Source organism: Triturus cristatus, chromosome 6 (assembly GCF_964204655.1).
Source record: "Triturus cristatus chromosome 6, aTriCri1.1, whole genome shotgun sequence".
NCBI classification, from domain to species: domain Eukaryota; kingdom Metazoa; phylum Chordata; class Amphibia; order Caudata; family Salamandridae; genus Triturus; species Triturus cristatus.
In genome coordinates, this window is record NC_140589.1 from 160,356,168 (window position 1) to 161,509,600 (window position 1,153,433).

At 46.4% G+C, this 1,153,433-nt stretch overlaps 2 protein-coding genes and 1 long non-coding RNA gene across 3 annotated transcripts; 2 read left to right on the top strand and 1 right to left on the bottom strand.

The window, feature by feature from the left end:
• Positions 1-107,217: 107,217 nt before the first annotated feature.
• XKR6 (XK related 6) lies at positions 107,218-917,477 on the bottom strand. Its single transcript, XM_085610424.1, has 3 exons — positions 916,846-917,477; positions 240,905-241,101; positions 107,218-108,533 (listed from the first exon to the last, which is right to left on the bottom strand). Exons 1-3 carry the CDS (start codon positions 917,460-917,462, stop codon positions 107,569-107,571), a joined length of 1,779 nt encoding a protein of 592 aa, XP_085466550.1. The 5' UTR covers positions 917,463-917,477; the 3' UTR covers positions 107,218-107,568.
• On the top strand, positions 334,731-336,470 carry LOC146816566 (E3 SUMO-protein ligase KIAA1586-like). The gene has a single exon (XM_085609071.1). It carries the CDS (start codon positions 334,731-334,733, stop codon positions 336,468-336,470), a length of 1,740 nt encoding a protein of 579 aa, XP_085465197.1.
• On the top strand, positions 651,245-724,872 carry LOC146816567 (uncharacterized). Its single transcript, XR_014962460.1, has 3 exons — positions 651,245-651,349; positions 723,907-724,070; positions 724,755-724,872. It is a non-coding gene; the product is annotated as an uncharacterized LOC146816567 (long non-coding RNA).
• Positions 917,478-1,153,433: the final 235,956 nt, after the last annotated feature.

The following is a 1,153,433-nucleotide window of genomic DNA, read 5'->3' on the forward strand; positions in this document are numbered from 1 at the left end:
TGTTATTCTGTTCTGGTCAGGCCCTAGCACATAGACAAAACATACCCTGCAGCTGCTGTTTGCGGAACACTTGTATCTTGATATTACAGGACTGCATGTTTAACACAGACGCACTTGGAGAGGGACTTTTCCAGGGAGAAGAGCAATATGCACCTGTGATGTAGAAATACGATCTATGTCCTAAAGGTATGGAGTCCGCTGACAAAGCCCAGAGATCTTCTATTATATAATACTTCATATTCAGTCTATGGGAAGGGAGTTTGGGCACTGTAGTCCTGTTTCCAATGTCTTGGTAAGATGACATCTCCCTTCATAATGTATGGACTTGCTCCTATGCTGACAATATTTGTATGATGCATCTTTACGCCAGTAGTGGTACGTATACTGAGTTTTAGAGCATGTTAGTTGAAATAAATATTTTAAACTAATTAAGTGACTGTCAGATCTTGTTGTGGACAGGTACAAGAGAAGTGAGCGAAAGGGGTGTCTTGTCACTGCAAGTCCTGAGAGATTCGGGAGTGTTGTGTTCTGGGTTGTCCAATCATTTGTTCTCCACTTGTGAGTAGTAGAGCAAGTGAGACGCTATAGCTAGTTGGTCCTGGACTCGTGGGCACTAAGACAGTAGGAAGGCAAAGCCCCTATACACTGAGGTCCCATAATCCTGTGCATAGTTCTGTGTATGGGCAGAATCCCTACAACAACATAGGATAGCCTACGCAGCTGAGGCGGATTTGTTTCCCTTCCCACTAAGGATGTCACTGGTTAAAATGTGAGTAGGAGTCTCTGAGAATGCATGACTGAACTACTCACATTCGATCATTAAATAAGTGCCTAACCAACGTTGGTGGCGACATGTTGTGTAGTTCCTACCAATCCGTAGGACCTGCACATTTTTGGGACAGCATAAACTGAGTGCTTGGTGTCAAGACTTATTCCGGACACCCCCAAAGGATATGTTTGCCTATAGCTCACAGTACCACCGTAAGCCCCCCTAACCTACTAGGGAGCAAATGGTTTCTGGCAACCACTGAACATGACAACCTGTGTGTGTGTAGGTGTTGAGCCAAGAATCCCCCCAAGGGATGAGCCAACCCCATTACCTGATGGGATAGAGTGAAGGACTGGGCCTGGATCACAAACTGGACATCCCTCACGAGATGTCAGGTTGCTGCATGGTGATTTCTCAGTATGCAAGTACCCTCAGTGTCAGCGGAAGTACCTCGTCTGCTAATCTATCAGGATGCTTATCTTTTATAATAGAAAGCAGCCTTGCGATGTACCCATATATTAGTGATGTTATGGATATATAGACAGCCCTGTCACCCCGTGGATGAAGATAGTGATGACATTTGTACCTAGTGTGAAATGAGACCTTGTACATGATCTTCAGGGCGTTGTGATAATGTTGTGCGAAGCTAGATGTAAAAAAGTTTAGTTTTGGAGAAACAAATCCAACATTGTTGTGCGTGCAAATGTGTGCCAAAGGTCACAGCTGGACATTTCATTTGTGAAGACAATGTAAGAAATGAGCTGCTTCACTACATGTCCCAACTCAGGAATATAACAGTCGTGTAGGACCGAGTGGGTGCACTGCCCATCACGACAGACCTGTATGTCGAGGCAGACGTTTCTGGTAAACGTGCACAATGATGCCCACGTTACTGCCTGACAATTTATCTAGAACAGGAACTCCGCAGCCTAATGCATTAGTCACAATCTTAGCTCTAGTGGCATGAGCACACAATCCATCAGAGGGTTGCTTCTTGGCCACTGCGTAGCAGATATTGATGCAGAGCAGTATTCATCTGGAGATGGTCTGTTTCTGCACATCCTTTCCCTTCTTAGTGCCTACGTACCCCACGAAGAGTTGATTGTCCACCTGGATCATTTTGTACGGTCTAGATAGAATGACAATGCTCTTTTTGGATCCAAACGGTGGAGTCTCACCTCTTCTTTAGAGGGATAAGGTGGAGCAAAGAAGGTAACAGAATGATGTTTTAGCCTGCGTGGAAGGGAGTCATAGGTTTTAGAAGGAAAGAGTCACGTGTCCGGAGAACCAACTATTCCAGGTAGAATGTAGTAAATGGAGGGTGTGCTGAAAGAGCTTGTAATTCGCTGACCATCCTAGTCAATGTTATGGCCACTAGAGGGACACTTTTGATGGCCAAGAGCCTAAGAGTGCATTTATGCAGAGGCTCAAATGGTGCACACATCAAGGCACTGAGAACCAGATTCAGATCCCACTGGGGCATAATGAATGTGCTGCAAGCCTTTAAGAAACCTAGCCACAACAGGTGGCTTAACCCCTTTTGTGTGGGTGTTGGCCAATGGCCAAGACCTGAAGATGCTCCCTGGTGTATCTGTCGGCCATTGGCTGACACTGGGCAGGGCTGAAAAGGATCCTCCAGTGCAAGCACTTTCTTTGGTTAAGGTCAGGGGAGATGCAGAATCGCTTCTGCGTCAGCCCCCAATCTCCCTCCCGCCCATCTATGAGGTCAGCGAGCCAGGAAGCCCTCTGACATAACAAACCCCAACCACAGCGGAGAGAAGCAGCAGATAAGAGATTAAATAATGTCACATACTTCGGGAGGAAGGTGGAAAGTTGTCAACTGTCACTGCTCAATCTCCACGCATGAAGGTAAAGGGTGCCAGGTTTGAGTGCAGAACTCTCCCCTGCTGCAACAGAAGATCCTCTCGAAGGCTGATCAGAGGACCGATTGGCATGCTCAATAGCTTGGGATACCGGACGCTCCGTGCCCAATCAGGAGCCACAAGAATACCTTGGGCCCGGTTTTTCCTGATCTTCTTGAGAACTCTGGGCAGGTATGGTATTGGTGGAAAAGCATGCAAGAGGTGAGAGTCGCCTTGGAAACTCCCATGTGTAAAACTGCTCACATTTTGCATACTCCTTGTGGGAAACAGATCTAACCAAGGCTTTCCTCACTGCTGAAAGAGTCCTTGCACCACCTCTGGATGGAGACGCTGTTCGTGATCCACTTGACATCTTCAGGTGAGTTTGGTGTTCAGAGAGCGTGCCAGGTTTTGAACCACCAGGGAAATGCCTTGGCATTCCAGCAATGTCCAGAGATGCAGAGCCTCTTGACAAAGGGTCCACGACCCCACCTCACCCTGTTTGTTGAAGTTCCACATGGTGGTAGTTTTGTCTGTGAACACCTGCACCAGCCTTACCTTGATCAAAGGAAGAAAGGTTTTCAATGCCAAACGAATCGCCTGAAGCTTCAACAGGTAGACGTGGAGCCCAGACTCAGTCGGAGAGCAGGGTCCTCTGATCTCCATATCTCCCTGATGGATTCCCCATCCCAGAAGTGATGCATCTGTCACCACAGTCAGCTCTGGTTGGGGAAGAGAGAGGGGTCTGCCACTGACCCAATCGTGGTTTGTTTGCCATCACTGCAGATCTTTCGCACTTCCCTCTGAGTTCTGGACCATGTCGGAGATATTCCCATGATGCTGCACCCACTGGAAATTCAGGTCCCACTGTAGTGCCTGCATATGCCAACTGGCATGAGACACTAGCAGGATGCAGGAGGCCTTGAGGCAACAACCTCAGAATGTTTCGTGCCAAAATCCAGGCTAGAACCTGAAACATTGGTATTATAACCTGAATATCCTTGATGTGCCAATTGGGAGAATAAGGGATAATAAGGGAGAGCAACAGAGGGGCGCTGTTAAGACCAAAAGGGAGCACTGCCTATTGAAAGTGCTCTTGGCCCACCGTGAATCTCACGTAACATCTCTGGGCAGGCAGGACAGGGAGGTTGAAATAGGTGCCCTGCAAAGCCAATGCTGTCATCCAGAGTCCTAAGTCCCGGGAAGACAGGACATGCGCAAGCGTGAGGATCTTGAATTTCTCCTTTTTCAGCAAGAAATTGAGAAGGTGCAGGCCTGGGATAGGAAGAAGGCCTCCATCCTTCTTGGGCACCAGAGGGTATCGGGGATAGCAACCATGACCTACTTATGATGCCAATGCCCTCTTGATGGCTTCCTTGGCCAAAAGAGTCAGCACTTCCTTGCGGAGAAAGAAGAGGTGGTTGTAATGATCAATCTTCAAGGCACGCTTCATTTAAGGTAAAACTATTTATTTATGCGGAGCATCATCAATTACGTCTTACAGATAAACCTGGGTCAAACCGTCTCTCCTGGAATCCCGAACACGCTAAGTGTTCTAAATTCCAGAAGACACAGCAAGACACCGCACATTCCCCTCCTTCAGAAACACAAAGAACAGAACAAAACCAAACAAAAAAACATTTTTTTTTTAAAGAATGGCATATTAACTACATAACATGTTTGCTCACACTTTGAACATCACTTACGTTGTGCATAAGAAAAATAAACAGATTAACACATGCCAGAACAAATAAGTATCACTTGCTTACATAATAATCCTTATACCAAACAGGAATATGTTGTGACCTTTGTACACGGCACTTACTCAGACTACTGTCTTTTGTAGGAACAGACTTTCTCCAATTTGTTTTATTGTTAGAAATTTGGGGTAATGATATATCGGTAGAGACGGATACCTCTTTATTAGGCCATAACCACTGAGGAACCTTCACTACCTTTGAAAGATTCCAAACATTTCCATCAGATAATTCCACCACCTGACGACCAACACGAACCACTCTCAAAGGATGAGAATAACGAGATTCTCCAGCTTTAACAAACCTCCCTTTCTTCACACAAACCCAGTCATTGACTTTAACCGGAGAAATAACACCTTTATCAACGCCACCTTGATCCGACACATCACTGTCACTCTTACTGATAAATATATCTCTCATCCATCCTTGGCTTAAATTAGATATACTCTTCCTTCCCCTCATTTTCTCAAAAGGCGAAAGATCACCGATGCTCCTAGGAGTATTCCTGTAACTCCAAAGAACTTCACTAATAGCTTGACTACAATTCTTACCATTAGAAATAGCCAATTGTAAGCCTTCCTTAAAGACTTTAATCCACCTCTCTACAATTCCATTACTCTGAGGATAATAGACAGAAGAGCGTTTATGACTGATACCATGCCTTTCGAGAAAACTTTTCATTTCAATAGAAGTCAACTGTACTCCATTGTCGGTTACAAGAGATTCAGGCAAACTCTCCCTCTCAAACATTTCATTTTAAAATTTAATAACCACATTAGAAGTTACATGAGGAACAATTTTGACTTCTGGCCATTGAGATAACTGATCAATGAGTATAATTGCATACACAGGATTCTGACCAAGAAATATGGGACCAGCAATATCTAAAGAAACGCATTGCCAAACACGAGATGGCCTGGACACAGGAAGATGATCATATGTAATAACTTTCTGAGATTTATCACTTATGCAACATTCAATACAAGCCCTGACCTTACGTTCAATAGCTTTGTCCATGGCTGGCCACCAAAATTCACTTCTAATTCTGCGTTTCATGCTTGTCATACCAGGATGTCCTTCATGTGCCATATCTAAAATTGTTTGTTGTAAATCAATGGGAACCACCAGCTGTAGACTTCTCATTAAAATATCATCTTTTAAAGACAATTCATGAGAAACTTGCAAAAATGGACGCACCAACTCCGAAATATCAGCCTTCTTTGGCCATGAAGATTTGATATACTCAATTACTTCCCTAAGTACGACATCATTCTCACATGCAAGTTTCCATTCCTTCTCTTGTATACATCCATTGGACACTTCACAAATGGAAATCACCTTTTCAAGATTATTATCTTCTTCTACCACATTGTCATCAACTACAGGTAATCTTGATAGGCAATCTGCCAAAATATTCCTCACACCCGGAATATATTCAACTTGGAAGTGAAAATCCTGTAATTTATATTGCCATCTAGCGATTCTTGAAGTGGCTCCACCACAACCTTTTGTTGTAAAGAGATCCACTAAAGGACGATAATCAGATCTGACTTTAAATACCGTACCATATACATATTTACGAAAATACTCTATTCCCCACCAACAAGCAAGAGTTTCCTTTTCTAACGTTGAATATTTGCATTCTGCACCCTTCAATGGTCTTGATGCAAAACCAATAGTGACTAAATGACCATCCTGATTTTGCATTAAAACTGCACCTAACCCAACATTACTGGCATCGGAAACAATTATTGAATCATGAGCAGTGTTGAACGTGGCCAAGGCAGGTGCAGACGAAATACACATTTTCAATTGCTTAAATTCATTTCTACAATTGTCATCCCATAAAAAAAACCTTTTTTTAGTAGGTTTCTCATATGCACAGTTTTGTCAGCAAACAATGGTATAAATTTTGCATAGTATTCAGCAAGACCTAAAAAAGATCTTAACTGGTCTTTGTTTTGTGGATCAGGAGCTTGATCAATGGCCCTGATTAGATTCTGATTAGGAGAAACTCCATGTTTGTCAATTGAATGGCCTAAGTAATCAACAGATGATACACTAAACTTACATTTATCTTTAGTCAAAGTTAAACCATTATCTTGTAGAATGCACAAAACTTGATGTAGAATGTCAGTATGTTCAGTAGGATTGGAGGCAAAAATCAAAATATCATCTTGGAAATACAGCACATTATCCATGTTTTCAAATAATTTATGCATTAACCTTTGAAACACAGAGGATGCAGAAATTAATCCAAAAGGCATTCTCTTGTATCTAAAAGCGCCTTCAGGTGTTATGAAGGAAGTAAGATGTTTACTTTCCTCGTAAAGAGCGATCTGATGGTAAGCGTTAGATAAATCAAGAGTAGAGAATATCGATGCACCCTTCAGTTTTGTGAACATCTCACCTATATTTGGTAGCGGATGTCTGTCAACCCACACACTATTATTGAGATCCCTCAAGTCCACACATAATCTGACTTATCCATTAGATTTGTGCGCGACAACAACTGGACTTAACCATATAGATGATTCTATTTGCTCTATAATGTCAAGGTCACAGAGCCTTTTAAGCTCATCCTTTACAGCTTCTCTTAAATGTAGAGGAACATTCCTAACTTTATGAACCTTTGGTATAGCGTCATATTTTTTTGATAAACAAGTTTTTATTGTTTTCAGCATTACAACAACAGAAACTGTCGGGCCCTCCAAATCTTCACCACACAGTAATACAGAAAAAAGCGCAACACATTCCCACCCTCCCCTAAAACTATCCCCCCTCTCCAACCCTACCCCGCTAAGGTATGTTGCCCAGCCACTTCCCCCAAACCTTCCGGTATTTCTTGGGACAGCCTCGTGCCTGATAGAGAGTCCGCTCCTGCGCCGCACACCAGTCCACCCCGGCGCCCCACTTAGCTATGGTTGGCGGCTGTGGTTGCTTCCACGCCGCTGCAATGTCCCGTTTAGCCACCATCAAGGCCGTCATGAGAAACAGCTGTTCCGGGCGCGTGCCATCCAAACCATCCGTGATGCCCAATAGGGAGTGTCTAGGCTCATGCGGCACCTCCCACCCCAGGACCTCCGTAAGCTCAGACTCAATGCCCCTCCAGAACCCCTCCAGCTCCGGGCAAGACCACATCATATGAAGGAAGTCGGCTGGCTCGAAACCACAGCGGGGGCAAGCCGCGTCCCCGGAGAGGCCTGCGCCGAAGAGGCGGGCCGGCGTGAGATAAGCAGTATGTGTCAGGAACACGCATTGCCACACCATAACACATAGGTTATTTCCGCGCTACCGCGATCTTCGCTCTGGAGACTACAAGTCCCATGAGCCTTTGTACTTCCGGCATGCGCGCGCAGACGCGGAAGGCTTCATAGAGCACTTGCGCGCTGGCGTCTTTGCCGATTATCCTGGAAGCCGTGAGGAAGCAGCGCGTCTTGGTTGCGGTCCTCATTTCGTTTGAGAAGTCCGTTACGTCAGGAGACGGAGCGGCGCACAGAATCTTGTCCCGACTTGTCCCGAGAGCGAGTGGAGGTGTACGTGACAGAGAGAGATCTTGTTGGGTGTAACGTGTGGCGGTTGCGGTAAGGGTGCTGTGCACCACTCTGTGTGAGGACCGTGAGTGTCTCAGAACAGAGCAGGCCAGAATCCACGGGAGCGAAGATGATGTCCCTCCTCTCCCCAAAGACCACTCACCACAGCTAAGTAAACAGCTAAAGAGGTGAGTAATATCAGAGGAGCGGGGAGACCGGAATGAGCCACCAGGAAGGTTCTTGTGGGTTGTGTAGGGGAGATGGTCAATGTGAAACGACAACCTGTAGCAAGACAGAAAACATATGTAGGGTACAGGTTAGAAATATAACTGCTTCTATGTCTATATGGCAATTCTTCTAAAAAAGCAATTGTGTGTACTTTCTCACTTACACATACTCTCCAGAGGAAGTGGTAGTTTTGTAGTATTGTCACAAGATAAACGTTCCAACTATAACAAATAGTTAGTACTTGTATGTTCCACAGTAATGACAGGGAATGTCATGCCAACCATCCTCATGAAAAGTAACCAGGTGCAAGTATGTCTGTGGGTATCAAAACGAATTAATAAAACAGGTGAGCCCCAATAAAGAAATGAAGCACAAGAACTAATGCTCCGCAGTCTCTACACAGACCAAGTATTCACTCGACTTGGTAACTTAGTAGTGAGTTCCAAAAACACAATGCGTGATTCCAGCAAATGAAACAGTACTTGCGGTTTATGTGGAGTTACTCAAAAGAAGGCGCCTCTGAACTCGTGTAGCTCTGCCGTAGAACTGTGCCGATAACTTCCCACTCAGCACCACAAAAATAAATCAATGTAGGTCCGGATTCATTCAAGCGTTTCTATCAGGGTAGCGCGACTTCGCGCTGAACGAAGGCAATACAATCCAGAACAACGGGTCCTTGCGTCCGGGAGTAATCCGTTTCAGGCAGGAGACAGGGCGACTATAACCATGAGTTCAGCGCTACTTCGCGCTAGCGGTCTCAATAAAGCACCAAACAAAAAAATAATAAACTGAGGATACAAACAGCGCGTCCTCGCGCTTCAGTATCAGCCTTAAACCAGTCACAAAGAGACACAGTGCGTACTAGCACTCGATAGACTCAGGGTTTCATGAAAGCACAATTTCTTCGTTCCATACAAAGGAGAAGTGCTACGAACATTCACTTCACAGGATCAGGGAGCAAGGCGTGGCTCAAGCACCAGGAAACAAAGCCAAGCACCTGGGAGTCGTCACAGCGCGCTTATAAGCCTGATTCCAGTCAGCTGCTGCTTCCCAGTGTTTTGTGGGAAAGTACACACTCCTGCTGTCCCTAATGCATTATGGGACATGTGGTTTGGGTAGGATCTAACAGTACCCCCCCCTAATGACCCTTCTTAGGACGGGGCTTGGTGGGGTTCTTAGTATGGAACCTCTTGATCAAGTGCGGGGCATGTATATTCTTAGCGGGTTTCCATGTTCTATCTTCAGGGGCATACCCTGTCCAATCGATGAGGTATTGTAACTGGCCTCTACAAAAGCGTGAATCAAGAATGTCTTTAACTTCATATTCTAATTCTCCCTCTACAGAGATAGGAGGAGGTGGAGGCTCAGGAAAGGAGGGAGGAAGGTAGGGTTTGAGTAGAGAAGTATGAAAGACAGGGTGTATTTGTAGATCAGGGGAGAGATTTAATCTGCAAGTAACAGGATTGAGGACCTTTAAAATGGGAAATGGCCCAATGTATCGTGGTTGCAATTTTCTTGGACCGGGCAATCTGAGATTTTTTGTGGAAAGCCAGACTTGGTCTCCTTCTCTATATTCGGGGGCCTGACGTCTGTGTTTATCTGCTTGAGTCTTCATTGCCTGTTTGGCCTCACTTAAATGACTCTTAGCTTGTTCCCAAATGGATTGGATATGACTGTAATGATCGGTTACTGCAGGTATGTTAGTGAAGGGGAGGGGCAGAGGTAGAAAACGTGGGTGGTGACCAGTGATGAAATAGAACGGAGAAACCTTAGAGGCGGAATGCGTGGCATTATTGTAAGCGAACTCTGCCAAGGGTAATGCTCGGAGCCAATCATTAGAGGTAGTGCTTATTAAACACCGGAGATATTGTTCAAGAGTCTGATTGGTCCTCTCGGTCTGACCATCTGTTTGTGGATGATACGCCGATGAGAGGCGATGATCTATCTGAAGAACCTTGCACAATCCCTGCCAGAATTTGGATACAAATTTAGGGTCTCTATCGGAAACTATGACTGACGGTAATCCGTGTAATCTGACTACGTTGGAAATGAAGCTGTCTGTGAGACCTATTGCCGTAGGCACCTTCTTGGGCGGGATGAAATGGGCCATCTTGGACAACATATCTACTACTACCAGGACTGTGGTAAACCCTTGAATGGATGGTAAGTCAATGATAAAGTCCATGCTAATGGACGACCAAGGTGTATCGGGAACGGGTAGAGGCTGTAATAGACCTGCTGGAGCACAATGTGAGGCTTTCTGTCTAGCACAAGTGGAACAGGCATTAACAAATTCTTCAATATCGTGATTCATATTCTTCCACCAAAACCATCTTTTACAGATTGACACGGTTTTTTCTCCTCCAGGATGCCCAGCCAGAGGTAACGCATGACACCACTTCATGATAAGGGCACGGGTTTCAGGAGAGGGGATAAACAGACGATTCTGATGGAAAAACATGTTCTGTGTTATAGTGTTGCCTTTCTCAGCTAACCATTGTTCCCTATCAATGGATTCGTAGGCACGAGAAACTTGCACCATGAAAGAATCATTCTTGTCAATAGCAGCTAGAATCTTATGTGCAGGGATTATGGATATGGGTTCTTCCTCAACATGTTTATGTTCTATGCCTAAGCGTGACAATGCGTCCGCTTTTCCTTGTTGTGAGCCTGGGCGAAATGTGATTACGAAGTCATACTCAGAGAAGAAGGAAACCCATCTCATCTGACGGGGTGTAAGTGCTCGCGCCGACCTATAAAACTGAAGGTTTCTATGGTCGGAGTAGATGGTGATGGTATGTGGTGACCCCAACAGGTAATGACGCCATTCTTGAAAGGCCATTTTAATGGCCAACAGTTCTCTTTCTCCGATAGTGTAATTTTGTTCTGCCTGTGATAATGTTTTAGAAAAGTAGGCTATGGGATGGAGAACACCTGATTGAGGGTCTCGCTGTGACAGCACCCCTCCCACTGCAAACTGGGAGGCATCAGCCTCAACATAATAAGGTAGCGTCTCATCTGCATGTCGTATGATGGGCGCTGTAATGAATTTATTCTTTAGGTGACAAAAGGCTTCTTCCGCTGCCTCAGTCCAATCAAAGACTACTCCTTTTTTCAACAGTCGTGTTATAGGGGAAACTACTTCGGAGAAGTGATCAATAAACCTCCTATAAAAATTGGCAAAGCCCAAAAATGATTGTACGTCTCTTACTGTCCGAGGGCTTTTCTAATTGGTGATTGCTGTTACCTTTTTGGGATCCATATGTATACCTTCTGGGGAGATCACAAACCCCAAGAAATCTACCTTTTCAACATGAAAGCAGCATTTATCTGCTTTAGCAAAGAGGTGGTTGTCTTGTAGACGTTGCAAAATTAATCTCACATGAGTCACATGATCTTGCGTGTTTTGGGAATAAATCAAAATGTCATCGATGTAAACGATAACAAAAACATCTAAGTATTCTCTTAAAATATCGTTGACAAAAAACTGGAAAGCCGCAGGGGCATTACAGAGTCCAAATGGCATCACACAATATTCGAAGAGTCCAAATTTTGTGCGGAATGCCGTCTTCCACTCATCTCCGTCTTTAACTCGAATCAAATGATAAGCCCCCCGTAGATCTAATTTGGTAAAAATCTTAGCTTTTCTCACCTGATCCAAGAGCGAAGAGATAAGAGGAAGAGGGTATTTGTTTTTAATGGTGACTTTGTTCAGAGCTCTGTAGTCCAAACAGGCTCTCAAACCCCCTTCACGTTTGGGAATAAAAAAAATAGGGGAAGAAACTGGGGATGTGGAGTGTCTGATGAATCCTTTTTTTAACATATCCTGTAAATATTCAGACAAATAAGTGGTTTCGGGTTCTGTCAGTGCATATACTCGACTGACCGGAAGTTGTGCCCCTGGTATCAAATCAATTCTACAATCGTAGGACCTATGAGGAGGCAAGGATACCGCTTGTACCTCATCAAAAACTCTAGCAAAGTCTCCATATTCTGGAGGCAACCCCTCGGTTGCGGGTGGAGACACAGCACAACATATCGAGGTGTGCCAACTTGCCACATCTCTGTGGCAATGAGTCAAACAATAAGAAGATCGTAGCGTGACTGTTCTGGCTGTCCAATCAATGAGAGGGTTGTGTACCTGTAACCAGGGAACACCCAAGATGGCCCCAAAGTTAGGGGCATCAATCAAATCAAAAGAAAGGACTTCTGTATGGCCATTGTCACATATTACCAAAAGGCCACGAGTTTCATACGTAATCAATCCAGACGATAGTTCTGAACCATCTACGGCTCGTACCTTTTCAGGTTGGGCTTTAGGGATGAATTCAATACCTAATGATTTAGCCAAAGAGATGTCTAGGAAATTCCCCGTAGCTCCAGAATCAATCATAATGGACAAGGCCTGTCTTTTCTGTGATGCCAAAACTACTACCACAGGAATGGTAAAATGTTTAGGGATAATAGCCACTGTATTAGCTAGATAGTGTGAGACCTGTATTTGGGAAGGACTTGAACAAGCGATCTCCTTAATGTCCAAGTCTGTTAGTTTTCCGTCTGGGCCAAGGCAGCAGTTCTGGGGGCCATAGTCTTTCCTGGAACCTTCGGTTTAACCAAGCATTCTTTAGCAAAATGACCACTCTTTCCACAATATAAACATAAATTTAATCGTCTGCGTCTGTCACGTTCCTCTATGGAAAGAGGGCCCCTAATCCCCCCTATCTGCATAGGTTCTACTGTTTCTTTCATGTCTTTTTTTTCACTTTTATTGAGAAAAAGACGAGTGTATTCTCCCTTGGTCTTCTCACCTTTTCTCTCGGACAATCTATGATCGAGTTTTACCACCAGGTCAATAAAAGAAGAACAATCCTCAGGTGGATCTACTATTTGCGACAAGATATCTTTCAAGTCGTCCTTGAGGCCTCGGTAAAATAAGGAAGTTCTCTTTTCCTCAGGCCATTGAGTTTCTGTTACTAAGCGATTGAACGTGGTGATATATGTTAACAGATCCTTGGACCCTTGTTTGAGATTCAATAATTCATTATCACTTGCTTGCATATACGTGTGACGATCAAACAGACTTCTCATCTTCTCTTTAAATCTATAGAGGTCATAGAGTATGGGATCATCGGTGTCTACCAAATGTACTGCCCATAACGCAGCATTGCCACTAAGATATGAAATGATAAACGCCACCTTGGCTGCGTCATCAGGAAATGAAGCGGAGCGACAAAGGAATTGAAGATGGCACTGGTTCATAAATACCCCATACTTGCTACTGTCCCCACTGAATCGTTCAGGCATAGCTAAAGGAGTGGGGGGGGGAGAGACTACTGTAACATTAACCGGGGCTGTAGCAGGCGTCCCACTAATAGAAGCAGTGGCTGGAGTGGGGAGCTGAAAATGAGCAGGCTGAATGTAACTCTTCTTTAATTTGGGAATAGTGTCCGGGGGAACTGCGTCTACCTGTCTTTGAGCTTTCATCACCCCGAGTTCAGTTACGAGGCGGTGATTTTCGCCTCTCTTGACATTGAGCTCGGCTTGTAAATTGGATACTACCGTCATTAAATCACTCATGGATGTGGGAGAGGCATTTAAAGCTGTTGCCTCATCCATCTTCGCTCAGGGGACTTTATAGACGTGGGCTTGGCTTTTTCTGTGAGGACCGTGAGTGTCTCAGAACAGAGCAGGCCAGAATCCACGGGAGCGAAGATGATGTCCCTCCTCTCCCCAAAGACCACTCACCCCAGCTAAGTAAACAGCTAAAGAGGTGAGTAATATCAGAGGAGCGGGGAGACCGGAATGAGCCACCAGGAAGGTTCTTGTGGGTTGTGTAGGGGAGATGGTCAATGTGAAACGACAACCTGTAGCAAGACAGAAAACATATGTAGGGTACTGGTTAGAAATATAACTGCTTCTATGTCTATATGGCAATTCTTCTAACAAAGCAATTGTGTGTACTTTCTCACTTACACATACTCTCCAGAGGAAGTGGTAGTTTTGTAGTATTGTCACAAGATAAACGTTCCAACTATAACAAATAGTTAGTACTTGTATGTTCCACAGTAATGACAGGGAATGTCATGCCAACCATCCTCATGAAAAGTAACCAGGTGCAAGTATCTCTGTGGGTATCAAAACGAATTAATAAAACAGGTGAGCCCCAATAAAGAAATGAAGCACAAGAACTAATGCTCCGCAGTCTCTACACAGACCAAGTATTCACTCGACTTGGTAACTTAGTAGTGAGTTCCAAAAACACAATGCGTGATTCCAGCAAATGAAACAGTACTTGCGGTTTATGTGGAGTTACTCAAAAGAAGGCGCCTCTGAACTCGTGTAGCTCTGCCGTAGAACTGTGCCGATAACTTCCCACTCAGCACCACAAAAATAAATCAATGTAGGTCCGGATTCATTCAAGCGTTTCTATCAGGGTAGCGCGACTTCGCGCTGAACGAAGGCAATACAATCCAGAACAACGGGTCCTTGCGTCCGGGAGTAATCCGTTTCAGGCAGGAGACAGGGCGACTATAACCATGAGTTCAGCGCTACTTCGCGCTAGCGGTCTCAATAAAGCACCAAACAAAAAAAATAATAAACTGAGGATACAAACAGCGCGTCCTCGCGCTTCAGTATCAGCCTTAAACCAGTCACAAAGAGACACAGTGCGTACTAGCACTCGATAGACTCAGGGTTTCACGAAAGCACAATTTCTTCGTTCCATACAAAGGAGAAGTGCTACGAACATTCACTTCACAGGATCAGGGAGCAAGGCGTGGCTCAAGCACCAAGAAACAAAGCCAAGCACCTGGGAGTCGTCACAGCGCGCTTATAAGCCTGATTCCAGTCAGCTGCTGCTTCCCAGTGTTTTGTGGGAAAGTACACACTCCTGCTGTCCCTAATGCATTATGGGACATGTGGTTTGGGTAGGATCTAACACTCTGTATACTACCTCCTCTGCAGCATGACGAATCCCCGATAAAGACTGCCTAAGTAAGGAAAGGAGGTGAACTTTGCCTCCTGGACTCTACAGTGTTATTATACACCAGGTGTTCCTCCTCGTTGGAGAGCCACACGTCTGTAGGCTCATGCGAGTGGTAGGAATACCGGTGCCAGAAAACATTATTTTTATAAACTAAGGCGTTACTGCCCTATTTGGGAATGCGGTAATACCGTGTGGAGCTGAACACGGAACATTTGTTTTTCCCGCTGTTTTCTCACGTGTGTGAGTGGATTTGCTTTGGTTCCTTTATTTTTGGTTTCACGTAAAGAACTTGGTTTGCACACAAACTATTCTCCGTTTATTTTCCTATCTGAGGATTGTGGTTGAATTCCGTGCATTCATACGCCCTCTGAGAGGTGGACTGCAAGGCCATTTTAGGTACGTGTGGAGAAGAAGCGTAATGCCTGCCTAGTGAGAATTACATGAGAGTAGGATTGGTGTGTTTAATACATGTCATTTGTTTTATAGTGGAGCATTTCTTTTCTTGGTCCAACCCTGCTTTGTCCCAGGGACTCTCGAGTGTGAGGGTGAACAGGCCAGAGGTCACCAGTGATTGGGCATCATTATTTTCTTTACAGGTAGCTACGAGTTAGTGGCATAACCTTCCTTACAGCTTAGACGGGTATAGTGGTGGGAGGAGGCAGAGTGTTGTTAACGTGCTGTCCTTGTCTCATTTCAGATCTCCTTCCCTGCTGTCCCCACCCTTTCCTTCCCTCGCTCGATCACTTCAATGTTCTGCGCTATAATAGCCATCAGACTTGGAGCTATCGAGAGGTGGACCATAACGAGCATCGGTCCGATCCTGAGGAGCTGAGGAACCCGACAGTATGTAGGTAATAAATTTGGACAAGTCTTAGCCTAGCGGAGGCCGTCACCAAGCGGGGGGCCATAAGGGCGTCCCGCCAGTCGGCCTCATCCAGGGGACCCACCCAGCCCTCCCATCGTTCTTTAAGGCCCTCAAGGGATGTAGGGGTGCAGTTGACGAGGGAGCGGTAGATCCTGGAAATGCCCCCCCTCCCCAAATTGCCCAGCATGACGTGAGCCTCCGGGGGGCTGTGGTCCGGCAGCCGGACGTCTAGTGGGGTGTAGGTGCGTATAGCGTGGCGCAGCTGGAGGTATCTGTAGAATTGGGAGGAATGGAGGGAGAAGCGCGCCTGCAGCTCTGAAAAGGAACACATTCGCCCGCCCCGCCAGACGTCCCCCAGCTGGGAAATGCCAATAAAGTCCCACGATCTAAAACCTTCCAGCTCCGCGACCTCCCGCAACCATGTCCCGTGCCACAGGGGAGTGACCCGGGTCAGCCTCCCCGTCCAGCGGGTGTGACGGAGCGCCGCTCGCCAGGACAGGAATACGGCCTTGGTGATATCCGGGCAAGAGGCGGGGACGGAAGCGCCATACAGGCGATCTTGAATACCGGAGAAACCCAAATCCCCGAGTTCCACCCTGTAGGCTGGGTCAGACCAACCCCCCCCAAACCAGTCATGAATGACCAGAAGGCGGGTGGCCAGATAATAAAGGTAGAGGTCGGACATGCCCAGGCCCCCATCGAAGGTGGGTATGCGGCACGTCGGTAGAGCCAGCCGGTGCCTCCCACTGCCCCAGAGGAATCTCGTCACCATCCCGTCCAACTCGCGGAACCAAGGTCGCGGAAAGGATAGGGGGTGTTTTGCAGCACGTACAGAAACCGGGGAAGAATCATCATTTTATAGAGGGCCACCCTCCCTAGCGGATTGAGGGGTAACTGGTGCCAACGCGCCAAGTCCGCCTTGGCTTTCTTCACCAGGGGGGTGACGTTAAGTGCCCAGCTCAGCTCCGGGAGGAGGGAGACCCAGATGCCCAGGTACTGAAATGATAACCGGCGGAGAGGGATGGTCACCTGCCAGTCAAAACACTCCCTGGAGGGGTGCAACGGGACCAGGACCGACTTCCGCGAATTGAGGGATAGACCAGACGCCCGGCCGAAACGACTCAGGATGGAGAGGGCACGGGGTCCGGAGTGCGCCGGGTCACTCAGATACAGCAGGACGTCGTCCGCAGAGAGTGCGATTTTGTCAGCCTCTAGGCCAGGCCACTCCCAGCCCCGAAGGACGGGGTCAGATCTAATCAGGGCGGCCAGGGGTTCCATCACGAGGGCAAAGAGAAGGGGCGACAGTGGGCAACCCTGCCGCGTCCCCCGGCCGATCCGAAATGGCCTCGATAGCACTCCATTAACCAAGACCCTGGCGCGGGGTTGGGCATAGAGGACTCGCACCATCCCCACGAACCGGGGGCCAAAACCCATGTGGGTCAGGACCTCAAATAGGTAGGCCCACCCCACTGAGTCGAATGCCTTCTCGAAATCAGCGAGGAGGAGAGCGAGGTACGGAGAAAGCCGATGGCGATGGGCCAGGGCCACATGGAGACGGCGAAGACAGTGGCGGGTGCCCCGAGCGGACATGAAGCCACACTGATCCGGGTGGACCAAGGTGGACAACAAGGGCCGAAGCCGTTGGGCCAGGACCGCCGCATAGAGCTTCACATCCGAGTTAATGAGCGAAATGGGACGGTAGGCCGCTCTGTCGGTGGACGGTGTCGTGGACTTAGGCAAAACCACGATCGTGGCCAGGTCCGCCTCCGGGGGAAAGGAACCCCTCTCAATCGCCCCCGCATAGTGAGCGCGCAACCGCGGGACCAGGGTGTCTCTATAGGCGGCATAGAATTCTTGGGGGAACCCGTCAGGTCCCGGGGTCTTCCCCGCGGATGTACGCCCGACGGCGTCCCCAATTTCCTCAAGGGAGATGGGGACCTCCAGGCTCTCCCATTCGGCGGGCCGAAGCCGGGCGAGGTGTGTGCCCCCAGACGCGAGTAGAGCGGCCAAGGAAAGATCCGGTGCGCGAGCCCGGTAGAGCTGAGAGTAGAACTGGGCAAAAGCTGCCGCCATCTCCACAGAGGAGGACCGGAGCACACCCGCGGAATCGGTGACCGCAGGAATGATACACGACGCCCTGGGGTAGGTAGCCAGGTGGTGTAACAGCGCGCCGTTCTTGTCACCCCAACCATACACCCTTGCCACCGAGGACTGCCAGAGGAGTTTGGCCGCCTCAAGGGACCGCTGACAAATCTCCTGGCGAAGGAGCCGCAGCTGCCGGGTCACCGCCGGGTCATCGAGCGTAGAGAGAGACTGCTCCATCCGTAGCGCCCGGGCCTCGCAGGCAGTGAGCCGCTGCAGCCGCGACTGGCGGTGCCGCACCACATGCGCCTTAGCCGCCCCTCTAATGGACGCCTTGCAGGCCTCCCACAGGGTACCTGCCGACGAGACCGAGCCCTCATTGGTGGAATAGTAGTGAGTAAGCTCGGTGCCCACCGCCTTGCGCAGCGCCTTGTCCTGGAGGAACCAGGCGCTAAACCGCCACACTGGACGAGCCGTATGCGGCGGAGGACCCAGGCCCAGGAGGACCGGCGAGTGATCCGAAATCCCCCTGGGGAGGATGCGGACGTCCTGGACGCCCCCGCATTCAGCGGGAGGGACAAAGATCATATCAATGCGGGCGTGAGAATGGTGAGCGGCCGACGTGTGAGTGTACTGATGAGCATGAGGATGCCAGAGCCTCCAGGCGTCGCAGAGGCCCTGGGCCTCGGCCCAGCCCGCCAGCTGCCGCGCGCGGGCCGCGCGGGAATCCGAAATCGGTCCCGATGAGTCCAGCTGAGGGGCCGTGACGGCATTAAAATCCCCCCCAAGCACCACAGTGCCCCCCGGGAGCTTTGCCAACAGAGAGGCAGCGTGGGATAAAGCCTGCGACAGTCCCGAGGGCGGCGCATAGAGCGATAGGAAGCTAATCGGTCTACCATCAAGCGTGCCGCAAATAGCAATCCCGGTTCCCTGAGGATCGTGGGACACCCGTGTAAGGACAAAGGGGAAAGAGCGGCGTAGCAGGATCGCCACTCCGCGGGAGCCACGGGCAAATCCTGAATGCCACACCCGATCGTACCCATAACGCGCCAGGAAGGGGCATTTTTCCCCGAGAAGGTGGGTCTCCTGAAGGAGGAGCACGTCGGCCCCCATGTGTTGAGCATACTTAAGGACTGCAGTGCGCTTGAGCCTATCCTACAGGCCGTTCACATTCCAGGACAGTATGCGCAGCCGAGCCCCGGGGGCTAGGTCAGCCATGGAAGCAACGGGCATGGTACGCCGCGGGATCGATCACCCAGGGGGGCGCCGGGAGGACCCAAGGCACGCGCCAACGCACAGGGAGAGGAGGAGGAGCGCCCAGGCACCGCGGGGAGAGCAAATGACAATCGAAAGGGGGCCAGGGAGGCCAGGCGGGGAGCAGGCGCAAGTGGAGCGCATGTGAATGTCAGTGCGGAGCTCTGCAGCAGCGCACGCGAGGAGCTGCAGGGAGAGGAGGAGGATCGCCCAGGCACCGCGGGGAGAGCAAATGACAATCGAAAGGGGGCCAGGGAGGCCAGGCGGGGAGCAGGCGCAAGTGGAGCGCATGTGAATGTCAGTGCGGAGCTCTGCAGCAGCGCACGCGAGGAGCTGCTGTGTGACGCGACTAAGAGGAACCAGACCCAAACTAAAGGAAACACCCTCCCTAAGAGGAACAACCAGCAAAACAAAACCCCCCCCCAACCCGCCACCCCCCACCCTACACTTCGAGAACTGAAGCATCTGTCGCCCTAACTTTAACAGCAACTACAAGGCCCCAAGCGAGGCGCTCGGGTGTCAAGAGCGTGGTGGACCCCTCCAGAAGTACGGATGCGAGTGTCCGGTCCTAGATTGCTACACATGAGCGGGAAGCCGCTGAATCCAGGTCCGTAGTAGAGGTCCCAGCAGCGGGACCAGGCCGTCGAACCCCCTGCCGAAACAGAGGACAAAGAAGAGTCAGATAGCAGGGCTGCGGGAGAGATCAGAAAGGTCCACTGGCGCGGGGAGGGGGGTCAGGGACGGGTCCAGCAGACGGGCCGACTGGTGCCCGAGGCCCCCAGCCGCCTGGGAGGACGTCCCGGAGGAGGCGGAGGAGTCCCTCAGTCTCCTCCCCGATGCGCTTGCGGAGCGAGGCCCAGCCGCCAGCCCCCCCCGGGGCCGCCGGGACTGCGTGCGCCTCCTGCGGCCCGGGCACCGGAGCCCGGCCGCATCCCGGCCCGAAGGCTGCCGAGCCGGTGACGCCCGCTCGGCCTGGCGCAGCGGTCGTTCTTCGGTGAGCCAAGTCCAGGCCGCCCAGGGAGTGTCAAAAAACAGGGTCTTACTCTGGAAGACAACGCGGAGGCGTGCTGGGAATTGAAGCTGGTAGCTGAGACCCAGGGAGCGCATCTTGTGCTTTACCTCTATGTACGAGCGGCGTTGCTCCTGGACCTCCCGGGTGTAGTCTGGGAAAACCATGATGTTGTGGTTGTTGAAGGTCAAGGGAGCCTGCACCCGCGCCTCCCTCAGAATAGCATCTCTGTCCCTAAAGTTGAGGATCCGCAAGATGAAGGGGCGCGGGGGGGCCCCCACAGGAGGCTTGGCGGCCAACGACCGATGCGCCTGTTCGATGACAAACCAGGTGGACAAACCGGCCGCCGGCATCCAAGACTTGAACCACTTCTCCAGGAAGTCGTCGGTGCGGCCAGATTCAACCCCCTCCGGAAATCCCACCAGGCGGAGGTTGTTGCGGCGGGCCCGATTTTCGGCATCCTCCGCCCGCCGATGCAACTCTTTAGAATGGGTCGTGAGCTCCCGGACCTGGTCTTGAAGCTGCCGAATGTCGTCCTCCGCCGTCGAGATCCGGGACTCCGTCTCGGTGATTCGGGCCGTGGCATTGCGAAGGTCCTGGCGCAGTAGCGCGACGTCCACCTTCACCTCCCCGACCATCCCCTCGAGGGACGTACGGGAGGCGGTGATGGCCTGTAATATGGCGGCAAGGTCCGTGCCAGGAGTCGGTGCCGCCTCCCCGCCCGTGCCCGGGGGGTCGGAGGTCGTGAAGCGGTCGATTTTGGTCTGGTGGGGCGCGGCCGCCGATTTGGCGCCCCTGTCCTTGCCCATGGCTGCCCTCGTGAAGTGCGCGCCGGTGTCTAGACGCTGTAGGGCGAATCTTCGGCCAGCCGCTCCCAGCGGCCAAGCGACCGGCCCGTACGAGGCCGGGGCCAAGAGGAGGGCAAAGGAGAAGAGGTGCTGTCGTCCCCACACAGGGGGAGGCCAGGGGTCCACCGAGGATGCCGCCGACCCGCTGCAGAGCCAGTCCGGCGTGGCCCCCTCTCACAGACGCCGTCAACACAAGTCCCGTGCCAGGTCCAGCACCCACAACGAGCCCACGGGCGCACTCCGTCAGCGCTCCCGGCCTCGGGCCTCAGCGGGACCCCTCCAGGTGGGGGAAGGGAACAGGGCGCCCCTTACCCAACAGCGGCAGGCTCCAACCTGCGGTGGCGGGGGAGGGAAGTCCAATGGCCGGCAACTGGAGATGGGCTCTCCCCCAAACCGCGTATGCCGGCACTCGCGGCGGGAGCACGTCCGCGGCCCCCCACGAGGCCTCTGTCCAGTCGCCTCCGGCGCCAGTCCTCAGGTGCTGTGGGGGAAGGAGTCAGGAGTCAGGGCCGGCATGGCCCACCGGGGCCGCCCACACAGGTCCGCACCTCTCGCCTCCAGCCAGCCGCGTCACAGGCCACCATAGATGCAGGGCCCCCCGGCCACACAGGGTCCCCGCAGCGTCCCGTGGGTCTAGGCAGGTTCCCCACCAAGCCGGGAACAGCGTCGGATGGTTCCGGAGGCGCCCTTGGGTCCCGCGATGTGCGGCCGGCCGCCGTCAGCCACGTGGCCCGTGCCTCCCGCTGGCGCCGCGGGGCTCACGCAGGATCCAGTGCCAGGGACGGCACCAGCCAGCCGCGTCACTCGCGGCCTCTCAGCAAGGGGCGGCAGAACTCGGGCCCGGGAGCAGGAAGGCGGCCAAGAGTTTCACCGAGCGTGGTTCCTCGGTCCCGCTGCAGGTAGGGACCTTCAGATCGCCACTAGGACGGCGGGACACGGATGAAAGCCGGATGCGAGGGGTCAGGCATCGGGAGCCTCACATCGGTGCGGCCATCTTGATGTGCGCCACCTAGCGCTCCCCCATAGCGTCATATTTTAAAATTATTTTGTGTACAAAATGTTTTAGAAGCCCCAACTTTGTAGTTAAAAATACACTCGGAAATCTTTTTTCCCACTCAGACGCAGGATCAATGTCAATATGACAAATCAAATCCGAATATCCTAGAACTTGATCAGGATGATTAGGGTCTAAAGTGATCATAAGATCTCTTTGTTGAGGCCACCCCAGAAGACACGAGCCTTCTTTAGCAACATACATTTTGGAAGTGATGGTTTTACCTTTAAAACTAAGAGTAGATGTAAAAAATCCAATTACATCAATGGGTTTCCTACCATACCCAACCAATTTAATATCCGGAGGTGATAAACGCACATGAGGAAATTCTTTTAACCATTCATCACCAATGAGTGTGTGTCTGGCACCAGAATCAGCCATTACCCTCACATCTTTGTCACCAATAGAAATAGTACATAATGGGGAATCTTTCAAGTTGCCATTAATTTCATAAACCGCTAAAAGAAATTCATCATCATTAATGTCATCTTTAACTTCTCTTACATGCTCATCTTTATGAATCTTTTGTTCAAAATTTTTGTTTCTTATCCTATTCTTGTTTCTACACATCCTAGTATAATGAGCTTTCAATTTACAATATCTGCACACTTGGCCAACAGCAGGACACCTTTTGTCGTTGGCCAAATGACCTGGAATACCACATTTAAAACAAATGTACTCTTTTTTTTCTTGAGTAACCTGAGTTTTAAGTTTCTCTTTGCTGGACGTGGCTTCTGCAGAATTCGAAGCCTTAACAGAATTGATTTCTGATGCTTTTTGCTCAGCAAGCTCTTTTAGGCCCAATTGCATATCTTCAAAACGATGAGCAATATCAAGAGCTTTGTCCAAAGTTAAATCTTCTGAAGCAAGTAATTTTTCCTGAAGTTTTACATTGGCAACTTTATGTACCATTTGATCACGAATCATTTGATCATGGAAAGTAGAATAATTACATTTGGATGCCAAAATTCTTAAATCATTTACAAATGTGTCTATGGATTCATTTACCAGTTGACCTCTGCTGAGAAATTTGTGACGTGACACCACTTCGTTGACCTTTTTTATATAACGTTTATCCAATTTCGTAATAGCCTCTTCGAATACATCAATATCTTCTTCTGATGACGAAATGCGATTAGAACTGGGTGGAAGATGGCTTAAAATGTGTCTGCCTTCTGCACCAAGACAATGCTTTAACATGGCAAGTTTCCTTTTGTCAGTATAGTCTTCGCCACCTAAGTGTTCTAGATTCCAGAAGACACAGCAAGACACCACAGTGTTCCCCCGTCTGCTGGTCATACGTGGGTGGCATGGGTGAAGGGGTAGTCACAAAGGGGAGGGAGTAGCCCGTTTGGGCTATTTGTAAAACCCAAAGGTCCGATGTTACTGACCATCAATGGTGCAAGTTATCGAGTATTCTGCCTTCCACTGGATGCCCATGATTGTCAAAGTGCAAACTAAAGGGGTTTGGAGACTGCGGCTGCTGGGGGGTGGACTGACCATTCCTCTAGCAGCATGTGGTTTATGGGGCTTGCATGCCAGACTAAGAAAAGGCTTGGAAGCCTTCTGGCCGTGGTTGCTGGGAGGGTATGGACGCAGTTGGAGACTGCTTCCATGGCCACAAAAAGGGATGAAGGCTGACTTGGGATGAGGAGGGACATAGAATGGCCCAACTTAGCTTGAGAAAATATGGCTTGGGCCTCCTCCGAGACCATGGGCAGCACTTGCGCAGCCGAATCCCAGATTGAATGGGAATATCAGCCCAAAACGCACGCGTTGGTAACTGACCACACTGTAAGACTGGTGGAAGAGGACATCCTCTTTCCAAGGGTATTCTGCCTTTTGGATTCCTTATCCGATGAAGTGGTAGGGAACATCCTAGAAGTGAAGGATTAGACCACCAAGCTCTTGGGAGTGAGGTGCTGGGTAAGAAAAATGGGTCTCTAGGAGTGGGGCGATGGCAGCGGGCAAATGTCCTATACACAGGAGCCACTATGCAGGGCTTGGACCAGGGCCTAAGTAAAACATCAATAAGTGCTTCATTAAATGGGAGTTAAGGTTTGGAGGAGTGACTCCCGGCTGAAGCACATCTGTCAAAGACCACCACTGTGGGCAGATTAAGGTTGAAGACCTCAGTCACCCTATGCACCAACATAGCAAAAGAGGCTACCTCCTCCGTACCTATGATAGAAGAAGAGATCAAACCAGTGTCAGGCAAAGTGTTCAGCCTACTGGCCTCTGCCAATTCCTCCTACCAGTTGTTTGCCTCATCTAAAGGGATGCTGGTAACTATAAGGGCCCTCAGACCCCTCCCATTCTTCTCCATCTCCAGGTCTATCAAGAGTAAAAAGGCACTGGCTTCGCTCTGGACAGCATAGTCCCTGTTGGCGCCTGATCCAGTGTTAGGTGACACCTATCCAGGTCTGTGTTGGAGTCAGAAATGAGGATGAGGATGGCGCCACAGCGGGGCGTCAACACTAGAGCGGGTGTCAAAGAAGGTTTTGGTCTTGCTGATGGCTCTGCTCCGGATCCAGCTGGGGATCCATGGGACCTGACAGGCACTGAGGGAGAACCTGCTGGAGCAGATCCAGTATGGCCCCTCCCGAACCCGTGGGTCCTGAAGGCGATCCAGAGGGGCTAGGCCACCCAAATATGAGGTGTGTGTGCCTCATAAAATTCTTTGAGGTGGGTGGGGGTTGACCTAGCTCCCGGAAAGTCATGGAAGTGCGGAACAGACCCTCACTCGGCCTCTGCCAAAATGTGAGGCCTGGAGTGCTAATGCTTCTGCACCATGTTGGATGACTTGGGTGGGCACGGTGAAGTTGAAGACCTCTTCGACATCTTGGATTTTTTTAGACTTATGACAACTTGGAGTATGACAATGATCACCGGGTGCAGCTCCACACACAATCCTGGAACCTTCTGTATGACTGAGATCTTGAGCCTCGCAGAATTGGCAAACAGTGGGTGCTGAGAAGTTTGAGAGATCACTCCCTCAGTACCTTTGGGTGCATGGTGCAACAGTCCTCACAGGTCTTGGAGCTGTGGTCATGCTCCAAGCAACACAAACACACCAAGTAGAGGTCTCTCACAGACATCTGCCTGTGACAGGCTGCACATGGCTTGAAACTAGCTGGTTTCTTGGGTGACATTCCTCACACCAGGAGAGAAAATATCTCAAAAGAGTCAACAAAAGTCAGTCAAAATATGACTGAGGTCATCTTATACCAGATACGCGCTATGTGGTGTGGATATGAGGGAACTGACATCAGTGCGTTGGGGTATATAGGTACTGCGCATGTCACTTCCGGCGTGGACACCACCGAAGCGGAGGTAAATACTGCCACCCACCGGCACGCAGGGGTACTACTCAAAAATCTTCCAGATGCAGGCTGACGCCTGGGGATATCCTAAGGTAGGAATCTGTGGCAAGAAGTCTCCATAATGTAGAGAGAAATCTTCAGCTTCCTAGGAAATTGGTTTGTGTGAGCTGGGTTGCAAACATCCCAAGCAAAGACCATCAGCTTTTCAGAGCCATTATAACCTTATCAGCTTTAAAATGCCGAAACTAAGACAGAGAGCAACCATTTCGATGAACACTACAACAGGCTTGTTGTTCATCTAAGTTTTGTGGACTAGAGGCCTCCTCAAGAAACTCAGACCTGTAATTGTAGCGATATAACAGCTTAGTTAAGCGCTAAAAGTGAGGGGTTGGTTAAAGAATGATTCCATCATTCAGTGCAAAGAATTTATGAATCACCGTCTCAATGTTGCAATTTAAAAAAAAAAATTGGGGGCCTTGAATGAGACGAGAGATTGAAAAGTTCAATGATGTTTCATCTGTGCACAAGCGAACGTCCCCTGAAGAAAACCTGTTGAATATTTGCTGCCTTTGTCTATTCCACTGCAACCCTTGCCACTAATTTCATTATATTTTATAACTGATTTGCCACCTACAGAAGGAAAGACTGTGTCATTGGTTACCTCACCAAGACTGCTCATTTCAAATGCTCCTACATTGACCTCTGTGTTCCTCAAGTAATTGCCAGATTGCATGGACTACCACGTCATCATTACAGATAAGGAGTCCCAATTTATAGCAGAATTTCGGAACACTTACTAAAATAGCTTGGCGAAAAACATTTTTATCCAACTAGTTACCACCCTCAGATGGATGGCCACACAGAACTATGGGGTCCATTAGGATGGTGGGCAGACTTCAGGCAGCCCGCCACCTTAGCGGTGCTGGGACCGGCCGCCAGTGGTGCGGCGGTCCCACACCGCCAATTAGGATGCGACCGCCACTGTGGCAGTTGCATCCCGCATATACAACATTGTGGTGGACGGTGCTGTGAGCAGCACCCGCCACAATGTTGTAAATGCATGTTGTGCATTGGCATGCACAACATGACAGGCACCGCGCGGTGCCTGCCACCTCGTGTATGTCAATGTAGGGGGGTGCCTCCCTCCTCCCGGGGGCCCACAACAGGCCCCCAAAGCGATTCCCGCATGCTTTTCCATGGTCGAGTCTCCGCCATGGAAAGGCATGACACCGCCAACCTCCTAATATGGATGGGGGTGCCTGCAAGGCACCGCCACCATATTGTGGGCCTTTTCCGCCTGGTAGGCAATCATGACGATTGCCTACCGGTGGAAAAGCAGGAGACGGTCTTTCCGTTTGCCGCGGTACCCCCCGCCTTGCTAATTTGGCGGGGGTAACAGGCTGTCCGGTGGGATGTTTTGGCAGGCTGATCGTCACCGCCGGTCGGGCGGTGGTGATCCACCCGCCATGCTAATGATCCCCTAAAATCAAACACTTGAGTAATATTTGAAATGTTTTTTTCGAACAGTGGGTGCAATGGATGTTATTTGCTGAATGTTCTGTTGTGTTTCGATTTAGATGCCCGTACATAGGTTTGCATGAATCATGTCCTTATATAGGCACAATTCGCGTTGCCCTTATTTAGGCATAGTGTTGAAAACTAAAACGGCGATATGATTAAGCATTCACTAAAGACATGAATTCTCTTTAGTTAAAACATGTTTCTTGTCTTATGTTGACTAATGTCTGGACTCCATCTTGTAATGTCATGCCTCCACGTGCTTTGCACGAGAAGAGTCCTTCCTTCTTGTTAGTTGCTCTTGTAATCTGCCAAGTAACAGTCTATAAATAGCTCCTTTGTTCGTCTGGCGCATGCCCAGACTTGACCACATCTGTTATCAGTTAGTCCTTGCTTGACCATGTTTTCGCTGGCTCAGGACATTGTCGCCTCCGCCCACATATTGATTCTGTATCGAAAATGTCCATAAAAGGTAAAGAACTTTGCCTCATGTTGTATCCACCCACTTATGATCCCCTCTGTTGTGTATAAAAGGGGACCGCGTACGCAAGTTCTTTGTGCTACTCTATGCAATACTGAAGAGTGTTGTATAGGTTGTAGGACCACCCTTAAGGGTTAATAAACTCTGTTTTTGTATTTGCAGTTTCCGTGCCAACTTCCTTCTAACTTTTGTTACAGGAGAGCGAACCCTTGTATTCTGCGGGCCTAGCTGGGGCCTGTATTCTTCAATTGGCGCCCGTCACGTGGGGCTCATTGGCGACTCGGATGCTCGGAGGACTGGTCGTGACGAAGGTGAGGAATTTGGCCGGGGATGTGATCACTGCCAGCGACGTTTTTAGTCCTGGCATCCCGAGGTTTCTTCCTTCCCTTCCGAACTGACCTTCTGGGTGGCGCCGGTCCTCGACTGAGACCTCTTCTGTCGGTTTTGCCGCGACAGCCGTTTGGGCGAATTTTGGAACTTGGCAGTTGGAATCTGGACACTCTTGATTGGTAAGAACCGTTGTACGGTACTTGCTCCGAGTTTTGAAGCCTGGATTGGCTATTTGAGTTTGATTTGTGATGACCGGTCATATTTTGTATTGACTACTGTGAGAATATATGCGTTGCAACACATATAGGCAGGTAATGTGGAGATATTTCTCCGGAGTTGTGTAAATTTGAACGGCACAAAGTTTAAGTGCCATTTTTGATAATACTGCATATTTTGCATTATTTTTGAGCATGCCTGCTTTCAGCGCACTCCGTAAGTGGTGCTGCTGTTTTGGAAACCGGTTAAATCTCGAGGAATCTGCTCCAGCCCCCCCAGAGGGGACCCCTAATAGGGATATGTATGTGAAGCATGGTCTTTCCTCTATAATGTACAGCACAGTGTGGAGGAAATACACCAAAAAGGATCCTGAGTTACGATGGCCTTTGTATGGATCGTTTGATATGCGTAAGATTGAGTATGTGGAACAGTGTATGTGTAAACGGCGTGCTCGGCAAGACATGTTTGAGTGTGTACGGTTATGGGTAAAGGAAGTGCGTGAGCGAGAGAAACGTGAGAAAGCGCTGTTTGATAAAGAGCAACGGAAAAATGATCATGTGAGAGCGCAGGAAGCGAAGCGTCGGGAAGAAAGAGAACTGGCGGAGAGACAGGAGAAAGAGCGTAGGTTGCAAGTATCGGGTCAATATGCTGTCCGCCAGCCACTTTATCCTGTCCTTACTAATCTTGAAGATGATTTTTATTTATTAGATCGCTCTCCGCCCCCTTATGTTGGCGCGTCCGCCCCGAGATCACAGGATTCTGGATCGGTTTCGGATAAGGTAGACACGCGGTCCATGTTATCAGTTGAGCGTATGGGTGAGCTTCGGAAAATTTCTCTGCGTGTACTTAAAGGCACGTTATCTCTTGCTGAATTGTTGGAATCTTTGGACAGTTGGCGGGATAGAGAGAAGCTGTATTTTGCGGCAACTTTTTCTGATGAAGTGATTAATGCCTTTCGGAAATATTCTGATGTTTCCGAGCCTGATGCTGTAGTTTCAGATGCTAAAGCATTACGTAACGGTGTTTTTTCTCCCTCTAAGGTACCCGATGCGGTCCGACGGCTGTTTGCATTGCGGGACGCGGCGTTTGAACTTAAAGAGAGAGCGCGCCTAAAGGCAGGGGAGAAGGAGCAATCGGATTCACGTACCGGCGGCGACCAGTCATCTACCTCCCAATCAGATAAGAGTGAACTAGTGCATGCTAAACCGATGCGAGAGGCGGCACCTTTGTATGTTCCTCCTAAAGGAGCAGGAAATAGTTCAGATATATCTTCCCCCGATGCTAGGGGATATTTTGTGTATAATTGGGTTTATACTCCCTGGCATAGGGCTGATGTTATGGCATTAAAGAATGCATTGCCCGACCCCCGCAAGAATCCAGCGGCCTTTTACGAAGAGGTTGAAGGGGCCTTGAATTCTTGTACTATGACCTTAGCAGATATAGATTTGTTCTTTGGGCTTATTTTACCACCGGATATGTGGCGCTCTGTGCGGAAGGTGGATGATCACGCCGCTTTTAAGGCAAAAAGGGTCTGAGATTGAGGATGTGGATAGGGAGAGAAAACCCGCGCAAAAACCACCCCAGCTTATTTTAGATCTTCCCACTGCTATTTTGACTAAATTGAAAACAATTATCCCCCCTAAAAAAATTGATTGGAACATGTTAGCCTCGTGTAAACAGAAGGTTGATGAATCGGTTTCAGACTTTTTTACGCGCTTTGAGGAGACATTTCATGATTTCAGTGGTCAGTCACTTACGGATGATACGGGTCGACATCTTTTTGTTGATAAATACGTGGCGAATTTATTACCAGGAATAGCAGCTCGTTTAAAAGCGAGTGAAAGTTCCTGGTCCACTTCGTCTCCGGCATCCCTCATGACTATGGCTCAGTATTATGAGCGTCAGGAACAAGAAGCGAAGGGCCATGAGGAGAAGAAATCGAAAGATTTGAAAACTAAGGTGATGTTAGCACAAGTGTATGGTCCGCCTCTTCGGGGTGTCGACAGAGGTAGAGGAGGATCCTATGGTCCCCCTTTCGTTCGGTCAGATGTTAATAGAAATCAATGTGCGTATTGTAAACAGTCGGGTCATTGGGCTAGAGATTGTCCGGTATTATATGCATCTCGTCAGGGACGTGGTCAGGGACCACCGAGAGGTAGAGGGGGCTTTTCGAATTTCAGAGGGAATTCCAATGATCGTGCTCGATTTGACTCTAACGTGCAGCAACGAGATAGACCTACTGTATTTGATCGACAAAATCAGTACCAAATGTCTGGGAATGACCGCCCTGGGTACCATGATTCGCAGCATGCATAGGATTGCGTTGGATGGGGGTTGGAATCAGTTGAAGTACCGGTTGATCAGAAGGGTCCTTATGTTTCAGCAAGTGTTTTGGGTTCTACTGATCGGTTCCTAGTTGATACCGGAGCTACTCGCAGTGCACTGTCTAAACAATTGGTTCCGAGGGCTCCCCCATCTGGCTTAATGGTTACATCGGTAGGGTTTGATGGTACACTCTCTCGAAGCCCTCTTTCCCGACCCCTTGCCTTCCATGTTGACCACTTTTCTGCACCCTGTCCGTTTTTGCTCGCTCCGAACACGCCCGACAACATTATGGGTCTTGATATGCTTAAGCACTTCAGAGCTACGATCCGCTGCTCCCCTACTGGAGTACGTGTGATATTAAACTATAATCACCCACTGACAGACCGGATGTGTGTGGTTGAGGAGGATACTGCATTGGCTTCCCTCCCTCATTCTTTGTGGGCCACTTCGGATACTGATGTGGGACAGATGGTGATTCCGCCTGTCCACATTAGTGTCCAGGAGGGTGCAGTGTTACCTCGCCTCCCTCAGTATCGTATTTCTCAGGAGGGGGAGGAGGCACTCATACAGATTGTGCAGGATTTGATTAAGGTGGGAGTGGTGGAGGAAGTTCCCTACAATGTCTGCAACAGCCCTATTTTACCCATTTTGAAGAAAGATACCGATACCAGGGTTTATCGTTTTATCATAGACTTAAGGGAAGTGAATAAGATAGTGATACCCCAGTATCCAGTGGTTTCTGATATCAGGACGTTACTCACTTTGGTTCCGCCAACGGCGACCACGTTTTCAGTTATTGATTTAAAAAATGCTTTCTTTTCGATTCCTATTCATCCTGATAGCCGATACCTCTTCGGTTTTACTTTGACTAATAGGTCTTACAGATTTTGTAGAGTCCCTCAGGGTTATATAGAAAGCCCTAGTATTTATAGTCAAGCATTGAAAAGGCAATTGGATTCCTTTGTTCTGCCTGATGGTGTCGCCCTTATACAATATGTCGATGACATCTTGTTGGCGGCTGACACTCCTGAGCTGTGTGAGAAGACTACGTTATCTTTGCTTTCCTTTTTGGCATCTCACAATCACAAAGTGTCGAGGAAGAAATTGCAATTCTGTAGACCAAAGGTGACTTATTTGGGTCACCTTTTGTCTAAGGAGGGGCGTGCACTCACACCAGATCGTATTCAAGCAATTTTGGATACGCCAGTACCTTCCACACAGAAGGATGTGCGTGCATTCTTGGGTCTAGCCTCTTTCTGTAGGCAATGGATATTGGGGTTCTCACACATAGCTAAGCCATTGTTAGCACTTTTGACAAAAGACACTCCGATTCCTCTTCCCAGGTCAAATGAGTGTGAAATTGCTTTCCAGCAATTACGACAAGCCCTTTGTTCAGCACCAGTGTTAGGTACCCCTGATTATACGAAGCCCTTTTCACTGTATGTACATGAGAAAGATGGATGTGCATTATCAGTTTTAGTGCAGATGCACGGCGACAAGCAGCGCCCTTGTGCATATTTTTCGGCTGTACTTGATCCTGTTGCCCGAGCACTACCAGGGTGTTTTCGCTCGGTCGCGGCGACAGCTGTGTCAATACGCCAAAGCGAGGGAATTGTGTTGTCTCACAAATTGTTGGTATTAGTTCCCCATGCTGTGGATGCCCTGCTTAATCAGACAAAGACGCAGCATTTGACCAGTGCTCGTTTAACGGGATATGAGTTGACGCTTTTGGCTCCTCATATTACGTTAAAGAGATGTGCAACGCTAAATCCAGCCACATTGCTGCCGTTTCCGGAAACTCAGTCTGAAGCACGAAAAACACATGACTGTATTCTTGTGACTGAGGAACAGACAAGGGGTCGTATTGATCTCCAGGATACGCCCTTTACAGATGTAGATGGAGAACTGTGGGTGGACGGATCATGCTTGAAGCTACCAGATGGTACGACTTCAGCAGCGTATGCAATTACCACATTACAAACAATAGTGGAGACTGCACGCATACCGCAGAAATCAGCTCAGGCAGCGGAACTGATAGCATTAACACGAGCATGTGAGCTCAGTACAGGATTGTGTGTAAATGTTTATACAGATAGCCGCTATGCCTTCGGAGTAGCGCACGATTTCGGCCTACTCTGGAAGGAGAGAGGGTTTCTAACGTCACATGGAACCCAGATAATGTATGGGGTGTTAGTTCACAACCTTTTGACTGCATTAACATATCCAAAGAAGATTGCTATAGTTAAATGTAGTGCCCATAAGAAGGTGGTTGATAAAGTTGGAGAAGGGAATGCTTTAGCAGACCGGGTGGCGCGAGAGACTGCGATGCAGCCTGGTGCTACTGCAATGTATGTTGTGAAATCGCAGACAGAAAAATGGCACGATGCCAGGAGAGAAGTGTTGGAGATACAGAGGACCGCTTCCGATAAGGAACGGGAGCAATGGTCCAATGATGGAGAATTAGATGATGAAGGGTGTTGGAGAAGTAAGCAGATGGATAAATGGAAGTTACCCACAGCCTTCGTACAACCTATGGTTCAGATGGCACATGGACTAGCGCATGTCGGAGCTTCCGCAATTGTCAAATTACTCACACGAGTTTGGGAGCATCCGGAGATCGCTAGTACGGCAAAGAGGGTAGTGCAGACCTGCATGATTTGCCTAAGGTACAACCCAGGAAAGGGTACACGAACTCCAGCAGGAGGATTTGCAACGCCTACTGCACCCTTTGAGGTTTTGCAGATGGATTACATTCAGCTTGAGCGCTGTAACAATCTGAAGTATGTTCTAGTAGTGGTTTGTGCCTTCAGTAAATGGGTTGAGGCATACCCTACGAAAGACAATACTGCAATGACTACAGCCAAGATGCTATTGAAGGAGTTTTTCCCTCGATATGGTGTTTGCAGATTGTTGTGGAGTGATAACGGACCTCATTTTATAGCAGATGTTATCAAGTATGTCCTGAAAGGCTTAGGCATTACTCAGAAGTTCCATGCAGTGTTTCACCCTCAGTCTGCGGGATTGGTTGAGAAATATAACGGTACTCTGAAGCTTAAGATCGCTAAGATCCAAGCTTCAACTTCTTTGACTTGGCCAGATGCTTTACCGCTGGCATTATTGTCAATTAGATCGATACCGCATTCTCGGACCGGTCTCACACCCTACGAGATTGTGTTTGGACGCCCAATGAATATTTGGGGTCCACCAAAACCGCAGTTAGTGTATGATGTACCTTGTGTAATGATGAGTGATTATCTGGCACAGTTAACGGATAATTTGGTTTCTATTCATCAACAGGTTCGAGAAGCGCTCCCTGATCGGTCCACAGGTGAAGGTCATAACCTCCGACCTGGCGATCAGGTTATGATCAAGGTGTTCGAAAGGACGAACAGTCTGGAACCGAGATGGGTTGGTCCTGAGCAAGTTTTGCTCGCAACGAGGACAGCTGTGCGAGTTTCCAATCGGAAGAACTGGATCCACTCCTTGCACTGTCGTAAAGTGCCGCCTGGATTGGTGGACCCTGCTGTGCTGACCGACCATTGAGAAATCCTGACTGCGGAGAAAGGCCGTGCTGTGGAACCGAACGACACTGAGGAACTCTTCCCGGACCAAGCGATCCCTGGAGGAGGGAGATATCATCTTCGACCGAGGAAGTGATTTTTTTTTCCTTTCTGTACCCAGATACGTTGTCAGAACGACCCTTAGGTTAGTGAAACGGAGAGCCAATGAGGCAAGGGGGGGGATCAGCCCTGCATTAGTGTAGTGACACCCGTCTTGGCCCGCTGGTGAAGAAATCAACGGCTGCCTAAGGGGAAGAGTTCTGACAACCTTTTAGTTTCAGGAAGATACTGACTTTTTACTACAAGATGGAAAAGAAGAAGATTCTTTGTGCGACAAGCTTTATTATCATTGTAGCTATTGTTGGTATAACCACATGGTTTGTTGAGGATGTGACTCCTGCCCGTGAGTTGCTTGTTTTGACCACTCCAGTGCCTGAAGAGCACTACTTCTATACCCTTCCGTATCAAGAATTGAAGCATCGTCAGTCTTATTTGAATAACACTTTTATCCAGATGTTGCATCATACCCATGTTGCTACGAATGCTACGAACTGTTGGATATGTGGTATGATGCCAGCTCATCAGAAGAAAGGAGGAACGCCATTCATACCCCTTCCTTTCTCTCATAATGGCTCTTGTAGAGCATGGTACACTTTGCTTTTTGCCACACGGAAACCTACAGTGGGACGATTACTTTTCAGACTTAATAGGGAATGTCATCAAGATAAAGATGGCTATCCACAAGCGAATGGGACAATATGGGAGTGGGAAGAATATCGACCAGACAATGAATCGATCCCCTACATTTTCACGAACACCAGAGACACTGCAGGGAAAGAACGATTTGTGATTCAAGTGGCACAAGCTCAAGCGGACCTGTGTGTCCAGAGTGTGGGTTATATTCCTGTTGGTGTTAGCGATTGCATTATTGTACTGAATATAGATGGGTTAAATAATAGTACTTTCTTAGCCTCCCATAATACATACTTTGTATGTGGGAATAAGGGTTATTATCGCTTACCAGCCGGCTGGTCCGGAGTATGTTATGTAGCGTTTTTATTACCTCCTGTATTCTTAGCACCTGCATCCTATCATAAAGATTTGAAGTTGCTGAACAATGTAACTGTAAATAGGTATAAACGTACTCTATCCATTGATGATGTTGATCAAACTGATACTAGCTTACAGCAGTATATTGATTTTAACTTAGGATTGTTTTTCTTTGTTGGAGCTGCTCTAAATAGTAGGAAGGTTCGTAGATTAACAAGAGTTGTAGATGCTGTGACGAATCAAACCGCTGCTGCTCTTGGGAATCTTACGGAAGAATTACAAATTACTAGAATTGTTGCATTACAGAATCGTATAGTGTTAGATGTTATGTTAGCTGATAGAGGTGGAGCATGTAAAATTATCGGAAGTAGTTGCTGTGTGTTCATTCCTGATCATACGCCATCAGTTTACAACGCTATTAATAAATTGCATAAATTCGCAGCTGAGATTCATACAGAAAATGGTACTTGGACCTTTTCTGGATGGTTTTGGGCATTGATCACTACATGGGGATGGAAAGTTTTAACTGGTCTCTGCATTATTGTAGCAGTTCTGTTTTCCTGTTGCATCTGTGTCCAGTGTGGTCCTCTACTCTGTTCTTTATGTGTGTCATTTTGTATTCCTGATACGAAAGCTATTGCCAATGTCACCCACCAGAAATATTTAACCAAAGAGGTGGAAGAGATGATGAAAATTGACATCTATGATGATTATCCCAATAAGCCGAATGTCTTCAGTAAATGCTGAAAGGGTCGTCTGTTGAAAACTAAAACGGCGATATGATTAAGCATTCACTAAAGACATGAATTCTCTTTAGTTAAAACATGTTTCTTGTCTTATGTTGACTAATGTCTGGACTCCATCTTGTAATGTCATGCCTCCACGTGCTTTGCACGAGAAGAGTCCTTCCTTCTTGTTAGTTGCTCTTGTAATCTGCCAAGTAACAGTCTATAAATAGCTCCTTTGTTCGTCTGGCGCATGCCCAGACTTGACCACATCTGTTATCAGTTAGTCCTTGCTTGACCATGTTTTCGCGGGCTCAGGACATTGTCGCCTCCGCCCACATATTGATTCTGTATCGAAAATGTCCATAAAAGGTAAAGAACTTTGCCTCATGTTGTATCCACCCACTTATGAGCCCCTCTGTTGTGTATAAAAGGGGACCGCGTACGCAAGTTCTTTGTGCTACTCTATGCAATACTGAAGAGTGTTGTATAGGTTGTAGGACCACCCTTAAGGGTTAATAAACTCTGTTTTTGTATTTGCAGTTTCCGTGCCAACTTCCTTCTAACTTTTGTTACAGGAGAGCGAACCCTTGTATTCTGCGGGCCTAGCTGGGGCCTGTATTCTTCAATAGCATCCCAGTCCTTATTTAGGCATTTGCTATGGTATCCAAATACAGGCATGGTCACCTACATCCGTCCAACCCACGTCACAACGAGTTCTTAGAAACCAGACCCTTAAGCCATCGGGACTCTCCCTAGCTAGGATTATTGATTTCTCCAAGAACTCATCTATTATGTATGAACTGCTATTCCTTAGGGGTTCATCCATGACGTCTTCCTCTGCCCGACTTTACGTCAATGCTAGCATTCCTAAGCACCTTCCAGATATAAATATGCCTTCCCTTACCATGGCAAACTACGGCATGACTTGACTGCACGGTTCGCCATGGCAAGTTCGGAAGAGACCATATCCCTGTCTGACGCACTGACCAGACGCTGTGATCCCTGCTCACAGATAATCCAGCTTCCAGTGTTCTGACTCCCTTTGTGGCGTGTTAGAGTTTGAGACCCGGAAAGAGATTCCCACCTCTCTCATTCTAAGGTATGGAGTTGACAAGAACCTAGAGGGACTCTTGGCATACAAACTTAGTATATATCATACTATAGAAAACAGCACCTACTCTTACCTTGTACTACACTTAGGTTAGGTACACTGGAGAAGAACTATTTAGAAGCATCAGACGAGTATTCACTTTTTAGCCTGTGTTATTTATGTATGTATATATGAATATATGTCATAGCTAAAAGACAATGCTGGTGCAGTATTATTTCTTCTTACTGCTTACGCTGTGCGTATTATATCTTGCTTACTGTCTAATGATTGTAACAGCTCACATCTCTTACACGAGAAACAAGACGGTTCAATAAAACCTTTTATTGAAACGCCCGTCTATCTATTTCTGTGTAACTCTGAATAAACTAAGCAAGCACGATTGACTGAGTGAAACTGTTATCTATTGTTTCCACAATTCTGAGACGCATTCCGATTCTAAGGGAAACAAAGTTGTCATGTTTAGGCAGTTGTCAGAAACAAATCCCTTCTTGTTCATTCGAGAAGTTTCTAGTGACCTCTGAGTTAGCTGGCACACACAAGTAATTAAGTTTAATGTAGTCAATAGGAGCATACTGACTTTAGTCCTATGCAAAAACTACAGTGTATATTATTCCAATGCGCAGAGCCTATAACGGAAATAGGAACTACACTACAGTTCAGTTCTTATGACAACACCTTTCCTGGTGTATATGCCTTAGTTCTGTTCCTCTAGGTTTTCAACAACATATTTGGCCACCTACAGTCTCTCTGCTTTAGTACATTTAAAATCTGTAAAGGCCAAGAAATTTGCAAATAGGAGGCACAGTGCTGGGTCACCGTTTAAGCTGGGAGACAAAGTCTGGTTATCAGTCGATTATTTGTCCATTGCGGGGTCACATCCCAAGTTCACTTCAAAATATGAGGGACCCTTTCCCATAACAAGACCGGTAGGGCAATCCACATTAAAAATGAGATTGCCTTGTTCTGTATTTCATGTTTCAAGAGTCAAAAAGGCTTCAATCCTCCCTCTGTTAGTTGATTAAACATCTGAGTACAAAGTGGGTGAGATCTTACACTTACCATATATTAGAGGGAAACTATAGTACCTGGTAAAGTGGAAGGGTTATGCCATATCTGATTATTTCTGGGAGCCAGCAGGCATTTCTCTATGCCCTGATATTAGTAAGAGAATTCCAAAATAAGTTTCCTACCAAAACAATGCCAAGAGAAAGAAAGGGATTTTGTAGAGAGGTATTATCAGAGTCAGGATTTGACTTCCAGGTCAGATGAGGCATTGCTCTATAACAGTTTAGCAAACCCAGGGGCCTATTTATTAGCTGGTTTGCGTCGCTCATTTACCACGCAATGTGGTGCAAAAGCGACGCAAACCTAAGTCAGATTTATGAAGCAAAGCAAGGCCTCTTTGCGTTGCCCGAGTGGCTCCATAAATCTGGAGCAAGGCAACGCAGCACAAATTGCTGTGTTACCTTACTCTTCCCTAGGGAGACAATCCATGGGCATTGTAGGGGCGTTCTCATGCAACTCCCATAGTTTTTGACGCATTCCCAGATTTACAAGAACCTTCACAGGAGAGGTGTAACAAGGAGAAATGTCCTTGTTGAGTTCCTCTTTCTATGTGTACTGCTTTCTGCAGCACACATGGAGGAATATACCTGTCAGGATTGTTTTTGTGTACCTTTCTGCACAAAAAAAATCATGCATACAATGCAGGCACCCTTGCACCATGCTGCAAGGGTTCCTACGTTGGAGCTATGCTGCCAAAAGGACGCCAGCGCGGAGGAAAAGGCAGGATTGCACTGTTTTGCCCATAATATGGCACATTCTTGCCCTTTCTCTGCCATGCAGTGCAATGCAGTAAGGTGACTTTATGTGCTGCACTGCATGACTTTTTGATAAATAGGCTCCCCAGAGACTAATGCAAGATTAGTTGTTTTGACTCCTGCACCTTTCATACCAGTTCCCACCTATATTTTGCTTCTGTATCTTTCGTACAGAAATCGCTTTTTATGTACCTTGCACAACGTGGTTTTCTGGACACTGTGCTGGACTTATGACAAACTACGGAAAAAATACAAAACAATGTTGGATATCTCAAACTTTCTTTATTCAAACTATAGTGCCTGAATCACAGTATCTGTTTACTCGTTTGGTGGATTCCAGTATGCCTATACGAGATTGCCTTGGGGGTATAAGAATAACCCTGGGCTATTTGCAACAAAAATTATGAATATATTTACAGGAAGATTTGGAGGTGTTATCATATATTGAACAACATCTACATTACAGATAACTTAAATCATCTGGATAGGGTGGGCAGCATAGGGACTCTTCAAACCCAACTTGGGGATAAAATAAACTCTGTTCCACGTACAATATACCATGACTCATAAAAGTAAGGGAACTGTGTTCTGATTTAGCAGCAAAGACAATGGTGCAAACCTTTAATGTGGCTGCTGTCACTCAATCTCAGACAAAGATCGATGTATGGCGGCAATACAACATTAAAAGATCAAGAGCCTCCTAATGGTTTCTCTTCCAAATATTCTTACAGTCTCACCAATGAAAATGTTCCTATAGTTTGTATACCTGGGATTGGGTGAAGGCACATACCTAAAGAGAGAGCTAGTTTAGTTTTGATTAGGGTAGCTCACTAAGGGTTACTTTCGGCTCAGGCTTACAAAAGTTCTACTGTGTCAATGCTACAGCAATGATACTGGTGGTCTTATGTACTGAATGATGCAACAAATGACATTCAACAGTGTATTGTTCGTCAACAAATGAAGCATTTAACTGCTGTAAGACCAAGACCTATTACCCTCATGATTAACCGAAAACCTGTTTAGTGTCATTTTCCTAGATCATGTTAGTCATTGACAATAGTCAATTAATATAATTATATATTGGGTGCAGTTGATTCTTGTGATAGATTCCTTTGAGTGTGACCACAGTTGAATGCCACTGTTCAAGTGGTCATAAAAGATGTGCAGTGCCTAGCAGCAATGGGAGCAGTTCAAGCATTCCATTCAGACAGAGGCCCTGCATTCGCTGCTAAGAAATTTCTGGATGCTGTGTTTGCTCTGGGAGTATGACTGCTATGCTCATGCACTTTCTGCTCAGAATGAAAATGACATGTTAATGAAAACTTGACTTCTAGGGCAGTGGACTCAGGATTGTCGTAGTTCCATAACATGTATAGTTTATTTTAATTTTTTATTTTAAAGGTTTTGGATAGCGAGAACAAGACCCTTGCGGGTATCAGAGCGCTTTACAGGGCAAATATAGGTGATAGACATATACATAAAAATACAGTGACTTATGTGAATACAGTGGTGGTAACTATTACAGACTGGCATATATCTACAAGATTGTATAAAATAGTTCCGGTGAATTTGGTCAAGAGAATCGATTTCACTTCTTTTTTGAAAAATGTCGCGGATGGGTTCAGTCGCGTTTCTGGGGGCAAGACGTTCCAAATCCTGAGAGCCATTCCTGAGAAGGGACGATTGTAAGTTTTCTTCTTGGAAAATCGTTGTGGTTTCAGTAGAAGGTTATCAGAACTTCTAGTAGTTCTGTTACCACCAGATATTACTAATTTCTCCTCTAGGTATCTCGGGGTTTTGTGATGCAATGCCTTGTGTGCCATACAGGCAATTTTCAAATGGATTCTGGTCTCAAAAAGTAGCCAGTTGAGGGCACGAAGGTCGGGGGAGATGTGACAGTTTCTTTTGAAGCCTGTGATGAGTCTAGCGGCTGCATTGATTGAGGCTCTTAGAGGGGCGGTTGTTGATCTGGTAAGGCCCTGGAGAGCGACACTCCCATAGTCCACTCTAGGGATTACTAGAGGCTGAACTGCCTGTTTAAAGTCATTTGCGGGTATGAAGGATTAGAGTCTTCTCAGGGTTTTCATCTGAAAATGTGCTCCTTTAGTTGCAGCGCTGATGTGATTCTGCATATTTAGCTTATTATCCAGAGTTATTCCTAGCGATTTTGCAGAATCAATAATGAGAGGTTGACCATCGAGTGCTGTTAGGTGCTTCATCCACTCACGGATGATGGTTGTTTGGCTGGGGGGTGCGATTAAGAGGAATTCTGTTTTGAGGGTGTTTAGTTTTAAGTGTTTTTTGCCAGCCAGGTCTGTGTGTTTTGGAGCGTTGAATTAAGGGACATGATGTCTTCAAGTGAGTGGACCTTAATGTAGAGTTGTGTGTCGTCTGGTACATGTGATATTGGATATTTGAAGAGTTGAGAAGCTCTGTGAGTGGTTCCATAAACATATTGAAGAGTGTCGGGGAGAGGGAAGATCTGTGGGGTACTCTCAAAGTGACTGGGGTGGGCTTGGATAAAGATTGATTGATCTTGAATTTTGTGTTCTGTTTTGAAGGAAGGAAGTGAACTAGTTTAGAACCGTTCCAGATAGTCCCATTCTATGTTTCAAGAGGTCTAGTAAATTGTCATGAGTGAATGTGTCGAAGGCTGAGGATAAGTCAAGCATGATTACCAAACAGGCTTTGTTTTGATCCAGTATTTGTAATGCATCATCTATTATGCGAGTCATGGCTGATTCAGTACTGTGCCCTGAACGAAAATCTGATTGGATTTGATCGAGCAGGTTGAAGTGGTCTATGTGGTTGCTAAGCTGCATGTGAATTTTTTTTTCTATTAGTTTGGCCAGGGTAGGGATGTTGGATATTGGGCGATAGTTATCCAGGTCTGATGGGTCCGCTGATGGTTTCTTTAAGATGGGGTTATCTGACCAGCTGTGGGGATGTCTGGGATGGTTCCTTGCAGAAGAGAGGTATTTAATAAAGAGAGGGCCTGTGAAGTGATTGGAGGGATTCAGGGTCGTGAGCGTTTTTAGGATAGTTTCTTCGCTGTAGAAGGTGAAGGCAGTCCAGTAGGCGTTGTTCTAGCTTTGCTGAACAGCTAAGGCGGGTCACTAGCGCGGTCAGTGAGGAGGTCATGTGAGGGTCGGTATGGGATAATAGATCGTTAAGTAGGTCTGTCTTTATGTTTCTGTCTTTGTTGTGAAAAAGGAAGCAAATTCCTCGCAATTGGGGAGTGTTTCTGAATTAACTTGGGGGGTGTGGGAGACACCCTTAGATTTTTTGGAACAATTCTTGGCTTGGTCTAATTGTTTGGAGATGAAGTCAGCTTTTGATCCTCTAATCTTTTTGTAATAGGAATTTCTCGTGCTTCTTAGTAATTTGAGGTGGGCAGAGGATGGTGCGGCTCTCCGTTGTCTTTCAATTGCTCTTAGTGATCTTCTGTCTTCATTTAGCCTACCATTATACCAGCGGTTTGAGTCTTTTGTGGTGACTCTTTTCAGTTGTGGGGGAGCTAGATTGTCTCGTACCATGTTCACTGAGTGGAAGTACTGATAGGTCAGATCATGTACATCATTTAATCCAACCGATGGGGGCGTGAAGATAGGACTAGCGGTTGCGAGTGAGGCAAGATTGACGTTTTTTAGGTTCCTCTTCCAGATTTCCGTTCTTGTGGGTGGGACAGAGAGTAGTTGAACTTCTCCAATGATATGGAAAGTGATGATGTGATGGTCAGACCAGTCACAGGGGAGGATCGATTTCAACTGGGTGGAGTCCGCTTTGGAAATTACTAGATTGAGGGTTGAGCCTTTTTCGTGGGTGGGGCTGTCACAGATTTGGGACAAGTTAAGGTCGGAAAGGAAAGCTTTGAAGCTATTGACCTCTGGGTCATCGGGGTCATTCCAGTGGAGGCTGAAGTCCCGCAGGAAGATCTGAATGTTCTGTTGTCCGACATTTGTGGCTAGGATATCCATTACGTGTTCAATGAAGGTGGGGTTGTTACCTGGAGGATGGTAGAATGAATATAGTGAGCATATTGGCTTGTTATTATTAGTGATGTCTAAACATAGGTATTCACAGGAAGAGAGCACCGGGGAGTTGGAGCGGTTCACAGAGGTTGGTCCTATGTATGCAGGCAATACCACCACCTGCACCACCTGGCCAATCAAGTCCATCTAGTCTTGTGATGTAATAGTTTGGGGGAGCTAGTATGTCTTTGATGGGCGTGGATGATTCGTTTAGCCAAGTTTCCGTTAAAATTATAAGGTCGGGGTCATTGTTTAGTATGAGATCAGTTATATCAGCGGCAGGAAGGATGGCATTCGGGTGAAGACGTCTTGTCGGTTCTCTTGCCGTCTGAACAATGCAGCCAGTGGAATTCGTGAAGAATGGAATCCTGTTCGTGTTGAATGATGCGCTATGCATTGATTCTGCCAACGGTTCTCTTGCAGGTATAACCTTAGCAGAGTCTGCTTCCCCAGATGAAAGACCGGTGCTTAACAAACATACCAGCTCCTGACACTCCCGCCGTGAGGGGAACGGCTTTCTCACTCCAGCCTACCTGTGCAGCGCCGTGAGGGCAACGGCCGGAACAACACCGCAGCTTTCCCCCCACTGCCAAAGACTCCATATCCCAGGTGCCCCGGGGACCATCGGCGCACCCGGGACGTCAACGCCTGCGCCCGGAGGCGCTATTAAACAACCGGAACGCCTCCCGGCCCGCAGGACACGCGCGGGCGGAGCCGGGCGAAGCCCGGGCAAAGGGGGGGGCCGTCTGTGGCCGTCAGGGGCTGAAGGAGGCTGGGCCAGGCCATCCCTCTAGGCCCGTTAGGAGGAGACCATATGAGCCTTGAGACTCCGACATATGTGGCAACCTCCAGGATTGACATTGATCAGTCAAAGTTTACCCGAAAAATCTGTCTCTTATTATAAGAAATCTTTTTTGGGGGCGTGTATTTTATCTTATTATTATTACTTTTCTTTTCTTTTAACTGTTCTTTTTAACTTGTGTAAGACAATCTATTATTGTCTTTTTCTAGGTGGATACTTTTTGTCTAAACCTTTATGATGAGTAGTAAGGGCATAAACAGTAAGCCCTCTGTTGTCCGCCCAATGACTAGACAATTAGCAGCAACAACTCAACCACTCCCGAGCCTCACAGCCATTAATAAAATGCTCCAAAAACCAATAGGGTTTGTGGCAACGGCCATAGAAAACACTGAAAGGCATCTCTCGATTACCCCTGTTATCCACCCCATCACATCTTTGGGGGACTGTTCTGTAGCCACAGCCAACCCTATTGAATTTACGTCATTTCTCATGCCCTCATTCTCTGATCTACCTTGTGCTCAGATTTAGCCTGACGTAAATGTTTCAATAGAGGTTCCCCTGTCTTCACCTCCCTTGACACGCATTAAGGCTCTCAAATCCAACGTTAGAACGAAAAAGTCGAAATTTGTTAAAAATTCGGCCAAGAAAAGAGCATTAACACCTGTTCTTGTACAACCTGAACCTAGCTCTATTTTCCCTATCATAGGACCCCCTGTCTGGGCTACTCATTTAATAACTGATCTCCAGACACACATGGAACAGCTGCTCAATAACCAATTTAAATCCTTGTCTACGAGGATTGATAAGCTAGTTTCATTGATAAATAATAAAGGCCTTGGGAGAGCTCAGTCAAACTCTGTGCTGGGGAATCTCGCCACTACAGGGGCCTCAGGAGCAACTAAGCCTGCTGGTAAAGGCCCAACTCAAGGTGTCATGCCGAAACCTATTTCAGCGCCTAGGGCCTCTGGTTTAACCATTTGTTCTAATTTGCCTTCAGCTGTAGCAGGATCGAAACAGTCCGGCTTACTTTCTATATCAAAAACTCCCAATTCCCAGAGTATCGAACCGGGTAGGTCCCCACTTAATCCTCCCCAGAAATCTGGTGTAAATGGATCATTAAAACATCCTCCTCGCCCCCAGTTATCCCCAGAGGCATCACCGTATGTGGTGGTGCTTACGGGAGTACGTGAACTGGTTGGCGAACGAGGGGAAAATTTCCCCGAGTTAAAGAATAAGATCATCTCCTGGCTAAGCAGACATAGACCCTTAATGGGAGCTGGTCAGGGGGAGATCTTATTTGCGCGTAGAGTTAATTGGTTGGGGACTAGGCCCAAAGACATCTGTGGTGATTGCATAATTGTTAACTTCAGGGATCCTAGAGAAGCTGGACACATACTAGCTAATGGAGGGCTGCCTAACACTGGCACGATTAGCACTTGCCACCTGGGGTATTTTTATTCTCGAATTTTAACATCGGGAAGGTCGGAACCATCCTTTTTCCACCATGGTGGTAATGAATTTGATTACAATATCTCAGTGGGCAATAGATATAGTGCATTGAGTAATGTAGACTGACTGCCAGTGCCATCGCGTGCAGACGGAATGGTTCCGAATCGGCCTGGGAGTCATGTTGTGGAGGGCTTGAGCATAGAGGTGGGGTCCCTCGAGGAGGTCTCTAGAGCCAAAGTGGGTAGTACAATTACATTTCCCCATTTTAAAAACTCTGGCAAATAGTTCCTCCACCTCCCAGTGCCCTGATAAGGAACAATCATGTAGGGACCAGGATACTTAGTTGGAATATCGCGGGACGAAATAATAAGGCTGATGATGCTAGGTGGAGGGCTTGCTTAATGGAGTGTGATATTATTGGGTTGCAGGAAACTTGGGACTCTAATAACACGTTTCATCTGGATGGTTATACAGCTTATAGGTCCTCGGCAATTGCTTCCCCTATGGGGAGGGCTAAGGGTGGGCTATTGACCCTGATTTTTTTCAAAATTGAGGGCACTCACAATAAGGTGAAGACCGGCTCACCTTATTGTTTGGCTGTACAAATCTTAACCAGGGATGCGGGCACTTGGCTTATTGTCAACTTTTATAATTCTTTTGAAAAATCTTCCTCAAATGAACATTTAGTTAGATTACATGATTTTTTGGAGTCATATAATGGAGAAAATCAAAACTGTTATTCAGTTTTTGTGCTGGGTGATTTTAATGTTCATTGTTGTAAAGAGAATTGTCATGTATGGGATAGCTTGGGACCGATCGGCCAAGTGAATATACATTTTGAGCACTCCCCACAAGGACTTTATCTGGAGGAATTGGTGGCAGATTATGATCTGATTTACCCAAAGTTAACTGATGAGGAATTGTTAGTTCCAACTTTCAAAGGCAAGGGTATAGGGTCAATCATTGATTATATTTTTATAAGTACTGCATTGGTAAACAGGGTAAGTGGGTACTGTGTATCCTGGTCTACTTTCAGTGACCATAACCCTGTCACATTGACCCTGGTGGACGACCTAAAGAAAAAGGAAAAACCAAACAGAACAGTGGGTAATTTAGAAATATGCCCCACAGATCAAGCGCTCCGTTTAAAATGGTGCCGGGTAGTGCCCCAGGAGTTTAATGCTAATTTACTGGTTAAGGTTGGAGATGAAATGTCCATTTGTTTGACAGAGGGTAATGTGGACAAGATAGTTTTGGAGGCATACTCCAAAATTTGTGCTCAAATTGATAGGGACCTTAAATTGCCACGTAAAGGTCAAGATAGGGTTGGGGAAAGATGGTTTGATCATAATTGTTCTGTAGCCCATCGGAAGTTACTGGCTGCATTGAAATCCACTCCATTGGATAAACCAGCTATAGCCGGTCGAAGGAAAATATATAAAGTGGCCATGAAGAACCGGAAAAGGGAAATTAGGGAGGAGGCCTGGAATGAGCTCTTATCTATTGACGTTGTCAATAATAGTGCAAAATTTTGGGCAGTGGTAAATAGGCCCTTTTTCCAGGACTCCTATAAAAGCGAGCTTGAATGTGGCATCCAGGAACAGGTGTGGTACAACCACTTTAAACTAGTCTATGAAGGGGGAGATTCTCGTGTTAACTCTGACCTTAACATAGAGGAGTATACTTTGTCGATCACTGAGTCAGAGGTGTCCGAGGCAATAAGGCAGATGACGAGTAATAAGGCCCCTGGACCAGACGGCGTGCCGGCAGACCTGTTTAAATCTGACAACAAGACATGGTCAAAAATATTGTATAATGTTTTCATTAATGCCTGTCAATTGGGTCTGCCCAAAACATGGTCAGAGTCCGTTATAATTCCTATCTTTAAGAAAGGCAAGAGAGGGGACCCCAGCTGCTACCGCCCAATATCTCTTATTGATTCTTCAGTGAAGGTACTTGGAAGGGTGGTGTTAAGTCAACTCACAAGATGGCTTGAGGAAACGGAAACACTCTCAGTCCTGCAGTATGGTTTTAGAAAGGACATGGGCACGTTAGATCAATGATCAATGTTTAAATCTACAAATAACGGAAAATATACAGTTGCTAAGAAGGGTGCTCTTTACCTAGCGTTCATGGACCTGTCATCGGCCTTTGACCGAGTGAACAGGTCCAAACTCTGGACTATGCTCCTAAATTTGGGAGCTGATAAAAACATCGTCCATTTTCTCGCTGACCTACACAGGGATTTATCAGCCACTGTCAGGTATGATCAGACGGGCAATTGTACCAAAGGAATAAAAATTTTCAATGGCGTTAGGCAGGGGTGCATCCTGGCGCCTCTACTCTTTACGCTTTACATTAATAACCTGGATTTGATTTTAAGCGCTGGCTGTAAAGATATCCGTCGTGTAGGGAAACGCTTGATCCCGGCACTTCTTTATGCGGACGACGCTGCCCTTCTAGCTAGAACCGCGGTTGGATTACAATTACTTTTAAATTCCTTTGCGGTCTTTATGAGATCCCTTGACCTTTCTGTAAATTTTTCTAAATCCCATTTAATGGCAATTGGCTGCAGGACCACAAGGGTCAAATCTTTTTACTGCGAAGGGAACATATTAACCAGGGTATCTACGTTCCCATACTTAGGGGTCTTATTTGATGGTCAGGGCTCTTGGGGAACCCAAATTATAGCTAAAAGAAACGTCCTGACTAGAGCTACATCGTCTGTTTTAGGTTTTGCCCGCAAATTGGGAGCTAGACCAATGAAGGCCCTCTTAAAAATCTATAGAGCCAAATGTGTCTCCCTTGTAATGTATGGGGCTGACCTGTGGGGTTGCAGGAATGTGAAGGCCATCCAGGTGATCGAAGATAAGTTCTTTAGGAATATTTTATCTGTCCCACAATCAACAGCTAGCTACATTGTTCATCAGGAATGTGGAGCGGGTTTTGTTGAACATTTAATTGCCATGGCACCGTTGCTAAAATGGATTGTCACCTGGTTAAACCCTGAATTAGGGCTAAATAGTGAAATCCTGAAAGATTGTTTGGCCCTTGATCATGGGTGTCGCATTCCCTGGCTTAAATATGTCCATAACTTGTCAGTAAAACTTGGCAGACCTGAAATATATAATTTTCCTGAAAAACTGCTGAGGGGAGATATAAAGTGGGTTAATGATTCATATTTGCGAATAGCTACAATGGCTAGAGAAGAAAGGGAGCTGGTAAAACCGACAGTAAGGGCTCATCAATTGCGGAAGACTACCCTGACCATGGAACCATATCTAGACATGGTTACAAACCCCAATCACCGATTTCTAATGGTTAGATTCAGATTAGATCAATTTCATTTTCTTTTAGGTGAATCGCCAGGCTGGAAGAGGGTGGAAGATCTTGGGGTCTGCTCATGCGATGATTTCTCTGTTCAGGATACCATGAATTTTATTTTTTCTGCGAATATCTTACTGGTATCAGGAAGCGCTTCAGTCTCCCAATTTTAGTTAATAAGGGCTTCGTGCAAGTTAAGCCAGCTCTCCTTTACCTGCAGTTATTGTCGAATGTGTGGGAAGTCTTTAATGTTGCTAGTTTCCTTTCTGCGGCAGTAAAAATTATAAGGAATACAAATCAAGCCTAATCTGTCTAAAACTTTTAATCTGAATTAATTGAACTTATTTTGTGGTTTGTTTTGTAATTCTTTCAAAATATGTTTGTAAACCTTTGTATATAGTCTTATATGTAAATCATAGTTTTTATCTTTTTTAGTGACAGAATATGTCTTTTAGTACACTTTTATGGTTTTGCATAAACCGAATAAAGTAAATTTGATTGATTGATATCAGCAGCATGACGGGCGGCCGATCTACAGTTTAGAAGGATACATTTTAGCCAGGCCTTGGTAGGAGTAGTGTTAGGGTCGTATAAGATGGGTACTCTCTTGAGGTTGTGTTCAACAATACCTCTGGGAATGTGTCTTGTAACTCTAAAGACATTGGAATGGATGGATTGAATTAAGGACAATTTCTGTGTGTTATCCGTGTACGCAGAATTAGGGGGTGGAGACGGGAACTCGTAAGAATGGAGTAGGGAAGTTAGATCTTTCGATGAAAGGGTTTTTTTCTTCTGATCGGACGGGATGAGGTATTGGGGTAAGGTACTGTTTTCCATCTGGGGTGCATCTGAGACGGGGAGCTAGCGCATGGCTGATGAGTGAGTTTCGCTTGTGGCTTGGGTTGTTGCAGGATCAGGTCATGAAGAGTTTAGATGTCCTCTTTGATTTGTTGTAGAGATAGTAATATCTCATCGAGTCTAGGGTCAGGTGTCGGAGTTATCGTATGATAGACTGGAGTTTGGTTAAGTGAGGAAGGCTTATTGCTTGTGTATGGTCCTGGGGCGAGACGTGATCTGGTTCGAAGTATGGCGGTTTTTCAGTGTGGTAGTCAATGGAGAGAGGGGGAGTAGAGGAAGGACATGAAGGGGTAGTGATGTGTGCTGTAGGGGATCTGGTTCATTGCATGGCAGTATTTCAGAGTGGTAATCACTGGAAAGGGGGAGTGGAGAGGGGACGTGAGGGGGTATTGATGGGAGCTGTAGGAGGAGGGACGGGGAGAATCATAGTGCGGGGAGAGGGAGAGGGTGGGACTGTGAGATGATCGGATGTAGGTGTATAGGGGAAGATTGGAGCAGAATCTGCAATGGAGTGGCAGGGGATGGAGAAGAAAGTGGGGAGGGATGTGTTATATAAAGGGAAGGCTGGAGATGAGGACATGCGAGTGTGAGGCAAGATAGGCATAGTAGAATTTATGGTGGTGCTGGGGGGGAGTGGGGATTAGGGAGATTTATGTCATTTAATGGGGTGTCGATTAGGCCTAGGGTGTGTGGATGTGCACCATGGGATACCGAGGGAAAATGACTAGATGGGGAGTCAGGTAGGGAGTCAGGCAGAGTGCTGGGAGAGTGGTTTGTTGGGGAGGTGGGAAAGGGTCTTACAGCCTTCTCTTTGATGAGCGGGAAGATGTTATCCAGTAGATTTAGGTATGGTCTGATGCCTGCATGAGGATGATCCCATTATGATAGATGGTAATTGTGGCTGCCGCTTGTAGAACGGGGAGGGAATGATGGATAGTGTTCATAAAGCGCTGAACAGCTTCCCTAGAGGAGGAGTATTAGGTGGCCAAATACCATACCATATCATATGCTTTTCCGTGTTCCAATGTATGTACCTGATCTCATTCTTCCTGGAGGATGGCAGAGTCAAAAACTGATTCATCTGGCCCTATTTCAAAATTGGATTTGTTACACAATAAACCAGAAATGAGAGACTGCAATAAAAAGAACTTTGCCACTGAAGCCAAATCAGCCGATGGGTTTCTACACAAAGTGGCGAACTAGTACAGGAATGCATCCCTGACAAGCAAGTCTTTAGACAATTTCACAGACCACTTGTTCCAGTTATCCTGGTAGAAGGCACATGCACTGTGATCCTGCCACTGCTTCCTAGTGCAAATAAGAAGGTGTTGATCAGTCATACTTAAAAGTACTATGTGGGCAATTCTGTTCAGCTGCCCATCGCTGGCACCAAAGTACCTCCAGATTAGTTCAGTAAGTCCTCTCTCTATTCTGGAAATGTGTCAAGAAGATGTTTCATGTTGAAATCACTGGCCCCAATTTGAAGACTGATGAGCATGTTGTATCTCTAGCTTAACACCCATAATTAAGTGATGTGGAACGTGGTACAAGCATTCTCTCTCATTAATCTGCTTTAATCTCATCAATGACTGCTACAACTGCAGTCTTATGTGCACCACTGAAAAAATCTTCATTAATTGAAATGATACTGATGCCAGAAATCATAGAAATCATGCGATCTAGGCGATTTTCTTCTGTCTTCCAAGAAACATCAGAAGTACCCACTTCTGTGACTTGCCACCACTACAGATGGATTCTTACTGTATATCCGCTCACTGCAACCCTGCATTTGGAACTTTTCTGCAATATGATAGTTACTTTTACAGTCTTAATAATAATCTTGCTGATGGTTCATAGGCACTATCTTTCTAAAAGCTAACCCCATCTCCTGTGGTTCAGGAATTGCAGTCACATTCTTCTTCTCACAAATCTAAAAAGGATTACTATACTGTCAACATGACTGTGTACTAATTGCTTGATGGTGTTCTAAGGGAAAGAGTACTTTATCAAATTTTGGGCCCTACAGAAATTATTCAAATCCCTTATGTTTTCAGCATCTCCGTAGATGACATTTTCACTCCAGGCCCTTTTGCAAGTTCATTGGGTTCATATGCCTCATTGGACAATGAAGATTTGTACCTCGATGCAGAGAATCATTAAGAGCTGTTCATTTTCCATCAGTATAGATTCACCGATCCAACAGCCTGAGTGAAGTACACAATTTTACATAGGAGTATTGTGGGTTTCTTGCCCCAATTAACAGTCCTAAATGTTTTCAGAAAGCATTTTCCTATTTTATTAGTGATCGCAAATCTGATCCACCGGCATGCTATTATTTGAAAAACTAGAAAAGCTTAAAAAGATTTTAATGACTCATCATAGATGTATTTATTCACCACAGTTCATTAAATCATTTCAACAGCAAGGTTACACATATTGGAAGAAAAATGTTATTGGAAATAGGGATGGGAACTAAATTTTGGCAAATTCATCACACTGATACCTTCTTCAAAGCACGTATGATTCCTAGAAAAATTATATTTTTAAATAAGATCATACAGCACGCAACTTGCATGAGCTTTGTTTACTTTTCAGATTTAAAAACATCATTACTTGTGAAAATTAATTTGACATATTTGGCAGATTGGAAATAGAAATAAAATATTACTGACATGTATGTATAAGTATGTACAGGCCTACTAACAAATAGGATAGACCCTCCATATAACACAAATTCGTCTATGACTACCTACATATGGAGTAGGGAGGTTGCTTAAAAGTGTCTGTCACAATCTAGCATGAGTGTTGTGAACAAACATATTTCTGATTCATACTTCTAACTGCAGATTCCTGACCTTAGAATACTCCACAGATACCAGACTAGATCCAAAAACCTTCACCAGCAATGCTCCTGTGCGCTGTTTGGTGGCACAGTGCTGTTCCATACTGGCTCTGTGCATCCCTGGTAGTGATGGAGTGGAACTGCAGGTAAGTCCCTATCCCTGCATGCTCATACCAGTTTTTTGCTTATTTCTCTCCGTGCCCTCAGATGTAGAGCATGAACAATTGTGTGGAGGTTCCTAACTTGAGACCTTTGTGATGTTGAAAAGAGGCCACTCCACACAATGGGGAGGTGGGAGGGCAGTGAGGAATCTGTGATTAGAACCATCAGAAAGAACATTACCAAAGATTAGTAACCTGTTCTTCTGATGAATATGTCTAACCACAGACTCTTCACCTTAGAATAGATACCAAAGCAGTACTTTTTCGGAGGGTCTGTGTAGTGGTGTCAGACCAAAAATGCTTGCAGAAGCGAACAGGTGACATGCTCTTACCGCCAAACCTGGCCGTCAAGGCAGTAGTGCTTTTTGAACATATGCATTGACGCTCGCGTCACATTCTGACAGATTTCGAGGGCAGGCATTCCATGTGCCAAAGCAGTGGTTGAAGCCTTAGCCCGGGTGAAATAGGCTCTTAAACCTTCCAGTGGCTGCTTATTGACCAGTGTGTAGCAGATCTTAATGCAGAGGACTATCTACCTAGACAGGGTTTTCTTCTGACAGCCTTCCGTGCCTTTAATATGATCAATATAAAAAGCTTAAAGCCCATTTGGGGTCTAACCTATGAAGCTTCTCCTCCTCTTTCGATAGGAGCAAAGAATGCTGACATGGTGATAGATAGCCCCCAATTTGGAAAGGAATCATAACTTTAGGCAAAAAGGCCACCAGAGTCCTCAGCACCTTTGTGTCCAGGAAGAATGTGGTGTACAGTGGTTGCACTGACAGTGCCTGAAGCACACTCATGTGACAAGTTGAAGTAATCGCGATGAAGAGAACAGTTTTTAAAGTTAGGAGGTGCAGCGAGCAGTTTTGCATTGGCTCAAAGGGCATACGCATAAGAAATGCCAAGACCAAATTAAGGTCCCACTGTGGCATCACAAATGGTCTGGAAGGAAATATGTGTCAAACCTTTTATAAACTCCATCACAAATGATGAATTAAAAAAGGATGCGTAATCTGGCAAATGTAGAAAGGCTGAAAGGCCAAAAAATAATCTTTAACAGTGCCCACTGCAAGGCCTTGCTGGGTCACAGAAAAAATGAAAAAACAACATGCAGCAGCTTGGCTTGTAAAGGGTCAGTTTTGCCTATACCACACCAGGCCACAAATTTGTCCCAGTGCCTGGCATAAATTGACTTTGTGGAAGGGTGCTTGGCATTGAGGAAGGAATCTACCACTTCACTGGTCAAATCAAAGGCAGTCAACTGGCACGACTCAATCCCCGCACAGGGAAGTGTAGATCGTATAGGTTCAGGTAGAGGACCCTGCCCTGCTGCTATATCAGAAGATCTTCTTGAAGTGGTAGCCTGATTGGAGGGCAGATGCTCATGTTTAGATGTTCTGGGTGTCATTCCCTCAAAAGCCAATCCAGAGTCACTACAATGACTTGATCCGGTTGGTTTCTGATCTTTTTCAGAACTCGGGAAAGGAGCAGCAGAGGCAAGAAGGCGTACAGCAGTCCACTGTCCCATCCCAGCTGGAATTAATCTCCTAGTCTGTTCTCATGGGAACTTAGAGGTGAAAAGCTGTTGATACTGTGCATTCTCAAAAGGAGGCAAAAATATCTAGCCAGGATTCTCTCCATTTCAGGAAGACACTCTGTGCCACCTCGTGATGCACTATTCATAAATATGTTGGACACAACCTGCTTAGCTTGTCGGCTCTTGCATTAAGGGATCTCATCAGGTGGCTCACAATCAGAAAAATTCACTGGTGCTTCCTCCTGGCACAGGGCCCAGGAACCCACTCCACTAAGCTTGTTGCAATACCACATGTCTGTGTTGTTGTTCATGAGAACCTGCACCAGCCTTTCCTTGATGGATGGCAAGAAGGGCTTCAGATCTAGATGAGTAGTCCGTCATGCAAGCAGATTTATATGCAGCCAGGCTTCCATCGGAGCCCAGACTCCACTGATCTACACTTCACCCAGATGGCCTCATCATTCCAGCAGTGACGAGTCTGTCACTACCATCAGCTCTGGGTGTGCAAAGGTGAAGGGAATGCCGCAGGACCAATTGGTGTTTGAGCAGCCACCCCTGCAGGCTATGAGCTGACGGAATCTGGATGGCATCCAATAGATTTTCTTGTTGCTTGGCCTACTGGAACTTCAGATTTCATTGTACAGCCTGCATGTGCCACCTGGTGTAATCAAGGAGTATGCAGGACGCTAAAAGGCCAAGAAGTCACAGAGCTGTTCTCACTGAGATTCGGGTCTGAGGCTGAAACACTGGGATCTAAGCCTGGATATCTCCTGAACTCTTTGTGGCAAAAGAAAAGCCCTGAACTGCACTGTATCCAGGATTGCTCCAATTAATGGAGTGGAACCCTCAGATGATGGAGTCAGGCGTGAATTTGGTTCATTGATCATGAACCGCGGCGATATCAGGAGGTTCAGTGTCATCTGAGGTGGTCTAGGACTGCCAGTCGCCGAGGTAGGGAAAACTGCCAACCCTGTGCTTCAAAGGTGGGCAGTGACCACCACCATCACTTCCGTGAACACCTGAGGGGCACTGGTGAGGCCAAAGTGTAGCACGCCATACTGCAAGTGCTTTTGACCTACCCTGAACTGCAGGTAACATCTTTGGGGCTGCAGGGTGGATATATGAAAATACGCTTCCTGCAGGTCCAAGAACCCCATCTAGGGGCATTTGTATCAGAAATCCGAAATCGCATTTTGAGAATCGCAAATCGCGATGTAGATAAAAAGTCGCTAACTTTCTGCCTTTCCTTAAAAATCGCAGAAAATTCTGAGAATCCCGTGTTTTGCAATTACTTAATGGCGAAAATCGCAAATAAAAAATCGCAAATGTAGGGAATCTGCAATTCAGGTGCAGCTTGATGACATCACATCCAGGAAGTGGGAGTGATTTGCTGCACCTGATTGCCTGAGGCAGAGTCAGATGCTGTGAGGAGAGGCAGAGGAGTGAGCACAGCATTGAAACTGCTACAATGGAGTCACTGGACAAACAGAGGGACAAGGAGGGTGCAGGAAGAAAAAGAAAACAGAAATTTTGCAAAAGGGAGCAGGAGGTGCTTTTTGAGGAGATGGTGTGCAGCCATGAACTCCTATTTGGCAAGAAGGCACTTCGGGTACCTGAGTCCAGGAAGAGGAAGATCTGGCTGGACATACAGGAGCAGTTGGTCTGACCCAGCACACGGTGGAGGAGTTAAGGAAGCGCTGGTATGACATGCGCCAAAGGTCTAAGGAGAAGGTGGCAGCCAGGCTGGCGGAGGCCAACAAGACCGGGGGTGGAACATCTACTGCCACGGACTCAACACCCCATGAGGAGTTGGTGGAGTCAACCCTCCTGCCCGAGAGTGTTAGTGGTGTGGCTGACATAGACAGCTCCGACCCAGCATCCACCAGCCAAGGTAAGATGCATGCCAAATGCAGCCGCACACATCACCATCCCATTCACACAGTCAGGAATGCACCAAACACAAACTACACATGTCACTCCGGTCCACTTTTTCCAGCACACACAGCAATGCATCATGGGAGACATAGTCAGATGCATAACAGTGGGGCAATGAGACATAGCAATGTTATCGCAGTATGTGAATTCATGTAAAGGTGATAAGTGAGAGATAGCAGTTTGCCAATACATATCGAGAAAACTTTGAGTGAGAAATGCAGACAATGTCACAAAATCATATATTCCCCTTTACATCCGCAGCACAAGCCAGGACACAGGAAGACAGCACAGAGGGCGAGGAGTCTGAACATTTGGATGACCAGGCAGGTCATGGGAACTCAGACGAAGACACAGAGGCCACACCTGTCCCACGTAGGAAGTGCACCATTGTGCCACCACTGCCACCACTGGAGGATGAAACACAGGCCACAGGGGAGGAGGATGTACAGGCAGAGCCAGGGCAGCATGTGACCCAGGTGCGTGAACAGCACACACCGCAACATAGGAAGCTAGGAGCGGTGAGACGCAGCTCAAGGGCCAGGACCAGCTGTGCCACAGACGAAGATGCCTTGCAGGACTGGAGGGCAGCATGCGGCAGATACAGCGCCTGTAACAGAAATCATTGAGGTCCATTAACCGTCAGCTGTGCACAATGAACAAAAGCCTGCGCTACATGGGGGAGGGCATCACAGCATGGCAGGTGCCATTCGTGAACTCTGTGCAACATTGAATAGGGACCAGGCAGCCGCCAGGTACAGGGCTAGCCAACATTCAAACCTCCATCTGCACAGCTACACCAAGGCGGTGAACTGCCTGTGCACTACCACTAGCCAGCTGACACGTCGCAGCATCAGCATGTGAGTGGAGATGTCCCACTGCTGCCACGACATTGCAAAAGGCCTGGAGCAGGTCACCACTGCCGTTGAACAACTGCAGATGGAAAAAGCAGGTGGCCCAGCACTCATGGCCTCAGGGGAGAGTGAGGAGACATCCAGTAGGAGCAGTACCACCCCACCAGTGCCTGATCCAAGAAGGCGCAGTGGGAGACAGGGTGCAGCACCTGTGGACCCAAGGGAGGCCAATCAGCCCCCAGAACGGGCAGCAGCAGCAGTCCGTCACAGGAGGAGGTGAAATTGAAACAATGAGTCACGCAAATGGGTGAGGCAACCCATTCCTACAAGACTCAATACTTGCCTCACTACCTGCACTGTGGACTTAACATGTGCTACGGACAGCAACACTCATTGTGTTGGTCAGACTGTGTGACGAACTTTCATCCTGCAGTTAAAGGTTTGAATAAACACAGATCTGCTACAAAATTTATGTTGCCTCATGTCATCATTACTCACCTAGAAGTAGCTCTGTGTGATCTCAGCCCGTCTCTGCCATCCGGCAGCTGCCCCAACTCCAACTGCTGGTCTGCCAGGGAAACCTGGGCCATCATCATCCGACGTATCAGTATCACTCAGTTCTATTGGGATGTCTTTTTTCATAGCTATGTTGTGGAGCATTGCACAGGTAGCCACAGGTCTCAGGGCTGTATTGGAGTGCTCCTCCACTTTTACGCAGGCAGCGGGAACGGCTCTTCAGGATCCCAAACGTCCGCTCTATCACACAGCGCGTAGATTTGTGTGCACGGTTGTAGCTCCTCTCCCTTGCATTGGCTGGATTTAGGTACGGGGTCAGGACGAAGTCCTGGACTGTATATGCACTGTCACCTGCAGGGATAGAAACAAGAGGTGAGTCAATGTCCCACCCCCAAAGATGTACTGTATGTAGGGATGTGTGCCATGCATTTACCTAGCAGGTAGCCCTCACCAAACTCGCCAGCATTCGGACATCTGTGTATCCCACTATGTCTAAAGATGAAAGAGTCATGAGTACTGCCTGGATATTTAGCTACAATGTCACTGATGATATGTTTGGCATTACAGACGACCTGTATGTTCAGGGAATGGTATGATTTACGGTTTCTGAACACATATTCATTGGTTTATGGGGGTGTGAGGGCCACATGGGTCCCATCTATGCAGCCAATTATGTGGGGGAATCGTGCAATCTGGTAGAAGTCCAGTTTTGTTTGCTGTAATGCCTGTTGTGTGCTGGGGAATTGTATGTGATGTAGCCTCTGTACCATTGCATCTAAGAATGCATGGAAGAAGCGCGACAGGCCACTCTGTGAGACTCCACCTGCCACTGCTATCACCCCTTGAAAACTCCCTGAGTCCAGTAGGTGCAGTGAGCACAGGACCTGCACATGGGTGGGAATGGTTTGGGTCCTGCGTGTTGGGTGTTCCAGATAGGGTTTCAGCTCCTCTATCAGGTCTAAAATGGTCTTTGTGTCAGGCCTGTACTTCTCATGGATCTCCTCCTCAGTCTGCTGGGACAGAGTGATGCGCACTCTGAAGATCCGTTCCTGTTGCCTCCTCCTCTGTGCTGCTGCCCGAATTCGCAGCCTCCTGGCTATCACATATAGAGCTGCCATTGTGGAAGTCCCTGTTGCATTGTGGGCCTGTTTATATAGCTTTCACCTGGTTACCACCTGCATTCACTTGGTGGTAATATTGAAGTGCAAAATTGTGAATTTTTGGAAATCGCAATTTGCGAATTTTTCATACATTCCCTAGCGAATTATTAAATTGCTATTTTTCAATTTGCGATTTTCGCAGACTGTAAATTCGCAGGAATATTCGCGGATTGCAGGCCTCGCAAAGTAAGAAATCGCAAAAAATTGCGATTTTGTAATTTGCGATGCGAAAATGTGTCATACATAGCGTTTCTCTATTTTGCGTTCGCAAGCGCTGTTCTTTTGCGATTCGCAGCATTTGCGAATGCAAAATAGTTTCATACATATGCCCCTATGTCCCCTAGTCCAGAGCAGACAGAATCTGGGCGAACATTAGCATTTTGAATTTGTCTTTACACAGACCAAAATACGTTGGAGATTCCCATCGTTCTTGGACACAAGAAAATGGTAAGAGTAACAACTTCTCTCCTCTTTCCGAGTCTGGGACCCTCTTGATAGCACCATGGAGAGTAACACTTGTACCACTTGTAACAGAATGGACAGGTGCTCCTCTGAAAGTCCCTTTGATAAGGGAAGATTTGGCACAGCATAAAGAAAGAATAGAGTATAGCCATGTGAATGGATTTAGAGGACCCATATGTCAGACATGATTTATCACCACCCTGGGAGGAAGCACTGAATCGTGCCCACCACAGAATGGGGTGTGGCTCTGAGGCCAAACTAAAGAGGCTTGGTGGCTGTTGCCACAGGGAAGGGGACTAAAAGAACTAGTGCCCCTGCTGATGTGCACTTTACCAGACCCATGTTCCTGACCTTGAAAAGACTGAGGAGATTGCTGCAGTGGGTGGAGAGACTGTTGTTGCCTATACGCCAGCCTCCTGGAGTAACAAAAGAATTTTCTGAACTGATGCAGCTGCTGCTTGGAAGGGGGGCAACAGTCTCAAGGAGCGCCATGGCTCTACTATCTTTCAGATGCTCCAAGACAAAATCAGCTTTTTACTGAAAAGACACGAGCCATCAAAGGGCATATCCATGAGAGGCTTGTACCTCTCCAGAAAAACCTGTGGAACACATCCATGTATGTTGGCAAAGCACACAAGACGGGCCAATCGCCCATTCCCAGGCAAACAGTTACCTAGACAAGCACAAATCACATATTTGGCCATGTTTTGTCTATCATGAACTGACTGAGCCAGAGAGGCCCTAAGGTCTTTGGGAACTGCCAGCAAGATAGTGCTTGCTGTGTCCCAGACGGCGTGTGCAGCAATATCATAACCAAAAAGCATTGACTGATCTCAATGCAATCATTGGATCCTCTTCTGGCACCTGTGGCATCAGTGCCAGCTTTTTTTTCATTTAGACATGCGTGTTCCATTTAGTATTGATAGCACATGTACAACATACACAATTTGCTTCATTATAGCTTGATAGAGCATCAAATATTCATGTATATGTATTCATGTGATATATAATGTGATAGAATTTAGTGATGCTACAACAGAATTTATAAGTAAATTTTTGCATTTCATTTATTTCATCATGAGGTCTGCCCTTTTAAAAAATAATCAATAAAGTGTATTTAAGCCTGGTATAGACTAGGTGGAGAGGCATCTTCAGCTTCCTGGGAGATTGCTTCGTGTGAGCTGAGCTGCAAACATCTCAAGCACAGGCCATTGTCTTCTCGGAGTCAGCTTGACCTTATCAGCTAGACCTTATCAGCTCAGGGAACACCAGTATTAAGACAGAGAGATAGAGAGCGACCTTCTCAAAGAAGAGAACAGGCTTCTTGTTCATCTACGGTATGTGGGCTAGAGTTCACCTCAGGAAACTCAGGGGTAGATTTACAAACATTTTGCGCTTGGTTAGCATTACAGAAGTGACCATAACCTGCACAAAATGTTTTTTTTCGAACTTACTTTCCAGCGCTGGAATGTACCCTAAAAGTAAAGCGAAGCAGCGGGAAGCACTGCTTTGCATTACTTTGCGCCAATGGGGCTTACATGGGTGGTATATGGGCGTTTGCATGCCACCACCCTTGCCTTTTGATGCAAAGCCCTATCTACAAACAACAGTAGACAGGGATTAGCACCAAAAGTTAATGCCATTTTAAAGGGGGCATTAAAAGGAGAAATACTTTTATTTCTCCTTTTCTTCCGACTTTGCTTGCGTGCTGCACTATGTAGCACACATATAAAGAGGGAAATGTTTTAAATTAAGTCTAAGCACAGTATTTTGTACTGGAAGGATCCCCTCCCAGTACATAATCTATGCTAGACTCATGCACACACTCTTGCATTATTGCGCAAAGCTGTGTGTATGGCGCTCGGCACCTGAAATTAGCGCTAGAGTTAGGGAGAGGGGAGAAGAGAGCCATATCTCTGTGAATATGGCGCTCTCCTGATCCCTCCCTATCACGCAATGCAGTGCAGTATTTTTGTATTCACGCTGCGTACCGTGACTTTTTGAAAATCTGGCCCTCAGACTGGTATGTTTGGTGCAAACACAGCTTAGCTAGGGGCTATAAAGGAGGAGTTGGTTAGCTAATGCTAGTTTCATCATTCAATGCAATGAATTTCTGAAATACTGTCACAATGCTGCATTTCTTTTTAATATTGTGCTTATTAATAGCTTTCAATGCCACAGTTGTGATTGTTTTTGTAGTTATTGTATTATGTGGATTTCTTCTGTGAGCCCATCTGTGGTGGAAGGAGTTTCGAAGCTCACTAACAAACAAATTATCCTGGAGGGCAGTATAACCATGTAACTTGCAGGTGGTTTGTGAGTCACAAGCCTCCCTGTCTAAAGCTAGTTAGTTGATTTTGAGTCTGTGCTTTAGTCAGAGGGTTTAAAGGGCTTCAAGTGGGCAGTTTTATACAGAAACTGCAAAACACATACCACAACCACATATATGACAAGGAGTTTGTGGTTGTGGCCAATTACACAAGTTGTGGAGAAGGTACTAAATATGGGAAGAACCACAATTTTGAGGAATTTCCATTACCACCCACCTCTAAATTAAAGTCAGAGGGCATTATTGTAAGTTGGGCTCATCATTGTGGCAATGAGCTATCTATACCAAACTAGAGAGTCCTGCAGCTGAGTAAGAATTGTTTTTTTGTGTAAGTGCCCTTGCTAATGTGGCAGGAGAACTTTTGTCAAAACAGTAATGCTGGTTGGTTGCCATATAATTGTCTGCATTGTTTTGTATTCCAGCAACAAACTTCCAAAGCAAGGTTTGAAACACAACAAACAATCAATATCTGTGACACATAGGAAGATAAATTCCAACATCTGAGACCAGTGATAATTGTACCTACCAGATATGCCGTTCCTTTCATGGTCATCCTGACAGGAAAAATAGCCACTGGAATGCATGCCATACATGGCAGCCCTTTGGTGGATTGGCCTGTCAGAGAACAGGTTTAAGGCGGTGGAGTCAATTGAAGATGCACTGTTGGAAACATGGGAGTTCCCCAATCTTTTAGTAAGAAAAGGGATCCAAGAGTTGAGAGGGCTGATAGCGCCACTGATTTATGTCACGCTTCCCAATCTGACAAACACAAAATATAGCCTGAATTCCAGTTCCTCCCCAAAATATCCAGATTTCCTTTCCTGCATGGGTAGGGACAATGTTTCTGTTACATCTGCATCCTCTATCTTTATAAGGAGAGGAGATGTGTTACGTCTATGTCCTTTGTTCTCTGCCATCTGTTGATCAGCAAATACACCATCACTAAACAGGGCTACATCTGTCTGGCCTTTATAGACCTTTACTGCACGTTCGACAGTGTGATGGGGTCCAAACTCTGGGACTAATATGGGTGTCGAGGGTAACTTGGTCTAGTTCCTGACAGCACTGCATTACAACCTATCTGCAACAGAATGGTTTGCCGGAGAGAGGACAGATTGTTTTAAGATAGGGAGAGGGGTACGTCAGGGGTGTGCTAGCACCATTGCTGTTCCTTTTGTATATCAATGGCTTAAGTTTCCGCCAAGTCCACTGAAGTTTTTGACACCCCTGCATTGGTAGGAAAAAGGTCCTTGTTCTTCTATTTGCAGATGACACCGTTTTACTTTCAAGAGCCCTTAATGCTCTTAAAATTTTGTTCCATGAATGTTGTCACCTTTATGGTTTCCCTTGATTTGGCCACTAATCGATGTAAACCTTTTATGATGGCATGTAATCCTAAGCAAACTAAGATGCGGAGTGTCTGGCTACAAGGTCACCCCGTGGCTCTTACACAGGATTTTTCTTACCTAGGTTTCATTTTTGATGCAAAGGGTAATTGGGGACCTTGCGCCACTAAAGTCCTCCAGACATTTGCTAGTTCCGTTGGATATATCTTCAACCTTGCCAGTCGAATCAGTAAAAAACCTGTGGCCCCATTTTTAGAGATCTCCAGAAGAAAGTGCCTCCCTATTTTAATGTATGGGTCAGGTATCTGGGGCTACATTAACTCAAACCCCTTCCAGGTCGAACAAAATAGAGTGTTGAAGAGACTGTTGGATGTCCATCGTTCGTCCTCTTCTTTGTCTTACATCAGGAGTTGGGGGTGGATTACATGAAGATTCTATTAAACGGCCCCCCACCTTTTGTTGGTGCTCAATATGGACTAACCGACATGCCTCCTTCAATAGAGAAATTGTCAAAGACTGTCCTGTGAAAGAGGTTTGAATATCCCCTGGTTCAACTATATCTACACTGCCCTGACAGATTTGGGGGAGATGCACTTATTTTATGAGCCTGAGACCATAACCAAACTTGATATGGAACAGTTACAAACCTCTTTTAAGTTGAATAAACATTACCTTAGAGAAGCCCACGAGATTACTAAAATCTCAGTCAGGGAGTAAACCTCATTACATGGCACTCCCTGTCACGTGGTCAGGATAGGCCCGGTTAGAAACGTCACCATTTACATGTTCAAGTTTCTTAAGTTGCCTTCTCTTATACACATGGTGACTTTTGACATACATTTGCGTGTGTGACCATGCAGGATAACATTCTCTGAATATGAATTACTTACATTTCCACTATCATGACACCTTGAACATTCTCTGAATCTGAATTGCTTACATTTCCACTATCATGACACCTTGAACATTCTGTACAAGGGATAAAGTTCACTGTGCAAATGTTATTTATGTTATTGTCTGGTAGGGGATGACGCTGTCTGTCTGGAATAGATAATTGCGGCCTGACAGGGGTTGTGACATGGTCACATGGGTGCTGTTGTTATATATACAGAACCACTCCATCTTTAGGGAGAGGAGCACTCAGCTGACACTGCAAGGTCACTACATGCCGGAATTCCAGCTCACCTGATTCCTGCATACCAACACAAGGAATGTCCTGCTCTACACCAAGACGGAAAGGCTGATGACACTTGCCTGCGGGTAATGGAAAGCTAGACCACCCGGGCAGGGATTTGGCATGTCACCCACCCTAGCAAAGTCTAGGTTAGAGAGCACTAGGTAGGAGTACACTATACACAGTAGTTATATGCCGGCATATATTCACTGTCTTAGAACAGTGGTGAAAATGTTATTCTTTTTCACTGTTCTTAACGCTAATTACTCTAATCTGTTTCATTCTATTGATTATCGCAGCACACCTATTTTATGCAAAAATCACAATGCTTCAATATATATTGAAACGCTTTGCCGAGTAATTCTTGTGTATTTATTTGGGTATGAATGATAGTTCAAACAATGGGGCTCTAGATCTGTTACCACAATTGTCTTGGTGTATCGGGCTGTAATGTTTTGAGATTGCACACACATTTGATACCCAGTAAGGCCAGGGGTGCAGATGGAACACTGTGGGCTAGCAGGGAGACAGGCCAACATATCCTGAGGGTGTGCATGGAATCAGTCTGGCACAAACCTGATATTTATATTGTCCGACAAATGGACAGTTTTACCAATGAGGTACAAGCTGTACAACATCCGGGCCTAGAACCATGCCTGGCGAGGATTGATCGCTCCTGGGACAGAATGCAACTCACCTGTTAAATACTGGGATTTGTAAGATGGCACCTGGGTTTTCCCCTGGGCCAGTTTGAGCTCTCTAAAATGATGCTGTGTCCGTGAGATCAACTTTCACATCAGAGTCTGGTTTTTAATCTCAACTATCAGGAAACGGGGCATTAGAAGCCCGAAGGTGGCATTGGGATTCGGCTGGATTCCCCACCAGACTGTGTTAACATATGCTCCTTCTTAAAGAGTGCTGTTAATAGCAAACATACAAAGCTGTTTTAATTGACGTGGCTCTCCCCCCTGGGAGGGGGGGGGGGGGGGGAGTCTAACACAACTCTTAAATTGTTATTCCTCTGGATCACGTATTATAGTTATGTTTAAATTGTATGTACTTTTTTTCCTTTTGTAATGTGGCACTTGCACTTTACTCGAACTCTATTCAAGTGCGGCCGACCCCCTCAAAAAGTGTGCTGATATAACTGTTATGTGATATTCGTGATGTTTTGGCCCCAGGACTGTAGTGGTGAACTGATCTTTCCGATGATCTTATTTTTAAGCATTGTGCTGACTTGAGATGTTTCAACATTGTGCTTTTTTATTTGTGATGTACTTTTATGCCAAAAAGTACTTGGTACTTGTGATGTACTTGGTAACCAAAATAATGGTTCATTTGATTTGAGTTGACTTGACTTGACTTGATGTCAGTTCTTTTAACACCCATGCAACAGTGCCTTTTTGAAAGCACAACATTTTGCTTGTCTACCACTATTTTAATCTAGAATGGAAATTAAAGACCCACACAAAGTTTATTAAAATGAACTTATATTTTTTCAGTTTGAGTCAATACATTATAATGTATTAAAATGGAAAGGTACAAAATTGAAATAAATACTTTCTGGTTCATGTATAAATCGTTTGTCAGGTTGACATTGTTTTCTTCAGAACGCGTGTCAATAAAACATTTAAAATGACATTGAAAGCATTATTTGTAACATGATTTACTGAAGGACAGATAACGAAAAAGCAACTTTTGGCTTGTTTTGGCATGATTTCTTGACACAATCAGGGTTCCCTAAAACCACGCAAAGGGTCTGATAAAACATACCATGGAGAGGTGGTGGTAAAATATAAATGTAGAACTTATTAAAAAAATAAACAGGCTTCGCAAAAAAAACCCTTGGATTTGTTATCCTTCACTCAGTCACTTTTTGTACAGTCTGCTCGTGCGATATACATTCATTATTGTCCGAGGGAAGACAGCCTTTACCTTTCGTACAGAGATCTCTTGTATAGAAGAGAAAAAAAGAAATCTTTGCGGCTGACAACAGTTAACACATAAAGTTAGAAATCTTAACTTTTCGTTGAAAAAATAAAACCACACACATAATAACAGGACGTTAGAGTAAGAGAGGCCAGTGGTGAGTCCAGATGGGAAGCTTCACTTGCTTTCAGGTTTCATGTTCCTCCTTGATTTTGCAAGCTCTTAGATTTATGTTTAGGTCATTTAGGCTGGTTGTGGTCTAAAAAGTGGATGAGTTCAATGTAGACAGAGAACTCCTCAGTAATGGTTCACATGCATCTTACGATATGCACACTGGCGGATACCGTATGGGTAATTGACAACTTCATAGAAATATGAGAAACGATTACCAAGCTCAATTCCATATCTACTTGATTTATTTGAATTTTATTTTAAATTTTTTATATAATGTGTAAAAGTTGCAGGTTGAAGAGAGCTTCACCCTAAAACAAAGTAAAACTGAAGAAAAAACCCAGGTGTAAACTGTAAAAAAGAGACACATAATTTTCAATTCCTCCTTCACCACCCATAACAAGTAAAAAGCTTCTCCAAATTCCGATGGCAAAAGCTGATTTATAAAGAAATATTGAAAGCTCCAGGTATGAGCAACCTAATGTACTGTAGCCCCCTCCGGTTCCTGGTTTGCCCCTGCAGAGGTATGCCTACCGTGCCTTATGTCAATCAAGACCTGCATAGACCTTACCATACTGAGATGTTTTGTGACTTCATTCAATGTCACAATTTCATTGAATTATCTGCCTACGAGGTTCTCATTGCTTGACATGTACTTGTTGTTTTAACAATGTTTTTGTACGGAAAGACGAGGGAAAGACTGTGATCTAGGGGTTCACCAATGTGCTAAGAGTTGCCACCAACTCTGGTGTTCTTTTTTACCCAACAAGCTACGCGATACTGACCGAGTTATCTCCGGCTGGGGGTCACACAGAGCTACATATCATACAGGAGTATCCAAATTATGAATAAAAAGACTTAAGATGAGCCAGGCCAAGAACACGTACCCTTGTTATCAAACCAAGAACAATGCGAGCATGGATTGCCTAGGGGTGGTGAGGTAAGGAGTCCACCATGTTATTGTGAACTTCATATATTATTAATAATACAATAAAGCAGTAATATTAGAATCAATGAACTATCACTTGAAGAAATCCAGACCCATCCATTCATGATCAAATTGGATACTGGGTGTATTTAGGATTCATCACCCTGTGACGTGTACCTACACTGCTAAAAGCCCCATTATGAAAAGGTGGGTTTGATCCATACGATAATCTACACACTTCCATATTGCACACACAGTTTCTTTGGTGAAATGCTCCAAACAGTTAAAGCGCCACACACAGAGTTGAATATTTAGCTCAGACTCATTGCATCTTCCGAGAAGATGAGAAGAAAAGCTGTCAATTTATGGTATACTTGCCACTGTGAACTTACTAAATATTCTGCTGTAAAATCTATTCTATTTAAACATTATCAATTTCTAACCTTGAGCAATTTCCTATTTAAGGTTTGCAAAACCATAATTTGGCAACCCAGCCAAATGAGACTACACTTTGCAAGGGCGAATGAAAGAACTGCTGTATCATGTTGCTGTTTTAATTTAACAGAGCTCAACTGCATCATTTAACAGTAGCATACATGGTTGCTTTAGAAACCTTATTGCATTTCTACGTTCCATCAAGTATGGTTTGGTTTTAGTGCCACTGTGAACTAGTAATAGCATGTTTCTCTGGCCCAAGGATGGCATTTAAACCTTACGCAGGCAAGCATTAATTCTGATGCCAAGTGGCATTTCATGCACCACAGAAAAATGTATTTTTGTGGACCACTCCAGCATAGTATAACTACTATATATTAGGTTTTTAGAACATTCTATTTAAATAGTAGGAATAAATGAATTTCAGTAACAAAAAACAAACACATTTTCAAAGTAAAATATGTAAGAATGGTAAGAAGGCAAGTTAAAGAATGTTGCAAATGCTAAACCAATAAAAAGGAGTTAAGAACAAGGAGCACATGTAAGAAATGTCATTGAGAAAAAGGAGGAAAGTAGCAAAGAAGCAGGAAAGAGATCAAAGTGGAATAGAGGGGGGGAGAGAAAACCCTGGGTAAAAATAAAAGCATAGTTTGGTAAGCCTTTCACATTCTTCTTTGCCTAAGATAACGTGCTATAGTTTTAGATATTGTAGTTTTGATCATTAGTCTTTTATCTTAGACTAAATCCCACAGACCTGCTGAACCATAAGCTGCCATGCTGCGACTCCTCAGTTAGATCTCAAAATACATCCCAAATGCTTTCTCATCTTACGCAATCTCGGAATTGGGGTTCAATTTTACTTCTTATCACATTTATTTCCATTTTCTACACTGTTTTTTTTCATTTCTGCTCCTTTCTGCATGGTTTCAGATCTTCTTATCTTGCCATATCCTGCCTATAAGCTGTCCAACTTAATGTGGATAGGATGTATTACACATTGCAAAAATATACTAAATCTATATACGTGTTTTTATTATTGTCCTACAGCCTTGAAAAAGTCACGGTTGTGATGAAACGCGTGTTGGCTGTTTCATGTTCTTTGCACCAAGGACTGGATCACTATCTCCATCATTGTAGAGATTTCTGACTGTATTATCCAGACTTGAGTGTCTCAGTCCTTGCAACTTCTAGTATCAATTTTGTGTTACTTCGATATCTATTAAATAAATTAATGAATGTCTTGAAAAATATAACTTCCCTGTTTACTGTGTTAAGAGGACTTCTACTGTTCTTTCTTGCTAGTTTGGACTGAACTGTGTCATCAATTGAATTTAAAATGTTTTGAGTGCCAGGGTTCTTTTTTGTTGTAAGACCCCAAAATATGTTATAGTGTGTTTTTGGGTCAAGTTTTCCATCCACAGTGGGAGAGTAATTATCAAAAACATTTGTGATTTCTTGAGAGGTGAAAGTGGTCATTGAGTTCTGCAAGTCCAGGGTGCTTTGCAGGTCATCTAAGTCCTCCACCATGAAATGCTGATTGAGGGCCTTTTTATAATATTTTACTTCAGCCTTACCCACCTCAGATTTCACTTGGAGCATTTCAGCTATACCTGCACTTACTGGTTCAAGTTATGTAAAGCACACACCTTACAAACTGCCTTATTAGGCAAGGAGTAAGCCAGCTGTGACTCCCAACAACCTTTCTGGGTGCTAGCAAAGAGTCACTACTAGGACTCATAAAAATCCAGAACAAATAAGCTTGTTTTATCGTATTTACTTGGGGTACCCCAATACCCTTCTCTGGCATTGCTTGATAAATACTCATGAATTTGTAGCCTATCGGCTATTATTATCTTTGTGCCATTGAAAATGGTACAATGTTTTCTTTTTTCTCATAAAATAGCTACAAATTTACACCATGTTGAGGAGTGCCCAATAGTGATTTAAGAAACAATGTGCTCTGAAACAATCACAGAGAGCTGCTGATAGTCTATTGGAAGCTAAAGTCAAAGACCCACATAACCTACTGAGCATTTTCCAGGACGTCATCGGATGTTTTAAAATTAAGAGATTCCTATTCCAGGGTGGGGATAGAAAGAGTGCTCTCTTTTCAGCAGTCTCCTGCAGTACCTATTCTTTCACTTTTTCCATAAATATATGCTGAATTTGTGAATGAATATAAAGTGTAATCTCAGGTAAATCAGAAAGGGACAAAGTACCTAAAATATTGGTGTCACGAGTTCCCTACCCTCCCCCATGAAACTGAACCTTCTCCAGACAAGGACGCGTTCGAGGACTGGTGGTCCTATTTCCTGGTGTCACGATCTCTCCTTCCTTTACAGCCCGGGGATTGGAGAGATGAGACTGATCCCTTTTGGACCAGGGCTCCGTACGAAAGTCAACGCTGCCCCTTTAAGACATCCGCGGCTGTTGAAGTCCCCGCCCCTGCCTCTGACGTCAGCCAAGAGGAACCTGCAATAGAGGAAGACGAGGAGGAGAAGGTGAAGCACGCCCCCGGAAGACGCCGAGTGGAGAAGGAAGACGGAGAAGACGACGGAGAATCCAGAGCACCGGCTCGAGACCCACGGCAGCAGAGAGAGAGAAAGCCAGGAGGCCACCGATACGGCGGACCGCCCACCCACGTTCCCGGAGGAGCGTGGCTCCTTCAGGTACGGGACCGAGTCATGGGGTGGGTTGGGAGACGGGAGAAGGGAGACGGGTAGTTGGATTGGGGACTCATGTCCGGTGATGGTTCCTTCCCCTCCACGTATGCACCGATAAAGACTGTCACAGTGTGATTCACCGGTGTCCCTACACTACCCACTCCCCTGTTTGAATACTATACGGAGGTAGTGAGCTCAAACCTGACACAAGGTTTTCTTTCTTTTCTTTCTCCTGGATTATGATTCCTTTGTGGTTTGGACATCACCTGGCCGGTCCTCCCCCTTCCTTCTGTGACCAAGAAGAATAGCCCTGACCCGAAGATTAGTCAGGAGCAAGGCGACTGTGTAGAGCCAGGAAGAGAGACTCGGGATAAGACTCTATTATCCTTATTGTCATTCCAAACCAAATAAAACCTCTGTTAAGGAGCCGTGAGAGTGGACATTCTTTACATCCCCGATCCCTGAGAGCCGTTCCCCGTTACATTTGGTGGTGAATGCGGGCAGAACGCCATTAGTACAAACATAATGGACACTTTAATACAACATATAGTTGAGGCCCAGGACAAGTTAGGATGGGCTGTAGAGAGACAGATGACGTCGGCCCAAGCCGACAGAGACGTGTTCAAGAATACGATGACCGCTCAGAGGGAGGGTCTGCAAAGGATGGTCACCGAGCAAGGAGCCACCCCTCCAACACACACCAGAAGTCCGGCCCCAGCCCCCACGGGAGTCGCCTTACAAAAATATGTGAACGGCGAGGATCCGGACGCGTACCTCCTCAATTTTGAAAGGGTAGCGAGGGCCTGCAACTGGCCCGTGGAGAAGTGGCCCTTCTTTTTAGCACCCCTCCTGACTGACAAGGCCCAAGCGGCCTACCAGGTGGATAACCCCCTAGGAAACACCCCTTATGGAGAGGTAAAGCGGGTTATCCTGGATCACCACGGAATGGACGAAAAAGCCTATCGGGTCCGCTTTAGAAAGGAAAAAGGGCGTCCTGGGGAGAATCCGAAAACTCTCTTTTATCGCCTCAAGTTCGCAGCGGACAAATGGTTAAAGCCCCAAGAGTGTACAAAAGAGGACTTGATGGACAAAATATATCTCGAACAATTCTTGGAGGCTCTCCCATACAATACCCAACGTTGGCTGCGCCAACATGCAAACATCACCACTCTGGAAGCCATGGAGATGGCAGCCACCTTTGCTCGGGCGCAACCTCATGTCTCTGGTACAGAGACCGACCGTACATATCGACCCCTACCTGGGAAGTTTGTCAGACCAGTCGTAAAGAAACCTGGCCCTAACGAGGGGGCTAAACAGAAAATACCAGAGACATTTCCTGTGAGGGGACCCCAATGTTTTGACTGCAGTGACTGGGGCCACATCGCACGTGTCTGTCCACATCGGAAGACGAGGGAGGAATCCATGGACATCGGATATTTCCCAAGACCTGTTATGTACACAGCCGAACTAGGGCACGCTTTCTATGTAAGTGTTCAGGTGAATGACCATATAGTCAGGGCCCTACTAGACTCGGGATGTAAACAGTCTGTCATTCAGGGGGATTTCATTAGGCCAGAACAGGTGGATTTGGGAGACCTAGTACACATTAGGTGTGTACACGGTGACGTGAAACCCTATCCCATAGCCACAGTCAGCCTCAAACACCCGAATGTGACCTCCTGCATAGTGAGAGTAAGAGTGATGAATGAGCTGCTGGAAGACCTTATCATAGGAACAGACAATCCCCATTTTCTAGAATACTTTCATTCCCTACTACACGTCAATAGAGAGAAAACAGACGGTGAAACATCTTCCAAAAACCCCATCCCCGTGCTGGTTACCCCAGAACCATGGCTCATGGACAGGAGCTTCCGGTTCGCCCAAATAAACGACCCCGCCCTGCAACATGCCTGGCAGACCGCCATCCCATTCGGAGATGGCATAGTACCCCAGTATCCCTCCTTTCAAAAGAAAGGCGGATTATTATATAGAGTAAGCCATAAGGACGCCTCTCCCCAACTCATGGTCCCCTCCTCTTTTCGGGAACAGATCCTTTTCTTCTCCCATTCACACCTGGCCGCAGGTCATTTGGGCAGCGAAAAGACTACCCAAAACATTCTGCGACATTTCTATTGGCCAGGGGTATATAACGACATCAAGAGACACTGTCAGGAGTGTGAAACTTGTCAAAAGACGAGCTCTTACAAACCCCCACCAGTACCGCTACAGCCACTCCCCGTGATTGGTACTCCCTTTTCCAGAATAGGGATGGATCTCATTGGTCCTTTACCAAAAACACGATGGGGATATCAGTATGCGTTAGTAATTGTTGATTACGCTACGAGATACCCCGAAGCCTTCGCTCTGAAAGCACCCACGTCACAAGCCATAGCCGACAGGTTAATAGAACTCTTTTCCCGGATAGGTTTCCCAAAAGAGATCTTAACTGACCAGGGGACAGCATTCGTTTCCAGGTTAATGACAGAAGTTTGTAGACTCCTCAACCTACAACATATTAAAACGTCTGTATACCATCCCCAGACCGATAGACTGGTGGAACGTTACAACGGCACCCTTAAAAAAATATTACGGAGAATGCTCAGAGTAGAAGGAAGAGATTGGGATCAACTTCTCCCTCCAGCTCTCTATGTGATACGAAGTCAGACCCAGAGTAGTTTGGGTTGCTCTTCCTTTGAAATGCTATACGGAAGACAACCTAGATCGCTCCTGGACATGACCAAGGAGGCATGGGAAAAGGAGGAAGAGGAGGGAACTCGGCACTTCCTGGATTATACCCAAAACAGGGAAATTGAGGGACCTCGCATACTCCCATCTTGAAAAGAAACAAGAAAGACAAAAACACTTCTTTGACCGCGGTAGACGGTGGCGACGATTGGATGTAGACGATTGGGTCTTGGTCCTTATGCCGTCCTCTTCCTGCAAGATGCGAGCTGAGTGGCTCAGTCCCTATAAGGTAATAAGTACAGTTGGAAGAACTAGTTACAAACTACAGATAAGACCGAATCGGACTCAGGTGTACCATATTAACCTCCTCAAGAAATGGTTAGGGCCATTACCTGCCCCTGCACGACTAACCTTGCCTAGTCCCGCCCCGGAGTGCACCCTCCAACATCTGGTGATTAACGATGCCCTTGGGTCTCACCAGAAATGAGAGTTGGACAACCTACTTCGATCTTTCAGTCACATGTTTTCCGATAACCCATGGAAAACAAACCTAACGGAGCACACTATAGAGACTACACCAGGCCGGGTTATAAAGCAGCGGCCCTACCGCGTGCCAGCAGCCCGAAAACAAGACATAAACAACGAAGTCCAGAAAATGCTCAGGATGGGGGTAATTCGTCCCTCCCGAAGCGAATGGTCCTCCCCCATCGTGATGGTACCAAAACCCGATGGGTCTACCCGTTTTTGTATGGACTTCAGGGCCTTGAACGCCATATCTAAGTTTGATTCATATCCCATTCCCCGGGTGGATGACTTGATCGAGAAATTGGGGAAAGCCCGCTATATAACCACTCTTGACCTTACAAAGGGATACTGGCAGGTCCCGTTACGGGAAGAGGACAGAGAAAAGACCGCCTTTATCGCTCCAGACGGTTTATATGAATTCATCGTCTTACCATTTGGGTTGCACGGTGCCCCCGCCACCTTTCAGCGCCTGATGAATACGGTATTACGAGACCACTAAGCCATTTCATCGGCCTATCTTGATGACATCATAGTATATAGTCCGTCTTGGGACGAACATCTGAAAGACCTCATAGTATCCTAAATGCCCTAAACATGGCCGGTCTCCACATAAACTCCAAAAAATCGAGAGTAGGCTACCAAAAAGTAAAATACCTGGGATATGTGTTAGGACATGGCCTCATAGAGCCCCAAGAAGAAAAAGTCAGGGCAATCAAGGACACTCCCTTCCCTACCACAAAAAAAGAGGTAAGGGCCTTCCTGGGATATTACTGGCGGTTCATTCCCCAATACTCCGAAATAGCAAACCCCTTGACCGATCTCTTGAGTAAAAGCATACACCCTAGAAGCCTACAACACCCATCAGAGACAGTTAAAATCGCGTTCAAACGTTTGAAGGAGGCCATCACTACGGCCCCAGTTCTTTCATCCCCGGACTTTTCCAGACCTTTTACCCTCCACACGGATGCCTCTGAAAATGGGTTAGGGGCGGTCCTGTCCCAGACCTCCACTGACGGTGTGGAGCACCCCATCTTATTCCTTAGTCGCAAGTTGTTCCCTAGGGAGAGAAAGTATCCTACTGTTGAGAAGGAGTGTCTTGCCATTAAGTGGACGATCGACAAATTGAGATATTACTTAGAAGGGACACACTTCATTCTGTATACGGACCACGCCCCTCTTCAGTGGATGAGTCGCAACAAGGGACAGAACCCCCAGGTTCTGCGATGGTTCCTGTCCCTGCAACCTTTTTCCTTTGATGTCAAGCATAGCCGGGGCGTCGAGAACGGGAACGCTGATTTCCTTTCTCGAGTACTTCCTCTTCCCGATCGGGAGAATCCTAGGAGAAGGGGGTGTCACGAGTTCCCTACCCTCCCCGCTGAAACTGAACCTTCTCCAGACAAGGAAGCGTTCGTGGACTGGTGGTCCTATTCCCCCGTGTCATGATCTCGCCTTCGTTTACAGCCCGGGGATTGGAGAGATGAGACTTATCCCTTTTGGACCGGGGCTCCGTACGAAAGTCAACGCTGCCCCTTTAAGACATCCGCGGCTGTTCAAGTCCCCGCCCCCACCTCTGACGTCAGCCAAGAGGAACCTGCAATAGAGGAAGACGAGGAGGAGAAGGTGAAGCTTGCCCCCGGAAGACGCCGAGTGGAGAAGGAAGACGGAGAAGACGACGGAGGATCCAGAGCACCGGCTAGAGACCCACGGCAGCAGAGAGAGAGAAAGGCGGGAGGCCACCGATACGGCGGACTGCCCAGCCACGTTCCCGGAGGAGCGTGGCTCCTTCAGGTACGGGACCATGTCACGGGGTGGGTTGGGAGACGGGAGAAGGGAGACGGGTAGTTGGATTGGGGACTCATGTCCGGTGATGGTTCCTTCCCCTCCACGTATGCACCGATAAAGACTGTCACAGAGTGATTCACCGGTGTCCCTACGCTACCCACTCCCCTGTTTGAATACTATACGGAGGTAGAGAGCTCAAACCTGACACAAGGTTTTCTTTCTTTTCTTTCTCCCGGATTATGATTCCTTTGCGGTTTGGACATCACCTGGCCGGTCCTCCCCCTCCCTTCTGAGGCCAAGAAGAATAGCCCTGACCCGAAGATTAGTCAGGAGCAAGGCGACTGTGTAGAGCCAGGAAGAGAGACTCGGGATAAGACTCTATTATCCTTATTGTCATTTCAAACCTAATAAAACCTCTGTTAAGGAGCCGTGAGAGTGGACATTCTTTACATCCCCGATCCCTAGAGCCGTTCCCCGTTACAATTACATAAACTGATTTAATGTTTTTGTTATACCTGATATGATGACCTTGAGATCTTTGAATGGTCCAGGTTCTGTATACAAGCATTTTGACTATCCGCATTCTTTGTAGCTTCATTTGGAACTTTGACCCGCTCAGTTCTTACCATCTATAGAATTTCGTGTTTTGTACCAATACATTCCATTTTTGTATTGATCCCACGTGGCGTATTTTTCAGTTTCTTTTACTACATAGGCTTAGACAAGTATTCCCATCCTCACCTGCAGTTAACATATACATGTTCTAACTTTTTTTGTATGTTTGTGAAAAGTAGACTCAAGACAATTGACATTTTAAAAGACGCATTGAAATTAAGTTGCTTCTGTCTTTGCTGTTCAGACAATACAGTGAATATTTTGCTGAACATAATTAGAACACCTTCTTCCATATGACTGTGGGTAGCCTAATTGCACTTTAGAACATTTTCAAACGGCATGTACAAATATTTATATAATATGAACTGCCATTTGGTTTTAGTTCCCTCTGGCCAAGAATGGGAGCAAAGATTGCACCACACAGACGGTGAACAAACTATAATTTGAGAAGATTTAGGTAGGTCTTCTAAAATAAAAGTGTCAGTGTCTGTGTGTGTGTATCTTTTCTACAGACAGATTGGTCTAAGTCGAATCAAGATACAGTAGAACTAACGATCAGAAGTCCAGATAGGTGCCCAACTCTTCACTGTAATCCTCAGTCTACGTTAGCGTATGGTATGTTAAAAACATAGGGAAAGCTTCTCTCAAGTCACAATTGGAGTCTCCAAATAGTACAGACTAGTCCAAATAGTTTGGATGCCACGATGAACATTGCCTGAAATCTTCTGTGGCAAAGTGAAGCTAGCCATCCTTGTCTACAGAGCTCTCAAGGATAATGGCCCACAGTACCCGTAGACTCAGTTGGTAGGCTAGAAATCAAGTAGGGGTGGGCGGAATTTGCGTAGTCACGCTATGCAAAGCTCTGCGAAATGGTAAAAAATCTCCGCGAGCACGCAGAAATTCCGCAAACACATGCAATTGCTTGTTCCGCCCGTTCACGATGCTTTTTTCCTGTTCGCGAGCGCTGTTTGCGTGCCCGGGGAAATATCTCATGAACACGCATTTTGAAAGCGCAAACAAGCAAAAAATTCTGCGAAGTTGCAGATCGCAGAATTTTTGGCAATTCTGTGTTCTCCGCGGAACACGAAATTACCCAAATTCCGCGAGCGGAACGGAATTTACCGCCCACGCCTAGAAATCAGTGTCTACAGTCTTTGGTCTTCAGAGAGCGCTTTCTAATAAGCTTGAGGTAACGCAGTGAAACCTGGCTGGGTTGCAGTCTTCTTTTAAGGGAATGAGAGACAAGCAATAATCAACCCAAACGTTCTGGTGCTGTGACTTCACTGTGCTAGTGCACCATTGTACAATCAACTTGGATGGGAGGGTTGAGAGTAAAGTCTATCACTACTATCTCATCCCTTTTGTAATCCCTCCGGGCTATAGATTTGCATCTGGCAACCACTGTAGGCCATTAAAAATGTATTACACATCTGGGGGTATTGTTTGGTCCAAGTTGATGCCTACTTATGACTTTAAAGTTTTCCTCATGGAGTAGATACCATGAAGAAGATTGTCGGCCCCATTTATAATGTTATAAACTCCTCACTTGCTGACTTATGATTTGAAGTATCTTTTTACCAAATACACAGTTTAGCAGTTGTGGCATAGTGAACAAAGGATTTTGCCAGCAGACCTAACAATAGATCTAGGAGCAACATTCAAATACCTTTTCAAAGTTTTTTTCCCCCTATGCATTTCAAATAGCATAGAGCACAAGCTTCCAATCTGGACTTCACTATTGAAGGAGTTATAAGGGACTGAATTAGAACTGTGACATGAAACATCTTTTTTTAATATTACTTGTTTTTTTTAAACATTACATTTTTGTGCAAAACAAAACAACTTGTCCAGAACCTGGTTTTAAGGAACAATTGTTGTACACAGAAGAGAGATAAAAAGAACACATTATGCTGGAACTTGTGGTATTGTTTGGATGAGGAGCGGAGAGTATTCTAAATAAACTGGAACATACATTGTTTGGTGGGGAATATTCAGGCCAACAAACCAATCACCATTTGAATCATAAAGAAGACCATCCTTTTTTTACTGAGGACCTTGACAACATTTCTCAATGCACTAAGTACATCTTAACCATGCAAGATTACACAAACATCTGAACTAGGTTTTTTTAAACTTTTTGTTTTTTAAAACACCAACATTATGCATTTCTTTTTAATTATACTGGTTAACGTCACAGCCACTGGCTGTCAAATAGCAGTTACATCATATACATATTTTTATACAGAATCTGGACAACACAACATTACACATCTTAGAGAAACCAAAATAAAGTATTATCTGTTCCTTGAGTAATGCTTAAACATGACACAAAATAAAAGGTGTTAGTTCCGAATAATCCCAACTCATGGAGGATAAGGGAAAGGGGCTGGACAGACACACAGGACCAAATACGGTGGTGCCTGCATTGGAATTAAAGGGTCTGCAAAGTGATGAGGGGGCACAGCTGATTTCTCACTGCGATCACAGTGTTAGTGAAGTATGTTGCGGACAAAATACAAAACAGGTGTGACAAGCAAATTGTTATGGTGATTTTTCTTCTTTTTTTTTTTAGAATGCTTGCTACCCACTGTGCATGGGTGAGTGGTGCTGTCCAGCCCTTTAGAACATCAACCACCCCAAAGGAAGGCCCTGCCGTCAGCGTCACATGGGCTGCCCATTGTTTTGTCAGGGATCACAAGGGAATGAAGGTGTATCCCTCCAGGGCGTAAAGCAGCAGGAGAGGAGACGCTGGAAATAACGCTGGATGATGTTTCTTTAACATATATAAACGTGTTTTACAGTCTCAATTTAACAACTGGTCCTTTTAGGAGACAGCGCATCACAAACTAGGGCTACCCTGCCTAGTGTGGATCTAGGAAGAGGCATACAGTGGGAGCCATCATGTGGCGGCCATCCTCCTTGCCTTACTCCAACAGTTTACAAGGGATTTGTAGCGGCAGAGAGGGGGAAAGTTAGGCAAGAACTTTCTGAAAGTTTTTCCTGTACTTTCTGTTTTTGCTGTTTCTTTCCTCAGTTCCTTCCTATCTAAACCCATAAACATCATAAGTTGAATGAAGACTCAAAAGAAACAGTCTAAATCCTACTCTCGCGAAGATACAGTACAAAAACATTAATATTTTCATAGTTAATCAAAGTTAGAAAAAAATAGCTTCAATGTTTTCTTTTTTTAATCTTTAACCATTAGAGTGCAAGGTTGTGTTCATAACAGCAGAAGGTGTGATTATGTTTACAGTCACTGTAGTTGGTTTGTTCTGGAGTTACAAGTCCCTGATGTAAAGAGTTTTCATATGCACCAGTGTGTGGGGAACCCAGCACAATAATGGTCATTTACCACTAGACATGTTTGTTAAATATTTATAAAATAACACATCAAGTTCACACTTTCACGGGCACAAAATCGGTTGTAATAAAAAGCATGTGCATTTCTTAAAACACTGAAGAAAATTGAAAAGGCGGCATGAGAAACAGTTTGCATGTGCGGTTGTGTGCGGTTTGTCACTCCTCTGAGCACCTTTCCTTTTCCTGCCATTGAAATTACAGCTATTTGGTGGTAAAACAGCCACAATCTGTTCAAGCAGATGATAAAGACTTCGAGTGACCAAGTTCAAAGAACTATGGCTACAGAACATAAAAAAATGAATCGCGTCAGGATGAATGAAATTGATTTTTATACTTGAAGTGAACTGGTCCCAAATAAAAGACGAGTACATAAAGCAAAGAGGGTGTGACATGAAATGAGTGAGGGTTAGAGCCTGTATATTTGTGCTATGTTTAACGTGGGCTCCCATAGACGTTGGCCCACCGCAGAATTCAGGATAGTCATAATGGCAATGCTATTGCATGCACCAATCTCATGTCTGCTGAATGACATGCGCTCTCACAACGCGTTCTTGTCCATACTCATGGATACCCAACCAGAGGGAAATGTACTCTCAGTGGCTGATCTCGCCTATTGTATGTCATAGCCATTCTGCAGAGGAGCTGAGATTGACTCATCATCTGTATAATTGCTTCTCTTTTGTCCAAATAATTTAGACTCGTCCCTCTTTTACCGCCAAAAGTCAAACTCCCCCAAGACAGGAATTCCCAATTTGTAGTAACTAGAGTTCGACATAGCAATTGAATATCTAATTATTAACAAATTAGAGTAAAAAGGAAGGATAGCGACATGTTGTTCAGCGGATATGGGCCTTAGGCAAATGGAAAATCACCCAAACTGTTTTTCCTGTCTTGGGATCTGCTCTCGACCACTATTTAAATATTCATTTAGATGTCCGATTAAAGAATTCTGCAGAATAATGAAGTCCCTAAAAATGGTTGCAATGGAGAAGGCATCATCTGCAATGCCTCAGTGTCACAAAGAGGAATGGATCCAACTAGTTAATTTCTATAAAATGGCCTCTGTATAGTTTACACTTAACCAATAAATATTTGGGAAGGAAAGTGGGAGCAGTGTACTCATGCCCAATGGACTTATCAGTAAGTGAATCTGTATGTGATCAACATTGCCAGTGAATAGATGTGACAACAGCCATCATGTTTAGCCTCAGATAGAATTATACCAGGAAATTCTAAAAGGTTACTGCAGATTTGTGAAACTGACAATAATTGGAACTTGAGAATAAAGGCCACTTGCCATAGTGCTTAAACTTACTGAACAGAGGAATAGTACTAAAATGGTCAGCTCCTTCTTATTGCAGAAATGAAGCAGCTGAAGCGATTTGTAATCCATGAACTGATGGACTAGTAATCAATCTTTGTTCATCCTTGTGGAACGAAGATACACTTCAGTCCCCATACATCCGCAAAAACACACAAAAGGAAGAGATTTTACAAACCCAGGAACAAACTACTTGAGGTTTGTAAATTAGGTGCTGCAGCCTCAAAGTTTCCTGGACATTCATCAACAAATATTCTAAATCTACTGAATCAAAGGTCCAAGAATCTTATCAAATCTATCCCATCACTACATCAAAGACATTCCATCAGGCACGTCTACCCCTATTCAGCAAAGAGGGATCAACCCACTAAAACAGGCACCCAACCTTTGAAACAAATTAAATCTCTTCTTTAGAGCAGAACCCAACCGCCTCCAGTTCAAGAGACTCCTGCCATATAACTACGCATACTCATAAATGGTGGCTTCTGAAGAATACTAGATAGGAATCCATTCCATCTCGTTACACCCTAACTATTGTGAACAACATCCTCAAACTATGCTGTTCTAATCGGTTAACTGATATCGTAGCTCCACAGTCTGGAACAAATAGTTAAACCTGCGATATCTACATCATCAGTAGCTACTAGGCCCATTAGGCCACTCACAACTTCAAATTCAATTATCCGAGACCAAAAATCTCTTCACATCTAACTACTCACCCAACCCTGGTTGGAGCACACACTTAGCGGCTTCTCTTTTCCTCACAAACTTAACACCAAGGCTTACTCCAAGGCCAATAAGTCAACTGCTGCTTATTCCAAAATAATGATCAACTTCAGTCCAGACACGTACATCAACGGCACAGAACTTCCCACCATCCTATATGCAAATCTTGATGGAAAATATCATTAATTCTCGACCAGGCAGCAGGCTGCACCAAATACATAAACAAATGAGTGGAATCAAAGAGCAGTAAACGGTTTTCTAAAGGACTCTACCTCCTCAAAGGGCATATTTATCATTCCATGGGTGAAGAGTGTGTGCTCTCATGCTTCCACCTATGGATTCTAAAGCATTCCCAGATTTACTAATACTGGTAGACCTGGGAATGCATCAGAATGCGACGCCTCCCCAGGGGAGGCAGAGGGGAGGTGTAATGAGGAGAAATATTTTATTTTTCTTCGTTTTTTCCTCTCTCCCCATGTGCTGCATTTTGCAGCACACGTAGAAAGAGGGAAAAAAAGCCTCTGAAGAGGCAGGAAGGAGAGCTTCCTGCACAAAAAAAACCTGCCTGTAATGCAGGCACCCTTGCACCATGCTGCAAGCGGGCCTGCATTGGCGATAGGCAGCAGTTAGTGCGCTAGCACAAACAGAGGGCAAGAATGTGCCATATCTTGAGAGATATGTCACATTCTTGCCCTCTCCCTTTCATGCAGCGCAGGAAGGTGTCTTGCTGCTTTGTATGAAATGCTGATAAATATGGCCCCAAAAGTCTTGCATATGCTGTGGAAGATTAATGGAAGAAGGCTGCCCAACTACATGCCATGATTTACTATTGTGGAGTAAACTTTCACAGATCAAATATGTGTCTACTTTCTAGCTTATATATCTGAAGCTGCTACCTTGGGCAGTGAACTCTTCATATGTTGTCTTTGGTGCAGCAGCGGCCGGTGCAGGTAAGCACGTGGGGGGGGGGGAAGGGGAGAAGATGTCAACAGACAACAGAATAGGGCAAATTAAATAAATAAAGAAATCCCCCCCGCCCGCCCCACCGTGCTTACCTGCACCGGCCGCTGCTACTTTGGTGGCCCTTACCTCTTCCTCATCCAAACTGGCTACATCTTCCCAACTATTGAATACATTCATGGTTCATGTCTCGGACAATACCGAAATCTCACAGGCCTTCCCTCACCCTAAACACTCCTTGGGTTATGACCATTTGAAGAGTGACACCCTGCTCTGCTACATTTTGAGCTTTGGCCCAAGTACCCAGCTTCATCAGCCCCTTAAAAACAACATCCATTGCTAGGTCAACCTGTAACACCAAGGATATTAAACTGGGTTGGCATGGCTCCACACACATCATCAGGACGTTCTTCAATGACACACTTGACAAAGGGCATTGCCCTCCAGATCAAACATGTAGCGGTAATCAGTGCTTTAGATGGAATATTTTTGGAACGTTTTCAATCCTTGATAATGTGAGTTAAAGGAGCCAGCATTCAAAAGTCTGTCATAGATTGCTAGATACGTTTTTCGGATCCTTTTTCTTTTTTAGTTTCTCCTGCTTTAAAATCATCAAAGAGGTATTTAACTGAACTGCTACTTCATATAAACTCACTGCTGAAGCAACCAACAGAACTCCAGAGTCACTGACCAATCTCTGCCCCTCACCCCAGTTTACCCAATTTATTTGAGACCGTGAGTAACATTCAGATCTCTAGCCATTCAAGACTGAAAAATGTGCAGCATGTGCTGCTGTAGATCGTGTTTTTCACACTTATGCATAGGTATTGATTTTGAGGTGATTCGTAATCCCTCCGCTGAAAGCCACAATGCACCAGGACATAGTCTCCACCGTAAACTGTTTTCCGCCGTCTGGTCCGGATGAATCTTTCACACGTCCAGGACACCGCACTGCAGAAGCATAAATCTTGACTTTTTTACTTTAGTTCACCAGAATTGACACCATCAGCATAGGAAAACATTGTATGATATCTGACTGCTTCAGAACCGAATTGGACCGTTCGTTTCGAGGACAGGTCATATAACAATGACATGTGTGGCATACGCTATGGAGAATACTCCCTTTCAATTCTGTGCAATAGCAAGTTCCAATGGTTGAATCAACTTAGAATTTGCAACCTTGTCTTCTGTGGGACCGAGAGGAATTAACCTGCCAGTCCTTAAGGTATAAAAAGACAATCTGGTACTGAAGGTAAGGGCCAAGGGCACATTATAGAATGCAGTGCTGAGGCTCCCACGAGCCATCAACTTTGAAAGCACCTATTTGGATTGAGAAAGGGGAGGCCCTTACAGTACTCTGGGGGATCCAGTGGGAGAAGAGTCCAGAGTATGTTGTGTCTAATGAATCTAAATTTGGAGACAATTCTTCACCAAGGTCCCCATTGAAACTCATACCCAGGTCAAAGGCTACAACTTGATTTTTCCCGTGCAACATAATTTCAGTAGCTGCCTTCTGGGGTTTGACCTTGGGAGAGGTCTTGGCTCCAGGGAAAGGAAAGGCCTCAACACAGCCTTGCCTGAAGCCTTGTAATACCTCCAAAAAGGCCTCAGGTTGGTATTGCCCACTGCAACAGAACCTTCTCAGCCCTGAAAGACAGTTTGTGCTCTCAAAAATTGAAGGTTCAAACCTTAACACCAACAGACTCCATCTCTGCCCCAATGGACCATTCCGAAGTCAATCTCCAAACCACCATCAGCCTTTATGGCGAGAGACCCAACACCACAAGAAGGACAAGTCGAGCAGCCTGGTATGAATCAAACACAAATCTACGTAGTTCCAGTTTCACTGCATATTTTAGCTCAGCCACTCCAAACGGCACCATCTCCACATTGCCATTCTCATGCAGAAACGCTGATCTACATTCGAAGAGGTAATCTCAGAAAAGCGCAGGGCATTGCCTATCTCCAAGACCAGGCCTAGGGAACCAAGCCAATGACTTGCACAGTAATCTACCCAGTCCTTGTCCCCTCGACATAGACTTAGATCCAGATCATACTGTATCTCCCAGATGTCTACAAACAGCCAATTCCAACTGAGGATGGAAATGACCCTTGGCATAATTATAATATTGATCACCAAGTTGACCAGTGCTTAATTTGAGCCGGTGCTTTCTGGAGCTGGAGCTTATACCACCAATTAAGGGCACGCTCATTTGGAATGGAGGGGATATTCCCCATAATTACAGAATGTTGAGCCATGCCGAGACTCAAACCCAGTTCCCAAGCTCTGGAATCTGCAGCTCTAGCCATTAGGCCAAGTCCTCTCCAGACTAATAAGTGCTGGGGCTCTAGTCATGAGGCAGCTTGCACCAGCACATTTCTCCAGTTAGCGCTGCCTCCTAAGAACAGCCCGGCACGTTTTATATTACAAATTAACCACTGAAGAAGACCCATCTTTGGAAAAGCACCTTCAGCGGACGATAGCATCTTGTACCATGCAGTCATCAGCATGCAGCGAACCAACAAAAAGGTGAAGCTCCCTGTACTAGAGGAAGAAGACTTCCTCATTGAAACACAGTCTAAAACAGAGCAATCTGTACAAAATATGCTGAAGTTAAGAAAGCATGATAAGAATTCTCAGCTGAAAACTTTAGAGACGCCATCAAAACTAGGGCTGAAAATAGTATAAGGTGGCATCAGAGGACCCCATATACATAAGGGCACATGGGTTATCAGATTGTTTTGTGGTCTATACTGCTTAGAAGAGAGCTTTCATGCAGGTTATAGGGCCACCCCTCTGCTTGACAAGGAAACCAAGTTGATGGATACTGTCATCAAAAGGATATGTGTGGGGCTGCTACACAGTGGTGTGTAACCAACTAGGACAGACTAGTGTCAAGATTTGACAGATACCATTGGGAGAAGATGGTTCAGTTAGTAAAACACCTTCCAGAGGCCTACAAGAAGCACAGAAGGGAGTCTGTCCCAGAGGGAAAAATCATTTCCAATGCAAACATCAGGTACGCCCAGGACATAGCTGAAATTACATCCAGATAAAAGTAACACGGTTTTACCTACATATATTATGTATACGAGTACACTTAGGCTGTCCAGCTTTGGATTGGTACACCTATTTGCTCTCATATGAGAAAAAACATTCTAAGGTGAAATATGCGCCCTGGTGCATTTTGGATTTCAAGGGAGAGATCACAAGTCGCCTTGAGGAGTGTGCAAAGTGAATTTACAGCAGTACAAGCTGCAAGCTGATTGCTACAGATAGGTTATATTTTACATCTTCCCACTGACTGCCTTTCTGTTCTCTACCCTTGGAATGGAAATGAAAAGTATTCCACACCATCGGCCACAAATATTTCATGTCTGGTAACCTGTGGGATCAGAATAATGGTACTCCAATATTCACTTCTTTTTTGTTCTCCTGGCCTCTCCAAGGAAACTTAAGTGGTTCCTGCTTGTTCACATCTACCAACTTCTGTGGATTGGATTACCACAATAGGATTGCTGCAGTCTTGCTTCAGTATCCTCAGGTTGCCACTCTCAAACATTTTCAACAGATTGAATATGGGTTACTATAAAGAGGAACATTAGTGCATGTAACAAAAGGGGGAATCATCTGCAAGTGAAGGGCTGCCTAACCCAAATCCAGCTCGGGATACATTACAAATGGCTTGTCACAATGCTTCAAAGGCGAAGGTCCTATTGTAAGGTCCAGGTGACCGCGCTCCATGTTGGCAGGCTACCGTGAATTCAGCCCTGACCTTTTATTCAACAACCGACTCTATTTGGTTTGCTTCCATTTAGCCGACCAGACTTACGTACCTGATAATGATTTATCGCAGAAACATCCAGGACTGGAAACATGATTTAATAATGCAGGGCCGGATGTGCCATAGGACAGGTCACAATGCTATTTGTGTTTTTCCACACTGATTGGGTTGAGACCTGGTCTTCGCTTTGTGATACAACTGATGTATTAGTCAGTCCCATCACAAAATGTCGATTTAGAGTTGCAAAAGCTCCGGTATTGAATATTAATTACGAGGGGGCATTCAACAAATCCTGTGAATGCAAGAGATAACAGGCGTCAACCCCTGTGTTCATATTTCTAGCAGAAAACATTGTTTATAGTAGCCCATTTCCCCTAATGGGGCATGAAGCTTTAAATAAAAAAGTCTATCTGCTGGGAATGGCATCCGAGGGAGTCTGCAGAAGCCAGAAGTCATTAATCCATGAAGGCCAGGTTCCCAATTGCAAATAATTTACCATCCCAACCCAGGGGTCAGTAGGAGATCATTTTTGTGACTTTCATTGCAATTGATACATCTCTTTTCTAAGCACAAATAGGAGGCGAATACCCCTTTCATGGCTCTCTCTTTGTAATTCGAAAAGGGTTACTTGCTATATATAGCATGGAATCAGCGGTATACAGATTAAAAGGGTGTAGGAGACACGAAATGGCCAAGAAATTATGGGCGCCAATAACTAGCTGGATAGGATGAATAATGCTTTTTTCTCGTCATATCTGTCATTACTATGTATTTTGATTTTTCTTAGTCAATAGGAAATGCCTGTCATTTTTCTATAATTTCTATTTTCTTCTAATAATGATTTATCAATCAATGATTTTGATGTATGCTGTACCATAACTACTGTTACTGATTAAAAAATAAAACAATAAAACATTTTTTTTTTTTTAAATGGGCTTTGGTACTCTCTTTTAGCGAATCTCATGCTGTGCGACTGCAAAAACCCTTTGTACATCGGGCCTCTAGCAGTTTAGGGAGGCGCTAGGGCAATTCGCTTAAATGTGAAACAATAATGGGTGCATCTGAGAAGCAGCGATTTGCAATCTATGTCTATTTTGACCTAAAATAAATGCTTTTTTATTTACCATGCTTAATTGTATATGCTGTGTGGTGGAAAGGCGACAAAAAGTCCTTAAACACCTGTGCTCACTTTGGAAATACAACATTAGCAGTATCGCTCTGATGAGAAGCAGTGCTCTAGGGCGCATGCTTTACATTCTGTCAGGTCTGCTTTTATGCTTCTGAGACACCTTGCCTCTCGCATTCCAGGGGATGAAAGATGGGCTCCTGCTCCCTGAAGTAGCTACGAAAACCCTCTCAAGGAAGCAAAGAATTTGTTCCAGCAAACCTTGATCGACGAGAAAAGCGAAACCCAGGAGTGCACAAGTTTGTTTTAGTGCTTACAAGTGCCTAGAATGGCAGGTGAATGATCGGACTGGCAACGAGTGATAGAAAACACACCAGATTGAAGGTTACTCATAAAGGGGTCTGTTCAGTTAAATATTGTCTGGACGTAATGGTCAAGGCTAAAGTAATAATGGTTTAGTGAAACACAAGTAATTTCAAAGTAATGATCTGGTCGATATCTGAAAACAGAGCAAAAAATATTATACCAAAAACTGGAATAACGCATAGACTAGTACAGGAAATAGAGAAATCCCTCATCCAGCGGTGGACTAGTAGTCAAATTATGTATCGGAAAAATGTCAAAGCTGTGCACTGCCAGAGGAGAAATCTGCTGTCTCGGGTATGACCAGATTCAATAGCCCGATGCCCACTAAAGCTCCTTTAAACATGGGAACACCTGTATTGCATATAATTTCCCCCTCATTTCTTTCCATTTGTTGAACCACGTTAGTACCAGGTTTTTGTGATATTTCTTTTTACATCCACACCATCCTTTGATGTCTTACTGCCATGGAACAGTGAACCCAGTCCCTTTACTTTCATACAGAATCCATGATCAGGGCCAGCTCTGCTGACCCCGGTCACAATATCCCCAGAGTTTGACAGGCTGGGGTGGTTTTGGTTGGCTTCCCTGGCAAAATTGAATTCATTGGAAACGAATGTGGACATGGAAATGGTAAAAAAACAAATTAAGAGTACATGCGAACGTGGAAAAATATTACATAAGAATGTATAACCTCCCCCCAAATTACTGGAAGGAAAGAGCATATTAATTGTGCTTTCAGTTTAAAAAAATATATATCAACACAAAATAATGCTGAAAAGTTCAGAGGAGTGACAAGTCATCCCTCCCTCAAATAACAATTGAAGACATAGTTCGGAAGCATCTTTCATTATAATTATTATTATTATCATCATTATTTTGTCACTTGGAAATTTGTTTTGAGACTTGTTTTCCAGCTGCTGCACACATTTCATAAACACATCCTTATTTCATTCCAAGACACCATAATACAACACAGTAAAAAAATAGAAATACTGTAGCTAGGAACAAGCAAGGGATCATCAAGCTGGAATTCTATGGATATCTGCTCGGCATAAAATGGTAATAATATATATTTTCTTCTTCTATTGCATTTACAGATTGTGAACAACAAATACAGCCAGTTTCGGAATTTATTTACACTTGAGATTGTGGTAGAGGTTGAAAAATGAAGTGAGAGCACGCCACATAATGCCTGTTTTATTGGGTGACAAAACACAGTGTTATGCTTAGATACAACCAAACGAGAAATGTTTCCTTCTGTTTAACAATATAAACGTTAGCATGTTTTATGCTATGCCCACTGTTCAAATACACGATCAAAGCAAGATAGTAAGGCATGTATAATCCAAGAATAACAATGGTAGTGGTGGAACATATAACCAGGTCCCCGTGAAGGTCAATGCACATGAGACCTGAAGCTCAGAAGTGCAATACCTGATTTAAGGTGTTTGTCAATCTACGAGGCAAAGTGAACAGAGGATATGCACCACATATATAGCTTCTGCCATTACAAAGACTCACCAACCCTTGGTTTTCTCCCAGTGATGATACATCTCTGCATCTGTAGTGTTTAGTGTTGATGTGCAATTTGTGAAAAGGCCTAGGCTCTGCCTAAGGAGCATCGTCCATATAATAAATAATATATAGATGTGTAGTTGTATTTGGCACAGAAAGCTATATTCCTCACGGTGATAGAGTCTGCGCTATTAACATACTTGAAATGGTGCACCCACATGTCCCTAGTTGCGAAAGTCAAACAGAGGCAATGGAAGGTAAGATAGGGTTGCAATTGGGCACACAGTGAATGAATCTGTAGTTGTGAACTATTTGTTTGAGTCTGGAATTTGCAGACCGAATTGCAACACAGTAATGTAATAGAAAACAGTGGAAGGATGACTTGCTTTAAATGGGAAGGTTTTGTGAGAATCTCAACAATAAACTCCAAAGAGCTAATATGGTAATTTGTATCAGAGCAACTATATTATTATTAGGGGGAGAGAAAAATAAATCTCAGATGGAAACCAGTATTTTCAGTCCCCGTGTCCTTTTTTTTCTTTTTCAAGGAGAACGTTGTGTCTTATTGTACAGTACTTGTACTTAATAAAGAATAAAAGGTACTGTGAGACTCTGAAGTCCAGCAGGTCTTAACATTCAAAGGAGAGTATTAGCACTAGACTGCCATGCGTTTAATAAGTACTTCACAGAAGGGAGTAGGCACTGTGAGCCTCTTAGTATAAAAAAACCACTCCTTTTTACTATATAATACAAATTTAATACCTACAAAAGCAAAATGAGGATAAAGGGGTGGCACTGATTTATTTAGATTTTCTGGGTTCAATAGACTTTTCAGAAATTAATAAATATATATTGTTTTGCTAACAAAAACGTAAACAGATCCGTATTAGTCACTGTGTTAAATACTGTGAAGAGCGGAACCAGTGTGTCCAAGGTTTGAGTACTTCACAAGCTCAGACGTTGGTTCGGGTATACCCTTTTGAAACAAGAGAATGATCAAAAAAATCAAGGTACAACCGTGTGTATTTGTCATTTATGTGTGAACCTCTTCAGAATGTTGACAATATATCAAATATTCCAGAGAGAGGTTTAGAGGTTCTGGACAGCTGAGGGTGTAATTTCACCAAAAAGACAAAGCACATTTAACAGCACTGCAAGTACTGAGTATTTTTTTCCTCTCCTGTGATCAATACAGCATACATTAGTCAGAAAGAAGTTAAGTGAGAACTTAATTACTGAAACAAGTCCCTATGATTAGAGGAGGCATATTTTTTCAATGCAGAGAGTAGGAAGCAATGCTGCTTGTCAATATCTGTGACCATACAGACAAAGCTTCAAGTTCTATTGCCAAGTAAAAATATATATTTGTTATATATATATTTGTATCTACAATTATCTTTTAACATTCATGTAACAAAAAATCACAGGTACAGAAAGAACCAGAATGAGGTAGATACATAACAGCTATGGATGCCGACAGCTCAGGGTACAAATTTGGTTTGGATGAGTTTTATTACTGAAGACTGGCATCAGTGGTGTGGCTGACTCCACCCACCAACAGAGATGGCAGGACCACTGGTGCGCTACACAATGCATTATCTATAGGTTACTCTGACCTATAGCTCGGCTATTTGTGTAGTGTGGTGAACAGGCCATCCTTAGCTCTATTGATCGTCAGCTATTTTACTGTTTTCAACTACTTGAATTAAAAGTTTGGTTTGAAAATATGTCTTAAATTATGTCAAATCACTATAGGCCTCATAGCAACTACAATGCCGGCAGTATAAATTCAAGGAGAGTAAATGAGTAGCACAAGCAACATCTTGGCATTTGACTTTTTAAAATTGATACCATGAGAGAAACAAATATGATATCAGCTTCTGTTTGAGCCTGTTGTTGTGAGTAAGTGCTTGATGTTGAATTACCAGTAGCAAAAACTGTTCAGAATCATCACACATACAACCCTTCTGAACTTGAAGTTGACCTGTTCAACACATTGCTCGGCCAAGGTTGCAAACCTCTGCCTAACACACAGTTTTCTGTTATCGGTACTGACACTCTCCCTTTCTGTAAGAAGACCTGAGACCACCCTCTCAGCAGTGTGTGTTTCTTGAATATTTTTGGAATATGTACATGTATGTTGCTCATCAGGATTCCACAGAAGGAATATCAATGATTCATCAGTGTTAGTTAAATCGCAGATGGCACTGCCAGAACCCGACATTAGAGCAGTAGAGATTAAACCAATCTCATCATCTTGCAAGGGGTGACAGACAACCTTGCACCTCTTCCCATAGGCTTTCTTGGTGGCATTTCACACTGGTAAAAGGTATGGAATACGTGTGTGTACTCAACAGCTCAACACACAGCCATTTTGAGGAACACTTTGAAGCAAGATGGTCTTCTGCGCCAATAAAAAAAAAAGAATATGGAAACAGACAGCAAGACTACATTTTTGCTATATGCTTCCTTGAACATGTGGCAATTTATTTTTTGCCTGTCCTTTTTAACATTTGACATCTTATCTTCAACTTGATTAAAATAGAAATACTGCTCATCTGAAGTACGTTAGTAAATATCTCAGGGTAATGTTCTGCTTAGTCTATTTTACGTGCCTTGGGCAGTCTGAGTTAAGTTGTGCATCATTATTGCACTCAAGATCGGAACAAACTAGAAGGTTGAGTGAAACTATGATTTCTGGTTAGAAAATATCATATGTGGAGAGTACATTTACGCTAGAAATAGTGGGGAACAAGATTCACAATAGAACTCATTCTGCATTAGAAGGGTTGGTCATTCATGAAACTTCCCAAGCGTCAGTGGAGGAGGCAAAAACTATACTAGCATCCTCGGTGGATTCGGATGAACAGTTGAAAGGAGTATGTGAGGGTTAAAACAGGGATAACAGGTTCTGCTCAGAATAGTATGCTAATGAAAGGACAGATTAAACATCTCTGGCTGCCCTTATGTCTTATCAAACTGTATGCACCCAGTGTCTCAGAAAAGGTAATCTTTGCATTAAATATCAAGCCAGAGTTAGTTCCCTTGCCTTGACATCTTTAGGGGAATACAAACTTGGGCTACAGATTCAAAACCACCGGCCTGGAGAGCAGAGAAATGAACAGCTATGCAATTCACCAGGCCGAAATCATTTTTAATAAAATACCGGTTTTTGTATGGCAAATACAAATTTAAGGAGAGACCCACCAAGTGCTGTCACCTTTCAATGGAGTTCAATTCTGTATTTCTTTGTTAGTAAAACACATGGAAACACACAAAACATGCGTTTGATTTGGAAATAAAACGTTTGGAAATCTGAGGATAGTAAGTAGAAAGAGACTGGAAGATTGCATAGTTTTACAGAAATGGTTCATCGAAGTGAAAATCTGAATTGCCTAATAAAGTGGTCGTAGATCACTTTGTTCCTTGGGTCCATACAGTATATTTATTCTATTTCAACAGAACATGTCACACCTAATAGACACAGTTAGCAAGTACACATACACATGGTAACAATAAATGGCTGACAATAACAGCAGTTTCTTAATAATTCCATCTTTCCATGCACATTTCCGAAGTCTAAACAATCACTTGTTTTTTTTTCTTTTGCTATGTTACAGACTGCATTTTCTGTCTACTAGATATCGTTATGTTACTGATTTTAGCAAAAGAAATAAATATTAAAATCAAACTGGAGTGTTAAAAAAGCACCAGGGGCGGTTTAGCACTAAGGCTGAACCTATTAAAATGCAGAGTTTCTTTTTCCTTCTTTCTTTGATTTGTTGATTTACTTTTAAATTTTTCAAACACAGGTGGACAGCTGATTTTAGTCTTCTGCTTTGAGGTAAAGAGGTTTACAACTAACAGCCATGGCAGACGGCAAGGCTTTCCTGCCTTTAATATATGAAAAGGGTGTTGCATCCTGAAGTGTTTTGGCTCCATTTGCTCCCTTCCATATAAAATAAAATCTGTGACAAATAATCGGTCTGTTTATACATCACTTTGGCCAAAAATGAGATGAAATCATATCAACTTTGGGTGGGGATTAATATGTTGGATGGCTGTCTTCGTAACTGGAATTGCCTTTTCCCCATCTGAGGGGAAGAAAGCAGTAAGTCCCAGGAGTTGGAGGCTGCAATAGACAGAAGTATTTTCAAGGCTAGGGTTCACTCTTGCTGTCTGCCTCAAGCATATTTTGAAACATATTTAGATTGTTATACATGATATATTTGATAGTAGCAGTCTTTTCTTACACTATATACAGGATGTTTCAGATTTTCTTCTCTTTTTCCAATTTCCTTTCTTGCTAGGCATCTGTACAACAACCTACAGTAAGGCTTCACAGGAAGAGTTCTGTGTGTGTTTTTTATGTACATATTTTGTTTCAAAGAACCAAAGCATATAAAATGAGGTTCACTCCTAGCACCATTTTTAATTGATTTGTTTTGCTGTGGTGTTGCTTCCTGTCGTAGAAAATGAACTGTCACCCAACATGCAGTATGAGAAAAACACAGTAGTGAAATGGAATGCAAAGGTCTGAGCCCCACGTTAGGCAGGACAGACCAGTGCTGTTAGCAGCTTGTAAAACATAGCTTATCAAACAGGGAATCTTGTTGCAGGGTCAACATTGCTTTGCACTGATGTTGGGGCTCAGTGTACGTGACATGACATAGGTTTACATTTGGGGGGCAAATTGTCAATTTACTCAGACCTAGCGCTTTTTTGTCAAACATCCAGTAATGGACTCTCTCTCTACTTGCTTGTGAATTCAAACATGTACTTCGTCAATCATGATTTAAAAAAAATCAACATACCAGTTACCTAAAATAAACTTGCTGTTTTGCTTCTGATGACATCTCGGATTGCATCTGACCTATTGACGTGCATGCAATATAAGAAAACAAGTTCGGCTCTAGAAACCCAGAACCAGCGGTGACAGTATTCGGATGGGAATAGTGAAGGGCATGGCCTGGAAGTAAGACGGCTTAGGCTGATGCGGTCACAGTCTGATAGGCCAGCTTGCTTGGCATCTTTGTAGAGCGAGAGTGGGCAAGCCACATACCAAGAATGCTGACTCGAATTTGGAGTAATCAGACGGTGGTGTCCCTCGTTGATTCAATGCTCCTAGGAAACCTGGGATCTTTTACAAGAAAGCAGGGTAAATGGGCTATCTACATGAGCTGAGTGTTGGTGTGGTATACTCTGCATGGACCACGGAGCGACATGAAGAACAAGCGCGTGTGGCCTAGAACCAGCCCTGAGCATTGGAACAGTTCAAGGTTACCAAACAGGCAAAGTAGGCACCAGTCTATGGGCCCCACTGCGTTTAGGGACCTGTGACAATGGATCTAAATAATATTGATTTGATCTTGAAAGAAAATTACAATCAAGCTTTCTTAAATTGTTTCCAATTAATTTTTGTTTAAAAACATTATTAATTGTTAATGTTTAGTTTTGTGTAATAAAAATGGTTTATTAAAATTGTTGGTTAGTAAAATTAAAAATGTATTAGGAGATAATTTGTGAGGGGGGGGGGGGCAAAATGTTGACTGCCTAGGGGCCTCCACATGGTTTAATCCTGCACTGCACAGGAATGCAAACTATGATGTCATCCAGATGCAACAATTATTATGTATTTTGATAAAATACTTTTTAAAGTATTGAAATAATGTCCTACCTTAAAAAAGAAAGAAAGACAAAAAAACATTTCACAAGCAGAGGAAAGAGCGACCGACAGGAAATTAACAAAACAAGCACAAAAGTGCACCTTTAACATGCACTGAGTGCTGTGAATGACATAAGTGATTCTCAGGGGTAAACAGAAACACTCCTAGAACCACCCCCTTTTTACTTGTGTTTTCTTTAGTAAACCTATGTACACTTTACTATCTTGCCATGACCACAAAACCTCTGCCATAAACAGTATCAGGCAACAAGCACCCCACACAACAGTGAACAGGTTACTTCTGATCTTGTTCAGGTGTGTTTGAAACACAACTGGTTTTCATGCAAAACCCTTAAAGGAAGTCCCAGGTGTTGTATGGTATGCCGTGTAGTAATACACAGCCGCCATGTCTGAGAAGTAAACTGAATTTCTGCAAAGGAACACTACCATTCCTTGTAAAGCAGCATTGGAACCTCATATCTACATATATACATGTATATACATATAATTATATATATTAAGATATATACACATCTATGTTGTTTAAACATATGCCTACATTAAATTAGGTTACTACACTAGCACGTAATACAGAGGAAAAGTACTGGCACTGTTGTTTGCTGTTGGAGGCTGCCTTGACTGGAGTTACAGTATTGGACAATAAGCACCACGAGAAAAGGCACCACAAGGTTTTGGAGAAGCATCACTATCGCCTTTCATACCACTCATACCATGGCTGTAAACATAAAGGGCTCTCTCGTTCCTTTCTTAAAGTGTGGAAGAGACACCAAAAGGATCTCCTACAAACCCTGGCCCTGAAAGCTTCTCCCAGAATCCCTCCCCCCCCGCACAGACCGCAGGATGACTTTGGTCATGCTTGGAAGAAAGTAAACTCATTGACTTGACAATACAGTACACCGAAAGGATCTTTGAGCAATTAGCACCATGAGTTTCTAGATGGTCTGGTATAGGGGAGAGCCAGCAAAGTAATGCTGATGTTTGCTTCTTTTGGGTGTATACAGTCAAGAGAACGTACATTTTTAGTGCTGCTAACAAACTGTCTTGTTAAAAACATGGCTTTCTAGCACGGAAGTGATCACACTATTCTTTAAGATGCATGTTATGCCAGTCAAGGAGCGAAAGAAGTACTACTGTTGCCACAAAAGGATGTCACAAACCAAAGGAGATGTGCCATTATTGTCTAGTTAACAGTGAGAGTCTAGCACAGTCCTATAAAAATGGGACAGCAAACAAGTGATGCTGCAATCCCATAAGATGTAGACTATGGCAGGCAGAGAGAGGTACTGGCACAATCCCAACAGAGCTGCCCTATGACAGGCTACCAATGTAGCGCTGGTGTAGTCCCTTGAGACACGTGCTATGATTCCTAAAATGGAAGTGCCTAAATAAAGATGTCACAGGCTAACACAGAAGGCCTGTTATCGTTCCTTTGTTCTAACAGAGGACTAGGAGTCCACTGGAGAAGTGTGTTAATATTGCCTCAATGAAGATATTCAAGTCAGCAGACTTGTAACGATACTGTCAGTCAACCAGACACACCGCTCCCTTCTCATTGGAGGCACCGTTTTCCTCAGGAACCACTACAGGAAGAGTGGTATTCCAGCAGAGAACTTCTGGAAAGACTACATAAAAAGCATAACAGGCATTAAATGCTGGGCAGTCATGCAGGGCAATATGTTTCTTCCTCATTGGGACACAGGGTCCTCTAGCAATAAACTATTTAATGTACCTGTTCCATGTAAAGTCGAATAGTATTGCATGGAAGAGCTGGAGCTGTCCCACTCAATCCATTACAGACTTGGAGGAATGAGCTGTTACTGTTCCCCTGAAAGTAGCTTGGCCCTGCAGAGGGGATCTTATTCAGTACAAGTAAAAATACCAAGTTTCATCCGAAGAATGCTTACACTACACTGTGTCATTAAAGTAGCAGTGTTCCAGCAGAGAACGGTTTGATTCTCAAATTTATGGTAGTCCAACATGGCAATTAAACCATGAGTGGTATGTGAGGTCTTCACTGCAGGGTCAAAAGATATGCAAGGTTTGTTCGCACTTACGAACTCTCCAAAGAATAAGATGCTTCAGTCAATCAGTTTCAATATTCTGTTAAGAGGCAATTATGTAAGCAACATAGGGGTAGGAAAAAAAGGATGTATACTACAGCTAGCCAACTAATCGGCATCTATGAGACACTAAACTCGTCTACTACAAATTACACATACCCCTAGTTTAGATCTACTGTTACATTAAAAGCATGGATTTTAAAAAGGTGCCCTGTCAAACTGAATGGTGACCCAGAACAAAAGTGCTAGTACTGCTTTTAAAGGTACTCATCAGCAGAGGTGGTGTTGTAATGTTGCCTGAAACTCTGTATTAGACCAACGGAGGTGGGGCAACATCCTTGCAATCAAAATATGGCCATCCAGTAATGTCCTCTTAAATATATCAGATATATGCTGCTAGCGTGTTTCCATTTGTGTATTTCTAATCTATTTATGAAGTGATTGAGGCCTCACATAGAATCTCATTATAGTGGCCTATAAAGGTTTGACAATCTCACAGAGGAATGGTGATAGTGTACTAATACTGTGGCAGGCAACAGAGGTTTGCCAGCCCAACCCCATTAAAAGTATGTTGGACAAGCAGACGAATTCTGGTACTTACTTAATAGTAATATGCCTCAGTGTATATGTGCCGCATTATAATGATGGCAGACCAGCTAGCAGAAAATCCTCCCTTCTTAATTCCCACATGCCACTGCTCTTCTTATTCAATACCAGTACATCAATATATTGTTGCTAGTTCTTTTTTCTTACGTCTAGTTGCCTAATGTTCTCCTGGTGCCCCTTCACAAGTATTGCTACTGAACTATCGAATCATTGTAGGCCAGAGACTGATTGTGCAAACTCATCAGGAGCACTGGGAATGGTACTGAATGTGCAAAGCAAAGAGTATGCTGTTTCTAAGGGTGAGTCTAGGTCTGTCAAGAAAGGGGTTTCTCCTTTTAGGAGCATGGGCCCTCATATGCCCCAGGGGGTGTCATGCTTCATCATCAGTCAGCTCCTTGTTGAGCTGGAATGCCCAAAGGGCCACACAGAGGGGCTCTTTGCTGGAGGTCTTTTTTTTTGCTCATGTGAATGGTGGGGTGTTGTAGGGTGTGTGGTGATTGATACTGGCGAGAAGTAGAGGGAGGGTGTGTCAACAAAAATAACTAAAGGAATCCAAAAGACTCCTTATTCACTGGTTTCCTTTGTTATAATTAAAAAGTAAAGAATCTAGGCGAGAGCAGGTTGTGATGAACCTCTCAAGCTCTTGGTTCATGTGTGTGAAAAGTATCGGGGTCAACATGCTTCATGCCTGTTATTGTCGGAAGGATCATGGCTTTTCATCAGGACCAAAGGAATCCTTATCTACTCATGTAGGGAAGTTAGATGCGTGCAAGTGAATGATACCATACCCTAAAATAATATAATACAAATCATACCTTCTGGGGGGACATAATTGAGAGCTCTCGTGGCCCCATTCATAAAAGCTAGGACGTATGCTCACAGATATTTCAATGGTTAATTTAGCGGTTCATTGTTGTTCGCCAACCTGGAATGAAGCGTAGATCAAAGTCTTTATGACTTGGACCATGAGACCTCTCAGTTACGTCCCCCCAGAAGGTATACTATATATTATATTATTTTAGGGTATGGTATCATCCACTTGCATGCATCTACCTTCTCTACATGTATAGATAAGAATTCCTTTGGTCCTGATGAAATGCCATGATCCCTCCAACAATACCAGATATGAAACATGTCGACCCCATACTTTTCACACATATGAACTAAGAGCTTGAGAGGTTAATCAAAACCTGCTCTTGCCTTGACTTTTTACTCTTTAATCATAACAAAAGAAACCAGTTAATAAGGAGTCTTTTGGATTCCTTTAGTTATGTTTATGACACACCCTCCCTCCACTGCTACTCAGAATCAATCACCACACGCCACACCACACCCCACCATTCACATCGGCAAAAAAAAAGACCTCTGGCAAAGAGTGCCCCTGTGGGGCCCAGGCATTCCAGCGCAGGCCAAACAAGGAGCTGAATGATGATGAAGCATGACACCCCTTGGGACACATGATGGCCCTTGCGAAACCCACTTCTTGACAGACCTAGACTCCCCCTAAAGAACAGCATATTCTTTGTTTTGCTAGCTTAACAAATGGGCACGTATGCTGGACCTTTCTCAAGCCCCAGTCCCCCCCCCCAATTTTTTTTGTCTTAATGGTAGTGAACCCACATAATGATTACCTTTTGAGCTGTATATTGGTCCCCACCCATGCAAAGAATAGAATTGAAGGCCCTGTGTATTGTGCACAGATATTTCCGGTGACGGAGGGCCACAATACCAGTAAACACTGGCTCCCCGTTAGGCTACCACCTAGGTCCTGTGATCAACTAAGGGCTACTTTATTCACCAAGAGATTCTAAATGAAGAAAGATACACAATGTCACCCAGCAGTGGATGATTCTTCTAGTAAACGATTTATGAACAAGTTAAACACATTCCTGATCAAATCTTCTGCTGCTAGCAAGTTTGCAAAAGGGCAGAATAACACTACCGCATTCGCCTTAAAGGAGCCAATCTTCACCAGCGTAACTTTCTACAGCAGCCAGTCCTTCCACTCAAGCACCCCTCTGCATTAGTTTTGGGTGGCCAGTCGATGGACCACAGTGTGGTGCTTATCCTTGATGATCCAGCTTGGCACCTGGGGCATACAAATAATGATGGGCAGTAATCGCTGCCTTAAATCCACTGGAAGGTTGCATGCTACGCTATACTTCAAAGTATTGTAATAATTGTGTTTTTTTTTGCATTGGTCCCCTTCTTCAGTGGAACTAAGAGGAGCATCTCCAAAGTACAGAAAGTCATAAACAGTTCATACCAGAACGTATTGTAGTCCAGAAGCTTGTTAACAGGAGCCATGAAATAGTAGGAAACACTGCCAGCGAGAAGTGACCTTTATACTGTGCCTACTAAAAGAATGGGCATCTTTGAAAGACTGCTTTATCAAGATGATTACTTGGCCATATGAAAAGTCATCTGGAGGTTGGGCAAACTCGAAATCTGCAACAAGGTTTCTTTCCATTAATGCACACTCAACCTTTGCGCCTCTGTTAAAGGTTGAAACCATTGAGTGCAGCAACCTCAGTCAAACTTACTCCATGGTAAGGGTCTATGGAAATCTTTAGAAACAAAGGAGCTGCTCCCTGAATAGATGCTTTTAGAAATTAAAAGAGTTCATATTTATAGATAAACAGAAGAAGGGTGTAGAAATACCTTTCAGCAATTTAGAGCACTGCCCTTTCTGGGTATAATATGACCAGATACATCTCAGAAGGCAACCAAAGCACAGGCTTCACTGGATGAATCTTACACTTACTTAGCTATCTTTGTTCTATCAGCAGTAACTCTTTAATTTAAAATTCTGCACATGGCCTGCACCCAAGTCTTCTCTAGAGGACTATAAGGGCGAGGGAGCACACTGACTCTCATCCCAGCCCAGTTCACCCCATTGCACTCTGATAAATGCAGTATGCTTACTTCAACGTTGCTGTAGTTTTTCACCAAAGTTGGTATTTAAGTCTAACGAAGATAATGGCTCTGAGAAAGAAATAATACTTGTCTGTAACAGTAGTTCCTAAACAATTAAATCTTCTATAGATTCACATACTTGTTTCAAATGCCCCTTGGTGTCCTGTGAGCATTCGGGAACAATCTGTGTAACAGTCAACATTTACAAGCTACCACTAGCAGTCCCCATGGAATTGCTCCTTTGCTGTGACGGATGCTATATGCCTTCCGGCCACCATATGCACTTATAGGTTGCTTTTATTGTCTAAATTCAGTCTGGGTGGATTGAATTCTCCTGCTAAGTTGGAAGAGGCAAAAAGTGAATATAACACAAGGGAGATTCATTTTTTACGGTGAACAATATTTTCATACCAAGCACCATATTTTCTATCACTGCTAAAGTAGTAGCTTGTAGGACTGTGTGTAAGATGTCATGAAAGAAAACAATTAGCCTTTTGAATACAAGATACCTTCATTGTGGCAATTCCTTGCTTTGAGCCAGAATCCTATGCATCTCCAAAATTTGACTGCCTGAAATATTTAGTATGTCAGAATAATATTGCACAGCTTTCCTGATTTCAGAATGAAGGGCGAGTTCTGAAAAAAAACGTTATGTGAGACCATATCTTATAAAATAGTAAATGTCTCAACATGAATGCCACTAACTATTGTAGTTGATGCTAGGGCCTCCATAAAATTCACTTCTCAAGTACTACGTCTGAAAACACAATTAGAGGCAGACTAAATGGGTTCTTTCATTAAATTTGCTAGACTAACTATGTGCCCCTAGTAGGAGCTGCCTCTGAAACACGTGGTATAATTAAAGTATTTATTGGGTTTACACTAAGTACATCTCCCTGATACTTATTTACCGAGGTTGAAAGTGAGATAGGACTGAACACAACAGGATTGTAAGTAGCCACTTTTCAATACGCTGTCACAATGAAGATCTGAGGTCACAGCCCAGTGGCAGGCAATGCATTCATTGCCTCGCGGGAGATCATAGCTGCACCTCGTCAGGAAGCTTGTGCAGGCATGCCTGTGAGTGACACAGCTTTAAATACTCTGGCCAGATCCTTAGAATGAAAGACTGTGACACAGAAACCAGAAGAAAGAAAGAAAACAGCCTGCTAATTGTTATTGCTGACTGGGCCAACCACAAGCTGGCTGCAGTCAGGGTACCGCACATTGGAGACATGTGTATGAATCCCACTCTTAGGTATATATGTGGGGCTCTTAGCTTAGCTAATCAATCAGAGTTGAGGAAAATTTGCCTGTCATTTGTTGATCCTGAAAGCCTTTTATATTTAGAGTGGCACATACATATTCACAAATGTACATATGTTGACATGTGCATACACATACACACACACACACACACTCACACACAAACACCAAGTGGGGCACAAAGTGCATCAAGGATCTCAGATAACTTGAAATCTCAAATTGAGAAGAATGGCTCAAAGACTTACACTTATTGTTCTTGCAAGTAAACAAAAGCGATCAAAATGCAGAAACAAAACAATTAAGACACCCTAGCATAATAATGAACATCAGCAGCTGATATTATTGCTTAATAACGTTTTTGGGAGCCACCCCGCATTATTTAGCAATACACTGAGCTATCGAGAGTTCATTATTACCATTATATAATGCCCATGGTATCATCTATGCCATCTTCAGCTTGAGGCTTTGCTAGGTTTCTGATACCTGTGTAGATCTAACAGTGTACCAATGCATTGCTACATTCAACACTTCTATACCAGCCTTGAGCTCTGGTATCCTGAGTTAGGCCAACAGCAAGGAGTCAACATTCACTGGAGCCAAGTGTCACTCTTCTGCCTTAAGGCAAAGATGGGGTGATTTTAGCACCTTTTTAGTGATTCTTGCATGCAAGGCGGTGAGCGATGATTTCGAAGCCCTAGCAGAGCACAATATGCAGATTAAAACATGCCAGATGGTGATTTAATCGAAGACGTTTAAATGGAAAGCAGAGGTGTGGCAAACACTTCCCTCACTCGAATCCTCCCACCAGAGAAGACAGCTCCGTAAAAGGTAAGCCAGAACACACTGAACATGTGAGTGATGGAGCTAGCATGGGATTTAGTAAGTGGTGAATGGTGGGTGAAGAAAGGTTTTTAATTTGCAAGACACATGGACACGGTCAAAATGCAAGATGAAAGTCACCTCTCTCAAGCAATATTTAAGAGGACGAAAGAGCAAGGAGACATAAAACCCACTGTCTTCCGTTCTCTTCTTTGCCTCCTAGCACAGTTCCGCTGTAACACTGTTTCGGTAATAAAGCAAAGCTAAACAGACAAACGGACAAGGGTGTTCTCCATTGAGGCATTATATAATCTGTGGGTGATACAAAGCATTTTAAATATCTGGGGGTTGGCGGTGATAGGAGGAGGGGAGCAGGTTACCAAGAACAGCAATGGTCTGCCCACTCCCTTGATCTCCCTCTGCCATTTACCACAAAAGGCATGACAACAAGCCCTGTACTGATTTGTTTGTCATCTGCCTTAATATTACTTTAGTTTTTTGCTCAGGTTTATAAGTGCAATAAGGCCCTTTTAGCATGATCGGCCCAATATAGACGGTCAAATGACAGCACCAAAGAAAAGTTCCTCGCAAATATTCTAATATGACAGGAGACTGGCGGGGTGGGAGTTATTGCTGCACTCACAGTTCACAACCCAACAAGCACCAGGACATGCTGGACAATTGTACCTGGAAAGTGTAACTGATCTTTGAGGCACATGTCGGGTGTGGAAATCCTATCCTCAAAGACAGGCTGTTGTACTACTGACACACACTGTTGTTGAGCGAAACAGGAAACAGAGGCAAGGTTGTGACTCTTTCAGGTCAAGACTCATGCTGTCTTGAGTTAGTTAGAGCCCCAGCAAACAGCAGTGCACCAAGGTAGCATATTCTGATACAAGACATGTGAGCCAGTATCTAAAAAGGACTATAAAGTCTGTAGAGGAGGATGTTTGGTAGGGCTGAATAATTTCTAACAAATCCAACCTCACGGGCAGGAAACCCCATAATTCTGTACTTTAGTAGTGTATTTTATCATCAGTTCTTATATGGGAATCCTACAAAAAGACTATGGAACCTCCTGGAGACCAGGAGGAACGGTTTATGGAATTCTTAGATGAAGCCTTATGGAGGTCTTGTTAGAGTTCCTATAGGAAAGTAATATGACAAACAGGGACAGTAATAAGAAAATAGAACATGCTATCCATGGCTAGGCAATCAACCGGCCATTCAGACAAGGAAATAAGAATATAAATATCCCATGGAGTTTGATTTTTGCTTTCATGGAGAAACTCCTTAGTAAATACTGATGTCTGAAGGTTTGTAAAACTATAGATGGAAAATTGGACAAGATTTCAAATTTACAGAATCCTCTTAGTTTAAGAAATGCTTCACTCTTTCCCCCTCCTACATTTTCAGGAAGTTATCCAGGGTGCAAATCGCTGCTGGTTGTGAGCAGAGGTAGCTAGCGATGTTGACTGAAAAGTACTTCACTACTATCGCCCCAGGGTGTTACGCAAGGCTAGTTTCATCATCTGAAACTGTGAGTAATAATGGGACAGATTCATGTACACAAATTCAATAAGCACCGCATGCCTAACGAAATGACCCTCGGTTATCTAAGCGTCCAGCCCTTTAGGCATATTTCCTACAGTGAGCACCTCTTGCTGACTGATGCAGAAACAGTCTTCTAGCAGTTGGAAAGTTTCTGAAAAGGATATTTTGGGGTTGGCTCGTCTGGCCACTGAATTAGTAGCACACCTATATCATGAGATTGCTTTTATGTGAAGATGATTTTTGGGCCCAGTCAAGCTTTTTCTTAAGGAAATGTCAGTATTCCTCAGCTGCAATCACTTGTCGAAATAAGAGGTCTGGGTGGGAGAGAAAGAGTTATACCACGCCGTGGAACTTTTTCATGCTTGATGGATGGCGAAATTCCGCAAGTATGACAATACATTCAATTCTTTTTTCCCGCTGTGAATAAATGCCCACACATTTCAAAATAGCCTCTTGTTTCTGCTCATGGAAATGCTTAACTGGTAGTTTCAGTAACAAAATGTGCCCAAGCAGCGAAGGGACTGAATATCATAGGCTCATAGACACTGATCTCTTTACAAAATTCGCAAAAAAGGAAGATGTATGGGCTTTTCTAGTAAGATGTACAGTTATGGAAGATGTGCCCCTGAACCTTTTTCTACCTCGATGCAAAGCTCCTTTACTTGCCCGTGAACCCTTCTCCCTCAAAGCAAGGCTCCTTTCCTTTTAGGTTTAGATTGTGGTTTTGAAGATTCTCCATCAGAAGAATTTCCTGATTAACTTTTCTGTGCAAGTGATCATACTGTCAGGTTCATACTGAAGTCAAGACAGACTGGAACTGGACTTGGGGTATGATAACAGTAAAACATATAAAGGTGTAATATGGACCACATCTAACTCCCAATAATAGGTCAAGTGTACCATGGATTAAACAAACTATGAATTAGTCCTTTCTTTTCATGACTAACCATTGAGAAAGAGTCACAAACGTACACTCACGCTTGCCCATGGCCATTGAATGTATGCAGTATTACATTCATTTTCAGTTTATAATTAAAAACTGCAGGATATGAAAACGTTAATGTCTTTTTAGTTAAAGTGCTGAAAGGCAGGTCCTACATATGTATTTAAGGAGATTCTCTTAATTGCACAAATGTTCAATTCAATAGTGTAAAGCTAATAACTAAACAAAGAACTCACAAAAGCGAAGGCCTTCACCAGGCCATTGTACATCTCTGGGATAAGCAGGCAGTAGGTTCCTCAAGGGCTAGCTTTTTAACACGAGCGCCTGAGTGGACGAATACTCTGAAATACTGGAGAGAAGGCAGTTCAACTCACCAGTAAACCCTCAAAGAAAGGAAATAAAGCACAGAAAACAAGCTGTTTATAGGACAATATGGGTAAAAATGGAAGACTGCTTATGACTAACATGTGGAATCTTCCCACAAATGAAAGTTGGACACGCATTCGGAAATCATCAAATCTAACTGCAAAACTCAAGATATTCAGGAATATGTTACTCTCCATCAGAGTGGTTGATTGCCATCTACAAGTCACCTAAAAACTCTTATTTTTGTATGAGGATGAGGTTTTGACTTATGTGGAACACCTCTGCTCTTTAGAAATGACAATTTAGTTTTATTCTGTAAATATACTCTTGGCTGTGCTTTGAATGTGAGGGCACAGGCGTTTGTATATATGTGTGAAGGGTTAGGCAGGGGAAGACCAATCCCCATTTGACATGGACTTTGAATATATGTTATATTATGCTACGAGTTACTTGTAAAGCACACAAACAGCTTGGTTTCTTGTTGCTGGAATAACCAATATAGACATAAGCGGCAAGAAAATCTAACAGGCGAATAGGACATTTTATAACAATTTCCTAAAACAAAGTAGTGAAGATTCAGAATGGAGAGCCCATGGCCGAGGCTTGCACATTGTGGGGGCTGCCATAGGAATTACTTGATTGCAAAAGGATACGGTTTTTAGCTCTAAGAACTGTTAATAAGAGTTTACTGTCGGATCTTAAAGCACCAGAAGATTTTTGCCAGTTAACTTTGGAAGACACAGAGCTCATGTCATCAACTCTTAAAACAATAACAAAAATAATTATTAAGAGTAGATTTCAGGGTAGCCCCTTTTAGCCATTAGCGTTCCTATATTTTTCTACTCTTTGCTTTCTGATATTTGCAGTTTTTAAAAGCAAATCCTGCTTAAGTATCAGAATAAAAAAAAATTAAAAAGCAGGACTGGATAAACTACTCCCACCTGGTCTGGGAAAACGATAGCCCTACCAAAGAATGTGTTTGCCAATTGGCATGCTTCAAAACAAAGAAAACTACCACCTAACTCCTTAAAGACAACATTGTGCTAGCTTTTTAAGTTGAAAATCGGTCTCTACAAACAAAATGAATTTGCATAACAAGACAAACAAGTGAAAATGGGCAGCTACAAGCAACAAATGGCACTTCACCCGTTACATGATTTTCTTTTGGCTATATAGTCAATTATGTTGCCTTGGAGAGGGATGATGTAATCAAAAGAATGCCGATGATATCCGTCTTTGACTCTCAAATGATAAAATTCTCTTAAATAAAAACTGATGTGGTTCATTTTGTGACTTAATTTTCTAGAACAAGGCAAGTCAAGGAGTTCAAAGCACCAACTCTTTACAGAGACATTTTCAAAACAAAAAAGGGGCGTGGGGAGAGGGCACGGGTCTGACCTTCACTTATTACACATGCACACACAGAGCCCGGAACCTTTTAAACACACATCAGGAATTTCGAGCTTTACTTAAGCGGAAGTATAACTCTGATCTGTACTGGGGTGCACCGTCAACAAGCAGTGCAGCACTTGGAATTGGGTTTACTGCGGCGTTCCTGGTATGTGCTTAGACAAGCTTACAAAAATATGTTCACGGCAGTCCTACGATGCACCAAGTGAAGTGAGAGGTTCTTAAGCCATCACAACCCCAAAAGCGTAGAACACAGCACCAACTGTGTGGAGCACGGAGGCAGTGAGTGATCCGGCCCAATTGTGTGTTTTTATTCAAAAACGTGTATGTCTTAAGGCTCAGATTGAATTACATTAGCAGGGTCCTAGCATTATTACACACTGCACGAGTGTTGTATACCCATCGCGCTCAGCCTTGAAACGATACGTCAAATCTTTTTCGCCACTCAACGATCACATTTTGTGCCATTACATTTGCGTCTTTTTGCTACTATGCTGAGTTTTATTAATACTGAATGTATACTGTATACTCCAAGCATAAAACCAAAACAAAAATGGCTGTTTTTTTGGTATATAATGTCAAAGGTCACAGTTGAACTGCATATTTTCCCTCCCACCCAGAAATAAAAGAGACCCTGGCGTATTGCTTTGTGAATTCAATGCCAAGTGCACAGGGTTGACAGCACATCACTAAAGCGGGATTTCATAGCAGCAGTACTAGCAGTCAGTGTCATGCACAGGTTCGTGCCCTGCTTCCTCGATTACTGACCTTTTGGTTTACTAGGTGTCTATGCTGTGGTCATGACGCCCAGTGGGCTGAGTTGCGCTTTATAAATCTGTTATCATTCATTAAGTTTATTTTATATATCTAGCTTTGGTTAGGCGCCTTGACGCCCAGTGGACTGAGTTGCGCTTTATAAATCTGTTATCATGTGACTAGTGACCGCTGAAGCACAGACAATGCTGCCGCATCTTGCACCTAGCACCTTTAGGGGCTTTTGTGGCGTATGTCATTTGGTAGTACTGCTGCTTCGCCATCCCGGGACTCCTTTTAGGGTTAAATGCATGTTTACTCTTTCCTTCACGTGTTTTTATTTCAGCTCGCCTTGGGATGGAGGCGCTGGTAGTTGTGCCTGAAGTAAAACCAGCCAGAGGTTTTGTTTGTGACAAAGTGACAGTAGTTAATGAAACTCAGCACCCAAGGGCATAAGGCAGTTATAGGTCGTTTTGTTTTTAATCAGCACCAATCCCGTGAATGCTCTACACTCGGTGTGTAAGGTAAAAAAGGCCAAGCGGAGACTACGTCTCTCCACCCTGGATCATAGCATGGAAGGTTGAATACTGTTTCTAAGTGTGTATAAAAACAAAAGAAATACATTTTCTTTTTGTTTTTACTTACAAAACATAGAGAATATCTTTGTATACATATAGCAACGAGAAAGAAAACTGATCGATCGGAAGCTTTCGTGTTCCTTTCGGTGTTTCTTCTTTCTGTTTCATTTTTTTCATGAGCTGTGTTTACCGTAAACAAAAATAAGCCCCCCCTTTCTGTTAGCTGCGGGGGGTTTAGAGTGAAGATTCATACTGTAGTAACTCATACAAGAGCGGTCCGTCTCTATACCTAATGCCGACAGCCGTGGGGGTGACGTACTGGAGAATGTTGATAGTCCTTCTCAACCTTCTGTCTACAAAATGGGCATCCCAGGCGGGGTACCTCTTTCTTGGCATGTCAATCTTGATGAGAGGCCCTTCCGGGTAGTAGGGGCGCCCATATGGTGTTGGTGGCGCCGTTGGTCTCACTTGGAAAACTGGCAGGCAAGTGTCAGCTGTGAGATCATCTGGCTGCTCGGTGAGCCCTCTGGTGGGTGTGACTGGTGCCCCCCGATACCCGGGGGTTTGAGGTGCCATGGGCTCCACGTCAGGGGGCAGAGGGATACCCCAAAGCAGCTCGGCACAACAGGAGCTGGCAAAGATTTTCGCTCGAGGCCCCATGGGATGCAACACTCCATAGTACAGAAACATGAAGGCCACCCCAGCAGCAAAGCTAAAAAAAACACAACACAGTGCTGGCACGGCATAGGAGTCAGTAGTGTCAGGATCTCTGTAGAAGTACCAAAGGAACGTCATGGCAGTGTTCTCTGTCAAGATCACGGCATAGTAAGCAAACATTCGGTATCGGGTCCGCCCTTCCTTGACGTTGAACCAGCAGAAGATATACACAATCCCTACCACCATGTTGAAGAGGATCTCCTCCCACTTGGACATGCAGAAGTCTGTCCCACCATGGATGATCCAGAAGGCCATGGCGCACCAGTGGACCACTACAAAGATCCCAAAGTAGAGCTGGAAGATGGAAGCAAAGAGGGCGAAGGAGATCACTCTGGAGGAGATGGTGAAGAGTCGCCAGAAGATGTGGATGAGAGCACCTCTGTAGCTCATGCTTTTCTTGTCGTCCCTGGAGTCCCGCAGGAGCTTGTGATAGGAAGCTAGCACCCAAGCCAGGGACATCAGGGAGGCCACAGATGAGACACCTGTGCAGAAGACAGTCAAACAACAGGCAGATATTGATTATATCATGACCATACTGTATGGAGAATGCATGGAATACTTTATGATGGTCAAAAGGAAGCAAAGAGCAAGGAAAATAGAGAATGACATTCCAGTGCACCAAGTGATGTTTGATGGGTATAGACACAGGAGAATGTTATTGAGGGCCATTAACTGTTCAACTGTAACGCTATGGGTCTTAATTGCTGCCAGTTACATTCCGCCAAAGGCTTATATAAAGTGAACTGAGGTGCTATTACGGTAAGCAGTTTTGGTAACGCGATGGGACAAAGAGAGCAGATGTCATTGTTTACTAATTGCCATTGACTTTGTTTATTGGTCGTTAGCTGGTCACCTTAAGCTAACAAAGGCCATCCATTTGCGATAGGCCAGAACACCATTTGTTTCCTCTCTCCCTTCCTATCATGTTCAGATGGTGAAATAACCATGACACTGATGTCAGGACAGGAACCCTTATATGCAAGAACACTCCCATAACAGAAACAAATGCGAACACAAGAAATGAGAAGAAAATGTTAAAAGGAGGAAAAAGGCTGAGGAGAATGTTGGTGAGAGGATCTTTTACATAAAAGAAAAGTGCTGCCTTTTTTAAGAACAATTGGCTTGCCCAGTTTTCTTTTTCAGCAAGTTAACATGCAGATCTCCACCTCGTTGGATGTATGAACTAAGTTCTTCTGCTTGCAGGAAATTTCCCCATTTTTCACTCTCATCATTTTTCTTTCACCCCTCTGAATCCAAAATCATCCATAGCTGCTTTCTGTTTCCCTCAGCTTCTCTGGCACCCCCTTCTGTGCCTTGCGCTTCCCACACTCAATCAGTCCACAAACCATTTATTAGGTCTCGCCTGACCAGCGCTTTAGCGCTGGCTCTGGCGAGACTTATAGTAAGCGCGTTTTGGAAGTGCAAACAGTGGCTTTGCAGGCCTCCAACTACAGTGCATGTGACCCGTCCGGGCGCGCGCACCATTTGGAGTCCTGCAACCACTTGTTTGCTTTCACTATTCATCGCACCATTTGGCAGCCTGCGTGCCCGCCCCCACTCCCCCTCCCACTCCGTCAGCTTCGCTTTCACTATTCATCGCACCATTTGGCAGCCTGCGTGCCCGCCCCCACTCCCCCTCCCACTCCGTCAGCTTCAGTGCGCGCTTGTTAGACCACACTATAGAATGACTATAGTTAGACTATAGAATGTCATTGCATTGCCCACCAGACTGGTGTGTATTTGTATAGCGTCGGCTTGACCAAGTAGGTTTTTCCTTATTAATACATTTTAGTTTTATATTTACATGTTCACGAGCAGCGAGATGCAGCGCAATCAGTTTACCCATATTCAGTGCGTGCCTGAACCAATCGTACATATTCACTGTCAGCAGCTTGAAGACACACTAAAATACACAAACGGGGACGCTCAGTTTCTTGACTAAGGTCGTTGGGTGGTGGCCATATTCAGCAAAGCGGGGACTTTTCTTAATTGGCTGCGCGGTGCGCTTCCTATCCCTGCACTTGGCTCTGTGTCCATCCGAGCTCTGCTGCGTTCCTGGGAAGGGCGCTCCGTACAGTGGCTGTTGGTGTGCTTGGAAGCCTTGAGTAGCTGAATCCTCGCGCATTTGGGGGGGGGGGGGGGGGGTTGTGCGTCCACTTCTGTAACGATACTGTAAATGACAAGAGGTGCCCACTTGTGTCAGAGACAGCAGCGGAGGTCTAACCCACCCCGGCAGGTTCTATTCCTACAGGCTGCTGTGAAATAGGGGCAGAGACAATTTCAAGCAAATAACTTTTGAGTGGGCTCCAGATGTCCCGTGGCCTGGATGCCAAAGGTTGAGTCATAGCGAACAGTTCACTGTTCGTATTACAGTATACTAGACTGCTGACCCAAGCTTTTGTGGTAGGGGTGGCTTTGCTTCCCCAGTAGTATCATACTAGATAAGAGTGTGAAGATGGCCCTCCAATAGCACCCTATCTTCACACAATTCCAAGTCATGTGGGAAAAGTCAGCGTGGTGTGTTCCACACTTGGGACAAGTGTGTGGTCGATTGGAGTATCTAAGTGCTACCTAACCTGACCAGAACCCATAAGGCCGAACTGCTGTACCCAACTAGTGATGGTTGCCTTTATATAGAGCAACCAGTGTGTCGACCCTCCTCTGCCTCTCACTGACAGCCAACTTGGCTCTGTGTCCATCCGAGCTCTGCTGCGTTCCTGGGAAGGGCGCTCCGTACAGTGGCTGTTGGTGTGCTTGGAAGCCTTGAGTAGCTGAATCCTCGCGCATTTGGGGGGGGGGGGGGGTTGTGCGTCCACTTCTGTAACGATACTGCTCCTCTAAAGTAGGTAGTAACATTTACAATTGACGGATTCCCTATTCCCCCCTCATTTTCTCGCCCTCTTACAGTTTATTCTACATCAAGCCCACAAAAAAACATACATAAAAGGTGTCAACGTTTTTGTAATTTAAGAAGTGTACCCTTTCAGGGCCGTGTATTTTGTTATGTGTTTCAGATTTTGTTGTTTGATTTGCTCTTGTGCTGTATGAAAGCACTCTCGTGCAACGGGGATACATGACGAGCGCACGGAACTGGGTGCCCGGCCATGGTTATGTGACCGTAACGAGCCAGGCCGCAGTCATTCATTTTCTGGGCGCATCTTTTTTCATTTCCCTCTCAACACGAATCACCTGCCTGTATTCTGTGGAATTGAAGTCTGCATATGATCTTATATCGAATTTTAAGTATCCCACGTTTTGGGTTTCTGATGTTTCAATGTGACCCTTGCTACGTGCCTCTCTAGCATTGTAACCCTTAGCGCTTAGAGGCGCAGAAGCAGCTGCCTAAACGGGATGAAGCCTGCGCATGTTTCCCTTGTGGGAACGAGCAGGGGCACCATATGTTTGCAAGTTAATTACAAACATATGGTGTCCTTGCTCGCTCCCGCCAGGGGATAGCCATACGTGCACAGATTTCGCGAATCCTATGATGAACAAGCATTTGCAATGCAATAGGTCTCGCAGTTGGTAAGAGTTTGAGCTATTGGCACTGTAAATGGCAATGCCTTTTATTTATGTGTGGGTTTTTAAAACATAAATAAAAGGCATTGTCATTTACAATGCCAATAGCTCAAACTCGTATAAATGCGAGACCTATTGCATTGCAAATGCTTGTTTTCTTTACTCCTGTTCTCAGTGGCCTGTCACTCACTGAATCCAATTCCTCTGCTCTCCTCTTCTTGTACGCATCGGGCCAGATGTACAATATTCTAAATCTTTGCTAGAAGAACGGTCATGACACATGCTCAAAAAAGTGATCAACCCTCGTGCTGTCGTGCATCGTGTACAATTACGAAAAATGAACAGAACATAAGAGGTGCGCAGAAATAACAGTGAAAAGAGCAACTTATTAACCATGATGCTGTAGGCTCGTCAGACTTTAAACTCCCCTGGTGGCAGTACTTACATGCATGTAGATTACAAGGAATACATATACATTCTTATTTAAAATGTATACATGTCATTACTTTTTTTGACAAATTGTTCTATGACCATCTAAGTGCTACTTTTGTTTTTTAACTTTATTTTCCATTTTACAGTGATATACAACAGAAAACGGCATATTGATTACTCATTGCAACAGTACAAAGTACATTGTTTTAAAAAATAGACTTGTACATAATGCACGATGTAGTCCGGGGCAACATACACATTGTTTCCACTTACACAACGATTAGTCAACCTGTAAAAGTCCCTTTATGCCAAGGTTCATTGCCCTCCTCCTGCCTTCAAGAGGTGCCCACTTGTGTCAGAGACAGCAGCGGAGGTCTAACCCACCCCGGCAGGTTCTATTCCTACAGGCTGCTGTGAAATAGGGGCAGAGACAATTTCAAGCAAATAACTTTTGAGTGGGCTCCAGATGTCCCGTGGCCTGGATGCCAAAGGTTGAGTCATAGCGAACAGTTCACTGTTCGTATTACAGTATACTAGACTGCTGACCCAAGCTTTTGTGGTAGGGGTGGCTTTGCTTCCCCAGTAGTATCATACTAGATAAGAGTGTGAAGATGGCCCTCCAATAGCACCCTATCTTCACACAATTCCAAGTCATGTGGGAAAAGTCAGCGTGGTGTGTTCCACACTTGGGACAAGTGTGTGGTCGATTGGAGTATCTAAGTGCTACCTAACCTGACCAGAACCCATAAGGCCGAACTGCTGTACCCAACTAGTGATGGTTGCCTTTATATAGAGCAACCAGTGTGTCGACCCTCCTCTGCCTCTCACTGACAGCCAACTTTACCTCTGAAGTAGGAGAGCAAGGGAACGAAGGGGCTTATTTACAAGCCCATGGTTGCACATTTGTGCCACCGGAGCATCACTTTTGTGACGTCTCGGAGGCGAAGTATGCAGACCCATATCTACGAGGTCATGCAAAGCCACTTTGCGTGGCTTTTCTTGGTCTCGTAGATCTGGAGTATGGCAAAGCAGCACAAGTTGCTGCTTTGCCTTACTCTGAGTCAAAGAGGTGTACCATGGGCATTGCGGTGGGTGTTCCACAGTCAAGTCCATGGATTTTTGACACATTCCCAGATTTACAACATGGCATAATCTGTGAATGCGTCAAAACCGCGCGTCTCCCCAGAGCAGGAATAACGGGGAAAAATCTTTTCATTTTTCCTTGTTTTTTCCTCTTTGAATGTGTGCTGGATTCTGCAGCACACATAGAAAGAGGAAAACACAACTTGGGATTGTTTCTGTTCAGGAAGGTGCCTCTTCCTTAACAAAAACAATCCTGCCAACAAATCATACACTTTTGCACCATGGTGCAGGGTGCCTGTGTTGGCACACAGCTGAAAAGTGTGCGCCGGTACAGGCAGAAAGGACAGGAATGCACAGTATCTTGTAAATACGGTGCATTCCTGCCCTTTCGAATTGACATATGGCAGAGCAGCAAAAAGCCTTGCAGAGCTGCAATATGCCAATTTCTTGTAAATAAGCCCCAAAGGTCTTAACATGAAATGAACATATAGGTCATCTTACAAGTAGAAATAACTATAGTATGTTACTACGAAAGCACTAACCAAATCCTGAGGAATTTGGAACTTGGTGTATTGTACTATAAGAGCTTTGGCCAGGTCAGGAGAAGGCTATAATCCTGCCTTGAAGCCTTTGGGTCAGGGTGTGCTTACACTCCGAGTAGTGGCTGATACTGTAGAAAAATTCCTAACTCCCTAGATCAAGAAGCAGAAACGTGTTAATTTCCACAAGAAACCTCCCCTGACTGAGTCTGCCTACTTGAGTACGAGAAGAAAATGGCCATCTTTACAATGGTGTAACAAAGGCCCCTGCAGCACCCACAGTGTGGGGGGGACGAGCTCCCACCCCCGTCAGAAAAGTACCCTGGCATGAGAGTTCCTGAGTGAGCCTGGAGAAGGGGTCACTCCATGTACTTTGCAGGGAGGCCCCCTCAAGTTTTGTTAAGCCACTGCATCTCTATCACACAATTCTGCTTGCTATTGGTGAGCTGCCTGCTTTTGGAGAACCCCCGGCACGAAGAAGCCTGAAGGATGGGTGTTTTCTCAGATACTGAAGAATATCTACAGTATGGTTATATCTCGGACGTCTGAAGATTATGGCTCTCAGGTGTTTCGTGGATTTAAGTGGATCTGTGGAAGCTTTACCTGAAGGGACTCTGTGTGCTCTCTCGATTTCAAAGTGTTCACTGAACAATATGTTAAGTGTATGAGGGATCCAAGATTCGAGGAAATCTGCACAAGAGTTTGCAGCATTCGCCACTCCTTCAGGCAGACCAAATATTCTTAGATTGCTTCTGTGATTCTGATTTTCCAAATCTGTGACATCCAAACAGAGGAAAGAAAGTTTTGAGTTTAGGGATTTGGAAAGCTTTTGCGATTTTAATCTTTAGTCCCCAAGGCAGCTGATACGGGATTCCGCTTCAGTGATCCTTCTGGTTAAGTCTTTAAAGTCTTTCCTTAATCTCTGGATATCCACTTGTATAGGGTCTGCATTTGTCTTTTTGCTTTTGGCCAGATCATGCAGGGAAGATAGCCACTGAAGTATAAGCTCAATGCTAGTGGATTGAGCCGATTTAGTATTTGGTGGTGAATCTGGTAGCAGAAAAGTAGACTTGGGTCTCTTTTGTCCCACTTTCACGTCCTTGGACTCCTTCATTTCCTTATCTCTGCCCTTCGCCATTCTGCAAGAAAGAATTCTGCTACAACTCAATCGGCAAGGTCAACGGCGTCTACGATACCTAAGTCTGTCATTGTAGGACCACACGTCAAGGTCAAATATGTAGTAAAACATGAAGAATTCATGTTCAGACAGAAGCCCTCAGGAGACAGTACAGAGGGTCTAGTTTTATGTTAGATGTGCAGAGGTCAGCCTGTGCATGCCCAACCGAAATACATAACAGTCTCTGGCTCACAAAAGCAAAAGGCAGTTCAGATCCTCCTATGTATACAGCCCAAGCAGAGTATGATAACTGTGAAACATAATAGACAGACTGGAGCACAAAGTCAGAAACAGTGTACATTAATAAGGGCAAATCAAAATTGGTGCCAGATAAAACTCTATACAAGTTAAAAGCGCTGGAATCAGAAAAAGTGTCTGAGGTACCTCAAAGCGCTGGTCATTTAGTTCCACTTTCTGTGTACTTCCACCTTAAAAGATCACCCAATAGTCTAGGGATCCAGAAAGAGAATTTAATGAGATCGTATGTAAGTTTGTCCGTTGAGCCACAGGTTTTTACGATCAAGAAAAGCCTGAGAAAAGCTTTGTGCAGATGATGGTGGCCATACTGGTTGCCTGACCTTGTTTTGCTGCATTGGGTTCGGAGAGGATAAATACGTCTCTAAGAGATGGCAATTGTCACAGTTGGTGCTGTGATGTCGTCCGATCCAGAATTACTTCTTGGCAGCCCAAACGTGAGCATCCTACTGCATTCAATGTCTGCAGAACACATGATCGTGGAGAGCAGTGACTTCAGGCGGCCAGCTCTCTTGTGCACAAACCACACCTCTCCAAGAGTTATCAAGATTTTGAAAAATCTTCATAAGAAATCTCATACTGTTCCTCAGTAGAAGTGAGCCTTTCATTTCAATGGGTTGGTGAAACTCCTTAGCACTCCCCTTGGAATTACAAGGTTTGCAAATGTATTGAGGACCCAGTGTTTTCCCCCTCGATATTTCACCTGTTGCAAGTAGGCATAATCTTCTGGAGGAAAAAACGAGGGGAAAATAATACATACCCTAATATATCTGTACCGGACCCCAGACTGCTCTGCAAATGCACCTGCAGCTAAACTCTTGCATGAGTAAAGCAACTAGCGCACTGCTACGAAAGAATATCGTTCCTTAACTTTGACACCCTGTCATGCATCATTACTACATTGGACCTACACGCCACTCTACATTACACCTCACTCTTCAACTCTCACCTTCAACTACTCCAGCAAGAGGACCATCAACATTAGGCAATACATCCTAGTCTTTACATTCGAAAAGAATGACTTTTAGTCTTATTCCAATGGAAGTCTGATGCCTCCCACTTTGCCCACAGTTGAATGAATTACATTTTGTGCCACCGGGTGCCTCATATGTAGAATGAGGTTGGCCTTGGTATGAAAAGGAAGTGAATGACATACAAATGGCAGTGACGGCAACATCAGTGCACTGTGTGAATATGACAGTTCAGTAGATAGCAAATATGATGTTTTCTAAAAGGTTCAAGAAGGCAGTTCAAAGGCCTTAAAGAGGAATGAAAGTCTAGCATTATTGAGAGACTTAGATAGGCAACTGAATACACTGGGTGATGGGTAAGCCAGCACGGTCCACGGCCCTTTGTAGCTCACAGTCCGGCTGTACAAGCGCTCATTGCAAATGGCAAACCTTGTGCCTCCTTACATTCAGAAACTTCAAAAAACCATGTTGGACACCTCAGAACAGTGTGACAGAGCACCCAATCGGGAAATATTCGGTCCATTGGATTGTAGGGGTTCATTCGATCCACAGTCCCGTTACGGATGCCCATCCGTGTACACATGACCGTATATTTCCCGTTGATCTTTTAGAGCATTTTGAAGCCCACTAACCTAAACCCTACAGCCGGATTTGACGTGCTTTTTGACTGATTGGGTGCTCAGTCACACTGTCCTGATGAAGACCCCACACTAAGGACTGAATAACCTAGGACTTTCTCAGGGGTCGAAACGTTGACTTCCCTTAGAAACAACCCCTTCTTCCTGCTCCTCGCTATCTGTTCCCCTGAGTTAAGAGTATTCACCAGCGCCAGGAAACCTGCAAGGTGTCAGCCGAGCTTTATAAATGTTTAAAATAATAATAATAATAAAACACCGTTCATACAAGCTTTGATGACTGAAATTCATTATCAGTTTCACTAGAATGCTATGTATATATACTGAATTACTTGGCCTGTTATAGGTCGGACAGCTTCTACTATGTAAATAAAATGTATATATGTCACATTACCTCTCCCCTATCAATCTCCCTCACTCACTCACTTTGACCAAGAACACCCCTACCCATTTCTATCCCAGAGCACTAATGCTGCGTACATAATCATGCTCCGCATATATGAACAACTGCGCTGTCTACAAGAAGTGATTTATGCCTTTAAAATAAATCGCATCCACTGTGAAACTTGAGAGGTTACTGTTGTGAATGTCACTATTTCTTTCTCATTGTTAAATTGTTGCTACTCTGACCAATTGTTTATTGTACTTCCATTTTGACCCGGGTCAGGTAGATTTTCGGGTAACCCCATTGATACTTAACATCAAGATAAAGTAGAACATTTGCAGAAAGAGTTGTGTATTGGAGTATTCTGTGAAGGAACCCTCCTACCCCCCATATAAAGGTGAGAGTATGTCTTGCATATGGGAGTTTGTAAATATAGAGGTGGTGGCAGAGAACTAGGGAGGGTCTATGAAAGTGGAAACAATTAAGATACTTCCTACTACAGCTCCACTTAGCAGAATGCCAGGGGGAGGCATCCTCCATATATACTTTAGGACAAAGAAGTTGCGGTCTCTAAAGAATAACTATAATGCCTGTGATGTGAGGCCTCTGTGGTTTCTTGGATGACGAAGGGTGGCAGGGTGCATGTTTTTATGCAACTTATGGCAGCTCAGGAATTTCTTGATGTACAAAAGACACAGACAACAGAAACTGAAGTCCTTAGTTCTATGAAAAATGTCCAATGTTGCTAAATTATAAGAAAGCTTTATGGTGGGGGGGGGGGCTTGCCCCCCCTGCTGTTGCTAATGTTTACTTTAAATCTGCCTCATCTGTGCCAGAGTTGCAAGCTGTTTTAAAACTACATGTCTGTTGTTTACTAGCTGCTTATTTATTTATAGCTTCCCCTAAAATAGTTTATCTTCTAGAAGAATGTATGTGTGTAAACGTTTCAAGAGGTGTTTACAAATGTACAACTTTACACATGTTTAATAAAAAAATAAATATATGGGGCTTCGGAAGAACCAACTAAACATCTTTGGGGATTTTTATTGAATACATAAGACGTACCCCACACCGGGTGGCAAAGCTTGCGCACTTATAATTACGCACTTCAGAAATAATGAAATGCATAAGCTCCCCGGACCACCAGAACCTCTCATCATATTCTGACTCGAATTTGGAAATGCTATTCTGACAGGTGCCCCACAGCCCTCACTAATTCTGATCAAGGCAATATTACACGATAGAGTTAAACTCGTCACCAGCACAAAAAGATGACCACATTATTTATTTCAATATTATGTATTCGTCAGTGGCAAGTAATAACAGCAAGAATGGCAATCAAGTTATGTTACCTCACCTAGAAAGCCACACAGCAAGAGAAGCCCACTTGCTTATCCAAATCACTCACTATTTGGCACGTTCTGGTTCCAAGATGCAAAACGTGACTTGGCCAGAAACAAGGACGGAACCGGTTTGCCCCAAAAAGCACTGGCAAAAATGCTTAAACCTTTCCCGAACCATTTGCTCTCTTTCAATCCATACACATTCGCTCTCTCACTCCTTCTCTCCTCCTCTCCACCTTTCCTTTCCATCCCTCACTTTCTTAAAGCCTCCCTGTGCCTACTGCGATTAACCTCGGGGAGCTGGGGAAGGTGGCAGAGGCACCAGGAGCGACCCTGGCCTTTCAAAACCACTTAAAACCGGCTTGAACGGCTCCAGCCCACTGGGAAAAAGCTAGGTGGACTAAAACACCTGTCTAGCCCTGCCATGTACATTCTTACTGGTGCCATAACCTCACTTTGGAGCTCTTTGCTTACTGACATCATAGCTAAACCCAACATTCTAACTTTAGGGAAACCTCACCTCTAATGCTTCTTCAAGAGCTATTGTCTTTACGTTTCCGTCCAACAGTTGCAAAGCCTGCTAGTTCCAATGTATTTCATGTTTAGCAATGAGGTTAACAAAACACATTCCCTACATCTATTAACTTCTATGTTACAACCTACATGTGCCTAAAGGTAACTCGTTATTTGTGATACGAGTCGAGGGCTCTATGTAAAGCACCCTAATACTGCCAGTGATTCATGAGTGCTTTATAAAGTTGTTAAATAAGTATATCGTCTGAGACAAAGACAAAGACAAACAAAATTGACTCCTTTTTCTGAGGATTTTCAAAGCATTTTCTGTGGATATCATCTCCATTCTTCTTAGGATTGTTCATCTGAAAATTCTACATTTGAGAGACCTACCACAAAACTCTTGTTAACCCTAACCGTACAATCTTTGTCCTGTATGTCAAAACCTGCTCTAGATACAAGTACACAAGACTTAACACTGCCCTGTCCAGAAACAATGGCCACACCACTGCTTGAACAGAGTGTACAGAGAGTATGTCCATTACCACTTACAATGAAATGAAAAAACTCAGCTGAATACTCACAAATGTCTAAGTGTTCTTATATCATCTGACACGTTACATTTGAGGCAGGTAGTATAGGGAGAAATGTGTACTCTCTCCTCACAGAAAAGCCTTCACCTGTTATCACAAGCAAATGTCTGGTGGTAACTAAGAACATAAATATTGTAAAATTTGGAGTAAAGTTATTACCATAAGAACAAGTTACCCCTTTTCCCGTGGATACAGTATCTGCCTGTGTATTCCTCACCTTTTGAATTACTCTTGCGCCAGCATTCCACTGAAGCTTTTTTCATAGCTCTTCCACGTCGATGAGGACCTCACAATAGCACGTCTCCGCTCGCGACTCCATATGACATCATCGGAGCCATAAGAGGACCTCGTTGGCGTGCTGAAGTCACTTCCACCCATTTTTTCCATGCCCTCGAGGCAAACAGGTGAACCGACAACATTGCACAAGTATACATAGTATACAATATATGAACAAATATACACAGTATATTATGCAAAGAAGAAAGCTACATATCATTTCAAATGACAATGAAATACCAGTAATGTTATACTCTAAATTAATTTCGGTATAGGAAGGCAGACAACGGGTGGGCCAGTGAGGAATCTACAGGCAGATACTGTATCCACCAGAAAAAGTGTTACCAAAAGTAACTTGTTCTTCTGATGGAAACATCTGCCTGTGGATTCCTCACCTTTTGAATTGAATTCCAAAGCAGTCCCACTCCCGGTGGAGGGTGTCCGTCTACCTATACCAACAAATCCTGCAGCACAGAACATGCAAAATGGCCGCCCCTCCTCACCTCCAAATCCAAGCAGTAATGCTTCGCAAAGGCGTGGAGGGAGGCCCAAGTTGCTGCCTTGGAGATGTCTACAACAGGGACACCTATAGCCAAAGCCGAAGAAGAAGACTTAGCCCTACTGGAATGAGCTTTAATACCGTCAAGCTGCTCCTTCTTGACCAAGGAGTAGCAGATATTGATGCACAAGATGAACCACCTGGAAAGCGTTCGCTTGTGGACAGTGTTGCCCTTCATTCTTTCCACATAACCAATGAAGAGCTGGTCGTCTAGCCTTAAGTCCTTGGTTCTGTCCAAGTTAGGCCCTTAATGAACCTCATGACTAATGGAGACTTAAACAACGATGGTTGGTCTGGTAAACAAAGGAAGGCTGATAAAGCCAACAAGTATCCCTTAACAGTCGCCACAGCACAACCCTGCTGGGCCAAGGAAAGGGAAAAACTAAGAACATCAGACAAATGTGCCTTCAAAGGATCAATAGAACTTTCTCGACACCACATAACAAACCTGGCCCATCTACAGGAATAGACAGATTTGGTAGAGTGTCTTCTGGCCTATAAGATAACACCCACCACAAATGGTGGGAGAGAGAAAGATCTCAGGTTGCCCCGTTCAATTTCCAGGCATGAAGGTGTAGGCTTTGGAGGTGGAGGTGTAGAACCTGCCCCGACGACTGCTAGAGGAGGTCTCCCTGAGAGGGAGACGGAGCGGAGGGTGCGATGAGAGCTGAAGGAGGTCTGTGTACCACACCCTTTGCGGCTAAACCGGAGAGATCAATATGACTTGGGCCCAGTCTTGGCAACTCTTCCTCATAACTCGAGGAACCAAGGGTATCGAGGGAAATGCGTGAAGGAGTTGCGAGCCTCAATCCAACTGAAACGTGTCCCCCAATGCTTCCCGCATCGGATACTGAATTCTGCAGAACGATGGTCAGTGTGCGTTCTCATGAGTGGCAAAAAGGTCCAACCGAGGAAACCCCCACATCCTGAAGACATGATGGACCACCTCCGGATGAAGCCACCACTCTTGATCAGCCGAGAATTGCCGACTGAGACTGTCCGCACGCACATTCAGTACTCCGTCCAAATGATTTGCAGTCACACAAATCTGATGGTTCTGAACCCAGGACCAGAGTTGCAGAACCTCTTTGCAGAGACGATACAACCCTATTCCTCCCTGATTGTTTATGTACCACATCACAGTAGTGTTGTCCGTCAGGATCAGAACCGATTGACCGCAAAGGGAGGGAAAAAAGGCCTTGAGAGCCAAACGTATCGCCCTCAATTCCAGAAGATTGATGTGAAGAAATCTCTCCTCCGGAGACCAAAGACCCTTGATCTCCAGGTCTCCCAGATGAGACCCCAACCTAGAGCAGAGGCATCCATTATCACTGTGGCAACCGGAGAAGAAGGTTGAAAGGGCTTTCCTTGAGACAGGTTGCCTGAAACACTCCACTATAACAGGACTGCTGCAGTGTCTCTAGAGATTCTGACCACCTCCCTGGGATCTCCGTTGTTGTAGAAAACACTGCCTGCAGAGGCACCACTGGAGTGCCCTCATGTGCCAGCATGCATGGTTGACCAACAGTATGCAGGAAGCGAACAGACCGAGCAGGCGTAAGACCTTCAGGACTGGAACAGCCGCTCCATCTTGAAACATTGTGATCATTATCTGAAAGTCTAAAATCCTCTGATGAGGCAGAAAAGCACGACTCACAGTAGTATCCAGTACTGCCCCTATGAACAGGTTTTGCTGAGAGGGCACTAGGTGAGATTTGGGTACATTTATTGAGAAACTCAAGTCAAACAACAGCCGAGATGTTATCTGCAAATGATGCAGCACCATCTCTGGCGACTTTGCTTTGAGGAGCCAGTCGTTAAGATAGGAGAATACATGAATCCCGACCTTCTGAGATGAGCTGTCACCACCACCATTACCTTTGTGAAGACCCAAGTTGCAGAAGTAAGGCCAAACGGGAGGACCGCAAACTGGTAGTGCTGAGACTCTACTGTAAAACGGAGATACTTCCGATACGACTGCAGGATGGGAATGTGAAAATATGCATCCTGTAAATCGATCGACACTATCCAGCCTTCCTGCTGAAGCACCAGAAGAACCTGAGCTAGGGTCAACATCTTGAACTTCTCCTGTTTGAGGTAAAAATTCAAGCTCCTGAGGTCCAGGATCTTCCTCAATCACACGTCCTTTTTGGGGATCAGGAAATACCGAGTAGCTTCCCTGACCCCTTTCCTGCTTCGGAACCAACTCTATTGGATCTTTCTGTAACAAGGACAGGACCTCGTGCTGCAGAAGCAACAGATGGTCCTTCGAACACCAGCGCTGGCGAGAAGGGTAAGGAGGGGAAAACTCACTTTTTTACAAGATTCAAAACCCAAAGATCTGATTAACAGATTTTCAATTTTGTAGAAAATGTGCCGGCCGGCCTCCTACGGATCCAACATGCTCCAAGATAGGGGATCTAGAGCTGCTTTCCTGCGGAACCAGTGGGGGGGACAGGAGAGGAGGAGGAAGAGACCTGTTGGTGAGCTGCTCCTCGCAGATGACCTCTTCCCTTCCCTCTGTATGACTTATACAGAGGGTTCTGCTGCTGCTGTTGTTGCTGCTGCTGATGGCCTCGAAATGGAGCAGCCTTCCCAAATCCACAAAATCTCCTGTAACCAACACCCCTAGGTTTGGACTGTAGGCCTAAGGATCTAGTAGTAGCCCTGCTATCATTAAAACATTGCAGAGCTGAGTCCGCCTTTGCTCCAAAGAGCCTGGAGCCATCAAAGGGAAGATCCAGCAGTGTGGCTTGAACGTCCGGAGAAAAACCAGATCCTCTTTTCTAGGCGTGTCTCCTGGTTGCCACCGAAGAGCCCATCACCTTTGCGACTGAGTCCACTGTATCAAGGCCCGACTGGATCACCTGATGGGCCGCTGCTTGTGTATCAGTCAACACCTCCATTAAGTGACCTCGAACATCCTCATGCAGCTGAGGAGCCACCTCCTTTGGTTGTGTCCATCAAAGCATGGATGTACCATCCTAACAGTCATGTGGCATTAGTAGATTTCAAAGCCATGCTTGCCGAAGAAAACACCTTATTAGCCAATTGTTCCAGCTTTTTGGAATCCCTATCCCTGGGGAAGGAACCTGCCGACTGTTTGGAAGAACATGAAGCTTGAACCACCTAGCTTTCCGGTGAATGATGAGAGGTTAAAAATGCTGGATCTCCAGATGCAGCCTTATAACGTCTTGCCACTGCTCTGGAAACTGTCCATGCAGTCATTGGCATCTGCCACACCTCCAAAATCGGCTCCGTCAGAGCTTCATTGAATGTAAGCAATGGCTCTATCACTGAAGAAGGACAGTGCAAAACCTCAGTCAGAATGTTAGACCTGACTTTCGCAGTGGGCAACTGCAGATCCAGAAGGTCAGCAGCCTTCCTTATAACTGTGTGATATGGAACCACCTCCTGAGAAGGCAGAGCCTTCGGAGAAGAGAGCTCCCACTCTGGAGAAGTGTCCAATCCACTGGCCTCCTAAAAACCTTCAAAGTCATCCTCAAGCTCAAGAATTTCTCTCCCCTCAGTCTGCTCCTGCTGCTCCTGGAAATCCTCCTCTTCCAGAAGCCTCTGTGCCCCCTCCTGGATTGCATCTTTGGAATTGGCGGTGCCAGACGCGGCACCAGTGACATCGGTGCTGGCATCGATGGAGGTCTCTCAGTAGCAGTCAGCGGCGCTGCACAAAGTCGAGAAGGCGCCGGCCCAGAGCCCGACGGCACCAGAGACAAGTCCATCCTCCGCTCCTGAGGCAGGATCGGCGTCGAGAACATCGGCATCGGGAGAAGCCATGATGGAGTCATCAGCATTAAAGGCACAATGGTGTATGGGCATAATGCTGGGGGATGCCAAAATTAGAGGAAAGCAGTCCCATGGGGCCAGCCGGCGCGGCAGATGGGTAAGCCGCCCTGGCAAACATGGCAAACATTGCATTAAGAAAATGCGATGGATCCGCACCTTGAACCGGAAAAGGTGGGTACGGATCCGGAGCCGCCTGGTCTGGAACAGTCCGAGGCTGTAAGGCAGGTTCTGACTGTGGCGCGGGAGACTCTGGAGCTGGAATCGGTGAAGCCGGAGGTGCAGTAGACTCTTCCCCGGATGCTGGAGAATCCCTCGGCGCCGGAGAATACACTGGAGTCACCCGCGAAGAAGGTGAGATGTCATCTTTCCTATGACGCCGCTGGACTGGGGACACCGACCTCGATGACTTGCCCTTCGAAGAACGACGCTGGGACCCATGACGTTGCTTCTTTTTGTGTTTTTTGGACAACCTTGATGTGTACGGGGTTGGCGACTTCGACCTCTACTTGGTCCTCTTCCGGCCTCTCTTCTGCTTCTTCGGGCTATAAATAACTTAGCCTCCCTTTCCTTAGGAGTCTTCAGATTCATCCGACGACATGACGAGCTTCCCTTGACGTTATGATTCGACGACAGGCACCAAAGTCAATCTTCATGGGTGTCCGTGATGGACATATAAACCCTACATTCCCTTCCGGGTTTGAACCCTGACTTTTCCTGCGTAGCCATCGCACTGCTACAAATACAGATCGTACTGTAACAATGTTAACCTACAAAGAAATGGCGAGTCCTAGGGAACTAGAGGTCTTCTTATGGCTCCGATGACATCATACTGAATCGCGAGCGGAGCTGTGCTACTGTGACATCCTCGTCGACATGGTAGAGCTATGAAAAAAGCTTCAGTGGAACGCTGGTAAAAGGGTAATCCTAAAGGTGAGGAATCCACAGGCAGATGTATCCATCAGAAATTGTTCCACAGTTATGGGCAATATTGCCCAATCTGGCCCAAAAAAGTATCATTCTGTTGCAATATTGGGATATTTCTACTGTTGTACAAGCCTCTTTTAACGAGGGCTTGAATGGTGAATTGTAATCATCTTTAGCCCGTAAACAACTCCATTGATTGAGTTAACAAGCATACATGGAAAAGGAGAAATACCCCAAAACTACTAGGAGGTTGAAGATTTAAAATTATTTTAGGCACAATGTATATTTCTTTCTTTCATTCTTTTATGACAGACAAAAACCTATATTATTTTTGTCCCATTTTTAGGATCAACAACATTTGATAAAGTGTTTTACTAAAACAAACATCTCACCCTTAGTTCATAGTTTGTTAACTTAATATTATGATGAATTTCACATGGGTTACAACATTTCCTACGCATTTTGCTCCCTCCTTACTGTGACATATGATAGCATTTATAATTGAATTTTATAATAGAAAATTGTGATTTCCATTACTCTTTATACCCCCACGTAATAGTATCTAAGTATCTTTTAACAAATTACATCCAGTGTCCGGGGGGGGGGGCGCCAGTGTTACAGGTACGGGTAATGAGCCAGACCTTCATGTCAGTCGTTTCCGCAATCAAACACTCTCAATGGAACAAGCCTGTTACAAGTTACCACGGCTCAACGTCAGGACGCCACGTGAAGCGTTGGGCGTGCTTCACTGTCCATGGTGGCGAGAGCAATAAAGTATTACAAATGTTATATTGCATGTAGAATTTAAAAACCATTACAAATGTTACATTGCATGTAGAATTTAAAAACGAAAGACATACGGGCGATTGCGGCCACGTGCTATGTCAAGCGCGCTCTTCTCGTCTTGTGTTTAAGGGATTTGAATTTTTTTTTTGCACAGTGAGGCTATTTTAATAGCAAAAAAAGCTCAATAAGAGGAAAAAGATAGAGTAAAACACACAGGGGGCATATGGCAGCAGTTTGTGTGGAACATGCTTGCTAGTCAAATATGATGTTATGAATTAAAGGTTCTTAGGATAAAGTTGCACAATAAAACCTTCAAGTAGCACAAAAAGGAATAGTGCAGATGAGAGATAGTACCGCCTGTCCTAGATTAATTTAGCCTGGGCGGTGTGCTAGCGTACAGAGTGGCACAACCTAGGTTAAAGTTTACATGCGCATTACTCACATGTACCATTGAACTGACGTAGCATTTCATGATCTGTTAAAAATAGAGGATTAGTCGTAATGGTACACAGGTGTTACTGTGTGAAATTTTGATGAGGGGGTGGGAATGTAAGATTCTCGCATCGCGCTTCTTTAAACAAGACAGTCGATTCAGCACATGACTGAAGCTTAAGGGTGGTACAAGTTTGGCGAGGTGTTTTAATTAATCCATAATATCAGATTTACAGTCATCCACCTTCAGATTCTAGAGGTGGGCAGGGTGAGAGAGTTCCTAATGGTTATATTACTTGCCCATCTGGAGGTAAGGAATCTCGTCATTCAGTCTTGTGTCTCACGTGCGTAGGCGGTATACCCAACGCTGTTCTCTGATATGGAGAGACCTTTGGACATCTGAGTCAAATCCGTATCTTTGTGGGGATGTTCCAGGGAGTGTCTAGTCAGCTTCGTGTTTGTTTTCTTGCATCTAATGGTGCTTCTGCGTTCGTTGATGCGAACCTTGATCTTCCTTGTTGTCATACCCACGTACATCAAATTGCAGGGGCACGTCAGTAAATAGACAACATTCTCGCTGTTACAGTTGCTGACGTTTTTAAGAATCCATGGTTTATTGGTTTTTATGTCAACCTCATTTGTCGTGTTGGTGAAAGGACATGCCACACAGCCTCTGCATGGATAGTGTACAACTGGTCTTTGGTGGCCCCATAAAGTCGTTTGGTCCTGATTCTTTGGAAGTGGTGCTTTGGCATGGACCAGTTCATCACGTATGATTCTGTTTCATTTGAATGCGAAAAACGGAGGGGCCCACTGTTTTTTGCTCCGTTCAGAATATGCCCGTGTTTTTGTACGATGTTTTGTACTTTGTTCGATACCGGAGTGTATGTGGTGTCACATACTATCATCTCATTATCTTTCTTTTCCTGGCCCTCAAGTAGAGCCTCCGGGTTATTATTTCTGGCTCTCTTTCTTGCTTTCCGGATCATCTTTTTGGGACAGTGTTGTTCAAGTAGTTTTTTCTCCAATGTTTCTGCCTGTTCCTCATAGGTTTCCATACTGGAGAAATTCCTCCGGATCCTAAGGAATTGACCTACCGATAGATTTTGCCATAATGACCTGGGGTGAAATCTCTCAAACAGCAGTAAGCTATTTTTGTCTGTGCTCTTGTTGTGAACTTTAGTTTGGATCCCGTCCGTTGTCATATCTATAACTAGGTCCAAAAAAATGGCCTGTTCTTTGCTGATCGAGTGTGAATCTCAGGTCTTTGTCTCTCGTATTCATCCATCTGACGAAGTCCTCCGCTTCTTCTTGGTTTCCATGCCAGACGATAATGACATCATCTATGTATCGCCCCCAGATTATTAATTGTGCTGCATAGTCTTGGTGGAAAATGAAGTCTTCCTCGAATTGGTGTACATAGAGGCACGCCATACTGGGAGCAAAGGTGCTCCCCATGGCAGTTCCTCTGGTCTGATGATATATTGGGTCTTCATTCTCCGTAAGAGCCAACTCTGCGCATTCCATGATGAAATGTCTTTGTGTGATGAACTGCCAATCTCTTTCCAGTACAATCTTTTCAACCATGCTTAGAGTGCGTCTCTGTGGTATGCTGGTGTATAATGCCTCTATGTCCATGGTGATAAATAGATCTTCGGCTGGATTGATCTCAAGATCTCTTAAGAGGCAGAGGTCATCTTTGGTGTCTCTCAGGTAAGAGGCTGATTTCTGTACAATTGGTCTGGGGAACCAATCGCAGATCTGCGATAAAGGCTCGAGGACTGAGCCTATCCCCGACACGATGGGTTTTCCTGGTGGGGGCACCTGTTTTTACGTGGATGGTCATCCACCAAAAAATCAGCCTCATGTTTAGTTATCCAATCGTTCATTATGCCCTCATCCACCATACTCCTGATTCTGTTGATGATGCCGGTGATGAAGCATGACACCTGGTGGTGTGTGAGGACAGTCCTTCGCTTTTTGTGAGATGCCATCTTCACTTAGGATTTAAGAGAGTTTCGGTCAGAAATTCAGGAGCAGCTTCTATTGTGTATTCAGTGTAAAAGCCTTGCCAGGAACAGAACATGTGGGATGTGTGTTTGAAAGCAAGAGAGAGAAATGTGTGGAATGTACTGCTCTGTCTCAGAGTGTAGTGTTATATGCAGTGGTGCTCAAATGTGCATTATGTTGTACATTGGGAAGTTTTATGAAGTTTTTACTATTGGCTTTGACATGCCCTCATGCCATCTTGAATTCTGACTCTGTCTAGCTTGAGCTTTGCGCACACAAGCAGGCCCCCAGATCACTTAAGTTGTTTAGGCTATTCACGTTCCAGATATATTGTTTTCTGTACTTTGAGATTTTTTCAACTTTCTCAAGCGTCGCTAAGATAAGGGGTTAGAACATGTGGGTGCGCAGAAGAATACGTGAGAACTCCTTTGCCTTTGGAATGCTCGTGGGAGATTGGCCAACTCCAGGAACTTTTCTTGGCACAGAGGAGGTCTTCTCGGAAACATCTAGTGCATTGAGATGATAAAACTGGGGTTTGTTGACTTGGAAAGGTGAATTTTGGGACCTGAATGAAGGACAGACACATCTAATTCAGTGCAGCAGTTCCCGGCTTTCTGAGTTTCTTGACCCGGGCTGTCAATCCCCCAGTCTGCAGTGGGTTAAAATGAAGTTATTGCAGCTGGTGAACACTAAGCTGGAGGGGTGTGGTGGATGCCTTCGCCCAGGTGGAAAAGGCTTTCAGGAGGATGTTTCTTGCTAAGACGTAACATATTTTAACACAGAGGATAACCCAGCATGATATTCTCCTCTTCTGAACAGCACGCCCCTGCTTTGCTCCCACGTACCCTATAAAGAGTTGGTCCTCCACCTGGAACTCTTTGGTGCGATCAGGGTAGAACGATAACACTCTTTTTGGGTCCAGACGATGGAGACGGTCCTCTTCCTTAGAAGGATGCAGAGGTGCATAGAAAGAGGGCAGAGTTATAGACTGACCCAGATGGAAGGGTGTTACCAACTTAGGCAGAAAAGATGCACTAGTCCAGAGTACTACTTTGGCTGAAAAGACGGTCAGGTAAGGAGGTTGTGGTGACAGTGCATGCAGTTCGCTCACCCTCTTGGGAGAGGTGATTGCCACCAAAAAGGCTGTTTTAATAGTGAGCAGCCATAGAGGACAGATATGCAACAGGTCAAACGGTGCGCACATTCAAAAGGTAAGGACCAAATTAGGGTCCCACGGTGGCATAATAAAAGGGGATGGGGAAACAAGTGGGCTAACCCCTTCAAAAATGTCTGCACAAGAGGAGATTTGAATAGGGAAGGATGATCTGGCAGCCAAAGAAAAGCAAAATAGGCCAAAAGGTAGCCCTTCAGGGTGCCCAGAGCAGAGCCCTGCTGGGTCAATGAAAAAATAAACAGGAGAACATCTGACAAGGAGGCAGATTAGGCGTCAATAGATCTTTCTGTACAATATTTACAAAATTTGTTCCATCGGCAGGCGTATACCGACTTCGTGAAGGGACGCTTGGATGCCAGGATAACTTTGCAGACTTCGGCAAGAAGGTCAAAAGTTGTCAACTGTTGCAGCTCAATCTCCATGCAAGGAGGTGCAGAGTGGACAGGTTCAGGTGGAGAACCTTTCCCTGCTGCGGCGACAGAACATGCTCCCGAAGGGGCAGCCTGATCGGAGGATAGATGCTCATTGCCAGAAGCTCAGAATACCAAACGCTCTGTGCCCAGTCCAGAGTCACAAGAATGACTTGTGCCTGGTCGCTCCAGATCTCCTTGAGCACTCGCAGCAGGAGTGGTATGGGCAGAAAGGCATACAGGAGGCCTGAGCTTCAATCATGATGGAAAGTGTCGCCGAGCGAGAGCCGCCTTGGAAACTCAGACACGTGAAACTGCTGACATTGCGCATCGCTTCGGAGGCAAACAGATCTAACCAAGCCTCTCCCCACCGCTGAAAGAGTCCTTGCACCACATCGGGATGGAGAGGCCCCTCGTGATCCGCAAGGCACCGTCGGCTGAGTTTGTCTGCTCTGGGGTTCAGAGAATCGACCAGATGTTGCCCAATCAGGGAAATGTCTTGTTGTTCCAGCCAATCCTAGAGACACAGGGCTTCTTAAGAGAGGGTCTACAACCCCACACCACCCTATTTGTTGCAGTTCCACATGGCGGTATTGTTGTCCGTGAACACCTGAACTAGCCTTCCCTTTATGGATGGTGAAAAGGCTTTCAGTGCCAATCGGATCGCCTGAAGCTCCAACAGGTTGATATGGAGCCTGATTTCCGCCGGAGACCATAGCCCTCTGACCTCCACCTCTCCCAGATGGCCGCCCCATCCCAGAAGAGATGCAACTGTCACTACTGTGAGATCTGGGTGGGGAAGGGAGAAGGCTCTGCCTCTGACCCAATCTCGGTTTGTTAGCCACCACTGCAGGTCTTTCGCAGTGCCCTCCGATATCTGAACCGGGTCGGTAAGATTTTCCTTGATGCTGTGCCCATTGGAATGTAGGGTCCCACTGCAGAGCCCTCATGTGCCATTTGGCATGGTTCACAAGCAGGAGGCCCAACAGCCTCAGACCCATTCTCAACAAAATCCAGGATAGAGACTGAAACATCGTATCATAGCCCGAATATCCTGGACTTGCTCGCTCGGATAAGCCCGAAACTGCACCGTGTCCAAAATTGCTCTAATGAAAGGGAGCATCTAAGAGGGAGTCAGGTGTGATTTCGCACATTGATAGTAAACCCCAGCAAGTGCAGGAGGTTCGCAGGGCGTCTGGAGGTTGGAGACTTCTACTTGGGATGAGCCCGCATTCAGCAGCCAGTCATCGAGATAGGGGAATACTAGAACCCCTGATCTGAGCAGATGGGATGCGACCACCGCCATCACTTTGTGATCACCAGAGGGGCAGTAGTGAGGCCAAAGGGGAGCGCGGCAAACTGAAAGTGCTCGTGGCCCACCATAAACTGAAGGTAGCAACGATGGGAAGGCAGAATGAGAATATGGAAATAAGGGTCCTGCAAGTCCAACACTACCATTCAGTCTCCCGGGTCCAGGGCAGACAGGACCTGAACAAGGGTGAGCATCCTGAACTTCTCCTTCTTGAGGAAGTAGTTGAGGGCTCTTAGGTCGAGAATAGGACGAAGGCCTCTGTGCTTCTTTGGAACCAGAAAATAGCAGGAATAATAACCACAGCCTATTTCTGGCCCAGGAACCCTCTCTATAGTTCCCTTGGCCAAGAGAGTTTCGTCCTCCTCGCAAAGTAGGATAAGATGATCCTCCATAAGCCAATTGTACTCTGGAGGCATAGATGGAGGGGTAGTCTCGAAGGAGAGGGAGTTCGCAATACCCACCTGTCCGAGGTGATGTCCGCCAGTCGTGGAAGTGATGCCCTATCCTTCCACCAACTGGATGTGTATGATCCGGGGGGATCGGACTAGGTACGTTTTGTGGTGGAGCAGGGGATTGTGGCTTGGCTCGACTTCTGGACACCCGAACCTTGAGGTCGGGATGAACCGCGTCCATGGTCCCACACAGGTTGCTGAACTTGCTGCACTCTCTGGCTGGAGTAAGGTTGGTACAGTTGGAAGCCCCTTCCATAGCCACGAAAGGAGCGAAAAGCAGACACAGGACGGGATGTTGTGGTGAGGCCTAAGCACTTGGCCATAGCCCGTGAGTCCATAAAACGCTCAAGCGCTGCAAATGCTTTGTCTCCCAAGGGGAGCCGCTCGCCGCTCGCCGCATTTGGTTGCTGGACATCGTGGAGCTGGTCTCTCTGCCTGCCTGAGACTGCTGACCCAAAAGGACGCTGTGCTGAACTTGGGGAGGCCGCTACAAAACCTCACATCGCCGGGACTGCGAGGACCAGGGTGCTCGCTGCTGACTTGACCCAGCACACCTGTCTCCTCTTCCCGGCCCCGCCTCCATCAAGCATTTTACCTCTCGCGGCCCCCGCTTCGCGGGAGCCGCTCGTCGCATTTGGTTGCTGGACATCGTGGAGCTGGTCTCTCTGCCTGCCTGAGACTGCTGACCCAAAAGGACGCTGTGCTGAACTTGGGGAGGCCGCTACCAAACCTCACATCGCCGGGACTGCGAGGACCAGGGTGCTCGCTGCTGACTTGACCCAGCACACCTGTCTCCTCTTCCCGGCCCCGCCTCCATCAAGCATTTTACCTCTCGCGGTCCCCGCTTCGCGGGAGCCGCTCGCCGCATTTGGTTGCTGGACATCGTGGAGCTGGTCTCTCTGCCTGCCTGAGACTTCTGACCCAAAAGGACGCTGTGCTGAACTTGGGGAGGCCGCTACAAAACCTCACATCGCCGGGACTGCGAGGACCAGGGTGCTCGCTGCTGGCTTGACCCAGCACACCTGTCTCCTCTTCCCGGCCCCGCCTCCATCAAGCATTTTACCTCTCGCGGCCCCCTCTTCGCGGGAGCCGCTCGCCGCATTTGGTTGCTGGACATCGTGGAGCTGGTCTCTCTGCCTGCCTGAGACTGCTGACCCAAAAGGACGCTGTGCTGAACTTGGGGAGGCCGCTACAAAACCTCACATCGCCGGGACTGCGAGGACCAGGGTGCTCGCTGCTGACTTGACCTAGCACACCTGTCTCCTCTTCCCGGCCCCACCTCCTTTCCCACCATTTCTTCAGCATAAGAGCCCCGCCCTCACGCGCCAGCGGGACGCGCCCGGAGCGAAGACCGGGCAAAGAGCGGGCCGTTTGAGGCCGTTCGAGGACGGTTGAGGACGGGACGGGCCATTCCCCTAACTCTTACTGTGTGGTAAGAACTGCTTTTCCACACTGCCACAAACATTCATAATCCCTGAACTTTGTGTTGTCGCCATATTGGTACTGTCTATGTGCTGTTTCCCCTTAATATTTCCTTGTAGCTCCAAAATATGCCATTACACGCAGGAAAATCACGTTCTTTAACTGTAAACACATCCAATGGCCCTGTTTCTGGCACTATAGACCAATTCTTTAAACGTGTGACTACCGTTCTAGAGAAGGAAATTGCAGAAACAGAAAAACGTCTATCCCTTGATTTGTTAACTGGTAAACGTTCTTCATTGGGCACAATTGTAAAAGCACTCTCTCCAGAGGCGACGATTGAGGGAGTAGGTTCCATCCCCGAAAGGGATGAAATTGTAGTATATACTAACTCCCCAGTTACGGTCCTCTCTACTGACCACACAACCAGCTCATCTATTTCAGGGCTATCAGATTCACCAAATCAGGTAATAACCCCTCCATCGTTAATAGGCCCCTCCGATACCAGAGATATTGCAAGAAAGAGACAAGCCCCTCCCGCTATATCATCCTTGGCAAAGAAGCAGAAGACTAAATCCGTAGCTCAAACCTTGATTCCTACTGGCCCTCTAGCAACAAATAATCCCCCTTTAAGTATTAATGCCATAGGGTCAACTATTGATATGGACCCTCTGGCTAATCTACTCTTAAAAATTGAGACTATGGTCAAGTCCCTCCTACTTCCCCTTCTTGAGAGGACTAGATTAATAAGCCTACATCTGGATGATTTAGGCAAGCAAATACAAGGGAACAATTCGACTTTAATTGAACTTCTAAAAATTCAGCCCAAAACCGTCATAGATGATTTAGCTCCCTCTCTCCCTATTCTCCCAGAACAAGCATCAACCAGTGGCACCTTAAGGAAAACGCATACTGTATTAGGGAAAAAATCTGCTGGAAAGCTAGTAAAAAAAACTGCAGATAATAGTAAAACTAATCCCCAACCAAAAGACAAAGAAATAGAGAGGGAGACAAGGGTGGGCAGTACTTCTTCTCCTTCCGAAACGAGAGAAAATGATGAAGACTCAAAAAAGGAAAGTTTAAATAATATTGAGGGAAAAATTAGTTCACCAACAAAACACACAATGGCCAATGGAAATCGTGACCATTCTTCCCAGCCCCAGTATATTCCATCAACTAGGAGAGTGGATTTACCCCCGGAATCAGCTCCGTACACAATTATAATGACAGGGGTACCTGAACTCCTAGAGGGCTCCAGGGAAGATTATTACGCTCTAAAAAATAAAATCATTTACTGGCTAAATCAAAATCGCCCTCTCCCCGCACACATAAATGGGGAAATTTTAATGGTAAGAAGAACGAGCTGGGTGGGCACAAGACCAAAAGAAAGGAAGGGGGATGTGGTAATTATAAACTTTCGAGACCACAGAGCTGTTAGATGTATTGGTGACTGGTATGAAGCAAGAGGAGGGGATGTTATTTCTACACATTATGTCAACTATTTTTATCCACAAGAATTGTTTTCCCATTCAAAAACCCATTTCACAAAAGAGTTTTTCCAAGACCAGAGGGAACCAAATCAGCAATTTTTTCATTGAAACGCTCATAAACAACCGCCTAACCCCCAGCCTTGGAGTTGTTTGATTAATAATCAATATCCATTCCAGAACATAAATCCGATGTATCAGAACAATTATGCCCAGTCACAACAGAGGTTTAATATACCTACCTATAATCGTTTTTCGGTGCTGGGTGGCTTGGATAACATAGATTGACTTAATTCAGAACAGGTCCGTACACAAAATTCCATCGTGGGAATTCAAACCACCTCTAACGATATTTTCCCCCCAAGTGAAAACACAGTCACACAAGGAATGGAAAGCAGTAATTTCTCCCCAGTCCCAATTTTAACATCAGCTATAGGAGCCGATACCCTTACCCCTGGGAATAGCTGTAGTAACCAACCCATGCAGTCGATCGATGAAGTGCAAAACCCCCCAGAGTATGTACCAGCAGTAGAGACAGCCTGCTTAAACAAATGTTTAGACTCCAGAAAGGATGACATCACAATACGAATCATGTCATGGAATATCGCAGGCTTACGAACTAAAGTAATGAATGGAAGTCTGCTGGAGTTTATTCAAGATTACCATGTAATCTGTTTACAGGAGACATGGTCTACTAACGAGCAGCATATAACTGGATATAAATCTTATTTTTCAGCGGCAGTGGCATCCCCTCATGGTAGGGCAAAGGGAGGTTTGATGGTATACATAAAAAATACAATATCTGGATTAAAAGTAACACCGCTTAGCCTATGCCCTAACTATCAGATACTGAAACTCTCATTTCCAAAGAACGGGACAATAGTTCTAGTGAACACATATGACAACGTCCCGGAGAGCGAGAGAGTAAATTTACTTGGAACTATTCGTAATAAGCTGTCCATCCTGACAAAAAAAATGCAAGGATCAGATGTCCCAAGTATCGTTTGGGGCGGTGATTTTAACCATCACCCCTGTGAAGTAAAAGATAGTAATATCTGTGGTATGGCTGAAGAATCAGATAAATATATGACCCACTTTAGTCATACTAAAGTGGGTGACCTCCTAAATGAAATACTGTCAGAGTTAGGCCTAGTAATCCTGAATGAAACTAATATCACATTAGGCCAGTTACAAGCTACATATTTGGGTAGAGGATGGGAATCAACGATTGACTATATATTAGTCTCATTAATACTTGAAAATAAAGCTCAGAGCTTTAGTCTGATAGTCAACGCACTGAGCGACCATGCTGCATTGGCTTTTGATTTGGTCATTGATCAGGGACAATATACACTACACCCGATAATGGCCACACTCTCCCAGAACAATATTTATCTTACAAAAATAAATGGTTATACCATAGGGTGGGGAACGATAGACCCTGTAACCATGACAAACAAGGTGGTTCACGCGGTATACCCAGCTATCATGAAGTGCCTTGACAACGATACCAGCGACGAAGACCTTTTATATAATTTTAGTTTAATCATGGAGAAGGCAAAAGACTTTTTAACTCGAAATATCAAAGGGAATAAGCCTGGGAAAAAAAGGTGGTTTGACCACCAGTGCACTATGGCCCATAAATCCCTAAAGAAAGCGCTTATGAAATCCGTAAGAGATCAGGAGGAAATACGTAGATTAAGGAGGTCTTATCGTCTAGCCTGCAAACTAAGAAAGCAAGAATTGAAAAAAGCGCTCTGGGACCAACTATATGAGAGTTCCCGAAATCGAAATAGCGAGCAGTTCTGGAAGGTAGTAAAGACCCCCTTTTTGACAGATATCAGCGACATGCCAAGAGTAGAAGTAGCGATTGAGGGCCCAACATGGGCAAACCACTTCTCCAAAGTTTTTGGCAAAGAAATAGGAGTAGATCCATTAGAAGAGAACAATCAGAGTCCACAAGAAAGTTTATTTCCGATACTTTTGGATTTTGAATTAAACGAAGTCACAAATGCGGTTAAAAAGAGCAAAAGCGGAAAAGCCCCTGGTCCAGACGGCGTACCAGTCGATTTTTTTAAGTTTAAACTAGACCTGTGGGCTCCAATTTTAAAAAAAGTGTTTGATGCAACAATGAAGTGTGGTCTAATCAAAACTTGGACCCAATCGATCATGGTTCCCATTTTTAAAAAGGGAAATAGAGAAGATGTGACCTGTTATAGGCCAATTTCATTATTGGACTCGCTTGGCAAAGCCCTGGGCAGAGTGGTCCTCCAGCGCCTACAGGACTGGGTAGATGACAGTAATATATTATCGGATATCCAGTTTGGCTTCCGAGAGGGTTTTGGAACTACTGAACAGGCTCTGAACCTAGCCCTATTAATGGGTAAATATGTTTCAGCAAAGCAAGGAAGGCTATACATGGCTTATGTTGACCTTTCCGCGGCTTTCGACTGCGTCTCTCACTCGAAGCTGTGGTCAGTGCTCACCCATATGGGCATAGACCCAGCCCTTGCACACCTTCTTCGGGCACTATATTCCAATGCGTCATCTAGGGTCCGCTTTGGAATACAGGGTGAACTATCTGACCCCTTTAATGTGGAGAGGGGAGTGAGGCAGGGGTGTGTCCTGGCCCCTTTTCTCTTCTTCCTTTATACTAATGGTCTCGAGGTTGAGATGTTGAAAGGGGCCCAGGACCTTTTAAGAGTGAAAAATCGCCCCGTCCCCGCCCTTCTCTACGCGGACGACGCAGTAATACTGGCACGTACTCCGCGAGAGTTGGAGAAAGCCTTAAATAGATATTCCAAATTCATGGGTAGCTTGGACCTCAAAATAAATATCAAAAAAACATACGTGATGGAGGCAGGCAAGGGGAAGAAAAGGGGTAGGTCTATCTATCTTGATAAAGAGAGAGTGGATGTGACTACACAATATCCATACCTTGGCATCATGATAGATGACAAACTTAACTGGAAAGCGGCCATTGAAGCCCGCAAACATCAACTTTTGCGAGCAATCATTGCCCCTATAAAATTCTCCCAGAAGCTCGGTAAGCGGCCACCAGTTGAGCTTCTCCGCATCTATAAAGCAAAGTGCCATTCCATTGCACTTTATGGGGCGGGATTGTGGGGACATAAAAACATCAATGCTCTCCAGGTAGCAGAGAATACATTTATGAGATTCCTACTGATGGCACCTAAGCGAGCATCTACCTTTGCCTGCCACTCAGAACTTGGCCTTCCCCATATTGAAGATCTGGCCAAAATCCAACCTCTTTTGTTGTGGCGCCGTATTTGGACGTCAACCAAAAACTCACTTACAAAAGAGATAGTGGCCGATTGCATGTCCTTGGAACATGCGGGGAAAATCGAATGGCTGTGTTATGTGAAAAACTTTCTTAAAGATTTGGGGCTCAATAAGTATTATGTCAACCCCGTACAAATTGCTGAAATCTCAAAGAAAGATTTAAAAATAAAGGCTCTCAGCCATATGGAAGAAATACGGTTGACCAAGGAGATAAATAAAAAATCTGCTCAACACTCCTTGATAGTCATGACTACACTGGAAATAGAACCATATTTAACCTACGTCGAATCACAATTTGAGCGTTTTCTGTTGACGCGATTTAGGTTGAATGTTTTCCATAGGCTTGTAGCCTTTCCAAAGAATCATGACTGGAAGGAGGGTTTAACGGCGTGCCCTTGCGACGAGCTGTCAGAACAGTCAACAATGCATACGGTATTGTTCTGCAAATTCTACTCCATGCACCGTAAATTATGGCTAAACCCATTGCTGAGAACTCTTGGTCTTAGAAGGTGTCGTCCCGCCATGTTGCATCTGCAATTTTTGAATAATGTACTGAACACGAAATATGTTAGTACCTTTTTAAAATGTATTTTTAAACATAGAGTAAATCTTGACTGATTTAATTTTTGTCTTAAGGAGTTTATCCGAAATGTGTATATTGTATTTAATGTGTTTTATATGTACTTTAATGGTTATTATTGCTTTTATAACCGAATAAAGATTTACTTACTTACTTGTCTCCCAAGAGATGGGAGCCATCAAAGGGCATGTCCATAAGATTAACCTGGACATCCCCTGAAAATCCAGACATCCTCAGCCAGGCGTGGCATCCTAAGGCCACTGTAGAGGAAATCGCTCTACCTAGCGAGTCTGTCGTGTCCAAGCTACAGCGGATTGCGAACTTTGCTGCATCTCTCCTGTCTGAAATTGCTTGAGAGAGTAGAACCCGGTCTTCTTCCGAGACTCTGGGCAGCACCTGCACAACCGTATCCCATATTGAATGGGAATAACGGCCTGAAAGGCATGCAGTATTCACCGACTGCAATGCTAGACAGACAGAAGAGAAAATGTTCTTTCCAAAGCCTTCCAGTCTTTTAGATTCTCTGGCCGGGGGCGTGGAAGGTAACACACCACGAGAAGTGGAAGCTTGGACCACCAAGCTTTGTGGGGTGGGCGGTGAAGAAAGCTGGGTGGCCCGGAGCAAGGCGATGGTAGCGGGCCATCATTCTGTTCATAGAAACCCCTGTGCGGGGCTTGGACCAGGTACCCAGAAGAACATCCGTCAAGGCCTCATTGAAAGGCAGCAAGGGTTTCGAGGTAGAGACACCAGGCTGCAGGACCCCTGTCAAGACGTTACTCTTGATTGCCACCATAGTCCAAGTCTTCCGCAGTCATATGCACAACCATTGCAAATGATGCCCGCTCCTCCAAAGCCAGGTTAGGGGAGGCAGCATGCCAGGATTTGGGTAGTTGTTCAGGCCACTGGCATCACCCAGTTCCTCATACTAGTCCATATCCTGAGGTGGCGGGATTACCAAGGTGTCATGCTCCTCCTCCCAATCCTCCTTATCCATGCCTAACCATTCAGAATAGGGCAGGTTGAACGGCATGGAGCCGTATAACTCCGTCGGCGCTGGTCTCGGCGTCGGTAGATGCTCGACCCGCTCCCTGACGTCTGGAATGATGATTGGGGAGGCGCCGCTGGTGAGCGCCGGCGATGCCGAGGACCTCGGCGCCAGACGCGGTGCTAGAGAAGGTCGCTGAGGGACGACTGGCATAGGAGGCCACGGCTGGATCCGAAGGCGTGGATCCCACAGGGACTCCTTCATCTGAGCCTGCAGGGCCGAGGGTGCACCGGCAAGGCCAGGTAGCCCAAATATGGCGCACATGGCATCATAAAATTCCTCTGGTTGGGTGAGGGTCGCTCCCGGCCCCGGAAACCGAAGGAATCGCAGAGCCGACCCAGGCACCTGCTCAGCAGATCGGGCCTTGAACGCCGAGGTTCCTCCATCTCGTTGCGTGAAGGACGGGGCGAAGGTGAAGCATGATTCAACTTCTTTTGCTTTTTGTGGTGCCTCTTACCTTACTGCAATGACTTCGAGGAAGAGGACTTCGATCCTCCTGAGCAGTGCTCGGACCTTCCTCTCCACCGGGAACGAGGTTGATGAGGCAACCTCCGTGGCACGTGGCCACCATGGCCCGTCAATTGGAGCACAACTTTGTGTCATGGTCTCGCTCCAGGCACTGGAGACACACTAGGTGGAGGGGCTGTGACCAACATGGCACGGTGACAAGCACTACACGGCTTGAACTCTGAGGTCTTCTTGCTTAACATTACTAGTACACCAAAAGAAGTCAACAAAAAGTAAAAAAAAAGTCTGTCAAAAAATGACAGAGGGTAAGCTCAACGAATCTGTGCTGTCCGGCGCAGAAAGAAAATAACTAATGTCAGAACGCTGGAGTGGCGGTTATATTGACGATGTGGATGTCACGGCATCTACATCACGTGGAGACGACCGACACCTCCTACCGTCACGCAGGGGTACTGCTATTAAAAATCTTCTGGGTCCAGCCTGACGTCTGGAAGTTCAAAGGTAAGGAATCTGCGGCTAGATGTCTCTATCGGATGCAGCGCCTGTTGCGCCACCGCATCGACCTGCAGCACCTGTATTTTCTCACGAATCGCACCTGTGCGCCAGGTTTCCACCGCATCACCCTGCTTAAAGAAGTAACCACTGGAAATCAATGCATCGCTTCTCCTCACAGAATTGATGCAAAACTTTTCCTGCGTGCAGCAGAACTGACAAATCCATTACCCAAGGGCTCAAGAATTGACAAATCGCTGTGTTTTCTGACGCTGTCCTTCTTTGCAGCTTTTTGTCATCTTGGATTATGACACATCAAAGGAACTTTGTGGTAAAATCACCTCATCCGTAGAGTTTTTTGGACAGAATTGCTTAAATCTTTTAAAAGTGATATTTTGAGCTATGTATGTTGGATTTTTTCATTTTGGTCTTGTTTGGTTTAGATAAAGATTGCTTATTTTTCTAAACTGGTGTGGTGTCCATTTGTAGTGTTTTCACTGTGTTACTGTGTGTGTTATGCACAAATACTTTACACATTGTCCTCTGAGAGAGGCCTGACTGCTCGTGCTAAGCTACTAAGGGGGTGAGAAGGGGTTATCTTGGGTGTGTAACTCTCTTACCCTGACTAGAAGAAAGGTTCCCTACTTGTACAAGGTACATACCACTGCCAACAAGAGACCCCTATTTCTAACAATGTGAGAAACTAATGTAGTGCAATATATACTTAATATTCAGGAGAATCGAAATGCCCTCACTTACATGGCCTTTACCCAGAGAGGCGGCAGGCAAATTAATAGCAAAATATTTATTGTAAATAATGTCAGAGGAATTACAGGTTTCCTGAATACTGATTACATCAGCCTTAAGGCTCGCAAGCAGAGCAAGTTTTTGTTCTGTCACTGAGTTGCCAGCCATATTCCAGGAGATTACACTAAGGCCCATACTAGGGTTGAGAACCAAACCTGCGGTAACGTGGTTGACTAAAATGTTATGATTTAGCCAGCCATTGTCAATTCTGATGCTCCTCTGCAGTTGTTGCCACAGGGTAATCCTCTGCAGGGTAAACAATTACAGATTTCTCAATAGGGGGCCACAGTTATTCTTCATCTTTGAAAAGGAAACCTCTTCTTTTAGGGCTGAGGTAAAGGCTTTTCCAATGGCCTCGTCCTGATTATTAGCAAATGTATTATTCACTGTGTTGTTCTTATACGAGAGCTGCGGTACTATGTCATTGCCTCTACTCAAAAAGTAATCGCAATTTACCATAACAAGGTTAGCTATAACCTCTGATTGGAATCTTACCTTTGTGCATAATAACGTATGAGAATGGAAAATATAAACTGACTAGAAGCAAATGAATTTAACAAGAAAGATCTGCTCATTGCCCGCCTACTCTCATCAAACAATGGCGTAAAATTTAAAGTAGAGGAGTTCATCAAGGAGCCATTATCGTTTTGTGAGGCAGTATTTCAAGGATTGGTTTTTGAATAAATAGTTTTGTGAGCTGGACACACTTTGGTATTTGAGGGCTAAACAAGGTTGCATAAGGACTCAATCCTCATGAAATGACTTCCCTCCTTGCTCCCAGCTCCTCCCCAACATTTCCAGAGTTAGTGGGGATAGAGTCCAGAGGTTGAATAGATGTCTGGAGGAGGCTCCTTATGCCAGTTTACTCTGGTTGTGAGGGGTAATGTGGGCAGGTGACCCACAGGATCTGGTAACTTGGACTATTCCCAGGTCTGCATCAGTGGGGATAGCGGCTCAGTGAATTTTCCTGGGACCCCTTGTATTAATTTTTTGAATTTTCCTACTCCTTTTCTGGAGTCGAGACTTTCTGATTTGTCTTATAGCTGGGGTAAACTTGCTGACAGGTTACTGAGTACTACTAATTTTTCCATTGGGCTCAGCTTTTGTGGGTTCAGGCAACTTTTTCTTCTGGAAGATATATGGGAGTCGGTTCGCTCCCGATTTACTGAGATGGCTGCTACACACTGGCTCTTTAAACAGGGATCTTAATGAAAACATTCTGCTGTTGGTCTTATTTTTCACTCTGTTTATTCTCTTTAACACCACCTCCTCCTGTGATCATATTACAGCAGTTAGTGTATCGGCATGGGCAAACATCGATTTACTGATAGACGGAGAAGGCCTGCTAGCAGTCTGAATAGAACTTAGCTTACTAGTGGCAGTAGTTTTACAGTCAGTAGAAGAACATAATTTACCTGTAAATGGTGGTTCTCCAGTAGTGGTATCTTTCTTAGATTCACATGCTTGAATCATTCCCCTTCGTTGAAGTGGGAGTCCCACGGTACATAAAAAGCAGTAAGTAATTACTCTAACATTAAAGTTAATAGAGAAAAATCCATTCACTTTAATATCTCGTCCTAGTCATTAGGTATGGTCCAAACTCCAGCCAATCAGGCGACAGCACCCTCTAGAACCCTCTCCACAGAGGCTCCAGGCTCTCAGATTTTCAAGCACAAGTGTAGCATAAACATACAATAAAACAGGGGAGCCTCTATGGGGGGTAGGGTGGGTCGCATGTGAATCTATGAAAGATACCAATACTGGAGAACCACAGTTTACAGGTAAGTAACTTATTTTCTTCTCCAGTATTGGGGTATCTTTCATAGATTTACATGCTTGAATCAGAGTAGATAGCAGTTATCACATAGGTATGAATGTTCATACAAGAAAATATGTAGTACACAGAGTACGAAAGAAAACTGTACATCACCCAGTGTATATCACACTTATGTACCACTTATTTATATATTTGTATACATATATAATAATCTGACAATGCCTATGCACAGAATAACAGTGACCTTGAATATAGCAATTTTAAAACTTAAAGGAAGGTGGGAAGGATAGAGGTTCACCTTATAGAAAAAGATTACGTAGCACCGCCTGTCCCATGGTGTATCAGCATTACTTGCAGCTTCCAGACAGTAATGCTTGCTAAAAGTGTGCTTGCTGGACCAAGTTGCTGCTCTGCAAATTTGCTGAACAGGCACACTGACAAAGAGAGCTGTTAAGGAGGAGCCTGCTCTCGTAGAATGCGCTTTCACTGTTGAATGTAGAGGTTTGCCTGCTTGCTGATGGCACAACTGGATTGCACAGGAAATCCAACATGCTATACTTTGTTTAGTCACTGGATATCCTTTCCTGATTTTTCCATAAGCCACAAAAATGATGTTTTCCATGAAATGAATTTATAGTCAACTCTATGATAGGCTCAAAAGGAGCTTTCATAAGATGCGCTAATACAATGTTGAGATGACAAGGGGAAGGTGGACGCCTAATTGGAGGGAACATTCTAAACAATCCTTTAAGAAATTGTTTTATAATTCTTGATGAGCAAAGAGACTGTGATCCATTCTGCTGACGAAATCTGGAAATCGTGGCAAGGAATACTTTAATAGTAGAATGAGAAAGGCCAGATTTTGCCACTTGGAGGAAAAAGGGCAGCAATTGTTTTGGCGAAGACTGAATATGGTGCACTTCAGAGGTTGCACACCAATGATAGCATCTCTTCCATTTGAGTTTATAAGTCTTGCTAGTGGAAGGCAGTCTGGCATTAGCTAGGATCGCCCGACATTCAGCTGGCAGAACTAGGTCGGCAAACTCATAGTATTCAGGAGCCAAGCTGCTAATCGCAGAGAAGTTGGATTCGGATGGCAGACCTGGCCGCAGTTCATTGTCAGCAAGTTCTGTAATGGGTGCAATGGCCTGGGTTTGCACTCAGATAGGAGTTGAAACTCTGTGAACCAGAATTGGCGAGGCCACCTGGGAGCTATGAGAAGTATTCGTCAGGGTCCTTTCCTCATCTTCCGAAGCACCCTTGGCACTAAAGGAATCGGAGGAAAAGCGTAAGCATTAATCTTTGACCAATTTATAAAAAATGCACTACCGTACGATCCCTGTTGGGGTAGCCAACTGGTGAAGAATTGGCATTTGCAGTTCCGACTGGTTGCAAATAGGCCTCAACTCGGTTTGCCCCACAGCCGAAAGATGTGCTCCAACGTTGGTTGGTGAAGTTCCTATTCGTGGTTGGTTGTAATCGACCTTCTCAATGAATCCGCTAGGATGTTGGCCACTCCTGGAACATGCACTGCCGTCAGTGTTATCTGATGTTGAATAGCCCAATCCCAGATTTGCTGTGCCTGCAGGGATAGCAAAGTTGACCTTGTCCCCCCTTGTTTGTTTAAATAATGCATGCTTGTTGTGTTGTCTGTCCGGATTAATATTGAAGCTCCTGATATTATTGAGAGAAAAGATTTCAGAGCCAGGAATATTGCTTTCAACTCTAGAAGATTTATGTGCAATGCTCGTTGATGGGCGTCCCATTTTCCCTTCACTGTCAGTCCTTTTAGATTTGCTCCCCATCCTTCGAGGGATGCATCAGTTGTTACTGTGAAACCTGGTGAGTCCACTATGAACAACAGGCCTGCCGCTATGTTTGGGATGTGAGTCCACCATAGGAGTGCTTCTTTCATTTGAGTTATTCTGATAACATCATCAAAGGACCCTGAGATCTGCAGCCACTGCTTGTCCAGCTCCTCTTGCAAGGGTCGCATTCGCAGAAGACAGTTGGGAACAAGGGGAATGCAAGAGGACATCATTCCCAGCATCGATTTGTACTTGTGGACTGAAATGGACTTTCTTGTGAGCAGTAGAGTTGCCAACTTGTGAATCTTTTGTAGTCTTTCTTGTGAGGCAAAGGCCTTTGCCTGATGAGTGTCCAAGGTTGCCCCTAAGAATCTTCTCACCTTTGAGGGGAGTAACTGAGACTTTGGGAGATTTATTGAGAGACCCAAGGATTGGAAGAGAGAAAGACATCGTTGAGTGTGGCTGTTTGCCACTGTGAAAGATTTCGCCTTTATGAGGCAATCGTCCAGATAAGGGAAGATTTGAATTCCATCCTGACGTAGATGAGCCGCCACCGGTGCTAGGACCTTGGTGAACACTCGGGGCGCTGAACGAAGGCCAAAAGATAGAACTTTGAATTGGAAATCCCTGCCAGCCACTCTGATGCATAAGAATTTCCTGAGTCTAGGGAGGATAGGGATGTGAAAATAGGCATCCTGGAGGTCTAGGGTCGCCATGAAATCTTCCTGATTTATCAATTGAAGCACTTCCTGAAGAGAACAACATTTGGAAGCATTGCTTTTTTAGAAATTTGTTGAAGCAACGAACGTCTAAAATGGGACGCCACTCTCCCGATTTCTTTTTAGGGGGAGAAACCTCGACTAGAACCCTGTTCCTCGCTGTAAATTTGGTACCACTTCAATCGCTCCCTTCTTTAACATTATTTTGATTTGGGACAAAAGTTCTTTTAGCAGGAGGAGGACCTCTGGGAGGGTAATTCAGAGGAATCCTTAAGAATTCCAAAGTGTGCCAGTTGGAAGCTATGTCCAAAACCCATCTGTCCGTTGTTATTGCAGACTATTCAGAGAAGAAAAAGGAAAATCTTCCACCAACCTTAACTGAATTTGTGGAAACAGTGGCCGTAAGTGAGCGGTTGTCCCTGCTTCTTGGAGTTATCTCTGCCTCTCTAGGCAGTCTTTCCTCTGTAACGTTTGTAGAAGGAGACAGGGGGTTGTTTGAACAACTGTTGCTGCTGTGACGATGGGTACCTTGATTGACCCTGGTATGGTTGGTACTGTTTGTACTGACTGTAACCTCCCAGAAAGGAGGATGAACAACGTCCTCTTGCTCCACGAAAGGGCCGCTTCTTGAATTGTAGAGTTTCCAGAGCCTTTGTCGTATCTGTGTCCTTCTTGATGTTCTGAAGGGTTTCATCAACGTGTTGTCCAAATAAAGGTTCACCATCATAAGGCATGTCAATTATCTTCGTCTGCACTGCCTGTCTGAACAAAGTAGCCTTCAACCAGCCCTGACGCCTCAGGACCGCAGCTCCAGCCAGTTGACGAAATCCCGTGGAAGAAACATCCACTGCGCAATCGATGAGCTCAGCCGAGATCCTTTCTCCCTCCTGCAGGATCTTGAGAGCCTCAGATTGGGATTCCTACAGTAACATTTCTATATATGGTGAAATGTCTGACCACATTTGGCGGTCATATCTCCATAAAATAGCAAGAGAATTGGCAGCTCTAACAGTAGTTGCAGCCATATTTGAGAATTGTTTACCGATGGATTCGAGTCGTCTTCCATCTCGATCAGGTGGGGCAGAAAATGGAAAAGTAGGATTTCGGGCACAACGCTGAGCTGCTTGCAAAACCACAGAATCCGGCTTAGGTTGCCCAATAAGGCAGGCAGGTGAGTTATCCGGAGCCTTGTATTTCTTCTCCAATTTAGGTAAGACTGCCAGAATAGATGCTGGTGTCTTTATGACCTTTAAGCCCTCTTGCCATATAAAGTCAACTATAGGAATAGAACTAACCTGTCTCTTTGTTTATTCTTTGAAATCCCACAGGAAACAGTCAGCCTGCTTAGTCACCATGGGCACCTGAAACCTCACTGCAGTTATCTCCATGAGGGTATGGAAGCCACCAATATCTTCAGGCGGTGAATCTATTGGAGGTGGAGTGGAAGGCGATGGTGTCTGGATACGATAGTCATCCCATTCGTTGGGAAGGGATACTTCATCCAACTCTCCTTCTTTTCTCTCCTCATCAGTGGCATGAACCTCCTGGTCATGATGTTGCATTGCTGGAGGTACTGGGGTAACTGGAGGGGAGGGTCTAATTAGGAATGAAGGCTGTGTAATGGGCGTTTGAGGAACTGAAGGAGGGAATCTGCTGTAATAATCCTCTACCATATGCTGTAAATTTGAAACCAGAGAAACAGGCACTTGGATTGTTTGTTCAGTTTGCCTCTCCTAGTTGGTGACTTCAGGATAATATACATAGTCCTCCTCATCTTCCTGGCATTTAATAAGAAGGTCAGAAGGACTGTGAGCCACCCCGACCATTCCTTCCTCTTCTGATTCCTCCTAATCTGCTCCATAATCAAAACATTTCTCTGGAAGACAGGAAGACACATTACTTGGAGATGTGTTTAAAAGGCAGTATAAACTCCTCTGAAGGTCTTTATTCCATGGAAGCAGCTATTTTCGTTGACGGGAGTAGCATCGACGACATTGTCAAACAAACCACCGACGAGGATGTCATAGATGAAGTTTTTGTCAACAGTTCTTCCGTCGACGATCTGGATGTCGACTTGGTTCGTCGACGAGGATCTGCTTGCGAAATCTTCAGTTCCGTCGACGAGGACTGCGTAGACGAGGACAGACTTGACGAGAGACTCCCTTGATACAACGTCTGTAGAATATCTGAGAGCCTGGAGCTTCTGTGGAGAGGGTTCTAGAGGGTGCTGTTGCCTTAGTGGCTGGAGTTTGGACCATACCTAATGTCTAGGACGAGATATTAAAGTGAAGGTTTTTTCTCTATTAACTTTAATGTTAGAGTAATAACTTACTGCTTTTTATGTACCGTGGGACTCCACTTCGACGATGGGAATGATTCCAGCATGTGAATCTATGAAAGATACCCCAATACTGGAGAAACAATCTTTCTTTCTGGCAGTTGTGGTTTCGATTTTCTTTGGTGATAGGCATTAAATAATTGAGGACAGGGTCTGAAGGACATGGTCAGAATTTGATGTAGATTTTTCCAGCACTGATAGAATTGAGCCAAGGATCCTTTCCAGGCACTGAAGGGATACAGAAACCTGAACATAATCTCCAGGTAGGTTACATGAGGCTTGACCACCCATGTCTAATTCAGGAGGATTTTACAGAAAGCAGGGGGAAGGCGTCCTACTAAATAGATTAAGCGCAATTTTATCAGCTTTAGACATAGCTTTTGTTGAAGGAACTTCGCCGACAGATTTGCTGCAGGGTGTTCCGCCTACCTCTGCCCTGATTACTTCGAGATAGTTTATGTCCAAGAGAGTGAAATTGGTATATGACTGAAATTCCCGTGAAGTTAGCCCTTTTTCCACAATTTCAATTGAGGAGCTAAGCACAATGTTATCCTGAACCTCCAAAAGGCCGAGATGTTTTAACTATTTTGTTGTTCACCAGATGCAGAGATGTGGCAGATTTTATCATTTCATCCCCTGGCAGAGTATTTTTAATTTCCGCTTTGTTACTTTGCTGACTGGATCAACGAAGACAAGATGTTTCTGGAGGGGAGCCAACTAATGCTTCTGCTTTTGCAAAGTAAGATTAGATGGGCGCCAAACCCTTTATGGCTCCCACATGACAGGATTTGTTCCATAAGGGATTGGATTTCGTTTTCTTACATTTGCTGTGAGAAATCACTTTGACAGAGAACAGTTTCCTTATAGTCATGGTGTGCTGGTATTGAGAACTACTAGCCGACAGTTCCAAAGCCACGCTGCTCAAACGTTGCCTTTTCCGGTTAGCCTTGGTTCATCCTCACTAAGCCCCTCACTTTAAACAGAACTACCTTATCGAAAAAACAACCAATGATATTTAGAAGAGAATGTAGACAAATCTGGATGAGACAGCGGCAAGAGACATCAATTGGCAGGCAGCAAGTGAGGAACAGATTAAATGAGCTGAACAATAACTACAGGAGATCGACAATAGGCAAGTGGAGCAGAGGGCAGACTGACTGGAAAAGACGTAGACCGCTAACACTCTACGGAAAGAAACAGCGGAAAGTTACCGATAGAGAACAGTTGGACAACGTCGCCCCTGACCCAAGTGTCACCGCCCTAACGCCGGCCGATTCCTAGAGCACCCCCTGCTTCTGTGCCGCTTCTAAACTGTAGCAAGAACACTGGCATTGCTGCATGTGCTAAGGAGGGCATTAGCAATGGCAGTGGGAAAAGGAATAAGAAAAAGATACAGGGGCACCCCGGTAGCAAGCCGCACTGTTTCTAAAATGGGAGAGCTTAAACTGTTGCATCCAGTGCGCCTCCCTATGAGGCCTCTTGGACCCAGGCCTTTCGCTCACACAGTGCTCCACAACCCCAAAACTAGCTTGCTACAACGTGCTCCAGTGGTGTGGGCTCCAACGATGCAGTCCTCGCTCAGGGCCTCAAAGCCTGCAGTCCTCCAGGGCAGACCTCTAGGGTCAGAGGGCCCACCTGTATATACCTCCCGACTGCTGAGCCGACAGCACTGGTGAGGGCAGCTGCCCCGAGGGCCGCTGCACCACCACAGTGCGACGCTGACCGGGAGACAAGGAGGCGTAGAGCTGATGTCAGGCAATAAGCCATATCGCTCACTTGCCACACCTCCAGTTGCTCCATAACTCCGAGCCTGCCCCCTGCACTGGCTCAATTTCACAGCGCCGCGACAGCCGAGCCTGCAGCCTCCACTTCTGCCTCCTTGGCGCCTCAGCCTCTGCTTCTGGTCCTGGCTGCCGCTACGGCCAGTCCTTCCTTACTTTCCAGGCACATTGGCAAAAGAGAAACAACGACCTTGCCCTGTCACAGAAAGCCCTTTCCTAATCTTTTATGTATTTTCAGGTTTCATAAAGTGCACAATAATAAGTCAGAGCATTTTAGCCAGCAGCGTAGTTGCCGTTTTCAGCTCCCTTTTGAATACTCATAGGGATTGTTGGCAGGGATTATTGGCTGTAATTGCTGGGGTGCGGGTGGAATGCTATACATCTGCTACCACCGACCAATTTGAAGCCCTTATCTATAACCTGACCCTTTCCCACCATCAATCTCTCAAGGGTGGCCTAATTTACAGGCCCCCTGGACCCAAAACCTCATTCCTCCCAGCACTCAGTTGCTTGTTAGAAGAGGCACTTTGCGCTAAGACATTCACAGCTCTGGGAGATTTTAACTTTCATCTGGAATGTGATTCAGATCCCGATACGCGGAACTTCTTAGACCAGATGCTTGGGGTTGAGCTTAGCCAAAGGGTTACTGGCCCAACCCACAGGGCAGGACACACTCTAGATGGGATTTTTTCTAATCTCCCCAATCTTGAAATCTCTGCTATTCTTCCGGTCTCCTGGTCTGACCATGCGGCAGTGCTTTTTGACATCAGCCTGGCCCCGCCTTCCAGACCTAGTAAGGTCTCGAACCCGCCCAGAACGATCAGGAGGTGGAAAGATATTGATGGAGAGGCCCTAGAGAGCTTGCTCAAAACCTCTATGCAGCCCCTTATGGCTAATGTGGAAGATGCAGCCACTTCATATACAAACTGGCTGGAGGCGGCATGTTTCAACCTTGCCCCTCCTAAAACGTATCACTCCACTCGATCCAGCCCCTCTACGCTATGGTTCTCTGAAGGTATCAGGGACCATAAGTTGCTCTGTAAAAAGCAGGAAAGAATCTGGCGGAAAAATTACAATGAGGATGACAGAAAGCTTCTCTACTTAGAGCTAAAAAGGTATAAACTTGCGATCCAAGAGGCAAAACATGAGTTTTACACGAAACGTATTAAGGAGGCTAGTAATTCCGCTAAGGAATTATTTCGCACAGTATCGTCCCTCGCTGTCACCAAACCAGTGGAGATACCCCCTAGTCGCAAACTATGCGACGACCTGGCAAAATTCTTCCAGGAAAAAGTAGAAAATATCTTCCGTCCTCTAGACACTCGTGTCAGGACCGCCGCCCCTTATACACGTCCTGAGGCAGACAGTAATCTTCCTAGACTCCTCACCTTCTCCCCCATTAGGAAGGAGGAGGTGGAGAGCAGACTTCTACGGACAAAATCGGGTTCCCCCAATGACCCTTGTCCAGCCAGCGTGGCTAAACTTGCCCCGGCAGCCGTTGCCGCAGGGCTCACCCCACTATTCAATGCCATGTTAGACATCGGGGAGTTCCCCTTACGCTGGAAACAAGCTTCCATCTTACCCCTGTTGAAGAAGCCTAACTTAGAGGTGACTGACCTGAACAACTTTCGGCCAATAGCCAGGCTACCCCTTCCGGCTACGATCTTGGAGGGTATTCTAAACACACAGCTAAGCTCTTTTCTAGGGGCAGGCAATGGCCTGGACAGTTCCCAACATGGATTCAGGGCAGGTCACAGTACTGAATCCGCCCTGATCAAATCAACGGAAGATGTGAGAACAGTTATGGATGCAGGAGGCAGAGCCGCCCTGATCCTGTTGGACTTGTCCGCGGCCTTTGATACGGTCCACCACAAGATACTTGGGGACCGGCTCAGGGCTACTGGGATTCAGGGCAATGCACTCAAAATTCTGCTCGCCTTCTTGTCTGACAGGACTCAGAAGGTGGCACTGGGGGACTATGAATCTGACCCGTTCGTGTTTCCCTGCGGAGTTCCCCAGGGGTCATCCTTGAGTCCCACCCTTTTTAACATATACGTTTCCACCTTGGCACCAGTCATCAGATCCTTTGGCTTCAAGCTAACTTCTTACGCAGATGATACTCAGATAGTGGTATCCCTGCTACCAGGGGAAACTGACAGCACAGCGGATAGATTCAGAGGCTGCTTGCGGGAAGTCAGTAACTGGATGGCAGATAACTGTCTCAAATTAAACTCTACTAAAACTGAAGACTTGCTGTTCGGGTCCAGAGATAATTTCTGGTCCCCGCGCTGGTGGCCGGAGGAAATGGGCACTCCTCCAGCTCCTGTCCCAAAGGTCAAAAACTTGGGTGTACTTATGGACAACACCTTGTCCTTTAAGCCTCAAATCAATGCACTCTCCTCAGCAACTCACTTTGTCTTAAAAACCATTCGGAAAATTCTGCCGTTTCTTGCAGACGAGCATAAGAAGACTGTGGTCACAGGACTGGTGATGTCCCGGCTGGACTATTGTAACAGCCTTCTGTTAAATGCCCAACAGGGGCTCCTCAATAAACTCCAGACATTGCAGAATGCTGCAGCCCGTCTTATCACAGGCACACCTAAATTTGCCTCTGTATCACGGGACCTGGTGAAGCTACACTGGCTTCCAGTTCGCAAAAGAATCATCTTTAAATCTCTTTGCATCACCTTTAAGGCCTTAAATGGCCTAGGTCCCCACTGTATTTCTCAACTTTTTCAATGGCATAGACCGACAAGACTCCTGAGATCAGCTGAGCAGGGTCTGGTAGTCATTCCCAGAGTTAGGAAAGCTCGTTGGGGAGGTAGGAGCTTCTCTCTAGGGGCAGCAAAAGCATGGAATGCGTTGCCGCTGAACCTCAGACAACTGCCGGACCTTCTGTCATTTAGGAAAGCTCTAAAGACTTGGCTTTTCACTCAGTAAGCCCCTGTTCATACACACTCTCTCAACTAGCGCCAGGACACCTCTGGGTAACAGTGCGCTCTATAAATGTGAAAAATAAATAAATAAATACATCCAGCCAGGGATTATCTGAGCTTTAATATAGTCAGTTTATGGGGTAGGTGCTGTGGTGCTGCAGAGTGTAAGACATTATGCATTTTGCACCCTAGCTTTGTTACGCTCCAGGCTTCTAAGGAAGCTAACAGATTAGGTTAAGGGTGATGTGATCTAATCTCCTGGATCCTGATATTAACCTTCCATCAGCAAGCAGGGCAGTCTTCAGGGAGGTGTCATTAGTGCCTACCCTGATGCAGCCATTGTATCCACTTGTTACTAGTGTTCATGCCGTTATTATGCCTTATAATTATATTAACAACTAATCTTGCTTTGTGGCGCTTGGGGTTCTGTTGGAAAGTAGGGTCTGCTTTCATGGTTACCCCCACTTTTTGCTGGTGTCATTCTGTTTTCTGACTAGTCTGACTGGGATCCTGCTAATAAAGATGCCAGTCACTGTGCTCTCTCCCTAAATTGGACTATGGTAAGTACTTTGTTACCTTCCTAATTGGCTACTGGTGTACCCTTCAAAGTCCCAAGTATATAGTACTGAAGTACCCAGGGCACAGGCACACCAGGGGTCTCACATGGGCTCCAGCATATATTATGCCACCCATGGGAGACCACTCAAACTGTCACTACAAGCCTGCCATTGCAGCCTGTGTGAGCTGGTGCTAGCACCACTCACAACATATAAGAGTTTCCTTATATCTGAGGTCACTGCACCTAATACCTATAAGTCACCCCTAAGGGAGGCCTTTCAATCCTGAAGGCAGGGTGCTTGGTAATAAGTGTGAGGATGCCCCTGTATGAGCAGGACACCCCCTAAAAACCCAGAAGTCGATTCTCCAGGCTTTGTGAGTGCGGTCAGCCATTTTTACATACAGTGGACATCAAGTCAATTACGAAATGTTTATATATTGGCTGCACTGAAACTAGTCATGTTTGGTATCAAACATGTTGAAACCCTACCCAAACACTGATTCCAGTGTTGGATGTAGGATCCCATGTACTAGGGGAGCTCCCCGAGGGAGCACCCCTATTCCCAGTACAAGCCTTTCGGGGTCTAACAGCAAGCTAGTGCTGCTGCCGACCACATACACAATTCTGCCCTTCTGCTGCTGAGCCAGGCTTGAGCAGGGGAAAGTAGAACAATAGGTTTCCTGTCACAGGGAGGTGTGACCATCTCCCAGACAGGATGTATTGTATTGGGCTGGGGTGGGGCTCTCGCCAGCGCCACCAGACTGCTTTGAAGGGCACATTTGGTTAGAACCAATTCAGGGAGCCGTTGACTCCCGCCTCTGTCCAGCCCCTTCTCTGGGAAGGACCCCTGAATCGTCCCAACCCTTTCCTTTGGGTACTTAAGGGCTTACCTGTGGGTGGCTCTTCAAATTCATTGTGGGACAAGATTCAGATCGGAAACCACTTCATCTTCAACCGTCTGGGCACTTTGAACTTCATTGGACTTCGCTTTGTGAACCGAGACTGTATCTGGGAAGACTACTGTTGCTCTTGGTCTCGTTATCCTACCAGTCTTCTGCGTCACCTGTGCCTGCGCTTCATCCAGGTTCTTCTCCAGACCTTTGGGCATCCAAGATACCAAAGGAAAATTCCTTGGAGTGAAGGAGTCACTTTCCTTCATCTGCAGGCACCACAACTAAGCTGATCGGTCTGTTGCTTCTGACATCCTCCGGACTTCGAAAGGTCCAACAACAAAGGTGGTGGTTCTGCAACTCCCTTGCAGAAGGCTTGTTGACTCTCTTCTCCAGAGATCTTCAGGCTCCAAGAAGCTCCAGCCTCCAGCATCTCTTCCTGCCAAGATCTTTGTCCTCACCACATCCTCTGCACCGTGGGCCTGCGTCTTTGGTGAGCTGCTCGAAGTCCTCTTGCGACTCCTGTGCCTTCAGCCTGTGGGTCCTATTGAGGGTCTTCTTTGACTTCAGTAGGCTCCCCTGCTTGCTCGGGGCCTGCTCTGACTTTCCTGTACTTAGTGAGTCCCTTGGACCTTGTTGGTCCAGACAGTACACCTTCTTTGTTTTCCACGTCTGTTGCTGCTGCCAAGGCTTGTTGGTGCTCCCGCCGATATGGGACAGTCCGTGAACGGCTCCTGGTTTTCCACAGCGTCGCCTGGTCCTCACAGCTGCAGTGACAAGGTCACCGTCACCTCTCCTGCATCTTCCGTCATCGGTGGTCATTGGTCTTCTGTGCCTCCTGGTCACTCCTGTGTGGCATAGACTTGGTCCCCTCTGCTTGCAGGTACTCCTCTCCAAGAATACACACTTGGATTCCACCGGTCTCTTTTAACTTTTACGCCAGTGCCAACTTCACTGAAGTCCTCCATTGTGGTCTACGGCGGTTTCTGAAGTCACTTTGCACCTATGCACCCGGCTTCCCTGGTGTAGGTAACCTGGTTCCTGGGGTATCCACGGGTGGGGTGAATCTCCAACCTTCAATCTTCCACAGGGTTTCTTCAGGGTCCTCTGAGAACGGTCCTTCTTCTTGAAAACTGCAACCACGACTTCCCCATTGACTTGCATTGAGTACGCAGCTGTGTTTCCACTCTGCACAAGGCCTCCATGGGGTTCCTGGGTACTTACCTTGGATGGCTCCTTGGGTCCCCGACACTTCTAATTCTTCTGGGTCAAGTCTCGACTTCTGTCACTGTTCGCATTCCACTTTATTAGTATATGGTTTGGTCTCCCCCGGAGACCACTGTGTGTATGTGCTACTTACCAGTTATACTATTGTGATTATTTCTCCATGTAGGAGATATACCAATGTGTTAGTGAGTGTTTATAACAAATAACTATTTTTATAACTACACTGTGTGGTTCTTTTTCACTTAACATACACTATATGATTGGTGCTGGTGAAACAAGCTGCTTAACACTCCTTCTGGACTAAGCCTGAAGGCTGCTCTCCACAGCTACCACTTAGAGAGCTTTCTAAGATTGTCTAAGACCACTAAAATCACCATAAGAGTTGTCTGGATTATTGCAGGGTGCTTTACTTAAATAAGTGTGCACCATATACTAAGCCAGCCTACAGGTTCCCTAAATAAAACAGCTGGCTGCCTGAGTATGAGCTGCATGGCTGTTGTTGCCAACATAATCCACAAATCTATGCCAATGTAAAGTGATACTAAGAGTGAATCATCTATTCAAGGGATGAACAAATACAAGCACGAGACAATTGAAACCTCCTATCAAACAGAAACTGCAAGAACTGCGGCTAAAAACCAAAGCACCTTGAAGCAGAGGTTTTTTATTCTACTTACAGGTGATGACAGCAGATGGTCCTATCCAACAATGAAAAATAAGCTTGTTACTGACAGTTTCAGGACTGGTAGCACTGGATTATTATTACAGTGTCTTCGTGTTTGTAGCTGATGAAAGAAACAAACATAAGTAAATAATGGGAAATATTTTTGTTCACTGCTCACTACAAACAAATGAGAGGCTTAAAATGAATGTCTTTACAATGAGAATACAGAATGGACATGAATCCAAAGGACCCTAAAGAAATCAATGCAAATTCGCTAAGGAGCAGCTGCAGGAAGAGCATCTTCTTCTGGCATGGTGGAAGTAGGATAAAGCTACCTTATAATAACAATCTGTTGCTCCTAGCCCCTAGGCTATTTCCCCCTCCCAACCTGTGGGTACCCTCTTGTACTTTTAAGGACAAGGAGGCATCTTCAATGCCAATAAATTGTTTTTGAAAGATATATCCCATAAATTACTTTTGAACTGGTTTCTACGGTGCCTCTCCAATCCACACTTGATGGATGAGTCTGTCATGACTGACACCCGCGGAATTGGTAATCAGAAGGGATACTGTGGTGATGGGATTAGAGCATGGTTCTACCTCCTCAGAGATGGCAAAGGAGAGAGGTATACTGGGACACACTTGGACTGGTTATCCCGAAACTGAATCCAGTGTTTCATTAGGTAAAGCTGCGGAGGTTTCATATGCAACTTGACTTGGGGGGAATACCGTTGTGCAGGAGGCTGCTGGTCACAGAAGCCCCAGGAACCACAAGGCCGTCAAGAGCTGCACTCTGGGAAGAGGTCAGTGGTCTCCTTGATGGATTTACATCGTTTTAGCCAAGGAACGCCTCTTGGCAGCCCCTTGCCCAGACTGAATGTAGTAACTAAATCTTGAGGCATCAGAGAGGACTATGGAAAAGAACCCAAATTGAAGAGACTATTGAGAGTTGGATCCACATTTAAATCAACCACCTCCCTTCATTACCAGACAGTCACCCTGGTTGCAGTAGCAGTGTCCATTTTGCAATGTTTTGTCCTGGTAGTGTTGCTTCCCTATGGTGAACTGGAAGAAATTCCTGCTGCGATCCGTACAGAGAAGCACATGAATAAATGTGCCCTGCATGTCTACGGAGCTCAACCAGTTATTATTCTGAAGTATTGCCAGGCTCTGGGTCCCAGCTTCACACACCTCTGGAAATGGAGGAACTGGTTCATTATACACATCTAGGTCCGGGCATAGCAGAGCTCAACTCTATTTTTTTCTGTGAAGTGGAGTTTTTATGCTTGGCGGAAATCAGATGGGTGGCAGGGGGTCCCACCCCTTTCCTCAATGGAAGTGACTGATCCAGTAAGGAAAGGGTGGCCTGAGTCAGGAATCTGGAAGGAACAGTGGTGATGGTAAGTGCTTTTAGGGCAGTTAGCGCAGTGTTCCTCACTTTGGTAATTTATGCAGGAGTGTGTCTCACATGGTATGGCACCTGCAACAGAAGCGATGTCACGATCCTGGTAATACACATTATCACGAACACTAATCTTGTACCGTATTAACAAGAGTCACCATGGAATATAACCAAACTCTTTTAATTTATTATACTTTGGATGAAAGCAATAGATGAGGCATATAAAAACACAATAACTGTGTACACTAGGCCCTCAGCTTACAATTGTATGTAGGAAAGCACTCTAACCTGAGAGTGTAGTACTCGCGGTGCCCAGTTGAGAACCTCGAAGAAAGAAGTGCTGCCCTAAGACTCAGGAAGGTTGTAGCACTTAAAACCCCTGCAGTTGCAGACAAAATGAGAAATGGATTCTCAGTGCTTTCAAAAAATGCCCCTGCTCCAGAAGAGGCAGTAGTCTTGGAGACTGGTGGCAAGAGATATAAATATAGGGAAGCTGTAGCAGGCAATCTGAAAAGGAGCTATTCTACAAATAATGCTTTGGGCATTTCTGCAGTCTCTTGTCGACATGGATCTCTCTAAGGGCTGACAGTTTGTCTCTTAACAGATAAGAAACTTTCCTCTTGTTCCACCCTACTGAAGCTTGGGCGAGCTGTAACTACTTGCAGGTACAGTGGCATACACTATTTGAGGAATCTAGTGGGCTCATGGTTTTTGAGCTGGAGGTTATGCAGTGACAGTCATCCCAATGCAGTTGCAGGCACCTTTTAATCTTCTGGATAAGCAACATGAGTTAGGCCACTTAGACTACAAAAGAACAGCAAATGAGAACTCTGGGCTTGGCCCTCTAAGCTGGCAAACAGCTGGAAGGCCTATGGCTGCAGGTAGGCTTTAGTTAATCCTGATAGCGCAAACTGAGGGACTAGAGGAAGTAATGCTGGTTGACTCTGGAGTAGAGGTGTGCATCCATGGTCCAGGCAGCAGATTGAGACACTTAGCTTTCTGAACCGAAGGGAGGAGCCCAAAGCCTCTCTTCTGCTCTCACAGTGATGAAAGAATTACTGGTATGCTCGCGCAAGGTACAGCTTGTAGCAGTATGATTTCACAGGAGGAATAGAGTCTCCAAAACATAGCAATGCATATTGACAAGTATTAGCACCAATGTTTCTGTACTTCAAGAGAAGCAGTCTGTGGACTAGCCAGAACATTATGCTGGTGATATGCACAAATAGTGACAAGAGACTGGATAAGAGGTCTGTAGAAATCTTTTGCTTCAAGGAATACTGGCACTTTCACAGCTAGTATTTTTACATTACGGGCATGTTGGCATAGTGCAGTTACTTGCTGCATGGTATAAACACAGCAGATCTAAATTATGTTATAGCTGAGTGTATCTACTGGGTGCCATCGATGATGACACCCACATTGATTTACAAGTCTCATTGGAAGTCGAGGCATGGTACACTAACATAACATACCCTGGCAATGATAGAAAACACCCTTCTATCAGAAGAGATGTCATCTCTAACACCAGTGGGCTTCATCTGAATGTGCCACCATTGCACTGAAAGAGAATTTCTTCCAATTCCAAGAACAATTATACCATAAAACGCAAGGGACCTCCATGGGCAGCACTTTCGCCTCAAGTCTGGCAGACTTTAAACCACAACACATCTAGGGGAGACAAACTCCTTCTTCAACAACACCCTGATCTGGCGTCGACTTATTGACGATATACTAATTCTGTGGCAAGGCACGTTCGACACATGTGAAAGATGGGGGGGGGGGGGCACTAGAGGGCACTAGGCAAGATGGCCGGGTTGTAGCACAGCTCTGCCGGACGGAGCGTCTGTCCTTAAAATATCCTGCAGTTCCTGTCCGCACTAGTCCCTCCGACACACGGATCCCGATGACGCAACACCTGTGCCATCCTATGCTTGGGGCTGTGGTGGCACTACAAGCCGCGAATTTCTACACGGACCCCTATCCTTAAAATGGCAGCCTAGATCTCGCGCCAGAGGTCGGCACTTCTGCTGCGGCGGAGTTGGGGGCTGTGGTCGACAGGTGGAACCGGGAGTGGAGCGACTCCTCAACGACTGCCTGGTGCCGAGTGGAGCCGGTGGGAGTGCGCGATGAGGGCTGGTGTGGACTGCCTTACCGCCACAACTGCCTGCCGTGCGGCATGGGCCTGCCCCACCTCGGGTGCCAGAGATCGGGTTGTGTGCGGCACCTCCCGGTGCGCTCTAATGGCAGAGTATCGTACCCGCTGCGGCTGGAAAGGACACTGTCTGGCTTCAAGTTAGCGGCCCGAGGACAAGCGCATGAGTCAGCTGCCGGATTGCGAGATCGTCAGCTGGGCCGCGCTTGGGCCTACACTCATGCCTCAAGCCTGCACCTAAAGTAAGTCGAGCAGCCGGGAGCCCGGGGCGTCTCTGGGACCATCGCGGTGCTGCGCATCCCTAACTGACCAGCTCTCCCTATTTAGAGAATCATCAGTTAGCAGCACACAGGAGAGTTGCCGGACCGCCTGGGGCCCCCTTATAATTGACATTGCCGTACACCTGCCAGCAGGTTTTTGTTGCACACGACGCAGCCACATATCGCCGCGGGGACCCTGGGCAGCGGAGGCGTAATGTGTATGCCCCAGATTATCCTTGACTGCTAGACCCATTGTGAGCTCTCTGCTCCCCCGGATTGGCGTTTGCAGGACACAGGCACTACACCACAGCCCATTAAAGAGCAGGCATTCGCCTCAAATGACAAAGAGTACTCTGTGAATAAAGTGCTGCAGGCTGCTATATAGTGGGTGTGTAATTGTACATTGCACGGGCTCGACACACTGCGCACTGTGGTCCACCGACCCCAGGCCTCACAGGAGTGGTGCTGCTAATGAAACGAGATTGCCTGTGGGATCAACTGCGAGCGTGTGGAAGGTGCCGCATGGTGGCCCGCTTTCTGGAATGACTTCGCTACCGCCACTCAGCTTTTGCTCGCGGAGAGTGAGGTTCCGTGCGAGACGGGACGCCACTTTCTGAGTGGTGACGAATATGGATGAGTTTGGTATCTATGAACCGCAAATGACGAGTATAGTGGGTGTACGAAGTTTCGCTATGCAGCCACGTATGGTTCGCCTCATTTTTGGGTTCGTTCATCCGAGCCCTCGGGTTCCATTTTAGATACAGCGTCCATTTTGTTTCTTGCCCTCAGGTAGCCAGCGAACGGGCTTCTTGTCCGCTTCGTGACCCTGGAACTCTCAAGCTTACACGAAGGACACGTGTTCCTTTGAGGTGACTTTTATGATGAGGGGAATAGCGCGACTAAGGCAGATGGCCCCGCTCGAGGCTCATCCTGCCGCGCCGGTCTATTGTTTTAGCCAAGCATACATTAGACACGAGGTCTTTGACCCCTCTATCGAGTTTCCTTTATTGCCCCCAACACTCTTTTCTAACCTGTTGTGCATCCTTGTCCTTTCCTTACATCCGTTCTCCGTCCTTCCTCTTAATGCGTTTATGGTTAGGATGGAATGTGTTTATCGCGGAGGGGATATGTTTTTACAGTTGGGAACCGGCAAGACTGTTGTAATTATGTTCCGGCCTCTTGAAACATGAATGCGACCCTTTTGCAGTTTATTGTGGGAACTGAGTTGTAACCTTTGTTCACCATACTGTGCTATGGCCGAAACCTGTATAAAAGGAGCGATCCACTTCTACGAATTTGAAGCAGTCTCCGAGAACCTACACGTTGTGTACTTCTTGTGACCTCTGTATCCCTGCAGTAAATAAACGCTGATCTCTGACGTCGCTGGAAGTGTCCCGTGTCTCTGTGTTTGGTACGCCAGAACAGGTAACCCACGAAGGTTTCAGGTGTTGTTCCCTGGCACCGCTGGGTCTTAAGAATAACCCAGTCCTTCAGTTGGCGCCCAACGTGGGGCGACATCAACGGTACCGGTCCAAAGCCCGACGATCGTGAGGAACTTCGTGTGAAATCTCCGAGGGAAGGTGCACCCCGCTTCATCGATCCAGTTGTCGAAATAAGTGGCCCGACGTCTTTTCCCGCGAAGATCCCCGCCTCCTGACGGCTGCGACGGACCGATGCCCTGACTGTCGACCTGTTTTGGCGCCTGGCGTAGTCCTTTGAACGGCGAGACGATTGACGGGCCTTCCTGGTGACGCCATTGTTCTTTCAGTTAAGTATTTGTGGGTCGCTCCCAGTGTTGCTTTGTTGTTTGCATGGTTCCATAGCATTCGTGGTTCTTAGTTGTTGGGTTTTATTTGACGATTGCAATTGCCAAAAACCGAGGGTCTTGCATTTTTGCGAGGACATCGTAATCCGATAGCCCTTGAAGTTTGTATACTCGGTTAGTGTGCACGATGCCTGGCCGTAGTACTTTGTTTGGGTTTCTTAAATGTTGCAGCATGGATTCCCGGCTGGAGGATTCATGTCCGATACCTCCGGCTGGAACTCCGCTTTACGAGCTCTATAGTCGCCATGGCGTGGGTCCTATCGTATATAATGCATATTGGGTTCGTTACACTAAAAAGGATGGTGTCCTTAGTTGGCCACCTCATGGTAGTTTCGAGACTGCCATTTTAGATAACTTGGAAGCTAAATTATTTAAAAAGAAAGCTAGGCCGGCCATGTTTGATTCCTTCCGGTTATGGCGGAAAGAGGCCAAACAGAAAGAAATCAAACAGAATAAGAAAAATAAACGAGAAGGTGTTATTACGGTGATGCGCAATGCAGAACAATATCAGTTAGATAAAGATGAGAAAGAGCAGGAAGTTAGTGCTCGGCTTCACCACATGGCAGTGGACAAATGTTATCCGGCGCTACCTTCTACGACCGATAAGGCAGGAGAAGAATCGGTGGAAGATTCGCTTTTGTCTTATCTGATGAAATCGCCACCTCCCTATGCTCCCGATGTTATGGGTCCCGTTCGTCCACCTCTTCCTCAACCCGCTGGTTTGGCGGCTGCTGGTCAGCCCGCCGTTCCTCCCGTACTCCCGAATCCCCTTGGGCCACAGATCGTACATCCTCTTGTCCCGGCTTCTCTCCCTACTGCGCCTTTCCAAGTTCCTCCTCAGCCTGTCGTTCCCGCTACTCCTGCTGCTGCGTCTACTTCTACCGTTTCCACCCCTATGGCTGCTACGCCTGCATCTTCGTCTTCTTCTCCTTCTGTTCGTAGTCGTCTTTTGACTGCTGTTGCTTCTCTTTATTCTCCGCTTTTTGGGCCGATACTTGGCTCGACTCTTTCAGATATTGCTCAAAGACGCAGTCAGCTTCCTGATGGTAGGGAACGTGAATCGTTGGTGAAAACTGCACGTAGATGGATTCGCAACCCTGTTAAATACACCCCACGTGTAGTGTTCGAAACGTTTTCTCAGTTTAATGTGCCCACGCAATGGTTTGTGTTCGAAGAATTGTGTAAGTCATTGAAAGAGGAGTGGGACGATGATATAGCTGATGATATACCACCTGAGGTTTCCGAGCTACAGCTTCGGTTTGCCACGGGTGTCATTATAGGTGACAAAGTTCGAGAGGCTCTGGAACGCTTGTTATCCTTTCGATGTACAGTGCAACCGCGTGCGCTGTTTAAGGACGCGACCGCGGAATGGATGGCACAACCTGGCCAATATCCTATGCGGGAAGTTCCCCCGGTATGGATGCCAGGTGACGCTGCTGCTAACCCTCCTGTCCCAGGCCATTTCCAGAGAGTGTGGATACACCTCCCTTGGAAGCGATCGGAAGTTTTGCAAGTGAAGCAATCCCTACCTGATCCCCGTAAGAATCCTGCAGGGTACTATAAAGAACTGTCCCAATTGGTGGATGCTACTGTTATGAACCTAGCCGATGTTGATATGTTGTTTGGCAATGTGGTGCCTCAGCCGATTTGGGCGAAAATTCGTCACGAGAATCACGTAGCCGAGTTAGGCGGTGACTGGGCTGCCCTTACAGCGGCAGATGCCCGGCAGGTCGGTGGGGCTAAACCCGAACAGATTATTGTGGCTTTGCCCCAGAGGATAATTACCCTCATGAAAACGCTTATGCCTGCGATGCGCGTAAATTGGGACAAATTATCGGCGTGCAGGCAAAAGAGAGATGAAAGTGTTTCCGATTTCTTTACGAGATTTGAGGAAGCGTTCATTGACCATAGCGGTCAGGACATGGGTTCCGAGGGTGGTCAGCGGCTGTTCGTTGATAAGTTTGTATCGAATTTGTTGCCCGACCTTAGCAACAAGTTGAAGAATTCTGAGAGTGCGTGGGCTGTTTCTACCACTGCCTAAATATTGGCTACGGCCCAATATTACGAGAATAGAGAAAAGGAGGAAAGTGAGCGTGCAGAAAAGAAAACGAAGGATCTCAAAACTAAGGTCTTGTTGCAGCAAGCCTACCCACCGCGTTCGAATTTCAGTGATACACAGCAGCCAAACAGATCGCAATCACAGTTCTCTAGATCACAGCCGCGAAATGTTTCGCCTGCGCCTCGCCTTGTGCTGGGCTATAATCAATGTGCATATTGCCGTGGGGAGGGCCATTTGAAGTTTGACTGTCCGGTTCTCCGTGATAGGAACAATGGTGTGTCGGCTCGAGGAGGACGTAGTGGCCCTCAACAGGTCTCTCGTGGTAGAGGTCGCGGAGTTACCCAGAATCAGGCCGAACGCTTTGCGACGTCTTCGGATTCGCAAAATTGTTTCGATCGCCGCGACCTGCCGTCCGGCCGGTCTACACAGTATCATGTGGATGACTGTTATGTTGAGTGTGATGTTGATACGGATGGTATCTACTAGGACAGCCATAGACGAAGGAAGGGAGAAGTATCAGTTCCGGTTGATCAGAGAGGGCCATATGTTGCAGTAGCCACTATGGGCGTTGTTGAGCCTTTTCTGTTGGACACTGGTGCGGCAAAAAGTTCCATCATGCATTCAAAACTCCCTGGCGCGCCTTTGTCTGGCTTAACGAATGTTTCCGTTGGATTTTCTGGCGCCCCCGTTAGTAGTCCAGTTTCTAGCCCTTTGCCCCTTACAATCGGGTCTCATGAGCTGGAAGCTCCTTTGATTTTGACCACTGGTTGTGGTGAGAATCTTTTGGGTTTAGATTTGTTGAAAAGGTTACATGCGACTTTGTACTGTTCTCCTACGGGTGTGGAGCTCACGTTGGGTAAGAGCGTGATTTCCCCTATGTATTTATCGATCGACAAGCTCCCATCAGAATTGAGATCTCTTCCAGACTCCTTGTGGGCGACAGGTCCCAATGACGTGGGCCTGTTGGATATACCACCTTATGTTGTCCACCTAAAAGTTGGTGCGCGTTTGCCACGTATACCTCAGTATCGTATTTCCCTTGATGGTGAAAGGGCACTATTAGCGATCATTTATGATTTGATCGGCAAGGATGTTATTGAGGAGACACGAGGTAATGTGTGCAATAGTCCCGTGTTGCCTATTCTGAAACGAACGGATCCCTCCAAGCCTCCCGTGTATCGTCTAGTTATCGACTTACGGGAGGTGAATAAAGTAGTTGTTCCGCAATTTCCTGTGGTGCCAGATATTACAGCTTTACTGACTCTGATTCCAGCCACTGCATCATGGTTCTCGGTCATCGATCTGAAGAATGCGTTCTTTAGCATTCCAATTGCTGAGGAAAGCAGAGATTTGTTTGGTTTCTCATTAGGTGGTCGTAGCTTCAGATTCAAACGCGCTCCACAGGGCTACTGTGAGAGTCCATCAATCTACAGTCAAGCTCTTAAGAGTCAGCTTGATGCGTTTGTGTTACCGGCTGGTGCAGCCTTGATTCAGTACGTTGATGATCTGTTAGTTGCTGCTGACACTGAGCAGCTCTGTAGAGCCGCTACAGTGTCTTTGTTACAGCATCTCTGTGCTTTACATCATAAAGTGTCACCTTCCAAACTACAATATTGTTGTCAAGAAGTTACCTATCTCGGTCACTTATTGTCAAAGGCGGGAAGAAGGTTGACCCCTGAACGAATTGCAGCAATTGCTCGAATGCCTGTGCCAGCAACTCAGAGAGATGTGCGTGCCTTTTTAGGTATCACGTCATACTGCAGACAGTGGATCCCGAATTTTTCACTGTTAGCGAAGCCATTGGTAGCTCTTACGTGCAAGGACGTTTCGACTCCTTTGCCTTGGACGGAAGAATGTCAGAAAAGTTTTTCTGAATTACGTGATTCATTGTGTTCGGCTCCTGTGTTAGGTACTCCTGATTACAGCAAGCCTTTCACATTATACGTCCATGAGAGGGACGGTTGTGCGTTGAGTGTTCTAACGCAACAATTTGGTGATAAGCAGCGTCCGTGTGCATATTTTTCCTCGACCTTAGACCCGGTGGCTAGAGCGTTGCCAAGTTGCTTGAGGGCGACAGCGGCAGCTGCGGCGTCTATTCGGCAGTCCGCAGGTCTGGTCATGGACAATATGCTCATAGTAATGGTTCCGCATGCAGTTGATACTCTCTTGAATCGGACAAAGACTCAACATCTGACGAGTGCAAGGTTGTCTGGGTACGAGCTGACCCTTTTGGCAAGTCACGTACAGATCAAGCGTTGTAATGTACTGAATCCGGCGACATTGTTGCCGATTAATATGGAATCAGATGATGTGCTACCACATGATTGTTATTTACGGACTGAGGAAGAAACAAAAGGTCGTGTGGACCTGAAAAACACTCCTTTGTCAGATCCCGATGGTACTTTGTATGTGGATGGCTCTTGCTTCAAGTTGCCGAATGGTGATGTGACGACTGCGTATGCTGTAGTGACGTTGAGTACGGTTGTGGAAACTGCAAGATTGAACCAGAATTCCGCGCAAGCGGCAGAGTTAATTGCATTGACAAGAGCGTGTGTTCTGTCGAAGGGAAAGCGAGTGAATGTGTTTACCGACAGTCAGTATGCGTTTGGTGTTGCGCACAATTTTGGAAGATTGTGGAGAGAAAGAGGATTTATGACATCGCATGGTACAAAGATCCAGCACGGGCATCTCGTGAATGATCTTTTGGATGCACTCACATTGCCTAAACAAGTGGCGATCGTCAAATGTAGTGCACATCGGAAAGTGACGGATGATGTTGGTCGTGGTAATGCATTTGCGGATGAGATTGCTAAAGAAACGGCTAAGAATCTTGCGACTCGAATGTATGTCACGAGTTTAGTGAGGTGGCCGGCGGAGACTGGTATGTGTGAAAATACTGTTGAAAGTGTGAAAGCAATTCAGAACGAAGCTACGGAAGCTGAAAAGACCAAGTGGAAAGAAAGTACAGGGAAATTGGATATGCATGGATGTTGGGTTGACCTGACGGAATGCCAGAGGTGGATGTTACCAGACGCATATGTATTAGCTGTTGTGACGATGGCTCATGGGTTGTCACATATTAGTGCGAAAGGAATATGTAAGTTCTTGTCTCCTGTATGGAGGAATGATGGTATCGCTAAGTGTGCCGAAAGAGTGGTTAAGAATTGTATGGTGTGTTTGATGCATAATCCCGGAAAAGGCACCCCCACTCCACCTGGTCATTTCGCTCCTCCTGTTTGTCCCTTTGAGGTTATCCAGCTGGACTTCATCCATATGGAGAGATGCAATAATCTGAAGTATGTTTTGGTTGTGGTTTGCGCGTTCTCCAGATGGATTGAGGCCTATCCTCTTAAGGATAATACTGCCCTGTCCACAGCAAAAATCCTGCTGAAGGAATACTTTCCTCGGTACGGAATGCCCCGGATTGTATGGTCGGATAATGGGAGTGAGTTTGTGGGAAGTGTAATGCAGAGTGTGTGTAAGGGCCTTGGAATTCGTCAGAAATTCCACAGTGCTAATCATCCTCAGGCAGCGGGTTTGGTTGAAGGGTACAATGGTACCCTGAAGCTGAAACTTGCCAAGATTCAAGCTACGACTGGTCTGTCATGGCCTGATGCCTTGCCTCTGGCTCTCCTATCGACCAGAGCGACTGTACACTCTCGAGTAGGGCTCAGCCCATATGAGATTGTGTTCGGTCGCCCTGCGAACATTTGGGGAGTCCCGAGACCTAGGGCTTTTGATAGTCTTGAATATCCAATGTTGATCGATTACTTGCATGATTTGACCACTAAACTACGGTTAATTCACCAACAGGTCTTTGAAGCTCTACCAGCGCAGACAGAGGGTCCTGGACACCAGCTTCGGCCAGGAGATTGGGTGGTTACCCGAAACTTTGGTCGAAAGCGTAATTTGGAGCCAAGATTCGTCGGACCCCACCAAGTCTTGTTGACGACGAGGACAGCGGTTCGACTGGCGGGCCGGAAAAATTGGGTTCATGCCAGCCACACAAAGAAGGTACCGATCCCCTTACCAACCGACTGTTGGGTGAGAACTGGGATTTCGGCCGCAGAAACTGAGACTTCTTTGCGCTTTGTGCCATTTAGCGACGCTCACCCTGTGGAGGAGGATTCGTCATTGTCAGATCCACAGGTGGAGTCATTAGTAGCAGAGAACCCAAGGTCCGACTCGTCATCTGTTTCATTGAACACTGTTGCGCCATCTGAACAATTGTTCGTAGAGCAAACTCGACCTGGAAGAAGTCGATACTTTCTTCGTTCAAGGACTAATAAAAATTGACAGTATAGTGGTCTTTAACGTTACGAATATTATGAACAATTACATCCTTTCTTTCTGAGTTTTTTTGTGCTTTCCACTGCTAAGAGACTTGTAATAAATCGAGGAAACCCCGCCATCCGGGTCACCGTAGGGCCGTGCGGGTACTTCTTTCTGTTTAGCAGGTTTCTGACGTTAGGTTGGTTACTTTTGTCGATCTCTGGGAACTCCTGGGGATTGATAATCGCTACTCAGAACGAAGTGCGTCAAGTACGTCACGGACGGTTTGTAGAGGATGGCATTCTCTAAGCTAGTGGACGAAGAAAGGGTGTCAGCGCAGAGATCAGAGTTATGGAGGGTTGTACAAACAAAATGTTTTCTGTTTCAGGTGTTTCTATTGCTTCTAACTGTATCTATGTTATTGGTGGGTGGAGTGTATTTCGGAGTATCGTTGTTCTTGCCTTCTGCTTCACCTACCTCTGCTCTTAACCTAAGTTCCCTCACCACTGTTTCCCCACATTCCTTTCATCCTTTGCCTCAACATGAGCAGGTTAGACGTGCGGAATTTATGAATAATTCCTTTATTCAACTCCTACATCAGCATCAGTTGGTGGTGAATACTACCAATTGTTGGGTGTGTGGGTTAATGCCACACACTATGGATAGGGGTATTCCGTATTTGGTCCTTCCATACAGCTCCCAGGGTTCAGCTCGAGCATTCCAAACTATGTTTCGCAGTGCACTAGATTCCTACCCCAGTCGAGAGCCACGGTCTGTCAACTTTGGTCCTGGGCCGTACCACAAGCCTTTGGCGATAGCCATAGCAGATCTGGATAGAGATGTTATTGATGCATCACTCATTCCAGATGAAGAAGTGCAGGCCTATAAGGATCTGAGCGAGACTGAGTATAGTACGTCAGTGGGTGATAGACAACTTAAGAGCTCGTCCCCAATATGGATTGTACCGCACCTTGGAAATTTCTGTTTGCAGGGTTTGGGTCGAAATCCGAGAGCACAACTTGGGAACAGTGCTTGCACTGAAACGTACGTCCTACCGATGCTCTCCTCCCCTGTTTTTCTGACTGCTAAGGGCACCTATTTTGTGTGTTATGAACGCGCATATACCTGGTTACCCCGCGACTTTTCGGGTACCTGTTATATTGCGAATCTTTTGCCTCCAACCTTCACAGTTGCTTCGGACTACCACAAAACTAGAGTCATGAGAGGCGTTATTAGCAAAGAGGATACTGCCGGTCAAGAAGCAGGAGACTTCTTTAAGGGTTTCTTGCCGTTTTGGGGACCTATGGTTAATAGTAGGAACCTAAGACAGTTGACCCGTGTGGTAGAGTCGACTGCTAATATTACTGCAAATGCCCTTGGTAATCTAACAGCTGAACTACAGGCGGATAGACTCATGACGCTGCAGAACCGTATGGTTCTAGACGTTGTTCTTGCAGATAGAGGGGGCGTGTGTAAAATTATCCATTCGAGTTGTAGCAGTTTTATTCCTGACAATGCTCCAACTGTTTATCAAGCCATCTCGAAGTTGCACAAGATTTCCGAGTCCATACACGTGGACGAAGGTAATTGGACGCTCCTAGGATGGTTTTGGGGCTTGATGTCAACCTGGGGTTGGAAGATTCTAATGATTGTAGGGGCTGTTGTAGCATTTCTGTTCACGTGTTGTCTTTGTGTGCAGTGTGGTCCTGCCTTATGTGGCCTATGTGCTACGACGTGTATAAGGCGGCCATCTGTTACCAAGGAGACATTGATGGATAGAATGATGTTCCAGCAGCAGCTGAACGATCTGATGAATATCGATATAGATTCCGATCTTGACTAGTGCTTGCCTACATGAGGGCAAAAGGAGCGTCTGAGGTTCCGTGCGAGACGGGACGCCACTTTCTGAGTGGTGACGAATATGGATGAGTTTGGTATCTATGAACCGCAAATGACGAGTATAGTGGGTGTACGAAGTTTCGCTATGCAGCCACGTATGGTTCGCCTCATTTTTGGGTTCGTTCATCCGAGCCCTCGGGTTCCATTTTAGATACAGCGTCCATTTTGTTTCTTGCCCTCAGGTAGCCAGCGAACGGGCTTCTTGTCCGCTTCGTGACCCTGGAACTCTCAAGCTTACACGAAGGACACGTGTTCCTTTGAGGTGACTTTTATGATGAGGGGAATAGCGCGACTAAGGCAGATGGCCCCGCTCGAGGCTCATCCTGCCGCGCCGGTCTATTGTTTTAGCCACGCATACATTAGACACGAGGTCTTTGACCCCTCTATCGAGTTTCCTTTATTGCCCCCAACACTCTTTTCTAACCTGTTGTGCATCCTTGTCCTTTCCTTACATCCGTTCTCCGTCCTTCCTCTTAATGCGTTTATGGTTAGGATGGAATGTGTTTATCGCGGAGGGGATATGTTTTTACAGTTGGGAACCGGCAAGACTGTTGTAATTATGTTCCGGCCTCTTGAAACATGAATGCGACCCTTTTGCAGTTTATTGTGGGAACTGAGTTGTAACCTTTGTTCACCATACTGTGCTATGGCCGAAACCTGTATAAAAGGAGCGATCCACTTCTACGAATTTGAAGCAGTCTCCGAGAACCTACACGTTGTGTACTTCTTGTGACCTCTGTATCCCTGCAGTAAATAAACGCTGATCTCTGACGTCGCTGGAAGTGTCCCGTGTCTCTGTGTTTGGTACGCCAGAACAGGTAACCCACGAAGGTTTCAGGTGTTGTTCCCTGGCACCGCTGGGTCTTAAGAATAACCCAGTCCTTCAAGAGCAACGTTCAACATCAACCAGGCACGGCGGGCCCATTGTACACTGTTGCTGGGTGAATCAGTTTACTGCAAGTCCCCCATCTCATTTCATGTGCAGTGAGTACTCACACATAGGGTGAAAATGGGCAGAACAGAACGCCTCACTTTTGAACCGCGCAAATCTAGCAAGTCTCAGCAACGTGCCGAATCAGATTCTGAAACAGACACCCCCACAGGAAGCCTGACTACGATTGAGAAAACGCTCATGGCAGTCCAGTCCAGTCTACAGACCACAGATGGCAAGATAAGACACTTTAAATTTGAGAATGGACCATATGGCCGCCAAAATGGACAAGCACGCCCTGCATACTGGGGAAGCGGAAACGCGTATATCGGATACTGAGGATGGATTACAACACTTAGCACTAAAACGGCAACCATGGAGAAAGTGCTTGCTGTTATACAGGCCAAAAATGAGGACCTTGAAGCTAGGTCGAGGCGAAATAACCTGCCCATCACAGGCTTACCGGAATCCACCAACACGGGCCACCTCGAGACATACATTGAGTCGCTCTTACAGACGATTTTTGGGGCCGATAATCTGTCACCCGTGTTGATAGTCGAACGAGCACAACACTCACTGGCCGCCAGACCTCCGCCAGGGCCCCTCCACGCCCCATAATCGCGCGTCTCCTTAATTAAAGGGACCGAGATGTCATTCTCCGCATGGCTAGGGAGAAGGGGAACATTGTTCATGAGGGTAATTCCCTTGTTTTTTACCCAGACTTCACTGCTGCGGTGCAAGCGGCTCGTAAGGAATACCAACTGGTGAAGAAGATACTCATGGCGGAAAAAGTGCCCTACGCAATGCTATATCCAACGCGACTACGCATTGAGCTGAATGGTACATCAAAGATTTTTACTTCGCCGAAATCCACAATGGATTATGCAAAGACACTGAAGCGCAAGTCCAAAAGCTCTTCCAATTAGGAGGACGACGACAACGATGCTTCCTCATAAGGCACTACTGAGTGACACTCTAATTGTGCTCCAATGGAACTATCCTACCAACAGCATTGGTACTGCATCTCTCTGGGACCTTCGCATAGGCACACTTCGCTCTGCATGGTCCTCGGACTGTATCCATCTGCTCACCTGAACTCTGATCCAGCAGATAAGACATTTATATTTTTTACCTGCTCACTGTTTTTTCTAGCTAACTTATGGACCTGTGCTGAGTATATATTTAGTTAAGGACGGGGAACTGTATTGTTTATCTCCGTCCACCTCCCTTTACATCTGGGATGGTTTCAACGCTCCAGCGCTTCCCTATGGGTGATTCCCACTGCTGCTACGGCAACTCCTTTTTTCTTATGGGATACTGTTGGGAGGTTTGGGATGGCTTTGGCAGGTTGGGGTTGTTAAAGTGGGTGGGGGTTCGGGCGGGAGGGGGAAGAGGGCGTTTGTTGCTGTGGCTCAAAGGTACTGTGACATCCTATTGCATGATGTGCGGTGGTGCAACAGCGAGGTGGCATGGTGCATCTTATTCGATCAATGGGAAGGTCATACATGGCTCATAAAAAGATTGTATGTTTAACGTGGAATGTTAGGGGACTCAACTCACCTAAGAAAATACGACAGGTACTGGCCTATTTGGACCAACACAGTGTCAAAATTGCCCTCATACAAGAAACACACTTAACACATCATACTGAGGCTCAGATAGGGGTCAAATGGGCGGGATATAGACAGGCCTCACCATACTCGTCGTATGCCAGGGGATGCTCACCCTCATAAAGAAAAATTGCCCTTTATTATGCTCAAAAACTGTATAGACGAAGCAGGCCAGTATGCCATAACTCACGGCAAGATGGCAGGGTCTCTCATCACCCTGGTGAACGTGTATGGTCCTACTTAGAAGACCCTGTTTTTTACGAACCGATATTCTCCATATTGCGGGAATGACCAGAAGCCACCATACAATGGGGCGGAGATCTGAATACTCATTCAGACCTGAGCAAAGACAAATCAAGCGGAATGGGGGGTCAATCTCCTAGATCTGTTAGAGTGATTAGCAAAGGCATTGCGGAGCTCGCCTTGTCGGATGTGTGACGCTTGCGCAACCCAACCAAACTCAAAGGCACGCATGTCTCCACCATACATGCTAGCTGGTCCCGGCTGGACTACTGGTTACTAATTGAAGTCAGCACAACTTGGGTCTTAGACATAGAGGTACTCCCTAGAACTTTGTCAGACCATAACCCCATCAGACTGGAACTGCATATACCCCAAACATTTTCTCGTCAGTTTACCTGGCGATTTCAGTCTGAAGCGCTACTCAACCCACTATACACACACTCCATTCATGAGGATAGCACACAATATTTTGCACAGAATAGGGGATAGGTAGATAGCGCTGCAACCCTCTGGGAATCCTTTAAAGCCACGATGCGTGGAGTGTGCATTAGCACGACTGCGGGAATACAAGATATCCAAGGCCAACTCTCTACGACTGATAACACCCTGCAGCACCTAGAACAAGACTATGGGCGGTCCCCAAAGACGACACAACTTGCCTAAATTAATTAATCAATTTTGGAATACAATCAGTTAGCTGATGACGAAATTAGATACTTATCCAGGCGCCACACCGCCCGTGCATACGGGGAGGGGGGCATACCGGGACACACATTGGCGATCAAAATTAAGGCCAGGGAAGACACACTCACTATCACTAAAATAACGGATGCCTCTGGAGTTGATTACTACTCTATGAGAGACATACTCACGCAATTCCAGACAGCGTACGTTGACATGTATACATCTCAAACTAGCGCATCAGCAACAGAACTGGATGCCTATTTATCAGATATCGCTCTTCCGTGGCTCTCAGATGGCCATAGAGAATACCTTATCCAACCTATAACTGAAGACGATATTAAGGCAGCGATAAAATCCCTCCCCAATAAAAAAGCTCCGGGCCCTGACGGACGCACTGGCGAGTTCTACAAGGAGTTTGCAGAAGAACTAACGCCTTATCTAATTGAAATGTACACAGAGGCGTTCGAGGTGGGTTCGCTCCCTCAGACACTCAGAGATGCCCTCATTATCACTTTGCTCAAAAAAGACAAACCACCAAACCGATGTGATTCCTATCGACCGCTGTCACTTATAAATCTCGACGCAAAGATTTTGGCAAAATACTAGCAACCAGACTAACACCATTGATGCCCAACTTAGTTCTACCGGATCAGTCCGGCTTCATATCTGAAAGATCCACATGGCATAATTTGCGGACACTGTTCGCCATGTACCACATTCTTGACCCGGAGCCTTTTACTCCATAGAGTGGAGTTACCTTTTCAACATTCTTCACCGTATGGGTTTTCCACCACTCTTCATCAACTGGATACGACTGCTGTAAGCAGCCCCATCAGCGCGTGTATGTATGGCGGTCATTACATCAGACCCCATTCCGATCTGTAGGGTTACAAGACAGGGGTGTCCCCTCTCACCGCTACTATTTGCACTAATGCTAGAACCACTAGCTTGTATCATCAGACAGCGCCACAGAGTGGCAGCGCTGCAGTTTGCCCACTGCCCTGTGAGTATATCACTCTATGTGGATGATATGCTTTTATTCGTAAGAGAGCCACAGACCTTTCTTGCGCCGGTGCTAAGAGAATATATCTGATTCGGACGATTTTCTGGCCTAACTATCAATTGGTCTAAATCAATGGTCGTGCCACTTACTACCTCTACCTCTACCCACACGCTGAAATTCCCGTTGATGTGGTCAGCGTAACCTGTAAAATACCTAGAGGTGTGGGTCCATCATGATTCCAAAATCGTGATCTGTGAAAATTATGGTACAGCTTGCATAAAGCTGGAACAGGTAGATAAATAGATACACCTGCCACGATCACTGGCAGACCGCATGGCACTTATAAAAATGGTTGTTCTGCCTAAGTTCCTATACTTTTTCAGCACCATCCCCATTCTACTCCCTACAACATTGTTCAAAACTATTCGAACATTTCTAATTAAACTGATATGGGGGGCAAGCACGCAAGAGTGAGTCTGTCGACCCTTACTCTGGACTATAACAGGGGAGGTTTCAGCGTACCTGACATACACCTTTATTATCTATGTGCACAAGCTCAGTTTGCTTACTACTGGTATCACACTCATGACTATATACCACATGTTGCCATGGAGGCTGGGTACGCGCACCCCATCCCCCTGGGCTCCATACTGACTCACAAGTGCAGGGACACACCCCGCTCAGAAATTAACTCCATTCACGCTACCATCGCTGCCTGGCAGGCACTGGGCCGCAGGGCGGGTACACTCCCGTTATATTCCCCTCTTATGCCCATGACGCACCATGCTGGTCTCTCAGTCACACGAGAGATAGGGGTCATGCGCATTTTAACGCTTGCTGGCATCGACAAAATGCAGGATATTTTCCCCGACGGTAGTTTGTTAACCAAAACCGACCTTAGCTATGTAAAAAAATCAGACCCCTCTATTCATTTTTACCATTCACAGGCTCATAAAGGCATTACAGGCACACTACCGTACGTTCCCGACAGAACCTCTGACATTACAATCACTGCACATGCTGCTTATTAGCCCTACAAAGTATAAGTTGGTGACTAAACTATATCGAGGAGAAAGAGATGAAACCCCTCCGCTGCAGAACAAGAGTATGGAGCAATGGAACAAGCAATTAGATCCGCCACTCACGCAGAAGGACTGGGAGTACTGCTGCCAGCTAACTCAAGCACTCACATCCAATGGCAACTTACGAAGGATTCACTTTAAGTATTTACATCAAATTTACTACACACCATACAAACTATTCAAATACAGCCTCAGGGACCATGACAGAGCAAGCGATGTGGTGCCCGAGTGCGGACTTCTGGCACCTAGCATGGGAGTGTGGAAAAGTGGCGGAATTCTGGGTAGCCGTGATTAACATGCTGCACAAAATGACCTAGCTTACCTTGGATAGCACCCTGCATGTGTGCTTACTGGGCCTGGTACCATCCCTGAAAGGAGTGCTGTGCAGATTTATAAAAATTGTGCTATTATTAGCTAAACGAAGGGTGGCCATGTCCTGGGAGAGTTGTGCGAGACCCTCGACTACACAGTGGTTAAAAGACAGGTATATTGTCGTGAGACCCTAGGCTTGTATGCTGAGGAGTTGCCCACAATTTCCAGACCCAAGGACATTTGGGAACCACTACTGCAATACCTTCGCTCACCAAACAATGATGCAGCAATTGGCTCTGATGTATAGCTCTGATATACTACGCCAATTTGCTATGAATACTGCTCTGCACTTTATGCATAATGATCTCTACGAATGTATGCACTACTGTACCTTTCTATAGCCGCGTGTTATGTTTTCTTGGCTCAAGCACTTTACAATGTTGTGTATGTAACATGCATACATTTCAATAAAACCTTAAAAAAATAAATAAACACATGTGAAAGATTCTGCAAATGAGTCAACACTTTGAACTCGTACCTGAGGTTCACCAAACACATCTCGGCGATGCACTTACCATTCCCTGACTTACTGATCATTCTCAGAGAAGGAAAGCTACACACAACCAGATACAACAAGCATTGGCATAGCCAATAGGTCTCGCCTTTGGGACCTTATAAGTGTTTAGCCATGCAACAGGTAATATTATTGCAGTAAGGATAATGTGCTGCATAACTAAATACTTATAAGGTCCCAAAGGCGAGACCTATTGGCTATTTGCAAATAATAAGGAAAATTGCTTGAAACTTGAAGAAAAAAACAACTCGGGCATTTCATGTAAAAGGTGAACGAGAGGTCATACCCTGAGTTCAAAAGTCATGCGAGATCGTGACAAGGGTCCTGGTTCGAGCAGAAGTTTCCCGCAGGACAATTTCTGCTTGAAACATTCTCCTTTGACATTTTCCCTCTCCAATTTTTCGGGCACAATAAAAATATTGCACGGGCTTGCCTCTAAGCTTATCTTGCTTCTGTGAATATTTTAAGTATATGGTAGCAGACCATTTTCTGCAAGAAGGCTTTAGGTTGCCTGTTCCAGATCTCAAGGCCCAAGAGAATTGAGCTGCGTGCTACCTCCCACGTAGTGCTGTTTGGGTTAGCGGCTGTCAATGAGTATGGATGGGGATCCTGGCAGGTCTGCTCTGTCTCTGAGCTAGAGGGACCAGAACAGTCTAGGGTTTTAAAAGGCTTTGCAAAATACATGTATGTGTCAGTTTTGCATCAGGCAACTGTGGAAATGTGTGTTTCTCTTTTTATAGCGTTTTTCTTTTGAGCAAACCGCGCAATAAAGCAGGAGAACTGTTCTTTCATTTAAATAAAAAATATCATCTTTCATTGCGCGAAAAACGCTAAAAAAGCATATATATTTTGGACAGGGGGAACATTTTGAAAATAGGCATTAATAAATACAACATATTATGGTTTCTTGAAGAAGCATAGCGTGTCAAAGTGAATAAGAAAGACTGATATAAGTAATGAGATGCCACGCAGCGCCAGACCAATATTGACGCAAACCTGATGAGCAGACTAAGAGCAACATCTAGTATTCGATGGCAGGAGAAGGCAGCTGACTGAACATGTAGATGAGAAATGATACGACATTTAACTTGCAAAATACCATGTAATTTGGCCTAGTTCCGAGAAATGTTATTCTACCCCAAAACGTCTTGCCATAGAGTGTAGTAATAGAAGCTATTCGCAAGATGGCGCTCATGTCATAAATACCTATAAAACACAAAAAGGCCCTGCTTAGACATCGCCCCGACAGACTTTTGGAGTTAGAAACAAGCGCGCACGCCTCGCGCTCGAAGTAAAAAAAAAAAAAGGTTTGACGAGTGGCAGCAGGGGGAGGAGAGAGAGGAGGGGGCCTGCACCTGTTTCCCTTGTGGGAGGGAACAGGGGCACCATATGTTTGCAAGTTAATTACAAACATATGGTGTCAAAGCTCGCTCCCGCAAGGGAATCGACAAACGTGCACGCGTTGCCATTGAAGCAATGCAATGCGTGCACGTTTTTAGGTCAAAAAGTAAATTGATTCCAAAGGTCTCTCCTATGCAGCGCATGCACGCTGCGTAGGCAAGACCTAAAAAAACTACTGATTGCAACAGCCTGCTAAGATACGATTGTCATAACCCAAAGAACCTCGGAGACAATTTGCCCTTTGGTAAATTCCTGCGACTACGTCGCAATTGCAGCTCAGAAAGAGACTATAAAGACCAAGCAAAAATCTTAACTACAAACTTGATAGCACGCAAATATCCCCCACATGTAGTCAAAACTGCCTGCAAAAGCGCAAGGAACAACAATAGGGCAGGACTGTTAGAACAACATGAACGACCAAAAAGCGAGGTACTAACCTGCGTAACATCATTCACCCCGCACTCTAACCAAATACAGAAGATTATCAGAAACCATTGGTCAATTCTAAACACTCGATCTTTGACACTGGCCCAACCACACTTTGCCTTCAAACGCACCAATAATCTGAAAGATTGTGCACACAAGGCCAAAAACAAACAGACAGACAACAAACACTCTGGGGTCCCCCCCTCCCCCGGTGACAGGCCACTACACTTTTGAATTTTGCAGTGTTTGCGTACTCACATAACCCTCAAAAGAAATCCACTTCAACACCACGAACCCATGGATTCAGAGATCCCACACTAACTGCAATACCTGAAATTGTATTTATAGCATTACTTGTCCTTGCAGAGAACACTATATAGGCATGATGACAAGGGCAGCAAAAACAACAACCAACTCTTCCCTGTTTCCCACCCAACCCTACCCCCCCAGCACACCCCCAGCAGAGAAAGAAGCTGTCAGCAACCCGTCGTAACCCTGCGCCACAGCTAGACGCGCCACGGAGATATAAGAAATCCCGAGGCAATACTACAAAGCATTGCAGATTGTCTGACCTCTTCTTCCCTCTCTATTATAGGACCGTTGGCACGCACAATAACGTCCAGCCTGGCCGGTCCGATTGGAGCTTCACATTTTACAATCTTTTGGTGAGTTTCCTAGCACTTAATACCACGGACCCTTCGTTATGTCCACGTCCCGGTGGGGCCGACCGCGCCTGTTTGATTTGCGGTGATAGCCGTACCGCCCTGTGGTTTTACCAGACTCATTAATTTTTTGTTTAAATCTGTTTATTGTTTTCAATAGAGTTCTCATCGTCATTAAAGACAAATTACATCATATAAAGCCAACCATACATGGAACCATTTAACAATAGCACATCATCACTTTGGTTGCATAGAAGTAGTACAAACACATGTGTCGGTGCCACTGTTGGCCTAGTTACAAGTGGAGCCTCGACAGGGTAAATACCACCATGCATTTATGACATGGTTCTATTAGTGTAGCATACAGAGTCTTCTCAAATGTGACCGCATACGGAAATGCAGATGTTAAAATTAATCACAAAAGCTAAAAAAAAATCGAAACCAGTAACAGCAGCATAATCCGACTTTTCTGATTTTTGTAAAATGATGCTCCTCCACCATGCCCCCTTCCGTCACCCCCCGCAACCCTGACGCCCTGCCTCGTGTCTCCCCGCAAGCTGCCACCCACCCCCAGCGACCATGACCACGCCTTCCCCAAGCGTCAGACGGCATACATGCATGTATATGGTGTCACAATTGCCTACTACAGGCCATCCAGCACTCTCCGTTAGGGCGCTACTCTCCCGTCCGGATCGCCCCTCCGAGCCATCCCCCCCAGTGTGTGTCAAGGCCTGGAGCAGTCACTCCCACTGTGTCGCAATAGGTGTCTTCCGGAGCCCCAGCGTTTCCTCTCGGAGAATTGCTATTCCTTCTGCTTTAGCCCACGCTAGTAATGAATACCTCCATGCCTGTATGTGCGGCGGGTCGCGTGCCTTCCACCTCTTTATAAGCAAACGCTTGGCTACCACCAACCCCAAATCAAGAAAGCGAGAGGAAACTTTAGTAGCCGGGGTTCTGCGAAAGTGATGCAATAGATAAACAGGCCATTCAAAGGGTATGGTGCGGCCTGTGCACGTGCACAGGGCCTCCCCTACAGCCCACCAATAGGAGTGTAGTTTACAACAGCTCCACAGTATGTGCACCAAACCAACTCCCAGCTCCGCGCAACGAGGGCATACCGCGTCTGCACGGTGATAATACTGATTGATTTTCTCGGGTGTAAGGTATGCTCTGTGGACTATAAACAGTTGTATTTGACAGAAGCGCATGTTTCTGGGTATACGTGTTGGACTCTGTAGTATCCTGCCCCATTCCTTATCCTCTAGTGGTCGCGCCAGGTCTATTTCCCATTTGTGGCGTAGTGGTTTCAGACTCACCGCTGCGTGCGTGCGAAGAGATGCCGCAAACCATCGAACCAAGTGCCTGCTGCGCCCCATGACGTAAAGGTACTGTATGGTGAGGTGGTGGCTCGGCTCCTCTTTCATGTCCCCCCATCTGGAGGTCAGTGTCGCGATTAATGCGCGGTGCCTTAGGAATTGCCCCGGTGGCAGCCCCATCTCTTCAACCAGGGATTCATATGGTATGAGGGTGCCATCCCGGTACAAGTCACCTATGGTCTGTATGTCAGCTTCGCGCCACTCCATGAGTTTAGAAGGTGTGAGTACCCCAGGTCCGCTGGGGGAACCCTCCAATAAAATGGCCGGCGCATAAGGGATCAGCGCTCTGGTAAGGTAGAGACTGTGGCGGTAGCATTTATACGCCACCACCAGAAGGAGCGGTGTCGGCTTTGGGGCTCTGGAGGCTGGATGAAAGAGTTTGGTAATATCGTCTAGAGAGAAGGGAGGTACTGTGGACGCAGTGTCTTCACGGCCTCTGTCAGCTAACCAGCGAACTTTCCACTGTAATTGTGCAGCCAGATAGTGGTGCTCAAAACCAGGGGCTGCAAGGCCTCCTTGATCAGTGGGGAAGTACAGCTTAGCCAACGCCATTCTGTGACACGCGTTGCCCCAGAGGAAATCCCTAATTAGCTTGCTGAGTGTGGTAAAGAAGGCCGCCAGGATATATATCGTCAGGTTAGCGAAATGGTATAGTAGGCGGGGCAGGATCACCATCTTAGATAATGCGACCCTGCCAGCGAACGTTAGTGGGAGCGTTTTCCAGAAGTGTATTTGTGACTTGACGGCTGTCACGGCTCGACCCAGGTTGCCCTCGATAAGATACACCGGTTGGCGATATATCTGGATTCCTAGATAGCGGAAAGTATCAGCTCTCCACTGCATCCTTATACCGCCCGGGTCCGGTGTGTCTCCCCCGAATGCATAAATACAGGACTTGCCGACATTCATTTTGAGTCTCGACATAGTGGCAAAGTCACGTAACGTGCGCTCTAGTTGAGGCGGTATATTTCCCACGTCTCTTACGAATAGGTCATCGGCATACAGTGACACCTGGTGTGTCGCATCTCCTAGAGGTATTCCATCTCCCAGCGTCGCCCGCAGCGCTGCTGCCAGGGGTTCAATTGCCAACGCAAACAGAAGGGGCGAGAGTGGACACCCCTGCCTGGTGCCCGTGCATATTGGTATGGCGTCAGAGATGTATGGTCCCGTTCTCACCCTAACTGTGGGATTTTTGTATAATAGATCCACCATTTGGAGAAATCCTGAACCCAGCCCGTAGCGCGATAGCACTTCCATAAGATAGCCCCACTCCAGACAATCGAACGTCTTTTCAAGGTCCAGCACAAGACATCCCGCCCTCGGCCACTCCTGCACACTATCTACTACCACTCTAAAAAACCTTCGCAAGTTCAGCGAGCTGCTACGCTTGGGCACAAAGCCATTCTGGTCGCTGTGGACTAACGCAGGTACCACTGGCGCCAGGCTCTCCGCCAGCACCTTGGCGAATATTTTATAATCCACATTGAGGAGTGTTAGGGGTCTGTATAATCCCAGGTCTGCGGGATCCCTGTTCGGTTTGAGCAGGGACACCAGATAGGCCTCACGCATCGAGGGGGGGAGTGTGTGCTCTTCCAGGGCTGTGGAGTAAAGGGCATGCAGCCGCTGTATCAGGGATTCCCGGTAGGCCTTATAGTATTCAGCAGGCAGGCCATCCAGCCCCGGGGTTTTCCCAGTTGCCATGCACCCATTTGCCTCCCCAATTTCCTCCAAAGTGAAGGGACCATCCAGTGTCTCTTGGTGTTCCTCTGTGAACATGGGTAAATGAATAGGCACCAAGAAGCTCTCCAACTCGGGGCCCGCGCAGCGCCCCTTAGACCGATACAGTTGCGCATAATGATCGGACAGCACCCTATGTATCTCTCGCTGTGTATACACCAGGGTCCCCTCAGGCGTGCGCATGGCTCCGATGGGGGCGTGACTGCTCTCCTGTTTGAGCAGCCAAGCTAACAAGCAGCCTGCTCTATCTGCCTTAGCATGGGTGCGCGCCGTGTGGGCTGTATATTTGTGGCATCGCAGGTGTTCCATGAGTTCCGCGTGTTGCCCTTTTAGATTCACCAGACAGTCGGCGTGACGGCCTCCACCTTCGCCCTCTCGCTGGTATTGGAGCAATTACGATTCAAGGCAAGTGAGCGACAGTTCTAGTAGTCTGCGTATATTCCATGTAGCACCAAGGCAATGACCCCTTACAGCTATTTTGTGGGCATCCCATTCCACCAATGCGGTACTCGCCGTTCCCTCATTAAGTTCAAAGTACTCCAGGACAGCTGTCCCCGGGGATGCGCGGAAGTCCGGGTCTTCCAGCGCAGCTGGCTGCAATCGCCAAGTGGGTATGGGGGGAGGGCCAGGCTCCCAGTTCAGCCGTAGCCTCGTAGGATTATGGTCGGAGTGTGTCCTCCCTAAGTATTCCGCCACTTCAACCAGCGGGGTGAGTGCCTGGGAACCCACCACCCTATTCAACCGCACATGTAGATCATGCACAGCAGAGCAGTAAGAGTAGATACGATCATTAAGATGGAGGACCCGCCATAGGTCTAACAGTGCCAAGTGCGAGAGCCAATCTGTAAGTGCCTGCGCATTTGAGACAGCTGTTGTTTTTCGAAGGGGTGGAAAAGATCTGTCCACGAGCACGTCCAGCACCGAGTTGAAATCTCCACCCAGCATCCAGGGGAGCCCAGCGTAGGGGGCCAACTTTGTGGACAACTGCGCCAAAAATGAGGGTTGATCTGTGTTCGGGGCGTATATGGAGCCTAGTAGAATTTGCTGGCCATTAAGTGTTCCCCACACCAAAGTATATCTACCTTCAGGGTCTGTCACTGTGTCCACGCAGATGAACGGGGTGCCCGTCCTAACCCAGATTAATGTGCCCCTCGCATGCGTCGAGTATGTTGTGCCGTACACTTGCCCCCTCCAGCGCCTGCGCAATCTGTCTAATTCCAGCTGTGTCATGTGTGTTTCCTGTAGAAGGGCAATGGCCGCCGAGTGCCTCTGGAGGTATGCGAATATGGCATAGCGGCGCGCGGGTGTGTACATGCCACGTATGTTCCATGTGATTATGTCAGCGCGGGTCATGTCTGATAAGTCGATTCGGCAGGGACGTCAGGTATGAAGCGCGCCCCAGGGTACGAGGGTCAGGGACCGGCATGAGTGTGTCGGTGTGCTGTAACAAAAACGATATATAAACTAAGAACATTGTAACATCTGGGGCGGACATCTGGCGATACCCGTCCAAACCTCTGTAACTATTAGGTAACGTGAATTAGGTCAGTGTGTTGCCTGTTGGGTTGCGTACACTAGTGATGTCATGCTATGGCTATCCCCTAATTCCTACTTATGTAAAGGGCCATCCATGTAAACATCTGTATCACTACGGGGATCAGCAATACGTGTGCCTAATAGGCTAGCCAGGTGAGAGTTCCCCCTCCCTCCCCCCCGCCCCTTTCCCCTTCTCAGGTAATATTGGTATCATGGCCAGCGGTGGGCGTATTGTCACTTTAGTACCCCTGTCCGAGGTGGGTGTTTCATTTATCTAGGTATATCCATCCCCCCTCCAGCAACAAAACAAAACAAGAACGCATGTGCTGACAAACAGTATTCTACTTGCGTGAGCTGCACGTGCCAGAGTCCGTTGTGATAGTGCTATGTCATATAATGTCGTCTGCAGTTTGTGGGGTTACCACTGGCAGGCCAAGGTCCTCTGATGCGTCTGTTGCAGGGGATGAGGAGACGCTGGGTGTCAGCATGTTGCACGCGTAGGAGTCCGGCCTCTCCGGGAGATGTGGGGAGCCGAGAGTTGTGACTGCCTCTAGGGCGTCCTGCCTTTCCCTCCGTATGTCTTCCGGACTCGGGGCTGATGTCCCAGGCTGTATCTTTCTCACTGTCCCCCGTCCCCTCCGGTGCCGCCTGCTTGTTTGATTGTCGCCATCTGGGCCTGAGGGCCTCAATCCCGACCACAGGCCCAATCCCTCCAGCCAGTCCCACGTCTCCTCGGGTGAGTCGAAGAAGTGGGTCCCCTCTTTCGTGACCACTTGTAGCCGGGCTGGAAATACCAGCGAGTAAGGCAGTTCCAGGGCTCTGAGTTGACGTATAACCACTGTGTAAATGCTCCTACGCCTCTGCACCAGAGCGGTATAGTCTGGGAATAACAGAACTTGAGGGCAGTGGCGTAGCTAGGGGGGGGGGCGGTGGGGGCGGTCCGCCCCAGGCGGCACTATTTTGGGGGCGGACAAAGGCATTCAGATAAGGCTCGGCTTGCTTTCGTGGACGTTCGGGGACGGGCAGAGAAGGAATAGGACTCGGGCAATGTCCTCTTCTTTTTTGTACTGGCAGCTGTCCCCCCCCCTCTCTTCCTATTATTCCCTCTCTTTCTATCTTGCTCCTCACTTACTGAAAACCGTAACTTGAAGAAAAGGTTCACAACCTCTCTTTCCTTCTTTCATTTAGTTGCTTCCCTGTGAAATGGATCCAAAAAAGAAAAACACTCTTGCGGAAATGCCCTTTTTCTGACATTTTTCTGTTCCAAAGTGCAGCGGGATGGAGAGAAACAGGCCCGGTTCTAGCGGGTGGGCCGGGTGGGCAAGGCCCACCCAAACATGAGCCTGGCCCACCCAAACAGGAGCCTTGACCCTCGCAGTGAGGGCTTGAAGGCAGGCGCGCAAAGCATACGTCCTGTGTATCAGCCCGGGCCAAGACAGTTTACCCGGCGCACATGCGCACACACACACACAGACAGTTTTAGAGATTCTCGCAGCCGCACCCGAGTACTTCACAGGTCTTTAAAAGACCATTTAAATGTTAACGAGGCTTTGTTCATTTTTTCACCCCTTCATCTCCACATGGCAAAGGCGACAATGTTCTGCTGCGTGGATATTTATCTTTCTATGCAGTGCAGGAGAAAATAAGTTTGTTTATTCCTATTCCCCTTTCCTGACCCCTGCAGCTGCTTATCACATCAGGCTGTGACACAAAGTTTGATTAATGGAGTAGGTAAGAGAATGTGTTACTATTTGTTTTTCTTTTTAAAATATGCACAGGCCCAGCAGGACACATACTTCGTGAGTGCTTCATTTAAACAGTTTTTATCATTATCATGGCCAATGCAGGACAACAATAAGACAATACGAAATGCCCAGATAACGCTGGTGATAGATGATCCTGCTGGAGAGCAATCATTTGTCTGTTAGTAGTTTTTAAATGCGGATGAACTGTATTTTTTGTGGAAGCTCAGTGGGTTACTGCCTTTGTCACAGAGATCCTTGTGCTACTTGCAGTTCAGAAGTTACAATCCTAACATAGGACAGTGACAAATAAACTGTCATCAAAGAGCTGCATACTAACATGAATGGTATAGTTAGAACTTTGCTTTCTTTTTTTGTGATATAGTTAGAACTTCCCCAGTCTTTCATTAGTCTAATGTTGCTAAAATTAGTATGTTTGGGCAGATATACATTTTTATCGGTAAAGCCAACCCCCAACCACTGGAGTACTCTTTAAATCCCGAGTTTGTGCTTCTCCAAACCAAACCCTATTAAAATATACTGCCCACCAGTATGGATGGCATGGGATTCCTACACCTTGTAATCCTCATTGGCTTATGTGAAATTCCCTGTAGACTGATTTACATACTTGTATGATTCATTGTCTCTGTATAATGTGTGCGTGGTGTAAAGTACTGACACACACTACACTGATATGAGTTGCGCTGTACAACAAATGAAATGCACATGAGAGAGGGACTACATAAAGATGAGGGGCACTGTTGGAGGGTGGCAGTGAGGGAATCCGTGAGGAGGTCAATAGGGGGAGGGGCTATGGAGCGATGAGAGGCACTGTTGGAGGGTGGCAGTGCGTGTATCCGAGGAAGAGGTCCTGGGGTGGAGGGGGGAGCTAGGGAGAGATGAGAGGCACTGCTGGAGGGGGGTAGTGAGGGAATCCGAGGAAGAGGTCATGGGATGGAGGGGGAGCTAGGGAGAGATGAGGGGCACCGGTGGAGGGTGGTACTGAGGGAGTCTGAGGAGGAGGTCATGAGGGGGAGGGGCTATAGAGAGATGAGGGGCACTAGTGGAGGGTGGCAGTGAGGGAATCGGAGGAGGAGGTCATGAGGGGGAGGGGCTATGGGGAGATGAGGGGCACTTGTGACGTGTGGCAGTTATGGTATCCGAGGAGGAGGTCAATGGGGGGGGGGCATGGAGGGATGAGGGGCACTGGTGGAAGGTGGTAGTAAAGGTATTTACAGAGAAAGAGGTTATTGGCGCGGCGCCAAAAAAAGACTTTCGCATCAGCGCTGAAGCTGGCCCTGTCATGACCTTTCTGTTTTTGTTTATTTAATTAGCAGTCTGGTCATAAGGGCTACTGTGGAACATACTTTAAAGTGCATGCTAATTATATTTACCGCTATATTCAATGTTTTAAGTTTGAAGGTGATTTTACTAATGTTTTTACCGGGAAAAATGAAAGTGGATCCTGCTGGTGCCTGAGATGGGGCTGGGGCCCAAGGTCAACTGTGAGATAAGGTGCACTCGAGAGGAGTAGTGGATAATCAAGTCTGTAAGGGAGTGCGATGCAGGGTCAGGTGGAGGTAGTAATGAAGAGGGATTCTCCCTGAAGACTCGCACAGAGGGAGCCTGAGTAGTGTCACTTGCCTGATACTCCCACCTCAGAAACCACCTCTTCCCGTCAAAGGAACATTACATGGAAAAAACACTTTTTGAGAGTTTTAATATTTAGAAAGAGATTTGGAAAAGAGTGCGTTTTACTGGGCCTTGTAAGCCTAAGAAAAGATAAAGGAGGGTCCTGAAGCAGGCCTGCCTAGACATATATGTGAGAAATCGAGCCTGCAGTGGTCCACCCAAATGCACCCTTGGCCCACCCAAATAAAAATTCCTGGAGCCGGGCCTGGAGAGAAATAGAAGGTTTTAAATATGAAAAATAAATACATAACTAAATAAAGCAAGACAGAGTGGTTGCAAAGTGGCCAGATTGGTTTTATTCACATCCAAATACATCAGCCTCACTTTACAGAGTTTGCCAGTGAAGCGCTACTTTTGTTTTCTCACCTTTCTTTGAACAGCATTGTTGTCCCCAGGTGGGGAAGTGCACCATTCCTGGAGGGACTGCAATACCTGGTTGATGGGTGGATTGGAAAACAAAATATGTACCCTGGCTCTGTATTTATGGATGTGGTCTTTTTAAACCATACTGCTTACGTTTTGTAAGGATATAAGCAATGGACATTGAAACGGTTCCCTTCAGGGCCATGTAGTCATGTCCTTAACTTTTTGGGTAAAACCACTCGCTGATTTCTGAATAGTGAGTGAGAGATCGTTAAGGTAACCATGTTGTTTCTGCTTACATTTCACATGCTTTACTTAATCTTGCATTCCCTATGAGTGTTTGCTTTTACTTTTTTTTTTTAGGCAGCATATTACTCTTATCAAGTGCATAATTTGAATTGAGCCACATCCAAGTGTTTATAGCGGGCACAATCAGGTTGTAGCTGAAGGCAGTGCGAGTTTCTCTCAGTGGGGCAGTATGGTGTTCAATGGGGGAGAGGATGTGGCACTATGGCCAGAGCTGTCGAATTTGGAACTGAGGAACTGGGTTCAGCCTTCATGACCAGTCCACCAGACCACTCTACTGAGGGATCATATTCCCATGCTAGACCTTAGAAGGCCCCACTAGACCTTAGAAGGCTTGATGTCTTAGCACAAGCTGGTGTACCCTAGTGGTGTCAATTGTGAGTTAACCTTGAAGGCCTTTCCACCACAATCCATACTGAAGTTCATCTCCAGTCTTGCGGGCAGGCCTACGAAGCAGCACACCCTAGAGCAACAGTGATCCAGTCACTGTGACTCTGTCACTGAGGTCACATGAACCTTGATCAGGTTAGGGCGGTGCGAACGGTGTGACCGCACTGGGTTCCTATTTCGGGTGGGTGCGTAGTGTTTGCAAGTATATTATGGTTTAAAAAAAACTTGCTGCCTCCTTCCTGGCCTCCAGCAATTTTCAGAAACAATAAAAATGTCATGATAACTTTGGTGATTAGTGTTCCTCCTAGAGAGAGATCCGAGTTTTGTCTAGTGGAAGGGTTGACTCCTGGAAAGGTAGCACAGAGGGTTAATGTGCCTGCTGCAAAGAACATGTACCATGCAGATCACAAAGTGCACTGCTTTAATGGGGGGACCATGATGAATGGTCATTTAATGTGAGCTGTAGATGATGGATCCCTGAATAGTGTCATGTATGTGCATGTTTGCATTGTGCTGAGGGGATTACCAGGTAATTGTTCAAGCAGCTCTCTGATGGATGTCACATGCGGTTTTTCTGAGTCCCCACATAGATCATGCAGTCTGTGTGTTCTCTTTTGCACTGCCAGTCACTGGTGTATTCAACTGTGTAGCCTTGGACCGTGTCATGTAGGTGCATGTAACTTGCATGATTGAGGTAACTATTAGCGGCGATACTACGTATCTCTCGGTCTTCTTTCAAGTGCTTGCCGTCCTTTTCCCCAGCAAACCCCCCCCCCCTCCCCCCCCCAGGGGCGGCAATCTGAGGGATAGCCCCGGGCGACACAAGCTCTAGCTACGCCTCTGCTTGAGGGTATCCATCTTGCGTGTCTCACGGAGTACCGCATCTCTGTCCCTATAATTGAGCAATTTAAAAATGAACGGTCGCGGTCTGGCTCCTGGTGGGGTTTTCTGTGCCGGGATGCGGTGAGCTCTTTCGACCGCAAACTGCATTGACAGTGTTCCTTGGGGCAGGAGATCGCGCAGCCAGCGTTCTGTGAATTGCTCCGGACTTCTATCTTCTTCGCCTTCCGGCATGCCCACCACGCGGATGTTATTGCGACGGGAACGGCCTTCCGCCTCTTCTGCTCTGTCTTCCAGTTCATGGACGCAATCTATCAGGTCTTGCAGCGCCGCTGTATGACTTTGCGTGACAGGCTGCAGCTCCGACAATGTTTGGCCTTGCGTGGTGACTTTTTCTGCCAGCTTACGGTGGTCCGTGTGAAGAAGGGTGAAGTCTGAGGTGACCTTATCTATTCTGGTTACCAGGGAGGTCCTTGTGTGTTCCAATGCAGCACCAATCTTTTCCACTGCTGCCAGCACTGAGTCCATTTTGGCTGCCAGGGCTGTGGACGTCAGCTCTGTCGCCCCACCAGTAGTCATGTTTGTGGAGTCCAGCGTGCCCGCGCGCGATGGTCCCTGTTGGAGTTTGGCTCTCATCCGGCCCATCACAATCTGCTGCGCCGTGGGCATTCGCGGATTGGCACCAGGAAGGCAGCGAGCCCGTGGTTTGATTGCATTCAGAGAGTGTCTCTCCCATTTAGGCTGCGCGTGGGATATGACCAGTCGAGGAAGCTCGTAGCAGCCTATCTATTCTCTGCCGTCTGTACGCCGGGTACATGTACCGGCCCGTGGGGCCTACTCGCCCGCTCCCCTCCAAATGCCTGCTGTGAGGGTAATGTCACCCCCTGTTTTCCTGCGATGCTTAAGCCTCAGCAATTCAGAGTGTCCAAGTGCGGGCTGCCAGTCTGCGCAGTTACAAGGTGGCGCCAATGCTGAGTTCCCCGAAGGCGGTGGCCCACGTGAAGTCCGGTGTCCACAGCGGCAGGGTCTTCGATGCACGGAAGCGGGGCCCGCAGCCTGTACACCTATTCCATACCTCCACCGCGCTCTTCGATTGCTGCAGAAAGTCCTCCAGGACACGGTGTGCTCACCCTGTTATCTGCCCGTTTCACCGCGTGTTATTGACTGCGTCAGTGACACCGTGAAGCATACCTAATACGCCCCAGTCAAGGATTTCATTGCTTTTGCGTCGAATGTGGCTTCCCGCCTGCACTGGGATAGTCCTGTTAGGCTTCGTCACTCCTCAGTACTTTAATCGCCTTTCCCATGGGCGTTATTACACACCAACGACTTGTGCACTGCAGTCCGCCACAGCTCCTAGCCGCCACAGTCTTGTTCGCAGGTCTCCACCTTCCCAGGGCTGCCCCCGCCAAGCCTTAACTGAGTGTCCGGTAACTGTCAGCCCCGTGTACTGCACTGTAGCGCTATGCTCCACACTCATTGCGTACGCGGTCCCAGTCGGCCATGTCACAGCCGGTGCTGCCTCCTGCGGACTCCTGGGTCCTGAATGGTGCCTCCATCACATGCAGGATCTCAGCATGCAGGGGGAGCAGTCGCCGCGTTACACTAACTGTACCTACGATAGACCATTATATCTATCATATGCTCAATCCACATTTTTAACCATGACAAAGGGACCCAATAATTAAATTATACTTTGGTTCCCATTAGTCATTTTTAATACACACCCTTTTCCTATTCTACTCACACCTAGTCATCCAACTTCACACCTCACATCGGCTAAAAAGAAAAGAACTCTGGCAAAGAGCCCCCTCTAGGGGCCCGTTGGGCATTGTAGCTCCGGCACAACGAGGAGCTGCCCGATGATGAAGCATGACACCCCTCGGGGTGTGTGAGGGCCCTTGCTCCTAAAAGGAGCACTCCCCACGATTCACCATATCAGGAGGCCTAGATCCCCACATAGGAACTACACACTCTTTGTTCTCATATGTGTTTAGAAAGAACCATTACATTCCTTGTTGCAAAGTCATTCTGTGCTCTGGCCACTCCCCAACGTTTTGCTGACTGGTACTGGTGGTAACTGACTGACTCTGGGCTGTGCCTAACCTGGCCCAGGGACAGTGCTATGCAGAAAGAGACACTTAGAATATGGTTAAAACACTTACATAACACTATGGTACACTGTGGGTTAGGGTACCCCTGTGATTGGCATGACCTCCACTATAAGGCCCTAGTACATATTAGGGCAGGGGGATTGAAGCGAGCTTTAAGTTCCTAGTATAGAACAGGGCAGGGCAGTTTAGAGGTCAGCAGCCTTTTCTGCACTTGCATGTGCGCACTGTTAAACTTCGAGGTCAGTTTAAAAGCTGCCTTGTGTTGCAGGACTGCTTTTAAAATGCAAATTGTGCCCAAACTCGATTTCAGTGTTTGGGGCACTTACAAATTAATAAACTACAATGTTTGGGCATATTAGGCACCCCCGGGATCTCCCCTAGATGTCTCAGGGGTGGTTGGTCAGGTATTTACAAGGAGGACCCTTATAAAAATGAGTTTTAGATGCCCTGGGTTAAGAGAAATTGCATATTTCACTCCCCACATTGTGGTAAAGTGCTTCACAAAATCAACTTTTGTGCTAGGAGCACTGTGGAGTGAGGATCTGCAATATTTGTACATATTCAGAACCCCTAAACTCTCCCCTAGGTGTTCCAGGGGTGGGGTGGGGGTTCTATAGATATAAAGCAGGGTTCTTATAAAAGGTGTTTTTATAAGCCCTGGTGTTGGAAAAATGGCCCAAGTCATTTTCCCATTGCCAATCCCCTGCCACGTAGGTTAACATGGCAAGAAGTTTTTAACTAATAATTCCCACCAGGAGAGTAATAAAAGTAGAATTCAAGAACTTCCCAAAATGTTATTGATAAATCAACAATATGGTACTGTTTAATTTCTCCTAAAATATACAGACAAAAAGTTATAAGACTTTCTTGTCTGTGAGCCAAAATTCAGCCTTTCAGTGGTCTGCCCTGATTGGCCAGAGTTAAGTGGATTAGCCAGGCTCCTTTGATGAGGTGATAAAAAGTCCCTAGGGTTGGCCAGCTCTTCTGGGAGGGCAGGGTTCTGCTACTCAGGAATGCCAGAGCAGGGGGAGGGCTCGTAAACAATATCCTTCAATGGAAGGAGGAGACAGGCATTAGACACCAGTTTCATTTAAACTCTCCTCTTTGAACCCAGCCAGACGCTAGGCTTGAGGAAGGAATGAACAGATGCAAGGGAGAGAGACTATGGAGATCAGCCATCCTGGAGGTGTGTTTAGCCAGCTCTTCTCTCCCTGCTGGAAATTCTGACATATTAAATTTAGGAGAAATAGTGCTTTCTGGGATATCATTGTGCCACAATTTGGAGGAAGTGACCCCAGAAAGCACTGAAAAAGTATCTAAGAGGGGCAGTGCCTCTCAGATCATGCTAAGGAGTTTGATATGCATTAACCAGGGCATGCACTCTGAAGATTGCCCCTCCTGCACCATCGAGAGCTACAGCCCTGTGAACTACCTTGCTTCAAAAAGACTAAAGAGTGGACTGCCTGCAAGCTACAGGTTGACAGAGCTCATGTCGACCATCACCACAAAGAATCCTCAGTCTGGAGTACTACCAGTGGATTTGTAAGGGTTTTGTCCAAGTGGATTGTGGGAACTGAAGTCCCGAACTTTCAAGGGCCATCTTGGAGATTCCAGACCCTTGGATTGTGTTTTGGACACTTTGGACCCACAAGAGGAACTTCAGGAAGGAGGAGTTCCTCACTGAATCCAGCCTGCTGGAGGAGGCTGAACGACGTCTGGTGACAAATCCTCCAGAAAAGTTGCTAATTATGAAGGGGCAACCAAATGTCCAAAAGTGGCACTGTTGGTTTCTAAGCACTGTCTAATGTTTACAAATTCATATCTCTGGTTCCCAAATGGGCAATGAGAGGAGGGTACTTTCAACTTCCCTCCAAGCTTGTGGAAGGTGGAGAAACACACATTTTTGCAATAAACCAGACTGGACAGATTGGGAAAAGCAGAAGAGTAGGGGTACACCTGGTAGAAGAATTTAGAACAAGTACAACTGCAAAGAGATCAGACAAAATGAGAGAAAGAAGGGATAACATGAGTTGCTCATGCAAACTGTTCAACAGAAACCCAGCTTGGACCATGGCAACCACTCCACAGATATAGGATCTCTGCAAATTATTGGGTTTCTTTTTCAAAGATAAAGTCTACAAAACAGAACACCTATTGCCAATAACATCCTCTTACTCACGAAGGCCACTTTCGTCTTGAAACTCTGACACCAACTCACAGCTTTTCGTTGAGAATTAGGAACTCACAAGATATTTCCCCCTACAGAAAGGTTCAAGATACAGCAAAGAGTCCAGAGACCCATCCATACCTTTTAGCCACCAACCACTCAGAAATCCTAGCACAATTAAGAGCAGTCCTCAATGGATGCAAGACATTACCACACATTCCTACACCAGGCAGCCTTTACAACTTAGATGCCTTTATCACGCATGCCAAGTATATTTAAGCTATTTAAGGGAAGTAAAACATAAATGTTCAATTATGACATTTGAGATGTCATCAGTGATGTAATAAATTATGTCATAGAACATGACATGAGAGATGTCGTATGTGAGGTCATAAGTAGTGCATGGCGGGGGTGCAAGTTATAGTTAGCGCTTCTAACTATAACTGGTATATTTCTGTGTTTGCTTTTTTTTCAAAACATTAATGCTATCACCGAGAAATTCCCCTAACTATAACTTCACTTTAACCTTAGATTTTTCAGTGAATTTCTAAGGTTTTTTAGAAACGAAAACAGATCTCTTTATCAGACCGTCCGTCCGTGTCTGTCTGTCTGTCTGTCTGTCTGTCTGTCTGTCTGTCTGTCTGTCTGTCTCTCTCTCTCTATATATATATATATATATATATATATATATCCTACTGGCGGTCGCCAGTAGGTAGTTATAGTTAGGACCCTGTTTCCATAGGAAAACCGCACAACATTCTATTTGGAATAACTTTGGCGCCGGTCGACGAATCCTCGCGAAATTTTCAAAACTAATGGGGCGCTACGCTCCGCTCCTACCCTGAAAGTCTCGGGGGGATTCGTCTAGCGGGGGCTGAGAAAAAAGGGGGTCCCAAAACGCGTTTTTCCCATGCATTTTTCCATAGGACCTTTAGACACAGCTACAGCCCGAACGGCTGAACAGAGTTACTTGAAATTTGGCAGAGAGGTAGTCCTCAGGTCAAGGAAGTGCCTTTTGTAGGTCTGGTGTAAATCTGTTCAGTAGTTCCTGAGAAAATAGCATTTAAATCAATATATATATCTGTGGCAGCTTACGGTAAGCTTACGGTAAGCTTACCGTACGCGTACGGTGCTGTGCGCGAGCGCGAATCTGATTGGCTGTTAGATCTTAGTAAACATTCGAATCTGTCGAAACCAGGAAGTTGCGGCCGCCATTTTCTCTCTCGCACTCTGAGAGGGGGTTGAAAAACAAAGGGCAAAAACATGTAAAGGGGCTGTTTAGACAGCTCCCAAGCACCTAGCCATGTTGAGGGAGTCCCCAAAGATCCCCCAAGGCCAAAAAGGGAATTTTAATTTTTCCGAAAATTTCGCCGATTAAGCTTACCGTACGTGTACGGTAAAAAAAATGTAAAAAAAAAAAGTTATCCACACTCTCCCCACCCCATGTACAAATGGTGCCCGAAGGGCACCATTTGAGCAGGGCTTATCACTGAACTGGAAAACTAAAATATTACCTGACACAACGATGCGCATCATATGTCCTCCATGTGCGCACGGTGCGCGAAGCGCATCGTGCGTTCATGGCCCATCTAGCGTAAAGTGGGCGCGCGGTGCGCGAAGCGCACCGCGTGCTCACCGTGCGCGCATGGAACGAACTGCGTTAAGTGGGCGCGCACGCCACGAATGGCGTAAAGTAACTTAGCATTTAAAAAAACCGTACAAATTCACTGAAAAAACCATAGGTTTCACACACGTTATAGTTAGGAATTAGCATTTAAAAAACCTTGCAAATTCAGTGAAAAAACCATAGGTTTCACACATGTTATAGTTAGCTGGACATTTTACTGATAAAAAAACCATTGAAATTCCCCCGTTATAGTTAGTGCAGGCAACTATAACTCACGCGACCGCAATCCTCTGCTGATGACATATGTGTCTTTATGAAAAAAAAATAATTGTAATATATGTATAGCTAAAATTTAATGGAAGAAGACATGGGCAAATAAGTGTCTAAATACAGTATTAGCATCAGCAGAGGATTGCGGTCGCGTGAGTTATAGTTGCCTGCACTAACTATAACGGGGGAATTTCAATGGTTTTTTATCAGTAAAATGTCCAGCTAACTATAACATGTGTGAAACCTATGGTTTTTTCACTGCGTATATATATATATATACACACACACACACATACATTTACTGGACATTTAGCATATGATTTGTTTGGCAATGCCCCAAAATATGTCATGCCCATGGCTCCCCAAATCTTAAGATGTCACTGACTGTATGCATACCTCTCCAGCTCTGAATGCGCAGACAGGGGCAGCGTGCGTGAAAACACTGGGATATTCTTCAACAGGCTTCTCGGGACCCTGGTGGAGGATAGGATATCCCTCGTGTTCCAGATGCCAGTAAGTGCCAAAGGGCTCGAAAATTCTTAAGTGTGACATTCAGGCCCCTCAGACAACTGCCATGGATGGAGAGGGTGTATCCCTCAAGACCTGAATGGACCCACATAGGCAGCGTGAACTACAATATCGTGGTGGGCTTCCCGGACCTCTCAGATGGGGAGGGGTAGACCTTGAACCCTAAATAGACGCTCCCCGGGCAGCGTACACTAATGTATGTCTTTTCATCGAGCAATAGGGCCGGTTTGTGATTAACAACGATAAAGAAATTTTCGTGGACGCTCATATCGTAATAATTGCGTGTGAAGATAGCGTTTCATTTGTCAAAACAAATTTTAAAAAAAGGTTATTCTGGAAGCCCAAAGGTTGTTTCAGGAGCGAGCTCCGGGCGCTTCGAATGCTGCTGCCTAGCCTTGCTTCCACTTCACGCCTCTTCGCCCCATCACCTCCACACTTCCTCTCTCTTTATCTCTCTCTCTCTCTTGCAGTATATTTTTCATCCCAACTTCCTCCCATTGTAGGTGTTTAGGCCAGGTATCATTTTCTTCCACACTCTTTCTACCTTTTTATCCCTTTCACTCTGTTGGTCAGAGGCACAATCTAGTGATGAAATGTAAGCCCTGCTCCCCAAAATCAGAGCCAGTGCCTACTACCTGCTAAGTACTGGAATCTTGGTTAATTTATTCAGTCACTCCTCCTTAAAAAGTACTAATAGCATGGAAAGTAGTGTTCAAGCATGTGAATCTATGAAAGATACCCTAATACTGGAGCAGAAATGAGTTACTTACGTGTAACTACAGTTATCCAGTTTTGTTATCTTTCATAGATTCACATGCTTGAATGATTCCCAGTCGTTGAAATGGGAGTCCCCGGTACATTTATAATGGTAATGTCACATTAGACATAGAAGGTAACAAGCCTAAGGCCTTGTATTTAGTAACATGTTTGAGTCCTTATTTAAAAAAGGACCAAACTTAAGAGAACAACCAATCAGCTGACACCACCCTCTAGAACAATCCTGGAAGGAGCTCCAGTCCCTTAGATTTTCATAAGCACCGTGCGTAACCAGATGCAGGCAAATAATTTAATTATGTATATAATTACAAAATAGCCAAAAACATAGATTCCAATATGGGCATAATCAATAGAAAATAATAGAGAAATGTGCATTAGAAAGGTTGGTGGGATGGAAGGAAGGCTCACTTTATTGAAATAGATATCTGTGCACCGCCTGTCCCACCGCAGCATCCTTCATCAATTCGGAATCCAAGCAATAATGCATGGTGAATGTATGCAGCGTTTTCCAGGTTGCTGCTCTACAAATGTCTGCTGGGGGCACACCAGCAAACAATGCCATGGATGTAGATATTGCCCTAGTTGAGTGGGCACAAACTCTTGAATGTAGTGGTTGACCAGCCTGATGGTGACAGAAGAGAATAGCACTGGAGATCCATCTAGATATGCGTTGCTTTGTCAAAGGAAAACCTTTCCTGGGTAAGGTGTATGCAACAAAAAGCTGATTAGATTTGCGGAAGGATTTTGTTTTGTCTGGATAAAACTTAAGGCAACGCTTCAAGTCCAAAGAATGTAAGGCTCGTTCAGCTGCCGTTTGTGGATTTGGAAAGAACGATTTTAAAACAATTGGTTCATTAAGATGAAAGTCCAAAGGGACTTTAGGTATACATTTTGGGTTGGTACGAAGGATCACTCTATCGTTCTTAAATTTAATGAAAGATTCCTGTATTGTGAAAGCTTGGAGTTCGCTAACTCTTCTTGCAGATGCAAGAGCCAAAAGAAGAGCAGTTTTCCAGCTCTACGTATTGGCTCAAACGTGTGCTTCATAAGTTGAGCAAGTACCATGGTAAGTTTGACGTTGGAGGTGGATGTTTAACAGAAAGAAAAACCCTGAAGAGACCATTAGGAAACTGTTTTATCAGTCTGTTTAACCACAAAGAAGATCCTTTGGAAGATCTTCGAAAACGGGAAATTGTAGCCAAGTGAACTTTGATCAAGGTATGAGCCAGACCAGAATTCGCTAGGTGGAGGAGTTATGGCAAGACTTCCTCCAGAGAAGATTTGAGGGGATGCACCTTAGGAGATCCACACAAGATGCAAAACCTTGTCCATTTTAAAGAATAAGTTCTGTTGGTACTGTCTGCTCTAGCACGAGACAAAATCTTCCTGCAATCTTGAGAAATCTTCAGGTCTCGAAATTCCTGGAACTCAGTAGCCAAGCCGATAATCTGAGAGCGCCCGGATCTGGGTGCTGAACTTGTCCCTGGTTCATCATTAGGAAAGAGGGAAACAGCTTCAGGGGAAACTGCGGCTGTAAGGACAGGAGATGAAGTTCCGTGAACCAGTGTTGGCGAGGCCACGCTGGAGCTATTAGAATTAGCTTGCAGGGCTCTGCTTTCATTTTCTTTAGAACCCTGGGGAGGAGAGGAATTGGTGGAGAGGCGTAGACAAATACGCCGAAACAAGCTATTGAAAACGCATTCCCCAGAGATCCTTGTTGGGGATGCCAGCTTGTGAAGTGTTGGCATTTGGCGTTGCTGCTCGAGACAAACAGGTCTATTGCTGGTTCGCCCCACTGCGAGAAGATTTTGTTCAGGGTATTTTGGTTCAACTCCCACTCGTGGCAGGTTGTTCTTAACCTGCTTAGAGAATCCACTATTACATTTTCTTTTCCTGGAACGTACTCTGCTCTCAACAAGATTCGGTGTTGAATGGCCCAGTTCCAAATTCGGTGAGATTCTTGGGAGAGGGAGCGAGATCGAGTTCCTCCCTGTGCATTGTCGTAGTTTTCTGTCCTGCGAAGCACTAGCGAGCTTCGTATCCTGGATACGAACACTTGGAGCGCTAGAAAGACTGCTCTTAGATCTAAGAGATTTATGTGTAGATTCTGCTGAGAAGGTGGCCACTTCCTGTAGGAAGGCTCCCCAACCTTCCAGAGAAGCGTCAGTCGTTATCACCTGAGGAGAGGCTTAACGAAGGAAAGGTATGTCCTGAGACAGATGGTGAGGATGAGTCCCCCAAATTAAACAGGCGACCATTTGTGGAGTCACTTGGATAATGTCGTTGAAAGTCCCATTTACCTGAACCCACTGCGCGGTCATGGCTGCCTGAAGAGGACGCATGTGTAGACCGCAATGCGGAACCAGAAGAATGCAAGATGACATCATGCCTAATAGAGATTTGTACAGGCGCACCAAAAGAGACTTTCTTCTTCGTATGCAGTTTGCCATGGTCAGGGGTTTTCGTTGTCTTTCCTCCGTTGGATAGGCCCTCTTCAGAACCGTATCTGGGAGAGCTCTCAGGAACGTTAGGCGACAAGAAGGCTGTAGGACTGATTTCTCTGGGTTTAGTGTGAGACCCAACTTGCTGAAAAGCTGCAAACAGGCTTTTCAAGACTTCTTCGCGGTGTTGAGACGAGCCAGTTGTCGAGATATGGGAAAACTTAGTGGTGATGTTGTCTGAGATATGCAGCTAGCCACTTAGTAAAAATTTGTGGGGCTGATTTGAGCCAAAAGGTAAAACTCGGAACTGATAATGCCTGCCAGCTACAGCGAACCTTACATTTTTTTTGTGTTTCTTGTTAATTGGTATATGGAAATAGGCATTGTGGAGGTCCAAAGATACCGTGTAGTCACCTCCATTGAGAAGCTGCAAGACTTCTTGAATGGTGACCATGAGGAATGACGGTTTCTTGAGGAATTTGTTTAAATTTCCTAAATCTAAAATTGGCCTCCACTTGGTCTTCTTTTTGCGCACTAAAAAGAAGCGGGAATAGAAGCCTTTTCCTCTTTGATGAAAAGGGACACGCTCTAATGCTCCTTTTTCGATCATTGATGTTATTTCCAACTGTAACAGGCGCAAATGCTTGTGAAACAAAAGTTGAGGAGGCGTTGGTGGAGGTGGCTGTACAAATTCTAGAGAATGGCTGAATTGAATTAGCTGAAGGACTCAGGGGTCTGTTGTAATTTGTTTCCAATTTTCTAAATAGTGGGAAATGTTGCCTCCTACCTCGGGAGGTGAAGAAGTTGCAACCGGCAGAAGTAACAGGTCATTGATGCCTTGCAGAATCTTTTTGTCTTCCAGCTTTCCCTCGAAAGGAAGACTTATTGTAGGCAGTCGCAGGCTGTTGTCTCTGGGAGAACTGCATCCTGTATTGCTGGGTAGAAGAAGTATAGGAAGGGTACCTATACTGCTGGTAACCTCCTCTGTATGATAGCTGGCTCTTACCCCATGCACCACAAAAAGGGGTTCTTTTATACTGCAAGGTGCCCAAAGCTTTGGCTGTATCAGTCTTTTTTAATCCCCTGAAGGGCTTCGTCGATATGCTTCCTGGATAGCTGTTGTCCATCGTAGGGCATATCTAGTATCCTTGTCTGGTCCTCAGGCCTGAATGTTGTAGCCTTTAGCCATCCCTGGCACCTTAGAACGGCAGCCCCAGCTAGCTGATGGAAGCCGGTGGAAGCGATATCCATCGCACAATCAATAATCTCCGAAGCGGAGCGTTCGCCCTCCAGCAAAACTTTTCTTGCCTCCTCTTAGATGTCTTGAGGAAGATCATTGAGGTAAGGAGGCAGATCTTGCTTCTTAGTAGCCTCTGAAGACTTTTTGTGTGTCTTCTTTTGAGGTTGCTGCGAGGAAAGACCTGGCGAGGCGTACCGAGGTCTTTTCTGAGGCGTCTTTGAGGAGGATTTTGAGGAACCATCACTCTCCTTAGAAGATACAGGGTCCTCCCTGTTTTTAAGCCTCTGCAGCCAAATTAAGTCTCCCCTCATGGTCCTTCAAAGCTTTTGAAGAAAAAGTGTGACATACCTTGCAATCCTTTGGTTTGTGATCAGGATAAAGGCAGTAAAGGCAGTTTTCATGAGGGTCATCAATGTGAAGCCTTTTCTTTCTGCAGGTATCACAGGGCCTAAAAAGGCCTTTTGTAGGTGTGTCTGACATGAAAACTTCACTCAGACAAAGGTAAATATAGATGAGAAATACCTTGAATCCAAGAAAAATCTATAGACAAGGGAAATGTGAAGATAGGATGAGAAAACTGAGCAGAGCTCAGTGGAGACTCCCTTAGCACAACATGCAGTAGAAATTCTGAGGGACTAGAGCTCCTTCCAGGAAGGTTCTAGACGGTGGTGTCAGCTGATTGGCTGTTCTCTTGAGTTTGGTCCTTTTTTAAATAAAGACTCAGACATGTTACTAAATACAAAGCCCTAGGCCTGTTACCTTCTATGTCTAACGTGACATTACTATTATAAATGTACCGGGGACAATGATTCAAGCATGTGAATCTATGAAAGATACCCTAATACTGGATAAGTGATGTGTCCACATTGCATTTTGGACCTATTTCTGTTGCGGGCACGAGGCCTACCCACAGAATCAGGATACTTGGGGGAATGCTGGGTGGGTGGAATTTTGTGGCTCCCCGCCGATTCCAGAACTTTCCATCACAGAAATGTGAGGAAAAGGTTGTTTTTTTTAAAAAAAAGTTTGAGGCTTGCAAGGGATTTTGGGTAACAGAACCTGATGAAAGCCACACAAGTCACCCCATCATGGTTCCCCTGGGTGTCTAGTTTTAAAAAATGTACAGGTTTGCTAAGTTTCCCTAGGTGCCGGGTGAGCTAGGGACCAAAATCCACAGCTAGGCACATAGCAAAAAAGGGTCAGTTTTCACTGGAAAAATGTGATGTGTCTAAGTTGCGTTTTGGGCTGTTTCCTGTCGCGGGCACTAGGTCTCCCACACAAGTGAGGTACCATTTTTATTGCCAGACTTGGGTGAATGCTGGGTGAGTGGGAGTTTGTGGCTCCCTGCAGATTCCAGAACTTTCCATCACAGAAATGTGAGGAAAAGGAATTCTGGGTAACAGAACCTTGTGAGAGTCACACAAGTCACCCCATCATGGATGCCCCTGGGTGTCTAGTTTAAAAAAATGTACAGGTTTGATATGTTTCCCTATGTGCCGGCTGACCTAGGGCCCAAAATCCACAGCTAAGCTCGGTGCAAAAAAAGGGTCAGTTTCACTGGAAAAATGTGATGTGTCCGCGTTGCATTTTGGGCCATTTCCTGTCGCGGGCACTAGGCCTACCCACACAGGTGAGGTACCATTTTTATCGCCAGACTTGGTAGAATGCTGGGTGGGTGGAGGGTTAGTGGCTCCCTGCAGATTCCAGAACTTTCCATCACAGAAATGTGAGGAAAATGTGTTTGTTTTTTTTACAAAGTTTGAGCTTTGCAAGAAATTCTGGGTAACAGAACCTGGTGCATCCTGGATTGGCCTGGGTGTCTAGTTTTAAAAAATGTACAGGTTTGCTAGGTTTCCCTAGGTGTCGGCTGAGCTAGAGCCCAAAACTCTACAGCTAGGCATATTGCAAAAAGATCAGTGGAACAATGTTATGTGTCCAAGTTACGTTTTTGGCCATTTCATGCTGCAGACACTAGGCCTACCCACACAAGTGAGGTATCATTTTTGTCAGGAAACTTAGGGGAACACAGAATAGTAGAACAAGTGTTATTACTGTTTATCTTTCTATGCATTCCTGCCTTCCAAATGTAAGACAGTGTGTAAAAAAGAAGTCAATAAAACAATACCCTCTAATTCACATGCTAATATGGGTACCCACAAATTCAGAGATGCACAAATAACCACTACTTCTAAAATCCATATCTTGTTCCCATTTCAGATATAAAACGTTTTCCTTGATACATATTTTTCACTCCTATATTTTACCAAATGAATTACTGTATACCCGGTACACAATGAAAAACCATTGCAAGGTGCAACTCAGTTTTTGCCTTGGGTACCACGGGTTCTAGGTGAACCTACAAGCCTCATATATCTCCACAACCAGAAGGGTACTGCGGACTAACTATATAGCTTTCAAAAATCTACCATAGTTAGAAGAAGTTACAGGTGAAAATATAGGCACAAATGGCTGTTTTTTCAACTAAATTTTCAATATCCTTTTATTTCAACTGTTACTTTCTAAAGGAAATCTTTGAAGGATCTACACAAATGACCCCTTGCTCAATTCAGAATTTGTCTACTTTTCAGAAATGTATAGCTATCCAGGACCCATTATTGATTTTACACCCATTTCTACCACTAACTGGAAGGAAGTTGAAATCACAAGAAATAGTACAAATAGGCTATGTCCCAGTAAAAAGCAACAACTGTGTGGATAATGTTGGTTTTCTTGCAGAAGTCTGCCTGTTCCTGAAAGCTGGTGATTTTAGCACCATAAACCCTTAGTTGATACCATTTGCAGGGAAAAAAGAGACGCTTTCTTTTGCAGCACTTTTTCCCCAAAGACCCAACATTTTGCTGTATTTTGCCTAATTTCTCGATCCTCTCCAGAGATATCCACAAACCCTGGGTACCTTTAGAATCCTCAGCATGTTGGAAGAAAAGGATGCTAATTTGACGTGGATACCTTATGTGGACAAAAAGTTATGGGGAGGCCTAAGCGCAAACTGCCCCAAATAGCCAAAAAAAGGGCCTGGCATGGGGAGGCCTGGCAGTGAAAGGGTTAAAAATAGTGTTAGGGCCTTGGGTAAGCCCCCACTGTTTAGAAACGTACAAAAAACTGTCAAGTAGTTAGGCCTAAGAAACACTTTGAGTTTTTTTAAATCTCTAATATGACCCCACTTACTTTAAACACCATGACTGATACTGCAGGGACCAGCCTGGAGCTCAGCCTGGGTACCTATGCACATATTAAAGTTTCTCAACTTAAAGATTTGTGCAAAGCATGGAAACTTGCCATGGGTCCTAAACCCAATAAAGCCCACCTCCAGAAGTTTCTGGCAGACTATGACAAGGCCATGGCAAATAGAACTTTCCCCAATGGGGAAGAAGTATGAAGAAGGTGAGAAGGTAGAGGGGGAGGACACTGGCTCTATCAATACCTCCTCAGATAGCAACACCTCTGGTGTAAGTGATCCCAGTAGTGTCCCAGATAAAGCAGGCACTGAAGATGCCGATCTTCAGAAACTGACCTAGAGGATAGCTCTAGAAGCTAAACTCTTAGCCATAGAAAAAAAAGAGCTGAGATGGGCTTAGGACCCATCCCTGGTGGCACCAAAATAATAAAATAGGGAGGTAGACTTTATGGACTCCAAAATTCCCAAAAGGTTTGTCCCTAGATATTTTGAGAGCGATAATATCACTAAGTGGTTCATTGCATTTGAGAGAGCCTGTCTTGGTAGACAAGTTCAAAGGAAGCTATGGAATGCTATCCTGTGGGAAATGTTCTCAGGAAAGTGCAGAGATAGGCTCCTGATACTTAATGAGAAAGATGCTACATTCTATGACCTCAAGAAGGATAGTCTGATTGAGGGCTTTGGATTCAGCACTGAGGAGTATAGGATCAGATTCAGGGAGGCCAAGAAAACCTAAAGCCAATCCTGGGAAGATTTTGTAGATTACTCAGTGAAAACGCATGGAGGTGGCTTGAGACGTGTGCCCATTACTGATCACTGCTGTGAAATAAATGTCTTACACTTCTCTGTGTTAGGCCAAAGGCTTCTCGCCCACACTACTATTAATAGAGCACTTTGGGTTTTACACTGATCCCTGATCACTTTTGTGGAACCCATGGACTCTCTGCATGGTATTACCACCTATATATACACACCCACTTACCGTATATACTTACCATCAGTGGTAAAGACATGACTGGTAAAGGCTGCATGGTAAAATTGCTAAAAGCATTGCATGGTAAAGACAGTGTGGTAAAGGCTGTTTCCTGTCCTCAAGAGGTCCCTCAAAAATGGAGACACGATCCATAAAACCAATAAACACTCTTGGTCACACCAACCACAACAACTAATGAGCTTTTATAAGGATGGCCACATACCATCTACAAAACCACATAGAAGCCAACAAAATATTGGATTACTATCAGTCTGTCTTCTGCTGTAAAACACATCTATGACGTTCTACATTTAGCAAACTAAGGTATGCCCTGCATCCTGACTCTTGTTGATTTCTCTGCAGCATTTGAAATAGTGGACCAAAACACTTATTATCTCAAGAAAGTAGCAATTGTGTCCAACCAGGCAACCAAATGGGTTGCATTCTTACTAGAGAGCCATAGTCCGGGTCACACTCTGGAACCTGCTTTCTCCCTCTACCTCAGCCACATGCCAAGTCACTTTTTCCTCATATGTTCAGTATCCGTATCAGAATATCATGGACCTATAGAGGGACTTCAACCAATCCTTTGACTCATAAGTCAATGAAGCATACATTTGCATGCATTTCATGTCTGTTGAATATGCCAATGACACAACCAAACAGAGCCAAAATGGAACTATTGGCCTAGGCTTCACCCCCACATCTTAAACCCCATTGACATATTGTGCCAACCTCCATCTTTGATACCACACAAAAATTGGTTCTGTTGGTTTCACTTTGTATACATGCAAAAGTAAGTTAACTACTTACTACATATAAAAAGACAATGGAAAATAAAAAAGCATAATTTATGAATAAAGAAATTGTCACCGATATTATTTACTATAGCTGTAATAAAGGTGCTCCGTTGTTAGTGCAAAGGTGCTTGTGCAAAGTGTTAATCAGTGTATAATATATAACAGGATAATGAGACAATTATACAATGCTTCAAAGTGACCTGGTCACTGAATGGAAAATGTTGTATATGAGGGCCCAGAGTTAAAACATCTGGGTAAGCGCCTAAAGGAAGACAGGCTAAACAGAGGGTGATCCTCAAATGATTGATCAAAAATAGAGTCTTGATATTCTATAAATAGAATAAAAATAATAGATTTCACAATAAACTCACCATAAAGATGCACAAACTATTAAGGCCTGGGCGTAGCTCACGGAGTTCCACTCCGCGGATTTCTGTGGCGTTACCAAGAAACTCCGTTAAATTCTGCCGAAATCCGCGAGCGGACGAGGTAGTTTCCCCTGCCATATTTCCCTCTGCAGCGCACGTGCCACAGAGAATGGCAACGCGAACGGAGCTAGCTCTGCAACCATTTTGGCAGAGAACTCTGCAATGACCCTGACATAGCTAAGAGACACAAAGGCATCAGTTAGAGGGAGGGCTAAAAAGCGAAAATATGCACAACCACACCATTACGCGCTATGCAGTATTGCCGATCCAAGAAATAGCCGACAGATGATGACTGTCACACAGGTACAGAGCAAACCGAATCAAAGTACCCTCATTAATAAAGGTCTCAGCTGCAATATAGAGCGCAAAAGGCGAATGGAGGCAAAGATAAGAATGGATTCTTCCCCTTCACTGTGCTACATTGTTCTCAAATTGTTCATTTGCCTCAATTACTGGCGCCTGTATTTATTTAATAATAAAATATAAACAGTGCTCGGATTAATTGCTTCATGCAGTACTAACGGTGAACATTATGTCTGCCCAAATGGGCCCGCATGGCTCGAGCTCTTTGGCAGTAGCGTCTCTTAGGCAGAGTGTTACACGCAACTAGCGGTCTCTGTTGTTCGGAGACTACATTCTTTCTGCTATTGTGGAGAATAGTGATTGAAGGAGTTCAATATTGTTTTCTGTGCTGTTAATGATTTGTGGAAACACACAAGATACACCCTTCAAGGTCTTTCATTGTATAGGCCTGCTGTTGTGAGTCGGCTCAATTTTTTAAACTCAAAAATGCTTTTAGTTTTCTTCTAATATTAACATACCATTATTTACGGAAAATATACTATTTCGCTGTTTTTGTAATTAAGCCTTCTCGTAGAGTATCTGTCAAAGAACAAGGCAGTAAGATCCAAATGCGTTATGAAACGCATGTGAATGCTGGAATTACTCATTTGCAACAGACGCATGCCAAATATAAGGTGTCGTGATTTGTGAGCTCAGCCTGCATATGCATACTCCTCCATGCAATAGAGACGAGCACAATACATCTTGAATGACATGAGTTAACTGTAGTTAAGTAAAGTTAACAAACATTCATCAACGTACGAAGGCTGATTTTAATCTGCCTCGGAAGGATGAAAGCCTGAGGGTGTTCTACAGGCAACACTCACATCTCAGCAGTAGGTAATTGTTCAAGGTGTGTTAAGTAAAACCTCAAGTGCATTCCCACCATGTGGCACCACGAGCAATCACGGGCCGGCAATGACGCTGCTAAATTGGAAACCAAAGATTAAAGAAATGAGTGTGACAGTGAAACATCAAACCTGGCATGCGTATTTGCTCTGTGCTGACTCAGGCAGCTGAGATTCAAAGAGTTGTGTTGCCTGAAAGGGGCCAAATCCACTGCCCAGGGGTGGAGCTAAAGCTCTGGGGAGTGGCTGTGCCCCGAGGTACACACCTGGTGGTGGACCCTGGGACGCAGTGTGTGGCATCATGACTAGGGCTCCTCAAACGCGTCACTGGGCTCATTGCTAGGGTGCTTTTTGTTCAGTCCCCGATGCTGGGATTTATCTACGCAAAAAATACAGCAACCTTTCTCTCAGCAGAGACTCCACCTCCTTGATCAGAGTCTCCATCCCAAGTCCACTGCAAAGCCCTGCTATCAGCCTATCACAGACAGTGCTATGCTCCTGAAAAGGGCTACTCCACCACTCGCAGAGGAGAGAGCCAGTAGTCACACAGCCAATAGCAATTTCCAATAGGGGAACTAGACTGCTAACACTTCTTTTAGAACGTGTTAACAAATGGCTCCACTAAATGTGGCTGAAAGAGCCAGGTTAGTAATGGTTCACTTTGCTAAGGGTGGTCGGGCACCGGTAAACTCTGCTACGTGGCGGTCGGCAGAGTTTTTGCTAAACTCCGTGCTCCAAGCAGAGCGTGGAGTAGCGAAAGCTGTGCTAACTCCACCAGCAGAGTGGATATCACGCCTACCCCTAATTTTTGGGAGGTATTTCCAATATTTGGGCAGCAGGTGGCACTGTGAATCCATATTAATTGGAAATCAGGTGCTTTGTTTTAGGATGTACTCCGCTGATCTTGGCAAGTTTTTTTGTGTCGCAAGGGCTGATCTACCAGCATCATTGCTGGGCGGCGCTGCCTATCTCAGGATTAAAGATCACAAAATAATTCTCGGGCTCTAATCAGGGGGGGAATCGATTATTTTGTGTGTGGTTCTTGTTCCCATCTGTTCTGTTTAGGGCTCCTTTTATAGAATGAGGCTCCAGGAGCCTAAGGAGGGGGGCCCCATGCTCCCCCTCATTTATTTTAAGGAATTGCCCCGGGACCTAGCCCACTTGGGGGCTTTATTAAAAACAAGCACGGGTGAACACACTTGGCTTTTTTTTTCTTTCAATTTTGCCCTGAATTTGAGAATCCACCCACTAATTCTAAGCAAAATAGAAAAAATATGTTTTAAAACCCCAGTGGAGTCCTTCTCGGACCCCACCACCACACCTAGGGGGTCAGGGTATTTCAACCCTTCCCCCTTTTCTATATATATATATTTTTTTTAAACTTAATTTTTCGTATTAAAACATACAATCTCGTTACTCCCCCCTCCCCCCGACATCAGTGAAAAGCAGTACAGATAGGTCCAATCAAAACACATATACTTATGTAGTGCTTCAGAGTGAGACAGGTCACAGTCTATATCGTGTGAGAATCCGGCCCAGCCCAGCTCAGTGCAATACAGGAGTAGCCTCGCCATCATCCCCTCCCCCCTCAGAGGGTAGCGGGGAATACAACTCTCCACTTGTTCCCTCCGACTCACTCTGTGACAACTGCCCCTCCACCGCCAATCCTTCCATACACAGAACTCGCCACGCCAGAAGGTCCTCCTGCAATTTTTCATCCCTCCTAGAACACTGCATATGCGTTTCTTCCGCCAGCGTCCATTCCCGCACATCCCTGAGCCATGTGTCAAGCTCCGGGGCTTTCCGCCCCATCCAGGTAATCGCGACCCTACGCCTAGCCAAAACTAGCATTAACTGCAGCAATTTATAGGATAATTTCCGTTTCCTCGGCTTGGGAACCAGGGCCAACAGGCAGTGTAGGGGTGTCCGCTGGACCCGGAGGCCAGTGGCGGCCGCGACGCGGCTTACCACCCCAATCCAGAACCTCTCCACCAGCGGGCAATCCCAGGCCAAGTGCAAGAATCCTGCCCCTGCTGTGCCGCACCGAGGGCAGTTGTCCCCCCTGCCCGTTCCAAATCGACTCAGCGACTTCGGGGTAAGATAGGTGCGGTGCATAAAGTTAAAATGGGTGAGCTTGAATCGCGCGTTACAGGATACTCGCCTCGTCAAGGCTCCGATTCGCGTTCGTTGCCCTTGATCTAATGGCTCTCCCAAGTCCGCTTCCCAGGCCGCCCACGCCGGAGGCTCCGGAGGAGCCGAGTCGCGTTTCATTGCCGCATATAGCAACGCAATCAATCTGCGGCCCCGGCCGCACGTCAGCATTACATGAAGGGTCTGAGTCATCGGAGATATCTCCGGGCACTGCGGCCAGACCGATCGCACCACCGCACGCAGTCCCTGATAATGTAGATATTGTCCCCCTCTAAGGCCATAAAATTCCTCCGCTTGTTCAAAGGACAGGAAGGTTTCCGAGGGGTACAGATCTGCCAGCACTTCACAACCCCCCTCTTTCCAGTCCCGGTAGGACATCTGGCGTTCCAGTTCCACCATGGGGGCCAGTATCCAGATTGGTAAATCCCGATGGAAGGGCGCCGCACCCAAGACCCGCTCGATAAAACGCTGCCATACCTGTGCTGTATGTTTCACCACGTAGGGCAACGCAGCGTCTGCTCCCGACCCCCTCATCAAAGCCAATTGAAGTTCCTTCGCTGTGGCCCTTCCCGCCAATAACCTCGTCTCCCACACATCTGTGTCTGCAAACCATCTGGCTGCTGGGAGAAGCTGCGCTGCATAATAATATAAGTCGAAGCGTGGGGCCTCCAATCCCCCCTCCGCAAAGGAGCGGACGACCGTCCCAAGGGCCACCCTACTGCGTCCCCCCGCCCAAAGCAGGGACGTCAGCGCGAATTGAGGGTCCGGAAGACCCTAGGAGGGAGAGGGCACAGCGTATTCTGGAGAACGTACAATGTCCTCGGCAGCATTACCATCTTAGCTACAGCTAAGCGTCCCATTAGGGAAAGCGGCAGGGCGTTCCAAAACGTCACAGACTGCCAAAGTGAAGCAATCACCCGGTCTATGTTCCGTGCGAGCGCCAATCCCTCCGTGGCTGCCACTTGAATACCTAAATACCGGAAACTTGTTCGTTCCCAGCGCAACCCAAGCACCGGCAGGTCCTCGCAGGGCACTGCATCAAAGCCCGAAAGCGGGAAGATAAGAGATTTACTACGGTTGATTCTCAGGCCCGACGCCTCCCCAAAACGGTCCAGGTGGTGCAGCAAGACTGGAAGCGCCTCTGTCGGTGCTCTCAGATAAAACAAGGCATCACCTGCATAGAGCGATATTACATTTCGCGTATCCCCCACCTGGATTCCCCATTGCTCCATTTCCGCCCGGATCGTAACTGCGAACAGCTCAATTGCAAGCGCGAAAAGTAGCGGCGAGAGGGGGCATCCCTGTCTCGTGCCCCGTCCCAGCCGCCACTCCCCCGACACCGCGGCACCCAGGCGCACCCTCGCCCTCGGAGCGCTGTATAAAATCTGTATCCACCGGCGAAATTTGGGCCCTAAGCCCACCCTCCGAAGGACCTCCTGCAAGTATGCCCAATCCACGGTATCAAACGCCTTGGCCAGATCAATAGAGACCAATACCGTCCGTTCTTCCCTACCATCACTTCATGCTGAATGTGGTTCAGGCGTCTGAGATTCATTGCCGTATTCCTCCCCGGGATGAACCCACATTGGTCCTGGTGCACTAAATGCCCCATATGTGGAGCCAGCCTAGTGGCCAACAATTTCGTTAGGACTTTGACATCCGTATTCAACATGGTGATCGGGCAGTAGGACGATGGATCATACTTATCTCCCCCTGGTTTGAGGATCATACAAACTTCTCCTTGGGCCATGGTCTGTGGGAGGTCACCCCTCTCCAACGTCTCATGAAATACTTGCAACAGAAGCGGGGCCAACTCATCCTGGAACTCTTGGTAGAACTCCGAGGGGAAACCATCGCTGCCGGGCGATTTAGCACGCGTCAAGCTGGCCCGCGCTCCGCGGACCTCTGCCAATGACAAGCCCACCTCCAATCCTTCCCGATCCGAGTCCGCCAGGGTCAGCAAACTCAGCCCTTGGAGGTATGGCAAGTATTGGGCCTCTGAGATATCTGGGGCCACCTCGTACACCTGCCGCAAATGAGTCTGGAGTACCCCCAGTATCTCCTGTTCCGAGTACACCATTTGGCCGGTGGAATCCCGCAGGGCCACGATACGCTCGGTGGTCTGCTCTCTCCGCAGGATCCATGCCAACAGCCACCCGATTTATCCCCCTCTCTATGGAGGCGCTGCCTATATTGTCCCAGAGTGAATTTGTCCAATCTATCTAAGGTGTCCTGCACCCTTGCCCGCACCTCCCCTTCCTCCCGCTGTTGCACCGCATTGGGGTCCCCCACCCTCTGAATCTGTCGGAGGAACTCCTCTTTTTGTAGATGAGCCCCATACATGCACCCCTCACCACCACCTTCAGGGCTTCCCATTTTGTGGCCACCGCAATGTCTCCTGTTCCCCAATTGAGGTCCACATAGTCCCCTATGGCTGCCGCCACACGGGCCCTCCCCACCTGGTCCCGGAGGAGGTCCGCCGGCAGCCTCCAAGTACGAAGATGGACCACCGGAGGTCCCCACTGGACCACGCATGCCACTGGCGAGTGATCCGATAAAAAGCGAGCCAGGTGTGTGACCTCCACTGACATACCCCTCCTCTCATCCGCCACCAAGACCCGATCCAGCCGACTAGGTGTTGTGCGTGGGAGAGAAGCAGGTGAACACCCTCTGTGTGGGGTTCTTTTGGCGCCAAACATCCACCACCCCTAAGTTTTCCATCACTTTTTTGAGTTGGTCAGTCATACGTGGTTTCGTCCCCTGCCGAGGGGGCGCCCTGTCCAGTACCGGATCCAGGACACAATTGAAATCTCCACACCAGAGTATCGGGGTCCCTAGATCATAAGTCAAGACGTCCTGCAAGGCCCTAAAAAATGCGGGGTCATCTATATTTGGCGCATAGGAATTTAAAAGGACTATTTCCCTGCCATCTAATCGCGCCCGGAGGGGCAGGTATCGGCCTTCGATGTCCGCCTCCACATATTGGATGGCGAACGGCACCCCTGGCGCCACCCAAATCAGGACCCCCCTGGCGTATGTAGAAAAGGACGCATGAAACAACTGCCCCCGCCATTTTTTCCCCAACTTCTGCGCCCCTTCATCCACTAAATGGGTCTCCTGGAGGCACGCTATCGACACTTTGTGCCATCGAAGGAAGGAGAGGACCCTGTATCTCTTTGTGCATGAGCAGAGCCCCCTCACATTCCAGCACAAAAACTTGTATCCCATGACCTCTTCAGCACTCCACCCCGCCACGGCCAACGTGTCCCAGCTTAGGCCCCCTCTGCTACCCGACCTGCAATACAACTTATGTCATCAACTTTCCCCTCCAACATCCCCCCCAACAATACCCGCCTCCCCCCTCCCACGAGCACTATACCAGCAACAACCAAACATGCCACTGTGCCCTTACCCCGCTGGTGCCAGGACGTACACAGCCACCCCATTCACACAACCAAACTATTCCCCCTCACTCAAACCGCTACTCCCCCCCCCCGCCCCGACCCCCGTTCTGACCCAGTTACCAACCATGCATTTCAGGCGCGACCTGACCGATTCCCCACTAAGCACCCAGTCCCCCCACCTACCTCCCTCCCTCCCCTGCTTCTCTGATGCCACAGGAACGGTAAATCCCTCTTGGATCCAGTCATCAGCCCCACACCACCTAATGCGGGCACCTCAACCACGGCTAGCGTCCTGTCCTTTCCCAGACTCTTCCCACGCCTGGACTCTATGTCCCTTCAAGACGTCACCCCCCGGACAGGAGTCCCAACCCCCACAGTTTCCGGTATCGCCAAGGTTGCGGCCAGGACCTCTCCCTCAGAGGCCAGCAGCGTGTCCGGGACCAAGATTTCTTCGGGGCCCGCCGGGCGCACCGGCACAGGCTCCGGCCCCTCCTCTGCTCCCGCCGGTCCCAACTGCAGAGCCCCATCCGCTCCCACTGTAACTCTGCTTCCATCCTGGCTCGCCACCGGCTCCGATAAATGTCTACACCTGGCGGGACGTTTCCGCTGTGGCCGCCTGCCCCACGCCCCACGGGGGCCTCTCTCCACTCCCGGTGGGACATCTTCTCCCCGGGCCTCCAACCATTCCCAGACCTCTCCCGGGGTCTCGAAGAGGTGGGCTTTTCCCTGAGACAGTACCTTCAGTTTGGCGGGATAGAGCAGCATGTATTGCAGGTTCATCGTCCTTAGCTTCTGTTTAACCCCCAAGAATGACTTTCGTTGCTCCTGCACCTGCTGCGTATAGTCCGGGTAAATTGAGATCTTGCTGTTCTCATACGTAAGATTCGCCACCTCCCTCGCCGCCTTTAGAATGCAGTCCCTGTCACGGTAATTAAGGATTTTGGCGATGATGGCCCGTGGAGGAGCCCCCGGCCTTGGCGGCGGGACCAGCGCTCCGTGTGCCCGCTCTATCACGAAAACCTCTGACTGCCCCCTCGGGCACAGACTCGCACAAATCCAGTGTTCTAGGAACCGCTCCGCGTTCCCTGCCTCCACGCGTTCCGGCACACCAATGACCCTGATGTTGCTGCGGCGCGCCCTCCCTTCTGCATCTTCTGCCCTTCGTTCCAGGGCTCCTGTCGTAGCCCTGAGTTGTGCGACTGTCTGTTTGAGGGTCGTCACCTCTCCCTGCAATTGCTCAATGTTCCCTTCTGCATCCGCAACTTTGTCCGCCACTTTCCGGAGGTCCGTCCTCAGCAAATTTACATCAATTGAGACCGTTTCTATTTGTCGCTCCAGCGCCGAGTGGGACCCCTGTATCGCTTTCAGCAACTCCGCTCGAGAGGGCTCCCCGGGGTCGTCCTCCCCTCCGCCGTGGCCCGTCTGCCGGGTGAGCCGCTGGGATGGCTGTCACTGTGTGGCATATTGCGTGATCGTGTTCGATTGCGTTGAGCGAGACATCTTACCCCTCGTCATCCCCGTTGCCTCCAGTATCGCCCAAGGCCGTGACTAGGCCGTGCCAGGGTCCGAAGTCGGTATGCACTCCCCTTCCCCGACCGTCCGAGGCGCTCAGGTGAGGTCTTTTGGTTTTGTGTCCCCGGGGTTTCCCTGACTCACCCCGCCTCCGCTCCCGGGAATCACGGCCCGTGCTCCGTTTCCTTCCCCTCGTCGGTCACCTCTGCGTTGGCAACTGGGTGGCAGGGTAAGTGTCGGGTGCTCGCCCTCTTTCGGCGCCACGCTGCGTGTTCCGCCGCTCACTGCTAGGCCCCGTTCCCCCCGTAGTGTCCAAGACGCTCACCTCCTAGGTGCCGATGCCCTCCCAGCCGGTCCGGGCACCGGCGTCTAGCCCCCACTGGGCCCCTCCGTTCCGGGCCTGACATAGTGGTAATCTGTTCGTGCCGGTGAGAGCACGGCGCGAGGGAACCGCCAGCGTCCCCACAGCGAGGCCTCAGACTCCGTCGCAGCTCAGCTCCCCAGGACCCCTCAGCGTCACAAGTCCGGGACTCCCAGCGCTCACCGCCCAATGCAGGCGCCCTTTACTCCCACGCAGCCATGGGCCCGTCCTCACCGCTGCTCCGTCTGGGCCGGTCCGCCCCTCCACACCGTCTCCCGCCACACACACAGGCTCCTGGCAGCGGGCCTCCCCTCCAATCTCTGCTCCAGGCTGCCGTACCCGTTATGGTGGTGGGCCGGATCAGACGCGCCAGCTGTCCCGCCACACTCCGCCGCAGCCTCAGGCCGGCTGGGGGCCCCTTGTGCGCCCGTCCCGGTCCCCCGCGATGTCCTGAGAGAGAGCCTCCTTCCGGCCAAGGCGGCAGTGTCTTCACCGCGGGACCTCCATCATCTCGTGTGGTCCCGCCTTCCCCGGCTTCCAGGAGTAGGCCCCAGACCCCGGCCTCACGTCGTCCTGAATCCCGGCTGGTAAGTGCAGGGTCTGTTCCCCGGCGGCGCCGCTAGTGTCTCGCGCAGGCTCCCGTCCGCGAGCCTCCCTTCCAGTCGCTTCACCAGGATGTCGCACCCGCCATGGAAGTAGGCCGGGTCAGACCCGCCAGCCGCTCCGCCACTCTCCGACTCGTCCTCTGGTAAACCGGAGGCCCCCGGTGCTCCCGGGGCGGCCTCCCGCGATGTCTCGGGGATGTACGTCTCTCCGGTCAAGGCGGCGGCATCCCCGCCTCAGGATCTCCGCCTTATGTCGTGCTCCGGCCTTCCCTGGCGTCCGGGAGTAGACCCCAGAACCCGGTCTCCCGTAGTCCCGTATCCGGGCTTGCAAATGCAGGGGCGGTACTCCAGCGTCACCGCCAGCTTCCCGCTCCACGTCGCTCCGGGGCCCTCCCCAGGTGCTAGGGGGTCGATGTGCCCACCAACTTTCGGCCCAGGGGCCCTGACAGGATCGCCTTTTCAGGATTTTGGGGTCAAGTGATCGGGAGCCGGTGGAGCTCACGTCCTGTCGGCCATGCTGCTTGGCCACGCCCCCCCCCCTTTTCTATATTTTTAACGTCTTTTGTGGGACTCAGTTAAAGCAGCTTCCCAGGATGGCAGTCAACACTTCCTGGTTAAAGTGTTGGCAGCCAATTAGATTACAGCACGGGGACTGTTGGATCCGTGGAGGAACCGCGTCCCTAGATATACAAATTTGGAGTTTGGTTAATATCTCTAAAACTACTCAACGGGTTTACACCAAACTACCAAAAAGCACTACTCTGGACCAAGATCTACCTTTCTGACAAATTTGGTGTAATTCAGTACAGCAGTCCGGGCTGTTGTCGTGTCTAAAGTCCCTATGGGAATTAACATGGTGAAAACAGGTTTTGGGACCCCCCTTTTTCTCGACCCCCACTTGAGGGATCAACCCCAAACTTTCCAGACAGCAGTTGAAGTGAGTGTCAAACTAATTTCGAAAAGATTGAGAACATTCATCAAACGGCTCGAAAGTTATTGGCAAAACAACAAAATGCTTTTCCTATGAAAACTAGGTCCTAACTATAACTACTTATTGGCAACTGCCAGTAGGTAATATATATGTATACACCTACACATACATATACATATACATACACAGCGCAACTCAACCGAGGTGTAAGTGCACTGTACAACAGAACAACAAGTGGAATAGGTTGATAAAGTTACTTACCTGTGATAACAATCTTTCTGGTGAATACTGTATCCACCTGCAGATTCCTCACCTATAGAACAACCCCAGGCATCAGACTGGATCCGGAAAATTTCAAAGCTGTCAAGTCCGGTAGAGGGTGTCGGACTTGGTCGATGCTGGAAGTGACATCAAGCAGTGCCACCAAGGCCATAAAGCACCTGCACCAATGTCAGTTGTCCTCTGTTTTTCTAACCCTTTGAGGCGAGGTGGCAGATTGAAATTGATGCAGGATTGCAGTACCAAAAAATGTGTACATATTGGGATCTATTAACTGTCCCTATAACCAATTCTTCAAATGGGGAGCCAGGCGGGTTATTGAGAAATGCGCAGGTAGAAAGAGTATCTACTAGAAAAAATGTTACTGCTGGTCAGTAACTTTTTTTCTGATAGATATTTCTACCGCCAGATTCCTCACCTGTAGCACAGATTGCATAGTAATACCCTGCTCAAGATGGCTAGATGTGGAAATCTTGCAGAAAAGACCTGGCAATGTGCCTGTACCTGACCACCTCCGAATCCAGGCCGTAGTGCCTTGCGAAAGTGTGCACGGAAGCCCACATTGCTGCTTTACAGATTTTTGCAATTGGGACTCCTCTGGCAAGTGCAGAAATAGTTGACTTAGCTCTGGTGAAATGGGCTCTGATTTATTCAGGAGGGTTTTCTTTGTTAAGGCATAGCAGATCTTGATGCAGAGAATGATCTAACATGAAAGTGTCCTCTTTTGTACCGCCTTCCCTTTTTTGGCACTACAGCATCAGACAAAGAGCTGGTCATTCAATTGGAATTCCTTGGTGTGGTGCAGGTAGTAATTCACTGCCTGCCTAGGATCCAACCAATATCACTGTTTCTCCTTTTTCGGGGTATGAAGAGGATAGAAAGTTGGTAGATTGATAACCACCTTAGGAAGCAAAGCAGCCCTGGTTCACAACACCAACTGATCTGGGAAGAAAGAAGTGTGACAGCTAAGGAATTGCAGACATTATAGAGACCAAAAACACAATTTTGAGGGTTAACATTCATAAAGTACATTTCTGTAGGGGCTCAAATCGAGTCCCCATCAGAAAGGTGAGAACTAAATTCAAATCCCACTGGGGAACCACAAAGGGAGTTAGAGGGAACATATTTGTCAAACATTTAAGGAAGTGCATAACAAATGGGGACTTAAAAAGGAATGGCTGATCTAACAGATTGATGAATGCAGGGAAGGTAGTCAAATATGCTTTCCCAATGCCTATAGCGCAAGCCCTCTGAACAAGGGAAAACACAAATTTCAAGACCTGTGACAACTTGGCCTGCAAAGGGTCCACATCATTGTCTGCACACCACAAAGTTGCCCCATCTGCCATAGTAAACAGACTTAGTGGAGGGGTGACAGGTTGACAAGATTACGTCGACCACCTTGGTGGTAGCTGAAAGGAGCTCAGTTGCCCCTTGCTCAGTTTCCAAGCACAAATGTGGAGGTCTCGGAGATTGGGGAGTAGCATCCTGGTCTCTGATTGGGAGAGAAGGTCTGGCCTGTGTGGGAGGTAGAGCGGGGGATATTTGGAGAAGTACTGAAGGCCTGCATACTGCAACCCTTTCGGCCAGTCTGGAGCAATGAGAATGATTTGGAGCCGGTCTTGGTGAATCTTACTGAGAATTCGAGGAATCAAGAGTATGGATTGAAATATGTATTCTAGCTGAAAGTTCCACCTCACCTGAAAAGTGCCCCTCAAGCCTCCCCTCAACGGATACTGGAGAGAGCAGAACTGCTGCCATTGAGCATTTACCAAAGAGGCGAATATGTTCTTTTGAGGAGTGTCCCATTTGGAGAAGGTATCCTGGACTTCTCTGGCAGATGATAGGGAGCTGTCGGTAAGGCACTTCCAGAATGTGTTCCGGAGCATGATGAGGTTCTCCAGCAATGGATGGGCTGAAAGGAACTCAGGTTCATGAGGAGGTGGGCAATAATGGCGACCTATGAGACAGTTGACTGATGGACTGGAAGAGGATTTCTCTCTTGCCACAAAACATGCTCTAAAAGGCCTTGTTAAAGGGGAGAGGCAGGTATGAAGTTGCAGTAGAAGGCAAAAGGACTTTGGTAAAACCATTGGTCTTAGTTTCTATGGTAGGCAGTTAGAAATCTACGACTTCAGCAGCTTTTAGAATCACTTTATGTAGAGACACTACTCAGGCGTGGCTATGCTGCTAGTGGAAGAAAGCCCCTAGAATTAAGAGGATCTTGATTAGGGTCTTCATAGACCATAAACTCAAAAGAATCACAGTCCGTCCCAAAGATGTCCCAAAGATGTCAAGAAGACGGGTCCTGTATGCTTTCTCCTCTAAAGATGTTGGACCTTCCTGAAAAGCCTATGTTGAGAGGTGGCATCGGGCTGCAGGGCCAATGGCACTGTCTCAGGCACCAGAGGGGGTGGCAGGAGAGGGGCCTTGCCGAGATGGCGTGTACCTCAGTGCCGGATCAAAGAAGTGTGACATTGATACCGGATCTGACAGAGTTGCACTGAAGGACATCAGGTGTAAAGGCATGAACAATAAATGTCAAAATGAGGCTGCTGGTCCCAAAGTTGCACCAGTGAGCATTGAGGCCTTCACAAAGATAGAACATATTACGTTAAGGAACACAGCCAGATCTGATCCCAGGGTTGGGAACTAAGGAAGGATAAGTTACTTACCTTACCTGTAATGTTCGTTCTCTTCCAGGGGTATCCTCATCAAAGTCATAAGCACTGAATATTCCCGCCCATGTGTGGGTACACCGGAATCTATAAAAAAATTATGTATGAATATATATATATATATATATATATATATATATATCACAGCAACTCGCGATATTCACCCGCTTGTGCGCGGGAATCACCAGCGTAGACCAACTTTTTGCAGCATTATTTTTATTTAGTCTCCTCTTGTGTCTTGTGTCAGGACGCGTTTCGGCCGTCCAAGCGGCCTATATATAATTCAAAATTCACAAAGGTCCTCCGTCGACTCACAGGACTGACAGCCCCCGCTTCTGCCGAAGAAAGGAGCCACGAACCACCAGAAATGTAGGCAATTAAATTATTTATTCTTGTTTCTCTTGAGCTACGCGTTTCGGGCACGACTTGCCCTTGATCACATATATATATATATATATATATATATATACACACATACAGCTCTATATGTATATATATATATATATATATATATATATATATATATATATATATATATATATATATACACATACATAATTTTTTCACCAAACAATGCAGCCTCATTATCAAAAACAAAAAGCTAATCAATGTACTGAAACTCTGCTTTGGCAACCCTAGATTATAGAAAATAGAAAACAGGAGAACAAGAATCACTTAAACTCTCTTTAATGAGTAAAAGAGACTCAATCTGCAAAACAGCAGGCATTGTTAGCTCATAGGCTGCATTGAAAACCCAATAGCATAGAAAAAACACTGTCACTGTGCCTTTAAAGCAGCCATGACCCCCAGCTTCCCATCATGCTTCAAGGTGACTGTTAGGTCCGTTGTTCTTTGCGGAGACTTTAAGGTCAGGGCACAAAGATATGACTTAAAAATGTGGGGAGGTGGGTGGGTTGCTTATGACTTTGATGAGGATACACCTGGAAGAGAACTCGGATTACAGGTAAGTAAATTATCCTTCTCTTTCAGGGGATACTCATCAATAGTCATAAGCACTGAATCGATTAGCAAGCCCATCCTCCACCTGCAGACAAATGAGAATCAGAGAGAACCATCATAGCTGATTTCAGCATTGAAACAAATTTCTCAAGGAGGCCTGGCCCACTTGAGTGTCTGCTCTAGTATCCAAGTCGAGACAATAGTGTTTCGTGAATGTATGTATCGATTTCCAGGTAGCTGCCTTGCAGATCTCGGCAATTGGTACATTGTGCAGAAAAGCCACTATAGCAGCCTTCCCTTGAGCGGAATGAGCCTTGGGAGTAGAAAAAAAAAGTGGATCATGTGCAAACTAATAAGACAGCTTGATACATGACACTATCCATCTTAGAGGCTGGAAAACCTGTTCTGATGGAACCATAATTTACAAACAATTGATCAGAATTCCTGATAGCTTTAGACTTGTCTAAGTTGAATTTTAAGACCCTTTTCAGGTCTAGAGAATATAGACACCTCTCAGCTGGTTTAGAGGGGTTAGGAAAAAAGGTAGGCAGTGAGATGGTTTGGTTACATGGAAGTCGGACACCACCTTCGGAAGGAAGGAGGGTTGGGTCCTGAGGACTACTCTATTGTGGAGAAAAACCGTGTATGGTTCACTAGGGCAGAACGCTTGCATCTCGCTCACTCTGCGAGCGGAAGTAATCCCTATTAAAAAAGCGGTCTTTCATGTAAGGTGTTGGAGGGATGCTTTGTGGATAGGCTCAAAGGGGGGAACCATGAGCTTGGAAAGAACCAGATTTAGCTCCCAGGGAGGTGAAGGAGGTTGGATTGGAGGGTAAACCTTCTTTAGCCCTTGCAGGAAATCTTTGATCACCTGAAGTTGAAAGAAAGAAGGTTGAGAAGGTGACTGTCTGTATGCCGTGATGGTTGCAAGGTGTACCCTTATGGAAGTGAACTTTAGACCTGACTTGGCTAAGTGGAGGAGATAAGGTAGAATTACCCCCTCTTGCCCTTTGGTAGGATGGAACCCATTCTGTACACACCACAAATAGAAACGTTCCCATTAAAATGCATAAGAGTATCTTTTTTTTTTTTTTTAACGTCCTCATTTACAACCCACTCGGGCTGGTCCACGCTGATGATTATTGAGAAAAAGCAACCGTCTCAGTACACTGGATCTGCTGACTTATACCCATTTAGGGCCAAGACTGCTGGTGCTATCTCGATCAACAGTTTAGGGACGATGCCCACTTGGGATGCCCATCGCTCAGCTTAAGCTACTAGAGCGTCTTAATCGTATCCTTAGAAGGGGTGCAGGATATACCAGAGAAGGCGGGCTGTGTAATCCTTGGACTAGGGGGAAAAAAAACCCTCGCTCAATTTCAACATATTCCAGAAATCCCGCTTCTTTTTTTTTTTTTTTTTTATTTATTATTGATCCGCTTACAGTGATGTACATTGCTTCATACCTACAACCCTGAGGCCGGCTGAATAAACTTCGTGAGATAGTTCGTGGCACCGCACATCCCAACCTCCCTCCACTCCTGTCAGCACAATTGTCGAATCAGTAATGCATTAGGAGCGTCCGATAGTTCAGCATAGTACATCCTTGCCTTAGTAGTGATCTTCACCAAAGTCCGCAGTTTTCTCAGTTAACATATCTTATACAAAACACCCAACTCCCTCCCCACCCTCACCCGAGCCTGTAGCATCGCATGGGCCGTAACCCTCACATGTTGCCTACTCAAATACACCATCTAGAGCCGCGGCTCCCCACAGAGAGCCGGTCCCCCCGCTGCAGAACATCACACACCCGTCTGTATGTCACCAATGACCGTGATGCACTCTCAAGCCTAGACGCCCCCTCTGTACCGAGGACACAACCGCCTCCCAACGCCGATGCCACCTCCTATGCATGACATATATCGCAACGAGTTAGACACTAGCTTCCCCTGCGCTCCCCCTCGCTTTCCGCCCCCAGCTCTGCGTCCGCTGCCATGCGGTCCCTCCCTAGGTATTCCGCGTATAGGCCCCAAAAAATGTTTGGCCTGCTTCTGGGCGAGAGTAGTTCGCTATAAGTATCTGATTGCGTGCAGCAGTATAGTATATCTTGCTCCCACTGCTTAACTATTGGAAGGGGCCCCTTCATTCAACACATCGCCACCCTGCGCTTTGCTACTAGCAGTCCCATATCTACAAGCCTCCGCGCCGCCCTAGGCAGTCCCTTAGAATAGCCTAAAAGCGCAACAGCAGGGTCAGGGGCGAGCTCCAATGTGGCTATATTACCTATCTCCTGAAGAATAGCTTCCCAGAATTTGTGGATGCCCGGGCAATCCCACGCTAAGTGGTAGAAGTCTGCTACCGGATGTCTACATCTGTCGCATGACGCCACCTCTCTAAGGCCATACCTATGCATCCTCTCCGGTGTGTAATATGTTCTATTTATGTATTTGAAGTGTACCAATCTATGCTTGCCGTGTAGCGAGATCCTGCGAGTGCCTACACAGCAGTACGACCACATGGCGTCATCTATGACAGTATCCAAGTCTCTTTGCCATGCCAATCTAGCCTTGGTGTATTGCCTGGACCTCTGCGACAGCGCAATGTTGTACAGATGCGATATCAGCTTGCGAGGACTTTTTTGCTTAATGAGGTAAGTTAACTCCGGGACCTCCGGTGGTTCCGCTATGTCATCTCCCAAGTGCCGTCTCAGTGCCCCCCTCACTCTATGGAACTGGAAGCGTTGCAACTGGGTGGGGGCTTCGGCCTCCGCCGCCACATCGTCCCAAGTCTTAGCCCTGCCGTCCACAAACAACTCTCCCATCGTATTGACTCCAAGCTCATCAAGGGCTCGCGTCACTCCTGTGTCCTTGCAAGGAGGAAGCCACCCCACCCATTCCAGGGGCATTAATGGTGAATATAGTAACGCCCCTGCCGTTTGTTGTAGTATACAATGCCAAGCATGTCTAGTGGAGTTTAGCGAGTCCAGGAAGCCCACCCTACGATCCATCGGCTCACATATTATTGCTGGGAGGGGCAGCGGGTCAGCAAACAGTCTCTCCAGCTTGAGATATGGGATCGACTCCTCCCCGTGTATCCAGCTATGCGCCTGTGCACCCTGCGCCACCCTGTAGTACAGCTCTAGATCCGGCGCCCCTAGGCCACCCATACAATACGGTAGTGTCAATACGCGCCTGTTTGCCCGCCCACGCCAGCCGCAGCAAGGACTTATTAAGTCTAGCGAAGAAGGAGCGCGGCAGCACAATAGGAATATTAGCAAACAGAAATAGGAATCGGGGCAGAATCACCATCTTCATGATTGATATCCTGCCCACCAGCGACATGGGCAGCCCGATCCAATTCTCCACGTCGTCCTCAAGCTTATCAATTGCCCTACCATAGTTTTCCCGCAGTACTATTTCAGAGTCGACATGCAACTGTATACCCAGGTATCTGACTGGGTCGTCAGACCACTGGAGCGGATAGTCCATTTCAAAGATTGTAGTCGACGGAGTCAATGGGAAAGCTATAGACTTGGACCAATTAACACATAAACCAGACAGCGCTCCGTAGTGTACCACCTCACGTAGCACCGGCGACAAATTATTCTCCGGATCTCTAACGTACAGCAGTGTATCATCTGCATACGTCGAGACCACAATCTTATAGGTAGGGAAGCTCACCCCCCGCAGGGCGTGATACTCCCGTAATGCGCATGCCAGGGGCTCCGCGACTATAGCGTATAAAATGGGCGACAATGGACACCCCTGTCGCGTCCCTCTAGTAATCGGGATCGGATCAGAGATCCTGTCACCAAGTCGTAGTCTTGCAGTCGGACTCCTGTAGAGCGCCCCGATCATCTGCAAAAAAACCGGCCCCAGTCCCATTCTGGTCAATACTTGGCTCATGAAGGGCCACTCAACAGAGTCAAACGCCTTCTCCATGTCCAGGAAGACCGCGAGTGCTTTCGACTCCGGCCGAACATGTTGAATAGTGCCAAACACTGTGCGCAGATTGTAAGTAAGGTTCCTGCCCGGTACAAACCTCGCCTGCTCCGGGGCCACCAGCTCTGGGGTGAGCAGCGCCAGTCGCGTAGCCAATACCCTTGCAAACAGCTTGGCGTGAGCAGGGAGAGCGGCCGATATGAGCTGCACTCCTCCGGGGGCTTCCCTGGTTTGGGGATAGCTACAAGGATAGCCTCACACATAGAGCGTGGCAGCTGGCCCTTGACACAGATGTCATCGAACAGAGCCGAAATATGCGGAAGCAGCAAGTCTATAAAGGTTTTGTAGAACGTGACCATGAGGCCATCCGCTCCCGGCGCTCCGTTCGCCTTCATTCCCGCTAGCGCCTCTAGTATTTCATCCTTCTCTATGGGGAGGGCTAAGAATTCCCTGTGCGAGTTGGTCAGGAAGGGGAGTTTTATATGATCTAAGTAGTCCCGTATACTGTCGTCCATGTCCGTCTGTCTCGAGGCATAAAGCGTAGCGTAATACGACTTAAAGCGCTCAACTATCTCATCCTCATCCGTTAGCAGTTCCCCTCCTTCCGATCTGATCTTGATGACATTGGCCTTACTTCTACGAGCCTTCAGCATGTTAGCAAGAACAGAACTGGGTCTCTCCCCCTCCCCGTATACCCTAGCAGTAGCATACTTCCCCAAATGTTTCACCTCCGCGTCTGCCGCCTCATGATAATCTGCCAGAACTGTTTTTAACTCCTCTGTCACGTCGCCGCTCCCCTCTCTTTGCTGCCGAACCTCCAAGTCCCCCAGTCTACTCTCTAAGGTCCTCAACCGACGCCGGAGATCGCGAAGCACCCCAGAGTGCTTAGCCATGGCCACCCCTCTGATGCAAACCTTAAAGGCTTCCCAGACCGTTTGGAAACTATCCACTGTGCCAGTGTTGATGTCAAAATATTATTTTATCGCCTCCGCTATTTCCTCCCTAAAGAGGGGGTCAAGTAGTGAGTACGGGGGGAACCGCCACGCAAAGGGCGGAATAGTCTTCTTCGGTGTAGAGATGGTCAGCAGGATAGGGGAGTGATCGGAGAGAGTCCGCGGCAGTACCTTGCAGGCACGTATCTGCAGCAAAAGAGACACCGATACCAGCCAGTAGTCAATACGCGTATGTAGGTCATGATATGCCGAATAGTGTGTGTAGCCCCCCTCCGTCGGGTTAAGCGTTCTCCAGACATCCGCCAATGCCAAACTCATTAGAGCTCTATCGACTACCTTGACTGCAGCTGCCGGGCCTCTGTGCCGGCCCCCCCGATCTATCCAGGTCCGGCTGCCGGACCATGTTAAAGTCACCGCCCCACAGAATATTCGGTACTCCACAGCCCCTTATGGCGGTTACTAGGGATTCATAAAATTCCGGACAGTCATAGTTTGGACCATAGACATTTACTAGCAGTAGATCGAGGCCACTGCCCTGACAGCGCGCTATTACAAACCCGCCTCCCCCGTCCGCTGAGACCAACTGCAACTTATAAGTTGATTTAGGGTTTGTCCAGATCATCACACCCCTAGCATGTGCTGTGAAGCCAGCCCCCAACGCGTTCCCCAGTACCCCTTTCGCGCGCAGCATCTGACTCTGGTTAGGGAGGTGCGTCTCCTGCAGGAAGGCCACATCTATACTATGCCTGTTAAAATAGTGCAACACCCTGCGCAGCTTCCGGTGATCATTAAGGCCTCTGACATTCCATGTCACAACTCTCAAGGAGCCCGACGGACCCCCACGCATGGCATCACTCGTCATTTTTCACCTGTCTGTACATTGTAAAAGCGAGCATGTAGTGCCCCACACTGTGCCGAGAGCGGGCAAATGACAAAATCGAACCACGTAACTCCATATACGGCTCAAAAACAAAAAAAAAACAACATCCCCCCTCAAACAACCCACCCACTGCTGACAGAAATCCCGCTTCTTCTTGTTTCCTGCCCTTGAGAGGTCTAACCTCGATGTCCTTAATAGAGAGGACAACCAGTCCTGGGGAGTAGGTGGTGATGAGTCTTTCCATTTGATGCAAATCTCTCTCCTAGCAAGCAAGATGGCAAAAAATAGGAGTTTCTCAGATGACCCCTCTAGGTTATTTGCAAGGCCAAAAATAAGCATAAGCAAGTTAACAATAATGTGTATCCCCAAAGCTCTGGTAAGTGTATTACTCACCCCTTCCCAAAAACCGGAAAGGGCGGGACAGTTCAAGAACATGTGGATATCGGAAGCTCCTACTGCCCCACACTTCGCACAACATACAGGCGGACCATTTGACAATTTTGTTAACCTCTGTGGTGAATAATAGGCCCTGTGAATTGTAAAGAGGTGATTCCTACGAAGCCAGGCTGGTTTTACAGTATCATATAGCATTTTACAGGATTTTGACCATAATGACTGGAGGTCTTGCTGTGGGATACTGCTCTCCCAGAGAGAGATGGGCAGTTGAAATTCACCATCCTGCTGATCCATAATAGAGCGGTACCAAGCCGCAACTTCTTTCTTTGCTGGTGGTTTATGTATAATCAGATGTTCAAATTGGTTTGTGCCGCCCATTTGATGTTTGTTACGGGAAGGTTGAACAGCATTAGCCCAGCTAGTTAGTTGGAGATATTTGAATCTAGAGAGGGATGAACCAACTTTGTCTCTGAGAGCCTCCCAGGGAACTAAAGTGCCTTCCACAAAAAGGTCTCCCCATCTCTCAATTCCAGCCACCCTAAGGGGAGTTGATAAGCTATCTAACAAGCACTCCAGAGTCCCTGGAGAATTCCAGATTGGGGCATATCCTGAAAAGTATCCCAGTTTCAGCAAAGCTCTAAGGCTAACCCATGTTTTAGCGAGCCCCTGTAAAACTTTCAGCCTAACTTTTTTGAAGAACTTTGCATTGCCGTATTTGTATAAAAAGCCTTGCTCTGAAATACCAGAACCTCTCAACATGGCCAGAAACATAACCCCAACACCCTCACTAATAGGAGTTTTTAATAGCATACGTGAGTAGGAAAGTTGAAAAGCCCAAGCATAGAGCTGTATATCAGGAGCTGCTAAGCCTCCCTTTTCTCTTCGCCTTCTGATTTTTTTCCAGGCTATCCTAGAGTGTCGAGAAGCCCAGACAAAGGCGTTAAATTCACTCTGAAGTTTGGCCAGAGCTCTCATATAAAAAAATAGGGGGATAGCGCCAAAAAGAAAAGTGTATCTAGGCATAATAGACATCTTGATAAGATTGACTCGCCCGAGTATTGAGAGCGGTAGAAGGGCCCAAGATTTCATTAATTTACGAGTTTCTCTAGCTATCAGCATTAAATTATACGCAGGTATCTTTTCGATCTCCTGGAGAATGTGAATTCCCAAATATCTCATGTTGGTTTTCAGAGACGGGAGCTGATGGTGGACCTGCATGTTCCAAGCCATTATTTCAGTTTTGGAGGTGTTGACCTTGTACCCTGAAACTGCACCAAATTCTAATGCCAGCTCCATAACTACGGGGTAAGCACTGTTCAAGTCTGATGTAAATATTAGTACATCGTCAGCGTACAAGGCCACTTTTTTGTCCCATTCCCCAAACCCGAAAGACGATACTCTAAGATCGTTTTTCAGGAGTTGGGCAAAAGGTTCAATATACAGATCAAATAATAAGGGGGAAAGGGGACACCCCTGACGCGTGCCTCTAGAGATCTCAAAAGATTCGGCTAGGAAACCATTTATAAGTAGATTAGCCGAAGGATTGCCATACAAAAGGGCAATGGACCGCCTGAACTTTTTTCCAATCTTGAACTTGGCGAGGACCTCCGACAGGAACATCCAATTGACCCTGTCGAAGGCCTTAGCGGCGTCAAGAGTCAAGACAGCAAGTGGAAGAGACCACGTTGAGGCTAGGTCTATAGCCCCAATCAGATCATGAGTCAGTTCTGAAAGATGACGCCCTGATATAAACCCCCTTTGATCCTGATGTAAAAGGCCTCCAACCACTCTGCCAAGCCTTTTAACCAAGATAGAGGCATAGATTTTATAATCCGCATTTAAAATGGAGATTGGCCTGTAGGATTCGCAACTCGTGGGAGGTTTTCCCTGCTTCAATATTAAGGTTATAGTTGCTTTATTCCAGGAGGGTGGAGGCATCATGCCGTCTAGGAGAATTTGATTGAACAGGATTGTCAGGGTCGGGACGGCCTCCTTAACAAGACACCTGTATATCTCAGAGGGGAGACCGTCGGGGCCTGCTGCCTTACCCTTTTTTGATCTCATTATTTCTTCATAGACCTCCTCTTGAGTTACCGGGAGGTCTAAGGTAGCTTGTTGTTCCGGGTTTAGCGCAGGGAGATTTGACTTGCTTGCGGAGCGTCGAGAGAACATGGCGGTCGCGGGTTGAGCGGCCGTGGCACCTCTCCCGTGTAGAGAGTCCTTTCTTCGCAAAACCTGCTTGTGCGATGGATAAGTAGAATGCGGGCTTTTGTTCTCGTTTCTTGCCGATCATTAAATGCTAACTTCTGAGGGATAAGAAAACCGGAAAATCGGAAAAAAGGTAAAACGGCAAGATTAATGTATTTTGAGTGTGTCTCGGCGTGCCCTCTGGGGTAACGGTTTGTGTTCTCTTCCATTGGCGGTCTGTCTGTGGCTCCCTCTCCCTGACGATGTGTGGGTCCGGCTCCAGGTTTTCCTCACATTTCATTGCTGCTCCTGGCGCTCCTCGCTGGACTGTGGCATCTTGCGAGCTTCGACATACACGGAGTGCCTGCCTCGTCTTTCTTCGAGGTAGGGGATTGTCCTGCGCCATTGTGGAGTCTACAGGGCATGCTGCCCTGGGGGTGAAGGTGAATGGGGGGGGGGGCGGGGGTCCTGGAGGTTCTGGATGTTTTGACGACGTAGGGGAAGCCTCTGTTTTACTTAATTCAGCTATAACAAACCCTGACCCCGACCCCGAGCCTGTGATAACCCAGCCTAAACTTAGACCTAGGCCTCAGGTGGCTGGGTCACTTGCCCGTTCAGAAATTAAAAACCCAAAAAGGAAGGGGAAGAGAGGTGGTGCCAGATTACTTATCAACTCAGCTCCAAGACAAAATTCAAACTATAAAGATCGTACTTACCCGAAACCGTTGGACGGAGCACTTGATCTCACTATTGTTCCAATAAACGGTGAAGAGGGGGTACCCCTCCCAGCTGAGGTAGTACCACGTAAAACAAAAGATCTTAAGAAACAGAAACCCCATCAAGGGAAGTCTAACAAAATAACGCCCTCTTTAAGATCTTTTTGCTATAATCACGGCACCCGCGCTTTACATTTAACATTAAAAGTAAAGCGCGGGTGCCGCGATTATAGTAAAAGTAAAGAAATAGATGGTTTTTTCTATTTCTTTACTTTTGGTATAATCGCGGCACCCGCGCTTTACTTATAAGTAAAGCACGGGTGCCGCGATTATACCAAAAGTAAAGAAATAGAAACAAACATCTATTTCTTTACTTTTGCTATAATCATGGCACCCGCGCTTTACATTTAACATTACAAGTAAAGCGCGGGTGCCGCGATTATAGCAAAAGTAAAGAAATAGATGTTTTTTTCTATTTCTTTACTTTTGGTATAATCGCGGCTCCCGCGCTTTACTTTTAATGTTATAAGTAAAGCATGGGTGCTGCGATTATACCAAAAGTAAAGAAATAGAAAAAAACATCTATTTCTTTACTTTTGATATAATCACGGCACCCACGCTTTACTTTTAACATTAAAAGTAAAGCGTCGGTGCCGCAATGCTTGTTTGTGTGTGTGCTTATGATTGATCTGGAGGAGAATCCAATTGACAGATATCAAATTGTAATCTTAGTTCTTTATCATGTTTATTATCTCATAAACAGTTCATCCTCCCTGAAATCCAGCACCTAGATATATTTATGAGTATTATTACATTGTGCCATAAAGTGATCTTCAAAAATGTGCTATCTTAAAAACCATGATATACTTGATTAGGAATTGCCTTTTTGGAAATGTAAATTCATATATAAATAGGGAAAACGTTGCTTTATAGATTTGTTTTCAGTTTGTTTTGCATCAAATCCAAATTACAATTACATATATTTGTAACCTGTTTCTGGATAATGCACCTATGCTGTGGTGATTTGTTCATAAATTTTCAAAACATCTTTTCTGTTGTACCAGGATTACAACTAACAAACTTTATTTCCGGGGTGGCATTACCGTGGTAGTCCAAAAAAAAAAAAACTGGCATGAGACCAGAACTAGGCACATCTATTACAGACCTGTCTTTAATTTGATTGGAAGCCAGATGTTGGATGTAATTTCTATAGCAATATCACTAGTTATGTTAAGTTCCTCTGTTTTGTGTGTGACTCTGATTAATTGCTAACTTAAGAAAAAAATCCCAGGATCACTGTCTCTAGAGCCCTGGTACTCAATGTGCGGTCCAGAAGATGCTTCCTAGTGGCCGGCAGACCTTCCACTGGGAATCTGTAAATGGTAGCAGAGAAATAAAGCAGCTCAAGTTCTGTCTTTCACCTTACTGCTGCTAACCAAGCAATATTGTTTGATAATTCTGGGCTTTTTTTCTATATTAAGTATAGCTTGTTTTAAGAGTGGGGCTGGCTTGCACATAGAACAAACTGAAAAAACTTTAAAAACAAAGCCCAAAATCACAAAACAAAGGAATCGATGTTGCAGGGGTACTTTTGTTTTGTACTCTCCTGGTTGTGGCCTTTGTTTCTACTGTTAGTTGAGCTTGTACTGTCATCAAGGTTGGTCAGCTTATAGGTGAAAGCTCTGCCTGAACAGACAGTAGTAGGGTAGACGAAAGAGACTGGGATAAGTATAACAAATTGATCCTGTCATATTCAACTACCTTAGTGAAGCAAATGTTTTGTTGCCATTAAAGCACCAAGATCTACAGCGACAGCGCACTCGTACAACAAAGTTAATCTGCATCCATTTATGTGGCAACAAAGTTCTGCAATAGCCAAGAGGAAGGATGAACACTCATGCAGAACTCAAAAACAAGAATGGTAGGGCTAGCAGTCAGTGAACTCATAAGGGTTAGCAAGTACTAGTTTAGTCAACAGCTCTTAGTTCTTGTAGTCACTATATAAGTCCCAGCATGCTTAGTGTTATTTTCTAAATAAAAAACAATGCGGTCTGAAATTCAGCCTCATAACATGGGGTCTATTATGAATGGAGAGATTGCAGCAGCGACCCAGGGGATCTGTACTGCTACTGGTATAAGGAATGGTGCAAGCACCCAAGGGAGTGAGTTCTGTTGCATCCCTAGAAAGCGGAATGTCCGAGTGGACTGAAATAAAGGCAGAAGAGCCTTAAGCATATCTGTCTGATTACTCACAAGGGTAACTTTCAGCGAGAATTGGTTTAGCCACCAGTGTAGTTTGACTTTTTTGAGTCACAGCATGCTTTATAATGCTGCCAAGAAAACAGTACTGCTGGTGGAGTATATAGAGAGGGGATTGATTCTGTATGACTACTGATATAGGAAATGCTGCAAGCACCCAACGGGAGCGAGCGCTACAGCAACATAAAGTAATAGAAATGCCAGAGTACAAACAAATGTCCTGTCATTGATGAGCTTCTCAGACATGAAAGTGATACATTTGGGAGCTTTGGAGCAGTCAGTTGGCTTCATGTCATCCGCTTTAGCATCGTTTTACTGCTTGGGTATGTTGCTGGTACTGCATAGAGCAATTCTAAAATTTGAATATGCTACTGAGATGATACTTTTTTCACTATGGCTGTTTCTCTGCCTCTGGCCAATGCATTTTATGATGAAGTGTCACTCAAGGTGGCAAAATGCATTGTTTTGGTGGGAAAGCTCAGTTTGATCACCCCAGACTTCAGATGTCTGTGTGTAACTGGACAGCCACTGCATTAAATCCTTGATGGTGCCCTGGGAAAAAGCGATGCATATTTCTAATGCTTTTGGATTCTATCCTGTAGCAATAAGCATGTCATGTGTTTATAATTTTCTTACAGTTTAACGTAAGCTACAAAATGTTTAAAGCTGCGTAGGCTACATGTAGTATAAGATAGGCTGCTGCAAAATGTCTTAAAACGCTTGAGAAAGACTACAAAATAACTTCTACTCAAGCTGTTCATGAAGACGGGAGGATGGTAGCACATCTTGGGCTTGCATCAGTTAAACAAAGTTTAGAAAAATCAGGATGGTGACTTCTCGAACTCCAACTGTGCTTGGCAGTATGGTTCAAAGCAATGTAATCTGGCACATGTGATACCCTGGAAGAGTAGAGATGCATTATATTTGAGTCTGGGCTTTATCTACGACCAAAAGAGAAGATTCTGCTTTTGGCTTTGGAAATGGGGAACAATATAAAGGTTCCAGATCTCACATTGGATGCAAGCCTTTGTTCTAAAAATTGCAAGGATTGTATTAAGATAATGAACTCTGTGGATCTACCTTGCAGGTACAAAAAAATGAATGGAGTGAAACCTTTTTCTCCAGCATTGGATCTTTTATATGGTTACATCAAATCAAATCAGGGACATTTGTATCGCGCACAAATCACTCATAAAAGTCTCATGGCGCTTGCAGACAGCTCTGAAAGGAAACGGACTTGAGCTAATTTCCAAAAAGCCAGGTCTTCAACTTTTTACGAAAACTGCTGTGGTCTGGCATACTACGAAGATAGTAAGGCATTTTATTCCAAGATGCTGGGGCCAAAGAGGAAAATGCACGGCCCCCTTGCCTAGCAGTGTGAGTTCTAAGGGGGTCAGCAGAGCCGAATCACTAGAGCGCAGTGTCCTGGATGGTTGATACCAAGGTAACTTTGACAGCCAATATTTTGGGCCGATTCCATACATATGTTTATGAGTTAGACATAGTGTTTTAAAAAGAGTTCGTTTTTTCACTGGGAGCCAGTGAAGAGTATTTGGACATATTGCCGATGGGAATCTGTATGGGCGATCAAGGACTAATCTAGCAGCCGTGTTCTGAAGAGTCTGAAGCCTGTTTATGAGATCTACATTTATTGACAGCAATAAGGCATTGCCGTAATCCATTGTGTTAATGATCATGTCAATGGTCCTTGTATTAGAGGTCTTCGTGCCTCTAAGGGAAGCTATTTGAAGACCTTACGTAGGCTACGCTTAACACCGAAACAGGTGCCGATGACATGATTAACATGACCCCTCATGGATAAACAATTGTCCATGTAAAATCCTAGATTACGGACCACGTTCTTATGGGCAGGACATGGGCCGAGCCTGGATGGCCACCAGTCCTGCGTCCAATGGTCAATAGCTTTGCCAAAGAGCATTATCTCGGACTTGCCCCCGTTTAGCTGGAGATGGTTGAATGTCATCCATTTATCAACATGGATCAAGCAGTTTTTAAGACGTTGCTTAGTATCGCTAGGGTCGGGACCTAGAGTGACCAGAATCTGCGTATCGTCTGCGTAGGATATGACATCAAAGCCATATAGTCTGATCACTACAGCTAAAGGGGTCCTGTAAAGATTAAAAAGGGTGGGGCTCAGGATAGAGCCCTGTGGAACACCCATTTTTACTGGTCTCTCACAGGAGGTGGTATTTACCATCTGGACGGTGGTTTTACGCTCTGACAGGTAGCTGCTCAACCATTTCAGAGCCTTCCCCCAGACACCAACCTCCCAGAGTCGTTGTCCAAGAATCTTATGGGAGATGGTGTCAAAGGCAGCCGACAGATCGAGCAGAATGAGGATAACTGACTGATGTTTATCTAGAGCTAGTCTAAAATTGTCAGTAACCTCGATCAGCGCAGTTTCCGTGCTATGCGCTGCTCTGAAGCCGGATTGAGAGGAATCTAAAAGTCCATGGCTTTCAAGATGGTTCACCAGCTGTTGATTCACAAGAGAATCCAGTATTTTCCCAAAATAGGGCAGTAGGGAGATGGGTTGGTAGTTTAAAAGTAGCTTAGGGTCGGACGATGGCTTCTTTAAAATTGGCCTGATTCTAGCTGCCTTCCAAATTGAGGGAAAGTCCGCTTCTGCAAAGGACTTGTTGAATAAGTCAATCAGTCCATCTAAGACTGTTGGTGCCATGATAGAGAACGTTTTTGAAGGGAAAGGGTCAGCGGGAGAGCCTGATTTTATTTTTGTCATGGCCGAGATGACAGACTTACGGTCACATTCCATAAATTTGTTTAAAAAACCGGGAGGGTCGGGTAAGGGGCAAGAGAGTTCTTCAATGCAAGTGCGGTCAGGTGTGGAAGGGAAGGTCCGATGAATATTCATAGTTTTTTCCTCAAATAATTCAGATAGGGAGTCAGTCCAATCTTGAGAGACGGACACAATGGGCTGATTTATAGGAATGGTGAATTCTTTGAGAATATGATGGAGTTCCCTAGAGGAATTTTCTGCCATTTTTATCCGGTTAATCAAATAAGATTTTTTGGCCAGTTTTATTTCGTTCATGTAGCCATGGTGCTGTTTCTTATAATTTTCGCCATCTACAGAATTTTTAGTTTTCCGCCATAGTTTTTCGGCGGTTCTACACAAACTTTTAGTGATTTTTAGTTGATCGGTGAACCAAGGAGCAGTTCTCATGCCTCAAATCATTCCCCATCATCAAGCTGGGAATCCCTGGTAACTTTAAATGGCAGTTAATAGTGTTAAAATGGCAATAGGCATCAACAACAGTGTTTGTTTAATAGCACATTCAACTCATCTGAAGCACTCTGAACTTCAGCCAGTAACAAGCATTGGCATAGTCAATAGATCTCGCCTTTGGGACCTTATAAGTATTTAGTTATGCAGCACTATATCCTTACTGCAACAACATTAACTGTTGCATGGCTAGACACTTATAAGGTCCCAAAGGTGAGACCTATTGGCTATGCCAATGCTTGTTCAGTATTCTTGCTAGTGTGGTCTTGAGTGTTGCATGTGTGAGAAACACCTCCATGACAGGCTGCAGAAGCCCCGGTACCAAAAGCAATAAAGGTCTAGCCGCTGTTCTTTGGTGCAATGTTTAAAAAATCAAAGAGGAGGAGGTTTGTGGGGCAGGCATATCAATGCTCAATTTTGTAGCCCCTTGAAGGTGGACTGTCAGTCAGGGTAGGTGAATAGTCCCTTTTTGAAGACTGAGTTGAGGAAGAATACCATGTAGGCGATCTGTATCTTCTCCGATGACCTCGTGTTGCGGACCTTCTTCTCGCGGAAGTTGTCGCTGTTCGACCCCTTGAAGGAGTGGTTCGAGGGAGATCTACTGTTTGCACCAACCAAGCCAGTGGTGATCTGTATAGGGGGCTAGAGTAGTCCAGTAGTTCTCGTACCTGCCCCGCTGTAGACTTCTGTCAATGATGCAGTGGCAACATCTATCTAGGAGACAGATGCACAGAGGGTGATGATTGACCCCTTGTCTCTTTTTGCACAGGAGGGTTTGTCACCTGAGGGTGTGAACGCTCAGGAGATGAAGCTGAGCTGCCCGACGTCGGCACAATAACCTGCGGCGACCTCGAAGTCGATGACGCCGTGCATCTTGACCTGTGGAAACGTGTAATATTTAACGTTAGCATAAGCGACAGCCACTTTTACTGTGGCATCCATTTTGCTTCCTTCGTCATTCTTTCATCCTCTGCTGTTTGCCTTTTCACCCTGCTTGTGTCATCAACTTTAGTTGACCTCTTTCGACATGGCTAAGCAATGTACATACTGGGGGTTTGTAGCTGCCGGTGCACCTGGTCTTAGAGGCTATCTATTGACCGTTTACTGCTGTCATAAACATTCCTGCTCCCCGTCCTTATTTGCTGACCAAGTGGTCATCCACCTTCCCTTGTTTGCTGATAGTTACTTCTGTGTCTAAACTTGCTCTTTCCATTTCTGTCCACATGCTTGCATTGCAACAAACTTGTATATAAGGACGATGGCTGGAGAATTCAGTGTACTTCCTCCCACAACACTTGAGGGTGTTGTTCGGCTGCAGTCCTGCTCATGAGTATTTAATAAACTTGGTTTGTTTTACTCCAATCCAGTGCCAATCTCTCTTTTGTTAAGTCTTCGGACCCGTGGACGAGAGGGTGACCCTGCACCAGTGTGCACTCACGGGGGTACATTTACACAGACCTTGATCGGTTACAGTGATGAGTTGACGTCGACTGGGAAGAACGCCTAGACGCCGAGCGCGGAGTCACTGACTCTTGGACCACCGGAGAAGTGCTCCAGCTGTATTTTAGCCCTCAACATCAATCTCGACGACGAATGCCTCGACGTCGGTCGTGAAGCCACCAACGGAGACCGATGCCTAGACATCGTGCGGTGAGTCGACGACGGTGAACGTCTTCTGGATACTGACCGACATCAAGAGGGTGTTAGTTCGGGCCTCGACGTCGATCGTCGCCGGGTTGACGCCAACGGAGGTGTTTGCCTCGACGTTAAGCATCTATGAGCTGATGCCGACGGAGACCTGTGCCTCGACGTTGAAATGAATGAATGAAATGAAAATTGCATTTATAAAGCGCGATGGCTACCCTGAGGCCTCCCAGCGCTACGGACAGCACAGCCGGAACCAGTAGGATGCATGTTAATGCCAGTTTTTATAAAGCCAAGTTTTTAAAGGCCTCCGGAAGACAAGTAGATTGGATTTCTGTTGAAGAGAAATAGGGAGAGTATTCCAAAGAGTTGATGCGTTATGCGTGAAGGACCGTCGGCCACTTCTAGCTCTCTTTATTCTGGGGGGAAGAGAGAGGAAAGCAGTGGTGGATCGGAGAACCCTTCTCGGTTGGTAGGGAGTGATCAAAGATTGGATGATGGAAGGGCCAGTCTTCCAGAAAGCTTTCTGGGCAAGACACATGGCTTTAAACTGAATCCTCTCTTTGATCGGCAGCCAGTGTAAGGCCTTAATGGCAGGTTTTGCCGACTGCCACCACGGGGTCTGTAGAAGGAGGCGAGCAGCGCAGTTTTGAACAATCTGGAGCTTATTGATGGTTGAATGAGGTGCACCCAGATAAAGAGCATTGCCGTAGTCAAGGCGAGAGAGAAAAAGCACCTGGACCATGATCCTTCTAGCTTGAAAAGGGAGGAGAGGGAGGACCTTTCGAAGCATTCTAAGTATACCAAAGCAAGAGGCGGAACGTTTTACCGCTTGATGGCTAAAGGTGAGAGAGCGGTCCAGCCATACTCCCAGACTCTTAATTTGTTCTTTAGGAGCTGGCGCGGGCCCAAGACAGTTGGGCCACAACAAAGCTGAGTTAAATGCGGGGGCATTGCCCAAAAGCATAAGCTCCGCTTTGTCCCCATTGAGCTTAAGGCACGAGTGGTCCATCCATCTGGCTATCTCTTCTAGGCAGCAGCCTAGAGCGCTGGGTGATCGCTCGGGTGGTTTAACGCCACCGCTAACGTTGAACGTTGAGACAATGCCAACGGAGACCGACTCCTCGACGTTGATTGTCGCCGGGTTGACGTTGACAGAGGGGTTTGCCTCGATGTCGAACGTATATGAGCTGACGCCGATGGAGACCTGTGCTTCGACGGTGAACGTTGAGTCAACGCCAATGGAGACTGACTCCTCGACGTTGAACACGGCTGAGTTGACATTGAATTGAATTGAATTGAAAGGGCATTTATAAAGCGCATGGATACCCTAGAGCGCCCCAGCGCTATAGCAAATCCTAGAGCAGATAACAAGATTCAGGGGAACAGATGAGTCTTTAAACATTTACGGAACAAAAGATAGTTGGATTCAGACCGAATCATCAGTGGAAGATTATTCCAGAGTTTCGCCGCGTTGTAGCCGAAGCGACGTCCTCCACTGCGCATCCTTTTCATAGCTGGAACTTTGACAAGATGCCTATTTTCTGATCTAAGTGGTCTAGAAGGACAATAGGGCAGGATAAGAGATCTAACAACAGGAGGGCCCTTATTGGAAAGGGCATTGTGAGCAATGCACAATGCTTTAAAATGGATCCTTTGCACAACCGGCAGCCAGTGCAATTTTGCAAGGGAAGGTCTAGCGGACGAACGTCTAACAGAGTTGGTAAGTAGACGTGCTGCGCAGTTCTGTATAACCTGGAGTCTGTTGATGGCTACCAAAGGGGCGCCCAGGTAAAGGACGTCAACGTGGGAGGCTGATCTTGCAATTGACGACGATGAATCGACGTTGAAATTGCCGTTTTCGGTGTAGTCATAGACGCCACGTGGTGCTCCAATGCTGTCGACGGCGGAGGTCTCGTCGACGGGGACACTTGTTTCTTCATCGTTGGAGGCATTTTCAATGCCGAGCCCTACGCTGAAGTCGATCTGGACCTCTTCTTCTTATGCCTCACTGGAGATCTTCCTCTTGAAGTAGATTTTTATTTTTCTGATAGTCCATAGAGACAAATTCTCTCTCTCTCCGTGAGAGTAGGCCAAAAGAGCTTTTTACAATGTTGGCAAGCCTCCGAGGAGGGAGACTCAAGAAGGCAGAATATACACACAATCTGTGTGTCACTACAATCTGTGTGTCAGTTTTTGCCTTCTTCTTGCCACAGGAGGGACAAGGGTTGAAAAGAGAAGGCATGTTGTGACAGAAAAATAAACAGTTTCTACCAGAAAAAAAGTTAGTACCTTACTCTACAAGATGAAAAACGTCAAGTGAAAGGTAAACCAGTCAAATAAAAATGAGATTTTTGACAAAAAGTCAAAAACTAATCAGAGCTGAAACTCCAGGGTCCTGACTGAAGGAGCCGGAAAGAACAACTGACCTAACGTTCACCCCTGAGGCATGATGGGAAGCTGGGGGTCATAGCTGCCTTAAAGGCATGGTGCCAGTTTTTTTTTGTTCTAAGTTACTTTTATTTTCTATGCTATTGGGTTTTCAATGCAGCCTTTGAGTTAACAATGCCTGCTATTTTGCAGATTGAGTTTCTTTTACTCATTAAAGAGAGTTCAGTGATTCTTGTTCTCCTGTTTTCTATTTTGTACAATGTAGGGTTGCAAAAGCAGAGTTTCAGTACATTGATTAACTTTTGGTTTTTGATAATGAGGCTGAATTATTGGGTGAAAAAATGATATAAGTATATATATATATATATATATATAGGGCTGTATATATATGTTTTTATATATATATTTTTTGATAGATTCCTTGGTCCCTGCACATGGGCGGGAATATTCAGTGCTTATGACTATTGATGAGAATCCCCTGGAAGAAAAAGGCTGGACCGATGCTGGAGTCTCATGCGGTAGAGGTACCGGCATCAAAGGCTCCAGGAAAGACAGAGGTAACTCCGGATCTTTGTCGAGTGGTTGAGAAGGGGTGCGCGGAGGAGGCTCTGCTGGGAATAAGTTAACTAATTCCGGCTCCGTGGACAAATGTCCTTTGGGAAATGTAAAGCGACGGGGAGAGTAACCTCTTGAGTGCTTTTTTGCCTCTCTGCGTTTTTTCTTTTTCTTGCAAGTTGAAGAGAATGATAGACATCTGGAGCGGTGCCTCAAACGTTTGTGGCGATGTGGGCCTCTTTAGCACTGGCTGTGAAGAGCTTTGGCCTCCCGCTCTTTGATGCCCTTAGGGTGCATACTGAGGCAGGAAGAACAGGCCTTGGGGACATTGCCTGACCCTAGGCACCAGAAGCAAAATAAATAGGGGTCCATAATGGACATAATGCAATACCTGGAGCGTTTGAACCCTGATTTCTTGGGAGGGGACATGGTACTGCATTTTCTAGAATTTTCTGTGAAGAAAACACTTCTCAGAGAGCTAAACACCAGATCTGTGTCAAAGGAGAGAAAAAGGGGGACTGATGTTGTTGCACCGGGGCGGGTGCATTATGGCCTTGGTGACACTGTGTGCCGCTACTTCCGGCATCGACCGAGTTCATGCCCTCTTCCAGTGACTTCAGAGCTTTGAAGTTTTCCGGATCCAGTCTGATTCCTGGGGTTGTTCTACTGGTGAGGAATCCTCACTTAGAAATTATCCATCAGAAAACCCTTCACAGAACCAACAATTAACAGTGTCAGCGATAAAGATAATGAAACTACTTACAACTAGTCTTGCCGAGATGTAAAGAGAAGAGAAAAACACTGAATAAAAAATAACCCAATGGGCTGAATGTCATGTGGAACTAAGAAGAGAAAACGAAGAAGACATAGGGTTAGGAAATGAGAATGAAAAGGTAAATAGGTTTGGTAAATTGGGACTGGGGATCACTTGTGCTAGGGGACTACAAGTTGAAGTGAAGGGTGACAACAGTTTAGGTGAAGATGTCACATAGGATACGAAGACAGGGGGAGATAAAAGGGCAGATGGTGGGGCTGTGGAATTCAAGGGGAGGATTGAGAGTGGTACATGAAGACTGAGGAAAAAAGTTAATAGGCAGGTGGGCAGTGAATGGATGCATTTGAGTATAGGTTTCAAGTAGAAAGGAGCTAAGAGATTACATAAAGATAAAGGGGAGAAGTACAATAGAGTGGGAAGACAGGCAGGGGTGATGCGAGGCACTTTGAAAGAGAGACCAGGAAAGGAAAAGAGAAGCTGGAGATCAATGAATAAATTCAACTCAGGATTATCTAAAGCATACATATTTTAGTCCTTTGCAAAACTAGAGGAGGTCTTTGAAGCATCTCACATCAACTGTTAGGGAGCTCCAGATGGTGGGGGCTGCGTTGAGAAGAAATGTATGGTAGCTTTGTAGGAGCTTTTTGTTTTGGATTCCAAACTAAGCTTATTGATATGCCTAAAATTCTGGATACCGCTAGGGATTTTAAGAGAGGCTGTCATATAGTCCAGATTTCATTTACGAATGGCCTTGAATGTGATGCATACCAATTCAAATTGAATACTGGTTTCTGGAGAAAGCCAGTGAATTTCTTTCACTACAGGCAATATGTAGTGAAACATTTTGGTTCCAGATATTGTTCTAGCCTTAATATATAGAATGGCTTTCCAAAGTGTTAATTATGACCTGGGTATCCCTGCATGGGTGGAATAGCAATGGACCAAGTGAAGTATCTATCTATCTATCTATCTCGATTATTGGCTTGAATTGAGAACACGTGTAAAAATATATATTTTGACTTCTTAGGCATGGATACTGGCCATAACTGGTGATTAGCTGTGACTTATTCAAGGACGAATGTCACCTCTCAATTGATCTCTAAAGAAATTTCAGGGAGTAATTTGATGACCTGGAAATCTCCTAATAAATACAACTATAAGTAAAGCTATTCTAACCATATAACTCCGCTATATATTCTAACCACAGCTTTACTTCTTGGATAAAACAAGAGATACCAATATTAATCTTTTTTCAGTTGTCTGAAAGCAGAAATAGTCAGAACGCCTCACTGCTGAAAAGTGTTGACCAATCAATTCATCAACAAGCACAACACATTCTCCTAAAATAGGGAGAGCAACAGATTGCACCAGACCCTGCGGTTACACTGTACAACACAACTGATGGAAAAATGAAATTGAATTGTGTAGATGGAAGGTCAAACAGAGTTGGATGGGACGCATGGAATTCCATACAAGGTGGAAATTTCTGAGATGCCGTTAGGTGAGTCTTCCGATGAGGACCACGGGAATCCTACCATCAGTTGCATGGGCACTGATAAAGAGGGAATGGTGCGGAGTTTTGATGAAACTTACACGGGAGAGTCTCTGCACGGTTCTTGTGGATCATTATGCAGAGCTGTAGCACCAGTTGCGGGGCGCTCTCCAAGAAGGTCTCTAGGAGGCGCAGCATGTTGACATCTGCATATTCGTACATCATAGCCCAGTAAAAGCGACGCTGGTGTTCTTTCTGCCGCTGACTCTGAATGCCCAGGTACATCGTCCTTATATACCTGTAAAGGGAATTCAAAGGTTTTTGTTAAATTTATGATCTCACTAACAATCCAACAAAATAATTGTGGCACTTGTATTTGATACCAGGCTCTTTCCACATTAACATTTCTAAGAACTAGTCATGAGCTAAGAAAGAAATCTGAAGTTAATGAAAAACCTAGGTTTAAAGAAGTACGTTACCGCATACAGAAGGGATCTGCGTTACCTCATACAGAAGGGATCTGGACAAAAGTAAATATCTCTCCTGTGGGATCAATTTCTTCAAAAAGGTACAAAACACTAGCTGCAAATGGCAAAGTAATTTACACAATTGTGTTACCCACTCATTATTGTCAGTTAAAATGACTTTGCTGATCAAGAGTCTTCCTCATCATTAGTACTCTGAGGCACCATGTTTATCAACATTCTCAGGAACCAAGATGTGCAAGTATGTCAACATGTGCCATGTCAGCATGTCACTGAATTCAAAGCAATCGTAACTCATGATTGCGATGCCATATGTGTTGTGAAATACAAAACTAATGATATGCAACAAAGTAAAGATCAGGAGGCAAGCCACCTACACGTGGAAAAACATCTCTTTGAACATCAGACTTGCTCTATCGCTCCTACCATTCAGTAAATGAACTGAAGATCCAACTTGTCAAATGATATATAATCTGTCACTGATTGTATAATTTGTCACTTCATGCTAAGGCTAGGTGAAATTTGTTTTTCATTTTGCAATAAGCAGAATGATTACAAAAACAAGGCAGAAGACAGCCAGTAACTTGCAGGCGTGTAGTTCATGTGGTTCTCTATAAACCACATAAGCCAATTGAAGTGCGCGAAATGTCAAAATCTACTGCATTCCCTGATTTTGCTAGACAACATATTTAGATGTTTTTATAGCCTAATTAAGCTCAGCTATCCAATTTTTCAAAAAGTGGGGAGATACCCCCACAAGGTAACACACACACGCACACACACACACACTTTTATGAGCTGGATTGGACCATTACTCCTAAATTCAGCCACCCATTGCCTTTTAATCACAACATATTTAGGTGTTTGTATAGCCTAATTAAGCTCAGCTAACCAATTTTTCAAAAAGTGGGGAGATACCCCAACAAGGTAACACACACAGGCACACACACGCACACACACACACACACTTTTATGAGCTGGATTGGACCATTATTCCTACATTCAGCCACCCATTGCCTTTTAATCATAACAAGAAACTCACTATTAAATTTAATTGGGTAGCTCTTAGCTATTTTAACTACTAATTCCCATTGCACCAATCTATACCAAGAGCACCTCCCTCCCACACCTCACATCGGCATCTCTTGCTCAAAAGACCTCCAGCAAACAGTCCCCTCGAGGGACCCACTGGGCACTGCAGCGCTGGCCCAACGAGGAGCTGCCTGATGATGAAGCATAACTCCTGCACGAGTGTGTGAGGGCTCTTGCTTCTATGCAATCAGATCCCCAGAACTCCTGTCTCAGATTCCGTGAGCTAGATCCTCCCGTCCTTCCCTCCCAGCAGCTGCATACCTTTTGTTCTGCTTAGGTAATACTAAGCCCAGGAAATATTGACCTTTACAAAGTTTTGCTTATTCATTTTTTCACGAATAACAGTATTAGGATGCTTATGGCTACAAAGTGAGGGCTTTTACAAACTGACATTTGGTGACGCATGCTGATATGTGAAAGCAAAATGCTTATGAGAAAGGTTTCCTAAAGTCTGCAGATGTAAAATAAATACTAGCTAGTTACTTTTTACATATTTCAAAATATGAGTACAAATGATATATTGCTCCTTAATACTGGTGTATGATGGGAACTAACATTTTAAACATGATCAAAAACAAACGGCACCCACATTTTACTTTCTCTGATGTACACAGGACTGAAAACAGTAATTGCTCTGTTTTTTAAAATAGCTTTAGCCAACTGGAAGTCACAATATAGCAGCTCGATAAAGCTGCATATTTCATAACAATATATGCACATATAAGACTATGAAATGCTGTGTTAGCAGGCTTTAATCTGTAAAATTGATCTTCAATTTAGTTGGAGGTATTCATAGGCCAGCCTAATAGGTGCATGAACACCTGTTAAAAAATAAATGGGCACTCTGCTGCAATCTAAGGCCCTGATTGTGAGTGGGCCAGAGTTTTCAGACCCCTGTGCTGGAAAGCCGAATTATGCAGAGTTTACTACACACCATAACTGACGGGTGCAATAAAGTTCACATCTTTGTTAGATTTCGGCAGGTCAAACCTGCTGCAATTTCACAACCCAAAGAAGTACTGCTTTTAGGTCGAGCCTAAAGCGGCAGCCTGCATCCACTGCTCGCTCTGCGAGGCATGCTGTAATGGAGCATGCAGTGGAAGCTCCGCCCACTCTCCGCCCATGTTTTTAATTGGCTTGAGTCATTGTCTTTCGTAAATGCTGTCTTCTGATTGATTATGAGACTTTTTAGTCCCTCCTTATTATGGCCATGTCGTCAGTTGTGCCCTCCCATGGCTACTGGCCCTTTTACTTCGAGTGTTGCACAGTACTGTACGTGTTATTTAGATTGTGAGCACTACTTTGTCCGTGCCTTTTCACCCCCTCTTCCGCCCGCACTTCCGTTGTCCGTGAGGCAATGCAATAGGTCTCACATAAATGCAAGTCCTATTGCACTGCAAAGGCTTGTTCTGTCTAATAAATGCTATTATACTGTTGTCTAGATTTTTGTTGACATTTAAACACTCTGTAAAGTATCCAAACAAGACTCTTTTTCTACTGCACAATATTGAGCCAAAACCATGGGGGCGCGCTTAGTATTCCTATCTCTATGGCGGAAGTTTGGGGACGCTCTATCGGTATTGCCTATTCTTTAGACTTCCGGTTTGGGGTGACGCGCTGCGGTGCTCCTTCTGCCTCGGCCTCTATGGTCCTTCTGCAAATGAAGAGGGCAGTTTATAGGTACGCATGGTGCGGATTGATGGGCTGCTAGAGTGAAAGGGCGAAGGTTAATGGAAGGTGCTTATTAGCGTGAGGGTGAAGACGATTTCTAGTGCAGAAGTTTGCCCATAGAAGTACTAAATCACCCCATATTGTGTATAACTGCGGGTGATGGATTTTTAGCATTCCAGCGACTGCATTCTGGGAGTTGTAGTTCTACGGCCATTATTCTCATTAGGGAGTGATACTTCGCAGCATGCAGCGATTGAAGATGTACTCATGGAGTAACTATGTACTTCTGTGGCCTTATCGGACCCACCTTGTTTTTCAGTGGTATGGGGTAACGCCTGGTGTATGGAATTTTGGGAGAGGGTGATGTTAATATTGGGCGTGCTCAAAAGTGGTGGTGACTGTGGGTCACTTTTGTGATTGAGACTCTGGTGGAAGTTGAGGGGGGCGCACCCTTCATTTAGAGTTACTGCAGTTATGCAGCTCTTAGTACTCCCTAGACCATGTTTTCGGGTTAGTAGCACGGTTCATCGTTGGCACAGTTTGTATTTTTTATTCTCCTATACAGTAAGTCCTTTGGTGTTGTGAGAGAAGAACAAAAGTTACTTACCTGTAAACTGTGGTTCTCCAGTATTGGTGTCTTTCATAGATTCACATGCTTGAATTATTCCCCGTCATCGAAGTGTGATTCCCACGGTACATAAAATAGCAATATATATATACATATATACATAGTATAACAATAGCATAGCAAAACAATTCCATAGGAAGTATTGTAGCATAGCAATCAATGGGAAAAATCTGTCACTTCATTAGCTCGTCCAAGTCATTAGATATAGTCCAAACTCCAGCCAATCAGGCGTCAGCACCCTCTAGAACCCTCCCCCCAGAGGCTCAGACACTCAGATTTTCTAGCACGAGAGTGACATAATAATCAAGTAAATGAGGGGAGTCTCTGAGGGGAGGTGGGTGGATCGCATGAGAATCTATTAAAGACACTGTTAGAACTGCCATCATTGGCGTGAGTCTCCCTTCCATTTTGTCGGATTGCCTCCTCTGTTTTTGATATGTTTTTGCTGGTTATAAAGTGTGTCTCAGGTCTGCCATTGCAGAACCTATGTTCAGTCTGGTACTGCCATGCTGACTGACCAAGTGCACCCACTTGCCAGTCTCTAAACCTTCCCTTTTCTTCATATCAGACACCCCTATGGTAGGCCCTAGGGCAGGGTGCATTGTAAGTATAAGGTAGGACATGCCCTGGTGTGTGTAGCATGTCCTAATAGTGAATTACAGCCATTTTCATCTTTCACTATTGCAAGGCTACCTGTTCTCCATAGGCCAGAATGGGCAGTTAGATTATTACATCTTATAATCCTAACTGACTCAGGGAACATCGTAGAAATTCGAATTTAGTATGCCTGAACTCAGAATGATAAAATATATATTTTAGTAAAGTTGGTTTTAACATTCTGTGTTTGAAAATACCACTTTTAGAAAGTAGGTATTTTCTTCTCTAACTATCCAACGCCTGCCTCTGCTAGGTTGTGTATTCCTTGTCTGGAGTTTGAGTGACAGGGCTGGGGAATTCCAGGAGACAGAATGAGTCAGCCCAGTGGTGAATAAGGAGATCTGCATCTAGATGGGAGGGAGGAGTTGCACCTGGGACCTGAATAGGGCTGGGCCTTCCCTCCGCAATGCTGGCTCCACCTCCTGGGGTGCAGCTGATGTCTCTGCCCTGCACTGTGAAAGAAGAGAAGGAATCATGTCAACAAAGTGCTCCAGGGCTGTGCTTTCCCTCCACAATGCTGGCTCCACCTCCTGTGGGGCGTCTGATGTTTCTGCCCTGAACTGTGAAAGGAAAGAAGGAGTCCTGTAAACAAAGTGCTCAAGAACTAGTTTGGACTAGGCAGAGGCCTCTCTGCCTTCAGAGAACAAAGGATTTTGTGGTAATAAATATTGGGACCCAGACCCAAGAACTTTAGATCACTTCTGGGAACAAGACAAAACTTTTGCCAAGGAGAAGAACCAAGGAAGCTGCAGCAGTTTGAATTGCCCCTCTGCCAGTGTGCTGTTTGCTGGGTTGGCCTGCAGTGGTGTCTTCATTGCCAAGAAAAGGAGAAGGAACTTTTCAAAAGACTTTCATCATCTTACAGAATATTTCTCCAAGGGCTTGAACTTGTGCTTGCCTCCTGCTGAAGTCTCAGCGACAAAAGACTTCACCACCAGCTCCCCTCTGAATTTCCTTGCTGGGAATTCTATCTGCAGAAGCCTGCGTGTCGCTGGGAGCTGGAAGCGCGACGCAACGAGAAGAAGCGTGTCGCCGCCGCAGCTGTAGTCGTCGCATCCCCGGAGAAGCGTGACGCCATCGAGAGGGTCGCCATTGCAGCGCCGGAGAAGCGTGTCGCAGGGCCTGTCGCGGCTCCAAAGTACAGAGTCGTCCCAAGGCTGCCAGGGCGTGAACGCATCGCCGTCGCATCAAGGGGGCCATCTTCTCGCATCGCACCAGGATTGTTGCATCGCATCGAGGTGCCATCTTGCTCATCGCAACCGGGCCGCAGGCCGAGAACCTACGCATCACCCTCGCACCTGTCAGGATCACGACGCATCCCCTACTCTGCACAAGCATTGAGGCGCGACGCATCATCTTCCCCGGAGCACGGAACTGACGCATCTCCCTCTGCGAGCCTTTTTGTTTATTTTGCGTTATGCATCCAGGTACTTTTGTGAGAACTGTGTCGCATTTACCAACAACTTGAACTAAGCTAATTCTACTATCTTTAAGTCAATTTTGAGTACAGTATTGTGGATTTTTGTAGTTTGTGATCTTGTGTTAAGTCTATATAAAGAATACTTATTTTTATAAAACCTGTGTGGTGTCCATCTGTAGTGTTTTCATTGTATTACTGTATGTGTTCACAAATGCATAACACACTGCCTCTGAGATAAGCCTGTCTGCTCGTGCCAAGCTACCAAGGGCGTGAGCAGGGGTTATCTAGGAGAGTAATCCCCTTATCCTGACTTGGAAGCAAGGGTCCCTATTTGGACAAAGGTGTATACCATTGCCAACTAGAGACCCCCAGTTCTAACACTGGTGGGCAGCGGTGAGGATTTGGACCTGCATTTATGACTCATATACAGTGATTGGTGTACACGGTGGGCGGAATTTGCGAAATTCACTTATCGCGAAAATGTTAAAAATCTCCGCAAACACGCAGAAATATCGCGAAGATGCGGAAGTTTTTTTCCTGCCCGTTCGCGGTATTTTCTACGTGGTCGCGGCTCGCCAACTTACCCATGCGGTTGCTCACGGGCGCGGCCATCTTGTTTTCACTTGTCTCGCGGTGCATGATCGCGAGAAGAAAGACCTGATCGCGCGACGAATGACGTTACTGCGGGCGCGAACTGTCGCGAGACAGCGCAAATGGCTACCAACAATCCAACATCTCGTGGAGAACGCGACCGGATCGAGAAAACTTGTCGGCGAACGCAGGGATTCAGGTAAGGCGATCGCGCGCACGCGAGAATGTATTATTTTACAGCGCGAGCAAGCAAAAAATTTCCGGTTAAATGCGGATCGCGGAAATTTTGACATTTTCGCGCTCTCCGCGTAACGCGAAAATTTCAAATTATCGGAATTTCCGCGAGCGGAACGGAATTTTAGTCCAGGCCTAGTGCAGACCAAACGCGACCACATACTTTTTTTGAGTAGAATTCTTTCCTTCGACTGTTATTTTTTCCTGGGAACTACCAATTCTTACTACCATGAGTAGACCAGCATCTGTTGCATCTATGGATCTTGATTTTGAGGAAGAGAGGTTGGAAACCTACACTTTGAAACAGCGCAAGCATCTCTGCAAGAAATTGAAAGTTGCTACACCAGGCATTTCTAAAAAGGATGACTACCAAAAGGCGTTGAGGGCCTGGGTAGAAGCAAGAAATGCCCCTGATCTTGTGGTGGAGCCAGCTGGGGATGCAGATGAGCGACTGGATAGGCCAGTGTTTCCAGGCAGGGGAGGGGTACCGTCCCCACCTGGCAGTAGTATCTCTTCCAAAGACCTGTCCCCCAGAGAGTTGGAAGACAGGGAGAGAAATAGGGCACACAAGCTGGAGATGGCTAAGCTGAAGATGGAGGGTCAGAGGGAAGCAGAGAATAACAGATTGTCCTTGGAGCGAGAGTGAATGAGAATGGAACATGAGAGGATGTTGAGGGAGTTAGAGAGCAAGGCGAAGGGCTTAGAGATCAATCCCTCTGGTGGAAGCGCAGCATCTGTTCCATCAGAAGGCAGGGTATATATTCCCAAGGATGTCATCAAAGATTTCCATAAGCATGAAGATATTGGGCAGTGGTTTGCAGCCTATGAAATAGCAATGTTGGCCCACCGGGTCCCTGAGAAAGATTGGGGAGCAGGGTTGTGGGGCCGCTTTATGAGTGAGGGGAGGGATACTTTGTTAGACCTACCTAGTGAGAATAGAATGTCTTATGCCCACATGAAGGAAGCACTGATGACAAGATATGGTTTGACCCCAGAACTTATAGACAGAGGTTCAGGAATTGTAAGAAGCTGGAGGGAACCACTTGGGTAGAATATGTATCTTTCTTTTGCAGAGCTATGGATGGTTGGGTGAAGGGTAGCAAAGTGGATACTTTTGAAGCTCTCTATGATTTGATTCCAAGGGAGCACTTGTCTGCTAATTGTTTTCCAGAGCTACGCCAGCAACTTATTGATAGCAAGTTGACTAACCCTAGGAAGCTTGCTGAGGAGGCGGACCGCTGGGTCAGTACCAGGGTCCACAAGGGTCATGCGGGAGACTCCGCCAAAGGTGGCCAGGGTCCCCAGCAGAAGAGTGGGGGGACAATGGTAAACAGAGGGAGTTCCAGAAAAGGCCCCAAAGTAATTCCAAGGGAACCAAGGTAAGGGTTCCCAGCCTCCCCCTGAGAAGAAGTCAGAACCCCCGACAGGTAAACTTGTTCATAGGGGGCCTGCTACCTGCTTTCAGTGTAAGCAGGTGGGTCACCGTTGGTATGATCCCCAGTGTCCCCAAAAGGGTCAGTATGTGCCACCCCGTGCACCCCCCGTCAGATGGCCAGTGTAGCCCTGGGAGTGGAGGAGAAGTGTGACCAAGGTGGGTGGGGTCCCGCAGAAATGTCCCTTGTCTTATTAGGAGACTTTGAGATGGTCCAAAAAATTCAGCTGCCTGATAACACTAAAAGTACAGGCAGTGGGTGACCATCAATGGCCACAGAGTGAAGGCTCTTAGAGACACCGGAGCCAGTGTGACAGCTGTCAAGTGTCACTTGGTGTCTGAAGAGCAGGTGGTCCCCAATGCATTCTTCCCAGTTGTTGCCGCTGACAACACAGAATGCCATTGCAAAGTGGCTCAGGTTCGCTTTGAGTGGGGGGGGGGGGTTCTGGAACTCTTCAAGTAGCTGTTAGGCCAGCCATGCCTCTTGACTGTCTGTTGGGCAATGATTTGGAAAGCTCCCCTTGGGCTAAGGTGGAGAAGAGGGCTCATTTAGAGATGTTGGGTCTGCCTGAGTGGGCGTGTGTGACCACTTGGTCTATGGCAGCCAAGGGTGTACAAGAGATCCTGGAGCCTGGAAGTATGGCCCAGGAACCTGCCTTAAAGAGAAGAGGTAGGGGGCGCGGGAAACCAGCCCCCATTGTTCCCATGGTCCAGGAGGAGGCAGACCTTGAGGGGGATGCCCTGGAACCTACAGGGGAGCAAGTTTCTGAACTGGGGAACCTACCTGAGCTGACCCATTGCTAGCAAGAAGGGGGGCCCTCCAGGGAGGAATTTTGTGCAGAGCTGAAGAAGTGCCCTTCTCTTGAGGGTTGAGGCAACAGGCCACAAACCAGGCAGCAGGTGATCAGTCTGGATCACATTGGATCTACTGGGAGAATGACCTCCTGTATAGCGAGCCTAAGGTTGCCGAGCCTGAGTCAGCCCTTGTGCTGGTGGTACCCCAGTGCTTCAGAGCCTTCCTACTGGGGTTGGCTCATGACGTACCTTTAGCTGGACATCTGGGGCAGAACAAGACCTTTGAAAGGCTTGTCACCCACTTCTATTGGCCCCAGATGCGGAAGAGTTCAGATACTCATTGTAGGACTTGTCAAACTTGCCAGGCAAGTGGGAAAAGTGGAAGGAGGCACAAGGCCCCTCTCCAACCTTTCCCTGTAGTCAGTATCCCCTTTGAACGGGTGGGCATTGACATTGTGGGGCCACTGGACCCCGAGACAGCCATGGGCAACAGGTTTATCCTGGTCTTGGTGGACAATGCTACCCGGTACCCGGAAGCCAACCCACTCAGGACAGTGACGGCCCCCGTGGTGGGACGTGCACTGATGGGGATTTTCTCCTGTGTGGGGTTCCCCAGAGAGGTGGGGTCAGACCGTGGTACCAATTTCATATCTAGCTATATGAAGTCCCTGTGGAAGGAGTGTGGTGTTACCTACAAGTTCACCACTCCTTACCACCCCCAAGGTAATGGGCTGGTGGAAAGATTCAACCGGAACCTTAAAGGCATGAAAATGGGTCTTGAGGAACCAATGAGGCGTAAGTGGGACGTCCTCTTGCCATGCCTTCTGTTTGCTTACCGTGAGGTGCCACAAAAGTCCCTAGGGTTCATTCCCTTTGAACTGTTGTATGGTCACCTGGTAAGCGGACCTTTGAGTCTCGTCAGGGAAGGCTGGGAGCAATCTCCCAGGAACCCTCCCCAGGATGTATACAGTTGCATGCTGGCCTTCAGGAACCAGACTCGGTGATTCAGAGAGCTCGCTCAGGCGAATCTGGAAGCCAGCCAGGAAGAGATGAAGTGGTGGTACAATCAGAATGCCACTCTGATTGAGCTTCAGCCTGGACAGAACATTTGGGTCATGGCCCCTGTAGAGCCTTGTGCACTCCAGGACAGGTGGACCGGTCCATTTGAGGTGGTGGAGCGCAAGAGTGATGTCACCTATCTGGTGAACTTGCGGTCTCCCAGGAACCCTTTGCGGGTCCTACATGTTAACCGCCTGAAGCCCCACTTAGAAAGGTCCGAAGTGGGCATGCTCCTAGCGACAGATGATGGAATGAAGGAGGAGACCGAGCCTCTTCCTGACCTCCTGTCTGCGACAGAGCAAGATGGGTCAGTGGATGGAGTCAGCCTCTCTGCCACCCTGACCCCTGATCAGCAGCAAGATTGTCGCCAACTGTTGGGGCAATTCTCTGATCTATTTTCCTTGATTCCTGGTATCACTGAGTGGTGCGTCCATGATGCGAACACTGGGGACAGTCCTCCCGTGAAGCACAAGGCTTACAGAATGACTGACAAGGTCAGAGCTTACATCAGGGTGGAAGTCTCCAAGATGTTTGCTTTAGGGGTGATTGAGTCCTCAAACAATCCTTGAGCCAGCCCAGTAGTTTTGGTCCCAAAGGCTGGCACGCCTGGTGCCACACCTGAACTCCGGCTCTGTTTGGACTACCGAAGACTTAATTCAGTCACCAGGACTGACACGCACCCCATCCCCAGAGTTGATGAGCTCATTGATCGGTTAGGGGCTGCACAGTACCTCAGCACTTTTGATTTGAAGTCTGGGTACTGGCAGATCGCCTTGACTAATGGGGCCAAAGAGAGGTCAGCATTCTCCACACCAGATGGGCACTACCAATTCCGGGTGATGCCTTTTGGGATGAAGAATGCCCCTGCCACCTTTCAGAGGTTGGTCAACCAGGTGTTGGCTGGACTGGAGGATTTCAGTGCTGCCTACCTAGATGACATTGCAGTGTTCAGCGCCAGTTGGGAAGAACATCTGCCCCACCTCTGGGAAGTGTTGATGGAACTGCGAAAGGCAGGCCTCACGAACAAGGCGAGAAAGTGCCAGATCGGGCAGGTGTCCGTGGTGTACTTGGGGCACGAGGTAGGGAGCGGCCAAGATTGATACCATCCTGGCATGGGAGTCCCTGAAGACTCAGACACAGGTGAGAGCCTTTTTAGGACTCACGGGGTACTACAGGAGGTTTGTCAAGGGGTATGGCAACATTGTTACACCCTTGACTGAGCTGACTTCCAGGAAGCAGCCCAAGAAAGTGAACTGGACTGACACCTGTCAGAAGGCTTTTGACGCCCTGAAGACTGCCATGTGCACAGCACCCGTGCTTCAGGTGCCCAACTTCTCAAAATAATTCATTGTTCAGACAAACTCTTCAGAGCATGGCATGGGGGCTGTTCTATCACAGATTAATGAAGAGGGCCTAGACCAACCTGTAGCCTTCATCAGTAGGAGGTTACTTCCACGGGAACAGAGGTGGAGTGCAATTGAGCGTGAGGCATTTGCTGTGGTCTGGGCACTGAAGAAGCTGAGACCATACTTGTTTGGGACTCACTTCCTGGTTCAGACTGACCACAGGCCCCTCAGATGGCTAATGCAGATGAGGGGTGAGAACCCAAAGTTGTTGAAGTGGTCCATTTCCCTACAGGGTATGGACTTTACGGTGGAACACCGCCCTGGTACAGAACACGCCAACGCTGATGGTCAGTCCAGATTCTTCCGCCTTAGTGAAGAGAACTCCCCAGGGGAAGGGTAGTTCTCCCCACATTTCAGCTGGAGGGGACACGTGTTAGACCTGGCATCATTGGTGTGAGTCTCCCTTCCATTTTGTCGTATTGCCTCCCCTGTTTTTTATATGTTTTTGCTGGTTATATGCTTTCGGCACTGTGCCACTGCTATTCAGTGCCACAGTGCAAGTGCTCCCTATGTTAAATTGATCTATTGATTAGTGACTCCATGATTTGGTTATTTGATTTACTTGTCAGATCCTAGTACAGTGCACCATGTGTGCCCAGGGCTTGTAAATCAAATGCTGCTGGTGGGCTTGCAGCACTGGTTGTGCCACCCACAGAAGCAGCTTGTAAAGTGTGTCTCATGTCTGCGATTGCAGAACCTATGTGCAGTCCGGTACTGCCGTGCTGACTGACCAAGTGCACCCACTTGCCAGTCCCTAAACCTTCCCTTTTCTTCATATCAGACACTCCTATGGTAGGCCATAGGGCAGGGTGCATTGTAAGTATAAGGTAGGGCATGCCCTGGTGTGTGTAGCATGTCCTAATAGTGAATTACAGCCATTTTCGTTTTTCACTATTGCAAGTCTACCTGTTCTCCATAGGCCAGAATGGGCAGTTAGATTATTACATTTTATAATCTTAACTGACTCAGGGAACATGGTAGAAATTCGAATTTAGCATGCCTGAACTCAGAATGATAAAATACATCTTTTAGTAAAGTTGTTTTTAACTTTCTGTGTTTGAAAATACCAATTTTAGAAAGTAGGTATTTTCTTGTCTAACTATCCAAAGCCTGCCTCCGATAGGTAGTGTATTCCTTGTCTGGAGTTTGAGTGACAGGGTTGGGGAATTCCGGGAGACAGAATGAGTCAGCCCAGTGGTGAATAGGGAGATCTGCATCTAGATGGGAGGGAGGAGTTGCACCTGGGACTTGAATAGGACTGGGGCTGGGCCTTCCCTCCACAATGCTGGCTCCACCTCCTGGGGTGCGGCTGATGTCTCTGCCCTGCACTGGGAAAGAAGAGAAGGAATCATGTCAACAAAGTGCTCCAGGGCTGTGCTTTCCCTCCACAATGCTGGCTCCACCTCCTGTGGGGCGTCTGATGTTTCTGCCCTGCACTGTGAAAGGAAAGGAGGAGTCCTGTAAACAAAGTGCTCAAGAACTGGTTTGGACTAGGCAGAGGCCACTCTGTCTTCAGAGAACAAAGGATTTTGTGGTATAAATATTGGGACCCAGACCCAAGAACTTTAGATCACTTTTGGGAACAAGACGAAACTTTTGACAAGGAGAAGAACCAAGGAAGCTGCAGGAGTTTGGACTGCCCCTCTGCCAGTGTGCTGTTTGCTGGGTTGGCCTGCAGTGGTGTCTTCATTGCCAAGGAAGGGAGAAGGAACTTTTCAAAGGACTTTCATCATCTTACAGAATATTTCTCCCACGGCTTGAACTTGTGCTTGCCTCCTGCTGAAGTCTCTGGGACAAAAGACTTCACCACCAGCTCTCCTCTGAATTTCCTTGCTGGGAATTCTAGCTGCAGAAGCCTGCGTGTCGCTGGGAGCTGGAAGCGCGACGCAACGAGAAGAAGCGTGTCACCGCCGTAGCTGTAGCATCGCCGGAGAAGCATGCCGCCGCCGCCCAGGAAGCGTGTCTTCATCGAAGCTGTCTGCTGTCGCATCACCGGAGAAGCGTGACGCCATCGAGAGGGTCACCATCGCATCGCCGAAGAAGCGTTTCGCAGGGCCTGTCGTGGCTCCAAAGTACAGAGTCGTCGCAAGGCTGCCAGGGCGTGAACGCATCGCTGTCGCATCGTCGCATCAAGGGCGCCATCTTCTCGCATCGCACCAGGATTGTTGCATCGCATTGAGGCGCCATCTTGCGCATCGCAACCGGGTCGCACCGGTAAGGATCACGACGCAGCCCCTACTCTGCGCAAGCATTGAGTCGCGACGCATCATCTCCCCCAGGGCACGGAACCGACGCATCTCCCGCTGCGAGCCTTTTTGTTTATTTTGCGTTACGCATCCAGGTACTTTTGTGAGAACTGTGTCGCATTTACCAACAACTTGAACTTCTACCATCTTTAAGTCAATTTTGAGTACAGTATTGTGGATTTTTGTCGTTTGTGGTTTTGTGTTAAGTCTAAATAAAGAATACTTATTTTTATAAAACCTGTGTGGTGTCCATCTGTAGTGTTTTCACTGTATTACTGTATGTGTTCACAAATGCTTAACACACTGCCTCTGAGATAAGCCTGTCTGCTCGTGCCAAGCTACCAAGGGGGTGAGCAGGGGTTATCTAGGAGTGTAATCCCCTTATCCTGACTTAGAAGCAAGGGTCCCTATTTGGACAAAGGTGTCTACCATTGCTAACTAGAGACCCCCAGTTCTAACAGACAGCAATATTGGAGAACCACAGTTTACAGATAAGTAACTTTTGTTCTTCTCCAGTATTGGGGTGTCTTTCATAGATTCACACGCTTTAATCCAAGTAGATATCAGTAATTCAAAAACTGTACATAGTCAGTTTTATATATAGCAGGTTCAGGGTGTGGCTATGGGGGCCTGTTTTTCCCCCAGTTATGCCTGTTTGCACATGGGACTGTGGGAAGAACAGGTCCTCAGGACCACCTTTGAAGCAACGATGTCAAATAACGTAATAAGGTGGTTCAGGTACATAGATGATTTGCTAATAATTTGGAGAGGCACGGAGAATGCGGCCCTCCAATTTATTGAGCAAATAAATGACAACAATCTTAATCTCAGGTTTACTGGCCAGATCAGTAATGTATCTATTTGTTTTTTGGACGTGGAGATTTTCGTTCAGAAACAATCAGCTACACACCAAGCTATACAGAAAATCTACAGCTGGTAATACTCTATTACATGCTACAAATCACCACCCTGCCCATCTAATCCGCAGCATCCCTTACGGAGAAATGCTGCGGATAAGGAGAATTTGCAGTTCAGACTCTGATTTTCTATTAGCACAGAAAGAATGCAAAGACAAATTTCTCAGGAGAGGCTACTCATTGGAAGTGATCAATAAGGCCATGATACGAGCGAACAAACATGGTAGAACACAGGCATTGGTTTGTAAAACTGGCAGTGTTTCAAACCAAGTATCAGAGGCAACACAACCGTCTAGACTAATTCTCACCTACAATATTCAACACAAAATAATACGTAGGATGATAACTCAGTCTTAGGTGGTACACTAACAAGGTCCCCTAATCTAACATTCAGAAAATCTCGATCTATGAGCGATATATTAGTCAAGAGTAGCCCAGAGGTGAGAAACAAGACAACTTGGCTCAACACCAGTAAAGGATTCATCAAATGTGCTGTTTGTAAAGCTTGCAAACAAGGTGTTAACAAGACTGAATATATCACGCCTCTTAATAGCAAACCTGTCCACATCACCAACAAACTAACATGCAAGACTGAGTTTGCCGTTTATGTGCTGGAGTGTCCCTGTGGCCTGCGATATGTTGGCAGCACTAAGTTACAGGTCCACAAGCGGATACTCCAGCACATAAGGGCAATCAACAATGGAGACACAACATATCCTGTTGCAAGACATTTTGATGAGATACACTCAAAAAAATCGTTTGAGCTAAAATACTTTGTTGTGGAAACGGTCCCTCCTCTGAGAAGAGGAGGAGATCGTGAGGCTATGTTAAGAAGGTTGGAGACTAAATACATTTTAGAGCTGGATTGTAAGACTCCGAATGGTTTGAATTCTAGTGAAGATTTCTTTACACATTTATGAAAATATTGTTTTTTTAAACTGCTTAAATCTTATCACTGCCTCATCAATGTTTTTAACATTTATGTTTTTTAATTTTGCACCAATTTGCACATGTGAATCTATGGGTTTATTAGTTGACACTTTAATTTGCACCAGCACTTTATTATTGGACTAGGAATGATCATTTCAAAGCCCACTTGGGCTATATCAGTATGTATTTACAATTGCTAAATCTTGGCATCGAGGTGTATACAAATAGAACCATGTTGGACTGGTGATATGCTTTTAACCATATGATAAAGTTTACATTTGTTTTACTTTTTATATGCATTTTTAACCAATCTATATGAGTTCTAAACATCATGCATTTGCATCTTTTATGAGCAGTATATGTATGTATTTAATATTTATTTATTTACATATTTATTGATATACAATTTTTATCTCTATTGCTCATTTTGCACGATTCATAATTTGCCAATGTCAATTCATAATATATTAAATAGAATAGCCATTGTGAAAGAAATTGGCAAGATTTTTTCCATGTCTATTATTTCCATAGACATGACAAGTAGCACTGTCACTTTAAAAAGGTTATGCACGCTCCCTTAATGTGTCATGTGATCAAGGCCCTACGAGGGCTGAAAAGCATTATGGCTGAGGTGCACGGGATGAAATAATCAAATTGCACCATACTTTGGGTTCGCTTCATCCTTTCCTGACAAAGAAGGATTTAAGAGACGTTTCATCGATATATATATATATATATATATATATATATTCACAGAAAAAAACATGTAATATGTGACGTCATCAGCAGTGCATTGCGGGGACGCGAGTTATAGTTAGCTGAACTAACTAAAACGGAGGAATTTCTATGGTTTTGAACGAGTGAAATGTCCAGCTAACTAAAACACCCCTGAAACCTATGGTTTTTTCTGTGAATTTCCAGGGTTTTTTAAATGCTAATTCCTAACTATAACGTGCCTGAAACCTATGGTTTTTTCAGTGAATTTCAAAGGTTTTTTAAATGCTAATTTCTAACTTTAACGTAACTGAAACCTATGGTTTTTTAAGTGAATTTCAAAGCTTTTTAAAATGCTAGTTTCTAACTATGCCTACAGAGGTAGGACATGTGAAGAAAGAAGAAAAAACACACAGAAAGAAGAAAAAGAAATGCAGAAAGAAGCTACAGAAGTCCTCAAAGACGAAGAAAAGTGCAGGAAGAATGAAGACGTGCACAAAGAACAAACAGAGGAGCAGAAAGAGTCTTTGTTCAAAATCATCCTGTACCCTCAACTTTTTCAGATGGGTACTGGTGGTAACTGACTCTGACTAACCAGTCCTAGAGCCAGTGCTATGCTAAAAGACACTTAGAATACAGTTAAAACACCTACATACACTAGGGAACACTATGCGTTGGGGTACCCCTGTTATTAGCACGACCTCCGCTGTAAGCCCCTAGTATATAATAGGGCAGGGGTATTAAAACTACCTCTTAAAACGCGCCACAGGGCGTGTTTGCACACTGGTCAAGGGCGGGGGGGCTGAGCTGACGTGTGCAAACACCCCCTATGGCCGTTTTAATTTGGGGGATAAAGTCCCCTTGAATCCTGAGTAGCCCATCAGGTATCTCTAGTTAGCACCACAGAGCTGCGTTGCACAGAAAATGGGCACGGCCTGGACCACCTCTCTGCAACGCAGCACAGTGGTGCTTTCTGGAAGCACTTGGTGGACTAGTTGGCCCCCATGGGCCCTCGGGATTAAAGGGGAACTATTTCCCCAACTAAAAACGCCCCATAGGGCGTGTTTGCACACGTCACCTCAGCCCCGTCCCCTCCCTTCCCCACTGTGTAAACACGCCCTGTGGCCGTTTTAAGTTGGGAGATTAACTCCCCTTGAATCCTGAGGGTCCCTAGGGGCAAATTAGCCCACTATGTACGTCCAGTAAGCACCATTGCAGAGAGGTGTAAAAAGAGGCACAGCCTGCACCACCTCTCTGCAACGCAGTGCAGGGGCATGGCCTTGAACACCTGTCTGCAACGCAGCTCCCTGGCGCATATTGGAGATACCTGTTGGGCTAGTTGGCCCTCAGTGACCCTCAGTATTAAAAGAGAGTTAATTCCCCAACTTAAAACGCGCCACGGGGCGCGTTTGCACAGTGGTGAAGGAAGGAGGCGTGGCCTGAAGTGACATGTCTGCAAACACACCCTGTGGCGCGGTTTAAGTTGGAGAATTAATTCCTCCCAATCCTGAGGGTCCCTGGGGGCCAACTAGCCCACCAGGTACCTCCAGTATGCGCCAGAGAGCTGCCTTGCAGAGAGGTGTTCAGAGGCCTCCCTTTTTACAACACTCTGCAACGCAGCTCCGTGGCACTTACTGGAGGTCCCTGGTGGGCTAGTTGGCCCCCAGGGACCCTCCGGATTGAAGAAAAATTAATTCCTGAACTTAAAACACGCCACAGGGCGTGTTTGCACACATATCACCTGGGGGGGCCCCCCCACATATTTCCATAAAGCCCCGGGGGTGGCGGTCCCCGGGGCTGGGGGGCCCCTTTGGGCCCCCCAACCCAGTAGTAGCATAACCCCCAGGATTTGGCCCCCCCGGGGGCAAATTAACAACGAAGCAAGTTTTTTTTTTATCGGCAGGATCCGCGCACCCAGAGCGGATTTTGCTGATTTAAAAAAATGTATAAGGGGGGTTCCTTGTGGGACCACCTAAGCAGGCCTAGGGGGTCAAGGTGTTTCTACCCTGCCCCCTTTTTGCGTTCTGCGCATTTTTTCTTCTGTTTTCTTGTGCCTCGGTTCTACCGAGGCACAAGATGGCTGCCAACACTTCCTGGTTTGGAGTGTTGACAGCCAATTAGCATATAGCTCGTGCTCGGCAGGGTGCTCGGATCCACCTCGCCCATAGATATATCTATGATTTTACTTTTGATTTTCTCAGGAACTACTGAACGGATTTACACCATTTAAGCAAAAGGCACGAGTGTGAACCAAGGGCTACCTTTTTGCCAAATTTGGTGTAATTCCGTTCAGCAGTTCGGGCTGTAGCTGCGATGAACGGTTCCTATGGAAAATTGCATGGGGAAAACACGTTTTGGGACCCCTTTTTTCTCAGGCCCCGCTTGACGAATCACCCCGAGACTTTCAGGATAGGAGCGGACCGGAGCGCCCCACCAGTTTTGAAAAATTCGCGAAGATTCGTCAACCGGCGCCAAAGTTATTCCAAATGTTGCGAATTTCCTATGGACAATAGGTCCTAACTATAACTACCTACTGGCGACGGCCAGTAGGTAATATATAGATATAGCTATATATAGATATAGATATATATATATATAGATATAGATATATCATAATATGATAATATATATATATCTAGTAAAACATACATCACAATGTACATTCTGTGTAGGAGGAGGGAAGACGACAGAGGCTCACCTTATTTAAAAAGATTACGTAGTACTGCTTGCCCCACGGCTGTGTCCGCATTGTCTGCAGCTTCCAGACAGTAGTGCTTGGTAAAGGTGTGTCTGCTGGACCATGTTGCAGCTCTACAAATTTGGTGAAGAGGCACACCGGAGAAAAGTGCAGTCGAGGAGGAGACTGCTCTGGTAGAGTGTTCCTTGACCGTTGTTTGAAGTGTCTTTCCCGCTTGTTGATGACAAAAAGAAATTGTACTAGATATCCATCTTGCGATAGTCTGTTTGGTTACTGGATGTCCTTTACGCATCAAGCCGTAAGCAACAAACAGTTGATCAGTTCTTCGAACAGTGGCTGTCTTTTGCAGATACATTTTAAACACTTTTTGACATCTAAAGAGTGTAAAGCCTTTTCCGCCGGCGACTGTGGATTAGGGAAAAAATTCTTTAAGATGATCGGCTCATTTATGTGGAAATCAGATGGCACTTTTGGGATAAATGCCGGGTTAGTGCGGAGCACCACTGAGTCTTTGGTGAATTGAAGAAAAGGTGGTTTAATAGTAAAAGCCTGTATGTCACTTTCACATCGTGCAGAAGTGAGAGCCAAAAGCAATGAAGTCTTCCAAGAGAAAATGTTTAGATCAGCCCTATGGATGGGCTCAAATGGGGACTCCATGAGTTGAGCCAACACAACGTTTAAATGCCAAGACGGAGGTGGACGTCAAATTGGTGGGAACATCTGAAACAAACCCTTGAAGAATTGTTGTATTATTCTAGAAGAATAAAGAGAGTTGGAACCATCCCGTCGAAACCTGGAAATTGAACCCAGAAAAATCTTAACGGTAGCGTGAGATAGCCCAGATTTTGCTAATTGTAAAAAAAAAAGGCAAGAGTTGCTCTGGCGAAGAATGAACCGGGTGAACATTGGAAGTTTCACACCAAAGGCAAAACCGGTTCCACTTAAGTGTGTGGGTCTTGATAGTGGAAGGTGGCCTGGCGATAGCAAGAACCTCCCTGCAGTCCGTAGGAATCATTAATTTGACAAACTCATAGTGTTCAGGCGCCAAGCCGCCAATTTCAGAGATGCCGGATCCGGATGGTAGACTTGTCCTTGGTCCATTGTCGGAAGAACCGGAATTGAACGAAGCACAATCGGATCACCCTCCGGCAGAAGGAACAGCTCTGAAAACCAAACCTGGCGAGGCCATCTGGGGGCTATGAGAAGAATGCGACATGGCTTCCTCCGCATTTTTCGAAGTACCCTTAGGAATAGAGGAATCGGCAGAAAAGCGTAAGCATAAATCTTTGACCAGTTCATCAAAAAGGCATTCCCGCACGACCCTGGTTGTGGAAGCCTGCTTGGGTAAAATGGGCATTTGCGGTTCTAGTTTGTTGCAAATAAATCCAGATTGTGCCTTCCGCACAGCCGAAAGATCTCATCCAGCGTTGGTTGATGAAGTTCCCACTCGTGGTTAGACGAGATTGACCTGCTCAGGGAGTCCGCTGAAATGTTGGACATTCCTGGAACATGAACTGCTGTTACAGTTATCTGATGATGAATCGCCCAGTTCCAAATCTGTTGGGCTTGTAGGGACAGCAAAGTGGACCTTGTGCCTCCTTGTTTGTTCACATAATGCATGCTTGTCGTGTTGTCCGTCTGGATCAACACTGAAGCCCCTTGAAGAAGGGTGTGAAAAGATTTTAGCGCCAGTAATATTGCCTTAAGTTCCAGAAGGTTTATGTGCCAATTTCGTTGCTGAGCATCCCATTTTCCCTTGACTGTGAGACCTTGAAAATACTTCCCCCCGTCCCTCGAGGGAAGCGTCTCTCGTAAGGATGAAACTCGGAGCGTCCGCTAGGAAAGAGCGACCTGCTGAGGTGTTTGTCTTGTGAGTCCACCATAGCAACACTTTCTGAATTCGAGATGTGATAACGATGACATCGTCGAAGAACCCCGAGACCTGTTGCCAAGGTTTGTTGATTTCCTCCTGTAAGGCCTCATCTTGAGATGACAGTTGGGAATTAGAGGGATGCAAGAAGATAGCATTCCCAGAAGCGACTTGAACTGTCGAACAGAAACGGACTTTCTTGCGCATAGGAGAGATGCCAGTTTGGAAATGTGTTGTTGCCTTTCGTTTGATACATACGCCTCTGCCGTCTGAGTATTTATCATGGCTCCCAAGAAAGTACGAACTTGAGAAGGGTGGAAGTGTGACTTCTCCAGATTTATGGACTGGCCCAGTGACTGAAACAGAGACCGGCATACTTGAGTGTCTCTCGTTGCAACTGTAAACGACTGTGCCTTTATCAGGCAGTCGTCAAGGTGGGGAAAAATGTAGATGCCTGCTTGACGCAGGTGTACCGCCACCGGTGACAAAAACTTGGTTAACACTCGGGGCGCAGAGCGGAGGCCAAAGGGAAGGACTTTGAATTGAAAGTCTCTGCCAGCCACTCTGAAACGCAGGAATTTTCTGTGTCTGGGTAGGATGGGGACATGAAAATAGGCATCTTGAAGGTCCAGTGTTGGCATGTAATCTCCTTGAGATAGGAATTTAAGTACTTCTTGGAGAGACAACATCCGAAATGATTGCTTTTTGAGGAACTTGTTGAGGGAACGAAGGTCCAGGATCGGGCGCCAATCCCCCGATTTTTTTTTTATGAGGAAGAACCTCGAATAGAAGCTTGCACCCCTTTGTAATTTTGGAACCACTTCGATCGCTCCTTTTTGTAAGATGACTCTGATTTGGCATAAGAGTTCTTTCAGATGTGCAGGAGGAGGACCTCTGGGAGGAGAATTTGGGGGACATTTTACAAATTCTAGGGTGTGTCCTCTGGACACTATGTCCAAAACCCATCGATCTGTAGTGATGGTAGACCAGTTTGAGACGAAATGGGAGATTCGTCCTCCAACTTTTGCTGGGTTGAGTAGAGTGATCGGCAGGTGGCGGCTGTCACTGCTTCTTTGAGGAATCTCTGCCTCTGTATGAAGATTTTCCTCTGTACTGCTTATAAGAGGCAGCTGGTGGTTGACAATATGTTTGCTGTTGCTGTGAGGAAGAGTAACGTTGTTGTCGCTGCTAAGACTGGTACTGTCTGTTTTGATTGTAACCTCCTCGAAAGGAATAGGAGGAACCACGACCCCTGGCACCACGAAAAGGCTGTTTCTTGAACTGTAACGTGCCCAGAGCACGTGCGGGGTCAGTATCTTTTTTAATTGCTTGGAGGGCGTCATCTTTGTGCTGCCCAAAAAGTGATTCGCTGTCAAAAGGCATATCAATAATTTTCGTCTGCACTTCTTGGCGAAAAGAGGTAGCTCTTAACCAACCCTGCCTTCGGAGGACTGCTGCCCCTGCCAGTTGGCAAAAACCTGTGGAAGAGACATCCACTGCGCTGTCAATGATCTCGGCAGAGATCTTCTCACCCTCCTGGATAATTTTCAAAGCTTTGGTTTTTGAGTCCTCAGGCAACAAATCGATAAAAGGAGAAATGTCCGACCACATTTGCCTATCATTGCGGCCTAGGATGGCAAGGGAATTAGCCGTCCAGGCAGTAGTTGCAGCCATGGTGGAAAAAAAATTTCCCAAAGGCATCAAGGCGTCTGCATTCTCGATCAGGAGAGGAAGGATTTCTGGCACGACGTTGAGCCGCCTCCTAAATAACCGAATCCGGCTTCGGTTGACCAATTAAACAGGCTGGTGAATTGTCTGGTGCCTTGTACTTTTTTATAAAAGCACGACAGGACTGCAGGAATGGAGGCAGGGGTCTTCATGACCTTTAAACCCTTCTGCCAGATGAACTCAATTATGGGAATCGCCCAAACCTGTTTCTGTGGTTGACTCTTGAAATTGTATAAAAAACAATCCTCTTCCTTTGAGACCATAGGGAGATGAAATTTCTTGGCTGCTCTGTCCATGAGGACTGAAATCCACCTATATCCACCGGTGGAGAGTCAACAGGAGTAGGAGTGGTAGGCGATGGTGTCTGAATTTGGTAATTGTCCCATTCAGTAAGTAGGGATTTATCATCTATCTCCCCTTCTTCTCTGTCCTCATCAGTAGTATGTGTGTCCTCTATATTATGAGCAGTCGATGCCACCGGAGAAGTAGGAGGGGGCGGTTCAATGATTGATGAAGGTGGAGGGATAGGCGTCTGAGGAATCGGAGAAGCTGGCTCTGAAGGAGGAAAATGGCGGTAGTAGTCATCCAGCATGTGTTGCAAATTTAAAATGAGTAACAAAGACATCTGTGCAGCCGGATTTTCAGACTGTGATTGAAAATTTGGTTCTGAATAATAGTCATAGTCCTGGCACTTAATGAGAAGCTCTGAAGGACTACGAGCTGCTTGAAACCTATCGTCCTCCTCTGAATCCTCCTCGTCCGCCCCATAATCCAACAGCTGCACTGGAAGATTAGGAGAAGCTTGTATTGGCAACAAAAGGTCCATTGAAGACTGTCTACGTTGAAGCAACGAGACCTTCCTTGATTCAGAGGGTAGCAAAAGAGCTGCTGAAGGCTTCAAAGGCACTAAAGGCCTCAAACCTGGAGGTGAAACCAGAAATTCCGCTGTCGAGGGTGCAGCCGTCGACGAAAGACACACTTGACTCTCTCTTTGTAAAGGCTTCACCGTCGTCGCAACCGTCGACGAAGCAACCGTCGAAGAAGCAACCGTCGACGAAGCAGGCATCGACGAAGCAGCCATTGACAGAGCAGTCGTCGACGAAGCAGGCGTCGATGGGACAGGCGTCGACGAGGCAGGCATCGACGAGGTAAGCGTCGACTGAACCAATAGATCCTTGGAGGTTCCCGTCAACAAAGAAGCGTCCGTCGACGAAGGCTTCTTCTTATCTTCGTCGAAGAGGAGAGAGATGACGTAGATGATTTAGGCTTCACCGTCACTGAGACCAGCGTCGACGGAGAAGACGTCGACGACATCACCATAGCAGGTTTAGGCGAAGAGAAGGTAGCCGTCGTCATCGTAGTTGTGACGACGGAGGACTTAGTCGACGGCGGAATCAACGACGAGCCCATCGACGATAGACTAGTTTTCTGAGGTAAAGATTTTTCTGACAGAGATTTTGTCGCCTGAGACTTAGATCTCGGGGGCGTAGAAGGTGGAGAGTGAACCTTAGGGAGAGCTGGAGTCCCTTTAGATGATGAAGGCTGGCCTTCACGCTTAGAAGAGTGATGTGTTTTTCAGCACCTTAGATTTAGGAGATGTCATCTCCGCCTCACTAGCCCTTTTCTTAGAGGCAACAGTCTTAAGAGAAGAATCACTCTCCACATCAGAAACTGGGTCATCCTTCATTTTAAGTTTCTGTAGCCACAGAAGTAATCGCCCTTCTCTGACCCTTAAGGTCTTCTGAGGAAAAGTCCTGCAAATTTTACAGTCTCTCACCTGATGTTCAGGATGTAGGCAGTAAATACACTTTTTGTGTTGGTCCTCAAAATGAAGTCGGAATTTTCCACAAGACTCAGTGTCTGAAGAGTGATCTCTTAGAAGTAGACATTGCTGTGAAGATCTAAGCAGAATTCTTGAAGAGAAAAGTTGAAGTACTGAGCAGAGCTCAGGGAGACTCCCTTCACACGACGTGCGGTAGAAAATCTGAGGGTCTGAGCCTCTGGGGAGAAGGTTCTAAAGGATGCTGACGCCTGATTAGCTGGAGTTTGGACTATATCTAATGACTTGGATGAGCTTATGAAGTGACAGGTTTTTTCCTATTGATATATGGAATGTTTTAGCTATGCAATTGTTATACTATGTATATATGTATATATATATATATTGCTATTTTATGTACCGTGGGACTCCCACTTCGACGTTGGGGAATGATTCAAGCATGTGAATCTATGAAAGACACCCCAATACTGGAGAAGTGCTCTTATCTTGGGGCGCAGCGACTAGAGTTCTCCAAATGTAACAACAAAGATGTGAATAGTTTATACAGTACTGTTTTTTCATTGCATAGTAAGCAATTTATAAGGCGAAAACGCACTACCAGTGCCAGAATGCAAGGACCTAGAATGAGTGAGTTTTTCACGCCAGGCACGGAAAATCCTTAGAGATCTGTTCACTCTATTCCTTGTAGACTTTACTTTTGGGCTTATATCCTTGCTGTCAGAACCCCTTTCAGAGGGACATAGGGCAAGCAAGAGCTACTGGCCCTCATGGGGGTTGAGGTGTTTTACTTCCAATTGCCTCATGGCCGGACCTCCTGTGGGTCCTGAGCAACTGGGCAAAGTACCCCTTGAGCACTTGACTCAGTGGTATTACAGGTCGAGCAGACAATGGCTAAGGGGGGGATGCTACACTACAATCATTAGAAGCAATTAATAATTGTCCAGTCAGATAGTTTCTTTTATGAAAACATTTGCATTTATATATGAACACAAAGGGAAATACAGCATACCCAGCCACTGCACACAGCTCCCTGAGGTCAGGGCTCTGGTGTTCAATAGGCTGGTCCCTGATAATAAGATAATAAGCATTTGCAATGCAATAGGTCTTGCATTTACGCGAGTTTAAGCTATTGGCATTGTAAATGATAATGCCTTTTATTTATGTTTTAAAAAGCAAAACAAAACAAAAAAAGGCATTGTCGTTTAGAATGCCAATTGCTCAAACTCGCATTAATCGCGAGACCTATTGCATTGCAAATACTTGGTAAATTACTTGTCGATTATCAGTACCGTAAGTGCCAAAATTCACATTTTTTCCCAAAACATCAGAATAGGTGCAAATAATCGCACTGAATAAATTCGGTATCCCCAGGAGTCAGATTTTATCAGGGGTGGAAATAGCACCTGTCCTTCGGAGGTACTCATAAATCAGGGCCTAGGAATCTGCTTTTTATGTACAAGCACATTCTGCATCTGTATAATTAGGTACATTTCTGCTTCTGGTATGAATCTGCTTTGGGTGTAGAACTAAGTACAGTTATATAGCATACTGTAGATCAAAAGGTGAGATTACATTGGTAAGACAAAGTAAATTGGTCTAAAGTACCTTTCAGGTATATAAGACCTCAATTCACAAAACATTTTGAGTGTACAAATTAAGTACTATGTACTTTATTTATGTAGAATACACATTTCTAAATTCCTGATTCATATAAACCAGGATATGCTGAATTTAAGGAACAGAGATCTCAGTTCTCATTGTGGAATTTCCCCAGTTGATTGGAAATTCAATCTTCATAAGTGCCACCCATAAAGTCACAAATGTAAGGTTATTAACAAACATGTTTAGTGCTTCCCCCACAATTATCTGTCCATCTAATTTGAAACAATTAGTAAGTGATGTAGTATCTGTGGGAATGCGCCCTAAAATCACCTAATGTCAGTGGGGATGTGTGTAGGTAGCATATATTTTCTAGGTTCCTTCAAGTTTTTCACTCTTTGCTTTAGGAATAGGACATTAGAAATGTTAAAACAAGCCTCTTGTTTCCTCTCAAATAAGGAAAATTATTTTTCATTAAAAGCCTTTGCTTCATAAATGATGCTCTTAAAAAGGAGGAGGATGGGGCACTTCTCCACACTCACTACACCACCAGGTGCAAGGTAACAAAGGTAGGGAAGTGTGCGAAACTACACACAGCACACCCATGTTTCAGGAAAGGGTAGAAGAATGGAAACCTTCACATATAAAAAGTATTTCCATGTTAAGGAAAGAAACAGAAAAATATATTAGTGGATTTCACAAACACCCTGTTGGACATAGCCCTTCTTAGGGGATTTCCCTTTTTTTGTGCTTTTTGTCCTCCAGGTTTTTGCTGGCTCTCTGTTCATGGCATTAGGACTGCGGGCACCTCCCCACTGTACTGCAGTGGGAAAGCGTGCGCGCCCTTCCTACAAATGCCAGAAAGGGGTGCTCACTTGATTAGTTTAGGTGTTGTACCTGTGAGTGCCCTGTAAAATGGTACACTACATACCCAGGGCAGGTACGGCACTGGCTAGTAGTGGAACACAGCACTGATAGTGCCACCCACCAGAAAAGCTTGTCAAACATGTCTCGTCTTCAGGTTGGCCTTTTTCACTCATTAGCCAACCCTGAGTGAGCCTTTCACTAGCACCAGAGCACCCCTAGGGTAAGTCCTGACGGGTGCAACACGTGGTAAGAGAGTGGCCGGGTAGGGACACATGCATGTTTTATGCCCGGGTAGTGAAGAGCCCCCATGTGGGTGGACTCTTCCCACGGGACACCTCCTGGGTTTTGCTGATTCTCTTGTTGTGTCCTTCAGGCTCTGGGCACTTTCCCACTGTAAATGCAGATGGTAGGAAGTGGTGCTTACCTGATTTTTTTAACACATCTCACAAACCGGCCATTGCAGGCCTGTGTGTGCACACTTACAGCAAAGATGTACTTAAACATGTGTCCAGCCTTTTATTGTAGGTCGGTGTGCGCACTTGCACCTACGGTGTATTTAAACATGTGTCCAGCCTGCCATTGCAGCCCTGTGTGTGCACAAGTGCACTTATGCTCAAGTTGGCCTTTCCAGTCACTAGCCAATCCTGAGAGGAGCTTTCACTACCACTAGAGCACCTCTAGAGTATGTCTTAAGGGGTGAAGCGAGCGGTAGGTAAAAAGGCCGGGAAGGTACACAGGTGTGTTCCCTGCCCAGGTAGTGAGGTATATGTGTGTTTTCACTACCTATGATGTTTTCTCTTCCCGTAGGATATCATGAGGAAATGGTTGAAATTACTTCACGCTGCAACAGTGGATTGCAGTGCAGCAGCCTCATTATGTTTCCTATCATTGGATTTGCAATGACAAACTTTCTCCTATGGCAAAGGTGGTTTTGTAATTAATAGCTGAGAAATGCCACTTCTAGTAAGTGGGCATTTCTCTGCTCTAAATCCCTTTGTGTGCCTTTTTGCTTGGCTCCAGTCCACACTGGAGGATGGGAAGCACATCTGTGAATTCTCCAGCGACAGCTATAAGCCTTGGGCATGTAACTGGAACGACAGACCGCTGTCATTTGAGGGCCTAGCTGGACAGATTGGAGGAAGAGGTTGTGACACTTGGCCTCTGAGAGCCAGATCATGGCCCCACTAAAGATTAAGACCAGCATTCAATGGCCTAATGGCAGCCAGGACTGAAATTTAGGGGCGACATCTATGTTGTAAAAGGGAGACCCTCTGAACCACCCCCAACTTCAAAGGCACACTGCAGAATAACTAGTGGTGCCATTCTTTAGTAGGGGGGGATACACTTGTGGGTACCTGGGACCAGAGAACCTGGGACTGCGTGGTTCAGACTACCAGGGAAATCTGTTGTGCACAAGGATGATTACTGTCATTGAAAGGCATGGCATGCACTCCCTGAATAGTGGCTGGCCTGGGCTGACTACTTTTTGCTGTGTGTCACCCTGAAGTGTGCTTTCTAAGGGCTTGTTGGCTTGTCCCATGTCCTTTCAGAGGTCTCAGGAACATCAAAGATCTCCTATGAGGCACCCACACCGTCTACTTGCTACATCTGGAGAGCAGTGCCTTCTTAAGTGCCCACGTCGTCTGCTGGATCCCAACTGGTAGCGTGGCGTGAGCGTAGAACTAAAAATTGTGGGAGACCAGATTGCCTTGTGCAGAGCCCCAGAAATCGTGCCTGCACCTGAGGCGTGTGGCCCTTGCATCATGGGGACCTCAGCACATGTAAGCATCTTGTTGATGGTGGGCAGATTTAATGGTTGCAGGATCCAGCATGGCCTGATTTGTCGATCGTGCTGCATCTCTCTTATGCAACACGCTGACTGCATGCTCATTGCGTTTGGTGTCTGATTCACAGGTTGCTGCCCTCAGAGGTGGAGGCGTAACCGTAGCAGTACCTTATTCTACCTTGTGAGACACTGCTGAACTTATGCCTGTGTGTGTGACTGGAATTGCCTGATGCAACCAATATCAACGCGCACTAGGCATGGTGCCTCATTTCCAGTGTGGTAGGGGCCTTGCAACTCTTCATTTGATGTCACCGGAATCATCACCCTTCGTTGTGAATAACTGGAACAGTCTGGTGGGACCAGTATCAACGCACACCAGATGTTGTGCACGGATTGCCTGGGTGCGACTCTGAACAACATGTACCTGATGTGGTGCCACCTCATTATGATAGGCTCCCGTGCTTCATTCCCCATTCATCGATGGTTCCATGTTTGGCCGTCGGTGCGTTGGAACAACTGCCCTCTTCTCACCAGACCACCGATGATTTTGTGTTGCCAGTTAGTATTGCCCAGCTCCGGCTTGGATTGTGAGTGTGACTGACTGGGTCGAAGGAACACTTCAGAGAGTGATCATAAGTGGGTCAATGGACTGCATGAACCCCCTGTGCTTCGCAGAACTGGGCTGGCACCGGAAGGCCCAGTGGAACTCTTTTGAGTGACTGACTATTGTCCTCAGCCCGCTTCTACTCCGTATCCCGAGAGGCTGCCAAGTCCGCATTTGACGACTGTCCCCTAGTCTTGCTACCCACCACCACCTGCTTCCCTGGGACCCTGACTAAGTGTGACTTCAGCCGCGTGCAGCCTAGTATCTGGAAGGAGGGCTGGTTACCTTGCATCTGTGGGTGTAGGATAGTTGGTGTGAGCCTGAGGGAGGCTTGGGCCACGGGGTCTGCAGTGTGCTATCAATTGGCCAAGACCTTAAAACTACCATCACTATAGAGGAGAGGTCCCAGGAGATTCAGTACCATCAGAAACAATCATTAAAGTGTTTGTTTTCTCTCCATTTGATTTTGCTGGACCTTGTACAGTTTTTGAATGTTTTGTTATTTTAGGAGTATGAGGATGATTGATTTATGTTTGGAGTAGTGAATATGATGAGAATATTTTTGTGTTTAAAGTGGTGGGGTTGTTTACAGTTTTGAATACGATATCTGTCTTTGGTGGACTATATGTAATATATGTCTATTGTGTATAAAGTATTTGTTACTATTGAAGATGAATTCAAAAATTGAAAAAATAAAATGACTGTAAAAATTATTTTGTATTTTATGTGTTTTCAACCATAGATCTCTTGTTGGCAGGATAGAACCTGAATAGGTCTCTGTAAAAGCAATATAGGTCCTGATAGAGGTTTCTACTGTTTTTGAGCCTTTCACTAGCACCAGAGCACCCCTAGGGTAAGTCCTGACGGGTGCAACACGTGGTAAGAGAGTGGCCGGGTAGGGACACATGCATGTTTTATGCCCGGGTAGTGAAGAGCCCCCATGTGGATGGACTCTTCTCACGGGACACCTCCTGGGTTTTGCTGATTCTCTTGTTGTGTCCTTCAGGCTCTGGGCACTTTCCCACTGTAAATGCAGATGGTAGGAAGTGGTGCTTACCTGATTTTTTTAACACATCTCACAAACCGGCCATTGCAGGCCTGTGTGTGCACACTTACAGCAAAGATGTACTTAAACATGTGTCCAGCCTTTTATTGTAGGTCGGTGTGCGCACTTCCACCTACGGTGTATTTAAACGTGTCCAGCCTGCCATTGCAGCCCTGTGTGTGCACAAGTGCACTTATGCTCAAGTTGGCCTTTCCAGTCACTAGCCAATCCTGAAAGGAGCTTTCACTACCACTAGAGCACCTCTAGAGTATGTCTTAAGGGGTGAAGCGAGCGGTAGGTAAAAAGGCCGGGAAGGTACACAGGTGTGTTCCCTGCCCAGGTAGTGAGGTATATGTGTGTTTTCACTACCTATGATGTTTTCTCTTCCCGTAGGATATCATGAGGAAATGGTTGAAATTACTTCACGCTGCAACAGTGGATTGCAGTGCAGCAGCCTCATTATGTTTCCTATCATTGGATTTGCAATGACAAACTTTCTCCTGTGGCAAAGGTGGTTTTGTAATTAATAGCTGAGAAATGCCACTTCTAGTAAGTGGGCATTTCTCTGCTCTAAATCCCTTTGTGTGCCTTTTTGCTTGGCTCCAGTCCACACTGGAGGATGGGGAGCACATCTGTGAATTCTCCAGCGACAGCTATAAGCCTTGGGCATGTAACTGGAACGACAGACCGCTGTCATTTGAGGGCCTAGCTGGACAGATTGGAGGAAGAGGTTGTGACACTTAGCCTCTGAGAGCCAGATCATGGCACCACTAAAGATTAAGACCAGCATTCAATGGCCTCATGGCAGCCAGGACTGAAATTTAGGGGCGACATCTGTATTGTAAAAGAGAGACCCTCTGAACCACCCCCAACTTCAAAGGCACACTGCAGAATAACTAGTGGTGCCATTCTTCAGCAGGGGGAGGTATACACTTGTGGGTACCTGGGACCAGAGAACCTGGGACTGCATGGTTCAGACTGCCAGGGAAATCTGTTGTGCACAAGGATGATTACTGCCATTAAAAGGCATTGCATGCACTCCCTGAATAGTGGCTGGCCTGGGCTGACTACTTTCTGCTGTGTGTCACCTTGAAGTGTGCTTTCTAAGGGCTTGTTGGCTTGTCCCCTGTCCTTTCAGAGGTCTCAGGAACATCAAAGATCTCCTATGAGGCACCCACACCGTCTACTTGCTACATCTGGAGAGCAGTGCCTTCTTAAGTGCCCACATCGTCTGCTGGATCCCAACTGGTAGCGTTGCGTGAGCGTAGAACTAAAAATTGTGGGAGACCAGATTGCCTTGTGCAGAGCCACAGAAATCGTGCCTGCACCTGAGGCGTGTGGCCCTTGCATCGTGGGGACCTCAGCACATGTAAGCATCTTGTTGATGGTGGGCAGATTTAATGGTTGCAGGATCCAGCATGGCCCGATTTGTCGATCGTGCTGCATCTCTCTTATGCAACACGCTGACTGCATGCTCATTGCGTTTGGTGTCTGATTCACAGGTTGCTGCCCTCGGAGGTGGAGGCGTAACCGTAGCAGTACCTTATTCTACCTTGTGAGACACTGCTGAACTTATGCCTGTGTGTGTGACTGGAATTGCCTGATGCAACCAATATCAACGCGCACTAGGCATGGTGCCTCATTTCCAGTGTGGTACGGGCCTTGCAACTCTTCATTGGATGTCACCGGAATCATCACCCTTCGTTGTGAATAACAGGAACAGTCTGGTGGGACCAGTATCAACGCACACCAGATGTTGTGCCCGGATTGCCTGGGTGCGACTCTGAACAACATGTACCTGATGTGGTGCTGCCTCATTATGATAGGCTCCCGTGCTTCATTCCCCATTCATCGATTGTTCCCTGTTTGGCCCTCGGTGCGTTGGAACAACTGCCCTCTTCTCACCAGACCCCCGATGACTTTGTGTTGCCAGTTAGTATTGCCCAGCTCCGGCTTGGATTGTGAGTGTGACAGACTGGGTCGAAGGAACACTTCAGAGAGTGATCATAAGCGGGTCAATGGACTGCATGAACCCCCTGTGCTTCGCAGAACTGGGCTGGCACCGGAAGGCCCAGTGGAACTCTTTTGAGTGACTGACTATTGTCCTCAGCCCACTTCTGCTCCGTATCCCGAGAGGCTGCCAAGTCCGCATTTGACGACTGTCCCCTAGTCCTGCTACCCACCACCACCTGCTTCCCTGGGACCCTGACTAAGTGTGACTTCAGCCGCGTGCAGTCTAGTATCTGGAAGGAGGGCTGGTTACCTTGCATCTGTGGGTGTAGGATAGTTGGTGTGAGCCTGAGGGAGGCTTGGGCCACGGGGTCTGCAGTGTGCTATCAATTGGCCCGCTGGGTATCAGTGCAATGCATTAGGGTGCTGAGTGCGTATGTATGCAAGCAGGTTCCATAGAGACCTAGCTGATATCAGTTGCACTGTGTATCGGTGCTGACTTAGTGTGTGTGTGGGAGTGACAGTCTGTGGACCACCTGTGATTCACGACACTGGCCGGCAGTGTTAAATTGCACTTTGATTTCTTGCCAGAAGAACACCACGGTTGACATTGGTTTTAGCTGTGCGGCCTCAGCCCGTGAAGATGCTAAAAAGTGTTACAATTCGTTGTTGTACATATTTCTGATATTGTTGTGACCCAGGGTGCACCGTCTTAGTGTGTGGTATTGTATTATGAGACCTGATAGGGTGGGCCTGAGGTGGACTACGTGTCGCACCGCACAAGGGTGCTGGGGGGATCCCAAGTTTGCGTATTATTGATGCCATTTCAACACAGTTGGGCCTAGTACTGCTAGTAATATTTCCAAGTGTGATTTATGTCTTGCAATAGATGATGTTCATGTTGATTATTGTGTGTGCTGAATACAAATGTTATTTATATACATCCTGTGTGAAGTGTCTTTTGTGACGCTCAGTATATTTATTGTGAGTGAGTGCTGTGCCAATGCTTAACACATCGCCTCTGTGGTAAGCCTGACTCCTCAGTGCCAAGCTACTCAAGTGTGAGCGCAGGTTATACAGAATGTGTAATCACCCACTCCCGGCGGGAGTGGTAGGTTCTGCCTGGCTGGGGCATTGCCTTAGCCAACCAGAAAGTGTCAATTCCAACACACCCTAACTGTTCAACTACAAAATGTTCATAATGTGAACAGGCATATAACACAAAAGTTAATAAAAGTGTAACGAGGAATGGAGTAGGCCTGAACTCTAATGGAATCAGGCTACTCCTGCTATGATTTACAATTATTTGTGAATCATGCACATAAGGCCTAATTATGAGCATCCCAGTAATCTTGATGGGGCTGATAATGGCAATTACATGCTGTAGGAATTACAAGTTGTAGTGTTATAAAAATTGAGACCACTGAAAGTATCTGAAATCTATGTGTAAAACACCACAGGAAAACATGAGTGATTCTGCACGGAAACCCTGATTTCCACATTAAACCCCAAATACTTGGGCTGCGTGTTTTATTGCCCCCCTGAAATTACCAAAACCCCAATACTGGTAAATGTGGGAGAGGAAACCAACAGGGATTTTTTGGGAACAACTTGTAAGGAGGCACTGTTGGGTTTATGTAGAATACAGAACGTAGAATAGAAGCGAGTAAAAGCAGTTACGAATGTTACTGGTTTGAAAGGACAGTAGGGCATTTTCCCCCTGACCCTTCATCCTATGGTCATGTCTGTACTTGAAGAATCAGAATCCAAAGGATGACACTGATAAGGCTCATCTATTCATTGGCAATGAGCAATCAGCCAGACAGCGTGCACGTTTCTTTCTGGAGTTTCCCTAGAAAAACACCTCCGATATTTAATCCTCATCGCACACCAGTGACCAGAACAGGAACCAGACTGCATCCTGAATGGACAGTGGCGTAGCAAGGAGGGTGCGGTGTGGTGCACCAAGGGCGGCACGAGTTTTGGGGGCGACTGCCTCCCCCTCGCTCTTACCTGCAGCCGTTGCCAGGAGGCAAACTCAGGAATCGACCGATCGCCAGCACCCCCACGCTCTTACGGCTGCCGTGTGGCGGCAAGCGCTGGGACTACTACGGGCAGCAAAAGGCCTAGCTACGCCACTGTGAAATGCACAAGAAGTGCCATCTTTCTTCTGTTCTTCTCATCTTCAGTGGTGTGCATAAACGTTCCACAAACACAACAACAACACGGTTGGAGTGAGTTTCACCAGCATATTACGTCAAGTGAATACTGTGTCAGCACCATCTTGGATTGGGCAAAGATTACCAGCAAGGAACCCTGTGTGTACTCTGTGACACACACATCTTAAAACATTAGTTATTTGATGCGCACTTGCACCATTCATTGTTGACATTACATGCACATGCACAGCCGCCATCTTTAACAAAGCAAGAAACCTATGTCTACTTGGTAACGCACACACCCTATAATGGCTTTAGTCTTTTGACATACACTTGTGATAATTTTAACATAAATATTCATGCATGCACTGTAATACATGATGTGCCTTTTGAAGTAGACAGAAAAACAGTGTGTTCACGATAATATGCACACCTTTGGAAACTGTTCCACTACATATTGTCATTCCTTCCATCTTTGAACACAGCCAATACCACCATAAACGACTGAGAAAAAATGTAAAACAATGTGTACACATTAAAAATTCACTACGCAACACATTGTGATTCCTCCTCCAGTATTAGTACACAGCGCAACCGTACCTGATGGAGACTGTGAACAATGGAAGGAGTGCTTGAGGTGTACCTATATGCCATCAATGGTGATATGTTTACTCAGAAAAAAAAATGTGCCATTTTACAACATTGCTTCGGTTCTGAACGCCGAAAGATTTTAATTCACTAACTGTACTAGGAGATGGTGATGCAGTGAATGAATATGCATCAGCCATCAAATCTCTTGATATAAGATTTAAAGCACATACAAACATAACTAAGAAGAGACAAATTCTTCAAATTCCTGGGAAATCTGTTGTACGTTTTGTGGGAGCAGTCAGAATCCACGTTGTTTCATGTGACTACAAGTCTTTGCAAGAAGAAATGAAGAGACAAATTGGTGGTAAAAAAGCAGTAGGGAAATCAAAAAAGCCCTGATCTCAACTACTAATTTAATCTTGGACAAAGCAATATATTTTCCAAGTAGCATAGAAAGTACCACATTATTTATAGAACAAATGATTATTTCAGACACTGTCAGCAGGTGCAAAATGTTTTACCTGTTCGTAACTCTTAAAGAAATTCAGAAAAAAGTGATTATGGGAGGAAAAACAAGATTGTAGAATGTTATAGATGTGGAAGTGCAACACTCCTGGGAAACAACCAAGTCTATCCCACAATGGATCAAAAGTATGCAAACTGTAGGAACAAAAGGAATTTTGCTTAAGAATGCAAATCTCCATCAAAAGTACTAGTCAAAAAATGTAAATATAGTTTAATATACCTCACACATATGATGAAGATGCTACCTCCAGCTACAACAATGTCCTACTTCCAATTGAGGATGATTGTGCCATTGAACAAGATACATCTATTAGGAGTTAGTGATGGGGGTTTTATTTAACCTTATCAAACGCCTATTTTCTATGATTGACATCATGGTGTGCAAAGCAAAGCCATGGCCGATCTTGTTTACCATTTCTTTTGATTGTGGAAAAACATTGGCAAAATATTTTTTAAGGGGTCTCTTGGAAACAATCTTTTGCTCGACCAGTTAAGTACAGACGATAACCAGTCGATGAATTTGGAGAGTTTGGTGCCAGCCTCAACTTCAAAGACAATACAACAAATGGAGTCATTTATGTAGCCAAGGATGAATCTTGTTTGTTGGGATGGTTGGAACAAATAAATCTTGTCAGATTTATTTATTTAATTTTATTATTTATTTGTTAGACCCTAATAATTCGGGACAAGTGCTGTTGAAGAACAATTTTACAAATGTGTGCCCTGTGAGTGAATCCATTTCAATCAGAAATTTTCCTGATGGCTTCCAAGAAAACAAGGGAGGCTTTACCGTTTTGTGCACAAAATGTATTTGAAAATGGATGCACATTCCGTGGCACTTCACCTTCGTAGGGGGCCCTTGTCTTTGAGGAGTGAGCTAAAGAACGAATTGGAAAAACTTTGTGTCAAAGAAGTGATAGAACCAGCTGAAAATTCTGAATCGTTGACTCCCATAGTGTTTGCTTGCAAAGGAAATGGATCTTTATACATGTATGTTGATTCGTGTTATTTAAATGTACATTTTTTTTAATTGACAGGCACCCACTCTCCAATATAACAGAAATGTTAGCTACCTTGAAAGGAGCAAAGATCTTTACACTATTAGATATAACATCTGCTTATCACCAAATTGATCTTCACCGAACCTCAAGACATCTCACTTCTTTTATCATTCCCAAAGAGTTGTACCGCTTTAAATGTATGTCTTTTGGTTTGGCTTCAGCAGTTTTTCAAAGACTGTTGGAGAACTTGTTTAAGGGAATAACAATTGTTGTGACATTTCAGGATGATATTTTGATATTTGGTAATGCAAAGTTGGTGTTTTGGGTGTGGGCTACCTAGGATATAAGTTGTCTCCTAAGGTTGTGGAACCAAACGGTAGTCTGATCAAATTGATTGAGGAATTTGCCACTCCAGAGAATAAATATCAGTTGCGGTCCTTCACGGGAATGCTGGAGTTCTATGCTAGGTTCATTGCAAGGTGTGCAAAGAAGACTCATAATATGTATAAATTATTAAAGAAAAGTGTAAACTTTGTCTGGGATGAACTTTTGAGTACAACAGTTTGATATGAAGAAAGAGGTTGCTCAAGCCATTCTGTAAAAACCTTTTGACATGTGTGATGCCAATATCACTATGACTGACACGAGACAATGAGGTTTTAAAGCTGTTTTGCTCTGAAAACAGAATGGCAACAAAGAAGTGGTTCCCTTTGACTCGTGGAGTTTGAAGGGAGCTGAACTGTCATACTCAGTTGTGGAACATGAACCATTGGCTTGTTGATGAGGCCAAGCTCATTTCAAGACTTACTTGTGGGGTAGCAAGTTCACAATATGTGTTGACCACAAACCACTAATAGACCTAATCATGGCCACGGATGCTGGCAAGGCCACCCCAAGAATTGTCAAGTGGCAATACAGACTACAGGAGTATGATTAAAAAGTTGAATACATTCCTGAGGCCAAACATACACTTGCAGATTGTCTGTCGTGCCTGCCTATGGAGTACATTAGTAGAGAAGATAGTGATTCCCTTGATCTAGCTCCTGTGTGAACAGTTAATAGTCAAATGGAAAGATCGATATGACACAAATAACGTCCTTAGAGTTTATAGAGTTCCTGGAACACCTAGCGGTGAGCCATAACAAGATGCCGCTGCATCATCCTAGAAGTATTGGCCTTGCTGAGAGATGCAAAAGGGTCATCAAAGATAATTTGTGATTATCCAGGACCAATGGGTTGAATGGCATACAAGAACGTGGAACTTGGATAGACCACACGCTAAATGTTTAACGAAGGAACAAATCTCACGAGAAACATTTGGATTAAACTGGTGTGCACAGAGTCACCCTTTTTTTGCATACAAGAACCGAGGACACTTTTGTGGGCCATAAGAACCACACCCAATGCAGACACTGCAATCTAGCCTTTCATCCTTCCGAGAGGTAGGGTACCTTTGTCTAAGTTGTTAAGATCTTGGATGAGAGAGTTCCTGATTCCAGAACAAACAAGCATTTGCAATGCAATCGGTCTTGCCTTTGGGACTTTATAAGTATTTAGAGATGCAGCACATTATCGCACGTTACTGCAACATAGGTTTGCTCAAATGTGTTTTTAGCGCAATTACTGCCCCAGGTGACAGTAATCACCACAACACAGGGAAGACCCAACGACGTCCGGTGATTATTATATGGGTTTTTTTTATCACAGAAGAATGATTAAAAGCAGTAAAGTAAATAATAATGGCACCAGCCACTAAACTGGAATGCGCATTGATAAAATACTTGGGATAATCACAGACCTGCAATATGGGAGGTGGGAAAAGATTACTGGGTAAGATTGCTGAGCAAGTTACACAAATATAGACGTAGCCAATTAGCTTTTAATAAGCGCCGCAGCTGATACATTCAATAGCATTTGCTGCTTAACCTCATAAGGGGGAGAGTCCAAGTCAACAGTGCTAAAAGGAAAGATGTAGCACTTCCTCTCTTAAAACAAGATAGAAGCAACCAAAAAAGGTTAAACCAAAAGACTGGTGGACACGCACACACACTCAACAGCAAAACTAAAATAACAAACTTGTTTAGAACGCTTCATTAAGCCTGTATGTGCTCTAGGAAATTAAATAAATAGATTTCAAAAACTAGTAGACAAGTTTACCAAAATGTAATAAAAACTTTTGTTTTACAGTAATTATGAACTATATGTGCACATTACAAATATGTTGATTTTATTATGAGAAGTGCAGGGCAATTCACAGGCATAAGCGAGCAGTATAATAGCTCAGTGAGTTAAACAAATATAAAGGCATGCAAGAAAGTTTAAATTAGTTGTGCAACTTAGTAACGTAATGCTTTTTGCTGCTTAACATTAAAAGAATCAAAGTTCTATATAGAAATGCTAATAACAAATATGTAAAAATACCAGTAATTTCACGTAGCAGTGAGAAGTAAGCCTAATGAGCTGGTGGGGCTGGGGCACAGACCGCAACAAAACTTCACAAAGCGGTTGAAAAAAGTTTGGAATTCTATGGCCCACGGAGACAAAAAGGAAACCGGAACTTGCACCTACATGCAGGAGTTGTAGTCAGCACACAAGCAAAATCATCAAGGAGTAAAAGAATTAATTTGAGTTTTATCTGAAGTTCTGATTGTGTGAAGGTCAGTAACATTGCAACTTCTCAAAATTGCTAAGTACATTAACCTTCGCAAAATTATACCTTTGTGTAAAGCTGATCTGCAGAAACAATTTTGTGGGAGATTTCACCAACTAACTTTTTTGGGGTATAGTTTTCATACAAAAAGATATTTTTTTCAGTGTCTGCCAAGAAAAACATGCTTTTTGTAGTGTTTTTCACGTTCTGTGATTTTTAACCGCATGCCCTAGACTGAACTTGACTAACGCGAGCCAAGGAACAGAGGGAAACTCAAGCAGACCCCAAATTGTCTTTGCGATTATAAGAATGTAAAAATACCCACCGTCCACCATAATTCTGACCCTGCATGCAGAAAGAACGTAAAGAAGGCCAGGTCGACTATGGGATGAATGGATAGATCAAATGAAAGTAGATGGATGACTGAGTTGAAGGATGGGTGACTCTTGGTTTGACTGATGGGCGAATGCATGGATAGGTGGGTGAGTAGATGAATCAAAGTATGTATGAGTGGGGGGGTGGATGGACGACTGGTGGATTAATAGTGTATATAAAAATGTGTAAATGCATGTATGAATGGGTGGATGAGTAGATAGGAGGATGGATGAATGAGTAAGTGGTGGGTAATTTTGTAGGTGTTGTGTAGGTGAATTTATTAGGCTTTTTTGGCCGTTTATGAGCCTATTTATGGTCTGATCTCCCGGTTTTGACTGCTCATTTCTCGGTTCAAATATAGCCTATAGCAAGCACAGATGCATGCTATCTCACATGTGTTTTGAAAACTTCTGACAGCGCTTAAGTTTACCGCATCAGTGCCTGTGATTTAAATGGCACATCTGTACGTCAAAGTGTGCCCCTGGAAAACCAGCGACACAGAGTCCAGTTGCACCATCGCGATTTCAAATGCACCACCTTTATGCACAACTCAGAGTGTCCCACAATGTGGACTGTGCTGTAAACGGCATTGTGGCACTTTGAGAGTGCACATTCTGCTTTAGAGAGCCAGAAGCACAGCGTGTTATTAAAAACGATTCATTCCAAAGTACACATTTCTACAGCATGCAGCGCTATGGCGCTTCAGATATAAATAAATAAAGAAGTATGAGGCCACTAAAAAGAAACATATGTAGGAAGCTTGGTGTGTTATTTTTTTTAAATACAAACAGAAATGTGCCATGTATTCCTTTTAAAACAGTAAACAAAGGCACGCATAAAGCAACAAAATGGACGCATAAAACAACAAATATAAGTAAATAATGGAGCCTGAGGCCACTGAAGACAAACAATTTCAAAAAGCCTGGTGTGTTTTTTTTAAATATAAGCACAGTAGCAGGGGGGCGTGATAACTTAAACATGGTGTATCACAGTGTAAATAAATTAAATTCATGCAGAAAGCAACAAATGCAGCCATGGAAGTAATAATGCACAGACTGCATGTAGGGACTGCGTGCGCGTCACTGCTCACACCCGCAGCAATACTCCATGGGAATGAACTGCTCAGAAAGGGTGGGATATGCACCCACCATTAGCTGGCTACCTTTTTTAAATGACACACACACAAAAGTCAATCCAAAGCGTGGGAGGAGTCAAACCCTAGAAAGAATAGACAACAGATCGCAAGAGTGCTGTCCAGGCCCGACCTAAAAATGAGAGAGATCTTTATGAAAAGACTACAAGCTCAGTCCAAGTATGTTGAAAGGTAGAAGAGGAGTCTGAAGGTGTCTGTGGGTAATTATGTCAGGGATAGTACCAAAGGCTCTTCCAAGTTCTCAGTTCCAAAATGGGCGATTGTGGTGAAAAATTGTGTTGTGCAATTGGAGGACAGTAAGGTGTGGAATAAGAATAAGGTATCTGTAGTGACATACTTGTCTAACTGGCAAAGGGATGTGTGGGTGAATGAGAGAGGTGACAGGTGTTTGAAGACATCCGACAAATCTGCATGTGATTGTGTTTCACAACTTATAAAGAATGTCCCAAAGAGGGTCCATTACTTTGTTATGTAAAGTGATGGGTGGAGGAGCTGTATTCAAAAGATGTACTTTTTGCTTTCCTGTTATGTTTGGGGGAGTAATTTTGTGTGTCTCATGCTATGGGTGTTATACATAAGGAGGAGTAATGGGGGATCCTATGTGCATAAGTAAAAGCAGTTAATAATGTGACTGGCTTGAAAAAACGTTTAGGCATTTTCCTCCTGAGCCTTTGCCCTGTTGGTCATGCCTGTACTTGAAGAATAAAGGCTTAGGGGGCCAAATACGATGTTGGTCAGAAAGCCTCTGACCGCTAGTCAGAAGCTATCCGACCGAGATCGGAGGCTTTTTGACCAACACTGTTGGTTTGCTGTCCGATCGCCTGATTACGATGTCGGTGGTCATTCTGACTTGGTGCTGACTGGCTCACGGAGTCTTCTTGCCGGTCGGAATTGCACCGTAATCCCCTATGGATGGTGTTTCTGCTGTCGGGATTACTGTGGCGGTTTCCCACAGCCTTTCTGTGCCAGCCTGTCCGACACAGAAAGGCGGTCGGAAAGCAACTATGGGAGCCCCAAGCCCTTTCCCTCCGTGGCCTACGGTTGGTGGTCGAGGGGGTACATAGGGTACCCCTCAGTAAAAAAACTGCACTGTGTGGCAGGCACCAACGGGTGACTGTCACAGGGTGCAGGGTTTTACACAAATCCCCATCTATCTATAGGAGCCTGTATTACCGCCAGTTTATGGCCGTAACACAAGCTCCCATACAGAAAAGTGAGTATGCTCATAATCAGGTGGGCGGAACCGGAGGTCGGTCGGTCCCGAGCCCAAGATGGTGTCGGTCCAAGGCAACTACGACCGACATCGTAATAAGCCCCTTAGTGTTAACCCAACTACACACATTTTTAGGAGCTACAATAATAAAGCAAAGTAGAATATCAAATATCTTTTTTAGGGAATCAGTGATATCGGTATTTCCCTCAAGTTTGTTTTTGTGGGATCTATGTAACAGCTAAATTAACCCATGTAATTGCCATAGCACTAAATGTCTATTTCCATAGCTAGCTCCCCAAAAAGGCCTCTTGACATTTTTAGACAGTGTGAGTTGATATTGGAGGTTATCAGGAAAACAGCTATTCACAATGTGCAACACATTTTTAGAGCTACAAAAAGCCAAACCAATTACTTTAAAACATGGTTAGGAAAAACCGAGACACACCTTTTAACACGTACTGCTTAAGAAAATGCTTGGCCAGAAATTGGCACTTGCCATAAATACTTAAATAATAAACAAAAAGAGCTCAGAAGAAGGCACTTCATGCAAAATCACATATTACAATTCGCATGTATTTATTTCAGCTTAGTGGGATTGTGAAGGCACTCTTGGCTGAAAAGTGTCCGAGTGGGTTCACGTTTTCTTCATCGGATATATGGCTTCCAGTCTTCTATTGATTCACCATTGCTTTCACAACTAAACGAACATGCAGAATAAAGAAAAATGTGCACAGGATACGCCAGTCTTAGTAATTATTCTAAATTATTATTTATTTCCGTGTATAGTTATGAGAAGAAACTAACCGTTCCCGACAATTTTGTGAAGCTAAACTTCTGTAGCCAAGTAATCTGTGGGCAAGAACTGAATCCCATATTTTGAGCAGCTTTGTTCAATGTCACAAAACTCTGATGGACATTTTCTATCATTCTGTACTACTTTAATATCACTACTTGAACACAAGACTTGTGATTATTGTATTCTAGTACAGTGTTCCTTATGGTGTTTTTAAACAGTTATCTGTTAAGGCTGATGGTCATTATATTTAGATAGCACTGTGTTTGTGGAGAGCGTAGTTCAGCTATGACTTGATGTTTCTAAAAGACACAGTTTGACTGTCAAAGATACTTTTGTAGAGCATTTGTGGTGCTAAATTGGTCCATCGTTTAAGTGATGTACATATTAATGCTTTTTGGAGCTAGGGAGGTCTACTTCATGTGGACACTGTTGAAAATTGTGAGTTATTAGATGAATTCATGGGATCACTCTCAGACCAGGCTGTGAAGAATGAAGAGGTGGCTCTTACACAAGTAACGCTCTAATGTGGGTCTGCAGTGGTTGTTTCTTGTGATTTATTAGAGCCAAGCACCATTTATATGCAGTGCGCTATCTATAAATGAACAAAAACAATCATACTATATTTTACCAGTATAAAAAGAATAAGCGCATAAAACTGCACTACTTATATATTTTTAAAAAAGCCCTTGGGGTGCCCCCACTCTACCGGGCTGAAACAAAGTTGTGTTTGTTAGCGACACTAGTGTGTTCATAAGCAGCGGGATTTTCAGAACTCCTAGTGAGATGACACAAACGGCAGCACCCCCACTCTAAAAATCGTTCCAGCAGAGGACGAGAGCTCACGTGGTTCGTTTGACTAGCCACTCTCTAAGATCTAGCTAAAATAAGAGCTGTCCACATATGGCAGTGGATATAAACCCCATTAAGACACAGCGAGTCAAAGCGTCAGGCTGAATAATAAAAGAAACAAATGAGAACATCTGTTCAAATCTTGCCCCCGCCTTCACTTTGTAATTAAGCAGAAGAAAAGGCAGGGAGCCGCGAAATGGGGAAACAGAACGGAAAGCAGGTAGTACCGAGACCTCACACGAGAGGGCGCTCGGGGATAACTTCTTGTACATCGAAGCTTACCTGCGAAAGGCTTTCCTATCAGCGGAATTTCTTACCACAGATATAATTACATTAACACTTCGACGGCGCCGACTAGGAAGCGGTGTAAAAACACAAAAAAAGAGTGGACTTGCTGGCTGAGGCAAAAAGAGAGTCCTGCTGTATTCCATGTAGTGGAAATGCTACTGAAAAGTATTCATTTATAGTGGCGGCTGGCACGGATCGTCGGTGGCGAGGTGGAGGGCGGATGGATGAAAGGAAAAAAAACATAAACTTACCTGCTCGCAGGTTCTTTCCTCTGCATCTCTACCAGCCGGAACAGGAAGCATCCAGCCCACCTTAGCCAATCACAATGCTGCATTGGTCTGAGAGCTGTGGTTTGGTGCTCACAAGGGACTGGGAGCCTGCGCATGTTTCTCCACCCCGGCTCTAATGCAGCCTGGGTGGAGAACATGCAGAGTCCGCATGACTGTTTGGCTGGACCAGACGGCCAGCCAAACATTCATGTTCACTTACAGAGTGCCCGCCACTCCTCTGGCATACTCTGAGAGCGGAGCAGCACCGCTGCGCCCAACAAAAACTGCAGAAGCAAGGGGGAAAAATGATATAACAAAGAGTTATCATCATTTTCTTTTTCCTTTACTTACACTGCTGAAAAGCAGTTGGACGACGCTCTTCCGCCTTAGCAGAGGAGCCGCCACTGTGCTGTAATTTTATATAGCATGGACATGGCCCGTGGGCATCAGTGAGCTTTACAATTGGGCCAAAAACAAAATCCCATCATAAATACCAATCACATGTGGGACAAACTAAAAGAATCGTACTGTGAATACCATTGACAACCTCATACATATTAGAGTGTAAATTAAAGGCCGAAGGAGGACGGGAGGAATCAACCCAAGTGTCTATTGAAGAGAAGAAAGAGCTTTAGGATCCTTTGTGAAGGTGGTATGGCAAGCGCTTATGCGAAGGAACGGTGTTCCAAATTCGCTTGGCTCTTCCAGAATATGACTCATTTATCGCTTGCCAGTGCTTAATTTGTAAAAGAATGAGTGCTGGTGCCCAACGCTCTGCTCAGAACCCCGTGGCTGGTGCTATGAAATGTCGGCACGCTAAATATCAAGGCTGTGTAGTATTCAATCCACCTCAAATCTTTAAGCCGCTACCAGACACTCCCTGCACATCACACACATCTCACATTTGCAGCTTCCTGCTTTATTCCTGTGTGACGGTTTAAACCGTCTTTCTCTACCTAAGTCTTTCTATTTTGTGTGTTTTTACCTCTCTTGCTCCCGGAAAATGTCTAATGCAGAAAAATATGTGCCGGTCCCCAAAAATGAGTGCTGGTGGCCCGCATCATCAACCACCGGCTCAAATTAATCACTAATTCGCTCTTGATTGAAGATGGGAGGCTTAAGAAGAGGGAAATGAGCATTTCGAGACCCCCGGTTGGCACCTGACATTTTTTAATTTCTCAGATAGGTAGACGGGCGGAGATGAGGGCAGCCCTTTGTGTGTAATGCTTCCACCTGAAATAGGTTCAGTAAAAAATAACAATCCTGCCAAACCAGTGTCAGAAACAGTAAAGCAGTTGAGGGATGGTTTATATACGAGCAGATGAGCTATACTTGTAACTATCATCCTGGTTACAATTAAGAGTTCTTTATAAACAAAAATGCAGGTTCTTTGTTAATTTTAAACCTAAAAAATCACCAGGGGTTACTAGCTCATAAGTGAATCCAATGAGGTATACAGTAGCGGCTGGTGTTAGGTCGGAGTGGAGGGCGGGGGGGGGGGGAGAGGGGTAAGGGAGACGACGGACATAGAAAACAATAAAATTAGTTTAAAAAAAGAGAACTTACCTGCAGCATCGCCACTCTGTTTCTTCCTCGATGCAGCACAGGCTCCCAGCCTCGCCCTGCAGCAAATCCTGACACTGCTCTCATGTATGGGAGCAGCATCAGGATCGGCCTGAGCGCCCTCGATTTGCGCTCCCAGGGAGACTGGGAGCCAGTGGCGGCTGTTTCCAACCCAGCAATGCAGCTGGGGTTGGAGAAAGCTTCACTGCGTATGACGCTTTGGCAGTGCTAACTAGTCTCCCTCCTGTCTTGCCCCCCCCCCTTAATGGACCTGCCTCATTCAAAGGAAAAAAAATAAAACAATAATAAACACGTTTTATTATCGCTTTATTTCTCATATTTTGAGGCAGGTAGGGGGGAAAATGCACCTAAGCCATAGCGGAGGAGATGCCCCAGAGGTATATATAGTTGAACGTCCCATAAAACTTAATTTTAAAGTTAATTATTTCAAAAATCATATTGTGAGATTAGAATATGATAGGGAAAGGTGCCTGGATACTGCTCATGTCACCAACTTCCATTCTTTTGCCTTGTGCATTTCGCTAGTTATTGAGTCTTTTCTGATAACCCACACAGCACTCAGATGCCTCCGGTTAGGTTGGTGCTGTGCACCTGCCTATATGTTTTAGTCCCCCTGCCCATGGACACCCAATTAGACTACCTATGGCACAGACCATCCAGCAATTGCTGCTTCTAATACAATAGAAACCATGAAACATGGCAGATCTTCGTGCTTTCCTTGGTTCATCTTTTTGCATGGATGGAGTGAGAGGCTCTTTTCTGGTCAAGATTCCTTAGCCCAAAAGGTGCCTGTGAGTCTTCCGGCTAGTCATTTTCTTGCCTATGCCTCATGTGGAAGATCCAAGCAGGACAAAGCATCAGTGCTCTCCCACATGCAACATAATTCTATTGTATTTCATCAACCACTTCAGCTTTGGGAATTTGTTTCTGAAACAAAGGCTTTCCCTTTATCTTCTTGCCCACCAGAGGCAAACGGATGGAGACTAAGATGCCCCTGTATTTCAGCTTTAAGAGAATTGTACCAGTAGCATTCTGGATAAAATGGAGGCATCTTATTGGACTCTTCAAACACCTGGATTAGTTGTATTACCGTAATCAAACCAGGAGGAAAAGTAGGCATTGCCTACTGTCACTATTTCAGGTACCTTGGAATGGAGAGATGAATGAAGCTGACCTGATGATCCAAAGAGAGGGATGGATACGATTTTATATCAAGCATGCTAACTACAGAGACAGGACCAGGAGAATACTCAACTCACTATGTCAAATATCCGAAGGCTCAATTGATGTGAACCAGAACAGTAGTAGGATCTCTGTTGTATCCCCTTAAGCATCAGTTGATTATGGCAAATCCAGCATACAGCTGCTTCAAATCAAGTCTTAATTTGGTTGCTGGCAGTGAACATTTCTTGATCCCATTTCCCTAGGTCAAAAAGCATTATTATGTACATCGCTTAAATGATGTACCCATTTAGCCCAATGTATGCTCTACAAAAATATGTTTGTTTGACAGCGTAACTGTTTCATTTAGAAACATCAAGTCACAGCTGAACTACACTCTTCACAAACACAGTGCTATATGAACAAGTTACTTACCATTGGTAACATATTTTTTGGTAGGAAAAAGATCTAGCCACAGATTCCTTACTGTTGATTTTCCCAGGCGTCAGACTGGATCTGGAAGATTTTCGCGTGAGCAATACCCCTGTGCACCGGTAGGTGGCGTCGATCAGCTCCATGCGTTGTTGTCTGCAGCAGAGTGACATCCGCATTACACCTTTAAAGGCGCCACCTCCGCGCACTGATGTCAGTTGCTTTTCAGGACTTTCTAAAACTATGAGTGCAGAGCCTGAAGTGCACTGACACTATTGTGTCCAAACTAGGGCGCTGAAAGGGATCAGCCCTGACCCTAGAAACTTGTCTGCACAGTGGGGAGGATAGGTGGATCGATAAGGAATCTGCGGCTAGATCTTGTCTCTACCAGATGTGTTACCGAAGGTAAGTAATTTGTTCATTTGATAGAGACATCTACCACAGATTCCTTACCTTCGAATAGATACCCAAGCAATACCATTCCTAGTGGTGGACTGCGGGCAAATTCTAAACTAAAAAGTCTTGCAGGATGAACGGGCAAATTGCCCGTCCCTATGGACCTGACTGTCCAGGCAGCAATGTTTGGTAAACGTGTGCAGGGACACCTATATTGCTGCCTGGCAGATGTCCAGGACCGGGCCTCCACGTGCTAACGCAGTGGTCGCAGTTTTAGCCCTGGGGGAATGAGCCCTTAAGCCCTCAGGGGGCTGCTTCTTGGACAGTGCATAGCAGATTTTAATAGAGAGAACGACCCAGAGCGAAATGTGTTGTTTCTGTACTGCTCAACCCTTCCTCTCTCCAACATACTCCACAAAGAGTTGGTTGTCCACCGGGAACTATCGTGTATGGTCAGGAACATTCTGTTTTGGGTCCAGACGGTGGAGTCGATACTCTTCTTTTGGGGGATGTGGAGGAGCGTAGAAAGTGGGCAAGGGGACAGATTGGCCCACATGAAATGGTGTTACCACTTTCTGAAGAAAAGCGGCCCTAGTGCGAAGCACCAATTTGTCTGGGAAAATAAACAAAAATGGAGGGTTGGATGCTAAAGCCTGACGCTCATTCACCCTCCGGGCAGATGTTATTGCCACTAGAAAGGCCGTCTTAATGGTGAAAAGCTTGAGGGAACAATTATGAAGAGGCTCAAAAGTGAGAAACAAATTAAGGTTCCACTGAGGCATAATGAAAGGAGTGGGGGAAACATATGTACAAGGCCTCTGAGAAACCTATTCACAATAGGGGACTTAAATAAGAAGTCAGACTGCTGCAAAAAAGGCAGACAGAGCTAAATGATCATTCTTTAGAGTGCCCGAAGTAGAGCCCTGCTGGGTAATAGTACAAATAAAAAGAAGGACATCAGAAAGGGAAGCAGAAAGAGGGTCAATAGACCTTTCTGTACAGTATAATACAAATGTGACTCTCTAGTCCCAGTTGGGAACCACAAGGATGACTTGGGCCTGGTCATTACGGATTTTCTTGAGAACTCTGGACGGAAGTGGTATGAATTGAAAGGTGTACAGGAGGCTTCAGCTCCACTCGAGATGAAAAGCGTCTCTGAGTGAGAGCCACCTTGGAAACTCCAGCGTGGAAAACTGTGGACTTTTTGCGTTCTCTGCGGAGGTGAACAGATGTAACCAAGGCTTCCCCCACTGTTGAAAGAGATCTTGCACCACCTCTGGATTAAGATGCCATTTGTAATACACTATGCATCAACGGTTAAGTTAGACCGCTCTAGCGTAGAGAAACTGCCAGCTGTTGAACCACCAGACATAGCGTAGAGAAACTGCCAGCTGTTGAACCACCTGACATATGCCCTGCTGTTACAGCCACTTCCAGAGACGCAGGGCTTCCTGGCAGAGTCCATGACCCCACCCTTCCCTGTTTGTTGCAGTACCACATGGCAGTGGTGTTGTGTGTGAACACTTGAACCAGCCTTCTCTTGATGGAGGGTAGAAAGGCTTTCAATGCCAGTCGGTCGCTCAGAGCTCCAGCATGTTTATGTGGAGTCCGGATTTCACCAGAGACCAGAGTCCTCTGATCTCCACCTCTCCCACATGGCCGCCCCATCCCAGAAATGACGCATCTGTCACTACTGTGCGATCTGGTTGTGGAAGGGAAAGGGGTCTGTCTCTGACCCAATCACAGTTTGTTAGCCACCACTGCAGGTCTTTACCAGTTCCCTCTGATCTGAACCATGTCAGAGAGATTCCCTTGGTGCTGCGCTCACTAGAAGTTTCAGGTCCCACTGCAGAGCCTGATTATGCCATCTGGCATGTGTTACTAGTAGGATGCAGGAGGCCATGAGGCCCAGCAGCCTTGGAGTCATTCTCACTGAAATCCAGGATAGAGGCTGAAAACTTGGTATCATAGCATGAATATCCTAGACTCGCTGCTCAGGAGGATACGCCCAAAACTGCACTGTGTCCAGAATAGCTCTGATGAAAGGGAGCATCTGAGGAGTCAGGTGTGACTTTGGCATGTTAGAAGTGAACCCAATGAATGAAGAAGGTTCGCCATAGTCTGGAGTTGGGAGACAACAGCGATGAGCCCGAATCAGCAGCCAGTCATTTAGTCAGAGGAAGACTAGCCCCCCATATCTGCGCAGATGAGCTGTGACCACCGCCATCACCTTGGTGAACGCTCGAGGAGTGCTGATAAGGCCAAAAGGAAGCACGAGGAACTGAAAGTGCTCTTGGCCTACTGTAAACTGCAGGTAACGCAAATGGGCAGACAGGACAGGAATATGAAAATAAGCATCCTGCAAATGCAGTGCTACCATCCATTCTCCTGGGTCCAGGGTAGACAAAACCTGAACCATTGTGAGCATCTTGAACTTCTCCTTCTTGAGAAAGAGGTTGAAGGATCTAAAATAGGGCAAAGCCCTTTGTTCTTTTGGGGAATCAGAAAGTAGCAGGAATAGCAACCACTGCATACTTCTGACACCAGAACCCTCTCTATGGCTCCCTTGGCCAAGAGAGCTGTGACTCCCTCGCACGGCAAGGACTAATGATCCTCCGGCAGCTGGTCGTGACATAGAGAGAAAGGTGGAGAAGAGAATTTGTAGGGAAGGGAGTAGTTCCTCCGAATGATAACTAAGTCCCACCTGTCTGATGTTAAGGACTGCAAGTGGTGGAGATGATGGCTGATTCTGCCAGCAACTGAACGTCTATGATCTTGTAGGGCAAAACTAGGAGGCCTTGGAGGCTGCTGCAGAGAGATTGGTGGTTGTGGCAGACCTCTGGCTACCTGACCCAAGGTGGGTGGTATGAGCCACCTCCTCACCCCTGCACAGTCTGGGAAGCTTGTGTGAGGCAGTGAGTGGAATATGTTTGGTGCAGTTGAAAGCCCCTTCCGTAGCCACGAATAGAGCAGTAAGCAGACTGGGGTTGACGCGGGGCAACTGAAAGGCCCAAAGACTTTGCCATAGCCTGTGAGTCCTTAAAGCACTCCAGAGGAGGCTGCTTTCTCTTCAAAGAGACGGTTGCCATCAAAGGGCATGTCCATGAAGGAAGCCAGGTCACCCCTGAAAAGCCAGATGTTCTCAGCCAGGCGTGCTGTGTAGGTGCCACTGTCAACAAAACCACTCTGCCAAGCGAGTCAATCGTATACAAACCACACCTACTGGTGAACTTCGCTGCATCTATCCCGTCCTTGAAAATGGCCCGGACCTCCTCCAGGACCTCTGGCAGCACTTGCGCAACCTTGTCCCACAGAGTGTGGCAGCAGTGGCCCAATAAGCATGCAGTGTTCACCAACTGCAACCCAAGGCTGGTGGAACAAAACATCTACTTCCCAAAAATATCCAGCCTCTTGGATTCCCTGTCCGGGAGTATGGCAGGGAATGTGCCATGGAAAGCAGCGGCTTGGACAACCAAACTCTCAGGGGTGCAGGTCCCCAGGTGCTGGGTGGTGGTGTTGGGGGGCAATTATCCTGTTCACAGGAGCCCCTGTGCTGGGATGGGACCAGGTTCCCAGTAGGAAATCCGTCAGTGCTTCATTTAAAGGGAGCAAAGGTTAGCTGCCCTCTTCACCATCATGCAATAAGATGCTCCCTCCTGCGTAACCACAGTAGAGGTGTGGAAATGTGCCTAAAAGTGGGCACACTGGTGCAGGGTCACCCTCTTGTCCACGGTTTCAAAGACCAACAAAATAGAGATTGGCACTGGAGTTGGAATAAATAACAAGTTTATTAATCACTCATGAGTGGAACCACATCCACACAGCACTCTCAAGTGTTGCATGAGGTAGTACACTGAATTCACAAACCGTTGTCCCTTTTATACCGGTTTTCTGCAATGTAAGCATGTGAACAGAAATAGGAAGAACAAGTTTAGAAATAGTTATCAGTGAACAAGGGCAGATGAATAACGACGTGGTAAGCAAAGTGGGAGGGGGAGCAGGAATGCTTATGGCAGCAGTAAATGGTGGACAGTTAACATCTGAGACCAGGTGCACTGGCAGCTACAAACCCTCAGCACGTACATAGCTTTTAGCCGAGTCAGGAAGTCAACTAAAAAAGATAACACAAGCAGAGTGAAAAGACGAGCAGCAGAGGACGGGAGAATTACGAAGGAAACTAAATGGACACCACAGCCAAAATGGCTGTCGCTTATGCGAAGTAAAATATTACACATTTCCACAGACAACCCTTTTAGCATACGCTAAGACATTTTCTTATGCTTTAAAAGGGGTACGATAAACATCATGTTTATCAATTAGCATCATATCGCTGACTTTTTGGTCTATTGCTAAAAGGGCCTTTACATTTTGGACATTTGTTTTAGATGGTAGGCAAGTAATACAAGTGGAAAAACAGATGGAACAAAGCATTGGCCCGCATTGGATACATAAACAACAAGAGAAGAGAATTGCAATAATTATAAACAAAGCCGATAATATTTTCAAACCCCATACATAAAATACGCTCCAGAACCATCCAGCCCAAGTCCATGTTCCTCAATCTTGATGTATCTCAGTGGCTATATTATGCATTTTGGAAATGGCATCATAAACAGTAGGGGCGTGGTCAGGGATAAATACACAACACCTACTACCGAAAATGCGACATGGTCCACCACTATCAGCTAGAATAACGTCTAGCACCATTCTGTTTTGTAAAGTCACAATTCTCGTAATTTGAAGTTCTTCTGTAATATTTCCAAGCGCCATTGCTGTCTGATTAGTCACAGCCTCCACTACACGGGTTAAGCGTCTGATCTTCCTACTATTTACATCCACACCAACAAAGAAAAAGAGTCCAAAATTAAAGTCAACATATTGCTGTAATGCAGTGTCAGTTTGATCCACTTCATCATTATTTATAGTTCTTTTGAATCGGTTCAAGGAAATGTCATTTAACAGTTTTTGATCTTTATGATAAGATGCAGGTGCTAGGAACACAGGAGGAAGCAAGAAGGATACATAACATGTTCCAGACCATCCGATTGGTAGATGATAGTAGCCTTCACTCCCACAAATGAAATAAGTGTTGTGTGAGGACAGGAAACTGCTATTGTTCATTACAGTAATGTTCAATACTGTGGCACAGTAACTTTTTCCAACTGGGATACTACCAAAACTGCTCACACAAAGATTTGCTCGGGCTCTAGTAACAGCGATAACAAAAGGCCCGTTACCCTTGGCCGTTCGAGTGTTGGGGAAAACATAACGTGTGGAGGAATTTCCTTTGCGATACTCCTCAATTTCCCATACAGTTCCTTTGGCTTGTGGGTTCCCTTCCTCATAGGGGTAATAAACTTTATTACGTTTTGCATTAAGTCCTCCTACATCAGCTAGAGTAATATTAGCAATTTCAGAGGCCCACAACAGTGCAAACCAGGCTCTACAAGAGCCATTATGCAAGAATGGCAAGGGAATGAAAGGCGTTCCTCCCTTCTTCTGATGAGCTGGCATCATTCCACATACCCACCAGTTGGTAGTGTTCGTAGCATTATGAGTATGATGCAACATTTGTATGAAAATCTTATTGAGATACGACATTCGGTGCTTCTTTTCATGATAGGGAAGAGTAAAATAATAATGTTCGGTGGGGACAGGAGTAGTAGCAGTCAATAAGTTTCGAGCCGGAGCTACTTCCTTTACAACCCATATTATAACAGCAATGATGACAACAGTCAAAGTTAGTCCAATAGCGAACATCATATTTTTACTACAGACTTTTGCAGCGTTCGATTTCTTCTCCTACGGCATGTTAATTTCGTCGGTATACAACAAAACAGATGGTGCCCTAAGGTCCTGGGCAGGCGTTGGTTTCTTCACTAATGTTGAGATGAATAGTCACTAATAGGCTACCCCCCTTTATAGTCAGTCTTTAACCACCCAGGACAGTGGCTCAAACAGTCTCTTTCTGCGATTAAATGTCTTTCTTCCTGGATCGAAGCAGATATCTAGATGTACCAGGGATCGTGTGGTCCAGGAAGACTTCCTCAGGTATTTCAGGTGACACAGCTCGTCCTTTCTCGGTAACCAGGATGTCGCAGTGATCTATCAATACAGCTGGGCTCACGAGGGCAAGCGGGACTTTTCGAAAATGGGTGGCATGCACCCAATTCTTCCAGTTGGTCACTCGCACTGCAGTTCTGGTAGCCAGGAGGACTTGCTCCGGTCCGCGCCAACGAGGTGCCAAGGAACTGGTCTGTTGAAACAACTTTGTTCAAGACAAAATCGCCATGCCGCAGATCATGGCCATCACCTTGCGACCTGTCTGGAAGGGCTTCTTGTACCTGCTGATAAATAGAAGACAAGCTGTCAGTCAACTGGGACAAATAGTCACTCATCAACACATGGGGTACATCATGTATAGGGCGAGGCTTAGGGAATCCCCAAATATTCATGGGCCTGTTAAACACAACCTCATATGGCGTAAGGCCAGATCGTGTATGTGGTATTGATCTGATAGAAAGTAGTGCAAGGGGCAGGGCATCAGGCCATTTCAAAGACGTGGAAGCCTGTATTTTAGCCAATTTCAATTTCAGGGTGGAATTGTAACGCTCCACCAAGCCTGATGATTGTGGGTGAAAAACGGCATGAAATTTCTGCTTAATCCCTAACCCTTTCATGACATATTCGACAACTTGCCCAATGAAATGAGGTCCGTTGTCACTCCAAAAGCCGAATCGAGGGAAGAACTCCTTTAGGAGAACTTTCGCTGTTGTGAGAGCTGTATTATCCTTCGTTGCATACGCCTCCACCCATTTACTGAAGGCACAAACCACTACCAAGACATATTTTAAGTTATTACAGCGCTCAAACTGAATGTAGTCCATTTGCAGGAACTCAAAAAGTGCAGTTGGTGTCGCAAAACCTCCTGTTGGAGTTCGCGTTCCCTTTCCAGGATTATACTGGAGACAGACCAAACAAGACTGGACCATCGTTTTAGCAGTGCCAGCAATATCAGGATGATCCCAAACTTGCATACGTTGCTTTGTCATTGAGGATGCACCAACATGTGCCGGCCCATGTGCAATGTGAATCATGGGGTATAAGTAAGCTGTGGGTAACTTCCATTTGGTCATATCTTTATTCCTCCAGCAGCTCTCATCATCCAGTGCTCCCTCCTTAGACCATTGATCTAGTTGATCAGTGGAGGCAGATTGTTGCATGTCCATCACCTCTTGCCTGGCATCATGCCAACGTTCAGCTTATGACTTCACTACATACATAGATGTGGTACTTCGCTGCGTTGCGGGCTGTGTGATCTGCAAAGGCTTTACCTGCTCCTATTTTATCAGTCACTTTCTTGTGTGCACTACACTTAACAATTGCCACTTTCTCAGGATAGGTTAGAGCAGTAAGGAGATTGTGTACTAATTCTCCATGCACTATCTGTGTCCCATGTGAGGTAAGAAAGCCCCTTTCTTTCCACAAACGACCAAAATTGTGTGCCACCCCGAAAGCGTACTGACTGTCGGAAAAAATGTTAACAAGTAAGTCTGTACTAAGCTCACATGCTCTCGTCAGTGCAATCAGTTCGGCCGCTTGGGCCAACTTCTGTGGGATGCAAGCTATTTCAACTACTGTCTGAAGTGTTGTAATCGCATAGGCAGCAGATGTAGTGCCATCAGGCAATTTTAGATATGAGCCGTCAACCCATAGCTCCCCATCAACAATAGGGAGAGGTGTATCTTGTAGGTAAACGCGGCCCATTCAGTAAGGAATATACAATCATGTAACTCTTGTGACTGAGACTGAGTAGATGGAAATGGCAATAGTGTAGCAGGGTTTAGGGTCAGACATCTTTTCAGCGTAATATGAGGGGCCAAAAGTGTAAATTCATATCCTGTCAAGCGAGCACGAGTCAAATGCTGTGTTTTCGTTTGATTTAGCAAAGCATCAACATAATGGGGTACTAACACAAGCAGTTTATGTGACAAAACTATTCCTTCACTCTGACGTATTGATACAGCCGTTGCTGCCACTGCTCGGAAACATCCAGGCAGCGCACGGGCGACTGGGTCAAGGACAGCTGAGAAATATGCACAAGGACGTTGCTTATCACCGTGTGTCTTTGTGAAAACTGAGAGGGCACAACCTTCCCTCTCGTGTACATAGAGTGTGAAAGTCTTAGTGTAGTCTGGAGTTCCTAATACTGGTGTAGAGCAAAGAGCTTGGCGTAACTGTTGGAAGGCATTCTGACATTCAGAAATCCATGGGAGGGGCATCGGAGTGTCTTTAGTCAAAAGGCCCAACAAAGGTTTACCGCCTTCTGCCACGGTGCGGGGTGTTCCATTGAGTTGGTGGGGCCGTGTCGGCCAACGGACGTGCGCAGCACTACCGAGGTAGAGCTCGCAAAGGCCGCTGGCCGACGGGCGCACTTAAAGGGTTAATAATGTGTGAAAAACTGGGGCTCCACTGCCTACAAAAAGAAGTAAGGCCAATCAGTACAAGGACATCCTTCTGAGTACGGGGCACAAGAGTGGTCTAAATGCAGTCTGGTGTAAGTGCACATCCCTTCTAAGACAGGAGGTGACCTAAAAAGGTAATCTGCTGTCTACAAAACTGCAATTTTTTTCTAGAGACTTTGTGATTGTGAGAGGCAAGAAATGATAACAATAACAGTGTTCCTTCTTCACACTGCTCAGGGTTATCTGCAGCCAACAAGATATCGTCGACATATTGGATAAGGGCCACCCCTGTAGGTACAGGAAAATAATCAAGCTGCCTTTTTAATGCCTGACTGTAAATGCTAGGACTCTCTGTATATCCCTGTGGAGTTCTACAGAACCGAAATTATCTATTTTTCGGGGTGAAGCCGAACAAATAATGGGTGTCAGGGTGAATGGGTATCGAGAAGAAAGCATTCTTCAAATCGATCACTGAAAATGTAGTGGCAGTAGGAGAGACCATGGTGAGAAGTGTAGTGATTTCAGAAACTACTGGATATTGGGGCACTACAATTTTATTAACTTATCGCAAATCAATAATGAATCTGTAGATTTTAGTGTCTATAATGCTGACAAGACAGAACTCCTGTTCTGCTCTAATGGCTGTCTTACCCCCGCCGGTCCTAGGCACGTCTGGCCAGCCACAGTGTGCCTTTCGCCTACTCGAGCTGAAGTGGTATGCAATCTGGGCTTCCACTACGACTTTTTAGTCGACAGGACTATTACAATTCCTTGTTCCTTAAATCAAAGGCAGGGCTTTTGAAAAGGCTACCACGAATCAGAATGCTATTTCCAGACTAGCATTCTGACCAGCACTATAATGGTCTAACATCTGCCTCTGCAGCCCCAAATTCCCTCCACCGGCTATCAATAGTGAAAAGAATCAGTTGGAAGTCTCTGTGGTGTGTATGTGGAGTTTTCTACACTAATAGTCCCCTCTACCTTCAGCAGAAGTTTATCTACTACATGCCAGCGCGGAGGCTGCACTCCTCCAATGCCGTTCTAGTTATCTGAAGTTTAAGCGGGCGAGAATAGAGGGGAAGGTCTTTTTTGACCACAGCCTGATCTTATTTGGAACTCTCCCTCCTTGTGAAAAGTGCAATACCTATTTTCCTTCAGGATAGTCTTAAAGATCTGGCTTTATGCTCAATAACTGTATTTCCTCCTAACGATTTCAGATTATAATTTAGTGTTACCTCAGCACCAGACTACCTTTCAGGTCAAAGTGTGATCTATAAGACTGCTTAACATTAACCTTAACATTGTTGTCCATTGCATATTGTAGTTAGTGTGTGCCTGGTTGTCCTTGTCAAATGAGTGAGTTTTTGAATGGACTTACACTTTGTTTCTAGCATTGCCACAATGGTTGGTTGCACTGACAATCTGTTTGACATTACATTTGGATGGCACTGTGTTCTTTATATGTAGAGTGTCAGCAGAAATGTCCAAGACTGCACTGTGACCTGATGTCACATTCACGCCACAAGCTTATCAGAGGTTGCAAGGCTCTGAGGAAGACAGTGTGCTTACACCTCAGAAAAGAGCAAGACACCACACTCAATGAATGGCTGGGCATCTGCGTCGCAAGAGCCGTACTAGTGCCTCCACAGACGTGATCACCCAGAGATGTGCTCCACGACTGAAAGGATGATTGTTAGAAATGGGGTTTCCAGTTGGCTAGGGTATGCACCTAAGCCAGGCAGAACCCACCACTCTAGTCAGAGTAAGAAAGTTATACATCCAAGATAAACCCTGCTCACCCCCTTGGTAGCTTGGCAGAGCAGTCAGGCTTATCCCAGACACAATGTGTAAAGCGTTTGCACAACACACGCACGCACCAGTGACACACTAGGCGCACCACAAAAAGAGACTCCACACAAGGTTATATAAAAATACAAATTGTATTATATATAAAACGCATAAGACCACCATCACATAAATCAATAATCACTTTTCCAACTAGGTGATATCATAACATCACATGTAGAGCACTGAAGTAAATATTTATAAGTTGCACGTCACGAACACAATCTGAAAACATTATGCCTAAATTCACAGTGAGTGCCACAAAAGTAACTACTCATTGATCATACATCACTTTGACATAGAGTAAATACTCATAGGTTGCATTGATAATAAATCATTTTGTCATGCTGCAACACAACGAGTAGTGCACCAGGTAACGACTCTGGTGTTGCATAGGTCATAAAAACATTATCACTTTATATGAATATCACCTTACAACATCACTGTGCACATTTATGCAGTTCCTGCAAAGGGATACTTGCTATTCCCTTTTTGCTAGATGTGAAAGAAAATACTCATCATATTAGGGCATGATACGAAAAATGCTGTAGTTAGGTTCATATAAAATGCTACAGGCCCCTCATGGCTGAGGGGTTATCCAGTCATGCCATCGCCACCCTAGGAGCAGGCCCCTGCGCTCCTACTAGCAGAAATAAGGTACTCTGGGAGGTTGTCCCAAAATGCGACCTGTTTCCATAACGGTGCACTGGGCCTCCATTGAGGTTTCACCCAACATGGCACACCCAAGAAACTCCAATAATACTGCCAAAATCCCTACCTCGGGATTTAGTACCTCGGTGCTAATTGGACTTAGGCACTCCATCCTGGTGAGCAGGTGCTGTTCTGTGTGTTTGTGCCGCTGGCCCGGGCCTCATTTGCAAATGCGGCTGTACTTCCCAAACAATGGGGACGAGCGAGACCTCCGTCAAAGCTTCCTTCCCACTTGGTGGACGGACTGCCCTTGAAGTTGTGTAGGGCATACGTCGGCCCGGTGAGGCAGCAGCAGGCTTTCCCTTGTCCCCGATAGGATGCTCGCCGATTGGTGAGTCCAGAACTGGGTGGCGCTGACGTGAGGGCCACTTCTCCCTTCGGTTGCTGCAGGCAGCTTCCCTTTCAGAGACCGTGCTGACTGGTTCGTCCTCTTGCCGGCCCCTCAGCTCACGTCTGCACTGCTGGTGCGGTGCAAGTCATCCAGAAAGACACACTGTCCAGGGCAGCCCTTCCCTTCAAGGTGGTGACCTCACAGCCCAGAGGGCACAGGCTCCTCTCTGGTGCTGCTGCTTTGGGCATGGGCCCCGCCCCCTCCTGGGGTGGCTGCTTCAGAAGCTGGGCCATGTTGGGGCATAGACAGGGTGGAGGTCACTTTTCAAAAAAGAAAAAGGACTATAAGCGCTCAACACATGCTAGCTGCCAGACAAAAATGGATTTGTAGCGCCTACCACGTGCTATGGTTTTCCCAGAGGTCGGGGCAATGACCAGTGCACATGCTGGAGTGCGACAAAAAGCGATCCTCACACGCTTGCACTTTAGAAAAGAGCAGTTCAGTGCTCTTCCTGCTCCAGGCAGGAGCAGCTACTGCAATCTGTCCTCCCTACACACATTAGGGGCAGAGCTACTCACTCACACAGCGTGTCTAGCTCTCCTCCCAGGCAGGTCACTTTAAGATGCAGGAAGGATTTTTCTAGAAATCTTTTATCTCCCTGAGATTTCCAACAGGAGGCAGGCACACACAAGCGCTTTGAGATTTCTTCACAGGCAGGATACCACAGCAGGGCAAAAAGAGTCAGTTATTTTTCTCCACCACAGACAGAAGCAACAACTGCAGGCCAACCCACGCCTCACTCAGAAAAGGCAGCACTTCTCACACAGCCCTTCCACTCTTCTTCTTGGGATGGTCATCTTGTTTCTTGAAGTAATCTAAAGTCTTGGGGTTTTGGGTCTCATATTTAAACCCCATTTTGTCATTGTTCTCTTTGAGGCAAGGGTCTCTGAGCTGAGTCCAAACCACTTCTGTCTTCCCTGGTCCAGCATGACCACAGGGGATGGAGACAGCATTATTCAGGAGCTAGCGAAACTCCTTCCACCACTCTGAATGCATATCAGGCCTATTCAGACCAGCGATGAGTCACCCAGGCAAGGCAGGGCACACTTCAACCCCTCCCCCCTTTGTGACTGTCTAGCGTGAATGCACATCCCCAGCTCATGTCACTCTAAAACCAGACGCTGAATACACAAAGTCAGTGGCACACAGAATGGTCAAGTTAGTACATGCCCACTTTCTAAAAGTCACTTGTAACAACAGGGGAACCCTACTCACAACGGAACCAGGGTAATGATTAGATATGGAAGAACAATGGTTCCAGTGGTTAATAAAAAATGATTTAGGCAATATATATATGCACAATGGCAATGAATTTGTAAAGGACTTCGTAATGTCAGAGGACAGAGAGAAAACTCTACACAGTTGAATCAATACTGTATTTTATACACAACAATAAATGGTATATACATTTCTTTTGAATCAAAAACATACAAAGTGTTTTAACCGTAAAAAGGTTTTTTGGTGCTCGGTGTCCCCAAGTGAAAATTGGAACCCAAAAGTGACTGTACAAGATAATAATGTTTTTTTAGAAAAATAGGTTTCCATAAATAAGAAAAAGAAACAGAACGACCATATCAATACAAATTTTTGAACAGTTTATGTATGCAATGATACAGGCTGAATTGTGGTCTGTTCTGTGTGTTTGTCGACGGCGTTTCGACCCTCCTGTGAATGCGGGGTCTCTTCAGGACTTAGGATACTGGGACATCTACAATAAATGAATGAAAATGAGCATGAGGCCCATGTACCGGCACAGATGCGAGAGACTAAAATGAGAAGGCCAAGTAAAGGGAAAGTACCTGAATGTAAAGGGCACAGCTAAAGTGAAGTGCTTTCGTGAGAGGTGAATTAAAAAACTCACGTGAGGACCCAGCCGGGTTCTGCAGTCATAGAGGGGGACAAAAAGTTGTTATGTGTTAACAGACCTGGTTGTAGTCATAACGAGGTGTAAAAGTGACTTGTGAACGATGCGAACAATGCCAGAAGAAAACATAAAGATAGTTTACCTCACGGAGTGGCTGGCTCTTTAGATAGGGAAGACAGGGCACAAAACAGCTCCTCTGATACGTTGCTACAGCCGTAGCAATATGAATCCCCTTATCTCTTCTTGGCGTTTTGGGGATCGGACACACGATAATGACTACGGAGATGTTAAAAACAAGGGCAGATAAGTATGGACTGCCTGGGCAACTATTTCATTTCAGAAGGGAGTTATTACCAACAGTGCTCTGGTACCAGTATGGGAGCAATTTTTGCTCCAAATCTAGCAAATATCTACATGCATCATGTTGAACACAGATTCGCCCTCAATGACAACAATCCTTACCACTCACAAATAAAATGTTGGAAGCGCTATATAGACGACATTTTTATTATTTGGAGAGGTACTGCTAATGATTTCAGTAATTTTGTTACACATCTCAATACTGTTCAGACGCATCTCACGTTCACCTCAACCATCCATACGTCTACTATAGCGTTCCTGGATCTCAACATTAACCATGAAAATGGCAAACTATACACATCACTTCACAGAAAGATCACTGAGAGGAACACATTACTGTCATATCGTAGTCAACACCCTCGGGCCCTCAGAGACGGCCTACCATTCGGGCAGTTTCTGAGGATCCGCCGTAACTGTACCTATAAGGAAGACTACATGAGAGAAGCGGATATACTCAGAGGTAAATTAGTCAACAGAGGCTATCCCAATAGATTGGTTAAAAGATCGCTCAAACGAGCTTGGTACTGTCCGAGAGATGAACTTCTGAAAACCAAAGAAAAACCCAAGATGGAAAAAATTGTGTGTGTCACCACCTTTGGTACACATACCAATCAAGTACGCAACCTCATTAGTAAAAACTGGAGCATTATCAGAAGCATAGACTCATCCTTCGAGTTACCACTTTTCGCCTACAAAAGGGGCAAAAATATAAAAGACCATCTGGTTAGGTCAGCCACAGACAAGAAGGTGAAATCACCCAACACTCTCACAAACGCCTGGGGCCTACCAAAAATTAAGGGACACCACAAATGTGGTAACTGTGTCTCGTGTGAGTTTACATTCAACACTACTACCTTTGAACATGGCACACTAAAATACACCCTAGAAAACTTTTCAAATTGCAACACACGCAATGTGGTGTACTGCATTTGGTGCCCTTGCAACCTGCCTTATATAGGGCAGACCCAACAACCTGTGAAAACTAGAATCTGCCAGCATCGCAGCCGTATTCGCAGATCTGTTCCTAATGCCCCTATGGTCTCCCACTACAATGAAAAAAACCACACGGCCGATCAATTGAAATGGCAAGTGATTGATATCGCCTCCTTACCAGAACGAGGCGGCGATATAACCAGCATACTACAACGTATAGAATGTAGATGGATAGATAGGGTCAATTCGATAGCAGAAGGCCTAAATTCCGCTGAAGAATGGAGAGGGTATGTCACCACCTTACAGTAAGGACTCAAGCTCCATCTTTCCAATATATGCATAAAGGACAAGGCATCTGCGTTCTGCTCTCCCATGAGGCAGCACACCATCCCGTCATAAGTGGCATACCTGGCACATATCTGTTCTAATCTGAGTGTTCCTGCTCTCAATTGTGGGTAGGAGAATATCTGTTCCCCTTTTTTTTTCCCCCTCACCTTGTTTAAGTTGTTCTATATTCGAATATTGAGATTGTGAGCATGATTTCCTCGATTGAGGACGTATGACAGCAAATGTGTCTTTTATGCAGAATCTATTTGGGTCTTTATTATGTTATGTGTTTTTCAGTACAACTATTATCACAATGCTACTATCTCCTCTATGGCCCTCCTTCTACCTTTAGATTCCACCTGGGAGGTCCCACATCTAATACGTAGAACGGGAGGACACTCCCCCTTATGTTACCTCACGACATACATTGCGGTCAGGCTACAGTTTTAACTGGCCCTATTTAATTTAATTCTATCCATTTTTCACAAATAATAAAAAGACGCTATCCACTACACGTTCAGTTGTTATGTCTAGCGTGATTTTACATCACGGGGCACAGTCTTTCCTCGGTTTCTATCCATTCACGTTACGATCCCCGATAGAACGACTTTTTCCGCGTTCTGCACGTCACGTGACATACGGCAAGCAGGGTTGGCGCCAACTTCTGTATATCACTAAGCAGACGACCATAGCTCGCCGTTACTATACCAAGAGCGCATCGTACGCCTGTTCATCTGTAGCTTATCCAGACCGCTACATCGATTAGAAGATTGATCTCTAATTGTAAGTACACGCGCACTCCCCAGCATTGGTTGTCACTTACTCACGAGTCGCCCAGGCAGTCCATACTTATCTGCCCTTGTTTTTAACATCTCCGTAGTCATTATCGTGTGTCCGATCCCCAAAACGCCAAGAAGAGATAAGGGGATTCATATTGCTACGGCTGTAGCAACGTATCAGAGGAGCTGTTTTGTGCCCTGTCTTCCCTATCTAAAGAGCCAGCCACTCCGTGAGGTAAACTATCTTTATGTTTTCTTCTGGCATTGTTCGCATCGTTCACAAGTCACTTTTACACCTCGTTATGACTACAACCAGGTCTGTTAACACATAACAACTTTTTGTCCCCCTCTATGACTGCAGAACCCGGCTGGGTCCTCACGTGAGTTTTTTAATTCACCTCTCACGAAAGCACTTCACTTTAGCTGTGCCCTTTACATTCAGGTACTTTCCCTTTACTTGGCCTTCTCATTTTAGTCTCTCGCATCTGTGCCGGTACATGGGCCTCATGCTCATTTTCATTCATTTATTGTAGATGTCCCAGTATCCTAAGTCCTGAAGAGACCCCCGCATTCACAGGAGGGTCGAAACGCCGTCGACAAACACACAGAACAGACCACAATTCAGCCTGTATCATTGCATACATAAACTGTTCAAAAATTTGTATTGATATGGTCGTTCTGTTTCTTTTTCTTATTTATGGAAACCTATTTTTCTAAAAAAACATTATTATCTTGTACAGTCACTTTTGGGTTCCAATTTTCACTTGGGGACACCGAGCACCAAAAAACCTTTTTACGGTTAAAACACTTTGTATGTTTTTGATTCAAAAGAAATGTATATACCATTTATTGCTGTGTATAAAATACAGTATTGATTCAACTGTGTAGAGTTTTCTCTCTGTCCTCTGACATTACGAAGTCCTTTACAAATTCATTGCCATTGTGCATATATATATTGCCTAAAACACTTTCTAAAAGTGCCATTTTCAAACACACAGCTTAAAAACCATCTTCCTAAAAAGATGTGTTATTAGATTCTGAATTCAGAGAGCCTAAACTTTATTTCTCTATCTTGTCCCAATGGAAAGTTATACTTGTAAGATGTTACAAAGCAACTCCCATGTTAACTTATGGGGCAGATAGCCTTTCAATAGTGAAAAACGAAATTGGCAGTATTCCACTACTAGGACATGTGACACACACCAGTGCATGTCCTAAATTTCACATACACTGCACCCTGCCCAAGGGGGTAGCCTGGGACTACCTGAGGGGTATTTTAAATGTAAGAAAGTGGGAGGTTTGGGTACAACAAGTGGGTACACTTGACAGGGCAACATGGCAGTTTGAAACTGTGCGCGCAGACACTACAGTGGTAGGTCCGAGACACATCTACAGGGCTACTCACGTGGGAGGCACAACCAGTGCTGCAAGCCAACTAGTAGCATTTGATTTGCAGGCCCTGGCACACACTGTGCACTTTATTAGGGACTTACCAGTAAATAAAATATGCCAATCATGGATAACCAATCATATTCACAATTTACACAGCGATATATGCACTTTAGCACTGATCAGCAATAGTAAAGTGCCTAGAATCCTATAGCCAACAAAAACAGGGTCAGAAAAATAGGAGGCAAAAGGCAAAATATTTGGCTTAAACCTGCGAAAAGGGCTAAATATAACAATAATTCAGATGGTAAAGGCAGCAGTTGGACAGAAGAGGTAAGCAGTTGGTAAAAGATACCAAACTTGGACTACTTCTGTGCATTTTAAGCAGACACCACGAGGCAGTGAGTCACGAGAAGTCAAGCCCTGTGAATTACCCTTTGCAAGCTGGCAGTTTCATCAGAGTATTCTATCTGAAGTTCCCAATCAAAGTTGAACTTGAGTTTTTTGGGGGATGACATGTCCTGTTTGAAACATATATATATATAAAGGAGGCATTAACGGGCGGTAGATGCATCACTACGCATTTGTTCCCTTATTTTGGGCTGCTGTAATAAGGACCATGATTACAAATGTAGTGAAAAGCGATTTTGTTTGAGGCAGTAACAGGTTAAGCATACGAAAGACATTAGGAAAAATGCAGCATCTTTGTTTACTTTAACGCAGAAAATAACACAGAGTATGAACTTGCTCAAAAGGAACTACAAGCTGGAAATGGGCGAATGGAAACGATCTCAGGTGCAAGGAGTGGTGATCGCATTTTTCTTGTGAATGTCTGCATGGAGAGTGCCATTTCTGAAATTTAAGCTAGATGTCGACTAACAAAAGATGTTTCCAAAACTCGTTTTTTATGGTTTTCCGGGATCCAGTTGCATCACAATTAAAATAATGAAATTCAGAGAGACAAACTTGGGTGGGTATTTGAGGTTTACCAACATACAAAAGTAATGTTTGTATATTTGACAGTAATCATGATGTTGCACGTTCTAGATGAACTTTAGAATACACTGAAGACTGAACTCCTAGAGAAAGGTATATTGAGAGTGAACTGCATGAGTGGAGGTGTTAATATTCTGATAGTATCACAAGACAACATTGAAGATAGTCCAATGTCTGTTTCACTTCTTAGGGGTATACCAGTAGCATATTAATGGAGGGCATCTTCCATCCTGATCTGGCTAACGTGGTTCCCACCAGTGTTTCTCTTTCTCATCTAATACTCGTTTCCCCACTGAGAGGATGTGGTCCGTCGGCTGCGCTGCCACCTCTGGTGCAGAAAATCAGGGTTCGAGCCTCGAGGTCGCGTCAACATCCTGTGATTCTGTGCAAATCACTTAATCTCCCCGTGCCTGAATGTGTAATGTAAATACGGTGCTATGTAAAGCGCTGCAATACCTTCGGGTCGAGTTCGCGCTATATAAATATGCAACAAAAAAAACCATGGATCCTCTAAAAGTATTGAGTGGCGGGACTGTTGGAATTTGCAGGATAGAATAAATCCGTAATTCATGATAGTCTAGTTGCTTTCATCACCCACTTGCTACTCTTTTTGTAATTGACTTTTGCTCCCTGCCGCTGCATTTTCATTTGGATTTTTTTCTGGATTCTTTTTTTACCACTTTCCTCTTCCCTGCTGTCAGTTAGAGAGCTTGGTGCCTAGCTTTCCTAAAAACCTGGACTCTCTTAAGATAACACTTGACAGCGTTCACATGTATATCTAAGTGCAGGATGGCTCAATGGCTCCTGGGAGGAGTTGCCCCTTCCTTGATTAAATCAAGAAGGAAACTAAGCAGACATTTTCCGCTCCCAGTCTTTGACACCTGAGCAAGAGTCTTTTATTAAAGCAGGACTGCCAGCCACCATTTTCTCACTGGATCAGGCACCTGATTCCATTGCATACACTTCCCAGTCTGGAGCCAAGGAGTGTGTTGCCTGTCCATTTTCTATTTTGGGGAGCTGAAATAGAAAGAGGTCATGCAGGATGCTGTCCGGAATAGAATAGGGCTGTCCTGATGCACTGGCGTCACATGACACAGAAGTTATCTATATCACCAAAATTTCAAATTAAAAAACACATTTTTGCAGTGAAAATGGCATGGTTCAATTGTCACGTTTTCAGATTCTCCCACTTTTGGAAAACCATCGATCTTTGATGACAGGTAGTCCTGGGCCAAGTTTCTTACTTGCACTGTGCTCTAATGTTTTTCAGTACATGCAAATCGTTAGGGAACTGAGCGTAAAAAGAATGTCCTTGACTTTGCAAGTGGCAAAAAAAATATATTCCCTCATTAACTTAACACATGCATTAAAATGTAAAAATCGTGTTTTTTCAAAATATATTTGAAGGTAAACTGAGCTGTTTTTACAGCCTGGAAACCCCCTATTTCCGGTCTATGACACTTCGATAACCAAAAGAAAAACAAACAGAGAGAAAAAAAAATCAATCTCATAGTGTGTCGTGTTGGTCGCAAAACTGATACCACAAAAGCCTTTTCAGCACAAATGAGTAGCATAATGTAGGCATCCGGAAAATCATTTTGTCTCTAGGGGAACGTACGCATTTAATGTACTGCAAGAGTATGTGCACGGAAACCACTGGGGATTTCGAATCATGTGTCCCACTTCATTTTCTCCATGTAGCTTGACATTAAAGAGACAAGTGTTCCTATGAATTATTTGTGTCACATCATAGCGTTCATGCATGCATGCTACAGAATAGGGAAACTACTACTGTGCAAGTAATGTGATATTTACCCATGAGAACAGCTGGCCCAGATCAGCTGCTGCCGCACCATTTCAGAACAGGAGAGTGATGACATTTCAAAGTATGAATATATTCCAGAAACCACATTCACAAACCTTAGTCTATGAGCAGTTGTATCTTTGGTGCAAATTACTTCTGCTTATCCAATCAGGATTTACCATACATTTTCTGGGAGTAGTTGTGTTTTATTCTAGGCATAGGTATGACTAACTCAGGAATTTCCAGGAAAAAGACTCAGAAGAAAAGATTTGGGATACACAAAATATTTTTTGCCGTCAAGTAATTAATGTCCAAGAATATCTCTAAGGCTGAAATTGTGTGAGATAACTTCTCTTTCAGGTGATGGTTTTGGGAAGAAATTATGTTCTGAGTGAAATACCTTGTCAAAAATATTTAAATCCTCTTAATGTATTGGGTACAATACTCATTGGAAACTCTCGAGTCAAAAAGTTTCCAGTATTTTGTCTTTTTCCAACCTGCTGAAATCATGTGTCTGACTGCAGCATAAACACTTTACAACACCAACAAACAAATAAACACTAAATATAGAATACAGCTTTTCCCCGTAGATTTGGGGTATCAGACAATGGAAATTGTCCATGGTGCAAATTCAGGCAAGGCTTCTGACCTAGGCTGAATTGGGAACCACTAGTAGGTCAATAGCAAAAGGTAGGACCATTCCAAATTTTGAATTTGGCAATATGTAAGGACATTTAATGTTCGGATCAACAGATCACCTTCCACTTCAAGTGGTTAATTTGTGGCTGTGTTGTTAAAACAAAGATTCCCATGAGAAAAATATGCTGATTGTGAGAGACCAACAAGTTAAGCATTTAGCTTGCAATAAATACAGTTGACTTGATGATTTGCAAACCAATCGTTTTGCAAGTTGAGAAGCCCTGTAAACAAGAATGCATCATAGCATTCAAATATTGTGGTTACAGCTCACCTTGCACATCAATATTAAAATCCATCCTTCTTCCGAACCGAACCTCATATGAATCCACCTATTATCGTGCACCTTTGGCACATTCTATCTGGTGATATAACAAATATGTTTTTTTGGGGGGTTGTGATCATCCATGGCACTACTCCTCTGGAAACTAAAACCTTCAAAAAATACGTCAATGGCAATAGGGCTCCTGCTTGTCATGATATGGAGCAACATTTTAAGGTTCTCTCACCTTATGCCCAACACACTTCTTGTGCTCATTGCAACTCCTATAAATCCTGATGTGATCAGCCTTTAAACCATTGGGATTATTCTACCAGTCTTTAGTCAGACAGCACCGGCTTGATTAAGGGTTACTGCTTAACATACACACCCTAACATAAATGTAACACCGTGCTCCAACTAAAAAGTGTAGTCTGATGCATATTTATGAAGGGATATGCAACATCTTGCTCCGTGGCCCCTCTGAAAGACATTATACATGCTATGGTATGCTTTATCAAGGCCCTTAAGAAATCTGACCACTTAAACCCTAGCCTGATGGAACTCCAATGGCTCTTCTTCTTCCATGGATGGATCATCTTCAAGACCAGATGCATAATTTACTAGGCCGCCATGAAGGATACCCTGGCCTATTTGGCTGATAAACTAACCATCTCTGGCAGAACTCGATACACCTGCAGCCAGAACATTGCCAGCCTAGAGATAAAGACATTTTTAAAAATAATAAAACAGGAAACAGCCTTTCTAAGTTTAAACACTCAGGATCTGGAACAACATCCCTGTAACCAGCAGAACAGCTCAACACTCCTCTGATTTAGGAAACAGCTGAAGAACCACCTCTTCAAAGAACTCTATAGTTCAACACCTTAGAAATTGCCTCAGCTTTACAGTCTACATTAGCCCTTTACCCCTCTACACTATAAACAACCATGAATCATAATCTTAGCCCCTTGCTAGGTTACCGCTATATGAATGCATACATGCACAGACGTACTTAATGTGTAAACCTAGGCACCATTTGAGAGTTTGTCTAGGATTATGTTTAAGGAGTTTACCACGCAGCAGTTTGATGATTTTACTTTATATCCACAGGACTAGAGGAGCAGAGGGAACAAATGTCGCCTCAAGTTAGAAATCAAGTTGAAGTCAGACATTAATAGGTCCAGACCTGAGACTTCTTCAAGGTTAACAAAGTTGATCAATTTGTGGAGCTTCTCTTAAGAAGAGATGGCGATCAGCTAAAAATACAATGCAATTTAATAGGGCAAGTGAAATAATATTATGAACTATAACTAAAATGTAAATAACTTAACCAGAAAAATAAAATAAAAACAGTATGATTGATAGGATATAAGTACATAAAAAATGTGTAAAAATAAAATTGCCTATCATGTTTGGAGATTTACTTTTCACTGGCTTTAAGAATTCCTCGAAAGAGCTACCACTTAAAAATTATTGTTTTTGCTTGTATCAGTCACCTCATGTTGCTACAGGATCTAGCAGACTAGGTTTTTCTGAACAGAACAATAAGTACTCCTGAAGGACATGATCGTTCTTTATCCTAGAAATGTACATTACACAAAAGTGTTTCAATGTTATGTTGATAGGTTTCTTTGATATTAGTAGTAATATGTACTCCTACGTATGTGGGGTGGATGAGACGTAATGATAGCTAAACTGGGTAATTGCCGATTGTAGAGAATGTAGTTTTATTTGCACTTAGAAAATATCCTGATACAGCGCTGAATCTTTTTGCTTTGTGTTCAATGAATGGGAGTGCAATTGTATGATTTACTGTAAATACCACTACATTGTTGGCACAGGTAATAACTTCACGAAAGGTTGTGTTCAGGCTTAACAGTGGAATCACTGGGCACCTATTTAAATGTTGTACCTATGGCTCTAAGTATAGGGTGTACAATTGAAGCGAGAGGGGACAGCCCTGACGTGTACCTCACAACTAGGAAACGTTGTGATCGCAAGTTAATGCAAGCTACCTTAGCCATACAATCTTCAAATAGGGCTTAATTCCTCCTGATAATTTTAGAGCCAAAGCTAATGTTGCTCAGATCATGTAAAGAAAATGCTGGATACCCTGTTAAACGCTTTTTCAGCATCCAACAGGCCATCCCGGCCATGCAACCATGAACCAACGTAATATGGAATTTGGAGACCGACTGATTGGTGTGCATGTGGTGTCCTCTGAGGGACAAACCATATTGCATAAGCTTGACCCATTATCCTATCCATGGAGATACCCCATAATAGAGAATGTTAGTGTAAACGTTTGCAGTTATTATCAAAAGAAAAGAGAAAATAAAAGCGGGGTGTAGTCCCGCGCCCTTCGCGGGCGAGAAATCAAAGATGGCGCCCGCGACTAGAACGCTGGAACGAGAAATAGGCGGTCTAGTCTTTCTGGAAGGGGATTTAAGTGCGCGGCGGGAGGAGGAACAAATAGCGCAAGGAGAGAACGCCACTGGAGACGGAGGTTCGTTCTACGCCGCTTCTGCTGACGGCTGTGAAGGAGACCGGACCTGAACCTCATCCCAGGAGGAGAACGGCGACGAGGAAACGGAGAGCCCCTCAACCAAAAAACCGCCTAGTGGCAAAACGAACGAGTCCAGCCGGCAACTGAGAGGAGGAGGGCGGCAAGACTCCGACAGCCACGACCCAGGAGGGCCGTGGCCCTAGACAAGTACCGTTTTTAAGCTATTTCACTGTGGGCTGGTGGAGGTCAGGACTGTAAGAAGCCCCCCTGGGTAAAACCCCTTTCCTCATCCTCATTACATGCACAATCCCTCCCTTCCTAAGCTCAAGGCGCATCCCTGATTGTGGATGATGGTGGCGGTGAAGTAACAAAGGCAATGAAAGATTCTGTTGGGTCATAAATTTCCGGTTGCTCAATGGTTTTGTGCTTTAAAGACACATAAAGATGGAAGGTATTCAGTGTCTAAGAGATTCCCTGTTGGAGGCCTTTCGGATAGTCAAGCTGGGGTTGAGGGGTTCTTAGTTTCTGGTACCAGTCTGGCCCCTGCAACACCCATTTCCCCTTTTTGTTGAAAGAGCTTCTGGTTGACGACTAGTGCAGCAACACTAGCGATGGAAATACACACAGACGCGGAATAGCCGCTTGTAGACCTGCACAAACTGCTAGCTGTTGGAACTTGTTTCAGGAGAGAGAGATGACGATTTGAAGGTAGGCGGGTAAGAATGGGGGCGGGTTATAGGAATATGCGTGCTGGGTTTTCTTTCTTTTTTTTCTTGGACGTTGGTCCTGTTATTGGTACATTGTTCTTATGCATTGATATATGCACTGATACCTTGCAGCACAAAATCCAATAAAATATATTATAGAAAAGAGCTTCTGTTTCACATTTCTCGCATTCAACTTTTAATCAGCTGCTTAATATATCACTAAGCTCCGTAAACTGATGATAGATTTATTGAGATCAAAAGGGGTAACGGTTGACTGTGCACCTGGCTAACATATTTTTCATGTCCGAGGACATGTTGGTTGTAAAGAATCATTTTCAGGAGGCAATTAAGGACCTGCAGCATTTCGGGTTTGTTATCATTCAGAAGAAATTGCTTCAAGTTTAACTTCAACTTGAACAATCTAGTTCAAGGAGATTCTGGTCGATTCAGTGTATGCTTCTCTGTGCCCACCTAATTCAAATATCAAGTTCATAGAGAAAGAAATATTTTGTGAGTATTATTGTGTAGATATTATATATGCCTTAGGAGATTAGCCAAGATTGTGGGTCAAGTGTCGGTCAATTCAGGCTGTATTCCCAGCCTGCATGTATTATAAAACTATTTAAAGGGTGATGGCTGTTTATTTGAGAAAAGGCTATCTATATTTTTCATTAGTTTCCCTTTCTCAATACGCAAGGGAAAGTTTAAGTTTGTGGTTCTCCCAGATAGAAGCCTTGAACTGAAACTATTTTTGATAGCACGTTGCTGCAAATATGCCAGCAAAGTGAGTTGGTGGGTGAGGTGTGGAGAAATAATACCAGGATTAATGTAGACCCTAGAGGAAAATAGAAATGTATTGCCGGTTCCCTTGCAATAGAAAGTCTAGTTCAAGGCAGGGCCAGTTGTTGTTTACTTCTGTGTCTGGACACACTTTCGGCAGTTAGACACACCAACGAGCTAGGTGGTGCTTGTTCCATGGATTTTGAGGAATATAAAAAAAAATGTGTGCCATTTCTGTCTGGAAAACAATATATTGGAATATCTTCTAGGGTTATCCAATGAGGTAGCAGGCTGAGAGTTAAGGGTTCTTCCGCACAGGCGTGATTTGGCTGTAGATTAAAAGGTTTTCTGACATCCCAACAGTCTGCAAGACCAGTTTGCCTCACATCTCATTTGGTTTGTTGCCCTAGTGACTCAGTTTCGGCCTGCTCATGTGTGATATACTCAACTTGTGTAGTTGTCAGTAGATTTTCACAGATGAACTCCGTCCTCTTTCAGTGTGAGCCAGTGGGATCTCCTCACGATTTGGTACTTAAAGGTCATCTTCATTCGATGGTTTGTAAAACCCCTTTCAGGAGGTGAGTTGCCCCCCCCCGTCTCTTGCTTCAAACAACTGCGTCCGTCATGCCCATCAAATCAAGCCACTGACAATGTGCTTTGGTGCCAAAAAAGGTTGCAGTTTATTCCACATAACATGTTTATACATTTGCAAAATCATGATTATCCTAATGCTCTCTTAATTTTTTTAATTCGAGTGAATGTAATTCCTTGTCTTTGCAAATTATTGTGTTGTTGCATGGAACCAGCCTCTTCAAGTTCCAGGGAAGGGAGGGGTAACCTGTCTGGGCCTCTGCTTCACGGGTCAAGGCTTCAACTTGCTACCGATTTGGAGGGTGTCCCTCGGGTCCTGCCCAGGCTGCAAGTGCCGTCCCGCTTGCCCTGCCCTTTCGTGGGCCCTCCCTGCTCCCAGAGGTCCCTGCCGTGTGGCATCCCAAGGACCTAGCTTGAACATCTACTCTATCATGACGCTGAGTCCTTCTATCTTGCTCCCTCGGTACCCCTGCAGTGAGGCATGTAAAGGGTCCTGTGGGAGCATCACATCTAATCTTTCTATGTCGGTAGTCTGCCCTTGGCTCCCCCAGTGCCCCTACCGTGAGGCACCCCAAGGACACTGTGTGAGCCTTCCATCTACCTTTTAGCAATTCTCTCTTTTTTCTATTCTTCTTGTGTTCCTTCCGCCACGCTAGCTACGGTTTCATGATCGGAGGGAGCTCCCCAGGCCCTGCCCTCCCCCTGTTCTATCACTTGAAACCCCTTCTGCTCCAGCACCCCTACCATGTTCAGCCAGAGCATGTCCATGCTTACCCCAGAATGCTCTCTGATTTGATGCTAATATTTGCAGATCAGTGCCAGTGCTACTGTGGCAGTGTGTCCTTTTGAAAACAAAGCCCTTTGTTTGCTTTTTGCCCATATTTGTTATAATGGTGAAGGCCCTGCAGCTCCCTCACCCCTAAGGTTTTACAAAAACCCATGCCAAACAAGTCACGTATTGACAAAATGAAAGGCTGACCACCAATTTCGGACCTACTGGCTTTGGCAAGGCTTGTTTTCCTGTGTTACCCATAATCTTATTATGACTGGTTACACTGATTTTCCATTATGAATATTTTGAGGAAATACAAGCATGCATTGAGACATGTTATTAAATGATGCTGCAAAGAACGGGTACCTGAAGTTTTACCGGAGTTCTATCGAACCTTTTATTTTGAGAGCAAAGAATCATCCAACACTACTGTGTGTGCCGGTATGCTCCGCGTGAGAGAGCATAATGCTGTCTCTCACAGTGAAGCCTACCGGTACCGTGAGAGAGGTGGAGTTTTTATAAACTCAGCTGGTCATAGTGAACGCCAGATCAAATTGGGGGCCCAATTCTTAGAGAAGGTCACAAAATTGCACCCTGGATATATGTCCTTGCATTAAGCGCAGCTTTACTGCTTTCGTGAATTACCAAGAATTTACAGAAGTAGGACCAGAAATCGTACTCCTGGAAACTATTTGTGAACTACCTTTCAGCATGAGCAAATATGCATGTGTAGCTATGCTCATGCGAAACTCTGGAAGAAGGTTTACGTATTCCCTTGACAGGAGTGATTTACGAACATTTCTCAGTATGGAAAAAGATTATAGAAGAGTTGTTGCAGACCCTTAAAAAATGCAAGATAGTAGGTTTGCACAGACTCAAAAGGGGGCATTCTCAACCTTGGAACTATTGCTTACCACTTCCTTCGGCCCCCAGTATGTAGATCTGCGGAAACGCAGCAACATAAGGGGATTGTATGTATTCAAACACTACTATAGTATGAGCCCTGGCATAATCAGAGAGGCCATAGCAGGGCTCTTCTATAACGAGATTACTGTCATAATCTGTCACCGCACTATGCAGCCCCAGAGGGACAAGTGGGTCTTGTTACAGGACAAATAGATTTATGAAGCAGCCTGCCCCAAGGACAAGTAGATCTTTAATTACCTTCCACACCCGGTAACTGTCCCCCCCTTTCCTGTGTTTTCTACTCTGGTGCCCTGCGGGGCATAACCACAATTGCCACGACCCTTTGAACTTCTCATTTATACCTATGTAATATTTGGTTTACTGTTTTTCTATTAGAGAATTTGATATAAATAAGTCATATTCATTGCCTCTGTGCCTTTAATATGATTTAAAGCTCCTACCGCATTCATGAGAGATTTTGGATAGTATAAGGAAATTTTGTGCATTTCATATTTTTGTGCATTAATAACAATGTGCAGAAAGCAGATTTACTTTTAAATGTATATGTGCACACTGACATGGTACTACTGCACTTCAAACACATGTCCTATAACATTTTGAAATGTGCTTTCGTGGCTGTTAGACCTGGCATCCTTTGGGTGGTCTTCCCCCAAATGTTTTGCTTTTTACTTCCACATTTTTCTGTACATTTTGTTGGCCTTAGGACTCTGAGCACTTTGCCACTGCTAATCATTGATAAAGTGCATGTGCTTCATCCATAAACATGTGTGTAATTGGTGTATACCTGATTGACCTATTTAATTTACTTATAAGTCCCTTGTAAAGTGGCATACCATATACCCAAGGCCTGTAAGTGAAATGTTACTAGTAGGCTGCCGCACTGATGGTGCCACCCACAAATGTTGCCTCTCAAACCTTTCTCAGGCATGCCACTGCAGTGCATGTGAGTGCAGTTTACAGCCATTTCGACTTCACATTTAAAACTACTTGCCAAGTTTTAAGCTCGTAGACTCTAGGTAGCCCTAAGGGCAAGGTGCTACGTAAGTAAAAGGTAGGACATGTACTGTTGTGGGTTGCATGTGACACACAGCCTATTTCGTCTAGTATCACTACTGTGAGGCCTACCACTCTCATAGGTTAGCATTGGAATTTCCCTTATACCTTTTTAAGTGGCAATTCCTGAACAGAGAGGAGTAGCTTTTTGATAGTTCATATTTTTGGAATGGTATTGAGAAATCCTCCTTACTGATGAGGTTGGATTTAACTTTACCATTTTAGAAATGCCACTTTTAGAAAGTTGACATTTCTCTGGGTTTACTGCTCTGTGTGCCTTACAGCCTGTCTCCGATACACATATGGGTTGGGTGACAGCTACATATATGCATTCTCTCTAGACAGCCACAACATAGGACACTCAACTGCATTTGCATACAGATGGGTTTTCCTGGACAGGAGGAAGGAGAGGAGGTAAGACTTTACTTGAATAGGTAGAGTCCTGGACCCAAACAAAGGGCTGATTTACCCCCCGTAGCTAGGCTGGCAGACAGGACTGGGCTGAAAGGAGACCTGTGCACTTTAGTGAGTTCTTTTGAAGTCACCCCCTAAATCAAAGGCACTTCGGCATAAGTACTGCGTGTCTGACCCCATCTAATCAGACACTTTTGGACTTGTAACCAGACATCACTGGCTATACACCTGCACATTGGCAGAAGGACTGCCACTTTGCTAACTGCTCTGCTGTGTTGGCCTAGTGCTTGTTGAGCTGCAGGAGGGACTGCCACTTTGCAGCCTGCCTTGCTGTGCCGGCCTGAAGCCTGCTACCTCTGTCTTCTGACTAAATTCCAGTGTTCTCCAAGGGCTTGTTGACTTGTCCCCCGTTTATCGAAGTCTTAGGATCATCAAAGACTTCAGTGTCGCCATGAGTCCGGGGGCCGAGCTCTGAGGAGAAGCAGAGTATGCTGGGTCGCTCGCTCACTGTATTAATCGATTACCGCCCTGCTTGGGTGCAGATGAGACCGATGTTATCTTGCCCAGAATCACCGCTCCAGTCAGTCCGGCTCGCTCTGCAACTTCCAGCAGCTGCAAATGCAGATTTCAACCCCTGTCATGGTCTCAGCACCTTCCAGCGCGCCTTCAGTGTGATGCGTTGCCCTTGTGACTAGAGGCGTGGCCAGAGGTGCAAGGATCGTCGACCCTCTACGCACCCGGTACTTCCTACTCTGGCCACCATTGTGAATTCGGAGGACCACCTCTGCGTCTTCCTGAAACCAAGGGACAACAGCCCCGCACGTCCCGCCTTTCTCCGGCCGGAAAAGTACTGTAGTTGGGAGTCAGGCCATCGAGGTCCTCAGACACCAACCTGGGCCTGCACAGGTGGCCCGGCTTTGTTGGACTCCCTATTCAAAATCATATCCCAAGTGCTGTGTTGAGCACTGTTTTTCCTGCCACGACGAGGAAATAGTACACATTAGTCACCACTTGATCGTAAGTGCTGCTAGCACAGTATTCACTTGACTGATTGGAAATTTTGAATTTAATGTGATACTTTGAACCAGTATAACTTAAAAAGTACTTTTATCATTTTGGTCTTGATTTACAGATAATACAAAATCTATTTTTATAAACCTGTGTGGAATCTTTTTGTGGCGTATTCATTCTGTTACTATGGGTGTGTGTTGCACAATTTGAATTGAGTTCTTGTAAAGCACACTGCCACTTCCAGAAGAGCATCCTGGCGCTATACGGAAGATTAGCTACTCACACATGTGAGACCAGACCTAAGAAGCTACTACATTAAAGGATAAGAGAGTAACAGATTGTGTAGGGGCCTGCAAAATTCCAAGTCTTTAACTGCTTTTTGAAAGTTGCTTCAGAATTGATGAATCTTAAAGGACTGGGAAGTTAATTTCAGGCTTTAGTGCCCAGAGATGAGAAGGAATTACCACCTAGGTTCTGAGTCTAAAAGGGACGGGCTGGAGCAGGTTTGCATAGGAAGATCTCAGGGTCCTGTTAGTAGTGTAGTGAGTAAATCTGACCAATAGATATCGCGGACACGTGGCTCTAATTTCAAGAAAATAATTTTAAATAGCACCCTCTTATGTACTGGTAGTCAGTGTGAAGCCTTCAGAGCAGCTGAGGCAGATGATCGTCTTTACACTTGCCTCTGTAGATAAGCCTGCCTGCTCTGTGCCAAGCTACCAGAGGGTAAGCACAGGTTTTCTAATTTATGCATCTAGATTACCCTGACTAGAGTGGTGGATTCTGCCTGGCTTGGGTGTATACCTTAGTCAACCAAGAAACCCCATATCGTACACTGGCTCTTGCTAACAAAGCCTCACTGTAGGCCTAGATGCCATCTTGTTCAAAATGGATCTCTCTTCCTGCATGTTCGTGTAACTAGTTTCTCCTGCCTTCTCTGGATGACATTAGACTGAAGTGGGCAAAATCAATATTCATGCACTGGGATAGTGCTTAGATATTAAGGCAATATGAACTTTAATAAAACAGTGCTCTGATTTGCTGAGAATGTAATTTTGCTCACACCATGATAAGTCTGCAGAACTAATGATTTTCTATGTAAGAAAAAGGTATATAAACTCCTGATTTTGGAGGTGAGGCAGAAGACTTTCCGATGCTACTAGGGATGCGTTCCGTTTCTCTATTGATTCTGCTGCTTACTTGGGACTTGGAATTTTCCTGATTTGTACATATTCTACAATTGAAGTTTAACAGTCTCCGGTTCATCAACCCATGGGAGAGTGTTGAGGTAATATTTGGGGGGGGGGGGTCGTTTTAGGAATTAATCTGAGTCCACAATAGTCAAAAACATACTGTTCTTGCAATGTCAGACCACCTCACCCTTATCCCATGGTTTGAAAATTCTAGTACTTGTACCAAAAATACCATTCTCACTGAAAGAAGATAGATGGCATAGGCAAACTCGATATATTTCTAGGTTTTAGAGATTTTTTTTCAATCCTATAGCTATAGAAAGGTTAGAAAGGCGAATTGGTGGACGCACTAAAATGTAGATAAAGACCCCAATGGGTTCGTGTTTAGTTTGAGGTAAATCTCCAAAGGCAGAGTGGACAGTGACTGGCTTGTTATTAAATTGCTGTAAAGAGAAGGCTTTTGGATGTGATGCATCAGAAGATAGTAATAGAGGCGCCGCTCTCCTAAGAGCCGAATGTCATAAGCCTCGACGCCGGTGCTTCCTGCCCAGATATTAACGGTGCCGCGCAGAGGGCAGAAAGCGCAGCACCAGGTGGGACTTGACCAGCGCCGCCATCCTCTAGCCGTTTCGCCTTCACATGTGTACTGCAGCCGAAGCAAAAAGGGCGGCACGTCTTCCCTTCATGCCTTACCTATTTAGCGACCGCGCGCGTTGGCTGAAGCGGCTGTGAGACGCTCCAGTTCAGCATACGGACTGCTTTTTTTTTCTTTGTGCATCGAATTATATGACATTCTTCCGCTGGCTGCGCAGAACCAGTAACAATGCGCCAGCAGGGAAGCGAGAGGTCTCAGGTCAAAGAAACACGTACTAGTTTGGCTGGGTTCAGCCGCCTTGAAAGGCCCAGGACTACGAGCGGGACTGGCGGCCCAGTGGGTCTCGCCTCCCTCGTCGACGCTTCTCTTTAGGCGCTTTCATCGAGTGAACTCTCCGTTCTGAAGCTTTCATGGCTGCGCCTATCATGCGGCGCCCGTGAAGCACAGCGAGCTGGCGAATGCGCCCTCATTATTATCGTTAGCTGGCAGGCTCTTCCCGTGTCCTCGTTTCCCCTCTGAATCTGCTTCCACTCGGCAGGCTGGGGAATTACACCGAGGACTGCCACTGCCGCCTGGCTTGCAGAGGCGCGCTCATCAGATTTTCTTCTCACTGCTCGAGGTACCTTTCTGTTTTTTCACAACTACTTTCTAGTGAACACATCTTTTTAACCCACGCACTCGGGTCACTGAGTTTAACCCATAGCTCCAATTTGAATTTATTTATTTTTATTTTTGCAATTTTATATAACGCGGACATGGCCCGGGGGAATCAGAGCGCTTTGCAGCAGTAGCATATTTTGGAGCTCAATAGATGCATTTTCTTCTTTAAAAAACATGACCTGTTCCGTTCTGAGGACGGCAAAATGAGAATAGTTAAAACAATCACATATTTTCGGACGCTTTCACAACAGCCGATAAGGCATGAGGGCTACAGCAGCCCCATGTACGTGTGAAAGCCGGTTCGAATCCCAGCGTCAGCTCTGCATCCTGTGAATTCCGGGACATCTCCCTGTGCCGAAAAACAGAAGGTTAGTAGTCTGTGTCTGCACTGAAGCGCTGTTGAGACTGCAGCATGGTTCCTGCCGTGTAAAACTGGCAGAATTAAATGTGGCTTTTGCCTGTCACCCAAACTTTAATCTCACACTCCAATAATTAAGCACAAAACAATATCCTTTAACCTTTGATGGTAGAAAGATATAAATCTATTGTCTGACTTGCCTGGTGTGAAACTGGAAAACCTGGATCAGCCCCAGCGTCCAAGCTTGACAAATAGTGTGATCCTAGGCAAATACTTTATTTCAGGGTACATCCTTTTAGCTCATTATCGCATACAATTGCACCTTCAAATAACGGATTTCGGGATGCCTGCTGTACAAAAACTGTCTTGTATTTGATTTAATAGCCTGTAAAGTTGCTCCATTTTTAAAAAGAATCTAGACCAGTGATACACAAAGTAGGGCCCAGGGTCCACATGTGGCCCCCCTGACCTTTACATGAGGCCCCAAATCAACAGCAGCACTGAGCTTTCTCCACTCAGCACTAACAATAAAAGATGTTAAATGAACAGGCACACATTTATTTAAAGGTTAATTGAATTTAATTTACAGTGTCCTGCATGGCTTAACTTTAGAATTTCCTTAATTTTTAAATACATCATACCGCCCTTCGTGTCCCGTCCCTGTCGGCCAGGGATCTTACGCCCCCTATCTCCATTACCGTTGTGGCGTATTTCTTGTAACGTCTAGCTGCCTCTGGAGTGAGGGCTTGATTCACCAGTATAGATAGATCTACCCCCCCCAGGTCCCACAGGTGCGCTGGGAACGGGGTCATAGCTTTGTCTGCCCCAGGTCTCAGTTCCCTGAAACGAATCATCTGTGACCTGGACAGGGCGTCCGCTACCGTGTTGTCCACCCCTGGGACGTGGCGGGCCTTCAAATCCAGGTTCCCTTCCAGCTGCAATTTAATCAACTGACGCATTAATCTTAAAATGTCGGGGCACCTAGCTGCGCCTTTGTTAATGGCCTGCACCACCCCCTTGTTATCTGACCAAAGTGTTAGCTTCATGTCCCTTAGCTCCTGCTTCCATATAGTCAGTGCCACTATAATAGGGAATAGTTCCAGAAATGTTATGGTGCTTGTGATGCCTAGCCTATGCCATTTATCTGGCCACCGGCTTGCACACCACCTCTTGCCGAGGATTGCCCCGAAACCCGTGCTTCCAGAGGCGTCAGTAAATAGGGCTATCTGCTTAGCCGTTACCCAGCCTTCCCTCCATATGAGGATGCCGTTAAAGTCTGTGAGGAATTTGTCCCACATCAGTAAGTCCTGCTTGACCCCCGCCCCTAGCCGGACGTGATGGTGTTTGTGGGTGACGCCTGAAGTCAGCTGTGTGAGGCGCCTGGCAAACACTCTACCTACTGGTATAACCCTGGCTGCGAAGTTGAGCTTCCCAATCAGCCTTTGCAGCTCCTTGAGAGTTGCTTTGTTCTGGTCGCATAGGCCACATACTTCTGTCCTGAAATCCTTCACTTTGTCCTCCGGGAGCTCAGCAGTCCCTGTTACTGAGTCCAGCTCTATGCCCAAAAATGTGAGTATTGTGGAGGGGCCTACCGTTTTCTCTGGTGCCAGGGGGATCCCCAGTATCCCTGCCAGCTCTTCGAACGCTGCCAATGTGTTCCCACAGACTGGTGACCGGGGGGGGGGGGGGGGGCTGTAAACATGAAATCATCCAGGTAGTGGAGTTTCCCCCCCTCTGAGTGTCTGTCGTGTAGGGCCCATTCTATAAAGGTGGCGAACTGCTCAAAATATGCGCAGGATATTGCGCAGCCCATAGGCATGGCTTTATCTATATACAGATCCCCTTCCCACTGGAAGCCTAATAAGTGGAAACTGGAGGGATGGACTGGTAACAGTCGGAAGGCAGACTTAAGGTCCGCCTTGGCCATGAGTGCCCCTTGCCCAGCTGCCCTCACCAGATCAATTGCATCGTCCACCGATGCATAACCAACTGAGCAGGCCTCTGCACCTATCCCGTCATTTACTGACGACCCTTCGGGGAAGGAGAGATGGTGGATGAGTCTGAATTGCCCTGGTTCCTTCTTGGGGACCACCCCCCGGGGTGAAATAACCAGGCCCTTGCGCAAATGCAGGGGGAGGGGGCCATCTATCCTGCCTAGAGACTTCTCCTTCTCCAGTTTCTTGGTTACTGCCCCCGGGTGCTCCCTCGCGGATTTCAGGTTATTTGCCCCATCTAGGGGGAGTGGACCTCTGAATGGTATCACAAAACCTTCCTCAAAACCTTCCACCAAGACAGCCGCATCTGCTTTGTTGGGGTATTTGTTTGCTAGCCTGCGCAGCTGATGTGTGTTAATTGGGGATCTGGCTAGTTGGTAATCGCCCAAACCCCGTGCTACCCCCCCCTGTTGCAACAACCTTAGTGTTTTCTTTTCTTATCCTTCTTGTCCCTTTTCTGCTCCTGCTTGCCCCGGCATCCCACTGACGGGTGCCCGCCCCCACAGCTGGAGCATGCGTGCAGGAATTTGCATGCTGCACCCCACGTGCATTCCCCGGCATCAAACTTCCAGGAAATTGCTGGGGCACCATTGGGCGAGGGTGGTTTTCCCGTGTTTAACTTGGGCCTATGAAAAGACTTCCCCCTCCCTCTGTAGGAGCTCCGAAAGGACTGGTCATTTTTCCACGCCCAAGCTTTCACCTCCTTCGCCACTAGCATTTTGTGTATAAAACCGGACACGTCTTCTTCATTCCATTCCATCTCTGGGTGCCTCTGCATCTTTAACCTGAAACCCTTGTCATATTCCAGCCGCGCGTCACCTGGGAATTGTCTCTGTGCCCAATAAATATTGGACTCGTAGAGCCATAAGTCTGCTGCGCAGCGTGGGATCTTTTCAACTATGATGCAGGCCATAATTCTAAACGCGTCCAGCCAATTATCAAAATTTCGTTCTTTCTTTGCGCCGCGCTTCTCCCTCCTGTCTTCCTCCTTCTTGTCGCAGGTTGTGAGGTCCTACCCTTCTAACTGTATCTCTAGCAGGGAAAAAATGTATATGAACTCTTTGCGCCATATTCTTTCCTTGACCGCCACAGGAATAAGGCTTGCCAAGCCAGTGGCTCTTGTGGTCAGGGATGCGGGGCCAGGGGATGGCCTGGTGTAGGCCTCTACGGCTGTCGCCTCAAGCGTTGGGCTGCTTACATTGCCCGTGTACCCCCATGCCGCCAATGGGGACCCTTGGTTGCCCTGGTCACCCTGTCCTCCTTGTCCGTGCAATCTAGCCTGCCGCAACCAACCGGGGTCTATTAAATGCCAAGGCAAGCCAGACACATCATCTGCGTGCTGCGCCCCTGTCTCCCCGACACCCTGCCCTAGTCCTTTAAGCAATAGCGGAGCCATAGATTTTAAACATTCTTGGACAATGGTCGTTATATGCTCACCGCCTGCCGCTCTGCCGGGGCCTCCGCTGTGTTCGCCTGCTGGTGTGCCCGCTGGTGGCGGATCCCTCCTTTGTGGCTTCTTCCTTGGGACCTTCCTCTGGGCCTGCCCGGGCGCTGCCGTCTTGCGTTTCTTGGGTGAAGATGGGCCAGCCTCGTCCGTTCCCCGGGCCTCTGTCCTCTCGCCTCCGTCTTGACCCAGGTGTGGCTGCAGCCACTCGCTGCCATGCACTGCAGATGCCTCCCGGATGCGCCTTAGCAGCTCTGTGAGCACCTCCGGTTGCCCTTCTGCAATCGCTAGTGGCGGGGTGCTGCCGCTCTCCGATGCACCAAATGAAGCTGTCCTTATTTGTTTTTAAAATGCCTTGTTCCCAGCCCGCCTGTCTTGGCAGGTATCAAGTCTGCACGATGCAATGCTCACTGGAGGGTCGGAAACGCCTCCCGCCGGGCACTGCTCGGACTGTCGACTCCCCCACCAGGTAGGGACTGTCCCCGCCGGGTCACCGCCGCTCGCAGGTTTCCTCAAAGATCACCAGCGTCAATGAAAGAGTCTCTGACTTTGATTAATAGGCCGCGGTGCCTCTGCTTCGCTCGCCGCGTCTGCGGCACCACAGCGCCGACACCAGAGCCCTCGGGACCAGAGAGTCTCCGACTTTGATTAATAGGCCGCGGTGCCTCTGCTTCGCTCACCGTGCCTGCGGCACCACAGCGCCGACACCAGAGCCCTCGGGACCAGCTGTGCGCAACACTGCCTTGCTGCGCATGCGCCGACCGCTCCTGCGGCCACGGCGTCACCTCACCCGGAAACACTCGGCCAGAATAAGTAACCAGCCAGGAGTGGGTGTCAGCCCGCCGTAATCATGCGAGGAGAGCTCCAGGGCCCTGCAGTGATGCCAGCAGTCAACGCTCTTGTCAAGGCAGAGGTGGGAGGCTCCAAGTCACACCGAAGCAAACCGGCACGAGATGGGGGACTTCCGGGTCAATGGCCCAGCCCTCGTCGATGGCGGCGCGAGGCTGTGCGGAGACCCTGCTCCGATCGGGTCCGCAGCCCGTGCTCCGGACACCCTCTGCTCCGGCACTGCCTTCCGCGCTGGGTGAGTAGGAAACCGGGAGGGCAGTCGCCACGCGGCAGCCGCTCCTCGTTGCACCCACCAGACCGCTGGTCCACGCGATGCCCGGCTGATCGAAGTTGAGGAGGGGCGCACCTGCTTTCCGTTGGTTGCACCTCTGGGTCGCTGCTTCTCCGCCACGCCGTTCTCAGTTGAGGAGGGGCACACCCGGGCAACGACTCTGGTCCTGCAATCCTCTGGCAGCACTTTGCCCTCCGTCGTCCTCCTTCCGAAAATTACCACCGGTGCGCCGCTCTCCCCGCTCCACGAAGTTAGGAGCTACCTGGGGGAGCGGCGGCTTATAACCCCCCCACGCTTCCCGTCACTCAGGTAACGCGCCCCCATTGGGGGGTTCATACCTCGCCGAGCCCCCCCATTGGACGGGGGTGGGAGTTTGGCGCTCCCATGATGACCCGTAGGGGGGTAGAGGTGGGGGGGGGGCTTCTGCTTGCTGCTTCTGGTCGCCCCAAGGCGCCCAGAACCGGTTTTTCCCCTTTGGCTCGGCGTGGGTTATGGCGCCGGCCCCTGAGCCTCCCTCCCCCTTCGGGGAAGATCGGCGGCCTCTGCGATCATGCACCAAAACTGTAAAAGTATGATAAAGTCTGTTCTAAATTCAAAAAAGTAATTTGCCCATGTGCAGAAGAACCGTTTCACCTCACTACATCAGATATCAGTGCATTCAGAAGTATTTTTTTAAAGGTGATAAATTTCAAACATACATTTAGAAACATTAATTCTTCACCCCACCCAGATAACAATGTCGATAGTGAACAAAAAGGCAAGAAAGTTGTTATGTGCTCTCTGATTTCTCTTATACTTGAACAAAATTATAGTTTATTAAATCAAACACACAATGAAGGTTTTGTACGGCATAATCTTCACGTCATGTATTTCGAGGTTCTCTTATGTGATAATTAAGAAAAAAGAGGAACAGTGAAATAAAACTATTGACTAGGATCATACAATTTGGCTCAGAGGAGAAAAGTGCTGGTATCAGTGCGGCCCTTGGTCACATCACAAACTAAAAACTTAGAGGCCCCTGGGAAAATGTTTGCGAATACCCATGATCTAGACTGACTACCTATACTACCTGCATACATGACAACTGACTTGCTTTTTAGCTCAGAGAGGAAGCAGAAATGTTTCTCTATTCATATTTAAAACCCCTACTCTTAATAAATACAGTTTTAAATAATAATGTGAAACGTTTCCGCATGTTAAAGAAATACACTTTCTGGAATTCGGAAGATAACATATGATACTCTAACATGATGTTTGTTGTATGAGTTACATGACAACTAGTGTTTTTAGTTTTTAACTTGTGTATGAGCTCTTAGAGCCAGAGCTGGCCCATAGCTCGGTTCTGGCTTGGCTCTCCTTGTTAACTTGTTGGCTTACCCAGCTCTAGTTCTCTTATGATAATTTCTATGCCCTTCAGACTTCAGCCCATTTCTGTAGGATCCCCTCTACTCGTCTTCTAGGCTTAAGTCTCTACTGATGGTCTCATCTGTCCTCCTGCAAAGTATAGGCTGCAAGTACTGCGTCTATCATATAGGCAGGACCACTGGGATTATGCGTAGGGGTGGATCAAATTATGCAGCAGGGTTGACTAAATTATGCCAAAGTAAATAGCTAATTACGAGGCGCAATGATTATTTTGTGATAGTATTACTCCAATATTTTGTCATTTTTTACACATGGTAACACTGTCTGGGTGAAGATTGCACATCATCAGTACTAGTTTAAAAACCAAATACAGAACTAAGCAACTGAAAGATGACCAGTTAACCTTTGAAAAGGGCCTTCAACTGTGTGGAAAATGCATGTTGCCCCCTTTTTAGACACTTCTGATCCATTTGAGTTCGACACACATTTTTGTTGTTGTTAAAATCTGAAGATAATGCAACAAAATCATATAATTCTGGTGGCCCTGCATATGGGGTATCTCCTTCCTTTCCTCTCTGGCTGACCATATCTTTTGTCGTCCCAAGGCTTGCCATGTGGAAGGCCGTTACTTCTTGTCATCCTTACGATCCGAGTATTATAAATGTATAATGACCATTTGATTACCGCCAACCTTGACTTGTTTAGCCCCATGGCTGTTTTCCCCTTTTTCTTCTTTTTTCCATCTCGATTCCTAAGTCCATTGTACTTCGTAATCAATTTGGTCCAATTTAACCTTGATTTGTTAGCCCTAGTTGGATCCTTTTAACAACATGAGGCAATGGAAGAATTCAGTTTTCACTCCTTAATGCATAATGCCGCCTTTACAGCAACACTCTCCTCCTGTCAGGTCTCTTGCCATCTTTTGTCTACATCCTTGTTGCTGGCCACCCCCTATGTTGGTGGGCTCATGTCTTTAAGGTGCACTGCCGTGCACCTGTACGAAATGTAGCCCAGCCTTTCAGATAAATTAACTCTCTGGTCCGTTTTGGCCCCCTATGACATTGGCTTCTCACATTGCTGGTGGCGTTACTTTCCATTTGGCCATTTGACCGAGAATGTGCTCATCTGGCCATTCAATATCCACATTGCGATCTACGCTGATATTTTTAAGAGTGTTTATTTTATGTACGGGATTTTTATAGTACTAGGGGGGAAGGAGCTGGTAGGGGCTAGGTATCTCATCTCCTCATATTCATGCATGAATTTGAAAGTGATCACTTTTTTTTCAAGTAAATAGGCCTATCAGAACAAATGCGTTTTCCAGACTTTCCTCAATTGTGGAAAGTCGGATTTGAGGGATGGATGAACAGGGATGGATGAAAAGGGAGTGAGTTCCAGAGGAAGGACCCTTGTTTACAGAGCATCCCGAAATGTTAGCATCATGTCAAGTGGACAGAGAGCCTTTATTGAATGGCTGGCACTAAGCATTTGGTTGGCTGGTATGATGCCAGCAGGTTGGAAGATACCTATATGTGCCTTAGAAGAATAAGTTATTTACCTTTGGTAACGCTTTTTCTCGTGGATTAAGTATCTGCCTGTGGGTTCCTCACTTTTTGAATTATCCCAGCACGTAGCATTCCACTGAAACTTTTCTCCTCAGCTCTCCCCCGTCAAAGAGGATGTCCCAATGGAACGGCTCTGCACGCAACTCTGCGTGACGTCATTGGAGCCATAAGAAGACCTCGTCGACATGCTGACGTCAGTTCCACCCATCTTTTTCATGTCTTCGATTTGCACGGGTGAACCAACAACATTTCCAAAAGTATACACAGTATACAAACACAGCCAAAACTGGAAATTCTTCATAATAGACATTTCCTAGTGCCAAGCATCACATGATTCCAACAATAAATCATATAACATATACATTGATTATTTTTCGCTATAAGCAGATAGGCGGGTGGGTCAGTGAGGAATCCACAGACAGATACTGTATCCACCCAAAAAAGTGTTATTGAAGGTAAGGAACTTGTTCTTCTGATGGATACATCTGCCTGTGGATTCCGCCCCTTTTGAATTGAATCCACAATCCGTCCCGCTCCCGGCAGAGGGTGCCTGTCTGCCTATACCAATAAATCCTGCAGCACAGAACGTGCAAAATGGCCGTCCCTCATCAACTGCAAATCCAAGCAATAGTGCTTCGTAAAAGTGTGGAGGAAGGCCCAAGTTGTCGCCTTGCAGATGTCTACCACAGGGACACTTCTCGCTAAAGCCAAAGAAGAAGACTTGGCTCTGGTAGAATGAGCGCAAATACCTTCAGGAGGCTCCTTCATGGCCAAGGCGTAGCAGATCTTGATACAGAGGATGGTCCACCTGGAGAGCATTATTTTGTGGACAGCCTTGCCCTTCATTTTGCCCACATAACCAATGAAGAGTTGATCGGCCAACCTGAAGTCCTTTGTTCTGTTCAAGTAGAAGCTGTCTACCCTCTTGGGGATCAAGCGATGAAGTCTCTCCTCCTCCTTAGTTAGGATAGAAAGTGGGTAAAGTGATGGACTGCCTCAAGTGGAAAGGAGTGACCACCTTAGGCAGGAAAGCAACTCTGGTCCTAAGAACCATCTTATCCGCATGGAATGATGTAATAGGAGGCTTGGAGCTAAGAGCCTGCAGCTTACTCACCCTTCTAGCAGAAGTGATTGCAACCAAAAATATAGTTTTAAACGTTAGAAACCTTAAGGGACAACTATGTAATGGTTCAAAGGGCAAGCCCATCAAGAAAGTGATAACCAAATTCAAATCCCACTGAGGCATGATAACAGGAGTGGGAGAAAACCTATTTGTGAGACCCTTAATGAATCTCATAACTATGGGAGATTTAAACAACAAGGGTTGATGCGGTAAACAGAGAAAAGCCGACAAGGTAGACAAGTAGCCCTTAACAGCAGACACTGCACAACCGTGCTGTGCTAGGGAAAGAGAGAAACTTAGAACATCAGATAAATGGGCTTGCAAAAGATCAATCGATCTTTCTCCACACCATTTAACAAACCTGACCTTCCAACCAGAAGAGGTAGATTTGTTGGAGTGTCTTCTGGCCCATAATATAACATCCACCACATCCAGAGGGAGAGAGAAAGAACTCAGGTTTACCCGTTCAATCTCCAGGCATGAAGGTGCAGGCTCTAGAGGTGGGGGTGTAGAACTTGCCCCTGCAAGAGGAGGTGTGCGCTGGGAGAGTGATGGAGCGGGGGGTACAATGAGAGATAAAGGAGGTCTGTGTACCACACCCTTCGCAGCCAATATGGGACGATCAATATGACTTGGGCCCAGTCTTGGCGAATCTTTCTCCGAACTGGATGAATTAACAGTATGGGAGAAAATACATAAAGAAGCTGTGAGCCCCAATCTGACTGAAACGCATCCCCTACCGCTCCCCGCATCGGATACTGGAGGTTGCAGAATGCCAGGCAGTGCAATTTCTCATGAGTGGCAAACAGGTCCAACTGAGGAAACCCTCACATCCTGAAAATATGAAGGACCATCTCCGGATGGAGATACCACTCATGATCGGCCAAATACTGCTGACTGAGACTGTTCGTACGCACATTCAGTTCTCCGGCTAGATAATTAGCGATTACGCAAATCTGATGGTCCTGAGCCCAGGACCAGAATCGCAGAGCTTCCTTGCAAAGAAGATACAACCCTACTCCTCCCTGTTTGTTGATGTACCACATTGCGGTAGTGTTGTCTGTTAGGATGTGAACCGACTGACCGTGAAGGGAGGGAAGAAAGGCCTTGAGAGCCAAACGTATCACTCACAATTCTAGAAGATTGATGTGAAACAATCTTTCCTCTGGTGACCAAAGGCCTTTGACCTCCAGATCCCCCAGATGGGCTCCCCAACCTAGAGTGGAGGCATCCTTTATCACTGTGGCCACCGGAGAAGGAGGTTGAAATGGTTTCCCTTGGGACAGGTTGCCTGGAACACAACACCATATCAGCTCCGCTGATGCCTCTGGAGATTCTGACCACTTCCTCAATATCCCCATTGTGTTGAAACCAGTGTCTGCGGAGGCACCACTAGAGGGCCCTCATATGCCAGCGTGCATGGTTTACCAATAGTATGCAGGAAGCAAACAGACCGAGCAGGCGCAAGACCTTCAGGACTGGAACATCACTTTTGTGGAGAAGGTCAGAGGTTGATCATGATAGTTGAGTTACTGGTCACTTATTATTGAGGGTGAACCTTATAACAGAGCAGGACTACTCCATAGTGGGGCCTCCAAGCGTCCATGGTATCTGTGGAAAGCAGCCTTCAGGCTTATTCCAGAAGGAGTGTAAAGCAGCTTCTTTTACCAGAGCATAATCCTATTGCTATTTATTAAGTGAAAAAGCACCACACAGTGTATTTATAAAAAATATGTATTTATTATAAGCTACGTTCCCTTTAAGGCGCGCGCGCGCGCGCACCTTCGCCGACGTCACCGCGCACTCCCGGATGTGGAGCGCGCACAACGATTTCAGGACGAGAGGCGCCGGCCGCGCCGCCACTTTAAGAAGCGAGCGGCGCAAAAACCAGGCACTTGTTTCAGTGGTGCCGGCGAGGAGTCGTGGAGAGTGTAGGTAAGGGGGCTTGGGGGCTTGGGGGCTTGTGGCGGGCTTGTGGCGGCTTGGGGGGGGCCTCTGGGGCGTGTTGCTGCAGAGCGCGGGACTGATTGTGGCCTTTTGTTTATGTATTGATGGTAATCACAGCCCGTGAAGGGGCTCTGATTACCATCAATACTTAAACAAAAGGCCACAATCGTCCCCGCGCTTTACCAACAAAACAGTAGAGTCGGTTTAAAATCACAGCGTGTACCAAAGTACACGCTGTGTTTTTAAACTGGCTCTACTCTTTTGCTAGTAAAGCGCGGTGCGGGGAAGATTGTGGCCTCTTGTTTAGGTATTGATGGTAATCGGAGCCCCTTCACGGGCTGTGATTACCATCAATACCTAAACAAAAGGCATCACCTGCTGGTCTGACCCTGGGGCAAGTTCTCTGACTGTCTCCAACTGTAGGTGAAAAAGGGCATCTGCTATTGAGTTTACGCAGCCCGACATATGTCTCACCCTGATTTGCTTTAACCTGTAGCTGGCGGAACAGTGCAAGGACATATGTATAAATTTGGTCGCAATGGAAAGCCGTTTCAGGTTATTTGATATCCATTTAAATATAGCAAATTAGCATTAACAATTATTATTAAAAAGTAACAGTTTTTGAACCGTGTACGTCGTATTTGAAAGTCAGGAATGTTTTTTTAAAAAGCTGATGTTGGCACCATTGCGTTGACATAAACCGGTATTTTCTGTGCTTGAAGTTGTCAGCACCTCAAACATACCTAATTAGCATTCCGACATAGTGACGTTTATTTCCGAAATATAACTTAAAACCAGGACGTTTTGTCAAACCCCGCTGTCATCACCTTTACTCCCACTCAACTCCACTCTGCATTATCCATCACTCGTCGTCTTCATACGCAAAGCGTTAAGATTTCTAGCTCAGAACAGCTTTACAGGTAAGGGGCAAAACATTTGTCTAAATTGCGCTACAATTGGAATTCTGGAGCTAGCAGTGGTGACTCCACATCATGTGAACACCTGACGGCTGATGATCCTGTATCCTATAAAGACACTTTTTTTTTAAGCCTATTATTTCAATTTACCTATATTGTTTGACTTTAATTTAAATGTGATCACTGTGGCTGCAATCAAGAGTAAACAATCTGTTGAAAGGGCTAGGTAACTGAGGACAGATAGTGATCTTGAAACGGATGACAGACTTGAAGGTCTTTCTCTGCTCCAATTAAAGCAGCAGTTTGTAATGACAATATTCCCTGGCAAAAACTGATAAAATTGGGTTTTTTGCAAGGGAGGACTTCTAAAAGAGGAAAAGTGATAGAATAAGTCCAAGGGCCTGGTTTACTGTTTGACAGACGGTCAGTCATGGTGGCGGAGGACATTACCTCCGCCATCCTGAGCGACTACTATCTGTCGGGGCAGCGGTAATCTCTGTAAATCGAAAGTAACTGCCGTCATGGCATTTCCTTTCAGTGTACAAAAGGTTTGGTGGACGATTTACGTCTTTATTGATGTCCATTCATCAGAAACATAAAATATTTTGTTTTTCCGAAAGAAACTCCCAAAGTGGAAGTTTGTTACTGAACAACAAAAAACTTATGATACCCATATCCTGGGTGTTTTCTCCCATAGCAGCGGAGCGGGGGGGGGTCTCTTTATTTTTATTTCTGTCCCTCACTGCCAGGTTTCTCAACTGAAATGAGTTGCGGTGTATGGAATGCCTTTTGTACTTTTTTGGTGTGAATGCAAGTGAAACTGCAAGTGGAAGGGTGGTTTGTTTGGGATGGATGTGGTTTAGGGATAAAGGGACAGAGTTTGACCTAAATTCTGATAGGGTGGGTAAAGTCTGGCAATAAATGGAAGAGTGTAAATCACATTGATTTTCATAACAATTTGCATGACCATTTTGCCCCTACTATTTCTTGGCCTACTTCTGTAAATTCTTGTGAATTCACGGAAACTGTATATATGCACTTAATGCAAGGATATATACCATGGATGCACTTTTGAGACTTTAATTGGGCCTTTAATTAGGGCTTGCGTAAACCATGACCTTTGTGTCAATGTGTGCTTTTTTTTTGGAGACCAAAATCTATTTTTGCGTTTGCCAATGCCTGTTATAATGGTGAGGGCCCAGCAGCTCCCACACGATAAGGTTTTACAAAAAACATGCCTAAACAAGTCACGCATTGACAAAACCAAAAGGCTGACCACACATTTCAGACCTACTGGCTTTGCCAATGCTAGTTTATTTTTTTCCCCATAGTCATATTTCAACTGGTTCCACTGATTTTCCATTATGAATATTTTTGGGAAATACAAGCGTACATCAACAGGTTACTAAATGATGCTGCAAAGATATGGCACCTAAAATCTTACAGTAGTTTTGCAACATGGTTTTTTTCCTACTTGCATTTTTTTGTGAACATTTTATTTTGAAAGCAGAGGCCACTCACTGCACCCATGTGTTTATTTTTTCCGAATTACTCTTGTACTGCTTACATCATACTAATAATGAAACACATTGGCACACGCCTGTTTGTCCTAGACTGGAATCCCAGGTAATTATTTGGTCAATTTTTCTATTGGGGTCTCTAGACCCGTCCCATTCATATTTTGTGATTCTTCAAGCGTTTGCTGACTATCTTGTCTTCAGTTGCAGGTTTCCAGTCTGTAAGGTATTTGGATAGGAGTGGTCAGGTGCGAGTACCCACAAAGACAAGGTAATTCTGTGTACGTTCCTGGTTGGGTTGGGGGTTGCTGGGTAAATAGAATCACAATCTGCACCCCTTTTCTTTTGCAGGTTTGGGAGATCGTACTACGAATACAATTGCACAGGCAGACGGGAGTACAGGCAGAACAAACAGGTAATTGTTTGCTAGAGTTGAAGGAGTGCATCTTCTGTTGCAGGTTTTGCTGCCAGAACCCCACATATTTAAACTGGCGTACGTGAGTTCAAGCAGAAGAGGTAATTGTTTGGTACAGGTAAACTGTGGTGCATGTTGATCATTGTAGTATAATATACTTACCCATGTTTTCTTCTGTTGCAGGCTTCGCAGCCAGACCCCCATACATTGACACAGGCGTACGTGAGTTCAAGCAGAAGAGGTAATTGTTTGGTACAGGTAAACTGTGGTGCATGTTGATCATTGTAGTGCCAGACCCCCATACATTGACACAGGCGTACGTGAGTTCAAGCAGAAGAGGTAATTGTTTGGTACAGTTAAACTGTGGCGCATCTTGATCATTGTAGTATAAAGGATTGCATTCATGAGCTAGGCGTCAACGTAAGCCATGTTCCCTTATCTTGCAGGCTTTGTGGCACAGCAGGTTAAAACCGGCGGGCACGGAAATGTTCAAGCGCAAAGCTGTCACTTTGGGAGAGTGCAGTGCGTCACCACAAAGGAAGAAATGTTGCCTTGTATTCAAGGAAGAGTGGATGAAGGAAATTGTGGAGGCTGAGACGCAGAAATCGCGAAGCAAGGTCCGCGTGCAACTCAGGGAACTTTTCCAATACAGTCCAGACGTGGGCTTGATTTGCAAAGCGTGTGCCGAAGCCAAAATTGTTGGTGACTTTTCCACAGGGAAGAAATGGAGTGATGGCTGGAAACTGGATTACATGAAACGCCATCTACTTAGCAAAGTACAAGAGTCTGCCATGGTGATCTTGAGAAACAGAAGTGCTGCTGCCAGGTTTGGTTATGGAGTTCGGGCAATGCTGACAGAAACTGCCACTGACAAAGCAAATAGAATGGAAGTAGTTGAACGCCAAAGATCTGTGCCTGAAAAGATAAAGATTCTCATCAACAACTTGCTGCTGGCAGTCAAGATGAATACTTCAATGTTATCTGTACAAGACATCCATGACCACCTAGCTTTGTATGTCAAGATACCAGACAGCTGGAGGAGCAAGTACTATGCCTTTGAGTTCCTTGAGGCCATCAATAGCGTGATACAGTGTGAAGCTATGGCAGAACTTCGTAACGCTTTGTATCACACATTGATAATTGATGAGAGCACTGATATTTCTGTTTCAAAAATGCTCATCCTGTACTTCAAGTTCCGACCAGTAACATCAACAGAGCACAAAACACAGTTTGGGGGCATAGTGAAGCTGACTAGTTGTAATGCTGAGGCTATCACTACTGCTGTGAAAGATTTCTACACTGCCAATGAACTGGACCTTATGAAAATGGTCATGTTCACATCTGATGGTGCGTCCGTGATGCTGGGTAAGAATAATGGTGTTGCTACTCGCCTTAAACAATCCATACCTCATCTAGTTGAGCAGCATTGTGTCGCCCATCGAGAAGATTTGGGAGTTGATGATGCCTGGAAAAGGGTTCCAATGGTTAAAGAGATGGAGACATTATTGAGGACTGTCTACACTGTGTTCTCCAGATCTCCTGCAAGGAAGTCCAAGCTGGATGAAATTGCATCGGTCACTGAATGTGAAGTGGTCTCTTTTCGACCACTGAATGAAGTCCGGTGGCTTTCAAGGCATTTTGCTGTTGGTGCACTAATTCGTAATTACGAGGCTGTTCTTAAGTACTTTCAGCATGAGAAAGTTGAGGAGAATGATCCAGCTGCTAAATATTGTTATAAAAAGCTATCAAACTCCAACTACCATATTTCACTTGCAGTACTTAATGACATTCTGGGTGAATTTGCATCTTTGTGCAAACTATTCCAAAAAAGTTCTCTGACTACTGTTGAAGCTGTACAGTATGCAAGAGCAAAGATTGGCCAAGTTAAGCAACAGTATTTGGGGGACACTGTCTTTTGGAGCAGCAATGTAAGAGATCTGATGGTGTTGTACAAGGAAAGGCAAGAGTTTGACAGTGGGCCTATTTTGTCTTTTGTTTCCCTTCTTTGTGAGCACATGCAAAAAAGGTTCCCTGAAGATGAGCTAAAAGAATGGGCAAGTTTTGAAATCCAGGCAATGGCCGCACAATCACATTTTGATTTTGGGACTGAGAATATACAAAGACTTGTAGAAAAGTATAAAAATGTCTTGGTCCTGGGTGATTGCGAAACACCAGAAGATGTTGTTCGACAGTACAGAGACTATATGTGGTGGCAGAACATGTAAAGGGTGGGTTATTTACCACCTTTCAAGACATGGTGAATTTCACTGTACGCAATGCTGCTCAGTATAGTGTGGTCTCTCAGCTTGTTGATGTCTGCGCAACGTTTCAAGCATCTAGTGCAGATTGTGAACGAGGATTCAGCCTCATGAATACTATAAAGAGTAAATTGAGGAATAGACTAGAGCAGAAGCATTTGGATATGCTGATGAGGACAAAGGCCTACCTCCTGAATGGGAAAGTTGACCTAGATCGAGTTTATCACCACTGGAAAAATGCCAAAGATCGCCGTGAGAAGCAACCCTGTCACCCCTCTAGTGATGCCACTTGACATGTCTCCCTTATTGTTTATATGTGATATTGTATAGGCTCCCAACATTTCCCCACCCAATTAACAGTGCTCAAGTTAAGAATATTTATTAAAATCTTATGATGGTACCACCGTTTAAGTCTTGTGCTTTTCTATACTTGAAGTGTACTTGCCCGTGTAACCAATTCATGTCATCATGGCTCGTTTATCCAATTTGGAAACTGCCCTCAAGACACTTATTGTGGCACTGTATGTGTGAAAATGCACCATCTTTTCACTTATTGAAGTAAACGTTCTGAGTGACATTTGGCGCCGCGCACACGCGCGGTGTGGTTCCTGGCGCACATAGCCATGGTTGCAGCACACAGAGACCCTCCACTGCCGCACACAGAGGAAAGAAATTAGAGGGAACATTGATTATAAGACACAAACACGTACAGATATCTCCTGCCCGGAGATATACACAATGCACACAATACCTTACAAAAACAGGTAAGTAGCACACAGTGGTCGCCAGGAGGAGACCAAACCATGTACTAAAATAGTGGTATGCGAACCACGACTCAAGTCAAGACTATACCCAGAAGACGTAGAAGCGCCGGGGACCCAAGGAACCATCTGAAGTAAGTAAGAGGAACCCCACGGAGGCCATGTGCAGAGTGGGAACACAACAGCGGGGCCAATACAAGTCAATAGGTAAGTCGCGGCTGCAATTTTAAAGAAGGACCCTTCCCAGTGGACCCTGAAGAAACCCTGTGGAAGACAGAAGGTTGGACAGCCACCCCACCCGTGGATACCCTAGGAACCAGGATACATACACCAGGAAAGCCGGATGCATAGGTGTGAAGTGGCATCATAAACTGCAGTCGAACTCAATAGAGGAATTCCGGAAGATCCAGCATCTGGATAAGGTGAAAGCGTCCAGTGGAACCCAAAGGTGGATTCAAGATGAGAAGTACCTGCAAGCAGAGGGGACTCAGGAGTGACCAGGAGGCACAGAAGACGAATGTCCACCAATGTCTTGTGCTGCAGGTGAGCTGACCAGGAGACGCTGTGAAAGACCAGGAGCCGTTCACGAGCTGTCCCACATTGGATGTCTAGAGTTGATGGGTCGGTGTCTGTTGGGAGCACCAACAAGCCTTGGCAACTTCAAGAAACACGGAAAGCGAAAAATGTGCAGTGTCGGGACTAGCAAGGTTCCAGGTGACTCGCCACAAGCAGGTGAGTCAGAGCAGGCCTGAGCAATCAGGGGAACCCACTGAATTCAAAGAAGACCCTCAAGAGGACCAACAGGTCAGAGGCACTGGAATCGCAAGAGGATCTCGAGCAGCTCACCAAAAATGCAGACCCACGATGCAAGAGATGCAGTAAGGACAAAGATCTTGGTCACAGGAGATGCTTGAGATTGGGGCTATTCGGAGCCTGAAGATCTTGGTGGAAGGAAGTCAACAAGCCTTTGCAACGGCAAGTCAATGCGGTGCACAAGGGTTAGGTTCCTGCGGCTCAGACGAGGGATACTGGCCTCAAACTTGGGAAGAGAACAGGTCAGGCCTCGAGGGATGTGAAAAACCACCACCTGTATTGCTGAGCCTTTCAGAGCCCGCGGGAGTATAGGATCAGCAGACTGGTCAGCTTCATTGCAGTGCCTGCAGAAGCAGGGAAGTGACTCCAATCACTACAAGGGAGATTCCTTAAGGTGTCTTGGATGACCACAGGCCTTGGAAGGTTCTTGTATGGAGCACAGGCACAGACGTTGCAGCAGACGAGCAGGGCGACGAGACCAAGAGCAGCAGGAGTCTTCCCAGTTGTAGTCTTGGTACCCAGAGCGCAGTCCAGAGTGCCCAGTCGGTCGAAGAAGAAGTGGTGTCTTGATATGAATCTTGTCCCACAACGAATCTAGGGACCCACATACAGGTAAACCCTTCAGTACCCTAAGGAAAGGGTTGGGACGATTCAGGGTTCCCTCCCAGGAGAAGGGTAGAACAGTGGGAAGGATACTCCCATGTCCTTTGTCCATTTTCGCGCCGGAGCGGGAGCCAACGGCTCCCTGAGCTGGTTTGAACTGGACTATGCAAGGAGGGCACCTAATGTGCCCCTCAAGCAGACTGAGTGGCGCTGGCAAACGCTCCCACCCGGCCCCAATACACTAACCCCTGTCTGGTAGGTGGTCACACCTCCCTGTGACAGGATACCTATTGTTCTGCCTTCCCCTGCTCGAGCTTGGCTCAGCAGCAGGAGGGCAGAATCGTGTCTCTGGTCGGCAGCAGCCATGTTGTGCTGTCTGGGTCTAGAAAACTGGTACCGGGAGCACTGAGGGCCTCCTGGAGGAGCTATACAGTACATGGAATCATACCTACCAAACATGACAGGGTTCGTTACAGCCAGTTTAGAGATGGTCATCGTGTAATGACATTGTATTGGCTGATGCACTTACAACTTGGGAGAATGGACTCCGAAGGTTGTAGGGGTGTCCTGCTCATGCAGGGGCATCCTCACACTCAGAACCGAGCACACTGCCTTCAGGATTGAAAGGCTTGCTTTAGGGGTGACTTATAGATTTTAAGTGCAGTGACCTTAGATATAGGGAAATCTATATCTGTTGTAAGTGGTGCTAGCACCAGCATACACAGGCTGCAATGGCAGGCCTGTAGTTACAGGTTGAGTGATCTCCCATGGGTGGCATGCTTCAGCCCATGGGGGACCCCTGGTGTACATATGCCCTGGGTAGCTCAGTACCATATACTAGGGACTTATAAGGGTACACCAGTATTCAATCTGGGATGTACCTAAGTACTCACCATGTCAATTTAAGGGAGAAAGCACAGAAACGTGAGTCCTGGTTAGCAGGATCCCAGTCAGACTAGTCAGACAGCATACCACCAGGAAAACAGTAGGGGTAACCATAAAAGCAGATCCTACTTTCCTACAGAGAAGTAATGGCACCTGGCGCGGAACGGAACACTACAACTTAGGCTTCTACCCCTTGTTACTCCCCTGCCATATATAGGTATATATAGGTATAGAGAGGGAGCAAACTACTGTTTTTCCAAAATATAGTTTTAGTTAATTGGACAGATAGCCATTGTCATTCTGCCTTGGGTTGCAGGAGTTGGGGACAGTTTTAGTTGGCTAGCCCAGACTGACCAAGATACAGCATCTCGCTATTCATGTACCGTTAGCAGTGTTAGTCCGAAATATGTGGAGGTAGATCCCTGTGAACAATCTGCTACCCAGAGGCTTTACTTTTACAAATTTATTTACACTGAGGCAGACAAACGATGGCTAGCTTACCACACAAAAACACGTAGAATGTGAGGGATATGGGGTCTCTGGGAAAGACATAAAAGTGCTTGCATATTTGAAATGAATGGGGTAGGCATTATCTTAATTCAAGAGATGCACTTAATTAGGCATGAGGTGACTAAATTAAGGAAATAGTGGAGGGGCAAGGCATATTCCACAGGCTATTTCTCCTACGTTAGAGGATCACTTATTTGGAATAAGCCAAGGATCTCTTTTGGGATCACTGCCATGTTAATTGACCAGGAAGGCAGATGTGGAAGAGGTGTGATGCAGCGGCCAAGGCCACGGACGGCGAAACCCAGGGGCTCACGGTTTGATCCCCGGTGCCTGCGGCAGATCAGCCCAGCACCATGTGACTCTGGGCAATAGCTCACTTAATCTTCGCGAGGGCCCCCAGCGCCTTGACACCTTCAGGTAATTGTTTGCGCTTTACAAATACTGGACACATGTCAAATTACAAGGCAGATTAGATGGCATTCAGGTGACAATGGCTAGTGGATATACCCCGAACATGGGTCATGCACATTTTCTGGAAACACTAGCTCTGTTATTGCCACTCGACACACAGGCACCCAGGCTACTAGGGGAAGATTTAACTGTGTCGCTGATGTATTCCTTGACCGGTCGACTCTACCATTGGTTGACTCTCTAAAAGTTAAATTGGCACAGGAATTTGGGCGCTGAGCAGAAAAATCGGAATGACAATATATTGAGAGCTAGGAATATGGGACATCAAAAATACTTATTTTACTCCACGCTTTACAACCTGCATGTCAGTTTGGGGAGTCACTCACACGCACGCTATCCAACCACAACCCTTTTTTTAACGAGCATGCGATGGGGGTTGAAAGCAGGCCCTGTTCTCTATCTGGAGGCTTTCGACCTAACTACTGCATGACGCTGCATTCTAAGACCCACTGGCTGAGGTAATACAAGAGTATTTGTAACACAACTAAGGCACCACGGGACATGTAACAAGCATTGGCATAGCCAATAGGTCTCGCCTTTGGGACCTTATAAGTGTTTAGTTATCCAGCACAATATCCTTGGTGCAACAACATCAAGTCTTGCATGGCTAAACACTTATAAGGTCCCAAATGCGAGACCTATTGGCTATGCCAATGCTCGTTACCTTCTGTTCCTGCTTTGGTTATCACTCAGTCATGGGGTGCCAGGAAAAAGCAATCAACATGGCAAAAAAGTAGTAAACTACTTAGAAACAGCGCATTTTGTTCTGGAAGGACATACTTCCGGTACAAACTCTATGCTAGACATAACTTTTCCTGGACATTACATGGCTCAGTATGATTAGCCACCTTCTTCCCATTCTGGGAGCTGTGTCTGGTTCCTCTGACAAGAAGTTATCGGATAACCCTTCACAGAAAGGGCAATTTCTTCAAAATGTGAAAGGCAATGCTGACATTTCTTGCTCAAAGAAAAACGTCCTCAAATGTCACTCTGAAGCAATTGAAAATATGTTGCAATCGCGAAATAAAATGTGACAGCTTAAATATTTACTTCAAAAATAAAAAAGCTGTGTAAGGATTCGAATTGGCGTCTAATGACGTCACTACATTTATTATAGTGGGCGACAGTAACAGCTGAATAATTGAAACCTACGCGCACGCTTCTGAAATGTCACTGGAATTATAGATAAGAGCCTACGCGCATTTTCTCTAATGAAGTTCAGGGTCGTTGCTCTAGTGTGGAAAGTGCTCGCCTATTTATTTTTTGGAGACTTCATGACACTGTTACATGTGTGAAAGATTACTAGCTGATGTCTGGATGTTGCTAACATTACCGTGAAATAAAGAAGGGAAGTACTGGGGAAAGAGCACCAAAGGCTTCGGCTCTGGGTTCACCGACTAATGCGGTAAAGAAAAAACACTATCAGATGACACCGGATGGTGAAAAAATTAGCTGCATGGGCAGTGAGGCGGGCAAACGATGAACACTATGACCAACAACATAGAAAACGAACTCGCGAGGCAGTTTCCATGTCATGGCCAAACAAGCGTGAGGGAGCGTGGCGCGACCCCGTACCTGCGGTGCGCGTGTGCGTGCGCAGTCTGCTTGTTTTCAAGCACTGCACTCGTGCTTGTGGCACACCCCTGCGTGCTCCCGCAAGGTGGATGCCGCCACAAACACGAGTGTGTGCTTCGAAAAAGAGCAGAACGATGGCTAAAGGTCCTCCTTTGCAGCGCATGCGCGCTACATAGGCGAGACCTAAAAACTAGCTAGCAGGCTTTCGAGGTGATGATACGAGGGCACTGCATGACCTAGGCAGTGGGGGTTCGTAGAACATTGGAGAGGAATCAGACAGGGATAGAGGGCGAAATCCATATGCTTGAGAAGGACGTCCCGGCTGCCCCACCCTCATCCCCAAGCTTACAGTTAAGTCAGAACAACATGCAGTAGCACTGGAATAACTGAAATCATTCACTTATAAGAAATACGTACACACCTCACATCTGGAGGGCGGAAAATCTGGCAGGCTATTTGTACGGCTCATTTAGATTCACTGTAGGGGTAAACCCATATCGTACATTACGAACTGGGATGGGGCTACAGTGAACACATAAATGGAAATACGCAAGGTGTTTTTATCTCTTTACATATTTAAAACTTCACTTTCCATGACAATGAACACTTTGACAAAAGTAAGAACTACAAGTTAGGGGATAATTTGCAGAGAGTTCCTAGATAGAGAACGGACCGCAGTTCTAGTATATCCTCCCAGGGTGCCCAGGAACGGAAAGTATTGATACACGCAGCTCAAATACCTCCATGCCACCTAATTAACAACACACAGGCTAAATGTGATAGCAGGAACCAGAGAACAAATGTGCTCTAAATGTTCACTGACAAATTCAGACTCTATGCACATGGTCTGGGACTGCTCAATTACTACACACTATTGGCGAACAGCACTGATCACCAGATGGCCCCCACATAGCAATTTTGTAAGGCAGAAGGTGTGAGATGGACTGTTGGAGGAGGAGCAGCTTTGAGGGCTGAAGAACAAAGAGGTGTACGCAGGCAACCCGTGGCAGATAAATGGATGGAAATACTGGCAATCTACAGCGAGAGTGACGAACAGTGACCCCAGGGACACCATAGAAGTTTAAATAACAAGCAAAGGGATAGGCAGACATATGTGCAACCTGTGTGTGACTTAGGGCTGTGCTGGGTCAGGAGAACAGACCAACGCAAGTCCCATTGTGTACTTTGGTTGGGAGCTGCTTACTACAGCACTGAGTAAGAGTTTCTGTTTATAGACAGGCCTTGGGTTGGTGGCTGTCACATAATGGTCCAACAAAACACAAGGATTTAAAGGATGCTAGAAGTAAAACCAGTATCTCCCAGACGGTTCATCAACTGGGATGTCTTCTAATTAATGGCTGCCTGCTTCAACACCAGTGATACTCCACATTGAGCTGAAAGGTAGATCACAAGAACAATACACAAATCACTGCCTCATTCCTTTGTCATTTACCACTTAATCAGCCTCCATACTACAGTCGCACTGCCACCAACCAGTAGCATCTTCATTAAGGGATTAAGGGGGGTTACTACCTCTACAAAATATGGAAGTAGACCCTGTGGGCTTTCCCTTCTTCCATCAGCAGCCTGCGGCACTCCTAACGATCTTAATTTCTGGGTTGTAACTGGGATTAGTGGTCACCTACATACTGCAAAAACAGGAGAATAAGCATTTTGCAGATTGTGCCCCAGGCAAATACTGCACCTCATGTTATGGGTATTTACTGGGTGTGCAATGAGCGCCCAGGAGAATAAGCGTACCTCAGTCTGATCAAAATGAAGACTTATAGTCTCTAGCTTTTCCTTTAATTACTTATCACTAAAAGTCATCTGTCCCTGTCTCCTGTCATTTACAATTCTTCTATTATTTTTGAGTCTTCAACTCTGCTGAGAGGTGGCTGTATGAATACATCAACCATTAAACACATTCTCTCTTGCAGTACTCACAAAACCATGACAAGATTTTTTTTGTTATCTTATTACAAGCATGGCAAGTCGTTTTACAACAGGGACACAATAGTCTCCTGCCACATTACTTTACCCCGCAATCCCATTAATCCATTCAAATGGGTTGAATTCAGTTAGAGTATAGCCTTCATGCCAAGCCTCTTATAGTCAGTTCCTAACATCTTCTCCCCAATCAGCTCGGAACACCTCTTGGCGATGCCCTCTTATTCCTCCCCAGCCCACCAACCCAATCAACAAACAAGTAAGCAACCCCAACAAAGCCGTGCCTCCACTAACATACGCATGCCTGAAAGTTTCTCGGGACTTAGTGTAGGGGAATCACCACTGCAAAGCTCTGTACAACTTTCCTAGTCCCAAGCAGCAGCCATTCATTTCCAAGCTCCGGGGTATGTTCCTGACTCTCATGCACCAGCCTCTCCCAGTGTTTACTCCTCCCGGGGATCAAACTGGTGTCGGCAGTTCTGGCTCACTCAAACAATCAACCAAATTGTCCCATGCTAGTGCCACTTCAAGAGAGCCACAAACTTCTTTTCGCCTCTTGGAGCAGAACCCCACTCTCGAAACCTGCCAACCTGAGTAGCTCACCCCACCACTTATTTACCCTGGGGACCCCAGTGGCTTTCCAGTTCATCGTGATCTCTCGTTTTGCAAGGACCAACACCAAGTCAGAAAATCTGGACGTAACCTAACGCTTGTCTGGGATCGGGAACCAGCCCAACAAGCAGGGGCCCAGAGAACAAGGTATGTTACTCTGTGTAGCATTGTTAATACAGTTGACTACTTCCTCCCAGAATTCTGAGAGGGAAGGGCATGCCCAAACCATATGAAACATTTCAGCTCCTAGTTCTCCGCACCGAGGGCCCTTTGCCACAGCTGCATGGTTGAATCTGTTCACTTTTCCAGGTGTGAGATACGCCCTATGAAGGAAGTAGAAAAGTATCAATTTAAAACGGGCATTCCTAGACACCATAGGCACCTGATCCTGTATTTTCACCCAGTCCCCCTCAAACTTCTTCCAGAGGTCCTTCAGAAGTGCAATCACGTCTGCCCAGAGTGCCCTGTAAAAGCATGTTGCTGGTTTGCACGTGCCGTTGATTGTGCATATAACATGACAGCTTTGGTGCGTGGGTGGTTGAGCTGTTTTAGCCCCCTGTGTTCCCTGATCGCTGCAATCACAGCTCTTTAAAGCAGCAAATACCCCCGGTAGATCATGCTCCAGTTGTATGTCCTCAAACATGAGCATCTCACCCTTTCAATACAAGTCTCCTACCCGGTGACACAATATGCCATCCACTACATTAGTCCCAGCCAGGCGCACCCATGGGGCAGCACCTCCAGTCTCTACAATAGTATATCAGGGGCATATGGGAATCATGTTTGAATTTTGTGTAGCCAACATAACCAACAGTGCCTCATACCTTGGAGTTCCTCTAGGCCGCCCCTAGACACCAGCCGGGGGTTCAGGAGAAGCTGAAACAGTGTCCACGATGAGGGGACCATGGTTCCCCCGACCAATTGTCTGTCTACCCACCACCCACTGAGTTAACTACTGAATCTGTCCTACCAAATATTAAGCCTAAAAATACAGGGCCACTAAGCCACCATCTGTGACCGGGCGCTGTAGGGAAGTCATCGCCACCCTTCGCCGGCCTGGATATGACACATACACAATCATTAGGGACTCGATTTCTCGAAACGTTCCACAGGGTACCACTATGGGCAGCATGGCAAAAAAACAAAGCAGCTGGGGAAGCGCTACCATCTGAGTGGCACCAAGACGACAGTGTCTTCCAAAAGTCTACACTGGATCGCAGGGCCCGAATAGCTGCCCCCATATTGCCCTCCAGAATTTCCAGCGTGTCATGATATATTTTGACTCCCACATTTTACAAGCATATGGGCTTCCATTTCAACCCTCTCAGGGTCGGTGCCAGTTGCATTCCAGCGCACAAGGTAATATGCTAGACTTTTGCCAGTTGACCCTCAGGCATGAGACTGCTCCAAATCGGTCCAGGGGGCTCACTGCTCTCGCAACATCTGCAACTGCATCTTTAAGAAACGGTATCATATCATCTGCGTATAAAGCTATATAATGGGTCGAGCTCCACACCCCTACGCCTTCCGAGGTGGCCATCGCCCTCGCACAGCAGGCCAATGTTTCAACCACTAGCACGAAGAGCAACGGAGATAGTGGACAGTGTATACTGAGATTGAGAGGCAACAAATAGATTAGCATAACACATCAGATTCAAGAAAAATTCCATGATTATGGACAAATATCTTTAAATGGATTTTTTTATTATTTATTTTTTTCCGTCTTGTGTTTGTTTCAGAAAGATGCAACCAAAGCAGTTCGCCCTAGACATGGGCTTCTTCAGGGCTTTCAGAATTCACAATGTTGAGATACGGCTGTAATTGCGTAGCGCGAGTCCTAACAAGGTTCCAATATTTTCACTACTCGCTGTATCATATTCACCCTGAGATTAGGGGAGTACGCCACAATTATCAAATCGGATGTTTTGAAATCAATAAAGTCAAGAATTTTTGTATTAACGAAGTATGCATCCCAGTGCTAAAAAATACTTTGTTTGGCGGCGCTGTGTCTATCTTCACACGTGTGAACATAGTGGACAGCCCTGTCGGGTTCCTCAACCCAACGCATATTCCTCTGAGATCACCCCGTTAGTTCTCACTCTGGCCTTGGGGTGGGAGTACAAAAGTCTAGTCCAACTCACAATTCCACCACCCAGACCCCTCCTTTCCAACACTCTATAAAGAAACTCCCATTCAAGGCTATTGAAAGCCTTTTCTATATTCACCACCATTACATCCACCACTCTTTTGTTATAATTGTCTTCAGCCATCAATGCCATGAGTCTGCAGATATGAAGCGTAGTATTCCGGCCCGGTATGAACCCTGCCTGGTCCGCACGCACCAGTCGAGGCATGCAGATCAACAATTGTGTCGTCAATATTTGGCTCAATATTTTATAATCAATATTAAGCATTGATAGAGGCTGATAAGCCTTCACATCCTGGGAGGGGCAGCCTGGTTTCAATAAAGGGATCACTAGTGCCTAACAAGTAGAGGCCGGTAGTCAGCCGGAGGCACCTGCTGCCTTATAAACCTCCACCAACTTAGGGGTGAGGGTCTCAATATATGTGGCATAGAATTCAAACGGAAGCCTATCGGTGCCCGGCACCTTCCCCCGGGCCATATGCTTCATAGCAGCTTTAGCCTCATATAACTCAATATCTACACCCGGTTCCATAACCTCCTCTATTGTAAGAAAAAGGAGCGGGAGTGAGTCCAGAAAAGCGGCTATCCTGGGTATCACCTGGTCAGCCATACTCTCAAAGAGGGATGCATAGTACTACCGAAAGCCGGTATTTATAGCATCTTGCCTACAGATTCTCTCCCCCAAGATGATTCAAGCTCTAGGATCATAGATCCCTGGTTAGTCGGGTTAGCCAACCAGGCCAATAGCGCCCCAGATTTGTTCCGCCCTGGGTCTTAGCTTCTCTACTGCTCTCAGCCCCGCCTCCTGGGTCTCAACTTCCTGCAACAGCGTGCGTCACACACACACTGCCTCTGTGATACATTGATCTCAGATCACCCTTAAAAAGCATCCCATTCAACTTGTGGAGTAGATGCAGTAGCCATAATGAGCTCAAAGTACTTTCTGATTCCCTCCGCAATCGCATGTTGGAACACTTGGCTCTTCAGCGCCTCAACCTTTAAGAGCCAGTTATGGATATTAGGATGTCCCAATTCCCAGTGCACGGACAGCAGAACTGGATTATGGTCCGAGATTGTCCTGGCCAAATATTCTACCTCTCTCACCGCTACCTGCACCCCAGGAGAGCAAAGGAACGTGTCTAGGTGACCTGCAACTCGTGTAGGCTTGAGAAGAATGAGTTGTCCCTGTCTGGTGGGTGGGTGCGCCTCCTGGAATCATTAGGCCCCCAATGTTGTTGCCATTCTGCAAATCTTCTCGCCGGCCTGATAACCTGGGAGTCGCTAAAGGGTGGATGGGATCTATCTAATATATGGTCCGCAAAACAATTAAAACTGTCACCCAGGAGAATACAGTGCACCAGATAGGGCACCAGTATCCAGGACAACTCCTCCAAAAAGCTTGCCTGGTCCACATTAGGGGCATTGATATTAACCATTGTCAAGTCTTGAACTGCCAACCTCCCCATTTCCACCACATATCGTCCAGTCGGGTCCACCACTTTCCCAGTTTTTTTATAACAAGACCCCAGGACGTGCCCAGATAAGTACTCCGTGTGGAAAGATAGAGGAATAGTATGTTTGGCTCTGTCAGCGCCTGTGGAGTGCTAACTCTTCAGCAACCCTGAGGTGGGTCTCCTGTAACAAGGCCCCACCTCTTGAGGTAGGAATATACTTTTTAATGTTTGGACATATTATTGAGCCCCCTCACAATCCGGGACATAAATGTATACTTTAGGGAAGTGATACTCAAAGTACGACCCGAGGGCCGGCCCTCTTGACCTTTATATGCGACCCCCCCCGGTGATCAGCAGCACAAGCTGCTGTTCAGTTGCTGATCACTAATATTTAGCAAAAATGATAAATAAACGGGCAAGTATTTATTAACCTGCAAATAAATGCTTGCCCGTTTATTTAACATGTTTTTACACCTCCTTAAACAATCCCTGACCCATCCAGACCCCCTAACGCCACCCTGCTGGCATCAGTGCGGCCCTCGGCCACACAACAGACCATACTTTGTTGCCCCAGGGCCAATGTTTGTGAGTACCCATGCTTTAGGGAGTCAGCCATGGCACATTGTCATGAGAACTTTTAACCGCCAGGCAGTAACCATACCTCTAACCCCACCCCCAACCATCCCCTCTCAGGCTTTTGGCCAGTTAGATACCCCACCAGCGGCACAAATCAACCAATCAAAAAACAAAATAGTACCAACTTCCCAACCCTAGGGCAAGAAGGTAACGTACCCCCATCCAAACCATCATTTCAATTTCTACCACATGTGCAGTCAATGCACAAGAACCAGATAAAAGGACAAACAACTGTGTGTGTGCCTCTCGATCTCACACCTCTCCACCCATGTACATCCTCTTCAAACATCCTCATTGCCAAGCGGACCTGGCCCACTTATAGGTTATTCAAGACTCAGAAGCCACTGGTCCCCCCTGTAGATCGCCATGAACAACAACCCCCATTTTGGGACCTTCAGCAGAATTTTAAAAAAATCGTCCACTGTGCAGGTCATCACGCGGGGCGATGCAGCATCGGAGCCCACTGTGGATATCAAGGCCTAGTCAGATTAAGTGCCTCTAGTCCCATTATCACCCACAGGTAAGGTAAGGCTTGTCCCAGCGACACGCATGATCGCCGCTAATTCCACTCCTTTCAATTGTTCATGCTGTACCTGTGTTTTAGAAGGTATTGTATGGTTACAACTGCACCCCCTCATCCTAGATGTTCTCTGGGAGGTTCTACGCTCCATGGCCCAGAGAAGAGTCGCCACAGCATGCGACCATTGATCCATTCCCAAGCCTCCAGCGGTGAGCTCAAAAACTGCACACCATCCTCTGTAGCCACCTGCGATTTGGCCAGGAAGAGCATTGCATAGTGAACCCCAATCTAGCAGAGGTTCTTTTTAGCTTCCAGGAATGTGGCCCGCTGCTTCTGGACGTCTCTAGTAAAGTTTTCGGAACACCATGATCATCTGGATGTCAATCTGCAGATCCCCTCTCGACCAGGCCTGGTGCAGAATGTGATCCTAATCTTTATAATAGAGCAATTAGGCCATCACCAGGTGTGGCCCGCATCTGGCGGCAGGGGTCACATTGGCACCCGATATGCCCTTTCTAGCACAAAGAAGGGGGAAAGAAGCTCATGTACCACCTCTTTCTTTAGGCAGTTTTCCAAGAACTCCAGCATATTGGTCCCCTCAGTCCGCTCCGGCGGATGTATGACGTTACAACGCACACTTTTACAACGCATGCACTTACAACGCATTTTTTACAACGCATAATCCATTACAACGCATGACATTACAACGCATGACACTACAACGCATTTTTAAAAACTACCTTTACAACGCATTTCCATTACAACGCATACTACCTTTACAACGCATACCATTACAACGCATAATATTAAATTGCATTTAAGGTAAGTATTAGATAGTATAGGGGTAAAAGTTACTTTTCTAACTCCAGGGGGTGCAACAGTAGGGTAAGTGTTGGATAGTATAGGGGTAAAAATTACTATTCTAACTCCAGGGGGTGCAACAGTAGGGTAAGTGTTGGATAGTATAGGGGTAAAAATTACTATTCTAACTCCAGGGGGTGCAACAGTGGGGTAAGTGTTGGATAGTATAGGGGTAAAAATTACTATTCTAACTCCAGGGGGTGCAACAGTAGGGTAAGTGTTGGATAGTATAGGGGTAAAAATTACTATTCTAACTCCAGGGGGTGCAACAGTGGGGTAAGTGTTGGATAGAATAGGGGTAAAAATTACTATTCTAACTCCAGGGGGTGCAACAGTAGGGTAAGTGTTGGATAGTATAGGGGTAAAAATTACTATTCTAACTCCAGGGGGTGCAACAGTAGGGTAAGTGTTGGATAGTATAGGGGTAAAAATTACTATTCTAACTCCAGGGGGTGCAACAGTAGGGTAAGTGTTGGATAGTATAGGGGTAAAAATTACTATTCTAACTCCAGGGGGTGCAACAGTAGGGTAAGTGTTAGATAGTATAGGGGTAAAAATTACTATTCTAACTCCAGGGGGTGCAACAGTAGGGTAAGTGTTGGATAGAATAGGGGTAAAAATTACTATTCTAACTCCAGGGCGTGCAACAGTAGGGTAAGTGTTGGATAGTATAGGGGTAAAAATTACTATTCTATCTACAGGGGGTGCAACAGTAGGGTAAGTGTTGGATAGTGTAGTGTAATATTATGCGTTGTAATGGTATGCGTTGTAATGGTAGTATGCGTTGTAATGGAATGCGTTGTAAAGGTAGTTTTTAAAAATGCGTTGTAGTGTCATGCGTTGTAATGTCATGCGTTGTAATGGATTGTGCGTTGTAAAAAATGCGTTGTAAAGGTAGTGCGTTGTAAAAGTTGCGTTGTAAAGGTTGTTCCCCGCTCCGGCAGTCCTATCACCTGGATATTGTTTATTTGGGCTCTGTTTTCGGCATCTTCAGTCCAATATTTCAGAGTTTTAACCCTTCCCTCCACCCCTTCCAGGCGCCCCCTCAAGTTCTCCACTTCTGGGGATATTGCAGCCATAGTGTGCTCCGAGGTCTTGACTCTCTCAGCCAGGGGCCGGTGGTCATCCAGCAGAATCCCAAAGTTTCAAAGGGGACATCTCTGTGACCCAACTGTCTGTATTATTTCAAATGCCTTACACATGGAGTACGCATTCCTATCTCAGTGTACATATGGCTCAGTGTGTCATAGAAATGAGGCTTGTGTTGTTTTATTTGGCTGCACACTAATGTGGCTCAATAACACTGGTGATCTGCTATTCGCTGGGTAGTGGCTCAATAACACTGGTAATCTGCTATTCGCTGGGGCTACATTCAGGATCATAGTTTTTCAACCACTTCAAATAACCAAATGCAAATCAGTCTTGGTTCTGCTCTACCAGGAACAGTCCAGCCCGAACCGCCAGGCCAAGTCTCCACCTGACATGAACACAAGCAACCGCAGGCCAATGAAAAAATATAGCTTGGTTATAGAAGGAAGTTGTGTTTGCCTTTCTTTGCAATAGGACCACAGCACAGAAGTGCCTTGAATCATACTCATACACATAATCTGACCCACTTATATGCGTGCAGCCACACAAGCAACATTTTCTGCATCGTTGTTGTAGCATCTCAAGTATGCTGTGCGCACATGCACACACAACCACACAGCCAAATTATTTTCTGAATATGTAGTTGTGTTCCCCAACCAGAAATGTCAGCTTGGTATTCTCAGTAATTTGACAAATTTTGTCCAAAACCATCAGCTTGCCATTTCTGAAAACACACTAATTTTGTCCACTAGTGCTACTTTTACATTTTACATTTTTACTCTAATGAACTACCGCCCCACAGGGACAAATACTGACTCATGTTTACTAGCATGGTTTCAAATGTCTAAGTATCACACGCTGATGTAGTACCATCATGAGCTAGGTTCAGCTGTGTAGGTGCAGGATGCAGCCTGCGGTCCTCACACTGCTATTATGAAGAATGCTGATGCAGACCGGCAACACACACGTTTAACTGTGTGTCACACAGCACCGACCCCTTCACATGATCACCCGGTGAAGAATCAATATCACACTGTACAACACTATGTGAGCTAATAACCCCCACATACGGTAGGTTTCCAGCTCGTGTTTTTGGACTGTGCACAGCTTAAGTCCAGCTTGTGTTTTTGGACTGAGCACAGCTTAAGTCCATTATGGGCTTTTTACATCTCCTCAGGATATTGGTGGCAGACTCAGAAGTTTTTGTGTTTTTTGGGGGGTGGGGGAGGAAGGAGAGGAAGGGTAGAAGTACCTCACAGGCAGTGCTGGTCACAAAAGCCCACCCCTCTTCTCACAGGGTTAAAAAAAAAATTGAAGTTGGCAGGCTTGCTGATGCACAAGGGGGCTGGTATGACATGGGATACAAATGGCCATTACTTTACTGCACACATGCCATCCTCCAGTCCTTGCCAAGGCATCTCTCTAGTGTGCGGGTGCACATGAGGCTGAGGCTGCTACACCATGGACCTGGATGTAAGACTGTTTTCCTTTTAATAAGGATGCTGCTTGAATCCTGGAAGCACTCGGCATGGTCCCCGGTACTCCTCGTCAGATAAATAATGGAGCACGCACCGACTGTCACTCGCAGCGCAGGCACCGTGACAAGGCCAGTTGAAATAAAGCCGTCCACCAGTGACAGCCAGCGTGCTTTTTACAAATCATGCACATGTGGTGCAGGGGCGCTCAAAACATGGACTGACACAAGTGCTGACACATGCTCCATCCACTCTTCTGGGCTATTGATCGAGGCAGAAACGGCAGCAGCATGGGAAGCTGGGGGATATGCAAAACGAAGTCTACATAATTACACTGAAAAAACTATCTGCTGCCACGAGGAGAATGTAATTTATGGTGCATAAATAACATTTATTTGTACAGCAAGAACATGCGCGCAACCAAACATCGTAGAGTGTAGTGCAGCGTCTGAAGCCACCAACATCTCAGCTGTCAGGGGCTGGAAGTCTAGAAAAATATATATCTTTGGGTCTGTTTGTTTCTGTGTGTGTGCTTCTTTGCGATTTTCAGTATCTATACAGGTGTCTGTGTCTGTGCACATATGTATGAGTATGGGTGTGTGTTTCTGCATGCCGGTGTATCAATGAGTTTGTGTGTCTGTGTGAATTTGTATATCTTTTTGTGGATGTGTCTGTTCGTTTGTGCCTGGGGATTTTGTGTCCTTGTTTGTTCACTGAGTGTGTGTGTCTGTGTGCTTGTGAATACCTTTGCATTTCTGTTTTTGTGTGTCGGTTGTTTGTGCATGCATGTGTTTCCCTCTAATGGAGTCTGTCTGTAGCATGTTTATGTATGGCTGTACCTGCGTATGTGTCCGTTGTCTGTGTGTTTCTATATGCCTGTGTTTGTCCATTGGTTATGCGTCTCCATTTACACGCCTGTGCACGTCTATGAATGTGCATATCTGTCTGTGTATGCTTGTGCAAGTATTTGTGTACAGCTCAGTTTCCCAGGGTGCCTGGCTGTGTATGGATCTATGTGGAAGCGTGCGTTGTCTAAGTCAATGTATTGTGTGTATGTGTGTGTGGGTTTGTTGATGCATGTCTACATGTGTATCCATGCGTTTATGTGTGTGCGTATGTGTGTTGGGGTGTGCATGTGTTTTCCTGTGTATGTCTGCCTGCTGTCTAATACTAGGTAGCAACATTCTCTCTCAATAATACATTATACATACAATCAGAAACGTTGGTATTTCTCTGGAGATCAAAAGGCCAAAGTACCCCCTAACGTAATTTATAAGGATATTGCAAGCCACGAAGACTTGTGACCAGAAACAGGAACGAGGCCAAAGGCGGAGTTCCTTTATAATGACATGGAACTCTGAGGTGACTTGCAATATCCTTTTAACGTATGGCAGGGAATATTTTCTTGCTTATAAAGTATGATCACACCATCACCCTTCCCACAAACCGCTTAAATACTTGGTTCCTTGCTCCTTCAAGTATGGCTGCAGACATGAAAAATAAAAGCAGAATCTATAGTGCAAAATGTAACACAGCAAAATAATTTGTTAGAAAAATATATTAAAATCAGTTTAATGTGTCAGATTAAATTCTTTTCGTAGTTTAGAATGTGTAAAAACATGCAGTCAGAGTCTATCTTTCCTGAAATTAACAATAGCGTCCAAAAAATAAACATTTTTCAGTAAACATCTGATTTCTGCTGGTCATTGTTTATTTGAGAAAAACAGATCAGAAGAGTAAAAAGCCAGTTCTTGTTTTCCTTGTTTGAACTACAACTGCAATTATGATCTATAACCTGCCGTTCGCCTTGGTTGTTGGCTTTGGCAGTAGACATTATGACGTCACAGCAAAATTGTAGTAAGTTATAATGGTCTGCACTGACCACTGGTGCACAAAACTAGAGCCCTGAAAAAATGTCCTCAACCCCAGAAATCAGTTCGCAGAACGGGAAGGATGGGTGGGGCGGTAAGGAATCTATAACTAATGTTTCTTACGGATATATCGTTACCGAAGGTAAGTAACTTGTTCATCTGAAAAACCACATTAGTTATAGATTCCTTACCTTAGAATAGATACCCCAGCAATACCAACCCCGGTGGTGGGTCTGTGAACCAAGATCACACCAGAAAGTCCTGGAGAACAGAACGGACAAAAAAGCTCTCTCTCCGGACTTGGCTGTCCAGACAGTAGTGTTTCGTAAACGTGTGCAGTGATGCCCACGTAGCTGCTTGACAGATGTCATGTAGAGGAACTCCTCTCCCCAAGGCCGTAGTGGCTGCCGTCGCCCTGGTGGAATGGGCACGTAGCCCCACTGGAGGCTCTTTCTTTGCTAAGGAGTAGCATGCCGTGATACACAAGATGACCCATCGAGAAATGGTTCGCTTGTGTACTGCCCAACCTTTCTTGGCGCCCACGTAGCCAACAAAGAGTTGGTCATCCACACGGAACTGTTTGGTGCGATCCAGATAAAATGAAAGCACACGTTTTGGGTCCGGACGGTGGAGCCTCTCTTCCTCTTTTGAGTGATGCGGAGGTGGCAAGAAGGTGGTCAAAGTGATGGTCTGCCCGATGTGAAAGGCAGTGACAACCATGGGCAGGAAAGATGGACAATTCTTGAGAACCACTTTGTCCGGATGGACAGACAGAAAAGGAGGCTTGGATGAAGGAGACTGGAGCTCACGCACTCTTCTGGCCGATGTGATGGCTACTAGGAATGCAGTTTTAAGAGTTAAAAGTCTTAGAGGACAGTTGTGAAGTGGCTAAAAGGGAGCGCACATCAAGTAGGTCAAGACCAGATTCAAGTCCCACTGGGGCATAACGAAGGGAATAGGAGGAAAGAGATGAATTATGCCCTTCAAGAAACGATTAACCACCGGGGACTTGAAAAGAGAAGGCTGATCTGGAAGCCGAAGGAAGACAGAGATGGGCAAAAGATAGCCCTTGATAGTGCCCAGAGCAGAGCCCTGCTGGGCCAAAGAAAGAAGAAACAAGAGAACCTCAGTCTTAGTGGACGGACGCCTGGCTGCCAAGATTACATTGCAAACTTTGGGGGGCAGATCCAAAGACGTCAACTGCCGCCACTCATTCTCCACGCAAGGAGGTGGAGGCTGGACAGGGTCACGTGGAGGACCGTCCCCTGCTGCTGAGACAAAAGATCCTCCCGAAGAGGCAGACGGGTCGGAGGATCGATGGCCATGTTGAGCAGCTCGGGATACCAGACTCTTCGTGCCCAATCTGGTGCCACAAGGATGACTTGGGCCAGGTCGCGCTTGATCTTCTTCAGCACTCTTGGCAGAAGTGGTATAGGCGGAAAGGCGTACAACAGACTGCAATTCCGCTTGCGATGAAAAGCGTTGCCTAGTGAGTGCCGTCTTGGAAATTCCAACATGCAGAATGCTGACATTGCACATTCTCTTCGGTGATGAATAGATCTAACCAAGGCTCTCCCCACTGTCAAAAGAGACCTTGCACCACCTCCGAGTGAAGACGCCATTCGAGATCCATCATGCACCTGCGGCTGAGTTCGTCCGCCCTGGCGTTCAGGGAACCTGCCAGGTGTTGAACCACCAGGGATATGCCCTGATGTTCCAGCCATGTCCAGAGGCGGAGGGCCTCCTGACATAGGGTCCACGACCCCAACCCGCCCTGTTTGTTGCAGTACCACATGTCGGTGGTGTTGTCCGTGAACACTTGCACTACTCTTCCCCAAACAGAGGGAAGGAATGCTTTTAGTGCAAGACGAATCGCCCAAAGCTCCAGAAGGTTGATGTGGAGCCCGGACTCTGCCAGAGACCAGAGGCCTCTGATCTCCGCCTCTCCCAAGTGACCGCCCCATCCCAGAAGGGATGCGTCTGTCACCACTGTGTGTTCTGGTTGGGGAAGGGAGAGGGATATGCCGTTGACCCCATCCTGGTTCGTGAACCACCATTGCCATTGTCGTGCAGTGCCCTCCGAGATCTGGACGCAATCGGACAGATTCCACACGAAACCGTGTCGTGTCCAGAACTGCTCTGATGAAGAGGAGCTTCTGAGAGGTAATCAGGTGCGACTTCGGCACATTGATGGAGACCCCAGCGAATGCAGGAGGTCGGCCGTAGTCTGGAGGTGGGAGACGACAGCCTGGGGCAAGCCCGTCTTCAACAGCCAGTCGTCGAGATAGGGAAAGACTGGGACCTCTGTGCTGCGCAGATGAGCTGCGACCACCGCCATCACTTTCGTGAACACCCGAGGGGCTCTGGTAAGGCCAAAAGGGGAGCACGGTAAACTGAAAATGCTTGAGGCCAACCGTGAACCATAGGTAACGCGGATGTGGAAATAAGCGTCCTGCAAGTCCAACGCTACCATCCAGTCTCCTGGGTCGAGGGCAGACAAGACCTGAGCGACGCAGGCCTTTGTCCTTCTTGGGTACCAGAAAGTGGTGGGAGTAACAACCACAACCTACTTCTGGGACAGGAACGCGCTTGATGGCTCCCTTGGCCAAGAGAGCCGTAACTTCCTGTTGGAGAAAGGCCAGGTGATCCTCCGACATACAGTGGTATTGAGGTGGCATGGCTGGAGGGGTAGCTTCAAAGGGGAGGGAGTAACCCCTTCGGACTATTTGCAAAACCCACCTGTCTGACGTGATGGTGCGCCAGTGGGGGAGGTGATGGCGAATCCTGCCGCAAACTGGCGTTTGATGGGCCTGAAAGGTCAGACTAGGAGGGTTTGGAGGCTGCTGCAGATGGGGGGTTGGTGGACTGGCCTGCCCGCTGGCCCCCTGAACCACGGCATTGGTTCCCACGTCCCCAGATGAGCAAAGGTTGGGCAACTTGCTTGAAACGCTCTAGAGGCTTGTCCGCTTTGTCGCCAAAAAGGCGACGGCCATCAAAGTGCATGTCCATCAATGTGTTCTGGACATATCCTGAAAAGCCAGTCGATCTCATCCAGGTGTAGCGACGAAGGGCTACAGAAGTGGAAATCGTCCTGTCTAGAGAGTCGGCGGTATCCAGCCCACAACAGATGGTAAACTTAGCAGCATGGGAGAGCACTGTCCGGGCCGTCTCCGGACACTGAGGAAGCACCCGCGCAACCGTATCCCACACAAAGTGGGAATAACGGCCCAATAGACATGTGGTGTTTGGATGTATGACTGTACAACTACCACCTAAATCACGAGTTCCCTAACCACGAATGCTAAACAACGAGCCAACCCAAACAACTACATTTTTTTTTTTTTTTTTTTTCTTTTTTTTTTAAAAACCTTTATTGGTGCATAGTAAAAGAACAAATACGGGCCTACAACCATCAGGCCGGCCACAATACGGTTGAGCACAGAGACAAACAATACATCCCCTGTGCGGCAAGGTCAAGATTAGCAACGATTCAGGATTCATACACTGGAGGGATCCTTGACACCGGGGGAAGGAGAAGTGAAGGTTAATTTTAAGGTTTTCAAAAAATTTTTTATCGAGAATAAAGTCAGTAAAGGATAGAAACAAGGAGATTCGAGTCCGCAAGTCGGCTTCATACACTGGAGAGCAGCAGCATCATTAAAACAGCCATAGAAAATCTCATACAGTAAGGCGATGCAATTAGATAACAGGATCATCACAGTAGTAAATACGCACCCCCTAAAAGCCGCCCCCACTCAATCCACCCCACACCCGGACCCCGAATCGAAACAAGTATAGCGCAGAGACATGAAAGAAAGAGGCCCATAGAACTAAAAAGAAACAGTAAATTACCCCCCCACCCTACACCAATGCGGAGGCTATGGCCTACCCCCCCCCCAGCATAGTGCCTGTCGCCCAATGAACCCGAAATATAGACGAGAGAGAAAGTAGGAATAGAGTAAAGAAACTAAGAGAAGAAAGAAGAAAGGAGGCGGGGAGGAGCCCACGTATCCTCAGGAGCGCCCGACACCACCGGCCAACCAAGCCTCCACACACTGAAACCCCACTACACCCAAAGGCGGTCGTGGGAAGATAGCATGTAACACCACGGAAATGAAGGCAGACAGATCGCGACGAGTGCGCACAACATAAGTAGACAATTCCAGTCCCAGTCCAGCCCGGCCGTGAAGCCATGATGATAGAAAGTAATCTAGCCCTGGCCCGATCGCGGGCGTACGATTAGACCCGCCCCCTCGTGAATGCCCCGCATCCCGAACAGACAAAGACAATATGGCCACTTGGGAGAAGATGGAGAAGTAGAGTCACAAAATGGCCGCCGATCATCTATGGAGGTCCCCTTGCACACCATATAAAATCCAGACCTGGCTTGTAAAGTACATGAGTTCCACATAAAAGGAGTCGTAGGCCACCGTGAACGGTTCCTCGAGGTCGCCAGGTGTAGTTCAGCTGAAAACTCCTGCGGGCACGGTGAGGCAGGCAACAACAAAGCAGGCAGCAATGACCGGGGAAACAAAGTATCTGCCATTGAGCAGGAGAGCGATTGATCCCGGGCGCCGGGAAAGCCAAATGCAGACACCAGTGTAGCACCGTTATACCCAGTCGTTGCTTCCCCGCAGGAGGACCACAGCACTGGCAGACTCACGTCTTGTTGATCACAAACGGGGCGCTCACGGCCCGCAGCAGACAGTGTAGAGTCGAACCGCTCACTCAGCGTTTGCAAGCCGACACACAATTGCAGACGAAAGTCCCGCAGGGCAGCCAGAACGGAGCCGTATGTCAGCGGAAGCTGCGTCCCCCCAACGGCAGCAATCCGGGACGGCACTGGGGAGCTGGAGTCTGGTAGAGGGAGGGCGAAGCGGGCAGCGGGCGAGACCGGAGCATCACCCCCCAGCAGCGAGCAGGCAATCAGCGCCATGTTTTACCGTTGAACGGTACCGTGGCCAGGGGGGGGGATCGTGACAAGGAGGCAATTCCCAACAGGTCTGCGCCGCAACAGGTGAAAGCCAGCAGTCTCTTCCCCTCCCTCGGGCTCTCTTTGCAGCCGACTAGACCATAGAAGAAGGGGGTCTGCAGCCTTCCACAGCGTGGTCCACAGAGCGGGGTAGGAGACCCGCCGCACCGGGGCTTACCCTCTGGCTCCAGCCCGTCAGATGCAGGGTACAGGAGGTGTCCGGGCGTCTCTCTCCCGGCTCTTCTGGCGACCGTACGTGGCGTGAGGCGGGATCGGGACCTCGGGCTCAGATTTGCACCAGCGGGTCCGGTGACTGCGACGCTTCCAGGGGGCCGGCCGAGGCCACAGTAGAGCAAGGGTCCAGGGCGGGGAACAAAGGCACCAAAAACTCCGGCATCCGGGCGGGCTAAGACTTCGGGAAAGCGGCGGCGCAGTCAGCGCGTCGTCGCACGCGTTGCACCTCGAAAATCGGCAAGGATAGGGATCAGGATGATAGTCCGAGGCCAAGGGCCGACGGAGCCAGGCGCTCAAGCGACTGCTCCGGTCGCCATCTTGGCTCCTCCAACAACTACATTTTTAATAACGAGTTCCTGAACCACGAAGCTTTCCATATTCCTCTTTGCACATTTTTTCTAATTTGTTCTTTTCAATCCTCTGTTTTATAACAATTCCCACAGTTCTTACTTTACTTTTGAGCTACCCACCATGCTTTTATACTATATAAATCGTTTTTTTAATCTTACTTCCCTCCGATTGCTTCCTCTTCTCTTCATCTTTTGAAAGCACTTGTTCCGCAATCCTGATTGAAACGATCTTGCACCTACCTCAGCAGATTCGTCATAAATGGAATGCATGCATTCCCCAAATTTTCAATAGATAGTATTACAGCCATTTTACCCACTTCACAACTTCATTATTCTGATGTGACATGACTCTCCTTGAACTTTTTTTTTAGGCAATAAGAAAGATGTATTTACTGCGCAAATATTTTTTTTTGCAAACACATTTGTTTTCAAAAGTTTTGACATACATTTCAAAATCGGTCATTTTGAGTGAAAACACATTTAAACTGAATTTGACTTTCTTTAGTGAAAATTGAATACATTGTGTAAAATAATTAATCTCATTTTTTGGATAAGTAATGCCACAATCGTTTTTCCAGTCAAATGCTTGAGTAAGATGCAATTTTCAAGGGAGCACAAGTCTCATTTCTGTGAATTTTGCTTTTTATTAGATATGACACCAGTTTTAAATACCGGGAACAGTATATGTGATACTTCCTGAGCTCGATAGATAAATGTACACCACGAAGAGGGCCAGATGCTGAGCTGAAGATCAAACAACAAAGTGTAATTTCATTCAACTACATGAAATGAATCTGCTGCGCCTTCATATCAAATAGTTTTACCTCCCTAGAGGCGGAGAAGTCTGAGACGTGGTTTAGGAGTGTCGTGGTTCAGGAATTCGTGGTTAAGCACTTAGTTGATCGGGATTCCTCATTATTCTGACTTCGTTGTTCAGGTAAGTCGTGCTTCAGACTTCGTTGTTTAGTATGTTTCCCGCGGTGTTTACCGACCGCAGTCCCAAGCTGGCGGAACATAACATTTTCTTCCCAAGATGGTTCAGCGTCTTGCATTCCCTTTCCGGTGGAGCAGTAGGGAATGCACTCTTGGAACTGGAGGCGTCGGGCAATTATCCTATCCAGGGGCACCCCCGTGTTGGGCCTAGACCACGTGCCCAAAAGGACGTCCGTAAGGGCCTCGTTAAACGGCAGCAGGGGCTCCGAAGAGCTCGCTGCCGGCTGAAGTACCTCTGTCAGGAGGTTAGTCCTGACCGCCACTGTAGGAAGCTCGAGGTTGGAGGCCTCGGCCGCCCTATGCAACACCACTGCATATGATGCTCCCTCCTCCGTAGCCACGGTAAGAGGAGACAACATGCAAAGGTCAGGAGACGTATCAAGACCACTGGCATACCCCAGTTCCTCTCTCCAGTCCTGCTCAGACTCCATCTGATCAGTTAAAGGTGGAGGTGTAATGAGGTCAACCTGCGCCGATCCGGATACAGGCCTGGATCCAAGGGGGCCTGCGGCGCCATGGCCGGAGCAGATGGCGGAGAAGGCCTAGGCCCCCCTCCCCAGTCCGTGGGCCCGAAGGCGCGCCGGCAGGTTCAGGCTGCCCAAAGATGGCATGCATCGCCTCGTAGACCGTACAAAGCTGGGCGGGAGTCGCTCCGGGTCCCGGGAAGGGAGGGAAACCGGATCCGCACTGGCTGGCGCGGAAAAAGAAAGAAATTACGTCAGCGCGCGTGGGCGGCGTTTAAGTAGCTACTGCGACGTCATAACGGTGAACACGGCGGATGCGGAGCCGACCGACGCCACCTTCCGACGTGCAGAGGTACTGATGACGGAAAAACTTTCTGGATCCAGTCTGACGCCTGGGGGTAATTCTAAGGTAAGGAATCTATAACTAACGTGTTTCTTTCAGATACGTTTTTATACCATCATCTTTCCCACAAGCCATTTAAAACCTTGGTGCGTAGCTCTTTAATATGAAAGAAAGTATGTTTGCAAACATGAAGCATAAAAATAGAACCTCTAGTGCAAAATTAAACACATCAAAAACCTCTTAGATGTTTGTAGCAAAAAGGTATTAGAAACAGTTCAATACAAGGCAGTTTAAATAAAAAAGCTGCAATAATTCGGAATGTGTAGAAACATGCAGAAAGATTCAAACATTTCTATTATTATCTAGGAGTGCAAACAATAAACGTGTTCCTTCTGCTTGTCACGTAAGCTAGAAAAATAGAGAAAAAAGAAGAAAAATGTAAGTTTAGTTTTTGTTGCTTTAAACAGCTGCTTTAATTATGCTCGGTGATCTGACCAGCCTTTCACCTTGGCTGCTGGCTCTGGCAGCAGGCATTGTGATGTCAGGACTCGACTACAATAAGTTATTACAGTTGAGTTCTTGAAGTTTTTTCTTTTAATCAGTGACTGGATGCGTCACAACTTGCCAATTATAAAGAAATTACAGATGGGCGTTTATACAGCAATTGCAGAATCCCATTTATTATTATTATATTATTATATTTATTACAGCTTCGGGTACATGCAGCGACACAACAGTGTTTTGGAATGTGAAGATATACTACATGGTTTCTAAAACCTGGTGGTTCAAACTTCAATAGTGTTAACAGATGGTTAAGGAACAATCATTTATAAACAACTCGGTTATGTAATAATTGAATGCATGGGTTAGAAAATGGTTAAACTTGGGATTTTAGCGGAAAATGAGGACACCTCAATTAAATAAATAGAGAAATGATAGTAGCAAACTCAGAGACTTACTAGGTCTGCGATCTTTATCAGTTATCAAACTTTACGTATTGTTAGTCTAGCTAAAGAAAGATAATGACCCAGAAATAAAACCTGGGTCTACCTAATGAGATGGTGGGCATTGTTGAAAGGAGTGTATCTAGGAGGCAGAGAAGGGCTGAAAGGGCAGGCTGGGAGATTTTTTATTGTCATTAGTTGTCCTCCCAGTCACATAAAAGGATGCAAGACAAAGGAATCCTGGTTAGCAAACAAATTACCTTGGCAAGGTGAGGAGGCATCATGACGGCAGTGAAACCCCAGAGTCTGACACGTTTGGGGGAACTGTAAGTGGGAGGGGGAACACAGACTAGGGCAACCCTTCCCAGACATTGAGCAGGGTGAGGAATATTAAGTGGTGGCATAATCACCTACTTGCAGGAGCGTCGCCCCACAAGAAAAATACAACTATAATAACAATGTTAACTATCCTCTAGCACTGTAAAGGTGCGGGCGGGGCGGGTTATGCCAGCCGCAGGGGAAAGAGCCTCCAAACAATCATGCACACTTTGCATGTTCTGAGGGCCGTGGTTCGTGCTCAGATGGGGATGGGAGCCTGGGCATGTTCCCCACCAGGCTGTGTAATGCAGCCTGGTGGGGAACATGCCCAGGCTCCCATTTCCCACCTGAGCACGAACCACGGCCCTCAGACCAATCACAACGCTGCTGTAAGGCAGTGTTGTGAGTGGCTAGGGGAGCCTGGGTGCTTCCTGTTCCTGCGCGACTCGTAGACATTCGAGGATGGAGGAGAGCCGGCCGTCGGGAAGGTAAGTGCATTTTTCTTTTTCTTGATTCCCCACCCTTTTTTTTTTTTAGCACTCCCCCTCCCCGCCCCACCACTACTCCCCGGTAGCAGCTGCTACTGCCTACTTAGCCCTTCAGCACTGACTGTAGAATTTCAAAAAGGTTTGGGGCAAACACAGGCCTCCAAAACCTTTGGCTAGGCTGGGGCTAATAGATTTGGTAGGGCCAATTCACCCCTTCCTGGCCAACAGGCCTGGCTGATAGAAGATTTACATTAAGAGAACACTGGTACCCTATGTTCAGGCCCACCATTGTGTAGGCCAGGTTGCTTTATTATCTCCCCACCCTCTATTACTTCTGCCCATGAGGGTTGAGGTGAAGGCCATTTTCTTATTCATCTCTCCCGAATGATCTGAGAAGCATGGGAGACATCTGTATAAGGTCTAATGCACAACTATTTATGCATAATGCAGCAGTGGCACTGACTCGGTGCTGCCTTTTTTGTTTATTCCTCTCAATGTTCGTAAACATCAGAATGTTGTGAAACTTAGTGTTTTTCCCAAATGTAAATAACACATACATCATTTTGTCTGCTGTAGCATGTTAATTTGAAGATTAAACAACTATATACCATTGTTTTGCCTCCTTTGCCCTGTGAACAAATGTGATGGAAATAAGATGGCTGCCCTCTGAAGGTTGATGCTTGTTAATCAGATATTAGCTATATTATTCGGAAAATGCGGTTAGAAGGCTACTTTGCAGTTTATGGATCTTGTAGTTGTTCTTAAATTGACTAGTTGATTTATCTATAAATCATGTATACTTTTTGGCCAACAACATTTTTTTCTAAAAAAAATAGCTGTTCTAAAGTTCCCCAAACTTGGAAAAGATACTGAATAACGCCATGCCCTAATGCCCACCCATATTTGGCGGATTTATGGTCAACTATTTTGTGGTTTTTTCCTGGTTAGGTTCCTTATGGAAATTTCCAGCATCATCCTGAAATATTTCTTCTGTGACACCTTAAGTTTAAATTCAAATAAAATCTAAGAAGCATTGAAATCAGTTACTTACAGCTAACATGGATACACCAGAACGTACCACCACTTTATGGCTTTCCCTTTTGAAGTTTGACTGTAGGTGTGTTACAATGCCAGTGGAGCATTTAGCAAATTTCTGGCGGGGGAGTTCTCGGCAGAATTAGGTTCACCACTCTAGCCACATAATACCCCATCTGCTGATAATATGCAGATTAAGAAAATGTTTCTACCACAAACAAATCAAACTTTAGTTAAATGTCACATGCACTGACTCACCCTTTCCAAAAGTTAACTGCTCACCTTTCTGTTGCTGATGGCTGTTTTCATGTATAAGATGGGTCTTAACGACTTGAAACCTTTGCCCGGACTGTAGTAATGTATGATAACAGAACAAAATAACGAAAAAATAGTGCCATTGAGTGTGCCACATTACGCCGCATGATTTAGTATACACTGCTGCTTAAATTGGTCCTCCATTGCTGCATAACTGCAGTGAGCCTGACAATAACTGGCACTTTCATTGGCTTACAGTACCTGCAGAAGACTGATGATCACCTTTCACTTCCTGCTACCCTGACTCTCCAGCCCTGGTGAAATGTGCAAAAATAAGACTAAACCATAACCCTTCAGGGTTCCCATCAGAGAAACCATACTTAAAAAGATGGTTTGTTCATGACCGTAAAAGAAGATTACTGCTCTCTTCTGCTTATAGATTCAAATCCTGAATCTTTTGAAAGCGAATAACTGACTGGTCTGAACATGAATGAACTCTCAAGGCGAGGCCCAACACAAAAAGAGGCTGTGATGCCTGCATGGCATGACGAACAGGAGCAAAGCAAATGAGAAAAACACTAAAGCTAACTGTCAAGAATTCCTGTCATGCGAGGGGAGGAAAACGGTAACCAGCGAAAACGGACTACATCTCCCAGGATGCTTAGCGGTTGGGAGGTTATGTAAACAGGAGAGCTGTTACATAACTCAAGGAAAACACGCCCTTATGTAAACAGGAGAGCTGTTACATAACTCAAGGAAAACACGCCCTTATGTAAACAGGAGAGCTGTTACATAACTCAAGGAAAACACGCCCTATAAAGGGAGGAACCGGGAGGTACAACGCTGTCGGATATTGTGTTTACACCGACGTACCTGCTTAGTGAAGAGCAGTGTTCCGGAGTGGTGCTCCAGTAAGGCAAGAACGGAGGTAGGTCGAGTCGTTACTCCCTGGGCCGTGTCTTGCCCCATCGTCACCTGTGAAGGACCCGGAAGCTCTACCGGATAACCATTGAGCTTCGCTTTTTGACTCGGCTGAGTCAAAGCGCAGTGGCGCTTTTGCTGGTTGGAGTCGTAACTCCCAGCCCGACCAGAGATACAGGGACTGCCAGCTGTAACGCACACCAGGAGGTGTTTGCCGCGTTACAGACTCGGAAGTCCACGGGATCGACCGAGCGGCTGCTCTCGGTTCAGTCTTCTTTGCTTGTGATTGGGGTATCGGTGACGCATCACCAGGAGGTGACTCCGCGTCCCGGTGCAGTCTGAGGAAGAGGTTGAGCGGCTGCTCCCTTCAGGTAGAGACCCCGGCTGGGTGTTTCCCTGACTCCTCGATTCTCCCCAACACTCTTCGTGCCCCTCACAGCCTACCGATTGGCATTGTCGGCCATTTCATTTCTGCCCTCTGTTGGCATACGCCGGGATCGGCGTATATGCAGAGGACGGTTAGGACCATCCGTGCTGTGGGCTGGTAACGTACTTAGCCTGGAGGATTCCAGTGACTATAACCTTTGTTTATTCCTTGTATTATTTTTGCCTTCATTAAAATAACTAAACCTTCACAAGTGGTTGCGTTCTCATTATCGTGTCTGTTAAACGATCCTGAGACGTTCAGGGCGTTACAAAATACCCGACCTTAATAACACTAACTGTCTCCCGGTCGATAACAGACATGGCAACACTTGATGATGTGCTGGCTGCTTTAGCGACCGTACAAATTGAATTGGCTGCCTCCAGGCAAGAAACAGCCGATGTAAAAGCCAGACTGGATGCTATCCAATTGGACCCGCTCACGCCCAGCACCTCCCTCACGAACCAGACCCCTGCGGTAGTAGTGGAAATGCCGGTAGCCGTCCCCTTGGCAACACCAGAGAGGTACAGTGGGGATCCTAACACAGTGCAGGTATTCCTCACACAAGTGGCGCTACATTTATCGTGCAAACTAAGGGCGTTCCCCACGAGTCAGGCTCGTGTGGCTTTCCTTATATCCTATTTGGCTGGAAACGCGGCACAATGGGCCGTACCTCTGGTGAGCAGGGACGACCCCATCTTATGTGATTGGGGTGCTTTTCGCGAGGAATTCCTGAAGGTCTTCGACAGAAGGGCTGACTCGTACACGGCGGACCGTGAAATGCTTGAGTTGAGACAGGGATCCAACGGCCTGGTGCAGTATCTCAACGCGTTCCGAAGGCTGGTTGCGGAAACCAAGTGGCCTGTTGCTAAACAGACGGCGCTCTTCCAGCACGGGCTGTGCGATGAGCTCAAGGACGCCGTGGCTCATATTGACCCACAACCCAAGACATGTGAGGGCCTTATCAACCTGGTATTACGGCTGGAACATAGGCTAAGTGAAAGAAAGGGGGATCATGGGAGAAAAGGAAAATCCCTTCCATCCTATGTGACAGTGGGAAGTCCTGAAACTGCCACCGCATCCAAGGGAGAACCCATGGACATCGGCGCAATACGAGCGAGCCTCACAGCCACGGAGAAAGAGTCACGCCGTAAACAAGGATTGTGCCTATATTGTGGCAAAAAAGGCCACTACGTACGTGAATGCCCTGCCAAACCGAAGACGTCACGTTATCGGGCCAACCGGTCGGTAACAGCCGTGGTGGACGTACCGGCGGAAAACTAGAGGACTCCCAGACCAAAGAAGGGGCATCTCGGAGTCACTCATCCATCCCTTCACTTTCCAACTCGGTCACTAAGGGACAACGACACCTGTTTCTCACGGTGCACGTGGGAGTGCATGACCAGTGGATACCCGTTGTGGCCATGGTGGATTCAGGGGCCACTGGCATGTTCATGGACCACAACGAGGCATGCAGGCTAGGGCTAGTGCTTCTTCCCAAAGCTGTACCCGAAGACGTCTATGCTGTAGACGGAAGGCGATTGGTGTCGGGGCCCATCGGGCAGCACACGGGGGTCCTTCCGATGAGATGTGGGAGGAACCATTTGGAACAAATCGATTTTAACATCATCCGAGCGCCCCAATATGGCGTCATATTGGGATTGCCGTGGCTACAGAAACACAACCCCTCTGTGGATTGGCCAACACATCGCATCGAACTGACGTCACCGTATTGCATCCTGCATTGTGGAATAAGAACGGAATCCCTTGACGCAGATGAGAGCGGGAGTCAGACGGTGGCTACAGCGGCAGAAAAAGATGTGGCTCTCCCCCAGGCTTATCACAGTTTTGAGGAGGTATTTGATGAGGTGAAGGCGGAAGTGCTACCACCACATAGACAGTTTGACTGCCAGATCGACCTGGTGCCAGGGGCCAGCGTTCCCAGCGGCAGGCTGTATGCCCTGACGGAGCCTGAAAACGTGCATCTCCGGGGGTACCTGGATAAACTCCTCAAGCTAGGATTCATCCGCCCGTCCAAGTCTCCGGCCGCCTCGCCACTCTTCTTCATCCCGAAGGCTAATGGGGAGCTGAGAGCCTGTGTGGACTTTAGGGCATTGAATGCGATAACCGTAAAGAATCGGTACCCCTTGCCTCTCATCAGTGTACTTCTGGAACAGGTCAAGAAAGCTCGTATCTACACCAAGTTGGATTTGAAAGGGGCATACCATCTGGTGCGCATGAGGGACGGAGACGAGTGGAAGACCGCCTTTAAGACCAGGTTCGGCCTTTTTGAGTACCTCGTCATGCCGTTCGGTCTGTGCAACGCCCCAGCAGCCTTTCAGTACTTTTTGAATGAGGTATTCAGAGAGGAGTTGGATATCTACGTGGTCGTATATATCGACGACATCCTCATCTATTCGTCCAGTGTGGAGGAGCACGTACACCACGTCAAAGCTGTGCTCCAAAAGCTGAGGGAAAACATGCTGTTTTGTAAACTCAGCAAGTGTGACTTCCACGTCACATCCGTGGAATTCCTCGGAGTGATGCTGAGTCCAGAGGGACAGGAGATGGCAGAACGAAAGATCAAGGCGGTGAAAGAATGGCCGGTGCCCCAAAGCGTGAAGGACGTCCAAAGTTTCATTGGCTTCGCCAACTTTTACAGGCGGTTTATAGATGGATTTTCAGGATTGGTGGCCCCAATCACACAGCTACTGAGGAAGTCCAAGGAGTTTGTCTGGTCCCCTGAAGTGAACACAGCCTTTGAGGCCCTGAAAAGCGCCTTTGGTAAGGCGCCGGTGTTGGCTCACCCCGATCCGGATCTCCCCTACGTGGTGGAAGCGGACGCATCGGATGTGGCGCTGGGGGCTATCTTGTCCCAACGCAACCACGACACAGGGGTGCTTCATCCCGTTGCGTACATGTCCCGCAAACTCAACGACGCCGAACGCAACTACCATATTGCGGAGAAGGAGCTTCTCGCAATCAAGGACGCCTTCACCGAATGGAGGCATTGGTTGATGGGGGCAAGACATGTGGTATCGGTGTACACGGACCATCGGAACCTACAGTTCATGACGGCCACAAGACACCTTTCTCCCAGACAGCTGCGGTGGATGATCTTCTTTGCGGGGTTCAACTTCCGCATCACATATCTGCCGGGGACGGAAAACCGGAAGGCGGACGCCCTGTCCCGTCAATCTGCAGTTAAGGAACCATTGCCTGCGACCGAGCATTCCATCATTTCCCCGAGGATGGTATTGGGGGTTATCCAACCGGATACTTTCCTGAGGGGAATAAAGAGAGGGATCAGGTCATTCGCATGGCGGAGGTGGCTCCTCAGTCACAGAGAATGGCAGCTGAAGGACGGGATACCCCTGAAGGGCAGGTGCCTATTGATACCCACGCCTAGGCTAAGGAAACAAGCATTCATCTGGTGCCATGACTCTCCATGCGCAGGTCATTTGGGCTTTGAAAAAACGGTGGCTAGCATGGGACGGCATTTCTGGTGGCCAACCATGAGAGTGGATGTCAGGAGGTGGGGACAGGAGTGTCCTACGTGTGCTACCATGAAGGCCGACCATGGCCGAACCCAAGGGCTCTTACATCCACTTCCGACCCCGGATAGACCATGGGATAGCATATCACTGGACTTCGTGGTGGGCCTACTGGTAGACCAGGGGATGACGGCAATACTGGTGGTGGTGGATTACTTGACGAAAATGGGGCACTTCATCCCCTGCAAGAGAGTCCCTACGGCCGGGGAATTGGCGTCACTACTCCTAAAGAATGTGGTACGACTGCATGGATTACCTGGGGTGATCGTGTCGGACCGGGGATCGCAGTTTACTGCGCAATTCTGGAAGACTTGGTGCACTGCGCTGCATGTTAAGACCGCCCTGTCCACCAGCTACCACCCTCAAACGGACGGCCAAACCGAGCGCCTGAACCAAACGCTCAAACAGTATCTGCGATGTTTTGTGGACCAGGGCAGGGAAGAATGGGTCGACTTGCTATGGGTTGCAGAGATAGCCTATAACAACGCCACTCACAGCTCCACACAGTCATCTCCGTTCTATAGCAACTATGGCCAACATCCCAGGTTCTTGCCATTTCTACATCCGTTCAGAAAGGACAGGATTCCCGCCACAGCGGACAGGGTGGCACACATAAAAGACACGTTGATGCGCTCAAGGGCTGTCCTAATAGAGGCCAAGAGAAGATACAAGGCTGCGGCAGACAGGAAGAGAAAGCCCGGGCCACTGTACCGCACTGGAGACTACGTCTGGATATCCACAAGAAACATGAGGTTTCGAAAGAACAGTGTGTTCCATCCCAAGTACATGGGCCCCTATCGAATTACCAAGTGTATGGGTCCCGTGAACGTGAAGGTGTGCTTGCCCCAGTCATTGCGGATACACCCTGTCTTTCATGTATCATTGCTCAAACCAGCACCCTCCAAGCCGTCTGGGACACCTAGGCCGGTATGCGTGGAGTCGGAGGTGGAGTATGAAGTGTCGGGCATACGGGCGTCCAAATGGCGCAGGGGGAAGCTGTGGTACCTGGTTGCGTGGAAAGGCTATGGCCCGGAGGAGCAGTCATGGGAACCGGCTGAAGGGGTTCATGCTCCGCGCTTGGTCTCCTTGTTTCATCGGCGTTTTCCTGCCAGCGCTGGACCCGTGGGGAGCCGCTGAGAGGGAGGATGTACTGTCAAGAATTCCTGTCATGCGAGGGGAGGAAAACGGTAACCAGCGAAAACGGACTACATCTCCCAGGATGCTTAGCGGTTGGGAGGTTATGTAAACAGGAGAGCTGTTACATAACTCAAGGAAAACACGCCCTTATGTAAACAGGAGAGCTGTTACATAACTCAAGGAAAACACGCCCTTATGTAAACAGGAGAGCTGTTACATAACTCAAGGAAAACACGCCCTTATGTAAACAGGAGAGCTGTTACATAACTCAAGGAAAAAACGCCCTATAAAGGGAGGAACCGGGAGGTACAACGCTGTCGGATATTGTGTTTACACCGACGTACCTGCTTAGTGAAGAGCAGTGTTCCGGAGTGGTGCTCCAGTAAGGCAAGAACGGAGGTAGGTCGAGTCGTTACTCCCTGGGCCGTGTCTTGCCCCATCGTCACCTGTGAAGGACCCGGAAGCTCTACCGGATAACCATTGAGCTTCGCTTTTTGACTCGGCTGAGTCAAAGCGCAGTGGCGCTTTTGCTGGTTGGAGTCGTAACTCCCAGCCCGACCAGAGATACAGGGACTGCCAGCTGTAACGCACACCAGGAGGTGTTTGCCGCGTTACAGACTCGGAAGTCCACGGGATCGACCGAGCGGCTGCTCTCGGTTCAGTCTTCTTTGCTTGTGATTGGGGTATCGGTGACGCATCACCAGGAGGTGACTCCGCGTCCCGGTGCAGTCTGAGGAAGAGGTTGAGCGGCTGCTCCCTTCAGGTAGAGACCCCGGCTGGGTGTTTCCCTGACTCCTCGATTCTCCCCAACACTCTTCGTGCCCCTCACAGCCTACCGATTGGCATTGTCGGCAATTTCATTTCTGCCCTCTGTTGGCATACGCCGGGATCGGCGTATATGCAGAGGACGGTTAGGACCATCCGTGCTGTGGGCTGGTAACGTACTTAGCCTGGAGGATTCCAGTGACTATAACCTTTGTTTATTCCTTGTATTATTTTTGCCTTCATTAAAATAACTAAACCTTCACAAGTGGTTGCGTTCTCATTATCGTGTCTGTTAAACGATCCTGAGACGTTCAGGGCGTTACACTAACAAATGGTAAGCTAAGGGCAAAATGTAAGTCCACTGTATGTAAACAAAAGTCTCAAAGAGAGAGCAAATACGATGTCAAGCAAAAATTCAATATCTGGGTTGACAGAACTATAACAAGTACCACAAAGGAAACAAGCATTTTCGATTCAAACGGTCTTACATTTGTAAGAGTTTAAGCTATTCGCATTGTAAATGAAAATGCCTTTTATTAATGTTTTGAAAACCAACACGTGAATAAAAGGCATTGTCATGTACAATGTGAATAGCTTAAACTCTTGCAAATGTGAGACCTATTTCATTGCAAATGCTTATTCTTTATGTTTGAAAGACCAAGCATATTACAAAATTCAGTGGTAACTGCCCTGGTACAACCCTGAGGAAAACAAGAATGCTGCTGAAGCTTCTCCTGCTGTCACCGGGAGACAGATGGCCCATGAAAAAACTGGTCCCCTCCGCCTTCTGTACTTTGAACCATGCGTGCAACCGGTGAGGTGCTGCAGCTGCCTCCTCATAAACACAAAGAGGAAAGGAAGGCGAAGGTGGAGCTATGGGACATTGGACTCGAACTGGGCTGCTGCTGGAGAGTCAAGCAAGAAGACCGCAAACCCGCCGCAGCTATGGCAAAATTACATCTGCTTTAGGAAAGGTAAAGAAATAGAAAAAAAAGCATTTTTTTCCATTTCTTTGCTTTTGAAGTAATCGCATCAACCGTGTTTTAGCTTAAAATGTTTAAAGCTAAAGCACAGGTGACAACATTGTAACAAAACGTAAATACATTTAAAAAAGCATGCGGCAGAGTTCGGGATCATAAGGAAACGCCATTATTAGTGCTAATGCTGCAGCACTAGTTAATGTTTTTTATTTTTTTTAAATCTTTTTATTAGAAACAATGCAACATTCAATCATTTAGCACCTACACACTGTACAGTCCATTATTAAACATTTCTTTGACATTTTGCACATCATTATTATCCGCAGTCATAGGTATAACAGTAGTCCCTGTTAATCTCATATCTCTCCTCCATCCTCTTCTTCAGAAACCCCGTCTGTCTGCAGCCTGGGTGGTTCACAGATGTAATCCCTGATTTATTCCAAGCCCCCCATACTTTATTCCATTTTCGAAGACATCCTCGATTGATGAACACTGCTTTTTCGGCCACCATTGCTGTGTCCATGTCTTTGCACCATGCGGCGAGTGTGGGTGACTCTTCTGAACCCCATTTTTGGGCAATATTACGCTTTGCAATCATTATCCCCAGTGTAGCCCAATCTTGTGCTGGGATAGTAAGGTAATTCGGCTCTCAAACATTCAACAAACACCTCTTGGATTCTGGCACCAGTGACACCTCCTCTGTTTGTGATATCGTTCTCATTACCTTTACCCAGTACGCTTCAATCTTCGGACATTGCCATATGGTGTGATAAAACGTGCCCTCCTCCCCACACCCCCGCAGGCACAACGGGTGCAGGGTCATCCCTATTCTGCAGAGGGTTAGTCTGGTGTAAAAGGTACGATGTAATATTTTGAGTTGCACTAACCAGAGTTTCGAGGGTATTCCCACTTCACGCGGGGGCGCTATTGCCCCCTGCCATTCGGTGTCGTCAAGTACCCCTACATCTCGGGTCCATTTTTCCCTGAGTGCCACCGTAGGATCAGGTAAATTGTTAACGAGCTTTCGATAGGTGAGGGAAGTAGCCTTTTTGTGCATATAGTCAGTTAGTAGCCTATCTTCTAGTGGAGTGGCCTTTGGGACCTTGGTGCCGGGTGGTAAGGCTGCCTACAGCGCATGTTTGATCTGTGTGTATCGAAATATTTCCGAGGGTGCCAGCCCATATTGGTCTTTAAGGCGTTCAAATGTGACCACCTCCCCTTTATTCCATAGGTCACCCACCGAGGAAATGCCGATCGCATCCCACTGGGCAAATCCCTTACTATTCTTGACTCTCCCAAGCCGCCGCGTGTCTCAAAGTGGAGTAAGTTGGGTTATAACTCCTTGCCAGCCCAGTTTAGTGTGTGCCGTGTGCCATATGTTGACTGTCTGCAATGTAGGCCCAATTAATGAAGGGGGTCGTTTTTTGTTGTAAAATACTGACATAATTCCTTCCTCTCCCAACCCATGTCTATCTGCTTGGAACTCAGGGTCTGTTTGCGGGGCGTGTATCCACTGATTAATGATTTTCAACTGAGCTGCCCAATAATACAATTATATATTTGGGAGAGCTATTCCGCCATGATACCATCCCCTAACTAGTTTGTCCTGTGCGATGCGTGCCGGTTTGTTCCCCCATAACAGACTTGAGACCTCTGCCGCTATCGACTTAAAGTAGCCTGGAGGTACTGGAAATGGCGTGTTTTCTAATGCGTACAGGAATCGTGTGAGCGCCATCATTTTAAAAAGCGCTGCTTTTCCTAGCAGTGTCAGCGGTAAAGCGCCCCAGTGTATTACATCCCTTTTTAAACGCTCTAGGGGAGGTACTAGATTCCTTTTCAAGAATTCATCCAGGCTAGTCGTTATATAAATACCCAAGTATTTAAATGTGTCCTCGACGATCTGCAATTGGCAATCTCTAGGGAGTTGTGGCGGTGGGCCATGAAGTACAAATAAGATCGTTTTGGACCAGTTTATAGTATAACCAGATGCCCGACCGAAGAATTCACAAATATTTAAGAACACCAGAATGGAGCGCTCAGGGGAGGCCATATATAACAATACATCATCCGCATATAACGAGATGCGGTGCTCCCATCCTTCCGCCCACCCAATCTCTCGGATCATCGGTTCTCATCTAATCCATGCCGCCAGTGGTTCCAGCACAAGGGCGAACAGCAGCGGTGACAGTGGGCAACCTTGGCGCGTGCCACGCGTCAATGGGAAATCTTTGGATATGTGACCGTTGGCAGTAACATGTGCCAGTGGTTTAGCATACAATAAGCAAATCCACGAGCAGGACTTAGGGCCAAAGCGTAGGTGAATAAGCACTGCGAAAAGGAAGGGCCATGCCACCATATCGAATGCCATTCGGGCGTCCAATTAAAGGATGACAGCTGGTTCTTGGATATACGGGCCATCACGCCATGTAAGCGTCTCAGGTTAAGAGCTGTGTTTCTGCCCGGCATGAATCCGGACTGATCCGAGTGTATTAGGGTCGCAAGGTAGCACTAGTTAAATTTAAAAAAAAATAAACCATCGTGGGATAGCGTTTTGCAGGCAGGAGAAAGCCCTTCAGGAAAATAGTGCTTGGGGAGAATGCAATTAAAACATACCATGTAACAATACAAGTAAAAGGGCCAGTCCTCATGGGAGGTAACAAACAAGTCTATTAATGAATCCGAAGCCAATATTTATAAAGGACAATGACACAAGCCAATTAAAAATATAGGCGTAGAGTGGGTGGAGCTACAAGTCCAAATCTGAATACAGCATGATTCGCAGAGCAGCGCATGCGCTGCCCAGGCTCGACCTAAAAAATAGGCCGATGGGAGGGTTGCCCATTATGTTAACTTCAGATAAGGATCACAGGTGCTATAAAAGTGAAAGCGGTTCATCTCAGGAAAAGTGACTGACTGAAGAGCTAATAACATTCACAATTTATGGGGCACGTTTAACCTCTGTTGACTTTGCATATTAACCCAGCACTGTGTCTTATAAATCAGAGAACACAGTCTCTGGCCATCGAAGCGCCTGGCAACGAGGGCTTCAATACTAAGCAATGGGTTAGCCTAACAATTAAACGTTTGCTTATCGCCATAACCCTAAATAAATAACCCTTGACATCTCCTTCGGTAAAACCACATTTCAAGCACATTACAAGTCAACTAGTGGTTGAGACTAGAAAAAGAGGAAAGGTCAAAGTGGCGGGAGACGTAGATGTCAATTCACCAAAATGCCAAGGGGAGCAAAGTGATATCACACAACCTTTTACCCTATTGGCATCAAAGGAAGTGACATCATACTACCTTTGACCCTGAATCTTTCCAAAAAGTGATGTCACTTTACCTTAACCTGGATGATATCAGAATAACTGACATCACTGAAGTCACATTATAACTGTGCTATTGGCATAAAAATGCAATTCGAATGTGTTTGGATGCATCTATATTAGGGTGCTCACATAATCTTTGAAAATGGTGAGGTGTAACACAATAATTGCCCTAAATTGTACTGAGCAAAGCAAATGAACCAGAGCTCTTTTGAATGGGCACGGGGAAAGCGGTTGATAATGGGTCAAATAGCACATTTTAAAGTACATTTTTCACATAAATCTCCCTAAAAGTAATGGGCTGAGAAAGGGCACCCATTAGATATACAAGTCCTTTGATGTAATGCCAAGCCAATGAAACCTGACATTTCACAGGAGTTTACCTTTTTTTCAAAATGCGCTATGCGTGCCCCATATTCCAAACATTACCTCTATTGTGCCAGGGCAAGCATTTTGCTACCCGTGCCCCTGTATGCTAGCAATTACATATAATATGCCAGGCCCAGAAATTTGCTATTAATGTTATTCATGTACCATGGGCGAACTTTATGATAACATTTACCTCTAGTATTATAGGGCCAGCATATTGTCATGTCTGCCCCCCTCCCATATGACATAGCTGTCTTTTATGCCAAGAATCACCTCCAATGTGCCAGTATTTTGCCATGGGTGTGCCATATATCAAATATTATCTCTAGTATTCAGGTCCCTGTCTGTTAATAATTGCCTCCAGTGTGCCAAACACCAGTACTTTGGTGCAGCTAAAAGAAGACTTGCAAATATCACACCCAGCTGCGGTCTGTGCAGGTAAAGCGGTGGGGCCGAGTAAGGGGGGATTTCGAGGGATGATGCAGAGGGAAAATTAATTATTTATTTTAATTTCCCTCGAAATCCCCCCTTATCCGTCCCCACCACTGTTACCTGCACGGACCGCAGCTGATCACACCACATTCTCACTCATGCTACTTTATATTGACTACCTCACACTCATTCTCACCTACTCACTAAATCATTCTCTCTCATGTGCACTCATTCATTCTCACTCTCTTGTACTCAAACTTACACCCACTCTCACAATGTCACTAACATTTACATGGATTAACTCACAGCTACTCACTCAAACTGACATGCAATCACTCTTACTCTCGCTCCATGGTCCTTACTCACCCTGAATCACTCAAACTCACTTACTGACATTTAGTCTCATTTATTGCCACTTGACCGTCACTGTCATTCAGACACATGCTCACATACACAAACACTGACACATAAACACTCTCTCTCTCACAATCACATTCTCACCCCCAAGTATGCACACAATATACATTTAAAATATTTTTACTTACCTGATGCTCCAGTTTTTATTACACTAATAGTGAATAATAATACAATTACTCATTGTCAACTTAAATAAATAAAAAACGAGCTTTAAAGAGGGATGGCGAAACTGCTTCTACCTTCCTGGAGCAGATATTGCCACTTCGAAGGCCAGGGGTCGCAAAAGAAGTGAAAAGAAGTGCTGGGGTGGCAGGGAGCAAGCCAGGAGTCGCAGTTGCGACCCCTGGCTTGCCAAGAGGCCCATGACGGGTGAGTCACATACACTGGAACTGAAGGAAACAAAAAGTGAAGAAATGAAAAGTGTGGGGAGAAGTGCAAAGGTGCACCTGCCTCACTCGCTCCAAGTGTGTTTTATTCCCGCTATTGCCTGGAAGAATATGCCCCTTTGCACGCCTAGCTTGTCTTGTCCTATTGACTGCATGCCCAGGATAGGTAACAGCGGGCTAGCGCCGTTTAGGATACAGGATATGGAATTAGAAGACCCGAGTTTTAAGGAGATTGTGTAAATTGATACAGTGTGTTATATTCAATCAGCCATCTTCGTTGCAGTAAGCACTGACAAGCAGGAGAACGCCGTGGCCTAATAAATGTGATCTGTGTCTATTCATGGCGGCCATCAGAGGGGCTTTCGGGGTTCCCCGCATGCAGGCCCACTGGCCCTGCCCAGCTCTTGCCTTATATTCCCCCGCATTCACATCCACCCAATCAGTTCTAGAGTGCATGCGTCACTGTGAGACTGTTGAGTTTCTACAACTGCTTGACCTTGCCTCAGCAGTACTGCTTAATCGATAAAGGGCCAGCATTAAAACAATCGATGTGGTTAGCTGTGTCACAGAGAGTGCAGCTCTCTGGAGGAGCCTGGGCAGAGACTGTTTGGAAATGATATGACGCGCAGGAAACACTGTGCATTGAGCATTAGAATCTAGATTTATGCTTCAGGCTCCATCATGTTTAAAACGTTGTGTATGTGTCACCGCATTATCAAGGGAACCTCTCCCGTGTATTTGTTGAACCTCCTTACTCCCTACACTCCTGCCCGGTCTGAGGTCTGAGGGAAGGGGACTGGTACGCGTTCCGGTTGTAAAGAGAGCTAGGATGGGTGGGTGCTCCTTCCGTTTTCTGGCGGCGCAACTTTGGAACAAACTCCCCGAGAACCTTCGACTTGAACCCTCGGAAAGCATGTTTAGGAAGAAACTGAAAACCCACCTCTTTCCGCCTGGTTAGCTCTCCTTGATCCTCTACGTGACGTGCACCGCAGCGCGGGGACACACTGTCTAGTGTAACCAGGCGCTTTATAAACTCGATTATTTATTTATTTAGGAAGTGTGCATCATTGTGCACCAACCTGCCTCTGCTCTTTTTAGACAACTTGCACGCTCCCTTCTGCTCCACCTCTTTTCCCCTCACATTGGGCGTCTTGGAGTAGGCTTTCAGCTAGTCAGGACAGGTGAAGAGGAAAAAGAGTCAATTCTGCATGCACGTGGTGCCAGCATATTCTTGCCCTTTAGCTCCCCTGGCCTCTTTCACTTGCTGCTCCGCATCAGTAGTAGTGAGACCCCCATCAGCAGCCATTGCTGCTCCGGTATTTGTGCAGCGAATAATGCCATGAAGTGGTTCTAGACCCTTCTAGTGTTTGGCTTTGCACCAGTGGAGAGCAATTGCAACCCACCAGGGCTTTTCAATGACCTCTCTTACCCTGCCCAGTGCTTCCTTTCAAAGGAATATAATATGATAATGAGTTCAGATCCATGGCTCTGTCAATGGGTTCTACAGCAGACCACAACTTGATAGTATCTCATTGGTCTATTAGGCATAGTATTGGTCGCAAAAAGGATCAATCCACTGCTCAACTTCGATCCTGTGAGGGCTGAAAATCTGATTCTGATCTTACTAAACTGCTCAAATGAAGCTGCTCCTGCAGCGACTTCAAGAAGAGTGGTCCAAAGAAGTGGACTAAAGTCTAGAAGGCTCTTTCGACCTTAGTGGTTTGATCCTTCTCATACTGTTTAGCAATAATTTCAGCAACATCAGTTACCCATTTTATTACTGGGATAGATACTGCTGCGCTTGGAAGGATACACCCTTTCTTCATAACTAACCTCTACTACCCGCCCTTAACATTTGATACATGCCAATCTAGTAACAAACCACTACATCCCACTATAACCACATCCCACCACCACACGCTACTGTATACAACTTCATCCCGCCACATCTGCATCCCACCACGCCCCACTTCCACAACACACCCCTACATTCCCCTCCACAAACACAAATGCAGTAGCATTTCCTCTCTAAATGTATCTTACTGTGACTCCACTTTGACACTTTCAAAACCTCACAACATAGGTTTCCTGATGATCACAACGGACCTTCAATTGCCTGCTTCTGTGCCAAGGGGCAGCACATATACTTCTTACCCAAACATATCTACTCCACTGTAGGTTACTACAGGTAGTTCAGTGCATCTCTTAGTCCCAGCTTCATACATTATAGTCTCACATGTTTTATCACAAGGTTGGCATGCGATATCACAAGCTAGTCTGCCGTTTACCTTCTCTAATTCTATTAAATGTTTAATTGAGCCAGGAACTCCCTTGCCTGTTATGTTGGCTAAATAGAAATGCGATCAACATTTATTTTGCACTGGGTATCTTTTAAAGTAGATTACATGGCTCAGCGAGGTAAGCATACACTACTGACATCTGTGTGTAACCTGCAGGTTCAAAGTTCGAATTCCGACAGGCTAATGCAGCATTTAAAGAGTTTAGGGTCGATAAATCGGGTACCCTTGTTTTTTCACGAAAACTGCAGTAGCACCTGCTGCATATGTAAAATATTATTATTTGTATGGAGGGTACGAAACATCGTGCATCCTTGTGCTCCAAAGTGTACTATAATGCAATGCCTGCATATTCTGCGGCTGAAGAACAGATGTAACACAGACAGTATTTGAGACATTATGCAACTCCACTAATGAAGTCACAGCGGTATTTAGGCCTCACCTAAGACAGCGTGCATGCGCTGCTGCTTGCAAAAGATATTGTTTCCTATATGGGGCTTGGAGCCCACCCATTGCTTACCATTTGTTCGTTTCATTGTTGCTCTTATTTGCTCTCTCCTAATTGGCTAGTGCATGCCGGCATCAATTCTTCTTTTTTGTAGCGAATGGACCAAGTACTCATTGCTTCATATTGATTAGTGCCCTCCTGCTGCTCGTGCTGAGATTGAGGTACTATTTTTATTTCTTCCTCCCTTGTTTTCTTTGTCTGTGTTGCTTCTTACCCTCCCACCCCATCTTGTCAAAGTTGCTTCTTCTCCACCCGCCATCACCTGTTCATATTGCTTCTTCACCTCCCACTCCCCTTGTCCTTGTTTCTGATTTCCCTCTCACCTCCACCCTTGTCTGTATTGCTTCTTCCCTCCCATCCCCCACCCTCCTGTTGACTTTGTTGTCTTTTTGCCTCCCCACCTACCATAAGAACAACAAGCATTTGCAATGGAATCGGTCTCGCCTTTGGGACCTTATATGTATTTAGCTATGCAGCACATTACCCTGGGTGCTGAAACATCTACTGTTCTGGAGGGAAAGTAAGCACCAAACTGCGTCACACGCCAGGTATGGGAACACATGGAGAGAAATATTGCCTTTAAAAGGGAAAAGGTATAGTCCAAAGCTCTGTTTTTAATATAAAATCAGGGCCTTAGGTCATATCATTGAAAATACAAGATTTGAATAAAATATTATTGTCCACAGGTGCTTGTGGAAGCCAATTTCTATGGACTGGAATCTAGAGAATGCTAAAGTGATTCTGGTATTTTACTGACCTCTGCAGGTTGTTTTCTATCAAGAAAGTTAAATAGAGGCAGTTGCCAGAAAAAGAAAACAAAATCCCTCAGCAGAAAGCAATTCTGGTATTTTACTGACCTCTACCGGTCGTTTTCTATCAAGACAGTTAAATAGAGGCAGTTGAACAAGCAGAAATCAATTCTGTTATTTTACTGACTTTACTGGTCGTTTTCTATCAAGACAGTTAAATAGATGCAGTTGAATAGAAAAAAAAGTCCCTAAGGGGAAGCAGACAAGTCCTAGGGCTGATCTCCAGAGCCCACAAAGCACATGCACATATAAGTATATACTAAAGTATATACAAAAAGTCTTGAATACTCGACATAAAAAAGCTATGACATTCCATTTCACCAACCCTTCTGTTGCCCAGGTTGCATGTTCCCTCCCACCCTCCATCCCCTTGTCTGTGTTGCCCACCCGCCATTAGAACAAGCATTTACAATGCAATAGGTCTCGCAATTACATTGTTTTGAGCTATTGGCATTGAAAATGTTATTTTTTTTCCCCTTAGTGAAGCAATAATCAAGTAATGGCATTGTAAATGACAATGTCTTTTACCCCCTGTTGATCTCCGCAAAGCATTTTCAATATTATATACAACGAAGCCAGACGCATGGCGTGGCTCTCCCTGGCATTTTGCTGGGCCCTCCCACCTCTAATTTTACAACCCAAACATCAGTTCAAGAGGCAGTTGTCTGCTTGTTGTAGGGCTCATGGCATCCTTGCTGAGTTACTGTTTGTCCAAGTACACTAGTGAGTTTGGCAGCCCACCTCACAGGTGAGGCTCGGTCCCCTGGAGTCAGCCAGGGTTTACAGTGCAAGGGCCGCCATCTCCGCCTTTTACCATCAGTCGGGTCGCTGTGTTTTGGGAGAGTTGCAGCTATTTAGCTAAACACACACGCGGCAGTAGTCTGGGCAGGGAAGTGCCGAGCTCTGTGGGCATGGGATGAAAGCACCAAGGACATTTGGTACGGTGTATGTCACCCGGACTCGTGATGCCAATCGTGGGCTATCATTTAAGACCAGGCGGAATTCTGGGAGTTGCAGTCTCTATCCAAATGAGGTTTTCCTCACTCTGGACAAGCCAATGTTCATCCCTCCCACTTCTCCTGGGATTTGTGAGATTGTTTGCTACAGTGGGGTCCTCAGATTTGATAACTCTAAGAGACCCGGGTCATAGTTCACATAACTTTTGAGGCCCATCATCCGCCATTACTGGTCCCCATCGGTTATTGTCCTAAATTAATTCATGGCTGCACTAAATCACAGCTGCCACTTTGCTGGCCACTCTTACAGCACTTTAAAGCTATTTTACATGTCATTTTGCTGCAGAGTTTCAGCCTCATGGGGCATGTTGAGGTCACGTGCATCAGAAAACTACTGTAGAGAAAAAGTATTACGCTTTCTCAAAACGGGCCACGTCCAAAATATTATTGCAAAATCACAGAGAAAGTAGTCAAATTCTAAGCAGTAAAAGATCTGCTTGGAAAACAATCAAAGGGCAACTGTTTTTTATATCTCTGGACAGCGACAAATCCAATGGCATTTCAGAAGATTTAGTGATTCCCAAATCAAGAAAAACACACAGTTGAATGCAGCGAAGTAAGGAAAAGTGTAAAAAATTGATGTGTTTTGAAATATTTTTATCCTGGTGATGATTTATTATATTTTACACAAAAGGAAACACAATTACTTTTTTTAACCATAAAATGAAATGCCTATATTTCTATTTAGTCCACTCCTAATTGTCAATGTTTCAACCTTATCAGTTATCCATTCAAATGTCAGCATCAGGACGAATAAATGAGTGCCAATACACAAAGATTTGCATATGACTTACTCTTGACTAGTCCTGGTTTATATCTGAATTACAGAAGTAAGGCAATAGTAAAGCAGGAGTATTCATGACTCAGTCCTGGAAATCAAAATTAAGCCAGGTTCACTACAAGATTAAGTAACACCTACTCGTGGCAAAATCTTTTTGGAGTCAGGCTCAATGTGAATAGGTCAGATTTCAAAGTAATCTACATGACTGATTAACACTATTTTTTTTGTTTAGATAAGAGGGCTTAACAATCTTTCTGTTGTGATTCATCACAAGGTCTCCCTCTGTCCCTCGAAGAGGGTGTTCAATACGCACCACTTTTGGGTCCAGTCAGTCTGTAGCCAAGCTTTTCAACAATAGCTCCCTTTTCTCCAAGTGCCAAGAGCACTGTTGTGCCTGAGGCCTGGGCGCCATTCACGGTGACTCCATCCATCGCTCAGCCTTCATCTATGGCCCTGGTCATCCTGTCACACCTTGGATGGTTTTGTTTGGAAACAGTCCCTCAAATCTAATCTCCCCTAAATACCGATTATGCCCTCTCTTAGCCCCTTGTTCACCACTGATTCCAATCAGGTGCCCCGACGGAGGTCGAGCTGGCTTGGCTCTGCCAGCCTCCCCCAGGATCCGGCCGTCTGGGCACTGCGGCGACACCTGCTTCAGTGTCAGTCTGCGATGAACCACCAGTGTCGGTTGTCGGTGCCGCAGGCTCAATAAGCCGCTTTAATGTCCTGGGATGGGTCCCTTCTGCTCCCAGTGCCTTAACCAGCTCAGGTTGTGCACACTCCTGCAAAATTAATTACTCTGTGGGTGAGCCACCAAACTGTGTTCTCAGCGCTGACCTACATCACACCTGCTGTCCCTCATCACCATGTTCTATATGAATCGTGAATACATCTTTCGGTTCCACCATTCGACTTTCTCCTGATCATTTTACACGTCCCCTGTTTTTTCCCATTCACATCAGATGGGTCACTCTGCGACAAACGTCCGTATCTTGTTCATTACTGAGCACACCAGACACAATAAATATACAAGATTTTATAGCAAAGTTAATGCTGACCTTTTATACCACAGAAACAGCCATTTAGCGAGCTTCTAAGCGCTACCAACATTGGTACATAAACGAGGCATGGTGCCAAACCGTGAAGTGCTAGGCCCAGGATCACACACTATGGTCAAGCGAGGTCCCGGGAGTAGAACACAAGCCTCGTTGTTCCATAGTCAGCAATTTATCTAATTACTTGAGTAAATCTCTTCCCTACGCCGTTCAAAATGTTTACAAGTGTTTGCAAATGAAGTTCAAAGCCAGCTATGTAACCAACGGCGTAAGAGTTATTTTGCAATAAAGAAACATATTTTTAATGCATCACATTTTTAGTACAAGCCATATTATCGAAAAGCAATATTCCCTTCTAAACTAAACACGAACATCCTACATCGCCGTTTCCAGCTGCAGGGCTCAAATACGTCGGAAGTTGTTTAAGTAAAACAAAAAATATTGCAACAATGGGTATTTATTATAGCGATGAAATGTCTTAAAGAACAAGTTACTTACCTTCGGTAACGATGTATCTGTAAGAAACATTAGTTAGTTAGATTCCTCACCTTAGAATATCCCCAGGCGTCAGACTGGATCCGGAAGATTTTTGTAGCAATACCCCTTGCGCGTCGCTAGGCGTCGTCTGCGGCTCCGCGTCCGTCGTTGGCGTCGTGCGCCGGAATGATGTCGGAGTACTTAGACGCTGCCCTCGCGCGCTGATGTCAGTTCTTGTACATAGCTTTCCGCGCCAGGAACGCAGAGCCATGCAAGAGACCAACACTGGTGCCAAAAAATCTAGGGCCCTGAAAAGGATAGCCTTAACCCTAGATGTCAGTTCGCAGAACGGGGAGGATGGGTGGGTCAGTGAGGAATCTAACTAACTAATGTTTCTTACAGATACATCGTTACCAAAGGTAAGTAACTTGTTAATCTGAAAGAAACACGTTAGTTAGATTCCTCACCTTAGAATAGATACCCAAGCAATACCAACCCCGGTGGTGGGTCTGCGAACCAAGATCACACCAGAAAGTCCTGGAGGACAGAACGGCCAAAGAAGCCATCCCTCCGGACTTGGCTGTCTAGGCAATAATGCCTGGCAAAAGTGTGCAGTGAAGCCCACGTCGCCGCCTGACAGATGTCCTGCAAAGGGACTCCCCGTCCCAAAGCAGTAGTAGCCGCTGTGGCCCGAGTAGAATGAGCTCGCAGCCCAACAGGAGGGTCCTTTTTTGCCAAGGAATAACAGGTGTTTATACACAACGACCCACCGGGAGATGGTCCGTTTGTGCACAGCTTTCCCCTTCTTAGCACCCACGTAGCCAACGAAAAGCTGGTCGTCCACCCGGAACTGTTTTGTGCGGTCCAAATAAAAGGAGAGCGCACGCTTTGGGTCCAGACGGTGGAGCTGCTCTTCCTCTTTGGAAGGATGCTGAGGCGGAAAGAAGGTGGGCAAGGTGACAGATTGCCCAAGATGAAAAGGGGTCACCACTTTTGGTAGAAAGGAAGGACGAGGCCGAAGGACAACCTTGTCCGGATGAACAGATAGAAAAAGAGGCTTGGACGATAGAGCCTGAAGCTCACTCACCCGTCTAGCCGAGGTGATGGCTACCAGGAAAGCAGTCTTAAGAGTCAGAAGACGAAGAGGACAATTGTGAAGAGGCTCAAAGGGAGCGCACATCAGAAATGTTAAGACAAGATTCAAGTCCCACTGAGGCATTACAAAAGGGACAGGAGGGAACGGGTGAGTAATGCCTTTAAGAAAGCGTGAAACTACAGGGGACTTGAAAAGAGAAGGCTGATCAGGAAGCCGTAAGAAGGCAGAGATGGCAACAAGATAACCTTTCAAGGTGCCCAAGGCAGAGCCCTGCTGGGCCAAAGAAAGAAGAAAGTGGAGAACCTCAGAAAGAGGGGCGGAAAGGGGATCCACAGCCTTTGCTGTGCACCATGCCACAAATTTGTTCCACCGGCAGGCGTATACCGTCTTTGTGGAGGGACGCCTGGCTGCCAGAATGATATCACAGACTTCAGGAGGCAAGTCAAATGGCATCAACTGCCGCCGCTCAATCTCCACGCATGGAGGTGGAGGTTGGACAGGTTCGGGTGGAGGACCGTCCCCTGCTGCTGCGACAGAAGATCCTCCCGAAGCGGCAGACATATCGGAGGATCGGTCAACATACTGAGTAGCTCGGGATACCAGTACCTTCGTGCCCAATCCGGAGCCACCAAGATGACTTGGGCCCGGTCGTGCCTGATCTTCTTCAGCACTCTGGGCAGAAGTGGTATAGGCGGAAAGGAGTACAACAGACCGCAACTCCACTCGCGACGAAAAGCGTCGCCGAGCGAGTGCCGCCTTGGAAATTCCAACGCGCAGAACTGCTGACATTGCGCGTTCTTGTCGGTGGCGAATAGATCTAACCAAGGCTCTCCCCACTGCTGAAAGAGACCTTGCGCCACCTCTGAGTTCAGACGCCATTCGTGATCCATCATGCACCGGCGGCTGAGTTCGTCTGCTCTGGCATTCAGAGAGCCCGCCAGATGTTGAACCACTAGGGTGACGCCCTGGTGTTCCAGCCATGTCCAGAGGCGCAGAGCCTCCTGACAAAGGGTCCACGACCCCACCCCGCCCTGTTTGTTGCAATACCACATGGCGGTGGTGTTGTCCGTGAACACCTGCACGACACTTCCCCGGACAGAGGGAAGGAAGGCTTTCAGTGCAAGTCGGATCGCTCTCAGCTCCAACAAGTTGATGTGGAGGCGAGACTCCGCCGGAGACCAGAGGCCTCTGATCTCCGCCTCTCCCATATGGCCATCCCAGGAGGGACGCATCCGTCACTACGACATGCTCCGGTAGGGGTAGGGAGAGGCTCTTGCCCGTGACCCAATCGCGGTCCGTGAGCCACCACTGCAACTGCTGTGCAGTGCCCTCCAAGATCAAGACATGGTCGGACAGGTTGCCGTGATGCTGGGCCCACTGAAACTTCAGGTCCCACTGCAGAGCCCGCATGCGCCGCCTGGAGTGATGCACTAGTAGGATGCAGGAGGCCATCAGCCCCAGAAGTCGCAACACTAGCCTGACCGAAACCCAGGATAGAGGCCGAAAGATGGGAATCAGGGCCTGTATATCCCGGACCCGCTGTTCCAGTGGATAAACCCGGAACCGCGCCGAATCGAGAACCGCTCCGATTAAGAGGAGCTTCTGAGAGGGGCTCAGGTGTGACTGCGGCACGTTGATGGAAAACCCCAGCAAATGCAGGAGATCCGCCGTAGTCTGGAGGTGGGAGACGACTGCCTGGGGCGAGCCCGCCTTCAACAACCAGTCATCGAGATAGGGGAAGACTGGAACCCCTGATCTGCGCAGATGAGCTGCGACCACCGCCATCTCTTTCGTGAACACCCGAGGGGCACTGGTGAGGCCGAAGGGGAGCACGGTGAACTGAAAGTGCTCCTGACCCACCGTGAACCGCAGGTAACGCCGGTGGGTCGGCAGGACGGGGATGTGGAAATATGCGTCCTGCAAGTCCATCGCTACCATCCAGTCTCCAGGGTCTAGGGCAGCTAGAACCTGAGCCAAAGTCAACATTTTGAACCATTCCTTCCGGAGGAAGGCATTGACGTTCCTGAGGTCCAAGATAGGGCGTAGGCCCCCTTTGCCCTTCTTGGGAACCAGAAAGTAGTGGGAATAACAACCACGACCTACTTCTGGGCTCGGAACGTGCTCGACGGCCTCTTTGGCCAAGAGGGCCAAAACTTCCTCTTGCAGAAGATTCAAATGATCCTCCGAGATACGGTGGTGCTGCGGTGGCATGGCTGGAGGGGTCGTCTCGAAGGGGAGGGAGTAGCCCCTTCGGACGATTTGCAGCACCCACCTGTCCGAAGCAATGGTACGACAGTGGAGCAAGTGATGGCGAACCCTGCCTCCCACTGGCGAGGAATGGGCCTGAAAGCTCGGACTAGGAAGGCTTTGAGGCGGATGCTGCCGGGGTGGATGTGGACTGACCGCGTTGTCCTCCAGTACCGCCTCGGCGGAAACCACGTCCGCGACCGCGTGCAGGCTGGTTCTGCGGCCGGTGACTAGGCGGACGTGAGGAGGTGCCCCTTCCTTAGCCACGAAAGGAACGAAAAGCGGAAGTTTGTGGCCGCAGGGCCGAGAGGCCCAAGGATTTGGCCGTAGCCCGGGAGTCCTTGAAGCGAGCCAGCGCACTGTCCGCTTTCTCACCAAAAAGGCGAGTGCCATAAAAAGGCATGTCCATGAGAGTGCTCTGGACATCCCCTGAAAAGGACGTGGACCGCAGCCAGGCGTGACGTCGAAGCGCCACCGTGGTAGAAATCGCCCTACCCAGCAAGTCCGTAGTGTCGAGTCCACATCGGATTGCATGGCGCGCTGCATCTCTCCCATCGGCCAGAGCTGAGGAAAGCTGTGCCCGGGCCTCCTCCGGGCACAGGGGCAGCACGTCCTCCACCGTATCCCAGAGAGAGTGGGAATAACGGTCCAAGAGACAGGCGGTGTTCAAAGACCGCAGGCCCAAACTGAGCGAGGAGAACAGCTTCTTACCGAACTGTTACAGTCTCTTGGAATCCCAGTCCGGAGGAGCGGACGGGAAGGAGGATTGGGAGGTAGAGGCCTGGATAACCAGACTCTCGGGGGTGGGGTGTTGGGACAGAAAACCGGGGTCGCCCGGAGCAGGGCTGTTGCGCCTGGCAACGTTCCTATCCACAGGAGGGACTGTGGAGGGATTGGACTAGGTGCCCTGCAGAACGTCAATGAGGGCCTCATTGAATTGCAGCAGAGGCTCAGTGGAGCACCTCAGTGAGAATGTTAGTCCTCACAGCCACGGCAGGCAGCTCAAGGCCAAGGGCCGCGGCCGCCTTGCGCAGCACCACAGAAAAAGATGCACCCTCCTCCGAAGCCACAGTCGGAGGAGAGATGAATCCAGTGTCCGGTGAGGTATCCAAACCACTGGCCTCCCCCAGTTCATCTGCCCAGTCCTGCGAAAGTTGGCCCTGAAGGGCCAGAGGGTTCACTGACCCCTCCCAGTCGCCCCCGTCATCCGATTCCTGGTAAACAGGAGGAATGATCGGAGCCGGACGATAGACAAAATGTGTCTCTAGCGGCGTCGGATGCGGCGTCGAGCGGCGCCGCACCGGCGTCGGGTCCGGACAGGGGCTGAACCGGGGATCGACGTCGACCGGAGTCGGCGTCAGAGGTGGCACCGGTGTCGACGCCAGCGGAGGAGGCGTGACGAGGTCGACCGGCGTCGACGGGGACCCAGGCCTGGGCCCCTAGTGGACCTGCGGCGTCGGGGCCGGAGCATCCGACGGCGCCGGGGCCGGAGCCGCCGGCTCGCAAGGTCGCCCAGTCGAGTCCGCGGGGCCCGAAGGCGCGCCAGCGGGCGTCGACGACGGGGCCAGGCTCCTCAAGGCCGAGAGAAAGGCACTGACCTCCGCCGGCGTCGCGTCAGTCCCAGGGACCGGCGGGTATGGGGACGTGCACGGCGCCTGCGGCTCCGGCGGAGCCGCGGGGGTGAGACCACCCTGACCCTCGGCCGAGTCGCGCGACCAGCGAGGGGAGTCCGAAGAGCGGTGTCGCCTCTTGGACTTCTTGGAGCGCTTCGACTTACCCGAAGACTTCGAGCCAGACGAGCGATGATGTCGACTGCGGCTCCGCGATCGATCCTTGGACCTCCTCCTGGACCGGGATCGAGAGGGGTGCGGAGCCGAGTGGCGAAGCTCAAGAAGCTTACGGGACCGCTCCGGCCTAGCCTTCGAGGTCAGGGCCATACAATCGGAACATGACTCCGCGTCGTGGTCGGGCCCCAAACAGTACAGGCACCGGCGGTGATGATCGGTCACCGACATCAGTCGGTGACAGTCGTCGCAGGCCTTGAAAACCAGGCATCCTACCGGCACAGAGTCGATAAAGTGACCAAAAAGAGTCAAAATATTTAGTCAAAAAATTACTAAAGGGGTAGCTCTCCCGGATCGGCGCTTACTGACGCGGAAAAAAGAAGAACTGACGTCAGCACGCGAGGGCGGCGTCTAAGTACTCCGACGACGTCATTCCGGCGCACGACGCCAACGACGGACGCGGAGCCGCAGACGACGCCTAGCGACGCGCAAGGGGTATTGCTACAAAAATCTTCCGGATCCAGTCTGACGCCTGGGGATATTCTAAGGTGAGGAATCTAACTAACGTGTTTCTTTCAGATAAGAACAGGTGAAAGCATTTTCTAGATAAGCAACACGTTCCACATGTATGTATGTATATGTTGTACATACACAGCAGTGCTGCTGTCAGCATCCAATAAGGACAAATAAAGTATGTCTTCTGTAAATCACAAAACACCTAAGCCTAGAGCGTATATTTACTCCCCATAAACATGCTAAAAACACGAGTCCATACACTGATTTGAGCTGGCGCGGGGCTGTGCATTTTCAAAGCACGCACAGCCGAGTATGGCAATTTAAAAAGTGCAATCCTTTGGTGACAGGGAACTGCCAGATAGCCCGCAGGGTTAAATCAACAACTCAACGGATCAGGTTTGTGTAAATCCGGGAGGGAGCTCCTGAGTGCCGAGTTTGCTTTCCGCGGTCACAAGATTACACAGTTGGAGGGAGGGAAGCGCTGCTCTATCAGTGCGGCGCAGGGCCCATGTGCTTGTAGACGGAGCAGGATGTGGTGTATCGGGCGCAACCCTTTGGCCCTCCACCTCTCCAGGTTACTCATTAATGGGGCTGGAGGGTTAGCAATCTGGGTGGCTACCCATCTGGGCTGCGAGGCCACTCCCCTGCCAACAGCTTCAGGGGATATCCAGTGTGTCGTGCTGGAGTGGCCGAATGCCAAAAAACTGGCTGTGGTAAATGTCTATTCCAGGCCGGTAAACATAACCCGGGAATTAACTACCATCGACGACCTTTCCACCTTTCTCAGCGAAATTCCCCAGGGTATACCCTATGTTGTAGGAGGTGACCTGAATTCCCACTTTGAGCCTCTCACGGGACTACTGGAGGGGCCAGTATTGGAGGAGGAAGCTCTATGGCTAGTACCGCCTACGATGGCCCCTGCGCCCAGAGCCTGGACACCTTTGGCTGTACAGATTTCCACATTGACCCTCAAACACGGTCTCAGGGCATGCAATGGACGTACGAAGTCCGATATTCCCGCTATCTGTACATTCAACAAAGCGGAAGGGAGTCTAGATTGGATTATATCTTGGTTCAATTGTCTTTGTGGTCCCGTGTCATAGACTTTAGGGTGATTCCCAGAGAGGAGAGTGACCACAATGCACTTGAACTAGAATATCTCCTCCTGGGTATAGTTGTAAATGGGACCGGAGAAGAGGGGTCTGCCACAGGGATGGTTCTTGCAAACAATAGACGGAGAGTAAGGTGGGAAAAACTAGCTGCCAATCCAGAAAAACTCGCAGAGTTGTACGCCCGGGTTATTCCCTCACTAGAGAAGGTGAGCGCACTACTGGACCAATCCAGCGCCCACGGAACTCATGAACAACTGGGATCGGTACATGAGGACCTTAGTAAGTCCACGACCGACGTTCTCTTTTCTATTGGAAAGATAGGAGCCAGTAGGGCGAGATGCCCTAGCTGGTATAACGCTGCATGCCGAAAGGCTAAATCAGACTTGCTGACTTCGATAAAGGAGGGTAAAAACAGATTGGTGATTCAGGCTTGTAGAAGGGAACATAAGAGGCTGATTATCCATGCTAAGATTGACTGGGACTATGAAAAATGGGAGAATATCACCACCAGCTTAGCTGCCAGGGACTCTCGTAAATTCTGGAGAGTAGTAAATACAGGGTCCGAGGAGCTCGCCTCGGCTATTGAGCAAAATATTTCAGCCAAAATCTGGCAGGATCACTTTCAGTCCCTTTATAAGGATTTAGATAGAGTCCCATCACAAGCATCGCCTAATATCCATAGGCAACACGAGGGGGACCCCTTCACGGAGGGGGAGGTACGTGCCGCCATTCACGGGCTGGCAGCAGGTAAAGCGCCTGGCTTAGATGGGCTCCCAGGAGACGTATTTAAACAAGAGCCAGATGTGTGGGCCCCATATTTGCTGGTGATTTTTAACGCAGTCTTGAGGGGCATGGAGGTACCCTGTACTTGGCTGGGCGCAGAGATTGTCCCTATATATAAGAAGGGATCGCCTCTGCTCCCAGCCAACTACAGGCCCATCAGCCTCATTGATGTTTCACAGAAACTATTTGGGAGGCTGATGAACGTCTTCAAACTTGGATGGAAGAATATTCCATCCTGAGCCCCTTCCAGGCGGGATTCAGGAGGAGGGTTTCAACAACGGACCAGATCTTCCGTTTGAACCTCTTGTTCTGGAAAACTGCAATAATCGAGGGTGGAAGCTTATACACGGTCTTTGTAGACTTGCGTGCCGCCTTCGATCTGGTACCAAGAGCCAGATTATGGTCAGTGTTGGCGGACTTGGGCATCCCTGCAGACATTTTGAATATCCTGATAAGGTTACATCAAAATAACTTTGCGCGGGTTAGGTGTGGCAGGAATGGGACCCTTTCAGAAAGATTCCCCGTTGACAGGGGTGTGAGGCAGGGCTGTGTGCTTGCACCTACCCTCTTCTGCCTTTGTCAACGGGGTAATCGCCCACTTGGTTAAAATGGGGGACATTGACGCTCCAAAGCTTGGCGGCAGTAGGGTGCCTGCCATTATGTTTGCGGACGACACCCTGCTGCTGTCAAAATCCCCAATGGGAATACAACGCGTTCTGGATGGTTTCTCATTATTCTGTGCTGAGCGGGGGTTAGAGATCAATGCCCTGAAAACAAAATACATGATTCTTAACCCCCCGCCATCAACACGCCCCAACCCCACTATAGGCACAATGAGACTAGAGAGGGTTTTCACATTTGAGTATCTAGGGGTGACTATCAACCAAAATATGACCTGGGATACACATCGGATAAAGGCCAATATTAAACTGGTACAGCTAACGGGTGGTATTTGCAGGTTACCAAACAGGTCGACCTACAAACCCATTGGCCCAGCCCTCCAAATTTATAGCATGCAGGCCAGGGGTGCAGTTACCTATGGGGGGGAAATGTGGGGACATTTACCGGCCCAAAATCTCAACACCACTGAAAACAAATTCATCAGACAGCTGGTGGCTTTACCTCCAACTACCCCGCTTCTCCCTTTGAGACTAGACCTCAGTCTTACATCAATTGAAGAAGAACTGGGTTTAAAGCCACTAAATTTCTGGCGACGAATCTGGAGCACACCGGAGCTCTCGAGCTACAGGATGGAGTTACAGGAGATCTTACTCTTACCAAAGATAACAAACATTCCCTGGTTAAAATATATCAAACGAATGTGCGAGAGCTTAGGAAGACCGGAATTATGGTTAGATCCTGTAAATTCTTGCAGAAATGTACCACGTAAAATTTTAGCAAAAGAATATTATGATTTTAAACTAACCTCCCTATTAGGAAGCACAAAGTTGGGTTCCTTAACCAATTCTTTTATCCAATTTAAAGATTCATATCACCTGGAACTTGTGCTGGACCGAATCAGCCCTGTTATGACTAGAAAACTATTCTTACAGTGGAGATATGGCACTCTCCCCCTCAGGTCATTCACCAGTACGTGGTCCCAGCCCCCGTCTACCGAGCAATGCCCTGTATGTTTAGATCACCTGGAAAGCGAAATCCATGTGATATTCTTTTGTACTGCTTATAGCAAATCTAGAAAATATTGGCTTGTTCCCCTGCTTAAAAACCTATGGTTCAGACAGTGTTACACAGCCTATAGAGTACTAAAGACCGATGTATCACCTTCAACTGTGTTTGCGGTAGCCAAATTTTTAACAGCGATGTGGCACACTCGTACCCGTTACATGAACTAGGTCGCAGTTTTGCCTTAAAGTTATACTATTTATCGTACTGGTGATTTTTTAACTGAATTGTACTTTTACTTGATTTTAATAGACAAACTGCCAATGTAATGCATCGCAATTCATGTTCTACGGCTTTTAATAATCTTACTGTTATGCATATCTTTTATGATCTTATTGATCGAATTAAAGATCTTTGAATGAATGAACAATAGGGCTATGATGTAACCTCAGCGTGTAGATCCCGGCCCGTCAGCATTCCACCTCCCTCCCGGGATCCCGGCGCAGCCTGCACGCGGCTCCCATGCCAGGGAGAAGGCGCATTGATATTAAGCGTGGCACACGCTGCCAGCAGTCTGCAATTGCATAATCCGCTTCTGTGCGCACGCTAACTTTAGAATTATCAGGGGTGTAGAAAAGATGTCAGGGGCCCTAGTGATACAAGCGCTCCCCATTGCGGGAAGGCAGCCGCGTAGTTATTTTTGCATTGTGCTTTCACTTTCACTTTAAGTGAAAGCACGATGCAAAAGTAAACAAGCGGCTGAGTGAAAACAGAAGGCCCCCTACTAAAGATAAGAAATTGCTTCACGACAGCCATGAGAAGCAGACGAGCCTGTCCGGATAGGCCATCTGAAAAGGAGAAAGGGCAGCGACTACAAAACCCCATTTCCAATGGCAGGCCACCGTTTAGCATAAACAGTGACGCCAGCCAATGAAAATGAGGGGCGGCGCTTCGAGCCCCCTTCTCAAATCTCCTCTCTCACTATAGGTCTCGAACTAAAAAAGGCACTATGATGTGATCAGTGCTGGCTCTATCATAGTGCTTTTTTCTAACTCTTAGTCATGTTACCTAGTAGCCGCGTTGATCTACAACATGGCTAAAAGATATTGGCAAAGACAATAACTACTGCAATGCTTGTTAGAATTTAGCTCAAGAAAAATAACAAGCTACCCTAGCACAACTTAAAAATAATCCTCTGCAAAATCTAGCAATTAACCCAAAAGTGCTAAGTAAAATGACAAAATATATAATGCAAGAAGCTCCCTTCGTTCAGTACTGCTCAGTAAAACTTTGTGTTTCCTCTTGTATTTTAAACTCAACTATAAAGTGGCCATGTCGCTCTTCGTCATTGTATTTTTCAAATAATGCTCAAGAAGCACAAACATGTAATCATGGCTTGAAAGTACAGAGTTAGAAACTATATTTAGTGTATAGCCTACTTACTGAAGCAGGCGTGTCAGCTGACAAGACCTGCTTGGTTATCTTTGGCTTCTGTACACATCTACAGTGAACAGCTATTTAGATACACCCTTCTAGAAGTGCTACAGTACTCGTAGCTCTCAGATTCTGTATATATTTCAAAAGTGTTGCACATTTTATTACTATAAAGTTAACACTTTGTGTCCTTATATGGTTATAAAGCTTGAGCGACTTCGCGTTCTACAGCCCTAGACAACACAGTCTCACTATAGAGTATTTGCTAAAAGACCAATCTTAGGTGGAGGCTTATTACTTCAGGGTCAGCTGGGGCAGGTCAGCAATGGAGATCTATTTAAAGGTGAATACATTCAATTTTGGTGTGTCGCAATTGCTTTGTGGGTCTCATCTTCATTGGGCCCATCATATACTTTCATCCAGTACCTTACTTTCCCCGTATACGGCATACGGCTGTTTGTGCTTTGTTCAATATTTGGCATTCCCTATCATTTTGTAGATTTTTTTTAGGTTTATTTTGTATCTTCTAATCGGTGTTTTTTTATGCTCCGATAGATGCCGGTTCTCTTCCTTGAAATCTACTGCAAATATTGATACCTATTATGCTCCACCCAGTGGAGCTTTACTGGCCAACAGAAGGTGGCATTGGAGGAAGTTCTTCCTCATCACCTTTAATATGGTACAGGTTAAACCAATGAACCGTACTTTGATTCAGGCCTTAAAATTATAAAAATATCAACTGAGTGGATCTGTTCATTGTGAAAAAAGGAGCTGTGGGGAGCAGCTCAGAATGTTAGACATTTTCTTAATTGTTATATATGCATTAAAATAAGAAAATAGCTGCAAGTAATATATTCTTGCAGCTGAGGTGATCTGCAGTTAGGATTCTGGGATTTGTAGGGTTTTTGGTAGAAAGCTATTGGTAAAAACACAAACTGATTGAAACATTTGACTGAAAAACAATTTGCTTTTACGATTTTTTGAGGAAACACCCTCTAGTGAAATTATAGAAAATCAACTACATGTTTAAAAAGTAAACATAATATGGTATTAAATATTACAGTCGAATAAAAGCTATGCCTTGGATCTGTGAGAAGCACGGTGCCCCAAATATCCCAGGAATGGACTTAGAGAAGTAATATATCTAACCAGACTATAATAAATCCAACACATTATTATCATAATGCATTTTTAACAAATCACAATATTGCGAAAAGTACGTGGTCTAGGATTTCCAACAAGAACCCTTCCGAAAAAGGTTTGGAGGTAGAATAGTGATAGAGCGTTACGTTATTTTGAAATTTGTAGGGGTGCATCATATTCACTGTTAGTCAGCACCCACATATTAATCGATGTAGGTTAAGTGTGCCAAAGAAATGTATCACTAGAATTGTTTAACTTAGGTGTGATTAGAAATGTAACAATGCGTTTCATGAAGAGTAATGCTGCATATCATTGTGAATGTATTTTAGTAAACGCATAATGTTTGATTCTCACGTAATGCAATGTGTTAGTTTAAACGTGCGCCATGTTAAAGTTGCATGTGCAGTTTGCTTATTCACGTATATAAGAGTAATGAAACTAATGCTTAGAATGTGATTATTAATGTGTTTAACAGTGTAAAGGCCTGATCGCATATACGTTAAGAGAAAGGCCTGTTTATTTTCTTATGTTAGCTAAACGTTGTAGGCCGAAAATGATTTCCCTTGGTAAAGGCTTGGGTTTCAGGATGATGGAAAATCTTAGAGAAGAGAGAAGTTTTTTGTTCCCATGTTTCCGTTGCAGGTGCAAGGACATTGAGCGCGTTAGAGAGACTAGGTCTTTGTTAGGAGTTAGGATGGTACGAGAAGCCAACAGGAGTACATTGGAATTTACGGATGATACTTTCAGCGGAGAAGGTGCCTGGGACCCAAGGTCAAGCTAACCATTGTTGGATAGAGTACAAGTTTCACTGGAAAAGTACTGGAAGAAGACCTGGTTGAAGCGGTGTGCCGAAGGGCGTGTTCTACGTTTTTGGGATTTTGTATTAGGGACAGTGCCCCGTGGGTTGAGCAGTCGAGGTTTAGATGGGAAACTAGAAGGAGCATCTTAAAACGAGCTCTGACTAAGTGAATGTACTTCTTAGGAAGTCTTCGCTTCTGACACCTTTTTATTCTCTTGCCTGGGAAGGGAAATGCTAAGCAGGGATGTCACCTTAGAGATAGAGTAGGGACAGACTAACTGTTTTTCTTTTAGGCTAATGGTTTCAGATATAGAGACTGGACTAACCATTGTTTTATTGATGCTTTTAGAATTGATTATCCTTTTTATTCTGAGTCGTATGAGACTCTTGCGTAGAATTTCCTTTGTATTATTTTCTTCACCTTGTATTGAGGTGTTTGTATGTGCATTTATTCTTGGTTGTAATAAAAATTTTAAAATTTAGATTCTGAGTCAGTGGTCCTTTAAATTGGGAAATTTTGATTTGGTTAATAACGTATTGAGATTTGAATTTTCTCCCCTCTGCACTATTTAGCAGATAAAAAGATCCTGGTGATTCTTGGAGATAATCAGGAAGGCAAGAATCCGGTCCTATCAATTAATCCTAGTAATTTATCTGCACAGATTATTGTTGGGGAAAGATTATTTGCTTTTCAAATGAAATGTTTTCAAGCAAACATGCAAGCAATACTATTAAGTTATGCAAAGGGAAAATTTGTAATCAAAAAAGTTTAAATTAAAACATCAATAGACATTTCTACAATTAAATTTCACTAACGACATCCTGATAGTTCTAGTTACACGGAACACACAAAGAAAAGATGTTTTTCAATACATGCTGCACCACAGCAAAAAAAGATAACCTGGTATCGGATATGCCTGTACTGCTTGAGGTGACATGTATTCTTAAGGTTCATACATATTGTCATGCTTCATACGGCTTGCTTCTGACATGATCATAAAGAGAAATGGAGACAGCAAAACAGCAGCTTCCTGTAGTGCTTGGACGTCATCAAAGTTAATGTTTGGCTGAGAACTACCATTTTCCAACCATGAAGCCTATTAGAGTCCACAGGTGTTTCTCACTGAGGACATCCCCCATGTGTGACGCCATCAAGCTGTGGCTGTATAGCTGCTCATGGACTCTAGATCTATGTTGCGACTTATTTTACCACCATTAAAATGTCATCATTGAAGCTGAATTGGGTGAGAAGTTGAATCATGGAGTTGTAGGAGGCAATTATTCACACAATTCAACATGTTAAGTAGTGTATTCCTTACCCAGGGGCAAGGGAAATAAGGTAAAAGTGCAGGCTGCAATGGAATACTCTCCAGTGGGGCCGACTGAAATAACATATAGCTTTAAGGACGATCACAGCTTAAAAACTGTGTGTGCACAATATATTGGAAGAAACCCAATACACCACGTACAACAGAAAACTGCCTATGGTAACATCTTGGTTGTGTTAACACCATAAATGGTTCTATGCTTTAAAGAGTTTCATCTTGTAGAAAGCAGCTTCTGGCTTGGGGCATCACGAAGACATTAGTGGAGCATGTTATTCTGATGCTTATGTTCTATTGTCACATTTATGGGATTGAAAATGTTTTATTAAGAAAGCTTTTCCTCAATCAAGTGTTTATTTCAGTGGTACTGCTTTAGATATTCCATTTTAGAAGATGAAAGGTAAGTTCTCCTGCCAGCCCACTGTATTTCACAAAAATAATTTTTCGTCAAGTCAGTTGAGTTTGCTGAATTAATATATCCATTTCCATTCCTCGATACCCCTTAGGTTCACCTCTACTGAAATGTTGATGAATTTCCAATTGATAATGCACAATTCTCTCTTTGCTTGGTTAGCGTTAAAACTAACAGGGCCAAAGTACAAATGAGAATCATTTAAACTTCAGGTAGGCCAAATACTTCTGTATTGGGTTTCTTGGTCTGTGGTAGACGCTGCTGGACCTGCATAGCCTTAGCTGGAAAAGAGGGTAAAATTCTTCCAAGAGTCAACTTTAAGAGCCCTGGATGTAATTTTATATTTATTTATTTTATTTTCCCCTGTATTATTTCAGATGACTACTACAGCATTTAGAAAGTGATTGTTCCCTGCTATGTGTTTTTGTTTTTACCATTGGTCAGCAAACTTAACTGGTGCGTCCCCACCTGCTACCGACCAATTTCACTCCTAGATGCCCTAATGAAGGTAGCAGCACTGGCAATTTTAAACAGAATTCAACTTTGGGCTGAGGAAAATAATGTATTATCCCACTTGCAGTATAGTTTTAGTCCAGGAAAAGGGACCATAGAACAGAGTGTAAACTTGGCCTTAGTCTTATCAAAATACACGCAGGCAAAAAAGGGAAATCTTTTCGTTACATTTGTGGACCTGAGTTCCGCATTTGACTGCGTGAACCATGAGATACTATGGTCCATATTATCTGAAATGGGTTTAGATTCTAACATTCTAGTATTTATAAGAACTCTGTATAGTGACGCAGGCGCTAGAGTCCGCTACGGAAATAAAGGCGAGTGCTCTGATAAATTTCCTATCAAGAGAGGGGTACAACAGGGGTGCATCCTAGCCCCCCTTCTCTTTACCCTATACATAAACTCTATCGGCCAATATTTAATAGAATCACAGCATGATTACCCAAAAATTCTAGGAACTCCGACCCCAATACTCCTTTATGCTGATGATGCCGCCATCATGTCCCGGAACAAGATAGGCCTTCAGAGGGCTGTCTTGAAGTTTGCAACTTATATGAATGAACGAGGGTTAAAAATTAATATTGCAAAAACATACACGATGGCTTGTGGCCCGGGAACAAAGAAAGTGCCTTGCTCAATCTTCTTAGATAGCAATAGGATCGAGACCACGGACCATTTCTCCTACCTTGGAATACACTTTGACAGGAGGGGAAATTGGCATACAGCGGTAAATGCCAGAAATTTGGCCCTCACCCGAGCTATTGGCGCCCTTAAACAGTTTTCAGCTAAATTAGGTGGCAGACCAGTGAAAGAGCTGATTGTCCTTTACAAGGCTAAATGTATTTCTACTGCCACCTATGGAGCTGGTCTTTGGGGTATTGAAAACGCACAACTATTACAAAAAACAGAAAATCAATTCTTGTGCTATTTATTAGGAGTTTCAAAATCTACATCGACTTATTTTATACATATCGAATTGGGTTTGCTGTACATCTTAGATATTATTAAAATTGCGCCTATACTCCTGTGGCATAAGATTTGGGTTACTCCGGAGACCAAACTAAACAGAGACTTGATCACTGACTGTCTCAACCTCGACGGATTAACCAATATCAAATGGCTCACATACGTAAAAAACATGATGATTGACCTTGGCCACCCTGAGTTTTTCACGAGGCCTTCTACCATGGAAATGGTTTCCAGGAAGACCCTTAGAGAGTTGGCCTTAAACCATCTAACAACCAAAAGATGGAACCTGGAAAAAACAAAAAACACAGTCATCAATTACCAAAAAATAACCATGCAAGAAGGCCTCCAAAATTATTTATTAACTCAGCCTACTTGCTATGCCCGAATGCTTCTCACTCGCCTCAGATTTGGAAACTTTTATCGTATGATTGCTTTCCCTCTCTGCAACTCTTGGTCAAATGAACTCCCACTCTGCCCTTGTGATGATACCTCTGCTCAATCCAACATCCATTGTGTTCTTTTTTGTAAATTTTACCAGCTGCCCAGGGGGGCATTTCTGAAACCACTTTTAAAGTCCTGGGGAATTCGTACTTGTAGACTGGCCATGTTTAGGTTATTACAGCTGGACAATGAATGTACTATTACTGCAGTAACAAGCTTTTTAAAGCTGGCTGTTAAGTTTCGTAGCTCAATGTAATTATTTTAATATGCATTTTTTGCAATTTGATAAATGTTTTCATTAACAGGGGATTATACTGATTGACTCTGACTATGTAAAAACAAATTATTCTTAAACTTTTTATCTGTATATATATGCATGTATTCTTTTTCTTAATGTATGCTTTTTTGATGTACGCTTTTATGATTTTAATTTGAAAATCGAATAAAGCTTTCTTGATTGATTGATTGAACTGGTGCTCCTGCAAGATATAAATATGAGCAACTGGAATAATGTAACCATGTCTTTAGAAGCTTCCTAAACTTGAACTGATCGTAGCTACCCACAGAATACACTAAATGCAATTCCTAGACGTAGGGACCATCACAGAAAAGGCTCTGCCCCCTCTGCTGTCACTGGAAGCCAATAAACCCAAAGAAGAACATGGTTCACAGATCGAGGAGAAACTTTGAAGAAGTTGTTCAGAAACACATGGCTTTCCCACACAGTAGACATGGCTTTCCCACACAGTAGACCGTATAAAATTCTAAGAGTTGTAAGCAAAATGTGCGCTGAGACAGTCAACCAGTAAAGCGAGCAGACTCACACCACCAACTTCCTTTGAAGAGGTAGGCCACAGTACTCTGAATGGACTATAGGTTTCCCAAAAGATCATATGGAATTCTCAAGTATACTGAATTATCATAATCTAGACCAGATCCAAGCCTTATTGCTAATGCAGAACCTCTGCCAGATGCAGTAATCCTGGGTAGAATTATACAGAGTAGTGTGAGCTGTAAAAACCAGCTCAATGTAATTAACAACATTTGAGGAGCTTTTAAAAGCTCAGGATCTCTTCTGAAACCACGATTTCCTGAGTTTAACACGAATCATAAATGCACCAAGTTCTTGTGGTCAGAAGGTCCAATTCATATGGACTTGCTGCTCTCTCTGGACTTAACTGATTTTGTATCAAGACAGCAGCTTGTCATCCAATACCACACCTCTCGCATACAATGATGGAGGTTTATTAGCAACCCCTGCAGATCGTCACCCAGATCCGGCACCTAATTTCATATTGGGTGTACAGTTATGTGCACCATGATGCACCCTTAACTGGGTGTGTCAAGCGTAGAACGGGGGAGTGCACCCAATTACAGGAACAAATGTGCTGCCCCCAGCACATGCATGCTCTCTAACAATTTGTGTGTATGCAGAGGAGAGATGAAGCAGTAGTTAAAAACACTGCTCTATATTTCACTGCCGGCAGACTTGGTTTAATTATTAAGAGGGGACAGGGAACTCCCGGCAGACGACTGCAGTGTGTAACTGCAACCGCAAGTAGGGGAATTAAGTGAATTAATAGCAAGCACCTCAGATGTGGCGCACAAATCCGTGTGTCTTCCTATGGCTTCTTTGCCCTTGTACCTGCATCTGTAATATGACACGGGTGCAAAGGCATTCCCAAATGTGCTCAAATCCACAATACCATGCAACACACAGTCTGTTCTGGTGCAATTTGTATCACAGAAGGGTCCATGCAAGTATTTCCTGTCCACTCTGTAATTCCAAGGTGTCCCGAGAATAAAATGGGGGCACAAAGACCTGTTGCACCATCAGAACATTATATATAATATGGTTCCTAGATATCAGAGTACACGTAAAAAGTAAGTTCCATGATTGGCTGTGGTATTGTAGAAATGAGATTTTTATCTGTCTCACTGGTGCAGGGACACCCTTATTGACTAGTAAGAAAACCTATGTTTCTCATCTAACAGTGAAAGAGTAAAATAATAATGTTCAGGTGTAAGTGTTGGGAATACAAGTGTATGCATAGGAAATTTCACAAGTAGGAACCAAGCTATTACACAAATACTCATAACACTAGATAAACTTGCTGCCAAATAAATTAATGTCCATTTATGTTTAGTCTCTCTCGATGCAGGGTGTTGAATATCCGGGCGTTCTTCCTCCATGTTTGGCATCCAAAGGTCAACATTGTCTTTAACTGTATTGTCTCTTAAAAACACTGCAAAAAATGTCTATAGTTTATGTCCAATGCATATATCAGTCAATGGGGAATTTCAGAAAGAAAGCAAACATTTGAAACAATCAAACAGCATTTTCACCTCAATCAAAGTCCAAGCTAAAAAAAATTAATTTTTTTTTTTAAAAATCGGTGAAGACTTGCAGTTCGATAAAACCATAGGAATGAAAAAGAAAGTCAATATAGCAAGTATTCAAGAAAGACTGTCCACAAGTTCATCCCCTACAGCCTGAAGGATCATTAAAAAGATTACTTTTTTTCAAGAAATATTTCTGGGCCAACTGGTGGAAAGTTCAGATTCTATTTCCAACCCTGGGCAGAGCAAAGTAATGTACACACGGATAGTATCAGCCGTTTTCTGCACCACAAATCGTCTTATTCTGTCCATTCAAAGATTCTTTTCTCTTCAGCTCTAGACAGTTCTCAGTTATTTATTTCAGCATTTCTTGACTCTTTGTTATCAGCTTGTCATCAGGGTGGCTTATACAGTTCAAGCTTCGCATTACACAGTTCATTCAATGTGGCATTCTGCACTTTTTCAATGCAATTTGAACACTCTGGTGCTGAGAAACTCTGACAGAGCACCATCAATCCTTTGCACGTTTTCAATCCAAGCTTTTCACTTTTATTTTCACTTTCATCAGTTTCAGACGTTTCAGCTACGGGTGCAAATTATTTTTCAAGGGACCACTGCAGACATTTTGGATACCCTTTCAGCCAGCTTTTTTTTTCCTCCACTCGTAGGCCCACAGCACTAATTTTTCCTTCAGAGGCTGCACCTGACTCATTCACCTCTTTGACACCGCTTTCATCTGAGTCAGGTTTCACTTTTTGCTTTTCCAGTGCAGTTTGCTTTAGTGCTGCTTCAGACTGTGTGTGTTGACTGACCATCGTCTGTTGGCTTTTGACCACTGCTGGCATCTTTTCATGAAGAGGAGCTGTTTTATCAGGGGGGCACGGGACCATAGTGTGTGAGAGGCATACACCCAATTTGGAAGGCCACCACATTTCAAAACAGATTTTGCCAGGATCATTTGGAACAGGTCTTTCTATTTCACAACATCTCTCAGATCAAAGTTTTGGCACCAACCATTATGCAGATCTCGTGTAGCCGCTGCAATCTGGTGAGAAACTGCAAGCTCCACATCAGCCAGACCTTCACAGCAATGGCTAGTGTTTTCATCAGTAATTTTCACAAGTGCATTTGCGTGTACATATTCAAGCCACTTCAGTGATGCTGAAACACAGTCTTTTGCAAAGTGTAACTCTGTGCTGTCTTTGTGTTCCTTTATTGTGCTTGAAACTTCAGGCAGATAGCTACAATCCAATCTTTGTCCATATCTGTGGTTCTGCACACATCATCTTTGAGACCTCATTATGATCCTATTTCAAAGAAACTGGCAATCTATACCTGGGCATCAGTTTTTGCAATAACACATTTGCTACTATGCAGTTGTCATTTTTTTTATATTCTGTTCTGATACAACCTTGTTGTTCTGCTTCTAAAACATTTCTTGTTCCTCTTTTAGTTTTTTAAGTCGTTAACATCAGCATTAAATAAACAGTATCCTTTTCATATTCACCTGTGAAAATTCCATTGAATGTATATGCTAACAGGACACAATATTGTACTACTGAATTAGCATTTGTCTCTCTCATGACAATAATGACTCCCATTTGAGCAGTTTATACTGCATGTTATGGTAAGGGCAAACAATTTTGAATTTTGGGTTGAGGTAACTAATAAAAGCCATGAAGCTTTGACAACATAATATATAGGGAGCAGAGCATGCGCTGCTCCTAATCTGTCATTGTTACCTTTCAAACATGGGCAATCTACAAAATGGACATTGTTGGGCTCAATTAGACGTTCATCCTTAAAGTCTAATCTTGGCTTTATGCATAGATTCATGACACCATGTGTCTGTTCTTCAAAGTTCTTCCTATCCTTTTATTCTTTAATCTGTTTTTGTTTAACCCCTTGCGTGCGCACGACGTCTCCCGGCCGTCGTGCATTACGGTGGGCATGTGCGCATGACGGCCGGGAGACGTCATGTTCCCGAACGCCGTTTATTTCTCATGCATAGCTGGAGAAATAAACCCGCACGCAAGGGGTTAATTTGTTTTCTCCATAACCCTACGGCATCAAACATACTCTGCCTACTTTTTCTCTTAAAGCTGCTCTTCTACATATTGCAATTTATTTAAATCAAAGGTACCATTTAAGTGGCCACTGTAAACTGGCATCTGCCTTCATACATTTGTTCCACAATGTGCTAAACAGTATGGAAGAAATACCATATTTAATGTACATTTCATAATTCAGACTGCCTTCTAGAGGTGCTGGCTGCCTTTCTTAAAAAATTCTATTTGTGTTGCAACAACAACATAATGCACGAAGTGTGCTCAAAACAGGCATGTTTACCAAATTTCTTCTTAACAATGTTCTCAAGAGACTCTTATACCAAAACTGAGAAATTATAAAAATTTCCCACACTACCTGCCAAAAACATTTGCAAACGTTCTTTTTCAAAGACAAAAACCAAATAGACAACCTATTTGATACTACCTGATTGCAATTCTCCAACTCCCAACTGCTGATCCTCAGATCAATAGATCACCTCCAAAATGCCAACCGAAGAGCCCCAGTTGAGACACACAGCCGCCACAATGGTCAGGTCGATAAGCTGAAAATCACCTTGGCCGCAAGAGCAAGTCTCAGTCTGCGGGGCACCCCTTAGTGTTTCTGTCCTGTCAAAACGACCTCCTTCTGGTCCAGCTGTGTCCTTCAATTCTTACACAACCCCTTACACAACCCCTTTGTATAATGCTTACATGCTGAACAGTTGAATCCTGATAAACCCCTACCCATGTCATCTTTGTAGATAGGCAAGGGAGGTTACAGGCGTTGGTGGGCTAACAGATTAGACATCTGTGCACTTAAGCCCTTCGGCAGGGCAGGGCTCCTTACTGTGGCACACGAGCATTATCAGTACAACCAACTTCAGTGAACACGTAACTTCTGACTTTACAAAAGTCCCAGCAGAAACACAAAATTGGGGCTGGTAGACAAAATGGAAGAGGAGTAGAGGCTAACTTAACAGAATACATTTTTTACCATTCAACAGTATGGCAAAATGTTCAGCTTAGGTATTAAATAAGCTTGGAGACAGCAAGGAGCCATGAAAAACTTGGGTTAAAAAGACTAAGGAGGTAAGAACATTGTCTGAAGCTAGACAGATGGGAAGGATCTAAACCACTCTGGTAGAAGCATACAAAAGCCAGTATTTTGTAGGCACATGTCCAACAGATGCTGCACAGAATTGTTCCCTTGTGAATAGTGATGCTGGAGAGTGACAAATAGTAGGATACAATTGATTATTTAAAGCACGTATTCATGAAAGTGTAGCACAGCAGGATTGGTCAATGGTGCAGTTGCTGAAGTTCTACATCTATAGCAAGAAGTACTGCTGGACCAACTGCACATACTCACTTCATCCTAGGCAATAACTGGCCACAACATTTGATTCCCAGAAGGCAATCTAATAGCAACTATCAACGTTCTATCAACGAACACACTGTACATTTTGACTTCGCTGCAGAATCCCCTGAATCCAACTTGGAAAACAATAAAAACCACCCTGCAGGTCAGTGACTTGCTTCTTAACATCTGCTGGAATAAAATCCTAGACCTTACAAAGTGAAGTACGGCATTATATACATCAATGACCTTCATATAATTCTAATTTCGATATATTCCTATGGCTAGCTAGGTTGCCTTTTCTGTGTAGAAACTGGAAATCAATACACCTAGTTTGGAAGTCAAATCCCTGTAAAGCACAGGTTTTGAGACAAATTATTTGTAAATATTTCGTTACCGGTACTATTTTTTATGCGGTAAAATCTATCAAGAATAACTCAGTAAATATAAGAGGCAGAATCCGTGGTATAAGAGGTTTAAAAATGCTTTATTCCTATACAAAGGAAGACAATTCGAATTGTGGGCCTTCTGTTCCATCACCACGAAAGTTCAGGAAGGAAGGGAGCATATATTATTGACAGTTAAGCAGTTTTATAGAAAATACATTACAGTAAAACAGATGCAAGAGGCGTAACAGCTGATAAAAGGTGCATACGTAGCTAATAGAGGGCGTAATTCAAGAAACGTCATCATACATGATGTCATAAGTGGGTGGATCCATAAGAGAATCCTGCAATGTCAGCAGAAATAGTTGGCAGAGATGCGCGCGCAGCCGCATGACGTGTGATTGACGTGCAACTAGAGGGTGAAAGGGACTTGACATTTAGCTCTACATGTGGAGACAGAAGTCTGGGGTTATGTCAACCTAATCCCATATCATATCTAATATCCTATGTTTAAAGAACTGTGTTATCCAAAAGGAGAGGTCTCTTAGGATAGAATCTTATTCTATACTGACTATACTGACTGTTAGTGCGTGTACAAGCGTCTAAGTGTCTACACTAGATGCGAGGGGGTAGGAATATTCCATGGTAACGGGGCTATGAATTACCTGCATGAGGACAGCGAGGCCTGGCCCTTTGCACGGTAGCTGGAGGAATGTTTACCTAAACTGCTAGACAGGAATGCATCGGATGAGGAGCGAAGGAGATAATCTCGAAGGTGAAATACAGTTTTTGGCAGGCGACAGGCTGGATCAGGCACCGTTAGCCGCACAGGGAGTAGGACAAAGTTCATGGTCACGGATGCAGGCTCAGACTGGAGCTTTCAGAGGCAGAAGGCAGGAAAAGGCTTGATGACAGAATTCGGGCCTACTCGCCTGAATCTGTGAAATGTGGAAAGTGAACCACATAAAGTCGGTGGCCTTTCATACTTAGGAATGGAATATCTGACCCATTCATGGCGGATCTGAAAGAGGACATGTTGACGGTGGACACACATATATTTGCGTCTTCAAAACTGGAGCAGGAGGGAACATACATGTACTTATAGCATGCACATGGAGCCGTTGGGGTCTACGATAGGGGACATAACTGATCACAAAATTCATATTTCCTCATTCCCTCCTTGTCCCCTTCGGACCCTCAGGAGATATCGATCTTCATCAATCCATCGATCTGTTCATATAGCATCATTTGTTCTTCTTTCTTCTTCCGGGATCTCGAACGAATACTTGGATGTGGGATACACGAGGTGGCACACAGACCACAAATCGCTGGCCCACATTGTAGACATAAGCAGCAACTGAATAGTATGAGAAAGCCAATACCTAGGAAGGATAGTATTCTCCATCCCCAGGCTGACAACACGCCCCAGAACCAACCGGACCAAGTCCAGGTGCCTGGACTCTGGTGTATCTGGCTTACAATCTTATGAAGGCGGGTTATGGCTTTATATACTGACGGTGAATTTTCTGGTATGAAAATGCAACAACTTGATCCGATGACCCTACAAGCTCCGCCCCTATCGGCCAGGATGACGTCAAGGACAAGACGATTTTGGAGCACAACAATCCGCATAGCAGACTGCTCTTCTGTTAAATTGCCTAAGGCGGAAATAGTTTCGTTCACTACTGCTTCAAGGGTTCTGGTTAATCTACGTATCAGTTTACTATTAGTGACTGTACCTATATAGGGAAAGAAACCTTTATTGAAATCTGTGTATTTCTCCCATGCTGTTTCAGTGTAATCGACAATTGGGAGATCTCTCTGCTGTCTATTGTGTACTAAATGGGTATTTCTGTGATAATCAGGAGGAGCTAGGAAAACAGGTGGCAGAAGGAATGCTATATAACAGGTACCATCCCAATCTAAAGGTAGACATATATATGCGGTCTGGCCACATATGAAGTAGGAATGATGGGAAGCTCTAAATGTAGACTTGCCTTGATCACTGAATTTTATTACAGTGGTGCATTTACTGTGGCCCATATGTATGGAACCATTCTTTCTTATACATAATTCCCCTTTTACTGGGAATACCGACATGGCGGGCAAGATTGGTGTAGCTTCAGATTCAACGTTCAGGATCATGAGGTTAAGTGTAAAGTTACCTAATCCATATACTTCATTTTCTAGATCAGTTCCTGTTCTTTTGGGAAGTCCCTCCTTGTTAGGGTAGCAGACTTTAAGTAAAACTAGGTTCAGGTTTCCCCATACCCAGTTGTCTTGATAAACTGCGGAATTTGAATCTAGGGTATTGATCAAACTAAACCATGCTCCACAGGAGCCATTGTGTGTAAACGGATAGGGAAAGAGGGGCAAAACTCCCTTATAGTTCTGATAGGGAGGGAGTTGGCCACATATCCAACAATTTGTGGCATTGCTGGTTTGATGGGAATGATGTAACATACTAATGAAAGTGTTATTGCGCAGCGCAAATCTATAGGACAACTCATGCGGAGGAAATTCGCTAAAAGAATGTTCTGCAGTTATATTGTAAGCATGCTTAGGAATAGGGTAATACATGTGCAATAGGATGCTGACAATGATGATCAAAAGACTTAAAAAAAACAAAATTAATAATGTTACTGTACAATGACTACGAAATGATTTACAATACGCTTGCTTCTTGAGCAGCATTTGATTATTTCTGTCTCTATTCCGGTCCAGAGGATACATGTCAGAGACAAATTCAACCGATTCACCTTGGAGAGGACTTAAACAATCAAATTGTCTGACTTACTGGACCTCAATTTTAGTTTATATAGTTCTGAGTTCGATTGCTCAACCAAAGGGAGCTTTGAGTCTGTCTGTGAGGGAATACAGGGATGAGTCTCTATACTGGGTGGTAGTCCATAAAATTTCTTGATATGACTCGAGTGCAACCACCCTTTTCTTCCTTCGATTTTCACGGCTGTCCTTGTGGTGAGTAAAACTAACTTCGGTGACTTCCACCTAGGATCCAGTTGGGTCTTCCGGTCAAAGTTCCTGACCAGTACCAGGTCACCAGGAACTACGTCATGGGGCTTCACCTCCGTATTGTCGGGAAAAGCTGCGGATACCTGTGAACGACAAGATTGTAGTGCAGACATCAAGGAAGCCAGGTAATCTGTCAGCATATTACAGTCAACGTCAGTGATTTTACGAGGTATAGGCGTCCCCCACATATTTGGTGGTCTACCGAAGATCACCTCATACGGGGATAGCCCTGTTCGAGAATGTGCTACCATTCTCATGTAAAAGAGCGCAACTGGTAAGGCTACTATCCAATCGACTCCCTTTTCTCTACATATTTTGGACAATCTAATTTTCAAAGTTTGATTATGGCGTTCTACGAGACCTGCTGCCTCGGGATGTCGGACACAGTGAAATTTCCATTGATAGCCTAATAGAAGGGAAACGTGTTTCATTAGTTCGGATGAGAACGGCTGGCCGTTATCTGAGTAGACAACACGTGGTAAACCGTACCGTGGGAAGAATTCTCGAACTAACTGTTTGGCAGTAGTCGGGGCAGTGTAATCTGAAACCGGGTATGCTTCTGTCCAACGGGAAAGAGCACAGACAACTACGAGAACATATTTAAATCCTCGACATCGTTCCATCTGGATATAATCCATCTGGAGGACTTCAAAAGCATGATTAGGAGGTTGAAATCCACCCTGCTCTACGGGGATGCTTTTACCTGGATTAAACTGACAACATATCATACAGGTACGAACTTTTTGTTTAGCTGCGGCTCGCAAATGTTTGTTGAACCAAATGTGTTGAATGCTGTCTAGCATAGCTTTTTCTCCTAGGTGCGCTGGACTATGTATAGTGTTAATGATGACTTGGACCATTGAGTCGGGAAGAAACCATATAGATTTTTCCTTCGTCATCCATCCTTGATCTGTTTGGATCCCTCCTAATTCAGTCCATTTCTTTATTTCTTCTGGTGTAGCGTGTGTCTGTATATCAATTACATCAAGGGCGGGATCCTTAACTGTCATGCAATGTGTTGGTGTCGGAACTATTGTCTTTGTCATGTCAGTTGTGTGAGTCTGATTCTGAGCAGTCTGTTTAGCTGTTCTGTCAGCTAGGTCATTACCCTGAGAAATGATATCGGTAACTTTTGTGTGGGCTTTGCATTTCATAATCGATATTGCAGTAGGTAGATGAATCGCGTCTAATAGGGCTTGAATGAGGGGTCCGTGTTGGATGTGGGCACCGTGAGAAGTTAAATAACCTCTCTCTCGCCACAGTACGCCGAAGTCATGGACGACTCCGAATGCATAACGTGAATCTGTGTATATGTTGACTTTCTTATTTTTGGCTTGGATACAGGCTTGTGTCAGAGCGATGAGCTCTGCTGCTTGAGCTGACAAAGTGTTAATACGATTTGTTTCAATGACTTCAGTGTCTGTTGTGACTGCGTAAGCGGCCACTAACTCTCCTGTACTTGCTCTCATACATGACCCATCTACATACAATGTCAAGTCTGGATCTGACAAAGGGATATCTGTCAAGTCTTGTCTGGGTTTCGTCGTGATAGTAATAACTTCAACACAATCATGTGCCAATGGATCTGTTCCGCTCACTGGTAACAGTGTGGCAGGATTTAACGTATTGCAACGTCTGATTTCTATATGTGGCTGAAACAATGTTAATTCGTAACCGGTGAGTCTCGCTATAGTCAAGTGTTGTGTTTGTGTGCGGTTCAAGAGAACCTCTACTGCGTGTGGTACTTGTACTGTCAATTGATGTCCTAACACTATGGCATCGCTTTGTCTGATTGCTAAAGCTGTTGCTGCCACTGATTTCAGGCACGCAGGAAGTGCCTGAGCTACTGGATCTAATGTACTAGAGAAATAAGCACATGGTTTATGTGATCCTGCTTGTTCCTGAGTGAGTACTGACAAAGCAGTACCTTCGCGTTCTGTAACGAAGAGTGTAAACGGTTTACTGTAACATGGTGTTGCTAGGACTGGTGCTTGACATAAAGCTTTCTTTAAGCTTTCAAAGGCGTGTGTATGTTCTTGAGTCCAAGGGAGGACAGTCGATGTGGCTGCCTCCTGCGTTGTCAACTGGATGAGTGGTTTTGCTAGAAATGCATATTGAGGGATCCACTGCCTACAGTATGAAGTGAGGCCTAAAAAAGCCCGCACCTCCTTTTGTGTCTTGGGTGGTAGCATGTTAGCGATTAACTGGATGCGGTCGGATGTAAGCTGCCTTCCCTCCTTGGACAGCGAGTGCCCAAGGTAAACAACTCGCTGGACACAGAATTGCAGCTTAGAAGGGGACACCTTGTGCCCCTTGTCGGCCAGAAATTTCAGAACCGTCAGTGACGCTTTTTCACATTCAGGTTCGCTTCGAGCGGTGATCAGTAGATCATCGACATATTGAAGCAAGGCAGTGTTAACTGGCATGTGGATACTGTCAAGTTCTCGTTTCAGTGCTTGGCTATAGATGCTGGGGCTTTCTGTAAATCCTTGAGGTGCACGTGTGAATTTAAAACTTCGTCCATTTAAACTAAAACCGAACAAATATTGACTTTCCGGATCGATTGGGACACTAAAGAAAGCATTCTTGAGATCAATTACAGTGAAAAACGTTGCTTCTGAGTCAATAGCTGTGAGTAATGAAGAGATATCTGGGACCACAGGGTATTGTGGTACAATGCATTTATTTAATTCGCGCAGATCAATAACTAATCGATATACTGGTGGAGCTTTTGGATCCGTTCTTTTAAGAATCGGAATTATCGGAGAATTACAAACATTGGAGTCAGTTTCGACAACCACTCCTTGTGTAATGAGCTCGTCAATGATTTGCAGTAAAGCCACTACAGCATCTGGTGGTAACTTGTATTGTCGTATTCGTGGTAGTACTATTCCTGATTTCAGTGTAACTCGATATGGTGTAATATTCATGCAACCAACATCAGTGGGGCCTTGTGCCCATAAATGTGTAGGTAACTTCTGCAGTCGGTGATCCATGTCTCTGGATACGTAGTGACCTTTAAAGTCACGTAAAAATAGTCGTACTCCTTCCGGAGAACAACATATAATAGCTCCTAGAGCTTTCAATGTTTTTATTCCTAACAAGTTTTCTGGACATGATTTAGTAAGCAATAAATCTGTAGTACGTGTCAATGGACCAATCGTAAGTGGAAGAGGTTGTGTTACGTCATTAATTATAGGTTTTCCTGAGAATCCAAGGGAAATATTCTGTGAGCCTGAGAGGGGTGCCCCTGGAACTTCACTGAATCTTATAGTCGTTCTGCTTGCCCCTGTATCAAGTAAAAACTTTCTGTCTTCCCCTAATAGTTCACTATGTACATAAGGTCCCTCTTGGTCTACAGGAACCTCAATAAGGGGTAAGCCAACTTCCCTCTCTAGGCTATCTCATGAGTATCGCTGATAATCGGGATAATCTGCTTGTGCATACTGATACATCTGTTGTGTTGTTGCTTGTGTGGCAGCAATAGGCTGCGCTTGTGGTGGTGCAACGATCTGTTGTGGAGCTGCCTGTTGCGGAGCTAGTTGTTGCGGAGCTAACCTAGGTTGTGCATGCTGAGGGATTTGTTGTTGATTCTGATCCTGTCTAGGTGGACGTGGTCTCTCATGTGTTCTACCTGTAGCAATATTATGTTTCAGGACTGGACAATCGTGTATAAAATGACCTGGTTGTTTACAATAGTTGCATGTCCCTTTCGTAGGACCTGAGGAATCACCCTTTTGATGACTATCGGCTGGAACTGACTGTGCAACAAGCATTTTCATTTTTGTATCTTTCATACGTCTTTGTTCGTGTTCTTGTTCTTCTCTAATTCTATTGTGATGATATTGTAACATCTGTAGCATCTGTGATGGGGTATTACCTTGCCAGGTACTTTCGAATTTCAATACTCTATTCTTGACTTGTAGCAGAGAATTTTCAACTAATTTTGTCACAAACAGATGTGGGTATGACTCACTACTTGCTTTTATGCCACTATTTATACCAAAACATTTTTCAAATCGGGAATAGAAATCACTTGTATCTTCGTCTGGCTTTTGTTTACAGGCTGAGATTGCACCCCAGTCTTCCTTTTTCGTAGTTAATAAACGTGGCAGTACCTGTATTAGTAATCCTGCTAGTGCTGTAGTCTTTTCCCCAAGCCCTGCTCCTGCAGCTCGGGCCTTCTCTTCGTTTTCTAATGCTGTCCAATCTATCTTTTGGTCTCCTACCTCCCATTCTTTTTCTTTGAGTTTTTCATAAACACCTGCAGGTAATAGGACTTTTAATATTTTCATAATATCGGGGTAGGTATACTCTCCCATGAGTAACATGTCTTTTATCTCACGGTGGAAACCTGCTGGATCTTTGTCATGACTGGGTACTACTTTCTTCATTTCTAATAATTCTAATTTAGTTATAGGTGTGTACACAAATACGCGTGTAAAATTATCACCGGCACCTCTGATTGGGTGTACTTCGCGTAACGGGTTCTGTCTATCTATGTGATACATTTTTCTTCCCATTATGGGAACTGGAACGTGTTCTGGGCATACGAAATTTAAATATTGGTTTCGGGATTCTAGTATTTCTTTAATCAAATCAGTACCTGACCCTTTCCATATGTTCGTGAGTAGTTCTGTCAATATGTCAGGTAAGGGTCCTGGATCAGAGTGTTGGCTTTTATATAATATAAGGAGGTGTTGAATCATGTATATACTAGCTAAACGCTGTTCATATGGGTCTAGATTCAGAAACGTGTGTGCAAGTACATCATCATTGTATTTGCCAGGACTGTCAGCCCATTGTACTGCTGACCTGACTAATTCTTGTTCGTCCATGGAATCGAGCATGTGGTACCCCCTTCGATCTCGGAGTAATTTATCAGCGGCTTGGAATAAGTGTTCAGGGGATTTTGTATTTAGCATAGGGTTTGGAAAATGTCTATTACATTCTGAACGTATTGGACGTATCGGATCGTTAAAACCTCTGGTATTATTATGGGGTCTTCCTTTACCTACATAAGCTATCGTGTCTACTTGCTCTGATTCTTGCTCCTCCTCCTCTCTGTTTAGATCAGCGGCGTCTACCTCTAATCTTTCTTCGTGTATTCGTTCTACCTCTTTGCGGATCTTTCGGTACATAGCTACTATACATAACTGTTTATCATGTCTTCCTTCTGATATATTCCGGCCCCAAGTGACAAGTGTTTGCATTTCTTCCGGATTTACCCCAGGCCGGTCTTGATTTCTAATTACACAGTTTATGAGGAAACGTAACAGTTGTCCCTGTACCTCCGCTTTCTGGTACTCCATGGCTCTGCTAATACTTTCAGGACCTCGCCCTGACTGGACAAAGTGATATATATTTTCTAAATGTGTATTCATTCCTGGTAACTTCGTTAAATATATTGCAGCTCGTCTAATACGTAATGATGACAGCAGCATTTCGTCCCGTTTACCGGGCACAGGATCATATCTACAATCTACTAGAAGTTCCTTAAGCATGTCAGGAGTGGCTAGTTTGGGCGTACGCTGGTGTGCTAATTCTCTAAGGGAAAATTTATTTCCTCTGGGTGGCGTAGAAAAAATGTCTGTCGTACCTCCTGTAGCACCGTCTGGGGTGCTGGACGTGAAAGGATTTGTTGAGGGTGAGACAGCAACCGTCGTTGCGGGAAAAGCTGTAGAAACAGATGTGCTTGTCGGAATGTGTGTCGAAGCGTGTTGTTGCGGAGGTACAGACGAATGTTCTTGGCGATGAGCATCATCGGCAAGTGGTCTATGTGGTGCGGTATTAGCATACTCGGGAGCTGCGTCATCTAAATAGCGGGAAAGGAAAACATCTTTTGCTGTTTTGGGATGTGATTTGGGATGTGCTTTTATCGGAAACAATGGAGGTGGCAAGTCTTTTGGTATTTCCTGAGTAGCCTTAGGTAACCCTTCGGCCAGAAGTGGATACATACCATTCATAAGGGCGTTTCTTTGTCTATCTACTTGTTCTGAATTTACTCGGGTACCTTCCTCAAGTAATAGATTTTCTCGAGTTTTATTTGAATTCTCTCTACCTTTCTCTTCCTGTCTGTGTGCTTTTTCTGTACGTCTGTATGATTCTTTACGCCATAATTCAATGGCATCTTTCTGTGACTGTCTGGCTTTCTTTTTCCATAATTCTTCTTCTACTCGCATGATGCAATCTGCATCCCAGGTCCCCGCTGCGGGCCATCTCTGACTCTCTGGTAATTCTTTGGTGTTGTCCACCCATAAATCAAGAAATAATACGGCATCTAGACCATGCTTATGATACATAAAGTATCCTGGAGTGTCCCTAGGTGGGATGGGAACGGCTTCTTCGAGTACACCTTTTCTAGTTTTGATCTGTCTTAGTTTTGAAAAGAGCGGCATTTTTAGATCTTGTTTCTAGAACACACTTTATACAAGAGAACACAATAATGAACAGTCATTCACACCACAATATATAGAACGTGTTTAAAACATTTAACGCTTAACAGTTTTAACGAACAATGATAACTAATAGAAAACTAGTTATTGACATTATACTGACACTAGATAATACTTATTTATATGCAAGACATACTATATTACTATATATACTGCTAAACAGTACAGATACACTGCTGAAACAGTGCAGACCGGATTTGTGTACCCAAACCCGTCTTGACCGGCACAGACTATGTGCACGTAAAATGCCTCCCCGATAATGGTACTCACCGGGTAGCTCGGAACGGAAGGCCTCGGAACGGAACTGAAACTGGACCGGACTGGACTAGACTCGACTGGACTCGGAACTTCGGAACCTGGCGGGACTCTGTATACCTCGGATCTTGCTCTCTCAGCTAGGCTCTGGTCGGGATACTTCGCACTTCTCACCGCCTCGTCTGGGTGTTGATCGCAGCCTCAGTCGTCCCCGCTTGGTCGGAGGGAGATACAGGAAATCCTGCGGGTACGCGTTTTTGTCCGTTCAACTGTGGCAGGAGACCGGGCCTGCAACGCACCGCCGGCGCGTGAGATGAGAAAGTGTCCCTGTTCGGGCGCCAATTTATGTGGTAAATATTTCGTTACCGGTACTATTTTTTATGCGGTAAAATCTATCAAGAATAACTCAGTAAATATAAGAGGCAGAATCCGTGGTATAAGAGGTTTAAAAATGCTTTATTCCTATACAAAGGAAGACAATTCGAATTGTGGGCCTTCTGTTGCATCACCACGAAAGTTCAGGAAGGAAGGGAGCATATATTATTGACAGTTAAGCAGTTTTATAGAAAATACATTACAGTAAAACAGATGCAAGAGGCGTAACAGCTGATAAAAGGTGCATACGTAGCTAATAGAGGGCGTAATTCAAGAAACGTCATCATACATGATGTCATAAGTGGGTGGATCCATAAGAGAATCCTGCAATGTCAGCAGAAATAGTTGGCAGAGATGCGCGCGCAGCCGCATGACGTGTGATTGACGTGCAACTAGAGGGTGAAAGGGACTTGACATTTAGCTCTACATGTGGAGACAGAAGTCTGGGGTTATGTCAACCTAATCCCATATCATATCTAATATCCTATGTTTAAAGAACTGTGTTATCCAAAAGGAGAGGTCTCTTAGGATAGAATCTTATTCTATACTGACTATACTGACTGTTAGTGCGTGTACAAGCGTCTAAGTGTCTACACTAGATGCGAGGGGGTAGGAATATTCCATGGTAACGGGGCTATGAATTACTTGCATGAGGACAGCGAGGCCTGGCCCTTTGCACGGTAGCTGGAGGAATGTTTACCTAAACTGCTAGACAGGAATGCATCGGATGAGGAGCGAAGGAGATAATCTCGAAGGTGAAATACAGTTTTTGGCAGGCGACAGGCTGGATCAGGCACCGTTAGCCGCACAGGGAGTAGGACAAAGTTCATGGTCACGGATGCAGGCTCAGACTGGAGCTTTCAGAGGCAGAAGGCAGGAAAAGGCTTGATGACAGAATTCGGGCCTACTCGCCTGAATCTGTGAAATGTGGAAAGTGAACCACATAAAGTCGGTGGCCTTTCATACTTAGGAATGGAATATCTGACCCATTCATGGCGGATCTGAAAGAGGACATGTTGACGGTGGACACACATATATTTGCGTCTTCAAAACTGGAGCAGGAGGGAACATACATGTACTTATAGCATGCACATGGAGCCGTTGGGGTCTACGATAGGGGACATAACTGATCACAAAATTCATATTTCCTCAGATACATGGAGCTTGAACTTCAGTATACAAGGCTGCATATTTTGGAATGCCTTTAAACTAAATTTGGTAGCAGAACCTGCTCACAAGTAGTCAAAGAAACAGCTGGAACTGAATAATGTAGATTTCCTTTTAAGTAGTATCTGCACAGAAGAGGGATCTTGATTGAAGCATATAGGACATGACCCCAAAAATAACCAAAAGGTAACTCACTGCTCTATTACCAACTTCTAAATAAATACGTTTGGATCTTGGTGTTACCTGAAGTGATTTGGGTTACAGTGAGGCCAATACACTTCAAAAGAATAAATATAGTTTTGACCAAAAGGTACACCTCCACCTGCCTAGTCTTTAAAATTTGATACAACATTTTACTTATGTGAGATCTCTACTAGACATCCATCATCCATCTCAGTGGAGCATAGCAACGTATAAGCTCACCATTTCGCTAGCTATAGGGATCATTATGAAATGTATGGCAATCCATGTGTGTGTAAACATTGAGGGTGTGGCGAATATACATACTCACTCAGGAGAAAACATTCAACTTCAATTTCAACCCAAACTAAACTGCCCGTACCTTTCAGAAAGCGGTTTCATATTAGAGCTTTTCATTATTTGTTTCGTGGCACCTCCAACCATTCCTTAATGATCAGACTAGCAAATAAAGGAGTGAAACTAATTTGAGTCAGCATGGGAAAAACTTCCCTTTAAACCCAGAAAAAGTCACCTCTATATTTGTGACCCCCTTCTTAAACTGATAACCTGCCATAGGTTGCTCACTTACGGCTTGGCAGTGAGCGGCTTGATGAGTCCGGGCTTGTGGCAGTTCCCTGCTATGTAGAGCCATGCCTTCATCTGCAGGGATGGCCATAGATCAGAATGACTCCAGTCAATCTAATGCCGGTAGGTTGATATACCATATTTGCCTTTTCTCAATGGTCATCCCCCACTTTATGCCTTTGTTTGGTATTAGGAATGTGTGCCATGTTACACTACTAATCAGTGTCACAGTGTGTGTAATCTACCTCTAGAATGGTATTGGTAAAATAATTTCACCCATTAGTTTAACTGTCCTCTAAAACCATTTTATATGGAATAGAATATGCACCAATGGTGTAAAGATATGGGCTGCAATGCTCATTTATACCAACCAAATCTATGACAAAAGCATATGTCTTCCAAGAGCAACACTGTGCTTTGGCTGGGCTGCAGTTTAAATGAACTGCAGTAACACATGCCAAAGAAAATTACTTTGTCATGCTGAAAAGCCTGTTTTTATGTATGCATAAGTCACCCCAAAAGTGTGCCTCGCAAGCCCATGGGAACATTACTTACTAGGGCTCATTACTTATTAAGGTTAGTATATGTTCACAGTGAAATAAACCCCAACCCCAAGAGCTATTTCACTGTGACTTTTTCATGAATAAACCTAGTTGGAATTAAAATCTTTATATCCGATCTCCATTTGGAAAAATACTACGGAATTGCTTCAAAGTTATTTGTTACTTCATTTTCAAAATGTTATTTAATACTGAAATCAGATTTTTGATAATAAAGGTGGGATAGTGACTTTGAAAAAATGTATGTTCTGCTGCCTGAGCCAAAACTGCTCTGAATCCAGTTTTGTCTCAGGTCCTCCTTCTTCCCTTCTGCACTGGAATATATATCCTTGGCTGGGAGAGTTAACGACTCTGGCTCTGAGGACAGTAGCCTGCCACTGAGCCAGGTAGAGCAGTTAAATGCTTACCACTTAGCAGGGATTAGCTATTTGACAGCGGACGGAAAGAGTTGGCAAAGGAAAGGGCAGCTTTGTTACTACCTCTTTTGACTTGGAGATGCCAAGGAGGACTTCTTCTACTCAATCCTAAAACCTACTAGACAACCTGGCTCCAGTCACAGTAGGGGAGGCTCTGGCAGGTGGGAGGAGAACTCATCTAAATAGAGGAATTGCTAAGGATCTGAAGAGAGGCGAGCCTGGTTGCCGAAGGGTTCACCATACTGAAACAGGCAGTGCTGGGTAATGTTACAGTAAGGTGAAGGGGAAATGCTGCAAAAGAAGGTAGGAGACTGCGCAGAAATAGTTAGAATTGTGTGGCGGAAATTCTCAGATTACTGGTTAGTGCACAGGATGAATCTCATACCTGAATCTCCACTTTTTCAGAAACTGGGAAGACTCTACCTGACAAAAGAAGGCCATGCGAGAAGAGAGAAAACTCCTGATTGTTGCTGGAAGAAAAGCACTCAATCAAGAACTGATAGACCCCTGATTCCTGTTGGCACCCAGGGACAAGAATTGCTCTCTAAAGGTCAAGCAGCTGGCCTCCTGTTTGCCTGCTTCAGGGACACAAAAAGCAGAAGGACTCCTTAGTCCATGAGGGCCCATCTGACCACTGAGTAATGGACCTGGCAGGGTACATGACTGAAGAGAGACCTGGTGCTCAGATGTCTGCTTTAAGGAGAAGCAAATAACTGCAGGACTGATCAGAAGGAATTTTTCCAGCAGTTGATGGCTAGGACCAAAGGAAAAATCTTTGACCATGACAACCTGTTTGGAGTATCAGACCTCTGCTTCATCATGGTAGCCCTGAAATTGTGCCTAGGGCTAGGTCAACCGTGAACTGTTGTTTTTTGAACGTCACTCTGGCTTGGCTGTTTTTCAGTTCTCACTAGGAGTCTGATGGTTTTCCTATTGTTATCTATAAGCATGTTGTATGCTACAGATCAGCCACATGAATGAAAAGGAGACAGGTGGTTTGCTATTTTATAGTAGACCTACGCATTCTGGTATCTGGCACAGCAGCTCACACACATTATCACTAGCTGTGTTTTTCCACAACCAAGGCACTTCTTCAATTCAGCATCACATGCATCCAAAATATATGAGGGTGGCACTAGTCTGAGTAGTTGAGAAGCACTTTGTACATCAGTGTGGTAGATCACCTTGTACAGGCGCTTGATGACACGTACATCAGACGTGATACCTGCAGCATTTCCCGCCTTGTGTTTTTTACATGTTTTTTAAGCTAACAGGAATGTTCAGTTTGAGGCTTTTGAGGCTTTGGGACCTATAAATATAATGAAACATCTGAAACTACAAGTCCCAGAATGCAAAACACTGTTGTGTTAAAAGTCTGGACTGTCTCTGAGTGCCACACATGGCAAGTGCCAACGTGGTAGCTGTATATTTCATAGGTTTTACTTCAAGAAAGCTTTCCTTAGCATTGTTACCCAGCCAATGCAGAGTAATATGCATCCTTTTGGCTGCTATTTTACATTCCAGTTTCCCCTAGCTCTTGATTAATAATGTGTGGGAGGCGAGTCCCCATGAGTCATGACTCAGAGGTAGCAGGTGAAGGCATACGCTGACGGATCTCACCACCACCCACGTCCCCAGCAGCTCTGGATTTTCGCTTCGAAATGAAATGTTACACAGATCTTAGATAGAGACAGCAGAGCAATCCCCCCGGTTAGAGAGAGCTCACAAGCATAGACACTACAGATTCCACCCTGGTTTCAGAGACTTACAGAGCAGGATGATGATAAATAATGTAAAGCAATCATACAAGTATATGTAATGATTCTGCAGGACACAGTAAAACTTTCAGCGCCTTTTGGCTTGGTTCACACTACGCAAATACCAAATACATACATGAAATACAATTCTTAACAGGAAGTGCTTTTGCCTACCAAAATCTACAATTCAGTTTACACGGTTACATAATTATCATATTTATGCACTTTTGGCCTCAAATTATAGCCTTTTATGTTTTCTAAATAAACCCACTTTTCGGCAGCTTGACATTTGCTCAATAAGCACTTATTTTGCTTTCAAATATCAGCTTATCATTGTGAGTAAATACTTGATTTTCCCTGAACTAAAGACCATGCTTGTCTGTAAATAACCCTTTTTTGCAACACAATCGATGCGCTGGTGGGTTCTTGTGACCAACAAGCGGGATCCCAGCCCCTTGTGAACCACCCAGCCGTTTGTCCTTTGTCGCCCTACCAGCTTTTCGGGGGCGCCTAATCGCGTGCGCCCCCCTTTTTCGCAGGCTTCCGGGGTTCCCACCCCCAGGAGGAGTTCCGCACAGGCCCCCATCCGGTCAAGCTTCACCTCCCCCGGCCCGTGTTCCAAAGGCGGACAGTTATTAGTGTAAGGGTCAGACGTAGGATTTTGATTTTTCTACACTGGAGTTACATCAGACCTGTAGTTTGAGTGCTGTGCTGTGGTTTAGTATGCGCACAACGTGACATTCCCTCCTTCCCAAATTCCGTCACCTTACCGCTTGTTATGCCCAAGAACTCTCAGAGTCAGGGTATGTTGTCCATGGCGTAGCCTTTTCTTTACCTGAAACCTAGTAATTTACCACAGACCATTACCAAAGAAAAGTATCCTTCTTGTATATATAAGAATTATTCACAGCATCACACTTTATCTGCATCGACAACTCAACAGCAGTAAGGGAATCGGGCACGATATTACACTTTAATTTTAACTCGGCCATACACTAGAACAACTTGGCCGTACATTTGAACTTTATACTTTAACTTTTTAACTCGGCCGTACACTCGAACTTGGCTGTACATTTGAACTTGGCCGACTCGGCCACCAATGTTCCACTCTGGTGAGCACATTGTGCCGGCATGCCCCAATGCGCTACAGCCAACAGTTGCACTACTTGACATCCAGGGCACCGCATACCGCACCGGCCCACCGGGGTACCTGAACACAGGCAGCCTCCCCAAGATTGTACTCAGTCTATACGTTGTGGGTTAGGGCAGTAGAGTCCAGGACTACCGGAAGGTCAATCCCTCCTCCCCGCCAACCCACTCCACACGTGGAATCTACCCCCTCCTGGGGTCCATGGAATGGCTGCACCTCCATTGTTGTGCATCCCAGTTTGTTGTTAACTGTCAGCGCTCCGCCTTGGTGAAGCCTTGCTCTTCTTCCGGGTGGGTGGGTGGTCGACGACACTCCTGTGGCCAGGCTGAGGTCCGGGGAGGACAAAGAGAACGAAACCCTTCAGGGCATATTCTTAAATACACGCTAAGTTTCGTTTCTGCTAGGTTTCATTTCACCGTGCCTCACGATGACATCAACCCAACCAGCCCACACTTTCCTTGTCCAGGGGCCCCGGAGGAGGCTCAGCCCCGTGGCGCTACTAAGTGCGCCCCTCCCCTAGGCACGGGGGCACCAGTTCATTGTGGAGGTTGGCCTTTGGCCAGTTAACAGACTTTGAGTTAAGGTCAAGAATTTTCAAACTCTTGCCAACTCAGCCGGGATTTCCAAGCAATAAAGTAATTATTTTGCTTCCCTACAGGTATGCGCTCCATAAGTAAAAGAACTGGCTTAATAAAGTGCAATGTGCATTTAAAAGAGCCGAGCATGTGCAAATTAAATGGTCCGGGCTTTTTTTTCTTGTGTGGCATAGTCTGCACAGGCCAGCATTGGCAAGTATCTTCCCGCTTCACGAAGAAGGGAGAACCATAAGCCTTGCGTGGAGGTTATTTTTGAGGGTTGTCTTCCTTAAGGCACTTGTTAAGGTATGGCTGGAAGGGGTTTTCCCTATACGAGTTTAGTGTGTGCTTGATGCTGCATTTAGATTCTTCTATAATTTTAATATCTTCCTGCCTGGACAGAAGCCTTACTTGTTCTTTCAATGCAATTTGTTGCGTCTCTGTGTGGACTGGGGGGTTTTCTCAATCGTCCCTGGCCAGATTTCGTTTTGTGTGGGAAACAGCCTTTATTCCGAAGTTGTAACAACGCAATACATTTACCACGCATGTTTTACAGCGTAATGACTGTTGCCACGCAAGTCATTACAACGCATTTCAACAGTAGTACATTTACCACGCGAATAATGATTATCAGTAGGTGGCAGTGGTGTACAGAGGACTTAGGGCTGCATATAGCAGTGTTGTAGTATATGTCCCGGAATTAGGCTTCAGAAAAGCAGATTGTGTAGTAAATGTATTTTTAATGTGAGTGAATGCAGTTTTGTAGTGTATGTCCTGGAATTAGGCTTCAGAAAAATGAGGAACTCACTATCCTCAACTGCCTCCCTTGCCTTGACTTCATTACTAATGAGAGACAGACCTTGCCTCCCAGACACCCATAGCAAGACCCTTCTTGAGAAATAAAGGAAAACTGGGTTCCTTACATAAAAGCTGGCAGGACGGGGAAAGAAGTTGGCCTAACGGCTAGGGCGGTCGACCTCGAACCTGGGGAACTGGGTTCGAGTCTCACCAATGACGCTGAACATCCTGTGATTCTGGGCAAATCACTTAATCTCCCCGTGTCTATCAAAAATTAGTGTGTGTCCTCATGTAACGTAACTTGTGCTATGTAAAGTGCTCTGATACCCGATTCGGGTCAAGTTCGCGCTATATAAAACTCTGCAAAAGAAACGTGGAGCATTCTCAGCCAGTGGGTGAACATTGCTGAATCGCTTAAAGGCAAGGGGGCCAGCCTGTGGCATGTAGTGAGGAGAGATGGAGTCTGACCGGCTCCCATGTGGCTGAGGCTGTGCTACCTGGTTGGAATGGCATCAGGCCATTGGCTGTAGACAGTGCATTGTGGGGATGACAGCTCTTTCTGTTTTTGGAATGCAGGATGGGTGATTCCCCTTTCTGGGCGCACTTTCTGGCTACCTTTTATTTATCTTGCATGCCTGCAATTTACCTAGAGAACAGATAAATATATTTTTCAGGCTAATTGATGCTAAGGAGGCAGATGCTATCCTGACTTTGGTAACAGGAAGAGTCACATAGCTTATTTCTAATTTTATGGTCCAATCAACATAGCACATTCAAATTACTCGTATAATTAATATTAAAAAACTAAGTAATGGTATGCTTGGTAAAACTGTATGTGGAAGTGGATTGCGTGGTAAATGTGTTTTTAATGCAAGTTAATGTAAATGCGTGTTAATGTATGCGTGGTAAAATCTGCAATGTAAAAACGTGCGTGCTAAAACAACACGTTGTAATGTCATACAACCGTTTTGTGCATGCCAAGAAGTCTGACTAGGGGTTCTTTCCGGCTGTGAAAAGTCCTTCAGGACCTCTTTTATTGTATTTAGTGCTAGTGCTGGGACAAGTGGTAGTACCAGACAATGGTGGTCATATTCTCAAGGGATGGTTTGCTCAAACCAAATTCTAGGCGCACTAGGGAGTTACAGGCATATGAAGGTTTTCAAAAGTTGCGCTTATAGGCGCGGTATTGCACCTTCTATATAGTAGCCACTAAAGCCCTGGGGAAAGTGAGTGGCCATACCAGATGGTTGATATGAGTTTAGCTCTTATTACCCTATGCATTGCTTGGGTAGATGGGTTGTGCAGACTTGTATGGAGTTTACACAAAGAGTGGGTCACTACCTTTTCCTTTTATAGCATGTGGGAGATGTGAAATTTTGGCTTTCCGTTGGCAGAAAACCATGCGCCCAAGTAGTTGTACTCAAAAGAGCTCCTTATTTTCAGGTTTGAGGTGCAAGGACACATCCTTGTTTTAGACCTTCATCCGTATTGACTTTGCTGGTTGCCGAATTTTGCGTCAGCTTAATTCTCACCCAGGTTTGAGAATAGAGTGCAATAATTGCATACAACATTTTTTGGGAATTCCCCAGCTATGTACTTTATTCCAGATAATATGCCAGTCGATGACACCATCCAATACTGCAGTGTAATCGACAAAGCATGTGAAGAGGGGGGGATTCTTAGGCTGGTTAGCCTGCTCCACCCCACATATGCTAGAGTCACAATATCGTCGGTGGTGGAGTTCCCTTCCCTGAATCCTGATTAATACAATAGCAGGATGCTCTCTTCTCTTCTCTGACACAGATTTTCAGATCTTGAAGTAATGCGATGTTGAAGCCTTTGCTTCAATGTCCAGAAGCACAATCATTCTGTAATCAGTTGTGATTAGTTGTGTTTGTGCTGGCAGCCTTTTTATGTATTGATTGGAGGATTGAGCCTCACCAGGAATCTGGGACTGTGGCTGTTGCAAAGCAGTGCTGGTAAATTGGGGTGAGCAGGGATGCCAAGCCTCCTTGAATAGAGCTTCTGGTAGCTTATATTCATCAGAATTGTGAAGACTTGGCTATTATGCACCTTGAGTTGTGCTGGGTGCAGGACTGGTCACATGCAAACCCTTGGTTTGAAGATACGATTGATGAAACACTGGAATGTCCCGTGCCTCATGTCGAGTGGGACCACTAGCTCAGGTGGGGGACTTGCAGTAAAATGCTTTGGCATGCTTAACTCAAAAGTCAGCGGTTACACCATTGCGTTTGTCTTGGGTGTAACCATTTAGGTTGTTAATAAACTGCCAGAATTCAGACTGATTACTTTGTTTCAGAAGATTAAAAACATTGACCATTCCGATTCCGATGCGGTCCTTTATGATGCCATGTAAACCTGTTGAGGGACTTTCTGGCTGTGGCTAGTTTGCTGTGTTGCTTCCGACTCCTGTGACCTTTATATTGCCTAATGGCCCTCTTCCTGATGTTCTTACTCTGTTTCACACCCTTACTATCTCATTGTTGAAAATAGCTCTCCTTTATGTGGTACCCATGTTGCTTAGTGGGTGTTTTTCCTTGCAATAATTGGTGCAAGGCTATTGCTGTATTCGGCCGTTGTAAGAAAATGTGAGTTCCAGAGCTATTGTTGTTCTCCTGTGTCCATTTAGATTTCCAGACTGCCAGGCTTGTTGAATTTATTTTTCACCATTTCACTCTTGTTAGTAATTTGTAAATTTCGTTCCCAGTGGGAGAGCTCAAGATGTTTATTTTGTGGGTGTCGAGTGATTGTAAAAATAGTGTGGCAGTTAGTGGTAAGTGGTTGCTGGACTGCTGCTGCTCAATTGAGAAATCCAGCAGTTGGTCCGACAGGAGTTTGCTCAGGAACACGTAGTCCAACATTGAGACGTTGTTGAAGGACTTTGACATTTTTTCCATTGTGTGTCCATTTTGACCATATTTCATTTGATGACTGTTAAGGAATGTGTTTAGAATGCTGCCTGCAGGGTCGGTTGTGCAGTTACCATCAAGGTTTACCCCTATGTTGCAAAAATTTAAACAACCTGAAATGATTATCTCAGTAGAGGGGTAGGTGTAGATCAGTTCTTCTAGAGTATCCACAAGTTCTCACGTTTTCTCTGACCCGAGGGTGTCTGTGCAGTTAAAATGCTTGTTTATTAGCAGTATAGGTACGTTACACTCGTTCAGCTGTAGGCCACCTAGTAACACGTGCCAGATCTGTAGTAAGTTTGATTTTTACATAAATAGATAGGCCTCTGGAGAGTGTGCCGAAAGGATTGGACTTCTTATCTGGTTGACAGACTTCTGCAAAGCCCGGTATTAGTAGCGCTTTAAGGTGATGCCTATTTAGGCTTGGTGATGGGGCAACTTCCCTCTCAGTGCCTCCTGGGTGGATGTAGAGTCAGTGCCATGATTAGTGTCTGTCTCCTGGGCCTTGTTAGCAAGAATTTTATTTTGAAAAATTGGAAACAACTTCTGGTCTGTATTTGAGATTGGTTGGGTCTTGGATTCAATGTCCACCTTTGTTATTACTTGGGCCCATGCAGGAGAGCCTGGAAGTCTGTAGAATACCATTGGGAGTCAGCTTTGCTGATTGTTAAAACATTTTCAGTACTTTTGCAGGTGCTTTTTAGCTCTTATGGAAAGCGGTTTGTTAATGTCTTGGGCTTCAAAAGGGATGCTCACAGGCTTTGCGCCGGGTTGGTTTGGGTGACTAGCACATTGTTCTGATGGAGTTGGTTCTGATAACCTTTCTCCCTCTTTGGAAATATGGACGCATTATCAGAGGATGACATGTTGCAGTCTAATCTTTGCCCTTCACGGTCAAACATAAGTACTTCCTAAATGTTTAGCTGAGTTTTGTTGACCCAGAACTGCGTGAGGAACTTCCGAATGGAGACGAGAAGCAAGACCTTGCGGAGGATGCAGGCTGTAAGTTGCACTTCTTCCCCGCAATGTCTTTGCAGCTGATGTCCTTGTCTATTGTACCTAGGAGTGGAAGTCTAGGAGCCCCGTACCTGTGTACTGTCAGGTTGGAGTAACACCCATGCAACGGGTGGGAAGTGGGTGTTATATGGCTTGATTATCCTGGTGAGTTTTTGAACACCCACAAACACATACGATTGTTACCATTCACAAACTGCCCTCTGACCTTTTCTCGCTCTAGAAATATTTGAAGATTTGCTTTTGAAGAAATCTCTCCAGGATGGATAGGGAAACAGAAAAGCCCAAATCATCGTGCAGGGTATAAGGGAGGGGTTTTCTCCCCAAGTACAAAACAAGTCCCCATGGAGAAAAAATAAAAACAAATGTGTATTTACAGAGTTTCTGACTTTCCCAGTGCACAGTGGTACAGCGTGTAAACTTCCAAATCCCCCCAGTTTTAAGTGAGTGGATTAAATAGGTTGAAACCTGTTAGGAATCTTTTTGTAAAGACTTAGGAGACATAAATTCAGTCATTTTCGGTCGTGAACATACTGGTGTCTATAAAAAGGCCTTTCTCCCTTGGACTTGTGCAAACATTTGTTTATAGACAATCTTCTACGGGTGTGAAAGCACCATTTGCCATATAATTGGACTCTTGGTCTGCAAAGACTGACACATCTAACCACATTATATAAAGCGATGTACATTGTCGATGGAGAAAAATAAGCCTTAGCAACTATTACCTAGATAAATCATAATCAAGAATAGAGTTTGTGAATTTCAGTGTTATTCTATGATGTTTGAAAGTATGCTCTGCACATTTATGCTAATGTATGTGCTGTGAAAACTCTATAGGTTTCACACATAAGTTGAAAAGCAGTCAGAAGTGATTATAAGTATTTCCACTGTCATCGCTGTTTGTGGACATAGCCATCAGGCAGGTGGGCATTGTGTATAAATATATTTGGACAGTCAAACTAAATTAAGTATGTTGATCACTGTGAATCGGCCAACTCTAATGAGGAGTAATTGAAAGGGACACAAAGTGTGATGTCAATTAGCCTGAGAGAATGGGGCTCTTACTCATCAAAGCCTGAGCTGCCTGAGGACATTATACCAGAGGTGTATGAGGGCCAAAGGGATATGAGGGGAGGGTAACTGAATCACTAATAAACCATTCAACCTATCGGTGGATGCATGATGCTACTTCACAAGCGTCCTTACAATAAAAGGCGCTGAGGATTGGCTTCTAACCACAGTTTGAATTTATTGGCAAATGAATCAGCTTAATGAAGCTTTTCGTAATATGAAGGATTACATGCAGGCATGACTACTACAAAGAAACTGTACTAGTTACGTCGTATTTCGAGAAATTGGTTATATTACATGCTCCAGTTTTATGGAAATGAATGGTACAATTGACTGTGCGTAGTTAGGAGGCGTTTAATAATTTAACATTTTCAACGGTTATAGGTGTCGGAAAAGATGGATGTTTTTCCATTTCTTGTGTTCTTATAAGTATCACTGGGAAGAATATGTCTCTGCAGAAATACGTATGTGTACGTCGGTGCACATTGCCACATAGCTAATCAGTAAGATAGCTAAGTGGGTTGAGTACCTGCTGTTGAATTTTGTGTACAACATACAGGTTATACTTTCAAATACTTGCACTCATCGTTTTCTCCTTCTGAAATTAATCAAATAATACCATTATGATGAGCAATTATAACGCCTAATATATATATTAATGAGACGCTTCGTATTATGAGTGGATTCATAAATGTTCAACCTTTTAGGCATGGACATTGATTCACCAAAATGCCAGGCCCAGCAGAAGTCACATCACATAACCTTTGCCCACAAAGGCATCATACCATTGCCTCGACCTCCCCCATGGCCTACATTCAGACCTTCAGCAGCCTTCTACTTGTGGCTAAGAGGTAAGGGTAAATGCAACAAGTGAGAGCTACAGAAAGTAGCAGTGAAAGTGCCAAAGCTACGAAAGAGCAATCCAGGGGTAGCAACAGCTAGTTCTACTTCTGGATGGTGCTGATACCTATATTTTAAACTGCCAGATAACAGCTAAAGCACTTACAAGTACTGAAGGCTAAGTATCACTAATTGATTTCTTATTTGGCACTTTTCCTTCAATTGCACGTTATTCTGTCCCGGCTGTCCTCCCTCTGACATACTCCCCATTCACAGGTGGAGTAACTCTCCCTGGACACACACATGTCCCACAATGCTACTTTTACGTCAAGTCAAATGAGAGAGAAATAGTCACCTCTACTGCAGGAACAGGGGGGGGCAAGAGGTTTTCATACACTAGCATTGTTCAGTGCATCGAATCGGAGTGTTATGGCAGATATTAAGAGCTATCTTTCTTAATTCAAGAGAACATAATTCCGGAACTTATCTATCATATGGAACTCGCCTACAGCAAGTTCTGTGCTGAAAACAGTCCAAATGTAAAATGCTCATGCTTCTACAAATGTAGATTTTTATATATGAACAGATTCTGGAAACTATTCACACATTTTCCAAAATACCACACGTTTCGGAAAGGATTGAAATTAACTATCTTTAGTGCAACCCATCGCCCAGGCGTCCTCAGCAAAGGGCAGATACAGACAAGGGTTTTACTGTTTTGGCCTGTTAAAGGCAGATGTAGGCAAGGGTATCACTTGTTTTTGTCTGTTAGGGCCAGGAACCACCTCGGACCAGAACCAAAATCGCTGAATATGACAAGGTAAGATAAACTCATGTGACTTACCCAACACACCACACTCCCAATCCCCAGAAATACACCTGGGCCTAGATGGCCCAAACGTAGTATTCACACAACACATAGACAAAACCTTGTAAACATCCCACTAACTACCACACAGCCTCAACCTATAGAACACACATTTCAACTCATGCTTATTATCACTCACTCTGAGGTAGTCCACACAACCAACATCGCAGACCTCATCATCTATCACAAGTGTTATTCCCACTTCATCACAGAAACATGGTTCACACCCAGATCTTCGCACATCATAGACATCCTTCTTCCCACATGCTACAGCATCCACTGTGTGGCCCTGGCACATAAGTAGGGTGGAGACCATGCTGCCAATCGTAATTCTTCCTGGTCCTACACCTTAGGCCAGCAAGTAACAGTCAACTCCATGGAGCTGATGATACGTCACTTTCCACTCTTTGCAAATCAGACCACCTCTTTCCATCTCATCGACATGCCTCCAGGGCAGAACAAGGACTTTACTGATGAATTCTCAGATCTCCTTGCCACCTCATCCATCTGACATGCCCACACCCCCTCTTCGGTGACTTCAACCTCCCAGGGAACATTAGCTTAAATAAAACATAAGAGAACCTCATCAACACATTCAATGTTGTTCAACATGTCACACCACCAGCACACTCGTCATCTACCTTGTTTTCTCCACATCATCACAGTCCAATGCAAACAACCCATACCCCTGGACAGGACCAATCTCTTTGCCATTTATATCTCTCTGCACAGCATCCTGTCAAAAATCCAAGGTCAACATAAAAGAGAAGACCAAACCTTCAGATCCTTCAAAGACTTCCCCATAGACAACCTAAAGCTTGAACTAATATCTCCCCCTTTCAACTTCAGATTCGATGCTAACCCCTTTCTAAAATAAATAACAACTTGTTTGGAAAACTATGTTAACACCCATGTTCCATTGAAACCATGCAAGTGCAAGCCAGTCTTCAGCATCCTGGTACTCTAAAGACCTTGCTGACACTACATGATCCAGCACATTTAGGAAAAAAATGGAAGAAAAAGAGACCTTCTGATGCCCTCATGGGCTTTTCACATCGTCCAAAGAAAAGGTCTATACCAACATCATCAATGAAGCCACCAACAGAATCTGAACACATTTCAAGACAATCATGTACTGCATTAATCACTACTAGGCCCCTCTATTCCTCTCTCCCTAGTAAACTTCAATACTACCAACCTCTTCTTCAGTGGAAAAATACAGAATATCTGACAGCACACAGACACACCAAGCCTGCTTCATCTCTTATGCACATCCTTTCCCATAGAATTCTGCAAAGGTCATCCTTCAAAATCCATGCTCTTGCAGATCCTGAATGATATAGTCAACTCTCTCAAAGCCATTTCTTATAAAGAAGATGTATTACCCACATCTTTCATCAAAGCTCTCTCTAGGGATGCTCTTAGGGTATCATGACACAGCTTGTGTTCCCTCCTTGCTGGGGAATCCTTACCTACATTCTTTTCCTAGGGATTCTGACAATAAATGTTTTGGTTGCAAGGGGAAAGAGCAGGACCAGTTGTTGGAGAGCTGACAGAGCACGATAAGGTGGCAGGAGTTTCTCCACAAGAAAAAGCTGGAAAACCTTTCTAGATTACCCTCGTTCCTGCCATCGTCCCCAACATTAAAACTTCACAGCTCTCTGCTCCGTACCCATCATTGTCAATGCCTCTCTCACTCAAGGCATTTTTCCAGAAGTTCTCAAGATAGGCCAGATCCTCTCACTCCTAAAGAAATCTACTCTAGAACCTGATGATCTTGTCATAAACCAGTCTATCTTTCACCTACCATTCATCTGCTAGTTCATTGAAAAAACAGTCTTTGCCCAAAATCATATTAATGCTTCCCATCTTCTGTGTGATTATCAGTCTGGCTACAGATCACATTGCAGCAAGGAAACCATTACCTTGCACATTGTAGATGATGCCCTCTTGACCACACAATAAGATAACTCCTGCCTCCTGATTATGTTGTAACTCTCAGCTGCCTTTAACATCCCACCACCCTCATATGCATGCTGGAGTCTCTAATGGGATTTACCAGCAATGTACTTCACTGGTTCAATAGACACCAGTTTGCTCCTATGGACACCCCGGGTCACAAAAGTTTGCTATCACCTGTGGCGTCCCCCAGGGTTCTATATTGTTCCCTGTCATCTTGGTGCTCTACTCATAGATAACAGCATCAATGTGCCAAATGATGCACAACTCTATATGAAAGTCTACTTCAGACATCCAAATCTTCAAACATTGCTTATACAGCATCCAGACCTTTATGTCTATCACCTTCCTAAGCTCAACACAATCAAGACATTATGTCTGTTATTTGCCACGAACGACAAATAAACAGTACAAACCTGGCTCAATAACAATAAATTTGACAGGTTTGAACCCCTACTCTGACCGAATTCCAAGTCACTTGGAATCACCCTGGACATCAATTAATCCTCAAAGAAAAACTACCAAAAACAGAACAATGGGCTTGTTCCAGCTCTTCTTCCAAAACAAGTGAAACAGTTTCTTCCAGAAAGAAACTACAAAACTGCTGCTCAAACCCTCATATTCTTACATTTGGATGGTGGTAGCACCCTGTTCCACAGCCTTACATACTCCACATTGGCATTCCTTATAGTCATCTTACATGCCGCAGCACGTCTCATCCAGGGCCTGGAGAATTATGGTTACATCACCCCCATCCTAATGGAACCACATTTGCTCCACTTGCTGGCACGCACCAACCATCATCAAACCAGCTGCATCATTTACAAAGCCATCACAATCAGCACCCCTGATTATCTTACACACAAGCTCACCATCGGTTATTTTTAAAGGCACACTAGAAGCCAGGACACCATCAGACTTCAGACTAAGAAATGTGAAAAAGAAAGAACAAGACAGCAGACATTTTACATCTTTGCACCCGGGATCTGGAACAACATACCCATATCCATTAGGACTGTCCCAACACAGCTCCAATTTAGCGAATAATTCGAAATACACCTCTTTGAAGAAAACTACATCACAATGCATTACCCGTCACAAAACAGCTACCTCTCCTATCACTCGTTGACTTTATGCTTGTCTTTGGCACTGTGCAGCCATCCACTGCCTTTTGGCTAGGTTTGTAATAGGCAGGTCAATTTGCAGGTCCAGTTGCAGCAGGTGACCTGGGCAGTTGCAAGGAGGTCTCTGGAGCTCGTTATATCCCTGTAGCTTAAACAGGAGGTCAGCCAACTAACCCTTGAAGTCACTCAGGTTAGCCTGGGATGAAGGTAAGCAGGTTCAGTCTTCCTTCTCAGACCACAAAACAGACCTCAGCAGAAGGGCAGCCCTTCTTCTGTTATGTCCTTAAGGTGCAGGGGTGCTCTGAAGAGTTGTTCTGAAGGTCCAAAATGTATGACTGGTGCCAGCATTTGTGTGGGGGAACACCCTGTCCTACCCCAACATCTGGTTCTGGAAAGTTCTTTCCTTCTCTTGTCAAGATTCCAAGAAGTCTGGGGTGATAAACGATTGGTGTCAGGTTTCTAAAGAATGTAATTTAAAACCCTCTTTAATGTTAAAGTTGGATTATAAGTCAGAATTCTGAAAATGCCACTTTTCGATCCCGCATACGCCATCTCGCATGTCTTACCAACAGGATGCAGGAGGCCATGATGCCCAACAGCCTGAGAGTCAACCTCACCGAAATCCAGGATAGAGGCTGAAATATCAGAATCATAATCTGAATAGCCTGGGAGGATAAGCCCGAAACTGCACTGTGTCCAGAACAGCTCTGATGAAAGGGAGCGTCTGAGAAGGAGTCAGGGGTGACTTTAGCACGTTTATAGAGAACCCCAGCGAATGCAGGAGGTCCGCCGTAGTCTGGAGGTGGGAGGCGACTGCCTGGGGCGAGGACGCCTTCAACAGCCAGTTGTCGAGGTAGGGGAAGACTGAAACCCCAGCCTGCGCAGATGAGCTGCAACCTCCGCCATCACCTTTGTAAACACCCGATGGGCACTGGTAATGCCGAAGGGGAGCACAGTAAACTGAAAGTGCTAGTGGCCTACCTTGAACCGCAGGTAAAGCCTGTGGCCCGGCAGGATAGGAATGTGAAAATACGCATCCTGCAGGTCCAACACCACCATCCAGTCTCCTTGGTCCAAGGCAGACAAGATCTGAGCTAAAGTGAGCATTTTGAATTTCTCCTTATTGAGGAAGAGATTGGCGGTCCGAAGATCCAAAATGGGCCGAAGCCCCTTGTTCTTCTTCGGAATCAGTAAGTAGCGGGAATAACAGCCACTGCCTACTTCTGAAACTGGAACCCTTTCTATAGCTCCTTTGGCCAAATGAGCTGTAACTTCCTCTTGGAGCAGCTTTAAGTGATTCTCCGCCAGCTGTTACTGATTCGGCAGAATAGTAGGAGGAAAAGAAAGGAAAGGAAGAGAATAGCCCTCCTGGATAATCTACAAGACCCACTTGTCTGTTGTTATAGATCTCCAGCGGGGGAGATGGTGATGAATTCTCCCACCCACTGGAGTAGTGTTGTCTTGCAGAATCAGCCTAGGAGCACTTGGAGGCTGCGGCTGCCGGGGGCAGTGTGGTAGACGACTTCTGGCTTCCATTCTGAGGACGGAATCTACTGTGTCCACGTCCACGCATGGCTTGGGCAGTCTGTGCGGGACGGTGGTTAGGATAGGGCTGACGCGGCTGGAAACCCCCATCTGTTGCCATGAAAGGAGCGAAAGGAAGGCCACGAGGAGTGGAGGAGAGGCCCAAGGATCTGGCCGTAGCTTGAGAGTCCTGAACCTGACCAGGGCCGAGTCTGCCTTTTCCCCAAAAAGGCGGGTTCCATCAAAAGGCATGTCCATCAAATTGGCCCGAGAAGCCAGTTGTGTGAAGCCATGTTTGGCGCCTCAAGGCCACTGTCATTGAAATAGGTCTGCCCAGCGAACTGGTTGTAGCCAAACCACACCGTATGGTGACTTTTGCCGCATCTCTCCCGTCCTTGACAGCTTGAGTGAGCACAGCTCCGGCCTCCTCCGGGACTTGTGGCACCACCTGCGCAACCGTTTCCCAAAGAGAGTGGGAGAAACGGCCCAATAAGCATGCAGTATTTACCGACTGCAATGCCAGACTGGAGGAAGAAAACATCTTCTTACCAAATTAGTCCAGTCTCTTGGATTCCCTATTCGGAGGGGCGGAAGGGAATGCGCCCTGGGAAGTAGTGGCCTGCACCACCAAACTTTCTGGGGTGGAGTGTTGGCTGAGGAACTATGAGTCGCCCGGCGCTGGGTGATGGCAGCGTGCAATCGTTCTGTTCACAGGAGCCCCTGTGCTAGGCTTGGACCAAGTTCCTAGTAGCACGTCCGTAAGTGCCTCATTAAAGGGCAAAAGGGGTTCAGAGGTGGAAGCCCCAGGTTGAAGCACTTCAGTCAGGAGATTAATCCTGAACTGCACTGAAGGCAGTTCCAGTCCAAGGACCTCAGCTGCCCTCTTAACCACCATAGCATAGGATGCCCCCTCCTCCATAGCCACTGTAGGTGGAGAGTATGCCAGACTCTTGGGAAGTATCAAGACCACTGGCTTCCCAAGTTCCCCATACCAGTCCATTGTCTCCTCGGGGACATCCTGGTTATCTAGAGGGTCTCCAGACTCCTGCCCTTTCCTCTCCTGAGCCTAGCACGTTCACACAGTGCTCAGGCGACAACATAGAACCCCTAGGTTCTGTCGATGTCTGAATCAGCGTCGTACGATGCCGTTCCGGCTCTGTGTCATCGGGGAGGAGGATGGGGTTGCGCCACCGACAGCCGCTGGCGACGTCGCTGGCTCCGACTTCAGGTTCGACACCGGGTAAGGTCGCGTTGGCACGACCGGCGTCGAACCAGATCCGAAATCGTATCCCTGAGGCCCCACCGGCGCCATGGCCGAAGCCAACGGCATCGAACCCGATGGGGCCCCATCCGACCCCGATCTCTCCCCAACAGGGTCGTTACGCTCAAATACATCGTGCATGGCCTCGTAAAAATCCTTAATTTAAGCGGGAGGCGCTCTGGCTCCCAGAAATGGAGGGAGGAACGAAGTCGAGTCTGGCTCCGGCTCCACAGAATCGTGCCTAGAGTGTCAGTGCTCCTTACCTCTTTCGATGACGGACACCAGTTGAGGTGAAGTTAAAGTCTGCTTGGACTTCTTCTTCTTTTTGTGCCTCTTCCCCAAGTGTCCAGATGACCTCGGATGGGAGGAAGAGGACTCAGGGCTCCGTGAGCGATCCCGCGACCTCCTCTTCCTCGAACTGGATCGTGACCTCCTCGGAGTCAACTGCCGGGTTGCGAGCAACTTCATCGCCCACTCCCTCAAGGTCTTCGGAGCCATCGCCCGGCAGTCTGAACACGACTTCGAATTGTGGTCGCGTTCAAGACACCAAAGACATACGCGGTGGGGATTGGTAACCGACATCATGCAGGAACAAGTCCCGCACAGTTTAAAACCTGTCTTCCTACCCAAAATCCCTCACACAAGAAATCGTCAAAAATATTGACAAAAGTTGAGAAAAAGCCTCCCAAAAATCGGCAGAAGGGTAGCTCTTCCTGGATCGGCGCTTAACTGGCGCAAACATAAAAGAACTGACGTCCACGCGCCTGGGTGGCGCCTAAGTAGGCACCATGACGTCATAACCAACGCTACCGACGCCATTGACATCACGCAGAGCCAAATGGAGTCACCCCATGTCGCGCACAAGGGGTATTGCTCAGCAAAAGTTTCCGGATGCAGCCTGACGTCTGGTAAATTCAAAGGTAAGCAATCTACAGCTAGAAGTCTCTATCAGATATGTTAGTCGCAACTAGGGAGCGAGACAGAAGTACCAGCCTGCAGCTGGTAAAAGCAAGCATGTGATAATCACTTTCTTTGCGAGGACTAAGGCCTGGTCATGGATGGGAATTCATGTATTATTAGTGTTTAATAAATGGACTCCTATATCTTCTTGGTAGTAGTAAAATAAGGTTGCAGCCAAGCTAATCCCACTTCATCATATTGTGTCTTTATTCATGAGGATAAGGGAGCCCAGCAAAGGCTGCATTAAGTTACATGTTACTCTGTGTTGCAGTTCAAATTTTGGTAAGGTGGAGACTAGGACTGTACCAGGTTGATGCGTTACATCAGGTCCCATCTCAGTAAGATGAACAGTCTACTTTGAGCTGCTCCTGTTCTAATAAAAATATTCTCTGTAAAATTACGCCACTACTAAATAAATCTGAGTTAATGTAGTTCCAAATGCCAATAAATTTAACCAAAAGGATTGAGGCAAGACTAGCTTGCCAAAGAAAAGCAGAAATAGATACCACTCTGCCATCAAATGAAAGGTTACACTTGTTTAAAAAAATGATCATGTTTATTATGTGCTCATTTACTGCATCATCTTTGAGCTAGAAGAAGGAGAAAAGGAATATATAAATAAATAATTTAAGCACCACCTATATATATATAAGAGACAAAATTCAGTCTTCAATTGTGGTGCTCTCTTTCAGCTAGTGCCAGTTCAAGACAGACCGTCACCTTTCACATGTAGGAAATAACGAAGAGGCGTCACATTCCAGGGCCGTATTAGCTACACAACGCACTTTCCCTGTTTGTGCCATGGCTCACCTTTCAAAAGATGTGCCGGGTTGTTGAACGGTAAAAAATTTATTCTGTTAAGTTAGCCTATACTCCTCTTCCATTTTGTCTACCCGCCCCCATTGTGTGTTTCTGCGGGGACTTTCGTAAAGTCAGAAGTTACATATTCACTGGAAAGCTGGTTGTACTGATAATACTTGCGTGCCAGGGTAGAGGCCCTGCCTTGCCCTGCCGAACGGCCCAGAGCACGCAGAAGTTCCTATCTACAAGCCCACCAATGCCTGTACCCACCCCTGCCTATCTATGAAAGTGATGTGGGAGGGGGTTTATCAGGATTCAACAGTTCAGCATGTACGCATTATGTAAAAATGCCAAAAGGGGTTGTGTAAGCATTATGTGACAATGATAAAGGGGTTTTAGTGCTTGTCTTACTGTATCAAAAATGTATAAAAGATAGGTTTGAAACCATGCTTATCAGTTCCCTCTCAGACACTTGCAGTGTCTGTATGATGGAGCCCTCTCATGAGATGTAATAAACTTGTTTTTTGTTCCACTCCAGTGTTGATCCTCATTTTGTGAACCCGTAGACAAAGGGTGGCCCTGCACCAGTGAGACAGATAAGATATCTCACTTATACAATTGGCGCCCAATGTGGGGCTCGATTGAAGGAAACAGCTGGACCAGAAGGAGGTCGCTTCGACGAAACAGAAACACCAAGGGGCGCCCCGCCGACTGAGACTTGCTCTCGCGGCCAATGTGATTTTCGGCTTATCGACCTGACCTTCGTGGCAGCTGTGTGTCTCAACTGGGGCTCTTTGTTTGGCATTTTGGAAGTGATCTATTGATCAGAGGATCAGCAGGTGGGAGTTGGAGAATTGCGATCAGGTAGGATTGAAATGGTTGTCTTTAGTGGTTTTTGTTTAATAAAATATTTGCAAATGTTTTAGACAGGTAATGTGAGAATTTTTCTCATTTCTTGGTTTTTGGTATGAAAGTCTCTTGACAACATTGTTAAGAAGAAATTTGGTAAACATGCCTGTTTTGAGCACACTTCGTGCATTATGTTGTTGTTGCAACAAAAATAGAATTTTGGAAGAAAGACAGCCAGCGCTTCTAGAAGGCACTTTGAATTATGAAAATGTACATTATATACGGTATTTCTTTCATACTGTTTATCACATTGTGGAACAAATATATGAAGGCAGATGCCAGTTTACAGTGGCCACTTAAATGGTACTTTTTGAGTTTAATAAACTGCAATATGTAGAAGAGCAGCTCTTTAAGAGATAAGTAGGCAGAGTATGTTTTATGCCGTATGATTATGGAGAAAAAAAATTAAACAGAAACAGATTAAAAAAGAAAAGGATAGGAAGAAATTTGAAGAACAGACTACTGTACAGAAAATGTAAGAATAACAATTAAACGCACAAGAAGAGAGTGTTGAAAGTGATGAGAGAAGGGTTAAACTTTAAATGCAAAAAGTATATGTGACCAGGCCACTCCGTGGTTGCCTGAAGGCCATGGCAGCAACTGCCACTTCAATCAGACAATCAGCAGGACTTGTACTGGATCATAAATTGACGGTTTTTGTTCCCCATTCAGTTGATGTATTATTGAATCAGACTAAGACACAACATTTGACGAGTGCTTGTCTTACTGTGTACGAACTCACTTTGTTAGCAACACACATTACGCTTAAGCACTGTCTGACCTTGAATCCAGCCACCTTGTTGCCATTGCCCTCTGAGCAGTCCAGTGATATACATGATTGTATTTTTACCACTGGAGAACAAACAAAGGGTCGAGTTGACCTGACTGACATGCCTCTGCCTGCTGCTCAGGGTGAATTGTATGTAGATGGATCGTGTTTTAAGCTACCCGATGGCACCAAGACTGCTGCTTATGCTATTACCACACTGCATACAATTGTGAAGACAGCATGGAGAGTTAGTTTAACATTTGCTGACTGCAAGATTCCCGATGAGGATGTACATTTAAACTAGAGACAGCTATAGCAGAAATGACAGTTAAAAAATTACCTTCTGATTTGAAAGAAATAATAAACACAGAGAAAGATGTCAGATTAATAACACATGCAGAACATGTCTTATTCAAATTAGAACCAGATGATGTGTTCAAGAACACCATCAGTTGCAGAAATGTTAATAATAATTGGAGATAAACTGAGTAAAGGATTTTTTTGTTGATGGAATTGATTGGAAGTTTATGTAACTTTCTGATCACAAGTCACAGAAACAAAATGAAAAGAACAGAATAATGCAGGAGAGTAGCAGTATACCTTTTCTAGGTTGTCCCATGGTACCGAATCCAGCCAAAATATTTTTTCACATTCCATGTGCTGAAGAATGGCTTACTGTTATTGATTTTTGTCAAGTTCATGTCACAGTGCTATTGCATGAGAATAGTCAGGAATACTGTCAAAAAGAAGATGAATGTCTGGGAAACACAATTGGAAAAGGAGCTAGAAAAGTGTCATAAAAGAGAGTGGAAATAATTCACCAGATGAATCCACCTCAAATTCAGAAAGAAGTCAGGATGTTTTTGGGGGGAACGGTTGGATGCTGTAGTGAGTGGTTACCAGACCTTTCCCTAGTGGCTAAGCCTTTACTGAGGCTGACACACAAGGATGTGTATGATACGCTTCTATTGGACAACAATTGCACAAAAGCATTCCTAGAGTTGAAAGAGAAAAAGTGACGCGCCCCGGCACTAGGAGTGCAAGTTAATTTAAAAGAAAATACACCAATTTGCAGTGAGAGAGAGGGCTGCGCTCTCTCAGTGCCTGTTCAGAAACATGAATGTGTTCAAAGGTCTGTGATGTATTTCCCAATGACCCTTGACCCCAACATCACAGAAATGCACAGCTGCCTTAATTTAGTAGCTATGGTAAATGTCAGTCACAAAAAGAGTGAGAAAATAACGCCTTCCTTTGTAAAGTTGTTTTGGGATAATACTGTGACCAAGAAATGTCTGAATTCAAATGTACTGAACTTACAGTCAACAAATGAAATTGTTTGTGATGAAACTGAACCTGAATGTCTAGGTGTCCTGAATCTATGCTTAAAGCCAAGGTTAGACTTTAAGGATGAACGTCTGATTGAGCCAAACAATGTCCATTTTGTAGATTGCCCAGGTTTGAAAGGTAACAATGACAGATTAGGAGCAGCACACGCTGTGCTCCCTATATAATATGTTGTCAAAGCTTCATGGCTTTCAGTAGTTACATCAGACAAAATTTGAAATTGATTGCCCTTACCATAACATGCAGTATAACTGCTCAAATGGGAGTCATTATTGTCATGGGAGAGACAAATGCTAATTCAGTTGTACAATATTGTGTCCTGTTAGCATATATATTCAATGGAATTTTCACCAATGAATCTGAAAGGGATACTGTTTATTTAATGCTGACACTTGTAAAGAACTAAAAGAGGTACAAGAACATGTTTTAGAAGCAGAACAACAAGGTTGTATTAGAACAGAATCTGAGAAAAATGACAACTGTATAGTAGCAAATGTGTTATTGCAAAAACTGATGCCCAGGTATAGAGTGCCAGTTTCTCTGAAATCAGATCATAATGAGGTCTCAAAGATGATGTGTGCAGAACCACAGATTGGACAAATATTGGATTGTAGCTATCTGCCTGAAGTTTCAAGCACAAAAAAGCATCACAAAGTCAGCACAGAGTTACACTTTGCAAAAGACTGTGTTTCAGCATCACTGAAGTGGCTTGAATATGTACATGCAAATGCACTTGTGAAAATCACTGATGAAAAGACTAGCCATTGTTGTGAAGGTCTGGCTGATATGGAGTGTGCAGTTTCTCACCAGATTGCAGCGGCTCCACAAGATCTGCTTACTGGTTGGTGCCAAAACCTTGATCAGAGAGATGCTGTGAAATGGAAAGGCCTGTTCCAAATGCTCCTGGCAAGGACTGTTGTGAAATGTGGTGGCCTTGCAAATTGGGTGTCTGCCTCTCACACACTATGGTCCTGTGTCCCCCTTATAAAACAGCTCCTCTTCTAGAAAAGATGCCGGCAGTGGTCAAAAGCAAACAGAAGAGGGTCAGTCAAGCTGTAAGGGAACACACACAGTCTGAAGCAGCACTAAATACAAACTGCACTGGAAAAGCAAAAAGTGAAAGCTGAAAACTGACTCAGATGAAAGCAGTGTCAAAGAGGTGAATGAGCCAGGTGCAGCCTCTGAAGGAAAAATTAGTGCTGTGGGCCTACGAGTGGAGGTAGGAAAAAAGCTGGCTGAAAGGGTATCCAAAATGTCTGCAGTGGTCACTTGAAGAATCATTTGCACCCATAGCTGAAACGTCTTAAACTAATCAAAGTGAAAATAAAGTGAAAAGCTTGGATTGAACACGTGCAAAGGATTGATGGTCAGGGCCGGACTGGTACCCACAACCGGCCCTGGCAAAGTGCTCGGCCGGCCCCCCCTCCCCACTAGGGGGGCGGGGGTGCCGCCGAGCTCTTTGCCAGGGCCGGTTTTCGTCCGATTTTGTTACAGGGCCGATTTTGCAGCAAAATCGGCCCTGTAACAAAAACGGCCCCCAGGGGCCCAAAACCGGCCCCCACCCGTGCGGCGCACCGGGGGATTGCCCGGTGCCCGCTACGGCCAGCCCAGCCCTGTTGATGGTGCTCTGTCAGAGTTTCTCAGCACCTGAGGGATCAAATTGCATAAAAAAAAGTGCAGAATGCCACATTGAAATGAACGGTGTAATGCGAGGCTTGAACTATATGAGCCACCCTGATGGTAAGCTGATAACAAAGAGTCAAGAAATGCTGAAATAAATAACTGAGAACTGTCAAGAGCTGAAGAGAAAAGAATCTTTGAATGGACAGAATAAGAAGATTTGTGGTGCAGAAAACTGCTGACACTATCCGTGTGTGCATTACTTTGCTTTGTCCAGGATTGGAAATAGAATCTGAACTTTCCACCCGTTAGCCCAGAAATATTTATTGAAAAAACAAAAGCAATCTATTTAACAATCCTTTAGGCTGTTGCAGATAACTTGTGGATGACCTTTCATGAAGTGCTTGTTACACTGATTTTTCATTGCTACAGTTATCCTTGAACTGCAAGTTTCAATGATTCTTTTTGACTTTTTGGCTTGGAGTCTGCTGAGGTGAAACCTTTGTTTGATTGTCCCAAACATTTGCTTCTCTTTTTAAAATCTCCCCCACTGACTGATATATGCATTATTAATATCACAAAAAGGACACTGTTCCTGAAAAGTAGGGTGCAAAAAGTCACCCATACAATAAGGTGCAAACAGTCACCATATGTTAAGAAGAGGAATCAGAAAAAAGAGAAAAGAGGAAGGAAAAAGAAAAAGAAAGAGAGAAATACCTAGGTGAAGGGACCCTCAGATGAAAGGGAAAACCATAATGTGTCCTCTGTTGCCCTCACACACCCCAAAGGGTGTCATGCTTCTTCATCGGGCAGTTGCTCCTCGTAGGGCCGGCGCTGCAACTCCCTACGGGTCCCCCGAAGGGTCTCTTTGTCGGAGATCTTTTATAGGACTGCCGGATGGTGCATGTGGGTGTGTGGGGTGGGGGGTCCAATGAGGGTGAAAACAAAAGTGCGTGCAAGTGAGAAGAGAAAATTCGTGAAGGGTAAACCTGCAGCGATTGTCTGAATTGTGTACCCTAAGCAGACTCAACTGCCAAATAAAATCTAGCCCCAAAGGCATACTATGCCTGGGTTTAGAAAGACATAGGTCAACATGTTTTGCGCCTGCGTCGCCATAAGGGTCGTTGGCGCTTCGTCAGGACCAGAACTTTAAAATGTAATGTGCACGTGAAAACCAATTAAAATACCCTCAAAATAGATCAGGGCGGGCAGTAACCTGTATCACCCGAAATCTGGCTAAAGCTGCATGATGTAACCGCTCCTGATCAGTACCTAGGACAGAAAAAACAAAACGAAGTAAGACACAAATATAAGCATCAGGAACACCTTGATGCCACATGATGTGCCACCGTTGTGTGCACATCCAGTACATGAAAAACAAGAAATAGATCGGCGTATGAGATAATAACCCACATCGAATAGTGCTTATGGACACTGTGTCCAGAGGAATCAACCGCTCTAAGATTTATACACATACCACCCCATCAAAATTAAAACAGGGGTTTTTTAATGAGTGCTTACCTCGCACTGCTGAAGAAAAAAAAAAAAACGCTGGCACAAGCAATGGAACGCCCCTAATTTAACGTGCTGTGGAAAACGGGAGATCAAAAGGAGTTTACAAAAACAAACATGGGACCAAATATATATTAAGCCCCCACTAATAGTGGTGCCTGTATCCCTTTTAAACAAGGCTACTCACATTTTTCCTCGGATACTGCCGCCAGTGCACCTACCCCATCGTTGCATATGCCAGAAAGCAACGAAGCTTTACGCGGTTCAATTATAACAAATCACCGGGGTCAGGTACAGGGCGTTAACTCCATCCGGTAAATCCTGGTAAGTTTAGTGCGCATGCTCGAGTTTATGAGCTTAACGCGCAAGTGCATAGGTAGGGCAAACTAATCCCCAACACATGCGCAAATCATGCGCTCAATACAAACGATAATGCCTATTAATGAGTGTAGACTCAACTCGTGCACGCACTTTTGTTTTCACCCTCATTGGACCCCCCACCCCACACACCCACATGCACCATCCGGCAGTCCTATAAAAGATCTCCGACAAAGAGACCCTTCGGGGGACCCGTAGGGAATTGCAGCGCCGGCCCTACGAGGAGCAACTGCCCGATGAAGAAGCATGACACCCTTTGGGGTGTGTGAGGGCAACAGAGGACACATTATGGTTTTCCCTTTCATCTGAGGGTCCCTTCACCTAGGTATTTCTCTCTTTCTTTTTCTTTTTCCTTCCTCTTTTCTCTTTTTTCTGATTCCTCTTCTTAACATATGGTGACTGTTTGCACCTTATTGTATGGGTGACTTTTTGCACCCTACTTTTCAGGAACAGTGTCCTTTTTGTGATATTAATGCAGATATTAGGAGCGTGGACACTGGACCTTTTATAAGCTCCCGGTCCCCCCCTCTTTTGTATAGCAAATGATATATGCATTAGACATAAACTATAAACATTCTAAAAAGAAACATTTATGAATTAGAGTTGACAATGTTGTAAGAGACAATACAATTAAAGACATTGTTGATTTTTTGTGGATGTCAAAAATGGAAGAAAAACGCCCGGATATTCAACATCCTATGTTAAGAGAGGTCAAGCATAAATGGACTTTAATTTGTTTGGCAGCAAGTTTATCTAGTGTTATGAGTATTTGTGTAATAGCTGGGTTCCTACATGTGAAATCTCCTATGCATACACTTGTACACCCAACACCTACACCTGAACATTATTATTTTACTCTTTCACTGTTAGATGAGAAACATAGGTTTTCTTACCAGAACAATTCATTCATTAGAATGTTGCATTATACGCAATATTTCTGATTGTTGGGTTTGTGGATTGTTTACTGCACACCAGGAAAAAGGGGGAACGCCTCTCATACCACTCACATTCTCCCACAATGGCTCTTGCACGGCTTGGTTTTGAGTCTTGTGGGCAGCACATGCTAATAAGATTTTTACCTTTGATATAGGAGGTCTTAATAAAGAGCTAAATATAGCATGTTATCCTTATTATGAGGGTAACCCACAGGCAAAAGGATCAGATTTAGAAGTGGAGGAATATGGTAATCAAGGTGATTATATCACTAAGTATGTTAATTTTTTCTCTTTTTTGCTTTCTGCACTCATGAAGTTTTATGTTTCTGGAATATATATATTTCATTATTTAATTAGACAAAATGTGTTTAGTAGAGTCTAAAAGGAGGGACTGTTGAACGGTAAAAAATGTATTCTGTTAAGTTAGCCTCTACTCCTCTTCCATTTTGTCTACCGCCTCCGATTGTGTGTTTCTGTGGCGACTTTCGTAAAGTCAGAAGTTACATGTTCACTGGAAAGCTGGTTGTACTGATAATATTTGCGTGCCAGAGTAGAGGCTCTGCTTTGCCCTGCCCTGCCTAACGGCCCTGAGTACGCAGATGTTCCTATCTACTAGGCCACTAATGCCTGTACCCACCCCTGCCTATCTATGAAAGTGACGTGGGAGGGGGTTTATCAGGACTCAACAGTTCATCATGTACTCATTATGTAGAAATGCCAAAAGGGGTTGTGTAAGCATTATGTGACAATGATAAAGGGGTTTTAGTGCTTGTCTTACTGTACCAAAAATGTATAAAAGATAGGTTTGAAACCATGCTTATCATTTCCCTCTCAAACACTTGCAGTGTCTGTATGACGGAGCCCTCTCATGAGATGTAATAAACTTGTGTTTTGTTCCACTCCAGTGTTAATCCTCATTTTGTGAACCCGTAGACAAAGGGTGGCCCTTCACCAGTGAGACAGATAGGATATCTCACTTCTACAGGGTGCGAACAGAGACAGTGTGCCATATTAGAAATAATGCGCTGACCCTATGGCAGCCGCAAACTGATGCTTCCATCAGGACAGCACATGTAAGTGAAACACAAAGCAGCAGCTTCAAAGCTGCTCCATGTTTCACTGTGCAGGATACACCAGCCTGCACTTTCAAGAGGGACTGGAGATTCACCTTGCATGTGGGTGCAAAGAGTGAGAGCACCCACATGCATGGGGATGTCTCAGTGGCCATGGGACCACCTTCTCCCCTCCAGAGGGCTAGCTTAAGGAGGCGAGTTGAAAGTGTGCCAACTTTTTATGGTGTACTTTCAGTGTACCTCCTAAAGGTATGTTTGTCTCTGCATCCGCATCTATAGTAAAGTACGGGCGCAGAGGCAAAATGCTTTCCACATTTACATGGGGCCATGTCATGATAACGCGAGTGTAGAAGAGTGGCATCGACTGCATAGTTGCCCCCAACTTTTTGCTGATGTTTTGACTGTTTTCTGACTCTAGCCAGGCTGTGGCCCTGCTATCCAGAACCCCAGCCTATCTGCTTCCTCTCTAAACTGATGTGAGTACCCTAGGTACATACCAATTGGATACTGAGGACACCCTGTGAACCCTTGTAGATGGTACCCTAGGTACCCAGGGCATGGGTCCCTTAGAGGCCTACCAGGGGCTGCAGCACTTATTGTGCCACCCCTGGGACATCCATACAAACTGACACCACCAGACCACTACTGTAGTCTGGGTAAGGTGGTGCTTGCAACCCTTACAGGGATATAGGTATCCTGTATCCCACTTAAATACAACACATATATCCTCATAGGTCACCCCTAAGGCAGGCCTTGCTAATGCTACAAGGCAGGGTGCTGAGATATGTGTGAGGGGGAACCCCTACCTGAGTAGGGCCCCTCTGCAACCTTCGTTAAAACTATTGCTGGGTTGTTTGTAGTGCAGCCATACCATATACTCTTAACCGCATTATAAGTAATCGCGATAGCGTGATAACTTGAGAGTGGCTGCACAGAACCATGTCATGTTTGGTGTCAAACATCGTGGAATCATACACCCAATCCAGCCATGGGAGTGAGGGCATGAATCCCCCCTGCTAGAGGGGTGATATGGTAAAAGCGGCAGATTTTAGACACCAATTTGAAAGTGCACACGTAGTACAAAATGGATGCTACCCGCCACCCACACGACTCTGGCTACCTGTTGCTGGGCAGAACTCCAGCCACGGCAGCTGGACAATAGGGATCTTGTTGCAGGGAGGTGTTCCAACCTCCCCAGACACACTATGTGGATTGGAACTGGGTGGGTGCACCATAGGATGTCTTTCAAACTTGCACGTAGGCTTCTCCAGTGCCTACTTCTGCATACACCGCCTCAATCCGGTTCAGGGGCATCCTGTCCCCTGCCCAGGCGGGAAAACACACAAAGGGGAGAGGGTGTAGCCACCCTTTCCCGCCTGAACTCTCATTGGTGGGCTCTGATTCAGACACTCCACTAATCTCTGGATAAAGGTGGGTGCAGGGTCCCCAGAGCCTCAGATTAATCTTGGACTTCAAAGACTTGAACCTTCGACGAGCTGCCGCACAGCTAAATGAAGAAATCTCCCTTGGGGTAAAGGAGTTACTCCCCTGCTTGGCAGGCACCTGAAACCCTGCAAGTGACCCGGTTGGAACTCCGCTGCTCCTACGGACATCGAAGACCTCTGCCTACCCTGAGGTGGGTTTCCAAGCATCCCAGAGGCCAGTGAGTGTGCACAGCAAAGCTCAGCACCGTGGACCCCGTGGGTGCCGAGATACCCAAAACCCCAGGACACCGGCCACCTCTTGCACAGCACATGACCCCGACCAGTGGGGAAGTTGTGCTTTGGCCCATCATTGAGCCAACCTCTCAGCATTATTTGTGCCAAAGGACGATGCTCCAGCCCGCTCCGGCGACCCGGGGGCTCATCTTTACGCACTCCAAATTGCTGCCTCCCGCGTTCCCTTGTCTCTCGACTGGTGGGCCCTAGCGGAGGTCAATCTTTACTTTAAAGGGCTCCCCTGGTTGCTTCAGGCCTTCTCTACAGTCTCCTTGCTGGAGACCTCGCTCAGACCTCGTGGGTCTGCACCGCAGCGGTTTTCTGATTCTTGCGTGGGTTGCGGTTGCCAAGGCTTAGTGGGTCCAATCTGGACACTAACACCGCAGCGGCCTTCATCCTTCGTGGGACAGTCACCCTCCAGAAGCTGGCCTTCCTTGAAGCCTCCTGGACCCCGTGGCTGCTGATCTAAGCTACCCGTCTACAACCTGAAAACACCCGACATTGAAGGGCTCTTTCTCCTGAGCTCCCTGGTCACTGGCTAGTGACCCAGACTCTGTCCCCTCTGCTTTCAGGTCCTTACCTTCAAGATCTACATCTTCAATCTGCACGACATCGACGACGCTTCACGCCAGCAGCAGTTCTTCCCGTTTTTCCATTGAAAACGAGACATCGACCCGACACCAAAAACGACCTATGCACCCGGCTTCCCTGGGGCAGGTAACAGGGGTACCTCGGTACGCTCGTGGGTGTGGGCCCTCCAAGAGCTTAACTCTAAACTCCTGAACTTGAACTCCTGCTAGAAGTGTCCAGATTCTTGTAATTTCCAACCGCGACATTTCCCATAGGGTTTAAAAGGATCCCGACTGTTGTTTAAACACTGCACACGTTTCCCGTGGGTCCCCTTTCTCACTACCTTGGGTGGTTTCATAAGGGACCAGCGATCCTAAGTGCCCTAGGCACTGTCTGAAGAACTGTCGTGGTTCTTATACCACTTTTTTTAATATATGGTTTGGTCCCCCCCTGAGGCCCTGTGATTCCAGTGCTATTTATTGTTGTTTAAATGCTTTATTGAATTGTATCTTTACCTCCAGCCTCACAAGAGACTAGTGGGATTTGTTCTTAGAATAAATACATATATTTTGAATATATACCTCTGTGGACTACTCTTTCATTTGGTCAATTAAGAGGTTATCCATGGTAAATCAATAAGCTTAACACTCCTTCAAGACTTAGCCTGAAGGCTGCTCTCCACAGCTACCACTAGGATAGCTTTCTTTAAAGGTTGTTTTTTAACCTATTACCTTAAGAGTCGAATTGGACTGGTGCAAGGTGTCCCCTATAACTAGTGGACAGCATATGCCAGGCCAAATTCTCACAGCGAGTACTAAATGTGTGCCAGCGCCATCAGTAAAAAAGAAGGGGCCGCACAAGTGTCTGCGGCCCCTTCTGTAATACCAAAGTGCCCCGGTGGTTCACAAAAGGGGCGCAAATGATCGTTGCAGGAGTCTTTTTGAGTAGCAATCTGCTCCTAAATCTGAAAAAAAGAGGCTATCCTAAAAAACTCTTGAAAAGAGCAATGAAAAGAGCTTGGTGGACCCCAAGAGAAGAGCTACTCAAAAAGACGGACAGGCCACCATTGGACAGGATCGTCTGTGTCTCCACATTCTGTCCTAATTCGAACCTTTTGAAAAAAGTAATTGTACAAAACTGGCATCTGATAAAAAATCTAGACCAATCTCTAAAGCAAAACCCACTTTTTGCTTTAAAAAAAGATCAAAACATCGCCAACCAGATTGTACGAGCAGCAATGCCAAAAGATAAACCAATGTCCGTACGTTCATTTGTGGGCCTTCAACCAATTCGAGGCCACCATAAATGTGGGACCTGTGTTTGTTGCGACTCTACAGAAGAAAGACACCTTTTTGTACATAACTCCATTTATTGGAAACATGAATCGTTTACCAATTGCAAAAGCAGATTCGTAGTCTATGGGATACGTTGCCCCTGCAACCTATTATATATAGGGAAAACGAGTCAAGAAATTCGTACTAGAGTGTCCCAACACAAATCCCGGATTAACAAGAATGTATTAACAGCTCCATTAGTTAATCATTGGAGGACCAAAAATCATCAAATAGAAGACTTGAGATGGACGGTCATCTCTAAAGTTGAAAGAGATGAAAGAGGCGGAGACTTGGAATGTAAACTATCCAGGAAAGAAGCCATGCTAATTCTCAAATTTAATACTGCCACCAATGGACTTAATGAAATTTCTGAACTTTACAAATTGAATTGAACTCTCCACCAACATTCACAATAACAGTCCTTTTGCCTTGTAAGTCTATTGACGCTTTCAACATGTTATAAGACGCTCCTTCTATGTTTGTCAGCACTAATAAAGTTGCATTTTCAATCATCTGTCCCATGCAACTGACGGCGCTCAAGACGTAATTCTTTTATTTTTCATACCTTGTTAAAGCTAATACCGGATTAGTCTTTACAATATAATAGCGAATACATAGAACGCTTGTAATCACAATTTACATCACTTCCATCAGATTCTTCAAATGAACATGTCAACTTGCTTCGCATGCCGTCGAAAAGTCTTTCTTCCATGTTGTCCGCCATGAAAAAATATATAAACCTCCTATCACTTTACACCACGTGATCGACGTCGGCACCACTGGTTTGCAATCCTTCCTGGAAGCGAATACGAAATTCAGGTATGCCACCGATGCAACCGCGCCAACTACCGAATTACGGCTTTCTTCATTTAAATGTCAGTTACCAATTCCCAAACTCAATTCTCTTTCCGTTTCAAAACAAATTATAAAAGAACGAAGTACGGACATTACAGTTATTACGACCAGCTATCTCACCGCAAACTGAGGTACGATGGCAATCTTTATAAATACTTCTTTAAAAACCTCCGTTTGCACAACCGAATACTCAAAGAAAACTTATGTTCTATTTCAGTTTTACGACATCAGTGGCGACTTTTCTGTCAAACTAGTGTCGATTTCAACGAGGATCATTCATATTTGAATTATGTTGCTCACTCCATGCTAAGAACCTGATCCCCTAAGTAAGTCAACATAGCTATATTTATTCGGTATGTTCGGAAAGGCTGGTATGATTGTGACTACACCTCCTTTTTTCTCATTCCCTCCACTTAGGTCAAAACGACTGACTCCAATCTACACACTTGAGGTAATTCTATTCCTATAAAACACACCTCGCTGTGCATAAGAGTTTCAAGGGCCCCAATGTTTACTGAAACAGGCTCTGTCTTCTTAATACCTACAGGTCCTGATGAGAGTCCCCGTCAAGAAGGGGTCTCGAAACGCGTAGACCGTGTGAAGAGACCACAAGAATTGTGGAAATTCTAACATAAAAAGAAACAGTTATAGAGACCAATTTTCCTTTATCTCTTTTTCTGTGGTCCAAATAGAAAGTCTACAAAATACGTTTTTTCAAATTTAAAACTTTCAGATCGAGTATGTATGTGAATGTATGAGTATGAACAAATTCATGAGAATGAATGGTATGCGAGATCAGTATGTATGATGAGTATAAATGAATGGTGTGGAGTAAATTTAAAAAAATCCTTTGTCATTATATGTTTGCCCATTCTTTGAATTGTATTTATAAATGGAAGGTCAAAAACATAAAATAAGTAAATTCATTGATTAATTCAAGAAAACAAGTCTTTGACACTTTTGTTTCACCTCAAGATGTGTCCTCATAAAATAAATTGAGTTTCAAGACATTGTGCAGTACTAGCAGTTGTATTGTTATATATTGGTCAGGCACATGCATCATTCTTGTTTGCTATTTCACACTTGCAGCATGTAAGCAAAATGTATGCACCTAATAGAAGGAATATTCTCCTCTCAAGAGCAGCAGGAAACATGACTCAGAAGATTCTTAGCACATCTTCTATTTTCATCACTTGTAGAGAGCATGGCGACCCGGAGGCATCCCAGCGCAGCCTTAACAAGCATTTGGAGTAAAAAAAACAACTAAAAACGTAGAAAAACGGACCAGCACGAATCAAAATCTACTACTCTCCCTGGAAACTGCGCTGTGAAATGGTAAACCCGTGTTGAAAAAAATTCATGGGTCATTAGATGGCAGAGAAAACAAATGTCATTCGTGAAAACAGGCTATGGCCCAAGTCAAATTTGCAGTCGCCCGGGAGGGATCAATATTGTTAATTTAATATTGTGCAGTAATTTAGAGGGAACTGTGATCTCCAATCAGCATTAAAGGTAAATTCCATAGGAATACAACGTTAAGTGAGGACCTGTCAACCTGGTGACCCATAGTCAGTCCATAATCTGCACGACAATAGCAGAGGGGCCCAGGTCCGGCACCGGCGTTACTGCAAGCCGGTAGTCTTGAATCCACTGCATGTCTCTTTCTTCCATCACCTTACAGTTCCTGTTTCTTTATCTCGTGCTTGCAGGTCGTTTTTCACCCCAGCTTTCTCTCTTTGCCACTGTTTTCCTATCTTTCTCTTCATCTTTCTTCCTTCCGTTTCTGCTTTCTCTTTCTCGGCCTGAGTCAAAGTCTGATGACAAAAACAATCCTGGTGTACAAAAATGAGTGTCGGTACCCACCTCTCACAAATGTATTATGTACTGAAGGTAGTTCAGGGGACAAAGGGAGGGACTTCAGAGAAATTAATACAGGAACGGGATATGAAAGCATTATACGGAATAGGAGGTGTCCCTTACCGGTTCCCAATTGGCCACATGGGCTCAAGCGAACATACAGCTGGTGGTGGATATTGTGCCAACAAACACTTTCTTTTCCGAGACTTATAATTTTGCTTTTATGAGTCTTGCGCTTGGTGCTCCAGTATGCAGGGTGCTGCTGTCCAACTAACAGGACTGGCTGATGGTGCTTCAGTGACATAGGCCAAACATCAAAGCAATCACCACCACTGCAACCCCTTGACAGCTTCTCATCAAACTATTACTTGCTATTCAGTGATAACAGCAGTTGCCTGAAACACATGAAGGACAGATTCACAAAGCTATTTGCACACCTACATGAAACAATGTGAGTGCAAACTAAATTTGTGAATCCTAAAAACCTGATATTTTTCACTCTTAAATGGATTTACTGACGTAAACAATTTAACCAGTTTGGTGCAACTGTATGCCCAACTGTATAACACAATGCAGGTTATGGGCGTTACAGGGTGCAAACATTTGCAAAAGGTGGTTAACATCCACAAACATACTTTTTTCTGAAAATTAAAGTAATTACGCAGAAGCTAACTATGTGAATTTCGCACACCTCCAGAAAAAACTCCAAAACTTGTGAAGGTGCAAGAGAATGTGAACCGGTCATAGACATATGCATTGTTTCTGAACTCCACAAAAGTCAGACGTTTGCTCTAAACGGAGGTGAAAGCTAATAAGAGTAATTGTTCTACTCTTTTCACAACTCGGGATTTTCTATGTTTACTAGCTCAACGAGGCTCTATGCTGGGGATTCCAATATAGGTCTAAATGTCCAGTTCAATGCTTGACCTTCACGATAGCCACGGTGTATGAAAATAGCATTCATCCTGATTTATTGAATGCAAATGTATGTAATGTGGATAGCCTGAAAATATGGCCAGGATCTGGCCATCCTAGACCTATGTTGGACACTCCTGCCCTACTCAAACGAAGCTCAAACAACTGAGTAAAAGGTAGCCATTTGCTTTATAGTTTGAGTGGCACTCACTCCTTGGTTCTGAGTTCTAGCATTAAAGGTGGGGAGTTACCTCAAATTCGTAAATGAGCAACACAGTGTAAATAACTTAAATATATGAGATACCTTACTGTGGAAAGGATACGTTTGTATTTGTTTAGCAACACAGTGACAAACAAATATCATTTGGTTTGGGGCTGCACAAAAAAACAGACCTGCCTTAATCTTTTAAATTAGGCTAACTTGAAAAACTGAACGAATGTCATGCGATGAGCTAACCTGTTCGCTTTATCGTACTAAGGACTCAGCTTTATGAACGCCAAGTGTCAGGCAAATAAAACTGCCAATAACGGAACATTCTGTGAAGGGGAAGTCAGATGCCAAAGTAAGTGTCAACTCAGCAGAAGTACAGTTATATCAGTGCAAATCGCTTTGAGAGCCATAACAAGTCATTTACATGCCAATTTAGAGGCGTCTATTTGAAAGAGATGCGTGTTTTTATCATGCAAATGCGCAAATAAAAACATCTCACTCCAGAAAGACGTGTGCATTGCGATCGCAGCTAGTCAACGTGCATAGATGTAAACTACAATGGTTTTGTGTGAGATGTTCTCTAAATTGGTGTTATAAACAGTGCTTGAAATGGAAATATAGTAGTGCGGGTACCCTCTACTAGAGTACCTGCTTGTTGCTTGTTTCTGAGATGTGCATGTTACTCTCCAAAGAAAAGTATTACATCACTCAAATAAGAAAGTGCCGGTACTCAGTATCAGACAGTACCGGCCCATTTAAAGCACTGGTTATAAAGAGGGGAATTGTTTTGCAGATATAAAGTGTGGACACGTGCGAATATACAGTGCAAGAAAAAGAACGTACATAATGAATGACTGGCCTGTTCAAGAATATATGTACATACAAATATGGGGAGAGGAGTTGGCCTAAGGGCTAGGGCAGTCGAACTCGAATCTGGGGGAACTTGGTTCGAGTCTTGGCAATGACGCTGAACATCCTGGGCAAATCACTTAATCTCCCCGTGCCTTACAAAAATGAATTGTCCTCATGTAACGCAACTGGTGCTATGTAAAGCACTCTGATACCTTCGGGTCAAGTTCGTGCTATATAAAACTCTGTAAAAAAAAAATAATAGCCTTACCCCATTGGGGCTATTTTGAATCGGTGGAATATTTCAGTTGACTTGGTGGCATATTCTTTTTTTCACCCCAGATACTGAAGACAAGTCTCCTGCACTGCCCTCTGTTGTGAAAAGACCCATCTACCACAGGAAGAACCCACCCAGGGCTGGCTTTAGAGTTATTGGCGAGTCAGAACTGTCAGAACTGCCACGAGCCAATCCCTTTCTCTCTAGCAGGAACATTAATCACAAGAGTTATCATGACATTTTTAATGCTGCCTGAAAACTGGATGGGCCAGGAACTCTGCTGAAGGTGTTATTAAATAGTAAGTTATTGCTGAACAGCAACCCCCGCCACCACCAACCCTCCAGAGGTCAGTGCCCCCTCCCCATGTCAGCACCCAGTGCGGCTGCACCAGTCGACCTGCCAGCCCTGAACCCACCAGTAAGGATGGAAACAAGAGGCCTGGCTGGAGAATGAAACCACAACAGAAATATAAACGGGCTATACCATACCTTGTGTGCTCATAAAGCACATGCTCATGCAAGGGGCTTCTTGGCACTAATAACTGATATGTGTGGTCTTCCAGCTCACCGGTTCTCATTCTGATCAACCCCCGAAGGATGAAAGTCTGAGTTGAGCCGCAAGGATTGGAAGCTGTAGCCAGAATCCAGGAGTAAATTCGCCATTTAATCATGGGTTTAATATCTGCAGGACAGGAGCTGACCTCTTTCCCTCTCTTGTTTAAGATGATGCTATATTAATCCCTGGCTCATACATTGGGATTCTCCTCACGAAGTGCTTGCACAGCACTTACGGTGTGACTGGATGGTTTAAGGATGGAGGGAGCTTGGGCAGAGTCCTTACTTATTCATGAAGCCATGGGAGGTCCAATGATCAATTATTCAGCATCTTAAGTGCTATGAAATGGAATCCTGTGCAGTCAATGGGCGGGGGAGGGACGGGGGCGTACAAGGGAATTCCTTGTACAAATGTAGATTACAAATGAGCAGCACTTGCTTTATAGGTCCTACTTCTGTTTGAGTGTGAATGCATCATTCAAATCTCTGTGATGGTGTCTCTCTATGGGCTTCTCTTTGTTTCTTGCCATAGGCTTCTCTCTGAGTCAGTTTTCTTCCTCTGCCTGTGGCTATTTCCGGCGCTCAGAATTACCTTCACCAATGTTAAACCTACAGAGTAAGTGAAAAGAGTGCTATGCTGCTGTTATGAAGTGTTCTAAACATGTAAGAACTGTGGATTTTTATTGGTAGTCTTTTAACATTATATTCTTTTTAAGTTGCCAAGTATTGCTAAGTTACCAATTTTCGCCCTTCATGAAGTTTTCTGAAGCTTTACGCTTCACTGTTGCCTTCACAGGTTTTTTCTGTAAATTACAAGATTGTTTAATCTCAGGGCGAAATAATTCATACTTTAATCAAACTACTCCTAACTTGAAAAGTTATGCAGTCTTTGTCTCTGCAAGTGTTTGTGAAGCTTTTCAATGTATAGTGGTATTGAACGAGAAAAGAAAATTGTTTTCTGCAGAATCATTGTTATTATTGAATGTAGATATATTGTGCACTGGTAAAGGTTAGTGAAGTCTTTATTGAACCCACAGACCCACAACACATCCTAAACTAACTTCAATCACCAGCCAAATGCTGTTATCCCAACAACCCCTACAGTTCAAAATAAGTTGTGGGTAACACTTGTGAACAAAGCTATACCCAAAGCTGCATTGATGCAGTTAATAGATAAATAAAACACCTAAACATGAACCATTACTACAACCAATTAACATAAAAAGTCACAAAAGTTACCATCATCACACACATGTAACAAATCAAAAACATTTCCAAACGTTTGCGAAATTTTGTATTTTTTCATACAACTTTGCAAGAGCTGACAAAAAACACAAATTCACAAACACCTTGTTTTCGCATCTTTTTTATGGTCTAGCTTGATAGCGCAGCTGTCACCTGACAATTATGTGAGAATCACCTGTAGACAGGCTTTTGCCTCTGCCCACAGGTTGGCAGCCAGTGGTACATGTTTTGATTGTGCAGAAGTTGTGTGCTTCCACACAAAAAATGCTTGCACTCCACATAGCTGTGATCCTTTTGTTTATTAGGTCTCGCCAAGGCAGCACTTGAGCTGTCTCTTCGAGACATGCTGTATTTGGGATATGGGCATTAAGCAACACCCATCTTTCCTTTTTTTTAAACTTGTCTTTATTAGATTTTCTGATTAACAACAAGGAAAAGACAGTTGCATATCATCAAAAAGGAAAAAGAAAGAGGAGCACATCACCAAGGCATGTTAGGTAAACATTATTAGTGTATTGGTTAGCCATCACAGGTACTTAGCAATCATCGTGACCCCAAGACTCAGGAACATAGGCTGACACAGCCCAGGACATGTAGAAGTTGCCGTATGTATGATGGAGAGGGGTGTCACTCAGTGTTATCTCGGTCAATGGAGTGGAGATATGTGCAGAAAGGCAGCCAAATGACTTTCGGACGGGAAGTAAGGGGTTGAAGGCGGACATAGGCTTTGCCCAAATAGTGGCTCATGATTCCGAGCCATTCCAAAGGAGTGGGCGATCTGGCGCTTCCCCGCTGTAATGCAATTTTTCCGCTTACCCAACAATAATGCCAAGGATGTTCGGCAACAGGTGGAGGGTGGTACATTCTCAGTATAGCCTAGAAGTGCGGCTAGTGGATCGGGCCATAGTTCAGTGCCAATCATGGCAGGGATGTGCTCAAACACTGCTAACCAGTATGTAGTCACCACTGGACATGTCCAGGTTAGGTGCGCAAAGTCTTCTCCTGGGGCCTGGTACCGCATGCATCTATCAGATCTGGTGTGGTCAAATGTGGCAATGTCGAGTGGGGAAAGGTATCAGCGATGTATAAATTTGAAATACAAGATCTTATGCCAATGGTTAATGGGGACGTGTTGAATTTGTGTGCAACCATATGTCCATATTTTATCCGTGATTGTTATCCCCAGTTCTGTCACCCAAGTCTCCCGCACCCATGTAGTGGTGTCTGGTTTCAAGGCAATACATGCTCGGCACAGTCGAGAGGTCAAGCGGTTTTCAGCGTTAGGGGTGGAAAGTCTTCGGGGGTAGCAGATAGAAGGGATAAGCGACCGCAGCATGTTCCGGAGTCGCCGGAGAATGAAAAGGTCCATGTACGAGGCGTCCCCTGCCCGTTGGTTCTCGACCACTGTTATGATGTAACCATCTGGGAATAGATTCCCCAAGGTGCAGAGATTCTGCTGATGTAACGTGCGCTGTACTAGCTTCTCCCGCGTAAGTTGGAGCCATGGGTTGACATGCAGCTGAAGAGCACTAGAATAGAGAGGACCGCCCCCCAGCATGCGTCTTAGCCTGCACCAGGCCCAACATGTTGTGGACACCGTCTGAATGACTTTAGTGTCTCATGGCACACCTTTAGGCAATAGCTCTGAGTGTAGGAGTCCATCTAATAAAGCTTGTTCTAGGCACAGATATGGGATGGGGGCATTAGGGTGATAACAGCGATGTGTGTAATGACACTGGGCAGCTAAATACTTTAAACAAAGATGGGGGACCCCAAAACATATGCGCTCATAAGTGAGCGTAAGTGTGCCCCACTGGACATGAGGGTGCACACTGGCCCAAACTAGTCACAGGAGGACTCCGCTGAGGTTGCAGAAGAAGGGTTGTGGCATGCGAATGGTGATGTTGGAGAAAAGATATAAGAAGCTGGGGAGTACAACCATCTTAAGAATGGCAATGGGTCCCACCATGAAGAGGGGCAACCGGTTCCATCGGACCACCTGTGTGTTAAGGTCTGCCATCGCTGGGCCGTAGTTGCGTTGCAGGACCTGGTCTTTGTCTCTGTTGAGATGAATGCCTAAATATTTTGTGCCATAAGTAGCTAATTTGAGGAGAAATTCCACAGGTGGTGGTTGGGTTATATCCGTCAGTGGGAAGAGCTCCGATTTGGTCCAGTTTATGCGAAGCCCGGAAAGACTCCCACACCACGCAGTCTCCTGCATAAGTGGGGGGGAGATTGAGGTGTGGATTCCTAATAAAGAGCAGAATGTCATCTGCGTAAAGGGAGAGTAATAGAGGCCGTGAGTAAGCTCCAGTCCGTGGTGTGAGTGGCGATCTTGTAGTATACGGACCAGCGGGTCCATTGCAATTATAAATATGAGAGGATGAAAGGCAGCCCTGCTGAGTACCACGCAGGACAGGGAAGGTATCAGTAAGGGCGATGTTTACCCATAGCCGGGCCGTGGGTTAGTGTATAGAAGCATGATCAATGTAAGGAACGGGAGGGGAATACCGGGTTTACCAAGAACAGCTTTGAGAAAAGGCCACTCAAGAGAGTCAAAGGCCTTTTCTGCATCTAGCAGGGCTACAGCTGCCGGTGTAGAGGGGGAGATTTTATTAAGCACAACAAAAATAGTACGGAGGTTTAATGAGGTCGAGCAATGTGGAACAAAGCCAGATTGGCTGGGGAGATAATCTACTCCATCAATAAAGCCAACCTAATAATAATAATAACAATCTTTATTCGGCATATGAGCAATACCATAAAAGATACATATATTTTTATAAAATACACCATCATGTATATATCATCCAACCCATTCTGATTATAATATAAAATTAATATTTGTAATAATCCACTAAAACTTATACAGCAGCAAGTCATAGTGCAAAGTCGCAAAAAATGTCTCTATAGTTCAGACCCCCATCGTGTTCCTTAACTTTAAAGCAGCTCTTAAGAAACTGGAAATACATAAAAGCGTAAAAACATCTGATGACAATTTTAAAAACAACAAGGTTACACATGCTCGTCTAAAACTTGATTTTTTTAAAAGGCCCTTCAGGTACATTTTTCTAGGATATGCATAAAACGGACAGAGTAGGACGAAGTGTAGGGTATCCTGTGGAGACCTATTGTCGCAGCCACAGGGTCCCTTATCTTCTATATTCAATGTAAAACTCTCAGGAACTGCCAATAAATAGTGAAATAAGTTTAATCTAAAACGCGCGAGTAAAAATCCGTTGTGTGGGCTGATTGTAAACAATAAGTAAGGTTCTATTCCCTGTGTTGATTTCCCTAATACATGTTCTCTCACCGTGGGCTTGGAGAGTTCTATAGCCTCCCGATTCCCCATAGCATAATTAAAGTGCAGGTCTTTAATGAGTGCCTTATCCTGGGCTCTCGCATTATCAGGGTTTAGGAAAAGGTCTACACGTCCTAGTCTAGAAAAAGAGTCCTTCACATATTTTAACCAGGGAATCTTGAGCACATGCTCCAACGAGAGACAATCCTGGATAACCCTCCTACTGAAGCCTGCCTCTTCATTTGTCCAGATTTTTGCCCAACCTAGTAGCGGCTTAACTACCACCACATCAGAGACGGATTTAAGCCCAAATTCTTCGTGAACAATGTATGCCGAGGTACTTTGAGGTACTTTCAACAAACGCCTCAGGTATTTATTCTCTTCTATTTGACGTTTACTAACCTCAATAAAACCCCACACCTCGCTTCCATATAAAACCTTTGAGCAATAGATAGAATTATATAATTTTAAAATAGTTCTTGGTGTCCACCGTCCTAATCCGTGTGCAAAATTAGCAATTGCTCCTGTGGATCTAATCAAGGCAAGACACTTCTCCTCTAATAAATATTAAAAATTCCAGTGACCGTCAAATAATATGCCTAAATAGGAAAAGGCTGGAACTTTCTCTAAAATGTGTGTTCCTATTGTGTAATTATAGGATTTTCTAGGCTTCTTCCCAATTTCCATAATATACGATTTTGTGAGATTAGGTGACATATCCAAAATATTCATAAAAGTCACGAACCCATCTATTAGAAGCTGCAAACCCTTTGGCATATGAGCGAGTAATACCGCATCATCTGTGTAAAGCAGAACAGGAACCGCTCTTGTTCCTATCCTCGGGGTGTCTGCGTGTATCAAGCTCAGGGCGTCATCGAGACCGTTGATCTATAATGTAAATAAAAACGGCGCTAGTATACATCCCTGTTTAACTCCACTGGAGCACTTAAAATGGTCTGTTACCATCCCCTCCTGCGTATATCTAACTGTTGCCGTGGTATTAGAATATATTGACTTTAAAATATTGATTATTCCACGTTCCACCCCAAGCTCACCCAAGATTATCCACATATGAGCCGGTTCACTCGGTCGAAGGCCGCAGTGAGATCCATAAAAGCAAGATACATTGACTCCCGTTTCGCTACTGTGTATTTTGCAGTGGTAAGATACAGATTAAGACATTGATCTGTGGTGGACTTCCCCGGGCGAAACCCATATTGGACCTCCGTAATAATTTGGTTTGCATCTGCCCATTCCATCAATCTATTTAAAATTACCCAAAACCTTCACAGAAACATCAATAAGGGATATGGGGCGATAACAATGTGGGCTATCCCTATCACCTTTCTTAAAGATAGGCACAATTGTGACAGTAGCCCAGGATGCTGGCATTACTGAGCTTACTGCCACATTTAGCACCCTAGTTAAAAGAGTAGCCCATACCTCTATATTACTACGGAAGAGGTCTGGAGGGATCCCATCCGGGCCGGGCGCCTTGTTCCTAGTGAGTCCCTCAATTCCTAATCTTACCTCATCCCCAAAAAATATAATAGGATGGGAGTTTTGTGCTGGGGTTGGGGTCTGCAGATTTTCCGCCTCTGGGGCTGATTATACAGAACCTGAAAATGCTGCTGCCATTGCTCTGGGAGAATGTTGTTACTTAATCCAGGTCTATTGGCATCTTTAAAACAAGCGTTATTAATAACTTTCCAGAAGCGGGGCGAGTCCTTCAGCTCTACTGCCTCTGCGAGCTCCTCCCAGGTATTCTGTTGGAGTTGCACCTTTCTATCCTTGACGGCTTGCTTATAATTTATGCGAGACGCTGCCACCCGTTCCCTATCTCTCGGGGACTGCTTAAGGGCCGCTTTCAACTCTCTTAAGGCCCATGAGCACAGGCTATCGAACCATCTGGGGACTCCTGTGTTGGCCGACTGAACAGGAGCTCTCAAAAGACTATCCGCTACCTGGGCAATATTCTTGAAGGCCTCTATTAAATCCACATCTTGCACATCTAAATCTAAACATATCCCGATATCCTGCTTAGCTCTATGAAACAAAGAGACATTAAAAGCAACAGGATCGACCTGGGCCCAACGCAACCTCCTTCCTTGATCCGTTGCGGTAATCTTTGTCACCCACTGTTAGTCTATATGTTACTCGGTCGTGTTGTGCAACCATCAGGCATAGAATCAGCGGGTTATGATCACTAAACCCACTATATTGAATATTAAAATAAATGATGCTCCTTAACAATGTGGTAGAGACAAAAATGTAATCGATAAATGAACAACATTCCCTCCCTTTAAAGGTCGGGTTAACCGGTCTGCACTGGACGGTGCCAGTCTGGTCCATCGTGTGCGATAACCCGTAAGTGTTTAATATGGCACTCAGTTCACATCCCTCCTGCGTATGCTCCAGATGTGGTCCCTCTCTTAAAGTGCAAGATGACCAATCGCCCTGGGACACCCTCAGATTTGGGCACAGATGACAATTAAAATCACCCACAAGAATCAGCTGTAACTGTGCCAGCCCTCCCACTCTTGTTTGTTTCATCAATAAATGTAGTTCTTTACGGCTATTTGAACCATACAGTTGTGATTTTGCATTATAAAAAGTTATTAAAACAAACCTATACAGATTATTAGAAAATGTGAGACCCTGGGCAATATCCGAATCCCATGCCAGATTATTCCAACTACCCTGAATCCCAAGATCTATAAACATAGTCAGGCCACCCCTTGCTCCTCCTGAGTCCGACCTTACTGTTGGACAGAAGAAGGTTTTATGTCCTTCCATAAAAAAATGATTTCCTGTCTCCCATGTCTCTTGTAGGCATATTATTTGAAACCTTCTCACATACAGGAGCCATTGCTCGTCCTTAAATTAACTTGAGAAGCCTGCTATGTTCCATGAGATTAATTTCATCTCGCCCCCCACACTCCCTGCCCTAGGGTCCACCCTCGGTACACTACTAGGCATTGGAACAGCCATCTCTACGTTATTTGACCCCTCATGACTGCCGTCCCTATATTCATGTATAATTTGCAATGTTATCCCAAGGGTGAACTCCTCTCTGCTCCCTGTTATGCCACTGTTAACCCCTGGGATATCAAAGACTATTCCCTCAGGCTCCCCTTGACGTAGTCAGTCATTGTCATTCAGGTCCCTCAGTGGGGCAAACACGTAGCTAAGGGCAATCGGCCTGCCCCCCCCATATTAATCTCTCCCCCTGTCCTACATAACATTGTACAGAGTTCGGAGTAGGGGATGGCCTATACAAAAAGCCCAGCGGTAAAGGTTTGATACCTGTCTCTACTGCAAATGCACTGGGAGGATAGGAAAGGATCTTTTGTGCTAGTTCACGATATCTACGTGTGACAATCACACTATCACCTGGGAAGGCTTTCCTCAACCTACCAATCCATGACACCCTCCTTGCCATGAGGGTATGGCGATACTCTGTGATGTTGAACCCTGCATACTTGCACATCCAGTGTGCCACTTTATTAATTAGCTGCGGTGTGGATTCTTCCTGTGCAGTATTGTGCCCAGGGACACCAGTCTGGACCACTGTGTAGGGGCAGCATGCCGGTGGGAGGTCTATTACTGTTAGGTCACGACTACTGCAAGCAGCTACACTGGGCTCCCCCCTTAGCTTATACTTGCTATGTTCCCTGGGGGCCCTTTGTCCACCCTCCCACCGTTCAGTGTCTAACCCTGCCACCCCTTTCCCTGGAGTCCCACTCCCAGCCTCCGGGCTTGTTGTCCCCCTGTTAGTTTTGGAGGAATGAGTTACCGTTTCAGCACAGGTAACTTCTCTTGGCTTAGGACTTTCAGAAGACGGTATCTCTGTTACCCACCCTCCCATTGGTGGTGGTTTGGGGGCATTGATGGCTGGTACTTGATCTAAACAATTGCATCGGCACTCCCCCAAATTCTGTACTATTCTATTTGACCTTTCAAGTTGCGACAGTTTCTCCTCTATGATGATAATGTACACAATAGAGGGTTCAAAAGAACAGACACCAAAGTCTCAAGTCTTTTCCACTGGTCAGTGTTACAATCAGAGTCCAACTGTATTTGGGTACTACTCATAGGCATGCTAATCATTGTTGGCCCCTGTGTGAGTTCCTGAGTCCTTGTGTCAGGTTTTAATGCGTTGGCTGTTTGCTGCTTTGGTTTGGTCCTTTGGTTCTGTCTTGTCGCGGCACCCCCCTACTTCGTTTAGCAGGCGGTTCATTATTACTTGCTATTGCTGACCTTCCCAGGCTACCCCTTACTGTTTTTTTTTATCTGGTAGCAACCTTACTGGTGCCTGGGTCTGATACTGATAAAGTCAGCGAGGAAGCCAAGTCTACCGGAAGGGTGGGAGACACAGCCACAGATAAGATAGCTCCTTCCCGCTCTGGCACTGGCACTGGCTCTGACCCAACCTCATCCCCCCTAGTGACTGCATCGATACTAATGAACTCTTCCGTTGTAACATGTACCAGGTTTGCCTGAGTTGGGGTGACGTCCACTGACATCCTGGACCTGCTCATTCTTGGGCAATCGGCCTGCGGCTGCTCAGTGAGAGTTTGTGTGCGAGCTGGGTATTTGGCCATACATATACTGCCCATCGAAGACCGCTTCAGATGGCCAAAGTATCCAGGGAAAGTCTCTTTTCCGTGAGCTGGATTTCGTGTGTCAAGGCAGCCTTGGCTCTTGTTAGGAAAGCATTGAGGGTTCCTACAACACCACCCCCATGGTTGTACTGTTATCTTTACACTTCCCCATCCTAGTAGATACTAAACAACTCTTTATCAGCAGCAATCCACAACAGTACCTTATTTTGGTGAATCCTCCCGTTGACCAGTTGACAGTGAGTGGGCCCAGCCCAGCCTCCTTCGGCCTTTGATGGGACAGATGGGCCCGCCCTTGGCCCGGGCGGGACTAGAGCACGCCCGCGCTCGTCCCGCGCTGCGGGAGCCCTGGGCTGCTTAAAAGCGCCTCCTGGCGCAAAGTGCGGCCGTCGGCGGCAGCGTCCTTGCTGCTAGGGAGCTTGGGAGCTGTAGTTCCTGCTACCAGGCCAAACAAGGTAAACTGGTGGCTGGTATGGCACCCTCCTCCCGGGCAACACAATCGGCAGACAGCAAAAGGTGAATACGGGCAAGCATTTTGGCCAAGATTTTATTATCTAAAGTTAGCAGCGACAAAGGGCGGTATGAGGCGCAACAGCTGGGATCTTTGCTGGGCTTTAACAAAAGGGTCAGAACCGCTTCACGTAGTGTAGGTGGTAGCACACCGGTGGCCACTGATTCATTGTACAGTGTCAGGAGGTGCGGGATGAGCTTCTGTTTAAAGGCGTTGTAGAAAGCCCCAGTTAAACTGCCTAGGCCTGGCACCTTAGCTCCGTCCAGGGCGTCGATGGCTTGCGTTACATCCTCCAGAGTTAACGGTTCACTCAGAAACCGTTGCTGGCCATCTGTAAGCCATACCATCACGATGTCTTAAAGATACGAGGATATGACACAAGAGGTATCAGAGACATGAGAGGTATTAAGCTCCTGGTAATAGTTCCAAAATTCAGCCAGGATGCGCTCCCCACCCGTAACAGTCACTCCGGTATCCGTTCCGAGTTCAGCCACATAATTGTACGACCTGTTTGGGAGCAATAAGCATGCAAGGGTGCGGCCCGGTCGTTCTCCATCTTCATCGCAGCTGGCCTTTGTGTGCTTACCCATATACGCATTCTCTCTTTACGCGAATTCCCGTAATTCCGTCAATAGTACTGATCGCCAATGTAATTGGGCATCTCAATCTGCCACCAAATTCCACAATTCATCCTTGACCCCCTGTAGTTGGATATGGATGTCGCGAAGGATGACCACATTCTTGGACATGCACACCCCCCTGACGTACGCTATGAAAGCCTCCCACAGATTGGCCTGCATAGAGACTGTTCCAGTATTTAATGTGAAACACTCGAAAATGGAGCCTTGAAGTTTGCTGTGAAACACTTGGTCATGGAGCACATTACTGTGAAATCGCCAGCAACATTCAAAGCCGCAGCCACACGAAATCTGAAGTTTCAATAGGGTAGGACTATGGTCTGAGAGTGTCTGGGGGAGAACAGCAACTTCAGAGATCCAAGAGTGGACAGTGGCTGAGAAAAACCAATAGTCCAGCCGTGTCCAGACAGAGAGAGGCGCCGAATAGAATGTAAAGCCAGGAGTGGATGGATGGTGAGTCCGCCACGCATGGAGCAGTGAATATGTCAGTGATGTGGCTTAATATTTCCGAAGCACAAGGTTGGCCGCGCTAGTGGAATCCTGTTGCAAACAGTGCAGTATATTAAGATCTCCACCCAGTATGAGGTGGTCTGCTTCGAAGCGTCTAGGCGAGAGTATTAGTAGTGGAAAAAGTCAGGGTCATCTATGTTTGGGGCACATACGTTCACAAACAGTAAATTTTTGTCTGCGAGGGTGCCATGTAAGAGCAGATACCGGCCATCAGGGTCCGAGTGATATGAACGACAGAGAAACTGAACAGCTCTATGGATCAGAATACAAGTACCCTGAGAATATGAGCTATTGCACGAAAAATAACGGTGCTAGCCCCAGCTCTTGGCGAAACTATGGTCAGTGTGCGGGGGAAATGTGTCTCCTGGAGGAAAGCGGGCTTGATGGAATGCCTATTTAGGTAGGACAGTACCTGCTTTCCTTTCCACCGGTTGTTAATGCCACGTATGTTCCACAAGATGGTGGATAGGACAACTACTCTAGCCATAGTGAAGACTATTGGTGTGTGAAGAAGGTGTAATACTAGAACACAAGCGCTCTGTGGTGACGTGCACACGATGAAGTGTAGTGTGGTATGCAACATCTATAGACAATCCAACTACAACAAAAAACAACCCCACTAACCCCCCTTCCCCCACCCGCACCAGATTAAAAGACATCCAGTGAATCCCAAGCAAACACATAGGAAAGGAAAGAAACCCCAATGTGTGAAGGTTGGTGATCACTATAAGGGCGTGACAACAACTCTGCTCTCGGTGGCCCAGTAAAGAACAGTTATGAGGAACTGGTGAGGTGTAACCGCTACTATAAAAAGCAGTGACATATACTAAATGTGATACTGTGAATATCAATGTCCGGCAGAAGGGGGCTCAGCCCCATCATCTCAAGGCCCACCAGCATTGAAGCAGGCATATTTAGGTGGAGTCATCGTGGGGAGTCAGGGGCGACCGCCCATGTCCCCTCAGCCCATGGTGAACGGGCGAGGATCAACTAGGTGTGGAGACAAACCACACACTCAATGGCGCAGGGTAGGAAGGTATGTGAAGCGGAAGGCCCAGGGCCCGGAACAGGGACTTGCTGGGGGTCAACACTCACCGCCTCAGCACAAGTCCAGCGATGGGCCTCTAGTCGCGGGCACGCCTCCTCCAACTGCAAGGCCGGCAATGTCAACACGGTCCCCACTCCAGCAGCAGCACGGCCAGACATGCCGCAACGTCCACACCTGGAGTGGGCTTCAGCAGCACCCGAACCAAGCCTCTACTCTGGTGTTGTGCGAGGGAGGAGGGGCTAGCAGCCGACAGGATCGGGCGATCTCAGACTCACCCGTAGCCCCAGTTTCCGCGGGCCTCTAAGGCTGCGTTGGCCGCACTGGTTTGCCACCCTCACTCCTCCGCTATGCAAGCTGCTACCTCACGGCTCGATGGGTTCATGGGTCCACCAGGCCCCTCACAATTGCCACTAGCTGCTCAATGTTGTCTGCAGGTGTTTTTGCAGTGGTTACCGCCGGAGCATCTCAAGAGTGCGGCCATCTTGGTGGTGGTTGTGGCCACGCCCCCCAACACTCATCTTTCTAATTGGCTCCTTTTACTGTCCTTTGTAAATGGCTGATATTCATTGGTTAATATGGTCACTAGCCTCTTTTTTTTGTAACCTCCCATGAGGACTGCCCCTCTTATATGTGATGTTACTCATCATGTTATTTTATTACTGCCTGAGCACTCTTTTTTATGTTTAGGCTCAGAAACTCACTTGTGCCTATGCTTGCTCCCTCTCCTCATTATTCTCATCATAATTATGAACAGCTGCTCCTAATATTTTATAACAGGCTCCCCCTTCTTGGCTATAGCTGCTTTGGATGTCACGCTTTATCTTTAAATATAGTGGCAGCGCCGTTTTTTTATTTTACAATTTAAAAAACAAATTCTTTATTTTTGGAAGCGCCCCATGCCTCGGTTTCACTTAAACAATGGCAGCCATGCGCCTTTCTTTATGCATGGCTCGTCGTATTCACATTGAAAAACATATAAGTGTGTCTTTTAGGAGCGCTCCATGCCATGCTTTCACAATAACAATACTGTCCCTTAAACTTCCATGGTGTCCTCCCAGCACGCTCCTACAATTGGCCAGTGCCTCTGCATTTACATTTTAACCTTAGTGCCTCCGCTGCTTATTGCTGTCATCCTTCCTATGTCACTGCTTCACACAGTGTCCCCCATCACACCAGGGTCACTGCACCAGGTCATTCCTTCCCACTTATTAATCCTTCCTGACAAACTGCACCCATAATGCAATTAAAAAGGGTGCAGTACCTCATGTGGCTAATAGAAGTCCCTTTACAACTCCACAGGGCCACCTAGTAACAGCCCATGGTAATGCACCCTTTGCTTGTTTCCTGGAATTAAATGTATTACTTATAATATTGCTGGTATATTTTTAAACAAAATTAAATCTAACAAACATTAACATTTGCAACGCCAATAGATAAAACTTTCACTAATGTGAGACCTATTGCATTGCAAATGCTTGTTTATACAGCTGCCTGAGTTTGAACTTTCAGGGGTACACATATGCCATTGTAATGCTATTAAAGTGTCTTAGATAACTAGATAATTTATGGCATTTTTCTTTGGCAGCAACACAGATGGGATGTGGGCAGCCATGGATTTTCAGGTCTGCTAGACAGGATATTCATAAGAAAGACCTACTGGCTTTGCCAATGCTTGTTTGGATTAGCCAAAACCTTAAAGCTATGATGGCACAAAATAAATGCTTGTTAAGTCAGAGACATTTGGTTCAGGCCCTCTACAGTCGAAAACAAAGACGTTTATGAGATTTTCATACTGTAGTAACCCTTTTAGTCAGTTGACATAACTTATGAAAACCTTTATTTTTGGATTCTGGAGGTGGCTTTCAAACATTGTGAGCATCTTCTATGTCATTGAGGTCTTCCACACTGCAGAAGTCTCGGTCAGGGCTGGACAGGCCATAAGGAAACATAGGAAAACAAAAAATCAGTAATGTGGGTTGGAGAGTGGGGTATTGAGAATTGAATTACAACCCTCAGCTCATTCTCCCGTGAATGTAGCATACACTTGTCTATTAGAAACATACATAATGCGCTGCAATGGAGAAATAATGCTCCCACTTATTGTGCCGGGCCGAGAAATATTAAAATATTTAATTAGTTCCTATTTACACCTGTCTGTAAAACCTATGTGGTTTTTAGAGAATATATATGTCGATTTTTTTTTACTGTAAAATGAATTGTTTGAAAAAAGGTTTTTCGTGGGTGGATAGCCTTCCTCCCTGTTCCATCAGGCAATTTCCATATTGCCTGCTCATAACATGCAATCAGGACTGGTCTATAAAATATTAAAGGCTTCTTTCACCCCTTCGCCCAGCCCTGTCAACAGGTTCGGAATTAGGATATCCAAAGATCAAGTAATGTACAAACCTCTTTTATGCTCACAATGTGATACCTTAACTGGCTGTTGCTAGCATCTTACATGTGTCTATATATGGATAAAGGAGGACACTTCACCCCATCACCTTCAGTCAAATTTGAGGATGCCATCAGTTCAAAGGCCTGACTAATCGTGGATCCTAGCATAGTTTTTCTTGAGTAAAATAAAGGGCCACAGTCAATTATATAAATGTTGCGCACTGGCCAAGTTCAAAAGCATATTAATCCTTAAACTAAGCTTACAAAATTAGTACACCTTTTTGATTCTTAGTAAAAGTCAAAATTTGAATGAGACTTTTTTAAACCCAAGGTATGGGGATAGATCATACATGCATTTTATAAAACCAAAAATGTCTTTGTTTATCTTGGATTCTGCCTGCCCCTCCTCCCAAACATCCATAATGAACTGAAAAAACCCTGCCTTCCGTGTTATACATGGTCAAGTCCGGCAGACCATTGGCAGGGCAATGGGAGATCCATTTAATCTGTAGGTAGTCCACATCGGAAAGTGTCAACCATATTTATATGCGAGAAGCCAATCATGTTTTACATCTTGTGATAGAAAAGCTGGAGCCAGATCAGTTGGCATGTGAGTGCAAGAATGAGAAAAAAGTGTCCTCAGCCATCCTTCTGGCAGTGCACATAATTTGCTCAGATGATGCACAATGGAAATTTACTCTTCCTGCAGGGTCATTCTGAATTTTTTGCCTTTTTGCCGAACCCTATTTTTGCAGGCTATAGAACTCTTTGCACTTCACCCCTTCTAACCAGTGGTAAGGTGCTTTTGCTCCTCCTTTCAGCATGGTAACATTGGTATACTCATGATTGGCATATTTAACTTGCTTATAAGACCCTAGTATATGATACCAAGATGTACCCAGGGCCTGTAAGTTAAATGTCACAAGTAAATCGCAGCACCCATTGTGCCACCCACTATATTGACATTGTAAACATGGCTGCAGGCTTACTACCAGTAGCCTATATGCAGGTTTTAACGGTATATTTGACCAGTCAAAATAACTCCATTTGACAGGCCTAAACCTTCCTTTTAAATATTTATAAGTCACCCTTGAGTAGGCCCTATTGCCTATAAAGGCAATAGGGCCTACTCATTTAAAAGTAGGGCATTTAAAAGTAGGGCATATAAAAGTTTAATTTTAAACAACCCTTATAGTGAAAATGCTCTCAAAGCTATTTTCACCGTAGTAAATTTGACTGTTCCATATAAAAATACTGGAATGCAATATTAACTATCAATCCTGTATCTCAGGAATGGGACTAGCTAGAAAAATAATGAAACAACTATCATTAATAGTTATAAAAATCCAATTCCATGGCGAAGATTGATCTGTTCTAAATAATACAGAATGGTAGCTTTTGAAAAAGTTGTCTTCACCTGTCTGAAGCCCCTGAAAGCGAAATCGGCATTCAATACTCACACTTAGGCCAGCTAGTAATTAACATTTAAATAGGAGTGAATAAGGTGTGAACTTGCTCCTAGGACCAAAGCAATAGGCTGACCTGAATGGGCAGAGATGACCCCTCTGAACCTGAAAGATAATGAAGGGGAGGCTGGAATGATCCTCTGATATTAAGGTGTCAAATCATTTTTCAATGTTACATCCTGCTTGACAGGTCTGATGGGTCTGGTGCTTGGGGCACACTTCAATGAAGCACAGCCTTTCTTTTGTCACGCTAGCCAGTCCCGCCCCAATCACAGTGGGACTCTCTTCGATATTAGAGTGTCACAGCCTGTTTGATAGGTCTGCTGGGTCTACATATAACATTTGAGGCACACCTCGAAAGAGGGACCCAGAATGTCAGAACACTTTGTGTGTATCCACTGTCTGCTGAAGGATCAGTTTTTATTTTACCTGACATCTGTCTCGGAGGTTGCTGCGGGTATAGGGACTGTATCAAAGTAGACTTTGGTGTTTTATGTGGAGGGACACTGGGATTACAATAGTACACTCCCCCATCCCTCCAGACCTCAGAGCCCATGCTTAGTGTGGCATAAGACTTCAGTCATTTTGAAAATTCCCAAAGTGGGTAGAGTTTGCCCTGGAACATTTATCCCATTGGCTAGGGCATTCCCAGAGGTCATTTTCTTCCACTATCTAGTGCCAGGCATAAATGTGGCAATTCCAGACACCCACTTCAGAACACTCTTGGACCTATGGAAGATCATTAGAGGACTGAACCTGTAGTTTGCAACTTGAGAAGAGCCATAGAGGACTGGACCTGCTCTCTCTTGTATCCAAGATAAAGAAGTGGATTCTAAGGGTCATAAGGCTGACAAAATCTTCAGACTACAGGGAACTACAAGCAATAAGAGGCCCTTACCGCCACTGCCCAGCTGATCAGTGGGAACTGGACTTGGACTGGATTCTACCTGCCACCCTGTCTCTCCCCTTAGGTCCTGGGCGCTTTAGAAGTGTATTCCTGTTGTGGATTGGGACTTAAAGTACTAACCTTTGTCCAGGTTGAAACTGGTTAGTGTATCCGACCAGCACGCCAATGCGGTCAGCATCAAATTACGCCTAAGTCCTGTTCTACCCCAATCATTGACTATCATTGACACTGTGCTTCTTGACACAGTTGCTACTTAAAAACTTTAAAAATTCATATCTCCAGTTTACCTTATTGGATTTTTTGTCAATTCGGTGTCATTTTGTTTATTACATTGCACTCCATTGTTCTATTTTATTGAGGGATTTTTATTATTTTGCATTTTGACTATATTATTCTTTTAGTACCGCATAAATACTTTACACATTGCTTCTAAGTTAAGGCTTTCTGCTCTGTGTCCTAGTCCCCAGGGGTGGAACTCAGGTTTAATAATTGACTGGTGTTCTCCCTGACAAGGATTGTGATTATTACGTAGGTGGGTAGTAACCCCCCCAGCTAATAATCTAATATCTTACAATATAGTATTTCCATGGGACCTAATTTTCGTATTGCACAAAGGATCACAAAAAGAGTGCAATAGTAGAAGACGACAATCCATGATAATTTGCTGAGCACCGCTCCGCAAGAACAAGACTGGGGAATAGTACAGTCCTCGAGTTGAAATTTGAAGTGCCTTAAATGGTCATAAAACACAACTTTGACAGTTTAGAGTACCAAAAAATGTCAGTGGTCATGTGCTTTCCAAGGAACAGAGACACTTGAGCAAATGTGGCGTCGATGAGCCAATAAAGACTACTGGTTACCAGAGAGCAGGTTGACTGTTTTGCGAGACCGGCTCGCTCTGACATGCACATCTGAAAAAGAAAGACTACCAAACACTTAAATGCTAAGTAGCAATTCCTGAACGTGCCTGCGCACACCAAACCATACACCAGGCTTAGTGCGCATAAGTGGTCCTTCTGCAATCCTAACGGAGTCATATTCTCCTCAAATAAGTAATTAGGGAGAAAAGTAACCCTGTATGGCTACATTTTTTCATTATGCTTTTCCATCTAATAGTGATTTAAAGTATTATACTTTTCATAAACTCATAACACTCATCCAGTGTTTAAAGTATTGGGTCCTATTCATGTATTGTTTGTTTCTTTCAGAACTGCCGACTTTGGAACTGAATCTCGACTTTCTCGCAACATCCTCAGAATTTGGGAAAATCACTTAATTTCCCCATACCTGAATAAAGGAGCCTTGTGTAATGTAACTGGTGCTCATGTATAGACTCCAATACCTCCGGGTCGAGTTCGAACTATATAAAACAAAATCGGCCTTTACCCCTCTCCAGGGTAAGTCTTGTCTGCACGTCCTCACTACCCCCCAAAAGTTAAAGCCTGATTAGGAGGTTTGTGGCATTTCAACGACTACACAACAGTACTTGACCTACTGGCAATACTTGTAAGAATTACCCAGTTGCCTCTGAGTTTCAAGACCACAAACCCACACATATGATATAATACTGTGCTCTACTGTTGCATCGCATTTTGCATGACCCCTCTGAGATACAATACTTCATAAACGAATATATATAACAGTACCAGGGCCACGTCATTCGGCAATGCCTGGCATACGAGTCACACATATCCAACTTTCAGCCTCCGCTAATGTAGTTAAGAGTCGAAAATGTCCCTTTCCCCCACCCCATCTTCCCCCCCCCCTCCTCCCCGCGTAAAGGACAGCAGCCATACAAGCCGCGTCTGCTTCCGGTGATGGGGCTGGCGGCGCTCCCCTGGGAAGGAGTTCTGACGAGAGGACTATTTTTAGCTCTACAGTAGCTGCATTTGGCAGATGGTCTATTAGGCATTTCGATGCAGATTGCATCATTGCAAGATAATGATCATTCGCTTTCTTCTCTGTGCCACCTTCTCTAGCAAGATTCTCAATTAGCTTTCAAGTCCAGTGTTCACATTCAAATTATGGCTGAGATATTTGAATATACAATGCATTTTTCTAGGTTTGGCGCTAGCAATGAGTTTTTGCTTTTAATAATCTATCTATCTATCTATCTATCCTACTTCAGCCATTGACTTTCCTGATTTAGAGTGAAGGCGTTATGCTCTTGCACAATGCGCACATATCCACAAAATAAATGTAAGGGTTCTCAGAATTTTCTGCAGGAGCGTCAGGAATCTGAAGAGTAAGTCTCCGTCTTTCCCTACGGCCTTCCGTCTCTACCAAACCCTAGAGAACCGGATGACACGCCAGGGGAAAACAGGGTAACAAAACAAGGGAAGGAGGGTGTGACTTCAGTGGTAGGGCTGTGGTGGAACCAAGGAGGTAGCTCTTCTCTGGACGCTGCAATAGAAAAGGCCTAATCACTCTTCCTTATCTCCTCATGCACTGCAAACCATACACATTACCAAGCCCACCTACCGCTGGGGTCCTATCTTCTTGTATGATGGTGGGGCACTCTATTGGGAAGGACAGGGACTCAGGAGAGGGCAGGCGTAGAATAAGCAGGCCAAGAGTTCCTATACCACATGAAGGAAACAATTCAGAGGGTATTCTTTAAGTGTAACATCAATTTCACCATATGCTTCTTATAGATCTATCACTCACTAATGGTAACATACACCCCTTCCTTGAATTTTCCAATGACAGATTACAAGGCGAATATATTCAGATGTAGGTCAAGACCTGGTGGGAAAAAACAGAGCGATAACTATTACTTCCACTCACTATATAAAGCGACCATAAGCACACAAGAAAGGAGGAGCGCACAGCGCTGTTACCGTGTTTCAGTCGTACACCGGCCCTTGAATCGTGGTCCACGCTAGCGTCCCCTTTGAGTTACTAAAGTCTTCTGTCTCAGAGGAGACTAACACCACGGCAAAAGGAGTAGGGATAGTGCTGGACTGGGAAGATGCGGGAGTAAATGGTGTGCGGCCCCAGCAGCAAGCCAGGTGCTGTCGGGACGCGATGATCCAGTAGTGAAAGGAAACAGTAATGTAGGCTATCGGGTGATGTGACGAGTGGCCCCGTGAATTCCTAAACCCTCAATCACTGAGCGGGGACTTGAGGAATGAACGGAGTGGGGAGGACACGGCGATTGAGAGAAATAACAAGAAGGCAGACATACATAACACCGCCACCCAGGAGTGAGCGCCACTACAAAGGAGCAGCACAAGGATAGGGAAAGGACTTGCACTCACACGAAATGCCGCCACACGTGACGGAAGTCAAATACACGCAAAGCAAAAGCGAGCCGCAAAGGTGTAGAAGGGCTCGCTGCTACAATTACTTGGCGTCTTTGCAAACACGCCCAAATACTCGGGCAGAACCCGCGAAGGTTCAAACTCCAAGTTACACAACTCCGGAAACAGGAAATGTCTCTCTCCGGAAGTCAGGCACACGGAACACGGACAAAACCAGGCTCCAAGCTAGAACGCTAAGCGCGTTCGTACGCGCCCAGTATCCTTATATACTGGATCGTCTATTGATCCGAGTCACGGGGCATGACAATAAATAGTCTGTTAAGTACGGGTACTACTGGTGCAATGTATGCTTTTACATTAAACAATGTGTGTGTGTATGTATATATATTTAATTTGGCTTTTAGTCAATGCTTGTTTTCATGGAATGAGTGCCTCCATACAAAAACCAGTCACAAACAAAATAAGCATTGGAAATTCCAAAAGGACAGCAGTCAACACCAGACCTATTGGCTTTGCCAATGCTCATTTCTGAGCTTTAGAAAGGGCTACGTGTTACCTTTCAATTACTTGAAAGCAGCAAACAATGTCTTATGATTGTGGAGTTTTATCATCCAATCGGGTGGGTGAGTGAGGTCTTTTTTTTAGCAGTTTCCTGAATCACAAGTGGTTGAGTTTGGATCTCTATCTGGGTTTCTGGGTGTTCCGTGGTGAGGCACGATACTCCCATGTTTCTGCATCTACGTTAAATTTTTCTGAATGATTGTTCCTAGATATGGTATGTGGACGACAGAAGCTTCTAGTGTGGAGACAGCTTCAGCAGGTATTCTGGGACTTTGCACCAGTTGGCCTTGTGAACAGTGTACAGTACCTGGAATTTGATCCTAGCTTCTACTAGAAGCCAGTGGCAAGAACTCATGGACAGCTTGACTTGATCACAAGTTAAATTCCTGTAGAACCACCTTGGCTGTTTCCTCACTAGAAGCAGGTTGTGACTTCACTGCAGCACTATAATAATTCATGTTCACTTGTGCCCATCAATAATCCATCTGTGTGTTAGCCTGCACTTTAAACGACAATGCTGCCCTAGAAGGTGATTTACATTAAGCTGCTTAAATTGCGTGTTTGCAACAATTTACATGTTGCTAATTTGTGCAATAATTTGCACAGTATTAAGCCCACATTTATTCTTCTTATCTGCAAAATGAACATCAGAGGGAGCAAGAAACTAATAAATGGAAGCGTTTTGAGAGAGGAGTGACCCAGCATTATGAGGATTAAAATACCCCTATAGTATATAAACAAGACAAGGAATTCAATGATCCCCTTAAAGAAATCAGCCCCTGACCTCTTAATTTCTGTAAGGAGACATAACCTCCGTGCATTGCAATATCCTAACACCATGTGAAAGGGAGTATTTTATCCCATATATGTAGCTCTGCAATGTATATATTGCACACACGGTGCAGGAGTTGTAACCTGGATGGGGTCTGCAGCTGCAGAGCAATGAGACAGTATTGAAATTCTTAGTAACAAATTAACATAACAATGATAACGCTACCAACTTCTTTAGGTTATTGCCAGTTCTATAGAGCACGGACTCTGCCATTGCTAAAGCTTTGTAGGGCTGCTGTTGGCCTGGAAATGACATTCTAATGTTTTCCTCACAGTTTGACGGCGGACATTTCTGTTGTGATATCCTTGGGGTCTTCAGGTTTATGTATAGGGCTATGGGTGTGAGTTACTCTTTGAAACGTTGATCGTTGGACTGATAGGTAGAGGATCTTCTTGGGTCTTGTTGTATCTTTTGCTATCTAAAGGATGCTCGAGGAGGCCTTTTGGATAGTTCGCAGGTGAATTGAGATCATTAGACTGTGGGTACCTAGTATTGTGCCAGGACAAATGAGGCCTTACAGCAAGTGTAGCGGTTAAAGGGACAAACATGTGAAATATGTAAGCCCTATATAGAGGCCCTTTTATGTTGCTAGAGGGTCAATAACATCTCATTGAAATCGGCTGAGCTGCAGGGCATGAATGGAGGCAGAGCACTAGAGCGAGTACAAAACAGAGTCTGGTCCATTACTTTGCGAGGCAGGGAACGAACATAATGTACAGTGCTACTACAGGGAGAACCACAGCAGATCTGACAGTTATCACTTCACTCTGCTCTGGGTTACAGTAACTCTAAAATAGGGAGATTAATACGTTTCATGTTCGTTATGCATTGAGTCTGATGTGCAGTTGTCTTGCCGTGCAAATGCTTGTGCCCGTGTCCGTCAATTCACAAAAAACTACAGTAGCGAAAGTGACATCACACACCACCCCATTACCTCTCTAGAGCCTCCTATTTGCTGCTGAGGGGGGAAGGGAAGGTCAATAAGTTGAAATAATAGGAATAATATAGGACTTTCAGAGTCCTGCTTCCATTCTGTGAGTGCCACTGCCCAAAGGACGCTGGGTTCTAGGGGTAGCATAGACCGTGCTGAAGGGATCATAGAGTGAGCCACGGGTAGCAGCATTAACCACCACTGACATCCATGTGACTGCTGTTCAACACATGCTCAAATAAATTGTAACTTAAATAAAAGTTGTTCTGCCTTGCGATCCCTTTCTGTGGGAGGAGGACTCAAGACACAAGTGGGTTTCACCGTGGGCCCTTTACGGTACACGGCCTGAACAGCATTATTCGAACCACCATATTACAGGCAAAAACTGCCAGTTTTGGAACACACCAGTGTTGTTCAAAGATCAGCAATGTACAAGATAATCTCCTCTCTTAGTCGCGATTTACACAGGTTGTCACAACGAGACAACTCTAACATGTCATTAATGAAATAATACCGAGAACTTGTGAGGGGAAAGTCGTTATAATTGTGTCGCTTCCTACTATGGCTTCCCATTGGTGCCAGATACATTTCAAAATAGGCCTGCATAGTTCACAAAATGCTCCACTCGAGTCTTCCAGAAACTCAGAGCCTTGTTGTGGAAATCGCAGAAATTACCGTTAGCATAAGCTGAAGCCATTTTGTTTGTGGCATTCATTTTCGTTAGCCATGTGCTTCTTCCGTCTTCACTGTTGCCTGCTTTTCTATTCTGCCTGAGTAATCAACTATAGTTAACTCCTTCAGCACTGAGTCAGAGCACTGCGCATGCTCAGAAAGGCCTGTAGCTGCTAGAATGCACTTGTCTTAGACTTTAACTGTCAGGCTATTCCAACTAAAGTAAGCAGTACATCTCCCCTCCCACTTTGTTGACCAAGCAATTTCTCTATGCCCAAGTTAGTCAATAAATATACCTGTATATGCCTGCACCTCACATTTGAGTCTCCATGCTTACTCAGCTATAAACTGGGTATATAAGGCCCATGGCCTCTGTATTCTATGGACTACCTCCTACAGTGGCATGAGGGTACTGTATTGACGTAGTCCCACTCATGAGACGTAAATAAACTTATTTCTTTGATATTACAGCTTCTGTGCCAATCTCTTCTTTGTTGGTTTAAGAACCAGTGGACAGATAAGGGTGAACCCCTGCACTGGTGGGCCTCTAAAAAGTCTCATTTCCACATTGTGATGACATTTCGTGTGCATGTCAAGTGTAGTGAATGTGTAGTACACATATGTTAGCTCTGCTATGAGAGTCTGACTACTAGGGCCAGTGAGATCTATTTACGAAGCAGACAGTGGAAATGTAGTGCATGCAGTCCTGTGGCTGCATGGTTGAGATCCGGACCCTGAAGTAAGGAAGATGGAGAGAGGGCTACCTTTATAAAGCCATATGGACTTTGTTAGCGAGTTCATCTTGAGCACTACTGTTTGGTAGATTTTAGGGATGAGAGGTGGAAAATGCAGTTCTTTTCTCTGTCCCTGATTACTTCTTCAAGTAAGGCTGATTGCTATTTGCTCAAAAGGTGATTCACCGCATGCACCAACACCCTGGCTCCCCTTGTACACAATCCAATGACAAAAGCCCAACCACAGGCCAGCTGGTACACAGAAGAAATAAGGGTGATGCAACACCATTGCAAGCAACTAGACTGCAAATGGGAAACAAGTCAAGACAACACAGATAGAGATCTTCAAACTAGCCCTATGACGCTACCACAAGCTGATATGGAGCACCAAGGGCCCAGCACTTGCACATCGCTCAAGGCTGGCACTAACAGCAGATAGGAAATCTTCACCATCATCAAGGATTTCCCTTCTCTCCTGCGCCTCCAGCAACATCACTCTTCAAAAGACCTTTGCAGCAGGTTCTCAGAATTCTTCTGTAACAAAATCACCTCCATACACAGCAACTTCGACCCTCAACCGGACACCCTCATTATTGCAACTCAAAATCCCATCACGGCTGAAGAAGAAACTATGACCATGGCTAGCCGTGGCCACCCTTGAAATCACTGCTACCATGACCAACGAAGAGAGTGCCTTTCAGGGCACGCGAGGGGCTGCTGTGTGATCCCAGCTGGTTTCTGCACAACAGGCAGGCTCCCAGAGGTGAGGGAACCCCAACTGAAGTCTGCGTTTTCTGCTGGAGAAGATGAAAGCCCATCTAGAAGGCTGTCTGCCTGCTGTGAAAGGGAAGAAGATTGCCTGTGCGTGCAGAGGGCGAGACTGTTCAAGAGAAAAACCTCAGTATCCTCCTGGCATGAGGAACACTCAGAGAAGGCTGTCTGCCCTAGAGAGTGAAGCCAAGAGTAACCAAAGCTCTGAGGTGGTCCCCCAGACTCTTTGAGCAATCTCATTGTGAACTGCACCAAGACTTAACAAGTCCAAGCAGCACTGTTTCATCTTGCAGCTCACCGTGAGTCAGAGAAATGGTGCAATATTTCCGCTGAAGTAGGAGATTAATCGAAAGGCTACAGTTGCTGAAGACTCATCACCACTGACAAATCGGCCAGAAGGCTGCAACTGCAGAAGACAGTATGCTGCTGCACAGGAGCTGCCATGCTGACTGACCAGGGCTCCCTGTTCAAAAGAGAGGACACCGCTGTGGCCCCTGCATTGAGAAGCTGTTGCTGCAAAGATCGGGACACAAACTGCGCTCGCTACACCTTTAGATCTGCAACAACCATGAAGCAAGTGAAGGGAGGCTCAGCCTGCGAATGGAATTAGGGACTTCATATTTATTGCCTGAGTGAACGTGTGGGGTGAGAACTGTTGAACTGAGTTGGTCATCTAACCAGTGGGGTAAACAGATGTGATCTACACCTATGGCTAATTAATGTCAATGTCTGTATCATCCTGGGGGACACAATACTGAGATGGGGTTGTAGAGACTTACTGAAGATCATAAGCGAGATTACAAGCCTGTTATTGAATTATGTAGTATATTATTTTGCTGTGAGATGAAAGTGCTTTATTTTATAAAACGATAAGATAAGCCATGGGCTAGAAAATATATTATTGGGACTGTTGCTTTATTGCTGAGTCAGGAGATCTTGTACCCTACGCTACCTCCATAAGAAGCCTTAAACTGCTCGTCCTCATTGCCCTGAGAGTCAAGTGCGGAAAGGGTAGTACTTTGCCCAATTTGGAAAGCTACAGTATATGGTCATCAGGCCATCAGTGGCAAACGACCTCAACCACCATGGTAGGGGCCCTATAACCCCTACATTACCTGAAACCCTCACCCTACTGAATGGGGGCTGGCACCCTCCATTTGACAGGCATCTTCCTTATTTACCGAACTCCTCAAATTGAATGATATTCCACAATTACACAGCCTCCCCATTGAACTGCACCTTTCCATAGAGTGACATACTTACAGTGAATTCACAGGGCCCCTATTCAAAGTATTCTTTTCAAACCATAGTATTTGGCTCAATTGACATTAGGCTTAAAGTTAATGAAACTAGGCGTGGGGTGTCTGGCAATAATGCGTGAGTTGCTTGGCCTTCAGTAGCTCCTGTTAATTTTCACTAAACAGAAGTCGCTCTCAATACAGGAAATATTGGAGATTCCTGATTTAGAAACGGCGTGGTACGAAGAGTGATGTAAAGAAAACAGTTGCTGTTGTTAGTTAATGTGGTGCTCCATTGGCGTACTGGGGATGCACCAAAAACCACTTCATCCACATCCACTGATGACAGAAATCAGCTGGCACCGCAGGCAATATCACTTTTCAAACCCTTTGACTCCCCCTCTAAGTTACTTCTGAACAACTCTGAGCAGCCATAGGTATGCCCGTAGGTATCATCGCTGATTCATTGACACACTATTGAATATCCAATAACACTAGGGGGTCTCGCAAAAAATGTAAATCTACATTTGTAGATTTACTACAAGTAAATTAACTTTTACACTTTTGAGTAACTTTGCAGCTTTTGGTTATTCACCATTTACAAATGTAAAGTTACTTAGTAGTGCAGATATGCCTCCAACCTATGAAATAGAGGGCGGAGTCACTCAAAGCATTAAATATGACTGTGAAGTTACAACTAGTAGTGACTTTATGACCAGATCTTACATTCTGCACACTTTTTTTAGCTTTTCAAGTTCAACTAGAGCAACTCAATAAGCAGAAAACGTACACTTCACAAAGGAGTCACATCATGATTGACAAATGGTATACCAGGAGGTTAAAAGAGTCTCATTCAGGTAGTCTGCAATGTTTATGCAATGTGTGTCTGCAGGCAAGGCCAGCTACAGGTAACATTCTGCACACATGGTGGAGACCTCTGGGATTGGGGCGGAAATCTCCCTATGATGAACTAAAGGGAAAACTTTAGAAGTTTATTAAAAAAAAAATATATATATATATATACCAACAATTCCTCCTTACACTTCAAAGAGGTACACCGACTCTGGCTGGATTGCTGGAATTCTTTATTGTGTGGACACAATAAAGAATTCCAGTAATCCAGCAGAGTCGGTGCACCTCTTTGAAGTGTAATGAGGAATTGTTGGTATATTTCTGGAAGCCACGCACCAGAGCACCGACCGCTCTACGAAGGTCATGGTTTCCCTGCGTGGTAATTAGGATGGGATGTTTTGTTTGGAGCCTGACCTGTGACAGTGTTCTCAGTGTGTGGTGAGTTTGGGAGCAGAAGGAAGAGGTTCCGAAGTTGCGAGCTGTTGTTGCTTGTTTTCAAGTGAGTGAAAATTCAGGAACGAATTGTGCAAAAATGCTGACTGCATTAGTGATTTGGGAAACATTTTTAAGAAGAAGGTTTGAGCGCAAGATAGGTTTCCAAAGATCTTTTAATCAAACCGCGCTTTCTCTTCGATTCAAGTTTGATCATTTCCCATTGCGCGCTTTGTGAAAGAATACGGCCCCCGTCTTGAAAAGAGAATCACGTGGGTCATTCAAAATTTAGAGATCAAGGCTTTCAGAAGCAGAAAAGTTGGGAAAGGGAAGCCTTTTTCCCTTTGTGTATTTCCACACACTAAAGAATTCCAAAATCCAGCCAGAGTCGGTGTACCTCTTTGAAGTGTAATGAGGAATTGTTGGTATATTTCTGGAAGCCACGCACCAGAGCACCGACCGCCCTACGAAGGTCATGGTTTCCCTGCGTGGCAATTAGCATGGGATATATATATATATTTATGTACCCACTTGAAGATACAAACGGGTCCAACACAGCAAGGGAAACAATTCAAGGGATTTATTGCCAATTCAAAGAGTCCGTGTAAATTTTATGTCAAGTCTGGGTCTCAATGTTAATTGCTCCAAAACCTTCACAATGAAATGCGGGTCGGAAGAAAACAGAAGATTAAAACCCTTTTCATACACTCTAAGGCAATAGATAGTACTAAAACCGTCTCCTATCTAGGGATTTTATTTGACCATTCAGGTTCCTGTTGTCAGGCGATTAAAGTTAGAAGACTGTTATTTATTAAATGACTGACGTCCCTGTTAAATTTTAGCAGTAAATTAGAAACCCTGCTGAAATGTTTCAGATTTATAGAGCAAAATGCGTGGCTATTGCCACCTATGGAGCAGAAATTTGGGGCTATTCTGGGGTTAATACATCACAATCCGCTGAAAACAAGTTTTTAAGGTCTCTCCTGGCTGTTCCTGACAGCACATCAACCTATATATGCCACCAAGAACTGGGCACACCATAGCTAGAGGACACAATTAAGATTCAGCCAGTCCTCCTAAGGCATCGAGTCTGGACCTCAGAGGAGACAGATTTTAACCGTCTCATTTTGAAAGACGCATTGGCGCTTGACGGAGCAAATCAGATAAGATGGTTAGAATATATAAAAATTTTCCTGTTTAAAATAGGCAGCCCCGAATATTATAAAGACCCACTAACAATGCACAACGTGTCCAGGAAAGACCTCAAAGCGAGCTGTATACACTACTTGGGTGAAATCAGAAACACTTCAGAATTAAAGAAATCGACGGGTCAAACATATTATATGGCCTTAGCAACTACATCTATACAACCGTATATTGTAATAACAACTAATGATTATGATAGGTTTCTGTTAACCCGTTTCAGATTGAATATATTACACAGATCTTTGAGTTTTCCTGTACAGAACGACTGGTCAAGAGTTTTAAGCAATTGCCTGTGCGATGATGTTTCGACACAATCGACGATACACATACTGTTCTTTTGCAAATTTTATACATGTCTGAGAAAAAAATGGATCATTCCAGTACTAAAAAGATCCTGATTGAGACAATGCCATCCAGCATTTTTATTTTTGCAATTGCTAGATAATGAATTTACCATTGCCTCTGTTACTGCGTTTTTAAAATATGTTTTTAAATACCGCAAATCAATTTTGATATGATTTTTATAACACTGTGTAGATATAAGATAATGGAGTTTTAAATCATTTTGAACTGTGTATGTGAACTTTTATGGTTAACTTTATCAGTTGCCGAATAAAGAAATTTGATGATGATGATGAGTCCATGCGCATAGTTGCTAGATTAGTGAAACGCAAAGGCAGATGTGTTTCAGCCTGACGGCTTTCTTCAGTGCCGGTCTCACTCACAGGGCGTCTTCACCTGGGATCCATATACCTGCTTAGTCCACTCCCACTGGAGTTAAGGTTTGACCCCTCCTCTGCCATAAAGGTGCATTGATGTATCCGACGCTTGCACCACGCGCTTTGAATTAAAACAGATGCATTGTGGTATACATATGACGGTGCAAAAATCCATTCAGTAATGGGAATCTTCAGACACACAGTGGTGCCCCAACTAATGTTGGCTCACGGACAGCGTACCATCTACTGCAAACTGTCGATGTCACCAGTGCAGTAAGTCCGCTTGAGCGTCCCTGCGCAGTCTGATACTGCTTCCTCCCTCCCCATGCAAAAATAAACAGTTTCACTGTGATATTGAATGCTGGGGGGGTGACGCGTTGTATTGCCATACTTTGATATATATATATATATATATATATAATATATAGATATAGATATGTACATTGATGTTGAATGCTGGGGGGGGCGACGCGTTGTATTGCCATATATATATATGTTTCTTTTAAATATGAATAATATTGATTTTCATACATGTTAAATGTAGGAGAGTTAAAAAAAAATACGGCATTAATAACTGTAAACAGAAAAGTTGTATTATTTTGAATCTACTGAATTAAAAAATATATATTTTCTGAAGTTTAAATAAAAAGTAACCCAACTAAAGTAAAATAATTATATTTTTTATTATTTATTAAAAAATATTAGAAGTGATGTATAAACTTAATTACATGTATTTTAGTTATTTTTAATAAATAATAATGTTATATTAATTGTTACAATTAAAAAGGTTAATAAAGTGTTTTAAAATGAAAGAATTATGTTTCAGAGACAATTTATTATATTTTAACATGAGTCCCTATTGGGTTTATTTTAGGTCCCTAACTTAATTATTTTCTATGGGAGGGTGTTGCAGTGCCAGTGGTTGGCCATGTGCAGTGCTGGAAATACTCAATATTTACAACTGTTTTTTGTCATTCAAGCTGTAGTAACTATCACAAGCATTCTCTAGTTTGGCAGCCACTCTTGGATTTTGAACTTGAAGGGTGCAGATAGGAAGGGTACTCTGCCTGGCAGGTGCTGCTGAGGAAGATCCCAGACCCAGTAGAGGTGCCATGTACTAAGAGAGTTCATGTTCAAGGAGGGAGAGCAGTGAAAACCAAGGCCCTCATTAGAGGCTGGGCGGCACAAAACCAACAGTCTTGCTGGCTAGGGCTGGCAATTGCAGCAAAATGACGCTGGAATCATCTCAATTGGCCCAATGTAGGTGAAAAAACACAGCAAGAACCCCATTTCCTTGGGGAACCAGCCAGCATGGCGTCCTTTTGCATCTGCTCCCCCTGTCCCATGTCTGCGGGAAGTAGAAGGCACCCAGTACAACAGAGGCATCTGTCTGCAAGCGGCTGAAGGAACATGGGTGGGGAAACACAATATCAGCTCCGCACCGGCACACATCAGCTGTGTTGGCAGAGGGAGCAGCTCCCACATTTAAATGAAAGTTGTAACCCTTAGTCTATCAGGAGGCTAGCATTTCTGAAGCTTGGGCTTTTCCTCAGAGACTCTGGAGTGCAAGGACCCCCTGAAGGAGAGTGGTAAGGCTCAACTTGCAACATCTTATTAGTAAAAGAAAAACCATGCACAAATTTGATTGAAATTGAATTATTGTTTTTACAATGACTCAATACATGACTCAATGAAGACTTTATTGGCAAGACTTTATTAACAAGTTTACTGTTAATCATCACGTCTTAACCTCTTAAGTGCCATAGTCGACGGCCACACTACCTCCCTCGTGCATCTGTCTGTCATTTGCCAACACTGAGAAGGGTTATACAGGCCCATGTGGTGCTCTGCACCTGAGGGAGTCCTTTTTTTTCCATCACGCTGCTTGGGAAGGGCTTCCCGAGAAACCGGATTTTTTTTTTTTTTTTATACTGCAATGACGATCAGCGCCCAGGACGCACTGACCTCATTACAGTAAACTGAAATGTGCTTGTTTTAATTTCAATGAATTAGTGTTTGGGGGCATATCTCAGCACGAGCACTGATTCTACTGGGAAAGGTATCGCTGGAAAGGGGAGAATCTCCCCTTTCCTATGGTACCTCTGCCCAGTGGATCCCTGCATGGGGATCAAGACAGGAGAGCGATCTCCAAGAAGATATCCACCCACTAGGCACCAGGGATAGGGGGAGAGAGCTTGTGCTCCCCCTTGGCTATTTCAGTCTTTCTGTCCCCCTCCCCCCGTGGAGCAGATGGGGTCAATTACCCCGATGTGCCCCCCTTGGGGGAGGGGGATGAATGCCAACTAGACACCAGGTTAAAAAATATATATATAGGCGTGGGGGATGGGGGGGATGCCGAGCATGGCCATGGCCCCCACAAATAAATTGGGCAACAGTATTTCTGCCCCCTCTGTGGCCAGATGGGGTAATGTCCCCTGAAATGCCCTCCAGGTGGGGGCAGAAAGCCAACTAGATGCCGGGAAATGTTTTTAAATATAGGGGTGTGGGCTGCCCAGCATGGGCTGGGTCATGTCCCCACCCCAAGTAAATGGGGCAACAGTCTATCTGCCCCTCATGGGGGGTAAAAGCCCTATAGAAGCCAGAGAAAGGTTTCTTTTGTAAAAAATAGGGGTGGGGACTGCCTACCATGGGAATGGACATGCCCCCACTTTAAGTGCATGGAGCAACAGTCTTTTTGCCGTGCTCCAGGGGGGGCAGATGGGGTAATTTGTTCCCAATCTGCCCCCAGGCTGGGCAAAAACAACCTGATGAAAGTCACCCCAACCTGGATTCCCTCAGATTTCTTGTTTTTAGGTTTAAATCTCTTAATTGATATCATCTGGTTTATACGCCAAACAGTGCCTCTGGTAAAAAGCCATGTGGATCATACATATACAACAAGGCACACAACAAAATAACCCCAATTCAACTCCCCACCCTCCTCCCCCTCCATCCCGGTCCCCACCGGGCCCTCCCCCCCCAAACTCAGCCCCCATCCCAATCCCCCCAGGGCAAGCTTGATGTGGATCTAACAGAGCAAAGTTGGAGTTCCTCAGTTGTTCTACCTGGTAATGTGGGTTAAGCGCTGTGATGTGGGGATGCTGTGAGCCGTAAGAGGCGCAGGTACTTGTTCCCGCATTTCCCTGCTGAGTAGGGAGAGGAATGGGCACCAGAGTTTCGAGAAGGCGGAGCTATCTCCTTGAAGTGAAAGCTATATGCTCCATGCCCAGTACATGCCATAATCTGTGCAACTACCCTTGATAGGTAGGAATCAGGTCTGTGCCCCAGTGAAAAAGTATGTTTTGCAAGGCTGCGCCAAAAGCTATACCAATTTGTCTGCCCGTATGCGATTTGAGAGGGAACGTGAGTGCATTGGGCAGGCCCAAGACGACATAGGCCGGGAAATGTGGTAACTTTGTGTCAAAGTGTTTGTCTATGTTGTCAAGGACCCTTTCCCAGAATGATGTAAGGGTGGGGCAATCCCATAATAAGTGCATGTGAGGAAGGACTTGAGACAACTGCCCCGAATCCCATTACCTACCAGGGATGTACGCCGGTAACCGCCCCAAGTGTACCTGCGTATTTGGTTAGTGTGTTCATTTCGTATTGTGCCAGGACGGTAACACACCTAACCCATGCTTGTGCGGGTATAACTGAGGAAGCACAGCCCTAATGTTCTGTTGGTCACATCACTCCTTAAAGACATATCGCCACTGAAGTAAGTGTACGAAGATCTCGTCTAGGCAGTTAGACAATACCCAGAGTTTGGCTGATCAGTTCTCTACCTGTAGCAAAATAGAGACCTGAAAAGAAGTCAGGGAATAGCCCAAGGAATTACAGAACATTTTTTTTTGTTGTTCCTGATTTTTGTTTGTTACTATTGTCCTTTCTTTTGAGCACTTGGCTATAGCGACAGATAAGAACTTATACTCCCCCCCCCCTTCACTTTTGTTGTGGTGACGGATACTATTAAATCTCCTGATAACTAATTTGTTGAATCCGAGAGTCTCACCGTCCTTTCTTTTTCCTTTGAGCCACCTGGAGATGGACAGCAGAAGAAGGATACCGGGAATCCAAGAAAGAAAGTACCGTGGAACCAACACCAGAACTCCAACTCAATAAGAACACCATATTACAACTCAAGTTTCAAATGAATCATAAAAATTAAGAAATACATCAAGCCTCCTGGCTTCTATTTCCGCCCTGCACTCAGTGCGTTAACATTCCTTCAGACCCGCAAATCCTCCAGCAGTTCGGTTTACGGGTTGGGTTGCTTCTATGTAGTCTAGGGGGTGTGAGATACCAATATGTAATGATACTGGTCGCTGTTTCTATGCTAGAAACGTTGCAAGCTGTGTGGCGTACTCGATAAAATATGTCGCCCCATTCCTTCTGAGAGAGTGTACGCTTCAATTCTGTCTCCCAATGCCTCTGCCCTGCAGATTTTACCGCTGGTTCTGGAGGGCATAGGAGCGAGACGATTTAGTGAACAGCCATTTTTCATACGGGGAAAGGGGTCTCTGGGCCCCCGTTCGTTTCGAGGAGTGCATGACTTAATGTCGCACCTGCTGAAAACGGTAACGTTCCGTCTCTGGCAGCGCGAAGTCAGAACGAAGGCTTTCAGAGATCAGTGGGCCCTCCATATCGAAGAGATGCCCTATTGATTACGCCCCTCCCCATCCCAATATCTAAAAGCCACCAGGTCGAGGCCCAGTGTAAATCCAGATTGTTGACTACAGGTGTGAAGGAAGTGAGACCACACCTTACGGTGGGTGAATCCCAGGGCATCAGTGTTGTGCATGTGACCGGTGATCTGTAAAACCCTGAGGGGTGGTGAGTTCTGTGGTGAAAGGGGATCTTCCACAAAGCCTGACTGACAATGGCTCTATCCATGAAAAGCCAATGCTTTTCTGATTCACTGCGGAACCATTCCAGCAGAATTCGAAGCTGAGTAGCGTGGTAGTAGCGGCTTATATTGGGAATTCCGAGACCGCCCTCCCCAGGGGCCTATAACCCAGTTCCCGATTGCTCCTAGGCCACTTGTCTGCCCAGACGAAAGAGAGGAATTCCTATTGAAGTGACTTGAGAACACCGAGGTAGTTCCAGGGGGAGCGTCTGGAAGAGGTACAGTATTTGATAGTAAATTCTTTTTGAGCAACGTCACACATCCTAGCCAAGAGAGACTAAATGGCCTCCAGCAGCATAAGTAACGTCGGGTTTGGGAGAGGAGGTGATTATAATTCAGGGAGGCAGTGCCCCGAGTGGAGGCCGCCAGCCTAATGCCCAAGTATGGGATCGACTCCGTCGCCCACTGTATCAGGCATGACTGCCTAAGGGCCTCCTTAGTAGAGGATTGAAGGGAAACCCTGAGGGCTTGTGACTTAGAGGCACTGACCCTGAAGCCTGAAGCTTCTGCGAAGCTCTTAAGTTCAGCATAAAAAGCTGGTAAGGAGGTCCGGGGTTTTTCCAAGGTTGCAACAACATCATCTGCATAAAGGCTGATAGTATGGTGCTCCCCGTCGGACCGAACCCCTGAGATCAGTGGGTTCTCCCGCACTCCCTGCGCCATGAGCTCCATATATATAGCAAATAGCAAGGGGGAGAGAGGATAACCCTGTCTCGTGCCTTAGGCAATCTGGAAGGGGCGGAAGAATGACCATTCACCCGTACCGTAGCTGTGAGGTGACTGTAGCTGCTGAATATCCATTTACGGAAGCGGTCCCCAATTACGAACTGTGCGAGGGTGGCTGCCACGTATGTCCAATGCACCTGATCAAAAGCTTTTTCAGCGTTGACCGACACTATTCGCTCTACCCCCTGGTGTTGAGCCTTATCAATGAGATAGAGTAATCTCAGCGTGTTGTTGCTGCATTGTCGAGTGGCCACAAATCCAGACTGTTCCGGAGTCACCAGTCCCGGCATCATAGGCCCAAGTCTGGCCACCAGAATCCCTGCGAAGAGCTTTAGGTCTATATTTAGAAGTGATATTGGTCTGTAGGAGGCAGAGAGCCGACTGTAGTTGTTGGGCTTTGGGAGCACAACAACAGAGGTCAAAGCATAGCAGACCTGATGTAGCGAAACCCCTTCTCCCTCCTGTCCTGGCACCTACCTCCTGACACTAGCCCCCGACACCCACACAAGTCCGAGTTCCACCCTAGTGCATCGACATGTCATAACTCATACATTGTACAGTTCCACACTCAGTACTGTAAAGGCTATTTAAATTGCTTTTTGGTGGCAGCCCTTTAAACATGTTGTTAAAAGTTGTTATATTCATAATATACACTTTATTGGTGTGTTTATTCTGTATCCGTATTCCTTTTTCTCTGGGACAAACCCTCTCGTCGGCCTAGTGAATCAGCCGCCTGAGCTTATCTTCAACGTCTGCTAATGTTATGGCAGTTAGACACGAATGACTTCAATGATGAACACAATGCTGTCATGTGGTATTGGCGACTTGTCATTTATTTTTTTTGTCAATATTTTCTTCAAAGGCGATTGGACACTGTGGGAAGGTGCAGAGGGCAGGCAATCACAAAAACGTTATAAGAGGCGGCCTCTTGGTAGCCAGTTGGTGTGTTATCACACATTGAAAAATGCTCTGCTGTATCATGAATCGTCAATTTACGATAGTACTGTCGCAATATTGTAATGTGCAGATGGGATAATGCTTTTCACATTTCTGTTTTGTACTGTATTATAAGAAAATTTAAAAATGTGAAAAAACCAATAAAGATATTTTTTTTAAAACAGAGGCCAAAAGCATTGTCGGGGGATTTCGGAGGTGTCACCGATCACATTAAAAAGTCTAGCTAAAATGAGTGCTAGGATTGTGCAAAAGGTTTTGTAAAAAATGGCGGAGAACCTGTCAGGGCCAGGGGACTTAAGGTGTTTAAGTGGGGCTATGGTGGAGATCACTTACTCAATGCAGATCAGGCTGTCCAGGCTGGACGCCTGTTCCAGGGTCCGTTTACAGTGGATTATCCCTTGTAGATAATTTAGTGTTGCTTGCTCCGGAAGGTGTTGGGCTGTGTAAAGTTCACCGTAAAAGTCACGAAACGCACAGGCTATGTCTGCGTCGTTTGAGCATTCGGAACAAGCTACATCTAGCTCTGTGTGGACTGTAGCTGCTTGGCGCTGAGCACGCAATTTATGGGCCAGGAGGTGTCCGCATCTGTACCCCCCCACATAAAATGAGTGACGAAGTCTTATTGCAGCGTACTCCACTCTGTCCAGGCCAAGACCGGTGAGTTGTGAACGTGCTGCTTCTAGTTGCCGCTTTACCCGGGATGCACCCGTCCACTTATGAATGCGCTCCATTTCGTGTACTTGTTTGGTGAGGCCCTCTCTCTTATCTCTGCAGAGCCTATTATCCTCCGAAGATGTTGCGATAAATTCCCCCCTCGGAACTAGTTTGAGCGTTTCCCATAGGGTGGTAATTAAAGGCCAGGAACTCCTCTAATGTCTTGGTGAGAGGCTGTGCAATGGCCGGGCCATGTAAAAGTGTGTTGCGCAGCCGCCAAGAATATGGTGGTCAGCCTAATGGGGGTTTGCTTATGTAAGAGTCAGTGCGGCATGGTCCGAGAGCGAGCTGGGTTCAGTGTTCGAGGCGGACGCTAAAGGAAGCAAAGATTGGGACCCTATGAAGAAGTCAATTGTAGCATAGGTTTTGTGTGCATGGGAATGAAACGTGTAGTCTGTGATGAGGGCATGCAGGGAATGCCAAGAATCCACCAGTCCCAGGTCACATAGCCACTCCAACCCACTCCACAAAAGAGCCCCAGTCTGCCCCTGCCGCTGGGCCGAGCGGTCCAGTTGGTTGTCAAAGACCATATTTATGTCTCCTCCCATCTAGATTTGCCTTTCTGGAGAGTTTGCTAATTCCATCACTGTATGTCGGAGGAACGTCTCCTGCCCCTCATTGGGCGTGTTTATGGAGCCTAGGGTAAAGGTATGGGCGTTAATAGTGACTGATATAGCTAAGAGCAGCCCTTTAATTTCAGCTCGGTTTGTGCCCACTTTACCTCCAAAGGTGCGAGAGATGAGTATTGCAACCCCAGCTGTCTTAGTTGTGTGTGAAGAGAAATATTGGTGAGGGAAAGCCTTCGAGCGAAGTCTGTGTGTGTACCTAGCAAGAAGGTGAGTTTCCTGTAGCAAGCATATACGGGCACCTGACTGCTCTAAATAGGATCTGGCCATCCTTTTAATTGGATTGTTTAGCCCCTTGTCCCTTCACATTCAAGGTGAGAATTGTAGTGTCCGTTACCATATGGGTCGTAACCTACACACAGGACTATGTAAAGTGCCAGTGTAAACCTGGGAACCCCCCTCCCCAAATGCCCCTGGCATACCAAGCGTGCGTACCTGGAGATAAGCAGTTACCTGAGCCTGAAGCCAAGCATACAGAAAGCCCAGGAGGGTAAACAAAAATGAACAAACTCCAACAGAGAATACTATGAACCAATAAACAATCATTGTTTGAGTGACTGAAGTCCGGAGCGGTGCACTCCTAGCAAAGTTAGGGGTACCAAGGCCAACACCTCCCCGCTCCCACCCATGCCCAGCCCCATGCACTCATCAACAGAGGTTAGAGAGAGGGACCATCAAATCGTCCGCCTGCCCCCCTGCAAATTATGATGGCAGTGTTCCAAGAGGGTCCCCGGCCAGTGTCGCCAGGATGGCCTGTCTCTCTTTGGCCATGTCGGCTGGGTCAGGGCGCAGCCTGCTAGCCGGAGGCTTGATTGTTGTCCAACCATGGCCGCCGCTCTGACGGTTTTCTACTCAACTTGTTTCATTGAGGCTCCTCTGCAGAAGAGACCTTGATTCCTAGCAGCTTGCTGGCCTCAATCACTGACCACATTTGCCGGAGCTTCCCATTGAAAGAGAAAATCAATCAGGATGGATGACCCCAAGAATATGAGATGCAAGCTGCCCGTAGGTGGGTAGGGACAGGCCGAAATGCTTTGAGTTTCTGCAACGTGGAGGCAGCTAAATCTTGAATCTTGGAATGCAGGATTGTCCCTGGCTGCACGGAGTATGTGCTCTTTAAGCTGGAAGTCATGTACGCAGGTTAAATGTCAGCCGGTGGGGCCAGAGCAGCCCGCCGGGCACCACTTTATGTGTACGGTCTAGCTTGATTTGAAAGTCAGAAAGCTCACCTAGGACTGCACGGAAGAGGTCGGTCACCAAGGCCTCTATGTTTGTGTCCTCCGCCCCTGTCACAATGCCTCAAATCCGTATGTTGCTGCACCGGGACCAGTTTTCCAAGTCCTCCATGTGAGCCTGAATGTCCAGGTTCTGTTCGCGCAGCCAGATGACCTCTTGCTGGAGGCCCTCCATCTCCTCATCCCTACTAGACTCGTGGTCTTACAGGTTGTTCATCCTCTCTCCTAGTGACTCCAGGTCTTGGTGGACCTCCCTCAGGTCCGCCGAAAGCTCTCTTCGCATATATGAAATATCCTCCCGTAGGGTAGAGAATTTTGATTCAAGGAAAGCGCGGCTGATCGGGGCATCCTCTCCATCCGCTCCCTCTGTGTCTTTCAAGCTCTTCTGAAGGGTTGGGCCCTCGGCCTGCACGCTTTGATGAGCATATCTTTCACGGATGTGTCTTTCCTCCCGGAAATGGCCATGTTCCCCAGTGGCCTCCGCTTCTCTCATTGCCTATGGCAGTGCAGACGTGCTCTCCGATGTGGCGCTCTCTCCCCTCTCGATCTGCCAGCCTCTGCTCTGCTCCAGGTCGGCCCGGGCCCTCGCCTTTAGTAGTGCCCGCAGCAGCACCGATGAGTCCCCGGAGAGCCGCCCTCACTCCTCTCGCTGTCTTCAACCTCGATTCCACTCTCGGGTAGTCTCGCCCAGCGCTCCTGCCGTGTGACGGCCACTCAGCAAACCGCTTCCCCTCACCTTCTCCGCGGCGGTCGATGCTCCTCTCCTTGGTGGCGCTCCCCTCCTGCCCGGTCGCAGGGCCCACAGCCATGTGGCTGCCTCCAGCGAGCAAGCCGGCCCCACTCTCACAGTCCCGGTTGTTGAGGCAGCCGGGGCTGCTCCAACAGTTTCTCCAGCACTTAGGGGGAGTAGCTGTGGATCACCATCTCCAATGGCCCCAGCTTCCCGCAGCTATTGATCATGGTCTACCCGGGCGAAAGCGGAGAAATGAAAAGTACATCACACCTAGCCGCCATCTTGCCAACACCCTCAGAAGTCTTGTTTTTAAAGATGTGCAGGTGTGCTAGGTTTCCCTAGGTGCCGCCTGAGTTTGGGCCAAAATCCACAGCTATCCATTTTGCAAAAAAGGTCAGTTTTGGGTGGATAAATGTGACATATTCAAGTTGTGTTTTAGGCAGTTTTCTGTCACAGAAACTAGGTCTATCTACAAAAATGAGGTACCATTTTTATCGGAAGATTTAGGGGAATACTGGCTGGAAGGAAGTTTGTGGCTCCTTTCAGATTCCAGAATTTTAAATCGCAGAAATATGATTAAAATGAATTATTTTCAGACAAAGTTTGAGGTTTGCAATAGATTCTTCATAAAAAACAAAACTGACGATAGGCATGCAGGTCACTCTTTTCTAGATTCCCCCATGTGTCTAGTTTTAAAAAATGAGCTAGGCCCCAAATTCTCAGCTACTCGCTTTGCAAAAATAGGGCCATGTTTCATTGGAAAAATGTGATGTGTCAATTTTGCGTTGTTTCCTGTCACCGGCACTAGGCCTACCCACACAAGTGAGGTACCATTTTTATTGGAAGACGTGGGAGCATAGAATCGTAGAATATTTGTTATCATCCATTGGATTTCACTGCATTTGTGCATTTCAAATCTAAGTCAGTATGTAAGAAAGAAGACATTTTGAAAAATACCCTCTAAATCATATGTTCGCATGGGTACTCACAAATAGAGGGCCTGATTCACAGAACTAACTTAAGACAAAATCCTAAACTTACTAGCATTTAGGTATTCACAGAAGGCACTTACTCATCAATGAGTAAGTGCCTTCTGTGAATACCAAAATGAGTAAATGGTAGTAAGCTTAGGATTTTGTCTTAAGTTAGTTCTGTGAATCGGGCCCAGAGAGACCACTGCTCCTAAACTCCATATCTCGTGCCCATTTCAGAAATAAATAGGTTTACTTGATGCCCAATTTGCACGCTACATATTTCACTATATGAATTGGTCTATACTCCGTACACAATGAGAAACCATTGAACGGTGCACTTCAGTTGTTGGCTCTGGGTACCTTGGAGAACCTACAAACCATATATGTGCCCGCAACCAAAAGGGTCTAGAGAACGAAATGGTGCATTGCTTTTGGAAATCGGTCATCGTGATAAAAAGTAACAAATGAATACATCGTCACAAATGGCTGTTTTTTCCCTACTCATTTTCAATATTTCTTTATTTCAACAGTAAGTTTTGTTGGGGAAACTTTTAGGGATCTACACATATGACCCCTCGCTGAATTCGGAAGCCTACCTACTTTTCAAAAATATATAGCTTTCCTCGATCACCCATGGCATTACACTGATTTCTAATACAAACTGGAAATAGCTTGAAAGCAGAAAAAATAGGAAAAATGGGCTACCTCTTTGAACAAGCATTGGCAAAGCCAAAAGGTTTCGCCTATCTGAGATTCATTGTCGGACAATATTTTTTAGACATGTTGCTAAGAGGGACAAGGTGCATAATAATAGTCTGTATAGTAAAATAATTGTACACTAATACACTTTAACATGTATAATTTCTGTCATATGTTTTTATGGAATTCAGGTTGCTCCTGTTAGTAATCAATAAAAAAACAAAAGGGATGTATAAGCTCATATGTAGGACACCATTTTAGCTCAATTAGTATGCTTTCTGGCATTGCTCTAAGATGGTTGGTGTGATGTTGAAAACAATTAGAAGCGCTATTCTATTCCAGTTCTGTTTAGGCGTACAGTCAAGTGCTTTTTGTATGTCTAGGGTTTTCAGCCTTTCTCACTATTAAGAGCTTGATTACTCTCATCACCCTACTATTAAAACGGAATCTGACAAATCTTTAGACGGTGCCTGTTGGAGTTCAGCGGCAAAGCCAATAGGTTTCACCAATAGCACTGAATAGAACAGATATCACCATGTCCTTTATTGAAATATACAGCACAGAACAAGTAGGCTCTGGCAGTTGGAGGCATCAAAAGAACTGCAGATAACAGTATGCTCACCTGGGGGACGTTGTCTGCCGGAATGCCGAGTAGACGTTTCTGCGGTAGCTCGCCTTGACAGCAGAACATTTTGCTTAAATCCATTGATTAAAATGGGCAGGTACTCACCGGTACTGAGTACCGGCACTTCCGATTATTTTTGCTGTCAGTACCGGCACTTCTCTGTAGCCAGGGAGAGTACCGGTACCCTGATCCACGGCACACAGGCGCAGGTTTGTTTTCTCCTCCAGTGCAGGGCAGAGGCCGCTCTGCTTCCGAGGAGCTTGTAATTAACTGAGCCATGAAGTAGCCTTTTGCAGAGTTGCTGCTGAAGATTCCAGCAGCGCCCATTTTAATGTCCCCGAACTGCTGGGCTTTGAGAGGGCTTGTGTCACGCTGTGATTAACAGGACAGGGTCTCTAGACAGCCCCTGCACTGTCAAAAAGTGAGAAACTCTCAACAAGCTGAGAAGAAAGTGCTGACCCCGCGGAAACGGCTCCTGGAGATGGAAATCCGAAGAAGCCATGGCGGCCAGAAGTTCACCGAGGCCCGGACACTGAGAGAAGGCGGGGCCTAGGAGACTGAAGGGCCGGGACGCTGAATCCTTGCTCGGCCGTGGCCTGCTGTCCCTGTCCTGCTCGACCTGTGCGATAATAACGAGAAAATATCGGGTGAAGCGGAGTCAACTGACTCGAGTGGCTGCGGTGTGTAGTTGAGCTGGCAGACGTCTGGGCCCCTGGGCCTCGCTTATGAGGCTTGGAAACAACGGGAGAAACAACAGCTCAGGGCCTACCAACAGAGGCACAGAAGATCGCTGAGCCGGGCGGGCAGAATGATGAAGAGCTGCTCCTGACCGACGCCCTGTGGTGCTCCAGAGGGGGCACATTAAGTCGGTGAAGCCGGTGCGGATCCCACTGCGAATCCGAGAGAGAGGAGATCTGCGCAGCTGCCTTATGTGGTGCTGAGAGACGGCCGGGCGGCAGGTCACAGAGGCAGCAATTGCTAACAGACTAACAGTCTAGCATTGCACGAAAGCCACAGGGAAAAAAAGCTGAAGCCACGCATCATCCCTCCATTGGCAGGGGGAGGTAATGGAAGTCCTGTTCACACCAGGGGCAGGAACACTGAGCACAATTGATCAGGCATTGAGGTCCAGAGACTAGAAGCGCTATACCACGCTTAGAGGGCCCAAAGCAGAGGAAAAGATACTCATTACTAAAGGATTCCACCAAGAGCTTCACGCAAGGGAATATTAAACGCGCAGGAAAAGTATTCAGAAAGTTACCCTGTGGAACAGGTAAGAGGGAGCCGCATAAGTTCATCCCGGACACTCATAGTCAACGACGGGAACCTGACACCACTACATAAGACCCTGACACGCATTAACCATGGTGAAAGATAAGGGCGCAAAGTCGCAAGCTAATAAAATAATTTACTACACCTTGCCCCACCCACAAGGTCCAGAGACTCGGGCGGAGAGCATGACGGGGAACGGCAATGGAGACCCTCGGAAAGACAAGGAACCCCCATCATTGCTAGATGTACTACAAGCAATTCAGTCAACACTTGAGGACATGGTGCACAGAATAGATGCAGTGGCCACCGACGTCAACCTACTACGCTGTGATCTACGGAAGGTGGCGGACAGGGTAACTACCGGTGAGGAACAAGCGGATCCAGTCAAGGGCAGTTCCTTATATGCCGGCGTCGTTGAGTCTGGCGGCGAGTGGGCAGTGGGAGATGGTGTCGAACGCTGCTGAGAGGTCGTGTAGGATGAGGGCCTCGGTGTGTCCTTGGTCGAGGAGGGTGCGGATGTCGTCTGTGGCAGCGAGTAGGGCGATCTCATTGCTGTGATTGCTGCGGAATAATGATTGGGAGGAGTCGATGATGGAGTTTTCTTCGATGAACCTTGTTAGTTGTGCGTCGACGGTCTTCTCAGTGACTTTTGCCGTGAAGGGGAGGCGGGAGATGGGTTGGTAGTTCTTGATGTTTGGAGGATCTGTTGAGAGCTTTTTGAGCAGGGGTCTGACTTCTGCTCGTTTCCAATCATCGGGAAAGGTGCCGGTCATGAAGGTGGCGTTGATGGTCCGTCGTAGTTCTGGAGAGATGGTGGTGTGGTAGATGTGCGGTGAGCAGGTGTCTGTGGGGGCCCTCAAAAGGATGCCTGTCATGTTCGAACTGGTCTCTTTGGTCGTGACCAGTGTCCAGGAGGAGATGGTGGGCTGGCTGGAGTTGCTGGAGAAGGGAGTGGTTGCAGAGTCAGGTGTCCGGTCGTTGAAATTGTCATAGAGGCTCTTGATTTTTAGATGGAAGTAGGATCCAAGCTTGTTGCAGAGATCCTCGGAGGGGTGATGTCCATGGTTTCGCTGAAGGGCTTCTTGAAGTTGGTGGAGTTTGTGAGGATTTTGTTTTGAATGAAGGTCCTTTTGGTGGTTCTGATGCGTTGGTGGCATTCCGTCATGGCGTTCTTGTAGGTGGTGCGGTCTTCTGACGTTTTGCTGTTTCTCCAGTTCTTCTAGAGACGTCTGCAGGTGCGTCTGGCTTCTTGGAGGTCGGCGGTGAACCAGGTGGCCTTCCTGGGGTACTGACTGTCGGGTTTGTGCAGGGATGCGAGCTTGTCTGCGCAGTTGGAGATCCATTTGTGTAATTCCTTGGCTGCGAGATTGGTGTCGGTCGTGGTGGTGGGGGTGTCGCGGTTGAGGGTGGAGTTGAGCTGCTCCTCAGTGACATTGCTCCAGTTCCTTTGCGGAGTGCGTGGTGTAGGTTTGGGCAGCTTGAGTCTGCCGACGTGGAAGTATACGCAGTGGTGGTCTGTCCATGGAGGTTGCGTGGTGTGGCTGAAGTGGATGTTGTTTCCTCCTGCGAAGATGGGGTCGAGGGTGTGTCCTGCCCTGTGGGTAGGCGTGGTGCCGTACTGTTTCAGTCCGATGTTGGTGAGGTTGTCCAGGAGGGTGGTGGAGTAGGGGTCGTTGGGGTTGTCGAGGTGGAAGTTCAGGTCTCCGATGAGTATGTAGTCCATGGAGGCAATGGCATGGTGTGCGAAAAGGTCGGTGAAGGTGGTGGCGAACGGAGCGCGAGAACCAGGGGGTCTGTAGGCGAGGGTGCCTCGAAGCGTGGTTCCAGGAATGGTCTGGACCTGGAAGTGAAGGTGTTCGGGGTGGAGAAGGAGTCGCTCGAGGTGGAGAGAGCTTTTGTGTGCGATGGCGAGTCCTCCTCCTGGGTGGTTGAGGCGGTTCTTTCTCTGAAACTTGTTTTCGTCTGGGATGGTGATGGCGATGTCAGGGGCAGAGGAGGCATTGGTCCAGGTTTCTGTAAAGAAGGCGATGTCTGTTGAGAGGGTCCCAGAATTCTACGGTGTGTCTGTGCAGGGAGCGCACGTTGAGGAAGATGCACCTCAGGGCATCGGCGGCGGGGGGCAGTGGTGAAGGTCTGGCAGCAGAAGAACTGGCCGTGGGTGGTGTTCGGCATGGACAGATGGCAGTTGTTGTTCCTTATGTGTTTGAGTGCAAGGAGGGCAGCTGAGTCATAGCGGTGGATGGTTGGAGGTCCAGGGTCTCTGGCGCTGGTCGCAGACAAGTTGTGGGCGGGCTCAGACGGGCTTGCCTTTGGCACGCCAGCGGCGCGCCTGCTGCACGCAGACGATATTAAATAGGGGAGGCACAGCTGGAAGGCGGGACTCGGCAGGGGGGAGGGGCCGTGAGGGCAGCAGCGGCGGGAGGGGAAGCGGGAAAAAAACGGGCAGAGAGTGCGAACAAGAATGGCACAATAAGGCAAGGCAGAGGTGCAATAACAACAGTGGCACAATAAGGAAAAAGGCAAGCGGAGAGGCAGCAGTCAAGAAATAAGGGGCCCAGTAAGACAGCAGAGTAAAGCTAAAAAACGGGCACAAAAGGCAAGGCAGGGCACAATGACAACAGTGGCACAATAAGGAAAAAGGCAAGCAGAGAGGCAACAGTCAAGAGTTAAGGGGCACAGTAAGACAACAGAGTAAAGGTAAAAAACGGGCACAATACAGTCTGAAACCAAGGTTCGCACCCCCTACCTGCATTTAGCCCTGCACAGGGGAGAGGCACAACACAGCAGCAAAGCTGCAGAGGGAGAGAGCAGGTCTCTGGCTGCTCCAGGTTTAGTACAAGTAGTCTAAACTTTTGATAAGATTGCCTGTTGAATGCAAGACATTTTAAGCACATTGGTTTTTAAAAAACACGTCTAACTTGACTGGACACTGTGTTTACATATGTCACCCCTATGTGCGGTGCCCACTTTTGTTGCTCGTACCTTACAATGACTGTTGATTTTAGTACAATTGTTCTACACTGAGGTTTTCTCTACCTCTTATTTACAGACAGAATCTGATGTGAAAGCGACATTAGTATGGGTTGGTATTGGTATTCTCATTGATGCACATTTTTGGCATGCACGATTTACACATAGGTATTTTGCCAGAGTCATTTTAAAAGAATCAGTCCTGAAGTAAGTCGCAGACCCAGTGGGTTCCGAGTAGACAGCTGAAAAATATAGACCTAGCTAGATAATAGGGTACTAAGAGCTCCAGACTATCTCTAGTAACCTTTTTAATCCAGTCAAGGTACCCATAAATTAAATTAAATGTAGGTATACCAAAGACTGTTTTAACTTGTCTTTTCTCTGGCACTGGGAGATGCCCCCTCCTTCTAAAACAACACGAAAAATCCTCCCTCCCAAATTACTGGTTGTAGCCCTTTTGAGCCATTGTGAGTTCAAGTGTGGGAATGCCTTATGATGAAGCATGCCATGAATGTGTGAGTAAGGGCCTTGCAATTTTCAATAGAGTGTCTGTCCCAAATCGGTATTTACAGATTATTTTTTACTATGTGTTTAGTAAGTGAGGGGGACAGAAGAGTAGGTCTTAAGGACCACTCTCCCCTCTTGTGTTGGTAGTACTTTTTTTTTGGGGGGGGGGAGATAAATAGTTTTATTGATTTTACTTATAACAACATGTACATAGAGATTGTGTTTGTAATACTTGACATCACTCAGTATTCTTAAAGTCCAGACAACTGCTATATTATGTATGAATGCAAGCAGGGGTATTTATTTCGATTATTTATGTGGAGCAAACTTAATTATGAAGCAACAGTGTCCTGTACAACAGAAAGACAATTATGACAAGATTGGAAGTCGTTTTGCGTGTCTCTAACTTCAGAATGGTCTCCTCAAAACCAGCTTACTCTGCTTGAAAGAGGCAACTTCTATGAAAGCCTTCAGTTAAGTCCAGCTAGCCAAAAACTGCTCTAACTTCCAGTTTGGGTTTATCATCATACTGTTGAATGTAGACAGTGACAGGCCAGAAAATGGTGCATGTGAATACTACCGGTCTATTTTAAAGACCAGCTAATTAAGTGTTGCTACTACTTGCTTGTTAAATTTATTTTGGGGTTTCTAATAACTGAAAAAGGACTTTAAATTTGAGATTCTACATCACATTGCCATTGCATTCTAATACTAAAACAGCTGCTTGGAAACCAGAAGACCTGGTTAGGCTCCCATCAACACCATGCAAAAGATTTTGTCATGTAGTTCCTAATAACACATAGGATCTGCACGTTTAGACAACATAAACTAAGGGATTGGTGTACAGACTGATTCCAGACACCCCCAAAGGATATGTTAGCATTTAGACCAGCTAGCTCACAGTGCCACCATAAGCCCCCTAACCTTATCAAGGAGCGAATAGTTTCTGGCAACTATCGAACTTGAGAACCCTTGATCCTTCGGAGAATGTGGAAAACAGTACAGTACTTTTTGCACAGTCACTTGTGCTTATTTGGTCTCAGAGAGATACACAGAATAAACGATGGGGAAGTTTTCAATAAGCATTTATTGAACCTGCATCATTCTAGTATAAAACATGTTTGCTGTGACAATCATTAGACAGAAACAGATATATTAGATACCAAGCACCGACAGAGTAAATAAAAGGTAGAATCCTACCATGGTGCTAAAACAGAAAATTATTGCAGGTATATCAATAAATGGCAGCAATCGAGTACACTCCTAAGATGCAAACCCTATCTAAGTGTACTTAGCATGTAAAGTCAAGAATCCCCCTAGGAAAGAGCCAAACCCATTACCTGATAGGAGAGAATGAAGGACCCCGTCTTGGCAAGGGATGTCAGACCACTGCGTGCTGGAGCTTCTGCAGGCCCTAAACTCAGCGTCTAGTGTCAGCATGAAAGCTCCTCTGGTTCCCCAGTGAAAATGTGGTTCTTTTATAAACACAAAATACCCTCAGGGGTTGTACCTAGATATGAAATGGCTTGCCATTATGTATAGTGGACCTCCCATACAAGGATGACGTTGGCAGTGACTTTTGTACAGAGATATTATACAGAAGATGGTAATCCTGCTGTGTACGTCCTGGGCAGGACTGTAAGATATGATACTAGGAATCCTCATGCATAATAAATGAGAATAGTTTCAGAGAAAACTGATCGACATTTATTCAGCACGTAACTAGGTAAAAGGTCATTGCAGAACCATTATGTAGAGCAAGGTAGGACAAATGTAGGTAAAAGGTTGAGTAACTACCTAGGCCTATATTGGGGTACATTGGGGCTCATAACAATTTGACTACATGGGATATGTGGCAGGGTAACTCTGGAGTGAGAAAGTAATCCTTCTGCCCTGTTCACTCCTAGTTTTTGCTGAATGATACTGGTGGTTACTGACTCTGACTGTAACCTGGACTCTGCTAACCAGGCCCAGGGCTAGTGCTATGTTTACAAAGGTACATGTAATAGGGTACACTTACAACTGGCAATGACAGTAGATAATGGGACCGGGGGGTGCAATCTACCTATAAATTCTTAATATATAATGGGGCCTGGAGTTTTAGAGGCCCAGCATTTTCCTACACTTGCATGTGTGAGCTGCTGTGTGCCTCCTGTCCTTTTAAAGGCAGCCCTGCCTTGCAGCCCATCTTTAAAAGCAGAGACCTTATAAGAGATATTTTATAGTTTCCCTGGTGAGGGAAAATCTGCCCATTTCATTTCTCTCCATTGTAGATACCTAGCTCCATAGGCTAACTTTGCAATATTTCATTAAGGTATAACTATTGCTAGGAAAGGAATGAAATATTATACAAAGACTTAAAAGATTGGTATAGATACATTCAACAACTTGACACTGTTGAATTTATCATAACCAGTACAGAAGAGACAATATAGAACGTTCTTTTCTGTAAGCAAAATCCAGCCTTCTAGTCGCCTCTGCTGATTTGTCAGCCTTAACAGGCTTACCAGGTTGCTTTGATTTTGTGATAAGTGGCCTGGTCGGAGCAGAGGTTATCTGATGGAGAGAGCTCTGAAGCTGCAGAGGGTGGGTCATAAAGAGGAGGCTGGCTAAATCAAACCGTCAGTAAGGAATGCCAGGCATACCTGCCCCCACATCCTGTGCCCCAGCCAGATGGCAGGCTTAGGACAGGAATTTGCAGAGGTCAGAGGGAGGAGAGCTAATAGTAATGATCCGCACTGTGGGTTGGTTTAGCCAGCTTGTACTCCTCTAGAAACAATTCATCCATGTTTGATTTTTGAAAAGTGCAGTGCTTTGTGGGACAAGAAGATGCCACACTTTGGAGGAAGTTGTTAAGCTTTTGGGTGGCACCCAGCATCTCATTGGACAGAGGTCCCCTCTTTGTCGCCTCCGAACACTGAATACATTTGTGAGAGCTGCATAGTCTCTCAGATCTGCTGCCTGAAACTACTAGGACAAGGACTGCCCTCCTGGAATCCGGATTTGCACCCAAAGGCCCCCACTCTGACTGACTGTGGCTGCTGCACCATCTGAGGACTGTATTTTGCTTCAAGAAGGATTAAGGAGTGAACTCCCTGCAAGTTACAGATTAACAGAGCCCACCTGAATCATCTCCACCAAGAGTCCCCATCCCAGAGTGTGTCCAGTTGACTTTTAAGGATTTGGCCAGGTGCATTGTGGGAATTGTAGTCCAGACATCCCAGGGATCCTCTAGGAGATTCCAGACCTTTGAATTGGTGTTTGTACACTTGGAACCTACAAGGATACCTTCAGGAAGCACCTCCTGAAGTATGGAGAACTTTTGCGAAAAAGCTCTGTGTGGTGACCACCTCGATGTTGAGAGCTAAACCGACTATCTTCACCTGAGACCTGGATTTCAGGTTTGTCCCGCTGAAAGCTCCAGAGCTCCAGTTTTCCAGGATTTGACCAGGGCCTCGCAGAAAATCATGCCGGCAAACCCTAACCGAATCCGGCCTGCCGTAGAGGATCGAGTGATGTCGGTAGAAAAAGCTCCAGAAAAGTTTCTAAGTGTGAAGGTAAAAGTTTTACTTGGGCCTCCATCTTAGTGTATCCGACCAGGACTCCATTGGGGTCAACTTCAAACTTTGCCTTTGTCCCGGTCAAGCACGAGCAGATGTACCAGAGTGGGGCTGTATGTTTTTAAGGACTATAAAGTGGTTGATCTTTAAAAATTTATATCTCGGGTTCCCTACATTGGATTTTAGTCGTTTTGGTGTCTTATTTGTTCCTAAAAATAATTCCTATTTTTATAGATTGGTTATTTGATGTTCTGGTGTTTTTAAATGCTTTATACTCCTGTCTCCTAAGTTAGGCCTGACTGCTCATTGTCAGCTACAAAGGGTTGAGCAAGGGGCTAATTTACTGAGACCTTTACTGGACCCTTAACGGTGTTGGTGGCCTTATTACTAGTGGTAGGTGCATACTTACTTCAACCGCAACAACCCACTTTCCAACAGCTGGTAAATGCACGTGTATAGTCTTGCAGGCAAAGTCACCATCTTTCATATTCTTGACAGACCCACAGCTAATACACCCTCAGACTAGAGACAAAGAAGTGTACAAATGAAAAACACAGCATAACAGCCATTTTCCATCTATGCAGCCAAAATGAGGAACAACATCCAAGTATCCATCAGTACAGTCGCAACGCGGCTCTAATTTGAGAAAAAATTGTAGATGCACCACTCTAAAGAACAATACATCACAATGAGGAACCGTAGACTTCTCCTCCCACAGCCCAGCTAGCTCTCCTTTCACGTGTTGATTTTTTGCTTGCCTTTGCTCCTGTACAGCGCTCCCATGCCTTTACGCTAGTTTTCTGCTAAACAAATACCACATACATACCGAGGCCTAAGATCTCAATTCTGGTGGAAATGTACAAATTCTTAACATTTACATTCCCTGAATTAATACGATATACTTCTGAGTAGATTAATGTTACCTTCAATGCCACTGAGGATTGAGAGGTTTATGAGGTAGGATCTAACTAGTATAACAACATACAGACATACTGTTGCTATACATCCCAAGCAGTATATTTGTTAATTATACTTATTCAATCTCTTCTACCACCCCCCACACACTTTGGCATTACTCTTTTTACTTGGTGAGTTATGTCTTATTCTTATTTTTTCTGTCAAGAATGATTTTACATTTTGCTGCAATTACCTGGGATACATAAAAAGTTTGTCCATACCAGATTACTAAAAAATGTGTGGTTGTTCAGTATATTAAAACTATAGTAAAAGTATTCACAGAAACACTTAATTTATGGTAGAGTGCGAGGATGGTGCACAGATCATGTGATCACTTGGAAAGATGGCTTAGTGAGTTATGCTACTTTTTTTTGCTGTGATCAGTCAGACATTATTTTGAATCCCATCACACTCAATTAACTAAGCCTTCGATCTTTCCAATATTTGTAGATTGAGTACTATTATTAAATTGGGTAAAAACTACACCTGCTATTTACAGTGCTTAGAAAAGGCAGAACTGCTGTTGTGTACAGAGCTGTAAATTACAAAGAGTTATGTTATGAGAAGGAAAGCTTGCTCACACTCTGGCTATTTAGGTTGAAGAAAATCGTTCGACTGAGGGACATTACATATGTCAGGAAAATGTGGTGCATGGAATGGCAACACTACCGTAATTAAATATAACTTCACATCTGGCGACCATGAATGTTCTTCCATTTTAGTGCCATACTAGTGTGTGATTTTAAATGTTATAGGACCATATAGCCTGCTTGTCAGATCCAGGTCAGATCCATCCTTGTATGGATTCACACAAAAATCATTTTACTCATGTGACAATTGGATTTCACCAGTTATCAAAGGGTTTTCCACAACATCCATTCGGAGCATGTCTGTTTGTGGACACCAACCCAAGAACATAAGTAGAGAAAACCAGTCAAGCAAACAAGTGATATCATACATTTTAATAAATAAAACCAACCAACACAAATCAGTACAAATAAATTAATTAACTTAGAAAAATAATACCGAGAAACAACTGGAATATCTACAAGGCGTGGACTTTTTCACCTTTAGAATTTTATAAAGCATTTTAATTGTAATGGCGCGCCAAGTGCATTGATATCATTAGCGCGGCTGGTGCGCAGGGGTAGGAGTGGCTCACTGAACCCAGCCCTTTACTACTACATTAGGACCGCTGGCTCCCTGATACACATTGGCAGTGCCAGGCACATTAGGCCCCGACAGGATGTTGTTGTGAAGAGGAGAATCCCCGGCCTGCGTTTCACAGATCAGTTCGTTCTCTTTCATATGACTGAAGCGTTTTGCTCCCAGTGACGAGGAGTCCTCTGAGCCCTGCGTGTATTAGAGGCGCGGGCTGCAGGAGAGCCTCTGCGACGCCATCTTGGCAGTGGGTCTGTAGAGATGAGGTGGTCTAGTGGTTGGTGTGGGCGGAGCAGAGTGGGTGGAGGAACGGAGGTATGGCCGGAGACAGGAAAGGGCGGAGAAAGGGGATGGACAGGTAGTCGAGTGCAGGGCAAGCTGGTGTAAGGACGAGAGAATAAAGTGTCCTGATAGAACCCTCTGTGTCTGTCCTTATTGGTGCCCTTAGGACACGACAGCTGGCGACGAGGGTGGGATGGAGCTAGCTGCTCTCCCCGGAACACCAGCACACTAGCGAGTCCGGTGAAGGGCTGGTCAAGAAAACCAGTGGAAGCGCCACCACTCGCGACACACCCGAAGCGTGTGGAAGCCCGCAACAAGAAAAGAACAGGAGCGCGAGGCGCGCCCTGCCTGAGGAGAAGCCGGCACCAGGAACGGCAGAAAGGGAAGCGACGACGCTGACACGCGCGTCCCCCGAGGCAGATTGGAGCAGTGAGCGCGAAGAGAAACCCGTCGTCGAGAGACCCCGCCCGCCTACCTGCTGCCGAACAGTGAGTGAAGAGGATGATGAGAGGGGCCGCCTGAGCAGCGCGTAGTCCTGAAATGAATGGAGTGAGAGCCCGGCACCACGTGGGATGCCTACGCGCGTTATTCAACCGGCGGCCATCTTGAAGTCAGGCGAACTTTCAGACGCCCCATGCAAATAGACCCGGGCGGCCATTTTGAAGTCAGGCAAAGCTGAAATTTAAACAAGCACAGGCCAATACAAAAAAAAAAAAGTGAAAAAACAGTGTGAGAAGAAGAGGAAGAAACAAGGAACATACCTGAGACTAGTTTACAAGATTCCACGTAGGAGTCCCTGGGCCCGCATTGCGCCGACGCTGCGCACATCGCACGTGCACCACGATGTCGAACCACGGATCCCCTGCTCGTTCTCCGGCGCGCCAGGATGCGAAGCCGATCATCATGGGGCTGTCGCACCTGCGCCCCCCAGAACCCTTGGCGCTTGTGGTTGGGAGCAGCATGGGCCCTCGCTGGGAAGAGTGGATTGAGGACTTTGAGGACTACATTAAGGGCTCGAAGGTGATAGGGGACGAAGATCAAATGATCGCACTTCGGAACCTCGTGGGCAAGGACATCAGCAAGATGATTAAGGAACTTCCTGCCGCAGACGCGGGAACGTATGCAAACGTGCGTGCAGCACTGGATCGGAAGTTTGTGCACAAGAAGAACGTAGATTACGAACGTTACGTATTCCAAAGAGCGCGACAGGAAAAGGATGAGGTCATGGGCTCGTACATCACAAGGCTGCGGCGACTGGCGCGTCACTGTGAATTCGACAAGTTCTCGACGGACGACGCCATACGCCTGCGGGTGATCGACGGTTGCCAGTCAGAGACGCTACGCAGGAAGCTACTCAAAAAGAGCCACACATTGGATGAAATAGAAGAGATCACAAGGCTCCATGATCAGACGGAAGAACAAGCCAAGACCATGGAGGCAGGGCGCGTGGATCGCAAAGAGGTAGTGTGTCAAGTGCGCACCGACCGCCCTCGCCGGGGGTCGAAAGAACGGGAACGGCAAACTCGGCCGCCATCGAGACACCCCCGTCGCTCTGGCCATCGACGGCCCGACTCGGGGAAGAGAAGCCGGCGTCAAGACTATGGGAAGAAGGCGCCGCTGAGAAGATGCTACCGGTGTGGCTACGACTTCCCACACATCGGGGCATGCCCGGCCCTGGGACAGAAGTGTGGTCGCGACAACCATTTTGAGACAATGTGCGGGGACTACCGGCGGGAGAAAGAAAAAGCCTCCGCGAGGTCACCAAGAGGCGAGACGCGCCGCCATCACGCGCGCGCGGTACGAGACCGCCGGAAGTCCTCCTCCAAGTCCTCCCAGTCCAGCAGGGAGTCGCGGTCCTCACGATGGTCTAGACGGTCACCATCCAGAGACTCCGAATCACTTTCAAGTGACCATGAGTACTCCGTTGAATATGCCAACATGATCGCCGATCCAGACCAACTAAAAAAATACCCTCGGCTTGACATCAGCGTTGGTACGCATCCTACGAAATTCGTAATGGACAGTGGAGCATCCCTCAACTACATCCCAGTCACGGAATACAAAAAGATGAACCCTCGGCCTCGGCTCAATCCCGCACATGTGCGTGTCTACACCTGGATGTCCAGGAAGCCACTCCCTTGCCTTGGAAAGTTTCCCACGACACTAAGGCATCAGACAACATCTATTCCGGCTGTGATTCACGTCATCGAGGGACCGGAAGCTGACTGTCTCCTCAGTCTCCCGACTGCTGAACGGCTGAAGTTGGTGGAAATCCTGTACCGCGTCACCAGTGACAATGACACCATTCACAAGTTCCCGAGGCTGTTCTCCGGACTCGGAAAAATGAATAGGGGCCAGATCCGCCTCCACATAAACGACCAGGTCCGCCCGGTTGCCCAACACCCGCGGAAGGTACCGTTCCACCTCCAGCAAGCAGTGGAGGAAGAGCTGCAGGATCTGCTGGACGCCGACATCATCGAACGGACAGAGGGCGCCACACCGTGGGTTTCTCCAGTCGTGATAGTACCGAAGAAGGGAACACCAGGGAAAGTGCGACTCTGTGTGGACATGAGAATGCCCAATACCGCCATTGAGAGAGAGCGTCATCCGGGGCCGCACTTAAGTGACATGATCGCCGCCCTCAATGGGGCGAGGGTGTTTTCCAAGCTGGATTTAAACAAAGGCTACCATCAGCTGGAACTACACGAGAGTTCCCGATATATCACGACGTTTGCAACACATCTGGGGTTGTTCAGATACAAGAGACTGAACTTTGGCATCTCATCAGCCGCAGAAATCTTCCAAGAAGCCATCCGGCAAACGATACACCACATCCCAAATACGCTGAACTACAGCGACGACATTCTCGTCTATGGAGCAACACTCCAAATCCACGACACAGCCTTAGACAGGGTCTGTCATGCCCTACTGGAAGCCAACCTCACACTCAACAGGGAGAAATGCGAATTCCATCAGTCGCAACTGAAATTCTTTGGCCACATCTTTTCAGGAGCCGGAATGCAACCAGACCCTGACAAAGTGAGTACTCTGAACAGCACCAAGAGTCCACTTGACGTCAGTGATGTGCGGTCGTTCCTCGGCATGGCGAGTTACTGCTCGAGATATATTAAGGACTATGCCACCATCAGTCACCCACTTCGCACTCTCACCAAACAGGGGCAGACGTTTGAGTGGACCCCTGAATGTGAGCAAGCATTCCAGGACATAAAGAAAGCTGTGGGCACAGTGGAAAGCCTAGCTTATTTCAGCCCGGATCGCAAGACAGAAATCACAGTGGACGCGAGCCCCGTTGGGCTGGGAGCCATCCTGGCTCAATATGACAAGGACACGGACAACCGCCACATTGTGGCACACGCCAGCCGGAGCCTCTCCGACACGGAGAAGGCCTACTCCCAACCGGAAAAGGAGAGCCTTGCGGTCGTGTGGGCGTGTGAGCACTTCCACGTGTTCATCTACGGGAAGCACTTCACCATGGTAACAGACCACCAGGCGCTCGTCACAATTTATGGCAACCCCCGGTCCAAAATGCCACCACGCATCGAGAGGTGGGGACTCCGTCTGCAGGAATACACATTCACAATCGTGCACAAGCCAGGAAAGGCTGCCAACCCAGCCGACTACATGTCGCGCCACCCGGAAGACTCGCAGAGACTCACACCGTCCATGGCAGACGAATATATCCATTTTGTGGTGGACCACGCACGACCGCCAGCAGTCCCCCTAGAGGCCATCCTGGACGCCACCCAGCAAGACACCATGCTACAACAGGTGATTCGAAGGGTCCGAACAAATAGGTGGCGGCATGAAGAACCGGAAGACGGGAGGGGTGACAGCACAAAGCGTCAGGAGTGGCAAGCGTTCCGGAATGTGTGCGAAGAACTATCTGTCACGCCCGATGGCTTACTGCTACGGGACAACCGAATTGTAATACCCCAGCAACTGAGACAGGGAGTCGTCAACCTGGCGCACGAAAGCCATCGAGGAGTAGTCACGACGAAAAGAGCACTTCGTGAACGTGTCTGGTTCCCCTTCCTTGACAAGATGGTAGAGAACACTCTGAAAGACTGTCTGCAGTGTCAAGTGGTAAGGCAAGGAGACCCGCCAGCACCACTTCAGATGACGCCCCTGCCACCAGGAGTATGGCAAGAACTGGCCATGGATTTCTACGGCCCCATGCCGTCGGGCAAGTACGTGTTAGTCATCATAGATGAGTATTCCCGGTTCCCCATCGCCCGTTTTGTCCCATCCACCAACGCGGCTGCCACGCTTACCATCCTGGATGAAGTCTTTGCAGCATGGGGCATACCCGCGGAGGTGAAAACAGACAATGGGCCCCCTTTCAATGGCCGGGAGTTCGGTGATTTCCTGACGCTCATGAATGTGCGACACCGACGGATAACACCACTATGGCCGCAGGCCAACGGCACCGCGGAAAGATTCATGGCCACTCTCAAAAAGACATTCCAACAGGCTGCTCTAGACAAGAGAGACCCGCAAGCAGCCCTCAATGATGTGCTCCGAGCCTACCGGACGACACCGCATGCTACCACCGGCAAATGCCCGGCCACACTCATGCTGGGACGCCCAGTCCGGACACGAATACCCACCTGGGAGGGGGCACTACGACCCATTTCCCCCAGCCGCATCCATCGGGAAGTGGAAGCCACCGACAAAGCTCGCAAAGAAAGCATGAAGGCATACGCGGATGGCAGGAGACGTGCTCGGTCCCTCTCATTCCACGAGGGAGACTGCGTGGTCGTCAAGCAGGAGCAATGCAAGAAGACAGATAGTAGGTTCAGAGCGGAACCTCTAACGGTCACCCGACAAAGAGGTACCATGCTGACAGCGGAGTCAGACAACAGGCGTGTAACAAGAAATGTGTCCCACTTTCAGAAGTGCAGCCCGGGCCTACAAGAGACACTTGAGTCGCGAGTGACATTGTCAGGAGCTCGACAGTCCGAAACACAGAGCGACGGTGACAGCCACCTAGGACAGACATCCGGCGCCGGCACTGCCGCAGTGCCTGAAGGCCGCACACTCAGACCACGACAAGCAATCCGCCAGCCCAAGCGGCTGATTGAAGAAATGTAATTCTTGGTGACTCATTTTGCTAACAAAGGGGGAGATGTAGAGATGAGGTGGTCTAGTGGTTGGTGTGGGCGGAGCAGAGTGGGTGGAGGAACGGAGGTATGGCCGGAGACAGGAAAGGGCGGAGAAAGGGGATGGACAGGTAGTCGAGTGCAGGGCAAGCTGGTGTAAGGACGAGAGAATAAAGTGTCCTGATAGAACCCTCTGTGTCTGTCCTTATTGGTGCCCTTAGGACACGACAGGGTCGTAGTAGTGTGTGTCGTGGAAAGGCCCTGCACTGCTGGCCCCAGTGTGATCCAGGGGGCAGCAGGGAGGGAGCGCGCGTTTGAAAGTGGGGAGAGCTGCAGAATAATGGCAAGTGAATGGAAGGGCTGCAGCTATTTTAAGGCGCACACAGCTCGAGCCTGAAAGGTAATCATCTCCTGCGCGAGGCTGGTTCTGGCTCCGTGCCCTGCAGCCTGCGAGAGGCTGCCGCGCTTCTCATTCCAGTCACACGGAGAGCGCCTTACAAATCTATCCATCTTAATCAGGGCCCTACCATTGCCGCCGCGGCTGAGGCAGCGCGGACCATACTCGAGGGGGAGGGAGGGGAGCGCACCAGTGGATAGAAAAAAAGGGATAGAGAAGGAACCAACAAGAGGAGGGGCAGCAAAAATAGTGTTTGCTTGCTGCAATACCGCTCTACATATCCGTTTGATAAATCAATATTTACTACAGGTAAACACGGCGCTCTACTGGTCTCTAGGCGCTGATGACAGGTCTTTGGTGGTATCACTTAACTCAACGTTACTCATCCGAATGCCCTTGGATAACCAGGAGGAACCACCAGTAAGGAAACCTGACGCCTTCAGGTTATACAGATGTCTAGAATGGATGCATTAGTCCACTGAACTATCCTAGGATCTGCTCTGAGGCTACACGGAGATGCAAGCTGTCCTAGAGTCCATGGTGCAGTTGAAGGCAGTCTAAATGGTTCTGCCTACCCTCATCTGCTAATAATATGTGTATGTCTGCTCAGACCCCATACTCTAGGCCTGCTCCGCAGTCCAAGAAAAATCTAAAAAGGCACACTATTATGGGAGGTTAGGTTAATTGGGGCAAGGAATCACAGGAACAAGTAACATATATGCCGGCCCTGTCTGGGACCCTGAGGATTTAAAACACTAATCAGTGACAGAAAATGTGGGATGCCACGACCACAGAACAAGATCTCAGAGGAGATAACAAGTAGCCTTTGTGTGGAGTCGATTTTTACTTGGGTATTCATAGAGTATCTGTAGCCACTTTATAGCGTGGCTTACGCTTGTGTTTGGAATTGATTTGGCATTTATATAGCACATGGCTACCTGGGAGCATCCCAGCACTGAAGCCGTAACTAGAGGACAGATACCCTAGGGGGAAAAGCCAGGTCTTTAGTTGTTTTCGGAACTTCAGGTGCTTTGGTTCCCTACGGAGGTTAAACGGAACCTAGAGAGCTAATTTAGCACAGTCAACTGGAATTTGCCAAGCTTGCATCTCCACAGCTTAGGTGTACGTTCATCGGAATTTCTTTTAGTAGATCACTCTATGACTGAGGCATAATATCTTGAAATTGTATTTAAAGATTGGGTGGTGTGTTTACTGTCACTGACCCGATAATCATCCTTCCAGCCTTATTTGGACAAGTGATACTTCTTTTTGATAATCCTACAGACACCCATTTTCCATAATCCAAGGAGGTGAGTACAGCTGGCCACACTTGAGGCTGGCTAGCGCATATTGGATACCTGAGGTACTAAGTTTATTACCAAGTACAGATACATGAAGAAGGGCTGGTTAAGAGATTGATTTCAGTTTCCTGAATAGGCTACGTTCAGAATCTTTCACCCCCTTAAATTCTTAACCTAGTCCTCTAGTAGGCATCTGTCTTAAATATGGCTGGAAAGGCCTTTATTTCACCCGGGATTCCCCCAGTGGGCCTGAGCCCCTGCAGGCTGGTTTTAATACGACCCTGGGCTGCTTATGGTACATGCTCGGTCACTTTCCCAGGCTCCCCATGGTTAAATGCAGCGGGCATAGGGTCGGGGAGGCTTCAAAAGAAAGAAAGATAGGGTGGGAGGGGGAAAGTAGAGAAAAGCGGTCAGAGAGCGAGGGGAGAGAAAGAAAATGAGAGAGAGAATGGGTGGATGGAAAGCGGGATTTAAGGAGATTAAGATAGAGGGGCTGGTTAAGCATTTTGCCAGGGCTCCCCAGTCTGGTCCTGGTCTTAAAAGTGAGGTTGAATAAGTATAAGGCAGACGTCTTCAAACGTTTTTTCTCTGAGGCCCCCAAAACAAAATATTTTAAAGTTGGGGCCCCCCCTTCAAAACTCTATGGTCAGAGTTTATGAGATTATTTCATAGATACTTTTGCAGTAGTTTAGAATCCACAATAAATCTGACACCTACAAAAGAGCAAATTTATCAAACAAACAAAATTGACCAACATATTCTGCTCCCCATAAAGGGTGTGTTGTGTTGCCCTTGCACGCCTGGCACCAATGCGACTACACCTGTTGCACTAGTGATAGATAGCAGCGGCCCCAAGTAGAAGGATGTCTCTGTCCTCTATCTCTTTCACCCCTCTCCCACCAATGCCTGATAATCACTACAGTTTTGGAACAGGCTCTGTCCCTTTTTTGGGGGGGGGCGTGTAGTTCTATACAGTGCAAACTCGGAACAAGTCAGTCAGCAAATTTTTGCTTATTTGCCAATGGGACGCTGAGTCAACATCGGTAGCCGGTAAAGACTTGAACTAACGGAGCCACTTGAAGCTCCAAAAAAGATTTTTTTATTATTGAGAGGTAATGTGAGAGTGTCACCAGCTGAGTTCTTGAGTGCATCCTCCTAAGGAACACTTATCTAAATGTGCCTAGGTGTAGTCTGATTACTTATTACTATAATATATAGATACAAATTATGACTTACATATTCAGTGTTTTCTGCCAGAAACACAGACTTTGTAGCACTATATATACGGGAAACAGCGTTTACAACGCTGTTCTTACCCCGCAGGTAGGTAATTACGCGGTCGTTACAAGGACCATGTTGTTACCACGCGTGCCTTTACAACGCAAGTCATTTCTACGACTTGCGCTAGTTGGCGTGCAACAACAGGGAATGTGTTGGATTTTAAATCCAACACATTCCCTGCTGTTGCGCTAACTGGAGTAGGAATAGTAATTTATACTATTCCTAAATCCAGCGCGCCATCTAGTGCAAGCTGTAGATGTAATATGTGGCGTTGTAACATCACATATTCATATATACACATGCCACTATTCCCCACTACATCAACTAGGATTCAGTTTTGTGATTTTCTGGCAGGACGACTGAAGTTATGCAATTCTGGTGCATTTTCCGGAAATAAAAAATTATTTCTAGCTCAAATGGTTTAAAAGGTATTAAAATTGTAGTGGAATATTGCCGCACAGTGGTCAGCCCTTCACAAAAGGTGACTAGTCACCTTTCAATTGCTTGTTGGTGTATTTTAGTGCTAATCAGGTACTAAGGAAGTGAAATCTTTGCCTGCCCAGACAGTATTCACGTGTACAGATGGATACCCAATGAAATACTATCACAAAATGTGCTACATTAAGTCGTATTATTTGCATTTTCTTGCAACATAATTTATTCAACCCTGCTGCATAACTTTGGTCCTTTCCTGCTGCATAATTCTAGTGGTCCTGCTTTCTGGTCTCTCACACACACTCATCTACCTTGATCGGATTAGGCAACTGAGGTTTCGTAGTACAATTGATTAGTTTAACTTGTATTTATTTTCCATTTAATGTGTGCACATTATTTTGTATGCAGATATCTGAAGGTTAGGAAAATAACAAACCTGTTCCAGAATATATTGCTCTTTTTAGCCACGTCCTTGACACTGCCACCCCACTTACTGACCAGCACACCAGGGCATCCAGGATCATAGTTCATACTCTGTGTTAAAGCCCTTCAACTGCGGTATGTAAATCAAGATTGCATGGAAACGCACCAAATGTACAAAGTCACTTTCAGGCCTTCCTCATTTGTAAGTACTTTAAGAGCTATTTGCAACCCCTTGGAATGCAGCCACGGCCCCCAGGTGGGCGCCCTCCCCACTTTGAGGACCTTTGGTATAAGGGGTGGCGTGACCTGGTACTCACTGCTTTCACCTTACAGTTGGATCCAAGTACAAGCCATTGTTTCAACATCCCATTTCATACATCAGTCAGACAATCTTGTATAACAAGAGGATTGAACCCAAAGTCAGTGGTTTCTGGCCTCTTGCAAGCGTTACTACAGATGGGTATCATCTGTGTAGTATGGAATTCAGATCAGGACAATTAGCATAATCTGTGAAATCTAGAGGTTAGATTGTAGTGTCTTACACAAAGCAGGCCAATATGCATATCCACGTAGCACTGTGGCCAACACTTTGGAAGTAAGTCCTAGTACATGAATACAGCTTGTAGTGCAGACCAAACCTCCCGAAGACACTCGGCTGAAAACAACACGTAATATTATCGGGCATTATAAAAGGGAATTTTAAAACAGTTGGCAGACATAAGCTCTTGGGACAATCACAGAACTGTAAAACCAGACAGCATTGCATTCTATCCAGATCTGAATTCTTTTATTCCAGTATCCCCTTCTCAAAGCAAGTTATTTCATAAAGTCATTACAATGTTTCTATTTCTCTTAATTCTCACAGCTTGGTGCTCTTAAACCTTATTTTGGATGCACCTTTTCATATGAAGAATGTAAGGAAATGACTTTTTGCATGATCAACCCCCAAAAGTTTGGACTAATGGTGCTGTTTTTTTGACTCTGGAGGTGCACTGAGTCCTGTTAAACAGACTTCCATGTCAGCGCTCTGGTCCTTAAAAGGTATATGTCTGATTGGTTCACTCACAATTGGCATGATTTAACTTACTTATAAGTCGCTAGTATATGGTAAAAAGAGTAAGCAGGGCCCGTGAATTAAAATGTCTCAAGGATTGCGTCACCTATTGCGTCACCATGAGTGTGACAGAGCAAAGCATGACTCTCAGCCGGTCATTGCGGGCTGGCAGAGGAGTTTTTACACTACTAACTTGACTTTACCATATAAAGTAATGGCAAAGGCCAAACCTTCCCTTTTAATATATATAAGCCACAACCAAAGGAATACCTAATGAGCCCTGAGGCAGGGTGCTGCATATTAAAAGTATGACATGCTTTTACATGTTCTGGCAGTAGAAACCCTGCATTGTCGTTTTTACTGTCTTTTGTTTGTTTTTACTGTGTTTTTATCTGCTAAGGCATGGAATGACTTTCCGTTGCAACTTAGGTGCTTGACAAACCATCTGGATTTCAGGAAGTCTCTTAAGACTTGGCTTTTTGCTGTTTAACAACCGGCCTTCACAACTGAGTCAGTAACCTCTGTAGGACATCATGCTCAGCGCCAGGACACCTTCGGGTATCAGTTCGCGCTATAGAAATATCAATAACGTTAACATAACTGTGGAATGGCTAGTAGTCCCATTGGCGAGTAAAGAGTTACATACAAACAACTCAGCAGTGCTAACTTCTGAATAGGACTACTAAAAATGGTACTTCAAGTCATCAAACAAATCATTGCATTAAACTCGACTTTATGCTCAAGTCAAATTTAATGTAACTTTTGCACAAATGGCAACTTTAGAAACTTTCCATTTTGCTGCCCAAAGTTTTCCAGTGACCGTTTATGGTGGCTGGTCACGAAACAGTCTTCTGCTGTCCTAGGGGGAGTGTGAACGACTCTCTCAGTAAGGAACACACAGGGCCTGCCACTGGATGAGGTGTGACCTCTCCCTGGCAGGAATGCTAAACAGGGTGTTAGCCAAAAAGGCGAGCTTCAAAGGGTAAGTCGCCTTTGAACGGCAAATGGTCGCAACCCACAGGAGGCGCTGCTCTTTTGTTTTTGCAGACAGGTTGGCATCGAGGAAAGAGAGGGGAAAGCCATGGCCAAGCCATTTTTTCAGTGGGAGTGTAGCCCCCACGTAGCCACACCTCTGGGGTGGGCTAGGGATCTTCAGACACCAACAGATGGATTCTGCCATGTTGGGAGTGGGAAGAATAGTGCATTAAGGGATAGATAGATGCCATACTTGACAGGAAGTCATCACTAAAAAAAGAGGGGCCCTGCTAGCACATTGGGTGCAACCTGGTCATGAAAAAGGCACCCATGGCATCTAGACCTCAGATCCCGCCTGTACTGGAGAGGAGATTGAAGACAGACTGCCCTGCTATTCACTGGATCCGGCTACAAGAGGCTGCACCAAATCTGGACTGCACCTGCTGCTCCTTGGGCTAGTAAAGAGAGGACTGTGCCTGCGGTGCCCTGCTTGAGAAGTCACCCCAGAGCCCCAGACAGATGAAGTGACTCCAAGAGTCAGTTGGTTGCCTTCCTGTTGCAGCTACAGGGCCACGAAAGCTGAAGAAGTCTGCCTTAGTGAGTTAGTAGTCAAGAACGCCTAACTGCTGCTGACCACCAAAGTGCAGTGTGGTAGACCCTACCCTCAGAAGTTGCACCCAAGACTGCAGGTCCCATGAGAGTCATCAGAGTGCAGTTCGGTTGCCCAGCAAGGAAGTTGCTACCAGTTAAAGGGCCCCACTGGTTTTGCTGTAACTAGAGACCAGTAGAACAGTGATGACTGGTTTTTGGCTGGACTTCACCCGGACTTCAAGGGATATCACCCTCTGTGGCCAGTCACCTCGTCATGTTTGTAGAGTGATGGGTTGCCCCAGGAAAACCACCCTTCGCCTGCTCAGTATTATGAGCATCTTCAGCATCCTGTATCCCTTGCATGAGGACCACTCCATTAAAGTCTATTGCGATTCACGCATGCTGCCTGGAATTGGACTGGAGACTACTTTGACAGCGGGTAACTGTCAGTCTGGATTTTATTGGCCCCTGTGACTAGTTCCCTGTCGGAGATGATCGCCCCAAGAGTGCTGAAGTAGTACTTTACAACTTTGTAAAAGTTTTGAAAGTTTGCCACTATTGCAGGTCAATATATTTTTGTTGTTGATGTGTCCATTTAAAATTAAAAACACAACCTATTTTTATGATTGGTGTCAGATTTTTGTTGTCTTGTGTTTTTTTTGCCTATTCAACTGTTTTGGTAATTCGTAATGCTGTACACTTGTTCCTTTTATGAAACCCGACTGCTCATAGCCACAGCTACCGAAGGTTGAGCTAAGCTTTTTCGAATGAATCCAACTGGATACAGTACAGGTAGTGAGTTTATTTCACAGTGAGGTTGCACAACCGCACCACATGATAAACCACTTTCTCCACAAAGTGGAGACCAGTCTAGAATAATGCTCCAATTATTTACTATCCCTACACTTCATTATCACACTCTTTACTTAAGATTCAAGTGTGTGTCAGCTTCTGGGAAAAAAGCAAGTCAGCTAGTCCTTTACCAACCCATTAACAAAACTGCCCATCTCCTCCCCTTTGGACTCTCACCTGGCAATTCCTGCATGTAATACCAAAGCAGCACCATATTATTAGAAGACGCAGATCACATAGGAAAGTAAGAACATCGGAATGTGAGACTGTGTTGAGGGAGAGTACAACACCTTGTAATGGAGGTTGCCAGCATTTAATTGAAGCATCACCACATTGGCCCTTTTTCTCATTGCACCCTTTACTTCATGAGGATACCTCAGCCAGATCAAATCATTGTCCCAGATCATTAGGCATTCTCTCTTGGGTTACATCAAAAACATGACATACACAGGGATGCTGGTCCTAACAGACCACTCAAGAATGCTAGCGTATGTAGGCCAAGGCTTAAATGTGAGAGAAATTATCCATGTTTCGCCCATAATGAGGAAAAAGAGCCATGAGGTAGTCTTGCAGAGATTTGTGCAGATCTTATTTCTATTGACTATGAGACTGCCTTCCCATTCAAGGAGTAGACCAGTCAAAGCCAAAAAGGTGGCAAGAAAACCTGAGTCATAAGATAATCAGAACAAGCACAGGAACATCAGAAGACAGTTATTGATCCAACAACACACCCCAATTAACCTGGGTTGGATCTTGCAGGAGCCAAGAGAGACACCAAAATACACTCACTCATTGCACCTTTGTTGAGGTAAACTTTTACCAAATAGGAAGTGTAGGACATCTGCCTTTTCTGCTGCGGTCACCCCCATTTTTAGCGTTTTGCTGGACCCTATAAATTTGCTGGTTTTAGAACTCTGTGCACTGTACCACTGCTAACAAGTAGCAAAATGCTTATGGTCCTCCTTTAAAAATGGTAGAATTGGCATACTCATAACTGGTATATTTAAAAAGGCCTATAAGTTCCTAATATATTGTACAAATGGAAAACAGCAGATACAATGACCGTCGAACAACGCCTTGCCTTTGCAACGCTGGCAGAATAACGAATGCGACTGAACCATGCATTACATTTACAACACAAGTCGTTACAACGACATGCGTTAGGTCAAGCATTGTTGAAAGTCCAACGCTTTCCCTACTGCTATGGTGACTGGAGTTGAAATAGTAAATTATACTATTCGAAAGTCCAGCACCCCCGTAAGGCAAGTCGTTGTAATGACTTGCGTTGTAAATGGAATGCACGGTTCAGACGCATTTGTTGCTCCGCCCACATTATTAAGGAACGCATGGAAAATGAATGCGTGCTTGTGTCATACAACCGGTACAAATGTATTCAGGGGCGTGGAAGTTAAATTCCACAAGTGGACTGCAGCATCTATTGTGCCATCCAATATAGTGGTAATGCAAACATTGCTTCAGGCCTACTACCGTAGCCTAACAATGCAAATATGCGCAATGACTTGTCAAAATAACCCCTTTTTGACAGTAAAAACCTCACTTTTAAAAGTTAGTAATTGACCCCTTGCTAAGCATTGTAGCCCATAAGGTAGGGTATATGGTATTTAAAAATGGGGCATGGCCTGGACGAGGATGGAGTAGAATATGTTTCGCCTGCTCTCTGGCTCCCCGCTACCTATCCAGTGCCATTGACAGCACTGGGACACCTGTGGGGACAATCTGCAGCCGTGAGACAGTGACTGCTCCTCTGTCCACACGGTGAGGGGCCTGCCTCACCCTCCTGCATCGCTTCTGGCCACTGTACAGCGGCGGCCCTCCGCTGGAGCCGGCTGCCTCTGCCGCCATTTTGTCTGATGGCTCTCGGATGGCCCACTCAGCCACAGATGCGGCAGACCCGCCCGGCCATTTGCCGTTTGCCACCAGACTGTCCCTTGCATGGAAGGCGGCCTCTCCATTTCGTGCGGTGGGGGCCACGTTTCTGCAGCTCATTGTGGGGCCCGTATAGCCGAACCACCGAACTGCGTAGCACCACAAGGCCCCGTCTGGGGGTGTGAGGGTTCTTCCCGGGTGGGCTGCTGCTTAATGGCCCTGCAAACATCCAGAAGGGGCTCTGGTGGCGGCTGCAGCACAAGAGGAACTGAGTGCCGAGCTGCCCACACTGCGGCTCCCGCAATGCGGAAACCCCGGGCCACCTCAGATCAACTGAGGCCTGTGAGTCGGCTGGCCTCTGCTCCTTTGACCGAGGAATTGATAGAGGAGAGCCATGATGATGGGGGCTGAGAGGAGTGCTTGCTGTGCCTGTAGCCCCTGTAGCCCCACACCCCTAGCTGGCAGTGACTTGCTTGGAGCACGGGGCGGAGCTGAGGACGATAGACTGATCCTGTGCCTGGGGGCCAGGAGCTGAAACGACTTGAGCTGGGTGGAGCTTGTGTTAAAATCGGCTGCTGGGGAACGTCCTGCCGGAGGACCCCCTCCAATACAGCCTTTCCTTAGGGCCTGCATGCCTACTGTTTGTGGCCCTGACCCCCAACGGACACCGGGAGCGGGTTAGGGGTGGAGCCACCGGGAGAGGTGCCTCTCCTATCGGTAGAGACCAATGAGGGCGCATAGGGCCTCTGAAACTGCAAGTTCTTTTTTTTTATTTTTAAAACCTTTATTGAAACAAAGAAAGACACCACGTCTGACACAGCTATCTTTCGCCTACAACCCCGTCGGGGCCGGCAGCAGTGTATGATAATCAGGAGTCATCACATTTGATAATATTAACACAGCATGCCGCCTACAACCCACCAGGGCCGGCCGCGTGAAAAGAAAGAAAAATAACATATAGTTGCGTTAACCCCAGGCAACCCAAGAGGCAACCCAACTCACTCAATGGCACCGTAAAAATGGTTATTGGGAAATAGCATGGTAACAGTGGGAAGGGGGCTCCGCTAGCACATATCCACTAACACATGACCCTCACCATAACGCACACACAGAGGGCCCCACCCCACAGCCTGGATGTCGCTGCCCCATGGCACGCACCTCCGCAGAGATGCCTCCCGGCACTCCAACAGCCCCTCCCGTCATCTCCTGCAAAATCATTAATAGGCCTCAGAACCCCACACAGCCCGCACCGGCAGAGGAGCCCCAGCAGCAGAGCCGCCGCGCTCCCCCGTCGCGCCCCAGATGCCCCCAGCGCACGGCCACCTCAGGAAGGAGAACCAACAGTACTGACATGTGTCTGAGGATACTTAAGCAGGTACCCCATCAGAGGGTCCCATATGTCCTTGGGTTGAGAAGCGGCCGGCAAGAGGTCCGCATACAGAGTTAATTCATCCTGCCAACGCATCAGGTCCTCCAGCCAGCTCTTGAACTTGGGGGCACGCCCTCTCCCCCATCTGCAAGCCACCCTACGTTTGGCAAGGAGAAGACAAAAAGACCCGAATTTCCTATGAGGAGCCGGCATTTTCTCCGTACAACCCAATATACCCATTAGCGGGGACAGCGGCAGGGGTGCAGCAATCATCTTCCCCACCGCATCAAATACCAGAGTCCAGAAAGCATGCACAGAGGGGCAAGCCCACGCCAGATGCAGCATGTCCGCTCCCTCGGCCCCGCACCAATCACACTTAGTATCCTCCCGTAGTCCAAACCGATGCAGCTTCACAGGGGTGTAGTAATAGCGTTGAATGAATTTATAGTGTGTAACACGAAGCCTGCTACTGGCCGCAACCTGCTCCGTCTGCCTACAGCTAAATAACCAGTCTCGGTCGGTCAATGGTTATCCCAGCTCCTCCTCCCACCTGCCTCGAGCAGTACACTGCGCATACTCCGACCCCGAATATATTGATCGGTATAGGGTCGACACCAGATGGAAGGCAGTAGTAGCTCGCAACATCGCATGCAGCTGAGGCGACGTAGCCGGTTCTAACGGATAGTCAGGCGTGACGGCCTGAACCCCGGCCCGGAGCCGGACGTACAGGAAGGTCTCCATGGTGGTGGGGGGAGGGTTAGCACAAAGCTGCTGCAAAGTTATGAATCTTCCGTCTCTATATAAGTCTCCCCAAGCATTCAGCCCCCTGTGATGCCTCAGCTTGGTGAAAACTCCCTCCTGCAAAAGCGGCATGCGGGGGTAATACACGAGCGGGAGTAGCGGGGAATACAACAAGGGCATACCCGTTCGGTTCATGATCCACTCCCAGGCGCGGCTCGTACATTCCACCGTATCGGGATTGCGGTCCCGCCGCGACGTGTGCCGCCATACTACTCCCTCTAACGGTACGGGATCCGCTAACCAATGCTCTGTGGCAACATGCGCTGTGTACCGTGGGCCGCTCGTCCAGTAATGCGCATAATGGGCCTGGGCACACTGATAATACAGTTCAAAATTTGGTAGGTCCAATCCTCCCGCCGCATAAGGACGAGCCAGAACCTCCCATCGGATACGGGCCTGCTTCCCTCCCCACACCAGCCGCAAGAGTTCAGTGCGCAAGATAGCGAAGAAAACCCTGCCCGGGTGATAGGGGATGTTCGTGAAGTAGTACAGCATTTTCGGTAGAATGACCATTTTTATCAGGGAGACTCTGTCCGCAAGGGACAGCGGCAGGGCAATCCAACGAGTATTAGTGTCTTTCAGCGCTTCGATCGCCCGCCCATAGTTGTCTCTCATAAGTTCCTCCCGGTCCGCAGAAACCTGCACCCCCAGGTACCTCACGGTGGAGTCGCACCATTCCAACGGGAAGTCCGCCGGAAGCGCGTGACAGCCGCAGTAAGGGGGAATATCTGGGATTTAGCCCAGTTGATATGGATACCCGAGAGCCCCCAAAACGCACAAACTCCCGCAGCAGCGGATTTAAATTCGTCTCCGGATCTTTTACATAGAGAGTCATGTCATCCGCGTAAAGCGAAATAAGGATGGGCCGCATAGGACAGATGAGTGCCTTGTCCCGGTGACACTGTCGCACCCGTGCCGCCAATGGTTCGACCGCCGGCGCGAATAACAGAGGCGACAGCGGGCAACCCTGTCTGGTGCCCCCGGAAAGCGCGATGGCGGCAGAGGTGTGGCCATTCACCGTCACCTTAGCTACCGGCTCAGTATATAGCAGCCGAATCAAGGCCGAGAACCCCACCGGGAACCCCATATTGCGCAAGACCGCGTGGAGATAGTCCCACTCAATCGAGTCGAACGCCTTTGTGGCGTCCAAGAATACGGCGGCCAACGGGATGTGCGGAGCTACCTGATGCATGATAGAGAAGAGAGTGCGCAAGTTGTGTGATGTCGTCCTCCCAGGGATGAACCCCGCCTGGTCTGGCAAAACCAGCTTGTCCATGAGGAGATTTAATCTATTCGCTATCATTTTAGTTAAGATTTTGATATCCACGTTGATTAACGATAGGGGCCTATAAGAATCGCACTTATCAGGGGGCTTCCCGGGCTTTAACAGGGAGATAATGAAGGCCTCCCGCATCGTGGCGGGCAATTCCTGCACCTCCAGCGCCTCAGCGTAGACCTCTAGCAACACAGGCGCCAGAGATTCCCTATATACTTTATAGAAGTCAGCCGGTAGGCCATCAGATCCGGGCGCCTTCCCCGCCGGAAGCTGGGCAATGGCTTCCCGAATTTCCTCTAGCGTAAATGGGGTAGCTAGGAACTCCCTCTGACGACCACTTAGATACCCCAAGGTGATGTCCCCAAAGAATGCAGCAAAGTCACTTGTATTAACCCCTTTGGACGAGTATAGTGATTCGTAAAAGTTGGTGAAGGTGGCCAAGATCTCTAAGCCATCCCTGTGTCGACCCCCCTGAGCATCCTCAATCTCAAGTACGTAATTTGTGTAACGTGGTCTCCTAATGTCATGAGCCAGAGCACGCCCCGGCCTGCCTCCTTCCCCATATCGTCGCGCGGTCACATATTTCCCACGAAACCTAGCTTCCCTGTCGGCCGTGGAAGTATACTCGGTAATGGTATCTCGCAGTTTAGCCCTCCCCTCCCCCGAGTCACAGCGCCAAAGATCAGTTTCCAGCCCCTTAAGCTGCTCCTCAAGCACGCGAAGGCGTCGCCGCAAGTCCCGCAAAACTCCAAAGCTCTTTGCAATACAGGGGCCCCGGATGGTGACCTTTAGGGCCTCCCACAGCGTACCCACCCCCGCCACCGTCTCCCTGTTGCGGGCAATAAAATCTGCTATCTCCTCCTTTGGCTCAGTTTTAAACACTTCATCAAGGAGAGCCTCAGGGACCAGTCTCCAGTGTCTAGGAGTGGCAATAAGGCTTGGTATCTCCACCGTGAGGCACACAGGCGAATGGTCAGAAAACGTGCGCGCGAGGTGGTCCACCGCACAAACCCAGTGACACAACCCCCTGGAACCCAGCCAGTAATCCAGCCTCGACCAGGCCGCATGCACCGATGAGTAATACATACCCTCCCTATCATCCGGGTGAGTATATCGCCAGAGGTCAATAAGCCCCTCATGCGCGAGGAGCCCGGCCAGTGCCGCCTGACTACGGGTGTAATGATGCGGAAGCGCACCTGATCTGTCTCTCTGGGGGTCACTGACCGTATTAAAATCCCCCGCCCATAAAACATGTGTGGCTCCTACCTCCGCAATTTGCCCCCAGATTGAATGTAAGAAATCGGGGTCATCAACGTTAGGACCATAGCAATTTACAAGCACTACCGACTGCGTGCCCAGCGTGCCCCACAGCATACAACTACGCCCATCCCTGCCCCTCCTATGTCCAGCACATATAAACGGAGTGCCCCACTTAATAAGGATCACGGTGCCTCTGGCATACGTGGAATAGGACGAGACCCATTTACTCCCAAACGTTGGGTTATCCCCCGGGGCCATGTGTGTTTCCTGGAGGAGCGCTATATTGATCTGATGCCTGTCCAGGTAGGCGAGGATCTGCCGCCGTTTACAGGGGTCCCCTAGCCCTCTCACATTCCAGGTCAGCAATTTCAATTTAGTTTGAGCTGGGCGTGCGTGCGTATTGTACCAGGAATGCCCAATGAATGACAGTTTCGCGGCCAAATTCCGCGTGTTTTTCCCACTCCATATGTATTTGTGCCATGAGTCTTGTGACCACCATCATATGCATGTATCTGGGCGGTGTCATCTATTCCCCTCCCCCCTCCCTCTTCTCAACGAATCAAACACATCCAACATTACACCCCCCTCCTCCCACAACAGCACCCCAAACGTGCCGGTATCCATACTTCCCTCCCCGTCCCATCCCACTAGCGACCTCAACAGGCGGGTCAACAGGTTTACAAGAGCAACACTACCCTGTAGGGGACTGCCCATGATGGGGGCGCCTGTGGACCCAGATAACCCTCCCCTATCCCTCTCCGCCTTGACGGTCTACTACCAGCCCATAGGGCAGGAGCATGGAGAGGGACGCTAGTTGGGAGGGGGCCTGGCCGTGTCCCTAACAAAGACAATTCGTACGTTTCCCCTTTCTCATCTAATGCGCAAGTGGGTAATATCCCGGGCAACATCTCAAGCCGGTAACCAGCATGATTACACTCCACTACCCCCCCCACCTGCGCAATTTAAATAGTGGTAGTCCAAAGTTATACATCGTAATGATCACTTTTCCACCCCCGCAGCACCCTCTCACCTCCAACCTTCATGTCCCAGACAGTTCAGCAGCGCAGGCCGTGCCAATGCACGATCCCATAAGGGCTCACTCCCCCCCCCCCCCCACCGCAAGGGCAGGCGAAGGGGGACGCGACCCCCCGGCAGCCACCCCGTGACCAGGTGACCGGCGACGAAGTGTCCTGAGAAAGTCCTCCGCCTGCTGAGGGGTCACGCACATCACCGTGCGACCCTGATGTCTGAGGCGCAATTCCGCCGGGTATAGGAGAGCGTATTCAATGCCGGCTGTACGCAGTTTTTGTTTAACAGCCACAAATTTACATCGCGCCTCCTGCACAGCCATAGTGAAGTCCGGGAATATGGAGAACGCCGTGCCCTCAAACTGCAAATTTTGCTGTTCTCTTGCCTTTCTCAAGGCCACATCTCGGTCTCTATAGTTAAGTATACGCGCCACAATGGGCCGAGGCAGCCCACCCGGCGGCGGTCGAGGGCCAAGCGATCTATGGGCCCGCTCCACAATTAAATGCGGTGAGAATACCTCAGCCCCAAATGTCGTCAGGAGGAGTCTCTCAACATAATCCTCCATCCGCCCAATATTGGCGCTTTCCGGAACCCCAGTAAGGCGTATTTTGTTCCGGCGGCTGCGGGCCTCCAAGTCCTCGTTCTTCGCTGCTATCACCTTCAGGAGGCGGTCCATCTGCGTCAATTGTTTATCCATGGTGCTTGTACGATCTTCGTTATCTGAAATGCGCTGCTCCACTTCCTTCAATTGTTCGTCATGTTTATCCACCTTTAGTACTAGGAAGTCGAGCCTGTTATTCATCGAGTCCATTTACCCCGACAATCCATTCATACTCTGCTGTAGCGCTTGCAACATCTCTTTTACCTCCTTATCCGGGCTCGCTACCGCCACCGAACGAGCTCCCGCCTTCTTGGCCTCAAAGTGCAACCACTGCTGCCTCCCGTCTGATTTCCCCATCTCAGCAGGCCAGTTATGGGTCGCGTGCGCGCCCTACACGACAGAGGTGCCCACACCGTGCCAATATCCCTCTTCGTTCAGGTGTACCGGCAAGCAGCGGCAAACGCAGGGACCAAGCCGTCGCGGAGATGATCAGCACCACGGCAGCGTCCGCCCTCACGCAGCGCAGGATGGAGAAGAGCGCGCAGCGGCCGACCGGGGGGGAACCGGGACAGCACCCTACCAACAGCAGGCGATCCCCGGAGCAGTCTCCCCAATCAACTCCTCATCAACCTCGTGATCAGCCTCACGTGTGACGAAGGTACAGCAGCTCCAACCGCGCCTCACATTCAGTCCTCCAAGTCGTCCCCGGCCGCCAACCTGCGAATGGAGATCCAGTCAGAGCGCACTCAGGGGCCACAGGGGAGCCACACAGCTCGACCACGCTCACCCAGTGACGCCGCCAGGGTCCCCTCGAGGCAAGGGCCGCTCCCGCAGCACCAAGGGCACTCAGTCAAGTGCACCCAGGCCCTCCAAGCGACACCCAGCGCACCTCCAGAAGGATATGACCCCATGAATATCAGGGGGCTTCAGCGGCCACTCACCGGGCGGGAAGGCTCCGTGATCCGCAGGCAAGCCCCACCAATTAGCTGTCCAGCCGCCGTCCGTATCACCAGTAGCACAGGAGGGGCGTTTAAAGGCTGCCGATTGTCATCCCCAGGAGCGGGGGGGCTCACCCGAAGTCTCCGCAGTGCACCGCTAGCAGACACCGCTCCGCATCCGCCGATCCCTCCGATAGCCAGGAAGGCGCGGCCTCCTCACGTCGCGATGCCCGCCGGGGCAGGATTGCAGGTCGTAAATTTGCGCCGCCAGACCTGTGCACCTTACTGCAGGTCCTCGGCTCTCCCCAGCGCGGCGTTTAAGCCCCGGCAGGCAAAGATCAAAGCAGCTCCTTTCTCCGTCTGCACACGCATCTCAAGCGGACCGCGGCCTCTCGCCTCGTGGCCACACCGGTCTCACCCAGCAGCAGCGTCCAGCGTAGGGCTCCAGAGCATTCAGCCGTCCGCCTCCTCTCCGGACATCCGAGGTTCCAGCGCCTTCGTCTCACCCCCAATCCGGCTGAAATTCGCCTCGAGGGTGGCCGTCTCCTTTCACCACCTAATCATATCTGTATATCGCACGGGGATCGTGCGAACAAGCTAATAATTTCCGGAAAACCGGGCCAGGCAGCCAGAGCCTCACAGCGGTGCGGCCATCTTGGTCTGGCGCCACCTAGCACCCCCCTGAAACTGCAAGTTAACCTGCCTTGGTGAGTATGCACGGGTTGCCTGGGGCGGCTCGGGCTAGGGAGGCATGAGTGGTGAGTGTGCCCCCCAGCCGCTGGAAGGGCTTATTGAGCAGTCACCATGTGGACTCCATGAGAACACAGTTTGCCCTCTTCCCAGGGAATAAGCGCATGGGACTGGACAGTGTCATTGAATTTCCTCACCACTCTATGGTACACCAGTGACTTTTAGGGACAAGTGGCCTCCCAGATCATCTCCTTTCGACCTCAGTGATCTTCAGGGCACCGGATAGACCTTGCTGGAAGCTGCGCCTGCCCCCTCTGCTAACTGGCCACTCTCTGGACCCGGCGGGCTGGTGGGGTGTCGTTTATCAGCGGACGCATGCCGGTGGAGAGCTAGAGGGGGTGTCGGGCCCACAGGCTCCCTCCTTTACAGGCATCAGAGAGGATCGCCACTCTTCTCCTCAATCTTGGGCCCCACGACCTGTCTGTCTACTGTCTGACATGGTGGGGGGCACACAGATATTGTGTACATCCGCCAGCATCCACCTCCTCCGTGACTCATTCTATATAACTTGACTAAATCTCACCATAGTTTGAGGCAGGAGAGTCGGGGGCTTCTGAAAACTTGCTTGCCTCCTGCGGGTTCTGGCACACCCCGTCAGCATGCCAGACTCCAAATCTGTGAAAGCGAACCCAGTAATGTCGCTGTGGACTAAAGCCTTTCTGTGGATCCTGATGCTCTGCCCCTGCCCTGACCCAGGGCCCGCATCCTCGGCTCCTATCACACAGGGGTACATGGACCGATTTTTGAAAGAAATTCACTCTGACATTAACTTCCTCAAAGAAAATTTCAAGTCCTGCCTATGCGACACCAGGAGAGATGTCTCTGCAATTGGGTAACTAGTGGACTACCTTGAACACACATGAATACACAGTTGACACCGGATCAAAGGACCAGGAGATGTTATGGCAATGAGTCACCGCTCTTGAAGAACAAAACATCGACTTGCAGACTAAGCAGGAAGATTTGGAAAATAGAAGCTGCTGTAACAATATTCGCACCCGGGGGGTGCCTAAGTGGGCGGAGGGCAGCGATATCATGTCTTTTAAGGTGGATATCCTTCAGGCAATCAGAGGAAACGACAATGCTTCACTGCCGACACCAGAAGTACGGATGTTGCGCCTGACGTTTTGACCAGGGTGCATTTCTTTGCAATCCTGGATTACTTTTTCAGGGCCATGCAGTGCAACTCTATCAAGATCTGTCTCCGATCACCCTGTGGAAGCAAAGAGACTTTAATCCTGTTAATGACAAACTCGGCAACATTGGAGTTCAGTATCAATGGGGCTACCCCTTTGCTCTCTTGTTTACATGGGATGGTAAATGCCGCTCGCTAAGATTGCTCACTGAAGCATTTTGACCCTCAAAACGGCAGCGCCGCACATGAAAGGGGTGTCCTTGGCCGAGACCTCCGGCCTATCTGGACCACGGTGAAACCACAGCGCCCATGCATGCAGCAGGCTGAAGGCAGAAGTGCTGTCTCAGGAAACCAAACAGGACATCATCCACTGCCTCCGCAGCCATGGGAGGGGGGACCTTCCCTGCCCGCTCTGTTGCAGGCTCCCTCTGAGCTCAGACACTTCATATGTATGTGCACAACGTCCCTGCCCATTCTACTCTTTGTCCTACGACTGGCGGCGCTGGGCCGCAGACCTAGGAGGGGCCCTGGGATGTATACTTTGTCAGTGACTCTGTGCTCTGTCCAATGGCCACCACCCAGCAACTCATTCCTCAGGGGGGTGACTCCTCCAGCGGGTCTGGTGCACTTCAGTGCCGGTGTCATCAAGACGTAGAAGTTGCTGCTGGACCCTGTTGGCCTGTTGCTCTTGCTTGTTGTATTTTGTTTTCCTTTTCAGGTCGTTTAGCACTGCATGGGAGCCCAGGTACAAGTGACAAAGATTAATTCATACATCCGGGGTAGCGGGTGCGGCATTGACGCCTACTAGATAATCTTCGCGTTTGTGATTCCTCCCTAGCGTTATGGCCTTGGTTTGAGCGTCCCTCTGGCTGCCCCTTTCTGGAGTTGGACTGAGTAATGGTGACCCCCCTTACCGGCGCACAGCCCCACCTCAGGCTTTCTCCACCCCATGGGTAGAGCACCTCCCACATACTATCTGGCAACATGGCTACATTGGGAGGCACTAAATTGATATGCTTGAATGTATGCGGCTTGAACTCCCCAAACAAACAGCGGCTAATTTGGCGTTCCATACTACAACATGACCCCGATGTGATCTTCCTACAGGAGACCCACCTCATGGGGGCTGACTGCCACTGCATGGCACACCCGAGGTACCCAAAGCACCACTGGGCATACACAAACACTTGAACACTAGGGATGGGAATTCCTTGCAAAGCAGATTTCTATACCTCTGTTACCAAGGTGGTTCGAGATCGAGATGGTCAGTATCTGACTTTGCATCTCCTGCGGGGGCAGCAAAAGCTCACTCTACTCAATATATAAGCACCTAATACCTCACAAGATGATTAACTTAGACGCCTTTTCCAGGAACAATCAGCTGGGTGGCGGGAGGCAACATAGTATGCAGGGATTTCAACTTGGTATGGGATCCTAAACTGGACTTTTACAACACCGGGGCCATGTCCTCCCAGCTTAAGCAGGACATAGAGAACCTAGGGCCAGATGTACGACAATTTTTTGCAGTTGCAAATGGTAAATCACCCGGTTTGCGACCGCAAAAAAGGGTCCTGGCATGTACAAAACTCTCGCTATTAGGAAGAGTTGTCCCTTCCTAGTAGCGAGTCACAATGGAATGTACCATTGTTTTGCAACCGCATTTGTGGCAGCAAAACACTCGCAGTTTACCACCTACTTCAAGTAGGTGGTAAGCCACTCGCAAACAGGGAGGATGCCAAAATATTTTTTAAGAGCAGGCAGTGGTCCCAGGGACCACTGCCTGCCCTTAGAAAATGAAACAGAAAAGTTTCATTTTTCTTTTTTAAATGCATCCTGGAAAACGGGATGTATTTAAAAAAAAGACATGGTGGTCTGCTGACCCCAGCAGGCAACCATCCCTGTGAGTGCTGACTAATGGGGTCGCAAATAGCACCTGCCTCATGAATATGAATAAGGGAGGCAATTTGCAACCCTATTACGAATCGCTAATAGTCTCTTAGATACTGTAGTAAATTGCATTTTGCTAGTCGCAAGGCGACCCAATTTGCGACTCGCAAAATGTTAGGGTCGTACATCTGGCCCCTAGGCTTAATAGATGCATGACATTATAAGCACCCCAAAATGCGGGATTATTCATTCTACCCCCATGTATTCTAGGATAGATTACGCACTGGTCAGTCCCTCTCTCCTTCGACACCTGGAAATGGCAGAGCTTCCCAACATCTCTATCTCTGATCATGCGCACCTACAGCTGTCGTGGAAGACACATGGCCTTTCCCTTAGAAGCCGACCACACTGGTGCTTACCCCCTCACATACTACGGGACCTATTGGATGTCACTGAGATTCGAAAAAGTATCACTGATTACTTTGCACTTAAAGCTCTTCCTGAACCCTCCTTCATGCTCTTTGGGATGGGTGTAAGGCCACCATTCGGGGTACGATTACATCTGTTGCCATTGTGCGGAGATGGGAGGCCAGACTGGTAAAAACCAATTTGACAGCCGAAAACAAACAGTTGGAGCAACTGGATAAAACCACCCTTCAGCAGGCATGGGCCAAGGCACATATAGCAAAACTGCAGACCGATGACGGGGGATGGGCGATTGTAGAGTGGGACAACATCCAGGTCATTCATGATTATTATCAAATGTTATACTCTCAGGACGACCCACCCCACGCTAGTCCAAGCCTACTTAGACGCTTGTGAATGGGAACCCCTACATCCACGGCACACAGATTTCCTGGATAAACAGATCAATCTGGAAGAGCTGAGTGCAGGATATATCCCTGGGGAAACCCCGGGACCCAACAATATCCTGGACCACTTTTATCGGCTCTTTCTGCCCCAATTGCAAGATCACCTATTGTGGCTACTTCATTCTTTCATGCACAAAATAGGCTTAACGACTACAATGGCATCGGCTGAAATCTTTCTTCTACGCAAAGGGAGGCAAGGAACCAACCTTGTGTTCTTCAAATAGTCCCATAGTCCTACTCAATACGGATGCTAAACTGTTTACAAAAATACTGGCCACTGGATGTGAGTCCTACCTCCCGATCCTCATCAACCCGGACCAGGCTGGTTTTATATGCCAGAGGCAGGCTGCGGATAATGTCAGTCACATAGCTCATTTAGTGGAAAAGTCACACCGTTATGAGATCCCAGCATGCCTTCTCTCACTGGATGCAGATAAGGCTTTCGATTTGAGTCAACTGGTCCTTCCTCCAGGCAGTGCTGGTTAAGGTCAAGCTGGGGCAGGGGCTGATCTCCAAGATAATGGCATAGTATGTAGCACCTGTGGCTGCCGTCAGTGTTAATGGACAAACTAATAGACCAATAACTATTCTTCATGGAACGCGTCAAGGGTGCCAGCTGTCGCCCCTATTATTTGCCCAGGTGGTTGAGCCTCTTGGAATCACGATCTGCAATACGAACATGGTGAACGGCACTTCCTTTGGTGGCCAACCACATAAGATTAGTCTCTTTTCAGATGACCTGTTCCTCACGCTATCGCAACCTGCGATCTCTCTCCCTAGCATAGTGTCCTGTTCACAGGCTTTTGAGATCGTCTCCGGCTTTAAGGTCAATAAGTCATCTGTCCTGAATTTAACTATTCCTACTCATAACTTACTGTCACTACAACGCCTTGTGCCCTTTCAGTGATGTCGGGACAAATTTGGATATATGGGTCTCACCATCACCCCTACGCTTTCCTCCTGGTCCCAAGCTAATTGGTCACAGCTCCGCCGCTCTATTCTGGAAATCCCTACACATCTCCTGGCTGGGGCACGTGAACATCATAAAGATGAACGTGCTGCTGTGGGTCCGTTATCTTTTTCAGACATTACCCACGTCAATTCGTCAACATGATATTTTGCGTTTACAATGTAACTTTCAAGCATTTATTTGGAATGGAAAACGGCCCGGATAGCCAAAGCCATGTTGATGTTCCCACAGATAGGGGAGGCCTGGCGTGCCCCAATCATCTTCTTGAGTATTACTTGGCAGCCCATCTGCCTTATGTTTCGAGTGGGTGATCCAGGAAAGTGAAAAGCACTGGATTCACATGGACCGGGAGGAGGTGTGTCAGCCCTTGTGGGACTTGGTCTGGCTCCCAAGACACGCCCGGCCGCATAGTGTACACATCGCTACCCCTACTAGGAAGGTCCTTGAAATTTGGGACAAAGTAGCCCTCAAGGAAGGCCTGACTACCTTCCCCTCTCCGAATACACCTATTGCACGGAACCCAGACTTTAGCCCATGGTGCGATCGGGAATTTCGGCCACTCCGCGATCTCTTCACGGGAGAGGCTATAAAGTCCTTTGACCAATGGAAAGTGGAGTACCAGCTTACGGACGCTTCGTGGCTTCAATATTGCCAGCTGAGGCACTGGGTGCTACACCCCTCGGTCTATCCGGCGGTTATTCGACCTTACACCCTCTATGAAAAGCTTGTAAGAGAATACAATGGCTCAAAAGGCTTGATCTCCAACACTTATCATACACTTCAGCGCTCTACACCAGAGCACACCCATACCTACCAGGCAGCATGACACAACACCACACAGGAGGACATAACTCCTAAGCAATGGGAGGCATTGTAGTGGGATATACTCAACACCTACCGCTGTGTTTCGCTCAGAGAGACGGCATGCAAATGAATGCTTCAATGGTATACTCCGGACCGCCTCTCCACTATCTATCGAGGTACCTCCTCCCTCTGATGGCGTTGTAAAGAAGAAACAGGAGATTTTCGACACATGTGGTGGTCATGTAAAGTGATCACCACTTTCTGGAAGGAGATCAAAGACATCATAGGCTATCTGCCCCCTTTCTCCTAACTCACGGTCATTTTGGGTATCCGCTCCTCAGCACTAACTGCAATGACACACACAGACTGGATGCTTATAAGTTACTTGCTCTTAGCAGCACCCCAACTTATAGTACTCCTGTGGAAACAGGCGACCCGCCCTTGATGGCGCAATGGTTCATCTGTGTGTGACACATTTAGCAATGGAACAGATATCACACAATCTAGCCAACACAGAGAAAAAATTCCAGCACCTGTGGGAACCCTTAATACAGTACCTCATGCGCATAGAATTCACTTGCTTCAGCCCAGTGAAACTCTGAATGCTATAGGTCTTTGAGTAAACACCATCCCTAATGCCCCACCTCCCGTTACTAGCTCTTATGACATTAACAGGAGCGATATACTTCTCTCACACATGCAACGTCACTGCCTCTGCTCTCGCCCTCTCTGCGGCGCACACTGACTTGCGTTTGTCATGTTTGTTATGGTTCTCTTCCTTTCCCTCTCTGTACTTATCAGGATCTTAAGACATGAGCTAACGCCAGGTAGTCTATTCTGCATATACCCAATGCTACTCGTTTGTTGCTTTTTGCAGCCCACCTGTTGCAGATATTGCCTCTACGTTGTTTTTCCCATGCGCAGCTATGTCCTGTGTTATAGTGTCAGCCAGCTGTAGCTGGGAGCTGTTCCTCTGTATTATGATTCACACCACAAGGTGTATGTATTACTATCTGATATTCGATACACAGAACTTGAGTAAAAAAAAAAATAGGGAATTTTGAGAGTTAATATTATCATGTCCCTACAGTGACAAGGCTCTAAGAGCTCTTTTTGCTGAGGCAGGCCTAGCAGTCCAATGTAGAGTACAGATAACAATACTATTTCTGCTAACTCGAGAAAGGGACCAGATAGTAAAATAATTAAACAACGACTTTAAAAAGTTAATATAAATCCAGTTTATTGGTGGAGTGAGATTTTTTATAAATATTATGGGAAAGTAACTTTTAGAAAGCTACTGTTTACCTGCCTAACTGTTGCAAGGTTAATTAGAATATAAACGTTTAGAATTTGTTAAAAAAAATTGAGATATTTGTTAGTTCTGCTTAACAAATCTACATATGACTTATAAATTTCATTATTCTATGTTTTTAACATGTATATAAGTGACTGCATAATTAAGTAAATATTTTATCATAACTATTTATCAACAATTGCTTCACTACTGAATTACAAAATTAAAAACAAATAAATTAATTCCAACAATACTTAAAAGCCGGAGTATAAATTAATATATATATATATATATATATATATATATATATATATATATATATATATATATGGAATTCCAATCCTGGCAGACGAAGAGCAGACAGGCACAGACTCCGTGAAATACTGGCAAAAAGATGTAGTTTAATCCAACAACAGCAAGACGCGTTTCGACGGCGAACCGCCTTGTTCACTTGTCTGTTACACATTCTAGTGGCACTTAAATATGTTAATGTGCAGTTGTCAGAGCAACCACCACTCTGTCATCATAGACATAGAAAATCATGACAAAACATACAGCATGACATGACAAAAACACGAACAAAATCCTGATAAACGTGTTTAAATTAAATACATGTAGAAAATTAAAAGGATACATATATTGTTAAGCATATATATATAAAAGCGGCAATTAATCAAGCTCAACTAAAAAGAAACAAAGTATCTCGTGTGTCTCTGTGTCCTGAACACACATGTAGACATAGAAGACGTGAAAGAAGCCCACAAGGGAAAATACAGATTTAGAGTATTTGAAGTACACACGGTGAGTGCATGATAAAGCTGTCAGGAAAACTACCCAAATGAAATTACTAGCAACAAAATATTGTCGTAATGGAAGAGGCTTTCTGTTAATAGTGTCTCACCCGGGTGTCTGTCAGTATGTAGAAAGTTCAAGTGAACACTCGCAACAGTGACAGGCGCAGCCTGGGTGGGAATGGGATACGGAGACATAGTGTCGGCCTATGAAAAGCAGAAAGGGTCTATGGTGGTCCTAATACGACAACAAGTGGGTAGAAAAATAAAAAGGGTACCGCCCAAGTGGGCTAAGGTAGAGGAATAGAAGTGTAAAGAAGTGTAAGTAATACAAGAGAGTGTGCGGAAGCGTTCCCTGGGGCACAGATGAATGCAGATTAAATAGGACAAATAGAGAAACAAGAAAAAGAATTAGTATACATGTAAAAAGTGGGTTGCTAAGATGTCAAACACACACAATAAGGAATTTAAAAAAATGTGAACAAATTGTAGCAAAATATTAGAGAGAGATCGGGAATGACAGCCAGAGACAAACTAAACTAAAGGTGAACATTTAGCGCTTCATCTGCCTTCAAACCATTAGGAATTTTTGAGTTATACAAAATGATGTAACGGAATTCCAATCTCCTAAGAGCTAGAAGTCGGTTACCTCCCCTGGGGTTTTTGGGGATGCTGTCTACCACATAGAAAGTGAGATCTACATATGACTTATAAATTTCATTATTCTATGTTTTTAACATGTATATAAGTGACTGCATAATTAAGTAAATATTTTATCATAACTATTTATCAACAATTGCTTCACTACTGAATTACAAAATTAAAAACAAATAAATTAATTCCAACAATACTTAAAAGCCGGAGTATAAATTAATATATATATATATATTCACTGAAAAAACCATAGGTTTCACACACGTTATAGTTAGGAATTAGCATTTAAAAAACCTTGCAAATTCACTGAAAAAACCATAGGTTTCACACATGTTATAGTTAGCTGGACATTTCACTCGTAAAAAACCAATGAAATTCCCCCGTTCTAGTTAGTGCAGGCAACTATAACTCACGCGACCGCAATCCTCTGCTGATGATGTCAGATATTACATCACTGTATTTAGACACCTATTTACCCATGTCTTCTTCCATTAATCTTTAGCTATACATATATTACAAATATTTATTTTTCATAAAGACACATATGTCATCAGTGATGTAATATCTGACATCATCAGCAGAGGATTGCGGTCGCGTGAGTTATAGTTGCCTGCACTAACTAAAACGGGGGAATTTCATTGGTTTTTTACGAGTGAAATGTCCAGCTAACTATAACATGTGTGAAACCTATGGTTTTTTCAGTGAATTTGCAAGGTTTTTTAAATGCTAATTCCTAACTATAACGTGTGTGAAACCTATGGTTTTTTCAGTGAATTTGTACGGTTTTTTAAATGCAAATTTTTTTGGGAGATTTGTGGTAAACCTATGTATAAAATAATATATGTACTATATCCTGCATTATGGAATGGTTAATTTTTTTTTTTATGCATTTTTTTCCGTGCGCGTACGGTAAGCTGACGCTACGCGCTCCGTACGTCATAAGTACGGCGCGCTTACGTGATACGATGCGCGTACAGTAAGCTGACGCTACGCGCTCCGTACGTCATAAGTACAGCGCGCTTACGTGATACGTACGTGACGTACGCATACACGCGGAAGCAACGTCGCGGTTACGCAGGGGCGTGTAATGCGCATGCGCAAGTGCGTCTTACGTACGCGCTCCGTAAGCGCTCCGTAAGCGTCACGTTCGCGCATGCGTACTTGTTTCCGAGCGCGTACCGTAAGCTTACGGAGCGCGCACGGTAGGTCATGTGATCCACAAAGAACACTTTTCATTGGTTGAAACTACTTTCAGTTCCAGAAACTTCCCACACCACACCCATTCCCCTCATTACTGCTTGAGATCCCCTAGGAGAAGGAGCTGAATTGACATTGAGATACAATGGCAGAACAGCAGACCTCTTCTGAGAGTGAGGCTAGCAGCACCACCATCATCCAGAGAAGGAGGAAACAAAAGAATTCTTTTGTATGGGAGTATTTTACTTTTCCAGAGGGGGAGAAAAAGGTCAATGCTCCATTGGTCACTTGCACACTTTGTGACCGTGTTTTATCTAGAGGAAATCCAAGGAAGAAGTATTCCTTTGGAAATCACTCTATGATGAGACACCTTAGGGATAGACATCCCAGGACCTTTGCTCGAAATTCTGGAGAAAACTCTTCAGTAAGTCACCAGAGCCCAACCTCAGAAGCTCAGCCGAGTACATCATCGGCAGCTCAGCTGAGCCCTTCCTCTGAGGTGGGAGCATCACCTTCTTCTGCTCCTCTGGACGTTAACCCTCGATTTGGGAGGGTTGCAATGAGGTGTACAAGGTGTTGTGGTCTTATTGTTTTTGGGGAGACCAGTGTTTCCCTTATTAACAATAAGATAGACCAGCACGTTTGTACACGCTCATAATATTCCCATTCTTTCTTTCCTCCATCCCTGTATTAACCCAACGGCTCTTTTAAGAGCCAACCTTACCTCACAAGTTTTTTTATTTTTTTTTAAGCTTTCCTTTTTGAAATTTTTTTTTTACCGTGCGCGCACGGTACGCGTAATTACGCGAAGTTCGCGGAATTTTTCCTCGCGGAATTTCTCCGTTTACGCCGTGCGCGTACGCTACGCGCATTCGGCGATTTTTCGAAAAAAAATTAAAATTACTTTTTTGCCCTTGGGGGTCCTTCTGGGACCCCCTGACAAAGGCTAGGGGGTCAGGAACTGTCCAGCCTGCCCCCTTTTCACGTTATTCACCTTTGTTTTTCACCCCCTCAGACTGCGAGAGACAAAATGGCGGCCGACACTTCCTGGTTTCGACCGATTCGAATGTTTACTGAGATCTAACAACCAATCAGAATCGCACTCGCGCACGGCTGCGTGCGCGTACGGTAAGCTTACGGTACGCGCTCGGAGCGCGCCCATATTGATTTAAATGCTATTTTCTCAGGAAATATTGAACAGATTTACACAAGACCTTCAAAAGGCACATCCCTGACCTGAGGGCTACCTCTCTGCCAAATTTCAAGTAATTCTGTTCAGCCGTTCGGGCTGTAGCTCGGACTAAAGGTCCTATGGAAAAATGCATGGGGAAAATGCGTTTTGGGACCCCCCCTTTTTCTCAGCCCCCGCTTGACGAATCCCCCCGAGACTTTCAGGGTAGGAGCGGAGCGGAGCGCCCCACCTATTTTGAGAATTTCGCGAGGATTCATCTATCGGCGCCAAAGTTATTCCAAATAGAATGTTGCGGATTTCCTATGGAAACACGGTCCTAACTATAACTATCTACTGGCGACCGCCAGTAGATAATATATATATATTTATATATTTATATTTATATAAATGTGTATATATATATATATATATATTCACTGAAAAAACCATAGGTTTCAGACATGTTATAGTTAGCGGAAATTTTACTGATAAAAAACCAATGAAATTCCCCCGTTATAGTTAGTGCAGGCAACTATAACTCACGCGACCGCAATCTTCTGCTGATGCTAATACTGTATTTAGACACTTATTTGCCCATGTCTTCTTCCATAAATTTTTAGCTATACATATATTAGAAATTTTTTTTTTTCATAAAGACACATATGTCATCAGCAGAAGATTGCGGTCGCGTGAGTTATAGTTGCCTGCACTAACTATAACGGGGGAATTTCATTGGTTTTTTATCAGTAAAATTTCCGCTAACTATAACATGTCTGAAACCTATGGTTTTTTCAGTGAATTTGCAAGGTTTTTTAAATGCTAATTCCCAACTATAACGTGTGTGAAACCTATGGTTTTTTCAGTGAATTTGTACGTTTTTTTAAATGCTAAGTTACTTTACGCCATTCGTGGCGTGCACGCCCACTTAACGCAGTTCGTTCCGTGCGCGCACGGTGCGCTTCGCGCACCGTGCGCGCACGGTGAGCACGCGGTGCGCTTCGCGCACCGCGCGCCCACTTTACGTAGTTAGTGCCATACACGCAAGGTGGGCACGCAGTGCGCTACGCGCACCGCGTGCCCACGTTACGCACCGTGCGCACATGGAGGACATATTATGCGCTTCCTTGTGATAGGTAATCTGTTAAATTTAATTTGTAAGTGATGACAATAATATGCCATGCACAGAGAGTGTTTTTTTTTTTTATTAAAGTTTTTAGCGTAAGCGCACCGTACGCGTACGGTAAGCGTAATCGGCGAAATTTTCAAAAAATAAAAATTTACAGTTTTTGGCCTTTGAGGACTCAACTAACATGGCTATGTGCATGGGCGCTGTCTAAACAGCCCCTTTATATGTTTTTTGCCTTTATTTACAGCCCCCCCCTCAGAGTGCGAGAGAGAAAATGGCGGCCGCCGCTTCCTGGTTTCGACCGATTCGAATGTTTACTTAGATGTAACAGCCAATCAGAATCGCGCTCGCGCACGCCACCGTACGCGTACGGTAAGCTTACGGTAAGCGTACCGTAAGCTGGCTCAGATATATATATTGATTTAAAGGCTATTTTCTCAGAATCTACTGAACAGATTTACACCAAACCTACAAAAGGCACTTCCTTGACCTGAAGACTACCTCTCTGCCAAATTTCTAGTAATTCTGTTCAGCCGTTCGGGCTGTAGCCCTGTCTAAAGGTCCTATGGAAAAATGCATGGGAAAAACGCGTTTTGGGACCCCCCTTTTATCTCAGCCCCCGCTTGACGAATCCCCCCGAGACTTTCAGGGTAGGAGCGGAGCGTAGCGCCCCACCTATTTTGAGAAATACGCGAGGATTCGTCGACCGGCGCCAAAGTTATTCAAAATAGAATGTTGCGGATTTCCTATGGAAAAGGGGTCCTAACTATAACTACCTACTGGCGACCGCCAGTAGGTAATATATATATATATATATATATATATATATATATATATATATATATATGAAAGGAAAGGATTTTCCTGTGTTCAACCCCCAAGAGTGTCCACCAAGTTTCAAGGGTCACAGAAAGGCAGCACACCAAAGCAGCAAATCCAGGTCAGTTTTAGTCAGTTTGCTCAATTCATTTATTTTGGTTTCCTTCTTTCTTTTCTTATTTACAAAAAACAAAGTGTAGGATGCATCAGGTAACAAGAAAAGCGACCTACGCGTTTCGGCCAAGGGCCTTCGTCCGGGTCATGTGATAGACAGTGAGGGGTTTTTAAAAAGAGGTTGGTTTGACCCGCCCCCAATTTAACCCAAAAAAAAAACAAATTCTTTTAAAAGAAAAGGTGCAGCCCACGGGGAAAGTAATTAAGATAATTGTTTTGAAATACAAACATTTTTCGAGATGCGGCATAAATGCAAAAATCTACATATGACTTATAAATTTCATTATTCTATGTTTTTAACATGTATATAAGTGACTGCATAATTAAGTAAATATTTTATCATAACTATTTATCAACAATCACTTCACTACTGAATTACAAAATTAAAAACAAATAAATTAATTCCAACAATACTTAAAAGCCGGAGTATAAATTACTATATATATATATATATATATTCACTGAAAAAACCATAGGTTTCACACATGTTATAGTTAGCGGAAATTTTACTGATAAAAAACCAATGAAATTCCCCCGTTATAGTTAGTGCAGGCAACTATAACTCACGCGACCGCAATCCTCTGCTGATGCTAATACTGTATTTAGACACTTATTTGCCCATGTCTTCTTCCATACATTTTTAGCTATACATATATTACAAATATTTTTTTTTCATAAAGACACATATGTCATCAGCAGAAGATTGCGGTCGCGTGAGTTATAGTTGCCTGCACTAACTATAACGGGGGAATTTCATTGGTTTTTTATCAGTAAAATTTCCGCTAACTATAACATGTGTGAAACCTATGGTTTTTTCAGTGGATTTGCAAGGTTTTTTAAATGCTAATTCCTAACTATAACGTGTGTGAAACCTATGGTTTTTTCAGTGAATTTGTACGGTTTTTTAAATGCTAAGTTACTTTACGCCATTCGTGGCGTGCGCGCCCACTTAACGCAGTTCGTTCCGTGCGCGCACGGTGCGCTTCGCGCACCGCGCGCCCACTTTACGCAGTTAGTGCCGTGCACGCACGGTGGGCACGCGGTGCGATGACAAAGCAAGAAAGCACGTCAACAAATCTGTTTCTGCTTTCCTCCGTGACTATGGTATGGGTGCCATTTACCACAACAACTTGCGTTATGACATGCAAGACATTTATAGAGGAGATGGTGTGCACTTCAATGATGAAGGGAACAGAGTCTTCCTCTTGAACCTTAGACTCTGCATCGGTACTTACTTGTAGGTACCACTAAAAAATCATTTCATAAACACAACGGCTCTTTTTAGAGCCCCCTAATATCTAAACACTTAAATCTGATTTTCATATTTTTTTTTTTTTTTTTTCTACCGTACGCTTACCGTAAGCTTACCGTACGCGTACCCCGTGATTTTTTTAAAAATCAATAAATGTTTTCTTTGTACTTTACAGTCCTTCTTTGACCCCCTCACAAATGTAAGGGGGTCTGTAACTCTCCTCATTGCCCCCTTTTCTTGTTTTCACTCTTTTTTTTCTGAGTGAAATACACAAAATGGCGGCCGCCGCTTCCTGGTTTCGGCCGATTCGAATGTTTACTAAGATCTAAGAGCCAATCAGAATCGCGCTCGCGCACGCCACCGTACGCTTACGGTAAGCGTACGGTAAGCGTACCGTAAGCGGGCTCAGATATATATATTGATTTAAAGGCTATTTTCTCAGAATCTACTGAACAGATTTACACCAAACCTACAAAAGGCACTTCCTTGACCTAGGGACTACCTCTCTGCCAAATTTCGAGTAATTCTGTTCAGCCGTTCGGGCTGTAGCTCGTTCTAAAGGTCCTATGGAAAAATGCATGGGGAAAACGCGTTTTGGGACCCCCCTTTTATCTCAGCCCCCGCTTGACGGATCCCCCCGAGACTTTCAGGGTAGGAGCGGAGCGTAGCGCCCCACCTATTTTGAGAAATTCGCGAGGATTCATCGACCGGCGCCAAAGTTATTCAAAATAGAATGTTGAGGTTTTCCTATGGAAAAGGGGTCCTAACTATAACTACCTACTGGCGACCGCCAGTAGGTAATATATATATGTAGGAAGGTGGATATCTGACTATGGTTACCCCCAAATTTTTGCCTAGTGTCTAGCTGGTTTTTCGACTTAGTTGGCCTGAGATCCTGCCATTCAGGACCTCAGCCCATCTGCTCTCTCTTTAAAATGGACTCCATGTACCCTAGGTACATACCCAATTGGTTGGATCACCCTGTCAGCCCCTGTACCAGTGTACACTAGGTACCCAGGGCATTGGTGTACCCAAGGCCTGCCAAGGGCTGAAGCATGTATTATGCCACCCCAGGCTTGGCCTAACAATTTGACACAACTGGCTGATCACTCAGCTGGGGTAAGTTGGTGTAATCACCTCTTACTTAGGTGTAGTATACCTATACCTAACCTTAAATGGGACACCTGGTAACCTATAAGTCACTCCTATGGCAGGCCTTAACAATCCTGAAGGCAGAGTGCTTGGTTCCATGTGAGATGGTGCTCTGGCATGAGCTGAGCCTGTCTGCAGTGGTCGGAACAACTTCCTTCTACTGTTTCCAGATATCGTCATACCATATACTCTTAAGTGCATTATGAACCTCGCGGTTAAATGCTATCTTTGGTTTGGCTTTATCAAAACATGTCGAGTAAGGTGTCATACGAATTGGAATACTAACCCCTCGCCAATTCTGGCGACGGGGTTAGCATTCCACCCTTCTAGAGGGACACGACATGTACAGTACCTGAAACCCGGGTAAAATCAGACATAGCCTCAGCTCCACAAAATGGATGCTGCCACCACAGACACAAGTCTGCCCTCCTGCTGCTGGGAGTCCTTCCAGCTTGGGAGGTGTGGACAAAGGGTTTCCTGCCAGGGGAGGTGCATGCACCACCCCAGACAGGATTTTGTGTATTGGTCAGGTAGGGCTTGAAAGAAACCAGACATGCCTGTGGCTCACAAGGAGCCTCGGTGCATATGCCAGTTCAAACCGGTCCTGGGGCACACCAGTCCCGGGCCTGGGGCGAGCTGGACAAAGGATTGGGGGTGTAACCACCCCCCTTCCTGGTCCCACCCATAGGGAGGGACCTAGCAGGTAGTCCGGCCCCTAGAATCCGAATAAAGGTAGGAGCTGTGTCCTAAGACTTCAGACATCCTGGAATCAACTTGAAACTAAGAAGAAGACGGGAACTTCGACATTCTGCTGCACAGAAGACTGAAGAAAATCTCCCCTGTGGTCAGGGAGTGACCACCTTGCTAACGCAAGCACCATCCAGCGAATCACCGTCTGCTTTGCCGCCGCCTCCCGCCGGAGCCCGAGCCCAGAGACTGACAAGACCTGGACCTCCAGACCTCTCACCGCCCGATCCACAGTCCCTGAAAAGAGGAGACCCGTGGAGGCACCGAGACACGTGGAGCCAGCCATCTTGGAACGACTACGACAAGCTGACCAGTGCAACAACCGAGGCTCCCTCCAAGTTGTGCTTTGGGTCCTGAGAAGCCCAACCCTCGAGCAGCATCTGCACCAAAGGTGAGCCCTCCAGCATCTCCACGATCTGCGTGGGGCCCTTCTGCATTTTGCCACTCGACGCGCCTAACCGGTTGCTGGCCCGCTGGCTAGTGGCCATCTTGGCGACGAAATCTACGACAAACACCGCTGGTCTGGTTGCTCCAGACTGGCCCTTGCTCCCCTCCAAAGGAGCAATCCCTCTGACCTTGCTGATCAGAACCAACAGCTGATTTCCGAATCCTCCTGCAATTGCTTTTGCCAAGGCTTGTTTGCTTCGATCAAGTCGCCGACACCGCCGACAGCGAGAGCCTGCGTGGGACAGCTCGTGAGCCGACTCCTGGACGTCGTCGACCTTCAGGGACCACGTGGCTGCGGAGACAAGCTACCCCTCATCACCTGTTTGCACCCGACATCGCCTGGTACCCACCTGGTGCCACGCTGGTCACTGGCTAGTGACTGTGAACGCTGTCCCCTCTGCTTACAGGTCTTCAACATCTCCGATCCACTCTTGGATCCACTGCATCTCTTCCCGACCGACCGCCTGCAGCATCTTTGTCCCAGGCTCAACGGAACAGATAGAAGAAACCCGACGCACTTTGAGGCCTATGCACCCGCTTCCTGTGGGTGAGGTAAAGCTGGTACTCCGGTGCCCATGTGTAGTAATACATCTCTAGTGCCTGTGTTCCAAATCTTAAGTTCCTAGGTCATCCGGAAGATTCCTTTTGCAGTAACTTTGTACTTTTTACGCACCCATTGAAACCTATGGGAGCCCGCGTGTGACTATTTGCTCTGCACACGCCACCCGTGGACCTCCTGGTCACTAACTGACGTTAGCTCCTTGTAGGCCCAGCGATTCTAGAGGCCCTAGGCCTTTTCCCTTTTCTGTTCGTGGTACTTATACCACTATTTTAGTATATGGTTTGAGTGGCCACCAGGGCCTATCCATATAAAGTGCAACTTCTGTGTATTCTACTGTAATCTTGTTTGACGATTTGTGCTCCTGTGCTCATAAAGAGACTAGGGGTTACTTTGAGAAATAAATACATATATATTTTGAATATATATCTGTGTGGTGTCCTTTCATTGGTATAAAAGGGGGTTACTATTGGTAAAACAGCTTGCTTAACACGCATCACGAGTTTAGCCTCAAAGACTGCTTCGCCTACGCTACCACTAGGGCAGCTAGTCCAAAAAGGTTGACTTACAACCACACCATAAGGGTTGCTTGGCATGGTACAAGGTGGTCACTAGAACTAGTGAACAGCATATACCAGGCCAACTTCTCACATTGGTGAGCAGCGGTTGGATTTGAGCTTGCTGTGTTTTACCATTGTAATCTCTTGGTTACCAATTGAAAGATCACATAGGTACCTGTAGGTACATATAAAACAAGATTAGATATACTTAAGTTCTACTGAACTTAGTTGTTGTAGAGCAAAGGGAGTAGCACACCCTGACTACAACTACTAGATAGGTTTAGTAGGTAAACCCAAGTGTAGGTAGATTGCAACACATCCACCCACACTTAAGAGCAATGGCCGGGGCAGAGGGGTCCACTGTACCCATCTCTGTTGAGAGTGACCCCCAGAGGGCACCATCCAGCTTTGCTACCCTTAATCAGAATGAGCTCAGGCATTTGGCAACTCTTAGAGGCCTTAAACAGCCCAAGAACCCAAACTCTGCTGAGCTCAGAGAGCTCTTACAGAATGATGAGAATCAGAGAGCACTCAAGAAAGCTTCCCAGTTAGCCCCCTTAGGGACAGGAACAGGAGGCCCCCCTTCTGAAGATGCCACTGAAGTACCCCTTCCCAATAGTCACCCCTTAGATGGGATGCCTACCACAGAGGATGAGAGTGAAAAGGATACTGACAGTAGTGAGGATGAAGGGAGAACTAGCCCAGTGCCAAGTGTTAAACTTGGCCCAGCTAAACCAAGGCTATTGGGGACTGACAGTGGGTTCAACCCACTGGATCTCCCCAGTGGACTTAACACAGGGCTGGGAAGGCAAAGGAATCGCTCAGGTGACTCCAATGCTTCCCATGGCTCTAGAGGCTCTCAAGGTCACTCCAGGAGAAGGATGACCACCCCTCAGAGGAGGGAACATGAGGCCAGAATGCAGGAAGCCCAGCTGAGGATCAGGAAGCAGGAGCTAGAAGTAGCCCTGATGGAAGAAAAACTGAGCAAGGCTAGGCAGCATAGAGAGAGTGGGTCTATACCCACTGGTGGCAGCAATGTCCCTAGGGACAAAGATAGGGTCTTTGACAATAGGAACCTGTCCAAGATTGTGCCCCCCTACAAAAGTGGGGATGACATCCACAAATGGATGACTGCTCTTGAGAGAGCCTGCAAAGTGCAGCAGGTTCCTGAAGACCAGTGGGCAGCAATCTTATGGCTCTCCTTTGAGGGGAGAGGCAGAGATAGACTCCTCACTGTTAGAGAAGAGGATGTCAGAAATTACAGAGTCCTGAAGAGTGTCCTAGTTGATGGGTTAGGCTTAACCACTGAACAGTACAGGTTAATGTTCAGAGACACCCAGAAGACACAGACTCAGGACTGGTCTGAATATGTGGAATGTGCCACTAAGGCTTTGGAGGGTTGGTTGCTGGGAAGTAAGGTGTCTGATTATACAGGATTGTACAATTTGATGATGAGAGAGCAGATTTTAAGTAATTGTCAAAACCAGCTTCTCCATCAACACCTGGTAGACTCAGATTTGACCTCTCCCCAAGAATTGGGAAAGAGGGCAGATAAATGGGTCAGGACCAGGATCAGGCCTAAAAACCAGGGTGGTGACCAAAAGAAAGATACCACCAAGCCTCAAGAGAAGGGTGGGGATAAAGAAAAAGAGAAACCGTCCTCAGGGCCCCAAAACTCCACACAGGGTGGTGGGTCCCAAGCTCCCTCCTCTACCACAGCTAAAAAGCCCTACTGCCATGAGTGTAAAACTCCTGGGCATTGGAAAACTGACAGCGGTTGCCCAAGGGCTAAAAACAAAACTGTTCCTCCAATTACTCCTGTCACACCACCTATTACTGTCAGCAGTAATCCCCCAGGTGGTGGGAGTGCCCCCAGAAATCTGGGTGGGTTTACTTGGGGAACACAGGGGGACCCTGGCTTAGCCAATTCCCCTGCAGCAGATACTCTTGTCTGTGATGGTGGCATGGGGTTTGCCAACTTCACTGCCTGTCCCAACACTTTGGGTAGGTACAGACAGGAGCCCTACATCAATGGTACAAAAGCTGAGGCCTACAGAGACACTGGAGCTAGCATCACAATGGTGGCCCATTGGCTAGTTCCCTCTGAGCAGCTTTTGCCTGGTTTCTCCTACCAGGTGACCAACATTGATGGCAAACAGAACAGTCATCCCATGGCAGAGGTATGTCTCAGCTGGGGAGGTGTCACTGGCCCTAAAAGGGTGGCAGTGTCCCCAACCTTGCCTGTAGACTGCTTACTGGGGAATGACTTAGAACTCTCAGCTTGGGCTGGAGTTGAACAAGACACCCATTCTAAAATGGTAGGCCTGTCACAAAAGGGTAGGGGGGTTGTGCCATTCACAACCCCTGTCCAAATAGATTTCCTCCCTGAAAAGGTTGGAAGGGCAGTGGTAGCCACAGCCCAGGCACAGACAGACTTCCCTGTAGAGACTGGCAGAGCTGTGACAGTCACAGCTCAAACACAAACTGAGTGCCACCCTGAAAAGGTTGGCAAGGCTGTAATGGTCTCAGCCTATACTCAGACTGACATAGGTGTAGTGAAGCCTGAAACAATGGATCACTCCACACAAACTGAGAGTAGTGGGGAGGAAGAAAAGTCTCCCTCTCCCCAGACATTAGGAAAAGGTCAGCCTCCTCAGGGATCTGACCTCACCCCTTGTGAAGGAACTGCCCCAGAGGTAGCCAGGCCTGGCCTGGCAGAGCCTCTGATGTCAGTGGCCCCTTCCAAGGTGGGACCCAGTCTGGTGCAGGTAGCCTGCCTCTCTCTACCCTGCCTCAGTCAGCCCAGGGCTGCAGAGGTCAGGGAGGCCAGTGGACCCCCAGAGGGCCCCTGTCCACAAGAACCCCCCCATCAAAAGAATGAGGATTGCCTGGCTAGTAGCCCTAGTCAGGTGATGGGTAAAAACATTCCTGAGGGATCTCCTTTACAGGTAGTTAGGGACCTCCCCCAGAGGGATTCTGTTGGGCACAGGCAAACCTGGGACCTTAGGGCCCCAAACCTGACCTGTCCCTCCAGTAAGCCCACAAAAGGGACCCAGCCTCCAGCTTTAGGTAGCCAGAGGCTGACCCTGAGAGCACAGTGCAACTCAGTTAAGGAAAGAAAGGCATCCATGGTGAAGGATGATTGGAGGAAGCTGAGGTCTCACTTTGAGGACACTCACTTCAGTACTCCATCTCGACACCAGCCTTTTACTTTGCCAAGACACACCAAAGGTAGAGATTCCCTATGGTGGAGACCCTCTGATACCCTTAGGGTGAGGGATCGCTTAGTGGACCATGAGACAGGGGGTAACCATGCCAGTGCTGGTTCCTCCTTATATGGCCACTTGGGCAATATAGGCTTACCTGGTCAAGGTCAGCCTTATCTCCCTTCGTTTGGGGGGGGGTTGTGTAGGAAGGTGGATATCTGACTATGGTTACCCCCAAATTTTTGCCTAGTGTCTAGCTGGTTTTTCGACTTAGTTGGCCTGAGATCCTGCCATTCAGGACCTCAGCCCATCTGCTCTCTCTTTAAAATGGACTCCATGTACCCTAGGTACATACCCAATTGGTTGGATCACCCTGTCAGCCCCTGTACCAGTGTACACTAGGTACCCAGGGCATTGGTGTACCCAAGGCCTGCCAAGGGCTGAAGCATGTATTATGCCACCCCAGGCTTGGCCTAACAATTTGACACAACTGGCTGATCACTCAGCTGGGGTAAGTTGGTGTAATCACCTCTTACTTAGGTGTAGTATACCTATACCTAACCTTAAATGGGACACCTGGTAACCTATAAGTCACTCCTATGGCAGGCCTTAACAATCCTGAAGGCAGAGTGCTTGGTTCCATGTGAGATGGTGCTCTGGCATGAGCTGAGCCTGTCTGCAGTGGTCGGAACAACTTCCTTCTACTGTTTCCAGATATCGTCATACCATATACTCTTAAGTGCATTATGAACCTCGCGGTTAAATGCTATCTTTGGTTTGGCTTTATCAAAACATGTCGAGTAAGGTGTCATACGAATTGGAATACTAACCCCTCGCCAATTCTGGCGACGGGGTTAGCATTCCACCCTTCTAGAGGGACACGACATGTACAGTACCTGAAACCCGGGTAAAATCAGACATAGCCTCAGCTCCACAAAATGGATGCTGCCACCACAGACACAAGTCTGCCCTCCTGCTGCTGGGAGTCCTTCCAGCTTGGGAGGTGTGGACAAAGGGTTTCCTGCCAGGGGAGGTGCATGCACCACCCCAGACAGGATTTTGTGTATTGGTCAGGTAGGGCTTGAAAGAAACCAGACATGCCTGTGGCTCACAAGGAGCCTCGGTGCATATGCCAGTTCAAACCGGTCCTGGGGCACACCAGTCCCGGGCCTGGGGCGAGCTGGACAAAGGATTGGGGGTGTAACCACCCCCCTTCCTGGTCCCACCCATAGGGAGGGACCTAGCAGGTAGTCCGGCCCCTAGAATCCGAATAAAGGTAGGAGCTGTGTCCTAAGACTTCAGACATCCTGGAATCAACTTGAAACTAAGAAGAAGACGGGAACTTCGACATTCTGCTGCACAGAAGACTGAAGAAAATCTCCCCTGTGGTCAGGGAGTGACCACCTTGCTAACGCAAGCACCATCCAGCGAATCACCGTCTGCTTTGCCGCCGCCTCCCGCCGGAGCCCGAGCCCAGAGACTGACAAGACCTGGACCTCCAGACCTCTCACCGCCCGATCCACAGTCCCTGAAAAGAGGAGACCCGTGGAGGCACCGAGACACGTGGAGCCAGCCATCTTGGAACGACTACGACAAGCTGACCAGTGCAACAACCGAGGCTCCCTCCAAGTTGTGCTTTGGGTCCTGAGAAGCCCAACCCTCGAGCAGCATCTGCACCAAAGGTGAGCCCTCCAGCATCTCCACGATCTGCGTGGGGCCCTTCTGCATTTTGCCACTCGACGCGCCTAACCGGTTGCTGGCCCGCTGGCTAGTGGCCATCTTGGCGACGAAATCTACGACAAACACCGCTGGTCTGGTTGCTCCAGACTGGCCCTTGCTCCCCTCCAAAGGAGCAATCCCTCTGACCTTGCTGATCAGAACCAACAGCTGATTTCCGAATCCTCCTGCAATTGCTTTTGCCAAGGCTTGTTTGCTTCGATCAAGTCGCCGACACCGCCGACAGCGAGAGCCTGCGTGGGACAGCTCGTGAGCCGACTCCTGGACGTCGTCGACCTTCAGGGACCACGTGGCTGCGGAGACAAGCTACCCCTCATCACCTGTTTGCACCCGACATCGCCTGGTACCCACCTGGTGCCACGCTGGTCACTGGCTAGTGACTGTGAACGCTGTCCCCTCTGCTTACAGGTCTTCAACATCTCCGATCCACTCTTGGATCCACTGCATCTCTTCCCGACCGACCGCCTGCAGCATCTTTGTCCCAGGCTCAACGGAACAGATAGAAGAAACCCGACGCACTTTGAGGCCTATGCACCCGCTTCCTGTGGGTGAGGTAAAGCTGGTACTCCGGTGCCCATGTGTAGTAATACATCTCTAGTGCCTGTGTTCCAAATCTTAAGTTCCTAGGTCATCCGGAAGATTCCTTTTGCAGTAACTTTGTACTTTTTACGCACCCATTGAAACCTATGGGAGCCCGCGTGTGACTATTTGCTCTGCACACGCCACCCGTGGACCTCCTGGTCACTAACTGACGTTAGCTCCTTGTAGGCCCAGCGATTCTAGAGGCCCTAGGCCTTTTCCCTTTTCTGTTCGTGGTACTTATACCACTATTTTAGTATATGGTTTGAGTGGCCACCAGGGCCTATCCATATAAAGTGCAACTTCTGTGTATTCTACTGTAATCTTGTTTGACGATTTGTGCTCCTGTGCTCATAAAGAGACTAGGGGTTACTTTGAGAAATAAATACATATATATTTTGAATATATATCTGTGTGGTGTCCTTTCATTGGTATAAAAGGGGGTTACTATTGGTAAAACAGCTTGCTTAACACGCATCACGAGTTTAGCCTCAAAGACTGCTTCGCCTACGCTACCACTAGGGCAGCTAGTCCAAAAAGGTTGACTTACAACCACACCATAAGGGTTGCTTGGCATGGTACAAGGTGGTCACTAGAACTAGTGAACAGCATATACCAGGCCAACTTCTCACAATATATATATATATATATATGGGTAATTCGTCAAGCGGGTTCCGAGAAAAAAAGGGGGGTCCCAAAACGCGCTTTCCCCATGTTATTTCCCGTAGGAGATTTTAGACATTTAGACACGGCTACAGCCCGAACTGCTGAACGAAATTACATCAAATTTTGCAAAAAGGTAGCCCTTACTTCAGAAAGCGCCCTTTTTTTTTTAAATGGTGTAAATCCGTTCAGTAGTTCCAGAGAGGTTAAAAAAAATAGAGGTCAAAAAAATCAATTTCCCATAGGAAACTTTAGACACAGTTATAGCAAAAACTGCTGAACGGAATTACACCAAATTTGGCAAAAAGGTACTGCTTGGCTCAGAAAGCGACATTGTTAAAAATGGTGTAAATCCGTTCAGTAGTTTTTGAGAAATTAAGAAATAAAGATAGTGATATCTAGAGGCACGGAGGATCCGTGCACCCTCCCGATCACGAGCTTTTGTATCTTAATTCTGCATGCTTCATGTTTATGCATATAAGGACTTTTTGGACTCTATGACAGTTACCGGATTCCAGGAGTAATCCTGAAACTTTTGTGAATTACAGAACTTTGAGATACTTATTCAAATCATTAGCATAAACTTATAAGTGCAGATTATTGCCTTTACAGTCAGGCTCTTTGTGAATCAGGCATAAATTATTAATGACAAGATATTGTTTAATTTTGTAGCACTTTATATAGCACTTCATACCACTGATGAGGTTGCAAGTGCTGAGTTGCATTGGAATCTTAGACGCCTTTTTTGGGGGGTTGTAAAATAATCTAATAGCGGAAGTATTGGGTGAGGGTGTGAGTTGCTACAAAGAATGGTTTTTGATGAGTAATCAGAAACCAAATTAAAAAAACATACTTTTTACGTTATGGTGTTGTCACATCTACAGCACTAATTAACAAGGAGTAGGCCACGCCAAGAGTGATTTTGTATCTTCAACACTACGTTCACAAAAAAGTCTGCAAGAGACTGACATCTGTGGATCACCGAAGGAAGCAGGGAACAGGTGGAATATGAATTTCCTGGAATAGGAAAAGTTTTCAGGTTTCATGCTATTGGTGGCACATTATGAATTGCATCCCCATGCTCAGTCATGCTGTGGCCGGTCAGTCTTGTGCATCCATGTGTGTGGAATGTTTGCGGAGTGCTTTCTCAAAAGAATGGGATTAAATTGATCAAATGGCTGGAACAACTGTTAAATTAGCCACACTGTGATTATCGCAAACCGCATTGTAACTAATGCTTTAACATATACTTAGAGTGGGCTTTCAGTCTTCCCCTTGCACATGACCGAATGGCTTATTTGTTCATTCCAATTCCCTGCTTCTGATTCAAAGACTTTTCTCCCTATTCTCTTATTTGTCCTGCCCCTGGAGCATTTTGGTTTTATATAGTTTTTGATTGGTAGAGTTGTATCTTTCCACAACTGACATCAGGGAACAATTTTTCCTCAAGCTCTGCTTTAAGGTTGCCAACCACTGCTCCCTCTCTTTATAAAATATCCTGGTTCCTGGTTGGAGCCTGGACACAACAAACATGGCTGCTGCCACCGGATTTATTGGTTATATAAAGCCAATCAGGGACAGACCACTCTCCTTATCCTGTTGGATCTTTCGGCTGCGTTTGATACCCTGTCTCCCTTAGTTCTAACATCGAGGCTGAGAGAGATAGGGGTGGAAGGAACGGCACTTAGTTTGCTGGCATCCTTCCTGAATCAGAGGGAACAGAGAGTAAAGCTGGGGGAGTTTTTGTCTCCATCCCTTCCTGTGCACTGTGGGGTCCCTCAAGGGTCGGCATTAAGCCCGACCCTTTTTAACATCTATGTGACCCCACTTGCCAGGCTCATTAGATCCTTTGGGATGGAGGTAATCTCATATGCCGATGATACACAGATACTGCTGTCTTTTGCCCAACCTGTCATCTTGGCTGCCTCTAATTTTAAAAACTGTATGAAGGCAGTCGCTCAATGGATGGTCTGTAATTCATTGAAGCTTAATGGAGAAAAGACAGAGATTCTGGTGTTTGGGGGAAAGGAGGATTTTTGGTCGGCTGATTGGTGGCCTTCTACTATGGGGGTGTGCCCCTTACCGACGACCCTGGCCAAAAACTTAGGTGTCTTGATTGACCCCCTCCTGAGGATGGACCAACAGGTAAAGAGGACCATCTCCACCTGTTGGGGCCTTATAAACATCTTACGGAAGATCAGGTACTATTTGTCCTTCCAGGCCAGGAAACAAATAGTCTTGGCACTGATAGGTTCCAGACTCGACTATTGCAATGCTCTTTATTTAGGCATTAACAATGGCTTGTTAACCCGTCTCCAAATGGTGCAGAATGCTGCTGCTAAACTGGTTCTGGATCTGCCCAAACGGGCCTCTGCTCACACGGCCAGAAGGACCCTACACTGGCTTCCAATTGAGGCCAGGATATCCTTTAAGTCTTTGACTCTGATTTACAGGGCTCTGGCCACCAATCGGTCTGGAGGCTTGAAGGATTTGTTGGTCCCTTATACACCTTCCAGAACCCTCCGGTCGTCCAACAAGTCCTTGCTTTTAGTTCCCCGGATACGTAAAGCTAAGTGGGGTGGCAGAGCCTTTTCAACTCTCGCCCCTAAACTGTGGAACACTCTGCCTTTGGAGATCAAATCTCTTTCCTCCGTGCAGGCTTTTAGGAAGGCCCTCAAGACATGGTTATTCGCCAATGCCTACGCTTAGACATGATTTTTGCCTTTCCTTTGAATTGCTGTTGGTTAGGCGCCTTGATGTCTTCGGGCTAAGTAGCGCGTTTACAAGTTTCCTTTCATTCATTCAATCAAATTTTACGAATCCAATACCACTGGAAGGCCTTCTTAGAATTGTTTTTGTCTTCTTTAGTTACACCATTCCAAGATGGCTTCCATGTTGTGGCCATATTGGAACAGTAGAAGTGCAAAAGACCATAGAAAAAATAAATGGAATTCCAAGATGTCCGCCTTGTTGCGTCAAGTTTTTTATAAATTTAAAGTGGCACCCATATTGAAATTCCATAATAAATAAAAGAAAAATAATAGAACTGCAAGATGGCTGTCATATTTTGTCTACAAGCAATATGGCGGCCATCTTGGAATTCTATTTGTCTACTGTTTATTACAGTTAGATTGTTCTAAGATGGCCACCACATGCAATGTGGCAGCCATTTGAGACAGGTATAACATTAATAAATAATACAAAAAAATCAATTCCGAGATGATCGCTTATTGTTATTGGCTTTACTAATGCTTGTGCTGCACAACATTGATTGGTTTTGCAAATGCTAAATAAGCTTAAACTATTTCTAGGTGGCCCCAGTTCTTACAAATGAGGGAAATGTGGCACAGATGATACCAGTGATGAGCCGTGGATCACAGCAGGAAGTACGCAAAAAGGATTACAACTGGTTTCAAAAGCAGTGATTTAAAAGCTACAGGCAGTGGGCTTGAAACTAACTGGAAATGAGTTTAAAAATTTAGGAAATGCATAGTTTTGCTACAGAGCGATTTTGGGATGTTTTTCCAACAGGTTTATATTTCTGTACTGACAATTTTTTTATTTTCTTGTTTTACTAAAACTAGGTGTTTTCACAAATTGATTTGTTTTCTAAACATAGTATGTTTTTAATTAGGAATCAATTTGTTTTTGTCACAGTTTTTTTTTTACATTGATTAATACTTGTAACAGACTCACATTTTGTCATGGCTCCATGGTGGGGAGTGGTGTTTTGCATTTCAAATGAAATGCAAGATTAGGCCAATTAATTGTTTGCTTTTTGGAAAATACATTGTACCCGGGCCAATACACTTTTGTACCTAAATCCCGGAGTTAAAGATATATGTTATTGTAGTGTTTACGTGACTGAAGGAAGCAGATGGTGATATTCCGCATCAGTCCTGCATCCTCTTACCTTTCTATGGTCACAAAACAGTTAATGGGTCGTATGTGATTTCTTGGAAAAACAATTTAATGTCTAAACCCAACCCATCTAAATCCCACCCCACCCCGAAACTCCATTTATTCCTGAACCCTAAAACATCCTCAACAACCCCTGAAAACCACCCATTCACAACCCCAAAAAACTCTCCCCACCCCTAAACTCCTACATCCCCGAAGCCTAAAAAACGATGTATAAACTCCACCTAACCCTGAACCCTTAGAATCCCACACCACCCTAACCTCTACTCATTCACAAACACTAAAAACATTCAGCACCCCAAAAGGGGGAATGCAAAAAGTTCCCTAAACGTTTTGCTTTCCCCCTAGACTTTTTTTCTGACATGCTGTTGCCAACTTAGATGCTTTGGACCCTTTGCCACTGCTAAACGGTGTCAAAGTGCAAGTGCTCCCTGTATAAAGTGTAATGGTAATTTGTTGTCCATGATTGGTATGTTGGCCTTACTAGTGAAGTCCCTAGTAAAGTGCACGAAGTGTGCCAGGGCTGGTAATGCAAATGCTACTAGTGGGCCTGCAGCACTAATTGTGCCACCTGCACAAGTAGCCTTAAAAAGGGAACTCAGGCCTGCCATTGCAGTGCCTGCACGCAGTTTGTTAAACTGCCATGTTGTTCTGAGAAGTGCACCCATTTGCCAGACCTTACCCTTCCCTTTCTTTGCACATCAGACACGCCTATGGTAGGTCCCGGGTACCCCCCTGGGCAGGGTGCAGTACATGTGAAAGGTAGGTCATGTACTAAGGTGTGTACCATGTTCTGACAGTGAAATAATCTCCATTTCGTTTTTCACTGTTGAAAGGCCATCTTGCCCATAGGACAGAATGGGGAGGCTGTGTAATATGTTTTCCAGCCTATCTTCCCAAAGGCTTAAGATAGAGAGGTGAAGTTTAGTATACCTGAACTCACAATGCAATAACACATCTTTTTATGAAAGTGGTTTTTGCATTGTGTGTTTATAAGCCACTCTTTTTGAAGTGGCTGGGTTTTTGTGCTCTAACATTTCTGTGTGTCTCTGCCTGGTTGTGGATAGACTGTCTGGATTTGAAAGCGATAGGATCTGCGGAATGTCTTGACCCAGGGGAGGAGGTGAGACAGCAACAGGCTGGCCTGCATCTGGAGTGTAGGGGGAGGAGTAGCCCTTAGAGGAGAAGAGGCCTGGATTGCTGCTATAAAACAATTGTCCCATCTCCTGCTGTGTGATTGAGAATCCAGACCCCCACTAATCAAAGGAAGAAGGTGTCATGGCAGGGAGGCACCTAGAATTGGTTTGACCAGAGGTCAATACCCCCTGAATACAAAGACTTCAAAGCCATTGAGGGGTATAACTATGAGAGCTGAAGCCCCTGAACTTTGGAGAATGGCTTGATCAAGATTGGAGCTACTTCGTGGTGATGCAGCGCAGAGGACAAGGTTTACATATTCTCCTTATGTCACATATTCTTATTCACAACAGCTCATTCTTACACTCATTCATTGGTGGGGCCCATAACACCAACACACTCGTCATTCAACCAAACTCACTCGAATCTGTACGCAGTAGAATAAGGCGCTGGACATGCGGGTACCTTATTACCTATCAGGATTAAATTGCATTTACATTATATACACATTCTATATACATCTTCGGAATCCTGACCTTAACATCAAGGCACTCCACTACTTGGTCGATGGACCAATTAGTTGGACTGGTTGATGGTGAATTAGAACCAGCTAAGACACAATTAAAGTCAAGAAATCATTTAATTTCATCATAATTTTAAAGAATCACAAACTCATTCTTATTATTTCAATTGTTATTTATCTAATTAATAAAATTTCTTACGTTTGCGTTTATTAACTACAGCTCATAATATACATTTTTAGTTTTATTAAAGAGAAATCAAACATTTCGAAAATAATCATTATTTAGGAAAAATGCAGTTAATCAGTTACCAATTGGCAAACGATGATGGCCTCAGATCAAATAGAGAGTTCTCCGCATTCTCAGATACAACTCCCTGGACAGGCTGTCTGACCCACAGTGAAGAATCAAACCGTCAGGCAGAAATATAGGATGCATAGCAAAACTCTGATCCCAAACACCAAATAAACCCAAGGCAAACAAATGAATCAACACCAGCTCAATGCAACCCAACGCCACGAACGATCAACCCAATTGACGACCAATGACGGACGAGGACCCATTTTTATACCCTTTTCCCCTTACATCATACAAATTATGGCGAGTTTTTGGGGCAGAGGAAATGTTCTGATTGGACAATTCGGGGTCATCATCAGTACGTTTAAATTTTTCCCAGTGTAAATTGGTTCTTCATGGTAACTTGGCATAGGAAGGCACAAATTGCAAATGTTTCTCAGGCGAGAGCAGCAAATGTAACTTTTCCAGGTGAAAAAGTCGTATTACGCAGGTTCTCTATTGTCCTTTCCGCTGTTCCCACATAGTCATCTATTGGCTGGCGATCAAATCCCTATCCTTGACAGGGAACACGATGTCAGAAGTTCAGGTCACTTGGTGATCTCCAGAGCCATCTGGGCATGCACAGAAATCAACGCGCTCACATGGTGGCATCTGCTTCAGAGAACGCCATCATGGGTACTGAGGCCTAGTAGGCCCGAATGCCAACTTAAGCAAAAATAGACATAACAGAAATTAAAATATAGAAATGAAGATGCTAATGTTTAAACCCACACTAATCCCAATATATATTAGTACTTTCCTAGCTATAGCAACAATTAAAGCAATGATACTTACCATTTGATGATTTTAAAGCACAATCACAAAGCAACATATATCATGCAATTTTACTATTTCACTACAATCTAAGGTTAGTTTGCGTACCATAGTTAATCAGTTAATTATTCTGCCATGCAATTAGCAATTTAGTCCCACGTGTATTTCGTGTTTATCAAAATGCAAAGGTTGATTAGTAAATTTTCACTGCAAACATGTTATTTAGATTAATTTTAGAATGATTACATAATTAATTTCAGGCAAATTAGAGGAGGTATACAAAATTTTGTTTTACCTGCTCCATCAGTGGTCAAGAGGAACCTTTGCCAAGGAAGAAAAAACTGAAGAGACAGAAGGAAAGGAGTGACTCTTGCTGTGTGTTCTGGGGCTGGCCTGCAGTTTGCTGTTTTAACCAAGGAAATTCTAAAGGGACTTCGCTGTGTGCTGTGTCTCCCTGCTTGAAAGGACTTTGCTGTGCTGTGTAATGAAGTAACTTATCCCCAAGGGCCCGAGTTGAGCTGGCTCCCTGTTGCAGAAACTCAGGAACACAAACGTTTCCAGGACAGTCTCAGCGGCGCTGTGTGCGTGTGCTTGTTGCAGCCTGAGACCCTCATAAGAAGCGCCCTGTGATCGTGGTCACCTGAAGTCCAAGCGAGGATCAGCTACGCTGTGTGCGTGTTCTTTATGCAGCCTGAACCATTTGTGAGGATTGTCCAGTTATCGTGTGCACCGGAATCCAAGTGAGTCTCAACGACGCTGTGTGCGTGTGCTTTGTGCAGCGTGAGACCTTCCTGAGGATTGCCTTGTTATCGTGCACCCGGAGTCCAAGTGACTCATCGAAGCTGTGTGCGTGTGCTTTGTGCAGCGTGAGACCTTCGTGAAGATTGCCTTGTTACCGTGCACCCGGAATTAAAGTGAGTCTCAGCGACGCTGTGGGCGTGATCTTCGTGCAGCCTGAGACCTACGTGTGAAGTGCCCGGTGATCGTGCACCCGAAGCTCAAGGAAGTCTCAGCGACGCTGTGTGCATTTGCCCGGTGGCAGCCCGAGATCTTCGTAACAGTAGCGGCCCGGACCGGCAGCCCCGGAGGAGCTGAGCCGCCAGCCCGAGCCCACCGTTGCCAATTCACAAAGATTGCACCGGAGGCCCAAGTCGCTAGACGCAGAGAGGAAAGTGGGTTTGCGCCCCCCAGGTAACGTGTGTCGACTCCTGGGGCGGGGGGTGGGCTCAGAGGGAGACGCTCTCGGCCTCTCTCTCGTTCAGGCAGTATTGCCAAGGGAGTGGCAGTACCGGGGCCGGAGTGCGGAGCTGCACTTTTTGTTACACCATACCCGTGTTGGGGCCAACTGTTGACAAAGGCTGACTGCGAGCCAGAAGGAGGGGCGGAGAGACCACCTAAGGCACCGTGATCGGTGCCGGAGTGTATTACACATTATCTTATTTCTGCCTAACGAAGTACCGGATTGTCGTATTACACATTGCATCATTTCTGCATAACGGAACTACCTGATTAGAGTACTACGCTTTGCATTATTCCTGCATAACAAACTACCTGATTGACGTATGACGCATTGCATTGTTTCTTTATAACAAACTACCTGATTAGCGTATTACGCATTGCATTCTTCTTGCATACCGAACTTGCTGATTAGTGTATTACGCATTGCCTTATTTATGCATAACGACATACCTGGTGGTTGTATTACGCATTGCATTATTCTTACATTGCAAAGTACTTGATTGCTGTGTTACGCATTGCATTATTCTTACATTGCAAAGTGCCTGATTGCTGCGTTACGAATCGCACTATTTTTACATTGCAAAGTGCCTGATAGTTGTATTACGCATTGCACTATTGTTATATTGCAAAAGTGCCTGATTCTAGCATTGCGAACTGCATAACATGGTATTAGGATTACAGTGGAATATTTAGAAGCACTCATTAATATCACCAGAACTGACAAGGCTGGCTGGCCTAACAACCGGCCAGGAGAAATAGTACACACACTCATATGTTGGATTTATATTGTGTGGTCTTATCGTATATCTTTTTATATAAAATGTATACTTGTTTTTATAAAACACGTGTGGAGTCTATTTGTGGTATCATCATTGGGTAGCTGTGAGCGTGGTTGCAAATACTTTACACATTTGCCTTGAAGATAAGTATGGCAGGAACATGCCAAGCTACCAAGGGGGTGAACAGGGTCTATCTGAGAAGGTGGCCTTCCTTTCCCTGATGTGGAAACGCGGGTCCCTATTTGGCCTAAGGTACCTACCTCAGCCAACCAGGGATCCAGGTCTAACACCTAGAAAAACACGACCATCCATAAACCCTAAAAACGCTTCACAACCCCTAAACTCCACTCATTTGTGAAACCCTAAAATCCCTAACCACCCTAAACTCCACCCATGCCTGATACCTAAAAAACCCTCACCACCCCTAAACTCCTCCCATATGTCTAAAATACCCTTCTCACACCCAAACTTCACCCATCGCTGAACCCAAAAAACTCTCTCTACCTCTAATCTTCATCCAAGGTGTGATTTTGTATGTTTCCTTAAAATTAGCTTTTCTTTGAAATGTTTCCTTTAACTTTAGATTTATTTCCTTTGAATTGTCTTTCCTTAAAATAGTTTTTTCATGATTTGGTTTTCATCAATGTGGTTTCTCAGTTTTCTTTCTTACATGAAATCACATACATCACACAGAACAGCTTGATGTCCAAAGCACAGTTGTAGGTCCGTTACCATGTATACAAGCTAAATTAAAGAGCAAGACAGGTGTGCACCAAAATCTAACAGCAGACATTTCAGAAAAAGAATGCTGTCAAAGGTTTCAACTTGGGTGCTGCTTGAAACTTCACCTGAAGTACTGAATTTATGCAGAGGGTGGGTACCAACACTCATTTTTGGGACCAATGTATTTTTCAACGTCACACTTTGAATCAGCGCAGGAGATAGAAAGGCAAAAAAGTCAAATGAAGGCGAAAGAGAAAGACAGAAAAATTGTGAAAAAGAAAGGAAACAGGAATGCAAAGCATTTGCAAGGACAGTAGGTCTGGTTTAAATTTGAAGTCCTGATTGAAACATTTAAAAAACTGTTTAGCAGAGAAAAAAACAAAGATTGCAATCGACAGAGCGCATCTCTGAGAAAAATAATGTATTGCCTGATGATTCAGTGTACTTTTGCAATCTAAAATTCTCCCGTATATATTGCAATGTAAACATTTAAAGGAAGGCAGACTAATAAACAAGCATTAACAAAGCCAATATGTCTCGCCTATGCAAGAGCTAGTGGCTGCTTTTCAGCAAGGGTTAAAATTAGTGGCATAGAGGAGAGTGGCATGAAGATGAGTGGAGTGTTGCAGAGTGAAGTGTCAGAGTGGAGTGGCGAGGTAAGGCTCAGTGTCATTGAGTGGCGCAGTGTTGTGGAGTGGCGCAGAGTGGCGTAGAGTGGTGTGGTTTGGCATAAAGTGGAGTAGGCTATAGTGGTGTGAAGTAGAGTGGAGTGTCATGGAGAGGGGTGGAGTGGAATGTAGAGTAAAATGGCATAGTGTGTCGTAGAGTGGAGTAGCGTGTCATAAAGAACAGTGGTGTAGAGTGGAGTAGAGTGTCGTTGGTAAGAGATGAATAGATTGTCCTAGAGTGGAGTAGAGTGTCATAGAATGGAATGGTATAGAGTGTTGTGGCGGGAGTAGAAAGGTCAGAGTGGAGTGTCGTGGAGTGGAGTGGCATAGGGTATCATAGAGTGGAATGGAGTAGAGAAGAGTGATATGGTGTAGAGGGAATTACTTAGAGTGGAGCAAAGTGTCGTAGAGTTCAGTAGATTGTCATAGAGTAGAGGGCCGTCGAATAGAGTGGAGTGACATAGAATGTAGTAGAGTATGGTTGGGTGGAGATTCACCAAATGGAGTAGAGTGTTGTTGAGTGGAGTGTCATAGAGTAGAGTATCTTAGAGTAGAGTGGAGTAGAATGGAATTGCATAGAGTGGAGTAGAGTGAGTGGAGTGGCATAGAGTGCAGTGGCGTGGAGAGAGGAGTAATGAGTCAGAGTTGAGTGAAGTAAAGTGGCATAGAGTGGCATAGAGAGAGTTGCGTACAGTGGAGAAGAGTGTCATTGAGTGGAGTAGAGAGTTGTGGAGTGGGATAGAATGATGTAGAGGGTCGAGTGGAGTAGAGTGTCTTAGAATGGAGTACAGTGGATTGGCATAGAGTGGAGTAACGTAGAAATAAGTAAAGTGGAGTAGAGTGGAGTAAAGTGGAGTAGAGTAGAGTGGGGTGGCATAGAGTGGAGTTTCGCAGAGTGGAAGGGTGTATCATAAAGTGCTGTAGTGTGGAGTGGCATAGGGTGGAGAGGTGTGACGTGTCACAGAGTGGAGTGGCAGGTTGTACATTAGAGTGCCGTGACGTGTGGTAGAGTGTCTTAGATTGGAGGGGCGTAGAGTGGAGTGGCCTGTCAGAGTGGAGTAGAGTGGAGTGAGGTGGAGTAGAGTGGAGTGAGGTGGAGTAGAGTGGAGTGGGGTGGGGGGAAGTATTGTAGAATGGAGTGTTGTATCATAGAGTGGAATAGAGGGGCGTAGAGTGGAGAGGCATGGAGTGAAGGGGCATAGAGTTGAGTGGTGCAGAGTGGAGTATCCATGGTGTCGTAGAGCACAGACAACACATGTTTTATAGAAATGATTATTACATTTGCACAGGCATGCAGTTTTACTGATAAACGTATACAGCACACAAACAATAATGTGTGTTGGGCATAAGGCCAGATAACCTGGTTCTGGGCAATTTTCCTTAGATGGCAAGCACTTTTACACTGACACCAGGAAATATGGCAGCAACACTTGCAGTGATGATCAGTACAAAAATACCATTCGCACCAAATGATTGACGCAAAACTAAACTTTGACCCAGTCAGATAAGATTGTTTAAATATTCCCAGAATACAGTATAATATAGCCCTACAAGAACACTGGCTCCAATCAGAGCCACTCTCTGTAAGATGAGGTGTCCACTGTCAATGTGCAACCTTTGCCTGTGGTTACAATTGCTGACCACAGTCACTCATTTTTGACAACGGGACTTTTTTTGACCCAGAGTAAATGAGGCAAAACAATAGAACGAAGAGGGAAGAGAATGATAAGAAATTGTGACAAGGGGGGAACCAATAGATGAAAGAGAGCATGCAAGAGTGAGATAAAGAGACAGGAATTGAAGGGTGGTGAGAGGAATGAGGTGGAATGGGGATTAGATGGTTCGACTGCTATTCAGCAAACTCCGCATTCGGAACATGGGCGGTGGGCTCCTGAGAAAAATATAGGGCAACAGCACTGTTTTTTTCCGTTACAAATTAAGCACTGTTAATAAAAGACAAGAGGCCGTTGCTGATAGTAAAATAAAACACAAACGATATCTACTTAGTAAGGCCACTAGCACGAGAAATCATAAAGTAGTTATCTAAATCAGTGCCTACTGTACTTGCAAGGCTTTTTCTGTGGTCATGACTTGCCTCGTTTGAAGAACAAGAACGGTAGCAGTGTTTTTATGGGTCTCCTGCACCTGTCCCTCCTATAAACCCAATTGCTTTTCTTTCAGACTTCACACATAAATTTTGCTTTGACATTATATCTGCCCCCTCCTGGTAATTGATTTCACAAGGAAAGTCAACTGTAACTTGTTTGTTGCGTTTGAGTCTAATCTGATCTATTTAATATGTCACTAAACCCTCGAACTGCACCCCCGAGTACAATGACCCTTGAAGATTTAGAGAGCTAAGACATAAATCAGAGTGCTGCTTCATGATAAGCAATTTAATAATGTCCAAGAACTCCTCTGGACAATTTGTAGCTAGTTTTTTGCCAGTGTCTGGGTTTGGTAGAGTCTAATCTCCCCTGAAAATATCCTCCATGTTTTAGGAATTGCCAAGAAATCCCAGCAATAATACAGCCTTGAACATAACAGGTCTCACCTCAACCGGCTTCCCTTCTTGTTAGGTCTCGCCTGACCCAGCGCATGCGCTGGTCTGGCGAGACTTATTGAGAGGGGTCCAAAAAGTGCTACCTGGCCAGCCTAGAGCTACAGTGCATGTGCGCAGGCGCGCGCGCTGCGCTTTACCGCGATTACTTTTACTTTCGAGGCCGTACGGCCGCTTTGATGTTTGATCGCGATCACTTTCGCAGCCGCACGGCCGCTTGGCATAGCCAATAGGTCTCGCTTTTGGGACCTTATAAGTATTTAGTTATGCAACTGTTACATTGCTAAACACTTATAAGGTCCCAAAGGCGAGACCTATTGGCTATGCCAATGCTTGTTTTTTATCGTCTTCTGTTAGTGTAGTTCAGAGACCTTGTAGCCCCCCCCCCCCCTCCATTCAACTGGGATGGTCACTCAGGTTTGAGATTTTCTACATGGAAGAGTTCGTGGCTGACCTGGGTCACTGAGCTGAATTCTAGCATGTGGGGAGAGGAACTGGGCTGAGTGCTTAAGGAGTCGGGGTGAGCAGTCCATTATTTGCTTGATGGTGTATTTCTTTTTAATATTAAATACCTCAACGTCTTGGTGAGTTACTGCGTGGTGTTTTAGCAAGACACCCACCACAGAGAGGCTGAGTGAGAGACTGCAAGATGCAGCAGCGTAACCAGCTTGATACAACTACTATTGTATTGTACTATTGTATTCTATATACTTCGTACATGTACAGAAAGCTCTCTCAAGCCAGTCCTAACATGTTTGTAGTGTAATTTTGAACTAGGATTAAAAAAAACGTTTATTTTAGTTCACTTGGGAGAACGAAAAAGTCATGCAATGACCACGTGAAGTGTATAGGACGTCCACAAATGTCTTGTAGATGGCCATTGAAGAGGTTTATTAAAGCATGGTAGATATCACAAGTATTGATGTACAAAATCCCAGAATATCTCTTCAACTAACAATATACTTAAACCTAAACACCTGGGCAATCTAACACAGAAAATTACATTGACCAATGAAGATGGAGCTTATACTAGCTCAATATAGAATGTTAAAGCTACCAATACCAAGGCAGCATGTAAACACACAACATATAAAAGGACACAACTACAATCATAACTACACCACACATCTCCCCCTTCACACACACTCAAGAATCCGACAACACACACACAAATAAAGAAAACAAACCCACAAGAAAATTAATCAACAAATCTTGTTGGCACTCTTTTAGTATGTAAACTTCTATGCAACTGGTTCCCATGAACTGGAAAACCCAAATCTGGCGTATCACCATCATGTTCTCTGTAACCATCTTCACCATTTATATCTCTGAGATTATCCATCATGTTAGATTTCAATCGATCACCATTCATATCGTTGGGATTACCCGATACAGTGGATATCCACACTTTCGTCACACGAGAAACATTCCACTACTGACCATTGGACACCTGGACAGCATTGCCATATACTGTCATCAGTCGAATAGGATCCCTAAATTTTGATAAGCCTTTTCTCAATAACAAGGGATCTTTAATGCGGACCCAGTCTCCCACGCATATAGCTCCAACGTTTTTGCGCTGTTTCTTATTCACGCATAACTCTAGCCCTACCAACCTCGTCCCTGGCAACTTTTGCCTTACTAGCAATCACCCGGACATTAACACAGGGGTTAAGAACATCCATCATCCATAGGGGAGACAAACATGGACTTACACTTCTACCTCTTATCAATTCAAAACTAAGCTGTCCAGTAATCGAGTGCAGGGTAGTGTGAGAGGACCAAATGGTATAACTGATAGCATCAGCACAATCAACACCAGATCTCGGAGCACTGTGGATACATTCCATCAGTTGTTTGTTGAAGCTCTCCACTCTGACACTGAATTGTGGACAATTTAATGGGGTGCGATTATCTTTAACACCCCTTTTCTTTAAAAAGTCTTGCATGATGGCAGACGTGAATTGCACACCATTATCTGACAATATATCAGCAGGTATTCCTTCTCTAGAAAACACCTCCTTAAAAATGTACCAACATTGTCAGTATTGGGTGCAGCCGCACCCTTCACCTTCACCCACCTCGAAAGATTGTCAATCATTACAATTAGATACCTCATGTGAAGCGGCAACCTATGGAAGAAACCCAAAAAATCAATAGACACTTTCTGCCAAATGTTCATTGGACAAAATGATACCCTGGGTTCTGGAACTGAAGGGACAAAATTGTTATCATTGTAACAGCACTGAGAGCAGTGACAGACTAAATCTCCCACATCTCGATCCATGCCCGGCCACCAATATGTACCACACACCTGCCGTTTGGTGGTAGTCATACCTAGATGTTCTGAAAGCACTGTCTCAACAATACTTCATCTGTAGCATGTGGGAGTAACTAATTTATCACCTATACCCAACACTCCAATCACAATTCATCAGCAATTTTCCAAAGAGGTGAGGTTGCAAACTTACCTTTAGAATCTTCTCCCTGGGCCAACCTTTCAAGACAAACTCCATAGGCTCTTGTTGGTCAATATCATTGAAAATCTCCTTACGCCATTCTCCTGGGTTCTCACACACAACATAGTCTTCTACTCTTGTAATCATGCTCTCTTCTACCTCTTCTTCCAAATAAATCTGTCTGATGATCCACTGGCAATCTGGACAAACAGTCAGCTTTGCAGTTCCTGCCTCCAGCTATGTAAGAAAGTTTTATTGGCATTTATAGATAACAGCATTACATCTGAGTGCGTAGGCGTTATATTGCTTTCAATTACTGCATAATGACAACTTGCTGTCTCACACAATCCCTCCTAACATAATACATAAAGAGAATTTTACTCAGTAAACAAACTCCCACACCGCCCTCCCCACCTCTCCCTTCCTGCGTCAGCCCGTGTCAGGTTACCTTGTTACTTGCACTATATCACATTATATCTGTTTGCTGTAATAATAAACATGGTCTTGACAATTTCCACCCTTACTCCCTTCTTGGGAGATCCACCCCTCCTGATGCCCCCTGAGATGTAGGTGTTTGGTCATTCTGTAAGTCTGCCAACATAGCAGCCCCTGCTACTAAGTCCTCAACTTACCATCCTTCCGCACAAATTCCATTCGCACCGACTCCGCAGTCGCCCACTCGCACACATCCCTGATCCAGTCCACGGGTCATGGGATCCGAGGAGACATCCATGCTATAACTATCAGCCTCCTAGCCAGAACAAGTCGCAAACTGACAAATCGTCAGCTTAGTTTATTATGCTTTGGTGTAGGCAATACTCTTAGTATTGCTTGCCGTATTTCTCTGGGGATGGTCCAGCACGTAGCTTCTCGCAAGCGTGTAAGTACTTCCTCCCAGTAAGGGAGCAATCACAAACAGGACCAGCCATATGGAGGAAATGCAACCCCCACCAGTGGCATCTGGGACACTCATCCTTACGGGCTGGATAAATTATGTGTAGCGTGCGCGGAGTGAGGTACACCTGGTGTATTAGATTGTATTGGAGGAGCTTAAACCACGGATCTGCGCTAACCCTCTGCACCCCGTACACCCTCCTCCATTCACCCTCTGTCTGGGGCTCAGTCAAGAGTGTGTCCCATTCTGGTGGGATTGCCAGGGTCCCTCCCAAACGCCCCCTCCCCCACCCCCGGTAGATCACATCTCAATGCTCTGTAGAGATGAGAAACCAGACGCCTACCCTGCACCATATGCAACATGAATTTCAGAATATTAGTTGTAGGAAGTTCCTCCGGGAACCCCAGCCAAAGCCCCCGTGCAACACTATAGATTTTCTTGTGTTGCAGGAAATGGCCCGGCCCTAGACCAAAGGCATTCTGTGCCTCTTCTTGCGTCACAAATTTCCCGTCTATATAAAGGTCTCCTAGAGTCTGGCAGCCTCCCTCTCTCCAGCGATGCACCGACATGGAGTCCGCAATACTGGCAAAAGGGCACAGAGCCCCCAGGGACATATCCGGAGCAAATGGGGCTTGCCACACTACCCTTCGCACTAACCTTTGCACCGCGTTTTCCCATACTGCTGCTACATTACGCACACTATACGGGCAGTCCCTAAGGACTTCGTCTCCCAGCATCAACTGTTCTGTCAGTGAACATTTGCCGTAAGTTTCAGCCAATAATAGTTACTCCCAATTATCCTCACCAACCAACCAGTGAACCTAATGCTGCAATTGAGAAGCCATGTAATAAAACTCCAGGGGAAGCATCTCGAGCCCTCTCCTTTCTCACGTCCTCTGTAGGGTTGTTAATCGCACCCTCCACTGTTTCTTCCCCCATAGGAGGTCTACCAGTAGCCTGTCCAGCATGTGGAAATAATGCCACAGGATTATACAGAATGAGTGTTGCATTGCATACAGGCAGCGGGGTAGGACAATCATCTTAATGATTGCAATGCGCTCCATGAGCGACAACGGCAATTCTGTCCAGAAGCGGATCGAGCCTCAAAGCCCCTTAATGATGCGACCCATGTTCTGTTCAAGATAGTCAATGGCCGTGTTGGCCAGACGAATTCCCAAATATCGCGCCCCCTCTCCCACCCACGGCAATTCGTTGAGCGGTCGCTCCGCCTCAGGGACCATGGTCAGTCTACCCATAGTGACCACTCTGGACTTCCCGGGATTAATGCAAAGTCCTGAAATGTCCCCAAAGGACCACAGCTCCATAAGGAGCAAAGGTATAGAGCTCTCCGGATGTGTCAAATAAACTAGGGTGTCATCCGCATAAAGAGAAACTATATGATTTGGTATCCCCAAGCCTAATACCTCAGGGACTAGCTCATTCTTTCAGCACGCGGCCAGGGGCTCCATAACCATTGCAAATAGTAGAGGAGAGAGAGGGCATCCCTGGCGGGTTGCCACGGCCAAGAGTGAACCGGCCAGACACCGTCTTCCCCAAATGTTCTCTGGCACTAGGAGCTGAATGAAGCAACTGCACCCACTTTAGATATCGCTCACTCACCCCCAATCGTTGAAGGGCCCACCACATATAGGGCCACTCAAACAAATATAACGCTTGTTCGATATCCAACATTGCTATAGCACAGTCCATTTCCGACAAACCCGGGGCATGCCACACATGCGCCAACCGTCGCATATTCAGTGCCGTACTTCTTGGCAGTATAAACCCTGCCTGATCTACGTGGACCAGCCAAGATATCCTCGAGAGAAGACGGTCCACCATGATCCCAATACGTATTTTTACATCGATATTCAGCTGCGAGATTGGCCTGTAGGAGCTGGGTAAGTTGGGGTCCTTGTCACTTTTAGGTATCATTGCCACCAGCGCTTCCCTCATTGTGGGCGGCAGAACACCCTTTCTCAGCGCTTCGTTATAGACTTCCAGGAGTCTATCTACCAGTATTGGGGCAAATTGCTTATATAACTCCGCCGGAAGCCTGTCAGATCCTGAACTCTTAGCGGCTTGAGTCAAGGTATAGCCCGACTCAATTCCTCCTTAGTGATCGGGGCACACAGTGCCTCGCCAACGTTTCCGCAATCGCTCGTTGTGTGTACACTAATGTTCCGTCTTCGGCACAGATCTGCATTATGGTGTTTCCTGCCGCACTAATCGCGCAAAATAAGGCCCTGTTCTATCCCTCTCTCTGTATAGTCTTTAGCGGTAGGCTGTGTAAACATGCTTTTCTAGCCTACGGAGGTCTGTCAACAGCGCCTCTCTGGCTGAACCATTCTCCCAATTTCTGAGGGGCCGTGGCGATCTCGGCCTCCAGTCTGCCAAGGTTTGCCTCATGCACAGCTACGTCCCACCCCAGCTGACGACGTACCCCATTAGTTTTAATGCAGATTACCCTCATAACTACCTTCATAGCCTCCCACTCGGTCACGCGACAGGAGGCCGATTCCCAGTTCTCTTCAAAATAACGTTTTAATTAATCAGAGAGCGTTTCCACAAATGGGGGGTCCTCAAAGCGTCCGTATTGAGTCGCCACAAGGGTATTTCAGATCTAGCCCCTCTCCCCCCCAGTTCCATCTGGACACAGGAGTTCTCTGATAGTTAGGTAGGTATGTTATCACGCCCACACTCCCACCGAGGTCATTGGAGAGAAACCAATAATCCAGTCTACTGGAGGTCCCTGCAGCAGGGGTATGACAAGAAAACTGCCTAATGGCAGGATGGCGCTCGCGACAGACATCCTGGAGGCGCATACCTTCCAGCATCCAGCTATGTAAGATATTTCAAAATTAAATTTCAACAACTTCACAGACAACCTTGCCAATCTTGCTGTTGACTTTTTTTTTATCTTAGCACCTTTGAGAATGTCCACTAATGGTCTATGATCTGTTCTCAGCCAAAACATTCTACCCCATAAGTACCGGTTGAATTTCTCAATTCCCCAAGTACACACGAGCATTTCTTTCTCAATAAAAGAATACCTGGTCTCAACATCAGTCAATCTCCGTGATGTAAACCCAATAGTAACCTTCTTAGAACCATCCATATGTGAAAGAACAGCCCTCACACCATTCACACTGGCATCAACAGCGACATGTTTTTTTCAACTTTTTGCATATGGCTGCAATGCAGGTGCATAAACAATGCTTTGTTTGAAAAGATCGAAATTCTGTTGACACAAAGGTGACCAATTAAAACTTGAATTCTTCTTAAGATGGTCCCTGAAACACTCTGTCATAGCGGCATGAATTCTTATGAATTTTGACTAAAACAAAACATACGCCCAAGAAAGACCTTAGTTGGTCCTTGGTATTAGGATGGGGAGATTTTACAAATCCATCCACCAAAATAGGCATCGGTCCAACCCCTTTACAAAATAACACATGGACTACATATTCCACTTAATGGACAGCAAAAGCACACTTGTCCTTCCTAAGTGTAATGCCATTGTTTAATAATACATTCAAGACTTGTTTCAAAACTGCATTATGGTCTTCCAATGTGTCTGCAAATACTAAGATGTCATCTTTAAAAACCACCACATTATATTACCGTGCAATACACTTGTCATAGCCTTTTGGAACACTAAGGCCACAGAGGCCGGGCCAAATGGCATTCTACAAAACTGAAATGTGACATATGGAGTTACAAAGGAGGTATATTGACAACTCTTCATCCAAGACAACCTGATGGTATGCAGCCTTGAGATCTAATTTTGTGTTCCGTTTGGCCTAACCCACAGAAGATCCTTAATGCAGGGAATGGGGACATTTTCCCTCCAGATGTGGTTATTTAAATTCACAAGTCAACACAGAAAAGTAGTTCTTCTGATTTGTTTTTGGCTAGAACCGAGTGGCATCCACAGGCTCAATAATTCCCTCCTTTTGCATTTTGTCAAACATCCCGGATAGGTCACCCCTCACACTGAAAGATATGTTGCATAACTTGTGTTTAATCAGTGTACAGCCCAACTTTAATCACATTTGAAAAGTTTTATTTCACCAACTTCTTCAGGAAAAACTTTGTAAAATTCAGATACCCATTGTATTTAGTCACTAGTCGACATTCCCCCAATACCCTGATCATCCTCTATTACCACAGGACATTCCTTTCCAGGACTGATTACTATCACAAAGTCAGCTTGGTGCCACCAACCTAGTACATTGATGCCCTGCTTTGCTACGTAAACTTTGCCTCTAACTTTCTTTTCAGAAATTTCAATCATTGCCCAGAAAAAGCCTAACATGTCACTCCTGCTCCCCTCAAAAGCTGTAGTTATATAATATGGAGGCAATAATGTCTGATCGACCCAAATCTCATTAAATTTGGTGATGTCAAAGATGGTGATTCTCGCCCCAGAATCTACATTTGGTGTCAGTGACACTGCTTGTTTCTATAATATCTACCTGCTGCAAGTACCAATTCTTCCACTTTGTTCTCTAAACCTTCAACAGTTACGTGGTTGCGTTGACTTTGAAATGTTCTGAAAGAAGTACCTCTTACAGTTGTACTGCATCTGCCACCCCTGCAAACCTTGCCAAAGTGCCAGAGTTTGTTGCACTTCCAACATTCCTGAGATATTGCTGGACAATTCTTAAAATTTAAATTGTAAGTGACCCATACCTAAAACATTGTGATCTATTGTTCAAACATGGCCTATTGTTAATAATATTATATGGAGATAACGAACCTCAATTCTTAAATAATAGTATAACAAACAAAAACATTCTATCATGTCTAAATTTTTGCCCATCAATAGCTCCCAAATAAGCATTAAATAATATCCTGAGCCACCACTTGAGTAGAGGTTCTCCAAGTTCTTGAAGAAATTGTGCAGGTGGCGTTACAGATGGCATCATGCCTGACAAATAATATACTCAGTAAGTAATGTGTCAACTGAAATTACACTACTGGAATTACCCACACACACAGATCTGAAAAGGAATGTGCCTGCAGTTGCAAGCACTACAATAAACAATGTGGAAACAAATTAAATTAAGTATCCAATTCAGTTCTTGAACATGCCAGCAAACAATGGACAATAAAGACAATTAATGATTGCCCAACACAGTTATATGTAAGCATGCTAATCGCTGTCGGCAGGGAGCCTGGACTATTGCATAAATCAGCAGGTAGCGGTAGTAAATAAACTCAGTTGCAAGTATGATGAGAGATTCAGCATGAAGACTACGATGTGACCTGCAGCCAGCAGGTGGTCCTGATCAATAAAACTTGTCACCTAAGGGATCACGTGGCGCTTGTATATCTCTTGCTGTAGAGGCATCCGCTATTCGTTTAAACAGTCCGATGACTGCTCTGATGTAAGAATGATATAACACACACGGCAGCTGCAGTGACTCCATGGGCGAAAAGGAAGAGTTCTGTGCCACTCAGTAAACTATTAGCACGTTGAAGCCTGCACTCCCAAAAGATCGCTGGTCAAAGGGATCATGAAAGTGTGCATGTGACTGCAGACCTGGATTGCTCTCGGGTGGGGCTTCTGAGATGGGCACACCCGGGCAGACTGTGCGTCTCTGCTATTGAGGCTTGCGGAAGAGTAATGATTAGCATTGAGCCAGGATATGGGCTGCGATCAGTTCCCAAGCAGGGCGCAGTATGATAAGAATACGCCCAACCCTGTCAGATGGTGCATTTTCTGGCAGAGTGTCTCCCATTGTTGTGGATTCTCTCTTTTCTTCTCTTCTTTGTGCCCATAGCCGGGTACAGGGAATTTCCTGGACCCAATAACACAGCTTTAAGTTGAAAAAGGGAAGTTCCCAGGGCCGACTGTCCATCAGTGATGCTTCATCACAGAGTGCAGTTGGGTTAACATTCTCACTGACTTCATCCCACTCTGTGACTAGTAAGGGACTACTGTCTCCGCATTGGCTCACCCATGACAAGGTCAGCAAATGAGAGCAGGTGGCAGTCCCAATCATCCAGGATCCACGAAGTTTGACTCCCGCCTCTGGATGTCACTACCAGCAGCCCCGTAAATTGTGTTTTTTGATGTTGGGTGCATGTATGAATCTATGTGTATTTCTACATGTGTGCTGTAAATGGGTGTGTGCGTGCGTATGTGCTTATGAATGGTGGGGGTATGTGTGCGTGCCTGGGAATGTGCATATAAAAGGGTCTGAGAGTGTATGTGTACACATATTGCCCGCCCACCTCTGCCTGCTTATATTACCGGCCACCATTGCCTCTTGAATCTACACTGAACACTACTGCTTTAGAGAGATATTTCTTTATATGGGTTAGCTGGTTTTTCTCCTACCGCGCATTTTCTGAAATAGCCCTCACGGCTATTCTTTGTGGGTTGGAGGCACTCTGATTCATTATCGAGAGTGATAATCACACTTACTCTCCCCTTTATACTTTCAATAGATTCCATTGCTTAAACTTTATGGCTAAAATTCTGGATTGATACTAATTATTTATTCAGTTCCCTCAACATAACTGCCACCTGTAGTAGGATAGACCTAACATCTTTGTCCGAATTTGATCAGCTTTCTTCACAAGCTCCACCCTGATTTTCTGTGCAAGGATCTGCCCATCTACTGGTTAGGGGCTTTGTGAGGAGTGATGTTACTGGTGGTATAAGTGCGCTCAATAAATGCTTTTAAATTCAAATTCAAATACCTAGCCTCACACTGCAGGTCTGCAGCTGGTATAATAATATCGGATCGTTGAGAATACCCCGGATGTTAGTCGGGAAGGAGTAATGTGTCTGATAAGTTATATCCAAACAGAGGGAAATAAAGCGTCTATTTCGCTGTCAGCTCACTCTGTATCGCCTAGCACTGTAGTGGCACAGAAAAACCATGTGTGGTATTCTATAAAATTAAGGAGCCTTGACAGGTCAGATCCATGCACAAAAGCACATTTTGGACACTGCACAACAGTCCCAGCTTCTCTGTGTGAAATGTTTGGAAAAGGGGGATAACCTCACAATGGATCATTTCCAGTCTAGGTCCTGTTTGTTCAGTTTTTAATCTATTTTCTTCTTAGATAAGTTGAGCTAGCCTCCATCTTAAGCATAGGATCACCTTCTTACTGAATCATAAAATAGGTTTTAGTGCAATGTGACTTTCAATATGGTGTATACATGGCAGGTCTGGACCAGCTTCACCTTGCAAAGGAGAAGCAGTTTTCAGTCAGCCCGTCCTTTTCCAAAACAGGTTTGGATGACTTTCGTCCTATGTGCATTACTAAAATAATATGGTGATACAAGTCATTTTACAGCACAATTTATTAATCCATTAGTTAAAGAGCTATAGACTTTACAGCAGTAAAAGCAGTTTCGCAGTGTGGGACTGGCTGCTATCTTCATCTGGTGTGCAAGAGAGGATTTTCTTTCAGTTTCTGAGTGTTCAATTTAAATCAGCAATGCATCTCAGTGATGGACAGTATTTTCCAGTGATACATCTTTCATTATCAGGCTATTGAAACTTGTCTGTGGAATCCCATAGACTTTGTTAGATTCTGCTGTATCCATTATGTTCATTGAATCCAATTACACAAGAGAAAGCCAATGGGCAGATGTAATAACTTTCCTAGCTAATTAGATTAATGTTTCAGCTAATTGGATTAACATCCCAGATAATTAGATTAACTGCCACACTTTTGAATTAGATCCTTCCAAGGTTAACTCAGTAATCTAGTCCTCCCACTGAAAGCCATCTGTGATAGTAACCAATGTATGTATGGATACACCAATCAAATAACACCCACCTGGTGTGAATTTGTTTCCCGAACAAGCTCACCTAGCCTATCAGTGCATGGTTACGAATGTTGCAACTAATATATGTGTGAAATAAATAGGATAATTACTGCAAAGACTCCATCTTTCTAGATGTTGTGGTAAAGGTGCAAGGGCTATACAGCCTGAAAGTTCTATTCATTTTAAGATTAACTGGCTCCCAGGTTCCAGGAAATACAAGAGATGAGCCATTCACTCTCCTACCAGCTGACTGTCATCGAATGTTTGTTAAGCTTTTTTGGCTAGGTCCTCAAAATGCAACCTTTAAATCCCCAAATGTTGGAATGTTCTGTCTAAAAAATGACTACTTCCTTGTGAAGCTTACGCAATAGAGAATAATTGCTCTGATGATGTCCTATGAAATGTCTTTGCTATCCCAAGTAGAGGGACATATGTTTAGCAGGTTGGACCGCACTCACCCTGGTGAGGAGAGATGGTGTACAGCTTTTAAGACAGGTCTACACGCCACATTTCCCCTTTGGTCATGGCACAATGTGCTAGAAAATCATGGGAATCTGTCGGAAGGCAGATATTAAATACAAGAATTGGTCAAGCTAATATGTTTAGCACTGTCTGTCAGCCTTTTGGCTTTATCAAAGTTTGTTTTGCTTGTCATTTTTTTATTAACATTTTATTTATTGTTTGGGAAGTTGCAGGGCCCTCGACAATATAGAAAACAAAGTGACTTAAGGAAAAAAATGGACTCAATCAAACATTGCCAAAGTAGTCTTTAGCACTAAAAGGAGCTACTTAGTGAGCTCATAGGTTGCTGAAGAAAGAGCAGAATGTGGTTCGTCAGTGAAGTTAGCTATTGGCTAAAGTGATCTGGACAACTGCACCATGGTATATATGCTGCAATGGGCAGAAGAAAATGCGAAAGACACAACAACAGAACAATGGACAAAGAGGGCTGACTGAATGCCCCTACAAATGAGTATATAATACTCGTCATTTACTAAAATACTAAAATCAAAAGATCTTGGCTAGACTAATAATAGTTGTTAGAAATGGGATTTCTGGTTGGCTAGGGCTTGCGCCAAAGCCAGGCAGAAACCACCACTCTAGTCAGGGCAAGGAAGTTACACGCCAAAGATAACCCCTGCTCACCCCCTTACTAGCTTGGCACGAGCAGTCAGGCTTATCCCGGAGGCAATGTGTAAAGCGTTTGCGCGCGCACCCAGCAACAACACCCAAGGCCCACCACAAAAGAAACTCCACACAAGGTATTATATAAAAATAGCCTTTGTATTATACTAAACACATTAGATAATAAATACACACTTTACAATGTGCCAACAGGCACGGGCAGAATTTACAGGGGATATGTACAAGACAGGGCCACCTGGACCACTGTCAGGAATCAGCACTTTTAGAACTAGCACTTTGTAGGAATAACACTTTAGAACATAGCACATACAATCACTGTAGCACCAATCAGAAAATGTAGCGCACAACCAGTAACCACTGGTAACAGGTAAGTACCACCTACGCAACCCTAACCACCATAGGAAAATATTACGCAGGGAACCATGTACACATCAGCCTAACCTATACTAGGAAAAACCCTCTCCTACGCATAGGCACAGCTAGAAAGAAACATAGCATAAAGGCATTGCGCAGGCGCAAAAGTACATATGTAAAAATCGCCAGGTACCCTAGGGGAGGGCACAACACAGCAAAACTGTCCCCAGGCCTACCTGGCCTTTCAGGGGCTCAAACGCCCTTTGTCCAGCAGAGTCAGGGTAAGACTGCACAGGCTGCGCAGGCCAAAGCGCAACGTAGTACTGGGCCCAACCTAAACGTTGCAGCTGCCCACTAAGTGCTGGGCAGCTGTGGGGACTGGGGCCTGGGCACCTCGATGCCTTTAGGACAATTATCACCCACGTTGGAGCCTCTCTGGGCTCTGAGGAAATAATGCCCCCGACGTTGGAGTCCCTTGCTAGGACTCAGCAAGATCAAATGCCCCCGTATGTTGGAGCGTACTCGCGCTCTGTACAAAACAATGCTGGCCCCGTCGTTGGAGCCTGTCAGGGCTCTACACAAAGAATGCCCGACGTGGGAGCCTTTCAGGGCTCTGGACAGCAATTGTGGCCTCCAGTTGCAGCGGCCCGCTCCCCTGCGTGGCCGCTGAAGGACACAGGCACAGTCACCCTCCACATGTACCCGGTCGACCCCCACACTCACCGGGACACTGCACGCGGTTCCGGTCTCCGGTGGCGTCGCGCTGACTCGCTGTCTTCTCTCCTCACACAGGAGCTCCCGTTCACTCCTTCTCGATTCCCCTGCTGCACTTCTCTTGGGGAGCCTCCGAGGCTCCAGGCACACCGGACTCTTTGGGGGCAGTACGACGGCCACAAGAGAGCTCCCGCTCCTCGGGGGCTCTCTCCTTCGGGACGGCCTTTTCGCTGCAGGCACCGGAGCGCGGGGTGGGCTCCCGTCGACTCCCTTTTCAGGACGAGGCCCCGCCCCCATCCTAACGAGAACTGCCTGACTTCCTGTTTAGGCCCGGACCGGGCTGCAGCGGTGATTTTTCTTGCCGTAAGAGGGGTGGGCTCCCTCGTAATAATAAAAACAATATCCAGCGGGGTGGGCACCCGCTTACAGCCACAATAATTAACCCAGCGGGGTGGGCACCCGCGATGAGGCGCAATAAGCGGGGTGAGCTCCCGCCGGTCGGCAGCACGGGGGGGGGGGGAGATCCCCAAGCTCGGGATTCCATCCGCCTCGATCGTGCCGCAGACCAAACGTTGACAGGGCTCCCTAGGTCAGCTCAGGCCAGGGACACAGCGCTCCTCCTGATCAAAAACAAAGCGCTCTTCAAGGTAGGAGCAGAACACTCCCCCAGCACTAGAGATACAGCGCTTCCCAGGCGCTTGAAGGCCAGGTTCAAGAAAAGGTCTTCTAGGAGGCAGGGGGGCAAGGGCTGGGCCCAGGGGCCAGCTCACAGGGCCCTCCAGGCAGGGAGGCAGTCCCCAGTGGCGGTCTCCCCTGGCGCCCAGCAGCAGCAGCAGGCCCCCCCCTCAAATTAGGATCAGCAAAGAACAACATTCAGGGGGTCACAGCCCCTTTTTATACATAGCTTTCCTTTGTCTCAAGGTGCAGGGAAGGGGCGAACCAGTTACAACTGGTTCCTGAGCACTTTGTTTTGCTCAGCCCCTCTCCCTATTCAGAGAACAGGCCAGGGTCATCAGTCGCACCACAGGGGGCGGAGCCAGCATTGTGTGGGGAAAGCCCAGCCCTATTCAGGTCCTAGGTGTACTCCTCCCACCCATCTGGCTGCTGATCTCCCCATTCACCACTGGGTGACTCCTCCTGACTCTGGGGATTCCCTAGCCCATCACATGACCTCAGCCAGCCAATCACGCGACAGGCAGTCACTGCACATTTATGCCAGCGTCTAGAAGTGGCACTTCCCCACTAGCTACATGCACGCCGCACACATCATCGCGCAGCATTTCATCACACGAGTCTGTACATACCAGACTCGACCCTGCACACCCCACGCATTAGGAACTACCAGGGACACATACATTCCCCATGCATTCCTATGGGAGGGCAGGCCTATCTCACCACATGCACTCAGAGTGCGCACGCACTTGACTCTGGGACACAGGGAAAGTGCGCAGAAACCAAAAATCACTACCACCAGGTCACCAGTAAAAGCAAAAAGTTTAGGGGTGAACCTGCCAGAAGGGCCAAGTCCAACAATAGTCTTTTGAGGTAAGAAGAATTTCCATTACATTTTTTCATTAGCCCAAAATACACAGAAACATTTTAATTTGGTCTACATTTTATCATTGGCCAATACATTGTTTTAGATTATTTGGCCCATTAATATGTTGGAACTTGTGACCAACCACTTTATTACAGTTTCATTCACGTTACCTCTGGATTTGATATAGCTGGCTGACTAGGCCTACTTTGTGCCACCCTTGCTAGGCTAGGCAATGCAAATGCTTTCTATATATTGAACTCACTGAGGTCACTATTGATAATTTCCATGGGCTCATGTAATCTAAAACCCACTGACCACGTCAAGACAACATTAAAAAATGATTCAATAGCAACACATTGAACCCTTTGTCAAAGTTCTGGCCTTTAGCTCCGCACACAACACGCTTAACATGAAGGATTAATAGTATTCAGCCATGAAGGAGAAGCCACATTGAGAAGTGTTTACGTTCCAACAAAGCCTAAACAATCGCCCTCCTGTTATGCAAACTGGCTTCTGTATAGAATCCCTGACTCACCCTTGGTAACTTGGTACGGTCATCAATTCTTCCACAGAGAAAATGCTCGTGGTATGTGTGCAACAACTATCCAACAACAATATGATTACAAGATAAAGAACCTGAAAGGCTACAAGGACATACGTGCAATTAGAAACATACCACAAAAAGAAAATTACGTGTAGGATTGAAAAGTTATACCCAAAAGAAAAGCGGTTTCATAGGAAACTATTAGAAAAGGCATTCGATGTTATCCTGCTGAACAGGGAAACAATAGATAGCTTTAGGGAAGTGGAAACCTCAACTATGTTGCCATAATTTCGCTGTATAACAGCATTTATTTCACCTATCAACTTACTACTTAGTTTAAAGGTGGTATCAATGCCATTCTTACCCTGGCATCAATCTGAGCTCTCAGCTTTGCTCTGCAATCTCTCCATTCCCACAGACAATTCCTTGATTACAACATTAAGCTGTGAAAAGAGACCTTCTCATTGCCAGAGGAAATATGGGTAGACAAAAAAAGAAACCAAACTGAAATATCCCCCCTTTTGGCACAATATGAAACACACAGTACGGAAGAGTAGCATCAATAATTTGCAATGCTTCATTGTTACATGACAACTAATTTCCTTCAACAAATGCTGAGTCTGACAACGAATAATGTAATCACATGTGTGTATGCTGGCATCTCCTATTTGGAAACCTTAGGGAATGGCTGCACTGTCTAACAGAATTACTTGGCTTGCACCAGTTCAAAAATGAATTAAAATGTGTGGGCTCCTGCCTTCTCCCATCCTCATTTCCAGCCCTGAATAGACTCGTCCTAAATGGTGTCTTCATGAAACTGCCTGCTAAAAATGCCCTCCTGCGAATAAATAACCCCCTCATTGGTGGCATACAATCAAATTGCAGCCAGGAACATATGGTTTTAAATGGCGAATTTTGATCTGTGCCATAGCCGATTCAGGGGCCATATGTATGAACACATTTTCCCATAGACACAGAATGGGTAAAACCCTTTGATACATCTGGCCCCTAGTCTCACTAGCTCTGTCTTCCTTTATAACCACTCCAAGACTTATACCTTGATGGCGACAGCAAGCTTAAAATCCAAAGTGGACGGTGCTCCAACTTCACAAGACCGACATCATGAAAAAACATAGCCAGAGACCAGAATTTCTTCAGAACTTTTTGTCAAGCTCATTTTTGGTACTGACAGAAAGACACTGCACTCCCTGTAAGTATACACTGCATGTGGGCATCGCCTTCTCATACATAAGCTCCACTGTATATGTAAACCGTATACCATCATTCCTGGTAGTCTGCTTTTCACAATCCTTAGCCCTGAATTGCAAAGTGATGTGGGGGTGGCATTGAATAGTGGCATTTATTAGAACAGTGTTTCCCAAACTGTGGGTCGCGATCCACTGTTGGGTCGCCAGATGATTTCGGGGGGGTCACAAACGAGCAATAAACGAAGCAGTGGTGTAAGGAAAGTTTAAGGGCCCCCCCTGCAATGTACACAGAGGGGCCCCCCGCTACGGTTTTAATCCGGAGCTCTCAGGCCTGTGTACTCTGCTGAGGAGGCCCCCTCAGTTCAGGGGCACCCTCGCACCGTGGGGGATGCGGGGGACTGTGTAACGCCCTTGAAACAAAGATGTGTTTACATTTTGTATTTATCTTGTCACATTTGCTGTGTTTCAAAGACAGAGGTCAATTGTCAGGCTATGTCTTCGGACAAATTGCTGCTTATTCTTTTAACATGGGGATTGGTGTTTACTTTTCATTCTCTGACTGCAATGTGAGAGAAGTTTTTAAAGTAAACACAATTGAAATAACTGTGAATGAACTCTACACATATTGCAGAGTATGTCAGCAGTTAGGAAAGCAAAAATGAAGCGCATTGTAATTATGAAGTGTGACCGAAACAAATATTTGAATAGGATCAAAACAAATGAAGGCACTTTTACTTGGTAGTGTAAAAATTATAAATATTCCCTGAAACAAAAATTTCACAAATTATCATTTGTGTGCCATTTATTTTTATCAGTAAAACTGTACGTCTGTGCAAATGTAGTGGCCATTTCAATGGAAAATGTGCTGTCTGTAAATGGCAGTGTGATACAGCACGATGCTTCATTAATATATTTATAACTGTGTTCCAAAACGCATCACCAGCTACATATTGCACATTTATCACTCTCCTGCTGAATACATTTGCAACGGTAAACAACGTTTACCACAAAACTTTTTCCCCGCAGGGAATCACAACGCGGTCGTTACAACGACCACGTTGTGATTCCGCATACCATTACTCGCAACAGAACAACGACTTGCGGAGGGGGGGTGGGGGGGAGGCGTTGGAATTAAAATCCAACACCTTCCCTAGTGTCTGCACAGACTGGAGTTGGAATAGTAAATTATACTGTTCCAACATCCAGCGCCCCCCCCTCCGCAAGTCGTTGTTCCGACTTGCGGAGTATTGATATGCGGAATCACAACGCGGTCGTTGTAACGACCGCGTTGTGATTCCCTGCGGGAAAAAAAAAGACGGCAGGATGACGACATAGATTTGTCGCTACACTTTGTAGCCAAACTTTTTCACAACCCCTATGACTTCATGATGTAACATTGATGTCAGCACCCCACTCTGAAATTTGTTCCAGGCCTAATAGTGCAAAGGTGCTGAACTATGTCCCAAAGTCCGGTTTTAAAACTAACCCTTGCAATTATTCCCAAGCAAGACACAGGGTGAACATTCCCGTATTTTTGGCTGCTTTTTTATTTTAACTTTACAAAGCTATTTCAACAGATAATGTGTTCCCTATACGTAATCATACACAATCATTCACCTGTGTATGACTTTCACACATAATTTGATAAATATGGATGTGGCCTAATGGCCTGAGCTTCCGACTTTGGGTCTGGGAAATCAGGTGTGAGTCCAGTTTTTGGCTCTCGGCAAATCACTTAATCTCCCATGCTTAAAATAAAATGAATCTGACTTAATGTTATACAATCTAGTGTCACGTAAAGCACTCCAATGCCCTTGGGCAGTATTTATTCTATATAAAAATTCAATATGTATATATATAATATTCTAAAATGCACCATTGTTCCTCATTATACCACAAAATGGATATGAGGCCTTACTCCATACTCTGCTGCAAAGGGTTTAGTCAAATTTGCTAAAATCACTGGTATCAACAAGATTTTCAGAAGCCTTGCGATTTTACTCAACAGATGCCACAAGCCAGCACCCCACTCTGAAAAGTGTCCTATCCTCAGTGCGGTCCACCATCTGCCACATTTACGGGCAGATCAATATCTTGCACACAGTCAGATAAAAACATATCAAAGGGTGTGGTCATTATCGTGACATTTACAAACAATTGCTGTTCGAGAGAAATTCAAAAACTTGTACAGAATATGTTCTTGTGGTATTTACTAGCATTTTGAAAGGATGTCTACTATAACATTAAAATATCCGGCCTGCCTCATGTCCATTAACGCTAGGTGCGTCGTGAAAGTTTGTAGTTCTAAATATTGGGTCATGGCTGTAAAATGTTTGGGAAGCACTGGAATAGAAGTAAAATAACATACTGTTAAAATCAGTTATGTGCATATTAATAATAGCATATCACATGTACTTCTAAAACTAATTTTATTTTGCTGGTTATTAAGATACCGTACTGAAAAATGTTCATCAATGGTGCTGGACTGAGTTTAAGCATCAATCAAATGTGGAAGCTCCAAGTACACTGGGTCAAAAGATATTAGGTTAGCCACATTCAACCCAATAAGTATTTACATCATCCCAGTGTAGACTTTGAGATTGCTTTCTGTTAAAGAAACATGAGTAGGTTATTTGTGGCCTCAGCATTACTAAAATGCAATGATTTGTCCCCCACTATCCCTCTGCCTTTAAGCAAGCATTTCTTGTTCCCACATAAATAAACCCCTTACTTGACATAAGTGCTCCCCTCCTTATAACTGGTACTTGGCCATACATTTGGGAAAACTTGGATAATGCATTCCACATATCGTTACCTTTTCTCTTTACACCACGTTGGGTATACTCATTATTTTCAATTGGGCATCAAGGTGAAGCCCTGGACAATTTAAATGATATTATATATATATATATATATATATATATATATATATATATGTTAGCAATTTCTATAGCGCACTAATACCCGTGGGTGTCTCGGCGCTATGGACTATGAGGAAAGCGAATAGGCCCCTTATTGCTCGAATATCCAGGTTTTTACTTATTTTCTGAAGGATAGTAGCGTGGGGCAAGTCTTAATTTGTAGGGGGAGCAGCTTCCATAGTTTAGCCGTGGCCACTACAAATCTTCTGTCGCCCCAGTTGACTTTGTTTGTTCTGGGAACGATTAAAAGGTTGGCATCTGCGGAGCGCAGGGCTCTGCTGGGGGCGTATGCCCGAAAAGCTATTTTCAGGTATTCAGGTCCTATACCGTGAACTGCTTTGTAAGCAATGCATAGCGCTTTAAATTTGGTTCTGCTTTTTATGGGCAGCCAGTGTAGCTGGCGCATCACATTAGAAATTGACTTGAACTTTGGAGTACCTGACAGTATCCTACATGCTACACACAAACATGTAAACTATAATTAAACCAGTCACTTTGGCCATTTCACAGCAAACTCTCAACTCTGGGTGGAAAGGGAGAACAGAGGTATTCCAAAAATATGTATTATAATATAATTCGTGTACTTTTAATAATCTTGGTATCTTCACTCCAATATTGAAAGTCCAGCTTGAAGTGTTCCAAGGAAAAAAAAGGTGTCAAGGTATGACTGTACACAGCAATAAACTACCCATCTCCAGGTAGTCACTGGTCAGGAAGGTATAACTGCTCTTGCGTACATCTCAGTCATCCAAGTCCTCCTCTAGTATGCCACCTCTTGATGATATTTTCAGGTGCATTTTCGCAGCATACCTCAATTCATCCACATTTCAAGCCAGCTATCTACAATGGGGCCATATTGGGTTAATGATCTGATGGCTAGCCTTTGGATAGATGTGCAACAGCGCAGCCTTTTTGCGCATGTTGTTTTTCGTATTAAAGGGGCATAAGTGAAATGCGTGTATTCGTATTAGATTGCAACCCGCAATTGGGCTGCTTCTAGTGGGATATATCTTGTGTAGCACCACCAGTGTAATATATGAATGATATATTATGTTAACATGCTAAACTTGTGGAAATTTGCTTTTTAATGAGCACACCCGTGAAGGGGTCAATCAATCAATCAATCCATTTGTAGAGCACACTACTCACCTGTGAGGGTCTCAAGGCGCTGGGGGGGGGGCGGGGGTGCTGCTACTGCTCGAACAGCCAGGTCTTGAGGAGTCTACTGAAGGCCAGTAGGTCCTGTGTCTGTTGCAGGCGGATGGGGAGGGTGTTCCAGGTTTTTGCAGCGAGGTGGGAGAATGATCTGCCGCCGCCGGTCGCTCGCTGGATGCGGGGGACGGTGACGAGGGCGAGGTCAGCGGAGCGAAGCTGGCGGTTCGGGGTATAGAAGGTGAGTCGTTCGTTAAGGTACGCTGGTCCGGTGTTGTGGAGTGCTTTGTGAGCGTGGGTATGGAGCTTGAAGGTGATCCTCTTGTTGACGGGGAGCCAGTGCAGGTCTTTCAAGTGGGCTGTGATGTGGCTGTGGCAGGAGATGTCGAGGATGAGGCGTGCAGTGGCGTTCTGTATACGTTGTAGTCGTTTCTGGAGTTTGGCTGAGGTTCATGCGTAGAGAGTTTTGCCGTAGTCCAGCCTGCTGCTGACGAGGGCCTGGGTGACTGTTCTTCTGGTTCCGGTGGGGATCCATCTGAAGATCTTGCGGAGCATGCGGAGGGTGTTGAAGCAGGAGGAGGAGACGGCGTTTACTTGCTGGGTCATTGCCAACGCTGAGTACAGGATGACCCCAAGGTTGCGTGCGTGGTCAGTGGGGGTCGGAGCTGCTCCCAGTGCGGGCAGCCACCATGAGTCGTCCCAGGCGGAGGGGGTGGATCCAATGATGAGGACCTCCGTCCGAGTTCAGTTTCAGGCGGCTGTTCATCATCCATTCGGTGATAGCCTTCAATTCTTCGTGGAGGTTGGATTTAGCGGTGTTGGGGGCCTTGGTGAGGGAGAGGATCAGCTGGGTGTCGTCGGCGTAGGAGATGATGTTGAGGTCGTGCGATCGGACGAGGTTGGCGAGCGGTGCCATGTAGACGTTGAAGAGTGTCGGGCTGAGGGTCGATCCTTGGGGTACGCCACAGATGATCTTGGTGTCTTTAGAATGGAATGGGGAGAGGCGGACACTCTGGGTTCTGCCGGTGAGGAAGGAGGTGGTCCAGTCCAGGACTTTGTCACGGATCCCTGCGTTGTGGAGGCGTGTGCGGAGGGTGTGGTGGCAGACAGTGTCGAAGGCGGCCGAAAGGTCGAGGAGGATGAGGGCTGCGGTTTCTCCATTGTCCAGCATGGCCCTGATGTCGTCGGTGGCAGCGATGAGGGCTGTTTCGGTTCTGTGATTGCTGCGGAATCCAGATTGGGACGGATCCAGAATGTTGTTCTCTCTGAGGAAGGAGGTCAGTTGCCTGTTGACAATCTTCTTGATGACTTTCACCGGGAACGGGAGTAGGGAGATGGGCCAGACGTTCTTGAGGTCCTTGGGGGCTGCCTTGGGTTTTTTGAGTAAGGCGTTGATCTCGGCGAGCTTCCAGCTCTCCGGGAAGGTGGCGGTCTCGAAGGAGCTGTTGATAATCTTGCGGAGATGGGGTGCGATGGTGGAGCTTGCTTTGTTGAAGATGTGGTGCTGGCAGGGGTCGGATGGTGAGCCGGAATGGATGGTGTTCATGATTTTGATGGTGTCGTTGTCGTTGGGTCCAGGAAAGCAGGGGGTCGATGTGGCTGTAGGGGCTGAGTCCGAGGTGTCGGTGACTGTCGGGGGGGCCTGGTTGTTGAAGCTGTTGTGAATGTCTGCGATCTTGCGGTGGAAGAAGGTGGCTAGGGAGTCGCAGAGGTCATGTGATGGGATGTTGTTGGAGTTGGAGCTGGGGTTGGAGTGTTCCTTCATGATGTTGAAGAGCTCTTTGCTGTTGTGTGCGTTGTTGTCGATGCGCTCTTTGAAGGAGGTCCTTTTGGCGGTTCGGATGAGTTGGAGGTGTCTGTGGATGGCACTCTTGTAGGCTGTGTTGCTGTCCAGTGTCTGTTCGTGGTGCCACTTTTTCTCGAGCATATGGCAGGCCTGCTTGGATGCCTGGAGGTCGGCGGTGAACCAGATGGCTTTTCTGTTGGTGCGTCTGTTCGAGGGTTTCTTGGTCGGGGCGAGAGTGTTGGCGCAGTCGTCGTCGATCCATTGCCTTAGGTTGTGGGCGGCGGAGTCGGTGTCTGTAGTGTTCGTTGGTGGGTTTTGGCCGAGGGTGGTGTCTAACTGAGGGTGGTCACCCTTCTCTGTCCACGGGTCCATAGACCAACCAAGTAGAGATTGGCACTGAAGCTGGAATTCAAATAACAAGTTCATTAATCACCCATGAGTGGGACCACGTCCACACAGCACTCTCAAGTGCTGCCTGAGGTAGTACATTGAAGTCACAGAACACAGGCCTTATATACAGCTTTTTCTGCACTGGTAAGCATGTGGATACAAATAGAAGGTACAAGCATACACAGGTATAACTACAACCAAACATGGGCAGATGGGAGTTCACTTAGTCAGCAAAGTGGGAGGGGGAGCAGGAGTGCTTATGGCAGCAGTAAATGATTGACAGTTGAGTCTGAGACCAGGTGTTCTGACAGCTACAAACTCTTAGCATGCACATTGCTTTTAGCCGAGTCAGGAAGGCAACTAAAATAGACAGCACAGGCAGGGAAAAAGACGAGCAGCAGAGGATTGGAGAATTACAAAGCCAACAAAATGGATGCCACAACCAAGTTGGCTTCAGCTTACGCTAACAGAAATTATTTCAGATTTCCACAAACTGAGTGCCATCAGTGGAAACAAGAAAGAAAGAACAGTTGACAAAGAACCTACACACATAGTCAACTACAAACAATAAAAAACACAAAACAGCTTCAAGCTAAGATAGAATGAATGCTGCAAAATTCAATGAGAAATTATATGAGGCCAGAAAGAAGAAAGTATAAACCCGAAACAGCAGCGAAGATGTAAAAAAAGAAATACTGAGAAAAATTGAAAAATCAATTTCAGTAAGCTGAGGTAATAAGAATGCAAATGTGTACAACAAAACGAAATGTTGGACAGGTAAGAAAGAAACAATGTAAAATAAAAACAGCAGTTTGAAAGTTAAGAGAGAACATCTACAACCATCAAACACTGTGTGAAATCTGCACTAGCCAATTGGTCCCACCAATGCAATATCTATTGGCTTTGCCAATGTGTTTTAGCCATGTTGTACGCCAGCGTGGCTGCTGTTCAGCATGGCTAAAAGTTAGAAGCATGGAGGAGAGTGGTGTGGAGTGTTGTAGAGTGGAACAGCAAATAATGGCGAAGGCTAGAGTGTCGTAGAGTGGAGTGGCACAGAGTGTTATGTATTGGAGTGGCATAGAGTGGAGAGGCATACAGTGGAGTGGTGCAGAGTAGCGTGGACTGGTGAAGAGTTCACTGCAGTAGAGTGCTGCAGAGTATAGTGGCGGAGACAGCAGTGGCATAGAGTGTAGCAGCTTAGAATTCAGTGGCGTACTATGCAGCGTCATAGAATGCAGAGGTACTCCACTGCACTTTTTCATAACAGAGTGCAGTGGTGTAGAATAGAATGGCACACAGTGCATTTGCATAGAGTGGTGCAGAGTAGAATATAGTGCCGTAGAGTGCAGTGGTATAGAATGCAGTGGTGTAGAGTGGAGTGCTGCTAAGTGCAGTGGCATAGAGTGAAGTGATGCAGAGTAAATTACATAGAGTGCAGTAACGTAGAGTGAACTGGCATAGAATGCACTAGTGCAGAGTAGAATAGCAGTGTTCAGTGGTGTACAGTGCAGTGTTGCAGAGTAGAGTGCAGTGGTGTAGAGAGGCATAGAATACAATGATGTACAGTAGATTTGTAGTGAGTATAGTGGCGTAGAATGCAGTGGCGCTGAGTACAGTAGTGCAGAGTACAGTGCAATGGAATAGCATGCAATGGAATAGAGTAGAGTGCAGTTGCGTGGAGGGGCATAGAATAGAGTGGACTGGTGTAGAATGCATTAGCGTAGGATGTTGCAGAGTATAGTGGAGTGAAGTACCGCAGCATAGATTTAGCGGCGTACAATGCAGTCATAGAATGCTGTGGCATAGAGTGCAGGGGTGCAGAGTAGAGTGGTGCCTAGTAGAGTGGCGTATAGTAGAGTGGCAGAGAGTGCAGAGGCATACAGTGGTGCAGAGTGGAGAGGCATAGATTGGAGTGATTCAGAGTGTAGTGGTCTAGAGTGCAGTGATGCAGAGTAGAGTGGCGTAAAATGCACTGGCATAGAGTGCAGGGATGCAGAGTAGAGTGGCAAAGAGTTCAGTGGCAAAGAGTGCAGTGAAGAATAGTAGAGTGTCATACAGTGCAGTGGTGTAGAGTGCACTGGCATAGACCAGAGTGGGGTAGAGTACAGTGGTGCAGAGTAGAGTGCAGTGGCATCACAGAGCAGAGAGGCATTAAGTAGAGTGGAGTAAAGTGCAGTGGCATAGAGTGGAGTAGTACAGAGAGGATTAGAGTGGTGTAGAGTGCTGTGGTGTAGAGTAGATTGTTTCAGAGTAAAGTTAAGTGGAGAATAGAGGAGTGGTGCAGTGTAGAGTGCATTGGTGTAGAATGTAATGGCATAAAGTGGTGTAGAGGGCATTAGATTATAGAGTGGCGCACAGTGGATTGACATAGAGTTGCAGGGGCTTAAAGTTGATTGCAGTAGCATAGAGTGCAGTGGTACAGAGTGGAGTGGAGCAGAGTGGAGTTGTGAAGAGTAGAGTACAGTTGCCTAGACTGGAGTGGAGTCGAGTGGCGATGAGTGCAGGAAATGGTGTAGAGTAGAGTGGCATAGAGGAGAGTAGAGAGATGTAGAGTGGAGTAGAGTGCAGTGGCATGGAGTGGTGTAAAGTGGATTGTTGTAGAGTAGAGCACACTGCCATTACAGACAACACATTTTCCATTGAAATGGCCAATACATTTGCACAGACAAAGTTTTACTAATAAAACTATACAGCGCACTAACGATAATGTGTGGAAATAGCATCACCTAGTGTACTGATTTTTTGATCTAATTAAAGAATTTGTTTCCAACACACTTCAGAATAAACAAAAAAAGTGCTTCATGCGTGCTTCCTAATTCTGATATATTCTGAATTTTCTTGCACAGTTCATTTAAATGCTGCTGCGTGCTAGAAAAAAAAAACATTTACTACCCCCAGTATCCAGCAAGATTATCACATACATTCTCTAACTTAGAAGTCAGAAAAAGAAAGGTAAACGGCAAGCTTCCTGGGAAAACGGAGTTTGACATTTGACCTCTGTCTCTGAATGCACAGCAAATGTGACAAGATAAGAACATACAGTAATGTTTACAGAAAGTTCTCTTGTGAAAGAATATAAGGAGAGGTAGTGTGAAAAGGCTTTGCTCCTTGTTAGGGACAAACTCACGCTGGACTGCCTAAAACCAAGCCAGCAAAGAGGAAGCCAGAAAATGTGAGTTTCAAACCACAAAGCCAGTGGTAAGCAATGGGCAGAATGCCTTCCCAGGGAAGGTTTCTGGTTGCCCCCAAGATGTTTTAGGAAACTAGACAGCTGTGCTGTCTGGTAGGCTTTGACCTAAAAAAGTGCCCACCGTTTATTGCACTGGATAGCGTTCAGATAAATGTGCTGCGTATCAACCAAGTAAAATAGAATCTGGATCTGAGATTTGAACCCTCAGATCCACAGTGGGCTAAAAGTTGTAAAATTAATAAAAACAACTCTTCTAGCATTACATTTCAGCTGATACTATTAAAATGACTCGTTAGGGTGTCTACTTTTCCATCTAGATTATAGATAGGTAATAATTTTTAAGCAAGAATGCCATTGTTGTTCGATGATCATATGTAAATCTGTCCACTGGTACTGCCCTGGGCACTGTGCTGGGACATTGCGATTCTGTGAGGATGTTTGAGGGTGGATCACTACAGCCTGCTTGCACCTTAACCAAGCGTTTTCTGAGCCGTATACACACAATGAAAAAAGTGACCAACTGGACTTTCTGCTTTCAAAGTATAGACCGCCCTATTATAGATGTGAATTAAGATTCAACAAATTCTTGTCTGCGAAAAATGATCTGATAAAGAGAGCAGAGATGATTAATCACCGTGTAGAGGATATGGAGTTGAAGGGTTCTGGAAAGGAGTTTGAGGTTTTTCAGTTATATCCGAAAACGGGGCCTGACTCGGAATTAAAGCAGGCTTGTCAAAATATGTTCAAATCATCCCAGATACCTTCTCTTTTTCCCTCTCACTCTTTGTCAAATAATTCGCTTTTATTTTCTCTCTCTCTCTTTCCCTCTTTCTACTCATAGTCCTCCTGCGCCAGCTGCAACAAAAAAAAACCCGGGGAGCAGGAAAGAGTGACGGAGGCAAACGTATACCTTTAATAACCCGTCTCCAAAGGCTCTATTGACCGTAAAACTCACAGTGAGCCACAGTACAAGCGCATGTAGAGGCACAGTACAAATACAAAGAGTGCACACTGAAACTGGTATGATTCGGGTGACAATCAAATGGATACTGTTCTACCCCCATCGCACTGTGTCTGGGAAAACGTCATCCCTTCTTTAACAATAGTGGATGGGAGCTGCCATTCATGTGTACCTTGGAGTTGTACCATGTACTTGTTTTATAATTTCATCTTGGGAAACAGGTGCTAACACTAGTTGTGATGGGCAGTGTGTTTGGGGATGGTAATACAGACCGTCAAATGTATTTTTTTAAGTCACCAGTAAAACGATTATTTAAAAAAATGTAAGGAAATCTTCCTTACAAGTATGACAGAATATGCAGGGAGTGTGCCTAGAGTGTGTGTTTAAGCTACGTTCTAGTAAGGATATGGACACACCTGCGGACATTGCTAAGTTAGCATAAGTTAGATATGCTTGGCCGCCATTTTGCTGCATTTGCTCACGTTACTACATGCCACATTTCTCGTAAACACTTTGCTTGCACGCTTTCACATGAGAACTGTCTGCATTTCACATATTTAGTTGAACACTCTGCTCCTCGTCTGTACAGTGTGTTCAAGGCCGAAAAACAATGAGCTCTGTTGATTTGCTTTGGTCAGTCTCACATCCCTAGCCATAATATAGAACACAGCTGCAAACCTGGAAATCTGGTGCTTTTAATATTGCATTGTATGCATGTTAACTCACTTGGAGAAACGCTTTCCAGGATAGAAGAGCTGTGCTTGTCCGGAGATGTACATTTCTGCATCTGAACTCGGAAGTAAGGGGTCTCCCTGACAAAGCCTGAAGGTCTTCTATAATTATAATAAACTAGTTTCTAGCACGGGGAGGGTGGCAAGGCGCTATAGTCCTGTTTCCACCATCATTACAATATGATTTCTCCTTTTGTTCTATATGGAATTGTAACAATGCTGATTTGTTTGATCTGATGCATATTGCTTCTAGTATTGGCTAGTGTACTGCATTATGGAGCACGTTAGTTAAAATAAACATTTGAAACTATTCATTGGCTCTATTTACTCATGTTGTGGACAAGTACGAGAGTTTGAACGAAAGAGTGTTCTTTTTTCCCACGTATCCGGAGAGGGACGGAGTCACATGTTCCAGGATGTCTAATCATTGGTAGCTTCGCTGTAGCATGGAGAACGAATGAGACACTATAGCTAGTCGGATTGGCATTCTGGGCACCAAGGTGGGTATTCTGATACACCACTACACACTGAGGTCCTGGTTTCCTGCGCATAGTTCTGTATATGTGCAGAATCCCTGCAACATGGTGCACCTAAAGATTGGTCTGGTTCTTATTTAAGAGGCACTTAGTAGTACTTGTGCTTGTCCATGAAACCCTCGCTTCAGTTTTCTGGTTAACTGCTGTGACGGCATAACCTATCTATATTGTTGTTTTTATAGGTTTTTTCAAGCTTGATACATAAAATGGTTTAATAGTTCTTTTGAATTACTACCCTATTACGCTACCACGCTATAAGTTGTTATTCTTTTCTACTCATTATGGCTGAGGTAGATATTGCGACACATAGCCGCGGGATGCTCCCTCGTCATTCGACGACTAATACAGTGCCCAACGCGGGTATCTCACTCATTTTTGTGGTGGGGGCTAATGCAGCTCACCACTTTGAGGTGTTTTATTCTTGGGTAACCTTTCCGGCAGTGAATGGAGAGGATAATTTGTTCCATACATATACTCCCACTGCAATACCTGTAGCATATCGGCCATATACGACTCTCGAAGTTCCGATTTCAGCATGGCGACACCGTATTTGGTTTAATGGCGCCCTACCCCAAACAGTGACCCCAGTCCGGTTAGGCCCTTTATCGACTCCAGTGGCCACTCTGCCACTTTTGGCCGGGTACTCACCACATCCACGTTATCTAGTAGTCGCTGTAGACAACTTACGCGCCTTACACACTTCCTTGATTGAGGTACACATGGCTCTAGTACAATACGTCTCACGCAATCTACAGGTAGGAGCACCTGGGGTTGCTGTGCAACCAGCTGGTCCAGTGGGACTAAATATTAGTCCGGTTATGGTTAATTTGGTTATTTGCAAGCGTCCCCAGAATAAGGAAGACTTACCTTACTGGCTTGCAGAGACATTTGACCAGCTGGAAACAGTATTTCTGAATACAACTCCTGTGGAGAAACACAGGATTCTTACTAATAGTTTGCAGAAAGACTTAATACCTGAAGTAACTGATTGTGAAAATTGGGGTAAAGTGTTTGCGGCGGTGTATGCGAAATGTTTTGGCACACCATCTATGACTGAGCTCCCCTCCGTGATTAAGCGTGTTCAGGATGAACATGGATTGGAGGCAGCTGTGGAGTTGGGGATGAGGTTGTTGCTGATCTGATCCTTGCTAATGTCAAGGGAGATGTGGTTAACTTTCAAGTGCCTAATGCTTTGCGCCTTGTCCGGGATGAGGAGAAACCCCGCAAATTGCCAAAAATTTTTGCAGAAGCATATAGGACAATTGGGCGCAATAGTTTGGGTATTAGACCTTTTGCTAGGATACCAGCGCTACAGCAAACAAAGACGGCACAGTCTGCTAAAGACGACCGTCCAAACTTTCCTAAAAAGAACTGGAAAAATAAGAAACACGGGAAGCAACAACAAACACAAGGGTCGCGTGCTGCGTCACCAGTTCCCGAACCCTCTGAGCACACTTATGATCTGCACGACCGCGCGAGAATTAGGTCTCCTGACAGGTTTCAGGTTTCTGATCAGCGTTCTCCTTGTTCTTCACAGGCAACATCAGGCTCACAAGCCGGTGGAGGGGAACCCAAGGATCGCGGCAGAGGTCGAGGTGCCACGCAAGGTTGTGAGCAGCCTTGTCAGACTGAAAGCAAAGGGAAACAAGACTATTTTCTAAGTCCGCGACTGCATTTTCAGAAAAAGAAAGTTGCTGCTTGAACTGCAAGATATGCCACAGATGGTGAGGACCCGGCTCCGGAACCTAACATGGGATGTAACGCTGCTAGACAGCGCAGCGGAGGTTACAATAGTGCGGCAAGCACTGCGTCCATTTCTGGAGGCGACAGCAACTGAAACATTCATCACAGTTTAAATGGCTGACACCAGAGTGGTTCCCCCTGACAGACTATATGATATAGTTCTTCAAATTGAGGGTGACATACAACGTATAATAAAAGGGATTTTTGGGGAAAATCTGACTTCTTCGTATGACATACTTTTGGCAGAGAAAGATTGGCCACGGCTTTTGTTTAAGCCGCTCCCAGGGGCGAGGAGGTTATACTCCACAGTTTTTCACATAATGTTTCCAAGGAGCAAGCAATGGCTTTTGCAGAAAAGTGGGATTTGGTGCTTGCACCGGCTCTGTACCGTACTCAGGTCGGCTGGGATAAAGTTTCTCCCCCGCATGAGATACCATTACGGTCTATGCCACAGCCACAACCCTAATATCCTCTCCGGCGGGAGGCAAAAGCTCCTGTTGCAAACATTCTGGATCAACTAGAGTATCAAGTAGTAATTGAGTCATGTGTGTCACTGATGATTAACCCTCTATTTACAGTAGCAAAACCCGATGGGTCGTACCGCTTAGTTTTGGATTACGTCATTTAAACTCACATTGTCGGACTTGTGCGGTGCAGAATACCCATAGTTCTGCGTTAGTCGACAGTCTTGCTCGTAAAAAATATAAAACTACACTAGACATTTCCAATGGCTTTTTCACATACAATCTATCACCTGAAAGCAGTCAATGGACCACCTTCACAGCGGGCGGAAAACAAAAAAAATGTACGCGTTTGGCAATGGGCTACAAAAATAGCCCTGGTGTTTTCGCCGCCTGTATTGTCTCTTTGTTAGACAGTATAGACGAAGACGCATACTTGTACGTTGATGATATCTATCTAACTGACGACGAGTCAAGGCCGCATCTTTGATGGGTGGATCACATCATAGTTTTGTTTGCAGACCATGGATACAAATTTAGCTTTGCAAAATCACACATTGCTGAGTACACAGTATTGTTTTTGGGCTACGAACTCAACAATGAAGGAAAAGGCTTACCGCCTCACTTCTTGGAAAAATGTGCACGTTTGCGCCCTCCCACTACACTGAAAAAAATTACAGTCTTTGCTGGGATTTTTAAATTTCGGTCGCACTTACGTTCATGATTATGCCCAGCGTATCAAGCCTTTGTATGCTTTTGATACAACCTACCTTTTCAAAAGCCTGCTGGCTTCCGGAACACTCTACTATACTGCACTCTTTGCAGTCTGATCTTATTGCATCAAACTTTTTGTTAACTCGTGATAACCATACAAACCTGTTGATACGAATCGTGCCAGGCGCAGTGGGTTTCACTTACTTGACGTTTAAATAGGAGACACAGTACCTATTGCTTACAAGTCACATTTGTACACTTTGGCAGAATTGCGGTTTTCCTCTATTGAAAAAGTTTTGACAACAGTCCAGATGGCGATCCTAAAGGAACGCGCACTGGCACAAGGGAAACTTATTTTGGTTGTAACACCATGTCCCACTCTGGAAGCAGTGACAAAGGCAAGTGTACCGAACTCTAAGGCTTTAAATCCTCGAAGGATACAATGGGCCACATCGTTGACCTCTCCTGATGTCACGTTTATTTTTGATTCATCTTTGCGTACACAGGAGTTTTTACAGTATGAATTTGTTCATCCTCCTCCACTGTCAATGCGCCCCCTTGAGCAGTACACATGTATCATCTATACCGACGGTTCAGCACAACCAGCAACTGGGTCTAAGCATTCTTACTCGGCTGCTTGTGCTATAGTGACGGGTACCGTGTGAACGGAGAGTTCAAGTCGAATGTTGTGCATACTCAGGCACTAGGTGACTGTACTGCCCAATTAGCCGAGCTGCGCACTTTGGTACTAGCTCTGGAGTTTGCAGATCCAAATGTGACTACATTAATTGTAAGCGATTCATACTACTGTGTTCAGTCTTTTAATGACAACTTATTCATTTGGTCTCAAAATGACTATCATGATTCTAAAGGCAGCGCAATTAAACATAAAATGCTTTGGGTTCGAGTCGCAGATCTTAAAGACCGTCTGCCTCTCACACAGGTAATTCATACTCTTGGTCATCAGTGCGTATGAGTACACGCAGTTGGCAACAGTTTGGCAGATGAAGCTGCCAAATCAGCAGTAACCACGTTTTTAGTTGCAGCAGTTACAAGATCCATGAATAAGATTGATAATTACATTTTGGCAGCAATAGCTGCTACAGAGAAGGGTGATAATTACCCGCAGGGTTTCCCTTCCAAATACTCTTATCATTTAAGACCCGATAATGTTCCATACGTGAGAAATAACGACAGGTTAATGCCCAACGCGGACCGTAGACCTTCACTGATAACAGCCGCACACAAAGGGATGGCTTCGGCGCATGCTGGAGTATCTGCTACTGTTTCTATTTTGCAGCAGCATTACTGGTGGCGCAGCTTATATGAACAAATCCGTAATTACGTACTTTCTTGTAACATTTTCAGCAGATTAAACTGTCTACGGCAATCCTTCCACCACAAACACAGCTATGCATTTCTAATAAACCTTTCGGTTGTGTTTATTTAGATCACTGCGGTCATTTTTCTTCAGATACTGCCTATAAGTTCATCTTAGTTGCAGTTGATTCGTGCACACACTTTCTATGGGTTTGGCCACAACGCAGTGCTGACACCCGAAACTGTCATCAGGGATTTGCGTGTCTTTGTGTGAATTTTTGCATGTGGCACCTTCCACTCAGACCAGGGTCCAGCATTTGCCTCTAAGGCGTACCAGGATACCATGAGGTCTTTGAGGGTGCAGGACAAATTTTCGTCTCCACAGAGGCCTGAGGGCAATTCGGTTGTGTAGCGAATGAACCGTGACTTAAAGCAATCCTTGACAGCTAGGGTCATAGGGACTGGCAGGAACTGGTTCGCCCATTTGTATAGCATATAATGTACACTAAATAATCTCCCTAGAAGATCTCTGGGTGGGTGGACCCCATACGAAATGCTCTTCGGCATGAAAATGTTTGTGCCAGACCTTGATGGTCTAGACATGGCGGCATCATCCGCATCCTTTGACGTAGATAATCATTCTGCTGTATTACAGAAACTACAAGAGACCTGTGACAGTCTTGCAAAGGAACATTTACCCTCACCCACTGATGCTGCGCTGCAGATTCCAGTAGTCGGCTGGCTACCCAATATCGGTGACCTGGTCCGAGAGAAGGTGGAGTACAAGAAAGAGTTTGGCCCCTCTTATCGTGCATCTGTCCCAGTGCTTGGAGTGAAAGGTACTCATCCAGTCATTTTACCACCTCTTCCTGGTCGAAAAGAAAACAGAACATCTCAGTGGACAATGTCAAGCTACAACATCTGGCTGATCCTGAATAGCATCACACCAGCGGTCTCTACAACAACTGTATCGAGAGATCCTGGCTTACCCGCTACTAACAACACGCAGGAAGACACCACCATTGAGCTGGACTCTGTTAACAATCCTTTGCTGGTCCAGTCTGCTTCCAAAACTGAATATGCTTATCCAACTACCGTGTCATTACCTTGTTCGCGACCTGAGGCCATTAATGAATCACGGTTTTCCTTTGACTCACATTTCACATCATCAAAGGCCCCTTCCAAATTTTCTATTTTTGTCGCCTGGTTTAAACTAACTTAATTGGTTCCACCTTGGACATACATCTGGTTGGTGCTCATCGCAATTTTTTTGTTCATGTCTATTGGTTTTGTCACTTTTTTTCCTTCTAAATCAATGGTCACTACCTTCCTGAATGCCTTACTGTTAAACTGGTAGATGGAACTTTGGCTCTGCACTCTTCTTCTCACATCATGAAAAGAAATTAAAAGAGACCTGACTTTTGTCAAAATTACTGACTGGCCAGTTATAGACGGCATACTTTGGGATGCTGTACATTTTCAAATCCATGGCCCTACAGAGATAATTAATGTTCCAAATGTACTTCGTGTTTCAATGGGTGATGTAGTCAAACATAACATACGGTCTGATGATTGGGACATGCAAGCCGTGCAATCCTTGTTTTCAGACTTGAAATACTATGCCGCTTTTGATGCTGAAAATTTGTATTTGAATACTGCAAATTATGCGGATTTGTTTTGCTATCAGCACTATGGTCATCATTATCTGCATAAAGCTAACACGTTTAGAAATGTTTTTAATTATACACAATGGGAACATTGCCCGGCTCCTTTGGAAGGCAGCTCTAAGACGTTTTTGAAAAAATTCACATATTTTACCGACTTTGATAAATCAAACCCCGGGTCGTTCTATTTTAAATTAAATGCTTCTTCAAATTCTAAAATAATGCTCACCCACAGTAAATTATTGTATGCTAAATCCTTTATTGATAAATTGTCAGTGGGTGACTATGATCTGTGGATCCACTAGGCCATTTCGAACCCTTAGGCAGTGCATTTCTGCATGAAGTTTGGTCATTACCATTTGCATACAAATGCCTACGGGATGACAAAGAAGTATACCTAACTGGGGAATCATGTGATACCACAATAGGTCTTTCTATGGTTTGTAAGAATATCCAGTTGCATGGTGCCTGTAACCTTACGGCCCCGAATCTTGCATGTGTTTTAAAAGGAATACCCGTGCCAGCTATTACACCGACTTTCACTCTGCGTGCAAACTGTAGTTATTTGCTTTTAAATAATGAAGAATGCTGCGGCATGCTAGCTGGCATCCCTTACATTGTAACGGTTTCACAGCGTGTGGTTTGCTGTAAACATTTGCTTTTCCCACCCCCACACGGGAGGCTCGATAACTCGATTTGGCCTTCCATTCCGACCTTGAAGGCAGACTTCAACAAGTTGAGCAAAATAAGAGCATTGTTATCCCAAAAAAAGGTTTCACTCACATCTGCCCGTGAGGCATTAGTCCTTCACGTGGCTAACACCCGTACAGAGGTACAAGCGCTTCTTAATACTGACCTCCCACTACATTTCGGTGCGTTGATACACACTATTTTCAATGCTTCTAACACTACAGGCATTGCCCATTTTTTTAAAGCTGTGGGCTCTGGCCTTGTGACCTCTTTTCAAACTATATTTGGTGTGATACCAGCATTTATCCATTCTATTTTTTCTAGCGTCTTCGGTGGCTTGCCACTATTACTTGCCCTAGCCGCTGGGATTTTGCTGTTAATTTGCTTGCTACCAAATGGATGCTATTCCTGTGGCCCTGCACAGCCAAGACCGGCTGCAGATGCTTCGTAGCCGTATGCTTGAATGCTACGGTACTCTGCCCCTGGCCACACTCAGCGTGGCTTATGGATTATCTTTTCGCTTTGCCTATTTCACTTGCGTGCAACCTGTCTTCAACTGCTTGGATTGCTCCTTTGAATGGGCATTAGTTCTTTGCCTCTCCAATACGGCATTTCCTCCAACTGATTTTGAACTGCTAATGAGTCCCTTAGTTGCCCATGAGCAAGAATGTTCCGGTGTTGGAATTATGGCCTGCGCAGCAGCGCTGGGAGTTATGGCTGAATGGGATATCTGTGCAGCGGCACAGGATTTCCTACAACGGAGTTATATGGAGTATGACACAAGTTGCCCATTGATGGTGCTGGAAGCGCCCATTGTTGAGGAACATATATGTTCATTCACTCTGCTTGATTGGGTGGCAACACTTTTTTCAGACGATACCAATGACTTCCTCTTGGAGGCTATTGCAACATACTGTTCGTACACCTTGCTGGATTAACTCAGCCACTGTATCCTTCTAGATTTTTTTTTTTTTTGTGTGCCTCTTTGGACACAAACTATTTTTTTTTTCTCTTCTCACATTCCCTGCAAATCTGAGGTATCATTGATACAAATGCTCTTTATTCTTGCTCAGACTTGTTTGAAAGCTGTGTTCTCTTTAAGACCACTGACCAAGGGGAGGGTGTAGTGAGGATATGGACACACCTGCAGACATTGCTAAGTTAGCATAAGTTAGATATGCTTGGCCGCCATTTTGCCGCTTTTGCTCACGTTACTACATGCCACATTTCTCGTAAACACTTTGCTTGCTTGCTTTCACATGAGAACTATCTGCATTTCACATATTTAGTTGAACACTGTGCTCCTCGTCTGTACAGTGTGTTCCAGGTCGAAAAACAATTAGCTCTGTTGATTTGCTTTGGTCAGTCTCACTTCCCTAGCCATAATATAGAACACAGCTCCAAACCTGGAAATCTGGTGCTTTTAATATTGCATTGCATGCATGTTAACTCACTTGGAGAAACATTTCCAGGATAGAAGAGCTGTGCTTGTCCGGAGATGTAAATTCCTGCATCTGAACTCGGAGGTATGGGGTCCCCCTGACAAAGCCTGGAGGTCTTCTATAATTATAATGTTGCGGGACGAATAAGGGATACGTGAGCCAACTCGAATTAGTGAGGGTTTTATCTTTCTTAAAACACGCTTTCTGGGGGACGCCAGGTTTCGTAAGCAAAAGTCCGATCTGATCCGATAAGTCCTCCTCTGGGGGGGGGGGGTTCTGCTCCTGGTCCTGGTTCTTCCTCTTAACTGTCACTCTTGGAAGGGGAATAGCTCCAGCTCCGTCTCAGGAAAGGAAGGAGAGAGCGGGCGTCAGTATCGGGTTACATTGAACTTCTTTGTGGGAAGGGGAGTGAGGGACACACTCGTATGCCACTTCTACAATAATAGTGACGGGGTGCCAGACTATGGGAGTGAAGTGACAGTGCGATGGGAGGGATACACACAAGGCAAACTCAGTAGGGGGATGCCGGGTTACTTAACGGGGCTCTCCCTCCTCCCGACCCAGCCCGCGAAGTACTCATGTACCTGGGTGAGCCACGCTCCTCCTGGAGTGTGGCTGGGCGAAGTACGATGCCGTTGGCCTCCTGGCTCTCCTACGGCGTCCGGTAGTCCCACAGCACGATTTTGCTTCTCCCTCCTCACGTGTTCTCTCTCCTCGACTCTGGCATCTTCTCCGGCTTCCGCGTTCTCCTCTCCGGTGTCGTCACACACCCTCAAGGGGGAATCCCAAACTCTTATTGGTCCTGGCAGAGCCACGTCACTGAGAGGGGGAGTGTCCTTTCTCTCCCGGCTTCTCCTGTTAAAGGGACCATATTGCTGCTAGTATTGGCTAGAGTACTGCATTATAGAGCACATTAGTTAAAATAAACATTTTACACTATTCCTTGGCTCTATTTACTCATGTTGTGGACAAGTACGAGAGTTTGAACAAAAGAGTGTTCTTGTTCCCACGTATCATGAGAGGGACTGAGTAACTTGTTCTAGGATGTCTAATCATTGGTAGCTTCGCTGTAGCATGGGGAACGAATGAGGCACTATAGCTAGTCGGATTGGGGTTCTGGGCACCGAGGTGGGTATTCTGGTACACCACTACACACGGAGGTCCTGGTTTCCTGGGCATAGTTCTGCATATGTGCAGAATCCCTGCAACAACGTCTCCTGCCGGGATATGTTTTCAAGGGAATGCAGTGCACTTGCAGGTCCTTTACAGGGCTGTAACAGTCTGTGTGCCCAAGAATCTGGAAGTGTGTTTTATCTTAATTGAGTGAAAGTGCCTGCAGTTGGACGATTGAGATGGCTCAGAAAGTATGGGAGTATAAGGTTAGCATGCACGGGATGCTTCCAGTCAAATAGCATTGACACGGTAACCAGATGATGGTGTAAGTGCATACAGAAGAAGGAATTTTACATTAGCAGAGCACAAACCTGAGTAGGACATTTGATTACATATTTGTATACTAGTACATTGTGGACGCTAGTACAGGTTAGCATTACAAACTTTATAGCCAATTGTGGGGTATTAGAGCGGTGGGAAGGTGTATCCCTGAATAGAGCAACCAGAATACAAAAATACATGTTTTGTGTTACAGCATCATGTTACAGCATCTGTTATTTCCTTTGACTTTACCTTTAGAGGCGAAGTTGAAGTTTCTGAGTACGATCTCTAAAGTCATGAGTCCTTTTTCTAGTGGCGATTTAAAACTTCAGATGTAGAAGTCTGAGGTCTAGGAGAAGACACCTCAGTGCTCCTGTGTCTTTTTCTCTCCAACCCACCAGAATGTGCACCTTGAAAAGAAGCCTTAGGAGAGTATTCTTCTAAATAGTCTTTTTTGAAGTATCCTATTTATCTTTATAAGAGAGAATGTCATTGGCTTTGATTTTTTAAAGTCATAGAAGTAATCTAGCTTCCCTGCCACAGCCTTCGTCCCGGCGCAGCGTTGTGTGGCTCTCTGACATCTTCCTGGATGAAGGCACTGTTCAAAGCATGGGTATCTCGCACTGATTACCATGGCCCCCCAACTGCACGCACACTGAACCCTGTCACGATGTAACCGACCTTTACGGTCTATTACAGCACCTTTAATGTTTAGTTGGAATTGCCTCGCGCCAACAGCGCATTCACAGACTGATCGAAAAGTGCATGTACAAAATGCGGGAAACATAGTTTACATTGCATGCCATTACAACGCGGTTGTTACAACGACTGTGTTGTTACATCGCAAACCATTACAATGCAAGTCGTTACAACAACTTGATGTAGGGGGAGAAGGTTTTGGATTTAAAATCCAACACATTCCCTACTGTTGCACAGACTGGAGTTGGAATAGTAAATTAAACTATTCCAACATCCAGCACCCCCTACAGCAAGTCGTTGTAACAACTTGCGTTGTAATGGTATGCAATGTAACAACGCGGTCATTGTAACAACTGTGTTGTAATGGCATGCGATGCATCACATGCGTTGTAACTTGGCCTATTCACAAAATGCACATGTACGAACTGCTAAAGGGCCATGTACTAAAGTATAGAGTGCTGGCCACAGCTGAGTGTCTTAATTTTACATGCCATGCATGTGCGTGTAGGTACTACAATGTGCACATATATAGACATGTACAGATGACTAAAGCTCCTTATTTACAAACACAGGGTGTCACTACTCTATGTGTAATGCATGGACTGACTGGGCTATGGTGTCTGCTTGCAGTAGCTCAGATGTACGTATACACTGATTGCCCATTTTCTGTTTCTCCATACCAGTTGCTCATGCTTAGCGTGTGTAAACGAATGGTTGCTCCAATGTACAAGTATGGACTACCGTAACAGTTTGTATATGTACAGCTTGCTAATTCATCTTGAACATGCACAGATAACTTTATTTCTGCTGATACACTCCTAGGCTCAGTCTGCATATTTGAGAACTACTTATACTTTGTGCACATGCATATATTGGTTGGCTGTGCACAAACATAGATCTCATGAGCAGATTTTTTGTGAAGGCTTCTCCTGTGTCTTGTGTACCTCATACCCATATAGGTAACTCATCTTTGATTGCTTGCAAATGTACTCTCTGTGCTCACATGCTGCAAGAGCTGATTCGGTGGGTCTTAAAATACAGGCTGCTTGTTCGTATCAAGTTTGTGTACACACAGGTTATATATACAGTGTACACGTGCAGGTATTTCTTTTGCAGTATACATGTGCCTCAGCAGTGCGTTCCTTGATAGACTGCCCCTCAAGTGCTGTCATGTAGAGAGTATGTTTCATCTGTATATGTGTACAGACTGCTCATGTTTGTGCTCCTATACGGATTGTCCGCGCTGTTTGCATTTAACCGGCTCTATATGCCGGTCTGTGCCCGCAAAATCTGCACTCCTTACACTATGAATGGATTATACGGTGAGGTTGCACCTTGCTGGGCACCAGCTGTAGCCGAGGAGGCTCTCCCAGTGCTTTGTGCAACTCTCTGTAGTGTCCGTGTACATGGTCTGGGCACTGGACGAGGCGCTAGAAATGGCCTGTCTGCCTGTGAATCAGTCCTACACACTGTTGCCGGTATGAGTACATGTTGGTTTGCTTTAGATATGTTCTTGGAGATGTTACGTTCTTTTTTCAATGGTTGAACCACTTGTATATCGCGCGGGGTATAACGAGAACACTGAGATAACCGGCACACGACCTCTGAAAATGCATGCCTTTTCTCTGTTTATGTTTTTCATTGAGTGTAAATTATGCCTTATTTTTGTCATCACTGGTATGTATCTGCTCCTCCTTAAGGTTTTGCGAAGGTCTTTTATAAATATATTTTCACACAGTCTGTGTCCCAGCTGTTGTACGCTTGCATTCCTTTTTGTCTACCAGCTGTACGAGTGCCGATCTTTTTGCAGGCATTGTTATTTTTTTTCCTGCCACATCGGGATAATTATTGACTTTTCCACATTATATACGCCTCTGCATCTCTATTGTCTCTTTTCAGTCCTGTTCCATCACTGTCTATTTGTTTTCTTTCTCCTCTTATGTTTCCCTGCTCTCTTTTTCATTGTCTCTTATTCTTCGGTTTCAGTGTCCCTCTTCCAGTACTGTTCATTTTCATCCTTCCATTTTCTGTACCCAGAAGATCTACCCCCTGAAGATCGACACTGGCAGAAAGCATCATTAGGAGACTTTTCTCACCTTTTCTGTTGATTGCTCCTAGCAGAATTATTGTGAGGACTTTCTACCTCTGGTCATTCAGCTACTCAGATAAACTCATGGCCATTCAGGCCCTATGCAAGATCCCAGCACAGATGCCAAGGCCAGGGGTGCACAGGACTGGGTTTTGCACTAAGATCCTTGCAGGTACAATTTCTACATAGTCAAAAAGACTACTAACAATGACCAAGAATTAGCAATGCTCTAAGTAAAATGACCTAGACCTGCCCATGAGATTGGCTGGTAAGCTAATTCTTTGGTCTACATTCCTGTCACCATTTGCAGCTGTGACCACGATCCCTTACAGCCACAGCTTCTAGTGAAACTGTCTGCAGGCCTCAGTTACCATACTTAACCACATACTTTGGTTCTAACAAGTGCCTTTGGCCCTCCTAGACCCATTACAACTTTCGGTTATGATCACCATTTCACCACCCCTGCGTGCAGCAGAGGCAAGCATGTATTCCTGACTCACACTACATGACCCAGTGTGTAGGCATTTTAAAGCTATTCAATCCCTAGTGGCACATGACCCAGGATAATATGTTGCATGGCTAAACATTTATAAGATCCCAAAGGCGAGATCAATTGCATTGCAAATGCTTGTTAAGTATTATATGCCATGATACAGGTCAGCAGAGTTCACCCAGAGGCAGGAAAGCTTGTTGTTGTAGGCTGTTGAAAGATTAAACGTAGTCAAAATTGTTGAAAAAATGCTTTTCTGAGGAAAACAAGAGCAGAGCTCAGGAAGACTTATTTCTTCTCAGCTTACTGTAAGAAATGGGAGGTATGGTGCCCCTTGAGGGAAGAGGTACTGGTCTTCCTGTGCTTTGGTTGAAGCTTGGTTCTTTGTAATCAAGTGGGTCGTCTATCAATTTAGCCTTTCGAAGCCATGAAGGTTGCTGCACATCAGCCATATAAAGTAAATCCAGAAAATCAATATTTGTCAAGGAAGTTGCCATCGTAGGCTTGTTCCTAGGCTACATCCAAGTAGGATTCCATTTGGAGAAATCAAATTTCAGTATACACACACATATTCATATACTATCACTGCAAAACATCAAAGAACAAATTAGTGCAATTCTGAACTTGCGTGTCCCTAGTCAAGACCTTGGACATATTTTAGCTGGTTATAGGAAAAAGAAACAGTTTGAGAAATTGGAAATCTGTCCATTAACTATGTCGGAGTCTGGACCATGAGGGCCCCGCTCCGAGCCTACCTGATGTAGTCGCCCCTTTCTCCTCCCTACAGCCACCGGACACAGACTTCCCCCTGGCTGGGTCCTCACGCTCCACTGTCCCGTACGCCTGGCCCTTTAACACCGACGAAGAATGTTCCTGATTCCAGCCGAAGACGCCCGCAGATCTTGGTGCTGAGAAGCCTGGAGGCCAACGTCCCCTTGACTCGCCCGGCCACGTTCCCGGAGGGACGTGGCTTCAACAGGTGCGTCAGCGCTTGCGGGGGAACCGGGAGACGGGCGGTGGGTCCATGAGGAGCAGAGGTGCCGGTGGAATAGCCGAGTAGCGGGTTGTGTGTGCCGAGTAGCCTTTGATACCTGCACGACCCTGGTGGCAGTTACCCTCCCCACACCACCCTGACTGAAAGCCGGGTGATATACCCCCCACACCCTCTCCTTCGAGCACTCCGTTCTCCATAGTACTAAAACGTGCTGTTTTCTTCTTTTCTTTTATGTCCTCCCGTATTGATCTGGCTGCCTTGGATTTCACCCTGATGTAAGAGGCCCCAAGGAGCAACGCCATGGTGGAGAATCCTATCCCCTGACGGAAGACGCGGGAGACTTCCCTCTTGTTTTTCCTTTAATTTAATTGCATTACTTCCCTTTTGACTGCCCTCTGGGAACTCAGTGGCTAAATAAAATACCCTTACAAGCATATTACGTGTGGTACGCTTACTGCCCCCGACAAACTACTAAAAAATAAAAACTAGATCATTGAGTGTATTCAAGCAACACGGAATAGGGAACCATACCATCTGAGGGATAATGAGTCAACATTTAAGATTATCTGGAGCAAATATTTGGACCACTATGATTAGATCCCTTATGGGTTTATCTTTATATAATATGTGGGAGCCTGCAATCCCTGTATAAAAGCTTGTCTGTAATTTCCTTATTTCAGTTGAGTTGTGATGTATCTAGTAACCTGTGATAAAAAGTATGCAGCTGCTGTAAGTTATTACAGTTGAGTTGTGACTTATAAGTCCTGCTGCCAGCAGCCAATGTGAAAGGAAAGTCACACAACATATTTACCGATGTAGTTTAATATTTATGGTATCATGTTTATTTTTGCCACACTTTAGATCATTACAGAAAATACAATTTCTCTGTATGGTTCTACACTTTATGAACTACAATATTTGTTTTAGTCTGGCTTACATTAAAGTGATTCTAAAATCTTTTTGCAACAAGATCCTAACTGCATTTTGATGCGCTCAATTTCGCACACTACTGAGATTCTACTTTTATTTTTAATGCCTGCAAACACAAGGTATCTTTCAAATGAAAGAGCAAGACAACAGGTTATGGTGTGACCATTGATGATCAAGTATAAAATACCCTATGCAGTATAAAAGGAAATTGCAAATCACCTCTGACTCCCACTAGCTTATAAAAGAACGAGGCCTTCTGTCTTATTCCTCTCTATGGTCATTGAACTCCTTGGTGACTTACAATGTCCTTATAATGTATGACAGGGTACTTTATCCCTTATGTGGCGCAACGAGACTAAAAAGCTGGTCTAAAAATCATGTAATATTTTATTACAGTTCACTGGCTGTATATTAGTGTTTAGTTTAATTATGCTCTATATAGTCTGTATTTATTGTGCATATTTGCAAACATATTCATTTATTTACTTATTGAAAGTTTTATATAGCGCAAACGTGACCCAAGGGTATCAGAGAGCTTAACAAGTACATACTGGTAATAAAAAAAAAGCAAGATTACGACACAAAGGGATAAACAATAAACGAAGCATGGGGACAACAGTTAGATAGGAGTAAACAGGGTCAATGCAGAGTAATTGAGTTAGAAAATGTTACTTTGATGATGTTATAGGCTAATAGAAAAACATGTGTACAATAAATGAAAGATTTCAGTTAGTATGGACTTGCTGTAATGGAGCAATCCAGGAACATAGTTGTTCTGAAAGAGCTAGATGGAGAAAGCAGAGTCATAGCTAATGGAAAAGATAAGAAAGGACTAGGTGGCAGCGTAGGATGAGGGGTGAAGAGGATTGAGTTCAGGCGACAGCTTATGGTAAGAATTTGGTCAAAAGGAAGATCTTATTCATTCATACAAAGGAGCAAGCAATCACGAATTTGAGCTTTTTCGGAGGACCAAATACTGTAAGGAACAAAATACCACTGTTGTACATTAGAAGGAAACTGAAAATGACCTCAGAGTTCCTATACATGGATTCAACTCATAGAACTCCTCTCTGGCTTGCAATCTCAATCTAATGTATGTCAAAGAAGAAATGTGTTAAGAGAAGGAGTCAGTGTGGAAGGTAAACTCCTGGATAAATTAATGACTACTAGACTAGCTACAGTTATCACTACACTGGTCCACAAGGACCAAAATGGCTTCATGCCCGACAGAGGTATGCACCACTGCATCCACAGGCTCCAAGTGGCACTCACACAGCTCAATTGGCTGCAAGACCCTGCAGTCCTGGTTGACTACACAAAGTCATTCAATACGGTCTACTGGCCCCTCTTACTTCACATCCTGAGGTGAATGAACTTCTGACCCTGATTCCTGAAACTAGTAACAGCCCTATACAACTCACCATGTGCAAGGGCGCACATCAATGGGTCAATATCTGCCCTGTTCCCAATTCAGTCAGGCATGCGGCAGGGATGCCCCCTGTCGACGTTTCTCTTCACCCTGGTGATTGAGCCCTTGGCAGCAGTGTTTTTTACAATTCAAAGATAGCATGGTAATTCTTCAGACTAATCCCAAATTCATACTGAAGGTTTCCACCGATTTTCATTTCAATCAACCAGCTATGCTAAAGACTTTCTTTCCCAATCCTCAAACACCAGTAGAGACATTCATTCTCTTGTTGTCAAGAGGTGCTGAAAGTTTTATTTAAATCGCACAAAACATTTCCGTACTACAGATCAACTTTTAGTGGACTACAGAAACAGTCCAAACCCACCACTTGTGTATTCCTGTCTTGCTCCTAATCTTGACCACACACATCTAGACCTGTCTTGTATATGTCTTGCACCCTCACAGCCGCCGAACATCTTCAATTCCAGATACACACCGACCCCAAGACCACACTCAGAGGCACCCTCATCTACAGACCCCCAGGACCCCGCACACAATTCAGCGAAGACATCGCAGACTTCATCAGCCCACACGCCCTCCCCTCCGCCGACTACATCCTCCTAGGGGATCTCAACTTCCACCTGGAGAACAACAACGACAACAACAACACCACCCTACTGGACAACCTCGCTAACCTCGGACTCAAGCAACTGGTGAACACCCCCACCACTACGCCGGACACACGCTTGACCCAGTCTTCACTTCCAGCAAGCACATCTCCTTCAGCCACTCAACCGGACTTCACTGGACAGACCACAGCTGCGTCCACTTCAGTTTCAGAAAGAACACAACTCACCACCTCCCGCAACAGGTTCCCCGCAGGAACTGGAACAAGATCACCACCGACCAGCTCACCGCGTCACTGAACCAAAACCCTCCCGCCAGATCAACGGACCCCAACCAAGCAGCCCACAACCTCGCACAATGGATCGCCAACTGCGCCGACGACCTCGCACCCCTGAAAACCCATCCCAGCAGGCCTGGAAGCAAGAAAGCCACGTGGTTCAACGACGACCTCAAGAACTCCAAGAAGAACTGCCGCACCCTCGAGAAAGCCTGGCGAAAGAACCCGACCACAGACAACATGACCGCCCTCAAGCACGCCACCCGCAAACACGACCAGCTGATCCACACCACCAAGAAGACAGCACTCAAGGAACGATTAGACAACAACGCACACAACAGCAAGGAGCTCTTCAGCATCGTCAAAGAGCTCTCCAACCCCAGCGCCGGAAACGACATCACTCCATCACAAGACCTCTGCGACTCACTCGCCACGTTCTTCCACAACAAGATCGCAGACATACACAACAGCTTCGGCGAACAGACCACGCACCCAACCACAGAACCAACGCCCCCCACCACCACCCTCCGCAACTGGACCCCAGTCAACACTGAAGACACCATCCGGACGATGAACACCATCCACTCCGGATCACCAACCGACCCATGCCCTCACCACGTCTTCAACAAGGCCGACTCCGTCATCGCACCCCAACTCCGGGACATCATCAACTGCTCCTTCAACACCGCCACCTTCCCGGAGAGCTGGAAGCACGCCGAACTCAGCGCCCTCCTGAAGAAACCATCGGCAGACCCCACCGACCTCAAGAACTTCCGCCCCATCTCGCTGCTCCCGTTTCCTGCCAAAGTCATCGAGAAGACCGTCAACAGACAGCTGGCCGCCTTCCTCGAGACGAACGGATCCCTCGACCACTCACAGTCCGGCTTCCGAGCCAATCACAGCACCGAGACCGCCCTCATCGCAGCCACGGACGACATCCGGACTCTGCTCGACAACGGGGAAACAGCGGCCCTCATCCTCCTGGACCTCTCTGCAGCGTTCGATACTGTCTGCCACCGCACCCTGGTTCAACGCCTCAGCAACGTCGGAATCCAAGAAAAGGCACTGGAGTGGATCATCTCGTTCCTCGCCGGAAGAACCCAGAGAGTCCGCCTCCCCCCGTTCAGATCGGAGGCCACCGAAGTCATCTGCGGCGTACCACAAGGTTCATCACTCAGCCCCACCCTCTTCAACGTGTACATGAGACCCCTCGCAGCCATCGCACGCCAACACAGCCTCAACATCATCTCCTACGCCGACGACACCCAGCTGATCCTCTCTCTCACCAACGACCCCGCCACCGCCAGAACTAACCTTCACAAAGGGATGAAAGAAGTAGCCGAGTGGATGAAGAACAGCCGCCTCAAACTAAACTCAGACAAGACGGAAGTCCTCATCCTTGGATCAACACCATCTGCCTGGGACGACTCCTGGTGGCCCCCGGCCCTAGGCAGCGCACCCAAACCAACGGACCACGCGCGCAACCTGGGCTTCATCCTAGACTCCTCCCTGTCGATGACCAGACAAGTCAACGCCGTCTCGTCTTCATGCTTCAACATCCTACGCATGCTCCGAAAGATCTTCAGATGGATCCCCACCGAAACCAGGAAGACGGTCACCCAGGCACTTGTCTCCAGCCGACTAGACTACGGAAACACCCTCTACACCGGAACCATAGCCAAACTGCAGAAAAGACTCCAACGCATCCAGAACGCCTCCGCACGACTCATCCTGGACACCCCCCGCCACAGCCACATCTCCGGACACCTGAGAGACCTGCACTGGCTCCCCGTCAGCAAAAGAATCACGTTCCGCCTCCTCACCCACGCACACAAAGCCCTCCATGACCTAGGCCCCAGGTACCTCAACAACCGCCTGACCTTCTACACTCCCACCCGCCAACTACGATCGACCAACCACGCCCTCGCCGCCGTTCCACGCATCCGAAGAGCCACCATGGGAGGAAGATCCTTCTCCTACCTGGCAGCCAAGACCTGGAATTCCCTCCCCATCCACCTCCGACTCACCCAAGACCACCTCTCCTTCAGGAAGCAACTCAAGACCTGGCTGTTCGAGCAGTAGCGGAACCCCCCTCCCCCTCCAGCACCTTGAGACCCTCCGGGTGAGTAGCGCGCTATACAAATTTCTTGATTGATTGATTGATATATGTAGATTCCTTGTCTTGTATTCCTGTGTTCCTGTTCTTACTGCATATTCTTGTCCTGTCTTGGTGTTCAGATGTCCAGTGTATCCAGTTATTGTGTATTCCAGTCCTATTCCCGACCCTTATTCCAGTCCATAGTTCCCAGTTCCTGTTTCTGAATACCTTCCGCTGTCCCCCTTGCCTTCTTTCTTTGCTTCCAAGGGTGCCGCTTAGATTCCAAGCCTTGTACCTCTGGCACCGAGATCCACCCAGCACGCCTCCATAGGAGCTGCTGGGTGTCTCCCTGAACTCAATGAGATTATTTTGCTCCTTGCCTTCTTGTAAGGTCTTTTTCACCTCAGACTGATCACTTCCAAGGAGCAGACAAACTATCATTCTCCAGTACTGGGGTATCTTTCATAGGTTCACATGCTTGAATCATTCCCTGTCGTCTAAGTGGGAGTCCCATGGTACCATAATAAAGCAGTATGTACCAGTATCATAGGCTATAATGGCAATGTGAAAGTCAGCTGAATAGCCTATTTATGTCATTTTTAAGAAAGGACTAAACATGAACTATGACCAATCAGGTGACAGCACCCTCAGAACACTCCCAATAGAGGCACCCTCAGATTTTCAAGTACTAGTGAGAATAGTCACCACCTGCCAAGAAGGGGAGCCTCTAAGGGGAGGAGGGTAGTTCGCATGTGAATCTATAAAAGATACTAACACTGGAGAACGACAGTTACTGGTAGGTAACAAGTTAATTCCCCAGTATTGGGGTATCTTTTATAGATTCACATGCTTGAATCAGAATAGCTAGTACTGTAATACATAAGAAATAGAATAAGACAAATATAACAGCGGATAGTGAAGCACAACATTAATAATTGTATGGTAACAGGCTCACCTTATTAGAAAAGATGCCAAAGTACTGCTTGACCCACATATGTGTCAGTGCTGTGTGCGGAATCCAGACACGTTGCAGCATGGCATATACTTTTGACTGGCACTCCAGCAAACAAGGCTCCTGTTGTCGAGTCTGCTCTTGTAGAATGTACTTTAGTCTTTTGTCTTAAAGGTCTACCTGCCTTGGAATGGCAGAACTGTATAGCTGTTAAAATCCACCTTGCTATGGTGGGTTTGGAAACTGGTCCAAAGCATGATAAGACTTGTAAGTCAGGGGACATTCACAAACTTGTACATTTGTGCGCATGCCTAAACACTGATCTGTCCCTTTCCCATCTTAGAAATGGTCCGAAATTTACTCTAACCCCCCAGAGTGATAAGGGGAACAGATCGCCTCCACATTTGGTGCAGGGGAAGAACTTTGTGAAAAAGGAAAAATATTTTTTCCATAGAGAAAAAATGTACATTTGTACAACGGCTTTAGCCCCCGTGCTTAAGTCCACTCCATGTAGCATTCCACACAGGTGGCATAGGAGACTGGAGTATATATCACATGAAATTCCGAGTAGTATGCCTAAAAACCTGCACCTGATGCAGCTTGCCTCATGTACTATTGGGAGTGTTTGCGCATGCCTATAAGCAGTTAATTTGCTACTGTACTTTTACAGGTGAACTACTTGTTAGGTCTTACCTATGCAGTGCGCATGCACTGCATAGGAGACCTTAAGCCGCTGGGCAGCTCTTTTTCAAAGCACATACTCGTGCTTGTGGCAGCATACGCCTTGCGGGAGCGCGCAGGGGCACGCCACAAGTCCGAGTATGTGCTTTGAAAAAGAGCACAACGCGCACGCACACACGCACGTACCACTCCCGGGCGATCACTTTCGCGGCTGCGAAAGCGGCAAATGCTTGTTATTGTAAGAGGCATGGTCTACTCGACAAGAAGTGCAGTAGCCTTGGTTTGGGCAATTGTGCCCTGATATTGCAAGAACGAGGCCTAGGATAATATGACAAGCATCTATTTAGTCCGTGTGTAAAAGAGCACTCTGTTACTCTGCATTATGCTGCTGTACATACTCAAACGCTCAGCACACTGATCCTGTTTTATGCAAATCAGTTTCAGGCATTTTTGAACTTGAGAGGCTTTTCCCTGTAGTAAGTTACTCCTTTCCAATCCTTGTTGCTTGACGGTGCTGCTTCAGGTTTATATTACACACAGTTTCGACACCAGATACAGTTGTATAAACACAGCTGTACTGTTTTACCTGTCCTTCGCTGTCCTGCTTGTAACCCTCTTGATATGCTGCTTACGGCTGTGCTGATAGACTCGACGTCTTCATAAAGCATCCAGCTTGCCTTCACGAGGCTAAAGACAGTTTGGGCCGGATTTACGTAATGGCGACAGCTTTTTTTTTTTTGCAATGCCGACAGCTTGTCTCTCCTCTAACCACTCGCCCGCAAACATGGGAGACCCCGTAAAGGTTAATTTCAAACACCCCTATTTTCTCACAGGGGCACATTATGGATACACGTTTGTGCCTTCAGGCAACAAATAAGATTCCCCGAGTCGATACACTGTACAAGGGGCAGAGCCTAGAACACAATAACAGTACAGGTCATACATCTCACAGCCCATGCCTCAACAACAAAATTAAAAAGGTTTTATCGAAAATAAAACCAGAGGCTACCAGCCCTGCTGTTATCAATCCCGTATTCTCTGTACTGCAAACCTTTACATCGACTTACCAGTGTTCATTAGTACAATTTACAACCACAGTGTCCAGAAGTTACACAAAGTAAAGAGAATTCCGTGCGTGCCAAACTTTTGAAATGGCAAAATCATGCCCACAGACAACTTCTTGACGTGTCGAGGCCCCTATTTGGCTCAATGGTAATCACGACAACGTTTCCACAGTGACTTCATCAGTGAAGGTCTCCTGAAATAAGTTCAAGGAAACTTATCCTTATTTTCAACAAGGTACATACGGGGCATGCTGTCTTGTCGAAGTACCGTACAGGTCATGTAATTGTGCGTCATTCAATGAAATCATGTTCAACTGCGACACGTACATAAGGAAGGTAAACAAATAATAGTGAGGGCATCAACCAATCTCAAACCCATATCGTCGCGACGCATCAAGGGGCGCGTCTTAGAACGGGAAACAGGAAAGAACAGAAACAAGCATTTGCAATGCAATCAGTCTCGCATTTACGCTTGTTTAAGCTATTGGCATTTTAAATGAGTGCCTTTTATTTATGGTTTAAAAACCAAAACATAAATAAAAAGGCATTGTCATTTACAATGCCAATAGCTCAAATTTGTGTAATTGCAAGACCGATTGCATTGCAAATGCTTGTTTGTGAATTAGTCCTGTAGACAGCAGGTTGCTTCAGATTTTTTACCTGAATTAAAAGTTACAGGTAGATGCATATTGCTCATATGTCATGACAACTTTTCTCTAATCGTTACTGGTGGAACCATGAGAGATTGGAAAATTGCACTCACTTACTCCACAAACATACCATGCACCACCCCACTAAAGCAAGGAAGGAGGTACGCATGATACTGCATACCTGTCTTTATATTTTTTTTATTTAAGATACATAAAACAAATATTCTCTGCATACAGGCCATCCAATTTCATAATTCTTGTAATCTCAGTGATATACACATAGGTTTAAATAAGTATTTCCTTGATTGCCCTGTTGGGATTGAAATGTTAGTAATAATTATTTCCTTAATTGATCTGTTATTCCCAACATAAAATAATTTAAAATGTTATTCAACAATAAAAAAATATCTACATAATTCATTATCTCTAAACATATTAGGCTTTTTTCCACATCTCTGAAAGGATTTTTTTTTCTATACCATTAATATATACACTAAGAATAACCTCTGTTGGATAGTTCTACCATCCCTAAATTTAAAGAACTCCAATTTATATACAATTTCTGGTTGCTAAACACGCCTTCCAAAGCTTTCTTTCAGCCATAGCCACAATGTGTAATACCTCTACATTTTGACACTCAACACCCTACAACACTATTACTAGGTTTGACAGTCCCAGCCCTAACAGGGTTGCCTTTGCAACTTGAGAGTGTGCTCCCCAAGACGGTTCCTGTAAGTAATATCCGGGAATAGAGGAATTTTATAACAGTCTCTTTTTTCACTTTATTTTAGTCATTTGGTAATACATCTGTAAATTGTGGTTCTCAAACAGTACACAAGGCTGTCAACTGTCTTTGGAGTGTTATGGTGTTAAATCAAACAGGACAATGTCATGTACATACATAATGACAAATAAAGACGTACATTCCAAAGTTAGAGGGAAGGACTGAACTTTTGCTAAAGATTGTGGCAGGGCAGTGAATGGAAACTATTAGAAATTGGAAAACAATAGAAGCGCCAACACTAACTCCAATTTAAGGCCATTTGTGATAGTTTTTTCTGTATATTAACTGATACAGCCAGGATCCTTTTGAAATAATATGCGTGTATCTCAATGATAATTCAAAAAATCTCAATGGAATTCCCACGGCCTCATTAGAGGATAGTCGAAAGCAAACCGAATGTCAGCATACATGGCAAAAAACCTACTGTTTCTTCCAGCTCACATACGTTTGAGTTATTAATCCCAAAGCCAAATCATTGTGGACAATGAAACAGCCTTGAAATGCTCATTGTTCAAGGGAACGCACATTACTCCCTCCAGCCAAGTCCTATATTTGCTTCAATCTTACTTTAGAAAATAACTTGCCAGAGGCTTCTAGCAAAGCCACAGAGTGATGATATTTACCCCCACATGACTTGACCACTTCTTATAAACTGGCAAAAGGTGACCTTCCCTCCACTTGTGATGTAGACATATTTTATGCTAATAAACAGGCAACTTAAACGATGTTAGCCCAACTGTCAACCGCACTTTTGTATACTGTGATCTAACCTGGGCCCTACACTCTCAAAACTATAGGACTTGATCTTGAACTCCGTGCCTTGGGCCGTTGAAAGGGTAAAGTAAGATGTGTCCTGTCTTAGCTGATTTGCTCAGGATTGCTCACATAAACTCTATGTAATGTAGCAAGAGGCACGTCTCAGCCACATTCCACAGTTACTTAAGGTTTCTTCAAGACCCCTGGACATGTGGTGGATTGACTGATACGAGCGGAGGGAGAGTTCCCCAGTGGGGATGCTCGAAAACAGTGGGAACATGACATGGGCAGGACACTCACGGATGACCAGTGGCTTTACTGCTGCTTGCAGACCGCAGAAATCTCGGGTAGCGCACGGCTTCGAATTATTCATTACAAATATTTGCAGCGCATGTACCACAAGCCGGCTAGACTATGTCGCTTTGGGCTGAGGGACTCGGATTGCTGCGATAGATGCGGCGGAGAGGGGGCTGGGTTTATGCACCTGGCCTGGGAATGCCCGGCGGTGATGGAGTACTGGAACAGCGTCCTTGGGGCGCTTGCGGAGATGATAGAACAGCCAGTGGCGGTAGACCCGATACTTGCTCTTTTAGGCTACACAAAGCAAATCCCCAGAGCGTGCCGCAAATATGCTACGATGGCCTTGCTGCTCGCCAAGCGCAGAGTGGCATGTCGCTGGGGGAGAGGGCGGGCCCCCAAGTTTAAGGACTGGTTGCATGATCTGACGTATAGCCAGGATCAACTAACTCGGTATGCGGAGACGCTGCCCAGGGCCTCGAGACCCGCAGACATGTGGGCCCCCCTCCAGCGATACCTGCTAGCCCACACAGAAGACTCCTAGGTGGGGGTGGGGGGCTGTCGAACTCACTGGGTGGTTCATGCATGCACTGTCCGCTGACCCTTCCACTTGACAGGATCTCGTGCACTATTTTAGCCTGGTGGGGCCTGGGCTGCGGAGGGGATGGCCTTGGGAGAGCCCAAGCGGAGGGGTCTGGAGTTGGTGTATCTTCTTGTTGATGTATGCGACTACATTGAATGTATAGACCGTAGGTGAGGTGCAAGTACCCAATGGATCTCAGACGGTATTGAGCTGTGTATCTCTTGACCGGCAAGTAATGTTGCTCTGTTTGCTCTAATGTGATAAAACTATAAATAAAGTTAAAAAAAAAAAAAAAAAGGTTTCTTGGGGATTTTATTCCCCATTGACTGGTCCAAACCAAACCAAGCTGCTTATGTTCCATTTTATTAGGGCTTCACGTATAAATACACCAAGAGAGAGCTTTTGAAACTTTATTTTGTTTCAAATCTGGTTATAGCACAATTAGATGTCTTACCCCAGCCTCTGTGCTCACTAAGATTGATAAATAAGGGCCTCATGTACTATTATTCCATTCACAAAAAATGGTTGCATGTAAAAATAGGTCAGTTCACCAAAAAGTGAATTGCAGGGAGTCACAGAATGACCTGCCTCATTAATATTCATTGGGCAGATCACAGTTTGCGACCTCCTTCAAATGGTCATAATGACTGAGACGATGGCCTGTAAGGGACAGCAGACCACCGTATGTGATTGTGTTTAAATGAAGACAAAAGTATGTATATGTAGTCCATTTTAATTAAAGAAAATGACACTTTGTTTTAAAAAATTGTGTTTTTTTTCCCAAAGGTTTCACTGAGCGTTGGCAGTGGTTCAGTGGTACTCTCCCTAAAACTTATTTGCAAGATTCACAAAGGGGAAGAAAACAAGTTACTTACCTGTAACTACAGTTATCCAGTATTGGTATCTTTCATAGATTCACATGCCTGAATCATTCCCCGTCGCCGAGGCAGGAGTCCCCGGTAAATAAAAAAGTAGTGCCAAAATGCTAGGAGTAGTAGTAGGCCCAAAGAAAAGGCCAAAAGCCTGTATCTTAGCAGCCTATCTACCTCATTATGCAAAAAGAACCAAGAATTTGGTAACAACCAATCAGACACCAGCACCCTTCTAGAACCCTCTCAGCAGAGCCAGTTATCCTCAGATTTTCGTAGCACAAGTGGGAAGTGAACGTCCCAAATTATATAGAACTGACTCTACGGAGAGGAGGGTGGGTGCATGTGAATCTATGAAAGATACCAATACTGGATAACTGTAGTTACAGGTAAGTAACTTGTTTTCTTATCCAGTATTGGGGTATCTTTCATAGATTCACATGCCTGAATCAGAATAGCGAGCAGTATACCAAGTATACAGTCGTTTGCGGATGGCGGGAGACTAGTGCTGATACTCCCTAATTGCATCCACAGCTTGTTAACAAGAGGTATAAGAAAAGATCTTAAAATTCGAAATATGCAATCTATAAAGAGAAAAGCATGTAAACATGAAAGCAAATCATCATTGTAACACATTGCATTGTTATACTAAAGATATCAACATCTTACATATTAAAATATGAAAAAAGGGTACCTTAAGGTATCTAAGAGAGAGCGCAAACGCCAGCGTAAAAACAGAAATAAAACAAGGTCTAAAACAACAGCAGCCATGACAAACTTTTTTCCTCTTTTCGCAATAGCTTCTAACAAAAAAGTTCTTAGTGAACGTGACATACCATCACCCTTAGCAAACCCAAACATACTTGATCAAAAAGGGGGCCTATCTGAAACCGTCATTCAACGGACTTTGAGCAGTAACCATGATTCAACTAAGTCAGCCATGGGAATAGCGATTGACGACTTCAGTACTGCTAAAGAAAAGCCAAGAGTGAAATTTAACGATCTAAGCGCATCAGAGCCCACATCTGTGGGAATAACAGAAGATTTTAGTATAGCTAAAGAAAAGCCAAGGGCGAACAGTAATGATCTAAGCCTGTCAGAACTTACAGCGACCGCAACTAACCCTAAACCAGTACCTGCTTCAATTTTACCCCGGTCAGACCATGCCATGACTAGTTCAAACCTAACAAAAACAATTTACAATCACAATCCACTTTTGCCTACTAATAGACAGTCCTTGAGGAAGGACCAACAACACCAGCCTCTACAGGAGCAGGATCTCGACGCAGGCCTGACCCTTAATAACATCAACAAGTTAACTCAAAGCTTATGCAGTAAAAAGGACAAATGCGACTCTAATCTTTCTCATATTATACTAGCCCCAGACTATAAATCAAAAGGTAGGCAAGACATTCTCAACAGATCTAATAAAATTAAATTAGTGGATGGTACTCCGGGGTTTGCAGGCTTGGTTACGGACGACATAGATTCCATCGTATTCCTTCCCCCAAGAGGTAACACTGGTAGCATTCAAGTCGGCCTATTGGGCAAGGGTATTTCTGGACCACAAGGCTATCCTGCGGGATTGGGGCATTCGAGTTTATCCATATTCCACCCCAGGGTACCCCCCAGCTTTATTAAACCAGCAAACGCCACCCAAGAGAGCCGGAACCCTACAATTCGAGCCCCGCCCCAGACCTTTCTCGATTCTAAAAAAAGCGTCAGGATCTGAAGCATGTGACAACCCGACTTCAAATGTGGTCTCTAACGATGACTCTCATCAAGGCTGGAGTTGGCTCCCAGCTATCTTATCATCAAAAAGAACAGAATGACCTCAAGGTACAGAGCCTATTGGTCAAACTCTTACACCTTCGGAAAACACAAGCACTCAAGCATTCCCATCGGCAAAGGGGCACATCCCACAAGTAGATTCCATCTTCTTAATTTGCTCCTGGAACATCAGCGGTCTTCAACAGAAAATTAGGAACCCAGAAACTTATTCTTTTATTTGTAAGCATGCTGTAATAGCTCTGCAGGAAACTTGGGCTTCACAAGGCCACCCCGTCACTGGTTATATCGATCTATGGAAACCAGCACTGAGGGACAGCAGGTATGGTCACTCAAAAGGTGGCATGTCAATATATATATCAATTAACCTAAAAGGCCCAATAACACAATTAAAATTGGATGAAGACTGGCTGCTTGGGGTTAAAATCAATTCTTGGCGGGAACAACGCTCACTCATTCTTCTAAACGTGTATATCAACCCAAATACACGCACAAAAAAATCACATCTGGTACGACTAACGGAAATTATGAGCGACTTAGCCGTGGAGCACCCACACTCGGACTGTTTGTTACTGGGGATTTCAATACCAATCTATTTCAGGGGCAACTAACAGAAATTGAGGGGCCCTTTCTATTCTCCTTGAATGAGGCAGAGGCACAAACTAAACCGGCGAATCAAGCCTACAGTGCTCTGGGACACCTCCGTGCGATGCGTTTTTATAGCGCAGGCTACTTGGTCATAAATGGAAGATCGGAGAGTGATACGCCCCCCAATTGGACTTGGACAAATGGAAACAAACGTTCCTATCTGGACTATTTCATCTGTAATTCAGCTCTGCTCCAATGCTTGGTCAGCTTTTGCATTCACCCACGAACAGAAAGTGATCATCGGCCTCAGGTCATAGCTTTCAAAACAAACCCGGTGAAGCATAAACCTGCACCTTCAACCAGTAGGGGAATATACTCCGAAAACCTCAAACGCCTCAGATGGAGAGATGACATTAGTCCACAGATCCTTCAAGTAAGCATGGAGCTGATAAGAGGTGGATTTGACCAGGAAACTTCCCCGATAGTGACATGGACGATGCTCTGCGCTCACCTGATTAACGTTTTTCCGAAAAAACACCAACCCTCAAGTAGATCTCTCCCGCGCCAGTTCACACTTTCACACCAGTCGAAGCAACTTAAGAAAGCTAGAAACAATGCCTTACGACTGCTGGTAAAAACTCCAGGGAACAGCGAATGCTTAAAACGGAACCAAGTAGCCCAAAAGTCATTCAGGTTGGCAACCACTAAAGATAAACGGACACATGATAACCAATTTTGGTGTAAGTTAGTGTGTGAGAGTAAGAGCCGAAACTCACGAAAATTCTGGGCCCTAATCAATCAGTCAAATTCAAGCACACTGAGCCTTGGATCTCCTAACATCCAAGAAACAGACTGGGTCACCTTCCTTACTGACCATTTTAGTCACTCGGAATGCTTGGGAGCAACAGGAGAGAAAACGACGATCTCCAGATGTCACAAGAAAGGGTCGCCACGGCTGTGTCAAAAGCTAGATCAGATGGAGCTCCGGGTCCAAATGGCGAACCACAGAACTTGTTTAAATCTGACGTGGCCCTCTGGTCAGGCCCATTGTCAAATCTCTTTAACTTTGCTCTGAGAACTGCAACAATCCCAGACTCATGGCGGGGTGCAATAATTCAACCTATCTATAAATCTGGTTCCCGTGCCTCCCCCAAAAATTATAGACTTATTGCACTCCTGGACATTGAGGCGAAATATTATGCGGGTCTCCTGCTGGAGGAGTTGAGGGCATGGGCAAAGGCACACAAATTGATACCAATTAACCAAACAGGTTTCATTGCAAATTCCGGGACAATGACCAATCTATTAGCATTGTCAACTATCGTCGATAAAGCACTCTCTACATCCAGATCGGTGTTTTGTTGCTTTGTTGACTTCAAAGCAGCGTTTGATAGGGTTCCGAGGGCCGCTCTATGGGAAAAGCTGATGAAATGGGGGATCCCTGACAAACTTTTGGAGGCAATTGTACAACTCTACTCCAGAACTTGGGTTAGGGTGAAGTTGGGGTCCGGCACGCATCTCTCCCGGAAAATTTCGACATCAAGAGGTGTGAAGCAGGGATGCGTGCTGGCCCCCATGCTTTTCAATCTGTTTATAGCGGATTTGTCAACCTCATTGGACGATACTAATAGTCACGCCCCAAAGGTAGGAGGAATGGCTTTAAGCAACCTCTTATATGCCGACGACCTGGTTCTTTTTAGCCTCACTAGGGTCGGGCTGCAAAGGCTTCTTGATAAACTGTACACCTACACGTCCATGAACCAACTAGAGGTTAATTTAAAGAAAACACAAGTAGTCCCATTTGGTCGGAAACGGCGCATTGTTGGAGGTTGGTCATATAATAACACAAGCCTCGTTGTAGGTCACTCGTACAAGTACCTAGGTGTCCATTTGGACTCTAGAGGTAACCTTACTAAACATCGTAACGAGCTCACAGTCAAAGCCATAACCCTTGCTGTATCACTAGCTAAAGTCTCGAAAAATATCTCTGGCCCAACTCTTTTACCACTCTTAGAAGTTCTGAGAGCAAAAATCGGCCCTTCTCTATCATATGGTATAGAGATATTCAGGGGCAAGCTGAATACTGTCTTAAACCAACATACAAGCAAAATCTATAAAAAGTTACTCCACTTGCCAAACTCCGCATCTCCAGCTCAGGTAAGACTTGAGCTGGGGATATTGAATTATGATGCTTCTAACATTGGTACATATCTGAATCTCTGCCACAAACTGCGACAAGCAGACTTAGGCACACTAGAATCTTTGGTCTGGTTGGAAATTACCCAGAAAAACCCTGGCGGTACGTTTGGTTGTCTTTTCAAGGACTACATTTGTCAAATGTCGGCGAGCGAGCTATGGGTCCTCAACCCCAGCCGGGCAGCATTCAAAACTGCCATCAAAAAATGTGTGAGAATGAGTTCTCTCATAATGGATAAGGCCCTCTTCACCAAACGCAGTCATTCTTGGGCTCTTGTAAATTCTTACAGACGGCTAGCCCCTGCATCTTATCTGTCTTGCACATATTCACTGTACTTAAAACGCAGCTTTATGGCAATCAGGATGGGTGACTGGCGCTTTTTGCAAGATCTGCCCCCCTGGCGACGTATGGCGGAAAATGTTATCTGCAGAGGGTGCGGCAAGACAGCCGAAACCCTGCTACATGTAGTTTGTCTCTGCCCAGCTTTTAACTCGCAACGCAGGTGTAAACTTAAAGTAGAGTGGAATAGGATGGGTGTTCGGACATGCAGGCAAGCCATTATTGTGGCTCTGAACCCTGAAAACAAAGACTTAAACCTGGGTTTAATAACTTGTATTCAACAAGTATATCGTAACTTTACGCAAAACAGGATTTGTTAATAAAAATGTTAGAGAAGAAGAAATGAAACGTTTATCATGCTCTGCAAAGTGATAGATCAATACATCTAATCCTATTCCACAGAACACTGCCTTGTTTTAATACTTATGTTGTATTTTTATAGCCAGTGTAACATATAACAGTGTATTGTATTTTAAAACAGTTGGTTTCTTTTTAACTGTGAATCTTGTAAACTCTTTTAAAGATGTGTTATATCTAAATAAAGATTATTATTATTGAAGGTATCTCAAAGAAACAGATGTCGTAGTACAGCTTGCCCAACTGCTGCATCATCACGATGCGTAGATTGGAGGCAGTAATGTCTGGTAAAAGTGTGGACATTTTTCCATGTCGCAGCACGGCAGATATTTTCTAGAGTCACACCAGCAAACAAAGCTGTAGACGCTGCTACTGTCCTCGTGGAATGGGCCTTGGGTTTCCTCAACAAAGGCCTGTGAGCCTTGTCATGGCAGAAAAGTATTGTAGATGCTATCCATCTGGCAATGGTGGATTTTGTAACCGCCTTTCCCAGAGTAGTTTGGCCATAAGCCACGAATAATTGATCGGACTTTCTAAGGTTCCTTGTTTTCAGAAGATAGAATTTAAGACATCTCTTGATATCGAGAGAATGTAAGGCTCGTTCCACTGGGGTGGATGGATTAGGAAAGAAAGTTTTTAACGTCACTGGTTCATTAAGATGAAACTGTGAAGGCACCTTAGGGATAAACGTTGGATTAGTTCGGAGGTGCACGTAGTCTTGAGTGAAGTGTAGAAAAGGTTCCTTTACAGTAAACGCCTGAATTTCACTCACTCGTCGAGCTGATGTTAAAGCCCGAAGTAAAGCAACCTTCCATGTAAGGAATTTTAGGTCAGCCTTGTGGATGGGCTCGAATGGATGCTTCATTAATTGCATTAAGACTGTGTTGAGTTCCCATTCCGGTGGCGGAAGTCTGACCGGAGGAAACTCTCGGAATAGTCCTTTCATAAACTGTTTAATTAAAGAGGATGAACAAAGAGAAGGGCCATGAGCACCCCTTCTGAATCTGGAAAGTGCAGCTAAGTGGACCTTGACTGAAGGGAAAGAAAGTCCAGATCTTGCCAGGTGTAACAAGTAAGGAAGGATCTTTTCTGCAGGATCGTCCACCGGGTGTACCTGGTTTGCTTCACACCAGCAGCAAAACCGTTTCCATTTTAGACGGTAAGTTTTTATCGTGCTCTGAGCTCGTGATTTTGTTAATATATCCCTACAGTCTTGAGGGATATCCAGGTCCTTAAACTCTAAGAAGTCAGGAGCCATGCGTGTAAATGTAGGGACTGAGGGTCCGGGTGGAGAACCTGACCTCTGTTCCTTGACAGCATTGTGGGCGTCGGGCGAAGACGGATCGGCTGGTCCTGTGATAGCAATAGGAGCTCCTGAAACCAGTATTGGCGTGGCCATCTGGGTGCAATCAAGATGAGACGACAGCCCTCCAACTTCATCTTGCGTATGACCCTCGGTATCAGGGGTATCGGGGAAAAGCGTAAGCACAAATCCCTGACCATCGCATGGACAGGGCATTCCCAATTGAGCCCTGTTGAGGGTATCTGCTGGCATAGAAGCGGCATTTCTTGTTCTCCTTCGTGGCGAACAAATCCAGCGGTGGTGTTCCCCAAGCTCTGAATATTCTGAGCACCTGAGCTTGCTCTAGCTCCCATTCGTGGCAATCTGATTGGGATCTGCTGAGCGTGTCCACTTATGTATTGCAGAGACCTCTGACATGTTCTGCTCTGAGGGTTATGTTGTGGAGTGTGACCCATTCCCACAACTCCTGAGCTTCCGTGGACAAAGTTGCTGATCTTGTTCCTCCTTGTTTGTTCACGTAGAACATGCTGGTGGTATTGTCGGTTCGAATCAGAACCGAAGAACCTGCAATCCTTGGAAGGAAAGCTTGCAGAGACAGGAAAATTGCTCGCAATTCCAGACTGTTGATGTGTTTGTTTTTGTACTCTGGGGACCACTTCCCCTGTATCTGTAAATCTTGGAGATGACCTCCCCATCCTTCCATGGAAGCATCGGTAGTGAGGACAAAGTCTGGAATCTTCTGAATGAAAGTAAGCCCTTCTGATAAGTTGGGAATATGGGACCACCAACGTAGAGCGCTCTTCATGCCTGAAGTGACTCTGATGATGTCGTCGAAGGAGCCCATCACCTGCTGCCACTGAAGGTGTAACTCCTCCTGCAAGGGTCGCATGCGGAGCCGCGCCAGAGGAACGAGGTGTATTGCAGAGGAGCACATCCCTAGGAGCGACGCGAACATCCGGACAGAAACTGACTTTCTTTTGGAAATTCGGATTGCTATGTTTTGAAGATGAACCTGCCGTTCGTGAGACAAGAATGCCTTGCAGCGGACGGTATCTAACAGCGCGCCCAAAAAAGGAAGGATCTGCCTTGGTTGTAATTGAGATTTGCTCCTGTTGATCGTAAGCCCCAGAGAATGGAACAGACGAAGAGATGTTGTCACGGCAGTCTTGACTGATCTTTCCGAAGGACCCTTTATTAACCAGTCGTCTAAATACGGAAAGACTTGGATTCCTTGGGAGCGCAACACTGCTGCCACTGGAGCTAGGCACTTCGTAAAGATCCTTGGGGCAGATTTTAACCCAAACGGGAGCACCTTGAACTGGTAATGGGCGCCAGCCACTGTGAAGCGAAGATACTTGGAATGCTTCGGATGTATTGGGATGTGAATGTAAGCGTCTTCCATATCTAAGGAAGCTAGAAAAGTAAGCGTCTTCCATATCTAAGGAAGCTAGAAAATCTCCCTCGTTGAGGCAACCTAGAATTTCCGCCAGAGTGACCATGTGAAATCCCAGCTTCTTGAGGAATATGTTCAGATTGCGAAGGTCTAAGATTGGGCGCCACTCCCCTGATTTCTTCTTGATGAGAAAAAAGCAGGAATAGAAACCTGTCCCCTTTTGAAGCGCAGGAACCTTCTCGATTGCGTTCTTGAGGAGCATCGTTAAAGCTTCTTTGAATAGTAAGTGAAGACGAGGGGGAGGGGGTCCCTTGGGTGGTTTGTTGGGTGGTTTGGTGACAAACTCTAAGGTATGACCGTTGTGAATCAGGTCCAGAACCCACTGGTCCGACGTAATTTCTTGCCACTTGGTCGCAAAAGTTGAAATTTTCGCACCCACAGGGAGGGGAAAAGGAGTGGAAGGCGCCCTGCAGAAATCATTGCTTCCGTGAGGTGTCTCTTCCCTGATTCTGCGATCTTTTTCGTCCGCCTTGACGAGAGAAACCAGATGTATTGGTCTGTCTGTAGGAAGACTGATATGATTGCCGATACTGAGGCTGGTACCTATTTTGTTGGGTATGATAACTTCCTCTGGATGAAAATCCACGGCCCCTTGCTCCTCTGAAGGTACCTCTTTTGTATTGCAAGGAGCCCAACGATCTTGCAGTATCAGTATCCGTTTTAATTGCTTGGAGTGCGTCATCTATGTGTTTTCCAAACAATGATTCGCCATCATAGGCCATGTCCAATATTTTTGTCTGGACTTCTGGTCTGAACGTGGTAGCTTTCAGCCAACCCTGGCGCCTAAGAACCGCAGCCCCAGCCAACTGGCGAAAGTTAGTATTCGCAATATCCAGTGCGCAGTTGATAGTCTCTGAGGCTGCACGCTCACCCTCCAACAAAATCTTTCGAGCATCTTGCCTGTTATCCTCTGGGATGAGGTCGATAAAGCTTGCCATTTCTGACCACATCTGGCGTTCATAACGCCCTATTATCGCTAGGGAGTTGGCTGCCCTGATGGAAGCAGCTGCCATAGTTGAAAATGTTTTCCCAATTAGATCCAGTCGGCGTCCTTCTTTATCCGGTGGTGTAGTGACCGGTGCTGCCGGATTCTTACACTTTTGTTGGGCTGCCTGAGATATAACCGAGTCTGGACGCGGTTGGCCAATGAGACAAGAGGGACTGTCGGCTGGAGCACGGTATTTTTTGTCAATCCGTGGAAGCACCGCTGGTACTGATGCCGGGTTTTTCATGATTTTAACCCCTTCTTTCCAAATATAGTCAATGATAGGGATAGCTCTCGTAACCTTTCTTGACTCTTCTTTAAAGTCATGCAGAAAACAGTCAGACTGCTCAATGGTGACCGGCAAGTTAAACCTGGTCGCAGCTCGCTGCATAAGGTTATGGAACCCCCCTATATCTTCTGGAGGCGAATCAGATGGTAGAGGGGTAGGTGGCGAAGGCATAGGGATTATATATGAATCCCAAGGGTCTGCTGGGTCTGGCAGCTCGCCCTCTTCGTATTCCTCCTCCGAGGTTGTATCTTGATGCGGGTCCTGTGGAGGATCAGGCAGTTGAGGCATTGGGGCTGGACCCTCAGGCAGAGGCAATGGGTCCGGCTGCGGCGCAGTCTGTGGAACCTGTGGAACGTTTGGCTGCGGTGGAAAACGCTGCTTATAATCTGCAAGCATGGCTTGTAGGTCTTGTATTAAAGTAGGAGGCAGATGTGACATCTCGTTCCTACGAGGTTGTGTGTAGCAGGGTCTATGATGCGGAACGACTATGTCTTCCTGATATCAATGCCCTTGATAATTGTCATCTTCCTCATCATCATCGTCCTCCTGACATTTGATGTGCAGTTCCGAAGGATGGCGAGCAATCCCAAAGGGCCCTTCGTCCTCGTCGTCCACATAATCATCATCGTCACACTGCACATAAGTTTCCAGGAGATGCGAGGGAGTAAGCGGTGAAATGTCCTGCCTTTGAAAAGACTTTAGTTGAAAAGTCCTGTTGGAAACTGGAGTAGAGGTCATCGTTGACGAGGTCGTCGTCGACGGGGCTGTGGTAGACGGGATCGTCGACGGGATCGTCGACGGGATCGTAGACGGTGCCATAGTCGTCGACGGAGCCGTCGTCGACGGGCTCGACGTCGACGGGGTCTTCGTCGATGAGCTCTTCGTCGACGGGCTCGACGTCGACGGGGTCTTCGTCGATGGAATCTTCGTCGACGAGCTCTTCCTCGACGGGCTCGACGTCGACGAGCTCTTCGTCGACGGGATCTTCGTCGACGGGATCTTCGTCGACGATGGAATCTTCGTCGACGAGCTCGACGTCGACAGGCTTTTCAATGGCGGAATCGTCGACGGCGGTACTGCTGACTTCGTCGACGAGGACTTCGTCGACGACACCTCGACGGCGGGCTTCTTTGTGAGGATAGTAATCTTCGTAGACATAATAGGAGAGGTAAGTGCCGTCGTCGTAAAGGTTTGTGTCAATGAAGAAGCACACGAGGTGACAGAAACTGAAGATTGAGAGTAAGCCAAAGTTTTTGAAAGGCTTTTACTCACAGTTTGTGTGCTAGTCTTGACTGTAGAATCCTGAGGAGAGTGCGCATCAGAAGTAGAATGATGCGATTTCTGACGCTTCTTCCCTTCGCTGGAAGAGCTGTCCTGCGATCTAGCTCTCTTGCTAGAAGTAGAGGCTTTGTCATCCTCCTCAGCCGAAGAGGATTTAAGCCACAAAAGCACTCTCGCCTCCCTATCCCTGAGAGTTTTTGTAGGGAAGGTGCGGCAAATCTTGCAATCTTTTGCCTCATGTTTAGGGTAGAGGCAGTAGATGCAGTCTACATGTTGATCATCAACATGGACTCTCTTCTTGGTGCAGGTCCTGCAGGACTTAAACAAGGCCTTCTTGTCTGACATGCTGAAGCAAGTTGAAAGAAAACTGAGAGGCACTAAGAGAGACTCCCTTCCACACGACGTGCGGTGAAAATCTGAGGAGAACTGGCTCTGCTGAGAGGGTTCTAGAAGGGTGCTGGTGTCTGATTGGTTGTTACCAAATTCTTGGTTCTTTTTGCATAATGAGGTAGATAGGCTGCTAAGATACAGGCTGTTGGCCTTTTCTTTGGGCCTACTACTACTACTAGCATTTTGGCACTACTTTTTTATTTACCGGGGACTCCCGCCTCGGCGACGGGGAATGATTCAGGCATGTGAATCTATGAAAGATACCCCAATACTGGATAAAGTGTCCTTCGCGAATTAGTCCCCAACCCAACTTGACAAAATCACACTTGTAAAACACTGATTCATTAGGTTCAGAATAGATATTTGGAAGAGATGCCCAAAACATGCCCCTTCCAAATAGCCATTCTGAAACCATTTCTAAATCCATTGAGCGATTCGAAAAACCTTTTCCACATCCCTGAATAAATTTAGTACATTTGAAAAAGAGATCTAGCATCCCCAAGCTCTCTGATTTACCGATTTGGAGGGTTTGAGAATGCTAAAACCCTTTGTACACGAGGCCCCAACCAGCTGATCTCCTCATTAGAAATTTCCTACAAAAGGTCAATGACCAAGATGTTAGTTCCAAAGTTACTTTACTGTTCTATTTAACAACAGTTTGTTTTAAACAACTATCGGAGCCTTGGTCTCTGTTACAATTGAGTTCCTAGAATTAAACAAGGCTACTGTGACCACTCTATGTTTGTGGCTACGTAATGCCAACTCTAGAACTGAATGACACTGTTGAGCCCCTCATATAACATAATGAATGGACTAACAAATTACCCTCTTACTCCTCTTTGGATTCCTGAGTATATCACACTTTGCTTGACTATTTACTACAGCTATATTCAAAGTTAAAACCCATTGCAACATGAAGTGGCCACGAATAATGCTTCTGGAATTGAAAGTCTTCATTGTTATGCAACTATGCAACAGATATTTTGAGGAATGTAATGAGTTGCATAGCCTCCTCAAACACATCAAATAATTGGCCACGGTGGCATGTAAAAATTATACGTTAAGGCCCTGATTCCAAGTTGGTTGTGTTTTCCGAACCCTGCATAAAAACTATTTTTGCGCAGGGGCCATACCTCCAAGTTACGCTGTATTTATCACATCTGGTACCTAGTGAGTGCATTACATTTCTCACAGTTAGTTAAATTTTGGCATGTCAAATTTGCCTGAATTTAACAGAGGAATACATTAAGTTATTTACAGTGACATGCAGATTTTGGTGTGGTAAGCACAAACTTCTGCATGTTATTTACAAAAAAATCAAAATAGGAGCCATCTATTGCACCCGATAAATTGTGAACCCCAGGAAGTCATATTTTAGCAGGTACCCTAAATAGCACCTACTCCTCTGACTAACTTGGAATCAGGCCCGTAGTAATATATTCACTGTCAGTCACATTCTTTGAAGATTCTATGCTAGCCATGGCAAGTTCTAAATCAATCAATCAGGATTTATAAAGCATGGTAATCACCTGATAGGGTATTCAGGAGCTTACAAGTCCCGGAGGCTCATTCGGATAGCCAGATTTTGAGGGCCTTTTAAAATTCCTTAAGTGAAGTGATGGTGCGGAGCTGCGTGGGTAGGCTATTCCAGGTCTTTGCTGCGAAGTGGGATAAGGAGCGTCCTCCACTTCTGGTTCGGTAGAAGCTGGGAGTAAGGGCAAGTGATAGGGAGGCGGAGCGTAGCCTTCTCGACGGTTGGTAGAAGTTTAGGCGGTGGTTAATGTAGGTGGGTCCTTGGCTGTGTAGAACATTGTGTGCGTGGGTCAGCTGCTTGAAATGGCCTTTTTTCTGTATGGGTAGCCAGTGGAGTAGCCTGAGGTGGGGTGGGATATGGCTCATCGGGGGAGGCTGAGGATGAGTCTGGCTGTGGCATCCTGAATGGTTTGAATTCTCTGTAGGAGGTGTGCGACAATTTCCATGTAAAAAGCATCGCCGCAGTCAAGTTGGCTGGTGATGACGGTCTGTGTCACAGTGTGTCTCGTGAACAGTGGTAGCCACTTGAAGATCTTACCGTAGCATGCGTAGAGTGAGGAAGCAGGCAGAAGAGACAGCCTTGATCTGTGATTTCAGGGTGAGCTTGTTGCCAATGATGATTCTGAGGTTTCTGGAGTGATCGGAGGGTGTGGTCATGATGAGAAATACTTCATTAGATGCGCCAACCTATGAGTTTTATGACAAAGGTAGAATACAGGGTAGTTGCCACAGAGGCCAAACTGGCTGGCTCCATATCTAACTTGTCAACTATTATTTAGGGTTTTCTACAGATTTTGTTGCATTCCTGCCATTAAAGAGGCAATTAATGTATTCACTAAGCTTTAAATTTTGATACCCTAGTGGAATGTGTCATTGTTTCATAAGGTCTGGTCATATGCAAACTATCAGTAATTTTATCTCCCTTAGACATTCTTATAACAACACTTTGTTGTGACAGAACAGGTACAAAATCAATGCCCATAACACATAATTCAACAACACGTTGCTATACCTGCGCAGTGGGAATGAAATAAAGGATACGACTACCTCTGTTAAAACAGACACCATCTCTCCCTTTCAAAAATCTAACTTGCCTCATGTCAATAGGCAAATACTCTCAAGGGCTTCACTAAATGCAGCAACAATATATGCGTTTGATCTATCAGCAGCTGATGAAGCAGTGATGCAGAGACATCAGTGCATAACATGTTTGTTGTGTTTTGGTAACATCAGGCTCCCCATTTGATTTTACACTGAGGTGCTGATAGACTGTCCACTTGAAGTGACCAAGGTAACTACGCAGGACACACCATTAGACAAATATGTTGACACTTTGTGCCTATTTGTTATTGAAGTCTGTCTTCGTTACGTAGCATTCATTTTTTGACTAGCGGGTTTAAAACAGGAGCAGTCTCAATATCCCCTTCTCGGAACTTCTGTACTCGAATTTGGAAATACACTTTGATTCAGTTTTTTTGTGATAAATCTCTTGCCTTTTTTTAAACATTTCAATTTTGGGATGGCTTAGGCAAACTATCTGCTGTAATCAGATTCAGCTTTCCCCCTTTCAACACAAATGGAGCAATTTTCTTTTCTTTAATGAATTCACTTTAATAACTTTAATTGTAATATAAAGTAAGAAATCAATGAGAATAGACGCACCTAACTTCACATCAGGACTGTAGGACTGTAGCCAGACTTTGATAAACTTAATTTAAATGAGTTATTTTATATTAATTGGTTACCCACAATATTTGAATTTTCATCCTGCCCCCTGTGTGTGGGGATAGTAGTCTTGGCGGTTGGCCAAGGCGATTTAACGCCAATTTTCTCAGTATTAGCAATTTTATCATATTAAGTGTATCTAGCTTCGGTGGCGGCTCGTAAGGAGAGTGATGACTGAGTAAATAACTGCAAATTAGAACTAAGGACAGTCAGAGTGATTCTGTCCTATTACTTACCGGTAATCTTCATTACTCCGGGTCCCGTAGTCCTCGACACCGTCATGGACAAGTGAGATGTAACTATCTCACTGACAGAAAAAAGAACGAAGGAATGCTGGACATACCCTTCCCCCTCCCACTGGGAGTACTTAAGGAGTACCGTCCCAGCATTCCTCCTGAAATACCAAGCCACAATGAAGGCCGGCAGACAGGGAGGGATGGAGGGAAGTCATGACGGTGTCGAGGACTACGGGACCCGGAGTAATGAAGATTACCGGTAAGTAATAGGACATTACCCCCAGGTCCCTCCGTCCTCGACACCGTCATGGACAAGTGAGAAATACCAAAGCAAACACCGGCATTCATACTAGAAACACAACAAACCACCAGGAAAGCAAATAACCCAGAGATTTATTGGAAATAAAGAAAAAAACATCAGGAGCGTACAGAGCTCAACACCCCCAATGCAAAGCCTCCATCATCCCCCAATAGATTGAGGAGCCGATAATGCCTGATGAAAGTATTAGAAGAGGCCCATGTGGCAGCTCTACAAATCTCAGAGAGAGGAACACCCTGAACCTCCGCCCAAGAAGCAGCCACGCCTCTCGTAGAACGACCCTGAACCCCCAAAGGAGGAGGAGACCCAGACAGAGAGTAGGCCAAGGAAATGACTTGCTTCAGCCAACGGCCGATTGACACAGAAGAAGTCTTACCCCCAAGCGAAGCCACCCCAAAGGATACAAAAAGAGAGTCCGACTTGCGAAACACCGCCGTGCGGTCAAGATAAATGCGCAAAGCCCTGCACACATCCAACAACGACCACTGGGGACCACCAGGAGAATCCAAAACCGATCCCAGGGCAGGCAACACCAACTCCTGGCACCTGTGAAATTGCGAAGAAACCTTCGGCACAAAAGAAGAATCCAGGCGGAGCACCACCCCACCCTCCGTGAAGGACAGAAAAGGAGCCCGCGCCATCAAGGCCCCCAACTCCAAGACGACGAGCAGAGGTGACAGCCACCAGAAACACCACCTTGAGAGTGAGAAATTTTAAATCCACCTCATCCAAAGGCTCAAAAGGAGGACCAATCAAAACCCGAAGGACCAAAGGCAAATCCCACAGGGGAAACGAAGGACGAGGCACAGGCCGAGAAACAGTGAAACTGCGGAGAAGACGAGAGACCAAGTCCTCAATATCCGAAAGATTCCCCCACGGGGAACGAAAAGCCCGAACAGCGGCCCACTGGGCACGCAGAGTAGACACAGCCAAACCTTTCTCGAAACCCTCCCACAAAAATTGAAGGACAACCTGCAAGGAACAGAACAAAGGGGAGACTCCCAACGCCGAACACCAACGATCAAAATTACCCCAATGTCGATCATAAGCCTTGAGGGTAGAAGGTCGCCGGGAACGCTGAAGAGCCACCACTAGATGGTTCGGGAAACCGCGCCACCTCCAACCCTGCCTCTCAACTTCCACACGACAACCGCAACCGGAGAAGAGACAGGGACGGGGAAGACCGCAGGGGAGACGGAGACAGGGGAAGAAACCAGGGACCCTGAACCGCCAAAAGACGCACCATCGGAAACCAGGACCTCCGAGGCCAAAACGGAAGGATCGTAACCACCTCCCGATCTTTCTGACACAGACGGGCCAGAAACCTGGGAACCAGCGCCAGAGGGGGAAAGGCATAGAGGAGACGCGACGGCCACGGCATGGACAGCGCGTCCACCCCCCAGCAACCCTCCTGCAGAAACCGTGAGCAGAAGCGAGGGAGCTGAGCATTGTGCCGGGAGGCAAAGAGGTCCAGAAAGGGATGCCCAAACCTCCCGCACACAAGCCGAAACGCAACCGGGGTGAGAGACAACTCCAGAGAATCCGGAAAGCACCGACTCAGGACATCCGCCACACAGTTGTCCACTCCCCGAAGATGAACCGCCGTCAGAGACAGCAGATGGCTCTCCGCCCAACAAAACAGGGGGACCACCACCGCATTCAAAGAGGCCGAACGAATCCCCCCTTGATGATTCAGATAAGCCACCGTCACCATATTGTCGGAACGCACCAACACATTCCGATCCAGCAAAAGACCCCGAAAACCCATCACAGCCCGGGACACCGCTGTGAGCTCTCTCCAGTTGGAAGACCTGTGACTCTCCAGGATGGACCAACGACCCTGAAGGGAGTGAGACCCCAAGGTCGCACCCCAACCCAAGGCGCTGGCATCCGTCGTCAAAACCAGAGAAGGAGAAGACTGCAGGGGAAGACCCTTTGATAGATGACCCCTCACAGACCACCAAAGAAGAACCGGGAGGACCACCAGAGACACAGGAACCAGAACATCCAAGTCGCTGGACAGGGGGTCCCAGAGAGACAGGAGGTACACCCAAAGGGGGCGCAGATGAAAACGCGCCCAGGCCACCGTAAAAACAGTCACTGCCATCAGACCCATAAGACGCAACCAAAGGCGCACCGGAAAGGCACCCCCTTCCCTGAAACGTCTGGCAAGGGACACCAACGTAACAATCCGAGCCTCGGGGAGGAACACTCGGTTCAGATCTGAACGGAAGCGGGCCCCAATGAACACCATGTCCTGAGACGGCGTCAGTTGACCCTTTGGCAAGTTGATCAGGAAACCATGGGCCCGCAACGCCGAGCACACCACCTCCCTGGCCTCCAGCAACAGGACCCGAGATGGAGCATGGATCAACCAGTCGTCCAAGTAGGGATACACCATCACCCCTTGGAGATGAAGCCACGCGACCAAAGGCGCCACCACCTTCGTAAACACCCTCGGCGCCGCCCGGAGACCGAACGGCAACACCATGAACTGGTAATGACGCCCCTGAACACAAAACCGCAGGAACCTGCGGGACCGAGGATGTATCGGAACATGGTAATACGCATCCTGAAGATCCAGGGTACACATGAAGTGACCCGGCAGCACCAAAGGAATCACCCTCTGCAAAGTCTCCATGCGAAAAGGAATACGGGGTACCCATTTGTTCATGACCCGTAGATCCAAAACCAAGCGGAAACCCCCCGTGTTTTTGGGAACCAGAAAGATAAGGGAATAAAACCCCATCCCGATTTCCGAAGGAGGAACCTCCTGAACGGCACCCTTCCGAAGAAGGTCCAGAATCCCGTGAGAAAGATGACACCGCTTCGCAGGATTCGAAGGCCAAGGAGTCGGTCGAACACCGGAGTCCGGAGGCGGAACCGTAAACTCCAGAACATAACCTTGGCGAATGATATCCAACACCCATACGTCGGAACAAGACTGAACCCAGGCCTCATGAAAGAAGCGCAGCCGCCCTCCAACCAACAACCCGGGAACCACCGCCAAAGAGTCAGGAACGCGGCTTGGCAGGCGGAGGGGACTTAGCTTTACGGTCCCGACCACGGCCAGAAGCAAACCTACCCTGGCCCCTCACAAACTGTCTACGAGAAGCAGGGCGAAAGAAAGATTTAGATTTAGAAGGGACAGGAGCTGAAGCAGACACTTTAAAAGAAGAAGAATGCTTTTTCTCCTTAAACAGCTTATGCAATTTGGTCTCCAACTCCCCCCCAAACAACATTGTACCCTGAAAAGGCAAACGCAACGCGCACGCCTTTTGCGCAGAGTCAGTTTTCCAGTCCTTAAGGACAAGACTGCGACGTGCAGCCACACAAGCCCCTCCGGACAGAGCAGAAGCACGTACAACGTCAAAAGAGACATCAGACAGAAGCTCCACCTGACGCTCAATCTGCTCAAGCAACCCCGAACAGTCCGTGGCATTGTCCATAGATTGATATAGGGACTTCAGGCCAGACAACAGGGACTGTGAAACATAAGTTCCATAGATGCCAGCCCTCAAGGCCAAGTGGGAACCAGAATACACCTTCCTGAGCGCCACATCCGCCTTCTTGTCAACCGGACCCTTCAGCACAGCGTCCTCAGCAAGGGAAGTGCGCCCCACCAAACTAGCCACAAAGGAGTCTATAGGAATAGAATCCGGCAGATCAGAAGCCATATCCTGCAGGGGATAAAGCCGCGCCATAAATCGCGGAATCAAAATGCGATCAGGATCAGCCCACTCGCGCTTCAAAACATCCTTAATGAAGGGATGAACAGGAACATCAACAGTGGCAGTACTCTGAAATTGTCTCAACAAAGGGCCCCTAGAGGTACTGGGAGCGTCCTCGTCAGGGAACCCCATGTTCTCTTTAACATGCTTCAGGATACCGGGCATAGCGTCCTTGTCCACATACTTGCCCTTCAAATCGCCGTCTCCCAACCACGCAGACTCACCGCCACTAGAGTCAGAAGAAACAGGAGCAGGGCGCCTGCGACGGGACCCAGCATCACCCATCTCAGACGAAGTCTCCCTGATTAAGCGCTTAAGACGCGCATCGCCACCAGCATCACGGCGCCTGGACCTGGCAGGGGAGGGAGACATGGAAGCACTAGAAGAAGAGGAAGAGGAAGACCTCTCCCTGTGATGACGTTTCCTGGAATGCTTCCCCATCGTATGCAACACACCAAAAACAGCCAAAACGCCAGAGATAACAACCGCTATGCGGTACTCACCCCTATGGCTCGTTTTAACGAGTTCCCCACAGCTGGTAACCTCGAGGCGCCTGACTTCCGTCCACACGCTCAAAAACTGGAAGTCAGGCATGACGAAATCCGGCCTGGGAAGCAGCCCCAACCAATCCTGAAGAGCAGCTCGGCCGCGCCCCCTAGCAAGCCCTGCAGGCCAGGAGGGGCGGCCATCGGGCCAAGATATAGCCAACGCGGTATTACACCGCCGCGAGGCTGACCGAAATGAAGAGGCCCGCACCACTCCCCCCAAGCCCGGCAGGGAGGGAGAGGCCATCCACAAAGGACCGCCGGCACCAGGAAGAACCAGCAGCCCCCAAGTAAGTACAGACATAATGCAGGAGCGCCCCCGCTCCTGCCACGTCCACACACTGTCAGGACGACAGAAAAAAGAACAGGAGGAATGCTGGGACGGTACTCCTTAAGTACTCCCAGCTGGAGGGGGAAGGGTATGTCCAGCATTCCTTCGTTCTTTTTTCTGTCAGTGAGATAGTTACATCTCACTTGTCCATGACGGTGTCGAGGACGGAGGGACCTGGGGGTAATGGGTTGCGGGATGTTTATCACGTAATTTCACGATAGATGAAAACAGATTTAGAAGTTTGAGGAACACTGTTTTGTACAAATGATGTACTCTCATGAAGAAAAATAGAAGTTGCATACTTCATCAATGTCACCAAATTACCGAGCTCCATCAGAGTTTGCACAGTTATAGAATGCCTCAGTTTTGTTCCATGACTACATTCCCTAGCAAAAGCCTTTTATTCTGTAGTATAGTAAGTAGGACATATATCTGCTACGGTACAGTTGGGAAAGGGTTATTTTTTGGGAAAAAAGCAAATGTTTTTTCTAGCAGGGATTCCCTTAGTGTCTGATGCCTTAGGGACATGAAATGGATTATTGGTTGCACAACATCATCCTTTGTAGTACTCCCCAGGGGAAGATAATATACATCCTTGATTCAAACTAAGTTTCTCCCCTAGGTATACATTGAATAAAACAGGACCCGTGGCGAGCAAAAGTTTTATTGGTACTTTTTCTGGGACTCCTTAACTGACAGGAGCAGCAACAGTAAGGGTTTTGTTCAAACTGATCTTTGGCTGTTTGTAGTGTCTCTGCAGGCAATTATTCAATGCCACAAAGCGCGGGTCTGGTTATGCGAAGGAATCATAAATATGGAAAGATATTTCTTGCTCAGAGTGACTGTGAGAAACTGGGTCGTTGGTTGAGTGGGGTTTTAACCCTGCTCAAGCAACAGCCACAATCCCTGTCAGGTTGAACCACAAAAGTCACTAAATGAGCATGGCATAAAAGTAGTCTGGCTTAACTAAGAGACAATGTGTAAAGTACGTATGCAGCACACAAACAGTAATAAAGTGGAAACACAACACAAGAAAAATCTCACACTAATTCAGAAAAATAGAGTATATTTTAATAAATTATTTGAGACCAAAACGGAAAAACTCTAATTAGTAGATCCGCCGATATGCATTTGAAAGATTTCATGCAAGTAACGTGCTTCAAAGCACCAATTGTGGTTATCTGGTTGTGCAAGACCAGGTGAAAGCCACAAGTTCAGCCCGACTGCGATGGAGCATGGGCCAGATACAGGGGCCAGGTTAGTCCTGCTGAAAAAGTTACCTTCTAGAGACCAGGGTGAAAAGTCCAGCTCATGGTGTAGGGGGGAGCGAGTAGCAGGGAGAACGTTGTAGGTGGTCATCATTGTAGCGTGAAGAGCAGGCCGGGTGTCAAAGACGGTCATAGCTGTAGCTTCGCATTGTTGGTCACTGTAGGCTGTCGATGCTCTAGAGCAAAGTACAGCTTCTGTGTGAAGAGTAGGGTTCAGTTGGGTTCACGAAGTGCCCAAAACTTCAGGATTCCTCCTTTCTTTGAAGGGGGGGCTCAACTGATGCCACACCAAGGGCCCAGGCCCTTAGGGCACCTCTTGGGAGTCAGGAACTCACTCCAAAGAAGCCAGCAGGGCTCAGGCAGGTCCAGTAAAGGTCGAATTGCAGGTCAGCAAGGCAGATGCAAGAAGGCCTCTGGAGCTTGTTATGTCCCCCTGTAGCTCAGAACAACAGGTCAGTCAGTTGACCCTTGGAGTCACTTCAAACTGGGATGGGACCAGCCTTCCTTCTCAGCAATCAGGGCAACAGAGTAACAGGGCAGCAAGGTGGCAATCCTTCTGGCAGTACAACAGTCCTTCTGTAGTATCCTCAGCTCAGGAGGTGTACTGAAGAGTGGGTCTGAGGGTCCCATTTTTATAACTGGAGTCTCAATTGAAGTAAGAGACATTTCTGTAGAATTCCCTTTGAAGTGCTTGTGGTTACAAAGTTATGTTTTCTTCCCAGTTTTTCATTATCCTGATGTTGCTAAAAAAGGTTTGTTTGGGTAGTAATAAATTCTTATCCTTAAAGTCAGCGCTAACTACAGTGTTATGTTCTGAATCCTGAGTTGAGCTTCTTCAGACCAAGCACTCTTACAAAATGCCTACCAGTATGGGTGATGTGCATCCTACACCTTGTAGTCCCCGTGGCCTCATGTAACACTTTCTATACACTGATTTATGCATTCACACTGATTCATTGTCTCTGAATATGTGTGTGATGTAAAGTGATCTGGCACCCTACACTGGTATGAGAGGCGCTATAAAACAAATAAAATTAATGTGAGAGAGAGGCAATGTTGGTGATAGTGAGGGAATCATTGAAGAGTTGAAAACTTGATGTTGCGCCATCCCTGAAACATTATTGCAGTAGTGCGCCACCATGATTTTAATCGGGTTGGAAGTCATGCATATTAAACTAATTCTCTGGAGAACCTCCATACCCCGTTTTAATACTCACTTTGAGCACTCACCACATCCATCTATACACCTAGGCCTCTCCATCCCACGGCACCCAATGGCACTTTGGAATAAAAGATCTCCGGCAAAGAGCCTCTCATAGGGAGCCCGTCTGGTATTGCAGTGCCCACCTGACGAAGACCACGCCCTATGATGAAGCATGACACCCTGCCGGGTGTGTGAGCGCCCTAATTCCAATAGGAGGGGTTCCTCCTTTAAGTTTTGGGACTAAAGACCACCCAGTCCTGTTGTCCTCTCCCTTTTCTTGTGTTACGGACTGCATACCGTCTTGTATTAATCATTGAAGAGCCCCATCAAAGACTGTTGTATCCTGGTGCACAGTAAAGTCATCATTTACTATGCTTTAGAAGCAAATAAAATTGATAGATAATGACAAATGTGTTGTAGAATGCACCATGTTTTCCCAGATTTTCTTGGGGGTGCCAGAAACAAAGGCTGTATGTGGTCAGTTTGTAACACACAACTTTTAAATATCTGCAAATTAACTGTGCAAATGTTTCAAAACATTTCAGCAGTTAGGAAACCACAAATGGACCACTTGTTTATAATTCAGAAGTGTGCTGGAAACAGAGTTTTAGTTGGATCAAAACAATCAAGACACTTTAATTGGTGATGTTCAAATGACACATATTTACTGGAACAACATTTCCACACATTAGTATTTGTGTGCTATACCGTTTTATCAGTAAAACTGTATGTTGGCATTTTGCTTTCATTCAATAGAAAATGTTCTGTACGTAAAAGACTGTGCCTCCTCCTGCCCTACAATTATGCCTTAACAGTGTATACAGTTTCTAGTCCTTCTTGAGCAACAGAACATTCCAGATCTTCGATGGTGACACAGTGTCAGCTAGCAAACCACTGAGCTGCGGGGTGCCACAAGGTTCCTCTCTGAGCCCTGCGCTGTTCAACATATATATGAAACCACTGGCTGGGGTCGTCCAACCGTTCGGTATTAAGATCATATCATACGCAGACGATACCCAGCTAGTGGTGTCTCTGGCGCAGGAGGGTAACAGGCACACCTCAGCAGGCCTCATGAAATGCCTAGAGGATGTTAAGGAATGGATGACAGCCTCCTCCTTAAAGCTCAACGGAGATAAAACGGAGCTTATGCTCTTGGGTCCAACTTCTCCAGTGTCTTTCATCTCCCTCTGGCCGTCCTGTCTAGGCCCTCCACCAATCCCTAAGGAAAGTGTAAAAAGCTTGGGAGTGTGGTTAGACAGAAATCTCTCGTTCACTACCCAAGCCACCAAGCTGTCTGCCACATGTTTTGGCTTACTTAGAACACTAAGGAAGGTCCTGCCCCTCCTGCCGATGGAAGCTAAACTAGTAGCAATACAGGGACTGATACAATCCCGGCTAGACGTCAACAACGCCCTTTATTTGGGTGCCCCCGAATCGACCTTGCGGAAGCTTCAAGTGGTGCAGAACTGTGCAGCCAGAACCCTGCTACAGATCCCACGCAGACAGTCAGTCAGGCTCGGATTAAAAAGATTACATTGGCTTCCGGTGAAGCAGAGAGTTGCATTTAAGGCATTATGCATCTCCCACCGAGCCTTCTGGAACACGAGCCCAGCAATTAGTGGCAATCTAGTTACCCACTACTATCCTAGCAGGAATCTCCGATCTACGGAGGCTTTTCTAGCCTCAGTGCCCAAAGTTAAAAGAACTAGAGCAGGAGGAAGGATGTTCTCCGTAAATGCCCCCGAGCTATGGAACTCTCTCCCTCTGCAACTTCGCTCTGACCCTGCCCTGCTCTCATTTCGTAAACAACTGAAGACCTTGTTGTTCACACAGTCTCCCTGATCCCGATCACCTCCTTAACGATCACATCTGCACACCTAGCGCTTGGACGCCCCTGGGGCAGCAACCGCGCTCTACAAATCTACATACAATACAATACAATACAATAACACACGTCAGTGAGAATCTGCAGTTTACAGCTCACCGAAAGGAAACAACCCAAGCAGTATACTATTTCCAATATACAGGTAAAATAAGGAGGGCTGATATATGGCTAGCCAAGGCATTATGTAGTAATGTCAACTCCTATCTAACCACTTTGACCCACAATAATACCATAACGCTCAGCAGTGTGCAGCTAATTATAGCTCATGCAGGCTGGTTAATAACTCCCTTTCCTGCTTAATGCTCTTACCCTCACACAAGGCCTGTCCGCTATGGGTCTTATCCATTACTCAGACCTGTACCAGCCCCTATGCAAGTCATCACCAGCTGAACAGAAATGGAATACCTGAAGCAATCTGACAAATAAAGCTGGACACTTGGGAGGACTGCACTCTAGACCAGCACTGCAGGTTCCAATTAGCTACATCCTATGCGTGCCACTTTACATCTCACAATGGCACTGATGTGTCTGTAAAACGTACCTTTTGTCCCCAAGTTTTGTCCTGAATTTTGACCTTCTGTCCTGAATTTTTACTCTCACCGTCCTGAATTTGCACGCATGCCAGTTGGTCACCCTAATAGACAGAGCACACTGAAACGATATCCTATCCGTTCAGGCCATCTATGTTAACTTACGAACAAGGCAACACCCATAAAATACTAAACGGCAGGGCACAACAGCAAGCAAACAAACAGGGCACACCGCAGCAATACTCAAACTACTCTGGTCCTTTTCACATCCAAGGGACTACATTCATACCATTCCATGCAGCCAGCAACACTGCTACAACACCAGACACAATGCACAACAGTAATCAGACACACATATGAAACATTCATAGAATCCCACAACATACTTCGAGTTCCGAACAAAAGAGTTATTTCTCATGCCTCACAAAGTTGATAATTAGCAGTCTTTACTACAATAGCTCTATTGATTTACTTACTTACAGTTTTTCGCATAAAACACCTTAAGAAAGCTCTCATTTCAGCCATCATATTTCACAAAGGAACTTAAGTAGTAAATGGAATCCCTCACCTCCGTCCCCTCCCCCGCTTGACGAAAAGTAAAATCCCCTACCCGTGGCCCTGCTTCTTCTCAGCCAGCGCTCGGCTGACAGGCATTGATAACTCATGAAACAGAAACATTTATTTAACTCCTTGAAGTGAAGTGCTTCATATACATTTATGGATTAGGGCCCATTAAAGATGCACTAGCTCTCTCATAATTTATCAGCTTTGAACGTAGTCATTTTTCCGATTTCTTGCTTCCCGCTCTGGGCTGGAGGAGTTCACCCAGCTGGCTATATTTAGCAGTCGCCGAGCTCCAGAGGATTCAGGCATTAAGCAGAGGTGTTTCCGTAACGGACGCTCTCCCTGGAGTTTATAGGCTTTTCCAAGTGTGCTACTGATGGTGGAACATCTTCTCACCATTATCTGAGATGTGTGCAAGTGACCTTACTGACACAGTTAACTTTGAGTTGGGCAAGCCAACCAATTCCTAGAACGGTCGAGAACAGGGGTGTCTGACTTAGGGGGCATGGCTTAGCCCTGAGAACCAAAATAGGAACCAAGCCATCAAAAGATTTGACGTGTAAATTAAGCAAATGTCATGTTAAAATATAATGAGACTCTTTAAAATTAAAAAACGGTTTTCCTCTTTAATATTTGTAAGAGTTCCAGTTTAGTACGTTAAATGATGATACAGGCACCATCTCCTCCACTCTTCATTTTAATACTAATGAACAATGCTTTGTGGTATCTGTCATTTCAATAAATCCCACTAACAAAATATATGCAGCATATATTTAATCATCCTGACACCATTTAGGAAGTCTTTCTAGTAAACGGTTAGTATGATTTACTTTTAAAATAGCTAAGAACAGAACAGCTAATTAATATTTGGAACAGTTAAATCAACCGAGCACATAAATCAATAGGCAACAGAAAAACAAAAAGATCTGGTTTGTATTTTGAACCTTGATTACAATATTTAAAAAGCCTATTGCACTGAAAAAAAGAAAGCAAAAATGTTGCCTAATGTATAAAATGCATTTATGAGAAAACGTCTTTATCGTGTGGTGATTTAGTGTACTTTTAAGACATAAAATAGCCCCTCGGTCAATGCAACGCAAGCACTTTATGGAGTTAGACAAATATTTTTATGGGTGGAGCAAAAGGACGTTGGTGTATTTTAAGAACTGTTAACAATGGGTATCATACAACTGTGCTGTCAAGCCAGACCAAAAATGTCACGTGTAATTGAAGGCTGAGGCCTATTTAGGTAACGCCTGTGACAGGACTTGGACTTTGCCTTCTCCATAACCTTCTCCTCCTGATGTCCATCATTGCTGCTCCATCCCCCTCCCCTGTTCCTCCCTCATATTGCATTTCCCCCTCCTGTTGTTGCTGCTCCCACTCTCCTCCACAGGGTCTCCCTCCTGTTGCTTCCTCCCCTACCCACCGTCCATTGTTGCTGCTCACTCCCTCCCACCTCCCTTGTGTGACCCCTCAAGCTTTTTTAACATATTGCACCACAGGGCGATCTCTCCTTGACTTTAAGCCATGGTGCCCAGCAGCTCACATTGTTATACAACGTCTAAAAAAACATTGACAAGGCCAATAGATCTTGCACATGCGAGACACACAGGCATTGCCAAAGCTTGTTTCATGTTGACATTGGTTGCTTCATCTGACTTGCCAAACTATATCAGGATAAGCCAAGCAACCCACTGCAGACAATCAAATAGATAAACAAATTAAAGAGGTTACTCTCAGGTTACAGACCTAGAAGAAAACCCAGAATCGAAGGGCAGGTTGGCTGAACACAGCAGAAAAGCACCCCCTCAGCTTTTATTTATACCTAGGTAGAACACGATTCTCAGTTATCCTTTGTTTAGTAGGAAGCTGCATCTATTGTTAAAAAACTGCAGCATGAAGGCAAAAGGAATAGTGCCCTGGAAGCTAGGCTCAGCTCCATTATGGATCGGCATACCCACGGGACAATGGGTAGGCCAGACAAATTACCAAAGCCAGGAACGGGCTCTTTGCTTAGCTTGCCAAATGCCAACCAATACCTCAGCCTTGGTAATCAGAATAAACTTAACCTCACACCAGCCTACTGTACGTCTGTCAAATTCTCCCAAAAACGGGAGCCTCCCAAACCACTGTGATCTGTAAGAAGATCGTATTTGTTTAAAAGCAGACACTTAAGATTTTTTTTTAACTGGGCTCACGCGAGGACTGGGATTCTCCGTTTGTGTTTCCTTAGATGCAAACCTTATAAACGATTCAACCAGAAAAGTATGAACATCGGTACTCAGACCTAATCCCACCCAAAAACTGGAACGTATCCACTTCCCATAAGCAAGGAAGACATGACTGTATGTGCAACTATCTCTCATTCTATTATGTCATCTGTGTTGGTATTCCCTATAAAAGACAGCCAATAATTGTTAAGGCTCCAATATCTCTACGTGAGAATTTCAGAGGCCATCTGAGCTAACGTCTATTCTAGCATGAACATTGCAATTGTATTGTATTGTAATTGCATTTATATAGCGCTTACTACCCCTGACGAGGCGTTGAAGCGCTTTTTTGGAGAGTAGCACGCTACACCGGAACCCAAAAAGGATTAGTGTTGAAATAGTATAGTGAAATATGAAATTAATTTGAGTGGTGGATAGGTTAGTCAGTTATTTGGATTCAGAAGGATAGAGAAGGGATAGAAGAGGGGAAAAGGTTTGCATTTATATAGTGCATGTTACCCCAGATGGGGTGTTGAAGCGCATTTTTTTTACGAGTAGCACGCTATTCCGGAACCAATAAAGGATTAGTGGTGAATTAGTATAGTGAAATATGAAAGTAATAGGAGTGTTGGATATTAGTCCGTTATTTGGATTGAGAAGGATAGCGGAAGGATAGAAAAGGGAAAAAAAGGTTTGCATTTATATGGCGCTTGTTACCCCTATTGAGGTGTTGAAGCACTTTCTTGGGGAGTAGCACGCTACTCCGGAACCCATAAGGATTAGTGGTGAATTAGTATAGTGAAATATGAAAGTAATTTGAGTGGTGGATATTAATCAGTTATTTGGATTGAGAAGGATAGCGGAGGGATAGAGAAGGTAAAAAGGACTGCAAATTAACATCGAATGCAGAGCAGTTCTGGAAGTATTTAATGATCCATTGATTGGTTTATTATTTCTATTACATTATTTAAGACTGAGAGATATCAAGCTGTCTAGAATGAATTAAAGCTTAGCTACCAAGTGGAATAAAATACAGATTGCTATTGAGATCTAGAATTTAGTAAAGTGATATTAGGAACATATATGATGCGTAGTATTGAGCTATTGAATCTAATGACACTCCCAGGTCCACACACCACAGGAGACATGAGGTGGGAGTCAAAATACAGTGGACAGCACGCAGACATGGCAAATATCAAGCAAAGAGGCACTGGTCAGCAGAGATGAGACCAGGGAGGAGTCAGTGGTCAGTAACAAACAGAAGAGACAAGCACCAGCAGTCAGCCGAGAGGAGACTTGAGTGGTCAGCGCTGGGAGACTAGAGATGGGCTAATGGTTAGCACAGGACAGACTACCGAAGAGCCAGTGGTCAGAGTTAGGGAGACCAGAGATAGTTTTCAGCAGAGATGAGACAAGAGAGGAGTCAATGATGAGCAATAGTTTTGTAAACAATATTAAGGACATAATATTTAAGTCAAAAGCTAACTTTGTTAGTAAACTGTCAACAAGGGGGTAACCATAGAGGGGAATGCAATCAAACATGAAGACACAGCAGAAGGCCAATAATCAGCAGAGAATAGGAAGTGGTCAACATAGAAGACATGAGACAGTGGTCAGCTGACAAGAGACCAGACTGTGGGAATACAGCTTTCGGCAAAGAAGAGATAGGGGCAGTGGTCATGAGAAAGGAGACAAGAAAGGAAACATGGGAGGAGACAAGAGCAGTGCTATCAACCAGTAGACCAGAGAGGACGTGCTTGTCAGTAGACAGGTCGGCCACAGAAGAGTGATCAACAGAGTGGAGGTCATACAGTAGATGGTCAGTAAATAGGCAGGTGGTCCGCAGTCTTCCTAGATCCAGGGTGGGACAGTACATAGCAGATCTAGCCAGAAGAGCGTAGGCCATAGAGAAGAGGATGGTCAACACACAGGAGGGGGAGAACACAGACAGGGCAGGACAGAGAAGGTAGCAGTCAGCAGAGAGGAGTCCTCGCTGAAAGAAGACATGTATGAACATTGGTATTCAATACAGGTGATCAGCTTGCTAGGACAGTTGTGGCACATAGCTTCCTATGACTATGTCTGCAACAAGGCATACTTCACCATGTCTCACATTTCAGGTCGAGCATTCGAGACCTGTTGTAATTTATCATGTTGGCTTAAAGCCATCCCCCTGCTTTTGATTTGTTTATTTCAGTGTCCTTTAAAAATCCTTGCTTGCTAGTGGTCAGTCCTGCCTCTTTGTCCCTCCTTTTTCTCTTCAGTTCCTCCCAGGCAGCAGGGACTAACTACTGTCTCATTCCGCAATTGGTGTTTCTGTGTTCTTAGGGAGACTCTTTTTTTTCTTGGTTTTCTGGTCTGTTACTGTCTGTCTGTGTTCAGCTTTGGCGCCATGGCTGTTTACATGTAAATATTGCATTCCTTCCTCCCATGTCCTTTTACCGCCCCAGTTGTGTTGGTGCTGCCTCATGCACTGTGCCTCCCCCTCTGTTTATTGTATTTATTTAGCTTTTTTAAACTTTTCGATTTCCACGGCAATTGGGCGTCTTTTGGTAGGATTTGTTCTATGTTGGGCTTTCTTTTTAAGGTGATTAGGCTTGTTTGCAAATACACCAAGCTGCAATCATGGTTGCAGCCCAACCAGTCTATGAGCATTGCTCAATTGGAGCAGCTAGGTGTCTGGTGTCTTCTAATGTAAGGGCCCCATTAGGCAGCGCTCTACCAACACTGCTTTTTTTTTTGGTGCAATTTTATATAGTGCAAACTTGCTTGATCCTCCCGCCGCTAGACTACAAAAATAACGGAGGCTAGGGGGAGGCAATAATTGCTATTATCCTCACTTTTAAGGACACTAACTGGAAGCCGTGCCCTTCCAACATGGTGCCGACTGCAGCTACAGTGTCTCACCCCTTTTCTATGACAGGCGGGAGGAAGTGGCTGGTAACTTGTGCATTTTAAACTTTAGTCCCGCCTCCAGGCTGCCTGTGTCATTAAGAGCACGTGCATGCGGAGCCCCCGTTCTCTGCCACTCTCTGCATCTCGTGCAAGGAGCAGGGAGTCAGCGGCGCGCGCTGCTGGTGGTGTACTGAACACTCCAAGTCCTCTTTGGCAGCAGCATGGCTTGGCTTAGCTCCCTGCCACTGCGGAGAGCGCTGGTGCTGGCAGACCTGACGGTGGTCATTCAGGTGCTGCGAATGCGGCTCTGCTTAAAGACCAGAAGGATATGGCAGAGATGGCCCAGCAGCATGCAGGTGAGACCCCAGGACACTGCATGAAAAAAAAGAAATGCTATCTGCTTGCTCTCTGTTCATTCACTTTTCAGGTAAGGGAGATTAAGGGATTTGCCCTGGAATGCACGTCTCTCCATTCATATTCCTCCCTCGTTCCTCCTTAACACGCCTTGCTCAGTATTTCTCCGCTCCCACGGGCCCACCCTCCCCTCTGGTTTCTCTCTCTTCCCTCCTCTGGACCTCAGCACATGACGGCGTGTCATAAAGATAGCGACCTCAAGCTCTTCACACCTACTTTTTCCACACCTCTCCGGGGCTCAAGCGTCTCTGATAACAACGGTGCTAACACCGAGCGCTTTAAGAGAGCTAGCCTTTCACACCCAACCCTTTCGTTTACAAAGGAACACAGTGAGCCGTAGAAGAGTAAATAATTCAGTGTAACTCTTACTGCTCCGTTGAAACAATGCATCGTCATTAAGTGAGATTAATCCAACCTCCTTTCCTCCAAGTCTATCCCAACAGCCCTAGACAATTTGTTCCATGCGTTTTTATTGCTATTCAGCCGTTTACCCTCATTTTAATGTTTATTTACATGTTCATATAAGCCGCATTCCTCGGGTACTTTGCAAAAAAATACAAGTAAATAGTTACATGCAAAAAACGTTATAATTGCACAATGTGTGTCAGCAGGCCAAACAGGAACTTTGCACCAAAAAACGGGCTTGCACAGATTGAATGGAGCACCATTTACAAAGAAATAAGCCATATGTTTAAACATCAAGGATTTGGGGCTGCAATGAAAACTATCTAACTATTCACGTTTGTTCAATATAAGCATTATATCCTAAATATAATTCCCCTTACACTTCACTTTACTTGACACTTGTCATGTGTCACACTCAAGCTATGGTATGTATGTCATCTGCACCCACTAGTATAGCACACGTTCTGCTCTTGGTATGACCTTGTAGTGCCTTCCTGGGAGTAAGGACCCGTTACCATTGAGGGGTTACCATTACAGGGCACAGTCTGCTTCGCTCTGTGCTCTTGGGCTGTGTTTGAGCTCTGGGGCCACATGGTGATGAGCTGAGCTGGTTCAGTGCAGAGCCCAGGGCCTGTTTTTTTGCATCTGAGGCATCTAATATTCATCACTATGACCTGGAATTTCTCTGAGTTAATGAATGAACTTTAGAGAGAACAAGAGAGGCATTATCTACTCACTGTTTCCAACTTTCACAAGCCGACTGGAAGAAATCGCTGCCTGCCCATGCCAGCAACTTTACTATACAGCAAAAATCAATTCAAAACCTGCTTTCGAGGGAGCATATTTTCCGAGCTGTGATTACAAATACAGGTTTAAACTCCCCTGCCCCAACCACCTCAATATGCATCTCTGAGGCTCTTTTTATGGAGCAGTGTTTAATTATGTTTACTTTATCACTAGTTACCAAACATTGCGCATACAATAAAAGTACCACGAAGAACAGCAGATGATAGGGTTGTTTGTTGACGGGATGTCTGCTCTTTTGAGAGCCACAGGTCGCTCCTTTGAGTAATGCCCATACTCTCTACTTCATTCAGAGGCTTTCCTCTGATTAAGTTGCAGCTGAGCTGCCACTTCAAGGAAACACTATATGTGACTATATGTTACTACATTACCCAATCAGAGAAGAACACATTTCATTTTCATCTGTTCTGTCCTGGAATTTACTTTGTCTGATAAAGAGGAACAGCATTCAGCAAGACTTGTAAAACTTCACCTAATTGGCTCAAGACGTGACTCAATTTTTAGCCAGTATGGCTACCTGAGCTTTCAGGGGCAAGCACATGGCCTTGTTAGGATGTTAAAGTGTCTTAGATACGTAGATAATTTACAATGTTTGTTTGTCTCTGGCAGCAGCACAGATTTGAAGAGGGTACTCATACGGAATGTATTGCAGTCCCAAGTGTCCAGAGGAATCAAAACCCTTGGGGGCATCTGTGCTTTCGAATATTCTTTCCACAGACCCTGGCCTGACCTTTGGAACGGACAGAGGGCAGCCATTTCACTCATTTTCCAAGTGACTAGTTTGTAATTGTTCTTGGAATTAACACCTTCTCCGCCATCTATATAAGCTCCTAGAGGTAAGGCTCCTTGGGGCATGATGGTGATTTAAGAATAATTCAGATGTACCTTTCGCTACTTTTCTAACATGTTTTCCTTGTTAACCCTCACAATACTGTGTAATGGTAAATATGGTGACTTAAATGAAGTGATGAAAATCTCAAACATTTTGTTAAAGGCACAGTGAATTCCTGTAATTGTAGAGGTCTTGGATTTAAGACCTTCTGAATGTTTGCTTTTTTGTATTTAAGGCCTACAGCTATTCTGCCTTTTGTACTCTCCGATGGTAATTTCTTCTTCTGTCAGCCTGTGTACCTCTTTGTATGATAAGTGTATACTTATGTGTTCTAAGGAACAAGGGAAACCAAAGGGTATTTAAGGGACCATGGGTGTCAGTATTTTAAGGAACAGTGGTCCCTTACTATAAAATCTCTTAAACCATGTTTCATAGAGATACAATGAAACCTATGTTAGTTTTCCGAATGGAATAGCAAATGCTTTTAATAATGCATATAGCATAATATTGAAGTAGGAAACACAACATAAAAAAGGTCAACAACCTTGCGAACTCAGACATTTTACATGTGACTATAATGAAGACAAGTAAAACATGTCACATATTGCAGAATGTTCCAATGCTCACATATCAAATTATATATCAATGTTAGGAGTCATGATAGTGTTTGTCGATGATGTTTCAATCCCATTATAGAGTATTGGCACCATCATCAGGGCATAAGGAATTATGGCTAAAACGCAAAATGCCAATGGGTCTCGCCTTTGGGACCTTATATGTGATTTGCCATGCAACAGTTAACGTTGTTGCACCAAGGATATTGTGCTGCATAACTAAATACTTATAAGGTCCCAAAAGCGAAACCTATTGGCTATGCCAATGCTTGTTTGGGAATGTGCTTTACAGCGCATCTAAAAAGCAGCAGGTCTTTTCGTCCTTGTTTAAATTTTTTCTAAATTGCAAATCATACGTATGTAGGGATTATGTTTAAAAAATGTGTTTAGCTACATACGCAAGGTTTGCAATTTGAAAATGTAAATAAGAAGAAAAAGACACACAGCTTTTCAGATGCCCCTAAAACACATTCCCAAAAAAACAATTAGAAGAGACACACACACAGCCTTTCAACTGGCACCATTCATTTAGTCATTGGATGACCTGGTTGGCGCTATAGAAAAAACCCTGAATAAATTTAGGATAAATGAAATAGGTTTATGTTAACCAGGAGAGCTACTACATGTGTGTAGATTGGGCAGTCCGTAAGGCCTAGCATTGAAACATCTGGCTTGAAATTTGTGTTCATAAGCCAAAGGCCTGTTTCTCCTTACTGGCATGTGTGCTTTTTGAGCTCACATCTATTCTCTGTTATTTCAGACTATCTCGACTGTGAATTAGGGGCACCTAGAAATCGCCTGCCTTATGCTGCGTGTTTTACCTAATCATCATGTGATCCACATCCTGTTTAAATAATGCCTTTGAAGGGGCAAGTGCTGGACGCTTTTCTTTTTTGTAACAGACATTTAAAAAGTGTTCTAGAAAAGGAAGTAAATATGGTATTTCAACATATCGTTTAAAGGCCTGGGCTCAATATTAGCAGTAACACTCCTTCAAATGGAGGTCCCACACCAATTGCCACAAGGCAGCACCCCTCTTTCATTCACGACAACCATCTCGAGTGAGTGAATAGAGGGAAACCAACACGACGATGGTGCTAAAAATAAGCACATAGCTTTTATGGTCTCGCTTGTTTTAAGGTTTATTTGAACTTGCGAGCGACTCACTTAAATGCTTTTAAAAATAGCTGTCACACCTGGCACCAAAGAGGCTGTGTGTTTGGAAAAAGGTATTTGGATGTTGACGTCACTGAATACTGAGACATTTGTTCAAAGTTTTGCTTGTGTACTCTGTGCTATACACTAGAGGTGAAAGACTGAAAGTGAAATTTTGTTCATGCGCGTCTGCTCTGTAACATTAGTGCACTCCCAAGAGTGCACGAGCATTGACTGTATTATGGAGTCACTTGCATACATATAGTCACGGTGCTATACATAAAGACAAACTATAGCATCGGAACGTACCAATAACAAGCAGTGCATAAACACGCACTCTGTACTTGTAGTCGTTGGTTACAAGAAGCAAGGCTGGAAATTACTGCACCTCTTTTACGCATAACTTACAGGTATTCAAAGCACATAAATAAAGGCATTGTCATTTACAATGCCAATCGCTCAAACTCTCGCAAATGCGAGACCTGTTGCATTGCAAATCCTTGTTATATACTGAGAGCAGGATACAGACCTTACAATATATTGTAACAGAGGAATTTATCAAATGTTAAGCCATCACCAGGGACTCAAGAGGCCTTCCTTAAGTGTGATCTCAACAAATGTCCTGTTATTTTACCAGATCCATAGCAGCCTGTCCTGCTCTTCTGCTTAAGTGCTCCATGGTAGGATATCATATCTCACCCTGCCCCTCTTTCTAGGTAACTTATTTCCAAAGTGGACTATCCATCACATACTGTGTCGCATGACAGGTTCTTGCTGCATTAACCATCGAATATAAATTATTTTTTGGCAAACTATCTAGCTTTTGCAATTTGTGTAATCTTATGTTATTGTGTGCATCAGCTAAACTATGTGATTTAGCTTTATGTAAAACTATTCATTACTGTTAGACCTGGCACTTCTTGGCGTGACTACCCCTGACTTTTTGCCTCTACCTCTGCTATTTTTTTGGCTAACTTAGATGCTTTGGACACTTTGCCACTGCTAACCAGTGTCAAAGTGTAGGTGTTCCTTGTATAAAGTAATGGTAATTGGTTGTCCATGATTGGTATGTTTGCCTTGCTAGTAAAGTCCCTAGTAAAGTGCACTATGTGTGCCAGGGCTGGTAATGAAAATGCTACTAGTGGGCCTGCAGCACTATTTGTGCCACCCACAAAAGTAGCCTTAAAAAGGAAACCCATGCCTGTCATTGCAGGGCCTGCGTGCAGTTTGTGAAACTGCGATGTTGTTGTTCTGTCAAGTGCACTCACTTGCCAGACCTTACCCTTCCCTTTCTGTGCACCTAAGACACCCCTATGGTAGGTCTAGGGTCCCCCTGAACAGGGTGTAGTGCATGTGAAAGGTAGGACATGTACTAAGGTGTGTGTCATGACCTGACAGTGAATTAATCTCCATTTCGTTTTTCACTGTTGAAAGGCCAGCTTGCCCATAGGATAGAATAGGAAGGCTGTGTAATATGTTTACAGCCTATCTTCCTAAAAGCTTAAGATGGAAAGGTGAAGTTTAGTATGCCTGAACTCACAATGTAATAACACATCTTTTTATGTAGGTGGTTTTTGCATTGTGTGTTCAGAAGCCACTCTTTTAGAAGTGGCTGAGTTTTGTGCTCTAACATTTCTGTGTGTCTCTGCCTGGCTGTGGATTGACTGTCTGGATTTGAAAGCGATAGGATAAAGGGAATGTCTTGAGCCAGGGGAGGAGGTGAGACAGCAACAGGCTGACCTGCATCTGGAGTGGAGGGGGGAGGAGAAGCCCTTAGAGGTGAAGAGGCCTGGGTTGCTGCTATAAAACAATTGGCTCATATCCTGCTGAGTGATTGAGAATCCAGACCCCCACTAATCAAAGGAAGAGAGGTGTCAATGGCAGGGAGGCACCCAGAACGGGTTTGAGCAGGGGTCAGTGCCCCATGAAGCACAAAGACTTCAAAGGCATTGAGGGGTATAACTAAGAGAACTGAAGCCCCTGAACTTTGGAGAATGGCTTGATCAAGTGTGAACAAGACTGGAGCTACTTTGTGGTCAAGAGGACCTTTGCCAAGGAAGAAACAACTGAAGAGACTGATGGATAGGACTGTCCTTGCTGTGTGATCTGGGGCTGGCCTGCAGTTTGCTGTTTCAACCAAGGAAAGGCAAAAGGGATTTTGCTGTGTGCTGTGTCCCCCTGCTTGAAGGACTTTGCGGTATGCTGTGTCCTGAAGTAACTATCCCTAAGGGCCTGAGGTGAGCTGGCTCCCTGTTCGGAAACACAGGAACACAAACGTTTCCAAAGAAGACTCTCAGAGACGCTTTGTGCGTGTGCTCTGTCTATCTGAGATCTTTGTAAGGCGTGCCCTGTGATCGTGGCCAGCATCTGGAGTCCTAGTGTGTCTCAGAGACGCTGTGTGCGTGTGCTCTGTCTAGCCTGAGACCCTCAAAGGAGTCGCCTTGTTATCGTGTGCACCAGAATCCAAGTGAGTCTCTACGCCGTTGTGTGCAGGTGCGTTGGTCACCGTGAGACCTTCGTGAGGATTTGCCTTGTCATTGTGTGCACCGGAATCCAAGTGAGTCTCAATGCCACTGTGCGCGGGTGCGTTGTGCACTGTGAGACTCATGTGTGGAGTGCCCAGTGATTGAGCACTCGGCGTGAAGGAAGATTCAGCGATGTGGTGTGAGTGTGTTTTATGGCAGCCTGAGATATTCCTAAAGTGGAGCGGCCTGGACCGGCAGTCCCAGAGGAGCTGAGTGGCTGGCCCGAGCCGCCGTTGCCATTCCACAAAGCTGCTTGGCGGCCCAACCGCTGGACGAGGAGAGGAGAGTGGGTTTGTGCCCCCCAGGTAACGTGTGTCGACTCCTGGGGCGGGGCACGGGCTCGGAGGGAGACACTCTCGGCCTCTCTCTTGTGTTGGCAGTGCGAGCCTCTGCTTCGGCTCGTATTGCGACCCGTATTACCAGAGAGAGTGGCGGTAACAGGGCCAGAGTGCGAAGCTGCACTTTGGAATAACATCGTACTGTGTTGGGGGCAACTGTGAGAAGCTGACTGAAGGAAAGAAGAGGAGGCAGAGAGACCGCCTAAGGCCCGGTGATCGGGGCCTGAGTATACTACGTAGTATTCCATTTCTCAGAGCGGAGTACTTGAATGACGTATTACACATTGCAACATTTCTGTATAACGAACTACTTGATTGTCGTATGATGCATTGCCTTGGTCCTGCATAACGAACTACCTGATCAGCATATTGCGCGTTGCATTATTCCTGCATAACGAATTACCTGATTAAGTGTATACGCATTGCCTTATTATTGCGGAACGACGTATCTGGTGGTTGGATTACGCATTGCATTGTTTTACCTTGCAAAGTGCCTGATTGTTGCGTTACACATTACAGTATTTTTTCATTCAAAAGTACCTGATTCTAGCATTACGAACTATATGACATGTGATTAGGAGTACAGGAGAATGTTTAGAAGTGCTCATTGACATCGCCAGAACTTAGGGCTGGCTGGCCTAACAACCGGCCAGGAGAAATATTACACAACCTCATATGTTGGTCGTATGGTCTTATCGTATATCTTTTTACATAAAGTTTATACTCGTTTTTACAAAACTCATGTGGAGTCTATTTGTGGTGTCATCATTGGATTATTGTGAGCGTGGTTGCGAATACTTTACACATTTGCCTTGAAGATAAGCCTGGCTGCTCGGGCCAAGCTACCGAGGGGTGAGCGGGGCTATCTAAAAAGGTGACCTTCCTTTCCCTGACGTTGGAACGCGGGTCCCTACTTGGGCTAAGGTACCTACCTCAGCCAACCAGGGATCCCGGGTCTAACAATTACCATTTAAATAATTGCTATTGGTTGCACTAGGAGTATCCCTCTCCTTTTTGCACGATAGCTTGCCAATATTACACATACATTTTTAATTAAGGTAGTGCATGCTGACTTTACATTCTCTTCAGAAACAATCTTTCCACTGTTACTATCATTTACATGTTATCCGTATGTCCGTCGCATCTAGTGACAGTAATATATATTATCATTATGCCATGTGTTCTTGTCATCCATTCTTTACGGGGTCCAAAGGATGTGTCTGATAATATAAATTCAGAACTGCTCATCCATACGAAGTCCACAGTGGTATAATGTATCTTGCGTGCAAAAGTTACTGACAGTGTTAACTTCCCTTGAAACATCGATTTCCACGGTGAGCTGCAAAAGATGGATAGGTTTCCAGAAACTTTAAATCACATTGTGCTTTCTGTTAATCTGTTCTTAATTAAATAGATGATAATGTACAATAATTTGCAATATAAGCATGCAACTCTCCCGTTTAAATTAATTGTATGAAACATAAATATGTGTCCTTTTTTTTTAAGTGGTACATTTCACCTCACCACTTTCAGGACTTTTCAGGGGTGTGGTGTTCTTCCCTGCTTCCACTGCAGGGAGGGTCAGAGAGGGGTATTTTCCTTGCTGCAGGGCAAGGTTCTCTGGGCGCCTCTCACAGTGCTCACGGCATTCTCCAGGCAGCATGGCGGCACCTACACCGTAGAACAATTATAATTTGGGGAAACTGTTTTTAAAGCTCTTCTCCATCCCAGGCATGAAATCCACCTTGTTGCTTCCAACCTCCCGATCCGAGATAGCAGACTGAAATATTCCTGTTTCTTCATAATCCAATATGGCGTCCTTAATTCTTGTTTGTGTGTCAACCTGCTCCATTCCTTTCTCTATAAAAGGCACAGTGGTTAGACAACCATTGCAACGCAGTAGTGTGTTTCTCAATAGGTTCTGTTTTTACTTTTCCTTTCTTGCAGTATCTTTCTGCAGCCCTTCTGGACTGGATTTGCCACTCGAGGACCATCAAGCAACGAGTGTCCCTGATCTAGTAGGTTTTTATACGCTGTAGTGAAAGCTGACAAGGTTATGACTTGCCTAATGCAGTGGTGTGACAAAAATTGAGGGCCCTCCCTGCAAAGTACATAGAGGGGCCCCCCACACTCCGGATCCAGTCAGGGGCTCTGAGCCGCTGCCTGTGCACAGTGCCAGAGGGGGCTACCTGGAGCTCGGGCCCCTCCGCACCAAGGGGACTGTGGGGCTATTGGTACTCCACTGGCCCAATGAGTGTAAAGTACAGAATCATTGGTCCTTAAAGTAGCTGGAGATGGATAACACTCATACCTAGTGTACATCAAAACATTGATATTGAAACATTTTTGCTTAGATTTTGCTTTAAGAAATGTAGAGCAGAAATGCACAAGCTTGAAAATGTACTTTAAACTCATTAAACGCTGACAGTTGACTGTAGTGTCTATAAGCCGGTAAGGTTTAAAATCTTTAGGAAGCAGCCAAAATATATATTTTTTAATCCGCCCATTTCAAAATACTATGATACATTTCGTATTTTAATTTCCTTAAAAGTATTTGTTTTCATATGAGCCTATTAAACCCTGCTTGATTAAGATAAAAGCCATAATCACACTAGCATACCAATTCAAGCAGTGCACCCAAACTCATTTTACGTAGATGTGCGTGGTAAGTCTCTACCATTCGTTTCATTGTATTTCCAAGGACCTAATTTAACCTTATTTTACTCCCCATGGACAATAACTGCTCTTGGTCTCCTCGGTCGGGTGCGAAAGTCAATCAATGGCAAACTACCTAATTTAAGTCACAACGGATACGCCTAGTTCACGCCCACACCCTAAAGATAGAGGAAAAGGCTGCTTGCACACTGCATTCACAAGGGAAACGGCCACTACAACGCGGTTGTTTCCACGCATAACCTTAACCACGCATGCATTACAACGCATGCGTGGTTAACACGAATACCCTTTACCACGCATACCTTTACTACGAGATACTTAGTAAAGGCAGATGTGCTAAAAGGGTAAAATTAAAAAAGGGTGCTTAGGGGGGGTCTCACCCCCCACAAAAAAAATGCGTTCATAAAGAAAAGGGGGCTTGGTGGGGGTCTCCCCCCAAAAAAATACTCACCATATTTTAAATGTGCAAGATTTTAATTTACAGATGTGGGCACAACGTGGAAAGTGCCTGCATATTGTATATGTGTGAATTTAAAAATAGAAGTGTCTAGAACGATTGAACGCACGCGCCTACCTTTCTTCTATGTGAAAGTCGCGTGCAGTTTCTAACATCCATATTGGATTCACCACGTGTTCTGTGACATTTTCACCTCTCGCATGCTGCTCTGCAACGTTATGAAGCGCGTCTTGCCTGAAAGCCACCCGGCGCGGCCGTCACTACGTGCCGCAGTATTGTGACTGGAGGCGTTTTACAGTAGTGTGATGAAAAAATGCAAACCACGTCATTTCGAGCGTGTTACAATAAAGCTTCAACATGGACAGTTGGTAACGGGTTACAACGCAGAGCTGGTGTGGGCACTCCATGTTCAAAATTGAAAAAGGAAAAGGGGACTGAGATTACCTTTAGCAAGAATATGCCCTTACCATGCATACATTTACATCGAAAATCGTTGTAAATGTATGCGTGGTAAAGGAATATTCGTGGAAAAGGTTATGCGTGGTAAAGGCATTCGCGTTGTAACGCATGCGTGGTAAAGGCATGCGTTGCAACGGAATGCGTTGTAACATCATACAACCCATTCACAACAGACCTCAGCGAGTTCCCTTCTTATATCATCCTCCTTTATGAATCTCTTTAAAATAATCTGCAAAACCTGTTTATTCAACATTTCATTAACTTTGTCAGCAATCGTCCATAGGAAAGCATGGCTACAATGGTTCTTTTGTGTTTCACCTAATTCTGGATGGTGTTTCGTAAATCCTTGCTTTCAAGGTTGAAATATCAAAGAGCAGAAAAAGAAGCAACTTAAGGAACCACTATCACCACCTAGATACCACGATACCCCTAACAGTGCCAACTGCAATCACCGCAAAACCCCAAACTCAGCCAATTGCTCAAAGCCTCTTCCTACAAGTCACCTTCATGTCCCGGAGTACCAAGCGTATCAAATTTTGGACCAGGCCCACCTTCATTCAGCATCTTAACACCATCTGCTTGCTATTAAGCTGTCCAGGGGCAGCACCTCCGCAATGGCAGAGGAGCGTCGCCCCACTGGCAGAGCCAGCATCTAAAAAGCAAAACTATATTTGATTATCGTTTTATTTTTAAGCAGCTAGCACAGCCTCTGTGTGCATGCGGGGCATGGGATGGGATAGGAGGAGTGCTATGTGCACTCTCAAAGTGCACATGTGTGTTTGGCCGGCCGTCTCAGGCTGACCAAAACACACATGCGCACTTAGGTTTATCCAGCCCTCAGACTCCCTGGTCTGAGCAGAGCGTCTTTCTAGCCTGCTCAGGCCAATCCAAATGCAGCCGGGCTGGAGAACCCCCCCAGACTCTATGGTCTGAGCAGGGTGTCTTTCTAGCCTGCTCAGGCCAATCCCCAGCGCGGGGATTGGACAGGTAGTCTGATGCAGTCCCAGTGACTGCTGCAACATGGAAGAGGAAGCCCCCGGCACGACACGGGACGCGGCCATCAACTTAAGGAAATTTTTTTCTTTTTTTTGTATGCACTCCCCTTCCTGCGTGCCCCCCTTGCCCCGCCCCACTACCTTTTGTAAGTGGCGGCCGCCACTGAAGCAGTCTTGTGCATAGGAACCACTGCAGCACAAGGTAAGGGTAGGTAAGCAGAGGTGAGTTAAAAACAGGAAATACATACTTACCTTGATGGTGTAGTAGATGCTATATACTTGTAGGTCGATAATGTCGACCTCCATATAGTTCAGCTAAGATACAGAAAGAGAGGGAAAGGTCAAAAGAGGAGCACATTTCCGTTTTTTTATTATTTATCACGGATCGATTTAGCTTTTCATCTGAACTGCATTTTATTTGATTTCATTGGTGTGTTAATGTGTATGAAACACTTCAGTTACCACCATTTTTGATATTTTGTAGAAATATGGGTTCATTCTCGAGCAGGCTGTGCTCAATGCTGATGAACTCCAGCGTCCCCTTTGTCTCTTTTCCCTCCTCCTTGCTGTAAATTTTCGATGCAAAGTACTACGCCCTTTTAGTTTCTGTTTCATGTACATACGTGTTGAAATGATGAACCACCATGGTTGCCAATGATACTGCTAGGCGTTTTAACGCTGATAATTAAAATTTCAAAGTCAAACTATTTATGAGATAATTTGCTGAAAAGACAGGGCCGCCTGAATGTGTCACACAAGACATGCTTGTAATGTATGGCACCACAGACACCTTCAGCTAGAGAACATGAATTTTTAAAGAAAATTAGATAAACATCTCGTGTACAACTGTGGGGGTTTAGAACAGTATACATGATAACTTCGGGATGGGTGCTCTGTTAACCCATGATGTGTAGGCAACAAGAGCAGGGCCAGGCCATGGGACATAGAAGTTCAAGAAAAGAGGATCTTAGCACACATGATGGGATGTGACAGCTGAAGTTAGATGCCAGAAATGGAGGGCAAGAAGCTAAAATTGCCTTGTGAGCAATTTTAAGAGACTTGGGCATAATCTTTTGTTAATGCTGTCTGCGGAGAGTGGCAGAAATATACTTGCATTTCTTTTGGCATATAATAAGTCTAGCTGTTGCATTCTGGATGAACTGTAATTTGTGCAAAACCTTATCCGAGACCCCCCCCCCCAAGAAGAAAAAGTTGCCAATTCAGGAAAAACTACTTGGACAACTCATATTCAGTGCTGTATTTCTTATGATAGTCACTTGGCATCTTTCTGAATGCAGCCCTCACCAAATACAAACCCCTAAAATAACTACATGTACAGTGAACGTAAATGGCGATCTAACCATCACTGCAACAGTGTGCTGGCCAGGTAGCAACATCAAGGATTTTGGTTTTACTGTGTGACTTAACAAAACGAAGTATGGCCATATTAAATTCATTCAATAGTTACAGGCTGGATTGGTTTTCATTCTCTCTCTCAGACTGAATTCAATCACTCTCTCGTCCCCACTTTCGGTCCAAAGAGTGGCCACTAAACTTTGGTGTTCTTCAAGGGTCGGCCTTATCTCCTATCCTTTTTAATATATATGTGTCCAGGGCCTTTAGGAGCTGATCTGGAGCGTTGCCTTTTAGTTGCTCTTATACCTTGATGTCTCTCAAATACTCCTTAAATTTGACAACTTGGCCAATTAACTCAGTGTTACTGCTTCGGTACTTCCTTCTTGAGGTCCAAAAATCGGATGGTGATAACTTTTGTAAGCGAAACGGGGACAAGATGGAATCCTTATTGTTGGAAACAACCCTTTATTCTGGAATAACTCGCTCTGGCCAGCTACCTTGGGCACATTTTCTGGCCCAGCCAAAGAGTGTACATCCTCAGTTGCTCTTGATAACTCTGAGGAAGATTCTTCCTTTTTGTTCCACAGAACAACTTGGTTATCTCGATCATTACCATTATTCTTTCTCGTCTAGACTATGAGAATACAGTCTACTCAAGATTACCAAATTGCAGATTTTTTTTTTTTTAAATGGTTGAGAGACTGGCTCCTGGCCTCGTGAAGTTGACCATGTATCAAATGCATGTTATTCGCTTCACTGACTGCCGTCCAAGAAAAGAATTCAGCTCAAGGCTCATAATATTGTATACTGACCCTATTACAATGCTCCTCAGCTGCTATCTGTCCTAATTCCTACACTAGGTCCCTACGAGATAACGTAGATCAGGTGCCTTGCTCCTTTGGCAGCTATTGTTGCACTCATACAGGAGGTAGATACTTAAGTGCGAGGGGCCTCACATTGTGGAATAAGCTTTCACTTTAGCTTAAGCAAACCTCCTCTCGCTCATGGTTTCGCAAAAGACTAAAAACATATTGCTTCTATTAAGGTTTTTTCTTATGCTCTTGGCTTCCCTCGCCATCCTCCTTTTCCTTCCTGCCTGGTCTTAGTACCATAATTATCCCAGATCTGAGCTCTACAAAAAAGAAATAAATAGAACTGACACCGACTTTTGCCTGGCTCCAAAGCTAATGCTTCCGTAAAAGAAAGTAAGGCTACTGCCTGGTGGGGGACTCAATCAACCACAAAATGCCCCCAAATGTGTCTTTTTTAGTATAGGTCTCTTCCAGACAATGCTATTTTGCCTGGAGCATTGGAAATGTTTGTTATGCTCCTGCCCAACTTATCTTAGTCTGATCTTCCACTCCCACTTTCAAGTGGCATTTATGATTGTTCCAACAAAAATGTCCCCATCTAATACATAATGTTGCCATCATTCGTTTTAAATCTAGAAACATTAGCAGGAGCTAATTCACCCTGCAGCTCTCTACCCACACTCATAGATCCTACTGTGTAGCATTGCCAGTAAAGGAATGCGAAATAATAACAGTCCTGCTAGACTTAACCCACCAGGTTGACAACAGCCGGGAAAAACACCACTAGTGCCAAAATTGCATGAACCACTGTAACAATAAATGTTACAAATTGGTTGAAAGTCATAAAAAGAAAAAAATCATAACACCTTTTAAACTAAAGAACAATTGCATATACTTCTTGAACTTATCAATACAATATTAATTCCATCAGTTCTTACTTTTCATTTTGCAACTTCGTATGTTAACTTGTGTAACATTACTTTCAAAATCCAGTGTTGCGTATTTCAATGTTCTTGATGGAGTAAAGTCAAACAATTTCACATTTCAATACAGAAAGGTATGGCATTACACATTTATTTATGAATCAATTGCCACACAACTGGATGCTCTTTTGATACATAAATATAAGTAGTTAATACTCCATTCAACTAAATGCACATTATTATCTTTAGAAGAATGGAAAAATGGTCAGGCGTACCAGGATTAAAAGCTGTAATCAGGAGGTTATGCCAAGATCTCTGCTGCAGACTCTCTGCCCACTAAGCTATCTTGATGTTCCTCAACCCACCAATCCTATTGCCATAAGTTGATCGAGAAGGTGTTCAACCTTCAGTGTTTTCCCCTCAGAGATCTTAAATCAACGTTCTGGCCACAGCTAAGAAAGAATCAGTCATCAGGGTGTGCTTAACACTCTCTGTGAGGCTAGCCCTCCTTGTAGCCTGGTGCTGCTCTATACAAAAAGAGGCTTCCTAGAAAGTAAGGGCTAGCATTTACTTTGAAATGGACTTAGCCACCGCACGCCTTTCACGTGTAACAATTATGACAGCTATAAGATGTGGACCTGTGTTAGACCTGGCCCCTTTGACAGGTTTATCCCCAAACTTTTTGCCCTTTGCCTCCTATTTTTCTGACCCTGTTTAGTTGGCTATAAGATTCAGGGCACTTGACCACTGCTGACTAGTGCTAAAGTGCATATGCTCTCTGTATAAATTGTGACAATGACTGGTTATCCATGATTGGCGTATTTGATTTACTGGTAAGCCCCTAGTAAAGTGCACAGTGTGTGCTAGGGCCTGTAAATCAAATGCTACTAGTGGGCTAGTAGAACTGGTTGTGCCACCCACATGAGTAGCCATGTAAATGTATCTCAGACCTACCACTGTAGTGTTTACGCGCATAGTTGTGTACTGCCATGTTGTCCTGACAAGTGCACCCACTTCCCAGGCCCAAACCTTCCCTTTCCTTACATGTAAAGCACCCCTAAGGTAGGCCCAAGGTGCCCCCATGGGTAGGGTGCAGTGTATGAGATAGGTAGGACATGTACTAGTGTGTGTGACAAATATGACTCGTTACTACGAGAATCAAAACATCGCATGGCATTACAAAGCGTTATTACCACGCAATGCCATTACTACACAAGTCATTACATCGACTTGCAGTAGATGGCGCACTGACATTAGAAATATATAATTTACTATTCCAACTCCAGCTTACGCAACAGTAGGGAAGGTGTTGGAATAGTGAACTATACTATTCATAATGTTTGCGCGCCATCTACTGAAAGTCGATGTAATGACTTGCATAGTAATGGCATCGCGTGCTAACAACGCCCCCAGTTCAATGCAAGTTATTAGCAAAATTAAATTACCCTAATTACTTTTGTATTGCTCCCTCTTACAAGTTCCAAAATGTTCCTATGTGTGCTATCCTATCCTGGATAAAGCCTTTGACCAGATCTGCCTTTGATTCTATTGCACTTAGAATTACAACTTAACACAAAGAGAGGGTAAGAATATTGAACTCAATTGCAATTAAACATTTTTGGAGGGTGATAAAGGTTTGTAGGGCAGGTGGTACTATGGACGTTTATAGGTAGCATTTTGCTTGTTTAGAGGGTAAAGAGGAACCCAGCAATTATAATTTAACAGTGGTGACTCACAGACACCTCTGTACAGCTTATGTTCACAGTGGCAGGGCTGTACGAGGGACATCACACTGGCACACTCAATGTTCCCTTGTCCATTCCTGATCATATATGCAGCATATAGGGGGAAAAGTGAAACTCTAACCATAGCATGCAAAGTGAAGATGGCTGAAAAGCCAGGACTGGCTGGTGCAGAGCTCTCAAGTGTCCTTTGAGTAATGTTTCCAGTCCAGATTTTTTAGGTATGCTGTTAGCCAAGACCTTTTGATTGTACTAAAATTACAAGTATAACATATTCATTTATAGGGGCTTTTACCATCCTTCTTCATCCATTTGTCTGTTATTCTGTCATTCACATTGTTCTTCTAACAACTGAAGGATATAGCATGGGATCAGTCACTGGCTAACTTCATTGTGAGTGATGGCATTCTGTCCTTTCACAGAGAGCATGTCATCACACAGTGCCAGGGACTCTAATGATAATGTGTGCTTTTAAATATTTTTTCCTTTTAACCAATGGTTTTCTTTTAGATTGACGAGGGCCCAGAATCTTCCCCAACAATAAAGTTTTTCAATCATGACAAAATAATCATGTCAAAACAAAATGACCATTGAAAGCCAAAAGCCTATCAGCCAATGTGAGACATATTGGCATTGCCAGTGCTTGTTTTCTTTGCATTCTGAAATATATGGCCGTTTATCCATTAAATGGAATGAAGTCTCAGATGGCCAAGAAAAATATTGAGGAGCTACTCCTGCATGGGCTAAGGAATCAGATGGCCAGCCTTCCCACTGTTTGCTAGTTTGTCCAGAATTGGGGTGATCTTGTTTCCTGCACTAAACTTGGCAGGATGCCAAATGTCCTACTTTTTGCTGCTCAGGGGACAAAAAGAAAGCTGTTAGGGTGGTTATGAGCTGCCAGACCAGACATCTCAAGAAGCCGGGGAGGGTGTCCACATCTTGCTACTTCAGCCCTATATGAACTGTGGCAGAGGTGCCTGGTTGTGGCTGTGAGTGAGAGTATGCAGCAAAGGATGAGCTCTGCAGAATGCAGCTTCTGGGACAAATTTGCCTTTAGAGATGCTAGAGGGAATACTGACACTTGCAGTTAAACCATCCTGAATGTGTGAATGAAAATCATGCTCGTAGCCTTTCTTTGGAATGTGCTGTTGTCGTTTTTCTTCCACTAATACTCTTTCAAATAATAACAGATCAGGGAACAGACAGAGTGATATAGAGTCTGATTTGCCAAAGATCAAATAGTTTGATAAAGTTGGTGACTCAAGACTGTAAAGCAGTACTATTTATTACAAAGGTTATTACCTTATCACCATATTACATTTTGGTGACTAGATCATGACTTTGGTATTGTACAATTAACTTCCCCCAAGATAATATCCAATCCATTTTTTACTACAGTCTAACTAACAGGTTTTAGACTGACTATACATGCTCATAATTTTTTACATAAAAATTGTAGTAATACGTAAAAAGGGTGACTTGACAATTTTGGGACACAATTTTAGCCATTTTAACCAAAAGTGAGTGGTACAATTGGGAAATCACTTTTCAAAAACATGTCTCCTGGTTCCAAAGTTTCCAACTAGTCAACTATAACAGGACCGGGGTGGCAATGATTTTAATAGCAAGATCAATGGCCTACCCTTCCTAAGAAAAGGTCACTGGATTGTGTGTTCGGCCCAAATGTACAATTCAGGGTTTATTTCCCCCATATTTACGTGTGTAACATTTTCGAACTGGGAAGTGAAAGAGTTTGTATAAAAAAAAAATACATTCAGAGAACGTATGTTCCCCCATATGTTTATATTGAACACTGTGACAATTTTAGGCACAGGCACCTGAGATATAGGCAATTGTGGCTTCAAAAACTAGGAGTACTCAACCCGAATCGGGTCTATTTCAGTGCTTAATTTGTGCTGGTGGTTTCTGGTGCTCAACACCGAATATTAATTGTCAACAACAGCACTTATGACAGTTGTCACATGACAGCACATTCAGGGCCGGACTAAGAACAGAAACCGGCCCTGGCAAACTGCTCAGCTGGCCCCCCCCCCCTTGGGTGAGGGGGAGTGCAGCCGAGCAGTTTGAGACGGCCGGTTTCGGACGATTTTGTTACCGGGGGTTGATATTGTCGACCCCGGTAACAAAAACAGCCCCCAGGACCCCAAAACCGGCCCCCACCCTAGCGGCCTACCGGGGAAACACCCGGTGCCCGCTATGGCCAGTCCGCTTGTTTGTGTGATTTACAGATAAGCAGAACAGCAGTCGTTATATTCAATATACGTTAAAAACAACTAATACCTTCGTCCCGAGCCAGTCTGAATTGTCACACTTGTAGGAGTGTGATGATTAGTTGTTGCGTGGGATGGCTGGGCTGACAGGGGCAATGGGTGGTGCAAGCTGTGGTGGCCTCCTAATGAGGGGGCTGGCACACATTTCTTTTTACAAATTATTTTTTGGATTAACATGTATGTTTTAGGCAAAATGGTAAAGCCTGTCTTCAATGTTAAATATAATGGTGAAGTCTGACAATATCAGTGACTTGTCCACCTTATTGGGGGCCCCCATTGAGATGTTTTATAGCACACTCTTCTTGTGCTGTGCCTTTGGCTAAGCCCCCCTCAGTATTTTCATAGAAAGAGAAATAAAAAATGGGTCCTACCCAGGCAACTTCAGCTCCCTGCAAACGGTGTCATACATGCTACAGGCTATCTGTCACAGGCAGTACTTAAAGCGCGACCCCGAACCGTCCGGGCAGCTGCGTCACAGGGCACTTGGTAATTTTTGTCAGCGCTTCCCACGGGCGGCTTCTGAGGTTGCGACAGCGCCATGGGCGAGGAGCCGTCAGTTGACGGCGGGGTATTAGGGTCGCGCGCAGCGGAAGGTTGAGGGAGAACCTGGTGAGCGAGGATGGAAGAGACAGGCGCGCGGGAGGGACGAAGAGACAAGCGCGCGCTGAGGGCAGGCAAGATGCGCGCGCCAGGCGAGATGCGCGCGCCCTTTTCATTTCTTCACGCTTTAGATATTAAACCTGGTGGCGAGAGAGGCTGCACGGTGAATGGTCGATAGCCCTGCACGGGCCGCAGGCTGTCTTCCCTGCCTTCACCCCCCACACTACAGCAGCCCCAAGAGCTCTCAGTAAACGGCCCGGACAGCGCGGCGGGGGAAGGACGGGAGCGCGGACACGTCTCGGTCGCGTCTGAAGGGGTGCGCAGCGGCAGCGTGGAGTCAAACAAGGACACGGAGTGAAACCAGGACACAAGCGCGTCTGGAATGAGCCAAGCCGCAGCGCCGCTGTAAGGCCCTCTCTGATGCTTATAGCGCCGAGTGTTGTGTCGTACATTATTACTTCTCACAACATGGCTACTCTTAATTATAATGCCTTTCTTTATGTTTCCTCTCTTTCACTCTTTCAGAATACCTGCGTGAATTCTTTATTCTATGTGAGTCAATTGGTGGTTTGGTCAGCAGGCGTTGTGTCTTTTTAGCTATGCGCTGCAATAAACCTCATCAACTCACCTTCTGAAGTGTCCGGAGCAGGGCTTTAAGTGGGCCGGGTCTGTGCACCGGTAGTTTTTTTTAAGGGGGGCTCGAAACGGGTCTCTATCGGGCTCTGTTTTGTGCCCTAGCAAAGACGTTTTTTTCCCCAGACTGCAGTTAAAGCAGCCTGCTGTCACTGCAGTCCGGAGAAAAGTGCCAGGGCACAAATCGGAGCCCAATAGAGACCCGTTTCAAGACAACAGACAAATAATATGCACTGCTCACTGCTCCACTTCTCACTAGTGTGCGTTGCTCACTTCTCACTAGTCACTAGTGGAGAAGTTACGGCATGACGTCATGCCAGGCGAGAGTTGTAGGGGAAGGGAAATCCTTCAAAGAGTCATTTTCTCTCTGGATTTCCCTTCTCTTTCTGAGACTCAGGAGCAGCAACATTGTAGCGGTGTCACCAGGGCTTTCAGTGGAAGCTTTCTCAATATTATATACAAGCCACAGTTTCTACTTATTTATCTTTTGCAACTAACAACCATTGACACAGCCAAAAGTCCTCACTTGTAGGTATGATTTTACTACTTGTATCATATATCTGGATGCAATGACAGAACCAGCAAAATACAAGTCTGACTGCACACTATGCTAAGCACAGATTTTTGGCTTTCGTGTTTTAAGCCACCACCTAATAACATTGGCCACGCCCCATTGAGAGACCCCCCCTTGCCCCCCCGTTTTTTTTTTCCCACTTAAACCTCTGGCCCGGAGCTTCTTTCAACATTCTGGCGACGATTTCGGGATACTGCAGCTGACCAGATCACAGGAGAAGCTGACATCTGTTGCAATTTCAGCCAAAAGCGGCACCTCGCCAAACGAATTCACGAGATTCTGTGATCTTCATTCAGCGATCGAGTAACTTCCAGGGGCAAAAAACAAAGGAACTAGAGGAAAACGCTGAAAAAAAACAAAAGGAAAAGATGAAATTCTCGTCTAAAAACCGTGCTGACGTCATTCAACTCAACCGTGAGTCTAACGCTGTGTGCGCGTGTCCGTGCCCTGGTTATATATATCTAGCTATTCAAGGGCTTTCCAAAGCGGACACAGGGCTGTCACCGGAGCTGCCCTAAAATCAAATATGCACGCGACGGACAGGCAAGTTAAATGCAAGAGGACTTCCATTGAAACTACAATATGCACACATCGTTTTCTTTGGAAATTAATAGAAACTGTTGCAGAAAAAAACATGCCATCAATTGAGGGTGCCATAAGCCCTGAGCTGCAAAAAAAATATTTTTATGTTGCTATAGTACACGTGGGCATAAGTTAAGCGAAACTCAGCTGTTCTGCTGATCCGTGAGCCTTTTCTGAAAAGACAGATCGTGTACCGTCTCTGTAATTAAATAGTATTTAATTGAGTCCTTCCTATCTCCCAGTGAGAACATGTTAAACCATGGGTACTCCCAAACATTTTCCAAATGGCCACACAGTTTAGTCTGTGATGTTACCAAGGGCTGCATCCTGGGCGCGAGGGGGGTACACGTGGGTGGACGACGCCACCCACTTTTTCCACAAGGTGGACGCCGTCCACTCCGCCAAGCTGTTGGGCTCCACTAAAAAAGATGCTGAATTCGTCCCGGTGTAATTTCCAAACCCCGGGACACATTCAACAGCGTCTGCACCTTGATATCTGCTTTCAATCCACAGCAATTTAGGCACAGGCGGGGACGGGAATGGTCTCTCTTATTTCTGACTCCTGCTGGGCACATAAAGGCCGAATTTGAGCTGTCATCAGGCCTCCTTTTGAGTCTCCTGGCTGGTATCAGTCAGGAGCCTCACACCTAGATTCAAACGCGGCGGAGGGGAAACAAAGGTTCAGCACCTTGTTAGCACTTCACACATACTTAAGAGGAGCAGCTTTTCACTTTGTTCAGTCCCTGTTTAGGAGATATGCATGCACTGTAAGAATATCAGTTGTGTGTGTCTTCCCAGTATTTGCACAAAATAAATAACATTTATATAGCGCTTACTGCCCCTGAGGAGGCGTTGTAATAATTTAAATATCACTATTTTTTTTATAAAGCACTATGGGTAGAGGAAGCTTTACGCTGACAAAAGGCAACATTGGTTTATGTGAAGCTTACAAAAGTGTGAATCTTCTGCCTAAATCAGGAGGGTTTGCAAGTATAGTGGAAATGTGCTCAAATGTATTCATGAAAGACCTGCTACACATATATGTGAGGGCTTAAGATGTGATGTCACTTCTTGCGATGCTAAACTTATACCAAAAGGGAGTCACCGTTCCTAAGTAGAGAGAGAAAGAATGGAAGTAAGAGGTACTCTCGTCGTGTGCTACTCTAATTGTGAGGGGGCAGTGTGTCCTCATCTTGATGCCCTCAAACACCCCGAATGATGGCATGCTTCATCATTGGGCTTTTGCTCCTCGTCGGGCCGGCGCTGCAATGCCCTACGGGTCCCCCAAAGGGTCTCTTTTTCAGAGATCTTTTGATGAAGCCGTGTGGGTGTAAGTGGCAGCGAAGTCCTAGAAAGTGTATTAAAAAATGGCTGGAGGGAAAGTGATGAATTTTTATTAAGGTGATCCCTCTGTCATTATTAAAACAAAGTGTATGGTGCTGCTTTAAGGAGTATTATGTCCCTTGGTAGCTGGGTAACTATATGTCCCTAGTGGGCATATGTTCTGGTCAACATGTTTTGCGCTTTAGTGGTCTCAGGGGGAGATCCAGGGCGCTTTGTCAGGACCGAGTAAGAAAGTTGCATCTACAGTGGGCTGACAATTTGGGTGCCCCTGGGTAAATGATGGGAGTAGAACTTCCCTTAGTAGGTAGGGTAAAATCCCATGAGATCAGTGAGGGTCACTTGAGAGGGTTTTCTCGGTGCATCTGGGCTGTGTCACCTGTGTGCCTCTCACTTCCGTGTGCCCAGTGCAGGCAATACTGCATTAAAAAAATTGCCAACCCCCCCCCCACACACACACAAGCTAGCCTTATCCCACAGCTAAATTTGATACAATCCTTTGGACATTTATGATACAACTATGCAGATTCCTGTGCGCATTCAACAAGGAAGCGAACAATCTACTCTGTACTCTGAATACATAAAGGCTATATTGAGTTCTTTATTAAGGAACGTTATTCTATTTTTGTTATATTTTAAAAAGCGATAACATTTTTGAACAAAAAGAAAACAAAAGATTCTCAATAAACTTTGGTTATATCCATGCAAAACTGAAATGCAGGAGACTAGTAAAAAGACTGCTAGTAGACATGAGGCGTCACCCTCCCGAGCCGAGTACAAAATCTGGGTGCATTCCTGGACCCATTTTATGGAAATAGCCCTGAGGTGAGACAGTCGTTGTGCATACGGTTTTGTACTCTTGGGGCAGTTGGATTTTACAGAAGTGGCCACAAATGCATGTACAGCACCTTCTTTAATCAGTGGTTTAACGAAAATTGAGAGTCCCCCCTGCAAAGTATATGAAGTGGGCCTCCCATGCTAAAGACTTAGTCAGGAGCTCTCGGCTCACCGCCTGTGCACCGTGCCAGAGGGGGTGTCATGGAGCTCGGCCCCCGCATCGCTATTGTTACGCCTCTGTAATATGGATTGCATCAGCGTTCATTTTATGCCTGTGCTAAGGGGGTATATTAATTTGCACGGGATGCCCTCTTTACAATTAAGACAGCCCCTTTGCCTCTACATCGTATAACAGACACAGGCTATCGGGTGGTGCACTGAATGTGTGCTAGCTGTGGAGTGGCATACAGTCAGTACACCTGTGTGGATGCTCCTTGCGAGTGGAGTATTGGGGCCTCGGGCCCCACTCATCATCCACTGATGGCAGGTTCAGCCTCACATGTACCAACCTCTGGTAGAAAATCCCTGGCTCCTCCTTAGCATACTACTGGTCCCTGTCCAGACAGATGGACCAGTGGTTTCAGTCTGCTGCTTTACTTACCTTTAAAACCTGTGCCACTTTCACTACAGGTGCAAGTTCAAACCTGCACTGGGGACAACACATTTTTTAATGCAGTATTGCACACTGTCAATGCCTGCAATGGGCACACGGAAGCGAGCACACTCAGAGCAGGCAAGATAGTGTACTATTTTACATACTAAATCCTCTGTCAATGAATCAAAGTTAATCTTAAATATGGGAGGCGTGGCTTAGCCGGCTGCAAAATGGCCACACTTTGACCACTAAGACTTTCAACCAACATAATCCCGCGATGTAGCGACCCAGCTTCCTGCTGCCTGCACTCACCTCGTCTCAGGGCACCTGCTGCTGCCATTATCGACCTCCTGAGCTGCGACGGAGCCGTGCTGTACCGCCTGATTCTGCTCCTCGGGCCTGCGCCATGCCACTGGAGAGGCTCGGCCCACCTGTTCTTCAGCTGCTGCGGTCTTCCTTGCCTGGGCGGCCGGCCGGTGGACTCTGTACCTGCTGTGGCCGGTGAGTGTCTCTGCCGCTGGGGCCCTCTGCGGTGGGGCTCGGGGCACGCGAGTCCCACCGTCCGGCCCGGGCCTATGCAGTGCGGACGCCATTTCCCCACTCCTCGAAGCTTGCTGCTGTGATCCCCTGATCTGGGCCTGGCGACGGGGGTGGCACACCCCCCACTGCGCGAGGCCTTCGGCTGGCGGGACCCCCGGTTCAATTCCTACATTCAGCCTGCAGCTGCCCGACGTTCTCCACCGCTCCTCGGCCACCTGTGTCCTGCGGCCTACTTTGCCTCCCTGGTCCGGGCCCAGCCTGCGCGGCTGCAGCCATATCGAGCCGCACATCCCCGGTTTTCTCCTTGCTGCTACTCCTGTTTCACTGGAATGAGAGGGGGCCATGCTTTGTGATCTCCCAGACATGGGCCCCCCTGAGCTGGAACACACACCACCTTGATCCTCACGTTCTCCCTGCTGCCTGCTGTCCCCGCCTGCATGTTACGACTCAGCAACCGGGGCGCGAGCCACCCTGCGGGGGTCACGTGGCGGGGTTGGGGGTGTGCAGGCCTTATCGCGGGGCCTCTCTGCAGTGTGGTAATCCTGGCCTCTCCCTAGCCAGTTTGCGCACCATGTTGGCCCCGTGCCGGAGGCTGCCTGCCCCCCCATGTCTCCACGCTGCTCCAGCCCCCCTTGGTTGCGCCTACCCCCACACCGCCTGCTGCTTGATCGCCTATCATCCGATATTAGGTCGCGCTGAGCGGCCCTTGCTTCCTGGGCCTCCATGTTTCCCTGGAGGCCTCACCTCCCTCAACTCTTCTCCTGCCTTCTACCCTCAGTTGGAGTCTCTGGGCCTGGTGTGTACCTGCTTTGGCCCCTTTGGCGCTGCGACCTTGGTGACTTCGTGGGAACAGCGGCGCCTGCTTTCACGTTTCCACCACGTCGCCTGGTTGAAGGCCTTGCCTCACTCCTCATCTTGCCGCCTCCTCATTGGTCTCCTGGGCCCGGCGTCCTCCTGCTTAGACCGTCTTCCCCGGGGGCGCTGCTTGTGTTGCTTCACCTGACTTGGGCCTGACCTTGCCCCCTCCTGCCTGCTCTCCACACGGGACATCTCCTCTGGTCACTTGCCTCCACCTTTGAACTCTCCTGCTGCGGCCCGCCTTGGGTGCCCCTGGGGTGGCGGTTGTCTTCCGCCAGCGCTGCTGCCTCGCCTCTGTTGCTCGACGGCGCCATCCCCTGCTTCTGCTAGCCATGGGGAGAACCGACCTGAAACAGCCGAAGATTGCCTTCGACCAATGCCACCTCACGCGCCAGGAGGGTGCGGCCTCTGATGTGGGGGACTCCTCTCCCCTACTGGAGGCGGCCCCAACACGCGAGGATGACCTCAAGGCAATTATGATGGACGTCAAATCCACGGTCACCGGCATAGCGGCACAACTGGACCAGCTGTCAGCCCGACTGGATATGGTTAAGGCCAGAGTTGATTCCCACGACGCCCGTCTTCTCCACGTTGAATCCAGGGTCTCTGATGCTGAGGACGCCGCCACTCAAGACCGCCATAAGCTACTCCAGTTGGACAAGGTGCTTGATCTCATTAAAAAAAAAAACGAGGATTTGGAGGCGCGCGCCCGGAAGGGCAACTTCCGCATTACTGGAGTGCCTGAATCCACCAATATTGCTCGAATGGAGGACTTTGTCAAGCAGCTCATCAGGGACCTTTTCGGCGACATCCTTTCTTTCGTCTTTATTGTCGAGCGGGTGCACCGTTCCCTCTGGCCTCGTCCGGACCCAGGTCTACCGGCCTGCCCGATCATTGCTAAAATCCTGAACTTCAGGGACCGCAATGCCATTCTCCGGGCCACCAGGGAGAGGGGCGAAATTCGACACCAGGGAAACTCCCTGTCATTCTACCCTGACTACACTGCTGCGGTCCAGGCGGCTCGCGGCAAGCGGATTCTACAAAAACCCGAGGTCCCCAACTCTCTGGCGTATCCTGACCCAATGGAGGCTCTGGACTTTGCCAAGAAGTTGGATCGATCACACCGCTCCTCGACTGCCGGATCCCAGGCCGCCGCGGCCGACAACCTCAGTGACAATGACTGAATTGCTACCCTCTCTTGTATGTTTGCTAATTGTATACCACGTGGCCGCCGTTTTGGCTCCTAGTTAGTCCCTCAAGTTTTTGCAGCCTCTCAGGGCCTTTTATTGTCAAATCTGTGTTCTGGGCCTACTGTTACTGTGTATTTGTAACCTTTTTTTAGTTGTCTGCTTTTGCTAAAAGCTTGGCCACCCTGTCTTTACGACAGGGGTGTACGCTGGGCGACGCCATGCCTCCACGGGATGATTTCCACTTTGGACATTGACTTTTCCCTTCCTAGTTGTGGGTCCCTTGGGGGGGCGCGGGCGGTATCTCAACCTGTTTGGGGGGTTGGTGTTGGTGGGGGGTGGATTGTGGTTCTCCAGGATTTGCTGCCTCCCTCCGAGGCATGTTTGTTTTTGTTAGTATGTACTTCTTTTTATTTGGTTACTTTGCTGACATATTGCTTGCATCACAACACGCTACACACGGTCTCCGCACTGCCACGGTACTTCGCTTAGCGCACAGTCCTAGGATCATCCTCTCGGGAACGCCACCAATTGCCATCCTCCCCCCTTTGACTGGTGTTCCTCCCGTACAGCCCAGTCACTTCACTTGGCCTGCTGTAGCCGGCCCTCTTGCTTCGTCTATGCTGCTGCACTGCTTGTTCTTATTCCAGTTGGCTCACACTACCATACGCATTCACTCAAGAGCCCAGGCCATACTCATCACACCGCGCTTCACTCTTCCCCACACTATAATGCCATGACAGACACAGTATTTTGGGCATGGAACATCCGTGGTCTCAATGACCACCGAAAAGCTCGGCTAATACACGCACACCTCCTCCGGCACAAAGTGGACATCTGTTTGTTGCAAGAGACCCACCTGCTACCTGCATCTGCCGCCAGACTACATTCCCGACATTGGGGAGAATCTCACTCCTCTTTCTACTCCAACTACCCTCGGGGGTGTCTGTTCTGATACTCAGGGGACTCCTTTGGCAAACTACCCAGGTAATCACTGACCCCGATGGGCGTTACATTATCCTCCATGGCTCCCTTCAGGCCCAACCTTCAACAATAGCGGCAATATACGGCCCTAATATTGATGACCCAGAATTTTTTGCGCAAATTTGGCATCACATCTCATCCCTTAGCCCTGTTGCGCTCCTCTGGGGTGGGGACTTCAATGTGACACTTTCCACAGTCTTGGACCTCTCTGGCCCCTATGCCTCCCACCCACGCCCTGCGGAGCTCCTTAGCTCCATTCTTGCTGACAACTCCCTGTACGATGCTTGGCGCCACATGCGGCCTGAAGTCCACGAGGGCACTTGTGTCACCGGGATTTGTGGTTGCTGGTCCCGTCTGGATCTTTGGATCACCTCTCCGGATATCCTTTCCTGGCTTACCTCTGTCGATCATATGGCGCGCACTCCGTCGGATCACGCGCCGGTAGAGCTTAGTCTCCGTCTTCTTCTGTCCCTTCGGCGTGCCTTTAACTGGGGACTCCCCCCGAATGCACTACGGGATTCTGTCTTCTGTGACGAGGTCCGGACCGCGATCACGAACTATTTTGAGCTCAATGAGGGCTCCGTGGATTCTCCCTCCACACTCTGGGAGGGATTCAAGGTCGTTATTCGCGGCGAATGCATCTCTAAACAATCCAGGGTCTTACTCTCCATTCGCAGCACTCTTGACAAACTGGAATCAGAAATTAAATCTTTGGACTCCTCCCATTCTCTTCTCTCCAGCTCTGAAAAACTTGCTTGCCTTCACGAGAAGCACACTGAATTTGTTGAGGAGGTCAACAGAGAGATCTCATTCCTTGGCAGAGAGGCCCGGGCACGCCGCTTCGGTGCGGGCGATCGGCCCGGTAAACCCCTGGCTAACCTACTCCGCCCACCCCGTGCCACATCCTATATCACGGCACTTCAAGATGGTGGCCCCACTCGGACTACCTCCCCTGACGAAATTAAGGAACGCTTTACGGAGTACTATGCGCAATTATACACTGCGTGTTCCACTTCCTCATGCGAGGTCCTCACCCAATATTTTGATACCCTCGAGCTCTTATGGCTCGAAAACTATCACAGAGAATTCCTCGACGAGCCCTTCTCCAAAGAGGAAATACTTGCCACCATCAATGGTATGCCTGGCGACAAGGCCCTTGGTTAGGACGGCTTGCCTGTCTCTTTCTACAAGACCTTCGCCCCGCTTTTGGTACCGCACCTGGCTGCCATGTATAACGATTCTTTCGAGAGCAGTTAACTCCCACCGTCACTCCGCAAGGCTATGCTAACTCTTCTTCTCAAGCCGGACAAGCCCCCCGAATACCGCGATTCCTACCGCCCATTGTCCCTTATTAATACGGACAATAAAATCTTTACCAAGCTTCTTGCTTCGCATCTCCTTCTCATGCCACTCATTGCTCGCCCCGATCAGTCCGGCTTCATTCCCGGTCGCGCTATTTCACACAATCTTCGGACCATCTTTTCTGTTCTCCATCAAATTTATCCCGCTCTCCCCGCAGTAGCCGCCCTTCTTGACGCCACTAAGGCCTTTGATACCCTTGAGTGGCCCTTCTTGTTCTTTCTCCTTCCACGTCTTGGCTTCAGTCCACTATTTATAAATCTTACTCCTATACACTCTACCCACCGCTCATCTTCCAATTAACGGACAAATATTTTATCCCATCCCTATCGGACGCGGTACTCGCTAGGGGTGCCCGCTTTCACCCATGCTCTTCGCTATCGCAATGGAGCCACTGGCGGCCAGACTCCGACAACACCACACTCAGAGGGGCATTGGCTTTGCAGCCCGTGCCCTCTTAGTCTCCATGTATGCAGACGATATTACGCTGTATGTCTGCCATCCCCAAGAAAATCTCAGTGCTCTAGTACGCGAGATTATACGGTTCGGAGGCTACTCTGGAATCCAGGTGAACTTGAGTAAGTCCGTCCTCTTTCCTCTCACCGACACCACTACGCCCTTCACTCCGGACTTCCCTTTCATGTGGGCGTCAGGCCCCACTCGCTATTTGGGTATCTGGCTCAGCAGGGACGTGGATGAAATTTGGAGGGCTAACTTTGGTTGTGCGGTGGACTGGCTCGAATCCAAGATTCCCCAATGGAGCCGGCTACCCTTGTCAATGGCCGATTGCATAGCTATTGCCAAGATGGTGGTCCTCACGAAATTTTTATATCTTTTCCTTAACATCCCTGTTCCTCTCACTGCCCACTTTTTTCGTAGGCTCCGCTCGCTTATTATCTCTCTAATCTGGGCTGGTAGGCAACCCAGGATTGCGTATGACACTCTCACCCTCCCGATGTCGTGCGGTGGCCTGGGCGCCCCCAACTTTAAGCTTTATGCATTGTGTGCTCAGACCAGTTTTTTGCACTTCTGGATTAATCCTACTCCCTTCCAGCGCATGAGGTGGTTGAGGCGGACCTTGCTGTCCCATGGCCGCTCGCCACCGCCCTGTTCGTCCCTGCCAAACCCCCACGCACCAAAATAGACACGGTCGAGACCTTGCACTGGGCCTGGGATGGTCTACGCCGTCTGTCTGGTGCTCCGGTGCACTCGGCAAATAAGATGCCAATCGTTCAGCATCCAGTTTTCCCTCCTCTCCAGCCCTCCAGTATGGCTAAACACGCCACTCGCCTGGGGTTGACTACATTGGCGGATCTCTACCCGGGGAACACATTCTATTCGCCCCCTGATGACTCTGGTCCCATGGACACTTTACGATCTATCTGCAGGGAGCTGCATCCTACGTTCCCCTTGCCTCGCCCCGATGACCACTCTTGATTTTCTGTACTCGTCTCCCTCTTCTCAGAAGTTGGTGACCAAACTCTATGCCCTCACGCTGGCCGCCACCTCCATCTCCACTGACCGCGCTTGGGTGGCATGGGGCGAGGACCTTGGTGTTGATATCTCCCAAGCTGACTGGCTTTATTGTTGCAACGAGACGAAGCGATTATCCCCAAACTATCGCCTGCACCTAATTCATTTTTTATTTTTTTATTAAATTTTATTGCACATAAAAACTCAATACAAACATGGGCCTACAACCACCAGGGCCGGCCGCTAATATATACATGTTCGACATCATCAAGGAAGAAATGGGCCCCCAGGGGCTCAGCCGAATTAACAAATTACCGAGTGCACCTCAGAGGTTGTCAGGATACATAACTTTTAGAAATACAAACATAGAAAGAAAAAAAAAAAAAAAACACCAAAAAGCAAGGCGGAAACCATCGAAAAAAAAGGGCGTCTAACCACAGCCGGGGGATCACACAGTACCTACTCCACCCTCGGGTGGTCAATGAGGATGATCAAGGGGGGAGGTGGGGGCGACGGGAGAGCCACAACCATCTACAGGTGAAATGCAATAGTCCGGGAACCTCAGGAGCAGGGGGACAAGGCAGCATCAGATGTGTCCACGAGGGGGGGGGGGTGCAGATGTTCCCTCGGTACGCGTTCCACTGGCCGCAAATTCTACCCCACGCCCCCGGCTTACCCCGAGCCACATACACAGTCTTCACTCTGCACATGCACCAATCCATGTTCTCCTTCCATACTGACACGGTGGGAGGCCGCCGGGAACCCCAAAGCTGTGCAATGTCCCTCTTAGCAATCATGTTACCAAGGGCCGCCCACCGAGTCTGAGCCGCATTATAGTCATTAGGCTCCCACACGTTCAGCAGACATCGGCGAACCTCAGGCAACAGAGCGACCCCAGTGACACGTTCCATGACAGCATGCACCCGGCGCCAATACTCCGCCACCTCACCGCACTCCCAAAGAACATGGAGAAAAGTGGCGCTGAGCCCACAGCCGCGCCTACAGAGCCCGTCTTCAGAAAAACCCATCAGAACTAAACGAGGGCCCGTCACGTAAACACAATGGAGAATTTTAAGCTGGACAAGCCGGAGACGCGCCGGTATGGCCACCTCCTTAGGGGAGGACAGCGCAGACTGCCAATCCTCATCGTCCAGTTCCACCCCATCCCGGATCCACGCCTCCCGAAGACGCACGAGGAGATCCGCCCAAACGTTTATTAGTTTTTTATAGATAAGGGAAATAGTACTGTCGGGCAAGTGACCGTCGAGTATGCGGTCCTCGAGTGGCGAAGACACAGGGACTGCAGTCTCAGCCCCGACGGCCGAGAGCAAAGCGTGCCAAACCTGAACATACCGAAATAACTCCCTCTCACTCAATTCGTACTCACTCTGCAGCGCAGCGAAGGATTTGACCGCACCCTTCACCCAAAGGTCACCTACTCTGCTGATGCCAATCGTGTCCCAACGCTCGAATCCCTTCGTCGTCCAAAGGCTTCCCAATCTTTCAGACGCAAACAAGGGGGTCACACCCGTCAAACGATCATTCCAGCCCATGGCCACATTCGCAGTCTCCCACAAGCGTACTGCAATCTTAGTGGGACCGGTTAAGTTCCGCCCAGCCGATCGAGGGTAAAGCGCTCTGTTAAAGTTGCCGCCAGGCAACAAAAATCTATCCATTTCGAAAGCCGGATTAGAACCAGGTGCGTACGTTGCATGGTTAATAGCAGATAGCTGGGAAGCCCAATAGTACCTCCTGATGTCCGGGAGCGCGATGCCCCCGTCGTACCAGGGGAGAGTCAGTTTTGCAAGAGCAATACGTGCACGACCGTCCCAAACAAGCCTCCTTTGTAAGCTCTCCACTTCCCGGAAGTAGGCTGCCGGAATAATATCAAAGGAGTTCTGAAGTGCGTAAAGGAATCGGGGAAGAGACATCATTTTAAAAAGTGCCGCACGACCGAGGGGAGACAAGGGAAGCTGACGCCAACGGGCCACGTCTAACTTCAATCTCCGAAGTGGAGAGAGGAGATTACGCTCGTAGCGGACCGCCGGGTCCAATGAGACGTACACCCCCAGGTACGTAAAGCCGGAGTGGGACGCCTTAATGGGAAAACGAGAAGGCAAGAGAGGAAAGCCACCGGATATAGCATAGACACAAGATTTGGACCAGTTAATGATCAAACCAGAGTTCTTGCCGAAGGAAGTGAGGATGTCAAAGAGCACATTGAGTGACTTACGTGGTGAGGTGAGGTACAAGAGAATGTCGTCCGCGTACAACGAAACACGATCTTCGAAGCCAGGGGCCCACTGGATCCCTCTGATCGACGGTTCCCAACGAAGCCAAGCAGCGAGCGGTTCCAAAGCCAACGCGAAGAGCAGGGGAGACAACGGACACCCCTGCCTAGTGCCCCTCCCAAGGACGAAAGGCCGGGAAACCCTCCCATTAACGACAACCTGTGCCAGCGGAGCAGCGTATAAGAGTTTAACCCAATTAATAAATCCCGCCCCGAAGCCAAACTTTGCCAGGGTGGCCCAAAGATACGGCCATTCTATCGTATCAAAGGCCATCGTGGCGTCCAAGGAAACCAAGATGGCCAGCTCTGAAAGATATTCCGCCCTTGCAAGTACGCCATGTAGGCGCCGCAAGTTAAGGGCCGTATTCCGGTGCGGGATAAAACCGGATTGGTCCGGATGCACCAGATCGCAAATAACAGTAAGCAGGCGGTTCGCAAGAACCTTGGCAAGGATTTTGGGCTCTGCGTTCAACAGAGAAATAGGTCTGTACGAGGCGCAACGGTCCCGAGGCTTACCGTCCTTGGGAATCACGACTATAGTGGCCAGACGTTGGTCATCAGGGAGAGAACCAAGTTCAAGCGACTCCGAGAACATACGACGGAGAAATGGCGCAATTTTTTCCGGTTGCAGTTTATAGAGTTCAATCGGAAGCCCGTTGGGGCCCAGAGCCTTGCCTGAGCGAAGGGAGCGAATCGCGGTAGCAATCTCGTCGACCGATAGTGGGGCATCCATCTGCTCACGCTCATCCACCGACAAGCAGGGCAAAGCAATATCCTTCAACAAGTGACGAGAGTCAGCCTCATCTCTAGCCGACACCGGGGAGTACACAGCACAGAAGTAGTCTGCAAAACACTCAACAATCTCACCAGGGTCAGTCACACTCACTCCCTCCGACGTCTGAAGCACGGGGACCACTCGATTCACTCTCTCCTTCTTATCAAGCCAAGCAATCAATTTACCCGCCTTATCCCCAGCATCATACAGTCTACCCTGCTGTTCCCTATACATTGTCCGAGCAGCATCTGTAACAAGGGACTTGTATTCGAACTGCTTCAGGCTGAGGGCGTGGAGCCCGTCCTGAGTGACACCCGTCTCCAAGGCAGCCTCCAACCCCAATATCTCAGCCTCCAACGCAACCACCTCCCCGTTCTTAGCTTTCTTGGCCTCTACGATCAGGGATAGGGCGTGCCCGCGAAGAACCGTTTTGAAAGCCTCCCACAGGGACACTGAGGACGAGACGGACCCCTCATTCTCAAGAAAATACTGATCAAGCGACCTAATCAGACCCTTGCGAATCTTGGGGTCACGCAAGTACCATGGGTTAATGGGGGCGATCCGCCCAGCGGACCGCATCCCGGTATCGAAGAGGAGCCACAATGGGGAATGATCGGAAATGCCTCGGGCCAGGTGCTTAACCTCCCGGACCCGGGTGGTCTGGGCTGCGGGCATAAGAAAATAGTCTAGTCTGGAGAGACTCCCGTGGGCCCCGGAGTGGAATGTGTACTGACTCTGTGTCGGATGTAGCAACCTCCAGCAGTCCACTAGACCGAAAGTGTCCAAGAACCCGCCGAGCCACGCCTGGGCGGCAGAGAGGGCTCTGGGAGGGTAACGATCCAACTCGCCAGAAATCACGGAATTAAAATCCCCACCCACAAGCAAGAGACTATCAGGAAGTTCAAGTAACATACGACCCACATCAGAGAAAGTGGAGGTCTGGAGTCCCGGGGGAACATAGACCGAAACCAATGAAAGTCTGCCCCTCCCACCGTCCAGTCAAGGACGCATAGCGCCCTCTATCATCAAGAGTGACTTTGTCGATCTCAAGCGGGAGGGAAGATCGCAGCAAGATGCCCACCCCTCTGGATCCAGTGGTGAAGCCAGAGTGTGCAACCAGTCGGTAGCCCCCCCTGTTCATAGCATGACATACATTGCCCACCAAGTGCGTCTCTTGAAGAAATACCACATCAGGGGTCAATCGACGCAAATATTGCAACACAACCCCACGTTTGATACGGTCTCCCAATCCGTTGACGTTCCAAGACATCAGTTTCAACCCGTCCCCCCCCCCATCCCAACACAAGAAGCTGGAGTCCCCGGGCACGCAGCCAGACACCTGAAACTAAATGGAAACAAACACACCGCCTTGAAAAGAAAAAACACACCACCCAACAACCACCGCCACCCTCCCACCCCCATACCATTGCAACTCCCCCCACCCTGCACCCCTGCGGACTATACAGCCCCCCCAACTTGCAGTGTGCCGGTCGCCCTAACAATCCCATGCTACAAAAAGACCCTAGAGGAGGAAAGGGACCCGTCCCCGCCCGCACCCAGACGAAACATTAATAGACAAAAATATACAATTGAAGTAGAACCTGGCTGAGCACAGAAGGAAATGTCAAAGTGGAGGACCAAGAATCATTCCTGCAGAGGCCCACCGCCCTCGGCACCGCCAGTACGCCCGGGTCGGTCGCCCCGGTCCGGCAGAGAATCCAACCAGTCACTCACGGTGTCAGGGCGTTCAAAAAAGATAGTCCGATCTTCATATTCCACACGAAGCCTGGCAGGGAAAAGCATAGAGTATTTGATTTCCAGATCTCGAAGACGGCGCTTCACCCCCTGAAAGCCCATTCTCTGTTTCTGAACGAGTTGGGTGAAGTCCGGGAAGAAGTTAACGGAGGAATTCTCATATTTAACTGGGCCGTGCACCCTCGAGGCCTGCAGGATCGCATCCCGATCTCTGTAATGAAAAAGTTTTGCAATGATAGGCCTCAGGGGAGCTCCTGGTCGAGGCCTACCGCCCGGGACACGATGGGCACGCTCCACGGCGAAGAACTTGCTCAGGCCTGAAGGAGCAAGATGATTAAGGATGAGACCTTCGACCATGAGGTCCACCGGACGATTGTCGGAAGTCTATGACACGGATATTGTTGCGTCGTGCCCGACCTTCGAAATCCTCCAGCCGCCGGGACATCGTGTCGTTTGCAGACTTTAGATCGCCAAGAGTAGCCTGGAGGTCTGATACATCCGTAACAAGAGTGGATGTCCTCAAGTCCAGCGATTGAACCCTCTCGTTAGTCTTAGAGAGATCCGCCCGAATTAATGTGACATCAATGGCAACCGTGTCGATTTTACGGGCCAGAGCCTCATACTGTTGGGCGATGGTCTCCCTTATGCCGTTGATGGCGCCCATAACGTCCTGCAGCGACAAATCCGTGGGGACGGACGGGCCCCCACCGGAGTCCTCCGTGACGGCAGTTGCTGGCCCGGGGGATCCTTTACCCTGGGTATAACGATCCATGATGTTACTCTGGACTGGTCCCCCACGCTGGGATGTCTTGGTCCTCCGTTTCTCGGGATCCCCCTTGCCCGCCATCTTGAGCGATCCTCACCGGTGGGGTCCGCCCGGACCGATAACAGAGGGGTGCCAGCAGATCAGACACAGACTGTCCGAGAGCCCACTCGGAAGAGTTCGAGAAAAAGGCACAACTCAGTCCAGAGCAAAGGCCGGAGGACGACCCAGCCGAGCGAAGTAGCTCCTCGATCAGGCCATGCAAAAGTGCAAAAGCGAAACTGAAAGTGGGGGCACGGTCATTGGCAAGGCTCCAATGCCGTTGTTGTTCAACTACTCCCCGGCCCCACAGTTCACCAAAGCACCGGGCACAGCTTCCAGGTGGGCCTCCGAAGTGCAAGACGCTGTATTTCAGGGCTCCCAGGTCCGATTTACGGTTTGAAAAGAGTTATGGATTCAGCCAGGGTTCATCTTCCAGAATCCGTCCAAAAAACCAGGATAATGTCAGGATAAGTTGCGAGGAGCGGCAAGGGTCCGGGGAGCCCTGTGCTCACGCGACCATCTTGGATGACCACCTAATTCATTTTAAATATTTGCATAGGCTTTACCGCATCCCCGTTCAGTTGCATAAGCTGGGACTCGCCTCCAGCGATAGATGCCTGCTCTGTTCTGCTCCCGAAGCGGATTTTTCCCATCTCGCCTGGTTATGCCCAAAGGTCTCCGATTATTGGCGTGAGGTCTGTACTGCTATCTCAGAGATCACTTCCTCACTGGTTCAGCCAAACCCTCCGCTCTGCCTCCTAGGCTTTGTTAAATATTGCCCTGACGCCTCCCGCCGCTTGATTGCTATGCTGCTTGTCCTCGCGCGGCGTAGGGTGTCCATGAGCTGGGGTTGCAAACTTGCACCTAAGTTCGCCCAATGGCTCGAGGATGCATCGCGATGCCAGACCCTTTTATCTGAATTTTGGGACCTTATGCCAGCCAGATCTCGTCCACTGGACATATGGGGCCCCCTAGTGTCATACCTTCATGCTCATACCCCCCAAAGCCAGACTGCCTCTCCCGCGCTCCCTGCTGGCACTCCGCCCGCGTCGGCAGCCGGTGAAGGTCAGTAGCCACCTTTTGCCCTGTTCTTATTCCCTTTCCGGTCAGGCCCGCTCCCTCTCCCACAGTTTGCCTGATTTATATCCACTGTTGCTCTCTGTCCAGATGTGCATGACTAATGTCTATTTAAGCTGTTGTACTCTGCTGGTCTGTGTTATTGGCCCTTCTTTATATCCTCAATCGTTGCTCTGTATACGATGCTCTGATTTGATGCAAGATTGTAATATGTCTATGCTATTTTGTCAAGAAAGGTTTTTGAAAAGAAATAAAAAAGTTAATCTTAAATATACAGTTAAGTGCACTGGTGAAACAAGGTTTCAATCAAATAAAAAGAATAAAGTAGATTTTAAGCCTTCTTTCTTCCAGAAAGTAGCAACAGTAATTGCTATTGTGTCATCCAAACTCAATTTCTAGAGGTGCTTGGAATTGATCAACTGTGCCACCACCTGTTGTGTTTTTCAAAGTGGTGAACATCAAAAAGCATAGCGAACATTTTAAAAACAAATGAAAGGTGAAAAACCCACAAAAGTGGTGTTTTATAAAAGTTTGCAAAGCCTGCCATGTTAGGAGTAAAATCTCATACCAAAAAGATTTTCTTTGGAAACTCTTGCAAACACTTTTTTACAGGAAACTTCACCCAGGCAAAGTTGTTTGAAGTCAACAAACCATGCAACTTCACAAATTAGTGCTATTTGCTTAATTCCACTAGTGGAATTGAGATTTTGTTCAGCTCAATTGAATTATTCAATGCTTTATGCTTACAAATGGCAAACTAAAAGCTGTACAATATGCAGCACCTCACAAATGCATCGGTAAACCCCCTGACGGGAGCTAGGAAAAGAAACTGGGTGACACCAGTATAGAGTTTCTTGGATTGGCCCATATTAGACTTGGCCCTCTCTGCAGGGTCATCCCTAAACTTTTACCTTCACCCTCCTCTTTTCTGAACCGGTTTTTGTTGGCCTTCAGAAGTCTGTGCACTGCTAACTAAAGCTAAAGTAACGTTATAAAGACTTATAAAGTGTATAGCTGCCCCAGAAATGGGGCTTCACAGCGCTAAAGTGCTTTCTCCTTTAAACATGGTAGAATTGGCTTACACTCAATTGATATATTTAATTTCCTTGGAAGTCCCTAGTAAAGTGTACCACCTGTGCCCAGGGTCTCTAAATTAAAATATACCCGTGGGTCCGCATCACTGATTGTGCCACCTACTTAAGTAGCCCTTTAAACATGTCTCAGGCCTGCCATTGCAGCCTGTGTGTACAGTTTTAAACTGTCATTTCGACCTGGCAGAGTAAATATTTTGCAAGTCTCAAACTTCTTCTCTAATACCTATAATGTACCCCTAGGGTGTGCCCTGAAGAGCCCAGAGGGCAGGGTGTAGTGTATTTAAAAAGTTGGACATTTACCTTTAAGTTTTACATGTCCTGGTAGTGAAAAACTCTTTTAGTGTTTCACTACTGCAAGGCCTCCCTCTCTCATAGGATAACATTAGGTTTCCTTATTACATTAAAAAAGTTATAACTTTCAATTGGAAGCAGGTAAATTGTTGAGGTTGGGGTCAATGGAATTGTAATTAAAAGCCCTCTTTAATGGCAACGTCGGATTTTTTATCACAATTCTAAAAATGCCACTTTTAGAAAGTTCTCAGGTAGCCTGGGCTACTATTATTTAAAGTATAGCTTACATCTAGGTTTTAGTAATGAAGAGGGAGTCCCGGTAGGACCGGATAGACAATGTATGAAGGGACACAAGATTGTATGAATGACATCACATTTATTAACATCATAAACGGAGCATCATCCACTATTAAGTAGCTAGTCCTGGTGCTCACACATATGCAGTGAAAGTGCGTGAAGTGATAGGTGCTGGTGACTTAAAATGTACATCGCATTGACAACATTGTGCAAAACTCCAAAAGTATTATGTTATGTTAGAGGAGTTTTGGTTGTGAAAAGTAAACGGCGTTTCGATCTCCTTATTTAGAGATCACCATCAGGACGAAAAGATGTGTGAGCCGGTAGGATGTGGAAGCGAGCGGTCCACAGATTCTACGATGATTATGGGCTGGATATCCAGCATTCAATCAAGGAATCCTTGCATTCAATCAGAGGGGGCAATTGTATGAGAATGTGCAGGGAGTGGATCCAGGCTGGGTTCCGTGAATTCAATCAGGCTATCCAGACTGCCCGAGGGGGGCTTGTAGTTAGATAATCGGGTGCGGATCCGGGTAGTGTAGGTGCGAGCAGCAACCAGCTACTGGTGCTCGAGTCAGCAAGCGCAGATCATCGTATTTATTAAAATGTACTCTATTTTTCTAATTTGGTGTGAGATTGCTCGTGTTGTGTTTTCACATGATTACTGTTTGAAGTGTTGCACAAATACTTTCCAAGTTAAACCTGTCTGCTCTGTGCCAAGCTACGAGAGGGTTGAGCACAGGTTACTTTGGGTTTTGCTGTGGCTTCACCCTGACAAGGATTATGGTTGGTGCTTTAGTAGGGTTTCACCCCCCTCAACCAGTAACAGCCCACAGTAATTATAGCAAATCCTCAAATATCACACAAGGTGCCACCTGGAAACAACTGACAATATTTTGACGTCAAACAATCAAGAAATAGGCTCAGCATTCCCACTTATACATAATATAGTAGGTGCAAGAGTGTTCATAGTAAAAGTAGCAAATATCTGGAATGAACACCTGATAAGAGTGCTCCTTGAGGAACTGGCTAATTGTCAAATGCTAGTGGAGTGCCTCACGAATGCCCAACAATGTATGAGCCTAAAAAGAGATGACGTTGCTTAGCATCAGTGAACCCCCCTCCAATGGCTCTACTTGCCTGCCCCCTGTTCCAGTGCCTCCCACCAATTTCAAACATGTTGATTAGCAGTGCTGCTGGCACCTTCAACTCTAGGTTCCATTCACCCCACCTATGACAGTGTGACTCCACCTCCTACATGGAATACTCCATCTGCTATTGGTGCACCAAATGCATAGCCCATGTATCTCTGGGTATATAGACAGCACTGCTTTCTAGAGAGGCCAACCATGCAAACCAGTAGAATGTTCCATAAACTCCTAGCAAGATTTTATGATGTATGTTACAATACAGTCATACAATCAGTACAAGAAGGATGCTTCAACAGACACAACATTATGCTGATAATCTTATTCTTGGGATAAAGGAAACAGATCACATGCCACCAGCTCAAAATCTCTCCTTTTGATTCCAGTCAGATGGTCGAAAATGGGGTGGCAGACAACCGCACTGCAGCCTATCTCACAGGGCTGAAGCTTCCACACCACTTGATTAGCCACCTCAATCACCTTCTCAAAACCAGGTTTTGTTCAAACCCATGAGATATCGGTGCACTGTGGGAAGATCCCTAGGTATATGAGTCTCCCTTTACTGGTTGGTAGATATGCACTTGTTTGTTGGCTTTGTATATGTTACAGGTACCTGTAGCACTGGTACATATGCACTGCATCTACTGTTCAAATATATACTGGTTACATTTATTTGTAAATATATACTTGTCACTATTGCCATGCCGGTGTTTGTTGCATTTTCTGTTTAAATATATACCTGTTTAAAACATATCTAAATAGGACAGCATAAAAAATTAAAAATAAATAGGGCATAAGCGGGACTACCCAATGGCCTTGCATTGGCTGGAACCAGAGGCGCAACTAGAGCCAAATTTCGGGGGGGGGCTAAGAAAAAATTTCGGGGGGGGCTGAAACTTTAAGCAATAGGCAGAGTGGAGCTGCAGGGGCTCTTAGAAGGGGTGAGCAATAGGCAGAATGGAGCTGCAGGGGCTCGTAGAAGGGGTGAAACAACAGCAAGGCCTCATTAACATAGTGCGTGAAAAAATTCCAAATATTACATGGCTACTAGTACCAGTTAGTATTTTTATACACTAGTGAATCATAGAAGGAATGTTTGTGTGTCAGGTATAAGTCAATATAATATACAATTCAATATCTCTAAATATTTAATGAAAAAAATGTACATTCCGTTTATTTACAAAGACCTACAATAAGACCTCGCACAATAGTCAGTTTCCAAAGTCACCCATCTTTCCTTTTTTTAATCATTACATGGTATCTCTATGCCAAGCAGTCCATTCAAGCGGTCCTTTTTTCAATACTTTTACATCATGTATCACAGCCACAATGTTATACTAGCACTTTGGTTCGCAGAAGTCTCCCCCAGTCTCCTCAGCACTGGAGCGTAAGTTCGATGCACCAACCACAATTCCTAAAAGTCTAGCATAGACTTGTATAATCAACATGTAGATTTTTATAGCCTTCATTTCTTAAATTTTAAAATGGCTCCCAAATTCAGAAATGTTACTTCACATGATTGACTCGAAAATTATTTTGTTGCGATTGTAATGAATTCGGGTCTGTAGACCCTATCTGGTATGTGCGTAAAATGTCTGGCAGTAGTCCCTACTTTCCTGGTAAGTGTGGACTGTATCTACTGGTTAAATATGTACTGGGTTAATGTATCTCTAAATAAACACAGGTGCCTTTTATCTCTGTAACTATTAACTGTCCTTATTGTTATTGCCTCTGTAAAAATGTACTGGTCTCTAAATGTTTACTTGTGTCTATTCGCTCTGTATTATAATTTTCTCTACTCAGTCGGTGAATATGGTTGGCTGCAATTTGTTTCGTTATTGACGATTGTCTGTATAAACATATAACGTTTATGGCTGATCATTTACCGGTTATATTAGTCCGTTCAGCGACCTTTTTACATTTATGATCCAAAAATGTTTTTGTTCCACTTATGTGAGCGACATATTTGTATATTTTCCATTTTCGTTACCAATCTGACCCTCAGTTGGTTTCCTTCTTTGTTGTAATTTCCCTAAGGCAATTCACATTGGGCACTACAATCAAGGAGGGACTATACTGTAATTGTGTGAACAAGGTTCTTTAGGACTAGCGATTTAAAAATAGGTAAAGTTGTCTAATGTCGCCGTAAACAAGTACAGGCCTCTGTTGTCTTGGTGAACCAGTACTGCTGTCCATTGTCTCTGTAACTATGTACTTGGCTGCATTGTGTCTGTAAATATCTGCTAGTTCCTTTCTTTCCTGTAAATTTGTAGGGTAGTCTGCTGTCAGTTTCACATTTACGTCTCCTTACTCACATCTTCCACAATCCCTGTGTGTATATATATATATATATATATATATATATATATATATATATATATATACTTTTAATTAAATTTTACCGGAAATGCAAACAGTGACTAAAACAAGTCCAGTCATACCCTGACGCGTCATACCCCTCGGCTTGCCATAACAACATAAAAATGCTGTAAGATTGAGCAGGGCTCTCCCTGGGCAGCAGTGGGGTACTCTGTCGTTAGGTCATCAGTTGGGGTCTGGGTATTGGCTCGAATGGAAACCAGCCAAAGCTAGGGTAAGGGTATTAGAGGGTGGGTTAAGGAATTTTATTTATCTGGGGATAACCATCGGCCAGTGGTGGAGGGGAGGGGCAAAAGGCTAGAGAGGGTCAGGGAAAGGGTGGGGCAAGGAGGAAGAGCCCCCCCCCCCCTACGCCCAAGGGGGCGGCAGATTAAATGGAGGGTTCCTCATCTCTGTTCATATCTTAATTCATTCTTTCAGGGTCCCATTGAATGCACTGTTGATCAAAGTACCGAATTTATAGCAGAGATGCTTTCAGTACCAAATAAATATAAATATCACTTGGGTTCTCTTTCGGAAAGATGGGAATGAATTCTAAATTTCAGTGCCTTCAGTCTACTAGTGATCTTTATAGTTGAGATGATGGTTGGGTTTGCGCGAGTAGCAGTGTTGGTTGAATCAGCCGAGTTGTGTCTAGCCTTGCCTGGCCCATGTTTGTGCTATTGTCGCGCTGCTAGACTCTTGTGCCAAGAGTCTGGAGATTCATGGCAGAAGATGCAGCGCAGGCTGCCAGGTTTTCATTGGCTGTCTGTCGCCTGTTGTCGCATGACAGACAACCACCCGCACACTGTTGATCTGTTCTTTCAGTGCAGCTGATTGCTCATCCTCTTCTGCTCATGTGTCGGTAAACTGGTGGCATTGCTTCTGTTGCATGTGCAAACACATGCTCTCTCTGCCAGCCTTTACATCACTCTTCTACTCTTATTCTTATTGTGCCCAGTTTATAAGCCAATTCCCGGGGGCAGCGGTTCCAGCCAGGTGTGCTGCTGCAAGCAGGCACCTCCAGCAGTTGAAATGCAAGAGGCTGCTTCTGAATACTTGTGCGCTGCTGCCTGCCACACACATCTGGACTCATGCCCATTCATGCTACAACAGAGTGGGTCATACTTCGCACTGTTTGCTGTTTCTAGCTGAAACATAGAGAAAACATCAACCAATGAGCCATGAAGGGTTCTGTAGCGCCAAGAAACCTTCTTGATATATATTGATCTTTATAAATGGGCCAGGTAGGTAGAGAGACAGGCAGACAGACGGGCATAAATAGAACAAATGGGCAGATATTTACTCACTTTTGTCTCATATCATTGTTTATATATGTACGTGAATTTGTATACTGCAAACGTAGCTATAAAGCACCAGAATGCTCTGGGGAGATGGGTTGGGTGGACAATGGAGTTAGTTACAGTTTAGTGAACATGGCACTCCGCCACAGATGTGGTAGAGTTCCCTGCATGCCAACGTGACGACTGCCAGGCACTCAGATATGTTTGCTTTAGTGGTGTCCCTGGTGGCTCTGACAGTGGAAATCTTAGATGGACATGGGCCATCAGACTAAGACCCAGATTCTGAACACTGTCACGCAATGCAGCACAGCCACCTAAGAAGCTGTGCTGCATTGCATGACACGTAGAGAGCAGGAGAGCGCCATATTCACAGATAAATGGCACTCTCTTCCACTTTCTCTAGTGCCGGGGCTGATTTCAGCAGCCATGCACCAGGCACATACCTTAGCACCGTAGCACTAGCTTGCGTGCCAGAGTCTAGCATAGATTTTGTACAGGAAGGGTACCCTTCTTGTACAAAATACTTTGCCTAGACAGGTCTCTCCATGCCACTGGAGTCAAGCTAGCCTGGCTGATGAGGGGTGAAACCCCCAAACCGGTCCCAAGATGCTTGTTTCCGGTCCAGGGAGGACCTGGCCTTGGCAGTTTGGGCTGGACTGTTCCCATGGGGAACAGGGCCAAGACTGATTTGCATATGGCTGGGTTGCAACCGGAATGGCATGGGGAGCAAAAAAAACGATAGATTTAGTCCCAGATCTATGTACTGGGGTGAATGTTTGACATTGTTCAACATTCTGTCCATCAATTGTTCTTTTTGCATTAGACCTGTCCAAAAGTATTTCCTACTTTGCATGTGTGCTGCACAGTGCAGCACGCATGCAAAGTCGGAAAAGCACGGAGAAATGTAAATATTTCTCCATTTACGCCTGCTTTTCAGTGGTGTTACTTTTTAGTGCTAAACTCTTACCACTAATGTTAGTGAATAGGGTTTAGCTTCAAATAGCATGTGTGGTTGCATGGGAATGCCCATGTACCACATCTGTAACACCCCCTTAACGCAAAGTAATGGAAAGCAGAGTTTCGCCGGTTTTGCGTAACTTTACCATGCAAACCAATGTAAATACTTATTTGCGTGAGTTTATGAATCCCAAAATGGGTTTAGCGTCGAGTTAGCGTTAAAAAAAGTAATGCTAATCCGAGGCTAAACCTTCGAGAGTCTGGGCCTAAGTATCTCAAACCACCCAGAAAGCCTCCTGAATATTGAAGCTAGAATATAGAGGTATACAAATATCAAGGACAAAATATCGAAGCCAAAATATCCAAAGGTGATTAAGTGTAGATTTTGTATACATAACTCCACATACATGTACCATGATTATATATATATCTTCAAGGAACGTAGATACGGAGTTAGGAATAGTACATTTATACTTCCTGTATTGTAATTTCCTGTGATATTTTACTCTTTGATATTTTGTCCACAATATTCCTGCATCTCGATATTTAGTTGCACAATCAGACCATCCACCCCATTTCGACTCTGGTAGACTTGAACAGAAAAACATAAAAATGATCCCCACACCCTGAGAGAAATCTCCAAGTGTGGCAGAGCCAACCTTTGTTTGTTTTTCAGTAGTAAACTTCTACTTTGGGAGTTCGGTTTTGAAAAACAAGGTTTGCTGAGTGTCCACGTGAAACATGGTAGGCTCAGCAAACTTACAGTGCCTTCTGAGGCACCGCACTGGCATCAGCTCCTCTGAAGGCACAGAGATGAGTAGATCTTTAAATATGGTGGGCTGTAGTCCATCAGGACCGTATAGGACATGCCGCCGCTGTCCTGGCGGAACAGAGTACAGCCTGCCAAACCTTAACTAGCCCCTACAATGCTGAAGGGGCCCAGCCTCAGGGGGAGTTGGGAGGATAAAGGCTGGTGCAAAACGACAGTATTAGAAACATGTTAAATATAAGTGGAAAATAAATCAATAATTGTAGGCAACAGTTAGAAAAATGGTACCCTATTGCACGGTATTAGCATACCCGGCATGAATCACTGAGGCGCATATACATACAGTAGCACACTAATCCATTGGACGGCTATGGTTGGAGCCGTGTCTATCCTGGCTTATTTGGGTAGTGTTTTGATGCAATGCACGAGATCAGGGCTGTGTTCTTATTGTGTGTTTTTACTGTGCCTAGGTGTGAATTGGAGTGATGCCTAAGTGAAATAGCATACGGGTAATACACTTGGTTATTTTCAAATACTTTTATTTACAAATTTATACAAGGCTTGTTTAAAGTGTTACTCCATTTTTTACTGAGAATTTTACAAAAATCTCCGATGGTTTTTGTATGTTGTGGAATGACCCAATTGGCCTTCATTTCATCCTTTGACGTTAGGGATTAGATGGGGAGGGATTTAAAATGGGAGCAGGGAGACTGAACACAATCTTGTTGCTAGAGTTTCCTTGCACTGCCGTAATTGCAGGCTTGGTTTCTTGGATGTATAGGATTTTTTAATGACAACATTTCTTCTATTTGCCATTCATTAGAGTCATGTGCTCCATGTCTCGAGATGGCTCCCTCAGAAGTACTCCATACTGTAGCAGGCATTATGCCGCCCCTGTCTGCTTGTGAACCTCTGTCGCTTGACTTTATTAAGGATTGTCACTATTTCATCTAGTTTCCCCCTTGATCCTTGTCACAGAGGAATCCAAGACTTGGCACTTCTCATATGACCAGCATGTTTCAGGTCCTCACCTCCTACCTGCGCTAAGAGGGTGAGTCCACTAGTCACTTTTTTGGTTCCTCAACCTTGGAGTAAGGCTTTAGTACTGCCACTATTTAGAAAACCTTCTGCTGATCGGACAGTTTTGAGCAATTTTCGTTTGATCTCACTGTTACAGTCCCCATCAAGATTCTAGAACGAGCTGTGAAGAAACAGCTCTCCCCTTTTTTGGAATCTAATTGCCCAATCTGGCTACAGGTCTTTTCGTAGCACTGGTATCATACTGGTGTCTGGACTTGATGCTCTGCGCATGCTGCCAAACCAGGGAAATTCTTCAGCTCTGGTGTTATTAGATTTGTCTGCTGCTTTTGATAGGGTGTGCCAAGATATTCTTATTACCCATCTTTTAGAAGCTGACATTAACAATGCTACTGTGGGCTGGATTAAGTCATACCTCACAAAACTCTCTTAAGCAAACTCTCCTTATCAATCTGAATTCCAAGCTTTTACTTAGTGTTCCTCAAGGTTTCTCCCTTTCCGGCCCTTTTTAATCTGGGCTCGTCCTCTCATTAAACTGATCAGTTCAGCTGGTTTCCCACTGACACGGTATGCTGAGGACACACAAATTCTTGTCTCTTTTGATGACCAGCTGCAGAATAACAATACTACCTTCCATGATTGTATGCTTGCTGTTGTTGACTGGATGAGGTAGAACTGCCTGAAACACGGACAAAATCAGGATTACAATCTTCTTAGGCCAAAACAGAACCCAAAGTCTTCCAGCTAGTCTTTGGTCTGCACTGTTTGCAACCCCTATTCCCCGGTCTCTCCCATGCCTTCTTCAGTGGTCAGAAATCTTGGAGTCTTCTTTGGTCACAACCTTTCATTGGCTCCGCAGATTAATACGCGGTTTTCTTCCTGCTGCTATCAGCTAAAAGTTGTATGGACAATTATTCTTTTTTTACCTCTTGATTCATGTTGTTACTAATCATTATTAAGTCACCTGGATTACCAAAATACGTTGCTTCTTAGTTCCCCTCTTTGTTTTCTCAAACAATTCAGAATTGTCCTGCCAGGTTGTTGTTTGAAGTGCTACTTACTGCCTTTGCATTGGCGTGTTTGAAACTGTTGCACTGGTTGCCCATCTTCAAGAGAATCATTTTTAAGACATAGACATTTGAAGCTTCCCACCCCCTGCATCCCGTCTATTTAAGATGCAAATGTATTCCCTAATCTCCTCCTCGATAGCTGAGATCCAGCAACACTCACCTGTTAGCGTTCCTAAGTATTGGCATGATCAGCTGGGAGGGCTTTGTCAGTTTTAGCTACTCAGCATTGGTATCAGCTACCTCCCTTTCTAAGACCATCTGATCAGTTCATGACATTCAGGAAACTCCTCGCGACTTTGCTGTTCGCAAGCTAGTGGCCTGCTCATTCGCCTCTCCATAGCTTTCAGCTGTCCTTAGCACCAGGACACCTTCTAGGTGTTTCCACACTCTATAAAATTTTGAATCAATTACTCAAAGTGCTTTACAACTCACATAAGGAAAAATACATTACACACTTGTGAGAAAACCCACCAATGTAGAATAGCTGAGAGGTTTAAAGATAAAGGAGACAAATACCTTAAACATTTAAGCAGTTTCAAAACCTACGCACCATTTTTGCATCATTACACTCATTAAATTGAGTGTAATGGTTGAAAGCTGTGGACATTTTTTAGACGCCACTAAAGTGTTTGACTCATTGTAATTGAAATATCTATTCATGTTACTGGATCATCTTGGTTTCAGCACACAACTCATTCAGTGGATAAAACTGCTAATAAACAACCAGCCCGTGCGGGTACATGTTTAGGGTGCTATATCCTCTCCTTTTCCAATAGACAGAAGTACACTATAGGGGTGCCCCTTATTCCCTATACTGTTTGCAATTGCTATAGAGCCGATTGCGACCAGATTGTCAGCACCATTCCGATAGAGGTCCCAACTATGTGGGTAGGTGGATGGTGGTGTCATTGTAAGCATATGGCGTTACGCTGTCTATAGGAGACCAGAAGCTAAATTACTGCCTATGCTTAAAGAGTTCATCAAATTCAGTTACCTCACTGGTGTAAGTAACAATTGGTCGAAATCTGTTATGGTGCCCTGAATCCCAGATACAAGTGAATTCAACCTAAAGTATTCTTAATGAGATGGTCGATAGACGTGGTTACATACCTTGGCATTTAGATTAGCAGAGACATTGATGTACTCTGGCATGAGAACTATGGCAGGGCAGTTGTGTGGTTGGAGGAGCATGTGCCTGTGTGGGCCAAAATGCCACTGTCCATTGCGGGTAGAATAGCCATCGCCAAAATGGTAATCCTTTCTAACTTCCTGTGTCAGTTTGTTAATATATAACTACCATGATGGAGACAATTCTTTAAAAGGATCAGGTCCAACCTAATTGGGCTTGCTTTGGCTAGCAGATAACTTAGAGGTGCTTACTTTTTCATCCATGCAGGGTGAGATATGTGCGCATAGACACAATATGTACAATATATGCATCACTCTACGCCTCTCCAGCCATATACTGCAATTGAGACAGTTAATGTAACCCCCTGCCCGTAAACACTGTTCTCTGCTTCCCAATACATCACCCCAGGTCTGAGATCAACACAGTTGGATATACGACGTGGGCCTGGGACTGTCTCCACCGACAGGCGCGTCTAGACTGCATCTATGCACGAGATGCCCCTTGTTCACAATCCAGAAGTGCCTCCTATAGCCGATCAAAAGGTGTGCCTTCAGCTGGAGCGCATGGAGTCAGTCAGATTGGGAGATCTGTACCCTAACAGCAGCTAATTTCTCTACAGTTCATTAAGAACAGAACCTAATGCACACCACTTGACATATTCCTACACTACCGACTCCTTGCCACTTGAAGAGCGGTACACACTACATTGCAGACAACGCCTCCATCGCTTCATATGCTATGCATGCTTCTTGGTTCACCCTCCCATAAAAAATTAATTACCCGATTATACACCACCATTAAGATTCCTGTATGCATCCAATGGACATGTGCTAGGTGGTTGCCTGATTTAGACCCTATCACGCTGTCACCTATCTACTGGTATCGAGAAGTACGCATTAAATTGCTCCACAAAATGTATCACTCCCAGCCTCGTTAAATAAGATGAGCCTTACAGAGAACTCATGTTGCGCTTAGTGTAGTACTAAGGATGCTGACTTCTTGCATTTGGCGTGTTCGTGTACGAAGGTGGCTGATTATTATGCTTCTATGTTTGATATAATAGATGAAGTGTCTAGCTTGCGGGCTCAAGGAACACCACTTACTGCCAGCGGCGGCCCCTTCACTATGACTTAGGAGTGTTGCCCGACCTGCCAGCAGCCCCCCAAAATAAAACAATAATAAACCCTTGTTTCTTATCGTTTTTTTTTTCTCTTGGAGCCGAGGCTTGCGGGTGGGGCCAGTGTGATGACGGGCTGGTGGAGGAGTGGTTGCACTGCTATTCAGTGTGCATGAGCTGTCTCAGGCCAGCCAAACCGCTATGCGCACTGAAGCTCTCTCCAACCTGAGCGGCTCCTATTCTAAATGGGAGCGCAAATCATTAGCACTCAGGCCAATCCGGATGCTGCTTTTAGCAGCATGAAAGCAGTCAGAATTGGCCACGGTGCACTCTGGGAGCCTGTGCCTGCAGAAGACAGGGGCGGAATGCGGCGGGAATATTTTTTTTTTCTTTTCTTTTTTCATGCGTGTCGTCTGTTCCCCCCACTGCCCCCTTCCCCTGTCCCCCCTGCACGGTCACTCTATCTACACAACGGCCACTACTACTTAACGCATTGCTGGAATAGGTAAAAGACACCATGGCTGGGGTAAGACTCGCCGCCCTGATGCTCCTGTTAGCAAAGCGCAGGGTAGATATATATTGGGGCCAGGGTCCTCCTCCTTCTCTGGAGGAAGACTGGACACGTGATATTGCATTTTACCAAGAGCAACATGATGTACACTGGGACCTGATGCCTACTCAATCTCGTCCTAAAGGTATTTGGGGACCCTATAACACTTACCTAACTCCACGAGCAGAGGATGAGCCTTGGAGAAGGAGGGTGGGCTAGGGTGCAATGCTGACCCATCGCAGCTTGGGTAGTAGCGGCTGATGCCTGTGACCGTTGAAAACTCGGACATGAAAACGACATGTAAGATCTAACCACGCTTGTGTATTTGGCATTGATATGCATTGTAGATGTGAGCTGGAGGGTGCTCCATGAGAGATAACAGAAATATATAATTTGATGACTCATCTGAGAGTTTTGATTGCTGTATACACGTCTTGTGCTGTGCTCCCATCCAGTATTGTACCACAAATCTGCTTTGCTTTCCATGTTACTTTCTTTAAATATTCAATACAAAAAATAAATATATATTTAAGCAGATTATTTACATAGCTACTTGATAGATGGATAGATGGATAGATGGATAGATGGATAGATGGATAGATCGATAGATCGATAGATAGATCGATAGATAGATAGATCGATAGATGGATAGATCGATAGATCGATAGATCGATCGATAGATCGATAGATAGATAAGAAGGTTGCATCAGTTAAAATGTGTTGATCAATAGGGCTGCAACAGTGATGCTCCGTATGTTTTTGGAGACAGATATGAAATACACACTGCTGTTGGTAGCAGATTACCTCCTGTCAGTGCTTCATTAGTAAAATAAATAGGGGCCAGGGCTGTCAACAAGAGGCTAAGCCAGCTTGCACTACCTATTGCCCCCGTTAGTGCTGAGAACGACAGCACCAACACAACAACTAACCATCACACTGCTACAGGTGTGACAATATAGACTGTTAGAGGCCCCCAAAGCTATAAGAATGGCTTGGGAGCAGGTATTAATTGTTTTTAACATATACTGAATAATAAACAACTGTTGTTCTGGCTATCTCTGAATTACACAAACAGGGCCACTATGTGACAGCTCTCATAAGTGCCGGTGCCAATAATTAAGTGCTAGTGCCTAGAACCGGAAACCCCCAGCTCAAATTAAGCACTGCCTCACGTGTTCTGCCAGTCACAGATCAAATTATCTCCTATGGTCCATACATCACAGATAAGATTATCTCCTGAGGTCAATGGATCAGGCATCATGTTATCTTCTCTGCTCCAGAGTTGAGGCATAACTTAGTTTCAGAGGGAGGGTTAATATTGAATTTTCTACAGTATATTGTGATTTCCACCCAGTTTTATAAACTGCAAATCTGACGGTCCATAGCATTTGCCTGAGCAATATGATCACCATACCGTATGTGCTGTGAAAATGAAGTTCTTCGGGTAACCAACTCCACCCAAAGTTCACCACGTTGAAAGCGCTGTGCGTATCATTCGTTTAGCTGGCTGCTTGCATATAACCAGAAAACCACTGCTATGGTCAGCCGCCATGCCATCAAATTTGGAATAGAGACAACAAAGCAAGATGAGAGCAGAGATTCGTCCTTCAGAGAAGAGATGTTTACAAAAGGGACCCTGAGTAAATACTTCCAAGTGTCATTGCGGTACTACAAACATGCTACAAAATCCGTGCTGCGGAACCTTCATTGGGCTTTAATGCTTGCCTCTGTGGCATGCTGCTACACCAGTCACCAATGATTGCAGACAGGATGAGCAAACACTTACCACATGCCAAAGCAAACTATTCAGCCTTCTTCAACTCTTACTGTATGGTCCATAATGGACATTCCAGGAGTAAGGCAGGAATGCTTCGGACTTGCTCCTGAAAATCAGGAGAACCACAAGCGTAAGTCACTTCAAACTCTTTGTGTATCAAGCCCTATCCTTTCACTTCATGATATCCCGCAATGGCTTCCAAGGAAGAGTCGTGGAAAAGGTCTCCCTGATGCTTGGATCTTAAAGTAATACGAAATGTACAGAGATCTGGAGAGTTAATGTTCCTGGCCTCGGGCAGAGCTGCTGCCAAGCTGCAGGTTTAAATGTCACTTCTATTATTAGCTGACATTCTTTCAGGCTTAGAACTGAGTACAGAAAAGTCAATCCAGCGTGAAATTGTGCATGGCTTGGACTGACACATCCCAACATGCAGCTTCGGCTCAAAGAGGATGTTGGTGCTTTTGGATCATCTGTGTTTTTGATCCATCCATTGTTTTGTCTTTCAGATGCCTACTACATCAAAGCTTTTCTGAGCCCAACTTTTAAGGGCCAGCGGTTCCGATAGTGCTTGTGTGGCATTTGAAGAGCTCCTTCCTATGGAGGTTCATCCATTTCCAAGAAATAGCAGTAACACGTTAAGAGTGATGTTGCACGCTGAGCATTCACATCAGAAGGAGTTTGTTAGGCGCGCATCCGTCTAGGTAAACCAGGGGTAAAAAAGGAGGCGGGCCTAGCCAAAATCGATGTAGGCAACAATCTGAACCTTCTTGGTCTTCATGAAATGAATGATTTGAAATTTTGGTTTCACTTATCTGCAGTAGCGGCCGCCGCGTACCTAAAGTGGTAGGGCGGCCACTTGTGGGGAGGGCAGTGGGTTGGCAAGGGGGGGAATAAAATATAAGTAAAAAAATAAAGACTAACCTGCTGCTCCGATCTCGCGGATCATCTCGTCGGCCGGAAGGGGATGGGCCCTCGGGGCACAGGCTACACACCCAATCCAGATGCTGCTCTCACATGAGAGCAGCGCCAAGATTGGTCTGAGCGTCCTCGTTTGCCGCTCAGACAGTAAATTGGAGCCTGTGGCTTTTCTCCATACAGCCAGGGTTGGAGAAACAGAAGTGCGCATAGGTGTTTGGCCAGCCTAAGCAGGCTGGCCAAACACACATGCACACTTATGAGTGCACACTGCTCCGCCTCCCTGCCATGCCCAGCCCGCCCTATACTTATTGTATTCCGGGGCTCAGAGAGCATAAATAAGATGATAATAACAATGTGTTATTATCACTTTCTTTATCGTCGGCTGGGACGGGATGTGAGGCGACGCTCCTCCGCCATTACAGAGGAGCCGCCCCTGCTTATCTGTTGACTTGACAAAGGCAGGATGAATGTATGGATGTGCTATTTCTATAACATACACCAAGCCAAAGGCAGTGGAGTGCAACGTAGGTAAAGGCAAGGCTCCAGTCGAGCTGGTTTCTGAAAGTGGACTGGACTGCGCCGCGATGTATTGCTTTTGAAAGAGACGCGTCCCAGAGTGGAGCAGGAATGGAACAGTACTGATGGACACCAGGATGAGATTCCAGATCCTGGGTTTAGAGATAAAATAAACGACAGTGCAATTTTTCATTCCAGTCTGATGGTACTCGCTCTCACCGGAGGTGCGCTGACAGCCACGGTGCAGACGAGCTGGTCAGCTAGATAGGCACCGGACTCGGGCTTGATTGGAGGGGGGGGGGGGGGGGGTCAGTTTCTTCCACAGCAGAGTGTGTGTCAGATTCAGAGTTTGCAAAAGGCCCATCATTTTCTGCACCTGGATACTTTGCTTTTCAAAAGTTGTTTTGCTTTACTCTAAGCCACATAGGAAACTTAAAGAAGAGCTTGTTGGGTTGATCATCATCATGCAAAGATCTTTGTGTTACCCGCAGGCTAGAAATATGAATTCCTGGTCAACAACTAACATGTAGTTTGGTGTTTTTCGCCAACAGATGTCCTTTGTAGTACTGGATGGCACTCGTATTATCCATGTTCAAAGAAATAGCAGTCTTTGTCAGCACTGGCCAGATTTGTACCAAGTGAAATGAGTTTGCACCCAGATGTCTGCAGCCTAAAGCGAAGTTTTATCAAATGGCATTCACAGAAAGAAGGGGTGAGGTATATTGATTAAACTGAATTGTCACTTTCAATATTGGATTTTACAGTTATTCAACACAATTCTACTTGTTTTATCAACTTCAGAATGATGGAAGACTGAGTCATCTCTGCCCACAATCAAACCTGTGACGTGTAGGCCACACGTCTCTACAGTAGGTGAATTATTATCTATAATCTATCTATCTCACTGTACATCGGTTGTTGCTTTTGACACACAGACACACACATTTATATAACGTGATGGACGTACAGCAGAGATATAAGACGGGTGGGCTGGCTGTCATTACAGTAGTTACATGGTTTCCAACCTGCTGCCTCCCATTCAGAGCTATAACAGGCATGCTTTGTTCTGCTCAATTTACTTCCAACAGATGTCATTTCTTCCGGTTCATCAGGTATTCTGCAGAGGGGGCTGCTAAGCCTTTCAGGGACGTGCTGGTGCTGGGAGCGCACTCTGCGCTTGGCACTCCTGACACCTGGCACATTCCACGGGGATCTGACTGTTGTGTGCAGTCAGGTAAAAAAGGCACGAATGTGCTGCTGGCATGGTTTTTGCTGCACCAGTTCAACTTACAAAATGCATGGTTGGGTCTTTTCCAGTGGAAACTGTGCATTGTACGAAACACGAAAGGGCAAAGGGGGGTCATCGTAGGTGCAGTGACGCCCTACTATGGCAAAATCCTGAATTATACATTACATAGCAAAAGTGGTCTTAAAAGAATCTACAAACAAATAAGGATGTTTAAAGTTGTTGGCTGGCTTTCGCAATGACTATCTTTCAGCCCAGGATTGAAGAAGCTTGGTGAATCCACCGTCACCGTTCCCCTGATGGTCAATGTGATGTTCACGTCACAGGCTAGCAAAGCCTGCACAGCATCCTCTGCGGAAACAAATCCGACAGCTATTGGAAGATGGCTCAATGCTTGGATGCCATTTTGCGCATTACGCGAACTCTACAACACTCTTCACCACGCCGCTAATGCACCATCTTATTGTGCTAGCAATTAATAAAGGCCATGACGGTGTAAGCAACTGAAGGACACATTAAACCCTCATCCTCATGGGTGGATAATGCCTGCCCTTTGTCCTGAATTTATTCATGAATGTGTTCTCTCACAGCCACATCCAGCCATATAGCTCATCGCACCACCATTCGACATCTGAGAGCAGACAGACGGCCATGATAGGATGTCACAGTGGGTATTTTTAACCCAGCCGCCTTCTGTTTCCGATATAAAATGGAGTCCGAGTCCCCAGAGATCTTAGATTCTGCTTGTGCTGCAATGCACTATCTGCCTGGAGCCCCAGACGGCACCTCCTGCTCGAGGCCAGACCAATAGGCCTACTTGGGAAAATCTACATGAAATCAATAGTGAAATCCAGCCTGTCACAACTATTCAAATATTCATTATTTCCCTGATCACTGCACCATTCGGCTTACTAGTTCTGGGAAATTCATCATCACAAGAGAGCGAAGTTTCCCTTGTAGTCAACTGGAATCTATATGCAGTTGACCAGCTTCAAGGCACACAGAACAATCATTCACTGCATTCTAGAGGGTCACAACTTACTGCATCGGCTGTAACGCGAAGCAGTCCAGTATACATCAAAAAGTAAGAGGTTGCTGGAAACAAGATCCCTTCAACAGCCCTTCCTGTTGGGATTGCCCTACCACCTGCCAACTGCATGGATGATGAAGTTGATTTATGGGTGTTACCGCATGCAAACACCGAACCAGAGTAGCAATGAGTAACATTCAGGGCCTGTAGTTCATACGCGCATGAAAAGTTATACCTCATTGTACCATCATCGGGTGGTCATTTTTTTGGGTGCTGAAGAAACTGCGATAGCACATAGGACCCACCCTAGCCCTGGGTCTCCAACAAAAGTCCAGGACACCCCGATCTATTGCAGAATTTCAGGATAATCATTGCCTCTGCATAATAGTCCAATTTGATTCATTAGGCTTGATTCATAAAAAACAAAACTATACCCCTGTATGTTTCCTCCTACATTTGGAGTAAACCTAACTTTTGGAGGATTTCACAACAGCTTCCTGGAGAACAAGCAATGGTCCCAGGTTTCCAATAGTTCTGATTGAAAACCTTGTGAGTTCCCATTTACAATGCAATTTCTGCCTGCGTAAATGTACAGTGTTCAATGCACATAGGGTACAGTTTTCATGGGAAAAAATATCACATTCGGACAGTTGCCAATTAAAACTTGATTTTGTGTTTTTTTTCATCCTGTGGAAATACTCCTTTGGTCCCATAAACCCTCACCAATTTTGCAGGTGTTCCCTTTCCATTCTCACCCTGAAAGCAGGCTTTCTACTGCCCGGAGATCCGGCCTGAGTGTGGACATAAAGATAATACTCGTAAATGCTCTGTGTGAATTCCCAAAGTCGTAAACTTATACGTTTGGTCTAAGTTTAGATCAAACATTTAAGTTTACCTTTGTGAATCGGGCCCTTATACTGCCTGCGGAAATAGGCCAAAATTTGGGGACCGTTACTTGAGCTGTTCCCAAACAAGGCATGGTGCAGGCCGCGACCATCATGTGAATTTTATTATGGTGGTAAAGTGGAGTGGCACGGGGGATGTGGCAAAGAGGGCTTAGATTACATGGGAGTAGTTAAAGATTAAGAGACAGTGTTTAAATATCTGCCACAGGGTGGTATTTGTTAATGCTCGTACAATGATACTTGTTTACCTTGGAGATGTTTTTACCTTTTTTAGCCCTTTCTGATTGAAAACCAAGAAAAACAACAAAAGAATTGTTACTGCGTGGAAAGCTGCAATGCAAAACCATACATAGAAAGAGCAAACAGCAACAGTGCACGCTTTCCACAAACTCGTGGATTAGGTCCAGTAGAAACAGATTTAGTTCAGCTTTGTTTCACTCATGCACACCAAATGTCACATGCATGTTCCCAGGCAGCATCAGTGCAGGCTTCTGTCACATCAACGCAAGGATTACAGCACAGGCAGTAGAGGCGCAAGCTAACCTCAGATACACAAAACTGGTACAGCATGTATAGCAGCATTGCAAACGCCTCTCACTATGGCAGAGTAGTTACCGCGTCAGCAGAGCACGGTAACCTCACACATAGACCAGAAGCAGCATGGGCAGCAGGACTGCAAGCTTCCCTGCCGAACACTGACCAATTCCAGAACAGGCACTGGGATGCAAATTTCGACTGAACTTGCGTTTTCTTGGACGGTGGTAAAAAATATACGAGACCCATAGGGAAGACAAGAGAAAAATCTGAAGATATTGGAAATGATGCAACTAATCTTCTATGTGCATATCACCAGTAAGGCCTAATCTGGAGCACTTGTGTCCCGTCCTGCAGCTTCCACCTGGATTGTGACTTGTTCTAGAATTTTTAGCTGGAGAATTGTATCTATTTATGGGGTCTACCCATGATGTATTGTGTGTAGTGCTGAAAACTTCTGGATACCCCACGGTCAGAGTTGTGTTCATTTCTTCAGGTCCCATCTGGAGTATTGTGTACAGTTCTGGGGTTGTCTTGGCCTGGAGGCCATGTGTAGCTTTTTCACTGGGGTCTGTGTCAGTCAGTGGCTACTGCGCAGCGTCTGTGGAAGGTGCTATCGATTATTTCCGTTTTCAAGAGCCTCATGTTCTACTGCACTCCAGCTGGTTAAGTCGAGCACTCAGATTTTACCAGGAGGCAGTAGTAGGTTTGCAGCTCCGAAACATTGAGAGTGCTAAACTCAACTTTGAGTCAGTTCTATATCTTTGAAAAAGGATTGTTTTTTCATTTCCATATTGTAAATGTAGGGAAGTGATAATATTAGACCACACAAAAAACACTGAAGGCTAAAGCCCCTTGTGTGGCAGAGATAACACCAAAAACAGTTTTATAGAGTTTACATTACAAGATGGTGTGAGTCCAATATTGCAGGCCTCTGGCGGCAGGTTTGTGTTTTCTTGGCTGCCTCACATGTCGGTGGAACTAACGAAGCCAGGCAGAATGTTACAATGCATAAGTTATATTATGTCTTCCCTTCCTTGTCCTTGCCCAGTGGTCCTGGAATAAAGGGTCAAATCAGTTGTTTTAAGCCTAGACAACATAGAACTCACCAAAAATGTCACTGAGTACACCAACGTGCAAACACCCAAATTCCCACTGCATAAAAGTGACCTTTGATTCCCCACCTACACAATAATAGTTATATGGTGTTAAATTTCTGTTCATGCAGTGCAAGGCATTTGGCAAGCACAGACTTTAAAGGGCTTGAAGTTGTCGCGCTGTACAATTTGCACATTAAAGTAACTGTTGAACATATTAATGCAGTAAGAGATGGGCTAGTTTTTAGTGTGTTTAATATTTCAAGACTATATGTTCCCATTGCTTTAACAACCTTGCTTTCTCACTAAATTAATTTGCTTTGAAATGTGACATTTGTCAATCTTTTTTCAATTTTTTCTCGAGAGGAAAACCCACCCTGCATCCCATGTTTCTCCATTAAGCTTGCTCTCTACATAAAAGTCATTGCTAACTTTTACACCTCATCACTTTCAAATGTCACCAGCCGCCACTGGCTCATGAATGAACCTGGGACACTTGGCAGCTTTGCAACAGCAGTGATGATCAAGCCGACCTCTACAGTGAGCGGCAGCACGAACAGGCCGTAATGGGATATCGTTGTGACTCATCGCTGATCCCACGACCTGTTGATTTCATTGATAAAAAAAGCCTGGAGCCTCTGCTTCGGCCGGGCAGCCGGCCAAGGCTCCTGCTTCATTCATGGAAAGGAACAAACAAATGCGTTTGGGCAGAGCGCCAGACCAGAGCAATGGATCCGGCTGCCAGTCGGGCGTCGATGACCAAGACAGGAAGTCTAAGGCCACGCGTATGCAGTGGGAAACAAAAAAGAAAGATTGGAGAATTTATAGAGAGCATAATCAAATGATTTAAGACTCTAAACTGGTGAGATTTTACTGTGCGTTTTTTTTTACAGGAATAAAGCTGTAGTACAGCAGATGCTACGTGTTCCTGAAAGAGCCCAATATATTTGAAGCCCTTCACATAAAACATGAAAGGTCTGAGTAATTCTTTTTAATTCTGTTAATTGCCGCTTTACTAGGCAAGTTTATAGTTTAGTGGATGTGCGCCCCAGCTAGTCATGTGCTCCAACAAAGCGATGTCTTGCCAGTAGAGGCGGCCATGACATCCACTCCCCCATCAGCAGTGTCATAGAGGAAAGGTCAATGCATTAAGGTGGCCTGCAAAAGGGTTGAGACAGGAAACACTACAGTGTACTCAGTGCTTCAAATGGAAATATAGAAGTGGAGGTACTCAATATTTGAGTACCTGTTTGCTTCTCAGACATGCCGGTACTCTCCCATTAAATGTATTGCAGCGGTGCTGAGGAGTGCAGGTACTCTCCCATTAAATGTATTGCAGCGGTGCTGAGGAGTGCAGTATTCGCCCATTAAATGTATTGCAGCTGTGCTGAGGAGTGCAGCATTCGCCCATTAAATGTATTGCCGCTGTGCTGAGGAGTGCAGCATTGGCCCATTAAATGTATTGCAGCGGTGCTGAGGAGTGCAGCATTCGCCCATTAAATGTATTGCAGCAGTGCTGAGAAGTGCAGGTATTCTCCCATTAAATATATTGTAGCAGTGCTGAGAAGTGCAACGTTCGCCCATTAAATGTATTGCAGCTGTGCTGAGAAGTGCAGTATTCACCCATTAAATGTATTGCAGCTGTGCTGAGAAGTGCAGCATTCACCCATTAAATGTATAGCAGCTGTCATGAGAAGTACAGTACTCTCCCATTAAATGTATTGCAGCGGTGCTGAGAAGTGCAGGTACTCTCCCATTAAATGTATTGCAGCGGTGCTGAGAAGTGCAGGTACTCTCCCATTAAATGTATTGCAGCTGTGCTGAGAAGTGCAGCATTCACCCATTAAATGTATAGCAGCTGTTATGAGAAGTACAGTACTCTCCCATTAAATGTATTGCAGCGGTGCTGAGAAGTGCAGGTACTCTCCCATTAAATGTATTGCAGCTGTGGTGAGAAGTGCAGTATTCGCCCATTAAATGTATTGCAGCAGTGCTGAGAGGTGCAGGTACTCTTCCATTAAATGTATTGCAGCAGTGCTGAGAGGTGCAGGTACTCTCCCATTAAATGTATTGCAGCTGTGCTGAGAAGTGCAGGTACTCTCCCATTAAATGTATTACAGCAGTGCTGAGAAGTGCAGGTATTCTCCCATTAAATGTATTGCAGCAGTGCTGAGAAGTGCAGGTACTCTCCCATTAAATGTATTGCAGCAGTGCTGAGAGGTGCAGGTACTCTCCCATTAAATTTATTGCAGCAGTGCTGAGAGGTGCAGGTACTCTCCCATTAAATCTATTACAGCAGTGCTGAGAAGTGCAGGTATTCTCCCATTAAACGTATTGCAGCAGTGCTGAGAAGTGCACGTACTCTCCCATTAAAGGTATTGCAGCAGTGCTGAGAGGTGCAGGTACTCTCCCATTAAATCTATTACAGCAGTGCTAAGAAGTGCAGGTATTCTCCCATTAAATGTATTGCAGCAGTGCTGAGAAGTGCACGTACTCTCCCATTAAAGGTATTGCAGCAGTGCTGAGAAGTGCAGTACTCTCCCTTTCAAATTAAAAAGTGCAGAGACTCAGTACCGGACAGTACCGGCCTATTTAAAGCACCGAATGTACGTTGCGGATTTGTGAAGCGATTTACCTCACCCTAATGTGGCTTCAAAGCAGACATACTGGAAGCATTACCAGAGCGGGCGTTCTGGCCTTTAGCCTCTACTCACTAAAAGCAAAGCGACGGTGGAAATGGAACTGCGACTGCTGCCGGAAGTGTGGGTGGACTAAATGGGCCACATATCCTGCAGCAGAGTGGGGGGGACAGTGGAGGCGGTAGTGGTGTATTTTGAACTGCATTTTCACGATTATACGGCTGAATGAGGTGTGGTAGGGTAGTGTCAATAATCGAAGCCATATGATCCACCCAAACAAATACTGCTGTGCTTAATAAAAATGTCAAGGATAAAGCAATGGACCGGCAGCTTGATTTTGACAGGAGAAGAGTAAGGCCTAAAACACTTTTACAACTTATGATGGCAACCCGGGTGGATTGTGGTGCCGCCCCATGAATGGGCAGTGTGCCACGCGCCGTCCAGCTCCATGTGAAGAGGAACTCTCTGAACTTCCAATAGGGACTGCTCCATATAAATGGGTTCTTATTATTATTAAATTCAAGTTTATGGGTGCTTAAAAAACTTGAAAACAAAGCATCGTTACACACTAAAATTACTTCAGCTGCAAAATGTTTCACGTGCATTCATTTTAAAAGTAACTGCTAATTTTGAAGATGTCCCGCTTAATTATGTAAAATGGATCAGGTGGTCGAAGCCGGACTTGAAAAACCAAACATGTAAATAGAAGCACTTCATTGTTTTTGAGTGTTTAGAATTTGGTTAACACTATACGTCTTACATCTTACTTACATCAGAGATCTGCAGTGGTTTAAACACAGGATGGGAGTACCAGGAGCTCACGCCTAGCTAGAAGTGTGGGGCCAATTTATGTTTAGTAGAGTGGGATAAAGCTTCTGCTGTGCAGGCCACATCATGCCTCAAACAGACGGTAAAGACTGTTGACCGCAAACGAGCATTACATGCCATCGACTACAGCACCAAGATCCCCAACTTAGAAGAAACACAATAGTGCTAATTTACAGCATATTGCTACACTGGAGAATCGGATATAAAACAGATGCGCCTTCAAACAGGTGCACTGTGCGCAAACAGAGAAAGTGTCCCCTATTAAGCTGAATGCGCTGCCCTCAGGACAGCCGCAAACTTGCACTGCCCTGGGGGCAGGGCATTCAAGTGAAACACGGAGCGGCTGCTTCAAAGCTTCTCCGTGTTTCACAGTGCAGGTTGCACCCGCTGCACTTTAACCCCTTCGGCGCTCATGACGGAACGGTTCCGTCATGAGCGTCGGTTGGGCTGTGCTCATGACGGAACCGTTCCGTCATGAGCCCGCCCGCGCAACGAACCTTCAGCGTGGTGCGGGAATCCGCGCCGCGCTGAAGGGGTTAAAGAAGATGCACTTGTAGGCGTGTGCACTGAGGGACTCCACCCGCCTGCAAGGGGATTTTCTGATGGGGTCCATAGGAACCCCTTCAGGGGGCTGCCATCAGGGGGCGCATGGACAGCTTCTTTACCTCTGAGCCTGCGTCCATAATACGGCACAGGCGTATCGTTAAAGAGATTCACTCATTTGTATGAGGCCACGCCCCCATTCAAATGAGGGAGCGCCCTATTGAGATAGCATTAGCTCTGGTGCAACATGTGCACCAGTGCTATCTGTATTACAGAAGGGGCTGCCCGGGCCGTAGTGGCCTCTTCTGTAATACCAAAGTGCCCCGGGGGCACACAAAGCAGGCTCAAACGCCCATTGCTCCCCCGGGGCACTTCTGTAATACAGGCCCAGGAAGTATTAGATATTCACGAGTTTCTTTGTATTAACACTGCCAGCTGTTATTGTTTTCGAATTTTTGAGCTGCATCCGATTTTAGGATTTTTATTTATTTATACTCGTGAGTTGTTTTGATGTATCTTTTTTGTACACAATACTTTAAATTCTTAATTTGACATTAACGAGTGTTTTTATTGCTATGCTCATTATTCAATAAATACTTTTGTGTACGTTTACGATTGTTTGCTAATCACAAAGGTATTTTACAAGTAGGTCTTTAAGACTGCAGAGTGTAAGTTAACCTTTTCGGACCATCCCCTCTTTCTTTAATAAAAACACTAGATAAAGAGAGCCCCGGCAGGCTTAATTGTGGCCTTTAGGAGACTAAATAGGTATGCGGAAAGTGCGCCCTTCCCACAGAAATTAATCTCTGCGATAGCTGAACGCCTAGCTTCAGCGGCAAACCCGTGGCGGCACGATTGGGAAAGATCTCTGGCCTTTCGCACCTCACACAACCCCTCGCACACAGCACTGCACCCACCTACAAACCTTTCCCACCACATGTAGTCTCCGACACGCAGTCAGTCACAGGCGCTAAGACGCCCCCCCCCCCTCCACCCCAGCGGCAGGTGCGTGGAGTACCACACTATCCCACTCACAGTGGGCACCGCAACCCTCCACGTGTACGGCGTACGTGAGGGGTTCGTATATCCACCCGCTTCTATAGAATGAAAGGAGACCGCAATCAAGCTTTTCTTTTCTTTTTGAGAGAAAGTGGGCTGGGCCGAGGTTTTAGGATTGATTTTGGGCCATTAATAATACAGGACCCCGGATGTAGTAATGCACCGCTCTGAATGCTGAATGACAATATGATACTGTGGAGTGCGTGTGTGTTCCTGTCTGTGTGGTGTGTGAAAGGCATGAAGAGGGGAATTTGCAAGGCCATCGAAGCCTGGGCTGTGATCCCAGAGGGATGCAGGGCCAGGAAGTCAGGGGAACCCGAGAGAACGGCTCGTGCAGAGCAGGCTCCAGTATCCATGTGCGCGAGGCGGGCGCGAGGGATCTCGTGTAAAACCCGCGCTGTTACACTGCTTTAACCTTTTCTTCAGAAATACCACCCACACGCAATTTGTACCCGACATTTTAGTCAGCTTAGGCAGGTAGCAGCTTAGTGTTATGAACAGACACAAAATGAAAAGTGCACGTAAATGTCAGAAGATCCGAGGATAGCTTTCTGAACATTTCTTCATATTTTCTGCAGGGTGGGAGGTGGGGGTCGGGCACACGAGCCTACAAGGCGATGGAGAGTTTAGAGACAGTCCCTGCAGCAGGACACGGGGGGAGATGGGTCGCCTAAGGGGGGGCATGAATGGACAAACCCCAGAGGCCAGGACAGAGAGCTTTGCCTTCTAGAGGAGAGAAGGGTCTGGGTCGTGCAGAAGTCTGGGGGGGGGGGGGGCAGGGGAGGGGGAGGGGGGCAGGGGTAGAGGGCTACTGACGCGGAACCTACACAGAGAGGAGGCAGCGACAATGGTCTACATTGGTTTCCCAAGGGCCGGCGCTGCTGCTGCAAGGCACTCTGTGTGGCCCACGGGCCATTAAAGGCCAATATCCTACAAGATGCTCACAAAACAGGGCCCTTCTCCACACACTGACGTCCCTGCAGTGCTAACCTTCCCGTCCCCCAAGAAGGACGGTATTGGTGAAACCCTCCTCCTCCCTGCAGGTGGCAAAGTTTAGGAATTCCCTCTTGTCAAACAAAGGGAACAATCCGATGCCCTGGATTTTCGAAAGATAGTAAAGACCTGCCCGTTCCACAACAGATGATGAACGATTGAGCTAACCAGGCGCCAGAACCTACCTCACAGCCAAGGAGGGGACGGGTGGCAGATCTCCCATGAGCACTCTCACCCAAGAACGCAAGGATGGTAGGCAAAGTGAAGTAAGAAAAGCAAGCACCTATGTTTACCACATACAACTGCAAAACACGTCCCACATACGCAGTACTTGCAACCTAAGCAGTTCCAATCAGGTACAGTGATAAGGGAAAGCTTGAGCATTCTATCCTTCACTCCTCTACACTCTATCCTTCAGCGCTCTTCACTTCATCACATTCTATCCTTCACTCCACTACAGTTCAGCCCTCTTCACTCCACTACATTCTATCCTTCACTCCACTACAGTCTATCCTTCACTCCACTACAGTTCAGCCCTCTTCACTCCACTACATTCTATCCTTCACTCCACTACAGTCTATCCTTCACTCCACTACAGTCTATCCTTAAATCCTCTTCCCTCCAGTACATTCTATCCTTCACTCCACTATACTCTATCCTTCAGCCTTCACTCCACTACATTCTATCCTTTACTCTACTACATTCTATCCTTCACTCCACTACACTCTATCCTTCACTCCGCTCTGTCCTTCAGCCCTCTTCCCTCCACTACACTCTATCCTTCACTCCTCTACATTCTATCCTTCACTCCACTACACTCTATCCTTCACTCCTCTACACTCTATCCTTCAGCGCTCTTCACTTCACCACATTCTATCCTTCACTCCACTACAGTTCAGCCCTCTTCACTCCACTACATTCTATCCTTCACTCCACTACAGTCTATCCTTCACTCCACTACACTCTATCCTTCACTCCTCTACACTCTATCCTTCAGCGCTCTTCACTTCACCACATTCTATCCTTCACTCCACTACAGTTCAGCCCTCTTCACTCCACTACATTCTATCCTTCACTCCACTACAGTCTATCCTTCACTCCACTACACTCTATCCTTCACTCCTCTACACTCTATCCTTCAGCGCTCTTCACTTCACCACATTCTATCCTTCACTCCACTACAGTTCAGCCCTCTTCACTCCACTACATTCTATCCTTCACTCCACTACAGTCTATCCTTCACTCCACTACACTCTATCCTTCACTCCTCTACACTCTATCCTTCAGCGCTCTTCACTTCACCACATTCTATCCTTCACTCCACTACAGTTCAGCCCTCTTCACTCCACTACATTCTATCCTTCACTCCACTACAGTCTATCCTTCACTCCACTACAGTTCAGCCCTCTTCACTCCACTACATTCTATCCTTCACTCCACTACAGTCTATCCTTCACTCCACTACAGTCTATCCTTAAATCCTCTTCCCTCCAGTACATTCTATCCTTCACTCCACTATACTCTATCCTTCAGCCTTCACTCCACTACATTCTATCCTTTACTCTACTACATTCTATCCTTCACTCCACTACACTCTATCCTTCACTCCGCTCTGTCCTTCAGCCCTCTTCCCTCCACTACACTCTATCCTTCACTCCTCTACATTCTATCCTTCACTCCACTACACTCTATCCTTCACTCCTCTACACTCTATCCTTCAGCGCTCTTCACTTCACCACATTCTATCCTTCACTCCACTACAGTTCAGCCCTCTTCACTCCACTACATTCTATCCTTCACTCCACTACAGTCTATCCTTCACTCCACTACACTCTATCCTTCACTCCTCTACACTCTATCCTTCAGCGCTCTTCACTTCACCACATTCTATCCTTCACTCCACTACAGTTCAGCCCTCTTCACTCCACTACATTCTATCCTTCACTCCACTACAGTCTATCCTTCACTCCACTACACTCTATCCTTCACTCCTCTACACTCTATCCTTCAGCGCTCTTCACTTCACCACATTCTATCCTTCACTCCACTACAGTTCAGCCCTCTTCACTCCACTACATTCTATCCTTCACTCCACTACAGTCTATCCTTCACTCCACTACACTCTATCCTTCACTCCTCTACACTCTATCCTTCAGCGCTCTTCACTTCACCACATTCTATCCTTCACTCCACTACAGTTCAGCCCTCTTCACTCCACTACATTCTATCCTTCACTCCACTACAGTCTATCCTTCACTCCACTACAGTTCAGCCCTCTTCACTCCACTACATTCTATCCTTCACTCCACTACAGTCTATCCTTCACTCCACTACAGTCTATCCTTAAATCCTCTTCCCTCCAGTACATTCTATCCTTCACTCCACTATACTCTATCCTTCAGCCTTCACTCCACTACATTCTATCCTTTACTCTACTACATTCTATCCTTCACTCCACTACACTCTATCCTTCACTCCGCTCTGTCCTTCAGCCCTCTTCCCTCCACTACACTCTATCCTTCACTCCTCTACATTCTATCCTTCACTCCACTACACTCTATCCTTCACTCCTCTACACTCTATCCTTCAGCGCTCTTCACTTCACCACATTCTATCCTTCACTCCACTACAGTTCAGCCCTCTTCACTCCACTACATTCTATCCTTCACTCCACTACAGTCTATCCTTCACTCCACTACACTCTATCCTTCACTCCTCTACACTCTATCCTTCAGCGCTCTTCACTTCACCACATTCTATCCTTCACTCCACTACAGTTCAGCCCTCTTCACTCCACTACATTCTATCCTTCACTCCACTACAGTCTATCCTTCACTCCACTACACTCTATCCTTCACTCCTCTACACTCTATCCTTCAGCGCTCTTCACTTCACCACATTCTATCCTTCACTCCACTACAGTTCAGCCCTCTTCACTCCACTACATTCTATCCTTCACTCCACTACAGTCTATCCTTCACTCCACTACACTCTATCCTTCACTCCTCTACACTCTATCCTTCAGCGCTCTTCACTTCACCACATTCTATCCTTCACTCCACTACAGTTCAGCCCTCTTCACTCCACTACATTCTATCCTTCACTCCACTACAGTCTATCCTTCACTCCACTACAGTTCAGCCCTCTTCACTCCACTACATTCTATCCTTCACTCCACTACAGTCTATCCTTCACTCCACTACAGTCTATCCTTAAATCCTCTTCCCTCCAGTACATTCTATCCTTCACTCCACTATACTCTATCCTTCAGCCTTCACTCCACTACATTCTATCCTTTACTCTACTACATTCTATCCTTCACTCCACTACACTCTATCCTTCACTCCGCTCTGTCCTTCAGCCCTCTTCCCTCCACTACACTCTATCCTTCACTCCTCTACATTCTATCCTTCACTCCACTACACTCTATCCTTCACTCCTCTACACTCTATCCTTCAGCGCTCTTCACTTCACCACATTCTATCCTTCACTCCACTACAGTTCAGCCCTCTTCACTCCACTACATTCTATCCTTCACTCCACTACAGTCTATCCTTCACTCCACTACACTCTATCCTTCACTCCTCTACACTCTATCCTTCAGCGCTCTTCACTTCACCACATTCTATCCTTCACTCCACTACAGTTCAGCCCTCTTCACTCCACTACATTCTATCCTTCACTCCACTACAGTCTATCCTTCACTCCACTACACTCTATCCTTCACTCCTCTACACTCTATCCTTCAGCGCTCTTCACTTCACCACATTCTATCCTTCACTCCACTACAGTTCAGCCCTCTTCACTCCACTACATTCTATCCTTCACTCCACTACAGTCTATCCTTCACTCCACTACACTCTATCCTTCACTCCTCTACACTCTATCCTTCAGCGCTCTTCACTTCACCACATTCTATCCTTCACTCCACTACAGTTCAGCCCTCTTCACTCCACTACATTCTATCCTTCACTCCACTACAGTCTATCCTTCACTCCACTACAGTCTATCCTTAAATCCTCTTCTCTCCAGTACATTCTATCCTTCACTCCACTATACTCTATCCTTCAGCCTTCACTCCACTACATTCTATCCTTTACTCTACTACATTCTATCCTTCACTCCACTACACTCTATCCTTCACTCCGCTCTGTCCTTCAGCCCTCTTCCCTCCCCTACACTCTATCCTTCACTCCTCTACATTCTATCCTTCACTCCACTACACTCTATCCTTCACTCCGCTCTGTCCTTCAGCCCTCTTCCCTCCACTACACTCTATCCTTCACTCCTCTACATTCTATCCTTCACTCCACTACACTCTATCCTTCACTCCTCTACACTCTATCCTTCAGCGCTCTTCACTTCACCACATTCTACCCTTCACTCCACTACAGTTCAGCCCTCTTCACTCCACTACATTCTATCCTTCACTCCACTACAGTCTATCCTTCACTCCACTACACTCTATCCTTCACTCCTCTACACTCTATCCTTCAGCGCTCTTCACTTCACCACATTCTATCCTTCACTCCACTACAGTTCAGCCCTCTTCACTCCACTACATTCTATCCTTCATTCCACTACAGTCTATCCTTCACTCCACTACACTCTATCCTTCACTCCTCTACACTCTATCCTTCAGCGCTCTTCACTTCACCACATTCTATCCTTCACTCCACTACAGTTCAGCCCTCTTCACTCCACTACATTCTATCCTTCACTCCACTACAGTCTATCCTTCACTCCACTACACTCTATCCTTCACTCCTCTACACTCTATCCTTCAGCGCTCTTCACTTCACCACATTCTATCCTTCACTCCACTACAGTTCAGCCCTCTTCACTCCACTACATTCTATCCTTCACTCCACTACAGTCTATCCTTCACTCCACTACAGTCTATCCTTAAATCCTCTTCCCTCCAGTACATTCTATCCTTCACTCCACTATACTCTATCCTTCAGCCTTCACTCCACTACATTCTATCCTTTACTCTACTACATTCTATCCTTCACTCCACTACACTCTATCCTTCACTCCGCTCTGTCCTTCAGCCCTCTTCCCTCCCCTACACTCTATCCTTCACTCCTCTACATTCTATCCTTCACTCCACTACACTCTATCCTTCACTCCGCTCTGTCCTTCAGCCCTCTTCCCTCCACTACACTCTATCCTTCACTCCTCTACATTCTATCCTTCACTCCACTACACTCTATCCTTCACTCCTCTACACTCTATCCTTCAGCGCTCTTCACTTCACCACATTCTATCCTTCACTCCACTACAGTTCAGCCCTCTTCACTCCACTACATTCTATCCTTCACTCCACTACAGTCTATCCTTCACTCCACTACACTCTATCCTTCACTCCTCTACACTCTATCCTTCAGCGCTCTTCACTTCACCACATTCTATCCTTCACTCCACTACAGTTCAGCCCTCTTCACTCCACTACATTCTATCCTTCATTCCACTACAGTCTATCCTTCACTCCACTACACTCTATCCTTCACTCCTCTACACTCTATCCTTCAGCGCTCTTCACTTCACCACATTCTATCCTTCACTCCACTACAGTTCAGCCCTCTTCACTCCACTACATTCTATCCTTCACTCCACTACAGTCTATCCTTCACTCCACTACACTCTATCCTTCACTCCTCTACACTCTATCCTTCAGCGCTCTTCACTTCACCACATTCTATCCTTCACTCCACTACAGTTCAGCCCTCTTCACTCCACTACATTCTATCCTTCACTCCACTACAGTCTATCCTTCACTCCACTACAGTCTATCCTTAAATCCTCTTCCCTCCAGTACATTCTATCCTTCACTCCACTATACTCTATCCTTCAGCCTTCACTCCACTACATTCTATCCTTTACTCTACTACATTCTATCCTTCACTCCACTACACTCTATCCTTCACTCCGCTCTGTCCTTCAGCCCTCTTCCCTCCCCTACACTCTATCCTTCACTCCTCTACATTCTATCCTTCACTCCACTACACTCTATCCTTCACTCCGCTCTGTCCTTCAGCCCTCTTCCCTCCACTACATTCTATCCTTTACTCTACTACACTCTATGCTTCACTCCACTACACTCTATCCTTCACTCCGCTCTGTCCTTCAGCCCTCTTCCCTCCACTACATTCTATCCTTTACTCTACTACATTCTATCCTTTACTCTACTACACTCTATCCTTCACTCCGCTCTGTCCTTGAGCCCTCTTCCCTCCACTACACTCTATCCTTCACTCCTCTACATTCTATCCTTCACTCCACTACACTCCACTACAATCTCAAGCACAGTGACATACAACACAATAAGACCCCCTTGGTAATCATGCACAGCACCAAAAATGCTTCCTACACAGACCAGGCTCCAATCTTCCATCCTTCTAACAAAGCACACACTACAGAATAACGAGTTAACTGTCCATCTAGGCAATTCAACCTTTAGTCAAGGGTATAAAGCAATATATACATTCATATACAATATAATGCCATACAGAGGAAAAGTTGCAAGGGCAGAAAGCTGCAGAAAGAGCAGTGCGGGGAAACGGCAGCAGAGGCCTGCAGTCCAGGCATGCATGGATACATGGCTGCAGGCCTTAGCAAGGGAAGGCAGCTGAAAGAAGGCCGAAGCTTGCAAAGTAAGGAGACAAGGACATACCTATGCAGGGAGGCAGCGGTTCTCTCTGGGAGCAGGGCGGGAGAGGCAATGATGAAAGTTTGTAGAAGGAGGATGATAGAGAAAAGGAACACCGATGCCTACCGGGGTGGTGCATGTAATGACCAATGAAAAACAGGTAAGCCTGCAAGAAAGCTCTGAGGAGGGGCACCTTTATTTAGGGCTGTCTGCAAAAGAATGACTACAGATGCTAGTTAAGGATGAGAGTGGACCTTAGCCTGGAGATGCAGGAAGGAATAGAGATAAGACGATTTATGAAAGGGGCCTCCACCCTTTTCTGTAATAAGAGCTACTTTATATTCAATGAAAAGCATTCCGAGCTACTAATATTATTAGCGTTGCATTAGAGACAACATCAGACAAGATTACATTAGTAGCCACAACATGCAAGATTACCTGCAGTGATCAGGCAGGATTACCAGCACTAATGTAAAAAAAGCTCAATCGACATGGAATACTTTTAAGAGGGTAATACACAACAGCCATAGCTGCAATGCCTCTGGCACCGAGGTAATAATAGGAGTAATACGTCTCCTAAAACCCTTCATAATGTATCACCCAAATACCAGCTTTAAATATATTTTGGAAAGCCAACTGTTTTTCTCCAAACACCAGCATAGGAGTTCTGGAAAAAAACACAGTTGCCTTTCATATAGACACTTGTCACTTTTGGTATACAAACATTATTTCAACCAAGAAAAAGCTTCTAATGTAGTAGGCTGGCTGTACCGTCGGTGAGCTACTTAGGTGTAGTAGGAGAGCTGCCAGCAGCTCACGAGCCACTCGTGGGAGAAGCCTGATTTAGGCATATGGGACCATCATTTTAAAGGGGAGCCGGGGTAAGGAGTGGAACCGGCAGAGGGGCACATGGCCTCCATATGCCTTTGTGTTTTCTGCATCGTTTTGAATTGTACTGAGAACGGGGAGTCCTTTACACCTGCCTCAGCCTTTACACACTTCTGGCTGAACGATTACACCTTCACTCATGTGCACATCTTACTGGTGACATAACTAAGAACTAACCCCGGTTACACAATCTTCTATACACATAAGGATGTTGTGTAATTAACAGCGCACCCAATCGATCTAATATAGCTGATTATTGTAAGTGATATATATGCAAGCTGCAGGTACTGGTCTAACACGGTTGCTTTTAAAGCTAACTGGAGAGAAATGTGAATCTCCAGCTTTCTGTGACTCTTTCGGCTCCTGTAGACAGACCACAGGCTAGCACATGACACAGACAGACCAATGTATGAATGTAACATCTAAATAATTAAAACATACATGCATTTGCTTCTAGTGGCAGTCAACAACTTAGAGGAAATTTGAAGACCTGTGCAACTTTGGTGGACATTAACGAGGTTGATATTTATTTGGCTAGCCATTGTTGCTGAATCTTTCTTCTGTATGGCCTTCTGATGTGTTTATGTTTTACTATCCCCCGCAACTATTCAAAATGGCTGTCAGGGCTGGCTTGGCCTTTCCAGAACTGAAATAATATAGGTAATCACATGATGTTGCACCTACTTGGACTAGTCCAATTTACTTCTCACTGTCTGACTTCATCCTGGAAGGTGAATTTATTCTGATTATGCAGGAAAATAATCATTTGTTCAGTACCAGGATGTGGACCACTGCCTCTGTCCTGCATCATCACTTGCAATCTCTATTAAGTGCAGGGAGATTGGGAAAAGGTTTTGCGCCCTTTGACCCCACCCCTTGATTAGGGTGATATAGTAGGATTTTAGTATTTTTCTTTATGTTATAAAAGTTTTAAAGTTCACATGCAAGCAGAATTCCTAAATATATGCATTTTAATATTACGACCATTTTTGTTCAGCAATAATGTGCATAGGTTGTTTGTGAAACAGAATAATCATTGCAAGCATTATGTCTCATATGTGTGATTCACATGAATTATTCTCATGAATTTCTTGGCAAACAAGCACCGGCTGTTCGTGTTCTGAGTCTCGACCAGCAATGGGCACAGCTGTAAGAGGAAAGCTACAACCCAGCATTCCTTCAGTGAGATTTCATTCTAATGTGGCCACCAAATATAGACTCCAGTCCAAGATGGCCACCAAGCATCAACATCATTCCAGTTTCCGAAGTGAGTCACTTTCTGTTTTACCAAAATATAAAAGAGTGTCTGATCAGTGTACCAGTGTATTTCAACCCCAGCAGCTTGCCTTAGCTGGGGCAATCTGTACTCCTGATCTGCACCAGTCCTGCCAGCTCCAGATTTGCTCCAACTCTTCTCCAGCTCTACCCTAGTTCTTCTAGTTTCAGCTCTGCTCTGTAACAGAACTTGATGAAGACCCCCTGCAAGTGATGGAGCAAGTACTCGTAGAAAAGAGACTTGCTCTGAAGCAATCTTCTCATTTAACTCCTAACATGTTATTAATTACGTATTGTGTAAAACTAATGCACACCACATAAAAACGAGGGTTAGAGAAGCTTGCGTATGTGTTTACTAACGATAAACATTCGAACAAACTAATAAAAAACACTCTAACAGCGAAATCTTTACTGCACATGCGTAAACTGCATCCACGCAGTCTGACGTGGTTATGCTTGGAGGAAAATTCTTGCGCATGAGCAGAAGGCACTAATTAGGAGTCTTGAAGACTCGTGTGCATAGCACCTGCTTAGCTGAAACATAATCAAGCTATTTTACTAATGCTAATGCGGGGAAAGTATTCATAAGTAAAGGGGGTTAGAGTAGAGATGGGTGGTATACAGTGAAACCATTTATTTTTTAAAGTAACATCTGTCTTTTTGACTTTATCACTAGTGCATATTTGGGCCTCTTGGGTATGTCCAGAGTGAGCCGAGACACGTGGGTTTTGCGCATGACAGTTGAGAGACTGCCCGGAAGAATGACGAGTAGGTTAAGAAGAGGACAAGGTCGCGGTCTGCCTGAAGCCTGGGAACCGGCAGAGAAGAACCTGGAAAAATAAGATTGTATGTTCTAATGAATACAATTGTTGCAAATGTGATGTGAATGCGGATGGGAAAATAAAATGTAAATAAAAATGTAGAGGATCGGTTTGTTAACAAAGAGCTAACTGAAAAGAGTGATATGTAAGCATGGTGTGATGATCTCCCCCCCTTGCCTGTCCAATCAGAATTAGTATTTTTACGATATTGAAACTTTAGTGGGTGTTACATGAAGATCGAAAGGTATAACTGAGGTAGTTTTAATTAGTCAGAGGAGATTTGCTGAATGCTGCAGAGCTCGGGATGCTGTTGGTGTAGCGGGTGATGCTGGGAGAGATGCTGTGAGATGCTGATGAAGAACCGAATGCAGAACCCACTATCCTAATTTAATTAGGTTAGAAAGAAGATCGCAGAAGAATCTCGAGGAGGAAGAGAGTGTCAGAGAGGGGAGCGACGCAAGTGTCGGTTTTTGGAGAGGCCATCTATCCTGTCCTGATTCCTGTCCTGAAGCCTTTGTCGCCTGATCTATCCCAGGGGACCCTTACCAGCCCTTTGGCCAGGGGGTTGGTCTTCACACCATCCTAGGTAAATATATCTTTGTGAGTTTGCAGATGTTCTTTTCTCTCTGTCCTCTCCTTTTCTGAGCGTAAGTCATTGCATATGTACAAAGTATGTGTTTGATGATTGATTAATTGAATCTTCTCTCCTGAGTGATGGTGACTGTACTGTACTTTGAAGTGGTTCACATGCAATTAATTTAGATAAAGATTTAAACCTTTCCAGAGTCTGTGGTCATTTCATTATTATATATGAGCATTAACTTTTGTAAGTTCACCATCAACTAGTTCAACTAATGGTCCATCGACCAGAGGAAATAACTTTTTGATCAGTGAAAGGTTAGTTAGGAATAATGGTAACTAATCTTGAATTCGGAAACATAAACTTCGACTCCAGCGGTTACCCAACTGTGTGTGTGTGTGTGTTTATGGGCCTATGTTAAGCCACTGGCTCCAGCTACAGTTCTGATCCAGTCCTGCCAGCTCCAACTTAATTTCACATCCAGTCTTGCCAGCTCTGCTCCAGTTCTATTCTTACTCAGATGTAAAGCTTCAGCCTTGCAAGAATTGTCCTACTATTGGGACCCAGCATTTAGGGGGTTTTATGCCTTAGGCTTCTTCCTCCGTGTGCTGTCAATCACTACTTTCCAGAAGGCCTCATCCCTGTAACCCATGTTACACCTGGACCAGATGGAGTGGCTTCCAGAATGGGCTATCCTTTCATTAAAACAAAAAAGAAAGAGGTGAACCTGTATGTTCAGCTCCTTAAATGTTTGCAATACCAAAGAGTTTCTAGTCCCTCTGACAACATTGATCAAGAACTTCAGGGTTTGCTATCTCCTATGAAGCAGCAGCACACTCAGGTGCATATTCTGAAGAAACTGCTGCTTTACGGCAAATCCCAGGGACACGTCCAACTTTGGACCCTACTATGGCCAGTCCAGGAAGTCCTCCACTAAGAGGGGATCCTCTGAAGCTGAAAGAATTATTGGATGCCCTCTTGATTGTTAACGATTCATCAGGACCCTTTTTGCTTGGATGATCTATGGTTGGTTATTTTATAAGTACCCTTACGGGCTCAGCCTTATACTTCGATACACCACTAGTGATCTTCTAAGGATGCTCATACTATCTTCTTAACAATATTTTTAAACATATAGTTGTCCACCCTGATGCAGAGGGCTCTCCAGAATAACCCTTTTGTGATCTCCAGCGAGGCCTGATGAATGCCCTAACACATGTTACCCGGTTTAAGCAACTAGCGATAGAGGATGTTTGAGCTCAAAGGACCCAGATGACACTTGGAAGAAGGGGGCTTTGAGAAGAAATCAACAATGTTTTAGAACGAGTGCTATCTCCTGCTTCCTTGACTGAATTGACTGGCCTAATCTTCCAGATAAAGCTCAGAATAAGTGAATGAACAGAAAAGGAAAAAGAGCAAGTAACTAAAGAGAGACCTAAGAGCACTTAGATTATCCTTAACAGTGAGTCAAAGGCGCTACCCTTCCTAACACTTTGTCTGAGTAACCTATGGAAATAGGAACACTGGCGTAACGAAAATTGAGGGGGCCTCCCTGCAAGGAACGTGAGGGGGCCCCCTCCGGGCTCAATCAAGAGCTCTCCGGCAAGAGTGCTGTGCTGAGGGGGCCCCCTGGAGCTTGGGGCCCTCCACATCGTGGGGGCTGCGGGGCCTTGTTACGCCCCTGAATAGGAACCGCTAGGGGAAATCTACCAGTTGAAGAACGGGCCAATAAATGTAATTTATTGCTTTGTCTTTATTGTTGCCAGCTAAAACGTATTATTCCTTCATGCTCTTAAGAACCTCTCAAATCATCCAGAGAACATGTTGAACAAGACTGTCACTGTTACTCATGCTTCTACAGTGCTTCTTCTTAATGTGCCTATTCTAGTGGATTCTGGGTGCTCTCCGCAAGTTCTAGCACATCTGAACTCAGAAACTACTGTTATGGATATAGGTGAGGCCTGGCTAACCCAACAGTCCATTCCTACTATCAGATAGAGGAGAGCAGGCGTTTCACGGGCAATAGATGGTACAAAGTTGACGTAAGGTCCAATTAATGTGCAAAGGAAGCCCTTTTGTGCAGCCTTGGGAGACAACAAGGAAACAATTTCATCTGATATCATCGACATACCCAATCATTCTGTGATTTTTTTTTAAAACCTTGGCTTGGACGCTATAGCCCATATATTAATTGGGTGTGCTACATCATAGTTATGAATTCCACTTTCTGTCATGAGCATTGTGGGTCATCATCTGTTTATTGGCCCCTTTCTGAATCTCGTGAAAAAGGTAGATCTCCTTCTGGGCATAATTTTCCTAGGCCATTTCAAGGTAAAGAATCAAATGCTGAGCATAATTCACCTAAGCCAATAAGCTGGTTAACATGATACCCCAGAAGGTGAAGCCTTCGAGAGTCTTTCCTAGCCTTTCCTTGGGAGGATTGAAGGTGATGAGGGAACAGGAGGGGGGTCTTACTAGCCAGATAAAGACTCAATATTACATTCATTTTGTGAAGAATAGGCAGTTGTGGTCTGACTATTTCATGGAGGCTCTCTCTGATTCCACCAGACTGGATCTAGAAGCTGGTACCAATTCTGACCCAGACATGTTTATTGAGGCTCTGCAAGAAGAAATCAATCTCCTATGAGATTTACACCAAACAATCTAACAGCTAATCTTTGAAATATCAGGAGCAAAGCCATCGTTTGTTGCCCAGTTGTCAGTGGTACCCAAAAAAAGCTCACCCATGTGCCAATACCAGGTTAGGAAATAATCAGTGCAGGTTGTCATCCGAGCTATCTACTTACAGCTAATTCCTACATTCTTTAATTCTAATCATTACCAGGAATCTGAGAGCTTCAGGGGTATACAGATATGTTGAGACTCGATCCCAAGATGGCTACCCAACAAATACTACACTCCAAGGTGGCCACCAAACATCAACTCCATTCGAGTATGTTCCTTTCTAAGACCAGTCTCCTTCCTAGTAGGTGTTTCCTGTTCAACAGTCAGCCACTTCCTTTCAGTAGGTGCTTGTTCAAAGGCCAACCCCTTCCTCTTGTACCAGTATAAAACAAGCATTTGCAATGCAATAGGTCTCACATTTGCAAGAGTTTAAGTTATTGGCATTGTAGATGGCAATGGCTTTTTTTATGTGTTTTAAAAACCAACACATAAATAAAAGGCACTGTCACTTATAAAGGCAATAGCTCAAACTCCCATAAATGCGAGATCTCACAGGAAGCACACTGAAAGGGAAGGGTGAGGGAGGGAAAGGCTGTGGTTGGGGAGGCATGTGTGTTAAAGGGCGCTGCGGCGCCAACAAAGTGAATATGACAAACCGCATCTAAAGAAAGGGGAGCGGCCACCATTAAAGTGAAATTGCGGCATGGGGCTCTTTCCCAAAATAAAAAAAATGTATTTGTGGGCTGTAATGAGCATGCCTCTCCTATACTTAATCCCTTATATTGGCTGCTGGTCGATGAAAGAATTCAGGTTAGAAATTCCCTGTATGGCTCATAGAGCCTATTACAAACTGAATTAGGATATTATAACTGAAAAGTTTCAGGCCGACACTCCTCGCCGAATTCTACGGTTCGCCAATGCCCCCTTGTTTATGGTCTTCCAAACAGTGGCGTTACGAAACTTGAGGGGGCCCCCTGCAAGGTACAATGAGGCGCGACCGCTCCGGTTTTAATCAGGAGCGCTCAGGCCAGAGTACTTTGCTGAGGGGGCCCCCTGCAGCTCGAGGGGCCCCCACACCGCGGAGGCCTGTGTTACGCTACTGCTCTAAAATAAACTGGACTCGTAAAGGTGGGAGAGCCCTCTCTTTCTTGGCCCCTAAATTTTGGAATTTCCCTCATTTAAGAACGGAGAACAAACACTTAGTTTTGCAAAACGTTGAAGACATGGCTGTTTCAGTAATTCGGGTCGCGATTAGCAGTCTGATAGCGCTAGGACACCTTTGTTAGGGTAATAGATGCGCTTTATAAAATATCATCATCATCATCGGTCTATGTTTATGGAAATAGCCAACAGCTGTGTAACACAATCACATACCTTTTAAGAAAACATTGTAAAAACCTAATAAAACATCAATGGAGTGTGTAGATGGTGTGCTACAGAGTGTCAAGGACCCTAATGTGCGACAGACGCCAAAGGCGGCATGAGAAGAGTGAGTAAAGAAAAGCAAGGGTGGGTGGTTCCAACAACCTTCTCCACAGGGTGGCTAAAGGAACTAACCACCCACCAGGATCCACTGATGTGTTAATCGGAGCTGCTAGCTGGTTGCTGAACATAGGCTTCTGGTGCAAAATATACATGTAGCCAAGGTACTTGTACTAGGCACTAGCTGGAAGGCAATGGCGCTGGTAACAATGAACGCGAGCCGAGGGATATGAATGAAGGTAGTTTACGGAGAACATTGTGAACCTTGTCCTTCAAAAAGCTATGCACCATGGAAGCTTCGAAATACAGGCTTTCTTTGGAAAGGCCTCCTATTCCTTCACCAGTCTAGGCGCCTAACTTCATGGTCGGCTTGTTTTCATGAGTCATCAGTTGTTGCCAGTGTAGGCCTCATAGAGATGGCTTCACAGTGATGTCGCTGCTCAACCTGGAAGGGTGTTGTCAGTTTGTGGCCAAGTGTGTGGGCCACTTGATCCCGGAGAACTGATTGTCCATTTCCATCCCAGCCAACATCAAGATTTGAGCGAAAGGAAGCTCACGGGTTCTGGCAGGCCCTACTGTGAGATGCTGAGTTTTGCCTAATTTTCTATGTATCTGCTTCTGAGAAGAACTCTACACTTGTCTCGGTCTCGCGCTATGCTGGCAGGTTCTGCATGGGGCTGGCAGTACACAATTTTCTAAATCTGTTGACGGTCTTCGGTGCACATGGTGTTTGCACACTAACATACGTAGACGTGCTTTCAAAACCCTTTGGACTGTGTTTCGCTTGTACAACTGTTGTGTTCTACTATTCCTCGTTTGTTGTTAAGCACGCGATTTGCATGCGCTGCTTTCCTTTGTATGTGATTTGCATGCTCTCATGTTTACTTTTGTAAACCTGGCTTCCATTTCACCTGTCCATATACATCAGTGTGCTGGATCGTTGTAACGGTTCACTGAAGACGGCTGGAGTGAAAGGAAGGTCACGGGATTTATACCTGTAACTGGTGTTTTAACTCTTAAAGCTTTTACTTCTAAAGAACATACACAACAACAGCATGAGGTATATTTGCTGTATGTGACAGCCTGTGCCTTCCCCCACCCAGATGGTCGGTAAATCGTAGAAGGCCTCTCCTTCACCCCTCTTATTAATCAGAATGTAAACAGGTCCCTGGGCAGCAGGGCGGGGATTACTCGTTCCAGCCAGAATAGAGAAGAACAATGAATAATGCATGTGCTTCTAACGATGCAGCGACCCCCCCCCCCCCCATGAGAAAAGATGGTCCGAAGGCGTCTCAGATACCTAGCAGACCTCCACCCGATATGTTCGTTTCCCTACTGATGGTATATTCCTCCTGCAAAATGTCAATTTGCATCTAATTTTCCAAATAAATCAGTGAAAAAATGTCTTAAAGGTGTTTCATTTTTCGCATTTTTTTTTGTCACGAAAAAAAATATTTTTAGATCCTTTTTTTTTCTTAAGTTTTAAGATTACATTTATATATTTTTATCAAATTTGAGTCGTTTTTCCCAAGAGTGTTATGGTGACCCGTTCTCATACTCAGACATACGTCTTAATCTATTAGAATGCAAACGGAACGCACATTGGCTCAGCAGGTGGAATTATAAAACTCTCCTTACGTTCATAGAGAATGTCTATGTGACAGAATTTCCAGTATATGCAGCTGGCTGCGTTGCACGCAGGGCGACCTAGAGGGGACAGCATCCTAGTGTTGCTCCCGTGCTTGGATAGTAGACAAGCCCATGGGGCCACCGTAGAGGGAGAAGGTTGGTCGTCCCCTCTGTTTATGGCCCGGTTGTCAGGAGGGGAGGAGAAAGACCAAGAACGCTCGTAAGGGGTCACCTCCTCCTCTTTGGCGGTCAGAAGGACTAGTGGGCAAAATTCCGGGCGTGTTGCCCGCAGGCGATGGGAGAAATGACACCCTTCAAAGTAGACTGGTGGCGCATGGTACAGTGAAGCAAAGGATAGTGGCCTTGTGAGAATTATCATTGGCTCCTGTGACGCGAGCCAGATACCAGGCGCGCTACAGCACATTTCGTCGGTGACCCGTTCCCTGGGATCAGGGGAGGGCCACCACCCTGTCGAAAGAGTGCAGCAATTTGCGCTGTGGGCTAAAGGCAACGGGAAGTCAGACGCATGGGTTTCAGGACACCTGGCGGCAATTGCCCACTTTATGACCGGAAAGGGGATGAGGATCCAACTGTAGGTTTCCCAGTAAGGGCGGCACTGAAAGGATAGGCTAGGCAAGAAAGAGTGAAGTTACCAGACCAGAGGGCACCCATTGACTTGAGCATGCTGAAGGTGTTGGTGGGGGCACTCCAATTTATCTGTAGTTCACGGTATGGGGTGCTACTATTCTCCACCATATTTTCACTAGCCTTTTTAGGGGCCTTCCGGACAGCCGAGCTAGTGGCACAGGCAAAGAATGACTCAGCTTATAGGGCTCTAAAGTTGGATGACCTCAGAATGTGTCAAAAGGGGGCCGAGCTGACAGTGATGATTCTAGTTTTTTCCCTCTTCAGCCAGGATAGCTTGAGCTGAAGAGGGGTAAAACCCCGAAACCGGTCCTAGGATGCTGGATTCCGTTCTAGGGAAGACATGGCTTGGCAGTTCGGGCTGGACTGTTCCCATGAGGCACAGGGTCAAGACTGATTTGCATATGGCCATGTCTGAACTGGGGTGGCGTGGTGAGCAAAATAACGATGCATTAAACCCAGATCTGTGACTGGGGGTGAATGTTTTGCCAATGTGCAACATTCCGTCCATCATCTTGTGTGTTTTGTTGTTCACCCTATGTGGGAAGAGTATGCCCAGACGTGGGTCCCGTGCTCACTACGCCACTGGGCTCAAGCTATCCTGGCTGAAGAGGGGTGAAACCCCGAAACCGGTCCTAGGATGCTTGATTCCGGTCCAGGGAAGACATGGCTTGGCAGTTCGGGCTGGACTGTTCCCATGAGGCACAGGGTCAAGACTGATTTGCAAATGGCCATGACTGAACTGGGGTGGCGTGGTGAGCAAAATAATGATGGATTAAACCCAGATCTGTGACTGGGGGTGAATGTTTTGCCAATGTGCAACATTCCGTCCATCATCTTGTGTGTGTTGAGCTGACAGGGAGGCATTCAAAAACAGATCAACTGGGGAAAGGCGCAGTAGTCCATTTGACCAGAGTGGGGGCACCAAGTGTTGCCCGATAGAACTGCTCGGGGCTTATATGGCATGTCGTCCTAAACAACCAGGATACTTGCTGTGTCATCAGGACGGATAGCCTTTCACCCAATTTCAATACAGAAGCATCCTCAGGCGGGCGCTTACAGAGGTGGGACAGAGATGGTTAACTCATTCCTTTAGAATTGGGGCTGCCACACAGCTTTTAAGAAGGGTTCGCCACCTGGGGCGATTAAGCACATTGGATGGTGGCAGTCAGACGGATACAAGCTGTATGTACGGACTGGAGTCCATCATGGTCCTTGTTGCAACCTCTGCAGTGTTCGAGGACACCATGACTGGTGGAGTCCGGGGGTGGCAGGAAATTCCAGCAAAACCTACGGTATAACCAAAGGCTGCCTCTACCCTAAGAAGTGGGCCAGGGTATGCGTACATTGAACTGTAATGTTGGAGAATCCTTAACTCTGGTGCCAGAGCATTGTTTATGCCGTGGCGAGTTCTAGTGCCGAAGCATTGTTTATGACTTGCTAATTGTATTACAATATATTAAATGTGATCACAGATGTTAATAAAGTGTGTGGTAATGTACACCTTCTTGTTTTATTAAAGACTTAAAACAGTGTGGGTGATGGGTCACTCTTTTGAGGCCAGTGCGGAACAGCAGGCCAGAGAGAAGAGTTGGACCCACGGCCTCAGTAACGTTGAATTGTCCTGGATGGGAAGCCCAGGAATGAGATGGGCTATGCTGGAACCTATGTTTCGCCAGCTTGTGGGGGAACAAGGGGTTAAGCCAGATATGATAATCCATCTGGGGGTAAATGATCTCACCTCTTGTGGTAGGTGCCCCCTTGCAGGCCATGCAACAGAGTCTTACCAATAGGGCTACCCTAATGGGAGGCGGCGAGATAGTTTGGTCGGAGATCATCCCATGCAGGGTGTAGCAGGGAGCTAGCTCACTGGCAGCTATAGAGATGTCCAGGCAGAGAATTAATCTGTCCCTATAGAAATTTCCAATTAGCATGGATTGGGTTTCATCAGGCACAGCTTGCTCAGTAGACATCTGAGTGGTAACTTTTCACCAGATGGGGTACACCTGTTTGATGGGGATACAGACATTTTCCTGCTGAGCATTGGGGATGCTATGGAAAGGGCGAGCTGTACTTAAAGGAAATGAGAGGAGAACACATGTGGGAGGCCTCTGTTATCGCGAAATGCCATCCCCGAGGCTTGGCGGAGATACAGGGTGATCCTAAAGCTTTAAACAAATAGGATGCCTCCAGATAGTGGATCTTAGAGCCAAAAGCAATGGCCCCAGGTCACTGGGAGTCATTACGGCGGGGCCTGGGATGACACGACGGTGCTCCTTAATCCCTCAAGGGACAGTTGCAATCCTGAGCAACCTTATAGACTGGTCGGGGTCTCGCTCTGACTTGTCAGGAGCATGACGCAAAGTAAAGAGTAGGGTGGCAACACACTGTAATGAACGAGCTGTAAAGAATCAAACTGAGTTGGTGTTGAAAAGCCAACAGGACAGCGCTAGCTTTCTAAGGATGGGTGTCGGCCGTTCAAGGACCTCACCGTCGACACCTGGATTGCCTGTAAAATAACCCAACCTGTGTAATCAATAAACTTGCAACATAGTTTATCCACAAAGAGTGACCCTGTCATTTATAATGTTGCATGCAATTTTATAGTTGTAAGTTCAGGGTCCTCACATTATCAAAGGGCTAGGGGTAGCAATGCTATGCTAAGGTCTGAAAAGCAGTGCTTAATATGCAGGAAAAAAGGATGATGGGTCCCAAAGTTTTTTTTAGGAGCTACCGATTGCCAAAGCGGACTGGTCTTGATTCCACCCCCTGCCTCTTTCTTCCACCATCTACACTCCCTGTCTCGTTATCTCATTTCCTGCTGGATATTTATCATCCCCCCTTTTCACTTTTGTAACTGTCTTTCCATCTTTCCCTACTTCATTCAGACTTTTATTTCTGCTTTTCTCTGTTGTGCTGTGGTTCCAAGTGTGATGAAATAAAGTAAGTCCCATCCTTCACGTTTTTTTTGTTGCTGCCCTACACCTGCAACCACCGGCACAAATTAACTACTACTACAGACAGAATGTTGAATTCAAAATTACAGCGTGTGCCTGCTGGATCATGTCTTAACTACTGGTCTTTCTTAGAATATGTGTCATTGAAGCTAGGATGTCACTTCCAACCCTAGATAATGGAGCAGATTGGGTCCACGCCATACTCAATGTAGGGGTACATTCCACAATTTTCGCTATATAAACCAGTACTTCTTTATCTCCACCTATTTCTACGCGATGACGAATTTTATTGAAATGTTTGTCTTACATTCATTGTGTCTGCCTGCCGCCCACCTCATCCACACACACACGTCGTTTTATGAGCCTTTGGCGTCTCCGTCATTAGCAGCTCTCCGCCACGCGCACGCGAGATCAGATCTGGGATCTTGGCAAAGCCTCTTCGTCACTCCTTTTCCTGGAGAGAGCGGCTGAGCGTGAATCATTCCTGAAATCAGACGCTCGTGCCTCACCTGCCTCCGCTAACAACATGGACGGCCAGGCCTGCGTCATCCATTTTGTGACTGACGCCCTTGAGGTCGGTATGCGTAAGGGCAGGCGTGTGGAGTCAGCGTCTCCGTCTTGCTGTTTACGTGCCAGTTCAAGGACCTGAACAATTGAGTCAAAGCAGTCACCTAGCTAGAGCGTCTTTAGAGGAGAAAAATACTTGGTTGTTCATTTTTTTGGAAGCAGCTGGTAGTTGAATGATAACTTTTGTAAAAAAAAAAAAAACTCGTATTTTATTTTAATTTGCAAATGAGGCCTCTGTTTGCTTTAATAATTATTTAGGAGTACCTCGGGCAGCCGTAAGGTACTTTTCAAGTGATCTCTTTTTCTTGTTTCTATCTTAAATGCATATTTCCAAGGATTGAACTACTGTATTTTGCTGATTTTTCCCAATTATTTTGACTGGTGTTGACAAACGAATACCAGCCACTTGGGTAAAATACTAGCCATTTGGAGACCCGGAGGCGCTCCCCTGCTCCATACCACTTAGACCTCTATTATGTTTTGAATATACAGACTTCTGTTTTATAAGCTTTTGTCATTTCCACAATTTTTGACATTTTGCCTGCATAAGTCATTCTGGCTTGAACAACTTGCTTCGCTCATAGAACCAACAGAGATACCCTCAGGTTGCGCTGGGTGACTTTCACACCCCAAAATTTGTTAAATATATTTTAAGAGAGCTTGTTGCAGGGCACAAGCAATGACTCGTACTATTTCTGGTAAATTACGAAGGGTAATTCAAGGGGATGGACAGCCTCACTGAAGTGCCATCGGTCATGGGTGGTCTTGGTTCCCTACAGTCGGAACTCACATGTATGTGGGGGTGACACGGTAGCCGCACACTATCCTCTGGCACCGAGGAACCTTCTGTCTTTTCATGGCAAGGTGCTGCAGGGACAATCAGGTGTCCCCGCGCCCAGCAGTTGGTTTGTGAAGTATCCAGTCATTATCTCTGGTGGATTCATGGAGCAGAGAGGGCATCCGTAAACCCAAAGGGGGTGGCGGGCAGCACTGACAGTGCTGGCGAATCGCCATAAGACCTCTTCTCATACTCACAAGCTGTTCTTGCGAGTTCCAAAATGTGAAGGCACATCAGAGTAGGGCACACAGACCAGAGTGACACAGAGGAACAACAAAGTGCAGGTCAGGCTGTGTGGTGTGCCCTAGGAGAGATCTTCACCTATTCATGGTTAGCCTGGAAGACCAATTCTAGAGTTGCTATTGCAATGAAACTTTACGCTGTGTTCACTGCACACTTGAGTCATTGAGATGAACCTACTTTTCAGATCCAGCTTTATCCGGGCGTAGGATTTGAAGCACTCCACTCCTTTTTGCTAGCTTTTTTCTTCCCTCTGTGCATTGAGCCGGACCTTGAAACCTTTATGGGGCTTTTGTCACATTGGCTGTGGCTTCTTCCACCATCTCATCAGACTGACACAGCTAACTTGTCTCTCTCTCTCTCTCTTTGTCACTTACAGAACCAATTTCTTTTGTTTAATAAGTTGGCCGCTGCACCGGGCGCCTCATCCCAAACTCTGGTGACCTTGAATGACACGCCTACAACAGCCCACACATTTACTAGAAAGTTTTACCATCCCTGAGCCCAACACACAGTTCGAGCTAACAACACAACACTTTCCATGCCTTCCATATACTCGGCTTAAAGTGTCTTATCGCTCAGCTACTCCAAGGTTGAGCCAGCCAGGTAGCCCTTCTCTGCACGCTTAAAAGCGCTAGCTATTAAAATCATTACATTGGTTATAACGGAATGGATAACAGAGTGGGCTGATGCTCCTGCTGCAAAGATCTGGATACAGGTTCAGGTCCCACCAGACTGGGAGCCTTATTTAAAGTTTTCGTCAAAATATCCCATCTGCTGTATTTCAACTGCCATAGGCTGCACTGCACTTGTAATATGGTAGCCAGGACATCTGCCATGTTTGTGACCCATATCCCGCTCAGAAATTTTAAATAAGACCCTGAGTTACCTTTTCACTCGTCTGAGATTGATAAAAGAGTATCATTAAGTGATCTCTGGATCTAAAGTGTCACTTTGTAACTGCTTATCATGCTGGAAACAGTAGGGTTGTGCTCAAGAGTAGTTTTCTCATAATGCTGTCCTTGTTCAGGATCACAAGGGAAGTAGAGTGAATGCCGAGACCAGCACCTGAGCCTCATGTAACTGGATTCACCATAGTGTAACCAGAGGGATTTCTAAGCCATTACCTTGCTTCACTGTGAAGAAGAAGGTTGGAGTCAGCCTTCAGTCACATTCTCTATTGAGTACATTAATCCAGCGTACTAAAATCAAGATATCCGTTCAGTCAATAGTTAGTTGCCTTATATTTTGTCTATATTCAAACAGCCAGGTAGGGGCACATGAGTGTCCATTCCCATTGATACAAAGGGCATCTGAATAAACACTATAACAAAGGTGATTTTGGCATATAATACATAGATATATGTGCTGTAAACCCTTTGTTAAACAGAAAATTATGACTGATAACAGCACACATAACATATGATATTGATGGTGTCACTAGGGACATTACCTATCAATGACATCACAATTAATACCGTATAATTTCTTTGCTTGGTTATGTGTTGTTATTTATTAATGTGTTGTAAAGCCTGTTACTTATTAGTTAAAATATTGTGATCTCATGTACGTTGCATTTGTGGTGCAGTTTATAGTCTGCATGCATGAGGCGAAAGTTATTGTTTTCTCAACTAGCCAGTGTCAGGAGTTTAACTCTGTTTTTTGAAGGAATTATTTTTTAAACATATGTTAATGTGTTATGAGTAGAAGAAACCAAAACTTCCTTTTAACAAAGTGTTTTCAGTATTTTTTTGTTTAAAAAAAACAAAAAAAACATATGACTATAATCTTATATAAAAGCAACCTGGGTGTCCATGGCCTTAGACTGAGCACTACGGGGTTGGCCTCAGGGCTTGGCTTTGGTCAGCACCCTACCCTCCAGGGGCATCCAATGCTTGCTGCACTCAGGTGCTTCATCCAACCATCTGTGGGAACCCAACCTCCATTGTGCACGGCCTTCAGCTACGCGCAGCAGGGGTTGGCCTCCGGATCTGGCCTGCAGTCAGACCCTGCACATAGCATTCGCCACACCAAAGCCCGGCTGCAGATGGTCTTTAGGAGCTGTGCACAGTGGACATTGCTGGTACGGACTGGCCTGCTGCTAGACCCTGCACCCAACATTCTATGCTCTCAGCCCCTACTGTGCAGAGTCTTTGTGGTCGGTGATTGGCTGCAGGGCCTTTGCTAAACCCTACAATGCACCCAACGTTTGCATACTCCTTACAAACCCTGGGTCTGGGTTCACAAATCTGAACTTTCCATCACTCATTGGGTTTACAAACTCTGACTCTGGGTTCACAACTGCACATGGGGTTACCTTTTGTGTTTGTTAAACACAACAACTGGTTTGTGAACACTGTAATAATTGTATTTCAATTTTGTGGCCAGCGGGAAACTTTTGAGCCCCTTGGGTTATGGTGTTCCCAAACTTGACCCTTCTGCCCTAGTCACTGGAGTGTTGGTTTGCGAATCTGCTTTGGACAAGAGGAGAAACTTATCTTTCATCTAATTTTATTTTTTAATTTTTTGATTCTTGGACACTTTGCTAGCACAGGTTTGTGAACTGTCTGCAAATTGATGGTCACGATATACAAAAGCCTTTTTCATAATAATCCCTCCAAGACTACCAGAAGCCATGTTTGTAATGCTAATTTCACAAAAACTACTGAATGGATTTACACCAAACCAATCAGAAGCTCATCTCAGTAAAGTTCTAGCTGCATGCCAAGTATGGTGTAATAAAGTTTAGCGGGTTTTGCTGTGGAGGAGAGCAAGGTTTCCGAAGAAAATTAATTTTGAGAGCCCCTTTACTTCATTATCACCCCCAGACGGAGCTAGACAAATCATGCCATGCCGAAAAGTTGGTGTTGTCACTATTTTACTGGAACATTTTGTGCACTTTTGTCAAATGATGCAAAAGTATAAGCAAATATAAATACAGGTTTTCTATGGAACAAAATCCTAACCATATGTACACAATGGCTATATATTTATAATATGTACGTGTGTGTGTATATATATATATATTCATACATATACACACACACAATATATGCATTTATATATAGATTTATACAGAGCGAGATATATATATATATGTATGAGGGAACCCGTCCTAACGAGTCCAGAATCGAGTGGCACAGTGTGTGTTTGATTCGAGGGATCGAATGATCTGGACCGCTGCGGCCACAAGAGGACAGTTGTTTGGCCGGAATCAGGGCCATGACTTCATGGTGAGCCGCTATGCATTAACATAGCACCTCCTAAACCTGTCCGCATCGGAGGCTGCAGAAGACGTTGGCTAAGCACAGGTTGGATTGCGGAGTCTCAGGCGAACAGACTCCGGTGACTGGTAGCTATCTTCAGTATCCAATGAAAGGGGATGCTGGGACTTGCAGTTTCCACGGACCATCGGGTTTCCTCCAATAGGAGAGATGCAATCAGCATTCAAACTGGGAACTGTAAAAAAGCTCCAGTACTATATGTTTGGCATCTGAGGAAGGCAGTAGCTGAAACGCGTCATGCCAAGGATTCAATAAACCTACCTGTACAAAGGCCGTTGTTGTTCCCTGTTGTTTCTCAGCGAGGCGACTTTGGTGGATGTATATATATATATATATGAAACTTCTTTAGTTTTATGGTATAAGAAAGAGATAATCTAAGACATACACCTACTTAGCTGCTGACATAATTTCTCTTCAAGCCCATCAAGTGTCTCTATTCCACAAGAGTACACAAGAGTACAACTTATTGGATGGGTGATGAGACGGCTGCTGTTTGAGTGCAGTTTAGAAGTAGGAGTACCCCTGCTAAATATATTAATGGTGCTCTAGTTTTGCAGGGCTCCAAGCACAGTATGTTAGTGTGGTCTTTTTGTGGAGCCCTGGGGCAGTTAGTGGCAAGAAATGCATTCTTGGGTTAGTAGTTGGGACTGGGGGCCCTGAGTCAGGTCTGCTATATCTCTGCCGGTTTTTTCATTGTGAGCCAATTATGAAAGGCAAAATGTGACCATTAATATAAATGGGAAAGAGAGTGAGAGACAGAGAAACCCATCTGGGGACTGAATTTTAAAATGTAAAACCTGAGAACCTAGAAACAATACCGGCGTCTCTGCTTGTCCAAATTGTGTGATCCTAGACAAACAGTTTACTTCACAGAGCTTTCTTTTTTTCTTTATTATCACAACATATACTTTCAAATACTTGAGTTTTTGATGTGCCCTGTACAAGCACCTCATATGTTTGATATAATACACTGTAATATTGCTTCATCTGTAATAAGAATCTAGGCAACTGTTTAGGGTTCACATGACTACATACATGACTAATGTCATTGTTGTTGGTGGATGAGTCATGAATGTTTCTAGAAGCTATCACTTTTAATAACTGTCTGTCTATGCAGTGATATAATCTAAAGTACTAAGGCGAAATGCTTCTGCATGTTAAAGAAATGCACTTTTTTTCAATTTTGAGGAGGTTGTGTCATATTTTTACATTATGGTTGTTGCACAATATACATGCCAAACATTTTCATAGCTCGACTTATGCACGGACCCATACAGCCAGCCAGACCCATCGCTCAGCTCGCTCTATTAATTTGTCTGTGCATCCTCCTCCATTTGCAACTCGGGTTAATACATGGGGCCGTCAGTCACTTGATAAAATGATTTGTAAAAGGCGAGAACTAGAAACATTAAGTTGTGTGTGCGTCAGTGTCGACTGGAAAGCTCTGTGAATCAAGCGTATTTTTTACGCATCTAAGGTGAAATCAGATGGACGCTTTTGAAATAGCCTCTTCAATGAATCAATGCTCATTCATATAGATTGTGAGAAGGAAGCCTGATGAACTGTGAAAGAGGGAAAGCGGGAGAGACAGCTGCAGCAGCCATCTGCTTTTCAGTCTCTAAACACCCACTTAAGTGTTTGTTTACAAACCAGAACCCGTGTGTTGGTGGAAACAATTGGCCTTTCACTGCAGGAATTAGAGATGCTGGTGAAGGAATCTTTTCATAAATACATAACATGACTTTCAAAATGTGGCATGGTTGAACCTCCGCCTTGACAAATGACTTCCCATCGGATCCTGGCATATGCTTGTAAAAGATTCTCAACAAACAGAAACAATATGGAGGCTGGGCCTGTTCGTTGGTTTTAGCTAGTCATTCAACCTACCCTAAACTTGGCAGTGGTTAAGTGTGGGTGGTCGGCGAGTGCAGGGGTAAGGTTTTCAGATAGTCACATCTGTCTACCGGGGAATAGGGTTAGAAATTCTAGCAGTCATGCAGTCTTCCTCCCTCCTTTTATTCAGCCACTGCAGTAGAGTTATCACTTTGCTCCTTCCCATCAGAAGACATTGGTCCTGATTCACAAAGGGCCTCCGCACTCGTGACAGGGTCACTGCACTCATTGCACTTACTCATTGCGGAGGTCCAACCACGAGTGCAAAGTGACCAATTGCCTTGATCAGGGAAAGAAGTAGGGATTCCCCCTGACACTACTGCTGTTCTCAATTGCAATGGAAGCATTAGCATGCAGACCGCGGGAGCACCACTCATGCAGAGGTCAAGCTTAGACCACTAGAAGGCTGATGGTGTTGATGAAGTCCTACTACAATAATAGTAATAGGAGAAACATGTATTTATGGGGATACACATGAACTGGAATGAGTCTGCAATATTTATTCTAACACAACGCATATAGCCAATAGAGTTAGATTACCCCCTGCATTGTGCATTGATTCAGTAAGATACCCAGAAATTAAAAAGACTGATCACAGGTAACTACAGGCCAGCAATGGATAAAATATGCACTTAAACCGATGGGGGAAACACCTCCTATTATCTATAGCTGTTGGATCAGCCTTAATTGAAATGGTCATACTTTCTGAGCTGTAACACCCATTTGCCAGTATTCCAGTTCTGCTGTCATAATCCTCTCTGTACACTATTAACACTACTCAGGCCCTTATCACAAGTTGTACTGTACTGGGTTAACAGTAAAATCAGATGCAATTTTTCTTTTACAATGTTGTAAATTGGCATCAGTAATGTGCAACTACAAATAAAACCCCTCAAATTGGGTTTTACCATGGGGGATCAATGTATTAGAGTTGTAAAACGACACAGAATTCCCAACTACATGGGGTTTCAACGCATACATTTACCACCTGCATACCCCTCGGGGTGATTAACGCACTCTACAAATACTTGATTGGTTGAATAACCTGCTCTGATGAGGTGGTAAATGAATGCGGGGGCTTGTACGTCTGATGTGGGGTAAGTGAGGGGGTAGGGGAAGGCTTTTTCTGGAGAAGTGCATTGTATGCTCACCCGTTAAAAAAACAGAAGAAACAGGAATAAGGCGTGATTGTCGCTACATACAAAGAAAGCCTCATGCGATTTTTTGCGGCTGGAATTACTGGATGCAAAAATTGTGTATGGCTCAACCATACCCGGAATAAACAAGCTTGAAAACCCTATCCAGTCTGAATGAGGTTAAGCCCAATTCTATCTGGTAATTTAGTTCCATGTGACTCAGACTCACGGCCTTTCAAAGATTAGTCTGGGCTAATTAACAAGCCAGACTAAGATGGAATTGTGATGCTACCTTCGAAAAAGAAGGTTTCTGCCGTACCCCAAAGGTACTAGTTAGTTGCCCAGACATATTATAAAATGCATTAGTGCTTACCTCCACCACTCGTGCCACATAGAAGTGGAGAGACAGATCTGATAACTAAAGGCACACTACAAACTACTTAGTTGTCCCAACAGTCTGACAGTGTAGCATCAACCAACAGTCAGGGTATGCACTTGGAAAATAAGTTGGGACCGCAAAATAAAACTTTTCGGAAGCACCGATGTTTGATACCTGTGCCATACCCATAACTGTCATGACAGCATTAAAAAATGCTGCTTAAAAAAACATAACCAAAACTGGACACTTACACCAAGATTACACCACGTTTATTGCCCTATTGACCTAAATCGATTAAAAGAGAAGTACGACATCAAGTCTTGTGACATCTTCAAGTACTTCAGACTCAGGCAAATAGTCAAAGCCCATTATACCAAATTCCCAAATGAACCCTCAGAATTTGGTAATGTTAACCAAGATCGTTAACGTGGGATATAGTAAAGAATGGGTATCTAAGCTTTAGAGAATGGCCATTGATGCTAGGGTAGATGTGCCTATCCCTGCCTCTGAGAGGTGGTCCTCCTATCTGGGTGAGGGATGGTATAATGACATATGGTTGTATTGCTGTGTGCAGACAGCCATTATTTCATGAACTACAGACACAAGATACCTCATCTAAGACTCTTTGACAGGCTGTATTACTCTCCTGCTAAGCTGCATAAGATAGTAAGACAACGGATGAATGCAGCAGCTGTCACTGCTTACAGCAGGTCTCATTCATCTGGCCTGGCATCGTCCACGTATCTACAGGTTTTGGGAAGAGGTGATGGATGTGGTTTCCAAGGCAATAGACTTGTCTGTGCCAATCTCTCCAATAATAGCACTATTTGGATATGTTGCAAATGGGTGAAAACCTATTAGAAAACTGATAGCTATACTACTTATGCTTGCCAAAAGAAAATGGATGAAAGGTCCAGTCCCAACTGTTAAAAAAATGGTTGAACAATAATAGATGCCATCTAACTACTTATACATATGCTAAACTACTACTGATGCCAGACATAGAGGTATGTGCGCGGCCGTAGTACAGGATTCCTATCACAAACCAACAAGCCATTGATGCCATAAAATGCAAATTTGTTAATGACCGCTATTGGTGGTGCAAAAAAGTTTGAGGATGATATACATAATTCAAGTAACTTTCTGACTACCTAGAATGTCCCAAACTCCTGGATGACTTGCAATCAGGATTTCGAAACACCCACAGCACCGTCACAGCTCTCATAGCTGCCACAGATGACATATGCACTATCCTAGACTGTGGACAGACCACCAACCTCATCCTCCTCGATCTCTCCACTGCCATCTACACCATCTGCACCACACACTCAAAGCCAGAAAACACACAGCGGGAATACAAGAACCAGCTCTCAAACTGATAGCCTCCTTCTTCTCCAGAAGAATTCAACTAGCCAGGCTCGTTTTTTTTTTTTAGTTTTATATAGGGCAAACTAGACCCGAAGAGATCGGGTATCAGAGCGCTTTACATGAGCACCAGTTATGTTACACAAGGAGACATTCATTTTTATTAGGCACGCCATACAGATCAAAACCCTAGGGCCTCATCTGCGGAGTACCACAAGGATCATCACTCAGCCCCACACTTTTCAACATTACATGACTCCTCTGGCTAACATCATCAGATTCCATGAAATGAACATTGTCTCCTACGCTGACGACACCCAGCAAATGTTTTCCCTCTCCGATGACACTGTCACCACCAAGACAAACTTCAACCAATGCATGACCAGTGTGGGCAATTGTATGAAAGAAAACTGCCTCCAGCTCAACACAGACCAAAGTGCAGTTCTGATCTTTAGGAAGAAAAGCTCACCTTGGGACTCCACCTGGTGGCTCGCCGAACTTGGACCCACCCTCACACCAACCGACTAAGCTAGAAACCTAGGCATCTCCCTGGACACCAACCTTATCATGACATTTCAGGTCAATGCTGTCACCTCCTCATGCTTCCACATCATCCGCATGTTAAATAGAATCTTCAAGTTGCTCCTGCTGGACACCAGAAGTACCATCATGCAGGCCTTAAGCACAGGCAGATTGGACTACAGCAACGCACTCTACACCAGCATCCCAACCCATCTTCTTCACAGACTTCAAACCATCCAAAATGCTGCCAGCAGACTCGCCCTTGACCTCCTGTGCCGAACCCACACCACACTACTCCTCAGAGACCTCTGGCTCCCCATCCAGAACCGCTGCCAGTTCAAACATCACACACATGCATTGAAGCCACTACACAACATGTGACCCGCTAACTCAATCCCCGGCTTCAGTTCCACCAAGCCACTAGACAACTTTGCTAAGCATCACTCTCGTTCGCCCACACCCCCAGCAACCACAGAAGCAGACTGGTAGATGAATCATTCTCCTATCAAGCCGCCAAATCCTGGACCGACATCCCCCAACACACTAGGGCCTCCTCCTCACTTCTTGAGTTCCACAAAAATCTGAAGATCAATTAGTCTTCTTCAAGGATCATCAAGACTGTCTGTATTCAGGCCCAGCCTCACAACATGCCTACAGTAAAGTACTCAGCACCTGGATACCCTCACAAGTGACAAGCAGCACTCTACAAATCTACCTTATATTACAAACAATGACATGGTACATACTTACCGATGTAGCTAGAGTGAATGATCCATGCACCTAGGCTTTGTGTGCATTCAGACCTAGTTCATTACTCTGGATTGTATTGTAGTTTGTGTGGTTCTCCTCTGTGGCTCCTGTCGTAATACCTAATACAATATAAAATAAGCACTCAAGGTCAGCAAGGAGGAGGACTGGACTAGAAAGGACAGTTGGACGTGCTACACTCTGAATCAAATGCCTTCTCCCACATGGGAGTGCACATTAGGTTTAATTATGGCCCCACTGTGGACTTTCAGGCCTCGGAGCCATTGCTTGGGGGACGAGGACCCAAACTGTATGTACCAGTCTCTAAAAACGTCACAGGCTGAAGATGTGGGTTAAACATTCTTTTTAGTCTGTTTGGATCTTCAGGAAAGCCGGGACATCTGCTTATTGACCCTACTCTTTACTTCTCACTGATACAGCTCTTTGTCTACTTACACTGTGTAGCACTATCTCACACTGGACTACTCTGGACTACTCCTCTTGATGCCTCCCCTTCCCTTCCTTGCCCGTTCTATGCAGGAAGACGTCAAAGGGTGCATTAACCAGCTCTGTTTCAGTGTCCTACGCCCTACCGGACAATATGACTTCTACTTGACAGGGCCTGATGCACAGAGGGTACATCTACAAGGAACGGATACCCTTGTAAGACCTACAGGACAACAGCAACCTATAGGGAAATGCAGGAGGACTGAGGGTGCTTCCCAACCAAAGGACCATGGTGTACTCAGGCTACATCTACAAGGAACGGATTCCCTTGTAAGACCCACAGGACACCAGCAACCTATAGGGAAACGCAGGAGGACTGAGGGTGCTTCCCATCCAAAGGACCGTGGTGTGCTCAGGCTACATCTACAAGGAACGGATTCCCTCGTAAGACCCACAGGACACCAGCAACCTATAGGGAAACGCAGGAGGGCATCCCAACTAAAGATGGTCTCACAATGCACGTTTTGGTTCCCACTGATGAAGATACGGTCTCATTAAACCCTCTCTCATGAACTGGGAAAGCGGACATCATCTCCTGTGTACTGGCCATAGATTTAACCCGGAACCATACAGAGAATACGCTTCAAAGTCCTTAATAACTACTGGTAGCAATATGTAAAACAGTGCAATTCTATGCTCTATCACTTCACTTGGTTCTTTCAGCATCACCTAACCCTAGGTTTAAATTTCCGTTATCGTGCAGCACATAAAATAAAGTCGTATTAGAAAGCATACGGCATCTGTTGGTTGAGTTCAAAATAATCTCAGTGTACAGACACTAGCCCAGCAAAAGGACTTTATAAATAAAACTATGCTTAGTGCAGTGGCAAATAATATAGAAACCTAACACTGACACTAAGTGACACATACAATGAGACAGGGATGCTAACACCAGGACAGGGAAACCGGACATTGACTTAGGGCCAAAGACACAGACGCAGGGAAAGGCAGACATGAACACCAACGCTGAGATAAGGTGACACAGACATTGAGACAGAGATTCACCAGGACAGGGAAACACAGGAAATGACCGAGGAGCAGACACAGACACAGTGAAAGGCAGACAGGAACACCAACACAAGCCAACAAAGACACTGAGAAAGAGACGCCAACACCAGGAAAGAGAAACCTGGACAATGACCCAGAGACACAGACACTGGGAGAGGCAGTCAAGAACACTAACACTGAGACTTAGGCGCTGGGACAGGAGACCCTGGCATAGGAGCCGAGAAACAAAGATGCTAAAACACTGACAGACACCGGTCAGACACAGACATCCGCTCTGACATTCAAGTAAGGAGGAGGAGCCAACCCCATCATGGCTGCTTGAAGCGGATGCTCCTCGGTGAACCATCTTACCAGCCTCCGGATTGGCATTCCGCCGCACTGTTATTCCTCTCGGAACAACGATTCAGCTACCGTATTGCAGGCTGATCATTTGAAGATCAATATCGCCTTTCTCCGTTCTGGCTTTGCTGAGAAATGAGGCGTGACTTTCCGTGCCAATGAAGATGCAAAGATTGCGCCTGGTGCTCGGGGAGCTTTGAGAACGCTCCCGGGGCCGAAAGAAGTGCTCCAGGATGCCTCTGACCTCCGTCTTTTTCCATCTAGAAATGCCCCCAACACTCGGCCTACACCCCGACTTGCCGGCTGACCTCCCTGGGGAGATTACTGCACATTGTGCCACTCGTTTGCCCGCACTGCCACTCAGTTACGGTTGCGGCTGGAGGGGGAGGAGCACACGAGCCTGACCTACTGCATCCCAAAAGACCGGACTTCCACCGGGGCCCGAACCCGGTCGTGACTGGAGGAGGAGGAGGGGCACACGAGCCACACCTGCAGCGTCCCACGAGACCGGACTTTTATCGTGACCCGCGGTTGCTTCTCAGGTACGGTTGCGGCTGGAAGGGGAGGGGCACATGAGCCTGACTCGCAGCGTCCCATGAGACCGATCCTTGACTGGGGTCTCAACCCGCGCCTACCTCTGTGATACGAATTGCGGCGACTATGGACGTGGCGGCTGCAGGTACGGAAGTCTGATCTTGCTAGACTATTGACATCTTCCTAGCAGCCCTCGACGGCAACAATGGGACCTGGGAGCACATCGTTTTGTATAGCGAGCGGTGGAGGGGCACAGGGAGAAAGCGCCTTCGATGCAGTCACGAGTGCATTCCTGCACACACCACACGTGATGCCTGCAGTAAGCGTGCACATCAAGGACCCCCCTCTCTTAGAGAATGATTAAGTGGGGACTGGTGGTATGTAACACCATGGACATAAACCTTTACATGACCTCAAGTAGCTGCCTCAGTGGTCCCTTCCGCCCTGTACTACTACTCAGGGACTAAATCTGGACTTCGAACAGAACTCAAATCATAGCCCCCATCTGGCCTACCCATCTAGTCACTGAACTTGCGAGCGACCGTGGAGACCTTGCTTTCTCTTTGGACGATGCCCGGTGGAGCTACATAATAGCTATAGAGGAGATGGGCCGGGGACTTCCCCTCTGCCCTCACCTACCCAGCTGGACTTTGGGCAGAATTTCCTTGTCTCTCCATCATTCTCTCCCTTTGACCCCATGACCCTACCCTTTCCCCTCTGCTCTCCTTTTACCCCATCCTCTTTACTCTTTTAATGTTTTCCCACAGAGACCTAGTGTTCTGGCCGTTGCTCGGTGGAGCTACCAGGTAGCTAAAGAGGAACTGGGCTTTGGACTCCCAACCCCCCCCCCCTGCCATCACCTACCCAGCTGGTCTTCGGGCAGATATTCCTTTGTCTCCCTGTCCTATCTTCCCCTACCACCCTTCCCTGCCCCCATACCCTTCTTCGCCTCCATGCTCTTGAAATGTTTTTCTAGCAACTGATGTTACCCGAATCTAATGTACTGTGTAATTTTGTGGAACCTTATGTAAAGCGCTCTGATACCTACGGGTCTAGCCAGCGCTATATAAAACTCATTAAATAAAATAAATAAATAAAATAAAAATACAGACACTACTGTGGAAAGACAGTCACAACAGTGCTGGATAAAGACAACTGAAAACACAGAACACATTGCTTACACAGCTGAGCTTATGGAAGGTCGCAAGACATGGAAACCTCCACCCCCTTTGAGGACTCTGTGTAGGGAAACCCCAGCCAGCGGTGGAAACACAGCTAAATGACACAGCACAACAGCGCATATAGCAATGTTATTGGCAAACGTGTGCTATATAAAGTTTACCATATTTGAGGTATAAAAATGGAAATAAAATATGTGTACCAACAATGGAGTAATAATGTCAGATTATTCAACTTTTTGGGACCTGTACTCTGGGGCTGTTAGACTTTGTCCCAAATGGGAAGCTACCTATCCCAGTCCTCTTATATGCAGACAATGCCGTTCTTATTGCAAGAGCAGCTAAGGGGCTACGGTTTTGTACTGGATGGGTTTGCCTCTTTTATGAATCTGCTCGACTTAAGAGTAAATATGTCCAAGTCCTACACAATGGTCTCAAGTCCTAGGAAACCAAGATCAAACGCACACGATTGGGTCTTCATTGATATATAGGATTACAAATTGTAATTATTTGGGTATCCCCTTTGACGAAGAGCTAAAGTGGTCTCACTAGCTCAGTGCTAGGTCTTTGCAGTTCAGAGAGCTGTCGATGCGGTCCTTAGATTTGCATCGATACTCCGCCATAGACCTGTAAAGGATTTACATTTATACTGCTAAATGTTCTGTAGTGGCATTACAAGGAGCTGGTGTTTGGGGAGATATCAGCTCTCCTTTACTTCAAAGAATTCTAGACCGCTTTCTGTGAAAGCTCCTGGCAGTACCAAGGACCACATCAAACCTAATTTGTCACACTGAGGTAGGGATGAATTACCTGGGGGACCTGATTGGACTGGTCCCTATTATATTGTGGCATAAAATCTGACACCAACCGGATTCAAAATTTTCAAACGCTCTTTTGTTTGACTGCTTGGCTCATGATAATGTACTTCAAATGCCATTGTTTTTATACTTTTTCTGACATGGGTGTCTCCAGTATTATATTACCCCGGGGTCTTAGATACAATTCCCAAAGATATTATGAAAAAAATACATTCCTAACATCTAGGGGTAGGTTGCACAATTTAAAGGCAGATTGGCCGAGGACAGCGATGGCGCACTCAGCCCTATGTGTCTCCGTAGGGCCACAACTGTATCTGACTCTTATCCAACATTTTCAATATAGATTTTATCTTACCTGTGTTAGACATAGCACTTTGTATTTTTTTTTTTTTAAACTTTATTTTTCGTTTTCCAACAAACAATCGCACAGCACTTTGTATTTTTGAGTTTCTTTTCCTGATACAGGGCAGATGGCTTGAGTTGCTCACTATATGTTATTGTCATTTACCCCAAAACCCGAGCCATTTTATGTTATTTTGCACAATTTACAGTGTTCCGTGCAAGCGTTTTTTGGTGACTCAACTCCGCGCGGCTAACATTCGACAACATCATGCTGCTTTATCATACTTACAGAAACTAGCCTCTCCTGCTGGTGTGGGATTTAAGGGTACAAAATGTATATGTGTAGCACAGAGCTAGCCCTTTTGGGGTATTCCCAGGCATAGGGGAATAGCTTGGTCAGTAAGACTGGGGGGTGTGACCTGCAGATTTTCCCACAATCACGCTGGCATACCATGTTAATCAATATATGACAATCAGTGCAAAGGGGGGCTTAAAAGCCAGAGGAAGGGGAAAGCAGTGCTGATTGCGAAGGAGTACTTAAAACACAGTATTTTGAAACAATAACCATGTTTTAAGACCTTGAAAACAAAGTATTTAAAAATCCCAGGTAAAATCCGACAGACACCTTACCATACCCGATGGAATGTTCTTGTACCTAATTGTTTATTAAATAATACATTTATTGGGGGATGTCACATCCCAAACAACACCCCTGAAGTTAAGCCCCTGAGCAATCCCTTGCTCTTTGATCTCTTTGACAACACCCTGCATGCTGCAGCGTGTCTCAGCAGAGGCCTGGAGAGGTCTGACCTCAGTCCCTACACTGACAGCCCTACACAGGTTCCCCACCCCAGCCTGCATTACCTCCAAGGCTTGCTGTATCAGTTACAAGGACACCAGAAATTGCACCCTTGCCTCCCTGGCTGAGAAGATAAACACCTGAGGCACCAATGGCCTAGAAAGGGAGCCAGGGGCCTTGAAGCAAGAAAAGAAAATGGGTCTGCCATATTCTGGTTTGGCACTAAAAAACTGATATAATTTGGGGTGCCATGGGCCCCTCAGACCTTGGGCCCCAGTGCCACTGCACCTGCTTCACTATTAATAGCACAGCCCCTGATTATAACTTTCCACACTCAAATACACTAGGGGTCTGAGCCACAAAGGGCCTCCACACTCGGGGTGGAGGCCCCGCAGTCGTGGGGGAGTCTGCGCAGGACGGGTGGACTCTCCGCAATGAGAGGCCCTTGATTTTTGTACGTAGTCAATGGTATCTCTGGGCCCCCACGGTGTTCAGTGCTCTGCTGCTTGCAGCTATACTTGGACAGATGTTCATAACTGCTCACCGGCGCAAACATAAGTACACGTGGTATGCATGCCAACATACAAAAGGACCAGGAAGCTTCCAACTGAGTTTGTGGTATATCATTTAATAGACGCAAACTCCGCTCTGCGCAATGTCCAGCACTAAAAGTGTATACCGTCAGCCTTTGAGTGTATTCTTCAACTTCAGAATTATTAATTTTTTTAATTATTTTTCCATATCAAGTCTGAGAAAGAGATTAGGCAATTAAAAATAAATGTGAAGCCTGGTTTAGGTGTTGTTTCTGGGAAGCGCATCTGTCTCCAGAAAATTATGCTAATATGATGTCCTTTCATCCCTCCGAGCCCGGATGTAAAACTGTATTGCTTTCATGAGTGGAGTTTCTGCAGAGCACTGCAACTCCTCACAGAGGCTGTGGAGAGCTTTAAGTCAATGCTTAAGAGGGGCAGCAAGCAATCATTAACAAGCGAAAGCCTTTCAGAATGGATAGACCTCATTTACAGTGGCCTGGAAGTACGGCGCGGTAATACCCCAGCTGGTATCACAGACACCGTGTGGGATTACCACATCTGTACAGGTCCAGTCTTAGGGAGGGATTACGATCTTGGCAGACAGTGTTCTGTCACAAACATGACATATACCCTGTCCGCCAAATTACAATTCCGTTATATCCTATGGAACTTGTAATACGGCGGACGGGATGGGATATGGCCCTTAGTTTAGTATCTGGAACTGGGCATATAACAAGTGAGAATTGGTGTTTCCACAATGACTTTTCAATTATTTAGGGAAGGTTCGCTCCCTCCCCAGGACATTTCACCTACTCTGAACAAGTGAAATATCCAGGAGAACACGCACAAGCAGCAGTATTTTCACGTCACCAATATCCCAATACATCTGGTAACTTGAGTAACCGGCCACATCAGCACCACCGGACAACTTGTAATGAGGGCCATGATATAGATTTGAGGCCACTCCCAAAGTAGCTGGCTAGTTATGTGGTGCATTTCAAGTGGTAAGTTGTTTCATGTGGTTGACCCAGAGCTTTAAGTGGACCGGGTCTGAGCACAGGCAGTTTTTTTAAGGGGGCCTCGAAACGGGTCTCTATCTGGCTTTGTTTTGTTCCCTGGCACAGGTGGTCTGGGTTTTTTTCCGGACTGCAGTGACCGCAGTCACATCGATGAGCGCGTGCGCACACTGCTCACTAATAACTTGTGGAGAAGTTACGGTATGCCAGGTGAGCGTTGTAGGGGAAGGGAAATCCTTTAAAGAGTCATTTTCGCTCTGGATTTCCCTTCTCCTATTGAAACTCAGGAGCAGCAACATTGTCAGGGTGTCACCGGGGCTTTCAGTGGAAGCTTTTTCAATATTCTATACAAGCCATAGTTGCTGCTTATTTATCTTATGCAACTAACAATCATTGACAAAACCAACAGTCCTGACTTCTTGTAGGTGTGATGTTACTTGTCAATCAATCAATCTTTATTTCGATCAATTTAAGATCATAAAAGACACTTTACAATAAAGAGGACCGATTTATTGTTACTTGTATTATATATCTGGATGCAATGGCAGAAACAGCAAAATACAAGTCGGGCGGCACACTATGCTAAGCACAGATTTTTAGCTGAAGTGCTTTATGTTATGTTATGTTATGTTATGTTATTGGTAGTTCTAAAGCGCGACAATTACCCAAGGGTGTCCTGGCGCTAAATACTCTCCTCTGAGCATTGAAATGGAAGACAACATTACAGGGTAAAGAGCCCGGTCTTTAATCCCTTCCTAAAAGTAAGGAGGTCAGTGGCATGTCTCAGATGGAAGGGAAGGTAGTTCCAAGCTTTTGCTGTGCACACAACAAAGCTTCTCCCACCCTATGAGGCTTTTTTAATGGGTGGTACTATCACCAACTTGGCTCCAAGGGAGGAAAGGGTTCTTTTGAGCAGGTACCACTGCATTTGTCGTTTCAAATAGTCTGGGCCTGTGCCTTGGAGTGCCTTGTACTCGGTGCATAAAGCTTTGAAACGGACCCGTTTCCTAATGGGCAACCAGTGAAGGTTTCTGATTTCCTTAGTAATGGGAGCAAATTTGGGAGTACCAGTAAGCAACCTCGCTGCCGCATTTTGCAACCGCTGAAGTTTATTCAGAAAACGTTCCTGTATATTTAGGTAGAGGCTGTTGCAATAATCAAGCCTTGATAGGATAAGTGCCGTGACAACTGTCCGCTGACTATCAGCTGGCAAGAAGGGGAGTATTTTCTTAATCATTCTGAGAGCACAGGAGGTGGTTGATGCCACTGCATTGATCTGGTCACCAAAGTTGAGTTTATCATCAACTATAACTCCTACATTTTTTACTTTTCTAGTTGCTGTAGGAAGAGTGCCCATAGCTTCTGGCCACCAATTCGGTGTCCAGAGTTGGCATCGTTTCCAAATAGGATGACCTCCATCTTTCCTGAGTTCAGTTTTAGGCAATTTTCAGACATCCACCTCCCGACTGATTCCATACAGTCATGGAACCGATTTTCAATTCCTGCTGCCTGTCCCGGCCGCAGAGCCACAACAATTTGTAGCTATGTTTTAAGCCATGCCCCTAATTACATTGGCCACGCCCCTCTGAGAGACCCCCGCAGTTTTTTCATCCCACTTAAAGCCCTGGGTAGACAAAACCTATCTTGGCACACGCCAACGGTATTGTCAAGAGGTCAGAAGTTGCTATTTCAAGGTTCTGCCACATATACGTGTAAAGGATGAACTTTGTTAGCACTGCGAGGCCATGCAAAAGCCAGACTATGAACTAGACAGACCCTTAACATAAAACAATGAAGGTTTGACTGTGTGGAGAGCTTCTTAGGTTTCAGGTGAAGTCGTGTTTCACTCTATATTTCTTTTAAAACATTTTGCTTATTCTGCTCAGAGTAAAGACCTTTTAAAAAAGACAAAGGTAAATGTCACTTTCTTTTAAAATTCTGAATTTCCTGTGCTAGCCTTGTCAACCAATTGGATAGCATAAAATCCATTCTGGTTTTCAGACTAGCTACAATGTAGAAATACGCAGATTAAACAAAAAAACGCGTAACGAATTCGGTAAAGATCATTCCCATATTTTTGGGTCATTTCAAAAATTTGACTGGATTTTACTATTTGGTGGGTCAACGAGGCCAGCTGAACACAGGTACTTAGGTTCCCCTATGTCACACTGTCCTGTTCCACAACTTAATGAAGCCCTCTACAAAACTGAGCCCCTGCCACACACTGCTAGAACTATGACTGTTTATTGCACGCCACCTGGTTTGGAAAGCACAGAAGACTCCAACGTAAGAACTGTAAAGTTTCGGTTGAATCCATCCATGCCCAATAAAAACGCGGACGACTTTTATTGCATTCTTTTCAAATAATAAACACCTTGCTATTTTGTAGAAGCAGATTCATCATCTTGAAAGAGTGCCTACGAGTTTCCAAAGCGAATTTCGTGACGAAGGAACAACCAAAATATTTGAGCGGGAAACACCTCAGCACTTGAATGTGATTAAAATGGCGGGTCGGGCGGGGTTCGGATGCGAGGGAGCTTCAGCCAGTCCTCGTTTTTCAGCCGACAGCGCCGGGATCGGTTTCTTTTGCCCGCTATAAGTGTCCATCCGCAAGTCTCTGTTCTGTAAACACCCAGCACTATCTGAAGGTCACCCCAAGACAAGGGGCCAGTTAGGTCCGCCGGGCAGGTGCAGCGCAATGCATTATGGGCCTGTATAAAAGCCGAGGTTGGCAGTGAGTGGGTCAATTAATGAATCACCCTGAGACAGAAGGCGCTCCTGCAGCGACTGCTGATGGACAGTGTGTGTTTAATGGACAGAGGCCATGCTTGTGTCTTCCTACTAGAAGCTGGGAGGAGGAGGTGGGATGGAAATACGAACTTCTGTAGACTGCAGCTGCTCTAGGCACGTTTATCTGCTGTTGAATGTGTGCTGCATGTTTACAAAGTCAGTGCGAGTCAGTCAAAGATTTTATTATAATTTGGAACTCAAAGCGGTCTACATAAAACATAAAAGATTTTAAAAAGGCAATTCATACAGTATAAAATATACAGAAATATAAAATAGAAGAGGAGGCCATGAAGTAGCAGATAAAAAAAGCCTCATGGACAGAAAAAAGTGCATATGCGCAATAAAAACAATTAAACGTTGTAATACAATAACTATACAAGCTTAATAAATGCAGCAAATAAGTGGTGCAACATGTTATACAGAGCAAATTCTAATGCAGTGTTGCAATGTATAACAGTACTTCTATTTGTCCAATACATTCAGCTTCACGAAGCAATACTAATACGGTAATTCTATTTATATTGTACAAAATATTTAAGGCCTAAAATGCCCTAATCCACAAATGCAAGACAATTACATTTTATAAAGAATTACAACGCACAAACATATCTAAAAAATCTTTTAAAATTGTTTTTAAAAAAAATTGCACATACTATTTCTGATGGCGGTGACATTTCCGAGCCACCGCTACCGAAGTTATATTGTACTTTAAGAACAATGGTCTTAGCAATTGACATCGCAATGAATGCAGGAGAGGACAAACGAATAGCACATGCTTCAAATCTTGAACATAATTCCCACAAAGATCACAAAGCCTCTCCTCCTTAGGTAATCCTTCTCAGGATCCAGTGATAATTCTTAACGGATACAAATTCTACCTTAAGAACAAAATCAGTGCAGTTAAGGAGAGGGTGTGTTGTGGGGAAAATACCAACTGGGTGACACCAGTGGCACCACCACGGGGATCCATGCCAGCCCTGGCACGGCACCATGGCACTACCCCGGGGATAGGTGACCTCACCTTCTTCCTGACTCTCTGGTTCTTTCCCCACAAGAGTCTTCATTGTGGGCCATAATGAGCTGAGCCTGCGTGGCGTACCCCATCCAGGTAAATCTTCCCCTCCTGCCCACTTCAGGCTACAAGATACATTTAAATACATCCGGAGCCCAGTGCCAAAGCAGATTTAGTGATCCCCATGCCCCCAATAGGCTGGTGGGAATGAGCAGCAGGGAAGCAGCAGGAGCCTAGTGGGGGTAGAGGGAGTGTCGGGGCAAGGGGCGAGCAGTCACACAAGGTGCGCTGGCCAAGACCTAGTATGGGATTGAGGTCCAGAAGGAGAAAGGATGGAGGTGCACTGAAGGTGTTTGCTGCTACACAGGGGTCAGAGTTCAATATGGGACACTGCTTGGTGGTACACACCGGAAGGGAAGGGGGTGGGAGAAGGAGAGGAGGCGGGAGGCATTGAAGTAAGACAACACGGGTGTAGAGCAATGTTGGAGAGGACGGAAGAGTAAAAACAGAGCACCGTGGTACTTTCCATCAGTGACACATACTCGAAGTCCTTGACTGGTTTATCAGGAGATCCTCATGTAAATAAACTAAATAGATATTTATGTACTCATTATCAATTCAATAAGCTTTATTCGGTTCATATAAAACAACCATAAAAGCACATTTAAAAATCATTGTTAAAAACCAGTACAGTTCGTTAAATTGATGGATTATGACTGTTAATACAACTTTCAAACAACATACTTTTCCTTGCATGAATTGATCTCAGAATGTATGTCGCAACATAAAAAGAAATATCAGGTCCTCGCATTGGAAACAGTAGACTCATAGCAGCATTTGTAGTTAAAGTGCAATATTTTTTAAACAAAGGTTTAAGGAAAGCAATACGGAGGTACTCATTATCATTAACTCAGTGCGCTCCAGAGCACTCCTGGCAATGGCACTCGAGGTACTCACATAAATAGATCAAAGCAAATCAATTGGTGTGGTCAACTTAGGGATTAGTAAATGCTTCAGTAACCATCCACGCAAACCCACCTTGGATGGGAGTCAGGTTGGTAAACGAGACTAGAATTGAGTAAGAGGCGATGAAGTCCACCCTGAGGAGCAAGAATCTAGGTTTGGCCTATTAATGTTTAAGGCATTGACAAGCAACACTGCAGACAAGCCAGGCGATAAGGGTAAACATGCAGATGCGACAAGGATCCTTCATAGGGTAAATACACCCAGAAGAATGAGTGAAAAAGAGGCACAATTGAAAAAAAGCTGACAGAGTTGGAAGGGACTGACAGCTAAGATTCAAGGCAGCTATGTACAGAGTCATGGATGAAGTGTAGGGGTGCAGTGTAGGTCCCTGCACCCTTGAAGACACAGAAGCTAATCTAAACAAGTTAATTTACCAGGGATTTTGGCCTTTTCTTATATTTGGGACAAGTGCCTTCTTTGACCTGGGAGCAGCAATTCTACCAACCTGGAGAAAACACTGTAAAGAATAATCGCGTAAGTGCAGAGTGCAAAAGAAGGCTTTCACCTCAGAGTAAACCTAGGATGTGGATGCTTATTTTGAGACTTGCTGCACAGGGTAACACCATTTTAGAAATGTTTGAGAAAGGCTTTGTATTCATGTCTGTAGTAACCCGAAGGACAAGGACTTGTATAATCTTCTAGTTGGCGATACCTCTCTCTCTCTCTCTCTCGCTCTCTCTCTCTCCTTCACACACACTAAATTCTAGATCTAAACACTCGGGCCACCTTTCAATGTGACAAGACTTCCTTCAAGTTAGTGACGTAGCGTTAGTGCTGTTTTGTGCTTTCCAAGGATATGAGAGAAGGGTTACAGACAATGAGAGCTAAACACAAGCTTAAGAACATAAGACTACAACTTAATGAGAACATAATGTGCCCGCATTATCATCCTGTCCAGTGGTCATCAGTTCGGTGGCGGCTCCTCCGCTAAGGCGGGGTAGCGTCGCTCCACTGCCAGGAAGCAGCAAAAGAAAGAAAATAATAAAATGATAATAACATCATGTTATTATAAATTTATTGTGACCTCCTGCTGCGGCACCGTGCGCGAGTGGGTGGGGCGGGGCTGCAGAGCAGGGGAGGAGTGGTAGAAAACTCCTCTCGGGCCGCCCAAAACAGTCATGCGTACTTCTCTGTTCTCCATGCAGGCTGAATGCAGCCTGCATGGAGAACATGCCCACCCCTCCAGTCCCTGGCTGAGTGCTGTGTCACGGTGCTCAGACCAAGTACAACTGCATTGCAGCGTTGTGATTGGCTGCAGGGAGCGTGGGAGCCGTGGTGCTTCCTGCTTCCTCACAAGAAGCCAGGAAGAGGGTGTGACGGGACACAGGAGAGGAGGCGGCGGCGGCTGGCTAGTCAGCTGGCCGGGAGGTAAGTGCCCCTTCGCCTCCACCTGCCTCACTGCTGCGTCTAGGCAGCAGCCGCGACTGGGGGTCATTCTGGTAAAGTCATGTCACATGCTGTAAAGACAACGAAAATCTAAACTAGTACAGGGACTCTGTCTCCGATAGCACATACTTTACATGAAGTCTGGCTGCCTTGATCTTAGAAATACATTAAAAAAACCTGTATCGGATGAATTGTCTTTTAAAATTAGTGTTTGATGACTTTACAAGGTGCGTGGTATAACCCTAATGAATTGCGACAGATGTCAAACTCTAACAGAGGAAAGCCTAATACATCCACAGAATTCACTGCTCGCGGAACCTCTATTGCACCGATTTACATTGTGTAATTAATTGAGAGGAACTAGGTTACAAACTATGAATACCATTATTGTGATGTAGTTTAACAGGTATTCTTCCCACCTCTTTATTATGAACTGCATTATCTTGAACAAGGAATCAGAAATGTGTAAAATTCTGATTTTATGCACAGGACAGCCAGATTTCTCTCTACAGAAGAAGACCTGGACCAGGATACACTGCTGGCCGGGGTCCAAAGGGTGCAAAGCAACCCCAGTGCATATAAATAAACATTTTGTGCAGCATTATACGCATAGTGGGCACCAGAGACCATGGGCCCGATTCACAGAACTAACTTAAGAGAAAATCCTAAACTTACTTCCATTTTGGTATTCACAGAAGGCACTTACTCATTTCGGTATTCACAGAAGTTAGGAGTCCTAACTTTAGGACTCCTAAATGCCTTCTGTGAATACCGAAAGCCTTAAAATAAGGATTTTTCTCAATTAAGTAGTAGTAAAGTTAGGACTCCTAAATGCCTTCTGTGAATACCGAAAGCCTTAAAATTAGGATTTTTCTCAGTTTAGTAGTAGTATAGTTAGGACTCTTAACCTTAGGACTCCTAAATGCCTTCTGTGAATACCGACAGGCTTAAAATTAGGATTTTTCTCAGTTTAGTAGTAGTAAAGTTAGGAATCCTAACTTTAGGACTCTAGGCATTTAGGAGTCCTAAAGTTAGGACTCCTAACTTCTGTGAATACCGAAGTGAGTAAGTGCCTTCTATGAATACGAAAATGGTAGTAAGTTTAGGATTTTGTCTTAAGTTACTTCTGTGAATCGGGCCCCATGTATTTTACTAACCCTTCTGACCATAGTGATAGTGACAGAGCCTCTTAAGTTATGTAGACCCACACAGCCACTTGCAAGTTACATAGATTTGGGAAATACTGTCCAAACCATTCATACAGATCACAGTTTCCTCAGCTTTTGATCATCACCTGGTTCAAAACAACCAGAATTCCTAGCCTTTCTTATTTCTAATTTAGGGCTAAGAATTGAAATCTTCTATGGCAAATTAGTCTGCAGAATAACCACTTATCATTGTGTAAGGGTTTTAAAATCTGGCTATTTTCTACCACTCCTCTCCCAGTTTTGCTGCAGCTGGTCTCTGCTTTTCCATAATGGATGGTTTTGCACCCACCAGAGAGATCCTTATGATTGGCACTTTCTTCAGAGTAAATACTAAAGATTTCAAAAAATTAGGAACAAGGATTTATGAGGTTGTCTTCAAAAGGAAGCATTCATGATAGCTATGATAAAGGACAGCATCAAAGACACTCACAAACGTCACATCTATACCCGACCCTACCACATAGACCATCATAACCTCAGGTGACAGTCCATGCCTGCTCCCTCAGAGCAGCTGTTGGAAGCACATTAAGCATCAGAGTCACAATTGCTGTCTGGGATGTCCATCTGTCAGACAAAGCGCTCATTACATGTGGCCGTCTCCTTTGTCGTACTCTCAACCTTCCCTTTATCAACTACACTAAACAGATTACAACGTACATTTAGGAATTGTGCCTTTGCAAGGCGCATGTGGTGGTGAAGACACTCCGAAGGTGCATCTTATAAATGGGAAGGAAGTAGACAAAGGCAAAGAGGGAAGAAGGATGGTGGCAGGGTGCAACTTAATGGAAACTTAATGCAAGGGGCTGAATGTGATGTGGTGTTATTGCTCCACAAACTGAATTTCCCCTTGTCTGATGTGTCCACAATCAGCAAAGATTACTGATGTCCTCTTAATCGCAAGTGGCTACAGATCAATGGATTTTGTTATAAGTGTTGACAAAATGGCTGCCGGTAGGCTTTAGACCCTACCTTCAGGTGTGAGACAGAGGCTGAATATACCTATCGATGAGGTGCTTCTTGGGCCAATAAATCACCAGCTATTGTCTCCATCATACAGGGACTACAAATCAATAGATGGTGTCATAAATGTGCAAAACAGTGTCATAAGTTGTGCGTAGGCCGAGATCCTACCCTCAGTAATGTAGTATGTTTATCTTCATTCATTTATTTATTTCATTTATTGTTTTAATAAAGCACGAATACCCTACCACAAGGCCCCTTTGTGCTGCCACAATATGTGTTAAAGGTGATTGTCCGCCCATAAAAATACCCCTATAAAGGCATACATATGATTTGGTTGGAAAGTGGGTGAATTTAAGCACATTAGATAGTGGATGCGCGTTGACTGGAAGGGAAGAAGTAGAGTAGCTATGCTGCATTGTATACCCAGATGGTAAGAGGCGTGGAAAGGAAGAATTTGCATTGGTGTCTGTAGGTGATAGAACTGAGTGTACTGTCCTCAGTGCCCATTGATCTCAGTAGGTTAGCCTGAGGGGTGGGAGGAATAAAAAGAGGTGGGTTCTGAGGAGGGGAGCTTGTCTCACATTAAAAAGGGGAAGGATATTACATGTAGATAAAAAAGGGTATTGATAGAGGTGCAGTCGTAATAATGCGGTTATAACTTATCACGAGTAGGTGTTCCTTTATGCTCGTATGCAGGGTTCTTCTAATCTAAGACAACTTCATTTATCTAAATTGGGAGAAGCTAAAAATCTGGCATGGATCAGGACCGACTTTGGAGGACCTAGCTCTTACGGATGGCGAGAGAAGATGTTGATTGACTTATTTTGGTGTGTATTCTGTTCTAGATACTGGGCTTGTCCCCCCAAAAATACATAGTATGTCCTGGATCCATCAATTACATCTCACTGTTGTTATCGTAAAATCAAGTGATTGTAAATCAATAGGCGCCGTCATAAGTGTTGAGGTTGGAGTCTCACGCGTGTCATTCCTAGGGAGAGAGCCATCCTTCAGCTGTAGAATACAGGCTGAACACGCCTGGTGTAGACTCGATCAGTCATTTACAGATCACTGTTGCCCTCATAAAAGAAAAGGACTGTAAATGAATTGACTTTGCCCTGAGTGTTGAGGTCAATGTCACAAAGTTTTGGCCTGCTTTCACTTGTGAGCTACAGGCTGAATATACCAATACAGCGAGTGTAGCTTGGGTCAGCCAAGCGCAGATCCCTACTGTAATCATGAAGAAAAAATGATTGTAAATCGATAGATGTCAGAAGTGTTCAGGTTGATGCCACATTTTGGATGGCCCTAGGCGAAGCCCTGCCTTCAGGTCTGGGCCACAGGAGCTGTAGCTGGCGGATTCTGGAGAGGAAACCTCGCGGAGTGGTCGCTTCCCGCATTGTGCTTGCTCTGTGTGCAGCAGGTGAGCAGCTGCTATGCTTTTCCGCTCTCCTCATGCATTAGATCAGCCGCCACCCACACACTGTTGTGTGTTAATGGAAGGAGGTGTGGGAGGCTAATCGCAGGCAAGCTTCCTGCTTCTGCCATTTGGTTTGAGGCTCGCGTGTGCACAGCCATGGGGAGTGCACATAATGAAAAAGTACGTCAAGCTTTTTCTAATGAATACTTTTGAAATAAAATACATAAACTTGCCTCTCTGCAAGCAAGCGACATAGCGAGGACTGCACCCAGTATGGTGCAGAGGAACGGCAGTAAGATGATTGTTGAGAAATGTCCTCGCAGAAGACTTTATTCTTCTAGGATTCCAGCATTCTGTAGATCCCAGCTGTGTTGAGTTATGTTTTTTATGCCTTAATTGAATTATACTTTTTATTTGAGTTTACCGCCAGGACATTTGATAATTGATTCTTTACTGTGTTCACCGCTGTTATGTATTCCACTTTCTAAGCCCCTCTTCTTCAGGCACCTGCTGAGTGGAGGCAAGAGTGTTGCTCCTTTGTGTTTCACTCATTCAGCCTATCCTAGAAAGAACTCTGGCCTAGGCCAATATCCACCATCTTACTTAATCTTGGGTGACCCAGAAGGACAGAGGCAACTGCCCCAGCCTGGTTAGACCATTCAGACCGCACTTTTACCAAAACCTTACTGAAACAGGCAAACTTTACTGACAAAGTAAAGAATGTTGTTCCCCCAGGTGCTCCATCATTTGAGAAAGTGAGGAAGGAAAGAAGGTAGCAGGTCAGGGGGAAGAAAGCGAAAGCGCGAGACAGAGATAATCTGAATGTTTCAGCTGAGCAATTAGGGCCTCCTAACTCTTGCTTTTCCTCTTCCTCTTAAGTATTACGCAATACCTACTCCATTTTGACTGGAGGACTGGAGCAGATACCTTTCAGTGTGTCCAAAGGTCAATTAATTTAACTCCTGGCTTGTTTTCCCAACCTATATTCTCTGCTTGAAGGTTTAGCAGGAAGAATGGGCTGGTAGAAACAGTACTGGACATCAGGACAAATTCAGGACGGGACTGTAAAGAATTCAGGACAGAGGGTCAATTTCAGGACAAAAATTCTTGACAAAGGGTCAAAATTCCGGAAACAAATAATTCAGGACAAAAGGAGGAGCAGCCATAAGCCCCACTGGTTAATCAATGCATTTATTTACTATTTTTAATATCGTACTACTTATTCACTGTGCTGTGTATGAGATTGCCACCAGGTATGCTACTTTCAGATGGCGCATTATGTTTTTATTTAATAGTAAACTGATGCCCTTGAGCACGGGGTCAAGGGTATCACTCCTACCCAAATTTACCCAAACTTACTTGGAGAGAAAGTAACAGCAACCTTTTGATTCCGTTTCTGAACATTTTAATACGCATGGCAAACCGTTTGAGAAACATGAAGGTAAGTTATTTTTTCACCTTCTCCTAGTTTAAGCAAGTTGAACAAACACATCTGGCTCACCTGACCCTCCACTAGATTTCAAACCGAAAAAAATGAATGAGGCAGAGTAGATGGTTGGGTGACAGTCTCACAGCAAATGGAAAAATGTGAGGTACCCACAATTTGTCTGTAGTCTCACAGCACCAAGAAGGCCCGACTGCTGCAGGGTGCGTCAGGGACTCTACATTTATCTCAGAACTGGAAGCCCGACCACCAGACAGAGAATTAAAGAGCAGGATGAAGTCAAGATCAGATGTGAGATCCGCAGCAGCTGAATCAAAGGATCATTGACAAGAACCAGGTTAAATAAGAAAGAAAAGAACAAGGCGGGACAATTCCTAAAATCGGGTAGGCCCTCCATGAGTACTGGAAAGTATTGCATGCCTAGAGCGTAGTTTCAGCAGAGAATCCAGAAACGGAGGAGGCACTGTCAAGTGGTTGGATAAGCAGTCCCCTCCCATCCTGGCAAACTCTGCTGGTGTGATGGTCCAATGGTAGTGCTTGTGGGGAGCCTGTAAGGGCCAGCCTCTTGGAATGTTGGGCCCTGGGCAATAGCCCACTTTGTCCAAATCTTAAAATGGCTTTGCAGTCGAGACAAGCCTGAACCAGTGGTCTGGCTCACCCCTAAGTGCCAAAGAGCATGCAGAACCGTCAAAATATTTGGAATGCATATTACACAACAAACAAAATATAAGAACATGATAAAGATTTTAAAATGTAGAAAGTGTTTCTTTAGCACATGGAAGTGTTTTCAAATTAGTATATTAGATCACAATATTGCATTGACATTTATTTGAATTGGATGTTTCTAAACATAAAGTTTAAAATATTTATTAGCCCTCCCTTCTGACAAAGCCATGAAGGAACAAAGCTTACGAATTGTCAAGAGTCCCTTCTGTCATGGATAATATTATTTTTATGGATGGAGGGACATTACAGGCTATTGAAGCATATATAAGTGAGGTTTTTAAACAGGATCCATCTTGAACTGAATTACTTGAATGTGCTCTCAAATGTTACTATCAAGTAAACTAGTCACAGGAAGTAACTTGATTTGACTTAAATTGCACAATTAAGTCTTGCGGGTGAGCCAGGATCTGAACCCAAGTTTCCTTGTCACACATAGGGCAACTAAGTAACTGACTGGATTACTTTCTTTTTCCCAATCTGCTTTTGCACAAGAGGACAGGGTTTTTGTTCAGTTCTGTCAGATAAATAGTACACTGTGTTAAGTAAATACAGTCAGTTAAATTTGACACAATGTCTAAAAAAGAATAAAAGGTACATAGTGAAGGAAAGGGACTGCGGGACAACATACGCTAGCATGCAGTACAGAGTCCGCTCTGCTGGAAGTGACTGAATTCATCAAGAGTAAGCTGGACCAAGGAAGCAAGGCTGTTCTGATACTACTCGATCTGTCAGCGGCCTTCGATATGGTCCCTCATGAGAGGCTCTTGGATAGACTTGCTAACATCGGCCTGAGGGGGACCGCCCTTACATGGATGTCCTCCTTCCTGGAAAACAGATCTCATGACATCTTGTTCCCCCCTTTCTCATCCCCTGTTCCGGCCATGAATGTGGGTGTCCTCAGGGCTCCATTCTCAGTCCAACCCTTTTTAACATATACCTATCTCCCCTTGCACTTCTGGTGGAGGAAGAGGGCGCCACAATTGTCTCTTATGCAGATGACACTCAGCTGATTTTTACATGCGATAAAGGAATTGACTTTGATGGGGCAATGATTAGGTCTTGCCTCACAAAGGTTTTTAATTGGCTTAAGATAAATCAGCTGAAGTGTAACCCTGACAAAACTGAAGTCGTTTTCTTTGGAAAACCGGAAATGCTTGACTGGAGCTCTTGGTGGCCTAAAGATCTGCCGCCCCCGCCCATGGCAAAGGAGAAAGTCAAAAACGTAGGAATTGTCATTGACAACGCGCTCTCCGTGCGCTCTCAGATCCAAAATCTTACTGGTGCTTGCTTTGGTACACCCCGCATGTTAAAAATATTCTTGCCGCTTCTACCGCTTGACAGCAGAAACGTTGTGGTGCAGGCTTTGGCGATGTCAAAACTTGACTATGTCAACAGTTTGTACGTCGGTCTTCCTTAATCTCTTATCCAGCTCCTACAAGTGGTACAAAATGCAGTGGCCAGAGCCATCTTGAGGTCTAAACCCAGATCAAGTATGACCAATATTTTAATGTCTTTACACTGGCTACGCATAAAGGAAAGGATTGTCTTCAAAGCGATGATCATCTTCTTTAAAGCTCTCTGCGGCTTAGGTGCCGGTAACCGGAATAAGCGTGTAAATCGCTACATTACATTCAGACCCCTAAGATCTACTAATGCCAACTTTGCCATCGTGCCCAAAATATGCCGTGTGCCGGCACGGGAGGCAGATATTTCGGCTTTCTAAATGCAAAGTTATGGAACAGCCTCCACGGACCTCTGAGACTAACCACAGACCTACTCTCCTTCAGGAAGAGCCTAAAAACTTAATAACTCTTTGGTCCTTCTTCTTATGCTTCCTTCCGCTGTCTCGCGCCAGGACACTCTAGTCTGAGTAGCAGCGCACTATCTCAAAGACACTATTTCATTTTATTATTTTCATTTCACTGGCTTTCTCTGTGGTTGAAAGGCATTAAAAAAGTATGGATACTGTGATCGTGAGTGAAATGGGGATGTGGTCAGAAGCCCATAGAACTGATTTCTGTTTGGTTCAGCAGGTAATAGTGACTTGTGTATTGTTAGTGCTAGGAGATCCCTGCCCATCAAAGAAAGCACTGTGAATATGTAATATATTATTTTTAATTTGTATTACGCACAGTATAAGATAGGCTGCCACAAAATGTAGACATACATTTTGGTTAAAATTAAAAACGTGTTTTGAAACTGTACACTTTTGTAATATGGAGTTTGTACCTATTGCAAATAGTTTTACAACTGGTCATTGAAAGCAAGCACTCCACAACTCAGCTTGGAACATCCCCTACAATACTTCTCGTAAAGAATACATCTTTGTCTTCAGGAAGTTTAAAGTGTCTTCATCAATTAACGCCACCTCCACCGGCTCCCAAGCAGTCTTTACACTTACAGATTAACCAACTGCCCAGATCTACATTTCTTATCAGGCAGCCAGCACCCTGGCGAGAAGGCTGGTTTCTTGTTTGTGTGTCTGCCCCTCCCTCGGGATCACAGCACAGGAGACTTTCCACTTCAGTCGAGGCATTTAAACTGTAACATAGGTCTTTTAGCACAAAGGTTAAAATTACGGGCCAATGCCATCTGTTGAAATCTTCCTCATGGACAAATGACATTAGGGTGAATTCATGGACAGTCCGTGAAAATTACGGATGGGTGTTCACCCTTACAAAGGTGTTTTTATCCCTTTTTTAGGTCTCGCCTGACCCAGCGCATGCGCTGGTCTGGCAAGACTTTTTGTGAGGGCTCAAAAAATGCTACGATGGCCAGCCTAGAGCTACAGTGCATGTGCGCGGGCGCGCGCTTAGGAGCAGAGGCTGGCAAACCTCGTCATGCTCATTAAGCGCCCGCGATCACTTTTACTTTCGCCCGCGATCACTTTCGCGGCGCCCCTTTGATGTTCTCGTTCAAAGAACATCAAACATCAAAGAACATGGTGTTGTGTTAATGCTTTGCTGCGCCGTTTGACTTACAATGTGCTTTCTCTTTCCACAAACTCGATGTTTGTGTTTCTTTATTTTGAGATGCTTTTAGTATTACTGTTTTGTGACTTAAAGAACATTAAGGAAATGTTACTGTGAAACTGGACAACGTTCACAGTGTTTATTTCTGATCGCAGCGGCTGCTTCATGTCCGTTGCACCATTCAGGGAGTCCTTTCATTGGCGTTTTCATGAGGACATGATGAGGAAGCTGGAAACTTTTGGCACATTCTCTTTAAAAGCACAGCATGTTGGCGACTGGTTAATCGATTAGACCTATGTAGCGCTTTAGATCTCAAAGCGCTATGGTGGGAGCAACAGTCACAACTCATGAAATATAGGGTGCAACTCACAAGGAGGGGGCAGGTTTGAGTGCACATTGGCTGCAATCGAACTCTTAAGATGATGGGCTGTGTGTATCCATTATCAGCACTCAGTCTTCGCTAAGTGATCTTGTTTGTTTTGTCAGGGTGTTAATGCTTTGCTGCGCCCGTTTGACTTACAACGTGCTTTCTCTTTCCACAAATTCGATGTTTGTGTTCCTTTATTTTGATATACTTTTAGTATTACTATCACACATACAACCACACACACAACCACACACACAACCACACACACACAACCACACACAGACAACCACACACGCACAACCACACAACCACACCCACAACCTCACACAACCACACCCAACCACACACCCACAACCACACCCAACCACACACAAATACACACAACCACACACACAACCACACACACACACAACCACACAAACGACCACACACACACACAACCACACCCACAACCACACTCCACTCACAACCACACACAACCACACCCATAACCACACACACAACCACACCCACACACACAACCACACACACAACCACATTCACAACCACACACACACACAACCACACACACAACCACACACACAACCACACACACAACCACACACACAACCACAAACACACACACAACCACACAACCCCACACACAACCACAACCCCACACACAACCACAACCCCACACACAACCACACACAACCACACAACCACACACAACCACACCCACACACAACCACACCCACAACAAAACACACACAACCAAACACAAAAGCACACACACGACCACACACACACAACCACACACACACAACCACACACACACAACCACACACACAACCACACACAACCACAGCCACATACAACCACACACACAACCACAGCCTCACACACAACCACAGCCACACACACAACCACACAACCTCACACACAACCACACACACAACCACTCACACACACAACCACAGCCACACACATAACCACACCACAACCACACACAACCACACACACACAACCACAACCACACACACAACCACACACAACCACACACACACAACCACACACACACACAACCATACACACACACACAGACACACACAACCACACACACACACACAACCACACACACAACGACACACAACCACACATCCACACCCACACACCCACACACAACCACAACCACACACACAACCACACACACACAACCACACACACACACAACCACACACAACCACACATCCACACACACACCCACAACCGCACCCACACAACCACACACACACACACAACCACACACACACACAACCACACACAACCACACACACAACCAAACACACACACAACCACACATCACCACACACACACACCCACAACCACAGCCACAACCGCACCCACACACAACCACAACCACACACACAACCACACACACACAACCACACACACAGACACAACCACACACACAACCACACACTTACCACACACACAACCCCACCCAACCACACATCCACACACACACCCACAACTGCACCGCACCCACAACTGCACCCGCACCCACACAACCACACACACAACCACACACACACACACAACCACACACACACACAACCACACACACATAACCACACACAACCACCCCCCCCACACACACACACAGAACCACACACAACCACAACCACACACACAACCACACCAAGCATTGGCATAGCCAATAGGTCTCGCCTTTGGGACCTTATAAGTGTTTAGCCACGCAACAGTTGATGTGGTTGCACCAAGGATATTGTGCTGCATAACTAAATACTTAGAAGGTCCCAAAAGCGAGACCTATTGGCTATGCCAATGCTTGTTCTGTTTCTTGGGTAAGTGGTTATATTCTCATTGGTGCCTTTACTGGCCTACCGCTTACACCATTGTCGTATATAGATGTTGAGAAGGTAACTAGCTGAACAGTAGTGTTAAGGGCCACAGCAGATTTCCAAGGAGACCTCTAGAAAGAGGAATGACCTACACCACCCCATCCCTGGAACCTGCAGGGCCAACTTCTTATTATCTGCATCAATGGGCATTAGCCTTGGATCTGCAGTCTGGACACTTCCCTTTTGGAAATTCTGAGCACAACCCCATAAATGCGGAGGTGTGAGTCACTGTACCAGGACCAGAGACTTTTGCTTAGCCAGATTACTTTTAGCATATTTGCAGATTCTGAGGCTTGTATAAGTTGTGTACATCCGTTAAATGGGAATTCTTGAGAAACTGCAAAATGTTATCACTCATTGGTTCGCGTCACAAGATAGACAGCTGTGGGCCGTATTATTGGATTTATCAGCTTGCCCAACTGCTTGCTTGAATGACAAGAGAATGAAACATGCTGCATCCTCATTCCTAAAGCAGACTGCGACAGAAGTAATCTGACAGAACAGCTAGAGGAGTGGGGCTCTAGCCAATACACAAGGTAGCAAAAGAGAGCCATGTTGCACCCAATTTTCACTCTCCATTAAAGGCATCCAGGTTGGTCCTCTACCCCTGGTAAACTCGCCACAATCTTGTAGAAATGATCCTTGCCAACTGCATCGAATAAAAGATTAACTGTTCAACTAGAGTTTGGCATGGCTACAGAAGGGTTAGGGTGATGAAGGCGTTCCCAATCAAGTGTACCACAAGGTCAGCATTTATTTTTTTTCCAAAGCATTCCCAATCAAGTGTACCACAAGGTCAGCGTTTTTTTCCCCCCCAAAGCAGTTCGCCCATGCATGGTGGATGCGGCTTCAGCAAAAAATACATAAATAAAAAGCAAGGGTCGGAGGTTGGTCTAAAACAAATTCAAATGGTATGTGCGGCCGCTTTAGCACTGCTATCCATTGCAATTGCTGCCATTTTTGCGTAGTCACTTAGCACCATCCCAGGTAAATAGAGGAAAACTGGGTATTAACAAGAGCAAAGGTGTGCACAAAACATTTGTGCACATTAGTCCTTACTTCTGTTACCACCAATGTGGATATAAGGTACAAAAACACACCCATTGCCTCGACAAATTGTTATTGGCACTAAGGTGTTATTGCATTGTTTTAATGATGGATCTAAATACCTCCGCTAACAGAACACGATGTGGTGAATTTCCCCCATTCACTTGGGAATTCTATCCCATTGTTTCTTGTTTATGTAAGTAGTAACTTACTAAGACCATTTTCAACATTATCCAATCTCACCGCTAAGCCTCTAAGTTACTTACCTTCGGTAATGCTTTTTCTAGTGGATACAGTATCTGCCTGTGTAGTCTTCACCTTTTGAATTACCCCCATGCCAGCATTCTACGGAAATTTCTTAGCTCTCCCAGGTCGATGAGGACGTCACAATAGCACGGCTCCACTCGCGACTCCGTATGACGTCACCCGAGTCATAAGAAGACCTCGTCGGAGTGCTGACGTCAGTTCCACCCATTTTTTCTGTGCCTCCGAGGCGAACGGGCTGACCAACAACATAATTGAAGTACACACAGCATACAATATATACACTAATACACACAGTATATAGTTAAAAAAGGAAAATCTAAAGAAACAAAGCATTTCCTACCAACCAACAGTATGGCAAGCAAAAGACATAGGAAAACAATCATATCAAACCATGAAAACCTTTTCGGTATACGAAGGTGGACAACGGGGAGGAGGGTGGGTCAGTGAGGAATCCACAGGCAGATTCTGTATTCACCAGAAAAAGCGTTACCAAAGGTAAGTAACTTGTTCTTCTGATGGATACATCTGTTACTGGATTCCCCACCTTTTGAATTGAATCCCGCAGCAGTCCCGCTTCCGGAGAAGGGTGTCCACCTACTCATACCAAAAAATCGTGCAACACAGAATTAGCAAAATGGCCATCCCTCCTCACCTCAGAATCCAAACAATAATGCTTCGTAAAAGTGTGGAGGGAAGCCTATGATACAGCCTTACAAATGTCCACTACAGGAAGAAATTCTAGCGAAAGCAGACGTGGTAGACTTAGCTCTAGTAGAATGAGCTCTAATACCTTCAGGAGGCTCTTTCTTGGCCAGGGAGTAGCATATCTTGATCCGCAAAATGATCCACCTGGATAACGTTCTCTTGTGGATGGCTTTGCCCTTCATCTACCCAACAAAGCTAATGCTGGTCGTCCAACCTGGAGTCCTTGGTTCTATCCAGGTAGAAACTGACCGCCCTCTTATGGTCCAGGTGGTGAAGTCTTCCACCTCCTTGGAAGGGGGAGGATGGAAGGTAGGCATTGTAATAGACTTTCCCAGATGGAAAAGAGAAACCACCTTAGGCAGGAAAGCAGCCCTGGTCCTAAGAACCATCTTGTTTGCATGGATAGTAGTGAAAGGGGGCTTAGAACTAAGAGACTGCAGCTCACTCACCCTCCTGGCCGAGGTAGTACCCACCAGAAAAATTGTCTTAAAAGAAAGCAACCTCAACAGACAACTATTAAGAGGTTCAAAAGGAGACCCATTAGAAATGTAAGAACTAAATTCAAATCCCACTGAGGCATGATAAAGGAAGTGGGAGGGAACCTATTTGTGAAGCCCTTAATGAACCTCATGACAATGGGAGACTTAAATAAAGACGGCTGGTCCGGCAAACAAAGGAAGCCCGACAAGGCCGACAAATAGCCCTTAACCGTCGCCACAGCACAACCTTGCTGGGCCAAAGAAAGTACATCCGATAAACGGGCCTTCAAAGGATCAATGGACCTCTCTCCAAACCACTTCACAAACCTGGCCCATCTAGAAGAATAAACAGATTTGGTGTAGAGTCTTTTGGACGATAAAATAACATCCACCACATCCTGTGGGAGAGAGAAAGAACTCAGATTGCCCGTTCAATCTCCAGGCATGAAGGTGCAGACTCTAGAGGTGGTGGTATAGAACCTGCCCCTGCGACTGCGAGAGGAAATCTGCCCTAAGAGGGAGATCGAGGGGAGGGTACGATGAGAGGTGAAGAAGGTCTGTGTACCACACCCTTCTTGGCCTTTCCGGGGTGATCAATATAACTTGGGCCCGGTCTTGGCGAATCTTCCTCAGAACCCGAGGAATCATGGGTATCGGAGGAAACGTGTAATGGAGTTGTGAGCCCCAATCCAATTGAAATGCGTACCCCAACGCTCCCTGCATCGGAAACTGGAGATTGCAGAACGACAGGCAGTGCGTGTTCTCTTGAGTGGCGAATAGGTCCAACCGAGGAAACCCCCACATCTTGAAGATGTGATGGACCACCTCCGGGTGAGGCCTCCACTCGTGCTCGGCCGAGAATTGCCCACTGAGACTGTCCGTACACACATTCAGCACTCCAGCCAGATGATTTGCAATTACACAAATCTGATGATCCTGAGCCCAGGACCAGAGTCACAGAGCCTCTCTGCAGAGATGATACAACCCTATGCCTTCCTGTTCGTTTATGTACCACACCGCAGTAGTGTTGTCCATTAGGATTTGAACAGGCTGACCGCTAAGGGAGGGAAGGAAAGCCTTGAGAGCCAAACGTATCGCCCGCAATTCCAGAAGGTTGATGTGAAGCAACCTTTCTTCCGGAGACCAAAGACCCTTGATCTCCAGATCCTCCAGATGAGCACCCCACCCTAGAGTGGAGGCATCCGTGATCACCGTGGCCACCGGTTGAGGAAGTTGAAAGGGCCTCCCTTGAGACAGGTTACCCTCCACAGTCCACCAAGACAGCTCCACTGCAGCGTCTCTGGAGATCCTGACCATCTCCCTGAGATCTACGTTGTGTTGATACCACTACCTGCGGAGGCACCACTGGAGTGCCCTCATGTGCCAGCGTGCATGGTTGACCAACGGTATGCAGGAATCGAACAGACCGACCAGGCATAGCACCTTCAGGACTGGAACAACCGCTCCATTATAAAATAAAGGAATCGTCTCCTGAATGTCGAGAATTCTCTGCGGTGGTGGGAAATCTCGACATACAGTAGTGTCCAGTACTGCCCCTAGGAACAGGTTGCGCTGAGAGTGCACCAGGTGAGATTTGGGTACATTTATCAAGAAGCCTAAGTCGAACAACAGCTGTGCTGTTACCTGCAAATGATACAGCACCATCTCTGGTGAATTTGCTTTGAGCAGCCAGTCATTCAGATAGGGGAAAACAGGAATCCCCGACCTTCTGCGATGAGCTGCCACCACCGCCATCACCTTTGTGAAGACCCGAGGCGCGGAAGTAAGGCCGAACGGGAGGACCGCAAACTGGTAGTGCTGGGACCCTACCGTAAAACGGAGATACTTCTGATGGGAATGTGAAAATACGCATCATGCAAATTGATCAACACCATCCAGTCTTCTTGCTGCAGCGCCAGAAGAACCTGAGCTAGGGTCAACATCTTGAATTTTTCCTGCCCAAGGTAAAAATTCAAGATCCTGAGGTATAGGATCGCTCTTAACCTGCTGTCCTTCTTGGGGATCAGGAAATAACGGGAGTAGCATCCATGACCCCTTTCCTGCTCCGAAACCACCTCTAGCGCACCTTTCTGTAGTAAAGCAAGAACCTCCTGCTGCAGAAGCAGCAAATGGTCCTCTGAATACTAGCCCTGGCGAGGAGGGTAAGGAGGTGAAAACTCTCGGAAGGGTAGGGCATACCCAGTTTCCACAAGATTCAAAACCCAAAGGTCTGATGTAATAGATTTCCAATCCTGTAGAAAATGGGACAACTGACCCCCTACGGGACCAACATGCTCCAAGATGGGGGACCTAGAGCTGCTTACCTGTGGTATCAGCTGTGGGGCCAGGAGGGGAAGAAGAGGAGAAGGAGAGTTGCAGAGAGGCACCCCGCAGACGACCTCTACCCTTTCCTCTGTACGATTTGTATAGAGGGTTCTGCTGCTGCTGAGGCTTCTGACAGCCCCGAAACCATGGTATCTCCTACATCCATAACCTCTAGGTTGGGACTGTAGACCTAAGGACTTTGCAGTAGCCCTACTGTCTTTGAATCACTGTAGAGCTGAATCCGCCTTTGCACCAAAGAGTCTGGACCCATCAAATGGCAGATCAAGAAGAGTAGCCTGCACATCCGGAGAGAACCCCGAAGACCTGAACCAGGCATGCCTTCTGGTAGCCACGGAGGAACCCATCACCCTGGCTACTGAATCCGCAGTATCCAGACCAGACTGGATTACCTGACGGGCTGCAGCTGTGTGTCCACCAAAACCTCCAAAAAGGAACCACGGTAATTCTCTGGTAAATGAAAGCTCCCACTCCGGGGAAGTTTCTAAACCACTGGCCTTGCGAAGACCCTCAAATTCATCAATGGAGTCGTTGGTTTCTCCTTCTTCTGCCTCATCCTGTTGGTATTCCACTTCCTCCCGCAGCCTTTGGGCTTCCCTCCTTGACCAAATCTTCGGGATCGGCATCAATGGCACCAAGCGTGGCGCCGGAGACATTGGTGTGGGCATCAAAGGAGGACCCTCCGAAGAGGGTAACAGCACCGCTCGAAGTCGAGAGGATGACGGGCTACCAGATGATGCCGGAGACTGTGAAATCAGCAGCGAAAACCTTGGAGCCAGAAACTGCCAGGACGGCGCCGTTGGCATAAAGGGCATGAAGGGTGCCTAGGCATATTGTTGAGGGATGCCCAAATTAAAGGCAAGCGGACTCACGGGGCCAGACGGCGCACCACTAGGGTAAGATGACCTGGCAAAGATGCCGTACATCGTATTGAGAAAATGCGACTGACCCAACCCTGGCTCAGGAAAAGGTGAAAAAGGAGCTGAGTCTGAATCCACTCAAGGCCGCATTGAAGGCTGAGGCTGCAGTGCTGCGGTCTACGGATCTGGTACAGACAAAGCCACAGGAACAGGAGAAGACTCCCTGGGTGCTGGAGAACCCCTCGGCGTTAGAGAGTGAGTCGGAGTCCCTTGAGAAGGAGAAGGCGAGGGCAAGACGACATCCTTAGAAGGACGTTGCGGAGCCAGAGAAGGTGACCTCGAAGCCCTACCCTTTGAAGATCGACGCCGATATCCATGCCTTCTCTTCTTCTTATGTTTCCTCGACTTCAAGGTATGCGAGGTCGACGACTCCGATCTCTTATCACCCCTCTTCTCCTTTCCCGCTCGCGCCATGAAGAGCTTAGCCTCACGCTCCTTCAGTGCTTTTGGATTCATCTTCCGACAACTGGAACAACCTCTGACATCGTGGTCCGACGAAAGACACCAGAGACAGTCGTCGCGGGGATCTGTGATGGACATATGTCTCCCACACTCCCTACAAGGCTTGAATCCAGACTTCTTCAAAGTAGACATCGCACTGCTACACTGAGTGAGAAGAAGAAACAAAGTAGTAACAAAACCAATTGGAGACTCCCAGAAAACCGTTACGCGTCGACGGCGTGGAAAAAAAAGGAACTGACGTCAGCACACAGACGAGGTCTTCTTAAGGCTCCGGTAATGTCATACGGAGTCGCGAATGGAGCCGTGCAATTGTGACGTTCTCGTCGACGTTGGAGAGCTAAGAAAAGGTTTCCGTGGAATGCTGGCACAGGGGTAATTCAAAAGGTGAGGAATCCACAGGCAGATGTATCCATCAGAAATGATACTTATATGGGCTTATTATGAGACCTGTTAATGTCTTTAAGGATTCTATGGATCTAGGTATTTTGAATGTGAGTTTTTTAAATTTATCACTGTGAACATAGCATATTCTATTTCTATTTGAACTGTTATTTAAGCGCTTCTCCATCACAATTTAATCATTTAAGGGATGTATGTCTCATGACATGCTGCTGAAAAACGGACAGCAGTTCACATTAATAACAATATACATTTGTGGAAGTTCTAAATTGATGAACATCCGTGCTCTAAACTTTTGTCCCTTTGACTGAGAGAGGAGAAAAAAAAAAAAAAAGACTAATTTGTTAACATATTAAACCACCTGTAACCATTATTATTCCATAACATAAGAAATCTTATGTTTTTGATAGCCACATGTTGTGCTATATAAGTGTCAAATAAGAACAATGACAACCTCTATTAAATCCCTTTCTTTCCATGCCATCTATCTAAGGGTTATAACTGCAAAGCAAATAGTAATTTTATATACACCTTCAATTGAAGATAGTTATCCTTCCATCCCAGTCTAATTTCTGTATTGTATGTTTGAAATATATTTCATTATTCAAAAAGACTTAACAGAAATGTATTTGCTACTGATATTATCACTGATAATAAATCAGCAATATACCAAATTTATAGTATAGATGTAATCAAAAGACTGTATGTTATACTGGTTAAGATCTTATAAAACAGAGAATAGGGATTCCATGAAACCCAGACATAAAACAGGCGGAGGTCTACCACATTTAATGGTATCTTATGATCAACTGAGTGTCTAATACTCTGCAGATAGTGGGTCTTTCGGCACCTTTAATCGAGATAAAGATTTGGTGGTTATTCAGGATGCACCATCAACTAGGTTTTATATTGTTGCAAAACACTAATGAACTAGTAGGCTCAAGCGAGGTGGAAGTACCTTGAGTTGTCCCTTTCTGCAAGTAAGTCCACACTGTGGAGCACTACATTTTAGTAGATCCTTTTTTGTAGAAAGGATGTAACCTCTGACTGACACCGGGTGGCAGCTTGTACAGAGCGTACAGTGAAAAGGGACTACTCAAAGTACAGTTCACGCCGCCAGAGCCTACTGCCCCAGTAGTGTTGTGTACTGCACATCTAGTGAGCTCTAGTGAGTGGCAGTACTCATTAAATGAATTCCTCTACGGGTTTTGTTATTGAATTATATATGTCTTCAGTCTTATGCACTTTCAGATTTAGTTGTGTGACTCATTTGTCCTAAAAGTGTGAATTTTTGGAGAATGCAACCCCCAGGACTTCTCATGCAAGCACATGAATGAATGTTTTTATTTACATCGGAGCGAATTGAAACGTGGTCCTCCAGTGCACGGTGTTATATTTGTGTACAGGTGTCTGGTGATATAACAGTCTATTCTCACAGTGCCTGGCATGTCCTGCCAGACTGTTTTGAAAGGTAAGATAAAAGACTTTCAGATAGTTGCACTTCAACTAATACCAATTCTTGGCAAACCTTTTTCAAATTTGTATTGGATATTTGGTTTCAGTCTCTAACAGTGGTCTGTAAGTGAGATACTTTCCAATAAATAACGCCCTAACCTCCCAGATCTGATGATCTTAGATTTGATGGGTTCTCCTAAAGCGTGAATTGTGGAGATGGCGGTGAGGGCTTTAAAACTTTTAACGTTTGCGTCGGTTTCTCAACTGCTTCTTTTATGCTTCAAATTTAGTCAAACATCATTTTGGGCCTTATTTAGATCTCGGCGGATGGAATACTCTGTCACAAATGTGACGGATATCCCGTCTGCCGTATTCCAATCTTCATATATATATTGGGATCGTAATACGGCGGACGGGACTTCAGTTACATGTGATGAAGTATTCCCCTCCACCAAGATCTAAATTAGACCCTTTGTCTGGGTTGTGCATCATATAACTCAGTATTTTAAGGCCACTGCTATAAGGGCATTAATACCCTTGATATTTGGGCAGTGTTAAAGCCGTGATGGTTAGTGTCAGAGGTCACCTAAGTACCTGATAGCTGATTTCAGAAGACTGCATGCAACCTACCTAAACTGTGGCATGACTTGAGAAGCACCACTTTGACCCTGCTTCACAAAACAGATCAACACTCCTATTTACTGTCAAAACACCATTCATTGAAAATTAATGATTCGCCGAGAAAACTGCCCTCTCCTGGGCAGTGTTTTTAGGAGAATCACAATTCCATTTTTTGCAGTCACTGGTGCACCCTGCTTGGCTGTGACAAATTCAGGGACATGGGCATCTTTTATAAGAATTACGTATACCATGGCAGGTGGTAAACAATCTCGTCAGTGAGAAATGACATGGAATACTTCGGCATGCCTTTTCTGCAGGGTCACCCCCAAACCTTTTGTCTGTTTCCCTCCACTTTTTGTTGGATTCATTTTGTTGGCCCTATGACTCTGTGCACTTTACCACTGCTAACCAGTGCTAAAGTGCTTGTTCTCACTCCTCTAAACATAGTTCAATTGGCTTATACCCAATTAGCATATTTAATTTACTTGTAAGCCCCTTGTAGAGTGGTATACTATATACCCAGGGCCTGTAAATTAAATGCTACTAGCAGGCATGCAGCATTTATTGTGCCACCCACTTAAGTAGCACCTTAAAACACGCCCCAGGTCTGCCACTGCAGCCTGAATGCAGTTTTAAACTGTCATGTTGACTTGGCAAAAAATACCCTTCCCAAGTTATGAACTCCCTTTATTACATATAATTCACCCTTAGAGTAAGGCCTAGATAACCCATTTGGCAGGGTGCTGTGTAACTAAAAAATGGATGGGTACTTTTAAGTTTTTCATGTCCTGTTAGTGAAAAGACCCTAAATTTTTTTTCACTACTGCGAGTCCTACCCCTTCCATAGGATAGCACTGGGTATTCCTTATTACATTTAATAAGCTGTAATTTCCATTAGGGAGCTGGTAGCTAAGTGATGTTTGGTGTCTATGAAATTGTAATGATAAACCCTCTTTAATGTTAAGGTTAGATTTTTCATTACAATTCTGAAAATACCACTTTTAGCAAGTCGGCATTTTCCTGCTCTAGTCCTTTTGTGTCTGTAGCCTGTCTTGGATCACATAACTAGGTGTAACTGACAGACTTTGTGATTTCCTCCCAGTCATGTAATAAAGGGATTAGGTGTGCCTGAATAGGCAATCTGCTGGCAGGATGGGGGCAGAGCGGAGCACAGCCTCACTTGCAATCGCATAACCTGTGCTCTGCCTTCACACAAAAGCTCTATCGACCTCACATTGTTGCTCAAGCCAGCTTGGAGCCATGGCATGGGAGGCAGGCACTTCAAAGCCACAGTCTAGAAACCTCTCCCACCTTCCAGAACCAGGTCACCAGGTTATAAAAAGGGGACCTCAGACAACTCTTCAGTACACTTCTGGACCTGTGGGTACTCTGACAGGAAGATGGATTGCTGTGCTGCTGAAAGGACCGCCACTCTACTGGACTGCTGCTCTGAAGGCCAAGAGAACTGAATCTGCAACTTCACTCTTGAACCCAGGACACCAGAGTGACTGCAAGGGCTAGTCTGCTGACCTCTTGATCGGAGCCTTAGGGACATAAAAGTCTCCCCAACATCTTGCGCCAGCCCATGGTCCCAGCGGAAGTGAGTTTCTGACCCCCAAGTGGTACCCCTCAGGTCCTGACCCCTTGCTGTGGCTCACAGCTGGAATCAAGTTATTGGGCTCTTCATGACCATGAGCAAACCTTGCAGCTCGCACCATGAATCAGCACAAAGCTCTTTGAGCTCGACCCTTCGAACAGCATCCACCGTCACGGGGGCCACCAAAGTAAAGCTCCAACAACGCCTGGCCTGCTCTTCTGGCAACGCCAACAGCATCCCACAACCCTATCCCTGCTCCTCACTGCCCCCTTTACCGCAAATGGTACTCTTGGCACGGACTTTGAGAAAGTAAACTTCAGCAGGCCTAAGCTAGTGACTGTAGCCAAACTGTGCTCCATCGATTGACCTGAAAGTGCAACTTTGACCTGTTCTAGTGCAATAATATATTTCCGATTAGCGCTATATGCTTTTTGACACTACTTTAACCTAAAATCTTTAAAAATTCATAACTCAGGTTCTACTGCTTGGATAATTCTTGTATTGGTCTTGTTTTATTAATTAAATATTACTCTATTTTCCCAATCTGTAGTTTTTCTTGTGTTGTGTTTTCCCTTTAATATTATTTGTGTGGTGCATAAATACTTCACACATGTACTCTAAGTTAAGCCTAACTGGTTTTTGTGCCAAGCAACCCAGGGCGAACCACAGGTTAATTTAGTGACTTTTTGTGGTTCATCCTGCAAGGGAGTGTTGCTGTTGCCTGACCAGGGCTCACACCCCAGTCAACCATCAACCAAATTTCTCACAGGGAGCATGAGTGCTAATGCACTTTCCTCCACCCATAGCCATGTGTAGATGATATCCATTCCTGTAACAGATGAAATACTAGCATCAGGTCCTCATTACAAGTTGCCCAGAGCGGTACCCAACTACAGGTATTCTGGTTTCGCCAGCATCTTAATTATCAGGTCCTCAAACTCCAGACACAATAATTCTGGACGTGGAAACTTCAGAAGAGTGTTGGAAACCTGCTGTGCACGACCCCCGCCTGTCCTTATACTTCAGCTGAGGGGCGGAGCAGAAAAAGCTCTAACCAGCTGAAGGCAAAGCATTTGTCCCTCAGCTGCCCCCCGTGCCCAGACCACCCTCACAGCTCAGACAAAAAGCCCACGAAACATTCACCATCCGCTCAGGTGGGTGGTAAATGTCTGTGGATTTAGACCCTTTATTTACCCCTCCAGCGTTAATACATGTAGAATTTGACCCAGTATTACCGGAAATTAATTTTTCCACATTTCAGGAGAATAACCTGTAATCCCCATTATATAATAGAGAAGTTCTGGCTGGTATCAAAGCCATCTTCGTCATCGCCCTGTTCAGATAGCGGGCAACTCATAATGAGAGCCTTGGTGGTAACGGCTGATTGCCGCGACCAGTTTTTATTCATCCTGTTCCATTTGTAGATCCTTGATATTGAAATAGGAATGCCCACATAGGAACCTTGGCTCTACACGTAAGTGCTAATATTTGTGTTCACTCTTTTCAAACTAATCATGTCTTTTTTACTTGAAAAGAGATGCGAAGTTAATTGGATAGATCACTGGGATTGATTGTCACATCTTTCCAATGACAAGGCGCATCTCATCACAACAAGTGATGGCCTGGAGTTGGAGTGGGTGCAATTCCCAGAGGGTATCAGTGCATACTTAGGATGTGTGCAACTGATTATGCTGGTATGCTTGTTTGTTCATCAGACAGACAGAGATGTTCTGGTTCTGTTTTTGGCCAATCTGATTTGCAGTAACAGCAAACTATAAAATTATCACCAAACGTTTAGCTAATTACATAGGCTAAAACGCTTGCAATGCACACAAAAGCCACAGCCCTGCCTCTGGCGAGTGGAATAAAGATGTGCCCAAGTCATCATAGGAGCACACACTACAGATTGTGAAGGCACCAGGACATTGTAACGTGGGTGACCACATGAATGAAGGATTTTGGGGGATGTGGTAACTTATCCAGATAACTAGTCAGTGAGGGAGTAAACAGTGTTGAAAGCATCGTGTCACAGACCCAACCATTTTTATGGATAAATCCACGCTGTGCTTGTGCACACAGGTTGCGAGCATTGCCAATGATAAGAGGCGGCTCCTCCACTAAGGCGGAGGAGCGTTGCCCCACAGGAAAAATAAAATGATAATGTTATTATCATTTTATTTTTCATTATTGGCGATGTAAAGTTTTGGGCTGTGCTTCCTGCAGAGCTGGGGGGTGGGGGTGAGGGAGTGGTGGGCACTCTCTTAAGTGAGCATGACGGTTTGGCCGCCCGTCTTGGGCTGGCCAAACAGCCATGCACACTTTGCATGTTCTCCACCAGGCTGTATTGTACAGCCTGGGTGGCGAACATGCACAGCCTCCCAGTCCCTCTCTGCTCTCTCCATCACAACGCTGCTGTCACGCAGCGTTGTGATTGGTTAGGGGAGTCTAGGAGCCTGTGTGCTTCCAGTTTCCTGCAACCGAATAGGATGGAGGAGAGGCTGCCGCTGGGAAGGTAAGTGATTTTTTTTCTTTTTTCTTTCCCCCCTTTTCAAATTTTTTTTTTAACCCTCCTCCCCCACCACTACTGCTCAGTCGCAGCCGCTACTGCCAATGATAAAGTAAACCAAAACATGTAGGCAGCAGAGCTCCTCAGATTGCACATATCCTGTCACACAAGACTCCTCTCATCCGGCCTTCCTCATTTGGGCTTCAGACAAAGCCCATGCGTTGCTTGGTGTTCAAGGCAACAGCTGTGTTCTTCCCAACGTTTGGGTGATGAGGCCACCGATGGTTTGGCCAACACAGACGTCAACTGACCAAGAATCTCACAGAAAACACCCCCCTCTCCCTCTTCAGACTGTCCTTCAAAACAGCCTCTCCCCAGATCACAGATCTTACAAACTTTCAATCCAGCACAGGTTGGTTGTGACCAAACATCTTGGCTGTCGGGCGGACTCTTCATGGTGCTGTGCAATAGCGGCTGGCGCAATTAGTCCAGTTCCCACAGTGCCCGTGTCCAGATGACAGTAGATGTGTCTAGATCAGCAAAATACAACATGAAAGCAAAATACCCTATAGCTGGCTGTAGAGTTGATCGCCCTAGTACAAAGGCCGCAGCCACTTTATTGTATGGGCATGGCAAGTGCTCAAAGGATGCACAGTCCTAACTGAGAACTCCCCTCACTGACACCAATGCGGAAAATGAAAATGTTCAATAATAGCTCCTCCAGAAACCCCAGACCACCATCTGAAAAGAGAGAGAAAACTGAGGTGATAACCTGAAGTGGCAGGCAGAACAACGTCAAAGGAAAATGGGCTAGACACGCACCATACATTAAGCAATGACACATATACTGGCTGCGACTGCAAATGTGCACCAGGCCCAGGCTGCCTACCTACTGTTCAGTTTCTATGGAAACCACTACAAGCCCTGTCAATATTAAAGCATAGGGTTGCCAAGAAAAGTGGCATCTGTGCATCCTTCGGCGACGCTATCCGTGAAATCTCGGTCACGTGGGAGGTTGCGGCGCTTTTGATAAATAATGCTTCCGTTTTGCAGTGTTCAGCAGCATTTATCAGCACTCAGCCTGCAGCCAAGCAGACACAATAGGAGCCATCTCAAGCCCTGCAGTCCACGCCAAACGATGAACCTCTCGTTAATAAGGCGATGCAAGGGAACAATATGTGTACACAATGATATATCCTGCGGTGCCACTCCTATGCCTCTTACATGGCTTTCCAAATGAGCCGCTATAAGGAACATGCTTCTGATTCAACAACCGTGCCGCAAGGCCACACTCAACACAATGCAGCGCTAAACAAATCTCTGTACCGTAAGGTAGGTACCCCCATCCCTGGTCTGCCGTTGTTCAGGTTTTATAAACACATAACTCTGGGAGCCCTTCCTCTATTGTAACATATTATTCTTGTTTACTTGAATGAGCACAAGTACTTCCGGTTCACGGACGGATAAGAGGTCAAAGTAATGGAGACAGGCATTTATACAGAGTGCAATCTGTGATCAATCTGTGATCAACGAATGGTTGCCACCATGTGATTCTCAGGTGGAGGAACAGGAGGTGGCGGAAGTGACGTGGGGTTGGCAGGGCCTTGGGAGGAAGTGGGGCTTGGCAGTGCGAGGACTTCCCGAGCAGGTGACTAGCCACACCTACCCTCACCTGACTTGTGAACTGGTTGAGAAGTCCACTACAGCACAAAACTGCAAATTGTTTAGAACCTTTAATTAAATGTGAGCAGCTAACCAAGTGCACCAACTATAGATGGTCACATTTTTGGTCCAATAAGAATAAACTTGGATGTTAAATAATTACTATAATTCTGATGTAAATCCTTTACCAACTTCTACCCTTAAGCAGGACACAATTCAGACTTCTCATTAATTTGTGCTAAAGTTGCGCCGACCTTAACAACAGAACAAAACATTCTTTCATTCTATTCACAATTATGTTGTGCATCAGCAACCATTTTTAAATAGTCTGATTGCTTTTTCTTTTTTTATGTTTTTGCTTAGTATTTTATTAAAATAAGTGTATTGGTCCGTTTAAATCATAGAGTGGACACAGCTTTCTAAGAAGTCATTATACAAGCACACCATATAGCACTCCATGCAGGGTGCCTGTGCTCTCACTGAGGTAGTGAGCAGATCTACAATCCTGGTTACAAATTGAGACAGTGGAACCAAACAATCAGTAAACATGAACAAAAAACATCCAACTAGCTGTGGATAGTGGGGAGCAGGTGCAGGAGGGTCGATAGCGATAAAGGGCAGCTCTCGGGCGGCAAGTGGGTGGTGTCCATTTATGTCTTCGGGGCGGGGACCTGGGTTGTTTGCATATGCATTAACCATGATCCACTTCCCTGTGGCTTTGCCTAATGTGTCTTCAGTCAGATTCCGTTTTAGGTGTAACTCTTTAATATACCCCACAAGTGGTCTTTTCTGCAAATATAAGTGGTAAACAGGGGTGGGTCCGACGTTGGAGCGGAGGAGCGTGGCCCCACTAAAAATCCCCCCCCCCCCACCCCCTCCCCCAAAGCCCCAGAGATGGAAAATAAAATGGTAATTTATTACCATTTTATTTTTCATCCTGCGTCCCGAGCCCAGCGTCAGGACGGTGGTGGGCCACTGCTGACTGACAACAGCAGGGAGGAGGGTGGGCTGGCTAGTGTACTGTTTAAAGTGCGCATGTCTGTTTGGCCCGGCGTCTTGCAATGGCCAGCCACACATGCGAGTAAGTACAGGCCTCCAGAGCGATGTGGACCGCCGAGTGAGGCTTCTCATACCAATCCTGGCGCTGCTCACATGCAGCGCCAGGATTGGGCAAGCGAGTTCCAACATCTGGTTCCAGTAAAAAAAAGGGGTCCAGAGCGGTCAGGTAAGTTTTCCTTTCTTTTTTTCATAAGATCTTTCATGAGAGTGCTCCCGGCTCCCCTCCCCATAGACGCCAGCCACCACTGGTGCTAAAACCTTTCCTCTTTGCTATATAAGAAGTACCTAAATGTGTACGAAAATAGTTCAAAAGGTAAGAGCTGCAAGCCGTGTATAGCGAGTCCCTGTCATGCATGTGCCGTGGGAAGTGTTGTGTGTCCGCCTTACATCAGTCATGGAATAGCAGGACCTGCCACATGCCTGTTACTGTGGAGAATGAAGGAGGGTCTGCCCCATCCGGTCTGCCCATTTCCTGACAGGTATATTAACCACATCCCATTTAAGGCTCCAAACAAAGTGTGATTCAGGAATTCCTGGCGTTCTCTTATATATGGAACACAGTATCTAATGGAGTAGCCTTGTTAAAGCTAAGGAGGGCGTCCACCCAAAACCTCGTCAGGGCTAAAACAAATCAAAGCCTCCATTTTACACAGGCCAGACAAATGTCCTCGCCGTGAAAGCCATCACCCTGTGACACATTCAATGTTTTATCAAACAAACTCTAAATTGACAGTTTAGTGGAAACCCATGTGCAAGTGAATTTCATGGAAACATCCGTGTGCAAGAGATGGTCCCCATAACGGCGAACACCCTCTTCACGAGTTGTGTCGACAAAACACGGGTTGGCAGTGGGTGAAAAAACAATAAAGACTGGACACTTGACTAAAATGAACTTTGACATCTGAAGAATAATTTCACCGTCGTGTCGACATTTTGCGTGTGCTTAAGGCTTTGTTGGTCACATCCTGTTTAAGGATTCAAATGTTACCATTGCTTTTCCAGCAGCCACACAACACTTGGTGATCATCGGTGCTTGCTCCACTTACCCATCCATCACTTCTGATTCTGTGCGCATGCTAAGGATTGCCACCCTTCACTTCATTTCACTCATGGCACACTCAGAGTTGGCATACATCACTCTGGCAGGCTCGAGCATTAAGCCTGGCTTTAGGCTCAGCTCAGCTCGCGGTCCTGTTCGAACTCCGAGCCCGCAACAAGCCGAGCTTTCATGTGCCTTCTGCCTGCCTACCCACCCGTACCCTGGATGTGGCCTAATGGCGAGAGTAGTCGCATTTGGTACTGGGAAACCAGGTGCAAGTCTCGGCGTCGGCTCCTGTGATTCTTGGTAAATCACTGAATCGCCCTGCCTTCAAACAATGAACGGTGACCTTTTGGAATGTATCTGCTTCGCTTGAGTTCCCGCTGTATAGAAACTGCAGAAAATGCACAAACAGGTAGAAGTAAAACCTTAACATAAGGAAAGACAAATAGATCCCCACTTAGTGGCTGATTTGTACAAAGTGAAACAGAAAAACCTGGATAAATCGTGGCATCACCGGCTTAAAATGTGTGAACTTCGGAAAATATTTCTTTCACCAAAACTCTTTTTCTTCTTTATAGCGTACTTTTTTCGATTTTCGAATTTTGAAGAGTCTTTATCATATTTATTTTGATGTTTGATGTATGATTTACATAGGAAACATTTTATAGCTCGGCTCATGCACAGGCTCTATGATCCGAGCCAGATCCTTGGGTCGGCTCTGGCTCAGCTCTCCCTGTTAATTTGTTAGCTCGCCCACCTCTAATAACAAACAACCTCCCCTCCCCCTTGCAAAATGCCAGGAGGTACCATGAAAATTCCTGCATCTCTCAGGTATACTAAAGGCAGGCCTTAGACTGAGCAGGAGGCCACCTGAAGGGTAAACCATGGTCGTGTGTGTTGTTCGCCTTCCAAGCTTCTCGCCAGCAGCAGCATCATTCTAAAATCTTTGCATACCGAGAAAAATATGAACATAGCAAACCACTTCATCCGTAAGTGCCACGGTGTGACTGTCACTCACATTTATCGGGCGGGATGGTGTCTCCAGGAACGACTGACATTGTAGGACATACACACTAATCATAAACGTGTGTCTCACTATACATTTTATTGACTATCCAAAAAATACCCTCTCCTCTCCCCTAAGCAACCCTTCCAAACCAAACCAGCCAAAATCCAATCACACCCTCATCACTCCTCAATCCGCGTATCCATCCCTATTGCATACACCACTGTTGACCTCTCATTCCATAAACTCCCTGTCCCCTCCACCCCCAAAATTCAACTGGGTATCAACTTGACCAATGCTTTCTTTAATAAACCATTAAAACTCATGTAGGAACTGCCACCAGAACCCGCCCCCCGAGCTTTTCAGCCCACCCACCTAGGACCCACCTACAACCCATTGGCAAATGTAGCATCTCAGCGAATAAATTCCTTATCTGTATCAAGAACAATTCCACTCCGTAAAGCGATAAATTAACCCAGTCATCTCGGAAAATTTCCACTGCCTCTTGCGTGATGTCACTGTGCTCCGAAAAGACAACCCCCGCCAATGTTTCCTTTCCACCTTGCTCTGTCGGTGGCCCCTGGTTTGGTGGCTCCCCTCCATACTCTTCTTGGCATAAACTCATTCAATACCTCAGTTGTGTCTGACAATGCTGCCTTAATCTCCAATAAGTCCTGCTTGACAGCTTTCACTAGGGCCAGTCCCTTTATCTGTATTAAGTAATTTTCTCCTAGTTGCACCGGTAAAACGTCCCGGCAAGGGGAGCCCTTTATCAAAGCATTCGATTTTGGCAACAGCTCGTTCAATCGCATTCCTCCTTTGCCAAACCATCTTAACTGTACTACCGAATCAAGCAGTCCAGGCTGTCTTCCTCCTCATCTGGGCACCCCAGGCATCATAGCCCATTGCACAAAATAGTGCCCAAAGATCCAAACCTCCATATGGCCTCTTTGTGGGTCCGCGATGCAACCTAGGAGAAAACAAACTCATGGTATTGATGATCTTGTAAAATCCATCTCAAACGCAAATAGGGCTGATAGCAATCTGAGGGCCAATGCCCCAAATGCTTAATCACCCCCGCTGTCCAAACCCTGTCCTCAGCCTCTGTCACCGTCCCAACTCAAAATAAATGCGTCCCAAACTCCAGCGAGTCATAGCCAAACAAACCCAATGCGTTACACAGAACCCCCCTACACCTGGGGGGCTGAAAAATGCATCCCATCCTCATGCTGAAAACAGCTCTTCACTTTCGATGCCTTGCCTACTTAAAGCCACCCACAAAGCACAGGGTCAAACCATCACATACGTGTAAGCTTCTAAAGTCACACACACACACACCCCTCCCCAACTGATCTGTCTTAGACTTTGGTATCCACACCTGAACTGTCCCCTCAACTATCCTGTCATCACACAAGCTGATCTTCTCGTTAGCCACGACTCGAAAAAATTCTGTAACTCGTAATGCCCCAAAAAACAACCACACCATTATGACTGAAAAATGGAGCATCTCCCATGCATCTCAACATATCCTTAGGAGAGCGTCAAACACTTCCATAAGAATAAACAGTGTGATGGGAACGCTCAACCTTTCCACCGCAACCCTCTCTATTGACCACCCTTCCAGGATGCGCTTCCCCGCAGATGGCTCGTAGTCCCACCTCAGCTTCACAAAAGACGATGAATGAGACAAAACTCACCGGCCTCCTTCTTTTGCACCACCCCAATTGGTGAAATCTGCAAGTTCTCCAGTAGCCATTCTTGAAACGGCCCTTCCATCACCTCTTTTAACAACTTCTTCCAAACCAGCTCTTCATGCCCTTTCACTAACCTCAAATTTTCCACCCACTACCTCATTCTGGGACCCTTGTAACACAAACAAAACCCAAATGGGAAACCTGCCAACAATACCTCTTTCTCCCTGTTGAACCCGCTATATCAATAAATTGTTCTAATTAGTCCAACCTAACCGGCATATGTGCTTTTCTCCATTGGATATTGACCTCCACTCTCCCTTCCCCGGTCACTCTAACCAGTCCACTGTCCCCTGGTGCCACCATACTGCCCAGAAGCCCCCCGGCTGCCACATTTTAAGCACTCATTATGGTATTTGCAATATTCCAGCAAGCACTGTCCCCCATTAAATGACTAACATGAGTCTGCTGTCCTTGTCTGTCCTTGTCCTGCTGTATCCACCCCATCTGGGTTGGACGCCCATGAAAGGGCTTGTAAATGACCAGCCTGCCACTCTTTGTATAAGTCAATGGGGCTGGCTTTTCCAGTGTCATAGTTTGCAAGAACAACTCATAATCCAGCAGTCCCCACACCACGTCCTCTTCCTCTGCAAGGAGAGCCCGGAATTCATCATACCGCACTATGGCCTACCCCCCAAAAAGTCACCTGTGTTTTGTGCACTACATCAAGCTATTTAAATAAAGCAACACAGCTCTCAGGGTACTTTTTGCCGTAAACACTCGCGTAATCAGAAAAGGCACTGTCCAATTCTCTATGTTGACCGGCACCCTGGACCTATGGGACAGGTCATACTCTTTTTCCTTGGAACCCTCTTTCACCTGTATCTCGCGATGTAATAATTTAAGGAGTTCCACATTTTCCCCTTTCCAAATGCACTCCTTAGTGGCGCCCATTGAATGCGCTCCTAAGGGCTTGGTAATTCCCATGTACGGCATTTTCTTCTTCACCTCTTGGCTCTCCTTTTAGTTGCTGTCACCTACCTCCACACTTTCAGTGGACTCTGTGGCTTGCAACTCTGTGGACTGCCCCTGCTGCTCTCTTCCCCACTAGTTCCATGCCCATACCTTGGTCCTGCACATACTTACCCTTTTAAAACCTAGGACGGTACCCCCACTTGCGCTTGTGCCTCCCCCTGCTGCCCAGACCCCACTTCCACAACCTTTCCCACTCTGCACTTGTTCCCTGCCTTTCCTGGCTTCAAGATCGGGGACGGCGCCAAAGCCGTCCGTCCTGATGCTGCAGGCTTCCCAGTATGAGTAGCCGCTGGTGTTGTTGCTACATCCTGTAAACACCAATGCTGCTCCTCCGATTAGTCATGCCCCGTCCCCTTTGACCTGAAGGAGGTGCCGCCCAACATTTATTCTCACGATCACCCTCCTCCACCAACTTGCCATCATCCACAATCTCCCATTCTTCTAACTCTTTATCATAATCCAAATCCCAATCATCTTCTCCAAACCCTCCACCCTGCTCCGAACTCGTGCCCAAAGCGGTACAAAAGGGGGTGGTGATGGACGGAGCATCAGAACCAATCAAACACTCACACCCAGTCAACAGATCTGGGTTTGATCCATCACCGTTCTTTAGCCCACTCTGCCACCCCAGTTCAGACATGGCCATATGCAAATCAGTCTGACCCTGTGCCTCATGGGAACAGTCCAGCCCGAACTGCCAAGCCATACCTTCCCTGGACCGGAAACAAGCTTCCTGGGACCGGTTTCTGGCATTTCAGCCGTCTTCAGCCAGGCTTGCTTGAATCCAGTGGCAAAGTGAGCAAGGGACTCACGTCTGAGCATACCCTGCCAACTTATGGCGAACAAAGCGGTACAAAAGGGAGTGGTGATGGACGGAGCATCAGAACCAATCAAACACTCACACCCAGTCAACAGACCTGGGTTTGATCCATCACCGTTCTTTAGCTCACTCTACCACCCCAGTTCAGACATGGCCATATGCAAATCAGTCCGACCCTGTGCCTCATGGGAACAGTCCAGCCCGAACTGCCAAGCCATGCCTTCCCTGGACCGGAAACAAGCTTCCTAGGAACGGTTTCTGGCATTGCAGCCGTCTTCAGCCAGGCTTGCTTGAATCCAGTGGCAAAGTGAGCAAGGAACTCGTGCCCAGCACCTCCCCATCTTCTACTCCACCATCATCAAATTGCTGGTCGAATAAATCCTTCAAAGGGTCACAGTCCTGCAAGATGGATGCACAATCTTGACCTTGCCTTGCCCGATTGAGGTCCCTTGCCGTTCCAGAGCAGGCTGTAAATATGCATGCTTGGTCTTTGGGTCAGAGTGGACAGGCTGAAACAAGACTCCCCTGACTGTCTGGAATGCAACATCTCCGCTGCACCTGCCTCAGGTGCCTGGTTGGTACTACACTGCGGCTGGGACTCATGAGACCCCACACAACCTGCCTGGACCCCTATTCTGGAAAAACTCCTCTCCTAACCAGGCCATGGAGTGAGGCGGGAGGCAGGAACCACAAACCCATTATCAATACTCCCAAAATACCTCTGTTCACTAGGCACTAATAGCCCTTGCTCACCTCTAACGGTCAAAAATGGCATGGCCCCTCTACCCCCACAACTACCCCCTGGTGTCAGCTGAGGAACGAGACAACGCTCGAAAGACGTGGATGCGGTATACTATAAGCAACGAAAGTGCTTTAGAATAAAGGGATCCTTGTTGAATATACACCCTTTTGGCACGGTGCAAGCTGGTACATGCGCCCTTGGCTCCCACTTGTCACTCCGCACACAAAAGTCAGTTGTCCAGTGAGGCAAACACTAACCTTGCGCCCTGACGAAATTGCCACGACGATGCAGAGGCAATGAAACATGTTGGCCTACTTTGAAAAGTTTGCAACATGCTGTGCTTGTACTGTTTAGTAAGCTCACGTTTGTGAATAAAGAGGGCAAAGCCAAATGTGAGACTTAACTCAATTTTAATCTGGGACACACTGTCCTGTATAGTTCACAGTTTTTTTTTGCTTTGGATACATTCACTTCTAGTCTTTCACCTTTCTTGTCTCTTTACTGGACATAAATTCTTCATTTCAGTGAGAAAGCAACCGATGATGATAGATGTGGGCATGCTGGTGAGAACCTGCCAATAGCCCCTCTGGTGTAGCGCATGTGAGGTGCTTTCTCACTCTTTCACCTATTTTTGATGTGTCTTATATTCATCTTTCTTTGTTAAGGGAATATGTTTGTGGAGTGTTCTGACTAACTTTATCTTTGAATATTTGGGGTACCTAGGATGGGTTTAGATTGAAAAAGTTATCAGCTGTTGGGTGATAACTTAACACCTGTCCTTTGTACAAATGTAATGTTGCCACTTTGAAAGCCAGGTCTTTGTTGATTAAATGGTTGATGGGTGAAGGGCGATCTGGCTTTAGTTTTTCCCTCTATTACTCCTTTTTGTGAAGAAGTCAGCTGAGCAACCCCTGTTCTCCCCTGCCCAAGAAACCTCTTTCCATTTTGGTCACACACACTGCCATCGTGCGCCATTTCCTCAGCCCTATAGTCCACCTCCTGGCAAGTAAATGAAAAACTAAAGGGGGCAGGGACCGGCTCTGTAGGCTGCCTTGCACCACCTCCTGCCCCATTCTTCCTAGCTGGCCGTGCCGACAGGGCGTGCATGCGTGGACTCAGGAGATCCAGCGACAGGCCCTGTGATACTGTGGCCCCCCAACTCCTCGTGACGGCCCTGATTAACTGCTGCCCCGAGGCCCGGGCCCGCTGCCTTTTTCCTGACATGCTCAGACACAAAAGGTAAGGGCCAGAATAGGGGGCATGCACAAACCACGTGACGAGCGTCCCCTTCTCAATGATGGCCCGGCCGCATCACAAATAATGTGGCTTTCTCCCCGCCGTCAACGTGGTCACCACAGCTCGTAAAGCGCTAGGAATACCTTGGATAGATTTCATACTGGTGCCTTCCCTCACTGCGCGTCGTGGAGCATCGTTCCACGACCAGGGCTGGACTGGGAACCAAAATGGGCCCTGGCAAACTGCTCGGCCGGCCCCCCTTGGGGTTGAAGGGGGGTGTGGCTGAGCTGTTTGCTAGGGCCGGTTTCGGCCAATTTTGTTACAGGGGGCTGATATTGCCAGCCCCCATAACAAAAAACAGCCCCACAGAGGCCCAATACCGGCCCCCACCATGGGGGCCCACCGGTAAAAATGCCCTGTGCCCGCTACGGCCAGTCCAGCCCTTCCCACAACCGCCGGCCGGCCCCTTTGCCCCAGCCCATGCCCAACCCACTTTTGGTACTTTACAAGAGGGTGGAGCACAAACCATGACGGCAGCCACCAGTCCTCCTGTCGACCTCTGCTTTGGACATTCAGGACCGGCTAAGCACGCCTGCACCAACGCGCCCTCCAACAGAAGTTCGACCCTGCCTGCCTGCTGCAGCACAAGCAGTGCCTGCTTCACACAGTCTGAAACCTCCATTGCAGCACGGAACACCTTATGACACACTGCGAAATGCTACTGGAAAAGCTTTTGCTGACCCTTCCAACCGGGGTGCACCCACAAAAATGGCACCTATTCCAAGTAACTGATGCTCAGTACCTAAGTAAACCCCGTACCCACTGGTCCAACCACTGTGGCCCTCGGACCCTACCACCTGAATGGAAATTCTGGGGGGGTAGGGCCTTCTGCTGCCCGCTTTCCCCCAAAACTATCATTGTTTCATGCACGTGCAATCTGCAAGAGCAGATGGAGCCCATGAGAAGATCATTCAGGCGCGTGCGCTGCTGCATTTCTTTTTATATACGTTTTTATTCAGTGATTTGTAAAGATGCAAATTGCACCCCCGGGGCTGAGAGAGCGTGTTGAATATTTACTATGAAGCGCGCAGCCACAGACGATCAATACGGGGTAATCGCTCATTAAAGAACAAGTAAGAGCTCATCACCCAGGCCTGCAAATGCAATATTTAATTTAAATAATAATAATAAAGTGCTAATTGTGCTTCTCTTTACGCCAGGTCTCTGCGGTTCCAAATTCATTCTGGAAAAGGATCTTAGTAGAATGTGGAGTGAAATTCTTGTTTACTGGCTCTGGGCTCTGTTTTCAAAGCACCAGTGAGAGAGCTGGCTCTCTTCCTGGAGCAGAGATCTACCTCCAAGGGGATTCACAAAGAGTCCCAAGAGAAGACTCTTGGGAACCTAGGATAGTCCTAGATTCACAGGAATGCGCCAGTGCACAAAATGTATGCATTCAGAAATGCAGCCATGCTGCCTGTGTTCATGTGTACCAAAGATGCATTCATGCGCCTCAAGCCCACACGTCACAATTGCATTCGGGGGTGATCATTCCCACTTCTCATCCTGGAAAGCACCCAACGAAACCTATGATCAGCGCAGAGGTGCTTGTGTTTTGGAGTGGAAGTTACAACGAGTAGGTGAAAATCCACAAACGTACACTCTTGTAGGTGCTCACATCCTTCTGTGGCGTGCCTCACCCTTCTACGGATAACACTCACCCTTCTACGGATAACCCTAAACGTGCAAGCCTGGAAAATCAACACTACTGGCACAATTCCCACATTCAGCACTTCCACCAATCTTGATCCTCTAAAGCAGAGATTTTAATGATGGTGCTGTGAATGTAGAGCAGTTTTACTAACGCAGACTCAAATGACGAAGAGCAAGTCCAGGATTTTACCACCAGTTTTGATCACTAGTGACAGTGGAACATCTCCTTTAGTTCCTACCGATACAGTTATGGCGTCCGTGCGTATGGTACTGCGCATGGAGACAGTGTTTGCCCTGCTTGACTACCATCAGGTTCGTGGTCCTTCATACTGGTAAATTTGATGATGGATACTGGCACTTTAAGAAAATGTATTGAGGAGTAAATTCATTGTGTGTCCCTATGCTGAGATCACCAGCACTGACGTACAACAATGTCCCATCCACCTATTCATCAAGGTAAGTATATATTTACCATTCTTAATTCCACATATAATAACCTCGATGATGTATTCATAGTGGACGCCAGGCACGCAACGCCCATTGGGCTCAAAGGCCTTCAGCCCCCTCCCCCCCTGTCGTGTGTGGCTGCCCGGGCTGAGACAGCTTTCCGGGCATACAGCCGCACCCAAGAACTTCACAAGTCTTTAAAAGGCCATTTGCTTGTTAATGAGTCTTTGTTGTTTTTTCACCCCTTTTCAGAGCCCCTGCATCTCCACTCTGCCTATTGCTGGAAGAATTAGCCCCACCTGATTTTTTTTTCTTAGCCCCCACCCCTCCGAAATGTGGCTCTAGTTCCACCTCTGGTCATCGCAGTGGATGTGAAATACATGATGCGACACAGAGGTCCACCCACCCCTAAGTGCGCGTCATGCCGCGGGAGGTGGAGCAGATGCTTGCGGCAGACTCCTGCTCAGGCAGTTCTATATGTTGAGTTGTCCCTAGACATTACTGGCAGATGTTGGATTGAGAGCAGGTACATTCATTCCAGATTTCAACCTTAAATCGAGAGGCATCACTTCCAAATGTCACAGTGTGGTCGTCCATATTAACTGAGCTGTGTTTGTGTTGGGAATAATTGTGTCCTGCAGCTTTGGTTTGTGTTTCATGACATTTTCACTCGTCCGTGGAGATAATTGCGGCAGCTTTTCCTGCCACAGTGCTTAATTTGTAAACAAATAAGTGCCAGGGCCGTTGTCAAGCGCCCACTGCAAATTGCACCACCTATTTCCCCTGCCAACGCTGCCAATGACAGTACCAACATAACTACTGACCGTTACCCTCCTACACGTGTGACATTTCTGACAATTCCAGGCCCCTAAACCTACAAGAAAGGCTTGGGGGGCAGGTATTAGTCATTTTTAATACATATTGAATTCTAAACAACTGTTGCTATGCTCACCTCTAAATTAGACAAATTGGGCCACCATATGGCAGAATGTCAGATGTGCCGGTGCCAGGCACCGGAAACCATCAGCTCAAAATAAGCACTGTGCTACCTCACAGCAAAATGAACTGGGGGTCGCCCTGATTGCCAGACCTATGCATGACAAGCACAGTCTCACCCTATTGAGTATAGAACCTTTCGCGGCTTAACTGGACATAGCACCAGGACAAGGTAGGCTAAGGCGGGAGATGGCATTAGTTGGTCCCCCGCACCTCCAATCAGAAGGAGGCTTGACCTGTTCATCACCTTGGGGAGTGATATCCCACGAGCCTCGGTCGGATTTCTCCCAGAATTCACAGCGCCTAGGCCCTAGCCTTAAGCAAACCCCCTGTTCTGCAGAGTTGTCGAGGTATCTAGAGGCGGAGCCCGCGGAGGGGGGGGCAGTGATCAGGGGAGATGTCTGCCAGGGGCGAGTGGGGCAATGGTGGAAAGTGGGGGAGAACAAAGGACGACAGTAACTCTCCTCTACTGAGTGCATTTACCAGCCCTCCGCTTTAAGGTAAATTCCGTCCAATATAAAACGAGAAATATTGGTATTTCATATCTTTAAACCTTCAAAGGTGTGCCTCGCTCGGTCTGTGACCCTGGGTCTCCAAAAAGTCCTTCCTTTCCTGGCCTCCTCCTTCTCTCACTCCTGCTCTCTCTCTAAACCTCTCTCTCTCTAATCCCTTCTCTCACTTTCTCTCTTTATCTCTTTCTCTCCATGTCTCTTTCTCGCTCTCCCGTTCTCGCTTTCCCTCCTCTCGATGTCTCTCTCTTTCTCTCTCTCTCTCTCTTCCTGCTGTCTGCTTGCTAGTAGTGCTTTGAAGTGAACCTAAGGTAAGCTGAGCGCTATACTTGTAGCTTAAGCCTGCGTCCATATGCGGCAGCATTGGATTCATTCCGTATCAAGAATCCAAATTATGTTGTGTGTTGTTAAAGGCAAAGTGCAGGGCCCAATGTAATGGGAGAGTAGGACATTTTAATACACAAGGTATTGATGCAAAAGTGATGACAGCGACTTAAGAAAGGAAACCTAGTATGTTGAGCAGAAAACGATCAAAGTGGGATTCACCAACAATGAATGATTTAGCGTTGCATGGAAACCTGTGGACATGAGTCTACTGTTAGTTCCCTGCATTCACAGAGCACCGTCAGCGGATAGTTGTCAAGAATTCCTGTCATGCGAGGGGAGGAAAACGGTAACCAGCGAAAACGGACTACATCTCCCAGGATGCTTAGCGGTTGAGAGGTTATGTAAACAGGAGAGCTGTTACATAACTCAAGGAAAACACGCCCTTATGTAAACAGGAGAGCTGTTACATAACTCAAGGAAAACACGCCCTTATGTAAACAGGAGAGCTGTTACATAACTCAAGGAAAACACGCCCTTATGTAAACAGGAGAGCTGTTACATAACTCAAGGAAAACACGCCCTATAAAGGGAGGAACCGGGAGGTACAACGCTGTCGGATATTGTGTTTACACCGACGTACCTGCTTAGTGAAGAGCAGTGTTCCGGAGTGGTGCTCCAGTAAGGCAAGAACGGAGGTAGGTCGAGTCGTTACTCCCTGGGCCGTGTCTTGCCCCATCGTCACCTGTGAAGGACCCGGAAGCTCTACCGGATAACCATTGAGCTTCGCTTTTTGACTCGGCTGAGTCAAAGCGCAGTGGCGCTTTTGCTGGTTGGAGTCGTAACTCCCAGCCCGACCAGAGATACAGGGACTGCCAGCTGTAACGCACACCAGGAGGTGTTTGCCGCGTTACAGACTCGGAAGTCCACGGGATCGATCGAGCGGCTGCTCTCGGTTCAGTCTTCTTTGCTTGTGATTGGGGTATCGGTGACGCATCACCAGGAGGTGACTCCGCGTCCCGGTGCAGTCTGAGGAAGAGGTTGAGCGGCTGCTCCCTTCAAGTAGAGACCCCGGCTGGGTGTTTCCCTGACTCCTCGATTCACCCCAACACTCTTCGTGCCCCTCACAGCCTACCGATTGGCATTGTCGGCCATTTCATTTCTGCCCTCTGTTGGCATACGCCGGGATCGGCGTATATGCAGAGGACGGTTAGGACCATCCGTGCTGTGGGCTGGTAACGTACTTAGCCTGGAGGATTCCAGTGACTATAACCTTTGTTTATTCCTTGTATTATTTTTGCCTTCATTAAAATAACTAAACCTTCACAAGTGGTTGCGTTCTCATTATCGTGTCTGTTAAACGATCCTGAGACGTTCAGGGCGTTACAATAGTAAGGTTATTTTCACTTTAAACAAACTCAGCCAAGCTGGAAAATGTATGTAAAATCACAATTTTCACGCATAAGTGACAAAGCTGAAAGCTCAGCAATCTTCAGAAAGTTTCCAAGCGTTCAATAAACACTGTGAAGAAAAACTTTCCAGAACCCCAAGACGAAAGTAGAGAAGGCTGAGAATGGCAAAGCCGCACACCCTATAAAAGAGAGGTGTCCAGCATCGGTCCTTGGTGGCTGATCTCTGCCAGAATGTAAGAAGAATCGCTGATTAATAATGGCCCGATTTAGATCATGGCAGACGGGTTACTCCATCACAACGGTGAAGGATATCACGTCCGCCAAACTATAAATCCCATTATATCCTATGGGATTTATGTTTCGGCAGACAGGATATGCATCACTGTTGTGACGGAGTAACCCATCCTCCCATCCTCCTATCTAAATGAGGCCCTAAATGATTGACATCCGGGCTTGTTGTATCTAAATTAAGCCTAGGTGAATATCCTGAAAATCTGGCATGGACCAAAGCTGGACTCTCCTGTTGTTTAACATCTGCGATACGTGGGGAAGGAGAACCGCCTGAGGAGGGGAGCAGTGAAATGTTGCAAGCCCTCACCTTTGAGCAATGTCAATCCAGGTGTTGACGGACGCACTAATCGCAGTATTAAAGGTCTATCCATGGGCCCATGGATGTCCACGCGCAGCCTATGAAATATTAAAATACAATTGAAATAGGTCTTGCCGAATGGGACTAAGAGAGGAAAAGACATCACTATCACCATGGAGACATGGGATCGACCGTTCCACTCTCCTGACAGCGAGTGTTGGGCAGAACCCGTTCCAATCACTCAGATCACATCCAACTTGTGGTGCCAGTGACAGAAAAAATGGCATATACTGGCAGTCGTGGACCAAGTAAAAGATCACGAGAAAACCCGAACAAGTCACGCCTGAGGCTGAGGTACATCTGATGTGTCTCTTGACTTATTCTAGAAAGGCTGGGGATATTTAAAAGACGTAGCTACTGCTTACCTCGTGAGTCCTTGCCGGTATGTGTACGGGACGGAGCGGTAGGTACAGTGCAACAGTTATATGGTGCATGAGGCTGCATCGATCAGATACCTGTGTTCGGACCCAAAACCCCCTCTGCAGCCACCTGATGACATACAAAAGTTCTGGGGCGGAGCTGTACACACAGAAGGTTCCGTGCGCTGGAACTTATTTTTTCCAATCAAACTTGGTTGAGATGCAGGAGAGGCGTGGACATAACCTTTTTTTAGCAGACCTTTGAATGACATCATGGTTGGTTGTCTGAGGAGCCAGTGACCATCCATGGTATTAGTATCTTCTGACTGATGATGTAAGCATCAGATCCTCTCAAGATATCCCTCCCCTTCTGCCACCCACGTAAAGTGTTGGGGAGTGCTTTCAGGCTGCATTTGCACTAGATGACCTCAACAAATAAAAATTAAATACAGTATTTTCTGTTATAAATACCACTGCCCCACACGCCTCGCCCCCTCAAATCACCCCGAATGACCTACACTGCCACATTTCTTCACTGGCGGAGCTGTGAAGGCAACTGTCAGCCGATGCTCTATTCAGATTCCCTGGGAATCAACTTCAGGTGGGAATTGCAAAGTTATTGGCACATCAGTGGGGTCCACTGTAGTTCCAGGGGGCTGGTTTGGTGCCAGAATTTCAGGATTATCGTGGACTGTGTAAACAAGTTCTAATGAATTCGCCGTATGAGAATGCATGCAATCTCAACACAATGCCCACGTAAATCTGGACTTACACTTGGAGGGAGAGCAGTTTGCAAAGAGGAAAAGGGCCGCCCTACGCTGATGTTGGCACTTAACTCACACCCAGATTATAAGACTCAAGTGGTGCGGGAAGTGAGTGAAAATGAAACAATATCAATTTACAGGGTGATTGTGAGAAAACTGTATCAATGAGTACACTTGCCACTCGATCATTAAAAGGATCAGCTCTCTTGGTGAAAGGGGCCACGTGCATTCATAATTATTAAAGTACAAACTAAACTACAGAAACAAATACATTTGATAAAAAAACAGCAAAACTACACAGTTTTACCAACCCTTTGGATTTCTTATGACAAACCTCTTTAGCCATGAGTTTTAAGGGAATGTAAGTCGAGAAACATAAAAGCAGTAAAACGGATGCAGGGGTATACCTTACATATTTACATGCGTAAACATTGTGAACGGGACCAACAATCGAGACGTAGACCAAGGGAGGGGCCTCCACTAGACATTTCCAACTAGCCGGAGAGGTCATATTGTTGAGATGGCCTAGTTCTTTTATTGGGACAACTGTTAAAAATATTGAGCCATTTTAATAAAGAACGAAAGAAACAGACAAGGCTTGACTGAGGCAGGTTCATCACCCACTTCCTTCTATATTAGTTTCATAAATCAAACAAGCATTGGCTAAGCCAATAGGTCTCCACTGTCTGCCAGCTTTTTGGCTTTATCAGTGCATTTTTTGTTTTCTTTTGTCATCGTTTTTGTAAACCATTGTTTTTGAGCAGCTGCTGGGTCCTCCTCGAGAGAAAAAAATGATCACTTGCTAAAAATAAATAATTTTTGGCACACTTTGACATATTATTCCCTGGTACTGAAGGCATCTACTTAGTGTGGATGCGCTGTTGTGAAAGACCAGGATGCTGCCGCGAATAATGAAGTTAGCCAATGGCTGGAGTGGGCTGGCCAACTGCCTCTTGCTGTATGCTGTAGTGGACAGTCACAAATGTGAATGACATAACAGAGCAGAGAATGAAGGGGGTTACTGAAAGCCCCAGTATAACATGCATATACTTTTAGTAAAATCACATGGCCTTGGCAGACACCAGACATAAAAAGAGCTCCTGTCGCTAACACACTACAGACTTTGAAAATCAGAGGAAGAGCAGTAAAGGGGAACAGAGGATTGAAACTAAGTTTGCCCATATGAACAATACAGTGCACTCGACATATCTCTCTTATCTGTTCACTCTTTGGAACAATCATTCATTTGCAGCACTGCTACTCAGCAACTGCCTCTCTCTAACAGGGACATCCCACACTGAGGGCGAAATTACGACCTTACAGCAGAGCGGTGGCGTGGTGGTGCAATCCGCCGCACCGCCACTCTGCCGAATGTCATCGCCGCCTGCCAGATTACTACTCTTCAGTGGTCTGGCGGGCGGGCGGGTGGTATCGAGGTCCAACCTGCGATACCCTGTAAAAGGCGGCGGTGCCTTTTAAAAAGGCACCGCAGTGGGAACGCCTCACAAGGTTCATGCATGGTGTGGACTCAAAAGTCCATGCCATACAGGAACCTACGTCCATGCACACAGGGGGGCACATGTTATGCTCCCGGTGTGCATCCACCTATGTCTGAAGCACAGGGGGGCCCTATGAAACTGCCATGAAAAGACTGGCAGAGAGGAAACTCATAATATGCTTGGTGGGACCGTGGCGGTCACGTCAATCATATTGTGGCCTCTGACCGCCACTCCTACACCAGGGAACTTGCTGTTCCCTGGTGGAGCTTGCGGCCCTAGTGCAGACTCGTAATGTGGCCCTTAGAGTCAGATCACTCCATGCACAAAAACACCAATGCTAACGATTGTGCGGGTGCTCGCACAACGCATTATAGGGCTGCGCCAGCAGACCTCAACATTTTTTTAAAATTCCTACTGTGTTTTGCGTGGTGTTGCATCTGTAAATAAGGGCCCAAGCCTCCAGTCCTTGTATTTCTTATGCAAATCATTATTATGATGTGTGATAATCTATTATGGTCAATCAAAGCAAATAAAAACCACAATTTAAAGAATGCAGTGATTTGTTAACTTAAAGTCCAAAACTAGAAATAAGTTGTTTTTGGAGATCTGACACTTTGCATATATGGCCTATGCCAGATGTACATTTCTTCAAAGCATGCGTTTAGTGTGGGATGTACACAGTTTTGCTTATTTTCGTTTCCTTCCTTCCAGAGCAATGACATCAGTTTCTTTGGTGCCATTTAACGCCAGTGTGGATGAAGAAAGCAAACTCACTACAATTCTTTCACTTTCATCTATGACATTGGCCTTTCCTTGTGCGACGCCCCATACAATAACCCGTCCAGTGGTAGGCAAGCTGATGAGCCACGTTGAAAAGAAGTGGCTTTTTTCATCCAAGCAACTTAGTGATACACGCACACGATCACTACAAATACCTGTCCTCAGATTGGATTCCTTTTCCTAGCAGGCCACCAATGAACACAGCAGGTGCCACATTCGCACAGAGCAGCAGCTAATCTGCCTTCCCTAGCATGGCCCTTCCACAGCTCTCTCGGGAAGCCTCAACAAGGGAGGCAGCCGTCAGTTTCACGAGGACACCCTCGGCTCCTCGGCCTCGGCAGTGGGCCTGCCCATGGCTGGCTGTCCATGAGCCAGGCCTGCAGCGCAGCCGCGCACGGGCTCTGATCTCGGAGGGTCCCTGGCTGACGCGAAGCAGCCTCCCTCCAGTTGTTTCATCTTCATTAAGGTGTCAGCCGGTGTCAGGCCGCTGACGGATGAGGGCTGCATTCTTGCACGCGCTGGCCTCAAGGCCCTTGAAATCAGCGCTACTCACACATCCGGTTGCGGGTTCTGTCTGTACTCGTGCCTGTTCTGCCTCGTCCATCTCTGAGCATCTCAGCACAGCCGCACGGGTCTGTTCTTGCTTCTGGGTCCTGGCTAGTGATGGCCGTCGGGTAGCTGGGTGAGTTCATGCATTTACTGCAGAAAAGTTGACTCGATAAGTAATAGCAACTTGGTTTTATATAGTGCTTAACACTGCAGTTATATGATTCTAAGCTCTGTAAATAACAGTCCTCAGTTCACCAACCTTGGAAAGCCAGAGGCAGCGGCGGCTCCTCCGCAATGGCGGAGGAGCGTCGCCCCACTGACTCAGAGCCAGCAGCTGAAAAATAAAACAATATTTTATTATCGTTTTAATTGTCAGCTGCAGGCTGAGCCAGCGTGTGCAGGGAGGGGCGGGTCTGGGCCTTGGGAGGGGGAGAAGGAGTAGTACGTGCACTTTTAAGTGCGCATGTCAGTTTTGCCAGCCGTCTTAGGCTGGCCAAACAGACATGCGCACTTAGGTTTCTCCAACTCAGCTGTATTGCAGAGCCGGGTTGGAGAAACAGCACAGGCTCCCTGTAATCCAGCCCACTCAGGCCAATCCCCACGCTTCTCTCATGCTTGTGAGCAGCGCAGGGATTGGATGGCGAATCTGTGATGCTGTCCCAGGGACTGCTGGGACCAGGAGCTTGAAGCAGAGGAGCATGAGGTGGCTGGCAGCACCTGGTAAGTCTTTTAAATATATATTTTTTTATTATTAAACCCCCTACTAGGGTGCCCTCTCGCCCCCTGCACTCTCTCCACCCAACACACCACTCTTTATCTGTGTCGGCCACCAGAAAACAGAGGGCTGAGCCAGCCTTGTTGGGAACTGGTCTCGCGTGTTCCTGTGGCAAATGTGTAATTAACCGAGGGAGGCATCTTTGAGGCTTTGCAGTTGTTAGACCACCAGCGAGCTGAAAAACCGTGAATGTGCAGTGCTGCCCACTGCACGACGGTGGCAGAAGAGACTCCAGATTACATGAAGCCCCCCTTAGACTTCTGCTCTAAGGATAGTGCACATCAAAGTTAGGCTCTGGGACCATATAGGTAACGACGCATAAGACTGCTGCCCTTTGGTCCCTTGCAACATCTTTATCTGTGGTACAGGTCTGGCCACCCTCAAGGCCCCTCCTACTGTGGGTGTCATACCTCTTCTGACGTAAGTGGGCTTACAGAGGACAGCACCAGAAAATAAATACAAGTAGAATTAATACCATCACCACATGCAATCTGTGGCAAAGCAATGTATAAGCATTTTTAATGCAACTTAACTTTCAAAGCCCGTTTATTGGTCTGGCCTAGAGTCCGTATTAGCTGTCTTGCTGCCTCATGTAACTAAAAATTTAATAAATAAAAATACTTGCATCTATGCATTTGTACAGGGTATTTATATCAGGTCTCTTCCTGCATTGGTCTGTTCAGTTGTCATTCACACTGTACCTCTGACCACCACAGCATACAGCTGCCAGGTCACTTCAGCCATTGTCTCTCTTGCACTGACAGAGATGGCCTTTTGCCTGATCCCATGTCCACATTTGATCAAAAAGAAAGGTTTGCCTGGGCTAGGGCTGATGGTTCAATGCTTTATTTTGCAGATTTTTTCTTTCTCATCTTTATGCTTTTTAAATGTTTAGTCATCCTTATATGTTCAAACTGTTTTCAAGTGACAGCAATTCAAAGCCAATAGTATATTTTTCTTTGCACCAAGAATCAACATTTCCTGTGATGTGCATAAAACGGGTTTCTATATCTGTCCCAAGTACACTTGTTTTCTACGGAGCACACATACTGTTCTATTAAAATTATATGTAATGCTTTTTTTAATTTACATTTTTATTGAAAGCATATTGCTACCATCTGAAGGTGGCAGCATGTTTTCTTATCTTATTATTTTTGTGGCATATGCTTGAAATAAAATGAATAACCACTGCACCAGTTTGCCAAGGAAAGACCTGCTGGCTTTGCCAATGATGTATTAAAATGTGTAAACATGCAGGTATATTTCTGCTCTCCTGCCCTAAAGGCAGGATTGCCCTATAATGTAAACTGAGGGCCATAACACGTGGCTTATCAGCGAAGGACTCAACAGTCAGATAAATACATTCTTGAAGAGAGCGTCCTCTAGTGTATTTAGTGGCGTGGGTGGCACCTACCATTGGGACTGGGAACTAAGAGCAAGAGTGACATCAGAAGTCCACTGATGTAAATTTTAAGAGCCGAAGAGATATTTAAAATACCGGTCACACCATGCATGGGTTACTGCTGGGTTCAGTGTCTGTATCCTAGCCCTTAAAAGCACACTGTTTTAACAAACAAAGAACTGATTTCACTTGTAGCAGTGCCGGGTTAAACCCTGTAGAACCCCCTAGGCAGTCGAAATCTTAGGGCCCCCCCTCGCAAATTATCTCCTGATGCCCAATGCACCGGATTTGTTTACAAACTGACAGCTGCCAGAAGATGCGCTTTTAAGAGACAAACTTTTATGTGAATCTGATGTCTCTGGTTTATGTACTTGAAGTTGTTAATGGGTACATTACATTAATACAGTATTTTCTAGATGGAGTCTTTAATGTAAAGTTTTTGTTTCTTTGAGTTGATTCATTTTTTTCCGATCTTTTGGAAACATTATTTAAGAAAGCTTGATTGTAATTTTCTTTCAAGATCAAATCAATATTATTTTGATCTACTGTCGCGGGACTTCTAAAAGGAGTGGGACCCATAGGCCAGTGCCTACTTTGCCTATTTGGTAATCCCGAACTGACGTGCTGAATAAAAATATGTATTAGCACATAGCAAGAACTTGAGGAAACAGACCAGGGGACACAACCAAGTATTCCATTTCATTTGGAACTTGAAGAAGTGATGAAAATGCATAAAAGGTGGAAGATAATTTGTTGAATTAGAAAAACAAGCATCTGATCTTGGTATACTACATGCGTACTATGTTTTAAAAAAAAGTTTTTTAAAAAAGTGAACGAAGTACAAGTCACCTACAGACGCCGACCCTAGCTGCGATACATCACATGTCTTTGTTCCATTACCTTACGGATAACTATGCAGTAACTCCTGAGAAGCCTGAAGGATTGCGAAGAGCACATATGACTGCAGTCAAACTGCTGCGTAGAGGTGGATTCCATGTAGCGTGTTTTCAAAGTGTTTTCACATAATTTCAGTATGGTGGACGTTCCAGCATCGTAAACTTATGATTAGGGTTGGGAAATTTGGATTGTCGGGGTAGTGGTTGCCAACCACATTATGTTAGTGAATATTCACAAACATTTTGTATGCACCCTAGAAATGTTTCTATGGTTATTTCAAATATGTTTTTGTAACTATTCCATGATGAGAATGGCCAGGGACATGCCCACCTTTTGTGAAGTACATGAAAAGGGCTTTGTCCGTAAAGGAAAATATTTCCATCAGCAAAAAAAACCAAAAAAACACAATGTTCAGTATGCAAATAGATGTTTCTGTTTGATTTCTAGCACTATTGCTTTTTCAGTATTACAGTACGACCTAATGGGGCTAAAACTGAATTGATGATCCTTGGACATTCATCCCTCCTTCAGTACAACCTGGATTGGCCTCCTTGCCTGGGACCCTCTTCCCCCTGGAAACAAGGCAATTACAAAAAGTCTGGGGATGTGGACTTATGAATATTTGACAATGGTAGCTCAGGCTACTTGTTTTGGGATGCTGCATAAGATTCTGCCACGCCTCCATCAGGCCTCAAGGTGAATGGCAGTCCAGGCATGGATTCTTTCTCACCTGGACTACAGCAACTCTCTACTCCTAGGTGCCCCCAAGGTTACCGTACAGAAACTTTAGGTGGTATAAAACGCAGCATCACATGTGCTCCTGGGCATCCCCAGAATTCAATCAGCCCAGCAGGGGCTGGGGAAGCTGCATTGGCTGCCCATTGCTAAAATAATTGAATTTAAATCTTTGTGCACTGCCCATAGAGCTCTCCATGGGGATGTCCCTCCTATACTTCCCCAAATCTTCACCCATTATGTGCCAAGTAGAGAACGACACTCTTCAAACCTGCGCTTGGTCTTTGTCCCCTCAGTTAGAATAGCCAGAAGAGGAGGAAGGTCCTTCAGCTGTAATGTTGAAAAGCATTGGCATTCTCTCCACTTGCCAATTAGGTGTTTGGTCTCCGAACTGCGTTTTCCCAAAGCCGTTAAAACCGGTCTCTTTTACTCTGACCTACTAGGTGTTCTCATCCTATCCGATTGCTGTTTTTGCTGTGCAAACCTCTCCTTCTAGCGCTGGGTTGCTTCCGGGTCGCCATGCGCTTTATAAATCCCATAGCATAGCAATACATTCACATCTATTTCCAAACTGTTTGTAAGTCAAGGTATTCCTTTTTTACTGCCCTAGCACTAAAAAAATACAAAGTGGTTTAACATGTAAACTATTGGCGCGCCTAACATTGGTCCTCAGTGGTGTAGTCAGTGCAAGGAAGGATATAAGGCCAATGGCTGAGGTTTGAATTGTGAATTGCAAAATACATCAATGATCAAAATTCATTGGCCCCTTCAGGCCTCGGGCCCTGGTGCCACTGCACCTGCTGCAACCAACGGAAGCCCCGCTCTGCCACAAAGGCCGAGGTCATCGCAATCACAAATTCCAAATAAAAAAGAAAGAAACTCCACTAAACCATTGCGTCGACTCTAAAGTTGCTTTACGCTGGATCTCAGATTTTCTGTGACGTTTGTCCCTTCAACTCCATACATGTTTTGTCGGGGCGAACCCAGTATTCAATCACATGACTATCCATGCTCTGATAGAAGTCACACAGTATTCAAGGTCATTGTGTTGGTCTCTTTTGGTGACGATACATTTCTAAAGTTCTTGTTGAGGGGAAACTGTATCTAAAAGGCTAAGATCTCCCCAGCAATGCAAAGAGAAGCCAAGAAGATGCCACATAATTCTCCAGGTCATTGTGTTAGTCGTTTTTAGTGCTGATGCATAGGTAAGGTTTGTGTGGAAGATAAAACTGCATCGAACATGCTAAAATCAGTCAAACAATGCAACAGAAGTCAAGAAGATGCCACATAATTATCTAGCTCATTGTGTTAGTCGTTCCAGTGGCAATGCATAGGTAAGGTTCTTGTGGAGGATAAAACTGCATCTAACATGCTAAATCAGACAAACAATGCAAGAGAAGTCAAGAAGATGCCACATAATTCTCCAGGTCATCGTGTTGGTGGTTTTGGTGCTGGTGAATAGGTAAGGTGCTTGTGGTGGATAACACTGCATCCAACATGCTCAAGCGATACGAAGGAGGCTGCATGGTTCCAGAGGTGGTGCTAGACGTGTTTAACCTCCTGTCCACGAATCTATTATTTGCTGATGTGATATTATTCCGGCCCATTGAACAGTGCTGCGGATCAGACGTGCTGTCTCCTCTACACGGATGCCTCTCAGGCGGCTCTCCGTGAAGCACTTGAGGGAAACATTACAGCTCCTTCTGGACATTAGCAGCAAATCGCCCGCTTCAAAATAGCATGTGTGGCACCAATTTGCAAACAATGTATGTATTTATTGAATTTCTAGAACACAAACCCGGCCACGTGAGCGATGGAGCACTTTACAGGTAGCTAATATTAGATCCAGATACAACAACTGTAACAAATGTACACCAATTATAGGCAGTAAAGGTGGTAGGCAGTGACATAGTCAGGAAGATGTCGGCAGCTCCTCCGTTTCAGCGGAGGAGCGTCGCCCCACAAACAAAAGCTCCAGGTCTGAGCTGAAAATTAAAATGGCACCAAAGTTCATTTATTACCATTTTATTTTTCAGCAACCGACCTGTCCCAAACTGAGCGTCAGGACGGGGCGGGCCATTGCTGCTGACTGGCAGCAAGGAGCTCTGTGCTCTCAAGTTTAAAATGCACGTCTCTTTGGCTAAGCGTCTTGCGACGACCAGCCAGGCATTCACATTTTAAACCTCTCTAACCCAAAGACAGCTGGGTTAGAGAAGGCAAAGGCCTTCAGTGCCCTTGTGAGCGCTGATGGAGGCCGCTTCTACCAATCCTAGCGCTGCTATCATGAGAGCAGTGCAGCATTGGCTTGGGAGTCGGAAACCTGCATACTGCCTGCCTCGCGGAGAGAAGGATCGAGGAGGACATCGTGCTCAAGCAAAGGTACTTTTTTTTATGTGCCCCCGACTCACCATCCTCAGGACATGCCAGCCGCCACTGATGTAACCTGAACATATCACCATCCTCAGGACATGCCAGCCGCCACTGATGTAACCTGAACATATACATGAAGCAGAGAAGGTAAGAAGAAGGTCACATTTCCCAGGATTTCATTCCACAACCGGAGAGCTAGGAGTGGTCTAATGTTCTGCTTTCTTGTTTTTGTTGTTGTTATTTCTAGTAGAAGGTGCAGTCTCTGATTCTCCCGGGACAGAGGGGCCTTTTGAGCTATCCAGGTAATTGTTGCCCATGAGAGTAGTGAGTGTAATTAGTTGAAGAAGGGGCCATGGCCTATAGCAGGATGTGATGCGGCGCTCAAGATGGCCTCGGGATATAGCCATAATAACACAGATCTTCATGGAGGGAAGCACGCAGGGGTTTATGGGGGTTAGAATCCTGCAGATTACCACGTGCGAGCTTGCCTTCACCTGATTCTACAACAAATTTCAATTCCTTTTGATCTCGCATTGCCTTTAATTATTCATGGTGCGCCTACAACTGTGTGAACGTTTCATGAGGTGCGGCTACAACTGCAATATGTTCCAGACGAAAAAAAACTTCTCGGCGAGAATCTGAGGCTGGCATCACGAAGAGAAGTGTCCTGATTTCCCCTTCCATCTTCAGAGACGTAGAGCAGACAGCAGAAGCGACAGAGGCGAGAACGCCAGACAACACTTCTTTGCTGACCTGGAAAAGGACTGTCTGACACTGTCATAATTCCATGTGATTTTCTCAGCAACTGATCAATACAGCCTGTTCATAACAGAAGGAGGATAGTCACGGTCGCGGCTGTCCCGTGGATATTATCTCCATGAAGGGACTTGATCAATTTAAGAATTTAGGACTGCAACGACTGTTGTCGCAGCGTCAAACTGGGCCAGGCTACCAGACAGTCTTACCGGACAAATATTGGAGCCTGATCCAGGTCAGGCCAGGTGGGCGGGCCAGCATCGCGGCGTGGCACCCTCCTCTGTGAAACTAGCGGCTAACACAACACGGGTGACCGCCACTGACAGAGCGGCAACAACTGAACTAATGACTTGCCAAGAACATGTTCATCTTCCATGAAACTTCTAATGCATTGCAAGCCCTGGTTCTCAAAAGTAAATGCCAGCAACAACCGGCACAAATTAAGCACTGATGGAAGCATTCCACAGAAGGTCGACCAAGTACTTCAAATGATCTGAAGCTTGAGGGTGCATCTGTGAATCTCTGTATGACATGGAGGGGACCAAATCCTAGGAAATGGGAAGGGGTGTGATAGAACCAGCCATGTCTGGTTGGCTGAAAGGAGGCCTCCCCCCAGGCAGAACTACTGCTTCCGTCTAAGGCAGGTGATTACACTCACTGCGTAACCCGAGGTCACCCTTGGGTAGCTTGGCATTGAGCAGTCAGGCTCACTACAGAGGCAAAGTGTAAAGCAAAGGCACAGCAGCCACTCGCAATCAATGCACCGAGCGTCACAAAAGAGACTTCACACAGGATGCATGTAAAAATGTTTCTTTTCAACACACATATTAGATCATTATTACCTGGCCATCATATACTTTGGGCATAAAACTCAATCTGAAATATTACTAGCAGTACCAAGCCCACTCGTATTATGATTTCACCAGTATGCACACTGGGGACAATTCCTAATCTGACCCCCTCCAGTTGAGAGAGAGCACTCTTACGCAGTGCAGGATATCAAGATTATGAACATACACAAAAATAGAACACTTAAGCAGCACTGCGGGCTGATGCCACGTGGGAAAAACCAAATGTCAAAAGGTATTTTGCTTTTGGCACCAATCAACGTATAAGGCGGCTCAGCTGGACAGTGCCGTGAATCACAGGCGGTCCGCACATGATCACTCCCACTCACACGCACACACACACACTCACGGTCACTCTGCACCACTACGTGGTGCCAACAGGTATCAGCCAGTCCATACGGCACGCTCTTACACACACATACACACTTGGCACCCTAATGCGGTGCCACTGGTACCCAGCAGGTAAATGACTCACCCTCGGTAGACTCCATGGCCCAAGCCTCCCTCCGCCCTCTAGTTCACCTCCATTGTCCTATTCCCCCAAAAGAAAGATATCCAGCCCAGCCTCCCGGACACTGGGCCGCACACAGCCAAAGTCACCTGGGTCTCGGGAAGCAGGTGGGAATACGTAAAGTTTTAATTAGGAGGTAGACATATATAAGGAAGAGGTTAGCAGTCACTCAGGAAGTTCACCCACAGGTCTCAAAACTCAAAGGAGTGACACAGTATCTTGTCCCGCTTCCGAACTGTCTCGGAAGCGTTTCTTCAACCCAGTCAATCTCTATCGCTACTACCTGGCGCCAACATGTCTCCCGGAAGTGCCAGGTGTGGAGAGGGTAGTTGGCCCACCATAATGACGGTCAACAACCGATGAATGGGAAGGGATGAGTCGCACCAGACACTTTTGATTTCAAACATGATGAGTTGCAAAGTTCTGCACCTACCTGGTGAGGAGGCACAAGAACTGGTGCTCGTCGATTTGGAATGCACCGGGCAAATACGGTCACACACTCAACGAAGACTTGCAATTCAGTACCTCTCTGGAAATGAAGCACAACATCCGGTGTAAGACGATACAGGCTACACCAGGCCAGTCCGGTAAAAACACAAACAGGCGCAAGTTCAGCAGACCTATATGAGGTAGAATGAGGCACTACTCCGGGTACACCAGCACCTCCGAGGGTTGTACCCTGTGCATCGGACACAGCATACAATGAGCATGCAGTCGGCATGTCGCACAATAAAAAGGAGGCACGATCAATGAAACAGGCCACGTAGGGTCCCATAACTAGTGAATCCGCTCACCACCACTAGATGCTTATGAGTGTCGATATCCCAGCAGTATGGGAACCACATGTCTCAGATGCGGACAAGATTTCTGGGACTCCGCACTAGGCAATCCGGTATCCAGAAACAAGTCTGAAGTTCATGCTCACACCACGCTACCAGTTTGGATTCAGTAGCCGAGGTGGGCACTTGAGAGGACATCTCTCTACTAATGTCACAGGTAGATGGTGTAGGTCCCTCGAGGGAGATCTTTGTTGTACCCGAGTTCTCTAGTAGAGAAGAAGGCCCAACGTCGGGCCCTTGGAGAATACATTTCAGGGTGCCATGCTTCCGCAGGCCCAGGCCAGTCTCTATTTGGACAGTTATCCTCAATGTGCATAATAGAGTTCTCTGACAATGTGCACCATGCAGTCCAGGTTCTCCAGTCCCCACATCCCCACAAGCGTATTTCACCTGTCTGCAATGACAAGCCAGCCTGTGTTATAGAACATGGAATCAGCACCATTTCCCAACATGGATAGGAAGGCTGTGCGCACTTTCATGTGGCAAGGACAGGTCGGGCACATGGCTTATCCAGGTCCGAGCGCCTTTGGTGCCAGTGCGCAAACAGCACCTTGCTCGGCCCAGCCAAACATGGATGGACCCCTTCACGGGTACAGTTGCACACTCACGGCCCGCAATGTTGGACTAGGCACCTTGCTGTTAGCACCATGGATGCAAGCGCGCAGACGGAAGGCCTGACCGAGAAGTTAGAACACCGGGGTTGAAGGTATATGGTCATCAGTCCACAATGACAGGCCGGGAACCTATCCACCGTGCCATTGGTGCCAGGGCGCCTCCTCCAGCCTGCCATGGCAGGCGGGACATGTATCCAAAACAACATTAGCATCAGTGCGCACACCCCAGTCTGTATTGGCAGACCAGCCCATGTTCCAGGTCAGCATGTCAGCGCTCTTCCTAACCTGTGTAGGAAGGAGCACACACTTCTCCACAGCTTTGACAGTGAGAATGCGTGGAGGGCCCGGAGACCACTCCAGAGATTCGCTAACTCCCCAGGAGTATCCATGGAGAGAGCCGAACTCTTAGACAGGGGAAGCCCCATGGGGGGGGAAAGGGGTTCCTCACTATCTGGGCAGGAAATGCCCATAGGTGCCTGCCCGGTCTTCAACCCACCACCCCCTCCCACCCATTGGTGCCCGTCAGGGCTTCCCTGGGAGGGTGCCCTCATGATATGGGATAGTCCAATCTGGGTTGGCTGAGGCATAAGTGATGCCAACCTAGGCAGGGGCGGAATGGCACCCCGCAGTCCTGCCATGGCAGACCCGATATAGGGTTGACGGCTATCCGGTAGGTGGCCCACTACTTAGCCCGTGCCGTACCTGCCCTGGGTATGTGGTGTACCTGTTTACAGGACGCATGGAGGTACAGCACCAAAACCCCATCGAATCTGCACCCCCAGCCTAATGTTGGCAAGGCGGGCACACGCACCTACCCTCTGCCTTACAGGGGGAAGATTCCCAGTTTCCTAAGGTTATGCAGAGAGAGTTGGCAAAGACTAGGAGGGAAATCGAAAAGCTATGGGGTAATTTCCGTAAAGGAGGCCATGGTCAACAGGGTGTGACTGGTTAGGACAGATATGGAGGGTCAGAGCCTTGAGTAGCCTAGAGTACCAACGTGAGCATTTTGTAAGGGGCTGTTTTGGGCAGACAACCAACCTCCTTGCCTTATCAGTTTCATTAGAGCTATTAAGTGGCTTCTGCCACAAGGCAGCATTTTACAGTACATTAAATAATAATAAATATAACCATGGTATTTTTAGTCCTAGACTTGGCTAGCTTTTCCACAGGGGATAGCACGCACAGTGCATCTGAATTCCCCAAATATACAGGGATATCAATGATCCGCTTGAGCTGCAAGAGTAGCTATAAATAGATGCAGTGGGGAATGATTCAGCCATGATGTGCTCATTACCTTCAATGGCCTTATTGTTCGGCAGGCACCCAGTAAACACCGCCGCCGAACCCATGGTGGCCACACAAAGGGTCTGCTGACCGCATCTAGACAAGGAGGACCTATACGAAGTTCCAAGAACGGGAATGCCATACAGCTGGGTGCCTGAAAGGGTGATTACCGCTTTTTCTTCGCAAGCTGATCTCACATGAATGGGACAGGAAACACCCTGCAGCATCAAAAGCCATGCGTTGGGAAAGGACCGCGAGCAAGGGTTTCCTGCAGAATTTGAGGATTGCCATCACGGTGCTCAAAGGACCAAAAAGCCAGAAGTTGCTGAACCACACGCAATTCACTCCACAACACTGACAACGAGGTAGCCTATGGGGAACAGTTGGTCCTCTGAGTCTAGGGAGTGTAGCCTTTGAAGATCTTAGCAGCGGAAGCAGTTACAGTGCTGCGGACCTCTCCTCAGTGCAGGCCATGTTCTCCTCTGATGATCTGCTCCCAGTCCTGTTCATCCGATTAGCTCAAGAGTCTCGCCTGGGCTCTCGTTTGATCTTTCTGGCACCGAGAGGATGAAGTTCCCCTGCGTGCTTTTTTAAACTCGACCCTTTTATCTATTAACCGGCACTGTAGCATGTCTAGACTGTGCAACTGATTCCCAAAAGGAGAACTCACTCCCAAACCAACTTACTGACATTACAGATGCGTAATGTGTGCGAATTAAAATAGACGTGCTGTTTATATCCAGACATATGAGCTGCATGTGCGTACCTTATGATATTAACACGAACACACGTAAGTAACACAAATTCAGTACAAATGGGCGGTTCCATGGGAGGGCTCAAGGACCGGCCAAGGACAGGCAATTCAAATGTCAGTGAATCTACACCAACAAAATTCAAATTTCAAAGCAACCTTGATTATTCACAAAGCACAAGCACACAATCTGCAACACTGGATAAATCATACATTTTAACACAGTGAATGGAGGATACAACTGTAAATAAAAACGTACTACTGAGCTTTATTCCATACTACTCCTCTTCTAGGCTCTGTAAGTAAAATATTTAGTGGTAATCTCTTTTCTCCAACTTTTCTACGATGCAGAGTGGAGCTAGCCTTCACAGAGTTGTAACTCCTGACCTTGAGATACTGATGGTGCCACCAGCTGGGACTGTCTGTCTAGATTTTAGGTGTGTATGTATAGGTGTGTGTGTGTGTGTGTGTGTGTGTATATATGTTACCGGGTCAGGGGAGGCCCAATGGAATAAAAAGTGCCTGAAAACTCAGCATTCCTCGTGTGCGTACTCTCTTCCATGCGGAGCAGGGTTTTGTTTGGATATATATATATATAAAGAAAAAATACAAGGAAGGGAAAGGTAAAAGAGAAAACAGAGAGAAGGAAGAGCAAATTGATAAGTAAAACATTGCAACGTTTAGACTTGACCATTGCCGCTATTCGCATAAAGTAAAACATTCAAACTTTTCATGGGCATAGCGACTTAGGAGTGCTTTTGATTGGGTTCTTTAATTTACCCCCAAAACAATACAGTTCCCAAAACAGCATTCCATCATTTTGCCTGCTAAAGGGGGTGTTCTGCGCTGTTGCTCGCAGAGAATTCCTACTCCTCAGAATGGTGATGTGACACTTGGATTATTGCAACAGAATACATACTTGCCCACCATCCCTCTCTCACACCCTACAGTTCAAAACTATGCAGCTGACAAGTTGTTTGGGCCAAAGCTGCAAGATCACATGACAGCAGCTCAGAAATTCCTCTATTGCATCCAAGTTAAAGAAGGAGCGACCTTTCAAACCTCATACACAAGGCACTCGAAGGCACTTGACAAACCATCCTGCTAATCTGTTTGTCCCTTGCAGCTTTCCAGAAGCCTCAGGTCCACCATCCGGTGCTGCTGCTGACCCAACAATTTAGATACAAAATGTGTGCGGTTGATCTCCCTCTTTCCTGGGGTCTTCCCTGTGGAGTTTTGCTTTCACATCTGAAACTGGAAAACAACCACTTCAAGTTCAGAAGATCCCTGAAGAATAATGTATTGAGCCTGGCACATGCATAACCATGTGTATCTCATGATAACCTTCCTTTGTAAGCTCTCATACCCTAATTCAAAAGGGATTCTGGGATTGGCAGTTGAACACACTTGCAACGTTTTTGAGCAACATTTTACATTCACAACTGTAAAGAAGGTCCTACGTCACTGGCATCCTACATGAAAAAACAGTTGGTCTTAATTAGATGTAATTTAATCTAGGATAAAAATTCATTGCAGACAATTATCCAAAACGAGGCCATGACTTTCATATCTGTGTTTTAGAGCAGAATACATTTAAGTGAAGACGTTCTACGTGTATTCAACCAAGACATGAATATATTTCCATGTCTGAGTGAGTTGGTGGCTATGGGCAGAAGTCTTTCACTACTTGGAAGGACAAATGCCATCAGCTGTGCAATGGCGTAAAACCAGGCCATGATGGAGGCCGAGGGGAGTAGGTACAAGAGCTTCTTGGTGTTATGTAGATTGTTCTTAAGTATTAATATCAATAAAATATTAAAGTTCTCGAAGACAGTATAATTGTCATGATAGGCTGGCTTATTTCTAATTCCTTGTCCTCGTTCTGTACACCAGGCATGAGTACAACTGAGAACTGGGGACACAGCTTGCCCAAACCCCAGGCTAGAGACCCCCCATAATTAGTAAGTGGTCTGTTTACACCTCAACACACTGCTAAAGTGCTTCTTAATTACACCCAACCCTGGCACATTTTGAGTGAAGAAAAGGTCAACAGAACAATCTTATTTCCTCCGCAGCTGTAATTTGTAGCAGAAAACAAACAGATGACTATGGAGATATGCTTTACAAAGAATACCTTTACAGTGAAATAACTACACATAAATAAACCTCAATGGTGATTTTTTAATCAACATAAAAAGGACTCCTGAAATTACAAATGCTGAAACAAATTCCGTTATACCTATTTTATCCAGCCTCGCCTAAACTCATCCAACTTGTTTCCCTAATCCTAAACTCAACTTTCAACTGAAGCCTAACTCTGTTACATTTAACTTAACCTGTAACCTTTTCTCTTAATCTAACCGTGGCTTTTACCCTAAATTATTGTCCTAGTCTTATCTGTTAGTAACCAGTACCATATCCCTTTTTAGTTTTGTCATCCCCGTTATTTAATAGTTTAGTTTTTTTAATCCATTATTTATTTTTGAATGAGTTTAAGGTTTCTTTGTGGTAACCTGCGTTTTCTTTGGGTAACAAAGATTCTCTGCAGCATCTTCACCGTAAAGGCAGTTAGTTGTTTGTTCAGGTTTCCCTGTAATAACATAATCATGTTGATAATAACTTCCAGGCCAAGTGTTTTATTATCTCCCAAGTCCACCTCCCCACAGCCTGGTAGTAGTGTTCACGTGTAGGCGACATCGGAAATTCCAATTGCCAGTTACAGATGGATTCCAATTACCAACTTGCAGACACATGGGTTTATGAACATCCACTGAACTGCAAGGGAAAAATCTAATTTATTTCATAGGCATCTATGAGCTATTTAGCAGTTTTCGTTCTACTCTGCTAGGACTTTTACTTAATAGGATTTTGAAGACGAAAGCATTCAACCTTCTCCAAAATACAAATATGGTTTATTCGTCACCTAAGCATCTTTAAAACTGATTTTCCTCCTTTGGAAGTGTAGACTCACATGCACAGAATGATGTATGCCGTTCAGTAGAATCCAAACTATAACTGGTCACTAACATTTCCACCAAGGCATTGGTGAAAAAAATAAGTTCCCATGGATTCCTTTATTGATACATACATTGATTGTATTTATTCATAGATTTTATTATGGTCGTTTTAAAATGTGGATGTGGGTACCAGACGCTGCAGAGGCCTGAACATGAAGCAGTAAAAGACAAACAATGATTACATTTTGCATTGTTTATGCTTTATATGGTTTACTTCTGATGCCCTTTTATAGAGTGGACATGACAATCCTTTTCCACAAAGATAGGTTTGTAGAAAAACAATTGACAGTGAAAACACTGCCCCAGCTGCGACAAAAGGATTTCACCTCATTTCCAGCACCAAGGACACATGGCTGAAGCTCCGTGACCTTCACAATGCCCCTGGGTCATGCCACAAAATCAGTTTACCACACTCCGGCCCTCCCACCATTAAACCAGCATTGATGCACAACAATAAATGCACTGGCGCGGTAGCCGGCAGAGCAGATGTCAACCCTTCAGCCGACAGATGTGTTTTGATGTGATCTGCCATGGTATAATATGCTCAGCGGCCACTTGCGTCCCTCACATTCACATTACCGCCATTATGTTTGATTTCACGCCTGATTACATCATTCACAACTTTGAGCTGCACAGATTTCAGGTGTGAGCTTTTCTTTGGAGCATGAGATGAGACCACTGCAACAACACTCACCAGTAGGTCTGGATCCCCAATTCCTATGAGAATCTCACTGTTTCATGTCAACACAACGCGTCTTAGAACGTCACTGTACTTCCCGAAATTACACTATATTTTCTTACACTTATGCCAGTTTCTAAAGATGAGCACAATAGAAGACACTGAACACAAGAGAAGACACTGAACACAAGAGAAGACATTGTGGCGGAGTTTGAGGGACAGCCTCTGTCCTCCAATATGGCAATGACTGTCACTAAACAAGGAAGGAGGTAATATGATTTGTAGTGTGGGTTTAGAGTGTGACAATGGAAGGCTGGGGACAGTAGGCCAATGACGGCTGCGGCAGCCATATTTGTTTACTGTAGAGAGCTACTGCCAATCAGCGGTGTAATTGCCTTGCAGTGCACAATCAAGGGTCACATATACACTGCCGGTAGAAACATGATGGTCTGCCTAAGTATAAACAGAGCGGGTAGACCACTTCAGCTTGTGGCAGTTTTACCCTGCCTGATAAACGCTAAATCTGTTTCTTTGTTGCTGAAGGACATGAGAGGAGGTGTCATTCGCATGTGACGGGAGTTGCCCCAGATGAGGAGTGTGAAGGATGAGCACATCTGTGTTCTCACTTGTTGAACTGGGCATTTTCAGGAATCGATCGCTGGAGCTATTTGGCAGCACTGCCGGTTACGAAGCGTTTCTCTGATGGGTATGCAGGCATTGCGGTGTGTGATGAGCTTGTAGACAATGCTCAGAGATTTGAGTTGTAAGCATGCTGAGGGAAGGTTGAAGATTGTAGGTGTGGTGTGAACAAGTTTTCATTGCCTAGTAATCAGGTGTGCAGTTTTATTGAAGGAAGCTTTGACCAGCACAAGAGTGGTGCTAGTGAGGCCAGTGAGTACACTCGTACTGCCCCAATTGTAACTGAGTACACCGAGCAGCAGAAGGGCTGGGTGTCAGTTATGACATTCCATTGGGTGATTTTTATCACATGAGATGCGCAAAGATAGGAGTATTGACAACTACCTGAACACCGCCTGCAACACAAGTAGGAATAGAATAGCAATGAGGCGGTGTGATGAAAACGTGTTTACAACTGTGAAGAACCCAAGCAGTGCACAGAGCCAGGTGGGTGAATTGTAGCAGCTGTACAAGAATAACTGGATTTACGCCTGCTGTCGCTCGACTCCTCCCCCTTGGCACTGATGACCACTGACCTTTCCTTTCTGGCCATCCTTCAAATAGTGTTGTGGTTGGAGCACCAGAAGACAAGAGAGCAGACAGAAAATTAGACAAAGCTCTGAGAGCAGAGATCTCTATCTGCATGACTAGAGAAGCGTAAGGCTGCAGTTCATGATAGACTTTTACCTGGGGCCACAGGCACTGAGGACAGGACACTGTAAGACACATTATAAACCTCAGTGGACACCAGACTCTTCCGGGGGGTCATATTCACAGTTAGTTAAGCTAACTGCAAATGGGGCACTGAGCTATCTGAATAAACTACAACAAGCCGTGGGATCGTTGATTAGCGATTTCAGATATGACCTAATACTCCATGGCATTCCGTGGCCGAATGCATTCTGCAGAAGTGGCAGACTCACTCATCCGTACTCCTTCCAAATGTCATCTCTGTAGTGTGCTCAGACAGAATGCTAAACGGAACTGAAGGATTTTGTTGTGTCGAAATCTTTCCTTAACAAGAGGATTCCATTTCCAATTTTTAAATGTTAGTTTGAGTAGAACTATAGTTAAGCCCTATTTTCCAATTAGTCATTTGAGCGTTTGGGGTCTAAAACATGACTAAATCAAGTAAAATGGCTGCTGTAGGAGCCTTGTGTGGCCTGTGTGCATTCTGGAAGGTGCATTACAAGCCGTGCGGACATAGCATGATTGCTGTGAGCAAAGTCTTGCCAAGAAAGCCTGAGGACTACTTACGATGACCAAGACCAAAGGTTGGTCTTCTGCAGCCTATGGAGTAAATTTCCCCATTGTGGCAGGGGCATTACCCTTCCCTCCTTTCTACTAGAAATAAGTTATTTTCTTCAGAAGCCTTAATTTCATGTTTTTTGCTTTCAGGAGGCGGTTTGCTGCATTTCGATAACAGAATAGAAAGGGCAAAGGTGGGCTTAAAAGTTCCCATGGGCATTTTTAGTTGTTATTCGCGGCAGCAGTCTTGTTGTACTGTGAAGTAATTGCGCCTCACCAGGTCTCAGGAGGAGGGCGTCCACAGCATTTCTCTATTGTATGGGATTGTGAAGATCAGGAACTCAGCAGGAAACAGAATTCCTATATGGAGATTTGCTGCGAGGAAGCACTTCCGGTTAGGAGTTCTTCATGTCCGGTCTCGTGTTCGGCTTTACAGGCATGATGATACAGTATTAAACCCCTTGAACCTGGTGAGAAAGAAATTTCGGCACATATTATGCACCCTGCATGCCGGAACATATGCCCCAATACAGTGTTGCGCTAGTCCTAATACATATTCTAGGCCTTGGAAAGTCTCTCCCTTGCCCTCTCCTTTCAGGGATGTGACTGTTGCTACAATGAGTGCAAAATGACACATGGAGGTGCCTGTGGCCCTTCCTTCACCTTATTCCAACCACATACATTTATATTTTGAGAACTTGGTTATGGTACATTTCAGCCTATTTCAGCTCCACTAAGTAATGCTTTTCTGGTTTATTTTGCCTTGGATCACAATGGCTGCTCATTTCTACTTAATATACTGATCTTCAATGCAGCATCTTGCATGTGCACTTGCATAGCCCACCTCAAAGTATTTCTGAATGTCCTTAAGGTTCCGCTCATGGCCCAAGGAGATACTAATAGCTTTACCTTCCCCTGTGGAGGTCAAGCCTCGAGATCAATGCTAGTATGTATGGAAGGGTAGCTCCTCCTTCACTCTGTACTCTACTTTGTTGATGTAACAACCGATCAACTGGTTCTCAAGTACCATCAACCCTACACATCGGCCAGCGTTTGCAGATACTCTCTTTTTATGCTAGCAAATTATACATAATATAAATGCTAATAGACTCATCCTGGTTAGAGTGAATTGCTGTGCTATGGGGCAGGTGCTGAAGCACTTCAGTTCATCATTCTGCTCCTCAAGTCTCTTAGATGCTCTTCACATGCTCTGTACGCATGAGACCAGTGCTCTTGCATGTGGAGCTAGCTACTGGTAAAATTGCCACCTTACTGAGCTAGGAGCTAAGCAGAGGCTTTTTTGGCACAACTAGTCTACAGACTCATCTTAGTCATCTTCCTGCTTATGGGGCAGGTGGAGATTGAACCTGTTGCAAGATGAAGCCCAGCTCCCTGAGGCGGAAGAGAATTACCGAAACGTTTGAGCCAGGAGGTTCTGGAATAAATGCTTCATGTTCTGCTGGAGTTACTGACTCATCACAGCACTACTCATGTATGATTACAGATAAAGACATATGTTGACAAGTTTAAAACTGCATACAAGGCCAACAGGGCACCCTTATATATCAAAATGCAATTGTGGTCAGAAGCAACGTGATCCGGGTCTCACAGCATGTTATGTGATTGGTTGATTTCACTGTGGGGCAAAAGTTTGTATGATTTCATCATCATTCTAAATGGTTGTTGTAAAATGTTACAAATCCCACCTCTTTTGGCTATAGAATGCTGGAAAGAATTAAGCTGCAATGATGGGTTTCCATTACTCAAGTAGGTATGAATTACTGTTGGCCTGCATGGGGAGTGGGTGGGTTGGGGTGAAGGAGAGTGGAGCTTTACCAGTGTCTGTGGCAAAGCTTTAGTGCAGTGCATGTCTAGCCTGTCTATTAATTGCCTGTGGTCACATAGTAAGGTATCGCTTACATCAAGGCAGGATGATTATTTGAGTTCACAAGCTCTCTGGAAAGCGTTAGATTTATTTGGCATTCCAATCATGCAACCACATTAGTTATTTATGCGCCAACTCCTGGGTTTGCTAGCATGCATGTACTGTGCTGAAAGGGATTGCTGAGAGGGATTCCTTTCCTGGAGTCTGCTTCAATACACATTAAACACTCTAGTCACAAAATGTTTGGTATTTCTCTTTTATACTATACCACTGAGACAGCAGACTTGAAAGACTGCCTTGCAATACGAGGCAACCCACTAGGATTCCAGCCGCATGTGAAGGAGGCTCGATACACATCCCTTACAGTTCTATTATCAAGGGGCTCCTAGATTTAAAAACATTTTACTGCACAACTTGTGCATCAGCAGAATCTCACTGCATGGTGTGCTGCAGTGTGACCGGGCCTTCCTACCACAATCCACAATTTCAGGAGGACGGGCGTTCTCTTACATTGCTCCTAAAGGTGGAAAGGCTTTCACTCCACATCAGAGCCTACTCCTCTCATGAATGCAGCAAGAAACTGAAGATCGAGCTTTTCAGTAAACCAACCTACCATAGGAAGGCCTAGGTACACACAACTGCTCAGCGCCAGCATACCCTTGCGGTTGATAGCTTGCTTTACAAATATACATAACATAACAACAACATGGTCCTGCACAAAGGGTCCTGCTTCGAACATTCTAGTGGTAGGATTTCCTCAAACGGCTGCTGTGTTAGACGATGACACCTCGATGGGAATGAAGCACACAACTCTGTTGTTGACACCAGCAGCAACCTCCGCTTCACTCACTTCCCCAGATATTGCATCCCACAACATTCATGGGATTTATAAAGCTGAAGAAAATGTGATTTTACCTGAAATTGAACATTCTCCTCTTGCCTAAACCCACTGCTGCAATCTCTGTTAATTTGTTTTGCTGCTTAGAAAGTGTTCCTTTGCCATCAAATCATCTTATGGCAATTGTAACAGTGATGTAGAATACTGCCAGGTGGAAAGGGGGCTTTTTCAGAAGTGGTGTTACTGCTGCTAGTTTTAAGGTCACTGGTTCGGTCTCCTGGAAGAATTATTAAGTAAATATTGAATGATGCTTCTTTTTACAATATTGTGACATGACAACATCTGTGAGAGCTAGCTCTATACAGAAACAAGCTACTCATATGTTGCTCATTATTACAGGCTATGTGTTATCTTGTCGTGGATTCTACAACCCCTGTCTGTGTGTCTGGGTAACTTCTCAACCCGTTACTGCCCACATCATTCTCTAATGTGTACCCTTTAGATATATTCCCTCTCAACTCGCTTAAGGTATGTGTTTGCATCTCCATCAGACTTCTCCCAATCATCTAGAGAGCCCTTGAGATATCCGTCAGCCCCTCTAATCTCTTGTACCTTCTAAAATCCTGTTTATCATCTGTAATCTCTTGCTTCAGCCCTGCCAACACTGTGCGCCATAGTGTGCGCCCTCTCTCATACCCACCTAGTCCTCTACTATAGTCCTAACAGAGGTCCCATACCATACATTATCGTCCTTTATGTCCTCCCAAATGTTGTGTCACACCTTAGTTGTGCTGGACCACCCTGTAGATCCCCCTCTTGTGCAATCCAATGCCCCGCCTCATCACTGGATGTGCCACTTCGCCATGCACATAAAACATAATCATTTCCATTATTAAACAGTCTCCCTCAGCTGAACGACTGTGCAATGCTGGAGGCAGCCCTAAAAACACACACCTTCAGCCTCTACCATCTGTCTCCATCTCTGCCTTTAACACCCACCCTTCTATAGACCTGTCATAGAATGTCTTCTATCCTAAAGAGTGCGACAGAGTGTCTCGATTTTTCTCCACCTTCGCTAGCATATTATAGTGCTTATGAGGTACTAATACATGTTGCACACAGTAATACACTGGTTACAGAGAAGTCTTCAACTATTTCGCTTGAAGAAGCAATTTATTAGACCAACTACTTTTATAAGCGTTATACATGTCAATTGAATTTGCTGAAAAGAGAGTTACCACCCATGTGTAGGTTTCCAGCATATATATATATATATATATATATATATATATATATATATATATACACAAAAAGTATTTCGCCAAACAAATCCAGCTCAACAGGAATAGACTAATACAGACCCAGAAGTCAGTGCAAGGTTTTTTATTTCGTAACACCCAGCACTAACGCTATGACGTCATTCGGCCTTCAGGAGGCCTTGATCAATATATATATACATATATACATACTTTTTTCCAGTGGAAAAAACTATTTCAACACCAAAAAAAAACAATGGTTAAATTAAAGTGAGGTTGTAGTTATGGGTGGTAATAGGAGTTGAGCTTATGTTTAAAAAAATATAGAAATTCACTGATAAACAAAAGTTTAAAGAGACGTTATAGTAAGGGGTTGGAATAATAACAAAAATAATGTTTAAAAATCACAAATTCACCAGTCATAATTCACTGAGCATTACATACGCCACCAGCATGTATTGCTTATGACCGCAATTATGACATCACTCATAATTACATCATTAGTGACATAACTGATGAGAAATCAATCGGATGCAGCAGTTTCATCTGGTAGAGAGACACCGGTTCGTCTTTTATATCACCTTCTGGACCGGGGTTATCCAAAGTTGGACCTCCACAGGCAGAACAATGGTAGACTCTTAATTTGACCAATGTTTCATACTAAGTTCGATCTGTGATACTCTTTCTGCTCTTCTGCGTGCCTTCATTTAGGTTCTTTTCACTTGTACATAAGACTGCTCAGCTGCCTACATTTCAAACATCCTCAGTTGCAGGGCCCCTTTGGATTTAAGAAAATGGGGATGCATACGTCTATTAGGGAAATCAATGACCTTCCCCTTGCCTTTTAAAGAACAATCTAATATGTTTCAACCTGTCTGTACAGCCTTCAGCACAAGGAAGCCATATTCGGTATTAGTGCACTCCATAAGACCGAAATAAGCTAACATAACATTACACCTAAAAACATAAACAAAGGTGAAACATGATATGACGCAACAAAACACATAACAAAATACGACATAAGATGAAATGACAACATAACATAAAACATACCATAAACAACACCGTAAAATACCAAAAACATAAATAACACATAACAGAATATGACACATTACCTGACACAACATAAACAAACACACCGTAACCTAAACTCAGCAGCCCAAATATTTTGCCATCTCAACCACTCGGGTAAGCTCCTCTGATCACATTTGTAAAAGAATAACGAAAAAACCGTGCAGTATTGGGGTCTGCAACATTCGGTGGTTAGCCCAAAAGCATGTCTTTCACCTCCGTAGTACGAACCAACCCTCCCCAGATATGCAGGCTAGTGCGTCTTAGGCTAATCTATGGGCAAATTATTTAAAAGAATGTGTGGGTCTCCGCATTAATTACAAAAGAGAGCCATTAGTGGAGGGTCCGTGACAGAAGCCGTTATACAAAACCCGCTCCCACTCTTGGCAACGCTCTCTCCTCAGATGAAGCCTGGGCCCGACGCCTGCACGCGCCAACAGCACGAGCGAGGTTAATGAGGGAGGCGCGAGGCTGGGCGGGCAGCACTGAGATCAGCGATTGACAGGCCTCGCTGGGGGAGGGGAGGGGAGAGGAGAGGACGAGCGGAGCGTCAACGGTCTCCTGCTGCGCGCGACGAGAGGATATATTTATAGCGGTGCTCCTTGCACCTCTGCCTCCAGTACTGCGCATGTCTACGTGCGAGCAGCCTTGGGTGCTTCGACGGCAATCGTCGATTTACTGGAAACTCTGTCATGATTGGCAAAACGACCCATTACTAGATTAGCCGCCACCAGTCATATGCAACCACCCAACACGCATATGAGCGGTGTGTTTCGCTGGAAAATCCTAAATGGAGCCGACAGTTTCATGTCCATTTGGCAGCGCCCTGGGCTAGTCCAATCCCCTCTGGGCTACGGGAATTCCATCTGGTTCGCAGCAAAAGAGAAGCTTAGATAACCCATTCCACTTGCAGCAGCAGCTCGTATGGCTTCTGTGCTAAGAAGGCGGGATCGCATCTCCACTTCCCTACTGTGCTTCTCCACTGGCTGCCATTTCAGAAGAGTCACATTTAAAGTAATTACAGCGCTATTAATTAGATTCCCCACCCCCATTGCATTTCTTGTCAATTTAACTGTTTGTGTTACATGCCTGGATGAGCTCATCTGATCTGGAACTACTTCGGGTTTCCAAATGTAGGCTTCCACACATTTCTCTTTGGCCGCTTTCCTGAGACTTTAAGCATCAAATCAATAGAAACTCGTAAGGAGTGCTGGGACGAAAGTAAAGGACGTGGGGTAATGGCTATATTCGTATTTGCAGCTGGGGACCTGGGTTCAAGTCTCGGCTGGAGGCTCAACATCCTGTGATTCTGGGCAAATCACTTAATCTCTCCGTGCCTAAAAATGTATGTGTCTGTGTGCAATGTAAACTCGCTCATCATGTAAAGCGCTTTGATACTTTAGAGTTGAGTTTACCCCATATTTAAATTTCCAAAACAAAAAAAGCGGATACTGAATTCAAACGCATGCACTTATATGGATTGCGGGGACAAAAGTTTCAAACAAAAAAAAAGTACTTCGGAAGCGTGCTGCCAGTGGAAGACACTGACTGCCAACTGGAAACAGTTTGTGGTACAAGCTCCAAGGAATAGCCGGGGAAAGAGGAAGTGACACCTGATGACGTGACCCTCGTGCTGCTGACCAGTAAGAAGTCAGAAAATGAGACTGACAAGGAAGCATATGAATGGTAATTAATGGGCGGGCTGTAAACCCATTTTAAGATTATTTATTTTTATTTGCAAGAGATTTCTCAAGCACAGTGCAGGCGTTGTGCAGATGAAACCTAAACAGCAGATCAGTCTAAAGGGAAAGCTTAAAGCAAAGGCAGGGTTATTGAGTACAAACGTATGAAAGTACCAAGAGTGTTAGCAGGATAAGACCCAAGGGCTAGGCAATTCACAATATCATAGATGTAACAAAGACAACATTAAATAACCAACAAGCAATCATAAGACATACCTCATCACATGGGGGCAGACAAGCCTCAACTATAGCTTGGGACCAAGGAGTAACAAGGTTAGTTAGCACACAACTTTAATCACAGTCAATCCTAGCCAGTCTGGTGTAGAGAAAGTCTAGCTTGAAGGCATGATTCCACGCACTCTCTGGTCTGTTAGCAAAGGGGAGTGGTTCGACAGGAGCTTGTTGAGGAGGAAGGATTTCAGCTATTTTTTTATATCCTGGTATTGAGGGCGGAGTCCAAATTTCCGGAATAATCAGGTTTCATATTTTAGGGGCACATCCAGAAAAATTATTTGTTTCGTATTTTCTTGAAGGCAGGGTTTAGAGTAGTAGAGAGTTGTTACTTCTCAGCTAGTGTGAACTCCTACAGTGTTTCTGTTTACTGGAAAGGTCATGTGATTTTCTAAGTGAATGATTTTGTGAACTAAGCAGGCAACATTAAACATGGATCTCCCTTCAGTGGGCTCTCCTCTAAGATACTATATCTGTGTGCTCTACAGCAAGGTTTAAAATAACATCAATGGAAGTTCCAGAACCTTACGATAAGAATACCCAAATAAAGAAAGCACTAAGATGCCATACTAATCATACTAGGCACTATACAAACAGTCCTAACGTTACACAGAATGACCTATAGGGGAGCATTTAGTTAGGGGCAGTATGGACAAGCGCGAGCTGGGCCAGGTCCAAGGTGCCAGCCTCTGATGGATGCGCGGAGATAATCTGCAATGAGGTCATGCAAACAGCTGTGCCCCTCCCTCTTGCCTTCAGAGGTTCAGCTTAAAGTTATTTAAATAAGTTTCACATGCAACACTCAATGTTTTTTACATTCCAGTAGTCCCCTTCCTTGCCCCAACTCTCTCTCACACCTTTGCTGCTACACACCAACAACCCCCGTGCCCACACACAACTTTGCACCAGAGTGATGCAGCTAAGCTGTGAGTGAAACGTATGAATTGGCAGAGGTGGCGAGATGCTTGTGTTCAGGGGGCCACTCAAATTTACCAGCAACAGCGAGGGCATCGACTTTCTTTGCGCCCAGAGCTATCCAAGCACCGATGAATCAGGTGCCATCCAAAGGGTGAATCCTGCACTGTTTGGGGTTTCAAATGTTGTACATTCCTGTGGGATGAATCAAATTTTGATAACGGAAAGGCCCACAAATTACATTTCTAGATCACATTGAATGTTTTGATGTTGTGTTTTACTTCAGGTACTTGGATATTATCCTCAATGGCCTCATCACATCACATTTTCAGCATGCCCAAGGAATATGCAAATATACAGAAATTTGGATCCAATTTATGTACATTTATTTCACGAATATTAACTGTGGAAATCCTGAATGTCCAACTGGATTAGGCCCTTGAGGATAGTCAGAAGTACCCATGTGCTGTAATAGTAAGTGTGCTATCCCGAGAAAAGGATCACTAATGCATTTATAGAGTCTGGGCTGTGAATTTTATGACCACCATTTCTGCACAAATACAGTTTTCAAGTTTTCCCTGTAAGCACTTTTATTGCTTTTTGCACGTATTAAGCCATGGTTCTGGTCTACTCAACTGTGCTTCATTTCAGTATGTTGTTCGAATTTACTTGCAATTTTGATCCTGGTTTTAAGGGGTGAGCTTTGAAGGTGTTTGTAATAAATTGCTTAATTTGCTTGCCATATTTTTTACCTCATTAACTTCTCTACAGCAACATTGTATATTAAAGAGCACCAAAAAGTATTTAAATGGCTTCACACAAGTATTCTATGGTTACCTGCCCATGAACTCAAACATTTTTAAAGATTTTTTAAATTATGAATTTTGGGATTTTAACAAGTGACTCCAATGTTGTCTTAACTCGTCTCCTCGCTTCTATTTCCTTTTAAGCCCTCCCCTGTCACCACCTGTTCTTTACTATTCTAGACTTCTTCCACATACAAATCTTTTCTTCATCTCCGCACCTACAAGGGCACATTTCCTATACAGGTAGAATGAGGCTGTTCTGCCGAGGAGGGTGGAGGGGCGAGTAGCATATATCGCTCCCCCAAAGTTGGGAAATCAACAGTTGCATTGTATCTATAACCGTCAACTAGCACATATGGCTTACCAATGTCATCAACTCTATTATATGGATCAATTTCCTTGGGCTTACCCCTTGACTGCAATATGCAATGTGTGGGTATTTGGTTTCTGGGAAATGAACAAATTCCATTTTTTGCAAGTCTGTCTGCTCTTTAGCCATGTATGCATGAAATGGAATCTGCACAGGGTCAGTGCTCCCACAAGACAAAGCATGGCATCATCTACTGATGGAACTAAATAAAAGCGAAAGATTCGGAAAATTGTCTTTGTCCTTTGTATGGGGAGATCTCCAGAGGCAAAATAGCTTGTTGCCTGGAACGCTTAAAATCCATGCACTGTGCCAGAGTCTATCATATCATCCTCTGCCTAAATTGCATGCGTCTAAAATTCGAAAGCATTCACACATTTTAGGATCATTCAATTAATGCCCAGGAGGAAAGCAACCTCATCAGCAGACCTATTAACTTTAAAAAATGGTCCAGTCCAAATTATAGAGTGATGAGCAAAGCTAACCATCTGTCTGCAGCTGGGACACTGCCCCACACAGCCTGTCTGAGGTTTCCTGCTGGTTCAGCAGTCCTGCAGGGCTCTTCCATACATCATGCGCGCTCCCCCTGGCTCGCTTATTAATTCAGAGTGATGTGGAGGAATGCCGAGACCCTATGGCCCATACTTCATCAGCAGTTACCCTGATCCCTTCTCTATGCAAATCTGGCTGTTCCAAATCCCCTTAGCAGCAACCACCAAGGGGAGTATAGCGCCGCAACACGATTAGCGCAACTGGAAGGACGTGACTCATAAGGAGCTTATCGGCGCTGAACTGTAGGCGAAAGACACTTAAATAGCAACATTTACTTTAGGCCCAATGCGCAAAAGTATTTGGGCACCAAAGCTAAACACATCATAAGTGTAAAGCCACATTTTACAGCGAATTTGCACTCATACATTTTTATGCTCACAGTTAATGTATGCTGTAATATCACATCCGAGTCTTATCTGGGATGAGTTACAAAACCTATATATTTAACTGTATCTTGAAATTACCCAATCAAATGTTTAAAACTAAATAAATGAAAACCAGAATCTTGACATGTTAGTTGAGTAAGATAAATATTTTAATAAAAAATAACATGAGCGTGAAAGAATGTAAAACTAGCTATCTTCCCTGCCTTTCCTCTGAATAAAGAACGTCAGGTAATGAAACTAAATTGGGTAGCAAATCCCTCACCTTTGTCGAACCACAGGTTCGCCAACCAGCGATTGCAACATGTCACATTTGCACTGGTCAGACTGTAAATGCGGATTTGTTTGGACTAATAATCCCTGCAAATATCAATGCAACATTGCCCAGCACTGCTGTGAAATGACCCGCCACTGGGGCCAGATTGCTCAGCACTAGTGCAGAGTTCCTGAGCCGGCTCCAGAGAGTCTCAATAAAAGGGAATGCCACTGTTATCAACTGGAAGATTTGGGAGAACAAATGGCATGTTTTTAGTTACTTAATGTTACTCGCTGTAGATTGAAAGTTCCAAGTGGAAATAACATGGAATAATAAATATGTGGAACTAACACCAATTGGTGCAACTTTCAGATTTCTTGTTTTGAAAATTTAGTACACACGTTCCACGAAGCAATTCACAACCATAATGTCACCCACCCTTGTGGCCATTGTACTGCCTTAATGATTTTATTTTTTTAGCAATTTTGTACAGCGCAAACTCGACCGAAAGGTATTGGAGCGCTTTACATTACACAAGGACACATTCTTTGTTTGGTAGGTGCAAGGAGATTAAGGGATTTGCCCAGATTCACAGGATGTTGAGCCAACGCCGAGACTCGAACCGGATTCCCCGGCGCCAAAGTCGGCAGCTCTGGCCATATCCTTCGACAAGGCCCCTGATATTGAAATCTGCTGTCTTAAATCTCTTGAGCGAAACCCTCGACATGGACTCTTCAGCAAGTAAAGTTACAGGATGAAGAGGAGTGCTTACCAGTGGTGGACACATACTCATTTCTTGAGACTTTGTTTCCACCATCAGTCCTTGGTCCAGAGCAACAGAGGATAAAGAAAGAGAAAGAAAGAGAGAGACAGGAAAACGGTGGCAAAGGTAGAAAGCGGGAATAAAAAGGCACATGCAAGAGTGGGATAAAGCGGTGATATCAAGATTAAGCAGTGTTGGTATTTGCCTACCCTGGCATGTGGCAGTACCAGCAGCAGGTTCTTTAGAAAATCTTTGGGCCCTTACACTTATTTTTAAATGTTTTATTTGTATTTATTTATGTATGTATTTATTGCAAATTAGCACTAATAAAGGGCTATAACAATTTAAAGAAATGCATTTGAAACACTTTAATCATGACAAATACAGTTTAGGTCTGCATGGGACCACAGCTGGTGGCCTGCAGAACTCGAACCCACACCGACTGACCACGCACACAAATTTGGAATCATCCTCAACAGATAACTGACCATTAAACAATAAGTTAACGTAGTCCTCTCCTCCTGCTTCCACACACTTCGCAGAATCTTCAGATGGATCCCAACCAACACCAGAAAGACGTCACTCAGGCCCTCATCACCAGCCACCTCGACTACAGCAATGTCCTCTATGCCGTCATCTCCACGAGCTCCTCAGAAGATTCCAGACCATACAGAATGTCAGACTCATTCTGGACCTCCCCAAATGAACCCACATTGCGCGCCCACCTGGGAGACCTCCACTGGCTCCACATCCAAAAAAGATGCTAGTTCAAGTTCCACATGAACGCCTATAAAGCCCTCCACGACCCAGGACCTGCCTTCCTCAACCATCAACTGAGATTCAACCAACCCGCTAAACGCCTGTGCTCCTCTTCACTCACCCCTGCACATACCCCTGCTTCCGTCGCAGCCGCAGCAGTGGCCGCTTCTTCGCCTACATCGCTGCCAAGATCTGGAACAACCTTCCCCTCCAGCTCCGCACAGCCCCCTTGCGGGCAGACTTCAGAAAGAGACTCAAGACCTGGTTCTTTAACGGAGGCACAACGTCCAGATACCCCTAGGGGTGACAGTGCTGCCCTCTACAAATGCTGTTTGATGGATTGATAGGTTGTGTTCCCTTCACAGGCTCGCACATTTATATGTTGCACACACAATGATCAGAGCGGCAGCTGTAATTACTCAGCTCTGATTGCACATAACAGTAACCTAGTAGGAAATGATTCAGTCTCAGGCAAAAGAGTATAGGAGACCTTTGTGAAAATAAAGTACATTTAACCTCTGTGTCTGGATCAGTGCTACAACGTCATCTCTTCGAATAGCTCTTCAGTCGTCCGGCTAGAAAGCTCAGGCCAACGCTCATCCTAACACCCTTTGCCAAATGCACTCACCGAAACACCCTTTGCCAGCTACACTTACCCTAACACCCTTCGCCAGCTACACTTATCTGAATACCCTTTGCCAACTACACTCTCCTGAACACCCTTCGCCAGCTACATTCAGCCAAACACCCTTCACCAGCTACACTCACCCTAACACCAGTGCGGGTGGTGATCTTCAGAAGTGGCTTGGCATAATACTGGACCTGAATATCAATGAGCGAGGGAGTTAGCTCAATTCTCTTAAGGTTGGTGCACGGGCATTTGCCCGCTAAGAAATGTTTAAAAAAACATGAGGTCAGATAGTGAATTGTACAGCATTTATTTCGCACAAATGCTAAGAATTCCTACAACTATGCTGTGGCCTGGTTTCATCCAGTGAGGACTTAATCCTGCCATAATTCCAGGAATTGCCACCAAATACAGAAGTGTCAGCCAGCACACTCACTTGCATATTTAGGAATATTCGACAACACACACACTTTGAGAAGTTTTTTCAAACTTAGCTTCTGCTACCTGAAGGAATCTGGATTTAGCTCCTTCTACTGTAATGTAATGTAAAGTCTACTTCTATAGCGCTACTATCACTCCAAGGAGTATCTTGGCGCTCACCCAGCTCAGATGTACGAGAAGGGGGGGGAGTAGACACAGATTCGCGCAAGACACTACATCTCAAACCATTGCTATACAAGCTGAATCGGACATAGAGTATACCCAAGTTTTTAATGCTTTCCTGTATTGGGTTTCATCCGACATGGAACGCAAGGAAAAGGGGAGCTTGTTCCAGGCTTTAGCACCCAACACGTAAAGAGATTTGCCACCTTTGGTTGTCAGCCTGAATTTAGGGATAACCAACAGGTTCTGGCCCACAGATCTTAGACAACGTACCGGATTATATCGTCTAAAACCCTGGCTTAGATATTTAGGGCCTCGATGGTGAAAAGCCCTAAAGGTAATCAAGAGGACCTTAAAAAGAATTCTCTTTGCAATTGGTAGCCAGTATAATGCATCCATTGGTGCAGAAGCTGATGATCTGCGAGGCCAGCCTAATACTAGGCGGGCCGCTGCATGTTGGACCATTTGTAATCTGTGGAGTACCGATCTGCTGGCTCCCGCGTATAAACTATTGCAGTAGTCCAGCCTAGAAGTGATCAAGGCTACTGCAACAGTTTTTCTGGCTGACAACGGCAAGAAATCAAAGAATTTTCTCAAGGTTTTGGTTATGTGAAAACATGTGCCAGCTACAGCAACAGCTTGTTGTTTAAAGGACAGCTGATTGTCAAATTTAATGCCTAAGTTTCGGACTGATGTGATGGTATTGGGAGGAGTTACCTCACCATCAGGCCAACAACCTTTCGGAGAAAACAGATTTTCTTTTCCGACCGGAAGAATTTCCGTCTTATCGCCATTACATTTAAGATGATTATCTGTCATCCATTTAAATGTTGCGGCTAGGCATTCTTTGAGATTGTCTTCGGCACCAGCTCGATCCCTGTCTAATACTAGAATAAGTTGGGTATCGTCAGCATACGAGATGGTACTGATCTGAAAGGAAGCAATCAATTCTATCAGGGGAACCAAGTACAGATTAAAGAGTATGGGACTTAACAATGCTCCATGGACACTCCGAGCACACACTTCCCTTCTGCTTGCAACATCTAGAGTCACACATGTAGTGTGACTAACAGCACAGGGCCTGACTGACCCATGTCCTGCCGATCACACTGGAAGTATGACATTTGGCATTGCCATTTGCTCGAGGCACTCTCACATAGTGATTTCTAGAGAGATTTGAGGCTCTTGAGAATGCCCACCTACACTGAAACAGAACTCTGCTTCACAGCACTTAAATACACTAAGAGGGCATGGTTGGATGGCCGTGTGTGCCTTGTCAGTCAGGATATAGGCATCATTTTGTGTATATTTGTATTGCTATCACTATGAGAGTCTGAACCTGTAAGCGACGGCTTCAGGTCATCGGATTGCCACGGGTAAAAGGAGTGGAGGATGTCCTCACGGATGACTATATACTTTACTCTCAGCTTTAATGCATTATAAAGAACAAATGAGAGCTGTGCAAAGCAGGCTAAACAATGACCATGTATAGCCTCAACACTAGGAACTACTAGGTTAAATAAAGACAGTGTTGAGATTTGTAGTTAATGCACAATACATCCATCCTGCATTCAATATTAATTTGGTTTTATAAGATGCTTTATGCTACTTTTTTCTTTTTTTAGGCATGTGAATAACCTACTAATTCTAAATGAATGTAATCGGTGTTTGTTCTACACTTGCCCATTTAGGGATTTCATTTTACCCACAGGTCACAGCAGCTGTCAGCAGTGAATCTTTAACTCACTTAAGCCATCACTGTTAACATTTTCTGCTGAAGCAAATTATATAATCTTGAATTTTTAAACTATGAACACAACTATATGTTTTCTACATCACTCCAGCAGATGTTTGTTGTATTGCAAGGGGCCACTGATAGTCATACGGCTAACATGGTAGCAAAACCTAGAATTCTTAGTATGCGTGTGTGTGAGCATTTACTAAAGAGTTTAAAACAGATGTAGTATTTTACATCTAGCAGAATTTATTCATGAATGTAGACATCTCTTCGGTCTGTTCATTAGAGGAGGCTCGTACGGTTAATGCGGAACTGGGAGACTGCTTTTAATCACTGTGACAGGCCCTAACCTACCTAAACACACTTTTTGGAACCTGCTGTTGTATGCATACTTTAGGTTTAATATTTCGATATGTACAAAAATACAAGTGTGTACGTGTCTTAGTGGCGCCCTTTGTAGGCATTTTCCTTACATCTGCATTCTTTTGTTGCGAGCTGCGCGACTTTGGGGTAACATACCAATAGGAGAATTGAACTGCAGAAGTGCGGAGCACTGACTATGCCGCCCAGATAAAACATTGGCTTCGCATACCACGCACCAAAGGAGATCACAAAGACATACATTTGATACCGAGTTCATGCTCAGCATATATGCGAATTATCTGAGCTGCTTCATTTATGGCTTAAAAATGTCCGCTAAAATTAGTGCGATTTCGAGTCATTGGATGACAGCGTTAATTAGAGTAGGAACTCTGTGGGAAGCAGGGATAAAGAAAAATGGAAACTCACCATCTATCTGCCTTTTGAAATGCGTCATTAGTGGTCTTTTGGTCCTCGAGTGGATCCATACCAAAAGTCGTACGTGGGACAGTTTTGTCAGTGAGCGTACAGTTGATAAACAGCAGCACAAGATTCTAGTGGCTCTCTTCTCTACTAATGATTCCATCGCCTTTAGTGAAAGGCATGTGCCACCTCAACCTGCTGCTGCAGGGTAAACGCAGGTCTGCTCTCTCCAAGTAAACATTGAAGACAGACGGCCGTATGGTGGAACCTTCCAATCTGGCAAGCATGAAAAGGGCAGAGTAAACGCCCTTGAGTGACTTGGGATCTAGCACACAGGGCTTCAATGTGGAACGCCCGACCCCGCTTATTTTTTTAGCAGTGCCTCACATCACAACAGTATGGTTTCTCCCTATGGGTATTAAGGGCTGTTAAACGATAAGCCCTGCGTAACGTCAGCGCAAAGCTGACGCAACTCTATTTGTGTCTTGTCATGCATTTGGTAGGCCTACATGTGCCTGGCTGCCTGACTACCAATTTGACCTCAGACTAGGCAGCCAGGCACGGACGTACTACCTGCTCAGATAATCGTTTTTAACAGTGAAAGAAAATATTTAAGTGGTCCGGCACACCAGCGAGGTGGAACCCTGTAGCCCTCATGGCAAAACCGGCTCTGCCCAACACCCTTTGCTAAAAACACTCACCCTAAAACCCTTCGCCATCTACATTCAGCCTAACACCCTTCGCCAACTACACTCACTGTTACACTCTTTGAAAACTACAATCACCTTAGCATCCTTCGCCAGCCACACTTGCCACTGGTTCTGCTTTCATCGTCCTACAGATTGTAACTTCACAAGTGACTGGAGGAAAAGGACGAAAAACATTTACAACAGTGACGCTAAAGGCATGGGTAAAGTGGGCAACGGCTCATGGCCCCCATCTTCAAGGGACTCCCTGGGACAGTGATCTAACTCTCTATCTCACACTGTCTATATTTCTACCTTCACCCTACTTCCTCTCTCTGCCTAATTCTAACTCTCTCTCTCTCTCTCTCTCTCTCTCTCTCTCTCTCTCTCTCTTTCCTTCTCTCTAACAGGGGCCCTAAAATACTTCTGGCCTAGGCTTTTATTCCTGAACTGGCACACAATTAAAGCAGACACAAGGAGATGATGGACGGAGCGCTGAAACTTTTCGGACACTCACCCCTAGTCCTAGATCTGGGTTGAATCCATCATCGATCTTTAGCTCACTTCGTCACCCCAGTTCAGACACAGCTATATAGAAATCAGTCTTGACCCTGTTAAAGCCCCATTTGCCCCCACCAGCACAATAGTAGACAGTCACTCATGGTATGTCTAGTGGGCACACGCTCTCAATGACTGCGAAGCATTATGAGATCATTTAATTCCATCTTAGTCCATTACAGATTTCCAGGGCGCCCACATAAAACAGATTTAAAGAGATTTAAATAAACTCATTTGAATATTTACTGATTATCCTGAAAATCAGATTCACACGTGACCCGCCTGAACTTACACTTGAGGTCACTGATTTAACTTTGGTTTTCTAAACGCTGTTCCAAAGCGTTGTATTCTGAGTGAGGGCAAGTTCTTTTTCCGAGCCTGCATGCCAACATCTGCTGCTTTTAAGATTTATTGTGGCCAATCTAGAAATCCCACTCACAGCTATCCATATGCTGCGAAAATTCACCTTGTCTTTTTACTGCTGGGAGACCAAATATGAGCTTTTGTCAGTGTTTGAATAAAGTTTTCCAAGTGGGCCACTACACCAATAGTTTATTTATTGCATTTAAGGGCCTGAAATTTTATTTTGTGCCGAGTCGTCTTAGAATGCGATAATTGGTTCGTTTAAAAAATATATCAAAATCTAAAGTTTTTGTGAGCAGGATAAAAACAGCTACAATTACTTCTCTCGGAAACGGTCTACCTCCTATTTATGAAACCTAGGAATCCACCTGGGAATCTCGGCCTGATCCTAATGAAGTTTGGAGCGAACAGCGTGGAAAACAACACAGTGGTTTTACACAAAATGATGGCCACCCCTCATATCTCACAGCTGTCCATTGACCTTGGGCTGAATGGTAGGTCTTTGATGGGTTGAGGGGCGTTGGTGGCCCCCCTGCACCACAGGGGCACAGGGACTTCAGTTACGCCCCTGAAAGAACACTCTCTCAACATCAGAGACTACGCACGTGATTTAAAGATCGCTTCTAGAAATTTCCAAGATCTCTACTTTGGAGTCTTACAGACACTGCCTAAAGGGGATGGAGGTGTCAGCCACCTACTTCCCTGTCCACTCCAGGAAAATCTTCTGGGCCCAGAATCATCTAGCAGACCACCTGATATAATTAATTCGAAAGCAGGCCCAGCCAGGTCTGTCTCTGTCTCCCCCTCTGTCCCTCTCTCCCCCTCTCCCACAGTGCCTTTTCTCTGTTTCTTACCACTGTTCTACCCTGCCTTGTCGCCTTGGTTTCTACCTTCAAGTCTGGCCAACCCGATGCATAAGATCAACTTGTCATTATGTACCACAGTGAAAAAATAACAACTTGGGTCTTATGCATTACTGTCAGCACTTCTGCATAATGTGGGCTAATATACGTTATAGATGACAATACCAACTAAAATGGCGGAATTCACTGCCTAAAATAAGACCAGTGCTGAGCTGTCCTTAAAAAGGGTAAAACTTACAACTAGCTTCCATCACTTGAAGTGTTAGTTATGTTAGTTCACTTAACAGTGGAATGGATGTAGGAAGGCTTTTTGTTTCAGATAATCTTTTCTTCTCCCAGAAAATTCAACATCGTTTCGGTGACGGTGTTTTTTCTACTGTGAGTAGTACCATTTTTACCCCAGGATTAGTGTTAAGCTATTGGAAATACCAGAACATAGATCACACAATTGTATATTTAACACCTGCAATGGTACACATCTATAATACACTGGAGTTTAGCGCACAGCAATCTGCTTATTTGAGCTGGGCACTAATTTACCCCCAGCACTCGTGGTGAGCATACAGAGGACCGACAATACAGAAAATATGTTATCCTCAACCGTGGTTTCCCACCTCACATTCCTGAAACATATTTGCTTCCAGCCTATTTCAGCACACGGCGACACAGTTTGACACCAGTTGGGCCTCCATGCACTAGACCTATACAATATTACTCAAGGAACACTTCAGTTGTAAGTGGCCTAAGCTTGCCTCTGGAGCCTGTCACAGTGCTGAAGCATGACCGGCTGCTGAACACAGGGTGCTACCACCTCTGGTGGAGACACAGCAGTAGGCCCAACACTAAATAGAGGAATGGCAGCTCCTTCCGCTAGGGCGGAGGAGCATAGCCACACTGCTCTGTGAGCAATTCAAAAAGGAAAAATAAAATGATAATAACTCAATGTAGTTATCATTTTATTTTACACTACTGGGTTGTGGGGGGGGGGGGGGGCAGGGCTGGGCTGTCCAGAGCAAGGGGAAGAGTGATTGGCACTGTCTAAGTACACATGACGGTTTGGCCGGCAGTCTCGGGCCAGTCAAACAGTCATGCGCACTTAGCATGATCTCCACCCGCCTGTAATGCATAGCCTGGTTAGAGAACTTGCACAGGCTCCCAGTCCCTGTCTGAGCGCCGAACCATGGCGCTCAGACCAATCATGGTGCTGCTGTCATGCTGGTGACAGTTGATTTGTGACTGGCTAGGGCAGCCTGGGAGCCTGTGTGCCTCCTGTTTCTAGGAGTCAACCGAAGAGGACCGAGTGGCGGTGGTCGACCTGCAGGCAAGTGTTTTTTTTTTCATCACCCTGCCCCGCCACCCCCGTTAACTAGCAGCCGCCACTGAAATAGAGCAAGCAGACTGGTATTTTGGGAGAGAGGGTACTTGTCTCGTGTGGGGTGGAGTACCTTTCCACCACACTCTAAATGAGCCTCTACCCGTCTGATTTGTCAAACACAAAATTCATATTTGAACTGATGTGTACTATACAAGGACAGTTGGAGATCGCGTCCTTTATAGAGTCCTTTGACAAAGCAGCGGAAATAACCTTGTGACTGTACAGGGTTGTATTTTACCTTTACATAGCAAGAACATATTTTAAAAAAGAGAAAATGTCATAATCTATTTATCTTGCAGGCTTACATATAGCATAACAATATGTGCCACCTACACCCTTTGTTACACATGTAATTGGATGAGTGCGGCAGAAGTCACAGCAGTAATTTATAAGCAGCATTCTCTGATGAAAGGCAAAAACCAAGAATTGTGTCAAAAGATTTCTAGGATTGACTGAGTGTGTTAAAGTGAACAGCAAAAATGACTGGACTGTGAGGAAATTGAACTGCACCTACTAAAAGCATTGTAGGACTAGTGTAGGTCCAAGGTGCCTAACCTTGATTCCACTTCATGCCTCTTTCTTCCACCACCAGACTCTTATTGTCTATTTAGCTCAACCTTGCTGGTTCTTTTCCATTTGCTCCACTCTTCCTTATCCTTCTTTCTTTCTAGTTTTCTCCTTTTCTCCGGGTCAAAGTCTGATGATGGAAAATGAATGCCGGTGCCCACCATCTGCAACAACTGACACAAACTAAACACTAAACCCTTCCACTCACATTGCCACAGCGAACCACGGTTTCAGCCCAGCAGTCTCCACAGGACATGCCACCCGGACAAGCAGGTACAAAATAATCTCCCACCCAAGGTAACAGCCTAATGATGCCAAACACGTGGCAGTTGTGCAACTGATTGATAACCCCAATGTATTCACTGATCATCGTGTCACACTACTCAAAAAGGTCAATAGCAGAACATTCTGGCCTCTTTGACACTCTTTAATTCAAATCTCATTACAGATGCGCTTCATATAATGTGCCCTTGGTCATTTCTTTATTTACCTTTGAGATGAACAGCAGCATCAGCCAGCCGCCGATCTTAAGCCCCAAGCAGACTGCAGGCACTAGAACTGGGAGTCTCCAACCTTTTCTTTAATAAGACCTACTTATGTTCAATGAAAATCATACCAAGCTACTAATACGATTAGTAAGTAAGTAGGACACGTGTAGAGTGCAACAAATGCCGTGGCTCTTAGCACTATGAGTGGCCAGTGAGTGGGTAATGAACTAGGAAAAGTGGCTTCATAGTATCGTTGTATTGTAATAGAGACACGTCAGACAGTATCACACTAGTGGTCACCCTTCACAAGATTAGCACCAGGGATCATCTCAGGGCCTCAATCAAGGTTGTCAGCAGTAACATACAAAATAATTTGTCAATTTAAAATGTCTCTACTTGAGTAATACCTAACAGTCATAGCTGCAACATCCCTGGCACATAGGTAATATTAGCAAGAAGTCTTTCAAACAGCAAGCTATTTATCACTCAAATATTAGTTTTACATATATTTTGGAAATTCAACTTTTATTACTCCAGCATCAGCTTAGGAGTTCTAAAACACACACATTTTTGCCTCAAATACACACTTTTTCAATTTTGGTATACATCTATTAATTTAGCCAAGCAAAAGTTTCTAGTTCAGTAGGTTGGGATGCACACAGGAGAACTGCTCACAGGTACTTGGAGAGCTACCAGTAGCTCACGAGCTACTCTTTGGAGAAGCCTGCACTAGAACCTCAAGTCACCATATCTCACATTCACTACTTGTTCTTCAACAGTCATTAGCTTTTTACTTATTTTTTCTAGATTTTATTAATTGGAAAATCATTAAAAGAAACAATGAATGATGGATAGCTACAATCCTATAATCGTACGCCGACAACGGAAGCGGTCAGCGGACCAGAAGTACTATCGCACCCAGCAATGACGTCAGACGCGAAGCAGATCGGGGAGAAAAAAAGAAGCGGGGAAGAGCGAGATCGTCGGACAAGGAGAAGGAGACCGGAGAGAGACCCAAACGACCAGCGAAGAGGAGCAGACTGTGAAGGTGGAGCAGAGGAGCAAAGAAGTAGGAGAAAACCGGAGAGGAGGCCAGACCTGCACTAAGGAATATGCTAGAGTATCTGGACGTCTCAGAGGACCTCAGGATGCCGTGATACCCCTTGCTGCGGTGCCGGCGGACCGTGGCATCAGGCAAGTGCCTTTGATTCATTATTTTAGGAGATTGGCAGGGAGGGGGCGAAGGGGGACACAGTGTGACCGAGTACACGGTCAATTGAGTAGATGTACCTCACCCCCTTTCCCTCACATGTGGTGCCAGCATGTCGGTGACGGATAGCACACCGGGGAAGTGACTGACCCCGTTTTTAGGTCTCGCCTGGCGTAGGCTGCACACATGCGCAGTCTCGCTGGCGAGATTTAATGATTTTGTGTATTTTGTGTAAAGGGCATTAAGCCCGCCCCTCTTTTCCATTGGCTGGCGTCACCGTTTATGGTAAACGGTGGCCAGACATTGGAAAAGAGTTGATAGTGACGTTTTAGTTAGGCTTTTCGAGCCGTTCCATTTGGACGGGCTCGTCTGCCTTCCTTGCGTCGTAAAAGGATTCTTATCTTTATGGGACCATGTGTTTAAACACATGGCCCCATAAAGACAAGAGATCCTCTTTCACTTTCGGGACCACGTCGTGCTTGTTCCATCTCAGAAGGGATTCAGAAAAATCAACCAGGTCAGCACAGGTACTAACATCAATGCAGATATGGGTTATAACCAAGTGTGAAATGCAAACCTCTGTGGGACACACAAAATAAAGTCTACAACAACACCGGCCTTCTGTGTTGTAAAGTTACAGAAAATGCAATACAGAACTTCGAACTTTATCTCATATTAAACTTCTACTATAGTCTGTTTAAACAGTTTTCCAGAAGACTTCTCAAACAGAACATTTCTATTTGGTGTGGGGTTTACATCCAATGTCCTCCTCTGGACAATCGTTAAGGAACATTAGCCCTAGCAGGGCTTGGAAAATATGTGCTGCCAAACCTCCTTCACCCTCTACAGAAGCCATGTCCATTTACTAAAATGGGATCCAAAGACACTAGAAGTCACCCACCCTCCGTTAACACTCAAAAAGGTGAGATGCTTGACCTCCTAGGCTTACTCCCCAATTTCTCACCGGGGGGGTGGAGGGGAGCACTATTACGAGTACGTAAGTATGCGCGAACACAAACTCCACCAAAACGGTCATCATCGAATATTATTAATACTGCCCCACAACGCAGCAACGTCAACCACACTTGCGCATTGATTTGTATTAGTCCGTTTACATGTATTCGGCCCCTAATTTGTCTGAGACGGCTGTCAGCAATTTGTATAAATCTACCTCGACAAGCTATGGAGAACCCCACGTGCGACAAGCCCCTCAACTCGGGGCGGCGAAGCGATTGATCCGTACGCGTAAACAGTCACAGAGATCTAACTTCAATAAATCATTTCATTTGCCAGGACTACCTCAGTATTCCGCGACGTCGACCTCAAAATAATCGCACTTTCCTGGTCCCAGAGAGGTACTCACTACCTCAATCACTTTAGCGCTTCACTTATACTGCTTCAACCAGAAACGCTAGGGCACGCCACATTCTAAAACGCAGGATGTGACAAAGTTTTTGGCCAATCATTGCCAAAGCCAGGTACCCTAATGGCCAATCAGTAACTAGGAGTGGGAGTGACACGTTGGCTACGTCTCCGCTGCCTCGAAACTAGCCAATACATTTAAGGCACTGTGATACCAGTTGTAAACCAACCAGAAATTAGAAGAGAAAGCAGTCATCCCATTCTAAGGCAATAGAAAAGTTCTGGTTGGGTACCATTTTTTGAGATGCCCTTAAAATACAGTGGGAGTCATACGGACATAGTGAGATCACCCTGCCTCCTGCTTTCCAAACTTGTCTGTGTACAAAGTCCTTGGCGGACAAACTTTGAGCTCATGGCAGCCAACCAGAGCACAATGCCAGTAAAATGGAAGGGAGGGGGAAAGGAAATACCTGTGCCTAGCCTGTCCCCCAGATTCCGTCTAGCTGTCTGGGAACAGGCTAATTTAGAGCCTACCTGGGTAGAGGCAGACGCAGTGGAATAGTGGGGTAAGAGTACTGTGTCTTAATGGGTTCCAAGGTTTGGTAGTGGAACATCCTAGTGAGGCTTGGTGATATTTAAAACAAGCATTTGCATTGCAAATAGGTCTCGCATTTACACGAGTTTAAGCTATTGGCATTGTAAATGACAATGCGTTTTATTTATGTTTCAAAAACATAAATAAAAGGCATTGTCATTTATTATACCAATAGCTCAAACTCGAGTAAATGCGAGGCCTGTTGCATTGCAAATGCTTGTTGTTCTTGTTTTCCTTTGTCCTTTCGCCGTTCCTTGGATGACTGGAGTAGCCCTGAAGCCCGAGATGTGAGAAATCCCCAGGAGGAAGGAGGACCTGATAAAAAGTCCCCCAGCAGGAACTGGCAACCCCAGAGACTTTTATGTTACCCCTATCACGTCACAGAGACTAAAACTCCATGGACCCTTACTTTCTTACTTGGTTTTTCCCTTTTCCAGTATTGGTTGTGTTATTGTAAACCCTCAGGAAAGACTGACTGTTCTTCCAACCTCCCCATTAAACAAAGTTAGGCCTAAAAAGCCGCTTAACCCTGACCCCGGGTTTCATGGTGCCGGAACTTACAAATCCCAAGCATGTTATGCAGAAAGAAATGACAAGAAATTGCAAATTCGAGGTGTCACTGAAATTAAGAAAGAAACATTTCTGCTGAAGCGTCATTCATTAAAATCAAAAGTACCTACTCCTGATTGCCAGAAAAGGCTTTCACCCCTCCACTGCACACCGTGTCTAGCCGGTTATTGTTTTTGTGTTGTATTTTTTTTATTATTAAGTGCAAGATCGACGTACAATAATGTTTCAAATACAATGAAGATGTCAGACTGAATCGAGTGACATCAGTAAAAAGTACAATGTAGAGAACCAGATTGGGGAGTGGGGGGGTGGAGGGCGAGGATGTGGGTAGGGGGAAAGGAGGGAGAGAGCGGCTAGGTTGTAGGAGAGGAGAGCGCGGGGCAGTGATGCAGAACTATCGTCCGAGCAGTCGTCCCTTTATCACATGATGGGCCTCCATCATAGGACGCGTTAACATTGGTCAGGTAAGGGTGATGCTACTGACCTTGCCCCCATTGCAACAGCGTCTTAGAAAGCAGGGAGGGGTGAAAAGGGAGGGGAGTACGTGGCCGGAATGTAAGCATAATGTATATATATGTTGGTGTGGGGGGGATATGCCTAAAAGGAAAGGGAAACCGTAATCTGGGGGTACAAGGTGTTGGGGGCCACCGACCCTGAGCCATGAGGAGGAATGTCGCTGCTGGTTGAGGGGGGTAGGGGGTGAGGGGGGAACGGAAGGAATGTGTGGGAAAGGAGGGTGGGAGGTAGGGGTTGCCTGTTATTGTGATTGGATGTAGGGACAGGGTGGTTTTGGTTATTTTTGAGCATTTTTGCAGAAATATACCATTTCCATGTTCAATAGCACACTTTTATCTGAAATAGAATCCACCCGCCGCCTTCTGTTCGCGGCCTCTCAACCAATAATTGAGATGGGTGGTTGGCCGGCCAGGGCTTGGGACATAAGAACAGAGGAGGTGTAACCTTAACAAAGGCTGACAGCCTAAGCTTTGGTTCAGATCCCTGGCAGCGCAGTGTGCCAGGGCATTGCGCCTGCCCAGAGGCCTCCTTCAGCGCTCCCTCACCCCCGCCTGCACTGCCAGCTGTAATTGAGGGATGCATTTATACACCCAGGTGTCTGGGAATACAGCTGCAGGTGTTTGCTGCCCGGAGGGCCTCGGTAATTTCAACGAAACCCATCTCAACACAAACACATGAAACCCCTCCACAATGTGAATCCGAAGCTTACATTTTGTGGGCCAGCTCCCGACGCCCGTGATGCAGAGCCGTCCCTCGCATGCTAGAGACAGGCAAAGCCTCGCCTCTCCTGTGAAGGCTGTTCATTAGGACTTGTCACTGAGCTGTCGGGGGTGACTCACCGCCAGTGGTAACATTGCAATCGTGTCACCTTGTTACAGCCTTGATGCACACAGCCGTGCAGTGACAAGGAGAGCTCCTGGTCTGTCAGGGGAACATGGCAGCCGGATGAGCCCACGTGAATTTCAGATCTGCAGCAGACACTGTGTGCTGGGAGAATCCATCTTTGAATTCTCGCAGGGAGTGGCCCACACCCTCATGTTGAACTAGTCCTACAATGCTTTTGGTAGGTGCACTTCAAGTTCCTCACAGTTCAGTCATTTTGGCTGTTCCCTTTACTCACACTTGAATCTTTGTAGCAGTTACACACTCGCCCAGTCAATCTTTTGACGTGTCTTGGTTTTTGCCTTTCATCAGAGAATGCTGCTTACAAATTACTGATGTGACTTCTGCCTCACTCATCCAATTACATGTGTAATAAAGGGTGTAGGTCGCGCATATTTTTATGCTGCACATAAGCCTGCAAGATGACATTTTCTTTTTAAAAAGATATGTTAATAGTATGTAACGGTAAAATACAACCCTATACATGGACAAGGTTATTTCCGCTGCTTTGTCAAAGGACACTATCTCCAATGCTCCTTATATATTATACATCTGTTCAAATATGAATTCTGTGCTTCTGACAAATCAGATAGGTGTAAGCTCATTTAGAGTGTGGTTCAAGGGTACTCCACCACAAATGAGGCAAGCACCCTGTCTGCCAAAATACCATTCTGGCTGCTCTATTTAGAGTTGAGCCAACCGCTTTGTCTCAACAGTGGTGCCCATGCTGGCTCTGATGGCAGAAGCCTACAACAGCAGCTGGGCAGATGTGGTGCCAACAGTGGAAGCACATCAGACCGTATGCCCTATTTAGGGTGTACGTTCTCATGTACTGTTTTTCTGTTCCAGACTGCAAGCAAAAGTCTGGTGATCCCAAGCCGAAAAATGCCATATAGAATTGAGAAGAGGAATGTCAACGTCCCTTCTGAAACTTGCTCCATTCAGCCCTGGACCCTACCAGTCCATGTGCAAACTTGAGCTTCATGCCCAGATCTTTCTGCTTTCATTGGGCTTTTACTTCCCATTCCAAAGGGCGTCTTCCCATTCAGCAAGGGTGAGTCTCCTGTTTGGGCCCTTTAAAATTGGGCCAAGCTAAACTACTGCCAGCAAGAAACTAAAAGAGCTCCCATTTCAAGACCTATAGCAACTAATCCATCTCAGCCCTCTGGGAAGAAACTGGTGACGTACTAGAACCTTTATAACCATATATAATAATCATACAGAACGCCACAGCCAGACTCATCCTCAAGCTTCTCCTACAAACCCACATCATACTCCACGTCAGGCAACTCCACTGGCTCCCAATGCAGAAGAGATGCCAATTCAAGCTTCTGACCCACACATGCACAGCTCTACACAACCAAGGGCCTACATACATTAACCACCGCCTGAACTTCCACCAACCAGCGAGAAGTCTACGCTCTGCTTCACTTTTACTTGCCCATACTACCCACAACTATGAAAGCAGAAGTGCAGGACGCTCCTTCTCCCACATCGCAGCAAAGACCTGGAAGAGCCTCCCCACGCAGCTCCGGACCATCACCTCACTTCCGGAATTCCAAATGGCCCTCAAGACCTGGCTGTTCGAATAAGCCTCCGGGACCTGCAGCCCCTGGATACCCTATCAGGTAATTAGCTGCGCTTTATAAATCCCGATCGATTGATATAGGAGTTGTGTCTTACTGTGCAGGTTTCAATGGACTGGCACTGATGAGATAGGAGTTCCAGAAAGTGGAGCTGCTGGATCTTCTAGCACTCTAGGGATGGCAGCTGCACCTGTTCTGGAGGTGGCCGATATGCTAATAAAATGCTTGCAGGGACCTTCTCTCTTTGCTGTAATCTTTGCCACAAACAACTGGACTAGACAACGCTGTTAGGTAATCTTCTCAGCTGCCGTCTGGACTCTGCCCTGAGGGGCAGGTGGTGGAGTGCGCTTACAAAGGAAAACAGTTGAGATTGTGCTACAGCAGGCTGTGGCTGCAGTTGAGCACAGGTGTGCCTTGGGTTTGTAAAGACCTACAAGAGGATGCCAGCTGCAAGGGTGAGCCACATTGGTGTTCTCTAAGAATGGGGTTACTGCCATGTCATAGAGGTGGAAGAGAAGAAGCAGCATTGCCACAGAAGAGTCTGCTAGTACCGCAGTACGCTGTGTCTGCATCACACGGTCGTGATGGCCTGGCCCTGGGTAAGCAGCAATGTCAAAACCATGCTGCTGGAGGATTTTTAGGTTAATGGTGATATTTCTGGTTTACCACACAAAAGGTAAGACTTGATGACTGGCATATTTCTACTTTTGATGCTTCTTTGGCATAAGCTAGATGTTGAATAAGCAGATGTCTTGATTCCAGGGCTGTGCTAATTTATTCTGCAAAAGGATTAAAACATCAAGTTCAACACAGTGATGGGCACACCACATTACCACATGATTTTAGTGCCAGTGCCTTGTCTTGGTGATCGGCAAGAATGTCTCAACAGGTAATACTTCAAAGATAAATACTAAAATAAATTACAAGAAGGAGGCAAGAAAGGGAAAAGCACCAGAGTTCGATATTGCAGTCTGTATTCAAATATTTTTTAAAAGACAATTTCAGACAGAAATATTACATTTCATCATATGCAAGTGTAATCCAAAATACAAGTGCACACAAAGTGCTTGTGGCAATGTGAATGGCGCAAAGTGAGACACGTGTGAAGGTGAAGAAGACAACAAGGCAGCACAGTTTAAAATTGGTACATAACATGAACACTGTGGTCACAATTTAGTGAAAACATGCTAGGAGCCAAGGAAGCCGTAATTACGCTCGGTTCTGTTGATGGCGTGTGCTCAATTGAGTTGGAGAATGATAATAGATCGCCCGGGAGCCGAGATAAACATATGATGTCCAATAAAAGGGATCGTTAGGTATAGCATGATATTGCTTTACAATCCGCAATATCCAACTCTGGTGTTTTTCCCTTTCTTGCCTCCTACTTAGATTTTATTTTACATTTTGTTAATTGTCTTTCAAGTATTACCTGTTAAGACAGCCTGTTACCACATTTACTCAGATTCAACTGGGTTTACGGGATTTCGCCTGTTGTATTTTCATGGTGATTGCCATAACCTGTGGGAGGAACATTCCAAACTATCCAGGAGTACACCAAGTTCACATTTTGAATGTATAGGATACACGTGTAAAGGAGGTCATTTCTTGGTGAGTGACAACAGGTGCCAGACATTTAATATGGTGATGTTAAGCCAGTTTGCGTAGCACATCCTGGGCGCGCATGTATTACAACAGGTGGATTCTAATGAAGGGTTTTTTCCAGAGAGAGGGCTTCCTAATTCCATTCTAACAGAGAACAGGGTTCAATGTAGCTCGAAGAAGGGTGCGAACTATCTGGTGACTTGTCGAATTGAGTATAGGAGGTGCTGCCTAATTTACAATATGTTTGTGTTGCATTTGTTTACAGAACAATGCAATTGTAACTGCTTCAATGGAACACTACAAATGAATACAGCACTACAACAATCGGGTACACACCTGTGATACACAGCTCACTCAAGCAACAGGTAAGCGGAGTCAATCTTCTCAATAAAGTCTACTTCAAAGATATCAGCTCTTCACACTCTTAATAATCATTCCTGGTTAGTCCCTATAAAGACTTTCCTCCTGAGTACAATGTATTTTCCAAATGATTGAAAATCACTGATAATTGCTCCTGGGAGGGTCCCATAAATACTTTCCTGAGTACCATGTAATTTTTTTGTATTATTGCAAACAATTGATAATAGATCTTGTGTGGGTTGTATAAATATAATTTAAAGTTTCAAATTCCTCACCCCAGAGGAAATACACAACGCAATCTTCTCGCTAACGGCCGGGAAAACGCCGGGCCCGGACGGATTCCAGCAGGAATACCATGCTGCTTACCGGGACCTACTGGTCCCCCATCTCTCTGATCTATATCAACATGTTGCAGAGGTTGAGTCTTTCCCCCCTGAAACGGACATGGCAACCATTGTGGTTATCCCCATAACCCAACCACCTTTGTCAACCTGCGTGGACTACCGCCTGATTTTGCTAATTAACACAGAGGTAAAGATATATGCCACGATCCTAGACCAAAGCCTGCGTCTGTTCCTTAATAAACTAGTCCACCCGGACCATTGCGGCTTCATGCCAACATGCAGCACCAGACACTGTTTAAGACGCCTCCACCTGGCTCTTGCGCACCGCCAACTACTTTCCCCCTACCTAGCACCACTCCTTGTCGACTTTGAAATAGCCTTCAATACGGTCGACTAGTTCTACCTGGAGGACATACTGACATTGATGGGCCTGGGTCAGCAAATCAGGCTGTTCTTTCAGGTCCTCTACTCCAACCCTAGAGCCAGAGTGCTCACCAATGGAGCCCTATCAAGGGCATTCCCGATTCAAAGAGGCACAAGACAGGGCTGCCCCCTCTCGCCCCTCCTGTTTGCATTGGGAAGGGAACCCTTAGCGTGTCTTATTCGGTCGGACGACTTGATCCAGGGCTGGTCCTGGGGGAGCCACCACACTGACAAAATCGTCTTATATGGGGACGACGTCCTGCTCTTCCTGGCAGACCCAGCCAACTCCGGCCCTAGGTGCCTTTCGGCCCTTCAAACCTTTGAGAAAATCTCAGGTCTCCGGCTCAACCCAGCAAAATCAACCTTGGTACCCCTTCACCTCTCCAGGGAATGCTTTGACTGGCAAGCAACCATTCCCATCAGGCGGCAATCATTCAGATATCTAGGGATATGGATCGCCCTGCTCCCCGACCTAGAATGGGCACTAAACATAACCCCTCTCGTTAAAAAAGCCAAAGAGGACCTCAAGTGCTGGCAAACCCTGACACTTAACCCACTCAGGGAAGTGGCTCTGTTTACGATGATGATGATCCTTCCTCGCTTCTTATATATAATCCAGAATACCCCCTTCCACTTCAAACGCAATTGGTTTAAGGAGATGGACAGCATAGCCACGAGGTTTCTATGGAGAGGGGCGAGACCACGCATCGCCCTCGCCCTGTGCCAGATCCCACCCTTTGATGGAGGCATGGGCATGACTGATCTTTACCTGTACTACATAGCCACCCGACTACTTGTCCTTCATGACTGGTTCACCGGGGGCAGGTCTGACCCAGCCTATAAAACAGAGCTCAAAAACATGGAGTTACATCAAATTCAAGCATTCCTATGTAGCAGCCCAATACCTAGAACAATGCCACCGGTAAAGCCTGGAGTACGGCCCTAAGACACACACTTTGGGACAAAAAACTGAGTCAACACACACCTCTCTGGCAGGGCACGTGGCTGGGGGAGCACTTGAGGGGTTCAAAAGATAGGACTCTATTGGCATATCACTGTGGGGCGACGTATGGGTGGGCGACCACATTAGACGTTCTAAGACCTGCAGGGGCGGTACACCCTCCATGCTTCACAATTCTACAAATACCTGTAGCTGCGACACGCCCTCAGCGCCCATATCTCAACAGGCACAACACTCCCAGAGTTTAGTCTACTAGAGGCTCAGGTCATGATGGGGAACCTGGGGAAGGGAGGTGTATCTCGGATATACTGCACCCTTACCACCAATGGCCCGACAACGCTCGATCCACTCAGGAACCATTGGGAGGGATGGCTGGGCCCCCTGGAGGAGGAGGACTGGCGTGATGCTCTTATGGCCCCCAAGACCATCACAACTCCAGCCAGATTCAGCCTAATCCAATTATACTACCTCCACACTTCCTACCTCACCCCAGAGCGCCTTTATAGAGCACGCGTGCGTCCTTCTCCGACATGCACGTGCTGCGGACAGGAACTGGCAGACTTTTATCATATGGTCTGGTCCTGCCCCCTGCCTTGCCCCGTATTGGGAAGCAATAGAGTACGAGCTCACGCATGTCCTGGGTTGGCAGGTGTCCCACGACCCCTTACACCTCAGCCTGAGTAATGGACGGCCTAGATGGGTCCCGAGCAGACAAACTGTTCCTTGTGATGGACACCGTGGTAGCTAATCATGACATTGCCGCAACATGGGCACAGACTGACCCCCCAAAAATAATCACATGGCACCAGGGTGTAGATTGGTGTGCCGCGCAGGAGAAACCCTTATTTGTGGCTGGAGGATGCCCACCAAACATAAGAGGATCTGGGGCAAATGGATGAACTAATTAGAATTAATAGGTCTGATGTTTACCTGTGCATATAACTGCATTGTTTATGCGCTGTGGATGGGGATCGATAAGCTTGTTTGTGCACAATCAATAAAGACGCACTCTGAAGTGCCACGGACTAAGTGATTATAAAAAAAAAACGTTCAAATTCCTGCTAGGCAGGCCTGGGTTGGTATGATAAGCATTGTTTTAGGTAATTCACAAGCTATTGATAATTTGGTTAACTAAACGATAGATGGGCCAAGGGAATTAGGTTTGCCTCCTTTGTCCCTCTCCTACAGCCTAGCCAGGAAGTGATGATTCTAGAGCCGCAACATTGTATTCTATCTCCCATGTTTACCTTGCTTCTCTCCAATGGGACAAACTGTCCGCCGGTCACTTCACCAAAGTTCACCCACTCAGAACCCCATACCTCAACATCCAACATCTCAGGAACCATTGAATACTCTATTGCACCACGGAACAGAATCAAGTAACGCAAAGCAAGCTTAATAATATAAACCTATAAAGACCTCACTTCAGTAGGTGGTCAGTCACGCAGGAATAAGATTGGGGGTACGGCAATAGCAAGAACAGAATCAGAAAAGGCAAGACAGAGAATCTTCACACAAATAAACCACATACTAAACACACTGGCAGCAGGGATGAGAGAATGAAAAGCAGGCTTTTGGAACCACAGAGGGAACATGTTTACAGGGAAACAGAATTGGGGACAAGAGACCGGAAAACACTGTTCAAAATCTACAAGAACTATTTGAGTACCCTGAGCTACATGGCAACTAATCCCATATGTGCAGGAAAGACCAGGCCACTCAATTTATATGTAATCTCAAGGGTTAGCCAAAGACAACTAACCGGGTGATTTCATGTCTCTGTACCACTAGAACAAAAACAAGAAAACAGAGACTATACACTAACTAGCTCACACAGTATGGGGTGTAGTGATATTCCAGATGATGGACCACACCGCCACAGCAGACTAAGGTTTGGCAGAGGATCAGAAGGCATGCACCTCCACTGCAATATACACTGTAGACAACCCCCACACATCAACTCCACATGGGTTTGGATGGTAGGTCGCAAGACCTCGCCCACAGAGAAACCCCTTTCTTTTTTAACACTTATTCGTTGGTTCTTGAGATGCCGCTGGACCTTCTCCCAGAGTGCTCTAGCCCCAACACAAAGCCACAGCCAAAAACATGCTCTGCACCAAAACGCTAAAGAGTCAAGTAATTGATGAAAGGCGCTGGATGCAGCTGAGTTACTCAACATAATTTAGGTTCTTTGTACTGCTCTTTTTCTGGGATGGCAACCTATATCCTCCACCAGCCAACACTGCAAGGGGTGGGCTCAGAGCAGGAAATGCATTAACACACTTGGCCATCTCATCGACCGCATCCACAGCATAACATGTCAGTGTGGACCAAACTTTACTTTACAGATTTTACAAAGCAATGATAAAATGTGACTTTTCTATCAAAACCTACATTGTTACAGCTGTTGTGAACTGAAGGGTAACTAAAATATCAGGTGATATCTAAAGGACACTGGTTATGCTAGCCATTTCTGCTAATGTTTATAGCACATAGTTTCAGAATGGCACTTCTGTATATTGTCAAAAGGGCGGGGTAAAGAGCGAGGTTTCCATCCACCTGGGGAACAAAGCGACGGACATTGGATGATGACATCCAAAAGGCAATCACATATTGGATCTGCAACAATTAAGCACAAGAGTAGTTAATGTTGGACTAAGGCTGCTATGTACCTACAACACAAGGGAAAGGGCACTTCAAACAATAGGATGGCAAACCAATGTACAGGGAGAAAGGCTGGTGGGATTCAGATGCCCCTCCACCCTCCCAAACGATGGAGGCTCAATGCTCTGCATCTCGGTAGGAAAGAGTGGAGATGCCTTTAGCAGCCTCAAACTCAGAGCAGAAGAGCCGGATTAGGTTTTCCCTCACTTTATGGACCTTCCAAGTCTGGTAAGACTCGTTTAGCAGTCATTTCATAAACATGAAGGGATATCGAAAGACTTCGTGCAATTGAGTGGTGCATTAGGACTCATTTTAATGCACTGAGATCTTCTTTTCACAGCTAAAGAAACCATTCGTTGGGAGTCTAAAAATAGCTAAGATGCCAGCCAAGTCTGGCTGTGTCTTCCATGAAAAAGATCCAAGTTGCAAGAACAAAAAAGGGAGAAAAAAAAACGGCAGACAAATGTAATCCCCGAAGATATTCACGGCGTTGAGCCAACAGTTGGCGGCAACATTTAATTAGTAAACAAAAGGCTGTAAAACACGAAGCAGATTATGGTGAGATTTCCCTGCAATGAGCAGCGGATAATGCACGAGGACGCGGCGTCCATTGCGACTCTCTGCCGCTCCAGCATGTATTTATGCAGATGATGGAGCATTCTGGGTACTTTTTAACCCATTTCAAATTTACAGGAGAAATTTGAGATTGTAAAAAGAAATCTTTGTGCCGTATGTCACATTTTACACAATAAATATAGCCTTGACACCAGTCTAACACTTCACATCTATCTCTCCTACTTCTAAAATACATGAATCCAACCCAAACCAATCTCACGCTCGTCCTTAGCACTTCAAGCTTCTTTTTATCAACCCCTGACGGCAGTCTACAACCTGGCTTCATGTGCGCCTTCCATTTCTAGTACCTCACAGTCTGCTATCTTTCTTTGTGTGCACCTGCCATACCTTGTACTTCACAGTCTACAACTTGGCTTCATGTGCGCTTCCATTCCTTGTACCTCACAGTCCCCAACCTGGCTTCATGTGCACCTTCCATTCCGTGTACCTCAAAGTATACAACCTAGCTTAATGTGCACCTTCCATTCCTTGTACCTCATAGTCTACAAACTGGCTTCATGTGCGCCTTCCATTCCTTGTACCTCAAAGTCTACAACCTGGCTTCATGTGCACTTCCATTTCTTGTACCTCACAGTCTGCTATCTTTCTTTGTGTGCACCTGCCATACCTTGTACTTCACAGTCTACAACCTGGCTTCATGTGCACCTTCCATTCCTAGCACCTCTCAGTCCCCAACCTGGCTTCGTGTGCGCTTTCATTCTTTGTACCTCACTGTCCCCAACCTGGCTTCATGTGCGCCTTCCATTCCTTGTACCTCACAGTTCCTAACCTGGCTTCATGGGTGCCTTCCATTCCTAGCACCTCAGAGTCCCCAACCTGGCTTTGTGTGCGCCTCTCATTTCTTGTACCCCACAGTCTGCTATCTTTCTTTGAGTGCACCTTTATTTTTTTGATCCATTGATTGCCAACAAAAACTTATGGCCAGAATCTGTTTCTCGGACCTCATGGTACCCAATTCTGGCTGTTGGCTACATTCCTTTCCTTAGACCTCACAATCAACAGCTAGACCCCATGGAAGACTTCCATTTCTTGGACCTCACAGTCACCTCAAGGCCTCATGGTCAATTTAAAATTTCTTAGCCATCGTGGTCTACAACCAGGCCTCACAGCTGACTTCCATTTATTGGGCACACAGTCCACAGTAGGCCTCATGGCTGCCTTCCAGGTTTTGGACATCATGGTCCACCAACAACCTTAAGTTTCTGCCAGAAAGTGACCAGTTTAGTACCATTTCTAGTATACCTCTCCATGTGTAACAACCTCATACCTAAAACCTTTAGGCAGGCTAATAGAAACTAAAAATAAAATACACACTTGGTTACCATGGTTTTGTTCCTTCCTCCAAGAAACCAACATCACATCTTGAAAGAAATCCCAACATTGGAATGGTTGAGTCGCTTTAATGGGCAACAGCAGCAGAAAAGGTCTGCACCCTGTGCTTGCCTGTACTGCCTTGCACTCTATCCCTACCACATGACCAAGTGGTAGCCAATCAATGCAAGGACATACTGTGTGTGACTTCTGTGCAAAATAACAATTCAAGGGCGTGGGGAGACCCGTCATGCCCTCTTTGCTTTACTAAACCTATTACCATGTATAGGAGAGGCATAGAATACCACTGAGAAACTAATCCTACTAGCAAGTTAATTCAGTGGTAAAAACTGGAAAGTCAAACATCCTTGTTTGGTAGCCCACGATAGCAGCTTTTTCAAGAGAGCAGCTCAAGACTAGCCCTACTGCATATAAATTCGTGGTTAGTATAGGTTTTTGCAGAGAAACCGAAAGAGGTCTGAGGAGAAGAGATTCATCTGCAGGACATGGACAAAACTTTTATATAAATTGTCTCATCATTAAAAAACAAGTTCCATGATGTGCAACATAAGATCTTGCAACATATGTACTGGTCATACAAAGCAATATTTAAAGCAGGACTTAGAGTTAAAATTCATAGTGCAATTATCAGACAGATTCTGAGGATTTGAAGCAAGTACTGGGGAAATCTACCAAGGCAAAAAAAAGCGTTTTGGGAGGAGGTTACTCAAAGGCTACATTTTGTGACCCAATACTTGAATGACTGCAGCATAAAGATATGTAATGGCCCGTAATATCAAAGTGGAACTTCAATCTTTGGTTCTGAGAGGCACCAAAGAATGATGTTAAGAATAAGAAATCTGCTTTTAATTGAAAATTGGTTGGGAAGCAAGTTGCTTTAAAGCGCTTGGCCTTCACAAATAAGGGTTACTTCAGCAAATTAAAAAAACACCTTGGAATCGTTTTTTGAGAACTCTATGCCTAACAGACATGTACTGTCAGGAGGTACCTGAGAGGAACACCTACATGTGTTCTGAAACCGTTTTATGAGTATTGCGTTTTACTTCGAGTACACTTGTGTTATTCTTGCATGATGGAACACAATTTATATATATCTTGATTTACATTGAAAAGCAAGAATCTAAATAGAAAACTCGAGTATCCAGCTCGCAAAAATATTAAACAAATTTACTTCTCTGTGCATTGTCTAATACTTGAAGGGCACGCGGTTTGAAACATCGAGAAACGTGCTAAATGAATTTAGATAAATAGGTGTTGAAGCTTATTAGAGATATACAGAAATGTAACTGAAATGTTTTTTTCCCAATTTAAAATGTATTCAATGCCACGGTCGTGTTATCTATTTGAAAAATTGTTCAACCTCACTTTAACCAATATAGGCACTTGCACTTAGAAAGTAAACAGGTTACTGCTTTTGAGTAGTGTTTGTATAGGAAAGGGATGCAGCTAACTGCCCCACTATCCACTTGAAGTCACGTGTTCACACCTCAGTGTGTGTGTATATAAAATATATATGTATGTATTTAATGCTTCTTAAGCGCAGCTGTCACCCAAAAGGGTATCCTGGCGCTGAGACCGTGTCTAACCATCAGGAAGGTGTATTACATTGCTCTTGGGAACAGGTAGGTCTTGAGATCCCTTCTAAAGGAGAGCAGATTTTGACTACTCCTCAAAGTCAGAGGTAAAGTATTCCATAGCGCGGCGGCTGTATAACTGAAAGCGCGGCCGCCCATCCTCACTCTATTAATCCTGGGAATCCTCACCAGGAACGCCGAGGAGGATCTCAAAGGTCTGGCAGCTTGATACCAAGAAAAAAGATTTTGAAGTAAAATTGGTCCTAGTCCATGCAGAGCCCTGAATACCAGGCATAACGCCTTGAAGGCAATCCTCTGCTGGATCGGCAGCCAATGCAGATCGACTAGAGCTGCAGATGAAGAAGCAGAGCGCGGCCGAGATAGAGCCAGTTTCGCAGCCATGTTCTGAATCCTCTGCAACTTTAGGATCAAGGTCTTAGGAGCTCCCAAAAGTAGTGCATTGCAGTAGTCTAACCTGCTGAGAATAGAACTACGCACTATCTCTGCCCTGGCTCTCCACGGGAATATTGGTAAAAGTTTACGTAGGACACGAAGCAGACCCATACAGGTCGCCGCAGTCTTATTTACAGACGCGTCCAGCTGTAAACTAGGTTCAAACAAGACTCCTAAATTACGAGTCGATTCTGCGGCTTCCACTGAGCCCGGAATAGAGTTTGGCCAAAAGTCACCCGGTAGCACGCGAGGAACAGGGTCTAGGGAACAATGGAGTACCTCCGTTTTCGATCCATTAAATTGAAGAGAGTTAGCTCGTAACCATTCTGCTGTGGCCGACATACAGCGGTGAAAAGTGTCCCTCGAGACTGCCTCAGCTCCCTCAAATGAAAAGATCAATTGAGTGTCATCGGCATAGTTGATGACTAATATGCCGAATGACTTGATCAGATCTATCAGGGGTCGGAGGTATAGATTAAAAAGAATCGGACTGATCGCTGACCCTTGGGGGACACCGTGATTCACCTGTCGTATGGCTGATCGAAATGGTGGTAATGCCACAGCTTGCTGTCTGTTGCGGAGATAAGATGTTAACCAACTTAGAGCCAGACCGTTTACTCCCACGTTTTGAAGACGGCCCAAGAGAACCTCATGGTCCACCGTGTCGAACGCGGCCGACATGTCAAGCAGCACTAAAAATGCTGACTTGCCCCTGTCGACACGCGTTCGAAGATCCTCCAACACGGTGACCAATGCGGTCTCAGTGCCGTGGGCCGGTCTGAAGCCAAATTGGGCTGCATCCAGGCAGAAGTTGGTTTCCAGGAAGTTGGACAAGGCTCTCGTGACCCACCTCTCCAGAATTTTTATCGCAAATGGTAAAAGCGAGATAGGTCTATAGTTAGCCGGGCATAGAGGGTCTAGAGAAGCCTTTTTTAGCAATGATGATACAATTGCCAGCTTCCAGCTGTCTGGAACTTGTGCTGTCGTCAATGACTGGCAGCAGATAGAATAGAGTGGAGGAAACAACTCATCTTGAAATGCCTTCCAGATCTTATGAGGCATTGGATCGAGTGGTGAACCTGAGGATACGCCATTGGCCAAGGCACAGAATTCCTCAAGCGAGAAAATAGGAAAACAAGACAACTGAAAGGAGTCCATCTTGTTGTTATCCCATACGGGCGCCAAGTGGCCAGGGAAAGCCAAGGAGGACGATAAAGACGGCACAGCCTGTCCAGATACTGAGAGTCCGTTCAAAATGGTCCTGATTTTCTCCTCAAACGCGAGGGCCAGAGAGTCACAGAGTTCCTGAGAAGCTAGAATGGCTGGTACTGTGCAGGACGGATTAGATAGGTTGTTAACCAGCTTGAAAAGAGTCTGCGATTTATTAGAAGCCTTCGCCAAAGTGTCTTCTAAGAACTTAGCTTTAGCACTTTTTAGCTGAGACTTATATACCCGCAAGGCCACTTTATATGCTGCCCTATCCAACTCCTTATAACCTCTCCTCCAGGTGCGCTCAGCCTGTTTACAGAGGAGCTTGTGCTGTCCAAGATCATCAGTGAACCAAGCATTGGCACCTCTAGGTCTGTCCCTCACCCTTCGCAAAGGGGCCAATATATATATATATATATGTATATATATATATATACACATAAAATCCTGATTACTTGGGAAATATAATTTCATCATCGTAGTCGCAGCCCCCAAACCACTCTGCAGAACTTTACCATTGTCAGAGCTGTGAGTGATAAAGTACCAAATTATGTGGCATCGCTATCTAAATTATGTGGCCAAAAATCACAAATTATATGGCACATTCCTTGCAGTATTATTTTCACACATTTGAGATAGAAAGAGGTTTTTGTAAAATCTGCAAACTATGTGGCAAATTTGTGGAAAATACAATAAATCTTTAATTATGTAGTAAACGCTACAGCCACAGAATCACATACATCTATTGACCTTCACCACTGACCATTGTTTAACGAAAATGTATTCATGAAAAGATAATAAAACCTAAACATTGTGATTCCAATCAGTGCGGATTATTAGCTGCACTTTGAAGAAAACTGTTTCTTCAAGCTAATTATGCAAAAATAAACATGTAATATAATAAAATACATTATGGGTGACCTGAAATGTGATCCAGTCTTGCCATCTAGTAACATTTATAAGCCACTTGGCCTTTGGCCTTATGAATGAATGAATGAAACATATTTGTTATAGCGCAAAACGGCTACTCAGATGAGTGTCCCGGCGCTGCCAAAGCGGTAGAAGAGCTAGGACTCTGCTACATTTTAGAAAGCCACGTTTTCAGGTGTTTGTTAAAGACTGGGAGATCTAATGGTGTATGATGTCACCAGAACCCCGCTATGGTAACACTGCACCAAATTACACAGTTACCCATTATGTGTCCCCTCTCTGACTCTACAATAGGAAGCAATATGCTTTAAAATAAATAAATACATATATATGTATTCTGACCTGTTTCGCAATACGTACCGGGTGCAACTCACGTAATATCAAAGTACCAGCACAGCTCAGAATTGGTGCTCGATACTTCTGAGTTGTAATGCCTGTAGGTGAAGGTACCCAAGCTATTGCGTCTGCTGTAAGAAGCACAAGGTCTTCAGAAACCAGCACACAGCTCCCTTCTGCTTCTTGCACAGGTTCCAAACAAGATCCTGAGAGTCCCTGGTAAGAACCTTAGCCTTGCTCAGTCAGTACAGGAAACCCTCAGCATTGAGCTCCATCATGGTGGAACCATGGAGGTATTTACACAGGTCGCACCGAGGCAGAAGTAGCAAACAGTCATGGTTACTGATGCCACAGATTATGTGTCGGTTTGGTGTCCAGGGCCAGACTGGGAACCAAAACCGATACTGGCAAACTGCTCAGCCGGCCCCCCTGGAGGGAGGGGGGTGCAGCCGAACTGTTTGCGAGGGCCGGTTTCGTGCGATTTTGTTACAGGGGGGCGATATTGCCGCCCCCGGTAACAAAAACGGCCCCCACACTGGCGGCCCACCGGGGAAACGCCCGGTGCCCACTACGGCCAGTCCAGCCCAGTTGGTGTCCCTCGGTCCCGCCACAATCCAAGTTGTGGATTTCAGCAGTGGCTTTTGTGCTACAACCAGACTGGCTCAAAAGATGCACTCCTGACCTCATTATAGATCTAAAAAGCAGGACAAAACCTCAGTCAGTAATAAGAAATGAGATAGCTCAGTTGATCCTCACAGAAGCACATATATGAACCATCGAGGTACACTACAGTTAACAAAACGTGTATGCTTTCTTGAGCAGGTTATAAATATACATCATCCACACTGTCAAGCAAATTATTTAAATGCTTGGAAGCAAGGAACCATTTAAAAGCTGAAAAGGTCCATAATGTGTTTGTCTCTAGGCAGAAATACATAAAACATTCACGATACAAGCATTGGATTGTGCCACATACTGTTAATATTCAACAGGGAAACATGATGAGTTCATAGTGCCGCTGTGGTACCCAGCGGAGGATGGGCACCAGCGTAGGCTGGCCTGGAGAAGAAGAGCGAGCAGGTAAAGGAATCTCTTTTCCCCCTTGGGCTCCAGTCTAAAGAATGGATTAGGTTGTGGGGGTGGCGGTATTTCGCTAGGGTGACCAGACTTTCAGAATGAAACCCCTGGATGGGCACAGATATAGAAATAGGACTAAATGTCCAATAAGGTCTCGGGGCATCAGATATATGTGGGGATCATTATATATATATATATATATATATATATATATATTCCCCAGCTCCGCGTCCTTTGCCTCGGGTCCGCACTCGTGAGCGGGTGCTCGGTCCAGCGGGGGCAGATCTGCTCGATATTTGGCTACTTACTCTCGGTAAATGTATCTATTCAAACAAACGCGTCTCGGCATTAGCCTTTGTCAATAGATTTTCGCAATAAAATCCGGAGTGGGATTTAACATTCCTATCTATCTATCTATCTATCTATCTATCTATCTATATATATATATTTCTGCTGATGAAGGGCTAAACCCAGAAACATGTGTCTATAGAAACAGCACTATGTGCAGCAACTTTGAAGTAAGAGTACCGCATTTTCCAGAATGCAATGGGGTGAACTGTGCTGGAATGAGAGGCAGTGTGCTTCCTCCCCCTCTTGTGTATATACACACACACAAGCATATATATATATATATATAAATAAACACACACACATATACATATATATTTATATACATACATACTCCCATTCCCTCCCCTTTCTGGGAAGAGCTCCAGGGGACCGGCTATGACGTAGGGACTTCTGTCCCCGGTTTCTGAGAGGGCTGGTTGATACGTGAGTCCGCACAGATATGTGGTTAATGTGCAGGTTCACCCGACCCTGGATATTTTGTGTTTTAGAAGGAAGTGTTGGAACACCGGTACAGCCGTTAAATCCGGGGCGTCTGGACACCCTTGATTTCGCCCTCTGGAGGGGGAACGATGGAGGCAATTTAAACTGAGTACAAATGAAAAAAATTAGGGGTGTGCATCAACTTCTAACAGAAAGACGTGTATATTCAAAGAGCCCTATTCAGAAAGATATTATTACGCATTACAGTTCATCTGCTACCAAGCTGGCAGCACGCGCGCCTCAGTAAGATCACCCCGCACACTGAGGGGTGATTGTAGTGAAGGCCACGGAGGCAACCAGGAGCATTTGAAAAACTCTTTATTAACGCCAAGCCTGGCAGAGCGTGATACCCTCTTGCCAGCCAGCAACAAACTGACAAGTTTGGACTACTGCTCAAGCCAAACACAAACACACAGAATACAACACAACTAAGGTTCTGAATAAAGGTTCCACCATATGTCTTAAAGACACATAGAGTAAACACATCACAATATACCCCTTCCCTTTTCTCCCAAAACGAGAAAAGAGGAATCAATGAATATAAAAACAAAACAAAATGACAAAGCATTACATCAACAACTCTATTGGTGATAACTAAGTAAACCAAGCAAAAATCACAGCATTCACTGTCTTTGTATCTAATCCTTCAAATAACGAGGTGGTCATCGACATCTCTGAATCTCCACCTCACCATCACCAAATTGAGACAGATTCGATCTGCTTCCACTATTCCTCACATCCCCACAACCACTATCACCTCTCAACGTACCCCTACCAGCTTTTCTGACTAATTCTGCATCCCCCATCAACATGAAACTGCCATTCCCTTCCTGGTGGCAATGTTCCTCCTTACTCCCAACAATCCAGTTCTGATACAATGCCATTTTGCGACAGTTACATTTGTCACCATTTTCCAACTCCACATATCCTTCACACACCTTCCTTAGTTTAAGTGGACACCAATATTTGGACAGGCCCACACTCACCCTTCCATGCCTTACCTTCCCCCAATCTCCCACATCGGTGACTCCTTTGGTCACTATACTAGATTTGGCTTTCTTCTCACTGCCATCACAATTTAATAACCAGGCTGGGGTTAATTTGGTACCTGGTTTTGTCCCACTCATGCTTTCAAATAGTGACACCTTAGTCACTCCATTCTCTGTTGTACGATGAGTCCATAGCATCGTAGTCACCATTGCATCCCCCTTGTATCACCATCAAAATCACACCTTTGACTAGACGGTTTGCCTTCTCTATTATGCCATTGGTTTGAGTGTTGTATAGTGCAGTGTGGTGATGTTTTATCCCATAGCGTTCCGAAAATGACCTAATTTCTTGCGATGTGAGTTGGGTACCGTTATCTGTAATAAGTAACTATGAAAAGCCCTCCTCCATAAACGCACTTTCGAGCTGAAATTGTCCACTTGGTGGTTACTTCCCTCATAAATTTGACCATTATTCATTTGGAGTGTACATCTGCCAAAACTAAGGCATTCCTGACTCCTCCCCTCACGCCAGATAATAGCCCTATAAAATCCAAACACATCCTACAATGGATCCACAATGTGCGTGGTATTGGCTGCACACCAGTTTTCAGCCCTTTTTTACTTTCATTACAAGCCTTAAAACTTTTCACCCATGATGTGATTTGATCATCTATTCCTGGCCACCAGACATTTTCCTTTACCATACTCTTTGTTAGCATTTGTTCCAGATGCCCTTCATGTGCTATACCAATGATTTTGCCTTTCAGAGCATCAGGCGGGACAAATTAATAATTTTGAATAATAATATCCTGGCCACAAAAAGTCAATTTGCCAAGAACTTTCACAAAAGGCCTCCCAGAAGAGAATCCGTGCTCTCCCTCTACACACCTTCAACAGTCATCCATTTAGCAGCCTTCAAAACTTCATCAGCTTCCATACTCAGACCCCATTCTCTTGAAGTAAAGGTTCCACCGCTACACTCTTCTACAACCAACATCCATGCCACAGCTCCCACTTGCTCCTTTGTCACCACCACCTCCTTGTCAATATCAGACCAATCTAATGATAAACATGAAAGATAGTCTGTCTGAGCATTCAGCCACTGTAATCTACTCAACCTTTCCCGGCCCATCCTGGTGTTAGCATCTTGATTTATGGTTTGTAATCTCTATGGAGACTGAAACCCAAACTCCACAAATACATTCTGAAGTTCTCAACACTCCAGGCTGTGGCTAATGCCTCACGCTCTATAACTGAATAGTTATGCTCCCTATTGTTATTGTTATTGTTATATTGGATTTATATCGCGCCCACTCACCTGCAGGTCTCTAGGCGCTCGGAAATCGATGGTAACAACAATAAACTTGGCAAACACAGAATGAAAGACACTCCCTGGTCTAAGTTACACTCAGGATTCTTCTAAACAACAGTGTTTTTAGCATCTTTCTAAACCGCAGGAGGTTCCCTTCCCTGCGCAGCACCTCAGGCAGCGTGTTCCATAGCTGAGGGACTAACACAGAGAAGGCTCTTCCTCCCTTAGTTACTAATTTGTAACGGGGGCAGACCAATAGCTGAGAATCTGAAGATCTAAGTGTTCTCACTGGGCTGTACACCTCCAAACGATCTGTAATATAGGCTGGTGCCTGACCGTAAATTGCTTTATGAGCCGTGCATAAGTTCTTAAATTCCACTCGCTCTTTAATGGGGAGCCAATGCAGGCTATGTAGCAGGGGGGAGGCCTTAGTTCTCCTTGGGAGTCTAAAAATGAGTCGTGCCGCGTCATTCATCACGACCTGTAGTCTGTTAGTCAGAGTTTTAGGTAAGTCAAGATAGAGAGCGTTTCCGTAATCTATCCTTGAAATGACAGTTGCTGCTACGATTGAGCGCATCATCGATTGAGAGAGGACAGGGGCTAACTTCCGCAGCTGTCGAATGATATTTGTACAGCTTCTCACCACGGAAGAAATTTGACTGGACATTGAGAGGTCACAATCCAGTTTGATCCCCAAGCTCTTTACATTCAGACTTGGTTTTGGAGCAAGGCCTAGCTCCGCTGGCCAATAGAGGTCACTCCAAGGTGAGGCGGTGGATGGAATCACCAATACCTCAGTCTTATCTGGATTGATCTTCAACAGATTTTCAGTCATCCATTGTACAGTGTACCTCAAGATGTTCTGGGCGTTGAGTTGTGCGGTCCTTGTATTATCGACACTCAGCAACAGCTGCGTGTCGTCCGCATAATTAAAGACTCTACAGCCCCTGCTGGCCAGTGATGCAATCAGAGGTTGTAGGTAGAGATTGAATAGGAGTGGGGACAGGGCAGAGCCCTGTGGCACCCCACATTCCAAAGTCCCCACCTCCGATGTTTCATCTCCCAGTTGTATCCTTTGTGTCCTTCCCAAAAGGAAGGATTGCAACCATTTAAAGGCCAGGCCTTTGATCCCAAAATCATTCAGTCTATCCAAGAGTAGGGCATGACTGACCATATCGAACGCCGCTGATAGATCTAACAAAATCAGGGCGCTCGGTTTCTTACAGTCAGCCATGCCTCTTAGTTCATCCAGCACCGAGAGCATCACCAGCTCGGTGCTGTGATGAGCTCGGAACCCTGCCTGTCGCTCATGGAGTAGATGGTGAGACTCCAGATACAAACTCAGGGACTTTAATACATGCTGTTCCAGTATTTTTGAGAGGAAAGGCAGCTGGGAAATAGGCCTGTAGTTCTTTAACACTGCAGGATCCGCACCAGGTTTCTTCAATAGAGGCCTTACACGTGCCTCCTTGAATTCCAACGGTAGGTACCCTATTTCCAAGAATCTATTAAGGAGGGAGATAATACATTCCTCCAATAAGGGACGAGCTACACGAAAGACACTGGGTGGGCACGGATCTGCTGGAAAGCCAGATTTAATTTTACCCATCAGTTTCTCCAGACTCAGCGCATCCAGCTCTGGAAACACTGTGATAGTGCAGTCAGCTGAGTTATAAGAGGCCGGAGTTATGGCAGTCTCATTTACCATCCCATTCTTTATTTCCATAATAATGGTCTTCACTTTTTCTAAAAAGTACCCCTGAAAAGAATTACAATTTATAAGGGACTTGGGGTTTTCAGGTTTTTTACTTAATTCTGACAGAATTTTAAACGTCTCTTTCTGGACGTTGGCTGCCTTACTTAAGCGGGACTCGTAGTGTTCCGCTTTAGCTAGCGCAATGAACTTTTTATATAAGTGAAGGGAGGCTTTATAGAGATTCCTAGCTGTATCCTGCTTAGTTTTCCTCCAACCTCTTTCCAAGGCTCTAAGCTTTCTTTTATGCTCCCTTAATGATGGCGTAAACCAGGGAGCCCCTTTACCAGGTCCCTTTATCAGCTGTGATCTTACTGGCGCTATCTGGTCGATAGCCTGAGCCAAGCTCCGCGTTAGATCCGCGTATTCTCGGTCCAGACTACATTCCAGATCCGAAGACTGGTTCATTGATGGTAGCGCCTTGGTCAGAGTTATTAAATCAACCTCTGCCCATTTACGAGTTCTCCTGGTTTCCAACGATAAATTGTGTATATGGCCATCAATACGTATCTCGCAGGACACTAGATGGTGGTCTGACCATATGCATGGTACAACATCTTTAAGAGTGACATTTGTGTCTGTAGTCCACACGAGGTCAAGAACATGACCTTTAGTGTGTGTGGGAACTTCCACAAGTTGTTTAAAACTCAGGGCAGCCATCATGGTGTCCAATTGGCGAGTGGCCAAGTCCCAGTGGGGGTTATCCCAATGAAGATTAAAATCTCCTGTGACCAAGATTTTCGTGTATCGGGTACATAAGTCCGACATAATAGGCCCAAAGAAGTCATAAAAGAGTGGGGTTGAGTTTGGTGGGCGATAGACTGACAAAACCACCCAACAAGAGTTGTTCATGGTTATCTTTACCCCAAGCAGGTCAGCTAGGTCTACTGACTCAGATAACAGTCTTTCAACTGACAGGCTCTTTTTAAAAAGGATCGCTACCCCTCCCCCCCGCGCACCTCCCGGGCGGTTATGCCATATGGCATCATAGCCCCCTGGGAGAGCGGCAATGATGTCAGGCATCGAATTATCACCCAACCAGGTCTCCGAGAGGGTCAGGACATCGATGTCATTGTCCTGAAGCAGGCTATAGACTTCCACATGATGGCGGTGGAGTGATCTAGTATTTAGGCTAACAATCTTCAGTATAGAGCGCGGGCCTGAGGGGGTAACCTTATGAGGGCGAGATATAGCATAATTATTAATAGTCATCAGGGTTACGCAGTCCGGGCACCGCTCACCTTTATCCAGACTGCGCAGCTCCTCTGAGGAATAAGTGCGCCTGTGGCCAGACGACCGAGCCTCCGGGCCCGTCCGTGCGCGGACGGGCGCAGACGGGCTGGACTCTGGAGTGACTCCGGCGATGTCTGGCGAACCCGCCGCGCGTACCCTCTGCGCGACACCATGACCGGCTTAAGTACTGGTCTAGCGTCCTTGTGACGACTAGACCGCTCCGATCCTCAGCCCTCACCCAAGATGTCCGCCGTTCTGGCAGTGCAGTGTGATTTAGATGGGGGAAGGGGCCCGCTCCAAACGCGGTGTTCTCAAGTTTTTAATGTGCAGGTATGTGGCGGTTAAATAGCAGATAACAACAAGGTGCAATGATAAAAATAAATTTTAACTCAAAGAGCAAAACGGGAACTCTAAAAACATGCTGTAATGCTCCTGGTGAGCGCGCTACGCTCTACGATGTGCTAGAGCTTCTCTATGTTGCCAGGAATAATCTATTGGTCAGGGAGCTTGATGCAAACGCTACGGTCTTCTCCACTCCTCCATGTAGATGGGACAAGATGGCTCCCACACTACAAGCATCAACAGTCAAGATAGACCTCAAGCGGGTATGAAATGGTACCAAAATCTCTGCCTCACAAACTTCCCTCCTTACACCATCAAATAATTCTTATTGGTCCTTACCCCCGAAAAAACTCACATCCTTTTCTTAACAAGCACCTTAAAGTCTCAATCTTCTCAGCAACATTTTCCACAAACTTAGAGTAGTATTTGATGAGACCCATGAAAGTACGTAAATGATCTCTATCCTGTGGTCTGGGAGACAATCCAATAGCTCTAAGCAAATCCTCCTTGTGTTTGACACCCTCGTCTGAACTGGTGCGACCCAAGTACTCAATATCCTCAACCAGAAATCTGCATTTATCCTGCTGCATGGTGAACCAAGCATCCCACAGCCTGTTCAAAACTAATTTTAAGGCAAAAATATGTTCTTGCGCAGTCTCACCAAAGACTAGTATGTCATCTTGAAAATAGATTACATCCCAGAGGCCTTTAAATACCTCAGCCATCATTTGTTGAAAGACATATCTGACTGAGGATAGCCTGAAGGGCATTCGGGTAAACTGAAATGTGCCCTCCATCATAAAAAATCCTGTTAAACTCTTAGATTCCATCTGCAAACGGACCTGGTGATAGGCACTCTTAAGATCCAATTTGGAGAAAAACATCCCCCTTTGAGCAATAAGATTGGTTTGTTGATGTTAGGTAAAGTGTCTGTGACTATATTCTTATTCGGACTCTTCAAGTCAAAACAAAATCTCAACCTGCCATCAGCTTTTCTTGTTATTACCACTGGTGAGATCCAACTTGAGGCTTCCACAGGCTCGATAATGACCTCCCTCATCATGTCTTCTAGCATTTCTTTACTTCACTCCTAACCCCCACAGCCATCCTTCTCAGCCTGTGTTTTACTGGAACAGCCCTCGTTTCATAAAAATTTTGTGGACATATGGCTTCAATTGACCCAATTTTTCACTAAACACCTCTCTCACAAGCACATCATTGATACCAATATCGTCTACAACCATAACTGGTTGGGAGCATGCAAATTGATTATATGTAAATCATACTGGTGAACCCAACCCAGTATAGGTGGTCCATCCTCTGCAATATACACCTTCCCTTCAATTTCTTGTCAGGAACTCAACAGGGGCTTGAAAAAACCCCAAGATGTCAATTCTCTCCCTTTGATATCCCCCCGATTAATTTCCTTGGCCATCAACACCATATGGAGCCATTCCTTCTCAAACATACTTGTCAGGAAGATGGTATACAAGGATCCTGAATATAACAGCAAGTCAACCTCCCTATCCTTGACTACAAAGCTTGCCTTAGGTCTGATTATTCTTCCTTCATTATCTCCCTCCTGATACAAGTTTAACACACAATCTTCTTGTCTGTACTCTCTTGTTTCTTCCGTGACAGCTACACATGACTTGTTGGTTTCTTTATACATGTGGGCAAAATAGTCCGTGTAACCACATTTCCTGCATTCCCTATTGACAGCATACCATGACTTAGAATCTCCAGAATGGAAAGTACTCCCAATCTATAACAATTTTTTAAAGATTTAAAGTTACTGCTACCCTCCCTTCTAAAACCTATTGGCTATTTTGTTGTTAAAGTTGATGACCCCATGCTCTCTTGGGGATTTTCCTTTCTGTCCTCAACAGATAACTCATCTCCACCACTTGCCATATCTTTCTTACACATTTCCCTCATACACAATTCTGACTCGTCTACTACTTTGGCTATGCTGAGCGCATACTCCAAAGAAGGTTTTTCACTGGCTGTAACCGCTTGCGTCGTTTTGCTCCTACATTGAATGATTAAGTGATCATGAATGAGTTCTTCAGTCATTTGACCAAAATGACATTTGACAGAAAGTTCCTGCAAACTTGACACAACGTCATCCATTGACTCTCCTAACCTTTGTGGGCAAGTATAAAATATATATGTTAACATGACAATATTCTCCTATTTGCCAAATCTTTGCTCCAAACAGTTTTGCCTCTTCATATACATCATGTATAGGTTGGCCATTAATATCACGCACTTCGGAAGAAACTATATGATACCCTTCTTTCCTTTCAAATAAATCTATGCAGTCCTCCCACTTGATAGAAGCTGCACCTTGGTGAGGCAAAAAGGGAGGAGGAACAACAATTGCAGAAGACTCCATATTGTTCCATCTGAAAACGGAGTAAAATACAAACAGTCCTCTTTTCGTTTCCTCCAAAGAAACAAGGTAAGGGGCTTTCCTCTAGCTTTCATGTGAAGCTGGTAACTCACCGATGTGAGATACTCCTATCACGCAGAGCGATGCGCGTACAGTGTCAAGGCTTAACTCTACAATAAGGTAGGGAGACATCAGTGCTGTTGCCAGCAGGCTGTATAATGCGTGCTCCAGTCTATATTAATTCACGCTCCATGTGCTGGGTGTTGCATCGTCTGAAGATAGCGTAGCATTCAAGCGTTCTCGGGTCTAGAGCTGCCGCTGAAGGCCACAAGTGTCTCACGCGGCAGTGAGTCTTTAAATCACAGCTGTCCGTTGGATCATGGAAGTCATTTCTATATTATAAATAGATAAGTACTCACAGTGGGTACAATGAGCCAGATTTGGGCATTCTGCTTTCTCCTACATATATCTGCATGTCCTGTGTTAGTTCTCGAGCAGGGACTACGAAGTGGGTTCGGTAAGCGCGTCCCATGCTATTTGGCTGTCTGGTTATCGCCAGAATGTGGTGAAGGCCACAGAGGCAACCAGGAGTATTTGAAGAACTCTTTATTAATGCACAGCCTGGTACAGAGTGATTCCATATTGCCAGGCAGAAGCAAACTGACAAGCTTGGAATACTGCTCAAGCCAAGCACAAACACATAGAATACAACACAACGAAGGTTCTAAATAAAGATTCCACCCTATGTCTTAAAGAGACATGGAGTAAACACATTATAACAGTGACATGAGGACGCTCTCCTTTTGATCTGAAATAAATAAGGAAGCAAGATAAAACGGGAGCAACTAGCTAGATAGGATTTGATAAAATCTAAGGCCAATCCTGAGTCTTTCTAACTATATATGTTTAACAGCGTTAAATGGGAAAGTAAGGCAAAAGTGCAAACACCACTCCATTTTCTGATCAGCCACAGGCTGACCTTAGCCAGAAGAAAAACATCTTCAATCCTCTCTCTAGATCTGCACTGACAGGCCTGGAAAAAAAAAAGAACTGACGTCCGTGAGCTGGGGTGGCGCCTATAAAGGCACTGAGCACGCACTTGCGTTACGGACGATGCCGATGATGCCAAGCAGGGCCGAACGACACCACCCACCAGCGCTCAGGGGGCTGCTCATGAAAAAACATCCAGATTCACTCTGGCACCTGGGGATAACTCCAAGGTAAGAAATCTGCGGTTAGGAGTCTTTATCAGATTGGATTGATCAAAGATAGCTTTAAATGGATTAGGACACATCCTGATGCCAAGAAGTGGCCGGAAATCTCAATGCGAGATAGGACTTGCTCTCTAGTACACTAATCACTTGCTCCACATAAGTAGACAAACCTGCACAATAGATTATAGTATTCAGTTGTGTCAAGGTGATTGATGTTCAATCGATTATGCACCGATAACTCAGAGAACAAATTAATGAGGAGGACAGCGCTGAGCGCTCCCAAGATCCGACCTGGCATCAAACCACACAAATAGATCATGGCTCCTAACATGTTCAAAAACAATCTCTGCTGCTCTTCCAAGTACTATTCAGTCATAGACCCTGGTACATAATAGCACATAAAACCCTTTCCTCTAGATCACCGGAAGTGATCAAGAAAATATTGCTCAAGCGCAGCCAGTAGCGGCTGTTGCAGCTTTAAGTGTGGTCATCTGATGGCCAATCAGCACCTTGTGTACCCCGCACAATTCGCACGCTATTTCTATTCATAATTGACAAGAAATACAATAAAGTAGAAGCAGATCGTTCACTTGATGGAACACAAACACTATTTACTTTAATGTTTAATAATAATCCACATGATGGTATCAACTTTGTTCTGAAAGACAAGAGCTGTGCTTTGAATTCAAATTGGAGCAGTAATAAGTCGTAAGTGATAAAACGCATGCACTGTTTTACAGTCGATAATCCTTTTTGGCTCACATTGAGCCGTAACATTTTGCTAGAAGGAGAGGATGAGGTAATATGCAGGTGGCAAACAGGAAAGGCTGCCTTGTCTCTTCCCAATTATATATTATCAATGAATACTCATGTGAATTTATTCTCACAAGACATCTCAGTGAGGTTACAGTCCATGCATGCACCAGAGTGGAACAGACCCGGTATAGTCCACAGTAGGTCCCAGGTGCCAGAAGCAGGGAATCCCCAGATGTGAGAAGAGGCAGCACTGTATTTGCATCCATTTACGTGGAGCACATGTTCGTATTAGCATGTGTCTCAAATGGTACATGATGCTCTGAGTCAGGGATGATTCTTAGGGACTATGCAAGAAGCGTCATTCATGAAGCACAAGCATTCATCGCTGGCGCACAAACCCAAGCTACATCGGTACAAGATAGGTGGAAAAGATCTCCTCGCCTGCATGGCTGATTTATTCATCGGCAATACCTCGCGCGTGACAATGAATGGATTAATACCTCGCAGGGGAATATCTGCTTAATGTCCTACAACAGAAGAGCAAACAATAACACATTGACTGCTAATAATACTGTAAACTGAATAATTTAGAGCCTGCTTATTATAGAACTGGAGATAACCACCTAATGCTAAACCGCAAGAGCTACCCTGTGCGTCTGCAGCGAGTAAGGCAGAGTACAACTGCAGACTCGCGCCATGCCATGCTTTCTATTCTCATGGGATAGTACGCCTTATGCATACTGCTCCAGACAGAGGATTTCATTTGTTTCTAATAGAGCTGTAATTATTGATGGACTGTTGTGGGAAAAGAATTTATAGTAACAGAGTGCATCTTAATACCATCGATAATATTATATCCAAGTGGCTTCCGAGTAAGCTCAATGGTGGATCACAAAGGGTACAATAATGGGCGCCCAAACTGCGATTCAGCCTGTGGAAATACAAGCACTCCAAACCTACAAGATCACCACTGCTTCGGGTAGATTCGAGAATAAAAGTTAAGATACTCTGCACCATCCACACAGTTTACTAGAACCAAGAAACAGCTCAAAACCTTACCCTCCACTATACCACTACTGTCAACTTAAAATCAGTCAACTTTCACCTCATCCAACCACACATCCTTGGATGACAGAAACATGGAGGCAGATTCTAGAAGCCCAAAGTCCAAAACTCTGGAATTCTTTGAATCTCACCCTGAGAGCACACACCAATCACACCAGTTTCAGCAAACGTTTGAAAAGCTAACTCTGAGGACGGCATTTGAGTAAAGGCCTGCGATCATTTGGCTCAGCATTCCCCTTCACCCCATAGGCTTGAGGTAGTCAAGTTAAAGTAATGAATGGGGGAGGGGATCATGCTTTGTGTTTGGTTGGACTCTTGCTGCTTCCTAGTTCTATAAGGCCAGGTGCTGTATTCGAACAATACATCCCTATGAAGTACCCATGAGGGGATGATTGGCATTATATAAACCTTCCACATAAATACATAACTCTACAAAAGTCAGCTTAATGTCCTGAGCCGAAGAAAGTAGTATCAATTGTCTTATGAGTAATGCAGTACCAAGGTAAGTAGTAAACTGTCAATCCCCAATGCAACAAGATTCAGAGCAACCTTGGGTGACTGCTAGAACTTACAAATGTGTCTAAGATCCCATGCGTGGTCGCATCAGGCAAACATTCCTAACAACAGTAGTAGAAGTATGATTAAGAGTATAAAGGTTTCCTACCGGTCCAAACCGGAGAATGAGGAAATAACAGGGGCTGCTCTTGCCCGCTCGACTATCGATTACTCTCTTACAAAGTAAAACCAGATCGAGCGAGCTACCCAATGAGGATTTATTAGAGTTTTCTGTGGTCATTAAATGTCACCACTCATGGGTGAGACCCGCCAATTGTGTACACACAATATCTACACTTGTAAAAGTAGCTGCTCACACATAATATTACCCACAGCAATGAATGTATGTGAATTTGCTGCACATGACAGATTATGTAAATGTAAATGTTGTAGACTTGTAAAGCGCACAGCTGCCCCAGCAACGGGGCGTCCCGGCGCTGTAGACCGCTGGGGAACCCGTCCTGGCTATCCCTGTGAGATGGTCCCTTTCTGGGTATCTCCAAGGTGAAACCAGGCATCCCCGGCGTCTGTGGGGGGCCGTTGTAGAGATGAGGCAAGCTTAATGCCCAGAGTTGCCGAGTGTGTTCCTGGTTAGAGTAGGTACCGAGGCGAGAATTATCGAGTCCGTTTTGACCCTGGTCCACGACCCTGCCGCGTCGGGAATTGAACCCTGGTCTCTGGCCGATTCTCTGCTTACGGGTCTGCCGCCTCTAACCAGTGAGCCACACCTCTCCATTATGTGCATCCCAGGGCAGGAATAGGACTTTGGCAGGTGTATTCATACCTAGGATGTGGTCACAGATTTCCTTCTGGGAAAGGCAGGGGTAAATCCAAATCCAGGGTGGGAATGTGGAGGGAAAAAAACATTTTGGTTGGGGAAAGGGGTTACTGTGTGTTCCAAAATAAGCTGAGTTGCATTTAGGCAGCACATTTATGCATGTAATATATGCACGTCACATTTAGGCATGTATATATGTACACATCACATGTAGGCATGTAGATTATGTACATGTCACAAGTAGGCATGTGTATATGTACACGTCACATTTAGACATGTGTATATATATGTACATGTAACATTTAGGCATGTATTTATGTGCAAGCCGCATTTAGGCATGTATAATATGTGCAAGCCGCATTTAGGCATGTATAATATGTACAAGTCATATTCAGGCATTTATAATATGTACATGTCACATTTAGGCATGTATATATATGTACATGTCACATTTAGGCATATATAATATGTACATGTCACATTTAAGCATGTATATATGTACACAGCACATTTAATCATGTATAATATGTGCACGCCACATTTAGGCATGTATAATATGTACAAGTCACATTCAGACATTTATAATATGTACATGTCACACTTAGGCATGTATATATATGTACATGTCACACTTAGGCATATATAATATGTACATGTCACATTTAGGCATGTATATATGTACATGTCACACTTAGGCATATATAATATGTACATGTCACATTTAGGCATGTATATATGCACACAGCACATTTAGTCATGTATAATATGTACACATCACAAGGTATATGAAAATGCTTTTGCGTTCACATTGAAATTGACTAAATAATTCCAGAAAGACTGCAGAGAATTTGCAACTGTTGCAGATTCTCAGGACCACTCCTGGAAGTCTTTGCGGGTTCTAAAAATGACATCAGGTGTAGGTTCATGGGTGCATGGTATATTTCGACTTATTTAGAGAACTGCGCACTGGGGTGTCCTGAGTTTCTTTGGGTTACAGAGTACAGTAAACCTTGTGAGGGGCTGTAGCTGGGTAAACCAGTATTAATGCACTCGTTTTCCACCAAGGAAGCACTGCTGAAACTAGGTTAGTTGCCTCGTGTGAAATGTTCAAGGGCAGGATCATCAGTGGGTCAATCTTACACACACTGCAGTGGCCGACAGTGCATAGAGCGTTGACACTTCTGCCTCCTTCCGCAGAGTCTGCTCAGTGCTGCAATGACCCTGGCACAAACCAATTCAACACTCAGGGACCCGTTTTCTCTCTCAAGTAATCTTGTCTTACTTTTCCAGACATATGAGTAAGTTACATCTAAGCATAACTCCCAGTAGCATGCCAAAATGAGGCGAACTCATTGTTCCTGCCATTAATAAACCTGACTTTCCTGGTAAAAAGTATCTTAAAACACAATTATCTTTTTGTTGTGTGTGCACTGCGGAATCAAGCCATCCGTATCAATCGAGTCGTGTACACAAGAACGCAGTCACACTTGTCAACCACCACCTGTGCAATCATGCATCTTTCTTGCTCCAAAGTTTATCAAATGCAGCATAATTCATTCACACATTGTGCACTGATGAGGCTGTCAATGTCTTCCCCTCTCTTGAGTGTATTATGGCACACACCTATCAGTGCACTCTGCACTGCAGTGTGGAAGATGGCATGAAATGATCAGTACATTCTGCCCTTCAGTGGAAAGAATAGCATGAGGTGGTCGGTAGATGCTGTCTTGTGTGGGCTGTGGTATGAGCTGATCAGTAGATTCTCTTTGGACTGTGGCATGAGGGGATCAATGCATTCTGGGTTTCTGGATGGCGTGGCAATGCCTTGGTGTGATCAGGACCTTCTAGTCTACTGTGTGGAGTCTGGGAGGAGATGATCAACAGACTGTGGCATTCTGTGTAGACTGTGGCATTCTGAGTGGACTGCAGCATGAGTTGATCAATACATTCAAGTCTACAGTGTGGAGTCTGACAAGAGATGATCAACAGACTGTGGCATTTTTTGTGGACTGCGGCATGAGGTGGTCAATACATTCCAGTCTACTGTGTGGAGTCTGGCAGGAGAAGATCAACAGACAATGGCATTCTGTGTGGACTGCGGCATGAGACGGTCAATACATTCCAGTCTACTATGTAGAGTCTGGCAGGAGATGATCAACAGACTGTGGCATTCTGTGTGGACTGCGGCATGAGACGGTCAATACATTCCAGTCTACTATGTAGAGTCTGGCAGGAGATGACCAACAGACAATGGCATTCTGTGTGGACTGCGGCATGAGACGATCAATACGGTCTCGTCTACTGTGTGGAGTCTGGCAGAAGATGATCAACAGACTGTGACATTCTGTGTGGACTGCGGCATGAGATGGTCAATACATTCCAGTCTACTATGTAGAGTCTGGCAGGAGATGACCAACAGACAATGGCATTCTGTGTGGACTGCGGCATGAGACGATCAATACGGTCTCGTCTACTGTGTGGAGTCTGGCAGAAGATGATCAACAGACTGTGACATTCTGTGTGGACTGCGGCATGAGGCGATCAATACGGTCTCGTCTACTGTGTGGAGTCAGGCAGGAGATGATCAACAGACTGTGGCATGAGGTGATCAATACATTCTAGTCTACTGTGTGGAGTCTGGCAGAAGATGATCAACAGACTGTGGCATTCTGTGTGGACTGTGGCACAAGGTGATCAATACATTCTAGTCTACTGTGTGGAGTCTGGCAGGAGATGATCAACAGACTGTGCCATTCTGTGTAGACTGTGGCATTCTGAGTGGACTGCAGCATGAGTTGATCAATACATTCCAGTATTCTGTGTGGAGTCTGGCAGGAGATGATCAACAGACAATGGCATTCTGTGTGGACTGCGGCATGAGATGGTCAATACATTCCAGTCTACTATGTAGAGTCTGGCAGGAGATGATCAACAGACAATGGCATTCTGTGTGGACTACGGCATGAGACAATCAATACATTCCAGTCTACTGTGTGGAGTCTGGCAGGAAATGATCAACAGACAATGGCATTCTGTGTGGACTGCGGCATGAGGCGATCAATACGGTCTCGTCTACTGTGTGGAGTCAGGCAGGAGATGATCAACAGACTGTGGCATGAGGTGATCAATACATTCTAGTCTACTGTGTGGAGTCAAGTGTGATCAGGACATTCTGCACATGGGTGTAGAGTTTGGCAAGAGGTGATCAATTGTGTGTGGACTGTAACAAGAGATTATCAATACAATATGGTCTTCTGTGTGTAGAGTAGAGTGAGATGAGAACTGTATATCGCCAATTTGTGTAGAGTGTGGCATGAAATGATCACTACATTCTGGTCTCAGGCGTGGAATTCGAAAATAATTAATCAAGATATTTAGGTCTCAAATGTGGATTTTGGCAAGAGGGGATCAATACATTCTGGTATTGTGTGTGTACTGTGGTATGAAGTGATTATGGCATTTTGCCATTTAGGGTAAAGTATGGCACTAAGTTATCAATTTATTCTGGTCTCAGATGTGGACTGTAGCATCAAGTGATCAGTATATTTCCGCCTTCTGCATGGTGCAGTGCCTTGGTGTGGGCACAAAGGGATCAGTGTATTCTGCATATCTGTTTGCAGCATGGCACAAGGTTATCAGTGGCCTTGGGTATGGACTTTGGCATGAGGCGGCCAATTCATGCTGAATATATGTTCAGAATATCACATGCAAACTCAGCAATGCTGAGTTAAACATCGCCTGAAGTGGTTAACTCATAATTCAATGCTGAGTGGAATAGCGGACGAGCTGAGGAATACTGTCTGTGCTGCTGATTGGAATATGGTGTGAAGTCGTCAATATATTCTGTACCGCTGAAGCGGAAAAGACAAAGTGATTCATGAATTCTGTGCTGCTGTGTGGAGCGCTATAGAGGTGATTAATATGGTCTGTGCTGCTGAGTGGAAAACCACAAGAAGTGTAGCTTGGAGCGACCAATTTATTCTGAACTGAAGACTGCAACTAGGCATGAGGTGATTACTGCCTTCTGAACTGCAGTCCTGTGACATGATCCCAGCCACGGTTTAGCCACGATCCACCACTCACCAGCTCCTACTTACCAGTACCCCTCATGGAGCATCTCAGCCTCTTCTGTGGGTCGCTGGGAGACACCAGTTGGCCCTTGATTATGACAGGCCGGAGTGGAACTACACAAAACCTGTCCTATCCGGCCGCCATCTTGGATATACCTCCTCCACTCCCTTTAAAATACGATTGAAGCACCTTCATGCAAGGGCAGGCGAGACCGGATCCCATACCCACCCAATTTCCCCATTGCTCGAACCATGGGAACCAGCAAGGAAGATGTCATCAAGCCAGACATCTTTGCCTTATTACCTGGCGATGTGGATTTGGGAATACTGCAATAGGCTCTGTATTATTCTTACCACTATGTGAGGTTTGGTTTGGTTTTAGGGGAGGTTGCTCCTAAGTTCTTCATGATCTCCTACAGCCCAACCTACAACATGTTCGGTATGAAATGTTAAAGGCGTCCTAGTGTGTATTCGTGAATGCAGAGATCAGTTGGAGGAGGAGGTGGCACAGCTACCCATCTCCTGGTGAGGCACTTAGACATCTCTATATATTTTACAAATTTACAAATGAGCTATGCACCTAAACATCAGAGTACAGCTTATTTTACATCCTTACAGTGTGGCATATATTCTTCCATATCTACAGACATGCTTAGCCCACATTTTACTGGTTATATCCAGTGACATTGACACTCATTGCTAGTGCTGCCCAGCGACTGTTCCCTGTGTCATTACTGATTGTACACGCCCTGTATGAAGACAGACCAAGAACCTCTAACCTGCCTTCTGTTACAATCAGCCGCGGCCCGTGCAGGTAAGAGCGGTGGGGCAGTGAGGCCAGGTGGGGGAAGGGAGGGTGGGAATTTGGACAGACGATGATCAGGAGAAATTAAATTAATAATTAATATTCCCTGGTCATCGTCCATCGAAATCCTCACCCGGCCCCACCGCCCTTACCTGTGCACGGTCCGCGGCTGGTTAAAATGATCACATTCAGATCTCCTGTTGATTTGCACGGTACATGTTATACAGGACGATCATCTTTTCTCAGTGCTGTGCATTTGCTGCGTGGTCATCTGCAGCAACGTGCTAGCAATATTAGGAGCCAATAAAACCGGGATGGGTGGTGGAGCCTTTTCAATACTTGCATCAGAATGGTGGAACAGTCTCACATCATTCATTCTGAAGGTGCTGTGTGGGTGGTTGCTTGAAGGCTCTCTCAGTGGTGGTTGAATGCATCATCTTTGCTGGGGCCTTTCAGCCCTACCCCAGAACTCAGGCTGTAGGCTTTGTATGCAGCAGCATGGCCTCTGCCCTGCTTGCTGTCAGTGTTGCCTCAGATGCACCCCTGGAGTGCCTTTTAAGGGGGCCGGTGACCACCATCATAGTAGTGTGCTTGGGGGGTACAGGGTTATATGTCACCTTTCTAGGTGGTAGACTTGTTATGCATCCCCATATGTCTTTCAAAGGATTTTCCCTCATTTGCCTTGGACGAAGCCACGTGCAAAAAACAGACATGCACAGCACACTGCGGGGGGCATTAAATGCATGCTGGAGAAATACGCATTACAGAAAGGGCCCGCGTGTTTGTGGCCCCTTCGGCAGTACAAAAGTGTCCCTACAAGAAAGCAAATGTGAGACATTTTCCTCGGGGGAATTTCATGTTGATCGGTGCCCAGCATTCAAAATATTAGACTTGATGCCATTAATGGCAGAATATCTGGTGCTTCTGGGGCTGATCTCTCGACGTTGATCCACGCGTATAAAAGGGCGCATCGTCGCCATCGTTTAGCTCAGCAGATGTATAGAATCTCTCCTACTCCAACAGTCCTCTCACAGTTCCCGATAGGACCGGGACGGTCTGTGTAGAAGTGCAGACATGACCTTTTAACCGAGTTCTATTTTCAATTATTTCACGCATCTAATTAACACTACTCCCAAAGGGTGGATCTCCTACACCAAGGATCCACCCCGTGAAGTGCAGAGCCCTTAATCTAAGCACTGCTCACGGTAATACTTTTGTCGAAGCCGTGTGTGTGCAGTAGGGGATTTCTAATCCTGGCCTACCCTATCCGTGCACAGGGGATTCACCATCAGATGGAAATGAAGAAGAGCACTCAGCACTGATATCCATAATCCTGTTCTCAGGAACTTGGAAGCTTGAACAGATTCAGATGGTGGGTCTTGCTTACAAACAGCATGCAGCACATCTGACTGGGGCAGTGCCTCAATGCAGCCTATGTTTGGTCCAAATGCCAGATTGATTGCTGACCAACGTAGACTTTGTGTAGACCTTGTGCGCACCCTGGTTCTGTCCTCCATAAGGGATTTCCAGTTCTGGTAGCGCCTTCATCTACAGTGTAGACTTTGTGTAGTCTTGTGCACTCCCTGGTTCAGTCCTCCATAAGGGATTTCCAGTTCTGGTAGCGCCTTCATCTACAGCGTAGACTTTGTGTAGTCTTGTGCACTCCCTGGTTCAGTCCTCCATAAGGGATTTCCAGTTCTGGTAGCGCCTTCATCTACAGCGTAGACTTTGTGTAGTCTTGTGCACTCCCTGGTTCAGTTCTACATCGGTGATGACTGAACCCACAACCTTGAGGAAGGTCAAGCCTGGTGGCTGGTCCCTGTGAGCTGCAGGACAGAGCATCTACCATTAGCTGCAGTTGGAGGTGAGGCTGAAGCATAATCATACACAATTCTCTAGACTCTTAGGAAGATTGGTTATGTAGAGCACTTGGGTAGAGCATGGCGTTTTCTACTCCATCCATGTCCACCTTATATGATAGCCCATGAGTTATCCTTGAGGCCAAGTGCCCATGTGCAGTGAAGCCAAGTCTTACCTGAGATTATGCCTTAAAGGTATTGCCTAAAGCGTGCTCCATATCTCTCCTCTTTGCTTCGGTCTCTCTGTCAGATGCTTTGCCTCTAACTTGAGAGATGGTCATCATGTGGATGCCCAATTCCATTACGAGACTTTAATGGCAAAGGAATGCCTTCAGAGCACAGCCTAAGACAACCAAAGGGTGCCTTGTATTATTTGTTGTTACTTTTTGTCTATGTTAATTATTATACTTCTAACAACTTTTCCCCATTCTTACATTTCAACTTGTCGGAGAGGGGCGACAAGAGAATCAATGTACGATATCCCAGAAGAGGGGGTTAGAAAATATGGATGTATAAATAATAATTTGTTTTCTTATGTAGTGCACACTACCACAGTGTTTGCCATGTCTAAGTTCTATAAGTAAAAGATTTTACTATTAACTAGTTTAGTGACATGCCACTTATCATCCTCAATAGAAAGAAAGGCTGAGTGAGCCATGCCAGGATTTTATCTCGCGATCTGCAAGTCACACCAGTTGTCAGTATTGAACTCTCGTAGAGCAGTTTTGCACGAGTAGACGCTGTCATCAATTATTTATATTCTACCATTGGTCACCAATGGTTGTGTTATACGTGAGGTTTTTGTATAGTGCAACGTTGACCATTTGTTTAGCCTCTTCGTGAAAAGCTTCATGTGTGCGATCATGGGGGTGGCAGTCCAGCCTTCCCCCTGCCCAAGCAGGTAGTAGGAGTAGGTAAGGTGGTTGTAAAATGTAGGGCTTCCCTACAATGGGGTGTCACTAGGGGAACAGATCTTATACACTTACAATCTATCTTAAGTGATGAGAGTTCAGTCATGGACTATCCCTGTGGGGTGGTCTGCTGGGTTTATTGGTCTTACAGCCTAGCCCGTCTGAGCTACTGTTGATGTTGTAATGGCAAATGACCTAGGTGGTTGCATGTTAGGGCTACACAGTGGCTCCTCCGCCCCACTGCATTTTGAACAGTGGATAAATTAAAAATAAAATGATAATAACACTAGGTTATTATCTTTTTCTTTTTTCGGTTTACGGGGTGGGGTGTATCTTGGATGTATCACAACCAGCAAGGGGAGGAATGGTGGGCACTTAAGTGAGCATGACTGCTTTGCCGGCCGTCTTGGCCCAGCCAAACAGTCATGCGCGCTTTGCATGTTCCCGTGAGGAACATGCACAGACTCCCACTGCCTGTCTGAGCGCCGAACAACGGCGCTCAGACCAATCACAATGCTGCATTGCAATGTTGTGATTGGCTGGGGGAGCCTGTTTGTACATCCTGCTTTATGCAGGAACAAAAGAGGATGAAACGAGACGAGGCCACAGTCCGGGAGCAAGGTAAATCATTTTTAAAATTTATTTTCCTAGGCTGTCCCCTGCCCCGCCTCACCCATGATACTAAGTGGCAGCCACCACTGGAGCTACATCCCAGGGTCCCTTTCCCCAAGGGCCCTTGTTGACTAGGGCCTGTCAATCAAGAAACCTTGCGGTTCCATGTCCAAGGGCACCGTGAAGTAGATGGATGGATTTAGACAAACAAACAAAAACACAGAGCTTGAGATAATTTGACAGACACCTAGGCGCATATCTAGGGATAGATCCGCAGAGCAAGGTACAGTGTGACTTTCTGTAACAAGTGGGAGGTACCTATGCTGTCTGATTTAAGTCAGGAATAGGTCTAGGAATACTCTGCCTCAGCAGACTCTTCTTGATAACTGAAATGAAGACATGAGAGATCCTGGTGTGATTTTACATGCTCCTGCTTGCAGGGCAGCTTCCAGCACACCTCAGTCATAGCTGGAAACTGAAACATTTGAGGATACAAATGTGAGCACAGAGCTGGCCGGGAGCCCAGGTTATCCTGGGTCCACTGTGAAGCTTCCCAGGAGATTCTGATCTCTTCCCAAAGGGAGTACAGAGAGGAGGTCAACACCAGCCTGGGGCAGGATAAGAATGATACTTCGGACACATGTCGGGATTTAGATCTAACGAGGCCTTAAATATCCCCTTAATGAACAATTAGTGCTTAATGGAGTGGAGCTGTACATGAGGCTACTCGTTAACCTTTATTTGAAACCATGCAAAACAGTTATGGCAGTAACAGTGAGCATTAGAAGAGCATCAGAAGTATGTTTTATGCAACATTAGTCCACAGCCAAGACACATTGCTGCCTCCCTCTGAATACTACGAGAGGCAACACAAGCCATGTTAGAATGTATCAAAACTGCAGTCTGTGGGGGAGGCAACCGGATCTCAAGACGTCAAGCTGTCTGACAGGAATGTGCTTTTTTGGCACTAATATGTAGCCATCTAAAATACAAGATACAATCAAAGGCTAGTTGTTTAGCTGTAACTGCTTTACACCGGTTGTACATAAATTTTAAAATCATTATCGTACTGCAACAATATCGACTCCATGATATTATATATATATATATACACACACACATATATATATATATATATACAAAAAGAAGCAGAGAACTGTGGGTAGCTCCCATATAGAGCATCCTACAGCATGAGTGACACTCTAAAATCTGCTCACCTCAAATGTCTGTTTGTCTAGCAAACCTTTTAAACATAGGATTAGCAGAGTGCCATCCATGCCAAGCCAGAAAGAAACAAAGTATTTTCCCTTCTACACCACAAAGTTTTCAAGCACAGAATTTGCTAGTACCATCCATGCCAAGCTGCAAAATGACAAAAGCCTTTCACCACTCTAGGCACAACACCACAGCCTTGGATTGGCAACATACCATCCTAGTCAACCTGGAGTGAATAAAGGCAACCCCTGACACTGTGGTGCTGTGCCTAGAGAGGTGAAAGGCTTTTGTCATATTGCACATCAGCATGGATTGCACTAGCTATTCCTATGCATAAAAACGTTGCTAGTAAAACAGACATTTAAGGTCAGTCGATTTTACAACCCCGCACCCCTTATGTAATGTGGCCCTGGGAGTATACTCCCCAGGCCTATAATGGCTCATTGACGGGGGTTGGGTGCCTCCCTTCCCTTAAATAAACAATGCAGTCCCAGAGGTGGGCTCCCCGGGGCCTATAACCGAAGAATGCGGCCACAGCCACCATTTATTTTTCGATCTCGCTGGAACTCCTGCTGGATCATGGAAAACATTGGGAGTTTTGTTTGTAATTTGGCCCACGAGGGCATTTCCCTTGGTCCCCCCCATGGGGCTTCAGGGGCAGGGTATCCCTTCCCTGTGCCCTTGTATTACTTTTTTAGGTCAAATATTCGAGACCTTTGTGTATACTTTAGTATATACTTATATGTGTATGTACTTTGTAGGCTCTGGAGATCAGCCCTAGGACTTGTCTGCTTACGCTTATGGACTTTTTTTTCTCTTCAACTGCCTCTATTTAACTGCCTTGATGGAAAACGACCAGTAGATGTCAGTAAAATACCAGAATTTATTTCTGCTTGTTCAACTGCCTATATTTAACTGTCTTGATAGAAAATTACCAGTAGAGGTCAGTCAAATACCAGAATTGCTTTCAGCTGAGGGACTTTCTTTTTTTTATTTTTCTGACAACTGCCACTATTTAACTTTCTTGGTAGAAAACGACCAGCAGAGGTCAGTAAAATACCAGAATCACTTTAGCTTTCTCTAGATTCCAGTCTATATAAATTGTATACCACGAGCACCTGTAGACAATAATATTTTTTTCAAATCTTATATTTTCAGTGATATGACCACCGAAGGCCCTAATTTTATATTAAAAACAGAGCTTTGGACTGTACCATTTCCCGCTGAAAGGCAATATTTCTCTGCATGTGTTCCCATACCTGGTGTTTCACGCAGTTTGGTGCTTAGTTTCCCTCCATGTTGAACAACAGTAGATGTTTCAGCACCCAGGCTTATGTGCTGCATAGCTAAATACATATAAGGTCCCAAAGGCGAGACCGAATGCATTGCAAATGCTTGTTTTTTTACTTCAGGACAGGGGACTAAGTCCTTGAGTCCTGTAATGGCTGTCAGCAACATTTTTCTTATGCTGCTGGCAGCCACTCAGAGCGCTCTCTCCTGTGTGAGTCTGACTCTCACTGGAGGTAATTAGCCCGAGGGAAAAAAGCTACCTGGGCTCATCAGAATGCTCCATTTTTAAATTGACGCTCCCGCGAGTCTCTCTCGAACTTCTCGCGCACTTAACCATCCAGATATACAAATATTTTTGACCCTTAATTTCTTAAAAAACAACTGAATGGATTTACACCAAATCATAAAAAGCACACTCTGTGGACCAAGATCCAGCCTCCTGCCACATTTGGGGTGAATCTGGTCAGCACTTTGTGCTGTAGCCCTTCTTAAAGAAGTCTATGGAAAATGCATGGGGATTTTACGTTTTGGGACCCCGCTTGACGGATCACCCCGAAACTTTCCAAGCAGAAACTAGTTGAAAGTAACACCTTTTGGGAAAGTTTAGTGTAGATTCTTCAAACGGGGCCAGAGTTATTAGCAATACAAAAAACGCTTTTCCTATGGAACAGCTGACGTAACTGCAACTACCCAGTGGCGACTGTCACTTGGCGATGTATATATAAGTGTAGATTTACAATTCTTAACTTATTGTCACTGGAGGTCAAGGCAGGACACCTCCTTGCAAGATGGGATGCAGGCATCCTGTGCTGGTGCACACAGACAAGGGAGACCATGGAAGGATGCCTCTTTACAGCATGTCGTCCAAGCAAACACAGACAATGAAGGTCAGGACCGGACTCCCTCCTACAGGATGGAATGCACACATGTTCCAGCACACACCGACCATGGTGGCTATTGCAAAACACCTCCTTACAGGATGAGCTGCATGTGTCATGCCTAAGCACACACAGAGTGGAGGCCATGAAAGTACACCTCCTTACAGAATGGGGAGCACATGTTATGTCCAAGCAAGCACAGACAACGGAGGCCGGGGAAATACTCCCACTCAAAGTATCGGGTACATGTATCATGTCCCAGCACATGAAGACACTTGAGGACATGGCAGAGCAATTATTTACAAGATGAGATATGCAGGTTTTATGTCCAAACACACACAGAGAGTGGACTATGGCGAAACACCAGCTTAAAGGATGTGAGGCTTGCGTAATGTCCTGGCACATGCAGCTATTGTATACAGGATGAGATGCATGTGTTATGCCCAAGCACACAGACATACGAAGCCATGGCTCCTAGCAACCACCCCTCCTCCAATGTCCAAATAGATGTCTCAGTGTATGGGGTTGTTCTACTGATCTGCAGGTAGGTGTATATATCCAATGCAATGTGGTGTGCATGTAGGTGGTTGGAGATATACAGATAGGCACAAAGACTAGTGTACTATTGTGCATCATTATTTGACATTTGTACATGGATTAATATTATTCAGCTGTGAGCGCGTTGGAAGATATGAATGCGATGTTGACGTAATAATATGTTGTCAGCCCATAGAGCCAGGTTCAGATCTTTTCGTGTACAAGCAGTGATTCACTATGCAGCTGTGCATGGCGGCCCTGTGGGCACTGGAAGTAGAAGTCTTCCCTAACCTGCCATGACACATAGGCCTTGCAGGCTAAAGTAATAGGTATTAGCAAGTAACTGAGCAGGGGGCTCTGCTCCTGCCGCAAGCTTCACTGTGCAGCTCCTAGGATCATGGGACGCAATGGATATGCAAGCTGACTCACTTCCACCCAACAGTGTTCACACAATGTCTACTTCCTCCTAGTAACAAGTCTGTTTCTGCCTAACTGCAAATCATGTCAGTTTCCTCCTAACAGCTAGTCAGTTACGTTCTACTGGCATGTAGGTTACCCCCGACAACTTGCAAGTTACCTTCTAACATATAGTAAGATATCTACTAACAGCAAGTCAGTTGCCTCCTAAAAGGAAGTCAGTTACTATTTAACAGTGAGGTAATTTCTCTATTGAATTTTTTATTGCCCACATATTTTGGGCTGATTTTACTGATAAAGTCCACACGGTGAAGTAATGCATTGCATTGTGCCATACTCAAGACACAAAAATTAGGTGTTATTTAAGGTCTTTGGCAGGTAGTTAGGCCCAAAACCATAGTGACACACAGTTTGAAGCTTGGTATCCATATACATTCAACTGGGAGATCCTGTGCAAATCACTATCTGCCTGTGCCTCTATATCCCTATCTGTCAACATTTGGAGAGCCTTCTGAATCTATTATTATGGGTACACAAAAAAGTTCTAAATTTACAGAAACACAAGGGCTTTGATTGCGAGTTTGGCGGTTCATCAGACCTCTGAACCCGTGGTGGTGGTCGGGGAACACCGTACTAGTGGTCCGACCGCCGTATTATGAGTACGGCGGTCGGACTGCGAGTAGACCGCTGCAGCCGCCAGAGATCCGCGATCGCTGGCATGGTGGTCTTGAGGCAGCAATATGCTTGATGGTGCCGCAGCAGCACCACCAAGCATATTACAAGTTTCCTCACTGAAAACCTAACCACGGCGGTGAGACTGCATTTGTTAGGGTGGCGGTGAGGAGACAAAGAGGCCCTACAGGGCCTCCTAGTGCCTCATGGGCCATGGGATGCATGTAGGGGGGAACATACATGCACGCCCAGTTCCTGCATAGCATGGACTTAACAGTCCATGCCTTGCTGGAACTTGCTTTGGGGTTCACATTGCAGTGCCTTTTTCAAAGGCACCGCTGTGGGAACGCCAAAGGATCGCCTGCCAGACTATGAGGAAACTCGTAATGTGGAGGGCAGTCGAGTTTGGTGATGTGGGAGCGGGGCGTTGGCATGCCACCCACTTCCACACCACCAAACTCGTAATCGGGTCCAAAATGTTTGAACGTTTATATGAAAGAAAAGATCTATGTTGGTATTAGCACTCTCTCTTCCAATAAAAAGAACTTACATAATTGGTTTCTCCGAAGAACAAAGCTTTGGGGACACATATGCATGGTGGGAGACTAGGCAGCTGCTATGCTTGTCGGAGTTGGGTGGTGGGCATGGGGGATTGAGCATGGCCTTATTTGCCATGCAAGTAGCAAAGACAAGCGTGTAAACAAATCATTACCCAGTTTGGTGTGCATGTTCATGCTGTGCTCTAATGAGCTGGTTAAATCACACCAGTCTGTGTACAAGGCACACCTCATGAGATGGCCACACAGTGCAAGGTCCACCTCATAAAACAGATGCACATTAAATACGAGGCATACCTCACAAAGCATACAAGTGTGCTAGGCCCAACTTGTGAGACTCCACTAAAGTACAAGGCCCACCTCACCACAGAGACACCTGGTAGGAAGCTCTCCTCATGAGACAGAAGAATTGTAGGAGGCTTGACTTACAAACACACACAGTGCAAGGTCCACCGTTCAAGACAGCTACAAACATTACAAAGCCCATTACGTGAGAAAGATTAACAGTTTGAGGCCTACCTAAGGGAACAAAGTAGCAGAATGACCCAACCTCAAAGAACAGACACCCAATAAGAAGCCAACCTCTTGCGATACACACCTGGTATAAGGCCAGAACTAATGAGACACACAGCTAGTATGAAGCCCATTACTAGTATGAGACCCACCTTTCAAAGACTGACACCCAGCTTGAGGGCACCTTATAAGACATACATTAACATGAGGCACACCTTATCATTCAGAAGCCCACAACAAAACCCCACTCACAAGTATAAAAAATAAAAAAAATAAAACACTACAAGGCTTGCTTATTGATACAGACACCGAATAGGAAGGCCACCTTACTATACAGCCATCAAGTTAGAGGTCCACCTTACGAGACAAACACCAAATAGAACGCTCGACATATGATACAGAAACCTGCTATAAAGCTCACCTCAACAGACAAGCAACCAGTACGAAGCCTACATAACAAGACAAACACCTGGTATAAAGCCCTTAACCAGTCCGAGGACCACCTCACAAGAGACATCCAGCATAAAGCCTAGCTCATGAGACAGACATCCAGAACCAGCTTGAGGTCCACCTCATGACACAAACACTCGGAAGAAGATACACTTCAAGATACAGACAACAAATATGAAGATCACATCACGAGAGAGACACCCAGCATGAAGCCAATCTAACGAGACAGATGCCTAGCCTGAGGCTCACCTCACAAGACCAACACTCACTATGAGGCTTACCTCACAATAAAGACACCGTGTCCATCTTATTAGTCAGACACCAGTACGAAACCTCCATCACAAGATAGAAAGCTGGTATGAAGACCTCCACCGGTAAGATGACCCACCTTAGGAGACAGATACCCTGCATGAAGTTCACCTCATGAGAGTCTGCCAGCTCATGGTCCACCTCACGAGATAAAGAGTACGAGCCACACCTCATGAAAAAGACACGCCTGCCACCTGACCCTGTCAGTCCATATTTTGGCACTTCGCTATTGTAGTGATGTATTATTTACACTTTTTTGACTGCGTTCGACACGTATTCTCATATTTTGTTTCAGTTAACCTATGCTCACACCTTGTACAGCGCTCTTATACCTTCGGGTTTAGCTAGCACTATAAAAAACTAAAAAAATACAATAACATAAAAAAATCTTATTAGACAGACACCAATATGAAGCCTACTTCACAGGATAGATCTGGTATTAAGCCATCTTTCAGAACAAGGTCCCCCTCATGAGACATACACACTGCATGAAGTCTACCACATGAGACAGATATCTAGCCCGAGGCCACCTCATGAGGCAATCATTCAGTATGAGGCTCACCTGATAAGACAGACACCCAGTACAAAGTTCACCTAATGAGAGAGAGAGACACCCAGTACTGTAGTGCTAGAGGCACTCTTATGGTCTGACACCACGTGATGACCTTTGACTACCATTATATTAATTGTCTTTTGACCCTAGCCTGAATGTATGACGTCCTGCATATGCCTTATTTCTCTTGAAGGTTTCTTTCTTGTAATCTTGCAGTCTTACAGTGGGAGCTGTTACAGAGTAGAACAGCCTTGCCAAGAACAGAATTTGTGGGATGTGCATTTGAAAGCATGAGAGAGAGAGAGAGAGAGAGAGAGTGGTATGGAATGTACTTTTTGGTCTCAAAGTGCAGTGTTATGAGCAGTGGTGCACAAATGTGCATTGTGTTGTACATTGGGAAGTATTATGAAGTTCTTAATATTGGCTTTGACATGGCCTCATGTCATACTGAATTCTGACTTTGCCTTGCTTGAGCTTTTCTGCGTGCACAGACAGGCCCCTTGAGTGTTTGCAAGTTGTTTGGGTTAATCATGTTCAAGGTTGTTTTGTGAGAGATAGTTTAATGTACCCTGGAAGGCTTTCGTAAGCATCGTTGAGATAAAGGCTGGAACATGTGAGAATGTAGAGGGAACTTGGGAACTCCTTTTGCCCTGGAATGCTTGCATGGAAATAGGCCCGTACCAGTAAGTTTTCTTGGCACAGAGGGAAAGACTCTCAAACCTTCTAGTATGTTTTGAGACTATAAAGCAGGAGAATGTTGGCAGCCAGCTTAGGAGCTCATTTGTGGAGTAGACGTACTGCCACAAAAAGAATATGGATTTGAGTCCTGATCGTGAGTCTATTGTCTAGCTGTTAACGGGCTCCTCCAGCTTGAGTTGGCAATGATGTCGAGAGAACGATCACGTGAGGTGATTTGTTTCTGACTAGTGCCATTGTAATGCGTGGTTCCAGTGGCTGTGGTCATTTGAGGTGTTTTCTTTGTGATGTGTGAGTGAGTCAGAGTGCACATCCAAAGTAATCATTTGATGTATTTAGTGTATTTATCTTTCTGATTCCTTGCAGGACGTCCAGTATTCTTTCTGCTTGTTTAGTCATTATTATTATTCATGCATTTAACTGTTGCATTTGCCAAGTGTGTTATTATTGCTTGCAAATAGATATATATATATCAATATACATTTCAACGCTATTCATTTGACATCTGGTAAAAGCCTTTCTGTTAGAGAGCATTGCATAAATAAAACCCCAAGCTTTATTCTAAAAAGAGAGTCTTTGCATTTTGTAAAGTGAAACCCCTTTCTAGGTGTTGTCGTGTTTTACGTCTTCTGCCTTGTCGTGTTAGGGCCATTGTGTGGGGTGGTGGTATTTTGAAGGCAAGTGAAGACAAGTACGAAGCCTATCTCATGAGAGACTCCCAGTACAAAGCTCACCTCATGAGACAAACACCCAGTATGAAGCTTAGCTCATGAGAGAGACACCCAGTATGATGCCCCTCTCACAAGACAAACACTCTGTACAAGACCCACCTCATGAGACAAGCACCCAGGATGAAGCTCATCTCATGAGACACACCCTGTACAAGACCCGCCTCATAAGACAAGCACCCAGTATGAAGTTTATCTCAAAAGACAGATGCCCCGTACAGATCCCACCTCATGAGACAAGCACCCAGTATGACTCATCTCACGAGACAGACGCCCTGTACATGCCCCACCTCATGAGACATGCACCCAGTATGAAGTTTATCTCACAAGACAGACGACCTGTACAGGGCCCACCTCATGAGACAAGCCCCCGGTAGGAAGTTTATCTCACAAGACAGACGCCCTGTACAGGGCCTACCTCATGAGACAAGCACCCAGTATGAAGCTCATCTAATGAGACAGATGCCCTGTACAGGGCTCACCTTATGAGACATGCACCCAGTATGAATCTCATCTCATTAAACAGGGACCCTGTACAAGGCCCAGCTTACGAGGGAGACACCTAGCGGCTTATTTACAAGCCTCCCTCGCTGCCGGTACATCACTTTTTCCTATATTAAAAGTGACGCACCAGCGGCGCAAGGGGCAAGTAAATAAGACACCTAGTACGGAGCCCTCCTCATGAGACAAACACCCAGTACATGGGTTTAATTGACCCAGCTGGTTACGGGCAATTAACTGCTGTGTTTGTGAGCATGTGTGGACCGAGGGTGAATGTATCTTGGGCTTCATCATTTTTGCGGTGCATTAGACAAGAAAGGACATATTTGTATGTGATTTTGTGTTCTAGACCCCCTTCTACGATATATGTGGTGATTAGGAGTTCATTTCAGGCTACTCTTCTTGCATGCGGTGCACCCGTTTTGTAGGTCACATTTTGTGACCCTGTGATGATGACCACGTTATTATTTTTCTTATGTAATATATTGCGATACATGGGTTGCATCTAATGAGGTTTATATATTTGATGGTCTCATGTGTAACACAAAACTAAGATGAATAAAAGGATGGTTTGCTTAGGAGGACTATGCCCTTTAATCCTGGCTTAAACACTGTTTTATATCTCTTTTCCATAGGTGCACTAGCTAGGGTGGATATTCTCCATCATCTCATGAAACAGGCACCCTGTACATGACCCAGCTTACGAGGGAGATACCTAGCGGCTTATTTACAAGCCTCCCTTGCTGCCAGTACATCACTTTTTCCTATATTAAAAGTGACGCACCAGCGGCGCAAGGGGCAAGTAAATAAGACACCTAGTACGGAGCCCACCTCATGAGACTAACACCCAGTACGAAACCTAGGTCATGAGAGATACGCCCAGTATGACGCTTCTCTCACGAGACAAACACTCCATTACAAAGACCACCTCATGAGACATGTACCCTGTATGAAGTTCATCTTACAAGACAGACGCCCTGTACAGGGCCCACCTCATGAGACATGCACCCAGTATGATGGTTATCTCACAAGACAGACGCCCCGTACAGATCCCACCTCATGAGACAAGCACCCGGTATGACTCATCTCATGAGACAGTCCCAGGCCCACTACACTGAGACAAGCACCCAGTATGATTCTCATCTCACGAGACAGACGCCCTATACAGGGCCCACCTTCATGAGACAAGCACCCAGTATGAATCTCATCTCATGAGACAGACGCCCTGTACCAGGCACACCTCATGAGACGGGCACCCAGTATGAAGTTTATCTCACAAGACAGATGCCCTGTACAGGGCCCACCTCATGAGACATGCACCTAGTATGTAGCTCATCTCATGAGACAGACACCCTGTACAAGGCCCACCTTGCGAGGGAGACACCTAGTACGAAGCTTACCTCAAGAAAAAAAAACAGAAGGAAGCCTACCTCATGAGAGAGATACTCAATATTAAGCCCACCTCACGAGTCAGATACCCCTCTGCCAACTGATTTTCTGTTTGCATTTCCACCTTCTAGGCCACAGTCCCACTCCATCTTGAATGTTCCACGTGGCTTCCCTATTGGACAAATCTATGTATTGTTTACCGGATAAAAAAAATTAAATGATGGACGGAGTGTTGAAACTTTTCAAACACACCCCCAGTCACAGATCTGGGTTTAATCCATTGTTATTTTGCTCGCCACATCACCCCAGTTAAGACCCAGCCATATGCAAATCAGTCTTGACTCTGCTCCTCATGGGAACAGTCCAGCCTGAACTGCCAAGCCAAGTCCTCCCTGGACTGGAAATAAGCATCCTGGGACCAGTTTTGGGGTATCACCCTTCATCAGCCAGGCTAGCTCGAATCTAGTGGTAAAGTGAGAAAGGGACCCACGTCTGGGCATACCCTGCCAACCTAGGGCAAGCAAAGCAAACACAAGGAGATGATGGACGGAGCGCTGAAACTTTTCAGACACTCACCCCCAGTCACAGATCTGGGTTGAATCCATCATCGTTCTTTAGCTCACTCCACCCCAGTTCAGACCCAGCTATATGCAAATCAGTCTTGACCCTGCTCCTCATGGGAAAAGTCCAGCCTGAACTGCCAAGCCAGGTCCTCTCTGGACTGGAAACAAGCATCTTGGAACCGGTTTTGTGTATCACCCCTCTTCAGTCAGCTACATCTAAATGCTTGAAACCAGACTTGCAAAAGTTTGAGGAAATATGTAAACAGTCTGGAAATGAGCATATTAAGCGCAACTAGGGAGGTGTTTACTGAAAATAAACCACACTTTTGTTTGCAGTGTTAAAAATAAGCACAGAAAATAAATATAGAAAATAATGAAACGTACCGTTCTGTGCCATTTGGAAAAGCAGCAGGTTTCTGAAGTGTGTGCAGCTGATTTTCAAACGCTGCCTGTGCAATATATTCAGTGGCGGCTTCTCCATAGGGGTGTGGGGGCGTCGCCCCACTGCTTTCTCTCAGTGCGAGAAGCAGAAACATAAAATGGGAAAACTACCATTTTATGTTTCTGCTTCTCGCACTGCGAGAAAGCGAAGTGCCTGGTTGTGGGCGGGCGGTCCTGCTTGAGGGCGGGGGGGGAGTGGCTTGCCCACTGTTGTGGGTACTGACTGTTTGGTCGGCCCCAGGGCCGAACAAAGCAGTCATGCGCACTCTCCCTTTTTCTCTATGTACGCTGCTGCATGCAGCTTACATATTGAAAGTGGCCAGGCTAGGGCGCTCTCCACTGCGCCTCACCAATCACAATGCTGCCATAGCAGCGTTGTGAATGGCTTAGGGCCGGCCAGGGAAGGGGGCTGCCTGCTGGCTGCTTCCTGTAGGAGAGCAGCAGGAACACGCGGTGGAACTCGGCTGCACCATCACACCGGCCAGGAGCGGAGGGGGCGCCCGCGGTAAGGTAGGTTTTATTTTATTTTATGTTTTAATTATTGTTGTTCGCCCCCACCCCGGCGTTCCTCCTCCCTCCCTCCTGCAAGCTTGTCGGCCACGGCTGAAACTTACTACTACAAAGCCACCGCAAGGCCTCGGCTGGAGCCTGCAGCTGACAGGCCTGGCTCCCGTCAGAGCTCCGGGGCCGAGAGTGTGTCGTGCAGTTGGTTAATGGTTAAGCCTCAGACTGTCGACGAGGAGTTAAAAGTATGTTCCCATAAACAAAACTGTGTTCTGCTGTCACCCAATGCACCCTGGAGAGCTGCAATCATTTGACCATCGAAATGCAGTTTCATATTTTCAATTGTATTCATATCTCAAAACTTTACAAAAGTGTTATATTTAAGACCATCAAAATAACCTTAGTGTACACATAACTCAATTAATAAGTGCTCAAACCATTCATACTTCCGGATTGTCAAAACCAACACATAACTGTGTCCACATATACTTCAAGGAGTCAAACGTCCCATGACAAACCACACTTGGGTTGTTTCAAAATGTTTTTTTATAAAAGGACTCACCGGTGCAACCGCACTCTAATTCAGATGCTTATATTCAATTGTTTTTTCAGCATCTGAAATATTAGAAAACAATTCTAATATTGGCGTTTTGTTCTCAATAATAATTATTCACAGCAAAATTAATACTGGCTATTTTATTTAAAAAGCCGGTCATTATACATAGTGTGATTAAGGCCACTACAACGGTGTTGCTTAAGCTATTTGCAAGTACACCTTGAATGGTTTTATATTTTGTATTATATGCGATATTTTACAGGCCATCTTAGAATAAAACAAACCAGTAGTTATTATATTATTCTCACCTTCTTTAAAAAACAACCAGAACGACTCATAGGGTATCAACAGGTTGCCAAAACTCTGCCGACTCGTGCCGGTTCAATTTTGCACCAACGTGAGGGTCTCAATGTGTCCCCTTCATTGTTCGCTTTTTAGAATACTTAGCGAAAAACTGCAAAAGAAATATATATACTATGTATAAAACACTCACAGCCAACGCTCAGCCTTAACCCCTAATTTACAGTCAATTGTATCACTCAAATTAGACATACCGTGGGTCCCAACCGGGTTTTCACGAAAGGCCTTGATTATCAATATATTCGTATTTCCTTTTTTCTGGCCCGATTATTCGTGGCTCTAATAAATCAAAAAAGGTGTTTAAACTTAAACGAATATCTCATTTCTCTCAAATGTAAAACTTTAACAAGGATTTTTTTAGCTTTATGCAATATTGCTTTTATCTACCCCACTTTCTATATAGTGTCGATTTATATAATACATTTCCAGTTTATGATTCATTAATGGTCTCATCTGACTGCTGAGACCCATATTTAACGGTTTACAACTAATACTTTCTTCTTGCATGTTCATCGTTACATTGTTATCCAAGGCCGGCTCAGTTTCTAGCCACGTATAGAAACCATTAATAATTGATTCAATATTTTCTGTTCACTTCAAACAATCTAAAGTGCACATAACTAATCGCATTTTACCAAAATAGTTCTATTCTAACCGCGTCGGTCGGTTTATCGTGCCCCAAAGTTCTTGTGGATTAACCCAGCGTCCTTTTTCCTGTTGCTTTTATATTCCGCTACTTGCGCACCGCCGCTGTTTACGTGCCGCCGACCTGATTGTTGACAGGACTCTAATCAGACATGATACTGTGGCCATATTTACACGCCGTAGTGTGCTGGAACAATTGTCAGGGTGGGGTGCTGCCATCAATGTTGCAGAACTAAAATCAGAGGGAATGTAAAAAATCAAAAGGTAGCACAAAGCACCTGTGTCACAAATGAGGGACATTTGTTCAGGAACGTGGTAAGAGTGTAGTATGTAACTGGTGGTGAGGCATTTTTTGGGCAACCTGTCGCAATTATATTACTAAAGTATGGTGCAGTAGCCCACGGTCATTCACAGCACATTTCCATTGAAATGGCACCTTCATTTTCACAATCATGCACTTCTGATATTATAAAGCAACGATTTGCCCACTCTTTAAAAAAAAAAAACTCCCCCAAACCTGCTTCATGATAGGCTCGATCACTTCCCTTGCGACATAAAACTCAACAGCTTCAACGCCTCACCACTTTCAAATGTCACAAGCCGCCACTGAATATATTCTTAAATATGCAAACAGAGCGATCGAGCAAAGACAGGAAGATGTAATAACACAGAACGGCGAATATCCTGTCAGAAAACCACCAGAAGTTAAAGGAAAATGAAGAGTTCCCTAAAGAAGTGTGCCCGTTTGAGATGCATTCCAGGGCACCCAGCGAGGGATGCAGCAAGAAGCCGTCAACGCACCTCTGAGGCTAATTCTACCAGCAGCGGCTGCTGGCAGAATTATGGCTTAAGATGTCATTTATGGGCCTAGGGTGAATTGTAACGTGACACTGATCTCAGAGAGGCCGCGATGGGCCCACGTGGGACCGATAAACCTTCAATGCCGGGCAGGGAGCTCTCAGGGCTAGGGAATCTACTGGTGGCATCTCCTTAATGAATGGGAGGGTTTACTGCCCAAGACTGAGGGGGCAAAGGTCACTGTAACCTACTCACACCTGACGTACCCAACAGGTCCCCTATAACTAACCAAAACCTCCTTTAATTACCCCAGACCTGCTGTTGTAACTAACCCAGGCCCACTATAACTAGGCAAAGGCCAGCTGCAACCAACTGGAACCCGGTAACTAACCCAGGACCACTGTAAAGAACAGGGACTTATAACTAACTAAAGTCTGCTGTAAATAACCCAGGCTTGCTGTTGTAACTAGCCCAAGTCTGCTTTAGCTAACCCAGGCCACCTGTAACCAAAGGTAACCCTGAGCTAACCAAAGCTTCCTGTAATGAACCCAGGCCCCTTGTAACTAACCCAATCCAGCTCTATCTACTGCAGGCCTTGTAAGAAATTGGGTTACTGGTTGAGGGAAGAGAAACCCTACTCAAGTAGCAACTAAAATCCTCATCAGTCTGAAGTCGCAAGCAACCCCAAATTAACCTTTGCTCAACCCTCTGGTAGTTTGGCGCAGAACATTCAGGCTTAATTTAGAGGCACTATGTAAGGTATTTGTGCAACATTTCAAACAGTAATAAAATGGAAACACCACACAAAAAGGATCATACAGCAAATAAAACAAGCATTGGCATAGCCAATAGGTCTCGCTTTTGGGACCTTATAAGTATTTAGTTATGCAGCACAATATCCTTGGTACAACAACATCAACTGTTGCATGGCGAAACACTTATAAGGTCCCAAAGGTGAGACCTATTGTCTATGACAATGCTTGTTTATTTTTACAAATTAAGCATTGCTTCAAGTACACATCTACACACAACAAGCAAGGCTGAGTCCTAGAGAGGAAACAAAGAACCAATCCGTGCTTACAGCCTGAACGGCAGCAAACACACCCGTCGTCAGCGCTCTACCTACAGAGTTAAAATACTGTGTCCAGTACAACAGACGCTGGGGTTCGAGGCCTTTGAGGTGAAGGTCGGCCTTGGTGCGAACTAAATAAAACTGTGAAATCGGAAGGCAGGACAAAATCTCGCAAGTGTAAGGAAAGGCGCATGAAAAAAGATGGGACGGAAGAAAGAACGGGTGACAGGAGGAAAAGAAGAAAGAATAAGGGAAGGATTGCAGGTGAGGTAAGAAGGAAGGCAGGTGAGGGAAGAAGGAAGAGGGAATATAGAAAAGACAGACGGAAGAAAGGACAGACAGAAGGAAGGAAAGAGTGAAGGATGGAATAATGGAAGGGAGGCAGGAAAGAAAGGTGGGAAGCAAGAGAGCAGGGAAAGGAGAAAGAATGGAAAGTCTGGGATCCTGGGGCAAAGGATGGAGCAGACGGGGGATACTGTGGAGGGACAAATAGAATGAGGGAAGGAACAACAGGGAACGTGAGAAGGAAAGGGAGGGATGTAAAAAAGGTAGGGCAGAAGGAAGCATGGAAGGATGGACGGAAGAGGGAAGGTAGGGTGGAGCAGACCGAGGGAGGGGAAAAAAAGGAAGGTGGACAGATAGGGAAAGAACCTAGGGAGGGACAGTGAAAGGGGGCAAAGAGGGAAGGAATAAAAGGAATGAGAAAATAATGGGGCAAGAGAAAGAATGAAAAAGAAAAGGACGAAGTTTATTTGTACTTTTGTTACCACACAGGTGTATGAGTTTTACAGTAGACACCAGCTTCATGTGAGATGGCTACAAAGAAGTATTACAATCTTCTGTATCAGCTTGCATATTTGTCAACAAACACTGAAGAAAGACTGTGTATTCGAACTATGTGGTACTCATAGAGAGGATGCATTGATAAACATGTTAGAAAGACCACTTTGTTTCCACAGTATTTGTAGAATCTTTAATATGGCTGCCTATACCTAAACGGTGATGGATATACACTGCGGTTCATGGCAGATTACTGTGCATATTACACTACATAGGTAGTTCTCTTTGTATTATTGGGTATGTGGACACCGTGAAAGGACCATGGCCAGGATGGGAACAGGAGTGGGGGTCGAAGGGCACCCCCATAAAAAACAACAAATAAAAAAAGCAGCAATAACCCGGGAAGCCAGCACTTGACAGTACATCAGCAGCAGCAGATAGAGAGGCTATAGGGGGGCAGCTGACAGAAACGCAGAAGTGGGGCGGCTGACAAGCAAGGCAGGGAAGCGGCAGACAGAAGTGAGGCGGTGAGCCAGCTGACAAGTGAAGTAGGGGGGCAGCGCTCTGAAGTGAGGGAGGACGGCTCACAGAAGCGAGGTACAACAGAAACAATCACAAAATTGGGCGGTGAAAAGTCAAGAGAGAGCAACACAGAGCGGAAGAACACTGAGGGAGAAGCTGAAACCACATGCACTCATGGAATTCTTAAGAAAAAGAAATCAAGAGAGCAATACAGGTGGAGAAAAGCAGAAGGACGATAGAGAGCAACACAGAGAATCGAGAGAAGCACATGAGAGAGATCTAAAAACACTTTCAATCTCGCGGAAAGCCTAATCAAAAAGAAAAAAGCAAGCACAGCGAAACCTAAAAAAGGATGCGAGTGGTGCGCGCGCGTGCGATGATAAAAGTGAAAGCAGGCTGGCGAGTGGTGTGCGATGTGCGCGCACCATGACGAGAGAAGAAAGCCAGATGGCCCTCTGCTCGTCATTGTACGCGTAACCGCACGCTCTACGCCAGCCAGCTTTTGGTAGGACTTTTTAAAGCCCACACACTAAATGTCTCGCAGGGCAGCACATGCACTGGCTCAGCGAGACCTAAAAATTAAGAGTAGATTTTAATAAATGAAAGAAGACCATAACAACAAAAATTCAATCAGTATGACCGGGAATAAATAATTTTAAAGATTTAAGTGAAAATAGCACCAAAAAACCCAAAGCGCCACTCGTGGCTATCTAGTCTTGCAAGACCGGGAGAACGTCACAAGTTCAGGCCAACCGTGAAGGGGTATGGGTTGGATACAGAGACTAAGTTAGTTCTGCTGAAAAGTTACCTTCTCAGTCCAGGGCAAAGAGTTCCATCACTGTGGACGGGGCAGCGAGGAGCAGGGAAGAGTCGCAGATGGATGTCACTGAAGCGTGAAGATCCTGTTGTCACAGCGAAAGGTCGGGTGGTGCTTCGAGACTGCGCTCTCCACTAGCGTTCAGTGCTGTAGTGAGATGGGTCGAGCTGATGAAACTTCGTGTTAGCGGACTGAGCGAGTGACAAATTCTCAGCACCAACAGGCCCGTTTGCAGCCGCAAAGAGACCAAAAACATACATTTAGCCTCTCTAAGGACACACCAAAGGTTCAGGGACTGAGAGGCACCACTCAGGGTCAGGGGTTTGCTCCAGCTGGATCTGGGTACTGGTTCAGGAGGTTTGGAACCGGTTATGTCTCTTTGGCTCTGAACAGGAGGTCAACAGACTAGCCCTTGGAGTCACTCTGGGAGTTCTGGGTTCAGGTCCAAATTCCTCTGACTCCGAAAGGAAATGAGCAAGGCAGCAAGGTATCAGTCCAGCAAGGCAGCAGTCCAGCAGAGTGGCTTTTCGTTCAGCAGCACAGCAGACCTTCTTCCTGACAGAGTTTCCACAGGTCGAGAAGAGTACTGAAGAGTTGGTGTCTGAAGTTCAATATTTATATCAGGTTCTTCCTTTGAAGTGGAAGAAACTTCTAGAAGTTTTCATTTGAAGTCCGCAGGCTTTCTACCTTCCCTGCTCTGGCACCAGACTAGCTACAGGGGGTATGCAGCCCTTTGTATGGAGGCAGGACACAGCCTATTCAAGAGTAAATAGGGCTGTGCCCATCTCCGCCTTCCCATTCTGACAGTGGTGACCCATCCAGGCACACCTAAGCTCTCTATTGTGTGTGGCTGTCCAGCAGCGATACACAAAGTCCAGCTGTCAGCTACACCCAGTCATATGACCCAGAGACAGACTGCAGGCACCAAATTACTAAGGCAGGAAAATGCCAACTTTTCAATATTGTAATTTAAAACCAGACATTACCATAAGAGAGTATTTATCATTACACTTCCAAAGACACCAAACATGAACTGATTACCCCTTCACATTTGAAGCTATCTCTTACAATACATTAAATGTAATAAGGTTACTCCAATGTTATCCTATGGGAGACATTGGCCTTGCAGTAATGAAAAACGAATTTAAGAGTTCTCACTGCCAGGACATGTAAAATGTAAAAGTATATGCCCAATTTTTCAAATACACTGCACCCTGCCCTCCGGGCTGTTCAGGGCCTAACCTAAGGGTGACTTATATGTATTAAAAAGGAAGGTTTGGGCCTGCCAAATGGTCTTTTATTACTAGCTGGTGATGAGGAAGGCACCATACCCTGGATGCACAAACATTGAACGTGAACCGATATAATCAGCAAGCCTGAATCAATTTAAACAAGTTTAGGCCATCTCTTCATTAATTTTTTATTCTTCAGTCCATGTTCATAAGCAGCATAATTCCAGTATTCAAATACATGAGAAATGCCGGACCAGGTGTTTTTTTATTCTAGCATATAGGTATTCACCTTTCATCTTAGGTGAATGCAGTGTTGTAAACTCAATGCATTTCGGGTGTTGAGCCCTTCGTCAGGAGTAGCTGTCTTGCAATAGGGTTACATCAGAACCAATAATAAACAGCATGAATTCAAAAGTTCCATATTGGTAAATCAAATTCTATTCATATAATATACATCTGTTTGATACTCAAATATAAAATATTTCACCCCGCCCAAAAAAAAAAAAAATTAATTTGATGATTCCTGGTTAAAAAAAAGCTAAAATGTACCAATTAGTAAACACTAGTATACAAAACAAACACTGAAAACACTGAAAAGGAGGTTTTTGAGGCCCCATTAGTGGTAGCCCAGGCTACCACCAAGACTAAAGGACGCTTCGGAGGCCCTTCACTGGTAGCCCAAGCTACCAAAAATTCTAAAGGAGGCTTTGGAGGCCAACTCCGAATGACCGGTTACTTGTCTATTTCCAAATGGACATGGGGATCTTGTTGAATGGCTCGGAAACAAGGAACATAACGTTTCTACCCCTATGTGAACATGCAAAGCACTACTGCTGGTTATTAGAGCCGTGAATATAGCAGACAGAATGTGTTAGAAACACACCTAAAGTACCCGGACAACAGTTCTAAATAGAAGTCAACCCTTCACTGAATGAGTAAAGACACATATTATAACATGCTCAATATTATTACGCTCAGAGGTAACCGAAATGTGGAAACGTAGTGGTTCCATGTCATACTCTCTCCTTGGTTGTCAAGACGTTCTGCAGGTGTCTCAATAACTCGCTCTCCTCAGATGGTGCTACGATAAATGTTTAGAAATCCATCAAACCGCAGTTTTCTGGGATTCTATGCATAGATACGTTTGGTTTGTAGGCTGTAAATGAGCTGATTTTATTCTGGGGTTATCAGAGATAGCTCTTAGAAATCAGAATCTTTATATGACACAATACGAAGCAAATACAAACAGACTGTTTTTGAAGAAAGAGCAGGTTATCTGTTCAAGGATGTAGGATTAAAAAGAAGTAACCCAAGCTGATTGAGATTATATAACAATTCACTACAAAGTATGTCTGTTGATCAAAGGGTTAAGTCCTAAAAATCAGACCAGTGGAATCCGTTGATGTTTCGACTCGGTGGATGCGGTCACAGGTCATAATCAGGACAGAGGAAACAGTCAAAGGGGCACCCCTTGATCAATAAGAGTGCTAGAAAATATGCATTAAGGCTTTATTTTCAAAAGGAGGGCAGCGTAAGTAAGCTGATCCCATCAGAGGGAATCTACAGTTACTGTCAGCAATTAACAGGAGGCGAAGATTAGGAATTCGAGAATCGTCTCTCTTAAAAGGAGCTGCAGAAAAGTGGACATGGGTAAATCTGGTCTGTCTGGACCTGTCTCTTCTGTACAATAAATGTTTATGGCAGACATCACTACTAATCAGGAACCTTTGCACCAACTGACTTTACAGCAAGCCCCACTAACGACCAAACAATCAACCAAGTCAGACAGGTCAAGAGTAAGGAAGTAGTTTCGTGTCCCAGGTGAAGGGAAATGCGTTGTTCTATAAAATATCATCATTTCTGAACATGAGTATGTGGTTACCATGTGAACAGCAAAAGACAGAGTGCATTATGCAAAACGGTAATAACTTAAGGTGGCAGGAAGATTTACAATGCACTTGCTTAAATAAAAATAAAGATGTTGCCTCGAAAATACAAGCGCTGCAGATATTTTTTCTACCTTAATTGGGATTTTGACAGGCTGCCTGGACTGTGATATCTTTTCTTGTTCCATGCATGCCAGAGGAGTGTAATGGGCAGAAATAAATCTTTAACTGATACTCTCTGAATTGAAGAAGAACCATAAAGGCTCATAAAGCCTAATGCAAGCTAATACCATAATCTTCAGGCAAGCACATGATGCTAATATGTGCTTACTGCTGTAATCTCTGCATAGAGAAGGGATCCCATCCATGATCCCAGTAGATCCAGGGACAAGCTGCGGTTGTTAAAGGCAGCCATTCTTGGATAGGGCAAAGGTTGCGCACACACATTGGGCTTGCGTTCAGCTGACCACAAAGATCTTTTATCAGAACCACAATGCCACGCTATCTTTAGAACATGATCAAAGCGACCACTTTAGAATTGCCACAGTTTGTACCCCCACCAAATGAACCTCATCCATTTCCAGATCGTTAAGCAATTTTGGATCAAAGATAAGATGACCTCAGAAGCTCTACATACCCAGCCTTCAATCAATCAATCAATCAATCAATCAGTACTTGTAGAGCGCAGCTTATCACCTGTGAGGGTACCCAGGTGCTGGGCTAGCCTTAGCGAAAGAGATCGAAGGAGTCAGGATTTATTAAGCAAGGAATCTTACAAACCAATCGAAATGATACTACGGCCTCAATGGCAAGGCACGTGCGACACACATGGAATATACAACACAACAGTGTGCTTTGTTTGTAGAAGTAGGTTTCCAAAAGTAAATTGCGCAGAGTGAGAATGGCAGGCTATGTCACACTCTAAGGGCATTTTCTTTAACAGTCGTTGTAGAGTACTCTGTTCTTGATGCAGATGTTTCTCTTTATGTCCACAACTTTAACCACTATACCAACTTCTAAGGCGATGACATATGGAATAGTGTATGTCTTGAACTGCACTTATGAAGGAGAGTACTTGATGAGCGGTACTACTTGGGTCTGAAGGCTTGTCAGAGGGCCTTGCATACAGCCCCTCTCAGGGGCCCACCACCCTACCCAGTATTTTAGGCTCAGCTCTGATTCGTTGGATACAGCGGGAGGCAGGTCTGGGGTCTAGAGACAGAGAGAATCACCAGAAGCATGTCACCCCTTCCCCACATCAAATGCATAATTATTAAGCTACAGGAAAACTCGAACATAACAAAAACACCTCCAGAGGGCTCTAAAAAACTATTTTACAGCAAAGCAAGACCATCACATTTCAAAGTTCAGCAAGGAAGAATCTGGGACCAACAAGCATTATCAATCAGTGTAAAATACAAAAATGATGTGTGCTTTGATCCTTTAAGGGCTCTGTAACCTAAGAGGCAACCCTGCTGTGTAAGCCCTTGAGAACCATCTATTTGAAATGCACATAGTGGTAAATGTAAAATATGTTTCCATCACAGCACAGAAGACGACCAGCAGTTCCAGGAGTCTGGTTTGCATCAGAGCACAGAAGACGAGCAACAGTTCAAGGAGTCTGGTTTGCATCAGAGCACAGACGACAAGCGGCAGTTCAAGGAGCCTGGTTTGCATCAAAGCATTATAAACTAGCAGCAGTTCCAGGAGTCTAGTTTGCTTCAGAGCGCAGAAGACGAGCAGCAGTTCAAGGAGTCTGGTTTGCATCAGAGCACAGAAGACGAGCAGCAATCCAAGAAGTCTGGTTTGCATCAGAACACAGAAGACGAGCGGCAGTTCAAGGAGTCTGGTTTGCATCAAAGCATAGTAAACGAGCAGCAGTTCCAGGAGTCTGGTTTGCATCGGACCACAAAAGACGAGTAGCAGTTCAAAGAGTCTGGTTTCCATCGGAGCACAGAAACCAAGCAGCAATTCAAGGAGTCAGGTTGGCATCAGAGCACAGAAGACTAGCAGTAGTTCAAGGAGTCTGGTTTGCATCAGAGCACAGAAGACGAGCGGTAGTTCAAGGAGCCTGGTTTGCATCAAAGCATAGTAAACTAGCAGCAGTTCCAGGACTCTAGTTTGCTTCAGAGCGCAGAAGACGAGCAGCAGTCCAAGGAGTCTGGTTTGCATCAGAGCACAGAAGACGAGCAGCAGTACAAGGAGTCTGGTTTGCATCAGAGCACAGAAGACGAGCGGCAGTTCAATGAGTCTGGTTTGCATCAAAGCATAGTAAACGAGCAGCAGTTCCAGGAGTCTGGTTTGCATCGGACCACAAAAGACGAGCAGCAGTTCAAAGAGTCTGGTTTCCATCGGAGCACAGAAACCAAGCAGCAATTCAAGGGGTCAGGTTGGCATCAGAACACAGAAGACGAGCAGTAGTTCAAGGAGTCTGGTTTGCATCAGAGCACAGAAGACGAGCGGCAGTTCAAGGAGCCTGGTTTGCATCAAAGCATAGTAAACTAGCAGCAGTTCCAGGAGTCTAGTTTGCTTCAGAGCGCAGAAGATGAGCAGCAGTTCAAGGAGTCTGGCTTTCATCAGAGCACAGAAGACGAGCAGCAGTCCAAGGATTCTGGTTTGCCTCAGAGCACAAAAGACGAGCAGCAGTTCAAGGAGTCTGGTTTGCCTCAGAGCACAAAAGACGAGCAGCAGTTCAAGGAGTCTGGTTTGCATCAAGGCATAGTAAACGAGCAGCAGTTCAAGGAGTCTGGTTTGCATCAGAGCACAGAAGACAGGCAGACGTTCCAGGAGTCTGGTTTCCATCAGCGTTCTGGAGATGAGGAAGAGTTGACATCCGAAAAGAGGGGATGTGGAAGAGTTCAAGAGGAGATGATTGCATCAGCCACAGATGCAGAGAGTGCAATTGGTGTTGTTCACATCAGCACATGGAGAGGTCCAGAATATCCACTCAACTCTTTCACATTCTCTGTGCTCTGATGTGAACCAGTCCCCTTGAAATCTTCCGCATCTCCTCTACTCCAGTGCAATTCAGACTCCTTGAACTGTTACACATAGCCGGTTTTATTTTGCCAACAATAGCCCTTGAACTCGCCCACGTCTCCTTTGCTCCATAGAAAAAGCCTATTAACTCTTCCGCATCTCATGTGCTTTGACGCCATTAAAACACTTTGAACTCTTCTACCTCTGTTGTGCCTTATTGTAGACAATACTTGAACTCTATCTACCCCGTACCCTGTGCTCTGATCCAAATGACCCGTTGACACTTCCACATCTCCCATGCTTTAATGCAAACAACCCATTAACTCTTCCACATCTCCCGTGCTCTAATGCAAACAAGACCTTTTGAACTCTTACACATCTCCTATGATTTCATATAAACATGATCCCATATTTCCCCGTCTCCCGTGGTTTGATGTACACAAGGACCATTGAACTTTTCCCGATATTCCGTGCACTGATGTAAACATGAGCCGTTGACCTCTTCCACTTCTGTGCTCCGACGCAAAGAACCCATTAACTCTTCTCCTTCTCCATGCTCGGATGCAGACAGCCCATTGACTCTTCCACATCTACTATTCTCTGATACAACCAACCCATTAACGCTTCCCCATCTCCTGTATTCTGAAGCAAACAACCCATTAACACTTCCACTTCTCCAGTGCTCGGATTGATGCAAACAACCCCTTAACTCTCCCATGTCTCCCATGCTCGGATGCAAACAACCCATTAACTCTACCATTTCTCTTGTGCTCTGATGCAAACAACCCCTTAACTCTTGCATTGCTTCTGTGCTCTGATGCAAACAACCCATTAACTCTTACATGTCTTCAGTGCTCTGATGCAAACAACCCATTCACTCTTGCATGTCTTCCATGCTCTCATGCAAACAACCCATTAACTCTTCCACTTCTCCCATGCTCTGATGCAAACAACCCATTAACTCTTCCCCATCGCCAGTGCTCTGTTGCAAACAACCAATTAACTCTTCCACTTCTCCTGTGCTCTGATGCAAACAACTCATTAACTCTTCCACTTCTCCCATGCTCTGATGCAAACAACCCATTAACTCTTGCATGTCTTCCATGCTCTCATGCAAACAACCCATTAACTCTTCCACTTCTCCCATGCTCTGATGCAAACAACCCATTAACTCTTCCCCATCGCCAGTGCTCTGATGCAAACAACCAATTAACTCTTCCACTTCTCCTGTGCTCTGATGAAAACAACTCATTAACTCTTCCACTGCTCCCATGCTCTGATGCAAACAACCCATTAACTCTTCCATTTCTCCCATGTTCTGATGTAAACGACCCATTAACTCTACCACTTCTCCTATGCTCTGATGCAACAATCCATTAATTCTTCCCCAGTTCCTGTGCTCTGATGCAAACAACCCATTAACTCTTCCACTCATCACATGCTCTGATGCAAACAACCCATTAACTCTTCAATGTCTCCCATGCTCTGATGCAAACAATCCATTAACTCTCCCACTTCTGTGCTCTGATGCAAACAACCCATTAACTCTTCCATGTCTCCCGTGCTCTGATGCAAACAACCCATTAACTCTTCCATGTCTCCCATGCTCTGATGCAAACAACCCATTAACTCTTCCACTTCTCTTGTGCTTTAATGAAAACAACCCATTAACTCTTCCACGTCTCCCGTGCTCTGGTGCAAAGAAGTATTAACCCTTCCACTTCTCCCATGCTCTGATGCAAATGACCTATTAACTCTTCCACTTCTCCCATGCTCTGATGCCAAAACCCCATTAACTCTTCCACTTCTCCCATGCCCTGATGCAAACAACCCATTCAATTTCTCCCATGCTCTGATGTAGGCAAGACCCCTGGACTATTCTGCATTTTCTGTGCTTTGAGCAAAGAACCTTTGATCTTTTAGCCATCTTCTGGACAATGGTGTATAGAAGAACCCTTGCACTCTTCCACATTTCCTGTGCTTCCAAGTAAACAAGACCTCTTGAACTCACCCGCACGTTATGTACTATGATATCAACAAAAAACCTTGAACTCCCCTCCATCTTCTGTGATTTGGTGTAAACAAGACCCCTTGTATTCTCCCACACCTCCTGTACTTTGGTGTAAACAAGACTCCTTCAACTCTTCCTGATCTCCTGTACTTTGGCATAAACAAGATGCCTTAAACTCTACCACACCTCCTTTACTTTGGACTAAACAAGAATCCTTGAAGTCTTCCGCACCTCCTGTATCTTGGTGCAAACAAGACTGTTGAACTCTCCTACACCTTCTGTACTATGATATTAAAATACTCCTTGAACTCTCCTGCATCTTCTGAGCTTTGGTGTAAAAAATATTCCTTGGACTCGCCCGCACCTCATGTATTTTGCTGTAAATAAGATTCCCTGAACTCTCCCTGATCTCCTGTTCTTTGGTGTAAACAAGACCCATTGAACTCTCCCTCACCTCCTATACTTTGCTGTAAACAAGGCTCCTTGGACCTGCACTAAGGTATAAACAAGATTCCTTGAACTCTCCTGCACCCCATGTACTTTGGGATAAATAAGACCCCTTGGTCTCTCCCGCACCTCATGTACTTTGGTGTTAACAATATTCCTTGAACTTTCCTGCACCGCATGTTCTTTGCTGTAAACAAGACTCGGACTCTCCCACACCTCATGTACTTTGGTGTAAGTAAGATTCCTCTGGACTCTCCTGCACCTCATGTGCTTGATGTGTAAACAAACCCCTTGAACTCTCCCACACCTCATGTGTTTGGTGCAAACAAAACCCCTTGGACTCTCCAACACCTCATGTACTTTGGTATAAACAAGAGCCCTTGGACCTGCATTATGGCATAAACAAGATTTCTTGAACTCTCCTGCACCTCATGTACTTTGGTGTAAACAAGACCCCTTGGACTCTCCCTCGCCTCATGTTCTTTGTTGCAAGCAAAACCCCTTGTTCTCTCCTGCACGTCATGTATGTTGGTGTAAACAAGACCCTTCCCGCACCTCATGCACTTTGGTATATACAAGATTTCTTGGACTCTCCCGCACTTCATGTACTTTGATGTAAACAAGACCGCATAGAATCTCTCACACCTCATATACTTTGGCATAAACAGAATTCTTTGAACTCGCCCACCTCTTGTAGCTCTAAAGTAATCTAGATCCCCCAAACGCTTCCTCAGCTCATGTGCTCCGGTGCAGTCTAGATTCGGTTAATGGTGCTAAACATATTTTGCCGTCATCACTTTCCCTACAACCTCGGCTCATTCCTCGTGTATTTTAAACCAGCTGCGAGTAACCGGTCAGGTATCCGCCTTCAGAGCAGGGATTCCATGACACGTGTACAGGATACATTTTTAATGCCCAGGGAGTTGGGCCGGGAGTTGTCTTTCATTCAGCAGCAATCTGCTCAACAGGTATTCAGAAGAGAGCAGCGCCCATGAGGGGAGCATGGAATGTAACTGCTACAGACACCAGGAATGTGGCTGTGCACTTACACAAACCGCATGATTAACTAGCAGCTCATTGACTTTCAGAACACCCTGCGTCAGTCTAGCTGCCGGACTCCGTGTGTTTTGAGCCCGCCTCTATGCCGCCAATACTTGCGCCACTAGGAGTCATTCTACTTCTCGATTTCTCCATCCATCAATCCAACTCCAGCTGTCATACTTTTTCGATTTGTGAATTGTCATACTTATCTGCCTACACATCGCTCTTTTCATCTAGATCTCTGGCTGTGCAGCCATCCATCCATTCATCCAAGTGTCCATCTATGTATCCATCTGGCTAGCAATCTGTCCGTCTATCAGTCAATGAGCGGATCTATATGTCCGTCTCTCTATCCTTTATTCTATAAAGTATTTCATTTCGTGATCCACATACCCATTGAGCCAAAAATCATCCATGTGTCCATCTAGTTATCTGTCAGTCTAACTAGTTGTCTATCCATCCGAGTCTCTTTTAATTTATGCCTTCATCCACCCATTCATCCATCGATCCATACACCTGGGTATCTACCCATGTAGCTGATGGGCTATCAATATATCTATTTGTCTATATGTCAGTCTATCTGTCCACCATTCCACGAGGCAGCCTCTTTTCATCCATCTCTTCATCCATCCATCCACCTGTCAATTGGTCCATCTATGTATTCACTCTCTCTCTGTGCAAGCTGGCCAATGTGTCTGTCTACCTACCTATCTAAAATCTGTCTATCTATTTATCTATCTATAGATAGATAGATAGATAGATATATCCAGATCTGTTTTCATCTAGGGTCCCATTCCCCCCTACATTGATTGATCGATGCATCCATTCAGTTACCTTTTGTCTACTTCAGAGAGATTAATCTATGTATGTTATGTTAATGTTTCTCTCCTATATATACGTCGCAATCCCACGGTAAGTATATATTTCTCTATATATCTGCATCCACCCATCTCTTTCCATATATTTCCCATCTGTTCTTCGATGGAACCGTGTCTTTGTTCGTCTGTGTATCGACCTGTCCGTGTTTCTGTCTGTCGATGCGTCTCTCGGCGCTGTCTGCCTGCTTGTTTATGTGCCGGTCTCTCCCTAGCCCTCGTAGGTGTGTTCGCACTTCTCCCCCACTAGCATTTCTTCGGCTGTCTGCCTGCCTATCCACTATACATACTCATGGATCACTGTGCCACAAGGCTGTGAGGTGCCCACACAATCCTGGGGTTTCCGAGTTCCCTGGCCCACGGAGCTGCTGCCATCGGAGGGTGGAGAAGGTCCCGGTGCCAGGGTCGGTCTTGGCAGAGCAGCAGGTATTCAGAGCATGCAGCCTGCTTCTAGCTCCTTTGATGGACACAGATGAGGCGCTGAGTAGGAACACGAGCGCTGGCAGGCGTGAAATGCAGATGGGCCCCATGCCTGGAGAGCAGGGCGGTGGAACATTCCTCTGCTCGCTGCACACCTGCCCTGTGGGTGCTGGCAAGCATCCTGCACAGCGCTGGCCCCACAAAAGGCGCTATCCGACGACACAACGCACTGCAGCCCTCACGGAGCACAGAAAGGGGGTACCCGGCTCTGGCAACTTAACATCCCTCCTCTGCACACCTGCCTGGCACAGAAGGCGCTATCCGACGATACAACGCACTGCAGCCCTCACGGAGCACAGAAAGGGGGTACCCGGCTCTGGCAACATGACATCCCTCCTCTGCACACCTGCCTGGCACAGAAGGCGCTATCCGACCACACAACGCACTGCCGCCGTCACAGAGCACAGAACGAGGGTACCCAGGTCAGGGCATCTTAAGGTCCCTCCTCTGCACCCATTCCCTGCTTAGACCTGGCACCGTACCCTGCCCTCACCTACCAGGACTGTCACAAAAAGTAGAACCCGACAAACGCAAGCACGTGTGCAATCGACACTCACTCAATACAGAAAACAACAAATGTGACACCCAGTAAAGGAAACAGAAAGAATTATTATTTTTCAGAAAGTGGCAGCGCTGCAAGGCAGTCTAGATTGCAATACAGCGCTATACAAATCCCTGTTAAAAGAATGCATTGGTGAAACATTGCACTGCCCGTGTCAGGCTCCGATCTGCCTCTGAGCACTTTTAAACCTTCTGATCCATTTTCTCGTTTACAGGCCGCGTACAGGAACACACAATTAATAGTACACCCCCTTCTGCACGCGCCGTGCTTCCCTCGTGCCACCGGCGATTTAAAATCCGATTTGTTTTCCATTCTGCCTGCTATGCAGTGTTTTTTCTGCAATCTCGGGGAAAACGAAATTTCCATTTGCATTCTGTATTTGCACAAAACGAGGCGAAAGCAGGAAATACAAACCTAGTGACAGGTATTAATGAGGCCTGAATACATTATCACTGCGGACCCAACCACTGCCGGCGCTCGCAGGGGGGCAGCGGTTCATAAGCGCAACGCGAAAAGCAGCGGCCCGGCTTCTTTTAATCAAAACAAAAACAAACGGGGTGGTTTCCATCAACAGCCAGGGCCGAAATCAATTAAAGAGAGCGGTCCTGGCGCTGTAAGCACACGATGGCTGATCATTTTCACAACACACCCAGCGCATCCGTGTGTGTATTTGCGTGTGCTTTGGGGATAGCAGACAGGGCGGATCTCAAGGTATTCCCCGAGTTTGCAATCTTCGCTTTCATGCTCGAGGCTGCCGAGCTCCGAGCGGGATCCACTGCAGAATACAAGGTTTAGTGCAGGGAAGCCCGGGTGTCAATGCAATCCGCCATATGTCATTCATTACAACGCCCCATTGACAAACCCTCTGCCTCCCCCATCCCCCACCATCACTGCCAAGCACTGGAGGAGAGTGTTAAGGTGCCTGCCCTCCCAGATTGCGCGGTGTTACGGCATCATGGCTGTATATTGTATTTCAGCGAAGACCCCCGCCCCCTCCTCCCCAGCTGGCACTGCAAGCCCACGGCAGGCCTCGGGTTTGAGCCCTGACTGCCGGTGCCGGCAGGGCGTGCGCTCAGAGGAGCAGTATGCCACCCTTTCCTGGGGTGAGAAAGTGGGAGTTTACGTGCAGCGAACAGCATGTCCTTCCCATGCACCTGCCGTCAGCAGGATCGGCTCTAGCGATCAATACGACCCCGTGTGAGGCAAGAAGGAAGGGCTGTGCACCTCAGAGGAGGGCGGTCACACGTGCGCCAGTTTCAGTGGTCAGCGTGTGATTGTGTGTGTGTGTGTGTATTTGTGTAGCCCCCGCGTGTTTAAGAGGATGTCAGTCTGTGTGTTTGTGTGTACGTAGCATGTGTGTGTTTTTGTGTGTGTGTGTGTGTTTCAAAGGAGTCCCACCTGTGTGCAGCCTGTGTCTGCGCTCGTGTGTTTGTTTCAGAGGCCAGCTTGTGTGTGTACATGTGTGTTTCAGAGGAGGCCGCTGATTGTGTGTTAGATCTGCACAGAATCGCCGAGTCTAGACCTCCTCCCGCGGCGTCAGTGTGCTGCCCTTCTCGCCTGCTGCAGCAGTGCGCCTTTCCAGCTCGGTGCACAGCTAGTCTCCGCGGATCAGCACCGCGGAGAGCTCCCCGGACACCCGTGTCTTAGAGCCGTGCCGCTGCGCTGAGCGCTCCCGGGGAGTCGGATCCGACCAAGCAGTGACACAAGCAGAGCAAAGGGGTCCGAGCAGTGACACATGACAGTGCAGAGGATCCCCTAGCAAACCCGGGCATCAGTGGCAGCGCAGAGGGTCCCTTGGCAGACCAAACAGCGGAACAGAAGGTCACCCCAGAGCGTCCCGCTCACAACGCCTCGCAAAGAGTAAAAAGCGCTACAGAAAGGCATTACACGTACATCACCTTTCAGTGGCGCCTCATATCCTCCCAAATCGCCCTAGCCCGAGGCCCAAGCACAAGAAGATCCGCTTCCAGAGATTCACACTTACTCTCTGCTGCACATAGCGCGAGCCATCTATATAACAAAACAAATAAGTGTGTGAGTCAGGCCCGAACTGTTCAGCACCAGGAGGGACAGCGCTTTACATCTAACTACCAGCATAGGAGCTCTGTACAGTCAAGCAAATCCAGGGAAACACGGACATTCCATGACCACTCCACAGTCCGAGTCAATTCAGCACCGTGGACAGCCCCTCCCTACCCAAGCCCAAGCCCAGAGACCCGGGCATAAGATCAGTACATTCCCTCCCAAGCCATGCCCAACCCCAGAGACCCGGGCATAAGGAGATCAGTACAGCCCCTTCCAAGTCATGCCCGACCCCAGAGGCCAGAGCATAATGAGGCCAGGACACCTACCTAGACATTCAAAACCCCAGAGACCAGGGCATAAGGAGACCAGGACAGTCCCTCCCTAACCATGCCCAAACCCAGAGACCCGGGCAAAAGGAGATCAGTACAGCCCTCCCTAGGTACAACCAGCTGCTAGCTTTACCCTTTGACCCAGGTACACTGAGAGTCAGGTACAATCAGAACCACAGACAGCTCCTAGCTTTACCCTCTGACCCAGGTACACTGAGAGTCAGGTACACTCAGCACCGCAGACAGCTCCCAGCGTTACCCGCTGTCCCAGTATACTGAGAGTCAGGTACAATCAGCACCACAGACAGCTCCCAGCGTGAAACCCAGCACCATAGACAGTTCCGAGCTTTAACCATACGGGAATAAGCACCGCCGACAACTCCTACCTATGTCTACAGGTTCAAGAGATCGGGCACAGAAACAGCAAGAGAACACGTACATCCGGCACAAAATGATCGGCACCAAATGACCAACACACTAAGAAGGACAATTAAGCGCTATACAAGCCTATATTACCTTTCCTATATCGAGGGCAGCCCCAGTACACTTCCAAACGGACCATCAGCAAGGATAACTCCCAGAAACGACCACTGACCCAGAAACAAGCAGAGCAGCATCATCCCAGGCATCTCCCAGCCCATCCCAGGTAGACATGTCACCGGCGGCCTCGGTACCTCCGCACCGGGGTCAGCTCCTGCGGCCACACAGCCAGAGCTAGGCGCCTCAAACACTCAGCCGATGACAGGTCCATGGCCTCCCAGCAGCCCCCGATATCCCAGCCCTTCCCTGCACACTGCAGCCCAAGCACAACACGTCCTGACTGCACACTCGTCCAAAAGGAAACACACCCACGCACAACCTCTAACGGTGCACTTGACATTGCACCACAGCAAGAACAGGCACACACACCGCAATCTCCCTGCTTGTCTTGGTGGAGCTGTGGAGGTGAGTCGTGCAGATTGCTTCATGCAAGCGGCACTCAACAGCACCCCCGCCCACACCACGATAGGGGTGCCAACCGAACAGGAAGGAGCACCACGAATATATCACGCGTGGACTTTGAAAATAGACGCAGCCTGAGACAATTTGGGTGAAACAGAGACATGCTGAGCCAAAGCCAGCACAAACACACGACCAAAAACAAGCAGAAGCACCAGCAACCTGCGGTCTATAACCGTATGTGCAGGCGCTGCAGGGTATGATGGCTGCTGCGAGGGGCCATCCGACAGGAAACCCCTAGCCCTCGGCAGATGAGAAACAGACATCCCCTGTTATTTGTCACAAATCTAGGCCACAGGTGGCCAGAACCCCCCAGAAATAGTATCAAGAGTATCCCATCTTTAGTGAAAATGTACCCCAGCAAGAGCGACCCAAACACTGGCAACAAGACTCCCCTACCTCAACAGAAACCCTAGCAGTGACTAGACACCCCACACCCCAGAACCCCCACCAGTGACCACACACCCCCACACCTCATCAGAATCTCCGAAAATAACAAGACAGCCCCATTTTAGGGATTCAACATCTTAACACTTGCAATACCCAGCACTGGCGGTCAGGGACCTCGCCTGACCAGAAATCCAGTAACCAAGCACCACTAAACCCCATCGGAGTCCAACAGCGATCACACACCTCATCAGAAACCCTAACAGTACCCAAACACCCCTACACCATAGGAGGAACCCGAACGGCGCCAAGACACCCCCTCACCCTAGCAGACACCCGAGCAGTACCCACACCCCAGCACAACACCGAGCACTGCCGACAACACCCTATTAGAAACCCCTAACAGTGCTCAAACAGCCGCCAATGCCTTTCACCCCATCAGGAACCCCAGCAGTGCCTTACACCCCATCAGAACGCCCAGCAGAGTCTGGACCCCATCGGAAACCCCAACAGTAATCAAACATATGCACACCCATCAATGCCCCGGCACCCCATCAGAAGCACCAGCAGTGCTCAGACACCACTACACCTCACAAGACACCCCAGAGCCAGCCTTACCTCCACACTTGCCCCAGCTGCAGGATGTGGATGACCGCCTGCCAGACCCAGACCGAGAGCCTGCAGAAGGCCAGGGCCCCGGGGTTGGTAGTGGTGGCCCGGATCTGGCTGACGGCGGCGCCCGTGGTGCCCATCATGGGGGGGCCCCGGCTGCTGAGCCCCTGCACGGCGCCCAGCCCGACCCCGCCGTAGTCCTCGGCGAACCAGCGGAAGCTGAGCGCCTGCACCAGCAGCGAGGGCACCAGCACCAGGGACAGCGTCAGCCCGAACAAGGTGTAGTCCCGCCGCCAGTAGTAGTCCAGCGCCAGCCACAGGTCAGTGCCCACGTCCCAGAAGAAGACGGCCAGGGCCAGCACGATCCACAGGCAGTCCAGCCAGGGCCGGAGCGGGGCCGCCACGGTGGGGCCCCGCTCCTCGCCCCCGGGCTCGCCCCGCCGGCCGCCCAGCAGCGAGCGCAGGCAGGCGCTGCGGCAACCCCAGTAGCAGGACGAGGTGTTGCAGCAGTGGCAGATGTGCAGCGAGCTGCTCTCGCCCTCGCCGGGCCCCGCCGCCTCGTCCAGGTTGTGCAGCTGGGCGAAGCCGCTGCCGACCCGGACGCCGTCCGATTTCGCGGCCATCTTGGTTTTGTGCGAGCCGCCGCCGCCGCTGCCGCCACCACCCGGCAGGACCCGGGCCCGCCCCGCTTCCGGGGTGCGTGAAGTCACTTCCCGGAGAGAGGGTTCCGTAGGACAAGATGGCCGCCCCCTAGTGGCCAGGTGAGGTAGCGGGGCCACTGCAGCGGGCCGGCCAACAGACATGACCAACTGGGACCAGAAAAAGTGGAGAAAAAATACTAAAGGGCTCTTTTTCAAAGTGTTCCGACTCCACTCAGGGAGGGTATTGCCTGTGACCGGTACATTCTTATTCAGATAAATAAAAAACATTTCTTTAAGAGGCAGGGGGTGAACATGTGTTAAATGACGTTGCACCACAATTTGCGAGTAACCCAACACCTACAAGTGTAGCTGAAAAGCGATATATGGTGGGGAGACTTATAACCGATCACAAACATGGGCACCCTCTCACCTGCAGGTTTACAGGGTGAAAGTACTTTGCAAAACATATCAACCAATACTACACTTGATCTCAAAAGATAACTGTTTTTTGTGTGGGCCAATCGCTTAAAAACAGGGCCAAAATATAAAGTAACTCTTACAAAAATAACTTCTATCCACACACACACGCACACACTTACTTGAATATATAGTGGCGATTGATATTCGGGATTCGCTATTTTTGCATGGTGATAATTACATCTTGATAAGGTGTTGGAACAACTTGCTTATTTCCCATCAGATAGGTCTCGTGAAGAGTGAGCCTAAAGGGTTTACCTACTATAACATATACTAAAACAGTCCTACCTATTTCCTAGAATAAACGTGCTTAGGGGTATGTAGCTAACAAAGTTTTAACATTCATGCAAGTGAGACTAGCAGGGTACTAAAATCAGAAAGAAACATTATTTGCTTAGCAGACAATATTGCAGAACTATAATAGGAACACACAGGAGTCACATGAGATACTTGCTCTAGTTATTATTAAAAACACATAATGGAAATGTTAAACTTGGAGCAGAGTACACAGCATGAATTGATCCGCTATCAAGGGTGAAGTTTGCAGAAGGTTCTGTGACACTCTACAGAAATACACTTAAAAGTTGTGGTGAACAGGGGCGTGGTTTGGACGCCGGAGAAGATGGCGGCTTAGCGCGGCGCTCCTCCCGTGGACGGCGATCACGGATCGTTTTTGGGAGTAACGAGCCATGCTGTGCCGGTGAAAGTACACACAGGAGGATCGGAGGGTAGTATCTCCGCCTAGGCTGAATCTGGGACAACTGGGTGCCTCTGAGGACGAGATCTGACTCGGAGCACTGGAGCCGGTTCCCATGCGGTAGCTGCGAGCGGCGCCTGCGGCCACGGGACCCTGCCGAACCCGGCGGATCACGCCGGTACTAACGCGAACCTGGAACTATGATCGGCGGACAGCAGAAGGGACCCTGATGCACCTAAGGACATACGGCAATCGTGAGCAATTTCTATGTTGTATTGGGGTCTGACTACGTCGATGTTTGATGTCCCAGCCATGTGGAACGCCGTGAGGTAAAATGGCGGCCGTCCCTGGGTGACTGTCAAAGCGTGTGTGCACTGGCCTGAGAGAGGTGGTCGGCATGGGAAGTAACGTCCTTGACCTGCAGGAGGGATGGTATACTCTCTATCACGCGGGCGTGTCAACCTGTACAACCTCATCGCATAGAGCGATTCCGAGAGCCTCAGGCACACGAAACATCAAGATGGCGGCGATAGTGGCTTCTGCCGGTTTGTGAGGCCCATGTGGGTTCGGCGGAGCTCGGAGCTATTGTATTGAGGTGGGTGACCAGCATCGGTCTGCTAATGGAGTGATGGGGAGTGCGATGTCATGGGACCAGAGCGCTACGGAAGCTACTGAGGCCGCGAAGGCGACAGCAGATGTCTGGTTTCCAATGTAAAACACAGGGCTGCTGCAAGAAACTCCCATGTATTTTTCGGGTGGTGGCGATGGTTGTAAAGCGGCGATTAGTGGATTCTTTTAGTGTCACCACGAACAGCATCGGCTCATCTGAAGCTCGACACTGCATTTGTGTATTCAGGCTACACATGTAGGTCACTGGTCTGTAATAAGTGCACTGTAGACGGCAAGGGTGGAAGGCAAATGATCTAAGAGATGGTCTGCTGACGGATTTGCTCTCATAATGTGCTTCTGCACTATCTGCTAAGATGATGTTTGAATATGACGAGGTGGAGCTGCAGGTTGGGTTGGGCGCCCGTGGTGTGCTATGTGCCTAACTCTGCACCTGGACCCATCGACATCACTCTCTCTACGTGGTACAGGCCTAATATGGGGCACTCTAAGCTATCAACTTTCTGATCTCCCGATAGTACCGGTGACAGGCGGTGGAGGGATACCACAGCAGTATCAGAACAACATTGTATATCTAATCGGCACACGGCTGTAGGTCCGAACAGGAGGCTTTTTGCTGCTAGCTGACTGGGCCTCGATCTGATAGGGCCTTAGTGGAAATCGTATGCTGGGATCTCAAGTCCGGTAGGCGGTTCTTCGAAACGAATAAGATGGGGGACAAAGACACAAAAAATCTCAAAAGACTCAAGGCTGAACCTCCTAATCCGATCTCCCCTGTCAAAGGTAAAAAGGATGTAACAGACACGATGGACATGATACTAAATAGATTGGAAGAGGTTAGGGAGATTGCGAAAGCCACGAAAGAAGAGATTGTGGCTATCCGGAAAGACATCAGGGATACAAATGCCAGACTTACAGAATCGGAGTCAAGAATTAGTCGGCTGGAGGACACGGAGGTTGCAACATGTAGCTCACTTAAGCGCCTGCACATCTCCTCGGAGCAGATGTCAAGGAAGTTGTCGGAATTGGAGGACAGAAATCGGAGAGGGAACCTAAGGATCTTTGGAATTCCGGAGGGTTCCGAAGAGTCGTACGAGTCGTGTGTCCCATCCCTAGAGGCATGGTTTTCGCAGGCCACCAATCTCAATTTCCGTCATCCATTAGAGTTTGATAGAGCTCATAGAGTCCCTGGAAGAATTACACCGGGTCAAAAAGGCCCACGGCCTATTGTTTGTAAACCCTTACGTTATCAACACGTGGATCAAATACTGTCATTTGTGCGTAAGAACAATCATATACTTTGGAAATCCAATAAAGTTTACATATCTCAAGACTACAGCAAAGAAACTGTTGACACGAGGAAAGCCTTTCTTGCCCTACGTCCTCAGTTGAAATCGCTGGGCCATCAGTTTGGCTTTGTGGGTCCTGCAAAATTCCGGGTAGTCATCAGAGGGTCTCCACAAGTCTTCACAGATCCAGTGAAATTGGGGCGAATCCTGGAAGGCGATGTAGAACAACGTATGGAGACCTCGTCGGTGGTCTCTGCTTCCTCCTCAAAATAGGTCTCTTAAAGGACTATGGCAGTCTGTTGTGCCGATGTTACGTTGATGGCAATATAACGATGGGTCCTGACGTATTGTTGATATATTGTTGATATATTGCTGATATATTGCTGACATATTGAGGTATTACAGCGTTGGTGTTGGTCTATTGTGCTCAAGTAGAGGGTCGCACCAGACCTATTCAGACCTCTTCAGACCTCTTTTTGTACTATCACATAGAATGTGTGCAATTTGAATGCTAATCACCAATAGAATGCTACTCACCGGTCTGTAACTGATATATGAGTGGATTCCATAGCTATGGAGGTATATCTAATGTCTCCTCAAAAAAGGATCTCGCGGGTGGGGGAGCGGGGAGGCGTCATTGGGAGTGGTCCAAGTGCACTATGCCTCTGTTCGCTGGTTGTCGCTTTGATGCATGCCTCTGCTTGAGGGAAACATGTGTTACGCATAGGTTACGCATAGGTTACGCGCCATTGGGGATGATCCAAGTTTCATTTGTCCATACTCACTGGTTGTTACGTTAAGAAATGCTGCTGATTGTAAGAAGCATAGGAATTATGGGTTATGCACCAGTTATGTAATGTTTCATACAGTTGGTTAACTCCTTAATTGTTGACATGCACGAGGAACTCGTCCAAGGGAAGGATGTCATCTTTCCGAGTCACCATGTCTACTAGTTTTTCTCGGGGTGGGGAGGAGGGTGAGGGTGGGTTGAGACGGAAGGGGGAGGGGGAGGGAAGAGGGGGGCAAGGGGGGGTGAATGTCTATTTTTTGTATTTATTTCCTTTTATATCGGTTCTGTCTATGTCATGGTATGGTGCACACCTGGTCCCACGTCATTTTATTGCCAATGCCTTTGCCGATTGTCACACCAGGGCCCGGATAGAATGCGGTGCCGAACCTTTTCGGCTAACATTTTTCGGCCGATGCCAGCCTCAGTTAGCCGGACTCAGTATAATGACCCTGGTAACCCTAGTATTGTTGCTATGCTTGTGGGGGGGTTGTTGGGAAGCCTGAAGGGGGTTTACGTTTGTACACTCAGGGGTAAACTGTTAATGCTCTATCATTTTAGCTACTGATTAGATATGGTACTGTCTACGATTAATACTCCTGTAGGAATAACAGGCTTGAATCATCTGAAAATACTTTCTCTCAACGTCAAAGGCCTTAACCAGCCCGTTAAACGCCAGAAAGTGCTGGATTATGCAAGGAGGCAAAGAGGCGATATTGTCCTGCTGCAAGAATCTAAACTTGACACTCAGCAGTTTCACAGTCTCAGGAATAAATATTTTGTTGAGGTAGCGGGTTCAAGTGCGATAGGGAAGAAAAATGGGGTCCTGACACTGATTGCAAAAAAAGCTAATGTTGATCTACTTTCCTCCACTACTGACACTAAGGGACGGTGGGTGATGACCAAGTTGTTTAAAGACGATACTGAATTCTACGTCACGAATGTATATGCTCCTAATACATGTGATCTGACGTTCTGGGCCGACCTAACCAAGCAATTAGAAACTATCCCCGACTCAGCCATACACATCCTTGCAGGGGACTTCAATCTCACATTTGATCCCATTTTAGATAGAGACTCCAGATGCTCCTTCCGGGGTAATAGATCTCATAAGGCCTTCACTAACCTGTGTTCCCGTTTCCAGCTTGTAGATACATGGAGGTTGCAGAACCCCGATGGGAGGGATTACACCTTTTATTCTCCTCCACATGATTCATTCTCTAGGATTGATTATTTATTTATCACTAAAAATGGAATTCCCAGAATAGAAGAATCTTCCATAGAACCCAGGGTTTTATCTGACCACTCATGCATCTCCCTGTCCATATCCAACGTCAAATCGTCCACCAGACAATCAATATGGAGATTTAATGAGGAGGTCCTTGAAAAGGAGCAACATAGAGTAATGTTAGAGACCGCAATTAAAGAATATTTACAGCACAATATTAGGGGGGACACTACGGACCTGACCCGTTGGGAGGCATTGAAGAGCACGATACGAGGAGTCGTAATTAAAATAAAATCGGCTATAAACAAAAACCACAACAAGGCGCTGGAGACGCTGGAGGTTGAAATTGCGGGGTTAGAGAAGAAGCACTTGTTGGATAGGAAGGAAGAAACTATGAATAAACTGGCCAACAAAAAGTACGAGTATAACAAAATAGTGAGTGAGAGAGCAGGGATTTGGCTCAATAGGAGGAAACAATTCAAATTATGTGAATCTAATAAGGCGAGGAAGAGCCTAGCCGCATACCTTAAATTCAAAATACAGAAAACTATGATAAATTCCATCAAAGATCAGGGAGGGACTACGCATTCAGATCCGGTCAAGGTGGCGGAGGTTTTTAAAAATTTCTATGAACAGCTTTACGCCAAAAATACAGAAGTTGTTGAGCCAAACATTGCTGGCTATCTGGGGGAGTGTGATCTTCCATCCCTTTCTAATATGGAGCGCGACGAGCTTAACGCCCCCATCACGCTTCAAGAAGTTGAGTCAGGCATTAAATCATTAAAATGCGGTAAGGCACCCGGGCCGGATGGGTTCACAGCCAGATTTTATAAGAGTTTCTCCTCTCTCATCTCACAACCGCTACTGAACCTATTTCAAGAAATTAGCTCTGTAGGTGAAGTGAAGGGCACGCTATCTGAGGCCATCATTGCGGTACTTCCAAAGGAGGGGAAGGATCCAACTCTCCCAAAGAATTACAGGCCTATATCGCTTATAAATCTAGACTGCAAACTCCTAGCCACGATTTTAGCTAATCGACTTCAGTTGGTCCTGCCCAAACTGATACACGCTTCTCAAGCGGGCTTTTTGAAACACAGATTGTCAAGTGACAACACAAGAATACTAGCTCATGTGCTCGAAAAAGCAAAACTGTTATCTACTCCCACTGTCGCAATTACACTGGACGCCGAAAAGGCCTTCGATAGAGTCGATTGGACCTATCTGAATGCGGTCTTAAATAAATTCGACTTGGGCAATTCCTTCACGAAGATGGTGATGTCGCTATATTCCTGTCCCACTGCTAGAGTTAGGGCTGGAGGTTCACTCTCCTCTGCGTTTCAGTTGCACCAAGGCACTAGACAGGGATGTCCGCTCTCACCGTCACTGTTCCTTTTGGCCATTGAACCATTTCTGCACCACTTGAGAACTAATGAGAATATCGCTGGAATTCCATTTGGTGATTGTGTTATAAAACTGACCGCCTATGCGGATGATGTCCTAATTGTATCAGAAAGGGCGGAGGAGGCTATATCGGCCCTTATGACTACCATCGACGACTTTTCCAGGGTGTCAGGATACAAGTTGAATAAAGATAAAACTGAGGTTAAAATGTTGAACAACTTGGGAAACAGGGAAGTTATGGGGACTTCTGGCCTGACGTGGCAGCCAGGTTGCTTTAAATACTTAGGACTGGAATTTGACAAAGACCTAATCACGACACTGGGGGTTAATGAGGACCTAGTCTTGAAAAAAATAACTAAATTGCTGGAGGGATGGTCGCCGAAATTCCTTTCGTGGTGGGGTAGGGCGGAAACTCTGAAGATGATGGTGACTTCTCTGGTGAACTATCTGGCTAGTATGCTCCCGATGGTATTTTCGGAAGCCTTCTTAACAAAGGTAGGGAGGCTGTTTGGTGAGTTCCTGTGGCAGGGGAAGAAGCCTAGGATATCAATGAAAAAACTTCAGTTATCAAAGGGCAAAGGAGGCCTGGGTCTCCCTAGCTTCAGGGATTATCAGACGGCATTTCTCTGCAAACAAGGGGCACAGTGGTTTACTGAGGGGGCGGAGTATACTCCGCTGTGGATCGGTATCGAAAAATCCCTAATTAGGGACGCTCCTCTAGTGGCACTGCTCACAATGGACCTTTCTCACCTGCCTCATTCCAGATACATTCTACTCAACACCAGAAGAGCAATGTTGAGGCTTGATCAGACTCATAAAGTGGGGTTGCTTTGGAGGAAGTCTACCTTGATTTCCTTATGGTATAACCCATCCCTTAAGATGGGAGGGAAACCCATGCTGTGGGAGAGCTGGTCCAGAAATGGAATTAACCTAGTGCGGGATTTATTTGAGGGGGGATACCCGTTGCCTTTTTCTTCGCTTCAGACAACTCATAATCTGTCACCAATGGACTTCTATGATTTCTTGAAACTCAAGGTTGTTTTGTCTCCTCGCTCCCTCAGCGCGGCAGACCCTTGGCTTAAGACCCAGGTTCCACGATTTCTAAAATCAGGTCATTTTGTGTCCAAAATTTACAAGTTACTCTTACCTGAACCGAACAGGGCACATAAGAAAAATGAAGCTAAGTGGGAATCTGAGACAAACTCTACTGGTTTAGTATTTGACTGGGGCATGATACATACCACTGCCTTAACGAATAAGATCTCACCGATTTTAGCCCAAACCAAGTACATGCTCATTAATAGGACATACTGGACGCCAGAAAAACTCCATAAACTTAAGTTGAGGGACAGTCCACTTTGCTGGAACTGTGACGCGGAGGTGGGAGACTTAACCCATATGTTATTTGGTTGCTCCGCGCTGGGTCCGTTCTGGAGGAAAGTGTTTGACTGTATAGATCATATACTTAATTTCAGGTCTAAAAGAGAGTTTGTCTACGTGCTCCTGGGAGTGTTGGATCAGGATTTACACAATGACAATGATCGTCAGTTGTTAGATGTTCTGCTCACTTTAGCCTGCAAGGTGGTGTTGTGTAAGTGGAAGAGCGCATCTGAGGTATCATTCAGGGTTTGGCAGGAATGGCTCTCGTTTTTAAGAGGTGCGGATAATCCGGCTCTGCACTCCTCCCCGTGGCGTGCTCCCCACAAGAGGCTATGGAAGGCCCTAGACAGATCGGCATTTTCATTTGACCCACCCTGAAGGGAGGATAGGGATAGAGAAGATAGGGCTGCACACATAGGTATAGGGCAATGGCTATCAGGGCACCCTACCGCACTAGCGCGAAGGGACAATGATGCGCTGTCAGTGGTACCATGACATATTTCAGTCTTTTAGTCTTTCAGTCCTTTTATTTTTACTTAACAGCGCATGGTATCGCTAGTCCAGGAGTTAGTCGATGCTCTCGGATGTGAGGTCCTTTCGTTCTGTTCAGTTCTAATGATCTCATTGTACCGATTGTGATGACTCTGTACTCATATGTATCTGGAATGGAGGTGTACCACCTACAGAATCACCAAGCTCAGGACTAGCGCCTTGTTATGTAACGAGATTTCATGTGTCATTTATTGTATGTCTTGTCTTTTCCATGCTTTTTGTTTTTTCAATAAAAAAAAATGATTTGAAATAAAAAAAAAAAGTTGTGGTGAACTTATTTATTTGCAGTGCTTTGAGGTGGAGAGATCACCCACTCCCCAGCTGGACGACCAAAATCACAGTTTGTACAAAAAATTGGTTTCCCCAGCACACGCTAATGTCAACATGTATTACATAAATAACAGATATAGACAATTTGTGTTTTTCTTTGTATTTGTTAGGTTTATTCTCATATGTTCTTGTTTGTTTCTTTTTTTAGCCAACACATGTTTCGTCGACCATGGCAGGTGTCCGCGACTTCTTCAGGGCTGTTTCGTTGGCATGGTTAGTGTTATCTTTTAACCGGTTGTAATTCCATCCTGGTTTCCCCAAATAGTTCCTTGTCTTTGTTAGTTTTTCCATTGTCCCAGCGAGTACGCTTGGACCAGGTCAAATCGTACTCGCTGGGACGACGGAAGGCTGCACGAGCAAACACTCGGAAGGCGGTAAAATGGATGACAACAAAAATAATAAGGGATAATGCTGGTACGATTGGGAGGGAAAAACTAACAAAGACAAGGAACTATTTGGGGGAAGGGACGGTTGTGTAAAAGATTGACAGTAACATTTAGAAATATTAAATGTATTTAATTAAAAACAGTTTTAAATTAAAAAATGTACTTTAAAAATATATATATATTTTGAATGAGTTTGTTTTTAATTAGATTTTAAAATAAAATATTTATTTCAGATTAAAAAAAATAATATAACTTCCTTACATTGCAAAATATTTAATCAACATATAAACATCAACAATAATTCTGTATTACTATAGAAATAAAATACTACCAAATATCTTCAGAAATATATATTTTTTAATTTTTAAAAATATAAAATACTTTTGGCCGTGAAAATGTAAATATTTTTAATTACATTTTAATTTGTAATAAAACAAATGTGCATACATAACCACATACACTAAAGTAATAAAAGGTATACACATTTATAAATGATATTTCAAAAAAATGATGAATGTAAAACTCAAAGAACAAAAAGAAATTCCAAGTAAACATAAAACAATATGTATATACATAATCATTCAATTGAATTATATCACAAATATATAAAACAAAAATAACCTGTGCTTGTGATAATTACTTTTCTAACTCCAGTCCAGCTAACATTGGGGAAAATGCATATATCTGGTAAGTCAGTTTTGCTACCCTAACTTCAAGCTCAAGAAAACAGGGGAATGTGCATCTATTTGGGGAGAATGGGGTACCAATGTACTATTCTAACAGCAGTTCAACTAATATTAGGAAAGTGGATATATTTGCGGGGGTCAGATTTGCTATTCTAACTCCACTCCAACTAAAATTAATTAAACTAACATGCAGCTATTTGTATAGTCAACAAAATACGATTAATTACATGTAATTGGAGGGGGCATATTTACTATTCGAACTCCAGTACAACTAACACTGGAGTAAGTGGAGATAATTATTTTTGTAATGGAGGTGGTAATTTACTATTCTAAATCCAGTCTAACAAAAATGGGATAAGTGCATATAATTGGGAGGTGGTTCATTTACTATTCCCGCTCTAGTCTAACAAACATTGGGGAATGTGCATATAATAGTTGGGGACATATTTACTATTTTAAGACGGGTCAAATAATAATTTAGGCAAGGGAATATAATTGGGAGGGGTAAGGGTACATTTACTGTTGTAACTCCAATCCAAGAAACGATGGAGTTAGTGCATATACTAGGGGGTACCCCAATTTGTAATAAAATAAAAATGTCAGAAACACTATTGTGAGACCTGGCCCTTTCTGCAGAGCCACCCCTAAACATTTTGCCTTTTTTCCTCCACTTTTTGCTGAACTCATTTTCATTGGCCTTAGGATTCTGTGCACTTTACCGTTGCCAACCAGTGTTAAAGTGCTTGTGCTCTCTTCCGAAAGATGTTAGAATGGCTTATACCCAATTGGCACATTTAATTTACTTATAAGTCCTTAGGAAATTTATACTACATGTACCCAAGGCCTGTAAATTAAATGCTACTAGTGGGCTGCAGCACTGATTGTGCCAGCCATTTTGGTAGCCCTTTAAACATGTCTCAGGCCGGCCATTGCAGAGCCTGTGTGAGCTGTTTCAAACTGCCATTTCGACCTGGTAAAATATATCATTTGCCAGACTCAAACCTTACTTTTTAATACATATAAGTCACCCCTAGAATTGGCCCTGGGCAGGCCAGAGGGCAGGGTGCAATGTATTTAAAAAGACGGAGATGTACACTTAAGTGTTACATGTCCTGGTAGTAAAAAACTCTTAAATTCATTTTTCACTACTGCAAGGCCCATCTCTCCCATAGGAAAACATTGGAGTTACCTTAATACATTTTATAAGGATGATTTCCCAATGGGAAGAAATAGTCAGTTCATGTTTGATGTCTTTGGATTTGGGATGAGAAGCCCTATTTAGTGGTGAAGCTGGGTTTTTAATCACAATTTTAAAAATGCCACTTCTAAAAAAAGTTGCAAAAAGAACAATTCATGGACGGAATGCAGAACAATGTCATACATTCACCCCAGTACAGAGATCTGGGCCTAAATCCATCGTTTTTTGCTCACCATGCCATTCCAGTTTGGACCCAGCCATATGCAAATGAGTCTTGACCCTGCGCCCTATGGGAACAGTCCAGCCGGAACTACCAGGCCAGGGGTTCCCTGGACTGAAAACAAGCATCCTAGGACCGGTTTCGGGCTTTCAGTCCTCATCAGCCAGGATAGCTTGACTCCAATGGCATGGAGAGCACGGGATCCATGTCTGGGCATACCCGTCCCACTCGGGAGGACAAATGTAAAAAGAACAATTGATGGACATAATGCAGAACAATGTCATACATTCACCACAGTAGAGAGATCTGGCTCTAAATCCATTGTTGTTTTGCTCACCATGCCATTCCAGTTTGGACCCAGCTATATGGAAATCTGTCTTGACCCTGTGCCTCAATGGGAACAGTTCAGCCCAAACTGCCAGGCCAGGTCTTCCCTGCATATGTCCCCCTAAGTGGGAAGGGTGTGCCCAGACATGGGTCCTGTGCTCACTACACCACTGGATTCAAGCTAGCCTGGCTGATGAAGAGTGATGCCCTGAAACTAGTCCCAGGATGCTCTTTTCCCGTCCAGGGAGGACCTGGCTTGGCAGTTCGGGCTGGACTGTTACCACAAGGAACTGGGTCAAGACTGATTTGCATTTGGCTGGGTCCAAACTGGGGTGGTGTGGTGAGCAAAAGAATGATGGATTTAACCCAGATCCTTTTGACTTGGGGTGGATGTTTGCATTGTTTAGCATTCCAGCCATCAATTGTTTCTTTTGCACATATCACCCTAAGTGGCAAGGGTGTGCCCAGAAGTGGGTCCCATGCTCACTACACCGCTGGATTCAAGCTAGCCTGGCTGATGAAGGGTGATGCTCTGAAACTGGTACCAGGATGCTTGTTTCCGGTCCAGGGAGGACCTGGCTTGGCAGTTCGGGCTGGACTGTTCCCACAAGGAACTTGGTCAAGACTGATTTGTATATGTCTGGGTCCAAACTGGAGTGGTGTGGTGTGGCGAGTAAAAGAATGATGGATTTAACCCAGATCCTTTTGACTGGGGGTGGATGTTGGCATTGTCCAGCATTCCGGCCATCAATTGTTTCTTTTGCATATGTCACCTTAAGTGGGAAGGGTGTGCCCAGACGTGGGTTCCATGCTCACTACACCACTGGATTCAACCTAGCCTGGCTGATGAAGGGTGATGCCCTGAAACCGGTCCTAGGATGCTTGTTTCCGGTCCAGGGAGGACTTGGCTTGGCAGTTCGGGCTGGACTGTTCCCACAAGGAACTGGGTCAAGACTGATTTGCATATGGCTGGGTCCAAACTGGGGTGGTGTGGTAAGCAAAAGAATGATTGATTTAACCCAGATCCTTGAGACTGGGGGTGGATGTTTGAATTGTCCAGCATTCCGGCATCAATTGTTTCTTTTGCATACTTCTAGAAAGTTGGCATTTTTCTTTCCTTAGCCCTTTTGTGCCTATAGCCTGGCTTGGGTCAGATGACTGGGTGTAACTGACAGTTAGACTTTGAGAATTCCTCCCAGACAGTCTCACAATAGAAGGATTTGGTGTGCTTGAGTAAGCCATCTGCTAGCGGGATTGGGGGTGCAGCTGAGCACAGCCCCACTTACATCTGAATAGCCTGTGCTCTGCCTTCACACATAGGGCCTACCAACCCTGCATTGTCACTTCAGACAGCTTGAAGCCAGGAAAGGGGGACAGGAACTTCCATGCACTTCAAAGCCACTGTCTAGAAGCTTACTCCACCTTCCAGAACCAGGGACTGAGAGCAGACAAGAGCGCTACCAAACTGGAACTCCAGGTCGCCCTTAGGGACTTTGAGGAGGTGCAGAGGTGGCAGGCCACCTCAGGATAGGATGAGGTGGATGACAAATGAGGAGGAGGAAGCACAAACAGATGATGAGGAGAGAGAGGACCAAACCCTGGGTCCTGAGCATTCAGGAGAGCCCTTTCTCGACCCGTCAGATAACCAGGATGCACGGGATGGGACAGGGAGAAGTGTGTCTACCAGGGGGCCTGACCCCAGAGGAGATGGAGGATAAAAGAGAGGAGAGGAAGCTCAAGCTGGAGCTGGCCAAACTAAGGATGGCAGAGGAAAGGATGGCTAATGAGGTCATTCTCGGGAAGCTGGACTTGAGAGAAAAGGAGATGGAGTCCAAAGATATTGGTGGCAGCATACCAGCAGTGCCCAATGGAGAGGTGAATGTCCACATACCCAAATACCAGGTGCCCAGTTATGTTGTGGGAGATTATATAGATAAATGGTCCTCAGCATATGAAGTAGCTCTGAGGCTACACAAGGTCCCAGAGGAGTAGGGGGGGATAGCATATGGAGGTACATGCCCACCGTGGGTAGGGACACACTTTTGACACTTGAGTTAATGGACCAAACCAAGAATGCCCCCATAAAGGGTATTCTTCTTTCCAAATTTAGGCTGCTTCTGTCGTGTTGTTTCTACTAATCCGTAGGATCTGCACATTTGTTGGACAACATAAACTAGGGGCTTAGTGTCTATACTGATTCCGGACACCCCCGCTGGATATGTCGGCCGATAGACCAGCTAGCTTACAGTGCCACCGTATGCCCCCCTAACCTTACCAGGGACTGAATGGTTTCTGGCAACCATTAAACATGACCATCCTGACCCTCAGAGATCATGGAAAAAGTACAGAACCTTTTGCTCAGTCATTCGTGCTCACTTTTTCTCAGAGAAGTATACAGAGAATACACAGTGGGACATTTTCAATCATTTTTATTGAACCAAGGTTATTCTTGTATAAAATACGTGTGCTGCACTGATTAACCAGTTGAGTGCTCATGACGAGCTCGGCTCGTCATGAGTCACAGTGGAGCTGTGCTCATGACGAGCTGAGCTCGTCATAACCGCCGCGGCCTGCCCACGCGCGATTAATTCCCCGCCTGTGCGGGAGAATTAATCAGTGGGCGGGATCGTGACGAGCTCAGCTCGTCATGAGCACAGCTCCACTGTGAGTCATGACGAGCTGAGCTCGTCACGAGCACTGCGGCGCCGCGGCCCCTCCAACCCCCCCGCACCGCGGGGGAATTACCCCCGCAGGGAAGGGGTTAATTGACAGAAGCAGGTAAACATGATTACAAGCACCAACAATGTAAATAGTAGATATAGTTCTACTGTGGTGCTAAAACATTGTATATATGCAGACACATTAAACAAGGTAGTAATTAAGCAAACTCCTACTATGCAAACCCTACCATAAGTGAAACTAGAGTGTGTGAAGGTGTACAGCCAAGAATCCCCCAGAGGGACAATCCAACCCCATTACCTGATGGGAGGTAATGAAGGACCCTGTCATGGTCACGGGCTGGACACCCCTCACGAGATGTCAGACCACTGCATGGTAAAATTTCAGCATACTGGGACCCTCTATGTCAGCTGGAGTGTCTCCTCTTCCAATCTATTGGGATGCTCATCTTTTATAATAGTAAGCAGACTTGCTATGTGCGTATAAATTGGTGATGTTGTGGATATGTAGATAGCCCTGTCATCTAGTGGATGAAGATAGAGATGACATTTGTACATAGTGCGAATAGAGACCTTGTACATGATGTTCAGGGCATTGTGATAATTTGTGAAGCTAGATGTGTAAACGAGTTTAGTTTCGGGGAAACGAATCCAGCATTGTTATGCACACAAATATGTGCAATGTTCACAGGTGTAATGTTATTGTGAGGACAATGTAAGAAATTAGCTGCTTCGCTACATGGGCCTAACCCGTGTGGTACTTTGAAATTTGGGACCGCGTGGGAGGCACGGCCCTACCCCTGTCTATTCCGGTATTAGCGAACCGCGAATGGTTCATGCGGTATGTACAAGTGCTTTGTATAACGTTTTAGCTATAAATGCACTGTGTATATGATATTATACACTGACTACGTGGGTTCCATCTTAGAGCGGTGGCCATCTTATGGTTGCCCTCACATAGGCTACACATTACGAACAAATACGGGACTTTAGATCACATGTGCCTTCCTTTGACTTCTCTGTGACCTGTGCAGCTTGGCTCCACTGCCCCAGGTCAGTCCGGTCTCACGAGCTCCCAGTCCCACGGCCACCTGTGATTAGCATCAGGGTTTGACACACCATAAAGCCTTTTCATCCCACACAAGCCTCCGGCTAATCTCTTTCACACCTGACTCTTCCTGCTTTATGGCTTGTTTTCCAAACAGGAGATGTTCGTGTTTATTGGGGCCTGTTGATATCCGATGTGGGATCTGAGCCTCGCTGGGTAAATAATTGTGGGCTGGCTTAACTGGAATGTGGGATGGTCATCATGACTCTGCCTTTTTGTTTGTAATGGATACACGTAGATGACCATATCGTAAAACAAGGAATGTATGCCTGAAGCATGATATTTTGTATTTAAGGAGAAGCTCGTTTCTGTAACTTTAAGCAGTCTCCTGAGAACATACATTGTGTTGTACTTCTCGGATACCTGTAATTGGTCTGCAGCCAATAAATCGATCTTTGACTTCACCTAGAAGACTCTGTGTTTCTGTTGGTCTGAAACAGGAAGAACCCGAAGTCTTAGGGTGTGGTCCCCTGCACCGCTGGGCTTAAAATTCCCAGTACTTCAGTTGGCGCCCAACTCGGGACGATTTCAGCGGTACCGGTCCAAGCCAGAGGTTCGTGAGGAGCTTCGTGTGGAAATTCTGGAGGAAGGCCGCCACTTCATCGACCCCTGCATGTCGACGTGGTCCGAAAGTCTTTTCTGCGAGGTTCTCCGCGTCCCGACGGCTACGAAGGACTGCTGCCCTGATTAATCGCCCTGTTTTGGACCCTTGACGATTTTGGTAGAGCGAAACAATCGAGAGAGTCTTCTGGTGACGCCATCGATCATCGATATTCAGTTAAGTATAAGTGGAGCGTCTCCCAGTTTGTTTGGTATCCTTCGGGATTTTTGGTATCCTTCGGGATCGCTTTGATTTGGAGCTTGCAAGTCCCAAAGCCAGAGGACTCGTGTATTCACGAGACTATCGTTTTCGATAATCCTTTGAAGTTTTGAAACTAGACTAGTGAGCGAGGATGCCATTTCTAGTGTATTTGGTAATTATTGTTTTGTTTGAGTTGTAGAAGGGATTTCCAGTTAGAGGATTCATGTCCGGTTCCTCCAATTGGAACTTCAACTTATGAGCTTTATGTAAAACATGGCGTGGGCCCCATTGCATATAATGAAGTATGGATCCGATACACCAGAAAGGACGGTGTTTTAAAATGGCCCCAAAATGGTAGTTTCGATACAGATATCTTAGATAATTTGGAAGTGAAATTGTTTAAAAAGAAAGCCCGGCCGGCGATGTTTGATTCTTTCCGCCTATGGCGAAAGGAAGCCAAACAGAAGGAAATTAAGCTAGCGAAAAGGAATAAGAGAGAAAGAGGTATGTCAATGATGCAAGCAGCTGTGCAATTTAAAGATAATGAGGAGGAACAAATGAATGAGCAGTTACATAGACAGCGCAAACTAGGGATCGATAAATGTTACCCTGTTTTGTCACCCCTTGTGCAAGATGAAACAAAAGAGAAAGAGAAAGATTCCCTAATGTCCCATTTGCTAAGTTCGCCACCCCCGTATGCGCAAAATGCCACAGCGCCTCCACAACTTCTAAATGTGCAGCCTCCAGTAAATATGCCGCAAGCCTTCCCACAGCCGCCAGCTCCTCCTCAGCTGGCTCCTATCCCTGCAGTGCAGCCCTCTCAAGGGCCGCCAGTTGTGTTACCTATTGCCCCTGCGCTTCCTGCGACTTTGCCTAGCACATCAGCTGCCTCCCCTGGCGCTCTTTCTTACACTACCCAGGTACCTGTATCTGAATCCGCTTTTCTTCCCTCTGTCTATCCCCCCGTTTTCGCCTCAACCTTTCCTTCAGCACGACAACGACTAGCTAATGTAGTTACTAGTTTAATGTCGCCTCTCTTTGGGTCATCTAGTGTGACTCCTGGTTTACAACGTAAGCAATTGCGTAGTCAGCTGCCTGGTCCTGACGAGAAAGAGGTGTTAGATAATCTGGCGCGTAGGTGGATTGTTTTCCCTTCACTCTATAATGTGGAATCAGTTGTTAACGTTTTCGACCAATGGGATGCCCCAAAACAGAGATATGTCTTTGACAAAATGTGTGAATGCCTCTGTGAGGAATTGGAGGATCATGGTTCAAGCACAATCCCGCAGGAATTGTGTCGCGTGCGATTTGATTTCGAAAAAGGTATAATTGTGGGTCCCGATGTAGATAAAGCAGTTGCGATTTTACTGTCCTTCAGGAATAGCGATTGTCAGCAATCATTGTTCGAACAGGAATTCCCTGTGGGGAAAAAGGTAAAAGCGCGCCAATATCCGATGCGTGAGGTTCCCCCAGTTTGGAGACCTGCTGATCCAAATGCTGCTCCACATGTCTTAGCACATTTTCAGCGTGTTTGGGTACATGTCCCATTGTGGAAAATTAGTTTGTAACTGAACCTTATCTGCGCCATCTTGTCTCTCCCCAGCGCAACACACAGGAGTATGCACGGCAGCCATTTTAGGCACCCTGGTCTCTCTCCCTGCTCATTGCCGATCGCCAGCGCGTTCCCCTGGCGCTGCAAGCATTCCCCCGCGCGCCGGCCACCCCCGCTCTCTCATACACGGGCCATAAACCCTCTCCTTCTGCGCGACCCTGCCATGGAACCACATCCCACGCCTGACCGACATCCCATACATGGTCATGCATCTCTTTGATTACCCCCTTCCTCTGCGCCCCATTGTCCGAACCGATCCCAGGCCATCACCTAGCCCTGCGGATGCAGTTTATTGCCCCTACTGTAAGGGAAACACCCCACATCAAAGGGATTACAGTAGATCAAGGCCCCCCACCCCCTGAGACCCGACCGGTCGCACACACCCCCGGGAATTGGCGGAATGTCCAGCTGTGTGATAGCCATCTCCTACTGTGGGTGGGGTGGGGACTTCCACTGTAGATATGTGTGGGAACGAGCTTGAAGTGGGGATTCTGAGGATGTTCTTTCATGTATCAAAGCGATCTAAAAAATGTGCCATGTATGATAAACCTGCAATAAAGTCATAAACCTGTGTATAAGAGGCCAGGCCCCAGAGATGCAGTTAGAGCACCTCGTGACGATACCTCGCTGTCTGATCTGATGTGTTCCACTCCGACGGAATAAAACTTTGTTTCCTGCCTTCCAGTCTCCGGCGCCTGCCTCTTTATTGGTTTAGCATCGAATGGTATAAGAGGCGATTACCGCCGGGCAATACTTGAAAGGTTATCGACTACGACTGCCGCTACCATTTAACAATTGGCGCCCAATGTGGGGCCCATCAGCGACACGTGGATCCAGTGGGAGAGGTCCCGACGACAGAGTGAACGACTGCAACGATCGGTAGAGCTCCTGCCCGATAGACCCTCGTCTGGCAGCCGATCATCCGAACTTCACTGGTTCCGAGCAGACCTCTCTCGAGTGATCTACGGTCCTGACTGGGAACCATGAGGAGTGCTGCGGAAAAATACGGAGAGTAGAGGACGATCGGGCACTGGAGGCGGAAGACGAGAAACTGTCCACGCGGTCCGGGTAAGGTCGTGAAACACGACAAATTGCGAAACGATTGATTGATTGATTGAAAATACTAGTATTGCTTATTGATTGTTCTCTTTGAGATATTCGCTGTCTACAAACGGGGAGGAGTAGAAATACTCTCTCTCTCTCCCTTTGCAGATAGTGAAGGGTAGGTAACGCAGACTTTTGTCCCCATTGTAACCCGTCGTGCCTATTTTTATCTCCCCACTGATTGATTGTCCGAATATTGATTGTTTTGAAGGATAGTGCTCTTTGAGATATTCTCTGTTTGAAAATAACGTAGAATAGAAATATTCTGTCTAGTCTTTGCAAATAGTGAAGGGTAGGTAACACAGACTTTTGTCCCCATTGTAACCCGTCGTGCCTATCTCTTTCTCACCATTGATTGATTGATTGTCCGAACACTAGTTGTTCGATATTGGTTCTTTGGAGGTATTCTCTGCTTACAAATAACGAGGAATAGAGATATTCTGTCTAGTCTTTGCAAGCAGTGAAAAGATAGGTAGTGCTGACTTTTGTCCCCGTTGTAACCCGTCATGCCAATCTTCTCCCCACTGATTGGTAGTTGGTTCTGCCCGGACCGCTTATTAGAGGTGAACCATCCGGCTCCACTGGAAGGCACCCCTAATAGGGACATGTTCACTAAATATGGACTAGTCGCCGTAGCTTATAGCAAGCTATGGCATAAATATACAAAGGGGGACCCCGAGATTCAGTGGCCACTGGTGGGATCCTTTTTGACCCTACAAAACTAAAAGAAACAATAAGAAATAGCCCTTTGTGGGATATATGAAACTAGGGGAAGGAGCCAAGCTCACGGTCAAGACGGCCACGAGGTAGCTCGGCTCCGTCGCTCTCGCTGCCTAAACATGTCTGCCCTACCACCCACCCCGCCCAGTAAACACAACAAAAATCCCGCACAACCGGAAGCCTGCTGATACCCACCATCGACGTCACCGAACTGGGCTAGAATCACGCACAATTGGACTATGCCATTTTCCGATTACACAGTAACATCCTTGTGCTCATTGCCAGATTGCAAATATGTACAACACTCCAACAAAGTAGTATGATTAAAACATTTTAATAACTTATAGGTATAACAACATTCCGACAGGGCGAACAAGTTAAAACACGTTTTAAACAACTATTTACATGACAGTCTGCTGCAACCTCCATCCCAAAGCATTTATGTCCGCGTGACACCGTCCTCGCCTCTCCTTCCTCGAAGTTGCAACATTGGCCTGTTTTGGGCGGTCCTTTTGGTCGACTTTGGGCTATAAAAAGACCTGCAAAATCCATCGGCCTGTGAGGCGGCATCAGTGGCGGACGATTGTGCGAATGGGCCGGAGGCTACACGCAGCGCCGAGGCCCTGGCGGCGCCGGGGTGGAGTCCACCACGTTGTATTGGTCTTCCCATTCTCTGCTTCGACCAGCAGCGAAGGGTGCCCTGGCAGGGGGGAAGCGACGCGGACGGGCCTCCCCCGCCTCCCCAGGTGGAGGCTCGCCAACAGAGAAGGCACCCCTGCCGTTTCATTCGCCGCACAGCTGAGTTGCACCCCGCCGTTTCATTCGCCGGCCAGCTGAGTTGCACCCAGCCATTTCACTCGCCGTCCAGATGAGTAGGCGCCCCTGCACTCACCGACCAGCTGCAGCAAGACAGCCATTCACGTCTTGCCTGCCGGACAGCCGCCCAGGCGCGGGTTCCTTTCTGCACCAAGATTGCCATTAGCGTTTGACTCGAAAGGTGGGTCCCCGCAGCAGAGTGATCGGGGGACCCACCCCGGTGGCTGTAACGAAGAGCTGCTGCTGCTGCTGCCTCTGGACTCTGGCGGTCGGTTCTTCGGATCCAGGCCTGGCCCACCGTAAGACGGCCCTGGACTCGGAAGCTTGTCTGCTCGGGCGTGGGCCCCACCCTTGAAAAACACCCTCTCAACTTTGCAGATTCTGCGGGAGTCATTGACATTCGAATCCCGTGGACTTCCGGTGGGGGCAACCTCCGCTATTGCTCGATCATCCCACATTAACTTGTCTTTGCCCCGTCCCTTTTGGTGCCCTGAGAGAGACTGATTCAAGGCGTCGGCAGCGAGACCCGCCTGCTGTCCCGCCCTGAGAATGGATCATGGCATTGCTGCGAGACCGTGATGACGCGATGCTGACGCAAGCTTCTGTTTGAATTACCAAGAGACACTGTAGCCTAGCCGCTCGGATCAGTTCCGGTGGAACCTCAACATGACCCGGTAGGACCAAAAACTGTGCTTCCCCACCCCCGAACCACGATCCATGCTGTCTGTTCTTTCCGTTGGCTCTGACGAAAGTTCTCGAACTTCCGAAAGGGATTCTGGTCTGACAGCTAGTCAGCGGAAGGACTTAGACTGTACGCTGGACCCGCCCGACCTCGCCCCAAAATGGCGCCGATGTAGGAAGGGCCTACAACTCCCCATGGCGTTTCAGTTTTTTTGACATTTATGTTAACAGGATATGAATGCGATGTTTTCACACATGATGGGCGGAGGGACGGGGAGGGTACTGATCGAGCATACAAACAACCTTATTAATGCTGGCATTTCCATTTTTTATTGTCATTTTTTAATTTTTTTCATGTTAAGGTAGAGTTGCTCATGATACCCAACGCCTCGCACACCGTGGCTGGCCTGTAACGGTTGTAGGCCCGTATTTGTATACTGACACTGTTTTAAATAAAAGGCTCTTCGAAGGAATTACGGAATTGGCGTCATAACTGATCATCTAGGTTGGTAGAGGTTTTTAATGATTGTTACTCCCAAGCAATAGAAGGCAGATAATGCAGACCCTTTTTCTTTTTGCCTGAATTTTGAATTAATGAAATTTGTACCCATCACGCCTATCTTTTTTTTTTCAGACTTGTTAGAAAATGGTTTACTATAGCTTAAGGTATCTGCCGAATGCAAGGTACGGTACCTTACCTTATAATATGCGACCAATTGAGAAACAAATGCACGACAAGGGAACCCGCATTTAGGAGGCGAATAAAATGGAGCATCTTGTATAGTCGAAGGGAAGGATATAGTAGGTCTGTGGTATTACCCGCCCCTGCAACTAGCCTGGTACGTGGTAAGTAGAACTTTTTCGTGTCTACGCGCGCTAACGTACTTTGAATACTGCACATCCCCCCCCCTCTTTTCCCTCTCTATAGGTCACAACGAAGTTCCGACTGAAGAATGGAGTAGACATGGACCGCACCGTGCTCAATATAGGAAAAAAAAAACATAAGACAAACGTTGTGGGATAGTGCGCGAAGTGCAGACCACCATTGGGAACGTGAAAAACTGTATGGTATGACTGTGCGTGTGTGCTACGATTATACGGTATGAATGTGTATGCATTTCATATGCCTGGGTCGCTTGAAGAGAACGTCATCGTATGATTGAAGTGCTTGTCTATCGATCAAAGGGAGGGGAGTAAAAGGTCAGACACCCCCCCCCAAGATAAACTACAAAAATACTGAAAATACGCAGCGTGCATAGGGAAGAGGACAGGAAAGGAGAGGTCCCCATACTCAACGTAGCCCTGTGTCTCCGTCTTAAGTTTCTGCACTTGATGTATGTACTGTCACGCCCTATCCGGTATTTGTGTGTACGTGATCACCGAATTTATGTCTTTCCCCCGCTTGTGTTTTCTTACATAGGACTGACCCATGCTACTCCATGTTGTGTGTGCACCAAGTAGCCTATTATCGTACACATGTCTCTCTCTCTCTCTCTCGTTTTGTGTCGTACGTATGCCAAATAGCCTACTTGATGCGCACGTCTCTCTTTCTCTCTCTCTCTCTTTCTCTCTCTCTCTCTCTCTCACTCACTCTCTCTCTCTCTCTCTCTCTCTCTCTCTCTCTCTCTCTTACTCTCTCTCCCTCCCTCGCTGAAGGCTTTCTTGCCCTCTTTCTTTTTTAATAAATTAACGACACATACCTCCTCAGTATGTGTATAATTGGCCTCAAACACGGCGGTGTTCGAACAAATTGACAGAAACAAAAACGACCGTACTTTACCACGTTACTACCTCTCCTTTCTGCAAAATGTTGAATTTAATTGGCTGAGAAAGAAAGGACAGGTAAGACGACTGATGTCTCCCAATCTGGCCCTCATCACGGGGATTATATGTCAGTGGTTTTCGTTTTTAGAGCTTTAACGACACCATCTCCACCGCCCAGAACTGCCCCCGCCCAATTGTTCCGAACTAGAATGTCCAAGCACCCCGTCCTCCCAGAATCACCCCAGCTCTGTACTAGCCGTCCCAGAGTATTCCGAACAAAACAGCTGATAACTTTATTTTCTAAAGGTACATCGCCTAAGCTGATGAGGGTTACCTATTGTCTCCAGCAAGAAAAATGTTTAGCTTGTGTCCCTCCCCGAAATAGATACCTGTGAACCCATGACAGTAGCACCTCGCACTTTTTTCATAAACTTAGCAGTCCTCGGAGGAAAATGTGTATTAACAGAACTTGTGTTAAGAAGAACGAGTCTCTACCGGAGAAGCCGGTTCGAATTTTTGATAGACCAGAAAGTTGACAGATGTCAGGCTTCCTGCAACGATTATAGGGCACAGGAATCAACACCTAGCAGGCCAGACGATGGACAGGAACACCCACAGAAACCTGCACCACAGCAATGATTAATAAATTAGTAACACACACCGACATAAGAGTTAATAGACATCAATCATACAGCGACCAATAAAAGCATTTCCCCAACTACTCGGTGGTTGGGAGAGAGGATGAAGTGTGTAAATGTCTTCCCTGCCAACTCTCTAAGATTTTGTTTCTTGTACTCATTCAAAGATAACCTGCGGCCATCGGAAGAGAGGGGTCGGACGTGACGCACAGCCTGGCTGCGGACCATGGAACATCTATGGCATCGACCAAGGGGGGAGCAACGAAGCAAAAAGGGCGTGAGACGAGGCGCCATTATCAGCATGATAAGCGATAGAACGAAGGGCTATCTCGAGGCCCCCTGCTGGCTGACCAGCGTGCCTGAAGTCCCAACCCGTCGGGCCCGATTGATGGGCCCAGTGCTGAAAGATTCTGCTCTCCTTGGTCCGCTTTTTGATCCGATCCCACTCCACCCCCTCTTCCCTCGGCATCCCAAAGCACGCCACACCCCTTCTCTCTCTCTCTCTCTTTTATATGGATTTTGAATTTGACTTAACTACAGAAGAACAAAATGCGGGTACCCCGTCTCAAGGTACCTATGATAAAATGTGTTAGGGAACAGGACTGTGAATCGAGAACAATGAATGGTCACACCCTGCTACGTGAAAACTTGGATTTGAGCTGGACCTTAGCTCCACCGCCGGTGCTCAACAGTGCCAACAAAAGAAGAAGAACAATAAGAGCTTACCAGTGATGGCTCGTTATAATAGGACACTGGAAAGAAGAACTCCCTTCCCTGACTGTAACTCATGTTAAGTTGAATTCCTCTCCCAACCGCTTTTATATTGACTATCTTCCAATCGAGTTTTCATGATATTGCATCAGTCACTTCCAACTGTACACTGATAAGTTAAGAAACTCTAACTTTGTATAATGACATTTGTATAACACCAGCCGTGCACATGACTATGCTGACTATTTTTGATTCACACGAAGTCTGGGCCTTAAGTAATGTACGAAATATCCCTTGTTTTGCCAGAAACATTTTTGCTTCACGGTATCATGTTTGTGCTCAAACAAGCTCCCCTCCTCCTATCTCTGGGTCTGACATGCGGCGCAGCTGATGTAATTTTGTATGCACTACCTCCTCGCCTATTCCATCAACTACATGTAATTATGTACAGATGTGTCAGGTTATTCCCGTCCGCCCTAAAACTCGGAACTTTGAAGCGGAACATATGAAAGCTTTATACAAGATAGAAGCTCGCGGCATTATGGGGATAGATCCGAACTATACAAGCTGGCGAGATATGTTAAAAGGGAGGACTGTGGAAAATTAGTTCGTAACTGAACATTATCTGCGCCATCTTGTCTCTCCCCAGCGCAACACACATGAGTACGCACGGCAGCCATTTTAGGCACCCTGGTCTCTCTCCCTGCTCATTGCCGATCGCCAGCGCGTTCCCCATGCGCTGCAAGCATTCCCCCGCGCGCCGGCCACCCCCGCTCTCTCATACACGGGCCATAAACCTTCTCCTTCTGCGCGACCCTGCCATGGAACCACATCCCACGCCTGACCGACATCCCATACATGGTCATGCATCTCTTTGATAACCCCCTTCCTCTGCGCCCCATTGTCCGAACCGATCCCAGGCCATCACCTAGCCCTGCGGATGCAGTTTATTGCCCCTACTGTAAGGGAAACACCCCACATCAAAGGGATTACAGTAGATCAAGGCCCCCCACCCCCTGAGACCCGACCGGTCGCACACACCCCCGGGAATTGGCGGAATGTCCAGCTGTGTGATAGCCATCTCCTACTGTGGGTGGGGTGGGGACTTCCACTGTAGATATGTGTGGGAACGAGCTAGAAGTGGGGATTCTGAGGATGTTCTTTCATGTATCAAAGCGATCTCAAAAATGTGCCATGTATGATAAACCTGCAATAAAGTCATAAACCTGTGTATAAGAGGCCAGGCCTCAGAGATGCAGTTAGAGCACCTCGTGACGATACCTCGCTGTCTGATCTGATGTGTTCCACTCCGACGGAATAAAACTTTGTTTCCTGCCTTCCAGTCTCCGGCGCCTGCCTCTTTATTGGTTTAGCATCGAATGGTATAAGAGGCGATTACCGCCGGGCAATACTTGAAAGGTTATCGACTACGACTGCCGCTACCATTTAACACCATGGAAGAGATCTGAGGTGTTAGCGCTTAAGCAGACATTGCCTGACCCCCGTAAAAACCCTACAGGATATTATAAGGAGTTATCCCAAACTGCGGAATCGTGTGTTATGAATCTGGCTGACATAGATATGTTGTTCGGGAATGTTGTTCCACAGCCTTTATGGGGATCCATCCGTAATACGGATCATGCTGCAGAACTAGGGGGCACATGGGCTAATATCATTGCTGCGGACGCTGGCCAAGTTGGTGGTGCGAAGCCTGACCCTTTAGTAGCAGACCTCCCTGGTAGAATTATTACATACATGAAAACTTTAATGCCCGCGATGCGCGTAAATTGGGATAAACTATCCGCATGTAAGCAGAAGAAAGATGAGACAGTGTCCGATTTCTTTACAAGGTTTGAAGAAACGTTTATCGACCACAGTGGTCAAGACATGAGCACTGAAGGTGGCCAACGGTTATTTGTTGATAAATTTGTGCAGAATCTACTTCCCGAGTTGTGTAAGAAATTAAAAGATTCAGAAAGTTCTTGGGCTGTTTCCTCTTCAGCGCAAATACTGGCTACTGCACAGTATTATGAAAATAGAGATAAAGATGAGAAAGATAGAACAGATAGGAAAACGAGAGAACTGAAAACGAAGGTCCTCCTGCAGCAGGCTTATCCGCCTCGTGGAGGACAGAATAATTACAGGCAAACTCAAGGTGTCTATCAGCAGCCCCAACAGTTTCAGAATAACTAAAAGCACCCCTCATCCTAACGACAGGATGTGGTGAAAATTTGCTAGGATTAGATTTGTTAAAAAGATTGCATGCAACGCTATATTGTTCTCCCTCAGGAGTACAACTTACACTAGGTAAGAAAGTGGTTTCCCCAATGTATTTGTCTAAGAATGCAATGCCACCTGAATTGTCATCCCTTCCAGATGTCCTTTGGGCTACTGGTCCCAATGATGTGGGTCTCTTGGAAATACCGCCATACGTGGTAACTTTAAAAGCCAATGTCAGATTGCCACGCATTCCCCAGTACAACATCTCCAATGAAGGTCAGAAAGCGTTGTTAGCAATTGTCAGCGATTTGGTTAAAAAGGATGTAATTGAAGAAACAAGAGGCAACATTTGCAATAGTCCAGTTTTACCTGTCTTAAAACGAACGGACCCTTCACAGCCACCTGTTTACAGATTTGTGATTGATCTTAGAGAGGTTAATAAGATTGTTGTGCCACAGTTTCCAGTTGTCCCTGACATAACTGCCTTGTTAACTATGATTCCAGCTTCTGCTGCATGGTTCTCAGTGATCGATTTAAAGAATGCCTTCTTTAGCATCCCAATTGCAGAAGAGAGCAGAGACATTTTTGGCTTTAGTTTAGGAGGTCGAAGCTTCCGCTTTAAACGCGCTCCACAGGGCTACTGTGAAAGTCCATCAATATACAGTCAGGCTTTAAAAGCACAGCTTGATGCACTTGTTTTACCTAGTGGCGCTATCCTTATCCAGTATGTTGACGATTTACTAATCGCCGCGGATACTGAAGAGATTTGCAAAAAAGCTACACTGTCATTGTTGCGTCATTTGTCTGCCTTTCATCACAAAGTGTCTCTCTCAAAAATGCAATATTGTCGACAAGAAGTGACCTATTTAGGTCATCTCTTATCGAAGGAGGGAAGGAAACTGACCCCAGAGAGAATTCAAGCCATTGCACAATTAAGTGTGCCAAGAACACAGAGAGAAGTGCGTGCTTTCTTGGGCATTACTTCATACTGTAGGCACTGGATACCAAATTTTTCCTTGCTGGCAAAACCTTTGTTAGCATTAACATGTAAAGACACACCGAATCCTATTCCATGGTCTGAAGAGTGTCAGAGAAGTTTTTTGGAATTGCGAAATACACTATGTTCAGCTCCTGTGTTGGGTACCCCTGACTACAGCAAGCCTTTTACATTGTATGTTCACGAAAAGAACGGTTGCACATTATCAGTGTTGACACAGCCTTTTGGCGACAGACCGCGTCCATGCGCATATTTTTCGTCAACCTTGGACCCGGTAGCAAGGGCATTGCCAAGTTGTCTGAGAGCCACAGCCGCCGCAGCTATGTCTATTCGACAGTCTGCTGGACTAGTGATGGATAATACATTGATTGTTATGGTTCCACATGCTGTGGACACATTGTTAAACAGGACCAAGACACAGCACTTAACTAGTGCGCGATTATCAGGATATGAGTTAACACTGTTAGCAAATCATATACACATAAAGAGATGCAACACGTTGAATCCAGCTACATTATTGCCGATTCCAGCAGACCTAGATGAGATTGAACAACATGATTGTCTGTTCAGAACAGAAGAAGAGACAAAAGAGAGAATAGATCTTAAAGATACTCCCCTGACTGAGTGTGATGGTACCTTATGGGTGGATGGTTCGTGTTTCAAGCTTCCGAATGGTGATACGACTGCCGCATATGCCATCACGACTTTGCACACGATTGTTGAAACTGCACGAGTGCCACATAATTCGGCTCCAGCGGCAGAATTGATTGCCCTTACAAGAGCATGCGTGTTGTCTGAAGGAATGAAAGTGAACATATATACTGACAGTCAGTACGCCTTTGGCGTGGCGCATAGTTTTGGGCGATTGTGGAAAGAACGTGGGTTCCTGACTTCGCATGGAGCTAAGATTCAGAATGGCAAGTTGGTGAATGATCTCCTTGAGTCACTGACCCTACCGTTGCAAGTTGCGATTATGAAATGCAGTGCGCACAAGAAAGTCACTGATGATGTTGGTCGCGGTAATGCATTTGCTGATGAAATCGCGAAAGAAACAGCAAAAGATGTGAAAACTCGAATGTATGTTGCAGGCCCTGCAAGATGGGTTGGTGATGTTGGAATGTGTGAAAACACGATAGAGAGTGTGAAGTCCCTTCAAGCTGAAGCGACAGAGAAAGAGTTGAGCAAGTGGAGAGAAAGTACGGGTAAATTAGATGAGAATGGTTGTTGGGTTGATTTGTCAGAACATCGGCGATGGTTGTTACCTGATGCATATGTGCTTCCAGTGGTTACTATGGCACATGGAATGGCACATATCAGTATGAAAGGAATCTGTAAGTTGTTGGCTCCAGTATGGCAGAATGCTGGAATTCCCAAGTGTGTAGAGAATGTGGTCAAGAATTGTATGGTATGTTTGAAATACAACCCTGGTAGAGGAACCCCAACTCCAGCTGGTCATTTTGCGCCTCCATCATATCCATTCGAAGTTTTGCAGCTAGATTTTATCCACATGGAAAGGTGCAACAACCTGAAATATGTACTGGTTGTTGTTTTCGCTTTTTCAAAATGGATAGAAGCATATCCCCTAAAGGACAACACTGCTTTATCCACAGCCAAAGCCCTTGTGAAGGAATTTTTCCCTAGGTTTGGAATGCCAAGAATGGTGTGGAGTGATAATGGGAGTGAATTTGTGGGTCGAGTGATGAAGAATGTGTGTGAGGGATTGGGCATTAGGCAGAAGTTTCACGCTGCAAATCACCCCCAATCAGCTGGATTAGTAGAGTGCTACAATGGCACTCTAAAACTCAAGCTGGCCAAAATCCAGGCAAGCTCTGGTCTTAAATGGCCTGACGCTCTGCCTCTAGCACTCCTGTCCACCAGAATGACCGTCCTGCTTACGAACCGGACTCCAACTACACTCCCTGACGCACTCGTCTTACAGGTCCTGATTCACTTGGGCTACTCACCCCTGTGTAACTCATCCAACTAGTGACCATTGCATGTTTTTTCCCGCACAGCCGGGACGGAATTATAACCGGCGGAGAGATCCATTTACTGTTCACGTTGCGCCTGATGCCCTGAAGAAGTCGTGGGTCTTACACCCGGACGAAACACGTGTTGGCTGGGCAACGGAATCATATTAAACCAAGAAAAAAGAAACGTGTTGGATTTCTGTAATTTGTGTCTATACTGCTGCTCTTACCATTACTTTCTGTATTGATACAGTACTTACTCGTAACGTGTGCATGGGCATTCTATGTTGTTTCCTATTTTAGACGCCGGTCTACTGGAGGGGTTTAGGGTTGGTTTTCCCCTCGTCCTATTTGCACCGTTTTACTCTTCAGCTCCAAACTTCTACGTATACATTGTGGGCGCCATCGCATACCGTAAAACCTAAAACCCTGCATTAGTATTTCTGGCCAAAATCCAGGCAAGCTCTGGTCTTAAATGGCCTGACGCTCTGCCTCTAGCACTCCTGTCCACCAGAATGACCGTACACTCACGAGTGGGACTTAGCCCATACGAGATTATTTTTGGCCGCCCGGCCAATGTATGGGGTATGCCAAGACCGACGAAATTCAGCGAAAACGAACATCCAGTACTGCTTGATTATTTGTACGAATTGATGGCTAAATTGCGTGTTTTACACCAACAGGTGCATGATACTCTCCCCCAGGCCTCTGAGGCTCCAGGACACCCTATCAACCCTGGCATGTGGGTGCTCATCAAGAATTTCCAGCGAAAGAGCAACGATGAGCCCCGTTGGATTGGCCCTCACCTCGTACTTCTATCTACAAGATCAGCTGTTCGAGTATAGGGGAAGAAGAATTGGATTCACGGCGCCCACATCAAGAGGATCCCTTTGCCTCTACCATATGACCAGTGGGTCCAGGAGGGTATCGCTGACTCTGAAACAGACACTGTGCCTCGTTTTGTACCATTTAGTGATGCACGCGTAAGAGGCACAACTTCAGCACAACAGAGTGACGATATTTTGCAAGAAGCTGTGCCACCGTCAATTCGATTGGACACCACAGAGCCTGAACTCTTATTTCAAGATCAGACAGTACCTGGCTGTTTCCACTACAACCTGAGACCAAGGCCTATGGACAAATAAAGATTCCCTTACCTTTTTGTTTTTTTTTATATTATAGCTCTCCCATCTGAAGGACTTTCTTGATTTTTGTTTTTCGAACCACCATCCGGGTTCAGCCGCAGGGTCGCGGTGCCAAGACTTTGGGGTACAGGCCGAAGACGTTAGGTCAACGGTTCTGGTTGGTCTAGGGCGTTCCCTGGACCGACAGGCGTACTCCTTAGCAGAAGATACTCACCCGCCGCGAGCGGCACGATTAGAGGATGGAGTTTTTCAAGATGGAGAGACCCGCTGAGGAAATGAACTTTAAAGCGAAAATATGTAAAATAATGAAGAGCAAACGTTTTGTATTTTTATGTCTGTTTATTCTATGTAGTATGATAGTGTTTACTGTAGGATTTGTATTATTCTCCTCTCAAGAGCCCTTTGCACCCACTGTACAGCCTATACCTCCTCCTACTGCCTCCTTGCACTCTTTTCACCCTCTGCCTGAACACGAACAAGCCAGACAATCAGAGTTTGTGAACAACTCGTTTATTCAGCTCCTGCATCAGCACCAACTAGTCATGAATACAACCAATTGCTGGGTGTGTGGGTTAATGCCACATACCATTAACAAGGGTATTCCTTATCTAGTGCTGCCGTTTAGTTACAATGGATCGTCATGGGCATTCCAGACCATGTTTCTCTTTGCACTAGATGCCTACTCCCCGCGACAACCGCATTCCATCAGACCTAGCACAAACAATAAGGCCTTAATGAAAGGAGTTGCCAATATGAGCAGAGATATCGACGCATACTCATCTATTCCCAAGGATGAATTGAGAGCTTATGTAGGGTGGAACGCGACGGGGTATAGCATTAGTCTGGGTGAAAGACAGCGAAAAATTTCCTCCCCAATCTGGGTCGTACCCCACATAGGTCGGTTATGTTTACAAGGTAATGGTCAGAATCCAAGAGCTCAACTGGGGAAAAGTGACTGTACTGAAACGTACACTTTCCCATCACACTTTTCCCCTGCGTTTTTGGCTGCCAAGGGTACATATTTTGACCGAGCATATACATGGTTGCCCCCTGATTTCTCGGGCACATGTTATATTGCAAATCTGCTACCGCCAACATTTACTGCTGCCTCTGACTATCACAAGACCAGAGTTGTAAGAGGCGTGATTAGTAAGGAGGATACTGCAGGTCAGGAAGCGGGAGACTTCTTTTTGGGTTTCCTGCCGTTTTGGGGACCTATGGTCAATAGTAGGAACCTGAGACAACTGACTCGTGTGGTTGAATCCACTGTTAATGTTACGGCTGGTGCCCTTGGTAATTTGACAGCTGAGCTCCAAGCGGATCGCCTCATGACTTTGCAGAACCGCATGGTTCTAGACGTTATACTTGCAGACCGCGGTGGAGTATGTAAGGTTATCCAATCTAGTTGTTGCATTTTCATACCAGATAACGCTCCAACAGTTTATCAAGCCATCTCCAAACTGCATAGAATATCTGAATCCATACACGTGGATAAAGGAGATTGGTCACTGGTGGGGTGGTTCTGGGAACTGATATCTGCCTGGGGTTGGAAAGTTCAGATGGTCATTGGAATGATCTTAGGCATTCTTTTCCTGTTCTGTCTGTGCATACAGTGTGCTCCTGCGATATGTGGCCTCTGTGCTACATTATGTGTAAGGAAACCTGTATCAAGGGACGAGCTAAGTAATAGGATGATGCTACAGCAACATCTCCATGACTTCGTGAATATTGACCTAGACTCGGATTGATATGAGTATAGTTATTGCCCATGTAAGGGCAAAAGGAGGGTCTGTGGTACTTTGAAATTTGGGACCGCGTGGGAGGCAGGGCCCTACCCCTGTCTATTCCGGTATTAGCGAACCGCAAATGGTTCATGCGGTATGTACAAGTGCTTTGTATAACGTTTTAGCTATAAATGCACTGTGTATATGATATTATACATTGACTACGTGGGTTCCATCTTAGAGCGGTGGCCATCTTATGGTTGCCCTCACATAGGCTACACATTACGAACAAATACAGGCCTTTAGATCACATGTGCCTTCCTTTGACTTCTCTGTGACCTGTGCAGCTTGGCTCCACTGCCCCAGGTCAGTCCGGTCTCACGAGTTCCCCGTCCCACCGCCACCTGTGATTAGCATCAGGGTTTGACACACCATAAAGCCTTTTCATCCCACACAAGCCTCCGGCTAATCTCTTTCACACCTGACTCTTCCTGCTTTATGGCTTGTTTTCCAAACAGGAGATGTTCGTGTTTATTGGGGCCTGTTGATATCCGATGTGGGATCTGAGCCTCGCTGGGTAAATAATTGTGGGCTGGCTTAACTGGAATGTGGGATGGTCATCATGACTCTGCCTTTTCGTTTGTAATGGATACACGTAGATGACCATATCGTAAAACAAGGAATGTATGCCTGAAGCATGATATTTTGTATTTAAGGAGAAGCTCGTTTCTGTAACTTTAAGCAGTCTCCTGATTACATACATTGTGTTGTACTTCTCGGATACCTGTAATTGGTCTGCAGCCAATAAATCGATCTTTGACTTCACCTAGAAGACTCTGTGTTTCTGTTGGTCTGAAACAGGAAGAACCCGAAGTCTTAGGGTGTGTTCCCCTGCACCGCTGGGCTTAAAATTCCCAGTACTTCACCTGGGAATATAACACCCCCTGAGATATACCGTCAGAGTTTCAGGGACAGCCACAAACTTCCAAATGAGTCCTGGATGGACTTCGTAGACTATTCCAGCAAGGCACTGAAGGGCTGGTTGATTTGCAGCAAAGTGGATGGTTTTATTGGGCTGTACAACCTAATTCTGAGGGAGCACATGCTCGATACCTGTTTTACAGAGTTGTATCAACACCTGGTAGATAGCAAGCTTGCTGACCCCAGGAAGCTTGCTGAGGAGGCGGACCTCTTGGTCAGTACCAGAGTATCCAAAAAGGGACCTAGGGTTGACCCCAAGAAGGGTGGTTCAGGTTCCCCCCCCCCAACAGAGTTAGGGGGAGGTCAAGGGAGAATCAGACAAGTCTCAGGTTAAGTGGACAGCAAAAGGTTCCCATGTCCCTTCTGAGATCAACGAGGGGGGTTTTGGTGGGGGGTTGCCCAGGGCACCCCATTTTGAACCTGCTGCTTTGATTGTTTTCAGCTAGGACACAAGCAGTGGTCTCTGTCTGTCCAAAGAAACCACCTACTGGTGGGACATCTACAGTGGTGGCCAAAATGGCCTTAGGGGTAGGTAGTTACCAGGGGCAGGTGATAGATTATGCCATAATGTCCCTGAGTGGAGGGGTGAACTCTAAGGATAGACTGGTGATCCCTTAGGGTGGGAGTCATCACTTCCACCAGGTTGTGGTTTTTGGGGTTTCTGTCGTTGCTCTGAGGGACATCGGGGCCAGCCAGACCAAGGCAGTGGAAAGTCTGGTTTCCCCAGAGCAGTACACTGGTCAGGTGTGTAGAGGAACTGAAGCCCAGGGGCATGTCTTTGTGTGCCCATGACCCTGGTATCCCTGAAGTGGGAAGGGGAGGTGACCCAGAGAAGGGTCATAGTTATTCCCCAGATGCCCATTGACTGTTTCTGGGGAATGAGTTGCCACCAGTGATGGAAGAGCTAGGAGGGGTGGCCACCCGGGGTGCCATGAGAGCTCAGACATCTGGGCGTACCACTCCCAAACAGAGGCTACAGAGACCCAGATGGAGAGACAGCAGCAGGAAGGAGTCACCCCAGACCCCTGCTCAGCCTCAATGTACAGATCCTCGGCTGAGTGACCAGTCTCAGACTACCACCCCTAGATTGATGGAAGGAGAGTGGAAAAAGGGTACCTAACACCTGGGGCTGTTTCCCCCCCACTCTGAGAAACCACAGAGGGTAGGGGCCCTTGGATTGCCTGGGTCCTGGATGCTGACACTGACAGCTGTCAGTGGTCTCTGTTGGTTGCTATCCTTATGTGCAGAGTTTTCCTTGGGTTGGTGTCATAATTCTGATCCTATGGAATGAATGGGCCACATCACAGTTTTGGCCTTCGTGTTACTGTCTGCCTCCTGGGATACATCTGTGATAAAATTAAGGCTAGGTGCTGCACAGACGAGGTTCACAGGTGAGACAAATAGTTCCCCACAGGTCAGTTCAGTGACTCAGGAGAATGTAGACAGGGGGAACCATCTGAATTCTTTATAAAATCATATCTCCAGTGCTACTGGTTGGATTCTTGTCATTTTGGTCTTGTTTTTTTCATTCAATTAGGCTCTATTTTTCTAACTTGGTGTGGGATGTTTTTGTGTGGTGTTTTTACTGTTTTACTGTTTGAAGTGTCGCACAAATACTTTACACATTGCCTGTAAGTTAAGCCTGACTGCTTCGTATCAAGCTACTAGGCAGCTGAGCACAGGTTAATCTGGGGTTTGCTTGTTCCTTAGCCTGACTAGAATTTTGATGCTGCTCGACCAGGTCTCACACCCCAGTCAATCAGTAACCCCATTTTTAACAACTTCTTTTTAAGGCTTTAGATTAAAAATAAAAAATATAAATCTACACTAATTATTAATTTCCAAGTAACTCTAAAATATGTCACTTATATTAAAAAGTTACATTTATATGTATTTCATGTAGCTCTAATAAATTAAAAAAATATTCTCTTAAATTTTAAAATTAAACAAATTGAACTTAACTAAACATAAAATACTACTGATTGTAGAAATCAGAACATATTTATTGATTTTGAATTAAATAATTTGGAAATTCAAATAAAAAAGGAATGTTCTAATGTATTTTAAAAGCAATATTACTAATTATATTTAAAATATTTTTATTATAAAATAAAATGATTTTCTATGCTTTAATAAATACTAGCTAGCCTGTCCCACAATTAAACTCATAACTCATAAATAGAGCAATAATTAACAATTAAAAATTAATAAAGTAATTAAAAATATAAATAAAATTAATAGTTAACATACATAATTAAGCAAAACATAGGACTTAAGACTTTTTAACTAAAACATTACCGACCCAGTATCTCAATAAATCCCAACAATCCCCATAATGTATGATTTTTATAGTATACTATATATTATTAATAACAATATAGCTTTAACCAAAAATCTAACCAGTAAAACAGTATCAAAAAACAATAATCAATACAACATTATTGTAAAAAACAATATATTTATCCTCGATATTCCTTACTTCAATATTTTTTGTCACAATATGTGGGCCTCAATATTAAGCACCATTGATATCCGACATCTGGGTCTGCTCTGACAATTACGTAAGGCAGTGATGAGGTTACAGAGGTGATAGAAATCACAAAAGGGAAATTTCATCAGCAAAACATTTAAGTGTAGTCCACAGAATGTACAATGGTTTACAGCACTCTCGAAGATGTGGGGATTAAAGAAATTAATAAGGTACCATTGCATATTGTTGGAAATTGGGTTACCGGTTGAGGGGGGTGAAACCATTCCCCAGAGGCAACCAGAATTTCTGTCAGGGTGAAACACAAGCAAACCCCAAATTAACCTGTCCTGAAACCTTTGGTAGTCTGGCAAAAAAGCAGTCCGGCTCAACTTAGGCCCTCATTTTGATGTCGTTGGGACTACCACCGACAGGCCATTGGTAGCTGTCCCACCAACATCTAGGCCATCGGTGGAACCGCCACATTACGATAGAGCCCATCAGGGCATCGGCCGTGTCATGATCGTGGACAAGACGGAGCGGACCGCGAGCCGAGGGAGAAACTCGCGGAAACTACAACTCCCGTCAAGTGTAGCGGTTCCGAGTAACCCCACGTGACCGTGAGCGCGGCAGGTTAAAGCCGGAACTAAGCAAGGAGGCGGCGCCAATGATTCGCTTCAGAAACCCGATGCAGACCAACGGCCCCTGACCCGCTTCCGAAACCTCTGCCGCGCGTTCTGTTCTACGGACGACCCGGCTCGCCAGAATCACCGACCCCCGCTTCCTGAAGCATAGAACAGCCGGTGTTCCTCGTCCTACGCTCTCCACCTCCGGAAACGCCCTCCTCTCCGCGGGCGCCTCTCGTCAGCCTAGGTGAGAGCTTTGCCCTCGTTCCGTGACTAACCGGGAACCGCTCCGGTGTGCTCCGCATCATACGGAGGGGTAACGTTTGTTGTCTCCACCCTCAACAGACAGTACCCCTCCGGACCGCTACCGCGGCGCTCCTCGACCCCACGGATTCCTGGGTCTGAGTGGCAGAGCTGCAAGTGGTTAGAGGGGGGCTCCTACCCGCACTGTTTTTTCCGCACTACTTTCCCAGCCAGTTAAGCTCCCTATAGGCGCTCCTCGACCCCTCGGATTCCCGGGTCTGGAGTAGAAGCGCCTACGAAGGGACTCCAACAACACCTTCTTGACCCTCACGGCCGGAGCGCCGGCATGAGGGCGGAGAGACCCCCGTCCCTCGAGACCAAGCACTCGACCAGACCCCTGACTCCGGCCACACCCAACGCGGGGAGAGCAACAACCAGGCAGGTACACAAGGGACACCGGTGGGGAGACCTAGCTCCTTTGGGAGAAAACGAGTGGCATCTAAATCTTCTCTCCTTGTCTTCTTTCAGGTGTCCATCCCTGCAGCCTCTTCCCGTCCCTCGCCCACCTGTCTCCCGAGCCCGAGGGTCATTTTAGCAATCCGGGCTGGGGACGGATGGGAGGGGGAACCCTATAAACGTCAGCGTCATCCCGAGGAGAGGACCTAGTGAGCGCCACGACAGGCCGGACACTAATCCTTAAAATGGAGGCAGTGCCTGCGCAGGCAATGCTGTATGGATTAGGATGTCCATTTCCCACAGCATTTTCAAGGTGGTCCTACCACCATGGAAAGGCTGTCAGAAAGTGGCTTTAGGGGCCCCAAGCAGGGCCCCTGTGGGCCACTTCTGAGTGGCCTGAGGGGCACATATGGTGCCCCCAAACATCCATGCATCGTGTGCCAGGCACCAGATTATGCCTGGCACATGGTGCATGGATATTTTGAAAACATGCCTTTTTCTGCTGCGGCTTGTGCTGCAGCCCTTTTCTGGTAGAAAATTGCGGTTTGCGACCGCTTAGACAGCAGCCGCATCAAAATATAGCAGGTGGGACCGCTGACTACTTGTCATGCGGTCTCAATCCGGACGCTCACCCAACCGCAATTGTAATGAGGGCCTTGGAGTCAATGTGCAAAGTATTTCTGCAGTGCTTCAAGCAGTAATAAAGTGAAACGCAACACAAGAAATATCCCACCCTAATTTAGAAAAATATAGTTACATTTCATAAAAAATCCAATAAGTAGAACCGGAGAAATGTAATTTTAAAGATTTAAGTATTAATATTGTCTAGATGCACAAAGGGCCAACTGTGGTTATCTGGTCATGCTGGACCGGGACAAAGTCTCAAGTTCAGGCTGACCATGATGGAATGCGCGCCGGATACAGGGACCCAGCTATGCCCGCTTAAAGCCTGATTGTGGAGCGATGTGGAGTTGCGCTCTGAGGATGTGTCTTGCAGCAGAGGCAATGAGAGCTGCTGGGGTCAAGATGCATTCTGGGATTCTGCTAGGCTACGATGTGAGATCATGCGTTGTCGTCGAAGATTCCACCCAGGAGGGGCTTGTGATGCGAAGTCCTGTATCGAAGATGCGTCGCACACTGGCTGGTTCTGAACAGGTTGCTGGGCTTGCAATGCAGAGTACTGTGCCATCGTCGAGGATACTGTTAACAAGGGTCTGCAATGCGAAGGCCTGCCTCGATAATGCATCACACTTTGGCGGTTCCAGTGAGACTGTGTGCTGTGATGTGCAGTCCTGCGGCAGAGATGCTTCACCCAGCAGTTCCAATGCAGTTTAGTGAGGCAATACATCACACAGCGTGAATTCTGGGACCACAGCTGGGCTTGCAGTGTACCTTCAAGCCCACTTCAAACGGTCTAGGAACGGGATGGCACCACTTGGGAGGATAAGACTCACAACAGACAGAGTCTGGGTGCTTGTCAAGGTGATTGGAACCTTCTGTCCCTGAGGCTGTGGTCAGGAGGCCAAACAGCTAGCCCTTGAAGTCACTCTAGTGGTCCTGGTTTCAAGATGCAGGTCCAGTCCTTTTTCTCAGGCAGGAGGGCATCAAGCAGCAGGGCAGCAGGGCGACAGAGTAGCAGCACTTCTTGCAGAGCAGCACAGCAGTCTTCCACAGGTCCAGAGGTGTACTGAAGAGTTAGGTCTGAGGATCCAATATTTATACCTGGTGGCTACTTTGAAGTAGGAGAAGGCTCTGAAGGCTTCCGCCCTCAGAGGTGCTTGGAATGTCCTGCCTCCCTGCCCTGGCACCAGATTGTCTAGGGTCACAATAGACTAGTGCCAATCACTTTCTGAGTGTGCTCAGGCAGAGCTTTTGTGGTGTTCAAGAGTGGTAGGTGACAGCTCCTCCCCCTCATCAAGTCAGAGATTACTCATCCTGCCTATACCTATGGCACGTTATTTCACTGTTTAAGAGCAATACACAAAGACCAACTGCTAGCTACACCTAGTCATGTGACCCAGGATGCAGGCAGTTGACATCAAATGGCTGGGTCAAGGAAATGCCTACTTTATAAAAGTGGCATTTTGAGAATTGTGACTTAAAATCCTACTTTACTATAAAAGGGCTTTAAATTACAGTTCCTTAGGCACAACACTTGGTAGTTGTTAAACATGGCCTTCTTAGGGGAATTTACCCCAAAACCTTTTGCTTTTTCCTCCTTGTCTTTGCCAACTCTCTCCATACAACCTTAGGAATCTGGGCCCCTTCCCACTGTACTGCAGAGGCTGCCTTGCCCGCATTGTGCAGGGGGTGTGTACGCAATGGGTTTAGGTGGAGTGCATCCGTGTGCCCAGTAAACAGGTACACTACATACCTGGGGCGGGTATGACAGTAGCTAGTAGTGGGACATAGCACTGAGTGTGCCACCCACCGGATAGCCTGTCTGCACTGTATTTGGCCTATCATTGCAGGCCCATACCATGAGGGCACCCCGACAGGCAACCCAAGATGGGCACGGGGGATGGTATGCTAAAGGCTATGGCTATAGCTAAAGGCTATGGCTATGGCTATTCCCTGTCCAGGCAGGGAGCAGTCCCCCGCGTTGTACTTTTTATATTATATGGTTCAATAGCCATAGTATTTTTTATATGCATTTGTTTTCTCATTGTGGGACGCATATTGCATTTAGGACACAATAGTTTGAATAAATATTCTAAACTTCCTTTGTGACTTTTGTTTATCTTATTGTGGATGAGTACGAGTGAGAGAGCGAAAGGAGGTGTCCTGTTACCTCAGTCCCTGAGAGGGTCGAGAGTGTTGCGTTCTGGGGTGCCAATTCACCTGTTTCTATGGTAAGGTTAGGAGGACAAGTGAGGCACTATCGCGAGTCAGTCTGAGGCTCATGGGTACAGAGGTGGTATGTTGACTCAGTCCCTACCTGCCGATGTTGTATGGTCCCAAGCATAGCTCTGTTTCTGAGCAGACTCTCTGAAACATGGTGCTGCCAACATTTTGGTCAGGTACTTACTTGCGGGAACCCTGAGTAGTGCTTGTGCTTGTCCACAATACCCTTAACTAGTGGGTTATACCATGTATCAAGATATGGCTAATACAAACTTAGTGCAGACTTGTGCTTTATACAATATTCTCATCGTCTTATACAGACAGCTTACGCAATATATTTCACATGCTTTACTAGCTGTTCCTGCTCGGATTGGCCCCCTAATGACAGGACTAACAACCTGTGGGGCCTATTATAAGTCCTGTAATTGTTCATTCAGTTACGGTCAAATTACCTATGAATCGTGAAGAAATACTACTTTGGATCATCCCAAAAATCAATTAGCTTGAAGCTGTGTTTCTCCTTATGGCACCACAAGACAAGCATAGGATTTTAACTATGTACTTATCCACTGTACTGGTTTCCACTCTAGCTGACTGCAACACCTGGGGGACTATTTTTGCCAAGTTTTACACTCTTTATCATGGCACTCTCTCGAAGGCCATTCTACTGAATGTCCTCAAACAAATACAGAATGAACAGGGGGTAGGTCCTGCCCTCGATTTGGGGATGAAACTCATGGGTAATTTTCCCGTTGTCTCTGTAATGAAAAGGTGAAGCTGTAACTTTGGCTATACGCCAGCGACTTGCCTCGGTGACGGTAGCCGACTGCGAGTTGCCTATTATTGTTGCTAATGTATACACATCATTAGGACGTAACAATTTGGGAACCAGACCTTCCGCTCCACCACTTGGCAAGCCTAGCTCTGACAAGGATGCCAGACTAGACTGTGAGTTCCCTAAAATAACATTGGATAAATCTAAACAACAACAAAAAAGTAGACAATACGGTGCTCCTCCACCCCCGGAGTCCTCTGATCGACGATACGGTTTTCGTGACTCTAAAATAAAAACTCCAGACAGGTATCAGTCTTCTGATACACGTTCTCCTCATTCCTTTCATGAATCGCCTGATCAACAGTCTGACAGAGGAGGGCGATCTGACCGCATATAGGAGGAGTATGCAAAACCAAAAAGGGAGACATAATGCTCGTCTGACATGTGTCGTGTCTGCTGTGCCTGTGCCGTCTTCAATGTGGGTCACAGCAGGAACGTATAAAACATCCCAGATCCCGTAGCAGAACAATTTGCGTTCTAGTGCTTCGGATGTTTGTGCTTCTGGGTCACTTATCTGAATCCTTCTGGTTACTCTCACTGCGGGATCTCGGCATTCCTTGTCAGGTTCCTCTGCGGCTCCAAACTCTGCTCTCCTGTAGTCTCTCGTGGCTCCATTTCCAGCATAAGACACTCCTTTTCCTGAAGTAAAGAAAGAAGACAAAGCCAGTGAATCTGGAATTGCGGTTACAGCGCTTTTTGCGCTGATAATTTAATTCTAACTCTGGTATAGTAGAAATACATATCTGATTATAGGTCTCTCGTCCTTGGAGATCCCCTTTTTGTATTGCAAAGCCAATCTGCTGTCTGCAAAACAAAAAAAACAACGATATTAACGCTTCTTGAAGTTAAGGAGGCATTATACATAAGCTCAAATACAGTGATTTCATTTATGATTTTTCTAGCAAGTAGATAGATCCTTGATTTTGAGTTTAGTCATCCTGTTATTGTGAGCTATTCCTTTTTTTCCTCATATAGGTGGTGCTGTTCTAAATATTTCCTTTATTACTTTTATGTACTGCACCCTGTATCACTTAAAAGTTATTTACGTTTTCCTGTTTCTTGTTTATAGATGAAACCACAGATCCCACTTATACAGTAAATGCTTCAAAGAGGAAACAGGGGTTTCAACGCAGGTAATACCACGCGGGTAGGTTACAACACGGAGGTTACATCGTCTGCATTGTTACCACGCATGGCATTACATTGCAAGCCGTTTCAACGACTTGCGCTAGATGGCGCGCAACACCAGGGAATGTGTTGGATTTTAAATCCAACACATTCCTTGCTGTTGCGCTAACTGGAGTAGGAATAGTAATTTATACTATTCCTAAGTCCAGCGCACCATCTAGAGCAAGTCGTAGAAATGACTTGCTATGTAAAGCCATGCGTGGTAACAACGCGGACGATGTAACGTCTGCGTTGTAACCTACCGCGTGGTATTTGCTCGCAGTGTAAAGAGACATATTCGCTTCAAAGTGGAAGAGGGGAGTTATACAGTTTGTTGAGGTTTATACACTACATAAACACCAACACTATCATTACAAGTAATTCTTCATCCTTTTTATATATTCATACATTCTATTTTTTTATCACTTATAGGAAATACTCCTGAGTGCCTTACCTTACCTTTGAGTGGGAGACGTCGTGGGATATTTTTTCTTTCTCCTCCTTGTTCTCCCCTCTTCCCCTAACTCACCATTGTTGCTTTGACCTTGTTGGGCACAGTGGGTGGGAAGGAGATGTTGGGACCTCTCATCTTGCATATCGTTCCAGCAGAAACACAGGTAAGAGTCTGACAGAAGGTTCACAACATCAAGATAAAGGAGGACAGGCCTCTTCCATAAAAAAAAACCCTTTTCAGAAAAAGAAGGTTGCAGCTTTAACCGTTAAATATGCCACAGACGGTGAGAACCCTCCTCCTGAATGGGAGTTGGGCGGTGACTCTCGTCGACAGTAAGGCAGAAGTCACCATAGTACGCCGGAATCTCCACCAATTTCTGGTGGCAAAAACAACTGACACATTTATTACTGTTGAAACCTTGGATACCCACATAGCCCCTTCGGACAGCCTATATCACTTGGATATTCAAATTGAATGTGATGTTAAATGCACCATTAAAGCAGTATTCTGGGATGACTTAACTAGTTCTTATGATATTCTCTTGGCAGAGGTCAATTGGCCCCACCTTTTTTTCTTGCATGCCCACAGGGTGAGGATGTCATTCTCCCTTCTTTTTCACAACACGTCCCAGGTGAAGTTAAACAAGCTTATGCATCTGAATGGGCCCTTGCTTTGGCCCCTGCTCTTTACCGTAATCATAATCATACTGGTTAGGATAAGGATTCCCCTTACCATGTTATTCCTATATGGTCTACACCTCAGGGTCAACCACAGTATCCTATTAAACGGGATGCAAAAACACCCTTTAAAGAAATTCTTTCCCAAATGGAGTGCCAGGAGGTCATTGAACCCTGTGTATCTCAAATGAATAATCCTCTTTTTCCTGTTCTGAAGCCAGATCATTCATATTGCATTGTCTTACATTTGAATAGTCATACATGCACATTTGTGGTACAAAATACCTACAGTAGGGCACTCATTAACAATACAGTTTGTAAGAAATATAAAACCACTTTGGTTTGTTTTAGTGGTTTTTTTCAGTCACAATTTGGCTCCTGAGAGCTGTGACGGGTCTTCCTTTAGCGCCTTGGGATCTCAAATGCACTACACCTGGTATCCTATCGGCTATAAGAACAACCCGGAAGTTTTTGAGTCATGAATTGTGTCGATTCTTCATGAAATTGACCCTGATGCGCTGTCCTTTGTAGCTGATACCCACCTGATGGACAACGATTTAAACCCTAATCTACCGAGAGTTGATCCCATAATACTGTGGTTTGCTGAATTTGGTTACAAGTTTATCTTCAAAAAATGAAATATAACTTTTTTAAGTGTCCTTTTCTTGGATATGAACTTACTAATGAACGGAAGTGTCTTACCTCTCACTTTCTGGAGAAGTGTGAGCAATTCCAGCCTCCAGGTACACTTAAAAAGTTATAGTCTCTGCTGGGATTTTTGAATTTCGGCAGAATATATGTACCTGTTGTGCACAACATATTAAGCCATTTTAAGCCTTAATATGCCCTGATTTTCCCACTTCCTATTGGATGCGGGAACACACTGACACTCTTAGATCTTTACAATCTGACTTACTTGAAACACGTCACTTACATACATGTGTTAAAATGCCACAAATTTGGTCATCCGCATTTTGCCCGGGTGCGATTGGATTTACTTATGTCACCTTTAATGAAAGTGAAACAGTGCCTATAGCCTATAAATCGCATATATAGTCTCCAGCAGAAATGTGTTTTGCTTCTACTGAAAAAATACTGACTGCTGTACAGATGGCCATCCTTAAAGAACGGCCACATGGTCAAGGTAAATGCATTATAGTCGTTTCTCCTGTGCCAGCCTTAGAGGCTGTCACAAAAGCTAGCTTTCCTAACTCAAAAGCCTTCTATCCACGATGGATACAATGGGCTACGTCCTCAACAGCTGTAGGTGTAGGCTTTGTCATTGACCCGTAATAGAAGGCGCAAATTTTTTTGCAACATCAGCATGTTTATCCCTTACCTTCTTCAGTTCTGCCTCTTGATCAATATAAATATATTATTTATACTGATGGTTCCACGCAACCTGCTATATGTTCTAAACAGCAGTATTCTGCCGCATGCGCCATAGTAATCAGTACTATTTTAGATGACGTTTTTCACCCACAAACAACATGCACACAGTCTCTAGGAGACTGTACTACGTAATTGGCTGAACTGAAGGCTTTGCTTCTTGCACTTGAAAATACAAATGCTAAATTCCCCACACGTTGTGTGTGATTTGCATTATTGCATTCAAACCATAATTTACATTTTTGTGACACAATGAGTTTCTCAATTCCAAGGGTAGCACAATCAAGCACAAACTGCTTTGGGTTAAAGTGTCAGATCTTAAGGATAGATTGCCACAAACTCATGTTATATAAACATTGAGGGCCCGATTCACAGAACAAACTTAAGACAAAATCCTAAACTTAGTACCATTTTGGTATTCACAGAATGCACTTCCTACTTCTGGTATTCACAGAATGAACTTACTACTTTTGCGATTCACAGAATAAACTTACTACTTTTGCTATTCACAGAATGGATTTAAGACTACTAACTTTACGTCCGCACTCGGGCCGGAAATTCCGGCCCGGAGGCGGAGCTTCCGGCCCGGAGGCAGGGCTTCCGGGCCGGAGGCGGGGCTTCCGGGCCAGAGGCGGAGCTTCCGGCCCGTAGGTGGGGATTCCGGCCAGTGGCGGAGATTTAAAATCTCCACCTCTGGGCCGGAAGCTCCGCCTCCGGCCCGTAAGCCCCGCCTCCGGCCCGTAAGCCCCGCCTCCGGCCCGGAAGCTCCGCCTCCGGGCCCGAAATTCCGGGCCGAGTGCGGACGTAAAGTTAGGAGTCGTAAATCCATTCTGTGAATAGCAAAAGTAGTAAGTTTATTCTGTGAATCGCAAAAGTTGTAAGTTCATTCTGTGAATACCAGGAGTAGTAAGTGCATTCTGTGAATACTAAAATGGTACTAAGTTTAGGATTTTGTCTTAAGTTTGTTCTGTGAATCGGGCCCTGAGTCATCAACGTGTGGGAGTACATGCTTAAGGGAATTCTCTGGCTGATGAAGCAGCCAAATCAGCAGTAGCCACAGCTAAAATTGCAGCGGTAACATGCTCTAAAACTGATATCAACAATAATATTTTACCGAAGGGCTTTCCCTCTAAATATTCTTATCATTTAAATGAACAAAATGTTCCTTTGGCAACTATTCCTGGAGTTGGTGAATGAGTGATTCCCAACGCAGACAGAAAACATGATCTGTTTGTAGCCGCACATGAGGGTGTTGCTTGCTTCCTTCCATGTGGGAGTGGCTGCCACTATTTCACTCTTACAGCAACGCTATTGGTGGCAAGGTTTATACCAACAAACCAGAAAATATGTTTCATGCTGTTACATATGTCAGCAGATCAAACGTTTTACTATGTCTCGACCACCACAGAAACACCTCTTTATTTCCAACAAGCCTTTTGGCTGTATTTACTTGGATCACTGTGGTCCACTAATATCTGTTACTGCGTTCAAATTTATTTTGGTTGCACTTGATTCTTGCTCTATATTCCTCTGCGTTTGGCCACAGCACTCACCTAATGCCTGATCAGTCATTAAAGACTTGCAAGTCTTCATCTGGACTTATGCCTGCTGCACATTCCACTCGAACCAAGATCCGGCTTTCGCTTCTAAAGTGTACTGTGATTCAATGAAGTCCGTGGGTGTGCAAGTGCATTTGTCTTCTCCATACAGGCCTGAGGGCAATTCTGTTGTGGAGCAAATGAACCGTGACTTAAAGCAGTCCTTGACAACTAGAGTATTAGATACAGGGCATGGTTGGATGAACCATCTATATGGGGTTCAACAAGCTTAGAATTATCTCCCCAAAAGATCTCTGGTGGGCAGACCCTGTACGAAGTCCTTTTTTGGCACCAAGTAGTATGTTCCAGACCTTGACAGTCCCAACATTGTGGCTGCTGCCGCGGCCTTTGATGTACAAAACCTTTGTGCTGTCTTACAGGAGCTATAAAAGTTAGTGAAGCTCAATCTCATGAGCACTTGCCTGCCTCTCACCTCCAGTTTTCCAACCGAGTACCTCTAGCTACTACATAGATCAAAATGATTTTTCTTCCTACAGTTCTTCTATTTTGTACACACACCCAGCACAGATTTGTGTTTTTATTTCATGGTTAAAATGCACTTATCTAGTCCCACCTTGCATTTATGTCTGGATCGTACTTTCCTTGGCTTTACAGGTCATGTGGATTGGATTTATGACAGGTTTTTTTCTTGTCAATTAATGGCCATTACCTCCCAGAATGTTCTGCTACAGGACTGGTCGACAGGGTGTTGGCCTCTCATTCTTCATCACATAGATTGAAAAGAGACTTGTCCCTTGTGAACATTTCAGCCGTTCCAGTAACTGATGGAATTGTTTGGGATAAAGCTCCTTTCAACGTATTTGGTCCTTAGGAGATCCTGCAGATGCCATATGTGTATAAAGTTTCTATGTGTGATGTAATAGCACCAGGGTTACATTCGGACGACTGGGGTGTTGATACTGTAAGTCTTATGCTTTCTAAACTTGAGTATTTTACTGTTTTTGGATCTGAGGATCTATATCTTAATTCAGCGAATTATGACGATATGTTATCATCCCACAGGCCGCTGCACCACACCTCTCCCTGGTAACTTGTAACCTATGTGTCTTGTGATAGACTTCCAAATGTATGTGTACTTCAAGGTGTAACTTAGTTTTAACATGTTTTCAAAACACAAGACTTACATGACCGTCTTGTTTTATTATACACTGGTTATGCCTGCAGTTCTTTAGCTTCACACGTCTTTTACGTGCTTACTTATACGGTTTCATAAGTTACTTTACACAATCTAATGTACTGATAAATGGGTATACATCTCACAATATTCAAATTTTAATGTTCTAGTTCCAGGTTGTAGTGGCATCTGAAGTGAGAGGTGCTTAAAAGTACTGACACGTGAAAACAAATTATACCCCTGTAAGGATGTTGATCATTGTAAAAGCTGTTCTTCAAATGTAAAGAAGCATGGGTTTCCATCAGTGACTGCACTTTGTACAGTAAAATGAGTATCAGTCGATATGGGCACTGAGTGCAATGTTCCAAATGTATACATATGAGACTATGTAAGATGGATTTTAATTCAATCTTTCCAGTCCTGAGGAAGGCGTAGGGTGACTTACCCATTGAAGAAACACAAGTTTACTGGCAGAGAAATCTGAACCCAAGTAAATAAATAATTGGAGAGCATATGGACACCTGGATGACTCTCATTTGTGTCTATACATCATTGCATGTGCTTAGAGACTTGGCTCAATTTCTCTTATAGTACTTCTGGATTTCAGGAGTAAGCCTGCAGTACTTCAAGCGTAAACAACAGAATTTGTTTTGTGAATCAGCCCCAAAGTTTTAGCGTTTTTAATTAGGATATCTTCATTCAATGAAAAAACTCTGGATAAGTGAACCCAGATTATGGTTGTAATAATTGCACTGTGCTACTCTGTAAAGTCTCAGAGGTTGATAAATATAAACCAAATAAAAAAGTGTTTCACTTTTGATGACATTCATGCTAAAACGACTGTAATGTGACCAGAAAAGATGCAAACATTTGTTTTTTTCCTGCCAAATTACATTAGTGTGGAACAGTAGTGCAAAGAAATAAAAGGGAAAAAAAGCAAGATGTGTTGGTGCAATCCTGATTGTAGAAAATAAATAAAAATAAATGGAGGGTAGGAGGAGAGAAGAAGAAGAGGGGACACCCTTTAGTAAAATATACATCAAGCGTGCGGCAACTTACTCAAGGTGCTGCACACCCCTCCTAAAACACAGTATATCTTTCACAATATTGAAATTAAACGTTACATATTAGTGCTTGGTGATTTTACCTTCTAGATTGTGAGCAAAACCGCCTGAAAGTCTCTCTGGTTGAGCCCTCCAAAGTCTTAGGGCGTGGAACAGAAGTGTTCTCTACCGGATGTGGTATTGTTACAGTTCAGGACTGCCCTTTTTAGGTCGAAGCCTACCAGACAGCAAATGGCATCTTGGGGACATTCAGAAAGCTTCCTTGGGAAGGCATTCTGCCTATTTGTCATTTGTGCGCTGTATACTTTTATCAGTAAAACTAGAAGTCTGTGCAAATGTGATGGTCATTTCAATTGAAAATGATCTGTCTGTAATAGAAGTGTGCTACCACACCATGCATATTCCATTCTACACCACTCCACTCTACTCTGCACCACTCCACACTACTGCACTCTATTATTCACCATTCCACTTTACAGCATGCCACTGCACTCTGCACCACTGCACTCTATGCCACTTCACTCTATGCCCCTTTACTCTGATCTGCACCACTCTACTCTATGCCAATGCACTCTATGCCACCCTACCCTACACCACTGCATTCTTCATCACTGCACTCTACACCACTCCAGTCTAGGTTACTCCACTCTACTCTGCACAACTCCACTCTACGTCACTCCACTCTACGATGCTCTACAACACTTCACTCTACACCACTACACTCTATGCCAATGCAATCTACTCTGTACCGCTCTACTCTATGTCTATACACTCTATGCCAGTCCACTGTACGCCACTCTAATCTGCTCTGGCCAACTGCACTTTATGCCACTGCACTCTACACAACTTTGGTCTATTACTCCATGCCACTCTACTCTACGTGACTGCACTCTACCTTGCACCACTCCACGCTACGTCACTTCACTCCACTCTGAAATAATCTACTCTTTACCACTGCACTCTACGCCACTTTTCGCTACTCCGCTCTATGCCACTGCTGTTACAGACTCGACCCCGCACTGAGAACATGGGTCACTTACACGCACTACATTTCCCAGCATCCTGTGGGAAGGGGAGGTGGAGGTGTGTGCTTACAGTAATCACCTGACATAGGAAGGCGGAGATTTAAGCCTCTCTCTCCCCTTCCTCGAAGCTTGACAATCCTTCCGTTTCCGGATGGACCACGCCTCCTCACAGCTGTGCCTCGTTTACTTGTGCCTGCGAGAGGAATCCTTCGTCTACGACGTGTTTGTTGTAGAAACCTTGCTGTCCTGGATTTCATGAAGACCTAAGTTCACGTATCCTGTTCTGCCTTGAACCTTTTGCGTTTTCCGCACTGGAACTGCTATCTGGTACAGAATCGCTTCGTTCGTTCCTGACAGGAACGCCTCCCTTTTGCTTGCGGACCCACCACGGCCTTTTTCAAACAGGAACGCCCCCTTTCTGCTTCCACTCCACCGCGGAACTCTCCACTGGTCTCCGCATCCCTACTCCTCAGTGGAAACTACCCCTGAATCAGATACATCCTGACTTCCTTTTCCCCCACCGGACCCCATCAGACCGGACCTGTGCTGCACCAAGACCTCGGATCTATTTTTGTATACAAGTCTCCCCTCTCAGCTGGAACTCTGTCGGAGGTGCTGAGTGAGCCATTTCTGGTGATACTATTTTCATCTTGGAGTTTGGAACTGTGTAATCACCTCGTCGAGAGTGCCCTGCCTCTACAAACCTCACTCATACCCCCTGTGTCTCATCTAGACGCCAGCTCCTGATTACTGTTTTGGTGAGTCTACATGTGCACACCTCCTGGGGAGGGTCGTAGGAAGGGGGTTAGCCGGAGTAGGCGGGAAGGTGGGGAGGAACTTGCGGGTAGCATTACTCATCCTGTCCATTGTCTTCTTCTCTCTGTAGGGATCCAAACTCCTGACAGACTCACCTGGGCACACGCTTCCCCGACACGCACTACAGCCAGCCGTCCCCGCCTTGAAGTCTGGTGGTCCTACGCCTTCTCCTACCTCCCCGTGGGGCAGCCGGTTAGAGGTCGAGATTATCTTCGACTCTGGTCGTGCCCTGAGGGTAGTGAGGAGACACATCTTCACCCCCGAGGTTTTGTATCCTTTTTCTGGAATTCGTGTCCTGACAGATTGTCAAGCCCACGTCTTTCCAAAACCCCCGGGCGAAGATGGATAACGATGAAATAGGCAGAGCCGAAGCTATGGCAGACCCCCACCAGGTAGTCACGATGTCACAGTTAGCCGAAGTAGTACATAACCTACAACACGAACTTCAGGCAGTGAAGGATGAGAACATCCTACTGCACTTGGAGTTAAACACTATCAAGACTCAACACAAGGCAAATGTCAGTTCCTCAGATGGGTCTGTTAAACCCAAGAAGACATATATACAACCTGCGCGTTTTCAGGCGCATACTACATTAACAGACCCCCCGGTAGGGGTTCAACCCGCACCTGTGAATGTTACAGTGCTTACTCCTCCTCAAACCCCTCTAGCAATGCCTGAGAGGTTCTCTGGAGACAGTATGAAATACGCAGTATTCATGAATCAATGTCATTTGCAGTTTTTGTGTCGCGCAGCCTCCTTTCCCGATGACGCTGCCAAAGTAGCATTTATTATCTCTTATTTATCTGGCAATGCTGCCTTATGGGCGGTTCCTTTAATAGAAAATGATGACCCCATCCTGTATGATCTGGCCCGATTTAAGGAATGTATGAAGAATCTTTTTGCCCGACACGCATACATGCAGGCCAGCGATAACGAGTTATTAGGGCTGAAACAAGGCTCCTCGGACCTTGTAACGTACATCACCACCTTCAATAGGCTGGTGGCAGAGACGCAATGGCCCGAAGAAAAACGCACTTCTCTATTCTATCGAGGACTGCGTGATGAATTGAAAGACACACTCTCACAAATAGTGGACCCCCCTGAAGATTGTCCTTCCTTTATCGATCTGGTGGTTAAGATGGAACACCGGTTAAATGAGAGAAAGGGAGAACGCACGAAGGGTGTTTTTCCTCGCTTATTAATATCACGTAGCGAGAGAAAAGAGCACAAAGACTGTCCCGAGCCTATGCAGATAGGGGGAATCCGAGGCCCTCTCAGTAAAGAGGAGAAAGAAAAGCGCAGAAAACTTGATCTGTGCTTATACTGTGGGAAAGGGGGTCATTATGCCCGAGAGTGCTCTGTGAGACCTAAGCCAGGTGGTAGACCTTCTGGGAGCAAGGCAGGGCTATCAGGGCCGGCGGAAAACTAGATGACTTGGAGAAACACGAGATCCGTTCTTCAAGTCCGACAACCTCAGTGGTCTCCAAATATCTGGCGAATACTTCCTGTATGACACCCAAGCACTTAACCTTATCGGTTATATTGTTTCTATCCGACACCGATAAAACCAGACTATCTCTCATGCTAGACTCGGGGGCAACAGGTAACTTCCTTGACCTTACTTTAGCCAAAAACTTAGGTATAAGATTTATGCCCAAGACTCAGCCTGAGACTGTGAGAGCAGTAGATGGGACCGAGCTATCATCCGGTAAAATCACCTACCAAACCCCTGCCATGTTATTGGTGTGTGACAATGGTCATACAGAAAACGTACAGTTTGACTTGATAGCCGCGCCAAATTTTGGGGCTATCTTAGGTGTACCGTGGCTTCAGAAACACAATCCGAATATCGACTGGGTGACAAGGAGGGTAACGCTTCGGTCGCCCTATTGTCTGCAACACTGTAATCAAATCGCCACACCTATTAATACTTCGGTTACCTGTGCCCCCACGGAGGCCGTTAGCACCTCCTTACCGACAGAATATCAAGAATATGCGGTGGTCTTTGATGAGATGAAGGCAGTGGCTCTTCCGCCTCATAGATCCTTTGACTGTCGGATTGACTTAATTCCAGGCGCAGTCTTACCAGTCAGTAGAATCTATGCCTTGACTGAACCCGAAAGCAAATACCTACAGGAATACCTTGAGGACATGTTAAAAAAGGGTTTTATCCGGCATTCGACCTCTCCGGTCTCTTCCCCCCTTTTTTTTATACCCAAGAGAGAAGGGGGTTTACGTGCCTGTTTGGACTACAGAGCATTGAACAAGGTCACGATCAAGAACAAATATCCCCTCCCTCTTATCCCAGGCCTTCTAGACCAAGTTCGCAAAGCTAAGGTATTCACTAAACTTGATCTACGGGGAGCGTATCATCTCATTCGTGTAAAGGAGGGAGACGAATGGAAGACGGCTTTCCGCACAAAGTTTGGCCTCTATGAATACTGCGTGATGCCGTTTGGCCTATGTAACGCACCAGCAGCGTTTCAATTTTTTATTAATGAAATTTTGAGAGAATACCTTGATGTGTGCGTCATCGTATATATCGATGATATTTTAGTGTATTCTCAGACTAGGCAAGAACACGTCTCCCACGTAAAAAAAATTCTCCAGATACTCATGGATAACCATCTTTTTGCTAAACTAGAGAAGTGTCTTTTTCACGTGGAAAAGGTGGACTTTTTAGGGTTTGTAATTTCTCCTGAGGGCATTACTATGGACCCGAAAAAAGTGTCAGCCATCACACAATGGGTCAGTCCCACCTCCATTAAGGACGTCCAATCGTTCCTTGGCTTCGCCAATTTTTATAGGCGTTTCATAGACCACTTCTCAGACCTCATCACTCCAATCACCAGGCTCTTAAAAAAAGGAGTAGTATTCAAGTGGGACGAGACAGCCGAAGACTCGTTTCAACAGTTAAAGAGCAAATTCGTGTCAGCACCGATTTTGCGACATGCGGATGAAACGCAGCCTTATTACCTAGAAGCTGATGCATCTCAGTATGCGGTGGGGGGGGTCCTCCTGCAGAGAGATCTGGGGACAGGAACACTGCATCCTGTAGCTTATTTTTCAAAAACCCTTGCTCCCGCAGAACAGAATTACACAATCGGAGAGAGAGAACTCCTCGCGATTAAGTTAGCCTTCCAAGAGTGGAGACACTATTTATTGGGATCTCCACACGTCATCACAATTTATTCAGATCATAAGAACCTGCAGTTTTTTAAATCAGCTAAGGCGCTCACTCCTCGCCAGATGCGTTGGGTGACTTTCTTTTGTGAGTATGATTTCGTTATTACTTTCAGACCCGGGGCACAACACGGCAGAGCCGATGCCTTGTCCCGATTAGGCAAGGAAGCAAGACACGTCATGGAAGAACCAATGCCACTGATACCACCTCACAAAATCGTGGCAGCGGGAGAGACCAACGGGCACACTAGTACCCCCTTTATCGAAAGATTAGTAGACGCCTACACCGTCTTTAGGCAAGACGAATGGGTACAAGACCCCTTGAACACTATCACACACTCTCTGTTTTATCATGGAGGATTGTTGTATATTCCCTCTACGGAATTACAAAAAGAAATCATCAAGTGGTGTCATGCTCTACCTCTTGTGGGACATCCTGGGGGTGAAAAGACTTTACAATTGTGTAAAAGATGGTTTTGGTGGCCCAACATGTCATTGTCCATTCAGGAGTACGTAAAGGCGTGTCCCGTTTGCGCTCGACAGAAAGAGTGGAGACACTATTTATTGGGATCTCCACACGTCATCACAATTTATTCAGATCATAAGAACCTGCAGTTTTTTAAATCAGCTAAGGCGCTCACTCCTCGCCAGATGCGTTGGGTGACTTTCTTTTGTGAGTATGATTTCGTTATTACTTTCAGACCCGGGGCACAACACGGCAGAGCCGATGCCTTGTCCCGATTAGGCAAGGAAGCAAGACACGTCATGGAAGAACCAATGCCACTGATACCACCTCACAAAATCGTGGCAGCGGGAGAGACCAACGGGCACACTAGTACCCCCTTTATCGAAAGATTAGTAGACGCCTACACCGTCTTTAGGCAAGACGAATGGGTACAAGACCCCTTGAACACTATCACACACTCTCTGTTTTATCATGGAGGATTGTTGTATATTCCCTCTACGGAATTACAAAAAGAAATCATCAAGTGGTGTCATGCTCTACCTCTTGTGGGACATCCTGGGGGTGAAAAGACTTTACAATTGTGTAAAAGATGGTTTTGGTGGCCCAACATGTCATTGTCCATTCAGGAGTACGTAAAGGCGTGTCCCGTTTGCGCTCGACAGAAAGCCCCCAGAAGCGCTCCCGCGGGGTTGTTGCGTCCCCTACCAGTTCCCTCAAAACCCTGGTCATCCATTAGTATGGATTTTATAACTGATCTACCTAGCTCACAAGGGTATACCGCCATACTAGTGGTGGTAGACATGCTAACAAAGATGGCGCATTTTGTACCGCTCAAAAAACTCCCCTCAGCCAAGGAACTCATAGAGGTGTTTATCATGAACATAGTACGTTTACATGGACTGCCTTCAGTTATCGTTTCCGACAGAGGCCCCCAATTCATTTCAAAATTCTGGCTGGGGATCTGCACTGTTCTGCATTTAGACCATCGCCTATCCTCTGCATATCATCCGCAAACGGATGGGCAAACAGAACGCACCAATCAGACTCTGGAACAGTTTTTAAGGTGTTTGTTGAGTACTGTTACAGGCGATTGGGTGAGGGCTCTCTCATCTTTGGCAGAATTTGCCTACAATAACACTGACCACTCAGCTACCAAGGTGTCTCCCTTTTATTTTTCTTATGGCTATCATCCTACATTTCTACCTTTGGCTTTGCCCCCTTCTGTCACACAATTCCCTGCGGTTGTTGAGCATCATGCCCTGCTATCACAGATATGGGAACAGGCAATACATGCACTCACGGAGGCCAAAGACAAGATGAAAAAACAAGCAGATACACACAGAAAACCCGCCCCTGAATATCAAGAAGGGGATCAAGTATGGTTAGCCACCAAACACTTAAAATTACCGGGACCTCGCAAACTACAACCCAGATATACAGGGCCGTATGAGGTACAACAAGTGATCAATCCTGTAGCCATGAAGTTAAAACTCCCTCATGAAATGAAGATACACCCTGTGTTCCATACTTCTCTATTGAAACCATATATCACACCATCATGTTCGGAACCCCCACCCCCTCCACTAATCATTGACGGAGAAGAGGAGTTCGAAGTTAGGCGCATTGTAGATTCTAGACGGGTGCAAGGCAAACTCCAATATTTAGTGGATTGGGTGGGTTATGGCCCGGATGACCGAACATGGGAACCAGCTGCACATGTACATGCCCCTTCTCTTGTCAGACGATTTCACGCCCTGAATCCCAGCAAACCCAGACCCGTGGGAAGGCCTTTGCGGGGGGGAACTGTTACAGACTCGACCCCGCACTGAGAACATGGGTCACTTACACGCACTACATTTCCCAGCATCCTGTGGGAAGGGGAGGTGGAGGTGTGTGCTTACAGTAATCACCTGACATAGGAAGGCGGAGATTTAAGCCTCTCTCTCCCCTTCCTCGAAGCTTGACAATCCTTCCGTTTCCGGATGGACCACGCCTCCTCACAGCTGTGCCTCGTTTACTTGTGCCTGCGAGAGGAATCCTTCGTCTACGACGTGTTTGTTGTAGAAACCTTGCTGTCCTGGATTTCATGAAGACCTAAGTTCACGTATCCTGTTCTGCCTTGAACCTTTTGCGTTTTCCGCACTGGAACTGCTATCTGGTACAGAATCGCTTCGTTCGTTCCTGACAGGAACGCCTCCCTTTTGCTTGCGGACCCGCCACGGCCTTTTTCAAATAGGAACGCCCCCTTTCTGCTTCCACTCCACCGCGGAACTCTCCACTGGTCTCCGCATCCCTACTCCTCAGTGGAAACTACCCCTGAATCAGATACATCCTGACTTCCTTTTCCCCCACCGGACCCCATCAGACCGGACCTGTGCTGCACCAAGACCTCGGATCTATTTTTGTATACAAGTCTCCCCTCTCAGCTGGAACTCTGTCGGAGGTGCTGAGTGAGCCATTTCTGGTGATACTATTTTCATCTTGGAGTTTGGAACTGTGTAATCACCTCGTCGAGAGTGCCCTGCCTCTACAAACCTCACTCATACCCCCTGTGTCTCATCTAGACGCCAGCTCCTGATTACTGTTTTGGTGAGTCTACATGTGCACACCTCCTGGGGAGGGTCGTAGGAAGAGGGTTAGCCGGAGTAGGCGGGAAGGTGGGGAGGAACTTGCGGGTAGCATTACTCATCCTGTCCATTGTCTTCTTCTCTCTGTAGGGATCCAAACTCCTGACAGCTCACCTGGGCACACGCTTCCCCGACACGCACTACAGCCAGCCGTCCCCGCCTTGAAGTCTGGTGGTCCTACGCCTTCTCCTACCTCCCCGTGGGGCAGCCGGTTAGAGGTCGAGATTATCTTCGACTCTGGTCGTGCCCTGAGGGTAGTGAGGAGACACATCTTCACCCCCGAGGTTTTGTATCCTTTTTCTGGAATTCGTGTCCTGACAACTGCACTCAACACCAGTCTATTCTATGCTACTGCACTCTACTCCGCTCTACACCACTGCACTCTATGCCAGTTTACTCTATGACTCTCTAATCTGCACCACTCTATGCCACTGCACTCTATGCCACTCAACTCTGCACCACTCCACTCTGCACCACTGCACTCCATGCAACTGTATTCTATGATGCAGCACTCTAATCTACACCACTGCATTGTACGCTGCTGATTTCTATGCCACAGTACGCCACTGCAATCTACTCTGCCCCACTCTACTTTACACCACCCTACTCTATGCCACTGCACTCTGAGCCAATGCACTCTGTGCCACTCTACACCACTGCACTCTACGACACTCTACTCTGCACCGCCACACTCTACACCAATGAAATCTGCACCACTTTCCTCTGCACTTCTGCATTCTTTGCCAATGCTCTGTAAGCTACTACACTTTACTCCACTCTACTCTGCATCAGTCCATGCTCTGCAGCACTCCACTCTACGCCACTACATTGTATGCCACTGCACACTACAGCACTATACTCTACTCTTCACCACTCTACACCACTCTGCTCTGCACCACTCCACGTCACTGCCCTCTAGGCCACTCTACTCTTCACCACAGCACTCTATGCCACTGTATCCTATGCCACTCTACTCTACTCTGCACCACTGCACTCTATGTCACTGCACTCTACTATGCAACACTCTAATCTACACCACTGCATTCTATAACTCTGCATTGTACACTGCTTAATTCCATGCCATTGCACTCTACACCACTGCACTTTATTACACTTTACTCTGCAACACTCTACACCAAAGCACTCTACACCGGTCTACTCTGCTCTACACCTCTCCACTGTATGCCACGCTACGCTACGCGACTCCACTCTATGCCATTTCAATAAACAACACCCCATGCCACTCCATTCCACTCTACCCCCCTCTCTGCCATACCACTCTATGCCACTCCACGCCACTAACTTTTAGCCATGCTAAACAGCAGCCACGCTGGTGTACATCATGGCAAAAACATATTGGCAAAGCCAATAGCTCTTGCATATTGGGTTTGCCAATGCTTGCTTCCTACTGGGCATTTCCTCGGTGGGCAGTAGCCTTTGAAGGCTGTTGTTTTAGGGCAGGAGGCCACTTCTAGTGCCTACGTCACGTACTACCTTGGGTAATCACAGCAGGCAAGGGTTAGGCTTAGAGAGAGAGAGGGGAGGCGGGAGGGGGGAGAGAGAGGAAGAGAGAGGGAGAGAGAGAGAGAGAGAGAGAGAGGGAGAGAGAGAGGGAGAGAGAGGGAGAGAGAGAGAAGGAAGGGAGCGAGGCTTGTTTGAAAATTTTTGCCAGGGCTGTTTTTGGTGCCCAGTGCAGCACTGGTTCAGGTAACTGAGGGGCACCCAGAGGCTTGTATACCCTCTACCCCCCACTCCTGCCCCCTGCCAGACCTACATTAAAAGAGTGCAGTGGGAAAGGAAACGTTCTCAACTCGAATCTGCCTGACCTTTAATGCTGCGTCTCCAGAGCTCCGGCTGAGGGGCTCAAGACCGCGGCCATTCCTGACTCAGAAACGGGAGCTGGTTTAGTGAATGTTACTTCATTCAAGACAAGAGGATTAGTTGACGCGTCTACTATTACCTACTGTTACTGGAGCTCCCGGATCTGAAAGTTGTAATCAAATATGGGATTTACTCACTGACTAGAAACACTTTGGGTAAAGTGTGTGGTCGGTTTTAATTGTAAGCACCTTACCACGTGTAAATACGAAACCATTAGTAACTGGTCACAGTTCTCCAGTCACATCCGTCAAAGGGGAGAGTAAGGTGGTGACAGAATCAGAAAAGAAAAATGTTTGTAATTGCGTAATTATAAATATATGTGTGTTTAGACTAGCAATGCATGTGTCATTCCAAAACATGCCCATGCGTAGCTCTCAACTAGACATGCATCATGTGTGACACAGACAGCCAGACTCTTGCTTCTTCGCCAAGACTTTCCATGCTGGGGTTTTAAGTCCTTGCTTAAAAAGCCAAAAGCCATCCTTTGAGTCAGAAAACGCAGCGCGCGGCTGCCAGACACCCAACACGTGTAGTTACTACATATGGCCCTTGCCTACTTGCCAACTGTGCGTGAGGCTTTTTATACAACTTAGGAAGTGGGAAATAAATTATAAAAAAAATGTGCAAATGCTGATGTGTCCAAATATGGAAATACCCCTGGCCTCCTGCTTAGCTTAGGGCGCTTGCAGTGTTACTCACAGCCCACCGGAGCAGCACGGGTGTGCGGGCAAACTCAAAGGAGGCGATGATATCTATAAATGATCATGCTTTCTGATTGGCTACCATGTTCACTATGTAATCCTATTCTGAATTCTGCCCTCCCAGTGAACCAGGAGTACATTGCAGACCCAAACTGTCAAGGCAATCCCTTTGTGATGTCCACCACATGACCCCAAAAAAGCAAGCTGCTAATAGACGAGAAGCCCAATCACCCGTCCCTTAAGGCAACTGAGCTGTCAACCACATGAACCTAAAAAGCTGACACACAATATGGTGGTGACCCAATCTCCAACCAATCAAGACTACTCATATGAGCAGTCAATCACCTGAAACCGAAGAACACACCTTGTAGGTTGGATCTCACCTGCAACTCCTTAAGGGAACTCATATAAGGAAAACTATCCCAGATGCGAAGATAAATCCAGTCTTCAACCACTCCAGGCAACACATTTCAGGTATCCATCACATGCACCCAACAGGTTAGTGCAGACTACAAGATGAACGCCATGTTCAACTGCTCAACGCAGCACTCAGTGGGTGTTCCATCACGTGACTTAAATAGGCCAGAACACTCTTCAGGATGGACACAGTATCCAACCACTCGAAGGAACTCATAATGGTTGTCTATTGCATGAGTACAACAAGGTAGCAGTGGTAAGGTACGGTGGTGGCTTGTGGAGGAGGGAAAAAATCAAATTAAAATTCACTTACTTGTGTGAGCAGCCGTCTCTCCCATGTCATCTCTCCTTCACTCCTCAACAAGGAAACACCCAGACTCACCTAAGCCAATCACAACTCTGCAATGCAGCTTTGTGATTGGTCTGAGTGCAGTGGTTCGGCGCTCAGACAGGGAATGGAAGCCTGGGCATGTTCTCCATCCAGGCTGTAAAGTGCGCATGCGTTTTGGCCGGCCGTCTTGGGCAAGTCTGCCGGCCAAAACTTCATGCGCACTATAGAGTGCAGCACCCACTCCTCCTGCCTCGTCACAGGAGCCCGGCCCCACCCAGCCCGAATCTGGCAGATAATCAAAATAAAATAATAATAACTCCTGTTATTATCCTTTTCTCTTTTCTTTTACACTGCTCTGAGAGCAGTGGGGCGATGCTCCTCCGCCTTAGCAAGGTAGCGCACCATAGAGGATTAACCCAAAATTCCAGTCGCTCAAGGCAACATATTATAAGGGTTCAGCACATCAATTCTACAAACTAGCACACCACAGCATGGACCCAGTCTCCACCCGCTCAAGACAACTCTTGATTTTTATATTGTATGACCATTCCCAATGAGCTAGCCATTACTAATAGGCTTCTCCCGTCTCCAACGGCTTCAGACAGCTCATATAAGGTCTCGGTCTCTTGAACCGAACAGGTTCACTTGCACTACAGGATGGACCCAATTTTCCATTCAAGACATTTTCTCGAACTTGTCTATCCCATGACCACAACAAACTAACCAGGGACCGAAGTTTCAGTCACTCAAGGTAACTTATCATTGATGCCCATCACATTTACTCAATGAACTAGTACGCGTTACTGAAGAAGATTAAAAAATGGGGGCTACTGGTTCACTTTATAACACAGTATTTATATACTTTAGCAACAAATCTACAAGTGTTCAGGGTATTTTTAATGGCCATCCATGAAATATTCCAGGGCGTCAATTACTGCCCACCAAGGTTGGCCTTGCCCGCAGGAATGGGGGATTCCACAAGGAGGGATTCCCATGATATTTTCGAGAAAACCGGGCAGAATTGTGAAGTCAACAGTTTCATATACATTGGCCAAAAAAGGTCATGAAAAATATGTGAAATTCTGAAGGAGCACTCATCATCTATTCCACTATCATGTTGTGCAAGACAAGCCTGACCCTCCCCGGGGAGGGGCGTCCCCCAAGAATACTTGATCAAATCTGCAGCCAACATGGAGCATTTTCAGTCCAGTTTACCTTACAAGTGGCTGGAAGCCATACTATTTACAGTAGTATGCAGTTTCAAGACGTATATCCCACCTTTCCTCAACACCACCTTCCATCTGTTTTTAGTTTCCCATTTTGCTATTTTCAGCTAGATTTTCCATCGTATGGCAAGCCTGGGAGTGTGCTTATGGGGACATGACAATAATACAAAATATTTAGCAACACAGATTAAAAATGCTACTGCATAAAATATGAATCAACAGCCTCAGCAGCAATCACCAAGGAAACAGTGTCATGTCAGCCATAGGTGCTGCCAGTTTGGAGTGACCCATTACCTCAAATGACTGCTTTGAAAATACTGTATTGTGGGGGCAATCATGTTGTCCCCAAACATTGGCTTCACACTTCATACAAATTTAAGCATTTCGTTCCCAAATGGCAACTTTTCATTTTAGGCAAATACACTCAACTCCCACAGACAAGAGCTCAGTCTCCAGTTCAGCCTGTCATTGTCATCACATGCAGACGCGGCACTGTTCCACGTGGACTGCGTCTGCCTTACATGCCCATATACCATCAGTAGCTGCCAGTGTTTACTACGAGTGGCGGGGCGGGTAGTCGGGGGGGGGGGACATAAAGGGGGGCATAGAGGTCGCTAAGGGAGGGGGAAAATACAAAATAATAATATTTTTTTATTAAACGTACCTTCAGCCGGCCGCGTCGCGCACCTCTGCTCCTCTTCTTCAGGCACAGGCTCCCAGCCTGCCCTCTGGCCAATCCTGAAGCTGCACTCGCATGAGAGCAGCTTCAGGATTGGCTTGAGCAGCCTCGATTAGCGCTCCAGGACAGACTGGGGAGTCTATGCCTGCTCTCTCCAACCCAGCAACGTAGCTGGGGTTGGAGAGAGGTTCACTGCGCATGATGGTTTGCCAGCCTAAGACAGCCGGCCAAACCATCATGCGCAGTGAAAGTCACCCCACAGGCCCCGCCCCCAAGACTCGGCAGGCAAGGAGAAATAAAACGAGTGTTGTTTTATTTTTCCTTTCCTGATGTTTTTTGGAGGGGCGACGCTCCTCCGCCGTAGCGAAGGAGCCGCCACTGTGTACCATAGATACACGCGGGGGATGTACATCATAAGTGAGTGGCAGACACCTACTGTGATAAACCCCCACCCTGACCTCAGGATGCCCAACAGAAGCCGCGGGCGGACATCCTATCCCAGTGCTCGCCACCTCCAGGCCTGGGTTGGGCAAGAGAATGCCAGGGGTACTGAAGATACGCCTACGAAGGCCATCGGATTCCAAAGCCACATTCAGACCAAGGATGGCGAGTATAATTCTTATAACTCACTTCTTTCTGTCCCCTCGTTGTTTTGTCTTTACTTACACTTTTAATATTTCTACTCGCTATTTCTTATTTAAATGTTCTTTCTGGCTTCTTGCTCTTTCATTGTTAGCCGCTTCTCATTGTTTCTTTTCCACTCATGTTTTCTTTCATACTTTTCTTCAGGGACGAACTGGGGAAGCAAAAGCAGCCCTGGTAAAAATGCTCAAACCAGCCCTGCTCCCTTTGTCTCCTCGTGTTATCTCTCTCTTTCCATCCATCATCGCTCCTTCTCTCCTCTCATGCTGATCCCTTTCTCTCTAGCTTCCCCATTCCTCCTTTATTTCCATATTTATCTTCCTTTGTTGTCCTTATTTATCTCCCTTTGCATACTCTTTTTCTTAATTTCTTTCTTTTTTCTTACTTCCACCTGTGTTATTGCTTTCGTCTCTCTTCTTTTCCCGTCCTCTTCTTTGCTTCTTTTTTTATCTCTTTCTTTCCTATCTTTCTTTCTCCTTCCTTCCTCCTGCTTCTCAACACCCTCCCTTCTGGTCTTCCTTTTTATTCCAGCTTCATTTTTTTCTCTTTCATTCTTACAATCTTTGCTTTATTCCATATTCATTTTCTTCTGTTCTTTTCTTTTTTCTTTCTTTTTTCATTCCTTGCTTCCTTTCTTCCACTTTTCCATCTTCCTTTCTTCCCCCTTCATCCTTCCCTCCTTTCACACTCCCTTCCTGTCTTCTACTTCCATCTTTCTTTTACGTGATTCCTTTTCTTCCTCCTTTGTTTCCCCTTTCATTTTTTTCTTGATTTTGGATCATTATACATTTCCTTTACTTCTCCCGTCCTTGCTTCTATGACTTATTGCTTGCTTTCTTTCCTTTTGTTTCATTGTTTCATTTATTTATTTGTATTGAGCATCAATGTCAGCATTTAGCCTCAGAGCGCACACATATATTACAGACAATCCAGTGATCAGCAAGTATAATCCAATATAGTCATGTTAATATTATATTAAAATCAGTCTATCCTCTGAGATATTCTTTTTTTTCACTCTGCCTCTTTTTCCTTCTTCCTACCCCTTCCTTTCTTCCATAAGCATCGATTCACCAAAATGTCTAGGGTAGCAGAAGTGACATCACATATCCTTTGACCTAATGACATGACAGGAAGTGGCATCATATGACCCTTGACCCTTTTTTTCAGGAAGACATTTCACATACCACATCACACTCACACTCTCTTACAGACCTTTACAATCATTCTTATTCTTTCTCACTCACTTGCATTCACTCTTAATCTCACTCATACTAACTTATACATACTGACCCTCAGGCGCTTGTTTACAGATATTTTGCACTTCTGTAATGCAAACCAGGCTCCAAGTGTTAGGGTAACATTTACTATCAAAAGCAAATCCTGATTTGTGATGGATACTATACCAAAGTTATGCAAATTTGCTCTATGCACTGCTTTGCATTACTGTGCATCAAGTTGGCGCTGTATGGTTGGTGCACGGACATTTCCATGCAATTACCCATGGGTTTTGAAAGAAATCCCTATCTACAAACATTTGTAGAGAGGAATGACGATTCTCCAATTATTATGCAGAGAGAATCTTGATTTCATTAAAGACAAACGGAGGCTAGCATTATGCAAATACTTTTATTTGCTGCCCAAACATGCAGCCCTTTAAAGAATGTTATTACATCACAATAAACAGAACATTAGTAATATGACAAGTAGACTGTGCTGGTTCCACTCATCCTCTTGGGCTGCGGTAACACAGCTATCCAACTTGAAATTACAGTAAATCCAGTTAGTCCTTGACATTTTTATCTGCGAGGAAATAGAAAAATTGAGTAGTGAAAGGAATAAATACTCAGATAAATATTGTACATTAATGTATAATACTAAAAACATATTAAATGCATAAAACCTTAATCAACCCAAACCTCTCGGGGAGAGGAGGGTGGGATAATGCTAGCCTCCGTTTGTCTTTAATGAAATCAAGATTCTCTCTGCATAATTATTGGAGAATCATCATTTCATTACAAGACCGGAGGCTATCATTATGCATGTTTAAAGCCATGTAGAGCTACACTGCTAACATGCTCTATTGGTCTTAAGTAAAACTTAGAGAAAGTACTTGCGTTAGACCAATCTGCTGCTTTAAGTATCTCGGGGAGAGATCCTCCTCCCCAAAAGACTTTGCTAGCCATTGCACCTCTCGAGGACTGAGCTTCGAATCTAGACAGGTCTACTCCCGCCTCATGCATGATCGAGCGGATCCATCTAGATAGGGTAGCTGAAGAAACAGGTTTAAAAGGTCTGACATATGATAAGAGAAGTTGGTCGGAACCGACAGGTCTAAAAGTAGAAATCTTATTTTCATAGCATTTCATACAGTTAACAACACAAAGTTTTTCACATTCATGAAAGATAGGATAGAAGATGAATTCTGACATTGTTTTTGTTCTTTTCCAGATATCGAAATGAACGCCTTCGCAGGAGTAAAATCTGTTAGAAAGTTTTAGTGCTCTAATATCGGAAACCCTTCTAAAGGAAATCAGACATAGGAGAGTAGCCAATTTCAATGATAATCTTTTAAGGGATAGTGAGCTGTTAATAGGCCAAGAAATGAAAAGATTAAAAATAAGGTTAACACCCCAAAGGGATTGATAGCGGGCCTTGGGAGGTCTCCTTAAACGGATACCTTTCATAACTCTTTTGATAAGTGAGTTGCTACCAATTGCAAGATTGTTAATAAGAGGATGACCAGAAGAAATTGCTGATCTGTAACAATTGATGGTTCTAAAGGAGAGACCTAGATCGAAAAGATAAGCAAGATAATTAGCTACGTGTTGTAGAGGACACTGAACGGGATCCAGATCCCTTTCCAGGTACCAACCAGACCATTTTCTCCAAACACCTTTGTATCTCTTTCTTATTCCTAGTGCCCATGAGTCTTCCAATAAGCTTTTAGCTTCTCCCGAAAGGTCAGGATATCTTCCTGAATTCCTGATATCTTCCAAGCACGAAGGTTCATCTTCCCCTCTAAGACTAAAGGATGTTCTTCTCCGTCTGGACCCAGGAGTAGGCCTAAAGATGACGGGATCATCCGTGGAAAGTCCACCGTTAACTCCATTACCCCAGGAAACCGCACTTGGGATTTCCAAAAAGGAGTTATCAGAATGATTGAGCAAGGTTCGAGTCTGACCTTCCACTATATTCTCTGGATCATTGAGAAGGGGGGAAAGGCGTAAGCTCTGATCCCTTCCCAAGATTGGATAAAGGCATCTACTCCCGAGGCATACGGGTCCGGCCTCCAACTGAAGTATCTCTCTACTTGGTGAGGCAATCTGCTGGCAAAAAGATCTAATTGGATTGGTCCCCAAATTTTTTGGATCACTGAAAAAATCTCGGGATTCAGTTTCCACTCGCTTGAATCGTGAAGGAAACGAGAATTCCAGTCTGCCCTCAAATTTTGAAATCCGGGGATGAATTCTCCTGTCATGGTGACCTTTTGGTTGCAACAAAAGTACCAAATTCGCTTGGCAATATCTGAATGATTTTTGGATCTCGCTCCACCAAGGCGATTTATATAAGAGACAGCTGAGAAGTTGTCCAAACGGATTAGGGTATTTGAGTTCTTTAGATGCTCTTTGAAGCTCATAAGAGCATTCAGAGCTGCTAGCATTTCTAGAGAATTTATGTGGAGAGATTGTTCTTCTATGGACCATCTCCCTCCTGTCTCCAAATTGTTTAGGTGAGCACCCCAACCGCGGTTGCTCGCATCTGATTCTAGCGTAAAATCTGGAACATTCCAGAAAATAGCTTTTCCGTTCCAGGATTGGAGATTTTTCAACCACCAATGAAGATCCTCTCTCGCGTCTTCCGAAAGAGGTAGGGAATCTTCGTACCAAAGGCCCTTTCTCAGGCCCATGGCTTTTAGTCTTTGCAGACCCCTGTAGTGAAGTGGACCTGGTGAGATAGCCTGAATAGAGGAGGAAAGGAGTCCTAAGACTCTGGCCAGATCTTTTAATCGGATATAATCTTTTGAAAGGATAAGGGAAACCTGTTTTTTTTATTTTGGTAACCTTGTGGGGAAGGATTAGGTTTGAATGAATAATGTTCAGATTGAAACCAAGGAATTCTAATTCCTGTGAAGGGGTCAGAATAGATTTCTCTAAGTTTATAATGAAGCCCAGATCTCGAAGGAGGTCCAATGTTTCAAGATTTCTATCTTGTCTTGAGACATGATGAGGATATTGTCTAGATAGATTATTAGGCGAATCCCTCTCTCTCTGAGGTGGCTGACTACCGGACGAAGCACCTTGGTGAAACGCCAGGGGGCTGATGAAAGTCCGAAGGGAAGGCACTGGAATTCGAAAAGAGTTCCTTTCCAAGTAAATCGAAGGTATTTGCGATATTCCTCGTGCATTGGGATGGTAAAATCATCCTTGAGGTCCAACTTTACCAGCCAATCTCTTGTTTGCAAGATGTCCCTCAGAAGGTGGATACCTTCCATTTTGAAGTGTCTGTAATTTAAAAATTGGTTTAAGTATTTGAGGCTTATGATGGGACGCCAACCTTTGTCCTTCTTTTTTACAAGTAAAATAGTGCTTAAGAAACTCTTTGATATTTCTGAAAGAGGAATTTTTATAATTGCTCCTTTGTCTAACATTTGGCGAATTTCTGTTTCTATTAATTTTGAGTTCTCCTTGTCTAGAGTAATCCCTTTTGGAATCCTTTTTTTGGAAGTGTTCTAGATAAAAGTCTATCTTGAAGCCACTCACAGTTTCTAGAACCCATGGGTCTTTGGTGATTACAAAATGTTTCAGTCTTCCTGCCACTTGGGAAGGGAAAGAGGGATTTAGAGTTTCCTTGGAAAGTTTGGTTGGAGAAATTTGATCTTCCACCACGGGCTCTTGAACCCCTTCCTCTCTGGGGGTAGAAGTTTGAGCGTGAGCCTCTGTAAGGGCGAGTCTCTCTTGTCTCATGTGGATAAAATTGGGACCTGAAGTAACCATGGCTGACAGCTTGTCCCCTTCTGCCAGCCCTTCCAAAAAGTGGTCGTCCACCAAAGACTCTACGAATATTAGATTGTGCTTTACTAAAGGCATTAAAGGTGGCTACGTATTTGCCCAGAGATTTAATAAAATTTTCCCCGAATAGCATGCCTTTGGCGTCTCACATGTCTTCTTTAGTGGAGAGGTCAGTGAGTTTAGGATTCATTCTAAGTAGGACTGCCTTCCTCTGTTCGGTAATCAGGGTGGCGTTGGCGTTGCCAATAAGACGTATTGCGCGTTGCGCCCATCCTCGTAATAAATCAGAATCTATAGGGGTATTGTTAGATCTTGCTTGTTCAGTCCTGTCCAAAATTTTGGATATTGGTCCCATTACGTCGAGTAGCTTGTCTTGAGCTTGTTTGAGGCATTTTTTAATTCCCTTCCTAGGGTCTCTTCCTGATTTAAAAAGGAAGGTGATCAATTCTGGGTCAAGGTTGGGTGTGCTACAGATCTTATCCTCCGTGGAGGGTCTAGGGCACTCGTTTCGCAGTAAATTGCGTGTATTTGTATCAAGAGGTTTTCTGACCCATTTTGATAAATATTTACCTACGTGGTCCATAGGCCACCATTCAGTGCTGCGAGGGTGACGAATGGTAGTAGGATTAAACATCTCTTCTCCGAGGGGGTCTTTAATATTGAGAGAAGATGTTGAGGCTTGATCTAAGTCCTCATCAAGGTTCTCAAATGTATCTTTAGGGTAAAAAACAAATTCATCCAAACCCTCGTAGTCTGTTGTTTGATTATAAAAATCATTGTAGTAATCATTTGTCCCGTAAAGGGTACCACTTTCTATAATGCCGCTATGGGCACCCCTTCTCTCTGCCCCAAGGAATTGTGGACTCTCTATTATGCTGCTATGGGCACCAAAATCTTTTGTAGTGCGTGGGCTACCAGATCTCATTGCATTGTTGAATGCTTCCAAAATATGTTTCCTTTTTTGGGTAACCTTGCTCCTTTTTTGAGCTCTAGAGGTGGAGGGGGAATCCCCATCAGAGAGAGAAAAATATATCTCCTCAGGAGGGGGAGTCCTTTTCCTTTTATAAAGAGCAGCATCTACTGCCTCTCTAATTGAAGATTTTAACTCTTCTCCTATAAACCTCTTGAGGTTGTCATCCAATGTTTCCCTAGAGGAATGTTGGGTGACGTTGTTGTGTTTATCATATCTTTGCCTGCTTCCTATTTTCCTCCCCTCCCCCCTGCCTCGCGCGACCTCCCTCGCGCGAGCTTGCTCACGTCAGCTGGAATGTTGACAGCTGGATGTTCTGGGTGACAGTTGGGACGGTTGTAAGTGTCAGTTGCATCCGTGTGCCCTGCACAGTGGTTCTCCTTTGAGTGTCGTTCCGAGTGAGTAATAAACTACTTCAACTCTATATCGTTGAAGTGTCATCTTTACATTTTGGCGACTAGGAAAACGGACGGCACAGTAAAGAACCCACGGCGTGGTGTTTTACAGTGAGAGGAGGATAAAAGAAGATTTTACTAAGCTGCATTTTGAAAACGGATTATTGAAGATAAAAGGAGAGTATAAAGGAGAACCAAAATATCAAAACAGACACGGAACCGACGGCGGAGAAATAAGGAATGTCGGTATGGTGTCGGAAGTAAGAGGATGAAGTGACTGAACTTTAAATCGTACAGTGTGCCTGCGAAAATATAGTAAAAGACTGTGGAAGCGGTAGCGAAGAAACGGAACTGTTTTACTGATAACTGAGCTGGGTGATTGTACATTACCATCGGAGCCTACGATCATCATAGAAGAGCTTCTACAATTAAAACTCTGGTATTCGACGTTTGGATACGGCGGAGTGTGAAGGAAACAGTTCGTTTGGTGGTTGTTGCTACGCAACGGATTCTCCTCAGCAGTTGAGGTGAGCAGTGCGAGTGAGCGCTTGTGACGCAACTTGAAAGCGACGCCATCTTGGAAGAATAAGTCAACGCTCTAGCCTTCCACATATTATCACGCAACAGGAAGTGTGCATGCGGCCATTTTCGTGAAGTGTAAACAGTGACTCGTTTTTCTAGCACTTCGTAGGAGCATTATCCTTAGTCTCCCTTCACGTGTTCTTTGTGGAATCTGAACGAAGGAGCAAAGGAAGTCCTGTTTAATGCTCAGGTGAGAGGAAAGTGGTTTGCTTTGAGTGTTTTAACATTTAAAAAAAATTGGAAAACTGTGGAATATTTGAACTTTAATCTGACTTCACTGAAATTTCGAATATATCTGGGTAGAAGGATTCAATGGCTTCAGGGAACGTATATAACCTACAGCCACCAGAGGCATTTTTGAAAGGTAAAGGAGCACCTCCTGTTCAATGGAAAGAGTGGAAGGAATATTTTTGCAATTACATTACAACTTTTGATAAGGAAGATGAACCACTTAAACAGGAGGAAAGGAATAAAATGTTGTTGCATTGTTTGGGTGCTGGTGGACTCACAGTGTATAACAGTATAAGTAAAAAAATGAGGGAAGGAAATGAAAGAAACGTGTATGATGAGGCTATGGAGGATCTTGATAATTATTATAAGCCAACTGTCTGTGTGGCGGTACACAGATACAAGTTCTACAGAAGGAAACAGGGTAAAGATGAAAGCATAGATGACTATGTATCGGCTTTAAAAGAGTTGGCAATTTCATGTAAATTTGAAAACATGCATGATGACTTAATCAGAGACCAAATAGTGATGTGCGCCGCAAATTCAAATATTCAGGATGCATTATGGGCAAAAGGAGAGAAACCTCTTCTACAAGTCATTGAAATTGTCAAAAAGGCAGAATTGACGGGTCGTTGTGCGAAGGAAGTGATAAATGAGAGTAAGTGTAAAGCAGAAGAAACAAGTGTGGTCGCAAAAATAAGTGGGAGCAAAAATGTGAATAAATACAAAGGGAAAGAAAGACAAACATTTAGAGGTAGTGAAAGGAGGTATGAGCAGTTGAAGTGTTACAGATGTGGTAGCAGTAAACATTTAGAAAATGATTGGAAGTGTCCAGCACGTAATAACAAATGTACACAATGCGGACTCGTAGGTCATTTTCAGAAGGCTTGCAATAGAAAGGTTAAAGGAAAAGGAAAATTTGTAGAGGATGAGGAAGATGGAGAACGGAACTCATCGGATGACTCTGAATATAACTTATGTGTATTAAATGTGACAGAAGCAACAGAAAGTGAGGAAAACGAGAATTGCAAAAAGAAAAAAACAGTTTGCTTAGTAGAAATTGGTGGAATTAGTATTGAGATTGTGGCTGATTCTGGTTCGCCATGCACAATAATTAACAAGGATGTATGGAGAGAGAAATTTAAAACAAAGTTAGGGAAACAATTAGAAAAACCTGACATCACACTCAAAACTTTCACAGGGGAAACTATTGAACTTATGGGTTACAAGGAACTTCCTTTTACATTCAAGGCAGAGGAAAACTTCGAGCAAGTTGTATGTAGCTATTGCAGGTCCTTCGGTGCTTGGTTGGAGGGACCAAGGTAAGCTTGGTATTACTCTGAACCCGAACAGTGCTGAACCTGTGTTAGTCATGCAACAGGAAGACATAAGAAGCAGTAACTTAGTCAACAGGTTCCCCAAAGTCTTCAATGGGAAAATTGGAAAACTGAAAGGATTCCAACATAGGATAAAACTAAAAGAGGATGCCGTACCTTGTGTGCACAAAGTTAGGCACATCCCGATGACATTAAGAGAGGAAGTGAAGAGTGAAATAAATAAACTAATGGAAGCGGACATAATTGAACCTACGGAGTCTTCAGAATGGGTCGCACCTTTGGTGATCGCAAGACGGTCCAACGGAAAATTGCGGTTGTGTATTGATTTGCGCGACTTGAATAAGAACATTCTTGTAGACCAGTATCCTCTTCCGAGAATTAACGAGATGTTGTCACTCACAAAGAACATGACAGTATTTTCTACTATAGACTTGGCTGCTGCCTACCACCAGGTTCCCTTGCATCCGGATAGAAGGCACCTCACCACCTTTATTTCGCCTTTCGGTTGTTTCAGATTCAAAAGAGTACCTTTTGGATTGGCGTCGGCAGCGGCGTTATTCCAGAGACTAATGCATGAAATGTTCAAAGGGATCAAAAAATTGCTGATTTTCCAAGATAGAATAATCACAGGAGTTATACCCATAGACCCAACTGAGATTGGGTAAATACTTGTAAATGCGACAATATCTCAGCAGGATGTACTGAATTATTTAGAAAGGTATGTACAAGACATTACAAGGAACACAAGAGAGGAAACTCAAAGTTGTTTTTCAAAAGCGCCAGTCGGCGTCATATATTTGGCAGATCAAAAGAATTGCAGTAATAAGAGCACAACAGGGTATAAAATACTCTGGCAACCCTAGTGAAAAAGTGTACAAAGTGCTCGTGCAAGTGAAACAACGGCGCTAGTGACAACGTGAAAAACCACAACAGACGGCGCATAAAGGCAATATATACAATACAAGGTCCATATAACAATTTACTCGATAGTAAAATTGGTATTTTTCTTTGTTTCAATGAACCAGGTTTGTGTGCGCCAAGAACGTTTAGGCTGGTGGGTAATGGTCGACGGCGTTTCGATCCTGTCAATTAAGGATCATCATCAGGACCTGGGTCGCCTAAATTGGGAGTGCTCTGTAAAGAAATAATTACCGGATCAGAGCGGCGGTCAGGAGACAAGAAGAAAGGAGAGTTTGGGCAGGAAAATGCCAGGAGGGATGGGGCGTGTAAAAGGAAATAGAAGGAAAGATAGGGATAGGGGTTGGGGGGGGGGGGAAGAGGGAAAGGAGAAAGGGAAGCGGGACGGGAAAAAGGGATAAAAACGGGGAAGGAAAAGCAGGGAGAGGATAGAAGTGGAACAGGCAATGACTGGAAGCCTACCTTGTGCATGGGGAGAAGGCTGGGTGTTCAGCAATAGGTGAATGCTGGAATAAAGGGCACGGGGAGAAAAACCTTCCTCGGATGGCTGTGGAAAACGGAGGATAAGAGAAATTAACATAAGAGGTGGAAGAGGAAAAATACAAAGGAAAGGGAGGCAGCAAGGCTAACAGGGACTCACCGAAGTAAAGAATTGAGGAACTTCGCAGGAAGGGCAACCGATGCAGGGGGAGGAACGGTATGCAGCCTAGGAAAAAGGGAGAGGGGGGGGCAGAACGTTACCGGCTGTACAACGGGGTTATGACTCAGACCGAACAAGGACCATTAGAAGCTTACCCAAAGTTAAATGGAGCAGCAGTCGAGGATCTGGTCGCGCAGTCAATTGGCGATCAGCAGCAAAACAGGAATCAATCCAGAGCGGGAGAAATTACCGCGGGGTCAAGAGGAGCCAAATACGTGTGCACCCACTAGGTCGATTAGTGACAGTGAGGTGAGGGACGGAGCTACCTAAATGAAGGCAGAATGGGCGTGACGCGGAGCCGTCGTCTATAGGACGCCGGTGACGGGAGGCGGGGAATGAGTCAGCGATCTGGTAGCTAGGGTTGTGGGAATGCAGCCCGGTTGCTAAGGACGCTAGATGCACGGGGAAAAAAAGGGGAAAGAAAGGGAAGAGTTGAACGGGGCTGCTGGGGATCGAATCAGCGGGGGGAATGACAGAAAAAGTAAAAGGGGCAGAGAGGAGGGCAGACAAAGGGGAGAAAAGACCTTATGAACACTACAGTTGTGGAAAACAACAGTGTAAGGAAGACAAATATGCAAGAACAAACATCATGGAGAGAAAAAACAATTCATTAGTAGAAAAAACAATGTTTTAAAATTATGAACTACCATTCAGGGTAAGAGGGCAAAGAATTTCTGGATCTGTAAGGACATGGAGGAGACCGGACAAAGGACACGGGAATGCAGAATGGCAAGGGTATGGTGTGGATGGCGTTAGGAGGGACTGCATATCAGGTGCTATAATGAATGGTACCATTCCACTCATCAATCGTGTTCAAGCCATGATGTACAGAGTTACAACGAGTTATCCATTTGCATTCACTTTTGTCAAGGAGAGTGTGACGGGACGCTTCTGTCGGCTCAGGGGACTCAAGATGGCACAGACTGGTGGGCACCGGTATCAGGGGTCCCTAACGCTCTCCCCTCTCCACAGAACGAGTGGGCAGCGGACGAAGAAGAATTGCCTCTGTTGGCCAGAGCCGGGCCCTTTAACTGGGAGGAACCAGGAACGCAAGCCCCGCCCAGGGAGGACGTCACCCAGCCGGGAGGTTCAAAAGGAGGCAGAACCAGGAAGTGGACGGACGGCGATCCCTGGAGGAAGGACGGAGACGAAGGAGACGGAGACGAAGAAGACGGCGCGTCCGAGACGAACGATCGAGAGCAGGCGGAAATCGGAGGTCGGGGAATCGAGAGACCCAGCGGCTACGGACTCCGCGAAGCGCCCGGCCACGTTCCCAGGGGAGGAGCGTGGCTTGGACAGGTACGGGACCGGGTAGCGGGTTGGATGGGAAGGCGGGAGAACCCGCGTTAACCGGTCGCCTCCTCAAGGCCCTTTGCCTTTTTAGTTTGTTTGAATCACTCACAGTTTCTGTCACTCCGTATTCGGTTGTACACTCGTAGGGTGTTACCTCACTCCCGGTCCCTGGTGTTAGGAATACGCGTTTACAAGTCTAATATAGTCCCTTATCTCTCTCTCCCTTGGGGCACACCGGAGAGCCAAGCTCGTGACCGCAGAAAGGACGAAGAAGGAGGGGAGCAGACCATCCCGGAGTTCGTTGGAGGCCTAATTCACCACGGATCCCGCTACCTTCGCGAGAGAAAGGCTAACTAGCCGGACTAAAAGAAGACTTATAACAATAAAACCCCGTATACCCAGAACTCGTGTAGTGTCCCTCATTGACGCCCCATCACAACTCGTGTCAGAAGTGGGATTTCCATCTCCCGTCGTCGGCGATCGAAAGATGGAGGCCCTCGTACAACATTTAATCCAGGGGCAGGAGAAACTCAGCTGGGCCGTGGAGAGACAGATGACATCTGCGCAGGCAGACCGGGAGCTCTTCCAAAACTCAATGAAAGCGCACCTTGAGTCCCTTCCAAAGGCCACTACCGATCCCGGGGTACCGATACCCGTGGAACGACGGCTCCCTTATTCCAGCTCGGCCGGAGTGGCCTTACAAAAATACGTTGCGGGGGAAGACCTGGACGCATTCCTGACCAACTTCGAGCGTGCGGCTCGGGCTTGCGGATAGCCGGAGGAGAAATGGCCTTTTTTCCTGGCTCCCCTACTGTCAGGAGAAGCGCAGGCCGCTTACCAGGTGGCCAACCCCACTGGCTTGACCGGGTACCAAATCATTAAAGAGGTTATCCTGGAACACCTAGGCCTCGATGCTGAGGCCTACAGAAGCAAATTCCGAAAAGAGAGAGGGGTGCAGGGGGAAAACCCAAAGACCTTGTATTTCCGTCTGAAGATGGCCGCTGACAAGTGGCTCAGGCCGGAGTCCAGCACCAAGGAGGAGATTATGACGAAAATATATATGGAACAATTTTTGGAGGCCTTACCCTTCGGGACCCAAAAATGGTTGAAACAACACCCCCATTTAACCCCTGAACAAGCGGTCGACATGGCCAAGTATTTTTCACGGGCGCAGCCCCGCTCCTACCCTCTGGAACTGGAGAAATCTACCAAAACCCCAATGGGAGGCAGAAGCGAGAAGAGACCAGCGCTCCCCTCTGGCATTCCCCGAGTCAAGACCCCCCGTTCTGACGGGCCCCTGCCCAAAGGTCCCCAATGTTTTGAGTGTGGCGAATGGGGCCACATCGCCAGACTGTGCCCACGAAAAAGAACCGAAGAGCCAATGGATGTGGGGTACCTCCCCCAGAGCGTCCTGTACTCAGCTGAGATGGCTGCCTCATTTTACGTACGTGTGGGGATGAATGGCTTTACACTGAACGCCCTTTTAGACTCGGGATGTCGACAGTCGGTGGTCAGAAAAAAACTGGTATTGCCCCACCAGTATCTGCCCCACCGACTCGTCCACATACAGTGCATACACGGGGAGGTCCGGCCCTATCCCTTGGCCCTAGTACCCTTGACTCCCCATAACGGGCCTACCTGCACGGTGAGGGTGGGGATGGTTGACTCCCTCCCCGAAGATGTGATATTGGGGGTGGATAACCCCGACTTCCTCACGATGTTCAAGCATACCATGGAACAAGAAACCAGGGATCGAGGGTTGCCCATCTCGGGGCTGGTCACTGCTGACCCTTGGATTATTGATCGCAGCTTCCGCTTCGCCCAGTCCAATGACCGCACCCTGTTTAATGCTTGGGAAAGCGCCCACCTCAACCAAACCCAGTCTAGGGACGCATATCCCCGGTTTATTATAAAAGATGGGCTGTTGTACCGGGAAGGGAATAAGGGAGGTGATCAGCAGCTATTAGTGCCCCAGCCCTTTAGGGAGCAGATACTGTTCTTTCCCCATGCCCATCTTACCGCGGGACATGCCGGAAGGGAGAAAACCACTAGCGGGGTACTACGGTTTTTTTACTGGCCCGGGGTATATAAGGACATAGAGACGTATTGCCAAACCTGTGAGGTCTGTCAGAAAAAGTCCTCCTATAAGCCAGTAGCTGCCCCATTACAACCCATGCCCATTATAGGGGTCCCCTTTGAGAGGGCGGGTATGGATTTGATAGGCCCTCTCCCTCGCACCAAGAAAGGACACCTCCACGCTCTTGTTATCGTGGATTACGCCACCCGGTTCATTGAAGCGTTTCCCCTCTCAGCCCCTACCACTAAAAACGTGGCCGACAAGGTGATCGAGTTGTTTTCCCGGGTAGGGTTCCCCAAGGAGGTAGTGACAGACCAAGGGACACCCTTCACGTCCCGCCTCATGAAAGAAGTATGTGCAACCCTAGATATCCACCAGTTACACACGTCTGTGTACCATCCCCAGACAGATGGGCTGGTGGAGAGATACAACCGCACCTTAAAAACCACGTTAAAGAAAATGCTGACGGCGGAAAAACAGGACTGGGATAGGCTACTTCCCTTGGCATTGTACGTGTTACGAGCCCAGGTACAAAGCAGCACGGGGTATTCGTCCTTTGAGTTACTATATGGCAGACAGCCCCGGTCCTTGTTGGAGATGACCCGTGAGGCCTGGATCCATGAAGACAACCAAGACCACCGGTCTTTATTGGATTACACATCCCAGCTCAAATCCAAACTCGGAAAACTGCGAGACCTCGCACATTCCAATCTGGAAAAAAGTCAAGAGAAGCAAAAGAAGTATTATGATCCCGGAAAAAAACTACGGACGCTGCAAGTGGGTGAGTGGGCCCTGGTGTTGCTGCCCTCCAGCACCAGTAAATTCAGAAGCGAGTGGCAAGGTCCGTACCGCGTAACAGAAACCATAGGACGCACCACTTATAAGCTGCAGGTGACCCCTTCCAAAACACAAAGCTACCATATCAACTTGCTCAAGAAGTGGCTTGGATCACCTCCGAAAAACGCCCATTTCTTAATACCGACCCACAGCCTGAAGACCTCCACAGTGGGCTCCTTGGTGATAAACCCGGACCTACAAGATGTACAAAAGGAACATCTGAAAGAGGCCCTCCGTCCCTTGGAGGACGTTTTCTCAGACTCTCCGGGAAAAACCCACTTGGCAGAACACTCCATTGAAACCCCCCCCGGACAAATAGTGAGACAGAAGGCCTATCGAGTTCCCGCCGCAAAAAAAGAAGCTATCCGGAACGAGGTGAAGGATATGTTGCGGTTAGGGGTCATCAGGCCTTCCACCAGTCCATGTTCCTCCCCGATCGTGATGATTCCCAAACCCGACGGGTCATCCCGATTCTGTATGGATTTTAGGGCGTTAAACGACATCTCAGCCTTCGATGCCTACCCGATCCCGCGAGTGGACGACCTGATCGAAAAAATTGGGGAGTCCACGTACATTACGACCTTTGACCTCACGAAGGGCTACTGGCAGGTGCCTCTCCGGGAGGAAGACCGAGAAAAAAACGCCTTCTCCACCGATCTAGGGCTTTTTGAGTTTACGGTCTTGCCCTTTGGGCTCCACGGGGCCCCGGCAACCTTCCAGAGACTAATGAACCGAGTGCTGTTGCCCTACTCCAGCTTCTGCTCAGCCTACTTGGATGACATTGTGGTGTTCAGCCGTTCTTGGACGGAACACATACACCATATCACCACAATACTCGCCGCACTCCGCCACGCAGGGTTGCACATTAACGCTCGTAAATCGAGAGCCGCCTTCCAAAGGGTACAGTATCTGGGGTATGTCCTAGGGGACGGGGTCATCTCTCCCCAAGAAAAGAAAGTCATGGCCATAGGAAACACCCCTTTTCCTTCCAACAAAAGGGAACTGAGGTTTTTTTTGGGCTTAATAGGCTACTACCGGCGCTTTATTCCCTCTTTTGCTGACCTAGCCTCCCCTTTGACAGATCTCCTCCGTAAAGACTGCTCCATGCATTCCATCAGGCATCCCACAGCTGTGACACTGCATGCTTTTCAAGATCTGAAAGACGCCATCACCTCGGCCCCGGTGTTAATATCTCCCAACTTTCAGAAGACCTTCCTCCTAGCCACTGACGCGTCTGACACCGGGATCGGGGCGGTGTTGTCCCAAACAGGGGAGGACGGGCTGGAACACCCCATCCTCTACGTCAGCCGCAAGCTCTTCCCCAGAGAGAGATCCTATCCCACTATTGAGAGGGAGTGTTTAGCGGTTAAGTGGGCGGTGGAAAAGCTGAGGTATTACCTAGAGGGGAAGCCATTCATCCTGTACACGGACCACGCCCCATTGCAGTGGATGTACAGGAACAAAAGCAATAACGCCCGGGTCCTCCGATGGTTCCTGTCCCTGCAACCTTTTACTTTCTCTGTCCAACATCGCAGGGGTAGGGACAACTGTGCCGCTGATTTTCTCTCCCGGTCCTCGCCTCTCCCCGAGCGGGAGCAGCCAGGGGGGGTGGTATGTGACGGGACGCTTCTGTCGGCTCAGGGGACTCAAGATGGCACAGACTTGTGGGCACCGGTATCAGGGGTCCCTAACGCTCTCCCCTCTCCACAGAACGAGTGGGCAGCAGACGAAGAAGAATTGCCTCTGTTGGCCAGAGCCGGGCCCTTTAACTGGGAGGAACCAGGAACGCAAGCCCCGCCCAGGGAGGACGTCACCCAGCCGGGAGGTTCAAAAGGAGGCAGAACCAGGAAGTGGACGGACAGCGATCCCTGGAGGAAGGACGGAGACGAAGGAGACGGAGACGAAGAAGACGGCGCGTCCGAGACGAACGATCGAGAGCAGGCGGAAATCGGAGGTCGGGGAATCGAGAGACCCAGCGGCTACGGACTCCGCGAAGCGCCTGGCCATGTTCCCAGGGGAGGAGCGTGGCTTGGACAGGTACGGGACCGGGTAGCGGGTTGGATGGGAAGGCGGGAGAACCCGCGTTAACCGGTCGCCTCCTCAAGGCCCTTTGCCTTTTTAGTTTGTCTGAATCACTCACAGTTTCTGTCACTCTGTATTCGGTTGTACACTCGTAGGGTGTTACCTCACTCCCGGTCCCTGGTGTTAGGAATACGCGTTTACCTACCACAAGTCTAATATAGTCCCTTATCTCTCTCTCCCTTGGGGCACACCGGAGAGCCAAGCTCGTGACCTCAGAAAGGACGAAGAAGGAGGGGAGCAGACCATCCCGGAGTTCGTTGGAGGCCTAATTCACCACGGATCCCGCTACCTTCGCGAGAGAAAGGCTAACTAGCCGGACTAAAAGAAGACTTATAACAATAAAACCCCGTATACCCAGAACTCGTGTAGTGTCCCTCATTGACGCCCCATCACAGAGAGCTTGACGGTTTCCACCTCTGGGAGGCAGGCGGGGCTGCTCAATAACTTGCCATTTCATGTCCAGAGCATCATGATTTTGTTCCAGATAGTGTGAGACCAAAGGTGCTGTAATGGTTTTACAGTTGATTCTGCTCTTATGTTGGATGATCCTTTTCTTAATCATCTGAGTAGTTTGTCCAATATAGACGAGATGGCAAGGGCACTCGATGGCATAGATCACATTCTGTGAGCGGCAGTTGGTAAATGTGTTCAGGGTATGTGATTGGTTGTTGAACTTAAAATCCTTGGTGTTGGTTGTTAATTCACATACGCTACATGATTGACATTTGTAGTGGCCCAGTATGGGTGGTAAACTCCAACTCGAGGTGATGGTATTGGTTGTGGTTGATTTATTGGGCCAGGTGATGGCATGGACAAGATGGTTCGATAAATTGTTGCCACGTTTGTATGAGAAGAGTGGCGGTTCTTGGAAGGATTTGTTCGTCCGCAGCAATGTCCAATTGCGAGTAATAATTTTCTTGACCTGGTTACTACTCGGACTGAACTGAGAGACAAATGGAATCCTGGAATTGGTTTTCTTAGGTTGAGGTGTAAGTAAGAGATCACGATGGCAGTACCATGCCCTCTTTCGAGCCCGTGAAACCAATCTTCGTGGGTAACCTCTGTTTGTAAGTTTCTTACATAGGACTTCCGATTCTCTGAAGTAATCTCTGCGCCATTTGCAGTTTCTCCGAATCCGGAGGAATTGCCCATAGGGTAGCCCATCTTTGAGCCCACGTGGATGATAACTAGAGTAATGCAGCAGTGTGTTTCTCTCGGTTGGCTTCCGGTATAGTGATGTTCCAATTAGACCATCCTCCGCGTGTATGGTGAAATCTAAAAAAGGCAAGTCATTGGTGGTTTGTTCACATGTGAATTTCAGGTGGGTTTGGGAGTTGTTCAACCATTTAACAAAGGAGGACAAAGTGGCGGCACATCCTTTCCAGAGTAGCAAGACATCGTCGATGTATCTACGCCACAGGGAAATTTGATGTCTGAATGGGTTGATGGGTGAGAGTATGAGGGAAGTTTCGAGTCTGTAAACAAAGAGAATGGCAAAATTCGGGGCAAAGCATGCTCCCATCGATACACCTTTGATTTGCAAGTAGAAGTCCTCTTTGTACAAAAAATAATTATTTTCTAGGGCAATGTGTAATAAGTCCATCACAAATTCTGTAGGAATGCGGGTAGGCTTAGGTCTGGTTTCTAGTTGTTCAAAGATGGCTAAAAGTCCTTCTTCATGTGGGATGTTCGTGTATAGGGACTCTATATCCAGACCAGCCATCAATTCCGTCTCTACATCAAAAGGTCTGTCTTCAATGGTCTTGATAAGATCCATGCTGTCTCTTATGAAAGTGTCAGTAAGTGGAACAAATTCTTTAATGACAGAGTCTATGTATTTCCCCAAGGGTTCCAGGGCGGAGCCGCAGCCAGACACAATGGGTCTTCCACGGGGATTTTGAAGGACCTTGTGGATCTTGGGCAAGACGTAGATCACTGGTGTACGTGGGTGGGCATTGTTCAGGAAAGAAAATTCCTTAGAGGAGATAATATTGTTGGTTTGAGCTTGTTTTGTAATGTGGTATATCTTTTTCTTTAAGTCAGGAAGGGGATCACAAGTGAGCTTCCGATAATGGGCCACATTAGAGAGTTGTCTTGTAATTTCCAAGTCGTATTTTTCATTGTCCATGATGACAATTCCGCCTCCTTTGTCGGCCGGTTTGATGGTTAGTTCCGATCTATTTTTCAGGCTAAGTAAGGCCTGTTTTTCAACCAGCGGGAGATTGTAAGGGACATATTCAAACTTTTTTTGTACATCTGCGATCTCATGGAGAACCAACCGCTCAAAAGACAGTATTTCAGGAGGCATGGTGTGTGAGGGGGGATGGAAGGTGGAAGGAAGGTGGAAGCGTGGGGCATCAGTTTGGAAAGGATTCGGTCTGTTTGCAAAAAATTGTCGTAGTCTGATTCGTCTGAAGAACTGTAGTAAATGTGCATGTAGATCAATAAAGTTGCTGCGTTCCGTAGGTACAAAGCTCAAGCCTCTACTGAGCAGATCGGTTTCTTCTTCCGAGAGAATATGTTTGGAAAGATTGAATATGGGGATCACCTCAGAGTTCGTACTGGATTGAGAGTCATTAGGTTCCATGGCGATGACAGGTACATTCATGGTGTTTCTTGGGGTAATTATTGTTGAGGGCCCCAACGGTAAAACTTGTTTCTGGTTTGCCTTTCGCCGGAGTATTGGTTTTGGTAGTTGTTCCGTGCGCGTGGACGGTTCAGGCCGCGTCCGCGGCCTTGTTCTAAATTCTGATCCGGTAATTATTTCTTTACAGAGCACTCCCAATTTAGGCGACCCAGGTCCTGATGATGATCCTTAATTGACAGGATCGAAACGCCGTCGACCATTACCCACCAGCCTAAACGTTCTTGGCGCACACAAACCTGGTTCATTGAGACAAAGAAAAATACCAATTTTACTATCGAGTAAATTGTTATATGGACCTTGTATTGTATATATTGCCTTTATGCGCCGTCTCAGGTAGTTGCTAGGAGACGCGGGGAATGCCCATTGTTTATATTGGAAAAAAACGTTCTAAACAGAGTTACATGAGAAAGCTTATGATACTGAAAAGGGGGGCATTTCGATTAGAATACGAGCATTAGCGTCTCGGTTAAAATGGTTGGTACGAACTATATCATACACTTGAAAACGGGTGAAAAGAGCCTCCTACGTGTAGCGAGGAGAGCTCAACATGCAAATGGGATATCGCGGAAGCGTGTGCACGTTATAATCACAAAAGGGGAATTATAAAACTTCAATAAGGGGGTAATCCCACCATAAATTGGCAGAAGTGCTGAAAGCAGAAGTACATGTACAGAAAAATACATCATGTTTGTAAATCCTGAGCCAACACATGTATATAATGATATAATATTGTTAATATATGAATATGAAGATATAAAATTGTCAAAAGGAAAGATAAATTTCATTCAATCAAGGCAAGACAGTAGTAAGGATAAACAAATGGTACTTGGCTGTGTCAGGGCAGCGAACAAAAGAGGATGAGTGGAAACAGCACAGTCTACTTGTCATATTACTAATGTTCTGTTTATTGTGATGTAATAACATTCTTTAAAGGGCTGCATGTTTGGGCAGCAAATAAAAGTATTTGCATAATGATAGCCTCCGGTCTTGTAATGAAATTTGTAGAGAGGAATTTGTGACAAAATCTTACCACACCTTGAGGCAGGCATAACGAGGAGACATTTTTTCATATCTCCTCAGTTTTGCGACTGTGCATGTGTGCTGCATTGGAGAGTACACACACAAAGTTGGAAAATCCTTAAAGCATAGTTTTTGTACTGGAAGGAACAACTTCCAGTACAAAATCTATGCTTTAGAGAACACACACGTGCACTGTGGCACAAGGGTGTGTGTGTTGGCGCGTGGCTGCCATAAGTGCACCAGTTCACACGGAGAGAAACAATGCACTATTTTGACTGAGATATGGTGCAGTGTTTCTCTTTCCCTATGATGCGGGGCAGTGCCAGTGGCGTAACGAACGTTTAAGGGGCCCCACTGCAATGTACACAGGGGGGCCCCTGCTCCGGATTTAATCTGGAGCGCTCAGGTCCGAGTATTCTGCTGAGGGGGCCCCCTGCAGTTCGGGGCCCCCCGTAAAGCGGGTGATGCGGGGGCCTGTGTTACGCCCCAAAGCAGTGCCGAATATTTGACGCAGCATTGCCTTGTGTCAAAAAATAGTACATCTGAACCTCAATCTCACACAAGCTCACTAGCTGACTCACACACACACACGCCTACACATACACACACTCGTCTTCTCTCTCTTACATAAACACTCCCACCTGCAAGCACACACACAACATAGATTTAAAAGTATTTGTAACTTAGCACAGTTCCCATTCAAACTGAGCGCGCTCCATTATTGATGACACTAATAGTGAGTAATGCTATTCACTATTAGTACAAAGAAAGATGGGCTGAAAATAAGGAATGCGCAGCCGCCACTGTGCTCCTGGCTCTGATTTTGCCACCTCTGAGGCCAGGGGTCGAAAAGGCAGTAAAAGCAGAGCCAGGGGTCGCAAAGGCCAAGCCAGGGGTCGTAGCTGACACTGTTCTGAACCGCACTCAGGATACCCATGAGGCTGCCTCAAGGGAGTAATGGAAGCCCCTGCAGCTCCTATGGCGCAGGGGGGGGGGGGGGGGGGGGGGTCCTCAATCATTCAGAGAAGCACTATGCCGCCTCAAGGTCAATGAATATCTGTGAGATATGGGAGACTCGGGGTCCTCTTCGCCATCTGCAGGGGGGACTTCATTTTACGTTACCCCACTGGCTCTGATTAAAGTGGATGGACACATACACGGCATTTCGAAGGCTCATCTTGACCCAAGCTCGTGAGCAGGCCCAGTGGGACCACCCTCAAGTGCCCTCCCTTCCTCTGGCGCAGCTGACGTAGCAGGCGCCATGCGAAGCCGCGTGCTCACTACAAGTCACGTGCTCTGTGTCAATCACATGTACTCAGCAGGGTTAGCCCACACTACAAGATAGGTCTAGTTTCCAATCGCACAACTCAACCCAAAGGAAGTGTCCATCACATGAACCCAACACAGCTTCAAACTTAACCATTCAATAATAACACATTTACAAACAGCCTGAACAGAGAAAAATATAAAGGTAGACTGTTGGCAAAAGACAGAAAAGGAAATACATTTCAAGATTAATAATTACGACTTGGTTGGTAAATTGTGAGATTGTAAGTATGACTGCAAGTGTGTACAGTTGTATAGTAGTCACTGTTGGCCAGCCAGCCACTAGGCACTATACCGACCTCCCACAGCACTTGAACTGAGCCTGTCTTTTGCAGGCTGGCTCTTCGGGGGCTCCTCGATGGGGACCTTTCTTTAAGGTTGGATGCTGGTCACTTAACGTGAGAGGGCAGAAGAGGTCTGAATGTGTTGATGTAAATTCGTGGCTTCCTCTCCACATACAGATCCCGAAGCCTCATTGGGTGGCTTTGTGTTCACTTCCGCTGACGTCCTCTATGGAACATGCTCTCAAAGGTGAAAACTGGCTAAAGAACCTAGAAGAACATGTAAGTGCTTATCCGGTGGTGACACCAAGGAGCCTGGGGCTAATGTTATCCACTTGCTGTTGTGAAGGAAATATACTAAGATAGCTCACTGGGTTAATGCAACAACAACAACTGAAGCGATCTGTGTGTAACCTGCTGGCTCCAGGTTTGACCCCTGTTCGGCCCAACTCGGCCTTTGACCCTTTGAGGTAAAAAGAATGAGTCTGGTCATTTTAGGAGCTGCTAATGCATGACAAGTTGTTATTAGTAATCATGATGTGAACATGGCGGCTGTTTCTAGAGTGGGTGCAAGGCTCCGTCTAACCAGGGGATCAGAAACAGACAAGCTCCGCCCACCGGCAGCCTGGCAGCTACAGAAGCCATCACGTGAATCACACTGAAGCCTTCTCTTGGAAAGAGCATCCGTAGGAAGCGCAGTTGTATTTTTAGGTGTGATGACGTGTAAGCCCTTTGAAGCCGCATACTATGGACCAGCTGTGGTGAAGTGGCCTTGAGTGGCGCTGAGTGGGTTGAGGAAGTGCAGAGGGCACCACAAAGGTCCAGCTGTGGAGGCGCCAGGCTTGGAGCCAACGTGTGTGCTTGTGGAGAGCAGGATGGCAATGTAGAGACCAGGGAGAGGGCGGGATTTGCCAAAGCTAAGCAATATGTACCTAGAATCAGGATTAGCTGCTTCTGAGAATTTTAAACTGGGACTCTCGTCTTCAGGCGATGAAACTCTCCTGCCTTCAACCAATGAAACTCTCTTGCCCTTTGAAAATAAAACTCTCTTGCCCTTTAAAAATAAAACTCTCTTGCCCTTTAAAAATAATACTCTCTTGCCCTTTGAAAATAAAACTCTCTTGCCCTTTAACAATGAAACTCTCTTGCCCTTTAACCAGGTGTACGTAAGAGCAGTGAGGCAGGGCGGGGGGATGAAAGGTGATAGAGGACGGAATAGGGAAAACAAAATAAAAAAAAAAGAAAATCACTGAACGTATGCTCGCCACATCACCGACTCAAAGAAACTGCGAGCGCAAGGTAAGTTGTTTTATTTATTTTTGTATTTTATTTTCCCTATTCCATTGTCTGTCAACTTGCCCTACCCCACCCCGCCCCACCGCTCTTGCCTGTACCGGCCACGTCTGCCTTTACCAATGAAACTCTCATGCCCTTTACCAATGAAACTTTCTTGCCCTCTGACAAAGAACCTTTCTTGCGCTTTGACAATTAAACTCCCCTGCGCTCTACCAATGAAACTCTCTTGCCCTTAAAAAATGTAATTCTCTTGTCCTGTAACAATGAAACTCTTTTGCTCTCTGACCATGAGACTCTCTTGCCCTCTGACAATGAAACTCTCTTGTCCACTGACAATGAAACTCTCTTGTCCTTCAAAAATTAAATTCTCTTGTCCTGTAACAATGAAACTCTTTTGCTCTCTGACAATGAAACTCTCTTGCCTACTGACAAAGAAACTCTCTTGCCCACTGACAATGAAACTATCTTGCCCTCTACCAATTAAACTCTCTTGCCCTCTGACAATAAAACTCTCTTGCCCACTGACAAAGAAAGTCTCTTGCCCACTGACAATGAAACTCTCTTGCCCTCTGAAAATGAAACTCTCTTGCCCTCTACCAATTAAAGTCTCTTGCCCTTGAAACTCTCTTGCCCACTGACAATGAAACTCTCTTGCCCACTGACAAAGAAACTCTCTTGCCCACTGACAATGAAACTATCTTGCCCTCTACCAATTAAACTCTCTTGCCCTCTGACAATAAAACTCTCTTGCCCACTGACAAAGAAAGTCTCTTGCCCACTGACAAAGAAACTCTCTTGCCCACTGACAATGAAACTCTCTTGCCCTCTGAAAATGAAACTCTCTTGCCCACTGACAAAGAAACTCTCTTGCCCTCTGACAATGAAACTCTCTTACCCTCTGACAATTAAACTTTCTTCCCCTCTGACAATTAAACTTTATATCTATGTTTATTTAAAAAACCTTGATTTAGAGACCAGGTCAAAATGTCCCAGGTTGTGCGGGAGCCGCCACACTCTGCATATACAATCTGGATCAGGAGGCGGCAACCAGTGGTTTAACCGTCGTAAGTTACAGTGTGCCTGCAGAGGAGCTTGGTATCTGGCAGGGAGGCATGGCGAGTTGGTGTTGGATTTACCACTTAGTTTGTGGCTACAAGATGAGGCCTTGGGTCCACGTGTTTAGATAGTAGATAAAAATCATGGAAACAACAGAACGGGCTGCACCTAACACCAGGCCAGCAAACCACTTATTGGCTCAGTTTTAGGCTTATCCTGCCCTTTCTTTGTGTCTAGTCTTACTTTGGATTATGGCCCATGTAGTTATGAGACATAAAGTTAATCTCATACAACTTTAATATATCCTGTCTTTTGGCTCAGTAGTCAATGCCAGTGCATTATGGTCATTGTATTCCAGCCAGTATATTGAGTGGCATTCCTGATACGTATTTCGCTCTTTTTGGAGCTCTTTCAAGGAATGTAGCACAGGTGGCCTGAAAGCAATTTTTCATCAAATAATGCAAATACCAGATCAACAACATCCTCTTAGCAGGGGATTATCTGTCCCCAATGAGCTGCTACGTTTAGGCACGATTAGAAATCCAACAACAATGAATTCTAACTAATATGTGATTTTGGAATTCTGTTTCAATCTTTCTCGGGTGTTCTGTTTGTCTAATCTTGTCTAATTATTTCTCCTATTCTAGGTTTCTCCAAATTCGTAACACATAATTTATCTCTCATTCTTGTTTATTAAATTTTTATCTTTCTCATAATCTCGTTTAGTCTTATTATATATGTTTCTCATTATCCTGTTGTCTTTCGTATTCTCTTTCTCCTGATCTTCATCTTTAAGCCTTTCATATTCTGTTTCTCATTCTTTCTCCCATAATGTTATATTCTTTCTCTCTTATTCATTCATATTCTGTTGTATTCTCTCTCTCTCATTCTCTCATTGTTTTTTTTAATTCTCTTGTAACATCTTTCTCTCTTATTTATTGTGTTATCATCTTCTTTGCCATCTCTCTTCTCCCTAGGATTGAGAATCGTTAAAGATGGGAGGAATCTTCAAGTAAGCAGGCTCACAAACATTATCTGCCCGGCCATCTTTCCATTTCAGTTACTAAAGGACTGGCTAAGAGTGGGAGATTTTCCAAACTAGAAGTCAAGGTCAAAAAGATTCAACTGCCCAAATACAGCTGCACAGGGGCTTTTTAAAATTATCAAGCTGCTCGGTTTGTGCTAGCAAGCCTAGCAAAGGACCTCTCCAGGGCTCAATTTGTGCTGGTGATGAAGGTGCTGGGCATAAGCACTAATTTTAGGTCTCATCTAGTAGACACTGCACGTGCATGCAGACATATTGTGGCCTTACCAAGAACATATAGGGGTTTGGAGCCCGTACACTGCTTACCATTGGTTGTTTTCCTGTCACTCTCATTTGCTTCTTCTTATTCATATTCCAGCTTGTTCATCATGTGTTTGTCCCTCCCATGGAGCATCACTTCTTTATCATCACTTTTGATAGGGTGGTTTCTATGCTTCCTCTGCTTGCTTTACAAGCACTACTTTTTTCTTTTTGGTGAGGCACCCCATGAGAGCGCATGTTTTTCCAGCTGTCTCCCTGGTTTACTTTTATCCCTGTGCACTCTGTGTTGATCTCAGTTGTCCATGTGCTTCTGCCTGCCCCATCCATGTTGCGCTCACCCTCGTATACTTCCCTCATGCCCCGTTGCTTTCTTGTTCCTGTGCTTCTCTCCCGCCCACTCCACATTGCTTTCTCACCTGTTGCTTCTCCTTCCTCAACCTGCACCCTTGTGTTGCTTCCAGCTGCCCCAAGATGCTTCTGCCCTCATTGCTTCCCCTGACCGCTTTAAAAAAATGCTTTCATACTTTTTTCTCTTTTAATTGCCAATGCATCTTGGATCATTAATTAAACAGAAAAAGTAGCGACTGTGTTTTTTTGAACCTATTGACAAAATAGGGCAACCCATTTATCCGCAAGGAATTGGGTAAGATCAAGTGCATATACAAAGAATTACTTGAGGAATTATTCACATAAACATTTCACACATATTGGTCACGAATGTGATCCAGACAGTAAAAGAATTACAACTGTAATCAAGGATGTATTCCAATTTCTCTCTATTTTTTACAATAGAAGTAGTTTAGTTTACTTTATTCAATCAATTGCATGATCATTTACATCAGCATAAATTACAACCAATAAAAATTCATTACAGCATAAAAAGTCAAATTTACAGTAAAATAGAGTTTCACATCTCTCCATCAGTATAAAACTTTATGACATTTTACAATGCCGTATAAATTTAAAAGAGGAGAATTCCACATTTATATCAAGTCTAGAATGTAAGTGTTCAAAATTTCTAAGCCCCAATAATCCACTAATAACCCTAAAATCGGGTTGCTTACATGGTCATTTATCTTTCTCTGAGTAATTTTTTATCATTTTTAATCTCGTCCACCAGTCATAAAGCAACTATCTCGAAATTGTAAATATGAGCCACCTTGTAGTATCAGACCTAAAAATACGTAAGGCTTCAGAGGGGCGTGTAAAAAGATAACAAACGGCAGGCAGGAATTATCCAGGTTTTCCTGAGACTTGCATAGGCGGGACAAAGAAAAACGAAATATTCTAGGGTCTCAAGAGAGGAGTGACAGGACGGGCATGAAGATGTTACAGAGGTATTTGCCCAAGAACGTTTCCTAAAGTTTAGAGGGAGTACCCCATACCTGAATTGGATATAAAGTGCTCATGCGTGCGGTGGTTCAACATCATCCATAAACATTTCAAAGGCAAAGCACCCCTTAACATTCATAAAACTAGAGGTTAAAGTGCCATGTGCATTGACATCAGTGCATTCTAAATCAACGTACTCCCAGTACCTTTTTTTGAGCAAGGGGACCATATTTTTCGTAAAGGACTTTGGGGTCCTCCCACATGAACCCCAACCCCAATTTAGTAAACCAACCCGTAACCTTATTGAACCAGGCAAGGCGTCCTGATTGTTTTTATAGTGTTAATAGCTCTTCCAAAGCCTCCTTTACCGGGACCTGTGTGCTACCAGTCCATAATCTTACCCAAAACAAAAGTGCCTTGAGAATAGCAAAATAATGAATGGGTTTGAGACCAAGGTCAAGTCGGTACGGCATCAGGGGGGGTTCACTGGTAGATTAAGGATCACCGTTAAGAATGTATTCTCAGCAAGTTCTAAGTGCTTTAGGCTCTCCTAGCCCTTTTGCCCTATGTATTTCCAGAATTGGAGAAGAGGGTCGAAAGACAGAACCCCTTACCCTCCTAGCTATTGCACAGTCAACATGCTGAAAGGTTAGAACGCTCTTTTCTATTTGGAGTGTCCAACCTAGACTGTCACTGATTCGGACTCCCAAGTAGTCGAATACCTTGACCTGTTCTAAGACTTGGGAGCCTAACATCAATTTACTCTTGATGGATTTGTAGGTAAACGCCATGTATTTAATTGTGAAGCAATTGATTTCAAAGCCCCTGTCCTTACATGCTTTTGCAAATGTGTTTAAGGCATTCTGGATCCCCATTGCCGTCTTTGATCTAAGCAGCGTGTCATCTGCAAATAGCAAGGAGGGCACAGGACTACCTGCTAATTTCAGGGGGTCACCTCCACAATGGAACAATTCTCCTATAGGCCCATTTATGTACAGGGTAAACAGGGTTGGGGCAAGAACACCGCCCTGTCGTACTCCCCTAGAGACCACAATGTCATTGGATAAACTGCCATCTAGATTCCACCTGACTTTGGCGTAATTATCTTGATGCAGGGAATTTTGAGTAAATTCATAGGGAGTCCTAGGTCTCGAAGGTCAGCCCAGAGATAAGTACGGTCTATGGAGTCAAATGCTGTTTTAAGATCAACGAAAACGACATATAAGTGACCCCTCCTAATTGTCACCTCTTTCCATATAAGCAGGAGAAATCTAAATACCTGGTCTAGAGTGCTAGTGGAAGCCCTAAATCGTGCCTGTAGATTAGATAATATGCTATTCTCCTTGATCCAATCTTGGTTCTGAGTTAAAATAATTTTGCTAAAAACTTTTTGAGAAACATCTATAAGGCAAATTGGCCTGTAATTCGCTGGTGTCCCCTTTTCTCCCTTTTTGAATATTGGGATTATTTCCGCACCACTCCAGGTCGCAGGAATATCTCCACCTCGCAGGGTAGCATTAAAAACAGTTTGTAGCAAACGTCCCCATATAATGGGCTCCGATTTGAACAAATCTCCCTGTAAAGTGTCCGGTGCTTTCCCATTCTGCACAGAGTTAATGGCTATAACAGTTTCCTCTATTGAGAAACTAGTTACATCAGCTTGTGCTAATTCTACGCTGGAAAACCTGTTGATCTAGACAAGAATAATCCATGTTGCCTATGTAGAGATTCGTGAAGTACTCCTCCCAGACGTGGGGCTGAATATGAAAGTCTGTTTCAGTTTTCTGCTTGGATGTCCCTTTGACAAGAGGTGCCAGAATAATTGGCAGTCCTGCTTTGAGGCTTCTACAAGAGTACACTATTTCTTTGACTCTCAATCCCTTTTTGCCTCGGCCTGTGCCTTTTTATACAATTTCCTTCTATTTATAATGTCTATCCACATTTCTTTCTTAACCGCCATAATTAGTTCATCTCTGGCTTGTCTACCAGCCTCGTTATACCATGGGGCAGTGCTCCGTTGGATTAAATTAAAATTGCACTGTTTATTGAAATAGGATCTTAGGGTACTAGTTAATTGATGAAAAGTGGCCATAATATCCTCGTCACTTAGATCAAAATTGCTCATGGCAGGAAGGATCTGTGCTACCTCAGCATAGATATTTGGGAGGAGATTCCCATTAGCCAATATATGTGGCCATTTTACTCTTTTGTTGGTATTAGTAGTAACAACAGGGGCCACCATCTGTCGAGGTCGGCCATTCAAAATTGCAAGACTAGTTACCGTCAGTGCCAAAGCATTGTGATCGATATCCTCCCGATTTAGTACGATCATGTCATTCACATTTGGCCATAGTTCGAGATCTACCAAAATATAATAGATCCTGCTCCTGGCTTTCCCCGTCTTAAACGTAAAGCATGCATCTGCGTCCGAACGCATCTGCCCATTACAGGCTTGGACTCCATAGGCAAGGGTAAAAGATAGTACCTGTTGTCCCACCTTAGTGCATTTCTTAATCACTGGGATCTGAAGCTTGTTGACCCCTCTAGCTTGATCTTCATCCTGCACTAACTCCTGTACATAGTCAACTGGCTCAAAAGCTGTATTGCAATCACCAGCGGCTATGAGATGGTGCTCTTCCCTGGATGTATCAAGGAAGTTGGTAAGTGATGTTATCATATCGGAAGGCTTGTGGGGGCTACTAAAGCGATTATAAAGATTAAACAACCTGATATGGATATTTTCTTTCAATAATATCAGTTCTAAGCCAAGTATCTCCTCTGACCCTAATTTTACTATCTTAATTTTGCATGCCAGTGTAGTCTAAACCCAGATCAATAATCCACCAGCTGGGCGACCAGCTGGAGAATGCGTGGCCTTAATACTAAAAGTAGTAAACCCCACTCTGTGTACCTGCTTCACCGCCCAGGTTTCTTGGAACAGACATGGATGGAATCTGTCCACTAAGGTACACCATTCTGGGTCGTTTAGTTTTGGCCTTATTCCCGCAATATTCTAGGATAAGATTTTAAAATTCTGATAATTTTTTATGCACTCCTGGGATTTTATCTTGTTTTGGGATTAACTCTCTCTACGTCAAAGTTTAGTGCTGGGTGATACAGCGTGGTAACTGGACCACAGTATACGGTTTCACTAGGGGTCTTAATATTGGTAGCACCTTCCAACTGGATAGCGGGGAATGCCTCACAAGTTATTAATAATTCCGTGGTTTCAGGGTTTAGTCAGTCGGGGGTGACCAGATCAGTGAGGGGTTGGTATCTAATTCTTGTTTTGAGCTGAAAGAGCTCTTGTCTCGACTTGGAGTTCTCGGGGTTAAGCACATTTAGTGGGGCGATTGGGCCTGTGGATTTGAGGTGCCTATAGAAAAACCCAAGTGTCATAATGTCGATCTCTTGACTAGGCCCCTGATTGAATGAAGTCTTTCCCCTTCTAAGCAGCTACCCTGCAAGAATTTGTGACCTACAATTAATAATTACACACTCGCCAGGTGAAGTCTTGCACAGAGGTCCAACCCAGCTTACACGTCTAACAAACAGAATATCATGGTAGTTAGTAATTGAAAAGTGTGGCTTGTGTTCTGGGATAGCCAGTAGCAAGCTTTATTTTTCAGCTGGTTGAATGTTTCTTTTTGGGTATCCTCGATTGTGGGGACACTAGTTAGAATTGCCACATATGGGAAGCACTCTAGGGGAAGATATAAAATCACCTCTTTGACCCGATCGTTCCTATCATTAGGATCATTCATTTGGGGGGGGGGGGGGGGAGTCTGTTCATTATGTTCAGTTACATTCCCAGTGAATGAGGTACTGCATGCAGTATACCCGGCATTACTAGGGGGGAGCCTTTCCCTCCCCAGATGACTGACACACGTGGGCTCCGTTGATTTTTGTGATACTGCCCTCATGTCACTCCTGTGTTTTTCAAAAATAGGGACACGGGGTGGTAAATCTAGGCTCCTACTGTCGTTCCCGTCACCGATGTGTAATCCCCCTGGGAAAGTGCCCACCACTGCCCCCCTACTTGACTTTTTGTTTTTGGGCCTTCCCCAATCATTAGATTAGTAATAGGCTTTTGGATTAATCCCACATTCGCCTCCAATTTATCGAGCCTGTCCAAAATGGGCAAGAAGTTGTTAGATATTATTTTTTCTAAGCAAGTCATTAAGGTCTCCATAGTTTGCGGGGATAGGCCTATGGGGTCAAGAGATGGCAAGTCTGAGTCTGTCCCAGTTGGTGCTGCTTGCTTTGAGTCATTAAGGTCTCCATAGTTTGCGGGGATAGGCCTATGGGGTCAAGAGATGGCAAGTCTGAGTCTGTCCCAGTTGGTGCTGCTTGCTTTGAGTCATTAAGGTCTCCATAGTTTGCGGGGATAGGCCTATGGGGTCAAGAGATGGCAAGTCTGAGTCTGTCCCAGTTGGTGCTGCTTGCTTTGAGTCATTAAGGTCTCCATAGTTTGCGGGGATAGGCCTATGGGGTTAAGAGATGGCAAGTCTGAGTCTGTCCCAGTTGGTGCTGCTTGCTTTGAGTCATTAAGGTCTCCATAGTTTGCGGGGATAGGCCTATGGGGTCAAGAGATGGCAAGTCTGAGTCTGTCCCAGTTGGTGCTGCTTGCTTTGAGTCATTAAGGTCTCCATAGTTTGCGGGGATAGGCCTATGGGGTCAAGAGATGGCAAGTCTGAGTCTGTCACGGTTGGTGCTGCTTGCTTTGAGTCATTAAGGTCTCCATAGTTTGCGGGGATAGGCCTATGGGGTCAAGAGATGGCAAGTCTGAGTCTGTCCCAGTTGGTGCTGCTTGCTTTGAGTCATTATACACGTCCAGCGCAGATTCCTGGGGCTTCTTCCTGGATCAGGTCCTTACGACCAGTCGTGGTTCTAGGTGAGCAGCTCCCACGCCGCGAAGCGGTTTTAAGCGCCTCCTGGCACGAAAACTGGACGACGGCGACTCCAGGAGCTATGAGTTATGGGGCTTGAAGTTCCCCCGGCATTTGTGGCAGTAATTGCGGTGACTGTGAGCTACAATAGAAGTAATTCATTGGGACATTTCATGACAGAATATATAAACATACGTTGTGAGCAATATACACAAAGCAAATAGCAACACTGTAACTACCAGAACAATCCCATAAGATGCACCCGTTTGTTGGGGGATTGGCGGTAGTGTACCAACAAGTAATATGGTCAGTACAAATAACAGCCCATATCTTTCACAGTTCTTAATATTCCAAACAATTTGAGATAAATTTAAATCCAAAAATTCAAAGGCAATAAGGGTGTGTTGTCGACGTTTTGGTCTTTTATGGCCACATGGGTACCCAAGACCATCCTCAGGACTCCGCGTTGCACACAGGGAAACTCCTGTAGATACTTGCTGGTGTCTCACTCACACATAGTGAGATTTCAGAAAGGATTCTACCAAACCATCACAACTTGTTCCAAAAACTGTCTCTTTTGAACTCGAATAAATCTTCAGCAAAACAGCATCCGGCTACTCCTTGAGTTCCGCGTACATTCGTGACCAATATATAGTGTGAAATGTTTATGTGAATAATTCCTCAAGTAATTCTTTGTATATGTACTTTTGTTATTTTGAAGACACCATTAGGGATGCTGTGCATCATGGTTAAAAGCCACTGGCAATGCCAATAGGTCACAAAGACGAGAGCTCTTGGTTTTGCCAATGCTTGTTGGGGCATGCAACTTACATTTCAACACCGGACTTTGAGCCAGAGCCAGAGAAAGGGGAGAAAAGGAGGAAGCAAACGATAGGAAAACTTTGACAAAGGGAAAAGTAGGGACAACATGAACCTGCAAAAGTGAGCTAAAGAGACAGGAATTGTAGGGGGGTGAAAGGAAAAGACATGCCGTAGAATGAAGCCTAGACAACCTTGGTTTTGGCAACCCCAGTATTCGGCAGCGCTGGCAGTGGGCTGCTAAGAATTTCTTTGGGACCCGACACCTAGTTTCTTATTACAAATTAAGATCTAGGCTATTTCAGAAGAACAAATAGCTAATGGGATATACAATGTGATACAACATAGACAAGAGCATTACTGAAAACTACATGTGAGGGAATTCATTCCCCCAATGCATGTGTATAAAACAGTGTAACCGCCATCCCCGAAGATGCTATTAATCCATTATCCACACGCAGAAATGCCTCTGAACGCTGTACATATGCACAAGAAACAAGCTAAAGAACACAATTTAAACAGTACACACTAAGAGCTAAAAGAATAGCCTAGTAAACAATACAATCAAATGCATGATCAGTGATGTATGTGTTAACCAGCATTCCTTCCAGCGTTTCTGAGAGTGGGGAAATCATCATTTTCGGAATCTATCAGTATCATAGTCGAGTGAAGCTGCTGACCGTGAATATTTTTGTCTTTAATTACTTCACAGGACTCACCCTGACCACATCACAATGTGATTACCATTCCAAATCGTGCCTATCAGAGGCTTTCCAGCCTTGCTGTCCAGCCAGGTGGCTGAATTTCATCTCCAAGAAGTCTTTGCCCATCTATCCGGCCAGCAAGATGCAGAAGGTTCCTTGGAAAGTGTTTCATGTCCAAGGTCCCTCACTCTGCTAATATTCCTCCTTCTCCCCTAAGGCACAGAAAGTGCAACTTCGCTTTGAAGACCTGTGTTTGCTTCTGGCTAAACGCTCCATTACGATGCGGTGGAAATCGACCACACCCCCCCAACTTTCCGGCTGGCATGGGGAAGTAGTGAGATGGGGTGGAGCGGAGAGTGCTGCCATCCGCCGGGAGGAGGCTCGGGGATTGCGCAAAATGGTTATCTCATTAGACTGGGACAGTATCCTGGAAGCCTTCAGGGCCTTGGCCCCGCCACCTGTGCCGATAGCTCGGACATACAACTGTTTTATTACCTAGCCCCTGTTTTCCAGTTTCCACGTTTAGGGAATTCCATTGTTTGAGACTCCTGCACTATGGGGCGCATACATACCCCTTTGAATGCTTGCGTGCGGTTGGGAGTAGACGCGGGAACACCTTGACATATACACTAGGAAAGGTCGGTGCCAGATGAAGTAAGGGGAGGGAGGGAGGGATGGGATAGTTGTATTCCTGTGCCATACATTTATTGTTGATGATAATGCATGTACACCGTACGATGACCTCAATGTATCACGACATTGTGTATGACTGTAACATGTTGTAATTGACGGGTTGAAAAATAGAAAATTTAATAAAATCTGTTAAAAAGAAAAATCCTCCTTCTCCTCTGTCTATAACTAGAAGTGGGCCTGTTAAATGCTCCCACGGTACTCCCTTCCACCTTTAGCTTTGCAGACTCTCTGCCTCTTGTTTATACTACTCCTCATCTTCCAGCTACTAGAAGTTCCTCCCCGGATGGCCCCCGGCTCCTCTCCTCTTTACGTTCTTACAATAAATAGATGAATCTCTTAGAAAGGAGTTCCAGGAGAATGAAAATTCAAAGTCTCAGCACAAACAAACCACACCTCCTGATTCTCAGCAAAAACAAGCCATAGTGGTTAGTGTAGGCACGAATTCTAAGATGAGTTATAGATACACCCTATGCTGGCCTGGCCTCAAACCTCATTTTTAGACACCAGGTCTGCTAGAATGCAGCGATGTGTGATCTGAAACAGTGCGAACAAATTGTAAAGGCAATAAAATCTCTGCTTTGGCATTTTGGCTCATGTTGGGCCAATAGAAGGCTGGCTAAAGTGCCTACAAATATAGTCATAACATGGCTCCGGGGTCACTTCAAAGTGACCTTTTTGATCATAAACAAGATCCTTGACCCACCATCTGGGGAAAGTCCTCAGCTACCACCAGCTAGATGGGAACATGTTCTCCTACCAATGAATCATGGAATTCCCTCCTGCCAGTATCAGAGGAGGCTCGCTTTGTTGATCGTCATGCATCATGTTAAGGCCTCACTGGCAGAGAGGTGTTTCCAATGCCCAGAGGCATTTTCTTAAGATTGATGTGCTCTATAAATGTTGGCCATCAATCAGTCTATATCATTTGATTGCACAATGTACCTCGTGGAAAAAAGAAATGCTCCAAACTTACCGATATTTCTTCCCTTATCAAAATTTCCAAATTAATTACATTTGAAAATAGAACAATGTCCAGTTATTCCAAAAGATGGAAAAGTAGCTATGCTCTGGAGGGACAAACACAAGAAGAGGAAGGAAACCCATTTCAGAAGAAGTAAGCAAATGACTCACTACTCCAGGACACTGACTCTTAGGTCCTCACAAGCCAATCTTCTCAAACCTCCCATGTATAGACTCAAAACACAATGAGGAGAATCCTTTACATTTCTGGGTGCAAAGGCTTGAAATCTGCTTTCTATGGAGTTGAGATTTATCAAATCAGAAGGTATCTTCAAAGGGCAGCTCAAGACATGGATTTTTGGCATCTCTGATGCGCTGTGTTTTTCACGTATTCACTGATGCCCATCCCCCCAGAATCCTCTTAGTTCATAAAGTTACATTCTTCGTCGCTTACTGCCAGGATGCCCCAATGGGAGTGGCAGCAGGCTTTACAAATATATGTTTAATTTAATTTCATTTCATATAGTGACAAGAAAGCTAACAAGGGTGTGCAATGGGCTGGCAAAAAGCCCACTGTAAATTCATGGATTCAAAGGTCTGGGCAAACAGCAGGACCTCCTGATGGCAGCAAAAACAGGTGACGTTGGGAAGAGTTGGAGGTGAGAAAAGATAATGTAGGAAGTAGAGTGTGTAAAGAATTAAACACAGGTCCTTTATATACAGGGTTATTATTTTACTGGACAAATCCAGACTCACTAGATATGAGCTTGATCAAATAGGTGCTAAGGGGCTTATTTAAGTGTTTGCAAGCTGCACTTTATTCATCAGCGGACGGATTTACTCGCAGGGGCGGTTCCTGCCTCAGGGCCCCAACTCATATTTTGGCCCCCCCCATTACATTTGAATATATAAATAAACTTAATAATTAAAACTTTGAAAGTTGTACATTTTATTCACCCTGCTCCCGCGGCAGTCCGCCTTCAACCGCAGGTGGTCTCTGTCGGCAGCTCTGAAGGGGGTGAGGCTTCAATGTGATAAACACCAGTAGTGGCAGCGAGAGCACGGAACCTCAGCCCACAGAGTGCGCGTGCACCGTTGGACGGCGGCCTTTCTCCGGCCAGTCCATCATGCGCACTAGAGGCGTCTCTCCATCTGCACATGAGCGAGAGGGATGATCAAAGCCACACTCCCTGGCCTCTGTTCCTCCAGCGGAAGCTCCGTTGAAGGCCCTGAATGTGTACAAAGCAGCCGCCCTGTAGCATGCAGCCGCTCTGTAAAGTTCATTGTCCTTCAAAAGCAAACTCACAAAACAGGAGCTTCTTACTCGAAAACAAAACATATATGTCCCTGACGCGCTGGGAGTTTCTCTCAATGAGTGCGGGTCATTTCTTTTCTCTCTTGTTGGATGCCACTTGGCTTTCCATGGAGGCCATAAAAAAGAAAAGTTAAATGCAACATCCACTGGAACTGTGAGTTTAGCGAATCAAGGGGCATATTATCAAGGACGGCGTTAAAAATTATCACCGGTCTAGCGGCAGGAAACTGCCGCTAAAGCGGCGCTAATGGCTTGATAATATGCCCTGGAGAATTCCCATAGAAGCCCATGTTCTGGTGTGGACATGGGCTTCTATTGGAATTCTCCAGGGCATAATATCAAGCCCATTATCACCGCTTTAGCGGCAGTTTTCTGCCGCTAAACAGGCGATAATTTTAACGCCGTCCTTGATAATATGCCCCCAAATATTCACCACGTTTTTTGAGGGAACGTACTCTGTGCCAAACTCTGTATGAGGGCCTTAGACTAGAAAGTGGAGAGATCACGATAGCTTTGATATGTAGGAAACACCTTCTATAAGCTGAACATTTACACCATATGACCAGAATCACAAAACCCAGGAAACTAAAAGTTAGCATAAGCCAGGGAGAACATTTTCAAAGAAACTGGTCTTGTGGGTTTGTGGAAGCATACGTACTGGAGTCATTCTCAATGATGGGGAATATGAATACTGATAAACGTAACACCTGCGCTGCTCCTGTTTGTGTAACCCCTAGGCCCTCATTTACCAGAGGCTAGAGCCATATCTATGAGGCGACGCAAAGCCACCCTGCATGGCCTCATATATATGGAGTAAGGCAAGGCAGCGCAAAGTGCTGCCTTGCCTTACTCTACGTAAAGGAGGCGCTCCATGGGCATTGCTGTGGGTGTTCCCACTCAATACCCATGGATTTTGGCACTGCCCCAGATTTTACACCATCACGTAAACCTGGGGCAGCGCCAAAAACCTACGCCCCTCCCCCCAGAGCAGGTGTTTTTTATGCAGAACACATAGAATGAGTAAAATGCCTCTTGTGATTGTTTTTGTGCAGGAAGGTGCATCTTCCTGCACAAAAACAATCATGCCAACAACACAGACAACCCTTGTACCACGGTGCCTGCGTTGGTGGACAGCTGCAAATTGTGAAAAAGCCCTGGCTGAAAGGACAGGAATGCCCTCTATCTTGTAAATGCAATGTATTCCTGCCCCTTCGAATTGGCGTAAGGCAGCGGGGCAAAATGACTTGCAGCACTTCCCTATGCCAATTCTCTGTAAATGAGGCCCCTAGGACATAAAGCATAAGAAACTCTGGACAGATATGCAAGGATGTGGGATGTTGCACAGGCACATTTGCAAGGGTGAGTGACTGTAGATAGCTGTCGCTGCAGGGGGAGTGCGGGTGTGTTGTGCTTGACAAACCTTCGGGGAAACCAGAGCATTTGCTGAGCAGGGTTTAATATGTAAAAAAGGATGCGGAGGCCCAAAGGGTTTCTAAAGGCTCGTTGTAGGTGCTTCCAGATACTGGGGTTGTGGGATGCCAAGGCTGCCTAGCCTTGGTTTCCCCTCATGTCGCTTTTATCCACCACCCTACTGTCTCTTTATCTCACCCTGGCTATTCTTTTTCATTCCTGCTTTATCACGCTGTCACAGTTTTACTATCTTTCTTACCCTCCATCTTTTTCCCTTTTCTTCCTTTCTCCCTCTTACTCTGGGTCAAAGTCTGGTTATTAAAAATCTGTTGCGTCCCAAGAAAATGAGTGCTAGTGCCCATGATATGTGCAAACACAAGCAAAAATGAGTTATGGATGCTCAGAGGGACAGAAGAGATGTGGTATGTTATATGAAGACTGGGTGCTACATCACGGACTGCAGGAGGTGGAGTCTGGTTGGACGGGATATGACTGATGAATGACAGCTTGAAAGAAGAATGTTGCGGGGGGGGGGGCTAGACAGACACAACCTGCATTGGTAGGTTACATCCATGCAAGCCGGGTGGAGAGGGGAGCAAGGGATGGTTTCCCTTTGGGAGGGCCACAGAACAGCGATGGGTACTTCCAAAGGTGGGAAAGTTCCCTCTAGGACACTAAGGGGCTTATTTACAAGCCCATTGCACCACAAAAGTGACACACTGCTTGCCCATATGTACCTGGCTATGTAAAGCCACCCTGCATGGCTTTTCATGACCATGTAAATATAGCCCCCTTTTATGCATTACTCTGCGTGAAAGGGGCGTTCCATGGGTGCTGCGGTGGGTGTTCCCATGCAGCATCCATGAAACCTGACGCATTCCCAGATTTACAAGGTTTTGCAAGCCTAGTAATGCGTCAGATTCCTACACCTTCCCAGGGGAGGCGTAAGGGAGGCTCAACGTGTAGAAATACCTTTATTTCTCCTCGTTTTTCCTTTTTCTATGTGTGCTGCATTCTGCAGCCCACATAGAAGGGGAAAACACCTCTTGTGATTGTTTTTCTGCTGGAAAGTGTCCCTTCCTGCACAAAAAAAAATCCCCCTACAACGCAGAAACCCATGCACCATGGTGCAAGTGTCCCTGCGTTGGCGCATGGTAGCTAATTGTGCCCCAGCACAGTGGAAAAGGTGCCGTATCTTCTAGATACAATGAATTCCTGCCCTTTTCTTTTGATGCACGGCAGCGCAGCAGGCAGGCCTGCTACACTGCCATGCATCAAAATAATGTAAAGGAGGCCCCAAGACTGGACAGGTAGATTCCTGGGGTCGTCCTATCCGGGGCCAGTACCCACAGCCTACAGTATGGTGGTGCAGCATTGGAGCTGAAGAGTTTTGTACCCAAGAGACCACCCTTCCAACTAGTTGCAGCCCCCTACAGTCTTAAGGGACCTTAACTACGGTGCCTCTTGTGCTCTAGACGTTTCCTCATACATAGATAGATAGCAGAGAACTAGTTAAGGAGTGGCCGCTTCATTGCCCAGCCACTGATCGCAGTTTTACCGGGCCTGGACCAAGAGTGCTGACCCCATTCTGACGCACACAAGCAAACACAGTGTCAGTCATTGAGAAAAACCAATGGGAAAGTGAGACTACGAAGATCACTTCCTGCCTCCCTGGATCTTCCCAATGAGAGCCCAGTAGAGTGAACAGATTGCCACAGTGAGAGACGCTTACAAGCACCAGAGGAGCACTGTCACAATAGTATCGATCCAGCGCAGGCCCAATAATTTGGACAGGAACGAGCACTCAATTATTTCATTTACTTTGGCCCATACACATACACCCAAGTCCCTGTCGCGCTGGTGTCAAGTTTATTAATTTCTTACCAATTCATATTCAATAATTGAAATTTTGGACAGTTCATATTCTACACAATAAACCTTCTCGTTCAAATTTCCATCTTCTTAGTCGATGTACCAATTAGTTGAAAAATTGAAGGCAACAGTTACTCAAATAATAAATGGACAAAAATAATCACAGACTCATTGTTTGCAATTTGTTAACTTTATCTAACTCAAAATGCATTAGTCTTAGAAAAATACCTCATGAGAGAAAATACACTCTAAACTGTCAACAGATAATCAATCTCGAGATAACATACGTTGCATGGAGGGGATAGATGAAGAGACATCAGACATGTGCATTATCAAATCTCGATTTGAGAAAGATAGATGAAGAGACAAAAGAACATGTATTATAACTTAGAATTATCAAAGATACCAACCCAAAGAATATGAACGAGGAAACCACCACCCAGGCCTAGGTAGTGGCAGGGGACCCCCAGACCAAGAGTCAGGGATCAAAGACTCAAAGATCAGGATAAGGATAGGACTGGAACGGCTAGGCCTCTCTACAACCCGACAATCAGCAGCGCACCCTTTCTCTCCTTACGCCTAATGCAGCAGCCGCATCTGCCGCCTTCACTTTTAACCCCGCCCCTAAATCACCTATTCTTTATACCCTTACCATTCAGATTCCATCCCACTAAGGTTGCTAAATCACCCTTTCTAGCTACAGGATTGGTCAAAACGTGGGGCGTATGATCACCCTACCATTAAGTCATGCTTTCTTTGGCTACCCCATTGTCCGGTTTTTCGTTCCCAAATATTCAGTATGCATCCCTATTCTCTCATGAGGTGAATGTATTGAGTTAAGGACAATTTTTAATACAGTTAACATTTTGTGGATTTTCACACAGGGTTCACTGGAGTTGGTTGCATGTCAAGCGTCATGTCCTTCACCGTGCCATGCTCTTTCAGCTTGTTCAGCATCTTGGCCATTTAGTCACGTGATTTAGGCGTGCTGCAAGTTTCACTCATCACAGATCGGCTAACTTAACTCAAAATGGAGACTCGTCCATTTACTAAAAGAACGGAAAGCAAACATTTATTAATAACATGATAATGGAATCTTCACTGTTAACCATCCCCCATAACTCTAATCCATGTTAACAATTATCCTAGCATAGCATAAACAAAAAGCGGCATAAATTATTTATGACAAAGCAACTCACGGCATGCATTTTTCTACATTTACATGCAATATGCCATGCAATACATTTATAACACGTTCTACACACAATATTATTACAGACTTGGTTATTTACGTACGGTTCGGAATAATTCCATGCATATTGCGAAGCAAATTCCTCATGTGTGGTGTGTAGCTGCATATTAATTCTATTTTCTACTTAAAGTTAGTATGTATTACAGGGGTACTTGATTCAAGCGGGTTTCTTTTTTACGTATCCCCGCTCCATCAGTATTTTAGAAGTGTGTGAGAATTTTCTGTCTCAATCGATTCCACAGGAGATACCTTCACCCTCCAACACCTGTCACATGCGTGTGGCCCTCAGGACTACTGAAGACTCCCAAAGACATCTATCGAAAGATCCTGGATAGAGATTAATTAGGTGCAGCCACTGAGTGAGCCAGAGATCAGGGTACGGGCAGCCTCACTAAGAATTGCTGACTCTTTTACTACTCCTGGCTTAACCCAGACTTCTAGGAATAAGCCAGGAGTAGTACAAGTGTAAGTCACACACACTAATAGCAAAACCTTTGTGAATTGGGCCCATGTTCTTTATTCATGTTCAAAAACCTTTAGGGTTCCTCAAGCCAGGTATCAAGTGGAGCCCTAAACGTAAATAAGTTGGAACAAGGAGGGTTCAAGGGAGGCTTCCGGTGCACACTCTTGCCACACCATACTCCAATCCAGAGCACCAGACACAGCCTGCCAGACCTCCGTCCTGCAGGTATAAGCACTCCTTTGTGCCACTGTGAAAAGTGGGTCATGCAAGCACTGGTGCCAAAGTAAAGGGATAGACCACTAAAGAATGCGAGTGAGCACCCCAACGTTCTTTACTCTGGTGTAGGGAAGCTTTCGCATTGTATTTATTCACAGTGAAAACTGAACTTTGTGTACGCTTCACAAATGGAAATATGTAAACCATTTAAAAAATGAACTTTCAGGGCCTCATTTACAAGCCATTGCTCCACCGGTGTGTTACTTTTTAGACGCACAAGTCACCCTTTCATGGCCCTGTAAATATGAGCCCCTTTCACGCATTACTCTAGGTGAAAGGGGCGTTCCATGGGTGTTGCTGTGGGTATTTCCAAGCAACATCCATGTTTTCTGGCTCATCTCCAGAATCCTACGCCTCCCCAGGGGAAGGGTAGAAGTGGCGCAATCCTTTTATTTCTTATCGTTTGTTGTTCTTTCTATGAGTGCTGCATTTTTCAGCACACATAATGCAGCACACATAGAAGGGGGAAAACACCATTAGTAGTGCCTGTTTTTGTGCAGGAAGGGGTCCTTCCTGCACAACAACAATCATCCCTGCAACACAGGCACCCTTGGCACGTGGCTGCTGTTTGTGGGTCGGTGCAGGGGAAAAGGATAGGAATCTTGTAGATATGGCGCATTCCTGCAGTTTTATTTTCTCACACAGCAGTGCAGCAGGAAGGCTGGCTGCTCGGCCATGTGTAAGTATATAAAAAATGAGGCCCTCAATTTCAAATGGCAAGAAATGGAGTATAGCATGAGCCGGAAATATTTTTGTTGTTGTTTTTGAATTGGTAATTCGTGTAAACTGAATATACTGAATTTGTGTTTTTGAAAATGCCAGCTCTGTCTCTTTCTAGCCTCTCTGAGGCAGTTTAAAGTAGCTCCTATTTTGAAACAGAATGGAAGAAACACACATATTTCTAGACATATGTGCTTACTGTTTTTTTGGTCGCTGTGTGAATATGATAGACTATTCATGAAACAGATATGATCTGAATGTTATGATAAACAACATCTGTTGAAGTTATGTTAGCCTTCTTGTTTCAAATAATTTGACTGTGACTCGTCTGAGTGTATTCCACCATCTGGCTTTAACATAAAACAAATATGACATGTTATTTTCCTAAGCTTCTAAGTTTTTGAGCTGGGGTGGTTTGTCTCACCACCTCTCACTCACCAGAGTAAACTATCTGCTAATGGATGAGGCACTCTTGTTCTCGGCATTGCCCTAAATCATAAAATCCTGTGCGATGAAGTTAATCTTTTAAAGTGAGATGGAGTGGCCCAGTGCTCAATTTGTGAAAAATTAAATGCCAGGACCCTTATCAGGAGGAAACTGAAACGTTGCACCACCTATTACCCCTTCCAGTTCTACCAACACAACTACTAACCATCACGCTCCTACAAGTGTGACAATTCAGACTATTCCAGGCCCCCAGTGCTATAAGAATGGTGTGAGTGGCAGGTATTAGCCTTTTTAATGTGTATTTTTTTTTAACTGTTAGTCTGCTCATCTCTAAATTAGACAAAGAGCACCACCATGTGGCAGACTGTCATAAGTGCACGTGCAGACAATTAAGTGCCCGTGCCAAGCACAGGAAACTACTGGCTCAAATTAAGCACTGGCGTGGCCACTAGTGTTCAGTATGAGTGCAGGACACTGTGAATGATTTTCCTTTTAGAAACATTTTATGTACATTGATCTTATGTAGATATCCTAAAAATATAGCTCAGATAACCCCCGACACACGAAACTTGAGAAACACTGAAGATTCACTCAAACTAATCACCACACCCATGTCAGGATGTGCAGAATGGTAGTGTGACCACAGGGGCACACTGCATTCTGGGTGGGATTTGTGTGCTGCCCAGTACATAGCATACAGTGCTGTCTTTCCGCAAGGAACACACACCACCCAGAGTGTGGTGGGCCAGACGCAACCTCACATAGCAGCAATGATGTAAGTTTGTTTCCTTCTAGGTGACTGCAGGAATCTGTTCTTTGTGGCCCCCTCACCTATAGTAAGTATGGTCACTTTGCACATACGTGGGGATACCCTGATCTCAATCAGAGCTGTTAAGTTGAAAAGGGAACATGTGAGCACAGTGAAGTCACACAGGCCTCAAACATTTGTAAACACTGATGACTTATTGTGGGCATAGATTTTCGAGACCATTTAGAGCTGCAACTGTTCTTCTCTTGAAAGATGCTCCTGTCACCAAGCCCCAAAACCCAACGACTGGTAAGTTTTGCTTCCCCACAACTTTGCCCCATCTGCCAAGACTCTTGGGGCCCAATTCACAAATTGCATTTTTCTTAAGCCCCTATGATGCTGTAGTTGATATTCCTCTTTTTACCACCACTCATTCTGGTCCTGCCCCATGTAGGTGATATATGGTATTGTAAGAAATTGGGTTATTGGTTCAGGGGGATGCAACCCTACTCAAGTAGCAACCAAAATCCTTGTCAGTGTGAAGTCACAAGCAAACACCAGATTACCCTGTGCACAACCCTCCGGTAGCTTGACACTGAGCAGTCATGCTTATCTTAGAGGCAATGTGTAAAGTAATTATGCAGCACTTTCAACAGCAATAAAGAGAAAACACAAGAAAAATCCCACACCAATGTATACCAAGCATTGGAAATACAACCAGTCTCGCATTTGTGAGAGTTAGAGCTATTGATGTTGTAAATGACAAAGTATTTTACCTATGCATTTGTGTTTGGAGTGGAGTGGATGTATGTGGTGTGGAGTGGAATTATGTGGGTTGGGTTGGAATAGTTAGTTGCGGAATTGTGTGTGGTTGAATTGTGCGGTGTGGAGTGGATTTGTGTAGTGTAATAATGTGGCAGGGTCTGCAGTGGAATTATGTAGTTGTAAATATGTAGTATTGAGTTTACTGGACTAAGTGGAGTGGGATTGTGTTTCATGGAGTGTAATTATGTGGAATCGTATTTTGTGTTGTAGAGTGGTACGTAGTGGAGTTTACTTATGTGATGTACTGTTGAATTTTGTGGCATGATGTGAAATTTTGTGGTGTGCATTGGATATATGTGGTGTGTTGTGTAATTGTGTTGTTGAGTTGAATTATGTGGTTTGTTTATGAATTATGTGGTGTGGAATGGAAATTTATAGAGTTGAATTGTGCAGCATGGAAGTGTGTGGTGTTGAGCGAACATTTTGCTCATTGGTATTATGTGGCATGGTTTGAAGTGAATTTATGTGGAGTGTTGCTACGTGGCATAGACTTGATTTTTGTGGAGTGTATTTATGTGGTGTGGAGTAGAGTTGAATTATGCAGAGTTTAATTATGTGGTGTTGAGTGGTATTATGTGGAGTATAATTATGTTGTGTGGTGATTTCTGTGGGTCTGAATTGTGGAATGTGGTGTTGTGTGGAATTATGTGGCTTGGTGTGGTGTGTAATTATGCAGAGTGGAATTATATAGCATGTTTCTGAGTTAAATTTTGTGAGTTGTAATTATGTGTTTTGGAGTTGAGTGTAAATATGTGTGGCGTGAAGTGGAATTATGTGCAGTTGAATTGTTTGTAATTGATTTCTGTTGTGTTGCGTGGAATTATGTGGTTTGGAGTGGAGTGGTATTAAGTTGCTTAGAGTGCTATTATGTGATGTGGAATTATGTGCATGGAGTGAAGAGGAAATATATGGTTTTTAATTTTTAGATTGTAATTATGTGGCATGGAATGTTGTGGAGTGGAATTATGTCTAGTTGAAAAGTGTGACATGGAATTATGAGATGTTCATATGTGCTGTATGTGGTAGAATTATGCGGTGTGGATTCGTTTGTTGTGGGATTATGTGGCACTTAAAAACTAACATAACATGCCACTTAGATGCAATTATGTAGCGACTAGAGGAAAAATGTGGTACATCATGCACACGCAGTCCACGCATGTCTGCGAGCTATTAGCTGCTCTGCTCCATTATAGAGACATTGTACATATCTTTTTGATGATATCTGGTTCCAGTTGTAGGAGGCCTTGAGCAACCTGACCCTACTGTTTAGAGTTATGAAATATACACGGAAACCTTTTTAACAAGCATTAGCATAGCCAATGGGTCTCGCCTCTGGGGCCTTATAAGTGTTTAGGCAGAGCTATTGACTCTGCCAATGTGTTTAAACAGTGCTGTAGAGAAGTGTGGTTGCTTTGCAGCATGCTGAAAAGGTGTAATAAAAAAGTGTCAGAAGCATTTTTGTTACGCTATATATGACCAAGAAGGCATTATGTCCAACAGAACGACCATATTAAAAAACTTCATGGACAATAAAAACTTTCCTCATTTTTCTTTTGTTTTTGCAATGCTGGCAACTTGTTTTTGCCTATTCCAATGGTTGTTTGTTAAAGTTTTTTTTTTGAGGGGCATAAACAATTGGAAGTTGAAGGTTGTGAACTAGTACCTGTATTATAACACTAGCAGCGGCCAGACGCTAGGGGAGAATCAACAGATGGCAGATTCCGAGAGCAGGCTGAGGTGGTGTTGAGTGATGTTGAGGTGGTAGTGGTGGTGGTGGTGGTGACTGGTGCTGAGACGATGCTGAGGTGATGCTGAATGATACATAGGTCTTGCTGAGTGATGATGATGTGGTGGTGTACTATTGCAAAGGCGATGCAGAGTGCTACTGATGTGGTGTTGAGTGAGATAGTTGTGGCCCTGAGTGATGCTGTGGTGGTGCTGAGTGATGCTGTGGTGGTGTTGAGTGATGCTGTGTTGGCCATGAGTGATGCTTTGGTGGTGCTTAGTGATGCTGGGGTGTTTCTGAGCGATGCTGTGGTGGCCCTGAGTGATGCTGTGGCTGCGCTGAAAGATGCTGTGGTGGTGCAGTGATGCTGTGGTGGTGCAGAGTGATGCTTTGGTGGCGCAGAGTGATGCTGTGGTGGTGCTGAGTGATGCTGTTGTGGCCCTGAGTGATGCTGTGGTTGCGCTGAGTGATGCTGTGGTTGTGCAGAGTGATGCTGTGGTGGTGCAGAGTGATGCTGTTGTGGTGCTGAGTGATATTGTTGTGGTGCTAAGTGATATTGTTGTTGCACTGAGTGATGCTGTGGTGGTCCTGAGTGGTGCTGTGGTGGCCCTGAGTGATGCTGTGGTGGTGCTGACTGATGCTGTGGTGGTGCTGAGTGACACTGTGGTGACACTGAGTGATATTGTTGTGGCCCTGAGTGATGCTGTGGTGGTGCTGAGTGATGCTGTGGTGGTGTTGAGTGATGCTGTGTTGTCCGTGAGTGATGCTTTGTTGTTGCTTAGTGATGCTGTGGTGTTGCTGAGTGATGCAGTGGTGGCCCTGAGTGTTGCTGTGGTGGTGCTGAGTGATGCTGTAGTGGTGTTGAGTGATGCTGTGTTGGCCGTGAGTGATGCTTTGGTGGTGCTTAGTGATGCTAGGGTGTTGCTGAGTGATGCTGTTGTGGCACTGAGTGTTGCTGTTGTGGCCCTGAGTGATGCTGTGGTGGTGCTGAGTGATGCTGTGGTGGCCCTGAGTGATGCTGTGGTGATGCTGAGTGATGCTGTGGTGGCCCTGAGTGATGCTGTGTTTGCGCTGAGTGATGCTGTGGTGGCCCTGAGTGATGCTGTGGTGGTGCTGAGTGATGTTGTGCTGGCCCTGAGTGATGCTGTGGTGATGCTGAGTGATGCCGTGGTGGCCCTGAGTGATGCTGTGGTTGCGCTGAAAGTTGCTGTGGTGGTGCAGTGATGCTGTGGTGGCGCGGAGTGATGCTGTGGTGTTCCTGAGTGATGCTGTGGTGGTGCTGTGTGATGCTGTGGTGGTGCTGACTGATGCTGTGGTGGCGCTGGGTGATGCTGCTGTGGTGGTGCTGAGTGATGCTGTGGTGGTGCTGAGTGATGCTGTACTTGTGCTGAGTGATGCTGTGGTGGCACTGAGTGTTGCTGTGGTGGCATTGAGTGATGCTGTGATGGCGCTGAGTGATGCTGTGGTGGCCCTGAGTGATATTGTTGTGGCCTTGAGTGATGCTGTGGTGGTGCTGAGTGTTGCTGTGGTGGCGCTGAGTGATGCTGTGGTGGCCCTGAGTGATGCTGTGGTGGCCCTGAGTGATGCTGCGATGGTGCTGAGTGATGCTGTGGTTGTGCTGAGTGATGCTGTGGTTGTGCTGAGTGATGCTGTGGTTGTGCTGAGTGATGCCTTGGTAGTGCTGGGTGATGCTGTGTTGGTGTTGAGTGATGCTGTGTTGGCCCTGAGTGAGGCTGTGGTTGTGCTGAGTGATGCTGTGGTGGTGCAGAGTGATGCTGTGGTGGCGCAGAGTGATGCTGAGGAGGCGCAGAGTGATGCTGAGGAGGCGCAGAGTGATGGTGTTGTGGTGCTGAGTGATATTGTTGGGGTGCTGAGTGATATTTTTGTTGCACCGAGTGATACTGTGGTGGTCCTGAGTGGTGCTGTGGTGGTCCTGAGTGATGATGTGGTGGTGCTGAGTGATGATGTGGTGGTGCTGAGTGATGCTGTGGTGGCCTTGAGTGATGCTGTGGTGGCGCTGAGTGATTCTGTGGTGGCGCTGAGTGATGCTGTGGTGGCGCTGAGTGATGCTGTGGTGGCGCTGAGTGATGCTGTTGTGGTGCTGAGTGATGCTGTGGTAATGCTGAGTGATGCTGTGGTGGCCCTGAGTGATGCTGTGGTTGTGCTGAGTGATGCTGTGGTGGAGCAGAGTGATGCTGTGGTGGTGCAGAGTGATGCTGTGATGGCGCTGAGTGATATTGTTGTGGCGCTGAGTGATATTGTTGTTGCGCTGAGTGATGTTGTGGTGGTCCTGAGTGATGCTGTGGTGGTCCTGAGTGATGCTGTGGTGGTGCTGAGTGATGCTGTGGTGCTGCTGAGTGATGCTGTGGTGCTGCTGAGTGATGTTGTGGTGGTGCTGACTGATGCTGTGGTGGTGCTGAGTGATGCTGTGATGCCCCAGAGTGATGCTGTGGTGGTCCTGAGTGATGCTGTGGTGGTGCTGAGTGATGCTGTAGTGGTGCTGAGTGATGTTGTGGTTGTGCTGAGTGATTCTGTGGTGGTGTTGAGTGATGCTGTGTTGGTGTTGAGTGATGTTGTGTTGGCCCTGAGTGATGCTGTGGTGTCACTGAGTGATGCTTTAGTGGCGCTGAGTGTTGCTGTGGTGGAGTTGAGTGATGCTGTGGTAGCGCTGAGTGATGCTGTGGTAGCCCTGAGTGATATTTTGTGGCCTTGAGTGTTGCTGTGGTGGTGCTGAGTGGTGTTGCTATGGTGGCACTGAGTGATGCTGTGGTAGTGCTGAGTGATGCTGTGGTGGTGGTGAGTGATGCTGTGGTAGCCCTGAGTGATATTGTTGTGGCCTTGAGTGATGCTGTGGCACTGCTGAGTGATGCAGTTGTGGCCCTGAGTGATGCTGTGGTGACCCTGAGTGATGCTGTGGTGGTGCTGACTAATGCTGTGGTGTTGCTGACTAATGCTGTGGTGGTGCTGAGTGATGCTGTGGTGGTGCTGAGTGATACTGTGGTGGTGTTGAGTGATGCTGTGGTGGCCCTGAGTGATGCTGTGGTGTTGCTGAGTCATGCTGTTGTGGCGCTGAGTGTTGCTGTGGTGGCGTTGAGTGATGCTGTGGTGGCGCTGAGTGATGCTGTGGTGGCCCTGAGTGATGTTGTTCTGGCCTTGAGTGGTGCTGTGGTGGTGCTGAGTGTTGCTGTGGTGGTGCTGAGTGATGTTGTTGTGGCCCTGAGTGATGCTGTGGTGGTGCTGAGTCATGCTGTTGTGGTGCTGAGTCATGCTGTGGTGGTGCTGAGTCATGCTGTGGTGATGCTGACTGATGCTGTGGTGGCCCTGAGTCATGCTGTGGTGACCCTGAGTAATGCTGTGGTGGTGCTGACTGATGCAGTGGTCGCCCTGAGTGATGCTGTGGTGGCCCTGAGTGATGCTGTGGTGGCCCTGAGTGATGCTGTGGTAGTGCTGACTGATGCTGTGGTGGCCCTGAGTGATGCTGTGGTGACCCTGAGTGATACTGTGGTGATGTTGAGTGATGCTGTGGTGGTGCTGACTGATGCTGTGGTGGCGCTGAGTGATGCTGTGGTGGTGCTGAGTGATGCTGTGGTGGTGCTGAGTGATGCTGTGGATGTGCTGAGTGATGCTGTGATGGCACTGAGTGTTGCTGTGGTGGCGTTGCGATGCTGTGGTGGCCCTGAATGATATTGTTCTAGCCTTGAGTGATGCTGTGGTGGTGCTGAGTGATGCTGTTGTGGTGCTGTGTCATGCTGTGGTGGTGCTGAGTGATGCTGTGATGGTGTTGACTGATGCTGTTGTGGCCCTGAGTGATGCTGTGGTGACCCTGAGTGATGCTGTGGTGGTGCTGAGTCATGCTGCGGTGGTGCTGACTGATGCTGTGGTGGCGCTGAGTGATGCTGTGGTGGTGCTGAGTGATGCTGTGGTGGTGCTGAGTGATGCTGTGGTAGCCCTGAGTGATGCTGTGGTGGCCCTGAGTGATGCTGTGGTGGTCCTGAGTGATGCTGTGGTGGTCCTGAGTGATGCTGTGGTAATGCTGACTGATGCTGTGGTAATGCTGACTGATGCTGTGGTGGCCCTGAGTGATGCTGTGGTGATGTTGAGTGATGCTGTGGTGGTGCTGACTGATGCTGTGGTGGCGCTGAGTGATGCTGTGGTGGTGATGAGTGATGCTGTGGTGGTGCTGAGTGATGCTGTGGTGGTGCTGAGTGATGCTGTGATGGTGTTGACTGATGCTGTGGTGGCCCTGAGTGATGCTGTGGTGACCCTGAGTGATGCTGTGGTGGTGCTGAGTCATGCTGTGGTGGTGCTGACTGATGCTGTGGTGGCGCTGAGTGATGCTGTGGTGGCCCTGAGTGATATTGTTCTGGCCCTGAGTGATGCTGGGGTGGTGCGGAGTCATGCTGTGGTGGTGTTGAGTGATGCTTTGGTGGTGCTGACTGATGCTGTGGTTGCCCTGAGTGATGCTGTGGTGACCCTGAGTGATGCTGTGGTGGTGCTGAGTGATGCTGTGGTGGCGCTGAGTGATGCTGTGGTGGTTCTGAGTGATGCTGTGGTGGTGCTGAGTGATGCTGTGGTGGCACTGAGTGTTGCTGTGGTGGCATTGAGTGATGCTGTGGTGGTGCTGAGTGATGCTGTGGTGGCCCTGAGTGATATAGTTGTGGCCTTGAGTGATGCTGTGGTGGTGCTGTGTTGCTGTGGTGGCGCTGAGTGATGCTGTGGTGGCCCTGAGTGATGCTGTGGTGGTGCTGAGTGATGCTGTGGTTGTCCTGAGTGATGCTGTGGTTGTGCTTAGTGATGCTCTGGTGGTGCTGAGTGATGCTATGGTGGTGCTGAGTGATGCTGTAGTGGCCCTGAGTGATATAGTTGTGGCCTTGAGTGATGCTGTGGTGGTGCTGTGTTGCTGTGGTGGCGCTGAGTGATGCTGTGGTGGCCCTGAGTGATGCTGTGGTGGCCCTGGGTGATGCTGTGGTGGCCCTGAGTGATGCTGTGGTAGCCCTGAGTGATGCTGTGGTAGTGCTGACTGATGCTGTGGTGGCCCTGAGTGATGCTGTGGTGACTCTGAGTGATACTGTGGTGATGTTGAGTGATGCTGTGGTGGTGCTGACTGATGCTGTGGTGGTGCTGAGTGATGCTGTGGTGGTGATGGGTGATGCTGTGGTGGTGCTGAGTGATGCTGTGGTGGTGCTGAGTGATGCTGTGGTGGCACTGAGTGTTGCTGTGGTGGCGTTGCGATGCTGTGGTGGCCCTGAATGATATTGTTCTAGCCTTGAGTGATGCTGTGGTGGTGCTGAGTGTTGCTGTGGTGGTGCTGAGTGATGCTGTGGTGGCCCTGAGTGATGCTGTGGTGGTGCTGTGTCATGCTGTGGTAGTGCTTAGTGATGCTGTGATGGTGTTGACTGATGCTGTGGTGGCCCTGAGTGATGCTGTGGTGACCCTGAGTGATGCTGTGGTGGTGCTGAGTCATGCTGCCATGGTGCTGACTGATGCTGCGGTGGCGCTGAGTGATGCTGTGGTGGCCCTGAGTGATATTGTTCTGGCCCTGAGTGATGCTGTGGTGGTGCAGAGTCATGCTGTGGTGGTGCTGAGTGATGCTTTGGTGGTGCTGACTGATGCTGTGGTTGCCCTGAGTGATGCTGTGGTGACCCTGAGTGATGCTGTGGTGGTGCTGAGTGATGCTGTGGTGGCGCTGAGTGATGCTGTGGTGGTTCTGAGTGATGCTGTGGTGGTGCTGAGTGATGCTGTGGTGGCACTGAGTGTTACTGTGGTGGCATTGAATGATGCTGTGGTGGTGCTGAGTGATGCTGTGGTGGCCCTGAGTGATATAGTTGTGGCCTTGAGTGATGCTGTGGTGGTGCTGTGTTGCTGTGGTGGCGCTGAGTGATGCTGTGGTGGCCCTGAGTGATGCTGTGGTGGTGCTGAGTGATGCTGTGGTTGTCCTGAGTGATGCTGTGGTTGTGCTTAGTGATGCTCTGGTGGTGCTGAGTGATGCTATGGTGGTGCTGAGTGATGCTGTGGTGGCCCTGAGTGATATAGTTGTGGCCTTGAGGGATGCTGTGGTGGTGCTGTGTTGCTGTGGTGGAGCTGAGTGATGCTGGCGTGGCCCTGACTGATGCTGTGGTGGCCCTGGGTGATGCTGTGGTGACCCTGAGTGATACTGTGGTGGTGTTGAGTGATGCTGTGGTGGTGCTGACTGATGCTGTGGTGGCGCTGAGTGATGCTGTGGTGACCCTGAGTAATGCTGTGGTAGTGCTGACTGATGCAGTGGTGGCGCTGAGTGATGCTGTGGTGTTCCTGAGTGATGCTGTGGTGGTGCTGAGTGATGCTGTGGTAGCCCTGAGTGATGCTGTGGTGGCCCTGAGTGATGCTGTGGTGGCCCTGAGTGATGCTGTGGTAGTGCTGACTGATGCTGTGGTGTCCCTGAGTGATGCTGTGGTGACCCTGAGTGATACTGTGGTGGTGTTGAGTGATGCTGTGGTGGTGCTGACTGTTGCTGTGGTGGCACTGAGTGATGCTGTGGTGGTGATGAGTGATGCTGTGGTGGTGCTGAGTGATGCTGTGGTGGTGCTGAGTGATGCTGTGGTGGCACTAAGTGTTGCTGTGGTGGCATTGCGATGCTGTGGTGGCCCTGAATGATATTGTTCTAGCCTTGAGTGATGCTGTGGTGGTGCTGAGTGTTGCTGTGGTGGTGCTGAGTGATGCTGTGGTGGCCCTGAGTGATGCTGTGGTGGTGCTGTGTCATGCTGTTGTAGTGCTGAGTGATGCTGTGATGGTGTTGACTGATGCTGTGGTGGCCCTGAGTGATGCTGTGGTGACCCTGAGTGATGCTGTGGTGGTGCTGAGTCATGCTGCGGTGGTGCTGACTGATGCTGTGGTGGCGCTGAGTGATGCTGTGGTGGCCCTGAGTGATAATGTTCTGGCCCTGAGTGATGCTGTGGTGGTGCTGAGTCATGCTGTGGTGGTGCTGAGTGATGCTTTGGTGGTGCTGACTGATGCGGTGGTTGCCCTGAGTGATGCTGTGGTGACCCTGAGTGATGCTGTGGTGGTGCTGAGTGATGCTGTGGTGGCGCTGAGTGATGCTGTGGTGGTTCTGAGTGATGCTGTGGTGGTGCTGAGTGATGCTGTGGTGGCACTGAGTGTTGCTGTGGTGGCATTGAGTGATGCTGTGGTGGTGCTGAGTGATGCTGTGGTGGCCCTGAGGGATATAGTTGTGGCCTTGAGTGATGCTGTGGTGGTGCTGTGTTGCTGTGGTGGCGCTGAGTGATGCTCTGGTGGTGCTGAGTGATGCTATGGTGGTGCTGAGTGATGCTGTGGTGGCCCTGAGTGATATCGTTGTGGCCTTGAGTGATGCTGTGGTGGTGCTGTGTTGCTGTGGTGGTGCTGAGTGATGCTGTGGTGGCCCTGAGTGATGCTGTGGTGGCCCTGGGTGATGCTGTGGTGGTGCTGAGTGATGCTATGGTTGTGCTGAGTGATGGTATGGCGGTGCTGAGTGATGCTATGGTGGTGTTGAGTAAAGTTGTGGTGGTGCTGGGTGATGCTGTGGTGGTGTTGAGTGATGCTGTGTTGGTGTTGAGTTATGCTATGTTGGCCCTGGGTGATGCTGTGGTAGTCCTGAGTGATATTGTTGTGGCTTGAGTGATGCTGTGGTGGTGCTGAGTGTTGCTGTGGTGGTGCTGAGTGATGCTGTGGTGGCACTGAGTGATGCTGTGGTGGCGCTGAGTGATATTGTTATGGCCTTAAGTGATGCTTTGGTGGTGCTGAGAGATGCTGTGGTGGCTCTGATTGATGCTGTGGGGGTGCTGAGTGATGCTGTGGTGACCCTGAGTGATGCTTTGGTGGTGCTGAGTGATGCTATGGTGGTGCTGACTGATGCTGTGGTAGTGTTGAGTGGTGCTGTGGTGGTGCTGAGTGATGCTGTGGTGGTGTTGAGTGATGCTGTGGTGGCCCTGAGTGATGCTGTTGTGGCACTGAGTGTTGCTGTGGTGGCGTTGAGTGATGCTGTGGTGGCGCTGAGTGATGCTGTGGTAGCCCTGAGTGATATTGTTGTGGCCTTGAGTGATGCTGTGGTGGTGCTGAGTGTTGCTGTGGTGGTGCTGAGTGTTGCTGTGGTGGTGCTGACTGATGCTGTGGTGGCCCTGAGTGATTCTGTGGTGGTGCTGAGTCATGCTGTTGTGGTGCTGAGCGATGCTGTGGTGGTGCTGACTGATGCTGTGGTGGCCCTGAGTGATGCTGTGATGACCCTGAGTGATGCTGTGGTGGCCCTGAGTGATACTGTGGTAGTGCTGACTGATGCTGTGGTGGTGCAGACTGATGCTGTGGTGGTGCTGACTGATGCTGTGGTGGCCCTGAGTGATTCTGTGGTGGTGCTGAGTGATGCTGTGGTGGTGCTGACTGATGCTGTGGTGATCCTGAGTGATGCTGCGGTGGCCATGAGTGATGCTGTGGTGGCCCTGAGTGATGCTGTGGTAGTGCTGACGGATGCTGTGGTGGTGCAGACTGATGCTGTGTTGGCGCTGAATGATGCTGTGGTGGTGCTGAGTGATGCTGTGGTGGTGCTGAGTTCTGCTGTGGTGGTGCTGAGTGATGCTGTGGTGGAACTGAGTGTTGCTGTGGTGGTGTTGCGATGCTGTTGTGGCCCTGAATGTTATTGTTCTGGCCTTGAGTGATGCTGTGGTGTTGCTGAGTGTTGCTGTGTTGGTGCTGAGTGATGCTGTGGTGGCCCTGAGTGATGCTGTGGTGGTGCTGAGTCATGCTGTGGTGGTGCTGACTGATGCTGTGGTGGCACTGAGTGATTCTGGGGTGGCCCTGAGTGATATTGTTCTGGCCTTGAGTGATGCTGTGGTGGTGCTGAGTGTTGCTGTGGTGGTGCTGAGTGATGCTGTTGTGACCCTGATTGATGCTCTGGTGGTGCTGAGTGATGCTGTGGTGGTGCTGACTGATGCTGTGGGTGTGCTGAGTGATGCTGTGGTGTCATTGAGTGATGCTGTGGTGGCGCTGAGTGATGCTGTGGTGGCCCTGAGTGATATTGTTGTGGCCTTGAGTGATGCTGTGGTGGTACTGAGTGTTGCTGTGGTGTTGCTGAGAGATGCTGTGGTGGCCCTGAGTGATGCTGTGGTGGCCCTGAGTGATGCTGTGGTGGTGCTGAGTGATGCCGTGGTTGTGCTGAGTGATACTGTGGTGGTGCAGAGTGATGCTGTGGTGGTGTTGAGTTATGCTGTGTTTGCCCTGAGTGATGCTGTTGTGGCCCTGAGTGATGCTGTGGTGACCCTGAGTGATGCTGAGGTGGTGCTGAGGCATGCTGCGGTGGTGCTGACTGATGCTGTGGTGGCCCTGAGTGATATTGTTCTGGCCTTTAGTGATGCAGTGGTGGTGCTGAGTGTTGCTGTGGTGGTGCTGAGTGATGCTGTGGTGGCCCTGAGTGATGCTGTGGTGAATGAATGAATATATGAAATAAAATTTATATTGCGCAACTAAAACCCGAAGGCATCAAGGCGCCTACAAAACAGATCAAAAACAGAAGGCAGAACACAACTACAGGTATGACCTCACAAAAAGACTGGTTTTCAAAGCATTTCTAAATAGCTGTAGAGTGGGAAGGGACCTAAGTTCCAGTGGAAGAGCATTCCACCACTTAGGTGCCAGAATGGAAAAGGCTTTGCCCCCCCCATTTAGTTCTCCGGATACGGGGGACTAATAAAAGAAGTCTATTAGAAGAGCGCAAGTTCCTGGAGGGACTGTAGAAAGATAGAATAGATCCGATTCCAGTAGAGTTACCATTAGCTAGGGCCCTATAGGTCATGCACATGGTCTTAAAAAGTATCCGGTCCTCTATAGGAAGCCAGTGTAACAGTTTTCTGGCAGAGGTAGCCGAGGCACGCCTGGGCAAATCCAGGACAAACCTAGCTGCTGCGTTCTGGACCATTTGCAAGCGCTGCAGCAGACTTTTATTTATTCCCGCATATAGCGCATTGCAGTAGTCCAGCCGGGAGCCAATGAGAGCAACAGCAACTTGTTTCCTTGCCTGCTGCGAGAGATAGTGCCTGATCTTCCTCAGTATGTGTATAATGCCCCAACAAGTAGAGACAGTTCTATTGACTTGTTGACACATGCTGAGGGTGGGGTCGATCAAAACTCCTACGTTCTTGGCCGAAGAGGCGGGGACAGGACACGCTCCCAGTGAGTCCGGCCACCAGTCGATTGACCATACCTCTTCCTTTCCTCCGAACACCATCACCTCCATCTTCTCCCCATTCAGTTTCAATGAATTATGAATCATCCATTGGCCGACTGCCTCCATACAAGATCTAAAATTGGAGGCAGTCAAGCTAACTGACTGGGAGAGAGAGACGAGGATCTGTGTGTCATCTGCATAGGAAACTACCTCCATCCCAAAAGATCTAATTAGTCTGGCAAGGGGGGTCACGTATATGTTAAAAAGGGTCGGACTTAATGCCGACCCCTGAGGGACCCCACATTGCACAGATATGGATGGAGATAGGAACTCCCCCAGCTTCACTCTTTGCTCTCTTTGATCGAGGAAAGAGATCAATAGATGCAGGGCTGCTCCCTCAACCCCGATCTCCCTCAGGCGCGATGTTAAAACTGAGGGAGAAAGGGTGTCAAAGGCTGCCGTGAGGTCTAGCAGGATCAGGAGGGTGGTCTGAACCCCATCCGCACGTGTGCGGATATTATCCAGCACTATGGTGAGGGCCGACTCAGTGCTATGTTCCCTCCTGAAACCATGCTGGGAGTAATCAAGGCAACCCGAACTTTCCACAAAAGCTGCAAGATGTTTATTCAGATGAGTTTCTAACATCTTCGCAGGGGCAGGGAGCAGTGAAATGGGGCGAAAGTTCTTTAGAACCCCAGGATCAAGAGATGGTTTCTTGAGTAAAGGTTTCACTACCGCCCTTTTCCATTGAGGGGGAAAAATACCATCCCTCATGGCCCTATTCATGATGTCAACGAGAGGGGGCAGGAGGGATTCCCTGCACTGCTTGAGGATCTTAAGCGGGCAGGTATCCAATGGCGAGCCTGACTTGGTATTGTTCAGGAGGTTCTCTAAATCCTGCAAAGAGAGGGGAGGGAAGGATTCCAAATGTCCCAGAGAGGGTTTCTCAGTAAGAGCAGTGAGAACAGGAGCCGCATCCACAGGTACAAGGGGCTCAATGGTTAATGTCCTCTGCAGCTCTAAAGCGGAATAAATGTCAGAGATCTTCGTCTGGAAAAAGACAGCTATGCTGTTACAGAGCTGCTGCGAGGCAATAACAGGGTCCGGGGTTTGAAGGGACATAAGAGAGTCCACTATCCTGAAAAGCTCCTTCGGAGAGGAGAGTGAGGTGGTAAGGGCCGTAAAATGTTCCTGTTTAGCCCTTATCACTTCCATCTTGTATTTCCTCATCAGGGTTTTGTGGGCCTCCTTGTCCCCGCGATCCCAGCTAGTATGCCATAACCGCTCCCGTCTCCTGACTTCCTGTCTAAGAAATCTTAAATGCTCCAAAAACCAAGGGGCAGATGGCTTTTTTCTCGCTGAGTAACGCGCCCGGATAGGAGCCAACTCATCCAGTGCCTCAGTGACAGCCTTTTCGAATTGCGTGACCGCCACCTGGACATTATCCTCCTGGAAGATGGACAGGCTAGAAGTCCAGGGAGCAAAGGAACTATTAGTGATATTCTTAAAATCCCTACGTAGTTCCCTTTTGCTCAGAACTTTTTCGTACCTGTCGACGGTCGGGCAGGACACCTCAAACGGTACGGCCAGGTGATCAGACCATGAGAGGAAGAAGGGGTCCTTTACCACCAACCTCCCATCATTGGAGAAGATCCCGTCAAGCGTATGACCCGCTCGATGGGAAGCACCTCTGACCATTTGAGTCAGTCCACAGGCTGACGTAACATCCAGCAAGGAAAGAGTATCATTGGCCTCCAACAACTCCAGGTGATAATTTAAGTCTCCCAGAACAGTTAAATTTTCGCAACCAAAATAAGGTTCTAAAATATGGAGCAGCTGTTGTCCAAAGTCCAATCTAGAACCGGGGGGACGATAAATCAAGATCCCATTAAAAGGGGTCTCATGAACACCTTTTAGAGAGAAGTACAAGGCTTGGAAGTTGTCCTTGGGGTCTGATAGAGGTAGGGTATGACAATAAAAGCTATCTTTATACAGAATCGCTAGCCCTCCTCCCACACAGCCCATTCTATCCTGCCGGGACAGGCAGTAGCCCACAGGGACCGCTTCAACAAGATCTGGACCAGAGGAGTCCTTCGCCCACGTTTCCGTGACAAAGACCCACGAGGGTTTCCTGTCCAGTATGAGCTCCTTAAAAGCAATATTATTCTTTATCAGCGAGCGGGCATTAATAAGAATACAGTCTTCTCTCGCCGAGCTGATTCCTATATCAATATTGTGTCCTAACGAATGGGGGGATGGAGGAAGAATCAGACCCCCAGAGCCTACCAATGAGCATCCGCAGCCTAAAGATAGTATGCGATCATCCGGGGAGATCTTGTGGGAACACAAAAGTCTTGATGGTTTAAGCCTGAGAAGGTCATGCTTAGAATATCTGAAGGACATAGGATTTGCCCTGCGATGACCAGACGTCCAGCCGGCCAGCCCGTCCTCAGCGCGGACGGGCGCAGACGGGGTGGACTCTGGCGTGACTCCGGCATCACTGCGGTGCACACGCTGCGCGCAGACGCTGCGCGCCATAATGTCCAGTTAAAATAGGGCTCTATCCAGTCCACCTGACTGCTAGAGCGCAGAGTGAGGAGAAAGCTTCCCTAAAACCCACCCAAGATGGCGCCCAGTAATTACAAAGCGCGGAGGTCAGACCCGCCAAATAACGGCGAGGGGCACGATTATAGTGCGGCAATGCGGGGGGTGAATAAGAGCAAGGTAAAGCAGTGAGCACAACTAAAAACAAAGTAGAAGACAAAACGGGAGAATTAAAATCTCTGAAGCGTCTTAGTGCAAGCGCATCGCGCAGTAGTGGGGAGCCTGGTGGTGCTGAATCATGCTGTGGTGGTGCTGAGTGATGCTGTGATGGTGCTGACTGATGCTGTGGTGGCCCTGAGTGATGCTGTGGTGACCCTGAGTGATGCTGTGGTGGTGCTGACTGATGCTGTGGTGGTGCTGACTGATGCTGTGGTGGCGCTGATTGATGCTGTGGTGGCGTTGTGACGCTGTGGTGACACTGAGTGATATTGTTGTGACCCTGAGTGATGCTGTGGTGGTGCTGAGTGATGCTGTGGCGGTGCTGAGTGATGCTGTGGTGGTGTTGAGTGATGCTGTGTTGTCCGTGAGTGATGCTTTGGTGGTGCTTAGTGATGCTGTGGTGTTGCTGAGTGATGCTGTGGTGGCACTGAGTGATGCTGTGGTTGTGCTGAGTGATACTGTGGTGGTGCAGAGTGATGCTGTGGTGGTGTTGAGTTATGCTGTGTTTGCCCTGAGTGATGCTGTGGTGGCCCTGAGTGATGCTGTGGTGACCCTGAGTGATGCTGCGGTGGTGCTGAGGCATGCTGCTGTGGTGCTGACTGCTGCTGTGGTGGCACTGAGTGATGCTGTGGTGGCCCTGAGTGATATTGTTCTGGACTTGAGTGATGCAGTGGTTGTGCTGAGTGTTGCTGTGGTGGTGCTAAGTGATGCTGTGGTGGCCCTCAGTGATGCTGTGGTGGTGCTGAATCATGCTGTGGTGGTGCTGAGTGATGCTGTGATGGTGTTGACTGATGCTGTGGTGGCCCTGAGTGATGCTGTGGTGACCCTGAGTGATGCTGTGGTGGTGCTGAGTGATGCTGTGGTGGTGCTGACTGATGCTGTGGTGGTGCTGACTGATGCTGTGGTGGTTCTGACTGATGCTGTGGTGGCGCTGAGTGATGCTGTGGTGGTGCTGAGTGATGCAGGGGTGGTGCTAAATGATGTGTGTGGTTGTGCTGAGTCATGCTGTGGTGGCACTGAGTGTTGCTGTGGTGGCGTTGAGTGACGCTGTGGTGACACTGAGTGATATTGTTGTGACCCTGAGTGATGCTGTGGTGGTGCTGAGTGCTGCTGTGGCAGTGCTGAGTGATGCTGTGGTGGTGTTGAGTGATGCTGTGTTGTCCGTGAGTGATGCTTTGGTGGTGCTTAATGATGCTGTGGTGTTGCTGAGTGATGCTTTGGTGGCACTGAGTGTTGCTGTGGTGGTGCTGAGTGATGCTGTGTTGGCCGTGAGTGATGCTTTGCTGGTGCTTAGTGATGCTGTGGTTGCGCTGAAAGATGCTGTGGTGGAGCAGTGATGCTGTGGTGGCGCAGAGTGATGCTGTGGTGATCCTGAGTGATGCTGTGGTGGTGCTGTGTGATGCTGTGGTGGTGCTGGCCGATGCTGTGGTGGCGCTGAGTGATGCTGTGGTGGTGCTGAGTGATGCTGTGGTTGTGCTGAGTGATGCTGTGGTGGCACTGAGTGTTGCTGTGGTAGCGTTGAGTGATGCTGTGATGGCGCTGAGTGATGCTGTGGTGGCCCTGAGTGATATTGTTGTGGCCTTGAGTGATGCTGTGGTGGTGCTGAGTGTTGCTGTGGTGGCGCTGAGTGATGCTGTGGTGGCCCTGAGTGATGCTGTGGTGGCCCTGAGTGATGCTGCGATGGTGCTGAGTGATGCTGTGGTTGTGCTGAGTGATGCTGTGGTTGTGCTGAGTGATGCTGTGGTAGTGCTGAGTGATGCTGTGGTAGTGTTGAGTGATGTTGTGATGGTGCTGGGTGATGCTGTGTTGGTGTTGAGTGATGCTGTGTTGGCCCTGAGTGATGCTGTGGTTGTGCTGAGTGATGCTGTTGTGGCGCAGAGTGATGCTGTGGTGGCGCAGAGTGATAGTGTTGTGGTGCTGAGTGATATTGTTGTGGTGCTGAGTGATATTTTTGTTGCACCGAGTGATACTGTGGCGGTCCTGAGTGGTGCTGTGGTGGTCCTGAGTGATGATGTGGTGGTGCTGAGTGATGCTGTGGTGGCCCTGAGTGATGCTGTGGCGGCGCTGAGAGATGCTGTTGTGGTGCTGAGTGATGCTGTGGTGGCCCTGAGTGATGCATGCTGTGGTTGTGCTGAGTGATGCTCTGGTGGCCCTGAGTGATATAGTTGTGGCCTTGAGTGATGCTGTGGTGGTGCTGTGTTGCTGTGGTGGTGCTGAGTGATGCTGTGGTAGCCCTGAGTGATGCTGTGGTGGCGCTGAGTGATGCTGTGGTATGCTGAGTGATGCTGTGGTTGTGCTGAGTGATGCTATGGTTGTGCTGAGTGATGCTCTGGTGGGGTTGAGTGATGTTGTGGTGGTGCTGGGTGATGCTGTGGTGGTGTTGAGTGATGCTGTGTTGGTGTTGAGTTATGCTGTGTTGGCCCTGAGTGATGCTGTGGTAGCCCTGAGTGATATTGTTGTGGCCTTGAGTGATGCTGTGGTGGTGCTGAGTGTTGCAGCGGTGGTGCTGAGTGATGCTGTGGTGGCACTGAGTGATGCTGTGGTGGCGCTCAGTGATGCTGTGATAGCCCTGAGTGATATTGTTATGGCCTTGACTGATGCTTTGGTGGTGCTGAGAGATGCTGTGGTGGCCCTGATTGATGCTGTGGTGGTGCTGAGTGATGCTGTGGTGGCCCTGAGTGATGCTGTGGTGACCCTGAGTGATGCTTTGGTGGTGCTGAGTGATGCTGTGGTGGTGCTGACTGATGTTGTGGTAGTGCTGAGTGGTGCTGTGGTGGTGCTGAGTGATGCTGTGGTGGTGCTGACTGATGCTGTGGTGGGCCTGAGTGATGCTGTGGTGGCCCTGAGGGATGTTGTGATGGTGCTGGGTGATGCTGTGTTGGTGTTGAGTGATGCTGTGTTGGCCCTGAGTAATGCTGTGGTTGTGCTGAGTGATGCTGTGGTGGCGCAGAGTGATGCTGTGGTGGCGCAGAGTGATGCTGTGGTGGCGCAGAGTGATAGTGTTGTGGTGCTGAGTGATATTGTTGTGGTGCTGAGTGATATTTTTGTTGCACCGAGTGATACTGTGGTGGTCCTGAGTGGTGCTGTGGTGGTCCTGAGTGATGATGTGGTGGTGCTGAGTGATGCTGTGGTGGCCCTGAGAGATGCTGTGGCGGCGCTGAGTGATGCTGTTGTGGTGCTGAGTGATGCTGTGGTAATATTGAGTGATGCTGTGGTGGCCCTGAGTGATGCTGTGGTTGCGCTGAGTGATGCTGTGGTGGAGCAGAGTGATGCTGTGGTGGCGCAGAGTGATGCTGTGGTGATCCTGAGTGATGCTGTGGTGGTGCTGTGTGATGCTGTGGTGGTGCTGGCCGATGCTGTGGTGGCGCTGAGTGATGCTGTGGTGGTGCTGAGTGATGCTGTGGTTGTGCTGAGTGATGCTGTGGTGGCACTGAGTGTTGCTGTGGTAGCGTTGAGTGATGCTGTGATGGCGCTGAGTGATGCTGTGGTGGCCCTGAGTGATATTGTAGTGGCCTTGAGTGATGCTGTGGTGGTGCTGAGTGTTGCTGTGGTGGCGCTGAGTGATGCTGTGGTGGCGCTGAGTGATGCTGTGGTGGCCCTGAGTGATGCTGCGATGGTGCTGAGTGATGCTGTGGTTGTGCTGAGTGATGCTGTGGTTGTGCTGAGTGATGCTGTGGTAGTGCTGAGTGATGCTGTGGTAGTGTTGAGTGATGTTGTGATGGTGCTGGGTGATGCTGTGTTGGTGTTGAGTGATGCTGTGTTGGCCCTGAGTGATGCTGTGGTTGTGCTGAGTGATGCTGTTGTGGCGCAGAGTGATGCTGTGGTGGCGCAGAGTGATAGTGTTGTGGTGCTGAGTGATATTGTTGTGGTGCTGAGTGATATTTTTGTTGCACCGAGTGATACTGTGGCGGTCCTGAGTGGTGCTGTGGTGGTCCTGAGTGATGATGTGGTGGTGCTGAGTGATGCTGTGGTGGCCCTGAGTGATGCTGTGGCGGCGCTGAGTGATGCTGTTGTGGTGCTGAGTGATGCTGTGGTGGCCCTGAGTGATGCATGCTGTGGTTGTGCTGAGTGATGCTCTGGTGGCCCTGAGTGATATAGTTGTGGCCTTGAGTGATGCTGTGGTGGTGCTGTGTTGCTGTGGTGGTGCTGAGTGATGCTGTGGTAGCCCTGAGTGATGCTGTGGTGGCGCTGAGTGATGCTGTGGTATGCTGAGTGATGCTGTGGTTGTGCTGAGTGATGCTATGGTTGTGCTGAGTGATGCTCTGGTGGTGCTGAGTGATGCTATGGTGGGGTTGAGTGATGTTGTGGTGGTGCTGGGTGATGCTGTGGTGGTGTTGAGTGATGCTGTGTTGGTGTTGAGTTATGCTGTGTTGGCCCTGAGTGATGCTGTGGTAGCCCTGAGTGATATTGTTGTGGCCTTGAGTGATGCTGTGGTGGTGCTGAGTGTTGCAGCGGTGGTGCTGAGTGATGCTGTGGTGGCACTGAGTGATGCTGTGGTGGCGCTCAGTGATGCTGTGATAGCCCTGAGTGATATTGTTATGGCCTTGACTGATGCTTTGGTGGTGCTGAGAGATGCTGTGGTGGCCCTGATTGATGCTGTGGTGGTGCTGAGTGATGCTGTGGTGGCCCTGAGTGATGCTGTGGTGACCCTGAGTGATGCTTTGGTGGTGCTGAGTGATGCTGTGGTGGTGCTGACTGATGTTGTGGTAGTGCTGAGTGGTGCTGTGGTGGTGCTGAGTGATGCTGTGGTGGTGCTGACTGATGCTGTGGTGGGCCTGAGTGATGCTGTGGTGGCCCTGAGTGATGTTGTGATGGTGCTGGGTGATGCTGTGTTGGTGTTGAGTGATGCTGTGTTGGCCCTGAGTGATGCTGTGGTTGTGCTGAGTGATGCTGTGGCGGCGCAGAGTGATGCTGTGGTGGCGCAGAGTGATGCTGTGGTGGCGCAGAGTGATAGTGTTGTGGTGCTGAGTGATATTGTTGTGGTGCTGAGTGATATTTTTGTTGCACCGAGTGATACTGTGGTGGTCCTGAGTGGTGCTGTGGTGGTCCTGAGTGATGATGTGGTGGTGCTGAGTGATGCTGTGGTGGCCCTGAATGATGCTGTTGCGGCGCTGAGTGATGCTGTTGTGGTGCTGAGTGATGCTGTGGTAATATTGAGAGATGCTGTGGTGGCCCTGAGTGATGCTGTGGTTGCGCTGAGTGATGCTGTGGTGGAGCAGAGTGATGCTGTGGTGGAGCAGAGTGATGCTGTGGTGGTGCAGAGTGATGCTGTGGTGGCGCAGAGTGATAGTGTTGTGGTGCTGAGTGATATTGTTGTGGTGCTGAGTGATATTTTTGTTCCACCGAGTGATACTGTGGTGGTCCTGAGTGGTGATGTGGTGGTCCTGAGTGATGTTGTGGTGGTCCTGAGTAATTATGTGGTGGTCCTGAGTGATGCTGTGGTGGTGCTGAGTGATGCTGTGGTGCTGCTGAGTGATGCTGTGGTGGTGCTGACTGATGCTGTGGTGGTGCTGAGTGATGCTGTGGTGCCCCAGAGTGATGCTGGGGTGGTCCTGAGTGATGCTGTGGTGGTGCTGAGTGATGCTGTGGTGGTGCTGACTGATGCTGTGGTGGCGCTGAGTAATATTGTTGGGGCCCTGAGTGATGCTGTGATGGTGCTGAGTGATGCTGTGGTGGTGCTGAGTGATGTTTTGGTGGTGCTGAGTGATTCTGTGGTGGTGTTGAGTGATGCTGTGTTGGTGTTGAGTGATGCTGTGTTGGCCCTGAGTGATGCTGTGGTGTCACTGAGTGATGCTTTAGTGGCGCTGAGTGTTGCTGTGGTGGAGTTGAGTGATGCTGTGGTGGTGCTGAGTGATGCTGTGGTAGCCCTGAGTGATATTGTTGTGGCCTTGAGTGATGCTGTGGTGGTGCTGAGTGGTGTTGCTATGGTGGCGCTGAGTGATGTTGTGGTGGTGCTGAGTGATTCTGTGGTGGTGTTGAGTGATGCTGTGTTGGTGTTGAGTGATGCTGTGTTGGCCCTGAGTGATGCTGTGGTGTCACTGAGTGATGCTTTAGTGGTGCTGAGTGTTGCTGTGGTGGAGTTGAGTGATGCTGTGGTGGCGCTGAGTGATGCTGTGGTAGCCCTGAGTGATATTGTTGTGGCCTTGAGTGATGCTGTGGTGGTGCTGAGTGGTGTTGCTATGGTGGCGCTGAGTGATGTTGTGGTGGTGCTGAGTGATTCTGTGGTGGTGTTGAGTGATGCTGTGTTGGTGTTGAGTGATGCTGTGTTGGCCCTGAGTGATGCTGTGGTGTCACTGAGTGATGCTTTAGTGGCGCTGAGTGTTGCTGTGGTGGAGTTGAGTGATGCTGTGGTGGCGCTGAGTGATGCTGTGGTAGCCCTGAGTGATATTGTTGTGGCCTTGAGTGATGCTGTGGTGGTGCTGAGTGGTGTTGCTATGGTGGCGCTGAGTGATGCTGTGGTGGCGCTGAGTGATGCTGTGGTGGTGTTGAGTGATGCTGTGGTAGCCCTGACTGATATTGTTGTGGCCTTGAGTGATGCTGTGGTGGTGCTGAGTGATGCTGTGGTGGCCTGAGTGATGCTGTGGTGGTGATGAGTGATGCTGTGGTGGCCCTGAGTGATGCTGTGGTGGCCCTGAGTGATGCTGTGGTGGTGCTGACTAATGCTGTGGTGATGCTGACTAATGCTGTGGTGGTGCTGACTAATGCTGTGGTGGTGCTGAGTGATGCTCTGGTGGTGTTGAGTGATGCTGTGGTGGCCCTGAGTGATGCTGTGGTATTGCTGAGTCATGCTGTTGTGGCGCTGAGTGTTGCTGTGGTGGTGTTGAGTGACGCTGTGGTGGCGCTGAGTGATGCTGTGGTGGCCCTGAGTGATGTTGTTCTGGCCTTGAGAGGTGCTGTGGTGGTGCTGAGTGTTGCTGTGGTGGTGCTGAGTGATGCTGTTGTGGCCCTGAGTGATGCTGTGGTGGTGCTGAGTCATGCTGTGGTGACGCTGACTGATGCTGTCGTGGCCCTGAGTGATGCTGTGGTGACCCTGAGTAATGCTGTGGTGGTGATGACTGATGCTGTGGTGGTGCTGAGTGATGCTGTGGTGGTGCTGAGTGATGCTGTGGTGGTGCTAAGTGATGCTCTGGTAGCCCTGAGTGATGCTGTGGAGGCCCTGAGTGATGCTGTGGTGGCCCTGAGTGATATTGTTCTGGCCTTGAGTGATGCTGTGGTGGTGCTGAGTGTTGCTGTGGTGGTGCTGAGTGATGCTGTGGTGGCCCTCAGTGATGCTGTGGTGGTGATGAGTCATGCTGTGGTGGTGCTGAGTCATGCTGTGGTGGTGCTGAGTCATGCTGTGGTGGCGCTGACCGATGCTGTGGTGGCCCTGAGTGATGCTGTGGTGGCCCTGAGTGATGCTGTGGTGGTGCTGAGTGATGCTGTGGTGGTGCTGAGTGATGCTGTGGTGGTGCTGAGTGATGCTGTGGTGGTCCTGAGTGATGCTGTGGTGGTGTTGAGTGATGCTGTGGTGGCGCTGAGTGATGCTGTTGTAGCCCTGAGTGATAGTGTTGTTGCCTTGAGTGATGCTGTGGTGGTGCTCAGTGTTGCTGTGGTGGTGCTGACTGATGCTGTGGTGGCCCTGAGTGATTCTGTGGTGGTGCTGAGTCATGCTGTTGTGGTGCTGAGTGATGCTGTGGTGGTGCTGACTGATGCTGTGGTGGCCCTGAGTGATGCTGTGGTGACCCTGTGTAGGAGAGTGGCATCGACTGCATAGTTGCCTCCAACTTTTTGCTGATGTTTTGACTGTTTTTATGACTTTAGCCAGGCTGTGGCCCTGCTATCCAGGACCCCAGCCTATCTGCTTCCTCTGGTAAACTATGTGAGTACCCTAGGTACCAACCAATTGGATGCTGGGCATGCCCTACCAGTCCCTTGTAGGTGGTACCCTAGGTACCCAGGGCATGGGTCCCCCAGTAGGCCTACCAGGGCTGCAGCACTTATTGTGCCACCCTGGGACAGCCACCCAAACTGACACCACCAGGCCACTACTGTAGCCTGGGTAAGGTGGTGCTAGCACCCCTTACAGGGACGTAGGTACCCTATGTCCCATACCATACAACACATATACTCTCATAGGTCACCCCTATGGCAGGCTCTGGTAATCCTACAGGGCTGGGTGCTGAGGTATGTGTGAGGGGGGACCCCTACGTGAGTAGGACCTCTCTGCAACCTTCGTAAAATCGTTACTGGGTTGTTTGTAGTGTAGCCATACCATATACTCTTATCCGCATTATAAGTTATTGCGTCATCGCTGTAACTTAGGAATGGCTACACAGAACCATATCGTGTTTGGTGTCAAACATGAAGGAATCATACCCCCAGTCCAGCCATGGGGGCGATTCCCTCTTGCTAGGAGGGTGATATGGGAAAAGCGGTAGAATTTGGACACCAATTTAAAAGTGCACATGTACCACAAAATGGCTACTGTTCGCCACCTACACGACTCTGGCTGGCTGTTGCTGGGGAAAACCCCAGCCTCGCCATCTGGACAATAGGGCTCCTGTGGCAGGGAGGTGCCAGCACCTCCCCAGACAGGATATGTGGATTGGAACAGGGTGGGTGCACCAAATGTCCTTTCAGAGTTGCACGTAGGCAGCTGCAGAGCCCCAATTCTGCATACACCGCCTGGAACCGGTTCAGGGGCGTCCTGCCCCTCGCCCAGGCGGGAAACACACAAAGGGGAGTGGGTGTAGCCACCCTTTCCCGCCTCTACTCTGATTGGTAGGCTCTCTCTTGGACCATCTCCTAATCTTGGGGATATATGGGAATAACTTTGCCCTAGAGCCTTAGATTCGTACAGGACTTCACAGAACTGACCTTCGACGAGCTGCTGCCCAGCTGACTGAAGAAATCTCCCTTGGGATAAAGGAGTTATCCCCCTGCTTGGCAGGCACCTAAAAGACTACAAGATACCCGGTTGGAACTTCGTTGCTCTCACGACCTTCGACGCCTTCCAGCAACCTCGAGGTGGGTCTCCAGTGCATCCCAGCGTCTTGTGAGTGTGCCCAGCAAGTCTGAGCACCCTGGACCACGTGGGTGTCGAGATCCCCGCATACCCCGAGACACCGGCCACCTCTTGTCCAGCACACGACCCCGACCAGTGGGGAAGTTGTGCTTTGGCCCATTCTTGAGCCAACCTTCAAGCAGCATTTGTGCCGACCCTCAGCTCCCTGGCCCGCTCCGGTGGCCCGTGGGAGCCCTTTTACGCACTCCATTTTGCTGCCTTCCGCGGTCCCTTGTCCCTTGACTTGTGGGCCCTGACGGAGGACAATCTTCTTTTCTAAGAGTTCCCCTGGTTGCTCCAGGCCTGCTCTACGCTCCCTGCAAAGGAGAGCACCCTCAGACCACGTGGGTCTGCACCAGCAGCTGCTTTGTTCATCTTGCGTGGGTTGCGGTTGCCAATGCTTAGTGGATCCAATCGGGACACTAACACCGCAGCGACCCTCAGCCGACGTGGGACAGTCGCCCTCCAGAAGCTGGCCTTCCTTGAAGCCTCCCGCAGCCCGTGACTGCAGAGCCCAGCTGTACCTTCCACACCTGAAGCACCCGACATCCACGAGCTCCTTCCTGTGAGCTCCCTGGTCACTGTGCTGTGACCCAGACTCTGTCCCCTCTGCTTTCAGGTTCATCTTTGTCTTTTCTTCAACTTTAATCTTCACGACTTCAGCGACACTTCCAGCTAGCAGCAGTTTGGACTCCTTTTCCATAGAAAATCAGCCCGCGACCCGACACCAGAATCGACCTATGCACCCGGCTTCCCTGGGGCAGGTAACAGTGGTACTTCGGTACTTCCGTGGTGGTGGGCTCTCCAAAGCCTTAAGTCTCAAGCCTTAACTTTGTACTGTTGTTAGAAGTGTCCTTAAACCTTAATTATTCAACCGCGACATTCTCCATAGGCTAACATTGCGATCCCGATAGCAACTTCTCGCACTGCACACGCCTCCCGTGGGTCCCCTTCCTCTTAACTGTGGGTGGACTCTTAAGGGACCAGCGATCCTGAATGCCCTAGGCATTGCCTGTAGAATTGTCGTGGTTCTTATACCACTATTTTAGTATATGGTTTGGTCCCCCCCTGGGGCCCATTGATTTCTGTGCTATTTATTGTGTTTATAAATACTTGTTTGAAGTGTAACTTTGCCACTAGCCACATAAAGTGACTGTGGGATTCTGTCTAGAATAAATACATATATTTTATATATATACCTGTGTGGGCTACTCTTTCATTTGGTCATTCAAGAGGTTATTATGGTAAAACAATAAGCTTAACACTCCTTCAAGACTTAGCCTGAAGGCTGCTCTCCACAGCTACCACTAGGATAGCTTTCTTTAAAGGTTGTCTTAAACCTATCATCAATAGGAGTCGAATTGGACTGGTGCAAGGTGTCCCTATAACTAGGAACAGCATATGCCAGGCCAACTTCTCACACCCTGAGTGATGCTGTGGTGATGCTGACTGATGCTGTGGTGGTGCTAAGTGATGCTGTGGTGGTGCTGACTGATGCTGTGGTGTTCCTGAGTGATGCTGTGGTGGTGCTGTGTTGCTGTGGTGGTGCTGAGTGATGCTGTGGTGGCGCTGAGTGATGCTGTGGTATGCTGAGTGATGCTGTGGTTGTGCTGAGTGATGCTATGGTTGTGCTGAGTGATGCTCTGGTGGTGCTGAGTGATGCTATGGTGGTGTTGAGTGATGTTGTGGTGGTGCTGGGTGATGCTGTGGTAGTCCTGAGTGATGCTGTGGTGGTGTTGAGTGATGCTGTGGTGGCGCTGAGTGATGCTGTTGTAGCCCTGAGTGATATTGTTGTGGCCTTGAGTGATGTTGTGGTGGTGCTGAGTGTTGCTGTGGTGGTGCTGAGTGATGCTGTGGTGGCACTGAGTTATGCCGTGGTGGCGCTTAGTGATGCTGTGATAGCCCTGAGTGATATTGTGATGGCCTTGAGTGATGCTTTGGTGGTGCTGAGAGATGCTGTGGTGGCCCTGAGTGATGCTGTGGTGACCCTGAGTGATGCTGTGGTGATGCTGACTGATGCTGTGGTGGCGCTGAGTGATGCTGTGGTGGTGCTGACTGATGCTGTGGTGTTCCTGAGTGATGCTGTGGTGGTGCTGTGTTGCTGTGGTGGTGCTGAGTGATGCTGTGGTGGCCCTGAGTGATGCTGTGGTGGCGCTGAGTGATGCTGTGGTATGCTGAGTGATGCTGTGGTTGTGCTGAGTGATGCTATGGTTGTGCTGAGTGATGCTCTGGTGGTGCTGAGTGATGCTATGGTGGTGTTGAGTGATGTTGTGGTGGTGCTGGGTGATGCTGTGGTGGTGTTGAGTTATGCTGTGTTGGCCCTGAGTGATGCTGTGGTGGCCCTGAGTGATGCTGTGGTGGTGCTGAGTGATGCTGTGGTGGTGCTGAGTGATGCTGTGGTGGTGCTGAGTGATGCTGTGGTAGTCCTGAGTGATGCTGTGGTGGTGTTGAGTGATGCTGTGGTGGCGCTGAGTGATGCTGTTGTAGCCCTGAGTGATATTGTTGTGGCCTTGAGTGATGCTGTGGTGGTGCTCAGTGTTGCTGTGGTGGTGCTGACTGATGCTGTGGTGGCCCTGAGTGAATCTGTGGTGGTGCTGAGTCATGCTGTTGTGGTGCTGAGTGATGCTGTGGTGGTGCTGACTGATGCTCTGGTGGCCCTGAATGATGCTGTGGTGACCCTGAGTGATGCTGTGGTGATGCTGACTGATGCTGTGGTGGCGCTGAGTGATGCTGTGGTGGTGCTGACTGATGCTGTGGTGTTCCTGAGTGATGCTGTGGTGGTGCTGTGTTGCTGTGGTGGTGCTGAGTGATGCTGTGGTGGCCCTGAGTGATGCTGTGGTGGCGCTGAGTGATGCTGTGGTATGCTGAGTGATGCTGTGGTTGTGCTGAGTGATGCTATGGTTGTGCTGAGTGATGCTCTGGTGGTGCTGAGTGATGCTATGGTGGTGTTGAGTGATGTTGTGGTGGTGCTGGGTGATGCTGTGGTAGTCCTGAGTGATGCTGTGGTGGTGTTGAGTGATGCTGTGGTGGCGCTGAGTGATGCTGTTGTAGCCCTGAGTGATATTGTTGTGGCCTTGAGTGATGTTGTGGTGGTGCTGAGTGTTGCTGTGGTGGTGCTGAGTGATGCTGTGGTGGCACTGAGTTATGCCGTGGTGGCGCTTAGTGATGCTGTGATAGCCCTGAGTGATATTGTTATGGCCTTGAGTGATGCTTTGGTGGTGCTGAGAGATGCTGTGGTGGCCCTGAGTGATGCTGTGGTGACCCTGAGTGATGCTGTGGTGATGCTGACTGATGCTGTGGTGGCGCTGAGTGATGCTGTGGTGGTGCTGACTGATGCTGTGGTGTTCCTGAGTGATGCTGTGGTGGTGCTGTGTTGCTGTGGTGGTGCTGAGTGATGCTGTGGTGGCCCTGAGTGATGCTGTGGTGGCGCTGAGTGATGCTGTGGTATGCTGAGTGATGCTGTGGTTGTGCTGAGTGATGCTATGGTTGTGCTGAGTGATGCTCTGGTGGTGCTGAGTGATGCTATGGTGGTGTTGAGTGATGTTGTGGTGGTGCTGGGTGATGCTGTGGTGGTGTTGAGTTATGCTGTGTTGGCCCTGAGTGATGCTGTGGTAGCCCTGAGTGATATTGTTGTGGCCTTGAGTGATGCTGTGGTGGTGCTCAGTGTTGCTGTGGTGGTGCTGACTGATGCTGTGGTGGCCCTGAGTGATTCTGTGGTGGTGCTGAGTCATGCTGTTGTGGTGCTGAGTGATGCTGTGGTGGTGCTGACTGATGCTGTGGTGGCCCTGAGTGATGCTGTGGTGACCCTGAGTGATGCTGTGGTAATGCTGACTGATGCTGTGGTGGCGCTGAGTGATGCTGTGGTGGTGCTGACTGATGCTGTGGTGTTCCTGAGTGATGCTGTGGTGTTGCTCAGTGATGCTGTGGTGGCCCTGAGTGATGCTGTGGTGGCGCTGAGTGATGCTGTGGTATGCTGAGTGATGCTGTGGTTGTGCTGAGTGATGCTATGGTTGTGCTGAGCGATGCTCTGATGGTGCTGAGTGATGCTATGGTGGTGTTGAGTGATGTTGTGGTGGTGCTGGGTGATGCTGTGGTGGTGTTGAGTGATGCTGTGGTGGTGTTGAGTTATGCTGTGTTGGCCCTGAGTGATGCTGTGGTAGCCCTGAGTGATATTGTTGTGGCCTTGAGTGATGCTGTGGTGGTGCTGAGTGTTGCTGTGGTGGTGCTGAGTGATGCTGTGGTGGCACTGAGTTATGCCGTGGTGGCGCTGAGTGATGCTGTGATAGCCCTGAGTGATATTGTTATGGCCTTGAGTGATGCTTTGGTGGTGCTGAGAGATGCTGTGGTTGCCCTGATTGATGCTGTGGTGGTGCTGAGTGATGCTGTGTTGGCCCTGAGTGATGCTGTGGTGACCCTGAGTGATGCTTTGGTGGTGCTGAGTGATGCTGTGGTGGTGCTGACAGATGCTGTGGTAGTCCTGAGTGGTGCTGTGGTGGTGCTGAGGGATGCTGTGGTGGTGTTGAGTGATGCTGTAGTGGCGCTGAGTGATGCTGTGGTAGCCCTGAGTGATATTGTTGTGGCCTTGAGTGATGCTGTGGTGGTGCTGAGTGTTGCTGTGGTTGTGCTGACTGATGCTGTGGTGGCCCTGAGTGATTCTGTGGTGGTGCTGAGTCATGCTGTTGTGGTGCTGAGTGATGCTGTGGTGGTGCTGACTGATGCTGTGGTGGCCCTGAGTGATGCTGTGGTGACCCTGAGTGATGCTGTGGTGGCGCTGAGTGATGCTGTGGTGGCGCTGAGTGATGCTGTGGTGGTGCTGACTGATGCTGTGGTGGTGCTGAGTGATGCTGTGGTGACCCTGAGTGATGCTGTGGTGACCCTGAGTGATGCTGTGGTGGTGCTGAGTCATGCTGCGGTGGTGCTGACTGATGCTGTGGTGGCACTGAGTGATTCTGTGGTGGCCCTGAGTGATATTGTTCTGGCCTTGAGTGATGCTGTGGTGGTGCTGAGTGTTGCTGTGGTGGTGCTAAGTGATGCTGTGGTGATGCTGTGGTGGTGCTGAGTCATGCTGTGGTGATGCTGAGTCATGCTGTGGTGATGCTGAGTCATGCTGTGGTGGTGCTGACTGATGCGGTGGTGACCCTGAGTGATGCTGTGGTAACCCTGAGTGATGCTGTTGTGACCCTGAGTGATGCTGTGGTGGTGCTGAGGGATGCTGTGGGGGTGCTGACTGATGCTGTGGTGGTGCTGAGTGATGCTGTGGTGTTGCTGAGTGATGCTGTGGGTGTGCTGAGTGATGCTGTGGTGTCATTGAGTGATGCTGTGGTGGTGCTGAGTGATGCTGTGGTGGCCCTGAGTGATATTGGTGTGGCCTTGAGTGATGCTGTGGTGGTACTGAGTGTTGCTGTGGTGTTGCTGAGTGATGCTGTGGTGGCCCTGAGTGATGCTGTGGTGGTTGAGTGATGCTGTGGTTGTGCTGAGTGATACTGTGGTGGTGCAGAGTGATGCTGTGGTGGTGTTGAGTTATGCTGTGTTTGCCCTGAGTGATGCTGTGGTGGCCCTGAGTGATGCTGTGGTGACCCTAAGTGATGCTGCGGTGGTGCTGAGGCATGCTGCGGTGGTGCTGACTGATGCTGTGGTGGCACTGAGTGATGCTGTGGTGGCCCTGAGTGATATTGTTCTGGCCTTCAGTGATGCAGTGGTGGTGCTGAGTGTTGCTGTGGTGGTGCTGAGTGATGCTGTGGTGGCCCTGGGTGATGCTCTGGTGGTGCTGAATCATGCTGCGGTGGTGCTGATTGATGCAGTGATGGTGCTGACTGATGCTGTGGTGGCCCTGAGTGATGCTGTGGTGACCCTGAGTGATGCTGTGGTGGTGCTGAGTGATGCTGTGGTGGTGCTGACTGATGCTGTGGTGGTGCTGAGTGATGCTGTGGTGGTGCTGAGTGATGCTGGGGTGGTGCTGTGTGATGCTGTGGTTGTGCTGAGTGATGCTGTGGTGGCACTGAGTGTTGCTGTGGTGGCGTTGAGAGATGCTGTGGTGGCGCTGAGTGATGCTGTGGTGGCACTGAGTGATATTGTTGTGGCCTTGAGTGATGCTGTGGTTCTGCTGAGTGTTGCCGTGGTGGTGCTGAGTGATGCTGTGGTGGCACTGAGTGATGCTGTGGTGGCGCTGAGTGATGCTGTGATAGCCCTGAGTGATATTGTTATGGCCTTGAGTGATGCTTTGGTCGTGCTGAGAGATGCTGTGGTGGCCCTGATTGATGCTGTGGTGGTGCTGAGTGATGCTGTGGTGGCCCTGAGTGATGCTATGGTGACCCTGAGTGATGCTTTGGTGGTGCTGAGTGATGCTGTGGTGGTGCTGACTGATGCTGTTGTAGTGCTGAGTGGTGCTGTGGTGGTGCTGAGTGATGCTGTGGTGGTGTTGAGTGATGCTGTAGTGGCGCTGAGTGATGCTGTGGTAGCCCTGAGTGATATTGTTGTGGCCTTGAGTGATGCTGTGGTGGTACTGAGTGTTGCTGTGGTATTGCTGAGTGATGCTGTGGTGGCCCTGAGTGATGCTGTGGTGGTGCTGAGTGATGCTGTGGTTTTGCTGAGTGATACTGTGGTGGTGCTGAGTGATACTGTGGTGGTGCAGAGTGATGCTGTGGTGGTGTTGAGTTATGCTGTGTTTGCCCTGAGTGATGCTGTGGTGGCGCTGAGTGATGCTGTGATAGCCCTGAGTGATATTGTTATGGCCTTGAGTAATGCTTTGGTGGTGCTGAGAGATGCTGTGGTGGCCCTGATTGATGCTGTGGTGGTGCTGAGTGATGCTGTGGTGGCCCTGAGTGATGCTGTGGTGACCCTGAGTGATGCTTTGGTGGTGCTGAGTGATGCTGTGGTGGTGCTGACTGATGCTGTGGTAGTGCTGAGTGGTGCTGTGGTGGTGCTGAGAGATGTTGTGGTGGTGTTGAGTGATGCTGTAGTGGCGCTGAGTGATGCTGTGGTAGCCCTGAGTGATATTGTTGTGGCCTTGAGTGATGCTGTTGTGGTGCTGACTGATGCTGTGGTGGCCCTGAGTGATTCTGTGGTGGTGCTGAGTCATGCTGTGGTGGTGCTGAGTGATGCTGTGGTGGTGCTGACTGATGCTGTGGTGGCCCTGAGTGATGCTGTGGTGACCCTGAGTGATGCTGTGGTGATGCTGAGTGATGCTGTGGTGGCACTGAGTGATGCTGTGGTGGTGCTGACTGATGCTGTGGTGTTCCTGAGTGATGCTGCGGTGGCCATGAGTGATGCTGTGGTGGCCCTGAGTGATGCTGTGGTAGTGCTGACTGATGCTCTGGTGGTGCAGACTGATGCTGTGTTGGCGCTGAATGGTGCTGTGGTGGTGCTGACTGATGCTGTGGTGGTGCTGACTGATGCTGTTGTGGCCCTGAGTGATGCTTTGGTGGTGCTGAGTCATGCTGTGGTGGTGCTTAGTGATGCTGTGGTGGTGTTGCGATGCTGCTGTGGCCCTGAATGATATTGTTCTGGCCTTGAGTGATGCTGTGGTGGTGCTGAGTGTTGCTGTGGTGGTGCTGAGTGATGGTGTGGTGGCCCTGAGTGATGCTGTGGTGGTGCTGAGTCATGCTGTTGTGATGCTGAGTCATGCTGTGGTGGTGCTGACTGATGCTGTGGTGACCCTGAGTGATGCTGTGGTAACCCTGAGTGATGCTGTTGTGACCCTGAGTGATGCTGTTGTGGTGCTGAGGGATGCTGTGGTGGTGCTGACTGACGCTGTGGTGGTGCTGAGTGATGCTGTGGTGGTGCTGAGTGATGCTGTGGGTGTGCTGAGTGATGCTGTGGGTGTGCTGAGTGATGCTGTGGTGTCATTGAGTGATGCTGTGGTGGCGCTGAGTGATGCTGTGGTGGCCCTGAGTGATATTGTTGTGGCCTTGAGTGATACTGTGGTGGTGCTGTGATGTTGCTGAGTGATGCTGTGGTGGCCCTGAGTGATGCTGTGGTGGTGCTGAGTGATGCTGTGGTTGTGCTGAGTGATGCTGTGGTGGCCCTAAGTGATGCTGTGGTGACCCTGAGTGATGCTGCGGTGGTGCTGAGGCATGCTGCGGTGGTGCTGACTGATGCTGTGGTAGCACTGACTGATGCTGTGGTGGCCCTGAGTGATATTGTTCTGGCCTTGAGTGATGCAGTGGTGGTGCCGAGTGTTGCTGTGGTGGTGCTGAGTGATGCTGTGGTGGTGCTGAGTGATGCTGTGGTGGTGCTGAATCATGCTGTGGTGGTGCTGATTGCTGCTGTGATGGTGCTGACTGATGCTGTGGTGGCCCTGAGTGATGCTGTGGTGACCCTGAGTGATGCTGTGGTGGTGATGAGTGATGCTGTGGTGGTGCTGACTGATGCTGTGGTGGCGCTGAGTGATGCTGTGGTGGTGCTGAGTGATGCTGGGGTGGTGCTGAGTGATGCTGTGGTTGTGCTGAGTGATGCTGTGGTGGCACTGAGTGTTGCTGTGGTGTAGTTGAGAGATGCTGTGGTGGCGCTGAGTGATGCTGTGGTGGCACTGAGTGATATTGTTGTGACCTTGAGTGATGCTTTGGTGGTGCTGAGTGTTGCTGTGGTGGCGCTGAGTGATGCTGTGGTGGTGCTGAGTGATGCTGTGGTGGCACTGAGTGTTGCTGTGGTGGTGTTGCGATGCTGTGGTGGCCATGAATGATATTGTTCTAGCCTTGAGTGATGCTGTGGTGGTGCTGAGTGCTGCTGTGGTGGTGCTAAGTGATGCTGTGGTAGCCCTGAGTGATGCTGTGGTGGTGCTGGGTCATGCTGTGGTGGTGCTGAGTGATGCTGTGATGGTGCTGACTGATGCTGTGGTGACCCTGAGTGATGCTGTGGTGACCCCGAGTGATGCTGTGGTGGTGCTGAGTCATGCTGCGGTGGTGCTGACTGATGCTGTGGTGGCGCTGAGTGATGCTGTGGTGGCCCTGAGTGATATTGTTCTGGCCTTGAGTGATGCTGTGGTGGTGCTGAGTGTTGCTGTGGTGGTGCTGAGTGATGCTGTGGTTGCCCTCAGTGATGCTGTGGTGGTGCTGAGTCATGCTGTGGTGGTGCTGAGTCATGCTGTGGTGGTGCTGACTGATGCTGTGGTGGCCCTGAGTGATGCTGTGGTGGCCCTGAGTGATGCTGTGGTGGCCCTGAATGATGCTGCGATGGTGCTGAGTGATGCTGTGGTTGTGCTGAGTGATGCTGTGGTTGTGCTGAGTGATGCTGTGGTAGTGCTGAGTGAAGCTGTGGTGGTGCTGACTGATGCTGTGGTGGCCCTGAGTGATGCTGTGGTGGCCCTGAGTGATGTTGTGATGGTGCTGGGTGATGCTGTGTTGGTGTTGAGTGATGCCGTGCTGGCCCTGAGTGATGCTGTGGTTCTGCTGAATGATGCTGTGGTGGCGCAGAGTGATGCTGTAGTGGCGCAGAGTGATAGTGTTATGGCCTTGAGTGATGCTTTGTTCGTGCTGAGAGATGCTGTGGTGGCCCTGATTGATGCTGTGGTGGTGCTGAGTGATGCTGTGGTGGCCCTGAGTGATGCTGTGGTGACCCTGAGTGATGCTTTGGTGGTGCTGAGTGATGCTGTGGTGGTGCTGACTGATGCTGTTGTAGTGCTGAGTGGTGCTGCGGTGGTGCTGAGTGATGCTGTGGTGGTGTTGAGTGATGCTGTAGTGGCACTGAGTGATGCTGTTTAGCCCTGAGTGATATTGTTGTGGCCTTGAGTGATGCTGTGGTGGTACTGAGTGTTGCTGTGGTATTGCTAAGTGATGCTGTGGTGGCCCTGAGTGATGCTGTGGTGGTGCTGAGTGATGCTGTGGTTTTGCTGAGTGATACTGTGGTGGTGCAGAGTGATGCTGTGGTGGTGTTGAGTTATGCTGTGTTTGCCCTGAGTGATGCTGTGGTGGCGCTGAGTGATGCTGTGATAGCCCTGAGTGATATTGTTATGGCCTTGAGTAATGCTTTGGTGGTGCTGAGAGATGCTGTGGTGGCCCTGATTGATGCTGTGGTGGTGCTGAGTGATGATGTGGTGGCCCTGAGTGATGCTGTGGTGACCCTGAGTGATGCTTTGGTGGTGCTGAGTGATGCTGTGGTGGTGCTCACTGATGCTGTGGTAGTGCTGAGTGGTGCTGTGGTGGTGCTGAGAGATGCTGTGGTGGTGTTGAGTGATGCTGTAGTGGCGCTGAGTGATGCTGTGGTAGCCCTGAGTGATATTGTTGTGGCCTTGAGTGATGCTGTTGTGGTGCTGACTGATGCTGTGGTGGCCCTGAGTGATTCTGTGGTGGTGCTGAGTCATGCTGTGGTGGTGCTGAGTGATGCTGTGGTGGTGCTGACTGATGCTGTGGTGGCCCTGAGTGATGCTGTGGTGACCCTGAGTGATGCTGTGGTGATGCTGAGTGATGCTGTGGTGGCACTGAGTGATGCTGTGGTGGTGCTGACTGATGCTGTGGTGTTCCCGAGTGATGCTGCGGTGGCCATGAGTGATGCTGTGGTGGCCCTGAGTGATGCTGTGGTAGTGCTGACTGATGCTCTGGTGGTGCAGACTGATGCTGTGTTGGCGCTGAATGATGCTGTGGTGGTGCTGAGTGATGCTGTGGTGGTGCTGACTGATGCTGTGGTGGTGCTGACTGATGCTGTGGTGGCCCTGAGTGATGCTTTGGTGGTGCTGAGTCATGCTGTGGTGGTGCTTAGTGATGCTGTGGTGGTGTTGCGATGCTGCTGTGGCCCTGAATGATATTGTTCTGGCCTTGAGTGATGCTGTGGTGGTGCTGAGTGTTGCTGTGGTGGTGCTGAGTGATGCTCTGGTGGCCCTGAGTGATGCTGTGGTGGTGCTGAGTCATGCTGTTGTGATGCTGAGTCATGCTGTGGTGGTGCTGACTGATGCTGTGGTGACCCTGAGTGATGCTGTGGTAACCCTGAGTGATGCTGTTGTGACCCTGAGTGATGCTGTTGTGGTGCTGAGGGATGCTGTGGTGGTGCTGACTGACGCTGTGGTGGTGCTGAGTGATGCTGTGGTGGTGCTGAGTGATGCTGTGGGTGTGCTGAGTGATGCTGTGGGTGTGCTGAGTGATGCTGTGGTGTCATTGAGTGATGCTGTGGTGGCGCTGAGTGATGCTGTGGTGGCCCTGAGTGATATTGTTGTGGCCTTGAATGATACTGTGGTGGTACTGAGTGTTGCTGTGATGTTGCTGAGTGATGCTGTGGTGGCCCTGAGTGATGCTGTGGTGGTGCTGAGTGATGCTGTGGTTGTGCTGAGTGATGCTGTGGTGGCCCTGAGTGATGCTGTGGTGACCCTGAGTGATGCTGCGGTGGTGCTGAGGCATGCTGCGGTGGTGCTGACTGATGCTGTGGTAGCACTGAGTGATGCTGTGGTGGCCCTGAGTGATGCTGTGGTGGTGCTGAGTGATGCTGGGGTGGTGCTGAGTGATGCTGTGGTTGTGCTGAGTGATGCTGTGGTGGTGCTAAGTGATGCTGTGGTAGCCCTGAGTGATGCTGTGGTGGTGCTGTGTCATGCTGTGGTGGTGCTGAGTGATGCTGTGGTGGCCCTGAGTGATGCTGTGGTGGCCCTGAGTGATGCTGTGGTGACCCTGAGTGATGCTGTGGTGATGCTGAGTGATGCTGTGGTGGCACTGAGTGATGCTGTGGTGGTGCTGACTGATGCTGTGGTGTTCCTGAGTGATGCTGCGGTGGCCATGAGTGATGCTGTGGTGGCCCTGAGTGATGCTGTGGTAGTGCTGACTGATGCTCTGGTGGTGCAGACTGATGCTGTGTTGGTGCTGAATGATGCTGTGGTGGTGCTGAGTGATGCTGTGGTGGTGCTGACTGATGCTGTGGTGGTGCTGACTGATGCTGTGGTGGCCCTGAGTGATGCTTTGGTGGTGCTGAGTCATGCTGTGGTGGTGCTTAGTGATGCTGTGGTGGTGTTGCGATGCTGCTGTGGCCCTGAATGATATTGTTCTGGCCTTGAGTGATGCTGTGGTGGTGCTGAGTGTTGCTGTGGTGGTGCTGAGTGATGCTGTGGTGGCCCTGAGTGATGCTGTGGTGGTGCTGAGTCATGCTGTTGTGATGCTGAGTCATGCTGTGGTGGTGCTGACTGATGCTGTGGTGACCCTGAGTGATGCTGTGGTAACCCTGAGTGATGCTGTTGTGACCCTGAGTGATGCTGTTGTGGTGCTGAGGGATGCTGTGGTGGTGCTGACTGACGCTGTGGTGGTGCTGAGTGATGCTGTGGGTGTGCTGAGTGATGCTGTGGGTGTGCTGAGTGATGCTGTGGTGTCATTGAGTGATGCTGTGGTGGCGCTGAGTGATGCTGTGGTGGCCCTGAGTGATATTGTTGTGGCCTTGAGTGATACTGTGGTGGTACTGAGTGTTGCTGTGATGTTGCTGAGTGATGCTGTGGTGGCCCTGAGTGATGCTGTGGTGGTGCTGAGTGATGCTGTGGTTGTGCTGAGTGATGCTGTGGTGGCCCTGAGTGATGCTCTGGTGACCCTGAGTGATGCTGCGGTGGTGCTGAGGCATGCTGCGGTGGTGCTGACTGATGCTGTGGTAGCACTGAGTGATGTTGTGGTGGCCCTGAGTGATATTGTTCTGGCCTTGAGTGATGCAGTGGTGGTGCCGAGTGTTGCTGTGGTGGTGCTGAGTGATGCTGTGGTGGTGCTGAGTGATGCTGTGGTGGTGCTGAATCATGCTGTGGTGGTGCTGATTGATGCTGTGATGGTGCTGACTGATGCTGTGGTGGCCCTGAGTGATGCTGTGGTGACCCTGAGTGATGCTGTGGTGGTGATGAGTGATGCTGTGGTGGTGCTGACTGATGCTGTGGTGGCGCTGAGTGATGCTGTGGTGGTGCTGAGTGATGCTGGGGTGGTGCTGAGTGATGCTGTGGTTGTGCTGAGTGATGCTGTGGTGGCACTGAGTGTTGCTGTGGTGTAGTTGAGAGATGCTGTGGTGGCGCTGAGTGATGCTGTGGTGGCACTGAGTGATATTGTTGTGGCCTTGAGTGATGCTTTGGTGGTGCTGAGTGTTGCTGTGGTGGCGCTGAGTGATGCTGTGGTGGTGCTGAGTGATGCTGTGGTGGCACTGAGTGTTGCTGTGGTGGTGTTGCGATGCTGTGGTGGCCATGAATGATATTGTTCTAGCCTTGAGTGATGCTGTGGTGGTGCTGAGTGCTGCTGTGGTGGTGCTAAGTGATGCTGTGGTAGCCCTGAGTGATGCTGTGGTGGTGCTGTGTCATGCTGTGGTGGTGCTGAGTGATGCTGTGATGGTGCTGACTGATGCTGTGGTGACCCTGAGTGATGCTGTGGTGACCCCGAGTGATGCTGTGGTGGTGCTGAGTCATGCTGCGGTGGTGCTGACTGATGCTGTGGTGGCGCTGAGTGATGCTGTGGTGGCCCTGAGTGATATTGTTCTGGCCTTGAGTGATGCTGTGGTGGTGCTGAGTGTTGCTGTTGTGGCCCTCAGTGATGCTGTGGTGGTGCTGAGTCATGCTGTGGTGGTGCTGAGTCATGCTGTGGTGGTGCTGACTGATGCTGTGGTGGCCCTGAGTGATGCTGTGGTGGCCCTGAGTGATGCTGTGGTGGCCCTGAATGATGCTGCGATGGTGCTGAGTGATGCTGTGGTTGTGCTGAGTGATGCTGTGGTTGTGCTGAGTGATGCTGTGGTAGTGCTGAGTGAAGCTGTGGTGGTGCTGACTGATGCTGTGGTGGCCCTGAGTGATGCTGTGGTGGCCCTGAGTGATGTTGTGATGGTGCTGGGTGATGCTGTGTTGGTGTTGAGTGATGCTGTGTTGGCCCTGAGTGATGCTGTGGTTCTGCTGAGTGATGCTGTGGTTCTGCTGAGTGATGCTGTGGTGGCGCAGAGTGATAGTGTTGTGGTGCTGAGTGATATTGTTGTGGTGCTGAGTGATATTTTGTTGCACCGAGTGATACTGTGGTGGTCCTGAGTGGTGCTGTGGTGGTCCTGAGTGATGATGTGGTGGTGCTGAGTGATGCTGTGGTGGCCCTGAGTGATGCTGTGGCGGCGCTGAGTGATGCTGTTGTGGTGCTGAGTGATGCTGTGGTAATATTGAGTGATGCTGTGGTGGCCCTGAGTGATGCTGTGGTTGCGCTGAGTGATGCTGTGGTGGAGCAGAGTGATGCTGTGGTGGAGCAGAGTGATGCTGTGGTGGTGCAGAGTGATGCTGTGGTGGCGCAGAGTGATAGTGTTGTGGTGCTGAGTGATATTATTGTGGTGCTGAGTGATATTTTTGTTGCACCGAGTGATACTGTGGTGGTCCTGAGTGGTGCTGTGGTGGTCCTCAGTGATGTTGTGGTGGTCCCGAGTGATGCTGTAGTGGTCCTGAGTGATGCTGTGGTGGTGCTGAGTGATGCTGTGGTGCTGCTGAGTGATGCTGTGGTGGTGCTGACTGATGCTGTGGTGGTGCTGAGTGATGCTGTGGTGCCCCAGAGTGATGCTGTGGTGGTCCTGAGTGATTCTGTGGTGGTGCTGAGTGATGCTGTGGTGGTGCTGACTGACGCTGTTGTGGCGCTGAGTAATATTGTTGTGGCCCTGAGTGATGCTGTGATGGTGCTGAGTGATGCTGTGGTGGTGCTGAGTGATGCTGTGGTGGTGCTGACTGATGTTGTGGTGGCGCTGAGTAATATTGTTATGGCCCTGAGTGATGCTGTGATGGTGCTGAGTGATGCTGTAGTGGTGCTGAGTGATGTTTTGGTGGTACTGAGTGATTCTGTGGTGGTGTTGAGTGATGCTGTGTTGGTGTTGAGTGATTCTGTGGTGGCCCTGAGTGATGCTGTGGTGTCACTGAGTGATGCTTTAGTGGCGCTGAGTGTTGCTGTGGTGGAGTTGAGTGATGCTGTGGTGGCGCTGAGTGATGCTGTGGTAGCCCTGAGTGATATTGTTGTGGCCTTGAGTGATGCTGTGGTGGTGCTGAGTGGTGTTGCTATGGTGGCGCTGAGTGATGTTGTGGTGGTGCTGAGTGATTCTGTGGTGGTGTTGAGTGATGCTGTGTTGGTGTTGAGTGATGCTGTGTTGGCCCTGAGTGATGCTGTGGTGTCACTGAGTGATGCTTTAGTGGCACTGAGTGTTGCTGTGGTGGAGTTGAGTGATGCTGTGGTGGCGCTGAGTGATGCTGTGGTAGCCCTGAGTGATATTGTTGTGGCCTTGAGTGATGCTGTGGTGGTGCTGAGTGGTGTTGCTGTGGTGGCGCTGAGTGATGCTGTGGTGGCGCTGAGTGATGCTGTGGTGGTGTTGAGTGATGCTGTGGTAGCCCTGACTGATATTGTTGTGGCCTTGAGTGATGCTGTGGCGGTGCTGAGTGATGCTGTGGTGCCCTGAGTGATGCTGTGGTGGTGCTGAGTGATGCTGTGGTGGCCCTGAGTGATGCTGTGGTGACCCTGAGTGATGCTGTTGTGGTGCTAACTAATGCTGTGGTGGTGCTGACTAATGCTGTGGTGGTGCTGACTAATGCTGTGGTGGTGCTGAGTGATGCTGTGGTGGTGTTGAGTGATGCTGTGGTGGCCCTGAGTGATGTTGTTCTGGCCTTGAGTGGTGCTGTGGTGGTGCTGAGTGTTGCTGTGGTGGTGCTGAGTGATGCTGTTGTGGCCCTGAGTGATGCTGTGGTGGTGCTGAGTCATGCTGTGGTGATGCTGACTGATGCTGTGGTGACCCTGAGTGATGCTGTGGTGACCCTGAGTGATGCTGTGGTGGTGCTGACTGATGCTGTGGTTGTGCTGAGTGATGCCGTGGTGGTGCTGAGTGATGCTGTGGTGGTGCTGAGTGATGCTGTGGTAGCCCTGAGTGATGCTGTGGTGGCCCTGAGTGATGCTGTGGTGGCCCTGAGTGATGCTGTGGTAGTGCTGACTGATGCTGTGGTGGCCCTGAGTGATGCAGTGGTGACCCTGAGTGATACTGTGGTGGTGTTGAGTGATGCTGTGGTGGTGCTGACTGATGCTGTGGTGGCACTGAGTGATGCTTTGGTGGTGATGAGTGATGCTGTGGTGGTGCTGAGTGATGCTGTGGTGGTGCTGAGTGATGCTGTGGTGGCACTGAGTGTTGCTGTGGTGGCGTTGCGATGCTGTGAATGATATTGTTCTAGCCTTGAGTGATGCTGTGGTGGTCCTGAGTGCTGCTGTGGTGGTGCTGAGTGATGCTGTGGTAGCCCTGAGTGATGCTGTGGCGGTGCTGTGTCATGCTGTGGTGGTGCTGACTGATGCTGTGATGGTGCTGACTGATGCTGTCAGCAGTGATGCTGTGGTGACCCTGAGTGATGCTGTGGTGGTGCTGAGTCATGCTGCGGTGGTGCTGACTGATACTGTGGTGGCGCTGAGTGATGCTGTGGTGGCCCTTAGTGATATTGTTCTGGCCTTGAGTGATGCTGTGGTGGTGCTGAGTGTTGCTGTGGTGGTGCTGGGTGATGCTGTGGTGGCCCTCAGTGATGCTGTGGTGGTGCTGAGTCATGCTGTGGTGGTGCTGAGTCATGCTGTGGTGGTGCTGACTGATGCTGTGGTGGCCCTGAGTGATGCTGTGGTAGCCCTGAGTGATGCTGTGGTGGTGCTGAGTGATGCTGTGGATGCGCTGAGTGATGCTGTCGTGGTGCTGAGTGATGTTGTGGTGGTGCTGAGTGATGCTGTGGTGGCACTGAGTGTTGCTGTCGTGGCATTGAGTGATGCTGTGGTGGTGCTGAGTGATGCTGTGGTGGCCCTGAGTGATATAGGTGTGGCCTTGAGTGATGCTGTGGTGGTGCTGTGTTGCTGTGGTGGTGCTGAGTGATGCTGTGGTGGCCCTGAGTGATGCTGTGGTGGCGCTGAGTGATGCTGTGGTGGTGCTGAGTGATGCTGTGGTTGTGCTGAGTGATGCTGTGGTTGTGCTGAGTGATGCTCTGGTGGTGCTGAGTGATGCTATGGTGGTGCTGAGTGATGCTGTGGTGGCCCTGAGTGATATAGTTGTGGCCTTGAGTGATGCTGTGGTGGTGCTGTGTTGCTGTGGTGGTGCTGAGTGATGCTGTGGTGGCCCTGAGTGATGCTGTGGTGGCGCTGAGTGATGCTGTGGTATGCTGAGTGATGCTGTGGTTGTGCTGAGTGATGCTATGGTTGTGCTGAGTGATGCTCTGGTGGTGCTGAGTGATGCTATGGTGGTGTTGAGTGATGTTGTGGTGGTGCTGGGTGATGCTGTGGTGGTGTTGAGTGATGCTGTGTTGGTGTTGAGTTATGCTGTGTTGGCCCTGAGTGATGCTGTGGTAGCCCTGAGTGATATTGTTGTGGCCTTGAGTGATGCTGAGGTGGTGCTGAGTGTTGCTGTGGTGGTGCTGAGTGATGCTGTGGTGGCACTGAGTTATGCTGTGGTGGCGCTGAGTGATGCTGTGATAGCCCTGAGTGATATTGTTATGGCCTTGAGTGATGCTTTGGTGGTGCTGAGAGATGCTGTGGTGGCCCTGATTGATGCTGTGGTGGTGCTGAGTGATGCTGTGGTGGCCCTGAGTGATGCTGTGGTGACCCTGAGTGATGCTTTGGTGGTGCTGAGTGATGCTGTGGTGGTGCTGACTGATGCTGTGGTAGTCCTGAGTGGTGCTGTGGTGGTGCTGAGTGATGCTGTGGTGGTGTTGAGTGATGCTGTAGTGGCGCTGAGTGATGCTGTGGTAGCCCTGAGTGATATTGTTGTGGCCTTGAGTGATGCTGTTGTGGTGCTGAGTGTTGCTGTGGTGGTGCTGACTGATGCTGTGGTGGCCCTGAGTGATTCTGTGGTGGTGCTGAGTCATGCTGTTGTGGTGCTGAGTGATGCTGTGGTGGTGCTGACTGATGCTGTGGTGGCCCTGAGTGATGCTGTGGTGACCCTGAGTGATGCTGTGGTGATGCTGACTGATGCTGTGGTGGCGCTGAGTGATGCTGTGGTGGTGCTGACTGATGCTGTGGTGTTCCTGAGTGATTCTGTGGTGGTGCTGAGTGATGCTGTGGTAGTGCTGACTGATGCTGTGGTGGTGCTGACTGATGCTGTGTGTTAGAATGGGGAACCCCTAGTTGGCACAGGTAGGTACTTGTGACAAGCAGTGGTCCCTTCTTCTATTCAGGGCGAGAGAATTACCCCTTCAGAACAACCCCTGCTCACCCTATAGGTAGTGTGGCGCGAGCAGTCAGGGCTAAACTTCAGGGCGCTAGACAGTTAAGCATTTATGATCACACACAGTAAACCACAATGATCCCCCACAAATGGACACCAGGCGTAAGTTGTATCAAAAATACGGATGCTTTATATAAAAGATTCTTTGTTACGCAGGCATGTACAAGACCATCAATAACGGTTGCGAAATGGAAGCCACAAGATGATAATTAGGCACTGTTCTTGTCTTTGGTAACTTATTCGATCACGAGCGCTTCACAGGGCTCGGTTGAGTCGGTCCAGTCACGATGATGCGCAGTGCACCCAGGGTTCAGTGATACGGGGAAATCAGAACGTTGCGGACCCCGAGTCCGATAGAGAGTTCACTGTACCTGGGAACGTGCGGTGTGCTTGGACGAGTCTTCAGGAGAGATGCAGGTTCTGCACCTCGTGGGTCTTCCGGATCAAGAATTCAGCGGGCGGCTTTCGGTAGACAGGTGCGGCCCAGGGCCTCCGACACGGGCTGTGCGGGAGGTCACTGCGGATGGCGGCACGGTCAGACTCAGGCTGGGAGGTGAAGCGGGGCGGCCGGATACGTTACGACGTACGGGCGGCCGTCCGAGGCTGGATTTCACTTCCCCACTAGAAATCCGGCGGGAGGGCGAGAGGGCACCCAGCGCGCTCCAGTAGCAGGCAGGTGACAGGGAAGCGGGACGGCCAGACTCGTGGGTCCAGAGCGACTCAGGTAGAGCGGGGCTCTCGGCGAGTGGAGGCGGCCAGGCTTCTGGGTGTCACGGCCCTAGGAGGGATGCGAAGGTGCGCAGGGCACTCCGGCGGGAGAAAGCACACGGCTCGAATTCTCAGACGAGCGGAGACACGGTGAACCCACTGGTCCTGGGGTTCAGTTCAGGGGGCAAGCTCTTCTTCCAAGCCCTTGGAGATAGTTGAAGAACAAAGTGCAAAAGTCTCTTTCAGTCTTTTTCCTCTCCTTCCTTAGCAAGGCACCTACTGCAGGCCAGTCCCTTAGGTCAGGGAAAGTTACTCCTCCTTCAGCTTCTTCCAGGTCCTTCTAGTCAGGCAGAGTTCCTTCGTGGTTCAATCTGGATCTGATTTCTTAGGAGCCAGGCCCCTACTTTTATACAGGGATTCTTTTGTTCTTTAGCGCCAGGGGGCCTGGGCCTGGCTCAGTCCAGTTTTGGAGCACTCTGTGGTGGTGACTCGGCTTGTTCCTTTCAGCAGCAGGGCAGAGACATCAGCCGCTCCACAGGGGGCGGCGCCGGCTTTGTGGTGGCAGAGCACAGGTCTATTCAAGAGTCAGGGTGCACTCCTCCCACCCATCCTGGTGTAATCTCTCTACCCACCACCTGGCAGCCAACCTGTCTCCTGGAATCCCCCAGCCCTGCTCCTGTACTGTTGCTAGGCAGAACACACACACACACAGCAGAGGCGGACTGAGATGGTTAGGCACGCAAAGGCTAACTTTCTAAAAGTAGCATTTGCAAACCCAGGATATTAAAATAACCTTTACTAAAAGATGTACTTTATTATCCCGAGTTCCGGCATACTAAACATGACCTTCTACCATGCTCTCTGAGTCCACAAGGGTCACAGCGTGTAGCGATCCCAGCAGCCCATTCTGGCCTTTGGAGAGCAGGTAGCCTTCAATAGTGAAAAACGAAAATGGCTGTAATTCACTATTAAGACATGCCACACACATCAGGGCATGTCCTACCTTATACCTACAATGCACCCTGCGCTCAGGCCTACCAGAGGGGTGACTAACATGTAGTTAAGGGAAGGTTTAGGGACTGGTAAGTGGGGACACTTGCTCAGTCAGCGCGACGGTACCAGACCGCGCGCAGGTTCTGCAGTGGCAGACCCTAGACACATTTTACCCCGCTGCTTCGGTGGGTGGCACAACCCGTGCTGCAAGCCCACTCGCAGCATTTGGATATACAAGCCCTTGGCACCCCTGGTGCACTCTACTAGGGACTGATAGTAAACCAAATAAACCAAACGTGGAAGTCAATTCACATAATACATTTTACCATAGGGAGCACTTGCACTGTGGCACTGGTTGGCAGTGGCACAGTGCCCTGAGCAGCTAACACCAACACAAAAACACATTGAGGCACAGACAAAAATGGAAGGGTGACCCACGCCAATGGTGCCAGGTCTAACACGTGTCCCCTCCAGCTGAAAAGTGGGGAGAACTACCCTACCCCAGGGAGTTCTGCATCACTAAGGCGGAAAAACCTGGACAGACCGTCAGCATTGGCGTGATCTGTGCCAGGGCGATGCTCCACCGTAAAGTCCATACCCTGTAGGGAGATGGACCACCTCAACAGTTTTGGGTTCTCACCCCTCATTTGCATCAACCATCTGAGGGGCCTGTGGTCGGTCTGAACCCGGAAGTGAGACCCAAACAAGTAGGGTCTTAGCTTCTTCAGCGCCCAGACCACAGCAAATGCTTCTCGTTCTATCGCACTCCACCTTTGTTCCCGGGGGAGTAGCCTCCTGCTAATAAAGGCTACGGGTTGGTCAACGCCCTCCTCAGTGATCTGTGAGAGAACAGCCCCTACACCATGCTCTGATGCATCCGTCTGCACCAGGAACTCTTTGGAGAAGTCAGGAGCCAAGAGCACGGGCGCCGTGCACATGGCAGTTTTCAGGGTGTCGAAGGCTTTCTGACAGGTGTCAGTCCATATCACTTTTCTGGGCTGCTTCTTCGAAGTCAGCTCTGTCAAGGGGGCAACGATGCTGCCATACCCCTTGACAAACCTCCTGTAGTACCCGGTGAGTCCTAAGAAGGCCCTCACCTCCGTCTGGGTCTTTGGGGGCTCCCAAGCCAGGATGGTTTCAACTTTGGGTTGGAGGGGCGCCACCTGGCCGCTCCCCACTAGGTGTCCCAAGTACACCACTGAACCCTGCCCGATCTGACACTTGCTTGCCTTGATCGTGAGGCCTGCCTTGCGCAGCGCCATCAACACTTCCCAGAGATGTTGCAGGTGTCCTTCCCATGTGCCGCTGAACACTGCGATGTCATCCAGGTAGGCGGCGCTGAACTCGGCCAGCCCAGCCAACACCTGGTTGACCAACCTCTGGAAGGTGGCAGGGGCATTCTTCATCCCAAAGGGCATCACCCGGAACTGGTAATGCCCATCTGGCGTAGAGAATGCGGACCTCTCTTTGGCCCCATCAGTCAAGGCGATCTGCCAGTACCCAGACGTTAAGTCAAACGTGCTGAGGTACCGTGCAGCCCCTAACCGATCGATGAGCTCATCAGCTCTGGGGATGGGGTGCGCGTCAGTCTTCGTGACTGAGTTGAGTCCTCGGTAGTCCACACAGAACCGGAGTTCGGGCGTGGCACCCGGCGCTGCAGCCTTTGGGACCAAGACCACTGGGCTGGCCCAAGGACTGCTGGAGGACTCAACCACCCCTAGAGCAAGCATCTTCGAGACCTCCTCTTTGATGCAGGCCCTGACCCTGTCAGTTACCCGGTAGGCCTTGTGCTTCACAGGTAAGCTGTCTCCCGTATCCACATCATGGACGCACCAATTTGTGATACCGGGAACCAGGGAGAACAGGTCGGGAAACTGCCCCAGCAGCTGGCGGCAGTCACCCTGTTGCTCAGGGGTCAGGGTGGGTGAGAGGTTAACTCCATCCACTGACCCGTCTCGCTCCGAGGCTACCAAGAGGTCAGGAAGAGGCTCGGACTCCTCTTCCATCCCATCATCGGTGGCCAAGAGCATGCCCACTTCGGACCTCTCCAAGTGGGGCTTCAGTCGATTGACATGTAGGACCCTTAAGGGGTTCCTAGGAGACCGCAAGTCCACCAAGTAGGTGACAGAACTCTTGCGCTCCACAATCTCAAAGGGTCCTGTCCACTTGTCCTGGAGTGCACAAGGCTCCACAGGGGCCAGGACCCACACTTTTTGGCCCGGTTGAAGTTCAACCAGAGTGGCATTCTGGTCGTACCACCGCTTCATTTCCTCCTGGCTGGCTTCCAGGTTTGCCTCAGCAAGTTGCCTGAAACGCCTAGTCTGGTTCCGGAAAGCCAGCATGTAACTGTATACATTCTGGGGAGGTTTCCTGGGAGATTGCTCCCAGCCTTCCTTGACCAGACTAAGAGGTCCTCGTACTGGGTGGCCATACAAAAGCTCAAAGGGACTGAACCCTAGAGACTTTTGTGGCACCTCGCGGTACGCAAAGAGAAGGCATGGTAAGAGGACGTCCCACTTACGCCTCATGGGTTCCTCGAGACCCATAATCATGCCCTTCAGGGTTCGGTTGAAGCGCTCAACCAACCCGTTTCCTTGGGGATGGTAAGGTGTGGTGAACTTGTAGGTTACACCACACTCTTGCCAAAGGGACTTCATATATTTCGATATGAAGTTGGTCCCCCTGTCAGACACCACCTCTAGAGGGAATCCTACTCGTGAGAAAATTCCCATCAGTGCCCGTCCCACCACGGGGGCCGTCACTGTCCTCAGAGGGATGGCTTCAAGGTACCGGGTGGCATGGTCCACCAAGACCAGGATAAACCTGTTGCCCATGGCTGTCTTGGGGTCCAGTGGCCCCACAATGTCAATCCCCACTCGCTGGAATGGGGTACCGACCACAGGGAAAGGTTGGAGTGGAGCTCTCAGCTTCCTTCCACTCTTGCCACTTGCCTGGCAAGTCTGGCATGTCCTGCAGTGAGTGTCAGAACTCCTGCGCATTTGGGGCCAATAAAAGTGGGTGACAAGCCTTTCAAAGGTCTTGTCCTGCCCCAAATGTCCTGCTAACGGTACGTCGTGAGCCAGCCCCAGTAGGAAGGCTCTGAACTTCTGGGGTACCACCAGCGCACGGGCTGACCCAGGTTCAGCAACCTTAGGCTCGGAGTATAGGAGGTCGTTCTCCCAGTAGATCAAGTGAGTTCCGGACTGATCACCATTGGCCTGGGCTGCAGCCTGCTGCCGCATACCCTCTAGAGAGGGGCACTCTTTCTGCTCCCTGCAGAATTCCTCCCTGGTGGGGCCTCCTTCTTGCTGCCAATGGGTCAGCTCAGGCAGGTCCCCCAGTTCGGCTATCTGTTCCCCGGTAGGCTCCAGGGCGTCCCCCTCAAGGTCTGCTTCCTCCTGGGCCGTGGGAACGTCAGGAGCCGGATTCCCGTGCCTCCCTTGCCCTCTCTCTAAGGCCGGTTCCTGGGCCTCTCCCTCAGACTCCAGGGTTCCTTCAACACCCCTACCGGCTGCCATCGACCGGGTGGTCACACACGCCCAATCAGGCAAGCCCACCATCCGCAGGTGAGTTGTCTTCTCCACCTTTTCCCAAGGGGAGCTCTCCAAATCGTTACCTAGGAGACAATCAACAGGCATGGCCTCTCTCACAGCCACTTGCAGAGTACCAGAGACCCCCCCCCACTCAAAGGGAACCTGAGCCATTGGACACTGACTCTCTGTGTTGTCAGCGTTGACAACACGGCAGAATGCGTGCGGGACAACCTGCTCTTGAGACACCAGGTGTTGCTTGACAGCAGTCACACTGGCTCCTGTATCTCTAAGAGCTCCCACCCTCTTGCCATTTATGGTCACCCACTGCCCATACTTTTGAGTATTGGGGGGCAGCTGGGCCTCAGCGACCATCTCACTGTCTCCTAATGAGACTAGGGTCATCTGTACGGGATCCCCCGCCCCTTGGACATCTATCTCCCTCCCCAAGGCTACACTATTCACCTGCTTGGGGGGTGGAGCACCAGAGGGTGCTGGTTTACCATACAGGGGGCACTTGGGATCCACGGAAATGTGCCCCAGGTTGTTACACTTGTAACATCGGAGGGGCCCTCTTTGAACAGGGTTACCTGTCGGGGCCCCGGTCTGCTTCGGGGGTGGGGGTGGCTGAGAACCTTTCCCTTGGTTCCCTTGGGAATTACTTTGGGGCCCTCTGTAGAACTCCCTCTGTTTACCCTTGTCCCCCCCACTCTTCTGCTGGGGACCCTGAACACCCTTGGCGGGGCCTCCTACGGGACCCTTGTGGACCCTGGTGCTGATCCAGCGGTCCGCCTCCTCAGCAAGCTTCCTCGGGTTGGACAGCTTGCTATCGATCAGGTGTTGGCGTAGCTCAGGAAAACAATTATCCGACAAGTGCTCCCATGCAATTAAATCAAACAGCCCTTGGTAATCATTCACTTTGCTACCCTTCACCCAACCATCCAGCGCTCTGCAAAAAAAGGTCACATATTCTACATAAGTGGTACCAGGTTTCTTGGTGCAATCCCTAAATCTCTGTCTGTACAGTTCAGGAGTTAACCCATACCTTGTCATAAGAGCCTCCTTCATGTGTGGATAGGATGTGTGGACATCAGAGGGGAGGTCTAGCAGAGTGTCCCGCCCCTCACTTAGGAACCTTCCCCACAACCCCGCTCCCCAATCCTTCTCAGGGACCCGGTGGGAGGACATGGCTACTTCATAGGCCATAAACCACTGCCCAATATCATCCTGCTTATAATATTCTTTGACTACATCTTTAGGAATGTGCACCCTTGACTCTGTTGAATTGCTGCCACCAGAGGGTGAGTTGTCTAAACTCCTGGCCTTGAGATCCAACTCCCTCATTTTTACCTCATGCTCCATGGCCAGTTTCTGCCTTTCTCTCTCCATTTGCAGTTTTGCCATCTCCACCTCGTGTGCTCGGGCGGCACTCCTGTCGGCCAACTCCTCTGGCGACAGGCCTCTGCTAGGCTCAAACACACCTTCGGGGGGTATCACCTCCCGGGCATTCTCTGGGAACTTTGATTCGTGCCAGGCTCTCAGTGCTGTCACGTACTGATCCTTGTTGCTTAGTCCACTTTGCTTGATTCTGTACTTGGAGAGATATCCCTTCAGGACATCATTTGTGCACTTCCTCAGTGCCTCGGGCTCCCAATCGATGTCATCCACTCCAGAGAATACCGAGGGCGCTCCGCCTCCGTTGACTGAGCTAGGCATGGTTTCTTAAGGTGGAGATTTTTCTTTAGCAACAACTGTCAATCAATCTGTGGCTGCGTTATAGGTCTGCTCTACGTGGTGATCAATAATTCACTGTATGTAAATCATAAATGCAAATTCGAAATCCCACCGCTGCCACCAATGTTAGAATGGGGAACCCCTAGTTGGCACAGGTAGGTACTTGTGACAAGCAGTGGTCCCTTCTTCTATTCAGGGCGAGAGAATTACCCCTTCAGAACAACCCCTGCTCACCCTATAGGTAGTGTGGCGCGAGCAGTCAGGGCTAAACTTCAGGGCGCTAGACAGTTAAGCATTTATGATCACACACAGTAAACCACAATGATCCCCCACAAATGGACACCAGGCGTAAGTTGTATCAAAAATACGGATGCTTTATATAAAAGATTCTTTGTTACGCAGGCATGTACAAGACCATCAATAACGGTTGCGAAATGGAAGCCACAAGATGATAATTAGGCACTGTTCTTGTCTTTGGTAACTTATTCGATCACGAGCGCTTCACAGGGCTCGGTTGAGTCGGTCCAGTCACGATGATGCGCAGTGCACCCAGGGTACAGTGATACGGGGAAATCAGAACGTTGCGGACCCCGAGTCCGATAGAGAGTTCACTGTACCTGGGAACGTGCGGTGTGCTTGGACGAGTCTTCAGGAGAGATGCAGGTTCTGCACCTCGTGGGTCTTCCGGATCAAGAATTCAGCGGGCGGCTTTCGGTAGACAGGTGCGGCCCAGGGCCTCCGACACGGGCTGTGCGGGAGGTCACTGCGGATGGCGGCACGGTCAGACTCAGGCTGGGAGGTGAAGCGGGGCGGCCGGATACGTTACGACGTACGGGCGGCCGTCCGAGGCTGGATTTCACTTCCCCACTAGAAATCCGGCGGGAGGGCGAGAGGGCACCCAGCGCGCTCCAGTAGCAGGCAGGTGACAGGGAAGCGGGACGGCCAGACTCGTGGGTCCAGAGCGACTCAGGTAGAGCGGGGCTCTCGGCGAGTGGAGGCGGCCAGGCTTCTGGGTGTCACGGCCCTAGGAGGGATGCGAAGGTGCGCAGGGCACTCCGGCGGGAGAAAGCACACGGCTCGAATTCTCAGACGAGCGGAGACACGGTGAACCCACTGGTCCTGGGGTTCAGTTCAGGGGGCAAGCTCTTCTTCCAAGCCCTTGGAGATAGTTGAAGAACAAAGTGCAAAAGTCTCTTTCAGTCTTTTTCCTCTCCTTCCTTAGCAAGGCACCTACTGCAGGCCAGTCCCTTAGGTCAGGGAAAGTTACTCCTCCTTCAGCTTCTTCCAGGTCCTTCTAGTCAGGCAGAGTTCCTTCGTGGTTCAATCTGGATCTGATTTCTTAGGAGCCAGGCCCCTACTTTTATACAGGGATTCTTTTGTTCTTTAGCGCCAGGGGGCCTGGGCCTGGCTCAGTCCAGTTTTGGAGCACTCTGTGGTGGTGACTCGGCTTGTTCCTTTCAGCAGCAGGGCAGAGACATCAGCCGCTCCACAGGGGGCGGCGCCGGCTTTGTGGTGGCAGAGCACAGGTCTATTCAAGAGTCAGGGTGCACTCCTCCCACCCATCCTGGTGTAATCTCTCTACCCACCACCTGGCAGCCAACCTGTCTCCTGGAATCCCCCAGCCCTGCTCCTGTACTGTTGCTAGGCAGAACACACACACACACAGCAGAGGCGGACTGAGATGGTTAGGCACGCAAAGGCTAACTTTCTAAAAGTAGCATTTGCAAACCCAGGATATTAAAATAACCTTTACTAAAAGATGTACTTTATTATCCCGAGTTCCGGCATACTAAACATGACCTTCTACCATGCTCTCTGAGTCCACTGGGGTCACAGCGTGTAGCGATCCCAGCAGCCCATTCTGGCCTTTGGAGAGCAGGTAGCCTTCAATAGTGAAAAACGAAAATGGCTGTAATTCACTATTAAGACATGCCACACACATCAGGGCATGTCCTACCTTATACCTACAATGCACCCTGCGCTCAGGCCTACCAGAGGGGTGACTAACATGTAGTTAAGGGAAGGTTTAGGGACTGGTAAGTGGGGACACTTGCTCAGTCAGCGCGACGGTACCAGACCGCGCGCAGGTTCTGCAGTGGCAGACCCTAGACACATTTTACCCCGCTGCTTCGGTGGGTGGCACAACCCGTGCTGCAAGCCCACTCGCAGCATTTGGATATACAAGCCCTTGGCACCCCTGGTGCACTCTACTAGGGACTGATAGTAAACCAAATAAACCAAACGTGGAAGTCAATTCACATAATACATTTTACCATAGGGAGCACTTGCACTGTGGCACTGGTTGGCAGTGGCACAGTGCCCTGAGCAGCTAACACCAACACAAAAACACATTGAGGCACAGACAAAAATGGAAGGGTGACCCACGCCAATGGTGCCAGGTCTAACACTGTGGTGGCCCTGAGTGATGCTGTGGTGACCCTGAGTGATGCTGTTGTGATGCTGACTGATGCTGTTGTGGCGCTGAGTGATGCTGGGGTGGTGCTGACTGATGCTGTGGTGGCCATGAGTGATGCTGTGGTGGCCCTGAGTGATGCTGTGGTAGTGCTGACTGATGGTGTGGTGGTGCAGACTGATGCTGTGTTGGCGCTGAATGATGCTGTGGTGGTGCTGACTGATGCTGTGGTGGTGCTGACTGATGCTGTGGTGGTGCTGAGTGATGCTGTGGTGGCCCTGAGTGATGCTGTGGTGGTGCTGAGTGATGCTGTGGTGGTGTTGCGATGCTGCTGTGGCCCTGAATGATATTGTTCTGGCCTTGAGTGATGCTGTGGTGGTGCTGAGTGTTGCTGTGGTGGTGCTGAGTGATGCTGTGGTGGCCCTGAGTGATGCTGTGGTGGTGCTGATATAAGAAAAACATTTACCTATGCCGCTGGTGACTTCAACACTTATTCGTATGAAGTAAGATAAACGAAAATTAATACGTTTATCCAAGCAATGATTTATGCCTTTTATTTATTTTATTTTTTAAATTAATATCTTTGATCACAAAAAGAACACATAATAAACTACACGAAATACCACATTGATATTTACACAATGAAAGTGAACAACGTGAAAAATGTGTTTTGACATACAATTATAAATAAACTCATAATAGTCAAACATTGAAACCATCAAATGCAATGTCACAAAAAACAATAATTATATAAACAATACGAAATGCAAAGTTGTCAAACAAATTGGTAGATTGGACAACTAACACCCTTATATTTGGAATCAATCAAATCCCCTACATATCAGGGACACAAGGGAGTATATTTGTGATATTTAACCAAGAAGTTAGATTCCTTTGTCTGCCTTGTAATATTTAACCAAGGAGTTGAATTCCTTTATCTGCCGACGCGTTTCGAGTGCCGGTTAAATCAATTGCCGCACTCTCATCAGGGCTGGATTAATCTTTCTCACGAACAGACTGATTGTGACAAACAAGGGAGGGATGGAAAAAAGAATTTGAATTTTTATTAAAAAAAGGCGCTTCCCAAAGCCCTAATTGTTTTTCTATCTGTACAAGTTGGTGGTCACATACCTGCATTATGCCGGTTGCATGTAACCATCAGCAATGTATAACACACAGTGGTTGCCAAACTGATTTTCAATATTGCGGGGCCAAGACGATTTTTAAACCGCAGATCTTTAATTCTGCAAGAGAAATGTTACACGCACATTCGCGTTGTCTGTTTAAATAAGTTTAAAACATGACAACTAAGCACAAGTTATTTACTCACTCAAGAAGGGGGGCCAAAAACATGGTCCCACAGAGGAAGTGTTGTAACAAATAACGATCCTTCACTCTCTTTAAAATTTGTTTGTGGCTGCAAGAGCACACAAGTGTAAGAATTTGTAAAAATCGTTTTTTAGCTAAACTCACTTGAATTCAAATGCAAACTCTATTTTGCTCACCTAAAGAAGCTTCAAGCTCAAGATTTCAGGCTCAAGGTTTCAAATGGGATCTGTCTCCATTACTGCTAGCAGCTCGCCGAGCTGATTAGCACATCATGTGATGGTGCATCAGTGTCACATGATGCATTTCTGACCAATCACAGGAGGAGATGATCTAATTACATTTGTATTGACTTCTGGGAGATGTAGTTTATTGAAGTCATGTGTTTCAATCCAATTACCCAAGGTAAAATTTTTCAATATCACAGGTCGGTTATATTTACAAACATATCGATATCGATCCCATTTATGCTTTATTAGAGAGATACAAGTCCAGAAGCTGACAACAGCACCATATATTTAATTACATCTCATGAGTCTTCTAGATTCTGTTTAGCTCACTCATGCAGTTGAGGCCCTGGTTGATGCTATCAAATTTCATAATTAAATATGCCTCTTTCCGCAATAGAGCGGTCTCTATACATGTCGATTTTGAATCAATCCATGCAAGAACTGTCCAACGCAGTTCATTTTCGCTGTGTTCAACAGCTAGAAAGTGTTCTACCATAGGCGCTGTAAGGACTTTTCTCCTAATTCGAGATTTGTGCTGTGTAATTCTCACATTAATCTGTTGGCTTGTCTTTCCAACGTACAATTTATTGCAAGAGCATACCACTCCATAAACAACGTTCCTAGTCTTACAATTTGTGAAATTTTCATGTCTCCATTTTACTCCATTTCGTTTAAATACACTTCCTTCTATAGTAGCAGGGCAGGAAACGCAGTTACCACACTTATGGTGGCCACAAATGGGTTTTAGATTCCACTTGGTAATCAAGTCGCTCTTTGGTTTAGGGATGTAACTGTCTGCTCTTATTATCTGTTGGCCAATGCTGGGATTCTTACGCATGGCGAAAATGGGTTTAGCTAAAGGATGTTCCAAACTTTCAAGCAAATGCCAGTTCCTTAAGATGATTTGTCTAAATTTGTTAGTGTGGGCCCCATATGTTGTAACACATACGAGTTTGTCCATTTCTGTCTTTTCCTTTTTCTGTAACAAATTTTCCCTAGGGGTGAACCTTGCTCTTTTTATGGAATGCTTAAGAAGTTTCTTAGGGTAACCCCTCTTTTCCATTTCCTTACAGAATGACATTGCATGGTCCTCAAACTCTGCCAGGTCTGTACAATTTCTCCTAATCCGCAACAGCTGCCCATAGGGGAGGTTCTCCTTTAGGCACTGTGGATGCGAACTTGTATAGTGAAGTGTAGTGTTCCTGTCTGTCTCTTTTTTGTAAAGGCTGGTTGTCAATTTTTGGTTCTGGGGAAATACTGCAACATCAAGGAAAGTCATCCTTGTTTTACTGGACTCGATGGAAAATTTGATATCATTATGCCTTGAATTCAACCAGTCAAAAAAATGATTCAACTCGGTCTGGCTCCCCTGCCACAGGAGTGGTGGTGCTGAGTCATGATGTAGTGGTGCTGAGTGATGCTGTGGTGGTCCTGAGTGATGCTGTGGTGACCCTGAGTGATGCTTTGGTGGTGCTGAGTGATGCTGTGGTGGTGCTGACTGATGCTGTGGTAGTGATGAGTGGTGCTGTGGTGGTGCTGAGTGATGCTGTGGTGGTGTTGAGTGATGCTGTAGTGGCGCTGAGTGATGCTGTGGTAGCCCTGAGTGATATTGTTGTGGCCTTGAGTGTTGCTGTGGTGGTGCTGAGTGTTGCTGTGGTGGTGCTGACTGATGCTGTGGTGGCCCTGAGTGATTCTGTGGTGGTGCTGAGTCATGCTGTTGTGGTGCTGAGTGATGCTGTGGTGGTGCTGACTGATGCTGTGGTGGCCCTGATTTATGCTGTGGTGACCCTGAGTGATGCTGTGGTGATGCTGACTGATGCTGTGGTGGTGCTGAGTGATGCTGTGGTGGTGCTGACTGATGCTGTGGTGTTCCTGAGTGATGCTGAGGTGGCCATGAGTGATGCTGTGGTGGCCCTGAGTGATGCTGTGGTAGTGCTGACTGATGCTGTGGTGGTGCAGACTGATGTGATGCTGTGGTGGTGCTGAGTGATGCTGTGGTTGTGCTGAGTGATACTGTGGTGGTGCAGAGTGATGCTGTGGTGGTGTTGAGTTATGCTGTGTTTGCCCTGAGTGATGCTGTGGTGGCCCTGAGTGATGCTGTGGTGACCCTGAGTGATGCTGCGGTGGTGATGAGGCATGCTGCGGTGGTGCTGACTGATGCTGTGGTGGCACTGAGTGATGCTGTGGTGGCCCTGAGTGATATTGTTCTGGCCTTGAGTGATGCAGTGGTGGTGCTGAGTGTTGCTGTGGTGGTGCTGAGTGATGCTGTGGTGGCCCTGAGTGATGCTGTGGTGGTGCTGAATCATGCTGTGGTGGTGCTAATTGATGCTGTGATGGTGCTGACTGATGCTGTGGTGGCCCTGAGTGATGCTGTGGTGACCCTGAGTGATGCTGTGGTGGTGCTGAGTGATGCTCTGGTGGTGCTGACTGATGCTGTGGTGGCGCTGAGTGATGCTGTGGTGGTGCTGAGTGATGCTGGGGTGGTGCTGAGTGAGGCTGTGGTTGTGCTGAGTGATGCTGTGGTGGCACTGAGTGTTGCTGTGGTGGCGTTGAGAGATGCTGTGGTGGCGCTGAGTGATGCTGTGGTGGCACTGAGTGATATTGTTATGGCCTTGAGTGATGCTTTGGTGGTGCTGAGTGTTGCTGTGGTGGCGCTGAGTGATGCTGTGGTAGCTCTGAGTGATGTTGTTGTGGCCATGAGTGATTCTGTGGTGGTGCTGAGTGATGCTGTGGTGGTGCTGAGTGATGCAGTGGTGGTGTTGAGTTATGCTGTTTTGGCCCTGAGTGATGCTGTTGTGGCGCTGAGTGATGCTGTGGTAGTGCTGAGTGATGCTGTGATGGCGCTGAGTGTTGCTGTGGTGTTGCTGAGTGATGCTGTGGTGACCCTGAGTGATGCTGTGGTGGTGCTGAGTGATGCTGTGTTTGTGCTGAGTGATACTTTGGTGGTGCAGAGTGATGCTGTGGTGGTGTTGAGTTATGCTGTGTTTGCCCTGAGTGATGCTGTTGTGGCCCTGAGTGATGCTGTGGTGACCCTGAGTGATGCTGCGGTGGTGATGAGGCATGCTGCGGTGGTGCTGACTGATGCTGTGGTGGCACTGAGTGATGCTGTGGTGGCCCTGAGTGATATTGTTCTGGCCTTGAGTGATGCAGTGGTGGTGCTGAGTGTTGCTGTGGTGGTGCTGAGTGATGCTGTGGTGGCCCTGAGTGATGCTGTGGTGGTGCTGAATCATGCTGTGGTGGTGCTAATTGATGCTGTGATGGTGCTGACTGATGCTGTGGTGGCCCTGAGTGATGCTGTGGTGACCCTGAGTGATGCTGTGGTGGTGCTGAGTGATGCTGTGGTGGTGCTGAGTGATGCTGTGGTGGCGCTGAGTGATGCTGTGGTGGTGCTGAGTGATGCTGGGGTGGTGCTGAGTGATGCTGTGGTTGTGCTGAGTGATGCTGTGGTGGCACTGAGTGTTGCTGTGGTGGCGTTGAGAGATGCTGTGGTGGCGCTGAGTGATGCTGTGGTGGCACTGAGTGATATTGTTGTGGCCTTGAGTGATACTTTGGTGGTGCTGAGTGTTGCTGTGGTGGCGCTGAGTGATGCTGTGGTAGCTCTGAGTGATGCTGTTGTGGCCATGAGTGATTCTGTGGTGGTGCTGAGTGATGCTGTGGTGGTGCTGACTGATGCAGTGGTGGTGTTGAGTTATGCTGTTTTGGCCCTGAGTGATGCTGTTGTGGCGCTGAGTGATGCTGTGGTAGTGCTGAGTGATGCTGTGATGGCGCTGAGTGTTGCTGTGGTGTTGCTGAGTGATGCTGTGGTGACCCTGAGTGATGCTGTGGTGGTGCTGAGTGATGCTGTGGTTGTGCTGAGTGATACGTTGGTGGTGCAGAGTGATGCTGTGGTGGTGTTGAGTTATGCTGTGTTTGCCCTGAGTGATGCTGTGGTGGCCCTGAGTGATGCTGTGGTGACCCTGAGTGATGCTGCGGTGGTGCTGAGGCATGCTGCGGTGATGCTGACTGATGCTGTGGTGGCACTGAGTGATGCTGTGGTGGCCCTGAGTGATATTGTTCTGGCCTTGAGTGATGCAGTGGTGGTGCTGAGTGTTGCTGTGGTGGTGCTGAGTGATGCTGTTGTGGCCCTGAGTGATGCTGTGGTGGTGCTGAATCATGCTGTGGTGGTGCTGATTGATGCTGTGATGGTGCTGACTGATGCTGTGGTGGCCCTGAGTGATACTGTGGTGACCCTGAGTAATGCTGTGGTGGTGCTGAGTGATGCTGTGGTGCTGCTGACTGATGCTGTGGTGGTGCTGACTGATGCTGTGGTGGTGCTGAGTGATGCTGGGGTGGTGCTGAGTGATGCTTTGGCTGTGCTGAGTGATGCTGTGGTGGCACTGAGTGTTGCTGTGGTGGCGTTGAGAGATGCTGTGGTGGCGCTGAGAGATGCTGTGGTGGCGCTGAGTGATGCTGTGGTGGCACTGAGTGATGCTGTGGTAGCCCTGAGTGATGCTGTGGTGGCCATGAGTGATTCTGTGGTGGGGGGAACAACCTTTACAACGCAACTTTTACAACGCACTACACTTACAACGCATTTTTTACAACGCACAATCCATTACAACGCATGACATTACAACGCATGACACTACAATGCATTTTTAAAAACTACCTTTACAACGCATTCCATTACAACGCATACTACCATTACAACGCATAACATTACAACGCATAATATTACACTACACTATCCAACACTTACCCTACTGTTGCACCCCCTGGAGTTAGAATAGTAATTTTTACCCCTATACTATCCAACACTTACCCTACTGTTGCACCCCCTGGAGTTAGAATAGTAATTTTAACCCCTATACTATCCAACACTTTCCCTACTGTTGCACCCCCTGGAGTTAGAATAGTAATTTTTACCCCTATACTATCCAACACTTTCCCTACTGTTGCACCCCCTGGAGTTAGAATAGTAATTTTTACCCCTATACTATCCAACACTTTCCCTACTGTTGCACCCCCTGGAGTTAGAATAGTAATTTTTACCCCTATACTATCCAACACTTACCCTACTGTTGCACCCCCTGGAGTTAGAATAGTAATTTTTACCCCTATACTATCCAACACTTTCCCTACTGTTGCACCCACTGGAGTTAGAATAGTAATTTTTACCCCTATACTATCCAACACTTACCCTACTGTTGCACCCCCTGGAGTTAGAATAGTAATTTTTACCCCTATACTATCTAACACTTACCCTACTGTTGCACCCCCTGGAGTTAGAATAGTAATTTTTACCCCTATACTATCCAACACTTACCCTACTGTTGCACCCCCTGGAGTTAGAAAAGTAATTTTTACCCCTATACTATCCAACACTTACCCTACTGTTGCACCCCCTGGAGTTAGAATAGTAATTTTTACCCCTATACTATCCAACACTTACCCTACTGTTGCACCCCCTGGAGTTAGAATAGTAATTTTTACCCCTATACTATCCAACACTTACCCTACTGTTGCACCCCCTGGAGTTAGAAAAGTGATTTTTACCCCTATACTATCTAATACTTACCTTAAATGCAATGTAATATTATGTGTTGTAATGGTATGCGTTGTAATGGTAGTATGTGTTGTAATGGAATGCGTTGTAAAGGTAGTTTTTAAAAATGCGTTGTAGTGTCATGCGTTGTAATGTCATGCGTTGTAATGGATTGTGCGTTGTAAAAAATGCGTTGTATGTGCATGCGTTGTAAAAGTGTGCGTTGTAACGACATACATCCCTGTGGTGGTGCTGAGTGATGCTGTGGTTGTGCTGAGTGATGCTGTGGTGGTGCTGAGTGATGCAGTGGTGGTGTTGAGTTATGCTGTTTTGGCCCTGAGTGATGCTGTTGTGGCGCTGAGTGATGCTGTGCTGGTGCTGAGTGATGCTGTGATGGCCCTGAGTGATGCTGTGATGGCCCTGAGTGATGCTGTGGTGGCCCTGAGTGATGCTGTGGTGGCGCTGAGTGATGCTGTGTTGGCGCTGAGTGATGCTGTGCTGGTGGTGAGTGATGGTGTGGTGATACTGAGTGATGCTGTGGTGGTGTCAAGTGATATTGTTGTGGTACTGAGTGATGCTGTGGTGGTCCTGAGTGATGCTGTGGTGGTGCAGAGTGATGAAGGGGAGTGAAAAAGAGAGACAGAAATATGGTGATAGAGAGAGTAAATGAAGGGGAGAGAAAGAGAGAGAGAAAGTGGGAGAGAGAGAGAGAGAGAGAGAATGAAGGGGGAAGAGAGAGAAGATGCAATAAAAAATTAATACATTAATACATTGCTAAATGCCTCTGCTTATGTCGCCTTGCCCTTTATCAGCTGCTTGTTTCTGAAAAAAAGCCAGTGCAACAAGGTTATAACAAATGCTATTGTTTTCAAAAACATCCATGTAACAAAGATTGTGTCACAATAGATAGCTAATAATAATATTGTAAAGCACACGCAAAATAAAAGCTGTGCAGGAGTGAATAATGCTAATTTACCATTTGTGCGTGCTGTAAAGCACACGCAAAATAAAAGCAGTGAAGGAGTGATTAACTAATGCTGATGTGCGATGTGCGCGCGCAGTAAGGGTGGCCTGGAGCGATGCACTTAATTAGGAAGACAGAGGAAAGCCAGCTGGCGCCTCTGCGCATAACTGTGCGCGTGACCGCACGCTCTAGGCCACACAAAAAGCATGTGGTCGGATTTTTCAATGCCCACTTACTAGAAGTTTTGCTTTCAGCGCATGCGCCAGCTCAGGCGAGACATAAAAAGGCATTTGAGAAAGCAGTTGTTGCAGTAAATTAAGTCTGCAAGTTTTTTCCTTACACTGAAGTGATGTTATTAATATTGTTTCTATTTTACATAGCTGTGTTTAAATCCGAAGACAGATCTGTAAAACGTTGTAAAATTGTACATGTGGAGCCCGAAAGCTTTCTCAACATTTCACAACAGACCCACCTTGGTGCATTCCCCAAAACATCTATGTGGGCCGGAGTTCATTCATACCAGCAGCGAACTTCAGGCACAGTGCTCAGTGCTGGAAAGAATCAAAGTGCTTTAGAGGTCGCATCGACTTGCGACCCTGTGCGTTGTCTCTGTATGAACATTGCATTAATAAACGAGGGGAAGCGGGCAAAAAAGCGCTATAGAGCGAGCAGCTGGCAGCTGGCAGCTGGAGAGGGAGGGGGAAGAAATAAATGACCAGGGGTAGTAAGCGCTATATGAATACAGTTACAATTAAAAGCACGCACTTTCTAGCTCCATTGTTTACTCTTTGCACTACCATTCAAAAAGAATACATCTTTGTCATCAGAAAGCTTCACGTTTTTCGATCAATAAAAGCCACTTCCTGCTCCCAAGCATCCTATACATTTGAAGATTACCTTTTACGTTTGCAGAATAACTTGGCTAGCAGGCACCCTGGCAGCAAGGCTTCTTTAGCTGTCTGCCCAGCTTGGTTTCACAACACAGGAGACACACTAACACTTCAGCTGATGCATTCAAACTCTGTGTCAGTAAACAGGAATCGGAACTGTTGAACGCTGCCTGGGCATCACTTTTACCATGCTTGAAGTCAGAAAATTATCCGGGAAATGGGTGCGTGTTTCACAGAGCCATCTAAATTATAACGTGCTGCAGGTGTCTCCGAACAGAAATCGGACAAGCGTGCACGCTATGGCTTTCATGTCATGGGGTATAAAGTTGACGATTGTCCCTTTATCTTTGTAAAATTAATCCGGGCTGTTTCTTTAGCTTCCGGTACATTTCTTCTGACCAATCTGTTAGACTGTATTGTATTCAAAAGCCTGTTCCCATATTTTCTGAGTACACAAAAATAAACTCGATGTGCTTTATTTACATTCTAAACTTGACACTGCAGTGATTAATTGAATTGTCCACATAGGAAGCTGCGTCATCTACATTATACCAAGGTGTTAGAAAACAATGAGAACTCCCAAAGAGGTTTTTTTTTACACATTTTTGTTCGACAGTCTCCGTCAACTATGCTCATTTCATGTTAACTCGCTGCATGCAGAGAGGCTTATATGAACATGATTCTAACACTACCCTTGTATTTTGACCTCCACACATTTTGTGAGTGTTTACATTCACATGTTGGAGTGCTCAGCAGCAGGAAGCAAGAGCCTGGCTGGCTGGCTGGCTGGCTGCTGGGGAAACATTGTGCAAGCAGACGAGGGACGAGGAGGCCTGACTGACCTTCTCACATAATGGGGAAGTGATTACTAGCAAAGTTGCCGGGTCCTGCTCCAGGGTCTTAAAGAAGCAGGACTGTGGCTATGTAATAAATACAGAGGTGCATTAAAATTTCTGCAACAAAATGGAAACATGTATTTTTTTCTCGCCCGCAAGCAGCAGCATAATGTAGCATGTACATGTGTGCAAAGACCTATGGCAGGGGTGCAAGACTTACAAACATGTTACTCCACCTCTGTTTACAATGCCAATCTAAGTTAAGAGTGGGCAATCAGAAGGCAGCTGGGAGGGGGGTACTGGATTGTATAAAAGCAAATCTCACCCCTGCAATCTTTGGAGTGCTTTCTAGCACAGAACCGTGGCAGTGTGCATCGAATAAACAGGAAACAAAACGGAGGAAAGGGTTAAGGGTGGGTGCACTGGGAGGGTGACTCAGTGAGAGATATGTAGATAAAAGTCCAAATAAATGCTGATCTTCTTGGAGACATCTAAAACTGCTAACTTTGGAACTGGAAAACAGGGTTTGAGCTCCGGCGTGGGCACTCCCTCTTCTCATGCTTCCAAAAAAAAACAAGCAAACTGTGTGGAGGGGACGGGAAAGAAAAAGTAGTGCACTGAAACACAACTTATGGCCAATAGTGAAAGGATCCATGTAGCAGGGGCGGTAACAAAACAGCCACAAGGCAGGACAAGTGTACACTATTCACCACCGAAAGCAATGGAATTTGTAAAGGCAGACCAAGTAACCAATGTAAAAGCGGTGGGCGTGTTCAAAGCCCATACAGGGATTACAGAATGCCTCGCAGAGGAGCGCATGTGCGCTGACTCTATGCTTAACCTAAAAATAGAGTAACATTTTATAAATTATTTGACACCAAAATAACAAAAATCCAATTAGTAGAACCGGAGACATGCAATTTTAAGGAATTCAGTGAAAATTGCACCTAAAAGTACAAAACGTAACTTGCAGCTATCTGGTAATGTGAGACCAGGAGGAAGTCACAAGTTCAGACCGACTACGATGGAGAGGGGGTCAGAAACAGAAAGCAGGTTAGGCCCTCTGAAAGAGCTACTTTATCAGTCCAGTGCCAAGAGTTCCGTTCGCGGTGGAAGAGTCCAAGAGGAGTGGGGAGAGAGTCACTGTTGACCATCAAAGTAGTGCAAAGGGCCGGACAGACATCATTGATGGTTGTTGCTGTAGTGAGAAGATCCTGTCATCGTTGTGGACGGTCATGGCTGGAGCTTCATGTTGGCAACGTCTTGGCATGAACTGCAGCCGCAGTCCTTGCAGGTAACAGCGGTGGGGCGGTGGGGCCAGGTAAGGGGGGATTTCGAGGGACGATGCAGATGGAAAATTAAATAAATAATTCGCCCCATTTGAGGGAATTTTGTGACCCCAAACATTCCACTTTATTTTCTTTTTATACCTGTGTATTCCTCTACGATGCGCAATTCGCCGCCTTCAACTATGTCGGTGTAGAACTCTATGGTGGGGTGGAAACCTGCCTAAGAGAGGTGGAGTTCTGTGACATTTGCTACAGGTTATGTTATACGAGGACAGGAAGTATGCCATTCCAGAGCCATTCATGGATGACCACAAAAACCTTCAGAAGTATCCTCAGCCTTTTTAAGTTTATCTCGTTATTAACATATAGCCTTATTTATTAAAAGAAGTTACTTACTAATGTTAAGTGCACATATTATGTAAGCATCTTCTATTGTGTTAGACATGCATCTTAGATAGTGTGACAGACACGACTTAGACATTTTCTTGCCAAAGTTGCGCAAATGAGATTGTCAAAGTCATGTAATGTCTATGAAAAGTCTCTATCAGTCATCACTTCTTGACCTTCAAATCATGTGTTTATTCCGGTTTGCTATCATAAGGAAATGTAATGCTGACACTGGCCTAGTAGGCCAAGGCATCCCATGTGCTAAGATGGTATTTCTGTTTATAGATCACATAATGCAACTGACCCTATAATGTTTTATTGGGACATTGTATGAGCTTCATCTGCACCTTTGGTAAAGAGTCACCCACACTTAAAAGTGATATATGGGCATTATAACCTTGTATGGCAGAGGGGAGTGGGTTATGCCACATTGTGATTCTTTTTCACATTTAACAATCTAATAATGAAGTGTGGATTTTTATTTACATGAAGTAGTGGGCATATTCAGTCATACTTTTTTCATTTTCTCACCTTTCCTATTCAGCTGGAAGCCAAGGCCAGGGGCAAAGAAGAAGAACCTCAGCAGCTATGTGGGCGCAGGAAGGGGAGACCACCGCCACAGAGGCAGCATCCACGATCATGGAGGGTGCGAAAGCCCAGAATGTTGCACTCTAGCAATCTAAGAGACTCTAGGCGGAGGCTGTGGAGACCACCAAGGGGATGGTCGATCTGGACACCACACACTAGGAGGAGTCAAACAAGAGCGCTTTTCCTGTTCAACAAGTAGATACATCTGTAGTGTCCCCGGAGGATTGCCCTCCATCACTGGGTCACCGCCTCCACCACTCAAGAAGTCCCCAAAACAATACGGCCTTTGGGTGCACCCCTGTCCGCCCTCGTCATGCACCTACCTGCCCTCAAGATTTAGGACCATCCACTGTAACAATTGCCCCTGAGGCTCCTCAGCCCTCACATTGTGCCCCATGCCGACACCTGAATTTGAGAACATGGCTCCTCTCCATGAGGCAGCTGAATCGTGGTCCACGAGAGCTGTCGTGGGGCATTTAAAGAGTGGCGAAGGCACACAGAGGGGCACAGGCTGACCAGTCTGTCTCCCACCCCTTCCTTACTGGTGCTGTGTCTCCCAATATGTCCTCCCCCTCTGGCCCTAAACCTACTCTAGTATGTCTTGGTTCTCAGGTGGTGTCTGAGGTGCTAATGTTTGATGAGGAAGGGGGTCGGGAGCTTTGTCCCTCAACCCAGGGCAGCATTTGAGTTGTGGAATGGACTTTATTTTTTTGTTCATCTTTAGACTTTTACTTTTATATGGACTATATTTGTTGGACAAATTGGTTCTTTTTACTATCACTATTTGACGTTTTGTGTAGACTCGTTTCCTGACTTTCCAAATATGTTTTGTCCATTTCTCTTCCTCCTCCAAGTTGCCTCTTCCTTCCTGGACTCAACTGGCACTCTTTTTGTTTTTTTACCCCTTCCCAAGAACAGTTGTATTATCTCCAAAACTTGTACCTTGAATGTTTCTGTGCAATAGTTTATATAGAGGATGCAATATTTTTCGCATTGCAATATAAAGCACGTGATATAGTGGTGGCGTACCATGGATTCTCCCTTTGACCAATCATTCACTGACTGCTCGCTCTTAACTCGGGATGATGGTACAAACTCTCATTCAACACTGTGACCTCATACATGCATTATATATTTAAGGATCACAAATATCTGGCCTAGACTTATACATTAACAGAGCAGGATGAGTGCTCAAGCATCTCCCCAGGATCACTATTGGCTGGTCACCGGAACCCACTTCAATGCTTCGGCCAATCAGAGCCCTCTTTCAATCTTCCCTCCTCACCAATAGCCTTCACATAAGCAGCCAGCTCGATCATGATAGGTGCTCAGAATTCCTTGCAAATAACATGATTGGTAAAAATCAGGTGTAATGGCTCATATGGACTTCCCACAATGGTGTAATACTATAGAAAAACAAGCTGTTGCACTAGAGGGGAGGTTCCCTGCCTAGTGCCTGGAATCTGAAAGCACCTGAGAAAATGATTAGAGGAATGTTTTATAGACAAGGTGCCTGAAAAGGCATGTTGTAAACAATGGGTGTAAACTGAGCACCAAGTGTTTTTGGCCCCCCTTTCATTTTGCTACCCGACCTATGCAGACGTTTTAGGGCATGGGCAAAGTGGGCTCTGGCCCAGGGCCCCATCCATTCAGGGGCCCCCCTGATTGAGCCAGCTCTGTCCTGCAGAGAGTGTTGCCCTGATTACATTGAATAATTCTTAAACAAACTCTATTAAATACCATTTAACTTAATTTATTTTTAATGTGGGTGATGTGTGAGAGTCTATTAGAGACATTTTGCTGAGAAATGTGTTTATTTTTCATGCAACCTCCATCACAGATGAAAAATGGGAGGGTCTCGGAGAGATTATTTGCGGTAATATTAATAAACTGCTGCTGTGTTACAATATTGAAAACACACGTCACTATCCCTGAATATTAGAGGCTTACACATGTAGAAGTTGGACAGTTGCGCCTGGGCACCGTCAGTGGCCTGGCAAAGAGGGCACGAAAGAGCTGACATTGAATCATACATTCAGACCTGTTCTGAACAGGGGCCCCAAAATAGGATTGGCCCAGGGCCCTCAAAATCCTTAGGCTGTCCTATGTTGTGTCGCAATATGTCCAGTCCTGGAGGTTGCAGAATGATCTTCCTAATAAATACTAAGGGCCTCATTTATGAAAAGTGACGCATCACTGCGTGAAAACAGTGATGCGTCACTTTTCACTGCGCCCTCCCTGCGACTCCAATGATGTGTCATATTTACAGTATGACGCATCATGTCGCAAGGAGTCACAGATACGTCAGTATTTCTGACGTATCTGTAGGCGCAAAAGTGACGCATTGCTGGAGTGTGTCACAAAAGTGACGCAACTCCAGCAATGTGTCCTTTCACATGGGGCAAGCCCCATGTGAAAGGGCCTGCGTCAGTCTTACGCCTGCTGTGAGGCAGGCGCAAGATATTGACGCATTTGCACCCTAGAAGTGGCGCAGTGAAATCTCGTAGATTTCACTGCGTCACTTCTACGATGCTTACTTACGTGGGAACGCCCACCCTGCATACATTATACCTGACGCAGGTATAATGTAGCGCAGGGGTTTACAAAGTGACGCATCTAGGTAGATGCGTCACTTTGTAAATATGGCGCATCATGGCGCATGTTTTTACGCCACTGGTGCATCACAAAAAGTGACGCACCGGTGGCGCAAAAGTGACGCAGGGGCTCATAAATGAGCCCCTGAGCATGTCGACATGTGTGACCTCCCTTGATTGGCAATAAACACAGGGCTGGGTCTGCAAGGAGCAGCAGCCCTCCATTCCTTTGATGCCATTCCGAAATGGGAACCTTTTTTTAAAGCAGACCGTGTTCTTTAAGGGAACCGCTGCGGATTGAATAGTAAAACACATTGGGGCAGATTTACGAGCCCCTTACGCCACTTTTGCGTCACTTTTAACATGGGGAAAGTGACGCAGAAGTGGCGCAAGGGGCTTGTAAATCTGCCCCCCTGTTTGGAAGGACAGTGGGAGAGCAGGCATTCACCATGACCACTATCTGCCCCCCCCCACGCACACACAGGCTGACTGACACAATTCCCATTGGTGAAACTGTCCAAGCTTCCGCCTTGAGTGATCGCTCCCCTCGCTGCTCCTCACAGCGTGGTATCGTATTGCTGCATTGTAACCAAGTTGTGATATCTGCATAGCTCCATTTTTAGTAAGCTTCGTAATTTCATAGCGCTATTATCCCACAGCGCTTACATTGCTTTGATTGCATTGTTGTGTGTGATTTCCCCCGGCGCCCTGCTCTGACCTCCCCTCCATTTTGATCCTGCTGTTGTTGTGTTCCCCTGAGCCCGCCACGCCTCCCAGCTGAGCCGCCCTCCCACAAGCACCCAAAAGCATTCCCCAAACCTCGCAGCGCTGTGATTCACTCGCTGCTTCCGCCTTGAGTGATCGCTCCCCTCGCTGCTCCTCACAGCGTGGTATCGTATTGCTGCATTGTAACCAAGTTGTGATATCTGCATAGCTCCATTTTTAGTAAGCTTCGTAATTTCATAGCGCTATTATCCCACAGCGCTTACATTGCTTTGATTGCATTGTTGTGTGTGATTTCCCCCGGCGCCCTGCTCTGACCTCCCCTCCATTTTGATCCTGCTGTTGTTGTGTTCCCCTGAGCCCGCCACGCCTCCCAGCTGAGCCGCCCTCGCCCCTCCCCCTCCGCTATCCATATATGACAGTAGTTCCCGCGCGCAGCGCCCACGCGCAGCGCCCGCGCCCAACCCGCGCCGAAGGTGCGCCAAAGGTAAGCCCGTCTACGCCCGTCCGCGCCTGGACCGCGCCCAGCGCCAGACCCCCTGCCCCTCGCGCTGCGCTGCCCTCCCGCATCACCTACGATGCCGCCACCCTCCTAGCCCTCAACCCCGGTCGCGCCCCCAACTGCGTCCAAGCCGCTCCTGGACACACTCATGGACCTTTCTCCTGCTACTCCTGCAAATTCAGCGGCACCGACAACATCTCTGCTACGTCCACACCACAGATTCCCGACCCCAACCACCTACAATGCATCCTTCTCAACACCCGATCGGTCCATAGGCATGCCATTGACCTATGGAATCTACTAGACACCATTTCCCCGGACATCGCCTTCCTTACGGAAACATGGATGAATGCTTCCTCCGCACCAGACATCACCATTGCCATCCCTGAAGACTATAAGATCACCCGCAAAGACCGTACCAGCCACACAGGAGGAGGAATCGCCATCGTCCACAAGAAATCTATCCGCATCTCAACCAGCTCTGACGTCAATCTCGCCAACTCCGAACATCTTCACTTCCAGATCCACATCGACCCCAAAACAACACTCAGAGGCACTCTCCTCTACAGACCACCAGGACCCCGCGCAAAATTCAGTGAAGACATCACGGACTTCATCACCCCACACGCGCTCCCCTCCAAAGATTACATCCTTCTGGGAGACCTCAACTTTCACCTTGAAAAGACCAACGACCACAACACCTCCACCCTCGTGGACAACCTCGCCAACCTCGGACTTAAACAACTAGTCACTTCCCCCACCCACATCGCAGGTCACACACTCGACCCCATCTTCACATCCAGCAATCATATCTCCTTCTGCCACACTACGGATCTCCTCTGGACCGACCACAGCTGCGTTCACTTCATCTACAACAAGCCGAAACCCATCATCCACTCCCAACCTACCCTGCAAAGAAACTGGAACAAAATCACCACGGACCAAATCTCCGCATCGCTCCTTCGAAACTCCCCAGCCCTCTCTTCTAACGCCAACGAAGCCGCCGCCAACCTCACCCTATGGTTATCCAACACCGCCGACACCTTAGCTCCACTGAAAAAACGTCAAAGCAAACCTGGCAGCAAGAAAGCCTCATGGTTCAACGATGATCTCAAGAAGTCCAAGAAACTCTGCCGCTCCCTTGAAAAGGCCTGGAAAAAAGACCCAACCACCAGCACCAAGGACGCCTTCAAAAGCGCCACCCGCACCCACCACCAACTGATCCGAAAAGCCAAGAAAACAGCTTTCAAGGATCGACTTGACAACAACGCTCACAACAGCAAGGAACTTTTCAACATCGTCAAGGAATTTTCCAATCCCTCGGCCAACTCCAACGACATCACCCCCTCTCAAACCCTCTGCGACTCCCTAGCCTCTTTTTTCCACAACAAGATTGCAGACATCCACAACAGCTTTGACAACCAACCCGGAAACCAACCCACCCTACCATCTGCTGACCACCTTCCCCCCGTGAACACCCTTAACGCTTGGAACCCAATCTCCACTGAGGACACCATCCGCCTGATGAATTCCATCCACTCAGGATCCCCCACAGACCCATGCCCTCACCACATCTTCAACAAAGCAGACTCCGTCATAGCACCGCACCTCCGAGACGTCATCAACTGCTCCTTCAACTCCGCTACCTTCCCAGAAGACTGGAAACACGCCGAACTCACTGCCCTTCTGAAAAAACCAACAGCGGACCCCACCGAACTCAAAAATTACCGCCCCATCTCGCTTCTTCCATTCCCGGCCAAAGTCATCGAGAAAGCCGTCAACAACCAGCTCGCCGCTTTCCTCGAAGCCAACAAATCCCTCGACTCCTCACAGTCCGGCTTCCGAGCCAAACACAGCACTGAGACCGCCCTCATCGCAGCAACAGACGACATTCGAACTCTACTGGACAACGGAGACACAGTCGCCCTCATCCTCCTCGACCTCTCTGCAGCATTCGATACAGTCTGCCACAGCACCCTTCTACAACGCCTCAATAACATCGGAATCCAAGGAAAAGCACTTGAATGGATCACCTCGTTCCTCACCGGAAGAACCCAGAGAGTCCGCCTTCCTCCATTCAAGTCCGAGGCCTCTGAAGTCATCTGCGGCGTCCCTCAAGGATCCTCACTCAGTCCCACCCTCTTCAACGTATACATGAGCCCCCTCGCGGCCATCGCACGCCGACACAACCTCAACATCATCTCCTACGCGGACGACACTCAACTAATCCTTTCTCTCACCAATGACCCTAGCACCGCCAAAACTAACCTACACGAAGGAATGAAAGAAGTTGCCGAATGGATGAAACAAAGCCGTCTGAAACTGAACTCAGACAAAACTGAAGTCCTCATCTTAGGTACATCCCCCTCTGCATGGGACGATTCCTGGTGGCCTGAAGCCCTCGGAAAAGCACCCATCCCGACAGACCACGCACGGAACCTAGGCGTCATCCTGGATTCTTCACTCTCAATGAACAGACAAGTCAGCGCCGTATCCTCTTCCTGCTTCAACATTCTTCGCATGCTCAGAAAAACATTTCGCTGGATCCCCCTCGAAACAAGGAAAACAGTTACCCACGCTCTAGTCACGAGCCGACTGGACTACGGAAACACCCTCTACGCGGGTACTACCGCAAAGCTCCAGAAGAAACTCCAACGAATCCAAAACGCATCAGCCAGGCTCATATTAGACATCCCTCGCAACGAACACATCTCTGATCACCTTAAAGACCTCCACTGGCTACCCGTCAATAAGAGGATCACCTTCCGACTGCTTACCCACGCACACAAATCACTCTACGACATCGGACCAGATTGCCTCAACTCTCGACTGTCCTTCTACACCCCCTCCCGCCAACTACGATCTTCCAGCCAAGCCCTCGCCACTATACCTCGCATCAACAAGACCACCATGGGAGGCAGATCCTTTGCATACCTGGCTGCTAAAACATGGAACTCACTCCCCGCCTACCTTCGCCTCACCCAGAACCACCTAGCGTTCAGAAAGCAGCTTAAAACGTGGATATTTGACAAATAATCCTCCTCCCCTTCCTAAGCGCCTTGAAACCCTCTGGGTACGTAGTGCGCTATACAAATTTTATGACTTGACTTGACTTGACTTCCGCGCTGACTTAGGTTACCGCCTCCTGTGAGGTGTCGGTAACTGCCCAATGTAATCTCAAAACAGTGCTATATCTGATTGGGATTCGCAATTACGAGGAAGCGCCTCGTTCTTGCTCCCTCCTTGCAATCTGGAACGCAGCGCAAGGCTTTCCCAAATCACAAAAGCTTTTTACTACATTTAGGGCCTCATGTAGGTAAATAAATTTTACCGGTTCATAAATACCGAGCCGTACCGAATCGGTAAATTAGAACCGGTAAGTTACATGTAGGTAAAAATTCGGTAACAGTTACCGATTCGGTAACAGTCGGTAAACACGAATCGGAATTCACCGAATCGGTAAATACCGAGGTGGTATCCACCGAATCGGTAAATACCGAGGTGGAATCCACCGAATCGGTAAATACCGAGGTGGTATTTAGCGAATCGGAAAATACCGAGGATACTACCACCTACCCTTAACTAAGTAGCCAATATCACAATCATGTCATTACAGAAGGTCTCACAGGCTTGAATAGGGGACCCCATACCACAAAGACCAGCTTAGTGAAATCACATCACAGGAGCATCAGGAGTCTCCTCGCAGGAAGGCTCGACTTCGGTCTGAATAATAAACATGATGTCTGAGCTATGAAAAGCACCAACTGTCAGGTATGTGCAGCTGCGCGTGTGCCATGGCTAAATCGTGGGTCGAACAACCTAGAGTGGAAAACATGCATTGTGTAACATTCCAGACTGTGTGTCACAGCATGTACAGACCAAGGTCGCTGCGCAGAGACTGGGATGGGAACAACAGAATGCACTCGTCTGAAGGAAGTCTCGAGTCAGCAGTTTATTCAAGAAAGAACATGTAAACGCAGTGTCGTGTGCAAAGACACAAATATGGCTACATAACATTCAACGTGGTGATGTCAACTGAACAATGCATGTACGTATTCAGGGAGAACTCACTACACGCCCCCTTGAGCGAAGCAATATGCAATAGGCAAGAAAAGAGAGGACGCAGAGTTCAGTTTCGTCAGAGCAGAACAGGGCGTAACCAATGCAGCGCCAAAGTCCTACAGTCCAATTAATTGCAGCATACAATTCCAAAAAACACAATGCAAGTATAGTGAAAAACTCAAGCAGACCATCAGGAAGAGAAAAACGAGAAATGAAAGAAATAAATGTTGCGCCAGGGTGCTGTCCAGTAGCACAGGCGCAATGGACGACAATCCAGTTAATCCATGAATGTATAGGCAGCATATGTGGCCACGGCTTCCAACAAGCAATCATTTCCAGGGCCACTAAAAGTTTCAGCCATCCAATTGAGTAAAGAAAAGGAACATACGTGTTCTCCAACCAACGGAGCCTCCAGCACAATCAGAGGGCACCCGGAATGTTCCTCCAAATAGCTCATGGACAAGAAGTCGTAGGCTGCCGCTGAGATGTCCCAATTACCCAGGATACCGTGCGCCGCTCCACACGCCATGATCCGGACACCAGAACAGGCCAACTCGTGAGACACTAAGGGCCGCATCAGCCGATCGAAATCCGGCACCGGAGACACCATGTTGGTCAAGCACAAATCCAGGGGCCATTCAAAGGGACAATCCAGGCAGTGTAATACAGGTTGTACGCAGGTGAAGTAGGAATACCTGAAGGATAATCCATAAGCCAGGCTCAAAGTCGCCAATGGCAAAGTACCATAGAAGTCAAGCATCCTATCACGAAGAAGATGCAGACGGGACAGGTGCTCGTGTGGCACAGAAGGAGCAGGCATTCCGGAGTATGAAGAGTAAAAGCAGCACACCTGCCACCAGCGCCAGTAGCAGCGGAACACCTCCAAAGATGCTCGAGAACAGTGAATGAACAAATGCCGGAATTACACCAAAAATAGCTTGGAAAGAGGTCACGAGACCCGAGCCCCACATGTTAAAAAAAATATTGAGCCAGGCCGGTCGTGGACGAGGCATTGATAATACTTTGGATCAAAGAGCAGAAATGCAGGGGGAGGTCAGTATTCAGAGGCGCCTGTTCCTCAGTGCGCGTTGTAGCAACGTGAAGGACAAATATTTCACGAGAGGAAGTCAAAGGCACCTCTTTGTAGGACAATGGCGCTCTATTCTGCTCAACTTGTTGCACTCTGCCTTCAAGGTTGGAATCGAAGGCCAGATGGAAACATCCCGCCGCCCATGCGGGGGTGGAAAAAGAACAGTATAGCAGCAGACAACTTCATGCGAGACAGTTATGTACGGGATTACCACTCACATCCCGCAGCACACTTCATTAATCATAATTAAATGAATACCGTTTGCAAGCGCAGTGAAAGAAGGTGTAATCACAGGCACTGGGATACCTCGTAGGACGCACGCCAAAATCGGGGCTTGTACATTGCATGCGCCGTGTACTTGCATGTGCCTATTGTCTCATGAATGAATCCTAGAAGTGAGAGTGCTAGAGCTAATATCTATAACGGCTTAGGCCTTCTCCATGTTTGGTTGGTCAATAGCTCTCAGTCTGGAAGCCGCCTCACTGTGCGACAACTTGCAGACCTCGTTGTCAATAGCATGCGCGCACCTTTTGGTTCTGCCACCCACGGGACCATTCACAACATCATTCCATTCGGTGTGCACATTGATGGAGTGGGTGGACTTCCTGATCCTGTAGATGTGCTCTGTGTCAGCTGGTGGACAGAGTGGGATGTGTGTCCCATCAATGCAGCCAATATAATGGTGGTAGAAATTCCTGAAGGAACGGGACAGGCAACTCTGGGATACACCACCCACCGCAGCTGTCACCACCTGAGAAATGCCGGATGCCAGCAGATGTGGGCTGCAGAGCACCTGCACATGTGGGGGTATGGCGTGCGCCCTTCTTATTGGCTGGTCCAGGAGTGGGTGCGGGTCCCTGATTGAGTCCATGATGGTTTCGGGGTGTAGCCTGTACCTGTCATGTATCTCTGCATCAGTCAGCTGGAATAGTGTGATGCGCTGTCTGTGGATGCGTTCCTTCCGTCGCCAAACCCTCAGTCCTGCTGCCTGTAGACGTAGGCGCCTTGCAATGACGTACATGGCTGCCAGGGTGACCACGCTGTTGCATTTTGGGATTGCTTAGCTGCACTGTTGTTGGTTACCACCTGCTTTCAATCCGTGTTAATTACCGACTCTTATTTACCGATTTTCTTGGATTTCTTAATTACCGAGTGCTCCTACATGTCATTTTAAATTTTTCCACTTCATATTTACCACTTCATATTTACCGATTCGTTAATTAGGTATTCGGTAACTATGACTCGGTATTTACCGCCTCATATTTACCGAACAGTGGTTTTTGGACTCCTACATCTCACTTGTCTGAATACCGGTCGGTAACGGCATATTTACCGAATTTCGGCCGTTACCGACCGGTATTTGGCTACCTACATGAGGCCCTTAGAAATGTAATTTCTCTGTCACAGATCCGGTGATATCGCTATTGGCAGTGTTCCTGATCACAAAATCATTCCATACGCCAGGCCCTGGGTGAGTTTAAAAGGAAACCCGCTATTTGGGAAATAAATTCAGATATGAAAACTGAATGTGCGGTAAGACTGAGTGAAAAGGGTCAAAAGAGACGGAAGAGCCTGTAAATGTCACTTTTTGACTTTCTCGTTGTAGCATACCGTTTTAAAATCCTATAGCTCAAGCATCAATCTATTCCATTTTTTTGTGAGATTCAGCTATTCATCACAAAATTGAAACATTCCACGAACCTGCTTGCCCGGGGCTGGTAAAACATTTTATTGGGTGAGTAACATTTGAGCTGGACCCAATTAACTTCAATGGGATGCGCTGTGAAATTGTATTTATGGGACAGTTAAAATGTGACTGGGGTTGATTTACTAGAAGTCGTGGGGAACCCTGTTCTTCTTCTGGTACTGCAGCTCATAGCATATGGTACTTTCTGCGGTTAAGTATACATAGAATTGTTCACATTTTAGGTGGGGCACGCTTTTGATTTTTTGTTGATGAATGAATCCATATTGAGTTATAATTTATATATACCACTGTACAGTAGAGTCATAAATCAATTGTTTTCTCAAAGACATACTGCCTTATTCTGCTCACCAAGGTACCATCTACATTCAATTTTAAATCAGCGTCCTGCACAAATTGCGCTTGGTATCAGTTTTATGGTTCTCCAGTATATACCCAGAGGAATTTGTGGAGACAAACAGTGGGTGAAGGGAAATACCATTCAGGAATACCGGCTGCGAAGACCATTGCCGCATGTTGGGCCAGATGTACCAAGAGTCCACTTGAAAAAGTGGTAGCAAATTGCACACCGACCAATTGTGAACGTGCTCTGATTTTGTAAATCAAACTATGTACTATTTGGTCGGTTCAAAAAATCACCACTCGCACTGGGTCACAGAATGACCTGCCTAATGACTATTAATTGGGCATGCCACAATTTACAACCTTTGTAAGGGATAGAGGCTGGTAGTGGACATCAGACCACCATCCCTGTGTTTTTTTTTTTAAACCTTAGTAACCAGAAGGAAATGGTGCTGCTTTAAAAAATAGAAAAAAAGTTAGCTATTTGGGAAAACCTAAGGGGGAGCCTGACTACTCCCTCTGAGGGCACCAACATGATTCCAAAAGCGGAAGGGATCTCAATCAGACCCTTCCCATTTTGAAATCAGTCACCATCTACTTTGAGACGTTAGTAACTGGTCAACGGTATACCAAATAGTGGTCACAAACCATTGACACATACCATATTGAATAGCAATTTGGAAGGAGCGCCCCTTCTAAACTGTGATTCCGTATGGATCATAAAACCCATTTTACAAGTCAGAAAAACTATTCTAACTCATAAAAATGTGTTTTCTACATTAGGAAAAGGCATTTTACGGTCTCAAACCATAGTTATTTTGCGAATCACAGGATTTGAGTCTCAAAATACCTTTGTACATCTGTCTTGTTGTTCTCAGAATCTAACATAAACCCAATACCCAAACTGTTCCGGCACCTGATTGTTCCTCGGTATGGAGAACTAGGCTGTTAATAAAAAGAGTTGTAACCAGTGTGTTAAATGGGCAGGCACTGTCCATTACTGTTTATTTCACTGAAGCACTTACCAGATAACAAGACATAGATCAGGAAGTAAAGAGCTGCAGCCCAGAGAGGAAAGGCATTTTTATGTAAATGTAAATGTACAGGAATTTATATAGCGCAAATCACCAAGCGGTCTCTAAGCGCTTGCTTAGGGAACCCGTCCTGGTATTCCCCTGTGAGATAACCCGGCAGGCATCCGCAAGGTGAAAGCCAGGCATCCCACCGCGAGGGGCCATTGTGGAGATTAAGCAAGCTATTGCCCAGAGTCGCAGAGTGTGAACCCATGAATCGAGTATGCACTGGAGCGAGAATTATCGAGTCCATGGACATTTTATGGACTTAAGACCCAGCCGAGGCGGGAATTGAACCCTGGTCCGGGCTGACTTCTGCTTCCAGGTCTGCCTCCTCTAACCAGTGAGCCACACTTCTCCACATTATATAGGATTGCTTTACTTCTGAGTTATTTATTTTGCTGCAGTAAGTATTCAGATTTGCCTATGTTGAAAAGAGTCCTTTTTGATATGGTCACACTCACGTTTTGCGTGGTATTTGATGTGATTTCGACTTGTATCTGTATCCAGGTCCCCAGTGCCAGATCTCTTTCCCAAAAATTGTTTTATTGGTTCCCCAATTGGCAATACCTTTAGTACCCGCTGTAAGTCCCTAGTAGATGGCACCCCTGTTAACTAGGGCCTGAGGTACTACAGAGGGTCTCCAAGGGCTCCAGCATGGATTGTGTCATCCTGAGGGACCCCTCACCAAGCTCATGAAAAATGCCACTGCCACTGCCGGCTGCGTATCTTGGTGCAGACATATGTGAAAACACGACATGGCAAACAATCTTTGTGCCATACCTGCAGACACTGCATGCAGTGTAGGTATTTCACCTCTACAGCAGGCCTTACTGCAAGAGCAGATATGCCCCTGTTTGGGTCAGTCCCATTACTGCCAGTACAAGTGATCAGGGAAGCCATTGTAAAAGCATATGCTGGACACTGGTGAAAACAAGTTCCCCATCTACATGATGGCTTCACTGAAAATAGGGATGTTTGGTATCAAACATCATGTATTAATAAACCCACACTGGTGCCAGTGTAAGATTGAGTAATACAAGCTCACAGAGGGTGTCGCACCAAGGAAAAATTGCCACTGACCTGACCTTTGAAACCCACAGGAGCGAAGATGTTTCTCCTATCTCCCAAGGAGAAAAACCTGCGTGTGAATAAAGAACAAGACACTCCGTGACAGGCCAATATCCCCCGAAATGTAGAAGGAGTTTTAATGGATTAGCCACGGCACGTGGTTCCCAAAGATAGGACTATTCTCAATGCGTAAATATATCTTCTGTCAAAAAGAGTCGTCAGGAAATATCTAGAGGGAAAGAGCATAAAAAACAAAAGAAAAAAACACCTATTAGTAGACTGTTCTGACACCACAGGCCCTCCCCTCCCACTACTAACAATCTCTGTGTAAATAGACAAGATCAACTCACCAAATAGTAATTCTTTGGTGCATTCCACAAAACAGTACATGAGTTTGCAATCACTCATAAATGGGAAATAAATCTCTTCCTCAAGAGACTCAAATGTCAAAAGGTTCCTGAAAAAGAATGATCCACAATCAAATAAAAAGAACTGTGTTTGTTGTTTCTTGCCTGCACCAAGGAAACAAAAAGCTAAAGTCCATGGCAAGTAAGCCTTCGTCAGTGCACCGACCTTTAGTAGAAAATGGGACTCCGGCTTAACGTCTTTGGAGCACAGGACTCATGAGCTGTGCGGATTAGCGGTATCTTCCTTCACCAAAAATAAACAATAGGTAGGAAAAGTCAAGTCCATAATTCTGAGAACGTCTTAAAAATGCGTTTTCACAAAGCAGACTCGAAACGCCAGCCACGGGAAACCGGAACAAAGACTGAAGTCTAACAACTAGATCACACAGGCATTAGACTCGAGCTCAAGCCGGAACCTGGAGAAAACAGCCAGGGGCGTGGTCCAGGACGTCCGCAGGAATCATTAAAGCCAAGCGCTGAATCAAGGTTGAGTTGAGGTTTAAATATGGGTTTCCACGTGATACGAAGGGCCGCCCCCTGACTCCGGCTGTCATGGCACAAAAAATAGGTAAGAAACAACACAGGCTACCACACAGAGAATTGTCATCCATGGCTAAAAAAAGAAACAGGGGTACGTCTTGAAATGCCCTATGCTCACAGATACTGGGACCACGTAACCAGGCATGAAGCCTGAGATGTAACAGTTCTCCCACCCAAAGGTCTATTCACCGGGTGAGGCTTGGTAGGATGTAGGGCATGGATTCAACGTACTGGTATATGGGTGTTTAACTGATCAGCTGGTTCCCAGAATCTGTCTTCAGGAGCATATCCCACCCAATCAATGAGATATTGCAGTTTACCATAATATCTCCTGGAATCTAGGATACTTGAACTTCTTACTCAAGTTCTCCTCGTACGCTTATAGGGAGTGGAGGGGGTTCAGGGGCGGACAAAGGATCATAGGCCTTACACAATGAGGTTAGTTCTAACTTAATAGCTACGGAGTTTATTATTTTTATTATCTGATCGGGTCCTATGTACCAGGGTTGCAATTCACGTGGACCTGATAATCTGAGATTCTTTGTAGCTAACCAGATTTTGACTACAACTTCATAGGCTGGGGCTGGATGTCTGTGTTTATCAGTTTGTTTCTTCATGGTCTCTTTTGTGTGTTGCAGTTCTCGTTTCGCACTATTCCAGACTCTCACTAGGTTTCCATGATGTGTTTAAACTGCGTATACCTCGTACAATAGTTTTGGCATATGTAAAGGTATGGATTGTGGATGGTACCCAAAAGAGATGAAGAAAGGGGATATTTTTGTAGCAGAATGTGTTGTGTTATTGAATTGGAACTTTGCCACGGGAAGGGTCTGAACCCAGTCATTAGTGGTAGTACTCAATGAACAGCGTGAATTTTGTTCTAGTGTCTGGTTTGTTCTTTCCGTTTGTCCATCTGTTTGAGGATGGTATGCTGAAGACAAACAATGGTCAATGTGCAAGGCAGAGCATACACCTTGCCAGAATCTATAAATTAACTGTGGATCCCAGTCTGATATTATAGTGGAGGGAGTGCCATGTAGGAAAACCATCTGACGTATGAAAATGTCCACTAGTCCCTTTGCAGTGGGAAGCTTTTTTAGTGGAACAAAATGGGCCATCCTCATAAGCATATCGACCACTACTGATACAGCCGTACAGTTCTGAGCTACTGGAAGATTAGTTATGAAGTCCATGCTTATTTAATGCCAAAGTGTTTGTGGAATGGGTAAGGAATGTAGTACACCAGCAGGAGCACAATGGGATGTTTTTTGTCTAGCACACTTGGTGCATGTCTGAATGAACCTCTGTACATCTCTTGACATGCCCTCCCACCAGAACCATCATGGACAGTGTTGTAAGGTTTTCTCTTCCACAGGGTGTCCTGCCAGTGGAGTTTTATGAGACCACTGCAACACCTTGTGTCGTAATTCTGGTGTAGGGATATACATTTTGTCCTCATGATAAAGCAGACCTTTGTCCATACGTTTACCAGGAGTAGTCAACCATTCTTGTGTTCCTGAGGTATGACAGGCCTTTGCTAAGTCTTCTTGCAAAAAGTCAGTAGATGCATCCTCTCATTTATTGCCAATACCTATTACCCTTTGTGTAGGTATGATAGGCACAGAATGATCAAGGGATGTTTTTTGTTCTTTTCCCAACCATGACAAAATGTCTGCTTTGCCTTGTCGTGTACCAGGACGATACGTGATAACGAAATCGTACTCACTAAAATAACAAGACCCATCTCATCTGATGTGATTTAAAAGCCTTAGCGCCTTAAAAAATTGTAGATTTCAATGGACTGAATAGATCGTGATGGTATGTGGTGACACCACTAGATAGTGTCTCCATTTCTGAAAGGCTAGTTTAATGGCCAGTAATTCGTATTCACCTACAGTGTAGTTTTGTTCTGCCTGCAAAAGCGTTTTGGAGTAATAGGCTATGGGATGTAGATGACCTGTCTTTGCTTCTCTGTATGATAGCACTCCCCCTACTCTGTATTGTGAAGCATCGGCTTCTAGAAAATAGAGTTGTGTATTGTCCACATGTCTTATCACTGGAGCTGATGTGAACCTAATTTTTAATGCTACAAAGGCTTGTTCAGCTTGCTGGGACCAACTGAAGGTTTTACCCTTACGCAACAACTTTATGATGGGAGAGATAATATCCGAAAAAGTGGTAAATGAATCTCCTATATTAATTTACAAATCCTAAAAGGATTGCACGTCTCATACCGAACAGGGACTGGGCCATTTCACTATGGGTTCTACTTTTGTATGATTCATGTGTACACCCTCAAGGGGAAGAAAAAAAAGAAAAATTCTACCTAAGTGGTGTGAAACATACACTTATTCAATTTTGCAAATAGGTGATTATCTCTAAGACATTGTAGAACCTTTCTTACATGGCCAATGTGTTCTTCCTCAATTTGAGAAGAGATTAAAATATCATCTATATAGACGATAACAAAGATATCCAGATATTCTCGTAGAATCTCATTCACAAAGAACTGAAACGCTGCAGGATCATTGCAGAGCCCAAAAGGCATTACGCAATACTCAAAAAGTCCAAACTTGGTGCGGAAAGCCAATTTCCATTCATCTCCTCCTCTAACATGGATCAAATGATAGGCACCTCTGAGATCCAGTTTAGTACATACATTGGCCTGTGTCACTTGATCTAATAGTACTGATATGAGAGGAAGAGGGTATTTATTCTTGAATGTTACTTTACTTAGTACTCTGTAATCTAAATAAGCACGCAAACCCCCTTCTCATTAGGTATGAAGAATAAAGGAGATGATACTGGAGAGGTTGAGTGTCTGATGAAACCACAAGCCAACATGTCTTTGATATAGTTTCTTAGGTATTCAGTTTCTGGATCTGTCAGGGCATAGATGCGACTCACTGGTAACTGTGCTCCAGGGATTAAATCTGTTCTACAGTCATAGTTTCTATGTGGAGGTAAAACTGAAACTTTGGCTTCATCAAACACATCAGAAAACTCTGTATACACTGATGGGAGATACGTGAAGTCTTGAGGGTCAGTTAGAGCACAACATAAAGGATTGTTCCATTCAGTGGCTTCTTGTTAGCAATGCAGTAAACAGTAAGGAGATCTTAACGTTATCAGCCGTGACACCCAATCAATGTGAGGGTTGTGTAACTGCAGCCAGGGAACCCCTAATATAGTTTCGAAATTAGGGGCATCAGTTAGATCAAACTGCAATACCTCGGAATGGTCATTGTCACACAACATCCCTATATCATTGGTGTGAAAAACAATGAGCCCCGATGATAATTCTGACCCGTCAACAGCCCTACCTGGTTCTGGCTTAGGTTTACGGATAAATTCCACCCCCATAGTTCTTGCAAGAGTAATGTCCAGAAAGTTTCCTGTTGCCTCTGAATCCAATAGTGTGGGTAGTATTTTTCTTAGTTTTGTGGTTATTATCATGGTGACCAGGAAGAGAAAATGTTTTGGTACAGAAGCTATAGAATTGGCCTGTGATTTTGAGATCTTGTGACTCGCTCTACTCGAAGGGCCTACCTCAGTGTCCCTCGAGCTTTATAGTTTTCCAACCTTGTTGTTCCAGTGCTTTGATTAGCAGCAGGCCATCTTATTACCTTGGGTCAAACCAGACAATCACGAGCACAATGTCCCTCTTTTCCACAGTATAAACATAAATTTAGCCTACTTCTTTTTTCTTTTTCATCCAGTGAAAGAGGACAGCGAATACCACCTGTCTGCATAGGTTCACTACCATCCTTTCTCTCACCCGGATATATCAAAGCTTTTGAGAATTCAATCTGTGATTTCTCTCCTTTTCTTTTACCCATCATGTGGTCTATTGTTACTAATAGATCTGTGAAGAAGGGGCAGTCTTCTGGGGGATCCACAATCTGAGATAATATATCTTTGAATTCGTCTCAAAGACCTTGGTAAAACAGTGACGTTCTCTTGTCCTCTGGACCTGTTGAAATTGGTAATGTACATAAGTAAATCTTTGGACCCTTGTTTCAACCCCAATAACTCATTATCACTGGCTTGCATAAAGGTATGTTTTGCAAGCAAACAACGCATCTTTTCTTTGAATGAACTAAAGTTGTACAAAATGGGATCATCATTTTCTACAAGGGGAGCTGCCCATGTAGCAGCATTACCTATTAAGTAGGAGATTCCAAAGGCCACCTTAGCAGCATCATCTGGAAAAGAAGCGGGTTTACAAAGAAATTGGAGATGGCATTGGTTCATGAACACGCTATACTTTGAGTAGCTCCATTAAACCTTTCAGATACCGCTAAAGGGACAGGGCTCGGTGTCACTACAGTAAGATTGACGGGTTGAGACCCGTTCCCACCTGAAGTGGATGCTGTAGGGTCTGCTATCGGCATGGTGACATGTGATGGTTGTATGTAGTTTTTTCTGCTCTTGGGTATAGTTCCCGTTACTCTGGAATCTACCCCTCTATGTGTAGCTATTTGTGTTAATTCATTTTTTAGCTCTTGACTTTCTGTCCTGAGTGTCCGTACCGCTATTTTTAGTTTGAGTAAGGCTGATGCCAGTTTATCTATAGTATGAGTCTGCATGACTGGAGATGATGTACTATTATATTTACTATTGTACTATTGATGATGTACTATTGATGATGTACTATTATATTATATGTATATGCATTCATTGCTACATGGGTATCTCTTATATCCATCTTCACTCAGGTGGCTGTGGTAATTCATGAGCTTGGCTTTCTGTCACGCCAATAAAAAAATGCCACTGACCTGACCTCTGTAACCCACAGGTCTTAAGATGTTCCTCCTATCTCCCAAGGGGGAAAAAACTTGCATGTGAATAGAGAACAAGACACACAGTGACAGGTCACTTTCCACCGAAAGGTAGAAGAAGATATAATGGATGGACAACGCCACTTGGATCCCAAAGATAGAACTGTTCTCAATGTGGAAATATATTTTCTGTCAAAAAGGGTCATCAGGAAATATCTAGAGGGAAGGAGCATAAAAAACAACAGAAAATAAACACCTATTAGTAGACTGTTATGACACCACAGGCCCTCTCTTTCCACTACTAACAATCTCTGTGTAAGTATACCAGATCAACTCATCAAATAGTAATTCTTTGGTGCATTCCACAAAACAGTACATGAGTTTACAATCACTCATAAATGGGAAATAAATCTCTTACTCCAGAGACTGAAATATCATAAGTTTCCTGAAAAAGAATGATCCACAATCGAATATAAAGAATTTGGTTTGTTGTTTTTTGCCCACACCAAAGAAACAAAAAGCTAAGGTCCTATGGCAAGAACACCTTCGTCAGTGCACCGACCTTTCTTAGAAAATGGGACTCCGGCTTAACATCTTTCACCAAAAATAAACAATAGGTAGGAGAAGTCCAGTCCATAATTCTGAGACTGTCTTACATATGCGTGCTCACAAAGCTGACTTGAAACCCCAGCCCTGGAAAACAGTAACCGCAACAAAGGCTGAAGTCTAACAACTAGACCGCACGGAGAAAAGACTCGAGCTCAAGGCGGAAACTGGAGAAAACAGCCAGGGGTGTGGTACTGGACGTCGGCAGGAATCCTTGAAACCAAGTGCCCAGTCAAGGTTGAGGTGAGGTTTAAGTACGGGCTTCCTTATAATACAAAGGTTCGCCCCCTGACTCTGGTTGTCGTGGCACACACATAAAGGTAAGAAATGACACCGGCTACCACACAGAGAATTGTCATCTATGGCTAAAAAAAAGAAACAGGGATACTTCTTGAAATACACTATGCTCACAGATACTGGTACCCTAGAGGTGCCCCCTGAAAATCTACCAGCTTCTGGTGTGCTAACTGACTAGTTTTTTCCCGCCTGCCACTAGAGTTGAGTTTCTGACCCCCAAGGGTGAGGGCCTTTGCTCTCAGGAGGCCAGAGACCAAGCCTGATTGGGCACGGGATGTTTTCACCCCTCCCTCAGGATAACCTTCAGATTAACATTTAATGGCAAGGGAGCTTCAAAGAGCTCACCGCCATTGGTATGCGAGTCTGGTTTCTCTCACAGGAGAGAAAGCCAACGCCCTTTGTCTAGAGCCCTTTGGCACCTGGGCAGGCGTGATTTAGCCAGTCAGATGGGCGTGTCCACCTTCAGGCTAGTGCCACCAATAAGGTGCGCTACCTGAAGTGGAGGCGACTTTTAAAAGTTAGCCATCTTGGTGATGGCAAACTTAGGAATTCTGGGACTGGGTTATGCCCACTTCCCACAGGAAGTGGTCATATAGGGGGCGCAGTGACCCCAAGGGTAGGTAGCCCATTGGCTACTACCCTACACTCCCTAGCACCACTAAATTCAGTATTTAGGGGAGACTCTGGCCCCAGAGAATTAGATCCTGCTGACCAAAAGAAGAAGAAGGACAGAAGAGCTGCAAAAGCAAGAATTGCAGAAAAAGCAACTGACTTGGCACCAGCCCTGCTGGCCTGTTCGACTATTCTCGACAATTGCGTCTCAGTCATCTCGCCCTGCAAGCTACTGATCCTCCAAAGCCTGGGAAGAAGACTGCTAGCACTTCTCTCTAGACTCAGGAACTCCCATTGAACAGCAGAGCTGTTCCCCTACATCTTGCAGGTACCAAAGACTGAGCCGTGAGGCTCCAAGACCACGAAAACCTAACGCCAGAAGGCACCACAGCACCCGAGCCGCCCGGCCTACGATTAAGTGGGCCAACAGTGCCAACGTGGTCCCCAGACTCAAAGCCCACTTGGGTTTTCCCGTTGTGGACTTCCAGATGCCACCTGCAGCCTCTGTTTGTAGGCCCTCTCTACAACGACTGCTTACAGTGACCAAAACCCGACGCCTAAGGACACCTCTGCACCCATCACCCCTGGCCTGTGGAGAAGGGAACCAAAGGTTTCCCCACATCCCCAAGCATTTTAAGGCATGAGCTACGGTGTTGGTTCTGCCCAACTGGCCTCCCAGTTTTACCCTGAAGCCTCTGTTCACAAAAAACGATCCTTATTTTCTACCACCATACCCGGCCACCCTAATGACTCTGGAGGTGACCTGCTGGTGCTGCTTTGGACCTTACCCCATACTCACCTCAAGTCCAGGAGATTGGTCTCGTAAGTTGCTGCAAAGAACTTGTATGCCGCATTTGTTTTTCCTCCCATAGGATAACATTTCAGCGGGGGGCGTGGCTATGCTGGCAAAGGAGTCGGACGTGCCCGTGTAGAGCTCCGTCGCAAGCTCCCTTACCTGGAAACATAGATCTGATAGCAATCTTCGGGAAGGGTCCTTTGGCCTCCACGAGTGTCCCGGGAGCAGACTCGATGCTCCGGTAAAAAAGGCAAGCAGCAGTGTCCGCGAGGAACCGAGGCACGCCCCCCTGTCTTTGGAGCCTCCCGGCAGACCTCCACTACCCTGGGCGACACAGACTATGTAGCACCGGGAACAAGCTCTGCCCACTGGGCCCGGACCTGTGGCGCAGCTCCCTTTAAGTACGCTGGCTGTCTCTGCCGCGGCCGGCGTGAACGGATGCCTCAACACTCCGGCAGTGGCGATTGTTGGCGAAGTGGCACAACTCTGGTGTGGTGGCTCTCCCTCCCGAGGACATGTCTGAGCTGCCGGTGTGCAGACCCAACATCACGGCCTGCGATTTTGAAGCTCCACTACATGGGCGCCTCCTCCACTACTGCTGTGACACGCTCTCTCGGTATATAGAGGCAGAGGGGCAAAATTACAATGAGTGGACTCTGCTGCACAGACTGTGAGTGCCGGTAAGGGTGACGCCTAGAAGCGGCAACCATCGCCAGCGGGGAACCGGAACTGCGCCCAGCCTCACGGTGGGGATCCCACTGGTGCACTGTCCTTTCTCCTGGGAAGGCTCACCTGCTCCGGCCGCTGCAGGCCACGAACTGCGCTACGCTAAGGACTCGCCTCACCTCGTCCCGACAGGTCCGCTGGATAAGATTGTTGTTGAACAGGCGCACAGAGTGCCTGCCAGGCCTCCCCCATTGGGCTCAAATCCGTGGCCGCTCTTAATCCGCCTGTTGAACTACAGAGACAGAGATGCCGTGCTCCAAGGAACCAGGAAGCTACAGGAGGTGCAAGTGGATAATCACAAAGTTATGTTTTTCCCGCACTATACGTTGCAGGTCCAGAAACAATGATACTCCTACATGGCAGTGAACTGCGGCTTCGGCAATACAATCTTAAGTACTCGCTGCTATTTCTGGCAAAGCGGAGGGTGATTGCAAATGGCAAGACCCATTTTTTCACTACCTCGGAGGGGGTGGAAGAATGGCTCAACACCTACGATTCCTCGGTTGTGGGGCTCCCACCGAGAGCTTAATCCCGCAGCCTCCCCATGTCGTCGCCGCAGGGGACGGAAGAGAGCGCAGTCCCTGGCCTCTCAGACGCTCGGTCCAACTCCTGCACTTATCCTGAGTGGCCAGCTCCAGGCCCTGCAGGCAGTGGCGGACATCAGTGCGGCACAGGATGGAGAGACTAACTCGGGTTCCGACCAGCAAGGGCTGCCTAGTGATGACGACCTTTCGGACAGCTTTCTTGCTTCACAGGACTTCTGTGACCTGCCCCAGATCACCCCACAGACCTTCAATGACATTGTCTGAACTCCTGATTTTTCTCTTGCTTTTTCACGTTCTCCGCCAGCCAGGAAGTAGACGGTGTCACTTGGCACGCAAGTATAATGGACCCGTACCTAGACTGCATGTTGCATTCCCTGGCTTCCATTGTTAGGACTGTGTTTTAGAGCTGGTGTTCTAACTGCAGGCGGGAGGCAGGGGTTACGCTAATGGACAGGTCCCGGAGCAATCGGGTGGGGTGCCCTTATGGCCTCCTCCCTTGTGGGAATATTATACATGACATTTAGGCAGCTGCCTTATCCTATGCGCGCTTCGCCAGTCAAAGGGGTAGCCGATAGAGACGGACCCCCACCCACCTATGCATAGTATATTGCAGTGCACACTAGTCCTCCCTAGACGTTAGTAGTATGCTACTTTTGTTTCATGTTTGGACGGTTGCCTATTGCGCACTCACCCTTTTGGCATTTTTCATTGAATATAGATTGAATGTTTTTTATGCCATCGTTTATGCATTAAGGTATGATAATCCAGATGTTGGCTCGCTCAGGGATGCAGACTCCACAATTGCCTACACATACAATGCACCGACTCCTCCCCTCCCTCGGCCTGGCAAGGCCTGATGTGCTACTGACATTCATGCGTTATGGCACCCATAAGGATAGGGACCTGGAATGTACGGAGTATACACAGCCCGTCACGTCGGTATCTCATTTACTCATATTTGAAACGTCATCACATACTTATAGCTCTCCTCCAAGAGACACACTTGCATAAACCAGAAGTGACACGATTACACAGGCGCTGGAGGGGTCAATTATACGCTATGGGCTATTCGGCGTACGCACAAGGGGTTTTGGTGTGGGTGAGACCGGGGACTCCCTTCCGGGTGGTGGACTCTTATATAGACACGGAGGACAGGTATGTCATAGTTAAGGGTGTCCTGGATGGTAGGCCGGTAATTCTTGCATCGCTGTATGCACCCAACACTGAGCAGGCTGCTTTTCTAGAATTGGTCTCTCACAAACTGCCCGCATGGCATGATGTCTCCATGGTGTTAGGCCGCGACTATAATAGTGTCTTAGACGTCTCGCTGGACCGCTCCTTTCCTCCCCTGCCTGGCACAGCCACGCATACTGCCATGAAAGCATTAAATAGCTGGGCTATGCAATGGCACTTATCCGACGCTTGGCGACACAGAAACCCGCAAGATAGAGTGTACTCCTATTACTCAGGGGCACACGGCCTCCATGTACGCCTAGACCGATTTATTGTTTCAAACGATCTTTTGCCATGTGTCTCTGGGTCACAATATATGGGACAGATGCACTCAGATCATAACCCGCATGTGGTGGAGCTGGAGTGGAAGGGCGAAGTACCGCCAATCCCTATCTGGCATTTCAAACCAGATGTCCTGCTTGATGCACCCTTCAGGGACTTATTAGCTACAACAGTAGCACAATATTTTGATGAGAATGTGGGCACAGCCTCGTCGTCCCTGTTGGAGTGGGACCCTCTCAAGGTAGTCATGAGGGGGCATTATTTGGGAACGCAGGCGGGTATAAGAGTGCAGCTAGAGAAGGATCACACCATTTTAGAAAGACAGCTAGCGTCCTGCGAGCAGGAGGCAACTGAGGGGTCCCTGAGACAACTCGCGCGCCACAGAGAAGAGCATACACGGTTGTTGGAACGGCTGCGATGTCTTAATTTTGCCGCGCATTTGAAGCGGACGCATCACATGGAGGACAAAGCGGGCAAACTGCTCGCGTGGCTTATCCGCCAAGATGAGTCATCAACTCCTGTGGCTTCAGTGCGCAAGGCACAAGGGGCTATAGCATACACACAGCGGGACATACATGGGGAATTTGTAGCACATTATCGGGACTTATACAAATCTCGTACACAGGTCACACCTATGGAGCTGCAGCTCTATCTTGAGGGCATAGAATTGCCACACCCTATGCGCACCCAAAGAGCGGAACTGAATGACCCTCTCCTTTCAGAGGAAGTCTGGAACTGCATATCGTCGTTGTCCAATGGGAAATCGCCGACACTTGATGGTCTGCCAACTGAATTTTACAAGGCCTATGCGGAGGTACTAGTGCCACAGCTGTTGAAAGTGTATGAGACTGCGGTAGATGAATCTACACTTGCCGGCACGCAAAACGTAGCTCTGCTGGTGTCTCTCCTCAAACTCACCAAGAACCCTGAATCCCTGGGCTCTTATAGCCTACTGGCACTTCTTAACACTGACTACAAGATTTTTTTTTGCTGAAAATCTTTTTATTAAATTTAAACAAATACAAATCACGTGGGTAATCAAGAAGCAATTGGCATATTTCAGCATGCAGAACAGTGCACTGTGTGGAACCTGAGGCATATTCAGGGGACTTCTCGTGATTTTAGTTTTGATCGTTGCAATTCTAGTTCCACTGTAGGGGACACACAAATTTCACCTTGATACGTATTCCATTTGCCCCACTTTCTGTCCCATTTTTTAGGGCACCCTCTCACCTTGAACACCTCCTTCTCTGCAATCATGCATTTGTCATATTCCCTGGACCACATCCGAAGCGAGGGTCTATCTGCCACCCCCCAGTTCCTTGCTATCTCCCTGTTGACCAGTGTGTAACCCAATGTCATGAATTGTTGTTCAGCATCTGTAAGGTCAGTAGGCCCCCACATATTTAGGAGACCCAGCCGAGGCGTGAGGGCGTGTTCTTTACCCAGGGCTTCAAGGATACTTTTTGTGGCCCCCTCCCATAGGGGTCTCACCTCTGGGGATTCCCATATCATATGGAAAAAGGATGCATCTTTCTGACACCCTCTAAGGCACGGTTACTCACAATACGGCCCGCGAGCCGCCAGTGGCCCGACAAGCCTTCCTTGGTGGCCCGCGGACCTTGCAGACATCCTACCTGTGTTTTAAAAAAAATTTAAATAGTGTTAGCAAACACTGCCGGGTGTAGCAGCCCGGACTATGAGACTCTGCTCTGTGGGGGCCGGGGGATTCCAGTGATTGTCAAAGTGCAGATGCAGGGGCCTAAGAGGTGAAATGCAACAAAGCTTTATTAACATGCAAATGGTCTTTTAAAGACCTGTGAAGTACTCGGGTGCTGCTGTGTGCGCGCGCTGGGAAGCTGTCTCAGTGCGGCTGTGTGTGCGTGCTGGGAAACTGTCTCAGCCCGGGCTGAGGGCTGACACACACACGGGGTGAGATGACAGAGGGAGACGGAGGGAGAGGGAGACAGAGGGAGGGAGACAGAGGGAGGGAGACAGAGGGAGGGAGAGGGAGGGAGACGGAGGGAGGGAGACGGTGACAGGGAGGGAGATGGAGACAGGGAGGGAGATGGAGGGAGGGAGACGGAGGGAGGGAGACGGAGGGAGGGAGACGGAGGGAGGGAGACGGAGGGAGACAGGGAGGGAGACGGAGGGAGACAGAGGGAGGGAGGGAGACAAAGGGAGGGAGAGAGAGAGGGAGACAGAGGGAGACGGAGGGAGATGGAGGGAGGGAGACGGAGACAGAGGGAGAGAGATGGAGAGGGAGGGAGACAGAGGGAGACAGAGAGAGGGAAAGAGACAGGGAATGAGACAGGGAGAGAGACAGGGAAAGACGGAGGGAGGGAGACAGAGAGAGAGACAGAGGGAGGGAGACAGGGAGGGAGGGAAGCAGAGGGAGACAGAGGGAGACAGAGGGAGAGAGACGGAGAGGGAGGGAGACAGAGGAAGACAGAGGGAGGGAGAGAGACAGGGAGAGAGACAGGGAGAGACGGAGGGAGGGAGATAGAGAGAGAGACGGAGGGAGGGAGACAGAGGGAGAGAAGGAGACGGAGGGAGACGGAGGAAGGGAGATGGAGGGAGGGAGACAGAGGGAGGGAGACGGAGGGAGACAGGGAGGGAGACGGAGGGAGACAGAGATGGAGGGAGACGGCGATGGAGGGAGAGTGAGACAGAGGGAGGGAGACAGAGGGAGGGAGATAGAGGGAGGGAGACAGAGGGAGGGGGGAGGGAGGCGGAGGGAGGGAGGGAGGCGGAGGGAGACTGAGGGAGGGAGACGGAGGGAGGGAGACAGAGGGAGGAAGACGGAGGGAGACAGGGAGGGAGACAGAGGGAGACGGAGACGGAGGGAGAGGGAGACAGAGGGAGGGAGTCAGAGGGAGGGAGGGAGACAGAGTGAGGGAGACAGAGGGAGGGAGACAGAGGGAGAGAGGGAGGGAGACGAAGGGAGGGAGACAGAGGGAGGGAGGGAGAAGGAGGGAGACAGAGGGAGACGGAGGGAGGGAGACGGAGGGAAACAGAGGGAGACGGAGGGAGAGGGAGACAGAGGGAGGGAGACAGAGGGAGGGAGAGGGAGGGAGACAGAGGGAGGGAGACGGAGGGAGGGAGGGAGACGGAGACAGGGAGGGAGATGGAGACAGGGAGGGAGATGGAGGGAGGGAGACGGAGGGAGGGAGACGGCGGGAGACGGAGGGAGGGAGAGGGAGGGAGACAGAGAGAGGGAGACGGGGGGAGGGAGACGGAGAGAGGGAGACGGAGGGAGGGAGCTGGAGGGAGGGAGACAGGGAGGGAGGGAGACAGGGAGGGAGGGAGACAGGGAGAGAGAGACAGGGAGAGAGAGACAGGGGGAGAGAGACAGGGGGAGGGAGACAGAGGGAGGGAGGGAGAAGGAGGGAGACAGAGGGAGACGGAGGGAGGGAGACGGAGGGAGACAGAGGGAGACGGAGGGAGAGGGAGACAGAGGGAGGGAGACAGAGGGAGGGAGAGGGAGGGAGACAGAGGGAGGGAGACGGAGGGAGAGAGGGAGACGGAGACAGGGAGGGAGATGGAGACAGGGAGGGAGATGGAGGGAGGGAGACGGAGGGAGGGAGACGGAGGGAGGGAGACGGCGGGAGACGGAGGGAGGGAGAGGGAGGGAGACAGAGGGAGGGAGATGGAGGGAGGGAGACGGAGAGAGGGAGACGGAGGGAGGGAGCTGGAGGGAGGGAGACAGGGAGGGAGGGAGACAGGGAGGGAGGGAGGGAGGGAGACAGGGAGAGAGAGACAGGGAGAGAGAGACAAGGGGAGAGAGACAGGGGGAGAGAGGGGAAGGGAGGGGGAGAGAGATGTGTGTGTGCCGGGTCTGGTGGCTCAGTGGACGAAAGAGTCTGCTGCAGGGACCTGTGTTCAACCTCATGGTCACCATTTTTTGCTTTAGTCCTGCCCCTCCCCCTCTGACCCCGCCCCCACCGGTGCAGCCCTCCGCCACAAGCCACACTGTAAATTTGGCCCCCGAGAGAAAGTTTGTGTTTACCCATGCTCTAAGGCATAGTGCAGTAGGTCTGGAGCCTATTTTTGCTAGGGTCACTCCCGTGAGGTAGGACCTATGTAAAATTTTTAGCTGGATGAGTCTATACCGCTGTGTTATGGCTGCCTCCCGAGGTGACATCAAGGCTGCCTGCCAGTCCTCGTCATCTATTGCCCCTAAGTCTCCTCGCCATTTCTCTCGAAGTTTATTAAAAGTGCCCGGCAGCTTATTACACAGTTTTGTATATGTGAGTGATATAGCCTTCTTCAGCAGAGGACCATCAAGTAGCCTGTCTTCGAGAGGGGACGAGTCAGGGATATCTGCCATGTCCGGGATAGCTGTCGTCAGGGCGTGTCTCACCTGTAAGTATCGAAATACCTCCCAACCGGCCATAGCATACGTTCTCTGTAGGTCTTCAAACTTGAGTAGCGCCCCCCGTTTTATCAAGTCTCCTATCGTAAATATTCCGATGGTGTCCCACTTATCGAACCCAGGTTGGTTGCCTAGGAGTCCCAATTTCCGCGTGTACCACAGGGGTGCAGCCTTAGTGAGGATCATGGTCCAACCCAGACGAGAGTTCTCCAAATGCCATATCGTTACCATGTGCGCCGTGGGGCCTATATATCAGCCTTTTCTGACCTTGGAGTATAATGCCTCCAGATAACCCAATCTACCCATCTGGTACCTATCGAGCATGTATGCTGGATCCGCCGGGGATCCATAAATCCAGTGGTTAATCACCACTAGCTGCGTCGCCCAATAGTATAGGTGGAGGTCGGGGATGGCAATTCCCCCATCATACCACCCTTTAGTCAGCTTGTGCTTGGCTATTCGGGGGGAACTACAAGATTTTTGCATCGATACTTGCTAAGCGCCTCTTGCCTTTAGTTAAAACACTGGTGCACCCCGACCAGAACGGTTTTGTTCCCGCCAGGAGTACCTCACTCAACATACACAGGTTCTTTCGGGTACAGAAATATGCGTTGCATAGATGGCCCCGCTCTGGCTGCCTAGTTTTAGACCTGGAGAAGGACTTCGATTCTTTGGAATAGCCCTATCTGGCGGCGGTGGTACATAAATACGAACTAGGGGACCATTACATGAGTATGGTTCAACTGCTATACCAACGGCCCATTGTTCGGGTCCGGACCGGTAAGCTCATTTCAGACCCCATTCGAGTGAGGTGAGGGACACGCCTGGGATTCCCCCTGTCCCCGTTACTCTTTTCCCTAGCCATGGAACCGCTGGCGATGCTGCTTCGCAGTGATAGTGAAGCATGGGTAATCCAGTTAGGAGACGGGATGCATGCCGTCTCTCTATATGCCGATGATTTGCTGTTGTATGTGCGCTACGTCAATGACGTCCCCACATCCATAGTGGACACGCTTAGGGCCTTTGAAGAGGTATCGTGCCTTCAGGTCAACTGGGCCACGTCGGGGTTTACCCCTTCAGCGAAGACACAGTTGAAACGGACGTGCTTCTCAATGGCTCCCTTCTCCCGTGCTACTCCACTACATTTCGCTATCTTGGCATCTTCATTTACCGAACGCCCCATGATTTGCTGGAGGGCAACTTAACAATAGCTATCCAAGCATTTAGGGCCCAAGTACAATTTTGGAAGTCACTCCCACTAAATGTTATGAGCCGCATCACCTTGATCAAGATGATCATCCTTCCAAAATTACTATATTATTTTTCGAATCTCCCAATCTATGTCCTGCCCAAGATCTTCCGCGAGCTGGAGCGCATGTTCCGGGACTTAATCTGTAATACGGCAGGCCCGGGTTGCCTTGTGGAAATTATATGCCCCCGCCAGTCAGGGAGGATTGGCAGTCCCTAAAATGGAGCTGTACTATGTAGCGGCCCAGCTACAATGGGTAACAAAGTGGCTGAGCGGCAAGAGTCTGGAAGACACGGAGACCCTGCACCATTCCTGGACCCAATCCCAGATCTATCACCTATTCCATCCCACTGCCAAGCCTCCACGACCATCCCAATTACACCTAGAGCTGGCGCATAAGTGCTATAGAAGGAGCCTGCACCTTACCCGCACAACAGTCCCATATGCCCTGATACTGACGCTCTTGGGGACGCCCAGAGGGAGGGCGGGCACCTCCGAGGAGGCTCTTACACATTGGCATGCAGCGGGCATAGACACCCTGGGCGACTTATACATGGATGGTGCACGACTCTCCTTTGAGGCGCTGGCGGGAGACAGTGGCTTGCCGGTGGGGCAATTTCTATTGCACACCTCCCTCAAAAGGGCCCTTTCGGCCTCCTAGGGGGATATAACGACTGAGCCACCAACACATCTACTACTACAGTATTTACATGTAATGGGTGCAGGATTACATTTAGTACACTGGCTAGTAACAGCTCTGCTCACACATACACTGAAACCGATGCTAAGTCCCCACGCTCGCTGGGAAACGGACAGGGGTCAACCATGGACGGAAAAGGAATGGAGTGCCGTCCTGGCCAGCTCTTCATATATCCCAAGAAGCTCCAATTTCAAACTTATACAAACATACATTATACAGAGAGCGTACCTTTCACCCGACAACATAAACCGATATTTTAACATTGCCACCTCCGTGTGCCCGCGCTGTCAGCAGCTTAACACGAACCTGCTACACATGCTCTGGTCCTGCACCTCCCTACAACTTTACTGGCAAGCAGTTACCACAGCACTTGCACTATGCACTGACACATCCCTGCCGCATACGTGGAAAGTTTGCATATTAGGGCTATATTCCAGGTCCAAGAAGAACAGCGCCCCGTCCTGATTTTGAGACCTGGGGTTGATAGTAGCGAAGCGATTAATCACAAAGTGGTGGAAACACAATGTCCCCCCAGAGATAATTAGTCGGGAGCGATCACTCACGATATGGGCACAGGCAGAAAGCACAACACTACACAGAGAGGAAACAGCAAGGCTCCGCAAGTATCCCATAGCGCAATACTGGGATACCATACTCACAGCCTTCAAGAGTGGAGGGGTCAATGACGACGACGGTGCCCCACATGACACAACCACTGGAGACCCCGAGTCATAAGACGTGAGGTATCCATCGTCAGCACTGCGACCTATAGTGCAGCCCACCTGCGGCCTGAACCTCCCCTAGCCCCTGACCAACCGTTTAGAAGGCAGCGATCTTCAACACCCTCATAAGTTTTAGCACCACCCTGGCGAGCCACCATAATGACAGGTACAAGATGTACATTCACATGCCCAGTCACGCTATGAATATTCCCTTTTTTCTCCCTCGATGGCAGTTTCTTTAATATGTTATTAGTTCTGAGATTTAGATTATATATGTCTTATTGGCCCCCCTATTTTTTTTTGCACCACTTCCCAGTGGTATACTGAAATAGACACGCATTTGCAGCTCCCATATACGATATTACTGTACGCTCCATGTAACAACTGACTGGTTTAAACTAGTCGTGCTTGCATATCGCACAGACGTTATTATCTGTAGATGGGCAATCGAAATGCAGTAGCACGAAGGGGGAGTAGCATGCAACGGTTTATCAGCATAGTCCTCCTATAGAGGCGTGTACGCACTACCGTGTATTGTAACCACATTCATGTAACATACCACAGTTATATGCATTCTTCTTAAACAGTCGACTCGTACATGTATGTATGATACCTCAAATGACCCTGGATTGTAACACGATTTAAGAAAAACAATAAAGATATTTAAAAAAAAATAGGATAACATTTCAGCCTCTGAAAAATACACTGTCGAATTTTTAAAAGCAAAAGTATTTCTCTTGAAAAACTTACTTACCTGATTGTATTGATTCTGATGCTGAAATATATATATATAATGATACATGTTATTTTGATAAATTGGTGTGGATCTCCTTGTTTAGTCGTGTGCATCATTTATTGACCAATGTGTGTATTTGTGGATGTCTAACACTCCTCTCTGATAAGCCTAAGCCTAAGGCTGGACGACGACACTACCCTCTAGAAGAGCACCTTGGGACTGCTAGAGGTAGCCCCTTTCTACTCATATGGGAAGATCTAGACTCTTTGCACAGTGTATCTCTTTTCGATATACTAAATAAAGAGTCGGCCTCCTACATGAGTGGTGCAGCGGTTGGATACACCCTTCCTCTCGCCATACGCAAAGAGACTGTTTACACACGCTTCCGCAGATCACTCAAGACCTGGTTATTTAACCAGTAACTCCTTCTATTACTGCCTTCTATTAGCTACACCTAGTCCGCTTGGCGCCGGGAAACCCTTTTTGGGTAGCTGTTGCGCCCTATAAATTAAAATAATAAATAAATAATACAAGAATTGACATTTGATGTACCATATAGTTAATGAGTGATTCCACTAAGTAATCCAAAATTGTCTTTTAGCTTAAAAAAATTTACGATTTTGAATTTTTCTAACTTGCTTAAAACTTAGCTGTAAGGGCCTTCTGTTAAGTCCCACGGCTTAACTGTTTAAAAGTTAAAAAGTATTTAAGTTAGTTAGGCCTTTAGAAAGCACTTTGAATTTTTATAGTTTTCAAAAAGGTCCCAACTACTTTAATACCATGTCTGAGGCAGGTCCTTCCCAGGAGCTCAACCTGGGACCCTACAGGAAACTTAATTTGGACAAACGTAAGTCCCGCTGCCAAGCATGGAACCTTCCCATTGGATCTAGACCCACTAAGACATATCTGCAAAAACTGCTTGCAGAAAATGCAAGAGCCCAGGCCGAGGTAGGAACCGCTTATGAAGGAGGGGAAGAAGATCCTGAAGTTGTAACGCCCTGAACGTCTCAGGATCGTTTAACAGACACGACAATGAGGACGCAACCACTTGTGAAGGGTTAGTTCTTTTAATGAAGGCAAATAAAATACAAAGAACAAACAAAAGTTATAGTCACTGGAATCCTCCAGGCTAAGTACGTTACCAGCCCACAGCACGGATGGTCCTAACCGTCCTCTGCATATACGCCGATCCCGGCGTATGCCAACAGAGGGCAGAAATGAAATGGCCGACAATGCCAATCGGTAGGCTGTGAGGGGCACGAAGAGTGTTGGGGAGAATCGAGGAGTCAGGGAAACACCCAGCCGGGGTCTCTACCTGAAGGGAGCAGCCGCTCAACCTCTTCCTCAGACTGCACCGGGACGCGGAGTCACCTCCTGGTGATGCGTCACCGATACCCCAATCACAAGCAAGAAGACTGAACCGAGAGCAGCCGCTCGATCGATCCTGTGGACTTCCGAGTCTGTAACGCGGCAAACACCTCCTGGTGTGCGTTACAGCTGGCAGTCCCTGTGTCTCTGGTCGGGCTGGGAGTTACGACTCCAACCAGCAAAAGCGCCACTGCGCTTGGACTCAGCCGAGTCAAAAAGCGAAGCTCAATGGTTGACCGGTAGAGCTTCCGGGTACTTCACAGGTGACGATGGGGCAAGACACGGCCCAGGGAGTAACGACTCGACCTACCTCCGTTCTTGCCTTACTGGAGCACCACTCCGGAACACTGCTCTTCACGAAGCAGGTACGTCGGTGTAAACACAATATCCGACAGCCTTGTACCTCCCGGTTCCTCCCTTTATAGGGCGTGTTTTCCTTGAGTTATGTAACAGCTCTCCTGTTTACATAAGGGCGTGTTTCCCTTGAGTTATGTAACAGCTCTCCTGTTTACATAAGGGCGTGTTTCCTTTGAGTTATGTAACAGCTCTCCTGTTTACATAAGGGCGTGTTTCCCTTGAGTTATGTAACAGCTCTCCTGTTTACATAAGGGCGTGTTTCCCTTGTATGACAGGAATTCTTGACAGAAGTGAATGAAGTAGATGAAGATTCCAGCAGTGGTCCTACTGATAGCAACACCCCTGGGAGTACTACTGGTAGTGCCCCGGAAAAAGTAGATAGTGAAGATGCTGATCTTCAAAAACTAGCAAAGAGATAGCCTTAGAGGCCCATTTCTTATCTATAGAAGAGGAAAGAGCTGAGATGGGACTAGGATTCATCTCTGGTGGCAGCAAAATAATAAATAGTGAGAAAGATGAAGCTTTTGACCCTAAGATCCCAAAGGGATTGTCCCCAAATACACAGAGGGGGATGATATCACCAAATGTTTACAGCCTTTGAGAGGGCTTGTAAAATAAGGCAGCACAGCACAAAGTATTGGGACTCTCTTCTCTGGGAGCTGTTCTCAGGAAAGTGTAGGGATAGGTTCCTGACATTGAATGAGGCAGATGCTAAGTCTTATGACCTAATGAAGATTACCGTGATTGTGGGCTTTGGACTCACCACTGAGGAAAACAGGATCAGGTTCTGGAAGACTCGAAAAAAACAGAGTCAGACCTGGGTAGATTTTGTAGACTTTTCAGTCAAAACACTAGGGGCCAGGTGTATAAACAGTGTATTTTGCGAGTCCTTAACATCGAATTTTACCGATTCGCTATTATGGACTCGCAAAAGGCAATGTATGTAGGTTTCGCAAATAAATTTGCGATTCCTACATATTCCTTAATAGTGAATCGCAAATTGTGAATCGCTATTAAGGAATGCCTTCCCATTCATTCCTATGGGCCTTGAGGCACAAAGGAATGAATGAGCAGACATTTGCAATTTGCGATTACCAAATAGGAAATCGCAAATTGCTAATGCAATTTCAGGGGTGATAGGAGGCCAAAAGGCCACCCTGATTCACCCCTAAAAAAGGTAAGTGTGCACATGTGGCGCACATACATGCGCTAAGGGCATTTGCATTTTTCTAGGAATTTGCAAATTACCACCAACTTGAAGTTGGTGGTAGTTTGCGAGTCCTTAAAGCAAGGTCACAATTTTTTCTTGCTTCCTGAATTGCATTTAAGGAATTGCAAATTGCTATTCCCTAAATGCATTTGCAAAATAGGTAATTGCAAAAATTGCGATTCCCTATTTTCGGAATTCCTTTTGGGATGATGCATCCCAAAAGGCTTTTTATCGTTCGCAAACGGGCCGATTCTGTGAATCGGCCCGTTTGCAAACGGTAAAACGTTTGATGCATCTGGCCCTAGGTGGCTGGTTATAAGGTAACTATGTGCAAGACTATGATGGGCTTTACAATCTTATTATGAAAGAGCATCTGTTGAGAAATTGTGTTCCTAAGAAATTACATAAGTACCTGGTATGCCTAGGTTCCCTTTCTCCTCAAGAGTTGGGGAAGAAGGCAGACCACTGGGTCAAGACAAGGGTAACTAAGACAACTCGTGGTGAGGGGGGGACCAAAAGAAAGGGGTGGCTAAGCCCCACCAAGGGAATGATGTGATGATGACTAGTCAGGAAATAAAGACCAACTGTCTTCTCAAGGCCCCCAAAAACCTGTTCAGGCGGGTTGGCTCTTAGCCAATACACAGTCTAAGGGAGGGTACCAGGGTAAGAACTGGGATCCCAAGAAGGCTTGATGCTTTAATTGCAAGGCCAATGGGCACCAAACTAGGGACCCTACCTGTCTAAACAAAAAGAGTCTCCCATGGCATGTCTCCAGAAGAGATCCCACGTGAGCCCTGACCATGTCTGAGAGCTCACTAAAGCAACTTTAGTGTCAGAGGGTGGTGTGGGTGTAGCTGCCCTGGCTGTCTGGCCCATTAACATAGAAAAATATATACAGCAGCCTTTTATAAATAGGATCAGAGGTTTAGCTATTAGGGATACAGGTGCAAGTGTCACCAAGGTGACTGAAAAACTGGTATCTCCAGAACAATACTAGTCATGAGGAGTAAACTTCCCTCTGCTGGTGGAGTTCTTGGAGCTCTGCCACTCCATGCTTAGCTTGGAGCACAGGAGTTGGGCAAAAAAAAAAACGCTAACCGCTGGCGGAGTGGAGTTCAATTTACCAGCAACCATGTGGTAGGCAGCTTGCATTCTCCTCAGGGTGGAATTGTGGAGCAGGAGCTCCCGGGGATTTCTCCTCTGGTGGGAGGAGCCTGCTTCAGTAGCAATGAACTTTTCACCTCCGGCTCCATCACAATCATTAGGCACATCCCGGGACCTCACCTGATCCGCTGGGAAGTAAAAGTAAATTGCTCTCTAATCTGCGAGCTGAACTTCACCCCCTCCTCCTCTGCAGCCTCCTCCTCCCGCCAGTCTCGCTCTCGATGTGCTAGCCTATGATCTTCTCCCGGCTCAGAGTGGAGGCATGATTCGGTGCCCGGGCAGCAGCTGGGACGGTGTGGCTGCAGATGAATCGGCTGGGAACAATTGTGTTTCCCAACCGGGAGCTTGGACCATCGGTGTACGTATCTGCGCCCCTGGAAATCCAGCAGGTAAACATGCTCCCCTCCCCCTTATAAACGTTATAGACATTGCAGGTGTGTTTTGTACATACGCACATCGTACCTGATCTTAATTAGATATGCATGATGCATGTCGAGTGACTTGCTTCTGTGGTGCTGCCCTTCCCCGCCCTCATCACCCCCGCCTTTAGAGCACTGTGTGCTCTCCAAGGGGTAGGGGAGCGGGTAGGGGCTTGGACGGCGCAGCTCTGTCGCCCCACATTTACAGCACCAGCTGGGACTGTTCACAAACTTGGATACAGAGGAAATAAAACAGCCCTATTTCATGTGTTGTATTGTAATTAATTTATTTAAAGTGCTTCATAACCCTTACAAGGAGCTGAAGTGCATAAGGGGATAAGTTGAGGGACATATCCTGCTGTATCCCTTAGGTTAATCCCGTAGGGAAGTAGGATCTGTTTTCATGATTACCCCCACTTTTTGCTGGTGTCAGTGTTTTTCTTTTTACTAGTATTGCTGGAATCCTGATAATCAGGACCACAGCCACTGTGCTTCCTCCCCAAATTTAACATGGTAATTATTTTGGTGCCACCACAATTGGCTATTGGTGTACCCTTGTAAGTCCCTAGTATATGGTACTAAGGTACATATAGTGGCCATGCGTCACTACGCGATGGCTAACTATATACTGGCGATGCCGAACCTGGGCAAGTTTAGTATCAAACATGTTGCCATCATACCACCATTACCGGTGTTGGAGGTATGATTCCATGCACTGAGGGGCTCCTCCAAGAAGCCCCCATTACTCCCCGTGACAGCCTTGCAGGGTCTGCCGGCAAGCTAGTGCTGCTGCCGACCCCAGACACGATTCTGCCCTCCTGCTGCTGAGCTGAACTCGAGCAGGGGAAGGTAGAAAAATAGGTTTCCTGTCACAGGGAGGTGTGACCACCTCCCAGACAGAACTTAGTGCATTGGGCTGTGGTGGGGGCGCTTGCCAGCGCCACCAGACTGATTTAAAGGGCACTTTTGGGGCCCTCCTTGCATACTCTAGTTAGAACCAGTTCTGGGAGCCCTTGGCCCCTGCACTGGCATGAAACTGGACAAAGGACATGGGAGTATCCTCCCCTCTGTCCAGCCCCTCCTCTAGGAGGGACCCTTGAGTCGTCCTAACCCCTTTCTTGGGGTATAAAAGGGCTTACCTGTGGGTTGGTCCACAGATTCGATGTGGGATAAGACTCAAGTCTGAAACCATGTCACTCTTCAACCGTCTGGACGCTTGTACTTCGCTGGACAGCCTCAACCGATACTTTCTCAAGGAAGACTTCTGCTGCTCCTGGTCTTGTTGTTCATCAAGTTTTCTTGTCCTCTGTGTCCGTGCTTCATTTAGGATCTTCAACAGACAGGAGGGCATCAAGGACACCCGAAGTAATCTGCCTTGGAGTGAAAGAGTCACCCCCCCTGCATCTGCAGGCATCGCAATGAAGATGACCGGTCTGCTGCACCTAACGTCGGACTTCGAAAGGCTCAGCAACACAGTTGGTGGTTCTGCAACTCTCTCGAGTCCTGACCTGTCCTCTCTGCAATTTCGAGGCCAGTATCCCTCATCGGACCTGCTGGGACCGAACCGCTGTGGATCAGTCTCCAGCATCTCTTTTTGCCAAGATCTTCGTGCTCACCACATCCTCAGCACTGCGGGCCTTCATCTTTGGTGAGCTGCTCAAGGTCCTCTTGCCAATCTCTGCCTTTGGTCTGTGGGTCTTCTCGAGGGTCTTCTCTTGCTTCAGTAGGCTCCCCTGCTTGCTCGGGACCTGCTCTGACTCTCCTGCACTTGATGAGTCCCTTGGACCTTGTTGGTCCCAACATTGCTCATTTATCATTTATCACATCTGTTGCTGCTGCCAAGGCTGGTTGGTGCTCCCGCCGGACACCGACCCCTTGTCCTCGACTTCCGATGTGGGACAACTCATAAATTGGCTCCCGGTCTTTCTCAGTGACGCCTGGTCCTCTCAGCTGCACCAAAAAGGTCACCATCATCACTGGTGCATCTTCTGTCATCGGTGGTCATTTCTCTTCCATGTCTCCTGGTCACCTCTGAGTGGCAGAGACTCTGTCCCCTCTGCTTGCATGTTCTTCTCTTCGAGAATCCAGCCTTGAATTCCATCGGACTTTTGCATAGTTTTCGCAAGTGACATCTATTCTGAAGTCATCCATTGTGGTCTACAGTGGTTTCTGACGTCACTTTGCACCTATGCACCCTCCTTCCCTGGTGTAGGTATCCTGGTTCCTGGGGTAACCACGGGTGAGGTGACTCTCCAACCTTCAGTCTTCCATGGGGTTTCTTCAGTATCCACTGGGAAGGGTCCTTCTTCTTCAAAACTGCAACGGTGACTGTCCCGTAGACTTTCGCACAGCTGTGTTTCCACTCTGCACACAGCCTATGTGGGTTTCCTGGGTACTTACAGTGGGTGGCTCCTTACGTATCTAGCTCTTCTGAGTCTCCTTATCCAAGTCTCGACTTTGGTCACAGTTCGCATTCCACTTTCTTAGTTTATAGTTTGGTGTCCCCCTGGAGACCACTGTGTATTGTGTTTACTTACCTGCTTACAATTGAAGTATTGTGTGTATTTGTCTTGATATCTCCGGGTAGAAGATAAACCAATGTATTAGTGAGTGTTATATAATAAATAGACATATCTTTATAAATACACTGTATGGTTCTTTTTCATTTAACCTACCCTACATAATTAGATCTGGTACAACAAGCTGCTTAACACTCCTTCTGGACGAAGCCTGAAGGCTGCTCTCCACAGCTACCACTTAGAGAGCTTTCTATAGTTGTGTAAGAGCACTATAATCACCATAAGGGTTGTCTGGATTAGTTTAAGATGCTTCTTACATTGGTGGGCATCTGTTGGGATTTAAGCCTCCGCTGTTTTATCAGCTAATCTTGGTCTGGTTAGATGAGAAACTATCACTAGTATTAGGCAAGTAAGTTTAACTGAACTTTTTAGATTGCTAGTTGAGGGTCTATCACAACCCTTTCTACAATCCTTTTTATGTTTAGTGCCCACTAGGGTAGGTAGGTGCGACACCACACTACACCTAGTTTACCATGTCTTTATTTGGGGAATCCAGTGGGTCCTAGTTTTCTAGATACAGTGGTCTTAAGTTCCAGGAACTTAGGACCCTGACTGCATCCAGGAAATTAAATACAAGTAGTAACCCTAACACTCAGCAACTCTTAGAGCTGCTACTGCAGGATGACGACCAGAAAGCTGGTAGGTCAGAGGGGCAGAGCAATGAGGGTGGGGTGGCTCCAGAAGGTGGGTCAGGGGTGGTTCACCCCAGTGACACACATTCTGAGCCTGACAAGGAGGAGTCTGATGATTCCACCTTTGTGAACTCTGATCCCCCAGGGAATAGAACAGATAGTATAGAGGAAGTCCCTAGAGGTAGGCCCCCCTTTATTCCTCCTGGGAGAGTGCAGAGAATGCAGGGGGGGTCTAGATCCTCTTCTGCTAATTCCAATGCCTCTAATAACTCCACAGGGACCTCCATATCTAGTATGAGGGAGGACTCCGTAGGAAGGGAATACAACCTGCTTATGCTTGAGAGAGCCATGCTCAGAATAAAGCAAGGCCCTTGATAAGGAAACCTTGGAGGTACATAAGGCTAGGAAGCATTTGGGACTAGAGTCCCATGGTGGCAGCATTAATGTCCCTAGGGTCAGGGAGAAATCGTTTGATGCTAGGAACCTGAGCAGGATAGGCTCTCCTTACCAGGAGGGGGATGATATCCATGAATGGATCACTGCCTTGGAGAGGGTCTGTAAGGTACAGAAGGTCCCTCAAGGGCAGTGGACAGCTATCCTGTGGCTCTCGTTTGCTAGCAAAGGCAGAGACAAACTCCTCACTGTCAAGGAAGAAGATGCTGACAACTACACAGTCTTGAAGAGTGCCCTCATAGATGGGTTTGGTTTGACCACTGAATAGTGCACGGTCAAATCCAGGGATGCATAGAAGGCACACACCCAAGACTGGGTTGACTTTGTGGATAGTCACTCAAGACTCTGGAAGGCTGGCTTCATGGAATTAATTTGCATGATTATGAGGGATTGTACAATTTATTAATAAGGGAACCCATCCTTAATAATTGTCCAAATCAGCAGCTGCACCAGGACCTGGTGGACTCTGATCTAACCTCTCCCCAAGAATTGGGAAAGATGGCAGACAAATGGGTCCGCACCAGGGGGAAGCAGAAAAACAATGGTAGTGGAGGTGATCAGAAGAAGCAAGATTCTTTTAAGGCACAAGAGAAGGGTGGGTACAAGCGTCAAGACAAAAAGGAGTCATCACAAGGTCCCCAAAAATCACCCGTTGGTGGTGTGTTTCAAAACTCCTCTTCCTCTGGCAAGAAACCTTGGTGTTACCTATGTAAGGAAAAAGGCCACAGAGCAAGGGATGCCAGTTTCTCTAAAGCTAACACCAAAGAAGCTACTATTACTGCCCCTAAGGCAACTAGCGCCCCTAGCACCAGTACAAGTAGTAATAGTGCTCCCAAAGAATTAGAAGGGTTAACCTTGGTTTCTGAAGTAGGTTCTGGCCTAGTCAGAACTCCCACTCAGGCTGTCCTTGTCTGTGACAGTGGCAAAGGACTTGCCACTTTACTTGTAAGTCCCACTAACTTGGGCAAGTACAGGCAACAGACACTGATTAATGGTCAGGAAGCCGTGGCATACAGGGACACAGGGGCCAGCATCCCAATGGTGACTGAGAGGCACCTTTCTCCACATCCTATGGGAATGTCCTAAAATCGCACGGTTCCTGTGCAAGGTCACAGAAATTATGGTCAGAGTGGTGGGTACTGAAATGCCGCTAGACGCAAAATGGCACCTACTAATCATCAACGGTGAGACAGTATGGCCCAAATACGTCACCATCTGGCTCACCTTGGCAGCGGGGGTAGCAAAACGCCATATTGCTAGGGGGTGGAGGGCGACGCTCCCTCCTTCAGTCACCGATTGGGAAAAAGATATGGACTGGTGCCAGAGGGCAGAGGAAACAGTCTATAAAAGTAGAGGGTGCATAAAGAAATGGGGGAAGGTGTGGGCGCCATGGTGGGCATACAGGGGGACATTGGAGGGCCCACTGGACGCCGGAGAAATTTTGGCTGACTAAATAATGCTGCTTGTTTTATGTGTACTTCTCCTTGTTTGTATTATGATTTCCTCCTCACCATGTTATTTATTCTTATAACCAATATGAAGGTATACCCGACGTGCATGCACTGGCAACTGTAATTATACTATGTAATTATATTGAGCTTTTCAATTATATTGAGCTTTTCAATAAAAAGAGCTATAAAAAAATGGTGACAGAGAAACTTGTGTCTCCTGACCAAATCATACGTGGTCAACTTTACCAAGTGACCAGTGCAGGCAATGTCAGGACTGATCATGCCTTGGCAGTTGTTTGTCTCAGCTGGGGAGGTGTAACTGGCCCTAAAAGTGTTGTGGCTTCCTCAGACCTACCTCTGGACTGTCTGTTGGGCGATGATTTAGAAACTTCAGCCTGGTTTGAAGTGGAGTTCAGGACACATGCAGAGATGATGGGGATATCTGCCAGTGCATTTGCTGTTACTAGAGCTCAGGTCAAGCAGTTTGGCACTGATGGAGCACTCGATCCTGGAAAAATGGACCAGCTAGCTCCTAAGAAAATGAGCAGGAAGGATAAGGAATTATCCTCCTCCCAGATTCCTAGTGAGGATCAGTCTCCAGAGGGAGATGATGCTGGCCCCTGTGACCGAACTGTCCTAGAGGAACTTGGGCCTAACATGGCAGAGTTCTTGGGGGCAGGGTGCCCTTCCAGGGCAGACTTGAGTCTGGAACAGAATTCCTGCCCCTCTCTGGAATAGCTCAGACAGCAAGCTGCTACCGAGGAGACAGGGAATGTCAGTAAGTCCCATAGAATCTATTGGGAACGTGGGCTTCTGTTTTATTACAGTAGAGACCCCAAGCCTGGTGCCACCAGGAGGTTGGTCATACCCCAGGAACACAGGGGTTTTCTTCTGTCCCTAGCACATGACATTCCCCCTGCAGGACATCTTGGGCAAAGCAAGACTTGGGACAGGCTTGCTCCTCATTTCCACTGGCTCCACATGTCTGAAGACACCAAGGAGATTTGCGCTCCTGTGTCACTTGCCAAGGGAGTGGTATTTCAGGTGCACTACAAAGGCCCTCTTCATTCCACTACCAGTGGTTGGGGTTCCCTTTGAGTGGGTAGGGAAAGACATTGCGGGCCCCTTAAACCTCCCAATGGCATCTAGACACAGTTACATCCTAGTGGTGGTGGACCATGCATTTAGGTATCCAGAAGCTATTCCACTACAGCTCCTGTGATGGATAGGGCTCTTCTTAGAGAATTTTCCAGAGTGGGGTTTCCTAAGGAGGTCTTGTCAGACAGAGATACAAGCTTAATGTCTAATTACATCACTGCAATGTGGAATATGTGTGGTGTAAACTATAAGTTTACCGCCCCCTACCATCTACAGTGCAACAGGCTTGTTGAAAGGTTCATCAAGACCCTAAAGGGTATGATCATTGGGACTCCCTGTCGTGGCCAGGAATCCTCAGGATCGTGCGTTGCTCTATAGGGGTCCACCTCTCGACACCCTCAAGGTCTGAAATAGATATTCACAGACTCTCTGAGGTGGTCCAGTGGGGGAAGGAAAGGATGGGGACAGCAGGGAGGGAGACCTGAAACGAGAAAGAAGAGGAAGATCAGTACACCCCTGCCCTAACTGCCTTTCTGCTCTGTCCCGGCCCCTTCCCACTCCTAGTGCCCCGGCCCTACCTGTAAAGGAAAATAATGCGCTGCTCTGGCTGGAGCCTATTAGGCGTAGGGAAGGATTCCCTGAGTCCTAGAAGAAAGATAGGAAATGTTACGGGAGCTGGCACCCACCCGTGAACCTCAAGCGCACTAGACTGATAACGGAGGTGGGGTAGGAACATACCATACACTCAGAGTCTTAAGGTAACACGGGGAGCGGAAGAGCGGACCTCCAGCTCACTCACAATACCCCTGCTGAATGATAAGAAAGAAAATAGTAAGTCTTTTGGCCTTACGAAGGCCCACAATCTCCGGGATCACACAAGGTTCAAATACGTGCACATAAGCATTACATCATGCGGACACTTTAAGGCATAACCAGCATTTTCCAATGACAGTGATTCAGCATTAACAACAGTGTTTCTCGCAAGTACTAATAACCTCTTGTAATGCAGGCCAAATGTACCACGCCCTTTCTCTCCCTGCATGAACCGTGGAAGTACCGGTTCGCCAACGCGGTAGAAAGGTGTACAGGGGTCACCGTGCAAGGTGACTGTAAGGAATTGTATCCGTTAGCTTCCAAACATAGAATGGTTTGGTACTCGAGAGGTAGGAACACCGGGGTCCCCTCAATGGTTACTTCGCAAGGAACCCGAAGTAGGCTCCGCCAACGAAGCAACGGGGCAATGAATAGGGACTCGGGGTTGCTTCGCATGGAACCCTCCTGGGAAACCGCCAACGAAGCAACGGGGGGAACAACGAGGGATAGGCCACAATACCTGAGCTGTGCAGAAGTCTCCGAATAGGAAGCGCAGTGCTCGCAGCACCCTTACCAGCCTCCTGCTCGAACGCGGCTCAGCTCCCGGCATGGAGTAATCGGCACCGTGACGGTGTCCTGGAAGCCCTTTGTCAGCTTCCGCCCCCTGGTGCCATGACGTCACTGCCGTCTGCCGCCTGCAAAGGCTCTTGGGGATTGAAGTTTCCGTCCCTTCGGTTGCGCTCGCGCGCGGGTCGTCAGTGTTCCTAGGACCCTTCTCCCATGAGCCCTGACAGTACATCCCCTTCCCGAAGAACACTGACAGAGGCAGGGTTTCCTGGGATAGCGTTGATGAAACAATCTAACGAAGCGTGGTGCATGAACCCCTTCCGCAGGTTCCCAGGAGTTCTCTTCATCTCCGTACCCCTTCCACGCTATGAGATACCACAACTTAGAGCGGTGGATTTTGGAATCAAGAATACCCCTGACTTCATATTCCTCTCCCTCGTTTACCACCACTGGGGGAGCCCCCTGCTTGCTAGCTGAACGTGCTGGTTTTAGTAAGGAAGTACGGAAAGCAGGATAGATTCGTAGAGAAGAGGGGAGTAGCAATTTGACCACCACAGGGTTGATGAGTTTTACCACTCGATAGGGACCAACATACTTGGGGTTGAAGATGCTGTATTTTTTTAAACGGATGTTTTTGGTGGACAGCCAAACGTAGTCTCCAATTTTGTATACTGGCCCTGGTCTCCTATGTTTGTCCGCATAGGCTTTATATCGCCCCTTCGCTTTTCTCAACATGTCTTGCACGAACCCAAGGGTTTTCTGGATACGCCTGACTCTTTCCCGTACTTCAGGAACGTTTTCTGCTTGCCCAGGGTGTAAGAAGGGGCTAAAGCGGGGATGAAAACCGTATGTGTAGAAAAAGGGGAAAGCTGGGGGGAACTATGTGTTGCGTTATTATATGCAACCTCTGCCAACCATAACGTGTCGACCCATCTTTATGTGGTGCGATCTACATAACACCGTAAATACTGTTTAAGTGTTTGGTTCACTCTCTCCGTCTGCCCTTCGGTTTGGGGGTGGAAACTGGTGGAAAGATCTGGGGCTATTTGTAGAGAGGTACACCATTCCTTCCAAAATTTCGCGGTAAACTGAGGTCCCCTGTCTGAAACCACCCTCCGCGGCAATCCGTGTAACCTGACTATGTGTGTCAGTAATAATTGCGCTAACTGACCGGCGGTGGGGAGATTTTTACAGGCTATAAAATGTGCCATTTTTGTCAGATAGTCAACTACCTCCAGAATCACCGTATGTCCTTGATCACTGGGCATGCCAACAATGAAGTCCAGGGAGATTTTCTGCCAAGGGCCTGCTGGAGTGGGCATGGTTTGCAACAGTCCTGCCGGACGGGCGTGAGAGGCCTTCATCTGTTCACAGACCACACACTTCTGGACCCATTGACGTATGTCTGCCTGAATCAACGGCCACCAAAACTGGCGAAGAACTCTTTTCGTGGTTTTTTCCACCCCTGTATGACCAGCGCTTGGGAGAGTGTGACACCATCGAAACACTTGTTGTCTGAGGGCATTGACAGGCACCAACAGCTGTCTTCCTCGAAGGGGTAACCCATCTTTCAGTCCCCACTCTGAATGTTGCGATAACCATGTTTTCCATTTGTCTGTTTTCATCGCGTTTGCCACGCTTTTTAAGAAAGGTTCGGTGACCGTAATACATACGACCTTGCGCGGGTCAATAATGGTCTGTTTGAGTGGTTCTTCCCTGATCTCTGAGCTGGATTGCCGTGTTGGTGAATCTGCCTTTTTGTTGTCCTTTCCAGGACGATACGTGACCAAAAAGTTGTATTCTGCAAAGAATAATGTCCACCGCAACAGACGGGGTGATAGATGTCTAGCTGCTGTCATAAACTGGAGGTTGCGGTGATCCGTGAACACCATTACCACGTGTATGGCTCCTAGAAGATAATGTCGCCACTCCTCAAAGGCATCTTTGATGGCTAGAAGTTCCTTCTCCGCGATGGTGTAGTTTGATTCTGCAGAGTTCAGCTTGCGGGACCGATAGGCCACCGGGTGTAATTGACCCGTTGAGGGATGGCGTTGTGACAATACCGCTCCCACCGCGTAGTCAGAAGCGTCCGCCTCAACAATATAGGGTCGGTCCGGGTCCGCATGTACCAATACCGGTGCTGACACGAATGCCTTTTTGAGCTCCTCAAACCCCCTCTGTGTTTCTTCTGTCCAATGAAAGGGTACCTTCTTCCGCAATAATCGTGTCAACGGGGTGGCCAATCCAGAAAAATGCCCAATAAACCCCCTGTAGAAATTGGCAAAGCCGAGGAAACATTGGATATCTCGAATGGTCTGGGGGATGGGCCAATCTCTTACGGCCACTATCTTCCGCTCTGACATCTCCTGGCCGTGAGGAGTTAGTATCACCCCCAGGAATTCGACGGTGGAAACTCTGAATTCACATTTGTTAATCTTGCAATAGAGGTGATTCTCCTGTAGTGTCTGCAAGATGGCGCGCACGTGATGTACATGGCTCTCGACAGAGGGGGAATAAATGAGAAGGTCGTCGATATATACCACCACAATACGATCAAGATATTTGCGGAGGACGTCGTTCAAGAAGAACTGGAAGGCAGCGGGCGCGTTACATAACCCAAAGGGCATGACGAGATATTCGTACAATCCGTACCGCGTTTTAAACGCGGTCTTCCACTCGTCGCCCTTTCGCATGCGCACCAAGTGGTATGCCCCTTTCAGATCCAGTCGAGTGTAAATGACGGCCTTCTGTACTTGTTCCAGTAGTACCGGTATTAATGGGAGAGGATACCGGTTTTTCACGGTAATGGCGTTTAGCGCCCTGAAGTCTATACACGCTCTTAGCTCACCGTTAGCCTTGGGAATAAAAAACAACGGAGAGGCTGCAGGAGACATAGAGTTCCGGATAAAGCCAAGAGCAAGATATTTGTCCAAGTACTGTTTCAGAAAGATGGTCTCAGGCTCTGTCAAAGCATAGACTCTCCCTGTGGGTACCACCGCTCCTGGGATCAAGTCAATCTGGCAATCGTATTGCCTATGAGGGGGTAGCTTTTCCGCTTTGTCTTCGTTGAACACGTCTTTGTACATCTGGTACACCTTGGGTAACGTCACCGGGTGTTCCGCCGCGGTTGCTACATGGTGTATTACTGCCAACATCTTCGCCGGGCGATGATCTTGGGGTAAGCACTGCCTCATACAATACTCCGATGTGAAGCGCAGTTCTTTCTTCACCCAATCCACGTGTGGATTGTGCTGTTGTAACCAGGGTAACCCTAATATCAATCCATATTGAGGCGCCTGGATGACGTTAAAAACCAGTGTTTCGGCGTGTTCCACTCCTATGCGTATTTCCAGGGCTTCCGTCTGAAACCGAATGGGTCCGGCCGATAGTAGTTTCCCGTCGACGGCGTATACGTTTTCTGGAGTCTTCTTTTCGTCAAGGGTAATGCCTAAACGAGATACGAAGGATTGATCGATGAAACATCCCGTGGCTCCGGAATCCAACATGGCCACCTCGTCATAGGACTTTCCTCTAACGAACAGGGAGAGGACAATGTTGAAGTGTGGATTAGGGATCGGTGTCTTCGAACACAAGGAAGGGATGTACCGCTGGCTTAAAGAATTCCCTTCTTCCTTCCTTAAGCAGACTCGTTTCCCAGGGCTCCTTCTGAAGTAGCCGCGAGTTGTTTGCGGGGCTCGGCGCGGGGATTCTTGCTTCTTAAACTGCATTCTCTAATAAAATGCCCTTTCTTCCCGCAGTATATACACAGGCCTTTCTTCCTCCTGTAGTCCCTCTCTTCACTCGTGAGGGCGGAACGGACCGCTCCTACCTCCATAGGTTCAGCTCTAGTAGTTGGTGTTGTCTCCGTGCTACGGGGAACCTCCGCCCTCCAAGACCCACGGTCCTTTCTTCTAGTGTCGCATCTTCTTTCGCTAAGTCTATGATCCAAGCGAAGAACCAACGATATCAACTCTTCGCATGTAGCTGGCTGGGGGTCAATCTGAGCTAAGATATCCTTCATCTCCTCCTTGAGCCCTCGATGGAACACTGCAGACTGCTTGACCTCGGGCCAGTCTGTTTCAGCGACTAAGCGCCTGAAATCGTTAAGATAAGCGATAAGATCGCGATTCCCTTGTCTTAGTTCTAGAAGGTCTTTATCTGCCGAAAGAGTAGCGGCTCGGCGGTTGAAGGTCTTCTCAAATTCCCTGATGAACGAGTCCCAATCGTATAATAAGGGATCATCTCGTTTCACCAACGGAACTGCCCACTGAGCTGCGTCCCCTGCCAAGTAAGAGATTAAGAACGCAACTTGCGCATGATTGGTGGAGAAGGCCCTGGGTTTGCAGGAAAAGTGCAGCATGATCTGCGTGAGAAACACTTGCACCTTGCTCCCTTCCCCATGGAACCTTTCTGGGGTAGCTAAGGGAACCGGGGTGGGGATTTCTACTACTAAAGGAGCCGAATGAGAGGCTCCGGGCTTCCCGATACTAAAAGGGATTCTGTCTACGGTGACCTGTAAAGCTGCGGTTTCCGCTCTGGAGGCAGCTAACTCCGCTTGTACTACCTGTAAGGCAACGAGGACGTCTTCTAACGTCGCCATTGTACCTATTACCCAACGCACAACCGGGAGGATAGAAATCGTGGGCCAATTACTCTGTCGTGGCCAGGAATCCTCAGGATCGTGCGTTGCTCTATAGGGGTCCACCTCTCGACACCCTCAAGGTCTGAAATAGATATTCACAGACTCTCTGAGGTGGTCCAGTGGGGGAAGGAAAGGATGGGGACAGCAGGGAGGGAGACCTGAAACGAGAAAGAAGAGGAAGATCAGTACACCCCTGCCCTAACTGCATTTCTGCTCTGTCCCGGCCCCTTCCCACTCCTAGTGCCCCGGCCCTACCTGTAAAGGAAAATAATGCGCTGCTCTGGCTGGAGCCTATTAGGCGTAGGGAAGGATTCCCTGAGTCCTAGAAGAAAGATAGGAAATGTTACGGGAGCTGGCACCCACCCGTGAGCCTCAAGCGCACTAGACTGATAACGGAGGTGGGGTAGGAACATACCATACACTCAGAGTCTTAAGGTAACACAGGGGAGCGGAAGAGCGGACCTCCAGCTCACTCACAATACCCCTGCTGAATGATAAGAAAGAAAATAGTAAGTCTTTTGGCCTTACGAAGGCCCACAATCTCCGGGATCACACAAGGTTCAAATGCGTGTACATAAGCATTACATCATGAGGACACTTTGAGGCATAACCAGCATTTTCCAATGACAGTGATTCAGCATTAACAACAGTGTTTCTCGCAAGTACTAATACCCTCTCGTAATGCAGGCCAAATGTACCACGCCCTTTCTCTCCCCGCATGAACCGTGGAAGTACCGGTTCGCCAACGCGGGAGAAAGGCGTACAGGGGTCACCGTGCAAGGTGACCGTAAGGAATTATATCCGTTAGCTTCCAAACACGGAATGGTTTAGTACTCGAGAGGTAGGAACACCGGGGTCCCCTCAATGGTTACTTCGCAAGGAACCCGAAGTAGGCTCCGCCAATGAAGCAACGGGGCAATGAATAGGGACTCGGGGTTGCTTCGCATGGAACCCTCCTGGGAAACCGCCAACGAAGCAACATGGGGAACAACGAGGGATAGGCCACAATACCTGAGCTGTGCAGAAGTCTCCGAATAGGAAGCGCGGTGCTCACAGCACCCTTACCAGCCTCCTGCTCGAACGCGGCTCAGCTCCCGGCATGGAGTAATCGGCACTGTGACGGTGTCCTGGAAGCCCTTTGTCAGCTTCTGCCCCCTGGCGTCATGACGTCACTGCCGTCTGCCGCCCGCAAAGGCTCTTGGGGATTGAAGGTTCCGTCCCTTCGGTTGCGCTCACGCGCGGGTCGTCAGTGTTCCTAGGACCCTTCTCCCATGAGCCCTAACACTCCCAGAAAAGCTCAGGCGAAAATGGGATGTCTTGCTACCCTGCTTTCTCTTTGCCTATAGAGAGGTTCCTCAGAAGGGGTAGGCTACAGCCCATTTGGTCTTCTGTTTGGACATCCAGTTAAGGGTCCATTGTGTCTGGTTAAGGAGGGCTGGGAGCAGCCTCTCAAACCTCCTAGACAGGATATTGTGGACTATGTTGTTGGCCTGCATTCATGTATGGCTAAGTACCTGAAGAAGGCCAGCAAAAACCTTGAGGCCAGCCAAGAACTTCAGAAAACTTGGCATGACCAATAGACTGTACTGACTGTTTAATAGCCAGGACAGAAACTGTGGGTGTTGGAGCCTGTGGCCCCAGCAGCTCTCCAGGACAAGTGGAGTGACCCCCACACCACCCTTGAGAAAAAAGGTGAGGTCACCTACTTGGTGGACCTAGGCACTCACAGAAGTCCTCCCAGAGTTCTTCATGTAAACTGCCTGAAACCTTTTATTGACAGGGCAGACGTGAGCTTGTTCATGGCAACTGATGAGGGACAGGAGGAAGAGAGTGATCACCTCCCTGATCTCCTCTCTCAGGACCCTGTTGATGGGTCAGTGGATGGAGTAGCCTTGGCAGGCAACCTCATTGTCCAGCAGCAAGCTGATTGTAGGCAAGTCAAACCACCTGGTGTACCCACGAAGTGGACACAGGTGACTGTCTACTTGTAAAGAGTGAACTCTACAGGCAGCCTGACCATGTCAAAGACTGCATTAGAACTGAGGTCTAGAAATGCTGTAGTTGGATATCATTGAACCTTCGGATAGCCCTTGGGCTAGTCCAGTAGTCATTGCACCAAAACCTCACACCCAAGATGATAAGAGAGAGATGAGGTTTTGTGTAGACTACAGAGGTCTCAATGTAGTCACTAAGACTGATGCCCTTCCTATTCCCAGGGTAGATGAGCTAATTGATACTCTGACCTCAGCCAAGTATCTTAGTACATTAGACCTGACCGCTGGCTACTGGCAAATCAGGCTTTCTGAGGATGCCAGCTAAAAACAGCATTTTCAACCTCTAGTGGACATTCTCAATTTATTGAATTGCCTTTTGGTTTGAAGAATGCACCTACCACATTTCAGAGGGCGGTGAACAAAGTTCTCAGAGGTCTCGAAACCTATAGTGCAGCATCACTAGAGGATATTGCATGTCTTTAGTTCCACCTGGGAGGATCACCTGGTCCACCTGAGGAATGTTCTGGAGGCCTCACTATCAAGGCCACGAAATGCCATATAGGGCAGAGCAAGGTTGTGTACTTGGGTCACCTTGTAGGTGTAGGCCAGGTTTAAGCATTAGAGAGCATAATAGACTGGGTAGCTCCCACTACCAGACACAGGTCAGCACTTTCCTGGGCCTGACTGGGTACTACAGGAGGTTTGTTAGGGGGAAAGGGTCCATAGTGACTCCCCTTAATGATCTCGCCTCCAAGAGAATGCCTAAAAAGGTTCAGTGGACAGTTAGCAGTCAAAGGGCATTTGATGACCTTAAGCAGACCATGTGCAATGCTCCCATCCTGCAAAGTCCTGACTACTCCAAAACCTTAATTGTCCAGACAGATGCTTCTGAGATAGGGGTAGGTGCAGTATTAACACAATAAAATGCAGATGCCCAGGACCAATCTGTAGCTTTTATAAGCAGACAGTTGAACCCCAGGAAGAAGCGTTGGCCAGCTATTGAGAGAGGGGCCTTTGCTGTTTTCTCGGCCTTTAAGAGGTTGAAACCATACCTGTTTGGTACTCACTTCATTATTGAGACAGAACATAAGCCCCCTCCTATGGCTAAAACAAATGAAGGGTGAACATCCCAAATTTTTTAGATGGTCCATTTCCCTACAGGGGATGGACTTTTCTGTGGAACATAGACCTGAGAGTAACCATGCCAACACAGATGGACTCTCCAGATATTTCCACTTAATAAATGAAGACTCAACTGGGCAAGATTAGTCTCGTCTTCTTTTGTTTGGGGGGATTGTGTAGGACAGTAGGATCTGCCTTCATGGTTACCCCCACTTTTCGCTGGTGTCAGTATGTTTTTTGACCAATCTGGTTGGGATCCTGCTAAATCAGGACCACAGCCCCTGTGCTTCCTCCCTAAATTTGACATGGCAAGTAATTTCATACCACCACCATTAGGTGTACCCTTGTAAGTCCTTAGTAATGGTACAATGGTACCCAGTGCATAGGTACACCAGGGGTCTCCCATGGGCTGCAGCATGTATTATGCCACCCATGAGAGACCACTCAAAATGTGACTACAGGCCTGCCTTGGCAGCCAGTGTTAGCTGGTGCTAGCACCACTTACAACAGATATAAGTTTCCTTAAATCTGAGGTCATTGCACTTAAAACCTATAAGTCACCCCTAAGGCAGGCCTTCCAATCCTGAAGGCAGGATGCTAGGTTACAAGTGTGAGGGTGGCCTGCGTGGGTTGATTTGCCAGGCTTTGTAAGTGTGCCCAGCCATTTTGATACATACAGTAGCCAAGCGTCATTATGCGATGGCTAACTATATACTGGCTGTGCCGAACCTGGGCATGTTTGGTATCATACTTGTTGGAATCATACCCCGACACTATTACCTGTGTTGGAGGTAGGATTCCATGCACTGGGGGGGCTCCTCCGGGAAGCCCCCAGTACTCCTGGTAACAGCCTTCCAGGGTCTGCCAGCAAGCTAGTGCTGCTGCCGATCCCAGACACGATTCTTCCCTCCTGCTGCTGAGCTGAGCTCGAGCAGGGGAAGGTAGAACAGTAGGTTTCCAGTCCCAGGAAGGTGTGACCACCTCCCAGCAAGACTTAGTTTATTGGGCTGGGATGGGAGTGCTTGCCAGAGCCACCAGACTGCTTCGAAGAGCTCATTTGGTGCTCTCCTTGCATAATGTAGTTAGAACCAGTTCTGGGAGCCCTTGGCTCCTGCTCTGGTGTGAAACTGGACAAAGGACATGAAAGTAGCCTCCCCTTTGTCCAGCCCCTCCTCTGGGAGAGACCCTTGAGTCATCCTAACCCTTTTCTTAGGGTATAAAAGGGCTTATCTGTGAGTGGGTCCTCAGATTCCTTGTGGGACAAGACTCAAGCCTGAAACCATGTCACTCTTCAACTGTCTGGACACTCTGACTTCTCCTGGAACCGAGACTGCATCAAGGAAGACTCCTGCTGCTACTGGTCTGGTGGTTCTGCAAGTTTTCTTCATCGTCTGTGTCTGTGCTTCATCCAGCATCTTCAACAGACCTGTGGGCATCAAGGACACCCAAAGTAATCTCCCTTGGAGTGAATTAGTCACTCCCCTGCATCAGCAGGCAGCGCAATGAGGCTGATCAGTCTGCTGCTCCTGACGTCCCACGAACTTCGAAAGGCCCAGCAACAGAGGTGGTAGTTCTGCAACTCCCTCGAGGACTGCCTGCCCGCTCCTCAATTTTGAGGCCAGTATCCCTCGTCAGAACCATTGGAACTGAATTCCCTGTGTATCGCGTCAACTTGCCAAGGCTCCAGAGATCTTCGGGCTACAAGAAGCTCGAGCCTCCAGCATCTCTTCTTGCCAAGATCTTCGTCCTCACCGCATCCTCTGCACCTCGGGCCTTCATCTTTGGCAAGCTACTCGAGTCACTCTTGTGACTTCTGTGCTTTTGGCCTATGGGTCCTCTCAAGGGTCTTCTCTTGCTTCAGTGGGCTCCCCTGCTTGCTCAGGGTCTGGTCTGGCTCTCTTGCTCTTGGTGAGTCCCTTGAACCTTACTGGTCCCAACGTTGCTCATTTATTGGTTACCACGTCTGTTCACCACTGTTTATTGTGCTTACCTTCTTACAATTGAAGTATTGTGTGCATTTGTTTTTTTTACTCAAAACACTCGACGTGGCAGGAGTTTCCCTGATGGGCGCGTGAATAGGCATGCGACTGAGCACGCTACACTGCATACACCTTGTGCCTTGAAGGGGACAATTCATACGGATCTTCACATACCAAATAATTGTCAGACTCTGAGATCGAAATAAATATTTAAGAAATTGCGGACCGATTTGGGCTAATACCCATTGGAATCCCCCCTTTCTCAACTATGTGGACCATTTACTTGCCCTGAAGAAGCCCGCAAGGGTGAAACGTGTTGGCTGGTGTGTATTAAATATTGAATAAAAGGATCAACAACACCAATTATTGAAAGAATTACTATTTCTGTCATCGCAGTTATCTATCTTCTGTGGGATTAAAACCCTATGGATATTAGCCTTTACATTAATGCCTCTTTCATCTCTTGTGTTCTATTGTGCTTACCTGCTTACAATTGAAGTATTGTGTGCATTTGTTTTGATATCTCTTGGTAGGACATAAACCAATGTGTTAGCGAGTGTTATATAATAAATAGGCATATTTTTATAAATACACTGTGTGGTTCTTTTTCATTTAACCTACACTACATGATTAGATCTGGTACAACAAGCTGCTGAACACTCTTTCTGGACTACGCCTGAAGGCTGCTCTCCACAGCTAACACTTAGAGTGCTTTCTATGGTTGTCTAAAACCACTAAAATCACCATAAGGGTTGTATGGATTAGTGCAGGGTGCTTCACTTAAATAAGTGTGCACCATATATACTAAGACAGCTTCCTACACATCCCAAATCCGCATACAAAGTATCGTGCATCCTCCGCTAACTGGTCAAGTTAACAGTTCTATACTTGATTCAATTTCTTTACGTTTTTGGAAAATAAGCATTCTTTGGACACTGGAAGGGGAAAAAAACAGATAGTAGCTTCTGCTAACGGGAGTGAATGAATGAAGGGGCAGGTGATATGTGCACAAACAATGTCTTCAATGCATTATCTTCTCGTGAGACTCCTCGTCCTTCGAGACCTCCACTAAATGAGAAGTTTTAATGATCTGTGGAAAAGTAATTTTCTGTACACTTTGTCCAATGAGAGGGTCCACATCGCACTCAGTACAGGTAGGATTAATTATCTCTGCATTCATTATTAGTCTCTGCGCGATCACAGCTTTGGTTAACAATAATTAGGGCAGAGCAGAACTCGACAGGATTCATCGAAGTTTTCATGGATCTCCGTGAACTCTGCCCACCCCAAAACCATACCTTCACAGTCCTCAATGCTGATAATCAGGCTAAGATCCATCCCATGGCGATGGTTTCCTTAGGATGGGGCGGGGTTACTGGCCAAAAGAAGGGGGTTGTATCCTCCGCAATTCCTGAAGAATGTCTGCTAGGCAATGATCTGCAGTCCTCTGCATGAGCTGAGGTTGAAAGAAAGACCCATGCAGCTATGCTGGGTATACCTGAATGAGTGTGTGTAAAAACAAGAGCACAATGCAAAAGCCCAGGGTGAAAAAGAAGAGTTGGAGCCTGGAACAATGGCCCAGCCTTTCAAGAGAAAAGGCTGGAAGACTGGGAAACCAACTTCAAATTAGCCACAAGCTCTGGCCCCTCTCCTCAGGTTGAAGACTTGTCAGCCCCAAAGGGAACTGAACCCCAGGAACTTGGGCCTTTCACGGCAGAGCTCCTGGGTTCAGGGGGACCCTCTAGGGAATAGCTGTGCCAGAGACAGAGGACATGTCCCTCTCTTGAAAGCCTGAGACAGCAAGCTGCTGATCAGGACAAGGGAGATACCAGTGGCTCCCACAGAACCAATTGGGAGATGGGACCCTTTTACACTGAGGCCAGAGACCCCAAACCTGGTGTCACTAGGAGAGTGGTAGTGCCTCATATGTACAGAGAGTTCTTACTCACTTTGGCTCATGACATCCCCTTAGCTGGGCAGCTTGACCAGGTCAAAACTTTAAGTAGGTAAGTTAAAAATTTCTACTGGCCAGGTATGTTCCAGAAAATGAAGGAGTTTTGTAACTCCTGTGCCACCTGCCAAGTCAGTGGCAAAGCAGGTGGCTACGTAAAGGCCCCTTTAATTCCACTTCTAGTGGTTGGGGTTCCCTTGGAAAGGGCAGAGAATGACGTTGTTGGCTCCTCAGACCCTCCAGGAACACCAGGTTATGGATTTATACTGGTGGTTGTGGAACATGCCACCAGGTACCCTGAAGCAATTCCCCTTAGGACTATTATTGCTCCCGCAGTGGCTAGGGCCCTCATTGGTATCTTTACCAGAGTGGGTTTCTCTAAGGAAGTGATATCAGACAGAGTTACAAACTTCATGTCTAGGTACCTAAAACACATATGGGCTCAATGTGGGGTGACATGCAAGTTTACCACCCCATATCATCCACAAACAAATGGTTTCGTTGAGAGTGACCCATGAAAGGTATGATTGGTGGACTCCCTGATAAAATCAGGCGATGGGATGTCTGACTGCCATGCCAGCTTTTCGCCTACAAAGAAGTACCCCAGAATAGAGTAGGTTTTTTCCCTCTTTGAACTTCTGTTTGGTCATTCTGTAAGAGGACAATTGTGTCTAGTGAAGGAATGCTGGGAGAGACCTCTCAAAGAGCCTAAGCAAGACATAGTGGACTATGTACTTGGTCTTCGTTCCAGAATGGCTGAGTAAATACATGGAAAAAGCATCTAAAAACCTTGAGGCCAGTTAAGAGCTCCAGAAGCTCTGGTATGACCAAAAGGCTGCACTGATGGAGTACCAAACAGGGCAGGAGGTGGGGGTTCTAGAGCCTGTGGCTCCTATGGCCCTCCAGGACTAATGGAGAGGAGCCTACCCTATCCTGGAAAGAAAAGGGGAGGTCACCTATCTGGTGGACCTTGGCACTTGCAGGAACCCCAAATAGGGGCATATATGTAAACCGCCTTAAACCCTATGCTGATGGTCACTGATGAGGATCAGGAGGAAGAGAGTGACTCTCTCCATTATCTCCTCTCTCACAACCCTAAAGATGAGTCAGTGGAAGGAGTTGTCTTTTCAGACACACTCTCTGCCCAACAGCAGGCTGACTGCAGGAAAGTCCTGCAACAGTATGCTAAGCTCTTCTCCTTGACCCCTGGTCAGACAAGCTGCTGTACACATGATGTGGACACTGGGAAAGCCTACCTAAAAAAAAAAAATATACAGGCAATCTGTCCATGTCAAAGAGAGCATCAAAACTGAAGTAAGCAAGATGCTGGAATTGGGAGTCATTGAACCCCGTGAGAGCCCCTGGACCAGCTTAGTCCCCAAACCTCACACCAAGGGTGGTAAAACAGAGCTTAGGTTTTGTGTGGACTATAGGGGCCTCAATACAGTAACCACAACCGATGCATACCAAATTTCAATGGCCAATTAATTGATTGACAGGTCAGGGGCAGACAAATTTCCAGTACTTTTGATTTGACATCAGGGTACTGGCAGGATGATCTGACCCCAGGAACAAAAGATAAATATGCTTTCTCAACCCCCGATGGGCATTATCAGTTCACTGTTATGCCCTTTCTACTAAAGAATGTCCCCCACCCTCCAAAGGTTGGCGAACAAAGTCCTTGCTGGGTTGGAGGCTTTTAGTGCATCATATCTTGATGATATTGCTGTCCATAGCTCCACCTGGCAGGATCACCTGATCAACTTTGGTAAGGTCCTTGAGGTTTTTTGAAATGCAGACCTCACTATCATGGCAAGCATGTGCCAGATAGGGCACGGCTCTGTTGTGTACTTGGGCCACCTAGTAGGTGGAGGCCAAGTTCAACCCTTCCAACCCAAAATCCAGATAATTGTGGACTGGGTATCTCCAACTACCCAGACTCAAGTCAGGGCATTTCTTGGCTTGACTGGGTACTACAGGAGGTTTGTGAAGGGGCATGGGTCCATTGTGGCCCCCCTCACGGAACTGACCTCTAACAATATGTCAAAGAAAGTAAACTGGACAGTGAGCTGTAAAGGCTTTTGACAGTCTAAAGGAAGCAATGTGCTCAGCACCCATTCTAAAAGCTCCAGATTATTCAAAACAGTTCATAGTGCAAACAGATGCCTGTGAACGTGGGAAAGGAGTGGTCCTATCCCAAACCAATGATGATGGCCATGACCAACCTGTTGCTTTCATTAGCAGTAGGTGACTCCCCAAAGAGATGCATTGAAGTGCCATCAAGAGGGAAGCCTGTTCAGTGGGTTGGTCCATTAAGAAGTTGAGGCCATACATATTTGGGTCTCACTTCCTTGTTCAAACTGACCACAGGCCTCTCAGATGGCTAATGCAAATGAAAGGTGAAAACCCCAAACTGGTGAGGTAGTCCATCTCTCTACAGGGTATGGACTTTACAGTGGAGCACAAACTGACCATGCCAATGCAGATGGCCTTTCCAGGATTTTCCACTTAAAAGATGAAGACTCTCTTGGGAAAGGCCAATCTCATTCTCTTTCATTTGGGAGGGGGTTATGGAAGCAGGTGCCCCTTTTTACATGGTCAACCCCTCTTTTTGCATAGTATTTGATATGATTTTGACTGGAAGTGCACTGGGTTCCTATTAACCAGGTCCCCAGTGCCAGATCTCTTTCCCAAAAATGGTGCTATTGGTTCCCCAATTGGCAATACCTAGCTGCTGTAAGTCCCTAGTAGATGGTACCCCTGGTACTGAGGGCCTGATGTACTAAAGTGGGTCCCCAAGGACTGCAGCATGAATTGCCCGTTTCGGATTTAGTAGTAGATGCACACGAGGGCACCTTAGAGGTGCCCCCTGAAAACCTACCAGCTACTGGTGTGCTGACTGACGGGTTTTCAATAGTCTGCCACCAGATAAAAGTGTCTAACCCCCAAGGGTGAGGGTCTTTGTTCTCAGGAGGCCAGAAACCAAGTCTGCTTGGGCAGGGGGTGTTTCACCCCTTCCGCAGGATGACCTGCAGATTAGCATTCCAAGGCAGGGGAGCTTCATAGAGCCCACTGGCTTTGGTATGCGAATCTGGTTTCTCTCACAGGAGAGAAAGACAACACTCATTGTCCAGAGCCTTTTGGCACCTGGGCAGGCGGGAAAATTAGATAGTCAGATATGCGAGTCCACACATAGCTAGTACCACTCCTAAGGTGGGCTACCTGAAGTGGAGGCAACTTTTGAAACTTAGAAATTCTGGGACTGGGTTATGCCCACTTTAATTAGGAAGTGTTTATATAGGGTGCATAGTAACCCGAAGGGTAGGTAGCCCATTGGCTACTAACCTACACTCCCCTAATGCCACTAAATTCAGTATTTAGGGGAGACCCTGGTCCCAGAGAACAGATCCTGAAGAAGAAGGGCCAAAAACAAAAATTGCAGAAGAAACAATTGACTTGGCACCATCCCTGCTGGCCTGTTCGTCTATCTCTTGACAATTACACCAAAGTCGTCTCACCCTACAAACTAATGATCCTCCAAATCCTGGGAGGACTGCCAATGCTTCTTCAAAGACTCAAGAACTCCAATGGAACAGCAGAGCTGTTCTCCTGCATCTTACGGGTACCAATGACTGAGTTGTGAGCCTCCGAGAAACACAATGCCAGAAAGCACGAGTGCTCCCGAGCCGCCTAGCCTGAGCTGAAGTGGGTCAATGGTGCCAATATGATCCCCAGACTCTCCAGACTCGACCACCAGGGGTTTCCCAGATGTGGACTTCCTGAGGACACCTGCAGCCTCTACGTGCATCCCTCCTCTATCACGACTACTCACAATAACAAAAACCCAAAGCCTAAGGACACCTCTATACCCGTCGCCCTTGGCCCGTGGAGAAGAGGACCAAAGGTGTACGCACATCCCCGAGCATCGTGAGGCCTGAGCCTCCTTGATGGCTCTGCCTGACAGGCCTCCCAGTTCAACCCTGTAGACACTGTTCATGAAAACTGATACCAATTGGCTTGCATTGGGCACCCAATGCTATTTTGCACCTCTGCATCTTGCCGCCCCTGTGCCACTAGAGGGGACCTGTTGGTGCTGCCTTAGCCCTTGCCCCATACTCACCTCAAGTCCAGGAGGTTGGTCGCGTAAGTCACTGCAAAGAACTTGTATGCAGTATTTGTTTTTCCTCCCATAGGATAATATTGCAGCCTCTGAAAAATGCACTAAGTGACAACTTTTTAAACACAAAAGAATTTCTCTTTAAAAACATTCTTACCTGATCATATTGATGCTGGTGCCAAAATATATATACAGATATGTGTTATTATACCTTGGTTTGGATCTCATTCTTGTGCTGTGTGCATCATTTATTACCTATTGTGTGTATTTGTGAATGTCTAACACTCCTCTCTGATAAGCCTAAGGCTGCTCGACCACACTACCCCCTAGAAGAGCACCTTGGGATTGCTAGAGCAAGCCCCTGTCCACTCATAAGGGCATATCTGGACTCTTTGCACTGTGTATCTCTATTTGATATGCTACATAAAGAGCCGGCTTCCTACAGCCTATGTATGTTTCTTTGAATTTATTGTTTGAATCTGATTATTAAAAGAAGATCACACAGCCAGTATTGTAATACCTGCGGAACATGATAATGTGACAATTACAAATCTAGGCACCCAGGGGCGGATTTACAAGCCCCTTGCGCAACTTTTGCGTCACTTTTTCCATGTTAAAAGTGATGCAAAAGTGGCACAAGGGGCCTGTAAATCCGCCCCCAGTGCTCCCTGCAGCACCATTGTGGTCTGCACAGGTTGAGGCCTCCTGTGCCATCTTGCTTTTGTCATTCATGCTGTGTAGTGTGTTTACCTCTGCTTACAGAAGCTTAGATCCTACTGAGATCCACTTTCCTGATTTGCTGCATCCTCTTACTAACTTGAAGCCCCTTCTGGGTGATGTATAGACTTCTGCATTGTTCTGTCCTGTCTCTGGTAACCAGAGCTCCACAGACCCGATTACTTACTGGTAATCTTCATTACTATTCATCCAATTCGTTCTCGTCTCAGTTATTACTTCATGAGGATCTGTATCCACTCTCCGAGATGGGAAATGAAACAGGAATGCCTCAATGAATCCCACTCACCATCAGCTAGGTGCTATAAATAACCCAGAACTCCTCTGCACTTCGTGAAATACCAAGCTGAGTCAAATGCCTGGGACAGGCAGTGTGGGCGGGTTGTAATGACTGAGACGAGGAAGAGTTGGAGGAACAACCCAAGGAGGCTGAAGGGCAGTGGGAACCACATTTGCTTTCTCTTCCAGGTTTTTCAGCAACAATCTGTATTAGAGGGATAGAAGGAAAAGCATACAGAAGCTTGTTTGGCCACTACAACTGCATCCTCTGACAACCTCTGGTACTCTGTCGGGTGATCTCCTGGCTCCTGCATTATGTTGTCCTGTCTCTGGAATAGTATTTTGTGTTTTGAGGCATAAGTCTGATGCCATATTTTATCAGATTTGGCCACCTCTTTTGTTCACCGGGAAGTTCTGGTGTCAGTCCTCTGTGCCAAGTTGTGGGGAGGCTTTCGGATCGACTTTGTCATGTGCCTCTGAGCCCTCATTTCAAGACATGAGGAAAGCAAACTGAATGAGCTGAAAAGTTTGGTGGTGGTTTAGTTGACCAGGGTGGTAGTGATGTCACACATTTGTGGACTGCCAACCCCAGTGCCTTCAAAGATAAAACTTCAAAGATGGACGAAAGTGCTCCACACTTCTGGTGGATGTGGTTGTGAAGGGAGGTTGAGGTTTCAGTTTATTTTCATTACTTGTCTAGGGCTAAACATTGCCAGATGCCACTTTGTCAATAAGTGGCAATGTTTTCAGTTCTTTTATTTTCCAGCTATGGTGACTCCTGCCTCAGAAGTGTTGAGGTCAGCTGTGGCTTCAGCCACCACTATGGCTGCACTTTCTTTGACACTTTGGGAAGACTCTCCTCTTGGCACACCCTTGCATGGATCTATACTTCGCTCCTTTGGCAGAACAACTCTACCTTGGCTTGGTACCTACCCTCACGCACTGCAGTATACAAGAGGCATTTCTTTGTATTTCACTTAGGTGATGGTCTTCTCTTTCGCTGGCCCTTCACTTGACTTTTATCAGTGAATTAGCACTTGAATCTTGTCTCCATTCGATGGAGATGCTTCTGAACACTGTCACCATGTGTTGGCTATCTTAGGGGACTTGTCAAAGTCAAGCATGCTGGAGAAATAAACTGAAGGCTCCCTTGGTACCTGCCCTGCCTTCCTTGTACTGCCTTCTCTCTGATTGTCACAAGATGCACATGCTGGTCAGTGCTCAGGCCTGGTAAAGAATACATTAATTCATTTGACTTCTCTTTGTTCGAGTTCGGCCTTCTCTTAAACAGCATTAATGAGTAGTCTAGAGTAAGCCGTTAATGTAGTGGCATAATCTGCTGAGCCACCCATGTTGAGAAGAGTCTTGTAGGAAATAGGCTTATTGTGAAATGAAATCCAGTACTTGTCCTGTGCGAACAAGTACCCAAGGGTGTCAAGGCGCTGGGGGCCGTCGGGAAGATTAAGGGGGCGTTGCACAGAGTCACATAATGCTGGGCTAACCTGCCGCCAGCACCAGGGATCGAACCGTGAGCCCCCGTGTTCCGAGTCAGCGCCCTGGCCGCACAAGTAATAGGTCCACAATTTCCCCTTACTGGAAACCAAGCACCTCATTGTAGCGCTTCACTGTCTCATGGTAAGGAAGTAGAGCAGACCAAGGACTCTTCAGGGGAGGTGGTGTGGGCTAGTAATCACTATTCTCTGGCAGTCAGTAATAACATGCAATAAATGATTGTCCAGTATGTCGTTCTTCTTTAGAAAGGGAAAAGTACCTTTATTACACACACACACTACTAAATACTATGTATTCATTTAGAAATATATACATGTCATATACCTTAGATGACATTATGAACTCACATTTGACCCCTAAAAGGTCATGATGCCCAAAATCACAGCAACCTCCAACCTATACCACATCATAATATAGGAGGGCGTAACTTTTTATCAAAAGTCACCTCATTAAAAGACAAATAATGCAGGTTTTAAAAAATATACCATTATAACAATAATAACTATGGGCCCGATTCACAGAACTAACTTAAGACAAAATCCTAAACTTAATACCATTTTGGTATTCACAGAAGGCACTGACTCATTTTGTTATTCACAGAAGGCACTTACTCATTTCGGTATTCACAGAAGTTAAGAGTCCTAACTTTAGGACTCCTAAATGCCTTCTGTGAATACCGAAAGTCTAAAAGTTAGGATTTTTCTCAGTTTAGGAGTAGTAAAGTTAGGACTCCTAACTTTAGGACTCCTAAATGCTTTCTGTGAATACCGAAAGTCTTAAAGTTAGGATTTTCTCAGTTTAGGAGTAGTAAAGTTAGGACTCTTAACTTTAGGACTCCTAAAGGCCTTCTGTGAATACCGAAAGTCTTAAAGTTAGGATTTTTCTCAGTTTAGGAGTAGTAAAGTTAGGACTCTTAACTTTAGGACTCCTAAAGGCCTCCAGCCCATTTTGGAGCAGCCACAGGAACGAATAACATGTAAATTGGTATATCTATGCAAGTAATTCCCTCTGGGGCTGTGAATATGTTATGAGCAGCTGCAGCTACTTTGTTCTCCTCCGTCCAGCCTCATGGTGCATGGCTTCCTTGTATTTTTCTTTTTCTCCAGTGGTGCCCCTTTTGGACATCTCCTTTCCAGGGTCCAGTAACAAAAAACACCAACAGCCCTCTCTCTCCTCTTGTGCAAGAATTTTTAAACGGGGATGGAAGATTCTAGAAGTCAGACACCTCTGGCCAATCCTAGGATGCCACATCAGCTCTCCATCCCTGTCATAACCCTCCTGCATAGCATGCTGAGACACTTCAAGATGGTGTCAACTAGGAGTCATTGGTCTTATCTGCTCTGGGGGCCTCAGCTCCACCCCTCACTGACATCAATGCCCGGGCCTTTCCCACCAAAATTTAAAAGAGGACTCCCCTCCTCTGTTGACCCCAGTTGTCTGGGCTTCCTCGTTTGTTCATTGGGCCTAGGTTGTTCCCAGCCCTGGTACAGTGTGACAGGCAATTAACAGATGTGTATGTTCTTCCCCACCCTTTCTTCCTCAGGAGTGGAGGAAAGCATTGTTAATTACTCCTTTGGTGTGGGTAGTCCTTTCTTCCATCTGCTGAGGAAGAAATGGAATTAACTTTCCCCAGCAGGGTGACAAAAGGTATGGGCTCTGATCCTGCACTGAGCCACAGAAATATGACAATTCGGGACAACCCATAAAGTGTACATGTATAGTCTTGGGACCTGTGAATATTAAAGGGGCGCACACTTTCCACCTCAGGTTCATACCTCATAGAACATTTGTAGGTCTAAGGGAGGTGAAACTGCACTCTAAGGCGGATTTCTCCCCTATGTGTATAATAAAGTGTCACTACAGACAAAACAGTGACCCATACTGACTTTTGAGTGCCAGCTAATATTACAAGGCCTACCCCAGGTCAATATCTAACCCTGCAGAGTCCCCTCTGCTCCATGCTACCTGTGCACAGTTACTAGGCTGCGCACAATGGTAGTCTCACACACGCAGCCAGCATACATGTGCTCTGCAAAAGTGACAAAACAACAACTTTATTGAAAGGCATCTTTATTGCTCATTCCTTGAAAAATCCAGAATGGCTTCAGCACCCCTGCTTTTAGCATCTATGGCCTGGTATCGCACAACTTACAATGAATTAATCAAGGGCATTAATCAAGGAAGCAAACTCTTTGTCGTCTACGGAGGAAATAGTGCACAGCCTGGTGCATTTAAACTTTGAAGAGTTCATTGCATGGAACGGTGTATCTGAAGCTTGTGTGCCTCGAGATACCATCACACTCACTGACACCACCATCTCTCCTAGAACCAGATTCATCTTAATGTGCACCAAAGGTGAAGAATGAGTAGTGGGGCTTCCTATGCGCTGGTCTGGACTGCTGAGGAAGAAGACAACACATTTTCCAAAGTCAATCCCCAGAAAAATATGGATTAGAAAAGATATACTTTTCGATCCCAACACCAGAATCCTTGTCATACCAATGATAAATGTATTACTCATCTGAAAGCCTGCATGGATGACTGTGACTTGGAGCTTAAAGAGTAAAAAGGGGAACAACCTTTACAACGCAACTTTTACAACGCACTACACTTACAACGCATTTTTTACAACGCACAATCCATTACAACGCATGACATTACAACGCATGACACTACAACGCATTTTTAAAAACTACCTTTACAACGCATTCCATTACAACGCATACTACCATTACAACGCATACCATTACAACGCATAATATAGTAATTTTTACCCCTATACTATCCAACACTTACCCTACTGTTGCACCCCCTGGAGTTAGAATAGTAATTTTTACCCCTATACTATCCAAAACTTACCCTACTGTTGCACCCCCTGGAGTTAGAATAGTAATTTTTACCCCTATACTATCCAACACTTACCCTACTGTTGCACCCCCTGGAGTTAGAATAGTAATTTTTACCCCTATACTATCCAACACTTACCCTACTGTTGCACCCCCTGGAGTTAGAATAGTAATTTTTACCCCTATACTATCCAACACTTACTCTACTGTTGCACCCCCTGGAGTTAGAATAGTAATTTTTACCCCTATACTATCCAACACTTACCCTACTGTTGCACCCCCTGGAGTTAGAATAGTAATTTTTACCCCATACTATCCAACACTTACCCTACTGTTGCACCCCCTGGAGTTAGAATAGTAATTTTTACCCCTATACTATCCAACACTTACCCTACTGTTGCACCCCCTGGAGTTAGAATAGTAATTTTTACCCCTATACTATCCAACACTTTCCCTACTGTTGCACCCCCTGGAGTTAGAATAGTAATTTTTACCCCTATACTATCCAACATTTACCCTACTGTTGCACCCCCTGGAGTTAGAATAGTAATTTTTACCCCTATACTATCTAATACTTACCTTAAATGCAATTTAATATTATGCGTTGTAATGGTATGCGTTGTAAAGGTGGTATGCGTTGTAATGGAAATGCGTTGTAAAGGTAGTTTTTAAAAATGCGTTGTAGTGTCCTGCGTTGTAATGTCATGCGTTGTAATGGATTGTGCGTTGTAAAAAATGTGTTGTAAGTGCATGCGTTGTAAAAGTGTGCGTTGTAACGACATACATCCGAGTAAAAAAAACCTCATAGAGGCACTAAAAATACAAGTAATAATGCCCATTCCATCACAAACTGTTGCACAACTTGAGAAGCTTGATGACCTACTTGCAATGCCCTGCAGCAAACAAGAGTAATGCACTAGCAGATAGTGTGTACATGTTCAAGAACACACAAAACCGCTGTTGCATCGTTGCAAAGAATTAACCAGACCCACACATTAACAGCATCAGCAATATCTTCATTGCACGTTTCACCTCTTGCATGATGATGGTTGTGGTAAAACAATGTCACCTATAGGAAGTCATCAGTTTCAAGGTGTATGCTGATCCAGCAAAGCAGTGGTGCCAGCAAGCAAGAGTCCTCACAAGCTCCTCCAGGCATGGTGCCTAAGTCAAGGGCGACAGAACCCCCCCACAAATCTAGCAAACTGGAAATGGACGAAACTCCTACAGGAGGCCCCATCAGCGCTGCCTAGCCTGCAAGATGCCACTCACGTCACAGAATGTAAAGTATTCAGAACATACTGAGTAATGCTCATGCAATACCTGATCCACACTGGGACAACAGTCAGCATCATACAAAATGTAGCCAGCTCTGCTACCTACAC

Bases quoted from the DNA above. Each gene is read 5' to 3' on its own strand.
- LOC146816566 (XM_085609071.1), top strand. From the start codon at position 334,731: ATGTTCAAGCGCAAAGCTGTCACTTTGGGAGAGTGCAGTGCGTCACCA.
- XKR6 (XM_085610424.1), bottom strand. From the start codon at position 917,462: ATGGCCGCGAAATCGGACGGCGTCCGGGTCGGCAGCGGCTTCGCCCAG. The intron at 241,102-916,845 runs GTAAGGCTGGCT...TTCCCTTTACAG, and splicing joins CAGCTGGGGCAAGTGTGGAG to GTATATAAGGACGATGTACC. The intron at 108,534-240,904 runs GTAAGTTTCATC...TCTTCTGCACAG, and splicing joins CCGTGCAGAGACTCTCCCGT to GTGTCTCATCTGTGGCCTCC.